Below are 1,096,643 nucleotides of genomic sequence, written 5' to 3' on the forward strand. Positions count from 1 at the left end.
AATGCTAGGCTACGCATAATTAGGAAACTCAGGAAGTTTGCGCGGCACACAACGTGGATCAACATATTTTACAGGTTTAATATCTTTCCTAACAATACATTTTATATCAATCAACAATAATAATCAATCACTACTGATTTGCATTTAGGGCAGTCGCCCAGGTGGCAGATTCCCTATCTGTTGTTTTCCTAGCCTTTTCTTAAATGATCGCAAAGAAATTGGAAAATTATTGAACATCTCCCTTGGTAAGTTATTCCAATCCCTAACTCCCCTTCCTATAAACGAATATTTGCCCAAATTTGTCCTCTTGAATTCCAACTTTATCTTCATATTGTGATATTTCCTACTTTTAAAGACACCACTCAAACTTATTCGTCTACAGATGTCCTCCCACGCCATCTCTCCACTGACAGCTCGGAACATACAACTTAATCGAGCAGCTCGTCTCATTTCTCCCTGTACCCTTTATTAACAATCATATTTATGTGATTACGCCAATGAAGGTCTTTCTTATATTACCAGCTGGGTACTTACAGTGATCCCTAAAAGGAGCTTTCACCTCATCAACGCAGTAATTAAAACAGGAATTTTCCTATTTGTGAAAATCACAACCTGGCTTTTAACCCCGTTTATCATCATACCATTGCCCACCGTCCATCTCACAACACTATCGAGGTCACCCTGCAGCCGCTCATAATCTTGTAACTTCTCTGTACAAAATAACATCATCTGCAAACAGCCGTATCTCCGATTCCACTTCTTTACACATGTCAAAATGATCAACGCATCGAATGAACATTGTGCAATTTCAGCTGCTAATTCAATGGTATTGCTATATAACTTATGACATATAACTTTCTTCTTCAGTCAGTTCAGCAAAAAATGGTTCCAGAATGTTGTGAATATAACGGTCAGAAGTAATCGAGTCCTGAAAAAATATCGGACCGATAATTCGTCTTGCACTGATAGCGCAACACACACCCACCTTCACATCGTGCAGAGGTCTCGGCTGTAAAATGTGTGGGTTGTCTGTATCCCAGATTTTTTGCTAGTTACTTTACGTCGCACCGACATAGATAGGTCTTATGGCGACGATGGGACAAGAAAGGCGTAGGAATGGGAAGGAAGCGGCCGTGGCCTTAATTAAGGTACAGCCCCAGCATTTGCCTGGTGTGAAAATGGGAAACCACGGAAAACCATCTTCAGGGCTGCCGACAGTGGGGCTCGAACCCACTATTTCCCGGATGCGAACTCACAACTGCGCGCTCCTAACCACACGGCTATCCCAGATTCTGTTGTTCTGTGAATTGACATATCCACACAAATGAAACCAGGCTTCGTCGCTCATAAAAAGAAAGTTCGGATCCACAATACCGTCGTGGACACTCTTCATTAGCCAATTGCAAAATCGTATTCTTGCATTGAAATCTGTAGACAGTGTGTTATGGACTGAATGAGTCTGATAAGCTCGTAAATGTAACAATTTTGTTGCATTACCTGCTGAAGAGGTGAAATAACACTTTCCTGAGCTACCCTCCGAAGCGAATTATGTGGACTGACCTGGAGTATTGCCTGTATATCTTCTAAACTCTCCCGTGTGAGGGCTGATCTCCTTCGCTCCTTTTTCTTATTGCTTACGGAACCAGTACTACGCCACTTGTAAACGAGCTGATGCACGTAACGTTTTGATGGTACTGTCGCACCGGGAAATTGTCTACGGAATTTTCGAACTCCAAGAATTAGAGTAGGTGAAGTATTATTTGATCTTGTAATTATTAAAAGGAGTGTCCCAAAAGGTAGTACAGGGAGAATAATTTAAGTGTTCAGACTTCTCCTCACATGCTGTAGGAAGTCCCGAGCGAGCGCCATATGGCTTCTGTCAACACTGGCGAGATAAGAAGTGTTCACTGCCAGCGTGCAGTTGTTTAGCACTCCGTCCCTCAGTCCGCTGGGACTTTTAAGATGTGATGTGAGGGTATTATCACGATGGTTAAATACACTATAGAGCAAAGAATATTTTTGGTTGAGTGTTGTTTGCACAAGAAGTAGAAACCAGTTAAAAGGTGCCTTCGAAGAGTAGCTTTATACTGTAAAGACGATATCAGTTGTAAAATAGTTTACACTTCTGGCCACTCTGCTGAGCAGAGACCTGAGTTCATGTTCGCGGAGGCAATTATTTCCCCAGTAAAGGTAGGCCCTCCAGAGTAGGGCATATGACTGACTTTGAAGACATTCTACATCGACTATTACCGACTTATGAACACGTATTAATATTCGGAGACTTCAATACTGACATATTACAGCAGACCAGTGAAACGAAGCAATTGCTAAACATATTCCAGTCGTGTAACATGACAGTATTACCACTACAACCGACAAACCACACTATCGGAACCACCTCCTCATCTCATACCCTTCTTGATTTAATGGTTATGAATAACCCTCATAAAATTTTGCTTCATGGTCAGATTCCTGTTCCATGCATTTCTAAGCATGACTTGATATACCTGTCATATTCCCTTAAAGTGCCAAAGTAAAAAACTAAATATATCACTTATAGGGAACATTAAACATATAAATATGTATGACTTTAGACTGGATACTTCTAATTCTCCTTGGGAGGACATAATTAACATAGATGTTATTGATATGAAACTACAAAAGTTCAATTCCCTCTTACTTGGTCTCCTCAATAAGCATGCTCCGAAACGTAGAGTTCTACTCTACCTTGGAGTACTCCTGCGTGTTTCATTGCCCATTGAGAAGTCTTATTCTTTATAACGACTCGTCTGCGGTTTGTGACGTAAGAGCTAAAGAGTTGTTAAAGCAGTCTGATTTAGATGAAGGGATTTTAATTTGGTTAGCAATATATCTAAGTTAACCGTGTCGAATGCATTGCTAAAATCAAGAAGAGTAAGTAATGTGACCTTCTATTCACTCATTGCATATCTAATGTCATCTGTAACCTTCAATTGTTATTGTGGTGGAGGATAGTGTTATGTGTGGTGTGTGAGTTTCAGGGATCTTGGGGACAGCACAAACACCCAGCCCCCGAGCCATTGGAATTAACCAATGAAGGTCAAAATCCCCGACCCGGCCGGGAATCGAACCCGGGACCCTCGGAACCGAAGACCAGTACGCTGACCATTCAACCAACGAGTCGGACAGAAACGACATAAACTAGCCAGAGCAAGTGGAAAATGTAGTTAAGAAATCCTGGAGATCGTTACATTTTGTTATGCGGAATCTCAAGAAAGGTACTTCTGGTGCCAAAGGTAAAGCTTATAAATGCTTGTTAAGACCGATTCTCGAGCTACGTGCTGGGATCCATACAGGGTGGGTTTAATAAATTTCCTAGAAAAAGTTCAAAGAAGAGCGATGCGTTTTGTAATCGGGAATAGGAGGAATGCCATTAATTGGGAAAGTCTTGAATCTAGAAGAACTAGAGCTCGCCTGTGTGGTCTTTATAAGAGCTATACGGGAAGGGCTGCCTGGAGTAGTATTAGGAATAGGTTGTAACCTCCCTCATAGTTATCGAGAAATGATCATGAGCATAAAATTAGGGCCAGAAACCAAGATATGGACGTGGGCAAGTTTTCCTTCGTTAACAGGACGATAAGGGATTGGAATAAATTACCTGCAGCAGTCTTTGATATATTCCCTTATGGTATCAAGTCATTTAAGAAAACCATTAGTGCTAGTATAAAGTGAAAAGTAGAAGTTGTAAATTACGGACACTGAATTTGTGATTTTCTGCTTGGTTTAGTTTGTAAAACTAGGAGTTTTTTCTTGTGGTATTCTATTTCCAGGGAATTGTTTGTTGTACTCATGTTTTTGTAGTTGTTGTTGGGTAATTACCAATATTTTAAACTTTATTATCACTTGTAATGTTAAGCTAGTGTTAAGTTCAACATATAGTATTGTAAGCTGTAGTGTTAAGCACTGGGAAACACTAGAGTTTTGTGTGAATTTGTATATAATGGTGGATTTAGAATTTTAAACTTAAACTAGTAGCATTTCTCGTAATATTTTCTTTCCAGGGATTTTCTTGTTGTACTGTTGTTGTTCTTGTAGGGTAATTATGTTTTAACATTACTTTATTAACATTGTAATGTTAAGCTAGTAATAAGCTCAACCTATAGTACTGTAAGCCGCAGTGTTAAGCACTGGAAATACTTCATTTGTGTATGAAATTTTATACTATAATGCTGGATATAGAATGTTAAACCACACTCATGCTCAGAAATTAAGTATAATGCTGATACATGGTGAAACAACGTTATGGTGGACGGTTTGCGGTTTTAAATCACCTCGGGGTATGACAATATGGTGCATTTGACCTGCGGTCGTCGCATAGTGGCGCTGGCAGCAGTCCAAATACGCAGAGGTGTGTTGGTGCATATCAGAGTACGATGCAGCGAGTAAGTGTGCAGATGTTTTTAGACGTGCTAATGGTGACTGTGTGGTGAAAATGGCTCAACGAACACATATTGATGACGTTATGAGGGGGTAGAATAATAGGGCGACTGGAGGCTGGTCAAACACAGCAGGTCGTAGCACGGGCCCTCCGTGTTCCACAAAGTGTGATCTTAAGATTATGACAACGATTCCAGCAGACAGGAAACGTGTCCAGGCGCTACAGCACGGGACGTCCGCAGTGTACAACACCACAAGAAGTCCGATATCTCACCATCAGTGCCCGCAGACGGCCACGGAGTACTGCAGGTAGCCTTGCCTCGGCCACTGGAACAGTTGTCTCCAGACACACAGTCTACAGAGGACTGAACAGCCATGGTTTATTCGCCCGGAGACCTGCCAGGTGCGTTCCACTGACCCCTGTTCAGAGGAGAGCCCGTAAAGCCTGATGTCAAGAACACAGGACATGGTCATTGGAACAGTGGTCCCAGGTTATGTTCACGGACGAGTCCAGGTATAGTCTGAACAGTGATTCTTGCCGGGTTCTCATCTGGCGTGAACCAGGAACCAGATACCAAACCCGTAATGTCCTTGAAAGGGACCTGTATGGAGATAGTGGTTTGATGATGTGGTGTGGGATTATGTTTGGTGCACGTACACCCCTGCATGTCTTTGACAGAGGAACTGTAACAGGTCAGGTGTATCGGGACTTCATTTCACACCAGTATGTCCGCCTTTTCAGGAGTGCAGTGGGTACCACCTTCCTCCTGATGGATGATAACGCACGGCCCCAACGAGCTGCCATCGTGGAGGAGTACCGTGAAAGAGAAGATATCCGGCGAATGGAGTGGCATGCCTGTTCTCCAGACCTGAACCCCATCGAACACGTCTGGGATGCTCTCGGTCTACTTATCGCTGCACGTCTTCAAACCCCTAGGACACTTCAGGAGCTCTGACAGGCACTGGTGCAAGAATGGGAGGCTATACCACAGCAGCTGCTCGACCACCTGATCCAAAGTATGCCAACCCGTTGTGCGGCCTGTGTACGTGTGTATGGTGATCATATCCCATATTGTGTCGGGGTACATGCGCAGGAAACAGTGGCGTTTTGTAGCACATGTGTTTCGGGACGGTTTTCTCAACTTATCACCAATACCTGGACTTTCAAATATGCTTCGTTTTGTTCACTATGTGCCAATGCTATTAGCGCCAGTTTTGTGTAGTGCTACGTTGTGCGGCACCACAATATGCAATTATCCTTAATTTATGAGCATGAGTGTAGTAGTACCTCTTGTAATATTTTTTTCCCGTGGAATTGCTTGTTTTACTCCAGTTGTTATTGTTGGGTAGTTATGTTTTAAGTTTACTTTATTATCACTTGTAGTGTTAAGCTAGTAGTAAGATCAATCTATAGTATTGTAATTCGTAGTGTTAAGTACCGGTACTGGAAATACTTAAGTTGTGTGCGAATTTGTATATAATGACGCTGGATTTAGAAAGTTAAACTAGTAGTATTTCTTGCCTGTTGTACTCATGCTGTTGTTGGGTAATTACGGTTTAACTTCACTTTATTATCACTTATAATGTTAAGCTAGTAGTAAGGTTAATTTATAGTATTGTAAGCCGTAGTGTTAAGTACTGGAAATACTTAACTTGTGTGTGAATCTGTATATGATGATGCTGAATTTAGAATGTTAAACTAGTAGTAATTCTTGTAATATTTTCTTTCCAAATATTTGCTTGTTGTACTCTTGTTGTTTGGTGTTTGTTGTTGGGTAATTATGTTAACTTTACTTAATTATTACATTACTGTAAGCGACCATTGCCACCGCCATTTGCAAATGTTAATAATAATAAATAGGTCTACATACAAACAGATCCCATAACGACACGCAGTGCCGGATTAAGATGTTTGGAGGCCCTGGGCTATTTAAAAATGTGGGGCCCCTTCGTAACATCACGTAAGACTAGCATACTGAAGTTGTTATAAAACTACTTCCATGTATTGAAATACACTAATTTTTCTCTATTTTTCGTGTTAATATTTCATAATGCCCAAACATATTTTACATTTGTCTCATCATCACTATCAAATCGACATACAAAACAGAACTTACGTTTTTTGGCACCACTGGGATATTTTCTATCCATTTTACAAGAACATTACAGTTGTAGGCCCCTTCTGGTGAGATGTGGTGTTTTCACTGCACTGTGTCTTCTGGTATGGGCTAGAGCAATTTGTTACTTTCATTGACCTGTCTCAGTCTCATCCTTGGCTTTGATAACATGAAAGTGACCGAGGTACGAGCGATGCTAGTAATAACATTCCTTACGCAGCCAGTTCCTGTTATGAATGGTGTGAAAATATCGCTCATAGGATCAGTTGGTCCATGCATTTCAGTGGGTTTGGCCGGCTGATATGCAGTAGCAACTACTGGATCAGTGAGGAAAGCGACGGGTAACTACCTCACTCCTCATTTGCCTAGTACGCCTCTTCAGTGACGCCTAGGCTATCTGTTGATAGCTATCAGTGGAACTGTGGAGGATCAAACCAGCCTTCGGGCTGAATGGCCAACATACACAAAATACATTACAGTTGTAACTTATGAATGGTTCAATAATCAGAGGAGAACTGGAAGTTCTCTTCCTGATGCAAAGATATAGTATAGCATGCGCATTCCACCGTACTTCCTAGACCTCTTCCCCCTTCCCCCTCTGCCGTTTTCGCAAGCTGCCAGATTTAAACTTTCGTCAACAATAACTTTTACAATAATTACAGTACGTAAGTAGCGAGGATTCGTGTCTCCGGACGGTAATTGATTCTAGCAGTGATGAAATACTAACGCGGACAGCTGATAAGAAGGAAGGAAGGAAGAGTGCGTGTTCGATATTTTGCGAGCGTAAATATTCATATACATGCACGGAGGTGGAACAGCAGGCCTTTTTATACAGTTTTAGGTTCGGCCAAGGTTCTGGGCCCCTTGGCAAGCAGGGCCCGGGGCTACAGCCCCTTTAGCCCCCCTCTTAATCCGGCCCTGACGACACGCCTTAGGCATTCATAAAACTAATAATATTAGAACTCATAAAAATAATTATTAGTTAACCAAATTCTGTTTCATAAAGATTTACACATGACTAATAAAATATCTTCACTAATAATATTAGTTCATTAGTCAGCTGATACAAATGAAGGTTAGAATCGGTCTGTTGCATATGTTCTGGGTTTGGGTTTGTTCCTAGCAGTAGGCTAATGCTTGACTACAATCGACTATTAATCCACATGCTCAAAAGGCTCAGTTGATATTTTCGTTGTTGTGAATTTGATACGTAAGAAAATGGATAAAAGAAGTGAGAATAATGTGAGAGAAGAAAGTTTCTTTGCGGAAAGTGATTGAGTTAAAACGTCAACTATTCGCAGCCTTTTGCACACTATAACCCTCCTTGTTCCTTTTACTTTTTTATTACATGAGCTCTTAAAAATCTCTGAGATGGACTAGCAAAATCTTTGTTTACTCTCTTTTGGTGGGGGCGGCAGGATAACAGCCACGGTATCCCCTGCCTGTCGTAAGAGGTGAGCGTGTGTTGGCGAACATAGGGCACTGAGATGAGTCCTGCCATTGCTTCAACTTACTTCTGCCACGCTCATTTTCATCTACCCTTCTGACCTCCCTTGTTCAGTTCTTGTTCTTTTCAGACCCTGACAGTATTAGGTTACGAGGCCGAGAGAGTCTTTCATTTTCACGCCCTTCGTGGCCCTTCTCTTTCTTTAGCCGATACCTTCATTTTCAAAATGTCGGATCCTTTCCATTTTTCTATCTTATTAGTGTTATTATAGATGATGGTTGCCCAGTTGTAGCCTACTTCCTCTTAAAACAATAATCGTCACCAGCATCATCTTGGTTTACGTGTGATATAAGCCAAGATTTTAAAGGATACTTGGAGTGTCCGAGCAGAACTGCATTAGAGAAACACAATGATACTGTGTATCACTAACAGCCGGTGGAGTGCAATGCGAAGCTGCTATTTTAAGGTTATGCTTCATTCCTTGCAGTGGAATGTTTATTACCAATCCTATCAAGCAAATACTCAGTAGTTCTGTAATCTAACCTAAATCTCCCATTGTATTCATATGTTTGTTATATGCCAGGACAGGCTGTTTTTGACGTAACATTTATTGAACGGTGAATACCTACACTCGTTCCTTATCACTGTTTGAATCAGAGTCGACCATTTCAGTGATCTTCACGATTTTATGCCAAAATATTAAAATGCCGCTCACTTTGCATTCACTAATAATATGAATTATGAGTCAAAATACACTCATGGAAATAATCCTAATAATATGAGTAACTTTTTTTGGTCATGCTGTCTATGAAACAATTTACTAATATTATTAGGAATATCTACTAATAATTTTGACTCATAAACTAATAACTAATATTATTAGCTAATAATTTTATGAAACATAATACTAATATTATTAGTTAATATTATTGGTTTCTTACTAATAATATTAGTGAAATATGTTTTATGAAACAAGGCCCTGGGAACAAACATCGAAGGATAACATAGCTATACCAGAAAGAGTGAAGACCATGTATGTTAAAAAAAGTTCTCTGCCGGGCAAAAAACGCTCCTTCGAGATTAATCCATGAGCTCACAAGAAAACTGTTCTATGTAGAAGAACTGCGAATAAAAATACCATTGCCTTCTACGAAACAATATCAAGCTTTACATCAAAAACTGCAGGTCAAGAAAGCGAATATATGAATAGGTTTCTTTTTAACCAAACAGACGACTTGTCAGAATGAATGAATTCTGGTTACGAACTACGGCATAACAAAACATGCTTCTTATTAAATGTTCGTAAAACCACTGAAAAGAGAAGGCAAAACAATATAACTACGACACACACATCAAGACAAGTTATATGACCTATTCATAACGAATGCTGCGGAGCAGCGTGGGTTCTCTAGTACCGGTATATTATAAATAATTAAAATCCTACTGTATGCCTACAACATTTTAGGAATAATTTATTATCAGAATAGGCAGAATTACTACGTTAAAAAAGAAATTAATAGGCTAGATTTTAAAAGTCCCTAAATTTACATAAAATGCTGTGCCAACAAACCCTTGCAATGTTCTAAAACTATTCTTAATGTGAAAGGCCTTGCTGATGTAGAAGTGAACATTTAGACTAACGCTATTCGAGAAAGCACTGTATCTAATAAGCCATGTACAAAATGTAATCCAATAAGTGATATACCGTAAATAACATTATTTCATTCCCAGTGCATGGGGAGGAAAGTATAACCTTAAAAATAGGAAGTCTTGGCCAAAGATTTAATTCTTGTAAAAGGGTAATTACTGCAAACAGCATCGCAATGCCATGTGATAATAAAAAAAATGTCAACGATCGATAGGCCTACCTAAATATTCCTTTCTTGTCAAAGTTACGGCCAAATGTACTAACCTACACTGAGTAGACAAAAGTCACGGGAAGTGGTGTCCCATTAGAAAATGTGGCGTGTATGACACCTGAGCGTTGCAGAGAGCATCGCAGAAAAATGTTATGGTCCACGCGAACCGCCGCACGGGAAGACCACAGGTGTTTAAAGAACGGACATCACGTCACCTGCGCAGAACCATACGGGGCATTCGATGGGGGTACTGAGAGTCAGATCACCGCCCAGTTGAATGCTGGGAGTCAGGAACCCATTTCTATCAGGACCTTAAGGAGGCAACTACACTGCATAGGCTTCACTGACCGACGATCAACTCGTGTTCCTTTGCTGACACCTTACACAGAGCTCAACGATGTGCATAGACCCGCGAACATCGGCAATGGACCATGGAACAGTGGCGGCGTGTGGCATGATCCAATGAATCTCGGTTCCAGTTGTATCGAGCTGATAGGCGCGTGAGAGTGTGGCGTATGCCCCATGTAGCTATGGATCCTGCATGCCAACAAGGTTGTATTCAGGTGGGACGTGGCTCAGTTCTGCTCTTTGAGGCGTCCTCATGGTTGCAATTAGGCCCCATTGTCCAGCTGCAGGGATCGCTGACAGGTGCACATTATGTGGAAATTCTTTCAGACCATCTGCATCCCTTTCTAGCCTCACCGACAGCAGAGATAAGGAAACCACACTGTGTCCTTGAACGATATGACATCACGCAGGAGCTGATAAGGCACCCGTCTATAAGCAGACCATGACGGGTGCCGCTGAAAGACTTGCTAGCGAGTTTTCCGTTATCAGTGCTACTGCGCATGCGCGGCTAGCGCATAAGTGCATAAGCCGTAAGCAAGTTAGAACCAATAATTTGATCATCAATATCGAACAACTGTTCACTAGTAGGAAGGGCATCTCGAAATACATATAAATATTCATACATGCTTCGCCTTTGTCACGTAAGTTGTAAACACACAAGTTCATCTTCCAACCTAATAAAACACCAGACTCGTCTGGCTTATATAGCTCAAAACTATGATAGCCATCGCCATTAGCATAACTATCAATATGAATTATACTTTTCTTCACTATAGGTTGAGGTGACCTGTACATTGGATAACGTCTATTGCGTGGCATTGCTCCGCTCAGAATGAGCAAGCAGCACTTATTTTTGTACCGGGGGGCCCCCAATGCCTGTTCGCCCCACGTGGCAATCGACTCTATTCTACATTGTCTCCGACATGCTATTAGTTCTAAGAAGGGAAAGATAGCAGGGAAGAGTGGGAGTGTGATACTACAGGAGTATCTGCCTGTAACCATGCTCAGCATGTTACCAGGCCAGATGTTGCGATGGGTATCAATAGTGGTGTAATCGAGTAATAAGGGTCAGGACAAAACCACATAGGTAGAAATAGAAAGATGCCTACATTTAAAACCTGATATTTTGTAGATAGCACATGCAAGGATGTGGTTATGGAGAGGTCCAGGTAATAGGGAACATGCATGATCCGGGGTTTTAATTAAAATATGCTAATCTGATTCAAAATTTCGTGCAGAATTCAAAAATGTGATCAGAATGTACAAATAATAACTCCAAACATGATAAAAATCTACGAAAATGTCACGTCACGCAAGTACGCGATCTCATTGGTCTGACGTCATCGTACAGGTTGACTGAATTAGCAGACGAAATAACACATAGTGCGTTGTGAGAAGCAGGATACACTTCGCGTATTTCTACTTTACGTTAGTGTCTAGTATGATTAAATTCGAGGTCTATACATCGGATAATAATCTGAGTGGTATATTTTAGACTTAAAATGAATCCTGCGCAGACAGTGAGGCAGAAAACTTATAAATGGTGTAGAGTTCCGATGTGCAATAGCACATCGCATACCATACCAAACAAATTGTTTATACATGTTCCAAAGACGCTAAAACTAGGGAGAAATGGATTTTGGCGAGCCAGAAAAATGCTGGTGATATATCGGAAAAGTCTACAGTTTATTTTTTTGAAGATCTTAACGTAAGATGAATTTGTTTGAATTTTCAAATCATTTTTCCATGTCAGCTCTTCTAGTGGTAAAACTTTAAATTTTAATGTATGATGCTTTATTTAAATGCTTTAATTACATCTTGGAATATGAAAGTAATAAACAGTGCATTAAATAATGCTGATTATTAAAGTATTCTCCAAACCTAACCTATGTTTTGGGTGATCCATGTCAAGATAATAAATCAAAGGGGTTATGAACCATTTTGACAGCTCTAATTCTACCAATATATCTTGGCATGAGACAGTTATGTATGTCTTTATTGAAGAGCTTAATTGGTAAAGAAATTTAGGCTATATCCAAATAGTCTATAATGTAACAAAGAATAGGCGTGTACATCATGAAAGGAAACAACGTGAATTTAACAAATGTATAACTCTACACAAAACCAATGCTTGTTTGTTGGGGACTTATAAGTTAACAATGCTCAATTATAATAATTATCATAATATTAATGAAATAAATAACATAATTGCACACAGGTGAAAATAGTGATGTAGGTGTTTAAAATATTATCCAACTTAGCCTAAGTTTTAGGTTATACAAGCCAAGTCAGTAAACCGAAGGGTAAAAATACCGCGCGAGTTGGCCGTGCGGTTAGGAGCGCGCAGCTGTGAGCTCGCATCCGGGAGATATAAGGTTTTGAACCCCACTGCTGGCAGCCCTGAAGATGGTTTTCCGTGGTTTCCCATTTTCACACCAGGCAAATGCTGAGGCTGTACCTAAGGCCACGGCCGCTTTGTTCCCATTCCTAGGCCTTTCCTGTCCCATCGTCGCCATAAGACCTATATGTGACGGTGTGACGTAAAGCAAACAGCAAAAACAAAAACAAAAGTAAAAGTCACAGCACCCAAAGACATTCCTGTATTGAGCGACTAAAATGTCACCAGGACACTTTTCTTTCCTGATATGCTCAGCTTGTTAAAAGCCAAATGTAATTAATGTTATTGGCTTCACGCCCCGCTAACTACTTCTACGATTTTCGGAGACGCCGATGTGCAGGAATTTAGTCCTGCAGGAGTTCTTTTACGTGCCAGTAAATCTACCGACACGAGGCTGACGTATTTGAGCACCTTCAACTACCACCGGACTGAACTGAACCAGGATCGAACCTGCCAAGTTGGGGTCAGAAGGCCAGCACCTCAACCGTCTGAACCACTCAGCCCAATTTGTGAAAACTAGATGAAGTCATATTTATCTTTATCATGTTTAACTTTTTCCCTCCACAAAGATATTTAATTCTCTTTCATGGGCCCCGGAAGTGGGTAGGCCAGTTGCCCCAACCATAAATATACGTATATTTTTTTAGAAATGATAGGTTATAGCCCTATAGTACTATGATCTTTCTTTCTTTCTTTCTTTCTTAATCAGTTTATCCTTCAGGGTTGGTTTTCTCTCGGACTCAGCGAGGGATTACCTCGCCCAGGCGGCCTCACCTGTTATGCTCAACAGGGGCCTTGTTGGAGGATGGGAGGATCGGAAGGGATAGACAAGGAAGAGGGAAGGAAACGGCCGTGGCCTTAGGTGCCTGGAGGAGAAGTAGGAAAATACGAAAAACCACTTCGAGGATGGCTGAGGTGGGATTCGAAACCCTTCTACTCAGTTGACCTCCCGAGGCTGAGTAGACCCCGTTCCAGCCCTCGTACTATTTGTTTTCAACTTTCATGGCAGAGCCGGGAATCGAAACTGGGCCTGCGGAAGTGGCACACATTAACCACTACACCACAGAAGCGGACTAGTACTATAATGCTACCTATATGTTTATGTTAGTGCTGAAATCCGATTTCTTACTTTACTAATGCTGAAGGCCCGAAAATGTAATGTTATTCTTTAATAGGGGAATCAGTCCAGAAGGAAATATTGAAAGTGATGTGATATCTATCCAGGTTCGTTGTTATCCTAATACTATGGGTTACAGTACATTGCACATATATAAAAGACGCCACTTACAAACTTGCTTGTTATCCGCTAATTTCAGCGGCCACAAAAGTCACATTTTTCAAGAATGATGACATCTACACATGGTAGACAGTCTGACTGTGCTGTTTTGAACCTTTCTTCTGTCATTTCGAAGTTATTCGCGATCTTGAATAATAAACGATCGGCTTTTAGCAACGGCTGATGCACAACGACTGGTAGAGCTCCATGCGGTACTGGATCGTGACGTCACAGCGCGCCGCTTACGTCAGAGGCCGTTTCACTCGCCTTGCGGAAAGGCACTATTAAATATTTTTTAAATGGTAGAAAACAAGGCAACATACCACAATGTAATACGTTTACGTACTATTTCATTGGTGTACTTTTCAAAAAAAATATTTTTGAAAATGATGCATGTTCCCAATTGTGTTATTTGGGAACAGGTATCATGCACAAGTCATAAGCCTATTCCTCGCCAGTCCAATCATTCAGGGGATCAGTCCTTCTGGGCACTACTGTGGCTAGCGCGGGCCTTGCCGGTTGCCGAACCATGTGGCAATAGCCACTAGGGCCTGTCGCACCGCCCGACTTCCTTGGGGTCCCTCGTACCCAGTCTCCGACCCCGGAGAATGAGGCCAAGACCGCCGAGGCGGAGACCTGCTGGATGGAGCGGAACATGGCGCCGGGCCTCCTTCCTCTCTACCCGCGCCATGGCCCAGTACACAGGGCGGGTGGCCCCCACGCAGTTGGCGCACACCGGCGCCTCCCTAAGTGTAGCGCAGGCCGTGTAATGATGGTCACCACACCGGTTGCACCTCACTTGGAGCCCACAGCTGACCTGACGGTGGCCCCACCTCAAACAGCGGAAACACTGCAAGAGCTGTTGAGGGGGACGTTCTGTTTTCACCTGTCTGCCGCTACACGTTGAGGTCCACTCCTGATTGGCATCTCGTTCGGCTGCCTTCCCTGTAGCAGTCCTGGATTGCGGCTGGTTGGCCCTCTCCTGGTGGACCGATGGACAGACGTCGTCGTCTTCTTCTTCTCCCTCCTGGTCCGGGGACAGCGTCTGCATCCTGGCGGTGGTGGTCTCTTCTCGGTGGGGGAATAGGCCGTGTCCTGGGGGCGTTCCTCCTCCTGGCCTGGTGACCGTGGTGTGGCGGTTGGCCCCGTTGCAGGGCCGTCTTTTCCCTCCAAGAAGGCAGTGGCGTCGCTCGTTACTGGCATCGCTGTGCATTACCTGTCCTGTAGGGCGCATATGGATGTCTGCATTGTGAACAAGGTGCTAACAGGTTGGGCCTGGGTAGCAGCCACCGAACGCCCGGAGGCACCCGTGCCCATGCCGCATTCCACCTTCCTGGTCTGCGCCCGGGTGATAGGCTTTCCCTGGGTGGCCCGGGCAGATGGCGGCCTTGTTGGTCTACGTGTACTTTGTGAAGTACAGCAAATCAACCTGGGTTGCACCGTCGCAGCGCTCGGGAGCGCCGCCGTCATCCTCGGTCATCGCCGGTCCTCGGCCAAGAAGCGTGGGTCCGTTCCCACCTGCTTGTGCCTCTGTCTCCTGGGTGCCGATGCTGGTAGGGCAGCTTCGCTATCCTGGTATTCGGATAACCTGAAATTAAACAGAAAATCTCCTCTCGTAGTGGCTGATCTGGCCTGGGACCATGGGGCGAATGGTTATTGCCCAGTTCAGGATGTCCGTGATGTCGTTGGTAGAGAGGTCCTTCCCTACAGCCTTTTGAGGAGGTCGATGATGAGGTATGCGTCCCTGTAGGGGTCACTTGCCGGTCGGTACTGCACCAATAGAGCAGGGAGGGCCATGTTCAGTGGGACGGTCCTGTGGTTGACCCAGTGAATAATCTCCCTCACTGCTTCCTTGAAGTTCTCTGGTAGGTCGTCTTGCAGTTCCATCATTCCCGTTGCTCCCTGAAATAAAAACCTGAAAAAGAAATAGCACTAAAAATTGCTTCCTGACAAGCTTGTACTGCATACTTAAAAGTACACAGTAGACAATGCTCTTTCAGAAATGTATCAACAAGTACAGCTGCCTGACTAGTACTGGGAAAGTACAGATCGCCTGGCGAGGAGAGAGAGAGAGCGAGTGAGAGGAATACAACCTTCCGCTACGATAGTCAAGAACATCCTCCGAGCAAGCAGATTTTTTTTACGGTGGGCCCCCGTAGCCCGCTCCCCCGGCGTGGCAATCGACACAATCTACATTACCTCCGACATGCTATTAGTTTCTGAGTAGAAAAGAGATAGCAGGGAGAGTGAGAAGTGATACAAGGAGTATCTGCCGGTTTCCGAGTTAGACTCGCTACTACGGCAAGAGTTTGTATTGGTTAGGTGGTGTTGAGGTATGGTATTGAAGGGTCAGGGAAAACCCACATAGGCAGAAAGAAGAAAGAGCCTACATTTAAAACCTGACATCTTTTGATAGCACATGCAAGGATGTGGGCTGGAAAAAAGACCAGAGTTTGTGTTAGTTAGGAATAAGTGGCATGCAATCATAACCATTTCCTTGCCATTTTCTGTTATTATGGGGATCAGTCCTTCTTGTCACTGCCGGGTCGGCTCGGGTCCGCTAGCATCTGGGCTTTGGACCACAGGTTCGTCCCATTGTGCAGCAGCCAGCAGTCCCTGGTGCCAAGTCTCCTTTTGGAGAGGGGGGAATTAGAGCCAAGCCTTGCATGCAAGGGGTTATCTTCTTCCGCCTGTCGATGTCCCTCTATGCGGTGTTGTTGGAACACACTTGTCACTGCAGATCTAAAACTAAGGTAATTAATAACATATGTATATACAGGTTCTCATTAGAGTGCCGGCTGTTTGCCTGCTCTCATGTCCAGCATTCTACCTAAATAGGAGTGAAATAACTCATTAAACAGATAGATATTAGTGCTGTTTGTAGGGCGCGGGCTGGTGTTCCGCTCCCATGTCTCTGTCGGGGGTGGGGAGGGTTGGATTGATACGTCCTTGGCCGTCTAGCTGCGTTGCCGTCGTCTTCTTAAGTTGTACTTCTTATCAATCTTCCTCGCCTGGTCCCTGGTCTAGGATAGCTGAAACATATTTACATAGGTGTCTGCAGTGTGTGGGTTATGTGGTATATAGGTGTCAGTTGGAGAGAGGGGGTTGGCTATCGGCCCCTCGCCCACCCAACCCTGTGGCTGAACAGAATGTGCTTCGGTGTTGGATACTTTGTGTAAAGATCGACGTCATAGCGTCCGATCCCGCTTACTAAGGGGTTGATCTTATTACTCCATGACTTTTTGTACATTTTTAGTGTCTGTTTACGTATGTGGTGTCTTATTGAGCTGACTTTCGCAATACCGCGTAGTTGGCGTATTGGCGTGTCGTAAGGGAGTCTGGCCGCTGCTCGTATGCATTTATTTTGTATTAATTCCAGCTTATCCAGGTTCGATATTGCAGTGAACCTCCACGCTGGGGCTGCGTACATGATTATTGGTCTAATTGGGGCCTTATACATGTTTATGGCTACTTCCGTGTTTATAATGGACTTTTTGTTCAGTATAGGATATAGCTGGCTAAGTCGTATGTGTGCCTTTCTTTGGATATCTTTGATGTGGTGTAGCAAGGTGAGCTTTCTGTCTAGAACTACTCCTAGGTATTTGGCTTTGTCATGCCATACTATATCTTGGTTGAAAAGCTTTAGCGGTTTTATATTGACCGAGATATACCCCGCTAGTCGCGCATGCGCAGTAGCACTGATAACGGACTTAGAAACTCGCTAGCATATGTATTTCGAGATGCCCTTCCTACTATTGAACACTTGTCCGATATTGATGATCAAATTATTGGTTCTAACTTGCTTACTGCTTATGCATCACAGGACTCAATGACTGCTGCTAATAAATCATGTTGGTCTTCGAAAAGGAAGGCTAAATTATGGAGGGGACCTGTACTCGGTGTTGTAATAAACATAAAATCGGAAGAGAGTGCATGGAAATTAAATTTGTTTAGTAATGCAATGCTATACTTTAAAGTACCTATAAAAATTATCATATTTCCTATCCTTCCTAAAGGCCCTTTTAAGGGCCCCATAAAATGCTATAGCAATAAAGCGGCCGGCGGACAAAAAGAGATTTATAAGCTGTAATTTAGCCAACCAGGCAAAAAACAATCAAATGCCTATGTTATGTAATTAATAAACCTATTATATAGAAATTGATAAGTATTGGAAGGTGGGAACCTACTCATAACTTAACCTTAGTTGTGCTGAGCCAATACGGAATAAATATGAGATTTATAAGCTGTAATTTAGCCAACCAGGCAAAAAAACAATCAAATGCCTATGTTATGTAATTAATAAACCTATTATATAGAAATTGATAAGTATTGGAAGGTGGGAACCTACTCATAACTTAACCTTAGTTGTACTGAGCCAATACGGAATAAATATGAGATTTATAAGCTGTAATTTAGCCAACCAGGCAAAAAAACAATCAAATGCCTATGTTATGTAATTAATAAACCTATTATATAGAAATTGATAAGTATTGGAAGGTGGGAACCTACTCATAACTTAACCTTAGTTGTGCTGAGCCAATACGGAATAAATATGAGATTTATAAGCTGTAATTTAGCCAACCAGGCAAAAAAACAATCAAATGCCTATGTTATGTAATTAATAAACCTATTATATAGAAATTGATAAGTATTGGAAGGTGGGAACCTACTCATAACTTAACCTTAGTTGTGCTGAGCCAATACGGAATAAATATGAGATTTATAAGCTGTAATTTAGTCAACCAGGCAAAAAAAAACAATCAAATGCCTATGTTATGTAATTAATAAACCTATTATATAGAAAATGATAAGTATTGGAAGGTGGGAACCTACTCATAACTTAACCTTAGTTAAACTAAGGTTAGGCACTGAAGTCGTAGGTACACAGAGATTCTTAAATGCACACCTGTGAATTGGAACAAACTCCTCACCAGTTAACTGCAAACAGCTGTACAGTTTCCGTTAGCGCGAAAAATAAGCCAGTAAGGGGGGAGAACTATCGCTGACTATCGATAATAGGCAACTGACTATCGATGTCAGGCAATAGTGGTCGCTATCGATAACTATCGATAGTTTTCCGTCTCTAGCTGTCAATATTAAGTGAAAAGAGGTTAAGTTTTTCCTCTAGGTGAATTATATACGACGTTGTGCTAGTTACTAGGCTTGTAGGAGAACATGTGACATGAAATTAAGTGGAAATGAGATCGCATATAAGATTTTTGATGGGTTAATAATAAAATGTGGTGATATTTATGGAATTATTGAAAGATTGAGAATACAACATAATAATCAGGTGAGTGGTCGTTGATGTCAAAATAATATATGTCAGGTTGAAATGAATTGACCGGGCGAGTTGGCCGTGCGTGTAGAGGCGCGCGGCTGTGAGCTTGCATCCGGGAGATAGTAGGTTCGAATCCCACTATCGGCAGCCCTGAAAATGGTTTTCCGTGGTTTCCCATTTTCACACCAGGCAAATGCTGGGGCTGTACCTTAATTAAGGCCACGGCCGCTTCCTTCCAACTCCTAGGCTTTTCCTATCCCACCGTCGCCATAAGACCTAACTGTGTCGGTGCGACGTAAAGCCCGTAGCAAAAAAAAATGAATTGATGTGTTTTATGTGATGTAGAATGTTATATGAGATGAATAATGTGAAGTGATGGTTTTATATGCGAGTAATGGTAAGAGATTATGATTAATAATGTTGGTGATATTTATTGTTTCATTGCAAGTGAAGTTTCAGTTTATTTTAGCGATGATGTAATTTCAATCTATGTGTTTTTGAGATGATGGGTGATTACAATTTGTTTTCAATCGACCGTTGATCACTGAATAAGCCACGTATAGTGTGAAATACGATCTCAATAACGTTCTTATGTTGATATTCAATTTGTAGATCATCAGATAATTCCTGAAATGAGGGATAAAATAGGAATAGCCTATTTGCATGCGTTTCTTCTAACCACAAGAATTCTTACTCAGATTAGCAAAGGTAGGAAGCTTTTTTCACTGCATTATCCAATATCACTGGTAATTTTTCTTCACAATTGAAGATTGTTAATAATCGATAGAGTCTTCATACAAGCTAGATCACCTGAAAACATCATGATCTGGTTGAATAACTGTCAGATATAGATGATAGTACCATATTGTGACATAGATAAGCACTTAAATTAATTAAGACTTACGACTAAGAGAACAATTTGAGTAATTTTTAGGCATATTTTGATCATATTTTTCTGAAGGATGTAATGACTAAATGGTTTATCTTTCTCTATACAAGAAGAAAATACCAAGAACCTTGAAGGAATGTTGGAAAAGTGTAATACATGTTACATATTTTAATGGTTTCTGAAACATTTTCTCACGACTAACCTGTTGTCTGTAATTGAACATGAACAGTTACAATCCAGCGAAATCATTACACTGTGATGGAATTAGCAAGTGTTTGATGAAAGCGAGATAGATTATAGGAACATTTTCGCACAAGAGTTAATAAGATGAAAGATGTGATTCTAAGTTTATTTGTAATTCAGTCGTAAAAGTCTGCGTCCAATGCATTTGAGAACTCTCAATCGACGATGTTGTAAATAATTTAATCTGATTCATTCAATTAGATGCATCTAATATTAATTTCAATTTAATGTTTCCAAGACATTTCCAAGATATTAATATTTTTAAGTTTAATTTATATGACATCAAGTCAGTTATTTCTTATCTTTCTCGAAGAAGAATTCAACATTTAATTGTTCTCCTCAAGTTTTATTTTCATTTTCAAATAAATATGGTATTGTAAAACTTAAGCGCTCTTTCAATGACTTCTTAGAATAAGTATTAGATGTAAGTGATGATTATTTTATATTTTCATGGGCCAAATGCGGAAACTAACCAAATTACGGCTAGTAGACGTCCGCTACGTAGGTTAGGTCTTTCCTGCAAGCATAAGCCGGTGATCTTTTCTCAAATGCTGAACACATAGCCCATAAACTTTGAGAAGCGAGGAATTAAGATATATTTCGAGCTAGCCTGGATCTCATGCGACTCGAACTGGACGCGGGAACGGCGCAATATCTTCTTTGTCCATAATGCCGTAATCGTGTGATGAAATCCGTAATAATTACGGATAATACGTAAGAGTTGGCACTTCTGAGGATTTAACAATGCTGGAGGTAGAGTTAGCGCTACAAAAGATAAAGATGGGAAAAACAACAGGGATGGATGAAATCAGTGTGGAAATTATAAGAATGAGATAAAAGGTTGAAGGAGAGTTACAAGAGAAACAATATGGCTTCAGAGTGGAATATCTACAGTGGACCCAATCTTTAGCATGAGACAGCTGATGGAAAAAACTGGGAATGTGGAAAGGATCTGGTCATGATTTCCATAGATATAGAAAAGGCATATGATAGTGTCCCCAGAGAGAAGGTTTGGGAAAACATGGTTAAAAAGAGACTTGGAAGAGAAATGCTAGAAATGGTGCAAGGAATGTACAACAACTGTGTTAGCAGAGTACTGACCCCAGTTGGAAAGAATGGTTTAGGAATAAGACTGGAATAAGACAGGGGAATGTGCTTGCTGTCAGCTCTTTTGTTTATTATGGTCATGCACAAAATTGTAAACGAAACAAAGGAAGCCTATGGAGATAAAGAGATGAAGATACTGCTATTTGCAGATCATGATGAGATCTGGGAAAAGAAGAGCAGAGATGTGCAACATCAAGTACATGTACTGAACAAAAAAATTGAGAAGTATGGCATGAAAATCAGTAAGAGGAAAGCAAGACTATGGTGAAGTCGAAAGGGGAATAGCAAGGAAAGGGCACAGTGAAAATTGGAAGTCAGCATCTGGAAATTATAGACAGCTTTAAATACCTAGGAAGTGAATTAATGAAAAACGCTAGGGTGGACATGGAGATTAGCAGGAGGGTACAGCAAGGTAATGCATTCTACCAAAGTGTAAGAAAACTTGTTTGGAGCAAAGAAGTACCAAGGAAAAGTAAAGAGATAATGTACAAATGTACTATGTACCCATACTGACTTCTGCAGCTGAGACTTGTACTTTGACTAGATATTATTTTCTACCGAGTAATAAATAAGTTACAAGATTGTGAGCGGCTGCTGGGTGACCTCGATAGTGTTGTGAGATAGACGGTGGGCAATGGAATGATGATAAACAGGGTTAAATGTCAAGTTGTAAGTTTCACAAATAGGAAAAGTCCTCTCAGTTTCAATTACTGTTTTGATGAGGTGAAAGTTCCTTTTGGGGATCATTGTAAGTAGGCCTACCTAGGTGTTGATACACTGACTGACAGAGCAAATGCAACACCAAGAAGGAGTGGTCAGAACTTTATGCCAATTGCAGGGTAGACTGACGTCACTGAGGTATGCTCATGATGTGAAATGCGCCGCTGTGCTGCGCACGTAGCGAACGATAAATGGGACACGGCGTTGGCGAATGGCCCACTTCGTACCGTGATTTCTCAGCCGACAGTCATTGTAGAACGTGTTGTCGTGTGCCACAGACACGTGTATAGCTAAGAATGCCAGGCCGCCGTCAACGGAGGCATTTCCAGCAGACAGACGACTTTACGAGGGGTATGGTGATCGGGCTGAGAAGGGCAGGTTGGTCGCTTCGTCAAATCGCAGCCGATACCCATAGGGATGTGTCCACGATGCGGCGCCTGTGGCGAAGATGGTTGGCGCAGGGACATGTGGCACGTGCGAGGGGTCCAGGCGCAGCCCGAGTGACGTCAGCACGCGAGGATCGGCGCATCCGCCGCCAAGCGGTGGCAGCCCCGCACGCCACGTCAACCGCCATTCTTCAGCATGTGCAAGACACCTTGGCTGTTCCAATATCGACCAGAACAATTTCCCGTCGATTGGTTGAAGGAGGTCTGCACTCCCGGCGTCCGCTCAGAAGACTACCATTGACTCCACAGCATAGACGTGCACGCCTGGCATGGTGCCGGGCTAGAGCGACTTGGATGAGGGAATGGCGGAACGTCGTGTTCTCCGATGAGTCACGCTTCTGTTCTGTCAGTGATAGTCACCGCAGACGAGTGTGGCGTCGGCGTGGAGAAAGGTCAAATCCGGCAGTAACTGTGGAGCGCCCTACCGCTAGACAACGCGGCATCATGGTTTGGGGCGCTATTGCGTATGATTCCACGTCACCTCTAGTGCGTATTCAAGGCACGTTAAATGCCCACCGCTACGTGCAGCATGTGCTGCGGCCGGTGGCACTCCCGTACCTTCAGGGGCTGCCCAATGCTCTGTTTCAGCAGGATAATGCCCGCCCACACACTGCTCGCATCTCCCAACAGGCTCTACGAGGGGTACAGATGCTTCCGTGGCCAGCGTACTCTCCGGATCTCTCACCAATCGAACACGTGTGGGATCTCATTGGACGCCGTTTGCAAACTCTGCCCCAGCCTCGTACGGGCGACCAACTGTGGCAAATGGTTGACAGAGAATGGAGAACCATCCCTCAGGACACCATCCGCACTCTTATTGACTCTGTACCTCGACGTGTTTCTGCGTGCATCGCCCCTCGCGGTGGTCCTACATCCTAATGAGTCGATGCCATGCGCATTGTGTAACCTGCATATCGGTTTGAAATAAACATCAATTATTCGTCCGTGCCGTCTCTGTTTTTTCCCCAACTTTCATCCCTTTCGAACCACTCCTTCTTGGTGTTGCATTTGCTCTGTCAGTCAGTGTATAAGAAAAGACCTTCATTGGGGTAATCACGTGAATATTGTTAATAAAGGGTACAGATCTCTGCACATGGTTATGAGGGTATTTGGGGGTTGTAGTAAGGATGTAAAGGAGAGGGCATATAAGTCTCTGGTAAGACCCCAACTAGAGTATGGTTCCAGTGTATGGGACCCTCACCAAGATTACTTGATTCAAGAACTGGAAAAAAATCCAAAGAAAAGCAGCTCGATTTGTTCTGGGTGATTTTCGTAGCGTTACAAAATGTTGCAAAGTTTGGGCTGGGAAGACTTGGGAGAAAGGAGACGAGCTGCTCGACTAAGTGATATGTTCCAAGCTGTCAGTGGAGAGATGGCGTGGGAGGACATCAGTAGATGAATAAGTTTGAGTGGTGTCTTTAAAAGTAGGAAAGATCACAATATGAAGATAAAGTTAGAATTCAAGAGGACAAATTGGGGCAAATATTCGTTTATAGGAAGGGGATTTAGGGATTGGAATAACTTACCAAGGGAAATGTTCAATAATTTTCCAATTTCTTTGCGATCATTAAGTAAGGCTAGGAAAAAAAACAGATGGGGAAGCTGCCACCTGGGCGACTGCCCTAAATGCAGATCAGTAGTGACTGATTGATGAATTCAAGCCAGTGAGATGAAATTCGTAAGAATTATGATAGAAAAGACAAGGAAAGCCAGAGTAAGAAATGAAGATGTTAGGAAGGAAGTTGGGATAGGAAAGCTAAATGGGAGAGTTTAAGGTGGTTTGGACATGCAAAGAGGATGGAGAACAGAATTCCAAGGCAGATGCAGGAGGCAAAGTGCGAGGGCAAGAGAGCAAGGGGAAGACCTAGAACAACGTGGATTGAATCAGTGAAGAGCGGCATAAGAAGAAAAATTTAGACTGGGACAAGAACGTGGAAGAGGAATGGTGGAAGGAAAGAGGAACATGGAGAAGTGTCATAAAGACCCCGACCCGGCAGGAGCTGGATAAGGGGAAATGATGATGATGAGAATAGCCTATATAACATTTTACAAAATGAAAGAAAATGCAATATATGCCTACTTACTCTGCACTATATTAATGTTGTCACAGTCATAAACTGAAATGAACCGATCAATTTTAACTCCAATTAACTCTTTCAGATCTTTGTCGACCGGTGTTACTAGCGATGGTGGTGGTGGTGATTATTGTTTTAAGAGGAAGTACAACTAGGCTTACTTGGACTACCACCTGTACCTCGAATAGCACATTTTTTGTCTGCATACTTCTTTTTGGTAATTTTTTCATGTTTTCATACTTTCTTTAGCACATTAGCATTTCTATGCACTGCACCACTACTGGCATTAAATGTATCCGCAATTTTGTTCCACGTCTGAGCTCTCCTATTCTATAATAATGTATCTGATTGTTTACATGCTTATCATTCTTTACAATCTCCAATAAAATGCAAACTTCTTGCAAACTGAAGTTTGCAGTACGCTCATTATAATCATGTTTTTCGTTCATATTTTAGAGTCAAAATCATCTTGGCTGATAAATGACGTATAACCTACAAAAACCTATTTCAATCATAGGCTACAGATGTAAACAAAGATGAGAATAGAATCATTGCGCATGCGCAAGCATTACCAACTTCGGATGTTCAGCTTAGTAAAGCTGCACATGGTCCCCCTACTGTGAAATTTGTAGTGTTTAAGACAAAGTGTAAAGCCTTGCTTAAGCGGCATGCATGGCTTACTAAAGCTATGGCTTAAACTCAGACTGTGAAACCAGGTCTTAGTCGAGCAGCTCGTCTCCTTTCTCCCAAGTCTTCCCAGAGATACCCGGGCTATAGAGAGATGTCACGTAGTCAAAGGAATCAGACTTTTTGTTTACCGATGCTTCTTTCTTCTTCCCTGTGGTCCAAGGAGTATGTGAGTTGTACATATTGGATTGTTCTGCAGCCTTAGCCTCTGCTGGCGCCTGGGAGGAGACCTCCTCCACAGGGTGACGTCACTTGGCGGGCGATGTGAAACGCGGATTGCTGGCTAAGAGTGCACCCTTAACCTCACATGATGTTACACTGACTACGTGTTCAGGTATAACTTTACAGGCCCCGAGTTCGACCCCAGGCTTAACCTCATAAAAGCATTCACTTTAAAAACCCAAGTTCAATGCCTAAGAGTACAAGATTAACCTAACAATGCCTAATAGTACAAGATTAACCTAACAGACTCAAAGTTCAACACCCAGGCTAACCGCATAAGTGTGTAACCTTAACCTAACACACTCTAAGTTCAAAACCCGGGCTAACTCCATAACAATGCAGGCTTAATATCACGCTGACCACGTGTCAACCTAACAACACGTTAACCTACCTTAACTCACAATATGACTGAGAGTGCAGGCTTAAAGTCAAGCTGACAACGCATTAACCTTACATGGCTAAGAGTGCAGGCTTAACGTCACGCTGACTACACGTTAACCTTACATGTCTTGTTTGGGAAATTTTTACTTTTTCTTGTAAATATGTGTGTTGGTACATATATCAAACAGTTGAATGTTAATAAATATGGTGTTCGAAGAAACATTCCCAATATGGTCCTCCGGCCTGGATATGGATTTTAACGGCAAACTCCACGAACCTGGCAAGTTTTGGTATTGACAAGGTATCAAAGGATATAATCTAATGAAATACCGGTACTATTACTTACTGCATCAATTTCGTGAAACATGTTGATTTTTGTGTGTTTCCAATGCGTTGCTTTGGACATTTCGATTATGACATCTACCGTAGTGTTTACAAACTAACCTGTACCAAAGAGAATAAGTGACCTGTACAAAACAACGGATTGCACATCGTTATAATGACAAGTAGCGTCATCTAATGTGACATATGAGAACTAATATCCATGGCACGGAAATTCTAACATGGTTACATTCGTGCCGCATGATTTAGAAGGCGGAAATCAGACGGAATTGACACGTAAAGACGACACCAGTCATTCGTATTAATCTCTACTAGAGGCGGCAAACTATCGATAGTAATCGCCATCGATATTTTCCAATAGTATGAGCTCTACTATCGATAGTAATCGATAGTTTTCAAAAAGTGGAACGAATCATATCATTATGCATGAAAATAGGACATTCACTGAACACAATCCACAAAAAAATTCAGTAGAAATTACAACTATTTCATGCTATGTAATTTCAGAAATTCAAATAGGAATCACTCATAAATCTCTTTAGTGGCACTTCCGAGACATTATCGAGCTGCACGCGCTTGCCCATAACTTTACCGCCCGAGAAATTCTCGTTCAGCTGCAGTGTTCATTTGCGATCACCCGACATTTTCTCGGGTATAGTAATATCTTTGGAAAAATGTTTTACAGCATTCTGAACGGATGGCAGGAGAGTTTTCAGTTGCTTTCGTGAAGCCTATGGCCTAAAATTTGCCTTATCTTCTTATACAATCTCTTGACTCACCGGCTGACAAGGTAAACAGAAATGGCGAGCGCGAAAAGGAAGAACTGTTTGTCTGATGATAAAATAAGTGACTCACCTACTTCAAAGATGAATCTCTAAATGATATTGGTAATTCTGATAGTAGTAATAGCACCGAGCTCGATAGCTGCAGTCGCTTAAGTGCGGCCAGTATCCAGTATTCGGGAGATAGTAGGTTCGAACCCCACTGTCGGCAGCCCTGAAGATGGTTTTCCGTGGTTTCCCATTTTCACACCAGGCAAATGCTGGGGCTGTACCTTAATTAAGGCCACGGCCGCTTCTTTCCCACTCCTAGCCCTCTCCTGTCCCATCGTCGCCGTAAGACCTATCTGTGACGGTGCGACGTAAAGCAACTTGCAAAAAAAAAAAAAAAAAAAAAAAAAGTAGTAAAAATGATTTTTCGCATGATGACCTGGTATTTCTAATGAATGTGAGGAAGATATTTTTTCGGAAACAATGGTGATATAGCACATACATTCGTGTGGAAACAATGTAATATTGTAAATACTGAACGATCTAATATCATTCCATTTACGGATATTCTTGTGTAGGGGTTCTATTACAGTATTCCACACTCGTTGCACTTAGCTAACTTTTCATCCTCACTACGCCTGAATCACTTCCAAACGTCAGGTATCTTCCTTTTGGGCATCTATATATGAAGTTCACAATTTTAAACCGGTATATTAAAGTTACTACCAAACAGTGAAACATCTGTACAATTTCTGTTAGTGAGAAAAATAAGTCAATAACGGAAAAAAACTATCGTTGACTATCGATAATAGGCAACTGACTATCGATGTCAGACGATAGTGGTCGCTATCGATAACTATCGATAGCACTATCGATAGTTTTCCGCCTCTAATCTCTACAAATGCAACATGGATCCCGATACAAAGAGAGCTCTAATGAAGAAAAGATCCGTTCTTAAAGCCGGTTTAACACGCATACAAAGCGTTGTGATCTCTAAACTTGATACGGCAGACACAACTAATCGAAGTAAAACTGAATAGGCTACTTTCTGTTAAGGAAGATTTCAAACAAATTCAAACTGAACTCGAGCTAAATGATGATGAAAATATCGATTCACATATTGATTACCACCAGGAATTCGAAAATAATAGCGATCCTCTGGAAACTAAGCTTAGAAAGGCTGTCCCCAGACTTCACATTTAGCTGACGAAGTACGTTCTCTTTCAACCAATGCTGTAGGAAGGCAAATAAAATTGCCAGAAATCAAGCTCCCTACATTTGACGGCACAATAACAACTTGGCTTCACTTCAGGGACACCTTTCATAACCTGATAGTTAATAACAATGACCTGCCAAATGTTGAGAAGTTTCATTATATGTTATCCTCGCTTAAAGGAGAAGCCAAGGATGCTATTAGGAATATTGGCATTTCAGACTCCAATTTTACTGTAGCTTATGACTTTCTCGTGAGCAGGTATCACTTGCCAAAATTAATAGCTGCTGAATATATTAAACAGATTCTAGAATCACCGGGTAAAATATGTTCAACCGAAACGGAGATACGCCAACTAGTAAATAAATTCCGAGGTAGCATTGATGCGCTGAACGCACTAGATACTAAGAAGCATTCTAGATCTTCTCCGAAACGAGCTCTTACTATCGCGAGTGGATACGAAATTGAGACTAGAATTCGAAAATAAACATTCTCATCTCGAAGCTGTAGAGTTTAAAGAACTTGTTAAGTTCTTGGAGAGACTTTGTCAGACATTGCAATTTTGTGCCTCCAACCCCTCTCCCAGTCTATCACAGAACCATCAGACAAGTTCAAGGTCAACAATCGCAGCTCAACAGTCATACATTACAACGTCAAAACAATGTTGCGTCTGTTCAGATGAACATCAGCTTTATAGGTGCCCAGATTTTCTTAAATTAGATTGTGATGAGAGGTTCAAAGTAGTAAAGGATAAAAGTCTCTGCAGCAATTGCCTGAGCTCATCCCACACTTGGAAGGCATGTCTATCAAAAACATCATGTAGATTATGTAACAAATATCACCACACGTTGTTGCATCATGAGACTGACCATATATCATCTCCTGCAAATCAAAACAAAAATCCACAACAATCATCTTATCATTCTCTAAGAAGCACATCCAAGAATCAGATACTTCTGAGTACGGCTTTAGTAATGATCAAGTTCGGTCAGGGATGATTCCATTTAGTTCGTGCCATACTAGACAATGGTTGGCAGAGTAACTTTATATCCGAACACATGGTGCAACAACTGAGACTGAAAAAGAAAAAGACCAGCGCCATAACACTGCAAGCTTTTGGTGAACTCACATCCCAAGCAAACACAGCAGTGAATATTGAGGTTCACTCAACAATCAACGATTATCACTTCAACATGGAATATATTGTTCTTCCCAGAATAACTGGCAATATACCTGTCTCACATATCAATTGCAAGGACTGGAACATTCCACAAGACAACACTCTCGCTGATCCTGACGTTCACATCCCTCAGGCTACCAATTCACTGATTGGCGCACAGTTTTTCTTAAAGCTCCTGAAACCCAGAAGAAAAAGCCGACAAGGGTACCCATGCCTACAGAACACACAGATAGGATGGATACTCAGCGGAGAATATTCACAACTCAAGCGAGAAAGGGAAGAAGAAACACCAACCAAGTCGCTCTTTATCAGGTCTGACCTCAACTTAGAAATACAAATTCAGAAGTTCTGGAGCCTCGAGGAAGTGAACCATGTTACACACTCACCTGAAGAGAAGGAATGTGAAGCCCATTTCAAGGGCACCACAAGAAGAGATGAAACTGGGAGATTCATCGTAGACTAACCCTTAAGGGAGAGTTGAAACTTGGAAACTCAATGCAGACTGCCAACCTACATTAGAACTGAAACTACAAACTCAAGACGACCTTCGTCAAAATTACATCACCTTCATGAGAGAGTACCAGACCCTTGGACACATGACGGAACTTCAGTCAGAACCCGTTGAAGGAGAAAGATAGTATATGCCTCATCACGCTGTTGTCAAGCATTCTAGCAGCACTACTAAAACAAGAGTCGTATTTGATGGACCAAAAAGGACTGACAACGGTACTGCCTTAAACGATATCTTAATGGTAGGACCTACAATTCAAGAAGATCTTTGCTCAATAGTTATGAGATTCCACACTCACAACATTGCTTTCACCGCTGATATTGAAAAGATGTACCGCCAGATAATGGTTCATCCAAAATATCGACACTTACAGTGCATCCTATGGAGAGAACACCCTCAAGATAATCTAAAATCTTATGCTCTTAACACTGTCACATACGGCACGTCTGCAGCATCGTTTCTGTCCACAAGATGTCTCCAGCAATTAGCACTCGAAGAAGCGTCCGAGTACCCGAGAGCGGCCGCGATCCTCAAACGCGACTTCTATGTTGATGACTGTCTTTCTGGAGCAGATACCTTAGAAGAAGCCCTGGAGCTGCGAATCGAGTTACAACAGCTTCGCGGTATTGCAGGGTTTCCTTTGCGAAAATTGTGTTCCAATAGCCCTGAATTACTGAACTCCATCACAGAAAGCTTACGAGAAACTAAGCACTCGTTAACTGACAACGTTAGTGACATGGTAAAGACCTTAGGGTTGACTTGGCATCCATCCACGGACAAGTTTCAAATGAACTGTAACGCAAATTTTAAAGAATTAATGTGTGATACGACGTTCACAAAGAGAATGGTGCTCTCAACGATATCCTCAGTTTTCGACCCACTTGGATTTATAAGCCCTGCAGTAATCAGCTTCAAGGTTTTCATGCAACGTCTCTGGCAGGAAAGGTCAGGATGGAATGACCCTTCACCAGTAAACTTACTTGATATGCGGTTGAAATTATATGATCAGATCCCCACGCTTAATAGCATCAAGGTCCCAAGGTGTGTTCTTGCTGAAGGAAAAATCAAGTCCATAGACATCCACGGTTTGTGTGATGCTTCACATCACGCTTATGGCGCCTGTATTTACGTGAGGTCTGTGAACAACAAAGGTGACGTTCTTACCAGATTGTTATGCGCAAAATCGAGAGTCGCACCTTTAAAGCAAGTCTCAATCCACCGACTAGAATTGTGTGGTGCCTTACTGCTCTCCCATCTTCTGAAGAAAACACTTGCCTCTCTACAACTGCCATTCACTAAGATACGGCTTTGGACTGAATCGACAATTGTACTAGCATGGTTAAATGCGTGCCCCACTAAATGGAAGACGTTCGTAGCAAATAGGGTTGCAGAAACTCAAGAAATTGCTCCCTCGAATCACCGGTCTCATGTTAAATCACAGGATAACCCAGCAGATCTCGTCTCGCGAGGCACTGAACCAACAGACATGAAGAACAACATGCTGTGGTGGCACGGTCCAGCCTGGCTATGCTTAGATCCCTCAGCTTGGCCGAAACGAGAAACTATCTCCGACCCTAACAAGATACCAGACAAAAGAATATTAAATTCACTTGTTGTGCAACATAACGACTCATTTCTAAGCGCATTCTCTTCGTTAAACCGACTACTCAGGACTATTAGCTATTGCCTCAGATTTGCTTCAAACTGCAAGAGAAACCCCGATGATCGCGACATGTCCCCATTTAGGCCTCAAGAAATAAGTAATGCCCTCAATGTATGTATCAAGATTGTTCAAGCAATATCCTATCATGAAGAAATTCGTTGCCTCGAGCAAGGAAAGACCATTCACTCAGCTAGCAAAATTAGGAATTTAAGCCCGACTCTGTACCAACATGGCTATCTTCGTGTTGGTGGAAGACTGTACAATGCATCATCCATCTCTCCATCTCTTACGAAGCTAAACATCAACTTATATTACCTCCCAAGCATTACCTCACGAAACTTATTATTTTAAGTGAACATCAAAGATTACTCCACGCTGGACCCCAACTCCTGATATCATCATTACGTGGGAGATATTGGATTCCAAGAATTCGACAAGTCGTTAAAGGGTGCAGTCATTCATGCTTGCCATGCTACAAATTAAAATTAACAACAAATCAACAGAAGATGGGAAATCTTCCCAAAGAAAGAATCACCCCTGCAAGACCATTCCTGAACGTGGGGGTGGACTATGCTGGTCCATTTTTATAAGAATTGTAACACTGCGAAGCAAACGAACGGGCAAGGCCTACGTCGCCATCTTCACTTGCCTTGCCACAAGAGCTGTACATTTGGAAGTTGTCTCAGACCTTACAACGGATGCATTCATGGCCGCACTTCGACGTTTCACGTCACGCAGAGGATGTCCATGAAATATCTATAGCGACAATGGCACTAACTTCGTCGGTGCTGCAAAGGAGCTGAAAGTACTGAAATAATTTCTTCAAGATTCTGACCAAAACAGAAATATTGTCGAAGCTGCAACCACAAAGGGGATCGCCTGGCATTTCATCCCTCCATCAGCACCACATTTCGGCGGAGTTTGGGAGTCCATGGTGAAATCTTTCAGGTACCATCTGCGAAGAACTATGGGTAGCACGGTGCTTACCTTTGAAGAATTAACTACCCTTTCTTCCCAAATAGAGGCCTGCCTGAATTCTCGTCCTCTAACAAGACTCAGCGATGATCCTACAGACTAATCTTGTTTAACCCCATCTCATTTCCTAATTGGGGAACAAATTACTGCACTTCCTGATCATGTCCTTGTTCACTGTTCCATAAACGGACTTTCCAGATGGCAACATCTTCAAAAGATGACCCAGGCCTTCTGGAAACAATGGCACAGGGAATATATTAACACTCTGCAGCAGCGCCGCAAGTGGACTGAGAAACATTCTAATCTTCGAATTGGAGATCTTGTGTTCATCAAAGATGACAACCTACCACCTCTGCATTGGCGAATGGGTGTAATAGAGTCGGTTCATCCTGGTGAAGACAACCTCGTATGGGTCGCCACTGTGAGAACAAACTCCGGTATCATAAAACGACCCATCAAGAAGTTGTGTGTTTTGCCTGAGAATGAGTACTAAACGTTTCGAGTTACACAGTGATGTGATTTATACCTTTATGAACTCCCTATCTCTGTCATGTGTTTATTCCTGAAGTGAATTATCTTCCTTCTTCCCTTCTTAAAAGGCCAGTGCCTTTTGGTGGCCGGTATGTTTGGGAAATTTTTACTTTTTCTTGTAAATATGTGTGTTGATACATATATCAAACAGTTGAATGTTAATAAATATGGTGTTCGAAGATACATTCCCAATACGGCTAATGCAGGCTTAATGTCACGCCGACTTCGTGTTAACCTTACATGGCCAAGTGTGCAGGCAAGAGCGACTTCAGGGACTAGGAGCTGATCTTGGAATTCTGAACAAGATGGGGCTACACATTGTAAGAATGGGACTAGGGAGATGGTGTAAGGCTTATTACGTATGCTTTACTAATAGGGGCATAATGTTGTAATGCGATCTTGGGGACATGGAATTCTGAACAAGATGGCGACTACGCATTGTTTTAATGGGACTAAGGAGGTGGTATAAGGCCTAATATGTATGCTTTACTCATAGGGGCATAACATTTGAAGGCGACTTGAGGGACTCGGGGCTGAACTTGGAATTCTAAACAAGATGGTGTCTGTTTAATATTAAAAACTTCACATTTGGTCTATATTGAAAGGAGACTAACATAAACAGAGGAGAGTACAAATGATCCATCTTATATCAATACAAAATATGTTGCTAATACAAGATTACAACATTTTTATTAGGTATCAGTTTTGATGTTTTTGGACACCATCATCAGCCACAATAGGTCAAATGAACAAAGATACATATATTATAATACAAAATATAATCATTAGTAATAAGGCGATATTAATTGTATGAAATCCACAATGTGATGGTGCTTAAAAGTCCTTCTTACTGTTCCGGGGTTATCTGTGGAGCAGAAAAAAGTGAAAGAAGGTGCTGGTGTTGAATGGGTCTAACTACGATATCAAAAATTGAATTAAAACTTTAAAAGGTTATATTTCTTTTTAAAAAACTTAATAATCTTTTTCACTGAGTTAACATTACAACATGCCAGGCACAAACAGCAATCATGAAACAATACTTGGAAAATCCAAGATTAGTGAATTTTACAGATTTGGGGCTTCAAGCCTTTAGTTTACAAATTCTGAGATACCGGATTCAGTTTACAAAACTTTGCCAAAATCTCAATGTTTAGGCAAGGACAGGAATATCCCAATTTAAGAGCACTTTGCTCCAACAAATTACAGCCTTTCAGAGGCACTCCTCAATATTACCGAAATTTAGGAAACAGCTTACATGATCTCCAACATTGACCCAATTTTAACCGCCCACTTAAGGCAACATTACATAAAACTTTATGATCTCTGGCCTCTCTAGGCGAAATTTACAATTAACAAAAGTAGTACACAGGGGTATCAAGTACCCAACATACTGGGCCTTCGTGGTAAAGTAACAGGTTAAATAAATAGCCCGAACATAACCTGAATGGAGACGTAGACTTGCGCTCCTAGATAATGAAGTATGAAAATACTAATAGCCCTATGATACAGGGGCTAATCCCAAGCTACTGAGGTGGCTTGAATGAAAGTTAAGTTAATAGATTACAGGAAAGAAAACAGTTACGAAAACGTAGTCACCTCAAACCAAGATGAAAGGGAACTCGAGAGGGTAACGTACTCTCTATCCCCGAATAATAGTTAAAGACTTTTTGACATTTTACATGAAAAGGAAGAAGTTTACATCAAACGGTTACCGGTACATAGTTAGAAATTCAGACCTTCCCCTCGGATACGTTTGCGGAGACAGCTAGAAAGATACAATATTGGTGGCCATTACCTGGCTGATGTTCTGCCTCCCGAAGGATGAGGCGCCCCGCCTCCTGTCTTACACACACACACACACTCAGAAAGACGACGATCGATAGACAAGGTATCCAGAAAAGCCGCAGTTTATATACCCGAAGGGAAGGTTCGAGAGGATTCTGGACTAGTCCGGACACACCCTCTCAATTTTATTGGTAAATTCAAAAGTTACACCCAAGAAACCTGTGATAGGCTGAAAAATAATTACAATATATTCTTACTGGCCAGATTCAAAACTGACGGAAAGAGAAAGAAGTGTTGCCAACCTTGAAATATACAAGAAAAACAAATGAAAGTTGATTTACTAGAGAAAACCCATGAACACAAAATTTATTTTATAACAACTTATTTTACCGGTACCTTGCACCAGAGTGCATGACCACAGTCTTTGTTAGTGACATCTATGGAGAAATGTCCAAACTTCTTGAAGTAAACAAACACAAAGCAAATAAATCCAGTCAGTTTAGGCAACTTCACAATAACACAATTACTCAATACTTCAGCAGTGACATCTTCTGATTAAAGTCCCAACTGTATGTAGTAGCAGTTTCACATTTGTTCAATAGAGAGAGTTCTTTATTGGTGCATCTTTTGAATGCGCCGAGTTGAGGTGTACCTCCCGGTACACTTACAAAACTTACAATTTAGGGACTTGATGGTCAAATAATAAAATAGAATTGAAAAAATATTAACAAACCGTTAAAAAAGTCTTTGTCACTGTGTAATACCTAAACGTTTTGAGCATGGCGTGAATAAACACTGGATGAATGTTGACATCTAAAAGCTGGCGTAAAACATTGTTCCTCTGATGATAATATGTAACTTGGTAGTGGCCTATAGCATCAGTTTTCATAAGGTAAACAATAAATTATAAAGTAATTAAGATGGTGCCTGTGCTGTTGGTTTTTAGTGTCTGGAAGAATTAATTTTTTATTTTAACTTCTCAAGCTTATAGATTTGAACCCCAAAGACTTTTAATTGCTTACCGTAATGCTGAGATCAATTAGAGATTAAAACTTTGTTTTCCGAACCAAAAAAACTCTCCGCGCTACAGTTGTAGGGGCTGTTGATGTTTGACTAATGGAACATCTTGAGCTATTAGCTGCGCAGCATGCAAACTAGCATCAAAACTAGTTCCAAGTGTAAATATATGTTGTAAATAAACTATAACATTTATTTGTATTGAAAAGGTGGACCCTTTTAAGTTTCCTATCTTGCATGCAAACAAGTGAATCTGGAACTGCTAACAGATATTGACATGGTACACTTTGAAGCATGGTAGGCAAGAGATCGTGTTCTCAGCAAAAGAATTGACTCTACGAACGGGCTCATTAACCTTGAATGAATTTGCTGAGGCAGAAAATACAAAGCTGACTATTTTGAATTTAGCCTAGAGCTCTTACTTATAATATTATCTAATTTTCAATACAGTACAAACATCCATCTTCTGAGTTTGAAAACTGGTCTAGTTGATAGGTAAGCCTTTTGAAAACACCATGGTTATTACAAAGGGGATGCTGATGCATAGCAGCATATCTAGTCTATGTAGTGTGACTTAGGCTGATTAGTTCAGGCGTCAAAGCGCTAGCCTTTTGAGTCTTGATAACTGCACGGTCATCAGCCCAAAGAGCCGACATAAGAGACATTGAAACATCATAGCTATAAAATCTACGTAGACTAACTTAAGGTTGAGCAGCTCAGGCGGCACAGCACTAGTGTTTTGATTTAACCCCGGGCTCTTAGTTCTCCAATTCTGAATACAGTACAAACATCTGTCTTCCGAGTTTAAAAAATCGGTCTGGCTGAGGGTAAGCCTCTTGAAAACTGCACGATCATCAGCTCAATAGGCTTAGTAGCTTAGGCAGCAGAGTGGTAGCCTTTTGAGTCTTGAAAAACTGAATAGTAATCAGCCCAATACGCTGTCTAGCTCAGACGGTACAGCACTAGCCTTTGAAAAACTGCACAGTCATCAGCTCAATAGACTAACTCAGGTGCCAAAGTGCTAGCCTTTTGAGTCTTGAAAAATGCATGGTCATCATCCTAATAATCTGAGTAGTTAAGGTGGCAAAGCGCTAGCCTTTTGAGTCTTGAAAAACTGCATGAGCACCAGCCTAATAGGCTGACAAGCTCAGGCCTCAGTCTTTTGAGTCTTGAAAAACTGTATGATGCCAAGCCGTGACACTTCTTAGCAGAACTGTCTCTACAAGCAGCCAGCAAAGAATTTATTGAGATAAGAAATACAAAGCTGAGTTTTTTTTTTTTTTTACATTTAGCCCAGAAGTCTTCTTAAGCTCTGTGTCCATTCTCAGTCGCGATGTTGAGATGCTTTTTTTTTTTTTTTGCTAGTTGCTTTACGTCGCACCGACACAGATAGGTCTTATGGCGACGATGGGACAGGGAAGGGCTAGGAGTGGGAAGGAAGCGGCCGTGGCCTTAATTAAGGTACAGCCCCAGCATTTGCCTGGTGCGAAAATGGGAAACCATGGAAAACCATTTTCAGGGCTGCCGACAGTGGGGTTCGAACCTACTATCTCCCGAATACTGGATACTGAATGTTGAGATGCAATAATTTAGTCATTGTGAATAATGTTTGCGGGCTATGATAGTTCAAAGGGAAAGGGTTCTGCTCAAGACTTTACACCACCATCCGATGGATGAAACTCCATCAACAACGTTACTTTATATCAAGGCTGAGAATTGAATCCAGCCATTAGGAGACAATCATTACTTTTCCAATCTTCAAATTATTTCTCAGCTCAGAGCGCTGGCCTTTTGAGTCTTGAAAACTGTATAGTCATCAGCCCAATAGGATGAGTAACTCAGGCATCAAAGACCTGTGGGCCTTGAAAAACTGTATGGTTTTAGCCCAACCGAGATAATCATTAGTTTAGAGTTTAACTGAGTTGCAAGAAAATGGTTGAACAGAATATAATAAAGCTCAGAATTTAAAGGTTAGGAATAAACTGCTATCTTATAGAGTGGTTGAAATGGTAGTTTATGGGGAATGACTAACATTTAATTTCCGTTCAATCGTGTTAGTAGCTGTCCTTCCACGTCTACCATGGATAGGTGCATTTTTGCAGTTGGTTAAACCTTGACAACCAAGTAGAGTTTGTTGTTCATTGCTATTTGCTTTACGTCACACTGACACAGATAGGTCTTAGCAAGTAGAGTTTATGCTTGGCTAAAACAGGTTTCAAGTCCAAGTGCTTGGGAAATTCAGAAGCACATTGAAGCCTAACAATACAATTGTGGAACCTTGTACACCCTCTTCCTATTAGTACCTATCCTGTCACAAGTGAACATAATGCCAAGTTGGAACATACTTCCAATACAGATATTGTGTGGAACAGATTTTAGCAAAATTTGGCACTTCATTAGCTTCACCCCAGTAGCTGCTACTGATGGGTTGTGAGTATCTAGGCAATTATTACAAAAAATTACAAATGTGTCAGCTCATTTAATTTTCAGATTAGAATAAAATAATTGGCAAATTTCATCTCATACAGAATAATATATTTCAATTATTAAAATTAGCTTTAAAATTCCTTTAAAACTGGGATTTCTAACCCTTTGTCTGCGAAATACAGTAGGTCCGAGTGCCTCAACTGCATACAACAGCACTAATCCTTTCTCAGAATCTGCGATGGCTAGGAGTTTCTAACAACCTCCATCCTGTCTTGAAAGAAAATAGGTTGTTTAAGCTCTTTATCAGTTGGCAAGATCATTAGTGGTGAACAAGAAGAGTCCCTGGAAGATATTCACCAGCTAGTTTTATCTTTTAAAATATGTACCAGTGACTTCCTGAGATGTTGAAAGGTTCTTCTCAGCCTACGTGAGAATATTATCAGATCAGCGCCAAAACATCACAACAGAAAATATGGAGAAGTACTTAGTGGCACACTGCACATCACAATTTAAAACAAAAGTTACCATACTATTTGTGTTACTTAACCCCTCTGAGTGGGGGGCATTTAAAGACCTGGTCTTCACTGGATGCGGGAAGAGCATTCACTGGGCATTTAAATGCTAGCATACCTAAGCATCAAACTCTTTTATAAGACCATATTTCTGTTAATTTTCAACCAATTTTGATTATATATTTACACAAATTAATTACAATGATGTACAATTTAAAAATTTCACAAATGCTCACCTAATCATATATCCATGTAAGGTCGAGATGCTTACATAAATCAGCATCACACTTAAGACCAGTATCTACAGTTCTGCTCGTACAATTCTTATCACTTACCTACGCCAGTCACATTATTTACAATGTACAAACACTAAAGGAAAGAATTTTGAAGAAATATTTATACACACAGGGTTTACAACTGTAGCAATTTCGCACATTTAAACATGCAAAGTACAGCTTTACAGACATCTTTCTTTAGTAGCACATTACCCACTATTTACTCTGCACATATGTTTAGAAAAACATAAGTATAAGTGGAATTCTTGAAAGTCACATTCCTGTGGTTATGATTTCACATTAAACTGTACATTGCATTGGTATAACCCTGCAGTTTACAGTCAGATCAAACAGCAAGTTCAAAGACTCTTAGAAATGTAGCCTACATACATGGAGTTCACTAAAACTGGCTTTTTGTGTGGTAGACTTTGAAACATTCATCTATACAAAGTGCAGCTTCACAGTCCAGGCACCAATATATTGTTTCTTTCCTCTTCTTGCTTTTGTAGGAAACTAAACACCTCCTTTGTGGCTTGGCCTTCTTCTCTGTGGGAGGGATTCTTTCTATGAAGTGTCTCCCTGTCAACCGTGGCACCATATAATCTGTGGAATGCCTCCCTGAAACCTTTCTTTGAACTCCAGTTCCATGCTCAGTCAGCAGTCCCTCTCCAATTCAACCCTGAAACTGAGCGAGCCTTTATTTTTTCTTCGACAGTTTTTCCTGCGTATTATTAAAGCATTTAATATGCACACATTTAGCAATCTTGTAAATAGTTTCAGGTTCCATTTATCCATTTTCTTTCTTTCAATGAGATAACTTTGAAGAAGCTGATCTTTCAGGTCCACACCACCCATGTGTTTTTATAGTCCAACACAAGGATAGGTTTGACTTTTACTTTCTTCTTCTTTGTGGTGACCAATTTGGTTTCATCGTTGTGGAATGTGGAAATCATGGTCACGTTCTTTTTTGTTGGTCCATTTCATAACAGTAACAGGTACTGAATGTTGGAAAATAATCTTTCCAGGTTTTAGATTTTTGTCTTTGACTTTCTTCGGCACCTCCCTCCTGTTCAGCCTGAGGGTTCTTGCACAATCTGTCAAGTTTTTCAACTTTTGCGCCAAGATAGGAGAGCTGTAAAAGTTGTGCATCCACAAGTACAGTATGTCCTTTTCTAAGAAGAGGTTCAATGAGGGTCAAGACTACGGCCATGGTTTTAGTTGTATAACTGGTTACAAAAAAAGATTCTAGTATAGTGTCCTATCCTGTATATCCTATGAAAGACCAGGGATATCCAGTGCTAGACTCGCAGAGTTTGAATGTTTTAATGCTGAATCTGGAAGATTTGAGTGGCAGGTACTGCCGAAATGAGAGTTGTCCCTTCCACAAAATTAGGGATTCATCAACTGAAATATCCTGAGCAGGTAAATAAAGAGACTGAAATCTGATTTTGAGACAAGTGATAATTGAATATATAGGAAATATCTTTTTCGCCCCCATATACGTAGGTGGAGTCATAAGTCATGGCAACTATTTTTTTCTCGCGAACAGGAGACAACACAGAAAATCAAGATATGCATTTGGAAACGTACGGTACGTACTTGTGTATAATGCCACTACATGGTGTATGTAAACAACAGTGTGGGTCTAAGCATGCCCCCAAGTTCAGTGTGTGGGTGAGAGCATCACAAAATGGAAGTCAACAAGCAGGAGCAATGATCATATATTAAAACAGCAGTTCTTCAGGGCAGAAATGCACGCCAGTACCATGCAGAGCTGCGGTTAGCATTAGGTGTGCATGCCATGCCCTACAGAACAGTGGCCCAAAAAGGTTATAGTAATCCTGGCATACGATGTTCAAGGTGTTCTTGTGTGTCATCCATTGTGTGAGGGGCACACTATCAATGCAGTTTATTACAATTCCTTTTTGTTGTACCAATTGCGCTGTGCAGTGCGAACCAAAAGTCCAGATCTTTTGCACAACACCATAATCATACAAGATAACGCGACAGCTCACACAGCAGCCATCGTTCAGCGTTGCTTACAATGGTGGGGATGAGAAATTCTTCCACACCCGCCTTATTCACCTGATCTGAGCCCATGCGACTATGATCTTATCCCCAAAGTCGGAAAGCCATTACGTGGACAACGGTTTGCTAACAAAGAGGACATTGTAGATAGAGAGATTCTAAGTGCAAGAGCACAGGAATAATTCATGCAGGATTCCAATTTATGATTTGTGAATTTGATAATAATCTACAAAAATTGGTAACGGAGACATAAGGGGGTATATTTGGTTTTTTAAAAAGGTATCTTGATCAAGGAGCAAGGAAAATATGTGATAGGAATAGATACGTGAATAAATATTGTAGTTAACAGAGGCATGCAATAATTGTCTTCCTTTCTAATCACGACATGAGGCTTGAGTTAGCAGTCATGAAACATAATCTTCCTAACGGAGCTCTTGTTGCATATTACAGTATTCTATTTTGCACACATGGTTTAAGAACAGCAAAAGGAAAAGGGAGTAGCTTTTATTTTCTTTGGTAGCAAAATATTGTTTTTACAAATAACAAGACTAGCTGCATTGTGTAATGCCTTGAATGATAACAAAAATTTAATTAATACAATTTAATAATCTCACTACAAATTCTGAAAAATTAAGAAGACTGAGAAATAGGAATGCTTATATCCAACTACTCTTTGAACTTCAATGATGAAAAATCACAAAATATGTTAGAACAACACTTTATAATAACCCAGACATAACTTTCAATAAGATTCTTATACTGGTTTCCTCTACAGACTGGTTTTCATCGCCTCATCCAGCACAAATGATGGAAGTATTTATTACACCCGACGTAATCTCCCCCCATTAAATACTGGGTCTGATGAAAATGGCTGTGATGGTGAATCAAACAAACTAGATCGTGGTCTTCCAGATCCAAAAAAACTTGACCCTGTTGTTTGAGAAGATCCAAACAGACTGTTTGATTGTACTGGTTGAAAAACTGTTGGAGAAAACTGAAAGCCCCCTGGGAATTGGCCAATTACTGGGGATGAGGAATACCCAGCAGATTGGTCAGAACTACTGAATCTGCAAAAAATAAAAAGGGAGAAAAAAAAAAGATATATTAAAAATAGAAGTAAAACACAGAAATACAGATTTAAAAGTTAATATAAACAAGTTTCTTGTCTTAAGGTTAGGCAAAACTATAACAAGTAAATAAGCCTAGATATATATACAGGAGATCAAAAAGTACAAGTTAGCTATAAATATTATCCATTCTTCTCTGAATGTGGTGTCATTTTCTCCTGAACTTCCTCCCTGTGTAAATGAAATGAATGTTATAATACAATTATAAATCAGAAGCATGATTAAATGTCTTGTTACAGAAATGCAGGAAAAGATGACTAAAATATACATATGTTCATAATACATACTAACTTTAAAAAGTTCCCAGAATTGGTTAATAACACAAATTAGTTCCATAATGCAAATTACACAACATTTCCATCAAAATAATTATTTTCTGCAGTGACACACTTCTACCAGCATGTGTAAAGTGACTAGAAGCATTGCTGGGAAGCCATTTTGAAAAACCAGTCATAGTGCTCTAGTTGCATTTTCAGTAACTTTATCAGTGTGTGTGAATCTTTGCCCCTTCAGATGACTTTTCAGCTGTGGAAAGAGAAAGAAGTCATCAGGTGGTGATAGATTTGGAGAGTACAGCAAATGTTCCAAAACAGTAATGTTGTTCCTGGCAAGGTAATTTTTTACTCATACTGACTGATGTGATGGCGTGTTTTCATGCAAAAGAAACCATGTGTTTAGTGCCCTTTAGGACGTTTCCTTCTTACTGCATCCCTGAGGCGACAAAGGATTTCCACATATAATTCTTTCATTGCAGTACAATCTTCTGGAATAAATTCATAATGAACAAGATTTTGAGTGCCAAAGAAAACTTACAGCATAAGTGTTTCCTTAGGAAATTTTTGTTTCCAAGGAGATGTCTTTGATTTCCACTCACATGACTCGTTTAGTTACTCAGTCTTACAAATAGCACCAATTTTCATCTCCAGTGATTATGTTGTTCAAAATGCCATTATCTTGATCTGTCATACTGATCAGATCTCTAGAAAAATAATTTTTGATTCTTTGTTTACAGGAGAAAACATTTCTGAAACCATATTTTGAGACATGTGATGTATGTTCAAATATTTATGAAGAACTGTGTAAGCACTCTCAACTGAAATTCCAACCTCTGCTGCTGTCTCCTCAATACTCTTTCTTCAGTCACCCCTCACAACAAATACATGCTCAACGCTTGATATATTTGCTGAGGCTGGTGGTCGGTCGCTCCACTAATCATCTTTGATGCTATTGCAGTCTTCAGTGAAACATTTATGCCAGGTATACACCTTGATTTTTGTCACTGCTGCTTCATCATGATCTGCTTCGAGCATTCTTAATGACTCTGAAGGAGATCTGTGTAACAAAATACAAAACTTTTATAATTTTGGCTACAGAGCAACACTCAAACAAATACAATAAACGAACATGCACAAACACCAAAATCTGGTTGCCATGCGAAGGAACCAATCATTATGATGATGAATATTCTATGGAAGTGACATCATGAACATTATCAACACCTAATAAAATAATATCATAGACATTTAAAAGGAAGTATAATATTTCTAGGACTTTTTGAATCTCGGGTTATTTCGTCCTAAGAGAACTCCAAAGGCCATACATCAGAGCAGCAGAGCTTGTGGTTTTAGAACATGTTTCTTCAGCCATCTAAAAAATATCAAAATAATTGTTGCAATCTTTCCTGTCCCCTGCAAGTAGACTGGTAGAATTACTGCTTTCAGCCAGATATCTTACCCAAATACAATTCTATTTAATCTCTGGTCACTACATGTCACCACTTCTGGTTGAGCTTTGCCCACTCACGTTGCTTCATGGCATGACCCTGAAGTTTATATATAATTTTACTCATTATCGTTATTATGATTCAAAACTTCACCAAATGATTTTCTTACATAATGAGTAATATCCAAAGTATTCCTTCAATCTGTTCAGTGATTTTCTAAGATCTACAGTGAATTCATCTAATTTAACCAAATCATTATCCATGATTGAGGTGAAACAAAGTATTTCACCTTGTTTTCTTGACATGGCACAAGCCCAAATGCTATACTATCACATCTACTATTACAGGCTGTGAAAGCATCAATCTAAAAGTTACTCTTTTCAGTTTTATGGGTTAGGATGCTGCAAGCTATCTGGCTTTGCAATATTGGTGGAACTGAAGTCAAGTGAGTCTTTCATTTCCCACTACTTTCACGACTACCTTTTCCTTCCTTTTCTTCCTGCTTTCCTTTACATTTCGGTGGTCATCTACATTATCTTCTGGATCAATATGGGCTAATGACAACATGGTTTGGCACCTTATAAAAACAACGACTATCATCGCCATTTAACATGTTACCATGAAGACTGAACAATATTTCCATGTTAGCGATGATCAGTGTTGATGTACTTGGCACCGTATGTCTGTAGGGTATTCAGCCCAAAGGTCTGTTAGATCCTCAACAGTTCGACAATAATGCCATTATGTGGATTGGTAGCGCTATGAAATTAGGACAACTGCTTGTCCTTATTCCAACTACTATCGTCCATTTTCCACTGTCCTTGTTGGTGTTCCTTGTGTCATCACCACCATCCACGACAATGAGTGGTTCAGTCTTCATTGTCTCCTCAGCAGAGGGAGACACGGCGAACGAGCACTTCGTGGATGGTGATCTTTCTGATTGGGAACAGTGAACCTTCTTCTTAGGAGAACTGGATCCCCAGACCGCGAGCGAACAAGAGGGTGTTTAGGCCTCTCAATCTTGCCCACTGCTTCAGTTTTCTTTGGAGGACAACCAGCAGATGGCTTGCTGGTCTTCTTCGGGGATCCTGTGACTCCCGATTGAGTTGGAGAAGGCATCTTCACCAATCTCTTAGGGGAGCTCTGGAGGTTCCCCTTCTCCTCCTTTTTGGTCTCAGCAGTGGAAGGAGGGCTATGTACAAAGAGAAGGGAGACCTCCAGGACTGTTTTACCTATAGGGGGACAAAACTAATGTTCCATACTATGTAAATCTTGGAGAAGATTGTTGAAAAAAGGCTTCGAGAATAAACAGCAATAGGGGACGAACAGTTTAGTTTCATGCCTGGGAGAAGTACCACTGATGCAATTTTGCACTCCGACATGGTCTTTATAGATTTAGAGAATGCATATGATAGAGTCCCATGTCAGGAAGTCTGGAGATGTTTGAGGACCAGGGTAGTACCAGAAAAGTTTGTGAGAATTATCCAGGATATGTACGAGGGAGCTAGAACGAGAGTAAGAAGCAGTGTAGGGTTGAGTGGATAGATACCAGTTCGAGTTGGGTTGCATCAGCGGTCCTCACTGAATCCATACATATTCAACCTTGTGGTGAACACTGTGGTGCATGATGTTTGCTGATGATATTGTTTTGTATAGTACCAGCAGGATAGAATTAGAAGAGAGGCTGGAAAGCTTGAGAAAAATCTTGGAAGACAGAGGCCTAAAAATTAATAGAAAGGAAACCGAATACCTGTGCCTCAGAGGTGAGCGGAATGAATTGTTAGAGATGGATGGTACATGCTTAAAAACAGTGGATGGTTTCAAGTATTCAGGATCTTTGGTATCTACAGATGGCAACCTAAACACAGAGCTTACCCACAGAGTGCAGTCTGCCAGGATGAACTGGAAAAGAATGTCTGGCATCCTGTGTGACAAAAGACTTGGCATAAGGGTTAAGGGAAAAGCCAACAAGACAGCAGTGAGGCCAGCCATGTTGTATGGTGCAGAACTTGGGCAACATCAAAAGCACAATGTAATAAATTAGATGTTGCAGAGATAAAGATGCTAAGATGGACGAGTGGTGTCACTAGAATGGACCGCGTCAAAAATGAGAAAAAATAGAGAAAGAGTAAAAGTGACAGAAGTATCTAAGAAAGTACAGGGGAGAAGACTGATATGGTTTGGACACACTTCATGAAGAGATGAAAGCTATGTAGGGAGGAGAGTGATGGATATGACTGTGGATTGGACTAGAAATAGGGGGAGACCAAGGAAGTGGACAGACAATGTGCGAGAAGATCTGAATGAGAAGAAATTAGGGGCAGAAGATGTGTGAAATAGGATAAAGTGGAAAAGACTTGCCAGAAACATCGACCCTACTTGAAGCGGTATAAGATGATGAGGATCTATAGATCTTCTTCTCCTGCTTGAATGTGGGACACTCCTTGAAGATAAGAGCAAACACACCTGGACAGCTGATGCGCATAGGTGGTGGTGTGCAGTCAACACCAGCATGCTTGCACTTTTTGCGGGTTGTTGAACCTTGACGTTGCAATGGGGTGTGGACACACTTTTGACAGTTACAGCACCTCACTGGTGCTGGAATATAAGGACGAACAGTCAGTCGGTACATAGCTACTTTTATACTTCCTGGTATGGTCTTGGCGTCAAAGGTAATGATGACAGCGCCCGTATCAAGCAACTTGTCACCCATGTACCTCTCCAACCACTCCACGTTGGTTACACCCTGACGTACTAGGTATTGGATCATAGTATTATCGGAAGACTTAACCAAATCTCTGTGGAATATAACTCCCTTGCAGGAGTTCATGGATTGGTGCTTCTCGCTTTTGACCTCTACCTTTGCAACCAGGAATCGAAGAAGACGTTCATCACTTATATAATCCCCAGATACTGGAGTGTATCTTTTCCGTTTCTTTGCAAATTTTTAATGCCGTTTTTTGAAGGGTGTCATCCTTAGAAGGAGAGTTAAAAGAAAGAGGTTCTGTTTTTTGTTTCACAAGTACACAGGAAATATGAGGTCAACCTTCGGCAGAGCCTTGGGTAATGTCAAAGGCAAGGCTAGTTACTCCAACTCCAGATGACACCAGTATCTGGAAGGGGTTGCTTGGAACTAATCTCCCAGTAGACATACATCACCTCGCCACAGCCCGAAACTTGAGTTTGGGGGAGGGCGTAACCTCCATACTAACTTATTCTACCCGAAGCAGAGAGGTTGGCTAGACAGTAAGAGGAATGAAATTTAAGATGGTGAGAATAGAAGGGTACAAATGAAGAATAAAGAGCACAGACACCTCTCAGGCAACTCAGGGGACACCTTGTTACTCTGGCCATAAACCAAGGCCAATCCAGCATGAGTAATCCTGAGCTGGCACAACCCTTGGGATCAATAAGCACACAAGCCCCCACACCAATGTCAAGGTCAGTTTTTTGTTTTGTTTTTTTGCTAGTTGCTTTACGTTGCACTGACACAGATAGGTCTTATGGCGACGATGGGATGGGAAAGGCCTAGGAGTTGGAAGGAAACGGCCGTGGCCTTAATTAAGGTACAGCCCCAGCATTTGCCTGGTATGAAAATGGGAAACCACGGAAAAACATCTTCAGGGCTGCCGACAGTGGGGCTCGAACCCACGATCTCCCGGATGCAAGCTCACAGCCGCGCCTCTACGCGCACAGCCAACTCGCCCAGTCATAGTGTCCCTAGAGGATGGGGAGAAGAAAATACTATCATCTCTTTCCAGTAGTTTGTCCTCTCCTTTGAAGCATCAGAATTATCACAGTTGTTTTGTTTCTAGACTGTAGCATTAAATCAATGATTGACCACCTGTAATATTATATTATTATAGACCTAGGAGTGGAAAGGAAGCGGCCGTGGCCTTAATTAAGGTACAGCCTAGTGTGAAAATGGGAAACCATTCCATCTTCAGGAATGCCGACAGTGGGATTATAGACATCCTAACCCAACTTTCACCTCTACTGACATTTTTCTCTTGCTATTACGGGTAGGTCGTTTTGGGAGAGATAAAGAAGGAGTAGGTGTGGGGAAAATATAATCATGATTTGAGAGTTAACTCTTTAGCATCTACTAGTGGGAGGCTTCATGGTACTCTCGGCACAACATGCCTAAAACTAAATGTTTGAGTGTAAAATTGTGAGAAATTGTGCAGGAGTATAGAGTTTGTTTCAGTATGGATGAGACATCGCCTTTCTGCAAACTGTGCAAAGTTAAGGTAGAAGCTATAAAGTGCAGTACAGTACAACAATACTGCTGTACATGAAACACAAAACGTTGTTTGGCTTGAAATGCTGCATCACAGAACTGCCGACAATTCTAGTTTCATGACATTTCATCATTGGCCACTACAAGTAAGAAGTATGATTTCAAATTATATGTGCTTATATACCTCTAGAAGGTTAACAACCAGCTCATCAGAAATTTTCTGCAGATGTACACCAACTAGCACATCCTTAAAAGAGCAACACTTTGCAAATATTTTCTAGAAAGATGTTTTGAATAAGATAAGATTTTCAGTAACAGATAACAAGATCTTGGTTTCTACAGATGAAGCCACCTATGCTGAAGAGTAGTAATAGCAAATGATGGTGGTGTTTTAACAGAAGACTGACCATGAAATATACTTCTAATTTCTAGTGAAGGGTTAGCGAGGATTAATCACTAAATAAATGCTGTTGTATCTGGAAACACTATAAACTTGTCTTACAACTAAATATGCTAATATTTTCAAAAGTTGGATAAAAAGCACAAATCAACAACGTGAACATGCTGATATTACAAATAGTAATAACTTGCCTATTAAAGCAGTCACAATGATTCTGTAATTTCCCACATTCACCTCAATTTGGTGAAGTAAGAAGCCTGTTCAGAAAACAATCAAACCTTGAAAATAATATGCAAATCCGAAGCCTTAGCAGTTTCTGGCATGTGGTACTGTACAGAGGTATCCCTCCTAAGTATCTAGCCATCTGCTGCACATTTCTGAAACACTCATCATTCAGCAGCTGTTAGTTCACAAGTCTGTCACGAGCTCTTGTCAATTTGCTTATGCCAACGATCTGGCAATAATTACTCAGCATGTGGATGCTAATGCGATAGAGAGAACTTTAAATGCAGACTTGGATGTTCTGTGCACATACTTCAAAACGTGGTGCTTGAAATCAAGCCCTAGTAAAACAGAAACTTGCTTCTTCCATTTAAATAACTGGCAAGCGAATATCACCTAGAAAGTGTCACTTAATAAAAATCTTCTCCTTCATGATGTCAACCCCAAAATACCTCAGAGTTACTCTCGACTGAACACTATCATACAGGAAACAACCAACCTAGCAGCCAAATTAAGGACACGCAACAACATCACCTACAAACTTGCTGGCTCCACATGGAGAGCTTCTGCATCTTCTTTGTGTACTTCAGCTATGGCGCTGGTGTTTTCCACAGCTGAGTACTGTTCTTCAATTTGGACCAGCAGCTCTCATGCCAAAAAGCTGGACATGATCCTGAATAACACAATGCGTGTTGTAAGTGGCACAGTAAAATCTACTCCTCTTTTCTGGTTGCTGGTGTTCAGCCACATAGAACCTCCTAGAATCAGAAGATTGAATAACTTGGTTAGAAAATACAACAAGATATTGACCAATCCTGATCTCCACATCCATGAAGATGTTAACGTCAGATTCAGCTGCCTCAAATCAAGATCTCCTCTTAATCAAACAGCACAGGAACTTATTAGGAGGGATTTCAATCCAAAAACTGATTGGCAACAAGAGTGGAACAGCGTAGCTCTGACTCAATGGCAGACATTTTTCAATTATAAGAATCTTCCAGCTGGCTTTGATTTTCCCCGCAAGACATGGGTAGCCCTCAACAGAGTCCGTAGTAACCTGGGAGATGCAAATCCAGGATGTTTAAGTGGGGTATGAAATCTTCCCCAGCCTGTGACTGTGGTGCAGTTAAGCAAACTATCGGCCATATCGTCACCGAATGCGTTGGAAGGGAATTCGTTGGATCCATCCAGGACTTTGTGGTGGCTTCTACTGAGGCCTATGATGGCTACAGAATTTAGATCTAACTCTCTGAATCTTTTTGCTTGCATGATTGTTTTGCTATTTTAATGGGATATTTTGTAATTATGTATATAATATTAATTGTGCTTACTCTTCATGTATGCTGTTTTGTGTACATTACCATATGCTAATAATAATAATAATAATAATAATAATAATAATAATAATAATAATAATAATAATAATAAGTTCACAAGTTTGTTGAGTACGTGTTGCGACTGTCAGTATGTCTGAATATTTTGATCAGCATATCAATATTTGTTTCTGTTTCAGAGTGAAGAACACATTTACAGAGATGTGTCACATCATGAGCACAGTTTATGGTGAAAATGGTGAATCATTGGTATTACCTCAAAGTCTTGAGATGTTAGAGAAAATTTCAGAAAAAAATTACCCCTCTCGTGAAGAAACAACTCCTAGAGCTGATGTAGTTACAGTGATGCAGTTATATATAATAACACCATTACTATCACTGACTACAATTATATATAAACACAGCACGAATACACAACAACACTTAAAATATACATAATAATTTACTAACAACCTGTGAAGGTATGTCAATACGCATGTCTGATCTATGATAGCTGATCATCTGAACTTATAACTCACTAGCCGAACCGATCACATACAAAATACACACTAGTTTACAAAAGACCAACCAGTGCAATGTCAATAAAACATCAGTAACTCACTATCAACACATCACTCTATTAATCCATGATTGATATGCCAACACAACTCCATACCTCTCCTTCACCAACTCTATCACTCACTCAACATTCTTCATATATATACTGGCTAAGATTCTAGGTAATTCTGGTTTCATACACATAGTATTAATACAAGATAGCTAGAAGATTCTATAACATCATCAGAAAAGCCTAGGTGAGTACCTGCTCTAGAAACGTCTTCAATCAAGTTTGTCACTTTGGCACATACCTAACCTAAAGATATTTACAAACATCTAGAATATTATACAACATGTGGTACATGAAGGTTACTTTCATTTAAAAACACACACACACCAACCCTGGGGGATTTTTCTGAGCAATTTGGGAAACATGGACAGTCATTTACAGTGATAAACATCATGTAGCCTTAGCCTAACTTCCCATGAGTAATATACATAAAACCAGAAGTTTTGTGAATGTCTGAACACATCAAGGATTACAGAAAACATAGCCAAACCTATAATACATGAGCTATATAAACATGATTAAACTTAAATATGTAAGCTAGCCTATAACACATTAAAAGTTGTTTTCAGTCATAAACACATGTAACCTACCTTGCATCAGAGCTTGCAATGTAACGTGCCAGCTCATACACATCGCTATTGATTTGTGTATTTTTCATGCACACAACAACTGTACTTTGCCATCCACCCTAATCACCGGATCACTGGTAGATGATGATCTATTCCTCAAACTCAAATTCAACCTGATAGGACAACGATTTCAGTCGACTGAAGAGATCAAACTAAAATCGCAGGTGAAACTGTGCGTGGTCCCCGTCAACCAGGAATGCTTCAATAGTGGAAACAGCATTGAGAGCATTGTAATACTACGGGGAAAATACAAAATGTACACACATTTGAAATAATAATAATAATAATAATAATAATAATAATAATAATAATAATAATAATAATAATAATAATAATAATAATAATATCAGAAGTACTGAATTATGTAATTTAATAGAAGTGGCAGATATAAAATATCCCCAATTAATATTAGGAAGGACTAATATATTTGTAGAAGGTATCTCATTTTTGGGGCTGTAAAAAGATCTTGGACCTAATTTATCTAAAAGGAAATTTATTATGTTACACATATATTGTACTCAGAGTTGACCATACTTTTCTAATCTTGGCGAACAGGGGTACTGATGTAGTTTCCTCCATTTTTGGGCAGCTGTCTGTTTTTATCAGATGGTATTTGGCTGTGTTTTCTCAATCTGAACAATATCTGTTGTAAAATGTGTAATTGTTTGAGTGGCAGTTCTATTTGTACGAAACTAGAAGAAGAAAGTTCATCCAATAAATTTAATGAAGACAAAAATGGTTTATAAGGAACTAAAGAAATATGACGTTATGAAAAATGGAAACAGAAATTCAGGTTATGTTTGATGTACATTCAGAAAGTGATGACTTTGATGGGATGATAATAATAATAATAATAATAATAACAATATGATGATGATGAAGAAGAAAAGGAAGGAGGAGGAGAAGAAGAAGAAGAAGAAGAAGAAGAAGAAGCGATGCCATAAAATATAAATCAAGAACGGAAAGAATGTATGTTGTAGAACTCTCTTGTATTAACAGAAGAAGTATGCAAAATAATGCAAGTTTGTGTCCTAATGGTAGGATGTCCAATGAGAGTATTTGAGAAGCATTCCGCAAAGTTTTTCATGGAAGAACTAATTGGCAGTATAGTGCTGCAGACAAATGAAGAAACCCTGAGGCAGAAATAAAGCCAACGATTTCCCTAGAAATCCTTGCTTCTGCAGAAATAGTGATTTTGATGGGTATCCACCAAGAAAATACTATAGACATTGCTGAAATATAATCAGATTTGTTTAGAAGGAATGCAATCATAGGGACAATAACTTGTGAAAGCTTCTTTCAAATGAGTAAGATTAAAAGTTTTGATGGTAAAGCTACCAGATGTGCTCAAAAAACTTAAGACAAATTTGCTTCAATGCGAAAGATTTTTGAGTTACCAGTACTAAACAAGCAGTATTTGGAATGTTACAATCCCAGTACCTATAATGTTGATGAAATGTTGCCATTATTTATAGGTTGTTGTCCATTTAAAGAGTTTCTGAAAGAAAAACTGGGAAAATATGATATCCTAACTCGAATGCTGGCAGACTGTAAGCAGTGATATACCATTTCTACAGAAGTATATGCAGAGAAGACCAAAAACACTGAGCAATCAAAAAGACCACAATTTGTTGTAAAGAGATTAATACAGTCAATAACAAACAACAGACATAATGTAACAACTACTCGCTATTACACATTTGCTGATTTAGCTAAGAAGCTAGGAACAATCATCTGACTCTGGCTAACACCCTTCAGGCAAACAGAAAGCACATTCATGAGGAGCTAAAAACCACTGCTGGAAGGGAGCTCTATTCCAGAATCTTTTGCTTCAACAGGAAGACCAACAGTGGCTGTTGTTTTATACTTTTGCTGTCAACTTAGCAATTTCAGATGGTGTAAAGAAGAAGACAGAAGTCAACCTGCGCTGCCCATTTGCAAAGTGGGCCAAGTCCATTTTGATGGAAAGTTGGTAAATGAGGAAAAAAATTGATTTCTACTATCGCAGCTGATCTAAAATTGTAATTTTCTTTTACACAATAGCTAACAATTAAGCAGTTTAATTTGATGAAGCAGTGAAATCTGTAGTCAAAGGTTAGCTGAATATTTTTGTTTGAAATTTGCATTTAGCCTGTTTTACAGCCAAAGAATGGAATTAGCCTGTTTTGCAAATGCCTCGGTGGACATATTGGGCGAGGAATGGGCTGCAAAACCAGTCATGTCAGGAACATTCCAGTCTGCCTCTAGTAGGTTGGGAAGTATATGGGAAATTGAAATGGTGTACGGCTTTTAGTGCCGGGAGTGTCCGAGGATATGTTCGATCACCAGGTGCAGGTCTTGTGATTTGACGCCTGTACGCGGCCTGCACGTCATGATGATGAAAATGATGTTAAAAATGACACATACACCTAGACCCCATGGGCAGCAAAATTAACCGATGATGGTTAAAATTCCCGACCCTGCCAGGAATTGAACCCGAGACCCCTGTGACCACAGGCCAGCAAGCTAAGCCATGGAGCTGGACAGTATATGGAAAAAAATGTAATAACCAAATATTTTTGTTTAAAATGAAATGTTATTAACTGAAACTTTCTATTTTTTAATTTTATTCTGACACAGTTGCAAGCACATAGTATAGTCAAGTTCCCATGTTAAAATCGGAGTCACTTTAGGATTCCACAATAATTTAGCAAAACAAAAAGTGTTAACAAAAATAAGTCTCAAGCAACGTTGTCTGTATCGTTATAGTACATAAGTTCAAAATCAAAACCTTCAGCGTCATTTTCCTCATTTGGTGCTGTGTCTGACTGCAAGCTTTCTTGCTGCAAAAACACTTCAATGAAGAACTCTAATTTCTCCAGTTGAGGCCACGGTTCCCTATAGTGCATTTCCAGGAGCTTCTTGATGTCCTTTATTTTAGCTGGGTTCAATTTGACCCCCTTCAGAATCAGATCAGAAATGGTATCTTTTGGAAACATTTGCCTCTTTTTTTGTATGAGTTTTCGGCTCTCCATATTCAAAATTGTATTATGGCTCTCCCTACACAAGGGATGTCTTCTTATTTGCTGCTTTGGTGATGATGAATTTCTTAGCTCTTTGAAATCGGATGTGCCAGCTTCCCCGACTCTAGGTAACAACGTTGGCGAGTTGGTTCCAATTTCTTAGAGCACTTCACAATCTTCCTTAAACTTCTTCTCACCGGGCGAGTTGGCCGTGCGCGTAGAAGCGCGCGGCTGTGAGCTTGCATCCGGGAGATAGTAGGTTCGAATCCCACTATCGGCAGCCCTGAAAATGGTTTTCCCTGGTTTCCCATTTTCACACCAGGCAAATGCTGGGGCTGTACCTTAATTAAGGCCACGGCCGCTTCCTTCCAACTCCTAGGCCTTTCCTATCCCATCGTCGCCATAAGACCTATCTGTGTCGGTGCAACGTAAAGCCCCTAGCAAAAAAAAAAAAAAAAACTTCTTCTCCAAGTTTCTGAAGAGTCTGTCGCAGGGGATGAATGAATGGCCGACGATCAGGAACCAGATTTCTATCCTTTGGATGTGTAGTGCACAAGAAGCAATGCATCAGCATTCCAAACATAGCCACATATTTTTTCTGACCACCACATCCATCCAAAATCAATTGTATTTTGGCAATACCTTCCAAATCCACATGCACTAGTTGGTGATGTACAGCAGAAGTGATTTCATTGGAGACTTTAATGGACTCATTCTCTAATCAAATGTAGGACATAACATTTTCTGGGGTCTGAGTGCTCGTGGATGAACCCTGACAAAATGGTGAAAATGTACAAGTAATAGTAAGTGGCTTGGTCGGGAACCTTTGGAAGGACTAAATTCTTTTGGCAGTCATATAGATGAGCGTAAGTTCTCCATCATTTTCTTCCTCATGTTTTACTGCACTGGCATGGTGGGAGAAACATGTGCATATCTCCGTAACGCCAACTTAAACTTCTACAAACACAGCATTCACATTCGCATTTTATTTCCCGGAAAGAGTACCTTGACTACATGATGGAAAGATAGTCCGTTTTGTACCCACACCGCTTTCCTCTGACCATGTTTTCATTCGAACATAGCCCGTTTGGCAACCGCTGTGCAGTTGGCCCCTTTTGCTCCCTGAGCCAGGAGTCACTTGTTCCACTTTGCAGCCGCATGCATTTTTTAAAACACATTTAAAGGACTTTAAGCCGGATTTTCTGCCTCACAAATATCCCCTTGACAGCCAATAATAACTCTGCCTGATACTGCCAACAACTCTTCCTTTTCAAATTTTGGCATTTGGCCTGCTTTGCAAATGGGCAACTCACATGTACTAAAATAAAACTAAAAGAGCTGTGGACACCATTAATTAAATGGTGACGTCTACAGAACCATACCGCCATCAACATGTGTTCATGTTAATGTTTACTGGTTGATGCTACCCCAGAATGCCTGCGCGGAGACATAAAAATAGTTTGTTAGCCAGGTCATAGCATAATGCGGTCCTCCTACGTGCTCACTGTCCAAAATATAATTTTTCAAACAATTTCAATCAGAATAACATGCAAGAACTGATTCATTGTCATTAATATAAGCAAGTAATTCAATCTGACAAATGCCGGGTACCCATGCCCAGACATGCCAACTTTCAAAAGTGAATCAGGAGAAATTTGGCAGCGAATTGCGACGTATTACGACACATCACTGATGGCAGAACATGTACTAATTCATTATAATTCAATACATTAACAATTCTATTTGACCTACATATATATATATTTCATCATTTATATGTGAATACTAAATACTGGACATACCTGAACTGTAGGAACATGTGACTTCTCATCCTACAACATGGTGGTCACATTACGACTAATTGTTGTTCAACACACCAGTAGCTGACTTAGCCCTCTTCAGAAACTCGGAACTAAATTTTTGCTCAAAGCACTTGCCTCACTGAACTGATTTCAAGGTTAAAAGTTTCTCCAAAGTTTGTTCTGACAGCAAGGATCTGAACTGTGTTTTTGTTTTTGTGACTCTGCCAAAAAAACCTTTAACATTCTGCATTGCTATGTGGAATTGATAAAATAGCAAGCTTCACCATAGAGAGCCTGTAGCCAGGCTGAGTGGTTCAGATGGTGGAGCGCTGGCCTTCTAACCCCAGCTTGGCAGGTTCAATCCTGGCTCAGTCCGGTGGTATTTGAAGGTGCTCAAATACGACAGCCTTGTGTCGGTAGATTTACGGGCAAGTAAAAGAACTCCTGCGGGACTAAATTCCGGCACCTCGGCATCTCTGAAGACCATAAAAGTAGTTAATGGGACGTAAAGCAAATAACATTATTATTATTATTATTAGAGAGTCTGTCATACTGAAGTACACCATCAGCTGATTTCATCTGACCTACTAATGCCCAAAGAACATCAGTTCTTCCTTTTGCCAGGTCTGTATCTTCGAGCTGAAAGTTACAGAACTGGGAGTGCAGAATATCAGTTTCTTTATCCAAATATTCCATTTCACTAGTCAAAATGTTCAGACACTTCTTAATGAAAAACCTAAGGCTAGAAAATGATGCCTTACTTTATAGCAGAAATATTTGCAACTTCTACATTAATCAAAACTTCACCTTTGAATGGAAATTTGTGTACCATGTAGTCACATGATGAAGAGAAACACTTTCTAACAGACTTAAAGAATATGCACTTCAAAAATCAAAATCTCTTTATTTGCAAATGAGGTGTCTACCTCGGTGGCAAATGGTACACTAAAATACTTTATTGTCAAGCACTAAATATTAAATTAACAAGAGAAGAAAATTTTCCTATAATACAATATTATACAATTTACGCTAACAATTTTTTCTATTAAACACACAGCTCATCCTTAATAAATTTATATTGTTTACAAAATTCTACTTATAATATCTCCTGTACTACTTACAAATATAGTCAACTGATATACAGTATGTGGAATTACTTCAAATGATACTATACAACTGGTATAAGATTAAACTTTACATTGCATTTATTTACTTATTTTTAATTTTTTTTTTACCCATTCTGGAACCTAAGTAGCATAACGACCTGCTGCGACTTAACCAGAGCCCCTTTTGCCACCACTTTTCAGAGTTCCTGAAGGGCCTTCACAGCTACCGTAGCGGTCCCAGGGCCCTCGAAGTTCCCACTGTACTTCACCCCTACAGGCACTCCCCTACTTTGGCTGTCCAAACTCCTTGGACCAGGGGATGGAATTAATTTATTCACACACTTTTTTTTTTTAAATATATAATAACCTGCACTGGCCGAATGCCCTCTAACACTTCATTTATTTTCTCTGTTGCTGTTTATTCTCTTCTTGAATATCTGTACAGATTTTGGAAAAGGATCAAACACTACCCCTGGTAAACTGTTCCACTCCTTCACACCCTGCCCAATGAATGAAAATTTACCCCAATCGCTTCTGCTAAAATTCCTTCTAATTTTATATTTGTGGTCTATCCTGCCGATATAATTATTTTCCAACTGAAGCCTCTCACGGATATCTCCCCATTCTTCTTCTCCTGTATAGGCTCTATATAATCCTATAAGTCTAGTTTTCTCCCTTCTCTTACTTAAAGTTTTCCACCCAAGTTCCATTAACATTTCTGATTAACACTACTCTTTCTCCTGAAATCCCCTGTTACAAATCTTGCTGCTTTCCTCTGCACACTATCTATTTCTTTTAAGGTATTCTTGGTGAGCATCCCAAACACTGTTTGCATATTCCAATAATGGACGGACCATACTTGAGTAACTTTTTTCTTTTAATCCTTTAAGTAGCCTCATTATGACATGTAACGATCTGTATGCTTTCGCAACAATGTCATCAACATGACCCTTCCAGTGCAAATTACTTTCAAATCTCACACCTAAGTATTTGCACTTTGCCATCTTTTGGGATAACTACCTCATCCAAAGTATATTGAAATTCAGTTTTAAAGCTCCTGTTTGTACAAGTTGTAACAGTTGATTTGCCTTCATTAACCTTCAAATTGTTTTCTTCAACCCATTGTTGGATACTTTCAACATCCCTTTGTAATTCTGAACAATCCTCAATGTTATTTATTTCCCTATAAACAATTATGTCATCTGCATACAATCTTATTTTTGATGTTATATTGTTTCCTAAATCATTTGCGTATATTAAGAAAAGTAATGGACCGATTATACTACCCTGTGCAATTCCCTACCAAACTTTCTCTTCCTGCGATACATTATTTCCTACTTTGACTTTCTGAACCCTTGAATTTAGAAGTGTTTTTATCCAACGTGTAACCTTTACGTCCAATCCTATTTCCTCCAATTTCTTTAATAATATTCCATGTTCTACTCTATCAAAGGCTTTGGAAAGGTCTATGGCTATGCAATCTAACTGACCTCCTGAATCCAATTCATCTGATATGTCCTGCTGAAATCCCACCAGTTGTGCCTCACAAGAAAATTTGTTTCTAAATCTATACTGGCTCCTCATGAACCAATTTTTATCATCACATATTCCTCTGATGTACTTTGATATTAAACTCTCCAGTATTTTACAAACTATACTGGTCAGGCTGATTGGTCTGTAGTTCTCTGGTTTCCTCTTATCACCCTTTCCTTTATAAATGGGTATTATTATAGATTCCTCCATTCCTTAGGTATTACACTATTATTTATGACATAGTCAAAGAGAAATTTTAAATAAGGCACTATGTACCACCCCATTGTCTTTAATACCTCCCCAGTAATTTGATCACTTCCTGCTGCTTTTCCTTGCTGAAGCAGTTGGATTTCTCTGAAAATATCTTCATTTGTGAATGAGAAGCTTCTTGTTTCCCTCTGTGTCTCTCCCTCTCCATCTTCTGTTTCGGTTTCCAACTCCTAACAATCTTCTACTGAATCTCTGAATTCCCTACTAAATAGGTTTGCTTTTTCAGTATCTGTTAAATAGTGTTCACCCCCTTCTCCCACCATTGTAAGAATTTGGATTCCTTTTTCTTCTTGATTCCTGATATATAAATACAGCTTTTTCCATTTCCCTTTGTAGTCATTACCCTCTTGAAGTATGCCATTCATATAATTCACTTTTGCTTCCTTTTTCACTTTATTCAATTTACTCATTAGCTGTTTTCTAGTTTCTCTACTCTCCCTAACCTCTTTGATTTTCCTGTTTACTATTCTACATTTTCTTTTTAATTATTCCCCTTGTATAATAAACACAGTCCGAGGTCATTTTACCCTTCTTAACAGGTACAAATCTCTTCTCTCCTTCCCAAATGATTCCTATAAATTTAGCCCAAGGTGTATCCACATTACACCCTTCACTTATCCAACAACTGAATTGTGATTTAAGGCAAGGCCTAAATTCATCAACTTTAGTTTTTTCTGTACAATTTCTTGTCTTGTGTAACCCTCTTATTATTCCTTTTTGGTACGAGTCCTACATCCATTATTACAGCCTTATGGTCTCCTATTCCTTCAATTACCTCAGTTTTATCAACAATTTCCCATGGTTTAACCAAGAATTCATCTAGTAAGTTATTGAGACGAGTCAGTTCTTGTACTACTTTCCTCTCTCCCAAATTAACTTATTTGCCAGTTTCTGTTCATGGGCTTCACTTGCAGCACCATTCCATTCAACTTCAGGCAAATTTAGATCTCCCCCAATTATTACCATATCATTATTATTGTTTTTACGAGTATAATCTATTATTTTCTCAAATATTTCCATGTCTCTTTCCTCTCTTCCAGGCCTGTATGTTCCTATAATTCCCACCTCCTTCATATTATCACAGACTAATTTTATCCCTATTATTTCATCCCTTTCATCGGTAAACCATTCATGTGAACAATAAGTTTCCTTCACCAGAATAAACACCCCCTCCTCCCTTTTTATCTCCTCGGTCTCTACGATAGACTGTGTACCCTTCTGGAAATACTTCCCCATTACCCACCCCTTCTCTCAGCCACGATTCCACTCCTATCACCACATCAGTCTCATAAGATTCCATCAATGTACCGAATTTTAATTGTTTATTTACTACACTTTGACAGTTTAGCAAGAGCAATCTCAGACCCCCTTCCTCCCTAAAACTTGACTGTTGCAATTGGGTAACTTGAAATTCCTTACTTTCCTGAGTTTCATTTTCTAGTTGACTGAGCCAGCTTGAAGTACAGCTGGCTCTTTCTACTAGTTTTCCTGGTCAGTATTATAACTCAAGGGAGTTGCCTGTTTTACAGTACATATCTCAAGATTAATAAAATCTAGAACAATATTTGCTATGTTTCGTTTACCTGAACTCTTTAGATGGAGGCCATGTTTTGTATAACAGTATCTCTCAAAACTGCTGCATTCAATAACCTGAGTATTCCGAAAATGTTTACAAATTTTAACAATATCTGTATTGACCTTGTCCACTTCAATGTTCACACATGAGTCTCTACAAAAATCATGCCTGTGGGGCACGTTCACTACAAAGACGTTAGTGTGGGTCAGCTTGCCTAGTGTATGTTTAAGTTGTGATCTTATATACTTGGCGTCATCGTGAGCTACATCGTTCGTCCCACCGATGATACGCACTGCATCGCCGCTCCCGAAGTTCCTGCTTACTTCTTCTACGTTTTCCAGGACACTGCTGATAGAAGCTCCTGGATATATTTCTCCGGTTGCTGCTGTATTCTCGTCGTTTATCACTCCCGCAATTCCCCTTCCTTGGCTATCACCAAACACAGCTACCTTTGCTGATTTAGGCCTAACTGGGTCTTGAATCTGAAATCTAGGCCTAAATTTTAACCTCGGCACAGCAACGGCAGCGGATCGCGATGATTTGGTTTCACGCGCGCGATCACTTTCTTCCAGAATTAAATTATTTAGGGCAGAAAACCTATTTCTGATGTTAATTTCCGGAAATTCAGTTGTAGATTTCTTCTTAGCCGGCCATCTATGAACTACTTGACACCACATGCTCGAGTTTGTTACTGGTACTGGTATATCACTCGAAGAATGGTCAGTCCCAAATTCTAGCGATCGCAGTCTTTCTTTTAATTCTTGATTTTCAATTTTAAGAGCCTCATTGTCCTTTTGTAGAATGTTTATAATTTCTAATGCACTTTTGTATTCCTCATCGATTGTTTTCGGTGCTTCATCGTCAACGCCGTCGCCAACTACAACATTCCGAACACACTGTTCACAAATCCAGTCAACATTTTCATTAGTTTTTACGTCTCTTGGGCAATTTCCGCACTAATAATGCCACCATCGACCACATGAATCACACAACATTCCATTTTTCACTAATCTTTGACATTTTCTGCACTTTTCGTCACATTTTACTTTTCCTCAACCTCAAGGTGTTCACTAAAACAAACGCAGAGTTCCCTATCATCAGATCACAATCATCCCTTTGATTTGCTGGAGTATGATAATCTACATCAAGGAGAGAGGAGGAGCTTTTAATAATGTGTGGTTTCACAAACCTTGCCATCACGTTCAATAGTTCCTCCAAAACTGACCTCAATAAGTGGATGTGCGGCACACTTGACTGAAGAGCTACATTTGGATTCTCAAAGATATCCATAAAACTTGAGAGAAAAAAGGCAAAAAGATTTATGTAAATTTGATGAAAGGAACATGAACAGTCGTTCTTCACATGACAATGCATGGCTCTTAGAGTCATCAGTAGTTTCATTTTTTTTTTTTTAGTGAAACTGATGACTGGGTTTTCCTTTTAACTGAGGAGTGAGGTGAAATGTTATGACAATCCTTCACCTTTTCAGACACACAAGACACATCTGCATTTAAACTGTGTTTAGGAATTTTGTACGTCTTCAAAGTTCCCATCTGAGAATCCTTACTCACAAGTTCGCTTCTGAATAAAGTAACCAAAGGGTCCCACTGCAGCAAAATCCTATCTAAACACCTTCTTAGTGATAACCATTGAGTAGGCACATGCTTAAGAATTTTCCTGATCTTTGTGTTGTGTAAAGTCTGAAATTCTCTGAACTTTTCTTTCCTCTTTGCACTCCTTTCCAGATAATAAAATATATAAATTGTACTTTCATTTACATTTAAGGGCAAACATGCCACATCCTTCTCTGCACCGAGATTTATTAGGTGACAAGAGCAACCTACGATGATTATGTTACTATTTTCCCGCTACAAACATCCTGCCACACCATTCCTTAATCCTACCATTACTGGAGCATTATCAGTACCAAGAGCTAGACAGGTTTTTTTTTTTAATGGAATGCAGAATTCTCAAAAAGTTGAGAGCAAAAGATTGGCAATGTTAGCTCCAGTAGCATCCCCTTTTAAATTAGGCACAGAGAGTAGACAACAGTGAATTTCATTGAGTTCAGGCCTAAAAAATATTACAACAATGGGATATATTTTCAAGTCGCTTTTATTGCTACTATCGGTAGCAACAGAAAATGCATTCACCTGCAAATATGATACAATTTTCGCCCTTTCTTCCATGTGCATTTCTGTAATGATAGCCGCTGTTTTCGTTCTAGCACACCCATATCGTTCAGCAATTTCCGAATCAGGAAACATTTTGCGAAACAAAGGTCCCGCGTGATCGGCACAATTTACAGGCAGGTTATGTTCTACTATACATGACGTAAATAACGCAGCATTCGTTACAGGATTTACATCTTGGCTTTTACATGAAGAGTTCAGTTTCTGGTTTCTTTCTACACACTCGACACTCTCCTTATGTTTTTTCGTTTGCATATGCTTGAGTATATCACACTTCCCGCCATGAGCAACTGAAAAAAATCACACCTACAAATAGTACAGAATGTGAACGCTGGTCCCTTTCTGGATTCACTCAAACACAGAAACTCTTCCCTATAAGCACTTTTAAACACTGCATCATATTTCTTTTTTGACATTTTGGCCAAAACGAATATTAAGACACAACACTAGCACTTCTGCAGGTCTTGGCCTGGGTAGAACGACTATGGTGTGCTACATCTGAGGTTAGGTTACTCCAAAGAGAATGTTACTCGCTTGATTCGCTTGTAAAGAGAATGACTGTATTATAGACCAAAGAGGAGCGCATGACTGGCCACCGTGCCCCGTACTGCAGTCTTGTATCATTCTTAGAACTACTATCGACCAGCCATACTCAGCCATATATCGATGGAACTGGGAAATCCGCGGGAGTTTAAAATAATACGAAAATTACTGATACTGCTCTGAAAATCGGGAGATCGGTCGCAGCGATCGGGAGGAATGATGAAAAATAGGGAGCGGGAGACTTCACATGTCTGCATGCCCTCATGCTTCACCTGCCATGTTGAATCTGTAGCCTCTATGATATCGTCTGTTCACACCGTATTGGATCTTTAACCACAATGACATTGTCCGTTCGCGAAGGCTCGATGGAAACTTTAACTCCATTCACCTCCACAGAATTGGTATGGAATGTGGTAAACGGATACATTGCGCTTAATAATAAAACTAATAGAAGTCAGAATATTAACCATACTCTGGTGAGTGTAACAGCTGTAATGTGACGTGCTTCTAGTCACGTGGTGACGGAAGAACTGAGATTCTGGGAATCGGATTGTCTATACAATGTGACTGTCGATCGTCTCGTCATTAATCCAAATGATATGAGCAACAGTGAAAAAGAGGAGAGGGGGAGGGGCAGCACGGGGTGGGGAGGGGAATCCTACTTGGAAGGAGTTCGTCCTTTATCAGATTCTAATTAGGTAAAGTGCTTTTTTAAATTGCCTTTCATATTGCCTTTCCAAAACTATATTTCCCTACTAGAATTTAATTTAATTGAAATATTAAATACCAAAAGTGTGAATTTCCTTGTATGTGCTGCTGTGAATGATTTATTACATATTTACATTTTGGGCATAACCTCAAATCCGTCAACCTTCCATAATTTATTTCTTTTCTGAGGTGCTAAATATCTAGAAGGGATGTCATTCGCTTGTAGTTTATTCTTTGTGGACAGTGAATATGATTTGCTTCGTATCCATATCATCATTGCATTTCATCTACATGTTGACATCAGTGGTATCCGGCAACAGTCTGATATAACCGTGGCAATCACGCAAGGTAATGACTGCCATGTGCCCGGAAGTACTGTAGTTTGGTCATTGCCCAATCAACGTGAAGGCCGCAGATGGATACATGATGTTCTTCGTTTACTTCAGTTCCAGTTTTCTCAATGATGGCAGAATAGGTGAAACATGAAGATGGCTGCAGTCTGTATTTTATACACTAACTGAAATAACTGGAATAAATTCTTACACACTTTTTCTTCTCAACTTTCCTGATTGGAATGTGAAAAAGAACAATCAACGTACATTGTTTCCATAATATATCAAATCACAAGCAGAAAAACATGCTAAGAACTTGGCTGGTTTTGCAGCGAACGTGAGAGGAGCATTGGAAAATATAATGAAAAGATAGCTGCTGGACAACCAATTTCATCAAGGTCAACCTTCAACTTCAAAGGTACTATATTTGTTGCAAGAATGTTCGCTCCAAACACATGATGCCAAACAAATTAGGAAAGAGGCCATCTTGCACTCCAACTGTAATTAATTTGTTTGTATAGAGCAAAGGAAAGAAACATATCTTTAAGATTACCGTTAAATGATTAAGGATATACCTGGAGGACATGATATTCCATGGACTGGAAATATCTTAGCACTTAAAAGCATCCTAGGAGGTTTTTTCCTTTTTTTTTTTTTTGCACAAAGGTCTGAAGTGTGATGTTTAGTCATCCTTAACTGAAGCCTTGCTATGAAATAATTTTTTGCTGACAATCATTTTTATGAGTTTTACAGTGTGTTAAAATTCCAACATTTAAATCATTTGCCTGGTGATTGCAGGATTCCTCATGCAGAGTAATCTAAGGCAAGGGGAAGTGTGAAGCTTGGCCAGTGAATGTTCCCCCCCTTATACATGAATCCTCTATGTCGTTTGTGGAAATCATACCGATCACTTTAAAATGAAAAATGGGAATGTCAATAATAAAAACCATGCAATACCATGGAGTTACTAATAAGGATTATGGACGTATGGACCTGACCAAAATGCACCGAGTGGAAATCGATCTGAAGAATATAATGAAAGGTGTAAAAAGAATTACATTTGTTTTTCAAAAGAAATGACATTGTTTTCTGAACATTACAGATCAGTTATAACTTTATAGACTCAGGAGATTGTAGGTTCGAATCCCACTGTTGGTAGTCCTGAAGTTGTTTTCCATGATTTTCCATTTTCACGCCAGGCAAATGTTGGGGATGAAATTTTGGATCATTTAAAAAATATATTTAATTTAATCACCTGGATTTGTAGGGAACAATGTACCGCACATGTCAGGTTTTCTGGGACTTACACAAGACACAAGCTTCAAGAAGTTTCCAAGGACAAGACAACAAGCACAAAATTAAAAATTTAAATTCGATTGGTTTAAATAATACCGATATAAATGGACCGTTGTTGGACATTATAAATTTTCCAGCCAACTCATTCCTGGTTGCCAGTGTTTCACCCCAATGTGCTAAGTTGGGCTCATTGGTATTATAAATTTACTCATTCGGGACAAATATTTCAGGTACCCTATGGGAATCGACATCTACATATATAATCTGATGGCTAGGAAGGAATCAATTTTTGGTACTGAGACGAAGTCTCTCATAGTGCATTGGCAATGCCGGTGGGTTCAAGTAGCCTACGCAGTGGCCTCCACAGTATGCACACTAGCCATGTGTCTTGGTGGGTGTGCTATTTACCAACTGATGAGCCCAACTTAGTAAACTGGGGCGAAACGCTGGCAACCAGGAATGAGTTAGCTAAAAAAAATGTCCAATAACGGACCATTTATATTGGTGTTATAAATTTACTCATTCGGGACAAATATTTGAGATTCCCTATGGGAATCAACATCTATATCAGATTTAAATAAATCGAAAGGTAACTCCTGTGCGGTCATTGATCATTAATTTTGCTGTGCTGTTTCCTGTCGCACCACCAGCGTGGGCTACCTTCGGGAATTACGCCTTACTTCATATAAGTGACTGACCTTCTACTTCTTCTAGATTTTACGTTTAAAAATCGCACAGTGCCAATCCCCATTATCTTATTTTGCCTCTTCAACTGTTTTTGTGAAAGACTCATTCTTTAATTTCTTAATTACCTATGCATTGTTTTTGCATTTTATTCGGCTGATGATGACCCAGATTGGGGTCAAAACCAGTACCGCTTCCACTTAATTAAATAGAAATGTAACACTACATTTCTTATTTATTTGTATTGAATAGTTTGAACTGCGTTATTTGTTATTTCAATTTAATTGTGATACAGTTCAATACAGAACATCACGAAATTTTTATCTTTAAACTCGGGAAGTGTGTCGCAGAGTAGCTTTGGGGGCATGCAGAGTGGATGTGTTGTCCGGGAACTCACTCCGTGGGGAGCTCTGGTTTTATTGGGGTAAGCAATCTTAAATTTCCTAACGTAACAATGTAATTTAACTTCATTTTATATCTTAATTTGCCGCAGGAGTTTACCCATCGATCTTTCCACCAGAGATCAATTGTACTTTACGATGGTGTAAAGAGGTTGTAACCGCTAGACGGATCACATTCTTTACCCGATACCTCCATTTTCTTACTCGTCGTTGGGCAGCCTAGTTTGACGAAATGGAGTCGCTCAGCGGATACCTCAGGGTTTACTTATGGCAAGTAAGACATGTAATCTTACTGTAGAATTCGCTTTACGTGAGTTCAAGAGAATTCCAACTCACGGGCGACACCTATCGTTACTCACGACATAATAATAATCATCGCTGACAACCTTATCAGAATATTTACTTCGAGAGAACTTACCATGGTTAAATGAACACTTAATTACACGGTACCTTTCTTAGCCATTAGTTAACTTACAAACTAGACAGTAATTAAAGAATTCATGACACCAGCCATTATAGAAAAATAACAAGATATTTATTAATAAAATATTAAATCATTAAATTACCATATAAAGTGACGCGTTATTTAAAAATCGACTGAAAATAAGTGTGAGAATGAGTCAGCGCTGGCTCGTATAATAAAACGAAAAATAATATTCGGTATTTTAAATTATTAAAATGATCAGTTCCTTTGTGAAGTAGAAATTAAATATTACACACTTACAATAGATCACTGGACACATCTGAGGTCCACCTCGGAATTGGAATGTAAGTATAACATCGACACAATTAACCCGTTCCGATAGTTCACTTTCTTTAGTCTGATTAAACCAGTCTCACTTGGATACATTATCCAGCCGAAATGCATCTCAAATACACTAACAAGTTAAGTCTGAATAAATTGGAAAACATTTAAGTAGATCTGAATAAATTAAAGGAAATCAAAAATAGATCTAAGTAAATTAAGCTATTTTTGAGTAAAATCCGAAATCATGATTTTGTTGCAACGATCTCGTTGTGCGTGGATAACTACTTACGAACTATGGCATTCTTTCCTAGTGCCTGGTAAATACGGCTCCTACACTAGCCTTTCCCTAGCTGAAGTTCGTTACAGAAATATACATTCTAACGGAGGATATTAATCGATCTAGCTATCTATCTAATTTCAACATAATCTTTGGTTGTCTTACACATGTCCTTTTAGGTTCAATGTCCCTTTCTATAGTTATATTCCAATAACATTCAACTACAATGCAAGCTACTTTTCTCTTATGCAGTTACTACGAGGCGCTATGCCGCGAGGTTTAGAAAACATTATCTTATATACATTGGTGTGTCGAAATGCATCTGGTTAACTACAACTATTCAAAGTATCGTAGTATTCTGATGTTCATTATAAATCATCTACACTGACATATGATAACGTCACGAGCATACATCTATACTAGTAAATCCATTTCGTACCTTGACTTGTGTAACTCCAGCGGTGTGGGCACTCTTACGCAAATAAATCATAAAATAAACTTGTAGTGTGGCATAACTTAACTTGCAGGTACTCGATGGTCCTGCATCGCGTAAAACCATCTCATATCACTATATATATATATATATATATAACTCGAAACTTTCATCCAATTACCATAATCATATTCTTATTACAACATCAATCTAATATTAACACCGTAGCCTCCATAATAATATATCGCGTTCCCAACATCACGACTACGTCTAAATACCACACTGTTTCTTAATAACATTTACAAATCGCAGATTCTCATAACCTACGGACGAGTTCAATGCCCTTTCTATGAATCAAACAATGCGTAATTCCATTTGTTTCTTTCTATACCGCGCACAATCATTCGTGACGTCAACTTTAAGTATTACTTCAATGAAATCTCTATAATCTCCCAGTATGTCACTTAAAATCAGCTGTTTCACATTTCTCTTCAAACCTCACACTTCATACAAGTATTCTGGTTGATATAGCATACACTATTGCTATATTACTAAATCGTAACTACGAACTTAATTATCTCACACATCGTTGGTAATCCTCACTTGCATTGACATATTTATCGGTCTACAATTAGCCCATCAGCACATACCTAAGGCACATGTGTAGGCAAACCAAAAAAATTATGTGATTAAATATTGTGAATGACTTAGCTCGCTCATGGTTGTCCCTGGTCCAGCTGTTCCGTTCCCATTGGATGTAGCTGGGTCTTCGGTTCGGTCACGGGTTAGACATCTGGTACGTCATCCGCTCCTTCGTTCTGGAAGTACTATCTGGATTCCCGTTGCCTTCCTTCGTCATGGCTCGGTCGGATGGTTACCCGTTGCCTTCCTCGTCATTGCCTGGTCGTAAGGTAAGATGAATTGTTCCCAGGTCGGTCCATCATGTGAATTTAGCACATCATCTTGATCATCTTCATGTCAGTCTCAAAGTTGAAGATTATATTGCAGTATACAGCCATTTTACTATACTTCACGACGTCTTTAATCCTTAATTTTATTTATTTTTATTTCTCTCCGAAGCTCTCCGATGTCTCCGCAGTTTCGTATATAACGAATTCAGTACGTCTATTTTCGTCTGAACTGCTTTTGAATCCTGACGTAAACTTATTCTTTCTTCTTATTCAATCGTTGAAATATTTCTTTTCTTATGCGCGATCCTTTGCTTCTCCTAAAGAATTATTCCGCTGACGGTGATTGCATCCGCTCTCGATGTCGTGAAAATTCAGGATGAAGACTTTTTAATAATAATGTTTTTTCTATTTTTTTGAAAACAATACTGTAGACCGTCCACTGTCCCTTTTACTCGAATACTTGACCATTCCATGACATATATGGCCCTCTGAGTCATCATAACAGGTGACTATTCCTTGCTTGATATAGATTACATGGCCCATACCTTCGGTCGGCGCCATTTTGTAATCTGTCGTGGACGTGCGAACGGGCACAAGGTTTTACATCCATCTTCAAGTTTGCACGAGGCAAGCTCTTCTAACAGTTTTTGTACCTTCAAATTTAATTTTTCTCTACGCTTGACATCAGTAATTCTGTTTTATTTTAAATCGTTTTCCTATGACATGGGTGGTGGTGGTGGTGGTTTTTTTTTTTTTTTTTTTTTTTTTTTTTTTTGAAGGAGGTCGCTTCACATTTTCAACTTGCAATTTTCTTTGAATATCTACCCATTCTGTGTAGTCGTCCCATTCGCTTTCACACCTAAACTTCAAAAATCCTTCAACATGGCCTTGTCGTTCTCTATATGCGATTTTCTATTTTACGCAATAAAAATATCACACGAGAACACTTTTACATATTTCTAAAACTACTTTATTCCACTACGAAACTCATCCTGTCAGAAGAAGAAAACATTCAGTGCCTCTCTCAGAATACCAAAAAAACAATCGCTCTCTAAAACAATCTACATAGAATTTATATATGTTTTACATCAGAGATCTAATGGTGCTGTTCCTTGACGCCATATTGGAAGTCTGTGTGTCCGTCCGTCCGTTGCTATGTTAACCAGGTTAAGCATATGCACGTTATACGTCCATGGACACGAAACATAAATATAATAACATAATACTTTCGTCTCATCGTAAAACTTCAAAATACGAGTATTGAAGGTTTTATCCTAATTAGGATACCTGTCCTATGACAGCCTTTGTCCTATACTTTGTTTCTGTACACCTTATTGGCATAAATATAGAATGTAAAACAAATAAGGAAAAGCGAGTTCAAGAGGAAAGGGGTACGCGGGAAGGATAGGGGGTTATAAATAATGTGTACTCTTTTCCACACCACCCAGATGAATTGTCACACCATGAACAGCGATATTCTTTTCACGAGGTGGACGAGTCGTGGGCCTCCCTGTTCCTTGAGGAGTATTCATCGTACTCGAAATATATAAATACAATGATTGTACATAATCAGTATTTAAAATACAGTTAGATACTTACTAATGGCCACAAAACAGAAACAGAAATAGAATGTCACTCACACTGAACTGCTTGCAACAACATCTAACTCAGAAGAGAGAGGTTTGGCAACTCCACGCAAGAAGAGATGGCCAGAAGATTTATCTCCATGGCAACAGCAGTCGCCCTACCCTCGTTTCCATGGCAACCATACACCCCACTCCCTTTATCCCGCCCCGGCAGGCAGTAAACGGATCTCCCACTAAGAACCGTCAGAAAATCAACTTTAGATATTAGAGGTACAGTGTTCTTTATTTCCGTTTCTTTGGTGTTTTTTATAATAAATAGGTATTAACTACATTATATTTGTCCAAGTTTTGGCCACAAAAGTCATTCGATCCATAACCTTGTAAGGTTCCTTTCGCAGTCCACATCCTGCCGTTCATTGGCATGTATTTTTACTTTGTTTAAGTTTGATGCTGCGATGTGTTTTTAAGATTTTTTTTTCATGTTTCAAGTTTTTTCTTTTATAATTGTTATGTTAAACACCCTATCACCGCTACATTGGTAGCAGAGCGTGAATTTTGTGAACTTAAAAAAGGGTAATTTACTTAATGCAAGTTCATTTTAAAAGATGTAATTACCATGTGTGCAAACCTAATCTTTGTTTTCTTGTGACTATTTTCATGACTGTTGCTTGCTCCAATATTCACATCCCAAGAAAGCTGCCTATAATCTCCATATAAGGCATTTGAATGTGTATTGCATGTTATCCATGATGTGGAATCCTTGTTTGGCTGTTTCCAATCTATAATTACCTTGATGTTGGAGGAGGTAAATCACTGTCCATGACATTTTATTTCTGTTTATTTTTTTGTCAATTTATGTTTGCCTGTGATAAGCTTTCGGCTAACCGAGTGAATAGTTTAGAGCTATATTATTACATTGTGTGCACCGTGTTCTAAAGGTCTTCTGTGATAAATTTCTATATCTCATTGATTTAAAGTTTCTCGATCCATGTATGTTGCATTACCACCTGGTGCTTTAGGCTGTCATTGAACCGTGCTGTAAGTTTTGTACTTCCCCACGTTACTTCACGCCTGTTATCTTTCTACCAGATGGTGTACATATCTGTTGGAAGATAGTTGAGTGCCTGACTTGCTTCGAGGTTTTGTGCGCTATTCCATCCTCCAATTATTTTGTCATATTCTTCTTTTTCTTCTTCCAGATCACGTAATTTTAAATTTTATTTCTGTCGTACCCGTTATCATGTACGTGATGTCAGTAAGTAATAAATTGGAGGTTAACCTTCGTAATTTATTCCATAATATTTTCGAGTGTAAATCGGGTGTTTTGTTAAATTATGTTGTGAATTGCCTATTTCGTTTCTAATCATCTGCTGTGTACTGTAAGTACATTTCATTTTAGGTTATTGTATTCATTTAAATTTTGGCTCAGTGTTATGTCTAAATCTCTGATCATCAACCTTGTAATATTACATGTGTTGTACTGTATTTCGGTCTTCTACTGTACCTTGGTTCGATTCTGAGTAAGTATGGAGTTGTCTATGGCATTCCTAGTCAGTTGCTAAACTGGTAAATCAGATAGGGGATTACCTAGTCAGTTGCTAAATTGTTAAATCAGATAGGGAATTATGGGGTCTCTTAATCTGCCCAAACATTTTCCTAGATCATCTGTTGAGCTTTTCAACTGTGCAATTAACCATTTCTTTGTCATTTATATTTTCTTTTTCTCCTGTATATTCCTGTATGTGGTAGGAAGGGTGTCTATGAGGACTTTGGACAGTCCCATAGCATAAAATGATGCTCACCATATTATAAAACCAGATGATGCTGAGGCCGTAATGGCAATTTTGACGGGTTATGGGTGTGCACCCCTGCTCATGACACGTATTTGAAGTCTAACATTCATCTGATATGAGATTCTTTTGCAATCATTTTCCTTGGTATTAGATGGTTAGATGTAGGATCTTGTCCTTCATTTATCATTGTGAACTCTATTGTGCTAGGAGGGTTTTCATAAAAAGTTTGGTTTCTTTATCATTTCTCTGAGCTATTTATTCATTTACGTCACAGGCTATTAATTTGTCCTTCATAGCTATTATAAAATAACTGTAATATGTGTGGTACATTTTCAGATGTTATGGTCTTCAGTAAAAGATCTTTAATTAAATAATCTTTAATTTCTCTGTCTTTATTTTAATTTTCATGGTTCTTATTTTTATTTAATCAGTTTCTGGTTGCCGTATCTTCTAAAATGAATTTACTCAGTTTGATAGATTATGGGGTCTTTCAGGCTGAGTAACGTACCGAGTCTTGTCATATCTGTCCAGCCATATCCTTGTAAATATGTAAATAAGGTGATGTAATTTATTTATCCTGGATGCCTTAGGAGGGCAAGAGAATTGAGTCATACGACTTAAGGTGCTGAGAGTTTATCGCCCTCGTAGGAGTATAATACTGGTCCTTAGTGTACTCTTATGTGGTGTGATGAAGTCAAGTAGTATTGCAGGTTATATTTTGCCTTTTTCTTCTGTTGGTACTTCTTGATTTGGGGTCATATCACTGGAGTGATTCTGTGAATTTGTTATGTCCAAGTATTATTGTTTGTTAGAGAATAGAGAGGCATGGTGATTGTGGTTTGTCATGTTGTCATAGGATATAAACTTCATGGTTTTGATCCATACTGAATTGTGATCACAATAATAATAATAATAATAATAATAATAAAAAATAATGTCGTAATGGTCCACCTTTTCAATACTATAACATACAATATTGTTTAATTACATTACTAAACTAGGGACCAGTTTCAGCCTTGGCTGGCCATCTTCAGCCTTAATGTAATACATCTAATAACTAAACAAATGTACAAACACGCAATTGACATAAAAACAAATGTAAAAAATACAATTGATATTAAAATCTGGGATGAACTATATGTAAAAATTGAAAATTAAATAAATTAGGCTATAAATTTTTAGCATCTGGAGTATGCTGATCATCCAGACTCTTTTTTGCATTAATATTCATAGAAATGTTAGTTCCATCACTGCTAATCATTACAATTTCAATTGCAAAACGGGAACTGGTAAATGTTGATTCTGTAGTCAGATCATCAATTACCAAATCTACTTGAGTGGTGTTAGCAGTACGCAAGCCACTGGACACCACTGTAAATAACCACCAGCTGACGAAGAACTGCTAGATGGTGTTTCCACATCAATTAACGTAAATAAAATGAAATATTCCTGTAGTGCTTGTTAAAATTATACTGAAATGTTGTTGGTCTCTAGGTATGCTGAACCACCATTGGAACCCCATCATAATCAACATCTCCCATTTCCAGCTTCCTGGGTCGGGTTGTGAATCAAGGACCTCCATTTGCTGCCTGTCTCTCCACCACTCTTCTCCATTTTAAAGTTTTCCACCCCTCTTCTCTATGCACTCCCACACTGAATCTGTCCACTTCTTTCGGGGTCTTCCTCGTAGTCTCTTTCCTGTTAACTTCTCTCAAAAAGTTTTTTTGGCACTCTCTTTTCTCTCATTCTCATCATATGCCCGTACTACTTTAGCTTTGTTGTTTCTGTCCGTCTTGAATTTTCAAGATTCCTGTCCTATTCCTTATCTCTTCATTTCTAATTCTATCCTTTCTGGTCTTGCCCTCGATACCTCTTAGGAATTTCATCTCCACTGCCTGTATTCTACTCTCCTCTTCTTTTGTTGTAGTCCAGGATCCAGCTGCATAGGTTAGTACGGGTTCATAACAGGTTGAATGTAATACTTTCTTATATTTCTTCAGGACATCTTGGTTGCACAAAATACCCCTTACACTCTGGTAGAAGCTGTTTACTTGTATTCTTTCTTCCAATTTCATCAATAATCCTTCCATCTTCTTTGATCACACTTACCATTCAGTTTTATCTTATCTCTTTCTTCCTTCCTTCCCCTTGTCATCACTATTGTTTTACTTTTCTCTGTGCTTAATTTCATCCCAAATTGTTCTATCTCTTAATTCCACACATCTACTTGTTTTTGCACTTCCATTTCATCCTCACCCCATATATCCAATTAACGTTCACATACAGACATTACAAAACATGTTCCCTTAATTTTTTTGAACTGTGTATATTAATATGAGTTTATTTAATGTAAGAACACGTAATTAATAGTATATAATTTATTACTACGTGTATATATGCTGTATAATCCACTGCAATATTGTGCAACACACTGTGATAAGTCCAGAACAATGCTATGCACGACTAGAATTATGCAGAAACTTCCTTGTATTGTAAATAGACTATTGAAGACCCTCAAATTTACGAGAAACCATGTTATGTCATAATCTTCTATAAGCCTGGCCAGGCAACGTATATAGAGAGGCAGTCTTGAGGGTAGAGTAGAGTTGTTTTAACGAGACTTGTGTGGATTACAATATTTGAAATTAAGAGGGTTCCTCCTATTCAATACAAAGATGTTTATTAACGTGAAAGAATCACATATCGTTCACATGCGGTACTAGTTTCGGCACCAAATATGTGCCATCATCAGCCACAAAGTCAAATCGGGCAAACACAATAAAACCTTAAAACAACTTTAAACACACTATAACACTTGCACAGATGAATATACAATTAAATATGGTACATGATGAAGTTGCATTTCATTTTAAAATCCGTTAAAATGATGACTCCGTTGTTGTATACCCATGACGGTTTGTCCAGCTGGTATATATCTTTAGTTTTCTAAAACTGTTAAATTATGCTGTGGAGTTTAATGTCATATGAAGTTGACACTACATGTGTTCTGTAGTTTGGTTCCGAAAAATAAACGTAAACATGAACTTGGTTAGATCCAAAGGATTAATTCCCACTTCAATATGGGTTAAGGAACCTGGGGAAGACATTAAAAGTCAAATCAGGCAAAAGATCGGAAGGAAAGATCAAAAAGAAAAGTCTAGAAAAACCGAGATAATACTAGAAACGAACTCATCTTGAGCAGCCTGAGTGATCGGCGGACGGAACTGGACTGATAGATGCGATTATAAGGTTAAGGGGCGAGGCGGAAGGGAGGAGAGGGGAGGGCTAGAGGCGGAGAAGCCGGCACGGAGCTAAGGTGGAGCGGAAGGATGTAGAAGTGGGGGTAAATGCAGTGGATACGTACTGCATATGGTTTGAAAGATCGAATTGTTTTTAGGTGGTCTAATATTTCTTAACCATTTAATTAAAATATCATAAAGAATATTAGACATCTCGGAAATTTCATTTAAATTATAGTTAGGGTTGAAATATTGATCGCAATGAATGAAACAATTTTCGACAATGTTCATAATTGGCCCTTTGTTTGCTATTTGAAGTATCTCAAAATCATGTTCTATATCAGTAAACTTATGATTAGAGTTGTGAATGTGTTGGCCTATAGCAGAAAACTTGTTATATCTTACTGCATTGACGTGCTCTGAATATCTGGTTGTGAAGTTGCATCCTGTTTGTCCCACGTAGGAGGCGCTGCAGTCGATACACTTGAATCTATAAATTCCAGATTTGGAAAATCTGTTAGAGGTGTTGACTGATGTTGAATTATGTATAATTTCTGAGGTCCTATTATCAGTTCTGAAGAAGATTTTTACGTTATGTTTTCGAAAAACATTGGTGATTTGATGGATACCGTCGTTGAATGTAAAAGTAGATGAAACGTTAGTTATAGGTTTTTCTTTTGTGAGAGTAGTCTTGGGCCGGTGTCTAAATTTATTGATTATCTGTTCTATAAATGATCTGCTGTAACCGTTGAATTTGGCGATTGCTATTATAGTGTTGAGTTCGCTATTGAGGTCTTTTTTAGACATAGGTATCGTGAATGCACGATGAACCATGCTATTATACGCTGCACGTTTGTGTGTTTGAGGATGAATGGAATCTTGACAAACAGTATTGGCAGTTTGTGTCTGTTTTCTGAAGATTCTATATGAAAGAGCAGATGGATTTCTGAGAATAGTTAAATCCAGAAAATTAATTACTTTATTATTTTCAGACTCAAGTGTAAATTTGATGTGGGGATCAATGTTGTTTAGTTCTTGCAGGGTAGAGGTCGCATTCTTGATTTCTTCATCCATTATAACAAATGTGTCGTCAACATATCTGGCCCACATGAGGAAGTTTGGAAAAGTATTGCTATTTATTTTTGTATATATTATGTATATATGTATATATTATGAGTTTGCTTATGGTGCCTTTGATTGAGTCTAACAACTTACCTGGAAGGAACAGAAGATAAAAAATTCAATAATTTGAACAGTGTCACGAAGTCAAACATTTTTTTAAACTTTTAACCGCAAACAGACTTTTTTAATGTAACAAAATGGAATTTTTAACAACTATTCAAATGAACAGACATAGTTTTTAAGCTGACCAACTATGTAATCATCCGCTCTCACATTATTAACACACTAACCCCTACATTGTTTTTAATATCATTTAATTTAATTGGTATTTTCAGTAGTTTTTAAATGAATCAATGCACCGTACCTGCAAATTAATGTGTTTTAAATTTTAGCAATTCACCTAAGCTACAATAACAGCTGAGGATGTTCCTAAATAAGGAATGAAACATGTACTGTTGACAAATAAAAAAATACCGTAATTTAAAAAAAAAATTGCCAAAAGGCAAAAAAAAGTATCAAAACGGTGGAAGAATTTTAAATATTGTAAAACTTAGTGATTAAATTTTGATACGGAAAATGAAGTTGATTACTTGCAATATTCTGTGCTCCAGTGATGGATGGTATAACTACAAATAGCATGATTTATATGAGTGGTGACGATGTTTAAATGCCTTTTTCTCTGAATGACCAAAATGCTACTTATACCATTATGGTTTTCATTCATTCAATTCATCATTACGGTGCACAGGTAGTTGAATCTTTTACCAGACCACAACAGCCGTACAACATAATATTATTTTTGTTTTAGGCACAAGTCAAAAGAATTGCCGAACATGCCATCTTGTAGCCACAAAAGAAACAAGACATTTAGATGTAAAAGTGTAAGGATGGGAAATTTCAAGAAGTTTCATGATAACTTTTACAAGGTACTTGACAAGTCTATCCAAGACTCATTGATTTTAAAGTACATTGGAATATGTCAACGAGCTGGAGGAAGGTCTACAAAGGAGTATCGCTCTAAGAAAGGTATTTCTGTTGATTACTATGTAAAATTAAGAATTCTTCTGAATTTAAACTTCAAGTGTGCCAAAAAAGATTTCTTGGAATCTTACATATTTCAAAACACAGAGTGCAGAGGATTGCTCGCAATTATTTAAATACAGGTGAAATGCCTAGGTCACCGAGGTACACTGCAAGAAAAGCATCAGTCAGACAGTTTATTGAAGGATTAAAAAAACGGCACAGAAACACACTACTGCAGAGGAAGGTCACAGGCTCGGCAATGCTTGCCTGGTGATTTAAGTATAAGTAAGCTTTGGAGGATGTACAACAATCGGGCATCACATGAGTTAAAAGTGAAGAAAACATTTTTCTGGTCAATGTTTTGTTTATGTAGTCTGTGGTGGGACGGAGAACTGGAAATAAGCATTGTGTTTCATGAAATTATATTTCTGAGTTCAGAAATGTAAACTACTATTTACCTTTTATTTTAAAATCATGGATTATAGTATTTCATAATATGTTGTTTTACAATATATTATTTTGGGGCAGATCAAGATGTTATTTGGAACTGTAAATGAACATTGCAAGAAACGAGAATTATTTTTGAAGTGATTTGTATTCAAATTTTATGTAACTTGAAGAATTTATTGAAAATTATTTCTTTATTATTGTATGAAGAAGAATTACGAAAGGTATTATCATTGTATTTTATGTACATCAAGAATTGTAATTTTGTAAGGTGCTTTATTTTTGAGGCATCCTATACCGCACGTGCGGTTTTCACTGATGTGTCGCAATTGAAATGTTAGAGAACTTGTGAAATTGCTAACTAACTTAAACTGACTATAATATGGTCATGTAATTGGATTGGTAAGGTTAACAACCTTTCCAATTGGCAAAAAATGGAAATCTAGAGGAATTCGGTGTCCTATTGGTTAATTGTGATTTGTCCATTTCCAACCTCCTGCCGGCTTCGAGTGCGTGATGCGATGCGGCCGCGTCTTTCCATCTGAACGTCCTCGCGAGCGGGTGTGCTCCCTCGAGGACTAGCTCCCCTCGGGGAACTCCTGTACTTCTTGGTAAGTGCTATTTCTATGAAGTTTTTAATATTGAATGCTATTTCTATGTTTTTCTATCATGTTGATTTTATTTAAATTTATTCTTATGTTTCGGCCTTTGTCACCTTTAAGGTAACTTTCTGCGAAAATGTAAGAGTTTATTTTGTGCGCCGGAGTTTCCTCTAGATTACCAGATTCACCGTAATCGAGTTTCTGTAGAACTTCGCTGTTAGGCTAATCCTTTACATGTCTTCGGAGGCAAACCTTTTCTGACTCATTGGATTGTTATTACAGGTAAATGTAAGATTCTCTCTTGAATAACGTATTGTAATAATTTTGATTCCTTCGGGGATGCCTCCATTCACTGTGCGAATCCTTGATAAAAGTTTCTTGCATTTATTTTAGAAATGAAATGTCAACTACTCTGTCTTTGATTCGTAACTGTATCCGATTTGTCAAACGTGTTAAGCATCAGCTGCTCTGTCATTTCTTAACCTTGTTTCTTGTATTTTCCTTTGCTAATTTTAATATATGTGAGCTAAAGGGTGCACATCGTGAACCTTTCATTCCCCATAATGGCATACCTTCCCATGGACCTCAATAGGGCCCCAACAAGTTCCACAATCCTTCCTTAGTTGTAGTTTATTAGGCCTGTAAGTGTTCCCTTGCATATGGTTCAATTTTGTGTTTTGATAAGTTATTCGACACGTTTCCAAGTTTAGATGTAAAATCACCGCTACTTTCATATACAGGGTGCAGCAGAAATACTGACGAATTTCAGACGTAAATAACTCAGCAACGCAATAGGCCATTCACAATTTTGTTGCATAGTTTAAAAGAGCGGGGTTTGCCATTTATGTCACATACAGTAGATTGGAGCAAACTAAAGGTCGTATTGGCCACAGCTTGCAAACAGGTGTTATTGTCGTGGTCGCGCGGTCTTGGCCTTGGCGAACACATGCATCGTCTCGTCCAGCCTAGTCAGTCAGCTAGCCAGTTGCTAGCATGGCATGGAGTGGTGAACACCAAGGTTTTGTGATTGAGACTTATTTCAAAAATGTTGACTCTGTTACCACAACACAGCGTTTGTTTCCCAGAGACTTTGGCTTCGGTCGACATGAGAAAGTTCCGAGCAGGAACACCATTCTGTTATGGGTGAACTGTTTGAGAAAAAGTGGTTTGAGTGTGAAATGAAGCCGCCTGGTAGGCCTCGTAGCGTCCGAACTCCAGAGGCCGTCCGTGCAGTGAGACACGCCGCTACGCAATCTCCTCAACGTTCGGTGCGTAGGCATTCACGTGCTATGGGACTCTCGGATCGCACCATGGCCAGCCCGTTCCACTGACCTCGCTCCGTGCGATTTCTTTCTCAGGGGATATTGGAAGGATCGTGTCTTCCGACGTAAGCCGCGAATAATGCAGGACCTGAAAGCTCCCATCCGTGAAGAAATCAAGGCAATACCACAAGACATGTTCAAGCGGGTCATGCAGAACTTCAGCGAGAGGCTTCAGAGGTGCATCGAACAGTATGGTCGGCATTTGGATGACATTATTTTCATAACCTAGTGTATATATGTATTTGACACAAATGGAAAACACTACTCTTTCCAACTGTGCAATAAATCTTTAAATGGCTTGTTGCGTTCCCGAGTTATTCATGTTTGAAATTCGTCAGGTATTTCTGCTGCACCCTGTATTTCATTATTTTCCCCATTTATTATTATTATTATTATTATTATTATTATTTGTGTACACACGCTCGAAAGGTGCTACATTGTATTATTAGTATGTACGCAGCTACAGTTTAGAATATAATATTGGATTCAGTACGCCAGTGACAGACGCCCGTTCAACTTGCATATCATACAAAGAACAGTTAAAAGCTGCAAAGGATCTTGATTCTAAATCAGTGGCAATGATTGATTTACGTGTACATAAATGACGTGCAAATGCGTTCTCTAAGCTTCAGGAGACTGCAGAAGGAATTCAAATATTTTGTTTTGACCGTCAGATGAACTTAGTAGTTCCTAAAGCACTGGACCAATGTGCCTACTGTTGTAGGCAACTCTACACCTACAATTTTACCATAGTCAAATGTTCATCCAAAGAAAAGTTGACTAAAGACAGTGTACACATTTACACTTGTAATGAAAATAAGTACAGCAAATCATCCAATGAAATAGCTTCTGCAGTCCACGATTGTTTAATGAAAACTGACCTGTCTGATACCTCTGTAATCAGGCTCTGTGCCGATGGTTGCGATGGCCAGAATCGCAATTCTATAATGCTATTTATGTCTGCTCATTATTTACTAAATAGAACTCCACGGAATGTGAAGAAAATAGAACTTGTTTTTCCAGTTAGAGACCATCAGATAGGATTTTTGGTTTAATTGAAAAATCACTCAGAAAAATGCCAATTATCTATGAACCTGATACATATGCTGATGTCTTCAACAAACATAGAACAGTAACAAAACAAGATGAAGATTGCCAAGTGTCAGACTGGAAAAACTGTGCCACAGCAGTTATAAAAAAACCAGGACAGTAGCATTTCTGATTTTTCTTGTGCAAACGGTGAAGTATCGTACAATTCTGACATGAACGTACCTAGGTCAGTTATGAAGAAAGGTAAAACATAAAATGACATAGTTGTTAATGAGGTTCCATGAGGTGTTATGGTTAAGCCAACCAAGATCAGCGACATCAAAAAACTACTTATCAGTCACTTTGGTGATCAGTGGTCTGATAATCTATTTGCTATTTTGCTTAACGTCGCACCGACACAGATATGTCTTATGGCCACAATGGGATAGGAAAGGTCTAGGAAGTGGAAGGAAGCGGCCGTGGCCTTAATAAAGGTACAGCCCCAGCATTTGCCTGGGGTGAAAATGGGAAAACACAGAAAACCATCTTCAGGGCTGCCGACAGTGGGGCTCGAACCCACTATCTCCCGATTACTGGATACTGGCCGCACTTAAGCGACTGCAGCTATCGAGCTCAGTGGTCTGATAATCCATCAACAAACTACCCGAAGAATGTTCTCAGTACATATGATGAAGCTGTTGTTGGACCCAATGAGGACGAGGATGAAGAACCTTACTGTTTTTTTTTTTTTTTTTTTTCCTAGTTGCTTTACATCGCACCGACACAGATAGGTCTTATGGCGATGATGGGACAGGGAAGGACTAGGAGTGGGAAGGAAGCGGCCGTGACCTTAATTAAGGTACAGCCCCAGCATTTGCCTGGTGTGAAAATGGGAACCACGGAAAACCATTTTCAGGGCTGCCGACAGTGGGGTTCGAACCTACTATCTCCCGAATACTGGATACTGGCCGCACTTAAGCTACTGCAGCTATCGAGCTCGGTCCTTACTGTTGTCAGGAAGAAGAAGCAAAACTGGTCTTACCCCATCTGTGTTGGAGCAAAAATTACTTTGAATATCTGTTTACATTGAACAAGATGGACCCAATTTATTAACACCTTTGAAAATTACGTTTGAACATTTATTTATTAATACATAAAAGGTCAATGAATTTTAAAAAATACATGAAGTAGTGTTTCATTAGTCCTTCAATTACAATTATGTCTACACCTTCTTCTTCCTGACAACAGTCCTGTCAGTCGTGCCAAAACTCGCCTTCTTCATTTTTTAAACGTAATTAACTCAGTTTCTACAACACATCATTTATTTACACAATATTTTGATGATCTTGGATGATTTCTTTCTTAATTTTAAAATTGTTTTCATCAAAAAACACTAGGCCTAGGCATTATATTAGCAATTCATTTTTTGTGTTTCCTGAAAAATTTGTTAGTTTAGAGAAGGCAAGGCCTCATATGTTTCTGTTTAATTACGCTGATGTCTTAAAATAATTTTACCTTCAGGTATAATAACCTAATTACAAGGTGCGTTCCACAAATAATGCGACCAAATTCATAAAAAAATCATATATTGAATATATTCATACAAATAATCAAAAATCTTCAAAATAGCACCCTCTTGCGTCGATACACTTTTGGAGGCGGTGTTTCCATGCCTGGAAGGCCTTTTCTGGAATGTCCTTTAGAGACGATGTAACATGGGCCTGGATTCTTTAAATCGTGTCCCAATGTTTTCCTTTCATGACTCCTTTTAACCGAGGAAACAAAAAAAGTCAGCGGGAACCAGGTCAGGGCTGTAGGGAGGCTGGGGAACCAATGGGGTGTTGGTCCTGGCCAGGAAGTCGTTGACAATGAAGGCGATGTGACTCGATGCGTTGTCGTGATGAATTTTCCACGTGTCCTTGATGTCGCTTCGGCAGCGCGAGACCCTCCTTTTCAGTCTTTTGAGCACTTCCAAGTAGAAAGCTGAGTTCACTGTAGTCCCGGTAGGTACGAATTCGTGGTGGACAATGCCTCTGATGTCAAAGAAGACAATGAGCATGGTTCTGATCCTGGACTTGCTCATGCGTGCCTTCTTGGGACGGGGCAACGATAGGGTGTGCCAATCTGAACTCTGCCTTTTTGTCTCAGGGTTGTACTCAAAAATCCACAACTCATCACCAGTGATAACTGAGTTAAAAAATATTAGGATTTCACACATTTTAAACATTTCTCGGCACCGAAGCACTCGCATGTCCTTTTGTTCGTCGGTCAACACTTTTGGGACCAGTTTGGCACACACCTTTCTCATGTTCAAATCTTCGGTTACAATGTGGAAAATGGTTGTTTTTGCTATGTTTAGAGTTTGTGCTATCAATTGAAGGCTCAGCCATCTGTCAGAGTTAAAACAATCGCACACACGCGTCACATTTTCGTCGACTCGTGAGGTTGATGACCGTCCACTGCGAGGTTCGTCGGTGATCTCCTCTCGGCTCTCCATGAACAACTTGTGCCATCGGAAAACTTGTGACTTGGACAAGCACTTAGTCCCAAAGGCCTGCTGAAGTAATAGAAACGTTTCGGAGGTGGACTTCCCTAGTTTAACGCAAAATTTGATAGCGTACCGTTGCTGTAGAGAACGCCGTGTTACATGAACTCAAAACGGGCTTGACGGAAACGCACGTCCTGACTCTCCAGCAGCTCGCTGCCGAATGAGACAAAGAGCATTTGACGCTAACACCCCCTCCACCTAGCCCAGCAGGTTAGAACACGCTGTGGTGTACAGTTGCGTCAGAAAAAAATTGGTCGCATTACTTATGGAATGCACGTTGTAAGTGTATTCTTGTCGGTTTTCCTTCTAGTCTTTCTTGATTTATACCTCGTGGCAGTTTAATTAATATTTGTGCATCGTATAGAACATTGGAAGTCATGAAGAAACAATTCTCTACTCTATAATAACCTGAGAAGGTTCTAAGCCGATGCTTCACTTGGTTTTGATGGTTTAATTGCTTACGCAAAGAGATTTAAGGTTTTATTTCAATTCTAAGTAGTTGTTTATTTCACTTCTTGGGTATTAACATTTATATATGTTAATGCAACTTGGTTCACCATTTTCATTTATTTTTTATTTTGAAAGAGTACCAAATACTTGTTCAATAATTCATTTAAATAAAATTGTAATTAATTAAAGTTTTAATTTTTTGAAGTTACTATCTATTTACTTCAGTCTGTACTTTCTTGATTTTTTTAACTAATCTGCTTGACCCCAGGGTCCAGGTTGCTTTAATTCATTCACGCTTCTACCTTAGGATGTTTGGTAAGAATATTTTAAAAACTTCTCTTGTGATTTTATTCATGTGAAAGTCCCATGTTGCCCGACAACTATCGCTAGTAAATGCCTTGGAGATATGCGATAGAGTTTTGGTAGCATCGTGCCAGTTTATTTTTATTACTGCTGTGTTTTGATAACCATCGAGCATAATTTATTTGCTTGGTGCTTGTAGTTATTGTTTTTCCTCACAAATTAATTTGAGGCATTATCCTGTCAAAATTAGTATACTTACTGAAATAAGAAATAGGCACTAGAAATTATAACATACTGTGTAAAGTGAAAGGCGCCATTATTTTAGATTGTAATGTAATTTTTCTGTTTCATGTTCAGAATGTCGTCACTATGGGAGTATATCTCTGAATGTTGTGGAGTATGTATCTTCGAGTTGTTGATTCGCAGTTGCGTGCCTCCTGGACCTTCCTGTATGTAATTCTGCTTGCTGCCTTATTCATGTTTTTAACCTGAGTATGTAGACTGCATACCAGTGAGTGCATTAATTTGTTCTCATTAATTTATTTGGTTCATTATTCATGTGATGTGTGAAGTTGATTTAATAAATTTAGTATGATGTGAGACCTAAGATATGAGAACATCTCTTATTATTAACTGTCCTCTGTAAATATATTGTTCTCAGTCTTGTTTTATTTTCTGGCATTATGGTTTGGTAGTGAGCATGACAAATGCTATATGGTCATCCTTCTGGGGTATTATTTATTGTTGCATTGGAACTGACATGTAAATATCATGAAGTACTTAACCTAACTTATGGCATATCTACCTTATGCCAATTTTGGTATGAAAGTGATACAGAACTGATATATGGCAATGCATGACTGCCTGTCACCATTTTACTATCTGAGACATTGGTCTTTATTAAGTTTGGTTTTTTGTGGTTTGTGTGTGTTTTCCATGTTCGGTTAGTGTGTTTATTTGATGTTAACGACTGGCCTAACTTCCACTTTTCACGTCAGCTACAGTTTATTCAAAATTATTGTAATCTGATGGATATATGTTATTCACGGTGGTTATGAATTAACTGTAGGATGTTAACTTTTCAAATATCTCAGCTCTGTTGGGCTATTCAGGCATTTAGTTATTGTTAATTCTGCTAAAATAATTCTAGATCATTTTAGAATTTACTCATAGTGGAAATCTTTTTCAAAAGAATTTGGCTTACTACTATTAATATCTTTTGACAATCACTTGTGTTCTTGGCCTATGGCTGATGATGTGACTCGATCACTGTTATGCGATTGCATGCCTGTGTTGGTTGTGGGGAAGTGTGTGCATATTGCATGAATGGTCTACCATTTTCAACTGTTTCCATGACTAGTGTGGATTCATGAGTTGCTGGTGCTGTGATTGAGGCTATTCCCTCTGTTTCATTTTAGTGGGCAATCTTTGTTATTGTGGAGCACTGTCTGTTGGTGTGGAAATGGTTACCTGCTTGCTTCGTGCATAGATCTCGTGCCTTTACTGTGTGTCCAATTCTGGTATCGATTGTATGTGCTTCTCAGTTTCAAATAAGTTTTTGTGCCCTCCTCTTAATTATATTTGTCACCTTGAGGTGGAGTATACATCATTGAAAAGAGCGTAGCATAAGTTTTATCTGCTTCATAATTTTTCTGATGTTGAATTAAATTAACCTAACATGTCATCCTTAAAATTCTAATTTTGTTTCCCATTTTTGAGGTATTTTGTTCTGTGCACTGCTGTAATAATAATTTTCCTGAATTATTTGGCCTGAAATTGATAACCTATTTAAATATTGCATAGTTCTACATGGGTTGTAGATTGCGTGTGATGTACTGGGAGTGTTGCCTCTTCTGCTTCTTGATGTTGCGTGAAGAGTGAGAAAGGATTCATAACTTGAGGAGTGTATCTCCTTTTGACCATAATGGTTGGTTTATTGATCCTATGTTAGGTGATGGTGTATTGCGGTACCATGGATTTAAGTTTGAGTTGTTTATGATTGCATAATGGCTTGATGGCATATTGTTGAGGATGATAACGTCCTTTTAACCTTCATGGGCTGACACATGTACTCCGTTGGTCATTTATGTGGTGTTATATGGTTGTTGTTGTTGTTGTTAAGGTTTGCTCATGTTAATGGTGTTAATTGTATTATTCAGGTACTTTGGTAAGGTGATACATCGCCTTTGTAGTTTAACCTCTTTGTCCTAGTGGATTTGGCTGTTATTTATTTTGGTGGGTCTGCAACTCATGTAGGATTATTTTGGTGGTCTATAGCTAATGTAGAATAGATTGTCTTAATAAATGTAACTTACTGGTTCCTTGGAGTGTTCTTGTTTCTGCACCTTGTGGTTACCTACATAACCTGTGGTTCTGATATCATAATTAATTCAATTTATGATACTGTAAAGTTCATTTTAAAATAACCTACCCTGCCTGTGGTGTTTTACTCAGTGAGAATTTTTAATATATGTGGATATTGTTATTTTACACCTTACCGTTCTGCAATTTTGCTGGATAAGTATGGGATTATTTGGCTATTCCCAGTCGGTACTAAAGTCATCAACCTACTATTTGATTATGGGGTCTTTTAGTGTGGTCCCTCCTTCGTCATAGTTCTATTGAGCATTTTCGATCAACCTACCTCGTCATCTTGCCATTTATATTTTATTTACCTTGTGTTCCTGTGTAAGTGGAAAGTACCTGTTTTGCTGGAATGCGGCAGGATGAATCTGTCAATATCACATGTTTTTAGATCAAGTTTGGCTGAGGTTCTTCATGGACAACCGGTAGTATATTGTGTAGTGTTATTGCTCTCTGATTTTCTTGTCGGTCACCTAATTTGAGGTGTGATTCATAACCTTTTTATTTAATTAGCTGTTCAGTGTGGAATTAATATTTTTTGGTATTTCTGTGAAGTTGGTTGATTATATGACTTAAGATTTGTGTACCCTCCTGAGATTTCTTCTTTCAACTATTTCTTTCCTGTCATTTCCATGGTGTTTATGGTGGTGTTGTGATGAAATAATTGTGTTCCATTCTTGTGTTATTCATTGTTTGATGAATCTGTTGTTGATGACAGACTAATCTGGATCTCACCATCTAAAAGTTCTTGAGGTCTCCAGCTGTTTCTATCAAACTTGCTTGGAATAACCTTAAGCCATGGATTTTGCAGTTTTCTTAAACCATATCACATGGTGTGTTACTGATATGTAGTGTAACTGTTCCTGATATTCACTCTTGTTCTACTTGATTATGTGTGGTTATGTACATGAGATGTTGAACCAGACTAAGTTGAAAATTAATTTAATGATTATGGTTGTGTATTTGAGAAATTTTGAAGTTAATGAGCTCACTGGTTTGTAAATCTGCATCCTTCCCTTTTCTTAAAATTATTATTGGGAGAGGGTGTAATTTTATGTAACCAAGTGTGTTATGATCAGAGGTAATCATGCCTTTTTCTATTAAGGAAGCCCAAAAACTGTATTAATAGATTAAATTCTAGATCTATGTCAAAAATAGCTATCGAGCCCCAATTTTTAGTTGATTTTATGTAAGTTCGAAACTTAGTGCAACGTAAACAGATGAAACCTTTCTTATTGATATGCTAGCGCTATTAAAATTTACTGTTGCAGTATTGTGAGGTAGTATCAGTGTTGGTGATGTGTTGATGCAATCAAGCTAATGCATGAACACAAATGAATGTTAACCAAATTGGTAACCATCGGCATCTCACCCCTACTATGTCAACTAGCATATTTTAGCTAGGCAACTATGTATGTTACTTCTACCAGTATCAAGTAAGAATATTTATTATGTTTAAAACTTGAATGAAAATAATTCATATGGTACCTTATCTGTTGAGCACTCTTTACTAGTGAGCTGTTATGCCCAACCCTGTATTGATCTTTCGTGGGAGGAGGCTATCATGTGTTTCAGAGTGAATACATGTTTGATTGTCAAGCATAGTGGAAATTTACATAGGTGGTTTGAAAAGTCCTCGGAATGTACTAGAATTAAGTATCTTACCTTGGTGGAACTGCTTTATTTTTCAACATAGTGTCCCTGTAGACTAGTGCATCTGGTCCAGCAATGTTCCAATACCTTGATCCCATCTCGAAAATGGGAGGAAAATACCTCTCCAATTCGGCTGTCAGTTCTTCCCTTGTAGAAAATCTCCGTCCACCGAGGAAAATTTTCAGCTAGGGGAATAGATGAAAGTCTGATGGTGTCAAATCAGGTGAATAAGGTGGATGTGGCAACAATTCGTACCTCAGTTCATGAAGTTTTGCCATGGCAATAACACTTGTGTGCGGCGGAGCGTTGTCCTGATGAAAGATTACCTTTTTCTTTGCCAAACCAGCCTTGTTTCGCGTATCTTTTCCTGTAGTTGGTCTAGGAGGTTTGCCCCATAATTGTTTGGCCAGTAGGAAGATAATCTCAGCAGAATGCCTTTTGCATCCCAGAAAACTGAGGCCATGACCTTTCCGGCCGAACGCACTGCCTTTGCTTTCTTTGGTGGTGGTGAGTGAGCATGTTTCTACTGCTTTGCTGTTTTGTCTCTGGGGTATAGTAGTGGAGCCAAGTTTCATCTGTAGTCACAAACCGGTGCAAAAAATCTTGTTGGTTGCACTGAAAACGGGCCAGACTTTGTTCGGACATTTCCAATCTGGTGCATTTATTGTCCAATGTCAAGAGCCACGGCACCCATCTTGCGGATAATTTTTTCATACCCAATTCTTCGGTTAAAATATAATATACCCGTTCAGAAGACATCCCTACAGCTTCAGCAATCTCCCGCACTTTCAGTCAACGATCCTCTATGACCATTTCGTGCACTTTTGCGATAAATTCTGGGGTTGTAACACTTTTTGGCCGTCCACTACGCGGATCCTCATCCAAGCTCTCCCGACCAAATTTAAACTCGCTGGTCCACTTGGCAACAGTTGAAAATGAAGGAGCAGAGTTCCCCAGTGTGTTCTGAAAGTCGGCATGAATTTCCTTTGCTTTCATACCTTTCTTTACAAAGTATTTAATCACTGTTCAAATCTCAGTTTTTTCCATTGTCACAAATCACTACGGGGGAACAACAACAAAGAGTCGTCACTACCACACTCCTGCAGCTAGAGCACTGATGCGCCACGTGTTCACTCACAAAGGATATGTGATTATTACGCGGGAACCTCGTTGCTCTAGCACTGACATCTAGCGGTGATTCTGAGAACTTTTAAACCCGTCCTCGTATGTCAAAAATGCATTAACATGCGCGATCATATTCTGTGGGCCTTAAAAGGCATTTTAGTTAATTCGCAATGGTATCTACTGAATTTCTGGTGGTACGTACGATTGCCGTGAGTGCTAGACATCAGTGAGTTCGCCTGACTGCACTGTGGTGCAATCTGGCTGTATGTGCACTTACTCCTTGTGTCATCACTTGTCGAATGGTTTGTGAAAAGGCAATGACTTGACTGTTATTCGTTCTGTTTGGCTCACTGAACAAGAAGCATCGGATCCTCATCGCTGAACAATTGGTCAATTTCTTCTGAAGCCATTCGATAACTTTTCGTTTCACAGCATATTTCATTGGTGGTTTATTTGCTTGAACACTGTGATAAGGGGCATTGTCTATAACTACCATGTTTGCTTTAGGCAGGTCAGGAAGTAGCTGGCTAGTCAGCCATTTCTCAAAATTCATCCAGTTCATCTGCCCATGATAATCACCGTTGAAGATCAACAGCACACCAATAAAAACCACTTTTCAAGCCAGCAAGGACAATTATCAGTCTATTTGATGAGTTGCATTGGTTGCTATGCCAGAAATATTTCTCCCCCTGCCAAAATTTGCCAAACGTGATATTATTATCAACCCAAGTCTCGTCTATGTATACAATATTCCTGTTTTCTTCATGAAACATTCTGATGCTTCGCAAATACTCGACATGCCAGTTAATGATATTTGGCCACTGAATTAATATATTTATTTTGCTACTGCATCCCTTCCACTCCCCATTGCACACAACAATCTCCTCAAAGTATGAACTTGCCATTGAAATTTTCTTTTTTCTTGAATGGCATTTAGAAGTTTAGTTGCTGTAGGGAATTTTTCTGCGCCACATAGAAATCCTGAATAATGTCTCTTATTATTCGTCTGTCGAACTCGTTGCTATGGAACTTACACGCTTCACTTTTTAGTTGTCTTTTTCCTGGAGAACATAGCACAGATTCGCTGGCAGAAAAACAATCCTTTTGAATAGCTGTGATTGTTCAAAAAGACACACCAGCATAATCTGCAGCACGCAGGTTCCCTTGTTGCAACAGGTGCTTAAGTTTACCTTCTCTAGCTTCCTGATCACACTGGTTAATGATGTTCCTTATTATTTCTCTTCCTTCACTATGAATTGTTTGTCCCTTCTCCCAACGGGCAGATATTATAGAAATGGCAAATAAGAATGAATCACGCGAAGAAACACAAAACAAATTGCACCTGACAACAAAATAGAACGTACAAGGGTGCAGACACAAACTCGTCAACTCTTAAGATGTCAAGCAAACAGTGTAGAGGTTGTGGCCAAGAGGTCTTTGGTACCTGACTTTTTCAGATAAAGTAGTAGGGTGTTTTCTATGGCAAAGAGGGTGTGACTGTAAAAGGGACAGCTTGTATCCCCGCTCTCTGCCTCATCCCTTAGTGGCAAACACACCAGCTCCGGACAATAAACTGCCTTCGAAATTCTGCTCATCCACTAACCATGAGGAGGGTACCAATAGGTAGTTAAAATATTGTGTAATACAGTACATAATCTGCTTATTTTTCTTAGAATAGCTACAGAATTATCAAACATGCAATAAATTTTCTTTCTCAGGATGGAAAATTTTAATTACTACCAATTTTACAACAATAACACACACTCATTCCAGATGGAAAACAACAATCACTGCTTACTACCGAAATAGTCCAGAATCTAGCTCCGTTTACACTACTTATTTCTAATGTCCTCTTTTTTAAGTTCATGAAGGTTATGAAAGTTATTTTCATCCCATCTACAGATGACAGATGTCTACGTAAAGTGTCCACTGCTGCACTTGCCTCAGTATTGGTATGCATCACTTCACTGTGCAAATTTCCTTCTTCTTCTTCTTCTTCTTCTTCGTCTTCGTCTTCGTCTTCGTCTTCTTCTTCTTCTTCTTCGTCTTCGTCTTCTTCTTCTTCTTCACTGTTACCAGTGGGAGACTCTACTTCTGTTTGTTCTGCAACCACCGCCTCCACAGTTCTTTCCTCTGCAGCTATGACAGTATCGTCAACCCAAAGAAAGGTCTCAGTAGTGGAGTTTGACTGCAACATTCTCCAGACATCAGGAAGCACGCCTCCTCCTCTAACCATTTAGTGACTTATTGTCAATGTCTTACTTTACAGATGTCACCCCCAGCTCTTCTCACAGAGCTACATTCCATATTCCCTCCCTCCTAGTCTTGTTGACAACTCGATGTAGTATTTAATTTCTGAGCTTGTTACTCTTCTGTAATGTTTCTCTCCTCTAGTCCAAGTCTCTAAGCCATACATTAAAATGGGGAGGACTACAGTCTTATAGATATGAAGCTTGGTCTTGCTGACTAAGCTCTGACTCAGCTGGTGATAAGATGACATTGGCTTTCTGAACTCTGTTATTGATTTCATGTTTGATCTTGGCATCTTCAGAAATTACTGCGTCTAATAGTTGTAAGAACCAACTTGCTCCAGTTGTTCATCATTCCAGTTGATGTGATGTTGATCTCTTCCTTCTTGCTTTCAACCTTCATCACTTTGCTCTCAGAGGTACTAACCTGCATACCTCGTTTTTTAAGTGTACTTGCCCACTCTATTACTGCCTCCTGTAGATCTTGATGATTACTGTTCATTAAGACAATGCCATCTGCAAAGACCAAGCTCTGCGAGTACACAGGGCTCAAGAGCCAGTTGTCCACTTTAAATTTATTTGTTCTTTTGCATTGCTTTATCACTTGGTCCATAAAAATTATGAATAACAGACAACTTAGATAATCTCTTTTTTCATGCCCTTTTCCATTCTTAAGGTCTTACTTTTCTGTCCATTAATTCTGACCTTTCCAAAAACTTTCTTATACAGGCTCTGAATTGCTCTTAACAATCCTATCTGGGGCTTGAAGGTTCTGAAGGGCTTTACATATTTCCTCCTTAGGCACAGAATAAAATGCTGCAGTTACATCTACGAATGCTAACTATATCTCCTTTCGTTGGCTATTCATCTCCTCAGTCAACGGATAGGGTCTTGAGTTTGTCCTCCAGTTCTAAAAAGAGCTTGTTCTTCCTCTAGCACTCATTCAACAAATTGTCGCAGATGCTTTTCAACAGTTGAAACACTACACAGGAAAGGCATATAGCACAATAGTTTTGGCATCTAGTTATGCTTCCCTACTTGTGTATGGTGATGGTGATGATATGCTTCAATTCACTTGGAATTTCCTCCTCTTTCCAGGCTAACTGGAATACGCTCAACCATTTCAAGATCTTTACTCTCTCATATTTGATCATTTCTAGAGTTACATCATTAGGACCTGGTGCTTTCCCCATTTTAATACATTGCACAGCCTCTGCTACTTCAGTTTCTGTATTATCACCACCTGTTTCTTCATATTTTGAATGGTTATTACCTGAACAGTCAGTTTTCCATCTTTAAATACTTCCCTATTATAATCCTCCCAGGCTTTGAGCGCCTACTCTGTTTTAGTGACTAACTTCCCATCCTTTGTTTCAATGTTTCTAATCATCTTTCCTCATCTCCCTCTTAGATTTCTCATTGAGTCCAGAATCTTCTGTTATTACATCTGAAGTCTTTTTCTATTTCATATCCAAATTCTTCCCATGCTGCTTTCTTTGCCTCTCTAACAACTTGCTTGGCTTCACTTCTTGCCTCCACATAGACCCCCTCCCCCCAAACCCCTTTATCTCTTGGTATTGTAGTATTTCTTCCAAGCATCTTCCTTTTATTGGCTTCTTTAAGAGTTTCATTCCATCATCTTGTCTGTTTTTGCATTCCACGTATCACTCTTATCCCTCAGACTTCTTTGGCTGTCTGTAACATTGTTTATTTAAATGCTTTCTATACTGCCTCCACATTGTTCATATCTGTAGTTCTTTCTGCCATCTCCAGTCGATTATTTACTCGAGCCGCTTATAATTCTCACTTTTCTTCATTTCCCAACTCTTAAATATTCATTCTGGAGTAACTGTTCATTTTTTCACCTTTGGTGTACTAAACTGTGTCTTCATGACCAGTAATCTGTGCTGTGTATAAAGTTCTACACTGTGGAATACTCACACAGCTTGTATAGCATAACACATGCTTGACATATATGTGAAGTAACCTATTGCACTGCATACTCCTCTCTCATTTGCAACAAATGTCATTTTGTGTATGGTTTTGTGTACCATCAACTCAGTGATTTCCCATGCAACCAAAACCAAGTACTGAATCATTACTGATCAGGGCATTCCAACCTCACATTACTACAATATGATTATTGTATTCAGCAATGTGCAATAAAAATTATATTTTTCAAGTTCCTTATACTCAGTAGGAACATATATCTGATCTATAAGACTCTCACCTCCATTTGAAGAACTATTTGTATAATTTTGGTGCTTACAAATTTCCACAATTTTACTTTAGCACTCGGTGCTTCATCTAGAATGATAACTCCTTTGATTATCTGATTTCTGCTTACTCCACAATACTTTAGAGTATATCCTTTCTTTAAATGAAGATATCTGTTTAGTATCACTAATTCCCAATATCTAAAAATTATACTTTTCTATTTCATATACTATTTCAATTGTTTTCCCCCAGTCAATTACGTGATATTCCATGTACCAATTCTCATCTTCCTATTCTGGCTGGGTGATCATCTTGAAATTCACCCAGCTTCTCTTTCATATTATCTCTGAATGATTTAATCTTACTCATGTGGGTTACTAGCCATACGATGACCCAGTCTGGTGGAGGGGCTAACTCCTTACAGCCTTTGGACTTGCTGGAGCTTTTTCAGTCATTCTTCAGGGTTCATGTAGGGCCGTCACAGCTAACTCTAGCAATCTCGGGGTACATGAATTCCCTACCGTACTTCACCCCTACAGGCAGTCTTTACATCATGCCGTTTTCCACCCCCGCATGGCGTGGATGAAGGGTTGGATTTATGGAGGACCCTTTCCCTTGTTATCTACTGATATGCTGTAAGTACTGTGTTAAGTGTTACAACTTCAATTGACACTTCCACCTATAAATAATGGGTAAAGGTTTCTTACTTACCAAGATGCTGTAGGATGTTCCCAACTGTAATTGCTCTTTTCTCATATAAAGTTCTGCGAAGCGTGTTTTTTAAGTAAGGTCCGTTTTTTGTAGACACTAGTAGTTCACGCGCATATCGCAATGAGCTCGTGCGTCGTGTACTGGCATGCCTCGGGAACAAATGTGCTCAGTTTCTGCTCTGTAGCTAACCTGTACGGTTCTGTTCTGTGCTTTCAAAATGTTTAAGACTATCAACTCGCCCGCCGCATGTGAGGTTTGGTCACTGATACAGCAAGGAACCTGTCTGCTGCAGAAACTCGACAGATTTGCGAAGTGTACGGTGATACTGTTAAGAGTGAAAGCAAAGTGCGTAAGTGGGTATGACAATTCAAAGATGGCCGTGACAACGTTCATGATGAGGACCGCTCCGGTCGCCCTTCTTTGATTACGGACGATTTGGTGGCTTCAGTTGAAGCGAAGATTCGTGAGAACAGGCGCTTCACAATAACAGGTCTCTCAAACGAATTTCCTGACGTGTCGAGATCAGTGCTTTACAACATTGTTTCTGAACACCTAAAGTTTAGGAAACTGTGCTCCCGTTGGGTCCCGAAACTCCTAACAGAGGACAACAAAAACCAAAGATTTGAGTGTGTGATGAAGTTCTTGACTCATTATGACGAAGAAGGTGACGGCTTCTTGAGTCAGATCATAACTGGAGACAAAACATGGGTTTCGCATATCACGCCCGAATTGAAGCAACAGAGCATGGAATGGAGACACACACACTCACCTGTAAAGGTGAAGGCCAAAGAGACTCTATCCCAGCGCAAAATCATGGCGTCGGTGTTTTGTTGGTCGACTTCATGCAACGAGGACCACTATCAATGCAGAAGCATACTGCCAAACCCTGAGAAAGCTACGCAGAGCGATTCAAAACAAAAGACGCGGCATGCTGACAAAGGGAATTGTCCTTCTCCATGACAATGCAATACCTCACACTGCAGGTCAGACCCGTGATTTATTGGATAGACCACCCACCCTACAGTCCTGATCTTGCGCCGAGCGATTACCATCTGTTCCTCCACCTCAAACATCACCTCAGTGGCAACCATTACAATGATGACGATGTGAAAACGGCAGTGAACTCTTGGTTATCGGAGCAGGCGGCAAGTTTCTATGAAGAGGATATTTTAAAATTGGTTACGAGGTATGATAAGTGTTTGAACAAACTTTGCAACTATGTCGAAAAATAGAGTGAAGTATGTACTTTCTGAATATAACTTTACTTTTTTGAAATAACCTTTCCTTGTGTACTTATTTTCAAACGGACCTTACTTAAAAAACACGCCTCGTACTATTCTTATTTATTATGGGTACTCAGTATCAAAGTCTCACTTACTGTCGAGGTTTGCGAAGGGGACAAAGATTAGAAGGTGGCAGATATTGATTTCCATCATCAGATGCTCGAACAAATGCTAATGCTTCTTCTGCTGTGAGTATTCCAGAATCATAAGGTTCACCATAAATGTCCTTTCGGCTCATAGCAAGAAAACGAATGTACTGCATACCTCTGCCCAATTCTAATCGAAGATTGGCTCCATTTACAGGTAAACCTAAACATGAATTACAAGAAAAAATTTAGTTATTTGATAATATAATAATATACAATATACAGGGTGATCACATATGCTTTACTCTGACAAGCAATGTTTTTACTATAGATGAATGCACACTCATTTGTCGCATGCAGGTCGAGGTCAGTAGTGAAAAAAAAAAAAAAAAAAACCATACAACAGTAACACAATTATGAGAAGTTCATTACTTAATGAATATTACAAAAATAAGTCGTGAAACTGCCCGTCTTCATCCTCCACATATTTCTGGCACCTCACAAGGAAATTATCCAGCACTTACTGTACTTCACATTGAAGAATCTTGGCAATATCCTATCAAACACTATGTTTAAGTTTTTGTATGGTGAGTGGTTTCATCTTGTACAAGGCAGTTTTAAATTTACTCTTGAGATAGTAATCACATGCAGATAAATCAGTGGACCTAGCAGGCCACAAATCTCTACTACGAGTAATAACTCTGTTCTGTGGAAACACTTTGTGAATTTCTCTCAGTAGTGGCAGAGTCCTATTGAAAAAAATGCAAAAGCACACTCCTTGTCAGTTAATTCTCTGAAAAAAGAGGGTTAGGAATGATATTTACGTAACAGAATCAATCGTACTCTCAAAAAAGAAAATGTCCTAAGATTCTTTCACCACTGATTTTACTGGCTTTTCCATCATAGAGGGACACTTCATGTACAAGGACAGGTTTAACAGCTCTCCAGTAACAACTGTTTTGTGTACACATGTAACCATGGAGGTCGAACCAGGCTTTGTCTGAGAACAATATTAAATGTGGATCTATTTGTGTATATAATTTCCAGACTCCAATCATAAAATGTGCACCTATGAACAGGTCACTTGGTTGAAGAGCATGTGCCACAGTTATTTTATATGGCTTTAAGTGTAATAATTTAGTAGCCTTTGCAAAGACCCGTAAGAAATTTCCTCTTAGCATGCCAGACGATAGAGTTATTTTCCAAATAATGACCAATATCATGCAGTTTTTCTTAGGTGAGAACCCTATGCTGCTTTCTGGCTCAATAATTCCAGTTTCCTGAAATTTATTATAAAGATTATAGACTGTTTTATGACTTGGAACATCTACACTGAGGAATCTTCCTTGAAACAATCTTTGAAATTCAGAAACTGACTGAGGTAACACATATACAGAGACATTATTTGATCAATTCAGGGGATTGTCGCTCGTGGGGTCGCCTGTGCTATGAGCCTGTCTTCCGCCAAGCTCACATAATGAAAATGAAAAGAAGAAGGCTGGCCAGAGAGCATTAAGTTTCACGCGGTCCACAGTTGGCCAAATTCGGAAGCAAGAAGAAGAAAATGGCATTAGAACAATACACTGAACAATAAACACATGGACACTTGACTAAACTGAACCTTACGCTGATAAAGCTCTCAACAGAGTGCAAAGGAGGGGAACTTGTGGTGCCGAGCACCGCATTACGGCAAAGTGCTTGGAGGGAGACAAGCTCGCAGTGCAGGACACCGAGCGAGCAACAATCCTCGGAATGGATACAATAATGTCCCTGTATAAAGACACATTGCGCCACTGAAAGTTCAAGAGCCATAATACACTTTACGACTGATTGCAGAATTAATTCAAAGCTACGGAACAAAACATGTCATGGTATAAACTGCCATCCCCTTTCCGTGAGTAGTAAGAGAGTGTGAAGTTCTCCCATAGGAAAAACATTGCAAATGCTGGAGTAAAGCATATCTGATCACTCTGTACACTGTGTAGGAAAAATGCCATTCAAAAATAACAGGCCATGATAAAGGCCCGAGTATAGAAACCAACTCTGTAACTTGAAATTTACATCCAGATTCAAATGAGGCAAGTAAATTAAATCTTCAAGAGGAGCTCTCATAATGTCTTAAAGCACAATTATGCTGTGAAACCCACTTCTTCAGCATCTAGTGGTCAAGAAACATCAAGATTCCATCAAAAACTTCTTCTTCTTATTTTACCTCTTTACCTATATGTGGGGTCGCACATGTGAATTTGGCCCTATTTTACGGCTGGATGCCCTTCCTGACGCCAACCTTATATAAAAGGATGTAATCACTATTGGTGTTTCCGTGGTGGTTGGTAGAGTAGTGTGCTGTCTGAACATGAAGATGAAAGTGTTGAAACAAACACAAACATCCAGTCCCCGAGCCAGAAGAATTAATCAGACACAATTAAAATCCCCAACCTGCCTGCCTGATGGTCATGATTGTTAAGGCATTGAAATCTAAACAGTCTGACACCGTGGTTAGCCAGTTTGAGTCCCGCTGGTTGAAAAAGTTTTCACCATCAGAATATTGGCCGGCAGGGTAGGGGAGGTGGTGGTATACAATTTCTAATCACTAGATTGCGTGCCAAAAGCCTGGAATAAATTCCAAACCTCTGCGCAGTGCTCATATAGAGTGAGGGCATGACGCTGTTGATGGTGATTTGTCCGTCGGATGGGGACGTTAAGCCTTCAGCAGACCCCTTGGTGCTATTCGACAGGAGTAGGCTAAGTGCCAGCCCCGGGTTTCACCCTCTCCCTTCTTATCATATATCACATCGTTCATTTCATCTCATTAACTCCTCTGATGAGGTTGACGTCAGGAAGGGCATCCGGTCATTATTCATCTCATCTAACACCCGACCCCATAGAGATGGGACAAGGGTTGAACAAACAAACAATTAAAATCCCTGACCCGGACGGGAATCGAACCCGGGACTCACTGAATCGAAGGCCTCAATGCTGACCATTCAGGGAATGAGCAAGATCCATCAAAAACCTGGTGTTGAAAATTAAAAATTATATGAGAATACGCACAATGACCACATACTCTCCCACCTGATAAATTATGTTTGCAAAACTTCTGTCCCCTAAGCAGCCTCTGGATGAAATTTGGAAGTTAGGGGGTTGGTTCCTATTATCACTTTAATTGTACTGATCCTCTTTATCCCTACGAGTGATAATTTGACAACATTTTCCCTCCAAATTATACATACATACAATACACATACATACATACATACATACATACATACATACATAAAACACAGTTGAGGGATCTATCAGGATATAATGATTATTTCAGTGGAGTGACATGAAAGCTGGTCAAGGATTGAAAACTGGAAGATGTTGGAAAAAGCCCTCATCAGGCAGTGTAATGATAGGAACTGATTATTATATGAACAAATTCTACATATACTAGAAAACATATACTTTCTTCTCAAGCAGAGACTTTCAATACCTTACAATTTCAACAATGATGAATACCTTCACTACTGTCTTTGATGAAGAGATATCCAGAGTTATATGAGTATGATTCCTTATTCATGAAGTATATCTTGGGCTTATGCCGTGTAATTAATTATAAACACACTGTACTCGTTTCAGAAGGAACCTTGCCTTTTTCATCAGGAGACAACAGAGAAATTAAACGACGCATTAGAGGTTGTTAGGAGAAAGCAACCAGGAACTTAAAATGGTGCCCTAAGATGTAAAAAGGACGCCATTTTAGCCCCATGCTAGAGACAACGAATGGCAACAGTAAAGCATCATTCTCTAATGGTTCTGATAATAGGTAGCCATGATTCACTGAGGTTGTAGCTTGTATCGCGTTTGAAATTATCTGGGTGTTTACGTATTTCAACCGCCTCCATGATAATTCTTGGGCAATACTGCTTTATACGGGCAAGAACAACCACTTCTTGGAACAAGATATCATGACCAGGTGTTAAGGCATTATCAGCAACAGCTGATTTATCAGGTTGGTTGAATCTGGTATATCTGCTTTGTTCTTTGACGCGAGTACATACCGTTCTCGAAGTCTGCCCAATATAAACCTCGCCACAAGTAAAGGGAACTCTGTAGATACCAGGTTGTCGTAATTTAGGCAAACTATCCTTAGTTGGTCGCAGGAGTTGCCTGATCTTAATTGATGTTCCAAAAACAGTTCGTACATGGTACCTATGTAAGATTTTAGCAATACAGTCCGTCGTGTTATGTGTGTAAGGTAGGTAAGCAGTTCTTTTTACATCTTTTTCCTTAACAGACGTCCGATTATGCACCAATTTCAGAACCGTTGAGATCAAAGCTCTGCTGTAACCATTGCTCTCAAAGATGGTTCTCAAGGTGTTAATTTCTTCTTGTAGAACTGACACTTCACAAATCCTCCTGGCCGTGGTAGTCAGAGTAGTAAGGATAACATGTTTCTGGGCAGGGTGATGGTGAGAATCTGCGTGGAGATATCTACTGGTGTGTATAGGCTTACGAGAAATGCTGTGTCCTAAAGATCCATCCTCTTTCTTGTTGACGAGAACATCTAAAGATGGTATTTTGCCGTCAAATTCCATTTCCATGGTGAAACAAATGGAAGGGTGCTGGCGGTTACGGTGATCCAGAAAGTGACCAAGATTGTCTTCACCTTCTGTCCATAAGACGAACATATCATCCACATATCGCCACCAGATCTTCGGTTTGCAAGGTGCCGAGACAAAGCTTTTTCTTTGAAGTTTTCCATGAAGAAATTAGCCACAACAGGAGAGAGAGGACTTCCCATGGCCACACCTTCTGTCTGTTCATAATATTTCCCATTCCATAGAAAGTAGGAGGAGGTCATGCAGTGATAGAAAAGCCTTGCGATCTCTTCAGTAAAAATGTCATTTACCTTCTCACTCCCACGCCCGAGTTAACTCGGACATCCGAGTCTCTTCCGCTGCCCCAACCACGAGTTAACTCGTATTTCAAATGCCCCGCTCTCTCTCCCAGTGCCAAATTTAGTCGTATGTTCCAGTTACGTTCGCTGAACGTGAGATGGCATCATCTGACAATGCTCAGAGAAGAACACAGCTATCTCGATACATCGCAAGCGCCGTATATTTAGTCTCGACCCTTACACTATCTTTGACAGCTGTCTTGAGTCACCCAACATGGCTGCATCTACAAACACTAGTAAACAAAGTTTGACGGAAAGTGATATTTTAGATGTTTTAGATAATGATGACGAGTCTGACTATTACGAGGATAGTGAAGATGATATATTAGTGAATGATTCTGTGGAAAGTGATAGTAGGAGTGATTTATCAGAAGGTTGGGGGGAGGAAGAGGAATTAGAAATCGAACCTGATCACATGGGGCGGAAACAACCGAGGTTAGTGCCACCACATACAGTTTCTCATATAACCTGGATAAATGACGCTAATTTTAGAGCAATAAAACATTATTTTGACCCAACAGAGTCTGGCATTAGGGACGAACTTAACCTCAATGAACATTCTACCGAAAATAATATATATATTGTGCCATTTCACTGTTATAAGAAGTTCCGTCCGTAAGAAGAACAAAGATGGAACCCAGGTATCTTAGAATAATTAACATCGAAAGGTCTGATCATACCGCAAGTGAAGGCGAAAGTATTCACATCAAGCGGGAGAGAAAAAGAATTTAGATCCAGAAGGCAGTGAAAAGGATCAAACGGGAATATTGTTACTAACAATTATTTTTTTAAAAATGAGAAAAACGAGATTGGATTACTACTTGAAAAATACGAGTCGAAGACGGACGTAACTGCACCAGAATTTTAAGGGCGGTACAACAAGAAATCAGCTCAGCGGGACAAAGAACGGATTTTTAGAAGCTACGTTGCGAATTAAGTGGAAGACTAATAATTTCATTCAGCGAACTCCAAGATACGTGAAGAGTTGAAAATAACGGCAACAAGCTTACGTCACCGCAGTCTCTGCTGACGTATTTCACGATATTACCAAAGTGAAGAGTTACAGAAAGGGAATCCTACAATAACCCAAAATTGAGTGAAGAAAGAGAATTTGTTCATTTCAAATTATAAAATTACATCACCCCAAGGAGAATATTCGACAAGTAGATCAACTCTTTCAAAAGGAATAATCTTTGCATTAGACAGTTTCTCACAGCTATTCACAATGGAAATGCTAATTAATCTTATTTGCTATTCTATTCCAACTAGTCCAGAGATGAGCAAGATGTTCTAAGAAGATGATAAGCCAGACTGCCCAAATGGGTGCCGCCGGATGACGTTGCCTACCGAGATGACTAAGCCCAGAGGAGAATGATGCGAATATTTCCCGTCCACCTAGTTACTAAGAGGCGATGTTTCAATATGTCCTGTCAGCTGGACATATGCCGACGACTGGAGCTGCTGAGTTCAGATAAGTCTTACTTTTAAATTAATGTAATAATGTTTATATTCATATGTGAGTGTAATATGATTTATAATTTGTTCCGTGCGAAATGATTAAGCGACAAGAGTGGTGTGATGAGTTAGAATAAAGGTGGATAGGTAATCTTCAGATATGCATGACAAATCCTTAGATAGGTAGTCAATCAGTGATGAAAGCCTACGTTCGAAATGTGATCCGTGTAGTGTGAAATACTGAGTTAGTCAAGGTGACAGTGAGTTGCATGATATGTAAAAGAGCGATGTAGGTACGTGTGTACAATGGTTATAGCCAATGAATGTCAAGTTAGGAACCAGCAGTAGGATATGCTTGCTAGATAGACAAATGTGTTTATGATAACTGGAGGTTATGACGGAATGAAGGTCATAGTATCTGGAAATATGTCCATGAACCGTGATTAAAATAATGAGGGCCACGATTGAAAGAAGTGAACCCGTATTTAGTAAGGAGACAAAATATGTTTTTGAAAGTATAATAATAATATTTTAAGAGAAGTTGATACGTGATTGATAATTTAGAATAGTGATAGTTATTGATTCTTCGCGAGGATGAGCACGGTGATGTAGTGGTGGACTTGATGGTTTTCATGTAGAGTTTTGCTAATAAGGAAATGAACGTGTAGCAGTTTCATGTACTGTTTATCTTACGAACAAGCATAAAGAAATACAAATAAGATCGGAGTGACATCTGTTGGTTAGAACGCACACTTGGTAGTGTCAACGAAATCTCAGTTAGGAGGACGAACTAAACACATGTACTGTCACAAATGTTCTCTAATACCAATCTATTCTCAGACGAGAGGAACGTAGTAACTTCTTAGGCGACATCCTATCACTGATGACTGAATGAAAATGTAGGAATCATATTCGACGGTCAAGTCTTCACACCATGCACCACTTTAGATAGCATATTTCAGATGAGACTAGTAGAGTAGTCGTTAACAAGTATAATATCGCACGTATGTTCAACTTAAAATGACGAGAGGATTCGGATCTTTAAATGGTATGTGTATCTTATTGGTACTGATTGAACCTTTTATGAGAACTACATTGATTTAAAAAGAGGACTTATCAAACTTCACGCAGAATAAAACAACGTAAATAAAGGAGCATGCATATTCAATATCCAACATTGTGACTTAATTATGTATGGAAGCATTAGGGAACTATCCTCCCAGGTTAATATCCATAGGTATTTATTAGTATGTTGAGAAAGATAGAAATGATTATATGGCAGTAAATGAATATGAGCTCCGAGGGAGAGCTAATAGTTAATTCAAACCTGATATGCAATAGGGGAAATTCCAATTCATGAGATATGGTTATAAATCTCAAAATGCGTCCTGGATACCATGAAAAAGACACCCTCAGTCTATATTTTTGCTTATTAGAACTCATGTTGTAAATATTTTTCTTTTCCTTTGCTAGGGTGCACCCAAATGAATTTTTTTTTAGTTACCCAGGTAAGTTTTTTAGTTATCCAGATAAGTTTTTTTAGTTACCCAGGTAAGTTTTTTAGTTATCCAGATAAGTTTTTCTTTAGTTACCCAAGTAAGTTTTTAGTTACTTATACGAATGTTAATTACTCACCTATGTTATAAACTATTTCACTAATTTAAGTATTCAAACATATTTGACTTCATAATTTCAATCCATTAATTGTACGCTTTATTCCGATTTGATTATTTCTTTAAGGGCCTAAGAGGGAGAATTTGACATTTTCTTTTGGACTTATGATTTTTAATTTGATAATTATGAGCTGGATCATAATAATATTCAGTCGAATAATGGCTTATGCGGAACTTAATAATTGGCCATATACTGTATTCTGTCCCTGATTTTTGTGGGCAAACAAGACCTGAGCACTTAGTGCAGTGGATTTCAGTAGATCTAGTGTAAAGGATGACGAAATCAAGCAACATTTCCTTTAGAATGCATAGTGGGTGCCGGATGTCCCAAATACCGGCAGATTCTCCGTAAACATTGCTTACATATATTTTTGCACGATACCGTCTTTTCTTTGGTTCTTCTTTTTATCCAGAAATGTGGAAGTGCTGAATGAGAGAGTGATATGGAGCAATGAGAAGAGAAAAGGAAATGATTAATTATATAATTGAATGGAGAAATAGGTAGACTTATGAGGTTAAGTCCATGTTCCCTAGAAACAGGCCAAGTGAACAGTCGATCATACAGTTTCCTTTACCAGATTTTCTTGTGGGAGGATAGCTCAATATTCGAATTCTGGATTGAAACATTTGTATAATAAACAAATATGTAAAATTTTAAACAGTTCTTTCAATGTGTTCGTAGTATAGAGACCTAGATTTAAGTGAATGAATGCGGTAACATCTTGATAGCTTAAGAATTAGAATGAGCAACATATGAGAGTCGTTCCTATAGGTGATTTAAGTCTTATTTGGCTCCGTATGGTATGTCTTTCTCTTATTCGGAACTCACCGCCCAAATTATAGAATTATATTAGTTGGAAAGGTCATAATTAAGCTAGCCTGGATATTATGCGTCCTCTCAGGGAGCCGGGAATGGCGCAATATATATATATATATACAAAAATAAAAACTAATATTAAAGGGATTTGCTTATGGCTGAGATATGTGGACGATACATTCGTAATAATTGATAAAGATGTTACCAATAGTAGCGAAATTTGGGAAAAATTAAACAATATCGACCCTAACCTGAGGAAGATGAAGACAAGGGTCCTTAAATTTTCTGGACATAACAGTTACACGAACCAATAACACTTTTGAATTTCAAATATATAGAAAGCCTACACATTCTCCAATAACTATAAATAATTCCTCATTACACCCTGGCTCCCAGAAACAAGCATCTTTTCATAGTTTAATTTATAGAGCACTAAGAATTTCTGCTAGCTCACAATACCGGCCAGTCAACATTCCAATTATCAGTGTAGCAAATCTTACTCTTAATTGCTCTTGTCGGACTAACTTCTTTAACCTACCCTGTCCATAGGAAGGGGTAACCCTTGCACATTTCTCAAGTCACTCAGACGCAAGTGGTGCACGCTGCTTTGGGGGAATGCCTTAGCATGTTTTGAATTAGACAAGTCGAGATCCTCCTTAAATTCATGCCATTGGCACTTTTCTGATAATTTCTTCACATCTGATAAAGTCCAACGGCGATGGGGCAAGGACAGTGGAGCCAAGTTTTGGGTTAAATGGAAGCCTCTAGTCTGGGCCTGAATATTGATGGCAGATGTATGGCTGGTTGTTTTCATGAGACTGGTGACTACTCAAGAATTCGGTCCTACATCTGTGTCTGGGCAGGCATATATTGCATCACTGCTTCCCACCCCCAATGACTTCTCTTGGTCAACTCTTGTTCTTTTCTGATCGCAATGGTATTATAGGATTCAAGGCCTAGGGAGTTTTTAATTTTCATGCCCTTCGCGGACCTCGTCTTTCATTAGCCAATACCTTTAGTTTTCAAAGTGTCAGATGTCTTCAATTTTACATAGAGGACGGTTGCCTAGTTGTACTTTCTCTTAAAACAATAATCACCACCACCACCTGCCCTCCACAAATGAGGAAGGTCCTAGAAAAAAGTGGGCAAAACATCAGAAGTCACCCTTTTGACTAGCTAGGCAGCTGCACCCAGTGGGTAACCCCACATGCGGTCAAAATATGATAGATCAACGTGAAATTATAAATGGATCTTGGAATGTCAGAAGTTATTTGATAATGACAACAGTGACAGACTGGAAAGAAGAAAAGCTGCCATCACCTCTGAGCTGGCTATACTAAATATACCTGTCACTGCACTGAGTGAACCCAGACTATCAAGATGAAGCGAAGATCGTTGAGTCTGGATTGGGCTAGACCATCTTTTGGAAAGGGAAGGAGTATGAAGAAAACTATATTCATGGAGTTGGATTTGCAGTTAACAGGAGACTACTCACTCTGAGATAGGGATCTGCGCTCAAATGGCCTTCAATTAAATCAACGTGGTACGTATAAGTAAGGAAATTTGTTTAGAAGGGTTATAGGGAAGTACAGTCAGGAAAAGGGGGTGGTCAAGGGAGCGGTGATAAGGGTTCAGGGATAATGGAAGTCAAGCAGGGATGAGATCAAAATGTTAGCATTGAATTGTAAAAGTACTGTAAAGAAAGGGATAGAATTATCGTATAATCTCGAATACCACCCGCCACCGAATAAGACCAGCACCCTTCTTGTTTTCTTTTCTTTTTCCAATCACGAATGCACGACTTGTCAATATTGTATTTCCTACCGACAGCATGATTTCCAATCATTTCGGCTTCCTGAACTACTTTCAATTTCTCACTCGCAGTAAAAGATCACAAACGCTTTGTGAAATTCATGTTGATACTCTGAGAAAGTGAGTGAGACGTACACCGAGCCCAAAAGTAGCGTATACCGAGAGCAAAAAGAGCATTATTGCCAAGCTGCACCAGCAGTGATGCCCGATTTACATGCATTCGGAAAGACAAATTTCTCAACATTTTAAATATGACCCGCACCCAAATTCCGACGTGAGATTTTTCTGAAAAGTCAAAGGGGGTACATCAGGTAAGTTAGACACGTGGGATTGAAGTACCGACACTGGAAAATATTCCTCCCATTACGAGCTGACAATACGACCTGAACTGAAATAAACATGAACTAATAAAAGTACAATTCATGTAATGTCACAACAATGACATACCGGCAAAAAAAAAAAAAACTGTCCAACACGAGAAGGGATGGGCATCGAAGGACGAACCCTGCTACATTACCCCATACCGTTCATATCCAATCTTGTACGAGTGACGTGTCCATCCACCCTTCTTCTTGAATACGAATGTGGATCACTCGCAGAAATTTTGCTTTAGACATTGTTTTTCGTTTTAGAACAATGTAAGGTGCAAGCTTTCTGATAGCTGTTACAGCAAGCAGTGCAGTACATCATTGTTTCTTGCTTCCGGTAGCGCGTACGATAACACTGTATGTTCTTTACTTATCGATTGTTCGACTTTGCAGATATGGAAACTGATAGGCGTCTGACCTGCGGTTCCTACAAGGGAGATCAAATATTCCTTCACTTTACGCTTCTCAATCACAAAGCGATGAAAATGGTTTAAATAATTTGTCATTTTTTGGCATGATGATGATCTTCGAAGAGGAAAGCCATTTATCTTCGATGATGATCTTCGTCGAAGAGAAAATCCATTTATTTTCATTAAATTAATCAAATCCGAGACACCGATTCCATGTGTAACGTTTATTTCACATTCTTTAAAATACTGCATTTTGTGAGAAATGGCTTATCCAACGTTGCGTAACAAAATCATATATATAAGTGCAGTAGGATTACCTGCCGGCTAATAACACCATGTTGCCCTGTGTTTGGAATGCCCGCTTTCGCAATAGGAAGCCTGCTACTAGAGTTGACATCTTTATTTCGAAACGCAACCGGAGCTGCGTGATGGATGTTCGAAGTTGTGGGTCCGTCAAATATGTGAACATTTCTTTTTCTCCACTTTGGACCCAAAAATATTGGGATGCGTAAATTATGCAAGGGCGTTAATTACGCGAGAGAATGCGGTAGTTTCTTTATCAGACGATAAAATGAACGGAAATTTATAGGTATCTCTGAACACTTGGAGATAATGTTTGTTATATTTTCTGGCCATAACGAGAAAAGTACCTAAAACTGTCACCGACACAACCACCTTAAAAACATTCCACTCATTAAAATTATACACTTAAATACGCAAAACTACCATATAAAACAATTCAATACGTCCCATACATTATTAACATACGACTTTGGCAGTGGGGGAGAGCATAGAAATGAAAAAAAAAAAAAAAAAAAAAAAAATAAGTGGCCTACAACGACGAAACTACGCATAAAAACGATGTTAACAGTGCGCGAACAACAGTGACGAACTCACTTTCATCCCGATTAACTGAGTCGCTAGCGCGCGCCAGCCTGTCTTGCTTACAGGACGATTGACACCCCGAATCCCTAGCTGTATCAAAGTAGTTAGAGTAAGAGGTAGGGATCACGCGCAGGTCTCCCCACCACGCTTGACCGTCGATGACGTCAGCGTGCACCCTCAGCGCCTTGCCTTCTGTATGAGGTAGGCTAATACATAGCTGTAAGCTATTCTGTTTTAGCCACAAGTTAGATATAGGAGAACTTCATTGATATTTTAACATCACCTAACAAAAGGCATTCCACTTCACTATTACGAGAGTAATAATAGGAGATCAAATACAGTGTGAATCCAGCAGCGTTTCTGAAGTATTTCGATCTGTATAAAAGGTTGTAACAATGCTAAGACTGACCCCAGTGGAATGGCCATTCCGTATGTTCATGTTTTCAACACCCATGATAACAGTAACAAGGGGCTCTAATTGTTACGGACTCGAACATTAAAGCTTGATGACTGCAAGAAATATGTCCGCTGTTACAAGCAACATTGGGAAACTATATACACTGTCAACAACACAAACAGCAAATGTTAAGAAACTGTCCACAAAACAAACAGTACAGTAAATGTTCTCCTCCCAGTGCCAGGAACTGACAAATTCCACGTTAACATTATGTAGGCCATATAAATTAATGAGCCTGTATACTAACATTCTTAGCACTGGTTTCGCCTTTCATAAAAAAAAATAACAGGCTTGTTATACACAAAGAATAATGCTGATATTTAAAAAAAAAAAAGAATATCAAACACACTTATCCATAGCATCAGTGGAATTTCTTTGCTTTTCTTCTTTCTTTATCGGTATTGTATTAACTGAAACCGGGTCTCCATTCCAATAAAAGAACGGCTTCTCACGAAGCAACTTGCAAGCTCATAAATTTCGGGGAATTTCTTCTTCAGGATATCCGTAAGGTTTGTGATGATGTTAGAACCCACTTTCAGTTCTTTCCCGAACTCGATAGCTGCAGTTGCTTAAGTGCGGCCAGTATCCAGTATTCGGGAGGTAGTGGGTTCGAACCCCACTGTCGGCAGCCCTGAAGATGGTTTTCCGTGGTTTCCCATTTTCACACCAAGCACCTGTACCTTAATTAAGGCCAGGGGCGCTTCCTTCCCACTCCTAGCCCTTTCCTGTCCCATTTGAAATCTAATTTCCACCCCTTGTAGTATGACCTGTTTTCTCTCCGTAATCGCTTTCTATATCGAGGTTCTTCTTCTTTACCCTAAAAGCTACAATACAGCCAGTGAAGTTTTCAAGCAGCTCATCATGATCCTTGGTTTCGCGACTGTCCTCGAGCTGTTTTACTAGCCCTTCAAGGGCTTAAACGAACCCTTGCTCATCCTACGGTAAAGAATTGGGTGTTGTGGGCTCAACGCTGGCCTTAGACTGGCACACGATATCCGAGTTTTGATCGAGTTCATCAGTAGCATGTAACATATTCGAGCGTAGTGTTTCATAATCTTCCGGAGAACAGATGGAATTTCTTATCGCCTCGGAAGCATTGAGGCTAAGAAGCAATGATCTCACATTTGGCGTCACATCTGTCGGAAGAGGATGGTCATAAAGCATAAAGCTGACCACAGCAGAGTGTGCGGCTTATATAGCTGCAAGGTACGTAGAATACAAGGAAGTGAACGTGTTCTCGTGTGATATTTATTTACATCAAATAAAATCGCATTTGACAGCGATAGTATGAACACCAAGTAAAGTGGACCAGTCAAATGGGGAGGCAGCATATAAGGTCCTATTAGGTGATCTAGGACAACATCCGCCCATACGTTGACAGAGAATCGTTGCTGTTGGGCCACCAACGTGGGGGGGAGTGGGGATTGTCCTCACTCCAGACATGGCCGTTGCAGGTGAATGAGGCCTCATCTGCAAATAATATAAACTGTACAAAGTTTGGCACTACAGCATTGCGGTGGGTAATCCATTGACAGAAGTGAACGCAGGACTCAAAATCCATTGGTCCCAGTGCTTGTACACGTTCTCTAAGATAGGGGTGTAATATCTGTCCCACTAGTACTCTCCACACTGTATCCTTCGAAGCGTGCGTTTCACGGGCAAGTGATGGGTTGTTAGCCACACGATCCAACACTATCTCCTCAAAATCTGGTGTTCGAATATGTCTTCGGAGGGAACCTTGGCCGGCTCTCTATGGAGTAAACGACCCCGTCTCTCGTAAGTTGGTATCCACAGAGACAAACTTCTTCCAATTAGGATGACGCCTGTTGGGAAAGTATTCTCTGTACATTTGTGTTCCTTTACAGGCACGACATCCTGCTGCACCATACATTAAATGTGTCTGCCAACTCTCGTAACATGTAATGTTCCATCTTTGACTACGCGTCATGCACTGTACAGAGTAACACACCTCACCATGGGCACATCACAAGCCGTCTGATGCAATGGACAACTGACACCAGGGACAGTGGCGTGCGTGCAGCACAGGTTAATGCGCTGGTGCGATGCATGCGATCATCACATGACACACATACTATAAGGTGTGTACAGTATGTCTGTTTGGTGGTCGGGGGTGTACGCAGTTTATCACCAGGTGCCTGTTCCAGTGTACAACAGACACCAGGGATCTTTGCGAGAATGCAGCAGAACTGCTTGCGCCGTTGCAATACGTGCACGAAGACCTTTGAACAAGTATTATGAACTACGTTGTTGTCATGCAGTGTGTATGTCCATAACACAATAAATATGCATTTCCGACCACTGGTTCCCTATCTCATTATAATCGGTTGTGGACCAACTATCACTAGAGCCCTGTGCGGATATAAAAATTATTATCCGCATCCGCTCCACATCCGCACCAGCATCCGAATGCTGTTATCCGCATCCGCGAATGATTATCCGCAGATATTGTAAATATCTAACTACAATATGTTACACCCAAGATATTCAAACGGTTAGATCTGTAAACATAATACAACAGGCCTGATATCCGGCACCAGACCCCTCCACAATCACAGGTTTAGGAGGGATCTTCTCTTATGACAACTACTGACGTATTGACCTTTGTTCCTTCCTTCCATTAATTGTGGGCAGCAGCCAGTTAGGCTACGTTCAGAATTACAGCTTTATAGACTTGAGGTTCTTCCATACCCCTGTCGAGGGTCGCCTAACCACAAGCAAAAGTAAGAGTATAAAAAGCAAAGTCATCTCCGTACAGGCCATGAAGGCCCTTGGAGTGGTGGAAGGTAAAGACTTCCACTATCCGTAACCTCGGCACTTGATGGCGTAGAGTGGTTAGCTCTATGCCCGGCCGCCTTTGCCCCCAGGAATTAACCTGGTACTCATTTTTGGTGTAGGCTGAGTGAACCTCACGGCCATGTGCACCTCCGGAATGGGAAATCTTGTTTCTTAATTTTTACGACTTCCTGACGGGGATTCGAACCCATGCCCTTCCAGGCGAACCGAGCACGCCTTTACCGCCTCAGTCAGGCAGCCCCTAAAAATAAGAGTATACCTGAGTGAAAATTAATAAATTAATAAACTTAATTATTTAGAAATTATCAGCAAAATTATCTGCACTGCCATTCAGTTTGTATCTGCCAGGATCCTAACTTCGTGGATATCCATGGATTTATCCACGGATATCTGCATCCGTGCAAAAGGTTTCAGACACCCTGTATAGGTACAATTAACTGTGAATACCTTTGAAAATCTCTGCATGGAGCATGATTTAAATTATGGATCCATTTTCAGATCTCAAAGACCTTACCAATTCATCCACATGCCTACACACTCTTTGCTCGCAGGAAATGCGCTGCTTATTCACCTTGAATTTAATTTGCATATCATAGTTCTGTTTCATGTTTCATGTTTTACAGCATTTATTTAGGTTATATCATAACTTGATTGCATAAATAGTACAGTACTTGTATTACAACAAGCATCAAAAAGTTTGTGGAATGGTCATCTTGGTGTGAAGATTGCACACAGTCATTTTTACAGTGCATATTTAGCACATTTTATGTTGCTGATATGTACTGTAGGTAACAGGCAGAGCAATATCAATCTTATGGACTAGCACTGTTAGATGGGTTGCTTATCTTCATGTTTTACAGTATAAGGAGCTGGTGGACCACTCAGTACATTATAGTGTTAGCATCCTTTAATAATTAAGATTAACATGTATTTTTTCTAGATAAGGGCATTTGTCAACGAGGAGGGTCTGTTCAAACAATGCTATTTCCACTTCAAATCTTTTTGTAGTATGCATTGCAGTAGTTGAATAATATAGAATGGCAAGAGCAATCCAGACCAGAAAGATGTAATTCCTTAAAAGTAGAACCAAACCCAATTATGGGCATGTTCCATGTACCTATTATTATAGATTTTGTTGCATTTTTCCACAACTTTCTTATGGTGAAAATAGTGCGTTTTAAACAGACACTCCTCAAATATGCATAAGAGGGTAGATCCATGATGAACTTCCTCTTGATAAAATATTATCAATTCATACAATAGACACCTATTGTACATAGAGGATGGAACAAACTTTGATCACTTTTTTTGATGAATTGAAGTGGTTAATGGACAGAAAACAGAAATCTTACAACTCTCAAGATACAATCCATTTCTGACTTCCATGATCATATGACCACAGAATTTCGAAGAACTTCTAGTACATTGGCTTAAATTTGTTGCTTTTGGCAATATTACCTCTAATGTTGCCCTTAAACTGAATCATTGTCTAGATTATTATCAAATTCTATAGTGGTTTTGTGTTTTACAAACCTAGGAGTATGCCATGGTACTGAATAGAACCAAGTCCTGAGAGATTGTTTGAGTTTCATAGAGGACCAACAGCTCCGATGTACTGTGTTGAAAGAAACTCCTACAGAGTGAAAGTTTTAGAATGAAAGATATGCTAAGCTTCAGTTCAAGAGCAACTACAACAGATCAGATCGTATTACAGAATCTAATATGTTGGCAGTCTTGAGCCATGGCCCTTGGTGCAGCATCACTGTCTAGAGTACGACTAGAAGATAACAATGGCGTGAGTTCTAGATAAAATAATTCAAAAGAAGGTAAAAGGAAAAGAGAGAGATGAAAAAGTGAAAATGAGGCAGCGGTACACCCCGAAACCAAGACCCTCACATGAAAATCAGGGACACTGACCACAAGATTAGCAATGTTAGAGATAATCACATGCAAATTGCGAACAGATATACAAGCTGTTAAATTTAAAGGGCCAGTTTTCTTTAAATAAGGGCTGATGGCACGAACTCCTGCTCATGTATCCATTTATTTTTAATGCAGAATAACCTCCCAAAATTTAAATAAAATCAGTGACCCCATAGCTGTGGCTTCTCCTCGTCAGAACATGGAAGCAATTTATGTAAACATTTGTATGGGGTGTTCAGTTACGAAAAGGCATCCGAGATGTGAAGGTGATCCTGAATGATTACAATTCTCTGGACAGCAAAATTAAGAATGAAGAGGTGCTGCAACTGGTAGGAGAAAAATACAATCTGTTAGAAACTAAAGAGCAAATAAAAATTGAATCTATTCCACTAAATAACTTTTAGTTAAAATCCTAAATTTCGATGCACTACTGGAAAAGTAACATGGAACAAAGTTCTTTTCTTTCTTCACCGGTCAAATCAATTATACAAAATATACAGGAATAGTACTGTCAGGCCTCACATGCATATACACACCCAACACTATAAGAGCCATTTGAAATATCAGTTACACACCCTTTCATACAGTCACTCAGGTAAACACTTTTCCAATACTGACTTTACCAAACCAAGGTGCTATTGATCAATTTACTAGTTTGAACAATGAGTAAGTTGCCAAGTTGCTGAAAACATTCAATTACGATAACTTGTTAGCCTACAAAAGAAGTCCGTGTATTTGACTGCATGTCTGTGTCGGTGCGGCGTAAAGCAAATTGTTTATGTAAGAGAGGGCTGTACTGTCATCTGGATGTTTGGGAGGTGTTGGCATTAGTTGAAAAGTATGAGTGCTTCGTTTCAAAGTGTGTGCGAACGTTGGTCTGTGTGAAGTGTAGTGTTTACAGACCAAAGAAGGCAACTCAGAAGCAGCTGCTGTCGAATGAAGCCACTTGTGCACTTATGCTGATTCAAGAAGACTGCTTGCAGAGGTACGTTGCCAGAATGCTAGGGATTGCTCAGAATATGATCAGATACCTATGGAAATGTTTCCAGGAGACTGGAAGTGTTCCAGACACCCTGCCATAGGCTGCCAAAGGAAAACAATCCTAGGACAGGATCACTTGGTGCATCTACAAGCACTCCAAAACCAGCAAATCAGAGCACGAGCATTACAGGAGGATGTACAGCAGGCTTCTAGAGCATGAGTTTTCTCAAGAGACCAATTTAAGAACCTGAGGACCCATTCAAGTACCTGCATTGGACAGATGACATCGTGACAGGAGACTGCTATTTCCTAGAGATCATCTACACTGGCGACCTGTGCTAATCTCAGGTGACTTCCATTTCAAGTTATATCGGTCAAATGGTCATCTTATTACAAATAACTAATCTCATTTTTTTCTGTATTGAAGATAAAATAAGTAAAATTCTTTCAAGAATAAAATTACTGTGTCCACCTATTCAATACAATTATACAATTATAATCAGAATTATATGATAAGATAATCAGCTATGTGGGAAATGATATGGAAAGGAATGTGATTGTAGCGGGTGATCTCAGTTTACCAAATGTCAACTGGGAAAGTAATGCGAATAACAGGAAGTATGACCAACAATTAATTATAATTGTATTAAATAGGTGGACACAGTAATTTTATTCTTGAAAGAATTTTACCAAACGGTCATATGTGAGTCTGGAGAATATGTGGGGAGTGATTTCATCTAAAAACTGTATACTGTAATCTACTGTTGCTTACGGAGGTGGGTCTGTTAAAGCATGAGTAGGCCTAAGTCTTGACATGAAAACTGACCTCCTGATCATTCACAATGGATCCTGAACTGCTAATGGTACATTGACAAGATGTTAGTGCTATATGGGATTCCTCACATGAGGCAACATTGAGAAAATACAGTACTCATGCATTATAATACTAGAGTATGTGGTATCATCATTCAGAGATTCCTGCAGAAGCACCACATGCAACAAATGGAGTGGCCATCCAAAAGTCCCAAACTGAATCTGGCTGAACAAATCTGGAATAAACTGGAGCACCACATCCGTGCGAGAAATTCACCACCCCAAACACTACACGCCCTTGAAGACAACCTTTTCAAAGAATTGAGACGTCTGCTTCAACTGATATTAAGATGCTTAATTACCATGTAGCTATTTTGGTGCATGATCAGGGATCACTTTGCTTTATTTTTTTTAAATGTTTATATGTTGTGCAATGATATCATATACCGAGTGTCCAAAGAACGATTCTCGTATCAGTTATTAACTGCTGAAAACGTGATTTGTTTTCATTACATATTTCAATATGTATGCTTACCACAAAAGTATGAACATATAAAAAAGCGACCATATTTCTTTCTTTGAGCAGTGCATAAAGGAATTTATAAACACTTAAATCATGGAAACTTTTGATTCAAGGAAGTAGACTACAGAAGAAGTCCTGAAGTTAACCAACCCACTCATAGGAAAGAAAAAAAAAAAAAAAGCAGTATATACAAACCTTTAGTGCGGCATTGTGAAGCAGCCCACTTGTGAGCTGCCTTGAATACTTGCATTTCCGATAAAACATTGAGTTGATTTTGTTCCAATATTGTAATTAAACTTGCTTGATAAAGGTGAAGAAAATTATCGGACTTGAACACATCGCTGGTATGTTCACAGATGATCTAAAATACAATATTAGAAACAATATGGTACAACATATGACATCATAATTTCATAAGCAAATCATACATGTAATTCAAAATAGAAAAATCTAGTTGTAGCTGTCACTGTAGAATAAAAGGTGGCACAGTCTGAATTTTAATGGATTTCACTGCTGGATTTGTCAGCAATGTTGAAAGAAAAGAAAAGAAGAAAAAAAACCCCACACAGATGGATGATTTGAGTAAAAAAAAAAAGTTAAAGAATTGCAAATCCATAAAGGCTCAATAAAGGTACAACACAGCACAGAATTGGTAAGGAAATAGTTGCTAAAGGTAGGCTGGAAAAAGGAAATATGAAGTGATCTGAACTACAGAATAAAACTATTGTAAAAAAAAATGTATTCTTATGCTCTAATTCAGCAATTTCTGCATGTAAGACTCCTGGTCAGCAAAGAGCTAAAGTAATAAGAAAGGCACAAAATATAACACATATATAATAACATGTAGTGGGTAACTAGTTAGGGAGAGAGGGGGACACACAGAGAGAGAGAGAGAGAGAGAGAGAGAGAGAGAGAACATACACACGAAAGTTAGGTTAGGTTGGAGTTTTCCATTACTATCAATATTTTAATCAGATACCACAAGAGTCGCAGTTTTACATGAAATTATAACTGCAGGCATGTGACTTCTCATTTCAAAAATCTCTCGTGCTTTGACAAGGATTCAACTCATCCTCACTGCAGAAAGAAATTAGCAACAATCTCATTAAATCATCATGCTTTCTCTAAATATTTTCCACCATCATGAAAATAGTATGCCTACCCATTTTATGCCCTTTAATATAATTAAAGTAGAGTCTTGATAATCCAAGGTAATTTTGGGGGACTACATGGAAAATTGTGAAACAGCAACAATTGAAGCTAAGGTCCTGTATTGTCTTTTCTTACTGTTGGTATGGCATGGATTAAGGTTACTTTTTGAACAAGTCCTTAATTGACTTCTGTTTCTGAATGTTGCATCATTTCTGTGCAATGTCATGCCATAGTTTGAAGAACACGGTGTCGGCGGGAGTTACCTCTGGCTGTTGTTCTATGTAGTGTAATGCCACCTCCAATGCATTGAGACCCTCGCTATGAGACATATTTGGTAACGTCTCTACTAAAATTTCTTCCTCGCTATCTTTTGTTGGTTCATTCAACATTTCAATTATTGATGCGTTTGAATGTTCATACTGTTCATCACTCTTCATCCATTCCATAATTTCGATTTCAGAAGCATCTTTAAATCTGGGTATTTGTGAGATTAAATCTGACAAGTTTGGTATGGTTTGGTATGTCAACATCATTGCTGTCATCAGAGTTACAGTCAGCAGATACAGCACTGCCTAAAATCTTCTTCCATTATTTCAGGAGTGTCTCTGGCTTCACTTCATCCCTTGCTTCTGCTAACCTATACACTGCATCCCTCATGGTTATCTTTTTGAGGAAGTTCATGACGTTTTCCTCATGTTCTGTTGCTTACAGGAGTGCCATTACTTTAACACACCCTGATCCAAAGGTTGTATCAAACTTGTTACATTCGAGGGCAAAAATAAAGCATGAATTCCATCTGGATATGACCCTGCGTTGTCCAGTAATAAAACTGCTCTCCATTCTCAAAAACGTTTTAGCTTCAGGCACAACAACAAACATGCGCATGATCTTAGTAGAGGGAAGGTACAGTACGATGACATGGAGGGAATAAGCAGGGAATGAAATGCTGTAGAAAACCCATTTTAAATTTGCGAAAAGAAAAATTGAAATAATGCTCGGAGTTAACATAGTCTCGGATTTGGGAGGTTTTACTGTATTGTTTCTGAAAACTACATACCGTATTTCCATGGATTCATTAATTTGCATTGGTGAAATAAATATCAACAGTGTTTCGTCTGGAATGGGTATGCAAGTATGGTGGCATATCTGTTGACTATTGAATCCTGGTTATTGTGGAGGGAAATGAAATGGCGTACAGCTTTTCCTGTCGGGAGTGTCCGAGGACATGTTTAGCTCGCTCGATTCAGGCCTTTTGATTTGACTCCCGTTGGCGACCTGCGCATTGTGATGGGGGTGAAATGATGAAGAAGACAACACACACAACCAGCCCCCGCACCAGCAAAAAACCAATGACGGTTATAATTCCCAACCCTGCCAGGAATCAAAGCCGAGACCCCTGTGACCAAAGGCCAGCATGCTAACCATTTAGCCATGGAGCCGGACATTGTGGAAGGAAATCTATACCAGCAAAGTCGTCATAGACCATCTCCAGTTGACTGGGTGCAGTATGTAAGTGCCCTTCACTTGTGTATGTCTAGGTAGGTTTCTTCCGGCTGAATCTGGTAACACTAAAGCCCTTGTTCCTCTATATCTTACTTGATATGATCAAGCCACCTTTTCCTTGATCTATTCATCGATCTCTTGCCTTCAACCACAGTTTCTATTTATTTTCATCCAGTTCTTTGAAGTTCCAACCATTTATCTCAGGTAAGGTTTCACATATTGACTGTTTAACTTGGGCCTGCTGCCTTACTTCTAGATGCAACTTCGTCTTACTTGTATTGAGGACCACTGTTCTTAAGTATTTTGTTTCCACTGAACGGAGCTAGCTCATTTATCTGCTGGTTAGAGTGATAATAATGTTATTGTTTTTATGCCCCACTAACTACTTTGACGGTTTTCGGAGTGATTAGTGTAATGAGCATAAAAGATATTGTTGTAAATTGTCATTTTCACTCTTTGTGGAATTTGGAAATCCCATAGAAGTTTTCATGCTTCATTTTATACATTTGCTCATTTTTTCAAGACTGATAATGATTTCTGCATGGCACTGTATTATTTTCTGTGAACACTTCACCCAGTTATCTGAAATGATGCAGTATGTCAGGGTTAGTTTGTTTTCTAGGTATTTCATTTCCACTGTTTGGAACTTGCTCGTATCTCTGCTGGTTACAGTACAAGCATGACGAATAAAATAACAAGTGTGACGACTCAACCGTTATAGCGTGGTAGTTTGTGGACCCGCCACTGGGAGCACTGCAAACGACGGTGTCCAACACGTGCTTCAGTAGACCGGCAAACCATGTGTAGGAAAGTGCGGGAGATGTTATTGTGCGAGATATTTCAAGTCAGTAAGTTGAATTTTCTTTGCTTTCAGTTCCTAAATTCAGTTTATTGTGTGTTGTGCACTTAAAGCACGTGTGTTATGTGGCCTGATTAAATTAATATTTCAACAAGCCGTACTGTTTTGTGCCTGATTGTAAGTCAGGCTATGGTAGAGTAGTTAATGGTATTAAGATACTTTTCACCACCGAAGGGTATAAATAAATTTGAAAAATGGGCCAGAGCTATTCCACTGAAGGACAATGTGTTAACGCGTAATAATAGAATTTGTCGAGTTCATTTCTCTGATGATTTTATAGTAAAATCAGATAATTTTATAGTGAATGGTGAAAAAGCGGTTATGTCTTGTGTGAGATGGAAATTACGTCCAGGAGCAGTGTCTCACATTTTCCCTAATTTTCCAAAATACCTTTCAAGTGAGATTAAGTCCGTGAAACTAACAACAGGAAAAAGAATCTAGACACCACTAGGAAAAGAAGAAACAAGATTGAAGATAGGAGGGCATCAGCAAATGGAGAATTAAAAGGTCAGTCTAATGTTGATCAAAATTTGTGTTATTATTCTGATGCCGTAAACACCTTTTCATCACCATTCGTTTTAGATTTTAGTCAATACATCTTGAAGTTTTAATTTTAATTTGCATTTCGCTGCACCTCGTACCATTAGTGGCCGATGACCTAGCTGTTAGGCCCCTTTAAACAACAATCATCATCTTTCTAATACCTATTTCAGTGTTCGAAGTGAGTAAATTTCTTTTCCTTGCTTGTGCTATTATGCATGTTATTTTATCCTTACTTCTGCCATTGTTAGTTATTATTTTACTACCCAAGTAACAATATTCATCCACTTCCTTTTAAATTTATTAAGTGTTCGCCCTGTGCCCATTCTCTTAGTGACAATAATCAAAGTACATTTTCAGTTCTCTCCAAAATAACAGACTACAGTTCAAGCAATAATGAAGTGTTTTTAACATGACCTTCGAAAAGTATATGCGACATTCTCTTCCAGGCCGAGAAAGTAATTCGTGAAAAACTAAACTCAAAATCGATGTGGGGCAAAATATTTTTTGATTGTATTGATTCTATAGACAACATTTCAGTTGATCCTTCACGAGCTGGCTGTTGTCTTCAACATGTTATGGATATAATCCCCAGACTTGTTTATCATTATCTGAGGGGCCGATTTTTCTTCAGAATGAAAGAAATCTCGCGAGATTTACAATCTCGATCATCCGCCAAAACTTCAAGCAAGCTTTCGAAAGTCCAGTAACCGACACACCGAGTTGGTGATTATTTTAATATGCTGGGAGTTATATGTTATTTATGTATATATACACTTGAGTAACTTGTGCTTTTCGCAACATGTGATGAAGGTCATAGCTCTTATTTCCATGTATGATATTCTTCCATTGTTCTCTGCCATGGTAGTTTAATTGTAATCTCTCATTTTAAAAAAAAGACAGTGTATACTTATCAGTTACGGAGTAATGTGTTTCCTGCATCCCCATTCCTAAGACCAGCTGATCGGTATTGTGGAGCTACCATACTCTAGTGCTGCCTGGTGGGTTGCGCCAGAACTCGATGAGTCATCACACTTGGTTCTTATATTCATCATGGTACAAGTAACTTAATGATGAGCATAAAGCCTTTTTTGTAAATTGTCTTTGAATTCTTTGTGGGAATCCCACAGAAGTTTTTTGCAATTCACAAATGTGTTTCTTTTTTGAACCTTGATGGTGATTTCTGCATGGCAATGGATTATTTTCTGTGACTACCTTACCCAGTTATCAGAAATGATCTACGTCACGGTTTTCTCCATGGTTTGTTAGATTTTTGACAACTACTGATAGAACCATTATTTTAGAGTAGTCATTCTTCAGGGACTTCAGGAAACAGAAAGTCAGCACGAAGAAAATATACTATGTTCAGTATACTCTACCTGGATGCAAAATATTATTTGCAAATATTCTATTCCTTATATCCTCCAATGATGCCTTTAGTATTTATTTCAAGACTTCTGGAAGTGTGAGAGACAGGAAGGATTCAAATATGTGTTCACAGCTCATTTTTCAATAGTTAAATTAGATAGTTCAATCAATCAATCAATCAATCAATCAATCAATCAATCAATCAATCCTGATCTGCATTTAGGGCAGTCACCCAGGTGCAAGATTCCCAATCTGTTGTTTTCCTAGACTTTTCTAATGATTGCAAAGAAATTGGAAATTTACTGAACATCTCCCTTGGTAAGTTATTGCAATCCCTAACTCCCCTTCCTATAAATGAATATTTGCCCCAATTTTTCCTCTTGAATTCCAAATTTATCTTCATATTATGATCTTTCCTACTTTTAAAGATGCCACTCAAACTTATTAGTCTACTAATGTCATTGCACGCCATCTCTCCACTGACAGCTCAAAACATACCACATAGTGGAGCAGCTCGTTTCTTTTCTCCCTAGTCTTCCCAATCCAAACATTGCAATATTTTTGTAACACTACTCTTTTGTCGGAAATCACCCAGAACAAATCAAGCTGCTTTTCTTTGATTTTTTCCAGTTCTTGAATCAATTAATCTGGGTGAGTGTCCCATACACTGGAACCATATTCTAGTTGGGGACTTAACAGAGACTTATAGGCCCTCTCCTTTACATCCTTACTACATCCCCTAAATACCCTCATAACCACGTGCAGAGATCTGTACCCTTCATTTACAATCCCATTTATGTAGTTACCCCACAGATTTTCTTTCCTTATATTAACACCCAGGTAATTTACTATGATCCCCAAAAGGAACTTTCACCCCATCAATGCAGTAATTAAAATCAGGACTCTTCCTATTTGTGAAATGCACAATCTGACTTGTAACCCCGTTTATCATCGTACCATTGCCTACTGTCATCTCACAACATTATTCAGGTCATTTTGCACTTTCTCACAATCTCAATCTTGTAACTTATTTATTACTCTATACAGAATAACATCATCCTCAAAAAGCCTTATCTCTGATTCCACTTCTTTACTCATATAATTTATAAATATATAAGAAAACATAAAGGTCCAATAACCCTGCATTGCGGAATTCCCTTCTTAATTATTACAGAGTCAGATAAAGCTTTATCTACTCTAATTCTCTGAGTTCTATTTTCTAGAAATATAGCCACCCATTCAGTTACTCTTTTGTCTAGTCCAATTGTCCCATGATATACCCTATCTAATGCCTTAAATGGATGAATCGCGATACAATCCATATGACCTGAATCCAGGATATCTGCTGTATCTTGCTGGAATACTACAAGTTGAGCTTCAGTGGAATAACCTTTCCTAAACCCAAACTGCCATCTATCGAACCAGTCATTAATTTTGCAAACATCTCTAATATAATCAGAAAGAATGCTTTCCCAAAGCTTAAAAGCAATGCATATCTAATTCACTGGTCTGTAATTTTCAGCTTTATATCTTTTCACCCCTTTCCTTTATACACAGGGGCTACTATAGCAACTCTCCATTCATTTGGTATAGCTCCTTCATGCAAACAACAATCAAATAAGTACTTCAGATATGGTACTATATCCCAACCCATTGTCTTTAGTATATCCCCAGAAATCTTATCAATTCCACCTGCTTTTCTAGTTTTCCAGTTTTGTATCTTATTGTAAATGTTGTTAACATAGATAAATTTTAATACTTCTTTAGAGTCACCTCCTCTATCTGGACATTATCCTTGTAACCAACAAAATTTACATATGGTACTGCTGACTGAATACTTTTGCCTTTGGTAGATCCTCGCATACACACTCCCCTTGTTCATTAATGATTCCTGGAAAGTCTTTCTTGGAACCTGTTTCTGCCTTTAAAGTATCTATACATACCCTTCCGTTTTTCACTAAAATTTGTATGACTGCCAATTATGCTTGCCATCGTGTAACCCTTAGTTGACTTCTTTGCTGGATTCAATTTCCTAGCAAGTTCCTCCAAATTGTCCTTATTTCCACAGCCATGTCTAACTCTTATTTCTTTCCAACCTGCACCTCCTTCTTAGTCTCTTTACTTCTTTGTTATGATATAGTAGTTCTTTACTATTCGTTATCACCTTTAAAGGTGCAAACCTGTTTTCACATCCTTGACAATGCTTTAAACCCACCCTGACTGTATTTACATTTTCTTTTTACCATTTCTCGTTGTAACATTTTAAAAATTTCCTTATGCCTGTTTCATCAGCCAAATGGTATGCTACTTCTAAAACCTTCTGTTCTATCACATTTACTTTTAACTACGACAACAAAAGCTTTGTGATCTCTAATACCATCTATTACCTCGGTTTCTCTATACAGCTCGTCTGGTTTCACCAGCACCACGACCAGAATTCTCTTACCTCTAGTTGGTTCCATCACTTTCTGAATCAGCTGTCCTTCCCATTAACTTATTTGCCATTTGTTGGTCATACTTCCTGTTATTCGCATTACTTTTCCCAATTGACATTTGGTAAACTGAGATCACCCGCTACAATCATATTCCTTTCCATATCGCTTCCCACATAGCTGATTATCTTCTCATATAATTCTGATTCAGCATCAGTGCTATCCTTTCCTGATATATACACTCCAAAGACATCAAGCTGCCTATTATCTTTAGAGATGAGAGTTACACCTAGAATTTTATGTTTGTCATCTTTAACTTTTTCGTAGCTTTTTTTAAAGATAAAATGCTATTTGTTCGGGGCATTGACCTAGAAAGATCCTTTGCCCCTACTCACACCATATATGAGGAACATGCATGTATTTTGTAAATGGCAAAAGTGTAAAGTGTTGAATGTGAGGAAAGGAATGTTAAGGACGACAAAAGACAAAAACACCCAGTCCCTAGGCCAAGGATATTAATCATTTACAATTAAAAACCCCTGACCGGGCCGGGAATTGAACACGAGGCCGCCAGGTGATAGGAGGACATGTTGCCCCCTACGCCACGGGGCCGGACTTTTCGTAGCTTACAAATTCATCTTTCACCAGAATGAATAAACCCTCTCCTACCATTCCTATCCTATCTCTGCGATGCACACTCCAATTCCATGATAAAATTTCTGCATTTATTATACCATTTCTCAGCCTTGATTCAACTCCTGTTACTATATCTGTTAAGTATATATCTATTAAATTACTTAATTCCATTCCTTTCTTTACAATACTTCTGCAGTTCAACACTAACGTTTTGATGCCATCCCTACTTGACTTCCAGATCCCCGTACCCTTATCACTGCTCCCTAGAACACTCCGTTTCCCTGAATGAACCTTCCCATAACATTTCTAAACAAATTTCCTAATATATGTACAATTGCGGCTTAAGCGAAGGCCATCTGAGTGCAGATCTCTATCACCGATTGGGATCTAGAAATCTCACTCCCAGTTTTCCACATACACACTCCATAGTCTCATTTAAATCCCCAACCACCTTCCAATCAGTATCCCTCCTACATAGTATTCTACTGATAACAATCTCCGCTTCCTTAAACTTCAACCGTGCTGCATTTACCAGATCCCACACATCCACAACTATGTTGGTATATGTACCTGCTTGCCTCACAATGTTGGTAACAGCATGAAATACTACGTCCTCCTCCTTTCCCTCCTCTTCTACTTTACTCAACATTTGCCTTAACCTAATTCCTGGATAACACACTAACCTGGTTCCCTTTCCTTCATACACTTTCCCGAGATGTCTAACAATGGAATCCCCCATGAACAGAGCCTCAGCTCTACCCACTTCATTTGATCCCCTCCCTTTTCTCTCTCTCATGACCCTGTTCCACCTGTCTTTTCCCATTCTCTACTTTACATTTCCCTCAACTACCTTTTCGTTTCCTCCTACTTCCACACGTCTCAGCAACAGTTCCCTGTTCCTCATCTTCCCTCTGTTAATCTACCTGCAGTGACTTATACCAGTTTCTCACAGGCACCTGTCCTGAATTCTGATCCTGAATAGAGCCCTTAGTCCGCAATGTTCTTTTCCTTGAAACATTAAACCACCTGTCTTCTACAATTCCCTTTGTTCTTTCCCATCCCTCTTTGACACCTACTGTATCCTGTACATTGTTTGAGGGAGGCCTACCTTCATTCCTGTCCTCTGAGAGAATCCTAATTATCTTCCTCAAACTCTCCAACTCTTCCCTAAAACTCCTTAATGCCTGGCCACACCCACAGTTCTTACACTTGCATTCCTTAGCCATTCTTTGCAGAATAATGAAAATAAAATACAATATAAAATAACTCCTTCCGTGCACAAAAAATGAAAGGAAAGAAATATTGTCTAGGATATTACACAAAGATCACATGACAATACGGTAATTAATATACTACTAGATACAATACTACTTATTCGTGTTATATTTTTATCCTACAACACACTAACAAGATGAAAACTGCTGTTAATTACTGAATACCAATAGGAATACACAAGAATTAAACTATTCTAACCTGCAGTTAAGCCTGTCCTAATTACAACAACAGAATTCTAGTAAGAGAGTTTCTAAAGATACTTCTACTGCACAAATATTTCACAATAATAGAACAATCATGCTAATTTCTAATAAGATACTACAATACAGTACACTACAATAATTTTTAAACTACGTTCAGACATATCCTGATTACAATAGGTTATTACAGAGCACAAACAGAAATGAAAATTACAATTAAAGTTACAATTAAAGTTTGAAATTCACAAGAACTACTCAAGGATTACCAACAAAGTTAAATGCACAGAAAAACTATTATTAGTACTATTTTATCCTACTATGCTCTAAGAGAAATGAAAACTGCCATTTGGTTAACTGCTGAAGTATAAAATGGATTACCGTACACAAAGATACACACGAATATAGCAGGCGAAATAATATTTTCAATTGAAATGTGGTTATGTTATTACTACACCTGGTGGATTACTATTATTTTCCCTACTTTGCAGGACGGAGAATAAAAGTGTCCTTAAATGCTGAAAAATAAAATGTTGTCTACAATAATTTGTCAAAAAACTTCTGTGAAAACTATGCCAGGGACTTGAATTGCAATTATTGGGATATAGGAATTATATTATTATTACTAAACTTCTCTTAAATACTGAAAGATGAAGGGTGCAAAGCATAAATTACGGATATCTGAACTACCTACTCAGAACTACAAATGCACGGAATACAGGAATCAGCTGGTTTTCATTTATATTTTCTTTGTTCACGACTGTAGCCAACAATACAATATCTGAACATGAAGAGCGACAACAACTGTTAACAATACAATGACTGTTCACTATTTTGCCGATGAAACACTGTATAATCTGCTGAATTCCCTTCTTTAAACAAAATTTACAAGAGTATCACATTATTTAAAGAAATTATTACCTTCGTGATAGGTAGAACAGTTGAACTGCTATTTGAAATACCTTGTCTATTGTCTGCACTAATATAACTACTGCAGAAGTTACAACTCTCTTTAATTTCTCGATCGACTTAAGTCGCGCTCCCCAGTACACGGGTTAATATCCCATCTTTGTAAGGATTCTATCAACAAACGTACTGATATTTAAATAATAATACTAATATTGTATTAAAAATATATATATTTCTTCTTTCATGCAATCCCAACCTACAAACTGTAATCTAGTGGATGCCTATGGAAGTGCTCAGTGTAAAAATGTAAATAAATACCACTAATCTCAATTATTACGAACAAAGACTAAACACCAGTATTTGTGGAACTAAATGTATCACACACACACAAAAAATAGTTAAATTTCTACCTACTGAGATAATACAGAGCTCGTGGAACAGCCAACCACTCGCTAGCGCATCCATCTTTGCTTCTAGGCAAAATAGCATTTTTCCAAGTTTCATCATCACTGGCCAACACACGAGTTGCCAGCAAGTCTTCAGACAACAGATCAGCCTGATCCAAGATGTACGTACACTACGGTGACGAGCAAATATTGAGGAGTCAGCTGGTAACACAGGCCTTTTTGCCCAGGAACATTTCTTTTTCCCCTTGTGTGCTGTGCTGCAGCTACACAACATCTTTACTTTATTTTGCTTTTATATCACACTGACACAGACAGATCTTATTGTGATGATGGGATAGGACGGGCTTAGGACAAGAAAGGAAGCAACCAAAACCTTAATTAAGTTTCAGTCTCAGCATTTACCTTGTGTAAAAACGGGAAGCCATGGAAGAACATCTTCAGGGCTGTAAGGTTTGAAACCACCACCTCTTGAACGTCATTTAACAGCTACATGGCCAGAGCAATGCAGCTAATTCGCTCTATCCCAAACATGATCTCACTTCTATGTTTCTAGGTTAGGCACTTCAGAGCACATTTCTCAGTTGTTTGGATCAATGATACACTGCTTCAGGGCAGCTTTAAAATAGTCTTTATACCACTTCCTCTGACCTTCAAGTTTACTATCAGGATAAATGGTGGGTTTCTTCCTCCTCTTAATATGGTTTGCATACAAATAATATCTGTGATGGCATAACATTCGTGAAATAGTCTTCATTTAATTGCAAAGGTAATGTTCTTCATTTCTGTAGAACCATCATCCACATTGATGCTTTGTCCTCATGCTTAAATATTAATAAAATAGGATGCTTCATCAAAAGTAATATATTGAGTTAAATCCATTTTTCTTTCCTTTTTTTTTTTAATAAAATAGGATGCTTCATCAGAAGTAGAATATTAAGTTCAATCGATTTTTCTTTCCTTTTTTTTTTTAAAGTTGCTAGTATTTTTACATCACACCGACTCAGTTAATCTTTGGTGACGATGGGATAGGGAAGACATATGTCTGGGAAGAAAGCAGTCGTGGTCTTAATTAAGTTACAGCCCTCAACATTTACCTGGTGAGAAAATGGAAAATGATAGAAAATCGTCTTTAGGGTTGCCGATGGTATGGTTCAAACCCACCATCTCCTGAATGCAAGCTCACAGCTATGTGATACGAACCACAATGTCGTTCAGCTTAGTCAAACAAAATTTCTCTTTTACAGATTTTATCCATAGGTGGTTCTACAGTGTGTCAAAAGACATGTTGTTACAAGGATTTGACTAATATACTGTACAGCAAAACTTGAAATTTTGTATTTCAATTTGTGGTTAACCTGATCAGTTGTTTACAAATGTTCATGGATAGTTTCTGCTGTCATTCAACTCTATGAACATAAGAAGAAGCATGAATCTGATGTTTCATCTAGTAATTGCAATGCTGTAAACATCAGGCTAACCTAATTAATATTTCATGTATTCATTTTGATACAATCACAATCGTGTATTTGAAGACAAGATTGTTAGGCTTAAAAATGTTATGAAATTGGCGAAAAAAATAATAGTCAATTATTAACTTGATTTCCTATGAATGGTAACCAATCATGATCAGTCTTCACTCCATTAATGAATGTAGTGCAGACTCTTATGAGAACTAATGCAGTTAATTATGACCATTTAAATATTATATTATTGTGTCCATTTTCAGTTCACTATATCATTTATAGAGAAGTCAACAACAAATAAACACAGCAACTGTACTGTACAAGAACATGCTTTGTTCCCTTCAAAATTCTCTTATTTACAACTTGATTTCTCAGGTAAATAATTTGCTTTGCCATGAATTAATCAAACAATGGAAAAAATAAAAAACTGGAAAGCTCCAGGGATTGACAATTTACCTGCAGAGTTGATAAAAGCTCTTGGAGACAATAGGGATGATGATGTGAAGATAGCCTTATTTGAGCTGGTTTGCAAGATAAACAACAATGGGTGCATTCCATCAGACTTTAGTAAGTGTCTAACCATATCCATCTCCAAACTAAGATGAAACTCACACCAAAAATCCTTACTAATACCGTATTATTCTGAAGAGAGGTGAAGGAAAGGTAGACATGGTACACATGGAAGGTTTGGATTTAGAAGGAATAGAAGGAGATGAGAACTACCTTATAATTAAAAATGGCAATAGAGAAATGCCTGAGAAGAGATTTTGGCACATACATCACTTTTGTACACCTAGATAAGTTATTTTATAAAGCTGAGTGGGAAAAACTGTTCGTTGTGCTGAAAAATCTGGGCATTAAGTACAAAGGCTGTTTTTTTTTTAATTCAGGAGTTTTTGCCATAAAAATAACAACCACAACATATTACTGGTTAATTCCTAATAATAATGTTATGGTTTTAGGACTCAATGACTACTTTTCCAACTTCTGGAGACACCGAGGTATCAGAATTCCATCCCACGAGTTCTCTTATGTGTCGGTAAATTTACTGACAAGAGGCTAGTGTATTTGAGCACCTTCAAATATCACCAGACTGAGCCGGGATTGAAATCGCCAACTTAATCCAAAAAGGCCACTGCTCTACCATCTGAGCCACTCATCCCAGCAGGTTAATTCATTTTTTTTTTAATTCCATACTATACACCTTCAACTACTTTTCCATACAATTTTTATATTTATTAAAATATTTATCATAGCATGGGACCAGATTTTGTAGACCCTCACTGAAAAAATCTGCCATTTACAAGAAAAGCCAATTCTGAATTGTTGTTTGCACTTTATCAGTGTGAGAATGCTTCCCACTGAGGAACTTGACAAAGGCTGGGTTTTTTAATTCAGGAGTTTTTGCCATAAAAATAAGAACCACAACATTTTACTGAAACATACTGCAGAAAGAGTGGTAGTCACTAAGCACAAAGTTAGGGCTGTAGGAAGTGTGTCACTTCATGTGACATCAAGACCACTAGTAAAACAATGTGCCTGTCCCAAAACACCACTACCATAATCTTGCAGATTGAGAATGATTGACTAAACTTCACTTTCATTGCAGATTGCTGCTGGTTTCAGTTGTCACGTGAGACACCCATGCCTCTCCCCGTAACATGGTCCAATAATTCATCCCCTTCCTCATGGTACAGGTTCAAAAATGTCAAAGCACTGACACATTGGTTCATTGTGTGTTCCTCCATCATTTTCAGAATCCATCTGTTTGTTTTTTGTTTTTTGACAAAACCACTTGTGGGGAAATTCAACACCAGTGTGGAAAACATGACTTGTTGGTTTTCATAAATTTTGTTATTTACTGCACGCACAATATTGTCAGTGATTACCAATGTCTGAACAGGACACTGTTTGTCGTGCACACTCTCCTGAATGTCCTTAATTAACCTCACTCACTTACCACCCCCAGCCTCACACATAGCATTGTGGCCGTAATCTTCAAAGATATGGCAATGAATCTCTGCTGCTGCAACATTCCCTGCTGTCAAGAACCATATAACTGACCCGACTTCAACTGTGACAGGCTGCTTGAATGCCTTAAAACATATCCAAGAAACAGTCTCGAAACAGCATCTGACTATGGGCAAGGAATGCTTTGTAGGATTTAAAAGATGTTGGCAAATGGCCCTTAATTTAAAAACCAGCCCACATACAAAAAAATATGAAGATGATATGAAAATTGTATGAGAATGAGATAGTAGTTATGATGTCAAAAGTATGAAATAGAGGCCAAGATCAAGCATGGAGTACAGTAAGGTTGTTCACTCTCATCAATGTTTCTAAATTCATAGATCCAGAAGGCCACATATGAAAAGCAGTATTCCATTGACTACAGGCATCAAGGCCTAAGGAGAATGCGTATCAAGCTCCGTTTTGCTGATGACATCAGGATTATGGCCAAATACAAAAAAAGACCTCAATGTGAAACTAGCTGAGATGGAAACTTCATTCAGTATGAACAAGATGCACATTAATAAATCGCAACCAAGGTTCTTCTCTGAAGATGCCATCCTGCATAATGCTATCGTTCTCTAAGAGGTGAGCACCTGGAAAGAGCACAGGTGTTCATATATCCTGGCGGTAAAATAAAAGCTAATGGACAAAGTAGAAAGGAGATAGCAAGTCACATTACAAAAGCCAAAACAGCTTTCAATAAGAAAAGGAAGCTCTTCAAATCCAAGGTTGGATCATGGGAGATTACTGACAAAATTGAGGGCTATTGGACTCGACAAAAGAGTGGTTAATGAATGGTTGAATGGATAGCTACATTTCTAGAAAATAGAAGTCAGAGATTTAGAGTAGGTGAAGAGTTAGCAGAACCTGTAATGATTAAGAGGGTGGGGTGGGGGTGTCCGACAGGGCAGTAATAATGGACCGTTATGTTTTCTTATCTACATGTATAAAATAAAAGTTTTGTCTGTATATTGATCAGAATTTAAAAAGAATGGTATTTCAGTATCGGACAAGTCCACAATAACAAGGAAATTCACTTTTTGATTTTCTGTCATTTCTGTCTGCCTTGTCTGTCTCATGCATCACGAGAAAATAGCCAAAGAGAATTTAATGAAAATCGGTATGTCAAGTCGGGGAATGACCCATTACAATCTAGGCTATAATTAATTTTATTCACGCTGAGTGAAATGGTAGTTTAGGGAAGGCCTAAAATTTAATTCTCAAATACAATCTAGGCTATAAATCATTTTATTCACGCTGAGTGAAATGGTAGTTTAGGGAAGGCCTAAAATTTAATTCTCAAATATTTATGTTATTAGCAGTCCTATCGATAAATACTACATAACTTAAGTTATATGGAATTAAATTCTGATCATTTATGTCTTATACATTTTTACTGTACCGGCTGTGATAACAGAGATATTAATTATTTGCATTTTTGTTGCTAAGTCCGTATCTACGCCAAACCACAGGCAACTGGGTGAACAGAATATAATGAAAATCAGTACGTAGAATCGGGGAATAAGAAACTGTAGTCTAGGCTATAAATAATTTTATTCAGCCTGGATGAAATGGTAGTTTAGGGGAAGGCACCTAATATTTAATTTTCAAATAACTATGTTATTGGTCCTATCGGAAAGTACTACAAAACAAAAGTTATAGAGAATACAATTTCTGATCATTTATGTTTTATTCAGTTTTACCATAATGACTATGGTAAGAGATGAGGGGTATTTCAGAGTCGGAAGAAAACTAAATGTGAAGGCCTACTATGTCGAAAGAGAGCCTCTGTGGCTCAGGCGGCAGAACGTCTGTCACTCACTGGGTTCCATGGTTCAAATCCCGTCCACTCAATGTGAGATTTGTGCTGGACAAAGCGGAGGCGGGACAGGTTTTTCTCTGGGTACTCCAGTTTTCCCTGTCATTTTTCATTCCAGCAACACTCTCCACTATCATTTCATTTCATCTGTCAGTCATTAATCATGAGGAATGCGACAGGCTTCGGCAGCCGGCACAATTCCTATCCTCGCCGCAAGATGGGGTTTAATTCATTCCATCCCTGACCCAGTCACTGACCGGAAAACAGCTTGTAGGTTTTCATACAATGTTGAAAACTCATAAAATTGATCAAAATTAACATTATATTGACCATTGTTTGTTTTGATGTTCTTTGTCTCTTATGCTGCCACTCATCTCCAATAGATAGGATTACTGCTGCATATTGAATATAACAGACTGGCTGAATATTGGCAGGAAATAGCCAGGGAGTTAGATAACTTTCTTCTTTAGCATGTCATTTCTTAGGTTCATACATTTTATTATACTGCTGGTATGTAACACAGAGATTCCTCCTAGAATTCCAGCAATTTGATCCTTACTTTGACATGCTGATCTGAATAAGCAGTGTGAACACTTCACGGAATAATGGCAGAGGAGTGCTCACAGCTGTCTGTGGCCTGGTCATTCCAGTTCTGGAATTTTGGACTGCAGTAGCGTAGTATTCTTCGTTAAAAGTAAGGAAATGTGCCATTTTTTATTTCACAGCGTATTTCATATGATAGCATTGTTTTTAAGCACAACATTCCTACTGACGTCATTGTAATGTCCTAATGCAGATTTCAGTTAGGAAAAACCACTAAGACAGTCTTTCTGAGGATGTAAAAAGGCAGGTGGAGAGTGAGTGTCTGCCATTATAATGAAAATTCCCCAACTTGATTGTGACTGATGGTAGGCAAGAGGGCCTACCGTTATAATGAAAATTCCCTAACCTAGTCTTCACATGAGAAAAGACATTTGGTGATCTCCCAATCACGTATCTGGGGTAATGGAAGAGCATCACAAATGTTCTGGGTAATTTCTAACAAAGGAGTAGTGTTACAAAAATGTTACTATCTTACGTCTGGGAAGACTTGGGAGTAAGCAGATGAGATGCTCGACATTTTTATGTTAAATGTAAGAAATTTATTTTTCTTCCACCTATTCAATACACCTCAATATTTAAGTTAGAGTTAAACCCTCATTAAAATAAAATAAAATTAAATTAAAATAAGATAAATAAATAAAAAATAAAAAAATAAATTAAAATAAGAACTGGTACATGTTTTGCCCTTTCTTATCCACAACATGTACACTACCTAACCTAGAATGATGTATACAATGTAGAATTCCGTAGCGAAGCACGGGTACATCAGCTAGTATATAAATTATATGAGCAAAGAACTGGAATCACAGATAAAGTTATTTGCAGATGACATTATACTGTATAGAGTAGTAAATGAGTTGCAGGATTGTGAGCAACTGCAGGGGGACTTAAACAATGTTGTGAGCTGGACAGCACACAATGGTATGAATGTAAATGGGATCAAAAGTCAAGTTGTAAGTTTCACCAAGAGGAAAAGTCTTTTCAATTTTAATTATTGTGTTGATGGGGTTATAGAACCTCATGGGGAACACTTTAGGTATCTAGGTGTTAATGTAAGGTATGAAACATATTAACAAGGTTGTTAAGAAAAGTTACAAGATCTTTTCACATGGATATAAGAGTATTTAGGGATTGTAGAAGGGACGGAAAGGAGGGGGGGCGTATAAGTCTCTGCTAAGACCACAGTTAGAATATGGTTCCAGTGTATGGGACCCTCACCAGGACTACTTGATACAAGAACTGGAAAAATTCAAAGGAGAACATAACGAATGTTCTACGTGATTTCTAACAAAAAAAGTAGTGTTACAAAAATGTTACTATCTTAGGTCTGGGAAGACTTGGGAGGAAGCAGATGAGATGCTCGACTATATGGTACATTTTTATGAAAAATGTAAGAAATGTATTTTTCTTCCACCTATTCAATACAACTCAATGTTTAAGTTAGAGTTAAATCCTCATTAAAATAAGAATTGGTACATGCTTTGCCCTTTCCTATGGAGCATCATCAGCCGTAACATTACTTCAAACCATATCAGGCACCTGATTAAAATTTGATCTTAAATCTACTAGAAAATTGAATACAGTAAAAAAACTTTACTTAAAAAAAAAACAGTCATTATATGAGTAATTTGATTATTAAATACAACTGGAATTAACAACATTGATGGCCTTGAGCCATGGTCAATGTTGAATATGAATGAAAATTTAAAATATTGTTTATAAAATGATGAAAGTGAGTAGAGAACAAAGATAAAATTGATTATATAAAACCTTGGTAAGGAAATGCATTCCAATACCGTGCCATTTTACGTAATATAGGATCTTGGCATGTGTACTTGATATAATCTTATTCAAAAGATATCGAATAAGTTCTAAGTTTTTAGTTTGTAACTAGCTCGGAAAGATGTTATATTTATGTCATAGTTCTACTTAAGCACCTGTGTTGAATAGTTTATTAGAGAAGAACTTAATAGGGCTGTTGAAATGTCATTAGACCATTCTCTTCCGTAGATCAATATTCTGTGTTGATAGTGTGCCTAGCACAGAAGGACGTTGCTTTCATGTCGTAATTCTACTTGAGAACCTACGTTGAACAATTAAATAACTTTATGAGAACTGTTGAAGTGTCACTACATCATCTTCATCTCTTGAACAATATTCTATGTAGATGGTGTGCTTCACTGTTGTTAGAGTGTTCAGATGTTCCAGACGTTGATTTACTAGTTGAAAAGGGCTGTCAAACCGTGGTATACGTTTTCATGTTATGCTGTCCAATAATTAATTATAGATTTCTCCTTCCATTCAGAGCTTGCACACATTAACCATGGCTTAAGGCCATCAATATTGCTAATTGCAGTTGTATTTAAATCAAGTTACTCATATAATGACTGCTTTTTTAAGTAAAGGTTTTTACTGTATTCAATTTTCTAGTAGATATAAGATCAAATTTTAATCACGTGGCTGATATGGTTTGAGGTAATGCTACGGCTGATGATGCCCCATAGGAAAGGTCTAAACATGTCTTCTTATGCTACCGCTTTTCCCACACGTGTGGGGTCGCGGGTGCGATCTGTATCGCACATGTGGATTTGGCCCTGTTTTACGGCCGGATGCCCTTCCTGACGCCAACCCTATATGGAGGGATGTAATCACTATTGCGTGTTTCTGTGGTGGTTGGTAGTGTAGTGTGTTGTGTGAATATGAAGAGAAAGGTCTAAACATGTACCAATTCTTATTTTAAAGAGGATTTAACTCTAACTGAAATACTGAGTTGTATTGAATAGGTGGAAGAGAAATAAATTTCTTATAGTTTTCAAAAGATTACTTTCAAGATGGATTCGCAATGATTTTCATTATTTGTAATATGTGGTACATTTCGAGCTGTCACTGAAGAGTTGGTGTGGAATGACATAAGTAGACGAATAAGCTTGAGAGGAGCTTTTAAAGTAGGAAAAATCATAATATGAAGATCAAGTTGGAATTCAAGAGGACAAATTGGGGCAAATATTAATTTATATGACGAGGAATAAGGGTTCAGTAACCAGAACTTTATTAGGACTTCCCACCTAATCAACACTGTACGATTATAATTGAACTTTTATTCTACCTCATTAAAAGTAGGACTAGTTTCAGTCCACTATTGGACCATCCTCAGCTACTTAAAAAATATACACACAATACATAAACTATGATATAAAATTCTTGTTGAAAATACATTCCTTCTTTGGTAATGTCCTCACGAGTTATAAAGTTCAACTAAAAACGTCAACACTGTATTACTGCAAAAGCTTCGTGAAAATCTGTCCTGCAAATATCGGCTAAACACTTTAAAATACTGTACTAAAGAATTTATAGGGGTACTGAGGTTCAATTTTTAGCAATAACTATTTTCTTTTAAATGATATTATTTACCAACAGAAGGGTGTGCCGATGGGTTCCCCAGCCTCTGGCATCATGTCAGAGATTTGATGATGATGATGATGATGATGATGATGATGATGATGCTTGCTGTTTTAAGGGGCCTAATATCGAAGGTCATCGATGGAACGAGATGGATAACATGATATGGGTATGATAGTTAAAATTTTAAAATATATTAACTGACGAGAGTTTAAAAAAAATGTTGATGAAGAAAAATGTGTATGAGATTAAAACGATCAGTGGCCTGCCACTCCTTCTCCCAACGGGACATAACCAGATGTCTCAGCTGAGAACGAATATCACTTACTGGAACCTTGTAAGGCAACGGGGGGCAGTGTTACTGCCTCCTTGGCAGCCTTATCTGCTAACTTGTTTCCCTCTACACCCATGTGGCTTGGGAGCCACAAAAACGTGATTCTTGTGCCGGCATTCGAACACCCGGCCAGCAGGTCCTGGACCCGCTGCACCAGAGGGTGTCGAGGGTAACAGGTTTCAACAGACTGTAGTGAACTCAAGGAGTCAGTACACACAAGAAAGTGTTGGCGCTCATCGGACAGTGCACACTGCAGAGCTTCACAGATAGCATAGAACTCTGCTGTATACACACTACAGGTTTCTGGGAGAGCAAAAAGAAACCTATCAGAGTCAACAACGAATGCACAGCCCACTTTAGTGTCTGTTCTCGAGCCATCCATGTAAACGATGACTGAACCTGGATACCGGCCAACAATGGACAGAAAGAGCCTCCGATAAATCGAAGGGTCTGTGTCTTCCTTCAGGCCAGTGTGCAGATCCAGGATTATTTCAGGACGTCGTACTACCCACGGAGGTACCCCACTTGGTTGTCTGACAAGGCAAACTGAGATACAGACCACTACCAAGTTACAAATTTTCTACAGAGGAACGATTACGATAATTTTTCTACAGAGGAACAACAATTTACGTCAACTTTCAGACATCAAAAATTTTTAAATTTTTATTTATGCCACGCTCAAAAACATTTAGACATCACATAATGGCAATGACTTTTTAAACTAGTGATAACATTTTCATTCCTATTTTATTGTCTGACCATCAAGTTTTAACTTGTACATTTCGTAAAAATGATTCTTGAGAATCATCTTGTATATTTCTCCCATTTTATATTATCTCATTATTAATGGTTTATATTCTGTATTGTAAGATATATATCTTTGTTCATTTAACCTGTTGTGGCTGAGGATGATGTCCAAAGACATCGAAACCTGTCCCTAATAAAAATGTTGTGATTTTGTATTGACAACATAATTTGTATTGATATAAGGTGGATCATTCATACTCTCTTCTGTTATGTGTTAATCTCCTTTCAATACGGACCAAATATGAAGTTTTTAACATTAGATGATTCGGCCCACCAGGCAAAATCTAAAGCCCAATAATATATGGGCTTAAAAATCAAAATAGGAAAATTTTTTATTAAAAAATGTATCATACATAACGTAACCCCTAATTTTCTTAAAGGCACTAACAAATGCCACATCTTTCCTCACCAACAAAAAATTCAATTGAAAACCAACAAAATGTGGTTACAGAATGAACTAAAATTTCTTTATTAGAAAAAGACCTTTTTAAATAACCGTTTGTACCAGACTCACCTTGAGGTCACTTATAGACTCACTAATGCCTAATGGAACATTTTCCAAGACCAAATTTATAATAGACTTTTTAACGTATTATCTCGGAAGCAGACGATTTTAGAGAATAAGTTTGAAGCACTCTTGAGCAAATCAAAATCACTTAACAATTCCTCAAAAAAGTTTAAAGTTTCTAGTACTTCCGAAGACATTGCACAATTTCACCCTCCGCTTATCAATTTATCGAACACTGTAATAAATGAGACAGAAAGCACAATACTTTCCAAAGGTCTAAAGCATAATTGGCCGAATGTCAACACACCGAGTATCGCTTCTAAATTAGTTACTGAGACAGAGGTCGCCATTAATAAAATGCCGAAGGATTCACAAGATGAATTAAGACTGGATATTAAGAAACACCTAAATAAAATATTTACGTCTCCCGGTTTCAACAAAACTAATACAGATTTTCCAGAAAGAACGCACATCCTGGAACTCGAGAGAAAAATCAAGGACAATCAACTTATTATTACTAAGGTGGATAAGGGAAACACTACCATCATTATGGACAGAACAGATTATATTGAAAAAACAAAAAACTTCTTTAATGACAGCTCTTTTTCGGTAGATAACAAAGACCCTACTCAACTAATTCAGCGGAAACTCAAACAAACACTTAAAAACGCATCCTTCCTTTTAACTGAAAAGGAAAAGTCGAGACTTATTAATATGAACCCTAGCTTACCTACTGCGAAAGCACTACCGAAAATCCATAAGACAGGCGTCCCCATACGTCCCATAATAAATTACAGGCCAAGTCCCTTGTACAAACTTGCTCAGTTTATTCAACAATTCCTCAAAAAAACATTTCACTTTTACTTCTAATAAATCTATTAAGAACACCTCTGAACTAATCAAGAAACTAGACGGATTTGACCTACAACCATGCCATACTTTGCACTCTTTCGATATTATCAACATGTACCCGAGCATAAAAACGAGCAAGCTTTTTTCTATTATCGAAAATAATCTAAATCCCAGTAGTCATTTGAGCAAACTTTAAATCTCTGATTTTATGTCCGTTCTGAAACTATTAATACATAATAATTATTTTACATTTGATAACGTAACTTATAAACAAAATGGCTTGGCTATGGGGTCTCCGGCCTCTGGCATATTGGCAGAAATATACTTAGATTTCCTAGAGCACAATGCTATTGACAATAATGAAAGGTTCAATAATATCAAGTTCTGGACTAGATTCGTGGACGATACTTTTGTTATCATTGATGAACCTTCTACTGATGCACTAAACACCCTTACAAACCTTAACAACATAGATCCTCATATCAAATTCACAATAGAATCTGAAATTAATGGTTCCATAAACATTTTAGATTTAATGATCACGAGGCTCCCTTCTTCATTTAAATACAAAATTTACAGGAAACCCACCCACACAGCATCAACAATAAAACAGGATTCAATACACCCCTACTCTCACAAATGTGCTACTTATAATAGCCTAGTTGATCGCGCATTCAAGGTCCCAATGTCAAAAGCAGACTTGAATAAAGAACTCAACATACGTGCGATAGCTAGGTTCAATGGTTATAGTAAGAATTTTATTGAGCGCATTATTTACAAATTCAGTAACTGCTCAAACTCTAATTTAATAAAAGACAAACCCAAATCTAAATTGTTTTCAACTTTTACCTTTAACCACAACATTTACGGTGTTACCAACATTTTCAAGAAGCATAACCTTAACATTGCCTTCTGCACTAACAGCAACATGCATGTTTTGCACAATTCCAATTGAATTAATAAATCCAACCCTTTCACGAAGTCAGGTGTCTACAGGTTTAAGTGTAATGACTGCCGCAGTTCTTATAACAGACAAACCGGTAGGAACTTTAAGATTAGATATGCAGAACACCTCAATGCTGTCAAATACAACAGGTTTTCCGCAGTAGGTCAGCACATTCATGATTACAAACACAAATTTAATGGAATAGATCACAACTTAACAATTTTAGATACGTTGAGCAAAGGCCCTTTGGTAGACACTACGGAGATCTGCTATATACATTTGGACCAATATTTCAATCCGAATCTGAATCTCAATGACATTTCCGAAAAGCCTAGAATTTTATTTGATGTCCTCATATCAGTATTCAACAGTGTCAAGCTCCCTGAAAACATTTGGTTCTATCAGATTTTACATAACAATTTATCACGCTATCCTTCCCTACCACATCCGCCTGACTCGCCCCTTCCATTGCCCCTTCCCCCCCCCCCCTCCCTCTTAACCCGCCACTCTCTCTCTCTTAACACCGTGCTATGCTCCCTGTAAGCTTCAACCTTCAGTTCCTCTCCGCTCTCCGTACAAACAGGCCGATCAAGGTGAGTCCTGTACTTTAAAATTCTCTTAACATAATGCCCTCTTTTCCACTAACTTATTTTAATTCAAAATTTCTTACACTTCAGGTCCCGCATTGGATCGAGAACTTTCTGGTCTTACAACACATACTTATGTCAACACTGTAAACATGATCCACTTGCTTAACCACCTTATGACTCAATGTTTATCTCATGAAAACTGAGATACAGGCCACTACCAAGTTACAAATTTTCTACAGAGGAACAACGATGACGACAATTTTTTTACAGAGGACGTCAACTTTCAGACGTCAAAAATTTTAAAATTTTTATTTATGTCACGCTCAAAAACTTTTAGACATCACATAATGGCAATGACTTTTTAAACTAGTGATAACATTTTCATTCCTATTTTACTGTCTGACCATCAAGTTTTAACTTGTACATTTCGTAAAAATGATTCTTGAGCAGCATGTTGTATATTTCTCCCATTTTATATGATCTCATTATTAATGGTTTATATTCTGTATTGTAAGATATATATCTTTGTTCATTTAACCTGTTATGGCTGAGGACGATGTCCAAAGACATCGAAACCGGTCCCTAATAAAAATGTTGTGATTTTGTATCAACAACATAATTTGTATTGATATAAGGTGGATCATTTATACTCTCTTCTGTTGTGTGTTAATCTCCTCTCAATACGGACCAAATATGAAGTTTTTAACACTATAGTACAGAGCAAAATCGTCAACATATAGCGACGGTATTACTGCTGAACCAGCAGCAACGACAATACCGTTTATGGCAATCTTGAACAGAGTGACACCAAGAACCGATCCCCGTGAGACTCCATTTTCCTGAACACGGTATTGCGAATATGTCCTCCCTACTCGGACACAGAATGGATGGAGGGACAAAAAAATTCCCAATAAATACCGGCAAGTTACCTCAGAATCTCCATTGATGCAGGACTGAAAGGATACCATCTCGCCATGTGGTGTCACGAGTCAAAGAAGACAGCTACCAAATGCTGTTTGCAGAGAAACGTATCCTGGATAGAGCTCTCCAAGCGTACCAAGTCGTCAGTGGTTGATCGAGCGGCTCGAAAGCCGCACTGGTACTCGGACAAGAGTCCTTGTTTCTCCAGACACCACACAAGTCGGCGATTTACCATCCTCTCAAATAGCTCACACAGGCAGTTTGTAAGACAAATCAGTCTGTAACTTCCTGCATACTTAGGATCTTTGTCAGGCTTGAGGACAGGAATGACTACGCCCCTTCGCCACTGAGACGGCAACTCACCCTCTATCCAGATTCGGTTGAACACACGAAGGAGATATAGTAGATTATCATCACTAAGGTGTTTCAACATCTGGTTATGGATGTTGTCTGGTCCAGGAGACGTGTCCTTGCAAAGCGCTAAGCGCTGCAGAGTTCCCACTGCGTAAAGGGCATGTTATAGTCCTCTGAAGCTTGAGTGGCAAAACTAAGGTGATGACGTTCTGCCTCCCGCTTCAGAGCGAGGAAATCATGATGGTAATTCCCGGAGCAAGATACGTCCGCGAAATGACTAGCTAGATGGTTAGCAATCGAGAGTGGTCCAGTGACGACACTGCCTGCAATGGAAATTCCCGGTGCAGAAGATGATCCTTGAATACCCGAAATACGTCGAAGTTTAGTCCACACTTGAGATGATGGAGTATATGACGTCATAGACGACACATATCTCTCCCACGAAGCTTTCTTACTTTGGCAAATAAGAACTCATGCCTTAGCGGGGAGTTTCTTAAATGTTACCAAGTTGGCCACAGTAGGCTGCCTCCGATAACATTTATGGGCTCGACGGCGTTCTTTGATAGCTGCAATTTCTTCGTTCCACAAACGAGTTTTAGGCGAGGAGGCCCTGAGAAAAAAGGAATGGACTCCTCAGCAGCAGCAAGGATAACTTGGGTTATATAAGTTACTAGCTGATGTACCCGTGCTTCGCTACAGAATTCCACATTGTATACAGAATTGTAGATTAGGTAGAGTACACATTGTGAGCAAGACTGTATTAAATTGCATAGCTCTTAACGTTACCCTGGAAACACGACAGAGAAATCACCAAACATCTTTTCTCACATGAAGAGTGCGTTAGTGAATTTTTATTGTAATGGTAGGCCTGCTTGCCTACCATCAGTCTCAATCACGCTGGGGAAATGCATTATAATGGCAGACGCTCACTCTCCACCTACCTTTTTACATCCTCAGAAAGACTGTCTTAGTGGTTTTCCCAACTGAAATGAACATAGGTCATTACAATGACATCTGTAGGAATTATAAGTTAAAAACTTCATTTTCCCGTATTGAACTGAGATTCACAATTAAAATATCAAGGAAGGTTCAACCTTCTCAATACAAAACGTGTTGCATAAGATGTTCACAACATAATATTTATTAAATATTTAGAACCGGTTTCGACGCTCATCGCGCCAACATCAGCTACAAAAATCACAAATGGGCAAAGTACATGTCATAAAAATTGCATTAATAACTCTTGCATGGCTGAATACAAATGGTAGACTGCTTTTTCTTAAAAGCTAGAAGAACTTGAGTAAAATATGATGATGTGATGTGACACATAAAAGCATAGTAGTTTGATGGGTAAGTATTGTGCATAAAATTGAACTGATGCTTTGAACATAAAAGTCTGAATATGATGATAAAACGATGTGGTAAAAACAAAGTAGTAAAATTGTCCACTCTTCTGATGTTCAATTCAGGCACATAAGTCCAGGTCCGAGGTTATATAACAATACCAACAAAAAGATTTTGTCGAGGCCGGGACACCTGATGTTGGGCGATTGAATAAGGTTGATCTTCGAATAAGTCTCAGCTCAACAGGGTGGTGAGTCTTAAAAGAAAGGAAAGAAAAACTAAGTTAGTGAAATGGAAGTCTAAATGGAGTCGCGGCAAAGGATGATAGGATATGAGACTCACCTTGTTTAGCGTGCTGAGTGTGTGGTGTAAGCAATAAGTATTTTAGACTTTAAAGTACAATGATTAGACTTTAAAATATATTAGTGTGTTTATGTAAAAATATTTTATAGAGGTCAACACGCATTTATATTCTACCTAAAATAATATCACTCCAGCAATATGGTGTAAAGATGTAACATGATATTTTATTATAATTATCACGCAAGTTTTATTTATCAAATTTTACTGATAGTCTATTCACAATTGTACATAAGTATAAAAGGGAATCGATTCAACAGAATAAGCAACAATACCTAAGATAGATGCTTAATCAACCCAAGGACGCATTCTGTCAGCCAAAGTGCATGTATATAATAGACAAAGTTTTGTAATTTTAATTTTCAATTTTAACACAACACTTGTAAATTTGTAAGTTTTTAAGATAAGTTTTCACTGAAAATTATGAAACAATATATCATGAAGGTCTTTCAGAGGTATAAGATAGAAATGCAAATGTGATTCTGATATAGCTGAGGATGACCTATGAAGGGTCGAAACCGGTCCTAGATTGTAATACTTTACAAGAAAATAAATATATTGATTAGGTGGAATTTTTCTTTCCTTTTATGACGATTGGTAAATGTCAATACGGAAAATGAAATTCATAAATCAAGATATATGACTTTTATGAATATTTTCTGCCTACATTTGTTTGTTGCAAGAATGTTCAGCATATATTGTTCCATCTACATCTGCGAGCAATTATTATCTATTTTGAAAACATGCAAACCAAAGCACAGAAGCCTGTCGTAAGATAGTAACATTTAAGTGTATTCTGAGACAGCGTTTCTCAAAGATTGACTCCACATAATGAGAAACGGGTACAGAGAAGGGAAAAAAAAAGGGAAAAAAACTTCAAAAATTATGAAGAACAAACATGAGCAACCACTGAAGAGCAAGAGTAATACTTAATGAATATTTTGTTTTGTATTAAAAAGTAACTGTCCGCCTCTGTGGGGTAGTGGTTAGCGTGATTAGCTGCCACCCCCGGAGGTCCAGGTTCGATTCCCAGCTCTGCCACAAAATTTGAAAAGTGGTACGAGGGCTGGAACGGGGTCCACTCAGCCTCGGGAGGTCAACTGAGTAGAGGTGGGTTCGATTCCTACCTCAGCCATCCTGGAAGTGGTTTTCCGTGGTTTCCCACTTCTCCTCCACGCAAATGCCGGGATGGTACCTCACTTAAGGCCACGGCCGCTTCCTTCCCTCTTCCTTGTCTATCCCTTCCAATCTTCCCATAACTCCACAAGGCCCCTGTTCAGCATAGCAGGTGAGGCCGCCTGGGCGAGGTACTGGTCATTCTCCCCAGTTGTATCCCCCGACCCAAAAGTCTGAAGCTCCAGGACACTGCCCTTGAGGCGGTAGAGGTGGGATCCCTCGCTGAGTCCGAGGGAAAGGCCAACCCTGGAGGGTAAACAGATTAAGATAAGAAGAAGATAAGATTAAAAAGTAACTTCCTGTATATTATTCTTTGTGTGATTTACCTATTTAATTGAACAAATTGCTATTTTTTATTACTCAAAACGAATAAAAAAATTATGTGTTTACTTACAGAATGTAAAATTTCTTAAAAATTGACATTACTGCATATTTTAAAATTATTATTATCATCATCATCTAATCCACATGTGGATTTGCCACAGACATTGCATCTAAAGAAAAGTGAATCTACAAACTGAAAACAAAACATCCTGAGATTTAAAAATTTGTTTTGCGTCGCACCGACACATATAGATAGATCTTATGGCAATGAAATAATAGGAAAGGCCTAGGAGTGGGAAGGAAGCGGCCATGGCCTTAATTTAGGTACAGCCCCAGCATTTGCCTGGTGTAAAAATTAGAAACTAAGGAAAACCATCTTCAGGGCTGCCGCCAGTGGGGTTCGAACCCACTATCTCCTGCATGCAAGCTCACAGCTGAGTGCCCCTAACCACATGGCCAACTCGCCCAGTCATGAGATTTAAAAAGAATATTGTACATAAGTCTGAAATATGTAACAATGTCAGGCATTGTAGAGACAGTTCTTTAGAATAGCTACTGAATGTTTTATTATCAATGTTATGATCTTTTCTTGGATGCACTTCTCTATTTTGTTTGTCACACACCAGCTTAAAAAAATGTTGGTAGAGTATCATGATTCAGCCCATTTTCTTTTCTCCTTTTTAACTTGAACCTCTATGGGCTGCGTGTTAACAACCAAGCTCATTTTCAGTGTCTGTGTCTTGCTCATCTTCTAGCTTTGACATCCTGCCAGTATCTCTTGAGCCCGTCGATCAGCACTTTCTTCCGCCCCTCTGGTAAAGGGCCTCTTCGTCTTCTGGGTTCTGTCTCTACCATAAAACACTGATAGCTTTTCACCATCCTTCTGAAACTAACCCTGTCATTGATTTCATCCCCTATAATACCCTCCTCCCTCAGATCTTTCTCACACTCTTGGAACCGTCTCAACATAAGATGCCTTTTGTTTTAAAAAATTCCAAATTTTCTTTGTGAGCCAGTCATTATTCATACGGAAGATGTGCCCATATAACAGCAATCTTCTCTTTCTAATTGCTGTTGTTATCGGTTCCATCTCCCTGTATACATCTTTATTGGATTTCAGTTGAACCTGCCCGTTAACCCATCTGTTGCCTAAAATTCTTGCGTAGTAGCCTGCATTCTCTTTTAAGTAGTTGATTGACTAGTCGATTCATGCACAGGGTCTCTGAAGCATATAACCCTTCTGGATTAACAACAGTACTGTAATATCTTAATGTGACTCAGAATCTCAGCATCTTCTTATTATAGATTATTTTAGTCAATTGGAATGCTCACTGTAATTTCCGGATGCGGATATTGGTCACTTCCTGTTCTAACCTATTCTCTTTGATTACTTCACCAAGGTACCTAAACTCTTCCAATCTTTCCATGATCTGTTAACATCCATTCTAGACCATCACTGATGTTCATCATGTATTTCGTCTTCTCAAAGGATATTTGTAGTACAACTTTAAGAAAGTGTGGCATAATCGGTTCATAAATTTTTTCTTCTCATTGTCCACTTCTTTGGACTGAGTAAATGATTGCTCAAAGCAAATGGTTGGATCAATGATTTCTGTTGCATTTTGTCTTTACTGATGGGGGGTAATGTCAATATATCAATTGCTACAGTTTGTCACACCAGACATTGAATCTCTTCGTACAATTCTAACCCTACTTGTGCAGGAAGGTGGCAATTATTGAGCAAACTATATTATGTCGCTTTTTTTAATGTTATATTTCATTTAATAATGCAATAACAAATTGCTCTATGTATTTACTAGAACGTTTCCATTACACAATAAAGTAGTTTGTGCTTGTCACTAAAACATAAAATTCACGTGTTCAAATAAAACATGTTCTAGAAAGGTATTACATATACTGGTTCATTTTCCTACTCCCTGCTACCACTTGAATGCTCCATCACTTTGGCATCAAGTGTTGAGAACACGGGAGACGTATTATATTATGTCACTACAGTACTAGTTGGTTGCGCCTGATTTAAATACTATCTAGAGAGTAAGCAGCTACTGTAGGCATTTAGTCTAATTTGAGAAGCTGAAAGACACAAAAACTTAACCACCTTTTGTGTGTGTGCATAACTAGCAAGTAACTTAAACCATAAATAAAATGAGAACAAACCCTAAGTGCAGCTGTTTTAAGTTCAGGTAGATCGTTACATGTAGCCAAGTCGAAGGCACACCACAGACTGTCTACATCCTTGGGCCAGAGATATTTAAGACAAAGCATCTTCAACTCATCCATTAGATAGCGATCTGCCAAGTAATACAGATCCTTTGCATTTTCTCTAGACTCCAAAGACCAATTGCAACCATATGTATATCTGGAACAAAAGATTGACAGACCAAATGATTCCATACAATCAATTATGGAGCAACATTAAGAAGAAGAAGAAGAAGAAGAAGAAGAAGAAGAAGAAGAAGAAGAAGAAGAAGAAGAAGAAGAAGAAGAAGAACAAGAACAAGAAGAACAAGAAGAACAAGAAGAAGAAGAAGAAGAAGAAGAAGAAGAAGAAGAAGAAGAGAGTGGCTTACCCATGCAAAGATTAGAAAAGCATACCTTCATCAGCTGAAAAACAGAGGCTTATGTACACTTGACAGTACAAAAAAAAATGGCTGGCAAAGAAATATTTCATTTTATACATTCTCGAAATGCAAGGATATTCGTAAGCTGTGGGTAGCCAATAGCCAAAGAGATGATACTTGGAATCCTACCACCTGCCCAATATGTTCATCCTATTTCAAATATGAGAATTTTGAAAGTCATCTACTGTGAAAGCCAATTTTTGGAATTTATTAATTAATTTGACCATTTTTACAGTCTATGTTGGTCCAAACTGACTAACTACAATCACTGTGAATACCATACCTCTGATGAATGAAAAGTGCAGATGATAAATCTAGTAAACAACAGTATATTTATTTCATACTAATTCTTCAATCACACAACTTTTGAGACCAATATAATACTCTTGTTCAACAACTTCAAATTAATGGATTACTTTTGTTTGAATAATTTTGTCAATAAACTTACCTAAAAATAAATACATAATTTAAAAACATTCTTCTTAATTCTAAATCCTAAGATTGGTTGGCAGCAATTCATCTTCTCCACTCTTCTCTGCAATCCGCTAATCTCTTCATTTCCGCATATGAGCCTGTTCCTACGTCATCTTGATCTGTCTTGAATATTGCAGTCTAGGTCTTCCTCTTTCTCTTTTACCTTGAATCATTCCTTCCATAACATTAACTATGAAACCATTGTGCCTATAGGGATGGCCAATTAATTGGTCTCTTCTCTTTCTTATTGTTGCTAAAAAGGATCCTTTTCCACCTATTCGTCGAACTTCTTCATTGGTGAGTTTTGCTGTCCATGAGATCTTTTCCATCCTCCTCCAGAACCACATCTCAAATGCTTCCAGACGTTTCTTATCACATGCACTAATAGTCCACATTTCTGAACCATACAAGGCCACACTCCAGACATAGCACTTAATAAATCTCTTCTTAGTCTCCACATTTAAATTCCTTGATGTAAGTAGTATCCTTTTCTTGTAATAAGCAATCTTTGCTTGGGAAATTCTTTTTTTTTGCTAGCGGCTTTACGTCGCACCGACACAGATAGGTCTTATGGCGACGATGGGATAGGAAAGGCCTAGGAGTTGGAAGGAAGCGGCCGTGGCCTTAATTAAGGTACAGCCCCAGCATTTGCCTGGTGTGAAAATGGGAAACCACGGAAAACCATCTTCAGGGCTGCCGATAGTGGGATTCGAACCTACTATCTCCCGGATGCAAGCTCACAGCCGCGCGCCTCTACGCGCACGGCCAACTCGCCCGGTGGGGGAAATTCTACTCTTTATGTCGACTGAACTTTTGCCATCTGGAGTGATTTTACTTCCTAAGTAGGTAAAAACATTTACTTGCCTTAGTGGTATATCACTAACTCTGATGTCAACTGTAATATGCTGGCGGTTGCATACCATAATTTCGGTCTTTTTTGTATTCATTTTCATGTTATACTTATCTCTCAACATCTTATTCATTCTTATTAATGCACTATGTAGTTTCTCTTCGTTCTCCTCTATGACAGCTATGTCATCAGCAAATCTTATTTTGATTTCTACTCCATTTATCTATATCCCTTCCATATCCTCTTTACGTTCCTCAGTGCCTTTCTCAATATACAGGTTGAAGAGCACTGGTGACAAATTACATCCCTGTCGTACTCCTTTCTTTATATAAGCCTCCCATACTTCACCATTTATGTTTATGATGCCTCTTTGGTTGTTATAGAGAGTTCATATACTATTCGCCTATCTCTAAAATCTAGACCAACACTAGTCAATCTTCATTAACATATTCCAGTTCACATTATCAAAAGCCTTTTCTAAATCCACAAATGCAATAATAAAATAATATCACAGCTTATTCTTCGTGACTAATGAGGCCTCATTATATTCTCTATTCATATACTTGTTTTCTGTATGTTATCTTTTTGCTAGTGGCTTTACATCGCACCGACACAGACAGGTCTTAAGGCGACGATGACATACCGGCAAAAAAACTGTCCAACACGAGAAGGGCCGGGCATCAAAGGAGGGACCCTGCTACATTACCCCAAACCGTTCGTATCCAATCTTGTACGAGTGACGTGTCCATCCACCCTTTTTCTTGAATACGAACGTGGATCACTCACGGAAATTTTGCTTTGGGCATTGTTTTTCGTTTTAGATCAATGTAAGGTGTAAGCTTTCTGACATCAGCTGTTATAGCAAGCATTGAAGTACATCGTTGTTTTTTGCTTCCAGTAGCGCATACGTTAACATTGTATGATCCTTTCTTATCGATTGTTCGACTTTGTGGCATATGGAAACTGATTGGCGTCTGATCTGCGGATCCTATAAGGAAGATCAAATGTTCCTCACTTTACGTTTCTCAATCACAAAGCGATGAAATTGGTTTAAATCATTCGTCATTTTTTGGCATAATGATGTTCTTCGCCAAAGAGGAAGTCTATTTCTCTTCATAAAATTAATGAAGACTCGGCTAACCTTAAATCCGAGACACTGATTCCATGTGCAGCGGATATTTCACATTCTTTAAAATACTGCATTTCGTGAGAAATTGATTATCCAACGTTGCGTAACAAAATCATATATTTAAGCAGATCCTTCTCTATTTGCGGAAACTTGCTGCTTTTTGGTCCGTGAAATGCTTTGTGAGACTTGTTGGCCGCTTGAAGTGCACTTCTGTTACCGCAAATTTCATTTGGGTATTGAATACTCGCTGCCCTATTCTCGTATGTTTCAGCGTAACTGATCACCGCGAGTTAGTCCTGCAACTAATTCCTCCTCAGTTGAAAATATAGGTGACAGCAAGGAGGTTCTTGACACACCTATATCCCCCGCTCCTCCACCTCCTCAGGTGCAAGAGCAAGGAAGAACGCATCATCAATATTACACCAGACACAAGACTGTGAAAGAATGACAGGAGTTACTGTTCCAAAGGAAAGCAGGCTTAATATAAATTGACAACTAGGAATTAGTTATATTTTCATCTGCATTAATAATAAGAGCCACATTGTGATATCTGGATTTCTTCATTTCGACAATTACTTATAAATTGTATAATTTTTAATTTATAAATTGACCTTTTTTCATGAATTATTAAGAAAAGAATATTCATTTAGGACATATTCTCTATGGAATATTGTACAAGTGTTTCCTTGACGACTGCTTTCAATTGTAGACATAATTTATATATTTTCTCTTGAGTTTTTTGTTTGTTTTTAATGTTGTCAATCTTATGTTAATTTTAAGGACACTTCCTCTTAAGCATTACTTTGTCAATTTATATATTTTTCATCTAAACAGTGTTTATGTGGCTGAAGATGTTGATAAAATACGAAACATGTACCACTTTTAACTATTAAATTGCCTTAAGCAATCATTGTATCGACTAGGTGGAAAATAATAAATACTTAATTGTGAATTTAGTATGATGCAGTATTACTCGAATACTGTGGACTGACAAACAATTTTGAGATCACAGAATGTCCCGTACCCGAAACACTTGTAAAACTAGTGCAGTGGGATTTCCTGCCGGCTAATAACAGCACATTGCCCTGTATTTGGAATGCCCGCTTTCGCAAAAGGAAGCCTGCTACTTGAGTAGTTGACATCTTTATTTCAAAACGCATCCGGAGCTGCGTGATGGATGTTCGAGGTTGTGGGAGCGTCAAATACGTGAACATTTGTTTTTCTCCACTTTGGACCCAAAAATATTGGGATGCGTAAATTATGCAAGGGCGTTAATTACGCGAAAGAATATGGTAGTTTCTTTATCAGACGGTAAAATGAATGGAAATTTATAGGTATCTCTGAACACTTGGAGATAACGTTTGTTATATTTTTGGCCATAACGAGAAAATTAACTACCTGAAACTGTCACCGACACAACCCCGTTAAAAACATTCAACTCATTAAAATTATGCACTTAAAAACGCAAAACTACCACATACAAAACAATTCTATATGTCCCATACATTATTAACATACGATTTTGGCAGTGGGGGAAAGCATACAAACGCAAGAAAAAACGAGGCCTAAAACTCTGACGAAACTACGCACAACATTTATCAACAAGAAGGATTGGCTATGGTATCGCCGGCCTCGAGTATCTTAGCCGAGATTCACTTGGATTTTATGGAACACACCAAAAGTGATAATAACTTCGACAACATCCTTTTCTGGGCAAGAGATGTAGACGACACCATACTAATTATGGATGAGAGCATCACATATACTGCTACGACCCTCATTAATCTAAATAACATTGACCCGCATATAAAATTCACACTTGAATCCGAAAATGAACGGAAATTTAATTTTTTTGACTTAACTTTTACCAGGCACCCAAGCTACTACCCAAGCAGTCACTACAATCTGTCAAGATTCTTCACACCCCCAAATAGTTGCCTCTGTGGATCACTGGTACAGTGTCGGCCTCCGGATCCCAAGATATCGGGTTCAAACCCGGCAGAGGTAGTCGGATTTTTGAAGGGCGGAAAAAAGTCCATTGACACTCCATGTCGTACGATGTCGGCATGTAAAAGATCTCTGATGACACAATTGGTGTTTACCCAAGACGCCCAAAAGAATTTCGGTTTACTTGGTCTGCCATCTAGTGGGCCTAGAGTAAAACGGAACGTTGAAATTGACGAGCAGCCAGCCAGATGGCATCAAATTGAAATGTCTGCACATGGTAGTTGAGGCCATACGATTAAAAAACAAATTACACCCCCAAATTCACAAACGAGCAGCGTACAACACATGGAGTAACAAGCCTTCAATGTTCCAATGTCTAAAAGAGACCTCAAAAAGGAGTTGAACACCATTTGTAATATAGCTAAATCTTATGGATACAATAGTTTCTTTATTGCTATTTGTTTAACGTTGCACCGACACAGATATGTCTTATGGCGACGATGGGACAGGAAAGGCCTAGGAATGGGGAGGAAGCGGCCGTGGCCTTAGTTAAGGTACAGCCCCAGCATTTGCCTGGTGAGAAAATGGGAAACCACGGAAAACCATCTTCAGGGCTGCCGACAGTGGGGCTCGAACCCACTATCTCCCGAACACTGGATACTGGCCGCACTTAAGCAACTGCAGCTATCGAGCTGAGTGTTTCTTTATTGAAAAAGTAATCAATAAGTATAAATACCGCCACTCTACCACTTTGAAAAAAGATATATGAAACAACTCCTCATTTTCCTTTATGTTCAACAAACAAATTTACAAAGACACCAATATCTTTAAAAAGCACGATGTACAAGTAGTCTTCAAAACCAACAATAGAAATGCACAAGTCTTACATAATGCCACATCCATAAACAAGTTCAATAGTTTTTCAAAATCAGGAGTATACAGGATTATTTGCAACAGCTGTAATTCTTCTTATGTCAGACAGACCAGGAGGACTTTTAATATAAGGTACTCGGAACACGTCAATGCCCTGAAGTACAATAAATCTTCAACTGTAGGACAGCATATACATGACTATAATCACAAATTCAGACATAAAACAAGATATAGAAATTCTCAAAGTCAAAAACAAAGGACCCCTCCCTGCTTCATACATATAGATCAATATTTTAAACCGAAGTATAATATTAATGACATTTCAGAAAAGCCAAATTTCCTATTTGAACTTCTAATTCCCATTTTTAGAAACGTCAAACCAACAAGTCATAATTCAGTTTTTCATAATATTCACAGCACCTTTCCTCAGCAGCCATCTCTTTTCCCACATTCTTCGGCCCCGCCTTAATTCGCCCCTCCCCCCCCCCCCCCCCCCTTCTTTCAACGACTTGACCCTTGCCTCACCCCGTCAACCCATGCCCCGCCTCTCTCTCCTTGCCCCGCCCCTTCCTTTTCCTTTGAATCTCACAACCATTAGTATGAGGCACACAACAATACACCACGCACCACATACTGAAACGAGAGGTATGGTCTCATAACCTATGCTATTTGACTAACACGATCTCAGTCTCTCTCCTTCTATTAATTTTTATCTAATTTAATCTATCATTTATTCAGGTTGAATTCATGGACACCGCAATGAATTGCAAATTTATACCAGCCACAAATTAAGAATGTGTCAGTTTTAACCATATCATCATGTGCCGTCCTGACAATGTCCAACAGCATTCCGCATGATTTTAACAAGCGCTACGGGAACATTTCATTTTATTCACGTTGGTCTATGTGGAAACACCAACTAGCAGTTTACAGTGGCATCCAGTGGCTTGCATACTGCTAACACCACTGAAGTAGATTTGGTGACTGATGATCTGACTAAAGAATCAACATTTACCAGTTCCAGTTTTGCAATTGAAATTGTAATGATTAGCAGTGATGGAACTAACAAATTCTATGAATATCAATACAAGAAAGAGTCTGGATGATGAGCAAACTCCAGATACTAAGAATATAGGGCCTAATTTATTTTTCAGATTTTGCACTTCGTTCATCCCAGATTGTAATGTTAATTGTGTGTTTTGTACATTAGTTTTCATGTCAGTTGTGTGTTTCTATATTTGTTTAGTTATTAGATGTATTACATTAAGGCTGTAGATGGCCAACCAAGGCCGAAACTAGTCCCAAGTTTGGTAATGTAATTCAATAATATTGCATAATACAGTATTGAAAAAGGTGGACCATACAGCATTAATTTAATAATTATTATTGTATATTTTAGAGTAAAAATGACGGGTCACTTTTAAGTACACCACTGGTCATTTATAAAGTTTAGACATGTAATGTCAGTTCTATCAGAGATGAAGGACGGCACGGCTGGATTTCCGGCTGCAGCGTCCTTTTGAATAGGCTCATTTCCTTTCGCTGAAAAGGCTAATAACCTTGTTTTTCTTCTATTTAAATTCATGGTTTATAAACAGTGCATTTCACATCCTCACTCTATAAAAGAACCACTAAAAATGCCTTTGTCAAGAGCAAGATATAAACATTGTGTCTCACAAGAAAGATTTGAACCGAGTAATATTTGATTGTTCGCTTAGAGCTAAAACAATGCATTTGGATTTATGCTTATAGATGCTTAAAATATTTAGAATCATTTTGTAGTAACATGACTTATGTTTGTTTAGCTCCAAGATGCATTAAGACTTGCATCATTTTAAACTTGCTTATTCCCTTTTTAAATGAACTTTTAGACTTAATTCAATTAGTTCTAATGCAAGAGGCCATAGGAACCTTGTTTTCAATGTTTTCTCAATTTTGGCAAAAAATGGACTTACATTAGTCTCGTTCTCTCAGGTGCAAAAACCGTCCCCACAATTACACCCTGGGGTGTAAAAAATTCTCATGCTTGCCGTGGCAAGGTATACATTAACCAAACAAGCCGATCCATTGGTACTCGTATCAAGGAACACCAATGAAATATTCATCTCAAGCAGCCAGACAAGTCAGCAATAGCTGAGCATACTCTATCACTGGGTCATGATGCTGTGTTCCAAGATGTTTGAATTCTAACCCACACAAAAGTCTACACGTGTAGGATTATACGGGAAGCAGTGAAATACATTAAAATTTTTATAATTTCCTTCTGAAAGCGTGGAGCAAAGTTCTCTACTAAATAAAGAACTTCACCTTGTTTTCTTGATGTGGGTTCAAAAGCTATATTATCATGTTAATAATACATATGAAGTTAGGTTGCATATTGAATTCTTTGGCTACTGAATTACACCTTTCTTTTTCTGCAAAATGCATAGCATTTAATTTGAAAGCCGTTGTAACTCTACAGTTGTTTTTTGTATTACTAAATTCTATAATTTACACAAAACATTAGCAGGTGGATAATAAGGGAAAAGCTTCAGGATGAACAGAATCGAAAGTAAGAAGCTCGCAGAGGAAATGCAAAAGTTTACATACTAGATTACTAATACACTCATGTTCATAAAAACCAGAACATTTTGAAAGACTAGAGATAGGAAGTTCATATTCACAGGACATGTGCATTAGTAAGTTCTGGAGAAATGATCACCATTTGAACCATGTCGGCCCTTAGGTTCAAGGTCCACATCGACATCTTGGCGCAACACCACCGAATGGTAAAATGCGTCTGCAGCTCTTGTTGTTGCTATAAACCAAAGGTAATGGATCAGTGTAACTTGAGCAGACGTGCTGGATGCCTCGCAGATGTATGCGAGAATCGTACCGTCAAAAGAGTTTGAAAGAGCGCATTCTTGACATGAGAGAACGTGATGCATCCATCTGGGAAATTGCTGCTCGTGTGGGACGAAGAGTGTCTGCCGTGCAACAGGTGTGTGCTGAATGGTTCACAGAAGGCCGTAGAACACAATGAGATGGGTCTGGTCGCACCACACAGACCCCCCCTCCCCCCACAAAGAAAATCAACACCTCTTCCGAATGGCATTACAGGACAGATCTGCGTCCTCCTCGGCTCTGGCACAACAGTGGAACAGTGTAACACATCGTACACTATCAGGAGTGACAGTCCGTCACCGTTTATTACAGTCTGGGTTACTGGCGCGTCGTACACTTCTCGGCCTATCTTTGACTAATGTGCATGAACATGCTAGGCTACAATGGTGTATGGAACGACGACACTGGGGACAGGAATGGCAGCAGATAGTATTTTCAGACAATTCCAGGTTCTGTTTGTTTGAAAATGATGGCCGCATTTTGGTTTGCCGCCGGCAGGAGGAAACGCGTAATACTGACTGCATTCGTACAAGACATACAGGGCCAATTCAAGGCCTTATGGTGTGGGATGCTATTTGGTACAACCACAAATCCCAGTTGGAGCGTGTCCAGGCCACTGTGACCAGTTTCACCTATGTGAATGACATCTTGTGACCTGTAGACATACCCTTTCTGCACGACACCCCAGATGCCATACTTCAGCAGGACAATGCATGACCACATGTTGCTGCATGAACACATCCATTCTTGTTGTCACAGGATGTCAGGCTGTTGCCCTGGCCCGCCTGTACACCGGACTTCTCGCCAATCGAAAACGTGTGGGATATGGTAAATGATGGGTTCGACGCTGTGACCCAATGCCAACCACCACTGTGGAGCCAGGTGAATGCAGCATGGATGGCTATACCCCAGGATGCCATTTGTGCCTTATAAGCGTCGATGCCATCACACATGGAACAACTTATCAGTGCCTATGGAGGACCCCTGCCTACTAGGCAACAGGACACATGCTGAATCTAGATGACTGAAATGCCAGTCATTTCTGCAGAACATACTAATGAACATTACCTGTGAATATGAACTTCCTATCTCTACTCTTTCAATGAATTCTGTTTATTATGAACATGCGTGTACACTAAAGAAGAAAAGTTAGAGTAAGATGTGCAGGCAGGAAAATGCATAAAACTAGGAGGAATGACAAGAAGGAAAAAATAACTAAACAGTGAAGTTTATAACCTATGATTAATGGTGGTGGTGGTGGTGGTGGTGGTGGTGGTGCAACCCGCTTCTATAACAGGTTAAGATAATGAAATGTAAACAAACATATGTATTACCCGACCAAGGCGAATGGATCCGCGGAAAGAATGTGAAGTAGTATTGTGACGGTGGCGCAGCGCACGGAAATACCGTATAATTAGGTTCAATGAGCTAGAATAACATAGAGAGGCAGAAGCACTGCCTGGCTGAAGCTAATTGAATGAACATCTGCCATGTTTCCAGTGGTCACATAAGCAAGGGGGCATGGCTGACGAATGACTAAAAATGTTGAAAATACACATTATAGAATCACTGGTGCAAAATTAAAGACCGTTAGGTCGTTGGTCCGATTAGATGATATGTTGTCTCAACATTTACATTGTGAAGTTCTTTGACATGCTGTGTTTGTTCGGAGAATTTGAGACCTTTAAGATTGATTTAGCTAAACACCTGTGTATCTGTTTAATTGAAAGAGCAGGCATATGATATATATATAGTATTTGAGTAAATAACCAAGAAGAAGAATAAAACATACTAACATGTTTGGCCGCTCTGCTCGGTCTTCTCATCCCAATATCAACTTCAATTTTTCTCCTAGTAAATCATTATTCTAAAAATACTCTTGAACTTCCACGTCACTCGTCACTTTAGCACTCACTAATATCAATGGAATATCTACATTAGGTTTTCAGAACACTTAACATCTTTCATAATCGAACACAATGGGCTCGCATTTTTATCGTGAAAGTCTGAAAAAGGCTTCTTTACACCAACGTTTAAACTCTTCTTTGTCTTTCTGTGACTCTTTAGTATACTTTGTTCCTTGAGGTAAATTAATGTTGTTATGCAAAAGCTAATTGTTGTATGTGGTTGAATAAGTATCAGGTGACAATTTAAGATATTTCCTAGGAATGTGAATTGGTTCACTATTCTCAACAGGAAAAACAATTTGCTGACAATAAACTTAAAGAGTCAAACATTTGATTCACACAACAGTGTCATTATCTACAGCAAAATTCTTGCGATGAATGCACTGAATCTATGTCTCTCAAAAACCTTCATCATTATCTTGTCGCTGCAACCACTGATCCTTTTCATCTCTCCATAACCTTGGCATCCCATAATCTCAACTTCCTCTTCAATGATCTTCATCCGTGGTTTCCCCTCTGCCTTTCTTTCCCATCACCTTGCCTTCGAACAAGTTCTTTATGAAGTCATTATGCCGGAGAAAGTGACCAAAAACTGACGCTTTTCTCCTTTTTTATCATTCTTATTAAATGTCTCTGTGTGTTTATTTCTCAGTTGTAATCGTGCAAGCGAAGAGGAAGGTTGTTGAGTGAGTGAGTGCTGACATGGGGATTTCAATAGAATTGTACCGGGCGACGATAGGTCGTCGGCACGGTAGAGTCAGGAATACGAGGCGCAGTATGAGTGGCAGAACCGGACAGCAGGTGAGTTTGGTTTCAATTTTGATGGCTGCATCAGTGATGGCAGTGTTGTTGGTTATTGGAGGGGTCGAAATGAACCCTGGACCTGATCATGAGAATGTGGTTGGTTGGGAAGACATGAGAAGATAAGGGAATTTAGTAAGGCCCAAACTGAACAAATGAGAGAGCTATTACAAGAGCAATCTAGTGATATACGAGAAATGGTGAAAGAGGAGATAGGAAAAGTGACTGAAAGGGCGGTCCAAAATAATAAAGAAATATCAAGTTTGAGGGATAAAGTGAGGAGAATGGAGGAAGAGATAAAAGAGTTGAGATGGCAGGAGAAAAAAAGACAAGAGGAAACCCGAAAGAAAAATATTTTTATATATGGGCTACCAGAGAACACTAAAGAAGACCTGGTATTCAAAGTGCTGGAGCTAATTAACGAGAAGATGAAAATTAGCTGCAGAGAGGCCGATATAGAAGAACTAGAGAGAATGGGGAAAACAAAATGCAAGAGACCAGTGAGAGTGAGATTTGTATCAAACTTACTAGTGAGAAAGATTCTGCATAGTACAAGTCGGTTGAAAGGTGAGAACATATGGATCAAACAGGAGATGGAAAAAGAAGCCTTCAGGAACCAGAAAATGCTACAGTTTCACCTAGGGAAAGCTAGACGTGAAGGATTAAGGGCCTACATAAGACGCAACAAATTAGTGGTGGGGGACAGTAACTGGACGAGGACCTGGGGAGTAGAGCAGTTAAAGAATATGTACAATACAGCGAGTACATTGGCCGAGGAGGAAGGTGAACGTACGAGGCAGCTGAGATCAGCAGAATGCGGAGCAGAGAGGGACAACCAGCCAGCGATGCAACAAGGACAGAGAGAGGAAGTAACAGATGCTGAAACAACGATTAGCGAAGGCAGTCCAGGCGACCTTCAGAGGCAGCTGAGTGCAGACTCTCTGAAAGAAGCAACACCGAAACGCAGACGTGTGAATATCAAGGACTTCTTGCTCAGAAAAGGTAATGCAAATGAGGGTAGCCTTGATAGAGAAGGTGTTAACACTCTAGATGAGAACCCTGAAGATCTAGGTGTAACAAGGATTACGAGGTCCAAGAAGATCAGCCAGAGTGAGGGACAAGGGAGAAAGACATAACTAGAGATAAGAGTAGGGTGTATCAATATTGAAGGCCTTAGGAGTAAGTTACGGAATGAAGCTTTTAAAGAGTTATTACATAGTTTGCATATTCTCGCATGTGTGGAAACCTGGATTCCACCAAAAACTATTATAGAAATAGGAGAGTTCACAGTCTATTATAAGTCAAAAGAGAGACGAACCGAAAGGGGCAGATACCCGGGTGGAATAATGGTAATGGTTAGGGAGGATTTGCAAGCTAGAATAATTCAGATAGAATCAGAAATGGAGGAAATGATGTGGGTCAGAATAAAGATGTATGATGAGAATGAGACAGACTTATGTATTGGTTTTGTCTACAACCCTCCTGAAACCTCGCCATTTGCGAAAAGGGTTTTCTTTGATGAGTTGGCATTAGAACTTCATAGAGTACAAAATATTTTTGAGGATACAGGCATTCTTATAATGGGGGATTTCAATGCGAGGGTTGCAGACCAGAAGCCGGTATACGACAAGGAGACAGAAGCTGTTTATGTAAAAAAGAGAGTGAGCCAGGATAAGGGTTGTAATAAAAATGGAGAAAAGTTGCTAGAGCTATGTGGTACGATAGAATTATATATTTTGAATGGATGGTGGCATGGCGACGAATTAGGGAACCTGACATACATTATGGAAACAGGGGGTAGTAGCATAGACTTGGCGTTATGCTCCAGGAATGCGTTGCCTGTGATTAAAAGTATGGAGGTTAAGGAATGGGGTGAGTCACATCATCTCCCAATTATTGTCAGAATAAAAGTTAGAGAGGGTAAGACACCAACAAGCAATATGATAAAATACAAAGAAACGATAGTCACTAAATATAGGTGGAGAGAGGAGCTAAAAAATGAGTTTATGAATTATTATGATGGAGAAATAGGACAGAAAGTGAAAGCTGGAATAGATTCAATGATCGAGAGTAACCAAACGAATACAGCAGTTAAAATAATTGAAAATTCTGTAAAGATGGCAGGGGAGAAAATGAAGATAAAGGAGGGGCAGAATATAATAGGAAAAGGCTGGTACAATGACGAATGCAGGCATAAAAAGTATGAAGTGATGAAAGCATTGAAGGAGTTTCGGAAGCATGGGGGAGAAAACCATAGGATGGGATTCTGTAACGTGAGAAGAGAATATAGGGAATCACTGTATGCAACTAAGTCTGAATGGCAGGAGCAGAGAGTTGTCGAATTAAATAGCAATGCAAAACAGAATGATAGTAGAAAAGTATGGAGTACTTAACGGGATTTGTGGAATACGGAAGCTGCCGCGGCAGACGGTAATAAGTCAGGCTATCTGGGTGGAGCACTATAAGAAACTTTTAGAGACTGAAGATAGGTGGAGACCGAGAGTAAACGATACCGGTATATCGGTAGGGCTAGGGTGTACTATGCCGGCATTAGATAAGGAAATATCGAAAGAAGAAATAAGGGAGGTACTAGGGAAAGCCAAGAAAGGCAAATCAGGAGCGATTTCGGGTATCACTAACGAATTTTGGAAGCAGCTGGCGCAAAATAAGGATATCCTAGAAAGTATGGCGAAACTATTTAACAAAATATTTGAAGGAGGTGAGTTCCCAAAATCTTGGCAAGAGGGAGTGATCTGCCCAATCTATAAGAAGAAGGGAGATAAAAATAACCCTAACAACTACAGGGGTATAACGTTGCTAGATACATTAAGTAAAATATATACAGGTGTGTTAGCAAAAAGGATAATGAAGAGGGCAGAGGGGGAATCGATTCTGGAGAGGTTGCAAGCAGGTTTTAGAGAAAGGATGAGGACAACAGATAATATTTTTGTAGTGAAAACAATAATAGATAAGTATGTAAAAAAGAAAGGAGGAAAAGTATACATTACTACTATTGATTTGGAGAAAGCATTTGATTCTGTGAGCAGAGGGGCGGTCGTGGCCAAGATGAGAGGGATAGGGGTGTCCCAGAAGATGATAACAGCGGTTGAAAATATATATGCAGAAGTAAGGTGCGCAATAAAAACTAAGGAGGGCGTAGTATTTGGAGAAATATTCTCTAATGTAGGATTAAAACAGGGTTGTAAATTGTCACCAGTACTGTTTCTACTCTTTATAAATGATATCTTTCAATCGAAAGGCTTCGAGGCAGGGATTTATCCAAGTCTTGAGAACCGGGATATTCCGGGCCTCATTTTTGCTGACGACATCCTTCTGCTCACTTTGACACCGAATAGTATGCAAGGTAGTATAAATGTGGTGGTAAATTACTGTCAAGAATGGAACTTAAAAATCAATGTACAGAAAACCAAGGTAATGGTGTGTAAAAAAGGACATAAATTATCAAAGAATGAAAAATGGTGGATGGGCGAGACGAGGCTAGAAGTTGTCAATAAAGTAGAATACTTGGGTATGATTTTAAGTGGAAATGGAAAGTGGTCAGAGCAAATAAAAAGATCAAAGCTAAAAGGCATGAGTGCACTGTCAGCCATTAGCATACTGGAGAAGAAGATGCCCAACACAGACTACAGAGTAATAATGTTATTTGCTTTACGTCCCACTAACTACTTTTTAAGGTCTTCGGAGACGCAGAGGTGCCGGAATTTAGTCCCGCAGGAGTTCTTTTACGTGCCAGTAAATCTACCGACACGGGGCTGTCGTATTTGAGCACCTTCAAATACCACCGGACTGAGCCAGGATCGAACCTGCCAAGTTGGGGTTAGAAGGCCAGCGCCTTAACCATCTGAGCCACTCAGCCCGGCAGACTACAGAGTGCATAAAAATGTTTTTAATGCAGTAGTTAAATCTAGAGTGTTGTACGGAGCGGAAATTTGGGGAGTTGAAGAAAGGGTTGACTCACTTGATACAATTACGAGTAGATTTGCGAAAATAATTATGGGTCTACCCAGCTGTACAGCTAATTGTGGAGTGAGAATGATGTGCAAAGATATAAGTCTGCGAGTGGACATTATTAAAAGGATAATAAAGTATTGGTTGAGAATGAAGTTGCGAGAAGGGGGCGAAATTTTACAGATAGCATATCAACACCAAATGAAACATCAGAACCAAGGATACTGGGTGGATGGGGTACGGAATATTTTAGAAACGATTGGAATGGGATGTTACTGGGAAAAAGAATGTATAGAGAAGTGGAAAATATGTTTTAAAAAAAATAGTTCTAAGAATTAAGGATATTGAAAAACAAGACATTGATGCACAATGTAGAAGTAAGAGGTCATTAGAAGAATTTTGTAATATATATGGGAGAATGAGAATAAATGTAGAGTCTATAACAAAAAAGAGAATGAGGGGTATAATATGGTGGTTAATGGGGATACATAAAAATAAAGCATATAGAAGGAACAGGGATGAAAATAAATGTTTAATATGCTCTGAAGAGATGGGATGGGCACACCTTATAAAAGATTGCCCTATGACAAAGGAAATACGAGGAAAATTCATAGACGATGAGGATGTAAAGAAAATTGAGAATGAAAATCAGTTGTATACAATTGTAAAGTTATTGAACAGAGAATAGATGCACCCGGATAGAATTGCAAAATTATTTAACATTATTAGGGGAAGGTGGAGCAAGAAATTGAAGGAAGGAAAGGATGTGATACATGTCAGCCAGGAACCGAATTGTGCCTAAGGTAACCTAGACAATATAACTCCGTTGAAGTCTAGAGCCATTAGGTACATAGGCTTAAGGGATAGCATGGAACTACCTCGTTACAGTAGTTTTACTAGTTTTATGTATTGTCGAGTAATAATTTCCGTTTTCTCTTTTTTTCTTAACAGCCTGCAAAGGCAATATTAGCTTTGATAATCTGAAAAGATATCACTATAAATAGATGTTTTGGTTTGTTTTTTTTCCTGCCATAATACTATATATGAATGGAAGTCCAACATTCAGTTTATAGTATTCTTTCTCTGTTCAATTTCTATGCACCTGCTTTATATGAACATTCATCGCATGTACCAATTATTAACACTATTCACAATAGTTATTTAAGTTACTCCTTCTAATTTTGTATACGGCATGTATCACAAATTATGAAATTATGAAACGATTACAATAAATAATACCCTCTCCCTAATCTATGATTTTCGAGATTAAGGGAGACGGGTATCTTGAATCTTGAATCTCGTGTTTATTTCTCCAAGCACTGCTTCATTAGTTTTCTTCTCAATCCAGCTAGTTCTTGTCATCATCCTTCATAGCCACATTTCCACTGCCTCTAGTCGTTTCACGTCCTCCTTCACGAAAGTCTGTCCTTCACAGCCATATAGCAGCACACTCCAAATAAATGTTTTGATAAACAATATCTTTTGTTCAGTATCTAAGGATTTATTAATTAAGAGCTGCTTCTTCTCCTCAAAAGCTTTCTTACACAGGAAAATTCTTTTTATTTCCACAGTGCATCTGTTGTCATCGGTAATAACTGATCCTAAGTAGAAGAACTTGTGCACCTGTTTTATTAAAATATTTCCAATTCTGAGATGTGCCTCTGGTTTCATTTTAGATTTGCTTACAACCATAACATTAGTTTTATTTATATTAATGTTAAGTTGGAAATCTTTTAAGATGGGTGTTAATTTGTTGAGCATGATCTGCATGTTCTTCTCATTGTCAGCCAGAAGTGCAATGTCGTCGGCAAATCTAATACAGTGTACAGTTGTTCCATTTATTTTAATGCCAGGCGTTTTTAATTTTAAAAATGTTCATGGCCTCTTCAATGTACAGATTAAATAGAAATGGTGATAACGAACACCCCTGTCTTACTCCTTTCCAGACTTTCACCTTACATACTGTTTTATTACTTTCAATGTTTATTCCTTGATTGATGTAGAGGTTTAGTATTGCTTTTCTGTCTTTCCAGTCAAAATGAAGATCCTTCATAATTCTGAACAGTCTTTTCCACTGAACATTGTCAAAAGCTTTTTCCAAGTCTACAAAAGCTATATATGTATTTCTGTTAAGCTCTAGTCTTCTCACCAAGATGGTTTTAAGTGCTATAATAGCTTCTCTCGTTCCTACTCCTTTCCTGAACCCAAACTGATCATCATCTAGATTCTGCTAAATTTTCATTTTGATTCTGTTTATTAATATGCATGTGAATTTTTTTTTTTTCTTTTTTTTGCTAGTTGCTTTACGTCGCACCGACACAGGTAGGTCTTATGGCGACGATGGGACAGGGAAGGGCTAGGAGTGGGAAGGAAGCGGCCGTGGCCTTAATTAAGGTACAGCCCCAGCATTTGCCTGATGTGAAAATGGGAAACCACGGAAAATCATTTTCAGGGCTGCCGATAGTGGGGTTCGAACCTGCTATCTCCCGAATACTGGATACTTGTGAATATTTTTGCTGCATGTGAAACAAGGCTTAGTATTCTGTAATTGGAACATTCTGCTGAATCTCCTTTTTTGTGCAAACTGTCAGCATTTCCGATTTTCATATCATATTCTATGCTTTTACAAATGTCAGCCATCCATCTTTCTTTTGCCTCTCGGCACTTCTGTGTAACTAGGTTTTGTAGTTTCTTATAGTTTATCATACCTTCTGGAGTATTTTTCTGCTTTATTTATTTCCTGAATGAGATTTAGTATTTCTTCAGTCATCCAGTTCTTCCGTGCTTCGAGCGCCTTTTTTCCTAGCACTTCATCTGCTGCCATTGTAAGTGAAGCTTTGACAGCGTCCCAATCTGTTTCATTGTTGTTGTTGTTATACATTATCGTGTCTGTCTTTTCTTCAAATACTACTTGAGTTAATGGATCATTTAACTTTTCTAGATTTCATTTCTTGCTTTTTGGTTTCCTTAACTTCTTCAGCCTAACTCGACGTTTTGCTAATACTGGGATATGGTCGCTGTCGATGTCTAAGCCAGGGTAGCTATGGCATGACATTACCTGATTTCTATACCTTCTCTAAACTAGAATGTAGTCAAATTGGTATCTGTTATTGTCTCCGAAATCCTTCCATGTGTAACGTCTTCTATTACGCATGTCAAATATAGTGTTCATTATGATCATGTCCTGTTCTTCACAGAAGTCCATCATACGTTCTCCTCTATCATTTGTTCGTCCTAGACCGAATCTGCCAGCAACTTTTGTAGTAATATTGCTGCCAACCACAGCATTGAAGTCTCCCATTATGATTATGTTATCTTTCTCATTGTTTAGTTTAACCCCTCAGCGCCGACCTCTATACGTGGTATAGACCCTCTTTTCTTCCGTAGCCGCCGACCTCTATACGTGGTATAGACCCATACATGGTTTCACATTTATGGCTATAGCGCGAAGAGTTTTGGAGTTACTGATATGCAAATTGTTTTGTTTCCAAGAAGACAGATTCGGGTTTATCAGCGTTGTAAATAAGAATTGAAAAATCGTTATAATGTAGTTGTTTTTGCAAGGATAATTATTTGTCAAATAAGTCTGAGCACTAATCTCTTGCTTTTTTTAAAGTTTGTTTGCTTCATTCTTTCCCACAGAATAAAATAAAGAAATGATGATCTGAGAAGTTTGTCTTTTCGTGTGATGTTCCTTGCTCTATTTGTACATTTGGAGTGCGGTTTATTTATTATATTTGTCTTTATTTCTCAGCTTATAATATTTTCGTAACTCTCCACGAGCGCTCTGTGTAGGCATCAGTTAGTGCTGCTTTCTGTCATACGATACGAGAACCAGTTGTTCATGGTATATATCTCGTTTGAAAGACGTTCCCTCGACCTTTTATCTGAAATATGTATCGAGTTGGTTTGTTTCGTCATAAATGTTATTCCCCTCATTTAGTTTCGTCCTGTTGCTTTTCGGTCTCGCTGCAGCTTCACCAGTCCGTGTAACGCGCCGCGCTCAGCCGTGGTATGACTGACAGTAACGTGCTTGAAATATTATATAATTCAGATGAAAGTTTAGTCGGAAGTAGTAGTGACAGTATAAGCATCAGTGATAATGAAATAGATGATGTAGTAGTGGTAAATGATGAGAGTGACGATGAGGAGGAAACAGTACTTGAAAATTTCGTGTAAGAGACTATAGATAATTATACAGGTCAAAGAGAAGTTCTCAACGGTGAATTCTGATTGCTAAATTCTCTAATAATACTTACACAGGTCACAGAGACAAATATTGAGCAATTACCTTATCGGGTTCAGCTGGTGAAAGGTTTGTTTACAAAATAAGCTCGGGAGGGAGGGGAACGAAATATTCAAGGTCGGCGCGCATCAGATAATACAGTTCCAAGGTTGCAGGAAAGACATTTTATCAGGAAATTAGCACCCAAGAGATGGAAATCCAAACCTCAGAGACATTGTATCCTGTGTTCAAAGCACGGCGGAAAGAAGACGTCAGTGTACTGCTGCCAGGAGTGTGACTTAAGTCCCTGTCTCAAAGAGTGCTTCGAACTCTATCACACGGAACTAAATTACTAAGGAAATGTGAAACAATTATGTAATTATCTGCATGTACATAGTTCTGTCATAAGGAATTCCAAATTTCGTGAAAATCGGGCTACTCTTATACTTGTAGTAACGCTTTAAGTGAATCGATGTACTTCAGTTCCGCGTAGTTGAAATCTCATCCGGCCGCGGGGTAGGAAGCTATTTAAATGGCTGCGACGCTGAGGGGTTAATTATATCTTCTATTTTATTATACACTTCCTCAACTTCATCATCGTCATGTCCAGTAGTAGGGAAGTATACCTGTATTATTACTATATCTCTTGGTTTGTCTGCTATTTTCACCATCATTATTCTATCATCGACATGACATGTGTTTAGCACATTGTTTGCCCATTTCTTTCCATATATTACAGCTACACCATATTGTTCACCATTTTCATTTCCACTGTACACAATTCTGAATGGCTCACTGTGGAAATCACCTTTGCCAGGCCATCTAGTTTCACATAATCCCAGGATGTCTACTTTGTTTTCATCCATAATTAGTTTGAGTTCTTCTAGACATCCTGTTCTTAGCATTGTTCTTGCATTCCATGTCCCTATTTTAATCCCTTCTCCAAACTTCTGAGATACCTCAGTTACTCCCCTGCCGGATCTTGGTGACCGAATACCATGATCAGTAGTATCTAAGTTACAATTCGTACTATCCATGGTTGCAATACTAGGAAAAATAATGTGGTGGTTTTCCGTTGCCTTCCACATCGCAGTTTTACTGCCATTCAAGTCTTCCTGACCATGCCAGTAAATTTTCAGCGACAGTCCAGTAGACATCTTTTAGTCCTGCACTGTGCTGATACTGATAGCACTCCTTGCACTACCAGGAAGAGAGACTCCTCCGCCTTTCCGCCTCATCTACCCTTCAAGCCGTTGGTCCTCTTCACTTGTAACCCTAGGTAGGGGCCCTATAACAGGGTGCTACCATCCGGAGCCAGATGGACCCTGGATCTTTAACGAGGTCTATACTCCTCTTGCTCCTCCTTCCTCATCACTTGCAAGATGAGACCCCGTGCTTGCACTTGGCATATCTTCTGATAAGAATCCTTCCAACAATTTCCCATTTTTGACTTACAAAGAGGTACACAGCGCGATTGATCTATGCTAACTACATTCTGTAACACCACCACTCAAACACAATGATAAACACTACTACAGTTCTAAGTGCGAACATGAAATAATTAACCTCCAGGTATTTTGAGCTTCCATGTAAAAGCACCTAGCGACTCAAATACGTCTATCAGTATTGAAAAATCACGAAGTACGATAACAAGCAGACTTGAAGAAATTATTTTACAATTTTTACTTCAAAGTCGAAACAGTGATCACATATAACCTATGCATGGCCTGCCTTCGTGGCCGTATTGCCACAAATTTAAACCTGCCTTAAGGTCTCTGTTAGTGCTCCTGTTGTTCTCCTTGGCTGACTATACTGCAATGACATCATGTTCGTTACTAGTGGCGCTGTGCTTTGTGGGACTCCACTCGGCTTGGTCGGGTAATATCTTGGTATGAATACAGTGTATCAACAGTCAATAGAAATGTCATCTTACTTCAGCATTTGGTAAAACACAGCAGGCTTTACATCTTCTACCTCTATACGGCTCTCCACTTCAAAACTGCCAAAGAACATCCTCTCAAAAGCTTCACTGAATTTAGCCAGGAACAACTTGGAAGCTCGGAAGGTCTTCTGTTCACATGAGAAAGTAAAGAAAATATATTATTATAAATTCACCATACAGTACATACATCTTTATTATGGGCTGTTATGCCTTTAAGTAATATAGATGTTGATTCCCATAGGGAACCTGAAATACTTGTCCTGAATGAGTAAATTTATGATACCAATACAGTTGGTCCGTTATTGGACATAAATTTTCCAGCTAGCTCTTTCCTGGTTGCCAGTATTTTGCTCCAGTGTGCTAAGCTGGACTCATCAGTTGGTAAATAGCACACCTACCAAGTGCATACTGTGGAGGCCACTGCATAAGCTACTTGGAGCAATACTTTAATTGTTCAGTCTGCAAGTCTCTGTGAAATAACTGAATACATCCGATATCCTCTACTGAAGCTGGCTCTAAGGCCTTGTTTAGCTCCACACCCCTTATCATTACAAACGAATCTAACTAGTGACGGCTTGGTCTCCTCCTACTTCTCCTAACCACCAAGCCAGAGTCCATTATTGCCATAGGTAACCTATCTGTTTGTGATTGACCAGAGCGCCACTGCATTGGCGCTGTGCACTTCCTGCGGCTGTTTTTATGTCGGAAGTGTTCGGGCACCTTCGTGTGCCATCGGCTGAGCAAGGAGTTGACGGGAAAGCAGCATTGCTGCCGGACTATGTTAAAATGTGCTATGCGGACAAATTCTGTAAATATCTAAACGATCGTGTGAGCGACAGGTTAAACAAATGTATCACGATGTGTATATAGTGTAATAAACCTAGTATATGTATAATTAAGTACAGTTCATCTTTCTATGTGTATGAACCAGCATGTGGTTCCTAGCACCACGTGTTCTCACGGACCTGTCCGTACGAGGTCGGAACACGGTCATGCCGGACCGGATTCTTGAAAGTGTCGTAATGCTATAATATTACGTGGTCCTCCGGTGTTTGTGAGTGTATGTTTCGAGTGCTAACAACCTGTGGAGAGAATACTGGAGCACGTGTATCATCATCCCTACGGCATGCTGAACTGACGAGGCGGACAAAGGATAAGTGCACATCAGAGCAGTATACTAGAGGTCAGTCATTCCTTTAATTTTTTCTGTCTTTCCTAACTCATATCATGGAGTCTAGTGAGAAAAACCTGTTAGTGAAACAACGAGCGGTCATTAAAGGGTCACTGACATGTATCAGTAAATATGTAGACAAGTTTGTGGCGGGCTCCGATATTAATGCAGTACGTAGCAGGTTGAAACAATTGCCTTCACTCTGGAAAGAATATAAGCATGTTCAATGTAAACTCGAGGTTAATGACGATGAGAACTACGAAAATCATGAACAGGATAGGGAACAGTTCGAAGAAAACTATTACGATTTGGAGGCGAGGATGACTACACTGATAGGAAAGAGCACAGCCCCCGAGCAGAATATCGATCAGTTATCTCAGCATTCTTGCTTCCCAACAGAATTCCATGGAAATATGATTGCCCGTCATTGACCTCCCTACATTTCATGGGCAGTATGAGACTTGGACTCATTTTCAAGACACTTTTCAGGCTTTAATTGTTGACAATTTAAAACTATCAAACGTTCAGCGTTTTCATTATCTACTTTCAGCACTCATCAATTAATTCAGAACATTCCTGTTTCTAACTCTAACTTTTTAGTAGCTTGGGAAATCATATGTAAGAGGTACAACAACAGAAAACTGATAGCAACACAACATATCAAGGCTCTATTGTCATTACCTACATGTCACAAAGATATAGCATCAGACCTTAGGAAGTTGAACAACCACTTAGTAAGCAATTTAAATGCTATTCAAAACCTCAACCTTTCAGTGCCTTTACACAAAGCCTTACTCCAGCAGCTGATGTTAGACAAGTTAGATCCCGGAGGGCACAAGTGTTAGAATTGATGATGGCAACACGGGAACAGAGGGGGAGCGCGGCAAATCCAGCTAAGCACCAGTATGTGAGAAACAATGAAAGCCCAATTTGAGTTAACTCATACGTATCTACAAGGGGGAAGTGTGACTTTTGTGACTTAGATCATCCGTTACATCGGTGCGAAGGATTTCTGTAAGCTAACACAAAAGAACGGTATGATTTTGTCAAAAGAAAGGGTTTATGTTTTAATTGTTTTAGGCATCATAGTGTCAACGTGTGCAAATCTGATAGCTGTAAGACTTGCCAGCGTAGACATCACACTTTGATTCACTTTGACAGTGCCACACACAATCAAACGACTACAAACAAGGATAGCCAAGCTAGTAGAGGTACCGGTATTAGACGACGAACAGGGTCAGAGTAATGCTAGTTACTGCAGACTAAAATTCAAGCCACAGTCTGAAGTAATGCTGTCCACTGTAATAGTAGGAGTTGCAGACAACAATGGTCGAATTCACCAGTGCCGAGCTCTACTTGACAATAGATCGCAATCACATTTCATAACCAAGTCGTTTGCAAGTAAGCTGAGTCTGCAACGACATAGAAACTGTATTCCAATTAGTGGTATAAATAACACTGCTGTCACCGCATCTCAAAGTGTTGACGTTCGTATCATTTCTAATGTGTCCAGATTCAAAACTGTTATAACGTGTTCTATGCTCCCTCACATAACAGGTGATATTCCAGCGAACCATATTGATTGTAAATCGTGGAACCTGCCTGAGGATATCACATTGGCGGATCCTCACTTCAACAAGCCAGGACCAGTAGACATGCTCATCGGTGCGGAGATTTTTATGCAGTTGTTGCAAGAAGGGTGGCGGAAAAACTGCAATGAGCTACCCATCTTGAAAAATACTGTATTGGGATGGATACTGTCAGGTCCAATAAAGTCGCAGGCTCAGACTAGTGAGAGGGCAGAAACTCCACCCACTTCATCATTCTTCCTCAGGCAGGACGATGACCTCAATAGGAAGGTGGAAAAATTCTGGGCAATAGAAGAAGTGACAACTAGAAAAATGCCCCTATCCCAGGAGGAGCAGTACTGTGAAGAGCATTTCATAACGCACACCAAACGGGACAACAGTGGATGTTTCATTGTAAGGTTGCCTACGAAGGCAGAAGGTCTGCAACTTGGAAACTCTTACAAAATAGCAGAGAAACGATTCAGACTACTGGAACAGAAGCTTGAGGAGAGACCTGATCTGCGAGCTGATTACGTGAACTTCATGGAAGAGTATGAGACCCTGGGTCATATGAAGCTGGCCCCAGATATATGCAAAGACGAAGGAGCATTCTGCTATCTCCCACACCATGCAGTTTTGAAGGCAGAGAGTACCACTACTAAGACACAGGTTGTATTCGATGCGTCCTGCAAAACTGACAATGGCGTTCCCCTCAATGACGCTCTCGCGGTGGGACCTACTGTTCAACAAGATCTACTATCAATTGTGACAAGGTTTCGCACACATCAGATTGCGATGACGGCAGAAATTACAAAAATGTACCATCAGATCAGAGTAGACGACAAGGATGTTAACTTACAGCGTATAATCTGGCGAAAACATCCATCCGAGCCTCTACGCACCTACCAACTGAAGACTGTAACATACGGTACATCCTCAGAGTCCTTCCTAGCCACAAGGTGTCTAACTCAACTGGCTGAAAAAGAAGTCCACGTGTTTCCTACAGCATCTCGCGTGTTGAAGCGGGACTTCTACATGGATGATGTATTGTGTGGTAGCGATACAGTGGAAAAGGCTATAGAGCTGAGAGGAGAACTACAAGAATTGCTGCAACGCGCAGGCTTCCCGTTCCGCAAGTGGACTTCGAATCACTCCGCTGTACTTGAGATGATACCAGCAGAACTGAGAGAATCACAGTTACCCCTATGATTTGACAAGGAAGACAATATTAAAACGCTAGGATTGCTGTGGCATCCCTTGCTTGACAAGTTCCAGTTTGAGGTTCACATCAAGGAGAACAATGGAGACCCTACAAAACGAAAGGTGCTTTCAATTATAGCCTCTATATTTGATCCACTAGGGCTGATGGGACCAGTAATTGTAATGTGTAAAATTTTCATGCAGCAGTTGTGGCAAGAAAAACTAGGGTGGGATGAACCACTACCATCTCCTTTACTTAAGGGCTGGATTAAAATCTTTACTGATCTTCCAACAACACTAAACAACATTCATGTTGACAGGCCGATTCTTAGCACGGGAAGAGTCGTCCAGATACCAGTTCATGGCTTCTCAGACGCTTCTGAACGGGCCTACGCAGCGTGTGTGTATATCCGCAGTACCAATCAACACGGTGAAGTTTCGGTACATTTGGTATGTTCGAAATCCAGAGTTGCTCCTCTGAAACAACAGTCTGTACCTAGATTAGAACTGTGTGGGGCTCTTTTGTTGGCACGTCTGGTGGATAAGACTACCAACACCCTGAATCTGAAAATTGACAATACTTTCTTGTGGACTGACTCGACCATAGTACTCTCGTGGCTTGCAGCTGAACAGACGAGATGGAAAACGTTCGTTGCAAATCGTGTCTCTGAGATACAGCAGATGACTGGAAGAGCCGAGTGGAGTCATGTTATGTCAGAAGACAATCCGTCCGATGTTCTTTCAAGGGGACAAGGACCACTCAGCCTACAACATAATGAACAATGGTGGCATGGACCGGCATGGTTAGTGCAAGACGCAAGTACCTGGCCCACTAAGGATTCAAACGATTCTGCAGACGAACTTCCAGAAAGAAGGGATATGGTACAATGTTTACTTAGTGCCACTCCATCTGACGAAATCACGACACGGTTCTCATCTCTCCGTCGTCTACAGAGGGTGATAGCTTATTGCAACAGATTTGTTTTCAATTCCAGAAGACACAACGTAAGAAGAACAGGACCATTATCTGCAGAAGAGCTAGCAATGGGTCTTCAGATATGTATCAAACTTGCTCAACGTGTGACATTCGCAAGGGAAATAGGCGAGTTGAAGTCAAACTCATCATTTTCACCACAAAGTTCAATAAGAAATCTGGACCCATTCCTACATGGGAACGATGTATTACGAGTAGGGGGACGCTTACAAAACTCTTTGAAATAATTTTCAGAAAGGCATCAAATCATATTACCTTAGCGTCATAATATAACCAAGTTGATTGTGGCTGACGAGCATATTCGGCTGCTACATGCTGGTGCGAATCATTTAGCAGCCTCTCTTAGGTCCAGATATTGGGTAGTGAGCATAAAGAAAGTGGTACGGAGTGTCATTCACCAATGTGTGAAGTGTTTCAGACTACGAGCCTCAACAACAACGCAGCTCATGGGGCAGCTACCTTCTCCTCGAGTGACTCCATCGCGGCCATTCTTGAATACGGGAGTTGACTATGCTGGCCCGTTGTACATTAAACAGGGTGCAACCAGGAGCAAGGTCAAGGTAAAATGCTACGTAGCATTGTTTGTTTTCCTTTGCACCAAGGCAATACACTTGGAATTAGTTCGTGACTTGATCACACAGGCCTTTATTGCCGCCTTACGGAGATTCGCGGCCAGGAGGGGGAGGTGTACAAACCTATACAGTGACAATGCTACTAACTTTGTAGGAGCTAGAAATGAATTGTTGAAGGTGCACCGGTCGGAACAGTGGAAGACAGATATGCTGAACAACGCAGCGCAAGAGGGATTCACTTGGCCTTTCATTCCTCCTAATTCGCCTCACTTCGGGGGGCTCTGGGAAGCTGGGGTGAAATCCATGAAACATCATTTGCGAAGAACCGCTGACAATGCCTGCTTCACATACGACGAGATGTATACCCTACTTTGCCAAATAGAGGCATGCCTAAACTCAAGACCGCTCGTTAGACTCTCAGACGACCCTGATGAACCCTCATACCTGACTCCTGGCCACTTTCTGATCGGAGCCCCCCTGCTATCCTTCCCTGAACCTGACCTTAGTGATAGTGTGCACTGTTATACTTCCAGATGGCGCTACATTCAGGCGCTGCAGCAGAACTTTTGGAAACAGTGGTCTAATGACTATCTTAATAGCTTACAACAGCGGCAGAAATGGTTGACGAGTCAGCCTAACCTTCAGCCTGGAACTATCGTCTTAGTTAAGGACGACAACATTCCTCCTCTCTCTTGGCGACTTGCAACGGTCGAGGAAACTCATCCTGGGAAGGACGGACGAGTGCGTACGGTTACAATTCGCACCAGCAATGCTATTCTGAGGCGTTCTGTACATAAGTTATGTCCACTGCCAGCTCAAGACTGATACTTGCAAATATTTTCAGTGTCTCATTTTGTGTCTCATTCTTTGCTCTTGTATTGTAAGATTTTTTTTTTGCTAGGGGCTTTACGTCGCTCCGACACAGATAGGTCTTATGGCGACGATTTGTAAGATTTTAATTATGATCAGTGTCCTTTATTGTTTGTGTCTAGTGCTGTACTTTACTTATTGTAGGATTTGAATTTGTTCATTTAGGTTTCATTATTTTAACATCTGTGTACATTTTTGCTCAGTTATTTTGGTTGAAGTGTTTCATATCGGCATATGTATTGATGGTGAAAGAACTTCATAATATGACTATGTGTTCAATTTAAATTCAACATTTCTTGTTATTGTTAAATGTGATACATTTAGGTGTGGCGGTATGTTTGTGACTGACCAGAGTGCCACTGCATTGGCGCTGTGCACTTCCTGCGGCTGTTTTTATGTCGGAAGTGTTCGGGCACCTTCGTGTGCCATCGGCTGAGCAAGGGGTTGACGGGAAAGCAGCGTGGCTGCCGGACTATGTTAAAATGTGCTATGCGGACAAATTCTGTAAATATCTAAACGATCGCGTGAGCGACAGGTTAAACAAATGTATCACGATGTGTATATAGTGTAATAAACCTAGTATATGTATAATTAAGTACAGTTCATCTTTCTGTGTGTATGAACCAGCATGTGGTTCCTAGCACCACGTGTTCTCAGGACCTGTCCGTATGAGGTCGGAACATTATCCTCCTCCATTTGCCTCGCATGATGCCACAACCAAAGCTGATATATACAGTGAGCTTGCTTACGGGTGGAGCAAGAAGAAACCTCACTTGCCTGGCACTAGCCTCTTGCGGGCTTGAGACACGCAAGTCAAAATCGAAGCATCGCTTGCCGCACACAAGCTTTGCTCTCGGGCAGGAATTGGCTATCTGTATGCTTCCACTGTCTATATTACAGTGCTACCAAGACAATTTCAGTAATTAATTAATTAGTCTACGCAGTATTTACCTTGTTATAGGTGATGTTGGAAGTGATGTCCATCTACTGACACACAGTTCTGACATCATTCAATAAAATTACGGTTTACACAGCTAAGTTCTTGTTTGGTAATTTTCCCAATTTCTGTTGTTATACTCTCCTTCAATTCATCTATGTTGTGCGGATTATTCCTGTAAACATTTTTTAGTGTTGCCCAAAAACAGAAATCACACACTGTGAGGTCGGAGGAACGGGCGGCCATAAAGTCTGAGAAATGATCCTTTCTCCAAATACATTCTTTAATTCATTGATGGATTCATGAGCTGTATGGGATGTTGCTGAATCTTGTTGGTAATACTATAAAATTTCTATTCATCTGATAACATTTGGAAAAAATGGCATGAATATTAGAGTGCGAAATCTTTGTGCATTTATTGCACCCTGAAAAAAAAATGTGTCCAATAATTCGCTTTGCTGTAACGACGCACCAAACACTAATTTTTTCGTCATGCACTGGAACCTCATAAATTAAACAGAGATTATGTGTACTCCAGATGAACATCTAGAGGACTTTTTAGAGGAAGTGGAGAGACAGATAGAAGATAAGAAGTGATATTGATGGGAGATCTAAATGCACAAGTTGGAATGGAAAGACAAGGAAAGGAAGATGTCGTAGGGCCCTTTGCATATAGAAATGTAAATCCAGAAGGCAAGTTGTTGGTGGATTTTTGCATGAGGAACCAAATAATTTTCGAAAACACCTGGTTTAGGAAGAAGAACAGTCAGAAGATTACAGGGTACGATTGGGGAGACAGACAAACAAAGACCATGATTGATTATATAATCACCAAGAAAGAACACCGGAAGAACTTTTTAGATGTTACAGCCATGTCTGAAGAAGCCTTTGTGGAGATCATAGAGTTGTGATAGGAAAACTGAAAGTGGGAAAGATTAAAAAAACTCCATTAAGAAGAGAGAAAAGAATTAAAGTATGGAAGTTGAAGGAGAAAAGCATATAAGAAGAATTTCAAACTGAAATAATACCCATGGTACCCAGGACGGAGATTGGGGAATGTTGAAGATGAATGTAAAAGATTTAAGGATGCACTGGTTGGATGTGCAGAAAAGATATGTGGTAGAACATCAGGAAATGTGAAAGACAAAAGAGACACACTTGTGGAATAATAGGGTAAAGATTAAAATGAAAGAAAAGAAAATGGCATGGAAAGCATAGAAAACATCTAAGACAGAAGAAAATAGAAGAAAATATGTGGAGGCAAAGAATTTGGCAAAGAAAGTAGTGGAGGAAGAAAAGAGGAAAAGCTGGGCCTTATTCACATAGAAATTGAGAGATGCTAGTTGCTTTACATCGCACTGACACAGACAGGTCTTATGGCGATGATGGGATATGAAAGGCCTAGGAAGTAGCCATGGCCTTAATTAAGGTACAGCCCCAGCATTTACCTGGTGTGAAAATGGAAAAACTACAGAAAACCATCTTCAGGGCTGCTGACAGTGGGATTCAAACCCACTATCTCATGGATGCAAGCTCACAGCTGCGTGCCCCTGACCACACGGCCAACTCGCCCGGTAATTGCAAGATGATATGCAGGGCAGCAAGAAATTATTGTATGGTATCTAAAGAAACAAGAAGAGATATCAAGCAAACACCAGATTTGTGAAGGATGAAGGCGGCATAATATTACCAAAGCCAGAGGAAATAAGAAATAGATGGAGAGAGTATTTTCAGAAGTTGCTGAAAATGAGAACTAATGACAGTCATTTAATGGGCTACCAGAAAAGGTAATTAGTTGATGAAGAAATGGATAAAGAAATTACAATGAATGAAATTGAAATGGCAGTAAGAAAGATGAAGAATGGAAAAACCGCTGGAATAGATGGAAATTTCAGTGGAGATGATAAAGGCAGCTGGAACTGTAGGCCTGAAGTGGACATACCGAGTTCTCACGATTGTCTGTGAGAATAAGGAGGTCAGTGAGGATTGGCAAAAGGAATAATGTTACGATTTTATATCTTTAGCATAGATCAGTTCTAAAACACGCTTTCTCAAACAAAAAAAAGGAGAGGAGAGTCTCCCTCAATCATATGACAGAGCACAATGTTTACGTGTCAGGCCAAGCAGAGTAACTGGAAACGTGCACGAGGCAGTGTGCAGTCAGTCGCGCAGAACACAAATCAAGGCCCTTCCCCAGAGGTATCCGAAGTAGGAGCATAGGAATGAAAAGGGGACACCAAACAAATAATAAGCCCAAGGGATCAGGTTTTAAGAATCATGACATATCGTCGCTGGGACAAAACTTCCTATGTGAAATATTTTAGCTTAGAACTTTGGCTGGTAAGGTTCTGTCATCTAAGGTGCAATACTGTGTGACAGTTGTCAAGGCATTCTCGCTCTTCATAATGTATGTGCTGCAGGTCAGTATATCTCCAAAAATATTATCACATAGGAAGTTCCGTCCCGGCAACGACGATATATTGTAACAACATCAAAAGAAAGCTTATAAACAAGATACATAGCAATTAAAACTCATAAATCTTTGATATAGGTCAAGTAATGGAATAGTAGACATGTTAAAAGATTAAGTTAAGAAAATAAGGCGTATGTACAAGTGCTTTGTGAGAATTAATAAACAGATGACAAGATTCAAATGGTTACAATGGTATCAATATCGTAGCAAGGACGTACCCTGAATATACTTCAAAAAAAAATATTACTAGTGGAATGAAACATTGGGATAGCAATGCGAAGAAACCACCATATCGATATTTCACAATATTTAATCCCCCGAAAACAAATTTCATTTAACTAGAAGAACAAGTTAACATTAATTTTAAAACCATAAATAGAAGAAGAGTTATGAAAATTCGCAGACCATTACTAATCTTTTAGTGCATTATTAATTTCTCATAGAAGAAGAATAGGAAGCAACAAGGGCATACACCGGTAGAAGGAAAGGTAGAGAAAATGGACAAAGAAAAAACAAAACACAGGTAAGGGCATTAAGGGAACAGGCAGGGATCAGGCTGCAAAACCCCGTTGAAGGTTAAGTTCATTTCAACACATGATGTAAGGTTCGAGCTCGCTTATTGGTCCACCAAGGAAAACTCCCCAATCACAGTTGTCAGTGTTCACAGAAATGAATGAAGTGCTCCATAGTGTAAGTAAGGTCCAAAAGGGACCGAAATTTTAAAAGCTTGATATTTGTAACAAAGTCTGTGAGGAGCTAGAAAGAATATCAACATGAATATGTAAAATAAAACATGAGTCTGCTCAACCAGCGAGACGTAGAAGGTTCCCACACAGGTTAAATAAGTCAGCACGGACCAGCCGCGGACGATATAAAACTCCCACTGCTTACAATAGTATAATGCACACACCTGATCGCCGATCACGGCGAAACGGCAAGTTTATATAGGCCGGAGCGCCAGGCGTGGAATGTGCAGGAACAATGATAACGTCAGGGGGTGGCGGGAAGAGGAAAGGAAACGCACACACACAGTCGTGAGGCAGACAAGAGAACAGATGGATAGTAAACGTAGCAGTCCAATGTCACTAGCGATGAATATGCACGAGGTAAGAAAATATATCTGCGAATCAGTCCCCCAAGAAAGACTCAATGCGTGGAAACAGTACTACTCTACGAAATCAGAAAATGATTAGGAAACCTACAAAACCCAACGTGCCCAAGCAGCTAGGGTGTTCAGAACTGAGAAACGTAAATACGAAAAAACTCTTTGAAAAGATAGAACAAAACTTTAGGAAGAATGAAAGCAGAGAGTACTACAGAGCCTTCAAACGCAAACTCACTGGCTATAAACCACCATCTCTATGCTTTGAGCGAAAGGATGGCACACTGGCGACATCAAATGAAGAAAATTGCAGCATTCAAGAATTTACTTGATTGCTCTAAACCTCAAAGCGCCATTGAGACCAGGGAACCCTTACTCAGGTACCCAGATTCCAGACCACCCGACAGAGATGAAATCGAGCGCACATTGCCCGTCTCAAAAATAACAAAGAGCCGGGGGAAGACTCAGTAGTAGCAGAACTATGGAAATATGCCCCAGAGGAATCACTTGATATCTTGCAAAAGCAAATAGAAGAAATTTGGAACAAGGAGACCCTACCCCAAGATTGGAAAATAGCTTTGATCCATCCATTACACAAAAAAGGCAGCATGAAGAACATTAACAACTACAGAGGAATATCTTTGCTACTCGTGACTTAAAAAATTCTATCACTTGCCATCCTGGAGCGTTTGGAAGCACAAGTCGAACATCAAATAGGTGAATACCAAGGAGGGTTCAGAAAAGGTCGCTCAACAGCTGAACAGATCCAAAATCTCAAAACGATCATCAGATATTGTACACTAAGGTCCAAGCAGTATGTGTCTGTCTTTGTGGACTTTAAGAAAGCGTATGACTCCATTGACCGGGTAGTCCTGCTAAACATCTTAAATGAATTTGGAGTTGATTTGAAACTGCTGGCATTAATTAGAGCCACCCTGACCGATACAAAATCCAAGGTGAAGTTCCACGGATGTCTCTCGCATTCCTTTGACATCAAAACAGGAGTCCGACAAGGTGATGGACTATCCCCGATACTCTTCAACTGTGTTCTTGAAAAGATCATCAGAACCTGGTGGGTGAGATTACAGGAAACCAACTACAGTCCATTGAGAATAGGAACCAAATTCAAGGGGATCGCAACAGACTGCTTAGCATTTGCCGATGATATTGCTGTTCTCTCAAACGACATAGAAACCGCTAGAGCTCAAGTTGAAATTTTAAAGGAAATTGCCGAACAAACTGGTTTGCAGATATCGTTTGAGAAAACAGAAGTAATGACTAACATCAAAGAGGCTCCACCAAAACTCCATACAAAATACGGGGACATCACCCGAGTAGAGAAATTCAAATACCTGGGTGAGATCATCATGAAAAATGGACTGGACAAAGAAGCACTTCAGGAGCGAGTACGCAAACTGGAAATAGCCTACCAAACATCCCGCACAATCTACAACAAAAATGCCTTTCCCAAAACAAAATACGTCACTATGAAACAGTTCTGAAGCCAGTAGTTCTATATGCAGCCGAAACCCTGTCTCTAAATGCCACAAAGGACACCTTGAAGAACTGGAGAAAAGAGAACGCAAAATTGTGAGAGGAATCTTGGGATCAAAGTACAGAAATGGAATCCATCAAAAGAGATCCAACAAGGAAGTCTACAGCAAAATAGAGAAAATTACCGACACAATCAGAAAAAGACGGGCACGATTTTACGGTCATCTGAAAAGAATGGACGGAATAAAGTTAACTAAAGAAATCTTTCAGTTTTTTTATTCAAACCCCAAAACCACAATTCCCTGGTTTAGAAATACCAAAGAAGACCTGCAAATGCTACATATCTCCGCTGAAGACGCCCTTAACAGAGATCTCTTCCGCAAGAAAATATTGACGAACGGGCTAAACCGCGACGAGCAGCCGAAGAGAAGACAAGGTGCCCCTTGGACAGAGGAGTGTAAGCAGGCCCACTCACAAAGAATGAGGGAAGCCAAGTTCAGTGTCAAATGCAACAAGACTTAACGTGGTCCTTGATGGCCCCAGCGAATTTTATATATATATCTATCTATCTATCTATCTATCTATCTATCTATCAGGAGCACGTTACAATAATCATCCCAATTTTCAAGAAAGACGAAAAAATGTATTTAAGAACTACAGAAGAATTACTCTGACATCCCATGTTGCTAAGATAATGGAGAGGATACTGGAAAGTAGGATAAGGTTGCAGGTTGAAATTCAGATACAGGAAAATCAGTTAGGTTTCAGAAGTGGAAAGTCAACAATAGAGCCCATTTTCATTATGAGACAACTAATGGAAAAGCAATGGGAGTATGGGAATGATATGATGATGACATTCAATGACACTGAAAAGGCATATGACAATGTCCCCAGAACTAATGTTTGGGACAGTCTGACGCAAAAAGGAATTGGACAGGGATTAATAAAAACGATCATGGCAATGTACAAGGAATGCTGTAGTTGCGTGCAAACAACAGTTGGCGGGACAAGTTGGTTCAAAATCAATAGTGGGCTGAGACAGGGAGGTGTTCTATCGGCAATCCTGTTTATAATAGTAATGGATGACATCATGAGAACAGTAAGAGCAGCATATGGAGGAAGAGAGATGAACATGTTATTTGCAGATGATATTGTAATTTCGGGAGAAGAGGACATGAATGTTCAGGAACAGTTAGATGTGGTGAATGGGAAGATCGAAGAATGTGGATTGTTATGACTAGAGGGGAGAAAGAAGGGAAAGGTCAGGTTAGTCTTGGAGACAAGCCCCTGGAAATAGTGGAGATGTTCAAATACCTGGGGACTGAATTAATGGAGAATGCTGGACTGGATGCTGAAATTAGTAAGAGGATTCAAGCTGGAAGCTGTTGCTATCATAGTGTAAGGAACATGTTATGGGACAAAGATGTGTCAATGGAAACAAAGGAAACTATGTACAAGATGTATTACGTACCCATTAGAACTTAAAACTTGGTCAATGACAAAGAAGGATAAGAGTCAAATATAGACAGCCAAAATGAAGTTCTTGAGGAGTATGATACAAAAGAGTAGAAACAAAATAAGGAATGAGAAAATCCAGGAAGTGGAGTGGAAAAAATGAATGATAGAATAGAGAAGAGCCGATTAAGATGGTTTGGGCACATAAAGCGAATGAGTGATGAAAGAACGTCAAAAAAGGTGATGGAAATGCAAATGCAAGGAAGCAGAGGCCACGGATGACCACGATTGAGATGGAAGGACACAATCCAATGCAGTATTAGAGAAAGAAACCTGGACTAGGACACAGTGTTGGAGGAGGAGTGGTGGAAAAACCAAAGAAAGTGGAGAGGAACCATGTTTATCTCTACCTGCCTACAGCTGGATAATGGGAAATGATGATGATGATGATGATGATGATGATGATGATGATGATGATGATGAATGGAACCACATGAACTAAATGGGGATTATGTGTACTCCAATACCGATTGTTCTGTGACGCAACATGTCCTCGTAGATGAAACCATGTCTCATCAGAAAAAAATTATTAAACGAGGATCCACACTACCATCCACAACACTTTATAACATCCAATTACAAAACTGAACTCGTTTTTCGTCGTCTCTATGCCTTAATTAATGCACGACATGCACTCTATATGGTTTTAATTTTAGAAGCCTAGTGGCAGTGGAAACGGATGTTTCTGAAATACTAACTTCCTGTGAAACACGTCTTAGAGATTTATTCGGAGAGAGTGTGAATGATGCACTGATTTCACCAATTTTGTCCTCTGTCAATACTCTTCGTTTTTGCTTAGGAACTGAAGCATTTAGCAATCCTCTTGTCCTCAGTTTGTTAACAAAACGTCTAACAGTTTCTCTACCCGGAACTGGAGCACCAGGATATTTCATTGCAAATTATCTGCGCACCTCTCTGCATGAATCTGTTTTTACATATGTATCAAACATGAAAACGCTCTGTTCAAGCGGGTATTTAGCCTGTTGCATTTTAACCACTGCCATTACACATGCACTGCACAGCTGGCTGGCTTACAACTGCCGCTTTCTCAACTTTGACTGGCACTTATCAAGCCCACCCATAAGCAAACGCAGTGTATATACAGCCTCATCCATAGAGTTTATTCCTAACTTAGCCTTTATCTCCGCATTCCAAGTACCCTTCTGCCATTCTTCCCATATTTTTGTACCATAAATCATCCTCCCTACTTTCATGTCCGTTACTTCCAAATGAAGAATGAAGTGATGGACTTCATACAATACAAGTGTATGCACCACAGATGGGAAACAGGGAAGAAGATATTGAAAGATATTGAAGGAGAGAAATTTCAGGTGTGGAAGTGGTTATTATGGGAGATCTGAATGCACAGGTTGGAAACGTGAGACAAGGAAGAAGTCACTGGATCATATGGGTATGGGAAAAAGAATCGTGAAGGAGAGGAACTAGTGGATTTTTGTAAAAGGAATGGACTTATAGTGGGGAATACATGGTTTTGAAAGAAAACCAGCAGGAAAATTACGAGATATGGGTGGGGTGACAGAAGAACAAAATCAGTAATTGACTACTTTTTGGTGGAAAGGACAAATCACAGGAAGTTGATGGATGTGACAGCTTTAGGAGGAGAAGCATTTGATGGGGACCAGAGAGTTGTGGTGGCAAAATTGTTGTTGTTTGAGTCATCAGTCCATAGACTGGTTTGATGTAGCTCTGGCAAAATTATGGTTGGGAAAAATGGAAAAACTAAGAGAGATAAGAGAAACCAAAATAAAAGTATGGAAATTGTAAGACAAAATTGTACAGGGAGATTTTCAGAAGAGATCGAAGCAACAAATCCCAGTTACTGAAGTGGAAAATGTGGAAGAGGAGTGGGCCAATTTTAAAAAGGCATTTGTTAGTGCAGCAGAGAGTGCTTGTGGCAGGATATCTATAAGAGTGAAAGAAAAGGAGACACCGTGGTGGAACAAGGAAGTGAAGAAAGTGGTGAAAAAAAAAAGAAGACAGCCTCGTGAGAATGGAACCGAGATAAAATAGAAGAAATCAAAAGGAAGTATCACAACAGCAAACGGAGAGTAAGAAGGTGGGGAGAAGGAAAGAAGGGGAGTTGGAAAGAATTTACACAAAAAATGGAAGTTGAATGTACGTGGCATTGGATCATAAGGATATGGGAAAAAGAATCGTGAAGGAGAGGAACTAGTGAATTTTTGTAAAAGGAATGGACTTATAGTGGGGAATACATGGTATTGAAAGAAAACCAGCAGGAAAATTACAAGATATGCTGTATGGACTTATAAGAAGTAAGAGGACAGAAAGAGTCATCACAAAGCTAGCAAGAAAGGAAGATGGGGAATTGTTAACACACCCAGAAGAGATAAAAGAGATGGAAGGAGTATTTTGATAAGTTATTTAATGTGAACAACTGTACAGGGGAGATAGAAGCAATACAGTGTGAGGACTCAACAACAGGAGGATATAACAATACTGGAGGTGGAGTTAGCAGTACAAAAGATGAAGATTGGGAAAGCAACAGGGATGGATGAAATCAGTATGGAAATGATAAAGGCTGCTGGACCTGTTGATATTCAATGGTTGTACAGACTACTAAAGTGTATGTGGAAACACAAATGTGTACCAGAAGACTAGAAAAAAGGGATAATAACACCAGTGTTTAAGAAAGGGGACAAGAAAGTTTGTGGTAACTACAGAGGATTCACACTTATATTGCACGTAGTTAAAATACTGAAAAGGATATTATAAAGAAGAATGAGAAGAAAGATTGAAGGAGAGATACAAGAGGAACAATACGGCTTCAGATCTACAGTGGACCCAATTTTACCATGAGACGACTGATGGAAAAGAACTGGGGATATGGAAAGGATCTGGTCATGACTTTCATAGATATGGAAAAGGCATATAATAGTGTCCCAAGAGAGAAGGTTTGGAAAACCATGGTTAAAAAGAGACTCAGAAGGGAAATGCTAGAAATGGTGCGAGCAATGTACAACAACTGTGTCAACAGAGTACTGACCCCAGTTGGAAAGACAGAATGGTTTAGGAACAAGACTGGACTAAAATAAGGGAATGTGCTGTTACCTCTTTTGTTCATCATGGTCACAGATGAAATTGTAAAGGAAACAAAGGAGATAAGATGAAGATAATAAATAATGTTATTTGCTTTACGTCCCACTAACTACTTTTTAAGGTTTTCGGAGACGCCGAGGTGCCGGAATTTAGTCCCGCAGGAGTTCTTTAACGTGCCAGTAAATCTCCGACACGGGGCTGTCGTATTTGAGCACCTTCAAATACCACCGGACTGAGCCAGGATCGTAGATGAAGATAATGCTATTTGCTGATGATGATGTGATCTGGGGAAAGAACAGCAAAGAAGTGCAACAACAATTAGACGTACTGAACAAAAAAATTGAGAAGCAGGCATGAAAATCAGTACAGAGAAAACCAAGACTATGGTGATGTCGAGAGGGGAAAGGCAAGGAAAGGGCACTGTGAAAATTGGAAGTCAGAGTCTGGAAATTGTGGACAGCTTTAAATACATAAGAAGTGAATTAATGCAAAATGCTAGGGTGGACATGGAGATTAGCAGGAGGGTACAGCAGGGTAATGCATTCTACCAAAGTGTAAGAAACTTGTTTGGAGCAAAGAAGTACCAAGGAAAAGTAAAGAAATAATCTACAAAATGTACTATGTACCCTTACTGACTTATGCAGCTGAGACTTGGACTTTGACTAGCAGGCAAGAGAGCAGAATTAAAGCCAGTGAGATGAAATTTCTAAGAAGTATGATAGGAAAGACAAGAAAAGACAGATTGATAAATGAAGATGTTAGGAAGGAAGTTGAGATAGGAAAGCTAAATGAGAGAGTTGAAAAGAATAAACTAAGGTGGTCTGGACATGTAAAGATGTTGGGGGAGAATAGAATTCCAAGACAGATGCTGGAGGCAAAGTGCGAGGGCAAGAGAGCAACAGGAAGACCTAGAACAAGGTGGATTTAATCAGTGAAGAGCGGCACAAGAAGACTAAATTTAGACTGGGACAAGATCGTGGAAGAGGAATGGTGGAAGGAAAGGGAAGATGGAGAAGTGCCATAAATACTCCGACCTAGTAGGAGAAATCCAACTGCTTCAGCAAGGAAAAGCTGCAGGAAGTGATCAAATTACTGGGGAGGTATTGTTACCTGCGTAACAATTTTTTCCCCCTTGGGAAATATTTTTGAACTAGCCTAAAGGCTGTGGAAAAACTGTGTCTTTAGAAGTGGTTCGCCGTTTCTTTATTTCTTCTTTTCAAACCTTATTATTGACTGTATGCACGTCCTATCGGTGCCTGACCGTATTCTCCTGCACTCTAGTGGCGTAGGTATGTACTACCTCGCGAGCTACGTTACCACTCAGGCGCTTTGCCTCTGCGCACATGTGATCGTTGGTGCCGGGACTGCTGAATCTTGGGAAATCGCCATTGCGTTTTGGTGACATGGAAGAGATGGACGTGTGTGGTTTCTCTCTCCCTAAGGAGATAATTTCACCGAAAATGTTCGAGCCTGGCTAAGTTATGTATACGGGGCTTTTGCCCTGGGGATTTCTGCAAGTTTCTGGTTAATTTTTTCCTCGTCTGGAATTTACATGTTATGTTTTATTTATGTAAGTAAGTCAACTTAAGCACTACCGAGGCTGCCCTCACAACCTTCATCTGGAAGAAACTGTAAGTGTTGTTACAACTAAAACTTTACTGATTTTTGGTGAAAGACCTGAAAATTTTCCTATGTGCAGAAAGTGCGCGTGGTACCATGTAACTGGCGTCATCTAAAAAAAACTAAGTCTTGCCTTGTGGAATTTTAAACTTTCGGCTTGTTAATTGGAAATTATACCATGTGTAATTATGTCTGTTAATTTGGGGCTTGCGTACCGTGTGAAAGTAATTTTTGGATTCTTTAATAATGTAATTGGGTAACCTAGGGTTTATTGATGACCTTTCTTGGCTTAAAGGTTTTGTGCTAAAAAGGTATTATTTAACCTGAATAATTTAACAAGCGAGTCGCTTCAGGGGTGTGGGTGTTACGTGTACATTGTGTCCCGGTTCCTTGCTTTCGTGTTTCTCGGGTTGATTTTATTTTAATTTATCTTAATTTAATTTAATTTACTGGTTTCTGGGTTATTTTCTGCGTCTGTTTTCTTGGTCCTTTGTTGCTTTACGCCTATTGTTGTTTGCGGCCTGGGATTGGTCCGTTCCTTCCCTTGACCCATTGTTGGTCGTTGCCATGGGAATGCTAATGTTGTTGATGTTGGTTGTGATGATTGATGATTTGTATTTGATGTGCCGGTGATGTATTCTACCTTCTCCGCGGATTTCCTTGGTCCTTTTCATTTTTCCTTGTAATTTTAATTTTTCCTTCTGGTCGTTTTCCCTGCCGGTGTTTCGGTGCTTATTATTATTATTATTATTTTGATTTCTTGAAAAGTGCACGTAATACCTACCCATCCTTGCAGGGGGTCGTTTGACACATCCTAAAAGGTGGTTTTCTGTTTAAAGGAGGTTAAAATGATGTTAAAAAAGAAAAACTTTGGTACTGTACTAAGAAAACTTTTGGTCGTAACAAAACTTGAGAGTTGAGGAGTGTTTTCACAAATCTGCATTATCTTAAAAGGTCCTTTAAGAACTAAATTATCATTACCTTAATAAACGGTCGACCGTAGGGTTTTGCTTTGAGTTTAAGTATTTTCCAATTTTTAATTTTATTATTTTCCAGCGAGGATATTACTTTCTTGTTTACCTCTTTATTATTTTGATTAAATATCTTTGTTCCCCAAGGTGTTGGTGTTTTCCTTTTAAAAGGGGTGTTAATTTGGGATGACCAGGTGTATTTTATCCGCTCCTTTGGGGGCCCTGTTTAATTCTCTAATGGTAAGTGCCTTTGTTTTTCCTTCATTGGTCTTTGTCTAGCACGTTTCCACCTATCTGAACCGTGCCTTTCGTACACGGTCAGACACTTGGTGCCGTCACTTGGGGTAGTTATGCTATTAATTGCTCTAAGTGCTACAGTTCGTGGCAGCAGAGCTTTGGTTAATTGATTTGTGTGCCTCTTACTTGGATCTACCTGTAGGTCTGTTGCATCCTCATTAAATTTATTTTGGCACTGTGTACTATATGCTTTATCTCCCTTTCATTAAGCTTTTCTATTTTGTTGGTGCCTACCACCTGAGTTTTTTTTGCATTGTCCCTTTAAAAAACCTGGTCATTGGGGAACTTTAATTTATTTGAGGTTTCAAAGAGTGTAGAAAACTGAAACTTGTAAAGTATCTTACTGTGAAAGGAACGCTTTTATTTGGATTAATTATTTTTGATTTATTGTTTCATGTACATCAACTATGGCGAGGGCTGTGCTGTTCCCTTTCCAACTCAGGAAGTCAGAGCTAGTTTATGAGCTCACTATCAGGGGTATCAATCCTGCTAACACTGTTGCCGAGTGCGCTGCTTTGCTGACATCGCATGTCCAGGTTCCTATTAATCTTGACTCTGTAAAGATGTGCTGCAACTTTGGTGAGTCCTTAAATTTAATTACTGACTCCCTTACTGAAATTGAAGTTGTCAGACAAGAATTCATTGAAACTTCCCCCTCTAAGGGGCAGATTAACAGACTTAAGGCTAGGGTGTGGCATTATTTAGGCCGCATCCAAGATTTGATTACTATGTGTCCCCAACCTAGTCTTGTTTCTGAAAGCACTAAGCTGTTGACTATCGCTTCTAGTATTTCTGCTGAACTAGATATTATGCTAGCAAGTAAGGATATGGAGAATTTATCAGTTGTTGAGAGGGAAACCTCATTGCCTTCTAGTCATGCTGATGCCTCACTTAATAATCAACCTTCATGTTGTGCTGCCTCCCCAGTTCTTGAAAATTTGTTAGCCCGTTTAAATTGTGCTCCCTCTCACTCTTCACTGAAGGATCTTTTCAACGGAGTTAAAAATTTCTCCGTCAATTCTATTGAAGAAAGTACCAGGTTTCTGAGGTTCCTGGTAGAAATGACAGAGTCAGGTAGCGTGTATTCTGTCGATGACTTGGGAATTTTCCGAGCCCTATTCTCTCATTGTGAGGGAATTTTGAAACGTGAAATTTCTGAAGCAATTTCGAACAATTTAACCATTATGGAATTTCATGAACTGGTATTGTCAAAATTTATTCCTTCATTAGCATTGCAGTGTTTGATTCCTCAGTATTGCTTTCGGACTCAATTGCTCCATGAAAACCTTTTGAACTATGTACTAGACTTGCAGTTTTATTGCAAGGTATTTAGAATTTCGGTGCCAGAAGAGGAAATGGTGGCCCGTATTCTGAAGGGTATTTCCCCTGCCTATCGTTCATACCTCTCCCTCACAAAGAGTCCGACTAATTTTCTTGAATTGGAAGCTGCGTGTACATTTGCTGAAGATGTAAAGCACGGGGATGCTGCAAGACCTATCTGCCACCCTCCTCCTACTGTGACCCCTGTTTTGCCTCAAACTAGGGATAGTGGGTCTTCTAAAAAATGTTATAATTGCGGGTCACGTGATCACCTTAGGAACGCTTGCCCCTCAGTCAAGCGTGGCTCTGGTCCTTGTTGTTATTTGTGTGGCTCGAGGCAGCACCTTAAAAATAATTGCCCTACTTCGTTCCGAAAACGCAGTCAATGACTAAGGCCTAAAGGTAACTCTGGTGAATCGCCTGCGCCCGAATTTTTCGTGGATTCTGAAAAGGTTATTTGCCCGCGGGCATGCAATAAGATTTCTGCTTTGGTTGAGTCTAAAAGTACCTTCGCGAAGGTGGAACTGAATAATGAACCCATTGTTGCTCTTATGGACTCGGGTAGCGTCGTCACCTTAATTGATGCTAATTGGTATAATGAAATGAGGTCCCCTTGTAAACTGCCTGAGTTGAAGAAGGTCAATGTTGCATGTGTCACGGCTAATAAGCATAATATGAAAATTTTGGGGTCCGTTGATGTGAAATTGCGTATTGGTAATTTTACTTGGAAGGTTCTTTGCTTGGTGACTCCAAAGCTAGCGTGTAGCATGATTTTAGGTACGGACTTCTTGTCAAGAACTGGTTTAATTTTGGACCTCCAGGCTAGGAAATTTCACTTTAAATTTTCTCCAAATTGTAAATTCGATATTATTGATGCTCCTTTGGGTACCTTCAGGGTTTCTTGTGTAGGTAGGGCGCTACCTAGGGAGAACAACGAAATAGATCAGTTGGATCTTAGTCATTTGGATTATCAGCAGGCTAATAGTGTGCGTGACTTGTGCTACCAATTTCCCGATGTCTTCACTAGCAAGTTAGGAGTTACTGATGTTCTTGAGTATCAGATTGAGCTATCTGATAACACACCTGTTAGATCTCCTCCTTACCGTCTTTCACCACCTAAGATGTTAGAACTCAAAAAGATCATTGATCAGATGCTTGCCGATGGGGTCATCAGACCGTCCACTTCTCCCTATGCATCTCCTGTTTTCCTAGTACCTAAACCCTCTGGGGGCTATCGTGCTGTAATTGACTACAGGGCTTTGAACCGCAAGATCATCTTGCAATCTATCCCTTTACCGGATTTGCACACTTGTTTCGGGTGGTTCTCAGGAGCCAAGTTTTTCACTGTGTTAGATCTCAATCAGGCGTATTACCAAGTCCCGTTGTCTAAGTCATCTATTCCACTGACTGCTTTCATTACTGATTGGAACCTTTACGAGTTTCTGAGACTTCCGTTCGGGATCTCTTGTGGGGCGGCCGTTCTTACGAGGCTGTTAGATTCGATACTTTCGGGTATTAAATTCAAGTTCGTTTTTCATTACCTGGACGACCTCGTAATTTTCTCAAATTCCTTTGATGAACATGTCGAACACGTTAGAGAAGTCCTGCATCGCTTGAGAAAAGCTGGACTAACTGTTAAGTTGTCTAAAGTAGCGTTTGCTAAGCCGAGTATGTCTTTCCTTGGACACGTGGTTTCCTCTGATGGTGTCTCCATCGACCATTCTAGGACCCAGTCTATTAGGGACTTTCAACCCCCTAAAGATGTCAAAGGCATCGCATGTTTCGTGGGCATGGTGAACTTCTTCAGGAAGTTCATTCCAAATTTTGCAGAGATAGCAGCTCCTCTAAATCATCTCAGACGTAAGGATGTCAAGTTCATCTGGGGCCCCTCCCAGCAAGAAGCCTTTGAGACCCTGAAGCTTGCCTTGTCAAATGCTCCTGTGTTGGCTATACCCGACTTTAGTAAACGCTTTATTGTACAAACCGATGCCTCTGGAAAAGCAGTTGCTGGTGTACTCTTACAGGAATATGAGGATGGTCGTAGACCGGTTGCCTATGTGTCTAGGATCCTCAATGATCTGGAGAGTAAGTACTCCATCTATGAATTAGAATGTTTGGCCGTGCTGTTTGCTCTTGAAAAAATTCAGACCTTTCATTGAACATGTAAATTTTGATCTGGAAACAGATAATCAGGCTCTGTCGTGGGTCTTGAACCGTCCCAAAAGAACGGGCAGAATCACTAGATGGGCGCTTAGGATCTCAGCCTTCAGTTTTCAAGTAAAGCATATTAGGGGGTCGGAAAATGTCATCGCTGACAGCCTTAGTAGAATGTTTGACGGGAGTTTTGGTCTTGATGAAAAATCTAAGGCTGAAGAAAATGATGAAACTAATGTTGCTAGTGTGGGTGCCATTCTTTCGGACCTACCTCTGTTGTACCATGAGTATGCAGATCATCAAAAGGCTGATCCTGATTTGAGAGAAATCATCAACAAAATTAGTGATGGTATTGTGGTTAAGCCTTATTCTCTGGTGAAGGGTGTTTTATGCTGCAAAGGTCGAAGGGACACTAATTTCAAAATTGTTGTACCCAAGGTTTTAGTGCCAATCATCTTCAAGTACTATCACTCTTGTCCCATTGGTGGCCATTTAGGCACCTTTAAAACTAGGCAGAAAATTAGACAGTTCTTCGTTTGGAAAAGAATGGATGGTGATATCCGAAACATGATTAGGTCCTGTAAAATTTGTTCTATCAGCAAGCCTAGTTTGAACAACCGTGTAGGTCTATTATCTTCTTCACAAGCTTCTCGCCCTATGGAACGGTTATTCATCGATTTCGTTGGTCCGCTCCCTCGCTCTACCTTGGGAAACACTCATATCTTCGTTGCTATTGACGCGTTTTCTAGATTCTCTTGGATTTTCCCCACTAGATCTACTACTGCTCGTACCACTATAAGTTGCCTTAATTCTATTTTCGCATCCTTTGGCCCTCCCAAGTTTCTGGTTTCTGATAATGCCAGTGCTTTCACTGGTCACTTGTTTAAGAAGTACCTTTTTGAGCTAAGCATTTCTCATGTCACCACTACCCCATACTATCCTAACCCTTCTTACGCCGAGAGGATGAACAGGAACCTCAAATCTGCTTTAATTGCATATCATCACAATAACCAATCCAAGTGGGACTCTTGCCTGCACTGGTTGGCTCATGCCTTCAATTCTGCCACACATGAAACTCATGGTAAAACCCCCATGTCACTTATGTTCTGCTACACCCCGTACTCCCCTATATCCAATGTTCTGGGTATTGATGATCTTCTTCCAGACTTGTCTAAACCAAATGACGTTCAGAAAATCTGGGATGAAGCAAAGAAGAAGTTGTCTGTATCCTATGAGAAAGGTAGGGTTAAGTATAATAAGGGTAGAAAGTCACCTAGGTTGAAGGTTGGAGATCAAGTTTTTGTGAAGACCTATCCTATTAGCAAGGCTATTAACAAGTTTTCAGCCAAACTTGCTCCTCGGTATCATGGTCCCTGCACTATTTTACAGTTTTTATCTCCGGTGTCGGTACTGGTGAGTGACCCCATCGCCAAGAGGATTAGACGGGTTCATTTGTCCCAGTTAAAAACAGGTTAACGCATGTTTGGACTTGCGGATGAGAGCTACCTTTCAGTGAGCAAATTTAATTGGTCTCCGTGGGTTATTATGCAATTATTCTGGTCTAGTGTGAAGTTAATCATGTAATATTTTTCTCCCTTTTCTCATGTACTGTATTTGTTTTGTGGAGTTTTGGTATTGCTGGTCGTACTTAACTTCTTTTCCTGTCAACCATGGTTGCTTAGTTGGGTGAGAATTTTTACCACGTGTTTAAGCTTTGATGCCTTATCTGCTGCGTTCACGCCTCCGTTGATTCTTGGCATGACCATGTAGTACTTTCTAGGGTGTACTTGTCTAAACATTGTATTTTGGAAAGGTAATTGTGGTTTGCGAGAAGTGTCTGTACTTTCTCTTGGTCTATTGGCACCCAATTTCTTAATTGTTAATATCTAACTACTCTTTGGGTCTGGCTGCAGGTCTCTCCGTCTTATCATAATTCGATTATATCCTGATCATTTACGTTTGCAAAATTTTGATAATAAATTTATTTATTGGCTCTTGTACTGCTGTTGCCTTGTTTTGGAACTCATTTGGAAAATTCTGGGCAATTTCTGCTCTGTGCGTTGTTGTTAATCCGGTAGGAAATTTGTTAGTCTCCTAAACCCCTATTTATCTTGCCCTGTCTTTGTCTTTGGTCCTAGTTCTTGTTATCTGTTTCCTTGCGGGTAATATTTCGGTTATCTTTTCCTATTGTGGTTTGTTAGGTGTGCTTTGTTGAAACGAATTAGCTTTTGGTTTCCTTGTTGGTGTAAGTTGACTAAGATCTGGATATACCCGGTGTTATGGTCCTGTTGGTTATGTTTTGGATTGGATGTGGGTAATGGCAATGGGGGAACTCTGTCAATTGGAAATGGTGGTGGTTGGTTGTTTGTCTCTACGGCATGGACTTCACAGTCTTCACTGCCTTCTATCTCCAATTTCTGGTGACTCGATTCCCTAGGTTGCGAGTGCTCTGATGTCCTTCTCTGGGGCATTTCTGTTATCTGTTGTGAATTCCCGGTTTACTAAGTTATCCTTTCCTAATCATTTTTGTACCGATGGTTTTCTGGTATATAAAAAAAATCCTGCCCCGGCTAACCTAATTTGGTAAATTTTTCTTTGGGTTTTCCTTCCTGGTTGTGGCAGTTAACTAGGTGGTTTCTTAATGTATTTCTGCTTGCAAGTGGTATTAATTCTAACCTCTTCTGAAGTCTTTACTTCCCTGGTTTTAGTCTCTAATGTGGTGTATTATTCTTGAAGTATGTTATTTAAACGAGTCGTAACTCCATGTTGTCCTGCCCAGTCTAATTGTTATTGTGGTGTTTTGCATGTGTTGCACTAATGGATCCTGAACCTGAGGAGTGCGGTCTCCTTTCGTGCCTTGTAGGTTTTGGTTTTGGTCCTGTCTTAGTAATGTTGTAAACGGTACCGTGGTTTGGTTTTAGGTTTACCTTGGTGAGGTAGAATGACGGCTCCACGACATGTTGTTGAGGGTAGTTGTTTTTTTTCCCTCCCTTTTAGCTAACGCATGTCCGTTGTGGTCCTTTATTGTTGTATTGTTGTTGCGTAGTATTGGTCACTTATTATGGCGCTTCGGTATGGGCGGTGTTGCCTTTAATTTACCCTGTGTCCCGGTAGATTGGGAAATAAACCCTGGCATGGAATTACTTCTCTCTGTAGGTGTGTCTTATCTGCTTGAATATAATGTGTGATTTCTGTACGACCTGGTCTATTTTTAATTTTAATTTTCTGCATACCCTAGTAATCTGACGTCATCATGCAATTATCCTATACTGTAAGGTTCTTCTCGAAATAACCTGCCAGCCTATTGGTCCTTTTTTCTTCTGGAGTGTTTGAAAACCTTGGTTATCGTTTATCATCTTGTCGTCCTACGGTGCTACAGGTGAGTATGGGATCAGCTGGTGCTTCATAGGCGGCACTGAAATCTTCCCACTATCTGGTGATGTGTTGGTTTGGTGGTGTTTCTTATTTCTCTGTTATTTGAAGTGTTTTCTAGTTACCTGGTTCGTGACCTTCCTTTCATATCTTATTTCCCTTGTACTATTGTTGGCGAGGTACCTGTGACTCTGTGGCCACAGTGTGAGTCTCAGTTATCACTTTGTTTTAGTCTGGATTTGTCCGAGATTTCTTGTGGATAGCCGGTAGGGAATCTTGTCAGATCTGTGTTCCCATATTCAAAGGCGTTGGCTTGATTGAGGTACTTTATTGAACCTTTTAATTGATTGAGTCGCCCTTGGTTAAGATATATGTTTGTATGTGTAGTAAAATTGTGGGAAATATGATTTTAGATTGGGTAACACTCCTATTTCCTTTCGGCCAATTTCTGTCCCGTTTCATCATGGTGTTAAAGATTGTGTATCATAACCTCTGCTACCCTCCTATTACTCTTTGCTTGGTGTTGTTTTGGCTCGTTGCTGATGACCAACTATACGCGTACCCTCCATCTGAAAGATCTTGAAGTCTCCAAACGCAGCCTGTACATTCATCTTGTCTTGAGTAATTATTTACTGTGACCCATGAAATTTTGATTCTTACCTTGTATCCTGTTTCTGGAAGTTTCTTTTAATGGTAATATTAAAAAGGGGTAAACTATTTCCAATCCTGTTTCTTGTTTATTTGGGGTTTTGCATGGAATGTATACGTGGTATTAAAATTGATTTATTGCTAAATTTTTATTTCTTGTCCTTGGGCATGTGCTTAAAGGGGTTAACTCTGGTTAATTGACTCACTGATTGGTGGTTCTATTCCGTTTTAAATTTAACTTAAGGGAGGTTGTAAGCTTAATTAATTTGTAGTTCTGTGTAACGTTTTTCAACATCCTTTTCCTTGGTCTGGTCTTGGTTTCGTAATATTATGTATGGAAGGGAGTTTCTCTTAGCTTTTCTGTTATTGCAATTACTCAGCACCCTTGAGTTGGTGCTTGTCTGTAAGTTTTTCTATGTAAAGTTGCCTCCTGGTTTCTGTTTGTCAATGGTGACGTTATTGTGTAACCTTCCTGGTAGGATTGGTTGTATGCTTTGAAAAGTGTTTTGTGGAGATAACTATCTTGGTTTCACAGGTTATTGTTTTCCTTGTGTATTGAAAATTGTATCCTTGGCCATATATTTTAGTTGGCATGATACCTTGAAAGTAATGTAATTTGGTTTTTGGGTATGGTTTGTTTAAAAGATTATCGTATTCTGTTGCTGTGCCATACCGTAATCTTAAGTCATGTTAATCTAGGTTAAGGTTAGGTTTAGTATTTACCGGTTGTACCTTGTGATTGTGTTTTACGCTCACCAATGTTGTTTTCTCTCTCTTCCCTTTCTGGGCGTTTTTCCTTTTTGGGGTTGTCGTTACCATCCAAACCAAAGGGTGGAAACCAAATGAAGGCGTTTCTTATCTAACGCAAGTCCTATAATATTACAAAGTTAACAAACATGTAGTAATTTAAGTCTAGGTATGTGATCTGGTGCAGTTAAGACCTAGAAGGTCTAAAGTTCTGAAAGCAAATAGTTATGAACTTTACCTAAAGGTGTGTATGTACCACAAGGTAGCGTAACCTCCGATCAGATGACGCAAACGAACTTGCGGAAGATAATAGTTCGCATTAAAGTTTAGCAAGAAATCTAGAGAAGGAGTGTTACCTGTGATCTGGACCATTAATAATTTTCCTGCGACTTGGGTGTTGCACAGTTTGGTGCATGGAACTTCATTATTATTGAAAGTGGATAGACATTTGGTTTCGTCTAAGCGAACTGTACTGTTCCTTTAATTTAAATCACATATGTTTGGGTTCTTAGTGACTGTTGGACTCGTTCTGCTGGTGGTGCATAAACTGAAGCTGGCGATTGGTGGTCATTTTCACATTCGGACTATTCTACCAAAAACTTAGTTTGCTTCAAGGCCACCGCCTTATGATGGTAAACTTGTGCTGGATATGTCAAGTTTCGGGGAGGGAGACTGTTACCTGCGTAACAATTTTTTCCCCCTTGGGAAATATTTTTGAACTAGCCTAAAGGCTGTGGAAAAACTGTGTCTTTAGAAGTGGTTCGCCGTTTCTTTATTTCTTCTTTTCAAACCTTATTATTGACTGTATGCACGTCCTATCGGTGCCTGACCGTATTCTCCTGCACTCTAGTGGCGTAGGTATGTACTACCTCGCGAGCTACGTTACCACTCAGGCGCTTTGCCTCTGCGCACATGTGATCGTTGGTGCCGGGACTGCTGAATCTTGGGAAATCGCCATTGCGTTTTGGTGACATGGAAGAGATGGACGTGTGTGGTTTCTCTCTCCCTAAGGAGATAATTTCACCGAAAATGTTCGAGCCTGGCTAAGTTATGTATACGGGGCTTTTGCCCTGGGGATTTCTGCAAGTTTCTGGTTAATTTTTTCCTCGTCTGGAATTTACATGTTATGTTTTATTTATGTAAGTAAGTCAACTTAAGCACTACCGAGGCTGCCCTCACAACCTTCATCTGGAAGAAACTGTAAGTGTTGTTACAACTAAAACTTTACTGATTTTTGGTGAAAGACCTGAAAATTTTCCTATGTGCAGAAAGTGCGCGTGGTACCATGTAACTGGCGTCATCTAAAAAAAACTAAGTCTTGCCTTGTGGAATTTTAAACTTTCGGCTTGTTAATTGGAAATTATACCATGTGTAATTATGTCTGTTAATTTGGGGCTTGCGTACCGTGTGAAAGTAATTTTTGGATTCTTTAATAATGTAATTGGGTAACCTAGGGTTTATTGATGACCTTTCTTGGCTTAAAGGTTTTGTGCTAAAAAGGTATTATTTAACCTGAATAATTTAACAAGCGAGTCGCTTCAGGGGTGTGGGTGTTACGTGTACATTGTGTCCCGGTTCCTTGCTTTCGTGTTTCTCGGGTTGATTTTATTTTAATTTATCTTAATTTAATTTAATTTACTGGTTTCTGGGTTATTTTCTGCGTCTGTTTTCTTGGTCCTTTGTTGCTTTACGCCTATTGTTGTTTGCGGCCTGGGATTGGTCCGTTCCTTCCCTTGACCCATTGTTGGTCGTTGCCATGGGAATGCTAATGTTGTTGATGTTGGTTGTGATGATTGATGATTTGTATTTGATGTGCCGGTGATGTATTCTACCTTCTCCGCGGATTTCCTTGGTCCTTTTCATTTTTCCTTGTAATTTTAATTTTTCCTTCTGGTCGTTTTCCCTGCCGGTGTTTCGGTGCTTATTATTATTATTATTATTTTGATTTCTTGAAAAGTGCACGTAATACCTACCCATCCTTGCAGGGGGTCGTTTGACACATCCTAAAAGGTGGTTTTCTGTTTAAAGGAGGTTAAAATGATGTTAAAAAAGAAAAACTTTGGTACTGTACTAAGAAAACTTTTGGTCGTAACAAAACTTGAGAGTTGAGGAGTGTTTTCACAAATCTGCATTATCTTAAAAGGTCCTTTAAGAACTAAATTATCATTACCTTAATAAACGGTCGACCGTAGGGTTTTGCTTTGAGTTTAAGTATTTTCCAATTTTTAATTTTATTATTTTCCAGCGAGGATATTACTTTCTTGTTTACCTCTTTATTATTTTGATTAAATATCTTTGTTCCCCAAGGTGTTGGTGTTTTCCTTTTAAAAGGGGTGTTAATTTGGGATGACCAGGTGTATTTTATCCGCTCCTTTGGGGGCCCTGTTTAATTCTCTAATGGTAAGTGCCTTTGTTTTTCCTTCATTGGTCTTTGTCTAGCACGTTTCCACCTATCTGAACCGTGCCTTTCGTACACGGTCAGACACTTGGTGCCGTCACTTGGGGTAGTTATGCTATTAATTGCTCTAAGTGCTACAGTATTAAAGACAATGGGGTGGTACATAGTGCCTTATTTAAAATTTCTCTTTGACTATGTCATAAATAATAGTGTAATACCAAAGGAATGGAAGGAATCTATAATAATACCAATTTATAAAAGAAAGGGTGATAAAAGGAAACCAGAGAACTACAGACCAATCAGCCTGACCAGTATAGTTTGTAAAATTCTGGAGAGTTTAATATCGAAGTACATCAGAGGGATATGTGATGATAAAAATTGGTTCATGAGGAGCCAGTATGGATTTAGAAAGAAATTTTCTTGTGAGGCACAACTGGTGGGATTTCAGCAGGACATATCAGATCAGTTGGATTCAGGAGGTCAGTTAGATTGCATAGCCATAGATCTTTCCAAAGCCTTTGATAGAGTGGAACATGGAATATTATTAAAGAAATTGGAGGGAATAGGATTGGACGTAAGGGTTACACGTTGGATAAAAGCATTTCTAAATTCAAGGGTTCAGAAAGTCAAAGTAGGAAATAATGTATCGCAGGAAGAGAAAGTTTGGAAGGGAATTGCACAGGGTAGTATAATCGGTCCGTTACTTTTCTTAATATACGCAAATGATTTAGGGAACAATATAACATCAAAAATGAGATTGTATGCAGATGACATAATTGTTTATAGAGAAATAAACAACATTGAGGATTGTTCAGAATTACAAAGGGACCTTGAAAGTATCCAACAATGGGTTGAAGAAAATAATATGAAGGTTAATGGAGGCAAATCAACTGTTACAACGTTTACAAACAGGAGCTTTAAAACTGAATTTGAATATACTTTGGATGAGGTAGTTATCCCAAAAGATGGCAAGTGCAAATACTTAGGTGTGAGATTTGAAAGTAATTTGCACTGGAAGGGTCATATTGATGACATTGTTGGGAAAGCATACAGATCATTACATGTCATAATGAGGCTACTTAAAGGATGCAACAAAGAATTAAAAGAAAAAAGTTACTTGAGTATGGTTCGTCCATTATTGGAATATGCAAACAGTGTTTGGGATCCTCACCAAGAATACCTAATAAAAGAAATAGATAGTGTGCAGAGGAAAGCAGCAAGATTTGTAACAGGGGATTTCAGGAGAAAGAGTAGTGTATCAGAAATGTTAAAGGAACTTGGGTGGGAAACTTTAAGTAAGAGAAGGGAGAAAACTAGACTTACAGGATTATATAGAGCCTATACAGGAGAAGAAGCATGGGGAGATATCCGTGAGAGGCTTCAGTTGGAAAATAATTATATCAGCAGGACTGACCACAAATATAAAATTAGAAGGAATTTTAGCAGAAGCGATTGGGGTAAATTTTCATTCATTGGGAAGGGTGTGAAGGAGTGGAACAGTTTACCAGGGGTAGTGTTTGATCCTTTTCCAAAATCTGTACAGATATTCAAGAAGAGAATAAACAGCAACAGAGAAAATAAATGAAGTGTTAGAGGGCATTCGACCGGTGCAGGTTATTGTAAATAAAAAAAAAATGTGTGTGAATAAATTAATTCCATCCCCTGGTCTAAGGAGTTTGGACAGCCAAAGTAGGGGACTGCCTGTAGGGGTGAAGTACAGTGGGGACTTCGAGGGCCCTGGGACCGCTACGGTAGCTGTGAAGGCCCTTCAGGAACTCTGAAAAGTGGTGGCAAAAGGGGCTCTGGTTAAGACGCAGCAGGTCGTTATGCTACTTAGGATCCAGAACGGGTAAAAAAAAAATAGTAAATAAATAAATGCAACGTAAATATTAATGTTATACCAGTTTTATAGTATCATTTGAAGCAATTCCACATACTGTATATCAGTTGACTATATTTGTAAGTAGTACAGGAGATATTATAATTAGAATTTTGTAAACAATATAAATTTATTAAGGATGAGCTGTGTGTTTAATAGAAAACATTGTTAGCGTAAATTGTATAATATTGTATTATAGGAAAAATTTTCTTCTCTTGTTAATTTAATATTTAGTGCTTGACAATAATGTATTTTAGTGTACCATTTGCCACCGAGGTAGACACCTCATTTGCAAATAAAGAGATTTTGATTTGAAGGGGAAAGGATGATGATGGCAACTTCCAAATTACGAATGAACTTTCACTCCTGTACATTAAGTCAGTTTGAAAGCAGATCAATGTAACGACTTTTTCTTTTTCCCCTCGAGAACCAAAAGAATACCACTGATCACAACTTCAGCTTACTGCATTAGCTTTGCTGCAGCTTGATTCAATTTCACTATGTATAAGTTACTACTATACCGGGAGAATATACATCCTAATTACTTGAAATGATCAAACTGCTCCAGTTTCATAATCCCCACACAGTTTTTAATCCAATTAGGTTTCTTTCCAACTGATATCATCTTAGTGTTAGAAATGCTCATTTCTGTACCATAATCATACTCACTACTTCTTTTAAAGTTCCAAGCTTTCAGCAGTCTGCCATTAACACCAAGTCATGAGCATAGGCCACACTACTCATTACACTTCTACCAAACTGAATCCCTCCTTGCCACTTAATACCTTTCAGTAAACGGTCCACGTAAACTATGAACCACACAGGTGAAAGATTACAGTCTAGTCTAACCCCTGTAACTACTCTGAACCAAAAACTCATTCTACCATCAATTCTCACTGTAGCCAAATCAACACAAATACCTTTGATAGCCTGTAATAACCTACCCCTAATTCCATAATCACCCAGAACAGATAACATCTTTTCCCTCATTACTGCCATATGCCTTCTCAAGATTTACAAAACAAACATTATTGTCTATTCCTCTCACCCTTTTTGTGCAGGGTGGTAGAATACACCAACGGTATTCCTCTGCCTGTTGTAAAGGCGACTACAAGGGGCCCCAGAGGCTCTTAACTTGGGAGTGTGGGTTGGTGGCCATGGTGCCCTTAGTTAAGTCGTGGCATTGCTTCCACTTACTTGTGTCAGGCTCTTCACTTTCATCTATCCTACCTGACCTTCCTTGATCAACTCTTGTTCTTTTCTGACCCCAACAGTATCACGAGTGGAGCCCTAGGGAGTCACGTTCTCACGCCCTTCATGGCTCTTGTCTTTCTCTGGCCGATACCTTCTATTTTTGAAGTGTCGGACTCTCTCTAATTTGTGTCAACAGAGGATGGATGGTTAGTTGTACTTCAGCCAGTTCTATATTCTTTCTTTCATAATCCCCTTAATATTAATAGCACAACATCAAATCTCATTTTGTTTGCCAAGTTGTTTCCAAGGAGTCTGTGACCTGTCAAATGAAAGTGCATCTCTGTCTGAGGGTTGCTTATTCCGCTTACTTCAGGCAGGCTCCTCACTTTCATCTAAGCTATATGAACTCCCTTGGTCAACTGTTGTTTTGCTCCAACCCCAACGGTATTAGAGCATTCGAGGCCTACGGTATCTGATTTTCATGCCCTTTATAGCCGATACCTTCTTTCGAAGTGTCTGATCCCTTCCATTTTTCCCTCTGATTTGTGTTAATAGAGGATTGTTGCTTAACTGTACTTCCTCTTAGAACAATAATCACCACCACCACCACCACCACCTGAGCCTTGCTTAAATACTGTGAGGTCAGTAATTTCTGTGAAATAGGATGCCACCCTACTTGCACATAGTCTCAGTAAGAATTTCTTCTCTAATGGTTTAGGGACCCCCCCCAGTGCACTGTATAGTAATAGCCACCTGAACACAAAAAGTGTCACAACTCAGGATATGTCCAAGATGCCCATTCACCGAGCTCGATAGCTGCAGTTGCTAAGTGCGGCCAGTATCCAGTAATCGGGACAGTGGGTTCGAACCCCACTGTCGGCAGCCCTGAAAATGGTTTTCTGTGGTTTCCCATTTTCACACCAGGCAAATGCTGGAACTGTACCTTAACTAAGGCCACGGCCGCTTCCTTCCCACTCCTAGGACTTTCCCATCCAATCGTCGCCATAAGACCTATCTGTGTCGGTGCGACGTAAAGCAAATAGATGCCCATTCATATTCCACAGCAACAGGTATCCCAACTCTCAGAATGACTTACTAGGCCACTCAGTCATTGCCCATAGTTCACAAACAAGGACGTGACTACAGTAACCCACACTACAAACTAAATTCAAGCAAAGAAACAAATTACCAAGAGGTACTAACATGTTTTAACAATCATGTAATTCTTAGAAAAATGCATTTCGATAATTTAAATGACTAGGCTGGGACCTCTCCAAAGAACCAGAGAAACTGAAAAACGCCTCTTTCATTCCAGTTTCAATGACGGTGAAATCCTGACATTCACCTTCCCACAGTAAAGAGTTGTGGATGGGGTGGGGAAATGACTGCATATAAAACATGTGGTGTTATAAAGAGGGGGTTAAAAAAACGAAGGTCGCCATAAGACCTGTCTGTGTTGGTGCGACGTAGAGCCACTAGCAAAAAAAAAAAAAAAATTTTAATGAAGGGACCAAATATCTCCTGATGTAAAAATATCCAAGTGCCAACTACACCCTGAAAGTGGGTGAGCAGGTATAGGTTAGGGCACTCTATTGTCTAGGGGGCAAGAAACTGTCCCTAAAGACAAGGGTATAGGGGATATTTTTACATCAGGAGATATTTGCTCCCTTCATTTGTTAACCCCCTGTTTTGAATACCACATGTTTTATACGCAGTCATTTCCCCACCCCACCACATCTGGTCAATGGTGTTAGGATGCCGAAGGCAATGGGAAACCAATGTATTCAAGATACTCAAGGATATCCCTATAAATTACATAGTAATGGCTCAGTTCAGTTCAGGGCATTCGTTGGAGCCATCCAGGACTTTATAGTAGCTTCTGCTGAGGTCATACGATGGCTAGAGAATTTAGATCTAACTCTTTGAACCCTTTTGCTTGCATGATTGTTTTCATTGTTATAATGTGTATATCATGTAATTATGTATATAATATTTTATGACTTAAGATCAAGTGTAGTTTCTGTGCATCTTATCTCCATCTATACGTTAGAACTATGCTCCATTTGTGGTTTTTAGGCAGTATTTCTGACACTGCATTAAGTGTTTAGTGTGTGTTAGTGTTATCTAGAGAGTTTATGATCGTTTATCACCTATTTTAGGCATATTTCTTACTGTCGTGCCCTAAGTATCAGCTATATTGTTTTTGCGTGCATTCGATCTATAGATAACACTACGAAGAGAGAAACTTGATATACCGGTATAGGTTTACATTCTTTGCCTTAAGTGTCAGCCATTTTGATTGACTTGCCATCAATACCACGGTAGTCATGGAGAAGATAGACGCTATGTATGGCCTTCCCGATATTCTTAAGACTCAGAGTCTCCATTTCTGATTGCGGGGACAACGTTGCTCAACGTCTGTAGGTTTTACCTGAAATTTCCCTACATGTGTCCTCCGGGTGGTGCTAACTGAGCAACAACACTGGTTGCCAGATAATCCTTTGGATCTCCTGGCATAAATCACATCATACAATGGAATGTAAGTCTGAGGTCCCACTGTCTAGAAAGTTAGGTCATTGCCTGACGATTTTTCAGTTGAATATAGAAGGCATTAGTCGATCTAAATGCCAAGTATTACACAAGATCTTGGTTGATAACAACGTTGACATAGCCCTAAATCAGGAAACACATGCAGGAGATGTAACCGAACTTCTTTCAAGAGTCTCCATACCTGGATTTGAATTATTAGGTGCCACCTATGACAAGGTCTATGGTATTGCGACATATGTACGAACCATTATAGAAAATGCATATATTATTTCTATTAGTTCTGATTTTGGGATCCATGAGATTGTTTCCAAGATAGGAGAAGTTACTGTGGTTAATATTTATAAACCTCCGGGGATAACTTGGCCTGCGCATGTACTCCATACTCACAGTCATCCTACGATATATGTGGGAGATTTCAATAGCCATCATGAAATGTGGAAATATTCTCCCAATGATGATAATGGAATAGCTTTGATTGATTGGACTCAACAACACAACCTCAACCTTGTTTTTTATGCCAAAGATCTATGTACATTTCGGTCCGCAGCCTGGAAGACAGACCATAATCCCGACCTGTGTTTTGTCTCGTCTGATAATAATCTCCGACCCTTGCCAATGTCGAGACAGGTTATGGCAGACTTTCCACACAGCCAACATCGACCAGTTCTTCTGGAAATAAGCCATAATTTCCCAATAATAAGGTCCTTTCCACACCCTAGATGGAACTTCAAGAAAGCTAACTGGACTCTGTTCTTGGAAAATCTTGATACATGCGTCGGTTGGATTACTCACATACGGTCCAATTACAAGCGATTTGTTGGTGCTATCATAAGTACAGCAAAGAAATGTATCCCAAGAGGCTACCGTAGCGAATATGTCCCTGGCTGGACTGAGAAATGTGAGAAACTTTATGAGGAATTCTGTGTAAGTAACGAACTGCTATGCCAACTTGACGCTGCAAGATGTGCTAAATGGACAGAGACTGCTGAATCCATGGACTTCCAAAAATCAAGTAGAAAGGCCTGGTCTCTCCTTAGGAAGCTTGGTAGAGGCAAATCATCACACCGTACTATCGGAGCTGTTACACCAAATCAAATTGCGTCCAACATAGTCAACACTTCAAGAGCTCCTCAAAATAAAGAACACACAATCAAAGTTAAGAAGGAATTAAGAGCGCTCAAGAAAATATGCACCTCGAATTCTGAATATTCCACTCCATTCATTCCAGAAGAAGTTACAATAGCACTGAAAGATATGAAAGCAGGAAAGGCTCCAGGTTTTGATGGTATTCATCCAGAGTTCCTTCTCAACTGTGGTAAAAATGTAAGAATATGGTTAGCTAAATTTTTCACAGACATTCTTCTATCAGGCAATATACCCCATGAATTAAAGAGGGCAAAAATCATTGCTATTCTTAAACCTGGCAAACCTAACAATGATCCTCAAAGCTATAGACCCATTGCTCTGCTTAGCACGATCTATGAACTTCTGGAAAGAATTATTTATAACCGTATTTGCCATATCATTTTCAAAAACTTACCTGTTGTACAAGCTGGCTTCCGCCCGCACCGAAGCTGTACAGGTCAGGTCCTTTCTATGACAACATTCATAGAGGCTAATTTTCAGAAACACCAGAAAACTTCAATTGCCTTCGTTGATCTAACAGCAGCATATGATACTGTGTGGAGACAAGGATTGATTCTCAAACTTCTATGAATCATTCCATGCCTGCACATTGGAAATCTTATTAATAACATGCTCAGTAACAGAAACTTCCTGGTTCAAACTGGCAATAGTATGAGCTCACTGAGGAATCTTAATAATGGTCTCCCACAAGGTTCTGTGCTGGCTCCCCTTTTGTTCTGTTTATATATAGCAGATTTGCCAGAGACTACATCTGGGAAGTTTGGGTACGCAGATGACTGGGCCCTTGCTGTTAGCCATATAGACTTCGAAGTTACCGAGGATATTCTAACCAGAGACCTATCTACTATGGGATGATCCTTTCGTGACTGGAGGTTACAGCCAAGCGCAGCAAAGACAGTAGTTGCTTCGTTCCATCTCAACAATAAACAAGCGAATAGAGAACTGAAAGTTCATTTTGATGGCAGATTACTCTCACATACCAAGTATCCAAAATTTCTAGGAGTCATTCTAGATAGGACTCTAAGTTTCAAAGAACATCTTAGCAGAACTACCGCCAAACTCAGAACCAGAAATAATATCTTGCAGAAACTGTGCGGCACTACGTGGGCGTCAACAGCTTCTACACTTCGAACTTCTGCCCTTGGACTAGTTTATCCCGTGGCTGAATATTGTGCTCCAATCTGGATAAAGTGCTCATGTTAAGCTTGTTGATACTCAGCTCAACCAAACCATGCGTTTAATATTAGGGACAATCAGATGTACTCCAACATACTGGCTGCCATCATTAAGTCACATACCACCTCCATCCGTGAGAAGAGAACAAGCTCTTATCAAGGTGTACAATAATATGTGCAACAATTCTTCTCTTCCTGTACATCTTGACCTCCCTGTTATCAACAGGAAGATACTTCGCTCTCGCCAACCTCCATTGAATACTGCAAGGAAGCTTGCTGAAAGTAATTTCAACATGATTGACAGCTGGAAGCAATTATGGAAGACCTCTGCAACACCAGAACAGCAAGCTATGCCATGCATCACATCTAAGCCACCAGGTTTTGAGCTCGCCAGAAAAATTTGGTGTACTCTAAACTGAATCAGAACTAATTGTGGGAGATGTGCAGAGTCCCTTTATAAATGGAAGAAAATTCCATCTCCCGAGTGCAGTTGTGGTGCTGAAAGGCAAACTGTTCAGCATATTATCCAAGAATGCCCTCTATCAGCCTTCTCAGGAGATCCAGCCAAGTTCCTGTTTTGTATTTTTGAACTAGAATCACCTATGACCAATGTTATCCCCCCTTGCTGATGAGTTTCATTGCTTCTTCTAAGATGTCATAGAATGATTCTTCTTCATCGTTTTTATCGGTGGTTGGAGCATGGACCTGAATAATATTCATGATCCAGTGTGATGTATGTATCCCAAGCAACATTACCCAATCACTAAGTGGTACAAAATCCAGAAATGTGTTTGCAGTTGCTGATGTGACTTACATGCAGTCCAAAAAAGTACAAATATCCTTACTTGGTGTTCTGAATTCCAGGCCATCTTACCTAGCTCAATCCAACAATGTCTGTTTTCAGTCTGCATCTTTCTGCTTCCACATTTGCCAGCCGTATACAAATTGCATATATTCCAAGTAGCTAATCGTACTTGGTTTTTAATCCTTCCAGAGCTGTCAAGTGTACAATCATTCATAGCAATATAAACTCCGAAAAATAATTTTGCATTATATTATTATTAGTGTATGGTAACGTACACAAAACAATACAAAGATTAAATATACATGAACAGTGAGCATATTGTTTATTTATCGTATGGTTTACAATCACATCACAATAAAAGTATTTTAAAATTATTTTCACGTCTGAACACATTAAATCAAAATGTCAGATTGGTATCTCTAATACAATTTACACCGTTTTGAGTAGCCATCAGGAACTCAGCTGGATCTCCTGAGAAGGCTGATAGAGGGCATTCTTGGATAATAAGCTGAATAGTTTGTCTTTCAGCACCACAACTGCACTCGGGAGATGGAATTTTCTTCCATTTATAAAGGGAGTCTGCACATCTACCACAATTAGTTCTGATTCAGTTTAGAGTACATGTTCTATTTGTTTCCAGTATTTCCTTCAAACTTCCTCCTAGGCGCCTATACACACGGGCATCACCCGTTAATAGCAACAAAAAGATCATAAGAAACCAAATTGATATCATTTTATTGAAGCAACAACTAAAGAAGTATGTGACATCCATCAAAACACACTGGTGCAGATGTAAATAGTGATCACAATCGAGCTGTAATGGATTTAGGAAAGTTAAAAGGATTATTAACCCATTAGCGTCCACTGATACCATATGGTATCAGGAGACAGTAGAAGTTTAACTAAGCTGGTACTGGCTTGAGTCACAAGAGGGGTTTAGTTGGAGCTTTATACGTTCTTTGGCATGAAGTGACGCATGCGCCTGAAGAAGCTTCCGACACTTACGAGTGGTTTGTTGGCGGGAGCGCTTGCATGAATCCAGGTGTGATTCTCTGGAATGAAAATCATGGACGTTCGATATGTGTAAGTATAATATTGCCCTTTTATCTATTATTCCTTTCTAATCAGTATATTATAACATTGACAATGAATCAAAGAAACCTGTAACATTTGAATTTCAACAATGTTATTTGTGACAAAACAGCAATGCCTCAAGTGCGTGATACCATATAGTATCACCGGGCGTTTATGATATCAAGCCGTTGATACAGTAATTTTTAAAATATTATATCGTACATTCAAAGGTTACTTATCTGCTAAATGTAGTTGATTACATATTTGTTTATCTTTTATTGATCCAGGGGTGGACTGACCTTATCAGAAGTGATGGATATATTGGAAGCAGACGATGACTTAGGACATCAGACTGAGGATATTTTCATTGAACCACCGCATGGTAATGTTGACACAGATGAAGATTCAGCCAATGAAGATGAGGGAGGAATGGTTCATAACCTAACTGGACATCAGCTGCATGCTGCAGCTGAAATACGCTTAGCAAACAACAAACGTATTGGAAGAGATTATGAACCCCTTGAAATTTCCTCTAGTACTTTCTCACCATCCATGCAGCCTACGGAAAAAATCAACAACAGCAGCAGCAACAACAACAACAACAACCTGAAAAACAAGCTCCTGAGTGGATTCTAGAAAGATCAGCCAACCCAGCTATTTATGAATGGATTGACAGTGACTTACAACGTGTTGATGTTCCCTGCCCTCCTCCTGACTACACAACCTATTCAAATTTGTCCTGTGTTGACTTATTCTTGTTTTTTGATGATGAAACACTAGAATACCTTACTGAAGAGTGTAAGAGTTATGCACTGTACCAAAATGAAACCAACCCTGAAATAACAGTGCCAGAACTGTGATGCTTCTTTGCTATTTTGTTTCTAAGTGGATACAATCCTTTGCCTTCAAAGAGGATGTACTGGGAAGCTAGTGAAGATGTTAACAATGTCCTTTTCAGCAATTCAATGAGGAGAAATCGCTTTCTTCAGATACAGAAATTTCTCCACTGTGCGGACAACACAAAACCAAATGTTGAAGACAAGATGTGGAAGATGCGACCACTGATGGACAGAATAAAGAAAAAATGCGTAACTAATTTTGTTCCAACTGTGCCATTGTCGTATGATGAATCAATGATTAGGTACTATGGACGCCATGGTTGTAAACAATTTATACACGGTAAACCGATAAGGTTTGGCTGCAAAATGTGGTGCCTAAACACAAGTGATGGATATTAGATAGACTTTGACCTGTATCAGGGAAAAAACCCGTGTGGTGACAGTGACTATGACAGACTATTTGGTAAAGCTGCATCTCCGTTAGAGCTTATGCTGGATGAATTGCCTAATAAACTTATTCCGTTACAACATTCATATGGACAATTTATTCACAGGAATAAATCTATTCAGTTATCTCAGGCATTTAGGATACAGCGCAATTGGTACAATAAGAGAAAATCGCATACTCAAGTCATGCCCCTTGCCAGACAAGAAAGCTTTCTCTAAAGAGCCCCGCGGGAAGTTTCATCACGCTACTGAACGCAACACTGGTATTGCTTTTGTACGATGGAAGGATAATGCTATTGTCAACATTGTCTCTAACAGTACTGAAGTGGCTCCAGTAGGAAATGTGAAGAGATATTCCCAGAAAGACAAGAAAAATGTTATGGTTCCTCGTCCAGCCTGTATCGCAAAATATAACCCTGGTATGGGAGGAACAGACATAATGGACCAGGGTACTGGTCAATACCGTGTCAGTATTCATGCAAAAAAATGGTACTGGCCTATTTTCACTTGGCTGTTGGATATCGCCATTGTGAACGCATGGTTCCTTTACCGCAAGAATCACAAGGGTACATCACAACTTGACTTCCGTAGAGAAGTTGTTCAAGTGTATCTAAAACGCTATGGTGTCCCACAAAAGATTCCTGGGAGAGTAAGTGTTGCCGGAAATACAATGCCAGCTTTGAGATTTGATGGACTCAAATCACTTTGTTGCAAACTGCAATAGGAGAAGATGTGCCAATGAAGAGTGCAAGTCATTCGGCAGAACAATGTGTCTGAAGTGTAATGTAGCCTCATGCGTAACATGTTTTGCTACATACTATACTCAGTGAGCTGTATCAACAGGTTGGAACAATATTAAATATTTTTTGTACTCTTTACAATGATAGCAGTGTAACCGCCCAGTGACACCATATGGTATCAGCTAATATCTCGTAAAATAAATTCTTGTTTGAAAATATTGTGTTATTTTCCCAATTCGTAAACCCTAACAATCACAAATTAATGAAAATATCATTAAAGTAGGAACATTTTTTGCTGGGCGCTAATGGGTTAAACCATCCAGGCGCATAGATCCTAGGAAACTAATGCATCCTGATTTAGGAATATATGTTGGAAATGCTCTGGAAGAGAAGATGGAAACAATTAGAAACAATAGGCCAAGATATGTGGAATCCACCTGGAACTCTGTAAAAGATAGTATAATCCAGGAAATTCACATCGGACACATCAATAATGACAACAGGCAGAACTGGATGGCAGATGAAATTCTAGAACCTACGAAAGAAGAAAATATAAAACTGCACATCATATTCAATACAACTTTTTTCAGAAATGCAGATGTCTGAAAAAGGTACAGACACTGAGGCCCTTCAAGAGAAACATAATTATTTTAACCTGCATAAGAAAGTGAAAGAACTTAGTGGATTGCAACAGAAATGATATGATCAAATTCTGAGAAATGACAACAATGGAATCTTGGTTGGTTGTAGGATATCTCAACCTCATTATTCAATAAAATACACAAGGTGGCCAAATTATTATACTTATTGTGACTTACTTTTTCTTATTTTTTTATACCTGCAGTTATCACAAACTGCACTGGAAGGAACAATAAGAGTTTTATAACCTGGTATGCAACCCCTTGTTTTTATTCAACATTTCCAGCCTTTCAAGCGTGCTTTCCGCAAGATGTATACATGGCTTACATACATCAGTGTCATTATCCCATGTTTTGATTCTTTAGTTGTTCTTTGGTAGGAATATTTTTCTGTTTCAGTGTTTTGTTCATAACTGCCCGTAGGTTTTCTATGGGGTTCATAACTGGAGAATACCTGGCCATGGGAACACAATGACTTCATTATCTAGAAGAAACTTGGACACAGTTTTTACTGACGTGCTGCTCCATCATATATGAGGATGAACTTCATGTTTCCAAACCACTGATGACCCTGAGGCAATAATTGATCTTGGAACACAGATAAATACTGATCCTGCCTCATGGTGCCTTCTACAAAGTAAAGAGACTCTGTACCATACAGAGACATCATCCTCCAAACCATGACAGACGTAGGATGCTTTACAGTTTGATGCACATATTCTGGTTTAATTTCTTCATCAGGCTTTCTCTGCGCATACTAACTGGATTCCTCTGACACACAGAAGATGGACTCATCACTGAAAAGTACCTAAAAGGCAAACCACCAATATTTGCTGCTACTGATGATGACACAGATGGAGAAATACCGTACAGCAGAACTGAGTACGAGGGTAATTCCAAAAATAAGGTCTCCTATTTTTTATAAATACAGAACTCTGTTCGTGTGGCTGTGGTCACAGTATTGTGAAGAGCGTTTCCTGCGCTCGCATATAAACATGCGCATGCCACGCTGAGGCACTCAGTCTTGGCTTGGCAGCCATTGAAAATGGAGCTCCCGTTGGATGTTACCGCCAAGTGCGAAGTGCGCACAGTTAATCGGTTCTTGAACGCAAAATGTACTGAACCGATTGAAATCCATCGCCAACTGATGGAAGTGTATGGTGAGTCGTGCGTGGATGTTAAAAATGTTCGTAAGTGGTGTACAGAGTTCACAGCCAGTCGAACTGAAATTCACAACAAACAAAGGAGCGGGAGACCGTCAATTTCTGTCGAGACAGTCATGAAGGTTGAGCAAATCATACGTGAAGATCAGCGGATCAACTTGAATGATCTCTGCACTTCGGTTCCTGAGGTTTCCCGAAGCGCCACTCACAGAATTTTAATGGAAAAGTTGAAATACCGGAAGGTGTGCGCAAGATGGGTGCCACGCATGCTGACTGAAGACCACATGTGGCAACAAGTTGATTCTTCCCGCACATTTCTTCAACGCTTTGCAGCTGAACAGGACAACATTTTGGACTCAATTGTCATGGGTGACGAAACCTGTGCGTTCCACTTTACACCTGAGACCAAGCAACAATCACGCCAGTGGCGGCATCCCTCTTCGCCAAAGCCTCGGAAACTCAAGCAAACGCAGTCTGCCGGTAAAGTTATGACAACTGTGTTTTGGGATCAAAAAGGGGTATTGCTGGTTGACTTTATGCCCGCTGGGACCACAATTAACACTGACAAGTACTGTGAGACTCTGAAAAAACTCAGACGGGCAATTCAGAACCGGAGAAGAGGAATTTTGAACAAGGGCATAAACATTCTCCATGACAACACTCGCCCGCACGTCGCCCAGCAAACCGTTGCTCTCCTGAAAAAGTTTCAGTGCAACATTATCACCCACCCACCCTATAGTCTCGACTTGGCGCCCAGTGACAATCACTTTTTCTCTAAGTTGAAAGAACATTGGGCTGGAAAGCGATTCAGCACCAATGACGAGGTGAAAGATGAAGTTCACAACTTCTTGAACAGCATGGCGGCGAGCTGGTATGACATGGGCATACAAAAACTGTCACAGCATCTACAAAAATACATCGTCCGAAATGGTGATTATGTAGAAAAATAGCTAAATGTTCAAGCTGTAAAATGATGTAAACCATTGTAGAAATAAACAGATCTATGTATTTATAAAAAAATAGAAGACCTTATTTTTCGGATTAACTTCGTAAAAGAAATTGTGATCGCACTGAAATAATGTTGCAACATAATGTATTACACAATCAAGACTGTACTGAAGTGGACAGATGTAAAACTATGATAAAATAGTTATAAAGAACAAGGATACCTTCTTCCAGTCTGCAAAACTCCCAAAGTGGTATCCTTTGGCCCAGTGAAGTTGGGTCTGAGCCACTCACCAAGGATCTCTGTATGTTTTGGGATGAAATCGCAGCTCCCAATTCATGCATTTTCGTGCTCAGATTCTTGCTAGTCAGCTTTTGTTGTCAAGCCCTAGGTGAATGCATACTCTTTCATCCATATTTTCTAACTCATTCTTTGAACACTTCCTCTTGGTCACATGTTTTCTTAACATTTTGCTCACAGATTTTTGGGAGATATTCAGTATCATTTCAATGTCCCTCTGAGAATATCTTTTCTCTTAATATAGTGTCCTTACAATGCCAATTTTTCCTAGGAGATGAGTCACTTTTTTATCCTGTATCTATAATCACAAGCGAAGACCGCACAATCTTTCTGTGGGTGACCAGGTTTATATTAAGATGCATCCTGTCAGCAGTGCTGCAGACCATGTCATTAGCAGATTAGCCCCCAGATTTCGAGGTCCCTACACAATTTTAGAATTCTTAACCCCTCTGTCATTATTGGACAGTGATCCTGAGAGAAAGAGGATCAGCTGCGTACACTTGTCTCAAGTCAAAATCCCTTCGTTATGAAATGATCCTGTGGAAATCATGTATGTTTTAATTATAAGAAAATTTTAGTTATAAAGAAAATCTTAGTTGTAAGCAAATTTTAATTTTAAAAAATATGCTGGCCAGCTAAATTTTGGAAACCCTTATATTTTAATTATGGTTGTTTTAGTAGCTTGAAAACTGGGTGACCACACTAGGTGTTCTTCTTAGGTAATAATTTCCTTTAAGTGTAATGAATTTTGTATTAAGGTTAGGTTATGTACGAACTGCATTCATGTTCATAACTAGGAATGTTACCTGTAAAATTTTCTGGCCCAAGGGTAAACTCTGGTAGACCTTCCTTTTAATCCTGCACCATTTTCTTTTGAAATTTATTAATAGTGCTTGCCCTGGGAGGCTGGGGTATCCCAAGTCCATCTTATGGGAGGGGAGCTCCCTATGGAGGTTGTCAAGCCACAGGTTGGGTGACTGATTTGTTAGTTGTTACGAAAAAAAAAAACACACACACAAAAAACCGAAACCCCCTCCTGAACACTTTACCTTTCTTCAAGCTCTTCTGAATTGTTGGACGATGGTTTTCTTTCAAATTTCTTCTTTCTGCTGCGGAAATGTTTGTGTTCCAGTGCCTACTATAACTGAGTCCATCTGAGGTGCAACCTGTCGTGCCTATTTGGAGAGCACATTGGACTGTGGGGTCACTGTCAGCTGACGCGAAATGGAGTGCCCTGATGTTCCTAGTGGCGGCAGTTGTGCTATACCGCGCCACCCTTCACTGGCGATCACTGGTCAGTTCACTACATGGGTGACTGATATGAAGTTCCTAACAACAGATATGGTTAGACTGATGTTGTATGGAGTTGTTGGTGAGCGGCAGTAGTCAGCACCCGCATGTGGTCAGCAACACCTGAAGCTGGGAATCTTTGACCAATCATGGACGTTCTTCTCAAGAACGAAGATACTGTGGTGCTGAGTGTCAGATGTGATATCAAGTCACTCTCCATCCCCGCCCCCAGGTTAACTTAAATTTTATTAAAATTTATTTGCCTCGAGCTAGGCTCGAGTTTGTAGAGGGGGAGAATGTCAAGGTGACAAGAAAGTAGTATTTTGGTAGAAAACCTCAAGAAAAGACGTTAAAGTAGTTACTGAAGGACGAGTCATTGCTTTCATTTTGATTTTGTAAAATATGTTCATTTGTTTTACCTTGAAAAATTGACTAAGGACTAATGAGAAGAACATAGAAAATTGTTTGATACCGTAAAATTTGTATTACAATTTTATTTTCTGTACGTCAAGAATAGTGTCTTAATTTAGTTATTGTGTAAAGTTTTACTACGTAAATAACAGTGTAATTAACATTTAAGGTAATAACTTTTATGGCAGGGTGTAGCCGCATGTGCTTCTGCTGGTAAATGATTCTAGTGATTTCCTATTGCATCAGAAAGGAAGTTCCTGGAAGCTGTATCGATCTTTTCTCATCAAAAATTTCGAACCTCTGATTGGCTAAAATAACGGAGTTTGTTATTGGTGAATATAAGAGCCTAATTCCCATGCGCTAATTGGCTATCCCTTGATTATCCCATTCCCGGCTCCTGGCAACTTGGCCAGGGCCAAGCTTCTGTCTGCCGTCTTTGATTTTTGACCAGCGAAGGGAGCAGAGGTCTCCTCTGCCTGTCTGGTGGTGGGACTACCAACCCTCCGAGGTAAGCACTATTTGGTTCATGTTTTGGATTTTAACCTTTAAATGTAAATTCTTATTTTAAATTTCTTTCCGCGCCGGAGTTTGCCCAGGGTATCTTTCTTTCGCTAAATTTTAAATTTCAAATGACTTAGTCCTCACGGTTTGTCGTAACCCCTTCGTTTGGAGGTATTCCCCTTTTCTTTGATTTTATATACTGTGAAATAAGTACATAAACTTTAATTTCCTCCAGGATTGTCTCCAGTAGTCCTGCTCCCTCTTAACGTATTCTCTTTTAAGATATGCACCTTATTCAGAAGTGTTTTTGAAAAGGCGGCTACTTGATCGGGTTTTGGGTTAGGATTTTTAATAATTAACACACTTTCTTTTCCTTGCTAATGTCTGAACCTGCATGTGGTGTTATGTTAATGTCTATTTTCTTCCTTAACTTCTTTGGTTGTAATTTAGCCCTTGCTAAATTGTGAGATCATTTTCTTATACGTAATTTTAAGTTGGTATTGTCCACAAGTACCTTTTGAAACTACCTTGTCATGACCAAATTACTACAGTATTTATTGATGAACAACACAGGCGTTTAGCCCCAATACATGTTCACAATAGAGTCTTACCTAAGCCACCCTACAACTAAATAAATAGCTGAATAAATAAACAAATAATATAATAATAATAATAATAATAATAATAATAATAATAATAATAATAATAATAATAATATAATAAAATAATAATAATACGGGAATAATAATAATAATAATAATAATAATAATAATAATAATAATAATAATAATAATAATAATAATAATATAATAAAATAATAATAAAGGAATAATAATATTAATAATCAACTGGCCAACGGTAGATTCCCTCTATGAGCCGTTTGCCTTACTTGCAATATCTCACATATGTGATCCCGTAGCAAGATTACACCTTCCACCAACTGTCCTTTCTTACTCAGCACATTCCCACACCGCCATTGTTTTTTTTTTCTGTTTGACCTACTCTGCTTTGGTGTGCTCAGGCCAACCATGCCTATGTTTACCTTCAGCATTTACATCAGCTTTATTGTTCCCTGACCTACTCCAAAATAAACTACCACAGCAACATTACACGAATACATACCAAACCAGCCAAAATAACAACAATATTCCGTCATTACATTCCAATCCACCATACCACAACTTTCACAAAACCTCGGTAATATTGCTTCATTTCATTTCATTCCGTCATACCACTCCATAATAACATTGAAATTTCGACACCTCTCCAACAACATATTCCTTCGACCCTTCTGCACCAACAAACCAAAATTTACAAAATGATCCTCAATCATCAATACCACCTCCTAACTCCTACGAATTCAGCCGTAAATAAACCATCTCAATACCAAACCATACATCACCTCATAACCACATTTCCAACACCTCCTTTCCATATATACCACTTCTACTTCTCCGACAATTACACTCACCTTCTGCTTTCCACTATCTTATATCACCACTTCCAACTTCTCTAATTTCAATCTATTTAACAGACATATCACATATCATAACTTAATCAATTTACCATACACTCATACTCCTCCTATTACCCATCATAATTACCTACCGAAAACTCCATCTTCCACCAAACCAAAATTTACAAATAGCCAAATTACATTACTACAACTTCATACTTTTCCAACACCACATTTCAACATCATCACGAGTACACCCCCACTTCTCCATACCTTTCCAACACCACATTTCCACATTTACCACCTCTACTTCCAACATCACATTTCAGCCCTAGCACACACTCGTCATCCCAACATTTAATAACTTACTTACTCGCTATATTACAAACAAACCAAAAATTTCAAACACCAATACAATATACCACCTCCCAACTCCCACGCAATCATCCGTAAATAAACCATCTCAATACACATAATAGCAAACCATACATCACCTAATCATAAATACTAGGCTATCAGCCCTAACACACACTCGTCTGCCATCACTCCGCATTTATACCAGTCACCAATACAATACAAAATGATAATAAACTCACCTGTTTCCAGCTCCAAAAATTAAATAGCCATCAACACCACATTTCAACCCTATAACATAGCATAACTTAAATACTAAGCCTTCAATACTTCCAACACTACACTTCACCCTCTTATACCACCATTTCTCCCACACCACATTTAAACTCTGTAACATATCATAATTTGCTCAATTTGCCATACACTCATATTCATCCTATTACCCATCATAATTACCTCCCGAAAACTCCATCTTCCACCGAACCCAAATTTACCAATAGCCAAATTACAACACTTATCCAACACCACATTTATCATCACTCCTCCAGCTCCAAATAACAACAAACTGCCATCCACCATATTATACCACCACTTCTCCAACACCATCTTTCAACCCTTTAACATATCATAACTTGTATACCACTTCTCCATCACAACATTTCAGCCTCCACGCCCTTAATTACTTACTTACTCACTATATTATTGTTTTTTACTACTTTTAACCTAGCTCTCATCATATTGTCCGTATATCTTCTATCTCTCCCTATGCTCAAACTCAAATTCTGTGCGAGGTACTCATAGGTTAACTTTGGTCTTACTTTTATACCCTGATCTTGTCTAACTACACCACTACACCCAGCTCTCTCGGCTTCTTGTTGCTCGTTCTCCTTTCCCTCAATACCCCTTTGTTCTTCAGCCTCTCTCCTGCATTGTCCGTCCACTGCTCTTTCCTTACCGTTGTTCGTACTTCCACTTAGCACCTCGCTCTGTCTCTCTTGACACTTTTCAGAACTACTTCCTATAATTACACTTACACTGTTACTTCTTGTATTTTGCCTATTCTCTCCACTACTCGCTGCACTGCTCCCTTCTTCTTCAGCCCGCTTTGCCTTCATCTCTAAGTCCATACTAATACTGATATCACTCCTCACTTTCCTACCTTTCGTTGCACTACTCACTTTTTCTTCGTCTTCTTTTATCCTCCTGTCTAAGTCAATCAGTCCATTTACAGTCCAAATTTTCTTCCAATTTCTGCCTGCTACCACTAGCTCTTGCCCTTTAATAGTCGCTCTCAAACCTTGATTTATTGCACGAAACTTATGTTTTCTAAGTATTTTCTCGTTCCTAATCGTCTCCCATCCAACGTCTCTCTTGATCCATATTTTCTCTCTCTGCATGTTACTCGCATTTCTTACCACAGCATCAGCCATCAACGTAGAAAACAGTTCTAGTTTGATAGGCCTTTTGCCCCTAATTTTTCCCACCCTCTGCACATCATCTATATCTACTTCACTAAAATTAAGTTTCAACTTCCCCTGTATTAAATCCACAACTTTGTAAGTTGTCAGTACTTTGTCTTCTCTCAACTCTTCAGGCACACCATAGATAAATAAGCACTTCTTTCTTCGATGTAAAGTATTTGCTTCCACTTCTATTTTCAGCTTCAAGTTTTCCTTTTCTATTCGTCCTATTTCCTCCCTTAATGCTGCCACTTCTCCGGTGTTATGTCTCACTTGTACTGTTATGCCTTCCGTTTTCTCTCTTAACCATACCTCCATTCTTTCAAATTCCCTGGTTTGTTCCTTAATCATATTTTTAATTTGCTCAAAAGGGCCAACTTCTTCCACCGCCTCTTTTACAGCTCTTTTGAATGCGTCCATATTTTCCCTTTCTTCATTTCTACTAGGGGTCGGGCCTGGGTTCAATTCGACCCCCCCAATACATAGCAAAATTAAAATCACCGCCGCTGATAGCAATAATTCACCTTTTCTCTCCAAATCCATATAACACCTTCCTAATTTCATTTCTTCTTTCTTCATTCTTCTCTGCCATCCTCCTACCGTCGCCCTGTACTGCTCTATACTAATCATAGTCGGCACACTTCTCCACAACCTTCCAGCTCTCGGCACTTTCACCCACACCTCCCACTCCCGGGACCCTCCGCTCAACGCGACCTCACTCGTCCGTGGCTTAGGCAAGACTGCATGACCAAATTATGACTGGTAAAATTTTCTTTACATTGCTTTAAAGTCGCTGGCATAATGCTGAAGCTTGTACTACTGATACTATTAATATCTTACATTTTATTTATTTACTATGTTAATTTTATTTGTATTTCATTATTGGCCTTAATTTGTAACGTCATTTTCCAATTTTTTAATTCAGTAATTATAGTGTTCAATTCGGATCACTGTTAATTTCGTTTTCCCGGCAACACACTACCTTCTCATGGACCTAGCAGGGTTCCCAACCACTTCCCATTTCCTTTCTTTCAGTTGTTACGTTGGTTAAACTGTTGTTTATATCTCTACGTTGTTTTCATAGTATTAACATGGTGTGTTATGTTTCAATTATTTTGTGCGATCGAAATTTATTATTTAAAAAAATTTTATCTGTCTTGTTCCTTGTTCTGTAATCCCATAGCGGTTACAAAGATTGTTATGTGCCAAGTCAATGGTAGCTCCTATCAAAAGGATCATGCTGCCTAGATTGGAATTGTGTGGTGCAGTACAAACGGCAAGATTGGTTAGCAAACCTCTCCCTGCCTTAAATTTACGAATCCCCAAAGTGTTCTACTGGACTGACTCAATGACTGTTTTGTCCTGGCTAAGTTCACCGTCATCTCGGTAGAAGACATTTGTATCTCATCACAAGTCACAGATTGAAGAGCTGACTTATGTGCAGCAATGGAGATATGTTCCCTCAGCACAGAACCCAGCTGATCTCATACTGCGAGGAATGAATGCAGAGACTCGAAAGTCTCTACTTGTGCATAAGGATGGCACAACAGAACTCCTACAAACCAGATATTGAGGCATTAAGAATCAAGAACAATGAATCAAACAGAAGTACTCTACTCAATCACCATCCATTCCTGGATAATCAAGGCCTACTAAGAGTAGGTGGAAGACTTAGCAAATCGCTATTACCATTTGAAGTGAAGCATCGTACAATCTCGCCACCTAATCACCATTTCAAAAGGCTCATAATCCAAGATGAGCATCTACGTTCACTGTATGGAGTATCCCAACTCTTGACCACAAAATCTCATGACTGATACTGGATTCCAAGAATTCGTCAGATAATTTGATCACTGCTTCATAAATGTTAAACCTGTTTTAAGTTGAAGAAGGAAACAACTCAGCAACTGATGGAGCAGTTGCCAAGTCCTCATGCACAACCTTTGTGTCCATTTTTTAATACTGACATCGACTACACTGGCCCATTAATCATGAAACTTGGAACCCATCAAAGCCAATCTACACAGACGTGCTATGTTGCTTTGTTTATTTGCCTTTGTACTAAAGGCTGTAGATTCGGAACTAGTGACTTATTTATCATCTCATGCATTCATTGCAGCATTTCAAATATTTGTTGCCGGAAGAGGCAGGTGTCATCTTTATTCATACAATGGAACTAATTTTTTTGGTGCAAGCAAGGAATTGCAGGCAAGAGAAATTTGCAGCAAGATAGTGATTTCCAAAGGGAAGTACAGGAGTTTGCCTCTAATGAGATGTTCACAAGGCACTTTATCCCACGAAGTGCCCCACACTTCAGAGGATTATGGGAGGATAATATTAAGTCCATGAAGCATCATCTTCATCGTGTGTTAGGGCTTGTTTCATTAACTTATGAAGAATTAGGTATTCTTTTGTGCCAAACTGAAACCTGTTTAAATTCCAGACCTTTAACCACTCTTTCTGACAATCCTGACAATCTGTCCCCTCTTAACCCCTAGTCACTTCCTTATTGGTTCTTCCCTTGTAAGTCTTCCTGAAGTGGATTACACTAATGTGCCTGTCAATAAGCTGTCCAGGTGGAAATGTCTACAATTCTTGCAGCACCTCTGGAGGAGATGGTCCACAGATTATCTTAATAGCCAGCAGCAGAGTCTGAAGTTTAAGTCGGCTAAACCCAACATCCATATTGGGACTGCCATGTTATCGAAGGATGACGGAACCAGATGAGAATGATCCAAAGGACCTATCCTGGAACGGATGGATTAATTTGTGTGGTTGCTGTAAGGACATCCAATGGGGAAATGCGACGGCCAGTGCACAAACTTGTTCCACTACCTACAAACTAATGCATTGTTTAGGTTGATCTTATTGAACAACATGGAGGGAATATGTACAGAATCTGTTTGAAATGTATTTATTCCATGCTAGCTCGCCTTCTCTTTGACAGGTGTAAAGTTTTGAATGGACAATGTAAATATTTTAAGGTCGGTACTATCATTAAGGGAGCCTCCGTCGCTCAGGTAGCAGCGCATCAGCCTCTCACTGCTGGGTTCTGTAGTTCAAATCCCAGTCATACCATGTGAGATTTGTGCTGGACAAAGTGTATGCCGGACAGGTTTTTCTCCGAGTACTCCGGGTTTCCCTGTCATCTTTCATTCCAGCAACACTCTCCACCATCATTTCATTCCATCTGTCATTCAATAATCATTGCCCCAGAGGAGTGTGACAGGCTTCGGCAGCCGGCACAATTCCTGTCCTCACCGCTAGATGGGGCTTCATTCATTCCATTCCTGACTCGGTCGCATGACTGGAAACAGGCTGTGGATCTTCATCCCCACTATCATTAAGATTATTACTCATAGGCAAGATGGCCAAGTGCTTTAGGCTTTAAATTTGTTACTGTAATGAATGTATCCGGTGTATCCAGCTTCAACATCATGTTATTGAAGATATTACAGGTGCTAGGAATATAAGTGTTGGAGAATATTTCTCGACCCTCACGACTATGTACAGTATATTCCGTGATGTGAAGCAACGCCTTAAGATTACAACAGCCTCATGGTATGTTGTTCTTCATATTCAAGCATCCTTACACCCAACAAAATGTATGAGTCTCCCTGTTCCACTTTTCTGCTTCTTTTTTTACAAAAAATTTGAAAATATAGTATTTAAAATATATATTAGTGTTTGTGGAGTTATAACAAAAACAAGACCATATTGTTTGACATATTTCATTGAATATATGAACATCCTTCCTCCTCCTATTCAAAATTGTGTCATAAATACAACAACTTCATTTCACAGACTTTAACATGAATTATCCACATCCAGAACTGTGTAATTAATTTTGTAGTCGAGAGCAATCTTTCCGTGATGGTGTGTCAAGTGCTAGCGAGTGGCGCTACCTTATTACCCTCCTATATACCTTGGGATTTCAGTGCCATTTCCTCAACGTGGGGACCAGCTTCACCTAAAGGAGCTCCTTCGCCCGAAGCTGTTGGGTCCCTTAGAAAGTCGGATTATTTACCACTGGTCAACACTCAGTGGTGAGTCGCTGGATGTACGATTTATTCCATCCCTTAGAAGATAACCCTAGTAAGACATATATTTTTGAAACTACAGAGTAATAAATACTTTCTCAAGCAGTTAATGGTGAAGGGCTTGGTACACTATGGCCTCAAAGCCCAATTACTCATGGGTAAAGAAACTAAGTGATAAATAATAATTTGTTTTATGTTCCTTTAATTCTTCTTCTACCGCTTTTCCCACAACTGTGGGGTCATGGGCGCAAACTGTGTCGCACATGTGAATTTGGTCATGTTTTACGGCCGGATATCCTTCCCAACACCAACCCTATGTCAAGGGATGTAATCACTATTGCGTGCTTCTGTGGTCGCTTGCAGTGTGTTGTCTGAATATGAAGAGTGGAGTATCGGGACAAGCATAAACACCTAGTCCACAATTCAGAAGAATTATTCACATGCAATTGAAATCCCCTATCCTGCGGAAATCAAACCTTGAAGCCTACAAACTGCAAAGGTCCCAACGCTGACTATTCCATCAAGGATTTTTCCATCAAGGATGTTTATTTAATTGATACACATATAAAGAGATGTATGTTATGATACAATAGCTTTTATTGGGGATGCTAAAGTAGTATGGTAAGAAGATTAGATGAAGTAACCCAAGACTTGAAAAATGAGGCATCATGGGTAAATTGTCACATGGACCAGGTAAAGCATTGAGCTCAAAGGTCAATGGTTTAAGACAGAGAGAGTGTGGAAAATACAGAAGACAATATAATCAGAATACCCGTTGCCAGTACCAAGATTCAAATCTTGGATCCTAAAAGCTGCATTTGCAGTCTTAACAATGAGATATAATACACTCATGTTCATAACAAACAGAACAACTCGAAAAGACTAGAGGCAGGATGTTCACATTCACAGGCAATGTTTATTAGTATGGTCTGCAGAAATGATTAGCATTTCAGTCACCTACGTTCAGCATGTGTCCTGTTGCCTAGTAGGCACTGGGTCCTCCATGGGCACTGATAACTTATTCCATGCGTGATGGCATTGACGTGTATAAGGCGCAAATGGCATCCTAGGGTATAGCCATCCATGCTGCATTCGTCTGGGTCCACAGGTCATTTTTGTTGGTTGACATTGCGTCACAGTGCCGCACCCGTCATTTCACCATATCCCACACGTTTTTTATTGGCAACATTTCCGGTGTACAGGTGGACCAGGGCAACAGTCTGCCATCCTGTGACAACAAGAAGGTACATGTTCATGCAGCAACATGTGGTTGCTCACTGTCCTGCTGAAATATGGCGCCTGGGGTGTTATGCAGAAAGGGTATGACTACGGGTCTCAGGATGTCATTCAAGTAGGTCAAACTGGTCACAGTGACCTGAACACGCACCAACTGTGAATTGTGGTTGTACTCAATAGCACCCCACACCATAAGGCCTTGAGTTGGTGCTGTATGTCTTGTGTAGCCATAATTTTTTTTTTTTTTTGTGCCAGTGGCTTTACGTCGCACTGACACAGATAGGTCTTATGGCGATGATGGGACAGGAAAGGCCTAGGAATGGGAGGGAAGCGGCCATGGCCTTAATTAAGGTACAGCCCCGGCATTTGCCTGGTGTGAAAATGGGAAACAATGGAAAACCATCTTCAGGGCTGCCGACAGTGGGATTCGAACCCACTAACTCCGGATGCAAGCTCATAGCTGCGTTCCCCTAACCGCACAGCCAACTCGCCCGGTGCCATCATTTTCAAACAAACAGAACCTGGATTAATCCAAAAACACTATCTGCTGCCATTCCTGTACCCAGTGATGTCGTTCCATGCACCATTGCAGTCTAGCATGTTTATGCATATTAGTCAAAGGTAGGCGGAGAAGCGGACAACGCGCCACTAACCCAGAACGTAATAAACGGCGACGGACTGTCTCTCCTGATACTGTATGATGTGTTACACTGTTGCGCAGAGCCAAGGAGAATGCAGATCTGTCCTGCAATGCCATTCAGATGAGGTGTCGATCTTCTCGGGGAGGGGTCTGGGTGGTGTGACCCGACCCATCTCGTCGTGATCTACAGCCTTCTGTGAGCCATTCTGTGCACACTCGTTGCACTGCCAACACACTTCGTTCCACATGAGCGGCAATTTCCCGGGTGGATGCATCACGTTCTCTCATGTCAATAATGCGCCCTCTTTCAAACTCAGTCATTTGACGGTATGGTCCTACATATGTCTACGAGGCATCCAGCACGTCTGCTCAGGTCACACTGATCCATTACCTTCGGTTTATAGTGACAACGAGAGCCACAGGCACATTTTGCCAGTCGGTGGTGGTGCACCGAGATATCGATGTGGACCTTGAACCTCAGGGCCGAAATGGTTCAAATGTTATCATTTCTTCAGAACATACTAATGCACATGTCCTGCCAATATGAACTTCCTAGTCTTTCAAGGTGTTCTTGTTTCTATGAACATGATTGTATGTTGGGCTATCAAACAGGCAGCTAATGATTAAATTAGCAGACTTCTGGTCACTGGGACGATAAATATACAATACTGAACCTGAATTAATAATCTCATACCATGGTCAGACAAGTCCATAGATTAAAATAGAAAGTGCAATATGATTTATATAAATAAGGAAACAATTTTGTCTGTAAACTTCAAATTTTGGCCTCATACTTCAGTTTTATTTTGGATTAGACGTATAAAAGTCGGTATAGGTACAGTTCAATTTTTTGTCAACATAGCCCCTAAAAGAGTGTTGTCGCCCACCCTCCCGATGGAGCTGGGAAGCAGAAATGAGCTCACTATGGGCTGAGAAGAAATGGATGTAGAAGAACTGAGATTGATGAAGAGACCCTATCTATTCGAGGATAGCAGTGCACGAAAATGTGGAGATTGTCCTTGTGCTTTTGTGTTTTCGTATTTGTCCTTGTGTCATTTTTTATGCTCTCTCTTTAAGTACTGACATGTCATTGTGTTTACCCTATTTTGTGTTCATGCTCCCACCTTCCTATGACCTGATTCAACACATTTGCCCCTTTCTGTGACTTATATTAACTCCTTGGGTTCCTTTTCTCCTTTTGCGTTTGTCCTATATTCCTACTATTTTAGCAATGTATTCTTTTTTAACATTACTCCACACAGCAGAAAATAAATAGAGGAGACAAGTATTCTTAGAAACTAATGAGTTCATTACAACAATTTATGAATCTTAAACTGGAAAATATTTACAATAAGAAACACACTATGATTTCAATTCTTTTATATTGAAGTGGATGGAAATTAAGAAGTTACTCCATTTATTTGCTGAGGATTGCAAACTGAACATGACAAAGCAGTCTATACTGAAAGTGTATGTAAATACGAAAATATAATATAATCCCAAATACCATCAACACTTTTTTTCACACAAATATTACTCCTTAAATTTGGGTGTAGGTCATATTTAAGCCTTTCATATCATAATCTCATAATGTATTGTTCCGAATACGTGTCAATGCAGCAAAAGTGGTTTCATGTCACACAACTTGGCAAGGTATGAAATCTCTATTCCAATAAACACACCTTTGATTAAAAATCAGTCTTGTCAATACTTGGAGTTATTTAATTCATTATTTCCTATCACCTCATACACCGTACATCTTTTGAGGACCTTACGGTCCTCTTCCTCATCAGTTCTTTTCACACTATTATCTCTTCAACCTCTTTACTTATTATTTTATTACACATCAAACACCACAGTTCTAAACCTCTCTTAATAGGAATCTAATATGCATCATAATTAAAATAAAAGATATCATTAATGTTGTAAAAGAACACCAAAACTACACTATTCTCTTTACAATCTTTTTAAAATGTCGTTTTTGTGTCTATTACCTAAAAATATAATAAATTTATTAAAATTAGCATCCCTTCATTTCTTTTACTAAAAATCTTCCAATTCAGGGATCACATCAGTTAAAAGTTGCTAGTATTTTGCATCTGTCCTTGAAAATCCCTAGAGTTGTAGCTCTTCACTCCAACCTAAACTATAAGGAAGAAAAGCCTATCTAAAAATCCATCCCTAATAGAATATTCTAGTTTACTCTGAGAAATTTCCAAATGACTTACTGAATACGCTATTATCCATACATACAAATAATTGGGCTTGACCTCAGCATCAGGGAACATGCCTGTCAGTAGAACACCGATAAAAGGTCAATATCTTTCTCCTCGGTTTTGCAAAATGGACGATAACTATTTTTGACACCCTAATCTGAAACCTAACCAAAAATATTAACATCACATACCTATAATGCAGATTATGACAGGAATACTTCTGTATACTTACTGTCAGACTCATTCTGTCAGTAGTTCTATTTAAAATTTAGTGCATTCACTTTGCCCTTGACCTCCGTTGGTTGTCAACCAAATCAAAACAAAATATGGACCCGTTTCCGTGAAATGGCGTGCTCAGGGAAGGAGAGCAGATAGAGGGGAACTTGTGCGCTACCAGACATAGCTGATTTGAATGGGAGGGGAAACTGAGGAAGGGCTGGATAATCGTGTATACTGATATCGTAGACTCTTTATTTCTTCCTTCTCTTCCTCCTTATGTATCTTCTTGTGAATTTAAATAGTATATTCTCCTTGTTCAAAGTCTCCTTTAAATTTAATTACTTTCTTTCGTTTTATGCTAGATAAATCCGTAGTTCTTCCATAATATCCATAAGCTTACCTTTCTGCACTGTACCTTTCCCAAATATCTTTCTCCACATTTGTAAATTTATGATTGTGCTCTTGCATGTGTCCTCCCATTGCTGAAAACCTTCTATGCTTTACTGCATTTACATGTTCTTTATACCATATCTCCAGGCTCCTTCCTGACTTTCCGATATACTGACTTTTACACTCTTGACATGTTAAGCAATATATTCCCGGTTTTTTTATATTTATTAACTCTACTATTTCTTTGTGAATTGAATTGAACAGAACTTTGTTTTTATTATTATCATCTGTTTTGTGAACAATTTCTATCCCTTGTTTATGAAATACTTTCACTAATCCACATGAATGCCTGTTATTAAATGTGATCACTTCAATGTTCTTTTCTTTCCCATTCCTTAATCAAGCTTGTTTTTGTTTCATTCATTATTTTTAATTTTATCCTAATGACATACTGCCTCAAATATCCATTCTTATTCGCAATATTGTATATCATTTCCATTTCCCTGCCAAAATCTTGTTTATTTAGTTGGATACTAAGTGCTCTGTTGATTAAACTATAAAATGTTGCTTTTTTATGCTGCCCCAGGTGGTTGGAGTCATTTCCAACAATCATGTCAGTCTGCGTCTGTTTCCTGAAAATGTTGTATTCAAATCTCTCGTTCTTCTTGTTTAGTTTTTTTTTTTTTCATCGCACCGACACAGATAGGTCTTACGGCAACGATGGGACAGGAAAGGGCTAGGACGGGTGTGTTTATTTAATGAATTTTAGGCATGGCTCTTTCAGTGGGTAATCCTGAATTCATATTAATTAATCTGCTTGTGTCCTTAGTGTCCAGTAAGAAACCTTTGCTGCTGAACATTCTTTTAAGGTTTTTCTGTATTACATTTGTGGGATCATTTTTTACTAACTTAAATTTCTTTTATGAACTCCTCTGTTTTTTTCAATGTACTCTTGTTTATACATAAAAACAATTGTTTCCTTTATCTGCTTTAGTAACCCTAATATTATTTCTAGGCTAGAATGGGATGTAATGAGACAGTATAGAACAGTCGATGTATTTCACTCATAGGACCAAGCAGAAAACTTTAGATAGGAAACTTAATTCCTTTAAAAATGAAAGTACAGTAGAACCCCGTTTATCTGAAATAAAGGAGGTGGAGCCACTTCAGTTGATGCATTCTTTTGGATGACACATGGTAAATATTTTTGGAAGTTAAATGTCGAAATAAAAATGCATAAACTCCGTAAAGCAAAAGTGCTTACTGTATATTAACATTGAAATGTTTACATAATGCCACTCATTGTATAAAATCAGTGATCTTCTGAACTTTCTCAGTGCATCGCTGTCGTGCAGCTATGTCGCGCCACTGTTTAATCAACAATACATCAGCTGGTGTAGATTCATTGCTTTTTTCAACAAAGCAGAAAATAATTGCAAATAACGAAACAAATGTTTTGTTACTACTAAACTGAATACTGTATACAGTAATTTTATTACACTACTTGTAATTTAAGCGTGTGGTACTGTATTTTAATAAAAATTCAAAATCAATCTTACCTCCAATGCATTAAATCCATCATCTGTTGTAACTCGATTCTCAAAACTGCCATTGTCAAGGTCAGAGTCATCTGAATAATAATAATTTATTATTATTAATATTATTATTATTATTATTATTATTATTATTATTATTATTATTCCTGTTTGTTCAAGAAAAAATGTATCATGGAACGAACTAGAAGGTAATAAACTGTTTTGTTTTATGCTACACGTGCATTCTGGCATAAGTCATAATATAAAAATAGGGCTTGCCTAGTAGCTCTCAGCACATATAGCAAGAGAATTACTAATATTGATTGCTAAGAACGAGAGGGTAAAAACAAAATATTAAAATACTATTTTGCCAGAGCATTTTGGTTAAGCCAGGTTTCGGTTAAGCGCAGTTTGGTTAAGCAGGGTTTTACTGTAATAATAACAAAGATAATAACGGGAAGGTTAACAGACAACCAAATAAGAATGAGCATATTATCTTTCCACCAGTTAAAAACTTAAACTATGTTTAACAAAAAAGAAATAGAGATTTAACAGAAGGGACCCTAGTCATACTTGGCTAAAGACCTATAATAATAAAAAGAAAATAGTAAAAAACGGTTACGGAAATAGAACACGTCATAGCTACATTAGAGTTAGGGAAACGAGAGGAGATACAGTATGAGGTGGCGATAAAATTTTCTAAGATAACTGAATATGCGGAGAAAGAAACCCAGAATATGCTCATCAGACGCCCATTTATTTTGAAGTGCCACTAGACAATATGGTTCACATTAAGGCTCTAAAAGCGTTATTATCAGGGCAGGCGGTAGTGGAAAGCAACGCTCCACAGTAATGCTAGGCATGTTAGCTGACAGAACCAAACTTCCTCCGTAAGTTGTTCTGAAAAGAAAAACATTTCCGAGAGAAATTTGCCGTCTGATGTTTTTGTTCGAACCCAAGAATCCAGTTGGAAGGACAGTGAGCTAATTGAGGACTGAGTGAAGTGTGTCTGACAACATCGCCCAGGAACTTTATTGCAGAAGAACCTGCTTGCGCTCGATAGTTATCGCGAGCATACTACAGACGCTGTAAAGGAATTGATAAGTAAAGGAAAAGCTGATATGGCAGTAATTTCAGGAGGGCTGAGTTCTATGCTACAGCCATTGGACATTTGTGTGAACCGGCATTTCAAATATGCACTGAAACAGCTTGACACCGAGTGGATGCATCTGCCGTCAATCACGCATTGACAAGAACTGGACGAGTGAAACGACCTGAAATGGAACTTCTATGCAAATGGATAAAGACTGCATGGAATCGCATCTCCAATGACTTGGTGAGGAAAAGTTTCATTAAATGTGAGACTTCAAATTCTATGGATGGTAGTGAGGACAACTACGTACGGGAAGGTGACAATGATCAAAGTTCCGATGGTGGTAGTTCTGATGATGTTGAATCATAACTAATTTGTACACTGAACTAGTTTTATTTCTCATGGTGATGTTTTTAGTGTTTTTATTACTTGTACAGTGTTTTAAATTACCAATTTTGTGACACATTTGCAGAAATTTAAAAAAATTGGGAAGTAAACATGTGATTATTTTACCAAATTTTGTCGTTAGAAATTCAGGTGTGCGGTCTTATTTAGTGGCAGTTGGTATTTGGGATTATACGGTATTATAATACCAATATAGATGGTCCGTTATTGGACATTATAAATTTTCCAGCTAACTCATTCCTGGTTGCCAGCATTTCGCCCCAGTGTGCTAAACTGGGCACATCAGATGGTAAATAGCACACCTACCAAGACGCATGGCTAGTGCATACTGTGGAGGCCACTGCGTAGGGTACTTGGAGCCGCCAGCAGTGCCAATGTACTATAAGACACTGTCTCATTTTCAAAAAGTGATGCCTACCTGGCCATCAGATGATAAAGATATTAATTCCCATAGGGAATCTGAAATATTTGTTCCGAATGAGTAAATTTATAATACCAATATAGTTGGTCTGTTATTGGACAGATTATGACTAACTTAGCACACTGGAGCGAAATGCTGGCAACAAGGAATGAGTTAGCTGGAAAATTTATAATGTCCAATAACGGACCAACTATATTGGTATTATAAATTTACTCATTCGGAACAAATATTTATCATATACGGTATTAGTAAAAAAATCATAATCTGCAGTCAGTAATTTACTAAATAAAATTGTCTTCAATTTGAAAATCCTAGCTTACGTATCTATTTCTTGGTATCTTATCTAATCTCACTGCCATGTTACTAAGAAGAAAGAGTTTATAAAGAATTTTCATAATAAGTAAGCTCTATAAGCTAGAATATGCCATTACAGTCATGCTAGGGCTGATAATCTCAATACAAAAATCATTCACCACATTTGTGTACCTAATAAAAAAATCCAGAACAACATACTTACAGCATCTTCACCATCCTTGACCAAGAACTCACAGTCCCATCCTATACCAGAATCCAGGAGATTCTGAGCCCGATCACTCACTGTCATACCCGACAATTGACTCTGGAGACGTTCGTCATCTGATTTACTCTTCCCAGATGATGAGGAACTGTAAATAATTTCTGAAGGTGAATACACACAATTTATAATGCTTTTAAACAATGAATGTGCTTACAAGTTATGAATCTCATTTTTTGGTCCGTATTGAGCTTCAATGTAATATTAAAATCTAACTTTTATTTGAAAATTGTCCACTTTTTCAATACAATATATTTTCTTTCCACATTAGAACCTTTACATTATTGTTGATTCTATTAATGGGACATGTTTTGCCCTTATTTTTTTGGACATCATCAGCCATGTTTCTTAACACAAAATCATAAAAATTTATTCAGGATTCTGCTTATATTATTATTTTTTTTTTTTTTTTTTTTTTTTTTGCTAGGGGCTTTACGTCGCACCGACACAGATAGGTCTTATGGCGACGATGGGATAGGAAAGGCCTAGGAGTTGGAAGGAAGCGGCCGTGGCCTTAATTAAGGTACAGCCCCAGCATTTGCCTGGTGTGAAAATGGGAAACCACGGAAAACCATTTTCAGGGCTGCCGATAGTGGGATTCGAACCTACTATCTCCCGGATGCAAGCTCACAGCCGCGCGCCTCTACACGCACGGCCAACTCGCCCGGTGCTTATATTAATCTTATAGTATTCTCTAAAATGCAATATTATGAATGTTAGTTACGTAAGTGTCCACATTTGACTTGATAATGATGGCCAGTGGGATTATGCATATACTTTGAGTAAATAGTGTGCCCGCGGTCATGCGGTCAGCACACTATTCTCCCGGTAGCTCTATTTCTTCTCAGGGTATCTATCTATCGCTCATAAAATCTGAGATTTTCCATCAGTTTGTTTTTTAACGTGGTTTCGGAAGAGACTCGATCTGCTGAGACACGTATCACTGGGGAATCTATTTGCTCGAGTAAGTACCAACGGCCGAAAACCTCAAAAAGAATCTCTTTCATTCATCAAATCCTTCAGTTACTTATGTCTACTTAACTTACCAGCTAACTTATAAACTAGGTGTTACCAAAAAGAATTCATAACACAGACACTTTCTAGAAAAATAATATAACAAGATTTATTGGAATAAAATAACGTTCAATAAAAAGTTGATGTGGATTCTGGGTAGTATAAGCTTGATAACCTGTATGCATAAGGGATCAGAGTCAGCGCTGGCTCAAATAAAAGTAAAATAATTGAGATTTTTAAACTATTTACACTCATTCGTACTCTTCCTATTCAGGCTCATTCTCATTCAATGTTCAAGTTCACATTCATTATTTATGTCTATATTCGTAATCATGTTCATAAATGAGTTTAAATTACTCTAATTATATTCAATAGATCACTGAGCAATCACAGTCTCCATTTAAATACTTCTGTCTGTTGATGTGAATACTGTCACGATAATTACATTAACTATTCACACCACATTTAAGTCAATTCTGTGTGATAAAAACGTTTAGTTTGCTAGAATGAAGCGTAATAATAATTAAATGTGTTAAAGTCAGATTGTGAATCTAAATCTGAGCATATCTTTGGTTATATGTCTCGAAATAAACTCTAGCGTGAATATGAAATCATAAAACTGCTCTTCTAAGTTTGCATTCATAAATCTGAACTCTGATTATTTGGTCCTTCTTCTTGAATACGCTTAAATAACAACTCACGGGCTAAGACAATACCTCCCTAGAGCCTACGACATACGGCTCCTAGCTTACCATTTTCCTACTCATTATATTCTTTAAGAACTTCAACTCAATTCATCTCTGCGTTAAAAGAAATAAATCATTTATCTACCTGTTTAGGTAGTTTCCGATCCACACACACCTCTACCATCGGCTCGATGTGCTTTGGCTATCTCCTATTACACAATATCTCTCATGTATGTGAACTACTCAACTCATATGGTCAGTACGGAATGAAATTAATACGCATTCATATTGAAATATGTCACCGCACCAAAGAATATCATAAGGAGACTTAGCCATGAGCATAGTTAAACCGTATGTTAAAGAACTCTCTCATATATGCTACACAGCATTTATCAATGTCAGATAAAACTGTCACGATTCACAATTCTACCATAGTACATGTCAATCTTACCTTAAAATGGTTCATCTGCACGATGTGCACTCTTTTAACGTACTCTTTCTATGTGACACAGAACTCACCTCATGTTAATCTAACGTAACGTTTCCTCAGCAAATAGCAATTCTTTTTCATACCGCAGCACATAAACAAACATCTGCATTTCAAATATTCCTTAATATACTCCGAGAAATAACCATATTATAACACCATTTCAATATACATTATCACACCACTGGCATACTTATTACCGTACACATATCGCTGATTACTCTTAAAGCTCTATGCCAAACATCTTAGAATTGCCTTATTATAAACGCATTTCAATAACCTCTTATATTTTAACAGCAATCGAGGTTCAATGCCCTCTTTCTATAAAGTAAGGAGTACGTAACTTAAATATATTCATGTCTGCCGCACAGGTAAATCGTAACGTAATCATTGTACAACTAATACGAGATCAATCGAAGTTTCACGACTTGTATAGACTCATTGCTATCAGATCTTCACAAGAAACACTTCTTTCATTTACTCATGCTAGTTTCTACTATTTGTGAGCAAGTGCGGTAGCATGTATAAGATATAATAGAACTTTAATTCTACACTGCCATCTTATGTTATAGCCTTAAATATCTCTCACTTCACTTTATAATTCACACACGTTCATAATTAATTCATAAATATCACCAATTAATCAGCACATGCCAAAGTTAGAGTGAGGGTGTAGATTGAAAGAAACTACTCTACTAGAAAATGTAAAGACTTAGCTCGTGAGATGTTATGTTTGGTCTGGTTGTTGCTCCATTGCTTGGATGTGGTTAGACCCTCTGTTAAGATCTGGATCTCAGGTTGGACATCGTCTTCCCGGTCATTGGCTGGTCGTCTGGTTGGCCGTTGCCTACTTCCTCATCGGCTGGTCGACTGGTTAGCCGTTGCCTTCCCTTCATCGGCTGGTCGTCTGGTTGGCCGTTGCCTTCCCATCATCGGCTGGTCGTCTGGTTGGGAAGGTACCTTTCCCCAGTTCAGTCCATCTTGTAGATTTAGTAAGCAGTCATCATTCCAATTCTGCAGACAACAAAGAAAATTCTTTCTGCGGAGAAATCAGTCATGATATATTCCATTTCTTTAATGATCTATCCCAATCGATTCTTCTATTTCTTATTCTTAGGGATGAAATTTTCTTCAGTCGGAAATAAGTTCTTCGTATATATATTAATTTATGTAACAGCCTTTTTCTCCAGAATTCGAAATGTACTTTTGTTCTTCTTTAAATTCAACAGGGATAATCTTCTGCCCATACAAAGTTATCGGTCCTCTGATACAGTGAGTCCTTCTTCGCCAATCGCAGAATGGTTGCTCACGGGATCCAAGTCAGATGTAGCTCACCGTACTTTACTTATTTTTGTAATATCTCGGCTCTTCTTATACTGTGCGCCGGTGAATTATTTCGTCGGTTTTGAACGTCGATCATGAAATAGTCAATATCTTCTTCAGAAATCTTGAATAATCTTCAGATGTGAAGCTTGGCTTGGAGTTGCGTCCTTCCTTTACCGATGAAAATTTTTTAGAGTGAAGTTTTTTTAACAATTACTCCGCTGCTATATTTTTCGTAAAACAATCCAATTGACCCTCTACTGTCCTGTAGTGTCTTCCAAATTGGTCCGTTCCAAGACATGCATGGTCTTCTATATACCGCATTAATGAGAAATTCATTGCCTCTAATAGATCGCATGGGCCATACCTTCCTACGCCGCCATTTTGTAAATGGTCTACGAGATGCGAATGGGCACAATACTAAACCTACTATAAAAGTATTGGAATAACACTAAAAGACTATAATTTAAAACTGTTAATCAATTTTGGCATGTTTTAGCACTCAGTCTTATTGTCCACTGGTATAATAATTCATTGTTGAACACATATTCTTGAAAATACAATTTTAGTTCACACTGGAAAATTCTCTAGCAAAGTTATTATACTAGCTGAATGTCTAGTAAATTTTGTTAACAAACATACTTAAAAACACCAATAACATTATAAATAAACTAATGGCCGAGTTTGTAACTTATTGAAAGATGTTAGTGTTTAACAGGTAATGTCCTGTCAATTTTTACAGAAATCCTTAAAAGTCACTATTTCTTGATCCTGTTATTATGTTGTCAAATTCGGCGGCACCTCTGAAATTTTAACTTAGTTGCTTGTTGTTGTTTAGCTGTTGGGGTAAAGTGCCGCTTGTCATTAACGAGGATCAAATAGGGGACTACCCAATTTGTTATGTTAAAGATGGAATTCTGTAGCCTCGATTTGAAGAATGAAGTTGATTGACTGTCTGGAATGAGAAGTGTGTATTGTTAATTTAATGGGGAATCGCGCTCTATCTATTACTTACCCCCTCATCTCTCTTGCGGTTGGCTTGTCTTGGTGACACTACCGGATCGACTGGCTTTAGCTGAACTTGTGCGCCCAGTGTTGCATCTGTGTGTGGCCTGCGGAGCGGGGTAGGTAGGGGAGGGACGGGTGGACAATGGATTGGTGGTCTTGGAAAACTTTTTACTGAGGGTGGAACTTTTATGAGAGGATATCTGCTTACATTTTTCAAGGTACTCTTACCGGGCGAGTTGGCCGTGCGCGTAGAGGCGCGCGGCTGTGAGCTTGCATCCGGGAGATAGTAGGTTCGAATCCCACTATCGGCAGCCCTGAAGATGGTTTTCCGTGGTTTCCCATTTTCACACCAGGCAAATGCTGGGGCTGTACCTTAATTAAGGCCACGGCCGCTTCCCTCCAACTCCTAGACCTTTCCCATCCCATCGTCGCCATAAGACCTATCTGTGTCGGTGCGACGTAAAGCCCCTAGCAAAAAAAAAAAAATTCAAGGTACTCTCTTTTATTTTTAATAATTGTGGGAATAGCTCATATAGAGGGTTTTTGGCGTCTATTGTGCAATTTAAATTGAGGTTTTCATTGAAATGTTGGTCGAAAAATGTAGATATTTTTGCCTTTTCTTAAATTCTTGAGAATTGTTAAATCTTGTTCTATTGTTGTGTAGGTGTGTCCGGTTTCCCTCATGTGTATGCTCATGGCTGAAAATTTATTTTTATTTGCATTAAAATGTTCCAAATATCTTGTTGAAAAACTCATCCTGTATGTCCGATGTACAAGGCGAAACATTGAGAACAAGTGAGCTTATAAATCCCTGAACCTGAATATTGATCATTATTGAAATTGACAATGTTATTGTTTAGAAACATTCTTTGGTTGGTGTTCTGTGTTTTAAACGCAATTTTGATATCTTGTTTTTTAAATGGGTTTGAGACTTGATAAATGTTAGGATTATTATATGTGAATGTAGAAAATATACACTTTTTTTGTTTATCTGGAATAAGATTTGACATTAGTTTATTCTTGACTTTTCTGATTATACGGTTAATCATTTCTATATTGAATTCGTTAAACTCAGCTATGTTTTTTATATAATTTATTTCTTTATTGCGGTCCTTGGGTGTGAGGGGAATTTTGAAAGCTCTATAAATGAACCGTTTTTAATTGCAATTAGGGTAAAAGTTGGCTTTCTACAGATTTGGCACTTGAATTTGTTATTCTTATGCATAGCAGAGATGTCTAAAAGGTGTATAGATTTATTGACTTCCTCTTCTTTAGTAAAATTTATATTCCGATCTAGAGTATTCAGGTATTCTAAAATATTGTCATTATTGTCGAGTTTTTGGTATATTATGGTAAATGTATCATCCACATAGCGTACCCATAAGCTTAGTCCTTTTATTTTAGTTAATATTTTGGTCTGTTTTAAGTGATACATTTATATATTTGCCAGGATACCTCAAATAGGATCTCCCATTGATAAACCCTTTTGAAAATACATTTTCCCATTGAGGGTGGAAAAGTTGCTATCTAATGCAAAGTTTAATATATTAATAAATTCATCTACTTCTAATCTGCTGAGATGACTCTGCTTGGTTTGATTTTCATTAATAATACTGACTGTTTCTTTAGTTGGAATGTTTGAGTACATATTGGTTATATCGAATGAGCACATGACATGATTAGATTGTATTTTAAATACTGTTAGTTTCTCACAAAGTCTATTGAATTTCTTAGTGGGGAAATGTTATTAAGTTTATAGTATTTTTAAAGAAAGATATGTATAAATCTTGATGTCTTATAATTTGGGCTAGTCTTACTATTAATAATAGGTCTTATAGGAATTTCAGTTTTATGAATTTTTGGTAGTGCTCTCGCTGTAGGTAGGTTCGGGTTCATATTTATTAACTTTTGTGATTCCTGTTCTTTTAATTGAAAAGTTGAATTTTTAAGTAAAGTTTTGAGGTTGTGCTGAACTCGGGCTATGAGATCTTCGCTTATTATGGAAAAACTTCAGTTTTATTAATATATTCATTTTTATTCATTCTTTGTCGGCTTTTGTAACTATGATGTCATTCTGTTTCTTTGTTGTTTTTTTTTTAATCTTTGTTTAATTAGTGATTAGTAAGTTTAGAATTTGTATTTATTACATTTGCCAAATTAGTGAGTTTTTCTTAATTTCATGTCTCGTATCATTTTGCTGTTCGACAGAAAGCTTGGGTCTATTGAATTCGACTTCTGCTATTGTCGTTATAATATTTTTTTCCTTGTGAAAACTAGGCCAGTTAAACTTTACTCCTTTGCTGAGTAAATTTAATTCCTCCTCTGAAAATTGTGTGTTTGAAATGTTTACCGTAAGTGGAGTGTTGTTTAATAGTGGGTTGGATTTTTTTATTTCTGTATTCTGGTTTGCTATTTTTGAGTTAGGATTTTTGAGGCGTATGAGTTTCCCATCTAGTGTTTTATGTATCTTACTTAGTATGGTTTCTAATTTATTAGTTACGTGCATTTGGAACAAGCTCCATTCTATGGGAACTATAGAGCATCCAGCGTTAAGAAAAGACTACAGGCCTTATGGGCTTTTACTTCTGTTGGTGTTACCCACTTTAGTTCTACATGCATATAAACATTATAATGAATTCCTATCAAAATGTATACTTTTTCTTATGAAACAAGGATTGGTTGTGCCATACAATACTAAATAAGACGTAAAATCATTTTGATATCTTTGAGTTTATCCTTTTAAATATCGTATATGCGGTTCAGTACACGGAACAGCCGGCCATGCTTGTCGCATTGCGCGCCACATTTCAGTGTGTAGTGCGGAAGTGTGTACAGTAGACAACACGTGTAATAACTCAGCTTAACCACTGCGAATCATCATTGGTGAGGTCAGTGCGGCATGTTTCCCTTTTTGTGTGTGTCACTCATTACAATGATTGGGAGATATTCGGCAGAGTGGAGTGATCGTCTTCCTGGGGCGCATAGTGTTTTGTTATAAATACAGTATAATTTATTGTGTTTCATTTTTCGTGTATTGCATTGCTTTTGGTTGTGTGTATCGTGTATAGTTTTTGTCTGTTTAGTATTTTTTATATAATCAGTCAGCGAGTAATACATTTAAATTATAGCTGAACATGTGAAAAGGATAAGTAGTGAAGTTGTCAGGAGAAAGGAACGGCAAATGGTGCTTAATTCATTTTCATATTTGAAAACAAAGCATCCAGGACGAAGTGTAAACTGGGTAGTAGATAAAGCCGCAAAGTTTTTAGGAATTTCGAAGACTTCTGTCTTCAAAATAAGGAAGGAAGCCAGCGAAGGGCACTCCAGAGTCCCAGCAAGAAGCGGGAAAGGAAACAGTTAATTCGCAGTAATTCCAGACTCATTAAATACCATGATTTTGTCAGAAGTGGAATACGGCGCACTGTTCATGAATTCTATTTTAGAGATGAACCGCCAACTCTGAACACAATCCTCACTTCCGAAAAACAGCAACTCCGAACTACCTGATTTTAAGAAATCATACGAATAGGTCATTCAGCATTCCGTATTTTATGTTGCGGAAGAATATTTAAGTTATCGTATTTTGTGATAAACATGAAGCCCTTGCATCTGTTGTCACTTACGAGTAAATTTATCTGAAATGAGCTGAAGGATACATCACCGAGACAGAGATATCTCGCCGTCAGCTTCCTGTGTTGTAACCACACAGTATATGCCTTAATAATGAAATGTTTCTGGGGGCTAATAGACTCAGCACTGCGCTCCCTTAAAGCAACAACGATCATGAAACTTTCTCAGATATAAGAAACAAGACAATCATTTCGGTTTCTGGATATGCATATTATTATTATTATTATTATTATTATTATTATTATTATTATTATTATTATTATTATTATTATTTAGTTCGCATCCCTGCATGTTCAAACTCTTCCTCTATTTCGAATGATACACTCAGTGGGCTATTATCCTTAGAAACGTTATGGCAAAACGAAATTTCATTAATGACTGGAGATAATCTGGCATTTATATTATTATTAGTCTTGCAACAGCTGTACCAAGTGTTGTATAATTTTATGTCATGACTGTATTTCGCAAGCAGTGCCCGAGCCGCGCTGAGTGAGCGAGTATGGCAACAGTGGAAGGCAGCAGGCCCATAAGGCCTGTAGTCTTTTCTTAACTCTGGATGCTCTATAGTTGTTGGGAAGCGTTTAAATGTGACCTGTATAACTGTGTATTTAAGTACCTACGTTTTCTTTCTGTATAGAATTTTTATTTTGTTTTTTAACCAAATTCTGTTTATCTTATTCTGGATGTTATTCATGTTAGATGTTAAAATATATTTTGTTTGTGTGGATCTTAAGACATTGGAATCGAAACAGACTTTCAACGTATTAGGTTGTGTTACGTACATGTAGTACGTGTTGAAGAGATGTTAAGTACAGAACAAAAATGGCCAGTTGGACACCAGTGGGATCCGAACCCACAACCTCCCGATTTCGCGTCGGTTGCTCTACCAATTGAGCTAGGCCACCATAGCAGTTTTTTCTTTTAATTTATATTAATGTCAAATTAAAACTTTATCCTGAATATTTCCATTGCAGATTTGCAGATTCTGAATAGAGGATTCATATCCAATGGCATACTGATGTGGTATTTATTCATTATCAGTGGTTCCTGATTTTCCCACTGACAGTCACAAAATCATCTTTAATGTTTGAGATGGTTAAGCCTGATGTAGGTTTATGTTCTATCAACAAACTACATATATAAATGGTTCAGTTTTTCATCTCCTTTAATTTGCCATTTTTTCTTTTACTGGCTTCTAATTACAAACAATTCATTAAAATTCCAGTCCAAGAACTGGGGATTACGTTTTGAGGATATGTTTCAGTTTTAAATATACATGGAGGTCTAGCATATGAAATGAGCCTTAGCTGATGATCATCTTTCAAACTTAAAACATCCAAGTGATCTGTATTAATACTCTGTTTTCATTACCATGTTGAACAAGCATAAACAGTAGCAGAAAGAGAAATAGAGAAATTTTAACACATACAATACATCAAATTATGTTAATCTTAACAAGCCCAAATCAAAAATCTTCGTTTGAAATGAGAAGCTAATATTTTCCTGGAGAGAGGGTAAAATACCATGAAGACTAGATTAAATTTTGAACAGTTTCCCAGTTAAGACACGGTCAATGGGTATAAGTTATGGAAGCTACACCAACAAGGTAAAACCTTGGTAATCTGACTTCCATAAGCCAGATATTTAATATGGAAAATAAAATATAGAATAAGCTGTGAAAATGCAGAATGGAAGATGTCAGAAGTGTCTGAAAGTTAACAACTGCAATCAACACTTAGCTCCATGCCAGTTAGGAATGCCTATTGCTGAGCATACACACTGCAGTTAGTTTCTATTAAACTACGTATCAAGCATATTTTGTTCTCTGTACTTTACATTACTGTATGATACTGAATTTTAACAGCTTAGCTTTATGTCAATGAGCAAGCCATTTTCTGGATAGAAATGCAAACACAAGGATTTTTCTGTTCACGAAAAATAGCAGTAACACAAACACTCATGGGAAATGCAGAAACAGTCTGTCTCCCTCATCAGGAAGAAAAAAGTGAACTGTTGACATCATAATTATCAATGTCATACTCCAGTTGCCCGAGTGTGGTTAACAAGCCTCCTCCACTCTTTTCTGTCCTTCCACTTTTCCTGCTCCATTACTTCCACCACATCCAATCCAGCTTCTCTAATGTCCTTCCAAATCTGATCCATCCACCTTCTTCTCAGTCTTCCAACTGGTCTCTTTCCCTTAACTTCTCTTTCCAATTCCCTTCTTGCTATTCATTCCTTTCCCATTCCTTTTACATATCTGAACCATCTCAGTCTTGTTTTCTGTATCTTCTGTACTAACGGTTTTATATCTAGCTCTTCTCTGATTTTAATATTTAGAATTCTATCTCTTCTCTTAACTGATGGTCTTAAAAATTTCATTTCTACTGCTTGGATCTTACTATCTTGTGTCTTATTAGTTATCTGCGTTTCTACTCCTATGTTACAACTGGTATGAAATGCTGTTTATATGTTAATTTCGTTCTCTTGGGTACTTTGTCGTCCTATAAAAGCTCTCTGACTTGATGATAAAATGCTGTACCTTTACTTAGTCTGTTATTAATTTCAGGGTTGATTTTATTACTTCCGTTAATAATGCTACCCAGATACTGTATGTAAACTGTTCTACATTCTCTAACCATTCTCCGTCTATGTTCACTTGGCTTCTCTATTTCTCTTTTCCAAAGTGCATGACTACAGTTTTTTTTTCTACTAATTACTATTCCAAACTCCTTCAGATTTTCATTCCAAATGTCCAGTCTCCTTTGTACTTCATTTTCTCCCTTTCCCCAAATCACGTCATCTGCAAATACCAAAGCATTCACTTCATCACTACTGATACTCTGTTTTACACATTTTATGATTTCATCCATCAATATAATAAACAATAATGGCAACAGTGCACTTCCTTGCTTGAGACTTTTTTTTTTTTTTTTTTTTTTGTATAAAATGTTTCAGTCACCACTCCCCACTTATACACTGCTTTTACTCATACATGTTTTCTCTTAACTGTATCATAAGATTTTTCCAAATCAAAAAATACGACTATGATTTCCTTGTTCCTTTCTGGATGTTTTTCCATTATCGTTCGCACTGTAAATATAAAGTCTATTGTTGATTATTCGATCTAAAGCCATATTGTTCTTCCTCTGTGTTTCTATTATATCCCTCAGTCCTTTGTCTATGACTTTCTCCATTATTTTTAGTCCTCTATAATAATTTTTAGCTCTATAATTTTCACATTTCTTCCCATTTCCTTTTTTTGAACAGTGGTACAATGCTTCCTTGTTGCCAATCTTCAGGTATCCTTTCATCCTTCCATATGGAATTGAGGGCTCGGTATAGCCACTGTAATCCAAACACTTCCTGCTGCCTTAATCATATCAGTATTGAATTTGTCTTTTCCACTTGCTTTACCTATGGTCATTGTTTTCACTGCCCATTCAAGTTCCAACCACGTTACCGGGTTCTCTTCTTTTTCTTCATCTTAATATTTCCATTTTCTTTTCTTATATACAATACTGAACTGTTGACATTTGTGCTAAAATATGTGGAAAAAGTGAAGCAAATGACAAAGCCTGCAGAACAAACCCAAGACAATGTTGTATACAATTGGTTTACACAACTATTTTCGAGTGCATTAGCAGTCAGAAAAAATGTAATTCAAGCTGCTGCAGAAAGCAGCTAGGAACAAACTTTTCATACGCCCAGACTGGTTATTCTGACTTTAAAGATTCCATAACAGAGTGAAGTGTTTTGTTTGTTTTGTTTTTATGTTTCCTTTTGCAGCTTTTGCCCTTCTTACATAGTTTCAATCCATAGTCTACTGTTATTCTAGTTAATACAGATTATTTTTAAAATCTGGTTAACTTATCTTCCCAATTAATATGAATTAATAAGGTTCTACTGTATGGTAGATCATGCAAGATACAGTGAAATATTTGTCTGCTAAAATTTCTATAGCTTCCCAAACAAACCATCAAACCCACTCACTCATACTGAATACTTACTTGCCTATTCCAGGAGGATTAGTATTGGCATGATACAAATCGATCTTCTGTAAAGGTGGAGCAGCAGCAATGTAGACCTGTAATTACAAAATTAACATAAGATACTTTAGAATACAGTAACAAAGTTCTACTCTCTCCAAATCAGATTTACTATATGTAGCCTAACTGGATGGGTAATCTTCACACTTGTAACTAATGCACACTTCAGGATGCAGCCATTCAGCATTAATGAAAGATGGGATACTCAGTTTCTCCATTCACTTAGGAGTGAATGGCAGAATAGTCAAAATCAGAAAATAATTAAAATAGGAGAAAGAAGTAAGTTACAAAGATTAAAGAACGTTGTAATATTTCACCTTAGTTGTTCATAGTATGCACAGAGGCAAATTTACCTACTTGACGCCCTAAGGTAGAGAAAAATATTTCCACCCCCTTCTTTAGACATGAATGTATCACCAAATAACTTACATCTGTACATAGCCAAATGATGATGATGATGATGATGATGATGATGATGATGATGATGATGATGATAATTACAAGCAAACTGAATTCACCAAACTCAAGTCAAGCAATGGGTGGTTTACAGTGTGCTTTCTTTGTTGCATATTCATCGATCATTATCTTCATAGTCAAGTTGCTGTGTCAGCAAGACTGTTGACTCGATCATACGACAAGGATAATCATAAGTAGAAGTGAGAAGTAAGAAAGAGCACTCAGCTGAACCATAGGTTGCAGCATTTAACAAAATGTTCTCTGAATCTCTGAATTATTACATATAGTTCATATTAAAGTCCATACTGACGTCAATTTTTTCTTGTTGAGAAGTATTATCCACCAAAAATTCTCTGAATTAGGAAACAGTTAAATATGGTTTTCAAACAACTCTCTATACCATGTATTTAGCCCAGCTGGTGGCCATGAACTGTTAAGTCTATAGGGTCTGACACTGTGGTTAGCCAATTTGAGTCCCATTGGTCGAAAAAAATTACCATCAGAATGTTGGACGCAGAGTAGGAAAGGTGGTGGTATACAATTTCTGATCGCTACAGTACGTGCCAAAAGCCTCAATTCAATTCCAAACCTCTCCACAGTGTTCATATGGAATGAGGGTATATGAAGCTGATAATGGTGATTCGTCGGATGGATATGTTAAGCCCTGTGCAGAGCCCTTAGGGCTAATCAACAGGAACTTACTATGCACCGACACCAGGCTTCAACCTCTCCCTTCCTACCGTCATATGTCACATCATTCATTTCATCTCGTTAACTCCTCTGATGAGATTAACATCAGAATGGGCATCCAGTCATAAAAAGTGGCTATGAAGATTCATCTTATTTCACATCTGAACCTGAACAAGATACTTGAGGGTGTTTTTATTTCACTGCTTGTAATATGTGCTTTAAAATGAATAACATCATCACAACGGCCATGATTTTGACGACCTAAAAGTGCTTAAAAAATTACCTATAAAATAACGGCAAAAAGCCAGTAAAAAGTTCCAAAAACTTTAAAAAATGACAAATTCTTAATGGAATTTTAATGAAATTTAATGTTATACACATTATAACAAGCTTTTGGGCTTTTGCCATGTCAAGAAAACAAGGTGAAATTCTTTACGTTTCACAAAGAACTTTGCTCCACGTCTTCAGAAGAAAATCTCGACTGTTTACGAGACTTCTCCAACTGGAGCTGTCTCCCCTGGAATGTGGACATTTCCAAGAAGTGGTTAACAAAGTTTCTCTAGTCCCTGGCTCCCCTGGAATGTGGACATTTCCAAGAAGTAAGTGGTGAACAAGGTTTCTCTAGTCCCTGGCTCCCCTGGAATGTGGACATTTCCAAGAAGTAAGTGGTGAACAAAGTTTCTCTAGTCCCTGGCTTGACAAAGCATTATGAAGATTCTCGAGTCTCTGTATCCATCCTCACTTCAAGTTGCAATAATATTCAATACCATGTGTGTAAATGCTTCAAAATCCTTATACACGTAAAAAATTATTAAAAAGTATAAAATCTATATATATATATATATATATATAAAATAAGAGTTTTGTCTGTACATTGCTCCGAATTTGAAGAGAATGGTATTTCTGTATCGGTCATGTCCATAGTAACAAGAAAATGCATTGTTTACTTTTCTGTAGTTTCTGCCTGTATGTATGTACATACATCACAAGAAAAGGGCTGAAGAGAATTTAATGAAAGTTAGTGTGTGAAGTCAGGGGATGAGCCACTACAATCTAGGCTATAAATCATTTTACTCACGCTGAGTGAAATGGTAGTTTAGGGGAAGGCCTAAAATTGAATTCTCAAATATTTATATTATTAGTGGTCCTATCGATAAATACTACATAAATAAAGTTATATATAATTAAATTTCTGATCATTTATGTCATACATTGTTACCATACCAGCTTTGATAACACAGATATTCATGAATTTGTATTTTTGTTGCCAAGTCCATATCAACGCCAAGCCACGAGAAAATGGGTTAACAGAATTTAATGAAAGTCAGTATATAGAGTCGGGGAATAAGAAACTACAGTCTGAGTTTTAAACTATTTTATTCCCCCTGTATGAAATTGTAGTTTAGGGGAAGGCGCCTAAAATTTAATTTTTAAATACCTATGTTATTTGTCCTATCGTAAAGTACTACACAACAAAAGTTACAGAGAATACAATTTCCGCCCTTTAATGTTTTATTTAATTTTACCGTACCGACTATCATAGGAGTGGTATTTCAGAGTCGGTAGAAAACTAAATGTGAAGGCCTACAATACTGAAAGCACATAACATTGATCAACAATAACATTACATTGACCATTGTTTGTGGTGCTGTTCTTTGTCTCTTCTGCTGCTCCTCAACTCCGATAGATGGGATTACTGCTGTGTACCGAGTATAACAGGCTGACTGAATATTGGCGGGAAATAGCTGGGGAGTTAGAAAACTTTCTTCTTTACCATGTCAATCCTCTGGTTCATACATTTTTTGATACCGTACTGGTGGTAACTCACTGGTTCATCAGAGTATTCCCTCCTCTGATGCGCTGTTCTGAATGAGCAGTGTGCACTCAAGGCAGAGCCTCAAGTAGTAGTAGTAGTAGTAGTAGTAGTAGTAGTAGTAGTAATAGTAGTAGTGGTGGTGGTGGTGGTAGTAGTAGTAGTACCTGGTCTAGAATTACAATTTGGGCATATTCCAAATTATAGCACCACAATTCACTAAATAACTCAAAATTCAACCCTGAAAAGAGCCGTTTCTTAAAAGGAGCTTCATCCTCTCCACTTTTATTAAATTCTACATTCATTTTATTCAAAATTAGCAGTGAAGTGGGGGTTTTTCAGCCGCCATTGTAGTGAATTGAGATTTTCTGACTCATCGGATACTCCTAGGAAACAAATTAGTAAAAGGGCATAGTTTTTGCCCTGGGACTCTCCACTATTCGACCCTCTCCCCTCCGTAAAAAGACTAAGAGTGTTCACGGATCACGGCTGTCTGCGGCCTGGTCATTCCAGCTCTGGAACTTTGGACTGCCAGATCGGCAGTGTAGTACTGTTCGTTAAAAGTGAGAAAATGTGTGGTTTTTCATTTGATCGAATATTACATGTGAAATCATTGCTTTTACTCACACCATTCCTACTGGTCATTGTAATGACCTAAGTTCATTTCAGTTAGGAAAACCACTAAGACAGTCTTTCTGAGGATGTAAAAAGGCAGGTGGAGAGTGAGTGTCTGCCATTATAATGCTATTCCCCAACCTGGTTGTGACTGATGGTAGGCAAACGGGCTTACCATTACAAAGAAAATTCCCTAACGCAGTCTTCATATGAGAAAAGACGTTTCGTGATTTTTCCGTCGCGTTTCCAGGGTAACGTTAAGAGCTATGCAATTTAATACAGTCTTACAATGTGTACTCTATCTAACCTACAATTCTGTATACAATGTAGAATTCTGTAGCGAAGCACGGGTACATCAGCTAGTAGTCTAATAAATTCCATAAAATAACCAAATAATGATGTATAGTTTTTTAAAATTACCTAAAAATACAAAATGATAAAAAAATGACAAAAAATTACCTAAAAATTAGCATTTCTACAATGTGGGAACTATTATCAGGATTTCTGTACAAGTTAGCAATGTCTGTTGTGAACCAATTAAAAACATGACATGTCATCAAAATCCTAGCCTTGCTCTCACACAAACATTCTTCTGACTTACAGTTTTCTAGCACCTTTTAATAGTTCAGTGCAGTTTGTCCAGGCACTAAATTTGCTATAAAACTCTTCCAATTATTTTTTCCTTTTCTGCAACTCAGATATCAATGTCTATAATAACCGAAACTGTATTCACACAAAAATCTTTCCTATCCTTCAAAAGCAGTATCAAACCCAGCTGTTTCGCCCACTTTCAGAATTCTTGATCTTTTTTTCCTCTTTGTGACTGTTCTGTACATACAGTAATCTTACTCTTTTTGATGCTAGCATTTTCACATGTGACATACATTAGAGTCCCGTTAATCCTAACACCATTAATCCGAAAGTCTGGTTAATCCAAACTGAAATATTCAATTTTATAAAAAATTCTCCTTATTGAAATGAAAGAACATATTATAGAATGAAGATTTACTTGCATTTTATCAGTCATATTTTACTAGAATAACTTAATATAAACATAATTACACATCATAAACCATCAATCACTAATCGTTTATCTTTACAAAGTCTGTTAGTTTCTTTTGCCGTTGTGATTGGAACCTACTCGAAAATGAAGTGTTAAACCAGCGTCTCATAAACATCACATCGGTGAGTCACGTGTTCACGTTCTGCAACACTACCACTGAGAGAGCAGCAGAACTATTAAAGAAACATCACAAGCAGCTCTTCGCATCCCAGGCACAATGCAGTTTTAGGAGACAAGTTTTAACCTAGTTTTAGTCGTTTTCTCCTCTACGGGTTCTTAACTACCCTACTGTAATTTTATACAGTATTTTATTAATGTAACTGCTAAAGAACGGACATTTCAAATTACAGTATGTACTGTATTGTAGAAACTATTTCCCTCAGACGATTGAGGCGCTGGCCTTCTGACCCCAACCTGGCAGGTTTGATCCTGGCTCGGTCTGGTGGTATTCGAATATGCTCAAATACGTCAGCCTCATGTTAGTAGATTTACTGGCACGTAAAAAAACTTCTGCGGGAGAAAATCCCGGCACATAGGCATCTCCGGAAACCGTAAAAGTAGTTAGCGAGACGTAAAAACAACGACATTATTATTAGAAAGCATTTTCTGGTTAATCCGAAAATTTTGTAATCTGAACAGATTCCGGTCCCAATTAGTTCGGATTAAGGAGACTCTACTGTATATGAACAATACTCTCAAACATATTCAAATAAAGAATCATACAAATTTATTATAGCCCCAATAATGACATCAACATTTTATTTGTAGTATTAAATCTCTTAAATAGGCTATTGCTGACCAGTGTGTGATTATCACAGTTTCCATACTCTGTAGACTGTGCAGCATTCCCATTACCTCGCATCTTAGCGAGTGCTTTCCAAAGCTGATATTATTTCTCCCCAATTAACATTGAGACTATAGCAGGCATCATGACACCCTGACCAGCGTGCTTTTGAACGCCATTTTATGGAAACTGAACTTATTTAATTTTGACTGCAAAATATTCCAACAGCTAGTTGAAGCAGAGAAAATAAAAAATGTAAAAATGTTGGTACCCAAGGAAAACTGAAGACACTTTAAGACTACATTCTGCTCTACATGATCTTATTAAGTTAAGGGAGTGTGCTGCACACATACTATATGTATCAAGAGGTTTCATTTGCTTAATTCTAGCTTGGAGGCCAGGGTAAGTACCAGTCATATTACTTGCATTGTCATTTGACTGACCCCTGCACAACTGAATGTACAAATCATATTTACTTAATAAACTTACTGAAGCATCAAATAATTATTCTCATTTATGCCCTGAATTTGAGTCAAAACAGATTAGTCTTTCACAGGAAATCTATGTTGTGATAAATACCTTACTTCAAAAGAGAGCTGGGCTACATATCAGAGGTGGTGAAAAAACATTTAGTTTCCTTCACTTCATTTACAATGTACTTCACCACTGGTGACCTTTGCAGATTTCTCTCACTCGAAGAAGAACTGGCACTTTAAATAGTGGTAGACCAGTTTAGGACTAATGTCCAAAGTGTGTTCAATACAACAGCCAGCTCCTGGAGGCACAACTGAAATCGCCTCATTCAAGTCAAGACTCTTGTGAAAAATTTCGCCCCACATCGACCTAGACGAGCTCAATTATTCATTAATTTTCCTTTCAACCTGGTAAAGAATGTCACACAAACTTTTAGAGGAAATGTTAGAAACCCCGTGCCACTGCCAGATCGTATGAACTGAAAATCCACTTTCACTTTCGTGATGAGGTTAACATCACATGATAAACTTTCCCAATCTTCCAAATTTAAACAGTCTTGAATAATGATTTTTTTTCTTTTATAGAAGTTTCCACTGACTTTCTTACAATCTTGTTGAGCACTTACACATTCTGGACCAACACTGCATCTGGTTTACAAAGGACATCAGCATTAATTCCCCTTTCGGTTCACAGTTTCCTCCAAGTGATAGTGTCTGCTTTACAGGAATGTAGATGCATTATAGTAAATGCAAATGAAGAATATCTATTGTGGATGGTCATCCACAATGAGTGAAGGCATGATTCCAAAGTGTCACTCGAAGTGATCTTGAGTGAGGTTTACTGTCAATACATATCAGTAACCTCTTTCCCAGAGCCACACGTTCATCTCTCATGTACAGTACTCTGAAGTGTTACCATTAAGGATTCCATGGTCCTGGATGAGGTAAATGTGTTATATGTAGATTTTAGAGCTTCGAGAAAAGTGAGGATACTTCTGTGGAATGATAAACTTTTATACATAGCCTTGAAAGGTATGGATGCATTGAATGCAACAGAAACACTGTTCAAGTAACTTGTAAATGCCTCAGTGTCCTCACTGCCTACAAATACCGTCAGTCCCATTTCTCAATAAAATTTTAGTCCTTGGGTGACACTATCGCTGAATAGTTGGAATGCTAGCCTGGCATTCATTCTTTGAAAGGAGGAAGGATCTAAATGAGTTCTTGTCAGCTTGTGGCACGCTCCAAGTCCTGCATACACAGAGAAATCTTCCTTAAAGAGTTCTCTATAAAAGTCAAAATTTATATTTTTGCTATTATAAGATAGTCCTACTTTATCACTGAAAAATTATTTATACATCTGAATATATGCACAAAATCTTAAAAAACCAAGATATTCCATTTTACATCTGCTGGACTGTGCTTGATTTTTCTTCCTGCTTAATCCCTAAAGATTTCCAGGCTTTCTTCTTTGACTGACTACCATCACATGTGAAACCTACTACTCTCACACCAGCTTTCTCTAGCTGCAGTATAACCTGAATTAGAATTTTAGCAACGATATCACCTGGAGTAGCATTTCTGATTGCATAAATGGCAATAGGTTGCACCTAGTTCTGCAAAAGAGGTAGAAACATAAAAACTAATGCATGATTTGCCAACTGATTTCTTTGACAATCTGGCGTTAGTTCACCTAAATCAATGAAGCCAACTACTTTCAGTGAACAACCATTAAACTAAATCTCTTCTCTTAGTTTAACCTCACTGAATACAACTACTCTGTTTATTCTCATCCATTTGACCCACAAAATAATCTGAAATAGCAAGTATACAATGAGGATTTACACCATAAAGACATTTAAGTACTTTGTAGAGTTTCCTCAAAGGCTTTGTGAGGAAAGAAGTACTTGCATTGTCATTTGACTGACCCCTGCACAACTGTGCTTATATCCTTTAGGTGATTTTATTCCTATAAACTCTCCAAATGAAAGTCACTACTGTACCTCATACCACTGAGAGAGTTTACTTGGCATTTCTTTAACATAATGTCTATAATAATCTGCTTCTTACTAAAAAATTTACGATCTTTAAATTGAAATTCCATGTTTTTAATCTGTCCCTATAGGAAATAAATCCTAGCTTTGGCTGAGGAAAGACTGCATTTAGCTCGCATTAATTTATGAGTTATGTTCTTCAGTCACCTTTTGAGAGACGATATTGTCTTTTTGGCATTGGTAAGAGAACTATACTGGCCCTGAATTTGAAGTTGAACATCACCACTTGCTGTTGCCATCACTGCTTCACTTGCATCATGATTCTTGTTTCCTGTCTCTCTCCCTTTTTATTTTTATTTTACAAGTTGATTAACGTCACACCAACACAGATACGTCTTATGGTGACAATGGGATAGGAAAGGGCTAAAAGTGTGAAGGAAGCGATCGTGGCCTTAATTAATGTACATCCCCAGCATTTGCCTCGTGTGAAAATAGGAAACCATCGAAAACCATCTTCAGGGCTGCCAACAGTGGGGCTCGAACCCACTATCTCCCAAATGCAAGCTCACAGCTGCGCGCCTCTAACCGCACGGCCAACTCGCTCGGTTGTTTGTTGTCCTCTTGAAACTGTCTTCATTCTTTTTCCTACTGGGTGCCTTTCGCGATTTTACCTGAGTGGATAGGTATTTCGGTAAAGTTGGAAAAATATCTGGTACCCTCTCGGCTTTTAATTTCTGCCTCACATGAGACAGTTCCACGTTTTCTCCATTTACTATGAAACAGCCTGGCTTTATAATTAAATCTGCCGAGAAATGCAGGTCACATATCCTACTTTTGGCTGACATTTGCTTTTATTTCCACGGAATAACTCTCCCCCACTTCATAAACAGATCGTTTTCTTTTGGCAGTGTAAAAAAAACGTCTATCACACTTCCTTCCGTAACCCGATTTACAACCAGGAATGAACAGTACGATATTTTCCTGAAGTACCGGTAATAGAAAACTAGTTGATTACACACACAAAGCATTGCACAGATACTAAAGATAGACCTCCAGAATATATTAAAACAAAATAAAACTCTCGATAGGCATTAAAATAATCACCATGACTTAATGCAGCACCGCACACACGCTATTACCTTTCACGCATGTACTGCTGCAGCTGGTGCTTCGCAACCATAGCACCACATTCCAGCAGGGCCACCAACGACGATGCTGAGAGAGCACAGTAATCAATCTAGCTATTATATTCGTCGTGTCAATATAACACACAATCCTGAGCCGATAAATGAGAACAGCACACAACCATGAGAAGTTAGAAAACAATGTATACGATTATGTATAAAGTTGTAGTCTAAATCACCATCACTGTGCAATAGAACACATTTTGAGTCATTCGTACATCCAAGAACAAACTATCACTCTCCTCATAAGAAACGGATGAACAATTAGGTGTTAATGAAAATTAAGACGCATCCAAGTCACAATTCTCAACAGCAGTAAGGCAGGTTCTTTGCACATCACAACACCATTCAGGTCACATTTTTGCCACGTAAATAAGTCACAGTTAGTAGACAATGTTCTCTGTCAAAGTTCCTTATTCCTCTTCAAAGGTCTTAGTCAATGTTACTTGTCAAAATACATGCACCACTAACCCTCATCAAAGATTCCCGTGTCATGATATGACCCCATACAAGCAAGTCCACCATGTGTACAGATGTCTAATGGAAAGCCTCTATAACTTTCAAAACTACAAACATCTTACAATCTATGATGCTGAGTTTGAATTTTTGAATGCCAAATGGATGGCATGAGCAGAGCATGAGCTGCCGCCAGCAGGCAAAAGGTTAATACTCTGACTGGCTACTAGGACATAAACACACAATGCACTAGGCGCTATTCATTTGTTTAACATTGATGAACATATATCTATAACATTAATATAAGGGACATTTTCAGTTGTTCTATGGAAGATGACTCACACTACATGAAATTCCCCAAATGAAACAACGGCCATTTCAAACATAACCTGAAACTTTCCCAGTTTCAACACCTTGAGCAATACTGGTACTTTATACATTGAGACTTCTTCTAACATTAGGTATTCTATAATATTATACAAAATTACATGATATTCTTTACAAAATCCATTATTCTATATTGACATACTCAATATGTCATCTTATATAATAATTAAACCTAATAAAATTACATCAATTTATACATAATTAGTGGAGTTTTTGTATTTGTCTCATTTCAAGGTTAATACTCTCGTAAGGTTTTAGTTTCTGTTGCCACCCTGCATCTTTAGTGATAAAATATGCTGAAGAACATAGTAACAGAGCTGCCGGTTGAGAATTCAGTGTGACTGAGTTTAATGTTCGCTACTGGCATAAACGGAAAGCTGCGCTAGGAACTACCAACTGAACGCGTAAGTCATTCAGAGAGCCGAAAACTGGTAAGTTTCCTGAGCTGGAAGACGAGTTGCTTCATTATGTTACAGAGTTGCAAAATGAGGCTTTAGTAACTCGCATGAGATGCTACATTTAAAACCACGCAAACTAGCGATTAAGGGAGGAATCAGCCGTTCGGATCTGAAAGTGAGCCGGGGTTGGATCCGTAGATTCATGACATGAAAAGCATTGTGTCTGCAAAGGCGAACATCTCTGTCAGAGAATGCCAAGCGATTTAAGCAACAAAATCATAGATTTTCACCACCATGTGATAGCAATGCGGAAGAAAAACAATTACCTTGAATCTTAAATTGGCTATACAGATCAAACCCTGATAAACTTCGACATGCCATGCAACACCATCATCAACAAGAAGGGAGAATCTAGCGTGCCTGTACGTACAACTGGGTGGAAAAAACAGCATTGCACTGTCATGCTAGCAATAACCGCAGATGGAAGAAAAGTGTCACCGTACGTTATTTTCAAAAGGAAAACAGTGCCTAAATCCAAGTTTCCCTAAGGCATTCATGTAGGGTTCAAGAGAAAGGATAGATGGATACAGCTCTTGTCCAGGACTGTGTCCATATGGAGTGGGGAGCACAGCCTGGGGCACTGCTTCAACGCCCAGCAATGCTAGTGTGGGACAGTTTCCACAGACATTTGGTGAAGGACATGAAGAAACGTCGTCAGGAAATGAAAAATGATCTTGTTTTAACTCCTGGTGGACTCACATACTGTCTACAGCCCTTAGATGTTTCTGTCAACAAGCCCTTCAAGAACAACATACGTAAAACGTACGCCAAATGGATGGCAGGAGGGAAGCATGAGCTGCCGCCAGCAGGCAAAATAAAGAGGTCATCAGTTGAACTTGTGTGTGACTGGGTTATGTGGGCATGGGTTATGGTGTCGACAGACGTTATTGTGAAGAGTTTCTTGAAGAAGGGCATCGCAAATGCATTGGACGAAAGTCAAGATGATGCCGTATGGGATGGTGACCAGAATGATGCATGTGAGAGTAGCTCGGCGATTGAAGGCAATGACAATGAATAGGGTAAGCATGCCAGTGCTCTCGTTTCAATAGCCTAATGCAAATTTTACATTTTTTCGGGAATGCAATCTTTCGTGCACAAATCTCCACATAATCACGCACCGAAAATGTTCATACTAATTTTTGGTAAGAAAAGTGCAAGTTATATGCAAGCAAATATGCTATTATGTGCTCTGTGGAAAACTTACCAGCAATAATAATACCACTATTACGGTACCTGCCGAGTTCATGAAATGTGCATTAAAATCACTTGTCCCACTAAGACTTGTCAATACTGCCAGAACTGGCTGGTCCTACTATCTGCATCTGACAAGAAGTCGCAGCAGCTTGTAGGTGGTGCACGAGTAGATACTACACTCTAAGCTACAAACATTTGTCATGACAGGCAGTGCGAGCCCTCTGAAACCGATGCACGTTAAACTGTTTATTATACAATACTTCTGTGAGTAAGTAAAGCACAACTGCACTACCACTCTGAAACTTCACAGCAGCACCTCAATTCACAAGAGTTACCGTGGACAGAACAGATGTTTATTGCCAGGCCTTGAGACTTGAGGTAGGCACGTGCATGTAACAGCCATGCTCACCCCTCACGCCCTTTACCCCACATCCACGCAACTTCTTGTCAGATGACCATAGTATCTAAGCTAAAGTTTCAAACCCGTCTTGTAGTAATCTTGTAGTAATCTTTCAGGACAAAGAACTATTAGTGTCGGAAAAATTGCTGATTTTACTGTACACCCTACTAACCACTTTCTCATGTTTTCTGAAAATGCCGATGTGTCCAATAGGAGTTCTTTTACATACCGGTCAATCTGCCCACAGGAGGTTGGCATATTCAAACATCTTCAAATACCACCAGACTTAAGAAGGATCAAACCTAGCAACTTCAGCTCAGAAGGCCAGCCAGCACTCTCCTATCTGAGCCACTCAGCTCAGCAAAAGTTATGAAATGTTATAAAATGTTATAAAAGTTATAAAATGGCTTTAATATGCAAATGAATCACCCAATTTCTTCTCTTGTTTCCTCTCACAGTACTTGTCTTACCTGTATGGCTATATATTTATTTCATTATCATATGGCTTTTAGTGCTGGGAGTGTCCAAGGACATGTTTAGCTCACCTGGTCTTTCTATATGACGCCCATGAGTGGTGACCTGCACGTCTGGATGTGGGATAATTATGATGATAATGTAGAGAGAGGGTGAAACCCAGCATCTGCACATAGCCTACTCCTGTCAAATACATTAAGGGGTCTGCTCAAAGCTTTATGTCCTCATCTGATGAATGAACCATCATAAACAACGCCACATGCCCTCACTCCATATGAACACTGTGGAGAGGTTTGGAATTTAACCCAGGCTTTAGGCACGCAATCTAGTGATTAGAAATTTTATACCACCACCTCTCCTACCCTACTGGTCAACATTCTGAGGGTGAAATAGTTTTTCCACTAATGGAACTCCAACTGGCTAACCACAGTGTCAGATCATAAGGACTTGACGCCTTAACGATCATGGCCACCAAGTGGACTATGTATGGCTATAAATATATGTTTTGCAATTCTTTAAAGGGCAGTATTAGACTTATTCTTAACAATCACAAATTACTTAATTGCTAATCAAATATGCTACCGATCAATAGCCTATATCATCAAGGTCAGTTACAATGGTGCATAAACAAACAAGTTTTCAACTAATTTTAAGTCACAGCCAAAGCAAATAGAGAGTTTATCTCAAATACAACTTCATGGTGGTAAGTATAAATTTCATCAATTGTGAGCAGAGTTAAATTATGTCTTAACACATACCTGGACAATGATTGTATCATCCTTCAAATACCCTCTTTGTGGATTGAGAATATCACTCCAAAATACAAACTGAGATGAACCTAATTTATCTTGAATGCTTGTATCAAACAACGCATGAAATTCTGAAACACATAATACTTTCTACTGTAAACTCCAATTAAAGACCTCTACTTATACAACACATTCTGTTACAAGAGACAGTATAATTCAATAGACAGTATAATTCAGAAACCTTTCAGTGTGACAGATACAAAAGATTAGAACAGTACAAGAAAAATCTACTGTATTTACTCAAATATAGTTCACAATGAAATTCATAGTCAGAAATGAACACGGATTTTATAAAACTAATCAAGATACATGTTTAATTTCTATTTGCCTTTATAGTAAGATTATTTATTTTTTTAAAAGAATGGGCACTTTAATATTTCAATTATTTGAAATAAATAGACAAACTAGCCACACGGTACCCTCACACAATATTACCTTCAACCACTCCCCCTTTCAATGAGACTTACGAATAAAAGCGAGTGCTTGCTCATTAATAAGCTGAGAATGAAGCAGCGGCTCACTAGTTTTGTATAAATTAAAACCGCCTCCTTGTCAAGCAACTACTTTGTGACAGAAAGCTATCTGCTCAGCCTATAATGAATGAAGGAGTTAATTAAGGCTTTGATGTAATCTCTTTCTATGTTCAGAGCATTTCGTATCAGCCCATCAGCTCAAAAGTAAGCTTTTACAAACAACAGTGTTGAAGAGAGCAGTAGTTTTTTACAAATGCTTTGTTAAGGTTGGTAAATAAAAATCATTATAACTATAATGTTTTTAAAACAATGGTCTATATCAGCACACTGAATTTAATATTCAAAGTCAGCTTTCAGAATTTAAATTTCATCATCAGTGATTAAAATTACATAAAAATATACAAAGCAATTTAAAACTCCATATAGGTGTGTCGTTAATAGTTATCAATTATAAAATAATCTTTCGGGTGACTTGTAGGTGTGAAAGATCATTTTGAAGCATTGTATGTGGGAATAGAGTGTTAAGGAGATGCATCTTGTGTCAACCAATAAGATAAAAAAATTACATAAGACAATGGTGAGTTGCGCGTACCTTTCATCACATAAAAGAGAAGTACATTGGAATGTTGTGGTATTTTGTGATTAATTTTTATCTCCTTTGGGAACAGAAGGGAATAGTACAGAGATTGCAGAACTGTCAACTGTAGAATGCAAGTTATCGGAAATATTAACACGTTCAGTACCTGCTTCTGAGCGGGACACTTGAATGCCTGGACCAGCCATTTTCATGCCCGGCCCTCTTGACGAGCATCACTCAATACAATTTACAATTACTCCTAAACTATAAATGTTAGAAAAATGATACTTTGTGCTTACCTCTAGTAAATATTTAGGGTGTGATATCTGGTGTCACAGGTTTCAAAATACGTCTAATTTCATACAGCCAATCTGTATTTTCGGCATAATGATTACTGTCACAGAAGTGAAGAAATGAAAGAATATGAAGGAAGCGTGTTCGGAACATTGTATTAGAAAATATCGGAGTATGAAAAACAGGGTCTTCGGTCCAGTACATTTTTATATCAGGATTTTGGACTGTTTCCACGATTGCATGATCGATTTCTTTGTGAAAGGCCGGGGCACTGCACTTATCACTTGACTCGCGTATAGATTGGTCTGCTCACACACATACTGATAAAATTCGTCATTCATAAAAATACTCACATAACTCAAAATATCCTGCTTATTTTCTATTTGAACTTATACCTGAATTCTCTGTAAGTGGTGGAACGGGTGGACAATAACTAGGATGACATGCATCAGGCACTTCACTTTCTCTACTGGCCTATCGGATTCGGGAATCGGAATTTCCTCGTCACTCTCACTATCTAAGTATTTCAGGAATAAGTTCATCACCAGAATCATTGTGAACATCATCTAATAATTAATCTTCCGTAAGAAATTTTGTTTTATAAGCCATTATACTACACTCGGCAAGAACGACACGCACTGCATTGGAACCTCAAGTACCGTCTTGACGTGCGAGGAAGTGCTAAGATATTCCCGCTAAAACAGCTAAGATAAACATGAGCCCACTCAACACGAGGGTTATCTCAAAAAGGTCAACCAACTTCCTGCTACAACCAGTAACGCTGACTAAGGTGCAAGAATGCATAGATGACGAATATAAACAGCATTGCTTCGCACGTAACATTAAACGTCTTACGCCGTCCACGGTCCGCAATGAGTTAATGAGTAAAAGTATCTTCACAATTCTTTTAGTTTATATTTTATTAGTCCAGCTATTCAATACTATCTACTTATAAGTGGTTACAATGACATAAAATCACAGACACCATGTTTCGCCCTTTCTAATAGGGCATCTTCAACCTTAATCAATCTTAAAATATTAACCTTAAATATTAAAACAAGAAGTAGAATTTTCTCGGCATTGGTGGTTTTCTCTTCTCAGCCTTAACTTTAAGGCGTTACACTTTTTGAAGAACACAATGATGATGGTGTAATTATTGGCAGAGGAGGAGAAACAGAAGCCAGCTCCGTAAGATTTTCACTTGAAATGGTTGGTGGCGGCATTGTTGGAGCAGGGAATGATGTTACAGCAGGACATAATGTATCTTTCTTATCTTCTGATACGAAGGGCCTAATTTTTTCATGGAGATACATCTGTCTATTGAACCTAATTCCTTAAGGTTTGATGACTTGCGGAAGGTCACTGAAGTAGGCAGTGGACCTTCTGAGAGGATGGTGTAGGGTACTTCGTCAAAAACTATGGATTTGTCAACAGTACACCAGGGTGCTCTTTCATATACATAAAGTGATATATCTGGGTTATTTGTGGAATGTTTTTCATTCCAGCACGGAACTTGTTTTCCCAGTCATAAGTAGGAATTTGTTACATTTCCGGATTCTGTGCCAACAGCGACAGGAATAATAGAGCTAGAAACCTGACAACTCTTGACTGCAACATTAATTACATCTTCAATAACTTCAGTTTCATTTTTCTGGAATGCTCTCTTGAAACAACCTAAATACAAATCAGGTTGAAATTTCATGTGTCCCACTGGCAAAAATGAAATTTTTCAACTACTGTTCTTTCTTGTCATAACTCTCCACATGAGGTATCTCATTAAGATGTTTTTATTTTACCCAACACAGTTATCAGCATGGAATTCTAAATGTTCCTCACGTACTGAAACTTTTTCGAAGAAGTGATGTACAAGAGATATGACAGCATTTACTCCTTTACCTGCAATACAAGCTTCTAGAATAATGTACAAAATAAATTTGTTAAGTGGTTCACAGGCTAAAAGACCCACTTTGAAGCCTGTAAGAAAGAAAATCAGTCCAACTTGTTCAGATCATACGGTAAGTGCCCCTGTTGTGCAAAATCAAAATTATGATGCATTGTGCGTTTGTATGTGTAGCTACGTGGCCCAAGAGACAAAGGAGTTTCCCCTTGTCTACAAGTGTCTATGATGTTTTTATAAGCGTCCGCTCTGCTTGAACGTGATTAAGATGTTATATAGCCTTCTCCATCAGATTTCTTTTTTTCTCCTCATCCATAATTGACAGTTTCCCTATTACAGTTTAATTGCTTCTACAAGTCATACAAAGATCATTCTTGGGTTTCTGAACTACCATGTTACTGCAAAATGTACGCCAGATGGGATACCAGGACGAGAGTGATACGAGAATTCTCTCTAATGATTTACAACTGTCAGAGTATAATGTACGAACGTACTTTTTAGACATGCTAGTTGGGAGAAGCATGAGATCACACTTATTTCTTGTCAAAAAAAAAGTGTGATTTATACGCAAGCAAATACGGTACTCAATATTTTCTGGCATAGACCCAATTCCTGTAGGCTATGGTACATGTAGCTTAACATAAGTAAACATATTTGGTTATAGATCAACTGTCAACATAGACAAAATGACATCGGACCTTCACTTCTGAAGTAACTTCTTGCCCGAATAAATGAAGATCCCAAACTGTCCATCATCATAGCCAATGGACTTGTATCGAAGTGCCTGGGTATTAGATTACTTTTTTTGCTAATGATATAATGTCACACTAACACATCAAACGTTTTTGGAGATACAAGGACGGGAAAGGGCTAGAATTGGGAAGGCAATTAACGTACACCCCAAGCATTTCTCTAGTGTGGAAGTGGGGAACCATGGAAAATCAACTTCACGATTGCCAACAGTGGGATTCAAACCGACTATCCCCCAAATGCAACCTTACAGCTACGCGGTTCTAAATAAACATGTTAAAAAGGAGATCTAATGATGATGAATAAGGGCATAAATTATATTGTCTGATGAGGGCATTTCATTAGATGTGGAATGTTCAATTACTTATCAGAACAATATTTATCAGACCAAATGACTCCCACATATTGGGTAGACATAATTATTTAATTCCAAATTACCATGACCAGAACACATTGGTATTAGCTAGAAAATTCAGGTTCAGGCAAAGGAAAAGTAAGTTACTAAAAGTGAGAAACAATTTGACAAAATTACCTTTCTTGTAAGTCATGTTTGTATCCATCTGGTTGAGCAGTCTTAATTCCAACTCGACATCAACTATTGGACGAGATGATTCTGCTCCACCTAAATACTGTAGAAAAAATTGGGTAGTAAGTCGTCAACAACAAATGTGACAGCAAAACAAATTGGGTCCAAAATTGCAAAATATACCCAAGAAACATGCCTGACATTCTCATTTTACTTCTTCTATGGCAAGCAGACCATATTTTGAAAAACAGTAGATGGCAACTCTGATCCATACTTTGTTCTATAGCTACATACCAGTATGTGAATTCAATACATATGGGGGTGACTACCAACTATGACAATGAATTTACCAATTTAAAATGAAGTAGCATACAAGAACACATGCCCCCTTCAATTGCTAGATGACATTTTAGTAAGCAACCCAAATGATTTTGACCGGCTGGCCAATCCACAGTACACATCATACCACTCAATTTTGTTCAGAGTTTCGAATGTGCTATTCCCCTTATCACAACCAACACCTGATCAGATAAAGATGCTAAAAATCATTCATATTGTGTGTTTCTGTAGGATTAAGATAGCTTGTACCAAATATATTCATTAATGACTCCTACATATTTAATGAAAAATATATTTGCAACACAAATAAAAAGTGATATATTACAAATTACCAAAAAAAATTTTTAAAATTCAATAACATATTCCACACTGATAGCACTGACAGAAAACAAAACAAGCTCAGTTCACGGAGAGGCATTTGGATGCTCTTTTTGTTCACCAGCTCTTCAATGTTGGACTACCGGGCGAGTTGGCTGTGCGGTCAGGAGCGCACAGCTGTGAGCTCGCATCAGGGAGATAGTGTGTTCGAACCCCACTGTCGGCAGCCCTGAAGATGGTTTTCCATGGTTTCCCATTTTCACACCAAGAAAATGCTGGGGCTGTACCTCAATTAAGGCCATGGCAGCTTCCTTCCCATTCGTAGGCCTTTCCTGTCCCATCGTTACCATAAGACCTATCTGTGTCGGTGCGACGTAAAGCAACTATCAATGTTGGACTTCGTAGTTGTCACCTGAAGAAGCAGATTTTTAAGATGCTGATCAGCTCACTCATAAATGAAAACGTTCCTTTATACACATGAATTGGTTGGTGGAGAAGGGAACCAAGTCCATTTTATAGTTTTTTACATTTTTCATGTAAATGTATTGTGTTGGGCAAGATGCACCTTACTGGTGTGAAAGGAACTATGTCTGCCTACTCCTTATGGGCTAAACTGGAGAAAGCTTTTCTGTGCTGAGAAGAAAGGAATCAAGTCAAGGACTTGGTTCCTTTCTCCACCATGCCGTGGCAGCAGGAATTGGGTCAAGGATGTGCCTCCGTTCTTTGCCGTTTGGTTGCAGTGGGTACATTGAGAAGGGGAACGAATTGGCAGCATTACTGTTCGTGTTATTCTTGGAAGTGATAGTTGAATATTTTGATAAGGATGCAAATGAACACAAACGACAAAAAATTAAAAAGTAGTACAAGTATGCAGTTTGCCCTACACTAATTATGAAGAAATAATGTACCTGGAAAGGCTGTTGACGGTAACTGTGGGTAAGCAGAAAAGTCACTACCATGTCAAATTGCTTCAACATTCTGTGCCATGAAAAATATTTATTTAGACTTCATAATGTGTCTTTCACTTTCAGATGTCAAATGCAAGGTTTTACATGCATTAATGAGACAGAACAGGCATGAATTCTGGCTAATTTCCTTAACATTACAGCCAAAGATCATTCCCAGGATCTATATTTACAACGATTGATCATTACTAAGGACATGAAACAACAAAGACCCAAGAAACTTGAGGGAAAATAATGAAGTTACGCAGAGGCTACGTTCATTTGAGTATTTTGTAACAATTTTGGTAAGCGTATTAATGTCTGCAAACAAGCTTTCTTAATCCTTCACGTCGTTACACAGAAGCGATTATTCCATTTGTCAAAATTGCTTCCTGAAGGCAAAATATAGGAAAAAATCTACTGGTATGGATGTCTAACATTTCTGCAAATACAGTATCTTTAATCTGATACATGAATACCCTGACTCTATCCCATCAGAAAGTATGCATTATGGTGGGAAGGAAGTACTTGGATGCACATTTACATATAAAGACTACACATAATCCTATCTTCAAAAAGCATCCAGATTTTGATACAAAATATGGTTTCTACAGATCGTACTTCCGAGAAAATTTTAAATATCCTTTTGGTCGTCCTCAGACTGATATGCATAGTAAATGAAAGGAGCTAGAAGCTAAAATCTCCCCATATATCAGAAAGCAGCACAAGAGCAATCCAGACAGATATTGATGTTCACAAAAGATGGAGTATGAAATCGTATAATTCTCTGATGAAGGAAACTGAGACTGAGTGTATAACAGAAAATATTATTTCAGGAAATTGTTTCGATTTTGTGCAGAATTTGCCCCTACCCGAAGTGCCTGTGCTGGAAGCATTTTACTTAAGGCAGTTGTTGGTGAACTGCTTTTGCATTTATGACCTCAAAACTAAGCAATCCACTACTTGTCTGTACCACGAGAGTGAGGCCAAAAAGGGAGGAAACAAGGTTCGTTCATTCATACGAAAAAACAGAACTTAACTTGTTTTCAGACAGAGCACCTGGGCAAAACAAAAATCATACAATGGTAAGAATATGCTTAGGAATGACACCAGTCAGTAATATCAAAAAAATTATTCACCGATTTCCAGAATGAGGCCATTCCTTTTTTCTATGTGACAAAGTACTTGGACTACTGAAGGAAAAAAATACAGAAAACTGATCGAATATATGCTCCTAAGGAATATGTGGTTATAATAAGCAACAGCATATGCAGCGTTACCATGATCATGGTGGAAACAGAAATACTAATGAATTTTGATAAATGGTGACCTCATCACTACAAGCCAGGTTGAGTGGCACAGACGCTTGAGGCACTGGCCTTCTGAGCCCAACTTCGCAGGTACGATCCTGGCTCAGACCGGTGGTATCTGAAGGTGCTCAAATACATCAGCCTCGTGTCGGCAGTTTTACTGGCACATAAAAGAACTCCTGTGGGACTACATTCCGGCACCTTGGTATCTCCAGAAACTGTAAAAGTAGTGGGATGTAAAGCAAATACACTGGCAGAAAAAAAATATCCAAACACCATCAAATAAAGAATGTAGAATAAGGAAATTGATTAAAGGTACAAGACTACAGGTTAATATCCGCACGAGAAAAGCCATTGCAAATGTGCCATGCTGGTCCATTAATAACCGGTGTAATCACCTGACTGTTGAATAAAGGCAAGCAAACGTGCATACATTGTGTCATACAGGTGCCGGATGTCAGCTTGTGGGATGGAGTTCCATGCCTGCTGCACTTGGTCAGTCAATACAGGGACGGTTAATGCTGGTTGTGGAAGACGCTGGAGTTATTGTCCAATGATGTCCCATACGTGCTCGACTGGGGACTGATGGGGGATCAAACAGGCCAAGGCAACATGTCGACACTTTGTAGAGCACGTTGGGTTATAAGAATGGCATGGGGGCGTGCATTATCCTGTTGAAAAACACCCCCGGGAATGCTGTTCACAAATGGCAGCTCAACAGGTCAAATCACCAGACGGACGTACACATCTGCAGTCAGGATACGTGGGATAACCAGGAGAGTGCTCCTACTGTCATAGGAAATTGCTCTCCAGGCCAGAACTTCTGGTGTAGGTCCAGTGAGTCGACGCCGCAGACAGGTGGAATGCAGGCGCTCACCTGGCCTCCTCCTAACCAACAAACGGCCATCACTGGCACCAAGGCAAAACCGGCTTTCATCGGAAAAACACAACCGACCTCCACTCCATCCTCCAATGAGCTCTCACTTGATACCACTGAAGTCGCAGATGGCGGCGGTTTGGGGTAAGTGGAATGCACGCCACAGGGCGTCTGGCTAGGAGCTGTCCTTCAATTAAGCAATTTTGAACAGTTTGTTGCAACACTGTGGTGCAAACTGTCGTCCGAATTGCTGTTGCAGAAGCAGTCCGCTGCGCGGTCTTCTTGGGAGCGTGCCTTCTCGTGACCACTGCTGCCAGCACGCATGCACAGTGGAGACATTCCTGCCAAGTCGTTCTGCAATAGCACTGAAAGAAAATCCACCTTCACGCAGCCCTATTATACGGCCTCGTTCAACCACAGTGAGCTGTTGATACTGGCCTCTTCGTCGTCGTAAAGGCTTTCTTGACCCACTCACAGTCACTCCGTCCAATATCACAGATAACTAATGCTCTCACAAAGTACAGCCCATATATAAAGTAAACCTGATGTGCAACGTCATGGGGGCCACTACTAGCGCCATGCAAATGTGATTTGCAGGAAATTTGAATCAACCTCATGTTTCAGATATACAAACATGTCTACCAACGTTCATCAGTCTAGCAGAAACCCTTCTTGGTGTTTGGATATTTATTCTCTCAGTGTATTATTATTTTTTTTAATACATCGAGTTGAGCCTCTATGGACTGCGTGGTAACAACCAACTTCATTTCAGTGTCTAGGTCTTGTTCTTGTTCCGGCTTTGACTTCCTGCCAGTATCTTCTGAGCCCAGCAACGAGTGCCTGTTTATGCTCTTCATTATTATTATTATTATTATTATTATTTGTTGTGGCCATCTAGGACCACGTTAAGTCTTGTTACATTTAGCAGTTTGCTTTGCTTTCTTTTGAGCCCAGAACTCCCTCATTCTCTGTGAGTGGGCCAGCTTACGTTCCTGTGTTCAGGTGGTACCTTGTCTTCTTTTCGGTTGCTTGTCTCGGTTTAGCTCATTCGTCAGTATCTTTTTGCAGAAGCGATCTCTACTGCAGGCATCTTCGGGTTTCATATGCAGCATTTGGAGGTCTTCTTTGGTGTTCATAAACCAGGGCATTGTGGTTTTGGGTTTGAGTCAAAAAAGTGAAAGATCTGTTTAGTCAGCCTGTTTCCGTCCATTCATTTGAGATGAACATAATATCGTGCCCGTGCCTGTGCCCCATATTCCCTCAGTCGTGTTTGCCCTGTTAGAGTATGCGGAGTGTAGCCTCGTGGTGAACGTGACAACATAATGGCACGACGACGCCATCTGGCCCCCGTTTTGCAGGGTAAAATTCTCTATTTTACTGTACAACTCTTTGTTGGAATTTTCATGAGTGCCATTCTTGTTACTGGATCCCATGATACTTCTGATGATATTGCACACTTTTTTCTCCAGTTTTTATAGGAGTCCTTTATTAGCATTTAGGGATAGGGTTTTGGCTGCATACGTAACTACTGGCTTCAGAACAGTTTCATAATGATGCAGTTTAGTATTTTGGGACAGATATATTTTGTTGTAGATTGAGTGTGACGATTGATAGGCTATTGCAAGTTTGTGTACTCGTTCCTTAAGCACTTCTTTGTCCAGTCCATTTTTCATTATGACCTCACCCAGATACTTAAAATTTTTTACTCGATTGATCTTCCCGTATTTTGTCTGGAGTTTTGCTGGAGCATCTTTGATGTTAGTCATTACTTCAGTTCTTTCAAAAGGTATCTGAGAGCCAGTTTGTTCAGCGATTTCTTTTAGAAGGTCGATTTGCATCCTAGCAATTTCTACATCGTTTGACAGAATGGCGACGTCATCAGCATACGCTAGACAGTCGATCATGATCCCCTTAGATTTTTTTCCCATTCTGAGAGGACTATCAGCTTCTAATAATTTTGTTCACCAGGTCCTAATGATCTTCTAAAGGACGCAGTTGAAAAGCATCGGAGAGAGCCCATCACCTTGTCTGACTCCTGTTTTGACCTCAAAGGAATCTGATAGGCATCTGAGGAACTTTATTTTGGATTTTGTGTCAGTCAGGGTGAGTCTAATTAATGCCAGTGGTTTAAGGACAACCCCGAATTTGCTGAGGATGTTTAGCAGAACCTCACGGTCTATCGAATCGCAGACCTTCTTAAAGTCCACAAAGACTGACGAGTACTGTTTGGACCTGAGATTACAATGCCTGATGATCGTTTTGAGGTTGTGGATCTGTTCAGCAGTTGAACGACCCTTCCTGAAGTCCCCTTGGTACTCGCCTATTTGATGCTCGACTTGGGCTTCTAAACATTCCAGAATAGCAAGTGAGAGAATTTCGTACGTTACCGGTAGCATGGATATTCCTCTGTAGTTGTTGACATTTTTCAGGCTGCCTTTTTGTGTAACGGATGGATCAACGCCGTTTTCCAGTCTTAAGAGTAGGATTTCTTCGTTCCAAATTTGTCCTATTTGTTTCTGCAAGATTTCAACTGCTTCTTCAGGGGCATATTTTCAAAGTTCTGCAATGACAGAGTCTTCTCAGGTGCTTTGTTGTTTTTGAGTCAGGTAATGTGACGCTTGATTTCGTCTTTGTCGGGTGGTCTTGATTTTGGCCATCTGAGTGTGGGTTCTTCGGTCTTGATGGGATTTTTGGGTTGTGTGCAATTTACAATAGTGTCCAAAAGTTACGCATAAGTTATGAGTAAGCAGGGCAACAGGAAATAGACCGCAAATAGCATGAAATATGCACCTACCAACCTTACATGTTTGCTCTGTATAGGAAAGGAGTGTTCCCTGCTTTGACTAGCGGTGTAACCGCAAGGTAAACACAGCCAGTGCCTGCGCCCCATATTCCCTCAGTCATGTTTGCCCTGTTAGAGTATGCGGAATGTAGCGTCGTGGTGAACATGACAACATAATGGCACAAAAACACCATCTGGACCCCGTTTTGCAGAGTAGAATATTCGGCCGCCTGGAAGAAGGCCAGACACAGACCGAAGTCGCCGTATCCTTGAATGTGCCACAAAGTGTAATTTCCAGGCTTTGGAGATGATTTCGAGACACAGCAGATGTTACTTGCAGGCCAGTACCAGATCGACCAACGGTAACCACCCCACAGCAGGACCGATATCTGGATTTAACCGCCCAACGAAATCGGAGTGCACCTGAAAGACAACTGTCGGCGGAGCTTGCAGCCGTCTCAGGGGTTGCTGTTTCCTGGCAAACTGTGTACCGGAGGTTCAGAACAGCAGGGCTGTTTGCCCGACGTCCAGCAGTGTGTGTCCCGCTCACTCCAGCACAGAGACGGGCCCGTTTACTGTGGAGCCGTCAACTTCGAAACTGTATCATGAATGAATGGAGGTATGTGCTCTTCATAGATGAATCCCGCTTCAGTTTGCAGAATGATTCCCATCGCACATTAATTTGGAGAGAACCGGATAGCCATTACAACCACAGGAACATCGTGGAACGGGACCAGTATGGTGGTGGTGGCGTCATGGTGTGGGGCGGCATCATGTTGAATGGCCATATGGACCTGCACATCTTCATGGGTGGTCCGAGTAACACTGTTAACGCTCGAAGATACAGAGATGAGATACTGAGACCAGATGTTCGACTCTTCAGAGGTGCGGTTGGTACAGACTTCCTCTTAATGGATGATAATGCCTGACCGCACCACGTTGCTCTGGTGGATGAATTTCTGGCTAGGGAAGACATTCATCGCATGGACTGGCCAGCGAGGTCTGCGGATCTGAATGAATGAGAAGCAGGTGAAAGCCAAACCAACTTCTCGCATTCTTTAACAGAGCACTCCACTAGCACTCTATTTAGCACCAAAAGTCACTGAAGTCACGAGTACAATTTGTAACATTCCTATCTGTATGTTGGCAAAGGTAGATTTATAAGAGTATAAATGCGCAATTAAGACAAACAATAAATGTACGTATTTGTTTTATAATTAAGGCTGATTACACAAAGTTGTAAAATAATAAAGTTTTAATAAAACTAATTCTTTCAATGATCTTGAAATTTCAAAATATATTTACTCTTCTGGTTTCACTGTATACTTATTAAACAATGACAATTTGCATTCTGAACACAAAAATATATTCACTAGGAATCCCAGTAGTGGCATTCATTTCTCAAACATCATGGTGCAGAGTATTCAAGCATCAACCAAAGCTGTTCCAAAGACAATTTCTAGGGCTACTTTCCTACACCATTTTAATACTCTCTGTGGACCTGTATAATACAAAGAAATGTGGTCACTATCACATAATTAATTCAATTTCAGAATTGATTAACTTTATTAAAACATCCCATGCACATGTACAGTTTGTTAAGACATTCTTTGCACTACCTTGTCATGTGCTTTGTTTTCTTGTCAGTCTTTCGAAGTGTCACTTTTCCGCTGTGCTTTATGGCAAACAACACACTCTCTTTGAACTTTTCTGGCTGGTCCTTCCATCTTTGTCACATTATGTGAGCATCTCCTCTCAGGAATGGTGAAAGTTTCTGACTGTAGCCCTACCAGGCTTCTCGCAATCTTCTCTTGGAATTCCAGCAGTGGCATTCATTTCTCAGACATCATGGTGTGGAGTATTCAAGCATCAACCACGGCTGTTCCAGACAATTTCTAGGGCTACTTTCCTATACCATTTCAATTCTCTACATGGACCTGTATAACATGAAGACATTTGGTCACTGAAATAGACTCCCTTTTTAGTTAACAGGGACAGAGATAAGCTTTCCGACAGGTTCTCAGTTTCTCTGTTTCTCTTCCCATAGTCAGTTAGTTATTGTGGCTCAACAGTGCTGAAAGCATGAGAAAAAGTCCCTTGTCGACATATTTGATGGCTCTAGTACCATGTTGACCATTTTACCCATTACCTCTCCTTTCTTCATTTGCTGTTTCACCATCAATGAAAATCCACACCTGTGGCTACATAGTGTCACACATAAAAAAGTTTTGTTCTTCAGAAATTCTGCCAGAAGGATACTAATCAGCATAGAGAAGTTCCATTCCAACAGAACAAGTGTCACCCACTCCACTTTTACACACACCAAATTTTCCTGCATAGATTTTTATTCTAACAGGAAAGCCTTCTTTTGTAAATCCATGTTTGTGTGCTTTGTTAGGAATGTATACTCTGAAAACTAAACAGCCTCTGCAAGGAACCACAGTTTCATCTATACCCACTTCTTTCCCCATTGTCAAGGCATTCTGAAAAACTTGGTTTAATTTATCAAGGAGAGGTTGGATTCAGTAAAGATGACTGCCTCACTAATGATTGGCTTTCTCGTCTGCAAATGCCAGAATCTCATGAAAGAAAGGAAGTGATCCCATGACATTATCCGTCTTAAAAAATTTAACATCAACCAATAAAGTTGGCCGAGCAGTTAAGGCCGCTAAGCTGTGAACTTGAATTCGTGAGACAGTGGGATCGAATCCTACCGTCGGCAGCCCTGAAGATAGTTTTCTATGATTTCCCATAGTTATACAATGCGACTGTTTGTCCAGCATACATTATAATGCTGTATGAGTCACAGAGACTGTACATATCCCCTTATTGCTGGAAATTCACAAACAGCTTCCTATACTTAAGTCACATTGCCGCTGAAGTAATATCACATCTGATATCAGAATTTGGCATTTTGTGGACTTTTTCAGTTGGAAAAGGTATCAAAATTTATTCCACTCCTTTCTCATGTGATATTAACAGTGCTCCATCAGACATTCAGCTGGACCTTATCTCTCTTCACAACAGCCAGAACCTGAAGGAGATATTCATCAATTTCTCATTACTTGAAGTGTCAAGCTCGTAAAATGTTAAGCCTTTATGATTTTAAATATACATGTGAACAAACATCAACACTGATGAAAATAAATTGATATACAAAGGAAACATTAGCAACCAACATCTCAAAAGATATTTTTTCAGCTCAGCACTTAATTTCTGTACCTGGTCAAACTAAGAATTTCCAAAAATTAGCAGCTGAGATAGCCTGATCAGTTGCTTAAAATAAGTCTTCCATTGTGCATAAATAATCGAGTTGGGGACAGATCAGCAGGTGACCGGGATCCTAGACAGCATCACACTTGCAATGTATCCTGTGAAAGGAAGCCCCAACTTCTGTGGGTTGTTCCTGCACCATGGCACCTCCACTTTCATGCAGTTTAACGTCTTCCACACTCTGCAGAGCAAATCACCACCAGTAGCCAGGTCTTCTTTCACTTCGTTCCACTTGGCGATGAGGTTTGTTTCCTGCGATTCCTTGAAGATCGGTGTTTGACACAAGGAAATCTTTATGGACTTCAGCCGTCATGCTGCGGACTGGTGTCTTTGCAGGGGATGTTGGGAATCTGTCTCCTGCTTTGTCCTCTCCATATCTGCAGCAACGTTTCTTTGGATGAGAGTGGGGCTATCCCGATGAGTGAGTACAGTTTCTGTACTGGGGTTGGCTTCAAGCATCCAGTCACGATCCATGCAGTTTAATTAACAGGAATAGCTACCAACTTGACATGAGCAAAGGCATCCCACACTGGTGCAGCACCAGGCAGATATGCACAGAGCCAAGGTTGATGTTCTAAGGGTCCATGGGCCAGCTTTGCTTATTAGCTTCCTGATAATGTTGTTTCAAATGCAGACTTTACCCACAGTATTGGCATAATGTTACTGGAGGGTCAGAGTACGACCTAGTGCGACGCCCAGGTATTTTGATAAGACAAATAAAAATAAAACATGGCCAAATTAATAAATTATGGTATTTTGATGTTGGTCAGTGTTGGAGTAGATCACCTCCAGTTATTACCATACTTCTCTGTTGTTGAAGTAGAAGGCACAGACTTGTGTCTTGCTCAAGTTTGGCCTGAGATGGTTGGCATCATAGTAGAGAGAGAGATCATCTAAGGTCTGGGACAATTTTTCCTCTACTTCCACAAAATTGCAGCCTTGAACGGTAACCGCTGTGTCGTTACCATAGATGAACTGTCTCATGGTATTTGGTGTAATTAAATGGCGTGCGGCTTTCAGTGCCAGGAGTGTCCGAGGACAAGTTTGGCTCGCCAGATGAAGGTCTTTTGATCTGAAGTTCGTAGGCGACCTGCGCGTCGTGATGAGGATGAAATGATGATGAAGACAACACATACACACAACCCCCGTGCCAGTGAAATTAACCAATTATGGTTGAAATATCCGACCCTGCCGGGAATCAAACGCAGGACCCCGTGACCAAAGGGCAGCACACTAACCATTCAGCCATGGAGCCGGAAATGGTATTTGGTGTTGGCTGATCATTGGTGTGAATGTTGCATGAAGCCAAAGCCAGACACTTCCTTGGGGCAGACCATTCTTCTGAACCATCCAACCACAGTTCTTTCCCTGGAAGGAGACACAGAACCTTCTGTTTTCCATGAAGATGCCAATTAACAATGTTGGTAGGTGATCTCTAGTCAGGTCATAAACTTTCTTCAATAGCTTCCTGTGATTCATGGTGTTGTATTCATCTGTGAAATCAATACAAGCCACTCCAGTGATTTACCTTCCCTCGAAGGGAAGCATTTTCACTTCTCGCACTAGTTTGTGTCATCTTGTTGGATAGAGTATGGCAACGTTGACGTCTACATTTACAAATATAACGGGGGAACAAAAAATAACTGGACAACATTTTTTTTTAAATGCACAATTTATTTTCTTGAGTTACAAACATTAGTCACCTCTGAAGTACTCTCCGTTAACACTAATACATTTGATGAAACCTTTTTACAATATGTGAAACACGTTTTGTACTCATCCTTTCTGATGCCTTGCAGCACCACCTTCGATTCTCTTTCCACCTCTAGAATGTCTGCAAAACATTTTCCTATCAGCTCCCTTTTCATCCAGAAAAACTTCTTTTTGCTTTACACCGCACCGATAGAGAAAGGTCTTATTGGTGATGATGGGACAGGAAAGGACTAGGAATGGGAAGAAAGTGGCTATGGCCTTAATTGCCTGGTGTGAAAATGGGAAACCACGGAAAACCATCTTAGGGCTGCTGACAGTGGGGTTCGAACCCACCATCTCCTGGATGCAAGCCCACAGCTGCACGCCCCTAACCGCATGGCCCACTTGCCTGGTCCAGAAAAACAAAAAGAAGTCACAAGATGAGAGATCTGGTGAATAGGGTGGGTGAGGAAGCTTTCTGGCCAAAAAATCATGTACAGAAATGGCTGTGTGAACTGGAGCAACGTCATGATGGAAGAACCAGTCCCGATTCTGCCACAAATCAGGCCGTTTTAACCTAACACTCTCAAACAACCGCCTCCAAACACTCAGGTAGAAGACTTGGTTCACCATTTGATGCTCAGGGACATATTCTGAGTGAACAATGCCGCAAACGTTGGGAAAAAACAGATCAACATTGTCTTCACGGCTGATTGTCTTGCTAAATCTTTGTCGGGCCAGGAGAGTTGGTGCCGTCCACTGTGATGACTGTTGCTTTGTCTCAGAGTCGTACCCATAACATCAATAATGATGATTTTGTCAAAAAGGTTCTCGATCACCTCCAAGTGGTCCAACAAGTCACAGCAAGCAGCGACATGAGCCGCCTTTTGATCAGGAGTCAACAAGCGGGGTTTGAGTTTCGCCGCAATTTGTCTCATTTACAAATCTTTGGCTACAAGGTGTTGTGCTGAGCTCCACAAAAGACCAGATAGTTCAGCAAGTTCATCAACAATAGTCTTTTATCCTCATACACAAGAACACAAATATTTCACATGTCTTCAGCCATTCTGGACATGGAAGGCTGGCCAGGGTGTTAAATGTCTTCGATCAACATGTTGCTGCGTTTGAATCGCAAATACCACTCACTTGAGTTCTTTTCATGGCAAGTTCTTTATTTTAAGCTGTAGACAACGCATCAACTGTGCCCGATGCACTTTCACTGAGCAGAAAACAAAACTTCAATGTCGCATGCTATTCTAAAGCATCAGCCACTTCATAGAATCACAAAAATCAAAGAGGTCGAAAAACACATTCATTGCACAAAAGTTGTCACAAGGGCTCGCTACAACCATCTCAAGCCACGCTGGTTGGCCTATTGACTCAGGAGGTGTTACTTAACACCCACCTAGAGTGAGAATCCCAAACTACAAGAGCAACACGCGCAGTGAATTACGTCCAGTTATTTTTGGGTCCCCCTTCATACTATAACTACACTATACAACATACATAACTATAATAACACATGGTTATCATCATCATCATCTAAAGGCTTCGCCTTGTCACTGCAACCATTGATCTCTTCTCTCTGCGATCCTTTTCATCTCTCCATAACCTTGGCATCCCATCATCTCAACTACCTCTCCAATGATCTTCTTCCGTGGTTTCCCTCTGCCTTTCTTTCCCATCACCTTGCCTTCGAACAAGTTCTTTATGACGTTATTATGCCGGAGAATGTGACCGAAAACTGATGCTTTTCTCCTTTTTATCGTTGATATTAAATGTCTCTGGGTGTTTATTTCTCTAAGTACTGCTTCATTAGTTTTCTTCTCAATCCAGCTAGTTCTTGTCATCTTCCTCCATAGTCACATTTACACTGCCTCTAGTCATTTCACGTCCTCCTTCAAGAGAGTCCATCCTTCACAGCCGTATAGCAGTACACTCCAAATGAACGTTTTGATAAATAATTTCTTTTGTTCAGTATTTAAGGATTTATTAGTTAAGAGCTGCTTCTTCTCCTCAAAGGTTTTCTTACACAGGGAAATCCTTCTTTTTATTTCCACAGTGCATCTGTTGTCAACGGTAATAACTTATCCTAAGTAGCAGAACTTGTGCACCTGTTTTATTAAAATATTTCCAATTCTGAGCTGTGCCTCTGGCTTCATTTTAGATATGCTTACAACCATAACATTAGTTTTATTTACATTAATGTTAAGTTGGAAATCTTTTAAGATAGATGTTAATTTGTTGAGCATGATCTGCATGATGTTCTCATTGTCAGCCAGAAGTGCAATATCATCGGCAAATCTAATACAGAGTACAGTTGTTCCATTTATTTTAATGCCAGGTGTTTTGGATTTAAAAATTTTCATGGCCTCTTCAATGTACAATTTAAATAGAAATTCATCTTTGTTTTCAAGGAATTGCATTAAAAGTCACAGAATGTTTGGCATTATGAGTAAACAACACTGCAGATGATGATGATGATGATGATGATGATAACTGCCTTTTGGCCCACGTCCTTTGTTGTTTCTTGTATTTGGCCTACCATATAAAAATGTTTAGGCACCCTCGTGTAAGCAGTCTTAAAGAATTTAAGAAAAATTATAATTCTTAATAAGATAACAGTATTACAGATAATGGCTCAAAAACTGATGACACAGGTGAGAGATCAAAGTTCAAAAAGTAAAGAAACAAATTACTCGAGATGAAGGGGTGAAATAGGTTATTGTATAATAAGCTTTTCAGGATTAATTTTGCAATACATATTTTAATTTTTATGACTAATGTTTTTACACACCCGAAGGAAGAAACTGAATACAGAATCACTATGCTGTTCTTCATTGCCAATCTTCACACCAATATCCCATTTTACTCCTTGGACATAGAAAGGTGAGGAACTGTGCCAATCTCCATCCTCCAGTTTCTTAACATTGTGGATAGTATATGGGACCACAGCAACAGAGCGATTTCTGTCTAAACATGCACAATAACAAATAGAGATAAAAGGCCATGCATTATTAAGGCTATTAAATAAGGTACATAAGCATTAAAATTACATACATTGGCAAATGATAAATGGAGCTGCAGACATGTGAAAGGTAGGAATTCACCACATTAAGTCAATATTATCAGCTTAAGCAGTTGTCGATGATAATCCAAATTAGCTGCCTTGGTGGATAAGAAGTAGTGTCCAAATTATGATCATAGGTTCAATCCTGGCTGAGGAGGTCGATTTTTAAAGAAGAGGGAAAAGTCTTGGACTCCACGCTATTTTACTGTCACACTGACAAAAGACCTACACTGGTGCACTCTGTATCCACCAAACTAAATTTAATACAGACAATCTAATAAGATCCCGATCTACTGATATTAACAGCCCATCTATGGTGTGAAACAACCTTGGTTTTCATTCAGCTTACTCCCCATCACTGACCGTACCCTCCTTTCCAAAATACAAGTAAACACTTTACCTGGTATACAGATCAATGAAATACCTTGATAGTTGTTGCAATCCTTTCTTTTACATAGAATGTGGTGATAACATTTGTAGATTTCACGAAAGATTATGACTGCATCCATAGAGAATCTCTGTTTAAAATTTTAAGACATCTTGGACTACACCCCAAATTAATAGATGATAAAATTGACTCTCACTAACACCAAATCAAAAGTGAAGTTTAGGAGTGAAACATCAGAGTCATTTGAAATTAAAACTGGATTACAACAGGGAGACGGGCTGTCACCACTATTATTCAATTGGGTTTTTTTTGCTATTGGCTTTACGTCGCACCGACACAGATAGGTCTTACGGTGATGATGGGACAGGAAAGTGCTAGGACTGGGAAGGAAGAGGCCGTGGCCTTAATTAAGCTACAGCCCCAGCATTAGCCTGGTGTGAAAATGGGAAACCAGGGAAAATCATCTTCAGGGCTGCCGACAGTGGGGTTCGAACCCACTATCTCCCGAATACTGGATACTGGCCGCACTTAAGCGACTGCAGCTATCGAGGTCGGTGTTTATTCAATTTGCTCTAGAAATGGTAATGAGGGAATGGTTTAGGAAATGTCCCCCAAAAATAAAGATTGGCCGAAAAATTAAAAAAACAAATTGCCTGGGTTTCGCTGATGATTTAGCATTACTAGCAGCGGACATAAAAAAAGAATCAAAAACCCAGATATCAAAACTTCAAAACATTGTAAATAAAACTGGTCTCAAAATATCATTTGAAAAAACATATGTCCCCAAAATCAACACAACTAAAAGAAGTTACCATAAATGGTAATAAAATCAAAGTAGTAACTCAATTTGAATATCTAGGAGAAATAATAACACATAACTTAAATTTAAAAAATCTCAATCCAAACAAAATCAAATAGTTTAGGTAAAGCACAAAAATTAACATGGGATATCTACAAAAAGAAATGTTTATCAATAAATGATTATATGGTAGGAAACAGAAAATGCCCTGAAGCTTAAGAAAGGAGGAATATCACCAGTAGATGGATTATCTGCAGACATAATCAAAGCGGCAGACATACAAGGTCTTCAGTGGCTACATCAAGCACTAGGAGTAATCTTGAGAGAAAATAAGATACCATATGAATGGAAAAAAGGATTGATCATACCAGTATTCAAAAAAGGAAGCAGAAGAAAGTGTACAAACTACAGAGGAATTACCCTGCTACCACACTGCCTCAAGATATTAGAAAAGACCATAGCGAAGAGATTACGAACAAGGATAGAACATCAGTTTGAAGAAGAACAACACGGCTTCAGAGGCAACAGAGGAACATTAGACGTAATTTTTGCCATTAGACAACTAATGGAAAAGTACTGCGAAAAAGGGAAAGATCTGATAGTAGTGTTCCTAGATATAGAAAAAGTCTATGACAGTGTTCCAAGCAAAACATGGTAATGTCTGCATAAACTACGAGCTCCAAGTTCTCTAATTCGTAAGATTCAATTGCTATATGAAAACTGTGAAAGTAGTGTACAAATAGGGAATGGTAGATCTGAATGGTTCCAAACAAAGAGAGGTGTACAACAAGGCAGTGCACTATCTCCACTACTTTTCCTTGCACTCATGGATGTAAACATTAAGGAAATTAAAGCTGCAGAACCTGGAGATTTGAATGTGTTAGTGTTTGCAGATGATGTTGCCGTTTGGGGAGAAACCGAGCAAAAAGTCCAAAAGAAATTAGATTGCTGTGTCAACAAATTTAAAGAATATAAATATAAATTAAGTAAGAAGAAAACAATAGCAATGAAACTGAGAACACCCAGCGAATGCGACCTCGAACTTCATGGAGAGAGAACTGAATGTGTAGAAAGCTTCAGTTATCTTGGAAGTATTGTATCGAACCTGGGGAGTGCTAAATTGGAAATCCAGAACAGAGTGCTAAAAGGTTCTACGTTCTTCTGCCAGGTACGAAATCTAGTGTAGGACAAAGAAGTTCTCGTAAAAGCCAAACAAACAATGTTCAAATCTTACCTCCTGCCAATCATGACATATGGGTTGGAGACCCGTGTGTTATTGAAAAGAGACATCAGCAAACTTCAAGCATGTGAAATGAAATTTTTACAATCTGCTATGCAAAAAACAAGAACAGACAAATGAAAAATTTGTCCATCAGAAATGACATGCAAGTGACGTGTACAATGGAAGAAAGACTACACATTGCATGGTTGAAATGGTTTGGGCATGTGCAAAGAATGGAAGAGACTAGAACCCCCAGACAAACTTGGAAATGGCAGTACATGGAAGGAGAGCTAATGGGCATCCCAGAAGAAGGAGGATGGACCAAATAAATGCAGACCTTATCGAGAAAGGAACGACACGGCAGGATGTGAAAGGAGAGGAACTCTATAATGACAGGAACCGATGGAGGCATATTGTCTACAAAAGTCCTAGAAGGATACCCAGATAATGATGATTATGTTTGTTCTGAATCCTGCTTGTTCTTCAACAAGGTATTTTTATTTCTCCAAATACAGTAGAACCTCAATAATTCGAAATCGATTAATTAAAAATCCCACCTAATTTGAACAAGCTCTCGTTCCTGGAAACATTAAGTAGGGTTTGCATGTTATTTAAACTGTTTAATTCGAAATACAGATAATTCGTAATTCAAAGAACAATGTCAGTCCCTTTACCGAAATCCAGACTTTTAACTCAAAACTGCATTTAGGTTTTTTTTTTAAGTAGTATTTTACAGAGTAATTTAAATTCTAAATTTATCCGCATCGTGATAGAACGAGTCTTCCGGAACGTACAGGAGTAGCTTTCTGCACTTTCACTCACTTCAGTGTGTCTACAGCGTGCTTCATATCTGTTAATTTCAAAAGAAATCTTAATTCTTTTGTATTCAGCATTTTAAGGAACGCCACAATATCAGGTAGCAGGCAGTGTGCAGAGAAGCAGAATCCGCTAACAATGGCGATGCTGACAGTTGGAAAAGAAGAGTGGGTCATGTAATCAATTCGTACACACAAAACATTAATATCAATGCCGATGAAATTGCATTTTTTTTATGCCGAGCCCAAACGGAAATTCAGACTTTTAAACAACAGAAGTTCCAACCAGGAAATTGTACAAGGGTGGGGGTCATTGTACTGTGTTACAATGCACACGGAAGCGAGACACTTCCTCCTCTCGCCATAGGAAATATCGATAAACCACGATGTTTTAAGGGCGGCAGGCACTTTCTGTCCAAGTACAAGGCATCTAAAAAATGCAAACAGTACAGTAACACAAAAAAGAGCATTTGCACAGGGTAGCCAGCATAATCTGCCTTAGTCTTTGAATCGTGTGTTTTCTCTTTCGTTACGTGAGGTATGATTGCCAGTGCATTATTTGACTAATGTAAATGCACCTTGTTGGATACATTTAAAAAATCGTTTTTTTCTATGGCACTTGAAAGGTTTAAACTGTGAATCAACGTGATTGCATGCATTAGTGGGTCTTAGAATACTTTGCGACACAGCAAGGGTTGGCATTTCTGAATTACGAGAGGTGTGCCATGGCGGGAAATTGAACAAGGATAGAGTTACTGTATTGTGTTGTAATGCAGATGGAAGCGAGAGACTTTCTCCCCTCGTCATAGGAAAGTTCAATAAGCCACAATGTTTTAAGGGCATCGGGTACTTTCCGTGCAAGTACAGGGCATCTAAAATGCATACAGTACAGTAGTCCAATGAATAAAGCACTTGCACAGGGGAGCCAGCATATATTTCTCTTTGTCTTTGAATCACGGTTTTTTCTTTCTTTCTTTTCTTTCGTTGTGTGAAGTTACGTTTGTCAATGAGTTATCCAAATGCACTATTTCAATACCGGTACTGTAAATGCACCTTGTTGGATACATTTTGGAATTTTTTTTTTTTTTTTTTTTTCCATGGCATTTGAAAGGTTTAAACTGTGAATCAAGGTTAATTGCATGTAGTAAGAGTCTTAGAATATTTTGTGACACCTCTTCTTGATTTGTGCTCCCAAATACGTTTTTTTTCTCAACTTCTTATTTATTTTGTATTGGTTTCTGAATTGCAAGTTGGCGGTTAATTAAAAATCACGTAATTCAAAATCTGATTTTTGCGTCCCAACGTCTTCAAATTAATGAGGTTTTACTGCACCAATTTAGACATGCTGATACCATTTTTTTCACATATTTTGGCAAGTATTGAAGTTAGGGTTATGGGTCGGTATGACTCCATTTTGTTTTAATCTTTCCCAGACTTTACAATTGGGATGATAGTGCTTTTAGTCCACTCTGTTGGTAGGAGTAAATCATTGAGCCAAAAGACATTGTAAATTTTTAGGAGTGTTTTGCGTACATTGGGGTTGATACGTTTTATAAATTCTGGGAAGATTTTGTCATCTACAGGTTGTTTTTGTTTTGTATGTTATGAATTGCTTCATCTATTTCTTCCTTGGAGAAATCTCATGTAAATACCTCTTCTAGATGTGCGCTCCCAAATGCGTTGTCTGTTTCTTTTTTTAGTTTCCATTCTTTATTTTTCAACTTCTTATTTATTTCATATTGGTTTAGGTAGAATGTATTAAACTTACTGGCAATTTTCTTCTTATCTGTGATAACATTGCCATTTATTTTAATAGTGTGGCTGTATTTTTCCGGGTACTTATTGTTTAACTGCTCAAGCCAGTTCGATGTGTACGTGTACAGACCTACAAAACATAAGGCAGGAGCGGTTTGACGTATACTTGTATGGACTAGGCTAGCGATGATTTAGATGTACATCTGTGTGCCATCTGTTGGTTGTCAACGTAAACTTTTAGCACAGCTCGCAGCACAGAGTATCATTCTATGCAGGGGAGTATCTTCTACCGTAATGCGGCATTGTGTTGGTGTAAAAAGAATTTGTTTCATGAACATAAATTGTTGTAAACAACATGGCGGCCTCCTCACATGATCTGTATTTATCTAATGCAGCTTTCGATAACATATTAGGTGAAAGTAGTGATGAAAATAATCCGAGTGATAATGAAAGTGTTAGTGATGATGATTATTCACAGCAGGAAATTACGTGTAATGTACATAATGATAGTATATACATAAATGCTCACCGAAGTGGTCATGGACACCTGTTGATTCAAATTTTATTCCAACAAGAAGGTAATTAGGTATTTTATCACTTTGCATGCCACCTTTTCATATGTAGATACATGCATGATATGAACTGCATATCCACTTATTTTGAACAAAATCAGACAAGTCATTTAGAAGTTATAGCAATGTTTGTGACAGCATGTAAAATTATATTTTTCTAAAATTTAGTACCACTGTAGGGTAAAAATTGACCAACTTTTAATACTGGCTTGAAGGGTTAATGAACTCAGTAGTTTGTGTGCTTTGGCTCCATCCTTTCTGTAGTCTATTGTGTTAATAAATTTATCCCATGTTGTTTTCTTGGCTTTGCAGAAAAGTTGCTTTATTGTTACAGTGTTAATAAAGTGAACACAAAATAATTAGTGGCTATTACACAATATTATAACTAAAACTTAAGTAGAGTTCAAAAAGCACTACAGGTTTATAAATGATTAAAAAAAAAAAAAAGAAGATTCAAAGAATAACTATACGTAGGCTCTATAAACACTATTTCACTTTTCTGTTTAGTGTTTACATTTTCACATCACTATGAAATTTAACAGCTTGGAAGCTCTCTCTGTGCCTAATTGATTATTTGCTTTTAAATCCACTAACCTAAAAGATGAAACACTTGTTGAAGAAGCCTGTGCTGTATGTAACTGTTAAATAATGGGAAAATCTTCGTCATTGAATTTATCATTGTCATTCTTTTGACTTTTCCATCACTTGTAGGTTGTAACCTATGCTGAAACTTCTTTCTCAAAAAATAGCTCTTGAAAAGGCAAGTTCCTTGATTGAAACTTGACAATGGATGGAAGAAGTGAATTTTACAAATAAGTTGACTTTGCAAAACCAAATGCTGCTTTCTTTTCTTCTTCAGTTACTGTAAGTTGAGGGCTGAATTCTGTTCTTTTGGATCCAGTATGTAAGCTAAGAAATGAACTGGTGTCAAAACCATATAATATCTGATTTTGAATTTTCGTGTAACATGTTTTTAATTCAGTTTGAAGATTCTTCCACATATGTACAGACTCTGAAATATTTTTGAACAGCATCCAGGGCAAATAATTAATCCTATCCTCTACATCCTGTTTCAATACAAAATTAGAAATTTGTGTATGTACTGCATTGTCAATAGTTTCAAGATTATCTCCACATATTTGCACCAAAGTTGGCCAGCCTTTAACATATATCTCCAGGCAATCTGCCATGGTATTCCAGCGCACTTCACTTGGGAGAACAAGTTTTGGGGCACAAGATTTTCTGTACAATGCTTTAGCAAAGTGATTGTTTCTGAAGTACAGTAGTTTATTACAATTATCAAAATGTTCTCTCACATTTAGAATTTGAATGTCATTTCCCAGTAGATTTAATACACATGCTGGCTGACATTCAAATTTTCATCATTTAAGCAGACAATGCATTTTTAATCACTGGCAGTATCACCTGTGACAATAGAATAAACGTTGCACTTTATGTCCACCTCACATTCTTGAATGCTGTTAACAGTCAGTTCTTGCAGACAGTATGAGCATGACCACATGCATCAATAGTGTTTATTAAATAAACATAGACTACTTTTTGGTGGTAATTATAAGGTTCATTGTGAACATTTGACCAACCATCAAATCCTAGACACACAATGACAGATTTCTCAAAATAAATTACCAAGTTTTATTTTTTTCTTCTTAAATAGTTTCCAATAAAAGTCCTCTAATTCCTTTCTGTCTGGACAGATGCATATTCGGCAAAGCAGTTGCATAAATTGCTTAATTTGAAGAAGTTCAACAATAAGAAAAGCAGCATTTGTTGCAAATACAAATCAAGCTAATTGCTGCTCATCCAAAGACTTCCTCTGCATTGGCGTTGATCTAACCACATATGAATCCAAGGATGATGCAGTTTTTTTTTTTTTTCCTCGTCTTGAAAGTATTCTGATTTACTTTCATTTTTCTTTAGCAGATGATGCTACAATACCTGTAGTGGGAATGGTGAAATCATAACTGGATGTAGTAAGGCTAGATTTGCCTGTCCAAGTCATGGTTGAAATGGTATCTGAAAAGAATCAAGTTCATAATAAAACTGTATTTCCCAGATGGATCAGCAGTGGTTATGTTCATATAACTGAACTAGAAGACACACGCAACATATGTATTAATACACACTATGCACGTTTCCTATTACATTCCCCACCTATAAACTTTACACATTCCTGAGCCTGACCCAAAACTCCCTAACTTCTATCACTACCCCCATAAACAACTCCCTAGAAATTCCCCAGGCCAAGGTGCTGCTGGCAGGCATCAATACAGGATAATAGTGGCATTCCATTTTAAAATCTAGGTCATTAATGTATTCAATTTTCTCATTTATAAATTATATTAAAGACTGGCTGTAGTACCTGTCATTGACGGAACAATCACTTAGCATGTACACAATATTTTTGTCCACCACTCACGTGTTCTCCAGACTCTGAGGCACAAAAGTAGGCATGCCTCTCCGTCATCGGCTTGTTGTGACGTACTCACTTCCTTGCCTTCTGTAGCCCTTTGCAGTTTCATTTTCTTTACTTCTTCTTCTTCTTCTTCTTTTTGCATTATTTCCTTATCTTGTTTGATCTCTTCCTTCCAGTATAAAAGAAAGCTGAGTACCACGTTAATATTCAAAAAAATACTGACAAGTGTACAAAGCCTTTAAAACATTGCCAGAACGATCTCAATGGTAACTCTCTTTAGTTTATAGAGCTAAGTTACTGGCTCTTAGACTTTCACATGACTGCCACTGATATTTCTCTTATTTTTCACTGTATTGGAACAGAACAAAAATTCACTATTAGTATTTTCATCCAAAACCAACCTAAGAGAGATATATATAGAGTTTTATGCTTTAGGCTCTTTCTAAAGAATCCTCTCCTGGTGAAATTTTTGGACAACTTACAGCCAAGATCCTCATCATCATCGTCCTCCTCCTCCTCCTCCTCGTCCTTTCCCCTTATCTGCCAGGTCTCCACCTTTCTCCTTCAACCCTCCTTCTTCCTACACTTTGTACCAGTCCAGGCTTCTTCTTCTTCTTCTTCTCCTTGCACTCCTCTTTACTGAATCGATCCACCTTGTTTTAAGTCTTCCTCTCACTCTCTTTCCCTCAAACTTCATCCCCATCAACTGTTTTGCTTTTCTTTACTCCTCCATCCTCTTTACATATCCAAACTATCCTAGTTTACTCCTATCGATTCTCTCATTTAGGTTTTCCATCCCAAACTCCTTTCTCACATCTTCCTTCCTCAATCTGTCTTTCCTTTTTATTTCCAATCATACTTCTTAGGTATTTCATTTCGCTGGTTTGAATTCTACTCAGCTCCCTACTGGTCACTGTCAAGGTCCCAGCTGCATAAGTAAATATGGGTGCATAATACATTGTGTACACTATCTCATTACATCCATTGGTTTTCCCCTTTCCAGACAAGGTTTCTCACATTCTGATAGAATGCATTGCCCTCTTGCACCCTCTTGCTAATCTCCATGTCCAGCCTTGTATTCTGCATTAATTCACTCCCTACATATTTGAAACCATTCACAATTTCAAGGCTTTGAGCACCAATTTTCACAATGCCTTTCTCTTGTCGTTCTCCTCTTGATATCACCACGGTCTTACTTTCCTCAGCACTGACTTTCATACCAAACTTTTCAATTTTCTTGTTCAGTGCATCAAGATGTTCGTGTACTTTGCTGTTCGTTCCCCAGACCACAATATTGTTTACAAATAGTAAACTTCATCTCCCTATTCCCATATGCTTCTTTTGTCTCCTTTACAAATTCATTCACAACCATTAGAAACAAAAGAGGTGACAACATGATGCTAATGTGATAAACTGATAGAACTTAAAAAAAAATATATACATTCTCTCACCCATGGGTAAATAATGCAAGTATCAAGCTTGAATTATTATTATTATTATTATTATTATTATTATTATTATTATTATTATTATTATTATTATTATTTTACGATTATGATTATTATTACTTGTAATGTACGGCTATGAAGTGTTTATATCCATTTAGTATTAGTATTATTATTTACGTAGTTGAATGACCACAGTGTCTGTGAGGTCATGTCATGAAACATGCACTGTATATAGACATTTATATGAGTTCAGTTAATGTAAATACCTGTAAATGAATATTATATAATTATTACCTGTATATGATGTGTAATCTGACACAAAATTATGAAAAACACTGTGACATCAAGAATGGCTCTAGATCAGAAGAGATGATGGTAGAATATTCTGTACATTATAACCATGTTGTTAGGCACTCGAAAATTTACAAGAAGATATTTTTGTAACTTATCTTTCTAGAAGCCTGGCCAGGCACCTATATAAAAAGGTGGTCTTGATGGTAGAGACGAGTTATTGTTTAGTAGGAGTTTCACTGGTGAACACATGTTGTGGTTAGGCTGACATGCCGATGTAAGCAGTCAGTAATCAACTGTTTCAACTGTGTTTTTAGGTTACAAACTCCAGGTGCTGTGATAGGCAACTGTTAAAATGGCGGCTTGATGATGTTCTCGGAGTGAAGTGTTTTGTATGTGATACAGTGATTAAGGTATGTGCATTTAATTTGTAAATAATTGTATTTAAATCCGTGTACACAAGTTGACAGCATTTTGTGGATACATCACACACACTCCCGTCTTAGTAAAGCTTAATTGCTAAAAGAATAGCGTCAATATCTAACAATGCTCAGTTAGATAAAGTTCATACACAAAGGATTAATACAGAACTATATAATCCTCAAACAAACTGTAAAATATTCAATAAACTTTGCAGACCCATTTACTGTAGAAGAGGTAGAAAAAGGTCTCCAACAAATGAAGACAGAAGAAACAACATCCTGTGTAAACCGATGGCCACTTCACGGGGTGGTCAAGCAAATGTGCTGCGGATGACTGCACTTGGTCTAGTCTACTCCATGGCTGAATATTGTGCACTAGCTTGGCTCAACAGCAGCCAAGTTAAGAAGATTGATGTCCAGTTAAACCACACTATGAGGCTGATATCTGGAACCATTAAATCTTCCACAATTTACTGGTTACCAACTCTCTGTGATATTGCTCATTCACATCTTAGGAGACAAAACACCTTAATCCACGAATATAAAAAATGTCCAAATATGATATTTCAGATCATATGATATTGCAACACCGAATAGATTCAAGAAATCCACCAATATCAGCAGGATTGATTCACTCAGTAAACAACTTCAAGCTACAGCACAAAATGGAATGAAGGTATTCATATACGTTTGAAATGACGTATTTGGACGGAATTTTCACTTTTGTTTCCTAATGAAAGCTTAATTCTTCTATTTTAAGAAAATGTATAGTTCTTACTTGTTTCATGCATAAATATACTCAGAAAATTGATTTAAAGGGAACAGTGCACTCGTGTCTCGGTCTGAGGTGGGCGTGGCATCGCTGCACGGAGAATTTCATGGTTCCTTTCGATGTTTTAATTCAAGTTTGGCGCTCCTAGTTGCAGAATAGTTCTCCATAGATGGCTCCACGTGCGATCTCTTTGTATGCAGCAGTAATACTCTTTGGTAATGGGAGTTTCCATGGTTTCCATAACTGCGTGTTTTGAGTGAAAATATTGCCACGTTGCCTGTTTACCTGTGTGCATTTGGATGTATATTCGTTGTTGAGATAATGTCCACAAACTGTACTGGATGTAAGAAGCATTCAAATGATGATAAGCATTCCCCATCCTATTTAGGTTGGAAGGCTGATCATGCTGCAGTCTGTGCCAAAAATTACAGTGTGTCTTCACCTAATATGGAACAGTAAAAATATTTTCTCGCTCAAGTGAGAGTAGAAGTCTGGAGTATGTAGATTTCTACAGGGATGGGGATTCCAAAAGTTACAAGGCAGTGTGTGATTCCAATCCATACAATGGTAAAGAAGTCAATAAACTGGAATGTCTGGGCCACTACCAAAAGCATTTAGGAACAGCTCTTAGAAAATTTGTACAACATAACAAAAAAGATGGGTGGAAGAGGCAAATTATCTGGAGCACTGATAGACAAGTGTCAGAATTATATTGGAATTGATTTGCATTCCAACTACAGTTTCATAAAAGATATGACAAATGCTATATGGACAACACTGTATCATTTGACTGCCCATAAAGACAGGCCTTCCCATCAAAGGTGCCCTATAGGAACAGACAGTTGGTGTTCATACCAAAGAGCCAAAGCTGGCAATCTACTTGACAATGATAAGCATAAAGCATTAATACCACTAGAAGTCCTACATGCAATGAAGCCTATATATGAAAGGCTCTGTGATCCAAAAATGTTATCAAAATGTCATCATGGTTTGGCTCAAAGTACCAATGAGTTATTCAACGGTACAGTATGGAAGAGGTGTAGAAAAGATACATATGTGGGGCTGTCCACTCTCAAACTGGGTGTCATGAATGCAGTTTTACACTTTAATTGTGGAAACAAGGTTGAAATAGAGGTTTTAAGAAGAATGAAGATTGTGCCTGGTATGTACTCAGCATCAGGAGGGTCACAAGCTGATGAGGCACGTGTACGCAGAAGTCAGCTTCAGAGCACTGCTGAACAAAGACAGCAAAGGAGGTACCTCAGGGGAAGAAGAAAGCTGAAAGAGGACAAGAAACTTGAAGAGGAAGGTCCAATCTATGCAGCGGGAGAATTCTAATACTTTCAGGTAAAAAGAAAGAGGTCTAATCATAATACAAAACTTTAAACTTAATTTGCTCAAAACTAAAAATTATGCTTTCTTTTCAGGTTCGAACAACAATAAGTCGAGTTCTAATTCAGATATCTACCTCGAAAAGGTCTCAAATTGAAGATAATTAATTTAGGAATGTCCTGTACTAGAACTGAGAAAAAATATATCCCCGTTCAAAAACTGAGTATGAAGAAATGAAAATTTATTTTTGAAATTTTACATTTTTGAAAGAATGTGTTATAATTCTTTATGTAATTGTGATAAACTAATACATTTAGTAGGGGACATCAAGAACACTAATGATAATAATTCGGTGAAAGAAATATTAAAATAAATGCATTTTTGTAGTTGCTAGGTAGTCTCAAAAAAGTGCCACTTTTCTTAAGAAAAAAATTCTTGGACAGCCCTTAAATTATAAATTGGGCAATCTTATACCATAACAGTCTTCATTTATCTTCCTGTTCACTACTTAAAAAATTTTAAAAGTTTTGGTATAAAATTATGGATTTTTTTTAATAAAACGTATATGAATAACTGAAGAATGGGCCACCAAGGCACCTCCATAACGGCAACTGGCCAAAAAGCATAGCAAAAGGTCCCCGGGATTCAAGCTAGCCCATCATTTATGGGCCCGACTAAACCGGTGTAGTGTTACTCTCCCTCAGAATCTTTCGAAATATATAAATATTTCTTATCTTGTCGAACGCGACAATAATACTTTGTTCATGAATTTTGGTTCTCCCAGAGAATATGTTATTCAATTACGAGACTTTAACTACAGTAGAAGTCCGATATAGCAAGAATTCATAGCGGCGAAAAATTTACTCACTATAACGGAGTGTCGTTATATCCGATTTTCCATAACGGTCGGGGAAAAGCCTATACACATTAAAATCGGTATGAAATGGCAATAAGTTTGTTCGAAACTTGTGTTTTCTAAATCCAATACTACGTAAAAGTGTACGCTTAATTTCATTCTGAAAAAATTATAGTAGCACTCCAGAGGCCTCTGTGGCAAATGTTCCAGTCTTCTTCAAACAACGTCACCTAACCATATATGTATCATGAAAACATATTTCAAGCGCACGTAGAGAAATTTTAACCTTCTCGCTACAAAATTACATGGGAAAAGCCTTTCCAAACTTTAACTAGATACGAGAAAATATAAACTATCCTCTGAATCAGTGATATACTCTGCTATATCTTGAGGTGTATCACATTTTTACTTAATTTCAGTATATAACATTAAAAATTAAGCTATCGTTTACTTCAGCCTTTATTTCTAACAAGTTAACAACTGCTATCGGCCACGTTATTCATGCGTTTATTATGAATGTTATCCCCTTTCATTTTGAATTTTCTTCTAGAGAACAGCAGTTCAGGGGCATTACTAGTCGACTCTGACATCGCCTTCGAATGTCTAGGAGAGATCTTGCAAGTGTACACAGTGAGAAAACGATACAGTACCAAAGATGACCGATCGCATTTTGTGGCAAATATTTCAATTCTTCTTATTCAAACAGCGTCACCTAACCTAATTTAATTGTGCTATATGTATCATGAACATATACAGACTTGACTTACTTGACTTATTTCCTTTAATTCCATGTGGAACATAGGGCCGACGAAATTTCTCCAGCTTGTTCTATCTGCCGCCAATGCTTTCACCTCCCTCCATGTCTTGTTAATTCCAGCAATCTCCTTGTCTATGGTTCTCTTCCAGGTAATCCTCGGTCTGCCTTGCCTGCGACTGCCTTGTGGATTCCAACTCAATGCCTGCCTTGTGATACTCTCTTGTGGTCTTCTCAGGGTGTGCCCAATCCATCTCCATTTTCTTCTCATTATCTGTTCCTGTATGGGACTTTGACTTGTGGCCTCCCAAAGGTCTTTGTTTGAGATGGTTTTTGGCCACCATATTCTCATAATATACCTCAAACACCGAATTATAGAAGTCTGTAACCTTGTGGTAATGTCTTTGGTCTCTTTCCAGGTCTCACGTCCATACAGTAACACAGATTTAACATTTGAGTTAAATATCCTTAGCTTCGTTTTTATACAAATGTGGGGGGATCTCCATATTGATCGTAACTGTGCAAAAGCTCCTTTGGCTTTAATTATACGATTCATCACATCTCTAACAGCACCTCCATCCTGGCTTACCATGCTTCCTATGTAGCAAAATTCCTCTACCCTTTCTATATCCATTCCATCTAGAGTCAAGCTACAATTGTTACGATGGTTTATGCGCATTTCTTTAGTCTTTTTGTTATTAATCTTTAAGCCTACTTCTTTAGCTTCTATTTTTAAGTCATTCAGTTTGATTTCCATGTCCCGAAAACATTCTGCAAGAAAACAGAGATCATCTGCATAATCCAGTTCTTCCAATCTGTTATTTAATCACCACTGAATGCCACGCTTTCTATTCGTTGCCTCCCTCAGCATACAATCCATTGTCATGATAAACAAGATTGGTGATAGTAGACATCCTTGTCTTACTCCAGATTTTACAGCAAAAGGTTCAGACAGCTTCCCTTTATGTTCTACTTGACAAGTATATCCATCATACATTGCCTGTGTAAGACGGACTATCTTTTGTGGAATTCCGAACTTTTCCATACCCTTCCACATTTTCCTCCAGTTGATAGGGTCAAAGGCATTTTCAAAATCAATGAAAAGTATATACAGAGATGTCTGATACTCAGCAAATTGTTCAATGATTAGCCTTAGTGTGTTAATCTGATCCACAGTAGACCGACCTTCTCTGAAACCTGCCTGTTCTTGACGTAGTCTCCTGTCAACAGCTATGCTTATTCTGTTCAGTATGACTCTTGACATCACTTTTCCCCCATATGAGAGCAACGTTATTCCCCTCCAGTTATTGCAATCCGAGAGGTCACCCTTCTTCGGTATCTTGATGAGGACACCCTTCTTCCACTCCTCAGGAAGGTGTTCTTCATTCCATATTAGTGTTAGAAGTGGCTCCATGATTTCCGCTGTTAAATCTGGATCTACCTTTAGGGCTTCTGGGATAATGTTATCTACACCTGGTGCTTTGTCACTCTTCATTTGTTTCACTGCTTGTGCACTCTCTTGTCATGTTGGTGGTTCTACCGAGATGTCTGGATCCCCCAAAATGGTTTCAACTTCTTCAGTTCTAGATTCCTCACCAAGATTATTGAGTACTTCCATGAAGTGATGTCTCCATATTTCCAATTGTTGTGTCTCAGATGTCAAGGCTACTCCGTTTGAATCTTTGACTGGTTTCTGCCCTGAAAAGTTCCTCCTAGAAAGCTTTCTCGTAATGGCATATACTTCTTTGCTGTTGCCGATTCTTGCTGCTTCTTCTGCTTGTGTTGTCAGTTGGTCTGTAAACACTTGTTTATCTCTCCTCACTTTCTTCTTAACCTCCTTGTTGGCCTCCCGGTATTTTTCCATTGCTAAAATATACAGGGTGAAGCGAAATTCGCACAATTGGGCATCGCAACACGATTCCTCACATGCCAGCAATAAAAAAAATGTCTCTCACAAAAGTCTGACCTGCGAGTATATCCGGCAGAAAAAGGACGTTGAAGAGTGGCAATCTGGCAACACTGTAACCACATGTATGGTAACTACCTCTGTCAGCATATATTAGTGGTGCTGTACAGTTGGTGCAGTGGATAGAATTTTGGGTTAGCATGCTAGAGGTCGAGGGGTCGATCCTGGGTTGAGGCATATGTTTTTTATTTCATAAATGTTGTCCAGGTGGTATGGTATCTGGCATCTTAATCATCAACAGCGATTGCAGTGGGTCCTCTAGAAACCATTTGCACTTACATACTACGATCCTAGAGACGGATGAACAATTGTTTTCATTGGTCCGGAAGGTGTTGTAATACAGCTGAAGATGTTCCAAATGGAATGAAACATGTATTATATATGATTGATTGGTTGATTGATTGATTGATTTGCTTAACGCAAATATAAGTATCAGAAAGGTGGAAATTTACTGTTATTGATTCACTGATGTTTGAGTTCCGGAAGGCTGCATCAGCCTTCGCTCCTCCAAGGACACAGGACACAACAAGTTTTCGGGGAAGCTCTTTTAATAACAGTAAGACAGCAATCAGCTTCAGGTATCCTGAATTAATTGAATTCAAGAGACACTTTTATAAAATTAAAACAAACAACATTTGCCTTGGAAGGAGCAAATTGAAAAGAACATCCTTGTAAAATACAGAACAGTGACAAAGGAAAATTATTTTTCAAAAACATTTTATTAGTACACAAGCAGAATGTCATTATATCATAGTGAAAGGTGCTGGAAACAAAAACATTTTTTATAACATCTGCTCCAATGAATAGATATAGTTTTAAAATAGGCTAAAATAAGTAAATCCATTTCCTTCCCATTTCACCACCCCATTCAACCAACCACATTGATTTTAATTTCTTTCAATTTTTAAAATTTACACAGATTTTAAGTAAAACAAGGTACTTATTAAGATGTTCTTTAGAAGATAAATACTTTGTAATTTCACCTAAGTGTTGTAATACAGCTGAAGATGTTCCAAATGGAGGGAATGAAACATGTACTATTTATAATTGATTTGCTTAATGTAAATATAAGTATCAAAAAGGTGGAAATTTACTGTTATTGATTCATTGTAAATAGGATTTGATAGAGGAAATGAAGCTGATTTCTTGCAAACTCAAACATCAGTCCATGAAGTGATGACAAGCCTGATCACCAAGGCAGCAGAAGTTCCATCGAAATCCTTCCCCTGTGAAACTGATTGTGATCGTCGCGTATGATCTCAGGGGTGTCAATGTTTACCACTTCGTTCCACATGGCAGAACAGCGAGTGCAGAGTACTACAGAGACTTCCTAGTATGATAGTACCAATGTGGCGTTCGGGAGAAGCATCCGGATCTAGTGTACAGTGCAATCAGACTGAACAACAATGCAAAACTACAAAAAGCAGAGTGTGTACAGCGGCAACTGCGATGCTGGGGATGGGAAGAATTGGAGCACCCGCCATACTCTTCTGATCTTGCACCCTGTGACTTTAATCTCATACGAAACGTAAAGGAACCACTACGTGGTAAGCGATTTGCGACACAAGAGGACATTGCCAATGCTGTGCGACAACAGATGACCCGATTCACACATGGTGGGAAAAATGGTGAAGCAGATGGCCTCCCACATTATTCGACAGCATGTGGTGAACGCTGCAGGGGACTACTTCGAGGCCCTTTAAACCCAGTTTTGTTACTACTGAATGTGTGCTGTACTGTGATGTGATGCAGGAGGCGTGCTTGGCTGTAATTATTTTGCACCATGAAACCAGTATTGTCCTGTACACTACCGTAATAAATATGTGTGGCACAATGTTAGCGTGTTCTTCAATGTCCACACACATACTGTAGTTCTCACCTTGTCCTTTCATCTGTATATGTCGCATTTTCCCACCGGGCTGGTATCTAGAATAAAATGGTTGCAATGACCTTTACCCCAACCCACATATAATGAACCAGTGTGTCACGTACTAGTAATTATCAGAACATGTATGAACCAGACGAATGGCATGCTAAGAGAGAAAGTTACCTAACTCCCCAACTACTTCCCACCAATATTCAGACAGGCTATTCTACTCAGGATGCAGCAGTAATCCCATTCCCATCTATCAGAGATGAGTGATAGTAGAAGAGACAAAGCACATCACAACAATAGTCAACGTAACGTTATTTGTTATTAAATTTTAGGGGGTTTCGATATTGTAGGCTTTCATTTTTAATTTTCTTCCGACGCAGTGATATTAGGGCATCCACTGTAAAGCGAATCCTTCCTCCTTTTCTGACTCAGTTTTTATTCTTCAAGTGATCGCTCCTTTATGACTTTTCTCATTTTGAGAATCTTCGCCATTTTCCTTGTCAATATGAGCTGCTGACCACGTGGTTTTTCACCCTAAGACAATCACGACAATAACCACCACCATGGCCAGTTAACATGAATTAACAACATTTCCATGTTAGCGATGCTCAATGTTGATATGGACTTAGCAACAGAAGTCTTAATTCACCAATTTTGTTATCATAGCTGGTACAATAAAACTGTATAAGACATAAATGAACAGAAATTGCATTATCTATAATGCTTGTTATGTAGTATTTATTTGTAGGGCCAATTATAACACAGAAATTTGAGAATTAAATTTTAGGCCTTCCCCCAAAACTACCATTTCACTCAGTGTGAATAAAATTATTTACAGACTTAAGTGCAGTGCCTTATTCCCTGACTTTATATACCGATTTACATTAAATTCTGTTCAGACATTTTATCATGATACACATATATACAAAGACGATGGGAAACTAAAAATTGCCATTTCCTTTTTACTATGGACACTACTTGCACAGAAATATCATTCTTTTCTAATTCTGAGCAATGTACAAGCAAAAACCTTTATTTTATATAGGCTATTATAGATAACATTTTTATTGCATATATTTGTATAAATTAACTGAATTCATTACTGGAAATTACATGACAAGTTTTCTTCAAAAAAGAAAACAATTTCTGTATATCTTTAAGCAAAAATTGAAAATTCATTAAATATCATACCTACATCATCTTCACTGTCTTAAACTATGTGTGCACATTTTGCTACACGATTTTTCATTCTGAAAATTAACCCTCTACTTCATCACCAATTTTTTTTTTCTTTTTTCTTTTTCACACATTTACTTGATTCCTCTTTAACTTTATCAAATCAAAGCCAAACAATATCACATTTTCTACCAGTTATACTGAATTGTTGAGCTTGAAATACTCAAACACGAAGCTCAACAAGGAACACGTCTACACACTGTGACTAAACTTCATAAACTGCTTCTAGCTCTTTGCTCCACAGCCTGCACCAGCATTTAAAAGGGGGTTATTCTTAGAATAGAGAATCCACATTTGAAAGGGGATTTCCCAAGGTACGGGGTTGATTACTCAGTAGGTCAGGAATGTCAAGATCATGAACGGACTGACTGTTCTGCATGCATGAGAAACAGCTGTTACAAGCTCTATCCCCAAGAAGTTATCAGATAGCGCAAGCATGGGGGAGGGGGGTGTACATTACACATTCATAATTATGGTACTCTGTACACTACCTGTATATATTCTTTTATAAGCATAAAATGTGTGAAGCGACGTGCTTTGTAATCACCATGTACTAGGAAAATAAATAATTACATTAAAGGTTGCCATAAGCAATGAAGTACAAAATTAAAGGCCTTTACTCTTTTAGCGACTTAACATGCTCAGCTCTACTATGAACAATTATCACGTAGAGAAATGCCAAATATTATGCCGCTACTATATCACTTCAAAGCAAAACACTATGCTTTTATAAAGGTTAACAAAAACTAGGCTACAATAAAAGTACAAAGCGATCCATATAAACCTGAACTACTTTAATAGGTCATTACTTCCCTCTGAAAGCCCGTAGAAACTGGACAATTTTTTTAATGATCTCAGTGGCTCTGGGAGAATCAGTACCGCTGCTCACTGTTGATAATTTTGTTGATTGTCATGACAATAACGAGCACTGTTGGCATATTAATAATTTGTTCGTAGTCTTCAACTGGCAGTCGTAACGGAAACTTGTGGTACACACTTTGAGAGCGTGTTTTTATTGTGAACACATAATGTAAGACAGAATTATTGGTTACAACACAACGGGCATTCCGAAGAAAATTCAGTGTGCGTGATGTTCCAACAAAGGCAACAATTTTATCAATTGTAAGGAAGCTGGAGACAACTGGTGTACTAAACAGTGACAGTGGTAAACATAGACCATCACTGAGTGCAGAGACTAATGATATGTTCAAAGACACTTCGAGAACTCTCCCAAGAAATCGTTGCGCCGACTGAGCCAGAAGACAGGCATTTCATATGGCACATCTCAGAGAGCTGCGAAGATATCGTAGTTGCGACCATACAGAGTGCATATGATGCAAGCAGTGAAAGCAGCAGATCTATGCGTTATTGTTGATGGTTTCAGGGGTTTATTATTCAACGTCCAGACATTCTCTCCATAATTTGGTTTACAGATGAGGTATCGTTTCATCTGTCAGGTTACATTAACACACAAAACAGCAGATATTGGGCTGCTGTAAACCTCCATGAAACACCACTGCAGAATGAAAAGGCTGGAGTGTGGTGCGCCTTGTCAGCTTCCAGGATTGTTGGCCCCATTTTCTTTGATACGAATGTAGACACTGCAGTTTATGCGGACAACTTCAAACATTTGTGAAACAGCTAGATGATGTTGAACTGACAGAAGGTTATTTCCAACAAGATGGAACAACATGTCATGTGTCTATAACATTTCCATGCAACTTGCAACCAGTTTCTTTAATGACCGAATAATGTCCAAAAATTTAGTGCCCCCCAATCACCTGACCTAACCTCGCTGGACTTTTTCTTATGGGGGTATCTTAAATGCAGCGTGTACAAGAATAGCCCTCAGACAACTGCTGAACTCTGTGAGGCCATTAGACACGCAACAAGCAACAATGGCAAGGATACACTTCACAGAACATAACAGAATATGGTGAAACAAGTACAGTTATGTATGGATACTGGTGGAGGGAACATCCAACATTTTCAGTGAAGAATCTCCCAACAAAGTATTGTAACCAGTTTCTTTGCTGACCGAATAATCTAAAAAAAATTGTACCCCCACCCGCCCCGAATCACCAGACTTTATCTTACGTAGTGTACGTATGTATGTATGTATGTATGTATGTATGTATGTATGTATGTATGTATGTATGTGTATTATCTCCCATAGTTGCACATGTGTCTTATTATTGATTCCAATGTTATGACTCATTAAAGTAGTTCAGATAGTTCACGTTTATACGGATCGCTCTGTAGTATCTCTCCAACCATTTTGATACAAAAGTACACAAACAATCACACTAACAATTTACTGTGTCAATCCTTATGCCACAATTCATATTTCAACCATTACTTGTAGACCAAAACAGGTAACTGGAGCCTGTCATCATAGGCATGCACAGCCCTGAGTTAGCAATGTGGGGAAGTACAAACCGACTGAGAGGAAGAGACTTTCGCCCGCATGCATAGGTACAGTATTTATAGCGTGGACACTGTGATGATAGCAGGTAATACGTGAATAGAGTATTGAATGATTTAACTGAGCTAATTTTACAGTAATATAAATAAGTTAAGTTCTAGCAGTAATTAGAATTACATATCATTAAAAAATCAGGATGGTTTATTTAGAAAACACTTGGTTTAAACAAGACAAACAAGCACTTAGCGTAACAAAATAGCACTAGAGAATCACTAAGAACTATATCACTGTTTCTACAGTGAGTTATGATTTATAAGTGGTCAAGTTGTTTGATACATACATACCTTCCTCATTACAGTTCACATTCTCTGTCATTTCTTGTTCACCATCAACTATCGTGCTCGACATCTCGTACACTGTCCTGAGAAAGAGTATATTTGCATTCAGTAAAGATACCAAACTTGCACAAAAGGGGAACCCAAACTATTAGAAGAATTAAGAGAAAATATCAAAAAGATTTAATAAACTCAATTGAGGAAAATTATTACAAAACCAATTCTAAGAGATTATCACAAAGCCTTTGGTAAAAAATTGCAAAAATACACCCTCCCCCCACATTATTGTTAAAAAATAAAGATTGGAAAAATTGCGCATAACAATAAGGAAACCGCAGAAATCATGGCGGAAGCATTTAACAAGCTCTTGAACAGTGATGAACCTCAAAAGCTCTTATTAACTGATACACATACCCCAATAAAAACTAAACTGAAAATATAAACCCACCTGAAAAAAATTCTGTAAGTGGAACACCGCCAATTGCCGAGGTTAGAGATAATTCAGAGAGTAACGAGGATTTCCACGATAATATTGGTATTAACAATATCACACATTGCCATTATTAAGTAAAAAGTAAACTCGTGTCCTCATCCCGAGGTGGAGCAGCTCTTTTCAGGTACACCCCCATTGGAGGTGAGCTGCATGTACCAATTCAACCACATACCAGCCCTCCTGCCATTCTTAAATTCCTGGCAGTACCGGGAATCGAACCCGGGCCCCCAAGGACGGCAGCTAATAACACTAACCATTACGCTACGGAGGCGGACGCCATTTATTCAGTGAAGTTACCCGTGATAGTGATAGTGCTTAACTCTTTGAGCACCAAGGGATGATTTTTCATTCCTCCGTGAACTCGCCGAAAGTGGCAGGCATGATATTTCATCCCTCATACAGACTCGTCTAGGAACTGCCGTAGTTCTTCCTTTTCTGTTAGATGGTAGCATATATCAGTGTATTCTTATCAAGGAAGTGTGTAGTCCTCAAGTTTATCACTAGGAGCCGCATAAAATTATTTTTGTTTTCATGTGACGAACATTTAAAAATGTTAAGGCCGTGTCCGCAGATATTGTGCACATTGATGGCGGACTTATGAGGCAACGGATTTACAAACAATGATGGTCTAACTGATTACATATATAGTTTAAGGAATGACGATGATTATGTCGAGTCAAAAAGTGAACTGGATTTCATAATAGTGTTGAAAACACTTCTATTGAGGTTATAGTCAGTGAGTGATTCTGAAAACAATTCTGTACGCGGAACACCGCCAATTGCCGAAGTTAGAGATAATTCAAAGAGTAACGAAGATTTCCACGGTAATATTGGTATTAACAACATCACACATTGCCATTATTCAATGAAGTTACCTGTGATAGTGATTTACCAAACCAACCACCTCACCCTTTCCTCTAGTTACCTGGACCGAAACATGCACCTTCACATAATGCTGAACCTATAGCTTATATTTTGATTTTATGACATATATTATCACTCCAAATAACATAATTTTATCCAAAACGACAGTCAAGAGTCTGTGCTATAACAAATACCATCAGTTAGTGTGTTGTACCGATTTTTAGAACTACACATTTGCCTTAAAATGTGGATTTTAATTAATTGTATTTTAAATTTTTAAATTCATGATTTATTTTAATGTTAACTATAAATGATTTTAGGTCTAACGTGCCATTAATTCAAACGAACATTCCTTTTATATAATAGAAAAAGTTTCACTGAGAATGGGTATAAATTTAGAGCGGTTGTTTTCTTTTATTTATTTTTTCAAAGCTACATGAAGTTAACTAAACTAAAAAGCAAAAGATTCTAACCCACAACATATTCCCAATAAATACAATTATCAACAAATAACTGCAGTCATTGTTGCCACTCAAATGCACCGTGTACTCAGTGACACCCAATGAGTCTCCGTCCACGCTGAGCAAATTCACCGTACTGAACCCGGGACTTCAACCAGACATCTTTCAGTTTGACTACGCCTATAGAACCTCATTTGACATTCTAAAAATAAAAAATAAAACTATGGAATATTTTTCCCTGCCCCCTGTGATTATAAACTAAGGTTGGACCACTCTGCATATTACTGATGTGTTAATGCTGCAATCGTCATCCGACGACTAAAACAACGGGACGCACTTGATGCTAGACATTTTTATATCCTTTCTCACCAAGCTGCTCTCTTGTAAATATGTATATAAGCTGTAATTTCTCAACTGTTCAGTTGGATATTGTAAATTTACTGTATAGTTACCCTGTCAAGCTGTAAACTTCAACCAACGGCAGTAATTAATGTTACGAACATTGACGCCAGACACTTTATACCCTTTCTCCCCTGACTGTTTCAATGTAAATATTTGTATAAACTTTATAATTTCCTATGATTTTCCTATGGTTCATTTTGTGGGTTACTGTAGTCACGTCCTAGTTCGTGAAACATGGGCAATGGCTGAGTGGCCTAGTAAGTGGTCCTGAGAGTCGGGATACCAGTTGCTATGGAATGGGAGTGGGCATCTCGGACATATTCTGAGTCATGGCCATCCTTGTGCTCAGGCGGCTAGGACTATACAATTCACCGGTGGTCCATAACCAGTTAGAGGAGAGATCCTCACTTGGACTATGTGCAAGTAGGGTAGCATCCTGCTTCATGAATTTACTGAGCTCAGAACATTTTAAGCAAGCCTCGGACCTATGGAAGTAATGGAGTCCCACTCCCATTTGACAGGCGAGGGACTCCTTGGAAACAACTTGGCGAACGAAATGGAATTCGTTGGGGAGCTATCAATATTAATGGGGCTTATGGAAGAAAGAAAGTAGAACTGGCTGAGTCAGCAAAGAGGATGCATCTGGATGTGCTAGGAGAAAGTGATATTCGGGTAAGGGGAGATAAAGAGGAAGAGATAGGAGATTATAAAGTGTACTTGACGGGTGTTAGAAAGGGAAGGGCAGAGTCTGGGGTAGGGCTCTTTATAAGGAATACCATTGCACGCAACATAGTTTCGGTTAGGCACGTAAATGAGCGAATGATGTGGGTAGATTTGTCAGTTGGAGGAATTAGGACAAGAATTGTGTCCGTGCATTCACCATGTGAGGGTGCAGATGAGGATGAAGTTGACAAGTTTTATGAAGCATTGAGTGACATCGTGGTCAGGGTCAACAGCAAGGATAGAACAGTGCTAATGGGCGATTTCAATGCGAGAGTTGGGAATAGAACTGAAGGATACGAAAGGGTGATTGGTAAATGTGGGGAAGATATGGAAGCTAATGGGAATGGGAAGTGTTTGCTGGACTTCTGAGCTAGTATGGGTTTAGCTGTTACGAATACATTCTTCAAGCATAAGGCTATTCACCGCTACACATGGGAGGCTAGGGGTACCAGATCCATAATAGACTATATCTTAACAGACTTCGAATTCAGGAAATCTGTTAGGAATGTACGTGTTTTTCGCGGATTTTTCGATGATACAGACCACTATCTGATCTGTAGTGAACTAAGTATCTCTAGGCCGAGGGTAGGGAAAGTGAAATCTGTCTGCAAACGAATAAGGGTAGAAAATCTCCAGGACGAGGAAATTAGACAGAAGTACATGGATATGATTAGTGAGAAGTTTCGAACAGTAGACAGTAAGCAGGTTCAGGATATAGAAAGTGAATAGGTGGCATACAGGGATGCTGTAGTAGAAACAGCAAGGTAATGCCTAGGAACAACTGTGTGTAAAGATGGGAAAAGGCGAACATCTTGGTGGAATGATGAAGTGAGAGCAGCTGTAAACGTAAAACGAAGGCTTATCAGAAATGGCTCCAAACAAGGGCCGAGGCAGACAGGGATTTGTACTTAGATGAAAGAAACAGAGCGAAACAAATAGTTGTTGAATCCAAAACGAAGTCATGGGAAGATTTTGGTAACAACCTGGAAAGGCTAGGTCAAGCAGCAGGGAAACCTTTCTGGACAGTAATAAAGAATCTTAGGAAGGGAGGGAAAAAGAAAATGAACAGTGTTTTGAGTAATTCAGGCGAACTCATAATAGATCCCAGGGAATCACTGGAGAGGTGGAGGGAATATTTTGAACATCTTCTCAATGTAAAAGGAAATCATCCTGGTGGTGTTGCAAACAGCCAAGCTCATGGGAAGGAGGAAAATGATGTTGGTGAAATTATGCTTGAGGAAGTGGAAAGGATGGTAAAAAAAATCCATTGTCGTAAGCCAGCAGGAATAGATGAAATTAGACCTGAAATGGTGAGGTATAGTGGGAAGGAAGGGATGAAATGGCTTCATAGAGTAGTAAAATTAGCGTGGAGTGTTGGTAAGGTACCTTCAGATTGGACAAAAGCAGTAATTGCACCTATCTATAAGCAAGGGAACAGGAAGGATTGCAACAACTATCGAGGTATCTCATTGATTAGTATCCCAGGCAAAGTATTCACTGGCAATGAATATTGAATTTTCATGACCGCATTGTAATCGAAACAGACTTTCAACGTATTAGGTCGTGTTACGTACATATAGTACGTGTTGAAGAGATGTTAAGTACAGAACAAAAATGGCCAGCCGGACACCAGTGGAAGGTTGTGGGTTCGGATCCCACTGGTGTCCGGCTGGCCATTTTTGTTCTGTACTTAACATCTCTTCAACATGTACGTAACACGACCTAATACGTTGAAAGTCTGTTTCGATTATTCACTGGTATCTTGGAAGGGACGGTGCGATCAGCCGTTGAGAGGAAGTTGGATGAAAACCAGTGTGGTTTCAGACCACAGAGAGGCTGTCAGGATCAGATTTTCAGTATGCGCCAGGTAATTGAAAAAATGCTACGAGAGGAATAGGCAGTTGTGTTTATGTTTCGTAGATATAGAGAAAGCATATGACAGGGTACCAAGGGAAAAGATGTTCACTATACTGGGGGACTATGGAATTAAAGGTAGATTATTAAAATCAATCAAAGGCATTTATGTTGACAATTGGGCTTCAGTGAGAATTGATGGTAGAATGAGTTCTTGGTTCAGGGTACTTACAGGGGTTAGACAAGGCTGTAATCTTTCACCTTTGCTGTTCGTAGTTTACATGGATCATCTGCTGAAAGGTATAAAATGGCAGGGAGGGATTCACTTAGGTGGAAATGTAGTAAGCAGTTTGGCCTATGCTGACGACTTGGTCTTAATGGCAGACTGTGCCAAAAGCCTGCAGTCTAATATCTTGGAACTTGAAAATAGGTGCAATGAGTATGGTATGAAAATTAGCCTCTCGAAGACTAAATTGATGTCAGTAGGTAAGAAATTCAACAGAACTGAATGTCAGATTGGTGATACAAAGCTAGAACAGGTCAATAATTTCAAGTATTTAGGTTGTGTGTTCTCCCAGGATGGTAATATAGTAAGTGAGATTGAACCAAGGTGTAGTAAAGCTAATGCAGTGAGCTCGCAGTTGCGATCAGCAGTATTCTGTAAGAAGGAAGTCAGCTTTGCTTTGCGGGAGCGAACGCTGGGTGGACTCAGAAAATCTTATTCATACGTTAGAAGTAACAGACATGAAAGTAGCAAGAATGATTGCTGGTACAAACAGGTGGGAACAATGGCAGGAGTGTACTCGGAATGAGATAAAGGCTCATTTAGGAATGAACTCTATGGATGAAGCTGTACGCATAAACCGGCTTCGGTGGTGGGGTCATGTGAGGCGAATGGAGGAGGATAGGTTACCTAAGAGAATAATGGACTCTGCTATGGAGAGTAAGAGAAGTAGAGGGAGACCAAGACGACGATGGTTAGACTCGGTTTCTAACGGTTTAGAGATAAGAGGTATAGAACTAAATGAGGCCACAACACTAGTTGCAAATCGAGGATTGTGGCGACGTTTAGTAAATTCTCAGAGGCTTGCAGACTGAACGCTGAAAGGCATAACAATCTATGTATAATGATTATGTATGTATGTAATAACCATTACCTCTCACAATGAGGGAAACAAAAAAATTGAATTATATTTTCTAGCAAATTAACATTATTTTTAAATTAAATACGTTATGTATTTCAGCTAATGCCAGTTATGCATATGCCTACTTAGAAAGAAATTAATAATTTCATACATTAAAAAAAAAAAATGTTCTACATCTCCTCAAAAATTGTAACTTACAATATGTAAGTAAGATTTTACTACGTTCTGATTTTAATAATTCCGCATACACTGGAGTTGCAAATAACGAAATAATTTGAATAGTACATTTAAAAACTAAACGTCAATTCCAACCTGAAAGTCTCAGTGTTATGATACATTCTTACATCCTTCCTAACTTGCAGATAGTTGTAATTTCAAATAATCTAGAAGTATTGGGTCCTAACCGTTGTAAATTGTATTCAAACTAAATACTCAACCTGAATTCCCAAAATAAAGCTTCAACAATACTAAATAATAATAGTAAGTACAACAATATTAACTCACACCACTAAATTATTCAAGCCGACCACAAATCCGCAACAGGTGAGCGATAGCTACGATAGTCATTTGTTTAAAGTTGAAGAAAAAAATAATAAGTGCTGAAGTCTCACAAAAATAAAATTCTTGCGAATGTCCGTGATCAAACGCGATGTCAATCTTATTCATCAGTACTAGTTCCATTGTAATCGCTCACATTTCTCTTGTTTTAAAACAGATCAGGAAACTGTCAAACAAGCAATAAATACGTTGTATATATATACTTTCAACAAAATTAAGTTAAGGCTACTTCATAAACGATCACGACTATATAAAAAAAAGAATTTACTTACTTTAAATTAACTATTTTTAACGTGAAATTGAATATAAAAATCAAATAAGTAAATGTCTTAATTCCTTTTCATCTAATTATTACAATTGTTCTGTTCTGTTCTGTTCGTGAAGTTTATTTGGGCTCGTTATTTCACCCAGACACTATACCGTACGATATGTGTACGAAATCGACACACGCACACAAGTTCAATAAAGTAGTACACCAATGGAGTTGACAATGTTTTCGGAAGACGAAGTACTTGAAGATGGAGGGAAGTAGACCATGCAGCAGACTCACAAAATGGGTTCAAAGCACGGAAAGTAGATCAAGAAAAGACGTATCACCTAGACAATTAAGAGTGAGGAATTACGTATACAAGACTAGGAGTTATAGGAAAAACACAGGGACACAAGGTATACTAATCTTCACGCTAGAGTGGCCGTCTCAGCGACTTCTACAAAACATACAGACCGGGCCAACATATAAGGGTCAAGCAGGAGAGGGCAGGGGAACGACGGAGGGGTGGATATATGTGAGAGTGTAGAACTTTGGACAGATGGAAAGAAATATCTGAGCAACGTATATGGGGGATGTAGGGAGGGCAAAGTGTCAGTGAAATCGTAAACAAAAGAGGAAGAGGGGCGACATTGTGTTGATATGAACATCAATAGTGTTTATTTTGTGGGCTCCGAGCATTCCGGTGAAGGATGCGTACTACCATTATTAAAGATAAGGTGTAAACTTTCGCGAAGTTGACTAATAACTGGTAAGATAGTGGGGTGATCGCCAATTAGTTGAGTAATCTGCATGAGAATGTGGAGAACACTCTGATAAACATGTTCTCGCTGAGGAAGTGTATTACCTGTTTGAGGATGCTGTGCGGGTTGCAGAGGCATTGACGGGCTCGATGTTGAAGGAGTGGGCTGACTGGGTTGAATGGGGTATTGATAACTCAGAGATTGAGAGGGGTGAGAGGATGTAGTGGATTGCACTAGCTGGAGATACGCAGCTCTATCATAGCCGGGAGAAGGTTTAGGTGGCAAATCCTTAACAACCACTTGTGTGAATTTGCGTTTGCGAGGGGCATCTGGTAATGGAGAAGGATGTTGAGAGGGTAGGGGAGGGAATTGTTGAACATTATGATACTCAGAATAAGTAGGTGGAAATAGTCGAGCAGAAGCTTCTGAGAAGGAAATGTTATCAGTGCACATAAGTTTTTTGATTTCCACTTGCTTCTGATGAACAGCACAATCCGAGGAACCCGTTTCGTGTTCCCGATTGCAATGTACACATAACTTGACATTAGCAAGGCAGTCTGAGGTAGAATGGTTCATACTACAGTTGCGACAGCGAAAGTTAGTGGACTGGCAATTGCGTAGGGTGTGTCCATAACGCTGGCATTTGGAACAAATAATGGGGTAAAATATAAAGGGGTGGACTTCTAACATTACATGATAGATTGAAACATATTTGGGCAACGTTTTGGAGCAAAAAACAATCTTGATGGAGCCAGTAGGTAGATATACTGACTGACCATCTTGGAGGGATTTACGGCGTAGGCGATGAACAGAATGAACTTTGACGTCACTCTGAAGTAAAGTAAGAATATCGGATTCAGTAAGATCTTTCTCAACACCGCGTATAATGCCTACGCGGAAGATATTTGAGTGAGGAATAAAGGCATGCCACTTTTGTGTCTCAAGGAACTTATTCTGCAGAAAGTCATTAGCATGATGAGGAGAGTGAAAGTTTACCTGAATCCGGTTACGGCCTTTATACTGGATGGATTTAATAGGAAATTTCCTTTCATAGAGTAGACGCCCTATAGCCATAGGGTGTAGATTGCCAATGTTATTACCTTGTTTGGATGAAACAAAAACAAGATATGGTCCTGGGTGGTTTAATGGGTATAAATTACATGCACTAGTATTAGGAGGTGGAGCAGGAGGGGGAGGGTTAGGATTGCATTGAGTCGCAGTTTGCAACAAAGGGGTAGGAGCAGAAGTATCATTCACGGTTGTATCCATTTTCACTACCTCTTCCCGTTCAACATTACTATTTGACGCGGGATGAAAGTCCCGAGTACCTCCACTATCAGAACTCATGCCACCACTGCACAATCACACGCAAGCTAGCACCAGAACGCACGAGTAAGTTCTAGAAATGTCAGACACCGAACACGAAACCTCGAACACAACGAACCGTACAGGACGATGTCGCGGACGAGACTGAATTATTACAATTGCACTGTCAACCCGCCGCCCATGCTGTCTTTCTGATGGACTGTATAGTAGCGTACGCTAAATTCCCTTGGATTTTAATTTTTTTTTTCTGCATTGGTACCGTATCTTGTTTGAATCCAGTTTTCTCGATTACCACAATAAACAAAACATACGATTTAAATAAACCTACTCGGCAGCCTATATCTAATAGAGAGCAACATTATTTTACCTCTGGACGCTGTTTCAATAAAATTATTAGTAAGAAACCAATAAAATTAGTATTATATTTCAGAGAGTTATTAGCTGATATTATTTGTAATATTAGTGTGTTCGTGAAAACTATTAGATGTTTCTAATAATATTAATAAATTATTTCACAAACAACATGGTTAATAAAAGTTACCGGTACTCATATCGAATCACTGAATAATTTATTTGGCATTAAGAAAGTATAATAGCCTTCGTCATTATACATTAATATACATACAAACATAGCTGTTCTCCACACAAACTAAACGAGCACACTCCAATTGTTATATATTCAAACTCACAGAAACAAATACAATTATCAGTGGCGTAGCGTGATATCAAAGCATGGTACCGGTACCGGTAACACTGCCGTATAGTATAAACATTTTAGTGTTAGAAATAAAACGTGGTGGATACCCGCGCACTTTATCGAATGGTGCTCCAATAAATTAAGTATAAACATAGACAATGAAATCAACAAATAAGAATGTGCCTTCAGCCTACCGGTAGCCGTTTGAGGGTCACTGAAACTTACATTCTCATTCAATATGACACATTTTTGCACGCACTAATCACTGAAACCTCACGTCTTAGGTTCTTGACATTTACAATTTGCGAATTGTATTTCATTATGCCAAGCATTTGTATTCACTACTGACAGCAGAAATTTAACAAAGCATGCCTCGTAAACGCACAACTGGCACACAACGTTTGCGTCATCTGTGTACCTACTTAATCAGTGTAGTAGTCGCAGTGAGAAGGTTCGTCTTCGATTATTGTGTTAAAAAACTTTGTAAAACACATTGAAATATTTAACTACAGTTGTGACGGACCTCGAGTAAAAGTTCTATCTTGTAATGCAGGCCTGCGGCAAATTAAATTCCTTTTCTGTAAGCAATACAGTGCACTTGGATGACTTATTGACACAACTCTGAAACGCCGTTAAATTAGAAATTAAATAAAGGTATTTGTTTTATTGTTTTTGAACCATATAAAAGCACCGCATTCAACTGCTGTGCGTAGCAGCGAATAAAGATCGCGTGAGGAATAAACTGCTTTACAATGTTTTTGTACACGCCTTTGTGGACTGCCATTACCCAGTAACCATCGTAGGTATGGCTTATGACTTTACTTTTATCTATATTTTACTCTTCCAAAACCATCCGAATGATACCTGCCAAACTTGCGCTATCGGTACTTTTAACACTTGAGACATCGTAAACACCTACGAAACTTTCTTCAATCCTATCTTGAACACAGTACTCGAAAATTATGCTTAGTTGTCTGTTGCAAGACACGTCTATGATTCGTTGGCTTGGATTGAAACAAAAGAACACTACCGGTATTGAATTTCTGATTTCATTTTGTCCTTAACAACAGAAGTTACCTATTACCTCAATAATTTCATGTTGTATCTCTGCTGAACTCCCATTGATGATTCAAGCTGTAAATCGTCACGTATAACCGATTCATTCTGAGCTATTGAATTTAAAAATTCTAAATAATTGTCCCTGTTATTTAATTCATTTTCTCGTAGCCACGTAAGGGTTTTTCATGTTTGAAGAAATGCTAACTAAGATGCTAGAACCTGTCTATTTGATATCTGCGCATTACGATTTATTGCCTGAAGACCTGCAGCTAATGGAAAACATACTCAATCCGATTGTTCCGAGAAGCTGAAATTTCCCTTCATTATCAAATGCAGCTTTGATTCTTGAAGTTTGATAGCTTTTAGTGAAGTTACGTCAGATAGGTCTTGTATACACCAATTTAAATAAAACTTTTTCACCGGACACGATGCAAACATACCAATACATTTTGTTTCTTAACTACCCGTACGCCAAGGTAAACCTCTCATACCACGAAGAATGAAATTGACGGGTTTACTTTTTGTTAAGCTCTTTAGTATGTAATTTTCGAGTAGGTAGTATCACCTTCAGCTCTCATTGTTCTTCGTAAGTGTAATTTGATAGAGAGCTCAACCGTGAGATATTTAACAAATCTAATGTTTCAGGTACCGTATATCACTCGTTGTTATGAAATAAACAACACTTTACTACACTTCACAAAGAATGTTCAAAAGCACCGAAACACACACACATCAGCAAAACAGCATCACGGAGTCAGAAACCCACTCAGACTACTCGCGAACGCTAGCAAATGGGGTGCAGGGAAGTTAGAAGTAGATATGAGCTTAAATGATATTTCAGAATATCTGTGACCAACGTGCCCGTGACACAAAAATATCTGTGACTTTTATCTGTGATTCAGTCACAAGAAGCACGAGCATATGATTATCGTCAAGGTCACTCTTTGATCGCGGGCGGCCAGTATGGAAATAATTCTAGTTGACATGTTGACAATCTCCGGTAGTATTTCTCGGAAGATCCGGAACATCAGAACTGGAAATAAATAATATTCACAATTATGATTTGAAGTTTTAATAATGCGTATGGAAAATAATGTTAACAGGGTGTGCAATAAATTTACAAATGGAATATGATTACCCGTGTCGTATCTCCGGGATACCAATTATTTACAGTACCGTACATAATGTAGGTTCAAACATAAAATGACTAAAAATTATAAATTTATGAACTTAATAACAAGATTCCACCAATATATAGGGTTATTCAGCAAAGTTGCCCCCTCAAGTAACTCGTGGACGAAAAATTTGGATTAAAGAAGACATTGGTAGAGAAGGAGTAAAGAACATAAACACTCTGAAGAAACATTTGGCCAGGGCTAAATTACAGGGCTTAAGAGCACATATAAAGGGTCAAAAATTAGTTGTGACAAACGGTATTTGGACTAGAATGTGGACTGCGAAGAAATTACGAGAAATGGAAGATGACAGGAATGACGAAGTGTTAGTGGGAAAGAGAGTGGAGGAAAGACAAGCCAGAGACTGTAAAGTGGGGGATGACGGACATGGAGCCAAAGAAAGAAACAAGGATAATAAGGTAAAGGAACCAAGCTCGCAGCATGAAGGAAGTAACTTGATAGATTTGTTAGCCGAATCATTCGAAGAAGCGAACAGGGAGGTAATTGCAGAGATGAGGAGTGTGATAAGGAAGGAAACCAGGGAGACCAGGACATTAACGAAGGAGTCCAGGACGGAGGCCAATGGGAGAGAAGAAAGAAGGATACAGGGAGAGATTGTTGGAGTAGAAACACAGGATGTAACAAGAGTAAGTAAACGAAGCGAAAACACGACTGGGAAGCAGGAAGAAGAAGCAAGTGGGGCCCTAGTGAGAGGGAGAAGTCTGAGCCTAAGAGAGTTATGGGGAAAAAAGAACAGAGTAGACGAAGGCACAGTGACAAGAAGCAAAATGTTAATATGTAGTGAGAAGTAAACGGCTGTATACACGATAATAGTGGAGTGTGTGCGTGTTATTCATAACTGTGTTAAGAGCGAGTAAATGACAGGTGTGATAGAAGAGGCAAGTTTCCAGGTGGTCAAGTGTGTAGAGAATGAGGAAGAGAGTGAGATAAATTGGTCAGATATTAAGGAGAAAGTTAATATCTGGAGACGGTTGGTTTATGAGCTGGGGTCCTAGTTATCCTAGTTATAAGTGAGTGAACAGGGCTTCATTTAAGGTGGAGAGTTGCATGGGTTCTAAAGTTAACAATATAGTGAATTAGTAGAGGTTGAAGAGTGATTAACAGGAAAGAAATGTAAAGAGTAATAAATTGCACATCGGCATTACAGTGGAGATACCACGTAGTCAGGTTCGCAACATAAGTAGAATATAAGAAAGGTCAGTGTCTAACAGAGAATGTGCTGAGTGCGAACCCGGCCGGAAGTGGAACATTCTGTGGTCTAAGTGCAGACTCAGCCCGACACAACATTGTACTCTGCTCACTTATATGTTGCCAGTTTTAGTTTCACATTGCCATTAATTCCATACTGTCTATTGATGGAATTACCTTGTTGCAGTAGTTCTTTTAGTCTTCGTTTTATCCCTTTTCTTAATAGCAATATTGAGTTATTGAGGATTTGTTTAGATCTGAAAAGATATCAGTGACGCATTGACATTTTATTATTATTATTTTCAGTACTATTAGTTTTCGTTTATCCCTGGTCTTAATAGCAATATTGAGATTTTTTGAGGTTTTGTTTATATCTGAAAAGATAACAGTGACTCATTGACATTTGATTATTATTATTTCCAGCAACTTTGTTTTTCCACATTTGGTGTTAGCTATGTTTACTTTACGAGTGTTACTTTATGTGTATAGCATCTTAAGCTGTCTAGGTTGGGCATTGTTATTTTTCTCCCTTAATGGATCAATAAGGCTTCGTCGCTGTAGATCTGGAAGAAAAATAAAGGCTTCTATCTAACTCGTGGACGGTTATAGATATTGACATTTTGTTTTCACTTTCAGTAATGTTACCAAAGCACTTAAAATAACTTTGTCATGACGTTAATATTTTCTGAGATCACGGTACAAACTTCGCTTTCTTTAACGGTACCACACTATTTGGTACACGTAACTTTAAATAAACAAACATTCCAAATTCAGCACCGTGATTATTTTGAAAATCGGACAAGTACTTCTCGAAAGCATATTATGTATTCAAACATGCCTCATTTGCCAGCTGACGTGTGATCTGTTCGATTCGTGCTACATATGAAACATGAGCTAGCTATTGACATATAGAGTTCCTAGATAGTTTCTACTGTGCTCAAAAATACACTGCGAAATAATGTATTATTTAACACCTTTCATATCGCTGGAGGTAATTGGTAAATGAAAAACGAATATAGACCTCGAGATACAGCATATAACATAGCCCTGTGAACGTGATCCAAGTGACCATCATTAGTTAGTGATTTGTGGGAATGAGAGGGGCAGGCAGGTGGTAAGTAAGGTGTTCGCAGCAGTGACCGGGGAAGTCATACTAGCCCATATCACAAGCAGGCGCTCAAATGCTGACTCTTCCCAGCGTAAGAGCAATGTTTTCAAAAGTGGTGTCCGAAGTGGATTTTATAAATATCGCCGCATGTATCCAAGAATCGTCGTCGGCGGCGGCGGCGGCGGCGGCGGCGGCGGCAGTTATTCGTTTCCAAGTTTACATATTTCGTGGCTAATAGGACACTTCAATTCACAGCAGTTTGAGTTTAAATTTCCGGCTACTGTACAGGCCAATATTTGCGTAGAACATACGTGCACACATCGCACAGCTGAGGGGCGGGGAAGATCTTGCCTGGGTTTGGCAAAGTTTACGTTCTTGTCGCTTAATGCCCTCGTGTCTTCGGCGTTCTTTTTCGAAGTGTTGACCTGAGGCACAGACACTTTGCCACCAAAGTAAACGGTCATTGGCAAGCGTTTCCCAGGTTTGTGGGTTTATTTCTGCCATCTTTAAGGTTCGTTTCAGTTGGTATTTGAAACGCTCAGAGGACACCCCGTGGTCTTGAACCGGAGCTAAGTTCACAACAGTGGATATGGCGCGGTAGTCTGGTGTTATTCATACCGCGCACATGTCCTGCCCACCGGAGGCGATGGCCAACGACCAATGCTTTCTCAAGAACTTCAACATTACAGACGTAGTTTTCCCACTTGATGTTCATGATGGAGTGTAGTTTTTGCTTGTGAAAGCGCTCCAAATTTTTGATATCACGGCGGTATATGTCCACGTTTCACAGCCATAGAGAAATGTAGAGGTGACTAAAGCCTGGTACACCATTAGTTTTGTGCAAATCGTAAGGTTTTTATTCCTGAATACTCTGCGTGATAGTCGGTCAAAGGCCACATTAGGAGTACGAAGCCTTTTTTTTCCACATTCTCCCTTGAAGTACAGTTCTTTGACAAGATACTCTCAAGGTAAGTGAAGTGGTCTACTTGTTTAGTTTGCTGTTTGAGACGGCAATGTTAAATTCTGGAATGTTAGTCACTGGTGCAGGCTGAGCAAATACCTTCGTTTATTGACGTTGATGGTGAGGCCAAAAAGGTCATACGCATCCTTGAAACTGTTGACTGACTGTTGCAGTTCCTAGGTGTAAGGGCCGGTGATGTAGTATCATCAGCAGACTGCTTTTCAGTTACACTAATAACAATGGTATGCCTTCGCGAGTGAAGTCTGGCCAAGTTGAAAAGGCCACCATCAAAGTGGCATTTAATCTCTACGCCGAGATTGTCTGTTGTTTCATAAAGCATGGCCACCAGATACAAGGCAAACATAGTTGGAGCAAGTACCCAACATTGCTTCAATCCATGTGTGATTGGGAATGGTTCGGAGAAGTTGTCTTGATGGAGAATCTGTCCAGTCATGCCATCATGAAGTGCTTGCACCAGGCCCACAACGTGCTCAGGACAGTCAAAGCGTCTCAGAACTGCCCACATAGCGAGTCTTGGAACATTATCGAAAGATTTTCCAGGTAATAAAATACACAATAGAGAGGTTTCTGTTGCTCTTTGCATTTATCTTCCAATTGCCTTCCACAAAAGATCACATCAACATACTTCTGGAGGCTCGGAAACCACACTGAGACTCTGGTTGAGTCCTCTTCGAGATGACTTGCACGCACCTGAGCAGGATACTTACGATAAATGTACCTACAATGGATAACAGAGAAATGTTACGATAGTTATCACATATACTACGGTCACCTTTCATGAAAATAGTGATGATACTGGAATGTCTGAGATCGCCGGGTAATTTTTGGGTTTCCCAAATTGAGAGGATGAGGGCATAGAGTCTCGCTTTAGGGGAAAACCTCCACACTGAATTGACTCCGGAGGGATGTTTTCTGGTCCAGGTGCTTTCCTAGGTTTCAGCCTATAAGGTGCCACACAGAATTCCTGATAAGTTGGTGGCATCGCCATCCATGGTTGAGGGGGATGCTGTGGCATATCACGTAGAAAGTCATCGGCAGCAGTGGAGCTTCGGTTTAAAAGAGTGGATAAATGCTCGTTCCAGCGCTCCAGGATGTCTCTACCATCGGTAAGGGTGTTAACATCATCAACTGTTTTTAGAGTCCGGCTCCATGGCTAAATGTTTAGCGTGCTGGCCTTTGGTCACCGGAGTCCAGGATTCGATTCCCGGCAGGGTTCTTGATTTTAACCAACAGTGGTTAATTTAGCTGGCATGGGGGCTGGGTGTATTTCGTCTTCATCATCATTTCATCCTCATCACGTCGCGCAGGTCGCGTACGGGAGCCAAGTCAGAAGACCTGCACCTGGCGAGCCGAACTTGTCCTCGGACACTCCCGGCACTAAAAGCCATACCCCATTACATTTTTGTTCTCAGAGTTCTAATTGAAGAGCGAAATGGACCGTAAATCTCTTTTATTTCCGCGTAGATGTTCCGCAGGTCTCAGGCATCAGATAGTCTTTGAAGTTATAGAGCCTTCTCCTGCCACCAGTTCTTCTTCATTTACCTCATTTGAGTCTGACATTTCTGTTTCAGTTCTTGAAACACAGCTTTCTTCACACCGGATGATGGATCTTGAAGAAGGGTTAGGTGGGCTTGCCGTTTGGCACTGATAAGGTTCAGAATTTCTTCATTGGTATTCTCGAATCAGTCTTACCTCTTTCTTTTCTCGTAGCCGATGATTTCCTCAGCTGACTCAATGATAGCCCTTTAGAGTGTTGAGCATTCTTGTTCCAAGTCATTTGCGCATACTGGATTGTTTGACAATCGGTTCATGATCGCATTTTGGAAGTCTGACGATGTGGATTTATCTTTGAGTCTGAAAGTGGCAAACTTGCGTCGGGCTTACATGGGTGATGCACAGTTGGTATCCGATGGAAGGATATTCTGAGTCGACAGATCAGAAGTTTGTGATATGTCCAACAATCATCAATACTCCTCGCAGTCTTAGTGATGAGAACATCTTTATTGTCACACTGTCGGGTAATGACGTAGTCAAGGATGGGGCAGTACTTAGATCGTGGATGCATCCATGTGGTTTCGTTACGCTTAGGTAGGCGAAACTGAGTGTTGGTGATGAAAAGCTCATGTTCTGCACACAGGCCAAGAAGTAGCAGACCACTGGCATTGCAGTTACCAATACATTATTTGCCCATTAAACTTCCCCAACCCCGATTATCCCTTCCTATCCTGGCACTGAAGACCCCGAACAGTAGCAGTTTGTCTGATGTTGCTATCTTGGTGATGATGGAATTCAGCTGGTGGTAGAAATGGTTCTTAGTTTCTTCATCGGCTTTCAGGGTGGGGGCACATGCAGAGATGAGTGTCATGAACGTATCTCCGGAAAGTGGTATTGCACCCGCTCAAAGCCTGAGTCCCAACCAGCATTTATATCATGTAGAATTTTTGTCCCGCTCAACTTTCAAAATAAAAAATGGGCTCTGGGCCTTCAACACAGCGTGACTATCATATACAAGTGCTTCTATCGCTTCTAAACAAATTATTTTTATTATTATGGAGTCCATAAACGTGAAATCAACAATCAATGTTAAAATCAAATTGACTTCCCGAATTAAAGTCTTACACGTGCCACATGTTATCTCCACATTTAAATTATTTTAATTTGCAATCACCCTATAAAACTAGGCCCGTGCCTTATTCACAGAGAATTATTATTAAACACTCATTTAGACATAACCAGTGCCCATTTATCTCTCCGATACTTCTAATGATTATTATTATATTATTATTATTATTATTATTATTATTATTATTATTATTATTATTATTATTATTATTATTATTATTATTATTATTATTATTATTATTATTATTATTATTGCTGTCAACAGGAGAAACTTCGCGGTACGCATAATCATTTAGATTTACAGACAAACAATCAGACTTTAATCCATTCCCAAAACATTTAAATTCACTGGCAACCCTCTACCTCTGGATAATATTACAACATGCCTTAATATCTGTTACGGAGAAAGAGCTGAAAGAAGGTGCGGGTGTTGAATGGATCTAACTACCATATCAAAATTGAATTTAATACTTTAACAAAGGTTATATTTCTCTTTAAATCACAAACTTAACAATATCTTCACTGAGTGAACAACTTGAGGTTACAGGTACAAGGACAATTTCAAAAATTAGAAAATTCTAGATACAGACCTCGACAATTCTGGGCTACAAGCCCCCAGGTTACAAATTTACAATTGAAAGAGGTATTATTTAAGAAAGGGCAGAAAACCTCTCATTCAAGAGCACTTGCTCCCAAAATTTATAACACCTACCCTTCCAGAGCCACACTTAACTATTACAAAAGTTGAAAAGAGCTGACAGGCTCTCCGTTTCTTCCAGCCTACACGAGGCAACATTACATCAAAATCTAACACTCACTGGCTTCTCAAGGCACGAATTACAAATAGAAATTGTATTACACATAGGTATCTAGTACCCAACCTACAGGGCCATTGCGGAAAATAGGAGGTTAAATAAATGGCCCGAACACAAATTGAATAGAGGCGAACTCTGCACTCCAGATAATGAAAAATAAAATCCTACAGTGACCTTTGCCGATGAAACAGGTGCTCGTTCCAAACTACTGAGGTGTTTCGCATGGAAATCATTTTAATACATTACAAACAGTAACTAAATCGTAGTCATCTCAAACCAAGATGAAGTGGAGCTCGAGAGGTTAACTCACTCTCTATCCCTAATGTACAGTTAAAACTTCATGAAAATATTACATTAGCCGAAAGAAGATTTACATTTTAGAAACGTTTGTTGCATAATTAAAGATTCTGACCCTCCCCTCGGATAAAGCTGTGTAGGTAGCTACAGAAAAGAGAATTTATGTGGCCATTACCTTGTAGATGTCCTGCCGACCGAAGAGAGAGACGCCCCGCCTCCTGCCTTAACAAATACACTTAGAAAGACGGCGATCAATTGACAAGGAAACATGAAAAGCCGCAATTTTTTGCTATTTGTTTTACGTCGCACCGACACAGATAGGTTTTATAGCGACGATGGGATAGGAAAGGCCTAGGAAATGGAAAGAAGCGGCCGTGGCCTTAATTATGGTACAGCCCCAGCATTTGTTTGGTGTGAAAATGGGAAACCACGGAAAACCATCTTCAGGGCTGCCGCCAGTGGGGCTCGAACCCACTATCTCCCGATTAATGGATACTGGCCGCACGTAAACGACTGCAGCTATCGAGCTCGGTAAAGCCGCAATTTATATATCCTCAGGGAAGGTTCGAGAGGATCCTGGGCTAATCCGTACACAACCTCTCAATTTAAATTTGTTGAAATTCAAAAGTTACACTCAAAATCGAACAAGAAGCCTGTGATAGGTTGAAAATTAATTACAGAAATTTGTCATTGGCCAGATTCAAAACTGGCGGAATGAGACAGAAGTATTGCAAACCTAGAGTTACAAAAACAAATGAAAGTTGAGAAAACCCACAAACACAAAATTTCTTTCAATAACAAATTCCTTTACTTTGCACCAGAGTGCATGGTCATAGTTTTTTGGTACCTGTAGTGTCATCTGTGGAAAAATTTCCAAACTTCTTGATGTATAGCAGAACAAAACAAGGTGGAATTCAATCAGTTTAGGAAACTTCACCATAACGCAATTACTCAATATTTCAGTGGTGACATCTTCTGATTAAAGTTCCAACTTTATATAGTATCAGTTTCACCTTTTGATCGATAGAGGATTTTATTATGGCACTGATTTTGAATGAGCGGAGTAGAGGTGTACCTCCCGGTACAATATCTACAAAATTTACAATAAACTGACCTAAATCAGACAAGCACAACTGGAGCACATCTAACATGCACCTTAATTTATCTTTACGTGAAACATGCTTCTATACAATCAATCATGAACACTTCAAGCACTTGAACAAAATAAATCATCGTTAATTTACTCTAATAAAATAATCAAGAATATTAGGAGTGCTTGATATAATTATTTACAAATTCATTTGTCCCTTTGTCTACCTATATCTGAATTGGACGACCCGTAAAGCGGCTCGCTTAACGATCAAGTTACCATAAATGAAGAGTATCATTTTCCCGTTAACGTTAGCAATCTACACAATTAAAATGATATGGTACTCATCTCAGCCTGTAGTCTGCTAGACCAGACGAAATGCCTCAAAGCGCTTCTCCGTCTAGCACTGCATTCTGTTAGCTGTCATGTCAGCTTGAAGAAGTAATCCAATGCACTTTGGAATTTTACACATTTTTACGTATTAAAGTTTTAACATATGACAATTTTACACTCTGAATTTATTTAAATGGAATAATACATTTCTGGCCTTATGTTTGACCTAATTTGCGGCACTTAAGAACTGGTGATGTTAACGTGATCACCTTAATGTAATATTGGCGTCCTTGTCTACTAATGTCCGTGAGACTGGCCAGGACTTGTTCCGAATCTGCAAGTCTTCGCAAATTGTTATAAATATGCTATAAATACGCCGTTGGGCAATTACTTCTTGTGATTCTAAACTTTATGGAATTGATTGGTTACACTACCCTAAAGACGTAGTAACAGCTCGAACAAATGCTACAGAGTGTATTGGTTACACTCACTGTCATCGTGTTGGCTCGACCAAAATTTTACATGTGTGTATACGTACTGACGTAGTATCTGCTCGACGAACTTTTACCAAGTGTCTACGCGCACTGGCGTAGTAGCTGCTCGACGAACTTTTTCCAAGTGTCTCCACATTTGCCCTGACCTGCTATTTAAGTGAATGTTCTTCCCTTCTCCGAGTTCATGAGAGGTCATGTTAGAGTGAGGCAGTTCCATTTTCCCATTTGACTATATGCAGACCTGCCAGTGGCTTGAACTTGGGATCCAGTGATGTGATTATATAATTCTTGCCTCTGTGTCAAATCTCGACTCATTTCGATCGTTGGTAATTAATATAATTGTGGATTTAGCTCCTGTATTCTTGGCGGGCAAATACGCGCCATTTTTGGCGTCCCTGGCCTTCAACCAATCAGCGAATAGTGTCACTAATTTTGAAGAATTATGACAGTCAATCTTCATTAATTAATAACGTTTATTTTTTGGTGATGTTTTCTAAATTTTTCCTGATTTCGAATCGGCATTCAGTTTACCTTTATAAATTTAATCAGTGAAGTTTTAATAGCGCCTGCTACAATATGAAGTAGGCTTGACTGCTTCTCCCCGGCGAATTTTACTATTGGTCGGTAGCTAAGCGGGAGTTTGAAATCTCATGTTTGTCTTTAAATACCAACTGCACGCTTCACGCCCGTCTGCAGACCTGGTCTTTCCCTGACGTAGTTTAGAAGAATATTGCGCGCCGTAATATATTTGTTCTAAATAACACTTTGCCCTCAGCTTCGAGATTTTCCATTGACTCGAAAATAACCATCCCCTTATCTTTCCAACTTCGCAATAGTATCTGGGAATATTAATTTTGCTGGCCATTGTGTTTCATAATCTCTAGTGGAGACAGAAGTCTGTGGTAGGATTGACAATACATTCCGAATAGGCCAGTAGGCCTACAATATATAATGTAAGATATTCTGGCTCAGCGAATATGAAATATATTCCTTAATAAATAATTATAATTGAATGACGCAGCTAACACCCCCACCAAGGTACAATATACGGAGTGGCATGAGCCTTTCACTGAATGCAATGGGTGTGAGCTGATGATCATTAACCAGTTTCTTCTTAACTGTGAATCCATCCCCATAAATACAGCTCACTCTATCCTCCTTCCCTTTCCAAAAGATGGTATAGCCCGATCCAGAGCCAACTATCTTCCCTTCATCTGATAGTCTAGTCTCGCTCAGTGCAGTGACGTCTATGTTTAGTCTAGCAAACTCATGGATGGTGAGAGCTGTTCTTCTCTCCGGTCTGACACTGTTGTCGTTATCAAGCATTGTTCTGAATGTACATTCATTTCATTTGCATTCATCTGCCATATTTATCCCGCATGTGGGGCTACCCGCTGGGTGCGGCTACCCAGCCAGGCGAAAGGGTGACTTCCGAAGTTTAACACAAATTTTCTAGGGCCTTCTCCATATGGGGTGGTCAGCGGTGGTCATAAATAGGCCACCCAGACAGAGATGCAGGATCGAATTCTTGGGTATCCACAGGGTCTCATGAAGACAATCATTTCACATCTGCTACCAACGTGCAGGTCCGGAGTAGAGGCTCCCAGTTTACCCTAAACCTGCCTCCACTATCCTTGCCCCATCGCTGTTGGACTTGATCGAAGTGAAGAAAGTAGACGGAAAAGTGTCACTAGCGTGGATTTGTTTAAGGAGAATCCCAACTTGCCAGGAAGTGACCCTCATAGTATGGTCTCGAAGCCATATCCTGCGGCACACATGAGATGAGACGTGCAGGGTTAGGCACCGAGATAGCAATGGACTACCCCAGACTCCAGTTATGAATGAGTAGCACCTTCACAGTCAGTCCGTCTGGCATGAACTCATCCCCCTCCACAACCGTTGGGAACCGAAGTGAGAGGCTCCTTCTCCACTTGTTTGTCGTTGGGTCTTCAAGTGATGGATTCCAGTGTAATTTCCTCCACTGAAAGGACCATCACCCCACCTAAGGGAGGTCATCTACCCGAAGCAATTGGCTCTTTCTGGGAGTCAGGTTATTTACCGCCGCCCAACACTCGAGAACAAGAAACTTAACCTCGACGCGATAAAGTAATACAGAACGAAGTTCGCTACCACGCGGGATAGTGTACTAGTGAACGACTGAAACACCCTATTTTTGTATTTGTCGATGGATAAATAATAATACAAACGGATTAGCTTTATACCAATATGTTCAGAGAACAAAAGTACAGTTAACTGCGACAGCGTATAGACGATGCGCGTTAGAACAAAAACTGTCCGTTGGTAACTGCAAGTCTCTGATATGTCTGTAGAATCACCAACTGTTGAGTGTGAAATTACTTTATAGTATAATTATATTTGTCTCTGTGAGTTTAAATACACAATATTTCCTCCCTCATTTAAACTGTACTTGTTATGTCTGTGGTCAAAATCTTACGGTCTGCAACGTGTGCGTGTAGATCTGCGCAGTATATCAGGGGTAGCTGGTGTTGTTGTTCGGATTCCGCGGATCACTTGTTGCATCCTCTCGGCTGGTGCTGCAATAGCTGGTCGTTGGAGGAACCAAACACGTAGCGGAATTTCGACAGGTTTGTTACAGGTTGATTCCTGGTTCTCTGTGTTTGGCCGTGTTCCTGGAAATAACCTAATTTGGTCGATGTGGCGCTTTATTCGTTTTCCCTGGTGATTGATCTCATAATATAGATCTCAGTTGGGGCTGCGATGGTACCGGGAAGCCATTTGTCCAGGTTCGGATTGGCAGACAAGAAGTAAACGGACAGTTCCGCTTCGAGTGTACGGAACGTCGAGCCCATATCTGCTTTCTGTTTTTCGTAGACTCTAATGCGAACGTCTTCGGGTCTCACCAGGTCAAGGCGTGTCAGAAGTCTCGTCCCAGAAATAGTTGAGATGGAGATTGTCGTCTGGTAGAGTGCGACGCTTTCCGGAATCGACGAAGGAACTCATTCAGTTGGTTTGCTGAGTTCCTTTAGCGGTCTTCATCACGTAGAGGACGTCCTTTAGGGTTTGGGCATACTATTCTGCTTGGCCATTTTTGATTGATGGATCGGCGCTGCAAGGTTGTCGTACTTCACGCTACTATTCTGTAGGAAGGCCTTGAAGTCTTCTGCGATAAAACTGCGATAAACTGCCTACCGTTGTCTGAGACGACGGTGCCTGGGGTGCCATGCGGTATATAAAAGTCATCCATCAGGTCGATTGTTGCTCCTGTTGTCATGGAGGTCGTCGGCTTGACCTCGAGCCACCTGCTATAGGCACCAACAATAATAAAAATATGGGGTCAGCTACAGGGCCCAGGTAGTCGATGTGGATGCGTTCCCACTGAGCCTTAGGGTAATCCCAGTGATCTTCGGGGAACTTGAGTGGATCGTGTGCATGGGTTGCGTAAATCGTGCAAGATTTCGCGATCATCTCGGTGTCGCAGTCGATGACTGGCCGAAACACAAAGGAACGTGCCATTCCCTTCATTCTGACAATCCCTAAGTGAGCTGCGTGTAGGTCGTTGAAGATGGCATCTCGTAGTGCATGTGGAACCATTGCTCTGTGCACGAACGTCAAGAAGTAGCCGGCGAGCGACTATTTCGCCTCGGGTGTCTTGAAGTCATGACCATGACCTCGATCCAGAAGTTTGACAGTTCTGTAAAGATGAGGGTCCATCCTAATACATAATAATATAAATTTACGCCTTGTAAAAATTAAACAATAACAATAAAAACTATATCATTGTAAGAAAAATATCCATCGGCGGTGCGGTGATGTACATCCACACTCCCTGTCTGTCCTCGGGTTTCAATTCTGGTAACATCTGGCAGACGAATCTCATGCAGTTAAATGCGTGGTGGCCATTTAAACGATATCAGAACAAAAAGAATTGTTGCAGAAATCGTCAATGAATACAGTCATTCTTAACACATTTAAATAACTAGATTACATTACCGGTATATTACAGCAAATAAAATGGAATGTAGATATCTAGAAAATATTACATTAGCGTGGACGGCTCCAGTCCTCTTCAATTTACTTGGCAATGGAGTATCATCGATTTACCAACAATCATTTATAAAGACGTTGTTTGAAAATGTTCAATGGGAGCTGACATAATTCTTGACCGAATTTAATACATAGGGTTATACTTAACAGAATATGATATTTTTGAGTTTTCTTTAACCTACACCGCAGTATATTGAGGTGATAGGCTGAGTTGATATCGTAGGTAGTCTACGTATTATGTTTTGACATTCTGACAAATCATTACTGGCTGACTCTCGGTATATACTAGGAGATTATCTATATTTATTCTAGCCTTCCAGCCTTTGAAATGTGTCTTCGGCAAAAATGAATTCCAGGATTGCTAAACGGGTAATACCCACAGAGATACCTTCAAATAATATAACTAACCTTAAATTATTGATCAGGAAGGATAGGAGAAAAAATTGTATTTTATTGTATTGTATTGCATTGTATTGTATTGTATTGTATTGTATTGTACTGTATTGTATTTCATCCAACTGATCATGCAGTCATATGGAACACGTCGATAATCATATTTAAAATAACAAAGGATAACACGGTAATATACATGCCATGGGAAATAGAGAGAAATATACAATGTGGTAAAGAGGCACATATTTTTTTTAAAAAGGCGTTACATAAGTTAATTTTCTAAAGCTAAGTATTCTTCAGTAGAATAAAAACAATGGTTAGAAACAAATTTGAAAAATTCTTTCTTAAATTTTGAACATGGTTTTGTATGCTTAAAGTAGTCGAGTAATTTATTAAATAAATGTACTCCTGCATAACTCAAAGTTGATTCATATAGCTTAGTTTTGTGTGGTTCTATGAGCAGACAGTGCCTATTTCAAATATTATACCTATGTACATCGAAGTATATGGTGATACTGTTTACATTCTCCTTCATATAATACAAGTGTATGGAAGATATAAAGGCCAGGCAATAGTAAAAAAAGTTTAAAGAATTTCTTGCAGCTTGTCGTCCTGCCGATACTGGCCATTCCTCTAATTGTTTTCTTTTGTAACTTAAATATGATTTCTCTATATTGTGAATTCCCCTAGTAAATGATTCCATAGGTTAATATGGGATGGACATATGCAAAATAAATTATTCGGCAAGCGTCTAAATTAACTATTTTTCAAATATATTATCATGAAATAAATCATACTAAGCCTTTTCCATATAAACTCTGTAAGTTTTACCCAGGTTAATGATTCATCCATCCACGAGCCAAGAAAATTGTTGATGATGAGTACTCAACTATCGTCTCTCCAAATTATAATGGACTAATTTCCATATTTAGATTAATCTTATGGTGAAATCTAATCACAGAAGTTTTCTGTTTATTTAAAATTAATTTATTATCTTCAAGCCAGCTAAAGATAATACTCACGATATTGCCTGCCTTTAATTCTAATACCTCAGAACTTTCATCAGCTACAAAAAAGGTAATATCATCTGCAAACAAAGTTAATTGCACTCCTTGAATATCATCGACAATTTGTACGATATAAATAAATAGTAAAAATAAAAATGGTCCTAAAACTGACCCCTGTGGAACTCCATGATCTATGTTTCTGGCACAGGAATACACATACATTAAATAAAATTATCTGAATGAGAACTTTTGGTAAAAACACAAATTTATTACAATAAAAAGATAAACTTTGGCAAAGTAAAAAATAAATCCCTACACAAATAAAAGAATTTGGCTACCATTTGCTGTACACGGATACGTCACACATACCATCTGGTCAAATAGAACCATATTATAGTATAATTCATATTTAAATTTGTTTAATTCACTCTATTAATCACTCCAAGTCCTCACTAAAAATATCTTCATCTATTGAAATTCGTCGACCTAAGTATCAAATTAATTTACTTTCATCATCAATTATTACCATGAAAAACAACAATCATGTTACTGAATTCCAAATTCATCCAAATACATCTCGCTTAATTGAACGCTTATTAAATCTCATTATCATATACCGTACCAACATTTATTTAAACCGCTTGTTCCTTTTTATTAATACATCTCGGTTTTTATTGTATTTGAATATCACCATATTTCAAAGCAAATAATATAGTTGACCATTATTACATCTGTCACCTTCACTAGAAACACCTTTGAAATCCAAAAAATTAAAATACATTCCTCTATTCATGAACTCTTTACTTCTTATCCACTCTTCCTTCTATCCATGAATCATTGAAAAATAAAAAGTTCTTTCTGAATATAAATTACTGAACTTGATGCTGAATCATTAAATCATTATACTATCAAAATGGTTAAATTATTAAAAATATTATTATTAAAATTATTAAATCATTACAAGAAGTTCAATCATTAAATCATTAAATGTTCGAAATTATTAAATCATTACAATATTGAAATTTATTGAATCAAAAAATCATTGAATATCAAAATTAATAACTCTAAAATTATTAAATCATTCAAAGGGTTAAATCTGTTAAAAAATTAAATCTGGTAAAATATTACATATGTTAAAAATATTAAATCATTATTTAATATCGGGCTTCCTCCTCTCTTCTATATACACTTAAAACGGAACGCAACCGAATCGACCATTACCCCTGACGCAAATAAAATTAAGGTACCATTCTGATTTATCAATTTTAAAAAGCATTTCACATATGCATAACCAGCTGTTTCACTAATACATAAAATAAACATGAATTTGTAGCGAAGGGACGTAAACTAACTTGAATTCCCACCAAAATCTTAATCTTCACTGACTCTATGACAATAAAACGAAACCTTTTTGTCTCAAACACAACAATCCCTTGAAATGATTTCACAAAATCAAACACAAAGGTTGCAACCACAAATCAAAATTTGCGTTGTCAAATACACAGTAAATACAAGTCACATTTGCAGCAAATAAATCAGCCATTATTCATAATTACCAGGAATACCATGTTCATTGACCTGGTCGGGAATCGAATTTCCGACCACCTGGATCGCAATATTAATTAATTATTTCCTATCTTACAATGTTATATCGCGAATATTATTATTAAATATTTAAACCTCACTGTGCTGTTCCTAAATCATTCAATCGGAATTGTCTAATAAATGACATTTATTCTTTCATTTTATGATCCTAATCAACGTAGTTTAAATCTCTCTTAACAAACACGCAGAGCAAGTAAGAATATCTTATCTGGGAACGCATCACATTCATTTATTTCACACGCATGGCAATTATTTCTGTCAAAACGAACTAATATATCTCCGTTCTAATTAACTATATATGTTCCTCTCAAAAATAATCTTCCATATAACTTAGTTCCGCTGGGCTACTATATAAATGATGCATTAGCATACAACGCTTTGAATACAAAATGTATATCACAAACATTACATATCCACTGGCTCAAATTCTCATCAGAATCCGTCATAACTTATCGAGAAACAATTTATTTCTTTAGTCGGCACTATATTCAAATATCTCGTTCCATAATATCACTGGTTCGTTACCTGCTACTGGCATTTGAATGTTATAGGTTCTACTCAAACTAAGCTCAATTAAATCACAAAAATGAAATATATGACAGAATATCTATTCCCTCACAGTACATTTTCTTTTCATGTGCATGTTACTTATTGATGAAACGGACTCTAATAATCCCCTGTAATGTGCATGAGTGGTCACTGGTTCATATCCTCTTGATGTCAATGAACTCTCTCTCTCTCTCTCTCAACGGTTAAAATTATCCTTACAACATGCCACAAACTATCACTAACATACCCCAATGACTATAAACACGTACTGAATGCCATCTATTCTAATTAATATATTTACACACACGAGTATCATGTTAGAAGATCACACGTCATATTTTATAAAAGATCATAACTCAACACACGTTTCTTATTGTTATAGAAGATAATATCTCAACACACGATTCTTATTTTACATATATTCACTCCCCCAAGGCATCAGTATTGAAATTTATTCCCTATATCTAGCTAACCCTTGCTACATTCAAAAATAAAAATAGAACTAGATAATTTCATGCAAGGAAATTATTTTCAAATTTAACTACTGCTGACATGAATACGAAATAATATAAATCAGGAGGTACTTATCGAATCCGGCGTCGTTCCATGTCGGCCATACAGCATTAAGGCCTTCATATCGGCCCATTATCTGGTTCACACCACCATAACACTAGCGTTGCCGTGTACATAAATGCCTTCCACGACGTCCGTTTTCTTGACTCTTGTTTTGTACAACATTGCACACGACATCACTGGCATTTTTACACTAAAATACAAAGAAAAATATAAATAAATTATACAAAATTTCACATAATCTTGCCACACTTTAGTAAAAACTCTGTCTCTGCAAATTTCGCGATTTTCACCCCGTTGCACTGCAAAGCGTCCCGCGATTTTATGCAATTTCGGTTCTTACCACCCCACCAAACAGGTTTACATCCGTGATACTTTATATCTCGACAATATTAGCAAATTATATCCCAAATTTTCTGATAATAATAAATCCAGCGGATTCAGTTATGCGTTCTCAATATAGTATGCATTAGGCTGAGAAATGCTCAAATTCCTGTTCCACGGCGAACACCACACATCTCCATCCGAGCCGTTCCGAATCAAAAAGCAGAGTGAGCCTCCTGGACCGCGCGTAGGTTCCTGTCGTGCGCTTACCCCGTGGCGTAGAGCTTAGGGAATCCCCTGAGCAGTTGCATATCATCCTGCCTTTAACAGCCACATTCATAAATTACAATAATTTACTAGGATATATCATCTTAGCTTTCCGACTACGTATAAGTCTGAATCTTCTTCTATACTATCTCCCTGCGGATTTTTACCAATAGGCTATAGTGGGGCTTTCATGTTGGCGTCCATACTTTTTCTTACTCAGCTTCGAGTGCGCTGTGCTTTGATTCGCTGTTCAGAAGTCATACCAACTTAAATTTAGAGTAGCTCTGTCGCATACTTCCTCCCTCCAGAGTGGAAGATTCCATTGCTTCTCTATTGTGCAATCAAATGACCCTGACACGTGTACTATCTGACTACTGTCTTAAGCAAGTGGGATTACAACTTATATCCGGAATCTCGTGTGACTCTAATTCATTATTCCCTTAACTTTATACCCTTTTTAATATAATAGGCCCATGATATGAACCATTTGGATTCAATATAAAATAATAGTTTTGTCTGTACATTGCTCAAAATTTTAAAAGAATGGTATTTCTGTATCGGTCATGCCTATAGTAACATGAAATGCACTTTTTACTTTCCCGTAATGGCTGAAGAGAATTTAATGAAAATCGGTATGTAGTTGGGTGATGAACCACTGCAATCTAGACTATGAATTATTTTATTCACGCTGAGTGAAGTGGTAGTTTAGGGGAAGGCCTGACATTGAATTCTCAAATATTTACATTATTAGTGGTCCTATCGATAAATACTACATAACTGAGTTATATAGAATTAAATTTCCGATCATTTATGTTTTATACATGTTTACCGTACCGCCTGTTATAACAGAGATATTCATGAATTTGTATTTTTGTTGCTAAGTCCACATCAACGCCGAGCCACGACAAAATTAGTTTACAGAATTTAATGAAAATCGGTATATAGAGTCGGGGAAGAAGAAACTACAGTCTAAGCTATAGACACATTTATTCACCTTGGATGAAGTTGTAGCTTAGCGGAGGGCGCCCGAAAGTTATGTACCTATGTTATTGGACCTATCGAAAGGTAGGTACTTCATAACAAAAGTTATAGAGAATACCGTTTTCAAGCATTTATGTTTTATTCAGTTTTACCGTACCGAATATGATAACAGTGGTATTTCAGAGTCGGAAGAAAACTAAATGTGAAGGCCTACAATATCGAAAGCGCATACCGGAAACATTGATCAACAATAACGATGCATTGACCATTGTTTGTTGTGATGTTCTTTGTCTGTTATGCTGCCACTTAACTCCGATAGGCAAATGATAGAAGTTGTACGTTAGCTGTATTCATATATTGTAAATTAGCTTTCACCGAGCAAGTTAGCTACGCGCTATGTGTTTCCGCGGTTTCTGATCTTTCGCACTAGGCAAATGATAAAAGTTGTACGTTAGCTGTATTCATATTTTGTAAATTAGCGTTTAGCGAGCGAGTTGGCTAAGCGGTATATGTTTGCGCGGTTATTGATTTTCGCACTTGGCAAATGATAGAAGTTGTACGTTTGTTGTGTTCATATTTTGTAAATTAGCGTTTACCGAGCGAGTTAGCTACGTGGTATATGTTTCCGCGGTTTCTGATTTTCGCACTAGGCAAATGATAGAAGTTGTATGTTAGCTTATTCATATTTTGTAAATTAGCGTTTACCGAGCAAGTTGGCTACGCGGTATGTGTTTCTGCGGTTTCTGATTTTCGCACTAGGCAATTAATGATAGAAGTTGTACGTTAGTTGTATTCGTATTTTGTAAATTAGCGTTTGCCGAGCGAGTTGGCTACGCGGTATGTTTCCGCGGTTTGTGATTTTCGCGCTGGGCAAACGATAGAAGATGTACGTTGGCTGTATTTATATTTTGTAAATGATCGTTTACCGAGCGAGTTGGCTACACGGCTGGTGCACTATGTGTTTTCGCGGTTTCTGATTTTCACACTTGCCAAATCATAGAAGATGTACGTTAGTTGTATTTATATTTTGTAAATTTGCCATCACCGAGCGCGTGTCCCCATCTACTATAGTGTTCCCTGCTAAGCAGTAAATATGTTTTAATCAGTTATTTTGTGTTCTGAACACAACAATCAGTGTTCTGAACACGTGTTGTAGGTAACGACATCAAATAAAATGTTCGATACTAGTCTTGTTAACAATGCATCGTCCGACTCCACGGCTAAATGGTTAGCGTGCTAGCCTTTGGTCATAGGGGTCCCGGGTTCGGTTCCCGGGAAGGTCGGGAATTTTAACCAACATTGGTTAATTTCGCTGGCACGGGGGCTGGGTGTATGTGTAGTTTTCATCATCATTTCATCCTCATCACGACGCGCAGGTCGCCTACGGGAGTCAAATCAAAAGACATGCACCTGACGAGCCGAACATTCCTCGGACACTCCCGGCACTAAAAGCCATAAGCCTTTTTTTTCAACATTGCCGCAATAAGGTTAGAATCTGTCAAGATAGCAGCACTAAGAATAGCCATGTTTAAAAATCTTGTGAACATAGCAGCAGTAAGAATAGCGATGTTTTAAAATCTTGTGAACATAGCAGCAGTCAGTTTTTTTATTTTCTACCGCTAGAGCGTGTACACATCAGCTTTCGATTATGCATGCATCGACTATCATACTAAACCTCTTCCGCTAGAGTGTACAACAATCACATGTGTGCGCGCGCACCTATCGATATGTGTACACATCGACTATCGTACTAAACTTCTTCCAACAGAGTGTGCAAACATCGCATGTGCGCACGCACCTCCACTGCTCATCGATCTGTGCGCGCACTGCATGTTGATTATTTCATTCCTTCCCCACCTGCTCAACGTAGGGATTAATACGAGTGAAAGACAAAGTGCTCCGGATCATCATTGCTTCTCGAGGACACACACCACCTCAGAACAGGGCGCGGATATCTCAGCTCTTTGCTGACAATTCTCCTGATTTTTTTTTCCCCGGCAGGCTGGCTCCACATCTATATTTACTTCAGCTCCCAGAAGGCTACAAAAAACAAAACGGCCGACACCAAAACTTGGAAGTCAGCTTCCCCAATTTACCTACCTCTCTATCCATTATGACCACCACCACCTCCACTACGACGACGACGTCCATCTTCCACTTTACCTACCCTCCCATCACGACTCTAACATATTCCCTTCCTTCGCCTCGTTTTACGACATCATGTCCTTTGCCTCCTTACCCTGACCCGCCCAGTTACTTTCAATGCCCGTCACCAGCAAATAGTTCCTCTCTCCCTAACCTTCGAACCCCTGCTCAACCTAGTCTTCAGCCACTCGACGCAGCTTCCACCTTCGGAGCAACCGCACCACCGCAAATATCATCACAGCCACCTCCATCTTCTCTCGCCACAGACGAAGGACCTGCCACACCTGTCACCACTTCAGCTGGCTCCGCACCACCACCGTTGACACCACCATCTTCTCAAGCCATGTATAGCTGCATAATCTGCGGAGTTGATCCTAATCTCTCAGATCGGGACATACTACACGAACTACAGGCAGAAGGTGTTCCAGCTCGCTGAGCCTTCCGAATCTTGAACGCCTCTGGTCCCACCTTTATGGTCTGAATCCATCTGCCCACTGATGAAGATGTGCAGTGACTCATCAGCAATGGTGCCTACATCTACCGCCATCTCCATAAGGTAGAACCGTCTCGCTCCCCACCCCAACCCTTTCCTCACCATTCTACCAACACACGACGTTGCAACCAGCCAGCCCCTTCTCCATTTCAACTTAATCAATCCATCCGTCCACTCCTACCCCCAACTAATTTCTTCTATCAACCTCCTCTGAAGTTTGAAATTCTCAGACACCTCACCACCTCATTATGCAATATCACAGCAACCCTCCACCTTCTAACCCTTCAACTCCATCCTAGCACTCTCAATTAAACCTTCACTGCTCACACACATCCCCCAACATTTCCACTCTTTCTTCTCTATCAACTTATCTCAGCCTTTCCCTCCTTCTTCTTTCAACACATCTCCCGGCCCGAGAGAAAGCGTAACGCTCTAGGGGAACAACAACTAATTAATTAATACTTTATTAATGGTAAAACCATTTTACATAACAGTAGAGAAGAATAAACAAAACAAAACACACTAAAAAGAAAGTTCAGTGGAGTATAAATAAAAAAATATGTACAGATATATACACAGGTTATATTACAAGTAATCACAGGAAAGTAATAGTCAAATTTGGAGATTATGTAAGTGATTGCTCAATTTTGACAATGAGCAGTTAAATATATCAATATCCAGTTTGTTTAAAGATCTTGACATTCATTCAATTGGCCCATTGAATGCGTAGTTAGTTCTATGCCAATTTGTAGACAATGTATTCTTGAACCTTGTGCGTCTGTCTGGTACATGTTCGTTAATTTTTGCAAGGAGTTATGGACAATTCACCAAGGAATGAAGCAATTTAAAAATGAAGAGTGTATCCAATAATTCACGGCGTTGTGACAGGCTATGCATATTTAAGGACTGTAGTAAGGATGTATAATCAACATTATCATATGAGAATCCTGCTCTAAATTAATATAAACGAAGAAATTTATGTTGTACTGAATCTAATCTGTGGATAGAGGTCTGATGAGAAGGGTTCCAAACAGGTGTACAGTATTCTAGTATAGGGCATAACATAGACACATACAGCAATCGATAGGTAGCTAAGTTTGAAAATTCTCTAGAATATCTAGTAATGCAACCCAATCTTTGAAATGCTTTCTTACAAATATTTTCAATATGTTCATTAAACGATAGATTATATCTGAATAAAACACCAAGGTCATTAACTTGTGAAAAAGGAGTTAGAATGTTGTTATTACTAAATTTGTACTGAAATGATATTTTCTTCTTGTTTTTAAAAAACAATATTATTTTACATTTCTCATGATTAAGTTTCAACCCATTTTGAATGCAATACTTTTCCAGATGATGTAAATCTTGAAGTTTTAAACAATCAAGCGGACAATAAATTTGCATAAAAATTTTTGCATCGTCAGCAAACAAAAGCAATTCAGAATTCTTAAGTATATTTTTAATGTCATTTATGTAGAGAGTAAAAAGTAAGGGCACAAGGTGAGACCCTTGAGGAACTCCACTGGTAACAATAATAGGTGCAGAAAAATGATTCCTTATTTTAACAATCTGCAGGCAATTTTTAAGATACGATTCAAACCATGAAAGGAGAGGCCCATTAATTCCGTAGCCTGTTAGTTTTTGCAGCAAGATATTGTGGTCGACAGTGTCAAAAGCTTTTGAGAAGTCTGTAAAAATGCAGTCCACTTGGGAGTGGTTCTCTATTGCATCCAAGAGGAACTGATAGAATAAAAGAAGATTGCTACAGGTTGACCTTCCTTAAAAGAATCCAACGAAAGAAAAGTGATCCTCACTTGCCTCATAAGAAGGAGCCGTGCCCTGGTCAAGGGCAATATTTTTTTGTAGATGAGATATTACTAATGTAGTGGACCTCTAGAGAGAAAAAGAGAGAGTGGGAGCACATCTCTCACTCATCCGTCCCTTATTTTTGGTAAGGGGAGATAGGGGAAAGAGGGCTACCTCTTAAAATGCCCCCCCCCCCCCCCCGAAGTCAATAAAGCATAACCGTTTACTTAGGTTAGCCTATGATGCTTAAGATGACAGTCGTGGAATTTCAAATTTTGTGCGCCCACGTGCATAAGGTGGCAACCATGAAGTTTTAGCCCCGTCAAGAAGCCAGCACTGAAGTTAGCAATGCTGTCTAGTTTAATGATGGCAGCTGTCACCTCGACAGCTGTCAAAAAAGCACTTAGAATTTCAAATTGCCCGCCACCACGTCCCTAAGGTAGTAGCCATGAAGTTTAGTGCCATAAAGATGGCAGCATTGAGGTAGCGATGCTGCGTGGTTTAAAGATGGCACCTGTCAGCTGTCAAAAAGCACGTGGATTTGTTTACAAACATGAGCACATGGCTTTGTTTACAAATTCAAATTTCCCGCGCTGCTGAGTCAGCAGTCACGTGACCCGTTCCGCGGCCTCTGACTGGCGGGCTTTGGAAGCCGCACTGCCCTACTACTCTCTTGGTAAATTATTCCAACCCCTAACTCCTCTTTCTATAAATGAATATTTGCGGCAATTTGTCCTCCATTCCAACTTGGTAATCTTTACTACTTTTAAAAACACCACTCAGGCTTATTCATTTACTAATGTCATTCCTCACCATCTCTCCAGTGACAGCTTGGAACATACCACTTAGCAGAGCAGTTCGTCTCCTTTCTTCCAGGTCTTCCCAGCCCAAACTTTGCAACATTTTCGTAACGCTACTCTTTGGTTGGAAATCGCCCATAACAAATCGAGCTGTTTACTTTGGAATTTTTTCCAGTTCTCAAATCGAGTAATCCTGGTGGGGGTCCCATAGAATGGAACATACCCTAGTAGGGGTTTTACCAGAGACTTACGTGCCCTCTCCTTTACATTCTTACTACAACCCATAAATATCCTCATAACCATGTGCAGAGATCTGTACCCCAAATATAAAAATATTTGATGAATTTAAAGAACAGCTGTGCATGTTCGAGAGAAATTTAATAAGAATAGTGAAAAATGTCGACCAAGAGCTGTTAGTGGCAAAATCAAGAAACAAAGGTAAAGTTGCAATAAAGGAGTTCAAAAGTGAAGGTATATATAATTACTGCAAGAATCCAGGCAAATAGATTAATCATTTTAAGAAGTGTTTGGCTGATGGGAGATCAGCTAAAAGCACAATATAAATGAAGGATGAGAATAAAGCTGTGGTTACAAATGAGGCGTTGATGGCTATTTGCAGTGAGGCTTGTTCAATGGAAGTAGATGTGACCAACTGGTAACATTGCAAATTGCTCTGATTATTTTGTCAGTTATGAAAACTAACCATACCCACAGTATCAAGGCTGGTGGACAAGAGGCTCTTTTTAAAATAGGAAATAGAATCTTGTCATCAATTGGAAACAGATATGAAGAAATGACTCTGAAGTATGTCTGATATGTAGATACCGAAGTTTTCTAAAAATCTGTATTCTGTTTTATTTGCCCAAGATTGTAACAAGAACAGGAAGTTTGAGTGAACTTCTACACACTGTTCTTTGAAAATTGGTCAAATAAGGCTGTAACATGTAAAGAAAGTGGTACTCTGTTCAAAGCGGTAATTAGTACCATTTGTATATGAGAGTGGCGCTGATTAAGTGTTGCTATCGACGATAGATCAGATCTGCTCCAGATCTAACTTGAGAGATGGGGTCAAGACTAGTGTCATCTCAAAGCAAAGCTCAAGAGAAAATTTGGTGTTGAGGTCAAGGCAGGAGCAGAGACTTCCTACAGACTAGAGGAGGCATACTGTTTACCATTTAGAACAAGAGAAAAATTGAAGAAGTCTGTGAACTGATAGTAACGGATGTATGCAGACCTTTTGATATGTCATTCCAGAAAGAGCATTACCTCATTCTGCTAATAAACAATTACATGAAGTTTCACTATGGCTATTTTGCTGCATAGAAGTGAGAGATCAGCAAGGGATGCAATGATTTCCTCATGCATGCTAAGACGTTGGGTCATTCAGTCGAGGAGATACTGAGCGACAATGGCAGACAGTTCAACAACGAAGAGGTTAGATCCATCCTATGTGGAAATGGGATCATACAGCAATTGCTGTTCCCCTTTACTTCTGAACAGAATAGCATTTGTGAGCAAATTAATTGGATCATTGTTGAGATGGCCAGAACATTGAAGTATTTGAATCCAGACATCACTTATGCAGAAGCAATATGAGCTGAGTTAGTTAACACAGCTATCTACATTCTGAACAGAACAGGAAGATGATCATAATCTTGCAAAGTTGTGGATAATCAAGAAGCTTCGAACTAAACATCTTAGGATTATTGGTTCAATGTGTTATGCTCACATTCCAAATCAAAAGAAAAATGAAGAAAATGGATAGGAAATATATGAAAGGGCATCTTATCAACTATGATGGTGACAAACCATTCAGGATTTGAGTAAAAAAAACTCACAAGTTTGTTTTATTTAGATACTAGCTGATGTACCCGTGCTTCACTACGGGATTCTCAGGAAGACTGTCCTTGTGGTTTTCCTACCTGAAGTTGTCAGAAGGAATGTAGTGATTAAAAGCAGTGTTATATAAAATACTCGATGAAATTAATAAACCACACATTTTCTCACTTTTAACGAACCGTACTACGGTGCCGATCTAACGGTCCAAAGTTCCAGTGCTGAAATGACCAGACCGCAGACAGCCGTGAACACTTCTCTGCCATTATTCTGTTAAATATGCACACTGCTCATTCCAATCAGTGCCTCAGAGTAGGAATTGAATAGCTTGAATGCTATGATGAACCAGTTTGTTACGTATCAGCAGTATCAGAAATTTATCTAACTCCCCAGCTACTTCCTGCCAATTTTCAGGCAGGCTGTTATACTCGGTACGACCGGGTGAGTTGGCTGTGCGGTTAGGGGCGCATAGCTATGAGCTTGGATCCAGGAGGTAGTGGATTCGAACTCCACTGTTGACAGCCCTGAAGATGGTTTTCCGTGATCTTCAATTTTCACACCAGGAAAATGCTGGGGCTGTAACATAACGTAGGGGCTGCTTCGTTCCCACCCCTAGCCCTTTCATATCCCATCGTCGCCATGAGTCCTATCGGTGTCGGCGCGACGTAGACCAAATTTAAAAAAACTCAGTATACAGCAGTAATCCCATCTATCGGTGATGAATGGCAGCAGAGACACAAAGCAAATCTCAACAAACAATGGTCAATGTAATGTTATTGTTGATCAATGTTATGAGCTTTCTGTATTGTAGGCCTTCACATTCGGTTTTCTTTCAACTCTGTAATATAAGGCCGTCTTATATAATTAATTATAGCGTAGACTATAGTTCCTTATTCCCCGACTTTACATACCGATTTTCATTAAATTCTGTTTACCCATTTTCTCGTGACTGCGCTGATAGGATCTTAGCAACAAAAATCCATATTCATGAATATCTCCGTTATCATAGCCGGTACGGTCAAAATGTTTAAGACCTAAATTTTCGGAAATTTAATACTATGTAACTTTATTCTTATAGTAATTGTCAATAACACCACTAATAACACAAATATTCGAGAATTAAATTTTGGGCCTTCTCCTAAACTACCATTTTGCTCAGCATGAATAAAGTTGTTTATGACCTAGATTGTAGCGACTTATTCCCCGACTTTGCATACTGATTTTATTTACGATGGGACAACTAATAACAAATATTTGAGAATTAAATTTTAGGCCTTCCCATAAACTACCATTTTTCTCAGAGTGAATAAGATTATTTATGGTGTAGATTGTAGCAACTTATTTGCCGACTTTTCCTACCTATTTTAATTAAGATAGAACCACTAATAACATAAATCTTCCGGAATAAAATTTTAGGCCTTCCCCTAAACTACCATTTCTTTCAGAGTGAATAAGATTATTTATAGTTTATATTGTAGCGACTTATTTTAGAATTTTACGTACCAGTTTTCATTAAGATAGGACCACTAATAACATAAATATTTGAGAATTAAGTTTTAGGCCTTCCCCTAAACTACCATTTCTCTCAGCGTGAAAAAGATTATTTATAGCCTAGATTGTAGCGACTTATTCCCGGACTTTACATACCAATTTTCATTAAATTCTCTTGAGCCGTTTTCTCGTGATGCGTGTACAGACAGACAGACAGACAGACAGACAGGCAGGCAGACAGACAGACAGACAGACAGACAGACAGACAGACAGACAGACAGACAGACAGACAGACAGACAGACAGACATTACGGAAAATTAAAAACTGCATTTCCTTGTTACTATGGACATGACTGATACAGAAATACCATCCTTTTCAAATTTTGAGCAATGTACAGACAAAACTCTTATTTTATATATATATATAGATGTGCAATTTGAAACAAAACCAGGATGTTGCATTGAACTTGTCAGATTACGAACAAAGAGGAGGAAAGGAAGGTCCACCTGTTCAATATCTTTGTTAAATGTTGGGACTAGTTTAGACCCTGATATTTGGGTCATGTTCAGCCTTAATCGCAAGATGGAAAAAAAATTAATGTTACATGCAATACAGTCACCAATAATACATCAAAATTGGCATGTCTTAGACGTGCTTATATGAGAACATGTGAGTCGTAGTTCTTTACATATACATCTGGAGTTAAATGGGGTAACTTATCTTCATTGAGAATAAAGTCTTGAAGTAAAACAGTACATTAGAATGAAAACACAATCACATTTTTAAAAGATTAAAATAACACTTAAAATAACACATTTAAAGCTTCTTCCAGTATTATATAGATACAATATTACAATGTCCTTCGATATGTTTATAAGCCTTGCATTAGCCTTCACGTCACTGTAATGTTTCGGCAGGTAAAAAAGGAAGAAAGAAGGAAGAAAGAGAGGTAGTCGCTAGACTTTGAAGAGGACAGGATATTTCAATGTGTATGTGATGCCTTCATCGACATGACCAAGATCCCTCAGACTTATGAAGATGCACTCAGATATGAAGATATCTTCAAGTGGAGTTACCATTAAATGGCTGGTTACACAATAAACAGCAAATAATAATAATAATAATAATAATAATAATAATAATAATAATAATAATAATAATAATAATAATAATAATAATAATAAAAGATTTATGAATTTATGAACACAGCAAAACACAGTAAAATAAATTTAAGGTTCAGCTAAAATGATGTACTATAAAACATGAACAACAGGTTGGGAAACATCACAACTACTAAATGGATGTGGAAAGCAGCACAGAAATCCTACGAGGTAAATGGAACATATCCTTTGAGAAGGAAGAAATCGAAGATGGTAATTTCCCTTGATTTTGTTTATTTAAAGTAAACAAAACAAAATAATAAAATACAAACAAAAACCCAAAGATTTGTTTTAGAAAATGTAAGTGTTAATTGAACCTCCAGATATGCGCACTACACCAAAGAAATTTTACATGATGATTTTAATGAGGTCTAATCCCAATCTACACAAATTAGGATTAAAAGAAAGAAATAAAATCTTAACACAGAGACACAGAAAACTTGCTTCATTCCAGTAAACAGTATGGAGTTCATGTGCGTGTGTTAAGAGACACATAACTACAAAAAACAAACCCGAGAAAAAGTTAAATTACATGTTACTTACAAGGTTAAAAAAGAAAAGGGAATTGCCTCCGAAAGCAAAAGGAAAATTCATTTCAACAATATTAGTGGTGAATGTGAATCTCGAGGATTAACTCCTGCGCAAGAAAAGAATGAATTACATTTAAATGAAGTTAATGTCTGAAATACAAGAAGAAATAGTGCTTACCCTGAGACAGGTATCCCATGACGGGACCGATTCAGGACCGCATCCGCTCTCTAGGATGGTAAAAAATCGAAGACGCAGAGACAACTTCGCTCCCACGAAGGTGCAGGTAAGATAGAGAAACAGGAAATGGTGCAACCACCAAAGAACCAATAAGGAAACAGACTTTATAGCCGACTTTCACATTCACCAATTCCATTTGATCTTATTTTTACCAATCAGAAGTCTCTTCTTTCTTGCTGATCCAGAAAATTATTTTATGCAACAGGATATATTCTTCTAAAACGGCACATGTAGGTACATGCTGTTACACAAGTTAGATACCGGTACCAAAAATAATTCCAAAACAGATTTTTTCTAGTGTTTCTTATTCAGCATCAAAAAAAATTTTTAAACAATAAATTCAGAAATTTCCATTAATTCTTCACTGCTGTCTTAATCCTGCCACAGTGGAACAGAAGCAATGGACTAAGAAAACAGGTGCACTGAAGGAGAATCGACGTGGAAATTTACCAACGAGTGTCAAGGCAGTACCATGTAAATGGGTTTTTTTGCCGAAGACTAATGCAGATGGCAGCATAGATAAGTTCGAGGCTTAATATTCTTTTTACATTTTTTACATTTTAAACAATTTTATTCACGATCAGTATCATACATATAACAGAGGTAGCAAAATATATAGTGTGAATCCCACATAAGGTAAACTTGTGTGTGAGCTAGGAAAATGAGTGACACCAGATGAAATGTATGTGCCAATAATGGTGCAAGTTCTTAGAAGGAGAACTGTAAACAAGCCACATTCCTGTTCTATTCATAGAAGTTTGCAAAAGGGAAACCCTTGCAGGGGTGACCAAAATATAAGTTAGTACATAAGGCTCGGTCCGGCACATGAATGTCTCGTCATTTGAGTTTAAGGCTTGGCCAATGTTCGCTTGAACGTCATGTCAATTGAGTTGAATGGGTTAAGGTGGTAAAGGACAACAAATATCACACGAGTTTGTGGGATGAAAGATGACCTCAACTGCTGGCTATTCTGTCACATTCCTTAGTACACTGGCTATCTATGTATGAAAGAGGTAGAGTGCTGACTAATCATCATAGGGACAGAGATGCTCACATAGTCAGCTGGCATCACTTAGTTATTGTGTTCCCAATAGGAAAACAATTTTTTCTGCTCTGATTCAGCAAAAAAAAAGGGCAAATATCGACTGTGATGATCTGGGTATGTGCTGCAAGCAAAAGCCACTACAATTGCAAAGAAGGGCTATCTACATACTGGAAGCTTACCCTCTGTGGGTGGGGATGGTAGAGCATATCCTCAGTATTCCATACCTGTCATAAGAGGCAACCAAAATGGGACCCGAGGGACTCTCAACTAGAGAGTGTGGGTGGCATCCATGGAGTCCCTTGTTGAGTTAAGCATTAAAATATAATACATTTATTTAATAAGAAATGATATTGATTAAAATCCACCTATTCAATAATTTTACTTACACATCTAACAGCATTTGTTTTGGTCCCTAATTGGATCTTTTACTTGTTACAAGTTTACTTTATGTCGCACCGACACAGATAGGTCTTATGGTGATGATGGAATAGGAAAGGACTATGCGTGGGAAGCAAGCAATCATGGTCTTACATAAGGTACAGCCCAAGCATTTGCTGGTGTAAAAAGGAGAAACCACGGAAAATCATCTTCAGAACTGCTGACAGGGATTTGAACCCACTATCTCTCGAATGCAAGCTGACAGTCGCATGTTCCAAACCACACTGCCACTCGCTTGGTCCTTAGTATATCTTCTTCAGTTGTAAAAGTTAAATGGCATTATGGAAACAAAATTAAATTTAAAATGTAAATCCACAGCCGTTTCCATTCATTCGACCGGGTCAGGAATGGAGTGAATAATGCTCCCATCTAGCGGTGAGGATAGGAATTGTGCCGGCTGCTGAAGCTTGTCGAACTCCTCTGGGGTGATGATTAATGACAGATAGATGAAATGAAATGATATTGGAGAGTGTTGCTGGAATGAAAGATGACAGGGAAACCAGAATACCCAGAGAAAAACCTGTCCCACCTCCACTTTGTCCATCACAAATCTCACATGGAGTGACCGGGATTTAAACCATGAAACCCAGTGGTGAGAGGCTGGTGCACTGCTGCCTGAGCCACAGAGGCTCTAAATAAAGTGAACAAAACATTAAAAATGTGATATGAGAATTCATACTTCAGATCTTGAAATTTTCCTATTAAATGAGGCGTCTAGAAGCAAAACGTTGTGAGTGCACCAGAACATTTTTTTCAGGAAACACAAAAAAGGCTTACTTCCTTTGTCTCGCAGATATGCAAAATTCCTTTTCATTGTAGATTTATATTCACTTACGGACTATTTTTATGACAATCTTTAAAATATTGCGGTTTTATTTTTTTAGTTATTACCTAAAATTGTTTGGATTCACCGAGTTTTGCTCCTGTTTTCATGGATCTAGGTAGGTTTGCTTCTGTAGAGATATTATCACAACGTAATTGGAAAGAAGATGCCCTAATGCCGGTTCAGATGACAAAAGAAATGATTTATTGACTACAAGTAAGTGTGATTACATAGTATACAACATCAAATGAAAGTCTGCAAGAAGTAAAAAGGCCGCAAACTTGCAAGTCCTGTCCTGTTCCATCAAAATTACACAGGCAACTCATTGTCTTCTGGATGAATTTCAAACTCTGAGTCCTCCTCTGCATTGTTCACAGCTGTTTGAGAATCCATCAGATTCTTATAGAAAACAAGATATTCGTTTTCTTCCCAAGTCTCCCCAAAATGCTTTCTAAGCAGAAAATCAATGTCCCTAACTTTCACTTCCTTTAAGGCTCTTCCAATCAGGATAACATTCGGCTTCATAGACGAGTAGGCTTTGCCACGTCTGCATATCCCTCTCCCTTCACCAGCGTCCATCCTGTAGGCCACTTCGCCTCTTACTAGTGCGTTTCCATGTTTACTCCTGGTGATGACAACCCTTTTTACAGAGTGCCACTGACCACAGGGCTTGACGACATCAGCAACTGCATCTTTCCAACACCGATTGATGACATCTGCTCCCAGCTGGAAAACTCGTCATCCTTGAATACTTCATGGTACTCACTCGGTAATACAAGGTGCATTCAAGTTCTAAGGCCTCCAATTTTTTTTCTAACTAACTACTCACCCAAAAACGATGAAACTGGCGTTACTTCTCAACGTAATCACCCTGCAGACGTACACATTTTTCACAACGTCGACGCCATGATTCCATGGCAGCGGCGAAGGCTTCTTTAGGAGTATGTTTTGACCACTGGAAAATCGCTGAAGCAATAGCAGCACGGCTGGTGAATGTGCGGCCGCGGAGAGTGTCTTTCATTGTTAGAAAAAGCCAAAAGTCACTAGGAGCCAGGTCAGGTGAGTAGGGAGCATGAGGGATCACTTCAAAGTTGTTTTCATGAAGAAACGTTTGCGTAACGTTAGCTCGATGTGCGGGTGCGTTGTCTTGGTGAAACAGCACACGCGCAGCCTTTCCCGGACGTTTTTGTTGCAGTGCAGGAAGGAACTTGTTCTTCAAAACATTTTCGTACGATGCACCTGTTACCATAGTGCCCTTTGGAACGCAATGGGTAAGGATTACGCCCTCGCTGTCCCAGAACATGTACACCATCATTTTTTCAGCACTGGCGGTTACCCGAAATTTTTTTGGTGGCGGTGAATCTGTGTGCTTCCATTGAGCTGACTGGCGCTTTGTTTCTGGATTGAAAAATGACATCCATGTCTCATCCATTGTCACAATCGACGAAAAGAAAGTCCCATTCATGCTGTCGTTGCGCGTCAACATTGCTTGGCAACATGCCACACGGGCAGCCTTGTGGTCGTCCGTCAGCATTCGTGGCACCCATCTGGATGACACTTTTCGCATTTTCAGGTCGTCATGCAGGATTGTGTGCACAGAACCCACGGAAATGCCAACACTGGAGGCAATCTGTTCAACAGTCATTCGGCGATCCCCCAAAACAATTCTCTCCACTTTCTCGATCATGTCGTCAGACCGGCTTGTGCGAGCCCGAGGTTGTTTCGGCTTGTTGTCACACGATGTTCTGCCTTCATTAAACTGTCGCACCCACGAACGCACCTTCGACACATCCATAACTCCATCACCACATGTCTCCTTCAACTGTTGATGAATTTCAATTGGTGTCGCACCATGCAAATTCAAAAAACGAATGATTGCACGCTGTTCACGTAAGGAAAACGTCGCCATTTTAAGTATCTAAAACAGTTCTCATTCTCGCGGCTGGCGCTAAAAATCCATCTGTCGTATAAGGCTGCCATCTCAGTGACATTTTGACAACGAACACGGGCTCCTTTTAAAACAATGCACATGTTTCTATTTCTTTCTAGTCTGGAGAAAAAAAATCGGAGGCCTTAGAACTTGAATGCACATCGTATGACAGAAACTTTCGACCTGAGAACTTTTTCTATTCGAACAAAAATTATATCGGGTGGTAGAAAAGAATGTCCAACCATTGGATAGAAGATCTTCACCCATTTCACACTGACAGGAGCCTCTTGTGTTAGCCAAAAGCACAGCATACCCAGCATTGTCTGGTTCTTGTTTTGCCCTCCACAGCTGTCCGACATTCGGCGGATGGTGTGGATACCATTCAAATCTGTTGATGTTAACCTCTGATGCACACAGGACATAATTTCATTAGATTCCTTTGCAAAATCGGTTTCTTTCCAAGTGTAAATAAATGCATTTCCCTGGTTTTTCCGCGCACCTGATGGGCCTTGGCAGATCGTAAAATTGTACACATACATTTGGCGTGTATGATAAGTACTTTGATCTTGCAACTTAGGCAATGTAAGGTTTTTCTGGCAATCAAATATGAAGGTTATTTCACCGTTGTCCTCAACTTTCATCATAAAAAGCTTTTGCCTTATCTTTGTGCACAAGCTCAGAACTAACATTCAGGGAGAAAAAAGCTTGTAAAATAGCATTATTCAAACGCAGGACACAGTGTGTATTAAGCTAGTTTTGCACCTGCAGACCACCTTAAGTAATGTCGCTTGGTCAGGATACACCAAATTCTGCTTCTTTATGATGAAAATGGATTCACTCAGTTTTGCTTTGCAAACACATGTGGATACACACACTTTTGCATCTGTAGGCTATTTTCTAGGTGCGATTTAAAGCAGATGGAAGCAGTTTTGCTTGAGTTTTAAGGGCCTAATCAACAGACGACAGCATAGAGAACAAAATGGTGGCAACAACTCATTTTTGAGCAAAAGTGGATTTACTGCATTTTGCATCTGGATGCCTCAAATCCAAGTTCACCCAATGGATCACTGATCAAAACATTATTAAAATGCTGAATTACCAACTATCAAAACAGCACCAGAATATTCATTCTTGAGTTAAATGTTGTAAAACTATTATGTTTTCTTAATGGTGGAAATATTTTCTAATAACTCATTTAAAATTATAAAATAAACTGTTGCATATGACTTTTTCAAGGCAGAATGGAGTGAAAACAGATGTAGTTTGCACACTTATCTACCATCCCTTAGAACTGGATCTGAGAAAATGAAAATAAATTAAAGATACAATTGAAACCCTCGGAGGCAAATGAAGCTATTATAAAGGGAATGTGTCAATTTACTTACATCTTTTGTGGACAGAGTACGTGCATACATGCATAAATGAAACAGAAGTGAACAAGGTTGAATGCTAAGGTGAGTTGCCGCTGATGGAATTATTGGAGGAGGGGTTAAAGGGTGAGGGGAAGGGGCGGTTTGTTTATTTACTTAGAAGTAAGTAAAATGTATATTTATCAACTCATCATCCAGTATGTTGATTTTTTTAAATATTTTATTTAAATTTAGATTTGCATTGCTTCTTTAATCTAATTGAATATAGATATTTTCATGAATATTGAGTAGACCATTTTTGAGGTTTATGTAAAATGACCAAATATTTACTTATGGAAGTATAGGAATGATTTTAATCTATCATGTGCTCAATGATTGTGGAAAATTGCTTATGCAACTTTGGCACTAACACACTATTGTCACGTCATGTGTACTCATGCTGAGCTGAGTCTGCCTGGAGGGAAGGTTGATGTTGTCACTGTCACTGAAGATATGAAATACACTGTCCTCACATTCACAGACCCAGTTACCATAGTACATCCACTTCATCGGTTTCTGATGAGTTTTTAATTGCCTGATCTGCTTCTGTTGCCATGCATACTGTCTACCACAAAAGGCAGTGGGTATATGAAATGAATTTGTGGAGGCAAGAAAAGGGTGAATTTAATAAGGGAGCTAAACAAACACCCAGGAAGATTTCAAATGCCAGGCTGAGTAGTTCATGCTGTAGAGCACTGGCCTTCTGAGTTCAAGTTGACAGGTTCAGTCCTGGCTCAGTCTGATGGTATTTAAAATGCTCAAATATGTTAGTCTCGTGTTGATAGATTTATTGGCATGTAAAAGAACTCATGCAGGAACAAACTTATGGCACCTTGGCATCTCCAAAAACCAAAAAAGTAATTAGAAGGACATAAAACAAATAACATTATTATCAGATTTCAAATGTACTCCAGGTGAAATGAAGAAGAATTCAGTTACTTGCATACTCTCATCAAGGATGAAATTTTGAGAATTATCTGCACTGAACAGAAGTTAGCTGCATGCCTAAGGTAAGTGTATTATTATTATTATTATTATTATTATTATTATTATTATTATTATTATTAATATTATTATCATCATCATTCATTCTTTCATATCATTTTTGCCCTTATGGACAGTGTTTGAACTTGAATATCTCATGATGACACAATTTTCACTTCTTTCTCTTCTTCCTCTTTTCTTCCCAAAATCTGATCATTATTTGCTACAAGTTGTTTCTGAATCTTTTCTGTCTCCTATCATTTGCCTGTTGATCCCCACCTGCCTTAAGTCTTCCTCTATTTCATGATACCAATTTGTTTTCTTGCTTGAATTGTTTACTACATCAAATATTTTCTTTGTAAGTCTGTTGCTGTCCATTTTCTGTATGTGCCCATAAAAAGTTAGTCTGCATTTCCTGATCATGTCTGTGAGTCTGTCAGTGTGCTGGTACAGCTCTTCAGTAGGTCGTTTCATCCATATGCCATCTCTGTGTATTGGTCCAAATATTTTTCTGAGAATTTTACGTTCTATTTTTTCTGTCTCTATGATGCGTGATGCTCCAATTGTGGTCGTTTCTGACACATACAATGCTTCTGGTAATACGACTGTTTTGTAGTGTCTAAGTTTGGCCTGTCTTGATATGCTTTTCTTATTATAATGTGACCATGTGAGTGTGTATACTTTCTGGAGTTTTTCCTATTGTTCTATGTTAGACGCCTTGTTTGATCCTCCTATCTGTATGTATTCCCCTAAATATTTAAATTTTTCTACTCTTTTTACGGATCCATATACAGTATGCATGGTGTGCACATTGTTGTTCTGTCATTCCATGTATTGGGTCTTCTCGTAAGATATCTGTAGACCTGTTTTGGCAGCTATTTCATGCAAGCGTTCCAGAACTTCCTTTGCCTCCTGTGTATTATTGCTAAGTATGGCTATGTCATCTGCAAATCCCAGACATTTTATGATTGTTTTTGTTTCACGTGTTCTTCCCAGCTGTATTCCTTTAACTTGTTCCTCCCACTGCATGATAATTTTGTCCAACACCATGTTGAACAAGATTGGTGAGAGCCCGTTTCCTTGTCGGACACCTGTGTGTATCTGGAAGGGTTCCAAAATTTCTCCTATGAACTTGATCTTGGAGGTGGTGTCTGTAAGTGTCTGTTGTATAAGTGCTCTGGTTTTTCTGTCAATGCCATATTCTTCCAGTACATCAAAGAGCATCTGTCTGTCTATAGAGTCGTACGCTTTTTTAGAGTCCACAAAGGTTACTACAGTGTTTCTTGTTTGTCTGACTTTCAAAAGTGTTCTCAAGTTCCAGATCTGTTCGATGCATGATCTCTCTTTTCTGAAGCCTGCTTGGTATTCACCTATTTGTGGATCTGCTTGTGGTTCTAGCCTGTTTAATAGCACCTTAGAGAAAATTTTGTACGCAACTGGTACTAGCGAAATCTCTGTAATTATTTGGTTCTGCCTTATCACCCTTTTTATGTAATAGATGGATTAATGCACATTTCCATTCCTCTGGCACTTTCTCTGTGACCCAAATATCTGTGATAATCTTATGGATTTTTTTGGTGATGTTTTCATCTTGGAGCTTCCAGATCTCGGCGATAATACCATCCTCTCCTGCTGCTCTGTTATTTTTCATTTGTTTTATGATTTTCTCTATCTCTTCTATTGTGGGTGGATTAAATTCAGGGTTGGATGTAGTTTTTTGGAATGTTAGTTTTTCTGTGGGTTTCTTTCAATTAAGAAGTTTATCAAAGTAATGCTTGAGAATTTTACAGTTTTCTTTCGTTTTTTTCTTCGGAAGCAGAGGCTAGGAGGTTGATAGCCTTTAATATTTTCTTTGAAAGTTCTGTAAAAATTTCTTGTGTTATTTCTCTTGAAATCTTCCTCAATTTCTTTTAGCCTGTTATTGTCGTATGCTCGTTTTTCTCTTCTGATTTCCTTCGATGATTGTTTCTGAACTAAGTGAAATTCCTTCCTTGTTTCTGATGTTCTGTTACTGCTGAACTTCTCCCATGCTTGTTTTCTTCTCTCAATGGCTTGATCACAACTTACATTCCACCATCTATGTTTTCGTTTTCTAGGAGGTTGTCCCCAGCGCATTGCCTTCTGAACTGTCTTCGCAAGATCTGTCCAAGTGTCTGTTGAATGCCTATGAATTTCTTCAATGATTTTTTCCCTGTTTATCTTCAAGTAATCCGGATCAGGTTTGACTATTTTGTTTTGCTCTGTCTTTTTCTGTCTTGGGATTGGCCTAATCTTAACTTGTAGCAAATAATGATCAGACTCGAAGAATCCTTTACGTGTTCTGACATTTAAAATTTCCTGCATATTTTTCTTGGAAATGGCCACATGATCAATTTGGAATTCTCCCCATACTGTGTTAGGTGCTTTCCATGTTGTAAGTTTTCGTCTTGGCTTTTGAAATTGCGTTGACGGGGTTTCCATGGAACGCAGAGGTGAAAGAAGGTGCCGGGGTGAATGGGTCTAACTACATGGCAAGAATTGAATTTAAACTTTAACAAACGTTTCATTTTTTCATTATAAAAAAACAAATTTATTTCCACAAGGGAAAAATAACAATCAGGTACAATGCCAAACTAGAAACCAAATTAGGAAAATCCAAGATTCAGAACCTTAACACTTTGGGCTTTAAGCCCCTAGTTTTATAATATTACAAATGGAAGAAGAATTATTTGGTTAAGGGCAGAAATCCCCTACTTCATGGAGCACTTGCTCTCAAAATCGAACATTCAGCGTTCCAGAGGCACTCTTTACAATTACAAAATTTTGGAAAAGAGCTAACAGGCTCTCAGTTTCACAAGCCTACTCAAGGCAACAACAACTCACAATCTCTGGCCTTTCATGGCACAACTTACAATTTGAAACAGGGGCATCTCGTACCCAACCTATAGGGCCTTTGCAGAAAAGAACAGGTTAAGTAACTGGCCCGAAACACAAAATGAATGGAGGCGTATATTTTCACTCCTAGATATGAACACCAAAAATCCTAAGGGGCTCTAGGCCGAAGAAACAGGGGCTATTCCCAAACTACTGAGGTGACTTGTATAGAAATTACATTAACCAATTACAGTAGGAAAACCGTTAGAAAACATAGTCACCTCAAACCAAGATGAAGGGGAGTTGGAGAGGGTACTTCACTCTCTATCCTCGGTTTACAGTTAAAGATTTTATGAAGTTTTTACATTAGCTGGAAGAAAGTTACATTTTAGAAAAGTTGTTACATACTAAAGAGTCGGACCTTTCCCTCGGGTTAGACTGCGGAGGTAGCAAGAAAGAATAAAGTTATGTGGCCATTACCTTGTAGATGTTCTGCTGACCGATGAAAGAGGCCGCCCGCCTCCTGCTTAACACACTCACACTCACATAGACGTCGATCAATTGGCCAAGAAACGTGAAAAGCCACAGTTTATAAACCCTCAGGGTAGGTACGAGATCATTCAAGACGAAACCAGCCACACCCTCTCATTTTAATTAGTCAATTTCAAAGTTACACTCAGAGTCGAACAAGAAACCTGTGATAGGTTGAAATTTAATTACAGAAGTTTGAGATTGGCTAGATTCAAAACAGGTGGAAATAAAAAGGAAATATAGCCAACCCAAAAATAAATGAACATTATTCAGTTACAAAAACCTAGAAATACAAAACTTTAAATTATAACTTCTTACACCTCGCACCAGGGTGCGTGATCATAGTTTTTAGTAGTGTCATCTGTGGAAGAATGTCCAAACTTCTTGATGAATGGCAAACAAAACAAGGAGAAATTCACTCAGTTTAGGCAACTGTACAATAAAAAAATTACATCATATTTCTGTGGTGACATCTTCTGAGTAAAGTTCTAAGTTGGTGTAGTTTTTCACTGTTTTGCCAATAGAGGAGTTCGTTTAGGTGCTGAATTTAAATGCGCAGCATTGGAGTGTACCTCCCAGTACAGACCTCCCTCCCAAATATCCTTCCTTGGGGTGACACAGAAGAATTTTAAGAAAACATTTTCAGTGAAGAGAAAAAAAATATAATTTTTTTGTTTTGCATGTGATAGGTAGAAACTTGTTTAACTCCAGCTTTAGAGTGTCCTTGTTGTTGTAGAGTATTAACAACATGTTGATAGTTTTGATGGCAAGACCAGCCGCCGCTGCCGATACCCAGTTGAGGTCACCCGGACCCCTCAAGTACCCTGAGATACACCTCTCCCGCTACTATGAGAGGGGCAGTCATGGTGATGGACGCCGCAGATTAGAAGTACATGTACAGTCCCCAGATGAGTTGGCGGTAGGGTCACCGCACTTCAGCCTTTTCCGGAAGATGGACTCCGGCGCTCCGTTCACAAGAAGTCTTCAAGGGAGTGGAGTGGGCCCTTACCCCACTTCTGTTGCAGCACGGCGGCAAACGGCACAGGGGGCGCTGAAACAGTAAGATCTCGGCGACAGAGAAGTGTTGTTGCAGACTTGAGAGTACGATCTTTATTGGTGATGCAGAGGGGAAGGCGGCGTGGAAGGTGCTTTAGTACCAATAGTGCGAAGATGCAGGAGACGAGGGCTTGGTAATGGCCACTAAGGAATTGACAGCAGGAAAACCAGAGAGGAAGATCGTACATACAGATCATATACAAAATTTAATAACATAATCGGGGCAGAAGGCCTCGAATAATAACAAACTCCTGCTAAATTTTAGTGGCAAAAGGTACTGTAATTATACAGCTTTCCCTTGAGAGAGGTGGACTCTAAAGATCCTCTCCATGGCTGGATTGCTTACTAATAATGTAACTGGCATCAAAAAATCTAATATAATGCACAGCCCATGAAATCTGGGGGCAAGTTTGCCTGCAGGAACAAAGTTTCTAACCATGACTTGATCTCCGACTTTTAAATTGGTGGGCCCCCGTCCACGACCATATCTTTCCTTAACTTTTTCATGGGACACTTTAAGATTAGCCTTAGCCTTCTTCCATAGATCCCTAATATTATCGGGATCTATTGTCTCTGGTAAAATATTATTAAGTGACCAAAGGTTAGAGAGCGGTGTGTTAGGCACAAATTTAAACATCAGAGAAGCTGGAGTGAACTTATGGGACTTATGAACTGCCGAATTTAAAGCAAAGGCCAACCAATGCAGGGAAGGGTCCAGCGTAGTCTATAAACAGGTGCTCCATAGGACGGGACGCTTGATGAGAAGATAATAGACCTAGGTTAGTGGACAAGGTGGGCTTACTATGCAAGCAAGATTTACAAGCTTTTACCAATTCACGAATTTCGCCGTCCATACCTTTCCAAATGAACATCTCTCGGATCTTTTCCCGAGTTTTGAAGATGCCTAAATGCCCCCCCAATGGGGTTTCACGATAGTACTTGAAGATCATAGTCACGAGAACAGTGGGAACCACTACTTTCATCTCTTGATAATGCCTCGACGGGCTACACAAAACCCCGTTCCTCAACACATAATGGACAACATGTTCCCCAGAAAAAAGGGTTTCAATAATAGGGGCCAGCACACTATCTTCACGTTGATATTTTTCAATATCCCTGAACAACATGGGAGCATGATTTAGAATCGCATTAATGCCCAAAGGTATGAGCATGGGAAGAGAAGAACAATCATCCTGTTCAGCGGTCCCTACATCATGAGAAAACATGCGGCTTAGTCCACCCGCAACGACATTTTCTGATCCTCTGATATGCCTAACATCAAACTGGAAGGCAGAAATCCAGATGGTCCATCGGGCTATACAACCAGTACGACGCAGCCTAGCTAATACCCAACTTAGGGCTTGATTATCAGTTTCTAGGTCGAACTTGATATGTTCCAGATAGAGGCGGAACTTTTCTAATGCAAATAAAACAGCCAAACCTTCAAGTTCATAGATAGAATATTTGGCCTCTTGGGCCGATAATGTCCTAGACGCATAGCCGATGGGTAGCCTTCCGTGTTCAGTTTCCTGAAGAAGCACAGCAGCCACCGCCGATGACAAGGCGTTGGTTTGAACGATGAATTTCTTGGAAAAATCAGGCATAGCGAGGATGGGGGCATTGCAAAGAGCTAATTTCAGATCTTCAAAAGCGGCTTGTTGAGATGGTCCCCACTGAAATTTGACGTCTTTCCTACGAAGTAAGTTCTAGTGCGCCGTTCTGTTAGCGAAGTTAGGAATAAATTTCCTGAAGAAATTCACCATGCCTATGAACCTGGAAATACCTTTGATGTCCTTAGGAGATTTGAAGTCACAGACGGCCTGTGTTCTGGAATGATCTATAGAAACACCATCGGACGACACAATATGCCCTAGGAATGACATGGAAGGTTTAGCAAACGCTACCTTGGATAACTTGACAGTCAACCCAGCCTTACGAAGGCAATTGAGTACTTCCATTAAATGATCAAGGTGTTCTTCAACGGTCTCATAAAATACGACATCATCAAGATAATGATACAAGTATTCAAATTTGATGTCAGAGAAGACCCTATCTAGCAGTCTAGTAAGCACAGCTGGCCCCGTGGGGAGCCCGAAAGGCGCGCGGTTTTACTTATACAAGTTCCAGTCCGTGGCAAAAGCTGTTAGATGTTTCGATTCTGCAGCTAGAGGGATCTGATTGTACGCCTGATTGAGATCATGGATGGTAAAGAACTTAGCTTTCTGAAACCAAGAAAAACAAGAGTGAAGGTCAGGAAGAGACACAGATTGTAACACCACCTTCCAATTTAAAGCCCTATAATCAATCACAGGCCTGAAGCCACCTTGGGGTTTTGGCACCAGGAAAATGGGTGATGAATACACCGACTTAGAGGGTAGAATAATTCCGTCCTTTAACATCTTGTCCATGATCTCTTTAAGGGCCTTCATTTTAGGTGGAGACAGCCTATAAGGCGGAAATCTAACAGGGATCGAATCCGTAACCTCAATCTTGTATTCAATAAGGTCAGTAACACCAAGAGTATCGGAAAATACATCTGGAAACGACTGACACAATTTACGAATACTCTCAGCCTGCTCCTCATGTAGATGTCTAAGGTCTAACAACATCTCATCCTGGGTAGGCGAAACAGATGAACATGACACAGAATTACATTTTAGCAACGGAATTTTACAATGTTTAGCAAATTTGAAGGTGCACGACTTGCTCTGAATGTTGAGCACCAGACCAGTAGAAGACATGAAATCCACTCCCAATATTACGGGGCAAGACAAGTGCTTAGCCACAAACAATTTAACTTTCCAGGTGAATTTAGAAATCTGAATTTTGGCAAAGATAAAACCTAAAATTTATAAGGGAGAGAAGTTAGCCAAAACGCATTGAACAGAAGATGAAAAATAGTCAGGAAACAAATGCTCTATAATTTAGAAAACCATTCGGCTGAAATAATGGAACAAATACTCCCTAAGTCTAACAGGGCAGTGACTGGTTCACTATTCAATTCAACTTTGAGAAAGTTACATATGCGGGGTCTCCGCTGCAATCCTAAGGCATTCTTTAAGACCTTCAAATGATAAATTAGAAGAACTTTTATCTGTACCGGAGCTTTCGGTGGGTTTGACAGGGGCTGAGCCTTGGGAAGATAGGCCTGCCGACTTAGCCGATGGCACTAGTCACTTACGATTATTTGAGTTTGTGGAGGTTGCACCAGAAGTTGAGCAGGAAGGGGTACTATTGGCATTAGGGCAATTTTTGGCGAGGTGAGTAAACAAGCCACATTTGAAACATCCTTGAGATGACCCTGCTCCATTCTTTGTCCCACTCAATTTTATTACTGGGCACTTGTTACGCAGATGATCCATTGACCCTTAAGCGTAGCATTTGCAGGTGGTGCAAGTTCGGCGAGGTGAAGGCCAAAAACTATTAGAACATGGAGGGGGCTCCTTAGCGACTTGTAAGGTGTCGGCATACCTAACTCCTTCGGCTGAGACTGCCATAGCCTCTAATTCAGCAAAGGTTTGAGGACGCGACGCGAAACACAGGTACGACCTATAGGGCGGGGAAATGCCTTCAACAATCGTCTGCACAATTTGATCTTCAGGGAAATGAAGAGCGAATACCCTGGTGTAAAACTTAATATCTTGGATGAAGTCTGCCAGATTTTCATCCAGTCGCTGTACTCTGAAATAGTAGACATGGCTCGAGCCAGAATAAAGTTAGCCAGCAGACGGGCGTGGAAGTCTTCTATGGAAGATTGTTCAGCTATTGCTTTGACTATTTTGTCCGAGAGGACACCAATAGAGTAAGGGTAAATAATTTGAAGAATTTGAGAGTGAGAGAGGGAAAACACTAGTGCGTGATCTTGGAATTCAACTAAAAACCTTAAAAATGAAATGACCTCATTAGTAGAATTTATAGAAAACTTAGAAATTCCCCTAAGCAATATAGCCAAAGGATGAGGCAAACTACTGAACCCAGGTGACATAATAGGTAATGGCTTAGGGGGTTTAGAAGCTTCAGACACAGCATTATTTAAAAAGAAAGGTGGAATTGATGTATGGCGATCAGACTCGTTTTCTAATGGGGCAGAAGTTTGTTGAGTTGCCAAAGATTTTCTACCTTCTAAACCTTTGGAAGAATCTTCCTCAGCAGGCAAGTTCACTAAAGGGGCTTGATCAGATTTCGGAGTAGCTGCCCCAGACAACAATTGATTGACTCTATTCGACATTTTTGAAAGATGATCAGCAAGATTACCAGCTTCTTTAGCATGATTTTCTTTTAACTTGAGAGACAATAGGTCCCTAACTCTATTGTAAAAGTGGAACAATCTTGCTTGTACTCTTTTAAGCTGATTGGCAGATGGATCGCTTACTTCAATAAAACTAACTACAGATGCTAGTTCAGTGATATTGTCAGTGATAGTGGATAGAACCTCATCAATTTCTTTTTTTTTTTTTTTTTTTTTTTTGCGTCGCACCGACACAGATATGTCTTATGGAGACGATGGGATTGGATAGGCCTAGGAGGTGGAGGGAAGCGGCCGTGGCCTTAATTAAGGTACAGCCCTGGTATTTGCCTGGTGTGAAAATGAGAAACAATGGAAAACCATCTTCAGGGCTGCCGACAGTGGGGCTCGAACCCCCTATCTCCCGATTACTGGATACTGGCCGCTAAAGTGACTGCAGGTATCGAGTTCGGTATCAATTTTTTTCTCCCCCAAAGTTGGGATACAAATTGGTAATTCTAATGATTCTTTAAGTTTGGTGGTATCTGCCAAAACCGTGCCTCCAGACTGAACATTCCTAATAAGTAATTCATAAATTAATTCTTCCTTGCGCAAGTAGCTGGGATGGAGGACTTCGCGAGGGCCAGACATGATGAAATAAAATTTACAAATTTAGAAAAAAATTCCAGTGACTAAGAAAATTCTTAGAATTCAAAACGGATACGCAACTTACACTCAACTCAGTCACTACTGATCTGCATTTAGGGCAGTCGCCCAGGTGGCAGATTCCCTATCTGTTGTTTTCCTAGCCTTTTCTTAAATGATTGCAAAGAAATTGGAAAATTATTGAACATTTCTCTTGGTAAGTTATTCCAATCCCTAACTCCCATTCCCATAAATGAATATTTGCCCCAATTTGTCCTCTTGAATTTCAACTTCATCTTCATATTGTGATCTTTCCTACTTTTAAAGACACCACTTAAACTTATTCATCTACTGATGTCCTCCCACGCCATCCCTCCACTGACAGCTCGGAACATACCACTTAATCAAGCAGCTTGTCTCCTTTCTCCCAGTTCTTCCCAGCCCAAACTTTGCAACATTTTTGTAACGCTACTCTTTTGTCGGAAATCACCCAGAACAAATCAAGCTGCTTTTCTTGGGATTTTTTCCAGTTTTTGAATCAAGTATTCCTGGTGAGGGTCACATGCACTGGAACCATACTCTAGTTGGGGTCTTACCAGAGACTTATATGCCCTCTCCTTTACATCCTTACTACAACCCCTAAATACCCTCATAACCATGTGCAGAGATATATACCCTGTATTAACAATCATATTTATGTGATTACCCCAATGAAGTCCGACTCGTTGGCTGAACGGTTAGCGTACTGGCCTTCGGTTCAGAGGGTCCCGGGTTCGATTCCCGGCCGGGTCGGGGATTTTAACCTTAATTGGTTAATTCCAATGACACGGGGGCTGGGTGTATGTGCTGTCTTCATCATCATTTCATCCTCATCACGACGCGCAGGTCCCCTACGGGTGTCGAATAGAAAGACCTGCACCTGGCGAGCCGAACTTGTCTTCGGACACTCCCGGCACTAAAAGCCATATGCCATTTCATTTTTTACCCCAATGAAGGTCTTTTCTTATATTAACACCTAGGTACTTACAATGATCCCCAAAAGGAAATTTCCCACCCCCCATCAATGCAGTAATTAAAACTGAGAGGACTTTCCCTATTTGTGAAACTCGCAACCTGACTTTTAACCCCGTTTATCATCATACCATTCCCCACCGTCCATCTCACAACACTATCGAGGTCACCCTGCAGCCGCTCACAATCTTGTAACTTATTTATTACTCTGTATAGAATAACATCATTTGCAAACAGCCTTATATCTGATTCCACTTCTTTACACATATCATTGATATATATAAGAAAACATAAAGGTCCAATAATACTGCCCTGAGGAATTCCCCTCTTAATTATTACAGGGTCAGATAAAGCTTTGCCTACTCTAATTCTCTGAGTTCTGTTTTCTAGAAATATAGCCACCCATTCAGTCACTCTTTTTTCTAGTCCAATTGCACTCATTTTTTCCAGTAGTTTTCCATGATCTACCCTATCAAATGCCTTAGATAGGTCAATCGCAATATGGTCCATTTGGCCTCCTGAATCCAGGATATCTGCTATATCTTGCTGAAATCTTACAAGCTGAGCTTCAGTGGAATAACCTTTCCTTAACCCAAACTGCCTTCTGTCAAACCAGTTATTAATTTCGCAAACATGTCTAATATAATCAGAAACAATGCTTTCCCAAAGCTTACATGCAATGCATGTCAAACTGACTGGCCTGTAATTTTCAGCTTTTGTCTATCTCCCTTTCCTTTATACACAAGCCTCCAGATTGAACATTCCTAATAAGTAATTCATAAATTAATTCCTCCTTCCGCAAGTAGCAGGGATGGAGGACTTCGCAAGGGCCAGACATAATGAAAGAAAATTTAAAAATTTAGAAAAAAAATTCCAGAGACTGACAAAAAACCTTACTATGATTAGCCGTCAAAAAGGGCTTAATTGAGACCCATTCAACCATGGTCTGCTATCACTTGTTCCGGGGTTTCCGTGGAACGCAGTGGTGAAAGAAGGTGCCGCGGTGAATGGGTCTAACTACAATGTCAAGAATTGAATTTAAACTTTAACAAACGTTACATTTTTCATTATAAAAAAACAAAATTATTTCCACAGGGGAAAAATAACAATCAGGTACAATTCCAAACTAGAAACTAGATTAGGAAAATCCAAGATTCAGAACCTTAACACTTTGGGCTTTAAGCCCCTAGTTTTACAATATTACAAATGGAAGAAGAATTATTTGGTTAAGGGCAGAAATCCCCTACTTCATGGAGCAATTGCTCCCAAAATCGAATATCCAGCGTTCCAGAGGCACTCTTTGCAATTACAAAATTTTGGAAAAGAACTAACAGGCTCTCAGTTTCACAAGCCTACTCAAGGCAACATCTACTCACAATCTCTGGCCTTTCATGGCACAACTTACAATTTGAAACAGGGGTATCTCATACCCAACCTATAGGGCCTTTGCGGAAAAGAACAGGTTAAGTAACTGGCCCGAAACACAAAATGAATGGAGGCGTATATTTTCACTCCTAGATATGAACACCAAACAACCTAAGGGGCTCTAGGCCGAAGAAACAGGGGCTATTCCCAAACTACTGAGGTGACTTGTATAGAAATTACATTAACCAATTACAGTAGGAAAACAGTTAGAAAACGTAGTCACCTCAAACCAAGATGAAGGGGAGCTCGAGAGTGTACTTCACTCTCTATCCCCGGTTTACATTTAAAGATTTTATGAAGTTTTTACATTAGCTGGAAGAAAGTTACATTTTAGAAAAGTTGTTACATACTAAAGAGTCGGACCTTTCCCTCGGGTTAAACTGTGGAGATAGCAAGAAAGAATAAAGTTATGTGGCCATTACCTTGTAGATGTTCTGCTGACCGATGAAAGAGGCCGCCCGCCTCCTGCTTAACACACACACACTCAGATAGACGTCGATTAATTGTCCAAGAAACATGAAAAGCCGCAGTTTATAAACCTTCAGGGAAGGCACGAGATCATTCAAGACGAAACCAGCCATACCCTCTCATTTTAATTGGTCAATTTCAAAGTTACAGTCAGAGTCAAATAAGAAACCTGTGATAGGTTGAAATTTAATTACAGAAATTTGGGATTGGCTAGTTTGAAAACTGGCGGAAATAAAAAGGAAATATTGACCAAACAGCATGGGGTAGACTAAAGTCAGGCAATTTCATGCTGGGGTCAGAGATATCACATAAGCCACTGGGAGACGACATCCTCCACTCTTCTCTCCAGGCATTCCTGGGATTGAACCGAGGTCATGACAGGTCCAAAGCTGTCTTCCACGCTGATTTTCTTGATTTCAGCCTAGTTGTAGTGTGCTGCTTTATATCCTGATGTATAAGAAGGGCCTCATTCACTATTCTGTGGTGACATCTGAGTAAAGCGGTTGGTGTAGTTTCAGTTTCACTGTTTTGCCAATAGAGGAGTTTGTTTAGGCGCTGAATTTAAATGCGCGGCATTGGGGTGTACCTCCCAGTATTATTATTATTATTATTATTATTATTATTATTATTATTATTATTATTATTATTATTATTATTATTATTATTATTATTATTATTATTATTATGGAAATATTGTGGTTTCCAGGGGCCCAAGAAGGTGCAAGCATGAATGGGTGGAGAGAGAGAAAAAAAATGAGATCATAATTTAAAACCCTAAATTTTTTACATTTTATTTCTTTCCTTTCCTTTTTCTCCTCTGTGAACCATGTGACCTTGGGAGGCTTGCGTGTCCCAATGATGCAGATAGCCGAGTCGCAGGTGCAACCATATCGGATGGGTATCTGTTGAGAGACCAGACTAACGAATGGTTCATCGAAAGGGGGGTAGCGGCCTTTCGGTAGTTGCAAGGGCGGCAGTCTAGATGATTGACTGATACGGCCTTGTAATAATACTCAACATGGCTTAGCTGTGTTGATACTGCTACACGGCTGAAAGCAATGGGAAACTACAGCCATAACTACCTCCCGAAGACATGCAGCTCTCTCTGTATGAATGATGTACTGATGATGGCTTCCTTCCGGGTAAAATATTCCGGAGGTAAACTAGTCCCCCATTCGGATCTCCGGGTGGGGACTACACGAGAGGGGGCGATCATCAGGAAGATGGATACTGACATTCTGCGAGTCGGAGCGTGGAATGTTAGAAGTTTGAATCGTTGTGGTAGGTTAGAGAATCTGAAAAGGGAGATGGATAGGCTAAAGTTAGATGTAGTTGGTATAAGTGAAGTACGTTGGCAGGAAGAACAAGATTCTTGGTCAGGCGACTACCGAATTATCAACACAAAATCAAACAGGGGAAATGCAGGTGTTGGTTTAATAATGAATAAGAAAATAGGGCAGCGGGTAAGCTACTATGACCAGCATAGTGAAAGAATTATTGTCGTCAAGATAGACACCAAACCAATGCCCACCACAATAGTGCAGGTCTATATGCCTACTAGTTCAGCGGATGATGAAGAAATTGAAAGAATATATGAGGGGATAGAAGATTTAATACAATATGTAAAAGGTGATGAGAATCTAATTGTGATGGGAGACTGGAATGCAGTGGTTGGCCAAGGAAGAGAAGGTAGTACAGTAGGAGAATTTGGATTGGGACAAAGGAACGAAAGAGGAAGTCGGCTGGTTGAATTCTGCACTGATCTTAATTTAGTCCTTGCCAATACTTGGTTCAAACACCACAAACGAGGGCTGTATACATGGACGAGACCTGGAGACACTGGAAGGTATCAAATAGACTTCATTATGATTAGGCAGAGATTCAGAAACCAGGTGTTGGATTGCAAAACTTTCCCAGGAGCAGACGTGGACTCTGACCACAACTTGTTGGCCATGAAATGCCATCTGAAGTTGAAGAAATTGAAGAAAGGAAAGAATGCAAAAAGATGGGATCTAGACAAGTTGAAAGAAAAGAGTGTGAGGGATTGTTTCAAGGAACATGTTGCACAAGGACTAAATGAAAAGTCTGAAGGAAACACTATAGAGGAAGAGTGGAGAGTCATGAAAAATGAAGTCAGTAGGGCTGCTGAAGAAATGTTAGGAAGGAAGAAAAGATCAACCAATAATCAGTGGATAACTCAGGAGATACTAGACCTGATTGATGAACGACGAAAATACAAGAACGCTAGAAATGAAGAGGGCAGAAAAGAATACAGGCGATTAAAGAATCAAGTGGATAGAAAGTGCAAGGTAGCTAAGGAAGAATGGCTGAAGGAGAAGTGCAAGGATGTCGAAGGCTGTATGGTCCTGGGAAAGGTAGATGCTGCATACAGGAAAATCAAGGAAACCTTTGGAGAAAGGAAATTTAGGTGCATGAATATTAAGAGCTCAGATGGAAAGCCACTTCTAGGGAAAGAAGACAAAGCAGAAAGATGGCAGGAGCATATCCAACAGTTGTATCAAGGTAAAGATATAGATAATTTGGTTCTGGAACATGAAGAGGCTGTTGATGCTGATGAAATGGGAGACCCAATTTTGAGGTCAGAGTTTGACAGAGCTGTGAGTGACCTCAATACGAACAAGGCACCTGGAATTGATGACATTCCCTCTGAATTACTGACGGCCTTAGGAGAAACCAGCATGGCAAAATTATTTCATTTAGTGTGCAAGATGTACGAGACAGGAGAAGTCCCATCCGATTTTCGGCAGAATGTTGTTATACCTATTCCCAAGAAAGCCGGTGCTGACAGGTGTGAAAACTACCGCACCATTAATTTAGTATCTCATGCCTGCAAAATTTTAACACGTATTATTTACAGAAGAATGGAAAAACAAGTTGAAGCTGAGTTGGGAGAAGATCAATTTGGCTTCAGAAGAAATGTAGGAACACGTGAAGCAAATCCTGACTTTACGTCTGATCTTAGAGGATCGAATCAAGAAGGACAAGCCCACGTACATGGCATTCGTAGATCTAGAAAAGGCATTCGATAATGTTGATTGGACCAAGCTATTTATGATTCTGAAGATGATAGGGATCAGATACCGAGAACGAAGAATTATCTACAATCTGTATAAAAATCAGTCTGCAGTGATAAGAATCGAGGGCTTTGAAAAAGAAGCAGCAATCCAGAAAGGAGTGAGGCAAGGCTGCAGTTTGTCCCCCTCTCCTTTTCAATGTTTACATAGAACAGGCAGTAAAGGAAATCAAAGAGAAATTTGGAAAGGGAATCACAGTCCAAGGAGAGGAAATCAAAACCTTGAGATTTGCCAATGATATTGTTATTTTATCTGAGACTGCAGAAGATCTCGAGAAGTTGCTGAATGGTATGGATGAAGTCTTGGGTAAGGAGTACAAGATGAAAATAAATAAGTCCAAAACAAAAGTAATGGAGTGCAGTCGAACGAAGGCAGGTGATGTAGGAAATATTAGATTAGGAAATGAAGTCTTAAAGGAAGTAGATGAATATTGTTACTTGGGTAGTAAAATAACTAACGATGGCAGAAGTAAGGAGGACATAAAATGCAGACTAGCACAAGCAAGGAAGAGCTTTCTTAAGAAAAGAAATTTGCTCACTTCAAACATTGATATCGGAATTAGAAAGATGTTTTTGAAGACTTTCGTGTGGAGCGTGGCATTGTATGGAAGTGGAACATGGACGATAACTAGCTCAGAAAGGAAGAGAATAGAAGCTTCTGAAATGTGGTGTTACAGAAAAATGCTGAAGGTGAGATGGATAGATCTAATCATGAATGGAGAGATACTGAATCGAATTGGTGAGAGGAGATCGATTTGGCTAAATTTGACGAGAAGAAGAGATAGAATGATAGGACACATCTTAAGACACCCAGGACTTGTTCAGTTGGTTTTTGAAGGAAGTGTAGGTGGTAAGAACGGTAGGGGTAGACCAAGGTATGAATATGACAAGCAGATTAGAGCAGATGTAGGATGCAATAGTTACGTAGAAATGAAAAGGTTAGCACAGGCTAGGGTGGCGTGGAGAGCTGCATCAAACCAGTCTATGGACTGATGACTCAAACAACAACCTTTCCTTTTTTCTGAGTTTTAAGTTTTATAAACAATCTGTATGAACAACAACAAATAACAGTTAAATAGAATAAGGATGAGCTCATCAGCTCAGATAACAGGAATGACTTAAATTCAAAATACAGGTACACAATAATTTACAAAGAATGAGTTTGTAACTCCAAAGTTACACTGTTTCAAAGAGCATTTTTGTTCCACTCAGTTACACTTTAGGAGACTACTACAGTCCTGCCTCTCAAAGCCCAAGTTTCTTACCCAAATTTTACCCTGGATAAACTTTGAAAACAGTGTTTACTGTCATTTGAGCTCAACAGTCTATTACACACTCATCCATCATTAGTGACCCTTTAAAAAGAGGCAATAAGTGCCCAATATAAATGACCTTAGCGTACAAAGGAAAGGTTTAAGAAATTGGCCATGAACAAAATGCAAGGAGGTGAAGCACTTGTACTTCCTTTAAAACATTAAGTTCCAAAATGGTTTGAAGAATTTAAAGTTTTAAAAAATCAAAGTCACCCACACACCAAATTGAATGGGAATTAACTTATTCCCTACGTTACATATTTCCCAGCAGGGATTTGAATAGAGTCCTTAGACTTGCCTGAAAATTTAAATTTAAATGGTGATATTAAACTTTAGAAATTTACATTAAGAAAGAATTTTTGAATCATTCCCCTCAAGTTAACTTTCTGCAGCTATCACATTTTAAAAAATGTCTGCCATTACCTTGAGCTGGTGGGCCTTCCTATGATGGGCAAGGCTGCCCCTGCCTCCACTTATACTGTATGCACTTTAGATGGAGCAATGAAAAAGACAAAATGGCCCAAAAGTGCCCAGCTTATATAGTAACTCAGGAGGAAGGTTCCCGAACTCTCCTGGCCCAGGCAGAATGCCTGTACACACCCCCCAGTCTTAATTGGCTACCAAAATATATATGAAAATTTCTGATTGTCCCAAAACATAAGGAGGAAGGAAGCCTTAGAAGTGCTGACATTCTCAGCACATTTTAAAAAAATGTACAGACACTTCAGGGGTACAAATCTTGAAAATAGAAATTTCCCTTGAAAAATTAATATTCCGTCCTCCTGCCAGAGGGGGCATATAAGTCGATAGCAGAGACATCTGAAGGTTAAAGGTCCAAACTCTTCTAATACATAGTTTCAGATTGATAACACAAATGGCCTTCCAGAAGGTGCACAGTTCAAATGGACGGAAAGGTGTTCCTCCGGTATAATAATAATAATAATAATAATAATAATAATAATAATAATAATAATAATAATAATAATAATAATGGTGGCTACTTTCACCAACTAAGTGCCTATTTAAATGATTTCATTTTAATGCACACCTGTGAACGCTAATTCCTTTCCTATTTTGTCCCATGCCTCGTGCCGCTTAGTTAATTGAACCTCTATCACAGAGATTCTCATGCATCACACCAATTCAGTTACCTTTCTTCCGTATCGCTAAAGAAACTGCTTCCATGCACATGTCACATCCCCAGGCATGTGCTAGAGCAGAAAACTGTGCTCCACGAGAGGAGTGCTCTCAATTAATTCTACATCATAGTGTTGTCAGCCTATGATCTTTGAGTGCTTAACACAATCGTGTGGAACCGACACATTTCAGCAGTGCACATGGCACCTTCTCACACCTGGATGTCACTTTGTGAAGTTCCCCTGCTACGGTGGCAAGTACATGATGACCTCTTTGATAGTGACCACTTCCCGATAATTCTATCTCTCTTGAATCAAAGACAGTCTGAAGTATCCAAGCACTGGTTACTTCAGCGGGAAAATTGGCCAGAATCTTCCAGACGTGCAGTGATTGCCAATGATATGCTGGAGTCTGTTGATGACTATGTTATTGCTAGAATTCTGGCTGCTACAGAGGAAACAATTCCTTCCTCATCCGGTATCCCTCACCGGAAACAGGTCCCATGGTGGACTGATGAAACTGAAGCAGCCATACGTGTTTGCCAATGGGCTTTTAAGCATTATATTCAGAATCCTACAGGGTGGCGCACGGAATGCCATACATCGGAAATGTTTTATAAACTGTGTAAACCTGGGCTCACAACCGTGTTCTTTCGTGAACAGAAACCTTATTTCATGCATGATCCGACAGGCAGCACCACATGTCATGCATGCGTATCTGGCTGCCAGTTATACAGCATGGTGGACAAAGGGAGATTGACACGTGAACAGAAGGTGAAGATAGTGTTGCTTTATGCGGAAACAAAGAGCGTAGCTCAGATCCAGGAAATGTTTCGTGTTCATTTCCGTACTCGGCGGGCTCCTTGCCGGAAGACGGTATACAGACTGGCCAGGCAATTTGAAACAGAAGGCAACATACTGGAGAGAAAACGGCCCCGCCTCAAGCTGGTCCGCCACCGGAGAATGTTGCTGCTGTGAGAGCGGCTGTGGCTCGGAGCCCCTCCAAATCCACCAGAAGTGCATGTGTTCAGCTGGGCATCTCTCATCGGTCAATTCAGAGAATACTGCAATCTGACCTTGACGTGTTTCCATACAAAATGACAACAGGTCATAAACTAACGGCGCTTGACAAGCAACGGCGAGTACAGTTTGCTGCATGGGCTATTACAGAAGGTGATGGTTCAGTGATGAGGCATGCGTCTATCTCAATGGTGCAGTGAACAAACAGAATGTCCGGTTTTCGAGCGAAAGAATGGCCTGCTATTGTGCACGAGGTTGAAAGTCATGGTGTGAAAGTGTGTGTGTGGGTTGCAATTTCCGGTCATGGAATTATTGGGCCAAACTTTTTCAATGACACAGTCAATAGTGCGCATTACTTGGTCATGTTGACAAACAGTTTCCTTCCAGAACTCTTTGCATCACGACTATCAATAGAGACACAATGGTTCATGCAAGATGGAGCTCCTTCGCACACAGCAAATGTGGTTCTGGACTTACTGAATGAACATTTCGGGCCCCATGTGATGTCCCATCGATATCTCGAGCGTTTTCAGAGCTGCTCAGTCTGGCCACCGCATAGCCCTGATCTCAATCCCTGTGACTTCTTCCTGAGGGGATATTTGAAGGAGACAATCTACCGCCATAAACCAGAAAATGTACAGCAATTGCAAGCGGCCATTGTGACTTTCTTCCAAGGGTTGAGTGAGGACTTGTGTCGTAGAGTGATCACGAACATGCGAGTTCGTCTCGAAGCTGTTGTACACTGAAAAGGTGGACATATTGAACATGTCCTGCACACGGACTAACCATGCACATGTTAGTGAATGTTGTAACGCCATTTTGTATTCAATATGTTGTATATTACATTTTCTATAAACAATTTCCAGTGTATGACATTTCGTGCACCACCCTGTACGATGGACAATCATATCACAGTTAAGCGTCTGCACACGAAAAACTTTTTTTTATTCAAGAAGGTAAGAAAGCTACGTGGGAAAAGTATTTGTCTTCCATGACAGCACATACTCCATCATCACAAGTGTGGACAAAACTCCGCCGTATTGTCGGAGTAGACAACTTGCCCTCAGTTCCCAGAATCTCCATTAATGGAGATATGTAATTATGATTCCTTTATCATTGCAGACCACATCGCATCACATTTCGCAGATACGTCCTCCTCTGGAAGATACGACTCTGCATTTCTTAAGTGCGAAGCATCTCTATTCTTCGCATTCCTATAAAGTGCTTTTCCCGGAATGGGAGTTTCAGAGTGTGCTCATGCTATGCAGCAACATGGCACCAGGACTGGCAAAATCCACAATCATGAGTGACCGATGTCTCAAGGATATCCTTACCCTATTCAACAGAATATGGAGTGAGGGTGTGTTTCCATCTCAATGGCGTGAGGGAATTGTGATACCAATTCTAAAGCCAGGTAAAGATCCAAAACTTCTGGATAGTTATAGGCCAATATGCCTTACAAATGGCCTTTGTAAGCTATTTGAAAGGATGATTAACCATTATCTTGTATGGGCCATGGAAAAGGAAGGTCTCTTGACTAACTACCAGTGCGATTTTTGCTCTCATCGGTCTGCCATCAATCATCAGATCAGACTGGAGAGCACCATTCAGGAGGCTTTTCTCCAGAAATAACACCCAGTCACCATGTTTTTTGACCTGGTGAAAGCTTATGATACTACCTGGCAATATGGGATTCTCTCTATACTGCACCAGTGGGAATTTCGGCGAAATTTGCCGACATTTATTGAGAATTTCATGTCTCTCTGGCTCTTTCAAGTCTGAGTAGGGAATGCATTTTCTCAATATTATGTTCAAGGTATTGGAGTACCACAGGGATCTGTACTGAGTGTCACACTGTTCGCAATCGCCATCAACGGCATTGTTGCCACTGTTGGGACCACAGTCGTTCCATCTCTGTATGTAGACAATTTAGCTCTACATTATAGCTCCAGAAGGGTAGTGTTAGCTGAGAGACGCTATTGACTGCGTCAACAGATGGGCCCTGCAACATATTTTTCAATTTTCAGCGGTGAAAACCTCAGTTGTACACTTCTGTCGACGTCAGCTTGTGCATCCTAAACCAGCGCTCCACTTGCAAAACAGTGTCTTACCAGTGGTAGACACATGCAGATTCCTGGGTCTCCATTTTGATAAGAGACAAACGTGGCTGTCCCACATCCGTCAGCTGAAGGTAGCCTGCATGAAGAGACTTAACGTTCTTAAGTTTCTCAGCAGCACTTTGTGGGGGCTGACCGTGTGGTGCTGCTACGGTTCTACACGGCAACGGTCCTTTCCCAAATGGATTATGGTAGTGTGGCTTACAGCTCAGCATCAAGATCTACGCTGAGCCTTTTAGACAGTTTTCAACATAGTGGAGTTGGGCTGGCAACAGGAGTTTTCCGTACTAGCCCCATTCCCAGATTACTCACTGAAGTGGGATTTCCATCTTTACGAATAAGGAGGCAGCAATTACTCCTCATGTACACTGCCAAAATTCGTGAAATGCTGCTACATCCAAGCTATCAATGTATCTTTAGAAACCAATACCACCAGAGATACCAAGACCGGCCGAATGATACAGGGTCGGTTAGGTTTCGAATTGATAGCTTGTGTCGTGATTTAAATATAGATATTGGTGGTTGTCTTGAATAGACTTTTAGCGAGATACCTCTATGGATACTTCCACTACTGGATATTTGGCTAGATCTACTCCGTGGACTCAAGGTTAACGTGGATTCCTCTGTTTATCAGAGGTATTTCCAGGAATCATTCACCAGTTTCCGGCCATGAGACATATCTTTACAGATGGTTCTAAGATCGGAAAAAATGTTGGTTGCTCTTTCATCACAGAAAATTAAGATCTCGCTTCCTAATATATGTAGCGGGTATACTGCGGAACTTTACGCCATCTTAGAAGCTCTGCATTTTGCACTGGGTGACGAAAGAAACCATTTTCTCATGTGTATCGACTCGTTAAGTCACTGCAGTCTATTGAAACCTGTTTTTTGCAACACCCACTGGTGCAGCAGATTCATGACCTTCTAGCCAGGTTAAGTGATGCTAGAACCAGAATCACTTTCGCATGGCTTCCCAGCCACACTGAGATTGCGGGATGAAGCAGCAAAGGAAGCGGTACTTTTACCTCCAAGACCTATGAATGTACCTGCTAAAGAATCATTCCGTATTGATGGTTTTCACTTTACAAAGGAAATTTAATATGTCCTCCTATTCAATACATAGACATCTCCATCATTAGATCAAGTAATAATAGTCATACATGTTTCAATTTGTTTGAGCCATCTTCAGCCATGACAGAAATTAAAACAATTTAATTTATTGTACCAGAAAAAGTCAAAGGAAAAGGGGCATGATACTTAACTATGGGGTGTTCTGTTCTTAGGAACAGGTACAGAGAGTGGTATTCTCAGTGCGAAGTAATAGATAGTACTTTAAATTTCAAGTTTATTCAACTTGTAAATAGAATGAATAATTCCTCTATTATTTCGAATTTGAAATAAAATGTAATTTAAATATCTTCTGTTGAATTTAATGTTGCAATATCATAAATTTTCAATGAGTGTTTGTAATAAATGAAATTCAAAATTAATAATTCCCTTCATCAAGTTCATAGAGTTCGTCTTGAGAAATAATGCAAAATATTATGTGAAAATAAATATCACTTCGAGAATGAATAATCCTACAGTTTCTCTAAAATGTTATCATTTTAAAATTCCTACACTCTGTTTATAAAGTGATCACTTCAAAAGTCCTACAGTCTCTTTATAAAGCTAACACTAGAGAATGTAAAAAAAAAACGTAAAGTTAATCTTCTTGAAAAGTCTAGTGTTGTGTTCTATTTTATAAGTACTGTCCAACACTTGGAAATATTGTATGAATTATGCGACTTCCAATCAGCAATGATAGTTCGTCGAAAATGAAGACATCACTGTCTTAAAGTTCAGTCTTGGGGAAAAAGATGATTCTGTTGTAAGATTGTTGGTAAAGGCACTTAGAATACCTCATTAGTCTTGAAACCGGAACTGGAAAATGTGGTTCAGTGAACACCATTTGAACTTCTTTATAACCGATGTCATGATGTCCACCATAGTACCACGTACCATCTTCAGCGATGTACCATGTTAAGTCCCACGTCGACTTGAACATCAGATTGATACGGTGAAAAAGCACTCCGTCAGGGTTCCTGGTGTCACTAATGAATTTTGTGAACACGAGAAAGTTCAACTGACGGTGTGAGTTACGAGTGTCAGATTGGCACGATTTTACTAAGTGCAATTTTAAAATGTTAAGTCACTAGCAGAAAGTAATTATTGCTTGACTAATTGGAAGCACAGTTGAAAACACAGTTTATCATACATAGTTTATACTATTTACACATGTAATTCAAGTTTGTTCAATGTATAACAAATGTCTGAATTCTAATTGAATACAAGTTCAAATGACGATCATGCTATGAAGTGTAAAATGTAGTTCACTTACAACACAAGTCTGGTTTTAGTTCAAACTTTCCTAAATATTCGTCGCACACAAATTAAAGAGATTTTATGAATTATTCCCACTGAATAAAGTTAGTATTCAGCTGAATTGTCGTAAAATAGCCTTAATGTTCACTCAGTAATTCACTATAACAGTTCAAAGTAAATCACGTTTGAGTGTTAGCACAAGACTAAGTTAAGAGAAGTCATTCACTTTCTAGCACACACAAAAAAATAACTAAGTTTGTGAATCACAGAAATATCATACGTTCTGAAATAGCACCGTAAAATGTTTAAGTTCGTCTCAAAGCACTGAAAATTTTCTAAGTTCCAAAATACTATACAATTTTTACAAGTACGATGAAGATTGTATCGAAGATGTTACGTGACAAGATTACTAGGTTCGACTCTTGCAGACTCGTACGCGGAGACCAGCATGACAGTCTGTCAGCTGTGAGTTGCAAGTTGTAACTGAACATGCATTGCTGGACCCTGTCCTTTTATATGGATTGTCGAGGTCAGCTGTTTCTCCTCATGAAAAAATGCAGTTTCTTTGTAGCTGAATAACTTGAAAATCCCTGGACCGATTTTCATGAAATTATGGCAGGTTAAAATTCAGATAATGAGCTACACGATGATATATGTCATTTTTCAATATCTGAAAGGGTTTAGAAGTTAGTAAAATCCTTCTGGTATATTCTAGAGAAGAGTCATCCAGTCACTGCGCTCCGAGAGCACGCCCACACTCGGGGAGCACTGGGCAGTCAGACTAGCGCTCCTTCCCCTACCACCACTACCGTGTGGCAGCGAGGAGACCTGAGACAGACGTACGATATTCAGACCGCGCTGACTAGATACGTACGTTCAGTCATGCGGCCGACGGCTTTTATGGGTTTGTTGACATCATACTGATGTTTTGCCATAACAAATATACCACATCTACAAATCGAAAGGTACTCCGATGTATGGAATATGCAGGAAACGAAATCAAGTGTTAAGTAAAGAATAATGTGATTTATTCAAAACTGAAATTTGAACATTTCTGAGAGGAAAATTCAGCACAATTTTACTAATATGAACAGAAAGTACAGACCTTGAGTGACTTTTGCTATGTTGTTTTTACTAGCTTTTAGTTTTAGAGCAAACAATCTTCTCCAAATTGGGTACAATATTTCTGGACACAGCTATTCTTAAACAATTGCTCACATTTCTATAGCTAGCTAATTATTGCATGATGCTTATTTTTGGTAAGCTTAAGAACCAAAAAGAAACACTCACAAATATACGTTGAGCTGAACATTGACAGAACTTTACATGCATGTTTATACAAAAGGGGGTATTCTTCTTGTGAAAAGCCACTGTAAAATTCATTACATTAGAAAGTGGTCTTTAAGAAGAACATTACACTGCAGCTCAATCAACTGTAATTGAAATAGCTGTGGAGCACTGTCTGCACTAAGAGAAAATGGTCGAACAAATACATCTGACACCACTTGGAGTTCTTATAATTCTGAAAATTTCTTTTCAAACTCTTCTTGTAATTGGCGAATTACCTGAAAGTACTCATCTAAGTTGACACCTTCTTTCACTGTTTCAAGAAATGGAAAATGTCCTGTGTTCCTTGCACGCAACTGGTTTTCCCACAAAATCAATTTTCTTTTGAATGCTTGAATTTTTTCCACCAAATCGCAGATAGACCTATTGTGCTTTTTGCCCTGAAACGAAGTGTTCAAAGTATTCAGATGGGCAGTAATGTCACTTAAAAATGCCAATTCCGCCACTCACTTAGGATCTAGCAAAAGAACTTTGGGCCGGCCTTTCATGTCACAAAATGTATCTATTGCGTTCCGCAAGCAAAAAACTTAATGAAACCTCTTCGCCTTCTTCAGCCATCTTACTTCTGCATGGTATGGGATATCCGGATACTCCGCTTCGTTGTCATCCAAGAACTCTTTGAATTGACGGTGCATGAGTCCATGGGAGCAAAGAAAATTTACCATTCGCACAACTGTTCCCATTATGTCTTTAAGCTTGGTGACTTTTGCACAGATTGCCTCCTGGTGTATCAAGCAATGGATCACCACCATTAAGGTACTACCACTCTCAGCCATTTTTAATATTACACAGCTGAGATACCCTTTGCGTAGACCACGTAAAGCAGGAGCTCCATCCGTCGTTACACTCGTCAACTGCTCCCATTTTAATCCCACTGAATCAAAAACACTGTCCACAGTTTGGAAAATATCGAAACCAGTAGTGGTGTCTTTGAGAGCTACCAAGTCTAGGAAATCCTCGGTGACCCGAAGATCGTCATCCACCCCTCGAATGAAGTAATGAGCTGAGCTGTGTCCGCAATGTCGGTTGATTCGTCGGGGGCGATGGAAAAGGATACAAAATTTGCTGCCTTCTACATTAATTGCTGTTCCATATCAACGGCCATATCATCTATTCTGCGAGCCACAGTTTGAGGAGAGAGAGATTTTTGTCAAATTTCTCAAGTAGCTCCATAGGACAAATACATGCTGCCGCATCCATTAGGGCACTCTTTGATTAAATTCCCTTCCGTGATGGGTCTCGCAGCTTTGGCAATTCGCAACAAACATTTGTAGCTTGAATGTATAATATAACTATTTATAATAGTTTATTTAAATCTGCCTTGATCAATACACTCATTAAATGAAAGAAACATTATTAATTAAACCATACATGTTTCGGGAAATCTCAACCATTCCCTTCATCAGTGGTTAGATCAAAGAATAACACAATATGACACAATCTTTTGTTTTACAATTTGAAGGAGTATTGTGTCCCAATACAGATAAAATAGAGAATAAATGTATATTTAATAAATCAGGAATTTACAAATTAACATGCCAAACATGTAAACAACGATACATAGGACAGTCCGGAAGAAGTTTGGCTATAAGGTATAAAGAACACGTTAATGCGGTCAAACATAGAAGATATTCGGCAATGGGAGAACATATGGTTGAAATGAATCATAAATTTACAGACATTTCCAATGACATGAAATTATTACATTCGACCAAAAAGGGAAAACTGATGAATGTTTTGGAAAATTTAGAAATTTACCTTACACAAAAATGTAATTCTGAATCAAGTTTAAATGAGAAAAGTACAGAAGATAACCCACTGTTTAGGCTAGCATATAATCATTTAAGGAACAAAAAGAAGAAGAAAAGAAGAAAAACTTGAAGATCCTAAATTTGTGTAGTGTTCTCATTCAGTTCAACCAAAATTGTATGTATTGATCATTTTTATAATATTTCATAAGTTCTCTTTACTCTTTGATATGATGTATTGGGACACAATACTCCTTCAAATTGTAAAACAAAAGATTGTGTCATATTGTGTTATTCTTTGATCTAACCACTGATGAAGGGAATGGTTGAGATTTCCCGAAACATGTACGGTTTAATTAATAATGTTTCTTTCATTTAATGAGTGTATTGATCAAGGCAGATTTAAATAAACTATTATAAATAGTTATATTATACATTCAGACCAGTCAATACAGACCAAACACAATATTAACCTATCATGGTTAAGTTTATTAACATTTGTAGCTTGCTCGTAAAATCGGTCCACCAACCTCACTCTCCTCAATCTCCTGTCAGACAAAAATACGGCAAGTCACAATTTTAGTGTTCTTCAGATAATTCAATCATTTCTTCATTCCCGTTTGTAAACAAGCATTTTAAAATTAAAACAATAACACTTACAGAATAGTGCTGCTTGAAATTTTCTTTCAATTGTTCCAAATTCGACTGGTGACAGGCATCTGTCGAATTACCATAATCATCCCTGAGGTTGGCACTGTAGTGCCATTCTAAATTGTATTTAAAAACACATTAAATCTCGGTGGCATGCCCTTTATAAGCTGTACAGAAAAATGAAATTTCCCATTCTGCTTTAAAGTTTGCTGCTTCACCACTCCTTTTGTTTTTGTATGATGTTCAGTCATGACAACTGCGAAACTGATTTAGCTTCACGCTGTCAACAAAGCGCCTTGGACTAGAATAACGACTGATGGATCGACTGCTCACTTCGGCGCGGCGGGCAGACCGCTCGCTCAGCCAGCCAAGCTCCTCCCACCACTACCGAAACTACCTTCCCCCAAAGCACTAGGAGGACTGGCTTAGAGCGCGACCAGAGCGCTAGTGCTCAGGGAACGCTGTTTGGATGGCCCTGTTCTAGAGAGTTAGGTGAAGTTCACATGATAGTTGCATCATCCTCATACATGCTGCTGGCGACTATCTCACTCGTTGCTCACAGCTCCACGCTGTACCGTTACCTTGTGCACTCTACACATACGTCCGAGTCGTCCTGTTGCAAATACAGTATTCATGTAACCAAAACTATGTTCCAGGCCACAGGCATTTCCTGGTACAATATACACATCTCCATCATTAGATGGAGTAATAATCAACCCGTTTGACCATCTTCAGTGAAAACTGGTTAAATTTTTTTACATAATTGATGCTAGAAATGTGTTAAAACATATGAAAAAAAGAAAGAGAACAAATGAGACATGACAGAATTAAAAAAGTGATTATGGTGAGGTTGTGGACCTCTTAGTCTAAAACCTGCAGTGTGTTATTGAAAAACATGAATGGATTCACTGTGCTAAAATTTAAAATGACAGCCTGTCTTTGTTGAGTCACCATCACAAATAGTTAAGAGGGCAGCAAACAATTGAGAAACTAAGTTGGGGAAGAAAACAAGTGCCAGGTAAAATGTATGTGACATGTAGTGGAAACTGCCAATGTAGTTCAAATTTATTAAATAGTTGCAATTCTCAAATTTAGTGGTTCCATTATGAATGATTGTGTCCAATGTTGGCTTAGATGTGTTTGCCTAATTTTTAAACAATCTTTTTTTTTTTATTTTTTTTTTTACAAGTTGCTTTACTTCACACCGACACCGACAGGTCTTATGGCGATGATGGGACAGGAAGGGGTTAGGAGTAGGAAGGAAGCGACTGTAGACTTATTTAAGGTACAGCCCCAGCATTTGCCTGGTGTGAAAATGGGAAACCATGGAAAACCCTCTTTAGGGCTGCCGACAGTGTGGTTCGAAACCACTATCTCCCGAATACTGGATACTGGCCACACTTAAGTGACTGCAGCTATCAAGTTTAGTTTTAAGTAGTCAGGAGGATAGCGAAAAATTGATAAACTATGTTTATGAAATTAACAAATGCCAGGTAAATTGTATGAGACACATAGTGGAAACCGCCAATGAAGTTCAAATTTATTAAAATAGTTGTCCTCTCGAACGGCCTGACCTTCTCAAATTTATTGGTCCATTTCTTACTGATTGTGTCTACTGTTGGCTCAGCTGAGCTCTCAGTGCAAATATTTAATAAATTTGAACTACATTGGCAGTTTCCACTATATGTCACATACATTTTACCTGGCATTTGTTTTCTTCTCCAACTTAGTTTCTCAAGTTTTCGCTACCCTCTTAACTATTTGTGATGGTGACTCAACAAAGACAGACTGTCATTTTAAATTTTAGCACAGTGAATCTGTCCACCTTTTTCAATTATAACATACTGCATGTTTTAGACTAAGCGGTCCACAACCTTTCCATAATCACTTATGTTTTAATTCTGTAATGTCTCATTTGTCCTCTTTCTTTTCTTCATATGTTTTAACACAATTTTAGTGTCAATTATGTAAAAAGCTTTAAGCTGTTTTCACTGAAGATGGCTCAAACGAGTAGATTATTACTCTATCTAATGATGGAGATGTGTAAATATTGAATTGTTCTAATTTCCACCATGTCTCATTTGTTTTCACCCTTTCTTCGTTATGTTTTAACACTTTTTTAGCATCAATTATGTAAAACGTTCCCCCTTTTTTCACTGAAGATGGCTCAAATGAGTTGAAACATGTATGACTATTATTACTCCATCTAATGATGAAGATGTGTATGTATTGAATAGGACGGCACATCAAATTTCCTTGATATTTGTTCGCAGCTACATTGAACCATCTTGGAGCTCTGGGAATCAGTGTGGCTAGCTATGCAAACTCCCAACAAGCTGAGAGCAATTAAGAAGACAACTACCATGTGGCAGTCCTCTTTCCGGCATTCACAGAGAGAGGCCATAGTATTGTGTAGGCTGAGGATAGGTCATGGAGGATCTATTCACTCGTATCTCCTAAAGAAGGAAGACCCCCAGTGTGTTCTTGTGGTGCGACTTCACCGTGGCCCACATCCTCACAGAGAGTACTGATCTCTCTGGCCTAAGACGGAGCCTCAGCCTGTAGGAACACTCAAACGCATATTAGCCGATGACACGACTACTGCTGATCTCGTCATCTGTTTATGTGAGACAGTGGATTAATCAAGAGTATACCGGGTGAGTTGGCCATGCGCGTAGAGGCGCGCGGGTGTGAGCTTGCATCCGGGAGATAGTAGGTTCGAATCCCACTATCGGCAGCCCTGAAGATGGTTTTCCATGGTTTCCCATTTTCACACCAGGCAAATGCTGGGGCTGTACCTTAATTAAAGCCACGGCCGCTTCCTTCCAACTCCTAGGCCTTTCCTATCCCATCGTCGCCATAAGATCTATCTGTGTCGGTGCGACGTAAAGCCCTTAGCCAAAAAAATCAAGAGTATGTAAATTGCAAGTGTTCTGTTACTTAGGGCACTCACGTTCCCTTTTGATTCGTTAGTGATTTTCTTGGCTTAATTCAATACTTTTTTGTTTTATTTTGTACTTTGTTTCAAAATTCCTTCGTTGAATAAATAATTTTGTTTTATTTTAAATTTCTTTTCCACTTAATTTGTTCAGAGAGGATGATTACCTCATTGTACTTCCTCTTAAAACAAAAATCACCACCACCGCCCTTTATTAACACCTAGGTACTTACAGTGATCCCCATAAGGAACATTCACCCCATTAAATGAGAGGATTTTTCCTCTTTGTGAAACTCACAACCTGACTTTTCATCCTGTTTATTATCATCTTATAATATTGTTGGAGTCTGTTTGCAGTCACTCACAATCTTGTAATTTATCTATCACTCTACAGAGTATAACATCATCCGCAAAAAGCCTTATCTCTGATTCCAGTTCTGTACTCATATCCTTTATATATATAAGAAAACATAAAGGTCTGATAATACTGCCAGGAGGAATTCCTCCTTTATGATTACAGGATAATATAATGCTTCAATCGTGATATAGTTCATTTGGCCTCCTGAATCAAAAATATCTGCTATATCTTGTTGGAATCCTACGATTTGAGTTTCATTGGATTAAATTTTCCTAAATCCAAACTGGCTTCTATGAAACCAGTTAGTAATTTTGCAAAAATTTCTAATATAATCAGAAAGAATGCTTTCCCAAAGCTTACATGCAACACATGTCAAACTGACTGGCCTGTAATTATTGGCTTTATGTTTATCACCTTTTCCTTTATACACAGGGGTAACTAGCAATTCCCCATTCATTTGGAATGGCTCATTCATGCAAACAGTATTCAAAGGAGTACTTCAGATATCGTCCCCCCTATGGCAAAATAGTGAAAGTGAAAAAAATATCAAATCTGGATTTAAAGTCTAGATATTACCATTGGTGTATGATCCTGGCAAAGTACTGTATCTGTATCTTATTCCGTATGGCTACAATCAGCTGTGTTGAATTCACTAACCTATTGTTAGTATTTTCCACTATTTAGAAGTAGCGAATGTGCACTGTTGTTAGTTTACCGTAGTAATAATAATAACTAACAGTTTCCCGCTGGCTCCGCCCGCAATGTACTATGTATGGTGTTGTTCGTTACTATCCTCACGGATGTATTTGCGAAGTTCCAACTTAATGAAATAAAGCACATGATCTGCTGTGGTAATAGAATGTAATATTGTGTCAAGAAAACACTTGAAAATACATTACACAAGGAAATTGAATTGAACTGTGTACCTCAATTAGAACAAAAGATATGATTGGTTCAATGAGAAAAAATGTTGAAGAAATGAGATGTCAGATTTAATGTGCACTCATAACTTTGCTCAGAATGAACCAATTTGAATAGTTAAGAGCTGAAATGAAAGAACCTGATCCACTGAGTGTTTCTTAGGCCAAAACAAACTCCGTACCTCAATTAGAACCAAAGATATGATTGCTTCAAAGATACAAAAAATTGAAAAAATGAAATAATTTGAGGAAGGTGGAAGTTAAGTGATTTATAGTACCTGATGACAAATTTGTGCATGAATACCTTTAAGTTAAAACAAAAATGAAGGAAATCGACCAGATAGAATGGCCAGACTGACTGACTTTAGTTTTTATAAAAAAATTTAATATATAGATGGTATGTGGTCTCCGAAGAGGCCTGGTGCAGGTCACTTGAGATGACGCTGCATAGGCAACCTCCGTGTCTATGAGGATGAGGCCCTGCTTATGATGAATTCTAATGCTGAAGACGGCACACACACACACACCCAACCCCCAAGCCATCGGAATTATCCAATGGAGATTAAAATCCCCAACCCGGCCAGGAATTGAACCTGGGAACCTCTGGACCAAAGGTCAGCAGGCTAACCATTTAGCCAGGGAGCCGAGCAGTTTACCGTAGTCACCATTGTGGAAATTTGGAACATTAACTATGGCAAACTAATGAAAGTGTCCAGTAGTGGCGACTGGGAATTAGAAGTGGGGGTGGAGGAGGCAAAAAATTTACAGATAACAAAAAAGTACCTGAGTTTGTTACTAATTAAAGGAAATAAAGGAATGAATTAGCTGATGAGACAACAGGGCCTGTACAAATTACTCATTTTAATAATTCCTATAATTCCTAGTTTCAGGCAGCTAAAATGGCATAAAAATGTAATGTTTTCTGCACAAAGTGGTGGGGGGAACTACCCCTCCTCACCCCCCCTAATCGCCACCACTGAAAGTGTCAAGTGTGCTGTGCAACAATACGCTGCTTTATTTCTGGATGCGTGAGGATTACTACCAAGTTTAGGTTATACACAGTTTGTTTGGAATTAAAAGCATTTGTGTTTTACATTGTAGACCCTAGGTTTTGGGATCATTGCACAAATGAATAGGTTCCTAAACATGAGGGAACAAACACTTCTACAACTTGCTTTATGTGAAAATACATCAAATATCTTCTACAGTTGAAACACACCAAATGATTACATTCAGTCACCAGGAAGTAGCTAATGTCCAAGTTCATCAAACTTAATTCTGATAAGTTTTCATGATTATATTTATTTACTTATTTATTTATTTAATTTCTTAGTTCTGTTACAAAGATCCAACATCCAAAACATTGTATTTCTAACCTACATCAGATGTTGTCAGAAGCTGTAAAATTAAAAATAACTTACATGCATATAAATATTTCAGGAACATGGAAGTTACAATATCGAGGATCTAGTGAGAGATATGCCTCGTAGAACAAATAATGAGAATTATGAAAGTAACAAAATTATACCTGTTTTTGAAGATGACTCAGATAAGGGATCCCTATTCTGGCCCTGTATCAGACTTTCACAAAAATGAAACTGCAACCACAAGGTCCTCACTAGTCAGTCCTATGTCAAATTTTTTTTCTTTTTTCTTTATTGTAGCTAAGTAGACATACTGTTTCTCTTAATAGAATAAATGAGTAACCTTTCCAATTTAAGAAACCATTTTATAAATTGTGTTTTTTGTCTTTTAGGGATTTCTATTCAAGGTATTTTTTCCTATTAAAAAATGGAAAATTGTCAGTTCTTTCTGGCCACTTCAACAACTCTAATGAAAATTACTCTTACAGGCACAACCAAATTCAAATGACATTTTTGAATTGGTATTTGTATGTCTTAATATTATACTTTCTATTTTTAGGTGATGACAGAGAACCTGTTGGTAGTGAAAATATTTTCATAGCTCATAGTTATGGGACTTCACATAAATGGTGTGGTTTTGTTACACAAAGGATGAACCATGTATGGTTCAGATATAGAATAGATATGAAGAAAGCGACTTCAAAAAGTGCACTTTCAAGCATCAAAAGAGCCACCGATCAAAGTCTGAACCAGTGAAAACTTAATCTTCAAGATTCTGCATTTCCGATGCCAAATGGAAGGATCTTCTAAAACCTTGCAGTGACCTGCAAATGAAATCTTCCCTCGTCAGCAACAGTGAGAGATGTTCTACTTGAGCTAAACATTTCAGAGGAGTCCGACTTTGAACAGAATGGAAAAGTGTGCTTTTAGTAGATCAGTAATTGTCAAATTTTTACTTTAATTATTTTTTATTACTTGAAAATGCCCTCAATTCCTAATGTTAAAAATATCCCCAAAAAAATATTAGACACATATCTTATTTTCTTCAAATTCCTCTTATTCCTAAGTACAATTGCATCTTCCTATTCCATCATTATTAGTAAAACAGGAACAGCTGTAGTGCAGAATGAGCACCTTACTACACTGATTATCAATGAGAAGTTTAATAAACTCACTCACTCACCGAGCTCGATAGCTGCAGACGCTTAAGTGCGGCCAGTATCCAGTATTCGGGAGATAGTAGGTTCGAACCCCACTGTCGGCAGCTCTGAAAATGGTTTTCCGTGGTTTCCCATTTTCACACCAGGCAAATGCTGGGGCTGTACCTTAATTAAGGCCACGGCCGCTTCCTTCCCACTCCTAGCCCTTTCCTATCCCATCGCCCACGTAAGACCTATCTGTGTCGGTGCGACGTAAAAACAACTAGCAAGAAAAATAAAAAATAAACTCACTCAGACAAAATAACAAAACTGCTTTTCCTGCCCTAAAAATTAAGAAAAGCCAAAATCCAAAATTACACTTAAACATGATGGTAAATAAGTTTCTTTACACAAACAGCCAAAAGTGTAAATACAAAAATGGATATTACATGAGCAGTTAAAGTTTATTTTACCTCTCCTGGAAAATAAAGAATTTGCAAATTCGCTAGTCTGCCATAGTTGGGGACGAATGGTACCATACTTCAACCCATATATATATGTAGTATATACAGTATATATACATACAGTATATAGATATATATCCCCAGAAATCTTGCAAATTCCAGCTCCCTTTTATTTTAGCTTGCAACTTTTGCATCTTATTGTAAATGTCTCTGTTATCATCAGTAAATTTCAATACTTCATTAGTATTAGTCACTTCCTCTATCATGACATTATCCTCATAACCAATAATCTTTACATACCCAGTACTGCTGACTGAATACTTTTGCCTTTTGTAAATGCTCACATATACGCTCACCTTGTTCATTAATAATTCTTGGAATGTCCTTCTTGGAACCTCTTCTGTTTCTCAATAAAATTTGTATGACTGCCAATATGCTCATCATCATATGTCCTTACCGACTTCTTTGTCAGATTCAATTTCCTAGTAACTTACTTCAATTTCTCCTTACTTCCATAACCATTTCTAAATCTATTTCTTTCCAACCTGCACCTCCTTCTTAGTCGCTTTCCTTCTCTGTTATAATTTAGTGGGTCTTCACTATTCCTAACCACCTTCAAAGGTAGAAACCTGTTTCACATTCCTCAACAATTGCTTAAACCCATCCCAAAGACTGTTTACATTTTTATTTACCATTTTCCGCTGATCATAATTACTTTTTAAAACTTCATCATGCTTGTCGTATCAACCAAATGGTACTGTGTATTAGTCCTACTTTTACAACCTTTCTTTTTCTTCTTCAGAGTTCCCTTCTGCCTCTTGGCATCGGGCCTTCAAACTATCTTCGGTAATCTATTCTGTTATTTAACGTTAAGAATTTCATTCTTAGGGTTCCGTATTGAATAAAGATTCACAATAAACAAAGAAAATAATATCCACCTTTTCAACACTATATATATCGTGAAAATTTCTATATTTCTGTTAAATCATCACGTTTATAAACTTTTGGTACCGGTTTCGACAAAACTGTATGTCATCATCAGCCTAGGACAAATTATACAAAGACAATAAAATACATTGATCGTGACGATATAGTAATATCGTAATAGTAATTTAGAAAAAATACATGTTAAAATTAAAATAAAATTTACACATATAAACTGATAGTCATTAATACAATGGTAGTCATTTATATAATAAGGTGATTAGTGATTATAATTAAAAAGAAGAATGACATGTTTAAAAAAAATTGGTTTTTGTACTACCGGTACCGGTATATATTTTGTGGTAAAATATAATTATCACCTTTTGATCTGTCTTATTTTTATCTGATAAACAGTCTGGTTCATTTTTAGAGAGGCGTTATAGCCATGTTTGACATGCTAAAAGAAGTAAACAAACACTTAGTCATAAGTTGTTCCTCACGAGTATATACAATAGAATGCTAAGAATATTCTAGTAGGGCTTCAACTTGGACTTAAAAGAAGAAGAATGTCCTTTCTGACACATCTACCATCAACTTGGTACCCGAGGTTCCGTTTTGGTTCGAGACCTTTCTAGATCAACTTCTGTACTTACAACTTGCTTCATAAGATCCTTCTTTCATGCATCATTTCAACAAGAACCGCGATTATTTTACAGTGTTCAACTTATACCACATTTTAATACGATGTACATAAACATATAAGTGGGACAAGCCGATATAAAGAACTTGCCAATGAGCACTTTGCTTGTCAATATCAACCTGCAGTGATATGTAAACTTAATTTATCTATTCTGGTTACATTGGACATTGTATTAAAATTCTTCTTCTGTTAAGACCAAGTTCAAGCCCTACTAGAATATTCTTAGCATTCTATTGTATATACTCGTGAGGAACAACTTATGACTAAGTGTTTGTTTACTTCTTTTAGCATGTCAAACATGGCTATAACGCCTCTCTAAAAATGAACCATACTGTTTAACAGATAAAAATATATAAGATCAAAAGCTCATAATTATATTTTACTACAAAATATATACCGGTAGTACAAAAACCAATTTTTCTTTTTAATTATAATCACTAAGGTGTACACCTTATTATATAAATGACTACCATTGTATTAATGATTATCAGCTTATATGTGTAAATATTATTTTAATTTTAACATTGTCCCCATATGCCACCAAAATCTGGTTTTGCTCCGACTTTTGCTGTATCTCGGGGGTGACCGGTTCACGCCCTCTCGCGAACGTCTATCTAATTGTACTAGGCTAAGATTTCGGGGAACATATACTTCCACTGACAGACATAAATAAGGTTGGAGCTATGCTAAAATAATGGCAACACTTGGTAAATTTATTCTAATTTATTCAAATAAAGAAAATCAAAGCAATTAATTTGACAAAATATACTATAACTGTGACAAAACTCATGACATAAAACGAATAGAATTGCACTCAAATTCATCTCTCAAATGTCTGGAATTCAATATATGTGTGCACTCAAACTACGAACATAATTATCCGTCGAATATTTGATCACTTAGCCGAAGGATTTGCTTATTTTTCATCACGATGTGCCTATCTTCGATGAGTCCCTATCCACCTCGCGCAGATGTTTTAGGAGAACACTACAATTTAACCTAATCTACAATACTGTACATCCTGAGTGAATCGTTATCTTATCAACTACACACGCAACATCAAATAAACATGGAGTTTAACCCTCGCGTGGATTTCATATACCACACACAATTATTTACAAAGCAATGAATCACAACACAACTTAAAACAAATCAACACACACAGACACAAGAATATAATGTCACTCCGTTATAGCGAATACACTCTCACGTACTCTCTCATGCAACATTAAGCAGATCTCCATTCATGCCGATAAAACTGATAATCATGGCAGAAACTAAACAACCTACTTTAATCTGACGTTCTTGCAGTTGTTTCCTGGTCTAAAATACTCATTTATGGAAATCAATAATCAATACACATTAGTAGTGCGATGCTAATATTATCATCACATAGGCCTCTGCAAATCTGACACTCCTTGGGATCCATCTACATACATTTGCGGTCCAGCTGGCATATAACATCAGCTGACAGCGATTACCAATACCACACATCTCCCGGGACGGGAATTCAAATATGTTCACTTTGCAGGCACTTGCCTGCACACACACCTGGAGAACGACGCTCCGTAATAACACACATGTGGTCCCAAGGCTTGTCACCATTATCATACCATCTTACCTCAATGGCCTCTCTGAAAATCCCTATCTTATTATTGAATTATCAAATGTGCACTCTCAATCGCATTGCCTAACTGCAGATGACGTTGATTTAACTAACAAACAAAACTCCATACGTTTCAGTCATCATGCTAACTTCAACCACGCCCAACACTCACAATGATACTAATTTCCATCTCATATTAACTGCATCCAATAATTCTTGAAATAACCTGCCTTTATCAACCGCACAATCGTTACATTTCCTATCCGTGATTAATAAACTAACTAGATAATTATAGCCATGATACAATGCATTTTTAATAAATTTCTCCAAACAACGTTGACTCTGACATACTAAACACATAAAATCACTTCTCTATCTGAGTCGACCCTTTCATACTAACACAAATACATTCATGCGTACTACCCTGTATGCATGCATTACAATCAACCTTCTCTAAGGCTTGACATTATATTCCGTCCCATGTATGTCTCTGCTTTTATCCCTTGACTCCCATAACATTTAAATATTTACTTCCCTATATTTACATGTATAATTTATCTCAAGTGGTCCCCATGCATTTTAACTAAACCACCCGTCATAACACAAGATGAAATGAAATGAAATGAAACGAAACCATTCAGTTTACCTTTCTTTACAAATTCCTATCCTTTACTGTACCGTAAACTACGGTTTTCAAATCTTCATAATAACAAAATCCTAGTGTCTAATATTTACAAAATAAAACGTTCCCTCTAAAACATCTACGTGAGTTTTTACATGCTAAAAAAAATTGTTCTACTCATCCTTTGGCTGTCATCTCTCCTCCAGCGTAGGCTATCATTCCCTACTGCTCCTACTCCATCATGATGCCATCGCTGGGTCCCATTGGATCAACTGCTCCTTGGATGCTGAGCTGGATCATGACGTCGCCTGTTCTGGATAGGACACTGCTACTGCTGTTGTCCTTCGCTGATATGACTGGACTCGTACTGGTGGCACAAATAGCTGGTAACCTCGTGACAGTCTGTAACGTCACTCGGACCTCTTTATTATTTATCCTTTGACTCAAGGAGTTATTAATCACTAAGTATGGCTACCGTGATCTATTTTGTCTTGGTAGATTGTGTTTCTACCCCTATTTCCTACTGTCTTTCTAATGTTTTTCCCTTCACTAGCGAACACCGTTCGCGGATGCCCGTCAGAAACTCCCGAACTTCAGTTTCGTTTCTGTAAAACGACGGTCTTCGATACTCGGACGCACACGTAATGTGCCTCACTCATGTCAATCATGCTGATATATCCTCCATACCTGTTTACTGCTTCTAATACCTTGCAATTACACTGTGTCCCTTTTGAATTACTTTTACATGAGCTGTGCGTACACTTTAATATTGTTTTCATATTTAATTGGCTTCCGAAAGACACTTTCCGTACAGCATAAAATAGTTCTAAGTTTGCTTCTGAGATTAAGTTCGAATAATGAGCTCAAAACTCGATTAAGGCTGAGTCAGTAACTGTCTTCGGCGAACGTGACGCACGCATGAATTAACGCTGCACCTCTTAAGAAAATGAGATTGACAATCAGAACTTCTATGCGACTACATTTCGAATGTCTCAGAATACTAACAGCACGTTTCCACTGATACGAATTGAATCTCTCTGCCAATACGAACTGAAAGTCTCTTCTCACACGAACACGAATGAATGACTGTCCTGCGTGCTTAGGTTCTCTTTTTTAACAACTCTCTCGGCCGTCGTATTCATAAATTCCCCTCTATCTGGCTTCTATGCGTCCTCCAATCACATTCACACTCGTTCTGTTTATCCCATCTTATTGGTTGATTACTCTGGCGATGGTATCCCCATCCATCTTCGAGTTCAACTCTCCACATTCGTTCCGTCATGGGTTGTGTGTGTCAAATAGCTATTTTCTTCATAGTGCAGTTTTACAATCTTTATCCGGCTTGTCTTAAATCTCTTAAAGAAACCCTTCTTGACACAACACTCCTTTCAAGAACTCCCTCTTTCTTTGGATTTCTAAAACATTGTCTTCTCTGCTCGAGTAAACCCTGTATTTCCATTGTCTTGGCGTTTTCTAAAGAAGTCTTGCACTGACCCTACAGCTTTATAGCGACATTGTCAATATCAGACAAAGCTTCAACTTTCTACTGTTGACCCTCACTAGCCTGGCCCTTCTAAGTCATTGGGTCTCATAACTCTTAGTTACAGCACGTATCTTTTGCAATTATTCTACTCACATATCTCAATATCTATAAATCTATCTTTTTATGAGCGCGCCAGCAAGGGCTCAACATCTATATTTTCTAAATTACTATTACGATATTACTATAAGAGTCACGATCAATGAATTTTATTGTCTTTCTATAATTTGTCCTAGGCTGATGATGACATACAGTTTTGTCGAAACCGGTACCAAAAGTTTATAACAGAAATGTAGAAATTTTCACGTAATATATAGTATTGAAAAGGTGGATCTTATTATTTTCTTTGTTTATTGTGAATCAATTCTGTTCCGTGCCAGTTGCCTTACTTCATTTGGGACTTTTCTTTGGTATTTCACAATTCACTGACCATCTGATCCCAATTCATCCATAGACATCCCTTTCTTGTAGTTTCCTCATGTCTAGCCTCAAATTGCTTAGATTTCCTCTCAGCATCCATACGGGCCAAGTGACCAAATCATTTGAATCACTTCTTGTCAATATCATCCACTAAAGATATCACACCAAACTCTTCATTTACAACTTTGTTCTGTGTTCTATTTCTCATAGTTTTGTTCACAGCTCAGCATAGGATTTCATTTCTGAGCTGATTACTCTGCAGTCATGCTTCTTTTCTGTAGCCCAAGTCTCTGAGCCATACAATGAAGTGGGAAGAGCACAGAACTATATAATTTATTAATTCTAGACCAAAAATATTTTAGAATTGACTCCATATTCTTTTAATCACCAACTACTTATTTTTCTGACTTCTCCATGGCAACTGAGCAAATACTGTCTCATCTATCTCTTTTCCTTTTTTAAATAGTTTTTTTTTGTTTGCTTAATCTCACCCTGGAGCCACTACATCACTCCCCCTCCAGCGTCAAGCTCATGAAAAGAATTTTAAATTAAAATTTAAAATTAACCTGGCAGCTTGATGGTTTTACCATACACCATTTGAGAGATGAATGCTGCAGTTTCTCTCTTTTTTATTTTACAACTTGCTTTACGTCTCACCGACACAGATAGGTCTTATGGCGACGATGGACAGGAAAGGGCTAGCAGTGGGAAGGAAGCAGCCATGGCCTAAATTGAGGTACAGCCCCAGCATTTGCCTAGTGTGAAAATGGGAAACCACAGAAAACAATCTTCAGGGCTGCCAACAGTGGGGTTCGAACCCACTATCTCCTGAATACTAGATACTGGCCGCACTTAAGCGACTGCAGCTATTGTGCTCGGTCCGATTTCAAAATGCTAGGTCCATTTGATCATTCACGATTTTCATTTGATGATCATCGATTATCATAGAAGAGTTCTTCTATATATTCTTCCCATATCTTCATTTTGTCAAGATGATTTATAATAGGTTTCTTTGAATTATCTTCTAGAACAAAAGGCATTTTCTTCTGAAAGTTCCAGTTACTTCTTTTATAATTTTGTGCATATTGAAGGTATTGTGTTTTTCTTCCAAATTTTCAATGTTTCTGCATTTTTCAATCATCCGGTTTTGTTTTGCCTTCAATCAATCAGTCACTACTGATCTGCATTTAGGGCAGTCGCCCAGGTGGCGGATTCCCTATCTGTTGTTTTCCTAGTCTTTTTTTTAAATTATTGCAAAGAAGTTGGAAATTTATTTAACATCTCCCTTGGTAAGTTATTCCAATCCCTAACTCCCTTTCCTATAAACAAATATTTTCCCCAATTTGTCCTCTTGAATTCCAACTTTATCTTCATATTGTGATCTTTCCTACTTTTAAATACACCACTCAAACTTATTCGTCTACTGATGTCATTCCACGCCATCTCTCCACTGACAGTTCGGAAAATTCTGCTTAGTCACACAGTCTCCTTTCTCCCAAGTCTTCCCAGCCCAAACTTTGCAACATTTCTGTAACGCTACTCGTTTGTCGGAAATCACCCAGAACAAATCGAGCTGCTTTTCTTTGGATTTTTTCCAGTTCTTGAATCAAGTAATCCTGGTGAGGGTCCCATACACTGGAACCATACTCTAGTTGGGGTCTTACCAGAGACTTATATGCCCTCTCCTTTACATCCTTACTACAACCCCTAAATACCTTCATAACCATGTGCAGAGATTGTATCCTTCTTTTACAATCATATTCATGTGATTACCCCAAAGAAGATCTTTCCTTATATTAAGACCTAAGTACCTACAATAATCCCTAATTTCTCTTCTAATTTGACCATGTATCTGATGGTATTGAGCCTTATTGTTTTTAGCCTTTCTGCGTTCTTCCATTAAGTCCAAGATATCCGTCATCCACTTCTTCTTTTTGTCCTTTTATCAGAATATAGGTATTTCTTGTTTACTTTCTATATAGCTCCTTTTACTTCCTCCCACTGGTTTTCCACCTGTTGACTATTCAATGATACTTGTCTTAGCTCTTCATTAATTACTTTTGCAACCTCTTGTTTTATTTCACTGTTTACCTATTTTCTTTGGTCAATTCGGTTGGAATGTTTTGTTTTCTGTAAAATTTTCAATTTCAGTTGTACATCAGCAACTAGTGGATTATTATCAGAACCTATATCTGCTTCGGGTATGTAATAATTCTTTTAATGAAGTTTCTGAACCTCTTCTTTATGAGGATGTAATCAATTTGGTTCCTTATAGGAACATGATGTTCATTGTCACCAGGTGAAACCCGAGTGTATAATCGACAATCAGGAAGTTGATACCATGTGTTTGTAATAACCATTTCATTTTCTTGACAAAATTCGTATAACCTATTCCTGCGTTCATCGGATTCTCCGAGTCCCCAATTTCCTACCAAATTTCCTCGTTGCCCCTTGCCAATCTTAGCATTGAAATCTCCCATTATTATGGTTATACTATCACTTTTTGTTGATTCCAGAATGTTTTGCAAGCTTTCGTAGAATCTTTCCACCTCAGTGTCATACTTTTTATCCATTGTTGGAACATATACTTGTATTATATTGATCTTGAAGGGTTTTCCATGTAGTTGTAAAAGCATGAGTCTGTCTGATATTGGGACAAAATTGGTGACATATTTCACGAATTCTGATTTTACAAATATTGCTACACCATTTCTGTGACTTTATCAGTTTCAGGACTGCCAGAATAGTATAGATTTCAATCTTCTCTTTGACAGGTACCTTTACCTGGCCACCTCAGTTCACTTATCCCAGGGACAGAAATTCTTAACCTTGTCATTTCTTTAACAATGTTATCAAGTTTGCCAGCCATGAACAAACTTTTTACATTCCATGTTGTTAATCTTGTGTTGGACTTCATTACTTTGAGCCATGAGATCCTTTGCACCCCTGCCCACTAAAGGGCTGCCTCGGACTAAGGGCCATTATTTCATTAAACCAAACCCCATGGCACTACAGCCCTTGAAGGGCCTTGGCCTACCAAGCGACCGCTGCTCAGCCCGAAGGCCTGCAGATTACGATTTGTTGTGTGGTCAGCACAACGAATACTCTCGGCCGTTATTCTTGGCTTTCTAGACCGGGCATTATTTCATTAAATCTCTCCATAATGATATCCTGGAAAAAAATATACCAGAATGGTTTGCCGTTGTTTTCTGTGGTTACTATTCAGCCACCCCTAACCTGGTGAATAGACGCTGTTGGTAGCCGCCCCTAACATGGGATACAGCCGCTACCAAGTGGGATACAGTGACATTTCTTCCACTGAGGGGCCATTACCCACCTAAAGGAGCTCATCCACCCTAAGACGTTGGCCCCTTTACGGTGTTAGGTTATTTCCCGCCGTTCAACACTCAGCGTTGAGACGCTGGCTGTACGGTCTACTCCATTACCGTAGCAGGATAACCTGGCTAGACAGGCTACATCCTTACTGCAACCCTTAAATACCCTCATAACCATGTGAAGAGATCTGTATCCTTTCTTTACAATCTTGTTAAAGTGATTACCCCAATGAAGATCTTTCCGTACATTAAAAGCCAGGTACTTAAAGTGATGCCTATGAGGTACTATCACCCAATAAACACAGTAACTAAAACTGAGAAACTTGACTTTTCATCCCATTCACCATCATACCATTGTTGAGGTTTGTAGTTGCTCACAGTCTTGTAACTTATGTTTTACTCCATACAGTATAACATTGTCTGCAAATAGCCTTCTCTGTGATTCCAGTTATTTACTCATATCATTTATATAAGAAAACATAAAGATCCAAAAATACTGCCCTGTTGGATGATCTGATAACACTTCACTTACTCTAATTCTCCAAGTTCTATTTTCTAGAAATTTAGCCACCTTTTCAACCATTCTTTTGTCTAGTCCAATAGCCCTCATTTTCATCAGTAATCACCCATGATCTACCCTATCAAAAGCCTTGGATAGGTCAGTAGCAATACAGCCCATTTGACCTCTTGAATTTAAAATATATGCTATATCTTGCTGGAATCCTACGAGTTGAGCCTCACTGGAATAACATTTCTGAAACCTGAACTGACCCCTATTAAACCAGTCTGATATAAGCACAAAGAATGCTTTCCTAGAGTTTACAAATAACACATGTCAAGCTGACTGGCTTGTAATTATCTGCCTTATGTTTATCACTCTTTGCCTTGTACACAGGCGCTGCTCTTGCAACTCTCCATTCATTTGGTATCGCTCCTTCATGCAAACAGTAATCAAATATGTATTTCAGATATGGAACTATATCCCACCCTGTAGCCTATAATATATTCCCAGAAATCTTATCAATCCTAGCTGCTTTCCTAGCTTTCAACCTTGGTATCTTTTTTGTAAATATCTTTATTCATCATCATCATTTTCTTTTCCCTTTGTCCAGCTCCTACCAGGTCCAGGTGTTGATGGTACTTCTTCAATGTTGCCTCTCCTTCTACCACTCCTCTTCAGTAATTATTCCAGTCCAGTCTTCTTTTCCTTACACTGTTCTTTACAGAGTCCATTCATCTTGCTCTGTGCCTCCCTCTTGCCCTCCTTCTTAGTCTCCAACACTTGTTTTGGAATCCTTCCCTACTCCATCCTCATAACATGTCCAAACTATCTCCATCCCCTCACTCAGTTTTTCTACCCCTATCTCTCTTCTGATCTCAACATTTCTTACTGTGTCTCTCCTTATCTTCCCTACCATACTCCTCACAAAATTCATCTCACTGGCCTGAATTTTACTCTCATCTCTTGCTGTCAATGTCCAAGTCTCTGATGCATACATTAATAGAGGTGTATAGTACATCTTGTACATTATCTCTTTCAGTGATGTATACTGAGGGCTACCAAGGCAACTGGTGAAGTCCAAATCACAAATGAGAACAATGGAAATCTCAAGCATATTGTAATGTAAGTGTCTGATGCATTGTTTCATTTATGAAACTTGAATGCAATGAGAAGGAACATCACACGTATTTCTGAAGCCCAAGTTCTGCATCCCTCAACCCTCGACCCACCACATACGGCTTACTACTGTATGTCCGATAGATGCAGGGACCGGGGGAAAGCTTCGCCCCGTCAGATCGCCATTGCTAACTAACAGCCATGCGTTCCTCATTGTATGTATATACTTCCTCACCTCCTACTTCTGACATACAGTAATTATGTAGATAAGAGTGCTGATATTTCACTCCTGTTTACTTGTTCATCATTTCAGGAAGACCCTTCAGGGCTGCTGTTATGGGAGTAATATAGGGTCATATGAATAAAAGTGAGCAATTACTCTTTGCTCACAGTTTTGGAACAGTTGCTCGCATTGGTATGAAGAAAACCCAGCAGTGCGTGCTCACTTTGGGAGCAAGTTCTCCACCTTGAGCAGTCACTCGCTTCCTATAGAGTCTCAGAGCATTTACTCAATAATGGTATGAATAAAATATATATTTTTCTCACCTGATGGTGTAACTACTCTGTTACATCTGTAGGTGACTCAAGATCGAGGAGTATACAACGAAAATGTGAACTGTTTCTCTCACAAGAGGTTTTTTTTTGTTTTTTTGTTTTTCCTCAGCCCAGTTAGTTGCTTTAGAAGAACTAATCTTCGCAGCTTGTTATTGGACATTGATTTTGTTTCTTCCGTTTTTTTTTTTTTTTTTTTTTTTTTTTTTCAATGTTAGCCACCACCACTACCACAACATACACCTGTAGATGATGTTGCCTGAGTGCCACTAGTGACTGCCCCTGTTAATTGTAAAATATTATATAATTATTTTAAATTGAGATAATGACAGTAAAATATCAAACTTTGAAACATGAATTGCTGCCTACTTCCATTAGATCATAAAAGTTCTGCTCCCAGTTTTTAAACGCTATCCTTTTGTTTTCAGACTTTTTTAGGTTTGTTCTTCTTTTCCAGCTTAGTTCGCATATTGAAGATTTTCATAGATAACTGCGTTTCTGTAATTCCTACACCGACTCGTTGGCTGAATGGTCAGCGTGCTGGCCTTCGGTTCCGAGGGTCCCAGGTTCGATTACCGGCCAGGTCGAGGATTTTAACCTTCATTGGTTAATTCCAGTGGCCTGGGGGCTGGGTGTTTGTGCGGTCCCCAACATCCCTGCAACTCACACACCACGCATAACACTATCCTCCACCACAATAACACGCAGTTACCTACACATGGCAGATGACGCCCACCCTCTTCGGAGGGTCTGCCTTACAAGGGCTGCAGTCGGCTAGAAATAGCCACACAAAATTATTAAAAAATTCCTACGCCATGTTTTGACTGATATATAGATACAATTTGTTTTAAAGCTGCAGATTTCTGCTTACTGGACTCTAGTAACGGCAAATTTTCAAACAAACCTTTAATAATTGACGCAGATGAAGCCTGGGCCTCTTGGCCAGTTTCTTCTTCAGAGCTACTGTCCACACTAGAATGATGATGATCTTAAGAGGTTTTAAACCCTCCTGACTGCCATCTGGTTTTCCTTATGCTTACACAGCTGCAGTTAGAAGTACGATTACGCTGATGTCATATGTGAGCAGTATTTAAGCAATTGCTCAAGTCACAGAGCAAAATATCTGCAGTTGCAGACAACTTTTTGCAATTGCTCCACTGCTCCAGAGAAACTACTCCTGAGAAGTTACTCACTTTTATTCATACGATCTCACAGTTTTCTTTTTATAAATATAGGTAAATCTGCTAAAATGAAATGCAGTCTTTCAGATTTAGTGTTCTCTTTTGTTGGTTGGAATCAAACCCGTGGTCATGGGTTGAACACCACCACTGATCTCCCGAGGAAGCTAATAAACCAGTGAATGATGGGTACGACTGCTGGTAATGCTGTACAATTTTAAAAACATATTTAATATTAATTGTACCAGGGGTACACCATCCCCGACTATTTAAACTGCGTGCCTTTTCTAACCTTGCATCTTGCATTATTTCACTTCCCAAACAATAAGTTTGTATTGATTTGTTGAATTGTATTGATTAAGTGGTCAAATTAATAAATTAACTATTGTTATTATTTCAATGAATGTAATGTCCGACTCGTTGGCTGAATGGTCAGCGTACTGGCCTTCGGTTCAGAGGGTCCCGGGTTCGATTCCCGGCCGGGTCGGGGATTTTAACCTTCATTGGTTAATTCCAATGGCCCGGGGGATGGGTGTTTGTGATGTCCCCAACATCCCTGCAACTCACACACCACACATAACACTATCCTCCACCACAATAACACGCAGTTACCTACACATGGCAGATGCCGCCCACCCTCATCGGAGGGTCTGCCTTACAAGGGCTGCACTCGGCTAGAAATAGCCACACGAAATTAAAAATGAATGTAATTGTTGTTAGTTGGTTATTGTTATGTTATACAGCAGTGAATCAGTGAAGTTCTACAAATATCTTAGAGTGGAGCAGAGAAACGCCAATTATAATTGTGTTTTCATGGATATAGAAAAGTACGAGTTACGTATCAGCAAAATTAAATCACTAAAATTTGGACGAAAGAGTGACGGCAACGACTACAAGCTTTTGAAGAAATATGAAGTGCTCAAGATGAATGGAATAAAGAAATTAATACAACCTGTTACTAAAGAACTGTGTTTATGATGAAGAACTGAATGATATTCTGCATGATGTTCAATTCTGTTCTTTTTTTTTTTTCATAAGCTTTCAGTGCAGCAAATTATTTCTTTTTCTGTCCAGACCTTATACTTTTCTTGCCATTTTATGTAATATGACTATATTTTCAAACTAGCTGATGTACCCGTGCTTCACTACGGAATTCTACATTGTAAACAGAATTCTATATTAGGTAGTGTACACATTGTGAGTAAGATTGTATTAAATTGCATAGCTCTTAACGTTACCCCAGAAACACAACAGGGAAGTCACCATACGTCTTATTTCTCATGTGAACACTCTGTTAGAGTGTGATGGTAGGCCTTCTTGCCTACCATTAGTCGCAATCCAGGTTGGGACTTCTCATTATAATGGCAGACACTCACTCTCCACCTGCCTTTTACATCCTCAGAAAGACTGTCTTAGTGGTTTTTCAAACTGAAATTAACATAGGTCATTACAATGACATCAGTAGGAATGTCACAATTAAAAGCAATGCTATCATATGAAATACTCGATCAAATGAAAAATTGCACATTTTCTCACATTTAAGAAACAGTACTATGCTGCCAGTCTAACAGTCCGAAGTTCCAGAGATGCAATGACCAGGCCACAGACAGCCGTGAACACTGCTCTGCCATTATTCCGGTAAATGTGCACACTGCTCATTCCAATCAGCGCCTCAGAGTAGGAATCAAATAGCTGGAATACTATGATGAAGAAGTGTGTTACGTACCAACTGTATCAGAAAATGTATGAACCACAGGAATGACATGCTAAAGAAGAAAGTTATCTAACTCCCGAGCGATTTCCCACCAATATTCTGGGTTATACTCGGTATACAACAGTAATCCCATCTATCGAAGATGAGTGGCAGCAGAAGAGACAATGAACGTCACAACAAACAATGGTCAATGTAATGTTATTGTTGATCAATTTTATGAGCTTTCGAGGTTGTAGGCCTTCACATGTAGTTTTCTTCCGACTTTGAAATACCACTCTTATCATAGTCGGTACGGTTCAAATGCATAAAAAATAAATAATCGGAAATTGTATTCTCTATAACTTCTCTTATGTAGTACTTTTTGATAGGGCCAATAACATAGGTATTTAAAAATTATATTTTAGGCGCCTTCCCTTAAACTACCATTTCATCCAGGGTGAATAAAATTATTTATAGCCTAAACTGTAGTATCTTATTTCCCGACTCTAAGTACCGATTTTCATAAAATTCAAATCCATGAATATCTCTGTTATCATAGCCGGTACCGCACGGAAAAGATCGGAAAATCCACAACCTGTTTCCAGTCATTCGACCGGGTCAAGAATGGAATGAATGAATCCCCGATCTAGCGGCGAGGATAGGAATCGTGCCGGCTGCCGAAGCCTGTCGCACTCCCGTGGGGCAATGATTAATGAATGGCAGATGAAATGAAATGATATTGGAGAGTGTTGCTGGAATGAAATATGACAGGGAAAACCGGAGTACCCGGTGAAAAATCTGTCCCACCTCCACTTTGTCCAGCACAAATCTCACATGGAGTGACCGGGATTTGAACCACGGAACCCAGCGGTGAGAGGCCGGTGCGCTGCCGCCTGAGCCACGGATGCTCAATAGGACCAACCATAACATAAATACATGAGAATTAAATTTTAGGCCTTTCCCTGAACTACCATTTCACTCAGTATGAATAAAATGATTTATAGCCTAGATTGTAGTGGATCATTCCCCGACTTTACATACCGATTTTCATTAAATTCTCTTCAGCCGTTTTCTCGTGATGCGCATACCGGTACATACATACATACAGAGATGACGGAAAATCAAAAAGTGCATTTTTTTTACTCTAGACTCATCCGTTACAGAAATACCATTATTTTTAAACTCTGAGCGATGTACAGACAAAACACCTATTTTATATACCGGTATATAGATTGCAACTCATAAAATGCAACTTTCAAAATATGGCTATGTTTTGTTATTGCAGCACCATGGTTCACATTCTTTACGGTACCTCTTGATAGTGAAAGTGCACCAGCACTAGCGATGGTGCACTATCCCTAGTGAATTTTGTATTGTTTGGCATATACTACGCTACTGGTTTGAGAGAAAAGTACCGGTAGGCCTAAAGATTTTATTTCATCTATTCAGTGAAATATTTTACTGCATTATATGGTTGAAATTATCCATTGTTATTTTTTAAATAATTCTTGGTAACTCTAAAATTATCCTGTGAGAATATTTTCTACGGAATCTTATGTTCTCTCAGAGAATCGAATTTCAGCCCTCCCACCGATAACTATTCTATCGATTCTCTGAAGAAAAAAAAAAAAAAAAAGCTGAATCCAAGCCTGTATCTGTAACGCACCTTACAGTAGTGAATTTCATCGCACAGTATACAACAAGACATGTAAAAACAAACACTCATGCCAGGACTCGAAACATCTAATCACTCTGAAAATCGAATTAGAATGGAGGCATTTACAGTATTCGGACGTACCGGAACAATGTATTTGGTCTTTCCCAATGTAATGAATCTATCGTGATCTATCGGCTAATAGCGAGAAGCGAGTAACATCAGGGATCATGTCAAGAGTAACATAAATGTGTTGGAAACTTTTCGGGTATAAGTTTCGTTCATTAGGTAGAGAGAGAGAGAGAGAGAGAGAAAAGCATGGCATGAAAAGGCACGGAGTCCATTTGTGTCACGTGTAATGAAAAAAATCTTAATGCGCGCAATTAGCCTTAAAACAATATGTCCTTGTTCAGAGGTAGCTTTATGTTTGATTTAACATTTCTCAAACGATGATAAAGTCAGCTAAAGAAGAAAAGGAAAGTTTAATATATTTTGACAGCGGCAAGCACGACGAATGCAGCTAGCTGGTAGCCTAGTGGTAAATTATGGAACCATTCGCTTCCGCCAGTAATACTACATACACTACTGCTCTCTCTTGAGCTAATGCTGAACCATCCCCATCTATTTGCAAACAAACGACAGCAAGCCGTTAGTGGACAACAAAGGAGACGTGTGGAGGGGTAGGCGCTCTTGTTGTGTCGAAAAGAGGTAATTTTTGCCGCAAAACAACGCGGTGTACGTCGTTAGACATTAGCGATTATAGTAATATGTGTGATGTTAGATCGTAATTTGAGTGAAAGAAGGTGAGTTTAATTTAGGAATCACCGAAACTGCTATTACATTTACATGAGGGGATGGCCGTCGTGGTGTGGAAAGATATTCGCAAATGATGGTCTTTATTTTTTAAACTTTGTAAAATTCACTTTATTTTTATTTGCATTATAAATTTTTGTTGGCAGTTCCCATCTAATTTTCTTCAGTCAGGCTGGAATGGTTGTAGATCGTTCATGCGCAAGAGAATATATTTTGAGTCATATTTTCCCGAGGATATTTAATGTCAGTCACGGGTGGCGATGTTTTCTACAGCCGACACAAGGGATAGGGGACGCACGCTGGCTGACTCACAGTTGCGTAGTTCGCTTACAGTCGCTAGGTCGATTTTACGATGCCGTCGTGCTTGTGAATGGAGAGTACATTTTTTTGTTCCTGTTCCGCGCGAGCGTAATACTCGTAGTAGTACTACTAATACTCGAACAAAAAAATAATAAGTGCTACTTGTAGTGGAATAAACAGCCGTGTGTATTGTAAAGCAGTTTATTACAGTTTCATTATATTTGTACGTGAAGGCCTTACTAGAATGTGTTTGACGTGTTTAGATCATGGAATTGTTCAACATTAGGGAAGGTCAGTATGTGTTGTACTCATTTCGAGCGGGGATTTGAAATCTATTTACCGGATGTTCGAATAACTTGCACTCGTAGATATCGTGCGCTTTCATAAGAGTTTTCTGTTTGTCGTTAATTATAGTATCGTTTACCACAACACAATTCTGTACTATATAAGTTACGTAAAGATAGTGTATATTTTTTTAAAAAAAGTGCGATAATTTTATGATACCCCAAGAGTATTATTCATTCGACTTGTAGTCACTATACACCTTCAGTAAGGAGAGTTATATTCTTATTTCCAAATGTCCTCAGTGATTATGCATGTCGTAATGGTTATTGATTATATATTTATTCGATTAAAATAACTTGTAGATACTGTAATTTACGTTTCGTGCTATTATATGACAATTAATTTACGTTATTTAAGGCTTCTTAACTCTTAATAACTAAATTGATATATACACAGTGCTTATATTTGTAAGATATTGTCATCCCTTTTCTCAATTTTAATTTCGCATTCGTTTGGAAAGGCAATTGGAATTCAAATTTTGCTGGATATTTAAGCAGTTTAGTCTTCCTCTTTTCTTAATTTCACATTAATTTTGAAAAGCAGTTGGGTTACAAATTTTGGTGGATATTGAAGCAGTTTAGTTTTCAAAATCAGTAATTTTACAACTCTTTTGTAGAATTTTAGGCATGTTCAAATCGGAATATAGTATGTAGAGTTAGAAAATTTAATATAGAATGGTGTTAGTTAGAAAAGAGATTGTGAGGGAGGATGCTCCTTTATATTTTTCACTGAGTATTCAGTTTTAAAACACAGTTATCTGTATTTTGTTACAGGCACGGTATTGCATGAAGAGTAAAACAACCCCCAGAGCCAGTGGCTATTTTGTGGAGTGGGGGCACGGGGGGAGGATGTGTGGGGGATCAAGATGAGTGAGGGGGGCAGCCAGGGCCCAGATTCTCTGGGCCCTGCCTATCCTGGGACAGGAGGTGGTGGTGGTTACCAGCAACCTCCATCCCAGCCTCCAACTCCATCCTCCACCGTCCAGGACTCAGGAGGTGGATACAAGGAAGAGTTTTCTGGAGTGGATGTTAATGGAGCATCAAAATCATCAAATTCATCAGGTCTTCCACCGTTCAGCTCATTCTCTGCTGGAGATGTGGCAGAGGGTTTGGGCTCGCGGCTGTCTGGAGATGGGTTCGGGGAGGGCCTGACTAGTCGTCTCCTTGACATCTCTTCCTGGGATTACTATGGTGAAGGATTGGCTGGCAGAATCATCGACAGAGCTGATGGAATGCCAATGTTGGTACCGCAACCCCAGTATCGACCCTGGGAAAGCAAAGGTCCAGATGGCCTGCATCACGATTCACTACTGAAGTCAATTGCACCAGCTCCTCCCAGTGCAGTTCCAGCATACACGGACTCATACTCGGCATCATCAGCCGCAAACAAGCTTCCCTCCTTTCAGTCACAATTTAATGCCTTCCCACAAGAACAGACGGTTACTGGGAACAATGGAGAAGTGTTGACCACTTTAACGGCAGCTTCTCCTTCGCCTTCATCTTCTTCATCTGGGCTTCCTAGTTTTCACACCCTGTCTGCAGTGAATCCACGGCCAGGATACCCTCTAGTACCTGCTCCAGTTCAAGCTAGGGAGATCCCCGCCATCCAACAGCAGTTCCTTGACGAGCGACATATTCAATTGTTTGCTCATGCACAGCCTTTTGGAGCACCACATCCTCATCTCAACAATCAACCTACAGTCACTACATTAGGTAATGCTCAGTTTCATCACCACCCTCACCAAATCACCCTGGCACCCCCCAACTCGGCAGCTACTCTCCTGCAAGGGAACACTCTAGTCGCACAGAGTCCACCAACTGTTCTGACAGTTGTTAAGACAGAACCAGTGACATTGGTGACCTCGGACTATAAAATGGCTCCTCAACAGTTAACTCAGTTGCACCATTCCAACTTTCAAAACCCTATGGGAGTGATTGATGTTAACAAAATTGGCGATGGGCTCAAGTTTAGTGATAGCCCACCCAGGGGCACAGACTCAAGGAAGAAAGAAAGACGAAAAGTCCGTGCTTCCTCTCTAGAAAGTTCAACAGAAAGTGATGGCGCAGGAAGTAGTAGTGTGGAAAGTTCAGGACAAGTAGCTGCTGTATCGAGCACTGCTGGTTTTAAGTCTCCTCTCCAGCCTTCTAGCACACCATCAGTTTCGGACAGTGAAGGAGAAAAACCAGTAAAGAAGAAGCGAAAGCGTTGTGGCGAGTGCACAGGCTGTCAACGCAAGGACAACTGTGGAGATTGCGCTCCATGCCGAAATGATAAAAGTCATCAAATCTGCAAAATGCGGCGCTGTGAGAAGCTCACCGAGAAAAAGGTAAGGAAATTATCTCCATTGCATGATACTCAATTTAATTCTGGAGAAAGGTTTTGTTAGACATTTTTATTCTTGTATTTGTGTGCATTGTTTTTGCGTTGTATCAGTAAACTTGTGATAACAAAACTTATTTTGTTTCTGTGCAGTTTAGATTATATTCTATTGAATATGATTGAACTTCCTTCATGCTTTTTAACTTTGAACCATAGGTCTACTTGAGTAAACATTCAGATACTTATCTAGGCTTACATTTGTATGCTGGATCAGCGATTATATTGATGCAAGAATGGAGAGTATAGAGATCGAAAAATAAGTTGCTAGATTTTAGAACCTATTTGAGTTAAAAGACATATGCTGTATATTTCTGGAAAAAAAGAATTTAAAATACTGGGTAGGCTACAGCATATTTTCTTTACGGGTTGGTATCTGTTTTGACTGTGCTCATTCTGAAAGTGTTGCTAGATGTTTGATTTTTAAACTGAAGAGCAAAATTGAGGGTTGTATCCTGCTTTGAAGAAGAAGTTTCATGATTTCTCTGTTTCCTTCACATTAACATTGGAAATAGAAAGATGAAACAAAATCTTGCATTTTGCTTAGTTGTGTAATCCTCAATTATTATAACAAGTGGCAAGCGATTAGACTATTATGGAACCTTGCTGCAGTAATTTCAGAAAACTTGTCTCTTCACTTTCATAGCTGCTTTGGTGGATCAATGGTAGAGTGACCAGCTCATGGTCATAACTGAGGTACGGTAGGTGATTTTTGAAGAGCGACTGTAAATCTTGGCACTCCTCGTCGCTGTTGGTATGTTAAGGATCGCTGCTGATGCACTTGGGAGTAGGTATGTGTATGTTGAGTGCTCAGTCCGGAGGCTGTTTTGGACTTCGACAGTTCAGCCCAGACATCACTGAAGAGGTGTACTAGGGAAATGAGGAGTGAGGTAGTTTCCCGTTGCTTTCATCACTGGACCAAAAGTTGCTCTTACATCTCAGTCTGCCAAGTCCACTGAAATGCCCTCATCAACTGACTCTATGAGCAACATTTTCACACCATTTGTAACAGGGACTGGCTATATAAAGAATGGCATTTCTAGCATCGTTCATACCTCAGTCACTTTCATGTTGTCATAGTCAAGGATGAGACTGAGACAAGTCAATTAAAGTAACAAATTTGTTCTAGCCTACACCAGAAGACAGAGTGCACTGTCAACACTAGGTCTTCCCAGCGAAGGCATATTCGAGTCACTCGACAAAATTAAATTAACTCAGCCATTTTTTTTTTTTTTTTTTTTTTGTAATAGTAGAATTCTGCATTGCTTGCTAAGTTTAGAGAGCAACACAATTAGAATGCCAGAATTGGTACCTAAATCGAACCGCATCAGAAGGTCTGCTTTCGGTAGCTGAGGTCATACGATTATTGTTGTTACTATTATTATTATCTGATTTCATAGTCAGCTGATATTGAAAGTAAATAGATGAATGGAAGGTAAAAATACTAGATCAGCCATGAGATATCCCACCACATTGGTAAGGTTTCAAGATTCACCGCACCAGGAAACGCTCAGGAACTAATCCCCTTAATCATGGATGGCTTCTTAGAACATCATGAAACTGCACCATATACTTTGCATAGCTAGTAGCATTGTAGATAGTCAGTATGTCAATCCATTAAGTCCGTATTTTCGAATCTAATATTTAAAATAATTTTGGTACTTTCATCTTTAGAATTGTACAACACACCAGTCAAAATCTAGAGCTTCCCTCATCATCTTACTCATTATCTTACATCTTTATCTCTCTTTTCTCTTATTCTATATTCTAATGAAACTTCATCAGAGAAGATTTTTGGACCTAACTAGATGGTACAAAAGGGAGCCTTTCTTTTTATTCCTCATGGCATATTTTTCATAGATGATTTGTGTTGTTTATGAGAGAGAGAGAGAGAGTGTGTGTGTGCGTCATGATATTTTGTTTATAATGCAGAGGATTTAGGATTTCTAAAAAAGAGTAGGTATTCACACTTGTTAGCATGGTGATCATACCTGTTGGATCTCCAGTTTTCTGTGGAATCTGAAATACAAAGATTTACCTTTCCATACTTATCCAAAATTGTACAAGCATTGCGTGGAATTTGAACTACAGTCACATTTGTGTAAAGCTAGTGGCATTGTTTCGTGACTCACAAGTCCCCTTAGACTCTCTAATTAAACATTTACCCATATCAGAATGTTTCACTTCTGTTGGGTCCCTAGGTCTACACTTTGTTTTATGACTAGTAAACTTCAGCGCGTGATGCCTATGATAGTTTGTCTTAATGTTCCTTCATGATTCAGACTGACATAATTTGTATTTAATTAAGCTAAAGTTTCATGGAAGAAGGTTTTTTTAACTTATCTCAAGATTTTAAATTGTAATATTCATAGAAGGTGTTCTGTGGGCTATGACTAGTATCAAACAGTCCTAGTTGCACTGATATCTTTGATTTTGTCAATGAATTTCTATTTATGTGGTCTGTATGGTTCAGTGTAGACTAGAATAATAGGTACCGGTAGCTTAATAAGAGTGTTGAATAGAAGAATGTTTGTAAAATGTAAATATTTGAACTATCTTATTTTTTCATGTCTTAGAGTTTAGTTGAACCTTTTCTTTTACCTTGCTGGTACTGATATTTGATAAGTAAATTACGGTGACTTGCTTTATTGTCTAAAAAGGGAGGTACGTAATCGGTATATTAAATGAAAATCTAAACATGTTGTTTAAAATAGTTTAATGTAGTTGATATGCATTACTTTTATGGCATCGTATATCATCATTGTAAATTTAAAGATTCCTTCACTTGGAAATAACAAAAGAATTTCCTTGCTGTTCTTGTAAATGTGGTGTTTTGTTTTGTAATTAATATCATAACTGTTTTATGTAGCCTCTATCACTGATCTGCTTCACTCAAATTTCCAGATATTTGAGTTATTTGTTTTTAAGAGAAATGGGGATTTTTCCTCTCACTGTCGCGGCTTTGTACCCTTTCCTCACATATTCAAAATCTGAAGACTTATCTAAAGTCCATGCGAGGAAACTGTGAATGTCAAACATAGTATGAATACAAGGTATGTCATTCTTCATTTATGAAACTGATCTCTGTATGTTTTTTATGAATGTAGTTGCCTTTAACCACAAACATCAGTGGTATTTTTAAGAAGTGGTGTTCAAGGACCTGCATATTAAGCCCCTTAAACCAACAAGTACGTGCTAATTAAAAGTAGATGAGAACCAAATTGACCGAGCAAGTGGCTGCGTGGTTTGGGTCACATAGCTATCATATTGCATTCATGTTCGAATCCCACTGTCAGGAGCCCTGAAGATGGTTTTCTGTGGTTTCCCATTTTCAAACCAGGCAATTGCTGGGGCTGTACCTTAGTCAAGGCCACAGTCACTTCCTTCTCACTCCTAGCCCTTTCCTATGCCATTGTTGCTGTTAATCTGTGTCGGTGCGACATGAAGCAGATTGTAAATAAATAGTACCAAATTTGGGTTGTGTAGTGTAACCAACAATAATACTGAGCAATGATAGTTATATTCAGAGTTGGGAAGTAATTGGATAAAAGTAATCAAATTACCAGTAACAAATACTTCTTTTTAAAAATTTTTACTTGTAATCATTACCTTTTACAAAATGTAATTTTTGCTTATAATTTACTTCTTGAAAAAAATTGTAATTGTTACGTTCTATTGTAATCACGTTGAAGTAGAAACAGGAAAAAATAATTAAGTGATAATACAGATTACTTTTTCAGCTCTACTGCAGCTTCACCAGTACTGGATTAGGCACTTTCTTACCTCTCCAGTATTTTCAAAGACATTACAATTATCCTACAATATCCACCACTGCTGGGGTTGTTGTTAGAATGAAATACAAATGTTCCTTCAAATGCCTTCAGCAGATGCAAAGTACTTTCCCCTAACATGTTGAGGCTTAGCAATGACAATTCTAAGAACCTGTTGTTTTGTTAAGTAGGCCTGAAAGGCATATTATTTTATATTCTATATTTGCTGGCTAAAATAAAAAATTAGGGGCAAATCATTTTGAAAGTTCCATCTCACCTAGTAATGACAGCCACTTAATGTCTCTATGCTAAAAATTAAAATACAAAATGAAGTTGTTTTTTTTTCCCTTGCAAACTTTGGTATCATTCCAGCCCAATCCAAAAAAGAAAATGTCAGTAATTTCCTGTGAAGTAGTTGTAATTTTACTGATTATTTATTGAAAAATTAATTTGTAATTAAATAAAATATTTCTCTCAAGTAATTGTAATTCTGCCGAGTTACTTTTTGCCTATACTGTTTTCATCATTTGTTATACAGTGAGATCGAGTGTACAGTTAAATATTTCAGTTAAACAGTAAATTTTATTCTGAAAAATTGGGAGGGACATTTTGATTAATTTGTATAATTTCCCATTTCCACACCAGGCAGATGTACCTTAATTAAGGCCACGGCCACTTCCTTCCCATTGGTAGCCCTTTCCCTTCCTTGTGTCGCTGAAAACCTTCAGTGTGTTAGCGCAACGTTAAACCACCAGCAAAAAAATTATTTTCTACTTGGCATGTTAAAAACTTTATGATGATAATTCTGTTTGTATCTCTTAAATAAAAACTATTTTCATAGAATATCAGAAACTTGTTGCCATAGATTGAGTCCTCCTTGAATCTATTTCAATGTAGGTCATCCAGGAAATGGCAGTTTATGAAGTGTGATTCAATGTAGCAGAAGAGTCACCATAAATATTTATCCCTCTTTATTGAACCAATTTTTTGTTGTTAATTTGAGGGATAAAATTGTATTTAAAAACGGTTATCAGCTTGAAAATTGCATGGATGTTAGATGCTAATGTATTCAAAATATTTTGTGATAGTAGCTGTTTTTTTAAAATTCCCTTATTGTTTGACATTTTGCAGAATTAATAGTGGCTGTTTTTTTAAAATTCCCTTATTGTTTGACATTTTGCAGAATTATCCATGCATTTCTGTAGAAAATTGTTTGTAGGGTTAATTACTTGGAAAGAAATGTTAGTCCCCTTCATACATATTCAAAATCTGAAGACTTATCTAAAGTCCATGTGAGGAAACTGTGAATGTCAAACATAGTATGAATACAAGGTATGTCATTCTTCATTTATGAAACTGATCTCTGTATGTTTTTTATGAATGTAGTTGCCTTTAACCACAAACATCAGTGGTATTTTTAAGAAGTGGTGTTCAAGGACCTGCATATTAAGCCCCTTAAACCATCATCATGTCTGTCTCCTCGCTAGAATTTTTTTTAGGTTGTTGTAGGCAATTCATGCTCTTGGCCACTTAATCTGGTCTAAAGTATATTCTTCAACTTCATTGCCAATAATTATTATACTCAACTTCATGGACCACTCTGCTTCAAATTAACTGAGTGAGTTTGCTGCTCCGTTCGCGTCTTGTAACTATGAGCGTACAGCGTGGGTTTAAACCTCACCATTAGTAATCTAGAAGATGTCTTCTTGTATGTTCCTACTTTTATGCCAGGCAAGTGCTACGGGATGTACCTTAATTAAGGCCACACAACCGGCTACCTTCCCATCCTTGCATCGCCAAAAACCTTCCATGTGTTAGTGCGATGTTAAACCTATAGCAGGAAGGAAAATTTAATGTTTCTTCTGCCATGGTCTGAAATAAGTGCTTCAACTCTATTCTTTAATAGTTATACATCATAAGTTATACTACCCTGTAGAGATTGATATTTCTGTTATTCTTTTATTTAAATAAAAAATGATGGTCCAGTCATTAACTTACTTTCAAGTTTATGGCTTGAATATGATATTCCAGACTTTTTAGATTTTTAAGGTAAGAACTTAGGAATTAGTTTTGAAATATGTAGGCTGTAACATGCTCTGATTTGTAATCTCCCTTATTTTCTTTGACATAATTATTTAGTTCGAATCTAGTTTAGAGGGTGATTTATCCTCGACTTTTTGCATTACCGGTATCACTTCAGACAATGTTATGTTAATTTTCATGACAAGTTGTTTCAATTTTCTTCCCTTGTAATAAGATACAAGAATTCAGACTTCGTTCACACACTCGGGTCATGGTGCCATTATGCTACGGCTCCCTAAATATAGTATTTTATTTCATGCTAAAAGTGTATTTTGAGGGGTTTTGGGAGAGAAAGGAATGGAGTGGCGAGTGCAGATGTCCCTCTCGAACTGCCTACAAGGAACGAGCCTCCCAAGTTGTTTATGACGATGTGTATTTTTTTTTTACAACTTGCTTTACGTCGCACCGACACAGATAGGTCTTACGGCGACGATGGGGGCAGGAAAGGGCTAGGAGTAGGAAGGAAGCGGCCGTGGCCTTAGTTAAGGTACAGCCCCAGCATTTGTCTGGTGTTAAAATGGGAAACCACGGAAAACCATCTTCAGGTCTGCCGACAGTGGGGCTCGACCCCACTCTCTCCCGAATACTGGATACTGGCCGCACTTAAGCGACTCCAGCTATCAAGCTCGGTGACGATGTGTTTAAAGTGTGCGTAATTGTTCCCAGGTATTACGTTGTTGGCAAAAGTTTCCAATATCATGTGCATTGTGAAAAGATCGATAGAGCTAGATTATAAAATCCAGGTTCGACTCCCAGCCGAATCTCGCTTACTTCTCAGCATATAACAGCAACCCTTACTAATGCAAATGTAGTCTATTATTGCTAGTGTTTTAACGTCGCACCAACTCAGGTCTTTGGCAACGATAGGATAGGATATGGCTAGGGATGGAAAGGTACAGGCGCAGCATTTGCCTGTTGGGAACAATGGGAAACCACGCGAACCCACCTTCAGGGCTGCCGACGGTTGAGTTCGAGCTCACGATCTCCCGAGTGTAAGATCACAGCAACGTTTCCCAAATCCTTCAGCCAAAGCTCGGAACTCAGACAAGTATTAATCCGTCTACTTGTCTTTATCATCATGCATATCCGACTGTTGGAGACATTGACTGGCGTTTTCGAATCAGTAACAGCTATCTATCTGATTTAAAATAAGCTTACAGTTTTCCAGCCTGAAGGTATGGAAAGAGATTTTGATCACAGTTATCTTGAGATTTCTTTCTATTAGAATCTGTTGTTGGTGGCAGTACATTGTGGATCCTAATTAGACTGTCTGTTTTTTTTTTACATACGCGATAACAACGGTTTATCGCCGCGTGAACCTGTTGCTTAGGTGGACTACAGTATGTACTATATTTGTTTATGATGTAATTGTATGAGTTTCGATTAGTTACGTGTTGATTTATGTTCCCTTATATCTCTCAAGATACTTTATGTTTGAATTGCCTCTTAACAGCCGCATATTTTCAAACTTGCGCATTGACCTTAGCGGCGCTCTCTGTTAGTCGTGGTCCTCCTGTTCCCAAGACAGCAGGTTGTATCTCGGCTGAGATGGTTGGCATTCAGGGGTCTTTTAGTGCGACACCTCCCTGTCGTAGCATCCAGCATGTTTAAGAAATTCTGCTGGACAGTGTTCCAACACTTTAATGTCTCTTAGTAATTAGAAGGACGCAATCATCATCATATTGTCGTATCTCTGCTTTAGTGCTTTATTGGAGTATGATCACACTATCATTTCTGAATAAAATTAACTGTAAACGCAATCTTCAAATAATGCGTAACTATGTCGTCGTGAGTACTTAGTTATGTTGCCCTCGTATTCTCCCTCTTGTTTAGTGTCTTATTTATCTCCCCCTCTGGTCAGTTGTAGAGTGTCAATCTCCGGATCACAATGTCTTGGGGTCCAAACTTGATTTTTGAAGGGTAGCGAAAGTTTCATTCGACAGTCCATGTTTCATGATGTCGGATATAAAATATATTTGGTGACGCATTCGATATTTACCCAACAAAATTAATTAAAACTCACCCGTAAGTTACCCGATTGAGTTCCGTTTTATCTGGGGTCATTGTAGCCACCGCGGCTCACTCTGAGCTTTTGTCACATGCCCTTCCCGATACCACGTGATTTTTCTGTCAAAAATACCCTACAGCCTACCAGGATTCGAGCCTCTGCCGGTTGTATGTAAACCCAGCATCTACGCTAGTACTCTAATCTTTCCGCCCGTTTAGTTACGACTTGTGTGAGTGTTATATAAAGTTCATCTCAACGCCGATTTGATTTTTGGGCTTGTAATTTAGGGTTAACCTTGGTTACTTTTCAAATGCATGGATAAAATCATGAATGTGCCATTTTTGTACAAATTAAAAGCGTAACATTTTATTGAATGATCCTAAGTACCAGTTCCGTAATTGATATGTACATCACCAAGATAATTTTATAGTGAATTCCTTGATCCATTAACATCCGGTCTCTACTCATAATATTGCATGTGTAGTTGCCGTAAATTTGGGTTCACGCATCTTCCATTCTGTATGGACATTCTACTGTACTTGTACATTTTGAAGTGTATATTTTACATTTCGTTATCACTTCGGACAGAATGTTCATAAGTAGCAGTTAAAGTTTCAGGCGCTGTGTACCTCTGCCTTTGGTGTAGATGTAGCGTGCTAATCACAGGCCGCTGATTTGGCTTATTTGATTACCAGCTCCTCTAAGGGCTAGAACGGGGTACAGCCAGCCTTGTGAGCCCAGCTCAGGAGCTGTGTTATGTGAGAGACAGCGAACTCTGTCATAAAAGCGAAGCAATACGATTCTGGATATCGTCACGCGGTCCTTGTGACACTAATAATCTGCCTGCCATCTGACCAGGCAGCAATAGACAAAGGCCTTTAATGAGCTCCATGTGCAACGAGTTTGGTGTCGATTGGTATCTCGCGTACACGCTGGAGGTAGCTTTAAATGGTACTGCGCTCTTCAAACTTTCAATATAATTTCAAAAGTCGCTAAAGAAGTTTTTTGGTTTTCTTACATTTGCACACAATCGTACAATTTTTTATACAACGTATTATCAGTGCAGAGTAAGATGAGTACCAGTTTAACATTCTGGTGGTGGACGAGAGAGAGAGAGAGAGAGAGAGCAGTTCCACTACGAGTGGAGTGAAGCCGTAAATTTGGCAACGCACTTCTTTGTCTCTTCATGCAAACACTCCAGGAAAGGACAAGTTAGTAAGGAACTTACTGTAACCCGTCATTTAAATAACGGGTTATTTCATGTTATGATTTTCTTTATTATCAAGCGAGTTGGCTACGCGGTTTGGGCCACGAAGTTGTTAGCTTGCATTCAGAAGATAGTGGGTTCAAACCCTATTGTCAGCAGCCCTAATGATGGCTTTCCGTGGTTTCCCATCTTCACACCAATGCTGTTCCTTAATTACGGCCACGATCGCTTCCTTCCTAATCCTAGCCCTGTATTATCCCGTTGTCGTCCTAAGACCTGTCTATGTAGGTATGTCATAAAATAAATACCGGTAGCAAAGAAAGAAAACATGAGTTATTCGAGGTGAATGTAGAGAGTTTCGTTCAGGATGATTTGGACAAGAGTTTGCTTTGTTTCCTGTATCTGAATCACGCACTGAAAGTGTGCTTTATAGAAAGTATTTTAATTAATGCTAACTGCATCGATTATACTTTGCAGCATGTTTTTGGTAGGATAATAATATTACATTCATTCATTCATTATCATTATAGACTGTTATGCCTTTCAGCGTTCAGTCTGCAAGCCTCTGTGAATTTACTAAACGTCGCCACAATCCTCGATTTGCAACTAGTGTTGTGGCCTCATTTAGTTCTATACCTCTTATCTTTAAATCGTTAGAGACAGAGTCTTACCATCGTCGTCTTTGTCTCCCTCTACTTCTCTTACCCTCCACAACAGAGTCCATTATTCTCCTAGGTAACCTATCCTCCTCCATTCGCCTCACATGACCCCACCACCGAAGCCGGTTTATGCGTACAGCTTCATCCATCGAGTTCATTCCTAAATTAGCCTTCATCTCCTCATTCCGAGTACCCGAGTGCCATTGTTCCCACCTGTTTGTACCAGCAATCATTCTTGCTACTTTCATGTCTGTTACTTCTAATTTATGAATAAGATATCCTGAGTCCACCCAACTTTCGTTCCCGTAAAGCAAAATTGGTCTGAAAACAGACCGATGTAAAGATAGTTTCGTCTGGGAGCTGACTTCCTTCTTACAGAATACTGTTGATCGCAACTGCTAGCTCTCTGCGTTAGCTTTACGACACCTTGATTCAATCTCACTTACTATATTACCATCCTGGGAGAACATACAACCTAAATACTGGAAATTATCAACCTGTTCTAGCTTTGTATCACCAATGTGACATTCGATTCTGTTGAATTTCTTACCTACTGACATCAGTTTAGTCTTCGAGAGGCTAATTTTCATACCATACTCATTGCACCTATTTTCAAGTTCCAAGATATTGGAATGCAGGCTTTCGGCACAGTCTGCAGCATAGGCCAAACTGCTTACTACATTTCCACCTAAGTGAATCCCTCCCTGCCATTTTATACCTTTCAGCAGATGATCCTTGTAAATAACAAACAGCAAAGATGAAAGATTACATCCTTGTCTAACCCCTGTAAGTACCCTGAACCAAGAACTCATTCTACCATCAATTCTCACTGAAGCCCAATTGTCAACATAAATGCCTTTGATTAATTTTAATAATCTACCTTTAATTCCATAATCCCCCAGTATAGTGAACATCTTTTCCCTCGGTACCCTGTTATATGCTTTCTCTAGATCTACGAAACATAAACACAACTGCCTATTCTTCTCGTAGCATTTTTCAGTTACCTGGCGCATACTGAAAATCTGATCCTGACAGCCTCTCTGTGGTCTGAAACCACACTGGTTTTCATCCAACTTCCTCTCAACGACTGATCGCACCCTCCCTTCCAAGATGCCAGTGAATACTTTGCCTGGTATACTAATCAATGAGATACCTTGATAGTTGTTGCAATCCTTCCTGTTCCCTTGCTTATAGATAGGTGAAATTACTGCTTTTGTCCAAACTGAAGGTACCTTATCAACACTTCACGCTAATTTTACTACTCTATGAAGCCATTTCATCCCTGCCTTCCCACTATACTTCACCATTTCAGGTCTAATTTCATGTATTCCTGCTGCCTTATGACAATGGAGTTTTCTTACCATCCTTTCCATTTCCTCAAGCATAATTTCACCAACATCATTTTCCTCCTCCCCATGAGCTTGGCTGTTTGCAACACCACCATGATGATTTCCTTTTACATTGAGAAGATGTTCAAAATATTCCCTCCACCTCTTCAGTGATTCCCTGGGATCTATTATGAGTTCACCTGAATTACCCAAAACACAGTTCATTTCCATTTTCCCTCCCTTCCTAATATTCTTTATTACTGTCCAGAAAGGTTTCCCTGCTGCTTGACCTAGCCTTTCCAGATTATTACCAAAATCTTCCCATGACTTCTTTTTGGATTCAACAACTATTTGTTTCGCTCTGTTTCTTTTTCCTACGTACAAATCTGTGTCTGGCTCGGCCCTTGTTTTTTTTTTTTTGCTAGGGGCTTTACGTCGCACCGACACATATAGGTCTTATGGCGACGATGGGATGGGAAAGGCCTAGGAGTTGGAAGGAAGCGGCCGTGGCCTTAATTAAAGTACAGCCCCAGCATTTGCCTGGTGTGAAAATGGGAAACCACGGAAAACCATTTTCAGGGCTGCCGATAGTGGGATTCGAACCTACTATCTCCCGGATGCAAGCTCACAGCCGCGCGCCTCTACGCGCACGGCCAACTCGTCCGGTCGGCCCTTGTTTGGAGCCATTTCTGATAAGCCTTCTTTTTACGTTTATAGGCTGCTCTCACTTCATCGTTCCACCAAGATGTTCGCCTTTTCCCATCTTTACACATAGTTGTTCCTAGGCATTCCCTTGCTGTTTCTACTACAGCATCCCTGTATGCCACCCATTCACTTTCTATATCCTGAACATGTTGCCTACTGTTCGAAACTTCTCACTAATCATATCCATGTACTTCTGTCTAATTTCCTCGTCCTGCAGATTTTCTACCCGTATTCGTTTGCAGACAGATTTCACTTTATCTACCCTAGGCCTAGAGATACTTAGTTCACTACAGATCAGATAGTGGTCTGTATCATCGAAAAATCCGCGAAAAACACGTACATTCCTAACAGATTTCCTGAATCCAAAGTCTGTTAAGATATAGCCTATTATGGATCTGGTACCCCTAGCCTCCCACGTGTAGCGGTGAATAGCCTTATGCTTGAAGAATGTATTCGTAACAGCTAAACCCATACTAGCACAGAAGTCCAGCAAACGCTTCCCATTCCCATTAGCTTCCATATCTTCCCCACATTTACCAATCACCCTTTCGTAACCTTCAGTTCTATTCCCAACTCTCGCATTGAAATCGCCCATTAGCACTATTCTATCCTTGCTGTTGACCCTGACCACGATGTCACTCAATGCCTCATAAAACTTGTCAACTTCATCCTCATCTGCACCCTCACATGGTTAATACACGGACACAATTCTTGTCCTAATTCCTCCAACTGACAAATCTACCCACATCGTTCGCTCATTTACGTGCCTAACCGAAACTATGTTGCGTGCAATGGTATTCCTGATAAAGAACCCTACCCCAGACTCTGCCCTTCCCTTTCTAACACCCGTCAAGTACACTTTATAATCTCCTATCTTTTCCTCATTATCTCCCCTTACCCGAATATCACTTACTCCTAGCACATCCAGATGCATCCTCTTTGCTGACTCAGCCAGTTCTATTTTCTTTCTTCCATAAGCCCCATTAATATTGATAGCTCCCCAACGAATTCCATTTCGTTCGCCAAGTTGTTTCCAAGGAGTCCCTCGCCTGTCAAATGGGAGTGGGACTCCGTTACTCCCATAGGTCCGAGGCTTGCTTAAAATGTTCTGAGCTCGGTGGATTCATGAAGCAGGATGCTACCCTACTTGCACATAGTCCAAGTGAGGATCTCTCCTCTAACGGGTTATGGACCACCGGTGAATTGTATAGTCCTAGCCGCCTGAGTACAAGGAGGGCCACGACTCAGAGTATGTCCGAGATGCCCACTCCCATTCCATAGCAACTGGTATCCCGACTCTCAGGACCACTTACTAGGCCACTCAGCCGTTGCCCATGGTTCACGAACTAGGACGTGACTACAGTAACCCACAAACCCACAAATATTACAAGCGCGGTTTTTATCTGGAAATACTAAATTGATGCTAGCTGGAGTGTAATCTACAGGTGGGTGCATGTAGACGAATTCTTCTATTTTATTTGAGAAATTCTGCTTGGTTCATGTATTTTATGCATGTAGCGATGTCATTGTATGAGTTTCGATTAGTTACGTGTTGATTTATGTTCCCTACCTTAATTTTTAGGGGAAGCTTTCAAGTGCCCTTGTGAAAGTTGTGCTGGGTAACTTTCTGAATAGTTCTTCACTGTGAGAAGCACGAAATTTCTTCATGTAAAGACGTTCTCGTTAGCATATATATTTCCAATTTGCTTTGCGTCGCACCGACACAGTTAGCCCACTTACAGCGACGATCGGATAGGGAAGGGCTAAGAGTGACCCAAATCGTGCAGCCACTTGCTTGGTATAGGCTATATATTTATTTTCCATACTCCTATTACAGGCATTTTGCGACTGAAGTTAGCTTAGAATAAGTAATAAGAGGAGCTAATTTGTATTAGTAAAATATATGTTAATACTCTTTATCCGTTTTGGCAGCTTCCGAACACTTCATCTATATTAGGCTTGTAGCCAACATTTCTCCCAAAATGCTGGAGTTGCTATTTGCTTCCGGGATCATTGCCAGAATAAGGCAAGGCTTCGCGTGATCTATGAGGGTATATAATCACTTGCAAAGTTAGCTGCGACATTGCTCTCCCCGCCATTGTCTTACAAAGTCCTTAATTTTTAGGGGGAGCTTTCAAGTGCCCTTGTGAAAGTTGTACTGGGTAGCTTTTTGGATAATTCTTCACTGTGAGAAGCACGAAATGTCTTCATGTAAAGGAGTTTTCCACGAGATTAACGAAGTCTCTCATTTTGTGGTTCGGGGGGGGGGGGGAGTTGGCCGCGCGGTTAGGGGCGCGCAGCTGTGAGCTTGTATCCGGGAGATAGTGGGTTTGAACCCCACTGTCGGCAGCCCTGAAGATATTTTCCCGATTTTCACGCCAGGAAAATGCTGGGGCTGTATCTTAATTAAGGCCATGGCCGCTTATTTCCCACTACAAGGCCTTTCCTATGCCATCTTCACCATAAGAGCCATCTGCGTCGGTGCGACGTAAAGCAGCTTGTAAAAATAAAAATAAAAAAACTTTGATAATTTCAGTTTATCTCTCGATAAATACTCTCATTTCTGGCTGCAGTCCTCGTTGTAAGGTAAGGTAAGGATGTGTTCTGCCCGAATGCAGGTCCGAACCTCCTCAGAGGTGTGCCTGAGCCGGAGTTTTCGTGCGGTAGGGTGGCCAGTTCCTTTCCGCTCCTCCATTCCCAACAGCGCGTGGCAACGCATCCACATCTCGACCACGACCATTGTTGCTTAACTTCGGAGATCTCACGGGATCCGGTGTTTCAACACGGCTACGGCTATTGGCGTCATCATTGTGGATGTCTTTAAATATCGTAAGCAGTACCTGTGGTTTATCATATGGTTTGTGTAGCGAAGAAAATTTACTCGTTTATTAAGTAGCTGATACAAGACGGCGGATATAGACTTAGTTCAGTGTGTTACAGAGGATTCCAAACCAAACCAAAGGTAATAATATTTTGATCGTGGGGCTTCACAGCAAGATATGGATATACGTAGACGGGTTTATTTGTATCTTGTTCTCGTTCGTTCGTAATCTGTTTACCCTCCAGGGTCGGTTTTTCCCTCGGACTCAGCGAGGGATCCTACCTCTACCGCCTCAAGGGCAGTGTCGTACAGATTCAGACTTTGGGTCGGGGATACAACTGGGGAGAATGACCAGTACCTCGCCCAGGCGGCCTGACCTGCTATGCTGAACAGGGGCCTTGAGGAGGGAGGGGAAGATTAGATGGGACAGGCAAGGAAGAGGGAAGGAAGCGGCCATGGCCTTAAGTTAGGTACCATCCCGGCATTTGCCTGGAGGAGAAGTGGGAAACCACGGAAAACCATTTCTAGGATGGCTGAGGTGGGAATCGAACCCACCTCTACTCAGTTGACCTCCCGAGGCTGAGTGGACCCCGTTCCAGCCTTCGTACCACTTTTCAAATTTCGTAGCAGAGCCGGGAATCGAACCCGGACCTCCGGGGGTGGCAGTTAATCACGCTAACCACTACACCACAGAGGCGGACGTATCTTGTTCTCGTAATATAAAAATGAACCAATTTCTAAACTGCGTATGTAGTAGTTCTAAGTCATATTGGAACGTCCCTTTAGAATTTGGAATTACATAAAAAATGAGATTAAAAGAAATAATCGAAAAGTGTTATCAGTAGAATCGAAGTGTAATACGTCTACTTCTCAGTTCGTTAGTACTTGAAGAGGCGTGAAGAACATTATTATTATTGGTATTGTCGTTCAACCCTTGTCCCGTTTCTCTACGAGGTCGGGTATGGAGTAAGCTGAATCTTCGTGGCGAGTTTTTACGACTGAATGCACTTCCCGACGTCAACCTCATTAGAGGAGCTAATGAAATGAACGATGTCACGTATGATGGTAGAAAGGGAGAGGGTGAAACTCAGTACCGGTACATAGGCTACTCCTGTCGTATAGCACCAAGGGTTCTGCTCAAATCTTAACGTCCCGCACCCGACGGACGAATCACCATCGACAGCGTCATATGCCTTTACTCCATTATGATAACTGCGCAGAAGTGTGAAATTGTATCCAGGCTTTTGGCCCGCAATCTAGTGATTAGAAATAACACTATTATGATTATTATTTTAGTAGTTGTAGTATAAATTGATCCTCTGGCTCAGCGAGTAGGTGCTTGTGTTTGTCCCCATACATTCCTCTTTATATAGGCTAAACACAACATACCACGCTACCAGAAATACACAATAATGAATACATCCCTCCACCGAGTGTTGACGTCAGGGAGGGCATTCGACCGTAAAAGCAGGGCCATGCCCATATGTGTGCCACATTTCGCACCCGCGACCTCACCTCACGCTCTGGGTAAAGCGGCAGAAGAAGTTGTAGAATAAATCGATATGCGTAAGGATATATTATGATGTTAATCTGTAGTTTAAAAGAGATCCGGTTATTCCGTTGGCCATGTAGTCCAATATTCATGTTCAGAAATGATGCCAGGGGACTGGTGCATAGTTACAGAGGTATGAAGTTCAAATTGTTCTAACCTTCTAAATTTAGGAGATTCTACTATATTCGGTGTGCCAAATCATACTTTAATTTCCGCTGAAGTAAAATGATTTTAAACGGCTAACCGTTTTTTATTCTGAAATGAAACTCTGCAAGTTTTCTCGCACTGAATGGTAGATGTATTGCGGATCAGTATTTCCTGGACTTCGTGGTATATATGAGGCGTTTACTTACGATGTTGATTCGGTTAAGGAATTTCTAATTTGTAGTGGAAGAGAACTCACGTTTAGTCTAGTTTTTTGCGATCCACCACTTTGTATGCTAGTCAGTCGCGTGGAACGTGGTCGACCAAGCTTTCTGCCGCAACGGAAGGTGAGTGTGTCGATGTGGTGACGTCAGGGTGGGAGAACTGCAAGAACGTCACCGTCCATACACATGCTCCTCGTTACGTGGAGAACTCCGGTGATGTGAGGGAGGGATATTCATTTGCCAAATGCAGAGATAGGCATTAATATTCGTCTGCATTATTTTTTCAAATTGTGATTTTATCATAACTAAGTTGCAAAACAAATAAAAATGTTCATATGATGACTAGTATGTTGTGAGAAAAGAAATGGCGAACTGCCTCATTCTTCGTTATGCCTTGCACGCTTCGTTATGGCGTCACCATCAGTTTTTGTGCTTAACCTTTAGTGGTAGTATTTTGAGGATCCAACCAGCCTCTGGGCCGAATACATAACAGAGACACAGACTAGTATGTTGTACTATAAAATACAATTCAATGCGTGTGACCCTAAGTAACGAAAAATTGGCCTTGGCTCACTTCCAGCCGAAATTACACCACTTTTGTTGCCCACGGTAGCTATGTTGCGTCCCTGGTTTCTTGTTCGTATCAACTCCCATTCACTGTATGTTGGTGGAACATCATTATACCCATGACAGCGAGCTGGAAGCTAGCTGAAGTCAGTGGCATTTGACGATGTTAAAATACGACAAGTGTGTGTCATTGGCTTTCGACGGGACAAAAATCCGACTTTACTACTACAGTGAGAAAAATAACTCTCCGTACACTAGCCTCCGATGATTTCGAATGTATACGGTATTGCGCAAATACGTATTACATGGATTTGAAGTTGTCCAATAAGTTATCTGCATATGAAATTTATCTTCACATATAACGGCGAGGTTATCTCACTGCATGTGCAGATAAACATGGGACTACTGCCCAGAGCACTGTTTGACCGTCAAAAAAGTCTCCGTACACGTAACGCTTGTTCCTATAATCCAGCTCATTACTTGTTTCAAATCCAAACAGCAGTCAGTAAGGAGATTCAGTTGTCTATATGCAGAGCAGCACAGTGCATAAGGTTCGTCACGATGGAAATACCACTTCCTACTGCAGTAGAGAGTTAATAATGCAGTTACGAACGGAGGAACAGTCTATAAGGAAAATAGCCGAAACTGTTAAGAAATCACCGTCTTCTTTGCAGTATTTGGTGACAGGGGTCCCGGGTTCGATTCTCATCAGGGTCAGGAATTTCAATCATCATTGGTTAATTTCTCTAGCACGGGGGCTGGGTGTATGTGTTGTCTTAATCATCATTCCATCCTCATCGCGACGCGCAGGTCGCCTACGGACGTCAAATCAAAAGACCTGGACCTCGCGAGCCGAACCCGTCCTGGGATCTCCCGGCACTAAAAGCCATACACCATTTCATTTTTATCGTCAGACAAACTATGTGGAAAACATGTGTCGTTCGGGACGACCAGTGAAACTAGAAACAAACCACAAACGCAACGTTTTGAGGTGTATAAGGTAAAATCCGAAAATGAGTGCCCCACAGTTGTAAGCTATGCTTAAAAGGGATTACGGAATAAACGTAGTAGCACAAATCATTCGTAATATAATTAAAGAAGCTGGATGTAATGGTAGGGTTTCTCGTAAAAAGCCGTATGCCAGTAATGTCAACATACAGAAGCGATTAGCCTTCGCTAAAGAGCATATCAGTAAACCACAGACCTTCTGGAATTCAGTAAAATTTAGCGATGAAAACATCTTTAGGATATTCGGCTCGGATGGCAGAGTTATGGTGCGACGGAGATAAAATCAACAGTTGCAGAGCCAAAATCTTACACCGACAGTGAAGCATGGTGGAGCTGGTGTTTGTGTCTAGGGTTGCATAAGTAATAATGGCGTGGGAAACCTAGTATATGTGGAAGGAAACATGGACTGGTAGTAGTATTTGGGGATACTGAGAATCTTCACGCGAGTGCTGAAAAACTCAATTTGAGACTCATTTATCTTTCAGCAGGATAATGGCCCTAAGCACGCAGCGTTGAATGTGAAGCTGTGGTTGTTTTACGACACCAGAAGACAACTTCATACAACCCCACAATCACTTGACATGAACCCCATAGAACATTCATTAAGACAACTAAAAAGGGCATTGAAGGCACATGATATCAGGAACAATTATAGTTGCTATTGCTAAAATGGAATAAAATCGAGCCTGAAACAACTCGAAAACATGTCACAGCTATGCACAAGAGAATGAGGGACATCATAGAGGCTAAAGGAAGCCTGACGGATCACTAAAACCTGAAGAATGTGAACTGAAGCGAAGCTCAGTGACGCAAAATTCAGTGTACGGAGACTTATTTTGCCTTATAATCTGTAATATATGTTTTTTAAAATTTTATTTCGTTCGTAATATGCGTTATATTTCAAGATGTCATAAGTTTCAATGGACCAATTATTGAAATTTTATAGATACATCATATGTTGTGTTCTGATGTGGTTTGTATACAGGAAATTTTGTGAAAGTATATTAAAGGGCAATGTACGGAAACTTTTTTTACTACCTGTACATGCCTGTTTGAGAACGTTGGGGATTAGAACCGGCATGAAATTATTATTATTATTATTATTATTATTATTATTATTATTATTATTATTATTATTAAAACAACGTTGATCAAGGACACGATTTTATATGTATGGCTGCAATTTGTTGCATGAAGTGATTCCCTGATATCATTATTTTGATTAAGATTCCAAAAAGAGAAAAATAATATTAGAATTCTTAGACACACGTTGTACGCAGCAAATGTATTAGATGAGTAAAGTAACTCCCGAAATATGTCTTGCGAACTGAAAATATGTACATAAACCTAGTTTTTTCATATTGTGGCAGCACTTGCAGTGAAGAAGGAATGCAGTGTTAAGAGTATAGGAGACAAGAGACAGCCAGTGATCATTAAGAGTTCTTTTCTTTTTGAACTTTTTGTTTTGTCTCAGTTTTTATTCGTAAAAAGTAGTAATGTACCTTTTTATGTGAAGTTATAATAAATCTTATTATTCTTGCGAAACTAAAATATGTTAATTTGAGGGATGCAGAGAAAAATCTATTCGAGACTAGCTGTGGCAATCTATTTATATATATCTTTAATTTTAGATTCATATCTATTGTACATAGCTCAGATCGTTGTAACTCGGCGTTATGCTGTTGCTGATCCTGAATAAATAAATAAAATAAATAAATAAATAAATAAAAACCTCCTGCATCACGGCGCATACTGGACTGCTGAAATTATGTTATTAAGGCTCATTTTCGTGAAAGATTACTGTACAATGCATATTTTAAAAATCTCCATTGAAATATACCTAGTAACTGAATCTTCCCTTTTTTGCCGTCAGATCTATAGTAGATCTCAGGCAATTGCGCGGTATTAGTGAGCATCTCTCAACAGTTTTGAAGAGCCTCATCGCCAGATCTGTGTTAATAATAATAATAATAATAATAATAATAATAATAATAATAATAATAATAATAACGCCTTTGCTTGCGAGATCTAGTGTTTACAGTGCACTATGTCTTCTGGTATGAGTTACAACGATTTTGTTACTTTCATTGATCTGCCACAGCCTTCTCCGTGGCTTTGACAATATGAAAGCGACTACTATAGATAAGAAGTATTTCACTGACGGCAATAAAGGGAAGATTCAGTTACTAGGTATATTTCAATGGAGATTTTTTAAATCTGCATTGTACAGTAATCTTTCGTGAAACTGAGCCTTAATAACATAATTTCAGCAGTTAAGTATGTGCCGTGATGCTGGTTATACCATTCCTTACGGAACCAGTCCCTGCTATGAATGGAGTGAAAATGTTGCTCATAGGGTCGGTTGGTGCATACATTTCAGTGAGCTCGGCAGACTGATATGTAATAGCAACTTCTGGCTCAGCGAGGAAAGCAACGGGAAAACTATTTCACTTCTCATTTCCGTTGTACGCCCCTTCGGTGATGCCTAGGCCATCTGTGACAGCTAATGGTGGAGTTGATAAGAATCCAACCAGCCTTCGGGGTGAGGACTGAACACACGTAATGAAAATCACAGCCTGTTTCCAGTCATTTGACCGGGTCGGGAATGAAATGAATGAAGCCCATCTAGCGGCGAGGATAGGAATTGTGCCGGCTGCCGAAGCCTGTCGCACTCCTCTGGAGCAATGATTAATGAATGACAGATGAAATGATAGTGGAGAGTGTTGTTGGAATGAAATATGACAGGGAAAACCGGAATACCCGGAGAAAAATCTGACCCGCCTCCGCTTTGTTCAGCACAAATCTCACATGGAGTGACCGGGTTTTTAACCACGGAACCCAGCGGTGAGAGGACGTACATAATAATAATAATAATAATAATAATAATAATAATAATAATAATAATCATAATAATAATAATAATAATAATACTGTCCGACTTCTTGGCTGAATGGTCATCGTTGAGGCCTTCGGTTCAGAGGGTTCCAGGTTCGATTCTCTGGCGGTCGGGGGTTTTAATTGCATCTTATTACTTCTTGTGGCTCTGGGACTGGGTGTTTGTCGTTGTGCCAACTTCCCTCTTCATACACAGGCAACACACTACACTACCAACTACCACAGAAACACGCAATAGTGATTGCATACTTCCATGTAGGGCTGGCATCTGGAATGTCATCCGACCGCAAAACAGGGCCGAATCCACATGTGCTACAACAGTTCGCACCCGCAACCCCATAAATATGAGAAAAAAGTGGTAGAAGAATAATACATTCACGGAGCGAGTTGGGTTATGCGCTTTGAATCACGTAACTGTGAGCTTGCTTCCGAGAGATAGTAGGTTCGAACCCCACTGTCGACAGCCCTGAAAATGGTTTTCCGCAGGTTCCGACCGGGCTGTACCTTAATTAAGACCACGATCGCTGCCCTCCCATTCCTAGTCCTGCCCTATACCATCGTCCCCATCAGACCTCGCTATAGGTGTGACGTAGAACAGCAAAAAGCATGAATAATACATTTCTGTGTGTTTTGGCATCATTGTAATTGTATTTGTCCTAGTCAAAATACCGTATCGTAGTACCGTATTCGAAGGTTAAGCGTGTGGCACACGTCCCACTGAGTGAGAACTCGCAGGACCGCATGTAGCGTGGGCGCCAGATAGCGTGCTGACTGTTTATTTACAATGTCTTGTAGCTCCCCTAGCGTACGGGGCAAGGCTGCGCGTTTCACGGTCAATGTCAGACACAGTTGTGTTGCATTCCCTACGAGGCGCCGGCTAGCTGTACACTTCCGGCTCTCACCATAAACGGCTGCGAGCTAGGTTTGACTTCTGACTTCTGTGCCAGTCTCCTCGGCTTTATAATAGTCAAAAATTTGTTTTCCGTCCCTAATTTTCGTGTTCCTATTAGTCACGGGACTGTTTGCGATATTAATAACTACACTGTAAGTCGCAACTCAAAATGGACAGTGTAATTTTCTAGTTCCGCGTAAAGGAAACTTTAGTGTTTCATGGTAAAAGTCAAGTTCATTTGAAGTAGCTATAGTCAGAACCAGGAAACGCACCAGTTGCCAAATGTATTAAGAGAATATAGCCTTGAAAGTTTGAGTTTATAACAACTTTATTCAACATTCCTGACCATTTCTCTCATTTCTCATTTCTGTTAACTCTAGGCCCGGCACATACAGTATCTTAAGACTGTTATGTATCAGTGTGTTAATAATTGAGGTTTTCTGCAGGTGGTGATGATATTGAGCAACAAATCATCTTTTTTTAAAAAGAGCGTACGTTGACCCTTGTATTCTACCATTAATGTTGTACATAACATTACTCCGATGCAAGAGGCTCCCATAATCTGGACAAGAATCACCAGTTTGCTTTTGTATCATTTGGCCCTTAATGCGCTATTATCGGTGAAATGAACCTTTGCCGGTGCTCTGCGATATAGTATAGTTCAGATTATTCAACGAATCGATGCCTTATTTCACCTTCGGAATATGAATTATGTTTGCTATGAATAGCTGTAGTGATGTTAAGGTATAGTATTAAGCAGCGTTCCTTAGGATGTTCAATAGTTCTCGATGAAAAACTCGAAGCATACAGTGAATCCAGGCCTTATAGTAATCATGTATTTTTTTTTTTTTTTGCTAGTGGCGTTACGTCGCACCGACACAGATAGATATTATGGCGACGATGGGATAGGAAAGGGCTAGGAGTTGGAAGGAAGCGGCCATGGCCTTAATTAAGGTACAGCCCTAGCATATGCCTGGTGTTAGAATGGAAAACCATATTCAGGCCTGCCGACAGTGGGATTCCCCACTCTCCCGGATGCAAGCTCACAGCTGCGCACCCCTAACCGCACGGCCAACTCGCCCGGTGAGTCTACATTTACCCTGACTTTAACACATGAAGCATTCACTGGAACACTGTGCGTTCTTTCTTCCTAGTCGTCGCACCAACCCAGATTTTCGGCTGGGAGTGGGAAGGAAACGCCGTGACCTTAATAAAGGTGCTGTATCGACTTACTAGGAGCGTAAATGGAAAATTACGGAACACCATCTTCAGGGCGACAGATGTTAGGGGTTTGCAGCAGATTACCTCAGAATGCAAGTTTACAGCTATACGGCCCGTACCGCACTGCCAACTCACTCTGCAGGAACAACGTAAAAGTAATGTGTAGGAAGCATTTCACTGTATGTAACGTTGATATATTTATGTTTACAATCTGCTTTACGTCGCACCAACATACAGTCATAGTAAAAAGTATTCGTACACTTAATACTGAAACAAAGATACTTTACTTAGTACACTTATTGTCATGTACATTTTATAACATCAATAGGTTAGCTTTCTGTACACTATGCAAAGGTATATACATCACAAAACATAAAATTGATACATGTTTCTGTCTATAATAGATAAATAACTGAAAATACCATGATTTCATACTCATAAAAAGTATTCGTACAGTCCGGTTTTACTTTCATTCGCCACTGATTTTAGTACATATTTAGTATTTTGTTGGCAATCCTTTCAATTTTACAATAGCCTCAAGCCGCCTAGGCATTGAATGAACTAGCTTGGAGGTGAAGGTGGGCTCAATCTTACCCCATTCTTCCAAAAGAGCCATTTTCAAAGCTGTCTTTGATGAAATATTTCTTGTGCTCAGTCTCTCTTTAAGATAAGCCCTCACATGGTCAATGGGATTCAGATCCGGGGATTGGGGGGGGTGTTACCATATATTTGTTTGTGTTGTATAAAATCCACAATCGTGTATCAAGGGCCGTATGCTTTGGATCATTATCCTGCATAAATACATAATTACCCAGAAGTCCCATTTTTTCGGCACTAGATGCTAGATTTTTCTTCAAAATTTCAATATAGTATTTACGGTCCATCTTTCCATCTATGAATTCTAAAGAACCTACTCCAGCTGAGCTCATGCAACCCCAAACCATTAAACAACCTCCACCATGTTTCACTGAAGGAACCAGATTTTTTTCTTCGAGTTCTGTGTTCGTTTTCCTCCACACCTTTTTGCCATGTTCTTGAAAAACAGTGAATTTACATTCATCCGTAAATATAACTCGATCCCAGAACTCTAGAGACGCATGTTTATAGCCTGTAGCATATTGTAGTCGTTTCTTCCTATTTGCTGAAGTAATTAAAGGTTTTCGCCTGGCATTTCTACAAGGATACCCATTCGTATATAAAAACTTTTGAGTTGTGGAAGTACAGATATTACGTTTTAAATCCTTTCCTAGCTCAGACGTCAGTTTTGCAGCACTGATTCTAGGATTTTTCGTAACTTTCCTGAGGATTAGTCTTCTAGTTCGATCGTCTAGTTTGCATGGACGTCCACATCTACGTGCATTTTTGAAAGATTTTCTCTCACCATAGCTGTCAATAATTCCCTGAATTGTAGATCTTTGTCTCTTCACAAGTTTCGATATTTCCGAGAGCGATTTACAGGAATTATGAGCCTGGATTACAATTCTTCTCTCTTCTTCTGTTGTTTATTTCATTTTTTCGGCCCATCTTACCGATTGACTGCATCATTTGTTGTTCACAACGACTGAAGCACAACTGGCTTGGTACAAGACGTGACCTTTACTGCTTACCTGCGTTGCAAGGGATGCCATCAAGGACTTTGATGTGAAGATAAACCACCTGTACGGTACGAATACTTTTTATGCATCTATATTTCAAACTTATTGGATGATACGTTTGTTAAAACGAACATTTCTCAAGTACTGTTGTTATTTCCAGTACGTATTCATACTCATGTTTCGCGGAATACCGAAATATAGAATAGTAGTGAAATTTCTAGCAGTCTATGGACAATGCGCCAACTACAAACGATAACATTCCTTAACTTTTAAGGTGTACGTATACTTTTTCCTATGACTGTAGATAGGTCTTACGGCGATGATAGGAGAGGAAAGGGCTAGGAGTGGGAAGGAAGCGGCCGTATCCTTTAAGGTACAGCCCCAGCATTTTCTTGGTGTGAAAATTGGAAACCACTAAAAACCATCTTCAGGGCAGCCGACGGTGGGATTCGAACCCACCATCTCCCGAATGCAAGCTCACAGCTACGCGACACTAACCGCACTGCCAACTCGCTCGGTCTCTCACAACTATTGGGCGTAGTAGACTTACATGGATAACATTAGACGTCCTTTATTTCGATACCACTTTCACTACCAGGTAAAGCATACCATAGGTATTGTTATTATCAAGTTTCTTGGATGAGCAGGTGAGGTTTAGCCGGTTAATCTGAGAAGTAGAGAGAAGAACTTCACGAATATCTGTAGTTCTGTGATTTGACATCTGTCCCAAGATATCTGTTTCGCGTCGTCGTGGATGAACGATTTTGCGATGAGAAGAAAGGAGGTTAGCAGTGTTATTAAGGTGGAGGTACTCTCCCTTGATCCCTCTTTTGTAAGTGTGTGGCTGCGGAGTGAATACATTAACAGCTGATTCCCTCTTTTCCTGCTCTGCGTAACGTTTTCATCTGAGATAGCTTACGGCGTCATAAGTCTATCTGCTCTGTCTTCCAGATAGTGATGCAGTGAGGCGGGGTTCCCTCGCCACATTGTCAATTGGGAACATAGAGTTATGTCAAGGGGAAGATAAGGGTAATTGATATTGGTGATATTGCCGTTAGTATGCCGTTTCATGAGATGCAGTTCAAGATCGATTTGTGAAGCTGTGTACCTGCTAGCAGTTCGGGTCTGATTTCGGCATGTGTGCATTTCTTATTCATTGTGCATCTCAATCATACGTGTTTTGTGCGTAGTAAATATGCCTGTTTTATCCTTTACCTTTGTAGCTGACAAAGGAAATGTTCGGGTTGGACAAAGCAAAGCAAAGTCACCTCCGTACAGGCCATGAAGGCCCTTAAGGAGTGGAAGGTAAAGGTTTCCACCATTGTTAACCTCGGCACATGATGGAGTAGAGTGGTTAGCTCTACGCCCGGCCGCCTTTGCCCCCAGGAATTAACCTGGTATTCATTTTTGGTGTAGGCTGAGTGAACCTCAGGGCCATATGCACCTCCGGAAGTGGAAATCTCGTTTCTTAAATTTTACGACTTCCTGACGGGGATTCGAACCCACGTCCTTCCGGGCGGGCCGAGCACGCCTTTACCGCCTCGGCCAGGCAGCCCCTTTCGGGTTGGGCAGGACAGATGTTACTGAAATATAATTGGAAATGTAATGGTAATAATTTGTTTAGCTGACATTAGCGGTTATGTTATAATTAATTGCTGAAAAATAGCTGGATATCTCGGAACAGTTAGCTTATGATAACGTAGAATGAACTTACGTATGTACAGGAGATATACCCATAGTTCTGTATTAAAGTTACATAAAAATGCCATACCGAATATGATATTTTGACAACATAGACAGAATTTCCCGCTCTATAAATCTATTTTGCTAGTGCGTCCAGTATATAAATCTTCTTCTTCCTGCCCGTTTCCCAATTACCTGGGGCTGGCACTTGGTGTGTATTTAGCCTAGTTTTACGGCCGGATGCCAGGCCTACGTAAAATGATGTAATTACTATTGCGTGGCTTTTTTGGTGGTTTGTAGTGTGATGTTCTATGTATTTGTGTATTAAGACAGCACTAACACGTAGCCCCCGAGCAAGAGGAATTAATTAGACGCGATTAAAATTCCCGATCTCGAAGGCCACTATGCAACCATGCAGCCGGGTCAAGGATTTTAACTGTGTATGGTTAATTTCTGTGGTACGGGGACTAGGTATTTATGTTCGTCTCACATGTTTAAATTAATCTCAGCACGTCAATTCTCATTTAATATAGAAAATGACATGTAATAGTAAAATATTATATATATATAAATGATTCATTAACAGTTATAAGAAAAATACATATGCCGAGCTCGATAGCTGCAGTCGCTTAAGTGCGGCTAGTATCCAATATTCGGGAGATAGTGGGTTCAAACCCCACTGTGGCTAGCCCTGAAGATGGTTTTCCGTAGTTTCCCATTTTCATACCAGGCAAATGCTCGGGCTCTGTCTTAATTAAGGCCACGACTGCTTTCTTCCCACTCCTAGCCCTTTCCTGTCCCATCATCGCCATAAGACCTGTCTGTGTTGGTGCGACGTAAAACCAATTGTAAAAAAAAACAGTATATACAAATAGAGGCTGGCTACATGGTCGAAGAAGACCGAAAGTCAAAATTTAAATTTAAAGAATCGCCTATTTTGTGATGCTGTGGTCAGCCTGTGTAACAATTGCAGGAATCTAGCGATATTTTGACCTTGTAATTTCTGCTGCAATCGTTGTCTTCGATACACCACAATTCCATTTAAAACTGCTGCATCAAATTATTAAGTACGTATATTTTATTTTACGGCAGAATGACGTCTTAACGGATTTTTCACAGAGTTTCGTTTGTAATCTGTCTGGTCCAATTCAAACAGTTCCCTTGTGGGGAAGTTTCGGATCCACTTCATGGAATGACTAAGAAAGCAAAAGGTTGTATGTTCAGTTCTGGGCCAAGATATCTGGCCCATTCATTATCCCTAACTTCGCCACGAGGATAGATCAACGACAGACCACCAGATCTTCACCGACAGGCAAATAATGGAGAAGTGCTGTGAATATAATGTGGATATACACCAGCTGTTTTTGGAATTGGGCAGACTTATAATAGTGTAAAAAGGAGGAAACTGTATCAAACGATGATGGATATGGAGTTCCCAGCTAAGTTAGTAAGACTGGTACAAATGACCCACAGGAGTACAAAATGTATGGTTAAAGAAGAAGAAAATCTCACCAAAGAATTTGAAGTATACTTAGAACTGCGGGAAGGGAATTTGTCCGCTCTGTCCTTCAGTGTGGTTGTGGGGCCTGTGGTGAGAGAGGTGGAGGTCAGTAATCCAGGCGGTACTCTGTTTAAAAGTGTAACTCAAGAATATAGCCTTTGCTGATAGTGTTGAAATGCTTTCTTGAAGATTGAATGACCTAGAAGAAAGACTGGACAGATTAGAAGAGGCAGGAGAAATGGGACTTAGAATTAATAACGTCAAAACTCAGTATTTGTTCTCATCTAGGAAGACATAATTATCGAAGATAAACTCATGAAATAAAATGGGATCAACTACCTGTACGAGAGGTGTGAGAAGTACAAGTATCTGGGAGTATTGGTGACAAAAGATAAGGCCATTAAAAAGAAAATTAGAAAAAAAACGAGGATTACTGCAGACAGTAGGGCTTGCTTAGCTCTGCTGAATGTGCTTAATATCTCGCGACCTTAGTAGAAGATTGAAAGGTGGCAGTTTATTAAACATTACATTCCAAGTGCAATATATGACAGGTTAAAATCCAGACATCCAGGAATTAAATCTGCTGTTGAACTTTTCAATACAGGCTTCAATATAAATGATCATTGGGGAAAAAAATGGATCCAACATGCACCATCAGACATTATAACTGTTTTAAATACCCAAACTAAACCAGCTGGTTTTGATCTGCCTCGACGTACGTGGAAAACTGCCAACAGGATTCGTACAAACCATGGAGTATGTAATGACTTCTTATACAAATGGAACAACATTTCTGATCCATCTTGTGTTTGTGGAGCGACTCCCCAGACCATCCAACACATTGTGCAGCAATGTAGTATTATGTCATACTCGGAATATCTGAAGGACTTTCTATCGTTGACTCCAGGTGCTGTTAACTGGATAGACAAATTGACTCGCACTCGTAAGTGTATACACTGTCATTGTATACTCTGTTTCATGTCTAATAATAATAAGGCCCTAGTTATTTTACTGTATGATTTATATATTGTTATATATTTCAGAGTGTTGCCATACGCTAAATAATAATAATAAATAATTATTAAACATTACTACGGCCAATGGCAACTTATGGCTCTGAAACATGGACTGTGACCAGAGCAGATGAAGAAGTGTTGAACAGAAAGGAGAACAATATACTGGGAAAGATGTTTAATACTGTGACTGGAGGGAAACGGTGGAGAACACGGAAGAACATAGAACTGGAGGGAAATCTATAGACATCCAAATAGTTTATATAAGATAAAAAGCAGATTAATGTAGGTGGGACATGAAGAGAGAATGCCACATGATAGTTCTTGAAGAAAATCTATAAAGAAAATTCAGGTGGCAGAAAATTAAAAGCAAGATCTCAAAAATATGTCTGTATGATGTGGTGGGAGATTTAAAAAAAGAAGATGGAGGAAGCGTGCTGAAGATCGTGAAGATTGTGCTACAATTATTGTCGGAGTGGCCAAGGTCCTCAATGGGTTGTAGCGAGGAGGAGGAGTAGTATGCGTGTGTACGTACATCATACATTACGGGGGGTATTTACAAAGAAAAATAACATGCAGTCAGCTATACACAAGCAACAGAAACACAAAATTGAGAATAAGTGATTTTGAACACACAATTATAGTTCATTGCGTGTAGATCAGTACTGTGTATCGCCACCTCGGGCCCTGAGGCGTGCTTAAATACGGCGACGCATACTCAGCACCAAAAATGCTAACTTGTTTTGGGGAAGATTATCCCACTCTTGGATAGCAGCTTCAGTCATTTGTTAAATGTTAGGAGGAGGATTAGGACGGTGGTTAATTCAACTCATCAACTCACGCTATGCGTATTCAACACAGTTCATGCCCGCAGAATATGCCGGTCACACCATTCACTGTACCATGCAGCTCAAAGGACTGATTGAATCGAGGGGCACGAGCATTATAATCCAACAGTGTAAAGCTCTTGCCCACAGTGGCAGAAATACCTATAGTTACAGATTGAAGAATGTCTGTATACCACACCAGTCATGTTACCCTGGATAGGAGTCCAGGCGTACGTCGACCAAGCATGATGAAAATGAAAACGAAAACCTAGAACCTTTTTTCCAGTCAGTGACCGGGTCAGGGATGGGATGAATGAAGCCCCCAACTTGCGGCGAGGATAGGAATTGTACCAGCTGCCGAGGCCTGTCGCACTCCTCTGGGGCAATGATTAATGACTGACAGATGAAATGAAATGATACTGGAGAGTGTTGCTGGAATGAAATATGACAGGGAAAACCGGAGTACCCGGAGAAAAACCTGTCCCGTCTCCGCTTTGTCCAGCACAAATCTTACATGGAGTGACTGGGATTTGAACCACGGAATCCAGCGGTGAGAGGCCGGCGCGCTGCCGCCTGAGTCACGTAGGCTCTTCGACCACCCCAAAACATGACAGAACTCCTTGTTGTTGATGGCGCTTCAGGTTGAAGGGCTCGTTCCTTCTCTCACCGAATCATCTCCAGACTAATGATTATGTTGCATGGGTTATGGTGATCTCATCCGAAAAGATGTTTCTCGTCCCATGGGCTATACGAGCTGCCCTGTGATGTCGATCAAGAGGAGCTTAACACAGACCTCCTGATCAGTACTTCGGGCAGCCGATTTCGCACTGTCTGATCGGACACATTAACACCGGTGGTCCTCCTAAGATTCTGGTTGAATGAGGTGGTAGTTGCAGTAGCAGTGAGCCTATGACGTGTTTAAAGCAACACATACCGATTCTTCCTGCGAGTTGTTTTTAGTAGGCGTCCCGTCTGTTGTCGATCAGCAACTGTTTGTCCCCCCGAACCTTTTCCAACCTCTGGAGATAACATTGTAACTCACTCCCTTCTTGGAATTATGTCACAATTCGAATGTGATCAATAGCAGAAATGAGTACTCTTGCAATGATTACCTCAGTCCTGTGCTGACCTTGCAAATAGTATTAAACCAAACGGCACTGCAAATATCTCATGTAGGACAAATATCGAACTTGATCTAGGTTTAGTGTCACTGTGTGTCTCAGGCATTGGCCTACAGTGCATACTTGAAACATGTTTAGAGGTACCCTGACGTAGACTATGTGAAATCGTAATATGTAAAACTTATTTTGGGTACTGAATACATTTTCATTTCTTGTTTCATTTCCATTCTATTTCTTAGCCTACGGGGACATGAAGTATGTGGTTTAAGAAACTGTATTATATGGGATCTCATTATTATTATTATTATTATTATTATTATTATTATTATTATTATTATTATTATTATTATTAAGCACTTGCAAAAATATCCCATATATATTTTCACTCAATTGCTGCAGTATCTCCTGTCTTGAATGTCGATGTTCGTTTCTGAGGAGAGTGACGGAGATGGATGACGTAGACGCATTAGTAGTTTTTAGAGGTGCATTGAAGTATTTTATACTTGCGCATCAGTTAAGGAAAGAGACTTACTGACTTTCGTAGCTGCTTTTTGTAAGGTTTTAGTGATGTTAATTTGTAGTAATCGCATTTGTTGGCTTTGTATAAAACATTGTGGAATTTTTCTGTAATGCTTCTCTTCTTTGAGTTACAACAAGCAAATCTGTATTAACAAATTAGGAACCCATGCAATTCATATTTTGCTGAACGCGGTGGCTACTTCCTTCGTAGACCAGCCAGCCCTTTTTCATTTTTGAAATGTCTGATAAGTCTTCAACCCAGATGCTGGTTGGATCTTCAAATTAGCACCACCAAAGGCCATTCACTTATAGGAAAATCGCAAAACTGATAGTGGTGCCATGAGGTGTACAAGGTGTAACGAGGAACGAGGTACCGTAGTTTGCCATTACTTTCCTCATTGGGCCAGGGCATGATAACGCAGCAGGACCAGCCGTATAAACAGCACATTTCGTAACATTCTGATGCACTAGTCGTGCTCAGCACCACCCAGACATTAACAGCTTCAATACTGTCACGGGCATACATGAGACTGGGACTTCGGTGGAAGCTGCAGTTTGCTCTTGTCTGTACTAAGAGTTGGATGCAAAAATATTGCATCCATCAAGAAATACAGTAATAACAGGCCCGTCTCCATTGTTGTATAAAACCTGAGTTAAATTTGTTTATTTATTAGTTTAGTGCCGTAGTATTAATAATACAGTAATGTTGTTGGTTTTACATTCCACTAACTACTTTTACGGCGTTTCGGAGACATCGAAGTGACGGAATTCTGCCCCGCAGTGACACTCTAGTCCGCAGGGTTTATCAAACTTTTTCTGTCGCACCCCCTTTCTGAAACATGAAATATCTAGCACCCCCCCCCCCCTCCCCTTTTATTCTTCTTTCCTTTCTTAGCACTTCTCATAGGCCACTTCGCACAGAAACGGATCACGAGATCTATAGTATTTGCTTCTGTCTAATTACTGCAACTACCAGATACTACAACAACAACACACAGTTTACTATTCTTAGAGCACATCAGAGTTCATTAACTTTTTGTACAAAATATTCATGCATTTATATTAGTGCAAGGTGTTGAAAATTAGCTATTAGGCCTACTACTTGCTTACATTGTACAAAACAACGCCTACTTGTGCAGTTATTGGAATTGAACAAATTTTATTTCACTAATTAGCTCTTCAGCTCTAACGCCTGTGTTGCTTCTAGTTCATTTAGAAAGCTTTTCATATTTGAAAGCTAGTGACTTACTGTATAAATGACAGTAGAGATAATATATACAGTTTTTAACATTTAACTGTGAATTTGAAAAATGTTATGTTTAAACTCGTCACCCCCCCCCCCCCAAAACGAGTAAAACAGAAGAATAAAAAGGTAGATGGCTCAGAATTTAGTAATTCTCTGACACTTACTGAGTTAGTGTGATGGGTGAGCTTGAATTTGTGATGAAAGATCCAGTTTGGGTTGGATATTTGAAACACCAACCCGAAGATCCCCTTCCAGTTGCAATCCAGACCGATGCTTCGCCTTGATGGATGCCATTGCGGAAAATGTTGACTCACACAAGTAAGTTGAAGCGAAGGGTATAACACGCCCATTGCTTTTCTTGATAAATTGGGATATTCATTGCGAATCTGCATCCACATTTGTCAAGAGACTTCGACTTAAATTCATTTCGAAGTGCTTGAGAGTTCTGTTAGGTCCTTCTGATCTACCGTTGACAAGTGGGCTGTTACGTTCGTATCGAACGGACTGCGAATCCAATCAAACTCAGCTGAAAGTTCTGGAAATTTATCCTCGAATTGTTGACGAAGGTTTTCGAGGTGTGCTATGGTAATTCTAATTTTACCAAAATCTAACTCATTTTTCACCAGGAATTCATTCAGGCGAAAAAACATCTCAAACCTTTGCTCATCTGGGTTTTCCAAAGTTCAAGTTTTCTTATAAACGCAAGCACTTTCTCGCTTAGAGAGACAATAGGCCTATTACTATTTCGTCCTTGAAGTGACACGTTAAGATCGTTCAGTTTCTCAAATACGTCAGCTAGGTAGCACAGTATTAGAAGCCAGTTTTCATCCAGAAACAGAGCTGCGAGTGTTGGACTGGTGTCCAATAGGAAAAGACAAAGTTAATTATTCGGCTCCACAACGCGACGAAGGACTCGACCACGACAATGCAATAGAAGCAAATCATGTGTAGATCCCATCTCCTCGCAAAAAAATGGTGATAGCCTACTGTTTAAAGCTCTTACTTTAATAAAATTTACAACAATCACTGCATCGTTCAGCACTTTATTGACTTCTGGTTGTAATACTTTTGAAGCCAATGCCTCCCTATTTATCATGCAGTGTGTAAATTTTACAGAATTAGTAACAGCACTCACTCTTGCTCTTTAGTTCCAGTAAACGCCGCCGCCCCATCGGTACATATACCAACACAATTTGTCCATGACAGATTGTTAATGATAAAGAAATTCACAGGATAGAAAGTAACTTCCTTCCAGAGTTTTACAAAATAAAAATCCTCGTGCATTTAATTTTCATGACCGTAGCATATACAAACAAGAAGCAGGGCACTATTCACGATATCAATACTGCCATCAAGTTACAGAGCAAATTTTGGGCCATCATGAAAACGTGGTAGCAATTGTTTTATGTCAGAGGCTATTGTATCAATACGGAGAGCGGTGTCGACTTCAGACACTCGCCGAACTTTTCTCCATGTAATTATACCACGAGTGTTTGCCTGAGTGGCTCAGAGGATAGAGCGCTGGCTTTCTAAGCCCAAGTTGGCGGGTTAAATTCCGACTCAGTCTGGTGGTATTTGAAGGTGCTGTACACTGTAAGGAATTTTGCCATACCATACTATGAGACACCAATATAGGCTACTGTATATTATTTAGAGAATTATGACGCGACACTTGACTTGCTATGTTAGAATGGACAGCTGAGCAACTGCATCGTTTGGAGATCTGAGGTTCGAATCGTGGCAGTTCCGGACGCTCTTCTGAGTGTAATCGTCGCATGTACAAACACTTCGAACTGAATACCAAAATATTTCGCATCCTCGATGATAGTGCAACAACCTGAAAGTAAAATTACCTGTAACTTGTTGAAATTTAGGAGAAAATACGACAAAGTACGTATACTATATTGCCAAGTTTGGATGTGTGCGGATGGAATATTCTTGTTTCACTGTTTGGTTTTTTTTTTGGTTGGTTTTTTTTTTTTTACATTCGTTAGATCACAAGTCGTTTTTCTACGCGCGAAAGAGGAACAAATACCTAACGTTGTTGATATCATACTTCATAGACTCGGATAACTGTCTCTAGGGCCATTTTGTTTTCTGTAATTTCGAAATAAGTATTAACTTTCTCTGCCCACTGTTAAAAATTATTATAGCAGTATACTTATTTCAGATACATAAAGTATATAATTTATTGATGTACTAGCAAATGTACCCGTGCTTCGCTGCGGTATTCTACATTGTATAAGGATTTCTCCGTAAATTAACGTAAAGAAAGTGAATAAGATTATATATTAAATTGCATGTCTCTTACCGCTATCCGAGAAACAAAACAGGGAGACCGCCATACGTTGTTTCCGATGTTAAGTGGGCATTGCGGAAGTTTTAAGGATAATGGCAACCCACATTTCCTACTGCCAATCACAGTGGAGTTCGGGAGTTTCTACTGTAACGGCAGGCTCACTTGGCAACTGCCATTCATAATAGAGATGGAGTTTTCTTTATAAAGACAGGCCCTTTTTCCTAATGTCAGTTACAATCGAGTTGGGGAGATTTTTATTATAATCGAGAAATGGAGCGCCATCGAATGTATCAACAATCGAGACACGACAATAAGTCATAGGACCAAAGTTGTAGATCTCTCCAAATTGAATGGCGATTGTGCTATCTATTTTGTGATACGACTTACCGTTTAGCCACCAAATCGAAGGTCTGCGCCGTCATTAAAATAGCATCCATATTTCGATATTTTCTGGGGCCGAAAGTTGTACGTTTTAACAGCTTGGAATTTTTCCTCAATGAAAAGAACGTCCAGATTTCGAGATTAGCACTCGCATTCATGCGGAATAATTTGGGAAGACATTAATACACTTAAGAAAGTTGAAATTAATAGAAAATAGTATTATAACTGAGGACAGCCGGATAGGATAAATATGTAAATACCAAATGGTTGTATTGGAAAATAAAATGCTCCTCAATAAATTCTGATGGTATGAGTTACAGATATAGGCTAACAAGGCTGCAACAGGGGAGAAATATTGGCTCAGGGATTCTTATGTAAACAGATAAGAAGATGACTTACGGTGTTATTAATTAAGCCTAAAGAGGCAAGGCAGAGGAAAGAAATTAAAGCGGAAAACAGAAGTAGAATAGAAATACGGTAAAAATTATAGCAAATACCAGAAAACACCTTACGGTGTGAAGTAATGGGCCACGCTCCTCGGTACTGTTCAAATGCTAACAGCGCCCCTTAGTGCTATTCGAGGACGGTTGTAACCTCCAACGGTATTCCGCCAATATCCCGCAAAATGGCCGATTGACGTCTTTCTTGTTTTCTACCGAAAGAACAACCGCGAGTTTACATGAATGATGACGAAAATGGCAATACGTTACTTCCCTGCTGGCAAGCAGTCGAAGACGTTGACATGGTAACCTGTAGGTTCGTTGTCGGTCTGTCGGTCACTCAATGCACAGCATGAAATCTGCAGAATATAGTCATTTTCTCCGTCATTTGAAGAGTAAGCGAAATTATGTACATAGCCAAAGTTGTTTAAAATGAAGGGACGTTTCACACAAAGTCCACGGATTTTAGAGAAAATCAATAATATAAGCGAAAATGGAAGAAAACTGTTCTGGTTTTCCTATCCCCCCCTCCGCCTCTTCAGAGATCTTTAAATCATATGCATATCAAAACCGTCCTCTGGATGACTATACTCTAAATATGAAGTTTTGATTGAGATCTATCCAGCCGTTTCGCCGTGATGGTGAAACAGACACGAAAAATAAAAACCACTGCTACGGTCTTGGAGTTGACCTAAAACGGATAAATATCTGAAAAATTGGCAAAAACAAACGAAATTACAGACAGCGGACCCCCTACGACTTTATTTATATAGATGTCTTGGTATAAATTTAGGAATTTGCCACATAAATCAAATTGCCAGTTGAGATAACTGGAAGTAAATATATATCAGTATTATTGTTGCAGAGACAGTTGTTAAGGACGTACATGAAATTAACATATTTCAAATGCTTTCCTTTTCCGCATCTCCTACAACTGTGCTTCCTCAAATATCTTCAAAAAATAAATTCAACATGTGCTCCTTTTCCCCTTATAGTTACTTTGTTAGTGAATTTAATGTGTATTTGGAAACATATTTGTTATTAATATAGCCTATGTTAAATTAAACTGCTAAGTATAACATCTCTGAAACCGAGCTCGATAGCTGCAGTCGCTTAAGTGCGGCCAGTATCCAGTAATCGGGAGATAGTGGGTTCGAACCCCACTGTCGGTAGGCCTGAAGATGGTTTTCCGTGGTTTCCCATTTTCACACCAGGCAAATGCCGAGGCTGTACCTTAATTAAGGCCACGGTCGCTTCCTTCCACTTCCTAGGCATTCCCTATCCCATCGTCGCCATAAGACATATCTGTGTCGGTGCGACGCAAAAAAAACAAAAAAAACAAACAAAAAAAAAACAACTCTGAAATGTATTCATTACTAACGCGCAGCGAGTTAACTCTTGGAGGAGGCTCCAGAGTCGTAGGCCTTTCCAACTACAGTAATTCGAAAGAGTTTGTTTTCCTGGAAAAGGCTGCAAAGGTGTACATGTCGTCCTTGCGGCGAAGCACGCAATTGATACTGCTCTTTTTATTTATGTACACTGCAAGGAATATTGAAAGGGAAGATTTCTTGTGTAATGCAGTATATCAGTTGATGTTATATTTCCTTTTCCTATTGAACGTTGCCATAAAGTATAATAAAACAAAATAGGAGTGGAGATATTGGTTACGGTGTAGCCGCGGCACGCGAGTACATTCGGTGTTGCTGGTAGTAGTAACGCCATCGATCGTTTTTCAACCCCCACAGCCTGTTTCCCCGATGAGTGAAAAGAAAATGGGGAAACTTTGTTAGCCAATGAGCCGCGAGCATGCGCAGTAGAGTGCGGTGACACATGCTCTCTACAAAATCGTCCATGTTGCAACCATTGTGTACAGCTTATCACAAGGTTACGCACTTAAATTCGACTTTTTTTTTTTTTTTACAAATGAAATATGTTGCACGCAAATATATATTTTTTATTTGACGTTGGGGTCTTGATTTGTTACTCTGTTCAGTGCGGCGGTTTTTTCATTTTAATTTTTTACCAGTTGCACCGACACAGGTTTTATGGCGACGACGGGATAGGAATGGGCTAGGAGTGGCAAGGAAGCGCCTGTGGTACAAATTCTTGATGTGAAACTGCGAAACCATGGGAAACCATCTTCAGAGTTGCCGACAGTGGGGTTCGAATCCACTATCTCCCGAATGCAAGCTCACAGCTGCGTGCTCCTAACCGCACGGATAACTCGCTCGGTATGTGCTGTGCTGACAAGCTTGTATAGAAGATGAAAGCATGCTAAAGAAAACTTCAGAAATAACTGTTTTACCGAACGTTGTTGGTTTGTTGAATTATTCCTGTTATTTTGTCATTTTTGCAACCCAGATTTACTGACACTTCATCCGTGTTATGTGCCAGTGATCTGAGTTTTCAAGGAAATTTTGATTATGGAATGTTTTGGAAACTTTATTTTCAGCTATAATTTCTGAACGTCAGAGGCAAACTATCGTAAATGCAAAAACGACTACTTTGAGGTTTTTATCGTATCGCAGGAATTAAGATAAGCTACGTGACTCTATAGTACGTGCAAGGAGAAACCACCGATAACAATGGTAGGATGATCATACAACAATTCAGCCTTATGCCGTCCGCCGCACTTCTTATCATATTGGCTCTTGCAATAGTTTACCATTGTCAGAACTGTCCATTCGACGCGCCTCGGCAGCATCTTTCTGCTCTCCTGTAAAGTTAGAAGGTAGCTTTTCAGTTGTCGGCTTATTAAATCTGAAGAAGAGTTTTTTTTTTTTAATAGTATTTTAACACATCTCTTCATATTAAATTCCACCTACCTTCTTGTTCCACGGTAGTTCACATTTTGTCGGGCTGAGTGGCTCAGGCGGTTCAGGCGCTGGCCTTCTGACCTCATCTTGGCAGGTTCAATCCTGGCTCAGTCTGGTGGTATTTGAAGGTGCTCAAATAGTCAGCCTCGTGTCGGTAGATTTACTGGCACGTAAAATAACTCATGCGGGACTAAATTCCGGCACCTCGGCATCTCCGAAAACCGTAAAAGTAGTTGGTGGGACGTAAAACCAAAAACATTAATTCATATTTCGGTGTCCTATTCTCAGCTAAGTCCAAATTATTACAGTCACACCTATCTGCATACATACATACATACATACATACATACATACATACATACATACATACATACACTTTCTGTACTAATTGTTGTACATCGCACCGACACAGACAGGTCTTATGGAGGGGATTGGATAGGACTGGGAAGAAGTCTATATAGCCTAAATTAAGGTATAGCTCCAGCATTTGCCTGGTTTGAAAATAGGAAACCACAAAAAACCATCTTCAGGGCTGCCAACAGTGGGATTCGAACCCACTATCTCCCTGATGCAAGCTCACAGCTGCGTGCCCCTAACCGCACGGGCAATTCGCCCGGTCGAAGACAATTGTAACCTCCAATGGTATTCCACAAATATCCTGCAAAATGGTAGCTTGTCGCCTCTCTCGTCTTCTGCCCAACGAACAACCATGAGTTTACTGGAATGATGACGAAACTGGCCTTACGTTACTTCCCCGCTAGCAAACAGACTGAGACGTTGCCATGACAACCGGTAGATTCGCTGTCGGTCTGCGAGGGTGTCAAAAACTCGCTGCAGAGCATGAAGAGTAAGCGAAATTATGTACATATCAAAAATGATTTTAAATGAAGGGATGATCACATTTAGTCTTCAGATTTTACAGAAAATCATATGTGAGAAAATGTTTTAACTCGTTTGTTCTTCTTGTAAATCCCCAGTCTATTCAGTGATGTTTTAAGCATATTCGCATCAAACAAAACCGTCCTGAATGAGTAGACTTGAGTAGGTGGTTTTTTTTTACAATTCGCTTACATCGCGCACTGACACAGATAGGTCTTATGGCGACGATGGAATATACCGTCAGCGGCCTTAATCAAGATACAGCTTCAGCATTTACCTGGTGTGAAAGTTGGAAACCACGGAAAAGCGTTTTCAGGGCTGCCGGCAGTGAGGTTTGAATACACTATCTTCCGAATGCAAGCTGACAACTACGTGACTTCGTCGCTATAAGACCTATTTGTGTCGGTGCGACGTAACAAAAAAAATCTACTTGACTCAAACCGCGCGGCCACTTGCTCGTTAATACCATACTGCAGTACTAGTAATAATACGAATATCTTAAAAGTTGGAGGTCCCGCCGCAATCACGTTAAGAACTGTCACGTAAAGCTTCATGCTTCGTTAATAATAATGCGTGTTTAATTCCTTTAATTCCTTTTTAATTAGCGTTAGTTGTAAAATATGCCGGAGTGTCTGACGTTTGTCTTGAATAGTTTTTTACATATGTCAACTAATATACTGGCCCTAGCCACTCGTAATTTAATAATAATAATAATAATAATAATAATAATAATATTATTATTATTATTATTATTATTATTATTATTATTATTATTACTTTTACGGTTTTTGGAGATGTTGGGGTTGCAGAAGTTTGCTCCACAGTTCCTTTACGTGTTAGTAAATCTACCGTCACTAAGCTGGCGTATTGATCACCTTCAGATGCCAGCAGATTAATTAATTAACTTATTTATCTATGCTCTTAGTTTAACGTTACACTAACACATCGAATGTTTTCGGCGACTATAGGATTGTGAAGGCAGCGGCCCATGGCGTTAATTGCGTTGTGTGGAAATGGGAAACCACGGAAAACTACTTCAGGATTGCCGACGGTGGGATTCGAACCCACCATCTCCCTGATGCAAGATCGCAGCTACGCGTCGCTAACCGTACGGCCATCTCGCTCGGTTGCCAGTAGTTTGAACCAAGATCGAACCCGCCAACTTTGGCTCAGAAGGCACTCGTAATTTAGAACTCATAAGTTTGCTTTATGTGTATGTTGAAATAAATAGCGTATTGTTAGTGATTTTCAAGCGTATTGCGCTTTTGCCATTTTTAAAAATGATCTCTACCTACGGTATTCGGTCATGCTTTTCAGGGTGTTAGGTGATTGCCTAAACGAAGGTGAAGGAAATAGCCTTAGTCGAAGGCTGTAGCAGAGGTCTTGCTCAGCAATGAGGAACTAGCTTATTATGTCTTTTGATTCATCGCTGTACTCGCATTAATTTAACCTTCAGTGGGACAACCGTGCACGCTTTTACACGGAGAGTCTTCATCGATCACTGTCTCCATACCTTTAAATAGAAATTTGTTCTGGAAGGGGACAAGGTATCATACGTATCTTATCTGTCTCGGAGGGTAGGTTAGGTAAAGAATACTTACTGATAGTAGAAAACTGCTCTTTATATCAACGCAAAGCTGAAAGCGACGCACGGGATGTTCTTCCGATTTTAATTCTGAGTCGGAGTCCTCTCGTTATTTAAATAGAATCTATCGTAGCTAGAATTCTAAATAACTTTTGCTTTTCAGTTGATGAGTTTATCAGGTACCGTTTGTTTTAATAAATTTTGAAAACACTGTAGTTAGGTAAATCGACTAAAATAAGTAACACAATAATTTCTCATAAATATATATAAGGAAATACATTATTTCGAGGGCTTAGTGCTAACGTAACGTATCTACAAAAATTGTCATTTTTTTATGCCAATCGATAGCAAATTATTTCTTCTACTTGGTGATGAAGGATCGTAACTTAGTTCCGAACAGTCGTGTTGGTTACATAATACAATTCAGGATGGTATATTCCATGTGAAATAAACCGATTGGCTCTTAAGAATGTTGTTCTGAATAAAATTTCAGTGTTTTAATGTGAGACAGACGCATGTACCCAGTAACATCATATCTACATGTCAGTTGATAAAACAGAATTAGACATATGAGAAAGAGGATGTGTATAGTGAAGCAGTGAAGAAGACAGCTAAGAAAAATTTCTACTTCTGTGTAACGACACATCAAACTTAATGTAACTTCATATTCTTTTTTTTTTTTTTTATCTTCTTTGGTCACATAAAGACATACATCATACTTGCATCATCATTATAGACGCTTCCCATTCCTATTAGCTTCCACATCGTCTACACTTTTACAAATCACCCTTTCGTATCCTTCAGTTCTATTTCCAACTCTCGCATTGAAATCGCCCTTTAGCACTACCTCTCCTTGCTGTTGACCCTGACTACGATGCCGTTCAAAGCTTCATAAAACTTGCCCATTTCTTCCTCATCCGCACCTTCACATGGTGAATGCTCTGAGACAATTCTCGTCCTAATTCCTCCAACTGCCAAATCTTCCCTCATCATTCGCTCGTTTACGTACCTAACAGAAACTATGTTGCGTGCAATTATATTCCTGATGAACAGCCCTACCACAGACTCTGCCCTTCCCTTTTTAACCACCCGTCAAGTACACTTTATAATCTCCTATCTCTTCCTCGTTATCTCCCCTTACCCGAATATCATTTACTCCTAGCACATCCAGATGCATCCTCTTCGCTGACTCAGCCAGTTCTACTTTCTTCTATAAGCCCCATAAATATTGATAGCTCCCCATCAAATTCCATTTCGTTCGCCAAGTTGTTTCCAATAAGTCCCTCGCCTGTCAAATGGGAGTGGGGCTCCATTACTCCCGTCCGAAGCTTCCTTAAAGTGTTCTGAGCTCGGTAAATTCACGAAGCAGGATGCTATCCTACTTACACATAGTCCAAGTGAGGTTCTCTCCTCTAACGGGTTAAGGACCACCGGTGGATTTTATAGTTCTAGCCGCTTGAGCACAAGGAAGGTCATGACTCAGAATATGTCCGAGATGTCCACTCCCATTCCATAGCAACTGGTATCCTGACTCTCAGGGCCACTTACTAGGCCTCTCAGCCGTTGCCCATGGTTCACGAACTAGGACGTGACTAGAGTTCCCACACCATGAACCATGACATAAAGATGTATCTCATTATTTATTAACATAATTGCTTGGTTTATATGTAAAGAACATTCTAAACATGTTTAAGAAAGAAAACAATTTTTGATTCTTAAAGAATAAATTTGCTTTCATTCATATTTGGAATATCAACAATTTTTTATTTAAAAATTGTTATTTTGATTCTGCTGGCCCCGTGGTGTAGCGGTAGCGTGCCTGCCTCTTACCCGGAGGCCCCGGGTTCGATTCCCGGCCAGGTCAGGGATTTTTACCTGGACCTGAGAGCTGGTTCGAGGTCCACGCAGCCTACGTGATTAGCATTGAGGAGCTATCTGACGGTGAGATAGCGGCCCCGGTCTAGAAAGCCAAGAATAACGGCCGAGAGGATTCGTCGTGCTGACCACACGACACCTCGTAATCTGCAGGCCTTTGGGTGGAGCAGCGGTCGCTTGGTAGGCCAAGGCCCTTCAAGGACTGTAGTGCCATGGGGTTTGGTTTGGTTATTTTGCCTCTCCTGAAAAGTTTAATATTTGTATTTGCGTTATTTACACGGCCAGTTTACTCTTGTTAGAATGCATTTAGTTCACACTACAGATTTCAAGCTAATGGGGCGGAGTTACATGTTATATTTGATGGCGGTGATTGTTTAAAGGACTATACAACATTTTCATTCCCTGGGGTATATTCAGAAAGTACAATAAATGTGAGTATACAGTTGATTATTGTGTGGTTTATGATTTTAAATGCCTAAGATGAATTGTTTTTAAACACCGAAGGATTTATTTATTTATTTATTTATTTATTTATTTATTTATTTATTTATTTATTTATTTATTTATTTATTTATTTATTTATTTATTTATTTATTTATTTATTTATTTATTTATTTATTTATTAAACCATTGCCGAATTACAAAAAATTATCAAACAGCACAAAGCGGTTGACAAAAAAAAAGAACAAAAAATTAGTCTCTATCGCAGACAAACAAAGCATCTTCATGTACAAACATTATTTGTTTTTAAATTCTAATAAGGGCATTAATTAATATTATCCCACTATCGGCAGCCCTGAATATGGTTTTCCGTGGTTTCCCATTTTCACACCAGGCAAATGCTGGGGCTGTACCTTAATTAAGGCCACGGCCGCTTCCTTCCAACTCCTAGGCCTTTCCTATCCCATCGTCGCCATAAGACCTATCTGTGTCGGTGCGACGTAAAGCCCCTAGCAAAAAAAGAAAATTAATATTATCAGTAAAAAACTACAATAATAAGAAATACTATATGCATTAGATTAAATTTGCAATAAAGTGATGTATATAGAACTGGCCGCGCGGTGTAGGGGTAGCGTGCCTGCCTCCTACCCGGAGGCTCCGGGTTCGATTACCGGCCAGGTCGGGATTTTTACCTGCATGTGAGGACTGGTTCGAGGTCACTCAGCCTACGTGATTACATTTGAGGAGCTATCTGACGGTGAGATGGCGGCCCCGGTCTAGAAAGTCAAGAATAACGGCCGAGAGGACCCGTCGTGCTGACCACACGACACCTCGTAATCTACAGGCCTTCGGGCTGAGCAGTGGTCGCTTGGTAAGCCATGGCCCTTCGGGGCTGTTGCGTCATTGGTGGGGGGGGGGGGGAAGTATATAGCAATATATTAGAATATTTATTAATGTCAGCTTAATACTAACCGCAGAGCAACTTCACAAATTAGGTATGTGTAAACGAACATGAAACAGAAATTCGCAAATTGGCATTGCAAAATCAATATCAGTAACATTGAAGGCTGTTTAATTAAACTGTTCTTTGTCAAAAGTAGGAGGGTTGCCGTGTCCTCAAATTAGTTAACTTTCCACTGAAGTGGAAAGATACGTTTAATGATTTCATTTTTCCTTGCTATTCTTCATTAATATCTAAAGTACTAAGCAATAAAATAACAATATATGATATTGAACATTGAGTGTTAAACACGCCGAGAAAGTTACGACGGTCTTGAGGCGATATTATTAATGGAAATAAATTACTTTTGCGAAAGGATGTGCGCTATATGCTTCCGTTGTTTAAGACATTGTTATTTTCGTCTTTCATGGTCTAGCAAGGACATAGGAATGTTTTCTTACTTATTGCTGGGTATTTCGTGTGTACAACTGTCTCGGCGGGAGTGGCCTCTCCTCTCCGAAGTTCTATTTTTGAAAAAGGCATCACCTCGCACGCAGCTGACTCGGCATCTTCGTGTGGATATCGTATTTATGTTGGGATGGATACGTGTTGTGTTGTCTTCTGTCTTATCCTTAGCACTTAAACGAGTATCGCGACCTTGAAAGGGCGTTAACGCGACCCTGAACTAATCACTTGCTGAAAATAAAGCTCCACTGTACACTTCAGCAGCTGATAAATCAGTGATGTTGATGGCTGAAAGAAACTGCCCAGTGTATGCACTTGCATTTCAGTTATTCTTGCTAGAGAGTATTCCGTAGCTACTTCGCAGCAACCTTATTGTTTTTATTTTACGTTGCGCCATTCCTTGATATCGAATTGTTTCAGGTTATCTTTTAGATAGCCATGGTCGTCTACTCGTATTGCTTCTTGACGTTTGCTTTAATGGAGTATTATGTAGTGCTGATATAGACTATGCGGTCTTAGGAGGCTTACTTACGTTATCTTTCCCTCAGGTTGTTATCTTAAAACTACTATTTGTGTTTATGGTAATCAGTCATTATTTTTGTATCTGTAATAATAATGTTATTGGCTTTACGTCCTACTAACTGCTTTTACGGTTTTCGGAAACGCCGAGTTGCTGGAATTTAGTCCCATAGGAGTTCTTTTACGTGCCAGTAATTTTACTGACACGAGGCTGATGTATTTGAACACCTTCACATACCATCGAGCTGAGTCAGGATCGAACCGCTCAAGTTGGGATCAGAAGGCCAGCGCCTCAACCGTCTGAGCCACTCTGCCCGGCATTTGTATCTGCGAGTACCTCTAGTCTGCAGTGAATACTATTTTCTGAGATTGGCTGAAGAGTAGTTTTTTTTTTTTTTTTTTTTTTTTTTTTTTTTTTTTTTTTTTTTTTTTTTTACGATTTGAATGCCGACTCGCCTGATAAACATTTAGCAAATTTTCCACCTAATCTCCCACTTGAAGTGGGCCTATGCATTCACGCTCTTTTCAGGTAAATACTAAGTTCTACGTTGTCTTTTCTCACTCCTAGCTTCGGTATATGTATCATTTTATTTTCTAACTAGCAAGATACCCGTGCTTCGCTACGGTATTATACTGAAATTTATAATTGAATGCTTATTGTTTTAGATATATAATCCGCCGAAATTCGCGATCTGACTCGTTTTCTATTATTTTACAGCACGTTTCCTCCCATTTTTCAATATTCCTTTCCAGCAATCGATTTCGTACTTCCCGGGCTAGGCTCAGGTATTCTTCCTGGTCAGTTGGGTCCGTAAATCTTTGCCATCTTTTCCTTTAATCATTTTTAATATGGATAAAATCCTTCAGGAGATCCGGCGTGGTGTCATATTGGGTGATATGGCGGCACTGAACCCGCGGCCGGACTGCATTCTTAGTCATTACCCGTCCAGGAGCCGTTGCCAGCGCGGTCCGCACATTTGACGACGGTCCGGAACATTATTATTATTATTATTATTATTATTATTATTATTATTATTATGTGTTGCTGGAATGGCTGATGACAGGGAAAACCGGAGTATCCGGAGAAAAACCTGTCCCGCCTCCGTTTTGTCCAGCACGAATGTCACATGGAGTGACCGGGATTTGAACCACGGAACCCAGCTTTGAGAGGCCGGCGCGGTGCCGCCTGAGCAACGGAGGATCCTTGTAAGTACATTAATAACAGTAAAATCAATTGGTCTCACCTCCTTCTACACCCCACCGCCGTTAAGTTTATTTACCGCCAACCCCCCCCCCCCCACAAAAAGAAATGAAAAGAAGGCTTGTTTCTTTATGTTTAAGGGAGATTCCAAACACCAATGTTCACGTCTCTTACCTTCAGTTTTGAGATATAAGTATCCCCATAAAAGTAATTTACTTTTTCACTTCATTTCACACTACCCCCCCCCCCCCCTAAATGAACTTTCCCGAAAAAAATACTTGTTTCTTTAATAGTAAAGGATCTTCTAAATACCAATTATCACGACTCTAACTTCTTCAGTTTTTGATTTATGTGTCCTCATGAAAGGAATTCAACACCTTTACACTCCCGCCCTCCAAGATGGTTTCCCGCCCAAACCGCGTTTTTCTTTGTTTTTAAAGGAGATCCAAATACGAATTTTCACATCTGTAATAACTTTAGTTTTTATTAGATGTATGTATTCTCATACAATTAAGCCAATTTATTTTTCAATTCTTTCACCACCCCCCCTCCCGCTTCATTGGATGTTAAGAGAATACGTGTATTTTTACTTTTAAAGCAGATTGAAAATATCAAATTTCACGTCTGTAAAATCTTCATTTTTGATATATCAGTAGCCTAATTAAAAGAATTCAACACCATTTTCAGTCACTTTACCCCCCCCCCCCCCCCTCCACCCAGGTGATATTTCCGAAAACTAAAAATACACGTTTCTTTATGTTTAATAGAGATAAAAAAATACCATTTTTCACTTCTGTAACATGTTGAGTTTTTTAGATATACTGTAAAAATTCTCATTTCAAAATTTCACCCCTTTTGAGTTCCCCTTAAGTGGAGTTTCCAAAAACAAATCACCTATGTTTCTTTACATTTACAGGAGATTCCAAACACCCACTTTTTACGTCTGTAACATTTTACGTTTCCAAGATATTCTGTAGATATAGTCTTTCAAAAATTCACCCCAATTTGTCACTCCTGTTTAACCGCCATTAATTGGATTTTCCGAAAACAAAATATACGTGTTTCTTTATTTTTAAAGGAGATTCTATATACCAATTTTCACATCTATAACCTTTAAAAGTTTTGAGATATAGATACACTCATTTTAAAATATTACCCCCTTTTCACCCCCTCCCTTAATTGGATTTTCCAGAAACAAAAAATACGTGTTTCTTTATTTTTAAAGGAGATCCCAAACACCGATTTTCAGGTCTGTAATATCTTCAGTTTCTGAGATATAAGTAACCTCATTAAAGGCATTCAACCCATTTTCCACCCCTTTTCACTCCTCCTATTGCCATTTTCCGAAAACAGAAAAATACGTGTTTCTTTATTTTTAATGAAGATTCTAAATACCAGTTTTTACATCTGCAAACTTTAAAAGTTTGGAGATAGAGATTCACTCATTTTAAAAATTCACCCCCTTTTCACCCTCCCATTAATTGGATTTTCCAAAAACAAAAAAATACGTATTTCTTTATTTTTAAAAGAGATCAAAAGTACCAATTTTCAGGTCTGTAATATCTTCAGTTTCTGAGATATAAGTACCGGTATCCTGATTGAAGGCATTCAACCCATTTTTCCCCATTTTCACCCTTTTTCACCCCTCCTATTGGGGTTTTCAGAAAACAAAAAAATACGTGTATCCTTATTTTAAAAGAAGATTCTAAATACCAATTTTTACATCTGTAAACTTTTAAAGTTTTGAGATATAGATACACACTTTTTAAAATTTCACCCCCCTTTTCACCCCCTTAGCGACGGAATATCAAAAAATCCTCTCTTAGCGAGCACCTACATCTTAATATGAATATATCCCCAAACTTTCATTTCTTTATGTCCAGTAGTTTTGGCTCGGCGATGATGAATCAGTCAGTCAGTCAGGACAAGCTATTTTATATATATATAGATGATGATGCACACTGTATAAAAGATCGATACTCGTGCGCGGTACTTTTTTATGGTGACTAATATACTCACATTTATAATACAACCCAGATTTTCCCCCCACAGATCTTCCTCGTTTCTCAACGCGAGAGTGTTCCTTGGGCAATCAGCGACTTTTTCAGCTGTTGTTATTGGTAATATTAACTAGTTACCCTTTTATAGTACCTTCTGTCTCTTCTGTTTATACACGTTTCCTTTTATTTTATCAGACCGATAACCATGTTTGATCTGGAGTCTATTATTAAAGCTGCAGTATTCCAGCTGGCGTGAAATTGCTTTGAATGTTGACGTTGTATAGGGCTTTCTTTCTACTTGCCCATTTCTCATTGATTTACACAGTTAAATAGATTTGTTTAGATATCCATTTGCCATAATCTGAACAAGACATAATGTGAGCAACTCTCATACTTTTTGGTGGGCTTTAAAGTAATTTACCGGGCGAGTTGGCCTTGCTGTTAGGTGCACGCAACTGTGAGCTTGCATTCGGGAGATAGTGGCTTCGAATCCCACTGTCGGCAGCCCTGAAAAGGGTTTTCCGGTATTACTCATTTTCATACCAGGCAAATGCTGGGCTGTACCTTAAGGCCACGGCCTCTTCCTTCCAACTCCTAGGCCTTTCATATCCCCTCGTCGCAATAAGACCTATCTGTGTCGGTGCGACGTAAAGCAATTAGCAAGAAAAAGTAATTTACCGGGCGAGTTGGCAGTGCGGTTGGGTGCACGCAGCTGCGAGCTTGCATCCGGGAGATAGTGGGTTCGAATCCCACTGTCGGCAGCCCTGAAAATGGTTTTCCGTGGTTTCCCATTTTCACACCAGGCAAATGCTGGGGCTGTACCTTAAGACCACGGCCGCTTCCTTCCAACTCCTAGGCCTTTCCTATCCCTTCGTCGCCATAAGACCTACCTATGTCGGTGCGACGTAAAGCAACTAGCAAAAAAAAAAAAAAAGTAATTTACCGGGCGAGTTCGCCTTGCGGTTAGGTGCACGCAGCTGTGAGCTTGCATCCAGGAGATAGTGGGTTCGAAACCCACTGTCGGCAGCCTTGAAAAGGGTTTTCCGTGCTTATCAATTTTCACACCAGGCAGATGCTGGGGCTGTACCTTAAGGCCACGGCCGCTTCCTTCCAACTCCTAGGCCTTTCCTATCCCATCGTCGCCATATGACCTATCTGTGTCTGTGCGACGTAAAGCCGCTGGCAAAAAAAAAAAAAGTAATTAGTAAATTATAGTTCACCTTCGGCATTTTAGAGTGTTAAGCAGATTTATTGCTACGGTACCGGTAGTTAATTTCTTGTCCTGCAGCGTGTCGGTAAGACAGACAGTAGCCTACTTGAAGGGACGTTAAACAATATATTAGTAGTGGTATTCATTCATCGCTACGGCCATCTGTGAATCACGTTTACACAATTTACCTGCCATTCTGTCTGTCACACAGGCTAATGCCCTTCTCTTTGCACTCTCGCCGAGGATTCTTTAGGTCTTTGGCTACTCCTTTCTCGCTCTTCCGCCGAGATGTTCCGTGGCTTGGTCAGTAACTTTTCGGGTGTGTCCGTCATTTTCGCAACCTTTTTCGTAAATGTTGCTCTGTCCTGTGTCTCTCCTCCGTGACACGCACTTCTGCTACAGGTCCTAGTGCACCTATGTATTATTATTATTATTATTATTATTATTATACAACACTGTGCTCAACTAAAGAGCGCGATTAAACGTATTTAGAAGATGAATTTGCTTTCTTCTCTTCCCAAGATCTCTTCTTCCTCTCGCTGTGATATTTCTTCCGTCCATGCAATGGTGGTTCTCAACTAGGGCTTTTTTAGCATAATGATGTTTATTGACCAAAGGTCAAAAGCTAGGGTTATTATTATTATTATCTTGTTGGTATTTTTAGGAAATATTTACAGTATGGTGATCGAGCACGTTAATTTATTTTGTGTTTGATTGCTGTCTGAAAACCTGATTATTTTGTATTTGTACTACTGAATCACTAATTAATTTGGTTTAAGGCATGAAAAGGGTATGCGAGTTCCACCTTGGCATTTTCTTGAGGGTCTATTTGATTGTGACGGGGATGGCATGAAGGATTATATACAGACATATTGACCTCGTCGTTTTAATTCGATGATAATAATAATAATAATAATAATAATAATAATAATAATAATAATAATAATACTCTTCTAATGGTGCATTACCGTTGAGTAGTATGCAAATTATTGCTTTTCCAGTTAATACATTGCATTTTACAAGATTTTAGCCCTACTTTCTGTGTTAAACGGTTTTGAATGTGATATTTTGTGATACTCTGTGGATTGTTAAGAAAATGGTGACACAGTTTGATGTAGAACTCTGTGAAAGCTCGTAATTCCAAGCAGAAATAACGAGCGTCCTATCCTCCCCTCCCACAGCCCGTGTGCCTTGCCCGTGTGTGATACTCATATGAGGCTACATTCTTCACTCTGCAAGCTAGATGTAATATCACTAATATTTTAATTACATAAACTGGATATCGGGTTTTACTACCATGGAGTTGCAATTAAGCAACATGATGAATGTGTTTTGGAATTCCTCATTTTGAGAGTAATATTTTTAATTTTGTAAAAGTGTTCTTCTAAATCACCATACTTTTTAATCTCGTATTGATTTTTCGCCTACGACTACTGAACTTTTGAAGTATCCCTATTTTGTGAAATGATATTTATTACTATTCTAGTGACACATTTAAAAAAACATCACTAAGTATAATATAGTGTTCCTCTTTCCTTGATAGGCCTTGCTTAATACATTATGGAGAAAATTTCGATTGGTCCACTACATCTCACACAAATCTTTTATTGTTCATGAACTATCAAATATAATATTAAAGTTAGTTGAGCATGTTTTAAGGTAGGCCTACATGCAATCTGTACCTCTATGAAAAATAAATTTTCAAAAATAATATCTCAGTATTATAATTTGTAAGTGAAAGAAGTAAAATGGAAAATACCTTTATGAATACCAGTAAGTAAAAAAATCTATAAACTAAACCGAACAAGTGGCTGAGCGGTTTGGGTCGCCTAGCTATCAGCTTGCATTCGGGAGGTAATGGATTCGAGCCCAAGTGTCAGCAGCCTTGAAGATGCTTTTCTCATTTTCACACCAAGCAAATTTTGGGGCTGTACCATAATTGTGGCCACGTTTGCTTCCTTCCCACTCAGCACTCTCCAGTCCCATCTCCGCCGTATCTATGTCGGTGCGAAGAAAAGCAGATTATTAAAAAAATCTTTAAGCTAACACGTGAATAACACTAATAATGTATATTTGTAACAAATATTCAGTAACCATCATAATTTACACAGCACTTTAATTTGATAAAATTATAAGTATTAGACTTTAAAACAAGCAATGCCACCTTCCGGCTATACATTTTAATAGAAAGTGAAGATTTTTTGACATAAATATGTCTTTGAGCTTGGGGTCATCCGACAAATTGTGTAACGAAATAGTGTCATGTAACAAACTGTGCGACGCGATGTTACCTAACAACAGTACCTTGAGAGCTTCACAGGCTATGGATCAACACTTCACATCATAGCCTGCACGGTTGCTGGATAACATCAGGTCACACATTTTATTAAAAGACATATTTATGGTCATTCGGTTCTCCCGGGGGAAATTTTATCACTTTTTAAAAAGAAGAATGGTTCTCATTTCATGTCCTTTCCGTAGACCAAATTTGTTTTCTTGTTCGGATTTGGCTATGGGATATATTACTTCAGGTCTGAATAGTTCAAATGAAGACTTTTACCCGCAGTTATAAAATATTCATTAGGTATTGACACTTCCTTTGAGAGCGCGATTTAGTTTCTCTACGCAATTCTTCTGTATTAGAGCTATTATTTGGTTTCCTCATTTACGTCAAAATAATTGTCTGAAAATGGGAAAATTTATATTACAACTAGGTATCTTCCCCGTCGTAGACTTCTATGACCACATCCTAAGAATGGACCCGTAAAGGATAACTACAGTAAAAGAATCTTCGACTATTTCCGCAATAAGAAAACCAAGCCAAACTGGTTTAAGGAAACTGAGAAGGACCTGCGAGAGTTCCAAATTACAGTAGAGATGCTTGTAGATGGATCCGCAAAGAAAATAAGCAAAGATAAAATAAAGAGTTTTCAGGACAGGGTGAAGCCCAAACGACTATACAAAATTTCTGAAAAAGAGACGAAGGCAAGATTTGAAAGGATGAAAAAGTACTGGGACGACAGGAAAGCACGACTCACTAACCATTGATTGACCCCAAAGTGGGTGAAACGGACAATAAGAATAAGAATAGTATTGTATTTACGAGATCTATAAGCTCATTTCATTTTCTCACTATTGCCTTACCGTTCCTTTATGGATACACTCATTTTTCTTGCGATTTGATGGAACTCTTCATTATCCTTGGGTGGAATCAAGGGATGCATTATCTGTACCACCTGCAAACCGCATGGGGCTACTAAGAGGGGAACAATCAAAGAATCTGTACTCGAGTTATGTAGACGAAAGGTACCCACGAAATGTCACTGTAATATTTGTCCCAAATGGAATATAATAATTCATTTTACTCAAATAAAGTGTAAAATCTGCGGTAAATTAAGAAATAGTACGAAATACTTTACGTGCAGGGAATAATATGGATACATACTTTACTACCTTCCGTTTGTTTGTCTAACACTTTAGTGTGTGATGTCTTTGCTCACTGAACTTGTTTGAATTAATTAGATGTGGTTTTCTTCATGTTGCTCAATCGTTTGGTGCCATAACTCATTCATTAAATGATATATTTATTGGTCCAGGGATCGTGATATTTTCCTTTCAACAAAAAAGTAATATCTTTATTGGTCCAGGGACCATGCTATTTTGCTGTTTGAACTGCCCGAGTTAGTCATATAGACAAATATAATGACAAAACACTGGCAACATTGCGATAAACACAAAGTGAAATTCTTATATCCACGGTTCCCCAAAAGTCCATCACAGCATTGAGAACTGAATTGTTTTCACCTTGCAGCGCCAGTGCAGCGCTGGTCGGGAACGGCACTTGTAGATGACATGGTTCAGATAAAAAGCGGCTTCGAGAAGCATCATAAAGGCTACAATGAAACAAAATGCGGTTGAGATCTACAACCTCTGCATACTGGCATCGACAGCGTGGTGAATCCAAAACTCCTATGCGATGTAGACGTGAAGGGAATGACCCATGATTTAGCCTCATTCGGATTACTGAAACCTCTAGACCTCGTGACCGATGAAACTTACAGTACCATGGCTTAGGAGGGATATTGGTCTGGGAAAAGGTGCCTGGGCTGAGAGCTAATCACTCTACCCCAGAGAGTGCCGAGATTATGGATAGTCGAAGCCTTTACTTGCCATCCCTCCAAGGACCGTCATGGCATGTACAGAGTTGACTTTGCTTTTGCGGTGATATTAAAGCAGCCCCTTCTTTTATGACGACTGAACAGTATTTCCATGTCAGCAATGCTCGCCTTGAGGGATTTGTCAATAAAAATCTAAATTCGTGAATATCTCCATTATTATGCCTCCTACGGTAAAATGTGTTACACATAAACAATTAAAAAGTAGGTTTTCTGTGATTGTAATGTACACTTTTTAAGTAGACTAATATTTTCGAAGATGAGCTGCTCGGAAGGTTGTAATAATCAGAAATATCTCCGTTGTTATTACTTCTTTATTATTCGTTAGGTAATAGTGCATTACACATAAGAGATTGGAACTATTTTACATATTTTTATAATGTACAGTTTTTCGATACAGCTAATATTAACAGAGAACTGTCCGGCTCTTGGCTCAGTAGTCAGCGTAGTTGCCTTCGGTTGATAGGGCTTCGGGTTCGATTTCCGGCCGGGTCGGAGATTTTGACCATGAATTGTTAATTCCCTTATCTCGGGGACTGAGTGTTTGTGCTGTCCCCAACATCCCTGCAAAACACACACCATACACAACACTATCCTCCACTACAATAATACGCTATTACCCATACACAGCAGTACCGCCTACTCTTGTCGAGGGTCTGCTTTACAAGGACTGCACCATGCTACCAATAGCCACACAAAATTATAATGATTATATAACGGATAATTTGACATTTCTTATTTTGATCGTTTTAACATTGCTACGTTACTGTCTTTATTTTCCTGACCTTTTCCCTGTTACCTAGAATCGATAAGTTTTCGACTATTCATCCGGTCTTACGGTCGGATGACTTTCCCGACGCCATTCTATATGGAGGGATGTATTCAATATTGCGTGTTTCTGTAGTAGTTTGTAGTGTGATGTACTGTGTGTAGACGGAAACACACACCCAGTCCCCGAACCAAAGGAATTAGCTATACGCAGTTAAAATCTCGACCCGTCTGGGAATCGAACCCGGGGCCCTCTGGGCCGAAGGCCAGTACGCCGACCACTCAACCAAGGAACCGGACATTGGTACGGTACTGTATACTAATCAAATAATATATAGGCTAGTGTACTCTCCGGTTATCTCTGAGCTTATATGCCGAGGTTCAAGAATTTCTGTCAAGTCGTTTTCCCTTGATTTTCAGACAAATGTACAGACAGACAGACAGAAATTGAACTGTATCAAGTTTTCACTTCCTTATACCTAATCGAGGATAAGAACGAAGTATAGTGGCAATAATTTGAAACATACAGACAAAATTTCAATTTGACTTATATAGAAGATACTAAAATGACACTATTTTCTATATCCCGGAAAATATGTCAGTACATCGCATTAAGGCACACGAAATATAGTTTCTCTCTACAGACTACGTCACATGAAGTGTATATTCTACGTGTTACTTTTTTACACCTACCTTTCTAACTAAGCATGTATGTGACTGGTTGTAATCAAACATTATGTTGTTTTACTTTAATATCAGTGAAGTTCCGTTATGATTGTGGGCTTTCATTGGGAATTTCTTTGATGCCTGAACGATGGCGCAACACATTGGTAATACCGCCATTCTGCATTTCAGCCGTGAGTCATTGTGTATACCGATATACAGCGCCCTTGAAAGAATTTTGAGTCATCTTCTAATATTTAACTTGCGTGACCGAGAATATCCATTCTTTTGAACTTAATATCCATCATTCAACGAAGATTTCTTATTTAGAAGCCGGTATTGTAGAGGTCAAATGTGGAATCTTACTTATGTTGATCAGTCCCTTTTAAATGAAAACTTGGCAATACTTTAATTTGACAAGTTCATTTAAAGTTCTAGTTTCGTTAATCTATAATGGTTTTGCCTTTTCTCAGTGGTATTCCTTATCCTTTGCAGAATTGTGAATTCTGGGTAACAATCTTTTGTGTGCACTTTTATTGCTCGTTATGTGACGATGCTTACGCGGATTTTTTATTATTTCCTTTTTATTTCCAACCCTGTCACCCCTGTACACGTACTGTTAGTTGTATTTTTATTTCCGACATCATTCCGAGCCTGCAGTGCACTACAGAATAACCCACAAATTGAACAAAGCCGCTTTTCGCGATTAGATACGCTCTTTGTTTCGAACCCAAATCTCGATGCTTTCCTGTGAAAAGTTTTTCTGAACTAAGATTTTGATCTCAAAGTTATTTTTGTCCACACTACCTAATCATCTTACCCGGTACTTGTCTGGGATCAGGCTACGTACAACGTTCTTCATTGGAGATGTACTTGATCTGGACTTGAGCTGCTCTTCTGGGCTACTAATTTTTATGTTGCTCGGCACGATTGTTTAAGTTTTACGGTCTTTAAAGTGAAGTATATACTTTTCTTCAACCTTTCCATTTTGTAAAATTTAGATATTTTCTTGCAAGTTCGTTAAAAATGTTAGCACAGAGGTTCTGCTTAGACGGCATTGTATTCCTTTCATGTCGCCTTGTCATAATCTTGTTAGCAACTTACAATACCAGTGAGCATACCGGGTTGCATACAGGTAAGGAGTACGGCTCTAGTGCCTGTTCTTGAAAATATGCTTTGTGTTAGTGCAGTCCCGTGAGAAAACATAAACATTGAATATTGTCCCTTCATTCCAAATTCAGTACGAATAGGTGTGTATCTGTTTTAAAGGTAATTCTTTCTCCCTTTATCATCTGCAAGTACTTGGGGCTGCAGTAATGAGTTGAAAATGAAACTATATAATATGTTCCCAACATCTGGCGTGGCTGACTCATGATGACCTCTACCGTCCCTCTGCTTGTTAATTATAGTTTAACTGCCCTGAGTATATTTTCTCGGATCCTCAATTTTTTCATTACTATTCATGAGAAACAGGGACGTTCATATTCATCCTTCATTTATTTCTATTGTTTTTGTATCAGATGGTGAGTAAAGACGACAGTTGTGTACAAAGAAAATTGTAGTGTTACCAGTATTCATCGCATTCTTAAATAAATAGTTTACTAATAAAAAAGGCTACGGTAATAATACTGATCGACTAGGTTGCCTTTATGAGACAGCACGTGAAAGTTACGGAACATTTTTTTAATATGACCTAGTAACGTTCATGTGTGATCTATATGGGTGTTCTGCCAACACTGCGTACTATTATGTATTTATTAACTATGTATTATTTTTAGCCATCTGTGTGCTTTATGTTCTGAAATGAGTGTATCAACAGTGAAACCTCTGCGAAATTTCCCTTACGTTTATATGCCCGTCTATTTATTGGTAGTACTTGCTTGAATTTATTTCTGTAGTTCAAGGGATTGCAATACCTAACACGATATTCCATGAAGCTGTCAGGGGAAGATTTAACTACGGTATGCTAGTCAATTGATATAAATGTCACCTGAGGAATACGGTGTGAACGTTAAGGAGTTCGTTAACAAAAACATTTCACATATAACTTGGTTGTAAAATGTACACTGCTCAAAAAAATAAATTTGGTCACTCCTTAGATGTTTCTAACTATATTATACGAATATAGTGGTATTAGGATTGTATTGTTACAGATACACGTCCTGTTTACATAAAAGTCAGCTCCCCTGTCATTCGGATGTTTATTTATAGGTTGCTTTACGTCGCACTGACACATGTAGGTCGTATGACGACGATGGGATAGGAAAGGGCTAGGAGTGGGAAGGAAACGGCCATGGTCTTAATTAAGGTACAGATCTAGTATTTGCCTGGTGTGAAAATAGAAAACCACGGAAAACCATCTTCAGGGCTGCTGACAGGGGGGTTCGAACCCACTATCTCCCGAATACTGGATACTGGTCACACTTAAGCGACTGCAGGTATCGAGCTCGGTCATTCAGATGTTTCGGAGGTGTCGGTGTCATTTGAAATGTACGAGTGCCTCAGTTCAAGCTATGTGCGAAGGTTGGTCTGTCTGGAGTGTAGCCTTTACATGTCATGGCTGATCGTGCGGACCGAGGTAGGCAACGGGGGAAACAGTTGTCGTTGAATGAAGCCACTCGTGCACTTACACTGGTTCAAGAAGGCCACTCGAATAGGTACTCACGTTGCCAGAATACTTGGGGTTGCTCTGAATGCGATTTGATGTGTGTGGAAATGTTACTAGGCGCCTTCGCACGGGCTGCCAAAGGAAAACAACTCCAGGGTAGGATCGTTTTGTAAGTCTACAGGCTCTTCGAAGCCGCCGAGATACAACACAACCACTACAGGTGAAACTACAGCAGGCTTCTGGAGTACGAGATAGTGACCAAACCGTCAGAAACAAGCTACGAGTGGCCATTTTCAGATTCCTATGACCTGCTCAATTTCCTGCTTTGACTAGACGATACTGTTTGAGGAGACTGTAATTTGTTAGAGATCATTTGCACTGGCAGCTAAGACACTGGCGTCCTGTGCTGTTCTCAGTGAATTTCGTATCGCATTATATCGTTCAGATGGTCGTTTGCGAGTGTAGAGAAGGCGTGGGGAGCGATTTCATCTGACAGGCTGTACAGTCTACCGTTGTTCATGTAGGTTGATCCGTTATGGTGTGGGCAGACGTAAATCTTGACTCAAAAACCAATCTCCTGATCATTTTCGGTGGATCTATAACTGCTTGACAGTACAGTACATTGATGAGATCTTGGTGCCACATGTGCACTTGGAGAAAATGTAGTTCATCCATTATAATGCTAGAGCATATGATGCCAACATCGTTCGGAGATTGCAAGAGCACTACGTGAAGCGAACTTGAATCCAACTTGAATCCGATCGAATGAATCTGTGGCCAACTGTAGCAACGCATCGAGAAATCCACTTCCCGCAAAGCCTTAAAGACGCCCTTTTGGAAGAGCGGGGACGTCTGCCTCAGCTGGATGTTCGGCGCCTTGTCAGAAGCATTAGAGGGTGTTGTGAAACTGTTATCTATGCGAGGGATGGCAGTACTTCTTATTAAGACGCTTAATTATCATGTGGCCATTTTGGTGTATGGCGTCGTGCACTAAGTATCCAAAGAACGCTTTTTATTTCGGTTCAGCCGGGCTGAGTGGCCCAGACGGTAGAGTGCTGGCCTTCTGACTTCAAGTTGGCAGGTTCGATCCTGGCTTAGTCCAGTGGTATTCGAAGGTGCTCAAATACGCCAGCCTCATTTCGGTAACTTTTCCGGTACGTAGAACTGCGAGACAAAATTCCGGCACCTCGTCGTCTCTGAAAACCTTGAAGTAGTTAGTGGGACATAAAATCAGTAACATTATTATTCATTTCTATTCCTAATTGTTCCCAAGTAGGATGTTTGTTTTTATTGCGTGTCTGTTTACATTTCAATATGTATGCGTATTATGGGGGTATGAACATATAAAAAATGACCACATTCTTTTTTGAGCAGTGTATATTTGTGTTCGTTTGCGTATGTAGCATTGTAAGTACTCGGATTCAGGAATGTGTACTGGAGCTTGCATATATCATCGACATATTTTGTAACATATATAATCACTTTGCCGCATCTTGGAATTAGTTCTTGGGATAATTTCCTATTGTGCTATCTGTGGCGGTCGGCCAGAACTCGCTGGCACGATTGTTGATCTAATGAGTTTCTAGGATTTATTTAGTGTATCTAGGTTCATAGTTTGTCCACTGCTTTAGTGGTTCAGAGGTAGACAGTTTGCCTCACACTTCCAAATGGTGATGTCATTCGACTTGAAATGACTTTATTATTAATATTATTATTATTATTATTATTATTATTATTATTATTATTTATGTACACATGTACTTATTTCTTCGCCTGTATCTATTATTTTGCTCTAAACTTGCCTCCAATTAAAGTACCGAGGTACGTGCGATTCTTTGATGATATAATTTGCAGTATGCTAGATGTTATTGTTTTTTGTATGAATGCAGAAAGAAGAAGCGGTAGCTTGAATAAATGTGCTAAGCCAGTGTATAGGTGTGTTTAGCAAAGCCTTCCGTGAGCTAGTCTCCTGGGATCTGGTGCCAATATCCATAGCTAACTGGTGTAATGTTATCAACATAACGAGGGTTGTAATCTCTGGGCCCACCTCGGGCGCCCTTCTCACCATCCATTCATGGTGGAGGCTCCCCGGCGCTGTCGCTTAGCAACCGCGCTGGCTAAATATAGTGGCAATGGCGCCCGCAGCCCTCCGACCTGCCTCAAGGTGCCCCGACTAAAGGATCCGCCCTACTTCGTGTTAACATCCATCAACATGTGCTGACCACTGACTGATAATTTTGAAGTAATATTTATGTTACGTATACCGTAGAGCTGAACGTTAAACAACACTCCTTCTGTTTAATTCGTAACGGTTCATTTGGTACCACACCCTCGTTACTTGCACACGTTTCGATAACACGGTGTTTTTCTTTCGTGATGAGGTTGCATCGCGGCACTACCGCCGCAGCATAGCGACCAATATCATATTAGCTTCCGAGTTGGTGTGTTTGGGTTAGTTTTCGGACTTTACTACGAATACTCCATACTAGTCCTTAGAGGGTCTAGCGTCGGGTGCGTTCAGCTGTCTGAGAGCAAGTGAGATAAGGAATGGGTTAGAACCACATTTTCATCCATTCTCAAAGAAATTTTCTACAATTGGCCGTACTTTATCTCTAGGCTAATACTGAAAACAGTACCTAACACCAAGCTCGATAGCTGTGGTCGCGTAACTGCGGCCAGTATTCGGGAGATAGTGGGTACGAACCCCAATGTCGGCAGCCTTGACGATGGTTTTCCGTGGTTTCCCATTTTCACACCAGGGAAATGCTGGGGCTGCACCTTCATCAAAGCCACGGCTGCTTCCTTTCCACTCCTAGCTTTTTCATGTCCCATCGTCGCCGTAAGACCTGTCTGTGTCGGTGCGACGTAAAGCAACTCGAAATCGGTACCTAACGTGTAGATTACGGCCACTTCCTTCTCATTCATAGCAATAGTAAATTTTCAATATACAGACCATCAACAGATCGCACAGATTATTGCATAGGTTCCACACATACGAGGCTGATGCGATACTGCCACAAGTCTCATGTATATATTGCAACAATACACCACAGCCGGTAACATATCAGTCGTAAAGTTGTGTCATCACGGTTTTTGTTTCAGTTAAGATACCTACAGTACAACTCTTTTACGTATTAAAAGTGTATTTAATAAGTTAAATATTACGTAGGCTGTAACGAGTAAGTTTCCAATTTTCCGTTGGGTTGAACCGTACCGTCGTAGCCACGAAAATGGTTTTTCATGGTTTCCCATTTTCACACGAGGCAAATGCTGGGGCTGTAACTTTATTAAGACCACGGCCACTATATTTCCAATCCTAGCCCTTTCATGTCCCATCCTTGCGTCGCCGAAAACCTATGTGCTAATGCTAAATATTAACAAAAGAAATCTTGCTAAACCAGAGAACGTACTCGACCGCTTCTTCTTACGGTCTTTGCACCACTCTTCATATCAATCGTAAAATCATGCCAGGTTATAAAATGGCATGGCTAACGTTCAAACGTGAGGTGCGAAGTGTGATCCGATTTTTGCGTCCAATGGGCACATCGTCACATGAAAAATATTCTGACGTGGATCATTGCGTCAACTCACAGATTATTGCACAACGTTAGGCCACACTTGTCCAACCGTGTATTGTCACGCCGCTACTATTGGAAATTACTTGACTATCTTGGCATATCCTGGCAACGACTGGTATCCATCTTTTGGGGGATCGAGGAAACTTCTTAATAGGGAATGATGAAGAACCGGCAGTGAAGTTCAGTGGCCCTTCATGCACCGTCTTCAGGGGTAAAAGTACTTTTACAAACTGTGTATAATCATGTGTAGCATGTCCATACTTCGTGTATGAGTTGTTTTAATGTTCACAATGAGAAGTCTTGTTACCTTGTTTTTTGAATCACTCTTGTATTTTGCTAATGACCACAGCATCTGTTGGTTAGAGCTGTGAGCGGATACTGGCGACAGGCATTAACATGTGAGCAGAACATCAATTAGTCTCATTTTGTTGATGGGAATTGCATTTACATTGAAATGAATGTTCGTTCGTTTACGCTCATCAAGTTCTAGGGGATTCATATTTTGAAGTGCTTTTCATGTAAGCCTTTAAACCTCTTGACATGACTCAACGAATTTAGGAGAGTTCGTAATTCATCATATCTCCCTGAATATTCGGACGGCTGAAAAAGTTTTAACACTTTTTTAGTTTGGGTGAAACAGTCGTTCTCGGCAGACTTTAATAATTGTGCCTCGATCTGTTGTCAAATATTGGTATAACTTGAGGAACAGTCCTCCCTGTTTTCTAGGAATACAGCAGCTTACAGAATGTGTAGGTTTTTTCTGGAATCAGAAATTGTTGATGTTATCCTCAGTTCTCTGTAGTAGACTGAGAGTCTTGGGAAGATAATCCGAAAATGAGAGGCTCTAATAAAAAAATACAGTTTTCTTCTTTTCAGTCGGAATTTATTGTAAATTCTTCAAGCAGATTAACTTTAAATATATTTAATCCTCTGGGGCTGGAATACAAACATCTCTATTTCTTAACAGACAATTTAACCTCTGCGTTGGAACTGCTTAGTTTAATATTGATTCAGGACAGTCGCTGCTTTCACCTTGTTGGCAAACTATAAGGAATACAATGTGTCGGATATTAATAAGACATATCGAAATGCAGGACAGAATGTTTCTGTACCTTTTGTTCTGAGTGTACTCATATGACTCTCGACGAATTGTGCGAAAATCTGTGTGTTGAGACGAGTGAACGTGGAAAGAGCTTGAATAGGATGGAGGGAATATATATTGTTGTACTGGGCCATTTAACTGGCCGCTTCTCCAGAGGCCCGTTCAGAGCACGTTGCCTATCAATCACAGTGTTACCACTGCGAGTCTTAATGGCCTCTGACTACCCCAATCATAGAGCTGAACGCGGAAGAAATATGAGGGGAATTCGCAATTGCCGAGTTCTATCATGTCAGTACTTTGTATCTGTTGGATAGCAGTCTTAACTTGACTATGATGACGAGTAGTTCTTGTTTTGAGTTTTCATTTCGGGATATTGTGTGAAAGTTGACTTTAATTTCTATACTTGCATATGTTTATGTCATTCTGCGTTGTTGACGTCCATTACATAGTGGTGATAACAATTATACTTTTTACAGTTTTACTTCATTGGTTCGCGTTCAGCCAATTTTGATCGGCTATCCTCAGCAACTGACTCCTGGAAGTAGAACACATGATAAAAATGAAAAAGAAAATCCACAGCCTGTTTCCAGTCATTCGACCGGTTCAGGAATGAAATGAATGAAGCTCCCTTCTAGCGGCGAGGATAGGAATTGTGCCGGCAGCCAAAGCCTGTCGCACTCCTTCGGGGCAATGATTAATGACTGACAGATAAAATGAAATGATATTGGAGAGTGTTGCTGGAATGAAAGGTGATAGGGAAAACCGGAGTATCCGGAGGAAAAACTCTCCCGCCTCCGCTTTGCCCAGCACAGATCGCACGTGGAGTGACCGGGATTTGAATCACGGAACTCGGTGGTGAGAGGCCGGCGTGCTGCCACATGAGCTACAGAGGCTGTGGAGTGGATCACTTGATATTGTCCTCAATTGCCTTCAAAGAATCGGAATCGATGTCATTTATTATGGACCAAGCCCCCTGGTTTAGGGGTGGCGTGCTTGCCCCTTACCCAGAGGTCTTAGGCTTGAGTTCCAGCCTATCCAAGGATGTTAATTCTGGACTCAGAAGGAAATTGAAGCAGTACACTTTATGATGCTTCACGTTGACCGCATGGCAGTCGAGTATTTGCAGGCCATCTCGCTGGCCAGCAGTCTCCATGACAGGTCGAGGTCATTATGGGCTGTTGCGCCTCGAGTTCATTTTTGGTTGGTTGTTTGTAAGTCATTATATCCGTAATTGTTTAAGCTTTGGATTGGAATAGTTACATCGAGACTTGAAATAAGGTTACTTCGCTAATCGTGAGAAGTGAAAAGAAAAAGAAAAAGAAAGGAGTATGAGAATGCCATACTGAATACAAGCCGAGATTTGTAGCCACTTTGGATTCCGAATGGTGTTGTCCATTCGTATTTGTGTCTGAAGAGGCTGTCGTTATCATCCCTTTTGTAATTGAGTTTGGTTACGCTTTGATAAAGCGTATAGGTGTATATAATTGTCAGTAATAGTTATAATTGGGGTAGGTACATCAAGAATTTAAAAAGAAACAGTTCTTCGTGGCTCAGGATTGGCCATTATCATCATTGAACATCGAAATTAGAACTGCATTCTGCTTACCCTGCATTATAAAACGTCTGAATCAATGTATAGTTTGTACCTAAAATCATACCTACACCGGGGTATTGTAGAAGCTTTATTAAGTAGCAGTTTTTATATATGCTAGTTATTTCTAGTTTAGGCATATAGTTGGAATTGTGATATTTAAAAAACACTATTATAAAAAGCGAATTCCTTGCTCATTTGCCATTTGGACAATATTGGTGTGATTTCGATCTGAAGTTGCAAGCAGGCGAACACAAATGCAATGGGATACCACATTCGGTGATTAAGTCGAACGGGTTGTTTTATACCGTACACATACTTTTTCAATGGTACTCTCTTTCCAGAGCTAGGAATAATGAATAATAGACTTTAGTTCGTATATTAGGTGTGTCCATGTTCACATCCTGATGAGTGTTCTATCGATTCCTACACCCTATTTTTATGTTGGGTTCAGCGACGTTGAAAAGGAAGTTTGAAAACTTGTTCGGAAGTCCTCGCAAGAGTTCGAACCTCACTGTCGGCAGCCCTGAAGATGGTTTACCATGGTTTCACTTTTTCACACCAGCCTACCTTAATTAAGACCACGGTCGCTTCCTTCCCACTCCTAGCCCTTTCCTATCCCATCGTCGTCAAAAGACCTATCTGTGTTGGTGTGACTAAAAGCAAATTGTAAAATAATAATCATAATAATAATAATAATAATAATAATAATAATAATAATTGTCGGACCGGTCTTAACTAGACCTGGACTTTTTTTTAATCTCAGATCTTCCACTTCAAGTTACAGACTTACAGAATATTAATTGGATACGAAATCGTTTCGTACTATGAACATTTGCCGACATTTTCCATTTTCAAGACGAGAACAGGTTTACAAAAAGTAGATGTGATATTAACCGAAATATGATATTGGCCTATGCCACAAATATATGTTTATACGGCTAAGATGATGTTTGAAAGCTCAATTACTATTCGTCTTGCTTGGAAGTTTATATTTGTGTTCGTGTGTAGCGTCTCCGAAAATCTTTAAAAAGTAGTAAGACGGACGTAATATTAGTAACATTATTATTATTATTATTATTATTATTATTATTATTATTATTATTATTATTATTATTATTATTATTATTATTGTTATTATTTAAATGAAAATCCACAGCCTGTTTCCAGTCATTCGACTTGGTCAGAAATGGAATGAATGAAGCCCCATCTAGCGGCGAGGACAGAAAATGTCCCGGCTGCCGAAGCCTGTCGCACTCCTCTGGGGCAGTGATATATGACTGACAGACGAAATGAAATGATATTGGAGAGTGTTGCTGGAATGAAAGATGACAGGGAAAACCGGAGTACCCGGAGAAAAACATGTCTGCCTCCGCTTTGTCCAGCACAAATCTCACATGGAGTTACCGTATTATTATTATTATTATTATTATTATTATTATTATTATTATTATTATTGACGATTGTTTTAAGGGGCCTAACTTCGAAGGTCATCGGCCCATTATTATTATTATTATTATTATTATTATTATTATTATTATTATTATTATTCACGCGTGGCGCTGACCTCATGATGTCATGGACCCAACTCGAAGTAAAGTACAAAAGAGGCCGGTGATGATTCCTTGCAGATGTGTGGTATGTTATTGTGATATAGTTGGGTCCGATGATCTTCCAGTGACCGTTACGTTGCGGCCTTTGGTGACCATTTTTTGTCTTTTCAAGTCCTCCCACGAAGATTCCTCAAAATGGCGACATCAGTCAGTTATTACCTCGTTGCAGTCGAGCGCTTATGATACTGAAGGGATCCATTCGCCCCCATAATCATGCAGCTGGGAGATACGGACTGTTATCCTGGCGATATGCCTCAATAGCTCTTAAGAACTCTTCCGTTCACTTGTGGAATCAATGTCACGTCGAGTTGTTACTCTGCCTGGCCATAGAGAAACCTACACGATTATTCCACGATTTTTAGCTTTCGAGTATCCATAGCACACCAGTTGTTTTTCATTAAACCGTAAAAAAAAAAAAAATGACACCTCGGATAAAGAAAGGAAGGGCTATGAAAGGCATTGCCAGACTCATCTAGGATCCTGTAGATCACTAGTTGGAGAAGTGGATAATAATAATGATAATAATAATAATAATAATAATAATAATAATAATAATTATTATTATTATTATTATTATTATTATTATTATTATTATTATTATTATTATCAATCGTATGGAACATGATACCAATTTACAAGGTAATGAACAGATAAACATTTACAAAATGTACGGGTAATACACAAATACGTATCTCTGATTAGGCTTGTCCAGCGACTTTATCCACTCTGGTGCTCTTTGTGTGACACCCAGTAGTTCATTTCAGCTACATTCAAAATGTCTCCTAGGGCATTCTTCAGTAATGTGGATAACTTTTTTTTTTAGCCTTAGTTCAGACATGACTAGTCCTCAAACGGTTGAACTGACAGCAAGTTCCTCTGGGTAGGTCTAGTCCTGGTAGATGTGTGGGATCGTCAAGCTGTTGGTAGTCTGATTGCTGCCTGGGAGACTGATTTCTTCGGATCTAGCAGGGGTATTTCAGTCGCCTTGACAAAGAATACTGCAATGTATTCGAATCGTCGACAAACTGTACGGAATATACAGAAAACAACAACACGGTTCAACCCGGAAAAATAACTTAATAATTCTACATACCGTGGAAGCTTCATTTCTAAGAAGCTTTGGTAGTTGCTGGCTAACGTTCCAAAATGGTTTCCTTGATTTGAGGCGCAGTGCTGGTGCACCAAACACAGTTTCTAGGATGGGTAGCTGTTACGGGAACGTCAGGATACTGTATTTCTCCCAGTCATGAATTTCTGCTTGATCTGTTGGAGGGCGGGGGTATTTGATATAGTGTGAAGCCAAGGTATTTAAGTGAACATCGATTCTCCTTATGTGAGAACTTTGGTGCCACACCGGTGCGCAGTATTATTCAGCCGAATATACCATTGCCATTATTATGTGTGACAAGAATACGTTAACAATAAGGATATAGGAAGATACAGTCTTACAATATTTAAAAATTCCATCCCTTTAAATTTATCAACGGACTAAAATATCCAAGTTGGATATCCCAAGTAACCAGTGAGTCAAGAGTTGTATATGTCTTGGATATCATTTCCACTAAACCTCTTTCGTGTTTTTTTTTTTTTTTTTTCACAGTAATGATAATGACAGTGAATTTCCCCTCATTTATAGTGTCAAGATTGGCATCTACTTTGGTTGGTTCATATTCGGTCAAGTGATCCCCCTGAAGTCTACGGTAAGTTGAAATTAGGGTGTCCTGCAGAGGGATCCGAGATTAACCAAACCTAGTCAGGGTTTGAAGTGGCCTATTCTTCACGCCAAGTGTCATTCGTATTACACTGTCCCCCGTCTGGATTTCATGACAGTATTTGATTTTAATCTATGAGTTCTGCATATTGTAATCCTTAATTATGGGCAGCTGTGTATTCTCTCAGAATTTTTGTCATTCCTTCTTCAGAAGATTTTTTTGTTTTCGCAGATGGACCAGAGCATTTGTTCGCGAATCTCATAGCAAGTAGGATTCATTACAATCCAAATAATGAAGTTCGTGAAGATGTGTAATACTATACATACATATTTTGAAAGGGGATATACTGTAGAAACAGAAACACAGAGCATCTTCATTTTCCTTTGGAAGTTACAGGCGATAAATCTCCAGTCACCCCGGCCATGTCTTAGCTTTGAATCTGTAAATGTTGCAGCGTTTGTAAACTCTCTGCGCTGCTTTTAGTAGTTGATTCATACTCTTCTGCTTGGTGTCTAGAAAGGAAACGTTGTGGTTTGCACTGTCCCTCCCATGTTGTTGGCGTGCGCCATCTCGATGTGTAGGCAGGCGGACATGGTGCGTGAGCGGCCATCACCATCAGGTAGCGTCGGCATTGCCAGCTCTGTTGCACTCTGGAGTGAAGCAGATCGATGAGAAGGTGGGAGTGCAGCCACCCCAAGCCACCCCGTGATGACTCACTTGGACGGGTGCTGCCACGATCAATGCGCGCTCGCGAGCGGCGGGGCCCAGGTTATGGGCCACTGGGGTGACAACACTAACATCTTGTCTTCACATGCACATAAAATTAAGGCTTCGAAACCTTGTTTTATGTCTCTCACGAGTACTGAAGGAACTATCTTCCAAGTATCCTCTTCCTTCTGTTTACCGGCACTGTTGCTATCCTCCATCATCTTAAGTGAAAGAGGCGAGTTTCAGTAATGGGACGAGAGTATGCGTTGGGTTGGAGATATTTAAACAGTGATAGATGTTTCCATCAGTTAAATTCAGTGTTCGGATCTCTACAGTATATTAACAACTCAATCACCTCTCCTGATGTTTGGGTAATGCTCAATTGCAAGGTTCACAGTATCGACAAAATCCAATTAGCTTCTTATTTTCCCTTTAATTGTAACATTGGCACTGCTGGCATGGGTCTTAATGGTGATAGGCATTGCTCGTGTACCACAATCTTAATTGTGCTGTCTTTGGCTGAATATTTATTCATTTTGTTTTCATGGTAGGAATTTCTTCACATGTCACAACAAATGAAAACACTAACGAAATATAAATGCTGAATGTACCAATAAGTATCATGCTGAGGCGCTGGCCTTCTGACCCCAACTTGGCAGGTTCTATCCTGGCTCAGTCCAGTGGTATTTGAAGGTGATCAAATACGTCAGCCATGTCGGTAGATTTACTGGCACGTAAAAGAACCTCTGCGGGACAAAATTCCGGCACCTCGACGTCTCCGAAAACCGTAGAAGTAATTAGTGGGACGTAAAGCCAAATAACATTAGTATTCTTATAAAGTATCGTACTGAATAAGTTATCATATTTAGTTATTTACATTTGCCAAATAACAGTATATGTTTAAGAACACACAAGGTTAACAATTCGCATTTAAGATATCCCGTGAGAATAGTCATCTCTCACATTATTGGGTACAAATTCATTCTGCATTTGTGTTATATAGAATCCAACAGTAGATTGCCTTCTGCAGTGCTGTTTCGGTGATGAGTCTTGTATATGTTGATATTTCTGTACTTTGGAAGGGGTTTGCCTTATTAACGTGAACTATTATATTCTCTCTTCCGGGAACGCTAGTAGTTGAGTGTCAGTAACCGAGTCTAGGGCAAGGTATTGTGGAATATTCTCAACATTGACTAACAAAGTTGAAGAAACATTAGCCGTCTTTAAGGTAGTAGTAGTACTACATTAATAAGCAAAATCAGAAATATCTATTTTTTAGAAAGTGAGTGTAAGAAGCTGGTATATCTCAGTGGATTGTTTTGTTATATTTTACAGAATATGTGTATTAACACACACAAAACAAAAATTGAAGAACGTTCATCTTTTGACATGTCCCTCGAACATCTCTTTGTTATCGCGATGCCCTGTGTTGACGATAAAAGCCTGTTACAAATGCTTAAGCACAGCTCCCGAAGTCTGCATGAGCGGAAGAGAAAAATTGGCATCACCGTTTGCACGAAAATGCAACGCTGCGTTAGCTAAGTAGGGTCATAAAAACACTGCTAGCCGAGGTTATCGATCCAAGTCGTTCGGAAAAGAGTGAGATATACTGGGGATTTAAAACAGAAAAATACTTAACATTGAGGGGTGGTGGTGGAACTGTTACTCACCAGATGATTAAATTGTTTCTAGCTAGAATCTATCTTCTGGTGTAATGAGGTTCGTACCTTGAATTTAATAACTTAGGGGAGACTACCTAGCAAGTAATAATATTATCGTTGGGAGCTGCTATTTCTCTGCATCTTCTGTTGTAGGTGTTTTAGTTATGGTAACAGATTCGTACTTACGTAAATTGTTACATTACATAGTTACATTGGGCGATCTGTCTCCGCCCTGCCAGTGTACGTACTTCCTCCCACCCCACAGGTTTACCATCTGAGGGGTGTACATACTCAGGGGTGACACCAACTTGACTGTAAGGATGCCCAAATGTGTAGTGTTGGGGTATCATATTACATGGCCACGTGTGTTGTGAACATCGCCTGGTTCTCACCTCGCGTCAACGTGCAGGCCTCAGGAAATTCATTGAAAGATTTTAGGAGGTTGACATTTTGTATCAATTTTGATGGGAATACGTCTATAAAATCAGACCACATACGTTGGAACCTTAGTATAACAAGAATATCTCACATTCGGTCTTATAACTCCGAAACTGAAGAGCCGATTAGAATAGTTCAGATACGCTTGATCGCAAATATGTGACATGAGGGGAAATATGACACTCATTGGACGTCAGTTAAATACACGAGGGTGTAAAAAAAGTGACCTTTTCCAGGTATATGATTTGGTTTGTGATTAATAACTCCGAAGTCAAAAGATATTCGAAGGTAGTTACGATGTCTTAGTTAAGGCATTTAACGCCTCACATTCACATAACAAAATATTCCGAAGCCGAAAAGAATAACACGACATCGGACGGGTCCAAAGTTTGAAGTTAGAACAGATTTTTAAAAAATTTGCGATGTTTGTTTGTTTGTTATTGTTTTAACGACGCACTGACTCAAACAGGTATTTTGACGACAATGGGATAGGACTGGCAAGGAAGCGAGTGTGGCGTTACATTTTTTTTAAATTTGCTTTACGTCGCACCGACACAGATAGGTCTTATGGCGACGATGGGATAGGAGAGGCCTAGGAATGCGAAGGAAGCGGGCGTGGCCTTAATTAAGGTACAGCACCAGCATTCGCCTGTTATGAAAATGGGAAACCACGGGAAACTATTTTCAGGGCTAGCGACAGTGAGGGTCGAACCCACTATGTCCCGGATGCAAGCTCACATCTATGCGTCCCTAACCGCACGGCCAACTCGCCCGGTATGGCCTTAATTAAGGTACTACCTAGTATGAAAGTGGGAAAATTGCAGAATATCATTTTCAGGGCTGCTAACGGTGGGGTTCGAACCCACCATCTCCAAATGCTAGCTCACAACTTCGTGACTCAAGTCACATAGTCAACTTTATCGGCAATCCGGGATTTGACCGTCTAAATATCAATTATATCTCATTATGTGCGGTACCACTAGAAAGCTCTCTTAAGATGATAGTATCACGATGGCTGCATTACGAACCTTAGAGAAAAAGGTGTTATGACTGTAGGCAGAAAAAGTGAGAATTTCTTAATTTGCTTCATATTGACTTCCGAATGAATATTCCGATCCGCAAAAGGTAAGCTATTTTGCCTTACGTCGCACCGATACAGACAGGTCTTACGGCGACGATGAGAGTAGAAAAGAGCTAGGACTGGGAAGGAAGCGACCATGACCCTAATTATGGTACAGTCTCAGCATTTGCCTGGTGTAAAAATGGGAAACCACAGAAAACCATCTTCAAGCCTGCCGACAGTGGGGTTTGAACCCATCATCTCCCGAATGCAAGCTCACAGTTACGCGACCCAAAACCGCGCGGCCAACTTGCTTGGTATTATGACCTGTGCTGTTTTTTGTATATCAGAACTAGGACAACCAGGCTACTTAATTGGTGATGACCAAATTTATAATGTAATCGTCACCGCCCACGCGTTTGTAATAATCTTCTTCATGCCCGTTATAGTGCTACCATTGCGGTAGTCTTCGAACAATTAGGGCAGAAGTAACATGGTGTAAGAAATTTCGAAAAAAAATGTTTGGTATCATTGGAGAGAGGATTTTGAACAGGATTAAACTTTGCCATCATAACTCTCCTCAGACTTTAACCTCACACATTTAAATCATGGGATCATACGATTCACATACGAGCTCACGCCGACTGATAGGCTAGGGAAAGATTGAATGGAATGCCTCGCGCATGCTTGGGCTATATGATCATCAGTAGGGCTCGGAAGTTGAGGAAAAGTCCTTTTTCTCTCCTCCAGTGTCCGAAAACGAGGCCCAACATAATATATGTTCATTCTAGGCCATTGTAGATCAGAAAATGGTGGGTTTTTGCCTTTTACTGCGTTTTTGGCTTATTGCTTCTTTTTAGCCTTTTGCAGGGTCTTAACGGCTTCTTCGTGCAACTTCACGTTCTTTCGACTACATTTTATAGGGTCTTAACGGCTTCTTCGTGCAACTTCACGTTCTTTCGACTACATTTTATAGGGTCTTAACGGCCTCTTCGTGCAACTTCACGTTCTTTCGACTACACTTTATAGGGTCTTAACGGCTTTTTTGTGCAACTTCACGTTCTTTCGACTACACTTTATAGGGTCTTAACGGCTTCTTCGTGCAACTTGACGTTCTTTCGACTACACTTTATAGGGTCTTAACGGCTTTTTTGTGCAACTTCACGTTCTTTCGACTACCTTCTTACTGCTCATTCTCAATTCGAATCATCCTCACCTCTTAAACATCTTTTCTCCAGTAAAAACATACCGTATATTTGAAGCATGTCTGAAAAGAGAAGAGAGTCATTAAAATGAAATGGAAAAAATGAAACTCTTGTTTGAAAAAAACCCACCAGGGGTATCAGATTATATGCACGATACTGTAAGTCAAATATTGAAGGGAAAAAATTGGATGTGAGTGTTTTTAAAGAGGAAGATCTCACCTGGTTCAGGTATGAGCCCTTAGCATCCGTTGATGTGAAGAGAAGTTTCTCGATTTTTCGCAGCGTGCTGTCTGAAAAACCGACGATCCTTTATACCTAAGAACCTGGAGATCACTATTGTGATATACTGCAAAGCCAACTGAGGTAAGGTTCCCGAATTCCAATTTCTGTAACCCTAGTTTGGTTAAGCCAAATATGATTCCAGTTATGCTAATTTCATTGTCATAATGATCATCCAGTTATCCCCCTCTATACAAACTTTTCCTAGCGAGTGAGATTGGATCTGCAGGGTGTCCTTTGCCTGTCGTAAGAGATCAATCTAGGAATTTCACTGGACTTGTCGGCATTTCTGCTAAATCACAAGATCACGTTGAAATTAAACTATCGAGGTTTTTGAACTTATCACCTGGACTTCTCATATAAAAATAGTTAAACTTGAACTTCAGCCACTGTAAAATGTAGACGGTTGTTTATATGTATCATAAAAACAAAAAGACGAAATCGTGGCGCAACAACTCATTAGATTAACCAGTCACCATGCCCACATTCTCAGCTATATCGATTGGTTTTCTTGATCGGGTTCGCTGCGTCTCGAATCAACAATTATTCAGTTGGTCTCATGAGGCCTGTAAACCCCATTCCAGCAGTTAGTCCAGAAAAAATCTTTACTGTCTGGGAATTGACAACTCGTTGTACATATTCAAGAGATGTTAAGAACAGAACAAAGATGGCCAACCGCATACCGCTGAGATCCGAACCCACAACCTTCCGATTTCCTGTCGGATGCTTTTACCAATTGAGCTGTAGTGGTCTGTGTCATTGTTCTGCTTTAACCCTTTCAGACCGAGTACGCACAATTGTGCGGGTTCGTATTTTAGTTATCCCTGACCGTATTTGATGTTTTTTCGGCGCTACACCGGACTGCAGTGATTGTGCAGGACACGTGGCATGTATTTCAATTGATTTTAGTATGCGCTTGACCGCCAGGGCGAAGGAAGAAGAGTTTAAAAAGCACAGTTGATCGGCGAGATGGCAGGAAGCAGTAGTGCCGAAAGTAAGTATTTATTTACTGCGTTTATATTAATCTAGAAGCTTTACTGAATACCGGAATATATTCAATGAAGTGTGTACATTGGTTAGTGAACGTAAATTTTGAAGCTACACCATCGTACGTGATACAACGAGGTTTTGAATTTTGATACGCACAATTGTGTGGGTCCTGTTTTTAGGATGTTAGTTTTTATTTTGTAAAATAAACTATTAATATGTGTATTGAGCAGCATTTTAGTCAGTTCTTGACGTACAAACAAAAATTCACACCTCCAGTTTTCTTTCAGGTCTGAAAGGGTTAAAGGATCTCATCTACAGTACAGATCTGGCACAACTGCCATTACAACTGTAGAGTGTGTGTAAGTCGCTCGTAGTGGGCAATTCAAAGAAGGTTTTGGGTTCTCTACCTCACGCCTTTTCAATATGCATTACACATACTGAACATGACCTAGTACGTTGAAAGCCTATTTCTTGTATAATGCGGTCGTGAAAATATAATATTCATTCGTAGTTTTACCTATTAATAACTATATTTCTTCCATCATATTGTAGGTAATTTCATTATGAAGTCTAAATTAGAAATTGTATTAATAAAAAATTAGTCCAGAATTAAAATACCTGTACTGTCTAGGAATCGGACCCTAATTAATACCTTTTTAGGTTTCTTTATATCTAGGAATTATAATATCAATTGGAAAGTATCCAGTAACTACACGGAAAACACTGAATTTTTGGATTGAAATCTCCGTTTCGTATTCGTTTTGTGTTGCCGACTTTTCAAATACCACCAGTCTGAAATAATAATAATAATAATAATAATAATAATAATAATAATAATAATATGGCCTCAGCTACCGTGTGCAGACATTTCAATTTGACGCCATCTGGCTGTCTGCTCGTCAATTTCGACGTTCCGTTTTACTCTAAGCCCCCACTAGATGGCAGACCGAGTAAACCGAAACTCTCTTGGGCGTCTATGGCTGAGATTTAATTAATTTTGTCGGGTAAACACCAAGTGTGTCACCAGAGATCTTTTACATGCCGACATCGTACGACATGGAGTGTCGAATGGACTTTTTTCCGCCCTTCAAAAATCCGACTACCTCTGCCGGGTTTGAACCCGTTATCTTGGGATCCGGAGGCCGACACTCTACCGCTGATCCACAAAGGCAGCTACCAGTCTGAAATGTTACTGGTTGTCGATAGTATAGCAGTGATATTGGCAGCCAGAAATCTTTTTTTTTTTTTTTAATCTTCCAGGTAGTAATCTTGGGAGAGAGTTTCGCGCGCACTAGTAGTGGTGTCTCTCGTACCTTGTTGCGGTATATCACAACGATGTTAGTACAGCACACGCAGTGATTTCAACTGAAGCCGTGGCGTTTGCCCACAGCTCTATAGCAGCTACAATCGCGGTCCACCACTCTGCGTGTAGGACTGAACATTCTCACGTTCCCTAATTAGGTTTGTACTCCTTGATAGCATTAAGCTGCCCCAGCTAGTGAGTGAAGCTGCAGCAGCCAGTGGTCGAGGAAGGAAACGCTCTCTCTTGGTTAACGAGCGCAATTTGAGGCCGTGCTCGCTTCCTGCGGTACATCCCGTCACAAGCGAGTGAACGAGGCCTGTCTGTCTGTCGCTGTTGTTGCTGCCTGGAGGATGTCCACCATCTATCTGCCCTTATCGCTTGTAAGACTTAGCTGTTACTTTGTGCGAGACCATTGGTTAGAATCTTGACACCAACAGCTGGTCTTTCGTACAATCCCATTATTCTACACAATCGATTGCTTAGGATCAATGCCAGGCTGAGTGGCCCCAACTTGGTAGGTTCGATCCTGGCTCAGTCCGGTGGTATTTGAAGGTGCTAAAATACGTCAGCCTCGTATCGGTAGATTTACTGGCACGTAAACAAATTCCTGCGGGACTAAATTCCGGCACATCGGCGTCTCTGAAAACCGTAAAAGTAGTTAGTGGTACGTAAAAACAATAGCATTATTATCATTGTTTAGGATCAAACTACTTTTTAGCTTTTGCAGATACATAGTTTTGATCAGGAAATGCATATTTATCGTTGAATCAGATAAGTGTATATACCTAAATATTTGGTTACGGCCAATGATGTAGTTGGAACAAAATATTTACAGGAACTCACCTTATTAATTCAGCAATTTCCAAATGGACTCGTATTAGGTGTCAAAATCAGCGGCCTTATGTTTCCGACAAGTTGTTTCGTCAGCTGAACGTTTCTCCTTTCGTAGCCATGACTTGACATATGGTTGTGGGATAATATATGCACAGGGGGTCCAACGCTGCTAATGAAAATAAGTCCGCTTGATCTTGCAACCAGCAACCTATTTCTCTTTTCGGCGTGGATCTCATTGTACACCCATGACGTTTCAGTGCTATGTATAGATTATAAGATATTCTTACTGAATGTAAAAATGTTACGTCACTCTAAAGCGGCAAAATATTTTCCGGAACGGCGTTCCGGTCCAACTAAACCACTGGTTACGGCTGATCCTAAGCCGTCGACATGCGCTTAGGTGTTCGTATGAGATGATGCGTGGGCAACCTATGCTACTGTAGTACGTTTAACCTAACGCTACTAAAGAATTAGGTCTCGCTGAGGGCTGGTAAGAGAAAAGAATTGTGTTAATTCGCCCCGTGAGGAATTCGTACATCTGATCAGGGATATACGAACTAGCTCCCGCCTGCAAGTTGTCGATCTGCTTGAGTCACACTTCAAGACAGAATTATACTCCGAGTGAGTGAACGTGTAGTATTAACACAAGGATGAACCCTGTGTTCTTCTTCTTCTTTATATGTCTTCTTCTTCTTTATCTGTTTACCCTCCAGGGTCGGTTTTTCCCTCGGACTCAGCGAGGGATCCCACCTCTACCACCTCAAGGGCAATGTCCTAGAGCTTCAGACTCTGGGTAGGGGATACAACTGGGGAGGATGGCCAGTACTTCGCCCACGCGGCCTCACCTGCTATGCTGAACAGGGGCCTTGCGGGGGAATGGGAAGATTGGAAGGGATAGACAAGGAAGAGGGAAGGACGCGGCAGCGGCCTTAAGTTAGGTACTATCCCGGCATTTGCTTGGAGGAGAAGTGGGAAACCACGGAAAACCACTTCCAGGATGGCTGAGGTGGGAATCGAACCCACCTCTACTCAGTTAACCTCCCTAGGCTGAGTGGACCCCGTTCCAGCCCTCGTACCATTTTTCAAATTTCGTGGCAGAGCCGGGAAACGAACCTGGGCCTCCGGGGGTGGTAGCCTAATCACACGAACCACTACATCACAGAGGCGGACGAACCGTGTGTTCAGTGATCGTAGTATCATCTCGTAGCTTTTAAACCTCTCCCGAAATGAAGATGAACTGCTGTTACTATTTCAAATATTCCTTTGGTACATATTCCGTAAAACATTCCTACTTACCGAGCTCGATAGCTGCAGTCGCTTAAGTGTGGTCAGTATCCAGTATTCGGGAGATAGTGGGTTCGAACCCCACTGTCGGCAGCCCTGAAAATGGTTTTCCGTGGTTTCCCATTTTCACACCAGGCAAATGCTGGGGCTGTACCTTAATTAAGGCTACGGCCGCTTCCTTCCCACTCCTAGCCCTTCCCTGTCCCATCGTCGCCATAAGACCTATCTGTGTCAGTGCGACGTAAAGCAACTAGCAAAAAAAAAAAAAAAAAAAAAAATCCTATTTTACTGTAGACACTCCTTTTAATATACAGTTATATTTTGTACATTCCCTTTTATATCAGTTATTTTCTTTGTGCATTTTACACTATCCCACTGAACGAAAATACCGTGTACTAAGTCCTTGTTATACCTCTTGACAATCAACGAAAATACCGTGTACTAAGTCCTTGTTATACCTCTTGACAATCATCAGAGCAGTCGGTACTTAATGGTACCAAACATTTTTAATCATATCCGCAATATCAGTGCTGACAGTCCTAATGGAAAGGAAAAATGTTTCTACGTGGACAGCTGGGGGCGACTTCGTGTGTTAAGAATGTGAATGCAGTGGAAATACCGGTGGCGAATGCATGTACAGAGGACGACAAAAGTATTCGAGTGTTAACGTTTTTATTAGTTCTATCATTGTTATAACGATAAAAAGGAGGTACACATAAATCAAACTAGTACAAAATAAACTTGAGTCTTCAATTAAACATATAAATTCATGAAAAAGCACCTGAAACTTATTTCTACTACAAGAAAGAATGAAGATAGTTCTTTTATATCTGGACATAATTATTCGATCAGGAACAACTCGTATTCAGTTATCATCCCCCTTTTTTAATTATTGGCTAGAGCCTTTTGTGCATTGAATGCACATTTTTTTGGCGACTGTAGAGTCCACATTTCTCCATTCTCTTTGAAGAAATTCTTTCAGATGGTCCTTAATTCGGATATGATGTTTACTCACACGCCCCTCGAGTTCATTCCTGATGTTCTCTATAGGATATAAATCTGCCGATTGAGGCGGTTTCTTCAAAGTGTGAGGAAGGTTGTACACGATCCAAAACTTACAATTTCAGCAGTATGCTTTGAATCATGTCCTGCTGAAAGTAATAATCATTTCCTTATCCAAGCATCTCTGCACTCTTCTTAAGATTGTTTTCAAGAATATTCTCTTGTATTTAAACTTGTCCATGATCGCATCTATGAATACCAGTTCCCCAAAGCCAGGTGAAGCCATACAACCCCATGCCATAACACTGCTACCTCACTGTACCTACCATGTTCGTAGGTTCCCATTCTGTGTTTGGTAGTCTCCACACTTTAAGCTGTCCATCACTCCTGTAAAAGGAGAATTTGCTCTCGTTCGACCAGAGAATGTGGTCCCAAAATTATGCCGGTTTCACCGCATACTCAATCAAAGTCTAGACGCTTTTTTTATTCACATTATTGACATATGGTTTCTTCCTAGGCGCACGGGCATTGTAACCGGCACTATTTAAAACTTGTTCAACTGTTCTTGTGTGAACCATAGTGTCAGACAAGGCATCCTCTAATCTCAGATGCAGTCACTTTTGGATTCTGTTTGGTCATTTTTGTTATTTGCCTTCTGTCTCTGACGGTGAGTTTAGAAGGAGCGCCAATTCTAGCTTTATTTACAACTCTGTTTGACTGTTTGAAGCGCCGAATAATGAAGAACACTGCAGTTTTGCTTCCGTTGACTGCACTAGCAATTTCAGCGAGGGATTTCTTTTGTTCGTACATATTTATTACAATACGTCTCTCTTCCACTGTTGTCTCCTTACCTTTATGTCCCATTTTGCTTGTGAACGCTTACGAGAACACAACTTCAAATGACTGCTTCGAGGCATAGTGTAAATACAACGGCTATGTGGTAGGGGGCATGCAGGGCGCATTCCAGCAAGTTTCTCATTACTCGTTTCGGTACATTCGAATAGTTCTGTCATCCACTAAGTGGGACAGCAGTACAGATCGTGTGATAAATACGTGCAATATAATTTAAATATAGGTTTCAAGACGTAGAATGTTAATGTATATATGTTTAAAAATTCAACACTGTTAAATAAATTTATACGTTGTTTATAATACATACAATGGAAAATATTGTATTATTCGAATACTTTCGTCGGCCTCTGTATGATCAGTGTGCTTCGGCCCGAATTCATGAGACCCTACGCCAAGTGTTGCATCAGCACTCACAAATTTAAAGAAGTGATGATGGTGGTTGTAAGAGAATTAAGGAGGCAGTAAGGTTGGCAAAACATGTTCACCGGACGAGTTGACCGTGCGGTTAGGGACGCGCAGCTGTGAGTTTGCATCCGGGAGATAGTGGGTTCGAGCCCCACTGTTGACAACCCTGAATATGGTTTTCCGTGATTTCCCATTTTCACACCAGGCAAATGCTGGGGCTGTTAATTAAGGCCGTGGACGCTTCCTTCCTATTTCTAGGCCTTTCCTATCTCATTGTCGCCGTAAGACCTATCTGTGTCGGTGCAACGTAAAGCCAACTCTAAAAGAAAGAACAGGTTCAAGTCCTTTTCCTAATGCCTCTTTTCCCTCACCTTGGTGGGATCGTGGTGGGATTGTCAGGCGAACAGTTTTAGCCAGAATCGTACGGAATTTTCCCGTTTTATTCTGCATACGGAGCAAATCGTAAACTATGCGCCAAATGTCCGGATTTTTTAATTTGCTTCCTAATGAATTGCATATCTTTTGAAGAAAAGTCTGAGTTTCAAAATAAATTGAAATTAGCAGTGTCACTTTGTATTGTTGATCACTGTAATGTAGATAATATTATGTATTCAGAGATCACTTTGGTTTCTGATTTGTTCTCTGAGGAAGTCCAGATTAACTGATTAGTGCATCAAAATTGTGCGATATTTTAGTTTCACTTGTTTTTTAAAACTATATTTCCATCAAATGCATTCACAGAGGGAGTTTTCTCTCTTTTGGAAATTGAATGGAGGGATGAGCGAAGCAGATATACAGTTGATACACAAAATGAAATAGTTGTACTCTTATTTCAGTAACGATGAAAAGTTTATTTAAAAGACAGTATTTCCTAATAGGAAATGTTAAAAAGTGTTACCTCAAGTGAAAAATATTAATTCTTTAATAAATATATCTAAGATCCGAAGCCTAATCACTGTCAGCAAGAATGTGTGTACTTGGTGTTACGTACCAATGTGGAAATAACGGAAAAAAAAAGAAAAAGAAAAAAATGAAATGGCGTATGGCTTTTAGTGCCGGGAGTGTCCGAGGACATATTCGGCTCGCCATATGCAGGTCTTTTGATTTTACACCCGTAGGCGCCCTGCCCGTCGTGTGGAAATAACGAAGGTAACTAAACAAACGTTTATGCAATATATTTGATCTGCTTATTCATTGTGGTTCCAAAAGTTAATTTTCGATATATGTGTTCCAATTTCTTCTCTCTGAAATTTTGCAATACCAAGTCGCGGGTGCGATCTGTATCGCACATATGGACTTGGCCTCGGCCTCGGCCTCGTTTTACGCCCGGATTCCCTTCCTAGCGCCAACCGTAAGTGGAGGGATGTATTCACTATTGCGTGCTTTTTTGTGTGTGTTTTTGAGACAGATACAAACACCATGCGGAATTAACTAGACGTGACTAACATAGCCTACCCGACCAGCCCGGGTATCAAATCCAGTGACCTCTGAATCGAAGGCTTCTACCCTGTCCATTCAGCCAAGGAACCGCGCGGTATAAAACATTATTTAACTACAAGGACAAAATCAAAGTGGCTGAAGTTAGATGGACAGGTTAAAATTGAAGTGACCGAACTTAAACTGACAAGACAGCTGAAGGGGTTTATAATTAATTTATGTTGGGTGGACAGAATCATATGTCTTAGATGGCTAGAAGAAATTTACGTTAATGCATGAGTGGGAAGAACAAATGCGCATTCAACTTCTATCTGTCAAGATCACCTGAATGCTGAAATTTTGCCATTAGAAATGGCTCTGTAAACGCTTAAGTAACTCTACTAACATGAGCATGGACGAGTGCCTTGAGAACAGATTTGAATTCGAAGTGTCGATGTTCGGCCTCTTGAAACAAAGAATTATCAATTATATTCCTGAAATAACGAAGAAGATTAGAATTTAGGTTAGCAAAACTAAATTAAGGTGACAGGACAAAGACTTTATTGGAGGAAGGAGGGCGGAAAGAATCAAATGTACGGGAATTCAAGTTGTCAGAGCACAACCAAGGGGATATACATTATTTGTAGACTGGAAGCATAGTTTCAGCAGGTTGGTAGGGATGGGTGAGTACAGAAGAAAGACTAACGAATAATCTATGCGGCAATTTCATCAGTGCAGTACAACAGTGGATGAATTGTTGGATGCTGTGTTGATGGAACACCAAAACTAGGAGCAACAATAAAGAGGCAAATATAGATAATATGAACTTTACTCTTCGCTCTTTGCTCTTCGTTAATGCACATTATTGTTCATCAGAGTACAGAATAGGCTATAGGCCCTGTTCAGGTACATGTACAAATCATTACTGTTTTAAATATTGCTCTGGTTTGTCAAGTACTTTAACGAAATTGTCTGCGTGGAGTAGGTGGTTTTGAGCTCGCTTTCTATACTGATGGTTGTGTGATTAGGTTGAATCATTAAATCCCAAATCCCGCAGAGCGAATTTACTGCCATGTTCTTGAAACACTTTAAGAGCAACATTTATATGTAACTATCATTTGTACCCGTTCTTCGCACGGGAATTTGCAGTGGATTATATGTTCCCTTCAGCAATTTATGCGAAGTAACATGGCCCTATTCACACGTTTAATGCAACGTGTTTAAATGATATTTTCCTACGAAAGCGCGTGGCAGTAACGTGAAATATGACGAAGCTGAAAGTCGAGAGAGAATGAGGACGATTTCCGAATTTATTGTACGGTACAGTTCCTGCCCCGAAGTTGTGCGAAATTCTCTGACCATTGGCGTAACGCTCTGACGTTAATGATACCTCCCTTAATATCTGCCCTATCGAAAAGAGTAAAATTGCTCTTTAATTGTTCCCGTTGTCGACCTTGAAGTGACAAGCACGACTTGTCCCACGGGTTTTGGACTAAAAATACGTCAGCCTTATGTCAGTAGATTCACTGGCACGTAAAAGAACTCCTGCGGAACTAAATTCCGGCACCCCAGCGTCTCCGAAAACCGTAAAAGTAGTTAATGGTACGTAAAAACAATAACATTATTATCATTGTTTAGGATCAAACTGATATAACTACATTTTTAGCTTTTGTAGATACTAACATAGTTTTGATCATTTGCTTTATTATCTGTCGTACGATAAATACGTACATGACATAAAGGAACGGAAATAATATATTCGTAAACGTTTGTTATAAACAGTCTTTTGATAGACCTAATATTAATGAAAGTATATGAGAATAATCTTCCTATAAACACCAACTCCATCTGATTACCATGACATCATATGCACTTGATAACACAATCTTGAGTGAGTAGATTCCAAATACATATATCCAGCAGTTTTCCACTTTTAGGAATATACAAATTATAATAACCAGACAGACAGACTGACTGACTGACTGACTGACTGACACCAAAGGGAAAAGTTCTACCTCATATTTCCTCGGTATTCAGTTACGTAAGGTGGGGTTAATATTCAAGCCGAGCGAAATATTACGCATCCTCCGATTTTCTCCTGTTATGGATACCTTAAATAATTGTAGGTGTGCGAGGGTGTCAGTCACTGGCTGCAGAGCATGAAAATAATAAATTTTCTCCGTCATTTGAAGAGTAAGCGAAATTATGTACATGACAAGAATGATTTAAAATGAAGGGGTGTTTCACATATAGTGTGCAGATTTTACATATAATCGGTAGTGTAAGAGAAAATTGAATTAAAATATTATCCATTTTTACTTGAAATCCGAATTACAGATATGCGACTTCGTCTCAGACATTGTACTGCTTTGTCCGATGATCAGCACAGCGGCTGATTTTTTAGAACAGTTCTAACGACAGTGTTACTGAGCTGCCCTGTCTAAAATAATGAAGAACATGATGGGCAAATACAATGGTAATAATGTAAGTATGTCTTGGTACGGGGTCGGGGATGAGGGAAGATGTAATTTATATGGCAAGTTTTTTACGGCTGAATGACCTTCCTGACGCCAACGTCAGTTGAGGAGTTAGTGAAGATGGACTGAATGATATCGAATAAAAATTGGAAAGGAGGTGAAAGAAATCGACTGTGGCCTATGAATAGGAACTGTCCCGACATTTGCCTGGAGGTGAAAATGGGAAACCGCAGAAAACCATTTTCAGGACTGCTGACGGTGGGGTTCGAACCCACCCGCAGTATTACCTGCGGTGATGGTGGTTAGTGTCTTAGCGGATGAAAACTGTACGACAGTGCGGATAATTTTGCTGATAATTTCTAAATAATGAAGTTTATTAATTTGAATCAGGTATACTCTTATTTTTGCTTGTGGTTAGGTGAATCTTGACAGTGGTATAGGAGAATGGTTAAAGAGCATTGAGACCATAACGCCGTAAATCGGACTGTAACCTAACTGGCTTCTGCCTGCAATTAATTGAAGGAAGGGACAACAGTCATTACATCGGTACTTGTAAGAGAAAATCCCTCATAAACCTGTGATTGTGGGGGTTCTGGTGCCAGGTATCAGACCTATTGTATTATGTTAACAGATGTAAAAGTTTCAGTACCTTGGGTGTAATATACTGTAGTTAAATATTTACAATATCCGCGGATGCGGGTGCGGTTGAAGGAAGTGCGGATGCGGATAATATTTTGTATATCCGCGCAGGGCTCTCGTGGTGTTGGTGATTATTGTGTTAAGAGGAAGTACTACTAGGCAACCATCCTCTGCATACCACTAATAAGAGAAAAAAAATGAAGATTTCGACCAAAGGATGTTAAGGCCACTAAGGGTGTGAAAATGGAATACTCCCTAGGCCTCCATATGTAATACCGTCAGGGTCGGAAAAGAACAAGAGTTGACCAGGGGAGGTCGGACAGGACGGATGAAAGTGAGGAGTCTGCTACAAGTAAGTGGAAGCAATGCCAGGACTCAGCTATGGGTCCCGTGGTCGCCAATCCACGCTCCGAAGTTAAAATCCCCTGAGGCCCCTTTTAGCCGCTTCCTACGACAGGCATGTGATATCGTGGGTGTTATTCTACCGCCCCCACCCACAAGGGGATAATATAAACTGCTCCTATGAGCCTTTTTAAATATTATTTCATCCCACCGAGCGACTTGGCCGTGCGGGTAGTGTCGCGCAGCTGTGAGCTTGCATTCGGGGGATAGCGAGTTCGAACCCTACTGTCGGCAGCCCTGAAGATGGTTTTCCGTGGTTTCCCATTTTCACACCAGGTAGATGTTGAATATAGAAGAGGGGAATTCGCTTTAATTTTTTTAGCTGAATATACTAGTATGTTGTTTATAAGAATATTATTTTATATATTTTTTTAGGAGGTGATGTATTATCAGTTTTTTAAGTTGACTTTTCTGTCTTTTATATTTATTTGGGTTCGAGGCACACTTCTTCGATTTCGATACGATAAATGAATGTATTTGGCGTGAAAGGTTTACCTTTGTCACTTAATTTTTTATTGTTTTTCCTTGCTTATTTAATGTATTTTATTTGGTAAAGTTAATAGAAGAATTGAACTTCTGCCTTATGTTTTCAAAACGAATTTACTAGATTATCTCAAATATAGAAGGTTAGTGAATTTAGAATATAGTAAAGGTAATATAGGACGGTGAGTATTTGGCCTGTTAAAATATATGTATCTTCTACAGGTCGAGCACCAATTCATGTTAGGACAACGATAGATACTATAGATCAAAATAGAATTTGGTTGATAGGGTAAAATTGTATACCACGGAATTTATTGTTGGCAGTAAAAGGGAGAATAAGAAGAATAGCAATATATATTACCAATGCAATATCACCTCCTAGTTTGTTAGGGATAGACCGTAGGATTGCACAAGCAAAGAGAAAATATCATTCAGGTTGAATATGCACGGGTGTTACCAGAGGGTTGGCAGGTGTAAAATTATCGGGTCCCCTAATATATAAGGTTCAAGAAGAGTCAATAATAATAAAATAGCTACTATAATAATAAAACCGAAAATATCCTTGAAGAAGAAATACGGATGAAATGGGGTCCTATCTGAGTTTCTGTTACCTTTATTACTTGTACCTTAATTAAGGCCACGGCCGCTTCCTTCCCACTCCTAGACCTTTCCTATGCCATCGTCACCATAAGACCTTTCTGTGTCGGTGCGACGTAAACCAAATTGTGTGTGTGTCTGTATATAGTATACATATAGTGCATAGCGTATTATCTCATTTGTAAGTACTAGATTACACGTGTATTAAACCGCATATCAAGAATATAAATGGACAACGGGTGAGGTAGGAAGTGATTTTTGAAGCGTTTTTTTGGGTTTGCTATGTTAGGTGGCATATTAATATCATTGTGTGGTAGTAACTTGTCTGCTGAGAGGATATATATTTTCTAGAAGAGTAGTGTGAATTTGGAAAATATAGTATATCATTAGGTATAGTTCCTCGAGCTGCAGACTGTTAACTTGGGTTTTAATTTTGTTCAGAGTATGCCAATCCTTGCTAGTTGTGAACTGATGCCACGAAAAAATGAGCATTCGGATGAGTGAACTGTGTCTTCGTGGTGTCCCATACAAAAATCTCGCGGCTGCTCTGTGCAGCAGTGTAGCAACAATGAAAATAGAGTTTATATATGCCCTATATATTTACATAATATCATCTTTCATTGTGTTTGTCTCTTTCGGCAACGAAAGATTTTGTTTCACCATGATGCTGTGTATTCGAATCAGCTCTACTTTAAATTCTGTACATGGCATAAGAAGAACATATTTGCCGTTTTCTCTGCAGTCTTCCTTCCGGTCGTCTTACGTGGGCTAGGACCGAGTATAAGACCAGGTCGTTCAACTTCCCCCAACTGGGACGTCAAGATGTTCACAGAGCTGTTGATCAGGTAGAGTGGTGTGGGATAGGAAAGGAAGGAAGGACAGGCGGTGAATAGGCAACATTCATACAATAGCAGAGTGTGATGGCTAAGGTTTTCAAAATTGTGACGACTGTACCAAACCTTCTGTTTGTCCCAAGGCGTTTGTTGTGGGAATATATCCCAAAGGACAAAGACGAACAGAAGAAAGAACATTTACAATGCTAGAATACAATATTTGATTGAGTCCGTTATGTGTTCTATAGATCTGATAGTCTTGTCGATTCTTCAGATAGGATTGTAAAGCTACGAAAAAAAGCGAAGGTATACAGAACAGTAGGAGATAATTACGGTCCCCTTAAATGAGAGATTCATGCCGTCCGTATGCGTCTAAGTATGATAACGCCTTTCATTGACACACTGTCTGAGATTCATCCTACCGAGCTCGATAGCTGCAGTCGCTTAAGTATCCAGTATTCGGGAGATAGTAGGTTCGAACCCCACTGTCGGCAGCCCTGGAAATGGTTTTCTGTGGTTTCCCATTTTCACCTATCTGTGTCGGTGCGACGTAAAGCAACTAGCAAAAAAAAAAAAAAAAGAGAGAGAGATTCATCCTGAATTGGAAATGCTAAGCTAATAACATTAATGTGCATGCACTGTCCGGAAATGACGTAGTATTGAATGATTACATCTCATAATGCGTTTAGTTTACATTTGTTTTATTTTTTATTTATTTATTTATTTATTTATTTATTTATTTATTTTACTATCAAACATTACAAGAACGTTTCCGAATAACACTTTTCACAGCAGTGTACTCTCGTAGTATAAGAAAAAACATGTAAAATGAATTTAGGAATTTTCTACAGATACGCCTCATTTTGGTGCTGCCATTGGTTTTTGCGGTTTCCTTATAACCGCATAACCTTTGGTGGTGCTATTTGCGGATCCAGCCAGCCTCTGGGCTGATGACCTAACAGACAGACAGAATATATCATTCCAGAGCAGGTCATCTAATGTGTCACTTATATTTATGAAAACTTGACATTTTATATTTCTTTTGAATTTTCTCGCAAGAAATGGCTTTGCATGAGAATTCCTGAATATATTAGTTTTTACCGTGAAATCGTTTATTCAGAATAACCACCAGTGAGCTTAATCTAAAGGGGAATGAGTGTTGCTTTGTTGGTCTTCACTGATCCATTTCCCCAAATATTTAAATTCTTTGACTTTACGGACATGTTGCAGGGAAGAAGGTATTCTGGTGCATATTTGTCATTTGTCATGAACACTGTTTTCTCGTAAGACAACTGAAGTCCGGTCTTGGAGGCTATGGATTGAAGTGTATTTATCTTGTCTATTGCTGTTTCAATCGAATTTGCTAGTATAGCTACATCATCCGCGAAAGCGATACAGTCCACTCTTGTATTGATTTTTAGTTCCTGTTTATTACTCTTCGACCTGTTTCAGGGAGTGTTTTCCTCCATTCTCGGATTATTTTTTCTAATACAATAAAACAATATGGGTGGAATTCCATCTCCCTGCCTTACTCCTGTTTTAATCTTAAAAGCCTCAGAGTTGGTTTTTTTTTTTTTCTGGACGTGACTTTAGATATGGTGTTTGTTAGGGTGCACTTGACGATGTTTAATGTCTTATGATCATGCCCGAGTTCTTGCAGGATATTGAATATAACCGCTCTATCAACAGAGTCGTAAGCTTTTTTTAAAGTCAAAATATGTGATTACGAATTTTTTATACTCTTTCTTAGTCTGCATGATGATTGATTTAAGGTTGTTACTTAAGGTGGGGGACACATTATGAAGAATACACCTCCGGTATCCCCTGCCTGACGTAAGAGGCAACTAAAAGGGGCGACCATGGGATGATGGACTTAGAACCAGGAGACATCTTAGTACTATTACGTGAGGAACATCATGGATCGGCGTTACTTGCGATTAGTACTACAGTATGAGGAACACCATGGGTGTACGTTATCTAGGAACAGTACCATTGTGTGAGGAACACCTTGGGTGTGGGCGTTGCCTGTGATTAGTACCATCGTGTGCATCCCACCGATGCGGGGGAGCGGGCGCTCAGCTGCACAAACTAGTGTCTAGCGAGAGAGAGAGAGAGAGAGAGGCTGCCAAGCGCTGCGCTCGAATGTGTTGGTTCCAATGTGTTCAGAATGGGTCTGTGTTACCTGTGAGTAATACCACTATATGAGGAACACCATGGGTCTGCGTTGCCTGAGAGTAAAATCATTATGTGCGGAACACCATGGGTCTGTGTTGCCTGTGGGATGTACCATAATGTGTGATGTACCGTGGGTCTACATTGCGTATGATTAATACCACTATCTGAGCAACACCATGGGATGAGTATACGTGGCCTGTGATTAGCCCCACTATGTGAGGAACGCCATGGGTCTGCGTTTCTTGTGAGTCGTATTCTTATGTGAGGATCACCATGAGTCTGTGTTACTTGTGAATGGTGCCTTTATGTGTGACATACCATGGGTCTGCATTATTATCACCATGCGAGGAACACAATGAGTCTGCGTTACCTGGGATTAGTTAGTACCACTATAGTAGGAACACCATGGTTCTGCTTTACCAGTGTTTATTACTATTATGAGGTGCCGGTGACGAGGATTTTGGGCTCCTTTGCACAACAAGTATCATCTCAGAAAATAAGGCATTATGACTTGGATCCACTGATTGTTTTGGACTCATGGCCATTTTTTCATCATCATTCGTTTTAGATTCTAATCTGTGAATTCATTTTGAAGTTTTAATTATAGTTTCATTTCGTTGCACCCGTACCATTAGGGGCCGATGACATAGCTGTTAGGCCCCTTTAAATAATAATCATCATCATTATTTTTATTATTGAGAAAGCATAACAACTCTCTTTTCATTAGTGCTTGGATTGCCTTTCGAGATTCACCTTTGTAGAAAAAAAAATAGCTAAAAATGTGGAGCGTAATCCATTATATTGCAATATTAACAGGGTATGCTTTTATTAGCGATTTTGATCTAAAAATGAAGTAAAATAAATTACGGGAATCACCCAAGAGTCTTATTTAACGTAAGTATACTTTGACAGTGCAGTTCGCCTTTGCAAGCCCTTGCATAATAGATGGAACAAAAATGGCGGAAGGACAATAGTCTCAGGTAGATAGAACACGTGAAACCGATGACTTGGAAGATGCTTGTGCAACGTTGCTAGGTCGGTCCGTCTTGCAGGCAGTGCAACAACAGCAATAGCAGCTAGAGCAATTGCCGTAGCAGAGCTAGTGGTGAGATACCGGCAGATGTTTGTGGATGCCTCCCAAAGAAACTGGCTCTCTGGCTGGCTGGCTTTATTCTGGCTGAATGGCCGGTCGCCAGCCTTTCTATTCATCAGCTGGCTTCGTTCTCTCTTCACGCCAGGCAACTGCTCGGGGTGAGGGGTGAGCTGGGAGCTGTACACTCACAACCCCCTCAACATGAACATACGTCCCGTGTTATACATCTTTCCACACGCCGAGAAATCTAGATCTGTGCTCTTCTTTACATTTGTCTCTTTCCCCACTTTTGAAACAAATGTCTCAGACTTACATTTCATTGTCGTTTAGTGGGGGCATTTATATTGCATGTCGTCTTTTGCAGTTTTTGCATGCTTTTTTATGTTTATATAAGCACATTAATCCATTTCTAGACAGTAAGAGCTCGATTTATATTAATAGTGTGAAAATTGATATGGCGTTACAACACATTACTGTAACTTTGATACTGTTACAGTATGGTAACCCTTGTTCTAGGGTAGCTATCCCTTGTGGATTCTCTCTCTCTATTCCTGCCCGTATCCCAATTAGGTGGGGTCGGTGGTATGTGTGGATAAGCCCAGTTTTACAGCTGGATGCCTTTCCTTGTACCATCCCTATGTAGAGAGATGTATTCACTATTACGTGTTTCTGAGGTGGTTAGTAGTATGTGTTGGGTGTAAACGATGATCTATATAAACTCAATCACCAAGATCCCCAGCCACAGAAAGTAACCAGACGTGGTTAAAATCCTCAGCCTGGCGCTCTGAACCGAAGGCCACTGCATGACCAAGGAGCCGACGTTCTATTTTTAAAATTATTATTATTATTATTATTATTATTATTATTATTATTATTATTATTATTATCCATCATTTTAAATCATTTTATGGCTTACTAAATTATTCACACCAAGCTAAATTTTGAGCATTCGAATCAAGAGAGTGATAGAAATAATGTCATACTTTCGATGGAGAAATATAGCGAGGGGTAATATATATTTTGAACAGAAAGTTGCTGAGTGAACGTTGCACCATTCTTTAAGAGTAACTGATTGATTGATTGATTGATTGATTGATTGATTGATTGATTGATTGATTGATTGATTGATTGATTGATTGATTGATTGATTGATTAATGAATAGTGACTAGGAAAGTAAAGAGTTTTAGTCAACTTGATACCAAGTGGGATACAGTGTTTAGTCTTGTGCCCGTCCGCCTTTGCCTACAAGAATTAATCTGGTTTTCATTTTTGTTTTGGGCTCAGTAAACCCTCTTCGGAAGTACAAGACTCGTTTTCACATTTCAGGACATTTTGATGGGAAATCGGCCTGAAATAATTTTGAGTGAACCAAAAAAGTCATTGCCTCAGCTAGGAACAGCTGCTTTTCTTAATATAGGCTAGGCTTTTATTTCTTTATTTTTGTCTGAATAATTTAGATTGATAATTTTAAATTTTCACTTGATTATCACTCTTGATCTCCTACTGACATAGATTATTCAATCTTTGGTTGTCAGGAATATCCTGTTTTTATATTATTACTACATGTCCTATTCGTTTTCCTGTAAGTACTAGCTGTTTAAAAAAAAAAAAAAAAAAACTGACTGCTGTTGCTACATCAAGTCTGTGAATTCATTTGGAATGATAGACAGCTGTTAGCTTTGAGTTTGCCCTTTATTTACGGACTCCTCCTTATGGTTCACAGGATTTAATGAAGTGAAATTAAGTACTCCTCAAGTTTAAGTTGACATTGTTATTTTATTTTTCATCTTTTGGAGTGAAATGAAATTTGATGCAACTAGGCATGCAACAATACTAATTCATTCCAGTGTGTCAAATTACGTTACCAGTTTTCTTGTTCGAATTGTCGCGCGATGCATGAACAGTGTTTGAAGAGTTCTACATCCCGACTTTAAATTTTAATGTGTATACATAGAGATAGTATGCTAGGTGTATGCTAGGTTGTTAAACTCGTTCTGTATTTTCTGCTAAGAGGTAGACTACAGAACACTTTCGTTTAGCTTATTGAAGTATGAGACAAGTAATGGCGTGGTTTATATTTACTTTGATTACTTTCTGTGCAGCGCAAGAAATGTTTGTAATATCAAAGATGCAATACAATAATAAAAGTTACTTATAACATGTCTCACAAAGACACACAATCTGGAAATGTTAACTTTTACAAACTCAAATGTTTTTCTTCCAATATCTAATGCAAATAAACCGTAATAATGATTTTTATTTGTTTTTAAAATGAAGGTTGCCCTTATTCACTCTGCCTTACTACCGTGTATGGCCTCCTCTTACATTGTTCAGATCTCTGACACAGTGTAGCATGCTTGCGATCAGTACATTTATGTCGCCTTGAGTAAGAAGGTCCCATTCTATCTGGAGAAGTCTAATGTGGTCTGGGAGTGTCTGTGGAGGTTGTAGACGATGAAAAACAGCCCTTTTCAACCTCTCACAGGCATGTTCAATGCAGTTTATGTTCGGTGAATTAGCTGGCCAATTCATACGATTGATACGCGCGTCTTTCATGAAGTTTTTCACGTATGCACCTCGATGAGGGCGAGTATTGTCGTCGTCAAAAATGAATTCAGCGCCATATTTATCTCAAAAGGGTTGTACACATTTTCGAAGAATTTCATCGGTATACTGCTGTGAGGTAACGTCCCTCGAATTGGTATCAAAGGTGTATGATGACCATGCCTAATCCAAGACCAAAATATTACACCTCCACCTCAGGCGCATCCACCTCTTCAACATGCTGGTACTTTCCACCGCTTCCTTTACGTTCCCACGTCCTTTGTCGTCATATATTTTGCCTAAGCGGTGTCCGTGTTTCATCTACAAACATGAAATTTCACCATTCATCCAACCTCCAATTGAGTAGTTGGATAACCTATCTTCTCCTCTCAACATGATGACTATTTTGTAGTGGAACACGTCGAATCGGTCGAACTGACCTTAAATAGGTACTATGCAGCCGATTGCGTACAGATCGTACAGATACACGGATCCCGTTTACCGTCAAGAAGTCATCTCGTAATTGTTTAGCATGTGAAGTTGGTCTCCTCTGCGTTGTTACGCAGATATACCAATCTTGACGTGACGTTGTCATCCTAGGTCGATCTTCCGTCGGTCTGCCAGTCATATCATTGCTCTCACGTTACTTTTTCCACGTTTTTCGACACTGCACTTTGGGGAACCCCTACGATTCGTGATACTGCTGCTTGTGTATGTCCTCCATAAATAAGGGCCACAATTCTGGCTCAGTCAAATCGGGAATTACCGTTGCACATGAAACGTAAACACTAGCTGAAACTACCTGAAATGGCATATTTCGCCCTATGCTGAATACAGACCGTAGGCAGCGACATCTGCTGTATTGTAAACGAGAAATTGAATTACTTGTATGTAGGCCTGTAGTGCTCTGTACTACTTACAACAGCACTATACATGCCCTACCACATAACGTGACTAATCCAACAATATTTCAATTATTTTTTAGGTGTATGTTTCCCTTAGTGTAAAATACTGTCCTTCCTTCCTTCCTTCCTTCCTTCCTTCCTTCCTTCCGTTCTTTCTTCTTTCTTTCTTTCTTTCTTTCTCTCTTTCTTTCTTTCCTTCACTTCAACATGGGATTAGTTTGTCATCAACGTCCTGTTTCCACTCTCACGTAGACGATAGCACGACGAATATGTGGTGAAATACAGCATGTTATTTGGATTGCATGTGATTCGCATTTGATTTAGCGCCTGGGAAGGAAGTTCTAGTTCAACCTACTACTTAATCGTATCCGATACAGGTCGTCACAGAATCGATTGCTGAGAGATACGATAAAGTACCAACATAATTTTTAGCCATGATCGTTCGTGTGAACGGGAGCTGCTTTCATTGGAGAAATTCCTTCATAGTGATAGATCAGTTTTATTTTTCATATATACACTTTGTATAGGACGTGGAATGGGTAATTGTATTTAAAATTGTGATGTTCGAGTTCAGTCTGTCTCTATCGCCACTGTAGAATGTATGTCTGCCATCTTAAATATACTCCCTTTGTTTAATTTCTTTTATTCATTGCCTGATTGATTGGCGCATTAATTAGTTTCATAATCTTCTTGTTAGTGAGGTATCTTCTGTCTTTCTGCAGTAGGAAGGCCGTCATGGTTCGAATCCTAGCCAAGCATGTGGTATTTTTGAATTTGAAAATGTCACGGCCCGTGGTTCATATTCCACACAAAGGGCTTCCCCGTGTTTTAGCAAAAATCAAGTAAGCTTGCGGGCTTTTCCTACTTCGGTTTCTGCTTGCCATCTTTAAAGGAGAGACTCGTCATGCACTTACATAGTTTGACGTTTTTTAGCCAGTGGTATTGAATTTTGCGTTATTCGATTCTGCCTCACCCTTGGCAGTACGCCATATGAGTCAAAATGGTTTAAAATATTCGTCATAGAAAGAGAGGGAACTGATCGGTTAAATTTATTGAATGACTGTTACTTCCTGAGTTACAACCCCCTTGTTTTAAAATATATGTTCCAAATTTTGTTCAGTTTGTACTGTTGTGTTGCTATTTCCAGATAGGTGTTATCTCTCAGTTCCCGTTCAAGTGGCCTCGTGGCTTGAGTCACGTACTGTAGATTTCAGCTTGTATTCGGGAGATAGTAGGTTTGAATCCCACTGTCGGCGGCCCTGAAGATGGTTTTCCGGAGTTTTCCATTTTCAGGTTTTCCATTTTCACACCAGGCAAATGCTGGGGCTGTACCTATCCCATCGTCACCATAAGACTCTCTGTGTCGCCGCGGCGTAAAGCAAGTTGTATCACTCTCTTATTTTGCTCATCGGTATCTTGTATATTCTATTTTCGCAGTGCTTGGTGATTATTGCTGTTGATTGGGATTTCAGAAGATGTGGAAAAGTCGGTGAGCAAGAATATCGTTTTTTATTCATGTGATAAGTTTTCTAAAGCTTTACTTACGGTTGCTGAAGTAACTAAGTTATTTTTATGACCACTATTTTTCATTAATAATTTTGAGATGAAGCCTGTGTTTCCCCTAGTGTTATATGCTCATCGTTTTAAAGATTGTCAATAATTTATACCGTGCTGTGTTCACACATGTAAGTCGAAGCTTCAAAAGATCGGTTTTGTTTCTAATGTGTACTTTTTCGTGTACCATGAATATGTTAAAATTGTACTTCTTCAAAGTAATGTTGATGCCGGCAGCAAGCAAGCAAGCATACAAACAAAGTACAGACAAACATAAAAACATTATTTGACGTGCCGTACTAATCGTTTTTTGTGTTGTTCTGTTTTACCCAAATCTTTGAGCGTTTTAGTAGTCATACTTTAAGGTTAGAATTATTGCTCAGGAACGTCGTATGATCGTTTGTAGAATGTTCATTTCTATGCTTAGATTTTCAGCATGACAGATAATCCATGCCAGTGTCACTTCGAATAGTAGAATCTGTCTAACAGTTGTAAGTTGCTGACTTTAATATGTTCGTGGGTTCCCAGTGTTCTACTTAGTCGTCATTCACAGAATTGTTTCGCAAGGTAGCTTTTTGGTGATTTTCTCCTACCTTGACCAAAAGTGACCTCTAGAAATTCAGTAGACTAGTAAATTGTTCAAATGTTAACACTGACTTCGCTTGCATCCGGGAGATAGTGGGTTCGAACCCCCACTGTCCCCAGCCCTAAAGATGGTTTCCTGTGGTTTCCCATTTTCACACCAGGCAATTACTGGGGCTGTACCTTAATTAAGGCCGCGGCCGCTTCCTTCCCACTCCTAGCCCTTTCCTATCCCATCGTTGCCATAAGACCTGTGCCGGTGTGCGACGTAAAGCAAATTGAAAAAAGAAAAAACAAACACTGACTTCTGAGAGGTAGGCAGTCTATATTTTGCGTCATACAGTGAAATACCCATCAGTTTGTTTGTTTCTTTCTTTCTTTCTTTCTTTCTTTCTTTCTTTCTTTCTTTCTTTCTTTCTTTCTTTCTTTCTTTCTTTCTTTCTTTCTTTCTTTGAATGGTGTTTTGTTTCAAGCTTGAACACCTCAAAAATGTGTTACAAGTCTAATGTGGGGGAGGAGTAGGAAGTGATAAAGATTTATCCTCCTCGTTGAGCAGCGGGCAGAAAATCTAGAGGTGATATTATTGACAGTCTGAGGGGAATGTATTGTTGGCTAACTCCATTCGGAGGGGCTAGGGTGACCCACATTCCGATACTGGACACTAACAGCACCCCTGTCTGCCTGCTTTCCTGCTTGCTTACTGGATCCCCCCGTACTGGGGCGGGACGGGACATCCCAAGAAAAGGGGTGCTTCCCCTCTTATTCTACCGGCACGTGGACCCGTCAATGAGACAATTAGTAACAAATTAAGACGTTTGGTTTTGTGGGGAATCCTTTAACCGGTTGAAAACTACTGAAGTATGTAGTAGGTGTGTTCCGCTCTACAAACTAAACCAAATAGCGTGGCTAGCCTTTTTACATTTTTTTCTTTACCCACTTGCTTCTCCCTCGCCCTCACTGATTATGTGTATGAGGAAGATTGGCCTGACCTTCCCACACTGCACAAAAAGAGGCTTGTAGGCTATATGAGCACATGTACTTATTTATATTTTTTTTTCCTAGTAATATTTATCTCAAACACAGACCCGGAACTATTAATGTGGTAACAGCGACAAACAAAAATCTTTCTTCAGCTTATTCGAGGTATTTCTAAGATCCTTAAGTCACTGAGCTAATCACGTCAGCGTCATTCAGATTTGTTTATTTAATTTCCTATTTACAGCAAATAGGTTTTTGGCGACACTACTATAAGAAATTAATAGGACTGGGTAGTTATTGGCTGTGTACGCATAGGTTTAATTTACAGCCCCCGGTATTCACGTGAAATGAAATTGGGAAACCAGGGGAAACCTTCTCCAGGAATGCTGACGTTGGAGTTAGAGCCCACCATCTTCAAATTGCAAGCTTAAAGCTGCACGATCTTATATTGCGTTGCTACTTCGCTGAGAACATTCAAAAATTGTATGTAACTTTGCCATTTTTCTTATAATTAATCATGATGGATACAAGAGTGCCGTATTTGAAATATTATTTGATTATTGTTTTAGTTTATGTTAACATTGCACGTATCTTAAGACTAACTTCTTGAATTCTTGATAGAAAAGCAGAAATAAATCCTCTTATATGAACTCCTTTTCCTATGGTTGCGCAGGAATTCGGCCCTTGCGAGAATGGTTGGGAATTAAGGTTATCGTCATTCCTTTACAAACTCGGCCCTGGCTGTGCTGCCATAATATTTGGATTGTCCTTACACACACACAAACGCCTAACTTGAATTTTGCAGTAGTTCGTATTATACAATCCGGGAAGTGTCATTTAGGCCGTTGCATACGAGGTAGCCTGCTGCAGTCCTTTTCCTCCAACCATTAGATGATATTTCACTGGAATAATTAAGCGCACTACCAACAATTGTGAATACTTTTATTCCAAACTTTACGGAATGTCTTTTTTCTCATCCCTGTACATTTCAAGTTTAAAATTTTGAACAATATGTTTTTTGTGTGAGTCTTAAATGACAGTAAGCCTATATGAAACTGGGAAGTACAGAACTAATCAAGAGGAAAATTGAAGAGGAGGGAGCATTTTTAATGCAGAAGAAAATGCTAGAATTGCACAACTGTATTATCAGCCGGTATGACTTCATTCGAAATGTATCGACAAAATATCTTCCCATCACTTAACGGTATTGATTTAACACATTTAAACATGTCAACAAAATTTGTACAAACATAGCTAATATTACTAAACATAGACAAATGTACCAACAAAATATGTAACAATACCAGCATTGACATACAAGTCTTTATGACATCAGAAGGAAAATAGGGCCGAATAAGTAACATTCACAGTATCAAATTATTTACAGTAATTAGTTAACAGATACTGTGTGATTGTCCATATACCGTATTATGATACTCTCATCAGTTGGGATTAGCATACTGGAAGTTCACTCGTTTCACAGTTTTATTGAATGTACCTCGTGGGATGAGTCATGTGAATTCCACCATGACGGTGCTTGCACCATGATGTGGTGCAATAGTATGTAACCCGTACATTAGAAGATGGCGAATTGCTCTGTATGAAGTAGTGGACTTTCGCTGGTATCAATATGTAACGAATCTGGTTATTCATTTCCAAGCGTCCTTTAATCTTCAAATCGTCTTTTAGGAATTTCAATTCTCACTCGTTCACTATTGGCGAGAAAGGAACGTACAGTTCAATCTATTCACTTGTAACATTGTTCAAAGAGTCCTGAAGAATTACCTATCTTTGAAAATGTTCAGTTGCATTTGTAAAGCGATACTGTGGATACTCCTTAGACTCGCCAATCGCCATTTTAGAGTCAGACTATTGCTGGAATTCTACGCATACTAACATTCAGTTGCCCAACGATCAATACAATCAGTACAGGACCGTATTTATCGTTGGGCAGCTGAATGTTAGTATTTGTAGAATCTCTATTTAATAAAGCCAGATTTGATCAGAAGTCCGCATATTTCCTTTGTGCACGTCCGTAAGTACGTGGGTATCTATCTGCTCTGTGTTTGTTCGTTCCTTGGTGGCTGAACGTTTGCAATTTAATCTCAACTGCCTCTTTTGCTCTGATTATGATTATATTCCCAGATAGAATGATCCTTTTTACATGCTAGATTACTGTCTGAAATCTCTGTGTCCAGAACATTTGCAGTTTTGTGAGCTGTACCTTGCACCGAAGGCTCTTGAATCCCTACTTCTGTCTGATGCATCCCCTTCGGTAAATGGAACAATACAATGCTTGCTGTTATTATCTACCGAAATGTTATTTTGGAAAGTTCCGTGCTCTTTTTTAAAAACTCAGGAACTCTGAAACGATCTGGGATGCTGGAAATGTGTATCGGACAGGTACATCCGTGATTGTTCCTAGGTTCCAGTCACTCTAAATGTTGGTAAACAGTGAAGAGAGACATGTGATCGGTAGTATTATGCTGATAATGCCGGAGTATAACACTGTGCAGTTTCGAGTCATACAGCTGAAGGGTCAATTTCCTCTCGGTATAAATGAATTGCAGACGCATATTCAACTGCGTCGACAACTCTCTAGACGCCCGAAGGCGTGGTGTTGAAGGCCAGTTAGGCATCCCGCTCGTTGCCATCAAGGAAGGGGAGGAAATGCGGACCGATCGATATTGTGCTACGCTTTCAGTTTCTTCGTTTAATTGATCCTGCTGGAGGCTTGGACGCTCTTGCAGTGAGTGAATGCACTCTCCTCCGTCACACAACTCGTGCACTGCCACTGACTAGCTAACGTAGTGGCAGTGTTGCCACATATTCAATGACATCCTCGCACTCCAGGTTTCAATCTAAAACGAGGAAATGTTACCAAGCTTGCCGTAATTACAGTTATAGTTTATAATAGGTTAAAAATACGGTAAATCGGATGTAGTATGATATTGTCGTTGTTACTGTACGTTTTAAAACATTAATTCCGAAACGAAATTTCTGATTAAAATTAAAATAATGGTAATACATGAAAAGTGCCTACTTGATAAGTAAACGTTCGAAGTTTACTTCTTTTAACAGAATATCCTAATAATATGTCGTCGTACAAAAGACTGGCAGAAGGGTTGGTATATGGTTAAAAAGCTCACCGTGTGTGTGTGTGCTTGAAAATAGTTTTACCATCTTGGGACGAGGACACGAATTTTCTTTACTAGTTTTGGGATTGCAGAATTTCGTTTGTGCGAATCTCTGTCTTTCATAATAGAAATATTTTCTTTATTGCCATAAACTCTCACAATAGAATGTACAGTCGCTCAAAGAAAACTATGGGCAAGTTCCTCCCGGGTACCAGATTCTCAGGAACAATTGAAACTATACAGTGTTTGTTGTGGGCATTCACAGAGTTTGTATCTATATGGGAGGTGAATTAATTGTATTTTGATAATAATTTAAAAAATAAGTTTGATAACACATTAAATGCGAGGGACATACAATACCACGCGCTCATTCTTTTTGAGCTACTATACACTTCTCGACAAACCGTGATCGGATGAAAATTGGCTGGTCTCACGGAGAAGAAGGACCGGAAGGAACGACCCGAATGAAGCACACTTTATCACATTAATACGCAGAGGTTTATCTAGTCTTGGCCAATAAAAGAGCGTGCTTAAGTGTTTTTAAAACGAGTTTTAATTATTACATTTGCTACACTGCTACATTTGCTACATAATAGAATTACTAAATTTAGTGCTAAGTATGTATTGGACAAATGTTGATCAAGAAGAAATAAAATAAAACACCGAGGGCTACCAGCCCCGAGGAGACATTGGCCTACCAAGTGACCGCTGCTCATCTCGAAGGCCTGCAGATTATGAGGTGACACGTGATCAGCGCGACGGTTCTCGGTCGTTATGTTTGTTTATTTTAGACTAGGGCTGTCATCTCCGTTTGATAGCTCTTCATTTGCAAGCTCGCAAGCTGAGTATAGCTCAAACCGACCTAAGTCTAGATAAAAATCCCTGACCTGCCGGAAATCAAATCCGGGGCCTACGCGTAAGAGGCAGGCACGCTACCCCCACACCACGGGTTGGTGATAAAGAAGAAAGACGAAAAATATTTTATTACGGAAGACAATAGTACGCATCGGATGAGGTATACGAAGTTTTGATGCTGATTGTTCTTCACGAACCGAGCGAGTTGGTCTTTCGGTTTGGGTCGCGTACCTGTGAGCTTGAATTCGGGAGATAGTGGATTCGAACCCCACTGTTGGCAGGCCTGAAGATGGTTTTCCGTGGTTTCCCCATTTTCCACCAGGCAAATGCTGGGGATGTACCTTAATTAACGCCACGGGCGCTTCCCTTCCACTCCTGGCACTTTCCTATACCACCGTCCCATAAGACCTATCTGTGTCGGTGCGACTTAAAACAAAATTGTAAAAAAATCTTCGTAACAAGATTCCACTCAATTTCAGGAAGAGTAGGCTACATTGATTCTGTGAAAGAATAATGTTTTAATCGTGTTGCTTTCATTAGTAAAAGTTGGATACCGTCCCCGAAAAATGATTATGATCGCTGTTTTAAAGAGACTGGCATCTAGCTCATCGACCCTTACCTCGAAAAACTCATTCCTCTTTGGTAAATCATCCAGCCAAACTCTCTCTTCCCCTATTATAAAGAAGGTCTTTCGTATATTCTCACTACATTTTAAGGCGTATCACGTTTTACAATCTACATATCGTCGGAAGATAGGGAAAACGGGGATTTGACTTCTAATTGAAATCTTAGTAGTTTTGAAAGGTGACGCTTCCGTGGCCCAGACGGCGGCGCGTCGGCCTCTCACCGCTGGGTTTCCTGGTACAAATCCCGGTCATCCATGTGAGATCTGTGCTGGACAAAGCGGAGGCGGGTCAGGTTTTTCTCCGCGTACTCCGGTTTTCCCTGTCATCTTTTATTCCAGCTACACTCTCCATTATCATTTCATTTGCCAGTCATTAATCAGTGCCCCAGAGGAGTGCGACAGGCCTCGGAAGCCGGCACAATTCCTATCCTCGCCGCAAGATGGGGGTTTCATTCATTCCATCCCTGACCCGGTCAATGATTGGAAAACAGGTTGTAGGTTTTCATTTTTAGTAGTGTTGAAAGGTATTTACTTTTCAACTGTACAGTTTTTTTCACTTGCGTAAGCTGATGACGACCACAGCCGGATGAGACGGTGCATTATCCTGTTGGAACATCCCATCTTTGTCAGGAAACATGCAGTCCGTGAGCGACCGTAAATGGTCATTATTCACTAACGAAAGTTGTGAAGCTGTTACCATTGACTTTTGTGGTTACATGAACGTGTGGTCCCAACCCATGGCATGTGAACACCCCCTACACCATTAGGGAACAACACCAGACAGTATGGTGCCTTGTTGACAGCTGGGATCCATGGCCTCATGGGACTTGCGCCATACCCGAACCGTGCCATTAGCCGGAAATAACCTGAATCGTGACTCATAACCAGGCCACCACATGTTTCTAGTCCTTCAGGGTCCAAGTGAGTTGGTGGGTTTTCTGCTTCCATATCCCATGGAAGCTAAGGAACGTTACACTGATCTGTTGGATTCACGTCTGACAACTCCTCCATTTAATGTGAATGTGATTTGTGCTCTGTTAGCACGGACAATTCTACACAACCTCCGCCGGTCACGATCATCAGGTACGTTGGACGGCCACTGCGTTGTCCACGGTGGATCGTAATGCCTTTATTTATTTCGACGTCCCCGGTACACACGTGACACCATGGATCGAGGAATACTGATAAAGTCTCCACAACTTCAAAAAAATTAATGGCCCAATCTTCTGGCACCAACAGTCATGCCCCGTTCGAACTCTTTTTGTAACTCATGTTGCCTTGCCATGAGCATGTAAACAATAGTCAATCCGAAGAGCAACACTACCCCTTAACAACTAAAGCGGGTTTAGGCCGTTATTGTTACATTGTGCTATTCCATGACTTTTGGCGTGTCAGTATAATTGGTCAGAAGATAATTTAAATTTTAAATGGTTAATTAAAAAATACAAGTTTTTATAAATTTTGATAGTGCCTATTTCCAATGCCTAAATCTAATCTGACTCATAAGGAAGAAAATCTGTAACAGGTTGTTTGTAAATTAAATTCTTCGACTACTATAGGTGTACACCTCATTCAAGTTTCCAGCCAGCTCAGAATTCCTTTCGTCATTCATTTCTCTTTCCGAGAACAAGTGTGAAAGTTTTAGGTCCGTCGCTGAGGGCATTATGAACGGTCAATGGTTAGTGTAATGGTCTGCTCTACGGCCAGATTAGTATTCATTCATGCTGAATCTCCGTTCTTCTGGTTAGGTTTCAAACCCGGCATACTTGAAATATGAGCATCTTGACCTGGTGGGACAATGGAGGCTGCGAAGTTGCCAGCACTAGTGCAGCTTCCCACGGGGTTACTGAGACAGCCACTCAGCCGTGATGATAGATGGAGTTCGAGACCAGGTGTACCAACTGAACAGGCTGCGGGAACGAACCTCCAAAAGGAAACCGTTTATGATCTCAGTTAAATGATGGAACATTAAAATCACGCCTGTCGTATGGATAGATTATAGTCTTGTTTTTTTTTCTGTTTTTTTTTTCTTCAGTGGAAACCACTTCTCTTCAGTTTCGACTTAGTTAATCTATAACCGTTAGGTTCTTCAGTCTGTCAAAAACTAATTCAAGACTTAATAGTATTTTTTCAGGTATAATGTGTTATTTAGTCCGCTTCTGTGGTGGAGGTCCGGGTTCGATTCCCGGCTCTGCCACGAAATTTGAAAAGTGGTACGAGGGCTGGAACGGGGTCTACTCAGCCTCGGGAGGTCAGCTGAGTTGAGGGGGGGGGGTCGATTCCCACCTCAGTCATCCTCGAAGTGGTTTTCCGTGGTTTCCCACTTCTCCTCCAGGCAAATGCCGGGATAGTTCCTAACTTAAGGCCACGGCTGCTTCCTTTCCTCTTCCTTGTCTGTCCCTTCCAATCTTCCCACCCCCCTCAAGGACCTCTGTTCAGCATAGCAGGTGAGGCCGCCTGGGCGAGGTATCGATCCTCTTCCCCAGTTGTATGCCCCATTCAAAGTCTCACGCTCCAGAACACTGCCCTTGAGGCGGTAGAGGTGGGATCCCTCGCTGAGTTCGAGGAAAAAGCCAACCTTGAAGGGGAAAAGGTTTAAGAAATAAATAAAGATAATCTGTTATTTATTTTTTTCTTTTTCAGATAATTCCTAAATGTATTTTATCCTGAATTAGTTTTCGTCAGAATAGGTACATTGAGTATGATATGAAAATTAGCCTTTTCAAGACTAGAGGGAAGTAGGTAAGAATCCTCAGGGAATTGAATGACAGATTGGAAATACAAACCTGGAAGAAGTAGATAATTTCAAGTATTTAGGATGTGTATTCTCCCAGGATGGTAGTGTAGTAATCGTGAATTGCAGCAAAGGTAATGCATTGAGTTCGCAGTTGCGATCAACAGTATTTTGTAAGAAGGAAGTCAACTCCCGGGCGGAACTATCTGTACAGCGGTCTGTTTTCAGACCAGCTTTGCTTTAAGGGAGTGAAACCTGGGTGGACTCAGGATATCTTATTGATAAGTAAGAAGTAACAGACATGAAAGTAACGAGAATGATTGTTGGTACAGATATGTGGGAACAATGGCGGGAGGGTACTCGAAATGTGGAGATAAAGTCTGTCAGGAATGAGCTCGATTGATGAAGCTGTAACACGTAAAGCGGCGTAGGTGGAGGGTGGAGGAGGATAGGTTATCTTGGAGAATAATGGACTCGGTCATGGGCAGTAGGAGAAATAGATAGGGAACAAGACGACGATGGCTAGACTCGGTTTCTAACGATTTAAAGAAAAGGGCTATATAACTAAACATTGCCACAGAACTAGTTACAAATAGAGGATTACCGGGTGAGTTAACCGTGTGGTTAGGGTCGCGCAGCTGTGAGCTTGCATCCGGGAGATAGTGGGTTCGAACCCCCCTGTCGGTTTTCCGTGATTTCCCATTTTCACACCAGGTACATTCTGGGACTGTTCCTTAATTAAAGCCACGGCCGCTTCCTTCCCACTCCCAGCGCTTTCCTATCCCATCATCGCCATAAGACCTATCTGTGTCGGTGCGACGTAAAACAAATTTAAAAAAAGGATTGTGGTGGCGTTTAGTAAATCCACAGAGGCTTGCAGACTGAACGCTAAAAGGCATACCAGTCTATAATTAAGATGTAGGTATGATGTACAGTAGTTTTCGACAGAGTGAAGAAACTAAGTGTTACAGATTTTGTATATTTTCAATCTTACGTTGATGCCTGCATTTCAGAAGAAAAAATGTAATAGTTAAGTGACGTATTCTCATATTCGCGGCCGCGATACGAATACTGGTCAGTTAATGCGGGATTTTTCAAATGGACCATCATGTTACTGTTTTTACTGTAAGTGTGTCCCATAGGTTGTGCCCACAAGATTTAAATCGAGGGTAAACAGAAAGCTGTGCGTTTTCTTGACAGAAGTTTACAAATAGTGTTTTTGGTTTCACTTCCTACTAACTACTTTCATGGTGTTGGGAGACGCCGAGATGCTGAAATTTTGTCTCGTAGAGGTTCTTTTGCATGGCGGTATATCTATCGACGCTAGGCTGGTGAATTTGAACACCAGATCCCGCCAACTTGAGCGCATGAAGCCAGTGCTGTACTCCTCACCAGTCAGACAGGCAGTTTACCATCATCCAGTGGCATTCTGAATTTGACACCTGCCTCGCGGACGACGTCTTTCTTCTCTCTTATCTGCTAATGTAACCAGTGTTGTTAAAATCTCTTCCCTTGTGATTAAGGAACCCTTATTATGAAGTGCAAGGTTGGCGTTCCGGCTTTACTAAGAAATCTGAATTCTTGAATTTGGATTTCGTCAGCTTCATGAGGTAAATTGCGAGATATCCTGGCCCTGTGGTACATAGACGGGAACGGAAAGCGACTAACCATCCTACTTTACATAAATTCTATTTCAGGATAGGTGTTGTATAGTTGTTGGATGGAGCTAGGACCAAAAATTATGACGCTGACGTAAGAGTCTTGAAAAAGGATAAAACGAATTACAAATTCCATGATTTTAACTATGTATTATAAATTCGGTGTACTGACCACGACCTAATACGTTGAAAGTTTATTTCATTATTTTAAATTGCCTTTACCGCGAGCATGAGCTCATCTTTAATATTCATAGCCAGCAAGCCTGGATTTTTTTTACCTAACCACGGTATACGTTTTCAGTCGTTAAACTCTGTATACACAGTTTTACATGGAATCCAAACCAAGGGGTGTGAAATTCCATTTTGAAAATCTTCGAACGCTGGAATACTTTGGCATAGTCATGATATGTGTTGTTGAATTCAGCATCGTTTGAGTCTATCTGGCTATGACTGCATTCACTACCTTCCATATCGATTGCCCCTCAGTTGTCTTCAGAAGGCTGTACCTGCCCCGTTCCAACCAAGAGACGGAAACTGATTCTGGAACCATCTCGACAACACTCGCACTACTCTTGATAAATAGACGAGGACGACGGTTTGTATACAGTAAATGGTTCCGGAATTTTGGAGAACGTGTTGTGGATGATTTTTTCGGCAATGAGGAAACACTAGGAAATAAATATTAACCTATGCAATTTTTCGAATGAATTACTCTTTGTATACAGCCGAAGTAATGAGAGAAGATGAATTCTGTGAGGCGGTTACGTTTCCCGTAATTCAAAATAATTCACTGTCGGATATTGATGTTTGCCGTTATTTTAGCCCCCGGGGACCCCTGAACTCCCCTCAGGGGTCCGGGAACGAATATTGTTGATAAGGAAATTGTCTTCTTCCCTGAGAAGGATTTCTTTTAAATGTGGGAACCATGTTAGAAATCCATTGGTTTCAAATTCGTTAATTGTTATTAATACAACTCATAAATTCATTTGATTATTTTCGACAGTCTTCATGAGTGTTCAGTTAAGACTAAGTTTAAACACAGTAATCACGAACATTTTATATGTCATTAATGATCGTTAGTTTAAAAGACAAATACACCTCCGCACAGGTCATGAAAGCCCTTCCACCATTATTAACCGCATTATTCTATAATCTCGAAAGAACGCTGTCTTAGAGGTGGTGATAGTGGTGATTATTGTTTGTTCTTTTTGTTTTGCATTTTGCTTTACGTCGCACCGACACAGATAGGTCTTATTGCGACGATGGGATAGGAAAGGCCTAGGAGTTGGAAGGAAGCGGCCGTGGCCTTAATTATGGGACAGCCCCAGCATTTGCCTGGTGTGAAAATGGAAAACCACGGAAAACCATCTTCAGGGCTGCCGACAGTGGTCGAACCCACTATCTCCCGGATGCAAGCTCACAGGGATTTTAACCTTCATTGGTTAATTTCAGTGGCCCGGGGGCTGGGTGTTTGTGCTGTCCCCAACATTCCTGCAACTCACGCACCACACATAACACTATCCTCCACCACAATAACACGCAGTTACCTACACATGGCAGATGTCGCCCACCCTCATCGGAGGGTCTGTCTTACAAGGGCTGCACTCGACTAGAAATAGCCACACGAATTTAAATTAATCTAGTAGTGCGTTGTGTATTACTATGAGTCATTGAGGTATGATGCTATTGTCCGATCCTTGATACTGAGAGTGGTATAAAGGGATTTATACAAGAGTTTCTAAGGATGTGAAGTTGAAATGAGTATTTAAGCCTGAATGTGTAGTGAGGAAATGGAGATTGAGTGTCTGATTAGCTGCAGCCTGAAGATATGCAGGAACCAGGTGTCTATTGTATGGATAGATATTCAGCAATGAGATTGTAACAAATTTTACCAGATCATCAATTGTAGGGTGGGGAAAAGTGAACGGGTGGGCGTGGGTGGTGGGTCGATACTGCGAATGGGGACTATTAATTCTGGATGGTTTGGTGGAAATGTGGGACGTCCTCTTCATTGGTGAGAATAGACTGGATGGTTGTCCCCGCAGTTATTACAGCGGGCGGGTTAAAGGGTGTTGGGGCACTTGGTGAGTGCAATTACCGCCGATGGGATGATTTGCTTTGCACTTGGCTTTTGCATGATGGTTATCGATGAGGCATCTTTCACACCTGATTGACTGTGAAGGGTGAGCACGAGAAGGTTCGACTTTGTGTTGATGGCGATGTATTGAGACACCACTGGCAAGCAGTGTGACCGCGGTGGCTGGCGTTGGCAGAAGAATCCGCACTATGAATGTTGGGACCCACCGCATTCCGGATGCGAAAGGCCTTCCGAGCTGGCACTCCGTCCGCATTGAGCTCGGCGAGAATCGTCTCTTCTGAGAGCGAAGGTCCACATCACGGATGATGAAACTTAGATTATAACCTGGGGGTGGAGGTGGGTGTTGAGTGGGTGGTTGTGAAGGGGGCTGAAGAGAGGTAGCAGATCAGAACGGAGTTGCTCCGATTGTGGTGGTGAGTTGATTTGCTGCTGTTTCCCCGTTGTTTTAAATGATGATTCCTTTTGAAGTTTTCCTGATATCAGCCATGTCTTCTCGGCGTATGTTGTAACATAGAAGTATGGAGAAGATGGATTGTGGTGTCTGAAATTCTGGGGAAGTGTTAAGGAGGTGGTGGTGATGGAAGGCCGTTCGCATCCGGAATGCGGTGGGTTCAACATTTATAGTGTGGATTCTTCTGCCAACGCCAGCCATCGTGGTCACACTGCTTGCCAGTGGTGTCTCAATACATCGCCATCAACACAAAGTCGGAACCTTCTCGAGGGAATGTGCTGTATGGTGGTGTCCATTGGAAGTTGAGACACCCCTGCAAACCTCCTTTATAGGAAAATGCAGTAACGGAGCACTAGGAGAGATATGTACCTACATTTTTATAAATGCTTGCCTTTGGCTTTTTATATAAAAATTAAGTTCCCAGATGGATACTATAATTTAATTTCATCGATTGTGCATATTAAAGTATTCAAGCTCTTTAGACTTATTCAATACACTTCAGGCTTTTTCGAGGCCACTGCCACACCGCGGTAAAACGCAGGTAATTTCACGATTGAATACTTTTACTGTTACGAATCCTTGCTTCGTACGAAGTGGCATTATTTGAGTTTTGTTTTGATTATTTTAAATATAAAGTTGATTGGATTCCGTTCAATATAGTAAGATGAAATGAAATGGCGTATGGCTCTTAGTGCCGGGAGTGTCCGAGGACAAGTTCGGCTCGCCAGATGCAGATCTTTTGATTTGACTCCCGTAGGCGACCTGCGCGTCGTGATGAGGATGAAATTATGATGAAGACGGCACATACACCCAGCCCCCGGGCGAGCGAAATTAACTAATTGTGGTTAAAATTCCCGACCCTGCCGGGAATCGAACCCGGGACCCCTGTGACCAAAGGCCAGCACGCTAACCATTTAGCCATGGAGCCGGACTGTAGTAAGATTAACTCACTTAACTCTAACGTCAAAACCTAATCTACCAATACTACTACTACTACTACTACTAATAATAATAATAATAATAATAATAATACTAATAATAATAATTTATAAAAACCATCCACCTTGCAATCTCTCTTTATATTTTAAGAGACGCTGAAGTGCTGGAATTTTTCTCACATAAAAGGAAGAGGTTCGTTAATCATCATCATCATCATCATCATTTGTTTACCCTCCAGGGTCGGCTTTTCCCTCGGACACAGCGAGGGATCCCACCTCTACCACCTCAAGGGCAGTGTCCTGGAGCTGCAGACTCTTGGTCGGGGATACAACTGGGGAGAATGACCAGTACCTCGCCCAGGCGGCCTCACCTGCTATGCTGAACAGGGGCCTTGTGGAGGGATGGGAAGATTGGAAAGGATAGGCAAGGAAGAGGGAAGGAAGCGGCCGTGGCCTTATGTTAGGTACCATCCCGGCATTCGCCTGGAGGAGAAGTGGGAAACCACGGAAAACCACTTCCAGGATGGCTGAGGTGGGAATCGAACCCACCTCTACTCAGTTGACCTCCCGAGGCTGAGTGGACCCCGTTCCAGCCCTCATACCACTTTTCAAATTTCGTGGCAGAGCCGGGAATCGAACCCGGGCCTCCGGGGGTGGCAGCTAATCACGCTAACCACTACAAGAGGTTCGTTAATGTGACACTAAATCTGTTGACGCTAGTCTTCCGTATTTAAGCATGCCAGCCAACTGCACCGGGATTCTAACTCACAATCTCGAGCATTGTAGGTTGTGAATGCCTAACCAACGACACGACGCGGTCTCAGAACACTGTAACTGTATATGAGAGAGGCAAATTTAATTTCATAGTGTGGAAGCCGTGTAATTTCTCGGAAAAATTAGTTCATGTTTGCGGAGGGTCATTTCTTAGAAAACATTAATGACTGTAGAGGATCAAAACAAATAAAAATCTTATGCGTTCAAAGCTGGAGGCAAAAAGTGGGTCTCTTTCTCTCTCTTACACACACACACACACACACACACACACACACACACACACACACACACACACACACACACACACACACACACACGATTATAAACATAATCGTCTCGCAGCTGGGTGATTGCTCGCAACCACTAATATTCTACCAAGTGTACGTGTGTTTGAAATAGCGGATTTCTCATATCTATAGCAGAGTACTTCCAGCACAAATCTCACATGGAGCGACCGGGATTTGAACCAGGGAACCCAGGGGTGAAAGGCCGGCGCGGTGCCGCCTGAGCCACGGAGGCTCTACCAACTTAAGAATTCTTACAACATTCCGGGTATTCAAGATGATGCGATGCAATTTTATGGCTAAATGGTTAGCGTGCTGGCCTTTGGTCCAGGGGGTTCGGGGTTCGATTCCCGGCCCGGTCAAGGTTTTTAACAATTGGTTAATTCCTCTCGCTCGGTGACTGTGATTGCCATCTTAAAATTCATCATTCGAAAGACCTGTACCAGGCCTCCTCGCAGGCCATACACTGCTATTACTCAGATGGACGCGGCTAAGTTATGTTCTTTTTGTAAAGAAAAAATCCAGAAATGTTTTATATTTTTCGTTCTGAATAATGAAAACCCCGTTTCTTTCGATTTGTCATAATCCTTATGGGAGGGGATGTTAACTCTCGAAATGTTTACATTTCTTATTATCAACTCTGCATGTTTTAATTGTTTACATGGCTAAGTCATGAGGACGGAACATCGGGAATAATAAATGATACTGAAATGTTTAATGTAAAAGAGGAAAATTTTAATTCTTCTATTTGACTTGCTAATATTGATTACTGTAAAACTTAACAGAAATGTCGTGGAAACAGGGTACGTATTGTAAGTCCACGAATTTGTGGACCCGATTTGAGACAGCGTGGTGACGAGAGGACCGTCGTCCTCTACACGAGCACCACGAGGGGGATAAGCAGGGTGTTGTTGACATTGACCTGGTGTTCCAGTGTCAAGCAAACGTGACTGTACACGTCACAAACGGACCGTTAGCCCCCAACACACAAAAGCAGCATAACGAGGCCCTAGGCTGTTGTGTTCTACCTGGCAGAATCTGCCGGCTGCTGTGCGGACGCGTGCTGCAAGATCACAGCCTGACTGAGAAGTAGTTTCTTAATAGTTGTGAAGTAAAACTAAGTCACAGGCTGACTAAAAAAGTTGAAATTGAACCGATGTCGTTTTAGGGTACGTTTCATAAGATTCTGAACAAATCAACTCAAACTGAATGGCTTGGTACCTGATGGCTAACCTATGTGGAGGGATGGGTTGCACCGGGCGAGTTGGCCGTGTGCTTAGGGTTGCGTAGCTGTGAGCTTGCATCCGGGAGATAGTGGGTTCGAGCCCCACTGTCGGCAGCCCTGAAAATGGTTTTTCGTTGTTTCCCATTTTCACACCAGGCAAATGCCGGCAGGGGCTTAAGCTTAATTAAGGCTACGGTCGCTTCCTTCCCACTCCTAGCCCTTTCCTATCCCATCGTCGCCATAAGATCTATCTATGTCGGTGCGATGTAAAGCAAATTATTAAGAAAGAAAACAATATTGCTCGTTTCTGTTGTGGTTTGTAGTGTGATGTATTGTCTGAATGTGAAGATACGAGTGTTGGGACAAACACCCATTTTCCCGAGGCCTCAACGCTGATCAGTGTCCGGCTCCATGGCTAAATGGTTAGCGTGCTGGCCTTTGGTCACAGGGGTCCCGGGTTCGATTCCCGGCAGGGTCGGGAATTTTAACCATCATTGGTTAATTTCGCTGGCACGAGGTCTGGGTGTATGTGTCGTCTTCATAATAATTTCATCCCCATCACGACGCGCAGGTCGCCTGCGGGAGTCAAGTCAAAAGACCTGCACCTGGCGAGCCGAACTTGTTCTCGGACACTCCCGGCACTAAAAGCCATACGCCATTTCAACGCTAATCATTCAGCTAAGGAGTCGGACTGTCAAGTGATCCAGATACAATTTGCAAATTTAGGGTAACTTTTCAGTTGGCCAACGTGTTGTTAGATATTTTGCCGGGCTGAGTGGCTCAGACGGTTGAGGCGCTGGCCTTCTGACCCCATCTTGGTAGGTTCGATCCTGGCTCAGTCCAGTGGTATTTGAAGGTGCTCAGATACGTCAGCCTCGTGTCGGTAGATTTACTGGCACGTAAAAGGACTCCTGAGGGTCTAAATTCAGGTACCTCGGCGTCTCCGAAGACCGTAAAAGTAGTTGGTGGGACGTAAAGCAAATAACATTATTATTATTATTATTATTATTATTATTATTATTATTATTATTATTATTATTATTAGATATTTTGAGTAAATAACAGTATTACAGTTCTTGAAATCAATATACTTGTGTATACTTGGGGTGGTCGAGGTTGCTCACCGTGTATACGTGGAGAACTGTGGGTTCAAGAGCCAGAGGTTCGAATCGTAGTGTTGGGATTGCGGCTATGCAGAGTGTAATTTTATCCACGGTACCTCCCCTCTCACCACTCTCTCCCTCTCCCTCTCTCTCTCTCTCTCTTTCTCCCCAGTAGCCTGAACTGTAAACCGGGACTTCGTTTTCTTTTGCCCTAATCATGTACCTTGCATTACATTAATGTTCCTTTTCATTATAGACTATCAGATTGCACTAGGCATGATTTTAGTCTATCTCTAGTTATGTATGGTGCCGTCTCCCTTTCACCTTTATGGCTGGCTATAAATTATTTGCAATGGTTGTTGCTAACTATTGTGGAGTCTGTCATACTTCATAACATGCAACCTTTTAGTTCTATTTCAGAATGTGCCCTGTATTCAAACTTCGATATGTCGAAGTACTTCCAGAGGGCTGACAATATCTCGAGTTATCGAAAATTCGAGATGTCGAAAGAATGTATACTACTTCGCCTTCATAAAAAAAAGTATCAGTTGTACCGTTCTTTTTGTCACTAATGCCACTATTTTGTCTACATCTACAATTTTAGTATTAAATACCGTATTAAAAGTAGCTGTTTTTGAAACTGGTTTTATTAAGCCTTCATAAGGAACGTTTTCATGTTAATTTACATACAGATTCATACCTTTGAAAGGAAGTCTGTCATTTTTCTATGCCCGTTTTCTCTGTATCACTGTGCTGAGTGTTGCGTACTAGTCTAAGCTAGGCTTTTAAGCAGCTATGGTATGGGGATAGTCAAACAGTACAATCTGATTATCATTTAGAGAATGCTTATTCTTGTACGAGGAGGTCACTTATGTCCAGGTTCCTACAACAGGAATTAGTTTCAATGAAGATAATCAAGTACGCACAAAGCATAGTGTGCATAACTTTGAGTTACGAGAAAATATTTTACATCTGGGCTTGAAATATCCTTCAGGGTAATAAAACTTCCAGTTATAAATATATATTTATAATCGAGCGAGTGGGCTACGCGATTTGGATCACGTAGCTGTCAGCTTGCATTCGTGCCGACAGCCCTGAGGAAGGTTTTGCTTGGCTTACCTTCCTAAACTTAGCGCTATCCTATCCGATCGTTTCATTAAGTGTATGTGTTGGTACCATGCAACACAAACAGCAAATATATTACATTCCGTTGGCAAACAAAAAATCTTTCTAGATATCGAACATTTGAATTATGGACGTTCCAGTTCTAGAAATCACTGTATTTTGTTTGTTATTCTCTATTGTATTGTACCGTGTAAATTTACAACCTATTATTTGAGAGTGGAATGTGTACAGTAAATGGGGCTCCATATCCCTGTCGTTATCTTAAAATAAGCAAAATCTCTCTTTTCGAAGGAATTGTGAAGTAGTAATTGAAGATAGAGAGAGATTGATTGATTGATTGATTGATTGATTGATTGATTGATTGATTGATTATTTATTTATTTATTTATTTATTTATTTATTTATTTATTTATTTATTTATTTATTTATTTATTTATTTATTTATTCAGGATTACATACATACATTCTGGAACAGAATAAAAAGATTGAATGTTAGGCAGTATGACTGCACGATATTCTCGCAATAACCCTTGCAAATTATTTTTAGTGATAAGGTATTAAGAACAATAATTTACGCCCTCTCAAAACATACATTCAGAAAGACAAAGACCATGGGGTTTGGTTTGGTTTTATAAATAGGTCTTGGCCTACTAAGCGACCGCTGCTCAGCCCGAAGGCGTGCAGATTACGAGGTGTCATGTGGTCAGCACGACGAATCCTCTCGGCCGTTATTCTTGGCTTCCTAGACCGGGGCCGCTACCTCACCGTCAGATAGCTTCTCAATTCTAATCACGTAGGCTGAGTGGACCCCGAACCAGCCCTTAGGTCCAGGTAAAAATCCCCGACCTGGCCGGGAATCGAACCCAGGGCCTCCGGGTAAGAGGCAGGCACGCTACCCCTACACCACGGGGCCGGCTCCAGTTTATTTATAGGGAATTAAAAATGCGCTTGTTCACATTTTAGCAGGCATAACTCCATTCTTTATACATTATTTTATTATGGTGGGTGAATGCCAATTTTATTCTTTATAGGTATACCTTTTTTAATGCCCGGCTCAGTGGCTAACTGGGTAGTATAACTGGCCTTTTGTCCATGGGGACCGAGCAATTGGCTATGCGGTTTGAGTCACGTAGCTATCAGCTTGCATTCGGGAAATAACGCATTCGAACACCACTGTCCACAACCTGAAGATGGTTTTCCGTGGTTTCTCATTTTCACACCAGGAAAATACTGGGGCTGTACCTTTAATGAAGGTTACGGCCACTTCCTTCCCACTCCTATATCGTCGGTCCTACACAAGTTAAAAAAAGCATCCCTGGGTTACTGGATTCGATTTCTGGCTGAGTGGGTGATTTTAACCTCTCTTGGATAATTCTACTGCCTCGGGGGATAGGTTTTGTGCCGTGTTCAACGTTAGAATTGATCCTAGGTAAGCGTCAGCTCGAAAGACTTGCACGAAGCCTCTCCGGAGGTCATGCACTAAAAAAATATATTTTAATGTGTTTTTTGTGCGTATCGATGCATGTTATGATACTGATTGAATATATTGTCCAACCGAAATTAGTTTTTACATTTAGAACGGCACCTGGGGTACAATCGAAGCACTGAAATATTCCAGGGTAATTAAGTTAATCATATTATGAAACAGGCTTTTGAATTCGCGTGAAATTGGAAGGTTTTTGAAAAGCTAATAATGTGTGCCGTAGCCGTTTTAAAAGGCTTCTCCTGGGGGCTGAATAAGTAGCCCATAGCTTATTCTTGAGATTCAGTCAAGTAGCGGCAGATCTCTCCGTTAGGCTTTCGGTGTCCATGATGGGGAAGGTGAGTGCCGAAATCAGCGGCCCAGTGCAAGTCATTATTTGGAGAGCAAGCTTTGAATGTACGGCATATAATGTACTATATGTATGTATATGAGTTGTTTACAACCAACTAAACCAAGTCCGTTTGGAATAGTTTAGAGAAATTGAGTCCTAAAGTTTCTGGCTCATAATTCATTCCCGAAAAATTAAATTAATTTTAGAAAACACTTAATCGCTAGGGTACTTTCTAACTTAAATTTTGGCATACGTATGAAATGACAAGTTATTAACCCTGGTGAACAATTTCATTTTATTAAAAAGCAAATTGACTTGGTTCACTGTGGTTGTGAATTTTATTTTATTGAATGAAACAAAAATTACAGTTTAAGCGATGTATTGAAAAGTTCAGTTTTCTTTGTAGTAGACATCACAGTCAGACTATTATTTTTGTTTGTAATATAATAGAAAATAGAGGTGTTTTTTTTTTTTTACTTTTTTCCCACATAACCATATCAGTCCAATTCAGCTCATTCAGTGTACACAAATTCATGATAGTGATCTTCTGCATTGTTGACGTTGTAGTAGTTTCAACTGTGGGAGATTCTTTGAAGTGATGAATTGGTGGTATATAGGGCAAGAGGTCCAACCATCTTAGCTGCAGAGATCCTTCGTTGAATTCCACACAGGAGCTCTTGAATGATAACAGTAACTGTCCTGCACTCTTGTTTTGCGCAAGGAATACCCCCAAGGAAGACATACCTTCATTCAGAGTTTCCTTAAAACATATTTTTAAAGGGGAAGCTTTCACCCCTCTAAACCACCTTATTTGTAGCCAATTGAAGGCCTGATCATGAGTGGTCTTTTTTTCTGTTGGCGAGTGCTTCCTCCAAAGCCTTTGGAGTTTATTATTATTATTATTATTATTATTATTATTATTATTATTATTATTATTATTACTGAAAATGTGTATTCATTGTCCTACTGAACAGTATATGCAGTGTGTTGCTGAATTAATTCCTGAGGATGAAACTCATGGTGTCAAACCAGAACCAAACCAAACCCCATAGCGGAACAGCCCCAATGGACCTTGGACTACCAAACGATCGTTGCTCAGTCCGAGGGTCTTGAGATCATGAGGTGTTGTATTGTTAGCACGACGAATCCTCTCGGGCTCTCGGCCGTTATTCTTATCTTTCTAGACCGGGGTCGCTATCTACTATTCTACATGATAGCTCCTCTGTTGTAATACGTAGACTGAGCGCACATCGAACCAGCTCTCAGATCCAGGCCAGGAATCGAACCCGGGGCCGGCTACTCACGGTGATACGTCTGTTGAAGTGTTAAAGTTAAATTATGGTCTTTGCCGTGTGGAAAGGTTTACACACAAAGGATTTCCACACAGTGTGAAGAGTCAACGCACATTCTCCAGCTAACACATGGCACTCCTTTTGAAACATCTTACTTTAACGCTATTTTAAATTACAATAAATATAAACTCATTATAGAGAACAGACTTGTATCCCGTGTACATGGAATTAACAATGTAGTGATACGATGAAAGGCTTCAGAATTCATTTTGTGGTCTCTCATGAGTCATGCTGTGCTTTACAGTGCAGGACTTTGTAGCAGTTCAGCGATGGGTGTTGCATGCACATTGCAGCAGACGTTCTGAACTGTACTTCCTGTAGTTCTGAATGGCGGTCTTAAGAGTTTTACTATTTTCACGCGTATAAACAATGTTCGTGTCTCACGAGAACTGCGTTTGCCGGCGCCAAGTTATATTAAGCATGTTCAACGAGTTTTAGTGAGAAACTGGTTGTAACAATGCTGAATCAGATGAGAGTGGCTAAGATATAAGCAACATTGAATATTCTTGACAAGTTTTAACCCCTACTGTGATGGTAGGTCAGATTCTACATCCAGGAGGCTGAAAGGAACTAGTTAGGGAAGTCACACAGCTACAGGATGTCCAAGCATCTGTTGTTCTTCGGTTCAGTAACTCGCACAGGATGCGATTACAATTTACAGAAAGCCCTGTAAAACTGGTTTCTATTATATTTCGTGGATTTCAGGTACAATACGAACCTTGGGCGAAGAAATGCATTAGAGGTCTCATCAATTGTGGATTTAGTTGGACAGTTGTTTGCTTTTTTACTTTTGCGTCATTATTGACAATGGAGTTTGGCCTGCTCATTTATCATTGTCAGGATCACGTGGTGTGGAAGTTTTCCCTCTGAATTGTCGACAAGCTGTCAAGCGTCTTTATTTTATATTCATTTATTAACGCAAAATGTCTTTTTCTTTAAGAAAGTTAGTCTGTTTTCGCTGTGGAACCCAATGGAATACTGTAATACATTTCTTTCCTCGACATTAGTAGAACGTACATGTGTACATAAAGAATATTGTATGTGTACTTCAGTAAGATTGTTTGAGAAATAGCAGTGTCATAGAAAAATAACTCCATAAAAGTTGAAAACCGGGAACTATAACAAAGATAAATTGTCTGTAAACCCCAACTGCAGCGGTGTTTAAAAATGTGTGTCCTGCTCTTCTTCCTGCTTCTGCTGTGTTGACACCGTGTTGTATGTTAAGTAGTCATCCCGAAAGCTGGTCGGATCCTCAACAGCTCCGTCATTAGCTGTCATATATTATATTGCCTAGGTTTCACTGAAGAGGCGTATAAGGGTGGGGATAGTTTTCCGTTTCTTACATCACCGAGTCAGAAGTTGCTATTACATGTCAGGCTGCCAAGACTGCGGAAATGTACGCACCAATAGACCCTGTGAGCGACTTTTTTTTTTTTTTTTTTACACCATTCATAAGGAACTAGCATCGTTAATATCTCGACCATTTTCATATTTTCAAAGACAAGGCGAGTCTGAGACAGGAAAAGGAAAGATACAATTTTTTTCTAGCCCCTATCAGAAGACATAGTGCACTGTAAACACTAGGTCTCGCCAGACAATATTTGACTATAGATGATAAGTAAGGAAAGCCTGCAAAGCACTACACTTACGCTCAATAATCCTTGTGGAAGAGAGACTAGAAGTAACATTCAAATACGATTACATAAATCCCGCAATTTGAAACGAATTCATGTTAGTTTGCTATGTTTGTTTGTCCAACCCTTGTCCCGTTTCCCTACGGGGTCGGGTATGAGGTGAGATGAATTCGTCGTGGCGGGTTTTTTTATGACCGGATGCCCTACATGACGTCAACCTCATCAGAGGAGTTAATGAGATGAAATGAATGACGTGGTATATGATAGTAGGGAGAGGGTGAAATCCGGTACCGGCACATAGCCTACTCCTGTCGAATAGCACCAAGGCTTAACGTCCCCATCCGACGAAGGAATCACCATCAACAGCGTCATATGCCCTCACTCCATATGAGCACTGCGGAGAGGTTTGGAATTTAATCCAGGTTTTTGGCACGCAATCTAGTGATTAGAAATTGTATACCACCACCTCCCCTACCCTGCCGGCCAACATTCTGTTGGTGAACATTTTTTCGACGAACGGGACTCGAACCGGCTAACCTCGATGTCAGACCGTTTAGGCTTCAGCGCCTTAACGATCATGACCACCAGGCGGGCTCATGTTATTATAAATATAAAATAACATTGACTGACTGACTGACTCATCATCGCCGAGTCAAACCTACTGTACATAAATAAATTAAATTTTGGGGATACATTTATATTAAAGTGTAGATGCTCACTAAGGGAGGATTTTTGGATATTCCGTCGCTAAGGGGGTGAAGAGGGGAATACATTGTTTAAATGAGCATATCTATATCTCTAAAACTTAAAAGTTTACAGACGTAAAATGAGTGTTTAGAATCTTTAAAAATAAAGTAACCTGTTTTTTATCTCCGGAAAATCCCCTTAAGAGGGGTGAAAAAGGGGTTGAATACCTTTTTTTAGGATACTTATATCTAAAAAACTGAAGATGTTACAGATATAAAAATTGGTAATTGGAATCTCCTTTAAAAATAAATAGTATTTTTAGTTTTTGTAATATCCAATTAATGGGGGATGAACAGGATGGACAAATGGGGGTGAATTTTTTTTAAAAAAAGCTATACCTACAGTTTATCTCAGAAACGTACATTTTTACAGACGTGAAAATTGGTATTTGGAATCTCCTGTAAAAGTAAAGAAACATAAATAATTTATTTTCGGAAAACCTACTTAAGGGTAACTGACAAAGAGGGTGATTTTTTGAAATGAGAATATCTACAGAACATCTCATAAACTTAACATGTTACAGAGATGAAAATTGGTATTTATAATGTCTTTTTTTTTTTTTTACTAGTTGCTTTACGTCGCACCGACACAGATAGGCCTTTTGGCGACGATGGGACAGGAAAGGGCTAGGAGTGGGAAGGAAGCGGCCGTGGCCTTAATTAAGATACAGTCCCAGCATTTGCCTGGTGTGAAAATGGGAAACCACGGAAAACCATTTTCAGGGCTGTCGACAATGGGGTTCGAACCTACTATCTCCCGAATACTGGATACTGGCCGCGCTTAAGCGACTGCAGCTATCGAGCTCGGTTTAATTTCTTTTAAAAATAAAGAATAATGTATTTTTTGTTTCCGAAAAAAACATTTAAGGGGGGATAAAATGAAATGGCGTATGGCTTTTAATGCCGGGAGCGTCCGAGGACAAGTTCGGCTCGCCAGGTGCAGGTCTTTTGATTTTAATCCCGTAGGTGACCTGCGCAAAATGGGGAAACTACGGCGTTCGAACCCACCATCTTCCGAACGCAAGCCTACAACTACATGGTCCATACCACGCCGCCAATTCGTTCGGTTCAGTTAGATTCCGAACTGACGCAATAAAACAGAGCATTTAGAATTCCAGTTACATTCTCATTAAAATTAATTCACTATCAGGGAATGGTAGAGTTCTTTTGAGTTTTAGTTCTCGGATGGTACGATCATCATTGTTTTGAATCCTTTACTTCATGGCTATTCCTTTGCCTGTATACATAGATTTGCAATGAACTTTATCGTTTGTTGTCTTTGTCCTAATTATTTTCTGAGTTGTAGTGAATGCGTCGAAGTTCACGTTGTTGAAGACAGCTTACAATGCAGATTTTTTTGAAATCTGTGAATTCAGTATGTTTGCAACCATGTCCTGAAGGTCGTGTCGTGTACAAGGCTTTCTTGTTTATAAAATTAAATACGAGTAGTGCTCAAGTGCATTCAAAAGGGAATGCACAATTCTCGATATAATTTACATTCTTTTGTATAATTTCTTCGTTTCATCCTTATTTTGCCCCTTAACAAAATTCTTGACAAGAACCTCTTGGTATTTCTATAATGGGAATAACAACAGTTCTCTTAAGGAAGTGCATTGCTCCTAAAGGCTCCCCTCGTCTGCGGATGCTGCCGTCCGAAACAGTAGTTGAAATTCGGGAAGATCTTTCCGCACACTGTCAAGGTTGCATATTGCCCAGGTAGGAGGAAGACAAGCAGCCCATGTGTATGTGTGTGCTCCATATCCGACCGGAAGTGGTCATTACATTACGCATCTACGGCTTCCGGCTGTGGTGCGGTAACTCTACGGCAAAAAATGGTTGACACCGTTACAATGTAGCGGTCAGGGGTATACAGGGCCACGGCCAGCGGTCGTTTGCCTCCTGTTACCACGACTGCGATTTTGTGACTTCTTTCTTCTTTTGGGCAGATTATAACAGAGTCTGCGAAACAAGGTAGCAGTTTTCAACAAGCATCCCGTCTCTCGTACTATCTCCTCCACCAGTTCACACCATGCCTGACTAAAGTAATTTTACCTTGGACATTACTTGCATTTCTCTGTTCCAGTCTCATCCTTAACTTTGGCATTATGCAAGTGACCGATGTATGAATATTACTACGGACGCCGTTCATTATGCCGGCAGTTCCAGTGATAAGTGGTGTGAAAGTATTGCTCGTAGTGTCGGCTGGTGTGTGCCTTTCAGTGAGCTTGACAGACTGATATGTAACACCTTCTGGTTTGGCGAGGAAAGCAACTGGAAACTATGACATTGGCGGTGGATATGTTGTATTCTTAATTAAGGTACAGCCCCACCATTTATCTGGTGTGAAAATGGGAAACCACGGAAAACCATTTTCAGGCCTACCGGCAGTAGGGTTCGTATCTCCCGAATGCAAGCTCACAACTGCGCGCCCCTAACCGCACGACCTGCTCGCTGGATATTATTTCTAGGAGTGTGAAACTTTTCTGGACGCACAGAATTGGTAGGTGAGTGACCTCGTCACTATGTTCTCAATCTCACAGAGTGGCCCGTCGATTGAATCTCGGCAAATACAAGTGAAGCTTATCGGAAATTCACGTTTCAGTGATAAGAATTCCATGTAAAACTCCAATCTAGTTTTTCTGTCTCTTATGTGTGTTTATTAAGACCACGGCCGTATCCTTCCCACTCCTAAGCCTTTCCTATTCCATCGTCGCCATAAAACCTATCTGCGTCGGAGCGACGTAATGCATATTGTTAAAAAAAAACCTGTGTTCGATTCTTGGATTTTAATTCTGGTAGTAGGAATGTTGAATCGCTCACCACACGGAACTCCAGGATCTTCTGGGCAGCGGTCGTCTTGCCAGACCATGAACCTTAATGGGATGTATGTGACACGTGCTAGGGCGTTAAAGTTTGGGATGTTCAGTACCTCTAGTCTGAAGTAAGATTAATTTTTACTGTTATGCTAGGTGAAAGGATCGCAGGCTGGCAATGGCATAGGTATTTATGTTGTATGGATTACATTCATAGCATCATTATTGCTTTTTATCATGGTATCTCCAAAATTTAGCTTTACGTTCGAGACACCATTGCGAGATGTGTGATATTTGCAGTTATCAGTTCAATTAGAATCATTGTCATGAAATGAAATGGCTCTTTAATATTTACTTATGGGTAGGAGTGGTGATTTTTTAGCATTCTGTTATCAGTAATGTAGCATTTTGATATACAGTGAAATATCGATACGATACCGTGCGGAAAGAAAAAATATTGTGGTCGAGGGAGTTATCGTAGTAAAGATGGATTTAGAATAATGGATTCTCATGTCATTTGGTGAACATAATACACATCTGAAAATTGAATTACATTAACTACCTGCCAGATCATATCATTTCATTCACTCTAATATCAGGTTTGCAACAAAAATAAAAATAAAAATACGAAATGACAATACCTTACACAGTGTTCAGCAGATGATATTGATATTGACAACGTAATTGTGATTCTCACACATCCTTCACACAGCCTTCCACTACTGTAAACCACCGTAGTTAAAGCAAGCTGAAATGACGCTGTTTCACATTCCTCTTCACAGACAGAAAAACACACAAAGATCTAATTGCGTTGAGATTCACTGCTACAGTTATAACAGTTCTTCGAAAGTACGGCAGTGCGCCCAAACGAGATAACGTAAGGGCTGTTTTAGTTTTAAACAGCTGTCGCGTAGGTGCAGTACTCCCATTTACACCCTTCTGGTATTCACACTACCGTGGCGTAGGGGTAGCGTGCCTGCCTCTCACACGGAGGCCCCGGGTTCGATTTCCGGCCAGGTCCTGGATTTTTACCTGGACCTGAGGACTGGTTCGAGGTCCACTCAGCCTACGTGATTAGAATTGAGGAGCTAACTGACGGTGAGATAGTGGCCCCGGTCTAGAAAGCCAAGAATAGCGGCCGAGAGGATTCATCGTGCTGATCACACGACACCTCGTAATCTGCAGGCCTTCGGGCTGAGCAGCGGTCGCTTGGTAGGCCAAGGTCCTTTAAGGGCTGTAGTGCCATGGTTTTTGGTATTCACATTACCTAGATCTTCCTGGGATTCCGTAGCTCCCCGAGTTACTCAACGACCACCCCCCTCCCCCACCTCTTCCACAAGTAGGTATACAGCTATATACACTCTGCTTACACAGTACTAAAGTTTAGTCTTCGTATGGCAGTAACAGATGTTCCACGTTAAGAAAACAGCATTACTCTTATGGCAGCAGGGTTGCCTTGTCGAACAGCTCTGCTCAATAGCATCACGGGGAAATGGTGGCACTCGAATTTGTGAAACTCGGTACTTAGTTTCAAGATAAAAGGCAGGAGAAACTAAGCTGAAAATAATATTCATGAAGTCTACTGGATTGGGAGAAGGAGGTGGGTTGTTGTAGGGGATCATTTCGATTTTCACAGCATGATGGGAAGACGGCAGAAAATAAATTTGTAAAACCCAGTTTTCAAATTAAAGGAAAAAGGGAGAGAAAATAAGTGCAAAGTAAACACTATTTGCTTTTCTTTCTTCCTCAGCCTCACCCATAAAATAAATCATTTTATTAATTTTAAAGTTAGAAATCGCACACGTAGGCTGATTAATCACATCAAGCTCACTTAACACAAGTACGCACTGATATAAAAACTAAAAACATACGAAACACATAAATAGACAACTTCTGTACAACAGTAATAAAATGTCCGGATTCACGGAGTAACGGATTATGCGTTACATGTACCAGAAAGACACAGAAGGAAAATGAAGGAAGGCAACAAAGCGGTGGCTGTTCCCACCATTTTGCTTTCTCCCTTTGAATGTATTTATGAAATAGAAAAGATTCAGTATTAATTTCAATAACGCACGGGCAAGAAATGCCGCATCCTTTCTTCCTTAATACAATATAAAGTACATTATAATACTCCTTAATCACGAGATTTTACGGTTGTCTAAGAGGGGGTGAGTTCGCTCCTTGTAGGTCCATAAGAGCAATACTGTTTTCTTAACATGGAACGGTCTTAGTATCGGGAGGAAAGCACATCGCCGAGATCTTAAAAAGCAATCGTTAACGAGGGTATCGGTACGTCTAGAGGAATTTTACATTGAATTAATGCCGGTGTCGGAATATTTTATCGTTACAGTAGGGATTATCGTTATATTGATAATCGATGTTTGGAGATATCATTGTATACACTTAGTATTTTGAATTAAAAAGAACAAGCCGGACTGAGTGGCTTAGGCGGTGAAGGCGCTGGCTCGTTCTTGGCTCAGTCTGGTTGGTAGTATTTAAAGGTACTCAAATACGTCAGCCCCGTGTCGGTAGATTTACAGGCATGTAAACGACCTCATGCGGGACAAAATTCCGGCACCTCTGCGTCTCCAAAAACCGTAAAAGTAGTTATCGGGACGTAAAACCAATATTGTTATTATTGTACTTTTATTTTAATTAAGAGTTTAAGCGTAGCAGAAAATAAAAGCAAATTTATATTTATGCAGAATTATAAGAAGAAGAAGAAGAAGATAAGTCGTGCTCATTAATAAAACATTTTGTACTCTCATTCGTGTTCTGTCACTTGCAGTACAATATTGTATTTAGTATTAAAAAAATATATATTTCAGATCCATAGTCTAGGTAGGACCCCAAATACATTATAGAGCTGCTGGGGCAAATAGCTTAACGGACAACTACATTTGCAGTCAGTCCAAGGATTCACAAACTCCTGGGTTTACGTTTCCAGAAGAATATAAAAAAGTGAACTTGAATTTTTTAAACCCGTCGATTTCACGTTTTATCACTATTTTAAAACCCATTAAAAGTGATTTTGAGCTTTTGAAAAATGGAAAAACAAAAGTGCGAGCCTTTGTAAGTATTTTGCGTGATCTATAGAAAACAGAAATACGACCCTTTGTGTGTATTTCGCGTAATATCGCTGTTGCGAAAGCTCACCACCCGAAGTGATGGTTAATCATTTTCTCCAATCGGTCACTTGAAAACTAAAATCTGACAGGTTTACACTTTTCTTCCATTGCAGCTTACAGGTATCAGAGAAAGGACTAATTCACAGAATAAAACTCTTATTATTGATGTGCGCACTCCAGCCGGAACCAGGCGTGGTTGCACACCGTGTGATACAAATTGTAAACGCTGGGGAAGGTTAATGTGCACATACACCGTGTGTACACACAAGATCATTTAAAAATAGTAGTTCGAAAGTGGGGGCGTGTACTGCCATTAAGTGATTGGTGAACAGGCTCTTCCAAAGCTTTCTATTGAATTATTGTTTTGTATATCAGATTTTAACGCAGGTAATTATTTGAGGAGTGTATGTTCAGAAGGCGCTATTTCTACCCTGAGAAAGTTGTGGAACGCACAAGGAAACATATAATAAAAGGCAAATGGAAGTACACATGATCGGATATGGTACTACTTTTAAGGAATTGCATCTTTCTGCTCTAGATTGCTCATGGCATTCGATAGTATTCGATTACTGCAAGACATGTCGACGCAATTTAAGTAAAAAATGAAGTAGAAATGGGGCATTTTGAACAGACACTTCTCATTTAAATTTCTAATTGTGTAATTTCGTACAGCCGTTTGGAGGTTAACATAGTACCTTCTCGTTCGGTTGGTTTGGGCTCGATTCTTGGCTCTGCCATTAATTGGGGACTGGTGTGAGAGTCCCTTGCAGGGGTATTCAGTCTGAGGACCTCAGCCGAGGAAATTGAAATCCCACTCTTGATTTTCCGTAGCTTTCCCTTTCTCAAGTCCGAGGTAGTAACTTCGGTCGCTTCCTCCCAAGTATTGTGTATGTTGAATCCTCAGTCTAAAGGCTGGTTAGATCCCGAGCAGTTCCACCATCCACTACTATAGAAAGTCTAGACGTCAGTGAAGGGCCGTACTAGGGAAATTATGTAGTTTCCCGATGCTTTGCCCGCTCTTAATTCCCAGTTAACACAAATATACACTCCATTGCGGAACTCCACTATCACACAGATTATCACTTCCTTATATGGGGCAATGAGAACATCTTGATTATTCTGATGGTAATAATAATAATAATAATAATAATAATAATAATAATAATAATAATAATAATAATTGGGTGCTGCCCTTCTTACACCAACCCTCCGTGCAGGGCTGATGGCGTCTATCGTGTGAAGTAGGCCTATTGCATGTACAGTCGTTGCAGCGGAGAAACGTGTTGCAAAGAAATGTGGGTACAGCGCAAACACTCAGGTCCCCTTTCCACCCCCTCGAGTCATTGGAATTAACCATATATAGTTCAAATCCTACATCCCGGCCGGGGCCCCCTTGAACCGAAGGCTGGTACCCTAGCACTCAACGAAGTAGGCGAACGTTTGTTCTAGTTAATGTATATGGCGACGAGAAAAACAAAAAAGGACAGAGATCCTATTGGAATTTGTGGCTATCACGAAACTTTCTGTCCCTTGAACACCAAACACCCCGTGTGCTCTCTGCCAGTTCTAACTTAAAAAAAAAAAAAATCGAATGTTACTAACATGGGTGGACATAAATCTGTGTCACATTTGAAAGACATTCAGATTGTACTGTCTCCGAAAACCGTAAAAGTAGTTTAGTGGGACGTTAAGCAAATAACATTATTAGATTATACTGTACCTTAAACAAGAGGGCATGAATACGTTGTATATTTCATCTGTTTGTATTCAAATGCCACATTTAATGTAGGAAATGAAATCTCGGCATTTAGCACTGGACGTGTGTCGGCCATATTGCGCAGCAAGTGTCATGCACTTGACGCTAATCATATGTAACACCTCCCACCCTCCGATTTACCCTCTCGTCCATTATCAGGGCAGGTAGTGTAGGCTTGTTATTAGACAGCTTGACATGCGTTATCTGCCCCTATCCGGCTGTGCAGTTGTCTTACTAGAGCACTTCACTCTGGCGATATAGTGCACATCTTGGTTTGGTGGGTGAAATTCATATGACCAGCCCGATGATGATGATGAGAAACGTGGATTTGTGACTTGTTTTTTAGTTTCTACTATAGTCTTTTGCATGGTTTGAAAAAAGGTGATTAAGATTTTAGAATAAAATCATTACGTTTTGTTGCTTTGTCATTGAAAATAATCGATAAATATATTTTTTAAATATTTGTTTAGTTTCTCCCTTGACATTTCATCGAGTAGCATAATTTTGAACTCGGAAATTAAAAACTAATGGATAATAATAATAATAATAATAATAATAATAATAATAATAATAATAATAATGTTATTGGAACCACTATCCAATTTTATGGTTTTCGTTGGCGATATACCGGAATTTTGTCCCGCAGGAGTTCTTTTACGAACAAGTTTGGTGTGTTTGAGCACTTTCATATACCACCCAACGCTTTACCGTCTGAGCTACTCTGCCCGACAATCGTACTAATATTTTGATGAGTGTATTATTCTTTTAGTTTTACAATCTGCTTTACGTCGCACAGACATAAATAGGTCTAATTGCGACAATGGGATAGGCATGGCAAAGAAGCGAGAGTGGCCTTAACTAAGTTACAGCCTGATGTGGAAATGGGAAACCACAGAAAGCCATCTTCAGGGCTGCCGACAGTGTTGTTCCACCCAATATCTCCTGAATGTAAGCTGACAGCTTCGTGACCCAAACCGCCTAACCACTCGCTCGGTACTATATTACTCTGATTTGTGTCTGATAGCAGTGAATATGGGCTGTTATATTTTAACTTCCTTTTGGATATTCACGAACAAGTTAGAAGTAGACTATAAGTTATCAACACACACTTTCTGTCTGTTTGGTCATTAGCCCAGAGGCTGGTTGGATCCTCAGACAGCACCACCATACGTCACGCGGTTGCAGGGAACAGCAAACACCGCCAGCGGCACCACAATGAAGCATACTAGGCAAGACGAAGAGTTAGGTAGTTTACCATTGCTTTCCTCACTGGCCAGTATTCAGTGACTATATTCACTGTAATTAGTCGCCCCAGATTGTGCTCTGAATCCCATTACTCAACACTACCCATACATCAGTAACTTCCATGATGTCACTGTCCGGCTCCATGGCTAAATGGTTAGCGTGCTGGCCTTTGGTCACAGGGGTTCCGGGTTCGATTCCCTGGCACGTGTTGTTTTCATCATTTCATCCTCATCACGATGTGCAGGTCGCCTACGGGAGTCGAATCAAAAAGACCCACACCTGGTGAGCCGAACCCGTCCTGGGATCTCCTGGCACTAAAAAACATACGCCATTTCATTTCATAATGTCACAGCCGTGGATGTGACTGGGACCGGTGGAAGCTACATTTCGCTCTGTCCTGTGCCAAGAGACAGTTGGAACACACATTTAAAATTTTGAAATGATGAACACTACAGATAAGAGAAATTTTGTGTATTTTTCACACCACACGGGTCTGTGTGATAAATTACGTGTTGTAGAAATGGTAACTAGTAGTCGGCAGTGTGGCTTCACAATGTCATTACCAGGACGGTCACCCTCAGACATTCAGCAGGAGTGATGATGATAGATGGCCCATTCAGGCGATTCTGTCCTCGATCGTAGCCCAGGCTTTCTTCCTCCGACCCTCTGAGCGTGGATACTGTGGACCATACCGGTGACACGTATCTTGTGGAAAGAATATACTGTCAGACCTCTGCTAAGTAACTTAAATTCTTTGGATTTGTTGTCTTCTTAAACAATTCTTGTGCGTAATTACGAGGCCATACAGTGAATCAGCAAGCATTATTCGATTGCTACACTTGAAAGAAGAGTACAGAACAAACTTTATATCGTCGGAAAATATTTATCCTGTTACTTAGTCTGAGTTACTGTTGCCAGTTTGTTAGGAATGTGTATAGGACAGTCAGCTGGGAAAACTTGGAATTGAGGCCAATGAACTCAGTGTTTGGCCCCTTAAAACAACAGTCATAGCAAGAACAGTGCTATTCGTTTTACATTCCATTAACTAATTTTATGGTTTTCGGAGACGCAAAGGTGCCGGAATTTTGTCTCACAGGAGTTCTTTTATGTACCGGTAAGTCTATCGACACGAGGCTAGCGTATTTGAGAGCCCTCGAATATCATCAGACTAAGTCACATTCGAACCTGCTAACTTGGAATCGGAAGAAATGCGATCCTACCATTTGATCACTCAGCCCACGGGAGAGGAGGAAATCGTCATCAACATCATAATCATCAAATTTGGCATTATGCAGTGGTAGGGTTTTTTGTATTCCGAAGCAGTACAGTTCATTTGTATTTATTTATTTATTTATTTATTTATTTATTTATTTATTTATTTATTTATTTATTTATTTCGGCAGCCCTGAAGATAGTTTCCCATTTTCACAGCAGGCAAATGCTGGGGCCGTCTTTCCTATCCCATCGCCGCCATAAGACCTATCTGTGTTGGTGCGACGCAAAGCAAACTGTAATATATATAAGGGAAAACTTCTACTGCAAAAGGGATTCGTTAATTTAAAAATCATACAGTACAATTCAGGCAGTCGGCAATATCCAGTCTGAATATAAAATCGGACCTGCCTAGTTGCGACGTTAAAGAGGTGCTCGGTTTATTTACCTTGAAAAACGTGTATTCGAGTCCTTATCAAGAAGATGAGGATTAATTCTTGGGAACAAAGGCTCTTAGATGGTAGGATTAGTATATACATTGTTTTTTTAACGTGTTCTGAATTATTTTAACAATATACAGTACAAACGGATACATCCAATACAAGAACTTAATGATGACATAGATTATGTATGAATGAAACTTTTCGCACCAATGTGTAAAATGCTTTAGATTAAGATTTGTTACGAAAATGTGGAGTAATTGCGATATCCCCCCCCCCCCTCCCTCTCTCTCGGCTATTTTACTTCTTATTCTATGTTAGGTCTATGTACAAACATAGCCCTTAATAATAAACAATAACGACAGCAATAATAAAATAATAAATAATAACTGCATATCGACTAACCCGAAATATCTATAACAAAAAAAAAAAAAAAAAAAAAAGAAAAGAAAAGCATCTCCAAGCACACAAAACTAAGATATTACAATCCAGTCATTAAACCAGAATATCTTTATGGATCAGAGACGCTAATTTTGAAGAGGAAAGCAGACATTGAGTACACTGAGGAAAAGGAACGCAAAATCATAAGAAAAGTTCTAGGCCCAAAACTCACCAACGGACACTACCAACTTAGAGGCAGGCAGGAAATCAAAGAAATACACACATATTCACAGTGACATTAGAACACGCAGGCTGAGATTCTATGGACATATTCAAAGAATGCATTCAGACCGACTTACCAAACAAATAGTTGAATTATAATCACAGCAATAGAACCAGCTTTTGGGTGGTTAGGCCGTGTGCATTATGCAGAGTTTCGTCCAGACGTGCCATTTGGACTCATCAGCTCAATATTCATTGTCGTGTTGTGATTTCAACCAACCCTTTGAGTGCGTGCGCATACCTGACATTTCCCTGCTTTGATAATACCGTAAATGCCACCATGTTGTAAGCAGGTAAAAGAGCAAATACATTTTTGTCTTATAAACGCCTGCAGGGAAGTAAAATATGGAAAAATTATCTACTGCAAAGAGAGCGACATATTTTCTGACTAGATTAAAATGGTTAGGACTGACGATCTAGATGTTAATACCTCCTTAAATCTCAATCATTACAAGTTAAGTTGTGAAATAGTTATTCTATGAAAACAGGAGTAAAGGCAAAACAGACACAATGAAATGGATTGGCGAAACCGAAACCGATTTGAAGCAAGAAGGAATTACACCAGCAGATGTCCAAAAAGGGTAATCTTCATATCCGAAATTCACAAATGCCAAGTTGACCAAGAGGAAAGGCCAAAGAAGAAGAAGACTGGAACAACCTGGTCTGAAGAGAGAAAGGAAGCCCACGGTAAAAAAATGAAAAAATATGGGCACAGAGGAAAGCAAATGTACACCTCTAAGTACTTTGCGTAGTCCTAGTGAGCTTCTTCGTACGCACACACACACACACACACACACACACACACACACACACACACACACACACACACACACATATATATATATATATATATATATATAAAATAATAATAACAAATGCTATTCATGTAACGGCTATTTAACTACAAAAAAACAGATTATGACTTGTCAGAATTTTAATAGGAATTTAAAGCTAAGTCGGTGCCAAACAATCGTAATATATCATGAATGGTTATTTTAATAACTAGTCTTAACGAACGATATGTTCATTTTGATCAGAAGGTAAAAGAGTAAATACATTTTTGTCTTATAAACGCCTGCAGGAAAGTAAAATATGGAAAAATTATCTACTGCAAAGAGAGCGACATATTTTCTGACTAGATTAAAATGGTTAGGACTGACGATCTAGATGTTAATACCTCCTTAAATCTCAATCATTACAAGTTAAGTTGTGAATAAGGTGCATATTTGGGTGATTGAGATAATTGAAACAAATAATAATAATAATAATAATAATAATAATAATAATAATAATAATAATAATAATAATAATAATAATAATAATAACGATAGTATTGTTTTTACGTCTCATTAACCAAGCTGAGGTCCCGGCATTTTGTTCCGTACTGGTAAATCTTCCGCACGAGACCTTCCGATGCTACCGGACTGAGTGGGGATCGAACTCGATAACTTACTGTAGGTTCAGAAGGCCAGCGTTCTACCGTTTGAGCCACTCACCTGGCCACCACAGAAGTTTATTGAATGCTTATCCTTCATCAAGTTTTAGAATTTTAGAGCATATCTCGCTGTGCTTTAAAGAGAAATATGTTGAAGGAAACAACAAGTAGCTTTAATGATAAAGCAGAACCCTGGTTGTAGTCGCCATTGGTCGGTGAGAGTGCCTCGCATGTCTGCCTGCTTGACCTACGTCAATCCTGCTGCTAATTGGCCGAGCCAGAGCTCGGGAAATATTCATTGTCGTGTTGTGATTTCAACCAACCCTTTGAGTGCGTGCGCATACCTGACATTTCCCTGCTTTGATAATACCGTAAATGCCACCATGTTGTAAGCAGAGGGGTCTGAATGGGGGTAGAGCTTTCACTGTAAATTGAGTTGTAACTTCCTAGCATAATAAAGAGACGAGAAGTGATCTCATGACAAATGTTAATATTTCCAGGGAAGTCAATATGAATCTATAGATGATGCGTGGAATATCACTTTGCACCGAACACGAAGATTACATTCTCAAACCCTGCTTTGGTGACACTTCCTCAACGTCTCTGCCTCTAAATCGATGGAAGCCCAAGCCTACCATTTTTGTGGCAATATTCAATCACTACCTTACCCTTCATTTTCTCCCCCAACAACTTCCGACCGTTCCCTCATTTCAGAACGAGGTATACGTAATCACCAGCCATTCAGTGCTGTCATAGCACGCTCAAGCAGCTGCTAGCGTTTACAGAAATACCTGACTTCCTAGTAAGTTTCGTCTATCCACAACTCTCATGATCTTGCCCGCTGATACTCTGATAGGGCCGATGACCTCAGATGTTAGGCTGCTTAAACAAGCATCATCATCATCAGATACTCTGATACTCTTCCTAAGAGACGTCTATCAGAGCCAAAGCGACTTAGTGTGGCCGTCGCCATTGTGGTTTTTTACAGAATTTGCTCTACAATCATATCATTCCTTTAGTGGAAAATATTTCCCAATAGCAAGATTACTCAATTACGAATACGCATACTTGCACAGACATAACTAGTATCCTAGATATTAGGCTGGATTTACTCACTGTGATTACAACTGGGTGGTAAGCATGATGTCCCTAGCCTTTAAAGGAAACAACCGTATCTACATTCCATTAATTTTTGATCACATGGTTCATTACCTGAATCGGTTATACGCTAATACACTCTCGAAGAAGACATTGGTCTCCTGTCTTTTTTTAAGGAAAAATATATGTGTTAGTTTTCTAGTACTGTACTCGACAAAACAAACCACACTGAAATGTTATTTCATTGCGTTGGTACAGTATGTGTTGAAAATGTGCACCATCACGTGCCATACGTTGTTTTCTGAATATTATTGAACATGTTAACCACACCCGGTCGACTGGAGTGGGACATTGATGATGATGATGATGATGATTGAACATGTTGATGAACAAAGGTTGGTGTAAAGATACACAATATCGCGTAATTCGGGATGGCCGCGAGATCCGGGAAACAGGTAAAGTACGGTAATATTTTTTTGCTAGTGGCTTTACGTCGCACGACACAGATAGGTCTTATGGCGACGATGGGATAGGAAAGGCCTAGGAGTTGGAAGGAAGCGGCCGTGCCCTTAATTAAGGTACAGCCCCAGCATTTGCCTGGTGTGAAAATGGGGAAACTACGGAAAACCATCTTCAGGGCTGCCGACAGTGGGATTCGAACCCACTATCTCCCGGGTGCAAGCTCATAGCCGCGCCCCCCTAACCTCACAGCCAAGTCGTCCGTTAGTGCGGTAATTAGGCCATCTCCAAAGTGTCGTTGCAGAAGGGTGACCCCCGCCGCGGTGTGGACAGTAGTTCCATCTTGCTGCATCCATTGTCGTTAGAGGAGAAAAATACGGCACAAATCCCGCACGAATGGGATAATAATGGGGTCTCTGTAGCTTACCTTTAAACATCCGCTGAACAGACTGATCGCTCAAATTGAGTTTCAGCTATGTTATTCGTAGACTACGCTTTTGGGACTGTTAACACCTATTGGAGAAGCCGCCCACGATTCTCGTTTGTGGTGACGGTTCCTGGGCACCCTTTTGTCCCCTTTCGTTGACATGGGACTGATCCCGTATGGTTTTCACACCAGGCAAATGCTGGGGCTGTACCTTAATCAAGGCCACGGCCGCTTCCTTCCCATTCCCAGGTTTTTCCTGTCCCATCGTCGCCATAAGACCTATCTGTGTCGGTGCGACGCAAAGCAAAATAGCGATCCCGTATGATGGAACTTGTCAATTTGCTCCTTTATTAAATCGCTCCTCGAACTCGGCCCTATTCTGACGCTCCACTTCGTATGACCGGAAATAATGTCCCATGGTAAACAGCTTCTCTTCTCTTGCTAGAGCCATAATTGCAGAAATCAACACATCACTGAATTAACAATACGTCCGACTATTAGGGCTATCTATATAAATAGAGTTGTATGGGGTCCGCTGTCTGTAATTTAGTGTATTTTTGGAATTTTTCAGATATTTATCCGTTTTAGGTCAACGCAAGACCGTATCAGTGTTTTAGCTTTATGTCTATTTGTCTATCTGTTTTGATTGTCCGTCTTTTCCACCATCACGGCGAAACGGCTGGATAGATCTCGACCAAACTTCATATTTAAGAGTATACTCATCCAGGAGCAGGTTTTAGACATTTCATATGATTTAAAAATCACTGAATAGACTGGATGTTTACAGGATGATCAGAAAAGGTTTTTTTAAAAAAATTATATTTTCTCTTATAATATTGATTTTCTGTAAAATCCGTAGACTATATGAGAAACGTCCCTTCATTTTACACAACTTTTGTTATGTACATAATTTCGCACACTTTTCAAATGACGGAGAAAATTACCTTTTTTTTTATTTTTTTATTTTGCAAGTTTCATGCTCTTCATTGAGCGACGGACACCCGCGCAGACCGACAACGAACTTACCGGTTACCACGGTAACATCTCTGGCTGCTTACCAGCAGGGAAGTACGTACGCAGTGCAATTTTCATCATTATTCCTTTAAACTCGTTGTTGTTCGTTGGTTAGAAGGGAAGAGAGACGTGAAGCTGCCATTCTGCGGAATATTTTCGGAATACTGTTGGAGGTTACAATCGTCTTCGAATAGGACCAAGGATGGCTGTTAATATTTCAACAGTACCGCCGAGTGTAGCCCCTTATTTCACACCGTGTTTTATGGCATTTGCTGTAATTTTTGCTGTATTGCTTTTCTACTTCCGTTTTCTGCTTTCATTTCTTGCCTCTGCCTTGTCTCTTTAGGCGTAAGTAATAATACCATTATCTAAGAATTCCTACGCCTAGATTTTTCCTCTGTTACCGCTTTCTTAAATCCGTAACTCATATCATCACAATTTGAGAGGTACATTTTATTTTTCCAATAATCCACTTTGTATTCAGGTCTTACGTATTTGTCCTATCCGCCTGTCCTCAGTTATTATCCTATCTTCAATTAATGCCAACTTTCTTAATTGTATTACTTTGTTCCTTCATTTCTCCGCATGCATGCGAGTGCTAATTCCGAAAACTAGACCCCCTTTCCTCTGAGGAAAGATTTCAAGATTTTTAATTGTGTGACTTTTTGGTCCCGAAAAATACCGAAATATGGAGGCAATTTTAATGACTATGCAGACCTTCGTTTCGGGTTAATTAATGACTGAACGGTAAGTCGTAATACAAAACAGATAACGCAATCGCAGCTCAATTTGGAGAGATCTACAACTTTGGTCTGTGACCTTTTGTCGTATCTCGATCCCTTATACTTTTGATAGAGCTGCGTTTCTATATTATAATCAAATCCCCCTAATTTGATTGTGACTGACATTAGGAAAAGGAGCCTGTCTTCTTAATGAAAACTTCCCATCTCCATTTTGTAAGGCAGTAGGCATTGTGAGGCTGCGGTTATAGTAGAAACTCCCCAACTCGATTCTGTATGGCAGTAGGAAACGTAGCCTGTCATTATCATCAAACCTCCCCAACGCGCACCTTACATCGGAAACAACGTATGGGGTCCTCCCCTTGGTGTTTCTGGGATAACGCTAAGAGTCATGTATATTGATGTAATCTTACTGCGTATACAGTAATGTACGTAGAAATCCTTATGCAATGTAGAATACAGTAACGAAGCACGGGTACATTTGCTATTATAGGCCTACAATAAATAAATGCTTCGTTGCTAGGGAAACGTGGACGGCAGATGAGCAATAATTTCAATGTTGTTTGTTTTGCTGCATATCGTACTTACCAATACTTTGCCACCACTACAATCGTTCTATTATCATGAGGTGGAGGTGATGGTGGTTATTGTTTTAAGAGGAAGTACAACTAGGTAACCATCTTTTTTTATGAGGAATTCAGTGCATCGAGAAATCCTTTGCTAGTGTGTCTTGGTAGCTTTATTTTAGGGGCTACAGACATCGCAGCCTTGAACTCTATATATTTACATGTGTTCGATTGTTCCATAACCTGTGTAATTATTAGTGTCTTTTATAGTGCTTACATATGTTATGTTTCATTAAGATTGCTCTTTCAGGTATTAACAGCCGAAACATGCTTAGTTTACGAATGGAAGAAGAACTCCCAGAATGCTCTTTGAGAATTTTACTGATCTTTCCGTTTAAGCAAGTCAGTAGAATTTTTGCCAGGCTGTTCGTCGATTCTTTAAAAGCAAAATTTAAACCGTGCGAAAATCACGTTTACAGTTTCTCTTGAACGGTTCTCAGTCTCGTATTCACGAGTTCTGATCTGTGGGCATCCTTAGTGAACCACTGTCCAGCCCTGAGTGTGTGGACGAGTAACTATGCTTAATGCAATTATATCACGCAGACCATACACTTCCATGCCGCAAGCCCACGCAGTTTCGACAAGTGCTGCCTACTTACTATTTGGCCGCCTTCACGATTACGTTACTGATATTCACTCAGTTAATGATTCGAGTTCCAATTATGGTTTTCCCTTCCTCGTACACCGGTATAGCAAAGCTAAGCCATTTCCATACAGGTCATGGAGATCCTTCGTGGAATTAAAGGTAAAGGCTAAGTAGGATGGCATCGTTAGGCCTTTGTCTCCAAGAATTAACCTGGTATTCATTTTTGGTGTAGGCTGAGTGAACCTCAGGGTCATGTGCCTCTCCAGAAGTGGAAAATTCGCTTCTAATTTTTCGACTTCCTGACGGGGAATTGAGATCCCTTCCTTCTGGGTGAACCGAGCAAGCCTTTACCGCTCGTCTAGACAGCCTCCATGGGTATGTTCTTATATAATTATAAAATAAGAGTTTTGTCTGTACATTGCTCAGAATTAGAAAAGAATGGTATTTTTGTATCGGTCATGTCCACAGTAACAAGGAAATGCACTTTTTACTTTTCCGTAATTTCTGTCTGTCTGTACGTATGTATGTATGTATGTATGTATGTATGTATGTATGTATGTATGTATGTAGGCCTATGTATGTATGTATGTATGCATGTATGTACACGCATCACGAGAAAACGGCTGAAGGCAATTTAATGAAAATCGGTATGTTAAGTCAGCGGAGGAGCCACTACAGTATAGGCTATAAATCATTTTATTCACGCTGCGTGAAATGGTAGTTTAGGGGAAGGGCTGAAATTTAATTCTCAAATGTTTATATTAGTAGTGGTATTATCGATAAATACTATATAACTAATATAGAATTAAATTTCCGATCATTTATGCCATACATTTTTACCTTACCGGCTATGATAACACAGATATTCATGAATTTGTATTTCTCTTGCTAAGTCCAAATCAGCGCCGAGCCATGAGAAAATGGGTAAACAGAATTTAATGAAAATCGGTATATAGAGTCGGAGAATATGAGACTGCAGTCCCAAGCTATAAACAATTTTATTCACCCTGGGTGGAATGGTAGTTTAGGGGAGGGCGTTGAAAATTTAATTCTTAAATACCTATATTATTGGTCCTATCGAAAACTACTACATAACAGAATTGATAGAGAATACAATTTACGATCATTTATGTTTTATTCTGTTTTACCGTACCGACTATGATAAGAGTGGTATTTCATAGTCGGAAGAAAACTAAATGTGAAGGCCTACAATATCGAAAGCTTAAAAAATTGATCAAAAATAACATTACATTGACCATTGTTTGTTGTGATGTTCTTTGTCTCTTATGCTGCGACTCATCTCCGATAGATGGGATTACTGCTGCGTACCAACAAATACAGTAGAGACAATACGCGACACTTCCGGATTTAGCCTTGTTAAAATGGGAGACAAGTCGCAAGTGGCGCTCCTAGTGGCTTGACCTGAAAATTCGCGCTAAATTTAAATATCAATGGAAATGTTTATACGAAAATAGATAAATAAATTACGTCTAGAATTAAAGTGTTACTAAGATATAGCAATTCTGGATAAATGAATGAAGAATTATTTAACAGGTTATTATTTAAAGACTGAAATTGGACATATAATCAAGATGTAAGATGGACTGCTGTGAAAGGGCTTTATCTTTCATTTATGCATTACATTTTTAGCTTTAGAATTCCTGCCTGAACGTTCACGGCTAGATTTTTCTTTTTTCTCATTTATAAGCATTGTATCATCATATTAAAACACTTGTCAAGAAAAATATCGGCACATTCCTTACACACATGATTCAGTGAATTTACATTTTTTTTGCTAGTTGCTTTACGTCGCACCGACACAGGTAGGTCTTATGGCGACGATGAGATATGAAAGGGCTAGGAGTGGAAAGGAAGCGGCCGTGGCCTTAATTAAGTACAGCCCCAGCATTTGCCTGGTGTGAAATTGGGAAACCACGGAAAACCATCTTCAGGGCTGCCGACAGTGGGATTCGAACCCACTATCTCCCGGATGCAATCTCACAGCCGCGCGCCTCTAACTGCGCGGCCAACTCACCCGGTGAATTTACATTTAAGAGCTGGACAATTTTCTTTTTAATTTGAAGCCTACTAACAGAAAGAAAATCTATAAATTTAGCCTCAAAAACATTCAAACTTTCCCTATAAGCAATACTTGCCGTAATGCCATTACATTAGGGTAAAGCAAATTTGCATCATCATATTGTTTCAACAAACTATGTACATTTCTTAAATCATCCATATTTTCTTCAGTGCTTGACAACGCATTACGGCATTCCAAATGGGGTAACTTGGAACACAACCAGCCACACTCATATGCATATGTCTGTCTGGTCATCAGCCCAGAGGCTGGTTGGATCCTCAGCTGGCACCACCAAAGGTTATGCGGTTATAAGGAAACCCCAAAAACCAATGGCAGCACCAAAATGAGGCGTACTAGGCAAGATGAGGAGTGAGATAGTTTGCCATTGCTTTCCTCACTTGGTCAGAAAGTACTATTGCAGCACGACTGACCCTATGAGCAGCACCTTTCATAACACTCAAATGCACTAGTCATGCTCTGAATGCCATTACTCAGCACTACCCATACCCCAGCAACTTCCATATTGTCACAGCCATGGATGTTGACTAGGACTTCAGTGGAAGCTACACTTTGCTCTGGCCTGTGCCAAGAGATGGATGCAAAAGTACTGTATCCATCAAGAAATGACAGCAGGCAGCATGCATATGTATTTTCCTGAATTAAATCAAACCCACAGATCACACATGCAACACATCGGTATTGGAGGTTAACTTCTGCACTATACAATAAAATATGCATATTATATTTTAAGCCAGTTAAAATATAAGTCGAGCAGATCAGAAGATTATGAAGTATTATAAAAATCTCTTTCTCACTGGAAGAATATATATGCAAACACAATATTACTTACATTTTCTTGTCGCGAGGGAAACGGAAGAAAGACCGCGCATTCTTCTCTACTTTATAGTTTCTGCAGCCAAACAAAGCACATACCTTTCCCCTCAAGTTGAGAGGAGATATCAAGAAATGACACACGCTACTATTTAATTATGTCAACTCACTGAAAACGCATAAATAAGACCAAAAACTTCACACACAAATACACGTGCTCTTATGACAGAATCAGTAGTTCTCAGGTCAATCCGCTATAGAGAGAGCTCTAATAGCTGTCCTTCGATATCTCGCTGACTGTCGCGTATTGTCTCTACTGTATTTGGTACCGAGTATAACAGCCTTCCTGAATATTGGCGGGAAATAGCAGGGGAGTTAGGTAACTTTCGTCTCTACCATACCATTCCTCTGGTACATATATTTCCTGACACTGCTCGTACGTAACACACTGGCTCCTCATAGTATTCCAGCTATTCGATCTTTACTCTGACGCGCCGTTTTGGATGAGCAGTGTGCACACTTAAGACAGAGGGTCATTTAGTAGTAGTAGGAGTAGTAGTACCTGGTCTAGAATTACAATTTAGGTCTATTCCAAATTATAGCACCACAATTCACTGAATAACTCAAATTTCAACCCTGAAAAGAGACGTTTCTTAAGAAAAGCTTCTTGATCTTCACTTTTATTAAATTCTGCATTCATTTTATTCCAAATTAGCAGCGAAGAAGGGGCTTCTCCTCTGGCTTGGAGGAAAAATTTGCCTCCAAGTCAGATAGATTTTTCCGCCACCAATGTAGTGAATTGAGATTTTCCGACTCATCGGATACTCCTAGGAAACAGATTAGAAAAAGGGCATAGTTTTTGCCTTTTGCCCTGGGACTCTCCACTATTCGACCCATTCGACCACCCCCACCCCGTCGAAAAAGACGAAGAGTGTTCACGGATCACGGATGTCTGCGGCTTGGTCATTCCAGCTCTGGAACTTTTGACTGTTCAGATCGGCAGTATAGTACTGTTCGTTAAAAGTGGGAAAATGTGTGGTCTTTCATTTGATCGAGTATTTCATATGAAAGCATTGCTTTTAATCGCACTATTTCTACTGACGTCATTGTAATGACCGATGTTCATTTCAGTTGGGAATACTACTAAGACAGTCTTTCTGAGGATGTAAAAAAGCAGGTGGAGAGTGAGTGTCTGCCATTATTATGAAAACTCCCCAACCTGATTGTGACTGATCGTAGGCAAGTGGGCCTACCATTACAATGAAAATTCCCTAACCCAGTCTTCATATGAGAAAAGACGTTTGGTGACTTCCCCGTCGCGTTTCTAGGGTAACGTTAAAAGCTGTGCAATTTAATAATTTAATGACCCCTCGAAAAATGACAGTATCTGATAAGGTTTTTTTTTTAAGTCAGAAGGTCAGTGTCTCAATCGTTTGAGCCACTCAGTCTGGCAATGGCAGTATCATCTTATGGGAAGGGCCATTATCAGGCATGAAAACGAGACTCCTTAAGCCTCGCGAACCTAATACCGTTGGTGTCACTAGAGAACAAAAGTTGACTAAAGGAGGTTGGATGGGAAAAGTGAGGTGCCAGGCTCAGCTGGTAGCTCCGTGTTTACCAACCACACACCCCAATTTAGAGCCCCTAGGAGTCGCCTCTTACGAGACAGGGGATTCCATGGTTGTATTCTATCCTCCACCCACAGTGTCCACAGCCGGCTCAGAATACCAAAAGGCTGAATGCATTTGGAACAATGCTGATGGACCCATCTGAGAAAATATAAAAGTATGCTTTTATAGATATTTCATATGGGGTCAATGACCTAGATGTTAGGCACTTTTGAACAACGAACATCATCATCGTCGAGATTTGATATGTGAAAAATGATGTTACTGTTCTGTTAATGGATCAAATCCTGTAAGAGTGGCCGAGCAGGGTAGCTTAAGCCGTGAGCTCGATATCCACTACCACTAAACTCCCACACCCCGAATCCCTTAAATTTCTTTTTCATAATGGCACGGTTCCTTTTCAGACATCCTTGCCGAGGTCAGGGGTCCTTCATTCGCATTTCCATCTCTAAATTAGCGATGCATACGTTAATATGAACTTAGTAAAGCAATTCATTAGATAATAATAATAATAATAATAATAATAATAATAATAATAATAATAATAATAATAATAATAATAATAATAATAATAATATGGGCTCAACATATCTTTAAAATCTGATGATTTTAAACAAGCTCGGCTGAGTGGCTCTGATGGTTCGGAGGGTTCGATATCGGCTCAGTCCAGTGGTTTTTGAAAGTGCTCCAATACGCCAGCCTCATGTCGGTAGATTCACCGGTACGTAAAAGAACTCCTGCGGTACAACATTCTTACAATGACATGTCCGAAAATTGTGAAGAGAGTTTGCGGGACTTACAATTATTATTATTATTGTATGTATGTTGGGTATTCAGCCCGAAGGCTGGTTGGATCCTCAACAGGTTCACCATTAGCTGTCATAGATGGCCTAGATGTCGCTGAAGAGACGTACTAGGGAAATGAGGAGTGAGGTAGTTTCCCGTTGCTTTCCTCACTGAGCCAGAAGTTGCTATTGCATACCAGTCTGCCAAGCCCACTGAAATGCCTGCACCAACCGACCCTATGAGTGACATTTTCACACCATTCATAGCAGGGACCGGCTGCAGAAGGAATGGCATTACTAGCTTCACTCATACCTCAGCCACTTTCATATTGTCAAAGCCAAGGATAAGACTGAGACAGGTCAATGAAATTAACAATTTTATTCTAGCCCATACCAGAAGACATAGCGCACTGTAAACACTACATCTTGCCAGCAAAGGCATTATTATTATTATTATTATTATTATTATTATTATTATTATTATTATTATTATTATTATTATTATAAATAAATAAATAAATCAGGCAAGTTGCACTCGTACAATTGTGATCTTGACCGATGCATATATAAACTTTTAAATGAGAATTCCCTGTGCTTCGAATCATGTCATCAGTAGTCAAGGCTTGATTTCTTACTTACTTGCCTGTTTGCATCCCTTCCTAATTTTCAATTCTTAGATTGGTTGGCAGCAGTTCTTCTCCTTCTGTACTCATTTCTGTTCTCTGTTAGTATCTTCATATCTTTGTATTAGCCTACTCTGTGTTTTCTCTGATGTGTCTCGAGTAGTGTAGGCTAGATCTTCCTCTCCTGTCCTGTCCTGTGTCAGGTATGATACAAGAAACCGAAACAGATGAACGAATTATTTACTGACAAAAACAGAAACTGTACTGTATGGGTATGACCTTTATTCTTCTAAACCATTAATCTTACATATTCTGTTAAACCTCCGTGGCTCAGGTGGCAGCGCGCCGGCCTCTCATCGCTGGGTTCCGTGGTTCAAATCCCGGTCACCCCATGTGAGATTTGTGCTGGACAAAGCGTAGGTGGGACAGGTTTTTCTTCGGGTACTCCGGTTTTCCCTGTCTTATTTCATTCCAGCAACAATCTCCAATGTCATTTCATTTCATCTGTCATTCATTAATCATTGCCCTAGAGGAGTGCGACAGGCTTCGGCAGCCGGCACAATTCCTGTCCTTGCCGCTAGATTGGGGCTTCATTCATTCCATTCCTGACCCGGTCGAATGACTGGAAACACGCTGTGGATTTTCACTTTTTATTCTGTTAAACATGGCATAACGTCTGTGTTGTGGCAACATGCACTTTTTCGTTCGTTCAGAGCGGTACGAGAGAGGGTATGAGACTCCAGTTGAATCCCAGGAAGAGTTCGTCACTCGGGTGCTTGCTGTTGCGCACTGTCAACACCACATGCCTGACGTCTTTGGACGTGTACGACAGGCAATGATACTTCGTTCCAGCGCGTGCATGCAAGCAGGAGGACACAAATTTGAACATTTTTTGTAAAAGATTACAATTAAATTGGCGTGTAATGGATTTATTCTCAACTACCTCGAATTGTACTTCAACTACTATATCCGATCCCTAGTTATTTAATAAAACATATATTTCTTGTTTCTTTTACCATCCCTAGAAATTTGAGTAGTGTGTTTTGAATCACCCTGTTGTTGTACCTCTGAAGATGGGCAATTGGTCTGTTTATGTTCTCATTGTTGTTAGTAGAGGTCTTTTTCACTTATTCTGCTAAGAAATACTTCATTTGTTAGCCGTGGTGTTCATTGTATCTTTCCAGCACCACATATCAGATGCTTCCATGCTGTATACCAAATAAACCTTGCCGTGATGTATTTTCTGACCATACTTCATTTTGACGCTTTGTATTATATCGTCCTAGGTCACTGTTTTGTTTTCATCAAGTTTACATACATACATAAATACATACATACATACATACATAAATAATTTAGGCTGTTAACTGCATATCATTCAACGTTTGATACTAAAGCATATGTAAGAGAATCATTAGAATTGTGTGTGTGTATTTTTTAACGTTTTCCAATTATGACTTTCAGTTCTCCACGGCAGGTCAGAGCGTAGCCAATTGCAGCCGTTCCTTCCTGTAACGTGAAGCGTGTGCGGCAGCTGTTGCAGTGAGACTAGAACACTCAAGAATTAGGCATTTCCGGGCTTGGGCATAACTTCGACGTTTCGCATTTTATTACTGCTCTTCATTAACGGCTTTCTAACAGTACTTTTGGATTATATATCATGTCTGATGCTACAGTAGTTTCTATTGAAATTGTTAAGATGTTAATGTTTGATCCATGCTTTGTTTCATTGTATATAGCTTTCTTAACCCGGCTGATTTTGTGCTAATTGTTCACGGTCGCTGTGTTTCTTTCCTTTCGTGGTGAGCATGGCAGTTATAAAGGGCTGGCATTACTTTATCTTGTTGTGTTTGGGTCATCAGTCGATACGCTGTTTTGATGGAGCTCTCTCTGCCACCGTAACCTGTGCTAACCTTTCCATTTCCACGTAAGTACTACGAGTACATACATCCTTCATCCACTTTAATCTGCTTGTTATATTCATACCTTGGTCTACTCCTACCGTTCTCACCGCGTACACTGCTCTCAAGAATCTATTGAATAAGTCCTAGGTGTCTTAAGACGTGTGGTATCATGTTACCTGTCCTTGTTTTCAAATTTCGTCAAATCGTTGTCCTCTCACCAATTTCATTCAGTATCTCGTCCTTCGTAATTCGATCCACACATCTCACCTTCAGCATTCTTCTGTAACACCACATTTCAGAAATTTCTGTCCTCTTTCTTTCTGAGCTAGTTATCATCCATGTTTCACTTCCATACAATGCCACGTTCCAGACGAAAGTCTTCAAAAACATATTTCTAATTCCTATATCACTGTTCGAAGTCAGCAAATTTATTTTTTCTTAACAAGGGCCTTGCTTGTGCTAGTCTGCATTTTATATCCTCCTCCTGTTATTGCTAGTTATTCTGCTATCCAAGTAAACAGTATTCATCTACTTCCTTTAAGATATTTTCTAATCTAAAGTTTCTTGCATCACCTGATTTCGTTTGACTGCATTCCATTACTTTTGCTTTTGATTTATTTGTCATCTTGTACTCCTTTTCCAAGACTATGCTCATACAGTAGCACTTTCTGGCCGAGTAAGGAAAGCAATGACAAACTACCTCACTCCTCATTTTCTTCAGATCTTCTGCAGACTCAAATAAAATAACGATATCATACGCAAATCTTGCCTTTGCCTAGCAGATAACCGAGCTCGATAGCTGCAGTCGCTTAAGTGCGGCCAGTATCCAGTATTCGGGAGATAGTAGGTTCGAACCCCACTGTCGGCAGCCCTGAAAATGGCTTTCCGTGGTTTCCCATTTTCACACCAGGCAAATGCTGGGGCTGTACCTTAATTAAGGCCACGGCCGCTTCCTTCCCACACCTAGCCCTTCCTTGTCCCATCGTCGCCATAAGACCTATCTGTGTCGGTGCGACGTAAAGCAACTAGCAAAAAAAAAAAAAAAAAAAAAGCCTAGCAGATAGCCTCTTTCTTTGAGGCGTTGGATTTCTTTCTCTTCGGTTATTGTTACGACCAGATGGTTATCTCACTATTTTTTCCTTTGTTTTAAATTGCCAGAATATTTGTCCAAGAGACATCTTGGTCACCAATTTCATACAGATAAAAGGGAAATAAAACTGTGCAATATCCATAGAGAAGTTACGGTTTTTAAAATATATGTGTCCTCTGCCCACTCTTCCTAAAGCATCAACTGTCGTTATTTAATTTTTGAAGTGGGAATTATCTTAAGTGCATGCCAATTTTTCCGCAAGTTGCCAAGTATGAGTTAGTATTGCATTAAATTTCATTTCCGCCTGTTGAAATGAAATGAAATGAAATGTCGTATGGCTTTTAGTGCCGGGATGTCCCAGGAAGGGTTCGGCTCGCCAGGTGCAGGTCTGTCTATTTGACTCCCGTAGGCGACCTGCGCGTCGTGATGAGGATGAAATGATTATGAAGACGACACATACACCCAGCCCCCGTGCCATTGGAATTAACCAATTGTTAAAATCCCCGACCCGGCCGGGAATCGAACCCGGGACCCTCTGAACCGAAGGCCAGTACGCTGACCGTTCAGCCAACGAGTATTTCCGCCTGTTGTTCTTCCTTGATGGATGCAGTCATTTTACATCTGTCTTCTTGGCACAGGTCAGATCCAAATGTAGCTTCCACCGAAGTCCCAGTCTCATTTAGGGCTGTGGCAGTATAGAATCTGCTGAGGTATGGGTGGTGTTGAGTAATGACATTCGGAACACAGCTAGTGTGTCTATCAATCAATCACTGCTGATCTGCATTTAGGGCAGTCGCCTAGGTGGCACATTCCCTATCTGTTGGTTTCCTAGCCCTTTCTTAAATGATTGCAAAGAAATTGGAAATGTATTGAACATCTCCCTTGGTAAGTGGTCAGTGACTTTTCCATGGAAAACCTCAGCAGTTCCGTGCTACCGCCATTAGACGGTGGAATGTTGTATCTGCATTGACGAGTATAGCTGCAATATGAGTGCGTCTCTTGGAATGTTCGGTTGCAAGTTACACTGTAAACTGTGGTACATTGGTATCATGTGCATAATTAATCCTACGAAGAGTGTTATGGAAGGTGCTATTCATAGCACTGGTCGTGCTTTAATGACATTTTCTGGCCCGGTGAGGAAAGCCGTGGCAAACTACCTCACTCCTCATCCTGCCTAGTATGCCTCGTTTAGGTGCTGCCATCGGATTTTGTGGTTTTCTCTGTAACGGCATAAACTTTGGTGTTGCTGTTTGAGGATTCAAATAGCCTTCGGGTTGATGACCTAACAGAGAGACATCTTCATCATAGACTGCTTTCAGCGCCTTCAGCGTTCAATCTTACAAAGAATCTAGTAGTTTTACGTGGCTGTTGATATCGCGATAATAACCACGGAAACTCTCGTTTCACATGGAATCCAACCGCAGGGACGTGATATTTCATCAGCGTTCAGATTGCTAGCCTCTCTGAATTAACTATGCGCCTCCACAAACTCTGTTTGAAACTAGCTGTATAGCCTTGTTTAATTCCACGCCTCTTACCTTAAAATAATTAAAAACTGAATCTAACCATCGTCGTATTGGTCTCCCTCTGTTTCTCTTACTCTCCATAGCCGAGTTCTTTATTCTCCTATTATCTGCGCACTTTTTAGCGATAGATTTGTGTACGGGTTCGAGGAATAAGGCGGGAGCTCTCACGGTTCCGTTAGTACTGCCAACTGAATGGAAATGAAGTCTGAATTGAATCGATAATATGATCGATCGATATGAATTTTTAAACCTTTGTTATCTTAAGCCAACAACTGTGTCACACACGCATTATGTAACATTATATGACATTCCTCGATGCGAATCTTATTCCCAGAGTGAATTCTATAGTGTGGCTTTGCTGTGTAAATAACAACAGTACTAGTACGTAAAGTGACGCCAGATGTCGCACAGCGATGCATAAGCGATTCATAGTTTGTGTTTCAAAGGTTGCCAGTACGAATCTCGAAGATTGCCGAGGTCGACCGATTCAGCACTAGGGTGTAAATCTATCGCTAAAAAGTGCGCAGATAATAGGTAACATATCCTCCTCCATTCACCTCACATGACCCCACCACCGAATCCGGTTTATACACACAGCGTCATCTATCGAGCTCATTCCTTTAATTCCCCAATCCGAGTATCCTGCCATTGTTCCGACCTGTTTTCCCAGCAGTCATTCTCCGTACCGTCTTGTCTCTTACTACCGACTCATATAACACCTCATACAGCAAAGTGGCCTGAAAATAGATCGATGTAAAGAGAATTAAGTCCGAGAGTTCACTTCTTTCTTATACATTTAACCTCTTCGACAGCTTGACATTGAATTATTTAGGGTAGAACACAGTAGACTACTGGTGTTGTCTTAATGGAAATCATTTTCTCAGCAGTCACTTCGGAGAAATCTCAGAGTGATCTAGGTGAACTAAGCCGAAAATTCTCAACCGCTGAAGATATTGCAATACATTTTTCATTATCATTTATTCCTTAAGGAAATGGTTACTTGAGGACAAAATGAAGACTGAGAGTGCGTGTGCATACGTTTAGAAGGTATTACTACAGATTTACAGTAAATGAAATAGGTACTAACCTTGCAAACTGATTGTTTCAGCTGGTGCAGACTTGGAACTTGATTAACCCAAATAATTCTGAGCATTTTTTTTTTCTTATTTTACCATAACAGTATCTATAATCTTGATCATAATGGCCATAAATGGTCCGTATTGACTTAAAAATTACTGTTATTAATTATTTAAAGGTCCGTCTTGTCAATACAATGCACAGATGTGTTTTCATACTGCACACACGACGATTTAACGACTGTTACATTTTTGAAACAAAGTGACCTTGAACATGTAAACATCAGAGGCTACCAACAATAGGGAAATCTCCCAGGGTAATTAATTTTCTCTTTTAACGTAACTCATCCTTCTCGAAGGACGTCGGGATAAACTGGATGAAAATTTATAATCTCGGCGTTATACCTCGTAAAACAACAATCACCACCACTTTCGAGCTTGCTTATTAAACTAGGAATTTCAGGGTGGTGGATGTCCACGCAGTGATGTGTTTGCATGAAAGTATCATAGAGAATTTCGTGGATTTAATGTTGCGGACTAAAACGTATCAAACAAGAGTAATAATTGAGCAGTCGCTGCTTTGATGTTAACGTGAGTGTTACCTAGATTTGAAGAAGTGACTGCTCGTGAAGTTAAACGGTGGAATGTCTTAAGAGAGAGCAAATATATTACGCCTACAATCCTACAAACCTTGGAAGATGAAACCAAACCGAGATGAGCCGCACGTGTGTGTCACAAGGCACCCGGGCCTCATGGTATCTGCGAGACTAGAATTGAGGTTACGTCGACCGTCCGCAAGGGGACCGGAAGTACTACGCTGCACCGGATGTGACGGTAGCTTATAGGGAAGTTCGCTCAATTGATTAGAGCTTGGGCGCAATTGAGATATTGCCTTCAGTTAGTCATATTCTGGGAAGTGGCTAATATCTATTATAATAACCGACAATTGGTCTATTTACGGAATAGAGTACAAAGGTTATATTGGTTTTGCTGATAGACAGGATGTCGGCACTAAGGAGTTTCATTAGTTTTGCTGACAGGCAGGATGTGACATTATTGTTAAGAGTCGGCGACGCACAGATTGTATTAAAGGTTTCGCTGATACGAGAATTACATCATTAACATGCCATGTTCTTCGTACCACATGTCAAGAAGGTTGGTTACTGTGATAGCCAATTGTCCTCTTAAGTTACTTTAACTTTTGAGAGTGACACAAGGCTTCAACAGTGATTTTAAGGTGTCTTTTATCTCATTCATCGTAGAAGGTGACTTCTGTAGATGTTTCCATATAGTGCGGGTAGTTTATTATAATGCATTTAATCAGTATTGTGCGAGAGAACAGGTGTTGCATATTCTTCCAAGAACATACAGCAGTATCAAGATTATTGATGTAAGATATGTAAATTATGCATTTTTGTACACTTTAAAGGAAAGTGCTATATGACAGAAGTCTTTAACGGGCCGGGCCAGAAACGAGTTTCTCCAATAAAATTCGGCGTCTCTTTCGTAAGAAAAATCAACTATTTATTCTGGCCTGTTCTGAGCTTTTTTTTTTTACCGGCAATGTAATATATAAAATCTGAAAAATAAACTTGGAAATAAATAGACATAACTTTTCCTGACATTTTCGATCAGTCTTAAAGAAAATGCGAATAGGTTTTTGAAATGAAAAGTCATGTGCATATACTGTATTTCGAAATCCCTGTAAAACTCGGTGCGATGTAAAGACACTAGAAAAAATAAAATAAAAAAAAAATAAATCACTTTTCTTCTCAGTTATTGATCACACGGAACCTTGTACTTTTTCTAGCCTTCATTCAAAACGAATATGACTGCACACCTTACCGAGATTAATACGTGTATTGAATAGGACGATGTGGGTTTTTTTCTTTTAGCAAGTCGATGATATTCTCTCCGGCTCCTTAATTGAATGGTCAGCGTACTGGCTATCACGGGGCTTCTGGTTCAATTCCCGGCAGGGCCAGGTATTCAAACTGTGTATGGTTAATTCCTCTGGCTCGGGAAGTGGATATTTATGTTCGTCTTAATACACTTCTCTTCATCTACAGTACATACAACGCACCACACTACAAGACACCACAGAAACAGGCAGTAGTTAACACATCCTTCCACATAGGATTGACGCCAAGAAGGGCATCCGACCGTAAAACCGGGCCAGGTTCATATGAAATGCCGACTCCAATAAATTCGAGCAGAAGAAGAAGAAGACGGTGTTCTGACCCGGAGTTGGCTTCCAAAGCATTATTGACTGTTGGCATGCCATACATTACTTTCAGTGCTAGCTTAGAAACGGAAGCATCAGCGATTGCGATTGGTTTAGCTGGTAACCTGGCAACGGAAGCCAACCATTTTGCAGCCTGTTCTATGTATCGGATATCCTTAACGAGATCGTATGGGATTTTATTCTTATTACAGTTTCGATTACATTTTTCATAATCTGGTGTTAGATGGCTATTTTTCAAACTGGAATAGTGATTTGTCTTTGGTACTGATTAATGATATTAAATGTTGGAAGCCAAACCTTACCCGTGGATGTTTTGAAATGACACCAACGACGACGATGACTTCAGAGCCCAGGAAGAGAGAAGGGAATTGCATTTATTTATTTATTTATTTATTTATTTATTTATTTATTTATTTATTTATTTAATAACACGATAGTTCGGCTCAAGTATCCTCATTCGCCCTACACCTGTATGGGAAAATCTTTGAATACGATCATAACGAATAGTTCTCTTACGTTTATCTCTACTTTATAGTATTTGCATATGGGGGAAAGGAGAAGGTGGGGGAATTGGTAAACTGTCTGCTCACAAGCATGCAATGGTATGGTATTTCCCCCTTTAAACACCTGTTTCACGCAAGTCGGTCAAGGGGTTAAAATTGGGGTAACATTGGACTAGTGGAGGGAGATTAAGGGGTGTCTTCTTCGCTGGGGGGACGAGAGAGAGAGAAAGGGGTTATAGCACAGGGGAATGAGAAGAGGGGGGCCTGTCTCATTCTCGCTTAGCGTATTTGTGATGTAATATGCTCTTATTTTGTGACGTAACAGGCACTTTAAACACAAAGGGGTGGTGTGTGTGTGTGGGTAGGGTGAATTCTTAGGGAATTCCCTGTGTCTTTTGCTGTCTCTCCCCCTCTCCCTTGCCGAGAGGGTCCAATCCCCAGCTCAGAATTCACCTTGCGGTCGTGCAGTCCCAACACGACTACGGGGCGAGTTGAAAGAGCTAGACATTTCAACATCGAGAGCCACTTCTAAAGTAGTCATACCCTTGATGGACTAGCAACCCTTCTGTCAGTCTCTCCGTGGGCACAGTGTTATGCTTCATATGACTCCCGTCATTTATCAGGATATAAACACTAAAAGCAATAGTATACCTGTTGCTCATCTTTGCTGTGTACAGCGAAACTTATGCTTAACGGAACTTCAAGAAGAAACCTATTCAAGTAATTTATCATTTTAACTCATTGACGCAATTTACGGAGCCTATTATGGACCAGAAGTTGACATACGGAGTTCTACGGTACGAATTCTCGATACCATACAGTTCGTGTATCAGATAGGTAGCTGTCTCTGTGGATCAGTGGTAGAGTGTCGGCCTCCGGATCCCAAGACACCGGGTTCAAACCTGGCAGATGTAGTCGGGTTTTTGAAGGGCGGAAAAAATGTCCATTCGACACTCCATGTTGTACGATGTCGTCATGTAAAAGAACTCTGGTGACACATTTGGTGTTGCATTTGGTGTTTACCCGGCAAAATTCATTAAATCTCAGCCATAGACGCCCAAGAGAGTTTCGGTTTACTCGGTCTGCCATGTAGTGGGCCCAGAGTAAAACGGAACGTCGAAATTGACGAGCAGACAGCCAGATGGCGTCAAATCGAAATGTCTGCACACGGTAGTTGAGGCCATATATTATAATTATTATTATTATTATTATTATTATTATTATTATTATTAACGCTGATTAGTTTCGAGAGCTCCGTAAATTGCACACATGCTTCCACGTTCAACCAAATTATAAAAATCAACATAGGTCAGTTTGTAAGTCACGTAGCAGCCATAGTAGCTAGAGTGCCACTGCGGAATTCACATGAGGGGAAACGTATCTTTTTTAGCGAGCTCGATAGCTGTAGTCGCTGAAGTGCGGCCAGTATCCAGTATTCGGGAGATTGTGGGTTCGAACCCCACTGTCGGCAGCCCTGAAGACGGTTTTCCGTGGTTTCCCATTTTCACACCAGGCAAATGCTGGGGCTGTACCTTATTTAAAGACAACGGTCTCTTCCTTCCCATACCTAGCTTGCCATATCCCATAGTCGCCTTATGACCTGTCTATGTCGGTGCGACGAAAAACAATTAGCAAAAAAAAGAAAGTAAGCAAATTTAAAACGGCTGTTGTCGAGCTATTTGTGCTGCGGGACTGTATTTGTGTCACATGTGTTCTATGAACACTGCTCTAATGGAACCCACTGTTCTGCTGCGACGGTTTTGTGCCTCTGTGGATCAGCGGTAGAGTGTCGGCCTCCGGATCCCAAGATAGCGGGTTCAAACCCGGCAGAGGTAGTCGGATTTTTGAAGGGCGGAAAAAAGTCCATTCGACACTCCATGTCGTACGATGTCGGCATGTAAAAGATCTCTGGTGACACATTTGGTGTTTACCCGACAAAATTAATTAAATCTCAGCCACAGACGCCCAAGAGAGTTTCGGTTTACTCGGTCTGCCATCTAGTGGGGGCCTAGAGTAAAACGGAACGTCGAAATTGACGAGCAGACAGCCAGATGGCGTCAAATTGAAATGTCTGCACACGGTAGCTGAGGCCATACGATTATTATTATTATTATTGATTTAAAAGCATCTGTATTACAGTATTCAACTGCTAACAGTAATATAACTTTGCTTGAGTTGTTAAGGTATGTCATCACTTAACTGCACCGTTACCGAGCTCGATAGCTGCAGTCGCTTAAGTGCGGCCAGTATGCAGTATTCGGGAGATTGTGGGTTCGAACCCCACTGTCGGGAGCCCTGAAGACGGTTTTCCGTGGTTTCCCATTTTCACACCAGGCAAATGCTGGGGCTGTACCTTAATAAAGGCTACGGCCGCTTCCTCCCCTTTCCTAGCCCCTTCCTGTCCCATCGTCGCCATAAGACCTATCTGTGTCAGTGCGACGTAAAGGAACTTGTAAAAAATAAATTTAAAAAATAATAAAAAAACTGCACCGTTATTTGCTCCGCTATTACAGAAGACTCTGGTTGGGAATAGGTTTTACAGTGAAGAATTTTATAACGGCGCATTACTGATGGAGCGTATTTGAACACCTTCAAATACCACCGGACTGAGCCAGGTTCGAACCTGCCAAGTTGGGGCCAGAAGGCCAGCGCCTCAGCCGTCTGATCCACTCAGCCAGGCCAATCACCAACTGATCAGCAGTTTGGGATCATTTATTATATTTCTTCGTTCTTCGTGGGCGATGATATCGGGCTGTATGTTTTAATTGGGGGGGGGGGGGGGAGACTGGTGGTAATTCTAAAACATAGCCGGATCGTGAGCATTGTGCCATCTGTGTTAGCCTTAAGAGGGAAACAGGTCAGTTCGTTGACTAACGTCCGTTGTGAAGGTCGCATGGCTTTGTGGCTAAGCTCGGTCAACTGTGTTCGCTCGGTATTTTGTAGCCAGCAGCTGATCAGGCTGGCGAGTGGTAGACAGCTGTTGTGCGTGGGCCGCGAGCCGGAACTAAACTGCTCGGCACGCAACGGACACGCTGCCATGTAACCGGCGGGCTACTGCGTGCGTATTCCCTCCTTTTCTCGAGAACACCACGGCATGCTACAACTGTATATTTATTTCCTGTACCATTCGTACTCGGAATAAAAAGTGCTCCCACATGTGATATTTCGTCGCAGGTTATGTGAATTAAAATGCTAGCTAGTGCCTTTACGTTGCACCGACACAGATAGGTCTTATGGCGACGATGCGATAGGAAAGGCCTAGGAGATGGAAGGAAGCGGCCGTGGCCTTAATTAAAGTACAGCCCCAGTTTTTGCTTGGTGTGAAAATGGGAAACCACGGAAAACCATCTTCAGGGCTGCCGACAGTGGGATTCGAACCTACTATCTCCCGGATGCAAGCTCACAGCTGCGTGCCTCTAACCGCACGGCCAACTCGCCCTATGAATTAAAATGAACTGAAACAAATATTACTACATACCTATCCATTTTCACCCACTTTTCTCTTTTTACATTAGTGCTCACTTTTCTTCTGTCTCTTTAAGTCATCAGCCCGTACACCAGTTAGGTCCTCAAGTAGCCCCACCATAGTTTTTGCGGTTATAAAGAAATCGCATAAACCTATGGCGGCGCCATAATGCATGGCATGGTGCTTTTTTTTTCTAGTTGCTTTACGTCGCACGGGCACACATAGGTCTTATGGCTACGATGGGACAGAGAAGGGCTAGGAGTGGGAAGGAAGCGGCCGTGGCCTGAATTAAGGTACAGTCCCAGCATTTGCCTGGTGTGAAAATGGGAAACCATGGAAAAGCCATTTTCAGGGCTGCCGACAATGGGGTTCGAACCTTCTATCTCCCTAATACTGGATACTGGCCGCACTTAAGCGACTGCAGCTCATGGCATGATGAGGAGTGAGATGGTTTGCATTTTGCTCCCTTCACTGGGTCATAACGTGCTATTGAGTAACACCTTTCATAGCATCCAGAGGTACTAGTTGTTCTCTGAATGGCATTCATTACTCAGCACCACTCATACCTCAGCAACTTCCGAAGTGTCACAGCTATAAATGTGACTGAAACATCGGTGAAAGGTACAGTTTTCTTAGCCCTTAGTCAAGAGACAGATGAAACAATGCTGCATCTTCAAGAAATGGCAAAGGGCGGTACTTTTCTTCTAAATGGCTTAATTTCTTCGTTATCTTCAGAGATAAAATGTCAGCAGATGAAGGTTTGTATTTAGCTAGTACCGTAAGTACGTGCCAACTGGTTGCGACGATGTGAAGAATCATCTTTGGGAAACTTCAGGAGAACAGGTGAGATATTAATGAAAGTTGTCCTGCTTCATGACTAAGTGTTTAGCATGCAGGCATCCCTGGTTCGATTTCCGGTTGGGTTGGGGATTTTAACTTTCCTTGGTTAAACCCTGTAGCTCGGGGAATGAGTGTAGGCCTATGTGCCGTCTTCAGCATTGGTTCCAATCCTCACAGATGCGCAGGTTACTTGCAGGACGTCAGCTCAAAAGAACTGCACCGGGCGAGTTGGCCGTGCGGTTAGGAGCGCGCGGCTGTGAGCTTGCATCCGGGAGATAGTAGGTTCGAATCCCACTGTCGGCAGCCCTGAAGATGGTTTTCCGTGGTTTCCCATTTTCACACCAGGCAAATGTTGGGGCTGTACCTCAATTAAGGCCACGGCCGCTTCCTTCCAACTCCTAGGCCTTTCCTATCCCACCGTCGCCATAAGACATATCTGTGTTGGTGCGACGTAAAGCAAAAAAAAAAAAAAAAATAATAATAATAAAATAAAATTCGAAAATCCCACTGAGATGCGAATCACGGCCATATTAGTGAGAAGCCATTAATTTCTTTCAACTATTATGCCCTTCCCTCGGGTTAGTTTTTGAGGTATGTAACCATAAATAGCCCACTTTTTCTGCTCGGAAATAAAAAGGTTTAATATTCGCTGTTTGAATGTTGTGTAAGTTATGTAATTATTTTTCAAATATGGACTGTAATATATCTCAGTACCTGTTCACTGTGCCACACTCCGTGATCGGGCTATTCTGAGGAATCCCCCATCATGCTGTTATAGCACGCCGACCGGATTAAGGCCCGGTGAGCCCCCTTAATGCGGCAATTAAGGTAGCATGGCGGGTGGAGTGTGACACATGTCGCAGCTAACCTTGCTTGTCTACATGAACTAACGTACCCTATCACTTACGTAATCTCCTCCTTTGAATTTCCTTCAGAATCTTCAAGTTATTTCACGGAAACTGTCTAGAATAAAATGCAAAATTATATTGATACATTGAGCATGAACATAAATCAGATATATTCGTTGGTATGATTTGCCGATGTTCAGTGACGTGTCTCTCCCCCTCATTCTCCGGGGTATTTCACGTCTTCACCGGGAAGTAAGGTTATTATTTTATGCTTTCGTTGCTGAAAAAATATTCTCATTATTGTATTTATTTGAACAATTCCTTCTGGAACTTTTGCAGGTCTTGGGTTCAGAGGGTGTCGGGATCGATTCCCACTTGGGCGGAGGTTTTTACTGAGTACGGTTAATTCCTCTGGCTCGAAGACTGGGTGTTTGTGTTCGTCTTCATTCACATCTCTTCATGTACACACAACAGATCATATTATAAACCACCACAGATTCACGCAATAGTGAATACGTACATCCTTTCACTTATTTAGAGTTGGCGTCAAGAAAGGTTTCAGCCGTAAAACCGGTCTCAATGCACGGCCAGTGCCGACCTTCGTAAATTGGGGGTGGGGGTGCCAGGAAGAAGGAGGATACTTCGTTGCTTCCGAGTTACTTCCTCCCTCCTTGGACAGTGCGATCTTCATGTTATATACTCATAATTAAGGTAAAAGAAAAAGGCCGGGATTAGCTGCTCAGACGGTTGAGACGCTGGCCTTCTGACCCCAACATAGCAGGTTTGATCCTTCCTCAGTCCGGTGGTATTTGAAGTGCTCAAATACGTCCGCCACGTGTTGGTAGATTTACTAGCACGTAACAGAACTTATACGAGGCTAAATTCCAACACCTCGGCCTCTCCGAAAACCGTAAACATAGTTAGTGGAACGTAAAGCCTATAACAAGAAGAAGAAGAAGAAGAAGAAGGAGAAGAAGAAGAAAAGGAGCCTCTGTGGCTCAGGCGGCAGCGCGCTGGCCTCTCACTGCTGGGTTTCGTGGTTCAGATCCTGGTCACTTCGTGTGAGATTTGTACTGGACAAAGCGGAGGCCGGACAGATTTTTTTCCAAGTACTCCGTATTTCCCTGTCGTCTTTCATTCCAGCAACATTCTCCATTATTTCATTTCATCTGTCATTGCCCCTGAGGTATGTGACAGGCTTCCGCAGCCGGCACGATTCCTGTCCTCGCCGCTAGATGGAGGCTTCAATCATTCCATTCATGACGTGGTCGAATGACTCGAAACGGGCTGTGGATTAAAAAAAAAATAGGTAAAATGATTTGTTTACTAAGTCGTATTAGTTTAAAAACGATACTTTCCAAAAGCAGACAAGCAAACTAGCTACTGGCTCGAGTAACTTTGGAGAAGGGTTGGCGGGGGGGGGGGGGGGGTGTTAGTGGGCATTAACTACCGAGTTGCTTCGTCACTGGCTTCTCACCAAGATGCCCCCTCTTCGAGTTCCATTCAATGCACGTGCGATTTTTGTTATGCGAAGTCACGTCCCTGTGGTTCGGATCACACGTAAAACTGGTCTTATTGACAGTCACGCAACCTATAGTTTCACATGAAATCCGACCCGCTGGGACGTGACTTTCATTTACGAAAAATCCCGCTATTGGGATTTGAAGCATGCCTAAAGTATCTTGGTTAGAAGTTAGTGAGAACGTCGCTCAGCGTATCATATTCGTTGAAGAAACATTTTTTTATTATTATTATTATTACTATTATTATTATTATTATTATTATTATTATTATTATTATTATAGAATTCGTTTTTTGGAAGACAAAAGAGCGCATGCGTGTTTTCTGCAATGGCGAACCCACTCTCTCCCGGATGCAAGCTCACAGCTGCGCGGTCCTAACCGCACGGCCAGCTCGCCCGGTACTCTGTGATATTACAGCATGTAATGTAAAGGAACTCCTTCCTTCTTTCATGAATCCCTCTTGTCTTATTCCTCAAGCGATCGTTGCATTGCGAATTTTTTGCATTTTTATAATCAACTTCACAAATGTCCTTGTCGATATGGGCCGATGACCACGCATTTTTTAAATTTAAGACCAAAACCATCGTTAGTTAACACGATTGAACAATATTTCCATGTTAGCAGTGCTCGGTGTTGATATCGACTGAGCAAGAGAATTGAATTAATGAATTCTGTTATCATAGGCGGTACGGTAAAACTGTATAAGACATAAATGATCGGAAATTGTATTCTCTATAACTGAACTAAATTGTAGGCACCTCCCCCTATGCTACCATTTCATCCAGCGTGAATGCAAATATTTATAGCCTGGACTGTAGTGCCTTATTCCTTGGCTTTGCATACCGATTTTAATTACATTCTGTTCACCCATTTTCTCGTGGTTCGACGAGGGCCTGCACAAACCATTCAATTCTATCTTCCCAACCCTATCACGAAGTGCTCAATGGTGTGGAGCTAATATTTCGTGAGTGTACTACTACAACAACAACAACAATAATAACAACAACAAAGCATTTCACACATTCCATTACTTAAAGATGATAAGAACTACAACCTTCAGTCCAGGAAAGAGAGATCACGTAACATCTTCAATCGGATCTATCTTCTGATTGAAAGTGGAAAAAAAAAAAAAAAAAAAAAAAAAAAAAAAGAAAGAAAAAGAAAAGGTACTTCACATAAGCTTAGAACTCACACTCCTCCCAAAAAATTGGAGAGTTTGAAACTAAATATAACAGAGAGATGAAAGATATTCCACAACAAACCCCGAAACAATAGACCTCAGCTAACGGGTAGCAGATTGTCGTAAGTGGTTTACCAACAGGCGATCTGCCTACCAGTTTCAACTTTCCGATTGTGGTGCTGGTGGTGGTAAATGAAGTGACGTATGGCTTTTAGTGCCGGGAGTGTCCGACGACATGTTCGGCTCGCCAGGTGCAGGTCTCTTGATTTGACGCCTGTAGGCAATCTGCACGTCGTGATGAGGATGAAATGATGATGATGAAGACGACACATACACCCAGCCCCCGTGCCAGACAAATTAACCAATGATAGTTAAAATTGAACCCGCTACCCCTGTGACCAAAGGCCAGCACGCTAACCATTTAGCCATAGAGCCGGACGGTGGTGGTGGTGATTGTTGCTTTAAGAGGAAGTACAACTAGGTAACCATCCTTTCTGAATACATTAAGTGGGAAAAAATGAAAGTAAATTTAAAATAATTCATTGAACGGGAGATTTTGAAAATGAATTTTAATAGTAATAAAAATTATAGGCCTATTATTAAGCCGGAAATGGCACTGGAAACTTGAAATTTAGAACCCCTTCAGTAGTCCACTCTCAAACATAAAGCGAATGACGAGATCAGCTGTATTCCCGCCATCCGCTGGTAGAGTATGAGTTCAAGTGTTTCCTTCAAGCCGAGATTCCGTCTTAGGCCAGACAGATCGGCACACACTGTGATGATGAAGGCCACGGTGAATTCGGCACCACAAAAACACACTGGGGGGTATTCCCTCTTCAGGAGGTAAGAATGCGTGGATCTTCCATGACGTATTCTCAGCCTGCATAAAACTACCGCCTCTCTCCGTGAAGGCCGGAACTGCCACACGGCAGTTGTCCTTTCAATTCCTCTGAGCTTGTTGAGAGTTCGGATAGCTAGCCACTCCGATTCCCAGGACGCCAGGATGGTTTGACACAGATATATTTTCTTTCTTTCTTTCTTTTTTTTTTTTCTACTTGTTTAACGTCGCACTAACACATCGAAGGTTTTCGGCGATGCAAGGATTGAGAATGTAGTGGTCGTAGCCTTAAGTAAGGTACAGCATGGTATGAAGACGGAAATCGACGGGAAATCATCTTCAGGGCTGCCGACAGTGGAGTTCGATCCCACTGTCTCGTGATTGCAAGCTCACAGCTACATGCCTCAAATCGCGTAGCCACCTCACTCTGTTTATTGAAATATTTAGTGATTTAAAACGGAGCTAGACGTTAATACAAAACACTGACAAGATTTTAAGGTGTAATTTACTCTGAGTGAACATCCGGCGGTAAAATGCCAAATCCGTATCAAGTGCCAACCCCAATACATTGAGTGTAAGGCCAAGAATAATACTATCTTTCAGTACCAGCTGCTCTTTCAGATTCTCATTCATAAATTGCCAAACTGTTTTACCTGAAAATGCATATTTACATATATCGTTTAATCTCCAGAAGTACCTATTTTGTATATCTACCTTTTTCTCTTTTTATTTCGGTGCTGAAGGTTTATTATATAACTAAATGAACACATATTGGCATTTTAAAAATAGAATATCTTTCTATAAAAGCGCACCAAATTTAAATTTAAGTTAAATGTTCAACCATCCTCGAAGTGTTTTTCCGTGGTTTCCCACTTCTTCAGGCAAATGCCGGGATGGTATCTAACTTAAGGCCACGACCGCTGCTTGCCCTCTTCCTTGTCTATCCCTTCCAATCTTCCTATACTCTTCCCCACAAGGCCTCTGTTCAGCATAGCAGATGAGGCCGCCTGGGCGAGGTACTGGTCATCCTCGCCAGTTGTATCCCCTCGACCCAAAGTCTCACGCTCCAGGACACGGCCCTTGAGGCGGTTGAGGTGGGACCCCTCGCTGAGTCCGAGGGATAAACCAACCCTGGAGGGTAAATGGATTAAGAAAGAAAAGAAAGTTAAACGTTACAACAATGTTTACACTTTTTTTACAATTTGTTTTATGTCGCACCGACACAGATAGGTCTAGCGGCGACGATGGGATAGGAAAGGCCTAGGAGTGGGAAGGAAGCGGCCGTGGCCTTAATTAAGGTATAGCCCCCAGCATTTGCCTGTTGTGAAAATGGGGAAATCACGGGAAACCATCTTCAGGGCTGCCGACATTGGGGTTTGAACCCACTTTCTCCCGGATGCAACCTCACAGATGCGCGTTCCTAACCCCACGGCCAACTCGCCCGGTTTAAATCTTTTCAGCAACTCGTGGTATACCATGCATATTTTCATCAAATAAGTCGGTAATTCTTCCTCATCTTTCTTACCAGCGTGCGCCATTTCTTCATGGGTAGTTTAAAAAAATACTATTTGTTCGGGGCGTCGACCTATAGAGATATTTTGCCCCTACTTGCACCATGTGATATGAACCTGCGTATAATTGGAATGGAGGAAGTGTAGATTGTTGAATGTGAGGAAAGAAACGGCCATGGGTTGTACCTTAGATACTATTCGCAAGTGCGGCCAGTATCCAGTATTCGGGAGATAGTAGGTTCGAACCCCATTATCGGCAGCCCTGAAGATTGTTTTCCGTGGTTTCCCATTTTCACACCAGGCAAATGTTAAGGCTGTACCTTAATTATGGCCACGGGCGCTTCCTTCCCACTACTAGACATTTTCGTCCCATCGTCGCCATAAGACCTATCTAAGTCGGTGCTACGTAAAGCAACTAGCACATACTATTCACTTGTGTAATTCCAGGGTCTGTAAAATAACCCATACGATCAATAAAAAGTTGCTTGAATCTTCTAGTTGGTCATGAAAATATGATTAGATCTTATTCGGCATTCTGATGATTAAGAAAAATTGTACAATTATATATCGCATTGTTAATGAATTCTTAATTTCTTAGGAGAGCAACAAGAATTAGCATAATGTTTGTGACTTCTTCATTCCGTAGGGGAACCTCACCAGCTTGTGTAGTCGAAATGTGAACGTGAATTGAAATATAGTACAGTACTTGGTATATAGCGGTCGTCATAGAAATTCTATTGTCATATTTTTACCCGTGACTTTCTTCCTCCATTGCTATGTAGTGTGATACGATCACCTTTAGCTAATTCATGTAAAGCTGCAACTGATAAGATGATACCATACATAGTTTTACTGTAAACATCGTTTATGTTCAATGGTAGTACATTGTACTTCGTAGGTGCAGATAAAACCCCAGCTGTTCAGAGAGGCTTCGCTCTCTCTTGCTGTTGCATTTCTATGAGAGGGCTTGTTGCCATGCCACGTTGCCATATTTCATTGATTTTGCTCGCTGTTCGCTTCAGAGAGAAACATGGATTGGTAGATGAAGTATTTATTCCCAGTTGCTGTTACTTCATTAATCTGAATTGTTAAGCAGTAAGTTATCCTGTATGACTTAGAATGGTTTGAAATTTGAATTAACATCTTCTTTATCCGGAGATTCGAAGAGTAAGCTTGCATGGGCTTCTCTCATCCCTTTTCAACGAAGATATTGCCCGAGTTTGTTCTAAGACTTGTATTGTTCGAGCCGTTTATAACTACACTAGATATTGTTGTGTTAGCCTGTGTTGTCTTGTTTTGAACCTGGCAGCCCGTGCTCAGCGCGTGGCTGTGTTATGGCGCCGTACCCTCCCCGACGCCAGGCGTCGTCTTGTGCGTGCTGCAACCTGCCCCAACCCAAGAGGGGACGCGGCGTTCCTCCCCCGCTGGCTAGCTGGTCGATACGGCGGTGCACCACGCATTGCGTTCCGTGCGTGCTGCCAACCTGCCCGAGCTCAAAGCTGCATTTCTCGCTGTCTGTAGAAATGTAATTGCAGCATTATAATCTTTTTTGCTCTTCCGTGTAAGTCGGTATTAGTTTCGCCTGTTTCTAAGGACACCTTTCATCAAAAATTTTTCTCGTAATTCAACTGAAAAATCATTCTTTGAGGAATGCTCGTCTCTTTCACAGTGAAGATGAATTATTATTTAAAGATTTTCATGTCTTTCCTTTTTGGGTAGCTTTATGTTGGTAGGCATATGCTCAGCATGATCTTCCACACGACGCTCCTATCGACCACGAATTCCCTGGATGTGAATTCAGCGCAGAGCAATCTGTGTCATTCAATCTGAAGAGCGCTACGCGTATTGAAGACATATTTCATATCTGGATGAAGAAAACTTTGCTTAAAGATTGCAAAACCAACTAGCGGTATCGTCAGTTATTTGAGGACTCATTTTTAAAGACTGCCATCTGAAAGAGAAATTCCGAAAATGTTTGTTTTTATTCGCTGAAGTTTACACTTCTGTTTGATAACAGCCTCAGTGCTCATCTCCATGAAGTAATGGTATTTAAAATCAGTGGCGAACGAAAAATTTCGTCAACGGGGAGATTTATTTTTATTACTGGTTATTTAAATACAATTTACTGGTAGTTTAATCTTCTACTACTACTGCTACTACTAATACGGAATGTTAAAGTTCATTATTATTATTATTATTATTATTATTATTATTATTATTATTATTATTAGGTCTTTTAGCCAATTATTTCTGGTCCCAGATGGTGTTAGTTTGAATGCGAAAGAGTAACGAAGAAATTTATTAATTATTGTGTATTGTTTTGTATACAATTTAAGAAGTAGCTCAGATGTTAAAGGGGGAGGAGTTAAACCCTTTAACCCCCTCTCCTCCTTTGTTTTGCGTATGCCACTGCTCACAATCAGTGTTGGCGATAATTTAGAATGTTGTTAGTCTTTTATTCATTAATTTCAACACTAGTTTACTTTCGAATGTAAAACGCATTTCTTTGATAAATTCACTTACCAGGATACTTTCTTTTAATCATGTTTAAGTGTAGATTTGTGGGTGTTTCGTGACCTGATGTTTGTCCTGGTTCCAAGTAAATTACTTAACGTAGACTCAACTCGTGATATTCAGTATCATCATTGATGATCGATTGATGCGAAAAGCTAACGAGGTTAGAAGTATTAGTTTATCTCTGAGTACCGAGCGAGTTGTCCGTGCAGTTAGGGTGGTGCAGCTGTGATTTTGCATTCGGGAGATGGGTTCGAATCCCACTGTCGGCAGCCCTGAAGATGGTTTTCCGTAGTTTCCTATTTTCACACCAGGCAGAGATGTTGGGGTTGTACCTTGTTTAAGGCCACGGCCGCTTCCTTCCCAATCCTAGCCCTGTCCCTCACCGAAAACCCTCCATGTGGTAGTGCGACAGCAAACGATTAGTTTATCTCTGACTCAAGAGAACTCTTCTTATTCGAAATGTTCAACGCAGTGTTGACAGTAGAGGCTACGAGTAGTGACAAAAGCATGACATTGCGTTTGATTTTGTACGTGGCACATTTTTAAAACTACTACGGTGATGGAATGCTGAGCGGCGTGGTATCTGAGTGACATCGACGCTTGCTTCTCACCAAGGCGGACATAATTCGTCTCTCCCGACCAGTTCATATTATATTTTTGAAACGAGAAATCACGCCCCTGTAGTGCGGATTTCAGGCAAAATTGGAAATTTTGTTGCTTTAATCACAGTACCATAATACTACAAGCTTGTTTGCTCCATAGTAGAGTGCGTCAAAAGCTGCTAACTCCTATTTATCTGTCTGTTAATTCAGGTTTATTGGAACCTCAAAAAGCACCACTAAACGTTAATTGGTTACTGGGAAACCGCAAAAGCCACTAGTGGCTCCATAATGAGGTGTACGAGGTATGATAGTAAGATAGTTTATCTGGACTAGAAAGTTCTGTTGCAGCACGACCTGCCCTGTGAGAATCATTCGTTTCTTAACGTCTGCGTTCACACACTGGCCATGTTCCGAATGCCATTAGGCAGCACCACGCATATCTCAATAGTTTCTATACTGCCACAGCCATAAATGAGAACAAGGTTTCGGTGGAATGTAGATTTTTAAAGGGATTTTTTCTAGGTTGATTTGTACGATTGGGTACGAAGACCTCTTAACATGGGGTATGTTCAGATCTCTTAACCTAGTTCGTTGTTATCATATATCTCGAAACGTATGGTGGAAATTGGGATGATCCCATGCTGATAGCTACGGCTGTTTCTTTCCGTTTCATAACCCTAACTAGTTACAAAAGCGTGCACCACCGCGTGTCAAATAGATTTCACACTGGGAGTAAAAACAAGAGGCTGATGTATAATTCTGCAAAATATGTACAGCTGGTAAATTATTCATGCTGCGCATACTGTTATCTGATTATATCATATCACCTTACTCAAACGGTCCGTTTGTATTTTATATGAAAATTATATACTGGTTTTTATTTTAAGGTACAAAAGCAGGTGATAGTTTTGCAACTATACAAGTTTTATCTAAACTTTTGGTTTATGTAACGGTCTTTTGCGTTATTTTCCCTTTTAATTGATTATTGATCTCTGTATGAAAACTCGTAGTTTTACTCCCCAAGAAATAAATATTTATGTTCATGAACTTGGTAGATCGGCAATGCTCCATCCTTTCGTAAAATATCACTTCCTGTTTGGAAGCTGATTTCATCCACAACAGTTTCGTTCTCCGTTTTGCCAGTATACCTTGACACTGTGCATTTTCATTGTTTTATTCAGTTCCTTGAATTAATTGGGCTGAGTGGTACCGTTCTTATGGTGTTGAACGTATCCATAGTCTTGGCTGGTTTAGGAGCTTTGGTCAGTGTCGGACCTGAGCTGATCGATTGGCTGGAGCTCTGTCAACCGAGGTTGACTCATCGAATGGTATTTTAACGGACTTCCTCGTGAGTACAATATTCTACTTCGGAGAAGTTGTTGTTGGCGTCCACTAACGGGGAATACCACTTCATAATGCTTTTATTTTACAAAATAAAAATATGGCATTTGGTTGACGTTAGAAATGCGTAAATACAACAAATCGGTATCAGCAGATTTACAAGACATGAACTACTCCTTATAATTACATGGCGTGTTTTCAGTATATTACATTGGGCTTGAGGTTGAAGTTTATTACATCGAAATTTGCTCGTAATGTTGTAATCCACTATAACTGCTAGTGCCACTAGAGACTAATGGTAGGTTGATCATATTTTAAATAGCCAAAGTACAAACACTACATCATCTTCATTTCCCCTTGTCAGCTTGATAAAGAATTTTGAATTGAAGTGTGAAATAATATATTTTAAATTCTCTAGTGGACGCATGTGTGTAATACTGGTGACTTGTCTAAATAGCTCAGTTTTAGTGAGAATACTTGAACATATTTCAATGAAGTGAGAAACCAAACTTATTATGACTTTTTCTTCAATAAAGTCAACAAAATAACCTAGGTGGTTAAGTCGTTCCGTGAAATTATTTGTGTGTATACGATGTTCATTGTATATGTTGTATCATTATCCCGGTCGTGCTCACTCGTTTCTACCGGAACGTCTGTTGGAGCCTTCACCCGGCTGAACGCCACATACAGCTGTCCATAAGTAAACATGGAGTTATGTAGATAGATCCCAATTTTCCAAAAAGCTTGGCCTCAGGATGTTCAACGGCCAACTCATTCTAACTTATCAACCATCAGGCTATCATATGATTCTTCCTCCCGCTTGACAGTCACCAGGCATACGCCTTGCCGTTGAATTGAAAATTGGAATCCTTAACTCAGTATCTCCAACCTATACTATAATGTTTTTAAAACTATATTTTTCTTCTTCTTCTTCTTGCTATTTGCTTTACGTCGCACCGACACAGATATGTCTTACGGCGACGATGGGATAGGAAAGGCCTAGGAATTGGAAGGAAGCGGCCGTGGCCTTAAGTAAGGTACAGCCCCGGCATTTGCCTGGTGTGAAAATGGGAAACCATGGAAAACCATCCTCAGGGCTGCCGACAGTGGGGCTCGAACCCACAATCTCACGATTACTGGATACTGGCCGCACTTAAGCGACTGCAGCTATCGAGCTCGGTACTATATTTTTGAACTGATATTAAAACTCAGCGTTTTCATTTAAGGCTTCGCCATTTATATTTGATAGTTTTTTCTTACCGAGGTCCCAGAATTGATCGAGCCATCTCTCAAGGTTGTATGACCTTATCTAGGACCAGGTGTATTCTAAGTTTCTTGAGTCAGTTCTATGTTGTAGTTTTTTTGCTTTACGTCGCACCGACACAGATAGATCTTATGGCGACGATGGGATATCAAAGGGCTAGGACTGGGAAGGAAACGGCCGCGGCCTTAATTAAGGTAAAGCTCCAGCATTTGCCTGGTGTGAAAATGGGAAACCACAGAAAACCATCTTCAGGGCTGCCGACAGTGAGGTTCGAACCTACTATCTCTATCTCCCGGATGCAAGCTCACAGCTGCGCGCTCCTAACCACACGGCCAACTCGCCCGGTAGTCCTATGTTAAAGATACATGTGTTTCCAACGGTAGAATCTTGTCACATCCATTTCCTTTTCTCAAAATTCATCGCATTCGAGTTCAGAATTAACTTTAATACATATCAAAGTCTTCACTTTCTCTAAATCCATTTTTCAAGATCTCGTCTAATCTTTTTTCGTCGTGTTGGTGGGGGTAGTAGAATAACATCCACGGTATCCTCTGCCTATCGTAAGAGGCGACTAAGAGGGGCCGCAGGGGTTCTTAACTTTGGAACGTGGGTTGGCGATCACGGGGCCCTTAGTTGAGTCATGGCATTGCTTTCACTTACTTGTGTCAGGCTTCTCACTTTCATTTATTCTATACAACCTCCTTTGCTCAACTCTTGTATTTTTTTTCCGACTCCGACGGTATCAGGTGCCGAGGCCTAGGGAGTCTTTTTTATTTTCACGCTCTTCGTGGCCCTTGTCTGTCTTTGGCCGATACCTTCATTTTTCGAAGTGTCGGACCCCTTCCAAATTTTCCGTATGATTGGTGTTAATACTGTAGAAGATGGTTGTCCACTTGTGCTTGCTCTTAAAACAATAATCACCACCACTATTCACAGAATCTTTCCAGCTAGCAGTGTCTCCGTTATCATGATAACAGGTAACACTCGAGTGGAATATTTATATATTCAACTACTTTAGTGATCGCAGTGCTAGGCCTAATGTCGGATTGGAATTCCCCTGATTTTGCCTATAGGAAATTAAGAATGTGGAAGGCAGAACATGAATCCCATTTATTAAATTATAGTCATTTTTGGCTTGTTTCAATTAAGTAAAAACTTTCCACCCACAGTTTAGTCCCTTTATTGTTGCAGCAAACGGACATTGCCCTTATGTTCACTTTGTGCCATAGGGCTATGGACACGACACAAAAGTTACAAACCGCTTGTAGAAAATAGGGACGTATGATCGGACTATTGACGGGTACCATGTCCCTGCACATTACATGTCTTCGTTTTAAGTAATAACAATAGATATCGATGACGATGACGGTGGCAGTAGTGTTTTAACAGCAACTCTTATAATGTGTAAAATGGGTTTAAAACTCTACTGAAATCTAATTACGAGTATATAATAATGGGCACAAATAATATATTGGTTTTTTTTTACCCCATGGCACTACAGCCCTTGAAGGGCCTTGGCCTACCAAGCGACCGCTGCTCAGCCCGAAGGCCTGCAGATTACGAGGTGTCGTGTGGTCAGCACGACGAATCCTCTCGGCCGTTATTCTTGGCTTTCTATCTCACCGTCAGATACCTCCTCAGTTCTAATCACGTAGGCTGAGTGGACCTCGAACCAGCCCTCATGTCCAGGTAAAAATCCCTGACCTGGCCGGGAATCGAATCCGGGGCCTCCGGGTAAGAGGCAGGCACGGTACCCCTACACCACGGGGCCGGCAATAATATATTGTAATAAGGATTATTACAAAAAGCATGTGTCAAAATTATATGAGTTACAATACACTAATACTCTCTATTCCAGTAGTAGTAGTAGTAGTAGTAGTAGTCTTAAGAGGCAAAACAACGAAAAGTTAAGTCCCTTTAACATTAACTGAATCAGGAAAACTTCAAACCCTTCGAATGGGGTGTCGACTAAAGGAAAGAAGGGATCGTGGAAGTAAACACTTCGTAGATTTCGCAAGTATAATAAAAGAAAACAAAGTTGCAAGCCCTTGAGGGGATCGTACTCTTTTGTCTGCCTATGATAAAACTTCACGAATATTCAGTCTAAGTCGGCTTGAGAACTCAAAAATCGTCCGCAGGATTATTTTTCACTTGATATAGACGTTTGTTTAATTTCGTGTTTCCTTATCCAGTAGGCAAATACTGCAGTAGTCTGTAATCCGTTACGTCACAATGCATTGAGTAGTTTGCTTTGTACTATCCAGATTGAGACCTGCCCAATTATCACTGTAAGCAGTGAGGAGAGAATCGAGGGCAGTCATATTTATGATCTCCCTCAGTCTGGACAGTCCACCCTGACCTGGGAAAGTGACCGGCAAGCTACGGCTTGATAAAGACTAATGACACCCTCTCTCTAGCCAGGCGGACGGACGGCTGCGGTTGGGGGAGGTCAGGATCCTACCCTAAACCAACACTAATTAATACGATTCGAACCCGCATGGCTTACTTAAACCACGCTAAGCCCTAATTACTTGCATCCGTTACTTGTGCGCTCTTGCGATTTTACCCGCTGTTGTTTACTTTTACTCATTAACTCTCGTGTTATCTCTCCATTTCAGGAAAGTGACCGATTGAAAGAAGGAAATGTCTTTTCTTTGTTGTATCTGTTAATGATGTTATTGCTATTTCGTCCCTTTAATTACTTTTAAGGTTTTCGGAGACGCTTTTTGTTTAGCTCAGGATGTTACTGGTTATGAATGTTGTGCTTTATTTTATGCATGTCCTCCGAAATAATGTTGCTAAAAATGATTGTTGTTTTCGGTTCATTACTATCAGATTCGCCGGGCTGAATGACTCAGACGGTCGAGGCGCTGGCCTTCTCACCCCAACCTGGCAGGTTCAATCCTGACTCAGTCCGGTGATATTTCAAGGTGCTCAAATACATCAGCTTCGTGTCAGTAGATTTACTGGCACGTAATTGAACTCTGCGGGACTACAGTCCGGCACCTCGGCGTCTCCGAAATCCTAAAAAGTTGTTAGTGGGGCATAAAGCGATTATTATTATTATTATTATTATTATTATTATTATTATTTTATTATTATTGTTATATTCGTTTATTTAATCGTGAACGTAAATCTGTGATTCCTTGTCTTAAAATAATTTAGACTATCATTATGAGAGACTTAAGTATGACCGAGCATGTTGGCCGTGCGGTTAGAGTCGAGCAGCTGTGAGCTCCTAGTCTTTTCCTATCCTATCGTCGCCAGAAGGCTTATCTATGTCGGTGTGATGTAAAACAAATTGTAAAAAAAAAGAAAAACCCTTAAAATATGCCCTCCATACGCCCAGAAGGGGAAAATTATATAACCATTTTCCTTTTAATAGTAGTGGAAGGATTTTCTTTGCATAAAATTATACATCATACATATACCATCACTGTAAACTGTTATGCCTCTCTGCGTTCAGTCTGCAAGCCTCTGTGCATTTATTAAACTCTCCCACAATCCTCTATTTGTAACCAACTCTGTGGCGTCATTTTCTTCTGTACCTGTTAAATAGTTTAGAAACTGAGTCTAACCATCGTGGTCTTGGTCTCCTTCTATTTCTCTTACTCTCCATGACAGAGTTCATTATCCTCCTAGGTAACCTTTCCTCCTCTATTCGTCCCACATGACCCCACCACTGAAGCCGGTTCATGCGTACAGTCTCATCGATCGAGTTCATTCCTAACTTAGCCATTATCTCCTCATTCCGAGTACCCTATACCCATTATTCCCACCTGTTTGTACCAGCGATAATTCGCGCTACTTTCATGTCTGTTACTTCTGAAGTATAAATAATATATCCTGAGCCCACTCAGCTTTCACCCTATAAAGCAAAGTTGGTCTGAAAACGGACCGCTTTAAAGATAGTTTCGGCTGGGTTCGTGCGTTTAAAATTCATTTCTCAATTTATGCTTAATTAATCGACTTCGATAAAAGTTAACAGAATCAGTCAAGACAGAAAATGTATTAAATTGGGAGTAAATACGACATTCTGTTGTTTAGTGTTACATAGTTGTAGTTTCTAGTCTCCTCGCTCTTAGCCCTGAAATTCTGATAAGATTCAACGTCTTCGAGATAACTTTGTATCACATTCTCATTTTCTAAAGATTCGTATGAAAGGAAAAAATTGGCATGACTACAGTTGCGAAGCAAACTCCTTTCGTAATGTTACTGTATCTGTGTAGGGAAGTTACGGTATGCTGGGGAGTTTATATTTGGGTAGACCACGTCACCAACGAGTAAGTACTCCGTCGTGCCGAGAAATCATGCAAAGTCTTAATTGTCGCAAAACCTACGAAAGCAGTCTTTTTCGGTCACATCTTCCAAAATGACAAATACAGTCTGATAGTACTGATCATAGAAGGCAAGGTAGACGAGAAACGTGGTCGTGGATGAAGATTATCCTTGGTGTGTAACCACCGACAGTGTTTCGACATTCACGATACGGCAACTCTGATACGAGAAACACAAAATAGGAAAATATTCTCCATGAACGTCGCCAACTTTCTGTGAGGAAACATTTCGTGAGTTGACAGTACTAGAAGTAAGTTTAGTAGCAGTAGTAGTTGAAGAAGAAGAAGAAGAAGAAGAAGATACTACGATACTTCGTATGTACATTAACCAAACTGAGATCTATTTTAAATGCTACGAAGTATATCATCTTCTTTATCAAACAGTGTTCTAGACATCTTGTGTGGTAATGATAATGCAAACGTGTTTAATAGTTGAAATGAAATGGTGTATGGCTTTTAGTGTCGGGAGTGTCCGAGGACATGTTCGGCTCGCCTGGTGCAGGTATTTTGATTTGGCACCCGTAGGCGACCTGCGCGTCGTGATGAGGATGGAATGATGATGATGAAGATGTTACATACACTCAGCCCCTGTGCCAGCGATAGTTGAAATTCCCGACCCTGCCGGGAATCGAATCCGGGACGCCTGTGACCAAAGGCCATAACCATTTAGCCATGGGGCCGGACATTTAATAGTCTGTCTCATTATTCAAATGCACTAGCCTGCAACGCATTTGATTAGTCAAAAGCCGTGTTCCTTCAAGACGTGCACAGATGATTCTTCCCAGGTAACAGTGTCTCTGTTACCATGACAACAGACCTCACTCAGTTGCTTCAGCGATAGCAGCGCTAATGTTCGGCTGTAACCCTCCCGGCCGGACGTAGGCATACTGTACTGTATAATGTTGGCGAGATTAAGAACGTGAAATTCCCATCGAGAGCCCAACAGTGAACAGAGTAGAGGGACAAAGAGAAACTGAAAATCTAATATAGACATGACTCATTTTCTTCGTGTGATAATACCTGGATCTCCAATCCTCAGTTACACCAAAATAAACCATCCGAACGTGTCTTTCTAATACTATTGACGATGTTTCATAGTATTTATTTCAAAAAATCAGGTAACTACTTAAAAATGGCCAACATGTCGCATGTTATTATTTCTGCCATTTCAGGGAAATAAATAATAAATAATATTATTTATTAGGGAAATGGGAGGTCAGTTGGCTGAGATTTCTATTACTTAAATACTTTGGAAATATGCATGTATTTATGTCCCCAACATACCAAAATATAACATAAAAGCTTTGAAATATGAAAATAAATTGCATATTGTCCGAAAGTTTGCTTACGAGGGCAGCTGTTAACTGGCCATATTCCTAACATTCTTTTGTCTTTTCTATTTTGACTACTTCCTAGACGCCAAATTCGTTACTGTTCATTTAACAACATATTTCTTAGGAAAGGAAGTCCAGAAAAACGAAACAAACTCAGTCACTTGTCATTGTCGGCATAAAACATGTTAATAATATTTGGAGAACAATTAAAACTATTACAGGATGACCAAACATTTTCTTGATGAAATGTGACTTTCTGATAAAATATAGTAAAATGAGCGTTTATATGACTAAAGGATTCCGCGTCATTATGTTCACGAAAGCTATACATGTTTTAAATTTGTAAAAAGAGACCAGAATTACAATATGACAAATCATATAAATCCAAGCCCTAAATACTTCTCGCCGGGTTGAGTGGCTCAGACGGTAGACGCGCTGGCCTTCTCACCCCAACTAGGCAGGTTCGATCCTGGCTCAGTCCGGTATTTGAAGGTGCTCAAATACGTCAGCCTCGTGTCGGTAGCCAACGGCCGTAGCCGTGTTGAAACACCGGATCCCGTGAGATCTCCGAAGTTAAGCAACATTGGGCGTGGTCAGGAGGGTTGCCACGCGCTGTTGGTGGGGGGTAAGGGAATGGAGGAGCGGAAAGGAACTGGCCACCCTACCGCCCGTCAACTGCGGCTCAGGAACACCTCTGCGGAGGTTCGGACCTGCCTTCGGGCAGAATAACCCTTACCTTACCGTGTCGGTAGATTTACTGGCATATAAAAGAACTCCTGCAGGACTAAATTCCAGCACATCGGCGTCTCCGAAAACCGAAAAAGTTGTTAGTGGGACATAAAGCCAATATTATTATTATTATTATTATTATTATTATTATTATTATTATTATTATTATTATTATTATTATTATTAGTATTATTATTATTAAGTACTTGTCCGAGAAAATTGATGTATACATTAATACACGTGACTGAAGTACGACACTCAGTTATCTTTATCTTTTGTAGTATTATCAATAGCGGATATTTTAGTAGGGTAGCGGAAATTGTGCCACGGGAACGTAAGATTTCAGTGTTAACATTGACCTTGCCACAGCCTTAGCGAAGAAAGTGATTCCCCTCCATTGGCCATTGCGATTCTGTTGTCACTCTTGCTTTCTTCCCTCCCAACATGCTCTCCTGCGCTCTCTCTTCCTTTCACTTTCGTGCGGTAGCGAGGGAAGATGCGCTCACTCACTCACTCACTCACTCACTTATACACAGTAGCTAGCGGCTGGGGCAGGTCATGGATGCTTCCTTCCTGCTGCCCGCCTTCCCCCACTCACTGTGTTTGTTTCTTCTTGGGCACAGCATGCCACTCAAGTCGAGCTACACACAAATCTCAAGTGATTCACGGTTTGGCCTTGGCACTGAAAATGTAAAGTCTGATCTTTCATCCGTAAGGAAAGGAATGATTATTAAGAGGAAGCCAGCGAAGTTGCACGCCTTTTTTTTTTGGGGGGGGGGGCGAAGAATGACTTAGCATAACGTAGAATAGACAGGAAATAGAACTATAGAGATCAGATGATTATTATATTGAGATTCACCGTTTCTGATGCGTGTGTATGCTTATAACAAGGAACCAAATGAGTCTGATTTTCCTTCGACTTACTCGTGATAGATTCATCTCTTTTATCTTTCCTGCTTGTACTTCCTAGGTCAACACATGTTCTCTTCCAGCCATTTCCCCGCCTTTCATAGCATTTCTTTTTCTCTACTCGATACAGGCTCATAACTCCTTTGTTTGTGTTACGACGCTCTGTGTCAAATTCATCAATGAATCTATCAATCTAGTCAATAAATCAACCTATTAGTCAATCGATTGACATATTCAATGTTAAATCAATTGACATCTTTTACAACTAACTGAAATTCAGTCACAACCGATCATGTTCATAAACCATTATTGACTTGAGACCTTAAGATATTACCATTTTCGAGTGGCTGAACACCTATCACGATTCTAGACTCCTCTAATTACACCATCTTGGGCCTCACAGTAACACAAATTATTTTTCTCGCAACTGGTGATGAACGTTATCGTTAGATTTCGTCGATGTGGAACGTGTACTTATTTCGCTAATAAGTGTCTCATGGTTTTGCCGGGCCCGTGGTATAGGGATAGCTTGCCTGTCTCTTACCCGGAAGCCCCGGGTTCGATTCCCGGCTAGGACAGGGACTGGAATCTGAGGGCTGGTTCGAGCTGCACTCAGCCTACGTAATTACAATTGAGGAGCTATATGACGGTGAGATAACCGCCCCGGTCTAGAAAGCCAAGAATAACGGTCGAGAGGGTTCGTCGTGCAGACCACACGACACCTTATAATGTGCAGGCTTTCGGGCTGCGCAGCGGTCGCTTGGTTTGGTCCATCGGAACTGTTGCGCAATGAGGTTTGGTTTGGTTTGATCTCTTGGTTCAGCCTTTTTTAGACGTTGACCTTGCCCTCTAGAGTGTCTTCTCAAGTAATTGGCAATTTCGTCTGTTGTTATGAATTTCGGATTCTTGCCTTTACCGCGGAACAAATTAATATCGTGAATAAAACGAAATCAATAAAAACTGTATTTTTCTGGCGACTCTTCGCTCCTTGCAATACTTCTGGTATAAATCTGTCGAGAAAAATAAAGTTTGTTTTGAAGGCATCGTTTCAGAAAAGTCTCCTCAAGGAATGCATTCCTTTCTCTTCGAAAGTCGATTGTATCATAGGTGATGTAACAAGAACTCCATGAGTAACCCAGCGGAATCTGGAGCGCAAGATTTATTTATTGTGTCTGGTTAGCGAATAACAACAATATTAAATAAGTTACGATAACAGAAGTGCATAATTATAGAAGCAAATACATATATATTAATCGCCCGTACAGAGAACAAAACTTTCAGCACGGAAATATATGTTTTTAAAATTTGCATTTAAACTCTTTGGGTGGCAGTCTGGAAATAAGTCAGCTGTTGGTTTCGTCAGAATAAGTGTTAAGCCTTGTTATTTGCGCGGTCCGCGGTCAGATGTGCTCTTGAATATATTTGAGTGCGCTTTTCTGATAAACGTATATACAAGTACACTTAAGTACGGTAACACTAAAACGATATTTTTTTTCGGGAAATACAGCGGTCGGTCGGTTTCATAATAATAATAATAATAATAATAATAATAATAATAATAATAATAATATGGCCTCAGCTATGGAGTTGCACACCTTCGGAAGTGGTGCCATCTAGGCGGCCTGCGTACCATTTTCGACATTGCAACGAAAGCGGATTATCGGACGGTTACTAAGGCTGAGTATATTTTTGTCGGATGATTGAGTGTGCCACCAAAGATAGTTTTAATATACCTACAACAAAGATAATAACAATAATAATTTTATTTTACGTGCCACTAACTACATATGTTATAGTTTTCGGAGATGCCGAGGTGCCTGAATTTTGTCCCACAGGAGTTCTTTTACGTGCCAGTAAATCTACCGACAGAGGCTGACGTATTTAAGCACCTTCAAATATCGTCGGACTGAGCCAAGATCGAACCTGCCAAATTGGGCTCAGAAGGCAAGCACTCTACCGTCTGAGTCACTCAGCCCGGCTACAGTAAAGACTCGGTGTACTAAGGTGTTTGATCGTCCTTTTTTAGAAAAAAAAATTGCTGTCACATTCCGCATCAAATCCGCAGACTTGGGACCATGTGTCTGAGACTCTTGCCTAGATCCACTATCGCAATTGCCATCAGATGTATCAGCCATCAGCAGTAGTCTGCTGACTTAGTCAAAAAGGTTAGTTAATACTATAGAAGGATAACGGTTTCTTAAACGAGCCTCATTTTTATGAACGGAAATTGAAAACAGGAAAAATTATATTGGCACCGTTTCTGAGACAATATATTGACGTACTGTTTCACCTCATTGTACTTCATCTGGAATGTTTCTGCTGCCGCTTATTCCGCGTCTTGGTGGGGTCGAGGATGCGAATTATGTCGCACATGTTGATTTGGGCTTGTTTTATGGCCATATGCCCTTCGTGACGCCAATCCTATGTGGAGGATTGCACTTTATCTGGTATTATTATTATTATTATTATTATTATTATTATTGTTAGATCCTTGCTTGAACGGCCAGCGTAGTGGCCTTCGGGAGCCCGGGATTCGGTTCCTGGCTGGGCCATGAATTTCAGTCACGTCTGATTACTTCTGGCTCGGGGGCTGGGTATTTATAATCGTCTTAATGCACATCACACTACCATCCCTGACTGAAACACACGATAGTAATATATCCCTTCACATAGGGGTGGCGTGAGGAAGGGCATCCGTCTGTGAAACTAGGCTTTAATCCACATTGTTGACCCCATATAATTGGAAAAGGGGATTATTATTATTATTATTATTATTATTAGTTGTTGTTGTTGTTGTTGTATGCTATGATCGTTACTGACTGTATGCGACCCATTGATAATAGATAGCGCAAGAAATACTGTATGAGAATTTTCTCGCAAGAATTGCTCGACTTTTCTCCTGAACGAGTTCCATTGATTATTATTGGTAGCGTGAAGCTTCTCATGCTTTCGTAGAGCCTTGACTGTAGTGCAAGGACAGATTTTTTTCCCCAGACTGTATCCTAATAACACATTTAGATGATAAGATCGTTAATTAAACATACCCATTCTGAAGGAGCGTTGATATAAACTTAACAGAGTTTCTTATTATAAACCACGCTGGTTGGGTAGGTTACTACTGATCGAAAGTTCGTCATGAGACCCTGTTCTAAAGGCTCAAGGTCAGCATTCCAGGCCAGCCGTCTTGATTGTCTTGGCTGAAGGATCCAGAACTCCACTTGGGGTCTGCCCGTTGCCGATATCAGCAAGCAGGGTATTGTGTTAACAGGATGGAGTACAGGTCTTTGTACAGTCTGTTCTTTGGTCTCATAACTGCTTCAGCGGTGTTCAGTAGCCATAATAGTTATTTGTTAACTACAACTTTATTTACTCTTCAGTTGTTGGACTGATAGATAAATTTAAGAGGGTTTCCATGTTTTCCAGTAAACTGTTAACACCTTGTTCTGTACTGCAGTGTAGAGGAAATCCTTTATTGTAGATGCCTATTCATGTTTGGTTCTCAGTTTATTGGTAATTTATGATATTTTCTTTGATATACTTGATGCGGGGGTGAGCAATTTTAATTTCTGCTCTCAATGAACAATACAGTACAATTATCTCTGATAGTATGGCCTCACAGATTGGTTATTTATCCCTCCCTAGCATCGTGACCTATAGCTGCTGACATGCTGAGCTGGAGATGCGACTTTTGTTTATAATAATAATAATAATAATAATAATAATAATAATAATAATAATAATAATAATAATAATAATAATAATACAAGCTTGTAGTTTTACGTGACTTGAGTCGTGATCATAGTCACGGGATCTCCACTTTTACTTGGAATTCCGAACCACAGAGACGTGATTCAAATGCATTGACCAGAATTCAAACCGGGGCTGCCGTGGTGAGAAGCCAGTGACTATGCCACTCGACTGTCAGGTTGTGAGGGCCCGGTAATGATACTACTGCTGCTACCACTACTACTGCTATTAATAATAATGCTGCTGCTACTACTACTGCATTCGCTACGTTCATAAAGTGGTCATTGTGGTCCACCGAAAATCTGTTGCAGTCGGTTCTTATGGAGGAGATGGCACAATTTCAAGAGTTTTCATTTAATTGTGTCTAGTTACTAATACCCTACTTCATCCATCCGTCCGCCCGTCCGTCCGCAACAACTATGTCTTTGTCCTTCAGGAAGATTGTGTGTCACTGTTTAGTTCCGTTTATCACGCATCCTGTTGTTTCATACTGGTGTATACGCTCTTATATTTATCTAATAATTCGAAAGATATGTAGCATATTTGGAAGAAATATATGTTCGTTGAATGACAGTAATGTTGCATGTTAAAAAATTAAATTATAACCATTTGTTCAATTTACTGCATTTACTGAATATATATTTATAAATTAAGCTACTGTATGTTACAGAATTAATGGTAGTAGTGAATTGTTTCAGTTGACAGTTCCCAGTTACAATGTCTGAATAACGATATCCTCAGCTTCGGAACAAATCATGTCACTGGAACTTGTTTTGTTATTCTGCGATCCTTTATATGAACGAATCCATTTAAAATGCGACAATCCATTATTTCCCTTGTTTGCAGAATTCTAGCAAAGTTCTCTCTTTACCCATTCGTATGAACGACAGTTAATGGAATTGCTGTCAGTTGAGGCTTCAACTTCACTTTGTTTCCTAAGCCGTCGAGAATCGAAGGGATATTGATATCCATGGGATATGACAGTGAAAAAAAATTCTTTATTGGCAAAGAAAGTGTTTGAATACTAATTTTAAACTGCAAAGCAAAGCAAAGTCACCTCCGTACAGTCCATGAAGGCCCTTGGAGGAGTGGAAGGTAAAGGCTTCCACCATTGTTAACCTCGGCACGTGATGGGGTAGAGTGGTTAGCTCTACGCCCGGCCGCCTTTGCCCCCAGGAATTAACCTGGTACTCATTTTTTGTGTAGGCTGAGTGAACCTCAGGGCCATATGCACCTCCGGAAGTGGAAATCTCGTTTCTTAAATTTTACGACTTCCTGACGGGGATTTGATACTGGATGTTCTGTGGTTATAGTAAAACCCCAAATAATGTAGGCCTACAAAGCAGCGCAATGGAGGTGTACTAGGTCAGATATGAAATGAATAGTGTGGTAGTTCATTTCATTTTCTCTCTCCTTTATACACATACTGGTGAACGGGAGCGTAGACTAATGATTATGACGCAGTTTCAAATATTGGAAAAATAATGCTATCATCCCTGATTTTTACTTATGAAGAAATTACATCAATCCCTGTTTTCACATGCGTCTCCTCTTGCACTAGATTGAAAGGAGGAAATTGTTAAGTTGCACGAATATTTTTGTTGTACTAGTTTATTACATTTCCCCCTGAAGTTTTCGAATGGTTTATATCGGTGCGGATTACAGAATTACTTGAAATAGAAATAGCGCCACCGAGGTAATGTGTTTTTGTTTGAATTAAACCATTGATCGCCCGCGGTAAACACAAGCCACCTTTTTGGTTTGTTGTTTTTAAGGGTAGTGGTAGTGTGAGTATATTAAATAATGGTGGTTTCGCTTTCAGAATGAATTGATCCCCTGTTACGTATTGGTTAGTACATTTAATGAACTAAATTACATCGCGCAGTGAAATAACCGGTTCTTCTAAAATTGAATGCCCAAAAAACGTGCTTTGTTATGAAACTTAGGTATCTCACTGTCCTCGACCAGTCATCGCTGCAATGGTGTAATGATCTGAAATCATTCCACGTATTGAAGTACCCCAATTATTGATCAGTTCATCAGTAATGAGTGAAAAGTTTGATTTAGCTTACAAAGTGACTGCTTCGTCATTTCGCTGTGGTATTAGAGGTTGTGCGTTCCTCGAATAGGCTTTACGATAGAAAATTCTTGTACCTAATTCATAAATAAGGGGTAATGAGGCACCTGTCTGTTGCCAACGAAATCTTGTGTATGCAGTTTTCGTGGTCCATGGAAACAGCATGCATTTGTTAGGTAAAGTGAAGATATTTATACCTAGAATTAAATGAGGAAAATAAAACAGAAACTCGACAGTTCTTCAGTCATTAATTATTGCACTTTCACGAAATTCCCGCTCCCTTGTATAATAATAATTTTTATTTTTAAAACAGGAGGTAGCATACTGAAAACAATGTAAACAACGAAAAGTTGTAATGACTTTGCATTAACATTGAATCACGAAACGACGTATTCTTAGAGCACTTGTCTTAACACGTTAGTTTAATTCAATTCTTTCACCAACGGTATGTGGATGTGGATGAGTGTCGCCTATCAGAGGTCCGATTTAGTCTGACCTCTGGTAGAGTAAAACGGAACGTAAAATTTGTCAAGCACGCAGCCTAAATTGTGTCAAAGTAAAATGCCTGCACGCGGTAACTGGGGTCGTGCAATAATAATAATAATAATAATAATAATAATAATAATAATAATAATAATAATAATAATAATAATAATACAATATTATTATAAAATAAAATTTATTATTATTATTTACTTTACTCACAGATGTCTGATCTGGCACTACAGTATAACTGCACGAATAAATGATTATGAAGCACAATCATACTTTAGATTAGATTACATTCTAAATTTTCACTGAATTTTCATTGAGGAACTTGCGCATAATTCTTCAGGTGCTGAGAACTACAGATTTTTGGATATCTACGATCGGATAGAGGGCAGTGGAATCTTCTTCGGGAACTGTTTCAGGTTATTTTCCACTAGTCCTGTTGTTCTAATCACAACTGATACTATCGTTCTTTGGGCCACTTGACAGTGATCTTTAACTGGCTGTGCTTGGACTTGATATTTCTGCAGCTTCTTTTTAGGATCTTTCCTACTTTTAAAAACTCTACCCAAGCTTATTCGTCTACTAATGCCATTCCACGCAACCTCTCGATTGACAGCTCGAAAGATTCTGCTTAGTCGAGCTGTTCCTCTCCTTACTTCCAAGTCTTCCCAGCAACATTTTCGTAACACTGCTCTTTTGTCGGAAATCACCCAGAAGAAATCGTGTTGCTTTCATTTGAATCTTTTCCAGTTCTTATATAAAGTATTTCTGGTGTGGGCCCCATACACTAGAACCATATTTTAATACTCTGCTTCTGGTCTGTATGTGCTCCTCCTGTTGTAAGGTACGTGTTCTTCGTATCTGTACTTGTTTTACGCGTTCATTCGAGGTACCCATAATTAATTAATAATGGCGCTCTCGATTCATGCTGTCTTCTAGCCCGTAAACACACATCTCGATATATTACCTCGGTTTAGGGAGAGGGACCGATGTATTTTAGAATTGATAAAAAGCGGCGGGATGCATAAAACCAAATCGCAAGGGGCTGGTGAACCACCCGGTGTCCAATAACTCTGCCTTGCGTGACCCCCTTCTTAATCACTACAGGATCAGACAGTGCTTCACCTACTCTTAATTCTCTGAGTTCTATTTTCTTGAAATTTAGCCACCCATTGCCATTTTTTATCTATTCCAGTATTGCTCAATTTCGTCAATAACCTTCCATGATCTACCCTGTCAAAGGGCTTGGATAAATCAATAGCGGTAAAGTCCATACATTTCATTCCAGTGTAGAATTAAACACGTATAGCTGTGATGGCTGGTTACCTGCGGAAGTGATTTCATATTCATATGTAATGGTGCGTGGTTTGACTCGTAGTGATATAGTACACTGCCTTCCTCTTATTTCGACTATTGGATGGAAATTCCTTGTATGAGATGTAACTTCTCCTCGAAGAACATCACAGCAATAATGTTAGGTATTTGATAAAGCCGATCTTGCTATAATGTCAAATCGTGTTTGTTAGTTGATAAACCCATGTCCTAACTTCACGTAAGTGTTTTGTGGCCGGAAGCAACGTAAAATTCTTTGGCATTGCTTGTTCATCTCATTAATCTTATCTGCCCGAGATGTTCTTAATTCTCGTAGCGCCGTGACGTAATCCAGGTAGGCAACTCCTCGTGCACTTGTGTTCATTTGGTTGCATAACTAAGGGAACTACAGGGGATTAGATTTAATTCATTGCTATATCCCGGATACGCCGGTGCACACTTGACCTCACTGATTAAGAACCGTACTGTAGCACAGCTGTGCCGACATTGCTTACCTCGTATTCAAATTTACTTTTTACTAATGCACTGTTCTCATTCTCGAGTATTGCTGTAGATTGAACCTTGTGAACTTTTTGTTGGCTTTGTAATAGTAGTTCACATTACTGTGAGAGCAAATGTATCGACTTTGGGTGTAGGTTAGACACTCACCGAGGTTCCCTTTATCCAGGGTAAAATATTGTAACGTGATTGAAATAATAACCATATTCACGATCATTACATGCGACTCCTATATCTTAAGGGAATGGCCCAGAACGGTATAAGAAACGAGTTTCACTATCTCGACAAAAACGCCAATAGTTAAATCACATGTCTGAAAAAGGAGGAAATTACCCAGTCACGAAAGAATGACTGTATGAAATTTTTACTGTTCACAGTGAAATAATTTATACTGTTTTAATGTAATTTGTACGTAATGGTTCGTGGTTTGACTCGTAGTGATATAGTACACTGCCATTCATCCAGATGACGTACACCTTTCGTCTTATTTCGGCTATTAGATGGAAATTCCTTTTATGTGGTATAACTTCTTCCCGAAGAACATCACAGCAGTAATGTTAGGTATTTGATAAACCCGATCTTGCTATAATGTCAACTTGTGTTTGTTAGTTGATAAAGTTTCTTCAGGATAACTTTAATTACTCAGGCTCTAAACACCCTTTGACAGACTCTTGAAACGTGTTCTTAGTGGAATTAACTTTTAGAAGCAATAAATGTTCCTAGAGCTGAAAAAATTCTACCTGTTTACTACTCAGTTGGTATCAGTCGTTGCGGTGACAAAGTAGTTATTAAGTAGGCATTCGCTGTACTATTTTGGAGATGTAACATTTGATGTTTGACTCTCAAAATTTACTATTGTTTGTATTTGTATACACACCTTAATTATTTTTCGGTTTAATAGTATTTATTGATCATTTCTCAATAATGACTCTAGGAAAACGAACGTCCTCTGTATTGAAAATCATGTTTTAGGTTGTTTTTGTTAATTAGATAGTATTATGTGTGCTACATGTTGCCAGCATATGTTCAAACAGGCCGTGTATCTGATAAGGACGTGTGGATGTTGTTTGGAAGCCTATCCTGCGCGATGTGATCGGACATTGCGTTTAGAGTCTGGGAGAGAGAGAGCGAGATGGGGTGGGGTGGGGTGTGGCATTCGTCCGCTTGTGTATGATACAGATATAATCTCCACTTCTAATCTGCTATTTATATGTGGATATGGGTTTTTATTGAATCCATAATAGTGTTTCAGAAGATAACATCGCTTTATGTTCTTTTTTTAGTGCACAAAGCTTTTTCAAAAGAATAGAGTGGTAGAACTGTGATGTATTTTATGCTGTTTTATATTTAGTCAGTACATTATCGCATATTTGTGCTGTTAATTAGTAATGCAGTTTAGTTGGATATGTAAAAGAACCGTATACAATGATAAATGTTGGAAGAGAACATGCGTTGACAGTTTGCTCTTTATTTCAAACTAGCTGTAGTACCCGGCTCTGCTCGGATAATTTTTCGAATGTTTATTTTTCGGATTCGTATTACCTGCTTGAAGTTATTTTTTATCACTTTCTTTATTCTGTCGTTGATTGATATTTTCTGAACTCCTTTGTAGATTTGAATTATTGTTATGTGTTTATTTTTTTAGTTCGAGATTATACAGTTTGTACTTGTGGCGGCCCAGATTGTCTGCGAAATAGCTGATCCTTTCAAATAAATAATAAAAGTAAGTTATAACTATATTTAAGGTTTGCGCTGTAGGCCTAAATATAATGTACACGATTCTGACTGTCGTTGAGACTGTCACCAATCAACCTATCGACCCCGAAAACTGCAGATTCAACACAATTTCGGTCATTTTAGACATTTTCTTTTTCACCCCTTCTCAACCCCCATGCCGACAGAGGCTGAATGTGGACTCAAACAGCATTTAGAGTGTCATAATTTATCTCAGTCACTCCGTTAACTATGGATTCGACACTAATACCTGTCATTTTTGATCATTTTTGTATGTCGCACCCTCCCGTAGGGTTGTCTTACCCTCACAGGATTTTCTTGCAGATAGTAAGTCATATGTGTACAAAGTTTGGTTGAGAACTATGCTGAAACACACATCGGTAATCTCGGTCATTTTGGACATTTTCTTTTTCTAACCCCTTCTCAGCCCTCATACCAATGTTCGGGCTGAATTTGAACTTAAACGACGTCCGGAGTGTCACTGTTCATTTCAGTGACCCCGAAAACTATGGATTCTACATTAATATTGGTTGCTCTATTTTATTTTTGTATTTTACCCCTTTCCATCCCCGCCCCTAGGATTGATAGGTGTCTCTTACCCCACAGTGTTTTTTCGAGATAGTAAGTCATACGTGTACCAAGTTTCGTTGACAACTATGCTGAAAAGCATACACCGAACAGTCTACATCAATAATCTCGATCATTATGGACATTCTTTTTCATCCCTTCTAACCCGCATTCCGATTGGTGCTGAACTTTGACTTAAGCGGCTTCCGGAGTGTCACTTTTCATCTCAGCGACTCCGAAAAATATGCATTCGACACTATTTTCTATTATTTGTATATGCCACGCCTTCCCACCCTCACCCGTAGGGGCGGTAGGAATGACATACACCCCCCCCTCCCACATTGTTTGTCTCCTGATAGTTAGTCGTAAGTGTACCAAGTTTGGTTGCATTTGTTCCAGTGGTTTAGGAGGAGATGTGGTACATACACACATATGACATACATACATTTTTAAATTATATCTGCCAGTTTATACATGACTCGAATAGGTACAGTGTGTCGTAAAGTTACACCCGACGTACGTATCGAAAAGTAGCGCCGGACTGAGAGGCTCAGACTGTTGAGGCGGTGGCCTTCTGACTCCAACTTGGCAAGTGCGATCCTGGTTCAGTCCGGAGGTATTTGAAGGTGCTCAATACATCAGCCTTGTGTCGGTAGATTTACTGGCACGTTAAAGAACTCATGCGGGACACCATTCCGGCATCTCGGCGTCTCCGAAAATCGTTAAAAGTAGCTAGTGGGGCGTAAAAGCAATAACATTATTATTTAAGCCCTCGTGGCTTATTTGAAGCCCAAAATTCAATAGCATGGAGAGGAGAGTTCGGAGAGATTTATCGGAATAAAATCCTCATTTTTCATCTTGACTATTGCAAGTAGTTGGTTATTACATGGACCTCCTAGCAACAAAGGTACTTCGTAAGACATGGCGGCGTGTTCCCATCCTCCTATATACAGCCACTCTCATTAACCTCCCAGCAAGAAAGGTACTTCATAAAACATGGCGGCGTGTTCCTGTCCTTCTATACACAGCCACTGTCATAAATTTCCTAGCAAGAAAGGTACTTCATAAAACATGGCGGCGTATTCCCATCCTCCTATATGCAGCATTTTTTACCGCGCTATCATGATACAGAGTAAGTAGCTGTCGCCTACCGACAATCTGTCCATCGAGGTCGATCCTATCTTGGTGCAGCTTTGTAATTAAATTAATTAGGCGTACATAAAATTGCTTATCATAAAAAACTACTTTTCAGGTTTCCTTCAAACCACTTCCTAAACCCCCTCAGGAGTAATACAAATAAATTGTGAAATTTTCAGAGAAATCGATCCAGTAGATTCTGAGTCCATTCGAGACAAACACACAAACATAGTTTCACTTTTATATATATTCTGAATTGCGCTGTCCATCGCGAATTTCAATCCAGTCATGTACCAGGAACCAAAGGATCCAGCTGTTCTCTAAAGGTGGTACATTGTGTATATTACATTAATATGTAAATAAAACAGAAACTGTGTTCAAAAAAATTGGTCAGGTCCAAAATCAGAAGGAATATCAATTTAATTTTCCGACATGTTTGTATATCTGTCTGTATCTATCAGTGCGCTATGTGTAATTTCATTGAGTTCTAATTTCGTTATGATTTTAAGAAGCCATATTTGAAAAATGTATAAAATACACAAGGGGATCGATGAACTGTTTGTAATGATGAAGTACTTGCAATCTTTTTCGATTGACCGCTGTGCTGCAGATTTCTAAGACAGTGAATGCAATTTAATTTTCCGAAAGAAAAAGAACTGTCATTAAATAATATCTTGTCCTTGTGGTAACCTGCAAATGCTATAGGAAGATATGTAATATATAAATCACTTTAATAGCACCAGTATCTCCTTTTCATTTCTATGTCATTCACAAAAAATAACATAGTGATCGTAAGCATTATTTAGTAATAAGGCAGGAATATTTTCAAATACTCGGTCGTCAGTGATTAGGAACGCCTACTATCCGGACATACTCATTTTACGATCCACTGCTGATAACAAGCCCATGTTGCGAACTAGCAACACTGTAGGTTATTTGAATATTGCCATCAGCTTGTGTTTTTGTAAGGTAAGTTCTTGTGCACATACCCATGATTAAATGGGGAAACGTGTGTAGTCTTCAGAAAAGTATTATTCCAGTATTTCTGATAGATATGCCAACGGCCGTAGCCGTGTTGAAACACCGGATCCCGTGAGTTCTCCGAAGTTAAGCAACATTGGGCGTGGTCAGGAGTTGGATGGGTTGCCACGCGCTGTTGGTGGGGGGTAAGGGAATGGAGGTGCGGAAAGGAACTGGCCACCCTGCCGCACGTAAACTCCGGCTTAGGAACACCTCTGCGGAGGTTCGGACCTGCCTTCGGGCAGAATAACCCTTACCTTACCTCTGATAGATATGAAATACAGTACTCCAGAAAACCATTTTATGGATGTCAGATAGTGGGAATTGACTCTCCTCCTCCTCACCACCATCATCATCATCATCTTCCTTTTATGTATTGGGCCATGTCCCGTTATGGTCTTGCATTGTCACGCCTCGTCTTAATCGGACGTCCGACAGATCTTTTCCCCCTGGGCTGATATCAGAGAATCTCTTTTGGCAAACTTCCAGGTTTCATCCTTCATATTTGATGCTTCCAGTTTTCCTGCTAAATGTAGGTGTAGTCAGTTATTGGTTGTATCTTCAGTTCTTTTAGCACGACCCTCCTTTGTCTCGAATCCGTTAATACACATGACAATTTCCAGCAATTTAACGGCTAAGCTATCCTGGTCTGTTCTAGTCACTAAATCAAGGAAAAAACACGAAATGCTGCTGTTTTTCTCATCTGTGTATCTGCATTATAGTGCAACATAAGCAGAGACTGGGTGTTTAATGCGAAATCATTAGGCTTGTAGAAGTGCCTTCTAGCCCGCTCTTCCGTAGCGTAGCGAGGGTAACACAATTTCTAGGGGTATTACAGTAATAGCCCGTACCCCTACTGTTTATACAAATCTTATAACAGAACCGCAATAAGGACTCGAGTGTATTTGCTATTCGCTTCAGTAAGTTTACATACTACCGGGCGAGTTGGCCGTGCGGTTAGGGGCGCGCAGCTGTGAGCTTGCATCCGGGAGATAGTGGGTTCGAACCCCATCCCTGAGTATGTTTTTCCGAGGTTTTCCATTTTCACGCCAGGAAAATGCTGGGGCTGTACCTTAATTAAGGCCACGGCAGCTTCCTTCCCAGTCCTAGCCCTTTCCTATCCCATCGTCGCCAAAGACGTAACTGTCGGTGCGACGTAAAGCAAAATAGCAACAAAAAAAAAATAGTTTACATAGTAACCTATTAATGCCTAAACATCCGGGCTCTGAACATAATGTACTAGTCTTGATAGTTATTTGCATTGTCTAGAACTGAAAAAGTAATTAATTATATGTGCAATTCCTAGTTGTTTGTTTTTACCTTAGCAACTCATCAACTGAATTGCCTGGGGATTGGATTGAACTTGCTGTAGAAGAAGTGGAGCTTTGCAGACCGAGCCTGCGCTATAAACTCGGTTCGAGTCTCCGCTGTCTCGATCAATACTTTTATTTTCTCTCACTCGGTATTCACTTTTCCTCAAGTGAGTTGAAAGGGAGTTAGTCCCGGTGCACCTAGTCGCTCGCTGATTAGATTACCATGCGCTCTGCGGGTAGTCTAGTTTACCCCTGCGAGCTGCTGTTGCTACCTAACATCTGGCTGCCATCTGCTGGCTTTATAAATCATACACAACCTAATTGCCGGTTGTACCGGTCCTATCAGGTTCCTGATGGACGCTGTACTAACTAACCCCAAACATAATTTGATTTGTTTCATTCTATTGGAACGGATCGTCTGATACTGCTGGCTGTGTAATATTTGACTAGTATTGGAAGGATCAGTTCCACAACACATTCGTTTCGGAGTCTCACTAGATTACCATAATAATGTTCTGCCAAATTTTGTCCGTAAATATTCTAGTGACATTAAAGTTTTGCTTTTTTTTCCAGATTATTCCTTTCACATATACCGAGCGAGTTGGCCGTACGGTTAGGGTCGCGCAGCTGAGATCTTCAAACGGGTTTGAACCCCACTGTCGGCAGCCCCGAAGATGTTTTTCCGTGGTTTCCCATTTTCACATCAGGCAAATGCTAGGGGTGTACCTTAATTAAGGATACGGCCGATTTCTTCACACTTCTAGCCCTTTCCTATCCTACCGTGGCCATAAGACCTATCTGTGTCGATGCTGCGTAAAATAAATTTTAAGAATAAATCATTTCATATAACCCTAAAACAGCAGGTGATTGCTTGTCCCCCGTTGTATCAACAGTCCATGAAACGATCTGTCGGTTGTGTTCTTGTGTCGGAAGCTTGGATAATTGTGGCCGGTATACCTACTCACTGTTATTTATGTGGGGAATGTCTGATAAGTTATAGCATGAAAGCGTAATGCACATTATTGAACGTTCTTTATCTTACGTCCCGCTAACTACTTTAAACGCTTTTTGAAGAAGCAAAGGTGCCGGAATTTTGTCCCACTGGAGTTCTTTTATGCGCCGGTAAATCTATCAACTCGAGGTTGGCGTATTTGAGCACCTTCAAGCCCACCGGAGTGAGCTGAGATCAAACCCGCAAAGTTTGAGTCAGAAGGTCAACGCTTCTACCGTTTTAGCCACTCAGGCCGGCTCTACAAGGGTGTGTTTCTTGGTGTGACTAGTTAGCTGTGATAAAGTTGGTGCCCGGATGAAATCTGAAGATTTTTCTAAGTGTGAGACAACTTCCGAAAGAATCATATTTTTACATTATTGCAAAACATGTTTTTATATACGCGTAGACGACGAATTGCTTAACTTTGGCTTCATTGTCTTTTCACAGTACATAATGTTACCGACTGAGGAGCGATCGATTAAGCGATTCTGCAGTCGCTTAAGTGCGGCCGCCATCCAGTAATCGGGAGATAATAGGTTCGAACCCCACTGTCGGTAGCCCTGGAAATGGTTTTCCGTGGTTTCCCATTTTCATGCTGGGGTTGTACCTCAATTAAGGCCACGCCCGCTTCCCTCCCGCTCCTAGCCCTTCCCTATCCCATCGTCACCATAAGACCTATCTGTGTCGGTGCGACGTAAAGCAACTAGCAAAAAAAAAAAAAAAAAAAAAAAAAAAAAAAAGATTAAGCGATTCAGGTGTTGTTGTTGTTGTTAGTTTCAGCAGCTAAGCTCATGTTCTCATTTCGACTAACCAGAGCCGGGCTGAGTGCTCAGACGGTTGAGGCGCTGGCCTTCTAATCCCAACTTGGCAGGTTTGATCCTGGCTCCGTCCGGTGGTATTTGAAGGTGCTCAAATACGTCAGCCTCGTGTCTGTAGATTTACTGGCACGTAAAAGAACTCCCGCGGGACTAAATTCCGGCTCCTCGGCGTCTCCGAAAACCGTAAAAAAGTAATTAGTGAGACGTAAAACAAATGACATTATTATGACTAACCAAACTCAGAATTACAGCATTCAGAAATTCAAGGTTCGAATCTCGGTGAAGAGTGGTGGGAGTGTTGATTGTTGTATTAAGCAGGAAAATGACAGGGTTATTTGATCATATACATTGATAGTATGAGAAAGAGGATGAGTTCTGAACCTTCGAAGAATGAAGGTACTTCTGTAGAAAGCGAGAAGTCCTGAAAGGCCTCCCAATCTAAATACCTTCTAGATAGGAAGAAAACAATGATCCAGAAAGTCAGAGATAAAACATGAAAGATGAAATGTGGTACAAGTAAATGGAGGCATTGCCAGACTGACCGTAATACACACCCTTACGGACTGCGCCGACCTGGCCGATTTGCGCCGTAGTCTAAGACTTCCGAGCACCATCTCCCTCTTTGTACGAGATGACGAGCAGCCTGTAGAACTTGTCATCCGTGTTATGAGGAATAGTGGGCTGTTTTGTCTTTTTTAACTGAAGTTTTGTTTTTATTTGTTTTTAACTTTTCTCTTATTGCAAACGTTTTTAATCTCTTGACTCTGTTTTTATATATCTTTTTGTATGTTTTAACTTAGTATGTTCTAAGGCAGTCCCTTATTCAATTTTATTACATTTTAATCTAATTTTTAAAAAGCAAGGCCTTGTGAATTAGATCCACTGGTTATTTTAAATTCTTGTTCATTTTACTCATGTCCTGGTCAGTGGGTACATTTTAAATGTTAATCTGTCATTTCATTTCGTTTCATCTCATATCATCATGGGCCGTTGGTAGAGATGTTAGGCCCCTCTAAACTACAGGCATCATCATTATCATCACCACCATTATTGCCAGACTGAGGTGGTCCTCATGGTCACTGCGCCAAGTTAACAAATTTGGCATGGATCACATTGTGGTTCCCGGTACTGCCAGTGTGTATCTTACTAGCAAGTTTTCCTCTGTGTGTGGGTTAAAAAAATCTTTATTCAGCACGAAGGATGGTTAGGTCGTCAACAGGTTCACTATCAGCTGCCTCACTGTGTGAAAGAGTCAGAAGTTGCGATTACATATTAGTCTGCCAAGCGCACTGAATTGTGCCTACCCACTGTCCCTATTAGCGATATTTCCAAACCGTTCATAATAGAGACTGGCTGAATAAGGAGTGGCATTACTGGCATCGCGTATACTTCAGTCACTTTCATATTGTCAAAGCCAAGGATGAGACTGGTCAATGAAAGTAACGAATTTGTTCTGGCCCGTACCAGAAGACATAGTGCACTGTAAACACTAGGTGTCGGAAAAAATGCGTTCTTTGAATATATTGAATATATATCTCCAAACATCTCGAAGACGCTTGGAGGAGTGAAAGGTAGGGCCTTCCACCACCCGTAATGTCTGCGCTTACTACAATAGAATAGTTAGTTAGCTCTTGGTTTCCATGAGTTAATGTGGTACTGATTGTTGGGGTAGGCCGAATGAACTCCAGGGCCACTTGCCTCTCCAAAATGGAAGTTTTTCTAAACAGAAATATATTAGGAAGGTACAGTACCTTATTTCACCAAACTTAGTTTTGACCCACCGCACTCATATCTGTATACCACACAAGAATACAAGTCATCAGACTATTTCTACATTCCCAAGTTGGCCGGGAAGATCAGCGAGATGCCGCAAGACCAGGAAGTAAATGAACAGCAGCAGCTCTTCAAAATGTGCTGATGCAGTGCTCTATTCCACTTGATCGAAAACAGAACTGGTCGACTGTGTAGCGCAAAGTAGTAGAAGGGCCGTTGAGACATTATTATTATTATTATTATTATTATTATTATTATTATTATTATTATTATTATTATTATTATTATTATGTGCGTATGGACCCAATGGATCACGCAAAGCTCTAACGATTCTGTTTTCTTAGTTGCCAAACAGCTCTCATCCTTTCTCCGTGGATCCTTTTTCGTTCTTCTGTCCACTTTGCTCCAGTCTTCTTTTTCACTTCGTTCTCTGGTTGCACCTTCCATCCATTAATTTTTTTCCTATAAAGGTTTCTGTCCGCCGTGTCATTTGGGTTTATCTGGGCTTTTTACAGATCCTTCTTCACTTCTAGTACCCATGGAATATTATTATTATTATTATTATTATTATTATTATTATTATTATTATTAGAGGACCCGTGCTGGTGCGCAGCTTTCATTATAATAAATAGGTTAGATAACTCGTCTTGATATGCCTGTCGTAGTTATATTGTTTTGCCTGCCCTTTTCAGTGATGTTATGAACATTTGACATGAAGCGCGTTATGGTATGTCGCTGTTCGTTGTCAGAATTCGTTCATTCCGACTTCATCATGCCGTCTGTTTGGTAAAAATCCATCCATATATTCGCTTTTTTTTTTAAAAAAAATCCTACAGTTCTTGATGTAAAGCTTGGTATTGTGTCGTAGAATGCAATGGTGTTTTTAATTGCAGTTATTCTATATAGAACGGTTGTCTTGTGAGCTCATATGTTAGTCTCGAAGGGGAGAACATTTTTAAGTTACATGGCCTTCACTCTTTCTAGTGTAGCTAGGTTATCCTTTGATAGGTGTTCCCAGATAATATCTAAGGCGTATGCCATGATGGGATCTGTTTGTACGTAGACTTTTTTCTCTTGGCAGCATGCAAGTTATTAGGAACTCTTTGATATCTGTTGCTGGGAAAGGTTAGAGAATCAAAGAGTATCTAGTAGGGAATAGTATTCTTCCGTGATCAGAGGAAGTGTGTACTCTCTGGCTTGATAGGTAATAATCAAATATGGCTGCATGCAATGACATTACTTAGGATGAAAATCACATGCCGTATATCAGAATATTATTGAAAGTGTTAGTCGCTTAGCAACCTGCGAAGTACAGAAAGTATTGCGGGTCAGGGTGAGCCTTCGCCTGCAATTATTGGATTGATCATTTAATTATTTAATTTTACGATTACTCAAACTTGGTTGAACTTAGAGACCTATCAATGTCTCATGATTCACCGGCAGGCAATTCGGGAGAGAATGAAACAAAAATGAAGCAGATCGGTCCAATAGAACGGACGGACGGATTTGCCAAAGCTGTTTTTAGTAAACTCTTGTAGTACAGTATATAGATTATTATTATCACGCTCTTCATTATTTATTTCATGTACAGTATATGCACGTATTTCCCGAATACCTGTAAAGGGTACCGTACAATGAATTGGTTGATGTTGATGGAAGAGCTTGAAAATTTACCCATTCTGTACGTAAATTCGGGGTAAGAAAGAATCCACCCAAAATATTCATAATGACCTTCGAATGGGGTAGTCGTTACACAATAAACACACCATTTCATTACCAAGATGTCGTATTTTTGTTTGTTAAGTTAGTTATTAATACGTACAGTTTATTTCAGAATGCATGTCAGTTTTTTAAATTCTAGTTTTGATATTCAGTTAGTTGAGGAAATTAAAATGAGATACATTTTGAAATCAATCCATTTTACTTCCTCTTTAAAGGGATTATGTGAATGAAAGCTAAAATGGAATCCTCTCTCTCGCTTTACGCTTCCGAAGAGTGATGTATTAATGCCTGGAACGGCGATTGGAAAGCTTTCGCTATTAATGTTGGCGTGCTATTCGCTGTAGTTGTAGCGGAGCTTATAATTCCTAACCTTCTACATTGTCGGTCGTATTTTATATTGAGCTATTAGAGTGATCGACTGGGTTTCTTTTAGGTGGAGACTAGCTGATGTACCCGTGCTTCGCTACGGGATTCTCAGAAAGACTGACTTTGTGGTTTTCCTAACTGAAATCAACATAGGTCATTACAAAAACGTAAGTATGAATGTAGCGATTAAAAGCAATGCTATCATATAAAATACTCGATCAATTGGAAAGTCGCACGTTTTATCACTTTTAACGAACAGTGCTGCGGTTAGATTGCGGTGCCAATCTAATAGTCCAAAGTTCCAGAGCTGGGATGACCAGGCCGCAGATTGCCATGAACACTCATCTGTCATTATTCCGCTAAATATGCACACTGTTCATTCCAATCAGTGCCTCAGAGTAGGGATTGAATAACCCGAATGCTATGATGATCCAGTGTGTTACGTACCAGTAGTATTAGAAAATGTATAAACCAGGGGAATGGCATGCTAAAGAAGAAAGTTATCTAATTCCCCAGCTACTTCCCATCAATATTCAAGCAGGCTCTTACACTCTGTACGACTGGGCGAGTTGACCGTGTGGTTAGGGGTGCGCAGCTGTGAGCTTGCATCCGAGAGATAGTGGATTCGAACCCCATTGTCGGCAGCGCTGAAGATGGTATTCCATGGTTTCCCACTTTCACACCAGTCAAATGCTGGGCCTGTACCTTAATTAAGGCCTAAGGCACTCCTAGCCCTTTCCTATCCCATCGTCGCCATAAAACCTATCTATGTCCGTGCGACGTAAATCAAATTAAAAAATACTCTGTTCGCAGCAGTAATCCTATCTACCGGAGATGAGGGGCAACAGAAGGCACAAAGCACATCACGACAAACAATGGTCAATGTAATGTTATTGTTGATCAATGTTATGAGCTTTCTATATTGTAGGCCTACACATTTAGTTTTCTTTCGACTCTGTGATTTGTAAAATATTTTATACCGTAAACTGTAGTTTCTTATTCTCCAACTTTACATACCGATTTTCATTAAATACTGTTTACCTATTTTCTCGTTACTCTGCGCTGATATGGACTTAGTAACAAAAATCCAAATTCATGAATATCTTTGTGATCATAGCCAGTACGGTAACAATGTATAAGCCATGAATAATAGGAAATTTAATACTATATAACCTTAGTTATGTAGCATTCATCGGTTACACCTCTAATAAGAAATATTTGAGAAATACATTTTACGCCTTCCCCTAAACTACCATTTTACTCAGCGTGAATAAAATAACTTACAGTCTAGACTATAGCGACTTATTTCCTGACTTTGCATACCAATTTTCATCAAGATAGGACTACTAATAACAACAATATTTGAGAATTAAATTTTAGGCCTTCCCCTAAACTACCATTTTTCTCAGCGTTAATACAATGATTGATAGCCTAGATTGTAGCAATTTATTCCCCAACTTCGCATACCCATTTTCTTTAAAATACGACCACTAATAACATAAATAGTTGAGAATTCAATTTTAGGCCTTCCCCTAAACTACCATTTCACTCAGCGTGAGTAAAATGATTTATAGCCTAGATTGTAGTGGCTCATCACCCGACTTCACATACCGATTTTCATTTGACCACTAATAACATAAATAGTTGAGAATTCAATTTTAGGCCTTCCCCTAAACTACCATTTCACTCAGCGTGAGTAAAATGATTTATAGCCTAGATTGTAGAGGCTCATCCCCCGACTTCACATACCGATTTTCATTAAATTCTCTTCAACCGTTTTCTCGTGATGCGTGTACATACATACATACAGACAGACAGACAGACAGACAGACAGACAGACAGACAGACAGACAGACAGACAGACAGACAGACAGACAGAAATTACGGAAAAGTAAAAAGTGCATTTTCTTGTTACTATGGACATGACCGATACAGAAATACCATTATTTTCAAATTCTGAGCAATGTACAGACAAAACTCTTATTTTATATATATAGAAGATAGAAGATATATAGGCAAATATTGTTCACGATTGAGATTATGCCATATAAGTGAAATTTCAGAATATACTTTGTAATTGTGAGATTGCAATTACATAGTAAGAACAAAGAATAAAAACTTCAACAAGGAGAACTGCAGGTCGATCTAAACCGAGGAATTTTTCAAGACAGTATTCGAAAAATATCAGTGTTCATTGGTTTCGGCGTGTGTATGGGAAAGTAACAAAAGATGTTCGTCTAATAATTCTGACAGTCCGCAGGATTCGAACTCATATCCCGCTCCTCGGATTGATGCGGTAACCACTTCCGGCCGGACGGCCATTACACTAGAGAGATACTCGCTTAGGTCTTTGATTGCTTTTCCTTGACTAATACAAAAAACCGATGAAATTTTTGCAGTGATGTTCAGGAACTTTCTCGTAAAGACATCGTAATGTGACCGCCTCGGGATTCGAACTCAAATCTCCGGCTTTTCTACATGAGTTCCAGCACGATGTAGAGTGCTCACTTGCAACCGTTGATATGATGTCTGATGAAAAGTTCAAAGTTCTTCTCGAGAACGGAACATTTTCCATAAATGTTGGTTGAAGAGTTTGTGACTTTTTATTATTATTATTATTATTATTATTATTATTATTATTATTATTATTATTAGTAGTAGTAGTAGTGGTAGTGGTAGTAGTAGTAGTAGTGGTAGTGGTAGTAGTAGTAGTAGTCTATTATTACTGCGTCCACCTCCGTAGTGTAACGGTTAACGCCATTAGTTGTCATCTTCGGACCTTCTGGTTTGCTTTGCTTTACGTTGCCTGAATTAAGGCGTAGCCCCAGCATCTGCTTGGTGTGGAAATGGGAACCATTTTCAGGGCTGCCGACAGTGGGGTTCGAACCCACTATCTCCCGAATGCAAGCTGATAGCTACGTGACGCAAACCGCGCAGCCACTTGCTCGGTCTGCCGCAGATTTCAGATTAACATAAGGGCTGGTATGTGGTTAAGAATATTCATGCAGCTCGCCTTTCTTGAAGGGGTACCTGAAAAGAGCTGCAATACCAGGACACTAGTTTATATTTATTATTATTATTATTATTATTATTATTATTATTATTATTATTATTATTATTATTATTATTAGCAGTAGTAGTAGTAGTTTCTTTTATGTGGTCCTAATGAAAATGAAAATCCACAGCCTGTTTCCAGTCATTCGACCGGGTCAGGAATGGAATGACTGAAGCCCCCATCTAGCGGTGAGGATAGGAAATGTGCCGGCTGCTGAAGCCTGTCGCACTCCTCTGAGGCAATGATTAATGACTGACAGATGAAATGAAATGTTAATGGAGAGTGCTGCTGAAATGATATATGACAGGGAAAACCGGAGTGCCCGGAGAAAAACCTGTCCTGCCTCCGCTTTGTCCAGCACAAATCTCACATGGAGTGACCGGGATTTGAACCACGGAACTCAGCGGTGAGAGGCCGGCGCGCTGCCGCCTGAGTTACGGAGGCTTCATTTGGTCCTAATATAAAGTATAACTGCAATAGCTATTATAAATATACTTAAATAATATATTAATGATTTGAGAAGTAATAATTTAAAGGACAGTGTTCGCATAAAGAATATGTATAGTATCAAAAACGTGTTCATCCTTCGTTTTTGTTACACACTGTAGCTTTGGATGTTGTGTTGATTTTACTATTTACTCTCACTTGTGCCAGCTGCGCCTTATCACTGCTGTTGGTGCTACAGTGTTTGCAATGTGGAGTTCATGCAACACGCTCCCTCACCGCGGTCGCAAAACACGTATATTAGTGTGTGTCACAATGTGATGCGGCAGCTTGGGGGAGGAGCAGTATGGGGGAGGAAAAGTGCATGAATTTGAGGAGGAAATAAAGCCGGTGAAATTGGGTGACCGACTTCCAAGAATGGGGGGATCACGGTGCAATACCAGCTAACAACTGATAATGATAAAATGCAACACGTGTTAAATGATCGCCAAGAGAGATTCGTGGTGCACTTTGTGTATTAAATTCCTTCTTTCAATTTATTGTGGTCGGTAGTTGATGTGGATTTTACCGGATTCTCTTACTGACGCCGAACCTACGTGGTGATATTCACTATTGTGTGTTTCTGTGGTGGCTGGTAGTGGGTTGTGTTGTATGTAGATGAAGAACTATGTTTTAAGGCGAATACAAATATTTAGTCCCCGAGTCACAGGAATTGAATCCCCGACTCGATCAGGAATCGAAGACGGGAAGCTCTGAACCGAAGGCTAGTATGCTGACCTTTCAGCTAAGGAGCCGGAGGAGCTTATCCCACACATTTTTATGGTCGCTGGAGACACCCAGACTAATTTTTGTTTGGGCCAGGGTTTTAACGCCTGAAGCCCTTCCTAACTTCACGACCTAGTTGGTTAATTCCCCTGGCACGAGGTCTTGGTGTATGTGCCTTCGAAGAATGAGGGTCTCGGCAAAAGAGAAAGGTCTCGAAGAGTGTGAAAATAGAAAACTCCCTAGGCCTTGCACCGTCGGGGTCAGAATAGATCATGTGTTGACTATGGTAGATGAGATAGGCAAGATGAAAGCGAGGAGGCTCGCACAAGTGGAAGCATTGCTAGAATCAGCTAGAGTGCCCGTAGTAGCCAACCCATTTTCCTATGTTGTTAGCAAACTTTTAGTTCTATGCATACCCGTCCAGTAACCCATTTGACTCCTGCTAGTTTCTTAACTTTTATTTCGGAATATGAATGTTAAATGAGACTTCAAGGGCCTGCCTAGACTCCACTGAATAGGCATGGGTTCAATTCGTCAGGAAGTACAGAGATTTCGAAACGCAGCTACCACATTTGAAGACACACACTGCCGTAGCACTATCTCAGCCTAGTCACAGTAGAAATGAGGATAAGGTTAATTCCTGGGAACATATATGTATAACACTCTACCACACTTATTGCCAAAATAACAGAAGGTTTTACCTCCCACCGCTCTAAGGGGCCTTGAGGACACTTACGGACATAGTTTCGTTTTTCTAAACTAGTCTTCATTATACAGTAGTCTAATAACACTGTGGCGGGTTATCCGGATCCTTAAAGCTTAGAATTCACTACTCAAGGAGATAGCATGTTTTACGATCCACTAAATTTATTCAGTTATTTATAAGTTCACTCGTGTTTTCCGATTTACCTCTTCACTCACTAAATCGGGCGATCACACAGCACTCCGGCGCATCGAACTCTTGTTCTCCAAGCACGGCCTCCACAACACAGTGTCTTTCCAGAATAGTTACCTTCACAACTGACAAAGCTCGTTGAACTCCGCGTAGTCGTCTTGACGGACTCATTCTCGACGAATGAGTCGCCGCGGACTCGCGAACATTTCATAACTGCTTACGTTCATTGGCGAATTTTTTCATTCTGTCCTTTGGTTGCTCACAATTTGGCCAGCTAATATTGATAAGGGATAGGGATTGGTGCTACGTCTTCTCGCCGTGAGGCCTGTCATGTGTTACTACAAGGTGGCAAGGCCATGGAAGAAGAGTAGTAGTGAGTGGGAGGGACGATTAGAAGAATATCTTTATTGACTAGTTTCAGTGGGTGGGTTTTCTATTGTTAAATCGGCGTCTTGTCGGAACTGTATCAGTGCTTTGTTGATTCATTCCGGTATCATTCTTTTTTAATCGGCTTCCAGCTGCTTCTAGGAGTTTCCTTATCACAAGCCTCAATAATTCACCAGCGTTCTTGTTTTGCTCGTTGCTAGCCCGTTCACATTGTCGCCGCTCTGCCATTTGTCCTCCCTCACCCCACCTGCAATCTCGGCCTTTATTGCCATAATATCTACTTTGTAATAATTGTCAATTTTCCCAAAGTGGTGTTCTTCAAGTATAACCTATCAAAATTAATAAATGAAATTCCACTCCATTTATAGCCGCATTCACATTGGAGGAAATATTACTCCTACTTAAAGTGGTAGGTAATATCTGCCCACCGTAGCTCAAACCGACATACTAAGAAAGCTTCATGTTAGGAGTTAGCTAACTTTAGTGTTGACGACGGGCGAGGACGACAGCGATGATAATGAGATATATGCATACACATGTACAGTGTAACTCCGCGCCCCCTGCTGCTGCTCCTGCTGTTAATGCTGCTAGTGTTCGATATTTTATTAAATAGCTACGGAAATGAGTTCTCGTTAGCTTTAATTCACGCACTAAAACTACGAGCAGTGTGGATGTAGCTCTTGTTTTTACAAGTTCGGTTATTGTCAAAACAGTTTTATAATTACCAGGACTTGACTACAAATAAAACATAAAAATAAAACATGATCATTTAATCACGTATAATTTGTATTGTCCGGCTCCGTGGATAAATGGTTAGTGTACTGGCCTTTGGTCACAGGGGTACCGGGTTCGATTCCCGGCAGGGTGTATGTGCTGTTTTCATCATCATTTCATCCTCCTCACGACGCGCAGGTCGCCTACGGGTGCCAGTTCAAAAGACCTACACCTGGCGAGCCGAACATGCCCTCAGACACTCCTGGCACTAAAAGCCATACGCCATTTCATTTCATTTGTATTGTGCAAATAGGTGGCTCGGATATATCCGTGTCTCTGATACATACCAAAAAATAAAATTGTTACAGCACTCTGACATGATTGGTATTTACTACTTATATTTAACGAAGATCAAAATGTCTGATGTCTGTATTGTATACGTGATATCTAATTAAGCTGGATTTAAATGTTAATAGGTAGCCTTTGGCTGTACCATGATAGGTATTCGAGTTCGGAAGAACTAGAACGTAAATGTTGTCTGGTATCCGCTGAGAGACTCTCCATAATTTCTTATTCGTTTATTTTCTCTCAGACCTCTTGTTTAATCACAATGCAAGTCCTCTTAAGTCTCGATTCGTGCAGACGGCATTGAGTATTGTTCTAGAAATACAATAAGGAACTGTAGCTAACTTCCGTTTGTTCTGTGTATTTCTCCTTTAGCTGATGGTGAACAACTTCATTTCGAGACACTTACAAAATGTTACTCGAGTATCGAAATCGCATTCGTGGAGCTGTTGGTGTAACTGCAGATGATACAAGGATGTAATGTATTGATATGTATACTAACATGTCAAAAGTCATGGGATATCAGTATTTAAAGCCACCGTATCCCGTACCGTGACGTCTTGGAAGTGACAAACCTGCATCAGGTGTGATGTGACATCTCGTGAGTGAGTGTAAACATCGTGTGTGCTGGTCGCGGCTAGGCGACATGAATTATTGTTTCTAACGGGGAGTTAGTGGGACCTAAAGTAAATAATATTATTATTTTGTCTTTGATGAATGTATTCTTACACGAGAATATTCTTTGTTCGGGTTGGACCCTGTTGTTATTTTATGTAGCATACTAGTTATCAACGTTTCGAATACATTTCTGTATTCTTTATCAAGATTACTGGTGTACTTCTATTTGATCCGAGGTAATCAGTCTCCTCATGTGGCGAAAAATAATCTTGGGGCTAATGATCAAGATATCCCATGATTCTGACACGCAGAAACAGCAGCAACAGCAACTACAACAGTAGTATATGTCAAATGTTTGTTTCGCATGTGACTTCCGATTTAAACGGATAATGTAAGTTTTGCCCGCAAACTTTTTTTTTTTTACAATAAAGCTGTGTAATGCTTAACGTTACATAATACTGCATCTTATAATTTCCCCTCATTGTTTGTCTGTTCTCAGTAACAAACGATACCAACACAGAAGCTTTGCACATTACAAAGCCTCGGAGCTAAGCTTATTTCGATCGTAACTGCAGCTGTTTGAGGAGTAGTACGTGTTTAATATTCAGTTTTCTGTACATTGCCAAGCCTCTAAAGAGGTTAAAAATAAAAAGAATAGGTGAAAATGCATATCTTATAACCAAATTTGGCACCCAGTCGTGATGGTTAGTATTCGTTTCTTAGCTGTGTGATAGTGGTGGTGGCTATTGCTTTAAGGGTGAATACCAATTAATCGTCCCTCCCTAACAGTAATCATAAAAGGAAGAGATATGGTACTTTGCGGAAGGAAGGATCGGCAAAATAACGCCTTGAAAGGCACCCTAGATCTTGCAAACTTGATGCTGTCGGATCGAAAAAGAACAAGAATTAAGAATTGGCCGAGTAAAGTCGGACAGGAAATATGCTGAATCAGCAAGGGGCCGCGTACCTGTCGCCTACGCTCTAATGTTTAAGAAACGCTGGAGGGCGAGAATTACTTAAAAGTACGTTAGCACTTCGTTTATTCAAACCTGAATCGCCCAGAAAAATATTCGAATTAATCACGAATTCGAATTAAACAATATCGCTCACTGTAGTTTGGTACTTACCCGAATCTCGAATTCAAAGCGACCTGCAAAATCTTCTGACACCTTCCAATCAATTCTGCGTCGAGTTATGGGTTTAGGCCTAATGAGCTGATTTTCTCGCATCCTGAAGTTCAGAGTTTGCTACCTGAGATACTGTTCAAGGAACATGCCTCAGGTGGCCTAACACTTCAACCTTTTCTTTGCTTGGCATCAATTACAGTTCCGTTTCCAGTACTGACGCAATGCTACAATACTTTTCTCTTACATACAGGCACCGTTCCATCATGCTTAAACAACATCGTTTGAAATTATGAGTGTTCAGATATGATATTGTTACTTCAAGTTAAATATATAATACTTGAATTAAACATGAATAGGAATGTTACGGGACCGCGAGAAAAGTTCGAATTATTCACCAATGCAAATCATGCAGGCGGTAAGCTTTGTTTTTTCCTTCTTCTTATTCTCTGCTTACGTTTACTGTTTCCTGAATTCTTTTGTTGTTTTGTCCGGGTAGTTTAGATAATGTTTACCCTTTAATCGTCTCATATACTGTCAGACTGTATAAAAACATGTGGCGTGTTAATACAATCCTTAAGGGATTATACGACTTCATCTCGCATTAAAGTTCCGCCACAATCAGTAGAAGATGTGTGGTTTTTTTGTGTTTCACCTGTGGGTAAGCAAGAGTTGTTTTCAGACTGATTTGAAGGGAAAACCTTTTATTGATTTCAGTGCTGTCAATAAGTACTGTATTTGGATGACTTCACCCCATAGCCACCCTAGTTCTGTAGTGACGTAATTTTAATATTGCCATTAGTGTAGTTTGAAGTTGTGGATAGCAACAATGAAATTGAAAAATATTTTCTCTCTTAAATACTTGAAAAAATAGTTTGTTTCTTAAACGGTTGAATTTTCTGAAGACAGCGCTCAGTATTTTTCTGACAATACATTAAATTTAAAATTTCTACCTTCATAATAAATAATTTAACAGAACTGAATTAAAGGAAATAAATCAGAAGCTCAGCATTTTACAGTAGGATTTGGTAGTTTTTTAATTCCTCTCGTAGTAACTTTATCGTGTGTATTTATATTCTAATTTATTGCTCTTTTGTATCTAAGTGCATTTTTGTTTTGCATTTCCGCTACTGATGCACCGTATAAACCCTTGATACCGGGCGAGTTGGCCGTGCCGTTAGGAGCGCGCAGCTGTGAGCTCGCATCCGGGAGATAGTAGGTTCTAATCCCACTGTCGGCAGCCCTGAAGATGGTTTTCCGTGGTTTCCCATTTTCACACCAGGCAAATGCTGGGGCTACCTTAATTAAGGCCACGGCTTCTTCCTTTCCATTCCTAGGCCTTTCTTGTCCCATCATCCCCATAAGACCTATCTGCGTCGGTGCGACGTAAAGCAAAATAGCAAAAAAAAAAAACCACTCTTGATAATGCTAGTTAATTGTCTGGAACATATTTTAGTTACGCGTAGATGGTTACATTTGTCGAGGAAGAAAAATATCTCTGTAAAGAGTGTATCCGCGTTTAAGAGAGCTGGATTTTGCTTGTGTCACTTTTTGTTGTATATTTTTTCTAGCATGCAGGGATAATACGACTTCATCCATAACATTTTTTTTTTTTTTGCTAGGGGTTTTACGTCACACCGACACAGATAGGTCTTATGGCGACGATGGGATAGGAAAGGCCTAGGAGTTGGAAGGAAGCGGCCGTGGCCTTACTTAAGGTACAGCCCCAGCATTTGCCTGGTGTGAAAATGGGAAACCACGGAAAACCATCTTCAGGGCTGCCGATAGTGGGATTCGAACCTACTATCTCCCGGATGCAAGCTCACAGCCACGCGCCTCTACGCGCACGGCCAACTCGCCCGGTCATCCATAACATTGAGTGCTAAGTTCCTGTTACTCAATATCTCGATAGCTCATTCTAAGTTTTGTGTTAGCTGTTGGCAGAGCTGTTGAGAGCATAGCTTGAGCAAAATAGAAGTTCTAGAGTGTAAAGATAAGCGTAAAAATCTGTTCGAGTCAGTGTCCCCGCCCTTACTCCCTATATCGGCAATGATTTCTTTGTGTTATTCGAAGCGCGTGTATGCAAATTCCATGCCATTCAGTGGCAGATGATTATATGGGCACGTTCCTCCTGAAGTGCAGTATTGTATACAAGTTGTCTCCTCCCTCCCCTCCCCTCCTGCCTCCTCATATACGGGCCAGCTGTGCTTGCTCATAGTGGTTTCTTATTAAGCGGAAATTACACGATGCCGAAGAGAGTAAAACGTGATGTACTGGCTGCCATGCTTCCTAAAGCGTGTATTGCGGATGGCCGCTATGTGCAGGGGTAACACCGCCTACATCGCCAGCTGGCAGCCAGAGGCAAGCTCCTGGGGGTGCACAAACGTTATATGCACAAAAGGTAGAGCGTTGCACTTCCAGATTAAAGAGAACAGATCCTCTTGACCATTAGCATAACCATTTGTTCTTACCATTTCATATAATTTCCTTGGCCAATTGTTGTGTCCAATGAATGAATGGTCCTTGTTCGTAGATAATAAGATTACCGAGCTGAGTGACTCAGACGATATAGAGCTGGCCTTTTGAGCCCAGTTTGCTGAGTTCGATACCGGCTCAGTCCAGTGGTATTTGAAGGTTCTCATGTACGTCAGTCTAATATCTGTCGATTTACGGGCACATAAAAGAATTCCTGCTGGGCAGAATTCCGGCACCTCGGCGTTTTCCAAACCGTAGCATGTAGTTTGTGGAACGTAAAAATTATTATTATTATTATTATTATTATTATTATTATTATTATTATTATTATTATTATCCGACTCCTTGGCTGAATGGTCAGCGTTGAGGCCTTCAGTCCAGAAGCTCCCGCGTTCGATTCCCGGCTTGGTTGGGGATTTTAATCGCGTCTGATTAATTCTCTTATTCCGGGGACTGGGTGTTTGTGTTTGTCACAGCACTCTTCTCTTCATATTCAGACAACACACCACACTACCAACCACCACAGAAACACACAATAGTGATTACTTCACTCCTCGCAGGGTTAATTTATGGGGTTAAGAATGTATTTCGGTCACTTTGATTAAAATTCTGGGAGAAGCTTGTGCAACACAATATTACTTTCACTTCAGTGTCTTAAGACGCGATAACATACAAATATGCTTCTTAGCATGTGAGAAAACCTGCCAAAAATTAACTTGTTTAGTAGCTAAGAGCGCGCCGGATAAACATGTCGTATAATTGGGAAGTAAAAAAGAAATATTTCAGTTTTTCTTTCCCACCAGTGCAAAAAGAAGACTATTCTTCTTTGCTCACTATACTGCCTGAATGCTGCCTCTGGCGGTTATTTAATTCGTGGTCTTCACTGACATACTTTCGAAGGTTTTTCTAGTCTTGTCCAGAAAGCTGATGAATTAATACCCAGTTATTGTTGATGTTGGTGTGACGAAATCTTTACTTTTGGAACGAAACATATGTTACAGCTGGTAAGGCGCTCGCTTCATTTTTTACTAGGACGGTGGGATCAAATTCCGGAAAAGTCAGTATGCTAGTGGCTTTACGTCGCACCGACACGGATAGGTCTTATGGCGACGATGGGATAGGAAAGGGCTAGGAGTTGGAAGGAAGCGATCGTGGCCTTAATTAATGGGAAACCACGGAAAACTATTTTAAGGGCTGCCGACAGTGGGATTTGAACCCACTATCTCCCGGATTCAAGCTCACAGATGCGCGCCTCTAAGCTCACGCTCAACTCGCCCGGTATAGTCATTATGCGTTTGAGGGTACCTAAATGAGTGTTGCCAGCTATTTGATTTGCAATAACACTAAAGAACTTGATGTGGGTGAAATTTCGGCTTTTGCCTTCTCTGAAGACAATGAGCTTCTGAAGAAACGTTAAGAAATGCATTATAGCAAAGGATGGGTTATCTGTAATAATAATGGACTCGGACATGCAGGGTAAGAGAAGCAGAGGGAGACCATGGCGACGATGGTTGAACTCAGTTTTTCAATGAACAGAAGGAGTGTAGAACTCAACGAGACCCCGGAGCTATTTGCAATCAGGGGATTATGGAGATGCACAGTTATTCACAGAGGCTTGCAGACTGAACACTTCAAGACGTAACATTATTTATGTAGATGTATGTGTGATGTATATATTATTATTTTATCCGATGCTCCTGCCCGCAATTAATGGAAGGAAGGAACAAAGGTCAAAACGTCGGTAGTTGTCGCAAGAGAAAATCCCCTATAGACGTGCGACTGTAGGGGTTCTGGTGTCAGCTGTCAGGCATATTGCATTATGTTAACAGATCTATCCGTTTCAATATCTTGTGTGTAATATACTGTAGTTAAATATTTAAATTATCCGCGGATAACCATTTTGCGGATGCGGATAACCATTCGCGGATGCGGGTGCGGATGAAGAAAGTACAGATGCGGATATTATTTTGAACATCCGCGCAGGGCATGACGGCATATCAAGTGATGTAATGAAGAAGGATTTCTTCCTGGACGTAATGTTATCTTCATCGATGTTACGTAACACATTGGTGACGGGCTCCGAATGGAGGCTGCTACCCCCTATTGACCGGTTAGTTCAAGTTTACAAGAACAAAATTACACTGTTCTACTCAAACTGCTGTAACTCGAGACGTATTTAAGACGCTGACCATTTAGCCAATGAGCCGGGGTAGTAATCGATACATCGTACATCGCATTGAAGCAGAAACGGGAAAGATGAAGTGATCCCTCTGTTCTACTACAGCAGAACCAGTAGCTTTACCAGTGCTGGATAAGATACTTTCTAGCACTGCCAAAGACAACAAACCGACTTATCCTACAAAATCCATCATTGCTGCGGATGTTCTTAAAATTGAACATAGGTATTCCTCGAAGTGGCTCGTTAGAGCGTCTCTGTACTACATGCAAAGACCTATTTTTCCCAAACAGTTCGAAGCTTATCGGTGAGAATTTTAGGAACCAATTATATTGCTAAGTAAATGGCGGATTATTTAAAATGCTGAAAGTATAATATATGGGATAAAATCATGTTGAATGTTCCAAGATTCAGTGTTTAGTCTCGCGCAATGGTACCAGCCACTTATTAATGTCTCTGTGCGTAAAAAAATGAATGAATATCCTTTTCGTTGCAAACTTTTTGGTATCATGCGAGAAAACGGTCAGTGATTACATTAAGACTGGCGTTCTGTGAATTATATAATTGTAATTTTGATTACTTGCTGAAAAAGTAATTGGTAATTGTAATATAGTAAAATATGTCTCAGGTAACTGTAATTCAGCCCAGTTGCTTTTTTCTCTTGTACTTTTCCCATCGCTGCTGACCTCTCTGGTCACAGGGATCCCGGGTTCGATTCCCGGCAGGGTCGGGAATTTTAACCATAATCGGTTAATTCCGTTGACATGGGGACTGGATGTATGTGTTGTGTTCATCATCATTTCATCCTCGTCACGACGCGCAGGCCCCCTGCGGGCGTCAAATCGAAAGACCTGCATCTGGCGAGCCGAACTTGTCCTCGGACACTCCCGGCACTAAAAGCCATACGCCATTTCATTGAAGTGCTCAGCATCATTTACTATAAAGATAGTAACAGTGGTTGTGATTATTGTTTAAATCATCTCAGTTCATAGTTGAACGAGGAAGAGATTGTACCATTCAAGAAAGACGGTGTCAGCAAAAGAGCTAGAAGGACCTGAGAGGCTGCTCGCAACACGAATAGCGTGCTGCGGAATCGAAAGATAATACGAAATGGCTAAGAGGGGTCAGATTTGAAAAGTGACAGTGTGGAGACTGGAACAAGTAAGTGGAAGCAACGACAGACTGAGGTACAGAGAATTCCAGATTTTGTGTGTTTTGACTATTTAGCGAATGACTAGGTAATTAAATAATAATAACAATAATGAAGTGCATAAATATAAAAGAAATCAAATTTATAGGTATTCATACACAAAACAAAACTTTCATCGTGGAAATATGGGTGTAACTCACTGTTTTAATTTTGCATTTAAACTCTTTGCGTCGCAGTCTGCAAATGTGTCGGCTGTCGGCTTCATCAGAATAATCGTTACATAAATGCAATACTAAAAGACAGCTGAGTTATAAAAATGTTTGAGTGCACTATTTTGATGAATTTATACAAAAGTGCACATAGGTGCGAAAATACGGAAGTGTTAATAGGAAATCGATAATTTTGATGCGAAATAGAGGTGTTGATTGGTAAAAATTTCTGATATTCTTATACCGGTTTTCACTGGAGCATCGATTTAAATAGTCTAAATTATTTTCACATTAATGCTTTTCCGTAGAAAATATTACGTCTCGTATTACGCGCATCTCGTTGTATAGTAGTAAACATCTCGAATATTTCTCAGACGTTCATAAACTTCACGCTTTTAGACTGCAGCTTATTTCAACTTTCCTTCTTTTTAAAAAATATCTGATTCTGTAATTTTAGTTCCAAGTAAAGTAAGCGTTCTCGCAAATATGTGACTCGAATGTTCCACATTGAATGTAAAATATATTTTGAAGGCAGTGCGCGGGAAGGCTTCATGCAAAGCACGTTTACGTGTTCTCGTCAGATGCAATACATCTGCAATTTCTTTCCTGTTACCTCCCCATTTATGTAAATATAACGGAAAGTTTGAAAGCGTTCAAAAGATACGACGGACAGAAACTTGAATAAAAGTAAAATGTTGTCGATTGTCAAACTCTGATGAGATGTGCCGTAATGAAATTAGTAACAAGCTATCTTTCATTCTACTTTTAGATAGGGTGGAGAAAATATTGTTTTATCAGGAAACATTCACATACAGCTTAGCCTATCATTAACTCATCTCATTAAGGGACTTGTGAATTGGGTACCAATTTGGGATGATTCGAACCCGGGCCATGTTTGTGTACCGCAGTGTAAAAGTGGTTGCTGGTATTGTCTTTCTTGCTTCACTTCAGGGTCAGCTCATATTGCGATCAACAGTAACGCACGTAATACAATTATTATGTGATATGGATTTGGTAACTTGTGAGATTATGTTGTCAACTGGTATGTGAGGTTAGGATTGAGAAGAAGGCCCTCGTCACGAGGATGAGAGTTTTGCGTTGAAGCTTGTCTTAAAAATATTGACTACGTAGCTTAGTTGATTGGACGCTCACTTTTGCCAAGGTTTGTGAGGCCGAATTCTGGCGGAGTCGGCTAGCTTTTGGAAAGGCTTAAATGTGGAAAACTTTGTATCATAGATTTACTCACACATTTAAAGGGTAAATTTAAAGTACTCGACGTCTCATAAAACCGATAACAGTTAACTGGGCGTTGAACGATTATTATTATTATTATTATTATTATTATTATTATTATTATTATTATTATTATTATTATTATTATTATTATTATTATTGTCCGACTCGTTGGCTGAATGGTCAGCGTACTGGCCTTCGGTTCAGAGGGTCCCGGGTTCGATTCCCGGCCGGGTCGGGGATTTTAACCTTAATTGGTTAATTCCATTGGCACAGGGGCTGGGTGTTTGTGCTGTCCCCAACATTCCTGCAACTCACACACCACACATAACACTATCCTCCACCACAATAACACGCAGTTACCTACATATGGCAGATGCCGCCCACCCTCATCGGAGGGTCTGCTTTACAAGGGCTGCACTCGGCTAGAAATAGCCACACGAAATTAAATTATTATTATTATTATTATTATTATTATTATTATTATTATTATTATTATTTTCATTATTAGCTCCATGGCTGTATGGTCAGCATAGTGCCGTTCGGTTCAGAGGGCCCTGGGTTCGACTCCCTGCCGGATCGGAGATTTTAACCTTAAATCGTAAATTCCCTTGGCTCGCGCACTGGGTATTTGTACCGTCCACAACATCCCTGCAGTTCACACACTACAAATAACTCTATCCTCCACTACAACAACACGCAGTTTTCTATATACGGCAAATGCCGCCCACCTTAGTCGGAGGGTTTGCTGCACCAGGCTAGTAATAACCACATGGAATTTTATAAAAGTATTATTATTCTTATTCGTCTTCTTCTTCTTATTATTATTATTATCAGGTGCAGAAAGTTGCTATGCTAATCTACGCAAAAAACGTCGGACTTCATTATCTTTCTAACTTGCGACAGTGTTCATTCTGTATGCTTACAGAGTGCGAAATTTGTTTTTAAAATTAACTTTATCACATCAACAATTTACTATAAACCATTTTAATTTAATTTGACGACTACTGCTGGTATTTATCATAGCACTGCCAGCGGAAATTATGCATCCTTTTTCGTGGTTATTCGTGAAGTGAGAGTTCGAGTCCACACATCGCACAGAGGAATACATTATTAGCTTGTGTTGATTCATATCACGAATGAGAAATTGCATAACGATGGTGGAAGCTGTTCAAAATGCGTGGAGAAGATGCAAAAATAACATCAAAGCGAAGTTTTCAAATCCTCTTCTTGTTGCTCCAGCCGTCTGTGTCCCATCCGGACAGTCGGAGATTTTGAAAGTAAACACTTCCTTTCATCCAGGCTTCATCCCTTATTTAGACTATAATGTGTGTACACCCCTAGCCGCGGAGGATCGCTATGTTTCATCTCGATGCCGCTGTTGCTGCCAGTTGGCTGTCATAGGCTGAGTTCTCATTGCATTTCCTGTCTTTGGCAGCCAGGTTTCTCCGAATTCACTTTGGTCACGAAACAGTAGTATTTGACTGAACTGTTTGTATTTGTATAGTCCATCAGCTCGTTCTGCTATTCTCTTCGTTATTCGAGGTCTATAGGTCGCGGCATTTTTGAATGATTAATAATGATACTACTACTACTGCTACTACTACTACTACTACTACTACTCCTGCTACTGGTACTACTGCTGCTACTCTACTACTACTACTACTACTACTACTACTACTACTACTACTGGTACTACTGCTACTACTCTACTACTACTACTACTAATAATAATAATAATAATAATACGGCAGACTTCTACTTTGAATCTTGAGTTTTCTACGTCATACGCACATCGCTCATTCACAAACATGGATAATATAGGTACTCTGATTTTTTTTTTTTTCATGGGAGCTTACCATCCTCATTTTTATGTATTTACTGTTGATAATATTATCTGATATTTTTTTAATTTATTGTTTCAATTGTTATTCATAATGCAGTTAATGTATACTTGTGATAGGGAAAGATGTTCTGGATTAGCATTTACCTGGATACAACGTATACAGTGACCACCAAACAACAGTTTACGGCAAACTCCAGCGAGGTGCGCACAACGAGCTGGCGGGAAGGACAGACTGTATTCCCCGATAACCCAACAGCCCCATTATCATGAAAAACAGGAAAGAAATGAAAAACATACATTGATTTTCCTTTTCTTACCTTAATTTCTTCGTCGCTGCTGAGAATTATTTCTGTGTTCGTTTATGCAGACCTTCGAAAGAAATTCTTTATCACGAGTCGTAATTCGTCTTGTGTTATTTCGCTTATCACTCTCCTAATTTCGTTTTCCAGGGCGTCAGCTGTATGCGGTTGTGTTATTTCGCTTATCACTCCCCTAATTTCGTTTTTTCAGGGCGTCAGCTCTATGCGAAATGTTCCGATAGACTTTCTGCTTCAAATTTCCCCCACAAATAAAAGTCTCACATATTGAGAGCTGGAGAATAACCTCCTTCGTACACAGCAGTACGTAGTAATAGTAATAATAATAATAGCCTAATACTATATTAATAATAGTGATAATAATAAGAAGAACTGGGAAGAAAGTGATAATGAAATCTCCCCTCCTCCTCCCTCCTATTCTTCTTATTCTTTTAAAGGAAGAAAGGAAAAGTGAAAAGAAAAGAAAACAGAGAATCTTAATATTTTTGTTCTTCGTCTTGTCCCCCGTACACGGCGTGCGTTACTGTAAGAGATAATAATAATAGTAAAAATATGCCTTCACTGTGGATGTATGTCTTTCAGTGTTCAGTCTGCAAGCCTCTGTGAATGTACTAAATGCCTCCAAAATCCTGTATTTGTAACTAGCTCTGAGCGTCGTTTAGTACCATACCTCTTACGTTTAAATCATTTGAAACTAAGTCTCACCATCATCGTTTGATTCTCCCGCTACTTCTCTTACCAAACCAAACTAAACCAAACCAAACCCCATAGCGCAACAGTACCGAAGGACCATGGCTTACCAAGCGATCACTGCTCAGCCCGAAGGCCTATAGATTACGACGTGTCGTCTGGTCAGCACGACGGATCCTCTCGGCCGTTATTGGTTTTCTAGACCGGGTCCGCTATCTCACCTTCAGATAGCTCCTCAATTTTAATCACGTAGGCTAAGCGGACCTCGAACCAGCCCTCAGATGCAGGTAAAAAACTGACTTGGCCGGAAATCGAACCCGGGGCCACAGGGTGAGAGGCAGGCACGCTACCCCTACACCGCGGGGCTGCCACCTATTTTACCATCTATGATGAATCTATTATTCTCCTAGGTGACCTGTCCTCCTCCATTAGCCTCACATGATCCCACAACCGAAGCGTTTTATGTGCACAGCTTAATCAATCGAGTTCATTCCTAACTTAGTCTTTATTTCCTCATTCTCGCTACTTGCATGTCCGTTACTTCTAACGAATAAGATAGAGGCCGCGCAGCTACATCTCACGCAGAGCAAAGTTTCGTCCGGGAGCTGACTTTTTTCTTATAGAATATATATCGCAACTGCAAGCTCACTTTATTAGCTTTGCTGCACCGTGATTCACTTTAGCTTACTATACTACCATAGTGGGAGAGTACACATCCTAAATGATCTGTTCCAGCTTTGTATTCCCAACTTTGTATTCAGTTCTGTTAAGTTTCTTCCGCACTGACATCACTTTAGTATTGGAAGAATTACTTTTCATCTTTTCTCTTTGCACCCATTTTCAAGTTCCAAGATATTAGACTACATGCTTTTGGCACAATCTGCCATTAAGACCAAGTCTTCAGCATAGGCTAGACTGCTTATTACATTTTCGCCTAACTGAATCCCTCCTTGCCACTTAATATATTTCAGTAGATGATCCATGTAAACTATGAACAACAAAGGTGGAAGATTACAGCCTTGTTTAACCCCTGTAAGTACTTTGAACCAAGAACTCATTCTACCATCCCTTCTCACTGCAGTTCAATTGTCAACATAAACGACTTCGATTGCTTGCAATTCTCCCTGTTGCCTTGCTTATAAATAGGTGTAATTAATACATTCGTCCAATCAGAAGGTACCTTACTAACATTCCATGATAATTTTATTACTCTATGACGCCATTTCATCCCTGCCATCCCACTAAACCCTTTCAGGTCTAATTTATTCTATTCCTGCTGTTTTATGACAATGGAGTTTATTTACTATCGTTTCCACTTCCTCAAGCGTAATTGAATGAAAATGAAAATGAAAACCTACAACCTGTTTTCCAGTCATTGACCGGGTCAGGGATGTAATGAATGAAGCAGATATAGGCTGTTAGTACGATGGGGTCGCCACTCCCAAAGTGATTTATTAATGAATGATAGATGCAATGAAAGGAGAATGGAGAGTGTTGCTGGAATGAAAGATGACAGGGAAAACCGGAGTACCCGGAGAAAAACCTGTCCCGCCTCCGCTTTGTCCAGCACAAATCTCACATGGAGTGACCGGATTTGAACCACGGTATCCAGCGGTGAGAGGCCGACGCGCTGCCGTCTGAGCCACGGAGGCCCTCAAGCGTAATTATTTCACTAATATAATTTGCCTCCTGCCCATGAGCTCGGTTGTTCGTGATAATAATAATAATAATAATAATAATAATAATAATAATAATAATAATAATAATAATAATACTTGTATTTCAACAATAAGCACCCGTTGCGCAATGGTGTTTTTAACCATGATGGCTGACAGTTACAATGCACTTCATAATCACAGTTACCGAACGCGTCAAGTAAATCACGTGTCTCACTAGCACGGAGCCTTACAGGTCAAAGGATGACGCAAGGAATATGTTGTCTCCTGTCGGGTAGCTCCTTGCTCGTCCTTTGAGGGTTCCGTAAAATATTGTTTGGTTATCACTGTGTAACAGAAGCTTGAGCAGCTGCTTTGAATTTGTATTGTTCTCTTAATTTTCTAGATTGCAATTGCCTGATATTGTTTAGTGAGAGTTTGGTTTAATTTCGTAACATATTTATTTCAAAACTAGTAATTAGGGCTCGGATGTCTATGATATGCCATATTTTTATTCTGGTCTCCTTCTAGCGTTACCGGGCGAGTTGGTCGTGCGGCTAGGGGCGCGCGGCTGTGAACTTGCATCCGAGAGATAGTGGGTTCGAATCCCACTGTCGACAGCCCTGAAGATGGTTTTCCGTGGTTTCCCATTTTCACACAACGAAAATGTTGGGGCTGTACCATAATTAAGGCCACGGCCGCTTCCTTCCACCTCCTAGGCCTTTCCTCTCCCATCGTCGCCATAAGACCTATCTGTGTCGGTGCGATGTAAAGCCACTAGTCTAGTAGCGTTTGGGAACACGATGACTCTGTTTTTATTAGTTATATATACGTATTTTAATATGTTATCATTAAATCATTTTATCCCCAAAAATGGTGTAAAAACATATATTTTTTCCTTCATATGATGATAGTTTTAGTGGTTCTCCAAGTATAATCCAAATGTCTTGTGCCGATAATGCTGAGTGATTTCGTTTATGTTTGGTTATTTTGGATTTTTTCCGTTAGAAATAAATCAAATTCGAAAATAATGGTTTTCGCGAGCAGTAAATTGTTAAAATATAAGGGTTTCCCAAATAAAACAGACTTTTGTTGGCTTCTTTAATGGTTTATTGTTTGGAATATGTGAATATACAGGAAGTGAATGATATATCTGTCTTAATATTGTCACCTTGTTGGTTCAAACAGTCTGAGCGGTCCAGTTGATGATGAATTCCGCGAGTGAATAACGTCCATGATTGACGGCGGAACCATTCCTCAACGGCATCTAGGACTCAACCATTTCTTGCGAAGTGACATCCCTTGATTGAATTAATTTACTCTCCGGGCTACCCACTGTGCCTTACATGGTTTTGGCACGTTCTTGCTCTCCTTGATGATATTCCCGATACTACACTGACCACTGTACAGAGTGATACACACTCATTCTCATCCTTCATTAGACGGTAAATGTCGGCTGCGCTAACACCGTCTGCCACCATACACTGAATAACCGACGCTGGACAATTCTGGAGGAATTTATGGCAAAACCGTACATAATCACTTTGCTTCCGCACGTTTTCCGACAATAGCAGATTTCTTCCTGCCATATATGTCGTCATCTCATGTCGTTCTCTTTCTTCGAAAATAACGACGTTCGTACTTAGTCAGTTTCATTTAGGCTACCCTTACCGTATTAATCATGGGGTTTAGTTTGGTTTACATTGTTGATTAGCAAATGTCGTAAGTACGAAGGCCATAATAATAATAATAATAATAATAATAATAATAATAATAATAATAATAATAATAATAATAATAATAATAATAATAATAATAATACCCTTATAGTAAGGGCAAAATAATGTTAGGAGTGTGACCAGTTTCTTTGGTTTCCTTCTAAGAAAATTTTGAATAATATTTAATTATGATTTTTATTACAATGTGTTTTGTGGAGAAGTCGGAGTGAATAGAGCTTAGATAAGTAACCGTTGTCTGGAATAATATACCCTTCATTTGATCATTATTGCCCGCCCTGTGACGTCAACAGTTCCTCTATTTGCCTTTTTGTTTATTTGTCATTCAGGTTAACTTGAGTTATACTTACACGTTTCTATGCAGTATTTTGGTATTTTTAGGGCATAAGTTAACGCATATTTCCAAGACTTTTAGATCGCAGGAATCCGAGCCCTACTACGCGAAAATCAGCGTCGTAAAAGTCCGAAACATCCGTCATAAATATGGTTTGTACTAATTTACAACTAATTATTGATTACTAATGAGTAACTGCTTTTCATTTGTAATTAATTAACCACTGCCAGACTTTAACTCCTAACTCAGACTAAATCGTTTCGAAGATGAATGACGCAGTAGCGTGCCATAATAAGATGAATAAGCTGAACCCTTACTGTAGGTTCATTCAAATTTTGTTCTCATTAACTTAAATTAGGGTTTGATTTTGCGTCGAGTTTTATAATATAATTTTCGAAAATCAAAGAAAGAATTTCTTTAATCTTGTTACTTATAGTTCACTTAGCAGAGTGGTACGCCAATCCTATTACAAAGTGTTTTGTGGAGGGGTCGGAGTGAATAGAGCTTAGATGAGTAACCCTTGTCTGGAAATATACTCTTCATGTGATGATTATTGCTCGTCCTGTGACGTCAACAGTTCCTCTATTTGCCTATTTGTTTATTTGTCATTCAGGTTAACTTGAACCATTTCTTGTATCTGAATTGTAATTAACGTCAGTACAAAAATACATTAGTGTACGGACTGATGATGAACGTTGTCTTCAGCTCTTAAAATGGATCATTAATAATATTGAATCTGTAAGAACGGGTATTTTTTTAGTACCTTGTTTCCTCCGTTGCTAAAAAGCGCCGCCATTGTGAATTGTGTAGGTTTGACAGAAATGCTGTACCGTTTATAACTAGCTAGAGTGTTGTGTACAACTGTACAACCCTGGCTGTGCCATGCTGGTTGCACCTGGCTGCAGCGGTCGCCATCCGGCCTTGTGTGGCAGCTGCACCATGCGAGCAGTACGGCCCGCGCGCATAACATGCGCCACCTTAGTCCTCCCCCTTCAAAGTAAATGAAAAATTCTTAGAAGTTAATTATTTGAACATTTTTCTTCTCTTTCGTAGTTTTATGAAATTAATGTCTACAACAAACAGCATATGTGCTCCTGTAATAGTCATTGTCTGCTTACAGCAATCGTTCTCAAACGGTTCGTTTTTTCTTCACATGTCCGTTAAGATCATTTAACTACATTGCTTACCCCTTCTGCATCAGACAACAAGGGTAAATAAAACCTTCAGCACAGAATGTTTGTTTATATCTGTGTATAACATACATGTGCGTATAAAATAAACTATGCATACAAATACGACGTACAAAGAAAAGCTTATTGTGCATTTATGCTTGAGATTCATATCCTTATCTCTCAGAAATTGCATGAAAGGTGAAAACATTCGCGGGTGAAATAATGTTTGATTTAGCTATCTGGGAACTGGGTGAGCTTGTTTAATCTTGCAAAATGAAAATCGATATTCGGAATGATCTTGCTGAAGTACACTTAGTGGCGCAAGAGACTGAACATATTCTTTCACGGTAGAATCAGTATCAAACTTTGTTAACCTCTTCCCATGCGATGGTAATTCAGACTTTGTCATTAATCTTGCGTCGTTGTATTAGGTTAGGAAAGTGACAAACAGCGTTTAGCGCAATTCGTTGCGAATGTTACCGTCCAGCTCCTAAATAAATTCATGAGTGCATTTTTTAATTGGCAAAGTGGAGATACATTTCGTGTATTCACTAGCCAGGAAATCTCTGTGCAAACGTGCGCCTTTCCTTCGGCTCAGTTTGTACCCGGGGAAGTTTTCTGCCGACTACTGTTGGTGTTAAGGAGTTGACAGACATAAGTTGTTTTAGTGCCATCCAACGTATTTCTAAATTTTGTTTCAGAGGTAGCAAAAGTTGAAAAACAACTTTTGAATAAATGTATATTAATACCATTACTCCATAAAGTTAATATTATTATTTTCCTATTACACTCCAGAAACTAAAAGCTGCTTAACATTACTGCCCATTGATTTCTGAAACTTTGAGTGCGCTGAATATTGTAGATGATGTCATTTGTGGAGCCCTTTTGTTCAGAAATACGTAAATATATATTTGCAAGTTGCTTTACGTCGGACCGACACAGAGAGGCCTTATGGCGACAATGGGACGGGAAAAGGCTAGGAATGGGAAGGAAGTGGCCGTGAACTTAATCAAGGTACAGCCCCAGCATTTGCCTGGTGTGAAAATATATATATGTTAACGTTCTCCTACTGATTAATATGCACAAATATGTCCGAGGGTATTAAAAATAACCAATGCTAGTTGGTCTATGGTTTCTATTGTTGCCTCCATATTTGGAATAAAATACTGGATGTACATATGCCGGGAACGAATGTGCAATTATAATAAATTGGAACTTCTGCAGACGGGTATTGTGACGTTATATCTAATTTTATGAGTTACGTTTTCTTGAAAACTTTATAGTGTAAAATCACTCAACCTCCCTCATTCTGACACAGACCTGAATGTTTATGTGCGAAGTTGTGTAGAGTCAATAATAGGGGAGTTAACTGTTTCCAGGGTTGCAGGTGTGGGTTTGATAAAGAGAGAAAAGGTTTCACTCGTAAATTAATTTAGTCTTCTTGTTATTTCAAATGGCATGAATATTAACTGTACATACGTTTTATTATGTAGTTTGGTTATTGCATTAATTGGAAACAGCGAAATTAAAAAATAATGTTTTAAGGATTGATTTTTTACACCAAACTTCCGTCATTTACAAGATAAATTGTCATTCGTATTTGCTGTGTACAATCACCAACAGTACGCCCATTCTGTGTAACATCTGAAATCATTTTGATTTCTTTCTTTCTTTCTTTCTTTCTTTCTTTCTTTCTTTCTTTCGTATGTTTGAAGTTATTTGTTTTCGGCCCACGTGAATTTACATGTATGTTTCCTGGCATGTGGCATCGTCATGTCTGTAGATATGTGTATAGCTGTAATCCAGAGCTTGCATCCGGGAGATAGTGGGTTCGAATCCCACTGTCGGCAGCCCTGAAGATGGTTTTCCGTGGTTTCCCATTTTCACACTAAGCAAATGCTGGGACTGTACCTTAATTAAGGCCACGGCCGCTTCCTTCCCACTCCTAGGCCTTCCCTATCCCATCGTCGCCATATGACCTATCTGTGTCGGTGCGACGTAAAGCAAATAGCAAGAAGTTTTAAGATATTGTTACAAAAATACTCAAGCCTTACGTACGTTCAAAGTTTCCTCAACTACCTTCAATTATCATACCCATTGTGATAAGTCGGTGTGCCGGAATTGTGCCCTAAAATGTTTATTTAATGTGCCAAGGTACCGATTGTCACGTAGTAGTAGTAGTAGTAGTAGTAGTTTTTGTTTTTGTTGTTTTTGTTGTTGTTGTTGAATTATGATTTATCTATTGGCAGTATGAAGGATAATCATTCCGTTAATGTGAACTTAGACCAACTATTTTTGCGTGTGTGGAATTCGTTCAGCAACCAGCCCGATGATATACACATGTGGCCATTAGACATGTTGGAAGTCCTGTTTGTCTTAAGGTTCTGTTTGATTTTTTGTGAATTTATTTTACACGCGTACATTTACGAGCGTGATGTCCGTTAACTGTAGACGTCAGTTGTTAAGATGAGGTCATTGGAACAACATTATTTGTGCTAATAAAGTTTCGGTGGTTTCTGTCACTTTCATATATTTTGCAGACACTGTAAGAACAAAAAAAGAAAAGCAAAGTCACCTCTGTACAGGCCATGAAGGCCCTTGGAGGAATGGAAGGTAAAGGCTTCCACCATTGTCAACCTCGGCACGTGATGGAGTAGAGTGGTTAGCTCTACGCCCGGCCGCCTTTGCCCCCAGGAATTAACCTGGTACTCATTTTTTGTGTAGGCTGAGTGAACCTCAGGGCCTCGTTTCTTAAATTTTACGACTTCCTGACGGGGATTCGAACCCACGTCTTTCCGTGCGAACCGAGCACGCCTTTACCGCCTCGGCCAGGCAGCCACACTGTAAGAACAGATATCATAATATATTGACTTGCTGAAAATTACTAATTATTCAGTCGTGTTTTACTGCTCATGACTAGGTAATTCCTTTTCAGTTCCTTCAGTACATTAGTCCTCAAAATAACTCGTTTGCGAATATATTAATTCTACAATAGTGTGTTGGATAATTATATTTAACACATATATTACGAGAACACGTATAGGCTATCCACGAATAAATGCGATCAGTTTATAGCGGTAATAATAATACTAATGATAATAATAATAATAATAATCATCATCATCATTTTACTCAATGAAACTGGAAGTCCACTCGACGTAATCACTCCTCCCCTCCCCCACCCCTCCTTTTGATATCTTAAACAGAATATTTTGGTGCGAAAGCAGGTACTTATTGATAATATTTGGATAACATATTGAATAATTTCGTGCACATTGTGCAGTGGAGATGATTATTTTTAAGGAGAAATGCAACTAGATAACCATCCCTTCATCCTTACGAAAAATGAGGGAAGGCGAAGGGAGTGACAGTGAAAAAGTCGCTAGGCCTCACAGACTAATACCATCGGGATCATAGTAGAATAGGAGTTGACTAACGGAGTCGGATAGGAAAGATGAAAGTGAGGAACCTGGCACAAGTACATGGAACCAATGCCAGACTCTGCTGGGGGCCCTGTGGTCGTCAACCCGCACTCCTAATTTCAGGGTTTCTGGGGAGATCGTGCACATTGTAGCTGGACGACTTTACTTAAAATTTTCTTGGAATGATTTTAAAGGAGTGCATACAGTCCGGATGCTTAATTCTAGATAAACTGCGTATGACGTTTCTCGTCGCTTATTTGTAGGCTATAGTTTTTAAGAGTTAAAAATTAATTTCGCTAAGGACACAAAAACATATACACTATTACGGTAGAAATGTTTAGCATCTACATTTACGCTATATATGGATTTCTTACAATCCTTTTATAAAAATACTGTAGCAGTACTAATGTAAAATACGATTTATAAATATATTTAATAAAAGTATGTGAAAGGAGTATTGTCGTCTAAGCATAGGATTATATATTTTATAAATTCATTTTTGTGTTACTTTCGTCTGATCTTCGGTATGTTTCGGTAACACCTCATTTCAAAGACTTCTATTTTCCCTTCTTTCTGCACTAGTTACTGTCCAATTTTCACTTCCGTGTAATATTATATAATAATATAAATATGATTATCATCATCGTGGTGCGGAAGTTCAGTAATCAGCTTTTCACAGCTGCCTGCCGGAATCAAATCTTACTGAAGTTCGCGCTGGGAAAGCGGAAACGGAACAGATTTTTCGTCAAGATTCCCTGTTTTTCTTGTCATGTTTAATCCCAGTAATGATCCATAAATATTATCCTGTACTTGAAAGATGTGCAACGGAGTTCGGCAGCCAGTTCCTTCCTGTACCTCTTCTTCCTCTCCAGCACTTAGCTGAAATACCAGCGCGTGGTTCATTCCGGGCTTCCCTCTCGAGGAACGACTTGATCCACCTTTGGATTTTTCTTCCCCCGAATGAACTTATCGGTACCAAATGAGTTTATGCTGTATAATTTGGAGGTAGATAAAGTAGACCTTATTGAAGAACAGTTACTTGATGACTGCTACAGCTACCTTCCGGCGTGTCACGGCCTGGCAAGCATGACGGGATACCACATGGCTATCCTTCCTCAACAGCACAATAGGATAGATATATCATTCTGTAATTATACAGAACGCACTCAAAAAAGAAAATGATTCCAACTAAAACTGCGCAGAAATAAAAATGGCAGGAAATTGTCTCACCGTCTGTTGTCCGTGATGCAAATTCTGGACATAACGTTTATATAACGGTGGAAATACGTTTAATTAGTAGTCAAGAGTAGAAACTGTTAGTAAAACAGCTTGAACATGGGTATCCATCCTCTGACATAATAATAATAATAATAATAATAATAATAATAATAATAATAATAATAATAATAATAATAATAGGTAAACTCGTGTCCTCATCGCGAGGGGGTGCAGCTCTTTTCAGACCCCCCTCCCCCAACGGAGGTGAGTTGCATGTACCATTTCAACCACATTCCATCCCTCCTCCCATTCTTAAATTTCTGGCAGTACCGGTACCTATCGTTTTTTCCCCACATCCTTGTGGGGTCACGGTGCGTGATCTCTACGCCACATGTGGGTTTGGCCCAGTTTACACCTCTGAATGCCCTTTCTGACGCCAACCCTAAGTAGAGCGATTATCCAACTACAGCGTTTTCTTGTGGTAGTTGGTAGTAACACCCAGTCCCCAAGTCAAAAGAATTAATCAGACGCGGCTAAAATCCCCGGCCTACCTGGGAATCGAACCAGAGTCCCTGTGAACCGAAGGTAACTACGCTCACTATTCAGAGAATTAGCTACACTGGTGATTGATTGATTGATTGATTGATTGATTCATTCATTCATTGACCGATTGATTGAATAATATTATAGGACTTGGGACTGAGATTATCAATTTAACCCTCAACCTTCCAGCATAAAGTGTTTCGGGTTTAGAAACTACCTTGTCAGTCAGGATGGAGAGATCATAGAAACAACCAATCACACTAAATAATGAATATTTTGAACGAACTGTTAGCTGTAAAAGAATTAATTGTAATGTGGGTGTGATTTATTGGTGATTAATTTAAGGGGCTTAACATCGAGGTCACACAATCATGTTCCCTTATCGTAACCTGCTGTTTAGTGAAAATCAAGATAATGTGATTAGCATAGTAGATTAGCGGCTGGCTTTCTACCCGAATGGCCAAGGTTCGAATCCCGTGTGATCCCGGGTTGGAATTTTCATCTGAAAAATCGTGTGGGTCAGGAAGGGCATCCTGTCTAGCCCATAGCCAAAAATAAAATGAACGATGGAAGCTCCAGTGACCTTAGAAATACCTGGGATAAGCTGAAAGAACTTTTCTGTTAAGCGAAGATCCAGTTAGGAACATCCGAGGTACTGGGTGCGTGATGGACCGTCTGTCTCTGTAGTGCCACTGTCTCATTAAATTCCTCAGCCATCGTTCTCGGAAGGGAATGTAGCCTAATTATAGCTATGTCCTTTACAACATGGTTTGTGGCGAAAGAATATCTCATTATTAGACTTGTAACTCATTCTCTTACGCTTCCGCTTCGGAAATGCACTCGAAGGCACTCACTCACGGCTTGTCAGCTGTCCGATTTCATCGTTCTGGAGGGGGCCATAAAAAGGACGGGAGAATTATTGTGAAAAGTGTCATATTTAAATGAGTCGGGCGGTGACAGTTGTTTTGAGGAAGAGACTAACTGCACAGTAGCTACCTCGGTGGATCGATGATAATGTCCGGCTCATGATGATTCCAAGCCCACAGGTTCGTTCCCGGCCTAAGCAATCGATTTTCAAAGAACAGTCAATCATCTTGGCAATCTATGTCATGTCGGCATGTTAACGATTTCTAGCGGCGCACTCAGTGTTTTGCAACAAAATTAAATAGCTCAGCCACGTTTCCTTTCAATAGAATGCCTTCTGTTTTTCAGATAGCGCAATCAAAATGTCGAAATTCGTTCGCAAACTCCCTTGATGGCACCTTTAAAAATGGTCTATAACTCGGTAGCTGAGACCATACAATTTTTCTTTTTCTTCTTCTTATTATTAATCGTTCGTGGTGTGGGTTACTGTAGTCACGCCCTCGTTCGTGAACCATGGGCAACGGCTGAGGTGGCCTAGTAAGTGGTCCTGAGAGTCGGAATACCAGATTCTATGGAATGGGAATGGGCATTTCGGACATAATCTGAGTCATGGCCCTCCTTGTCCTTAGGCGGCTAGGGCTATACAGTCCACCGGTGGTCCTTAAACAGTCAGAGGAGAGGCCCTCACTTGGACTATGTGTAGGTAAGGGTAGCATCCTCCTTCACAGAATTTTCACCGAACACGCTCAGAACGTTTTAAGTAAGCCTCGGACTTATGGGAGTTGACATTTGACAGGCGAAGGACTCCTTGGAAACAACGTGGCGAACGAAATGGAATTCCATGGGGAGATATCAATATTAATGGCGCGTATGGAAGAAATACACCAGAAGTGATGGATTCAGCAAAGAGGATGCGTCTCTGAATATGTTAGAAGTTAAGGATATTCGGGTAAAGGGAGATAAAGAGGAAGCGGTAGGAGATTATAATGTGTACTTGGCGGGTGTTAAAAAGCGAAGGGCAAAGTGGGGTAGGACTTTTCATCAGAAATACTATTAAACTCAACATAGTTTCTGTTGGAAACGTAAATGAGCGAATGATGTGGGTAGATTTGGCAATTGGAGGAATTATGACGAGAATTGTCTCAGTGTATTCACCATGTGAGCGTGCAGATGAGGATGAAGTTAACAAGTTTTATGAAGCATTGAATGACATCGTTGACAGGGTCAGCAGCGAGGATAAGGATAGTGCTGATGGGCGATTTCAATGCGAGAATTGGAAATTGAACTGAAAAATGCGAAAGGACGATTGGTAAATGTGGGGAAGATACGGAAGCTAATAGGAATGGGAAGTGTTTGCTGGACATCTGTGCCAGTATGGGATTAGCAGTTACGAATACATTCTTCAAGCATAAGCCTATTCATTGCTACGCATGGGAGGGTAGGGACACCAGATCCATAATAGACTACAGTATATCATAACCGACTTTGAATTCAGGATATTTGTTAGGAATGTGTGGGTATTCCAGGGATTATTTTATGATGCATACCATTATCTGTAGTGAACTAAGTATCTCTAAGCTTAGAATAGAGAAAGTGAAATCTGTCTGCAGACGAATAAGGGTAGAAAATCTCCACGACGAGGAAATTATACAGAAGTACATGAATATGATTGGTGAAAAGTTCCAAACAATGGACAGTAAGTAGGTTCCTGTTATAAAAAGAAAACTGGTAGCATGCGGGGATGCTGTAGTAGAAACAGCAAGGGAATGCCTAGGAATAATAATAATAATAATAATAATAATAATAATAATAATAATAATAATAATAATAATAATAATAATAATCGTATGGCCTCAGCTACCGTGTGCAGACATTTCGATTTGACGCCATCTGGCTGTCTGCTCGTCAATTTCGACGTTCCGTTTTACTCTAGGTCCGCTAGATGGCAGACAGAGTAAACCGGATCTCTCTTGGGCGTGTATGGCTGAGATTTAATTTTGTCGGGTAAATACCAAATGTATCACCAGAGATCTTTTACATGCCGACATCGTACGACATGGAGTGTCGAATGGACTTTTTTCCGCCCTTCAAAAATCCGACTACCTCTGCCGGGTTTGAACCCGCTATCTTGGGATCCGGAAGCCGACACTCTACCACTGATCCACAGAGGCAGCTAATGCCTAGGAATAACTGTGTGTAAAGATGGGAAAATGCGAACATCTTGGTGGAACGATAAAGTGAGAGCATCTAAACGTAAAAAGAAGACGTATCAGAAATGGCTCCAAACACGGACTGATGCAGATAGGGAACTGTACGTAGAGGAAAGAAACAGAGCAAAACAAATCGTTATTGAATCCAAGGAGAAGTCCTAGGAAGATATTGGTCATAACCTGGAAAGGCTAGGTCAAGCAGCAGGGAAACCTTCGTGGACAGTAAAAAAGAAAAGAAGGCAGGAAAGGAAGGAAATGAATAGTGTTTTGGGTAAATCAAATGAATTCATAATAGATCCCATGGAAGCACTGGAGGGATGAAAGGAATATTTTGAAAATATTCTCAACGTAAAAGGAAATCTTCTTGGTGACGTCGCGAACAACCGAGCTCATAGCGAGGAGGACAATGATGTTGGTGCAATTATCCTTGAGGAAATGAAGAGGATGATAAATAAACTCCATTGTCATAAAGCAACAGGAATACATTACATTAGACCTGAAATGGTGAAGTATAGTGGGAAGGCAGGGATGAAATGGCTTCCTAGTGTAATAAGATTAGTATGGGTTGTTCGTAAGTTGCCTTATGATCGGACAAAAGCAGTAATTGCACCTGTATACAGTACACTGGCGGAAAAAATATCCAACCACCATGAAATAAGTAATGTAGAATATGGAAATTTTGGCAATGTATTTGTCGAGGTAAAATATTTAATTGATTAAAGGTACAAGACTACAGGTTAGTATCCACGCTAGAAAATCCATCGCAAATGTGCCGTGCTGGTCCATTAATAACAGGTGCAATCGCCTCACTGTTGAATGCAGGCATGCAAACGTGCGTGCATTGTGCCGTACAGGTCCCGGATGTCAGCTTGTGGGATGGAGTTCCATACCTTTTCCACTTGGTCGGTCAATATAGGAACGGTTAATGCCTGTTGTGGATGACACTGGAGTTGTCGTCCAATGATGTCCCATACGTGCTCGTTTGGGGACAGGTCGGGGGATCGAGCAGGCCAAGGCAACATGTCGCGCTCTATAGAGCACGTTGGGTTACACCAGCGGCATGGGGGCGTGCATTATTCTGTTTGAGAAGACCCTCAGGAATGCTGTTCATGAATGGCAGCACAGTAGGTCGAATCACCAGAAGGACGTACACATCTGCAGTCAGGGTGCGTGGGATAACCACGAGAGTGCTCCTACTGGTATAGGAGATTGCTCCCCAGACCAGAACTCCGTTGTAGGTCCAGTGTGTCGACGCCGCAGACAGGTGGAATGCAGACGCTCACTTGGCTCTTTCTAACCAACACACGGCTATCACTGGCACCAAGGCAGAACCGGCTTTCATCAGAAAACACAAAGGACCTCTACTCCATCCTCCAATGAGCTCTCGCTCGACACCACTGAAGTCGCAGACGGCGGTGGTTTGAGGTAAGTGGAATGTACGCCGCAGGGCGTCTGGCTCGGAGCTGTCCGTCAAGTAGCCGATTTCGAACAGTTCGTTGTGTCACTGTGATGACAAATGCCGCTCGAATTGCTGCTGCAGACGCAGTCCGCTGCGCCACAGCCATACGCCGAATACGGCGGTCCTCCCTCTCGGTGGTGCCACGGGGTCGTCCGAAGCCCGATCTTTTTGCGAGCGTACCTTCTCGTTACCACTGCTGCCAGCCCGCATGCACAGTGGAGACCCCTGCCAAGTCTTTCTCAGTAGCGCGGAAGGAAAATCCACGTAGCCCTATTATATGGCGTCGTTCAACCGCAGTGAGCTGTTGATACTGGTCTCTTCGTCGTCGTAAAGGCATTCTTGACCCTCTCACAGTCACTCCGTCCAATCTCACAGCTAACTAACGCTCTCGCACAGTACAGCCCGTATTTAAAGCAAACCTGATGTGCAACGTCATGGGGCGAGAAATTTGAATCAACGTCATCTTTTAGATGTATAAACACGCGTACCAACGTTCGTTAATATGGCACAGCCCCTTCTTGGTGCTTTTTTTTTTTTCGTCAGTGTATAAGCAAGGGAAGGGAGGGCGCGACCATTGGCTGAGAGGAAGTTGAATGAAAACCAGTGTGGTTCCAGACCACAGAGGGGCTGTGAGGATCAGATTTTCAGTATGCAGTAGATAGTTGAAACATTTGCGAGAGGAATTGACAGTTCTGTTTATATTTCGTAGGTCTAGAGAAGGCATATGACAGAGTACCAAGGGAAAAGATGTTTGCTGTACTAGGGGACTATGGGATTAAAGGTAGATTATTCAAGTCGTGGTAGTTCTTCGTTCGAGGTACTTAAAGGGGTTAGGCAAGGCTGTAGACTTTCGCCTTTGTTGTTCATAGTTTACGTGGATCATCTGCTGAAAGGTATTAAGTGGCAGGGAGGGGTTCAATTAGGTGAAAATACAGTAAGTAGTCTGGCCTATGCTCAGGACTTGGTCTAGATTGGGGATACAAATCTAGAACAGGTAGATAATTTCAGGTGTTTAGGATGTGTGTTCTCCCAGGATGGTGGTGTAGTAAGTGAGGTTGAATCGATGTACAATAAAGCTAATGCAGTGAGCTCGGAGTTGCGATCAACACTGTTCTGTAAGAAGGAAGTCAGTTTCCGGACAAAACTATATATCGGTCTGTTTTCAGATTAACTTTGCTTTACGGCAATGTAAGCTGGATGGACTCAGGATATTTTATTCATGAACTAGAAGTAACAGACATGAAAGTAGCGAGAATGATTGCTGGTACAAATAGGTTGGAACAGTGGCAGGCGGGTACTCGGAATGAGGAGATGAAGGCTAAGTTAGGAATGAGCTCGATGGATGTAGCTGTACGCATAAGCCGGCTTCTGTGGTGGGGCCATTTGAGGCGAATGGAGGAGGATAGATTACCTAGGAGAATAATGGACTCTTGTTATTATGGTTAAGATGAGTAGAGGGAGACCAACACGACGATGTTTAGACTCAGTTTCTAACGATTTAAAGATAAGAGAAATAGAACTAAACGAGGCCACTGAACTAGTTACAAATAGGGGATTGTGCCGGATATTAGTAAATTCACTGACGCTTGCAGACTGAACTCTGAATGTACTGTATGTTATTCTTCTTATTATTATTTCTGCACTGTTACCGGCCCATGGAAAGAAAAGCATGAACTTTCCTTAGAAGCGTCGTAATTTGAGTATCATCATCAGTTATAACGTATTGCCAACGAAAATAGTAGCTCTGGAGGTAATAATAATTCATTCGTGTGACTATTTCTATCCTGTTGCAACCATTGTAAGGCAGACCCTCCGACGAGGGTGGGCGGCATCTGTCGTGTATGGGAACTGCTTGTTTTTTCATTGGAGGATAGTGTTTTGTGTATTGCAGAGATGTTGAGGACAGTACAGGCGCCCAGTCCCCGGGGCACGGGAGATAACCATTTAAGGTTAAAATCTCCGTCTCGGCCGGGTATCGAATCTGGGGCCCTCTGAACCGAAGGCAATTACGCTGACCGTTCAGCCAAGGAACCGGACGATTTGGAGGTGCAATCAGTATATCTAATACGCTCCCAATAAGAGTGCTTAGACCATCTGCAAGAAACATCTGCTTCAATTGAATAGCTCTCTGTGACCTGAATGCTTTAGATAGCGTCTAGCCGAACGCACAAATTATTCTATGTATAGGCAGACGTTCAAAATTGTACCAAACGCCTTTGAATATGTTTACTGTATTTACTCGTCTTTGTTATATTGATCTACAAAAATGGTAATGTTTGTATTGGTAATAATGAGATCATATTCAAACAAGATAACCTTGGAAGTATGTTTTCATATATGAGAGTAGTTAGGTCTATTGGCAAATAGACGACGACCCCTACCCAACTGTGCCTCAGCCTTCAGAAGCTAAACACAGTATTTTATTCTTTTGTCGAACAAGCCAAATATTACACACAAAGAAAGGAAAGTAATGTGCACAGAACGTGTACAGAAAAAAGGATGAGATAAAGAGAGAACGATATTTTTTTAAAGCAGCGTGCTAAACATGGAATGGATTTCTTGTAAACATGTCTGGAAGCTGTGGGGTGAAACAACGGCTAGAAGCATTACAAGGCTCCAACTCTTCTCCTAATCAGTCTTCGTTCATTTAATCACTCTTGTTTTGGGCTTGAAGTAGCTCTCCCGGATATTCTGCGTTTATAGAAGTCGAAGTAGTGAGCGTGTTGGCTACGCCGTTCGGGCCTTGCAGCTCTTACCTTGCATTCGGGAGATGGTGGGTTCGAATTTCGAAGCCCACTGTCGGCAACCCTTAAAATGGTTCTTCCGTAGTTTCCTAGTTTCCCACCAGGTAAATAATGGAGCTGTACCTCACTTAAGGCTACGGTCACTTCCTTTCCAGTGTTAGCCGTATCCTATATCATTGTCGCTATAAGACTTCCCTTAATTCGGTGCGATGTAAAACCAATAGCAAAAGAAAAGGGAGAAATCAGGGACTGGAACAAGATTTCACGTTAGAAAAACGACGTATTCGCCTTTACTAGAGTTTGCATTCAGTACCGATGAATTAGAGTAGTAATTCACTAATGAGTGAATCGTTTGAAGCAGATTGTACACGAACTTGAAGCACAGTTCCTTCTTCTTCGTCTTCGTCTTCTTCTTCTTCTTCTTCTTCTTCTTCTTCTTCTTCTACCGCTTTCTCCACACGTGTGGGGTTGCGGGTGCGAACTGTGTAGTACATGTGTGTTATGACCGAATGCCCAATCTGACGCCAACCCTATATGGAGGATTGTAATCACTGTTGGGTGTTTCTGTGTTGGTTGGTAGTGTGGTGAATTGTCTGAATATGAAGAGGAAACTGTTCAGAGAAACAAAACCACCCAGTCCCAGAGCGAGATCTCCGACCCGCCCGGGAATCTAACCCAGGACCCTCCGTTCAGAAAACCTCAACGCTGGCCATTTAAACAAGGCGTCGGTTTGAAATATAACTTTCATTCTTCGATCCGATGGGCTGAATTGCTCGGGCGGCAGAGCGCTTGTCTCCTGAGCTCAAGTTGGCGGGCTCGACCCCGGTTTAGTCCAGTGGTATTTGAAGGTGTTCGAACACGTCAGCCTCGTGTCGGTAAGTGTACTAGCATGTTAACGAACTCCTGCAGGACAACATTCTGGCACCTCAGCGTCTTCGAAAACCGTAATAGTAGTAGTTTTATTTAGAATTTGCTTTACTCCGTACCGACACAGAGAAGTCTTACGGCGACGATGGGAGAGAAAAAGGCTAGTAGTGGGAAGGAAGCGGCCATGGCCTTAATTAAAGTACAGCTCCAGCATTTGCCTGGTATGAAAATCGGAAACCACGGAAAACCATCTTCAGGGCTGGCGACAGTGGGGTTTGAACCCACTATCTCCCGGATGTAAGCTCACAGCTGCGCGCTCCTAACCGCACGACCAACTCGCCCGGTGTAAAAGTAGTTAGTGGGACATAAAAACCATTATCGTTATTATTAAAATACCGGTCTTTTTGTTTCGCTTTTATTTCCACTTGATTCAGTTGTAGTCTATAAAGTGAACTTCACTTAGAAATTATGGAGAGATCACTGTATCCCTAACGTTACATTGAAACTGTCAGGAGATGAGCCATAAAAGAGAAGGCTTTGAATTTAGCGAAATGGTGTACCTGTGGACCCCTAAAGAAAAAAAAAAATAGAACAAGATTATTAATACGTATCAATAAAGTCCCTGTCTTGAAACCATTAAGATCCGTCATAAACTTGGGTAGTAACTCGTAAACGATAAAATTTGTATATACGGAGTGAGTGGTTGTGCGGTTTGTCTCACGTAGCTGTCAGCTTGTATTTGGGAGATAGTGAGTTCGAATACTACTGTTGACAGCCCTGAAGATGGTTTTCCGTGGCTTCCCCATTTTCACACTAAGCAAATGCTGGGGCTGTACTTTAGTCAAGGCCACGGTCGATTCTTTCCTATTCCTAGCCCTTTCCTGTACCATCGTCGCCGTGAGACCTATCTGTATCGGTGTAACGTAAAACATATTGTAAAAAATCTGTATAAACGCCAACCTATTCATTCTAATAATCTTTTTGAAGAGTGCCTCCGTGGCTCAGACGGCAGTGCGTCGGCCTCTCACCGCTAGATACCGTGGTTCAGATCTCGGTCACTCCATGTGAGATTTGTGCTGGATAAAGCGGAGGCGGGACAGGTTTTTCTCCGGGTACTCCGGTTTTCCCTGCCATCTTTCATTCCAGCAATACTCTCCATTCTCATTTCATAGCATCTATCAGTCATTACTAAATCACTTTGGGTGTGGCGACCCCATCGTACTAATAGCCTATATCTGTTTCATTCATTCCATTCCTGACCCGGTCAATGACTGGAAAACAGGTTGTAGGTTTTCATTTTTTCAATCTTTTTGAAGAAACTCTCTGATGTATTCTTTGGCTTCTATTCTGTTCTATGTAATCTTTATTTCCCGTGATGTCATAGGAAGTATAATCATTTCCTACTTATGAAAGAAAAGACGTTTATCTTATTTCATTAATTGTGTGATAATCTTGTTTTCTTTATAACCCGTTTTAACGTTCAATTAATAATAGGAGCTCTGTCTTACAAATTTGCTGCGTCATGTTATGGACTTCACCCACATGCTGACTCAACACTGTCGCACTAAATGGATGGTGGTTGGTGTTCGTGGTTTTTTATTTGAGGACTAGAGGAATTGCTCATATTCGTTATCAGCGCTGTGGTAAGTAATTAAAGAGTCAAGGGGAAACTGGTGTGCAAGCTTATCTTAGAATTTATCCTTGGTTATAAACATGTAAAAAAACAAACTGAAATCACTGTCTCGCTGTTAATCTGAAGTTATAGTGCAAACTAAACAAAGACATGTATCTTGAATGTAGGTAACCGTTCTTTTTACCTTAATTGGAATAATAGCCGACCCTAGAGGCGCAGTTGGTTATTCATTGTTCTCAAGATTCTATTCCCTGTGGTTGGAAGCATTTGAAGGTGCAACAACTTCATGTTGTTGACTTCCAACACTTGAAGAGCGTTAGCGGAAAAAAATAGCGAAACACCGGCCTCTCTAAAAATCTGTAGGAATGGTAGGGACGTTAAAACAAATAACATTGATTAAAATGCAATGTATATTAAGTCCTCAAGCCGACGGTGGTTAAGTCCCCAAGAGTTCCACCACCAACTGTCATGGATAATCTGGGCGTCACTGAAGAGATGTATTAAGGAATGAGGGTAGAGTAGTTTCCCGTTACTTTCCTTGCCGAGTCAGAAGTCATTATATTTTTCCTCCTTGTCGTCGTCGTGACGTGTTCAGTCTTGTGGCTCGTTTGCCTTGTGATTTCTCCATTTCACTCGATTTTGAGCAGCACATTACCTCCTCATAGCTTCACTGGCCGATTTTCTCAAGGAATATTTTCAATTCATTTGATCTTTCTCGGGACAATTTGCCTTCAGTCATCAAACTGTCATGCTGAAGTCTATGGTATATCCACGTGGGCTGTCGCTTCGTAATCTTAATCTGAATCAGCTGTTGCCTCCTCGCTTGTACAGTGTGTAACACTTCAGCGTAGGTTATCCTCCTTGTCAAATTTACTTTCTGCATTCGACGCCAACTTCACATCTCAAAAGCTTCTAGTCTCTTGATAACTTTGTTATTGAGAATCCAGGTTTCGACAGAATATGACGCAATAGGCCAAACATATGCTTTCATTATCCGTTTACGTAGACTGTTGCTCTACTATTGCAAATCGAGTCCCGATTTCTTGCCTATCATTCTGCTAAGTCCACTGAAATACACCGATCGACTCAACTAGCAACATTAACACTGTTCATCACAGAGGCTGGCTCCATGAGGAAAGATATTACTAGCACCATCCTTAATTCTGTCATCTTCATATTGCTAAGGTCCGACGCGAGACTGAGACAGATCAGTGAACGTAAAAAAACGTGTTTCAGTCTATATTAGAAAGCTACAAACATACATACATCATAATTATAGACCATTATGCCTTTCAGCGTTCAGTCTCCAATCCTCTGTGAATTTACAAAATGTCGCCACAATCCTCTATTTGCAACTAGTGATGTGGCCTCATTTAGTGCTATACCTCTTAAATCGTTAGAAACTGTGTTTAACCATCGTCGTCTTCGTCTCCTTCTACTTCTCTTACCCTCCATAACAGAGTCCATTATTCTCTTAAGTAACCTATCCTTCTCCATTCGCCTCACATGACCCCACCACCGAAAACGATTTATGCGTACAGCTTCATCCATAGAGTTCAATCCTAACTTAGCCTTTATCTTCTCATCCGAGTACCCTCCTGCCTTTGTTCCCACCTGTGTGTACCAGCAATCATTCTCGCTACTTTCATGTCTGTTACTTTTAACTTATGAATAAGATATCCTGAGTCCACCTAGCTTTCGCTCCCGTAAAGCAAAATTGATCGGAAAACAGACCTATGTAAAGATAGTTTCGTCCGGGAGCTGACTTCCTTCTTACAGAAAACTGTTGATCGCAACTGCGAACTCACTGCATTAGCTTTATTGCATCTTGATTCAATCTCACTTACTATATTACCATCCTTGGAGAACACACATCCTAAATACTTGAAATTATCTACCTGTTCCAGCTTTGTATCGCCAATCTGACATTCAGTTCTGTTGAATTTCTTACCTACTGACAACAGTTTAGTCTTCGAAAGGCTAAATACCATACCATACTCATCGCACTTATTTTCAAGTTCCAAGATAGTAGACTGCAGGCTTTCGGCACAATCTGCCATTAAGACCAAGTCGTCAGCATAGGCCAGATTGCTTACTACATTTCCACCTAACTGAATTCTTCCCTGCCACTTTATACCTTTAAGCAGATGATCCTTGTAAACTACGAACAACAAAGGTGAAAGATTACAACCTTGTCTAACCCCTGTAAGTACCTTGAACCATTTTCGACTGCAGCCCAATTGTCAACATAAATGCCTTTGATTGATTTTAATAATCTACCTATAATTCCATAGTCCCCCAGTATGGTGAACATCTTTTCCCTCGGTACCCTCTCATACGCTTTCTCTAGATCTACGAAACATAAACACAACTGTCTATTCCTCTCGTAGCATATTTCAATTACCTGGCGCATACTGAAAATCTGATCCTGACAGCCACTCTGTGGTCTGAAACCACGCTGGTTTTCATCCAACTTCCTCTCAACCACTGATCGCACCCTCCCTCCCAAGATGCCAGTGAAAACTTTGCCTGGTATACTAATCAATGAGATACCTCGATAGTTGTTGCAATCCTTCCTGTTCCCTTGCTTACAGTACAGTACACTATCACTATTATATCTGACCTGAAACGGATCTGGACTTATCTATGAATTTTAATTCTATTATTCTGTCAATTCTGAATTACCCGAGAGTATTGGACAGATTGATTATAAATTATCTGACCACCCCAATCCTCACTTCAACAATCAATTAAAAACATAAAGGGATTAAAAATACAGTTATAAATATAAACTTTAACATTGTAAAACTCTAAATGTTTGAAAAAATCATTGAAATCTATGAATACACGAACTTCAGAAATTTGTCATGTCTGGTATCATAAGCTGCTATTGAATTGCTTTGGAGGTCACCAGCCCCTTAAATTTGAATGATTGCGTCCGGGAGATAGTGGGTTCGAGCCCCACTGTCGGCAGCCCTGAAGATGGTTTACCATTTTTACACTAGGCAAATCGCCCGGAAGTACGTGGGTTCGAATCCCCGTCAGGAAGTCGTAAAATGTAAGAAACGAGATTTCCACTTCCGGAGGTGCATATGGGCCTGATGTTCACTCAGCCTGCACCAGAAATGAGTACCAGGTTAATTCCTGGGGGCAAAGGCGGCCGGGCGTAGAGCTAACCACTCTACCCCAGCACGTGCCGAGGTTATGGTGGAAGCCTTTACCTTCCACTCCTCCAAGGGCCTTCATGGCCTGTACGGAGGTGACTTTGCTTTGCTTTTTGCACTAGGCAAATGCTGGGGATGTACCTTAATTAAGGCCACGGCCGCTTCCTTCCCACTCCTAGGCCTTTCCTATCCCCTCGTCGCCATACGACCTATCTGTGTCGGTACGACGTAAAGCCAATTTTAAAAAAAGGAATGCATTTGGAACCTGTGGTAGTGAGGTGTGGGTGAAAGTTTATTTATTGGACCTAGTGATGGTCCTGGAGTTCTGTAACCTCGGCTACTGAAACTTTATATCTCTTCGAAAGAAAACACCTGCTCTTTACCTTCTCTACTCTCCTCGATAAGTAGTAGTCTAGGGATTTGAGGTCATCGGCTCCGTATTCATGGTGTGCGGGAGAATGTAGGCTACTCCACTAACCTTTGCACCTATCAGAGGAGAGATTTAACATACCAATTACTGTACCTTCTGTACGGTTGTATAGTTATCTTCTCTTTTACGCAAAAAATATTCAGATTTTGTCTGTGTACAGACTGCTGTCCTATTATTAGCAAATGCTTAATCGAGTCTTGATGAACGGACCTATTTTCCGAATAGACTACTGTAGAAGTGATATCTGATAAATCTTTTAGGACCGAGCTCGATAGCTGCAGTCGCTTAATGGCGGTCAGTATCCAGTATTCGGGAGATAGTGAGTTCGAACCCCACTGTCGGCAGCCCTGAAGATGGTTTTCCGTGGTTTCCCATTTTCACACCAGGCAAATGCTGGGGCTGTACCTTAATTAAGGCCACGGCCGCTTCCTTCCAACTCCTAGGCCTTGCCTATCCCATCGTCGCCATAAGACCTATCTGTGTCGGTGCGACGTAAAGCCCCTAGAAAAAAAAAACTATCGTCGCCATAAGACCTATCTGTGTCGGTGTGACGTAAAGCAACTTGTTATATAAAATAAAATATTTTTGGAAGTAGTTATTGGTGCAGAATGAGTATTGGTAAGGAAGGAGTCTGTAGGATGCTAGGTACAATCCTCTAAGAAGGTAGGCCTATATTAACTATCGGAAACGTTGTTTCGATTCACTGAATGGATTTTACGGAAAACGTGACGTGATATACTTCTGTCACACCTCTATGATAGACTACTGATAAGTTGTTGTTTTAATGCAATGGTATTGTATACCGGGCGAGTTGGCCGTGCGCGTAGAGGCGCGCGGCTGTGAGCTTGCATCCGGGAGATAGTAGGTTCGAATCCCACTATCGGCAGCCCTGAAAATGGTTTTCCGTGGTTTCCCATTTTCACACCAGGCAAATGCTGGGGCTGTACCTTAATTAAGGCCACGGCCGCTTCCTTCCAACTCCTAGGCCTTTCAAGACCTTTCTGTGTCGGTGCGACGTAAAGCCCATAGCAAAGAAAGAAAAATGGTATTGTCCGTGTATAATACCGTAAGTTTCAACGTTTCATTTGTGTTTACTAATCATTTAGTTGTCTAAAGTGGCTGAGATGAATCATGTTATCGTTTATCTAAAATGGTCTCTGAAATGGTCAGAAATAATTTGCTGCGGGGCATTCGCAAGGGAAATTCATCGTCTACTGTACAATTTCCACTGAGATAACTATGTATCGTACCTATTAACCAGAAGCATCTCTCATAAAATATGCAAGCAAACAGGTAAGTACATTTGTCTTGAATTTCGGTAACGGTTGTGTTTACCTTAGTTAGGATATAATGCTATTACAGGAGGGTGGTACATGGAGCGTTAGAGCGCGGGCTACATGCGGGGTCTCCCTCAACCCCCGATGGGCGCTAATGTGGTGCTATTCTCTCCCCCTCTCCCACCCCTGAACAAGGGGCTCATCTCGCAATAGGCCAGGGAATTAGCATTATTGATTGGTTAATCGGTTGGCAATAGCTCACGTGACATGGTGTGCTGGTATGTGGGAACAAGCTGTAACCCGAACTAATCCTGAGGGTACATGCTGACATTACTATATCCAGCTGGTCACGTTCCGCTTTGAAGCCTTGACCATTAAGTGTATCACTTGCCTTCGATGTAAACAGTACCACAATCAAAGTTTTATTCCTCTTGTTATATCTCTCATCCAGTATTTTTAGGTAAATCGGAATATAATTGATAATGGGCCAATATATCATCAGAGTTCAGGAATACCAGCTTTTGTTGATCTTAGTTTGTATTACATAAGGAATTTGACAATTTGAGAAATATATTTTATATTGCTAGTCTGATATTAGTTCATTAGTGGATGGTTGTCTTGTACTTCAACTTAAAATGATGATTATTACCATCATTACCATAGATGAAGTCGTTTAGTTCATGTATGGGATTAATGAGAATGTTCTTTCCATCTTTTACCTTTTCTGACTCTTCATACTCCCACGAATGCTAAGGTCTGCTGTTTTTATGCAATATACATTTTCTAGTTTTGACAGCGATGAGTTCTGTGATACTCTTAACTCTAAACGGCTTTCAGATTTGCTCGAATTGTTTATCTTGAAAGTAAATTCTGCCGGGATGGAGTCCACTGCAGACATTGCAGTGAGCCTGAAACCCTAGCTCATGTTCTTGGTTCATGTCCACGGGGGTACTTGCTTAGGAATGTTAGGCACACCAGAATAAGATCTAGAATTGCAGCAGCATTCTCCCAGAAAGGTTACGAGGAACATGAAGAGGTGCCATGTGTTGCTGACGGTAGAAACAACCGGAGAATAGATATAATCGCAGTTGACCGAGAAAAGGACTTTGTATATATTCTGGACCCAACCATTAGACGTGAGGTCGACTCCAGTCAGCCCGCAGAGTTAGACGCGGAGAAGCGAGCCATCTAAGAATCATACATCATCTCCTGTATAAGGGTTGTAGGACTTTTCATCGGAGCAAGAAGAACCACATGCAAATTCTTAGTTGAGTTTTTCAGAAGTGTGAGCATTCCGAAAAATCTATACTGTTATTTAGCCATCTTGGCCATTAAAGGCTCGGTCCAAATTGTTAGAAAACACCTCTGTATTACTGCATACGAGAAGGATTAACTCCAGAGATCTCTTCATGGTTAAACATTAATTCTATATTTAAGTGTTATTGTATACTTTATGTCAGATTTAGGCAGCCTATCAATGCGGGAAGTACAAATAAATGATTGTATTATTATTATTATTGTTGTCCGACTCGTTGCCTGAATGGTCAGCGTACTGGCCTACGGTTCACAGGGTCCCGGGTTCGATTCCCTGTCGGGTCTGGGATTTTAATAGCTTCTGATTAATTCTTCTGGCTCGGGGACTGGGTGTTTGTGTCCGTCCCAACACTCTCCTCTTCATATTTACACAACACACTACACTACCAACAACTACAGAAACACGCAATAGTAATTACATCCCTCCATATAGGGTTGGTGGCAGGAAGGGCACCTGGCCGTAAAACAGGGCCATATCCACATGTGCGACGCTGTTCGCTCCCGCGACCTCACACGTGTGGGAAAAGCGGTAGGAAAAGATTATTATTATTATTATTATTATTATTAATTCGGGATTTCACATATATTCATTGGTATAGAAATACGCATGAACAGTCGAATTTGGTTCTAACGGAGTTCTTTTACCTATCAGCAAGTATATCTATTAGATGTCGTTTAGTCTACAATCGATCATTAGGTATCATCAGACTGGACTAGAATTAAGACAGTAGATAAAGGAAGTGTGTAGATTCCTTTGCAATTATATATGCGAGTATCTCAGGTTTTCAGAATTGTAATTTCGAAAGTGGAAACCATTGTCATTGTCTCATGCACTCCATTGGGATAAGATTTGAAATTATAAAGATCATTCAGTATCATTTTCGTCACAAATTGAATATACCTCCAGGCTAAGAGTGAAAGAAAATAATATCTTGATCTGTGACGAAATACTGAAAGAATTTGGGAAATATGTTTTCTGGCTTCGGGACAGGGACACTCATTTGGTCCATGACTTGAGAGAGAAACTAGTCGGTTCATGGTGTTGCGTACCTACACCCGTTTTACGGAATAATACATTACAGTACAATAATTATCCTTTCGGATGACAGGAGTGCATCGGCAATTTTAGTTGGATCAGTGATACGTAAAATAGCACCTGAAATTCGACATTTCTGTTTTGCATCATCCAAGGTGGATAGATGTTTGCAAAGGCCAAGGTTTGGCAACTTATTTTTTATTTTTATTTTCTGTTAGTGGCTTTACGTCGCACCGACACAGATAGGTCTTATGGCGACGATGGGACAGGGAACGCCTAGGAGTTGGAAGGAATCGGCCGTGGCCTTAATTAAGGTACAGTCCCAGCATTTGCCTGGTGTGAAAATAGGAAACAACGGAAAACCATTTTCAGGGCTGCCGACAGTGGGATTCGAACCCACTATCTGCCGGATGCAAGCTCACAGCCGCGCGCCTCTAACCGCACGGCCAACTCACCCGCTTGGCAACTTATTATCTGAAAATCACCTGTAGGTTCACGTGAAGTTTGTTGTAGAAATAGTCTTGCATCCGAGCCCCATTTTCGGCAGCCCCGAATATGTTTTTCTGTGGTTTTCCATTTTCACACCAGACAAATGCTGGGGTCTGTAACTTAACTAAGGCCACGGCCGATTCCTTCCCACTCCTAGGCCTTTCCTATCCCATTGTCACCATAAGACCTATCTGTGTCGGTGCGACGTAAAGCAAGTTGTAAAGAAAACAGTCTAAATTTGATAATTTATTGCAGTAACAAATTTAGACTGTTGATAATCAGCGGTCAACTGTTCTACCTCGTATAGTTCCTGTAATATCGACGGTCTCTCGGAATTGAGGCAGAAGAGATCAATATTTTTCAGAAGCCACATTCTATACGCTTCCTAGGAAATCGTTGGCCCAAATTCAGTCCTTCATCGCAAGACTGAAGAAAAAAAAGATAACATGACATCAAAGAATTACTTTTAAACCTCCAGACAGTGGAGCGATTGCTTTAAGCATTATTAATTTAGCGAGTAGGCTGTATTTCTATTCTGTAATTGCTTTGTATATTTTATTACTCTACATGAATCAAAGATCTGTCGCACTTCTCCATAAATAACTTTCCTAATATGGGTTGGAAAATTTATGAGGTTTTGTGTTCCAGATCCCATAAATAACATGTCGTTCTCAGGAACTGCAGTTTATTGTAACTTTGCACCGGTAAAACCGATGATGAAGTGTTGGATAAGGATAGAAAAGTGAACGAAGAACTTACTACGTATGTTTTAGAGAATAAAGTCCTTAACTACTCGTAAAAATTACTTGAGAGTGCTGTTAACTTACCGGGTGAGCTGGCCGTACGGTTAGGGGCGCGCAGCAATGAGCTTTCATCCGGGAGATAGTGGGTACGAACTCCACTGTCGGCAGCCCTGAAGATGGTTGTCTGTGGTTTCCCATATTTATACCAGGTAAATGCTGGGGCTGTACCTTCATTAAGGCTATGGTCGCTTCTTTCCCATTCGTAGGTCTTTCCTATCCCACCGTCGCCGTGAGCCCTATCTGTCGGTGCGACGTAGAGCAAATTGTAAAGAGCTGTTAACTTATTCAGTAACTTTGTGGGTATTAAAACCAAACCCCATGGCTCAACAGCCTCGAAAGGTCTGGGCCTACCAAGCGACCGCTTCTCAGCCCGAAGGCCTGCATATTATGAGGTGTCGTGTGGTCAGCACGACGAATCCTCACGGCCGTTATTCTTGGCTTTCTAGACCGGGGCTGCCATCTCAGTCAGATAGCTCCTCAATTGTAATCACGTAGGCTGAGCGGACCTCGAACCAGCCCTCAGGCCCAGGTAAAAGTCCTTGACCTGGCCGGGAATCGAACCCGGGACCTCCGGGTAAGAGGCAGGCACGCTACCCCTACACCGCGGGTCCGGCGTATGGGTATTAGAGACGATAAAAATCTAAACAGAAGCATTTGAAGATATGAATAGTCAGATGATAAATACAGGCTCTTTTCGAGCTTCCATTACGATTACAGGCTCTCTCTGGACTTACATTATGCTAAAGGTACACCTGGCTTGACTTTGTCCCGCAAATGTTTGTTAGACAAGCTCCGTACTCGAGTAGTCACAGTTATAGGCTACCGAGTGCGAGGCCTCGGATTTGATTCTTGGCTCAGTTGTAAGGATTTCAAGAAATCTTTGTAATGCCTGCCCGGTAAGGAATTTCACAGACTCGTGTGTGCAGTTGAAAATATACTTCCATGCTATAACATATGCAGAGAAGGACTGGCCACCCTACGGTGCATAAATACGATTCAGGTCGCCTAACCAGATGCCTTCAGTATTCAGTCAGGAATAGAAGTGACTTTCGACTGTAATCTACGAGGGTTGTTAACAAAGTTTAATGAACTAGGAAGTACAGTTGCATTACATTCGTGCAGTGTAGTCACCAGCCAAGTCTGTTACCTTTTGCCAAATGTCGGGAAGCCTTTGGGGACCGTTGGTAAGGCGTACTCTGTTGATGACAGCGACGGAGCACCCTACTGCGCGGAGTACAGATGCCACTCCGGAAATCCGCGGCTGCGGAGGTGTTCCTTCAACTTAGGAAACAGGTCGAAGTCACAATGACTCATGTTTGGTGAGTACGGAGGGTGTTCTAAGACCTCCCGTTGCAATAAGAGCTTGACAGTGTTTGCGCCAACACGATAGGGCGGTCGTTTCGCAATAACAGTGGACGTTTGCGCGGCATAGCCGGACACAGATGTCGCTCCAGAAATCGGCAAGAGTAGTCGCTGTTGACGGTTGGTCCCTCAGGCAGTGCATGTGTAAGAATAACACCCTCGTAGTCGTATGTCACAATCAGCATAAGCTTCACCCGACTGGGTTCCTGTCGAAACATGGTGATCCTGAGTGACGCCATTCATTCGATTGACGCTTTTATTCAGGCTCGTAGGCTGATGCCCACGTCTCATCAATAGCGACAATACGCTTCACAAATGCGTCTCCTTCGTTGCTGTATCTGCCCTGCTGGATGCCAGCCAGTGACAGGAGCCATTTCTGTGTGCCGGCGAGTTGATGGGAAACCCAACGGGATGCAGTTTTCCTCACGTTAAGACATTTCGTCAGTATGTGCCACGTCGTTTGATGACTGTGACCAACGTCTATGGATAATTCCCGGACAGTCCATCGATGGTCTGCGGAAACGAGACCACTCACTATGCCAGTCTATTCTTGAGGAGGGGACGGCCGACCTGTGCGGTGCAAATCCGCAATCTCATTCCAGCCCCCATGAAACGCCTTGACCCTTCGTGCAACCGCCCTATACGGTAATGCATTCTCGCCACAGGCTTCACGTTATCCTTGATAACATTCTGATGCATTTTTGCCACAGGCAACTTCTAGTTTAATCCTCGAACTTTGATCGCCTTTTGAAAACATGCTTTAGAGCGGTGAAATCGACACTCTTCACTTCAGCGCCACACATCAACACCACTCCCAACTGGATGCCCATCAGATGCACATTACACATCGACAACAGCGCCACCTGACCGCTCCCATATCCTGTTTGCGCATGCGTGGTCTTCTGCGTGTGTCTGGGCTAAGTTGCCCCTACTTTAATTACAGCCCTCGTATGTGAACATCATAGTGAAGGTAAGGGTTCTGTGACTCGTTGAGTGAGCAAACAGATTTTCAGTGTATTTTTTCTCTTGTTTCCTTGTTTGTTTCCTTTTCAAGTAATCAGCCCGGAGGCTCATTGGATCCTCATATATCTACACCACGAAAGGTGAAGTGGATGGTTGGAGACCCTAAGAAACTCATGGCACTGCTGTAACGGGGAACACTGGACATTACACCAAAAAGTCGTATAGCGACACCACTCTTACTGCACGTGCGTTCAGAGGCATTGAATACTAATACTCAGTACCACTCATACCTCAGCAGCTATAAATAGTACTCTAATTTGTGTTCAGAGTATGTTAATGTTATTTCTTTATCGTCCGTTCTAATTGCCAACTGTCTTAGCACATGTCGGAATGTCATTGGAATTTTGTCAGCTAGGAGTTCTTTAACGTACTGGAAGCCCAAGACATAGAATTGTCACAGTTCGATAGCCTCAAATACTACCGGCCTCAGTTGGAACCGAACCTTATATTTTGGGCAGAGAAGGCAAACGACTAATCGAATGCGCCTCTGTGGTCGACGTTATTATTATTATTATTATTATTATTATTATTATTATTATTATTATTATTATTATTGTTCGGCTCCTTGGCTGAATGGTCAGCGTATTGTTCTTCGGTTCAGTGGGCCCTGAGTTTGATTCCCGAACGAGCTGGGGATTTAAACTGGGTGTGGTTAATTTCTCTGGCTCGGGGATTGGGTGTTTGTATTAGTCTCAGTGCCATCTCTTCGTGTACACACTATGCTACAAACCACAACAGAAAAGGGTAATAGCGATTTCTACTCCCTACATTGTGTTGGCATCAGGAAGGGCATCTGGTCGTAAAACTGGGCCAAATCCACATGAAGTGCCTTCCCTAAAAATTTTGGAAGATGGCTGGGAAGAAGAATCTTCTTCTTCTTCTTCTTCTTATTATTATTATTATTATTATTATTATTATTATCGTCGCCACCATCATCATTATGCTCTAGTTACCCATCAGGTAGTTTTCGACAAAAGCATGCATATTTTGAATTCTTGGTTTCCGCTGGGATGGTGACCTCTTTGTGTTGGTTAGTGGAGCATAGGATATGAACTGATTTAGGATAATTTGAATAAAACGTTGGCATAGAACGTCTAGGAATTCTAAATGACTCTGAACTTCAAATTTGACATACAGTGCTCAAGAAAATTTGTACGTATTACGATTTCACACGGTATATGTCACAGTACCTCAAATATTTTTACGGTGTGTACTGTACAGCAAACCAATGTCTGAGACACATAGTGACACTAGACGCAGATGAAGTTAGACATTTGCCCGATAGGAGCCATTTGTCGTGTCGGTCAGTTTAACAGCATTGCTTATGTGGTGTATAGACAGCACTTGTAGGACAGAGGTAAACATTGCAAGAGTACCCGTTTTCTCATTCGAATTGTACCATTGCTGCAAGAAGAATTGCGGCTAATGGATGTAGTCGCTCATGTTGGACCTAGTCAGAGTGATGTCTCCAGAGTCTGGGAAAAATTCAGGGAGAAACAAACGGCTGCTCACCGACAACGGATGGAACGATGGAACGCCTATGAAAAACAAGCTCTCAGGCAGGATCGGTAATTTATTGCTTTCAGCACGTCGAAGACCCTCTGCTACTGCCACCTCGTTCCGCCAGGATCTCGGGAGGGCCACAGGTATGAATTTGTAAGATCAGATGGCGCAAAATCGGCTGCACGAACGAAGCCTATGTCAAAAGCTCCCCTTAAAAGCACACGACGGATAGCTCATGTGAGATGGACAACAACTGCTAGGCCATAACATCAGGAACAGTAGAAGCGTGTGCTCTTTTCTGATGAGGTCACCATAGGCATGCGCCCATGTAACAGGGCATTATTAATATCATCCTTAGTAATAGACGGAAGTTCATGAAACTATTCCTTATTTCTTCGTCATTTCCATGCAATGCTTGAGTCAAATAATGTGATTCACCATGAATTATTCTCCTGCCAATTTCACGCTCACAGAATCTTCTCCTCTTTCCGTTTCTTTCTCTTTCTTCATCTTTCCACGACAGCGGCCAATAAAAAGCTTAATTTTGCAGATCTTCAAGGAGGCGATTTTCATAGCTGTAGCTACATTTGCGCATGCGCACAGTAACTTTATTTGCTGGGCATCTACGAGTCGTTTCATATGTGTGACTATCGTTAATTACCTCAATACAGTAGCTACTATATTGCTTAATTGTTTCTGTGTTTGTTAATTATCATGGAAGGCCGACGAAAAGGAGAAATACTGATTGAAGAGAGTCAAAAATATACTTGTCTGTCAAATTATTAAAGAGTTATAACCATGAAAGGCAAGTGTTGGCAAGCAATAAATGAGTCTCTGGAAATTGATTGTGCGTATCATTGATTGTTTTTGCGGTCATTTTTACCCTGCATTCTATAATTTGGGTACTTCATTTTAACTTTTTCTTAATATCGTCCTCACGGTAATTGAGAGAAATTCATGAAATCATTCCTGATTTGGACGAACGTAATTTTTAATTCTTCGTCATTCCCATGCAATTCTTTAATCAAATTATGGAATTCACCATGAATTATTCTTTCTCCAATTTCATGAATACGGAATCATCGTCTTTTTTGTTTCTTTCTTCGTGTCCCACGGACCGAGCTCGATAGCTGCAGTCGCTTAAGTGCGGCCAGTATCCAGTATTCGGGAGATAGAGGGTTCGAATCCCACTGTCGGCAGACCTGAAGATGGTTTTCCGTGATTTCCCATTTTCACACCAGGCAAATGCTGAGGCTGTACTGTAATTAAGGCTACGGCCGCTTCCTTTCCATTCATAGCCCCTTCCTGTCCCATCGTCGCCATTAGACCTATCTGTATCGGCGCGACGTAAAGCCAATAGCGTGTTCCACGACAGTGGCCAATGAAAAAAAGCCTCCTCTTCAATTAATCCGCCATCTTTAAACGGCTGCCCAACATAGTTAAGCTTAGCTTTTTATTCGTGACACAGCACAACATAGCTTGGCATTGCTTAGCATAGCGTAGCTAATCTTACTTTTCTGTGTGTAGTGGCCTTTACACTAGTGGATGATAATGTCGGTGTCCTTCGAGCCAGAGGAGTCAGTCACTTCCTTGAGACGCATGGCATACAGCGAATGGTGTGGCGGGCTTATTCTGCGGACATGAACATGCATGGCGTGAGCTGAATAGATCTTGCTTGTTGTTTAGAGGGGCCTAACATCTAAGATCATCGGCCCCTAACTGGATAGATCAGTTATTCTTCTAGTAACATTCAGCAACTCACTGAAGCTACTATCCAAGAGTGGGATAATTTCCAAGAGTGGAATAATCCGCCCCAAAACAAGTTGGGTTATTTGGTGCTGAGTATACGTCAAGCATGACCAGGCCCCGACGTGGCTGTACACGACATTGATCTGACACACAGTGAATGACAGTTTTATATTCTAAATCCCGCATTACGAAACTTATGCTTTTATTACATTTCTGTGGCTTTTACATAGCTGTTTGCATATTATTTTCCTGTGTATATACCCTTCGTAATGTATAATGTACATGCATACACATTGCAAAATTAAAAGTGTACCTGCATACATATGCAAAACTTTTTAAACACTTAATGTCATCAGATGTGACCTATCCTGACCACGAATGAAATCAGATCAATTTCTCTTTCTTCTTTACATTTTTGGCGATGTACGACATCCCCTTTTCTAACTATGAAGACACTTTATACAGTAGTTTTTCTTGAACACGTAGTTCTAGAAAATGATTGATTGGTAACTTACTTTAAATACGGGATTATATTTACAAATGGTTGTAACTATTGTTGCATTTAGCTGTGTGTTCTCCAGTCAAATTTTGTTGTCAGAAATGCATTTTCCATATTTTTCTTGCGGAGATTCCCCTGAAGACTGAGGGCCTGATTGGTCTTTTTTTCTCGATTATTCGATTGGAATATGTGAGTACATCTTCGCTAAAATCTTATAACTGGATGAATTTGGATTTTTCTAGCATATTTGTTTTGCTGTTGGGGTGATTGAGTCTCAGTAAGTCCTTGATTCTCTTAGGCGTACAATCTCAGTATCGGTACTGAATTTAGCTGTGTTTTCTCCAGTCACATTTTGTTGTTAGAAATGCATTTTCCATTTTCTTTTCCTGTGGAGATTCCCCTGAAGACTGAGGGTCTGGGAGTTTTTTCTCGGTTATTCGATTGGAATATGTGAGTACATCTTCGTTAAAATCTTATAACTGGATGAATTTGGATTTTTCTTGTATCAAGTATATTTATTTTGTTCATTTTTCTCTTTTCAGGTGAGTTCTGGTACTGCATGAAATGCCATTGAAAGAAGGCATCTCCTATCGGTGAGTTGTATTCATCAGTGTTCTTAAAAAATAGTCCTGTGTATTGTAATTATTGGCTGTTGCATGATTATTAATTCGAAATGTCCGGTTCCGTACCTGAGTGGTCAGCGTCTTGACTTTCGGTCCTGTTGGCCCCAGGTTCGATACTCGGCCGGGTCATGGGATTTTAATCCTAAACTGGTTAATTCCCTTGGCTCGGGGACTGGTCGTTTGTGCTGCCACCAACATTTCTGCAACTGACAGAGATTACTATCCTCCACGACAGTAATTCGCAGTAGTCCTATCGTATACACGACAGTCGCCCTCGTCAGAGCGTCTGCTTTACAAGGGCTGAGTCAGGGTAACAATAGCCAAATGAAATTGTTATAATTTGAAATAAAATTATGTTTTTGTTTATTTTTAGTTTTTGTTTATTTTTCTTTCTTTCTTTATTTCTTTCTTTCTTTCTTTCTTTCTTTCTTTCTTTCTGTTATTTTCGGAAGACCTTCTTGGTCGAGAGCAACAAACGGGCAGTGTTATCAATAGCCATATAATGGGTACTTGTGCTCTGTCGCGACGATAGTTGTAATAAACCACTGCTACTGTAATTATAACATCAGAGGGTGAAATACTAAATGTTTACATACAGGGATATTCAGCTAATTTTCCACCTTAAATAACTCTGAACAGTTAAAGATATTGATATTTTGTTTTCACTTTCAGTAATGGTACCATGTGACTCATAATCGGACTTAGAGTATCAATCACTACTGATCTTCATTTAGGGCAGTCGCCCAGATGGCAGATTCCCTATCTACCGAAATTGATAGCTGCAGTCGCTTAAGTGCGGCCATTATCCAGTATTCGGGAGATAGTAGGTTCGAACCCCACTGTCGGCAGCCCTGAAAATGCTTTTCCGTGGTTTCCCATTTTCACACCAGGCAAATGCTGGGGCAGTACCTTAATTAAGGCCACGGCCGCTTCCTTCCCATTCCTAGCCTTTCCATCCTTTCCATGTCCCATCGTCGCCATAAGACCTATCTGTGTCGGTGCAGCGTAAAGCAACTAGCAAAAAAAAAAAAAAAAAAAAAAAAAAGATTCCCTATCTGTTGTTTTCCTAGCCTTTTCTTAAATGATTGCAAAGAAATTGGAAATTTATTGAACATCTCCCTTGATAAGTTATTCCAATCCCTAACTCCCCTTCCTTTAAACGAATATTTGCCCCAATTTGTCCTCTTGAATTCCAACTTTATCTTCATATTGTGATCTTTCCTACTTTCCAGCCCAAATTTTGCAGCATTTTTGTAACGCTACTCTTTTGTCGGAAATCGCCCAGAACAAATCGAGCTGCTTTTCTTTGGATTTTTTCCAGTTCCTGAATCAAGTAATCCTGGTAAGGGTCCCATATACTGGAACCATACTCTAGTTGGGGTCTCACCAGAGACGAATATGTTCTCTCCTTTACATCCTTACTACAACCCCTAAGTACTCTCATAACCATGTGCGGAGATCTGTATCCTTTATTTACAATTCCATTTATGTGATTACCCCAATGAAGATCTTTCCTTATATTAATACCTAGGTATTTACAATGATCCCCAAAGGGAACTTTCATCCCATCAAAGTAATTAAAAATGAGAGGTCTTTTCCTGTTTGTGAAACTCACAACCTGACTTTTATCCCCGTTTATCATCATACCATTGCCTACTGTCCATCTCACAACATTATCGAGGTCATTTTGCAGTACTTTATCATGGCGTCAATATCTTCTGAGATAATGGTACTAACATTGTTTTATTACTTGGATCGATACTGCTTACTCCATATAGCCTTAAACTGACAATCATTACAAATTCAGCACCGTGATTTTGAAAATCGGACAAGTACTTCTCTCGAGAAATTGTAATGTGTTCAAACGTGCTTCATTTGCCTGTTGGAGACTCGCCTTTTAGATTCGCACTACGACAGATACAGTAGGTATTCTCTTCTACTGTGCTCATAAATACACTGTGATAAAATGTATGATTTAACACCTTTAATATCGCCGTAGGTAACAGGTAAACGAAATACGAAGACGAAGGTGAAGCTAGTTCATGTTTCATTCGTACATTCATGGGAAAAATTATACGTACACCTTAAACATTAAGCAGTGTTGTCGTTTGAAGTTGATGCATTGTCCACAGGCCGCTAGAAATTTCACTACTTTTCTATATCTCGTTATTTCGCTAAACATGAATATGAATACGTACCGGAAATAACAATAGTAATTCAAACATGTTGTGTTACCAAACGTATCATCCAATAAGTTCGAAATATACAGTCATAGTAAAAAGTATTCGTGCACTTAATACTGAAACAAAAATACTTCATTTAGTACATTTATTTTCATGTACGTTGTTTATTTATTAATGCATTCATAACAGGGTATATCCCCAATTACAATGCATGGTACAAAATGCATTCAGTATATAAATGGTACCTATATGTACAAAGTAATATATAACACTTAAAAAACCAAGATTGCCTTGACTAAATTAAGAATAATTTAAACACATTTTCAATAAAACATACAAACATATAAAATATTAAAGTTAAGGAAGCTAAAACAAATAAGCAGAGAAAAAAGAAAAATATTCATAAGAACAGCAAATACACGAACACATATACATTTGAAAAATAATAGTGGCATTACACACATCATATTTCAGTGCTGAATTAATTTTCCCCAATAAATTATTCATTATAATGTAAATATTGTTTTAACATTTTTGAAAATAAAGGAAGTGATAAAGCAAAATCTATTTGTCTGCTGTCTGAAGATATTCTGTTATATACTGCACACATTTTTACAACAGGTGAATTTTTATGATGTGAGGTGCTTGAGAAGGGGCAGTAAAATGTTTGTCTCAAACGAAGAGTTACCCTCTTGGTATTGAAGTTGATTCTTTTAAGAAACTCTTGGTTATCTAATATTCCATTAACTGTCTTGTAAAGAAATATCTGTTGAGCTAATATTCTACGTGTACTAAGCTGCATTAAACCAAATTCATTTAATAGAGTTCTATAAGAAACTCTTTGATGATGTGATGATCGGCTATATTTTTAAAAATATAAATATCGCAAAAATTTGTTTTGTATTTTTTCTATTTCGTTAATTGTACACTTTTACTGAAATGAAATGAAATGAAATGGCGTATGGCTTTTAGTGCCGGAAGTGTCCGAGGACATGTTCGGCTCGCCAGGTGCAGGTCTTATGATTTGACTCTCGTAGGCGACCTGCGCGTCCTAATGAGGATGAAATGATGATGAAGACGACACATACCCCCAGCCCTCGTGCCAGCGAAATTAACCAGTGATGGTTAAAATTTCCGACTCTTCCGGAAATCGAACCCGGGACTCCTGTGACCAAAGGCCAGCACGCTAACCATTTAGCCATGGAGCCGTACTACACATGTACTGAAGAGCCCAAACAACACATGCATATTCAAGTTTACGTCTAACAAGATGATTGAATAAGATTTTTAAAGTATATTCATCCCTAAGTTCCCGAGTATTTCTAATAATAAACCCTAATTGTCTAAATCCATCATTTGTAATTTTACTAAATTACACCTCTGCAAGATCTCACCATTTATACTGTAGTTATTCACAGTCGCATTATTATTACGAGAAAACACTTTTTAATATTGAAAAAAAAAAAGCCTGTTTGCAACACACCATTTGTAACAGTTGTTCAGATCGGCTTGCAATTCCATAGCATCATCACACCCGGTAATTTGCTTATAAATCTTTAGGTCGTCAGCAAAGAGTAAGCATTTCGAATATTTTATTACTTTCGGTAGGTCATTTATAAATAATAAAAAGAACAATGGACCAAGGTTTGAGCCCTGAGGGACTCCAGAATTAACTTTGAACTTGAATGAAGTATTTTGTGCGTAAGAAACAAACTGTTTTCTGTCTAATAGATATAAAGAAATTAATTTCAGAAACTCAGAAGATAAACCAAATAATGATAATTTACTCAAAAGTATACCATGATCAATTTTATCAAACGCTTTTGCAAAATCAGTATAAACTGCATCGATAGGAAGCCCTTCATTCATTGAATCAGAAATATCCTGAATAAAGTTCATAAGATTAGTGGTAGTTGAACGCTTGGGATAAAACTCATGCTGAAATTCTGATACGTATTGTTTGATATGATTAAATATTCTAACATAGAGTATTTGTTCAAAGAGCTTCGCTGGAGCACATATTATTGAGATAGCTCTGTAGTTCTCAATTTTCGAACTATCACCAGATTTAAGGATCGGAGTTATTTTACTTATTTTCCAAATCTCAGGAAATATTTGCGTCTTTAAAATTAAATTATATATGGTACATAGTGGAACCATTAGCACCTCTGCACATCCTTTAATAATGTAAGGAGGTATATGATCAATTCCCGCCGATTTAGATGCCTTAAGTTTTGTTACTGCATCTTTGTACTCATGTTCGCTTATAAGACCCATCTGCAAACTGTGAGCAGCAGGGTAAACTTGGCAAATATGGGCACTGAGGTAATATGAGTAGATTTAATTTTTCATATTTCACGCAACGGTAGCGAGTAGAAGCACGCGCTCTGCTAGGTTGGTGATCCTGAAGTGCCATGCCTGCTCAGTATGTTAAAGGTTGTCTTCTACTGTGCTAACAGAAGCTGAAAAGAACATGTTTTGAGGTAAGTAGACCCGTCTACTCTTCCAAAATCGAGCCGTTATAATAACTCAGATAAATTACTTAAGGCACTACACGCAAAATAAGTTTATTTTTCAAGAAATGTTACTAGGGTAGCTTGCAAGGTTAGTGTAGGGTATGTTGTTGCGAGATGATACGCGCTTGGGAGTTAGTTCTTTCCCATTAATGCCAACTTCTGAAATGTGGCACTAAGGCAAAAATGGGCAGTGACATTGTAGGTAATATGGGCATCTTCAAATTACATTGTATTTACGTAACGGGCTCTGAGATAGACTTATTCTTTTTTATTTCTACGGCAATCTTTACGTTTTCATGTTAATCGATTAATATAGCATGTAGCTATTTCGCAAAAACTAAACTTTTTTCCAGATTATGATGCAAAATGGGAATGAACGAACGGGTATCCGCCAGAAATGGGATAAAGAGGATATGTCGCGTGTTGTAATAACAGTAAGAAATGGCGATTGTAATCACTTACAAGCATTTAGAACTTATAATGTGCCTAGACAAACTTAAAATTCTTGATAAAAAGATGAAGGATTTGAATCTGCCAAACAAGCCGGCCAGAATATTTCATGCCGACGAGTCAGGACTCCAAATGAACACGAGGGGTAGCCATGTTTTATGTGAAAAAGGAAAAAAAAAGTCCAGTTCCAAAACTGAAGGTGACGACTAGTAACCGGGGAAGGCGTAAGTGTTCTGCAAGAGAACTTACAAGTGAGAAAATCTGGCTTCAGCGCAGAAAAGGGCTAGGCCTATCGCAGGAGCCGGTAGAGGAAGTTTAGCCGCAAAGCGTAAAGCCATACGGAGCAACATAGTTTCTTGTATTTGTCCTGTGTGTAAGGGGAATTATTATGAGAATGAAGGGCAGAAGTGGGCTAAGTGTTGTGGTTCATGTGCTAAGTGGTTCCATGAGGAGTGCATAGGGATTGAAGGCGATTCTTTCTATTGTGATGACGGCAGTTAAAAACTTTGTCAGTATTTATGACTCAGAGTGCTCTCATGTGATTGTTTCTGTTAGATTAATCCTTTTACTTTTCATATTACACACAGTTTTGGCCAGTTTTATGTTACTTCCATTTTCTAATTCAAGTGATTCCGAGTTGATAACTTAATAATGGTATTAGTTCTACTTCCTTGGTAGCATTTGTTCATGATCAGTGTTTAATTACAATATACATTTACCCTTATTTCATACAGTATATGTATGTTCAATACAACCACCTTGTTATAATACAAAATGAATATAACCATGTCAGTGGCTCTAATTATGATTTTATGATTTAATAATTTGTGCCCATATTACCAGAAAATATGTCCATATTACCTTAAGAGTTTGGCAAATATGGGCAGTTGCAGGGTTTGCTGCGAAGCTGCACAGCACATTAACCACTATGGGATAGAGGCTAGTTCAAGCTGTATTCGAATGGAAATGGTTGTAAGTTTTCAAGAATTTTTTACCAGGAATATGGAAGTTGTTTTAGTGCTCCTTTTCTTCAGATATACCTTATGGTGTTCATATTTGCCAAGTTTACCCTAATCATTGATACTGACTCAGAGGCTATATATAAATAGGTTAGTTTTGTGTACACTATGTAAAGTTATATACATCATAATGAAAACATGTATTTGGGCTGAACGCATGTTATGTTCAAGAATAAATACAAATACAATTATTATTATTATTATTATTATTATTATTATTATTATTAATATTATTTTATAATCTGCTTTATGTCGCACCGACACAGATAGATCTTATGGCGACTATGGGACAGGAAAGGGCTTGGCATGGGAAGGAAGTGACCGTTGCCTTAATTAAGGTACAGCACCAGCATTTGCCTGGTGTGAAAAGGGGAAACCACGGAAAACCATCCTCAGGGCTGCCGACAGTGGGATCCGAACCCACTATCTTCCGAATGCAAGCTGATATTGCTGTGTGACCCAACACAATGCCGGGCTTGAATGATGGCTTTCTGAGCTCAAGATGTCAAATCAATCCGACCTCAGTCCGGTGTTATTTGAAGGTTTTAAATTAACCAGCCTGGACTCACTAAATTTACCGGGTCGATGACCTAGATGTTAGGCCCTTTTAAACAACAAGCATCATCATCAGTAAATTTAACGGGACGAACATTCGCCACCTTGCCATCTCCAAAAACCGTAAAAGTACCGTAGTTAATAGGACGTAAAATCCAGTAACGTTATATAATAATAATAATAATAATAATAATAATAATAATAATAATAATAATAATAATAATAATGGCGTGTGGCCACCCGGAGAGGCCTGGTGCAAAATCTTTCGATTTGACGCCGTTTAGGTGACCTGCGCGTCTTTGAAGATCGGGCCGTACCTAGGATGACTTCTAATGCTTAAGACAACACACACATCCAGCCCCTGAGCCATCGGAATTAACCAATAAACGTCAAAATCCTCGACCCGGCCGGAAGTCGAACCCGGGACCCACTGGACCAAAGGCCAGCAAGCTACCATTTAGCCATGGAGCAGGACAGTTTGTGCGCATGAAATAATAATAATAATAATAATAATAATAATAATAATAATAATAATAATAATAAAAGAGTCTCTTAAATCTGACCTCTACTCTTTGCCGGGTTGGGAACGAGAACTGTTTTATATTTGAATACCGTGAGGTACCGTATCAGAACAACGTGTTATGTCATAGACAATGTTTTAGAGAACTGTATGCATAATGGTGGGTGACAGATGGCGTTTGGTCACGGAGAAGACCTCTCGCTCCTCGTCTTTGTCCGACCTAAATCGTATCCATTAACCAAACCCTGGGGACAAGGAATATCTCACCCTCTATGCCACAGAGGGAAGACTTCAGAATATGTCGGGAAGCCTCAGTAATCGTTTTTGAGGGAGAACTATATATGTCCACCTCAAAGGACCAATCGAGTAGTACTGTATATCGACAGCATAGTCGATTCAGTAGAGTCTACAATGTAACGTAGTGGTATACAGTGCGCAAGGACTTCGTCAAATGGTTCAGCTATTCGAATGTATTGCTTATTGGTTCTGCTCGTATGATATCGCCAGAAAAATAAATCTCCGAATGCAGACTTAAATATCATAATGTGAATTACATAAGATGGGTCAAGATAATCCTATGATTGCTGAATATCACAAAACGAAAGCTTTTCTCCTCATCGATGGTAAATCTCTGAAAGAGCGAACCTCCACTCTAGAGCCAGTTAGGGTAGTCACACACCCAACTCGTCTAAAAATTCAGAATAGCGTACAATATAATTATAATGCGGTTGACAATGTCCCGACCAGTCTATTCTGGTTATAACTGGTTCTGTTATACTTTCCAGAGTGTGTACACAATTATTCCGAACACTGCCGTATGTTCTTTGTTCTTATTCATTATTTTCACTAACTCTTGCTAGCCATTTGCAAGCTGCTCTTTTGTTGCTTTTCTGACCGTAGGGCGTTGCTCGAATTATTTTTATTACCGACTAGCTGTTATACTCGTTTTTGACAGGTTAGTTTTTATACAGATGCAGTGGTAATGTCATCTGGCGGATATCAGTGGCAGCAGAAGAGAGGTGGTGGTGATAATTATTGTTTTAAGAGGAATTACAACTGGGTAAGCATCCTCTATTAACACTAATCAGAGGGGCGGGGGGAAATAGAAGGGATCCGACACTTCGAAAAATGAAGTTAATGGCCAAAGAAGGACAAGGGCCATGAAGGGCGTGAAAATGACTCCCTAGGCCTCGAATGCTCTAATACCGTCGGGATCGGAAAAGAACAAGAGTTGACCAAGGGTGGTCCGACAGATAGATAGATGAAAGTAGAAGCAATGCCAGGACGCAGGTAAGGGCCTCGTGGTCGCCAAGGCACGCTCCCAAGTTGATCAGTTTTATGGGCCCACTTTTACAGTAGCCTTCTTGCGACTGAGCGTTATTTGGACGTCGTTGGTCTCGAGGGAGTCTTTCATTTCATCCCATTTTCTTTACTTTCTTTTCACTTCTTTCTCATTTCGATCGTCATCTTCATTATCTTCCAATTCAATATGGGCTTATGATGACGCGGTTTAGCACCGTACAAAGGGGATCACGATAACAGTGCCAGTTTACTTGTTACCATGACGGTTGAACTATTTCCATCTTCTTCTGTACCGGTATACCGTACGTATTTAAAAAATGAAATGACGTCTGTCTGCATTCCGAAACGACATCGCGTTTAAAGCGCTGGACGGTATTTCATTAGATTTGGCACAATCATTCTCAGATATATGACTGTATTTAATCTCAAAATGCGAAGGTTGGGGCAAAGTCATTGCAACCGTTTTCTTTCTTGCAGATACCAGCCCGGTTGGAAAATGCAACATATGGCTGAAAGGACGAGGTGGGAACTACATGTGTGGACATTGAAGAACACGCGAACATTGTGCCTCACATATTTATTATGGTAGTGTACAGGGCAATACTAGTTTCATGGTACAAAATAATTGCAGCCATTACAGTACTGCACAGCACACGTACAATTGACATGGCAAAACTGGGTCTAAAAGGCCCTCAAACTAGTCCCTTGCAACGTTTTACGTGCAACTCCGCGGACTGACGTTTTAGTTCCGGTTCGTATGCCCTGGCTCAAAATCATCGATGGCGATTATTCGTGACAGGAAGTAGTCGCTGTCCTGTTGCCAGCGAGCTAGGTGGTCGGAGCATGTTGCATATCGCATCCACCGTTGAACTTCCGTCAGTGCATGCGGTACCTACCGCGATGCGATTTTGCGCAGTTGCAGCTCTGTCCGCAACATCCTGTGAATGGTGCTTTTCTTGATATCACTTGCCTTTTTAGACTTCAGTAGCGTCCATCGTCTGTCTTCCTCGAGGAACTGCTTGATGACTGCACGTGCTACGTCGATCCGCACATTGACAGGTCGTCCCGAGCGTTGCTGATCACCAATTGCTACACACCCTTGCTGAAACTTTCCTGTCCACCATGCTGCTGTACGGTCTGGGAGGGCATTATTCCCAAGGCCTTCCACCAATTCACTTTGACATTCTCTCGCATTTCTCCCCCGGAGAACGGCTTTTCTGATGTATGCGCGCTGCTCAACACGGGTTACTTCCATCTCGCACAACGCTCACCACATGACCGATTTTACAGCGCTCCCTGTGCAACTACAAGCAATTACAGAGCCGTCTGATGTGAATACACACTGTGCCTGCATAGCTTCCACGCGACAAATAGCAGTTTGGGATCCGCTCATATATCTGCAGGGGAAAAAAGTTGCAGTTACTTTTGCCCCAACCCTCGTATGCAGCTGCAAATGAAATATTTGCAAAAGTAACATAATAATTCGCTCCTAAATCAGGTACTATGTTCACGTGAGCGTGACAGTGGCATACGTTTATTGATACAGAGGCGATAGCTGACACATTGATAATATATTGTGGTTTGCCGAGCGTGGTGAAAGTGCGTCGCCTGTGTAGAGGTTCTCTACATCAAAAATTTTTCTTAGTAAATAATCTTCCCTAACTGACCTCAGATTTCTAACAGGACAATTTCAAGAACGCTGAAGGTTCCAAAGCCACTCAAAAATCTGGGAGAAATTAAATCAAAATATACGATTTCCGATGTATATTTTAGTTTATACTTTCGAAATCCAACAACAATTTGAAATTCGAACTTTAATATATTAAACTCAGTTAAATATGGAAAATAACTATAGTCCCTACCAAACACATACCTGTAGGATTTGAAATAACTCCGATTTAAAGCGTTACAAGAAATGTTACAGATTTTGGACTTAGCTTTTTATATACCCCTATAGCAAACAGTTGTCGCCGAACTATCGGACGAAACCACCATTACGTCGGTTTGTTTTCATACGGACTTTTTTAATTGCTTTACGTCGCACCGACACACATAGGCCTACGTCTTAAGGTGGGTACAGACATGCGCGCCTATCTCCGTAACGTAACCACGTCGCGCGCCAAGGTTAAACGGGGCAATGTTACGCACCGCGGTTGCGAGGTAAACTTTTCTACCCCGCGCCGCAGGTCGTAACGCGTAACCTACCAGCGTTCCGCCAGTTGAGACAGTGCAGCTTTGAAAGATGGACTTAGCTGCAGCAGCCTATATTTATTTGCATTATGCAACTAAACGGAAACATAGGCGATGGTGGCAAACTCTGCTATATTCACGTAGAACTACACATGGTGGTTCAAATTTGCTGGCTGACATGAAGTTTCAGACAGTTAGTGGGCATTATAAACATTTTACTTGCTAAACCTGACCAAGGCGTCGTTTCCGTTTCCAACGCTTTGTGTTGATTTTTGTTTTCGAGTTCCGCGCAAGAGTATTATTGCTTAGGCAATCAAGTCGGAGGTTTAAATGTTTCAATATGGGTAAGTTTTTTTTACAGATAGGTCTTATGGCGACGATGGTATAGGAAAAGCCTAGGAGTGGGAAGGAAGCGGCCGTGGCCTTAATTAAGGTTTGTCTGCTGTGAAAATGGGAAACCACGGAAAACTATCTTCAGGGCTGCCGAGAGTGGGGCTCGAACTCACTATCTTCCGGATGCAAGCTCACAGCTACATGCCCCTAACCGCACGACTAACTCGCCCGGTAATATGGGTAGTGAAAGCATAGTAAAACAATTATTAAACACGTTTTTCATCAAGTGAAAATAAACAAGTGATTGACTGTAGCCGACCCTGCTCAGCGATTTTCAGGCCTGACGACGGTTTTCTGTACTTTAGTTTTACAATATTATATTAATACAGTATATAATATTTTACAACGGTGAACTGGCCGAAATACACATTTCATCTTTGAAAGAAAGTCGTAATTCTCTGCAGACTTCTTTTTTTCCCCTCCATGTCTTTCTATTACATTCATTTCGTGATCTGAATAATTCGGGGAGGGTGTGGAGGAATGTGCGGACTTATATTTAATTCATAAATTTAATCTATAACAACGCCTGAACTTCTGGGGCAGGAAATACCACTGTCTTATGCGTGTTGTACACCATTACATTTTGTCAGTTCAACATTTCACAAGAAATTTGTCAAATCTTGTCAAAGACTGTTCAACATTGCTGAAGGTTTGATAAGATTTGAAAAGATTTGGCAAGATTTGATAGCATTTCGTTTTAACATAGAGGAAAGGCAAACAGCTGTAGTTGTTGGACTAGCAGCGGGGTACAGTCTTATAAAGAAGAGAAACGCGCAATAAACCAGAATTTACATGGGCAAAAAATTAATGTTGTTATCTTCAACATAATTTTTGCAGTGTATTTACTGCCATAACATCATTTGTAGAGGTTAAGTTATACTGCATAGCTATACTCACATTAATTGAATAAAAATGACAGCAATGAAACGGAAATACGTATCTCATTACATGAAAACATATTAGAAATTCCATAATAATAATAATAATAATATTCCATGGGTACTAGAAGTGAAGAAGGATCTGGAAAAAGCCCAGATAAACCCAAATGACACCGCGGACAGAAACCTTTATAGGAAAAAAATTAATGGATGAAAAGTGCAACCAGAGAACGAAGTGAAAAAGAAGACTGGAGCAAAGTGGACAGAAGAACGAAAAAGGATCCACGGAGAAAGGATGAGAGCTGTTTGGCAACTCAGAAAACAGAATCGTTAGAGCTTTGCGTGATCCATTGGGTCCATACGCACATAATAATAATAATAATAATAATAATAATAATAATAATAATAATAATAATAATAATAATAATATGTGTCTTTCTTTCTTAATCCGTTTACCCTCCAGAGTTGGCTTTTCCCTCAGACTCAGCGAGAGATCCCACCTCATCAATTTGATAGGGCCTATAGTTGCTAAGAAGGATACCACATTCAGAGAGGCTATATCGGTGCAAGAGAGACTGGGAGTGACAGTACGATTTCTAGCAACCGGTGATTCAAACATTAGTCTGCAGTATCTTTTCAAAATATCCAAACAGTCGATTAGTGTTATCGTACCGGAATGTGTCAAGCTCTGATTGAAGTATTAGACGAAAATATAAACGTAAGTAAGGAATTTATTGCTGGTATATTCTAAGTTTCATACATCAAACATTTTCTATTTTAATTGCTTATTCAACACAGAAACACTACTTTGCAAGTCTAATCAAGTCCTGAAAATCCATATCCACATCGTGGGAATTGCCTACTGTATCTGACTCAGTGGACAGATTGGAGTTGGAGTGAGGAGAATTGGGTGTAGTAGTAGTAGTATTCGGTGAGGATAAGGAAGCTGATGGAGTGGGTGTTGAAACGGTGTAACCTTGAAAATGTGATGGGTTCAGCAGCTGATGAACATTATGTTGTGAAGCATGATGGGGATATTGGGGATATGTAGAGTGAACCGGAGAATGGAGTGGATGGGGAAAGTGGTCATTCCTTAAAATTTTGTTGAAATGCCCGGGATGGCTAGTTAGCCACAACATTTCCTTAGCTCTGTACATTTCAATAAAATGCAGTGTGTTTTGCTCGGTCGACAACATTTTTACTGATCAAGCAGGCAGAGGCAAATGTGTGTTACGCGCCGAGGTGCTGTGTACGTCCAAGCTTGCTGTAACTTCCGCGCGCGCAGCTCTTTGATGTGACGCGGAAAAACCGACAAGCAGTGGAACGCAGCGAACCTCGTTCCGTATCGTTCATGTTGCGGGCCAAGGTTGCGCGACGAGGTTACGGAGTACCGTCCAGACAGGAGCGCGACGCGGTTACGTTACGATGTTCTGTTACAAATCTGGACGCGCCTTTATGACGACGATAGGATTGGAAAGTGTTACGCATTTGTCTGGTGTGGAAATAAACCACGCGAAACCATCTTCAGGTTTACCGACAGTGGGATTCAAACTCACTATCCCCCGAATGCAAGCTGACAGCTATGTGCCCCAAACCACGTGGCCGCTCGTTCGGTACCGGCTTTGCTGTACGGGAGTGAACGCCGGGTGGACTCAGGATATCGGCTTCGTAAGTTACTGGTAACAAACGTGAAAGTACCGAGAATGATTGCTGGCTCAAACAGGTGGGAATAATGGCAAGAACATACTCAGAATGAGGAGATAGAGGGTTAGTTGGGAATAAACTCGATGTACGTGTTATCGGACATCGGCGGTGGGATCATGTGCGACGAATGAAGGAGGATAGGTTACCTGCTTGTTGTTTAAAGAGGCCTCATCGACCCCGGATAGGTTACCTAGGAGAATAACGACATTGGTTAGATCTAGTTTTATGATTTAATTATAACATATGTAGTACTAAACGATGTACATTCTGCTGTTTTGTTTCATGTTACTGACTTGCGAAATTATTTTTGTATAAATCGCGTAAAAAGTACACTGCTGGACTAATTGAGCTGAAATTTGATATGGATATGCCTCAGATATTCAATTCAAGTTCAAGTCTGTTCTAATGTTTCATTTACTGACGTTTTGAAAATGGCGACCATTAATATGTACAGTACCTGACAAATGTTTAAGATCACCGATGAAAAACAGTCAATGACCTCCTGGCCCTACATTTATTTGTACGAATTGGTCTCTAACATATTTTGTGGCTTATTCGTGCTTATATAGGCCCTACACATTATGAAACACAGACGTTGAAGTATCGAATGAAGTTTAAGAGTTGTAATTTTTCAAACATACTGATAACCTATAAAAAAAATACCCCACTTTACTACTACGACTAAAATTTTTTCATTCCTGCTTTGAAGGGGGATGCGGGCCTCTAGACAGCGACGCTGTCTCTCAGGCCGGGAAATTTGTTACGGTGAAGGAGATGCGCGGAGATGGTGAGGGGGTTGGCGGTCGTGGCCTATACTAGGAACTGTCCCGGCATTCGCCTTAGTGCAGGAGAATGGAAAGCCACGGAAAAGCCATTCTCAGTACAGCCGACGGTTGGGACCAGCCGTGAGGTCCAGTCCTGTCCCGTCTCCCGAATGCAGAGGCCTAGAGCCATGGCCCCTCCTCTGCTCGATTGGCTGGTCAGAGAGCAGAGCTGTTGGACCACGGACCAGCCGTGGCCACGTGTGGGCCATGAACCATTCTGTATCTACCGACCTACCCCACTTTTGTGTGTGAAAACCATCCTGTTCACTAAATTACTATCCAACAGACTGTATATTGACATAAAAGCCGAAAGATGAAAGATCTTAGTTAGGAATAAATTCGATGTACGTGTTATCAGGCATCGGCGGTGGGTTCATGTGGGACGAATTAAGGATGATAGGTTACCTGCTTGTTGTTTAAAGGGGCCTAACGTCTAAGGTCATCGGCCCTGGATAGGTTACCTACGAGAATAACGACATTGGTTAGATTTAGTTTTATGATTTAATTATAATATGTGTAGTACTAAACGATGTGCATTCTGCTGTTTTGTTTCATGTTACTGACTTGCGAAATTACTTTTGTATAAATCGCGTAAAAATTACACTACTGGACTAATTCTTTTCCAGATTTCGCACTTAAATAAGGAAAACTAACACTGTATTTAGAAATGTTTGAAAATCTTTGGAATGATCTACCGTCACGGAACTTGCAGTCCTCATGTAGTACAGCTTCGTTCCGTGAGAAGACGACGTCAAAAGAAGACGATATGGGTTAACAGATCCATTTCATTCCAAACTACCCCTTTAAACGGTAATGTAATGATTTCGCATCATCGTATCATGAAACAAAAAAAAAACCCAATGGCACTAAAGTACATTAATGGCATTGGCCTGCTAAGATGACTGCTGGCTAGCCAGATAGACTGGAGATATTGGAGTATTATATGGTTAGCGTGACACATTCTCGGCTGTATTGCTTGTCTTTCTTTCGTATCAAATAGCTCCTCACGAGGCTGAGTGAAACCTTCTAGGGCATAGTTCAGGATTCAAATCCATGAGGGAGCCAAATCGAAACCACGGCCACTAATAAAGAGGGAGACACACTACTCTTACATTACGATGATCGTGTCCTCGTACCCTCTAAAAGAAGAACCGGCAATTAACACGAGATACAGTTAACAATTATACAAAAAGCAACAGTTCTGGGAACTTCCAATATGGAAGATCTATAGTAACAGTGGTATCAGTATACCGCTCTCTTGAAAATCCACAGCTTGTTTCGAGTCATTCGACCGGTTCAGGAATGGAATGAATGAAGCCCCATCTAGCGGCGAGGATAAGAATTGTGCCGGCTGCCGAAGCCTGTTGCACTTTTCTCGGGCAATGATTAATGACTGACAGATGAAATGAAATGATATTGGCAAGTGTTGCTGGAATAAAAGATGACAGGGAAAAGTACCCGGAGAAAAACGTGTCCCGCCTTCGCTTTGTGAAGCACAAATGTTACATGGAGTGACCGGGATTTGAACAACGAAACCCAACGCTGAGAGGCCAACGCGCTGCCGCCTGAGCCACGGAGACTGCATTACCGCCCTCTTAACGGTATAGAAATGGCAATTCCTTGGAAACGGATTAATAGTACGTGTCTATAAACCCATCGCAACGAAGCTGTCACACTTATACTCGTACATCGTTACTATCTATCGGCCACCTCTTATGGGTGGAGAGGTGGGGACGGGTACAATACATACAGAGTATGTCCTACGTTTCGTAAGAAGGACTATAAGGGGAACTTCAGGGGCTCTCAGCTTAGGTTAAAGGCTAGGAAAACAACAGATAGGAAATCTGCCACCTGGGCGACTGCCCTAAATGCAGATCAGTATTGATTGATTGATTGATTGATTGATTGATTGATTGATTGATTGATTGAAATACGTCAGGTTGGCGACCATGGGACCCCTCCCTGGTCGAGACTGGTTTTCCGCTTACTTGTGTGAATATACTATATGGTGCCGTTTTTTCACTTGCCGTTATTACTTCGTGCACATTTCCTGCCGGAATAAGTACACCAAAACGTAGGAATATGAAGTTCCAAGCCCGTACCTTCCTCTTGAAAGGGCGTGGATTGTCATTACAGTCGTATGTTGTGCTTTTCAGATCTCTCTTACCAAGGGTATTTTTACATGAAGCAATGGATGTACGGGAAAGGCCCTTGTAGTTGTAGTGCATCATTGTGTAAATGCTACCTTTATTGTTTAGGACTCATTGTACAAGAATATTCTTATGCAGTGAGCTGTACTCACGCCTGCTGTTCTAGGTTATGAGATACTGTAAAAAAAAAATTCGCAGCTTTGTGTGTCCCGAACTTGAACTGCGTGTCCGAGATGGTATCTGGCCACAGGCGGAGCTGAAGAGCAGCACGCAAGCTGCTTTGTTGGTCGAATGATGCCAGACAATGTAGATCAGGAAGCGGGAAAAGAGACAGGACAGGACGTGTTAAGCAGGGCATCACGTGACACAAAGAAATATCCCTTAGAAAAGGCTCGCCAGCATGTCGATCGCTAAACGTTTTGTGAGCGAGAAATATTAAAATCCCTGAAAATCGAATAATGTATATTCCTTACACTCCTAGTACGCCTTGTTACGTTAATATCATTGATTGTTGTATATAGTGATGTAAGAAAATTGTTTTACGTCGCACCGACACAGATAGGTCTTACGGCGACGATGGGACAGGAAAGGGCTAGTAGTGGGAAGGAAGCGGCCGAGGCCTTAATTAAGGTACAGCCCCAGCATTTGCCTGGTATGAAAATGGGAAACCACGGAAAACCATCTTCATGGCTGCCGACAGTGGGGTTCGAACCTACTATCTCCCGAATACTGGATACTGGCCGCACTTAAGCGACTGCAGCTATCGAGCTCGGTGAAATGTTTTTAACATGTAATAAATGGGTCGAAAATCTAGCAACATATCATGTTTTGACATTACGCTTTAATAATGAAGAATGTCTCGATTAATTCTATAGCATTATTTTTTTACAAATGTCATTAGGTTAAAGCAAAAATATACCTTATTTTTAAAATTTACCTGTGTTTTTAAAAAGTAATTTCCAGTTATGTTTGCAAAATAAAATCATGAAACATTCGGTCGAATTGATTTATATGTAAAGCATTTTAATAACAAAATGAAGTCAAATGCGCGGTTTCATGATGATTTTAAAGCAACATAATCTATGACAGTAAAAAGTGATAAAGAAGACAAAATGACACGCTAGTCGGTAAAGCTTTGCCGTCCCTGGTCTAGATGGTGGTGGTGGCGGCGGCGGTGATGATGATATTTGTTGTTTTAAGGGACATAACTTCTAGTTCATCGGTCGCCGAAAAAGGGAGGAAACGTTTATGTAAATTCTTGTTATGTAGTTCAGTTGAGGTGTCTGACATGACGTCACACGTGTACCATTTTGTTGACGCAATAATAATAATAATAATAATAATAATAATAATAATAATAATAATAATGGCTCATGATGTGGTTTACTGTAGTCACGTCCTAGTTCGTGAACCATGGGCAACGGTTGAGTGGCCTAGTAAGTGGTCCTGAGAGTCGGGATACCAGTTGTTATGGAATGGGAGTGGGCATATCGGACATATTCTGAGTCATGGCCCTCTTTGTGCTTGGACGGCTAGGACTATACAATCCACCGGTGGTCCCCAACCCGTTAGAGGAGAGATCCACACTTGGACTATGTGCAAGTAGGGTAGCATCCTGCTTAATGAATTTACCGAGCTCAGAACATTTTAAGCAAGCCTCGGGCATATGGCAGTAGCGGAGTCCCACTCCCATTTGACAGGCGAGGGACTCCTTGGAAAAAACTGGGCGAACGAAATAGAATTCGATGGGGAACTATCAATATTAATGGGGCTTATGGAAAAGAAAGTAGAACTGGCTGAGTCAGTAAAGAGGATGCATCTGGGTGAGCTAGGAGTAAGTGGTATTCGAGTAAGGGGAGATAATGAGGAAGAGATAGGAGATTATAAAGTGTACTTGACGGGTGTTAAAAAGGGAAGGGCAGAGTCTAGGGTAGGGCTGTTTATCAGGAATACCATTGCACGCAACATAGTTTCTGTTAGGCACATAAATGAGCGAATAATGATGTGGGTAGATTTGGCAGTTGGAGGAATTAGGACGAAAATTGTCTCCGTGTATTCACCATGTGAGGGTGCAGATGAGAATGAAGTTGACAAGTTTTATGAAGCATTGAGTGACATCGTAGTGAGGGTCAACAGCAAGGATAGAATAGTGCTAACGGACGATTTCAATGCGAGAGTTGGAAATAGAACTGAAGGGTACGAAAGGGTGATTGGTAAATGTGGGGAAGATATGGAAGCTAATGGGAATGGGAAGCGTTTGCTGGACTTCTGTGGTAGTATGGGTTTAGCAGCTATTCACCGCTACACATGGGTACCAGATCCATCATAGACTATATCTTAACCGACTTTGAATTCAGGAAGTCTGTTAGGAATGTACGAGTTTTCCGGGGATTTTTCGATGATAGAGGCCACTATCTGATCTGTAGTGAACTATCTCTAGGCCTAGGATAGATGTAAACGTAAAAGAAGGCTTATCAGAAATGGCTCCAAACAAGGGCCGGTGGAGACGGAAATGTACGTAGATGAAAGAAACAGAGCGAAACAAATAGTTGTTTTATCCAAAAATAATTCATGGGAAGATTTTGGTAATAACCTGGAAAGGCTAGGTCAAGCAGCAGGGAAACCTTTCTGGACAGTAATAAAGAATCTTAGGAACTGAGGAGAAAAGGGAAATGAATAGTGTATTGGGTGATTCAGGTGAAATCATAATAGATCCGAGGGAATCACTGGAGAGGTGGAGGGAATATTTTGAACATCTTCTCAACGTAAAAGGAAATCTTCCTGGTGGTGTTGCGAACAGCCAAGCTCATGAGGAAGAGGAAAATTATGTTGGTGAAATTACGTTTCAGGAAGTGGAAAGGATGGTAAATAAACTCCATTGTCATACAACAGGAATAGATGAAATTAGACTTGAAATGGTGAAGTATAGGGACCGTGCGCGCACGAGATTTTTAGTAGCTAGCGCCCCTAACGGGAACAGCTGCAGTCGTTTGATGGGGCACTCACGAGACCATTGACAGTGCAGTTCATTACAACCAGGGCAGTTAGTTTTGACTTGTGATTGTAAAATAAAGAGGTAAAGCCGGACAATAATGGCTTCGACTGTAGCAGCGACCGCTATAAATTATGTAGGGTTTCAGTCAGTGCAACACTCAGATTATTTCCGGGAATCCGCGCTAAAGGAAGGTGAAGATTTAAATAGCAGTAACCATGTCTTTGACGTGAAGGAAAGGTTAGGGCAAGAAATGTACGGCAAGTGTCTAAGGGAAATGAGTATTAATGTCACCATACAACGTTGAAATCAAGGTATTTACTATATTTTATTCCTACTTCGGGAAATTGTTAATTATTTATTCACATTAACTTTAGTTATAAATTATTGAATCATTGCGCGGGGCCATTGCATACACTGAGTCCTGTAAGAGTTGTAATCATGAATTTAGAGTCGGATGCCTTTCCTGAAACACAATTCTTTCAACTTAAAATCGCACTTCAGTGACACTGGGGTTCAAACCACGGTCACTAAAGTCAGAGGCTAGCAGCTAAGCTAACATAGGAAAAGCAAGCCAATTTTTCTCAGTTATTCTACTGTATTATAAAGGAGGTAGCGAGCGGCTTGCTTCAAGTTCCGGCGACTGTAGTTCAAATCCCGACAGAATTTCACTTTATAAATAATGAGTGAGGAAGGACAACCGACCCGCAATTCATGGCGACAACTTCTTCTTGAGTGTACTTCCCCTGCAGGCGGATTAAGCTGTGAATGATGATGAGATGGTTCAAAGATTATAACAAAAATATTTAATTCCTAAAGGTGATGCGATAAATAATTCCTCATTATAAGTATTTTTATTTATTTTCACGTTGACAGTAACAGGAACATTGTTGACGGTGATTGTGGATGCAAAGCAGGTCAGTCGAAACGCTGTAAGCACATTGCTGCTTTGTGTTCCTTTATTAACTCCGAGAGGGACTCCTCCAAAACAACCATAGTGCAACAATGGAAAAAATAAACCTAAGTGCGCTCGTAAGGATCTATGTTCGAAAGGAAAGAAGATAGCAGAACTGTTGAAACCATACGTCTACATTGCTGAACAAACAGAATCAAGCACTTTCAATAAAACTTGTTTGTACCAACGAGTAAAAACATATTGAGTGTGCCCTCACTGATATGCTTAAAGCCGAATGTGAGAGTGAAAATTACGTGGTGGCAAGTTCCATTCTACAAAAAATTATAGATGATGCTGTAGAACGTAACGAAATTGAGGATTTGATCAAGTGTCTGAACGAAGTACAAAATCAGAATACCCATGCAGTCCATAGGTGCTATTTTGTTACAAAAAGGTCCGCTGTTAAATTCAATCAAACCTGTGAATTATCTCGATTTCTTGCCTCAATATGTGCAACTATTTTATATCTCATATGTTACAGTTACAACAGAACAGATGTACAAAATCGCATTTGACACAAGGTTTCAATATCGCTGTGCTGCATGATTCAAACAAAGAAAATTACGCTTATCTGCCAGCCAGCAAGCTGATCAGATTAAGACACTGAGAAGTGGTGGTTACGATCAGCTTTCAAGGTCATTTCTAATTTCCACATCCCTTAACACTCCTGCGATGAGGTACGGTAGGAACACTGAACAACTTGCGGTGGCTGAGTACTGCAAACTCAATGACTGTTTTGTAAAACAGGTGAGAGTGTGTATCAAAGTAGAGCACACATTGCTGTGTTCGAGTCCAAACGGGATAGTATTTCATCCCAGTGATTTTTCTCTCCTGGAAATTGTGTCCTTTTTCGTGTAAAGGAAAGCCTATTATTCAAGATAAACGGAGCAATGTACCGTATTTGTATGTGATACAACAATAATATTAGAGATAGTCACGTCTACTACACCCAAGTGCAGATATCCATGTATGTTTTGAACATCAACTTATGTGAAATGTTTGTATATTCTCCTAAAGGAAGTATCACTGAAAATTTCAAGGCATGAGCAATTCCTGTGTACTGCCATTCCCTTACTGGAAAGGTTTTATTTTCAGTATTATCTGCCATTAATTCGGAATATGTCGTTACGGGTACCGGTAGTGTCACATTGAAGGGCACGTGTATGCACTTTTATCTTTTTATTTTGCTCACTGACGTACTTCAAAGTTTTCAATGCAGAGAACTAACAGTAACAAAGATACATTTTATTCGGTCCCAGGCGCTATCAGGGGTTGAGGAGACATTGCTTTCTCTTTTTTGGCTAACGTTGAGAGGCTTACCATGCTGTAAAACCCACCTTATGTCTCATAATGAAACAGGGTGAACACAACGAGGCTAGTTCATTTTAATTTGAAGCAGAAGTCCCCTACAATAAATGTTAATGTCAATTCCTTGCTGGGAGATGAGTGAAAGTTTAGTTTACTTTTACTCGTTCGACTCTCCATTCTTTCAGTTAACACCGTCATGAGCTAACTCGAGCGCTGGCTTGCAGCTTACCCCATCAAACGTTTTCTGAAGTAGTCGCAAGAGCGCACAACTCGCCATTCGCACGGTCCCTATAGTGAGAAGGTAGGGATGAAATGGCTTGATGGAGTAGTAAGATTAGCATGGGGGTTTTAGTAACGTACCTTCAGATTGAATAAAAGCAGTAATTACACCTATCTATAAGCAAGGGAACAGGAAGGATTGTAACAGCTATCGAGGTATTTCATCGATTAGTATATCAGGCAAAGTATTCACTGGCATCTTGGAAGGGAGGGTGCGATCAGTGGTTGAGAAGAAGCTGGATGAAAACCAGTGTGGTTTCAGACCACGCAGGGGCTGTCAGGATCAGATTTTCGGTATACGCCAGGTAATTGAAAAATGTTACGAGAGGAATAGACAGCTGTGTTTATGTTTCATAGATCTAGGGAAAACACATGACAGGGTACCATACTGGGGGACTATGGAATTAAAGGTAGATTATTAAAATCAATCAAAGACATTTATGCTGACAATTGGGCTTCAGTGAGAATTGGTGGTAGTATGAGTGCTTGGTTCAGAGTACTTAACAGGGGTTAGACAAGTCTGTAATCTTGCACCTTTGCTGTTCGTAAGTTTACATGGATCTCCTGCTGAAAGGTATAAAGTGGCAATGAGGGATTCAGTAAGGTGGAAATGTAGTAAGCAATCTGGCCTATGCTGACGACTTGGTCTTAATGGCAGATTGCGCTGAAAACCTGCAGTCTAATATCTTGGAACTTGAAAATAGGTGCAATGGGTGTGGTATGAAAATTAGCCTTTCGAAGAATAAATTGATGTCATTAGGTAAGAAATTCAACCGAATTGAATGTCAGATTGGTGATACGAAGCTGAAACAGGTAGATAATTTCAAGTATTTAGGATGTGTGTTCTCCCAGGATGGTAATATAGTAAGTGAGATTGATTCAAGGTGTAGTAAAGCTAATGCAGTGAACTCGCAGTTGCGATCAATAGTATTATGTAAGAAAGAAGTCAGTTCCCGGACGAAACTACCTTTACATCAGTCTGTTTTCGGATCAATTTTGCTTTACGGGAGTGAAAGCTGGGTGGACTCAGGATATCTTATTCATAAGTTAAAAGTAACAGACATGAAAGTATCGAGAATGATTGCTGGTACAAACTGGTGGGAACAATGGAAGGAGGGTGGTCGGAATGAAAGGATAAAGGCTAAGTTCGGAATGAACTCGATGGACGAAGCTGTACGCATAAACCGGCTTTGGTGGTGGGGTCATGTGAGGCGAATGGATGGCAATAGGTTACCTAGGAGAATGATGGTCTTTGTTATGGAGGGTAAGCCGCCTTTGCCCCAGGAATTAACCTGGTACTCATTTTTGGTGTAGGCTGAGTGAACCTCAGGGCCATATGCACCTCCGGAAGTGGAAATCTCGTTTCTTTTTACGACTTCCTGACGGGGATTCGAACCCACGTCCTTCTGGGCGAACCGAGCACGCCTTAACCGCCTCGGCCAGGCAGCCTCTCCCGAACGTAGCGTTTTAGGTAAAAGAAACATGACTACGGCGAGATAACCCACCAGCTGATAATTCATATTGTGCTTTTGCTGCCCGCTGCTGTGATATTTGGGTTCCATTTCGTTGACTTATATATGGCATAAATTTGTGACTAATTTTGAGGGTCTTTAATGAGGTCTATTCTTCCTCGGAGAAGAAAAGATAAGCAGATTTAAGTGCCATTCTCGGCCATCGTTGAAGTGCTTTTGCGTGGTATTCCACAGGCATTGGCGTACAGGGAATTCATAAAAGTAACGTGAAAGAAAAACCACACTCAGTATAGCTGTTCTCGGCATTGAGATTCGGATCATGGATCTTCGAACGGTACGGCACTCAACTGTATCGGAAAGTGTACTTGAAAATGGTTTTGTGCTGATGATTAACGGCATTAGGTCTTCAAAATTAAACGGTAAAATTAAATGTTATGTATTATATACCAACCGTCTGTACCAGTAAGGTATGCACTAGGGGCTTCAGGCCTGAAATTGCATGTAACGGAAATTGACTGCCCCAAAGGTAGAGACAGCATGTTTGCAGTCCTTACAGTAGCTAGTGTTGGGATAGGCACCATGTGGCGTACGCGCGGGCGTGGGCGAGCGGCAGCATGACAGTGAGGTATTGGTTGAGCCCTGTTTCCCTTTTCATGAACTCTTCCGGGCGTGTTTGTTCAGGAAATGATTGTCGATTCTGGATAGATCCAACAGCACTTACCGGTATCGTAATTATGTTAAACGTGTACATACAGTTTCTCGTACTGGACAATCTGTTAAAATCTTGTTTCTTTTTTTATGTATGAGACAGTTATTTGGTTGTAAATTACCGCCGCATTTTTCCTTTTCAGTAATAAAGTGAATATCTGGACAGTTTTGCTATTAACAGCTTATTACTACTGTACTGTAATTCGAGGCTGCTTTCAGGAGCTTCCGATTTCCTTTTTTCGTTACTTTTGAGTCCTGTTACGAGTTTGACTGTGTTTCTTGAAACAACTAACCCATGTAAGCTTCTATCACGTCCTCAGAACGACAAAACTATCACATATTGTGCATTTTTTAACAGCAGACCTGCTTATGGAAGATAACCCCTACCAATGAAGTATGCACAAGAACAAGATTATGCTGGGGATATCTGCGTAAGGAATTGCATTTTTGTCTAAACTATAGATATGATTTAGTTATTCCCCATCACAGAAATGAAAATACCTACTGCACAGCGTTATTGATTTGTGGAGTAATTGCATTTTAGCCAAAATCACTTTAATTTGTGATTTTCTGTGCTTGCTTTTGCGAATAAAAAGCTTGCAAGATTTGACCTTATGAGAGTACTCCCGTAAATATATTTTTAAAGTTGTATATATTCCGCAGGTTAAATGTTACTCATTTGGCAACACTGTCAGGGTGTGAACGTAATACGCGTTAAAGGGCTGCTTGAATAGATTGTTTCAAGTCTCCAATGGAATCTTTCAGAAGGTCAAAGTTTTTTTTCGGTGGAGACAGTTGCGTTCTTGGAAAAAAATGTTATGCAATGCTCACTGTTAATTCGGTAGTTCAGTGACGACGTGGTACGCACGCACTATCAAGCTGGGGGAGAAAAATCGATTTTATTTTCTGCTTTCAACTGCGTGCTGTTTGTGCGTACCACTTACTACTTTAGACATCCACAGCGCCTGCGCTGATGAATTTGTGCGAACTTCACCGATACGGTTACCACCGGAGCCACAAGAGAGCAGCATCGTATGTTCATCGTTTCAGTAAAATAGACATGCGACACCTTACGGTGGTCTGGCTAACTACTTGACATAAGCAACTCCACGTGGTTTTCAAGGAAGCCATGTGCTTCCGATGGAAATTAGTCAGGGTCGCCAACCCAACGTTTCACTCTCTCATTGTGCAAGGCGAAGAACGGTCATTCCGTGGACAACACGGATTGTAGGCATCCGACAAGCCATATAATAATAATAATAATAATAATAATAATAATAATAATAATAATAATAATGGGCGAGTTGGTCGTGCATTTAGGGGCGCGCAGCTGTGAGCTTGCATCCGGGAGATAGTGGTTTCACACCCATTTTCACACCAGACAAGTGCTGGGGCTGTACCTTAATTAAGGCCACGGCCACTTCCTTCTCATCCCTAGGCCTTTCCTATCCCATCGTCGCCATAAGACCTACCTGTGTCGGTGCGACGTAAAGCTAATAATAATAATAATAATAATAATAATAATAATAATAATAATAATAATAATAATAATAATAATAATAATAATAATTGGGGGTTTGCCTATTCTCCTATCGGGGGCATCGTATATGGTTATTTATTTATTTATTTATTTATTTATTTATTTATTTATTTATTGTTTTGACAGATACAAATCCAGTAATTAGAAACATATATGGTGTATACAATTCATTAGAATATTAATGATACTTAACTACATAATTACACTTACTGTAATTACAACTGCATGAATAATTTACATTCGTGTTAGTCACGTTAATATGCAGTAACGGTAGTAAGTCTTGCTCAAGCTTAATGATAATCTGCATGTCAGCGCTACAGGTGAATTTGGGAAGGGAAAAAACTCATTAAACTTACAATGTAAAACAATATCTTTGAACCTATATCTATAATTTAATTTACAAGCTTGCAAAATGATTTAAAAAATAATGTACAAGAAAATATATCATTGTCGTACACAACTCATTATATATATTTCCAAGCAATTTAGCAAAGGTGAATGTTTATGATGTTCAGTTCTACATCGTGGTAAGTGGATTAATATGAATTGAGGACGCTGAGAAGAGAGAGGAACTTGTAATTTACATTCTGAAATTAAATGTGGACTACCAACAAGATTGTAACACAATTTATACGTAGTCAAAAGAGCTGTTTTCTTTCGCCTACTGGCTAGAGTCTTCCAAACAAATGATGCGAACATGTCGAGGTAGCTGGCATACTTCGGGTATACATTCCTGTGATTTTGTACTAAAGAAATCTCAGAAAATTACTCTGCACCATTTCAATAGCTGCTTTGTATTTGGAGTGCCAAGGATTCTAAATTACGGTAGCATATTCCATCCTGCTTCTTAAAGATGAGTTGAACAGTAGCAAAATACTATTCGGGTTAGTGAAGTCCTGAGAACATCATCTGATAAAACCTAACATTTTATATGCAACAGCAACCAAATCGTTAATGTGAGAATAGAAAGTTACTCTTGAATCGAATGTTACACCTGAGTCCCGAGTTTAAAATGTTATATTCAAACTAACTTTAGCCTGTTTTCTAGTAGCTGTAATAACAGAACATGTATTAATGTTGAAGTGCAGGCGATTTACTCTACTCCATTCTAAAATACTATCAAGTTCTTTCTGTAACTTTTTACAATCCTGTACTGATTTGAATTATTTTTAAAAGCCTTGCATCATGGGCGAAAAGTGTAATATTAGAATGAGTTATACACAATTGATCAGCAATAAAAATAATAAAGGACCGAGGTTCGAACCTTGGGTAACCCCGGATTGAGTGTAATTGGTGAACTTGTCATATCCTATGTATGAAACAAATTGCTTGTAATTATTAAGATAGAATGCAAACAAATGTATATATACAATTTGCTTTATGTCGCGTCGCACCAATACAGATATTCTTATGGTGACAATGGGATAGGAAAGGGCTAAGAGTGGGAAGGAAGCGGCAGTGGCATTAATTAACAATCTGTGTCGGTGCGACGTAAGGCCGTATTGAAAAGAAAAGAACATACTTTGCACAGTTCTCAGAATAGGCAGAGGGGGGAAAAAAAAACTCGCAAAACTCGCGGTTATCGACCTGTCATCGTCACATTATTGTTCACCGTGTTTCATTATCGTTCGACCTGAGGATCTGCTTTTACTTAAACCTATAACAAATGCCCAGAGATTATTGATATCTTACCGGGGAGAGGGAGGGCTCGCGGGACTTGTCCGGAAGCAGATTAGAAAAACAAACTAAGCGCCTAATTGGAGACTGTCAGGCTAATTGGGGAGGATGGTAATATAGTAAGTGAGATTGAATCAAGGTGTCGTAAAGCTAATGCAGTGAGCTCGCAGTTGCGATCAACAGTATTCTGTAAGAAGGAAGTCAGCTCCCAGACGAAACTGTTTTCAGACAAACTTTGCTTCACGGGAAAGAAAGCTGGGTGGACTCAGGATATCTTATTCATAAGTTAGAAGTAACAGACATGAAAGTAGCAAGAATGATTGCTGGTACAAACAGGTGGGAACAATGGCAGGAGGGTACTCGGAATGAGGAGATAAAGGCTAATTTACGAATTAACTCGATGGATGAAGCTGTACGCATAAACCGGCTTCGGTGGTGGGGTCATGTGAGGCGAATGGAGGAGGATAGGTTACCTAGGAGAATAATGGACTCTGTTGTGGAGGGTAAGAGAAGTAGAGGTAGACCAAGACGACGATGGTTAGACTCGGTTTTTAACAATTTAGAGATAAGAGGTATAGAACTAAATGAGGCCACAACACTAGTTGCAAATCGAAGATTGTGGCGACGTTTAGTAAATTCACAGAGGCTTGTAGACTGAACACTGAAAGACATGACAGTCTATAATGATAATGTATTAATGTATGTATGTATGTATGTATGTATGTATGTATGTATGTATGTATGTATGTATGTATGTATGTATGTATGTATGTATGCATGTATGTATGTATGAATGTAAGTAAATTATATTTTAACTATTTTTAACGTCTTGTTAGTCGAAAAATCCTTATTATTTTATTTCATTAAAAGCAGCAAGTATTAGTTCTGATTACAATAGATTAATTCTCATGTGGTGGGGGCGTGATTAGCTCAATGTCTTAGCTGCTGGTTTCCACCCGGAAGGCTGTGGTTTGAATCCCGGTCGACCTTTGGTTGAAATTATCATCTGAAAAATCACGTGGTATCAGGAAGGGCATCCTTCCTTAAACTAGAATGAGCCTCTGTGGCCCCAGCGACCCCAGAAATAACTTGGATTCGCTGAAGAAAATTCCGTTTAATAACTCATTCTCAGTTCTACACATCTCTTTCCCATCTGTATAATTTTGTCAGATTTTTCTTGTTTCATTGCAGTATTTTGTAGTTCATTCAATAACATTAATCATAATTTTACGAGTTGACCTCTGCTTGATATGACAGGATGATTGCTGAGGAATTCGTATTCCAATAGAGATCATACGACAAGTGACGAGTTGAATTTATCATTTCTGTCTTGCAGTTGTTCCATTTTTACTTCCTGACTAGTCGGTTTTGATTTCTAATTTCGTAATCTGAACGTAAAAAATTGAACCATGTGCACCGCTCCCGCGTTCAGGTGGGGATACACGAGTTCCAGACTAGCTCTTAATAACGATTCCATCTACCTAATATTAATGGGTTGTGAGTTCCGCGTGAGAAAGTACACCGATGGCCTATGGTAAATCCCAACCTACGTAGAAGAACGTCTTCAACACGCTATCAGTCGGATACCATACTTGCATGTTGCCGAAATTTATCATAAATTTCAGGTTATTACAGCTTGTCAAGAAATTTGTACATGTCATCGTCAAAATCGCAATCAGAAATAGTCATTATAGGCTTATATCTAACACTTATTCTAAGTAGGCATTAAAAGAATTTTAATATTTTCACTGCTCAGCTTTTATTAATAAATCAGTCTAAGTATGATTTGAAAATCACGTAGAGTATCTTCAGAAATTATTTTATACAATGTGGCTGGTTTCATACGCAAACAGCATCTCTAAGTGCCGTAGCTATGTTGCATTGAAAGAAAACAGGTTCGGAAAACCTTTAACAAATAAACGAAATCAGGCCTCATTCATTGATACGCTAATCCTGGCCTGTCTAAGAATTGTATCGTAATTAAGTAGTATCCATGAAAATTAAATGAAAAGGAAAAAAATAAATTATATATAATCAAGTAAAATTATTCAATATAGTTGTAATAATCAGATGCATCCAATTGGTTTAAGTAAACCAAAACTATACTCCCTACTATATACAATATTTCAAATTGGGATTTCGATTAAGAATGTGAAAAACGCAGTTACGATAGCCAATAATTAATCAATTAATTAATTAATTAAGATCTGGAATCTTTCCGTATTGAGCTGGATTGCTCCTCAAATTTACCGAAATTCAATCATTTGAACCTAAATTCACATGTGACTTGAGAAATGCACATCACTTGGCTGAAAACTTCACATCAATGTCCATGCACAGTAGAAAAATCGTGTGAGAAAATAATGTTTGTTCTTAAGGATTTTCACTAGTTGAGGTTTCAAGTTTTCATAATGTTTTATGTTTCATATTAACTGACCTCCATATAAGCAAATCTAAGTCCACTTTAAGTCGTAAGTAATCTCAAATTAATTCTATCGTAAGGCTTATGTGGCTAAAATCATTCAATTATTTTTTTAATTCATGGTTGAAATTCAATTAAAGTGCGCATATGGCTTAATATAGCATTACCAAGTGTATTTAACTAACCTTCCAACGAATAATACCATAGGTGGAAAAATTGACACATTAGAAGAAAGACTAAGTTACCAGTGATGTGTCAAACTGCTCCCATAAAATCATAAGTTAAGTTGCCGTATGTGAGAATACATGAAAACGATCGTAGATATGTCAGTGAAGGCCTAAATATTGACGTAATTGGCCTCTCGGCTCTTCTGATGATCCTACATACTCAATTAATTCTATACTGATGGCATTGAGATCGTATCCTAATCTATATTATATATTAGGGAATAAAAATAGCAATTGAAAACAGTACGTTTCAACATATACCTTAGCATGTGCAATTTACACATACTACCATCTCTCGAAGAATACTATGACCAACTTCCTAAATAACAATAACTATCACCATCATAATCTACTATCAACTCATATCATTATTTCATTCATCATTTATCACTTCAATTATCGCGTAGCATTCATATTAGTGCGTCTCAAAGCACTCGTTCCATCAAATACGCAGCATATGTGCCATAACCTACACATATAAAACCATTATCATTACTGTCATAGTATCCAAGAACAGCACATCATAATATTAAACTGTGCTACCATATTTTGTCGTAAACATCCCCTAAATACGATCTCTACACTTGTTATTTTGTTAAAGCCATCACGCATGTATATTAACCTCCGCTTAATACTCTAACACTTCACTGACAACGATTTAAAAAAAATATCAATCACTTCTCCAACACCATATTGACAAACTTGCGAACGACATTCACTGGTACTTTACACCTATGTATGGGATTTACGGTAACTTCAGATGAATACCTATTTCCTTGTAACTACACTTGTATATTAACTACGCACACACAATGTCATAATGCACATCACATATTAACCAAAAGAATAAAGGTTTCTACTTACGACACGACTCATAGGGGACTTAACTTTGCTTATTGGGTGGTGACTTCCATCTCGCTGTTGTTCGTCAGGAATGGTAGGCTTCGCTCCATGGTTCGGCTTAGGTAATCGGGTCCATCTCGTCCTCTCAGCTGATTACCACCCTCCTGGGTCATCAATCTCGTGAAGCGCCACCATAGCCGGAGTAGTCTCTGCCTCAGCTTCTTAGAACATCATAGTGGTCTTCATTACGTCAGGGACAGAATAACACAAGGCATTAGTTAATTTATACATGTTGTAATCTGTTTCGTAGTGCTAATGAGAAAAGAATATATGTATTCTAGTCCGTATAATTTGCTTATAACAGCTCTAAATGTCCTCTTATTTTCAGCTGCCTTGCTCGCCGAACAGATGTAAATTTTACGTGCTTTTGGAATTGCACTTTATATCCCGTTGAATTCTGCTTTCTTCACGTTGTGCAGTATCGGGCAAATATAATGTTCCGAGCCCAACCGTGACGTAGTACAGAACCAACTTGACGTTTTCTTACAGCTGGTCTATAATCTCACGTATATGTGTCAACCTACAGCTGACGTTAAGCGGGCTATCGCAGATTTAATCTCTTCAGTAATTGATTAAAGAATCCGATAAATAACTGGTTTCTTTACACGACTCCGTCCTTTCTTCGATGCAGTGCTGGATTGAGATTTTGTTCTAATGGAAGTCTTTTTTCAATAATCGGTTTTAAATAATCCGCTCTCGTCATTCTTTCGCACCGCCTTCTAAGAGTGGTTCTTTCCGTGATTGCCGGTTGAAATTATTATCTTTTCGGCTCGTACCACTGTTATTTGCTTTTATATTGATACATTAATAACTGGAACGCCATTTTTGTTCCTAATACTACAACTATAGAACGGTGAAATGGCACACATGAGAGAATCGGAATGCCAAAGCCGAGTGGTTAGATCTCGAGTTGTGATGGCTTTTGACAGTCGTCCCGAGTGTAGGTTTTCACCGGGCCTTGTCCCCTTGTCGAAAAGTCTTGCTAATAACAGTTTTACTATTAAAAGCAACTCCTAAGTTTCACACACACCCAAAGACATGCAGCTGATAGCCATGATTTCCTCAACTACCCTAAAAAGCAACTTAGAATATTCCACATTTGATCTACCCTTTTAGAGTAAGACTTGCATATAATCTCCTAATCGAATCATCTTATGTGTGAAGCGTCGGGTTTCTGTTATTTATCATATTTTCTTGTAGAAGTTGACGTCACAAGAAGACAAGCAAGAGTATTATAAATCTATCCTTTATTAATTGGGAATGCCACTGTGACCAGGACTACGTATTTCATTGTAGATTTAGGGCCTATGATAACTTGTAATCGATTTTTTTGACGTAGAGTATGCCTATCGCTTCGTTCCAGTTCCTTGGTAAAAATCCATGTGTCCCACAGAATGTTCACCAGACTTCCTTCAATAATTTCAAAACTATAAACGCACTTGGAAGAGAAAGGTCGAAAATATCTACCCAAAATAGTGACATGATAGCAGGTATCGGGAGGTGTTATACGCGAGATATATTGATATCGGTAATTTCTAAGAGAAAACTTTACCAAGTACGTAAAAGGTTGTGAAATACCGTAGTTGAAAATTTCCTAAATGTCTCAGTATCTGAATTTAAAGAAGGTACAAGCGAGTCCCAATCGAGTAGGTCTTACCTTACTGCTCTCCTCTAGCCTAAAGAGATAGATAAGTCGGAAAATAACGTGATTTCGCAACATTCAAAAGAGGAGAGCCCAGTCAGAAGGAGAAAAAATAGTCTCTCTCTAATCATTAAACTATGCGTATTTACTTTTTCTAACACCCATCCAACACCCGCGCAATATTTTCTACGCCTGAAGGATCTGCGGCCCTTGCTCCGACACAGCCTCCGCACATTGCTTGTTATATGTCTCGTTTTGGTTAATTGCATGTTTAGAATTAAAATGTATATTTAAACACCCATTAAGACATATTTTTAAAATATCATGCATGTGTCCAAAACTTGTGGAGTATATCAAAGATTCAAATTTAACCTGTGAATCTAAGTTTGCCTTACTCAACACAGCTTTCTGGAAATAATTTAGCCTTGCGATAATCTTTCGCCTTCCATTCATACAAATACTGACCGCGATACACGTACAGATGTCCATGGCTCAGTATTTGCACTCCTTTGGATGATTGTTAATGTAGACTTAGTCCTTTTCCTGTGGTTAATCAGTAATCAAGTCGTCCTATTTCTGGAGCTGTTTCCATTCTTCCTATTTTCATATTAAAAACTGTTGCCTATAAAATGAAACGTATATCATAATAAAATGATTAATTCGTAATTCGTGTGCTTTCCAGCTGCGTCATTGTGAATTTCCTTGACCTTCAAGCGGTCGAAGTAATGGAGTGAAATCACTTGTCACAACGTTTCTCACCAGTTTCCTGTCGTGACTTCTTCAGCTTACGGAACAAAAGCTTCTCACTCTTTCTTCTGTATTTGTCTGAACTGTGTACATTTTATTTCTCTTTGTGAACTATTTCACGTGTGTATGATTTTAATGCATGAACAATAATACCATTTCAGCTGCAGATAGAGTATTACCGGTATACAGCTAGTCCTGAAGATAAATTAAGTTTATCAATCTATCTTCTTCCTTTTCATGCAAACAACGAAAGTAGAATCCATAAAAGAAACAGATGATTATGAACCTCAGAGTTGTCAGTGGCTGGGGTTCTCAAATGTGTAAATTAATTCATCAGACGTACTTGTTGAGGAAATTTGTCCTATTGTTGTAACCTTCAGAGGTTATCCATAAAAACGTAAGAAGGTAGAAACGTGGAAACGTAAAAAGTCGTATTAATGAGCTAGTACAGACGGAATCTACCGTCTTTTATCCGTCTCTTCCCTTCTGCCTAATTTATTATAGCAGCTGTGATTGTGTAATGAGCTAAAAATGCTAGGTTTTAGGGTGTATTGAACGATGCAGCGAGCAATATTTGGACAGCAAGTTGTTATAGCACTGTAGTAATGTTAATCTCAACTGAGTGAGGGAAATCTACTGGAATGCGTACTGTTCGGTAAGTATACTGTATAAGTTCTAGGTAGTGGGTACTCAAGGTAGGTTTCATAGCGCAGCACTTTGCTCTCAGCAAATAAAACCTTTTTAGACGGTACTGGGTTGTGACTGCTGCGTAAATAATACAAAGAACGGAGAATTAATAAAATTATGACGCTGAGCACTACTTCTCAATTAGCGCTAGAGTGTCCAAATTAATGGCGTCTGTGCAATATCTATGTTTCTTTTTCTTTGTGATTTAGTGCATACCGAAGAAATTTTCCTGAGTCATTCATTCAGTCCGTTACACTGCCTCAGAAGTAATTATTTACTCTGAATCAACAGAGTAGTGAAATCAGTAATAACAACGACGAAACTTAAAATTATTACCGTATGTGTTCAACTTACTCCCAGGTTCTCACTTCTACTAAAGAAAGGTCAACATAAGAAGTATGCACATGTTCATCATCAGTTCAAATATATGGAACATCGTAGGATCTCGGTGTCTGAGGCACCGGAAATGGCGGCTATTCTGCTGGTGACTTTGGAATGCTACAGGAAATGTGATGATTGCCCCAGTGCGAGGATGATTACGTTATGCTGTTAACAAAAAGTTCTCTACTGATTTCATATCATGTGAGGAGCCAGAGTGACAGTAGAAAAATGAACATTTGGAACACATTTGGTAGGAATTTCCATAAATAAAAGCTATTACGGTGTCTAATTGAAGTTGTTCGCTTTAATGCTTTGTGATTCAGACAAACAAAAAATAAATAGATAGAGGGATGCTGAATTCGGTAGCTTTCTCTGAAGTGATGTATAAAGGAATTCACTGGGTAGGGTATTAAGTAGAGACTTAACATCTCTCTCTCTCTCTCTCTCTGGCATTCTAGATGCGAATTTCAACGGGGGTCGATGCTCTAGGCGTTAAACCTCTTATCAGCATCAATATCGTCGTTTTCATGGTTTTCACAGTTCAGCTTCAAGAAATTCCCAGGTTGGTACCTATTATAGACCGCATCTCCTTTCTTCCCAATAGCTTCGCTTAGTTACACATACAGTTGGCGAGGGTATGGTAACCGAGTGACATTGTCGCTGACTTCTCGCAAAGGCGGCCACGGTTCGAATCCCGGCCTATGGGCGTGAGGTGTTTGAAAACGAAATGTCTCGCCTTTGTTGTTCGGAACTCCTGTTAGTGTGATCACGTCATCGACATTCGTGTAAAACTACATGCTTGTTTGCTTTAATTACGAATGAATACAAGATTATACACCGTATTAATACAGGTTATCAGTCTGACTTAATACGGACTGTCGTTAACCAAGGTATTCCAAGTCCCTTATATGAAGCAACAAAAACATTTAAATCCTGATCAAGGTGTAACTGTACGTCCTATCAACAGTAAAATTAGTACATTACCAACTTCAGTTGAACCAGAATAAATACATAAATAAATAAAAAGTTAATAAAGGAAGAATAAATCCTAGGAGTCATTTAAGGTAGTTCCATATGAGGAATACTCTGAACCTGCCTGTCTTATCAACCCAAAGCCTAGATGCATCTCTAAACGTTATCAAAGATTATGCAGTTATAAGAAAACGACAAAAACTTCTAGTGACACTGTGATGAAGCATACTAGGCTGAGTGAGGAGTGAGGTAGTTTACTATTGCTTTCCTCTGAACCTGCAAGTGGATAAAATATTGGTTTGCAGTTAGCCTACACAAGGAACGAATGAATGAATGAATGTGAAAACACAAAGTATTTTTAGATAACTCTTCGTGGTAAAATTGGCGATATTGAAATTACAAGTGACAATTCCGGACAGGTGGTAAAATTAAAATTTAGAAATCGAAACGTTACGAATGAATTACTCTGTTGAGTCTGAATGAAAAATAACATCCTCCAGAAGTAAAATTGAATCATAACAACGTCAGTTTGCGAAAATTATACGACGACTCAAATAAACTAGCGTTCTTTCGCTTCATAATACAAACTTATAGCCTATCAAACATACTCTATTGAATCTATTCTTCATTTACAGAAAAAGCTAGGAGTAGTTAAATTAAAACCAAAAACTGTGGTCTTATAGAAATAAAATGGTTCCTGGGAATAATTGGATTACTAGCAGGTTTTATAAAGAGGCGAAGCCATAATCACATCACATCAAGAAAGAGGTGAATATTTATCGAGGTATTTATTTAATTTACCAGTCATGCAAGACATAACGAAGCAATTTGATCCGCAGCGAATGCAAAGAAAAAAATCAGTTTTACAATACATGCTAGGTGAGTAGATGAAATATATGCTTTTTTTAAAATTGGGACCGTATTAGGACGGTTGCTTCATATGTTGTTGACTTACTTCATAAAAAGCCAAACCAAACCCCACGGCGCAACAGCCCCGAAGGGCCATGGCCTACCAAGCGGCCGCTTCTCAGCCCGAGAGGGGACCTGCAGATTATGAGGCGTCATGTGGTCAGCACGACGAATCCTCTTGACCGTTATTCTTGGCTTTCTAGACCAGTGCTGCCATCTCATCGTCAGATAGCTCCCCAGTTGTAGTCACGTATGCTGAGTGGACCTTGAACCAGGCCTCAGATCCAGGTAAAAATGCCTCACCTGGCCGGGAATCGAACCCGGAACCTCCGGATAAGAGGTAGGTGCGCTACCTCTACGCCGCGGGGCCAGTGTCGATTTACATCATGGAATGAATGAATGAATAAATAAATAAATAAATAAATAAATAAATAAATAAATAAATACATTAATAAAGGTGGAATAAATGCTAGGAAACATTTCGAGATATCCCCATATGAGGAATAATCTTAAATGCAAGATATTGTTGTGAAATAAGGTCAGCATTTTGCTAGGGGAACGTCAGTTACGTCAACATAATAGAGGTTTAAGAAGATGGTTGTCCAGTTGTACTTCCTTTTAAAACAATAATCACCGGACGAGTTGGCCGTGCGGTTAGGGGCGCGCAGCTGTCAGCCCGCATCCGGGAGATAGTGGGTTCGAAGCCCACTGTCGGCAGCCCTGAAGATTGTTTTCCGTAGTTTCCCATTTTCACACCAGGCAAATTCTGCGGCTGTATCTTAATTAAGGTCGCGGCCGCTTCCTTCCCATTCCTAGGCCTTTCCTGTCCCATCGTCGCCGTAAGACCTATCTGTGTTGGTGCGACGTAAAGCAAAATGCAAAACAAAAAGAACAAACAATAATCACCACTATCAGATTATAGAATATTAGTTATGCTGTGAATTTGTGCCAAATCTGTTTATGATTTATCAAGTCTTGTCCTCAGTGCAAGACAGAAGTTTGTTTTTGTTCATACTATTTCTAAATCGTTAATTACTGTGTCTGAACTCTCCCCCGGTAATTAAAACTTGGTCAGAAATGGTTTTCTGAATCATAAATTTGAGTTCACAGATAATTAAACTAGGAATAATTCGTCACTCTTGCTGATAGCTGGGGCCCGTCGCTTCCTAAGTCCCGGAGAGATGTTTCATTAAACGTCAGGACTTCCTGATGAACTTATATTTCACGTCGACTTTCAAAAGCATTATGATGCTAGTGTTTTAACGTCGCACTAACACATCGAAGGTTTTCGGTGACGCAAGGTTGAGAAAGGGCTAGGATTGGAAAGGAATCCACCGTGGCCTTAATTAAGGTAGCCTACAGTCTGGTGTGAAAATGGGAAACCACGGAAAACCATTTTTAGGGCTGCCGACAGTGGGGTTCGAACCCACTATATCCCGAATGCAAGCTCACAGCTGCGTAACCCTTACCGCACGACCAACTCACTCAGTCCTCATTATGATGATTAGTGTGAATAGAATTGAGCATGATATAGCCCGGCTGAGTGGCTCAGACAGTGGAAAGGCTGACCTTCTGTGCCCAACTTGGCGAGTTCGATCTCAGCTCAGTCCAGTGGTATTTGAAGGTGCTTAAATACGACAGCTTCGTGTTGGTAGATTTACCGATACGTAAAAGAACTCCTGTGGGGCAAATTCCGGCACCTCGGCTTCTCCGAAAACCATGAATATAGTTGATTAGACGTTAAATTATTATTATTATTATTATTATTATTATTATTATTATTATTATTATATAAATAATTCGCTGGGGCCATCAAGGACCACGTTAAGTCTTGTTGCATTTGACACTGAACTTGGCCTTATTTAGAGCCCGAGTTTCCCTCATTCTTTGTGAGTGGGCCTGCTTACGCTCCTCTGTCCAAGGGGCACCGTGTCTTCTCTTCGGTTGCTCGTCTCGGTTTAGCCCGTTCATCAATATTTTCTTGCGGAAGAGATCTCTGTTAAGGGCGTCTTCAGCTGAGATATGTAGCATTTGCAGGTCTTCTTTGGTATTTCTAAACCAGGGAATTGTGGTTTTGGGGTTTGAATCGAAAAAAGTGAAATATTTCTTTAGTTAACTTTCTTCCGTCCATTCTTTTCAGATGACCGTAAAATCGTGCCCGTCTTTTTCTGATTGTGTCGGTAATTTTCTCTATTTTGCTGTAGACTTCCTTGATGGATCTCTTTTGATGGATTCCATTTCTGTACTTTGATCCCAAGATTCCTCTCACAATTTTGCGTTCTCTTTTCTCCAGTTCTTCAAGGAGTCCTCTGTTGGCATTTAGAGACAGGGTTTCGGCTGCATATAGAACTACTGGCTTCAGAACTGTTTCATAGTGACGTGTCTTGGTGTTTTGGGAAAGGCATTTTTTGTTGTAGATTGTGCGGGATGTTTGGTAGGTTATTTCCAGTTTGCGTACTCGCTCCTGAAGTGCTTCTTTGCCCAGTCCATTTTTCATGATGATCTCACCCAGGTATTTGAATTTGTCTACTCGGGTGATGTCCCCGTATTTTGTATGGAGTTTTGGTGGAGCCTCTTTAATGTTAGTCATTACTTCTGTTTTCTCAAACGATATCTGCAAACCAGTTTGTTCGGCAATTTCCTTTAAAATTTCAACTTGAGCTCTAGCGGTTTCTATGTCGTTTGAGAGAACAGCAATATCATCGGCAAATGCTAAGCAGTCTGTTGCGATCCCCTTAGATTTCGTTCCTATTCTCAATGGACTGTAGTTGGTTTCCTGTAATCTCACCCGCCAGGTTCTGATGATCTTTTCAAGAACACAGTTGAAGAGTATCGGGGATAGCCCATCACATTGTCGGATTCCTGTTTTGATGTCAACGGAATGTGAGAGACATCCGTGGAACTTCACCTTGGATTTTGTATCGGTCAGGGTGGCTCTAATTAATGCCAGCAGTTTCAAATCAACTCCAAATTCATTTAAGATGTTTAGCAGGACTTCCCGGTCAATGGAGTCGTACGCTTTCTTAAAGTCCACAGAGACAGACACATACTGCTTGGACCTTAGTGTACAATATCTGATGATCGTTTTGAGATTTTGTATCTATTCAGCTGTTGAGCGACCTTTTCTGAACCCTGCTTGGTATTCACCTATTTGATGTTCGACTTGTGCTTCCAAACGCTCCAGGATGGCAAGTGATAGAATTGTGTAAGTCACGGGTAGCAAAGATATTCCTCTGTAGTTGTTGATGTTCTTCATGCTGCCTTTTTTGTGTAATGGATTATTATTATTATTATTATTATTATTATTATTATTATTATTATTATTATTATTATTATTATTATTATTTGTAGTAGTAGTAGTAGTACTATTGATATATAAGGAAATTACTAGTCGTCCTAAGGAAAACAGATTTTTTCGCATTGAAACAGTTCTTGTTGAAGGGAAGTTTTTCACTGATTTACAAAAAATGCATAAAGAAAATAACTACTTCAACACAACAAAAAAATCAGTCTCGTTTCCATTGGTGGCAGTGGCATTCAGCATCTAAAGCTGATATGCATATCGGGATATTTTACGTCAACTTGTGTGCATATATTTTTTTCTACCCTCGGTGCATGTTGCCTAAGGAAGATTGATGTTAGAATGATTTTTTTATTATTTATAACATTTTATAAATTCTCTCTGTGTAAATTGACAGCGTGGATTTTATTCCATTCTTCTAACTTTCGAGATTGGTTGCAGAAGCATCTCCTTCCTTTGCATAATTTTTGTGACTGTTAAAAAGGCCTAAAAACGAGGTAATCAGTCCATTTGTATGACACTGGATTTCCTTAAGAAATGCTTACAAATTGTACTTTGGTATGGCTAGAGAATAAGGCCATACTCTTTCAAGGTTTATGCCATTGATCACTTAAATATGTTCCTATCAGTAACGTTGTCATTTGTACTGATTTGTATATTTGAGCCGTTTGTTTTAGAAAGATAATAACTTTTGACATCTCAGATGCACTCTACTCTGTCTGTTAGGTCATCAGCCCAGAGGCTGGTTGGATCCTCAAATAGCACCACCAAAGGTTATGCGGTTATAAGAAAACCCCAAAAACCAACGGCAGCACCAAAATGAGGCATACTAGGCAAGATGAGGAGTGAGGTAGTTTGCCATTGCTTTCCTCACTGGGTCAGAAAGTACTATTGCAGCACGACTGACCCTATGAGCAGCACCTTTCATAACACTCAGATGCACTAGTCGTGCTCTGAATGTCATTACTCGGCACTACCCATACCCCAGCAACTTCCATATTGTCACAGCCATGGATGAGACTGGGACTTCGGTGGAAGCTACACTTTACTCTGGCCTGTGCCAAGAGATGGCACTCTACTCAGGGTGATGATTTTGATGAATGAGCTATTGTACATTTATAGCGTATGTGGAGTTGAAAAAAAAAAAAAATTAATGTTTGGCAAGCCTAGCTCTGAAGTAATGACTCATTATGTTCCGTTATGTTCATCCTTTATCCAACTTAATTTTTGAGTTATATGTGAGACATAAATGAAAAAATGGGGGTGACTAATGTGGTTGCATGTCAACGTATTATCAGGGTGAGTGAGTCATGTAATATGGTCACTGGGAGTATCGATGAACTGTATCGTTCTTAATTAGCCCGCAAGACAAACGCATGGTGGGAATAGAGATTTGTGGAAACTTACTTCTTGTTACATTTTCAGTCTCGTACTTTAGTATAGACATTACGAAGTTAAATCATTAGACGCCGGTGTCGAAACAGGACTTAAAATGTTTTCGTATATTTAAATTACATTAAAGGGCTCATAAAACATTGCACTACATGTTTCCATGGGATTATTAACAACGAAGATATCAACACCAACTTTTAAAAATGAAACTACAATGTAGTAATTTCTGCCCGCTAGAAGAAAAGTTCTGTCGGCTTGCGTTCGGGAATGCAAGCCACACTGTCGGCAGTTCTGAAGATGGTTTTCCGCGGTTTGCCTTTTCACCCCAGGCGAACGCTTCCTTCCAACTCCCAGCACTTGCCTATCCCATTGTAGTCACAGATTTGTTCTGTGTCTGATCGACAGTAAGCAAGTTGTAAATTTTTTAAAAAATAAAGAGAGAGACGTTCAAAGTGTTTCAAATTCAAACATGTAATTAATTCATACGTCGGACAATTCGTTTTTAAGTATCTAGTTGTGGAGATCGGGCTTGCTGTATCAGACCGTTCACTGGCAGGCAAGCTACTTCCTTGTGATCCCAGCGACCCAACTGGCAATGCAGCCTACATACAGTAAATATAGTACAATCATGTCTCGTAAATACGAAGTAATGCAGCCCTTAGGTTTTCAACATTTTTGTGGCAGGCGAACTAAAGCAGCGAAGGGTAGATTAATGCTTTTAAGAGGATGATGATGATGATAATAATAATAATAATAATAATAATAATAATAATAATAATAATAATAATAATAATAATAATAATAATTTGGGTACGAAAGAATGCAACTAAAGTTTTATTCTTTGTTTTGAGAGTACAGTACGTAAACATTGCGAAATGAATGTAAGGCAGCCGAACTAAACAGCTCCTTTTAGAAAAGTAAATGAATAATGTTCGAGTTAGACTTCATTGGTAATTTCATACGGCGTTGTCTGTTGTTATGACAATACTGGACGTTTTTTTGTTAAGAAGGAAGTCAATCTTTTTCAGTGTCGACTCAGTTATTGTCCATTTTACAGGATGTTTAAATGTTACCTTTCGTGTTTCGACAGCCTGCATTATAATAACGGGAGTTGCACTTAACAGACGTTGTAGGCAACGAGTTTTTCTCTTTATACAGTAAAGCCACTACCCTGATTCTTAGCTCGTGGCCAATCATTATTTATAAATAAATAAATAAAATAAATAAATAAATAAATAAATAAATAAATAAATGCTCTTCTCTTCCAGTCACGGATGACCACCAGCTGGGAAGAGCATTTATTGTAATCATAATTCATACATGCAACTAGTTTTTTTTACAATACGGAATATTAAAGATAACCCAATTACGAAAAAAAAATTAACGAATTATTTAAATATACAGTAGGTTCCATAAATAGTACTGGGACATAATCTTTAATTATTTATAAACTTCACTACGTCATATAAAGTCTAGGATACTTCCATGTACATGAAATGAAAACCTACAACCTGTTTTCCAGTCATTGACCGGGTCAGGGATGGACTGAGTGGAGCCCCCATCTTGCGGCGAGGATAGGAATTGTGCCGAGGCCTGTCGCACTCCTCTGGGGCAATGATTAATGATTGACAATTGAAATGAAATGATAATGGGGGGTGTTGCTGGAATGAAAGGTGACAGGGAAAACCGGAGTACCAGAAGGAAAACGTGTTCCGCCTCCGCTTTGTCCAGCACAAATCTCACATGGAGTGACCGGGATTTGAACCACGCAACCCAGCGGTGAGAGGCCGGCGCGCTACCGCCTGAGCCACGGAGGCTCCATCCCTCTATGCACATATTCTTACTAATACTAATAGCTACATGCATCTTCTCTGTTTTCATCCTCTTTTAATTTCTTTTCCCACATTCCTCTTATAATATTGCATAGTTTTGCTGTTTACCCTGGTGTGTTCCGTTCTCTGTTTAATAACTTGGCAATAGTGTAAAGTTCAGGTTCATTTTCGATTTTACCTATCTCCTTCCCATCTGTATTCTTGTCACTGATCTTTCCTGTTACCTTACAGTCTTTTAGAAGGTGAGCCACTTCCATGTATTTATTACACAAGACGCATCGATTTTCCTCATTATTTGTCTTATTGCTTTATTGTTATATACTCCCATCTGCCACCAAATTATCCTTCTCATTTCCCTTTTTGTTAACATTTCAGTCCGTACTTACTTATTTTACAACATTCAACAAGTGTTTTCGTACTATTTCATTCTGTCCTTATTGTTTGTCTTTCATTGTCTTTCACTCTTTGCAGCACCGTTTTAGACAATCCCATATCATCCCTTGGAAAATATATTTCTCAATAGTACCCCATTCCTATATCATCCAGTAGTTTCTTCACCCCGTTCGTCCCTTGATAAATTTATTTCCCATTAGTACGCCGTTCCTATGTCATCCAGTAGTTTCTTCACCCCGTCCACCCAGTAACCGTCAGAATTAACCAGACCGAATAATTTCCCTAGATATTGCCTTTGAAGTCCTGTGAAGTTGTCCATGGGTTTGCAGAACGTGCGATATTCAGCGCGACCTGAAAATGTATGAAAAGGTCCAAATTTTCACTACCATACTCTATTACCTGACGAAATTTCTAATCACTATATGCATGCCAAAAGCTGAGCTTCAGTTCCGTACCTCTCCGCAGTGTTCATATGGAGTGAGGTAATATTACACTGTTGTTGGTGATTCATCCATCGGATGGAGATGTTAAGTCTTGAGCTGACCCTTTGTTGCTATTCGACATGTGTAGGCTATGTGCAGGCAGCGGGTTTCACCCTCTCCCTTTCTATTGGCATATATCACATCATTAATTTCATCTCACTAACTCCCGTGATGAGGTTGACATCAAGAAGGGCATCCGGTCGTAAAACTCGCTACGAAGTTTCATCTCAATTCATACCCGACCCCTTAGAGATACGAGATAACGGTTCGACTCACAGTCTTACTATCTAACACTATTCGTCCAATGAATTAACAATTTGATTTTCATAAACTGTGTGGAGCATGATTAGTTCGGTGGCTTAGCTATTGGCTTCCCACCCGAAAGGCTGATGTTCGAATCGTGGTCTAACCTGGGTTGAGATTTTATCTCAAAAATCACGTGGCTTTAAACCCCCGCCCAAAACCAAAATGAGCCTGTGTGGCTCCAACGACCCCAGAAATAAATGGGATAATTTGAATAAAGGACTTTCTAAATACAATAAAAAGCTTTGGTTTGTTGTTGTTTATTCTATTTCTCACGCGCCGTATTCTCAAAACATAATAATTCTTTAAAAACCTTCTTCAGTTAAAAATGGGGAGTCATTGAACTTATATTGGTGCTGGAGGGACCGTTCCTAAGGGGACGCTGGACTTCCTCACAATAAAAAAATCCCCGGATATAATCATTCAGACCATTACGGACCCTGTGCTTGAGATTGTTAGATACCATTCGTAATCTCTAACCTGAAATACCATGTATTGAATTTTCTTTTTCAATAAAATCATAAAGTCCACCCGATGGTTGACAGTTTCATTTTTAAATCATAACTCAAGCCCCGCTTGCATGTAATTAAAACAACCGGGAGGGTTGGCCGTGCGGTTAGGGACGCGGAGCTGTGATGGCTTTTAAGATGATTTCCGGCGTGGTTTCCCATTTTCACAGCAGGAAAATGCTGGGGCTGTACCTTAATTAAGGCCACAGCTGCTTCCTTTCCACTCCCAGCCCTTTCCTATCCCTTCGTCGCCATAAGACCTATCTGTGTCGGCGCGACGGAAAGCAAATTTAAAAAAAAACCCACAAGTTACAAGTAATTAAATATTGTTCATATGAACTAATTAGGTCCGTCTCTGTGGTGAAGTGGTTAATGTGATTAGCTGCCACCCCCTGAGGCCCGGGTTCGATTGCCAACTCTGCCACGAAATTTGAAAAGTGGTACGAGAGCTGGAACGGTGTCCATTCAGCCTCGGGAGGTCAACTGAGTAGATGGGGTTTTCTGTGGTTTCCCACTTCTCCAGGTAAATGCCGGGCGGGATGCTACCTAACTTAACGCCACGGTCGCTTCCTTCCCTCTTCCTTGTCTAACCCTTACAATCTTCCCATCGTCCCCATAAGGCCCATGTTCAGCTTACTAGCGAGGTACTGGCCCTCCTCCCCAGTTTTATCCCTGGCCCAAAAGTCTCGCACTCCAGGACACTGCCCTGAGGCGGTAATGACGGGAGGAAAAAGAAACAACCCTGGAGGGTAAGCGGATTAAGAAAGAAGGAAAGAAAGAAAGATGAACTGATTAGGAGGCCTATCATTTAGATTCCCTAATAGAGGAGGCATCCGGTGGATTATCACTTTGACGCACCTTTCCTTTCCCGTCTTTAGTTCGCCTTTCATACAAATGTTGGAAACCCTCGGTATACATCACATTGTATTTGCGAGACAAGATTGTTCTGTACATACGTATAACTCCAGTTTTTAGGCTGGGATCACAGCAAGAAAGCATGCTTTTCTGACTTGCTTCCTATCTTCAGAAGTTTTTTTTTTTTTCTCCTCCATACGTCAGTGCTTCAACTTACCATCTACTTTTCATGTGAAGGCATGCCATGAAAAGAATAACTGAGAATGAAGATAGTAAATTACAGAGTAGTTCTCATCAGCTATAGCACTCTTCACCGATTCTTCAGACTGCCGCGGTGGAAGTAGCGCTCTAGCGGATATAGATATAAACACGTACACGAACTACACGCAGTTCCCTCTTTAGCTGCTAGATGGAAGGAGCTGCTATTTGAGTGCTGGCGATGGTCGCTAGATGACGGGCAGGTGCGTCCTGCGACTGTTCCCGTGCAATAGTCGCTACAGTCTACCAGTTCTAAGGGTAAAAATTACTGCATATTCAAGTATTTCGGTATTGACAGTATGATGCAAAGTGCCAAGAAGCTTGTTCTTTACAGTTTTTAAAATAATATAGGTAGGGTAGAAAATTTCTGATGCAAAATTGAACGGACACATTATAATGTAGTTAGATTTTGCTGATGAATGGTTAGAATTTCCCCATCAATTAACTATTTGAGTCCGCCTCTTTGCTGTAGCGGTTAGTGTGATTAGCTACCACCCCCGGAGGTCCGGGTTCGATTCCCGGCTCTGCCACGAAATGTGAAAAGTGCTACGAGGACTGGAACGGGGTCCACTCAGCCTCGGGAGGTCAACTGAGTAGAGGTGGGTTCGATTCCCACCTCAGCCATCCTGGAAGTGGTTTTCCGTGGTTTTCCACTTCTCCTCCAGTCAGATGCCGGGATGGCCACGGCCGCTTCCTTCCCTCTTCCTTGTCTATCCCTTCCAGTCTTCCCATCCCCATGTTCAGCATAGCAGGTGAGTCCGCCTGGACGAGGTACTGGTCATCCTGCCCAGTTGTATCCCCCGACCCAGAGTCTGAAGCTCCAGAACACTGCCCTTGAGGCAGTTGAGGTAGGATCCCTCGCTGAGTCCACGGGAAAAACCGACCTTGGAGAGTAAACAGATTAAGAAGAAGAATTAAATATTTGAAACAAACACATTTTTATTCCCATACCGAAATTTCTGATGAATTTTAGACCTGACCACTCCCCGTTCTCCTTTGCGTAAATGCTTTCAATAGAGTCTTTTTGTTTATACATTGGAAGAAATATTCTGTGTATTATGCCATTTTTCTTAAGCTGGAGAACACATTAACAACTTCGTAGCAATTTTAAGAGTCGGTACACAACTTTCACGTGTTTTTTTCTGACGTTGCATCGACATGTAGCAGGTATTTCCACAGTGTCAGAAGTCTATGAAGTCAACTCAGCAGCCACCTTCTCCGAAGCTAATAGAATGAATCATTCTTCAAGCGCTCAAAGTACACTTCCTGACAAAATGTGATCGGCTGGAAATTTTTAAATCGCTGCGTACTAGCACGACCGAAAATAAAGGGACACATTATCGTAGATAATTTTATCCAGTTACTGTAGGTTTATCTACTCTTTGCATATAAGAGACAGCACTTCTGTGCTTTCAGAATGTATTTAAATGATTACAGCATAAGCTACGAATTAACCTAAACGCTACTTGTCGCTTTCCTTTCTTAATCTGTTTACCCTTCAGGGTTGGTTTTTCCCTCGGACTCAGCCAGATATCCCACATCTACTGCCTCAGGGCAGTGTCCTGGAGCGTGAAACTTTGGGTCGGAGGATACAAATGGGAAGGAGGACCAGTACCTCGCCCAGGCGGCCTCACCTGCTATGCTGAACAGGGGTCTTATGTGGGATAGGAAGATTGGAAGGGATAGACAAGGAAGAGGGAAGGAAGCGGTGGCTGTGATGTAGTGGGTAATGTGATTAACTGCCACCCCAGGATGCGCGGGTTCGATTCCCGGCTCTGCCACGAAATTTGAAACGTGGTACGAGGGCTGGAACGGGGTCCACTCAGCCTCGGGAGGTCAACTGAGTAGAGGTGGGTTCGATTCCCATTTCACCGAGCTGATAGCTGCAGTCGCTTAAGTGCGCCCAGTATTCGGGAGATTGTGGGTTCGAACCCCACTGTCGGCAGCCCTGAAGGTGGTTTTCCGTGGTTTCCCATTTTCACACCATGAAAATGCCGGGGCTGTGCCTTAATTAAGGCCACGGCCGCTTCCTTTCCACTCCTAGCCCTTTCCTGTCCCATCGGCGCCATAAGACCGATGTGTGTCGGTGCGACGTAAAGCAACTTGTAAAAAAAAAAAAAAAAAAAATCCTATCTCAGCCATCCTAGAAGTGGTTTTCCATGGTTTCCCAATTCTCCTCCAGGAAAATGCCGGGATGGTACCTAACTTCAGGCCACGGCTGCTTCCTTCACTCTTCCTTGCCTCTCCCTTCCAGTCTTCTCTCTACAAGGTTCCTGTTCAGCATAACAGATGAGGCTGCTTGGCCGAGGTACTGGTCCTCCTTCCCAGTTTTATCCTCCGACCCAAAGTCTCACGCTCCAAGGACAATGCCCTTGAGAAGGTAGAGGTGGGATCCCTCGCTGAGTCCGGGGGAAAAACCGACCCTGGAGGGTAAAAAGACTAAGAATAAGAAGACGTGCGTAAAAATACTCTAGTGGTATTTGCAAGAAAGCTCTTCAATTGTAAAACTATTACGGCGACGTTGGGACAGGTAAGGGCTAGGACTGGGAAAGAAGAGGCCGTGGCCTTAATTAAAGTACAGCCCCAGCATTTCACTGGTGTGAAAATGGGGAACTACCGAAAGCCATCTTCAGAACTAACCACAATGGGGTTCGAACCCAATTTCTCCCGAATGCAAACGCACAGCTGCCACCCCCCCCCCCCCCCACCTGACCGCACAGCCAACTCGCTCGATATAAGACAAAATAAAGTAACCACTAACTCACTAATGAAGGGTAGGATACGTATTGTTCTGAAATATATGACATTGTTTAACATCTGGGATAAGAAAGTGAAAATTTGGGTAGTGGGTATGAACACTCATTAGGGTTAATTATAATCTTTAACGTGGCGATAGACAAACCAACTGTAGGCAGAAAAATCAAATACATACATCAAAACAAAACAAAACGGTAAACATTTGAATTGGAAGACTCTCTCCCCAGTTTCAGGAGATTCGCAGCTAGGGGATGGGAGTATTCTGTTCTGTTATTGTAAAGACTTGCTGTTTTACCCGTTGTTGACGGGATAGTGGTGGTGGTGATTATTGTTTTAAGAGGAAGTACAGCTACGCAACCATCCTCTATATAACACTAATCAGAGAGAGAAAAAAAATGGAAGGGGTCCGACACTTCGAAAAGTGAAGGTATCGGCCAAAGGAAGACAAGGGCCACGAAGGGTATGAAAATGAAAGTCTCCCTAGGTCTCCATACGTAATTCCGTCTGGGTCTGAAAAGAACAAGAGTTGACCAAGGGAGGTCGGATAGGATAGATGAAAGTGAGGAGCCTGGTACAAGTAAGTGGAAGCAATGCCAGGACTCAGCTGAGGGCCCCGTGGTCGCCAACACGCTCCAAAGTTCAGAGCCCCTGAGGCCCCTTTTAGTCGCCTCTTACGACAGGGAGGGGATACCGTGGGTGTTATTCTACCGCCCCCACCCATAGGGGGATATTGACGGGTTAGTCACTTAACATGTGCATACATTTTTATTGACCATGCAATCAGATTACAACAAACGTAGTCTATTTGATACACATTACTTATTTTACGGTACTTACCTACTATTTATGGGGGCTGCAGTATATAGCTCATGAAATATTCCAGTTGCCCACTGATATTTCCATCTGATGGCCACAGAACCTGTCTCAACATTGAATTGCTTGTCAGCGTTAAACGTCTTTAAGAAATGCGTATTTGGTCCCATGTTTCGCAGATTACAGTATAATATAGTTATGTTATAAACGGAAGGCCTTTAAAACGTTGGCGGTATGATCTCCATAGAAATTCTCCATACAGCTAGTTATCGGTTCTTTGGCTTTAATTTTCACACGACCGCCAATGAAATTTCGCTTTTTTTACAGTATAAGAAAATTGTATAGAACAAAATCTTACCATACGAGGTTCAAAATAAATGTTGTCGTGAGCAATTTTCCTTTAAGATCAACCGTAGGTTTTTGTCCCCTCAATCAATCAATCTTAAAGTGTTCTGAGCTCGGTAAATTCATGAAGCAGGATGCTGCCCTACTTGCAAGCCTCGGACCTATGGGAGTAATGGAGTCCCACTCCCATTTGACAGGCGAGGGACTCCTTGGAAACAACTTGGCGTACGAAATGGAATTCGATGGGGAGCTATCAATATTAATGGAGCTTATGGAAGAAAGAAGGTAGAACTGGCTGAGTCAGCAAAGAGGATGCATCTGAATGTGCTAGGAGTAAGTGATATTCGGGTAAGGGGAGATAATGAGGAAGAGATAGGAGATTATAAGGTGTACTTGACGGGTGTTAGAAAGGGAAGGGCAGAGTCTGGGGTAGGGCTCTTTATCAGGAATACCATTGCACTCAACATAGTTTCTGTTAGGCACGTAAATGAGCGAATGATGTGGGTAGATTTGTCAGTGGGAGGAATTAAGACAAGAATTGTGTCCGTGTATTCACCATGTGAGGGTGCAGATGAGGATGAAGTTGACAAGTTTTATGAAGCATTGAGTGACATCGTGGTCAGGGTCAACAGCAAGGATAGAATAGTGCTAATGGGCGATTTCAATGCGAGAGTTGGGAATAGAACTGAAGGATACGAAAGAGTGATTGGTAAATGTGGGGAAGATATGGAAGCTAATGGGAATGGGAAGCGTTTGCTGGACTTCTGTGCTAGTATGGGTTTAGCTGTTACGAATACATTCTTCAAGCATAAGGCTATTCACCGCTACACCTGGGAGGCTAGGGGTACCAGAGCCATACTAGATTATATCTTAACAGACTTTGAATTCAGGAAATCTGTTAGGAATGTAAGAGTTTTTCGGGGATTTTTCGACGATACAGACCACTATCTGATCTGTAGTGAACTAAGTATCTCTAGGCCTAGGGTAGAGAAAGTGAAATCTGTCTGCAAACGAATAAGGGTAGAAAATCTCCAGGACGAGGAAATTAGACAGAAGTACATAGATATGATTAGTGAGAAGTTTCGAACAGCAGACAGTAAGCAGGTTCAGGATATAGAAAGTGAATGGGTGGCATACAGGGATGCTGTAGTAGACACAGCAAGGGAATGCCTAGGAACAACTGTGTGCAAAGATGGGAAAAGGCGAACATCTTGGTGGAATGATGAAGTGAGAGCAGCCTGTAAACGTAAAAAGAAGGCTTATCAGAAATGGCTCCAAACAAGGGCCGAGGCAGACAGGGATTGGTACGTAGATGAAAGAAAGAGAGCGAAACAAATAGTTGTTGAATCCACAAAGAAGTCATGGGAAGATTTTGGTAATAACCTGGAAAGGCTAGGTCAAGCAGCAGGGAAACCTTTCTGGACAGTAATAAAAAAATCTTAGGAAGGGTGGGAAAAAGGAAATGAACAGTGTTTTGAGTAATTCAGGTGAACTCATAATAGACCCCAGGGAATCACTGGAGAGGTGGAGGAAATATTTTGAACATCTTCTCAATGTAAAAGGAAATCATCATGGTGGTGTTGCAAACAGCCAAGCTCATGGGAAGGAGGAAAATGATGTTGGTGAAATTATGCTTGAGGAAGTGGAAAGGATAGTAAATAAACTCCATTGTCATAAGGCAGCAGGAATAGATGAAATTAGACCTGAAATGGTGAAGTATAGTGGGAAGGCAGGGATGAAATGGCTTCATAGACTAGTCAAATTAGCGTGGAGTGTTGGTAAGGTACCTTCAGATTGGACAAAAGCAGTAATTGCACCTATCTACAAGCAAGGAAACAGGAAGGATTGCAACAACTATCGAGGTATCTCATTGATTAGTATACCAGGCAAAGTATTCACTGGCATCTTGGAAGGGAGGGTGCGATCAGTCGTTGAGAGGAAGTTGGATGAAAACCAGTGTGGTTTCAGACCACAGAGAGGCTGTCAGGATCAGATTTTCAGTATGTGCCAGGTAATTGAAAAATGCTACGAGAGGAATAGGCAGTTGTGTTTATGTTTCGTAGATCTAGAGAAAGCATATGGCAGGGTACCGAAGGAAAAGATGTTCGCCATACTGGGGGACTATGCAATTAAAGGTAGATTATTAAAATCAATCAAAGGCATTTATGTTGACAATTGGGCTTTAGTGAGAATTGATGGTAGAATGAGTTCTTGGTTCAGGGTACTTACAGGGGTTAGACAAGGCTGTAATCTTTCACCTTTGCTGTTCGTAGTTTACATGGATCATCTGCTGAAAGGTATAAAATGTAGTAAGCAGTTTGGCCTATGCTGACGACTTGGTCTTAATGGCAGACTGTGCCAAAAGCCTGCAGTCTAATATCTTGGAACTTGAAAATATGTGCAATGAGTATGGTATGAAAATTAGCCTTTCGAAGACTAAATTGATGTCAGTAGGTAAGAAATTCAGCAGAATTGAATGTCAGATTGGTGATACAAAGCTAGAACAGGTCGATAATTTCAAGTCTTTAGGTTGTGTGTTCTCCCAGGATGGTAATATAGTAAGTGAGATTGACTCAAGGTGTAGTAAAGCTAATGCAGTGAGCTCGCAGTTGCGATCAGCAGTATTCTGTAAGAAGGAAGTCAGCTCCCAGACGGAACTATCTTTACATCGGTCTGTTTTCAGACCAACTTTGCTTTACGGGAGCGAAAGCTCGGTGGACTCAGGATATCTTATTCATAAGTTAGAAGTAACAGACATGAAAGTAGCAAGAATTATTGCTGGTACAAACAGGTGGGAACAATGGCAGGAGGGTACTCGAAATGAGGAGATAAAGCCTAATTTAGGAATGAACTCGATGGATGAAGCTGTACGCTTAAACCGGCTTCGGTGGTGGGGTCATGTGAGACGAATGGAGGAGGATAGGTTAGCTAGGAGAATAATGGACTCCGTTATGGAGGGTAAGAGAAGTAGAGGGAGACCAAGACGACGATGGTTAGACTCGGTTTCTAACGATTTAAAGATAAGAGGTATAGAACTAAATGAGGCCATAACACTAGTTGCAAATCGAGGATTGTGGCGACGTTTAGTAAATTATCAGAGGCTTGCAGACTGAACGCTGAAAGGCATAACAGTCTATAATGATAATGTATGTATATATGTATGTAATCAATCAATCGGTCACCACTGATCTGCATTTAGGGCACCCGCCCAGGTGGCAAATTCCCTATCTGTTGTTTACCTAATCTTTTCTTAAATAACTACTAGGAATTTGGAAATTTATTGAACATCTCCCTTTTTAAATTATTCCAGTCCCTAACTCCTCTTCCTATAAACGAACATTTACCCCAATTTGTCCTCTTGAATTCCAACTTTATCTTCATATTGTGAGTAATCCTGGTGAAGGTCCCATACACTGGAACCATACTCTGGTTGGAGTCTTACGAGAGACATTTCCCTTGTTTTTCACTATATCGCTAAAATGTATAGGATACAATTGTAAGTAAATTTTGTCATGAGCAATTTTCCCCTAAAACCAATCATAAGGGAGATGCATCGAATGTTACGTTTTAGGCTCTCCCTGAAGCCCCACCCCCCACCCTCGCTCCTCGAATTATTTTGAACAGCATTTAACTAAGGTCTTACTCGCCCTTATTTATACATACATATAATAGATACCATTTTCCGTGATGCCGTAACAAACAAACAAACAAACAAACAAACATACTGACAATCAGACAAAAATTAAACTGAACCCGACATAGACTGCTATTTGTCCTTTCTAGTATTAGATTAATCAAAAAGTACAGACAGAAAGACGATTGTTATATGTATGCATGCATGCATGCATGCCCGCTCGTTTGGTGACTATGACAGTTTAGGCACCAAGTCTGACGCCATGGTTAACCGGTTCGACCCCCCGTTGGTGAAAACAAAACCATCAGAATGTTGGCCGGCAGGGTAGGAGAGGTGGTGGTATGCAAAAAATCACTAGATTGCATGCCAAGGGCCTGAATTCAATTCCAGACCTCTCCGCATATGACGTTGTTAATGGTGTTTCATTGGTCGTTAGGGGACGTAAAACCTTGAGCAGACCCTTAGTGTTATTCGACAGGAGTGGACTATATGCCGACATCGGGTTTCATTATCATCGTCCCACATCCAGATGTGTAGGTCGCTCATGGGCGTAAAATAGAAAAACCTGCACCGAACAAGCCGTACGTGTTCTCGGACACTCCCGGCTTTATAAAAGCCTTATGCTAAATGAACGTATGTATACTGTATAACTAATATTACGTAGTTGCAAGGACAAAAAATAATAATAATAGTCACGAAAATAATTACTGAAGGAATGTTAACAATGAGGTAGCTTAAAGTTTTCTTCCTAGGATTCAAAAATAATTATCGTGATGCATTCGGCCATTTGCCAGTTAAAATTTCTTTGAATCCATCAGTACAGAGTTAATCTTTGTTAATTGATTTAACCAACGCTTGGCATATTGTACCTGAAGGAACATTCAACATTCAGCATTAATAAATATTCAACTGCAAAGATTTTGCGTCCAATATGTTATAACATACGATAGCTTGTCAACAAATACTGGTTAATACAAATAACTGCCCCGTGGTGTAGGGGTACCGTGCCTGCCTCTCGCCCGGAGGACCCGGGTTCGATTCCCGGCCAGGCCAGGGATTTTTCTCTCGACCTGAGGGCTGGTTCGAGGTCCGCTCAGCCTACGTGATTAGAATTGAAGAGCTATCTGTCGGTGAGATGGCGGCCCCGGTCTCGAAAGCCCAGAATAACGACCGAGAGAATGCGTCGTGCTGACCACATGTTCTACAGGCCTTCGGGCTGAGCAGCGGTCGTTGGGCAGGCCACGGCCCTTTCAAGGGTGTTAAGTGCCGTGGGGTTTGGTTTTTTTGGTTTAATTGTAACTGTATTTAACTCATGCACGTCTTTCTTGAGGCAGAAGGGACAATGAAATTTCGGTTAATTTGGAACGACTAGTACAAATATTTCTAAACTCTCTATCTCCAGTTTTGATTAATGCATTTGCTATTTTTGAGCTTTGTTTTCTGTTGTACTTTCATATGGCTTACATACTTCCAAGTGATTTTCTCTTCACGGCTGAAGTTATCATTGGGATCTTCAACATACATTTCTTTTCGTGAATGTTTATGTTACCGGAACTAGACGCCTGTGGAATGTAGCCTACCGTCTGTGCATCGTTTATAGAAATATTGTTGGAATCACCCCAATGTTAGTCTGGCTCAATACTTAACTGTTTAGCATACTGGCCTTTGCTCCACGAGGTCCCGGGTTCAGTTCCCGGCCGGGTCGGGGATTCTAACCTTCATTGCCCAAACACCATTACATTACCTAAATATTTTATGCTTCGACAGAATTCTTAAGTTGCTCTTTTTGTTGACGAATCTTTAACCTTAATATGTGTTCTCAGGGAGTACTTCACTTTTCAAATAAAAGCACGGATATTAAGGTATTTATCCTTTGTAGTGAGGCCGAGTTCCAGGGAAGGTGGACACAAAGTAGTAATCAGGATTGATGGATTGTCCTTCACCTTCCATAATATATAATCATAAAGAGATTGTTTTATCTTAGTTTCTGGCTATCAGTATGAAGTGCTGACATATTATTTAAATTTGCCGGTTTGTCCAGCCATGCCGTTTACACACTGCTAATATTCGTGCATTGCCCTGTCATGGCTCGAACAGGTTTTTTTTTTCATCGCATCGACCCAGATAGATCTTATGGCGACGATGGGATAGGGAAGGTTTGGGAATGGGAAGGAAGCGGCTGTGGCCTTATTTAAGGTGCAGCCCCAGCATTTGCCTGGTGTGAAAATGGGAAACCACGGAAAACCATCTTCAGGGCTGCCGACAGTGGGGTTTGAACCCACTATCTCCCGGATGCAAGCTCACAGCTGCGCGCCCCTAACCCCTATTCCAGCTTCAAACCTTGATCAATTAGGCTTCTAGAAAATTTGAATTCGAATAAACGGAGGTGAGAAGAGTTTTCTCTGTAGTCTTTGTTTTTCGTTGTCACTTGAATTCGAGTAGTCACGCAGACTCTCTTTTTATTTTTATTTTTTACTTTTTACTTTTTATAAGTTGCTTTACGTCGTGCTCTGACAGATAGGTCTTATGGCGACGATGGGATAGGAAAGGGCTATGGGTGGAAAGGAAGCGGGCATGGACTTAGTTAAGGTACAGGTCCAGCATTTGCATGGTGTGAACATGGAAAACCATCTTAAGGGCAGCCGACAGTGGGGTTCGAACCCACTATCTCCCGAATACTGGATACTGGCCGCACTTAAGTGACTGCAGCTATTGAGCTCGGTTAATATATTTTACTCTGTGTGATCATTGATTGTAGAATAAGGCGGAACATCGAAATTTACGCGCGGGCAGCCTGAATGGCGTCGAGTTAAAATGTCTACAGTCAGTGGCTGATACCGTACGATGATGATTGTTATTATTATTATTATTATTATTATTATTATTATTATTATTATTATTATTTATTTATTTATTTATTTTTTATTGACTGTAGTACTCTTTCCTTCGCCCACCTTTGTAGCCGGGCATGGGGAAGCTGTACCGTTCTGAGATCCGAAATTCGAGTTTCTATAAAATGCATTTCCCGGACTAGAAAGCCAAGAATAACAGCCGAGAGGATTCGTCGAACTGACCACGCGGCATCTCGTTATCTGCATGCCTTCGGGTTGAGCAGCGATTGCTCGATAGGACAAAGCCCATTAGGGCTGTTGTGCCATGGCGTTCGTTTGTTTGCTATAGATGCATTTAGTGGCTTATCAGTGTTGTTGGTTTTCCTATCGATTTTCCACGGTCATTCCGTGAAAATGCTCGTTTCCTATCTGACGCTTACCAAACCTCGTGTAGTTTCAACTGTTTATAATTGCACACACCGCCCTGGACTCTGGTGTAACATTGGCTGTCGGTAATTTCTAAACAAAGAAATGTTTGTATTATGTGTGGATTACTGTGTCCCACAGTGATCCTTCCATGAATTCCCATCACAACATTGTGATAGATAGGATTTAGGGATCATTATCGTAGTCGATCATTTTCGCGGTTAGGAATATCAACAAGAAATTGAATTACGATTAAATGGTGAAACCAATTAATAACTTATATTGCAAATATCAGTGTCTTGTACGTCGATATGAATGAGAAGAAAATGAAATACTACATCTAAGCCACTATCAAAATGTTTTAAATGGTATACTGCAGGAAACCTCGAACGTCGTAGCTATAACGAATATGACTGACTGTAGTGTATACTTTTCCTGGATTTATTTATTTTCATAAATGGGATATGTGTTGTTGTTTGAGTCATCAGTCCATAGACTGGTTTGATGCAGCCCTCCATGCCACCCTATCCTGTGCTAACATTTTCATTTCTACGTAACTATTGCATCCTACATCTGCTCTAATCTGTTTGTCATATTCATACCTTGGTCTACCCCTACCGTTCTTGCCACCTACACTTCCTTCAAAAACCAACTGAACAAGTCCTGGGTGTCTTAAGATGTGTCCTATCATTCTATCTCTTCTTCTCGTCAAATTTAGCCAAATCGATCTCCTCTCACCAATTCGATTCAGTATCTCTTCATTCGTGATTCGATCTATCCATCTCACCTTCAGCATTCTTCTATAACACCACATTTCAAAAGCTTCTATTCTCTTTCTTTCTGAGCTAGTTATCGTCCATGTTTCACTTCCATACAATGCCACGCTCCACACAAACGTCTTCAAAAACATCTTTCTAATTCCGATATCAATGTTTGAAGTGAGCAAATTTCTTTTCTTAAGAAAGCTCTTCCTTGCTTGTGCTAGTCTGCATTTTATGTCCTCCTTACTTCTGCCATCGTTGGTTATTTTACTACCCAAGTAACAATATTCATCTACTTCCTTTAAGACTTCGTTTCCTAATCTAATATTTCCTATATCACCTGCCTTCGTTCGACTGCACTCCATTACTTTTGTTTTGGACTTATTTATTTTCATCTTGTACTCCTTACCTAAGACTTCATCCATACCATTCAGCAACTTCTCGAGATCTTCTGCAGTCTCAGATAAAATAACAATATCATCGGCAAATCTCAAGGTTTTGATTTCCTCTCCTTGGACTGTGATTCCATTTCCAAATTTCTCTTTGATTTCCTTTACTGCCTGTTCTATGTAAACATTGAAAAGGAGAGGGGACAAACTGCAGCCTTGCCTCACTCCTTTCTGGATTGCTGCTTCTTTTTCAAAGCCCTCGATTCTTATCACTGCAGACTGATTTTTATACAGGTTGTAGATAATTCTTCGTTCTCGGTATCTGATCCCTATCATCTTCAGAATCATAAATAGCCTGGTCCAATCAACATTATCGAATGCCTTTTCTAGATCTACGAATGCCATGTACGTGGGCTTGTCCTTCTTGATTCGATCCTCTAAGATCAGACGTAAAGTCAGGATTGCTTCACGTGTTCCTACATTTCTTCTGAAGCCAAATTGATCTTCCCCCAACTCAGCTTCAACTTGTTTTTCCATTCTTCTGTAAATAATACGTGTTAAAATTTTGCAGGCATGAGATACTAAACTAATAGTGCGGTAGTTTTCACACCTGTCAGCACCGGCTTTCTTGGGAATAGGTATAACAACATTCTGCCGAAAATCGGATGGGACTTCTCCTGTCTCATACATCTTGCACACTAAATGAAATAACCTTACCATGCTGGTTTCTCCTAAGGCAGTCAGTAATTCAGAGGGAATATCATCAATTCCAGGTGCCTTGTTCCTATTTAGGTTCCTATATCAGTTATATTTTCCGGGTCCTTGACTGAATTGTCAGCGTAGTGGCCTTCGGTTCAGAAGGCCCGAAATTTGATTCCCGGCCGCATCAGGTATTTTCATCGTAAGCGATTAATTCCCATGGCTCTGGAACTGGGTGTTTGTGCTGCCCTCAATATGCCTGTAAGTCACACACCACACATAATACTGTCCACCACCGCAATAACACGCATCTTCCCATACACGGCAGTTGCCGCCCACCCTTGTAGGAGGATCTGCCTTATAAGGGCTGGGGCAGGGTAGAACCACACGAAATTTTAAAAATCTGTTAAATTCAAATTACGAAATTACTTTAACCACTAGCCTGTTGTGGAATCTTTTGTTAGACCGCATAATCGGTTGAGCTTTTTTGTTTTCAGGAGTGGGGTGCTGTAGTATAATAGCCAGCTTGTGAAGACGTCAACAACGTGTGATGGAGAGCTTAAAAGTACATTAGTGAGACGAATTCATAAAGAACTGAGCTTAATTCTCGCTTCGAACGTCCCATTTATTTAAAATTTCATTACACTACGACCACTTTGGCTCATAGTTTTGGTTAGCTTTTACGCGCCCAGTGTGGTTGCAATGACTTCTTGTAGACTACTTTGTCCCTTATTTATTTTCTTCCTCAATTTTATTTCGTTTTTGCTTGGCCCTGACCCTGCCATTTGTCCCTTTGCAGAACCTTTATGTGAGCAGTTCGGAGGGTAACTTCCCTCGGAGCGATCCTAGACGCAGCCGCGGCAAGGGCACCCGAGGCAACGCCACGGTACGTCGCATGCACACAGTGTGCCCTAGACCCAGTAGCTCTTGTACGTGCCGAATAGTCTTTGGCCTTGCACGTACCATTCACTCATGGTGATGGTTTCTGCGTGCTCTTTACCAGTTCAGAATTTTCTTTGCACGTGCTTATCTCATTCTGTAGTGGGCTCTGGGGACGTACCGTTGCACGTTTTGTTCTCGGTTTGTCTCTTCAACGTTTAGAGATTCTATACGGTAGTTGGTAGAGTTGTCTCATTCATTCGCGCGTTATTCATGCTAGTACGTCTGATGTACATAGCGAATCTTTGTAGTATCATTTCGTAACGTTTGTGTACTTTCTAAAGATATACAGTAGTACCATTTCGATTTTGGAGTAGAGAGTTGAGATGTAGACCTCACTCTTCTTGTACTGTATTACAGTAGCACTTATGCACGTACATATAGTTTAATGTTATTTAATTCTTTTGTTTTAACCTGATTCTGCTTTACGGTCTCGAAGGTTGGACAATGAATGCTTCGTCAGTGAACCTTTGAAATGCCGATGTATCGCAGAATGTTCAGGATCGCATGGGTGGAATACGTCGTCAACGAGGAGGCATTTCGTCTTGCCGGGAAATCATGTGAAGTTCTCACCCATACAAAACCCATAAGAACGACCGTTTTCCTACCACATCTTCCTAAATTACAAATACGACCTGATCGTAGAAGGGAAGATTACTAGGGGAACGTGGACATGGTCGGAAGAGATTATCCTGGGCGCGGAGTTCGGCATCCACGGTGCGGGAAACATTACAGAGTTAAAATTACTTCATGATAGTTGTCAGCCTTCTGCGAGGAGAAGAAGATGATCCTGATTCTGAATTACACAGATAACCCTAGTAACATAATTATGAAATGACCGGGCGAGTTGGCCGTGCGGTTAGGGGCGCGCAGGTGTGAGCTTGCATCCGGAAGATAGTGGGTTCGAAACCCACTGTCGGCAGCCCTGAAGATGGTTTTCCGTGGTTTCCCATTTTCACACTAGACAGATGCTGGGGCTGTACCTTAACTAAGGCCACGGCCGCTTTCTTCCCACTCCTAGGCCTTTCCTATCCCATCGTCGCCATAAGACCTATCTGTGTCGGTGAGACGTTAAGCCAATTGCTAAAAAAACATATTAAATGGCCGGGCTGAGTGGCTCAGACGGTTGAGGCGCTGGCCTTCTGACGCCAACTTGGCAGGTTCGATCCTGGCTCAGTCTGGTGGTATTTGAAGGTGTTTAAATACGTCACCCTCGTGTCGGTAGATTTACTGGCACGTAAATGAACTACTGCGGGGAAAAATTCCGGCTCCTCTGCGTTTCCGAAATCCGCCCAAAGTAGTTAGTGGACGTAAAAACAGGATCATTAAAAGTTAAAAACATGAAATAATCAAAACTAAAGACAAACTACCGCCCAAAGAAAGAAAGAAAGAAAGAAAGAAAAGAGCGAAACGAAACTCTTGCGGACATTTCTTGTCATACAGCCTTTCAGAATTAGCCTACATTTTGTAATGAGTTCAGTCATTATAGAGCACTTAGGCTAGATGGCTCGAATATTGCGTGAATGCCATGAATTTGTAAAGACCACTGTGATCTGAAAATGTCGATAGAAACAAATGCAGAACTCACTACAAGGTTAAGACCGAAGTGCTTCCCGAGTGAAGTCTATGTCACTTCTCGGACGCGAATTCGAATTTGAAGGATGTCTGTCAGAAATTGTAAATTCTGTTCAGGACGTATCTAATCTACTCAGCCTCCTTTGTACTTTTGTATAATCAATGTCACTCGTTAAATACTAATAGCTTGTAATGCACTCTTCGTATTCTGCATTATTCAAGCAAAGCAATCACCTTACAGTCCATTAAGTCCCCTGGAGAAGTGGAAAGTCAAGGCTATCACCATTCGTAACCTCGGCAGCTACTCATTTTCGGTCTGGGCTGTGCCGCTCCGGAAATGGAAGGCTCGTTTCTAAATTTTTCTACTTCCTCACGAAAGATCGAACCCACGTCCTTCTGGATCAACGTACTTTACAGATTCGGCCAGACAGTCTTTCGTTATTGCAGCGGTGGGGTAATAACTTTGAATAGATTTTGTTTTATGTGTTGAGGAGCTCATACGGTAAAGCATTCGTTTTCTGAGCCTAACTTGGCGGATTCGAACTCGGTTCAGTCTGGTGGTATTTGAAGGTTCGTAAATGAAAAACAAGTATTTGACTCGGTGAAATGGGATCCTTTCTGGAATATACTGCTGGAGATGGAAGAACCCCAACACCTGGTAAATCTCATCAAGGAGCTTTACAGGAACAACATAGCAAATGTACGGGTGAGCAGCACCCATTCCTTTCAGACTGACGCAGGAGTCAGGCAGCGGTGCATCTAATCTTCCATACCATACATCTATTCTGATACATCATGAGAAAAGTGCTGGAGGATTGGAGCGGTGGAATCTTAGTAGGAGCCAGAACCATCAGCTACCTCAGGTACGTCGGTACCTCGTCACAGCTGTGAATGTCAGGGAGATGGAAGTCATAATGGAGCGGTTGACGGCAGCCAGTAGGGAGTATGGACTAGAGATCAACAGGAGGAAGACAAAGGTCAGAGAAAACAGTTACCTGTAACACGAGAGAGAGAGAGAGAGAGAGAGAGAGAGAGAGAGAGAGAGAGAGAGAGAGGCTTTGAGGTAATGAACAAGTTCATCTACTTGGGAACACTGATTTCAAATTATGGTAGCTGTTGGGAAGAATTCAGGAGAAGACTAGCAATGGCTAGAACCGCAACTGCCAAGGCGGCTAAACTATGGAGGGACAGGACGTTAACAAGACAAACCAAACTCCGTCTAGTCATTGCCCGGATGTTTCATATTGCCACGTATGTTGTGGAAACATGGACCATTAAAAAAGCTGACAAAGCAAAATCGAAGCTTTTGAAATGTGGGTCTGTCGCCGGATCTTACGAAAATCATGGACATAACGCCGAACGCATGTGTTCTGAGAAAGCTTCAAGTGCAGGATAGGCTTATCAGAAGAATATACAATGCCTGTCCGAGATTCTTCAGCCACATCTCACGAAGACACGGTGACATCCAAAACATGGTGGTGCAGGATAAAGTAGAAGGAAAGCGGCCCGCGGGTAGATGTCCCAGCAGATGAGTCGACCAGTTGAAAACCTTGGTTGGAAAATCACTCTGTGGAACGACACAGCTGACACAGAATCGGAGAGAATGGTGTTTACTCTCCAGTAACATTTGACTGCAACCGCACCCTGTCGATGGTATGTGGACGGGCGAGAGAGAAATTCGCCAGCCTCGTGTCTGTAGATTTGCCAGCACATCAAAGAACTCTGTGGAACGAAATTCCGACACCCAGGCGTCTCCAACAATCGTAATAATAGTTATTTTATTTTATGCAGTCATAGATAGAGATTTTGTATGGACCATTCGCGATGGAAGCTGAGAGATGCATGATGACCTGATGTCGTTGGAAGTAGCTTGTGGATTGTTGAATTTTTGACGGACATCCTGAGGAGGCAAATGAGAAGTATTTTCCTTCCTTTGTATAACATATGTCAATATTTTACTGTATTTCAATGTATGCCATAAATATTTTATTATGTTTCCGAATCAGGATCAATTAAAATGTCAAATACGAAGATGAGCATTGCATGGAATGGAGACAGGCAAATAGGTCCATTATTTTGTTCTTTTACGGCGATTTTTGAAATATTGTAGACCAAGGAAATGAATCCTAATAATTATCTAGGTGTCAAAGAGTTGTGCCTCACACGCATGTGAGTGTGTACTGTTTTGGCCGCGCGTGTACCTCACCTCCTCCTCAAGTATTGATCCCTCTCCCTCTAAGACTCGGAGCCGGCGCGGAGCGGGCCGCTCCGTATTATTGTTGGGCCTGCATGCAGCAGGCTCGTTCGCTCACTGGGGCGATGACCTGCCTTCTCTTATCACTCCCTCCTTATATAGGTAACAGGCCTGCCACACGCGTTACGTTTAACGCCAGGTTCAGGCTACCTTGTCCACTATCGTAACGTTATTACTGAATGTCTTACTACTAGTAGTATCTCGCTGAATTCAGTTGCAGGCCGGATCAGTAATATTTTTCTTCCGTGTCATCCGTGTTGTTATTGCTGATGGATGGAGTATTTTTGCACCTGTCTCTTGCCACTGGCCAGACCAATATGTAGCTTCCGCCGAATTCTCAAGTCTCAGTTATGGCTGTGATAGTATGAACGATACTGAGTTGAGATAGGGCTAGTCGTGCTGCAATTGCTCTTTTTCTGGCCATTGAGGAAAGCAATGGCAAACTACTTCACTCTTTACATTGCCTAGTACGCCTCATTTTGGCACCGCCATTAGTTTTTGCGGTTTCTCTACAACCACATAACCGTCGGCAGTGATAGGATCCAGCCAGCCTCCGAACTGAAGATTTAACAAACAGACGACTTTTTGTTTATAGCTTACGACACAGATAGGTCCTATGGCGACGGTGGGATAATAAAGGTTTAGGAGTGGGGAGGAAGCTGCCGTGGCCTTAATTAAGGTACAGCCCCAACATTTGCCTGGTGTGAAAATGGGAAACCACGGGAAACCATCTTCAAGGCTGCCGACAGTGGGGTTCGAACCCACTATCTCCCGAATGCAAGCTCACTGCTGTGCGCCCCCAACCGCACGACGAACTCGCTCGGTACAGACAGACAGACAGACAGACAGACGAAGTGTCATCAGTGGTCCACAGACGGCTTTGGATTGAGAAGGCTACCAGTGTACGTTAATGCGAATTTTTAGATGCTTATCTTTTTCTTTCGTTGAATAAACCGCTGTTAATAAGACACCAGTGTTTCTCATCAAAGGACAAGTAGGATATATTCTGTCCTAGAGCTGTCCCTGTCTCTTCTCTTACCCCAGTTGGTGGGGAAAAGAATATATCCATGGTATCCCCTGCCTGTCCAAAGAGACGACTGAAAACGGCGAAACTTTTTTCTGATACCACCACTCCTTAAAGGGCTGGACCGCTTTTTTTCTCGTGTATATGATTGAAGTTAAGAGAGGAGGATTGATTATCTCATTGTATTTCCTTTTAAAACATTAATCAACACCACCACTATCTAAACTGGGTGCTTTTGCTGCAGCAGCTCTCGTTATGAATGGATAACAGGGTAGAACGATAATACTCATTACTTAATTGAAATGGGCTGTTGGAGGGTTGCTTCAAAACCTCTCTTCGTATGTTTTTCAGTCTACCCTATGCCGTAAGCTAAAGAAACATTAATTGAATTACGTTGTAAATCTAATTGACATTTCACTTCACATACATGCGTATCAAAACAATTTGGTGCAGTATTGCATGTAATAATACTTTGAGCTTTAAGAGCACAATTGTTAAAAAATACAAGCTGGTTGATGCGGTCGTATTTTCCTTTGGGCATATTCCTTCCATATAGCACAATCACCTTTACGTCGTGGAGGCTCCAAGTCTACGTTAAAGTGAATAACAAAAGAAACTGATCTCTTTTCTGTTGGTAATAGCATAAAGCATTGTCAATAACGAACCAATGTTTCTCGATAATGGACTAGGAAGATAGCTTCTGTCCTGGAGCCGCCCCAGCCTCAGCTGTCACCTCTGTGAATAGGGAGAGAATATATCCACGGTATCCCCTTTCTATCGTAAGAGACGACTAAAATGCGTGGAATCTTACCCCCTCCCTTTCTGTTGTCCAATTCTTGTGCCTAGTATGATCAGGTACACGTGTTCTTGTCGACGACTTCATGAAGGACCTCGTATGAAAAAACGGGATCTAAACTCCATTTTTATAACCAGTTGCCTACTGTTTTTCGCGTCACATGAAGTGCCACTATTGCTGAATTGTAAAATAAATGTTGCTTGACTGTTCTGTTCGAATGATGTGTATATTTTCCCACTCTGTTGTCATTCTGTTCTGTTCAGTTCTATGCTTGGGATGAGGCATTGTCGAAAGTCGTGTATGCATTTATACATCTTCAACCAATTTGACAATTACTCTTCAGCGTCTGCACACAGCATCACAATGTCTTCAAGAATGGACCACACAGAGTGGACTTGCACTTTCTCCTACAAAATCATCTGTCACTATATTCACCAAACAGAAACTGATTCTTCCGTCTCCTACAATTCAACTTGGACCATATTCTTTTCCTGTGAAGTCTACTGTACGCCTCCTGGGGATGCATTTGGATAGCAAACTCACTTGGAGTGGACATATTGCTTACATCCAGACACGGGCACTGCGTGCACTGAACGTCCTTCGTTTCTTAACCCGCACTTGGTGGGGCGCTGCTCCCGCTTCTTTGCTAATTCTTTACCGTTCCTTGATACGGACAGTTATTGACTATGGCAGTATGTTTTACAGCAACGCTCCGAAGTATGTTCTGGAGAAATTAAATGTCCTACAATTTCGTGCTCTCAGAGTATGTCTTGGTGCTATGTCGTCAACGCCTACAAATGCTCTACAGGTCGAAGCTCATGAACAACCCCTGCACTTGAGAAGGAAACTACTGGCAACACAATTTCTCCTTCAACGTTCTACTCTGGAGGATCACCCGTTTTCAAGAGCCTACAACTTCTACATAACCAGTATCGCGAACGTCATGGAAAACATCCACCTCTACTTCTAGAATGTTTAAGAGAACTGAAGTTCTGTCTACCCTTGACTTGGAAGTCCCACACAATTCCGGCATTCCATTTTAACTACGCCTGTTCGATATCTCCAGCTTCCACATATTATGTCCCCAGGTACCTACTAGAAAAACCTGCTCCAAATAAACACGTAATTGATTTTATTGAATCTACTTGGTCCGACTACATCCACATTTATACCGATGGTGCAAAGTTTACAGATTCAGTTGGTTTTGCATATTTTTGCGTGCAAACACAGGAATATGGCCGTTTTTCTCTTCCCTTTGAAGCATCCATCTATACTGCTGAACTTGTCGCCATTCGGGAGGCACTGTATTACTCACAATCCAGAAATTTCCCCAAGATACTTATCATTTCAGATTCTCAAAGTGCTATTAGGAAATTGGGACATCCTCGACGAAACATACGAACACACTCCTACATATATGAAATATTAGAATTATCGTCTGTCATGAAATCGCGCGGAAAATGTGTGTCATTTTTATGGGTGAAAGGACACTCATGACTTCCATACAATGAACTGGTTGACAGTCTGGCCAAACAAGGTGCACGTACTGGCTTATTCCTTTCATTACGCCTCCCCTGTACTGATTTTTATGTTACTAGTAGAAGGAAAACTTATGTTGAATGGACAGCTCTGTGGAACAGGACTACTCAACACAAAGGACGATACTATGCCTGCATTCAACCAGCTATCCCTCACAAACCATGGTATCAAGACGTCAGATGGGCCCGAGGCCAAGTAACTACCATTATTCGGATGAGGTTCAACCATGCTTCATTTCCCGCTCACCTCAACAGGATTGGAGTTCTCCAATCAGCACAATGTCCGTGTAGCGCCAGAAACGCGGGAGATGTGAACCACATTATCTTCGAGTGCAGTAGAACTGTATCCTTTCGCAGAGAATTGTTCGCTACCCTTGTGCACCTTCGGGTTCCCTTACCCACAAATATTCAGCTATTACTGGCAACTGGAGACTTACGTGTGTACAGTGCAATTGCAACATTCTTCACAAAAACTGGTGTTAATATCTAAAGTGTGTCTTTATTTCAAGTGTGTTTTGCTTCCTTTTTGCTCTGTTCTAGGTCATTTCTGTTATTTTGTATGTCTTTTAACTTGTTGTCCCTTTTTATTTCTCTTTTCTGTAACAATTTTTATCATTGTACATTATTGATGGCCAAATGTCCTATGGACGAAGGTCAAAATAAAGGAAAGAAAAAAAAAGTCGTGTATGCAGTACATAATTCATTGGGGCTGTAACGTTGTTTTTTCTAAGACGGCAGACATACTTTGCAGTGTCGACTGAGTTAATTGTAATTTAAAAGCTTTTCAGTCTGCCGTATACACAAGTTCGGTATAAATATTACACTATAACATTCCTGTAAAAATACACTATTAACTAAGAAATACACAGTATTCCTTGTTACATTTTACTGTACTGTTGGGTGTTCTAGAACTATGACTGGTAAAGAAGCAGCCGTAGTCATAATTAGGTGATATCTTTCACTTTCGCCATGAGTTGAAGTGAATGGCAACGGGAACTCTCCTTGAAAGGTGGTAGGTAGTTCAGTCTGAAGGACACGTGCTCCTTGTTAAATAAATTGCTGTCTAAACTGACACTGTATCAAAAGTCCTGGCTTTATTGTTTGGAGGGGAACTGCAAATAGATAACCGTTTCCCCTTGACTATAATCAGAAGGAGAATGGGGTCTGACTCTTCGGAGAACGAGTGTGTCTGCGAAAGGAAGTGAAGGATCACGTGGGGCATGAACCCCTTTGGCCTCGCAAACCTTTACTTTAGTTGCGGTCGGAGGAGAGATCGTACAGTAAAGATGAAAGTGAAGAACCTGAGACAAATAAATGGAAACATGTGAAATTCAGCTTTGACCCCGTGGTCGCTAACGCACGCTCCTAAATTAAGAGCCCCTGGCGAGTCGAACCTTTTAGTTGGCTCTTGCGACAGGCAGGGGTTTCTTGGATGAGCGGAAGTAAAGTTTGAACCCATTTCTCCTCTCACTTGTTAGCAAAAACCAGAATATACTCCGTTTTGAACCATAACACCAAAATTTAAATTATCATTGTCAGAGCCAGGGATCGAACTCGGACCAAGCGCTCAGGAAGATATGCTGACTCCTCGACCACTGATCTGCAAAGTAGGGGGTGCAGGTTTGATGGAAAGTTCACATCATGTTACTAATTTCATAGCACGTGAACATTTATAAGCCATAGGCCTACACCAAATATTAAAACCATTCCGATTAAAGTATATGGAACACTGATGCGAACCGATCTTCTTCTATCTTTTACGACCGGATGCCCTTCCTGACGCCAACCCTATGTGGAGGGATGTATTCACTATTGCGTGTTTCTGTAGTAGTTGGTACTGAAGTGTATTATTGTGTGTATATGGAGATGAGTGTTGTAACGGTTCAAATCCCGTTACAAGATGATATCTGTATTTTTATTATTGTATGATTTTATCTGTATTTTATTATTATTATTATTATTATTATTATTATTATTATTATTATTATTATTATTATTATTATGTCAGTATTATTATTATGTTATCTGTGATATTGTACTGTTATTGTAATTATCCGTTTTATTCAATTTTGCAATTGCCTGTTGCTTGCAAGATTGCACTTAGATGTATACATATATACGTATGTGTAGTATAACACTCAATACCTGTACAGTGAGAATTGTTGTATATATCAGAGATTGGAAGTGACGTTGTTATATTGCGACACCAGTGGAGATTCTGCCAAGTCATCGCCGCGCCTTGGCTATGTCATCGTATTTATTTAGATATGCGCGCATCGACTCAATCGCCGCGGGGCTATTTCACCACTGTATGTAATATCTGTCGCGTAGGTGGGAGTATGTCATTGTTATTTCTGGAGATTACGTAGTTGTGTCAACCAGCGTCTATATAAGGTGGATGCACATTGTAGCGTCAGTCATTACTTATACGGATGCAGTACAGTGAAGTAGTCTACTAGATCAAGAGGCCTTAAGTGGTCAGCCAACCAGTGTGAACGAGAGATGGTGAAGACTCAGTGAGCCATTATTGGTCATTGAGAGAGTGAGACCAAATGGTTGGTCCGTCACTTAGTGGAAGACGCGGACGCAAGGCTTACCAAGGAGTCAGAGAGGGCAACCCTGGACCTACCAAGAGGTCATACCATATTGACTTACAAAGAAGTCAGATGATATGGAGAAGAAGCAGTCGCAAGGATGTATCACCACGTTAGGCGTGACACATCTACAGTAAACACCAGAGCAATGGATTACGTCGTAATTACACTAAAAGTGTTGAAGGTACAGTCAAGTGAATCAGTGAGGGAAATATTTCGTATAAATTGTTAAATGTCCGGTCAAGAAGAATTCAAATTCATGCCTAGTTTCTTTGAGTTGCAATGTCATAATTTCATATTCTCATCTGTTTTATCGCAACAAGACTCACTAATTTTGATATATTTTTTAAAGAATATATATTGTTCTATCAAACGAATTCATAGTTTCATTTCATTGACAGTGAAATATCTTAACCTCAAAATTAATGGGGAAACCGAACGCCAATCTCCTTTTCCCAGAACTTATATGGTATGTTGTCAAAAGTAAGCTTATTACCCCACACCTTAGAGATAGTCAAGAGTCTCATTCTATTATTGCTGTACTGAGTGACAGCTGGCGCCCTTCAAATAACGTATGTGTAAGTAAGCAGGTAACAAGTAAGTGTGAGTACAAGGTTCGACGAGTGTGTATTTTATTTAATGAATGTTAATTTTCAGATTTTCCATTTTAAATGCAGCTATTCATAATTTCAATTAAATGCAGTTTTATATATGTTTGTGAAGTCAGTCAGACAGTTAGGAAGTTCTCATTTTGGCCCCGCAACGTGGTGCACGAAGAAATTCAGAATTTGTTCTGAATGACAGCATATCATAGGTTCATTCTGGGAGGAGTATGCAAATTTAAGCCAACGGAATTATTACCGGTAAATTTCAGGACTATAATTTTGTGATATATATTTGTATTTTGGGGATATGTCAAGGGATTTGAAGAGGGAAATTAATTTGAGATCGCGTACTATCACTAGTGAACCAAAGATGGACAAGGAAGACAATAACAAGTCATGTGAGGACGAGGTCATTGCTTCTGCGGACATCCAAGGTGAAATTCAGAGTAGGGAGCAGGTGAAAACGATGGAAGCTTCTGAGATAATTCAGGAAAGTGCAGAAATTGAGAAGCACACTGAAACTCAAAAGGAACTCCCAGGGGGGATGAACCAAGATCAATTTTCCTTATTGATGGCCACAATAATTAGTAGTAGTGAAAATAATAAGAAAGAGATGAAAGAGATGAAGGAATTTTTTAGTAGTAGTAGTAGTGAAAATAATAAAGAGATGAAAGAATTAATTAGTACTAATAATGAAAATTGCAATAAACAGATTAACTCTAAGTAATAAAATGGAAAAAATAATTAGTAGTAACGAAAGTAGTAAGGAAGAGATGAAAGAATTAATTAGTACTAATAATGAAAATTGTAATAAACAGATTAACTCTCTAAGTAATAAAATGGAACAAATGATTGATATTAGTAATGAAAATAATAAGAAACAAATGGAAGAATTAATTGGCAGTAATAAAGAAAATTTTAATGTGACCAATGAGAAAATAGATGCTTTAAGTGAATCACTAAATTATAAAATAGATACTAAGATAGTAGAGGTAACTAGTCAAATATCTAAGTTAGAAAATAAGTTAAACAAAGAGTGTGTTGACCGTAGAGAAGGTGAAATGAAGTTGAATCGGAGCAGTCTTCATATTCAGACCGAGCAAGTCAAAGAAATATGTACAGAGGACAGTAACAAGATCGTACCGGTAATTATTAAGTTGTCAGAAATGTCTAGTAATCGGGAAGAAATTCATGAGGTAGTCGAGAAAAGATTGGACAAGATTTGCAATGTAATTGGGGAAGAGATGGGGGAACAGATTAGTAGAATTGAACAAATTGAAAGCAAACTTGTGGAAGTCAGAGAACTACGGAACGAACAGGAAATGCTATCACAGCAGGTGAGAGAGAGAGAGGAAGAATTGCAGGAAGACGTGAGAATAGTGGAAGAGAATTCTGAGAGAGCAGCGGAAGCAGAAGAAGAAGAAGAAATTTTGAGTTGCCAGGAAGTGATACGGCAAGAAGGTACAGGTGAGATGGCGAGAGAAGTGGTAATAGCGAGTGGGTTGTTCAGTAGGGATCGTGATTTAACCAAGTTTTCTGGAGAACAGTTCAGTTCTGTAGAATTTGTAAAAGTAGTTGAGAAAAGATTTGCAAGTAAGTTGAGGAATAATATTATTGAATGGGAATATGTGTTGGAGATTTTGTCTAATGTTTTTGTCGGTGAAAGTAGAATATGGTTTCGAGTATACTGGAATAATATGTCTAATTTAGAAGAGATTAAAGTGTTCATTGATAGGCTTTGGGAGGAATGTGTACTAGGGCGCGCGCGAGAGAGAGAGCGCATGATAGCTGGGGAAAGTGGTATTGTAGAGAGAAGGGGTAAAATGTTAGCCGTGTATCAGAGGAGAGGGGGTGATCATGATGAGCAGAGGATTAAGAGTTATGTTGATGGTGATAGTGGTCAGAGGAGTAACGAGAGAGAATCGGAAGATGGGAGGCGTATGTATCTGAGTTATGAGAGAGAAGGTCAGGGGAGTAATCAGAGAGAATCGGGAGATGGGAGGCGTACGGATTTGAGTTATCAGAGGGATTATGATAGTCTTAATATGAAGGTTATCAAGGTGTCGTTATCGAGTCAGAGTATTTCAGATTCACAGGGAATCGGGTAAGTTACCGGTAAGTGGACAGGCTGAAGGTAGAAGATGAATAGGTATGTAGTATAAGTAGTTATGTAGTAAAAGTAGATTTAAGGGTATAGTGTGATTGTGACCTAAGTAGTGTTAAGTGAGATATTTAAGTAGTGCTGTAGTCGTAGATAATGAAGTAATTAATGGTAGTAGTAAGTTAGACGTAAGAAGTGATCTGTTATAGTGATGTAAGTACTTGTAATGCCGAGAATGTGATGTAAGTAGTGAGGTAGTAACTCCGATGATGGAAATTGTGATATGAAGAAGGTAAGTGAAGGTACTATCAAATATTATAACAGCCGTTGGGTAAGTCAAAGTGAGTAAATAAAATGATAGCGGTACCGATCATGAGTAAAGATAATTGTAAGTTTCAGCCATGCCTTGTTGTACCAGATCTTGTGTATTCAGTTATTTTAGGAGCTGACTTGGTTGCAAATTATGGAAGTAGAGTAGACTTTAATTTAGGTAGTGTGTGTTTGTTCTGGGATATAACTAGCAAAGAAGTGCGTATTAATTATGATGGTCTGAGGTAAGTGTGTTGGTGACGTGTGTTCTTTGAAATATATGAGAGGTAAGTGAAGTTGTTCCTAGTGAGAGGAAATGTGTTGTTGGGTGTGTTACGTGTCTATACGACCAGGATCTGAGGGATCGTCGGTATGAGGCAGTGACGTGAGGTAATTTGAGTGAATTACAGAATTCGATGTTAGGTAAGCATCGAGATGTATTTAGTGGTAAGTGAGGAAGAACACGTATATGAACATAAATTTGTAGTACATGACCATTCATCATTTGTGGGAGGTAAGTACCCCATTCAACTTAAAAATGCTAGTGACGTCTAAGAACAAATAAACATTATGCTGGATTACGGAATAATTGAACCATCTTGTAGCCAGAGTATTGTTTCTTTAATTGTTGTTGCCAAGTAGGATGTGATTTTTTGAGATATGTAAGTTTACAAGGGCAAAATTGGACGAATTCAGTTTGGGTGACAGAGTGCTACTCAGAGTTCCATTTCATCATCTGCAGAGGCGGGAAATATGTTGAAGTTATATTTTGTATCTGGGGTATTTCACTATTGTGAACCGTATCGGGAAGTGTGCATATTCTTAAAAGATCAGGAAGGGGATATTGTCGGTATTTATAGTATTATACGTATATGTAAAGAAGTATTTCACGTGAGATTTGTTGAAATAAGAGTAAGATGATTATATTTTCTGAGAAACTGGCAAAATAAAACTAACATCTGCGATTTGCGTGTGAACCAAGTGTCGTATTGGTGTATTGGAAGAATAAGTGCTATATTGTCATGTACTGTGTGACAAAAAAACGGAGAACAGGACATTGGACAGTTATCTACGATAACAATATGCGAGAAAAGTTCTCATGTAAGTGAATTTTCACAAAATGTTTTGATATGTTAAAAAAAAAGAAGAATGTAGTGTAATCATTTAAAATTATTTGTGTGTGTTAAATCAAGTGCTATACTCTTGTGATTTGTATGAGAGAAAGAGAGAGAATGGGACACTGGACAGTTATCTACGATGGCAATGTGCGAGAAGAATTCTCATATTTGTGATATTTTATAAAATGTATGGATGTTGAAAAAGAAAATTATTGTTGTATACTCATTTAAAGTGTTTATCTGTGTCAGTGTTATATATATAATTTTGTTCATAAATCAATCGATTCTTTGTTCTTCGATTTATTTATGAGGGAGGCGAATTGTAACGGTTCAAATCCCGTTACAAGATGATATCTGTATTTTTATTATTGTATGATTTTATCTGTATTTTATTATTATTGTTATTATTATTATTATTATTATTATTATGTCAGTATTATTATTATGTTATCTGTGATATTGTACTATTATTGTAATTATCCGTTTTATTCAATTTTGCAATTGCCTGTTGCTTGCAAGATTGCACTTAGATGTATACATATATACGTATGTGTAGTATAACACTCAATACCTGTACAGTGAGAATTGTTGTATATATCAGAGATTGGAAGTGACGTTGTTATATTGCGACACCAGTGGAGATTCTGCCAAGTCATCGCCGCACCTTGGCTATGTCATCGTATTTATTTAGATATGCGCGCATCGACTCAATCGCCGCGGGGCTATTTCACCACTGTATGTAATATCTGTCGCGTAGGTGGGAGTATGTCATTGTTATTTCTGGAGATTACGTAGTTGTGTCAACCAGCGTCTATATAAGGTGGATGCACATTGTAGCGTCAGTCATTACTTATACGGATGCAGTACAGTGAAGTAGTCTACTAGATCAAGAGGCCTTAAGTGGTCAGCCAACCAGTGTGAACGAGAGATGGTGAAGACTCAGTGAGCCATTATTGGTCATTGAGAGAGTGAGACCAAATGGTTGGTCCGTCACTTAGTGGAAGACGCGGACGCAAGGCTTACCAAGGAGTCAGAGAGGGCAACCCTGGACCTACCAAGAGGTCATACCATATTGACTTACAAAGAAGTCAGATGATATGGAGAAGAAGCAGTCGCAAGGATGTATCACCACGTTAGGCGTGACACATCTACAGTAAACACCAGAGCAATGGATTACGTCGTAATTACACTAAAAGTGTTGAAGGTACAGTCAAGTGAATCAGTGAGGGAAATATTTCGTATAAATTGTTAAATGTCCGGTCAAGAAGAATTCAAATTCATGCCTAGTTTCTTTGAGTTGCAATGTCATAATTTCATATTCTCATCTGTTTTATCGCAACAAGACTCACTAATTTTGATATATTTTTTAAAGAATATATATTGTTCTATCAAACGAATTCATAATTTCATTTCATTGACAGTAAAATATCTTAACCTCAAAATTAATGGGGAAACCGAACGCCAATCTCCTTTTCCCAGAACTTATATGGTATGTTGTCAAAAGTAAGCTTATTACCCCACACCTTAGAGATAGTCAAGAGTCTCATTCTATTATTGCTGTACTGAGTGACAGCTGGCGCCCTTCAAATAACGTATGTGTAAGTAAGCAGGTAACAAGTAAGTGTGAGTACAAGGTTCGACGAGTGTGTATTTTATTTAATGAATGTTAATTTTCAGATTTTCCATTTTAAATGCAGCTATTCATAATTTCAATTAAATGCAGTTTTATATATGTTTGTGAAGTCAGTCAGACAGTTAGGAAGTTCTCAGTGTATTAAGACGAACACAAATACTCAGTGCCGGGCTGAGTGGCTCAGGCAATTGAGACGCTGGCCTTCTGACCGCAACTTAGCAGGTTCCTCTGATCCTTACAGCCCCTCCGTGGTCTGAAACCACGCTGGTTTTCATCCAGCTTACTCTCAGCCACTGATCGCACCCTCCCTTCCAAAATCCCAGCGAACACCTTACTTGGTATACTGATCAATGTGATAACTCGATAGTTCTTACAAACCTTCCTGTTCCCTTGCTTATAGATAAGGTGCAATTACTGCTTTTGTCCACTGAAAAGGTACCTTAATAACACTTCATGCTAATCTTATTACTCTGTGAAACCATTTCATCCCTGTTTTCCGCTATATTTCTCCGCTTCAGGTCTAATTTCACCTATTCCTCCTACTGTATGATGATGGAGTTCTTGATACTCCTGTGCCTTAACCATGACTATGTAAATATAATTGTAGAGTGGAATAATTATGTTATTGCTGTTACGTTCCACTAACTACTTTTTCGATGGTTTTCGGAGACGCCGACATGCCGGAATTTTGTACCGTGTGAGTTATTTTACGTGCCAGTAAATCTACCAACACGAGGGTGACGTATTTAAGCACCTTCAGACACCCGAGGACTGAGCCAGGATCGACCCTGCCAAGTTGGGGGCAGAAGGCCAGCGCCTCAACCGTCTGAGCCACTTAGCCCGGTTAGAGTGGAAAAACTAAAGGAGCTAAATATCTCAGGACTAGCTTAGAGATATTTAACAAAAAAGTTACTCAAATTTTTAAATTAATGCATTAAGTCTGATACGTTATCATTATGATTTCTCAATAGATGTGAGGAGAAAATAACCATATATTTGAAATTTTGGGAAAGAGCTATATTCCTTACGCTTTAACTCATTAATTCTGTGGCTTGGTTATAAAAGGGCCAATGCTAAAAAAACCTGTTTTTGAGCTATGAGCATTTGAAGTTTTGCTTATAGTTTTCCAGTTATTTTTTTCAGCAACTAACTTTAAATAACTTTATACTTTCTTTGTGTAAGTCGCCTTATTAAGCGCTAATTTTTTCTATCGTATTCTTTAAAAATTGCCAGGTCTCTAATCTTTATTGGGAATCTAACATTATTGGCAAGGGCTTGTTTAATTAAACGTTAACTGTTCGTTTAGTACTTAACAGAGACATTGGCCCTTTTAACATGTTGCAAGCCAGGATAAAACGCGTTTGTATCAGTTAATATCTCAGTTTCGACATTGGCCCTTTTAGAACCAAGCCACGGAATTGTGCCCATTTATTTTGATCAGCTTGAAGTCTACTCCGGCATTAATTCTGCGGGAAGATATTTTCCATCCTAATACCCCTGTTAAAAACGCTATTCACTGAAGTTTTCTTTGACCATAACGACACGGAGAGATTGTGTTTTGTCACCCTCAGCCATGGTACTTTTGATATCTTCAACTTGGAAGGTGTTTTGTATTTTTGCTACCTTTTCGAAGTTGAAGACCTGTCCATCCATATCTAATACACGGAATGGTTTAATGTGTTACTGTTATTATTACCATCTCTACACCTTCAAGACATGGGCCTTTCCACTTTCCTTGGACTTGATGTTATGTTTCTCTAAAGAAAGACATGTAGCCTATTTAAATTCTTTAAGGAACGAGAGTTAATTGTTTATACACAGAGCGATATACAGAATAGTGCAACAATAATGGCAGTGACCTTCGCTCTATTAGCTTCAAAGAAGTGCTGGTACATAGGTTCAGGGCTATCTCTTACCGACCGTATAAACCAGAGATGCTCAGCTGCACGCCGGTTGAGGCTAGCCCAGTGCGGCCGGGCTGCTCGAATCGAACCGAACAGCCGAAATTTCCACTCGACCGCTCACATCTAGCGGAACAGAATCGAACGGGATTATACGGGAATCTTCAGGCTTGCGATGGACGGTCTGATAGAAGGAGTGAGGAGGCAGAGATCGGAGAAGTTTCTGGGTGCATGAAATTAACAAGAGAGCCGAAAGAAGACTATTCAAACTTATTTGAATGTTTATTGCGCGATGAAGCTAAGTCTCGACGGTAGCTCAGAGTTTTTGTATTGCAATTTCAATAACTATTTCAGATAGCAGAATTTAACAGAAAAGTTCAAATTTACAGGAGGAAATGCTACCTCAGATGCAATGGGACTCCGTGATCATTTTTAAAACAACTATAATATACCAGATTGTGTCCTGTGGCAGGATGAAATCACTAATCGAGGTAGCCTCACCATTATTTTTTTACAATCTGCTTGACGTCGTACCGACACAGATAGGTCTTATGGCGACGATGGGATAGGAAAGGGCTAGGACCATGGCCTTAATTAAGGTACAGGACGAGCATTTGCCTGGTGTGAAAAATGGAGAAAACACGCAAAACTATTTTCAGGGCTGCCGACAGTGGTTTTCGAACTCACTATCTCCCGAATGAAAACTCACATCTACGCCACCCTAACCGCACGGCCAACTCTCTGTAACATTAATTAAAGACAGTGAAGTGTAGTTATTGTCTACAACAGCAATTTAGTATACAGTAGCCTACTATTTGTTAGGAACACATATACGACAGTTTGAAACCTAGGGAATGCGGCTTAGAAATCGTTCACTGTAAATATAATAAACACTTAAATATAGATCCCATATGAGATGTGGTGTCAATTATCGTACTGATATACTGTATGTGGACTCCAACATAACATGATTTTGTGAGGAAGTCAACAAAAATTATGAAGTAAATTGTATATAGACTACAGTAACCTACCAAAAAATTTAATATTCTAGTAAGTTTGGTTTTTCATAGCCTTGCTTATTTCCTCCCAGGCATTATTTTTGCGTTGTTGTAGTAATGCTCGTGGGTCTTGTAGTAGAGGAAATTATATTTTTGAATTAAACTGGTAAGTTTTCCGTGTCTTGTATTAATAAATTAAATTAACTAACACAAAACAGAACGTTCCCGACTGTATCCAAGAAACAGTTGACTTTCCAGCTGAAGGTGATACACATTTGCCGCCAAATGTTCGTACGAAAGATCTCGACCCGACCGTCTACGAAGTTGCACGAATCTTGATAATTCTGTTCGATTCCACTCCGCTAGTCGAAAAATATTCTTGGCAGAGAATCCTGTTCCGTTCGGTTCGATTCGATTCGACTCGTGGCGATCGCCAGCTCTATCTCCCATTTAAACACATGTTAAAAACAAATTCTGTTCGGTTCGATTCCATTCCATTCCACTAGGTGGGAGCGGGCCTTAAGAGAGCGAACACACTTTGCAGGGAAGGGAACAGTTCGATCGTGATGACGAAGCTCTCCTCCACTACTCAGCGAAATGCTGACTGAGGTACAGTATTTGTTTTCAGCGCTATAATCGTAGACATATGGATTTAGGCTGGCAATGAGCCGCAGGATCCTGAAGTCGGAAGCGTGCGGCCGCCGCCATCTTACGTCACTACACTACCCCGATGCATTAATATAAAATAGTAGCGAAACGGGAATATTGGGCAGGAGATAATTCAAATAATTAAAAGCACTGAGAAAGAATAGCAATAATTCTGATTAATTAGACGTATTAGATCCTTTATTTTACTGTTAAGAAAAAGAAACACCGGTATATCAGTTTACAAATGCTTAAAAATAGCGACCTGTTTTAGACCGATCTATGGCCAAATCTATTCCCATTAAAATATCTTGAAGCACGAAGCACGCGTATTTTCAAGTACAGTGATGAAATTACACTAACAAAGCGATAAACGTGCGCGTCCTTTGGGTTTAGATCTAAAGCATGTGGGCTTAAACTTTAAAAAAAAAAGTTTCTTACAATAGCTGTGACTTCATTAGGTATGTTCCCCTCAGGACTCAGCTTAAACCATTACGTGTATTCTCTCTGAAATACACCTCAGTAAGTTTCCACATATGAACAACATATTTCGTAGGAACATACAGATTACCTCTATTCTTGAATGAAATGAATGGATAAGGATTTTCTTTTACGTACACATGCTTCCTTACAAGTGTCACATTGTAGAGAATTGACCGAAATCTTTACCACAAATCCTGAGATATATTTAATAATGTCTGTGATGATAAACGTAACACCTATTTCGATCCTTCCACTCTAATTTTAATCGTAATTTTGACATCCTTACAATACATCTTTAAAAATTAGAAGACCACTTTTAATCAGTTAGGCTACTAACAAAATCAAAACTTAACCTATAACCAAATATTGTAGTAACATTATTATTATTATTATTATTATTATTATTATTATTATTATTATTATTATTATTATTATTATTATTGTTGTTATATTCTTTCTTTCTTAATCCGTTTACCCTCTAGGTATGGCTTTTCCCTCGAACTCCGCGAGGGATCCCACCTCCCACCTCTACCGCCTCAAGGGCAGTGTCCTGGAGCGTGAGACTTTGGGTCGGGGGATACAACCTCGCCCAGGCGGCCTCGCCTGCTATGCTGAACAGGGGACTTTGTTGGGAATGGGAAGATTGGAGTGGATAAACAAGGAAGAGGGAAGGAAGCGACCGTGGCCTTAAGTCAGGTACCATCCTGGCACTTGTCTGGAGAAGTGGGAAACCACGGAAAATCACTTCAAGGATGGCTGAGGTTGGAATCTAACTCATCTCTACTCAGTTGAGCTCCCGAGGCTGAGTGGACCCCATTCCAACCTTCGTACCAATTTTCAAATTTTGTGGCAGAGCCGGGAATCGAACCCGCGCCTCCGGGGTTGGCAGCTAATCACACTAACCACTACATCACGGAGGCGGACATTATTATTATTAATATTATTATTATTAATAATAATAATAATGTTATTTGTTTTACGTCCCACTAACTACTTTTACGGTCTTCGGAGACGCCGAGGTGCCAGAATTTAGTCCCACAGGTGTTCTTTTACGTGCCAGTAAATCTACCGACACGAGGCTGTCGTATTTGAGCACCTTCAAATACCACCGGACTGAGCCAGGATCGAACCTGCCAAGTTGGGGTTAGAAGGCCAGCGCCTTAACCGTCTGAGCCACTCAGCCCGGCATTATTATTATTATTATTATTATTATTATTATTATTATTATTATTATTATTATTATTATTATTATTATTATTATTATTCCCTATGGCACACTCCATCACAAGGGGGCTAACGCCAACCGATATATATCGAAAAGAAGTAATCTCCTACATAATTAGGCATTTTTAACAGGCTATAATTGCATTAATAAGTAGACAACAAATGTACATGATCACATGTAAGCCACTTACCGGTATATTGAAACTCCTGTTCCTTCCTTTTTCTTTCGTCGTGAATAGGAAAACCCACACCCAAACACTACGCAGGTATTCACCATTCCTTCACACAGTAGTTTGCCGAAAAATTAGTGTGAATTGTACATAAAAACATAAACCAAAACTGCACGTAACGCAGTATACATGTTTACAGTGGATCTGTAGTGACGTAAGATGGCGGCGGCCGCAAGTTTTCGGCTTCACTTGCATCAGTTCTACGAGATAAGGCGTTGCCTGTCTATTTACTATATGTCTGTGGGTAAAATCGTAAGAAAACCCACCTTTTCAGTATATTCCAGCTTGATTTATACTGCGCTCGATATAAACGGTCAGTTTTATTTTCTTACACTTATTCATTCAAAGAAAACTGACACATTATATGTTTTGTATTACAATATACAAAGGTACAGGTTAAGTGTACAAGTTACGATTTACAATTCCTTGGATGGCAATGGAAGTATTTTCATTTTACAAAGTAAAATTCCTGTTATTCATTAAGCAAAAAGTAATATAAGTACATAATGCAACAATAATTGTGCACCGTCTTGTAGTGTTGTGTGACTTTCCCTGTTCACTAAATTTCTGAAAATAGTATTTAAAATTTAACAGGCGCCCGGTGGTAATAGGTAGGCTCCAAATGATGAGGGGGAGTTTCATCACGAGTGAGTACATAGATATTTACTATCCAAGATTAAAGTTCAACAACAACAACAACAACGTGGATAGCTGTATGCCTTCAGATAAATGACCTCATTGATTTTATTCCCGGTAAGCATGATTGGATAGTTAGTGAGTTTTTCAGATATTTTAAACCCAAACAACCACAAGCCACAGCTTATCCACCTTAATTCCGTATTATATTAGAGATGTTTCTAGAAGCACCTTTTAAACTGTAATAGTGAACATTGTAATTCATTACGTACATTATAAAAATCTTGGAGGTTGTAGGACTAACTCTTTATTGTATCCGGTCCAAATACATAAACTGCAGTCAGTGGCGACGCGTGCTAGTATACATTCTTACGTACATTATAAAAATCTTGGAGGTTGTAGGACTAACTCTTTATTGTATCCGGTCCAAATACATAAACTGCAGTCAGTGGCGACGCGTGCTAGTATACACTGTTACAGTTTGAAAATATAAAAATCGAATATCCTTTAATATTAATATTTAATATTTTTGTTTCCTCGCCTGGGCGTGCCGCGAGAACTCTATTGAGCAGTATGCCACCGTCAAAGCTGAGCGAGAGGCTGTTACCACTCCATGCACTGGTTACGCGTTGAAACTGCGCCTGCACAAAGCAAGGCCTTCTTTCCCCTCGACACTGGGATGTATCCTACTGCGTTCTCCGCTCATGTTACCACAGCGGAAAGTGGAAACAAAAACTTATAAACGTCGGTGCTGAGCTGTTCCGTCCGTTCCTTTCGCCACGCTCAACAGATGCATTGTTATATTATTGTGTTGTTTTCTATTATAATACGATGTGACTTATCTTGTTAAAGTGTGAATTTCTATTAGGTAAGGATAGCCTATAGGACTGCCCAACGTATTAAACATTAAAATGAGTGCTGTCGCTTCCACCTCAAAAATAAGTGAGTTGGCGGACCCAGAAGGTTCGTGTATAATAGAAAGCGTAATGAACACGCCATTTTCGTTGAGAACTTTTAAAGAAAAGAAAAACATAATTGAAAAAGGCAGACCCACGCCTTCTCTTAAAAATTTATTCTAGGTATCGAAAAGAACAGTACGATATTTTCATGACTCGTGGGACATAAATCTGGACTGGTTATGCGGTTGTACAAAAATGAATAAACTGTACTGTTGGCCATGTATTCTATTTTCTTCAGAAGAGAATGCTTGGAATAAAGACGGTGTGGGCAATTTAGATAGTTTCAGAGTTTTAAAAAGACACCGTGAGTTCAGCTTACAGAAAGAAAATTGACGAGCATAATAAGCTATTAAAAATAACAGATATATTGTCAGCACTTAAATAGATACTGTGTGTTTTCTTTCAAAGCAAGGATTACCTTCCAGGTGTCATCGAAAAAGAGAAGAATCCGATAACAGAGGTATTTCGGCACCACTTAGAGACATGCACAGTTTCCTCAGGACTTTCATCTGATATACAAAATGATATTATTGAAGCCATAGCCACTTTTATGACCAGCGAAATTAAAGACGAGGTTAAGAAAGCAAACTTTATATCCGTTATTTTGGAGGAAAGTACAGATGTTTCTAACGGAGCACAACTCTCGACTGTATTTAGAAATGTTAGTTCCGAAGGCGAAATTCAAGAAGAGATTTTTGAGATTCAGTGATGTAAGCTGTGACCGTTCTGCTGTTTCTCTCTCTAAACATCTCTTTGGAGTGTTACAAGAATTTCAGTGTGGTGAAAAGTTAGTAGCAGAAACATTTTATGGCCCAGCAATGATGGCAGGAGAGCACAGTGGGTTGCAGAAGTTAGTCAAGGAATAAATACGACCAGACTATATTTGTTCACTGCTACGGTCATAGGCTCAACTTGGTATTACAGCAATCTGTCAACTACATCAAGGAATGTCAAATATTTTTTCAGACCTTGTCCGGGTTAGCAAAGTAATACAGAGACGATTACCAACAGTAGCGCCTACCTGATGGATATATGCTGGTAGGCTCGTTGAAGTCGTGTCCTCTCTCTATACAGATCTCCTTGAACACTTCAGAGAAATGAAAGATAACGCACACGCATGGGACGGTGGAACGACAATTAAAGCTAAGGGTTACTATGTTACCCTACAAGACTTTGATTACTATTTCCTGTAAAATGTATTTGCTGAAGTGCTTCCTCAATCTGATATTCCGTATCAGATCCTTCAGAAGAAAATGTGATATTGCCTTCTGCTCCAAAGAGATCCAGCCTTTTTTCAGACAACCAGAAATAATTTTGAAACTATGTGGTGAAAGTTGCAAGATAATGAAGGGAGGCAAGATTACCCTCAAAAGCGCCAGAGAATTGATTTTATAGGAACTAAGAAAACATCGTATCTTCGATTGTATTTGGAAATAATTGACATATCCGTGCAACTATCAGATAAATTTTCTGATATTAACAAGCTGGAGTTCCGCCAGTTAATTGATATTGACCAGTTTAACAATTTCGCGAAGGAGTTCCCGAACAGTGCCTATCAGTCGTTAGTGAAGACCTATGGACGAAATTTTGACTGCATGAAACTTAAAAGTGAACTGGCTGTCCTCTACACGAGGAAAAATAATGCATATGACCTATACCAATATTTTCACACCAGGGGTCTGTTCCACGAACGAACTTTGCAACTTTTCACTTTGCACTTTTCAGTTCAGATTTTGTTCCACCATCACTTTTCAGATTTAGCTTGCAAAGTGAAAAGTTATGAATATTTTCACTTTTCAAGCCTGTTATGTTCCTCCATTGGTACAGAAATGCAAAGTGCAAAGGAATGAAGTGAAAAGTTTCATAAATCTTGCAAAGAGATGATTCCCTTTTCATATGTTAATTAATAAGTATGTACACTAGTTTCTCGGCATAGAATTTGGTTTAGTGATATAAACATGTTACGACGTGAGCTTTTGTTAGCATCAAGTGAGGACAGTGATGAAGAATCCAATAAGAGAACGTACAAAGACAGGGTTAATTTTCATAACCTCACTTCGACGTAATTTCGCGAGTGATTTCGTATTACCCCAACACAGGCTGAAAACATGCAACAAAAAGAAGTCAATTCCTTTCCGAAAAAAAAAAAAAAATTCTTATATGCTTATATACATTGGTTAGTAAATGGTGCCTAGCTGCACGGTGTAGCAGCAATGCATGGGACATCAAAATCAATTATTTGCAGAACTGTTATCAAAGTCGTAGATGGTATAGTAAATGTAATATTTCCTAACAGTACGTTGGCCTGATAATCCACTTAATATAGCGACGGGATTTGTAATGAACGGTGACTTTCCTTCTGGGTGTGGATATGTTGACGGTAGCCTATTCTCGTTAACATTGATAGTGTCATCATTTGAGAGGTTATCTTTAAAGTTGTCAAAAAAGGATGTTACGTTTCTCCTTGACAACTTCCAGCACAGCCAGCTTCTTGTAATAACGTTTCTTTCCCATGATAGAAACTTTAACGGTATGACAATTATACCGCCAAGTTCGCCACGAAAAGTAAAGCATTAAAATCATGGAGTATTAGGCCTATAGAGTTTGCTTATGGAATAAACTCGATCGGATCGCTCATTCGCAAAGACTTTTCACTTTGCGAAGAAACTGAGAAGTACAACCTAGATCATGGTGGAACAGAAAGACTTTGCACTTTGCAAGAATTGAAAAGTGAAAAGTGCAAAGTTGAAAAGTTGCAAAATTCGTTCGTGGAACAGGCCCCAGTTGTCTCAAAAAAGCATATCCCGGGCAAGTTGGCCGTGCGGTTAGGAGCGCGCAGCTGTGAGCTCGCATCCGGGAGATAGTGGGTTCGAACCCCACTGTCGGCAGCCCTGAATATGGTTTCCCATTTTCACACCAGGTAAATGCTGGGACTGTACCTTAATTAAGGCCACGGCCGCTTCCTTCCCATTCCTAGGCCTCTCCTGTCCCATCGTCGCTATAAGACCTACCTGTGTCGGTGCAACGTAAAGCAAATAGCAAAGAAAAAAATCCGGAAGCAACGAAATTGATTGACTTCATTCTCGCCATCCCGGCAAATAGCGCTTCCTCTGAAAGAAGCTTCTCGGCCTTAAAAAGGGTACACACCATCCAAAGAAATTCACAAGTACAGGACAGGCTCTCTGCACTTCCTTTGATTGCGATTGAGAAGAAATTTCTGAGTTACATAATGAAGAGGCCTAATTTCTACGATGCTGTGACAAATATTTTTGATGCAACAATATGCCGTCGTATCCAGCTGAAGTACTAATAGAAAATACTGAGTTAAGCCTTGGAGCCCCGTTAGAAATTCCTTTTAAACTTTAAGTGTTCAATATACAACCTGTGTCTGAAAAGTTCAGTGAATGGTCTCCGAGTTTGTACACCGTGCTAGTTCGGACGATGCGCTCGCGCATACGCATTGCGAGACATGAAACCAAGTACCCCCTCTCGGTCAACTCAACACAGTTAAACGGAGTTGAACGCTGCAACACTCGCACGGAGTCAGGGTGAGGACTCGTGTCATTGCACAATGGAGTGCAAAACGGAGCAACGCGTTAACATGAAGTTTTGCTTCCATCTAGGCAAAACGGCAACGGAAACACACGCAATGTTAGTCCAAGTTTACCACGCTCAAGCAGTGAGTAAAAAGTGCGTTTTTGACTGGTTTAAAAGCTTTCGAGATGAAGGTGTTGAGGACGAGGCGCGTTTGAGTCGACCAACCACAAACACATCTCCAGACAACATCGTACGAGTGCGACAGATGCTTGCGAAAGATCGACGACTGTCCTTGCGAATGATAGCAGATGAAGTGGGTGTAGGCAAGGACAGTGTAAGGAGCATTGTTCACGAACATTTGAAAAAGCGGAAGATTTGTGCCCGGTTTGTACCGCACAAACTGACAGACGAGCAGAAGCAAACTCGGATGGAAACGTCGGGAGATTTCATTGACGTTTGTGACCAAAATCCGGAGGTGTTGCAAACCATCATTACAGGAGACGAGTCGTGGTGCTACCAGTATGATCCCGAGACCAAGAGACGGTGGCGTGGTGTTCAGCGTCTTCTCCGCCTCCCAAAAAAAGACGGCGCACAAAGTGCAAGATTAAGAAAATGCTGATCGCTTTTTTCGACAGCAATGGTGTCATTCAACATGAATTTGTACCCCAGGGTAAAACTGTCAACGCGGAATTCTACGAGGGAGTTTTGAAACGGCTACTGTAACGCATCAGACGGGTTCATCCTGAACTGTACCGGAGTGGACAGTGGACGCTCCTCCACGACAATGCCCGTCCGCACACCCCGATCCGCGTGACCCAGTTTCTCGCTGAACGCCAAACGACTGTTCTCTCACACCCTCCGTATTCTCCGGATTTGGCGCCGGCAGATTTTATTATTCCCCCGTCTTAAATTAGCCCTGAAAGGCCACCGGTTCGACAGTGTAGCAGGTATCCAACAACGCGTGACAAGGCTTCTCCGGGAGATTCCAAAAGAAGCGTTTGCTGCCAGCTTCCAGCAGCTTTACAATCGCTGTCAAAAGTGTGTTGTAGCTAACGGAGATTACTTTGAAGGCCAGTAAAGGAGTGTTGTGTGTAACTTACGTTGTCTTTATTTCATGAGACCATTCACCGAACTTTTCAGACACAGGTTGTATTATGTGCCATTTCATCATTTTCAAATGATGTTATCTTATACAAAAGTAATATTAATTATCAAGTCTTTCACTTTTATGAAATGACATCTGTACTGCTCATAAAAATGCTGCGGTGCGAGCGACAGTATACTCTCAGAAGGAGTTTGGTAACACTTTTCAAAACGTCACGCGTCCCCACTGACTGTAGTGAACATAAATAACTTATTTTGTACAACGTAAATTGAAAATGACGTGGATTTCTGCCCTCTTTCTTTCATTTTCTGCCTCCATTTCGAATTCGGATATCGTAGTAGTGATTGAGAGCGACCGGGAGAACTTCTCCCAACCTTCACGACCTGTGACGTAGTCACAACGTCATTGTGGTTGAATAGCACACGCTGTGTTCATCGCCTGCCAGCCCGGCCACTTACAGTGCTGGGCGCCCACGGGACGGAGTACCCCTGTATTCATCGGGTACTCCGTACCGTGGGCGCCCAGCACTGTAAGTGGCCGGGCTGGCAGGCGATGAACACAGCGTGAGCACCTCTGGTATAAACTGTTAGGAAGGACGGAGGCACATACACTGAATAGCTGGCACTGTTCTACACCCCCGCCCTTGCGATTTGGGCAGGAGCTGCCTAGCCAAGGCAGTACAGAAGTGCTTAGTTCACTCGGAAGTATAAGGGTCAGGAAATCGACAAATGTAAGAAACGAGATTACCGGGCGAGTTGGTCGCGTAGCTGTGAGCTTGCATTGCGTGGTTTCCCATTTTCACACAGGCACACTAGGCTGTAACTTAATTAAGGCTACGTCACCGCAAACCCTTGATGTACAAAACGAAAAGAAAAAAAACAACAACGAGATTTGCACTTCTGGGGCGGCACATGACCCTGAGGTTCACTCAGCCTGCACCAGGTTAACTTCGAGAGCGGAGATGTCAAACATAGGGTTAACCACTCTCTACACTAAGTGCCGAGGTTACGGGAAGTGCAAGCCTTTCCCCTTCCACTCCTCTGGCTTTGCTTTGATTTTGCCGATTTTGACATTTACAGCCCCTTTAGCTTTTCCGCTCTATAGTTAGTAAAAACAACATACATATAACATTTATAAATACATTCATCAGAGCTTTTAAATAAAATTGCGTGTACCGTATTAACACATTTCCAATTCAGTGAACACTTCTTCCAAGACCGTTTATGCTTTCAGAAATTTAGCGTGCCTATTGGGTTACAGCCGTCTACGATAATTTTTCAGAAAGTAAAATACAAAACTAAGCTCTTAATTCGTGAACCTAGAGACCTCCCTGACAACTCAATATTATATGGTAACTTTCGCAGAAGATGATTTTCAGTGGTTTCTCATTTTCACACCAGGGGCTGATGACCTCGATGTTAGGCCCCTTTAAACAACAAGCATCATCATCATCATCATCATTTTCACACCAGGCTGTACCTTAATGAAGGTCACGGTCGCTTCCTCCCCTTTCTTAGCCTTTTCGTATCCCATCGTCGCCATAAAAACTATATGTGTCGGTGTGACGTAAAGCAAGTTGTAAAAAAAAAAAATTAAAACAGGACTTCGATAATGAATTTAGACCAAATTAGTGCGCACAGTATTTTCTAAATTAATTGCAGAAAAATTAGATAATATATTTCTGCAGTTAATGATGAATAGTTAATGAAGCTACAGACATTCCCAGTTCTTGTTTGTTTGTAGACGACTGTTACTGACACATCAGAAAAGGTGCGCGTGTCCAGATATTATTTCCAGAGTCCAAAGGTGGCCCTTGATTAACGAAAGGTTGAAAGCTGTTGTTTGTAAAATTGTATGGTAGGCCTATAAGGTGAAAGTTGTGTTCAAGTGGCGTGCTTCTTGCCTTCCCTTTCTCGCTGACAGCTTCACGACTCGGACTGTTTGTAGCTCTCAACTTAATTGCACCACGAAGTAGAAGCTTAACACTGATAGTAGTAACACTAGATCACGGGTACTTGTACGAGCCCCATTCACCACATCAAGCTCGAGTGGAATGCTTCCTTTCCACAGAACAAATCGCTTGTAAACATTCACCCGTGTTCTCTCTGGAGTGAGATGCCGGTGATAAAAGTAGCAGTCCTAATACAGTCCTAATAAGATAAGATGTTTCAGCTCTGAATGAAATGAATGAATTAATTTGTTTAATGTGACTAAGTTGTAAACTGTTGTCGATGTTGTCTCCTTGTGCCACTTCTTTAGAGAAATAGGATATCATGGTCATCAATCCACTGCAATTGCTCCGTAAGTAAAATACAGTATGTATATCACGTGTTATTGTAGCTCCCACTGTGGATCAGTGCTTGAGTGTCGGCTTCCAAATCCCAAGATGGTGGATTGAAACCGGGCAGATGTAGTCAGGTGGCTGAGAAACGACTCTGTGGTGGGCAATGTATTGCTATGGTTTAATTAATTTAATGTGATAAACACTAAATGCGCCACTGAGCGAGTGGGTGAGCGGTTTGGGTTACGTTGCTGTGAGCATGCATTCGGGAGATAGTGGGTTCGAATCCCACTGTCGGCAGCCCTGAAGATGGTTTTCAGTGGTTTCGCATTTTCTCACCAGGTGGTACTTAAATTAAGACCACGGTCGCTTCCTTTCCACTCCTAGCTCTTTCTTATCCCACCGTCGTCGTATGACCTATCCGTGTCGGTGCGACGTAAAGCCAATGACAAAATAAATGTGCCATCAGAGATCTTTTACATGACGACATCGTACGGCATTTAGTGTCGAATGGACCTTTTTCCACCCTTCAAATATCCTACTCAAAATTCTGGCATCTCGGTGTCTTCGAAAACCGTAGAAGTAGTAAAGAAGTAGTAATGAATGAATTTGTTTGTATATAGTCTTTATATTATTGGTTTTACACCCTGCTAACTATTTTTGCGGTTTGCGGAGATACCGGAATTTTGAGTCAAATATTTGAAGGGCAGAAAAAGTCCATTCGGCTCTCCTTGAACGATTTCGGCATATAAAGGATCTCTGGCGGCACATTTAGTGTTTACTAGACTAAATTAATTAACACTCAGGCATATATAGGTCCGTTTCTCTGCCATCTGCTAGCGTTAAACGAAACGTCGAAATTGACACGGAGACGGCCGACAGCCTAGATGCCTGCTCACGGTAGCTGTGTCAATATTATTATTATTATTATTATTATTATTATTATTATTATTATTATTATTATTATTATTATTTCCGCCTCTGTGGTGCAGTGGTTAGTGTGATAGCTGTCACCCCTGGAGGCCTGGATTTGATTCCCGGTTCTGCCACGAACTTTGATAACTGGTACGAGTGCTGGAACGGGGTCCACTCAGCCTCGGGAGGTCAACTGAGTAGAGGGGGTTCTATTCCCACCTCAGCTATCCTCGAAGTGATTTTCCGTGGTTTCCCGCTTCTCCTCCAGGCATATGCCGGGATGGTACCTAACTTAAGGCCACGGTCGCTTCCTTCCCTCTTCCTTGTCCATCCCTTCCAATCTTCCCATCCCCCCAACAAGGCCCCTGTTCAGCATAGCAGGTGAGGCCGCTTGGATGAAGTACTGGTCCTCCTCCCCAGTTGTATCACGCCTATGCAAACGTCTCACACTCCAGGATACTGCCCTTGAGGCGGTAGAGGTGGATCTCTCGCTGAGTTCGAGGGAAAAACCAACCCTGGAAGGTAAACAGATTAAGAAAGAAAGAATGAATTATTATTATTATTATTATTATTATTATTATTATTATTATTATTATTATTATTATTATTATTTCCTTCTGTGGATCAGTGGTAGATAGTCGGCCTCCGGATCCCAAGATAGCGTGTTCAAATTCGGCACATGTAGACCGGAAAAGAAGTCATTTCGACACTCCCTGCCATACGATGTCGGCATGTAAAAGATCTCTAGTGACACATTTAGTGTGTACCCGACAAAAGTAATTGAAACTCAGCCATAGACGCCGAAGAAGTTCAGGATATGTTTTATATATATATATACAGAAAAATAATATGTCCTGACTGACTGACTGATTCATCGTCGCCGAACCAAAACTACTGGACATAAAGCAATGAAATTTTGAGGAAACATTTATATTACAATGTAGGTGCTAACTAAGGAAGGACCTTTGGACATTCCGTCGTTGAGGGGCTGAGAAGGGGGGAGGGGTGAATTTTTAAAATAAGTGCATCTATATCTCAAAACTTAACAGTTTAAGGATTGAAAATTGGATATGGAATCTTCTTTAAAAATAAGGAAACGCGTATTATTTTGTTTCGTAAAATCCTCCTAAGGGTGTGAAAAAAGGTGTAAAAGAGGTTGAATAACTTTCATGAGGATACTTATATCTCAAAAACTGAAGATGTTACAGTCTTGAAAATTGGTGTTTGAAATAATCTTTAAAAATAAAGATACGCGAATTTTTTACGATTTTGGTAAATCTTCTTAAGAGGGGGTAAACAAGAGTGACGAAGGGGATGAATTTTTAAAATGAGTGTATCTATAATATATCTCAAAAACGTAACATGTTACAGACGTGAATAGTGGTATTTGGAATCCCCCGTAAAAGTAAAGGAACACGCATAATTTGTTTTCTGAAAATCCACCTAAGGGGAAGTGTTAAAGGGGGTAAATTTTAAAAATGACCATGTCTATAGCATATCTCAAAAACTTAACATGTTACAGACGTGAAAATTGGTATTCTTAATCTCTCTTAAAAATAAAGTAACACGTATTTTTTGTTTTCGAAAAAAACACTTTAGGGGATTAAAATGTCTGATAAAGGGAATGAATTATTTTTATTATGGTATCTCCAAAAATGACCATACTACAAACGTGAAAATTGGTATTTGGAATTTCCTTTAAAAATAAAAAAGACGTATTTTTTGTTTTTAAAAAAGGGGGTGTATAAAAAGGGGTTGCATGATTTTTATTAGGGTACAGGTATCTCTAAAACTGAAGATATTACAGGCGTGAACATTGGCATTTGGAATCTCCTTTAAAAGTAAAGAAACACGTATTTTTGTTTTCGAAAAATTCACGTAAGGGGTTTGAAAAAGGACCGAAAAAGGGGTTGAACACTTTTTTACGCGGATACTTATATATTAAATACTGAAGATGGTACAGACATGTAAATTTGTATTTGGAATCTTCTTTAAAAATAAAGAAACACGTTTCTTTTGTTTTCGGAAAGTCCACTTAAGGGAGTGGGGTGGGTGGAAAGAACTGAAGAGTGAGTTGAATTCCTTTTATGACGATACTTAAATATCAAATACTGAAGATGTTACTGACCTGAAAATTGGTATTTGGAATCCCCTGTAAAAGTAAAGGAACATGCATAATTTGTTTTCTGAAAATCCACTTAACGGAAAGTGTTAAAGGGGGTGAATTTTTAAAATGAACACATCTACAATATGTAAAAGATACCAACATTACAGGCGTAAAAATTGGTATTTTTAATCTTTTAAAAATAAAGTGACACGTATTTTTTGTTTCGGAAAGAACACTTAAGGGGTAGGAGTTGTAGAAAGGACTGTAAAAGGGGTTGAATTCTTTTTATGACGATACTTATATATAAAAACCTGAAGATGATACAGACATGAACATTTGTATTTGGAATCTCCTTTAAAAATAAAGAAACACGTATTCTTTTGTTTTCTGAAAATCCAATTAAGGGGGCGAGGGATAAATGAATTGAAAAATGAGTTGAATTCTTTGTTTGAGGATACTTATATCTCGAAAACGAAGGATGTTACGGACGAGAAAATTGGTGTTTGGAATCTCCTAAAGTAAGAAAGGCGCACGTATTTTGTGGCGGGGGAGGGGGGTGGAATAAACTGAAGGGAGTGTAAAAGGAGTTGAATTATTTTGAGGATACAAGCAAGAAGTGGACTTACAAAAATACACCCCTAAGGGGGTTTTGACTGGGGGGTCAGGAATGATGACAAAAATATGCATTTACATGAAACCGTTTGAATTATGTTAAAATTTCAAATGATATCCTAGGTGTTAAATAACAGAAGCTTTGAAACAAACTTAACCGCAGAGAGAATTTTTTTTGCTAGTTGTTTTACGTCGCACCGACACACATAGGTCTTACGGCGACGATGGGACAGGAAAGGGCTAGGAGTGGGAAGGAAGTGGCCGTGGCCTTAATTAAGGTACAGCCCCAGCATTCGCCTGGTGTGGAAATGGGAAACCACGAAAAACCATTTTCAGGGCTGCCGACAGTGGGGTTCGAACCTACTATCTCCCGAATACTGGATACTGGCCGCACTTAAGCGACTGCAGCTATCGAGCTCGGTCAGAGAAAGTTAAATGGGGGTTAAGATCCGAAAACAAATCTATTAATTCCTTCCTCCGAAACGGTTTAAAGTACGAAGACAAAATTCCAATTCCAAATCCTAGCTGTGAAATAGCAAATATGTTTTAACGTTCCTACCCTAAAGTGTTAAATGAGGTTAGCTCCGCAAACGAAATTTTCATCCGTCCAAAACCCTTTGACATACAAAGTTGTAATTTTACGATAGGGGTGTTTGTTCTTTTATGTCCTAGGTGTAAAATATTGCATACTTCAAAATATTTCTCCCCTAAGGGGTTTAGATGGTTTTTGACTCTCAAAAACACAATATCCATTCTTCCGAAACCCTTTCAGGCACTTATTTTTTATGAAGGTTTGTCTTCTATATACTAGATGTTAATAAATATTTAAAAACATTCACCCCTTAAAAAAGTGTTCATTCCTCCTTACTGTTGGATGTACAGAATCAAACTTTCACAGGTTGGTCGCTTTTACATCCCAGATTTTTAAAATAAGACAGGGTTTTAAACATTCAAATTCTTCCGTATGGGATTCAAATGAGTGTTAGATCAGAAAATAAATAATCATTCCCTCAAAACCGTTTGACGTACCAACTGAGGGCGTATTTTACAGGCTCATCTGACAGTGGACTCTCCAAAATGTAAAACTTTTAATAATAATTTTCTGTTTAAAACCGTAGCGAAGCACGGGTATCTTGCTAGTATGCAATAAAAAGAGAATCCAGGAATGCTAAATTGAGACACTACGAAACTAATTCTTCCAGTAGCTTTGTATGCAACACAGTGTTTGACTACCTTCTTATATAGAAGAATAAGCAAAACAGAAAAGAGAAACCTAAGGAAAAATGTGGGACCCATTTGGGAGAGTAATAATAATAATAATAATAATAATAATAATAATAATAATAATAATAATAATAATAATAATAATAATAATAATTGTTACGGTGTTACCCGTGAAATGCAGAGGTGAAAGAAGATGCGGGCTGGAATGGGTCTATCCACAGTGTGAAACCAAAACTTAAAATTTAACCGAAGATTATATTTTCAATAGACAACAAGATTTAACAAATTTTCACTAGGTGAAATAACAAAAATCAGGTACAAGATATACTTTTTACAAACGAAAGCACAAGTTCAGGGATCTTAACCAGTTCTGGGCTTCGAGCCCCAATTTACAATCCTTGAGCTACTAACCCAACTTTACCCAGGCATACATTTGTTCAAAGGGCAGAAAAACCCCTTCATTCAAGGAGCACTTGCTCCCAAGTTTTAACCTCAAGCCTCCCAAAGGCACTTTTCAAACACAAGAAAGAGCTGACCCACTCTCAATTTTTCAAGCCTATTAAAGGCAATACCAGGCATTACTATCAACTGCCCTCAAGGCACACTTACAAAGAAACAGGGGCATCTTGTACCCAACCTACTGGGCCTTCGTTGAAAAAGAATAGGTTAAGTAAATGGCCCAAAATGCAAAACAGAATGGAGGCGTGTACTTGCACTCCTAAATGAAACCTTTTTAAAACCTAAGAGGCACTAGGCCGAAGAAACTGGGGCTAATCCGAAACGATGGAGGTGACTCGTATGATAAAATTTTAAGACATTACAGAAGGCAAGAAACAGTTACAAAAATTAGTCACCTCAAACCAAAAATGAAGGGGAGCTCAAGAGGGTAAAGCACTCTCTATCCCCGTTTTACAGTTAAAGATATGTGAAGTTTTACAAAAGCGACGGCAAATTACATGTTCCAAGATAGGTTACATAGTAAAGGTTTCGGACCTTCCCCGCGGTTTAGACTGCTGAGCTAGCGAGAAATAAAGATGTTAAGTGACCATTACCTTGTTGAAGAGCTACTGCCGGATGAAAGAGGCGCTTCCCGCCTCCTGCTACACTTCCATACACTAGGCTAGATGTTGTTCGAGTGGCCGAGAGACAAAAAAATCAGTTTTTATACTCTCGGGGAAGATTCGAGACCTTTCATGAATAATTAAGACACACCCACAAGATTTTATTGACTAGCTAAAAGTTATATATCAAAATTGAAGAAGAAAGACACGATTGGTCAAAAATTAATTACAGAAAAATTTGATTGCTAACTTCAAAACTGGCTGAAAGAAAATCTTAATATTGCCAACCCACAAATGAAAGAACGAAATTTAGTTATAGGAAAACTTATGAGTACAAAATATCTTCAAGAAAAAGTTCCTTCACTTCGCACCAGGGTGCATGATCATAGTTTTTTTTAGTAGAGAGATCAATAAGAGAATGTCCGCATTTCTTGATCAATGGAAAACAAAACAAGTTGAAATCCACACAGAATTGACAACTTCGTAATCACAAAATTTATGGTAGTGACATCTGAGAAAACGTATAAGTTCATACAGTTGTTAAAGTTCAGAGTTTCTCCTGTAGAGGAGTACTTGAAGGCGGAAAATTCAAATGTGCGGCGTATAGGTGTACCAGTCGGTACAACAATAATAATAATAATAATAATAATAATAAAACACTATTTAAATAAAACAACTAAACCAGCATTTTTCAGAAAAGCCGAAAATTGTTTGGAAATAATTAACATTAAAAAAGAACAAATAACAAATAGTAAATCATTTATGAAAGCAATATTTGATGGTAAATTTCCAAAGAAAACCAAGAAGAAATCCTTCAGTAAATTCAGACTAGGACAAGATTTATACAAAACATCGGGAATAAAACAGGCCATGCTCTCAGGAAAAGATAATAAAGATGTTTCGGTCACCTGCGCAGAATGGCCAAAGACAGATTAAAAAACAAATTTTTGAACACTATTTAAATAAAACAACTAGAGCCGCATTTTTCAGAAAGGCCGAAAATTATTTGGAAATACTTAACATTAAAATAAATAACAAATAGTAAATCATTTATGAAAGCAATATTTGATGGTAAATTTCCAAAGAAAACCAAGAAGAAATCCTTCAGTACATGGACGAAATAAAGAAATCAGTAACAGCGGAAAAAGATGATGTTTGGGGAAGACAAGAAAAAGAAAACTGTTTCATGTGGCCCTAAGATGTTCTAATCGAATGAATAGTAATAATAATAATAATAATAATAATAATAATAATAATAATAATAATATAATTATTTCTTTCTTGTATGTTATTGACTGAGTCACCATTCCGCAATACGAAAATGATTTTGTTAGGTTCATTTTAATACAACTATTGTTAAATAAGTCATTTAGTTTGCTTGATAAAGACTGATTCCGTAAGGCAAAGAATAACCGTTTCCTGTTTTGAAAGAACGCGTTGCTATTTATCAGTGTGACCGTGTTTCAATCGTGCCTTATATATTTGACGTTTGTCGTAAGGACCGTCATTTACTGTATTTAAAATTAATCTGTTTTATGTTAAAGAAACGAAAGGTAAGTAATGACAAACACATTCTTCTGTTTCCACAGGTTCTTTACCAATTTCCTTATGTGAAACCAATTTTGTTTAAAAATATTACTTTTATTTGAGAATAATGTGTGAATGATACTGTACGAGTGTGCCGCGGGATTTTAAATTACACTATTAGTGCTTCGCAGGTTGAAAAGGGTTTAATATAGGTGTCATTTGGTGTACGTTATAGTGAGTTTGGCAGATTGATATGTAACAGTATATTCTGGCTCTGTGAGCAGAACAACGGTTAACTACGACATCCGCCCCCCTTCAGCGCCAAAATGATTACAGAACTGTTGTGGATCCGGTCAGCCTTTAGGATGAGAACGTATATTTTCGCATACATGAAACAATTCCGGAATTTTGATAGTTCAGTAATCCTTATAAAATGTCAGTAATGCATTCTCTTTTCTTACTGTACGCTTTTCTCCGTAAAGAGATGCCCAGTCAGGAAGAAATTTAAAGTCCCCTGATAATCGTACCCATCTCTCTCCCGTGTGCACCTCAATAATTTGTTCGCACAGTGGGTTATTAAATTATTATTCCTTTTACGTCCCAGTAACTATATTTACGGTTTTTAGTTATGCCGGTATGCCGGAATTATGTCCTTCTGGAGTTCTGTTACGTGGTGGTAAATCTGCCGACTCGAGGCTGACGTATTTGAGCACCATCAAATACCACCGGACTGAGCATTGATCGACACTGCCATCTTGGGCGTAGAAGGCCAAAGTGGCTGATTAATTAGCCTTGTGTACTGTTTGTCCAAATCTTCTCCCGTTTCTCTACAGGGTCGTGGTGAGATGAATCTGTTGTGGCGGAATGTTATGACGGGATGCCCTTCCTGACGTCAACCTCATGAGAGGAGTTAATGAGATGAAATGAATGATGTGATATATGACAGTAGGAAGGGAGAGGGTGAAATATGGTGCCTACCCTTGTCGAATAGCACCAAGGGGTCAATTAGCCTTATGTACTAAATTTGCTTAATTAGATTCCAGAAGGCCCTTCGTTGTCTGCATTTCTTGTCGAATATGTTTTCCACTGTTCATATCAGGTTTACTGCAATACTAGCTGGAGAAACAAAGTGAAGGAATTAATTATCCTTATCATAACTCCTTAACATTTTGTAAAAGGTATGAATGGACGACGACGGTACACGGCTAGTCGTGCCTGGAAGAGAAGTACCGCACACGAGCTTCGCGCGCCCGCGGGTCGAAACTCATTTATTGCCCCCTCCCATACTCCTCTCTTCCCCTCCCACTGCCTGGAGCTGTTGTTATAGCCCAATGTTGCCAACTCTAGAATAATGTCTAACTTTCCTTTCTTTTTTCCCCCTCCGTCAACTGAAGCTAAACTTCAAATTTCCGGTTTTAGATGTATAATTTCATCTACACAATATTACAGCTAAACCATATTTATTAATTTCTTCTTTTACATAGCTTAGATTTTATCGCTTTTCTGCCCGTGCATCGAAGCCACCCGCACATGCTTTGTCAGTAAACACTATTTCCAAATGAAAACCTAAAGTAAGTTTGACAAGTTCCATTCTGAGGCATGTGTTGAGTATGCATAACCATCTGAAAATAGTTCGCCTTCAATAAAGGAAACCGGATAAGGGAATGAATAGCTGTAGATAACCACTTAATTTGATGTATAAAGAACTAAATCTGCGATGTAACATAATTTGAACAGATTCTCTGTGGTAGCTGTTCTGATAATACCTGAACATTTAAAACCTTAAGTGACGTATATTTGTATCCGTGTTTTTGTACGTTCTCATTGAACCGTTAAGAGTTAATAGGACACCATCATAAGTCCGTTCGAAGGGTAATATCTCTCGTCTTGTGTTTAAAGCAGATAGCAATTATCTTACCTTGAAAAATGAAAAACGGAATGTTTCTAGGAAGGACTTGTTTTCGTAAGGCCACGGGCTTGGATGTATGCACGCAGCTAACTTGATATAATAATATTAAAACATTGTAATTTAAGGTTTGTGTGTTCTGTTCTTTTCCTTTGTTTCGTACTCATTGATTAAGAATTTGTTTCTTGATCGAAAAGTTTGATAACAATATAAGTAGGCCTACACTATGACTATCGGCTATGTTCACCCTCATATTCTAGATTCATATTCACAGATAGTCAAAACATTGATGAAATATCGCTAAAGAAATGTTTTGCTTTTCCTTCATTTTAAAAGCTGTCTGTTAATTTATCAGCCCGGAGGCTGGTTGAATCCTTCAATAGAGAGGCTGCGCGTTTATAGGGAAACCGCAGAAAGTGATGGCTCCGCCGTCATGAGGCGCACAAGGCATGATGAGTGAAATAGTTCGCCATTACTTTCCTCACTGGACCAGAAAGTGCTTTTGTAGTAAGACTGACCCTACGAGTTGCACCTTTCATAATATACAAGCGCACTTCCAATGTTTTTACTCAATATCTCCCATGCCTTAGCAGCTTCCATAGTGTCACAACCGTAAGTGAGACTTAGGTGGAAGCTATTTTCGTATCATACTGTATTGTCAGGTATTATTCACTTCTTCCGCAATTGAGATATCTCGAGTTAAAATCTGAGTGATTGTATTACTGGAGACAATTTATGGGGATCTCCTGTTTTCTCTGTAAGAGTAACTATACCTATTTTCCATAAGTATTCACTTGTTAAATTTACAAACACACACACATATATATACTAAGCAGTTACCCGTGGCTTCCCTCGCGTGGATTTCGTAACTTAATAAAAGTAATCGTTCCTCGCTACTGTACCAAGCCGTTAAATGAAAATCCCTAAAGTGTAAAAACTCACTGAAAAATTGAGTTCCATTTACCCCCAGATACTCTTTGTACATCACGTTTGTGGTATTGCCTTTTAGGGCTAAGACGACCATGCGACATACAACTGTACATGTGAGAAACAATCTTCTTTCAAGTCGAAAAAGTGTATTTCTAAAAGAGATTCCAAATATATTTCCACGTCTGTAACATCTTCAGTTTTTGAGATCCCCATAAAAAATACGACCCTTTTATCAATCTCTCCCCACTCCCACCTCCACCTAAGTGGATTTTCCAAAAAAAATGCATGTTTCTTTATTTTTAAAGGAGATTCGAATACCCATTTTCACGTCTGTAACATCTTGATTTTCTGATATATAAGATCCTCGTAAGAAATAATTAAACTCTTTTTTCACCTCTATTCACCCCCGTTAAGTGCCTTTTCCGAAAACAAAACAAAAATACATGTTCCTATATTTTTAAAGCTCTTTCCAAATATCAAGTTTCACGTTTGTAACATGTTATGTTTTTGACATATAAAGTAGATATACCGGTACTGATAGGGCCGATGACCTTCAATGTTCGGCCCATTAAAACAACAAGCAGCAACCGGTACTGATAGGTAAGGTACACCTTTGACAACTAACAAAACTTGGCAAGAGCTCTTGTGGCAGTCGATCCCATTCCTCCAAAAGGGCAATGCGAAGGTCCTGGAGGGTCCTTGGTGGGGGCTGACGGGATGGAATTCGCCTCCCCAATGCATCCCAGGCATGTTCTATAGGATACAGATCCGCAGACATCGCTCGCCAGTCCATGCGATGAATATCTTCCCCAGCCAGAAATTCATCCACCTGAGTAGCGCGGTGCGGTCGGTCATTATCGTCCATTAAGAGGAGGTCTGGACCAACCGCACCTCTGAAGAGTCGAACATGTGGTCTCAGTACCTCATCCCTGTATCTCGGAGCGCTAACAGTGTTCCTCGGACCACCCATGAAGATGTGCAGGTCCGTACGGCCATTCATCATGATGCCGCCCCACACTATGACGCCACCACCACCATACTGGTCCCGTTCCACGATGTTCCAGTGGTTGTATCGGCTACCCGGTTCTTTCCAGGTTAATGTGCGACGGGAATCGTTCTGCAAACTGAAGCGGGATTCATCTGTGCAGAGCACATGCCTCCATTCATTCATGGTCCAGTTCCGATGTTGACGGCTCCACAGTAAACGGGCCCGTCTCTGTGCTAGAGTGAGCGGGACGCACACCGCTGGACGTCGGGCAAACAGCCCTGCTGTTCTGAGCCTCCGGTACACAGTTTGCCGGGAAACTGCAACCCCTGAGAACGGCTGCAAGCTCCGCCGACAATTGTCATGCAGGTGCAATCCGATTTCGTCGGGCCAGATATTGGTCTTGCTGTGGGGTGGTTACCCTTGGTCGACCTCTTACGACTAACATCTCCTGTGTCTCGAAATCGTGTCCAACGTCTAGAAATGACACTTCGTGGCACATTCAATGATACGGTGACTTCGGTCTGTGTCTGGCCTGCTTCCAGGCGGACGAGTATTCTACCCTGCAAAACGGGGTCGAAGTGGAGTCGTTGTGCCGTTATGTTGTCACTTTCACCACAAAGCTACACTCCGCACACCATAACAGCGCATACTCGACTGAGGGAATATGGGGCGCAGGCACTGGCGCAGGGAACACTCCTTTCCTATACAGAACGAACACGTAGGGTTGGTAGGTGCATAAGTCGTGCGATTTGCAGTCTGTTTCCTGTTCCCGTGCTTACTCGTAACTTATGCTTAACTTTTGGACACTAGTGTAAATAAATTGGTCTGTTTCGTTCACATATTCAGAAATGACAAGTATAGCCTGATATAACTGATCATGGAAGGCAAGGCAGAAGGGAAACGTGAACGTTGGTGGAGAAGACCTCTGACAATGGTTCGACATACGCGATACGGCATGGTCACCGACCGTCTGTTAGGAGTGTGTACAGAAAATGGTGTAATAGTAAAGCAATTTGTTTCTCTTGTTTATGTTGTTAGGGTCATCAGATCATAGACTGGTTTGATGAAGCTCTCCATGCCACCCTACCTTGCGCTAACCTTTTAATTTGTACGTAACTGCTGCATTCTACATCTGCTTTAACTCTTTGTCATATTCATACCTTAGTCTATCCCTGCCGTTCTTACTGCGTACACTTCCTTCAAAAACCAACGGCACAAGTCTTGGGTTCCTTCAGATGTGTCCTATCAATCTCCTTTTCTGGTCAAATTTCACCGAATCGATTTAGTATATATTCATTCGTGATTCAGTCTACTCATGTCACCTTCAGCATCCTTCTTTAACGCCATATTTCCAAATCTTCTATTATCCTTCTTTCTGAGCTAGTTATCGTCCATGTTTCACTTCCATGCAATACCATGTTCCAGATGAAAGTCTTCAAAAACATCTTTCTAATTCCTATATCAATTTTCGATGAGAGCAAATTTATTTTCTTAAGGAAGACCTTCCTTGCTTGGGCTAGTCTGCATTTTATGTCCTCTTTATTTCTGCCATCATTAGCTATTCTACTAGGCTACCTATTCATCTACTTCCTTAAAGACTTCATTTCCTAATATAATATTTCCTGCATCACTTGGCTTCGTTCGACTGCACTCCTTACTTCTCTTTTGGACTTATTTATTTTCATCCTGTACTCCTTGTCCATACCATTGAGCTGTTTCTCTAGATCTGCTGCAGACTCAGATAAAATAACATATAAACGGCATACTGACCGATAAAGCCTTATCTGAGAGATGTTCGGTCACCGTGCATATATGCATCCTGTTTGTAAAGTGAAATTAATTATTTGTGTGTGGATAGCTGCACTGTATTGTACACTCAACGACACAAAAATTGGCCGTCGCAGAAAATGACGTTTTTTCAAAATCCACTTGTTTGAAATAGGATGAACACACTGTGAAGGTGATAGGATTGTATCATCTCTTCGGTCACCTGTTCTCCATAGTTTACAAATATCCTCGCGTTTCGAGAATGTATAAAATTAAATATTTCTTTACCGGCCAGTTTTTGTACGGTTGAGTGTACATAGTCCAGTTTAAAAAATGTTCTCAAATATGTTGTGTGTTTTGATGGTAACTTATTGCGATATATTTTGTGATGTACCGAGTAGATGACATGTGGGGCGTCATTTTTGAACGAGTATCATTAGGATGAGTAACCAGTTTTTAGTTTGGTCTATACTCATTGGTACTCAATACCGGTAGTTCGGAAACACTTGCTGAATGATTACTGCAAGTTTCTATACGTTAAAAAGTATTTGTATGCTCCGATACTCTGTTGATAAATAGTTTTTTCGTTTATTGGTTCAGATTTTTACTCTTCATTCCCGGATATCCCTGTCATCCACGATCTCCACTTAAGTACAGTAGTATTCTTGCTTATGCCAGGCAGGCTTGCACGTCTCACCTTAGAAAAAATCCATGAAATTGCGTCCCCCTTTTTATCAGCAGTTAACATTACTGCCGTATCCACAGTCAACGAGACGTCAGCTCAGTGATTTCAAAAATTAAAAAATGGTTTTTGACTCTGTTAGCCATACAACCAGCAAATTATTGAATATTACGTAACAGTGTATAAAGATGTACCATATAGCATACAGTATACCCGAAAATAAAGGGTAGTAATATAATAATATTGTTAAATATTGTCCTAATATTTACAAGTCATTCCTTTGTATTCTTTCATGTCATAAAATTGATACAATACAAAGTTTGATTGAATAAGATAAATAAAAATTATGAACCACATACATTATGTTATCTCACTCCTTATTTCCCTAGTACGCCTCTTCAGTGATGCCTAGGCCATCTATGACAGCTGATGGTGGAGCTGTTGAGGATCCAACTAGCCTTCGGGCTGAGGACTAAACATACATATATACATTATGTATATAGATAGATATATTTTGCAATTTGATTTACGTCGCACCTACACAGATAGGTCTTAAGGCGACGATGGCATAGGAAAGGGCTAGGAGTGGGAAGGAAGGGGCCGTGGCCCCAGCATTTGCCTGGTGTGAAAGTGGGAAACCACGGAAAACCATCTTCAGGACTGCCGACAGGGGCGTTCGAACCCACTATCTCCCAAATGCAAGCTTACAGCTGCGCGACCCTAACCGCACGGTTTCTGAGAAATTCGGCTAAAAATACGTATGCACTGTGGTTGAAAGAAACATGTAGGAAGTAGAGGTCAGTTTCCTATCAGTTTTGCGTACATCAGTGTTCTTGCTGCACTGTACTTAGTATACAAATGTACATGTGGTTCAAATCTGCAACACACGTAGCGTCATATTCACACGAGGTCGGTTCCACCATGTTAATGCGATCAAGATGATTGGCATAACGTCCGGGTTCATGGCTAAATGGTTAGCGTGCTAGCCTTTGGCCACAGGGGTCCCGGGTACGATTCCCGGAATTGGTTAATTCCGCTGGCCCGGGGGCTGGGTGTATGTGTCGTCTTCATCATCATTTCATCCTCATCACGACGCGCAGGTCGCCTACTAGCGTCAAATCAAAAGACCTGCTCCTGGCGAGTCGAAGTCCTCGGACACATCCCGGCACTAAAAGCCATACGCCATTTCATTTAATTTCATTGGCATAACATCCGTCTTCGAGTCTTGTGCGTATTAGTGATGTACGTTGACATCTGGTGAGAATGATTCAGCTCAGTGAATAAAACTGTAGCCGGCCCCGTGGTGTAGGGGCTTGCCTCTTACCCAGAGGCCCCGGGTTCGATTCCCGGCTAGGTCAGGGATTTTTACGTGGACCTGAGGGCTGGTTCGAAGTCCTCTCAGGCCTACGTGATTAGAATTGAGGAGCTATCTGACGGTGAGATAGCGGCCCCGGTCTAGAAAACCAAGAGTAATCGTCGAGGGGATTCGTCGTGCTCACCACACGACACCTCGTAATCTGCAGGCCTTCGGGCTGAGCAGTGGTCGCCCGGTAGGCCAAGGCCCTTCAAGGGCTGTAGTGCCATGGGGTTTGTTTGAATGAAACTGTGACTCCTTTTAGAAGGGTTCTTGTAGTGAAACACGCAGCAGACTTCATCTTTATCAATCTTTTGAGACCCACACTCCGGCAGTTCGATCCACTACCACGTGTGAAGACATGGTTGTAATCTGGAATATGTTCAGCAGATGACCTCAACTCCAGGGAGAAAAAAAAAAAAATACAACTGAACCTCACCCTTGTGAATCCTTGTGGAAAAATGCTGAAACGGTATGCGAGTGTGAGTACCAGTAGTTCATATTCTCCAACCAAAGCCCTGATGAGTGTTGTAATTAGTCTGTGGCGAAGCCGTGTTGAAAAAGTGAATCCTATCTGATCTCCTGAGCTACGTTACGTTGGGAATGGTCAGTATTTTTGTTGGTGGACTACAAGCTGTCGGCTGGCGGAGGAGCGGAAATGAATCATAAGTCCGGCCTAGAAAGCATAGACACTCTCCCTTCACCTAACTGCGATCTGTGACCAGGTCGCAGACTTTCATAACTCAGTTAAGACAGTGATGATGATGATGATTGTTGTATTATTATTATTATTATTATTATTATTATTATTATTATTATTATTATTATTATTATTATTAAATAATAAGTGCGAACAGTTCGTTAATTCTATCAGTTATAGATTTCCAGTGCTAGACTACTTTCTTTACTATCTGCTTTACGTCGCACCGACACAGAGAGGTCTTATGGAGACGATAGGATAGGAAAGGGCTAGGAATGGGAAGGAAGCGGCCGTGGCCTTAATTACGGTGTTAATTGCCTGGTGTGAAAATGGGTAACCACGGACAACCATCTTCAGGGTTGCCGATAATGGGGTTCGAACCCAGTATCTCCCGGATGCAAGCTCACAGCTGCGCGCCCCTAACCGCACGGCCAACTCGCCCGGTCCAGAGCTAGAAATTCTTAACTTCGAGACAACGTATTGGATGTTTTTGTTAGTTGCGAATAATAATAATAATAATAATAATAATAATAATTTCGTGTGGCTATTTCTAGCCGTATGCAGCCCTTGTAAGGCAGACCCTCCGATGAGGGTGGGCGGCATCTGCCATGTGTAGGTAACTGCGTATTATTGTGGTGGAGGGTAGTGTTATGTGTGGTCTGTGAGTTGCAGGAATGTTGGGGACAGCACAAACACCCAGCCCCCGAGCCATTGGAATTAACCAATGGGTGTTAAAATCCCCGACCCGGCCGGGAATCGAACCCGGGACACTCAGAACCGAAGGCCAGTACGCTGACCAGTCAGCCAACGAACGGGACATAATAATAATAATAATAATAATAATAATAATAATAATAATAATCGTATTGCTCAACTAGCGGGTGCAGGCATTTTTATTTGAGGACATTTAGCCTGCCTACTTGTCAATTTCGTCGTTCCGTTTTATTCAACCGGATGACAGAGAAACGGAACTTTGTTGGGCTATCTGCGCCTTTTTATCAGGCAAATATTAAGTGTGTGACATCGTACGACATGGAGTACCGACTGGGCTAAACTTATTTCCGCCGGGAGAGTTGGCTGTGCGGTAAGGGTGGCGTAGCTGTAAATTTGCGTTCGGAAGATAGTGGATTCGAATTCCACCGTCGGTAGTCCTAAAGACGGGTTTCTGTGGTTTACCATATTCATACCAGGCAAATGCTAGGGTTGTAGGCCTACCTTATTACGGGCACGGCCGCTTGCTTCCCAATCCTACGCCTTTCCGATCCTTGCATTGCCGAATATCTTAAATGTATTAGTGCAACGTTAAACCACCAGAAAAACAAAAAACAAAAAACCACTATTTCCCGTCGTTCAAAAATCCCACTCACTACCTCTGCTGGTTTTGAACCTGCGATCTTGGGATTCGCAGGCCGGCATTCTACCACTGTTGTACGTATGGAGTTCTGAGACAATTAATATTGAGTATGTGCTGTAGTAAATCGACGGTGAGATGTCAGTTAGGAAGACATTTTCTGCATGGTATGAACGAATCGCTTGCACTGAAGATGTCCCTCGATATGCGAGAAATTTAAGTGAAATAAGTGTAGAAAATAGAGATTCCATGAATGCCGCAAAATCGTTATTCTAATAATAGTGAGATATTGCGAACTTGTCAGTGTTTAAAACCACAGTAATTATACAGCCACCTTTTGATTACGCTACAGTAGTGTTGTATGCGCAGGTTAAAATTTTTGACTTTGAAAATCCGAGAATCTCGCATGCGTCAATATTCGTAAGGGATAAAACATTATTCATAAATAAAGATATCTCTTTCCTACTCCTCTGCCAATTGCTGAACGAAGGTAAGAGTGAAACTGTGATAAGGTATTGAAGGTATATAGTGTTATAAATACGTTTGGAAACTGATGCCAGTGATGCTACCTTTAAATTATTGACCACAGCCAAATGCGTGGGAAAGGAACAGTTGACCTAACCACCTTGGCTAAGTGCCCATAACAGTGGCATGGGGTGCGTCTATCGAAGTAAAAGGTTACAACCTCTCTAAATTGCCATTTTTAATTAAGCGTTCGAGTAACGTCTGGCATGAATTTGAAGATTTTACCTCTCTTCTTTACTTTATATTGTGCGCAATATCGAAACATTTAACTAAGAGTCCCTCTTCCACCGTTAGGTCGGTATATGCAGAGTGGGTTTCGGCTCTTGGGTTTCGTCCCTTAAGTGGCCACGGCTTGCCCGTGGTCCAACACCTCTGTACTCTGACCGGCCAACCGAGCAGAGGAAAATTAGCCACGGCTCTACCGTAGCTCTACGCCTCTGCATTCGGGAGACGGGCCTGGGACACAGTGCCGGACTTCACGCCTGGCTCCACCCGTCGGCTATCCTGAGAATGGTTTTCCGTGATTTTCCATTCTCCTGCACTAAGGTGAATGCCGGGGCAGTTCGTAGTATAGAACACGGCCGCCCATCCCCTCACCTTCTCCGCACATCTTCACCGCAACAAATCTCCCGGCCTGAGAGACGGCGTCACCGCCTAAGAGGCCCGCCTCCCCATTCAGGGGAGGAATGAAAACGTTTAGTAGTAGTAGTAGTAGTAGTAGTAGTAGTCCTGAGTTGGTCGGTAGATGCATAGTGGATGTCGGCCCTTAAGTGGCCACGGCTGGTCCGTGGTCCAACAACTCTGCACTCTGACCGGCCAACCGAGCAGAGGACGGGTGGCCACGGCTCTACCATGGCTCTCCGCCTCTGCATTCGGGAGACGGGACAGGGCTGGACCTCACGGCTGGCACCAGCCGTTGGCTGTCCTGAGAATGGTTTTCCGTGGTTTTCCATTCTCCTGCACTAAGGCGAATGCCAAACCCCTCACATCCGAGCATCTCCTTCACCGTAACAAATCTCCCGGCCTGAGAGACGGCGTCACCGTCTTAGTAGTAGTTCCTGAGTTTCTGAACACTAACCCATATGCTTGTGTTTAGAAACTGTCACGCTCACGCACGCAAATTTAGAACAAGGTCCTTGATGAACACAGACTTTAGTTTGAAGAGTGGTTAATGATAGCTTGGTGTGAGCAATGTAGTTCTTATTTGTAGGTTGTAATGTTTCTTGTAGTGGCTGTTTACGATAGGATTACCGATAACTCACTTCACAGTTTGACACTTCATGACAAGATGTAGCTTGTTTGACTATGATACATTTATTTCAAGATCTTTTTGCTATTGTAAGTGTTCATGCAAAGTACATTTCAAGATGATGATTCCAGAGTATGATAAAAATACTCGAGCGTCACTCTTAAGTACCATGTCCCACTAAATTTAATGCAGGAAAACTGGAATATCCCAGGGAAAATACAGGGAAAACATATTTAGTTAATTAATGGGAACCCTGCTTTATCTGCACACAGCACAGCACAGCACAGCACAACACCTCATAGAAACACGCAATGATCGACGCAGGGTTGACATCGGGAAGTGCACCTGATCGTAAAACTGAGCCGAATCCACATCAAGTCCTGACCCCAGATAAATTGGGAAAAAGGCCAGAAAGGCGAAGAAGAAGAAGAAGAAGAAGAGAATAATGAAATATATTTCTATTTTCGAATTTGTAAAAATAAATGTTTATACCATCCGATGATTAGGACTTGCTTTAGCGACTGCATATTCTCATTCCTTACATTCTAGTTTGAGGTGATGTTATTGCCATTGGACTTTACGGTTGAGTCATTAGACAAGGAAATTTTTAATGAAATATTCAATAAACACTTCTGAAAGCTGTGCTTGGCGCGAGCAAAATTTTCCCACCTCCCATCGCGAACCCAGTTTTTTTGAGAGACCAAGATCTCTCACGAAGTAATTTATTTCTTCTCGATTAAGAAACTTGAGTTTTTATCTTCTCTAGTCTAGTTTAATATAATAACTTATTTGCTATTGGTATTTCAATCCAGGGAATCTGAAGATGATAATATATTTAACGTCTATGTAACAAATGATCGGAAGAGAGTTTACTAGATTTAAGTAGTATTAAGAGCTAACTACTGTGCCGGAACTCACCTTCTCAACCTTCTGTGCCCTGCTAACTATGCTGGACGGCTGACCGGGTGGATAATCTACCAAGCAATAGACTGATTATATTTCTAGTTGTATGTTGAAATGTAAAGCGCCTACTTCAAGGCAGAGTCTACTGAAAGTGAAAAGGTTTTCTAACTTACAATTTTTTATTTTTAAAAATTTTTTTTGCTATTGGCTTTACGTCGCACCGACACAGATAGGTCTTTTGGTGACGATGGGATAGGAAAGGCCTAGGAGTTGGAAGGAAGCGGCCGTGGACTTAATTAAGGTACAGCCCAGCATTTGCCTGGTGTGAAAATGGGAAACCACGGAAAACCATCTTCAGGGCTGCCGACAGTGGGATTCGAACCCACTATCTTCCGGATGCAAGCTCACAGCTACGCGACCCTCTAACCACACGGCCAACTCGCCCGGTAGATTACTATTATCACTATGCTGTATTTGTTTTACGTCGTACAGGTCATATGGTGACGATAGGTTAGGAGAGGACCAGGACTGGGAAGGAAGCGGCCGTGGCCTTAATTAAAATTACTGTAGAGTTCCACCATTTGCCTGTTGTAAAAACGGTAAACCACGGAAAAAACATCTTAGGGCTGCCGACAGTGCGTTTCGAACCCACTATCTCCCGAATGCAAGCTGACATTTACGTGATCCAAACCGCGTAGGCACTCGCTCGGTGAAAATGTGAAAATCTCTTACGTAGTCAGAGGGTGACGACGAATTTTATGGACAGAAGGACTAAATCTATAAATCTGTAATTTCGTATATTTTGTCATTTTTTCTGATATTTATCCGTTTTAGGTAAACTCAAGACCGTATCACGGGTTTTTAACTTTCGTGTCTCCGTCTGTTTGTCTGTCCGGCTGTTCCACCGTCATGGCGAAACGGCTGGATAGATCTCGACCAAACTTCATATTTAGAGTATACTTATCCAGGCGCAGGTTTAGATATGCATATGATTTTAAAATCACTGAATAGACTGGGGGTTAATAGGAAAACCAGAACAGGTTTTTCCAATTTTCTCTTATACTATTGATTTTCTGTCAAATCCGTAGACTATATATGAAACTCCCCTTCATTTTAAACAACTCTTGTTATGTACATAATTTCGTCTAGTCTTCAAATAACGGAGAAAATTTGTATTTTCTGCGGGTTTCGTGCTCTACATTGAGTGACGGACACCCGCGCAGACCAACAACGAATCTACCTGTTACCATGGCAACGTTTCTGGCTGCTTGCCAGCAGGGAAGTACCACAATGCCATTTTCGTTATTATTCCTGTAAACTTGTGGTTGTTCTTTAGGTACAAGGTGAGATAGACGTCAAGCTGCATTTCTGCGGGGTATTTGCGGATACCGTTGGAGGTTACAATCGTCTTCGACAGTACACGGAGTGTAACCCATTATTTTACACCGTAAGGTATTTTCTGGGATTTGCTATAATTTTTACTGTATTTCTGTTCTACTTCCGTTTTCTGCTTTAATTTCTTGCCTCTGTTTTGTCTCTTTAGGCTCAAGTAATAACACTGTAAATAATCTTCTTATATAAGAATCCCTATGCCTAAAATTCTCCTCTGTTACCGCGTTCTTAAATCCGTAACTCATATCATGAAAATTTAGTGAGGGACATTTCATTTTTGCAATACATCCACTTCGTTTTCAGCTGTAGACAGAGGTGTATTTCTTGATTGCAATCAACTCCCCCCCACCACCACCACAACTCGATTCTGACTGGCATTAAGAAAAGGGACCTGTCTTTATAATGAAAACTCCACATCTCTATTGTGAATGACAGTAGGCAAGTGAGCCTGCCGTTATGGTAGAAACTCCCGAGCTCGGTTGTGAATTGCGGTAGGAAACGTGACCTACCATATTCATCAAAACTTCCCAAAGCGCACCTCACATTGGAAACAATGTATGAGGTCCTCCCAGTGGTGTTACTCGGATAACGCTAAGAGACAAGGATGTTAATATAAACTTACTCACTGCATGTACAGTAATTTACGTAGAAATCCGTATAAAATGTGGAATACCGTAGGGAAGTAGGGTACATTTGCTAGTAAGTAATAATTGCTGCATGAAGTAGTGGACTGGGAAGGAGAAGGACTCAAAGTAGGAGGGTAAGAATTGTGGTCTTTGCTATGGTATAGCCCCTGCATTTGCTGGTATGAAAATGGGAAGCCTTGGAAAATCGTTTTCAGGAGTCTCAATAGTGGGTATCGAAGCCACTATTTTCCAAATACAAGCCTACAGCTACATGACTCCATTGCCTAGCAACTCGCACACTTGTCATTAACGTGAATTTTAATTTTTCCGGGGTCTCTTAGCCTTCCTTCCTTCCTTCCTTCCTTTATTTATTTATTTATTTATTTATTTATTTATTTATTTAATTGTGTGTTATCCATTTTTCCTTCCTTTGTACATTACTTGCTTCAGAGATGTTTAATTTATTTGTTTATTTTACATTTTAACTTTAACCACTATATTGATCCGTTATTGAAGTGCAGATTTGTGTGTACACCGAATGTATTCAGCAGGCGTCGCTTCTCACGGCCATGTAAATGGAGTGGGCACGTTCTGGAACAAGAGACATGGATGTATTTTGAAGCTGGGTCTATTGCATGGACTTTGTTAGGATTGTGGGATGGAGAAGAATAGATGCGAGATAAGCCGCGCTAAGGCAAGGGAATATACAGCGTGAAATACGAAGAATCGGACGGTAAAACAAGCGAATACAAATTCCAAAGGTTAAATTTCCTTCTGCGTGGTTCGTTTACATGTAGAAGAATGATTTGTTTTCGGTATTGTAGCCTGTAACGCCGTCGTTTTGTAGAATATTTATGCACACATATTTTTTCCACCCTAAAGGTACCGTTTGGCCGAGATGGTTAAGGTGTGCTCGGTTCATTCGGAAGGGCGTGGGTTCGATTCCCCGCCAGGAAGTTTAAAAAATTAAGAAAGGAGATTTCCACTTCCGGAGTTGTACATGGCCCTGAGGTTCACTGAGCCTATACCAGAAATGATTACCAGATTTATTCCTGGAGACAAAGGCGGCCGGGGTTACAGATCGTGGAAGCCTTTACCTTCCACCCCTGCAAGGGCCTTCATGGCCTCTGTACGGAGAGGACATTGCAGTCTCGTTGAACCGCGCTAACTACCAGTTTGACAAATTTTACCAGAGAATTACTTCGTCGAGCTATTTTGAGCATTATAGAGACAGCATATCTCCTTCTGTTGACTCATTACTAGAGGCTATGAGACTTAAAGAGCTGGGGACGCTTTATCATCTCACCCGAAGCGTGGGTCTTAAACGTCATTCTGTGTCCAGAAAATCCATCAGAGCCTAAAACTCTCCTATATTAGCGTGGCGGTACAGATATTCAGAAAATTTCTAGAATATTATGCTGACGTATATTTAGATGAAACGTGTTTGTCACGGATTAACATGGCAGCATGAAATCAGACATATTTGAAAACTGGTTTGAACAGTGTCTCTTAAAACGTCTTGAAGAGACTTCTGTAATAATTGTTTTAGACCACGTACCTTATCACAGCCGTTTGTTAAATCTCCGACTTAATTCATCTTGGAAGAAAGATAAGATTTTCCAGTTTATGACTAACCATAATATTCTTATCATCCCATCCGATCCGATCCCATCCCATCCCATCCCATCTCATCCCATCCCATTCCATCCCATCCCTGTAGTTCATATTCTTCTGAAAAATATAGATGGAACTGAATTCATTACTATGGATCCAACGTCCTGAATGCGTGGCACTCCGCCCTTGAAAGCTATTAATTCTATTTTCAACGATTTTCTTATGAACAGTAGAAGCTATCAATTTGAAAATTGGCATTCGTGTTGAAATTCATAATAAACTCCCATAGGATTTAATTACAGTCAGCATGTAATTAAAATAATATCCTGGTCGCTCGAAGAATGAGGCCGCTAATAATTTTTTTAAATATTGATTTTCCATGTAAGATGAAGAGTGAAAACGATGATTGCTTAATTGTGTATAAGTTCAAAGACAACAAGATTTAACCAGTGGTGGTTGAACAGGTAATAAGACATTGATGGGCATGGTACAAATTTAAACTCATATTTTGGTATCGTAATCTTCCATCTGTACTATCTGATGAGAGACAGCAAATTCGAAAAATGATCTTTTTCTCATTATTAGCCTGACATTCCTTGTCTATCCACGAACTAAGCACTGTACGAAAATGCTTCTGCAAATTCACTGCACCGCTTCTGCTGTTGATGGACAGACATAACCTTTTCCCTCCATACAGAGACAGTCCTGTGAATGTTGACTGGTGTCGTGTTTTTGTTCGGAGAAAACGAATCGTTCTTCGGACTTCCTGTGACCACACGCTCACCAACTTCACCATTTTGCAACTGTCGTTTTGCCAAGGTTCTGGTTTACAGACTTGTGAACCTGTGCGCAATCTGTAATTGTTGGGTACGTAAGCTGGAAGGGGCTGTCTGGCCGAGGTGGTAAAGGCGTGCACGGTTCGCCCGGAAGGATGTGGGTTCGAATCCCCGTCAAGAAGTCGTAAAATTTAAGAAATGAGATTTCCACTTCCGGAGGTGCATATGGCCCTGAGGTTCACTCAGCCTACACCAAAAATGAGCACCAGGAATCAACCTGGTACTCAAAGACGGCCGGGCGTAGAGTTAATCACTCTACCCCATCAAGTGCCGAGGTTACGGATAGTGGAAGTCTTTACCTTCCACCCCTCCAAGGGCCTTCATGACCTGTTCAGAGAAGACTTTGCTTTGCTTTTACATAAGTTGGAGCTTGAAAATAAAACAGGGAATTTACTCTTTAACGTACCCTCGTAGTACTGTAAGTAAATATGTAAAATAATAATGTTATTGGGTTTACGTACACGCCCGTTGCTATTTCTTGACAGATACAGTATTTTTTCATCAACTCTTGGCACAAAGCAAAGCAAAATCATCTCCGTACAGAAGCCATGAAGGCCCTTGGAGAGGTGGAAGGTAAAGGCTTCCACTATCCGTAACCTCGGCACTTGATGGGGTAGAGTGGTTAGCTCTACGCCCTGCCGCCTTTGCCCCCAGGAATCAACCTGGTACTCATTTTTGGTGTAGGCTGAGTGAACCTCAGGGCCATATGCACCCCCGGAAGTGGAAATCTCGTTTCTTATTTTCGACTTCCTGACAGGGAATCGAACTCACGTTCTTCCGGGTAAACCGAGCACGCCTTTACCGCCTCGGCCAGGCAGCCCCTAACCCTTGGCACAGGTCAGAGTAAAATGTAGCCTTCATCAGTCCCTGTCCCATTTATGGCTGTGGCAATGTGGACGCTTCTGAGGTGCGGGTGGTGCTGAACAGTGACTTTCGGAGCACCTTTGGAGGTTCAACCTTCGGGCTGAGGACCACACAACGAAACAACTTACTTTTACGATTTTTGGAGACGGCAAAGTGGCGGAAATTTTCCCCGCAGACGTTCTTTTATGTGCCAACAAATCTACCGAATGAGGCTGACGTATTTGAGCACTTTCAAATACCACCGATCAGAGCTAGCAAGGATTAAACCTGACAACTTGGACCCAGAATGACAATCCTCCTACTGTCTGAGCCACTTTATCCCACAGGTGAATTTGTATCAGTGTGTAAATACATGAGCGCTATTTACTGAACGTCAGCATATTTTGTATCCGTTTTGTCGACACAAATCTTGACTAGCTGGTTTGGTCCGACAATTCTCTCGTGCTCAACCCATGTTTACAGGCTAGCCGACGCGCTCGTTATTGACGGCTCGTGTCAATACTCACACCTCATCTCTCACAACTCGCTAGTATTCCACTTACATCACATCATTTTTCAAATGTATTTTGTAAAAGCTTTCGTGGTTTATGAGCTTTGTATTTTTTCGATACTCATGTTTCAATATGTTTTTTGACACGACTGTCACTTGGAGTGTACACGGATACGGTCGAGTGTTTTATTGGTGAACTACACCGAGAGCCAAACTAAAAACGCTCATTACTTCATGTTAATTATTATGATTTCAATAATTTGTTTTGTACAAGTATTATTTTCCAACAATTTGCAACTATACCTTTCTTATTCAGAGCTCATTTCGAATCCATAGCGTACTCTAGGGTTTGAATATGTAAATCAGTGTCAATTAGTCTCAATGCATAGATTTGACTAATACGTTTGTGAATGATTTCAATGATTTTTTTCTATGGGTTTTCTACATATGCTACACAACACATCACTCAGTGGTGCTCTCAAAAGCGGGCGTTACCCCTCTGGCTTTTACCAGAGCCTGCAACCTCGCGGCCATGCTGCGGCTCATGCTCATCTGTCTCTCTTGAAGGATACGTTCCCGTGTCCCCATTTCTGAAGCACCATCTCTCCAAGTTCATAGAGGCTTTCAGAAACACGTCGACGAACATTTCTCCCCCATATGTCTCAAACATGCTCAATTGAGTTGAGATCGGGACTGCGTGATGGCCGAACTAGTACGCGAATCCCCACATCACGCAAGTACTGTATCACAGTTTGTGCCACATGGAGACGGGCAGTGTCACATGTGTTGAAAATCATCCCCAATAAATGGAGCAAAGGGTAAAACATGGTCCTGAAGAATTTCCATGATGTAGGTACCGTTCTCCACGAAAACCAGCTCTGCCCTGGCTTCCAGACTGATGCCAGCTCATACCATGACGAAACCATCCTGGAATGTCGTCCTTGAAGAGAAAATAAAGGTGAATATCTTTCTCCAATCCTTCTCTTCCATCAGGCGATCTTAAGATGAATCTCGACTCATAGGTGAAAAGAACAGCTTTCCATTGCTCCTCAATTCACTCCAGATGCTGACGAGCGAAGAATAGTTGCGCTTACCTATGTTCTCGGGTTAACGATGAACCTGTGACTAGTCTTCTAGAGGCGAGATATGCTTCAAGTCTCCTTCTCATTCTCTTCACACTGACATTGCTCCATAATGCATGCTCCGGTTGAGTTCGAGTTTCTACGGCTGTTGTGTGACGATTACGCAGAACCTGCTGCGGTACAAACTGATCGTTTCTGGAGGATGTCACCCTTCTGCTGTCTGATCCAGGCCTTCTGCATAAGGTACCAAGTTTCCTGAATCTTTGGCATGTCCTCTGGATAGTGAAGACATTGACTCTTAGCACCTGAGCAGCATACCACACACTCCCATCTTCCATTAAGGCAGCTTTCACAGCTTCCTCTCGATGGATTTAATGACATCTTTACTTCACAGAATGCTGTTTGAAACTGTTTTAAAACGACTCAAGAATGCCTTAAAAAGTGCAATATTTCGTCCCACTACAATAATGGTACAGCAACAAGAATACAATCACATGCTGGTAACCAGGTTATGCACCAGTAACATTATTGCAGGCCGGACTGAGTGGCTCAGACGTATAAGGCGCTGGATTTCTAAGCTCAGTTGGCAGGTTCGATTTTGGCTCAGTCCGGTGGTATGTGAACATGCTGAAATACGTCAGCCTGTGTCGGTAGGTTTACAGGCACGTAAACGAACTCCTGCGGAACAAAGTTCCGGCACCTCGGCTTCTACGAAAACCATAAAAGTAGTGGGGGGGGGCATAAAACCAGTATTATTATTGCACGTGTCCTACAATGAGGATACTGCCAACAATGGGTATTGTGGAGTAGAATTCTAACCTGTGACCTTCTCGCAGGAGATGCTTTCTCCAGAAAAATGCTTGGCAACAATGAGGAAAAACGTATATTATACTTTATGCTGCTAGATTGATATTTTACATAGTGTTACTTTTTGTTTTGCCTCTCGGGGTAGTTGCGACTTAGTGGCATTTTATTATTCGTTCGATGACAGTAAGAAAACTTTTTATTTTTATGTTGTGTGAACAGTTGATACCCTTGTATTAGGATACAGTTTGTTAGTAATACAGTGACAAAAATCAAAATCAACAAGTGAATTGTTAAGAGCGTTTGTACGAGAAAGAATCCGTCCCCAGGATTAAAATTAACGTTCTGTTCGATGTGTAGTGTGGTAGAGTAGTTGTATTTGGTTTGTTACACAGCTTTGAGCCTTCTTTAGATAAGAGCCCCATTTGCTTATGCCAATAAATTTATCTGACAACCAATTTCATTATGATATACATCGTAGTGTAATTGTAATTATTATGCTGTATTTTCTCCCTCCGAACTGTAAACTGAAAATCACTCGGTACAATCTGGAAACCCCTAAATCAGTGGTCGGCATGTCACATTATGACATAATTCTGAACAGCCGCATTCTCTGCTCGTTAATCTCTGCGTTCTGAGCTCTGCATGGAGAGTAAAGGCTGTCATGATGGCAGTATTCTTGGCAAATTCACCGTCATTGAAGGAAGGCATGTTCTGTGCAGTCGCTAGTGAAATCGTATACCCTAAGCTTATCATAGATTGACTGACAGTTTTTCAGTTTCATTTAACCGTTTATCTTTCAGCTGTTGCACTAGCTCTTGCCAGTTCTTCTCCCATATATTCGACACATTCATTGGTATGGCATGCTGAATCACCTTGCAACAAATCAAACACTTCGTAATTACCCCCATACTCCTTAAATGAGTAAGTTTCCTGCCCGACTATAAAAGTCATGGGAGTTGATGGTCTTTCACTACTACACTTTCATGGCTCAACTATGGGCAGTGCACGCACTTCAGTGTACTGTCACGGCTCATGATAACTAGTACCCTTGTACTTCTGCACTGAAAATCACAGCGCCCGTGCGTATTTGTAGTGCTGCAGCCCCTACCATCCACTATTACCTACTGCCCAAGAACTTAATAATGGATGTGTCAAATACGGTAAGATTTCTTTACGTTTCGCGAATAATTTGCTCCGCATCCTCAGAAGAAGCACAAGTCCATGTACGACTGCGATTCTTCTAACAGTTAATGTTATTAATATGAACCGTGTGAGTATCAGTCTAAAAAAAAAGTTATGAGAGAACTCTCATAAAGATAATTTTTACACAAATTTCCTCCAAATTTATCAGTGAAATACACTCATGTTCATAAAAACCAGAACACCTTGAAAGACTAAGAGATAGGAAGTTCATATTCACAGGAAGTGTGCTTTAGTATGTTCTGAAGAAATGATTAGCATTTGAACCAGCGTCGGCACTCAGTTTCAAGGTCCACATCGATATCTCGGCGCACTACCATCGACTGGTAAAATTTGCCTGCGGCTCTCATTGTCGCTATAAACCGAAGGATTAGTGTGGCTTGAGCAGACGTGCTGGATGCCTCGCAGACGTATGCGAGAACCGTACCGTCAAATGAGTAAGTTTGAAACAGGGCGCATTATTGCCATGAGAGAACGTGATGCATCCATCCGGAAAATTGCTACTCGTGTGGGACGAAGTGTGTCGGCATTGCAACGGGTGTGTACAGAATGGTTCACAGAAGGCCGTAGATCACGACTAGATGGGTCTGGTCGCACCACCCAGACCACCCCCCGAGAAGATCGACACCTCATCTGAATGGCATTGCAGGACAGATCTGAGTCCTCCTCGGCTCTGGCGCAGCAGTGAAACAGTGTAACACATCGTACACTATCAGGAGTGACAGTCCGTCGTCGTTTATTACGGTCGGGGTTACCGGCGCGCCGCCCACTTCTTCGCCTACCTTTGACAAATGTGCATAAACATGCTAGACTGCAATGGTGTATGGAACGTCACTGGGGTCAGGAGTGTTTTCGGACGAATCCAGGTTCTGTTTGTTTGAAAATGGTGGCCGCATTTTGATTCGCCGCAGACAGGGGGAGAGGCATCACATTGACTGTATTCGCTCAAGACATACAGCGCCAACTCAAAGCCTTATGGTGTGGAGTGATATTGGGTACAAACACAAATCACAGTTGGTGCGTGTCCAGGGCACTGTGACCAGTTTGACCTACGTGAATGTCATCCTGCGACCCGTAGCCATACCCTTTCTGCACGACATCCCAGATGCCATATTTCAATAGGACAATGCGCGACCACGTTTTTCTGCACGAACACGTGCGTTCTTGTTGTCGCAGGATGTCAGACTATTGCCCTGGCCCGCCCGATCACCGGACTTGTCGCCAATCGAAAATGTGTGGGATTTGGTGAAACGACGGCTGCGGCGCTGTGGCCCAATGCCAACCATAAAAAAAGAACTGTGGAACCAGTTGAATGCAGCATGGATGCCTATACCCCAGGACCCCATTCGCGCCTTATACGCGCCGATGCCATCACGCATGGAACAAGTTATCAATGCCCATGGAGGACCCAGTACCTACTAGGCAACATGAGACACGCTGAACTTTGGTGACTGAAATGCTAATCGTTTCTACTGAACATACTAATGAACATGTCCTGTAAATATGAACTTGCTACGTTTCCGAAACGTAAATAATTTCACATTATTTTCCTGACACGGCATAAGCCCAAAAGCCTATACAGTATCATGTCTATAAGTACGAGCCGCGAAAGCATAATGGCAACATATAAATCTCTCTCTAGTGTCAGGTTTTCATCAACTTAATTTTTTTTTTTAATTACATTTCTTCGGTGACGAATTAGTTGTTACAACCTTCGCTGACATGGGAAGATGACGTACATGGGCAGATCCGGTTTTAGTTACCGTACTAGTCTTTTTTCTGTCTAAGCTTCGATATCGCAGACAATAGAAATGTCGGCACTTTGCGGGCATGTTGGATTATTCAAACTAAAGGCAAAATGTTCATCGTTTAACTAGATTTCGATTTTCCGCATTTTTTTCATTTTAGCATATTATTAATTAAACTGCAATGCTCCGAACATCTTTCCAAAGCCTTACATTTTGAAAAGAAAAATCCCAATACTTTATAATACAAAGCTCCCCAACGCTGACAAGCAATTTTCGCGACATTTTTCATATTCGGAACTATTCAGTGTGATTTTCTTATACTGTTTTAAGCGTACAGAGTATGAAGATGAGTTACCGAGCCAGGTCAGGCGTGTGTGTGTATTAATTCCCTTATACTACGTCAATAGTTTCTGAAACACGTCGAGGCGCTATTATTTTAATTAGTCGAGGTGTAAAGGCCTTTGCAACATCCCTGAGAACCAACTCATGCACGTTATGGCTCAATCATGAATTGTGAGAGACGTGTGAACGAGTGTTTTGTATAAGATTAAGTTGTTGGTAATTTTATTCATTAGCTCTCGATTACCTACCTAACGTACAAAGTAGCTGCCTGCTGTCATTTCTTGATGGATACAGTACTTTTGCATCCATCTCTTGGCACAGACCAGAGTAAAAAGTAGCTTCCACTAAAGTCCCAGTCTCATCCATGGCTGTGACAATATGGAAGCTGCTGGGGTATGGGTGGTGCTGATTAATGACAATCAGAGCACAACCAGTGTGTCTGAGTGTCATGAAAGGTGTTGCTCATAGGGTTAGTTGTGCTACAGTAGCACTGTCTGGCCCAGTGAGGAAAACAATGGCATACTACCTCACTCCTCATCTTGCCTAGTCGCCTCATTTTGGTACTGCTATTGGTTTTTGTGGTTTCGCTATAACTGCATAGCCTTTGGTGATGCTATTTGAGGATAAAACCAACCTCTGGGCTGATGACCTTACAGACAGACAGACGTACAAAGGCGCAGGAGTTACCTATCACCATGCATGATCCTTGCAAAATGTATTTCAGAAACCAATCACTGACGTTTGGTATGCTATATTCATACGTCTTATAGAGCTCATCCATGTCTTGCAATTTAACCCTATTCTCGAACCACCGTAGCTTTAAATTGATACTTTTTCTTTTAATGTTGAGGTGTCATTCTTGGATTCGCTGGTAGGTTTACATGCAAATAAAAGTAGTGAACAAACACAACTGATGGTTACAGTATCACAGAATATAATTCCGACTTTGGTTCATTTGGTCCTCATTCAGTCAGAACAGTGCGTTACTTCTGAATTTCAGGGAGTCACACTCGGTAAGTCATGAGAGGTGTTTAAGTGTGTATGCTGCACCCACTTGGCACGCGGCCTTTCACTTGCTGTCGCGATGTAGCCATCTCGCTGCTGGTGTGATGGCGCTCCTTCGTCCTATTAGGGTGCAATTGTTTCTGGGCCAGTGTGATAAGATAAAGCCACAACTATTTCGTATAATCGCTTAAACTTTGACCCTTCCCATCTAATAGTCTAAAAGAATGATTTCTGATAGAAGTAACTGCTGTGAATGAATTCATCTCGTGAAATAACAGCAAGGTGTCAGTTTATTGAAGTCTCTGTGAAGATACTTTTGCTGTCTCATGACGGGGCGGTAAACACGAACTTCGAAATGCATCTGAGATTCTTCTTACCTATGCCTTGGTCAACTCTTGTTCTCTTCCAACCTCAGTATTAAGTTAGATAATTTCGACACCTACTTTGCCTTGCTTGAACCTATTTTCTCACCTTCTGTCTTCATTTTAAAATGTGAGTGATCAGATCGAAAGGAAATCCATCACCAGCGTTTCACCATTTACCGTAAATGTTATAATCTCCGCTAGCTAAAGAAGATTGGCATTTTTTATGCGCGAAAATTCAACGTTCGCCATGTCTAAAAGTTGCCTTGTACAAAAGTCTTCTGCCGCAGATTGAATCTAGGAAAAGTATTCACTCATTGTAATGTAAGTACTGAATTCTAGTGTTAGGAATACAAACGGTAGTTTTATAATCAATTGTACAACCAGGTGATGAAAATTAGAATACAGATTTGATAGTTTTAGCTCAAAAGACTGTGAATTTGACAGTTCATGAGTTCCTTCTGTCAGATTGTATCGTTCGGATCTATTTAAGAAGTAAATTTAACATAGAAAAAATTGTGTAGGGATCAGGGGTTCAAAATGTGAGTTAAAAGGAAGAGACAAAAATATAAGACTGCAGGTGCAGGATAATCTAAAGTTTACTTTAGCGTATGATCTTATGAACTAATCTTCAGCTTAGCTTAGCCTGGTTATTCCTAGGGTCACTGGAGCCACTTTGGCATGTTGTGAGTTTTGGCCAGAAGTTAAAGACTGGACGTCCTTCCTGACGCGATGTGAATTTTCAGGTGAAAATACCTCTTCAGGATCGACCTTTATTCGAACCATCTGGACCAGCAGTTAAGCCACTATCTTATTTTATTCCTTTCTTATGAACTAATAAACATGTCATACTACTACTACTACTACTACTACTACTACTACTACTACTACTACTACTAAGGGCTGTCTAGCCGAGGCAAGGCATACTTGGTTCACGCAGGAGTACGTGGGTTCGATTCTCCGTTAGGAAGTCGGAAATAAATACAAGCGAGATTTCTATTTCCGGAGAGGCACATGGTCGTGAAGTTCACTCAACCTACACCAAAAATGAGTACCAGCTTAATTTCTGGAAACAAAGATGGCTGGGCATAAGAGTTAAGCAATCTTTCCCCCTTACCAGGGAACTTCACCTCACTCCCCCTCTTCTCAATGATATATAGCTTATTTTAAAGATAAGTATTTAAAATAGCGTTCAAAACATAACGAAGTTTTATTGAACTATGCAAAACAATTGCAATTAGCTTATGCAGATTGATAATTCCATACAACGGATTAGCTATCACAGCTGTGTAGGCCCAGTTACTAACGTTGGGGGCTATGTAGTAGAAGCACTTTACTTGTGTTCGTTTATTTCCTTTTTGTTGTATTTATGTAGGTCTACCCCATGTAATGGACCAACATTAAAATAAATTCACATATAATATAAATTGCTTCTTTAAAATTCTATAAATTAAACAAGTAGCTAAATAAACAATAAAACATTTTAGGCCTGCATTAGACCATTTTCGTTTAGCTATACTGTGTTGTGAATGCGAATATTTTCAGTTCCACAGAAATGTTCAAAACACAGCAGTTGATCACAAATACTGTAACATATAAAGGCTACAATTTCACAAATACAGCATATTTTACCTTGAACTCTGTCGAGACATATATTCTCCATTTTTTAAACTTTTCCAATATTTCTATATACCCGGCCTAAATCCATGTATTTAAACATTGGTTGTAACTTGACTGAACAAAGCGGAATATGATTTAGAGCTTGAATTGTTGTAATAGACACACGATTGCGGAAACAATATTTCTCTGTATATTTATGCGATTTTGCACCTGAAGCTCAACTTGAGGTCCAAACTTCAGACTTTTCACTTGTAAGCAGAGGTGAAAATTTTGGCAGTACACAACCTGATTTATTAAAAGCTCGTTGAATAGTATAACTATGCGAAATGGCACGAATCTGGTGTACACTACACGCATCATTCCCTTCTCCCCTTATCGACAAGTGACCTTGCTTATTTCATTTGATAATTAAGACCAGACTGATTGGTAATATAATGTACTCGTCTTCATATTCACGGAACTTTATGCTGCTTCTTGCGACAGAACATTTGGAAATCTCAACTACCTAGTTCCTCCAATTCCTTTGCATAGTTTCTACCCACATATTTTGTCACTTTTCTACTTGTAATAATATATCTCCGCTATGAATGGTGTGAAAATGTTGCTCATAGGGTCGGTTGGTGCATGCATTTCAGTGGGCTTGGCAGAATGATATGTAATAGCAACTTCTGGCTCGGTGAGGAAAGCAACGGGAAACTACCTCACTCCTCATTTCCCTAGTACGCCTCATCAGTGATGCCTAGGCCATCTATGACAGCTGATGGCAGAGCTGTTGAGGATCCAACCAGCCTTAGGGCTGAAGACTGAATATACATCTTGAAACGTAACAACAATAATTTGATGCTTTAAAATCAAGATCAATTGTTTTGGCATAGTTTAACCCCCAAATTTGTAAGTCGGTGTCACCGAGCTCGATAGTTGCAGTCGCTTAAGTGTGGCCAGTATCCAGTCTTCGGGAGATAGTGGATTCGAACCCCACTGTCGGCAGCCTTGAAGATGGCTTTCTGTGGTTTTCCATTTTCACACCAGGCAAATGCTGGCATTTTCACACGAGGCTAATGCTGCGGCTGTACCTTAAATAAGGCCACGGCCGCTTCCTTCCCACTCCTAGCCCTTCCCTGTCCTATCGTCGCTATAAGACCTATCCGTGTCGGTGCGACGTAAAGCAGCTTGTTGACGCCATGTACTAGGCTTGTTTCGGGCTTCAATAAACTGCTGATACACATGTTATTCTAGTTCCTTGAACTCCTGTCTACAGGTACAATTCCTTTCAGTATTTTTTTTTTTTTACAATATTTGACAGCATTTTTCTTCATTCCTTGAAACTTTCTGAAATTTTTAGTCACTGCAGACCTTAATCTATATTTTCGTCTTTTATTTGGTTTAGACAACACTCGATGCGTCAAAACTTATGTCATATAGTGCATTGGTATTCTTTCTAATGAAATGTGTATGATACGTCCTTTTCTACTCTTTCCTCAAAGGGCTCATCTGAATCCTCATCAGGCACATACCGAGTGACTTGGCCGTGCGGTTAGGGGCGCGCGGCTGTGAGCTTGAATTCGGAAGATAGTGCGTTCGAAACCCACTGTCGGCAGCCCTGAATATGCTTTTCCGTGGTTTCCCATTTTCACACCAGACAACATGCTGGAGCTGTACTTCAATTAAGGCTACGTCCGCTTCCGCTTCCTTCCCACTCCTAGCGTTTCCCATCGTCGCCATAAGGCCTATCTGCGTCGGTGCGACATAAAGTAGAATTAAAATAAATAAATAAATAAATAAATAAATCAGGTACATAGAAATCTGCTGCGACCATTAAAGCTTCTTCATCATTGCAGTTGTTAATATCAACTAATACATGTAGTAAATATTCAGATAAATATGTAACCATTGACTTGATCCTTTATGAACTCCCAGCTTCACTCTGATAACTGAGATTGTAACGAACAATTTGAGAGAAGGCGCCAGCAGTGTTTGATGGCTTCATTTCACGAACTCCGGTCCCTATTTATTAACATACTACACATACACAAACATAGTGGTGTCACTGTCGGCTGAAGTTTGTTTCTGATGATACTCTAGTATCATTGACTTCCACAAACGGTTTCAAACTTTTAAAGAAGATTGCACTTATGTGGGATCGAACCCTGACATTTTCGATAAGAGTTCTTCACTCTATCAACTAAGTTATCGAAGAGCACGTAATATTGTTTCTATAAAAATGTATATCCAGGAATTGATATTTTAATCCATTTAGGCCATTTGTACTTAATCTCAGTATGTCTCGAATGTTATCCCTTATTAAAGGGTCTCCAGTTAATCCCTGTTTTATTGCAATCTGAGAGGATTGCGATGGATATGTTCCGTTGTTAGTGCCGAAGTTACGGATACTGGAAGCCTTGACCTTCCACCCCTACATCATGGCCTTTGTTTTTATTACTCCAGCTAGACACCATGATTGAATATTGATCAAAATTACAATCTTTCATTAGTAAAGTACCTTCTTGCCTTTCTCCAACAAACCGGGTGGGAATTCTCTCTTGTTAAACTTATTGGGAGAATCCATTCATTTAATGCAGCACCGACTCTCAGCCGTTCATTCTCTTTCTTTGACACCGGATGCATTTGTGGTTTCCGCAGAACCACTGTAACTTCCATAAAGGCGCTGAATGTGCACTAAGCTCACAGATCTCTGGTACAGGCCTTATTCCTCGTTGTCGTTCACTGTCTTATTGTCAACAGACCAGAACTGGAGGAACACAGTTATGAAATGACTAACGTATCCCTTTCTTATCTCATTCATTGCACAGTGTATTCCAAGTAAAGATTGAGCTCTCCTTCGTCTTATATGTGTATTCAGCTGCACTCCCCTAACGACTGAGACAGTTGGGGTGTACTCAACTGAAACGATCGAAGGCGATAAAAATGAACATAAGAGTAATTTGCTCACCAAGGTTCGTAAATACGCTAAAAAGTTTTGTGTGGCTTGTTTCATCCTTGCCATTTACTTCCCCATATACAGCTGCAGGAAGTTGGCACTGTACATACTGTATCTAGTCGTTGAATTGGTTCTGAGCCACAGTGAGCATGGAGAAATGTTTTCAGTATTTCACTGTACGAAGATACGATAATATAATGCCATTTACGAGTAGCGCTAATTTACAATTTGGTTTTTGTCTCTGTGATGTGCTTGCCATTGAGAGAGAGAAATTGTGTACTGACCTATTAGTATCAGTCAAAAATCCTGCGGCTGACCTTCGAAAGATACTGTTGAATATTTGAAAGCGATTGTGTGAAGGAATAATGGCAAGATAGACCAGTCGTCTGTGTTTATGCAATAAATGAGGAAATTATTGGTAACCTGCACAAATTGGACAAATCTGCCTTTGGAAGCATAGTAGTCAGGGAACGTTTTGTGGAGTTATTTGAGTATAGTTTGATCACTGTATCTAAGATTAATCAGACACTAGACTAAGCATTTCTTATCATGTCTTTTCTCTCTCCCGCTTGCTGATAGCCAGCGGGCGGAACACTGGGATGACGACCTGTGACGCCATAGTTGAGGCAGGTCTAGTCTCCGTAATAAGATTGTCGGTACTGCAGTACTTACCAGGTGTATGTTATATTCCGTGTACTGTACATGCTGCATGTGTCAAGTTCGTTTGAAAACCTGTGTGACTGTGGGATTCTTTATACTGATAAATGTTAATACAGAATATTATTGGAAAGGAATAAACAAACAAACAAACAAACAAACAAACAAACAAACAAACAAACAAACAAATAATCCCCATGGCGGCACAGCTCTCATGATCGTTGGCCTACCAAACGACCGCTGTTCAGCCCGAAGACCTGCAGATTACGATAAGTTTTTGGTCGGCGCGACGAATCGTCTCGGCCATTATACTTGGCTTTCTAGACCTGAGCCGCTATCTCATCGCCAGATAGCTCATCAATTTTTCACACATAGGCTCGAACCAGCCCCCAGACGAGATAAAAATTCCTGACCTGGTCGAAAATCGAACTCGGGGCCTCCAGGTAAGAGGTAAGCTCGCTACTCCTGGACCGCAGGAAGGAAGGAAGCAGTTGTGAACTTGACAAAAAAGGTGTCCACTTCTGACCCTTGTCCGTGAAGGAAGGAGTACATTTTGCTCTATACCAGTATAATTCATATTTTCCATTGTGTTCTCAAAGCTTGTATTTATAATCTCGCTGACTAGCAACCTCTTTTGAGCCTGATTATGTGGATTTTCAGTAGAGTCGTGAGAGTGTCCTCTACAATTAATTCATGGCACACATCCTGGACGTGAAGTTCATAGGTTTCTCAGATCACAAAATGATATAGTTAATGCTACACAGCCCTTCTTAGTGGAAAAACACTATAATAATATGGATAGCGATGACCTTCCTCATTACAGGTCATAGGCTACCAAATAAACTAAGTGCCCTGATAAATTTCGTGGACGTTTCGTTGATACTGCATGCATAAATACGAATAATGTAACTACCGGTAGAAGTCGAAACCAGTGGAAGAATATTGTAAGGTACACAAAATGAGCTCAGGTATGCAAGATAGTAAAGAAATGAAATGAAATGAAAAATGTTAAATATTAAAGGTCCTAGGGGGCACGTATGGGGTTTTCTTAGATATTACTTTCCCCGTACAACGGACACTTGGTTCTGAAAATTTCATTATGAATTCGAAGGACTTTATTCATGGCCCAACATAACCAAGAAGCATTCGGATTAATGGATCACTGGTTTGAATTTGTAATGATCCAATTAGAACTGAGACTTGAAGTTCTCGTAGGCTCTCATTCCTGGACCATCCTCAAGAAAATAGAGAAGATATGGTCCCGTATCTCGGGCAAAACACGCTACATTGGATAGTTCATAAGGATGTCATGATGATTGAACCAGGCTTGTTTGTGTTTCTTTGCTTTAGAATATTACTACCTACTTACGAATTTAAAATGCTTTGAAGTACCGTAATGAAGGCGAAAGAAATGGAGAAAGATTTGTCAAATAAACTGTGAAGATTTTTCAACGTAGAATAACGCCGGAAATAATTTTCTTCGCTGTTGAGTGTTGTTCATACTTAGTATAGTTAAGTGTCGTGCCTTTGTTGGCGGGACCTAGTGTTTACAGTGCACTATGTCTTCTGGTATGGGTTAGAGCAATTTTGTTACTTTCATTGATCTGTCTCTGTCTTATCCTTGGCTTTGACAAAATGAAAGTGACTGAGGTATGAGTGATGCTAGTATTGCCATTCCTTCTGCAGCCAGTCCCTGCTATGAATGGTGTGAAAATATTGCTCATAGGGTCAGTTGGTGCTTGCATTTCAGTGGGCTTGGCAGACTGATATGTAATAGCAACTTCTGGCTTGGTGAGGAAAGCAACGGGAAACTACCTCACTCCTCATTTCCCTAGTACGCCTCTTCAGTGATGCCTAGGCCATCTATGACAGCTGATGGCTGAACTGTTGAGGATCCAACCAGCCTTCGGCTGAGGACTAAACATACACATACAGTTAAGTGTCAATAATTACGACCTTTTTTCTTACATTTAACCTTCAACGGAAGAAAAATATGCTGTCTTTTAATTCCATAATCGTTGTTGAATGTAAACATTTGGAAATTATGAAGCCAGTTTGTTAACATCACATTCAGATTCTATACTCTTGAGTTCCAACGATCCTATTGCTCTTGCCCATAATAAGCTACGTGTTACATTTATTTAGATTGAGAATGTTCTTTGAACTGCGCGACTTTGAAATTGCTGACCGGTTGATATCCGACTCTCTTATGAAGTTCCTCACTGATGCACCTCGATGAGGGTGAGCATTGTCGTCGAAAAAACAAATTCAGCGCCATATTCATCACTAAAGGGTTGTGCAGATGGTCGAATAATTTAATCGGTATACCGCTGTGCAGTTAACGTCCCTCGAATTCGAATCCCTAATTCTAGCCCAAAACTTTACACGATCTCCGCCTCCAAATGCATGCACGTCTTGAACATGATGGTATCCTCCACTGTGTCCGTTACGTCTCCACACCCTTTGCCGTCGTGCATGTGGCCTTTGTGATGTCCATTCATCTGCAAACATGAAATCACGCCATTCATTTAACCTTGTTGGATGACCCACATTCTCCTCTCAAAACCATGACGATTTTGTAGTGCTACACATTGAATCGGTCCAAATTATCATAATTGGGCACTGCGCAGCCGATTGCATACAGTTTGTGTATATACACGAACCCCAGTTGTCCTTAAAAAGCACCTTGTAATTGTTGAGCAGTCGAAGTTAGTCTCTGCAAAGTTACGCGTGTTTAACGAACGATCTCGACGTGGCGTTGTCACCCTCGGATGACCTTCCCTCGGTCTGTCAGTCACATCGTTGGTCACACGGTACCTTTTTCACGTTTTTGACACTTCGCTTTGGGTAATCCTTACGGCACGTGATACTGCTGCTCGTGTATGTCCACCCTGAATCAGTGGAACAATTCTGGCTCAGTCAGACTGGGAAATACGCATTGCACATGAATCGTAAATCCTAGCTGAAGTTCGTACTGCATAGGTAGACTACTGTCAGTCTTCACCTGAAATAACATAGTTCACCGCAGGCTCAGCACGGACAGTAGTCAGTGACATCAGCTGTATTGTAAACAATCCATTGAATTACTGGTGTGTATGCAGTGCTCCTTACCACTTATACAACGGGATTACACACGCCTTACCACATAACGTGCCTAATCCCACAATACTCCAAACTTCAGTCGAAGTGTATATTTTTGAATCATTTTAATGACTTTGGGACGAAGCCATCTCATTTTTGTTGTTGACACAGGTGAGATTGTCATTGTTGGTTCATGATGATTATGACCCCAGATCAGTTTCAGAAGCTTGGCGTAGGGAATAATAAACACGGTTTCTGATAGAATTGTCTGTTAATATTACTGTTGCTTCTTGTAAGAAGCTTACTATTGACTGTGGTCTACTGCAGTCAGTTAGGTACTAGTGTCAATTAGTAACTCAAGGAAAAAAGTATATTGAGATAACCTGACTTTAACATTAATATATTATGTCTTACGTTAGCCACTGCACTGGATTCCAGTTAATAACTAGTTATTGAGCTAAACGAGTTGTAAATTGTACGTTATAAACCATACGAGGAAAGAAGGAAGGGACTTCTTGACGATGTAAATAAAATGCTATACGGTCAGGAATGGGCTGGTCTATGAAAGGTATTACTTAATACCATTCGCATCTGGTAGTTTTGGAATCAGAAAATAACTAGAGCTACTGTTGAGGTGGGGTAGGACATATACTTAAAAAAAAAAAAAAAAAAAAAAAAAACAACAGCGACATCCCCAAGGACAAGGTCATTTTATTCACAAGCGATGTGACAGGTAGCCTACTGTAGATCGTCATTCCAGGATGAGTATATATGATTACAAATTCAGACCAAATGAAATGCACATGATCACAGTGAAAGGTGCTCGAACAGTAGCATCAATACACAGTGTATCCCCCCCCCCCCCCCTCTGGTGGCAATGCAGGCGTGTATTCGCGCATGAAAACGATCATAAATATACCGAATGGCATTCTGGGATATAGTGTCCCAAGCATCTTGCAATACAATTCGGCAATGGTTCTTGCAGGCTCTGGAGAACGATTAAGTTCCCGCTTCATCATGTCCCATACGTGGATCTTGCTGTCTAGGGCAGGTGTTGTACACCACGTAGAGCACGTTACGTCTTTGTGGGCGTGCATTTTCTTGCTGAAAAAGCCCATCATCTTCCTGTCGAAATGGAAGTAACACGGGAACAACAACCTGTGCAGTGTAGCGAGCACTGGTTACGTTATACTGTAGAAACCCCAACTGTGGCCGCGACTTGTAAATGATGCCCCCACACCATGAAGCGTAGGGTGGGACCTGCGTGTCGTGGGCGAATGCACTCTGGAATAGGCCGCTCACCAGGTCTACGCCGTACACGTGTACGTCCATCACTTGCATACAGACTGAACCTACTCTCGTCACTGAAGACAACAGAGCGCCATTCGCCCCTCCAGTCAACTCTTTCACGACACCAGAGTAACCGTGCTTGGCGGTGTCAGTGGTAGCCTGGCCAGAGGCACACGTGATCGTAAACCTGCTGCAGGCAGATGTTTCCCAATGGTCCTTGGTGACACAGCAGGTGCAACATGTGACCGGATTTCGTTCCTGGATGATGTTCGGCGCACAATGCGTCGATCTTGACGTGCGTCTGTAGTACGCGGACGTTCGGAGCCTGGTCTACGGGTGTGGGAATGTTCCACAGACCACCGCTGAAAGCAGCGACACACCGCCGATACATTGTGCCGAACATGCAATCCGTCGATACGTCCATGCAGCTTCCCGCAGGCCCAAAATGCGACCCCGTTCAAATGGTTGCAGTTGTTCAACAGGAGCATGTTTGTACCTTAGAATGAATGTTGCAAATACTGTTCATCTCTAACCTGAGTACAGTTACTGCCTGCAGAGTCAAAACAGAGTGTGCATAGAGAGGCCTCCTGAGCGCCATCTGATCGCCGATGTCCGTGACAAATGTATCAGTAACACAACAATCCCTAAGTTTCCACATATTGTAGCCCGGTGTCACTGAACACAGTCCTTCAGGATGTTGCATGTTTTGTTTACCTCCTGTAATCAATGAGATAAATTGTGATTGTAATGAAATTGCGCAATGTTTGTATTGTGCTAGGCAGGGTTACCATATTCTAAAATCTGAAAATGTTGCCATATTCCTCTCGCAACGAACAGCATGTAACAAGATTTATATTATTATTATTATTATTATTATTATTTTTTTTTGCAAGTTGCTTTACGTCGCACCGACACAGATAGGTCTTATGGCGACGATGGGATAGGAATGGGCTAGGAGTGAGAAGGAAGCGTCTGTGGCCTTAATTAAGGTACAGCCCCAGCATTCGCTTGGTGTGAAAATGGGAAACCACGGAAAACCATCTTCAGGGTTGCCGACAGTGGGGTTCGAACCCATTATCTCCCGCCGCACTTAAGCGTCTGCAGCTATCGAGCTCGGTGGGTTCCTCATTTACACCACTTTGCAGTTACTACATGTTTATAACTATCTCTCGTTATCAATTCCTTAATACTATACAATTTGTCAAACATAATGTTTTCATTTAAAATGTCTGAAATTAAATTTCACTAAGGCAAGTTCTTTCACATAATCCATGGTAAGCCTGTTTTATTCCTGCCGGGCTGAGTGGCCCAGACGGTTGAGGCGCTGGCCTTCTGACCCCAACGTGGCAGATTCGATCCTGGCTTAGTCCGGTGGAATTTGAAGGTGCTGAGATACGTCAGCACGTGTCGGTAGATTTACTGGCACGTAAAAGAACTCCGCGGGACAAAATTCAGGCACCTCGGCGCCTCCAAAAATTGTCAAAAGTAGTTAATGGGACGTTAAAACAATAACGTTATTATTATTATTATTATTATTATTATTATTATTATTATTATTATTATAGTGTCCTTCATTTTTCCAACATGTAATATAATCAGTCATACCATTTTTTTCTGACTTGACTTGTCTTGGTGATATGACGTCACATATCGAAGCTAAGAACATCGAACAATCGAAATTGCGATACGATTATCAATTCTACCGGTCGTAGCCTAGGTCTGCGCACTTCAATCGCGCGGATTTTGCATTACTTAACACCGAAAGAACGCTGAATATCGCCCTTTCTACGTATGGAACAAAAACGAATAAATACTTCAGTATGAAAAATGTGGACAAATTAAAGGACTTCACAATATGTACGCGAACTGCTATTTTTATCATTAAAAAAAGCGGACGCTTCTGCATAAATGGTGACGTATGGAAACCTTAGTGCTGAGGGAGACTAAGCAGTATGTTCTTCAGTATGTCAAGATTTTGTAACGCGACACAAGTGCCTAAAGGTTACATATCTCACTTTTATCACTTTTGGGAAGTAAGATGACTCAGCGGTGGTATTTCAGAATAATCGTCATCGTTTTTATTGAAATACTAAGAACAACGAGGTGATCATGTTCGTGGCATGTACGATATCTAATACCCCCTGTTAACATTTCTTTGCAACTTGCTTTACGTCTCACGGACACAGGTAGGTGGTATGGCGACGATGAGATTCGCCTAGGAAAGGGGAGGAATTGGCCGTGATCTTATTAAGGTATAGCCCCAACATTCGTCTGGTGTAAAAATGGGAAACCACGGGAAACGATCTTAAGGGCTGTCGACAGCGGGGCTCGAACCCACTATCTCCCGGATCCAAGCTCACAGCTGCGCGCTCCCAACCCCCCGGCCACATCGCCTGGTGTGTTAACATTTGTGGGCCAGTGCGTGATAATCTGCATCTCGCCCAAGTTTCATATTGTGAATCATGTGGGAATCGCGAGGCCTGGACTGAGTCTGGCATATCCATTATTAAGTCTGAGTACTCTTCTCATACTTCCTCTCTGGTCTTCCATGATGGCCTTTTCTTCTTTTCCGACTCGTACTATTAAAATGTAGAGGGATAGGCGGTATTTCATGTCTATTCTCTTTCATTACCCGATTCCTCCACTCTGTAGGCTGTCCTTAAAACAACAATCGCCCTCTATCTTGCTTCCCTCATTCTCCGCAGGTAACAAATCTTCTCCTTTCACTAATATGAGGGGCTAAGAATCTCGTACCTGGCTCGGTAACTGCAGTCGCTTAAGTGCGTCCAGTATCCAGTATTCGGGAGATAGTGGGTTCGAACCCCACTGTCGGCAGTCCTGAAGATGGTTTTTCGTAGTTTCCCATTTTCACATCAGGCAAATGCTGGAGCTGTACCTTAATTAAGGCCACGGCCGTTTCTTTCCCATTCCCCAGCCCTTTCCCATACCATCGTCGCCGTAAGACCTATCTGTGTCATGTGACGTAAAGCAACTTGAAAAAAAAAAACGTCTTTTAGTTTGTTCTTTTAATAACATTCGTGCCGGGCTGAGGCGGTAGAGCGCTGGCCTTCTGAGCTCAAGTTGGCGGGTTTGATCCCGGTCCAGTCTGGTGGTTTTTGAAGGTGTTCAGATATGTCAGCTTCGTGTCGGTAGATTTATTTTCACTTTAAAGAACACTTTGCGGGATAAAATTTCGGCACCTCAGCGTCTCTGAAAACCATAAAAGTAGTTTGTGGGACGTATTATTATTGTTATTATTATTATTATTATTATCATCATCATCATCATCATCATCATCATCATCATCATCATCAACATTCGCTACCACAACGCTGAAGTGTACTATAGAATATCATTTTGAATTTAGAATATTGCAGTGGGACCCGGAATAAAGTGCAATTCCAACATTTCGTCGAAATGACGAGGTGGAGGAGGTAGAATAGACTCAAGTGCTATTTTTGGCGATGGGATTCGAACGTTGCTGCACTTGGGGGGGGGGGGTAAATTCCTGTTAAAATGGCAAAGATTTGTAATGAATTTATGGCGGGAGCTTAATAGATGAAGATCTGAAGACAGTGGGCCTATCGTGGCCGACTATGAACCGTATTTTAATATTCTTCGCTTATGGTCCCTCCCTCTAGTTTTGCACTCTTCTTTAAATAACTGTGCATTTTCTCACGATGTCCAACTATATTTTTATGCAGAGTTTTATGTTTTTTCCCCTTACTCCTGGATAATGCGAGAATTGCTCTTAATACCTAGTCCCAGGACAGCACCCTTAGAAATTCGTGTTTATCCACAGGTGGCACCTTACACCATGTAAGCCCTTGTTTCAGGATTTGACTGAAACAGGAGCTACTGTCAGCTGCGCCTCAAGAAGAATGGATTTTCATGAGCTGTGTCAAAAAATTTTGGTGTGTAGTGGCGGGCCAGTTTGTATTTAGCACGCGGCCCGTTTCAGAAGGCCAACGAAATGAAGCGTATTCCTTTTCGCCCGTGTTATTCGTAACGATGCCTTCTACCAGGCAGGCAAGCAGACTAGCTGCGAGCAGCAACTACACCAGCACATGCGCTCTCTTGACGACGATAAAAGTGGGGTAGGGAGTGAGTGTTGGAGTGGGGAGCCTGTCAAGAGGAGTGAGGGAGGAATGTTTGTGCTCGATAGGGGAAATAGGGGAGAAAGGAAGGAAAAAGCAGGAGTGGGGGAAATTCTCGTTCCAATCTCGTTCTTCGCGGGCTTGCATGGCTACGGAGGTTTTGTTAAGACAGTTCTTGGCTTGAATCATCTCTTATGGAGGAATTTTTAAGTCTTGCGTCCACAACATACTACTAATTAATGGCCACGTTCAAGGATTCTAAAAATACGGATTTCGCGTGAACAAAATTAGATCGAGAACTGGCCAAGTTTAGTGTTAAAATAAATAAAAAACAAGTGTTTCTTTTCCTTATTAAAAATACCTTGTTATGGTGTTGTGTTAAATCTTTCGCTATCAATTCACCCGAACACGTAGAAAAACCAGTCTTCTTCAAATTTAAAAGACCGTGAAAGTGTACATGCGTGTGCGTATACATGGCTAGTGCTGGTTAGTGACCCAACCCACCAAAACATTTTATCATTCTTACTGTACCTTAATAGAAATACTTCATTTTCACGTTTAATTCCTCCTTGTGTGCGTGTGACAGAGAAGCAAATTTATACCCGGTTTTCACTGATAACAGACTCACGTGTGTCAGCAGCATACTCGTGGGAGAAGCGCGGTAAGGTAAGCATAGTAGTACTACTATTACTCCTACTCTTCCTACTACTCAAGGCTATGCATGTGTCATGTTGGGGAATATTATGTGATACCGTGCCGAACATGCGGATTTGAAGCATGAAGAAATGCCTACAAGTGTACAAAATAACATATCCAGTCAAATTACAATATGTGTTTAATTTTAGCGAGTTAGAATGATAGAAGCATGCGACACATTATTTAAGCGTAGTGTAACTGGTTCAGGTGATCTAGCGAGCGCGAGTTTAAATTAAGCATGTGGCATCATTGTGTATAAATTTGGATTACGTAATAGCACGTGGAATGACATAAAATAGACCATAGCTACCTTCTGTCTTAAGCTCCGAGTTGAATGAACACATCTAAAGTGTATCATCGTCCAAATTTACAGCGTAGCATATTCTATCACAAGTCTTCATTAAGGTCATGTATCTTTAAAAGATTGGATATATTGAGCTGTAAGATTTTTATTATGTGACATGAGCAGAATGATACAAATTGCTAATTTAACGGAGCTTTGAGGACATTGCAATGCAAAATTTTGTATGAAGATACTCATTTCTTCCATGGATTCTTTGAAGATATTTACTATTGTATTTCACGACTAAATATAACTTTTCTTATTGATAATTTATTAAAACTGCCTTTGAGGTTTTTAATATTGGAATAAATATTTCAAGATTAAATATATACTCATGGATTCGTATTGAGTTACCGGGCCGAAGGTTGGTTGGATCTTCAAAACACTATCGTCACCAAAACCGAAGACGTTGCTAAGGTACATATTAAACCAGGAGATAAGTGAACTGGATGACCAGTTCATTTCTCCTCCATTGTGTACAGTACTAACAAACGGGAGAGTAGGCCTACATTGATCTGTATAAAACATATACACAATAGGGCAGGATCGGGAGGTATCGGACGGCGGCTGGTGTCGGACAATCACAGATGTCTTTGTTAGCAGCATGTGGTAGAAACTGTTTAGTTACTCACAGGTCCGCCTGCATGATTGAAGGGTGGGTACATCCTACTCAGTGGAAAGGCAGGGTCGTTCATGAATGGTGGTGTATTTTTGTCCTTTGCGTGATTTTCGACCGGCACGGATTTATTTTTACCAAAAAGTAGCAGCAACAAGAATAAGTTGCATTGAACTTTAAGTACATTAGCAGAAGCAGTATTCCTTACTCTGTATTATCGTGGGTTTAGAATCGGTTTCTTTTCGAACGTTCTCGTTCAGTTCCTGTTGTTTCTTAAGAGAGTCATTCGGGTGGTATCGGACACGAAACTGGCATGCGGTATCGGACATCATAGGTTGCAGTTCCGTCCAGGTTACTGATAGTACTATCCTTTGTTTTAGATAAACATGGGGAAGATACGAGGATAATGGGAAGAAAGCAATATGATATTAGTTGTGAATAGTGTCAGGGACAATGGAATGAGTATTAGAGAGGCAGGTCAATGGTTCTCTGTTCCACAAAAGCACGTTAGGTGATAGAATAAAAGCTCTTGATGCTGGTAAAGAGATTCCAATAAAAGCATGTACGGCGAACAGTGAGACCTGTGCATGCATATCAAGGCCCCGACAGCCAGCTCATGCCACTCAACAAAACTGAATTTTTAAAACTTGTGTATCAATTTGCTGAGGAATTGTGAGCTCAACATAGGTTTAATATACCAACTAAAATGATGGCAGGAGAGGTCTAGTTTTATGAAGAGGCACCAGGACCTCCGTTTGAGGACGGCTGAGTCTACCAGCTTGCAGAGAGCAGTAGGCTTCAACAAGGAGCAAGTGGACAATTTTTTTGATAAATTAAAATTAAATGATCCTATGGCTAAATATTTGTTTAGTCCGTCAAGAATCTTCAACGCTAATGAGTGTGATATTTTCAGAATGGCTAAACGTTAATTTGTATTTTGAAGGTGAAAAAATCTCTTTTTGTTAAAAAAGATTGACCGTCCGATACCACCCTCCATTTTTCAAACCTACGAAAGTGTAATGACCTCTTAATTTGTTAACATTGTCCGTGTTTTAAATTGTGATTTAATATATCCTAGTGAGTGCGTTAATATAAGACTATAGATGCTTATAAAATGCATTACATTATATTATTTTTTTCCTATTCCATAAAAAATGTTGGCAGAAAAGTTAAACTGTCCGATACCTCCCGACATTCCTCTAAGTATACTTCTTTGTGTAGGGTAAGCTTGCTTTTGTTGCCAATTTGGAAGATGGTATTCCATTGCTTCCTATTATCGCTCCAGGCAAATGCCGGATCTGTATCTTATTTAAGATCATGATAGTTGCATACCGAACCTAGCCATTTCAAGTTATAGCGTCACCAAAAACCTATCTGTATTCGAGCGACGTTAAACAGAAAACAAAACAAGAAAACAAATTAATCCCTGAAGTGAAATGCACTCTCTGAGAGTGAAGGTATCAGTCAGGACCTTAGTCAGAACAGTGTGAGAGTGATATCAAATATTAATTTCATTCTTAAAGGATATACAGAAAAACTTTCCAATAGCGGACACTTGCGGGACGAAAAATGTGTCCGGTTTTAAGGAGTGTCCGTTATTAAGGAAAAAAATCTTTTTTGAAAGCTCTTAGAAACAAAAAAATATGTAGTTAAAACGTTATTGGCCGGGCTGAGTGGCTCAGACGGTTAAGGCGCTGGCCTTCTGACCCCAACTTGGCAGGTTCGATCCTGGCTCAGTACGGTGGTATTTGAAGGTGCTCAAATACGTCAGTCTCGTGTCGGTAGATTTACTGGCACGTAAAAGAATTCCCGCGGGACTAAATTCCGGCACCTCGGCGTCTCCGAAAACCGTAAAAGAGTAGTTAGTGGGACGTAAAACAAATAACATTATTATTAAAACGTTATTGGACATGAATTCACTTAGTCACAATACTCTTACTCACGTGGCTTTCTGTTATGTTATCAAATCAGGAAAGGGAAGACAAGCTGACAGCCACTTACTGTATTTACACTAATTTATTTTAGTAACGTACAAAAACTGGGAAGTTTCACTGTAACACTAGGCTTTCAGCGTCAGTTCAAACATATACAGTACAGCAAATAATATACATAACACCACTATGTTAACTTAAGGAATTGGTCAGTTTTGGTCGGCTTGACATTTAAAATACGTAATCCGTCTGTGTCAGGTTTGCAGAATTTGAGCTTCAGCTCTTTACTCCTTCAGCTGCTTGTGTTAGATTTTGAAAGAACTATTCGCACTCTTTTAGAGGTATTATTTTCGTAGTTCGTGTCCGTGGCCGTTTTTAGGAATGTCCGGTATAAAGAAGTTATTTTCCCATGAGAGTCCGGATTATTCTGTCGGCCTGTTAAGTGAAGTTTCACTACATTATTTAGATAAATAATCCTTTATTTCTTCTTTTTTTAGGAACAGGTAGGCATCGTTTATAGTTTTAGAGGAGTCTGTACCTCGAGCTTTCGTTGTTAGTTCTGAAAATAAAAGTTTTTGACACTCTTCAATAGTTAGTATTTTTTTTTCCTTAGGAAAGAAATATTATTTGTGCATTGTTGTAGATTTATTTCAAGTAAGTGACGAAGAAATTTGTTTTCAAATGTTACATACCTGTATTGCCCACAGTAATGTACTCACTTTCATGTCCTTTTAAAATGGATTTATTCGTATATTGTATTTAAAACATGAGAACGTAGCTTGTTAGTGGTTTATTTTTATTTCATTTGGATTTCTGTTATTTTACTTTACCAGAATGAAGTTGAGCCTCAGTTAACATGCTATTAGTTATTCCCCCATACCATGCGACCGTGTGTGTGGTAGAGAGGCGAAGAGTTTTTGGCCACAGGCCTTGTAGGGGGTCTTAGCTTGGTCTGTACGTGCTGTGTTTTCTCTGGCAAGGACGCCTCCCACAACGCCGGCTTCCCCAACTCTTGCACTTGCACTACTAAGGAAGAGAGTTTTTTTTTAGGTTAGTAGTTGGCACAACAGACAACATGTCCTTGAACTGCGAGTAGGGTTCTCGCCTTTGTTTAAATCTCAGTGAGCTGTTCTTTGGTTGTTTTGAAGGTCAGCTTAGACTTCTGTAATACCTCCGCTGTGCTTATTATCATTACTCTGCCTTATAAATAATAATGGTTTCATGCTCCACTAACTACTTTTACGGTTTTCGGAGGTGCCAAAGTGCGGAATTTCCTTCCACAGGAGTTCTTTAACCTGCCGGTATATCTACCGACACGACGCTGACGTGTTTGAGCACCTTCAAATTCCACCAGACAGCCTGGATCGGACCTACCAACTTGAGCACAGGAAGTCAGCGTTCCAACCATCTGAGACACTCAGCCGGGCTTTTTAGTGATTATTCACGTTCTGAGATTCATTGTTGGGACTTGATAGCCGAGTAACGTAGGCAGTGACTTCTCACCAAGGCGGCCACAGTTCGATTCCCGCCCAATGCATACGACATTTTTGAAATGAAAGATTCCAGTCCCTGTGGTTCGGATTCCACGTAAAACTGGTGGTCGCATGGCTGAAATCACTATACCAACGGTCTCGTAAATCGTGAAGCTTGCCCTTTGTTTAGGTACGTAGTTTAAGGGACATGCCACCCTTTTCTCCCATGAAACACTATGCCATAATTTTTGTTATCATAATGGCAATGATCTGACGGTAATATATATTTGACATTCACATATACCTCGTGTTCCTCAAGTAACTCATATTCTGTATATTTTCACTGTGAATATTTTATATCGTGTTCAACTTGCATTCACTTGCTAAGAGTTGCTGGTGTCAGAATGTTGTCATGAAAAGATTTTTCAATGCGTGCACATTCAAAGATGTCGGTTTCTCGCATTTAAGTTCTCTCATATGCCACTGACTGCGTCGGGATTCTGTCTCGCAACTTTTTATATAGAAGGCATGTTTATAACCGCTACTCAGCCCGTCTGTGCGTAAAGGATGGAAGAAAGTAGAAGCTTTTCATTCTCTCTAAACGCGACCGTAACATAATCCATGTTGGTGAACGACGAGCAGTTTGAAATTTTAAAATGGTATTATTTTTGGGTGGGGTAATTTATACAAATTCCTTCTTCGTAAGACGTATTTTCGAGGAAATTAAGTATGGAATGAGATTGTAATGCCTGAAATAAGTATTACTGTGAATTATGAACCCTGAAAGAACTCAGATAAGGCAGTGTGAAAATATATTGTTCGGTATCTGGCCCGCTGTGTAGCCTGTGGTGAAGGTTGAGAGGCACGAGACATGGATGCATTTTCCTCTGAAAGCTTCTCACTGCATTTAGTTTCACATTGCTGCAGCATGTAAGTGGCATTCTAATTTTAAGATATTATTGCTGTAAACTGAAATATTCGTCTGGGAGTAGACAAAACTGTCTCTTGTTTTCATAAATGTACCCCAAAATGTGAAAAAGATACTTTAGATTTTAATCATATGTATTGTAAAGAATTTGAGAAGATAATGAAACACACTGTAACAGAGAAATGGATATGTAAAGATACATTCACATTCCCGGTCAAATTAAATGTCTACATGATTCGTAAGTTTGTTACTTATTTAATTTATAAATTTGTCTGAAATTACAGGTGACAATAGGGTTCAGAATACTACAGAAAATGTATACATTAATAGCTTACAGCAATTATGAATGAAGGTGAAATATACTAATCAAAGAGAGAGATTTTGTGGTTTGCAACACTAGAGTGCGTTAAGATGAAGATGCATATAGGTAATGTGTCTGAAGATGGTTTTCCGTGATTTCCCCATTTTCACACCAGGCAAATGCTGGGGCTGTAACTTAATTAAGGTCACGAGCGTGTCCTTTCCACTCGTAGCTCTTTGCTATCAAGACCCATCTGTATCGTTGCGACGTAAAATTGTAAACGAAAAGGGTAATGTCTCAAGATTTTCATTAATCCCTTTAGTGCTGTGAGGGCAATGGTGTGGATGACATGAGGCTGATGCAGAAATTGACGAAGGAAGACGATAAGCCCCATAACTTCCAGGTTTTTGAGGTGTAGATATTCTTCTCTTTGTCGACTTCTGGCAGTCCGATCGATATATACCAGCTTTTCGTTTTCTCGTCGTGTCTCAGACTGGCAGTTCGATCGATTATATGCCAGCTTTTTGTTTTCTCGTTGTGTCTCAGGAGCCCTTAAAAGTTCATTTTTAAATATTGTATGAAGTTTCACGTAGTTTACAAACGTTGGAGATTCGATTTTCATTCCTTTGTATTTTTAAATATTTTTAAACATCATCATCCTCCTCCTCCCGCCCAAGTTCATATTTTCTCCGAAAATAGACGATATCTCACAATGCAAATATGACCATTCTACGATTTCGTCGGTTATGTGGATACTGAACTACATTGGGACTACGGATATAGTTGCCGGGCTGAGTGGCTCAGACGGTTAAGGCGCTGGCCTTCTAACCCCAACTTGGCAGGTTCGATCCTGGCTCAGTCCGGTGGTATTTGAAGGTGCTCAAATACGACAGCCTCGTGTCGGTAGATTTACTGGCACGTAAAAGAACTCCTGCGGGACTAAATTCCGGCACCTCGGCGTCTCCGAAGACCGTAAAAGTAGTTAGTGGGACGTTAAACAAATAACATTAAAAATTATTATTATTTAGGATATAGTTGGTTCAGGCTTTGAGAATTAAAGCCCGCGGCCTGTGAAGGGCATCATCCTAGAATTTCCCTGAAGTTGGAATGAGAACCCTTGAAGCCCTTCGGGGAGGTCAGGGATTGAATTCGAACCCTTCTGTCTGCAGAGTAATTGTGCAGTCACTGAGAAAAGGAATGAGCACATGGCATTGTATAATTTCCTCTTAGGCACGCTTTTCTCAGAAACAATTGAACCTATAGATATAGTGTTTGTTGTACGTATCCACAGGGATTGTTTGCAGATGGAAGGTTAATTTTATTTTGATAATAATTACAGTGAAGTCGGATAAACCATTAAGTGCAAGGAACATGCGCTGATTCTTTGTATGACTATACTTTGGCTACATGCCTAGCATTGTAACATATTGGTCTGTTTTGATCGACAGTGGCTCCTGCTGATGAACAGGAAAAAATAAAGGTCTCGAACTTTCTTTGATCCTGTACTAGAAAATGCTTTGATTTATATTTGCATAAGTAACTTTATACCGGTCTGTTTTCAGACCGACTTTCACTGTACGGGATTGAAAGCTGGGTAGACTCGGGGTATCTTATTCATAAGATAGAAATGTCAGACATGAACGTAGCGAGAATGATTGTCGGTACAAACATGCGGGAACAGTGGCAGGAGGCTAGTCGTAATGAGGTGATAAAGGCTAAATTAGGAATGTAATCAATTGATGAAGCTATATGCATAAACTAGCTTCGATGGTGGGTCATGTGTGACGAATGGATGAGGATAGATTACCTAGGAGAATAATGGACTCAGTTGTGGATGCACTGATTTAATGCTACGGCAAGTTGATGCAACGCATCAGTGCTAACGGAGGGCATTTTGAACATTTAATGTAAGAAAGTTTTGTATGGTACGCTGCGAAGTTCTCTTCCTGGGTGTTTCCCATTATTAATGTAGCTGCGTAGAGTTATAGAAAATGATTTCTAACATGGAAACAAATCGTTTCCGGACCCGTCACCATGTAGCATATTTTCTTCATCTACGTCTGAAGAACGTGTGCTGAAAGTTTGGTCATACCTTATTATTACACTCTGTATATCTACGTAGCTGCAGAGGTATTTTAGGAAGGCCATACATATCAACTAGGATCTACTATTTATCAGTGATTGACTTCGTGTTACCTTCCACAACGTTACACGAAGGTCTCAAAAGCAAGCCTGTTGTTTTACGTCACTGTTTATGTCGTAATCATAGCTTTGGTTCTTCCAGTTTTACGTGGAATCCTAACCACGAGGACGGGACTTTTCATTTCAGACATCCTACTTGTGGTGGCTGGGATTTGAAACAGGTTCGCATTGGGATCGTGTGTACTCATGGAATAAGTTTCACATGCTGCATTCTTAACATATCTGCCCTAACTCTGGGACAAGAAATTGTAAATCGTCTAGTACGAGTCCTGTCAATTTGTTCATAATTCTATCCGACTTTAGAACAATCCTTCCCCGGCCCCGTGGTATAGGGCTAGCGTGCCTGCCCCTTACCCGGACGCCCCGGGTTCGATTCCCGGCCAGGTCAGGAATTTTTACCTGGACCTGAGGGCTGGTTCGAGGTCCATTTTTTTGTTGCTATTTGCTTTACGTCGCACTGACACAAATAGGTCTTTTGGCGACGATGGGACAGGAAAGGTCTAGGAATGGGAAGGAAGTGGCCGTGGCCTTAATTAAGGTACAGCCCCAGCATTTGCCTGGTGTGAAGTTGGGAAACCACGGAAAACCATCTTCAGGGCTGCCGACAGTGGGATTCGAACCCATAATCTCCCGGATGCGAACTCACAGCCGCGCGCCCCTTACCGCACGGCCAACTCACCCGGTGGTTCAAGGTCCACTCAGCCTGCGTGATTAGAACTGAGGAGCTATCTGACGGTGAGATGGTGGTCCCGGTCTAGAAAGCCAAGAATAACGGCCGAGAGGATTCGTCGTGCTGACCACACGACACCTCGTAATCTGGAGGCCGTCGGGCTGAGCAGCGGTCGCTTGGTAGGCCAAGGTCCTTCAAGGGCTGTAGTGCCATGGGGTTTTGGGATTAGAACAATCCTAGTCCTAATGATTTGCGATGACATTTATGTCCTCTCCATAGCAACAAGAACAATCCTTGAAGTTATTGTTTTAAATATTTGTCTGTGGTTGTTACTCCGATGGTTGGATCTCTCTCCCTTACTTCATTTAGGTCTCAATCAGTTACGCTAAATGATAGGAGGAACGAAATGGAAACCATGCCTTGTGCAGCATCATGTTGCTTTGTTGGACCTGATTTCGAGTTCTTTTTAATCAAAGTAAGAATTCCCAAACGCTGAGTCACGACATGCATGTTTTTACGTTGTTTTCTATTATAAGTTGAGTGTAGACACTCAGTAGTCCTCTACAAATTTCTCAAACGAACATTTTTCTTTGTGTTCTTGAAAGCTTGTGTGAAAATTTAAGGAAGTTAAAAAATCCACATTTACATATTCTTTGAAATACCATATCATAGAAAATGTAAATCAACACTATGGGTACAGAAGAAGAAATTAATATAATTACACAGACGTATACAAATGAGAAATGATATCGAGGACACTAGTTTTATTAATCAAGAAAAAAAAGGTGAATTTCCTCGAAAGTTCAAGAAATGAAAATGTTATGAGAATGGTAGACGTGGTGGTGCTGGTAATGGTCGTTTTAACAATAACGGGATTATCTACCCCGAGGTTGGAGTATTGGCATGATTGTCCGCGGTTATCCCAATTTCGTCGGAGTCGAATTAATACAGAAGTTTATCAAGAGAGGCGGTACAAGTACGTACATGGAAATAATCTAGACTCATATCTTAAAACCACGCGATTGCCACCCACAACTCGCTCATAATGAATCCTTGCAAAGGTTATACGGGAAAAGAACACACAGGGATGGCGAACCTGTGACACGTGAACACTACTTCTGTTGCACGTCACAGACAACATACCACACATATTAATGTTTTTAACATGTAATAAACAGGTCTAAAATCTACCAAAATAGCATATTTTAACATTACGCTGTAATAAAGAAGTACCGGTATGTCACAATTAATTTTACAAACTTTATTAAGTTAAAGCAAAATATACCTTATACTTAAAATGTAATTTTAAAATGTAATGTAAGTTTGCAAAATAAAATCATGAAACTTTCAGTCGAAAGGACTTATATATAACGCAATTTAATACCTAAATGAAGTCAAATGAAGGGGTTTCATTATTATTTTAAAGGATAATCGGTGACACACTAGACGATAAAAAGTAATAAACAAGACTTTAATTGACCCGCTAGTGGGTAAAGGTGTGTCATCCCTGCGCCTATCACCTGTCTTCGAGGTACTGTACTCTTGGTAACCGTTGTTTTATTACCCATTTTTGCAGGTAATCCGACGCCAGTCAACTTAACAAGTGATCTACCCTATAATTTCAGACAAAATGCCATTTGAGATATCGCATGGTACTTTGAGATGGAAAATTTAAATGTGCAGACGCCAGAACTCGTGAACTTCGCCCGCCGTATGAGAGGCTAGTTCACACGTCCCCATAGCTGGTTGGTACTAAAAAAGGGGACAATTGTGTTCCTCTTTTACTTTTTTGAGTTATGCCATCTAGTAGTAGGAAGCCATTCTGTGGCGGGAAGAATGAATGAATGAATGAATGAATGAATGAATGAATGAATGAGATTCATTGAAAACTATTACCACAGTAAAAATTGGTTTGAGAAGCATCGTAAGTTAGAATTAATTATCGGCTGATGACATTTGCTCTTATAACCTCTATAGTTGTTGACGATATTATGCTTGTTAATATTCAAGCATGAAAGTTTATCAATAAAAACTGTGACTGCAAGTTACAAATGACAAGAAACTGCGAAAAGGGGGCGTATTCTTTTTATAAGTTGACAAAGAACGAACAAAAAGGAGAAGGGAAATACAAACCGAACATTGGATCGTCTGAACGATATCACCATTATTATAACCCACGAAATGTCCAGTCATTTATGATTACTTAAGATTAGTTATAAAAAATAAAATTGTTGTAGCCCGTGTATAATGTAGTGATTATATTTTGATGGCGATGGAGTTGAATTAAAAAGTTTTACTCTGCATGATGAACTAACAAATTTCACGCCAAAATTATGAGAGAGAGGAGGGGGTGGGGGTGGGGGGTGTACAGCTGCAAGTTTAGGCTGAAAGGAATATTCACTGAAACCTACTCTTGCAAATGATTGCTTCCAATCCGTGAAAAGATTTGAACCGTTCTTCAGCTTGTTTTGCTAGGAACAGGAACTGTCTGCCCAAGTGGGTCCAGTGCAGATTCTTTATTACCCTCCCCGCCCCCGCCCAGTTGTTTTTTTTTTTTTTTACAAGATGCCTTTTATCCGAAGTACAGGTATCAGAACAAGTTTATTGAAGAACAAAACAAGCCGTGAGAGATAGACATGTTTTTTTCCTTCCGTTGTTATTTGCGTCATCAGTCCATAGACTGGTTTGATGCAGCACTTAGTGCCACCCTATCCTGTGCTTTTTCATTTCTACGTAACTACTACATCCTACATCTGCTCTAATATGCTTAGTATATTCATACCTTGGTGTACCCATACCGTTCTTACCGCCTATACTTCCCTCAAAAACCAACTGAACAAATCTGGGTGTCTTAAAATGTGCCCTATCATCTTTTCTCGTGAAATTTAGCCAAATCGATCTCTTCTCACCAACTCGATTCAGTTTCTCTTCATTCGTGATTCCATCTACCCATCTCACCTTCACCATTCTCCTCTAACACCACATTTCAAAAGCGTCTATTCTTTTCCTTTCCGAGCTTGCTATCGTCCAGGTTTCACTTCCATACAATGCCAAACTCCAGAAGAAAGTCTTAAAAAACTTGTTTCTAATTCTTATATCAATGTTCGAAGAGAGCAAATTTATTTTCTTAATAAAGGCCTTCCTTGCTTGTGCTTGTCTGCATTTTATTTCCTCCTTACTTCTGCCATAGTTATTTTACTACGCAAGAATATTCATTTACTTCCTTTAATCTAATATTTCCTGCATCACCTGACCTCGTTCGACTGCACTCCATTACTTTTGGATTATTTACTTTTTATCTTGTACTCCTTCCCATTCAGCAATTACACCAGAACTTCTGCACACTCAGATAAAATCGGCGGATCTCAGGGTTTTGATTTCTTCTCCTTGGATTGAGATTCGCTATCCAAATTCTGTAACGATTGTGAAAAACCGGGTAACTGACAATGCACTTCTTAACCATTATTTTCCTTAAGACTGGTCACGCCTCTAAGCCACGTACGGATGTGTAGTCCATCAGAACAATTGTCGTTGTGTTCATTTTCATATGCTTAAGTGTACAGGAAAATGAACCTTACATACCCTGTAGCATAGGCCTGCTGCAGAAATGTATGCATGATTCCCTGCTACAGTGTAATGCATGTAAGATTCATTTTCCTGTTCACGGAGGCATAGGAATATGAACACAAGGACAATTGTTCTGACGGACTGCATATCCGTACGCGGCTGAGAGGCGTGACCAGTGTTAAGGAAAATAATGGTTAGGAAGTACATTGTCAGTTACCCGGTTTTTCCCAATCGTTACAGAATTCCTCTTTGATTTTCTTTACCGCATGCAGCTTTGTCTCACCCCTTTATGGATTGCAGCTTATTTTCCGAAGTCCTCGATTCTTATCACTGCAGACTGATTTTTATGTACAGTTTGTAGATAATCCTTCGTTCCCGTATCTGATCCCGATCACCTTCAGAATCTCAAATAGCTTGGTCCAATACCATTATCGAATGCCTTTTCTAGATCTACCAACGCCATGCACTGGGCTTGTTCTTCTTAAATCGGTCCCCTAAGATCAGACGTAAAGTCAAGATTGCTTCATATGTTCCAACATTTCTTCTGAAGCCAAATTGATCTTCTCCCAACTCAATTTCAACTTGTTTTTCCATCCTTCTGTAAATAATACGTGTTAACATTTTGCAGGCGTGAGATAATAAACTAATGATGTGGTAGTTTTCGCACTTGACAGCACATTTTTGGGAATAAGTATCACAACATTCTGGCGAAAATCACATGGCACTTCTCCTGTATAATACGTTTTCCACATTAAATGGAATAATCTGGCCGTGCTGGTTTCTCCTAAGTCAGCCTTGTTTCTTTTTAGAAATCTCTTAGCTCTGTCGAATTCTGACCTCAACATTGGGTCTCCCATTTGATCAGCATCAACAGCCTCCTCTTGCTCCAGAACCATAGGCCTACATATCACCTACTTCCCTACCTTGATACAACTGTTCGATATATTCCTGCCGTCTTTCTGCCTTGTCTTCTTTCCGTAGAAGTGGTTTTCCATCGGAGCTCTTAATATTAAAACACATAGTTTTCCTTTATCCGTATGTTGCCTTGATTTTCATGTATGCAGCATCTACCTTTCCTAGGACCATACAACTTTCAACATCCTTGCACTTACTTTTCAGCCATTCTTCCTAAGCTGTCCTGCACTTCCTATCCACTTCATCCTTTAATCGCCTGTATTCCTTACTGCCCTCCTTATTTTTTACATTCTTGTACTTTCGTCGTTCATCAGTGAGGTCTAGTGCATCCTGAGTTATCTATCCATTGATTCTTAGTTGACCCTATTGACCTTATTCTTCATGACTGTCCATTTTTCCTCTACTTTGTTTCCTTCAGGTATTTCATTTAGTCCTTGCGCAACATGTGTCTTGAAACAATCCCCTCACACTCTTGTGTTTCAACTAGTCTAGATCCCATCTCCTTGCATTCCTTTCTTCAATTTCGTCAAGTTCAGATGGCATGTCGTGACCAACAATTTGTAGTCAGAATTCATGTCTGCTCCTGAGAAAATCTGACAATCCAACACCTGATTTCTGAATCTCAGCAAAATCATAATTGAAGTCTTATTTGATACCTCACAGTGTCTCCAGGTCTGATCCACGTATACAGCCGTCGTTTGTGATGTTTGAACCAAGTATTAGCAAAGACTAAATTATGATCGGTGCAGAATCAACCAGCCGACTTCCTCTTTCATTCTTTTGTCCCATTCCGAATTCTTCTTCCATTCTTCCATTGCCTACCGCTGCATTCCAGTCTCCTATCACAATTAGATTCTCGTCATCTTTTACATATTGTATAAAATCTTCTCTTCATATATTCTTTCGATTTCTTCATCATCCAACTCCTGCATTTCCCCTGTTTGATTTTGTGTTGATAATTCTGTAGTAGCTTGGCCAAAAATCCTGATCTTCCTGCCAACGTACTTCACTTATACCAACTAGGCCCTACATCTAACAGTAGTTTATCCATCTCCCTTTTAGGATTCTCTTACCTACCACAACGATTCAGACTTCTAAATTCCACGCTCCGACTCGCAGAATGTCAGTATGCATCTTCCTGAAGATTGCCCCCTCTTATGTAGTCCCCACCCGGAGATCTGAATGGAGAAAGCCATTACCAAGTATATCACACATGCAGAGAGAGAGAGAGAGAGCTGCATGTCATCGGGAGTTAGTTACGGCTGTAATTTCCCGTTGCTTGCAGCCGTGTAGCAATATCAACACACCTAAGCCATGTTAAGTATTTTTACAAGGCCATATCGGTCAGTCATCTAGGCTGCTGCCCTTGCAACTTCCCAAAGCTGCTACCCACCTTTCGATGAATCATTCGTTAGTCCGGTCTCTTGGCACATAACCATCCGATATCTGATATGGTTGCATCTGTGGCTTGGATATCTGCTTCACTGGGATGCACAAGCTTCCCCACCGCGGCAAGGTCACCTGGTTCGCAGGGAAGGTTTTTCTGAATATGAAGGTATTAAAAGAGAAGGTACTCTAATTCCACCGGCCAGAAATGTCCATGAACGGTCGATAATATTTCTTTCAGCTTCCGAGATCTGCTGATAGGTTTGGAATATGTTTGTTTCACATTTGGGTAAGTGGAAGAGTAGACATTTTGCCTCCATGTAAGCTACTAAGAGGATCCTGAAATGGCGCGAAGCTCTAGTGATTGTCTTCTTTGCAAAACAGCGTTAGCGTTTAGAGCAGTGTGGAGTGTTTAAATATATCGTGCATTGCTCTTAAACCGGCAAAGTGCCAGACAGTATAAATGTTTTACCATGTTCTTTTCCTAAGTCAGTTGACGAGTGAAATTTTGCTCACAGTTTCCATTCTACCAGGAACTTCTCGATAGCCGAGTTATCCCTGTGAGGTACATAGGTGAACGCTATGATAATTCCGTACAATTGTTTATCCATTGTGTTTACGCTTTAAACTAGGAATAATTATGAAGAGAAACTGCTTAAAGCTCGGGTGAATTGTCTCAACCTTCTGCCTTTATCTAGAGAGGAACTCAGATAAGCCAACATTGCTTGTAGAAGCTGGGTAATAGAAATGAACTCGTCCGGGGGCTGAGAAGAAATGAAAATGAAGGACTGGGGTTGATGAACAGTGTACGAAGATGCAGAGATTGTCCTTATTCATGTCCATATATATTTTCATGTTTGTCTTCTTCTTCGACTCATATCTCTCTCTTGCTCTCACTCTTCCCACATTGATCTGCCATTGTGTTTATCGTATTATGTCTTCCTTTCATGTTTCTATACGCAGTGTGGCTTGCCTTGTAATAGGTCTATGATTAGTTACTGTAATTGAAAACACAATTTATTGGTGCTTCAGTACTCACATCAAAATCAATATCACTGAGATAATGAAGTTAACATAAGAGCAGAAGAATGAGGATATCGGATAGATAACGAGAGGTGCTATGGAAGATAGACGGAGAGAACTCTTTAGGCATCGCCAATCTAAAACCATCTGTCTGTTTACATTCAAAGGTGCTTAAACGCTGGAGACTCATGTTAATTTACAGAAATGTAATAATAATAATAATAATAATAATAATAATAATAATAATAATAATAACCCGTCTGTGGTGTAATGGTTACTGTGATTAACTGGCACCTCCGGAGGTCCGGGTTCGATTTTCGGCTCTGCCACGAAATTGCAAAAGTGGTGCGAGGGCTGGAACGGGGTCCACTCAGCCCCGGGAGGTCAACTGAGTAGAGGGGGATTCGATTCCCACCTCAGCCACCCTCGAAGTGGTTTTACGTGGTTTCCCACTTCTTTTCCAGGCAAAAGCCGGGATGGTGCCTAAATTAAGGTCACGGCCGCTTCCATCTCTCTTCCTTGTCTATCGCTTCCAATCTTCCCATCCCCCCCCCCCGCAAGGCTCCTGTTCAGCATAGCGGGTGAGGCCGCCTGGGCGAGGTACTGGTCATCCTCCCTAATTGTATCCCCCTGACCCGAAGTCTCACGCTCCAGGACACTGCCCTTCAGGCGGTAGAGGTGGATCCGAGGGAGAAACCAACCCTGGAGGGTGAGCGGATTAAGAAAGAAGAAAGAAAATAATAATAATAATAATAATAATAATAATAATAATAATAATACATGTTATTGGATTTACGTCCCACTACATTCGTTTACGGTTTTCGGAGACTCGGAGGTGTCGGAATTTTGTCACGCAAGAGTTCTTTTACGTAGCAGTAGATCTACAGACGCGAGGCTGGCATATTTGAGCACCTTCAAATATTACTGGACCGAGCTTGGATCGTACCCTCCTCCGGATGATAATAATAATAATAATAATAATAATAATAATAATAATAATAATAATAATAATACTTTAATTGACTCTGAAAACAATCATATTCTTGCTATCTGTTAAAAGCGAAATTTTTACAGTGGCTTAGCACGGCCGTAAATTGTGAAGGTTGAAACGTAATTTTCATATATAGAAACATCGCAGTCCCATTTTTACTCCAGTCAAAAGCCGGGGCTGTACCTTATTTAAGGCCGGCCCGCGGTGTTGGGGTAGCGTGCCCGCCTTTTAATCGGAGGTTCCGGGTTCGATTCCAACCAGGTCAGGGATTTTTACCTGGATCTGAAGGCCTACGTGATTACAACTGAGGAGCTATCTGACGGTGAGATGGCGGTCCCGGTCTAGAAAACTACGAATAACGGCCGAGAGGATTCGCCATGCTGACCACACAACTCATAATCTGCAAGCCATCGGGCTAGCAGCGGTTGTTTGGTAGACCGTGGCCCTTCGGGGCTGTTGCGCTATGGGGTTTAGGTTTTTCTTGTACGCTTTATTAAGGCCACAGCCTCCCCATCCTTGCGTCGCCTAAAACATTCGATATGTTAATGCAAAAAAGTCGCAACTGAAGAGTAATAACGAATCAACATAGTAACTCTGAGGCGATGGAGCTCTTTTTACTCTTAAGCACTAATATTACAGCTATTTTAACTGTCTAGAGATAGTTAGCGACGATGTTCTCCCTTAATATCTTCCACAGTTAAATTTACAATTCTCAGTCTAGATCTAGTAACGTATGACATTGTTTAAAATTACAAATTTGGTTATTTAATTAAGGCTATAAACTTGCGTAATTTATCTTCCCTCTCCACGTCTACCACACATTTAACGTCGTACAAGACAGATCTATTAATTTTAATTCTATTTCGAAACCTGACGCATTTCTGTTCTTTCTTTCCTCCTTTCTTTTTCTTTCTTAATTTGTTATTTGGCATGTTTTTCTAAGTACCTCCCATAGGTTAATACGATCGACATGTATAACATAACCAGACTTTTTTTTTTTTTACCTTCGGAAAGGCTTCGATGCTTTCTCGAAGTAAATGTCGTTCCGAAGTCATCGTCAGTCCGTCTGTTTGCTACTTAGATATACGAAAGATACCGTATTGTGTAGTTTAAGAAGTCACGTTCTTACCTAAGTAACTGGAATGCGTAATATATACCATGCCTTTAATACATTCTATTAGTATTGTTTCATTTTTTAGAAAAGCTCCTTGCTACTATTTCCCTGGAGTTGAAGTGGATACCTTGGAAATCGATGCCAAGGATGGCCGACGATGAAATATGATCTCATCTGTGCCTAGAAACTACAATACTTGGTATACTGGCTAGTGCTAGAACGCTCACTTGAAGCTTTTTTCAAGAAACGAAGCCTGTTAACATCCAAGAATGTTTCTCTTGGAACGACGAAAATATTAGGGATAGGGACTAATGTCTCACAAACTCGGGCATAAGTGCAATAGATAAGAAAATTGAGGCTTTTGAGATGTGATGTTGGAGGAGAATGACGCAGATATCCTGGACGGAAAGAATGACAGGTAGAGAAGTACTCGTACAAGTGGATGAAATAATATTACTGATAACAGTTGCGGAAAGAAGAAATGGAGTGATTGGTCATTTACTGGGGTATTCAGACTGGTTCACTCCGTTACTTGAGGAAAGGATCGAAGGGCGTAATGTGAGGAGAAGACCGAGACAAGAGTTTGTCGACGAGATCAAGGCCGGAAATGGATATAAAAATGTAAAGAGGACATGAGTTGGGAAATGAAGATGATGAACGAATTTAGGAAAGCCAAATAAATATATTGCTTTATACTTTAAGCTCTGAACGTTTTCTTACACAACAATGAAAGAAAGTTTAGGATTTGAACGTGTTTTTACCGAGTGGGTTGGGCGCGCGGTTAGGAGCGCGCAGCTGTGAGCTTGCATTCGGGAGTTAGTGGTTCGAACCACACTGTCGGCAGTCCTGAAGATGGTTTTCCGTAGTTTCCTGTTTTGACACCAGACTGTAGCCTACCTTAATTAAGACCACGGTCACTTCCTTCCCACTCCTAGCCCTTGTCGCCATAAGACCTATCTGTGTCGATGCGACCTAAAGCAATTTTTTTAAAAAATATTCTTCAGAGGATTTTGCCTTTTCTCTAATGAATTTAGTCCATTTTTATGGCGATCTTTTTTAAATCTACCCACATAGAACTAGGACTCGTCTACGGGCAAAGAAGTGCTTAATGACTGTGTTTTCCGCTCAGCCAGGCGACCAAAGAGATGTACAGCCTGTATTTTATGTTTGTAAATTCCGGCCGTTTCTGTTGAAGATTTGTTTTAGTTTCACCTTTTGGCTCAACTACATATCCAAACAGATCTCTTTTTTTCTTTTTTTCTTTTTGCTAATTGTTTTACGTCACACCGACACAGATAGGTCTTATGGCGACGATACAGATCGTCTTACCAGTGCCCGTAGTTGAGAATGAATGCCGTAGAAATCCCGCCACAGACTATCGATGTTGCGCAAATCGCACCCTATCAGCAGTACTCATTCCAAACTCTTCACAAATGGATATTCACGTAAGTTACTCGTATGAATGGAAACAGTTTGTACCCCTGGAGTATTGTGAAATGCCATCCAAAATGTACCTGTAGTTAATTTATAATCGACAGTATTCCTCTGAATTAAATCGCACGCGGACAGATCACAGAGTATATGGAGGTCGTCTGAGAAAAATGAAAAAGATTTTCACCGTGTTGTGACTGCAGACGGTGAATCATGTCATTCAAAGTTGTCCTCCACGATCCTACAGAGGTGAACCAGAGATCTGTACTCAGGGTACCATTTTCTGTTGATTATAGTAGACGTTTATATATTAAGATGTATATTTCCTATTGGCCTGTGTGGCGCAGTCAGACGTCTTTCTGTTCTCAAGATAGTGGATTGGATTCCGGCTGAGTTTGGCGGCATTTGGGGAAGTTTAAATGATACATCTCCGTGTAGCTGGTTTCTGACGATTTACAGAACTCTTGCGAGATAAAAATCCAACATTCCAATATCTCTTATAAATCTGTAGCAATTGAAGGGGCGTTAAACAAAAAGCATTGGTTATTTGTAATTATTTATCACATGCTAGATGATAAATAAATGACACTAATCATGCCTAAAAGTAACAGAAAGTGCACGTCTATTATCTGCATAAAATGCTACTCTGTATTTTCCGTGGAGATAATCAAGAAACAAACACAAACAAATGAACCGCCATGTCCCTACAGCCCTGATGGCCTTTGGCCTACCAACCGACTGCTACACAGCCCAAAGGCCTATCGATTACGAGGAGACGCGTGATCAACGCGACGAATCCTCTTGGTCGTTATTCTTTGGATTTCTAGACCTGAACTACTATCTCACCGTCAGATAGCTGCTCAAAATGTTTCTCATATAGGCGGAGTGTACCTCGAACTAGCCTTCAAATCTAGGTAGAAATCTCTGACCTGGCCGGAAATCGAACCTGAGGCCTCTCATTAAGAAGCAGGCTCGCAAACTCTTGACCGCGAGGCCGGCAATAAAGAAACAATGTATGACCTTTTTCTGATCGCCTCACTGTAATGAATACCCCAGTACTTCGTCTCTGATGCTTTTTCTTTCCCCGCTATACAGGGGATTATTTCATTCTATGGGAATTATTTAGCCAAATAAAAAAACAAATAGAGTTGAGAAGGAAACTGATGGCTAGTAAAAGTTTATTGGCTTTTCAGACTCCTTACACAAGCTCAATGATATGTTTCTGCTGGCCTGGGAGAAAGGCGTTGTATTTTTTCCTCATTGGAGATCCAGTCTCAAGATACATTTTTTTCCCGAACCCCTTCTAAAAGTAGTACGTAGCGATGTTATTGGAACTCTCCTCCCTTCAAATTTCGATATTAGTGCGACCTACATCTATTGCCACACATGCCTTTCGTACCAAAAGCAGACCAGAAGAAAATTTGTTGTTTTTAATTTCTCTCCAAGAAGACCATTTTTGGTGTTAATTTCCCCTTAATGCCGTATGATAACCCCCGCATAACTCAGAACACACTCATTTATATAATCATTAGCGTACCAAAAAGGAACCATTGGATTTAAACGAAATTGTTTTGCTGTGTCGTGTAGTGGCCTTTGATGGCGGGACCTAGTGTTTACGGTGAACTTTCTGGTATAGACTAGAGAAATTTTGTTACTTTCATTGATTTGTCTCTTGTCTTATCCTTGGCTTTGACAATATGAAAATGACTGAGGTATGAGCGATGCTAGTAATGCTATTCCTGTTATTTGTGTGAAAATGTTGCTCATAGGCTTGGTTGTTGCATGCGTTTCAGTGGGCTTGATATGTAATAGCAACTTCTGGTTCGGTGAGGAAAGCAACGGTAAACTACCTCACTCCTCATTTCCCTAGTACGCCGCTTCAGTGATGCCTAGGCCATCTATGGCAGCTGATGGCGGAGCTGTTGAGGATCCAACCAGCCTTCGGGCCGAAAACTGAACATAGTGTCGTGTAGAAAAAGTAAAGAAATGATTGCAATATCCTTCGGCGCGGGATAAGGCCACCATTAGTGCTTGTCGGATCGTCTCATGCTTGGGTGCATGCGTTGATATGATTGGACACAGCCAACAGACGCTGTATGTTATCCTACGGCAGACTTGCCCACAGGTGTTAAAAATAATGTTCCACTGATGGAAACATGCATTTGTCCTTCGCTCCGAACACGATCTGGCTGTTCAGTCCGAACAGACCGAATGACGGGCAATTCGGCTATCTATCTTCCCGCAGTCCAACTTACGGTGCCTCTTAAATTCCTCGAGTTGTTTTCATGTTGATCTCGTGATTTTTCTAGGCATGCGTGTCGCTCATGGCACGTATCGTACATGTCACATTACTTCCGCATTTCTTCGGACTGTGTTCATGTAGCCTAAACCATGCGATGTCCGACTAAAGCGCCTTCGAACGACATATGAGCATACACCATCGCACGAAACTTTTAAACCGATTGCATATCATCTATTGCTGTTATAGAATGATTCTTACAGTGTGTGTATCATTTTAAATTCGTTTAGGACCATTGGAGACCACATTAAGTAACTTGTACATACTTGAAATCTCTTTTAGCAGCCCAGAATTACTGCGTTCTTTCTCTGGTAAGCTGTCTTCTTTCCTCCCTCCATCCTCTGCTCTCTTTCACTTCTTCATGGGAGCCCTTGAAGTTGATGATCCGTAATCTGTACCTTATTCGATCTGATATGTCTTCCCGCCTGATACCAACCCTGCCGAAGCCGTTACTGACCTGAAACCACTTATCTGGAACTTTAGGTCTATAGCCCAATATTTTGTAGATCTGTTTTTATTAATCAGCTTGAACTGTCAAGAAAACAAAAAGATGGGTTATGCACAAGAAAAGACCAGATTTATCCCTTGAGGCCTTGATTGTGAAGGTAAAACTGAGATACTTGGACACTTAATGAGACAGTCTGATTCGATCAAGGGAATGCTTATGCTCGGAAAAATGTAGGAAACATGGAGACGAGGATGGCTGGCATTGAGGTGAATATACTCTATGAAAGAAGCAGCAGAGTAATTACTGGAGGACCTGAAATATCTAGCTGAAAGGAGAAACGCAGCTCCATCCATGCAGTCACCTGAAATCGATGTCGACTTGATGGCATCTAGAGAGAAATATTTGTGAATTTGTGATGAACAACTTCTTTTCCTCAGTCTCATTTTGATTTTGCATCTTTTGAGGTTTAAATAACCAGGTAGATAGAATCACAATTGTTATTGTCACCTTGGATAAAACACTAGACTAGAAATTATTACCAAATTACGATAGAACAGGAACTTCGGAAAAAGTGTCCATGTGTTTCCGAAAGTTTTAATTTATGAATAGCATAAAAGTTGTGGGATGGACTTTTTTCAACGCATTTCCCGTCTCTGTTATCACTGTACAAAATCACCCCGAATGTGGATGGAGAAGCGTGAGACAGTCGAGAGAGACGAAGCCAGCGGCGTGCTCGAGGGAGAAGCTGGAGGTGTTTGATCCAACAGCCTGAGTGTCATACTTCTAATGGCCACTTTCTATTTCAAAGTTCAACTGAAAGCACTTCATATGCTCACTTCTCTGTATGTTATTAAAGTGAGCATGAACATGCACAGTAGCTACTAAAACAAGTAGAAAATAAGTTCAGAAGGTTGGCCACGAGGAAACTCACAAACATAATAAAAGCAGTGGGGTATAAGATTGTCAGTTCATTGTTAAATGTCATAATTTCGTGGTCGCAGGCTGGTGGAGATCTTCCAAGCCGTGGTATCTCAGATAGAGCATTCTGATTCGTAGTTTATTTTGGGTAATGCGGTATTTTCTTTTCTCTGCCAGCCATCGGCTTGCACGTGCCTTATTACTTAAGTTTCGAGTTCTGATGGAAATTGACTCTTCATTAAGGGCTAATACTGTGGGAAGAGTTTGAACATAATACTGAGATTGACGCATTATTTCAATATGTTAAGAGAAATACTGTATAGAGAGGCGGGCTGAGTGGCTCAGATGGTTGAAGGGCTGGCCTTCTGACTCCAACTTGGCAGGTTCGATCCTGGCTCAGTCCGGTGGTATTTGGAGGTACTCAAATATGTTAGGCTTGTGTCGGTAGGTTTGCCGGCACGTAAAAGAACTCCTGCGGGACAAAAGTCCGGCACCTCGGCGTCTCCGAAAACCGTAAATGTAGTTAGTGAGACGTAAAGCAAATAGCATTATTATTATTATTATTATTATTATTATTATTATTATTATTATTGAAATATAGAGAATACCTAACATAATAGAGGAACGCAGACCAAATGGTCCATCGTTTTAGATTGTATTATACATTTGCATACATGTCGTTTCCAAATTTCAGAAGCCATTTTTGACTTCCGATTTTCAAAATGCTGCTGCAAATTATTTTTTAAAAAAAGGAGAATGGAAGCAACACTATTGATCAAGTAGGGAGAAAAAACCTGATATGATGAATTGAAAATGTTATGTTTGACGCGTAGAAATTGGATACTAAGCTCGGATATTATTCACATACAGTAAGCACACAGAGCTGATAACTGTACTGAAAATTGAGCAGTCTTGAAATGTAGTATTTTTATTCCAATTGTATGAAGTTTAATAATGACAACTAGAAGTAAAGTGTTACTTGCAGCACGTTATTTTCCCGTATTTTGTTTTCTGGGAGTAGCGCTATTTGGACACCCTTGTTCGCCTGACAACCTGAGCTGCCTGTGAAGAATTGATGTTTTTGGCATTGACGTCCCATATGCCATTAATCTCAAGCCGTCAATATTTTTATACTGCTACAAAAAAGATTATGAGAAAGATGCTATTGAGTTTTCCTGATAATATGTTGCATCTCTCTTTTTTTGTCACATTTATGTCACGAAATATTTTGGTTAAAGGAAATATAATATATGATGAATGGCGTCAGTTTGAGTAATGAAGGTCTGCTGGTCGCTATTTTGGTATTTTTAGAAGGGGTTGCTGTGCTGTTGACGGGAGGATCGTCCATTAATATTAGCGATGGGCAATTCTTTTGGCGTTGGTCGGTCAGAGTGCCGGAAAGCTAAGTAGTGTACCTGCAGCGTCATTATGACTTGTCGGTCCCTGGGGGGTGGATTTTGTGGCCTCTTGTACTTCCCGCACGTAGGCATTCACCATTAGGACTCTCTTGCTTATATTTTGAAATATCCTTCTAACAAGAAACTGCTCCAGTATACCTGCTCCTACTTTTACCCATGTTGTTGTTGATCGTGATGGTGGTAGTGATACTGGCAGTTACGATTATTTTAAGGCGTGTAAAAGCTGCATCGCACAACTGTTTTGTCAAAATATTTAATACAGCCAGATTTAAAAGAAACAATGTTTTAGTGTGTTATGTTTTTAGTTGTCGGGAAGGTGAAATGCTAATTTAGTCGGTGCACTTTTATCCATGAAATGCGCTTAGGGGATCACGAAAGTGGCTTTTGGTTAACATGTTAGAAATTGTACGAAAAATATATTCATTATTCCTCCATTACGATTCTTCTTAGATTAAAACTACAGAAATGGTTATGCTTTAATTACACACATCTGAGTTGTCCATTTTTCTCAGAATCGTATTATAACATGTACGCGTCTTTGTGCCAGTGGTTCATTAAATCAGTCGATCTGTCACCACTGATCCACATTTAGAGGAGTCGCCTATCCGACGGATTCCTCATCTGTTGTTTACCTAGTATTTTCTTAAATAATTTCAAAGAAGTTGGAAATTTATTGAATATCTCCCTTGGTAAATTATTCCAATCCCTAACTTCTCTTCCTATAAACGAAGTCATCCCAGCCCAAAGTTAGGAACATTTTCGTAACACTACTCTTTTTTCGAGCTCGATAGCTGCAGTCGCTTAAGTGCGGCCGGTATCCAGTATTCTGGAAATAGTGGGTTCGAACCCCACTGTCGGCAGCCCTGAAGATAGTTTTGCGTGGTTTCCCATTTTTACACCAGGTAAATGCTGGGGCTGTACCTTAATAAAGGCCACGGCCGCTTCCTTCCTTCTCCTAGCCTCTTGCTGCCCCATCGTCGCCATAAGACCTATCTGTGTAGGCGCAACTTGTAAAAAAAGCCCTATTTTTTTCCGAAATAACCCAGAACATCGTGTTTTTTCTCTTTGGGTTTTCTTTCCCAATTCTCGAATCAAGTAATCCTAGCGAGGGTCTCATGCTCTAAGTGGAGCTGTACTCTAACTGGGCTCTTTCCTTCAGTTCCTTACTACAACCCGTAAATACCCTCATAACCATATGGACAGATATGTAACCTTTATTTACAATCCCGTTAATGTGATTACCCCAACGAAGACCTTTCCGTATCCTAATACCTATGTACTTCCGGTGATCCCCATGAGGTACTTCTCACTATCAACACAGTCATTAAAACTGAGAAGATTTTTCTTCTTGACGAAAGTGACAGCCTGACTTTTCACTCCGTTTACCATCATACCATTGTCTGCTGTCCATCTCACAACATTATCGAGGTATTTTAGTTGTCGCTCACAATCCTATAACTTACTTGTTACTGTTTACAGTTCTTCACTGGTTCCAGTTCTTCACTCATATTATTCGCTCAGGAAATCTCACAGCAATTTTATATTTATTAACGGCTTCTCCGGAGCTGTAGTGAAGAGATTGAAGGCTTACTATATCACCTCTCGATACCTTCCTATCGATGGTAGGATTTTGCGGAAGACTTGATAACTTATAGGACAACTCATCATGCTGATTGAAAGAGACCCAATTTTCTTCAGAATGGACAGTGTGTGCTCGGTTTCTTCTAAAGCTAGTAGGAGGCCGTTGTTAGAGTATAAAGGTCATGCAATTTTCTTTCCAATCGTTCTTTTTGCCTGATCCTTTCGTAAATATCTGAGTCGGCACTAGTGTGGATTAAGCCGAGTTCTACTGCTAACCCAGTCTTATACGTGGAGGCGTAGTATCACTATTGCGTGTTTCTGTTGTGTTTGGTAGTGTGATGTGTTGTGTGTAGTTGAAGAGGTGTATTCAGACGATCACAGTCACTCAGGCCCCGAACTAGAGGAATTAACCAAACGCAGCTACTATCTCCGGCTCGACCACGAATTGAACCCGGGGCCCTATGAACCGAAGACCACTTCGCAGACCATTCACGCACGGAGTCAATGTCCTTTCCAATCTTCGCCACGATTAATTACAGTATCACAGCCACACAAATTCATACACACTTGGTACTAAGTACATGGGATTGTTGAACACGATGCCCTAAGCCCCTATGTAAAGCTACAACAGTCATTTGACGTTTATGTGCTGTTGGAGAACATTCCAGGTGTGATAGGATTGTATGACATTTCCAATACGAAAAGTACCATCTCATTTCAATTAACTATTTAGAACATTCATTCCCAAATGTGGCCCACGAACCCCTCGGGGGCCGCAACGAAAATCCAAGGGGTCCGCAACGAAAATCCAAGAGGTCCGCAATAATAATGTAGGTTGTAAGTATTTGAAGAGTGAAGTTCTATTGTACACACGCAATTCATAGACCAGTATACTAAATTTAGGAAATATGTCGTCACTGTTGTATAACTTAACTCTTAACTTGGCCGATAGATGGTACAAGTTAGCAGTGGAAAAAGAAGGAATAGCCTACTACACGGCAGTGTAAGTTATGTACTTGTGAGACACTTGGAATTGCTAGTATCCCACTCAGACCATATTTTCCGCCTCTAGTGGAGAAAATCTTGTGGATCAGAAATCTCTTCTTTGACACCGAACATGAACTGCCCTCCCTTGAGGAAGATCATCTAGCCGAAATATCTAGGCAGAGCTAAAGTGAAAAAAATAAATTGAAGTATGATATGGTTGGAGAATCAGATGGAGTGGCATGTTAGGTCCAGGAAGTTCCGTGAATGTATCACAACTCCTCGTCTTTGATCGATGTTTGGGTCAATGGCATTCCTTATACACTACAATTTCTAGAAGGGAAATACCGAGTTTAATGCCTTTCATGACAACATACCTGTACGAGTGCATCTTTTCTGATCTCACACAAATGAAAACGAAGTACAGAAAACAGAGCGAACTGATCTTCGGTTCGAGTGACTACGATTGTAAAACGCTTGGTCTTCGGAAAACAGCACCATCCATCCCGTTGATTCAACAACCACAACCAACGTTTTTTTTTTAAAAAGTAAGTTTCCAGATCTGGACTATTGTAATTATTAGCCAAGTGTCACATTGTTTTATAGTTTCTGTGCATCTATAAAGTATCTTTATGTAAATGAAATTAAACGTTCAAAGTAAGTAAATGAAAATGAAAATCCACAGCTTGCTTCCAGTCATTCGACCGGGTCAGGAATGGAGTGAATGAAGCCCCCATCTAGTGGCGAGGATAGGAATTGTGCCGGCTGCCGGAGCCTGTCGCACTCCTCTGGGGCAATGATAAATGACTGACAGATGAAATGAAATGTTATTGGAGAGTGTTGTTGGAATGAGATGACAGGGAAAACCGGAGTACCCGGAGAAAAACCTCCCCTGCCTCCGCTTTGTCCAGCACAAATCTCACATGGAGTGACCGGAATTTGAACCACGGTATCCAGCGGTGAGAGGCCGGCATGCTGCCGCCTGAGCCACGGAGGCTTCAAAGAAAGTAAATACTAGTCCTAACTATTATACGAATAAAATCAAACATGGTATCATTACAAAATTCTGTTTTTGTTTACTGAATGCAGTATTATGTTCTGTGGCTAAGGGGTCCTTGAACGTGCATGCAACATGTTCAGGGGGCCTCAGAGACCAAAGGTTTGGAAAACCCTGATCCCTTACCGGGACTACGTCAGCTTAACAACGCGGAAAGCTTTTCATGAAACTCTTCTTTTAAATTAACAGGCACTGATCATAAAATGGGATACTGTATAAACTCTTGGAATCCCTCGTGACCGCCCTTCAAGTCATTGCCAAACAAACTTGCATTATGTATTAAGAGGTTAATTATCTGGAATTCTATCCCAGAATCATATCTGAGCAATTTTCGATTATTCCATGCCCTGGCTGTAGATTTTACGCAAATGCAATTGTATTGTATGACGTTTCCAATGAATTGGAGCACAAACCAAACCAAACCCCATGGCGCAGCAGCGCCGAAGGGCTATGGCCTACCAAGCGACCGTTGCTCAGCCCCAAGGCCTGCAGATTACGAGGTGTCGTGTGGTCGGCATTATTCTTGGCTCTCTCGACCGGGTTTGTTATATCAACGTCAGATAACTCCTCAATTGTAATCACGTAGGCTGAGTGGACCTCAAACCAGCCCTCTAATACGGGTAAAAATTCCTGGCCAGGAATCTAACTCGGAGCCTCCTGACAAGAGGCAGACACGCTACCCTTACACCGCGAGGCCGCCATTTGGAGCACATAGAGTTAGTTAAAAAAAAAGAAAGAAAGCAAAACAACGCCATCTACACACGGGCCATGAAGGTACTTGGAGTAGAAGGTAAAGGCTTCCACTAACCGTACCCTTAGCACTGAGTGGGATGGACGGGTTAGCTCTGTGTCTGGCCGCCTTTGCCCTCAGAAATTAAGCTGGTTCTCATTGTTGGTGCAAGCTGAGTGAACATCGGGGCTATGTGTTTTTCCAGAAGTGTAAATGAAAATGAAAACCTACAATCTGTTTTCCAGTCATTGATCGGGTCAGGGATGGAATGAATGAAGCCCCCATCTTGCGGTGAAGGTAGGAATTGTGCCGGCTGCCGAGGCCTGTCGCACTCCTCTGGGGCAATGATTAATGACTTGATAGAAATGAAAAGGTTGGCACAGGATAGGGTGGCATGGAGAGCTGCATGAAACCAGTCTGTGGGCCGATGACTCAACAACAGATGAAATGAATATTGGAGAGTGTTGCTGGAATGAAAGATGACAGGGAAAACCGGAGTACCCAGAGAAAAACCTGTCCCGCCTCGGCTTTGTCCAGCACAAATATGGAGTGGCCGGGATTTGAACCACGGAACCCAGCGGTGAGAGGCCGACGCGCTGCCGCCTGAGCCACGGAAGCTCCCCAGAAGTGGAAATATGGTTTCTGAATATTGACTTCCTGGTGGGGAATCGAACCAACACTTAGAGCTAATGGTATGCTATAAAGTCACATTTTTCTGTTTGGTTTGGCCTTAATTTAGGTTCAGCACCGCCATTATCCTGGTGTGAAAATGGAAAACCACGGAAAGCCATCTTTAGGGCTGCCGACGGTGAGATTCGAACCCACCGTCTCTCGAACGCACGCTTACAGCTACACGACCCGAACAGCACGGCCAACTCGCTCGGTGATGTCATATTTATTAAGAAATCTCTTTCGCATGTGGCGATATGAAAGTTTCTATTATTGGGGATTGATGGCGAGAACAAACCGGAAACAATGATAACACAATATAACTCTGAATGTTTATCACTACAGGAGTGTATATTGTAGTGAACGTTTTGAAACAAATTAGTTAATCCTTTGCATGAGTGTTTGCTCCCGACGGAACTGAAACACTCCTACTGCATGCTCTTATTCTGGTTGTCGATACCTTGCATCGTTTTTGATCTTGTCCTTCACCTTCTATCCCACTTCCTTACTTTCCTAGGGACGTACACAGTGTTTGTGGATTGATCGTGTGCTAGAAGTCTGCTTTGCAACAGAACCGGCCGCTGACAATGAACAGTATTTCCTCGCAAATGATATGGACTTCAATTGCGTAATGTTGCTTTTTTGTAATTCATTAATACTGTATGATCCTGTCGTTTATTTCGGATTTGATTCCTGTTTTGTATATTAAACTCCAGTTCGCTGGAACGATTTACAATAAAGTATTAACTGTGTATTCAATCATGCCTTTTAGGATATCTCTCCCCCATTACAACGTGGTTTGCGGTAATGCATATTGTTCCGGTTTGGCAGGAAAAGTCGCATCAAATATGTATCAGTTGTAAATTAACATCAGAATTATTGAAAAAGCTATGGTAATAATCGTTGCTGGTTTTATGCCATGAACTGCTGAATGATGAAGAAGCAAGTGTCCTTCTTTATTTTCATGTGATTTTCGCCAGGCAGGCACACATTGTTTGACTGCCAGGTTTCAAAATTCCGGCTGCATAACGTAGTTTATAAAAACACTCGTTTTCTCTGCTTATGGCTGCACGATCGAATTTCGGCGCTGTCCCTTGACATTTAAGAGTACTTAAATGCGATAGTTAGTCCTACTTTTAATTAATTACATTTCCATGTTAAACATCGTTTTTTTAGGCCTTCTTAAAATCTATAGCAGTAGAAGAGAAATCAAACACATATCATTATTAATAATTATTTCAAAGGTTCATTGCAAATTGCATTTACTTTCAGAACTGGAAGATTATCTCGGTGCACTTGAAGAGATTTAAAGAAGTCGAAAGTACTGCGATCATTATTAATATTAATTGCTGTATATTTGAGGTCGAACTAATCCTGGTTTTCGGTGGTGGTGGTGGTGATGGGATGAAAAATGTCTTGGGCTGGGAAGGGCGTGACCTTAATTCATTATATTAACGAGCGCATCGGCTGTGCGGTTAGAGTCGCGCAGCTGTGAGCTTGCATTCTTGAGATAATGGATTCGAACCCCACTATCGGCAGCTCTGAAGATGGTTTTCCGTCTTTTCCCATTTTTACACCGAGCAAATGCTGAGGATGTACCTTAATTAAGGCCACAGCCCCTTCCTTCCCACTCCCAGCCCATTCCTATCCCTTCGTCGCTGTAAGACCTACAGTATGTGTGCTGGTGTGACGTAAAGAGAATTGTAAAAAATAAATTTAAAGTACAGTCCTTGGCATTTGTGTGTTGCGAAAATGGGAAACCACGGAAAACTGTCTTCATGGCTGCCAACGGGTAGTTCGAAGCAGCCATCTTCCAAATGCAAGTTTATACGTAGACGATCCATACCACGTAGGTAATTCGCAGTATAACTACTTTTGTTTTGCTATTTGTTTTACGTCGCATCGACACATAGGGTTTTTCGTTTTTACAATTGGCTTTACGTCGCACCGACACAGGCAAGTCTTATGGCGATGATGGGACAGGAAAGAGACGTGGTCATAATTAAGATACAGCCTCAGCATTTGTCTGGAATAAAAATCAGATAGGGCTTAAAGGCGATGATGGGATGAGAAAGGGCTAAGATCGAGAAGGAAGAGACCGTGGCCTTAATTAAGGCACAGTCCCAGCATTTGCTTGGTATGAAAATGGGGGAAACCTCGGAAAATCATCTTGAGGGTTGCTGATAGTGGAATTCGAGCCCACCATCTTCCGAATGGATGCTTACAGCTACGTGACTGGAACTTCGTAGCCAACTCGCTCGGTGCTCAGTAGAAGTGGGTAAGAATCATGCGCTATTGATAATAGTAGGAGACGTGGTAGCCAAGGTGTCCAGGGTTCAAATCCCTGCCGGTGCATGTGGGATTGTTGGAAATATAAAAATCTCAGCCTTGTGATTCGTATTCCACGTAAAACTGGAATTCCCGTTAGTTTGATCGCAATAACTACAGTCACGGAAATCTGCTTGCTTGCTTTAATTGTTTGATAATCTAAAAAAGTAACGCAACGCAATCCTGTACTAGCAACATTATTGTAAACACTTTATTATCTGATCGTTTCTCGGCTGCCAATCGACCGCTACTCCGCCCGAAGGCCTCTAGATTATGAGGTGGTGCGTGGTCAGTGCAACGAATCCTCTCGGCCGTTATTCTTGGCTTTCTAGACCAGGGTCTCTACCTCATCGTCAAGTAGCTCTTCAGCTGTCAGGTAGGCTGTATAGACCTCAAAGCGGACCTCACATCCAGGTAACAATAATTGTACCGTGGGTACGCCTTCTCCGGCCAGTTAAACTACGCGCCTTCTATAAGGCCATCTATGTAATCTAACTTGAACTGATGTAGTAGAAGATATTTTTGTTTTCAACTGTTAAATGTCTCTACTATAGCTTCAATTGCTCAATTTTTCAGGATAAACTACAATTACTCCACAAAGAAATTTGTTATGTTGAGGTTTTTCAACCTGGTTCGTAGGATTTTTTTTAATGTATCAAAGTTGTTAACACATCTGCTGGTTCCTTCTTCGATAGCGTGTACAGGAATCCAGCCAATCAGTATACTATAAAAGCTGGGCGCTTTAGGGCCGTTTTGTCTTCTTCATTGCTTCAGTTCATAGTGCGGCGTGTCCCAACGTAGGCGGAGTCCGCGGGCGGCGCGGCGTTCGGAAAGCCCAGAAAAGCAAGGCAATGGCACAATTTTCAAAAACATGTGATAGCTCCTGCAGATTACTTGAAGGGAAGGTTTTAACCTCTTTTGTTTCATGTAAATGTCTAAATCTCGTGGTTTAAATGTAGTATTCTCGGCCAGTCTGAGGACTCTGTTCTGTTCCCTACTAGGAAATATGTAATGTAAGGGAACAAGGAGTGATTACCCTCTCTTGACTCCCATTCGACTTGGTATAGCGCAGACTCCCCTTTATTGTAAAAATAGGAGCAAATCGTGCTCTTGTAAATTCGGTACCTGGCAAGAGCAATTCAGCTATTTTATTGTGTAATTTATCATTTGTAATTATCTCAAGTTTTGTACCTGATATTCGGAATTCTATGCCCAGATATTCCATTTATCATATTTTAAATTTTAAAAATGGAATAGAATGAAATTTCATAATGTATTGTGTTAACTTAAGCTCTAATTAATTCCTTGTCGACCCATTCACCCCTACGGAATCCCCGGAACAATAAAAATAGAATACATTTCCCTGTTGAATCCTTTTACTGATCTCCATCTCTCAAATAATATTAATAATCATCGCGTATGGTCTCTGGAGAGGTCTGGTACAGGTGTTTCGAGTTGACTCCTGTAGGCGACCTGGGTGTGTGCGAAGATGGGGCCTTACTGATGATGAATTCTAACACACAACCGGCCGTCGAGCCCTTGAAGTGAATGAAGATTAAAATCTCCGATGTGGCCGGGTATCGAACACGAAATCCCTTGGACCGAAGGCCAGCACGCTAACCATTTAGCCGGATTCAGATCCGGGTAAAAATCTTTGCTCTGGCCGGCAATAGAATCGGAGGCCTCTGGGTAAGACGTAAGCGCACTACCCATAGCTATATGGAATGTTCTTAGCTATATTATTTTGACGTTCAATTTTTGAATATGTATTCATTTATTCTTTGAATAATCATATCCTTTGCTCTGATTTCACGAGATCGTAACTGCTGAATTAGAAGAACATAACTATTCGTAAAGAACATTTTATTTCTTTGCTAGTGGCTTTACGTCGCCCCGACACAGATAGGTCTTACGGCGACGATGGGATAGGAAAGGCCTAGGAGTTGGAAGGAAGCTGCCGTGGCCTTAACTAAGGTACAGCCCCAGCATTTGCATGGTGTGAAAATGGGAAACCACGGAAAACCATTTTCAGGGCTGCCAACAGTGGGATTCGAACACACTGTCTCCCGGATGCAAGCTCACAGCCGCGCGACACTAACCGCACGGCCAACTCGCCCGGTCGTAAAGAACAGAGTTTATCTGTATTTAAAAAAAAAGTGAAACTGTAAGTGAAATGTTTTACATCTGCTCCAAAGGTAGACAGTCACACTGCAGTTCCCTAGTTGTGTTGTAGTTCTGTGTACAGTAAGTTCTAATACCAACGCTGATAGTTGACTATAGTACATTTTGGCGATGGGTGAACACATTCACTTTTGTTCAAAAAATTAATGCACCGTGTTAGTCTAGATGATGATGATGATGATAATGATATTATTATTATTATTATTATTATTATTATTATTATTATTATTATTATTATTATTATTATTATTATTATTACGTCTCTGATAGGATGCAATTTCTAAACAACAAGATTTGTAACAAGTTTGCCGATTCCGTGACTGTATGATCAGCGTAGTAGCCATTGGTTCATAGAAGCCCAGGTTCGATTCCCGGCCGGGGCCAAAGATTTTAACCACATTTGGTTAATTCCTCTAACTTGAGGGTTTTTAATGTTATTTCGCATCGTGCGATAACGAACTTATATTACATAGAATTTCTATCTGTTAAACACGTTATTTAACAAAGCATGGAAAATCACCCCTTTTCGCACTCCAAATAGACGCCTTACATCATGTTAGTATACAAACGTGTTACCTGTGAGCAAATATGTATTTAGCTGGTTGCGTTTTGGTTCGTGTGAGGCAAAGTTTTATAGTTCCTTTAGTGTAAAACTGCCTTAGGCTATACGGGGTAATTTCGAGGTCAGTAGACTACGGAATAATAGCGGCGTTTCAGGAGAAAGCTTAGCTGACGGGTACATAGCCAGTCATTAAGCCTGGTTATTGCTGTAGTTCAAGGGCGAAGGGTTGAGCGTTTGTATTACCAATGGTTATCCTGCAATATTGGAGAGTCCGGGTCCTTGCGCGAACGTTCAACATCGAGGCCTTCAATTCAGATGGCCCCGGGTTCGATTCCAGGCAGATTCGGGGATTCCATTCTCATCTGTTTAATTCCTTTGTCTCTGGGACCGGGTGTTTGTGTATGTCTTACATTCTCGTCTTCATAAACACAGCAAACCCCACTACCGACCATCAAAGAAACGCGTAATAGAGCCTGGTGAATACATCCCACCACCTAGGGTGGGGCGTGGGGAGGTGAAGAAGGGCCGTAAAACAGAGGCAAGTCCTCACGTGCGCACCCGCAGAAGAAGCAGAAAAAGGAGATTCTGCAGTACCGGAGTATGTCTTCACACTGCTGCTTTGTCTGTGTCGTCTTCCAGCAAGCAGAACCCCGTTCAAGTCGAGCTTTGTAACTGAATGTTCAGGCATGGTTTTTTTTCCCCCGTTAATACGTCATAGAAGCCATAGGCGCGTTACCCTAAAATTTATGTTTTTCTCGGGCGTAAATGACAAGACATTTTATATGCTTAAGAAAATGATTTATCAAAATATCACACACGTTTTACATTGGGTGCGTCAGTATTTCCGGCAGCTTGTAATACTTATACAGGCTATATATTGTTAGCGTTGAAGTCACTAAATGATTTTACATTCAAGGAATTTTGCAGATATCCAAACATGTTGTATGGAATAGTATCTGGTAAATAAGGATTTCGTAAGACTTTGTAGTCATACTCGTGCAGTCCTCGGTGGCGGACCAAAGGAGCGTGAACAGCACATTTTCTCGTGCGATAATAATAATAGTAATAATAATGACTAATTATAATAATTTAATATGACTATTGCAAGTCTAGTGCAGTCCTGGTAAGGCAGACACTCCGACAACGGTGGGCAGCTTCTGCCGTGTATGGAAACTTTGTGTTAGTGTGGTGGCGGGCAGTGTTGTGTGTGGTGTATGAGTTGCAGGGATGTCGGGGACAGCACAAACACCCAGTTCCCTAGCCAAGGGAATTAATCATGTAAAATAAAACTCCCCAAAGTGGCCAGGAATCGAAGGCCAGTACGCTGACCATTCAGCCAAGAAGCCCAACATCGTACGCCAATGATTTCGTGTAATTTCTTCAACTGGTTGCAGTGAAGATTCGTGTTTATCATCCAGTGATAATATTATTGGTTTTACGTTCCATTTAACTACTACCGAGCTCGATAGCTGCAGTCGCTTAAGTGCGTCCAGTATCCAGTATTCGGGAGATAGTAGGTTCGAACCCCACTGTCGGCAGCCCTGAAAATGGTTTTCCGTGTTTTCCCATTTCCACACCAGGCAAATGCTGGGGCTGTACCTTAATTAAGGCCATGGCCGCTTCGTCCGCACTCCTAGCCCTTCCCTGTCCCATCGTCGCCATAAGACCTATCTGTGTCTGTGTGACGTTAACTACTTTTGGTGGTTTTTCGGAGACGCCGAGATATCAGAGAAATTTTGTCTCGCAGGAGTTCTTGGACACCCCCAAATACCATCCGACTAAGCTGGGATCGTCATCATCTATCGAATTTCAGAGCATGAATACTTCATAAACTACTTGCGAACAGTTGATTCACTATCAATCTTCCCAAATATTCATATACGTCTTTGCAGCGCTTTCCTCTCGTAGAGAGTGAGAACTTACTTTCTTAATCCGTTTACTGTCCAGGGTTGGTTTTTCGCTCGGACTCAGCGAGGGATCCCACCTCTACCGCCTCAAGGGCAGTGTCCTAGAGCGTGAGGCTTTGGGTCGGGGGATACAACTGGGGAGGAGGACCAGACGGCCTCACTTGCTATGCTGAACAGGGGTCTTGTGAGGGGATGGGAAGATTGGTAGGGATAGACAAGTAAGAGGGAAGGAAGCTGTCTTAGCCTTAAGTTAGGTACCAGCCCGGCATTTGCCTCGAGAAGCGGGAAACCACGCCAAAACCACTTCGAGGATGGCTGAGGTGTGAATAAAACCCTCATCTACTCAGTTGACCTCCCGAGACTGAGTGGACCCGGTTCCAGCCCTCGTATCATTTTTCAAATTTCGTGGTAGTGCCGAGAATCGAACCCGTGCCTCCGGGCACACCACAGAGGCGGACAGAACGACAACTTAATATTCCATAACACACCTTTTGACCATGTAAATTCCAAATTCATAAGTGTACATGGCTGATCATGATCGTACTTTACTTGCAATTCCAAGGAAAGTCTTCACCCATTAGATTACACCACGTATATTTTCTAACAGTACGAGTACTTTTGTGACTTATGCATGCGCTACATATATCACAAACGCTCAGAACTTTCCGGGCAGTCTAACGTGATTTACGTGAGATAATGATGTTTAGAAAGCTGGGTGGACTCAGGATATCTTATTCATAAGTTAGAAGTAACAGGCATGATAGTAGCGAAAATGATTGCTGGCACAAACAGGTGGGAACAATGGCAGGAGGGTATTCGGAATGAGGAGATAAAGGCTAATTTAGGAATGAACTCGATGGATGAAGCTATACACATAAACCGGCTTCGGTGATGGGGTCATGTGAGGTGAATGGAGGAAGATAGGTTACCTAGGAGAGAAGTAGAGGGAGACCAAGACGACGATGGTTAGACTCAGTGTCTAACGATTTAAAGATAGATATAGAAGTAAATGAAGCCACAGTACTAGTTGCAAATAGAGGATTGTGGCGACGTTTAGTAAATTCACGAGGCTTGCAGACTGAACGCTGAAAGGCAAAACAGTCTATAATGATAATGTATGTATGCATGTATTATTATTATTATTATTATTATTATTATTATTATTATTATTATTATTATTATTATTATTTTACAATTTGCTTTACGTCGTGCCGACACAGATAGGTTTTATGGCGACGATAGGAGGGCTAGGAGTGGGAAGGAAGCAGCCATGGTTTTAATTAAGGTACAGCCCTAGCATTTGCCTGGTGTGAAAATGGGAAACCATGGAAAGCCATCTTCAGGGCTGCCGACAGTGGAGTTCGAGCCCACTATCTCCCGAATTAAAGCTTTCAGCTGCGCAACCCTAACCGCACGGCCAAGATTTACACGAGATATATTTTATTTCCGCTTTAAAAATTTCAATCGTTCAGTGTTAATATTAATTTACCTCGCTGGCAGTCGGTGGCCGTTATCAATGAGATTTTATGCGTTCCTTCACAAAACAACACATTCACACATACCGATGAATATGCTAGAATAATACCTTGTATTGTACGTGTGGGGTTAATGACAGTGATGCCCTATCTACATTTCGAAGGATCATCATCTTTTAAAGAAAACAGTTATCTCAGAGGAAGCTCGTTGCAAAAAACAAATTCGTATTGTAAACGTTTACCTCGATCCTCGATCCAATTGTGACTTGATTTCTGGGTGACAGGTCAGTACAATACTTTTCTCTTCTTCTTTCTTTTCTTTTCTTTTCTTTTCTTTCTTTCTTTCTTTCTTTCTTTCTTTCTTTCTTTCTTTCTTTCTATTGTAATTCAGAGTGTTTTGTTAAGAACTGAAGTAGCTGGTGGTGAAGTTTAACCTGAATAACATTTGACGACAGAGCTCACTAATTCTTCGCCCTTCACTCCAGCACTGTAAATGAAAAACCTACAACCTGTTTTCCAGTCATTGACCGGATCAGGGATGTAATGAATGAAACATATATACGCTATTATTACAATGGGGTCGCCACTCCCAAGGTGATTTATTAATGAGTGATAAATGCTATGAAATGATAATGGAGAGTGTTGCTGGAATGAAAGATGACAGGGAAAACCGGAGTACCCGGAGAAAAACCTGTCCCGCCTCCGCTTTGTCCAGCACAAATCTCACATGTAGTCACCGGGATTTGAACCACGGTATCCAGCGGTGAGAGGCCGACTCCAGCACTGTAAAATTCCGTTTTATTCTTCTGCTAGACAGTTCGGAGTTGTCTCCAGGTAAAGGAGCTAAGTCCACTGGTACTCTATGCAGCTTATTTTATTTTCTATCAAGGAACATCACGCATATGGGAGTTTATATTTCTTTTTCTTCATTTTTGTTTACTTACCTCTTTCTCTTTTCTTTAGAAGGAATGCAGCTGAAGTTCACCATTACGACAGACCTATCTTGTACTTTATTTCTGTACTTCTAAGTTTATTATTAAATATGAATATATGAATATATTGTGTGCGGAACATTACTGCCAATACGCTACAAAGGTAATAGTTTCAGTAAGGGAAGAAGTACAGAAATTCATGTGAGGAAACCGAAACTAAAATATATGGATGAAGGTGACTCATTTCCCAATCTCAAAACCCAGGATCACGTAGAAGCTAGGTTTCGAATATTTTTAAACACAAGAAGTTGATTGATTTGAGGAGTTATTGAAAACTTGTTCTGAAGGTGATCTGAGATCACGTACCTTGCGTACATCCTCAAAAATGAATTAAGTGTTGTTGAGTCATCAGTCCATAGACTGGTTTGATGCAGCTCTCCATGCCACCCTATCCTGTGCTAACCTTTTCATTTCTACGTAACTATTGCATCCTACATCTGCTCTAATCTGTTTGTCATATTCATACCTTGGTCTACCCCTACCGTTCTTGCCACCTACACTTCCTTCAAAAACCAACTGAACAAGTCCTGGGTGTCTTAAGATGTGTCCTATCATTCTATCTCTTCTTCTCGTCAAATGTAGCCAACAGGGAAATTCTGAGTTAGTACGTTCCCTAATCTTAGACTCAATTATTTACAAACACAGCCACTAGTACAGTACAGCAATAACATAAATATCCATTCAGATTTAATGTAAGCGGTAAGTACTTGCAGTTGCGGCTTATGGCATCTGAAACACAAACACAAAATGACACAAATGTAACGAATATTAAAACTCTCGCTAGTATGTGTGTGCAAGAAGTGCGAGTTTGTGATTTTTTCAGTTTTTGAGTAACAAATAATGAAACTATCATTCCAAATATAGAACAGTCAGAACTACAGAGAATGGAAGGATAAACAGCAAAAAGACAATTAAACTTTCCTTTCACTTTGTTTTGCGTAGGAAAATGTAGATTATTTGATTAGCAATTGTTTATTAGATGAAAGACGTAACGTTTTCTTGTTAAAATCTCGTTGTAGTCCTCTGCTATGTTTGAAGAAATAGGATGTTGGAAAACTCGTGTGGGAATATTTCTAGTCGTAGTAGACGAGTCGTATTGTAAAAGACGATGTTGACCTTTTGCGGAATTGAATCAGTCACCACCTCGATTGGTGAGCAGGTATCACCGCTGTAAGTGCCGTGTCAGATTTCTCCGGAGATTTGCCCATAAAACTCACGGTGAGAACAGCAACAGGCGATTGGCTGGGGAGCTCTTCACTTTGCCAATATCTCCACCAGGTACGTCTGTTGAACCAAGGGGATGTAGCTAAACGTTGAAACATTTCAGTAACTTGGCACTTCGTATTTGGGTGGGTGTTATTTTTCTCCAACATTTTTGATAATATATATTTTTAATGACGTTTTTCTCCAAGTGTTTTTAAAATCTTAAAAGTTAGACTTTCCTTCTTTCTTTCCTTCACCCCCTGTGGATGGGGGACGCAGACGAAGAATACACCCACGGTATCCCCTGCCTGTCGTAAGAGGCGACTAAATGGGGCGACCAAGGTTGATTGTATTAGAACCATGAAACTACTTGTGATTAGAACCACCATGCGGGGAACACCATGTATCGCCTTTACTTGTGAGTAGTACCAATATGTTAGGTACACAATAGGTTTGTGATTAGTAGCAGCAGTGAGTGGTTCACTGTGGGTTTCCAGTACCCGTGATTAGTACCATTGTGAGAAACGCCACAGGTCTGGGCGTTGCCTGTGATTAGTACCTACTATATGAGGAATACCGGCGCCCGTGATTAGTACACCTAGGTGAGGAACACCATGGGTTTGCGTTGCCTGTGTGTGGCGCCATTATGTGAGAAACAACATAGGTCTGCGTTACCTGTGCGACGTACAATACTTGTGAGTAGTACCAGCATGTGTGGAACACCGTGAGTCTACGCAACTTTTGATTAGTACCGCAACATGACAAATACCATGATTCTACTTTACTAGCGATAAGTACCATTATGAGGGGCCGTTGACCTGGATTTTGGACCCCTTTAGACAACAAGCACCCTCGATTCAGGATTGTACTTTAGAAGCGGCCCTTGGTCAGCAATACTATTGTTTATGATAGTTTCTGGGCCGGATCCACTGATTGTTTTAAATTCATATTCATCCATTAATTCTTCATCATATTTTTTATTCTGGTCAGTGGATGATTTTGAACTTTTAAATTGTCATTACATTTTGTACCATTGGGGGCCGACGACCTAGATGTTAGGTCCCTTTAAACAAGCATCGTCATTTCTTTCTTTCTTTCTTTCTTTCTTTCTTTCTTTCTTTCTTTCTTTCTTTCTTTGTTTTGAAATCCGTTTACCCTCCAGGGTTGGTTTTTCCCTCGGACTCAGCGAGGGAACCCACCTCTACCGCGTGAAGGGCAGTGTCGTAGAGCGTGAGTCTTGGGTCGAGGGATAAAACTGGGGAGGAGAACCAGTACCTCGCCCAGGCGGCCTCACTTGCTATACTTACAGGGGCCTTGTGGAGGGGGGGGATAGGAAGATCGGAAGGGGCAAACAAGGAAGAGGGAAGGAGAAGTGGGAAACCACAGAAAACCACTTCGAGGATGGCTGAGGTGAGACTCTACTCATTTGACCTCCCGAGGCTGAGTAGACCCCGTTTCAGCCCTCGTATCACTTTTAAAATTGTGTGGCAGAGCCGGGAATCGAACCCAGGCCTCCGGGGCTGCAGCTAATGACACTAACCACTACACCACAGAGGCGGACTAAAAGTCAGACAAAAGGGAAAATAAATGTATATAATATTCCCTGTCCACTGCCTTTCCAGGTATGTTTCTTTATCTAGACTAATCGCTGTTTATACAGTACTTGGGTACAATATTCGTCACCGCCTGTGGTTCGTGTTGTACATAGAGAATTGCGTAATACATATCTGTTGTATCTCGCTATCTATGATATAAAATATATGATATTTCTCTGACGTGTCGAGACTTTTGTATACTGCAGTACTGGCTGATGTGTCATGTTGGTATGTGTCGCGACCACCTATGTACTTGCTGTCAGCCCCACGGGACGTGGACCAACATTGAGTAATCATCCTACCCGCCGCAATCGTTCATCAGAATAAAAATTCAGAAATGTTTTAAATTACATTTCGGTTCACAGGAGATTGGCTGGCAACGGGGTTTTTATGGTCGCTTCTTTTTACATCTCACCCGAAGCCCTCGGATTTGATTCCCGGCTTGTACAGGAGCATTAACCCTGCTCTGAAGAATATGTTTCAGTCGGCACATGTGGAATTTAACCCGAATTTTCTGGAAGAGTCCAATACTCTACCAACAATACAGCGTAGAGGGAACATATCTATCGGACCCCTCCTCTCAGATTTTAATGAACCGTGGCTCAATTTATGGCTTTTATAGATTTGAATTTGAAATATCATTCGAAACATGCCGATGTTTTATTGAACTATGAAAAAACAAGGCAATTAAGAAAATATATTTACCTAACGTAGGTTGTTAACTCCATAAAACGGACTATCTGTGGCAGCTGTTGTTGGATCAGCCACTAGCCTTGCGGAGTATGAAGTAGAAGGCCTGGTATCAAATCCTCACAATTTCACTAAAGTGCTGAAATTATCATGAGCAATTTTAGAGGAGTCGCCAGCTACAGTATGTTTGCTGGGTTCATTTCACGAACTCCAACCTCTGTCTGTCAATATACGGCATATACACAAACATAGCACTTGTCTTCAGCGTGACTCACTGTCAAATGATGTCGACCAAGTTCTTTTCTGATAATATTCTAATGTTACTGACCTCTACAAACGTTTCCAATTTTTTTTAAAGTGAACATGTCGGATTTAACCCGGATTTTCTCGATAAGAGTGCAGAACTCTATCAGCAAAGTTATCGAAGAGCACGTAACATTGTTCCTATAAACACGTAAACCCACAAGTGTTAGGAACGATTTTAATCAATTTATTTTAGGTCCTTCGTACTTCAGCATGTTGCAAATCTTCTTCCTTATTTCATGCTTACCGGGCGAGTTGGCCGTGCGGTTAAGAGCGCGCAGCTGTGAGCTCGCATCTGGGAGGTAGTGGGTTCAAACCCCACTGTCGGCAGCCCTGAAGATGGTTTTCCGTGGTTTCCTATTTTCATGCCAGGAAAATGGTGGGGCTGTACCTTAATTAAGACCACGGCTGCTTCCTTCCCATTCCTTGGCCTTTCCTGTCCCGTCGTCGCCATAAGACCTACCTGTGTCGATGGAACGTAAAGCAACTAGAAAAAAAACATGGGATGAATATGTTTCCGTGTTAGTACCCATTCCACGTACGTACCGACCGAGTTGGCAACGTAGTTCGGGTGAGTTTGGATTCGGGAGATGGTGGGTTCGAACCTCACTGTTGCCAGCCCTGAATATGGTTTTGTGTGGTTTGCCTTTTACATATAAGACAAATGCTGGGCCTGTACTGTAATTTAGGCTATGGTCGCTTCCTTCCTATCCCTAGCCCTGCCCTATCCCATTGTCGCCATTAAGACATTTAAGACCTTTATTAGTTGGTGCGACGTAAACCAATAACCACTTACTACATGCGCACCAATGGGGGACGTGCACGTGACTACTAGCGCTAAAAGTAGCGAAACAGTAAGGTAGTGTGCAGGCCATGCCGGTTTAACTAACGTACAACCGTGGTATTGATTGACGGAAAGAATGATTTGTTATTTGTATAATAGGATATTGTAACGTCCTGGTCATACACAGTCATGAATATTATATTAGAAATGATAAAGTGATGAACAACAAGCAAGGTTGTAGTTTTATGTGACATTTAACTGGCAACATTTAACTAGCCCTGGCTGAAAACTGGCTGAGGTAAATAGATACCTTCACGTCTCATGAGGTAATGATCATGATACAAAATGCCAAGCAAATTTGAAATTGATGCCTCTTGAAAGAAAATGGAAGTGTTTTATCGGATGTTGTTAAGTCATTTTGAGGGATTGGAGCTCTCGATCTAGATCTCCACTTATTATTTCTCAATCTAAACAATTTCCGTACATACTTCTTAGAATTAGGCCCTAATCTGGTGCCGTTTAGGAGCCGTTGGGAAATGTTTCGATTTCTAAGGAGCATAACTATGGCGCCAATTGTTAAAATAAGCGTATGTGGAGGCAAAGCATTAATTCCAAGAAATTAAAGAATTATGTAGGAAATTAAAGTAGCTAGCTTTCATCTATAGTAATAATCTTTTGACGCTAGTGTATGGTTTTGAACTACCGGGTACATGCTCAATGACTTTCAAATTAATTAAGAATGGCAACTTTTGAGAAAATGATGACATCTTTCGCAGAAGTGAACATTTTATTATAAATTTCAATCACGATATCAGGTGTTAAACTGCGAATTCCATTTTTTGTGGTTTTGCCCGCATATTTTTATGTAGGCGGCGTATTTTAAAGAAGAGTCAAAGAGGAGAGTTATTAAATACAACTATAAATAATTGTTTGGCGATGAGCATGTGGCAGAACAGGCAAAACCTTTATGAAATCTCCCTCAAGAATATTTTTTTCTACCACAAGGAATGGAATATCGTTAACTGTGATATATTTTAGAAGAAAATTTGTGCATTAAGAATGACTATTTGTCATTCCGACTTTATTCCATATAGAGCCGGGCTAATTGAACATTGCCAGCTGCTTTGGACTGCGCCTGCGTGCCTACCCCCTCAACATATCCTACCGTGCCACCTGCTCAGCGCTCTCATGATTCAGGTGGCTTTGTAATATTGGCGAGCGCATTGGTCAATCAGATTCTACATTTTTTTAAATAATTTAAAATATACGGCAAGATTTTTTATGCTTTTAAAGACTCTCTACAAATCTACAGGCTAAGAGCTTCATCAGCATGCTTTATGATGTCAATCGGTTCAACCGTTCTGTCAAACTGGCGGTCACAAAAATCAGCCTTGTGTTTTAAATACATAGATTACGGGGGAACAGTCCGGCTCCATAGCTAAATGGTTAGCGTGCTGGCCTTTGGTCACAGGGGTCCCGGGTTCGATTCCCGGCAGGGTCGGGAATTTTAACCATGATTGGTTAATTTCACTGGCACTGGCACTGGGGCTGGGTGTATGTGTCGTCTTCATCATCATTTCATCATCACGACGCGCAGGTCACCTACGGGTGTCACATCAAAAGACCTGCACCTGGCGAGCCGAACATGTCCTCGGACACTCCCGGCACTAAAAGCCATACGCCATTTTACGGGGGAACAAGCATTAGAAGGTAATCTTCACGAAGGTAATGAACAAGATTAATTTCGTGTATTGCTAGCCTGGTGCAGCCCGTGTAAGGCAGACCCTCCGGCGGGGGTGGGCGGCATATGCCATGTATAAGAAACTGGGTTTTAGTGCGTTAGAGGATAGTGTTGTGTGTGGTGATGAGTTGCGGGAATGCTGGGGCAGCACATACTGTACATCTAGTCTCCGAGCCAAGGGAATTTACCAGTTATGATTAAAATCCCTTTACCCCGTCGGGAATCGAAAGTGGAGCTCCGAATGCCAAGACACTGTTTACTCAGCCATGAAGCAAGGATTCATGAAGGTAGTAGGAAGTTTCAATGAAGGCATTTTAGGTACTGGTGGACAAGAACTACTTCATTACGTTGCGACATTATTTCCATTATTAATGTGACGTCTCCCTGATGAAAAGGTGCCCGTTACAGGTTGCATGCTGCTCGCATTACGTTCTAATGCTTGTTCTCCCTTAATCGTCTTGTATTGGGGAGCTTCTTTTTGTCGCAGGACATTCCCACTGGCAGAGACACCGTCTGCCTAGCTGTCTGGTTATTGGCGGGCGTGGCGGGGGTTGAATGGAGGTCAAGGAGCCCTTTGTGACAGGGAAAAGTGTTCCCCCGCAACTCCCTCTTCAAGAGGCGGTCTGGTCTGGCATCCCAGTGGAAGAAAAAAGTACATCACGCTAAAACGATGGATGCGGAACTTGTGCAAAAATATTTGCCGTATTTTTTTCTGTGTTACATCTCCGCGAGAAAGTTCAGTAGGTTGTTGAGCTTATACCAAACACGAGACCTACATTTACCATGCTTTCTTTTTCTAATGGTAATTGGGTGTGCCCAACAGCATGTGGAGTATAACAGTAGACTTACCGGTACATTACTCGTTGGCTGAATGATCAGCGTACTGGCCTTCGGTTCAGAGGGTCCCGGGTTCGATACCCGGCCGGGCCGGAGATTTTAACCTTAATTGGTTACTTCTCATGGCTCGGGGGCTGGGTGTGTGTGGCGTATTCAACATTAGAAATCATCCTAGGTAGGGCCCTCATCTTCACAGACATGCAGGTCGCCTAATAGGCCGTCTACTAGAGAAAAACCTGCAACAGGCCTCTCCGGAGTTAATAGTTCATCTGTTTTTTAAAAAAGGCATTCTGTCTTTTAATACCAGTGGTCCACAAAGTGGGGGGGGGGGGGGGCTCAGAGAGTAATGCAATGGGGCGCGGCTATGATTTGACTCTTAATTCACATTTAAATCTTATCAATGAATAACTGTTTATACTGTATATGTTATCTCGTGTTTTGCCGATATTTGTAATATTCATAAGTCATAAGCTTCGAAATCTCAGAAACATTCGAATTGAACTAAGCAACATAGATGTGAATTAGTGAAGAACTAATTAGTTACAAAGTTTCTGAAGTGTAGTGAGCAATTTATTACTGTACATGCAATCGTTAGCCTTTCGGAGTTAATCTTCGATACCTTTGAGTAACATAAATACACGAGTATTCTACATAAAACTGTTGAAATTTCGTAATTTAAATATATTATTTAGTTTTAGTGTAACTGAAAGTCCTGAATTTGCTATTTTTCTTTTTCTTATGCACAACTCTGTTTCATGGCCATGCATAAATATACTCTCAGGTGCCCTTCCTGAATCCACGTATTTGAGCACCTTCAAATACGACCGGACTGAGCCAGGTTCGAACCTGTCAAGTTGGGCTCAGAAGATCAGCGCTCTATCTTCTGAGCTACTGAGCATTATTATTATTATTATTATTATTATTATTATTATTATTATTATTATTATTATTATTTTGATAGAGCCATACAGAAGATCTGAAGAGCTGGCTTTCTGTGGAAAGTACGAATAATGCGGAACAAAGAAGAATAAAATGGTAACTGAAGCAATTTTATGTTCCAGAGGGGGGGGGGGGGGGCGGGCGACATAAAAAGTTTGCGGACCACTTGGTTACACCATGCAGCCGTCTCTGTACGTTTATCAACTACACTGACCGGAAAAAATAATGGTTTCTTTGAATTTTCAAAGGAAAAATCATGCTAAATTGTGAAACATTTGTTTTATTATTTACATTATTTTAATGGAAAAATTATCTAAGTAATGTTATCAGTCTGTTATTGCTAGCCTTAGTTACTTAGATAATTTGTTTATGAAAATAATCATTGTAAATAATAAAACAAATGTTCCACAATTTAACATGCTTTTGGCTTTGAAAATTCAAGCGATCCATTAATTTTCCCGTCAATGTGTATACTGTATATTAATTGTGAAAGGACGTGATGATGTGATCTTATACTCATGAAACGAACACAAACACCCAGTGAGAGTCAGATAAGTTAACTATACACAGTTCAAATCCTAAGCCTGTCCGGGAATCGAACCCGGGACCCTCTGAACCGAAGGCGAGTAAGCTGACTGTTAAGCCAGCGAGCCGACATACGGTATTTAAAATAAAGGAGTTATCAGAAAACATTTTTAATGAACCTCGGAGACAACAGGGAAAATTCACTTTATTGAGTAATGGATGGGTATCAAATTACTATTTTAAAGGAATTTGATAGGGAGCATCAGAAAGACCGTAGAAACATTGTATGTTTGTTCGTATGATCAGCATGCAAGTAAACAGATAAAACCGACCTAACAAAAAACGATACTTTGGTTGAAGTGGTAAGCCACAGTCATTTAGAAATAAGTGTTGATTGCTTAATTAATTTGACAACCTTTGGCACCGTGTCCTTAAGTTGATAACCATTTTCAACCTTGACCATCCATGATCATAAATGAAATAGGAAGACGTTCTCCAAATTGTATATCAGAAGTGGAGTGTTAAATTGGTGTATAACACGTACGTTAATAATGCAAATATGATGTGGTAATATTTATAATACCTTACTAACGTACGTCTTGTGCCCTTTGAATCAAGATATGAAACATGTACTTTTTATGCTTGTGATCTTGAATGTTTTATATCTTCCGGATTGTTCGCCTATCCATTGCTGGAGCCTAAGTCAGAATATCTGGTTTTACCATTAGCAATCTCAGTATACCTGTGGATTGTATTTATTATTATTATTATTATTATTATTATTATTATTATTATTATTATTATTATTATTATTATCATCTGGGGGTTGACTTCCATGGCACATTAATTTTTGACCAACTAAAAATTATAAAGATCTAAACAGTAATCTTAATATACTGATAACCAGTCCGTTATTGATAGCTAAACAAAAGATACTAGTTGTTAACCAGTTTATTTGGTCATCTGTCATAAACCCTCTGCAGAATGCAAATTCAAACAAAAACAAAAAGCTAAGTGCCATCAAAGAAGTTATGCACTCGCCAGCTGACACACCAGATTCCATGCTGTATTCACCCAGAAAAATCGCAAGTTTATTAAAAATACGGAAAACGGAATGGGAAGGTCCATTACAGCGTGTCACATTCTTCAGACGGACAATAATAAGTACGTAACATCTATCCGTGATTTAGCAGATGAGAGAAGGGCGTGTATTCTGAGACTGAGCATAAACCACACTGATTCCACTGCTCCTCACGATTTTGATGAAAGGCAAATAAACAGGAATATGACAAGTGGTGTAGATTAGGCGCCCACGGTAAAGGAGTATACTTTCAAGAATGCACGTCAGCTAACAGATAGATGGATGATAACTCAAAATTGGGTAATCGATTTTCGACTCGAAAGAAGCATTGGAATTACAGTGCAATGTTCTTGTTCGAACTCTTCCTGGACGTAGTCCTCTGCAGACACTACAGCGAGCCTGAAACCCTTGCCCATGTTCTCGGCTCATGTCCTCGTGGGAGCTTACTCAGGAATACCAAGCGTCACAGAATGAGATAAAAAATCGTAGCCACTTCTTTCCAAAGGGGTTTTGAAGTTCATAAGGAAATCCCATGTGTTGCTGAAGGTGGTAGTAACCGTTAGGTTGACATCATAGCTATTGACCGTCGTAAGAAGAATGCTTACATACTAGACCCAGCCGCAAGATTTGAGGTATCTTCCAGTCAACCAGAGGAGATTGATTTAAAAAATAGGGCATATTATGAACCTACAGTTAAATATTTCAAATAATATTTGAGTAATAGGACTGTTATTAGGCGCTCGGGGAACATCGAAAATTCGTCGCTAACTTCTTAAACTTATCGTAGTACGAGTACCGAAATCTGATTGTTTAGATTTAGCTATTTTGGCTATTAAGGGGTCAATTAAAATAGGTAGTTAGGAGCCATTTGTGCGGTAGTTATTAAATATCCCCCCCCCCCCTGAAATGAACGCCACTTGTTGAATTCCATGTTGAATCCATTTTCAGTTATAATTTATTTTTATGAATTTTACCCATGCACTGAATTATTAAGAGCTGCCTTGGTATTTATTTAATGGACATACACATATGAATTTATATACTTTGTCATGTAGGAAACTCACCATTATGGAAAGTATACCTGAGTAAATATATAAAATGAATAATATTATTATCAACAGGTTTTTATGCTTACTTCATTTAAGCCATCTAACATTCAGTACAATTATGGTGGTATATGACGTGAAGCTTGAACGATTTAAGCAGGGATTTAACATTTAACATGTACTTGAAAAGAACGTTCAATACAATATACAACATTATTATGTTCGTGATAAGTCATAGTGATGAAAGAGTGTTAAGTTTTCAGTACGAACACTAGCTGGCGGTGAGCTCTTTACTTGACCGACGCGTTGTTCTTTAGCTTTTATACGCGGGTCGTTGACAGCTAGTGAAGAACCCTAAACACCCTGTAAGGTAATTTAAAGAGAACGTAAGTTTAACGGATTATTACGTTGAATCGTTCACCCTTCCAGCTTCTCCATTCGTGTTCTCCCTGAAGCGCATAATACTGTTCCCAAGTGTTTCTTGCCGTTAATATGACGTTACAAAATTTTTGAAGCACCATTGATTTTTTAAATTCGTATAATTCATTGGCATGATTGTCTGTTAACAGATGTTTTATTCGCACTGGAACTGTTAAAAGCATTTATAACCCTTTTATCTTCAGGATTACTCAGAGGATTTTCTTTCAGTGTGGAAAGGTATTCTCTCTCTTTTCCTTGCCAGTGCTGTTTCTGTCTCTTGTTTTTATTGTGGCTTTCCCTTTGGTCTTTTCCACGTGGCTCCCTTTGCTTCTCACGAGTCAGCTGTTGGTCTTTGAGTCTCCCTTCTAAACTCTCCCCGCTCCTTTATATTTATGGAAGTATTTCAATCGAGCTCCCTTGCTCACTGGAAATGTTTTGAAGACGAAAGCCCTTGTGGCGGAATCAACACAAGTTCACTAGGTCGGTGCGAGATAAAAGAGGCAAAATAACACTTACAAGTGAAATACGGCATTGTTTGTTCTTTCCTTTTATTTGTCGACTTGTTCGTTCAGAACTTCTGCCACTTGTTCCAGGAATAGAGATAACATGTTGTATTGCATTACTCTGGGGAATAGTTTTATTAAAAAAACCTTTTCGACTTTATTTCCAAAATGTATGTTGAGTTTTTAGTGCGAAGGCTGGTCGGATACTGATAATTAGCTGCCAGAGAAAGCGAATACATCACTGAAGAGGCATACTATGGAAATGTGGAGTGAGAGTAATTTTTCGCTTCTTGCTTCACCGAGTCTTCAGGTGGCTACTACGCTTTAGACAGCAAATCTCACTGAAATGCATATATAAAACGATCCATTAAGCGACACCATCGCACCATTCGCTACATGGGATGACTCGATAAGGAATGGTATAGTTAGAGTTGTTCTCACTTCTACACATCCTAAGGAGAGACTGAGGCAGATGATGAAAGTACTAAGCTTACTAATTATGAATCACCAAGAATTAACCTGGGCTTATTTCAGGCATATGATTTACTCAGGGGGTTTCATAAATTCCGTCTCAAGCACCCTTATCATACATGAATTCGCTCCCAACGATCACATTAATTCGTCCCCGGGATTTGCATCGCATTCGTATTTTAACTCACGAATTTCTCCCAGTCGTCCAGGTAGAAGGATTGTAAGCACTGTTACTGCTGGTATGGCTAAAAATGTTGGGTACCATGACTTTCCGAGTGCTCTGATGATTGCCAAGAGGAATAAAAAAGGAATTAATAAACGGTACTTCGTCCAATGGGGTCATTTGAAAGGTACATTTGAAATCATTCGAACAAAAGGGATTGCATAAAATACGGCACGAAAAGGATTGTCTAAAATAGGAATGCTTTATGGAATATGAAATACTGTAGTAGTAGTAGTAGTAGTAGTAGTAGTAGTAGTATCAATAATATTAGTAGTAGTAATAGCAGTTCATCTTAATTTCGGGAGAAGTTTATAAGCTACACTTGTAACGAAATTACATCTTGTTAACGTACGTCCTTTATGTTAAAAATGGTATTTAAAACCAATTGTTTCAATTTTACGGGTTTTCTGGCTTTTGTTCTTATATTTGAATCTGACAAGAATGTATACATTGCATTGGATGTTCTTTAAACTTCAGTCAGATGAAATGTGTGTGAGTGAGAGAAGCATGATACCTCTCGCAGTTATTTGTTGTCCGGATGACGTTTTCTGTATAATTTGCAAATATTTCGGTCGGGAGCCAGTTCATGTATCCTGAATCAGATAAACAACTTCCTCACGGGGGGATTCATGCAGCTCTTCTTCCTTATCACCCCTCTGCGGAACCTTACGCAGCTTCGCTTCTTGTCATCTTAAAACTATAATATGCATTTACTTATTTCTATGTAACTGACGTTTCGGGCGGTATGTATATAATTCGTCCCCTTCGTACTGTCTTGGAAGATAGTCCTGATCACGTTACTGTTTTTACCATGAGAATATAGAGGAGAAAAGAAATAAAAGTAAAATGAAATATATATTAGAGTAAAACTGTGTGTTCAGCGCCCCTTCACATGCCGTAAAATGTCAAACGATAACATGTCGTAATTTCGCATTGAAAAGGAATTTCGTAACGTGCCATTATATCTACTGACGCAGGTAGCTGAGAGATCGGGGCGATATTATTGTCTTAAGGGGCAATACGACGAGATTAGCATGCCAATACATACTCTCGAACGTCGGATTTCCATCCCTCGTCTGTTAACATTGGAAGCCCAAACAGTTTTGTTATGAAGCCAGTATATTATCTTTTGGAAGAAAGACACAAAACATATTTATTTCCTTACATCTATTTAAGTTTATTAATTCGAGGATTATCGACGTAGAGATGGAACGTACCTGCGTCCTCAGCTCATGGATGGGGCTACCCTAGTTAGCGCATTAACACAGTGACCTCCCAGTAAATTTGAGAAGTTTACGTGGGTTTGTTGTGGGGTGATATTTGTTTCATACGATAGGGGAAGCCTCAACAAATGTTCTAGCGATGGCTGCAGTAAATTAATTACCTTTCAAAGTAATATGAAGTTGTCTAACGAGACCACGCATACCATTGTTAGATAGAAGCTGACTAGGTGGACCGGTGATGGAGTGTCCAATCTTATTATTTCACGTTCGCAGGTTCGGTTCCTGCCGAGGTAGTCTGTTGTTTAAGGCCGGGCAAAAGTATTGGTACGCTATCCACTTGCTATTAGCATGTCAAGAACCTCTGCTGGTGCATTCACCGTCACCCAACAAAATAACTACTCATCCTTAGGCTCCGCTTTCGCTGCTAGACCGCAGCATAATGAGAACTTCGAAATTAGTAGGCAGGCTATCTGTATGCACAATTTGCGGAGTCTTCAACTCAGTAGCTGATGTCAGTTGTTATTATTACTACTAATATTAGTTAGTTTGTCTTAAATTATATGTAAATTGTACAGTAATAGATCTATGCAATAAAATATTACCTAGACTTATGTGCTTTTCACTGTTTAAATAAAACGCGGGCTACTACCTGTTGATTACTTGATGAAGCCCTGCATTCTCTTTGCAGGGGTTCAAAAATAACTTCTGCTTTATATTTTCTGCGCAAGCGAGCTTGCATTCAGAAGATAGTAGGTTCGAACCCCACTGTAGGTAGCCCTGAAGATGGTTTCTTGTGTTTTCTCATTTTCACACCAGGCAAATGCTGGGACTGTACCTTAATTGAGACCACGGTCGCTTCCTTTTCACTCCTAGCCCTTTCCTATCCCATCGTCGCCATAAAACCTATCTGTGTCGGTGCGACGTAAAGCCGATTGTAAAATACATGTATTCTGCCCAACAGCAAAGCGCAAAGTGTTACTACGGTCTGCTTTTTTCATTCAGAACACATCATCTTTCTATCGAAATCCTCGGTATAAACCATTTTAAAGCAAGAATTTAGTGTATATAGGCTACTACAGAGTAATACTGTATACATTCCTTTAGGTATGCCATTTGAAGCCTGTATAGATCAAAGAGCAAAACTGTGAGATGTGTTTGAGCACAGTTCTAATGTACAGTATGCTTTGGCTGTTAAGTGAAGCGCTTTGGCAGCGTACCTACGGTCCACCTGTTGAAAGTTGTGCCGGTAGCTGTCGTCGTCGTGGAGGTGGTGGGGGAAGGGACTTATTTTTTGCGGCCCCCAAGGCCATGTAAGCCAAGCGCGAGTCAGGCCGGAAGAAAGGGCAAAGGGCCAATTCACTCAAGGCCTGCCATAAAAAAATATAAAAAGGAACAGAAAAATCTGCTGCACGAGTTACAACATACAAGTAATCCTCTGACTATAACTGACTGGAAAATTCAGACATCGCTGAACAAACTGATTAGGTAATAATACACTTGGTTGAATAGCACGCTCCGCAGAATTAAATGAACAGTCTTAAGCGTTTCAAAAACCACTAGCGGCCCTCCACAGCTGCTACTCCTAGTTTATACAAGAAAGTTTTAAACAGAAATAAATACGGCCGTTTTAATTATTTAATGGGAACTAGCTGTACGTTTAAATCTAATTAGACCACGTAAGAGGAACTCTGTGCAGGAGCAGCTTCCTATTCTTCTGGCTCTTGACGACGGGATTTTTTTAACAATTTGAATTATCTCTTATAGTCAATAAAACTTAACCACACCTGCGTTTAGTAACTTACTTACTTACTTTTTTTTGGCTTTTAGTGCCGGGAGTGTCCGAGGACATTGGATGTGGGATGATGATGTAGGGAGAGGGTGGAACCCGGTGTCGCCACGTAGCCTACTCCTGTCGAATAACACCAAGCTTTACTTTTTCATCCGACGGACGAATCATCATCAAGAGAGTGTTATGCCCTCAGTCCATATGAACACTGCGGAGAGGTTTGGACTTGAATCTAGGTTTTTGCCACGCACTCTAGTGATTAAAAATTGTATGTATACCACCCACTCTGCTACCCTGCCGGCCAACACTCTGATGGTGACATTTTTATTAGCGGGCGAGTTGGCCGTGCGCGTAGAGGCGCGGCTGTGAGCTCGCATCCGGGAGATAGTAGGTTCGAATCCCACTATCGGCAGCCCTGAAGATGGTTTTCCGTGGTTTCCCATTTTCACAACAGGCAAATGCTGGGGCTGTACCTTAATTAAGGCCACGGCCGCTTCCTTCCAACTCCTAGGCCTTTCCTATCCCATCGTCGCCATAAGGCCTATCTGTGTCGGTGCGACGTAAAGCCCCTAGAAAAAAAAAAGACATTTTTATTCAACCAACGCGACTCGAACGGGCTAACCACGGTGTCAGACCATATAGACTTGACGCCTTAACGATCATGGTCACAATGCAAGCTAGTAACTTACCAATATATATATATTGCTTGTTGCTTTACGTCGCACCGACACAAACAGGTTTTTTGGCGACGATGGGATAGGGAAGGGCCAGGAGTGGAAAGGAAGCGGCCGTGGTCTTAATTAAGGTACAGCCCCAGCATTTGCCTGGTGTGAAAATAGGAAATCACGGAAAACCATCTTCAGGACTACCGACAGTGGGGTTCGAACCCACTATCTCTGGATGCAAGCTCACAGCTGCGCGCCCCTAACTCGCTCGGTAAAATAATTCTACATGGCCTCTGAATTATAAGAATGAACAGGGGAAAAGTGGAAGGAAATTTAAATTTGTTTCGGATCCTTTCAAATTTATTTTCGTGAACAGTAGTAGGTAGGCAAGAATGATTAGAGTGGAGTAAATGACTTTTAAATTCGCTATTGTCATCTACAGTAGAATGCAACCATTAGGTATCGTAAATATTACTTATCTGAGGTGTTGCAATGGGGTACGGTCGAACATTAGGACACATGGACATGGGTCCGGAAACGCTTTATTTCTGTGTTAGAACTTACATGCTGATGACCGGGATTCAGTGCTCTGGCGGGTTGATGTACAGTATGTACCTATTCTATCCGTACGGGCTGTTTGCTTTAGTACCTCAACGCACTGCCAGCAAATAATAAACTGAAAATGATTTTATTCACTGAACATATATTCAAAAAAGCCTTCAGAAAACATATACCTACTGTATCTGTTTGCAATCATTTTAACCAAACATACAGCTTCTAATAAAGAAAAGCGCGCCCATAATCTTGTATCTTTCCTATTCGTACAAGCAAACTGAACACTCGAAATAAACAAAAAATAAAGGGTTCCTGGAACATGTTAGTATCTAGTGGAATGTCCCCTAGCATTTGTAACTTCCTGACATCGTCGCAGCATAGATACACTAATTTCTTGCACATGTCGGAGCTGATTTTCTGCCATTCCTGAATAATCACGCTTTTAAGTTCCTACTTTGTACGCACACGTTGCCTACGGATATTCCTTTAACGTAACCCAAAGATCTTCGATGGGATTTTAATCCGGAGACTTGGGAGGTGTTCTTAGCTGCATAGGAATATCCCAGATCAACCATGTCTTATTAATACCAGCAGAGTGTTTTGGGTCATTATCATGCTGGAACATATAAACAGGTGGAAACCCCATTTTTTTCAGCACTCTGCTTAACGTTTGCCCTAGGATTGCATTATAGCCCTCCTTGTTCATTATTCCGTCAATGAAATATATTTTACCAACACCTCTGGCTAACATACAGCCCCAAAACATTACAGACCCAACACCGTATTTTACAGTTGTAGAGTGTGTTTGCCAATTCATTGCCCGTTTCAATTTTTCTCCATATTCTGTGGATGCCATCTGACCCGAAAAGGTTCATTTTTGTCTCACCATACAAAATAACGTCAGTCAATAATTTTTTCTCTTTGTACACATGCTCCTTAGCGAATGACAGTTTAATCAGTCTGTTTTTCAAGTTACGCATGGCCTTTTTCCATGGAATTCTCCCATAGTACCCATGCCGATACAGTATCCGACGGATGGTGGAGTTGCTGATCTTCTTTTCAGGTCGTTCCTCCGTGAGTTGCATCAGTATTGGTGTACTTAATTTGGAATCTGACTTTAGCAGCCCAACGAAAAATATTCTTTCCTTTCAGTTAAACACTTTCTCTTGGGTTTCCTTGGAGTGTTCTTAATACTGTAGAGTCTATTTACATTTATCAACCACATATTGCACCGAAGAATGTGTTCTATTGACCACTTGTCAAATTTTTCGTAATGAAAATCCTTGAAGTGGCAGTTGATATATAGTGTTCTTAAGCTCCGTACTTAACTCTGCACTCCTACCCATGTCCACCACAGATACATTAGGAAGGAGACTAACACACTTGACTAGTCGTGTGCCGTCACTGAGACTTTTACGTGCATCGCAAGTAAACGGTGAGCATCATCCTGTCCAAGTGTACGAATACAACTGGTACACCCGTTTGTCGATGCCGGCATATTCATATAAAATCTTCCTGTCTGTGTGTAGATAAGTATGGTTTTGACTAACGAATTATCATTGACAAATCATGTTTTTACCCGTAATGAACGTTTTATTTCAGTTTTTCAATCGTTACTGTGAATATACGAGACTCGATAAGAAACTGAAGCCTGTACGAATAACAGGGACACATACTGTATATATCTCAATGCTAACGGACAGCATTTTGAACATTTCGTGTTGTAAGAAAGAGTTTCATGTGTTATGCAGGTAGAGTTGTAGAAAACGAGTTCTAACTCGTAATAAAGCGTTTCCGGACCAATGTCATATACCACATTTTCTTCTTCTGTATGTGAGGAATGTGTCCTGGAAGTTTGACCATACCTTATTATTACATTCTGTATACTACACTGAGTAATATGCATTCGCTTCAAGTAAACTGTGTTGTGGTTATTTTCCTTTATTTTTTTGACATCGCGGATACATTATGCTCGTGCCTCTGTGTGCATTGTTTTTCCTTTACAAGATAATATTGGTGAGTGAGTGGAACAATGTTTGGGAATCCATATGCAGGAATAATCACCGAAAGGTACCTTGGCGTAGTGTCGAATCTCTGATAGGCTATTAATTTTTCCAATCCCATCTTTAGTTTGTGGACATGTCGGTAAGGATTGTGAGCATGCAGACTTCGTGTACTCCCTGTTCTTATGCGAGCTGACCGGAAGGACAAGGGGATGCTGGTTATCTCCCCCTACTTCCTTCTACCAAACTTGGAAAACTTGGTATTAGAAGCGTACAGACCAAAATGTGAGGAAGTGATTATTGTTTTTTGAACATTAACTGAATTGCTACGATATGATACAATGTTAATTTTTTGCCTGTATTCAATATATTAGTTGTTTTAAGATCTTCGCTAATTGGCTGATGATGCCACTTGAAATGTGTTGAAACCGGTCCCAATAAACAGGTTGTAACTACATTTTAGTTCAACTTACTACGGAGTATTGAAAGGTGGATCCTTCCCTATAATATTGTACATCTTATTTCTCTATTCAATACGGAACAATCATGAAGTTTTTAACTTTAAATGAAGTTTTCTAAGCTGAATACTATAACATCCGGTGTGCCTCAAGGTTCTGTTCTAGGATCAATATTATTTCTTGTCTTTGTCAATGATATCGGGAATTTACCACTGTTTGGCAGACTGTCATTATTTGCTGATGACACAAATATTTTTTTACACAGGGAATTGTATTTATAATCTTGAAGGAAAGATGCAACATGACATAATTTTAATTCAGACTTGGCTTACTATCAACCGATTACGAATTAATCATACTAAAACTAACTATATCGTATTTCACAAACCATTAGGTACATCTCCTCTGGACATCAACTTAAGTTTCAACGACCAGGTGATACCTCGAGTTTAAGCAACCAGATTTCTAGGACTTAGCATAGATGAGTCGCAGACATGGGAGAATCACATCACAATGATTTGTATTTAACTCCTGCTATTGGTGTACTCAGCTGATTACAGTATAAAGTTTCTCGTGGGCTATTGAAGAGTATTTATCATGCTCTAATTGAAAACCACCTGAATTACATGATTCATATCTGGGCGTGTTGCAACGAAGAACAATTTGTAAAGGCCAGTCTCTTGCAGGAAACAGCACTGAAAATAACCATTCAACTTACCCACCTAATCCATACAGGTCTACCAGTATTGTAATGTGCTATCTCTAGATGAAATGAAATGGCGTATGGCTTTTAGTGCCGGGATATCCCAGGACGGGTTCGGCTCGCCAGGTGCAGGTCTTTCTATTTGACTCCCGTAGGCGACCTGCGCATCGGGATGAGGATGAAATGATGATGAAGACAACACACACACCCAGCCCCCGTGCCATTGGAATTAATCAATTAAGGTTAAAATCCCCGACCCGGCCGGGAATCGAACCCGGGACCCTCCGAACTGAAGGCCAGTACGCTGACCGTTCAGCCAACGAGTCGGACCTATCTCTAGATGATCTTCGTAAAAAAGCGTCAGCTAAAATGCTATATAAATTGAAAAATGGACAAGCTCATTCCAACACTCTGCAACTTGAATTCTGATATACATTCATACAGTACAAGAGGATGTAACAAAATTCACTGTAAATCATCAAAGTGTACTAAGTATGGCACTAATTCTTTATGGCATTACTCTTAAAAGTTTTTCAGTAGCTTTCCTGAGCACATTCGAGAAGCTACTAAATTGCCAATCTTTAAAACCAAGCTTGTTCGTTTTCTAAAAGTAAAAATGCCTAGCCTATAGAGTACTGATTTAGTATTTGGTTTCTGTCATTATGGTACTTTAAAATTCGAATTCATTGTACAGTATATTTTTGTCTTAGAAGCTGATGTTCTCAAATGTCATCTCTGTTGCCAAATGTAAGTAATTGTACTGCACCATTATGAACCTTGGCTCAGGTGCCTCTTTTGAAATTAAAAAAAAAGTTAAAAATCAGAATTGGGATTGAATAGTAGTCATTTTATAAATACGAATAACACCTGTTTTATTCTAATACCATCTAATGTTAAGTATCACATACTGCACATTTGTGTGTCTGTTAGGTCATCAGCCCAGAGGCTGGTTGGATCCTCAAATAGCATCACCAAAGGCTATGCAGTTATAGGGAAACCACAAGAACCAATGGCAGTACCAAAATGAGGCGTACTAGGCAAGATGAGCAGTGAGGAAGTTTGCCATTGCTTTCCTCACTGGGCCAGACAGTACTATTGTAGCACAACTAACCCTATAAGCAACACCTTTCGTGACACTCAGACACACTGGTTGTGCTCTGAATGTCATTAATCAGCACCACCCATACCCCAGCAGCTTCCATATTGTCACAGCCATGGATGAGACTGGAACTTCAGTGGAAGCTACACTTTGCTCTGGCCTGTGCCAAGAGATGGATGCAAAAGTACTGTATCCATCAAGAAATGACAGCAGGCAGGACTGCACATTTACATAGTTAGAAATGCCATCCTCACGGGGGATTCCAACCCGAATATTCGCGTTTCCGTCTGCATTAGTCAACGCAGGAAACACAAACGTACAGTTTTCTGTTTATATGTTACGTGTCTCATGAGTGTTCATAATATTAAAAACTTGGCATAATAAAAAGTTACTAATGCTTCGCAATGGTTCACTTTAATGTATCGGTAATGATATACAAGATAAATAATTCTACCACACACAGAGCTCATTCGAAAGAAAATCGTGTCGTATTTAAACAAAACTATTAATATTTATAGAACTACACTTAAAAGTTATTTTTAAAACACATTTTCCTTCATTTAAAGGTCAGTGAAAGTGTTAATAAGACATAAACACTTAGGGAATGTATTTTTGTTATGTTGGCTTCTGTACGCTAGTCGAATGGGGTATTCAGAATTGAAAGTACCGAGCGAGTTGGCTTCACGGTTGGGATTGAGTAGCTGGGTTCGAATCCCACTGTCGACAGCCCTGAAGATGGTTTGCGTGATTTCCTATTTTCTATGCAAATACAAGGGTACTTTAATTAAATCCACGACTGTTAAAGCTCCGCTCCTAGATCTTTTCTGTCCCACCGTTGTCAAAATTCGTATGTTAGTGCGGCGCTGAACTGCTATTAAAAAAATAAAGACCATATTTATTTATTTATTTATTTATTGAAGTGAATGCTAAAAATAATACAGATACTTTATTTCATTTCAGGGGTACCGCGGAAAGGTATCTCGAGCTCAACAACAACAGCAACAGCAGCAGCAACAACAACAGCAGCAGCAGCCGCAACAGACTCAACAACCTGCTACTGCACCAGTCAATGACAGCGCCGCCATGATGTCGGGAACAACTGTGAGTGTATAAAGATAATCATATCTACCTAATGTGTTTGCGTGGGCATGTGTTTTATATCTTAGAACGCCTTGGTTGCTTAGTTACGGTCTCGGCTAGCCTTGCTGATAGCATTCAGTATAGCTGGCAGTAGAAACTTGCCTTTTGCTGCTTGCTACTCATTGTCCGCCGAAGATTGGCGCTTATGACACTGTTTAACGGTTTTAAGAAGCCTAGAGAGTTGTGCCCTGTCACATATTGAGCACTGATAGAAAAATATTCGTATTTGAGTTACTTACAACTATGCCACAGTTAGGCCTATAATAATTGTCTCGAAAACGAAATTACGTTAATAATTTTGAAAGGCCAGACTAAGTAGTTGAGATAGTGGAAGTATTGGCCTTCTCAGCCCAAGTTGAGGTGTTCAATCCCGGTTCAGTCGGGTGGTATTTGAATGTGCTCAGTTACACCAGCGTCGTGCTATTCGAGTACCGGTACGTAAAAGAACTCCTACGGAGCAAAATTCCCGCGCCTCGACATCTCTGAAAACCGTACAAGTAGCTAATGGGACATAAAACCAGTAGCATTATTAGTTAAGTTGTAAAACGAAATCTACAATATTCATTTCAGCAGGCTAAGAAGAAGACTGTTATTGTCGCGTTGGAAACCTTTCAGTGTCCAAGTAGCTGCCTCTGTGGATCCGTGGTAGAGTGTCGGCGTCCGGTTTCCAAGATAGCGGGTTCAAACTCGGCAGAGGTAGTCGGATTTTTGAAGGGCGGAAAAAAGTCCATTCGACACTCCATGTCGTACGATGTCGGCATGTAAAAGATCTCTGGTGATACATTTGGTATTTACCCGACAAAATTAATAAAATCTCAGCCATAGACGCCCAAGAGAGTTTCGGTTTACTCGGTCTGCCATCTAGTGGGCCTAGAGTAAAACGGAACGTCGAAATTGACGAGCAGGCAGCCAGATGGCGTCAAATCGAAATGTCTGCACACGGTAGCTGAGGCCATACGATTATTATGATTATTAGTGTCCAAGTTGGTGATAAGTGTTCAAAGTTAGTTTTGATTCAATAGAAATGGATATTATTACTTACTTCATAGGAATATCACCATAACGCTCATCGTTGTTGTTTGAAAGATCGTTCTAAACTGTTACGGTACTATGCATCACAAATGTGTGGATGTAAGTACATGAATATTACTAATAAAAGTTTTAGCTATCTGGGGCGTGTAGGTCAGTTGTTCTAACATTGAACAACCTATTGAGTGAGACTGTCGGATAATACAGTAATAATAATAATTGTTCCTGGGATTCTGTGGAACGCAGAGGTGAAAGAAGGTGCGGGCATGAAGGGTGGATAGAGAAAAGATCAAATTTTTATTAAAAACTTTAAACTTACGAATTTTATTTGTCTTTTTCTTTTCAAATTTTAAACGTTGCTAAGCAGTAACAAATAATCAGGTACAAAAGTGAGCTCGAGAAACAACGTTAGAAACTCTTAGAACAATTAGACATCAACGATTTAACAAAATGAGCTTGAAACTCCCAAGTTACAAACTTTACAAGAGCACCATTGCTCCCTTCTATAACTCCTCAAGGAGACTGAGCTCTAAAATACACTACATTCAAAAAGGAACGTATTTGTTTCACATACAAATTTCTCTCTAGTATTTACAAGATGACAGCCTTTCGAAGGCAAAATTCAACTATTACGTAAGGTAAGCAACAGACAGTTTCCACTGTCTTACCCGCTCGACAGTCTACATTGCATTAAATAGGAAATGGAATAAGAATATTTAACACGGGCAATAAGTGCCCATTCTACCTGGCCTTCGTACAAAGAAAAGGTTAAAGTTATCGGCCGGAAATCAAAAGGTAGGAGGCGAACTCTTGCACTCCTTTGAAATACACTTGAAAAATCCCTAAAATCCTATTGGGCTAATGGCCCTAAGTTACAGAGGCTAAGCCTATATTACGGAGGTGACTAGATAGAGAGAAAATTTAAATTACAAAGATACATTTTAAAGTTTACGAAATCATAATCACCTCAAGACCAAGTTGAAGGGGAATACAAGAGAGTTCCCACTCTTTATTCCCTAAGTTAGGTTAAGGTCTTAAACCAGATTGAAAATTTACACTGCAAGATTACATTAAGAAAGAATTTGAAACATTCCCCTCTAGTTAGCTTTCAGAGACTATTGATTACAAGATGTCTGTCATTACCTTGAGCTGGAGGACCGTCCGGAGATGGGCGAGGCGAATCTCCTGCCTCCTAATTGACACTCTACTGCTGGACTGGAGCGATCGAAAAGACGACATGGCCCAAATGGTCCCAGCTTTTATAGTGGAGAGGAAGGTTCCAGATTTCTCTGGGCCGAAGCTCGGACACACCCACAATTCCCATTGGACAATCAAATACATATCAAATATTTGATTGGTGGATTAAATAAAAGTACAAAATTCCCTATTGGCTACAATATTAAGTCGGCGGGAAGAGATAGAAGTGCTAGTAACCTTAGAACACCAAAAACAATCTATAAGCAATTCAGTTTAGGAAACCAGACGCACAAAATTACTTTGAAAATTAATTGTTCATCCTCGCTCCAGGAGGCGCACATAAGTTAATAGTAGTGACATATGTCGATAAATGTTCAAACTTCTTCTGAAATGAGTTTCAGTATTCATGTTTCTTCTAAAAGGCGCTTATTTTAAATACACGGGGCGGCTGTACCTGCGGTACAACAACAACAATAATAATAATAATAATAATAATAATAATAATAATAATAATAATAACACAGTAATAGGTTTCCATTTACCGAGCAAGTGGCTATGCGGTTTGGGTCATCTATTTGCATTCGGGAGATAGTGGGTTCGAACCCGATTGTCGGCAGCCCATAAGATGGATTTCCGTTTCCCATTTTCACACTAGGTTGGGGCTGTATCTTAATTCAGGCTACGGTCGCTTCCTTCCCACTTCTAGCCTTGTCCTATCCCATCGTCGCCATAGGACCTACTATATCTGTGTCGGTGCTATGTAAAAAGAGAAGTTTGTTACGAATTTGGGGCAATCCATTTCATATTTTGTATGACTCTATTATTTAATATTGTGTGATCTTTTCACAATAGAAGCCGTATTTTAGGTCATGTTTTTCCTTGAAAAGGAGAGATTGAACATTCGCTAAGTGATCGTAGGAAGGAAATGTCGGAAAGAAATATAGGCTACAAAGTGCACAGTGAGTTGCTCAACACACGCTTGAAAGCTTGTGTGGTGTTCCCGGGAACAAAGTTGCATTATTGCATTGGCACCAGAAGTCTCTGATGTGGCTAAATAAAAGTACGTTCGCCGGGCCGAGTAGCTCAGGCGGTAGGGCACTGGTCTTCTGAGTCCAACTTGTTTGATTCGATCTGGTGGTATTTTAAGGTGTTCAAATACGCCACCGTCGTGTCGGTAGATTTACTGGCACGTAAAGGAACTTCTGCGGGAAACTATTCCGTAAACTGCGAAAACCACAAAAATGTAGTTCTTGGGACGTGAAAGCAATAACATTATTATTAAGAATACGTTCTAAGTATCAAATGACAGTGACCTTTTAGTAGCACAAGAACTTTATGAGAGGAAATAAATAAATGTAAGCACTTTTAGGAACACATGTTGTATCATGAAGCAGTTAGATTTAACTGCGTGTGATTTTCTTTCTTTTTTTACCGAGCTCGATAGCTGCAGTCGCTAAGTGCGGCCAGTATCGAGTAATCGGGAGATAGTGGGTTCGAGCCCCACTGTCGGCAGCCCTGAAGATGGTTTTCCGTGGTTTCCCATTTTCACACCAGGCAAATGCCGGGGCTGTACCTTAATTAAGGCCACGGCCGCTTCCTTCCAATTCCTAGGTCTTTCCCATCCCATCGTCGCCATGAGACATATCTGTGTCGGTGCGACGTAAAGCAAATAGGAAAAAAAAATTTAAAAATATAAAAAAATTGTTTACCAATTAGGGTTTTACTTACTTGTATAATTTAGTTTTACAGATACTAAATTGAAATATAGACCTACTGTTATTTTCTTCAAATTTTGCGATATTTAGTAACCTACTGTATTTAGATTCATGTTTTGCTATTTTTTGAGAACGAAAATATTCGAAATATACTAATGATTTTAATTGTAACTTTATCAGACGAAGAGACCTATTGTTGAATGTCGGATTTCATAAAGGTTCTTTTAATGGGAACGCCAAATAATTAAAATGATTTAATACAAATTATGGGAATAAACACGAAAACCATGCGTTGGACTACATCCAGATCTCTTAATTCCTTTGATTAGTCAACTGTATTTTACTGAACACTTCACTGCTATTTAAATAAAAGAAATTTGTATAAATGACCGAGAGAAGCTAATGCAACATATTTATTCTATGTATGTCTCAACAAGTTTGTAAGCCGCGCAGTAATCGTTATACAACAACTTCATTACTCACCACGATGCCAAGGCTAGATAAACCTTGCATATTGCTGGAGAATTACGTTAGGACGTGATCCTCTTTCATGTAAGCTCACAGTGTAGCCACTTGAAGGTATGCGAGAACTATGAAAAGTAGATTACCGTTTTCGCTGTTACATTTTTATAAGCATGCGAAACATCACTTGCTACTCCTGTAAGAATGGAGCATGAAATATGTGCTGAAAATAATTGTCAGTTCTGGCGAGATTCGAAGTGATAATATGTCTTCCTAAGTTCTGTGTAGCTCATCTCTAAGCTTTCAATCCATTTATCTTGCTTCCACACGTAAGATCTGTGATGGGATGTTAAAAATAGCTATTATCACCTGGTGGACCTCTTGTGTTTTTTTGCTGGTCAGCTAGTATTTTTCCGTGTGAGCTTGCATCCGGGAGATAGTAGGTTCGAATCCCACTATCGGCAGCCCTGAAGATGGTTTTCCGTGGTTTCCCATTTTCACACCAGGCAAATGCTGGGGCTGTACCTTAAATAAGGCCACGGCCGCTTCCTTCCAACTCCTAGGCCTTTCCTATCCCATCGTCGCCATAAGACCTATCTGTGTCGGTGCGACGTAAAGCCCCTAGCAAAAAAAAAAAAAAAAAAAAAAGTATTTTCCGTTACGCCAGAGGCACGTATAAAAACGAACATTTGTCCTACGGAAGGGGATCTGCTCGCCCAACTGGCACACGCCATAGAACAACTAGGTGGATGCGTCTATGATTTTCTTCCTGTGCGCCGTGAAATTCCCTCTTGAAACTGACTGGTCTTTTTTTAAATAAGAAAAGAAATAAATCTCCATAGTAAAATAAGTAATTAGCCTCCGTGGCTCAGGCGGCAGCGCGCCGGCCTCTCACCGCTGGATACCGTGGTTCAAATCACGGTCACTCCATGTGAGATTTGTGCTGGACAAAGTGGAGGCAGGACATGTTTTCTCTGGGTATTCCGGTCTTTCCTGTCATCTTTCATTCCAGCGACACTCTTCAATGTCATTTCATTTCATCTGCCAGTCATTAATCATTGCCCCAGAGAAGTGTGACAGGCTTCGGCAGGCGGCACAATTCCTATCCTTGCCTCTAGATGGCGATTCATTCATTCCATTCCTGACCCGGTCAAATGACTGGAAACAGGCTGTGGATTTTCATTTTGAGTAAAATAAGTAAACTCGTGTCCTCATCCCAAGGAGGTGCAGCTCTTTTCAGGAACCCCTCTAATGGAGGTGAGCTGCATGTACCAATTTAATCTCATACCAGTCCTCCTGTCATTGTTAAATCTCTGCCAGTACTGTGAATCGAACTGAGACCTCCGAGGAGGGCAGCTGATGATGCTAACAGTTACGCGACAGTAGCGGATATCTTCATTGTGTGGCATATGACAGTCAAACCTGTTGTTGACATCTGCTAACGGTATATCACTGAGTCCACTGTGTTGAAGCTCGACAATATCCTGGTCAGGGATTTTTGTTTCAAAACTCTGATATTTGATTTTTCACAACCTGTGCGACCATTTGTGTGTCTTTTGAAACTAATTGCTGTAGACTTGGCGACACAGAAAGTGAGCATCCCCTGGAAGCTGTGGTTGCCCGCAACACGTACAGGTGGGAGGACAGGATGGCCTTGCCGAGTTACGTTCTATTTCGTTGTATTCATACGGCCACAGGCCATGCCTTGTTACGTCTCTCGGCCTGGGACATAATAAATCCGTCCAGTGGCCATGTTGGTCGTAATGCCGTAATGTATGAACAGTATTGTGTTCGGTGGTCGTGTTAAAGTTTTGTGAAATGTCTCTGAACGTGCAGGCGCTGTCAGCCAAGGCGCTACTGAGAGTTCTGCCGCTCGCCTCTGCTGTCTAGGGTTCGAGTAGTGTCAGTAGCATAAAATATGGATTTTTATTCCTACGCTGGCCTATTTGGCAAGTCACGTAACGTCCTGTGTTTCATCCTGCCATTACGAATTTGTTATTTGTGACCCGGGAGAGGTCGTTGGGTAGTCGTTGTGCACGATTGTACTCACCTGTCACTTCGTCCCAGGCCGCACTGGAACACCCCAGAGTACGTCGTTTGTATTTGGCGCGGGATCGGGCCAGATCTCCACCATTTCTTTCTTCGTCTCCCACATGTTCTAAATGGAAATTATGTCAGCCCCACAAGGAGGTCAGTCGATAAGTTCGACTTGACCTTGTCTTACGAATCATTCCTGGACTAATCGGGATGTGTGGATCGGAGACATGTCTTGCTAAAATTGTATAACACTGGCGGAATTAAACACCCGCACGGAAGATACAATAATATTCTTTAACATGTGCAGATATTGCCCGGCGGTGAGACGTTACTCCATTCTGTGCAACGTTCCTATCCCTCGAGAGTTCATCCAACCCCAACAAGCAACAAATACACGGCCATGGCGCCGATGCTCGGTCACGTATGCTGGATTGTGTCGGGTGCCGAAAGGGCGAAACACGCGGCCGGCCATTCATTCGCCGAGGAAAACGTACTCTTCACGGAGAATATGACAATGCCCTCGTTGTCCTAGTAAAACGCAAGGCCATCCTCTGTTCATCAGTGAGCTTTTGTTTCTTAACCGCTCGCCGGGATTGTAACCCATTCTCTAATTTAAGCCCCATCCTCCCGCCGGGAGGAGGAGTTTGGTTAGTTTTGCTGGTACCGGTGCATTACTATGCTCCTCACCCAGTGGTTTAATGGTTAAGATATGTAGTGAAAAGTATAAGGAAGAGTTTGTTATTAATGATTAGTAATATTAACTATTAGTGATATGCATATTTAGTTTTCGTGAAGTGGTTTTTGAGCGTTGATCACCCATCCAGTGGGTGACCATTCCCATTATTACTTAACTGTTGTTTAGTGAGATTTAACTTTAAAAACTTTCCAGCAACTTTAATTCTCATTCAGTATGAGAACCCTGTCTCATTCTGGTGTCTTAAGGCCATTCTCGAACTGCCGGGAGAACGCGTGGCATGGCGTACCTGCAAGGCGTTCATGAACGGGGTCGGATGTGCCTCACTGATCAAGCGATCGTCTTGTTCCCGGTTCGGGACCCGCCTCGAATCCGAGCCAGCACGTCGTCTTACGTCTTTTGATTCTCCAAAGCATCTTATTCAACGCGTTGCTGTACTCTGTGAGATGCGATATAGCGTCGTCCAGCCTCTGTTGCTGTTAGATTTCCATATTCAACGAGAGCAACTCCGCGCTTACGGATGTGAGGTCCTTGGTGCAATACATATTCTTCTTGCCCAGTCAATCAATCAATCAATCAATCAATCAATACTGATCTGCATTTAGGACACTCGCCCAGGTGGCAGATTCCCTATCTGTTGCTTTCCTAGCCTTTTCCTAAATGATTTCAAAGATTTATCCTTTTGGCTGCAGGGTGCCACAGTTGTCGTAGAATGACCTAACTGTGTGGTGGAGGCATCATGCAATCTGATTGGTTTGCCCGGCGGTGTGAAAACAAAAACATCTCAAGCTGATTCCAACCAGCCACCTTCCCGTTGTGACTCTTGAGTCCGTACGTACTGGGCTACGGTGTTCCGCGAACAGGCTCTCTTAACACACCTACTAGTCGGTCTGCTACTTTCCCCCTCGCTCATATTTAAGACAGAGTACAGAAAACGGTGTTATCTAATTTCTTCCCACACTCGTACATACTCCAGATATGACGGTAAGTTCTACGTGAGTAACGTTTCATCGCCCCTGAGTATCGAAATGGGAACCATAACATCATGGCTGCATGTGGCAATGCTCGTCGCTACTGTTGAATTGGTATTTTTCAGTGCTCTCACTTTCTTTGCGGTATTATGTTGCTATGAGTTATCTAGACGGATGTGCTCTAACCAAGGCCTTATATTGTATAGTCAGATATTTTTGAGAAAAGAGCTGTCACGTGAGAAGAGTTACTGACCCAACGCAGGCGGCGTAAAATTTTTTAATGACGTTGCTACCTAGGGGGAGAGAGAGAGAGAGAGAGCGCGCGCGCGCGCGCGCGCGCGCGCGTGTGTGTGTGTGTGTCATATTTTAATATTTTCATAAATTAGTGGAGGCTAGTATTTTCAGTACGTTCAAGAAACATCCTGAGGAACAGTATTATGCAACTCAGTAGCGTTAAAGTAAAATATGCAAAATAATGTCTTGCCAAACAGTGGATGCAGGTTTTCAACTTTTAGCTTCTCACTGGAAGAAATTTAGGCCGCTGTACCAAGAATATTTCAAGCTTTTTCGTAAAGAATTTCATCAGACTTCTCTCTTCGATTTTTCTCTTAAACGAGGACACCGCCTGAGTGGCTCAGACGGTATAAGTGCTGGGCGTCTGAGTCCGAGTTGAGGGGTTTGATCCTGACTCATTTTGGTGGTATTTGAAGGGGCTCAAATACGCCAGCCTCGTGTCGGTAGATTTGCCGGACGTATAAGAACTCCTGGGACATACCAAGGCATCTCCTAAAACCGTGGAAGTACAGTAGAGAGGTACATAAAACCAATAGCATTAGCATATTAATAGGTACACCTTGAAAATAAAGCCATTTTCAGTTACGTGAGCAGTACTGGACACCCAACTCGCTCAGGTTCTTCTTTTGTATGTGGACATGAGTTTCTTTAGTTAATGTGGTCAATGTTACGATTAACGATCAACTTCGGATTGGTTTTCTCCATTTAACCCACAGGTCACAAAAAGTTCAGTTACGGTCATAGTTCTCATAGAAACTGTTCTTTACTCGGATAAACAATCCTACATCTTCTTCTGCGGTACTGAAGGTGCATTGTTGAAAGCATACTTTTTTCTACTGCATTGTTCATCTTAGCCCCTCAGATCGTTTTTCAGCAAGGGCTTTCTTTGTTCTGTAGCTTTGCTCATTTCAAAGCACAGCATGGCTGCGATTGTTTTCTGAATATTCTCTTGAATAGTCTCCTTTGTTTTTGTTTTATTTGGTTTACATCTTGTTAGGCAGTCATCACATCGGACGTCTGGTGATGACAGGTATTTTCTCCATATACCCGTGAAATAACGATGCCTCTATTTAGATTATGTATTGTATTTTCAACTCTGTGTCTTCTAGTTCCACGTACATGTGAGAAATGTTCTTATCATTACAGTTTTTTTTTTTTTTTTTTTTTTACAACTTGCTTTACGTTGCACCGACACAGATAGGTCTTATGGCGACGATAGGATAGGAAATGCGTAGGAGTGGGAAGGAAGTGGCCGTGGCCGTAATTAAGGTACAGCCCCAGCATTTGCTTGTTGTGAACATGGGAAACAACGGAAAACCATCTTCAGGCCTGCCGACAGTGGGGCTCAAACCCACTATCTCCCAGATGCAAGCTTACAGCTGTGCGCCACTAACCGCACGCCCAACTCGCCCGGTATTTCAGGTTTCTTTCACACTTCATATTTGAAGTTTCAGCTTGTGTGTGTGGCACTGAAACTGTAATTGTAACTTCTGTATTAACAGTGATATTATATCAATTTGAGTTTCTAAGGTTTATAATTTGGAACAAATGCTTCCAGTGTACTTCAGCTGTCTGCCTGCTATAGTTCTGTATCTCTGGATTCATTCATAATGGAATTCGGTTGTCTGTCTACCATATCCTTATAGTTCCGGATTCGTTCATCTTATCTATGAACGTGTGTCACAGGAGGCATTTTGTCTGATCAGGGAAGGAAGATCGTCGAAATAGAATAAGGAGAAACAAGCAACTATTTGTTAACGGTCAATCAATAGATTGTTTTCTACCTGTGGAGAGACATCAAAGAACACGTATTGAAACATTTACGAATCCATTTGAATTAGAAATGGGCTGAGAGATAAAGGAAAATGTAAAAAATTATAATGCCCCGCCTCACCTAATTTGAGCGACTGTTGAGTTAACATTTAAAAAGAAAATCAAAGATACACACAAATATATTACACATTATGCAGTTTTAAAAGTACGTATTTTATAGCGAAATACCTATTTTAGCTGCACCTCGTCAGTAACCTTTGAGGCGATGTTACCTTGTTATATTTCGTCTTAAAACTAAAATCACGCCCGACATACCCTTTACTTTGATTTTCTGAGCTCCTACGATCGAGTAGTTTTAAAAATTATATTGCAGTTTATTTGTATGGCAAGATAGTATTTTGGAAATGTTTCTCCTAGTTGGAGGTTTCTAAGCCGCTGAAGAGCGATGAGTTGAAGTCGAGTGATGGTAATACTCCCAAAACTATTCTTACAATGGCTGCTGAAATGTTACGTCTTAAGCTTGAGCTTCGTAGGTGTTTGGCGGGTGCCTTTCTCTGTACCTCTTTCTTAAAAAGCGGGTAGCACGAACCGAATCTGTTGCTACAAACACTGTGTTTTGATTGGCCGACACTCCGTACTTGATGATCAGTCTTAGATTTTCTTCCTTGTTTCAGAGACCCGGGGTAAATACTATAGGCGAATATGTTCTAGTAGTCTTTTTCTCTTGATCATTTGCGCGTTAAAGTTGTAAATGTATTATTACACTTGGAGAAGGTGTTCCGTGGCTAGAAATAAGATGCCCCCACGCATTCACACGATGAATATTTTAAAAAAAGTAGGACCAGCTCATACTCAGATTAGCAGCTGTCGCCGCAGGAATTCGAACTTAATACTTCCTGAACAAGTGCTGTTCACTGCACTATCGCTGGGATACGTCCGTGAGTATAGTTTTATTTGATAAATTTTTGGAAATGTCCTGTAAATCTCATTTTATTTATTATTAAAATATTTTATTTCTCACCCAAGATGTGCACTTTATTTCTTCACGTCTCCTTTCACTTGGGAGATAAGAGCAGGTGCCTAGTTAATATACTTGCGATTTAAAAACTTATTGTAACCATATATGACCAATGTATTCTAAAAGCCTGTAGTAATTAAAACTCTTCGCTGTATTGCGATATAAATTACTAATCGACCAGAATACTTGGTTTCTGTTTGCCACAGATGGAATACAGCTGTAGTCTTTGTGTTGACAGGGCTCAAAAGTATTTGGTCGGTCGGTACCAATTACTTTTCCAGTTCTGCTTATCAAGAAAGAATATGATGCTGAACAGGACAACTTGCAGGTAGAATTTGTGTATATATGTAGCCTATATATAAATTATATATATATCATATATGTTTTACACTGTCTGGCTCCTTGGCTGAATGATCAGCGCATTATTCTTCAGTTTAAAGGGCTCCGGGTTCGATTCCCGGCTAAGGGGAGGATTTTAACTGCGTTTTGTTCATTTATCTGGCATGGGGACTGGGTGTTTTTGTTCCTGTTAATACACTTCTTTTCATATACGTTCAACATACAACTCTACCAACCACCACAGAAACCCACAGCAATGAATACTGGCGTCAGGAAGGAAATCCAACTGTCATATTGGATCAAATCCATATCGTATGCCGACCCCAGTATATTTCATAAGGTATGCTAAGATGGTCGTGTAGATCTTTATTTTACGTCGGTCATCTGGGTTGTGTAGTTGGTTCAACTCAGGTTTTTCGGGATCGAATCTGCGCGTAGTCTGTAATCAAATAAAGGAGCTTAAATACGAGAAGCTGGTGTAAAATTATTTATTTGTTTGTTTGTTTGTTTGTTTGTTTGTTTGTTTGTTTGTTTGTTTGTTTGTTTGTTTGTTTGTTTGTTTGTTTGTTTGTTTGGGAAATACCTACAGAGCGACCAAACTTTGCTAGTGATTCCATGAGTGATTTCCGAACGACGTCACCAAAGGGTACAGCTCACAATGAAGTTTGTTTTTAACGCTTCCTTTGTTTTATTTCAACATTCACTTCTTTGCATTCTTTTATAAATTGTAACTAACTCACTTGATTGCTGAATATAATAGAATATAAAAGAAATGGGATCGTATTATTTACTGCGCAATAACTTGCCACAATTTACTAAGGCCCAAGATATTTATAAAGTACAGCGTAAGTAAGTTTCTGTCGCGCACGCAAATCAGGCAAGTCTCAAACGTTAAGCTTCTTTATTTGATTGAAATATCGCCGCACGCCGATATAAATGAGTGCCGCCAGCGTGAAATTCGAAGTATTGAACAAAGAGAACTACGACACCTGCAAAATTCAGATGCAAGTAGTCGTTATCAAAAATGATGTGTGGGCTACGTCAGCGGGTCTAAAACGAAGCCTGAAGTGATGGCGGACACTGTCGCAGCCGTACGGGCATGGGTGGAAAGCGACTTAAAAGCACAATTAGGCATCATTCTCGCTATGCACCCGTTCGAAATTAAGCAGGTAAAAAGATGTGAAACGGTGTGGGTAAGGTTGGAAGAGATTTACCAATCTAACGGACCAGCGCGGAAAGTGACCCTTTTAAATCAGTAGTCTCATATAAAATATAGGAGGGTGGTTATGAACCTGGCCAGCTGTGGACATGTTGATGTTTAGGGGAAAGGTTCTATTTCAACCTTCACAAAGGTAAATGATGAGGTCAAAGTGATCGATTTCCGTAATACTCTGTATGTGCAGGATCTGTGCGAAAATTTAATATCGGTGAACAAGATCACAGATAAAGGTTATGACATATTCAAGAAACGAAAGCCGATGTTGTGGACAGCAATGGGCATGTACTCCTGACCGTGACTCGTATGAACAGTCTGTATTATTTTCGAGGACAAAGCAGCGCTGAGTGCAAGATTATCGCTGAGGACAAGATAGGGAAAGATCCAAAGAATTCGCTAGAATATTGACACTGACTAGGACATTTAAATACCCATGACCATCGCGAAGATGTGATGATGGGGAGCCTGCGAAGGATAACAATGGAAAATATCAACGAGAAATTCGACTGCAGAGTCTGCTTGCAGGGGGAAATGAGCCAACCACCGTTTCCGAAAACATCTGAGAGAAAGTCGGCCATTAGAGACCTAGAGCATTCGAATGTTTGCGACCAGATGTGCATTCCCTAAAAGGTATAGCTATTTTTGCACATTCATTGATGACTACTCCAGATGCTGCGAAGAAAAGTTCATTAAACAGAAAAATATGGTACTTAAAAGTGTTCGAAAATTCATATCTATTATGGACACACAACAGGGCAAGAAAATCAAGTGTCTTCAATCTGATAATGGATTAGAATTAATGAACCGAGATTTTGACGAACTACTTGAGAAACATGGAATATCCCGACGACTGTCAGCCCCCTACAATCCCGAACAAAATGGTGTCGCTGAGAGACCAATAGAACACTCATGAAGATCGCAAGATGTCTGCTAATACAATCAGGGTTGCCATCAGTATTTTGGTGGGGGACAGTTAACAGTACGAACATCATCAGAAACGAGTGTCCCACGAAAATGTTGGAGGGGAAGACGTTGTACGAGCTTTGGCATGGTAAGCCGCCTGTTGTAACTGACTTCAAGCCGTTCGGATGCAAAGTGTTCGCCATGGACAGGTCACCAGGGAGAAGTAAGCTCGAGCCTCGCTCCATGAAAGGAATCTTGGTCAATTGAAGGGTTGTCTGGGGATAGACTTCTACACAGGTAACGACAAGATTACGTTGGATCAGAGGACGTACATGCGTCATTTCAACATGCCGCAATGCAATCTGATGCCACCAAAGAACTCGTCCACCTTCGATATTTTTTGAAAGAGTTTGGAGAACCTGATATTAAGAAGATGGCATTGTACAACGTCAATTTCAGTGCTCAGAAACTAGTCACAAATCCTATTTTTCATGTGTGAAGAAGGTACATAGATGTTCCACTATCACTTTGTTTGAGAAATTTTTCAGCTTGGAGCTATGAATTTGGAGCATGTTGCATCTGGAGACATATCAGGTGATGTCTTGTCAAAGGCCTTGCCCAAGTCGAAACACGAGCGGTGTGTGCAACTTTTGGGATTATCAAAACCGAGAGTTGAGGACCTGCAAATTGTCTCGAGGGGAATTGTGGGAAATACCTACAGAGCGATCCAACTCTGTTAGTGATACCATGAGTGATTTCCGAACGATGTCACCAAAGGGCATAGTTCGCACTGAAGTTTGTTTTTAATGTTTCCTTAGCTTTATTTCAACATTCACTTTTTTTGCATTGCTTTATAAATTGTAAGTAACTTACTTATTGCTGAATATACGTTTATAAAATATACACAGAATCGTATTATTTACTGCGCAGACTTGCTGCAGTTTACTATAATGTATGTGTTTGTTTATTTGTTTGTTTGTTTGTTTGTTTGTTTGTTTGTTTGTTTGTTTGTTTGTTTGAAGAAGCTCTTTTCAGAGCAAAATTGCGATTGGCGACTCTGCAGTCTTTAAGCAATTTTGGCATTTAAGCAGCTGCCTTCTACGTGAAAAATACCATTTTTCTATTTCAGTAGTTTTCTCTTCTACCCAAGGAGTAGCTCATTAGCTCTTTTTTTCTGCTAGGGGCTTTACGTCGCACCGACACAGATAGGTCTTATGGCGACGATGGGATAGGAAGGGCCTAGGAGTTGGAAGGAAGCGGCCGTGGCCTTAATTAAGGTACAGCCCTAGCATTTGCCTGGTGTGAAAATGGGAAACCACGGAAAACCATTTTCAGGGCTGCCGATAGTGGGATTCGAACGTACTATCTCCGGGATGCAAGCTCACAACCGCGCGCCTCTACGCGCACGGCCAACTCGCCCAGTAGCTCTTGTTTAAATTAGTCTGTGCAAATAATTGAACTTCAGGCTACTGCAGAAAAGACCAAGGCTTAAGTAATCAGATTTCAGCAACTATTATATTTGGAATTGTAATGCCATGGTATTTTATGTACTACTTAACATTAATCATTTGAAGATAATGCCTATACATTTATTATTGTATATCAGTCTGTTCCAGTTATATGTATCATCCAGTTGTAATACTACCGTATAAGCTAGCTCCTAAGATAAGGTTCAGTAGCTTGTAATGCTAAAAGGGAGAAGGGCTGGGAGTAATGCTGTAGTCAGGTAGTACTCGAAATAACTTGAATTAATTGAATTAGAATATGCGAAGACTATATTAGTGATTCATGGAACTATATTTCGGTTACAAACTAGTGTAGAGGTTTCTTATAATAAACGATTTTTCAGTTATAAATTTCGAAAAGAAATGAAGTGTTACTTGATTCATAGTTATGGGTGGTGATTTTAGCGTTTTTATTTGTATATTTAGCATTTTGTTACGTTTATACATGTGTAATTTAGTATCATATAGTTTTTTCAAGAAAACAGAATTTAGTTAATTCTGATAAATAGGTAATGTATTTTGCTAACATTAATGTTAAATTAAAATCGCATTGTATTATATAGGCTAAAGTATACCAGAAGAAAAAGACAATAATGGTGCAAAATCAGAATAATAACAAAGTATACAAAATTATCTCGGCATGTTCATGACTCATGATACTTTTGAAGGAAATCAAACAATATGCTTGAGCATTTTGTTCTGTTATTCATATTCTTCTATCCGATCCAAGTCCGCCGTGCGGCACAGTTCCCAGTCGGGAAAAGCGGCGGAAAAGAAGTAGAATCTTATATTCAGAATTTCCTGCTGCTTATTATACTTGATATTTTTCTAAGTATTGCCAAGCTTCATGTCGATAACTACTGGTGGGAGTAAATCTCTGAACACATGTTACTTGAACCACGTAGATACCTACCAGTAGAGATACATAGATTCATTAGTGAACCTTCACGACGAAGACAGTATGTAGCTACAAGCTACTTGGAGCTTGCCCACCTCTTTAGCGCAATGGTTCGAGCTATTAGCTGCCGTTCTCGGAGACCTGGGTTCGATTCTTGATCTTGCAGAGAATTAGGATTGTCAGGAGGGCTGGCATGTGTCGAAAATGGGCATGCAGTTCACATCCATTGTTGGGTTGCGTGAGAATAGCTGCACCACCTAGAGGAATACGACATGAATTTAATTTATGTTTGAGTTTCAGTTTGCATTCCAGCTGCTTGACGGAATGGTCAGCATACTGGCGTTCAGATCAGAGAACCCGGGTTTGATCTGGTCAATTCCTTTAGCTCGGAGAGTGGGTGTTTATGATTGTCTTAATAATCTCCATCTACATCCCACACACCACATTAGCAACCACCACAGAAACACGCAAAAGTAAATATATCCTTCTACGTAGAGTTGTTGTTAAGAAAGGGCATTAGGCTGTAAAACTGAATTTAATCCAGTTGGTGCCGACTTCAGATAATTATAATTTTGGAAAAAAAAAAAGGACTAGGATTTTGAATTTCCTCTTGCTGCTTAGTGTACAATAACATGCATGAGCAGCGATCGTATTCGCGTCCGGTAACACTGAAGACAGCAACTGCGAAATTATCCCCGAGAAATGAGGAGTTCTAGATAACTTCATGATTTCCTGTATTAAATTGATATAATTCCCATGAACAACTGATTCTACTTGCAATCAGCAACAGAGCATGATTAAATGACATGTTTCAGAGAGCAATCCTGTTCGTAGTTTATTTTATAGAGTTCGTGTTGAGCACACTAACATTTAATTGTTTTCTTTTGAAGCGCGAGTGCATAAAAAGCAGGTGCAGAAAAGCAGCGCATATTATGACTGACAGGCAACCTGTAGTGTATGTATCCCATGGTGCAGTACGCTCTGTATTTACAAACACAGCTCATGCTGTCGAGAGTCATTCTCCCCACGGGAAGCATTACGTAACACGTGACGTCACACATGATGGCGTCGTGTAAAAGTCGAGTCCAGTGGACACAGCTATCAATAGCAGTCGGCTTGGCAGCGGAGGTACGGCTGTGTGGTGTGTTTTAACCATTGGAGCGCTGACCCTGTGGAGAGTAGAGCCACTCGATGTTGCGAGTAGCAAGAAAGGTGGTCAGCGCTAATTGACTGACTTCACATTTACGGTCATTAATTAGATCGAATCTCTCAAACAAAGTATAGTCATCTCCTATCAGTTCATCGGGGGTGCTTTTGGGCAGTGGTTCGCAATCTTTTGATGCTGTGCTCTCCAAGTGGAACATTTCTTGTGCCTCCTCTATTTTCCTTTCTTCGCAGTATTCGCGTACTGTACTTTGAACAAAAATTTGTCTCGTGAGATCTGTCTGGGCCATCTAATAATAATATTGCAATGGGGGCCATGATAGCGCAGTGGCTTTGTTGCTGGCCTTGAGTACCTCTGACTCGGGGTCGGGATTTTCACGTGAAAGATCATGCGGCGTCAGAAAGGGTACCCGGCCTCAGAAATGCCTGAAAACAGTTGTAGAAGATTTTTATTTAGGAAGAATAATAATAACTTAGGGAATTTATATTTATTTATGATCATAAAACAGAATCGTGTACTCGACGAACAAAATAGCAATTTAGAACTTCTACTTACACTAAAACTTACGAATATCCTGAAAAATTTCAGCTTTCGATCATAGTATTGTAAGATGAGTGAGCCTTATGATAATGTGTCTCTCTTGAAGTGAAAGTCTCGTTTCTAACTAAAGTTTTCGATTTCGTAACGGAGAACCGAACCCACGTACTGTACTTCAAATTAGACGAAGCACACCTTTACCGCCTCGGGTGGACTGTTCCCAGGTAATCCAAGATAGGAATGAGGTAATCATAATATGAATGCATTCAGGACTCAAATCCTCCCGTTTCTCTACAATAAGGATCATTCTGCTGTTGTAAAACAACATAGGTTGTCATTAAAGAAACATCGTTATAGTTGAAAGATACAGCAGGCAGGTTTATACAAAAGATTTAACCGTTGCACATTGACATGGTAACCTATTGGCGTCGTTTCTGGCTTCTCTACAAGGCGGGCGCGATTCGAATCCCAGGCGGTGTGTGTGTGTGTGTGGTATTTTTTGAACATGAAAGTCACGCCCTTATGGTTCGTATTCCACGTAAAACTTTACTTCTCGTGGCCATGTTATACGAAGTATTCTGCATAATGTGTTAAGCTATTATTCTCAGGTCTTGGAAGACAGACGTAGCTTATTCTATATCTTGAATTTGCTTTAAAAAACTGCATTATTATCCCATTCAAGAATTCCGTTGCATGCCACGTGATGAATATGAGAGTATGCGGTCAGTTTACACAGACAGTAAATTCTACATTTATGGATTTATCGTGTGTTCTGTTGACTCAATTATGAAAACAGAGAGAGGGGTTCCAATTTGCGTTACGGTAACACTCTGCAGACACTAACAGCAAGTCATGATTGGTGCTTGTGCACTTGCAGTTCCACTTGTTGTACTTGCCCTTCCTCACTTGGTCCGTCACCTTACAGGAAGGGTTATTCCCGCAAATTACTGATGGCAACCAATTGGAGGAGAATGTAAAGTGGTAAGAGTGGTGAATAATTGGTTGCAAGAAGGGTGTTGTCCCCTATTCTTGTTTGACAAGGCATGGCGGGGGGTCCCTAAGGGAAGACCAGTAGCATATTGCGGGTGTGGAAAGTTAGGGTACTCTCCCTCTATTCATTTGAGCTACAATGAGGACTGTTGTATGTCTAATAGAGGGATCATTAAGGAAAGGAATAACCACCTTTCTGACTTCCCACCACAATGAGAACATTGCTCTTTGACTAGTGCATGAACAAATGGCTATTTAGTCGGACATTTATCATATTTCTGTGTACGCATTCATGTGGCTTTTGACATCGCCTTTATTCCCGAGAACATAAAGTGAGCATTCTTAAACCCTTGGGTCTCCTGTATTTCTAATCTTTTATTCTTTAAAGTTTTCGTATTTCCTCAGGACTTCATGCATCTTGGTAGGTCTTAAAGATGATGCTATTTTTGCTTCGTTTGCTTTTATACCTGTTTCTCTCTGAGCCAACCCATTTGTAGAATATCCTTTGGATATCAGAGATAGTAAAAATGTAAGCACAGAACAGATCTTATTCGTCTAAAGAAAGATTTGTTCGCGCTTCTAGTGTGCATTTGGAAACTTCCTGAATGAGGCGAGTGGACTAGTGATAAGACAATATTTTTATTGTTATCAAAAACAAAATTTGATGATGTCCGAACAGGCGAAGAAGAGGTTTGATGGTCTGATCTTCAGGTTACTAAATCACATGTCATGTATAAATGGAAGTTTGCAAATCATGGAAAAGGTCCTTTCTGACAATGAGTCAGTACTCGAAGTTTCAAAACATGACGACATGAAGTCCTGTCTTGAGAATTTCCCTCATTTTCTCATAAGGTTGCCACAGGAAGTTTTAATTTTTAACACTGTCGGTAGATGAGTGACAAAGGATATGCGTTTATGACTGTGTAGAAATAGATGCTGTTTATGAACTAACAAGCATTGATTTTAAAAAGTGATTCCGATTTTGCAACTGATTTTCTAGGCACTGTGTTCTTTTTCTCTATTGAAAACATCATGTCTATTTGTGATTATGGAAAGAATATTAACTGCAATATCTCAGGCCAAATTGTGGGCTCTTTTTCCTAAGAGTGTGCAGAAGGTAAAAGCATAGGCGCAATCCTCCTTCATTGGCGCCACCTGACCATATCGTCCAAGACAAATGATAATAATACTAATTATAATTTTACGTGTATCTAACTGCTTTTACGGTTTTCGGATTCGCTGGAATGCCAGAAGTTTGTCCCGCAGTAGTTCTTTCACGTAGGCCCTACGAGTTAGTCCACAGACACGAAGTTGGTATATTTGAGCAACTTCAAATGCCACTGGACTAAGCCAGGATCGAACCTGTGAACTTGGGCTCTTCGGACGGAGCCACTGAGCACGGCCAAGCCATCTGATCGTATTTATTCGAAGGGTTCTTTCCTTAGCATTATTTATGAATACCCTTCCTACCCGTTGTTCTCGCCTGTTTACATCGGAAACCCTACTTTCATGTATATTATCCGCCGACTTGTGAAAAAGATATCCAGATTCCACCCAACTTGCGCTGTCGTTACGGAGAATCAACCTGAATGCTGAGCATTACAAGATATTAGAATCATTCCGTATTGACGGTTTTCACTGTAAAGTGAATGCTGAGCAGCATTGTAAAATACCATGTATTAAACTGTTGTTCATAATTGTTCACAGCCAGGGTTAGGGCTTATATGCAATAAGAATGGTTAAATATGTACATAAACATATCCAAAATATGGAGTAAAATATGGACTAAATTTAAAAATAAAATTGGTGAAACATTTGTATCTGTCTTGTATCGAATTGACATACTTCAAGAGCCGGGCTGAGTGGCTCAGACGGTTGAGGCACTGGCCTTCTGACCCCAACTTGGCAGGTTCGATCCTGGCTCAGTCCGGTGATATTTGAAGGTGCTCAAATATGTCAGCCTCGTGTCGGTAGATTTACTGGCACGTAAAAGAACTCCTGCGAGACAAAATTCCGGCACCTCGGCGTCTCCGAAAACCGTAAAAGTAGTTAGTGGGACGTAAAGCAATTAGCATTATTATTATTATTACATACTTCAAGAAAGAATAGGCTACAGTTGAAGAAGTTTTTCTTTAGACATGAAAGCCACTTAATAAGAATTTCAGTTAAAGTCGCAGAAAAAGCATAAGGAGAGTGGAAAACCTTCAAAGTTCCGAAATGTTCAACGAACAGTTTCCACGGAAACCAGGCACGGCGGCTAAATAACAATCCCGAACGCATAGCTTGTACGCTGCAGCCAACTTCGAAAGAGAAACGCTCGCCAGGTTCAAAGTAATATGATTGGTAGTAAAATAAAGATAACTTTTTTTCTGTCAAGCCACGCCCCCTCAACTGTCACTGTTTGTTGGAATTTAGAACAAAAGCGTTAAGTCCATATATATGACGCATAAAAAGCAGTTTTAAACATTTCGGAATGTTTAGGCATTCGCACTCTCCTTAAGGTTCTTCCATGCCATTGTCACTGTCAACTTGAAAATAGGCTGACATGACATAATCTTTGGCTTTTGAAATATAATTTGGTGTTCAGAAACTACTGTACCTCACTAAGCTTTTACAAAACGGTACCATTCCACTCTGAAAACAGCTGGCTTTTCAAACGTCCATGATCAAATCGGTATTTAGTTGACTTCTTCGTTCTCCCGTTGGAGGCTGTTAGGGTTTATAATTTACATTCTGTACAGCCATATATTCATCTCACGTCACTATAAACAGCGGTAAGTTCTCTCGCTGCACGCCAGTGGTCTCGTGCTGGCGATGATATTGCGTGGCAATTCCCACGGGTTAGAGAGCTTCCTGCGGCTAGACGAGCTGCCCACAGCTGCAGTGGGAAAGGTCAGGGTAGAGTGATGGCTCCCTCTGTCCGCCTGCCTGCCTGCCTGACCCGTGACGTCATGTGATTCTAGTTCACACACACCTGCTGCGTGCGTTTACTCACACTGTCACCAACACTGGTCGCTGCGGTTTTCGCTAAAAATAATATTGTGAGCCTTCTGAACGTAGGAAATTGGTTTGTTGGTTATTGAAGTTGACGATTAGAAGATGTTGAAGCAATTCAAACTACAGTTATTAAAACGTTATATTGTGAACTTAAAATGTAAACAAAATATATAGGAACAATGTATTGTAGCTTACGTTCATACATCGTTTGAAACGCCTAGTGTGGAGTAGAAACATGGGAGCACTAAATATGTGTGTGTGTGTGTGTGTGTGTGTGTGTGTGTGTGTGTGTGTGTGTGTGTGTGTGTGTGTGTGTGTGTGTGTGTGTGTGTGTGTGTGTGAGAGAGAGAGAGAGAGAGAGATATTCAGATTCTGTACAAACTGAACGTTGTCCCGCACAATAGACGAGAGTTCCAGCAACACCTGGTAGTCTATCTGTCAGTTAAATCATCCACCTGAAGGGTGGTTGGATCCTCGAATAACAGTACTGAAGATAATTAGCGAACCGTTTAAATCAAAAGCAACTCAATAATGCGGCGTGCAGGGTTAAGATGAGGAGTCAGGTAGTTCGCCATAGCTGTCCTCTTAGTACCAGAACGGGTTGTTGCAGCTGGATTAACACTATGCGTCACTCATTTCATAGCAACCAGACACACGAGTCGAGCTCGTAATGACATACCTCAGCAGCTTCCATATTTTCACAGCCATAAATGGGACTGAGACTTAAGTGGATGCTACATTTTGCTCTAGCTTGCAGCAAGAGACGGATGAAAAAAAATCATCCATCAAGAAATTACAAGTAGGTTTAGGAGATTCGAGAGAAAGAAAATTAATATAATTTACCTCACCTTCGGAGTTTCCACTAGTTGGAGAATGAGATGTTGCACAACTTAATTGTAAATTGATCACGTTACGGTTTCAGGCCGCGTGCCTTTATATGTTTTAGTTTGCCTTTAACCAGTCTTTTCTTGCCGTGTGTGTTATTAATTACAGCATTCTGGTCTTTTCGTAAATGGATGTTGGAGAAACTATGGAAATATGCACATCCAGGATAACAAGGTGGAAATAGCTTTCGCTTAACATATAACCATTCCGGTTACACTTATGTTACTGCCGTGCCTCAGACGGTTGAGGCGCTGGGCTTCTGACCCCACTTGGCAGGTTCGATCCTGGCTCATTCCGGTGATATTTGAAGATGCTTAAATGCGTCAGCCTCGAGTCGGTAGATTTACTGGCACGTAAAAGAACTCCTGCGGGACTAAATTTCGGCACCTTGGCGTCTCCGAAAACCGTGAAAGTAGTAAGTGGTACGTAAATTTAATAACATTTTTTTCTTTTCTTAAATGGTTTCAAAGAACTTGGAAATTTATTGATTTCCCTAATTCCTCTTTCTATAAATGGGTATTTGCCCCAGTTTGTCCCCTTGAATTCAACTTTATCCTACCTTTTAAAACTCCACTCAAACTTATTCACCTACTAATGTCATTCCACGTCATCTCTCCATTGACAGCTCGAAATATACCGCTGCTGCGTAATCGCCCGTAATGCTGCGGCACTTCACTTCATCAGTCATTTTTGATTTGGTTCGGGACTGAGTGCGAAGACGAGCGGGTGTCTGTAATCAGACAGAAGGAAGTTGTTTTGCAGTATGCCGAAATATTACAATTAAGTGAATAATTTGAAAAAGTGGGTTATAATATTTTAAAACCAAACGCCTGGAGATTACAAGGTGACACATAGCCAGTGCGACGATTCTTCCGGCCGTTATTCTTGACTTTCTAGAGCGGGGTCGCCATCTCACCATCACATAGTTCCTCAGTTGTGACCACGTAGGCTGAGCAGACGTCAAACCAATCCTCAGGTCCAGGTAAAAAAATCCCGGACCAGGGGCCTCCGGGCCCTAGACCGCTGGGCAGGTATTGTTTTAAAAATGGTATCAAATCAAAATTGATCATAAATGTGTCTTATATGTCTCGGTCATGGCCATCCATCAACGGCTGCTGATGACCGCCAGCCAGCAAGGTTGCTAGGATACACTTCCATCATATTTTCTCACATGAAATTATTTCGTTACATAAAGTTTCGGGTGACCTCCACCTTTAAGATATTTATATCAATAATTATAGTTCATGTAATAGTTGTCCATACATACATATATATATTTTTTGATAATCCTCCTCAAAATGCGGTATACTTCCAGTTTTGGCTTAATAATGAAGATTGAGCCGAGTCTCACCGTAATATTTTAGTGTAATGTTTTGATCTTAAGATTAAAGGAGAAACTTACTAAGGTAAGACGCTAACTTATGAACAACATCGAATATACAGGGTGCGTCAAAACTCCACTGAAAAAATTCAGGAATAGATTCCTTATATAGAAAGAAAAAGAGAAAAAGAGAAAAAGATGTACAGCATGGGTCGGAACTGTAGAATTGCAGTTACCCGATCTTTGGGTGGCCGCCACACTCTCCTGAAATTGCCTGTACTTTTACTTTTGGGGACACGTGAAGTCTGTCGTATATTCGACTGCTGCTGCTGATGCGCGCATTGCGGCAGACTGTCAGACAGTACGCACTACACGAGGCATTTTTGATTGTGATCTGCACTCAGTGCGAAGACGATCGGGGACCTGTATTCACGCCAGAGGAGTTCACTTTGAACATTTCATCTGATTCGACTTTGAACATTTCATCTGATTCGTGAGCAGTGTGTTCCAGCTGGCGTATTCAGTTGTAACAGTGCAACAGTGTTGAGAGTGTCGAATTGCTTTAACGTTACTAAAGGTCGGATAACTCTGTAATTATGCATTTCCGGGCCCGTGTTGCCATATCCACTTCTTTCGATATGAGGAATCCATTGAGTTTTGATACATTCTGTATATTCCAAAAACATGAGTTTAGGCTGTAGATATGGAAACGAACGAAGCGACAATACGATTTTAGAGGCACATTCAAATTTTCCCATGAATGTAATCCGTCGTATAGATATGATTTCTCAGAATGTATACAGTGTGTTCCGGGAGGAATAGTAAATATATCAGGAGACAGTAGTATGGGCTGTTTCGAGTAAAAGAGGTCATATAAAAAGGTGCCTAATTTACAATGTACGAACTATCTGTGGAATTGCAGGTGTTTGTATGGTAGCGAATGACAAACTTACAAAAATCATTGCATACAGACTCCGTTAGAGTTATTGTTGCTGGGGACGGATGAAAAGTGAATCATAACACCGAGCGAGTGGCTGTGTGGTTTGGGTCACGCAGCTGTCAACTTTCGTTCGGGAGATCGTGACTTCGAATCTCACTGTCGGCAGCCGGAAAGAAATGTTTTCCTTGGCTTCCCATTTTCACAGCAGGCAAATAATGGAGCTGTACCTTAATTAAGGCCACTGTTACTTCCTTCCCGCTCCTAGCCCTTTCATATCACATTGTCGCTATAAGACCTCCCTGTATCAGAACGACGCAAAGCAGATCGAAAAAAGGGGAAAAAGAAGAAGAAGAGTGGAGTCTGCTGAGAGTAAGCAAACACAAGAGACGAATTGGTCGCTCACATTGTGAATAGTTCTGCCCTCATAAATGAGCGTCAAAATGACCTCCGACGAGTTACGCCTACTATTGCCAAGTACATAAATATGAATTTTGAAGTCGGTGATGGGATTTTTGAATATGTAGCCTACTTGAACAGTTCCAAAGGACGTAGATTCGTACGTCAATCAGTGTATCGACAAGTAATTTCTCTGGTTAATAATAATACTGTCATTGGTTTTACGTCCCACTTATTATTTTTATGGTTTTCGGACACGCCAAGATGCCGGAATTTTATCCGTCAGGCGTTCTTTAATGTGGCAGTAATCTTCCGACACGCGGCTGAAGTATTTGAGCACCTTGAAATACGACTGGACTGAGCCAGGATCGAAACCGCCAACTTCAGCTCAGAAGGCCAGCGCTCTACCGCCTGAGGCCGGCTGTTTATGTGGGGCTTTTGCATTAATAAATACATCAATCAATATTGTGTAAGTAAATACATCAAGAAGTTTTGCATTAATAAATACGTCCGTAAGTGTGTGAAATTATATTTATAAGGTTGTTCTCTTTTGCATACCATACAAACAAACAGCTGTAATTCCGTAAACATTGCACGTTAGACACATGTTCTTAAAATAGCCCATGTTTACTCTTCCTCCAGAAATACTCTGTATACAGTACACTTCGAGTCAACGAAAATTAAATTATAATTAAACTTCACTGGTAATGCAAAAACTCTGAAAATGCATTGTAAGAGAAGGGCCTTTTGGATCCGAATAAAAGATAGCAGAGTGAATAAGTTGCGGTAGAAACAGTTCTAGAAATATAATATTGGTTTACTCCACTAAGCTGCATGTGATTGGCACATGTGTGACTTGTTTTTATATTCCTTATTTACTTGTCTACAAATTTGTAGTTAATTCACATGATTAACTTCAACACCCGTTCAGATGTAATATTCGGTGTAATCGATCATGGCAGTGACAATGGTCTGCTGATCTAGAGCCACGGTGTGTGTTTAGTGTCGTACTTAGTTGACTTATTAATTCAAATGGTGATCACTGATTGAATATAGAAAGGATGTATTAGTTTCTGAATATCATCGATTTATTGATACATACACTACATGTTATGTGGCTAGCATAAATGATTAGTTACAGCACAGTTTAACAGTTCGCTATTTGAAAATGCATCGTGCATGATAAATCTGGACTCCAAGGCGTGGTGAATAATTATAAACAGTGCTCTCTCTGACCCATACTTTGAAATAATTGGTAGCTTAAGTAAACAGATCGCTTCCTAGGTCACGATGACTTCGAATATGATTTCCCTTCTTGACTCGAACCATTTCGCTCATTAAATGTTCTTTTAGCCATAATTGGCACGGTAATTAATACATACCTCACAATTACGTCGACTTTTAGACATTTTTTGTGATCAGAAAACGGAGCTGATTATCATTATGTCCCTAAACAGTAAAAGTTAGACATTTAAACGTAAACTCTTTCGTCAGGTACATAGAGGACAGGTGCGGATGTAGAAATATGTAACGAAACGGGGAAGGGTGTCTTTGTAGTCATTAAATACAGAGACGAGGTTGGCAAAGCTAATATAATAATAATAATAATAATAATAATAATGTGATATTATGGTGAAAAATGTAAACTTGTGTCCTAATCCCGAGGTGGTGCAGCTTTTTCAGACACACTCCCAGTGTAGGTGAGCTGCATGTACCATTTCAACCACCTACCAGCCCTCCTGCCATTCTTAAATTTCTGGCAGTAGCGCGAATCGAACCCGGGCCCCCGAGGACGGCAGCTAATAACACTAACCGTTACACTGCGAAGTTATAATAATAATAATGTTATTTTGTTTTACGTCCCACTAACTACTTTTTAAGGTCTTCGGAGACGCCGAGGTGCCGGAATTTAGTCCCGCAGGAGTTCTTTTACGTGCCAGTAAATCTACCGACACGGGGCTGTCGTATTTGAGCACCTTCAAATACCACCGGACTGAGCCAGGATCGAACCTGCCAAGTTGAGGTTAGAAGGCCAGCGCCTTAACCGTCTGAGCCACTCAGCCCGGCACACTGCGAAGTTGGAATGCTATTATAGTAACATCAGAGTACGTCGTCTTGAGTTCATATATTTAAAAATAAAGTTAGCCAATCTTAAAACCTAAAGTTGGCTATTAAATTAGCCTTGCTTCTTAGGGAATTGGAGACTTAAAAGGAAACGTTAGATATTTATAGACTTGTGGCTTGTGCAGCAACTGTTGCAAAAGGAAAAGAATCATGCCTTCAAGGTACCTGGGCGAAACTGCAGTCAATCTTTACAATCCGGTTGTTGCTGTTGAAACTCTCTGACCGGACGAGTTGGCCGTGCGGTTAGCGGCGCGCAGCTGTGAGCTTGCATCCGGGAGATAGTGGGTTCGAACACATTGTCGGCAGCCCTGAATATGGTTTTCCGTGGTTTCCCATTTTCACACCAGGCAAATGCTGAGGCTGTATCTTAATTAAGGCCACGGCCACTTCCTTCCGTTTCCTAGGCCTTTCCTATCTCATCGTCGCCGTAAAACCTATCTGTGTCGGCGGCGCGACACAAAGCAAAATTGTAAAAAAAAAACAAAAAAAAAAAAAAAAACAGTGAAACTCTCTGGGCTCAATTTCTCTCGGATGAGTCTATAGGGCCGGCTGCGTCTACGGGAACGTTCCCTAGCAGACATGGCAGTGTATTGATCTATATATTAAATATTATAAAACAGTCGTAGCAACAAGGCTTCAACTTGGTAATTCCAAGTTTGTAGTAACTTCCAACTACCGTCTTAACAGTTAACTGCTTGAAACTGATTCTTCCGCTATAACGCTAGCAGCTGCCACTCGGCACCTAGCCGTGTGCACCATGGTACCCAGCGGAGGACCTTGGAACTACTTGAAGAAATTAGAAACATCGGCAATCCTATAAAAACTTTTCTTCTGGGGACCTTCAGATTGCTGACTTTAAGATGAGAGGTCGCTCATTGAAATCTGTTCGGTCGTTTCATTACTGTTTTCGGAAAAGGGTTTTGCGATTTACGTGTGGAAATATTCGTAAGCATCATTTTGTTTCTACTGAGGAACTTAAGGACTTCACTTTCGTAGATGAGGATATGATGGTAATTCCAATATATATATAAATACCAAACCAAACCCCATGGCGCAACAGCCCCGAAGGGCCATGGCCTACCAAGCGACCGCTACTCAGCCCGAAGGCCTGCAGATTACGAGGTGGGTAATTATGCCGGGAAATATTCACAGTATCCTTCCGTGCATTTTGAAATACACCCTTCGCATTCCAAATAAGTTTCAGTATGCTTCCCAGTACTTGAATTTGTCTCACACTGCGATGAGGACGTATACTGTATCTGGAATAATAATGTAGGCCTGTTCTAACATAATAGGGGCTGCCTGCCCGAGGCGGTAAAGGCGTGCTCGGTTCGCCCGGAAGGATGTGGGTCCGAAACCCCGTCAGGAAGTCGAAAAATTTAAGAAACGAGATTTACACTTCCTGAGGTGCATATGGCCCTGAGTACCAGGTTAATTCCTGGGGGCAAAGTCGGCCGGGCGTAGAGTTAACCACTCTACCCCATCAAGTGCCGAGGTTACGGATAGTGGAAAACTTTACCTTCATCCCCTCCAAGGGCCTTCATGACCTGTACGGAGATGACTTTGCTTTGCTTTTTTGTTCTAACATATAGAGCACAGTGAGCAAAGACAGAAAACAATACACATGAATTGTTTCCGTGATGCAACGGTGGAGTGTACCGAGCGAATAAGCAAAGGATAATATAGAAATACTCCCAAGGTTATAAATTCATACGATGGCGTTCTCTGAAGTCGAAAAGGGTAAATGGGAAATTGCCTGAGGATTTGTTAATAACTGTTTTTTGAACAGGTGGAACGTGATAGCCGAATGGCATCGTCACTGGCTTTTCTTCAAGGCAGCCACGGTTTATATCCCAGCCAGTGCATATCGGGCGATTTTGAAAAGATATCCTTGTAGTTCGGTTTCCACTTAAAATTGGAGGTCCCGTGGTTTAAGATAACGATACCATCAGTTATGTAAAGTTTGTCAAGTTTGCTTTGTCTATTTAAGGTGAGCGTATGCATTCACTCTGGCGCAGATGTTAGAGGAACACTCCGCCAAGTCTTAATGTGAATTTTCATTCTAAAAAATCTGACAGATAACAGTAGCATCATTGAAGCATCCATCAGTATTATTTTATTTATTATGATGCGCTTATGTACAGTTTTGAAGATCAAAGTTGATGAACAGAGTGAGACAAGAGACATTTCGTTAATGATTATCGCCTGAAACACGACAAATTAGTTGAAATTGACTTTAATGAACACTCCGGTTTTGTCTTGCTTGAATTTGGCTGCGCAGTATGTATGGGCCGTATAGCCGTACGCTTGCATTGCGGATATGGTGTATTCGATATCTACCAACGACAGCTGTGGAGATGGTTGTACGTGGTTTCCAATTTTCATACCAGGAATATGGCGGGGCTGCGCCTTAATTTAGTCTACGACTGCTTCCTTCCAATTCCTAGCCCTTTCCTATCTGGGCACTGCTCATGCGACGTTAAGTAGTTAACAGTAGTTAACATGATGATGATGATGATGATGATGATGATGATGATGGTGGTGGTGGTTTTAAAAGGAAGAACAACTAGCCAACCGTCCTCTCTTAACACTAAGTAGAAGGAAAATGAAAGAGGTCTGATACTTCGAAAAATGAAGTTACCAGCAAAATGTATTTTTTCAAAATATATGGCAGAGTTACAATGTTGATAATTGTAGCACTTTATTTAAGAGAAGACAAACAGCAGAATGAGCTTGAGTCAACAGCTGGGTTCAAGTTCAGTTGAAACGTTAGTTAACACCTAATGTACGATATACCGACAAAAGGTTTTATACATGACTGACGGGTCAATACCTATTTTTCCGTACTTCAAGTTTTCCAAAATGTTATTTATTACTGTTCTTGGCCATTTTTCTTACCCCAAGTCAGCCTAATATCATTGAAATTCGCCGCATTATTTTTGGGGCCGTGAATGGAGGCGAAATTAAACTGTGCTTGTAAATCAAAATAAAGTGAATCATCTTCATACTTTAGAGTGATCAGTAAAAATGTTAATTTGGACTATCCCGCCGACATGAGTAGAGAGATGATGGCTCGTTCGATGATTTCGTTGCAGTGCGAAGTATCATCTTGGTTGTTGGCTGTTACATAATATAACTTTATGTGAATCGAAACTTAGGTTTTGCATTTTACTACGGATGATTCTGTAATGTATATGAAGTTTCGCAAGATCAGTCTAATTGCAAAAAATACAACTTAGTATTAATATAACATTTTGCAATGTTCAGGAAATTGCTCCTCGTGTTATGTGAAGGGGTCGTTATAATAATTCTCGTATATCCTGGTATCACGAAGATTCTGCCAAAGGTGTTGGTTTATTTTCGGTTACTTTTTATGACAATAAATTGACGAACTTAGGTCGGCAATACGCAGGACCAGTGGAAGAGATGGTGAGTGACGCTATGATGTGAAAGAGAAGCCATGTTGAGTGTTTCTTGTGGCACTTCTTGCGTATTACGGGCATTCTAAATGAAATATTAAAAATTACTTTGTCCGCTTTGAGTATTATATGAAAGCTAAATTGGCACTACTTGGCGTTTGAAAAAAATGGCAAACTGGAGGAAAATTCCACTGGTTGAAAATCAATATTTGAGGTCGCATCGCAAGCAAGCAAGACTGGTCCCGGCCTAGCTGGGCCGGCTGGCTGGCAGGCAGGGAGCATAGCAACCCGCCCTGCAGCGCGGGCCCAGGCGAGAGAGCATTAGCATCTTGCGGCGCGGGAGGGTGGCACCGACAGGAGGAGGAATCATACTGACCAACCGCATGATACACCGAGAAATTCCCTATATTATGTTACCAATCAATGTCATGGAAATAATGGATCTGAATTATTTCTGCCAATAGGGTTTTCAATAACGACCAAGATCACTCGATCGCTGTGGCCAGTATCCACGGACTCGGGTGATCATTGGGTTGGTTGCAGCCTATCACCGAAGTAGTTATACATGGTTTCTCACGTCAGGTCGTGGGGAATGTTGAAACTAGATAATCATCGGCGAGGACTATTTTTTTTTAGTTTACCCTCTTACTAAGTCCTTTTTGTTTTAAGCCCCAGTGAGACGCCCATGTCGTCAGAGTGGACGAGTCCTTCAGACTGACTATCCACCCGCAGCTTTCCCCCTAATTATGTTAGCTCCGAAGCATTGTCTGTTGGATACGTTCGAAGAATTCTTCGTGGAATCCAAGCGTGACGATGAGCGAGCTCGATAGCTGCAGTCGCTTAAGAGCGGCCAGTATCCAGCATTCGGGAGATAGTAGGTTCGAATCCCACTGTCGGCAGCCCTGAAGATGGTTTTCCGTGGTTTCCCCATTTTCACACCAGGCAAATGCTGGGGCTGTACCTTAATCAAGGCTACGGCCGCTTCCTTCCCACTCCTAGCCCTTTCCTGTCCCACCGTCGTCGTAAGACCTATCTGTTCAGTGCGACGTAAAACAACTAGCAAAAAAAAAAAAAAAGAAAGCATGACGATGAAAATTTAGAGAGTGAAACACCCGACATTAATACTTTTGATAAAAGTATTATATTATTATTATTATTATTATTATTATTATTATCATCATCATCATCATGTCTGACTCGTTGGCTGAATGGTCAGCGTACTGGCCTTCGGTTCAGAGGGTCCCGTGTTCGATTCCCGGCCGGGTCGGGGATTTTAACCTTCATTGGTTAATTCTAGTGGCTCGGGGGCTGGGTGTTTGTACTGTCCCAAACATCCCTGCAACTCACACACCACACATAACACTAGCCTCCACCACAATAACACGCAATTACCTACGCATGGCTGATGCCGCCCACCCTCATCGGAGAGTCTGCATTACAAGGGCTGCACCGGGCTAGAAATAGCCACACGAATATATAGGCCTATATATCATCATCCAAAGATTGTAGTTTTACGTGGTTCGTCATAGCCACAAGACCTCCTGTTTTACGTGGAATCCGAACCACAGTGGTGTTACTTTTCATTTCAAAAACCCCACACGCCTTGACCGTGATTAGAACTGCAACCATCTCGGTGAGAAGGCAGTGACTATGCCACTTGGTTATCGCTCCACATATATGATTGTCCTCCTCTTCATCATCACAATCATCATCATGCAGATGGCCTGTTGCATTTTTCTCCTAGCCTTTTCTGTTCTGACGGATTACCCAGTTTATGACTGGGAAAAGAACTAATATATTATTTCGTTAAGGAGACGACAATTTGCGTGGTTTTGGCCTGTAAATATACTGTATTTTTAAGCTATGCGTTGTTGTGGCTTTTACTCCAGTCGAGGGCTGATACCTTTATTTGCATCGACTCGGTATCAGTATCGGGTCCGTGCTCGTTTGGATATACGTCCTCACAGCAAGCTTGCATTCAGGAGATGGTGGGTTCAAGGGCCACTGTTGGCAGCTCTGAAGATGGTTTCCTGTAGATTCCCCATTTTCACCCCAGACTAACTTAACTAAGACCACGGTTGCTTCCTTCACAATCCCCTTACTGTCCAATCGACGCCATAACACCTGTCTGCGTCGGTGCGACGTCAGACGAAAAAAAGGGTATACGTCCTAGGACGTATAGCTGAGAAACCTTTCCTCCGGTAAAAAAAAAAAAAGATGCAGTTCTTCATTGTATTTTTCCATTGCAGCATTGGCACGTGGCCTATATCAGTAGATGGAAAATCACCGCCCGTGTACTAGGATGTAGAATAGTCAACCTTCTAGACACCTGTGCTCTGCGGGTTAGTATTTGCATGCATTAGAGGCTCAACTCAGCACCAAACCAAACTAAACCCCATGGCGCAACAGCTCCGAAGGGCCTTGGCCAGCTAAGTGACTGCTGCTAAGCCCGAAGGTCTGTAGATTACGAGGTGTCGTGTGGTCAGCATGACGAATCCTCACCGGGCGAGTTGGCCGTGCGGTTAGGGTCGCGCAGCTGTGAGCTTGTATCCGGGAGATAGTGGGTTCGAACCCTACTGTCGGCATCCCTGAAGATGGTTTTCTGTGGTTTTCCATTTTCACACCAGGCTGTACCTTAATTAAGGCCACGGCCGCTTCCTTCTCATTCCTGGGCCTCTCCCATCCCATTGCCGCCATAAGACCTCTCTGTGTCGGTGCGACGTAAAGCAAAAAAAAAATATCCTCTCGGCCGTTATTCTCGGCTTTCTAGACCGGGGCTGCCATCTCGCCGTCAGATAGCTCCGCAACTGTAATCATGTAAGCTGAGTAGACCTCGAACTAGCCCTCAGATTCAGGTAACAATCTCTGACCTCGTCGGGAATCGAACCCTGGGCTTCCGGGCAAGAGGTAGGCACGCTACCCCTACAGCGCGGGACCGGCATCTCATAGACGCAGAGTCATGAATAAATAGCTGCGTGGGTAGATCGGTGGTATGTTTTCAGATTAATGATCGCAAGTTCGCTGGTTCGATCCCAGCTGAAGTAGTCAATTTTTGATGGGCTCCTCAAAAATCTTGATTTTGGCATGTTGAAGCTCTGGTGGCGCACTCGATACCGTCCAACACAACTAAAATAATTCACCCATGGGAACCATCCTGTACATTTCCGCTATCGTTGCTGTATGCAGACAGCAGTGTAATCGGAATATTGAAACAGTTAGATAGACCGGCTAGATATCACAATTCTGAATTTCTACAACTCGGTAGATGAGGCATTATTATTATTATTATTATTATTATTATTATTATTATTATTATTATTATTATTATTATTATTATTATTATTATTACCGTGAACTGCAAGCAAAGTTCTTAATACTGATATAGTAACTTATGAGATAGCTGCAGAGGAAGGTTAAACTATTTTGAAACTAGGGATTAGACCATTGGAGAGTCTAATTCATGACTGTTTCCTTTCCAAGAACTCACTGCTAGCGAGAATTGTGTCATTCGCATAGCCGCAAGTGAGTCTGGCATTTTGGCCACTTGCTAAAGTTTTTTGTTTGATCACCGTTAGTCAGTTCATATTCAGTTCCGACCCCAAATTGCATTACATTTGCGAGGTATAGGGAGTTATTTTCCTCCTCTTTTCTTTCTCTTCTCCTTTCATTCTTCGATTTTCTGTACTTCAGTTAACTTTCCGAGGGCATTTTTCTTTTTTCTTTACTTTAAACAATTCACTTCTTCGTTTTATGTCGATAAAGTGCTTTTTTGTTTGCAGTCATCCTTTGACTATGGCACTCGTTCATCCTAATACTTATGTTATTGTAACAATCAACTTGCCATTCAGTGTTCGGACGAATGTAACATGTTTTATGAAACAGTGAGAGCTGTTCCTCGTATTTATATTGTGTTTTCATCTGAATGAGAACGTGTCGAGAGCTCGACCGGCCAGCCACCTTGATGTTCTCCCGCCGCGCCGCACGCTCTGGCCTGGATGTGACACCTCGCTCTCGCTTGCTTCCAGAATGATGTGTCAAAGGGCTGCCAACATCCCCCCCCCCCCGAGACTCATCCCGGCACGCGTTCAGTGTCTCTGTGTCTGTGGGTCAAACATAACCAAGTCCATTCTCTGTAACTACGATGTGAATCGGGATTTTGGAGAACTGGTGGAAACCACCTTTGTGAATTCAAGGTTACTGAAGGTTTTTTAAAACAGAAACATTCTATCTGGAGCGATAAAGGAGATCACCCCTTCGTCAGGAATTCAAGAAAGAAATGAGTATTATACTGAGAGATTTGCATTGTAGCATCTGACCCGGATTGATTCGCGGCTGTGCCATACATTTAAGATGTGTTTGATGGAATGAAACAGGATGCACTCGGTTTCAGGTAACGTGATGCATTGAGAAGTGGCTTAGTGTTTTTCGACACCAAGCGACTATCAGGATTTTACCTTACAGATAGGCCGCTCTTAACTCCAGTTAATAACATGCAGTAGTACAGGTGCCACATCGAAACTTTTCCGTGTCTTTCAGATTGGATCGTCAACAGTTCTGCCATCAGCTGTCATAATTAGCCTAGGTGTCACTGAAGACGCGTACTAGGGAAGTGTGGAATTAGATACTTTCTCGTTGGGGTTATGTTCGAGATTAGCGTAGTGGCATAGCTATTGGCTTTCTACGTGGACGGTCAGGGTTCGATTCTGTATCGATCCATGATTGGAAATTACACGGTATCAGGAAGGGAAGCCGGCCTTAAACCCATGGTCAAAATCCAAAGTGAGCCAGATGATTCCAGCGACCTCGGAAATATCTGAAAAAAGCTGAAAAAATTAATTTTATCCGGTTCTTTGGCGGATTGGTAAGCGTACTTGTCCTGGGTTCAGAGGGTCTTGGGTTCAATTCCAGATCGGCCCGAGGGTGTTAACTGCTTACGCTGAGTTCCTCTGGCTTAGGGTTTGGGTCTTTTTGTTCATGTCAATACACTTCTCTCCATTTATGTACAACATACCACACTACCAACTACCACAGAAACACGTAATAGTGAATACATTCCTCCACATAGCGTTAGCATCGGGAAGGGCATCCGGTCGTAAAACAGGGCTAGGTACACATCTGCTACAAAATTTACAGCCGCGAACCCACCATGGTGTGGTAAAAGCGGTAGTAGAAGAAGAACTCGCTTGACTCTTGATCTGAAAATCCTTGCAGTTGCGTAATGCTTCGTCTTAAATGTAGTACCGGGATTGTATCCCTCAACCTGGAGTTCGAAATTCTTTATCCGTGGCTGAATGATCAGCGTAGCAGCCTTCGATTTAGAGGATCCCGGGTTCGCAATCCGGTAGGGTCGGAGGTTGTAGCTGCGTCTGGTTAATTCATCTGATTCGGGGGCTTGGTGTGGTTCGTCTTAAAACACACCTTATAACACACTACCACCTGTCACAGAGACGTAGTAGTAAATGCACCCCCCTACGTTTTCCTTTGCTATTTTTGTACGTCGCTCTGTCTGAGACAGGTCTTATAGCGACGATGGGATAGAAAAGGACTAGGACTGAGAAGGAAGCGACCGTGGTCTTAATTAAGGTGCAGCGCCAGCATTTGCCGGTGTGAAAATGGGGTTCGAACCCGCTCTCTCGAATGCAGACTCGCAGTTACGTGACTCGAGCCTCGCAGCCAACTTGCTCGGTCCTCCCTTCACATGAGGAAGGACGTCTGCCCGTAAAAGTAGGCCATATCCACATGTAGTGTGATCAGGAACCACCTTGAGCACTAAAGTGTATTATCTTTCTTAAAATCCTTTTCTATATCACTTCAGCATAGCATAAATCTCGGATCATGCCAACAGCAATATTGAAGAAATGGACTCCAACCCCAACTTAGTCAAAAGTCTACTTTTTAATGTTATTGGCTGTACGTCCCACCAGCTACATTTGTACGATTTTCGGAGACACCGAGGTGCCGGAATTTTGTTCCGCAGAAGTTCTTTTACGTGTCAGTAAATCTACCGACACGAGGCTGACGTATTTGAGCACCTTCAAATACCACCGGACTGAGCTATGATCAAATCTGCCAAGTTGGGGTCAGAAGGCCATCTCCTCAACCGTCTGAGCCACTCAGCCCGGCAGTCTACCTTTTTAGTAGAGCAAAAACTGCAGTAATTATTTTGGAGCTGATAGTAAGAATGAGTTGTTTTACTACATTTAATACAACACTGATACGCTATTACGAAGTTTTTATGCAGTTTCTGTTTACAACCTCCAATTTATAGGCTTGCGTGTTTTTTGAAAATTGCATTCATATGTCTGAGTTGGATTATTTGGATTTGGAACACATTTTAGAATACTTCACTGTACCAGTTGATTGGAGTATGGTGTATTAATTGAAGAAAGCATTTATGTATTATTACAGTACTAAATTTATTACATCCTAGTTCTAATAAGAAATGTTACATTTTCATGTACGGACAAAATGTATTATGTATGTCCCTTTCAGATTTCATCAGTGCTTGTTCATAAAAATATGGCTTCAATGTAGAATTGTATGCTGTTAACTGCGAATAAGGTGGGTTTGATATATGACGACAATTGTTTTAGTTGGATTTGGAAAAAGGCTATCAGGTAGGTCTATGATATGTACAATCAACGTAACTATTGTTAGAGTTGTGTGTCATGTGTAGGGAAACATACTAAATAGTATAGCTAAAAATCGCAATAGTTGACTTGATAAGTTTTCGAATCCATTTGTTTAATTATTCCCATTTCTGTACGGGTTCGACCCGTTGTTCTTTTTTATCTTGATAATTATATATTTTATCATCTTAGCAGGCTCATTTCTCAGCCACAAATCAATTTTTGCGTGACTTTTCTCCTTTTCCTCCCATTTTCATCGCATCTTCTATAACATTTCATACACTTCAGGAGCGTACGGGCGACATGCCCGTTATGTCCTTTGTCGATCCAAGTGAATAATTAAAAATAACTTCTTCCTGAAGTAAAGTGGTTTCATATAACGTCACTTCTTTCTCACCATGACTTTTTTTTAAACTTGGAATTTTTCTAGCACGTTGCATTCATTCTACTTCATCTTTTCATGAATTCGTATTGCTATCCTCAGCTGCTTGCCCTCTTGAAAACCGCTACAATTATCAAGTGAATTTACTCATCACCATTATTAATTCATTTTTCTGATTATCATTTAGGATTTTGCTCGCCTGAATCTTAGTCTAAAAAATCCAATCTAAGCATTGCAGACCTAACAGGGTATTTCAGCACATACGGAATTCCGTACATGAAATTAAATAAAACATCTTGAAGGATGCAATATTGAAATAATTTTAGATAAACAAAAATAAAATAGTAATAAATGACCGTAAAGGACGTGTTTACAGAGTAGAAATATTTTATATTTGAATAATTGAAGGGCACTTGATCATTTAAATTTATTCAAGTCGGGCCATTTTGAATGTGCAACGCTTCTCTACCTGCGTGTTGTCATAGGGCATTGTAGTTTTGTTGTATATTCCATCTTCTTGTGGGATGCCTGCCTGGACTTCACCCAGTTCCCCACATTCTTGGATCACGCCCAGCAGAGCAGCGGAGCAGACGAGTTCGGCTTCCCTTGACCCAGCTGACTTTCTCCGCTTTCACTTCGCTCCACTGAGCTTCTCGTGTACATGTTCGTAAACTGTCCTTAGTCTATAATACTCGGTCATACTGTGATCCTATCTGACTTCTTGATTGAACAATCAGCTCTTTTCGTAATACATAGAGGTCTTCAACCTCATCATACTCACCAAGCGAGTTGCCTAGGCTGCTAAGGGTCACTTAGCTGTGCATTCGGGATATGGTGGGTTGGAATCCGACTGTCGGCAGCCCTAAAGATGGTCTTGTGGGTTTTCGCAATTTATCACCAGCACATTCCTGGAGCTGTACCAAGATCGGTTTGTATTTGTGCAACGTAAAACCCGTTGCCGCTTGCAAACTAGAGCGAAATTCGAGGACCGTAGACTCGTTTCTCAGTATCCTTGTATAAATATTATTTCATTACAAATAAATAGATGTTTTTCTTCAATTAATGGGTGAAATATCTGTGAGTGATCATATTATTTTTGTAGAAAACAGAACCATAACATCTAGTATTCTGCAGTGATGTACATAGAATTCCGTCGAGGGAGAAGGGGACATTTTTCTTGAAGGTCAGTACGAAGAGTCGGTGTATCCCTTGATTGTAATTACTTAACAGCTAGTCTAAGCAAGAATTACCTGTAAATCAGATTCCTCCCCCTCCTTGCCTGAATGGTCAGCGTTGAATCCTTCGGCTCAGAGGGACCGGAGTTCGATTCCCAGTCGGGTGGGCGATTTTAATTGCGTCTGGTTAATTCCTTTAAGTCAGGAACTGGGTGTTTATCTCTATACACACCACACTACCTACCACTCACAATAGCAGACAACAGTAAATATTTCCCTCTACATAGGTTTGACGTCGGGAAGGGCATCATGTCATAAAACAGGGACAAATCATCAGGTATGGCACAGTTCGCACAGGCGACCCCACCTGGGCGTGATGGAAGAAGAGAAAGAAGAAGAAGATCTGTGAACAACATACATGTTCGTGTTTGTATATTCAGCACTGAAAGACGTGTGATTGGAATACTGAATTTTTTTATTATTATTATTTCCGGTCGCAAGAATTACTTAGAATGTGAAAAACTAACAAAGAGATTCAGTTCATCATTGAAATAAATGGAATCCATCTGCGAGACAGCTGTTCGAATATATGAGTACTGCTTTCTTTTACTAGTGTTTTAACGTCGCACTAACACATCGATGGTTTTCGACGATGCAGGGATAGGAAAGGGCTAATATTGGGAAGGAAGTGGCTGTGGTCTTAATTAAGGTATAGCCTGAGTATTCCCCTGGCGTGAAAATGGGAAACCACAGAAAACCATCTTCAGGGCTGCCTACGGTGGGATTCGAACCCGCCATCTCCCGAATACAAGCTCACAGCGACGCGACCCTAACCGCCCGGCCAACTCGCTGGGTACTGCGTCTGTTAAACATTCCTTAAATTTCAATGAAAACTAATGAAATTTAACGATTATTATTAGTAGTAGTAGTAGTATTACTATATTGTCTTCTTAGATTCGTCGTTAAGCTGAACTTTTGTGGCTTTCCTCGTATAAGGGCAGTTATCCATAGTGGATTTTCTATGCATTGTTTTGTTTCAGTTTCAAACAATATATTTCGGATGGTGCTGGGAAGTAAACCCGGTTAACCGCCTTCACAGCTTTGTGTGCGCTGTTGGTTCTGTTAACCAAACGCTTGCTTTTCATGCAAAAATACGCACTTTTCCCCCATTAAAATTTCCAGTATCTTCTCATTTCGGGATTCATAGAAGAGGGCATATCTGTTCATGAAAAATCTCTCATCTGCCATTTACTATTCTGTTATTGCGGAGTTTAATCTGCGGAGTAGCTATCTGTAATGCGTTCTCCAAGACTGCTGAATTTTCAGGTTGTATATTTAAGTCCTCCTCTTTTATTCGTGCTAAGAGTGTATCTCACATTAATCGGCTATTTGAAAGATGTTACAGAAATGAAATGAAGAAAGGCTGTTGCACTAAATTGACGTTGATGGTTTTCGCTCTCAGGTTCACCCACATCCTTGAGGATGACTCATCACCTGTTAATTTCGTGTGGTATTTCTAGCCGAGTGCAGCCCTTGTAAAGCAGACCCTCCGATGAGGGTGGGCGGCATCTGCCATGTGTAGGTAACTGCGTGTTATTGTGGTGGAGGATAGTGTTATGTGTGGTGTGTGAGTTGCAGGGATGTTGGAGACAACACAATCACCCAGCCCCCGGGCCATTGGAATTAACCAATGAAGGTTAAAATCCCCGACCCGGTCGGGAATCGAACCCAGGACCCTCTGAACCGAAGACCAGTACGCTGACCATTCAGCCAACGAGTCAGACATCACCTGTTGAGGATCACGTATTCCAAGCGTTCAGTATGTCTGCATTGCCCTTCGACTCACAAACGAGTTAGGCCACACATGTCAATGACCTCTCCTTTGTTTACCAGCCCCATTTCATGTTGATAGCGTGACAGAAAATCCTGATCTTGTCCAGAACTGCTGTAGATACGAAACTAGTTAGAAACAAATTATAATTTTCATATGATGTTCTTATGTCTTAATATCACGTACTAAGGATTTGACAAGTTTCTTTTCTGTATTTTTTATTATTATTATTATTATTATTATTATTATTATTATTATTATTATTATTATTATTATTATTATTATTATTTTGTGTGCAGTATAGATTGACTCAGTGGAGTGACCGCGTTGTGGTGCTCTATATTCGAGAGATGAATGGGTTCGAACAGCACCTTTGTGCGTTCTGATAATGGTTTTATGTGGTTTCTCATTTTCACTTCGAACCAAATGCCGGGACAGTTTCTATTCGTATTCATAGGCCACAATCGATTCCTTATCCAGTTTCATTCAGCGTCATTAACTGCTCAACTGAGATCAGCGTCGGGAAGGATAGCCCACCGTCAAACATACTGTATAATATCATCTCACCTTATCCCCAACCCCGTATCTAGAAACAGGACTGAGGGTTAGACATACTGGACATACACAGTTTTAGATTGACGACGAGCGGTGTGCAGTGTACAGTGTTATCTGAATATGACGAGGTCACTCAATGTTGAAACATTATAAATACTGTTGTATGTATGTATGTATGTATGTATGTATGTATGTATGTATGTAGGCCTCTGTATGCACGCATGTATGTATGTCCCTTAGTTCCTTTTCGCAACAAATAAATACTGTAATATTTTTATTTAATATAATCACAATTGTATTATGTATTATAAATAGAACAGGAGGAAGGCTTCCACGATATTTGAATAATGATAAATAATGTTCGTTGTTTTACGTTCCACTAACTACTTTTCCGAACACGTCGAGGTACCGGAATTTTGTCCCGAAGGAATTCTTTTACGTGCCGATAAATCTACCGACACGAGGCAGACGTATTTGAGCATCTTCAAATACCACCGGACTGGAACTGGACAACTTGAGCTCAGAAGGCCTGCGCTCTACCGCCTGAGTTACTCAGCCCGCTCCACGATATTTGATAATAATAATAATAATAATAATAATAATAATAATAATAATAATAATTTTACTACTTTTGCGGTTTTCAGTGACATTATACGTTCCAGTAAATCTGTCGACACGAGGAAAAAATTAGTAGTGATCATAGCTACGGGACATGCGATATTACGTAGAGTCCAAACCACAGGGACGTGATTTGTAATTCCAGAAATATCAAATTATTGACCGGGATTTGAACTGCATTCGCCTTGGTGAGAAGCCAAAGAGCGTCCCACTCAGCTTTTACGCCCCTGATCCTCTGAAATTAACGTTGAACTTGCATCTCTAATGTGCTACTAGAGATTAAGCAAGCTTGTAGTTCTGCGTGACTGTTGATATTGTGATTACGGTATGTTTCACAGTACCTCCAGTTTTACGTGGAATCCGAACTACAGGGCCATGACCTTTCATTTCAAAAATCCCACATGTACTGGTCGAGAATCGAACAGCGGCCGCCTGGAAGAGAAGCCAGTGACGATGTAACACATTTTCGAAAAATGTTTGGGACATTGCCATCGGATATCGCTCTTCTTCCCATTTCGGCTTGAGATAATATCATCATACAAATATATGTCCTCAGCTATTTTTATATGTATTTATCACATTTGGTTTTTACATTATTTACAGTTATTACATTTACTACTAATTTTTACATATTATGTATATCTAATTACAATATAATTGGTCCGTTATTGGAAATTATAAATTTTCTAGCTCACTCATTCTTGGTTACCACCGTGGCAGAATTCCGGCACCTCAGCGGCTCCGAAACCCATAAATATTTATTAGGAATTATGATTTTACCGAGCTTGATAACTGCAGTCGCTTAAGTGCGGCCAGTATCCAGTATTCGGGAGATAGTAGGTTCGAACCCCACTGTCGGCAGCCCCTGGAAATGGTTTTCCGTGGTTTCCCATTTTCACACCAGGCAAATGCTGGGGCTGTACCTTAATTAACGCCACGACCGCTTCCTTCCCACTCCTAGGCCTTTCCTATCCCATCGTCGCCATAAGACCTATCTGTATCGGTGCGACGTAAAACAAGTAGAAAAAAAGAATTATGATGTTTTTGCTATTGGCAAAATTCCGGCACCGCAGCGTCTTCGAAAACCATAAAACGTAGTATGACGTAAAATTAATATTATACAATATGTATCTTACATCTTGCCTTAAGCAACTCAACAACCTTAGTAACAAAATAAATCCCACCGATCGGACATGGAGTTCCCACGCTCCTGATCGAACGACAATAACCTAAAATGAATTCTATCACTATCCTGGTCTAAGGCTGGAGTAGAAACGCAGTAATTAAGTTACTAATACGGCTAATCCGACTCATCTCTTCTCTTGACAGCCAAACCAACGCTCACTAATACTAGTACAGTAGTATTAATTTGTACACTAAGTCAAGCAAAATTCCCCAAAGGGATCGCACTCGTTAATAGGTAATGATCAGTGAGAAAATATAAACGTTTTAATTGAGTGAGTATGGTTTATTTGTAGCTCAGCGAACCGTTATCGCTTGATGAGCCATTGTGCTTGTTTTAACGTTGGCGTGTTGTTTTCGTTGGAACAGGTAGTTTTTCATTATTCGTGGCGTTAAAAGTTTAGTGGATTGATGTGAAACTTTATAGTTGCATTTAACCCCCAATATAGTGTATACTTTATTGTCCGACTCACTGGCTGAATAGTCAGCGTTGAGGCCTTCGAATCGGAGGGTCCTGGGTTCGATTCCCGGCCGGGTCGGGTATTTTAGTCGCGTCCGATTAATTTTTCTGGGTGTTTGTGTTTGTCCCAACACTTTCCTCTTCATATTCAGACAACACACTACACTACCAACCACCACAGAAACACGCAATAGTGATTAACATCCCTCCATATAGGGTTGGCGTTAGGAAGGGTATCCGGCCGTAGAACAGGGCCAAATCCATAGGCGCACCCGTAACCCCACAGGTGTGGGAAAGCGGTAGAAAAAGAAGAAAGTGTATACTTTATCAAAGATGGTGGGGGGAAAAGGTATGTTTGCTCTGTGGTTTCTAGTGGCTCAATGTCCTGCTAACAGTAGATCTTTTTGGCGGCGCCGAGTAAGGGCTGGATCTGGGAAGCCGTACACCCCAGCATTTGCCTTGCGCGAAAATAGAAACTTCGGTAAACCATATTCGGAGCTGCCAACAGTGGATTTCGAATCCACCATCTCCCGCTTCTTTGTTCACGACTCGTACCGCATAGCCATCTCACTGAATCCGACTGTATTGCGAGCAGACATAATCTACCATATTCATCTCAACACTAATCGTTCTAAACTCAGAATTTCTTGTCGGTAGATTTACTGGCACGTGAAAGAACTCCTACGGGACTAAATTCTGGCACCTCGGCGTCTCCGAAAACCTAAAGTAGTTAGTGGGACGTTAACAAATATTATTATTATTAAACTCAGAATTATACCAAACTAAAAGAAGCCAACGCTTATTCAGTGAAAAAACAAAGAAATTGACTTATTATTTACACATCAAAGACCGGCAACATTTGAAAAAGATGGAACTAGTATTAACGTTCTTCTTCTTCCGCCGCTTTTCCCGCACACTGCTTGAGCCGTGGATGTGAGCTATCTCCCATAAATGGACGCAGCCTTATCTTACGACCGGCCAACCATATGTGAAAGAATGTATTCGCTATTGCGTGTTTCTGTGGTGTTTGAGTGTATTTGAAGAGTATTTAATGAGACAAACGCAAACAGTCAGTCCCGAGTCAGATAAAATAATCTGGCGCGGCTAAAATTCCCGGCTTGGACCAGTAATCGAACGCGGGACCCTCTGAATCGAAAGCCGCGATGCTGATCATCCATCCAGGGAGCTTTCAAATAATATTTCGTGTATTTTTATCCTACTTTCCACCTGCAGCTTCACCCTTCCTTGAACTCAGAAATAGTTCCCTTCTCCACTGTCTTGTATTGATACTGTGTTGGAGGAGTCTAGGGACGATTAGTAAGTTTATCGTCCTTCTAGTTTCACTTTCTATAACGAAACAAAGTGGGGTTTTTTTCAGGGTAAGTAAATGAAAGAACTTGGAAGGAAACACCGTGGACAATAGCAGCCCATCAAACGAGTGTAACTTAGAAATCAGGGGTCATATCAACCTTAGGATTTGAATCGTTTGTCTCCTCAGCCTATCAGCAGTTGCCATAATTGCCACCACTACACTTCAACACTTTGGAACGGGTAGTGGTAATTTGGGCGCAGGCACTCTCGGGTAACACAACTTCCATTGGTGGCAAATTATACTTAGGTAGTACGGTATTACTTGATCTGTTTCTGAGACGGGAGAAGAGATACGTTGCATCGATTGTGCAAGGCCATGAAAAGTGTACTTTTTCTGTACTTTTTAAAAATTTTACTTCGATGAAAACTAAAATAGGCGTGCTGCAGAGGAAGATTACGTACGGTAGGGTAGTCAGCTCCTTTCAGTTCTTCTGTACCCCCCAGTCAGCAGTACGGGAGCTGACCATGCCCGGTGTTGCTGTATAATAATAATAATTTCGTGTGGCTATTGTAGCCTGTTGTAGCCCGTATAAGGCAGACCCTCCGGTGAGAGTGGTGGCATCTGCTTTGTATAGAAACCGTGTGTTATTGTGGTATAGGGTAGTGTTGTGTATGAGTTGCAAGGGTGTTGGGTATAGCACACACATCCGGTTCCCGAGCCAAGGGAATTTAAGGTTAAAATCTCCGACCCGGTTGGGAATCGAACCCTGGGCCCTCTGAACCGAAAGCCACTACGCTGACCATTCAACCAAGCACCGGGAGCCTGTGTTGCTTAACTTCAGAGACTGCGTGGATTCTTGTGCTCTACCGTTAACTTATTTCGTTGGTACATCGTAAAAGGTGTGCTAGTACTTCCAGTGATTCATTCCCCAGCTCAGTTCTCTTCAGAGCCCTACAGGATATTACAGTAGTAGATCTAAGGAATTACTACCGAAATTTCTTGTAGGTAAGGGATTGAATACTTCCTCGTTACCCCTACCTGTCATATTAGGTGACGCACAGAACCGATCCACTTAGGTAGGACTCTCAATTTGGGAGTATGGTGTGATGACCGTTATAGCTGCGCCGTACATTTGTTCCACTTTCTTGTACCACTCACGTCACTTCCAATTTTTCCTATCCGACCTCTCTTGATCAACCTTTGTTCCCTGCCGCCCTCGTAGGTATTAGGTTTGCGAGTCTTGGGACCTTTCATGGCATTGACTTTTCTTTTGCCGAAAACTTCATTCTTCGAAGGTTCGAGTGAGCTGTCAGCTGTAAGCTTGCATTCGGGAGATGATGGGCTCGACCCCCACATCCAGCAGTCTGGAAAATGGTTTTTTATGATTTCCCATTTCACACAAGGCAAATACTGGGACTGTATCTTAATTAAGGCCACGTCTGCTTTGTTCCTAGTCTAGCCCCTTCCTATTTCTGGGACACTTTTCTCAAACTTTGATCCACAAGAAAAACTGCCTGGCTGGGGCGGTAAAGGTGTGCTCGATTTACCCGGAAAGACATGGATTCGATTCCCCATCAAGAGAAAACCATATTAAGGTTGCCGACAGTGGGGTTCGAACCCACTATCTCCCGGATGTAAGCTCATAGCTGTACGCCCCTATCCGCACGGCCAACTCGCCCGGTCCCTCATCGAGAAGCCGAAACATTTAATAAACGAGATTTCCACTTCCGGAGGTGTACATGGCCCTGAGGTTCACTCAGCCTACACCAAAAATGAGTACCAGGTTAATTATTGTAGGCAAACGCGGCCAGGCGTAGAGCTAATTACGGGTAGTCGAAGCATTTACCTTTACCTTCACCTTCCATCCCTCCAACGGCCTTCGTGGCCTGTAAGAAATGACATGATTCACAAGATTAACCACCGTAGAGTCATACAGTTATAAGAAGACCCAATAATCCCAAGAAGAATACGAAGCCTGTAAAGATATTTGCAGTAAGGTGGCCGCTTGTATTCCCCCTCCATGTAATCCAGTAGGAAATGAATACCGTTATACAGTACGTTCTTGTACACAGCACTTGGATATAGGAATGTAGGAATATCAACCTACTTCAATTACAGGAACATGACCATGATATGACATATGAAACTTACTGAAAATCAAGCTCAGTGTAAATTATTGGTTACTGTGATGCACGAAATCTGCTTGAAAACATTGCCCGGTAATCTTCTCGCTACGAAGACATTGTAAATCAAGATACGAAGTTTAGTAATGAAATTTCATCTCGTTACATATTATCCGGATAGTGCGGTCTATCTTTTTCAAAAGGCTCTATTGTGATTCGGTTGTTACGTTGATCTGCCCCGAGTTCTGATCTCGGTAAATGCACGGGGAATTTGTGTTGGACAAAGAAAAAGAGATGGCACACATTTTTCAGAAGATCTGTGATTTTAATTGTCACTTAAATCCCAGTTAAGTACCGAGCTCGATAGCTGCAATCGCTTAAGTGCGGTCTGTATCCAGTATTCGGGAGATAGGGGGTTCGAACCCCATTGTCGACAGCCCTGAAGATGGTTTTTCGTGATTTCCCATTTTCACACCAGGCAAATGCTGGGATGTACCTTAATTAAGGCCACGGCCGCGCCCGCCCTTTCCTATCCCATCGTCGCCACAAGACATGTTTGTGTCGGTGCGACGTAAAACAATTGTAATCCCAGTTAAGTTATCATAATTGTCTTTTCTCCTGAGTTGTGCGAGTTAACTTGTATACCTTGATGCTAGCTGGGACTGGCTGTTTGTCGCTGTTGTTATGTGTATGGGACATACAGGAAGATCTTATGAACGTGCCCTCAGCGATTTAATCCATTTTCAATATACGTGTAGACCATGGCGAGAACTTTCTTTCTTTCTTTCTTTCTTTCTTTCTTTCTTTCGTAATCGGTTTACCCTCCAGGGTTGGTTTTTCCCTCGGACTCAGCGAGGGATCCCACCTCTACCGCCTCAAGGGCAGTGTCCTGGAGCGTGAGACATTGGGTCGGGGGATACAACTGGGGAGGATGACCAGTACCTCGCCCAGGCGGCCTCACCTGCTATGCTGAACAGGGGCCTTGTGGATGGATGGGAAGATTGGAAGGGACAGACAAGGAGGAGGGAAGGAATTGGCCGTGGCCTTAAGTTAGGTACAGTCCTGGCATTTGCTTGGAGAAGTGGGAAACCACTCCTAGGATGGCTGAGGTGTGAATCGATCCCACCTCTACTCATTTGACCTCCCGAGGCTGAGTGAACCCCGTTCCAGCCCTCGTACCACTTTTCAAATTTCGTGGCAGAGCCGGGAATCGAATCCAGGCCTCCACTACACCACAGAGGCGTGTGGAGAACTTTCACCGGTTCAAATTGCAAGGTACCAGTTCCGAGAAATTGAAATTTGAATATTTCGAGAGTGCTTCACAAGAACATCTCGCGACAGATTACCGTTACTAACACACAACGCAACGAGTAAGCCCTGCGCTTCTTACGGATCGTATCTCGCCGGTGTAGTGTTTTTATTTGTCGATGTTTTTCACAGGCCCTCAGTATTCCCCACTCCTCTCTTCCGTGGCATTTTTTCGGTGCGTCGCTTCCCTTGTTTTTTATGATCAGTACCACCCTGGTTAATACACCAATCCGTAGTCGCAACACAACCCTTACAACGATGTATACCGTACTATAAATGAGAGAACAAATATATCGAAGAAAAGGTGTGCAAAATATTTTGCGAACGCTTCGGCCGCAATCCTTTCCTTAAATATAAAACAAAAACTGTTTAAATATTGGGTGTTTTGTCTGTACCAAACTCGTATTCATCAGTTCTACTTAATTCCTGAAACAATTAACGTTTGAGAATAATGCACTCATTGTTTCAGTATATAATACTCTTTCCGCAGAGGACAGTACGCACAGTCAACCAATGTTGTTACATACATCTTACTGTGCATGTATTTGTAAAAATGATCTTTAAAACAACTGTACGAAAACAGTATGGATAAGAGATTCGATCCATGATTTACAAGCCTGTGAAATGGCGAGCTTTCTCGTTTAGCTGTGTGTTTGTTGTGGGAATCTGTCGCGTAATGATGTTATGAAGTACTCTGGAAGTATTCAAATTTTCATTCTCTTGGAATAGGGTGGTAGCTGCGCTTTGAAACTTAGAACCGGCGAAATTTCTCGTCATGACCTACACGCATGTTGAAAATGGATCAAATCGGCAGCGTCAAGTTGGCAAGGTCTCCTTGTTAGTCTTTGTTGTTAAAACCTAGAAGACCGAGTGAGTTGGCCGTGCGGTTAGTGGCGCGCGGCTGTGATCTTGCAATCGGGAGATAGTGGGTTTGAACTCCACAGTGGGCAGCCCTGAAGATGTTTTTCCGTGGTTTCCCATTTTTACACCAGGCATCTTAATTAAGGCCACGGTCGCTTCCTTCCCACACCTAACCCTTTCCTATCCCATTGTTGCCATAAGACCTGTCTGTGTCGGTGCGACGTAAAGCCAATTGTAATTTTGTACATTGGTATAGGAGAAGAATCACTGTCAAGAGAGAAACAAAATTGAGATAATTGTATTTCTGTGTAGATTGAGTTCCTTCAGGGGTGCATAGTAAAAAGGAGGATTGTGTTACTCGATAACATACATCAGGTTCGCAATACCTTTAGTTCAATACTACACTTTTGATTACGTTCGGAAACAGTGAAGTTCCTCTTCTCACTGATTTATTCTGGCGCATTTCATAAGGAATTCCGGGCACGCAATATATCTCACCATTCCGTGCCGTGGTGCTGCGCACGGTAAGCCTGCTCATAATAAATACGTACCGGGCGAGTTGGCCTTGCGGTCAGGGGCACGCGGCTATGAGCTTGCATTCGGGAGATAGTGGGTTCGAATCCCACTGTCGGCAACCCTGAAGATGGTTTTCCGTGGTTTCCCATTTTCACACCAGACAAATGCTGGGACTGTACCTCAATTAAGGCCACGGCCGCTTCCTTCCATTTCGTAGGGCTTTCCTATCCCATCGTCGCCATAAGACCTATCTGTGTCGGTGCGACGTAAAGCAAAAAAAAAAAAAAAGATAAATTCTTGGTCCTTGTGTAAAGCAGCGATACATTTATGACTCCGTTGACCGTGGCACGTTTTACTTCCTATTTAATAAGCAGCTTACCATACTCACTATATTTTTACCCTGGAAGGATTGGCCTGAAAGAATGAACTAAAAACTTTTTCATGCAACGAAAATGCTAGATTTACCGAAAGGAAATAAACAGTGAAATAGTCTTGTAATGTTTTACTTTGTACGAACCCTCATTTAGCAATCTGTTAGTAATGAGTCACTTTAAAATACTCTGGGCCAGTGGCGGTCCATGGAGGTCGGGTTCTTGGGCTCTCTTGCTGGTCGGGTCGTGGATTTAAATCGCGTTTGGTGAATTCCCCTGACTCGGGGGCTGGTTGTACGTATGTCCCAACACACTTCTGTTAATCCACAGGCAACAGACCTCATCATTCACCACAGGAACACGCAACGGTGGATATATCCCACCAAATAGACTTTGTATCAGGAAGGGCATACGGCCATAAAACAGGTCCATGTGTCCATATGCAACACAGTCCGCACTTGCGACCCCACAAGAGCGTGGAAGTGGGGAAAAACAGAAGTAGAAGAAAAAGTGGCGGTACCGTGGAGCAACGTTGGAATATTCCGTATTTTGCGGATAGTGTCGTTGACCTCAACCTCGTTGAACGTTGTGTGAATCACCTACTGGGACTGTCTGAGATTTAAGGTTAGAAGGTGGAGTAGAACAGTCTGATTATCCAGCCTCACGAGGACTGTTCTGAAGCTATACATTCCCCATAATCCGCTGGGTCACAGCTGAGTGATAGTCGTTTAAGGTTCATGAAAAAGGCGACAAGGTTGTTGAAAGTATCTAATTAAAAAGCGAACATTCTCAAGGAGAGCTTTCGGTAAGTATCTTGTGTATGTATACCACTCTCAACAATGATAACGCTCTAAAACATACTGTAAATCGCTACGGGCGAAATCCTTGGATTTGAAGCCATCAACGGCAACTACGTGGACTCCATCATCGCATATATTTCTTGGGACCGACTGTAGATTTAGGAGTTAAGTAGGCGAAATCAGTTTACGGAACTGCCTTCTGTCGTTCTTATTGGAAAAGTAGTCGAAATCAATAAATACGAAGCTGATGAAGGAAGTTAAATGGAAGCATTCTTATCAACATCGAGTGGTAAACATAATTGATATATTCTCTTTGGAGATGCCTGTCGTGTGTTATTTCAATCCATTTTTTTTTTCGAAACGGAAGTGTCGTAAAATCCTTCTTTCTTTTCATCAATCCATATGTTTCGCCTGCATGTTCGATTATTTTTATTTACGCGTTGTACTTTTTCTGTCTGCTGCATGTCGTATGCGTTTGTGTGTTGCACCTGACGCATCTATTGCATGATAAAGAGGATAACAATGGAACGTACTAGTATTCTGGAATAAGGCCTACACTCTGTTACTGGTGAAGATTTGAACCTTTGACCTGACGACACTTATATTTAAACCACGCATCCAATTTCCCATTTTTCAACAGACATAAAATAAAAATAACAACCCTTTCGAAGGTCCATAATCAATTCCTGTTATTTCCACTTTCTCTCGTGGTTTATACATTTAATATCGAAAATGTTTTTTCAAGTTCTGTATAACCCTCTGCTTTTATTACTTTTTATTTTACACTTTTTATTTGAAATTCAGAATTCCAATTTTCCTATCATGTTTCTCGTTTTCCCCCTCATGTTATTCTTTATCCCTACATTCTCTCTACCTCTCTCTTCTCCGTGCTTTTCTCAATTGCCTTTTCGGCGATGTCTGATTAAATACCAGTGCGCATCTTCCACTGCGCATCTCTCCCGCACTTTTTCTCCCCCTTTTGGCTCGTCTATGACGTCATAGAAAAGATCGATTGTAGCTGCCTGGGTTTCCCTCTCCCCCTTATCTTTACTTTAATAGCCTCAGGCATGCCAACTTAATATTATATTGCCATTTTTATGTTAAAAATTTACCTTTTTCTCCTCCTGATTTCTTCCTTCCTTTGTAATGACTGTTTTTGTATTGTGATGTATTGATTCATTATTACGAAAGAACCGAAAATAAATTCATGATTTTTTCAGCATCTTTTTCTCTTCTGCCCTATTAATAAGCAGAGGGTTATTTCTTTTCAAATAGGGCCCACAATGGGGTTGTGTCAGATCGTACATGGAGAGAGAAATATCGATTTTGAACGTCCTGACGGAGAGGCTGTAGGTATTTCAATGAAACTTACTATTTACTGTAAATAGATACGAAACAAGATGGCTAATGTTCAAAGTATTGTGGTTGTATAATTTCCCTTGATATGTAACTAGACATCTTGAGAGGGAGGTGAACTGCTGAAGAGGGTTTTCTTGAGGTTGGTAGCTTTGCTGTAGTGCAAGCATTATTATGCTATGTTGCCAGATGGCTTGTGCGAGCTAGCGAGCGAGCAAGCGTTCGTTCGTCGGTGAGGGGGTGTATGTATTCGGGTTGGTGGAGAAAGGGGTTGGAAGTGGTGCCACTGCGGTACTGTAATTTGGAGCTTGTGGGGGTAAGAGTGAGGAAGAGGGGGTGTAGTACTAGCGGTGAAGGTTTCGGGTTGGTGAGGGAGCGAGGTTACTAAGGGAAAGGGGTGGGAGGTATTTTATGAGGTTTGGCAGAACTCTGTCCAATCCCGGGCAGTCTACTTACGAAAAAAATAAAAAAGAGCATGCAAAAATTTCATTGCTTACATTCCCTCTCGCTTTTATATACTTTGTGGACCCTTTTTATTTGACCTGTTAAATAGTGAAAATAAAGGCTGTTTTGATAAAAGAAACATTTCTTGTGATAAGATTCTCTTGTTTATTTTGGTACGTTCTTTTATTTCTTTATATTCATATAGCTTCTGTATAAAATTATAACATGTTGGGAGTCATTGTACTTCATTTATTTTAATAGCTTTGTTCCAGACAAATATTGTTTTTTTCTGATTATGTACGTCTATGTGATTTATTTTTTATCATTAAATACATACCTTTATTTAACACTTCTAAATTATATTTTCTTTCCAATAGATCAATATTAAGAGATGTAAACTCGTTTCCTTATACCGAGGTGGTGCAGCTATTTTGAGGCACACCCCCAATGGAAGTGAGCTGCGTGTACCATTCGAACCACATACCAGCCCTCCTGACATTCTTGAATTTCTGACAATACCGGCAATCAAACCCGGGCCCCCAAGGACGGCAGCTAATAACACTAACCGTTACGGTATGGAGGCAGACTATTAAGAGATATAGGCCATAGTATAGTGTTATCTAATTGAGTTCACCAGTCTCCTTTTGTTGTCGCGTGAAGGCGAATTTCATAAAGAAGAAACAGCGCTTTTCCTTCTAGCGGTGTCTAGAAAAATGCTTACTAACCGTAATTTTAGTCGCTGCTAATAATAATAATAATAATAATAATAATAATGTGTTTAATAAATAAAGCACTTGTCTTTGGAACAAGATTGACCACGAGTGCCCAAAATACATTGCTGATCGGATAAGGACTTTATCGTCTCAATTTGCACCCCAAAAGTACAGATCCCGTATCATGTGTTTCAATTGTGAATACAAAATGTACTCAACCGTCTACAAGCCGTTATCTTAATTACGCGCCTTGGCATTGTGATACCAAATTGAAATTTAACGAGAAACTTTTTTCGCATTTAAAAATCGAGATATATTGTGCTGCTTGTTATCGATACCCTGGTGTTCAGGGGGCATGTGAGTTGTTTCACACCCGCAATAAGATGTTTATTTATTTATTTATTTATTTATTTATTTATTTATTTATTTATTTATTTATTTATTTATTTATTTATTTATTTCATTTTCCTGTTCTTATCTGGTAAACGATTTATCGATATCCATTTTGCTACTGTAGAGGTGGCAAACTACCGATAGTAATCGCCATCGATATTTTCAGCTCTACTATCGATGGTAATCGATAGTTTTTTAAAAGTGGAACGAATCATATCATATCATTACGTTTGAAAACTCAGTAGAACATTTATTGAGCACAATCCACAAAATATCAGTAGAAAGCACAACTATTTCATGCTATGTAATTTCTGAAATTCAAATCGCAATCACTCATAAATCTCTTCAGTGGCACGTCCGAGACATTCTCGGGCTGCACGCGCTTGCTCATAACGTGACCGCCCGAGAAATTATCGTTCAGCTGCAGTGTTCATTTTGCGATCGCGCGACATATTTTCGGGTATTGTAATGTCTTTAGAAAAATGTTTTACAGCGTTCTCAACAGATGGCAGGAGATTTTTCAGTTGCTTTCATGAAGTCTTTGACCTAAAATGTGCCTTATCTTCTCTCGCCTACATACAGTCTCTGACAACTTTTATATATATATATTTGTCCCGTATTGGCATCAACCCGCCTCTGCGGTGTAGTGGTTAGTGTGATTAGCTGCCACCCCCGGAGGTCCGGGTTCGATTCCCGGCTTTGCGACGAAATTTGAAAAAGTGGTACGAGGGCTGGAACGGGGTCCACTCAGCCTCGGGAGGTCAGCTGAGTAGAGGTGGATTCGATTCCCACCACAACCATCCTGGAAGTGGTTTTCCGTGGTTTCCCACTTCTCCTCCAGGCGAATGCCAGCATGATACCTAACTTAAGGCCACGGCCGCTTCCTTCCCTCTTCCTTGTCTATCCCAACCATCCCATCCCCCTGCAAAGCCCCTGTTCAGCATAGCAAGTGAGGCCACCTGGGCGAGGTACTGGTCATCCTCCCCAGTTGTATCCCCCGACCCAGGGTCTGAAGCTCCAGGACACTGCCCTTGAGGCGGTAGAGGTGGGATCCCTCGTCGAGTCCGAGGGAAAAGCCAACCCTGGAGTGTAAGCAGATTAAGAAAAAGAAAAGAAGAAAATTGGCATCAACTCAACTGAGGTTAGTCACTGAAGTCGTAGGTACACAGAGACACTTGAATGCACACCTGTGAATTGGAACAAACTCCTCACCAATTAACTGCAAACAGCTGTACAATTTCTGTAATGGGGGGGTGGGGGTTGTACTATTGTAGACTATCGATAATAGGCAACTGACTATCGATGTCAGATGATAGTGGTCGCTATCGATGACTATCGATAGTGTTCCGCCTCTATGCTATTGTGATAGGCTATTATGCCCTTTTGAAAACGGAATACGATTTTTGTTAGAGTAATTGAAGGAACACCAGAAGGTGTTCTCCGAAACTCCATAGTTATATACTCCTGTTATTAACTTGTGCGTCTAAGGAGGTGTTTTAATTAAGAATCTGATAAGAAATCGTTTCCATCCTATGAGGAAAGCAAAATATCAGCTCCAGCTCTTTAGGGAAAAAAAAGATTTTATAATTTATATAAAAGAGAAGATTCAGGTGGTCTGTATGTTTGACTTACTCGAGCAGAGAAAAAAATGAGTGAGATTGTCGACACCAGGTGACTCGTCTATTAATCCTGGAGTTTTATAATAGAAATTGAGTCATTTCAATATCCTTCTGTTATCTTATATGTTCATGATGGTTTATTTGAAATAATTGACGGTAGTACTGTACATTCATAATCTAGAAACTGTTTCTTCTAAATTCCAACTTTAAGACGCTAGCATCGTAGCGCAAACAACGGGGTATTTTGATCCTGGTTACGAGACGCGAATGGGTACTTTTGCCTCTATAACCTGTAAGAAAAGTGGAGAAATCGTATCCGACCACCTGATCTTTCAAATCCTTTTCTAACTGCACACACTTAATCACAACAAGTTGATTGAATGCTTTGTCTTCTCAGTAAATAAAGCTCATTTATGAAAAACTAAACACTAAAACTAACCGCATTGTATTATCTTATAGGCCTACCAGAAGTAGGATATTGTAAGAAGTGCCCCGAAAATAGAAGTACAGGACATGAATACCGACCCATTGCTAAATACAATACAATTTATTTTCATGAAGCTTCAGAAAAATAACACTTTAGGGTTTACATGGTATGGTTCAGAAATTGAATGAATATTTTTCTGATTTTTTAAATAAAATATAATTCTTGATTTTCTTCTTTTAGAAAACACTATATGAGACAAGTAACCAACTTACTTCCGATTGTTAAAGATGAGGATGTTGTTTTAGAAAAACCATGATACGTACAAGAATTGTATCAACCCGATAATGCTTGATGTTTCTTTCCTTGCTAACGGCTGGGTGAGCATTTATTGACTTTTGTAACTTACTTGAAAGTCGTTCCTTGCAGCCCGAAAGGAACTCTTATTAAGTTCCAATTATTATTAATAATAATAATAATAATAATAATAATAATAATAATCTACCACATATTTCCTTACACATTAATTTTTTACCGAACAAGGTGGCTGCGCGGCTCGGATCGCGTAGCTGTAAGTTTGCATTCGGGAGATGGTGGGATCGAACCCCACTGTCGGCAGCTTTAAAGATGGTTTTCCGTGGTTTCCAGTTTTCAAACGAAGGAAATGTTGAGGCTGTATCTTAATTAAGAGCCACTGTCACTTCCTACCCCTCTCCTAACCCATCGTCGTCATAAGACCTGTCCGAGCCAGTGCGATATAAGGCCTATGAAACCAACCCATTCATTTCTTAATTTATTTCCCTCTCGAAATTCAAGTACTATAAGTAAGAAGTTAGGAGATAATTCGCCTCGTGTTTGCAGGAAAGTGTCTATAAATAGCGTGGCTATGTTTATGGGCGACTTGCCTTGGGAGCTGCCACGCCTGCCTACATCTTCGCTTCCCGCGAGTCTTGTGAATGACTCCCCATTCCCCTCCAGCACTACTCGTTTCTACGATGCTACAACTGACTTTTTGTTTTGTCTTCTCTTACTCGACTAGTCATCGTAATACGGTGGTCTTTAGGTCAGTGTTCCGCGTGTTTTTTTCTCCCTCCTGCTTTGCATTCAGTATTCAGAACGGACTAATCCTAAAGGTTTCCAAGATCGTAAAGGCGTTTGTGACTTTCATTTTCAGCCTGTCTTGTTTTCACGAAGTCGTACAGGTCGATCTTGAACCCTACGCAGTCCCCGCCCTGATTTCATCCTCCACGGACTATATGAGTTCCACTAAACAGAGTACGCACTGGGCACGGAATAAGCGGCTCTGTTATGCATTCTTGGGGCCAATGGCCTTCTTCAAGCTGTGATTGCGGGGAAGAATTCCAGACAGTTCGACACATCACCTTCAGATGCCCACACAGAGCCCCTCTTCGGGAATATCGACGACCTTCTGACAGCGTCATCGACGGCTGTTCAGTGGCTGCAACAACTAGATATCCTAGTTTAGTCCACGTTTTTCATCTGTTATTTTATGTGTATTTGTATATTGCTTCATTTGTGTGGTTTGTATTTTTCATTCTCTTTTCTGTGTTAATCATGTCTCTCTCCATATCTATAGTTTTTCTTTATCTTTTTATGTTTATTTCGTGTTGTAAATTATTCATTGTGTTGACATATTTCCCCTGGGGAAAATCAATTGATCAGTAAATGAAACTCAGATTGATAACGATTACTTTATTTGCATCTAACAAATCGTTTTTGAGACACAGCTGTATGGAATTTGGAGTCAGCAAATGTGGGATTCGATGCAGCCAAGGGGGGGAGGGGGGGGGGGTGGCTCCGAGCCTACGAAACTACCACGAATGAATTAATCAGTTCTCTTGACTATGATGAAATTAGGCCTCTTTGATAAAAGAGACTCCCGTATGTGTCTCAGTCATGCCTATCCATCAGTACTTTACATTACTTTTTTTTTTTTCTGCTGGGAGCTTTACGTCGCACGGACACAGATAGGTCTTATGGCGACGATACTTCACATTACAGCCTACACGGTTGCTCGGTAACATTTCGTCACACATTTTGTATCGCTAATTTCTTTCTTTCTTTCTTAATCTGTTTTCCCTCCAGGGTTGGTTTTTCCCTCGGACTCATCGAGGGATCCCACCTCTACCGCCCCAAGGGCAGTGTCCTGGAACGTAAAACTTTGGGTCTGGGGGATACAGCTGGAGAGGAGGACCAGTAGCTCGCCCAGGCGGCCTCATCTGGTATGCTGAACAAAGGCCTTGTGGGGGGATGGGAAGATTGGAAGGGATAGACAAGAAAGAGGGAAGGAAGCGGCCGTGGCCTTAATTAAGGTGCAGCTCCAGCATTTGCCTGGTGTGAAAATAGGGAAACACGGAAAACCATCTTCAGGGCTGTCGACAGTGGCGTCCGAACCCACTATCTACCGAATACTGGATACTGGGCGTGCTTAAACGACTGCAGCAATCAAACTCGCTACTTCAGAATGTTTAAGAAGTGAAACTGTACTGTAAGTTGAATGGTATCTTTAACGTAAAATAAGAACACATTTTGTCGGTATTCTGTTGGAAGATAGCATTAGGTGGTTTAAAAGCTTCTGGAAGTGTTCTTTGTCTTTTAGTTCCTTGGTAACAAATATTTTGTTCATTCATTCATATCCTAAAGGCAAGGCCTTGTCGCTGCATTCACATTTGTCTCTATATGGGTGGTTGATAATGGTGGCCGTGGTGATTATTGTTTTAAGAAGTACATCTGGGCAACCATCCCCTATTAACATTAATCAGAGAGAAGAAAAGAGTCCCAACACTGCGAAAAATGAAGCTATCGGCCAAAGCAAGAGAAGGGCCACGAAGGGCGTGAAAAGGAAAGACTCTCGAAGTCTCGGAAACCTTAATATCCATGGGGTCGGTAAAGAACAAGAGTTATCCAAGGGAGATCGGATAGGATAGATGAAAGTGAGGAGCCTGCCACAAGTAAGCTGAAGAAATGCCAGGACTCAACCAAGGGCCCGTGGTCGCCAACCCAACTCTTAATCTGTAGATACATGTTTTAAGTGGAATGTTTTGACCCTCGTGCCTAGTTTTACCGTCACAGTTCTTAAAACCTGTGTTGTGAGTCGTTGGTTTTATGTAGTCCCGATGTGTGTTTTCAATCTTTCAGTCGACATTGCTTCATATAAAACGATTCCTTGCTCAGGCAAATTTTCATTATAGGGCTTTTTTCCAGAGTTGGAGTCTGATTATTGAGTTGCAAAGCGCTGAACTACAGAAAGTAAACAAATGTCACCAATTTTTTTTTTTTTTTTTTTTTTGCCAAGAATAGGCAGTCCCACTCCCCTTTACAGACTCTCGTTGTTTTGAAAGTCATTCTTCAATTTCTAAAGATTTATTGTGTACAGTATATGTCGAGTGCTCAGGTGATTGGTGGTGATTATTGTTTTAAGAGGAAGTACAACTAGGCAACCATGCTCAGCCCAGAGGCTGGTCTGAACCTCAACAGCTTTGCCATCAGCAGGGTAAACCGGGATACCCGGAGAAAAACCTGTCCCTTTTCCCAGCACAAACCTCACATGGAGTGACCGGGATTTGAACCACAGAACTCAGCGGTGAGAGGCCGGCGCGCTGCAACTTCAGCTACGGAGGCTTGAGTGAATGAATAAGTCCTTTAATATGACCTGGTAGGTGTGGATAAACGTTGTGTTCCCGTTACAATGGGGCACGATCTGTCGTTCAAAAAATAAAATAAAAATGAATAAGGTTGGATGCGAACCACTACAGTACGGATAATCAACCACAAAGAGAACATACAAGATACTCGCTGGAAGTGCAGTATATTAAGCTACGGCCCTTCCATCTCGAAGGTTAATTTCCGTACCAGAGTTTTGAGTCATGGTTTACGGCGTTCATTTTACTTACTACCATTACAGATCGTGTGGCACAACCTATTAATCGTATTACAGTTACATACTGTATGTTCAGGGCGTAGTAAATCGCATGTGTGTAAAATGGTCCGTAGGATTTTTTCCTTTGCTAGTTCCATGCCTAATTTACATTTCTGACATGAAGGCAGGATGCCTAACAATATCGACATTAAGGAGAGATTTAATGTTGATTGGGTTTCATAAAACTAGATAATGAGGGGGCGGGCACGCGGTATATAGTACCTGTATGAGATTTTTTTTTTTTTTTTTTTTTTTTCGCCTGCTGGCACTCGATTGACATTTACACTGCTGACATTCGAGAGACAGCAGATAAGACATTTCTTGCCAGTAAACAAAGTCTTCTCAGGATGAAATTCTGACATGTCTTCTGAACTAAACTGAACTCGTATTTGAAGTGTCTTTAAACACTTGTAATTATTTGTCTGAGGTCATTTACCTGGTGAACTGTTCAGAGTTGGAAATGTGACGATTTAAAATGGTTTTAATTCATCAGTTGGATTTCTTAATCGTCTGGTGTTGCTGGAAGTGTTTATTATTTTACGTGGCAAGCCGACGAGATTATCAGCTACCTGGTGGCAACACACTATGACAAATGCTACTGCTGAGTCATTCGTCTACTGACGTGAGAGTTCTCGTATATGAGTTGCGTTATCAATGTAATTGAACCAACTACATTTTTAAAGAACGCTAGTATATATTACGTTGAATCTGAGACCTACGAATGTAATCAGTCGAACTCTCCTGACGCTGTTTGCACTAAAGCTCGTTTAGAGTTTTTATAAATTCGTGAAGTAGGTGTATTCAGACAGGGAATACTTAAGCATAAAGTAACGTACTAATGATTATCGCATTTCCCGAGACAAGTAGATAGGACATTACTTACCTCCTGAATAAAGGATAAGTGGTTAAATCACGAAGAAAGGTGTTTTGCTGGATGTAAATGCTTAAAGCGTTCGAAACCACTCTAACGTAAGTCAAGTGACATGGAACCTATAAATAAACTTATGGGCAGGGGCGTAACGTTAAGGCCTACAGGGCCTGCAATACAGGCGGGCCTGGGCCTTTAAGGGGCCCCGCAGACTCCTGTGATGTTATTGATGACAACATTTGGATGTTCCGACCAGGACGGCATCAACTCTAAGCTCGCATACAATTTTCTTTGAAATCTTACGATAATGAATAATCCCTGTTTATATAAATTGGCAATATATTGTATTACTTCTTCCTGATGTGATTGAATTTGTATTAGTTATTCGTGGGTTTGCGGTCGCTTGATAGGCCATGGTCCTTCGGGACTGTTGCAGCATGTAGTTTGATTTTATTCATAGGTTTTAATTTTAATTTTTTGCAGGCGGGCCCTTATAACATCCATTACGTCCCTGATTTTGAATCACACGACATATTGTACAGGACCAGTTCTGTATACGCCGGGCTGAATAGCTTAGGCGTTAGAGCGCTGGCCTTCTGAGCTCAAGTTGGCGGGTTCAATCCCGGCTCAGTCCTGTGGTGTTTGAAGGTGCTCAAATAACCCAGCCTCTTGTCGGTAGATTTACTGGCATGCAAAATAACTCCTGTGGGACAAAATTCCGGCACCTTAGAGTCTCCGAAAACTGTAAAAGTAGTTAGTGGGATGTAAAACAAGTATTATTATTATTATTATTATTATTATTATTATTATTATTATTATTATTATTATTATTGGTAGTAGTAGTTGTTGTTGTTGTTCTATATAGACGAAAAACTAGCGCAGAGCCGACACAGGGCTATCGCATGTAAATATTTTTAATTTCCATCGATCTGAGGCAGACCTATTAAGGCAGCTGGTTCAATGTCTGCTCGTTCCAGACGGACTTATAAATTTATATGCTGCGAATTACACATTAAATTAGCATCAGACGTCTGTACTCATTTAGGCGAGACTCGAATCGGCTGTAGATTAACCGCTTGGTCCGTGGGCATCGTTCTGATCTTAGCTTCGTCTAGTGAACTACAAAGCTTCAACAATTTTAAACTGCAGCAGATGTTTTGCAAGCCTTGTAGTCTTCTTCCTTGGATACTTTCCTGTCAGAATCTATTAATGTGCCCTTGAACAATAGGCCAGGTTTGAAGAACTCATGGTTGTGTTGCGCCCCCTGGACAACGGCTGCAAAGGCCTCTATCCTGTTAACAATACCTCTCGATTAGAGGAGGATCAACGAAAACTGAGCTTTTTGCAACATGCTGTCTGTAGCCGTTGTGGCTTAGAGCATTTGCCTGCAATAGAAACGGGAACTTCTAGATCATTAACTTCTATTTTCTTTCCATTCATTGCCTTCCGTCAGCATAATACATTGGTTGTTTTAAGATTAAAGTTGAAGAGTTAGATCTTGAAGCATACAAACAGTAATACTTAAAATGTAAAATTATGCAATGAAAACTTAACTTTTAAAATGTATGGTTAAAATTTAACGCTCGTGAAGCATGATATCCGAATGACAGTCACTGACTTCTCATCACGGTGGCCGCGGTTCGAACTACGCACCATGCATGTAGGATTTCTTGAAATGAAAAGTCTTATTCCAGTGTTTCGGATACCACGTAAAATTGGAGATTCCGTGGCTATGATCACAATGTCAACATTCACGAATAACTACAAGCTTGCGTTCTAATGGCTCCTAAATTAGATATTGCTGATGTAAGTATTCATACATTAATACATACATGCATTACATACATACATTATCATTATAGACTGTTATGCCTTTCAGCGTTCAGTCTGCAAGCCTCTGAGAATTTACTAAACGTCGCCACAATCCTCGATTTGCAACTAGTGTTGTAGCCTCATTTAGTTCTATACCTCTTATCTTTAAATCGTTAAAAACCGAGTCTAACCATCGTCGTCTTGGTCTCCCCCTACCTCTCTTACCCTCCATAACAGAGTCCATTATTCTCCTAGGTAACCTATCCTCCTCCATTCGCCTCACATGACCCCACCACCGAAGCCGGTTTATGCGTACAGCTTCATCCATCGAGTTCATACCTAAATTAGCCTTTATCTCCTCATTCCGAGTACCCTCCTGCCATTGTTCCCACCTGTTTGTACCAACAATCATTCTTGCTACTTTCATGTCTGTTACTTCTAACTTGTGAATAAGATATCCTGAGTCCACCCAGCTTTCGCTCCCGTAAAGCAAAGTTGGTCTGAAAACAGACCGATGTAAAGATAGTTTCGTCTGGGAGCTGACTTCCTTCTTGCAGAATACTGCTGATCGCAACTGCGAGCTCACTGCATTAGCTTAACAACACCTTGATTCAATCTCACTTACTATATTACCATCCTGGAAGAACACACAACCTAAATACTTGAAAGTATCGACCTGTTCTAGCTTTGTATCACCAATCTGACTTTCAATTCTGTTTAATTTCTTACCTACTGACATCAATTTAGTCTTCGAGAGGCTAATTTTCATACCATACTCATTGCACCTATTTTCAAGTTCCACGATATTAGACTGTAGGCTTTCGGCACAATCTGCCATTAAGACCAAGTCGTCAGCATAGGCCAAACTGCTTACTACATTTCCACCTAACTGAATCCCTCCCTGCCATTTTATACCTTTCAGCAGATGATCCATGTAAACTACGAACAGCAAAGGTGAAAGATTACAGCCTTGTCTAACTCCTGTAAGTACCCTGAACCAAGAACTCATTCTACCATCAATTCTCACTGAAGCCCAATTGTCAATATAAATGCCTTTGATTGATTTTAATAATCTACCTTTAATTCCATAGTCCCCCAGTATGTCGAACCTCTTTTCCCTCGGTACCCTGTCATATGCTTTCTCTAGATCTACGAAACATAAACACAACTGCCTATTCCTCTCGTAGCATTTTTCAATTACCTGGCGCATACTGAAAATCTGATCCTGACAGCCTCTCTGTGGTCTGAAACCACACTGGTTTTCATCCAACTTCCTCTCAACGACTGATCGCACCCTCCCTTCCAAGATGCCAGTGAATACTTTGCCTGGTATACTAATCAATGAGATACCTCGATAGTTGTTGCAATCCTTCCTGTTCCCTTGCTTATAGATTGGTGCAATTACTGCTTTTGTCCAATCGTAAGGTACCTTACCAACACTCCATGCTAATTTTACTACTCTATGAAGCCATTTCATCCCCGCCTTTCCACTATACTTCACCATTTCAGGTCTAATTTCATCTATTCCTGCTGCCTTGTGACAATGGAGTTTATTTACTATCCTTTCAACTTCCTCAACCATAATTTCACCAACATCATTTTCCTCCTCCCCATGAGCTTGGCTGTTTGCAACACCACCATCATGATTTTCCTTTTACATTGAGAAGATGTTCAAAATATTACCTCCACCTCTCCAGTGATTCCCTGGGATCTATTATGAGTTCACCTGAATTACTCAAAACACTGTTCATTTCCTTTTTCCCTCCCTTCCTAAGATTCTTTATTACTGTCCAGAAAGGTTTCCCTGCTGCTTGACCTAGCCTTTCCAGGTTATTACCAAAATCTTCCCATGACTTCTTTTTGGATTCAACAACTATTTGTTTTGCTCTGTTTCTTTCATCTACGTACCAATCCCTGTCTGCCTCGGCCCTTGTTTGGAGCCATTTCTGATAAGCCTTCTTTTTACGTTTACAGGCTGATCTCACTTCATCATTCCACCAAGATGTTCGCCTTTTCCCATCTTTACACACAGTTGTTCCTAGGCATTCCCTTGCTGTTTCTACTACAGCATCCCTGTATGCCACCCATTCACTTTCTATAACCTGAACCTGCTTACTGTCTACTGTTCGAATCTTCTCACTAATCATATCCATGTACTTCTGTCTAATTTCCTCGTCCTGGAGATTTTCTACCCTTATTCGTTTGCAGACAGATTTCATTTTCTCTACCCTAGGCCTAGAGATACTTAGTTCACAACAGATCAGATAGTGGTCTGTATCATCGAAAAATCCGCGAAAAGCTCGTACATTCCTAACAGATTTCCTGAATTCAAAGTCTGTTAAGATATAGTCTATTATGGATCTGGTACCCCTAGCCTCCCATGTGTAGCGGTGAATAGCCTTATGCTTGAAGAATGTATTCGTAACAGCTAAACCCATACTAGCACAGAAGTCCAGCAAACACTTCCCATTCCCATTAGCTTCCATATCTTCCCCACATTTACCAATCACCCTTTCGTAACCTTCAGTTCTATTCCCAACTCTCGCATTGAAATCGCCCATTAGCACTATTCTATCCTTGCTGTTGACCCTGACTACGATGTCACTCAACGCTTCATAAAACTTGTCAACTTCATCCTCATCTGCACCCTCACATGGTGAATACACGGACGCAATTCTTGTCCTAATTCCTCCCACTGACAAATCTACCCACATCATTCGCTCATTTACGTGCCTAACAGAAACTATGTTGCGTGCAGTGGTATTCCTGATAGAGAGCCCTACCCCAGACTCTGCCCTTCCCTTTCTAACACCCGTCAAGTACACTTTATAATCTTCTATCTCTTCCTCATTATCTCCCCTTACCCGAATATCACTTACTCCTAGCACATCCAGATGCATCCTCTTTGCTGACTCAGCCAGTTCTACCTTCTTTCTTCCTAAGCCCCATTAATATTGATAGCTCCCCATCGAATTCCATTTTGTTCGCCAAGTTGTTTCCGAGGAGTCCCTCGCCTGTCAAATGGGAGTGGGACTCCATTACTCCCATAGGTCCGAGGCTTGCTTAAAGTGTTCTGAGCTCGGTAAATTCATGAAGCAGGATGCTACCCTACTTGCACATAGTCCAAGTGAGGATCTCTCCTCTAACGGGTTATGGACCACCGGTGAATTGTATAGTCCTAGCCGCCTGAGCACAAGGAGGGCCACGGCTCAGAATATGTTCGAGATGCCCACTCCCATTCCATAGCAACTGGTATCCCGACTCTCAGGACCACTTACTAGGCCACTCAGCCGTTGCCCATGGTTCACGAACTAGGACGTGACTACAGTAACCCACAAACATGAACCACGTAAGTATTCATTGAAAGAAAAATGAAGATCAGGATGAAAGACTTTGTTGATATTGCTAGCTGAATGATGTTTAAATCTAACATTATTATTATTATTATTATTATTATTATTATTATTATTATTATTATTATTATTATTACCTACTACTCTTACCGGTACTTCAGAACTGTTTCCTACCGGGCGAGTTGGCCGTGCGTGTAGAGGCGCGCGGCTGTGAGCTTGCATCCGGGAGATAGTAGGTTCGAATCCCACTATCGGCAGCCCTGAAGATGGTTTTCCGTGGTTTCCCATTTTCACACCAAGCAAATGCTGGGGCTGTACTCTAATTAAGGCCACGGCCGCTTCCTTCCAACTCCTAGGCCTTTCCTATCCCATCGTCGCAATAAGACCTATCTGTGTCGGTGCGACGTAAAGCCCCTAGCAAAAAAAAAAAGAACTGTTTCCTTATTGTGCATATTAAGTGCGAATTCCTTCGTTCTGTCGTTTGCAGTGTTCCGTTGCATCATGACTTCCCGACGAACAAATATGACCTGTAGTCTTCCTCTTGAAATATAAAGACGTAAATCCACAGATTCTCTTTTACGACAGCTCGTAATATTGAATTAGAATGCGAAGGAAGTTAAATTTATTATTTTAATGATTTCTCCGCACATTTCATGCATACAAGTGCTTTACGGAACATCCAGTGTATAATTTCAATGATATCAGTTAACCAGGCGGTCGCCCACATTGCCATCAAACTGCTGTGGAGTTCTTAGCTGCTATGTCTCAATTTAAGAAAGAATAGTCTAAATATTTCAGGCCTTAGCGATCATCGCCACCAGGCGGGATATGACAATATTAATAAATATATTTAGATTGTAATTTCTTTCTTACAAACAATAATGCGGATTTTAAAATGTGAAACTGTATAGCACTGCCTGCCTACCGATACGGTTGACAATTTGTATACGCCCAAGTTGAGAGCCCCTGGTCACTCTTCTAGGCGCCTTTTACGACAGGCAGGAGATACTGTTGATCTTATTCTATCGCCCCAACCCGCAGGGGACCAAAACGGAGAATCGTAGAGTTGCCCATCATTTTTACTTAGGAAGTGCTAACAATATAAATCGTTTTTTAAATTTATTTATTTGGGCCGTTTTAGCGTGACAGTAGTTTATGACATACATCATACATACATATTGATCATACAGTTATGCTTTTCAGCATTCAGCCTGCAAGCCTCTGTGAATTTACCAACCGCCGTCAAAATCCTCTATTTGTAACTTGTTCTATGGCCTCGCTTAATTATATACCTTTTATCTTTAAATCGTTAGAAACCGAGTCGTCTTGGTCTCCCTCTACTTCTCTTACCCTTTATAACAGAGTCCATTATTCATCTAGGTAACCTATCCTCCTCCATTCGCCCATATGACACGACTACTGAAGCTGGTTTATGCGCACAGCTTCAGCCATCGAGTTCATTCCTAACTTTGCCTTTATCTCCCCATTCCGAGTATCCTGCCATTGTTCCCACCTGTTTGTACCAGCTATTTTCATGTCTGTTACTTCTAACTTATTAATAAGATATCTATGGCATTCGTAGATCTAGAAAAGACATTCGATAATGGTGATTGGACCAAGCTATTTACGATTCTGAAGGTGATTGGGATCAGATATCGAGAACGAAGAATTATCTACAATCTGTATAAAAATCAGTCTGCAGTAATATGAATCGAGGGCTTTCAAAAAGAAGCAGCAGTCCAGAAAGGAGTGAGGCAAGGCTGCAGTTTGTCCCCCCTTCTTATCATTGTTTACATAGAACAGGCAGTGAAGGAAATCAAAGAGAAATTTGGAAAGGGAATCACAATCCAAGGAGAGGAAATCAAAACCTTGAGATTTGCTGATGATATTGTTATTTTATCTGAGACTGCAGAAGATCTGGAGAAGCTGCTGAATGGTATGAACGAAGTCTTGGGTAAGGAGTGCAAGATGAAAATAAATAAGTCCAAAACAAAAGTAATGGAGTACAGTCGAACGAAGGCAGGTGATGCAGGAAATATTAAATTAGGAAATGAAGTCTTAAAGGAAGTAAATGAATATTGTTACTTGGGTAGTAAAATAACTAGCGATGGCAGAAGTAAGGAAGACATAAATTGCAGATTAACACAAGCAAGGAAGAGCTTTCTGAAGAAAATAAATTTGCGCACTTCAAACATTAATATAGGAATTAGAAAGATGTTTTTGAAGACTTTCGTGTGGAGCGTTGCATTGTATGGAAGTGAAACATGGACGATAACTAGCTCAGAAAGAAAGAGAATAGAAGCTTTTGAAATGTGGTGTTACAGAAGAATGCTGAAGGTGAGATGGATAGATCGGATCACGAATGAAGAGATACTGAATCGAATTGGCGAGAGGAGATCGATTTGGTTAAATTTGACGAGAAGAAGAGATAGAATGATAACACATCTTAAGACACCCAGGACTTGTTCAGTTGGTTTTTGAAGGTGGTAAGAACGGTAGGGGTAGACCAAGGTATGAATATGACAGGCGGATTAGAGCAGATGTAGGATGCACTAGTTACGTAGAAATGAAAAGGTTAACACAGGATAGGGTGGCATGCAGAGCTACATCAAACCAGTCTATGGACTGATGACTCAAACAACAACAATCCTGAGTCGACCTAACTTTCGCTTCCGTAAAGCGAAGTTGATCGGAAAACGGACTGATCTAAGATAGTTTCGTCCGGAAGCTGACTTCCTTCTTACAGAATAATGTTGATCGATATTGCGAGCTCACTGCATTAGCTCTGTTGCACGTTGATTCAATCTCGCTTACTATACTGCCATCCTGGGAGAACACACATCTCGAATGAAAGATCTACCTGTTCGAGCTTTTTATCCCCAATATGATATTCATTTCTCTTGGATTTCTTACCTACTAATGTCATTTTAGTCTTAGACGGCTAATTTTCATACCATACTCATTGCACCTATTTTCGAGTTCCAAGTTATTAGACTGCAAGCTTTTGACACTATCTGCCAATAAGATCAAGTCGTGAGCATAGGCCAAACTGCTTACTACATTTTCATCTAACTGAATCCCTCCGTGCCACTTAATACCTTTCAGCAGATGATCCATGTAAACTATGAAGGCGAAATATTACAGACCTTGAATTAAGTACCTTGAATCAAGAACTTATGCTACCACCAGTTCTCACTGCAGCCCAATTGTCACCATAATTGCCTTTGATATCTACCCTTAATCCTATACTCCCCCGGTACGGCGAACATCTTTTCCCTCGGTACTCTGTCACATGCCTTCTCTAGATCTACAAAATATAAACATTACTGTCTATTGCTCTCGTAGCATTTTTGAATTACCTAGCGCATACTGAAAACCTGATCCAGACAGCCCTTCTGTTGTCTGAAACCACACTGATTTTCAACCAACAAGGTACTTTACTACCACTCCATGCTAATCTTATTACTCTATCAGGCCATTTCATTCCTGCCTTCCCAGTATATTTCACCATTTCAGGTCGGATTTCATCCATTGCTGCTGCTTTATGGCAATGGTGTTTATTTACCATCCTTTCCACTTCCTCAAGTGTAATGTCATCAATATCATTGATCTCCCTCCAATGAGATCGGTTATTCGCGACGTCACCAGAAAGATTTCCTTTTTACGTTGATATGATTTTCAAAATATTCCTTCTACCTCTCCAGTGACCCTGGAATCTTCCCACGACGTCTCCTTGGATTTAACACCTATTTGCTTCGCTCTGTTTCTTTCATCTACTTACAATTACCTGTCTGCATCAGTCCTTGTTTGGAACCATTTCTGATACGCCTTCTGCTTTCCCTTTATTATTCCACCAAGATGTTGGCTTGTTCCCATCTTTACACACAGTTAATCCTACGCATTCCCTTGCTGTTTCTACTACAACAACCCCGCATGCTACGAATTCTCTTTTTTATATCCTGAACCTACTTACTGTCTATTGCGGCGACCATCTTACCGTGGTACACATCCTTACGGAGTGTGTGGACTTGGTCGATCTTCGCCGTAGTCTTAACCTCCCGAGTACCATCTCCCTTATCCTGCGTGATGACGAGCAGTCAGCAGACCTCGTCATCCGCTTTATGAGGGATTGTGGTATGTTTTATCGTGTGTAATGATGTCTTTTGTGCTAGTGTATCTGTGTCAATTGCGCTTTTATCCTATTGACTTCATTTTAGTTTGTGTTGCGCATTTTAACGTAATTACCTTGCGCATACTGAAAACCTGATCCGGACAGCCCTTCTGTTGTCTGAAACCACACTGATTTTCAACCAACAAGGTACCTTACTACCACTCCATGCTAATCTTATTACTCTATCAAGCCATTTCATTCCTGCCTTCCCAGTATATTTCACCATTTCAGGTCGGATTTCATCCATTGCTGCTGCTGCTACGTAAATTATGTATATACATTTGTACTACCAGGCAATGCCTTATTCCTTTGTCTCCTATATTTTCTCTTATTTTATTAGAAAATAGGGCATTGCGAATTAGATCCACGGCTGTTTTAATCCCATACTCATTTTCTCATCACCATTTTTTTAACTCTTGTCAGTGGATACATTAAAAAAATGTAAATATCATGTATCATGTCGTCCATCTCGTTCCATTAGGTGCCGATGACCTTCGATGTTAGGCCCCTTAAAACAACAAGCATCATCATCATCATCTTACTGTCTATTGTTTGGAACTTTTCACTAATCATATTTATGTAATTTTAATTTACTCGTCCTGGAGATTTCTACCCTTATTCGTCGGCAGACAGATTTCAGTTTCTCTGTCCTAGGCCTAGAGTTAGTTTACTACATATCAGATAGTTGTCCGTATCATCTAAAAATCCACGGAAAATCTGCACATTCCTAACAGATATCCTGAATTCAAAGTCGGTTATGATACAGTCTATTATGGATCTGACTGACATCCCTACCCACGCCTGTGTAGCGGTGAATAGTCATACTTGAAGAATATGTTCGTAACTGCTAATCCCGTACTAGCACAGAAGTCCAGTAAATTCATCCCATTTTTATTAGCTTCCCCACATTTACCAATCACTCTTTCGTATCCTTCAGTTCTATTTCCAGCTGTCGTATTGAAATCGCCCGTTAGCAGTATCTTGTCCTTGCTGTTGACCTTGACAACGCCGTCACTCAATGCTTCATAAAACTTGTCAATTTCATCCTCATTTTCACCCTCACATGGTGAATACACTGATAAAATTTTCGTCCTAATTGGTCCAACTGTCAAATCTTTCTTTCTTAATTTGCTTACCCTCCCTTATTTATGTACCCAACAGGAACTATGTTGCGTGCAATAGTATTCCTTATGAACAGTCCTACCCCATACTCTGCACTTCCATTTTTAACACCCGTCAATCCGCTTTATAATTTCTTATCTCTTCCTCGTTATCTCCCCTTACCCGAATATCTTTAACTCCTCTTTGCTGACTCAGTCAGTTCTACTTTCTTTTCTCCATAAGCCCCATTAATATTGGTAGCTCCTCACGAATTCCATTTCGTTCGCCAGGTTGTTTCAGGAAGTCCCTCGCCTGTCGAATGGGAGTGGGACTCCCTTACTCCCATAGGTTCGAGTCTTGCTTAAAATGTTCTGAGCGTGCTCGGTGAAAATTCTGTGAAGCAGAATGCTACGCGTAGTTACGCATAGTCCCAGCGAGGATCTCTTCTCTAACGGTTTAGGGACCAACGGTGAATTGTATAATCCTAGCCGCCTAAGCAGTAGAAGGGCCATGACCCTGAATATGTCCGAGATGTCCACTCCCATTCCGCAGCAACTGGTATCCCAACTCTCAAGACAACTTACGAAGCCATTCACTCGTTGCCCATAGTTCACGAACTAGGACGTGACTTCAGTAACCTACACCACGTTTATTAGAGCACCAAAAATAATTGTAGATTTGAGTGAACGTGCTATTTTATGACCCGAGCGTGCGCAGAATCGGATGCAATCGTAGATGTGTGCAAATGCTTCACTTTTTTGTCTGTCCGTTACAGTTTTTTTTTTTTTCGAAGAGAATGCTGTAAGGGTTTAATGTCGTGTTCAGGTAGATTTACGGTAGTGGGGATAGTAGGTTTTTCCTACTGTTTAACGTCGCACTAACACATCGAAGGTTTTCGGTGACGGAGGGATGGGAAAGGGCCAAGATTGGGAAGATAGCGACCGTGGCCCTAATTAAGGCACAACCGTAGCATTTACCTGGTGTGAAAATGGGAAACCACAGAAAACATCTTCATGGTTGCCAACGGTGGGATTCGAACCCACTATCTCCCGAATGCAAGCTTACACCTGCGCGACCCTAACCGCAATAATAAAATAATTCCTGCTCGATTCTTAGACCATTTAGTTGGCCTTAAATGAGCACAAACATTCCTCTCTAATTGGACTGAAAGATTAGTAAACTTTTGTTTTTTGTATTGCTATTCTTGTAGGTAAGCGGTTATAATGCATCCTGTATTTCTTCTGTTTGTAGTGTGTAGAAAAACAATCTCCCGTCATCGCAGTTAATTGAGGAGAGAGTTTAGCTCTTTCCAGGTGTACCTCGAATGGGGGTGCTAACCGTTGCGCTACAGAGGTGTACAGTACTCTCATATCGGTTATGTTTTACACTTTTGTAACATGTTCCCAGACCCTTGATTTTTTTTCTAAAGGTTTTGTCGAATTCCTCTTCTGTTTCTTGAAGAGGTAGGCCTAGTCAGTACACATGAATGCCATCCAAAGAAAACTGAAATGGGACAGATCTTCGGCTTAAGTTGTGCACTGCAATTGGCAGATTTTACTTAAGATTCACATATTTACATCATTCGCAGTGGTAAACAATTTCTTTTACAAAACCCCTTTTTTTAGAAACCACCTGAGTAGGTAAAGTTTTGACGATTAATCCTCCGGAAAGGGAAGCTATCATCAAAACAAAGATTTGTAAAATTAAATTGTCCTACTTCGGCAGAGTGAACGCAAGTTGCATTCATGGTAACTGCTTAACTCCCTGTTTATTTTTCTGAATACAATATGGAAGTATACAGTAGTATTTAGAATATCACATTTTGTAGCAGCAATTCATACGTTTTCATGCTTAGGTACGTGGAATACAATCCGTGATTTTCATTGTTTAGTATCTTGTGATAATTTCGCTTCCCACTGAATGGTTGGTTGTTAGGTAATCTCGTTTTATTGGTTCTTAGACCGTATTAATTGACCGCCAGTTTTATGTGTGGTGTGGATGGGGGGAACTTATTTCTTACGCACATTTTTCCTTTATAAACTTTTGGCTCTGCATTCCTTTGTAGACGAATGATGCTTAAACTTGTGCAATTTCTCTGAACATTAAAAGTGATAGTTTGTTGATATAGTCTACTCCTATTACAGTCGTAAAATTGGCCTTGTTCTCTTTTTATCCCAACTGTAAATTGTGCTGACCATATTATTGTGCGAACCTTACAGGAGATATTCCGGGTCACTGACGATGCTAATTGCTTGTTCCAGGCCCCATCTGTGATGCCGTTCTACGGAGCCAATTCGGGTGCGTTGCCGCCCCAGCCCGGCAACATGGTGGACCCCAGCTCCGGTTTTGCGCCGCCGCTCCGAGATCGCTACCCCAACTCGGTGTGGCACCCGGCTGCTGGTGCTGACCCCAACGGCGTGGGTAAGTGGTTGGCAGGTCAGAGGCGAAGGAACTCTGCCTTGATTCTGACATTGGTTTATTAAAGAATATTAGATCAGCAGTTTATGGCAAACTTTAAGTGCATTCATTGTAAGCGTACGTCTTTCAGGATTATTTTACATAATTATATACCATGGTCTAAAGTAGTTTCCCCAGGCAGTCGCCACGGATTCCATTCCCAGCTCTGTCACAAATTTTAAGAATTACTTGGGGGACTGAAACGAGGTACTTTCATAAACTGGAGATGGGTGTCGAGATGGTATATAACGTAAGCCACGGTGATTGCTCTCCGATTGTAGCCTCAATAAGTTGTGTAAACACATCAGTACAACACAACTGCACAGGTTGCCAAACAATACTTCGCGCATAAAGCCCTTAGCGCTGTTGACCACGATGTCTCAGTGAAGCGTGGACTGCAGCACGGTGTTAACTCCGTTATCGTTTCAATTTCATATCCTTTTCGGTAACAGTTGAATTTACTAGCAAAGTTGGAGGAGAGGGATTTCCGAACAGTTTGCACGATATTCTGATTCTTACGTAAAGCATTGGACACTCCACGTCCAAATATGCATACCACAACATACAGCAAGCTCTTAGTATAGAAGTTTTAAGCGTCGACATGTGGAGTTTGCTGCATACTGTAAAGACAAAAAGAGAAACTGTCAACGTCTTGATGTAGCCTTTGATTGGATGTTTAAGAGTGGCATCACATGATTTTAGCAGTGTTGTCGGGATGAAAAAAATATTGAAGATCACCTTTTGTGGGTTAAATACAACAGTATGAAATTTGATGATTGAATTCTTAGCCGAATGCTCAGCGTAGCGGCCGCCCGTTCAGAGGGGTCCCGGGTTCGATTTACGGTGGGGTCGGAAGATTGTAACAACGCGTGATAATTTTTCAGGCTCGGGGACTGCGAATTTATGTTCGTCTTAATACACACTTCATTTACACACATCACACTACCAACCACCACAGAGACTAAAACTAGACTATAGAGACACACAATAAATACATACCTCCACATGGGATTGGCGTCAGGAAGGGCATTCGCCCGTGAAAAGGGGCGATACCCACATGTATGATAGAGTTCTCACTTGTGACGCACCAAGGTGTGGGAAAAGCAGAAGTTCTATAAAATTCTTGACCCACTTTAGTATATGTGTTATTAAGGACAGAGTTGGTAAGTTTGAAGTTTAAATTATCTACAGGGTGTCTCTCATAAACCCAGACCGTCCAGCGGCGTTTCTACTCTCCGAGACCTAAGCAGCTGTACGGGAGGCGCGCGCATAGTTGTTGACCTTGCAAGGAGCATGCACGTGTTCGACCCAGCATCAATAGCCAGTATGAATCTCGACTGTAAACATGGTGAGACAGTTATAATTGCTGCACCGTATTTTCGTATGTAAAAGTTATTTTTAAGTACAAGTCGGCGGCGCCCACACGCACGCACGCACGCACGCACGCACGCGCACACACACACACACACACACACACACACACACAGAGAGAGAGAGAGAGAGAGAGAGAGAGAGAGAGTTTTAACAGAGGAATAGCTAGATAACGTTAGTGCGAATCTTGAACATTCACCGAATAAATCACTCACAAAATTAGCACAACAAGTTGGGGTTTCGGTTTCTTCTGCACGCAGAGCTACAAAGTTCTTACACATCAGACTGTACAGGTTTACACGGGCCCAATGTTTAAAACTTGCTGATCCAGCCACGGGAGTGAGATATTGTGAGTGGTATCTTGCGTCATTGACTGATCGTTTATTCGACCCACAGCTTGTGTTCATTTCGGATGAGGCCTGGTTTCATCTTAATGGTCATGTGAACAGTCATAACTCTCATTATTGATGTGCAGAAATTTTTTTTTTGCTAGTTTTTTTGCTAGTTGCTTTACGTCGCACTGACACAGATAGGTCTTATGGCGACGATGAAACAGGAAAGGGCTAGGAGTGGGAAGGAAGCGGCCGTAGCCTTAATTAAGGTACAGCCCCAGCATTTGCCTGGTGTGAAAATGGGAAACCACGGAAAACCATGTTCAGGGCTGCCGACAGTGGGGTTCGAACCACTATCTCCCGAATACTGGATACTGGCCACACTTAAGCGACTACAGCTATCGAGCTCGGTGCAGAAAATTTTAATGGTGTTTATGAAGTACCTCATTATGAAAGGATGATGCTTCCAGCATCTTTTATAAGGTAAGATTTCTTATAAGATTGTATACGCGCTTAAAGCAGGGCGGCCGCGCGCAATATAAGTTGGTCTGAGGCAGCTGCTGTAGCGCAGAGTACAAACACCGCAAGCTCGATCTGGGTTTATAAGAGAGGAATCTTATTGTTCAGGGGCCAATAATCTTGATATTTGCCCCTTTAAGAGAATAATTTAGCATTGTCATCTTGTGAATGCTTGCGAATGAAAAATTTCCTCCATATATCTTCTTGGAATCTTAATTTTGCACAAAGTGAGTTTGCTCTGTGATACGGGCTGCGTCGTTGTAAGCTTGTATTGAGGAGATGGTGGGTTCGAACACAACTATCGGCAGCCCTGGTTTTCAATGCTGAGACGGTACCTGACATTAGATGGCTCAACAGCAGCAATACCCTGTACCTTAATTTCGAACATAACCGCTTCTTTCCCAGTCCTCGCCTTTTTCTATCCCAATGTCATTGGAAACCTATCTAAGTTAGAGCAAAGTAATCCACTAGCAGCAGCCTCTTATTTTGCATTTGATCCTTTTTAGGTACATGGGCACCTCAAGGCCAATTCATTCAGCAGTTAGGTCCTCAGCTGGATGATTTGAGGTACCACCACCATCCACAGTATGCTACTACCACGCCTTACCATCAGACTGCAGGTGAGTGCTAAGCCAGTTGTCTTTCTCTTTAAATGTAGGATCTAGCACAGTTTTGTGTTGTAGTCCAGGAACAAACCAGTGAGAGAGGACTCGTTCTCTGAAACTTACAGCTTGGATGAACAGATAGTAACAATCCCTAGGGGTCGTGCATATGACTGCACTGTTTATCCAGTGCCCTGTCTTTTGCAATTAAGTAAATCCATCAGTTGGTCAATATCTATCCCACTTTGTCAGTTGTAAATTCTTAAATTATTGTTTTGTTGAGTGGGGAGTCTGAAACAAGATGAGATTGAATATATTAGGAATTAGTCAGGAAGAAAAGGAGGAAGTGGTGGGAGATTGTAAAGTATTTCTAGCTGGTGTCAGAAGGAGTAGGGCAGAATTTGAAATTGGATTTAATAATTAGAAAAATATTTCTGCCTGTATTTAAGTTTAGATAAAATATCTTTGATAAGAGTTTATTTACCTTACCATAAATCCTTATATTCTACATATGCATCCATTTTCTTTTGAATAAAATGAATATTACATCTCTTGTATACAGGTTATCAACAACAAACCACTTTCCTAAATGCAGATCCCCAGGCACCCACTGCTTTCCAACAGCAGGCATCATCACAGCAGCAACAGGCAACACCAACACCTGCTCAACAGCAACAATACTCTGCTCCTGGTAGTCTTCCCAGCAGTCGCCCACCCTCGTCGCCAGCCCAACAGCCATTGACACCCAGGGGAGGTAGTGGTAGTTACTCACAAGTACACACACCTCAGCCTTCACCCCTAGGCACAGCTAATGGCTTACAGAATAGTCATTCTGGTGAGAATCTAGTTAAACTCATTCCTTATTCTGCATGGCACGTTCTCTCTGTGTTCAGCAAGTTCAGGTGATACACAGTAGGCCAAGCTCAATAGTAATAAATTATAACTTTCATGTATTTTAATTTAAGTACTTTTGAGATGTATTCTACTGATTGTACCTTTCTGATAGTTCAATCTAAGAATAGCATTGTTTATCATTTCTATTGTGTGCAGCTTAATGTGTGGAATGTTCTCTTTGTTTGAACTTAAAAGTTGATTGAAGGTAGAATGATTGATTGAGTATGAAAATCCTTAAAACAAAATCCCTTTGATCAGAGTAGCACATAAATTCTTTGTCATAGGTACCTTCATTCTTTCACACAATCTTATATTGTACAAAATTGACAAACTTAAAAATATTTTTCAAAGGAAATTTGTTCAGAATATTGAATAGTATTCACACAAGATAAATAACTTGTAAATGAAGAAGTTTTGTATGTTATGTGATTCTTACATTCTGATTGCGTAGACTCTGTGCTAGAGAAAGATGTATGTACCTGTGAAACATGATATAGGCTTTTGGGCTTATGCCATGTCAAGAAAATAAGGTGAAATTCTTTACGTTTCGCAGAGAACTATGCTCTGCGTCATCGGAAGAAAATCTCGACTGTCCATGAGAAAGGCTTCCAAAACAATGAGGTTTGAATTTAGACGTTACCCAATAGAAGTGGAAATGGTACGTTCATTTATCACCAGATGGGTCCTCGGACGTGGTACAGCGCTAGCGTTCGAAGTGGAAGCTGACGGAACCATCAGAATCAGTCTGAGAGGGTCACATAACATAACAGGCGTATGGCAATGAGCAATGTACGTCAAATTCATACGTTCCATATTTCATTCCAGGCTTGTGTCAAGATCATACCTTCATATGCGCGTACGCCTGTTATGTTATGTGACCCTCTCAGACTGATTCTGATGGTTCCGTCAGCTTCCACTTTGAACGCTAGTGCTGTACCGCATCCGAGGATCCATCTGGTGATGAATGAATGTACCATTTCCACTTCTACTAGGTAACGTCTAAATTCAAACCTCATTGTTTCGGAAGCCTTTCTTGTGGACAGTCAAGATTTTCTTCTGATGACGCAGAGCATAGTTCTCTGCGAAACGTAAAGAATTTTACCTTATTTTCTTGACACGGCATAAGCCCAAAAGCCTATATCATGTCTATAAGTACGGGCCGTAAAAGCATCAATGGCTACATGTGAAACAGTTTCTTGAGATAGTATTCTATTAGAAACAAGAAATAAATGCATTTATCCATTCATTTGTTCCTTCTACTAGTTACATATTATTTCTTCTAAATAATGTTAAGTTTCCTAAGACTATCAAGGATCTTAAAAAATCAGCATACTACTTCTTTTTCTTAGTAATATTCTGTGTAGGACATCATTAGTATTCTCTGTACTATTATCTAAGCTTATGTCCTTACTCATGTAGCACAATTTTCATTGAATTTTAAACTTCCTTTCCTGTTGTTTATAGATGGTAGATTTCATTAAACCAAGTTGAAAACAGACTTCAAGAATAGTATTCATTGTTAAAAATCATTGTTATAAGAGTATTTTTATGTTTCTGGTATAATACAAAAATGTGCCTTGTAATATTTAGAAGGAAGAGATATGGAATTAAGCTGTAAGACTACTGTTTTGGACCATCATATGGGACGAGTCCCACAAGGGTTGCCTCCTTCTTGCACATCATGTGTTGGTAAATGAGAGCACAATCGCCGACACACCGTTCATGTACACCTGTACAGGGTATTTGATAAGTCACTCCCTATTTTCAAATTGTTGGAACTTTTTTATTGGTTATCTGATTTTAACTATACCAAGGCGTTTCACACACAGGACCATAAGGTTTTGTTTGACATTACATTTCTTTGCTGCAGGTGATTTATGATGCATAAGTTTAATTGTGGAAGAGAGAGCCAAGATAGCGGTGCGATATAAGGTTTGGCGATCTGTGATACGCTTGCAAAGGTGGTGGAGGAGCGAACTTAGTACTAATGTGACGTTAGATGCAAAAGCAATAAAAAATCATCATCGGAAGCTGTTAACAGCGAGGAGTGTCACTGATGCGAGGATTTGTGGAAGACCGTCAACCTCGAGAACAGTTGCCAATATTGCTACCGCTAGTGAGATGTTTACCAGGAGTCCACACAAGTCATTGCATCAAGGGGCTCACAGAAGTGGTTTAACAGTTCATGTGGTTAGAACCATTCTCTTGGAGGACATGCAAACCATATTACGTCCAGGAATTGTATACCCTGAAGACTGTGACCGCAGGATGGAATTAGCTGAAATCTTGTTGGGATGGCATAATGATTGGCCGGAACTGTTGTGGTGTGGTCAGATGAAGCTGTGCTTCACGTCGCTGGTTTTGTAAACAGACATAACTGTCATTATTAGATGAGTGAAAATCCGCACATTTGTGTTGAAAAGACACAGAGACGCCTGAAGGTAACGGTGTGGTGCGGAACCACGTTGTCTTCCATTGTCGGTCCATTCTTTTTCTGCACAACAATGAATGGCGACATGTATCTGGAAATGATTCAAGATCGTGTGTGGCCAGTAATTGCTCGGTGGGATGTCAATGCACAACTTCACTTTATGCATGATGGTGCACCCCCACATTTCACAAATGATGTTCGCGAGTGGTTGCATGACCATTTTCCAGGTCAATAGATTGGCAGACGTGGCCCACACGAATGGCCGCCTTGCAGTCCAGATCTTATGGACTGTGATATTTTCTTTTGGGGACGGGCGAAGAAAGAGGTGTACCATTAGAAACCAAGAACCTTGGATGAATTGGAAGCAACAATCACCGCTGTGCTCATGCATGTTCCACGCGACATGTTGAGAGAGGCAGTTGCAAGCATACAGGATTGGATACACAAATGAGCCGCCAGTGCAGGGGCTTATGTGGAAATGTAGCCAATGGCAAACAAAACCTTAAGGTCTCTATGTGTAATGGCTTTGTTTCAATGAAATTAGATAACTAATAAATAAAAAGTTACAATGATTTGAAAATAAGGAGTGACTTATCAAACACCCTGTAGAAAACCCATCAACTTCCAAGAATGTATAATCATATTAAAAAACCAATACTGATAAAACTTGCCCCATTACAGTGAGTGTTGAAAATGTTTTCCCTATGCCTGTAGACAAGCATTATAGCGTGTGATGATATTCCAGTCCATTCTCTGAAATTCAGCCTCATAAATCTTCAAAATTTGTTGTAAAGTGCATTTTTCAGTACTCCTATGATGCAGAGGTTACTCCTGTACGTTCTGTCTTTCAATCTACCCCACAAATAGAAGACACAAGGCATTAAATTTGGAGAGGAAGATGGCCATAAACCTGTACTAAATATTCTATCCCCAAAAACATCACGTACTGCATTCATTAAATTATAAGTGATATGGGATGTATACCTGTCTTCCTGGAAATATTCAAGTGACCTTTCCTGTTCAGTCAGTTGAAGAAAACCTTGAATAGTATTAATTCTGTGTATCGGTCAGAATTAATGGTGTCTTTATAAAAAGTTCACCATACAATCTTTAAGCATTGATAGCACTCGAAACTCCTTTTTTAAGGTCATGAATTGGACTTTCGTGAATTATTCTTTTATTCTCATGAGACCAGTTCCGATTGTTAAGCGAATTTACATGTCCGTGCAGATGAAATCGCAGATGAAATCACGCTTCACGTGGATTCCATGAAAATTGCAACCTTGGCACGTTTTTGTAAACTATCAAAAAATAGTGGTATGTTTAACTATATGAACAGTACGTATTATAAATGGCCATATCTAGTGATGAACATATTTTAAAAATCATTATTATTAAAGTTTAGATGTAGTTTTTGAGGTTTCAAAAGGAAAATAGTGGAGTTTTTAACAATATTAATGCTAGAATTTGTCGTTTCTCTCTAATTATAGATATGATTCTAATATGCATTTAATAATCAATAATTATTAAAATACAAGGAGTTTCAGAATAATTTTTAAGAAGTCATTAAAAATTTTTTATGAGCACTAATGCTTAATTTACTCATTTAAACAAACAATTTTACTTTAATTTGTCCGTATATGCTAATATCTCCTTTAATTTGATAAGCATTTTGTTCAGTTTTATAATGTTTTCTGTCAGCTGTGTAACATGCGTTTCAATTCCTGTAACACCTGTTACATTCAAAATAGTAAATTTTAAAAAATATGATTGTCCTTTTTTAAAACTGATATGTTTAGTTTTTCTAGAGTTTCTTTGGTCTGCAATAAAATTTGCATATTTCTGTTAGCTGTCATCCCACATAGTTTATTGATTTTCACCATCTGCCTCAACAGATGGGTTGCATTCGTGTAACACCTTTTACAGTATGTTTTTTAATATTTAAAATACTGGGAAATGTTTTATTTCATAATAACCAAATTGTAGGTTGTAGTACCACTAAAGAAATGCATTGCACAATATAGGGGTGCAGGACATGTAATATGAGCCTTTTATCGTAAGATTAAAAAGTAAAGAACTGTTCATAGTTTTTTCAAAAGAAAGTAACAAGTAATTTTATCACCAATGTTTAAAGTTTCAGAATGAAATCACACAAAATATTTAACAAGGTAACATTTTGAATGTTTATGTGTAAAATTAATTGTTTTGAGACTTAAAAATTGTTATTTTCTAGTAACCAAATTTGTATTTTCCATTGTAAGTTAATGATTCTGAAAGGTTTAAGGAAACAAACCTAATAATATAGAGACTGGTGACAAGGCATTGGGCTTGTTCCAACAAACTATTCCAAACCAGTTATGAACAAGTTCAGAATAATCTCATTGAGCATGCACAACTCAAAACGGTTCCAGAATTGATTCTTGGTGATATTTTGTTGGAACATGTAAATGACAGTTCTGAACTTCGACAATGCCACCTATGAATCAGGTTATAAAATGCTTAATGACCCATAGTCGATGACGTTATTCAAATGTGATGTACAGTATGTAATCATGCCACTCATTGGTTGAATCTAATGCACATGTCCAGAACTCGCAGTCCCTGATCTTGACAGAGAACTGGTTCTGTATGTAGTTGGAACAGCATGAATTCAGAACTTGCAATTCAGAACCAGTTAATGATTTCTGTTGAAGCAGCATTTACTCGTATGCTAATGCGCATGCACTGACGGTTCTAGAATGGTCCTCATGCTTGTTGGAACAAACCCATTCTGAACTTGTGGAATAAACCGAACGTGAAAAGATAAGTCAGTGAGCGACTTTTGTATGACTTGGTGGAGCTACATTTTGACAACTTGACAATAATTCCCCACTTATTTGGAAAGCAACATGGAATCATAATTCTTTTGTAGAAAGAAGGAAAAGATAGTTTAAAAACAATGGCTACCAAAGACTCTATGGTGAAGTGCTGTTTTCCAATAATTTACTTTCCTATACAAATTTAATTTCATTTCTAGTCAGTAAAATTTTATTTGTCCATTATTGAGTAGTCGTTGGTATGTTTTGTAATTTGAGTGATGTTTCTCCCCATGTTTGCCCAGGCAATGTTGGCCATGCTGGAAGTAATGTGAATGGCATTACATCCAGTCATAACGGCACTTCATCAGTAAATGGTGTTAGTGGAGGAACGGTACTCAGAAATGGCAACCTTAATGGTCAGTACATGGATACATCTCCCGGAAGTCAGTATTCAGAACAGCGGGAGTATGTCAATGGTGGAGGCAGCTACAATCCTTCGCAGGTTAGATTATTTCTGTGGCTTCATTATGTTCCTGTTTTCCAAAGATTTTGACTACTTTTGGATTCATAATACAATATGGTTTCAAGATTCTGCTTAAGTTTATATCCTGAAGTCTGTTTTGGGACATTGAATATAGAAGTTATGAGTATTTTGCATCCTTTATTTACTAACTTTTCATAAGTAGTCAGCTAATAGACAGATCTTCAGATGTTATGTTTTTCAGTATTATTATTGTATAATTTACAGCTGAACTTTATTATCACTCTGCATGGATACTTTTCATCTTTACATGCTCTTTTGTAGGAAATTCATAAAATTCAGTTTGCATCTAGTTTTCTCTCCTTTCAAGGCCTAAGTTTTGTAGTATTAGAAACTTGTGAGTAGTTACTAACATATACTCTGTACCTTTTGTTCATAGAAAATCCGTAAGATAAAAGTTATGCTTGTATTTTTCCTATAGACCTATATCCTGTTGAACATATTAATTTCAGGCTTTCAGATACACAAACTTCTTGTTTTTCTTCTTCTTTCCTGTTTTTATCCTGCTAGGCAGGGTCAATGGTTTTTGAGAGCTGTTTCCATCTTCTCCGGCATGACACATCTTCTTCTGTCAGTCCTTTCTCCAATGCACGCAGTCCACCCATCTTGTTTACGGTTAACGTCTTTCTCTGTTCCCTTCCACACTCATTCCCTCAATTCGTTTACTATTGCAACTGTCATCCCTTCTCATAATGTGACCATACTATTTAAATCTTCTTTCTTGAACTTCTTTGGAAATTTGTTCCATGTTAACACTCCCTCGGATTTTCTCATTTCAAATTTTATGCATTCTCATGACTCCACTCATCCACCTCAACATTTTCATCTCCGCCACATCCATTTTCTTTTCATGTATTTTCTTGGTCCTCCACATCTTCGTTCAGTACAACATTGCAGGCTTTACCATAGATTTATAAACTTTTCCCTTCAGTTTTATATTAATTCTCTCTACCATCACAAAGTATGCCCGGCATCTTCCTCCAGTTCAGCCAAACAGCGTTTATCCTGTGCAGTACATTGTAGTCCAAAGTCCCTTCCTTATCCACTGTAGAACTAAGGTACTAAAATTTCTGCACCTTGTCCAATGTTTCATTCCCAATTTTGATCGATCCCTCTCCTTGTCCTCCTTAGTTGAAGTACACTGCTTTCTTGCTTTTTATCTTCTATCTGTCTTCAATCCTCTCTCCTGCAACGCTGCATACCATGATTCCAATTTTTGCTCTAACTTATCCCTGATTGTACTGCACAATACATAATCTTTGGCAAACAGCAAACACCACAGTGCTTGATCCATGATCTTTTTACTTAACACATCCATCACAGGAATGAAGATGTATGGACTTAATGAATGTCCCTGGTGCAATCCCATTCATACAGGATTCCCGTATGACAGTCCTACGCAAGTCTGAAACCTCGTTCGCACTCCTTCATACATGTCCTGCACCAAGTGTACATACTTTACCAGAACTCCTCTTTCTCTCATGCTCCTCCAAATTTCCTGCCCAGGTACCCTCTATTTGCCTGTATTTCATTTGTTTCTTCCTCACAAAGTCAGGGTTACCATATTCTCCAAAGAAAAAAAAAAGGACACCTTATAAAAACTATAATTTTCAAAAAGAGCCGTTACACTACATACTTTAACATGTCCTCTGTCTCTTTGCCCAAGTATACTTTTGGACAGCTCTTTAATTGTGAATGAAACTGTTCACATGTCATGTTTCTAAAGTTATACTGCACAGTTAATACGCACTTTATAGAATCAGCGATTTTTTTTTTAAACCACTGACTTTTCATAAGAGAAAAATACTCTCTTTATATTGGCATTATGCACAGAATTGAATAGCATAGCAAAACTGCAGTAGCTTTATGAGCTCAGGATGATTTGCAGCATTATTGCCCATTTTTCATGTGATGCCAATGAACAAAATTCAGAATTTGTTCCATTTTCTTTTATATATTGCTAAAGATGACAAAAATCATCAAAGCACTTATTGTCATCAATATTTACCCCCTTTGACATAACATACTGCATAGTGAATCCAAATTTGTCCCATGTTGTTGGGCCATTTAAGCTCATAGCGCTGAATACAGTGAATTCACTGTATTGTTCAACCCACATGTTAAAATAACTAAGACAGGAAGTATAAAGTTCCTTGGCTTCCTAACTGAATTTCTTGCACTCATCTTTATAACCTCCATCTCAGACATCATCATCTTGACTTAGAGTGGAACAAAGTTTGACTCTACCCTACTTTCAATTGAAATTTTACAGTTCCATGTATTGCCTGCATCTCTATCATAGATGTTCCCTCTGTCTGCAATGCATCAATATTAATTTGAAACATTCTCATTAAAACTGAACGAGTAACAAGTACATCTCACTAAAGTAATTTGCAACAAGATTTTCAATCACTTTAGTTGGCCGTGACTGAGAAAGAAGAAGAAAATCTTAGAGTTGGGTATATTTCAAGCAACCTGTCCACTACAGGAGAAATAGACAACCATCTCGTCTCGTAGTGGTAGAGTAATTGCTTGAATTCAATGTCCACAAATCGACAGATGCCTTTGAGAGACTCAGTTCTTACAGTGTATGTACTGAAATAATTGTAAATTTTAAGCACAATTGATTGTATATCCATACTATTTTGTAGACAGTTATTTAGCACATGAGCAGGACATCCAATATCTATTAATTTATTCCCAGTTAAAGTTTTCAACTTTGAGAGTACATTATTATGAGAATTTTGCTTGGTGATACCCCACAAACTTTGTATTACAGTTATCACCAGAAAATGCAATAGTTTCTTCTGTAAGAATGATGTTTTCAAATAATTTACAATAGTTAGTGCAGTTTCATTTGGCTTGCTTTGGAAGTCTATGAGTTTAGACTGTATTCCCTCATTTTTCCAATCAAAGTATTGAATCAGGATGGGAAAAACTTTACTGCTAGGTGATTGCTAGCTTCATTAGCCACATCACAAAACAATATGCTTTTCATTATGCCCAACACTGTTTGCATAAGGAGACAATACCGAATTCACAATTGCTTCCGATTTCGTGTGGGCACTTGAGAATCTTAGAATCTGGGAATATTTTCTTCATAAGAGCAGCATTTCAATCTGTTGACTTGTAGCTATTATGATGCTTCACACAGTGGAAAGCTAGTGTTCCTTCTGCTGCATGAACATCATCATAGGCTTCTGGTTGTATGAAGAAAGTCGTTATTGTTGATGACATTTTTTCATCTCTTATACACATTTTGTGTTTATAGCTTGAACACGTGTTTCCAAATCCTGCAGTCCTTTCTTTGCGACTGAAACAAATGTACCTACCTGCAATACAAACAGTGCACTCATCTTCATATTCATTTCGTCCATTTCCAAAACCAGAATTTTCTTCATTTTGTCTGCAAATTTGGATTTATGTTTAGGCATGTTTACAAATACACTTCATTACAAACTATGAAAATGTAACAAGACTGCAGGTTTCAAACCACGGTTCACAACAGTTCCATGCAACAATGAATGTTGGCGTATTTACGATATGCTAGTCTGTAGCCTACTCGATAGGGAATGTTTTATGTGCTTCTACTCAGCGTCAATCGAGTCAACTGTGGATAGTCAGAAGTCATAGAGGGTGCTTCGTGATACGCTTGATTGAGATTGATAGGCCATTACTACCGATTGAAACAAGCGTGATAAATGCATATTTCCATCTCTAAAACATCAACATTTCTGAAGCAGAGATGATTAATACAAAACTGATTTGATAGCTGACTCTACACTCATACAATTATTAACATTAGAATTATATGACCCCCTAAGTGAAAATCCAGACAATTCTACCTTTTCAAGAAAACCCAGGCAGACGGTTTCTCAATAGACAAAAAGAAGGACATGTCCGGGGAAAGGAGGACGTATGACAAAACCTGCATGAAGTGCAGCATAAACACTCTGTCAGTGAGTTGCAATTTTCATTATCAGCTTGTTAGCTTCAAGACATAAATTTTACTCATAACTAATGGTAATGAGGGAATTTGAACCAAGGGAATGTACACCAAAAGCCATCTAGTAAATAGAGAATGAACTACTGAGAGATATATACAAAGAGATATATCGAGATATGTCAACGGTGGGCTCCTGGAGCACGGAATGCTACATAAGTCAGTGCCGACGGCGGGTTTCCTTGTGTTAACATTCTTGCTAGAAAGGTTTATAGATTGAGCACTTCTAGAGATACAGAACACTAACTAACTAATCGACAAAAAAGTTACATGATAAAGATGCCTTGATGGAGACTGTAAATCAAAAAGAAGCATGACTCCTTCTATAGAACACTGTAAAGAACATTGTAAAGCAAAACTGACCTCACGTCTCACCACATGTGTACTCTATATTGTTCTCAAGGTTATGATGAAAAAATCCTGCATACTTTAGGTACTATATTGTAAAAATAGATCTTTGTTCTTCATATTTTAAAAACGTTGCTCTATGTAAAATAAAATTATATTAGTGAACTCTAGTTTGATTATTCTGTATACTTTTATATACTTATATTTCTTCATGTTCATATTTGTTTTATTCTAGGAGGATAAAATTGGAATTAATGAACATTTAATCCTGTCCACATTCACTTTAAAAGAAAACAGAAATGAAATATAATTTCTTAATGAAAAATACTGAACTGTTTTGAGATTGATGGTGAATAATCTGTAAGTTTTGATGTTACTTTCTATAAATACATCTTAAAGTATACAGTAGACCATTCTGCAGTACATTAACAGTACCATTTTGCGTCTATTAATGAAACATGCCAGTCAAAGAATAACATCTGATACGAGGAGACCAGCTCAGGTCAACTCAGGCATTGGCAGGGCCAAGTAACTTTTTATTGTCAGTACAGTCCAACTTATTGAAGGACTGATTGCTACAGACCTAACCTTTCCTGGGAGAAGTATATACTTCTCCCCACAGCAGTGCTATAATCAGCTTGAGGTTGAATGAACAATAGTTCTATCCTACAGATTGTGAGACCCCAAGGGGTTTTACAATTAGGCCTGCCTTTACATATTTATATTATGTTGCTATCTGTCATAAACACCGAACATGTGAAGTCTCGATAAAGACCTTAAAGATCCTAAAAGAGCCCCCTTCCATACCTCGTCATCTGATTTGCTGAGGTTTATTCCATTAATCTAGGTTGATGGTTTCTCAGCATTCTTTATGTTAATTCCTAATCCATCCAGCATGTCCTATAATAAAACCTAAAGGAATAATTATAATTAGACAAACTGTTGTTGACTTCCCAATTCAGAAATCTTTTAAACTGTGTTTCCTCAACGAAAAGGAAAAAAAAAAAGAACAGTTACTGATTTTGCCCCTGCTACCCAGAATGCCTTATATACAGGGCAGGGTTTTATAGAGAGTGATTTCATCCTTTGTGTTCTTTAATTTTGATGTCATCTGGTACAGGTATGTTGTGATCAACAAAAAAAATGATTACATGCACTGCTGTAAATATCACACTTCAGAGATAGCATAGTAATGATGCTGATGATGATAATATTACATATTAATTTTCAATATTTTTGCAGATATATTTGTTTTATTGTAATACTACAACTTAGGTTGATTTACAAAATATTTTAGATCCAGTAGTGTTATTGATATGCAGGTACTTCATCTGTAGGAATGTTTCTGAATATAACTTAACAAAACCAATTGAATAACAAAACTTTATCCAGCAGCTAACTGCCTTAAGAAATCTCAACAAGAAATTTGCTATGAAACAACACAGTAGTGGTAATTTACAACATGTTCATATTTCGCTTGTGGGACCCAGTTTAGTCATATGTCATGCTTGTTTTGTCCATATATTATTAACCAGGACCCTTTAGTTCATGAACATTAGCATAAATCAGTTCTATGTATGTGTGACATGTTGTGATTATTGCGATTTCCACAAATGTCCGCCATCTTCTCTACTAGTTTTAGTATTCAAAGATGTCGTGTCCTTTATAACAGTGAGTATTTCCCTCTTCCTAACAAAGAAATTAATAAAATTGATATTTGATCTATTTGCAGGATGTGACTATGGCACCACCACCTTCCACTACTCCCACTAGTCGTAGCAGCTCGGTTCATATGGAGACTGGATCTGAAGGTGTTCTCACCAGTGGAACAAAAACTAATTCAGTCTACAGTACCAGCAACAGTGTTAACTCTAATCCTTCAGTCAACTCGACCGGTCACCCAAACGCCTTGCCTGGATACCTACTTCACCCCCAACTGCAACAGCAGCAGCTTCCACAGAGTTTACCGAACTCTAGTAGGTATCCAGGCCAAGGAAATATGGGGGAAGTTATGGGAACTTGGGGTACTGCAGATACCAGAATTTCTTGGTCTGCAGAAGACCAAGTTGCTGTTACAAAGACTGATCCTGTGAACAGTTTTAGGGATGATGAACGATCAAGTTTACAGAATGATTCATCTGTGTACCATGAGCGAGTGAACTTAAATAGTAGATTGAAAACTATGATATTAAATAAACAACAGCAGCAGCAGCAGCAGCAGCAGCAACAACAACAACAACAACAACAGCAGCAGCAGCAACAACAACAACAACTGCAGCAACAGCAACTTCAACAGCAGATGCAACAACAGCAACAACATAATCATCATTTACAACAACAGCAACACCAACAGCAGCAACAGCAGCGGCAAATGAATCAACAAGTTAGCCAACAGGTGCAACAGTTTAATCAACATATGGCTCAGCAGCAGCAACAGCAACAGCAGCACCAGCACCAGCAGCACCATCATCATCACCAACAACAGCGTCAACAGATGCAGAGGCAAATGTCTTTAGATCAAAGTACTACGCATAACAATTCTAACAATTCTCATCAGCAGATGGCAAATCAGCACAGTCAGCAGAGGATGTCATCTGTTCCTCGATCACAAAATCAGTACATGTCTTCAGCGTCAAATGTCATGATGTCACGGGCTGCTGAGAATCGAGCCTTGGTTGACAGAATGATGAATCGTAGCAGCGGCAGTGTTGATAGGATGGGTGATAGTCGTAGTAGTGTTGAAAGGATAATGGGTGATAGTCGAAGTAGTGTTGAAAGAATAATACATGACAGTGGGATGGGAGAGGGAAGAAGCAGTGTTGAAAGAATGTTGGGAGATGGCCAAAGTGGTGCTGATAGGAGTGTTACGGACAGTCATGGTAATGTTGAAAGAATGATGGAGAACCACACTGGAATGGACAGAATGATGTCAGACAGTCATAGTTTAGAGAGAATGATTGCTGAAAACTGTGATGTTGATCGAATGCTTCCAGGATCTCAAATGAGTGTGGACAGTAAACAACAGCAGCAACATCAGCTACAGCAACATCAGCAACAGCAGCACCAGCAACAGCAGCAAGAAAACCAATCTAATTCAGAGAATAATTTTTTAGTCCAAGGCCACCATCCTCAGAATCAACCGTCAGTTCTGACGTCTGAGGGTGGTGGCTTTCCATGGGATTGGATGGGGAGTAATGCTGTTTCAAATGATATTGTCGACACAAACAGCATATCAGCCATGGAGAATTTTATCAAGTATGCTGCTAGTGAAGATCGAGGTGACATGGACTTGCCTAGCTCTAGTCCATCCATGAAGCAATTCATGTCCACCAGCCAGTCATTATTTCAACAGAAGATGAATACTAGTATTAATAGTAGTGTAAGTAATCGTAACGATATTATTAATAATAATAATAATAATAATAGTAGTAATGCTAATCGACACAGTAATAATGCATTGCCTCGAACAAATTGGCACTCTCCAATGATGCAACCAGATCATGCAACTGTACCATCATCTTACAAAGAACAGCTTCCACAGATGTCTTCTCGAAACTCATACAAGTGTAGTCGTGATCCTACTGGTGAAGGGTCTGATGCCTTCAAGTGTAGGAAAGAGAAGTGTTCTGAAGTAGATGATAAATCCTTTCAGAAACGAATGGGGATTGGGATTGACAATAGAAATGAATTTCAAGGAAGTACATTTTCTTCTTCGAGATTAAATGTGGAATCAGACGAAAGAAAGCGATCTGAAAACATAACTGGACTGCCAAGTAACTCTGTCTATTCATGTCAGCGAGTGTATAATGTCAGTCGTGATGAAAATAAATCAGTTGCTTCCAGATCTAACCATGGCTATAACTGTCAACAGCAGGTATTTGATACTTCCATAAATATAAAATCTGAATGTAGGAAATCATCAGTGAACAATGGTGTTACAGTTCCAACAGTTGGTAATAATTATCAGTGTCAAAATGCAGATGATGAGAGTAAAACTTCTCCAAGAAAATGCAAAAAGATGACATCCAATTCCACGACTTCTAATTCAGAAACTTTCAATTGCACTAATCATGTTAAAAACAGGAATGACAGCAGTAACAACAATAATGATTCATTATCAACAAATTCAGAATTGAAGGAAGAAACAAGTCAGTCATGTGAAAAGGATGCAATTACAAGAACAAAAGTAAAAGAAGAACACCCTTCTTACTTGTTTGCTGGTGAGGGAGGACCCCATAAACTGGAGAAAATGGCTGGTGCATGGTGCTGCCGCCTAGGTGGGACAGAGACTCCAACTCCAGAACATCTACGAGATGGTTGCTGCCAAGGATTGCAGACTGCAGATGAACTCGATGCTAAACAGGCTTGGTCTCCTCAGCATCCAGATGATTCTCCACCAACCAAAGGCTATGGTGGCCTCTCGGCTAAGGAGTTTCAAGACCACTTGGAACGACTGAAGAACAATGTCCGTACCGAGGTGCCAGACTGCAACTGTTTTCCACCAGATAAATGTGAGTGTACTGTTTATTATCCTTCAGAACTTCAAGCATACATTTACTATCTTTTCCCTTGGTAAATATAAAAAATAAGCAGAAAGTGGTACTATATTTGATCATCATCAATTTCTATTTTCTAGCTCCATCCAGATCGGTATGTTAATGGCGTCTTTCCACCTTCCTGTGTTCAGCCACAATTGCTGCTCCTCAGCTGTGTTCCATTCTAGATTCCTTCTTATTATGCTTGCCTCTATTGAGTCCAACCATCTTGTTGTGGGTCTACTTCTCGTTCTCCTTCCTTCAGTCTTAGTGTCCATCATCCGCATCAGTATACTTCCCTCTTTCATATTTTTAACACGTCAAAACTCTCTCAGTTTATTTCTCTGTCAGAAAGCTTCTCTATTCTTTCTTACCATTCATTTTTTTTAATGTTGTCTCAATGGCCTGAATTTTACTCTCCTGTCTTTTCATCAATATCCAGGTCTCTGCTGTATTTGTCAGTATGGGGCTATAATACATCTTATACGTAACCCTTTTACACTTCATAGGTACTTCCTTCTTCCAGATCAAGTTTCTCACACTCTGGCAAAATACATTTTCCTGCTGTGTCCTTTCACTCATCTCCAGGTCCAGTCCTGCATCAGTGTGCTTGAAGCTTTCTATGATTCCTTGGGTTTTGTCCCCACACTTTTTACTGTACCTTCCTGTCTCTTTCTCCTCGTCAGCACCATTGTTTTTATTTTCTCCTTGCTTATTTTAATTCCATAGGAAAGTTAGATGTAAAGAACATCTGAAATTTATCATGGAAATATGCCCCAGTAGCTGTAATGTGGGGAAGCAGAAAGTCAGGATTGAAAATTTTCAAGTTGAGAAGAATAACTCACTGTTGAATTTACAATGATAATTCCTTTCCATTATAATTTGCTACCAGAAGAAAATCATAGCATTTTAAAAACTTAAGAATAGTTCACTCAGTCCATTAATCACCACTGATCTGCATTTAGGGTTGTTGCCAGGTGGCAGATTCCCTGTCAGTTGTTAACGTAGTCTTTTCTTAAATGATGTCAAATAAGTTGGTGATTTATCAAACATCTCCTTTGCTAAATTATTCCAGTCCTTAATTCCTCTACCTTACTCCAATGTGTCTACTTGAATTCCTATGTTTCTACTTTTAAAAACTGCACTCAAGTTTATTCGTCTACTAATGTCTTTCCAAGTCATCTCTGCTCCCCATGAATTACTTTCACTCCATTAACACAATAATTCAAACGTAGAGAACTTTTCCTCTTAGTTGTATGAAATCCAGTCAGCATTAAATTTCTCCTTGAGGTCGATATTACTCCACATCCTGCCTGTGGTTGAGCAGTGTACCCGAGCCATGGAACTGGCAAAGGAAAAGAAACTATTCACAATTTCCTCACCGTATTCTATGGACCATTGTACAAATATGCGATTTATGGCTCCATGAAATAACACAAGTACCTATAATTCGATCGAATTAATAGGTTGTGCCACATGACCTGTAATAGTAGAAAGTTAAACAAAAGAGAGTATTCTTGACATCACAATTGCACAACCATTTTTCAAACATATCAGTATTAAAAATTTTAATAATATTATTATGTTGTTTATGGTTGTTTAACAGCTGGTGTTGGTCTCCCAAGCCTTTTAATCTCCTCAAATGGCTTTGATAAAATGTTTGTGATTGCAAACTGATTATCATATTCAACTCATTTCACTCACAATAACTTTACAGCAAGCAAGATAAGAGGAAGAGCAGGAAATAGTGTAAAAAGCATGGTACTACTATGCCATAACAGTTGAAGTTAACAGAATGCAATGCTCAGTGCAGCAGTGTCTTGAAAAACAGAGTGCCAAGATTTAAGAGCATGGCTGTTGGCAGAGTTATGATCATGTACACACTGTGCAATATTAAGTGCGAGTGAAGCCACACTTTCAAAATGCCCCACTGCATCTACCTCTCAACAGTCCTCTCAGCCGTAGCAGAGGCAGTACTAACAAGGCTGATACTGAAGAACATTTTCTGTAAGTCTTCTGCAGATTATCGGGGGATATATTAATAAGTTTGGAGGATATGATAAGGCTCGGTCTGGATAGCCAAGAATAACGGCCGAGAGGATCTCTCGTGCCGACCACACGACACCCTGCAATTTGCAGGCCTTCGGGCTGAGCAGTGGTCGCTTGGTAGGTCATTGCCCTTCGTGGCTCTTGCGCCATACGGTTTGGTTTGATTAAGATATGATATGGTAAATCAATCTTGCCTTTTAACCTGGGTGCTATCGATTTTGATGAATGTCCCAGATTACTCAATCCAATTATATGCGGAATTGAACATTAGGTAATATTTTTCTTTTAACACACCAGTCTTGCTGATACCTGTTGTGTACTAATTTATAAACATGCCAAATATTTGGTGTGAAGCGAGGTGGTACAGCCAGGTGCCTTCTCTACTAGGTGTGATTGGCTCGACAGTACTACTTATATTCCCATATAATGTATTGAAAATTTCTTTTACATCGTCAGGGTGTACCAAGGGTAAGGTGATGAGCTCTCTTGCGTCAGTATGCACTAATAAATTTTCTTCATCATTTTAGGTTTCTTGAAGCCCTTCATTAACTAGTCTGTGCCTTACAGCTTGGCAATATAAAGGGTTTTAAATAATACAGTGTTATCATAGTGAATGTACAGGTACAGTAGAGCAAATATCTACTTATCAGAAGAAGGTGTAGGAACGCTGTACTTAGCACATACCTTGGCTGTCTGATTAGTGATACATTTGAATAGGCCCCATCGCTGGTGAACAAAGCATGTTGGAAGACATTACATTTTCTTGGGAAATAGTCGATGAATTTTGAAAACAATGCCACCTCCAGATTTGCAGTGTAATTCCATTTAAAATAAAAGTTAGTACCGTTATCTCAGCAGGTACTGACATCCTGGAAAAGTACTGCAAGTTCTATTATGAGCCCATTGGTAAAATTATTGAAAAGAGAACGGATTATTGATATCCTTAATGGTTTACGAGTCATTTGAGATGAACCTGTTAGCTGATTCACCCTGTATATAAACATTTTGGTATATTAGCTGTTGTTTTGTGGAAGTCTAAACCTTTCATGTTTGTTCCATTATATCCTTGCCCTAAATTATTGTTCATTGTTTCTGTTTTTATCCCCCTCTTGGTATAAGAACGAATAACTGTGTGCATAGGTCCTCCAGAGCCTGGTTCCTACTACACCCATCTGGGATGTGCTCCTAGCCTACCTGAACTTCGTAAGGATGTAGAAAAACGTACTGGTCTCACAGGCAAGGCGATAAGGATTGAGAAGGTGATGTACACTGGTAAAGAGGGCAAAACGACACAGGGCTGTCCCTTGGCTAAGTGGGTAAGTAATTTTACGCTCTTTATTACTGTTATAAGGGTAGTAGTGTATCACAGCATAAGCAGCAGCTAAAAGCAAAAATCAAATTACCAGGACTAGTGTAAAACCACTAATAGTTCTTGGCACAAGTATAATTGATGTTGAGCTTACTACAATTTCCAAGATTACCAATCTATAAATAGTTACATTATATTTCGGTAATCTGGATACTGATTTTTGGAAGAATTGATGACTTACCTTAATGTGTCCCATACCAACTGTTTGGGCACACTGTCATAAGCTTTTTCATTGTCAATAAATGTCATCACTATGTCTTTTCCAAACTCCCATCTTTTCTCCATTCGTATGTCTTAATGTAAAGATCAGGTCAAACATTGATTTTTCTTTCCTAAAACCATACTGTTCTTCTTCCATTTCTCCTTCTAGCTTTCTCCTCAGTCTTCCTTCCAATACTCTCTCAAATAGCTACATGGGCAATATGGGTGATCCCTCTGTAGTTATTACATTCCTTGTTATCACCTTTTTTAAATATTGGGATAATTAAACCCTTTCCCCACTCTCCTGGGATCTCTTTCTTCCTCCAGATTATTCTAAATAATCTATACAGCCACTGTAGCCCTATTGGTCCTGCTGCTTTTATCATTTCTGTAGTTACCTCATCCACTCAAGCTGCTTTACTGCTCATCATCTTTTGTATGGCTTCCTCTATTTCTAACATCGATATCTCCTTTTCTTGTTCTTCTTCTTTCCCCATTGTTTCTTCTTGCTCCTTCTCATCTACCAGTTCACTGTATTTAATATTTAGCATTTCTGAGAAGTATTCTTCCCATCTTTTTAGTATATCATCTCTTTGCGTCAATATCTGCTCTGTTTCATTTTTACAAATTTTGTATCTTTCCCATTTTGTAAACTATACTTCACCAAACCATACAAAACCTTTTTACTTCCCTTTATATCCTCCTGTACAGTTTCTGTGAAACTCTCCCAGCTCTTCCATTTCTCTAATTGTACTATTACATACCTTTTTGGCTTATTTATATTTCTGCCAATTCTCTGTACTATTGCTGCCTATCCCTTCCTCCAAGCCATTTGTTTCCTTTTAACTGCTTCCTTTACCCTGCTGTTCTACCAAGGCATCTCCTTTTCCTGTTTCCTCCCTGTTAGTCTTCCACAGGTGTTTACTGCACACTTTGCAAAACCATTTCCGAAACATGTCCATTCCTCTTCCACACTGTTCACATCATCTTTGGGAATTTCTTTCTTCAGATCCTCTTGAAACTTTTCCCTTAATTCTTTCCCTTTTTACTTTGGAAGTGCAAATGATAAAAGCTGCGTACAAAAATTGTGTTAGTAGTGTGAAGACTAGTATAGGAAAAACAAAATGGTTTAAAGTTGAAACTGGTCTCCCACAGGGAAGTGTACTATCCCCCATACTATTCATCATAGTCATGGATGAAATTCATAAGAGCATTAAACAGAGATTGGGAAGACAGGCAACAAAAGCCATGTTGTTTGCAGATGATATAGTGATATGGGGTGAGGATGAAACAGAAGTGCAGAACAAGTAGAAGTATGGGATGAAAGCAAGCACAGAGAAAAGTAAAACCCAGTGATGACAAGGGGAAGGAAGGAAGGAAGGAAGGAAGGAAGGAAGGAAGGAAGGAAGAGGAAAGATAAAACTAAATGGTAAAATTCTGGAAGTGGTTAAAAATTTCAAGTACTTGGGAAATGTGATTGCAGAAGATGGAAAGATAACCGAGGAAACTGGGAAAAGAAAACAACATGCAAACAGTTTCTACCAAAGTGTAAGAGGTATTTTGTGGAACCAAGATGTCCCGAAGAAATGTAAGAAAGTATTATATTCAACCTATTATGAACCCATACTAACTTATGCAGCTGGATACATACATTTATCTTGCATACATTTATATTATTGAGTAGAGCCTCAACACTTTCCACTTCGAATCGTTAATAGAAGTTTTTATTTATTTTTCACAGGTTCCACATTTGAACTGAGAAACATAGATCTTATATACACCTTAAGGAGCAATTCATATGTTTCCACCTCATAGGCCTTAGATACAGAAGATTTCTGTTGCACCTATTATCCAACAACATTCACAATTTTTAAAATGACTCTGCAGTTTATGAACCGTAGTTGAATGGACACAAAAAGTGTTTTATTATTGTAAACAGCTCACCAAATTTAATGAACTCACTACTGTATGTCCACAGAGACATCAATCAACTTGAGAACTGTTCAGTTTATGTTTGACTTGCAAGTCTTCTACTTGTTCAACAAGTTTTTACTAGGTGTCATTGATTTTATTGTAGATATCATAGGGTTTTATATTATGCACATTTTAGGGTCTATCATGAGTTTTATGTATTTTGCCTATATTCCGCTTCTTTGTACAGCTGAAGATGACGCAAAAATGCTTCGAAACTAGTTCTGTATAATTAGTATGTTGTAATTATATCTATATAACAACATTATTATTGTATTGAATAGGTGGACATTAAAAAGTTTATTTATTGTCTACCCTCTGACAAAGTCTTACATCTGCTGCTCATTCTTTATGGCTAACACATAAAACCAATAATTAAATATAAAAAAGTACTTAACATGAGTAATCACAACTTCTTTCAGCTCTCCTAATTTTTTGACAATTTGCAGATTCATTAGTTTGCTAGAGGGAGGACGATATTAAAGTATACTTTGCTATTTTTACCTGTGTAAGTGTAGAGAAATGTCCGAGCTCGATAGCTGCAGTCGCTTAAGTGCGGCCAGTATCCAGTATTCGGGAGATAGTAGGTTCGAACCCCACTATCGACAGCCCTGAAAATGGTTTTCCGTGGTTTCCCATTTTCACACCAGGCAAATGCTGTACCTTAATTAAGGCCACGGCCACTTCCTTCCCACTCCTAGCCCTTTCCGTCCCATCGTCGCCGTAAGACCTATCTGTGTCGGTGCGACGTAAAACAACTAGCAAAAAAAAAAAAAAAAAAAGAAGCTAGTACAAGAGTTTTCTCAATTTGTAAGTAAGAAGTGATGCATGGTCAAGGTAGGAAGATAATGTGTACACATTTTTGGAAAGCTTTCCTCTACTGGGTATGGGACAAGAGTAAATTCTTCAAAAACTCAAGACCTGACAGTTGAGGTTTGTGGTATACTGTAGGTAGTGTACACACAGAGTCCATAATTTGTGGTAAAGTGCAGCAGATCATACCTGTTTTTAAATTTCTGGGAAAAACATACAATGTTCCAAAGCAAAATAATGGGCTGGATGGCTTCGAACAAAACATATTGCATAGAACAATACTCAGGTATTATTGTGTAGGTCAATATCCTACTTTAAGAAAAACTCTGTGCACACCATAATAAAGTGTGGGCAACTAAATGATAATAGAAAATTCCTAATGGAAAGGACCATTGAGGCTTGTATTGTTGTTGAGGCTTGCATTAAATTTCTCGGGAATTTACACAATCTTAAAGCGTCTAGGGACAGTCGTCCTCCAACATTAGAAAGTCGGGAATAATCGAATGGCTAGGACAGCATTTGTTACAATCAGAGATACTTCAGTTAATTGCACCATTTCAAAATCAGCACAAACAATATAAATTAGATGGGATAGTTAATGAAATGGTCCATGAAGTTGGTAGACTGCCTCCATACAATCTTATTTGAGCTAATATGGGCAAAGGTTAAAGGAGAAGTTACAACTGTAGCATAACGTTCAGATTAGCTGATGTCTTACAAATAATAGATGAGGCAATAGACTGTGAAACTAAAGAAGAACAGGCTTGCAGATAGCCTTCACGAAAATAATTTCCAGAAAGAAATTGCTAGAGACGAAATTAAACAGTCTGCTATAATTAACTTGAGAGATGTCAAAATTACTCATAGTTAAGTGACATTTGAAGAGAACACCCCTGAACCATTTGCCATTCCATTGCCATAAAGCAGTTCAAGAATTAACACCATCAAGGTAAGATTATTATAGTGTTCTTATGTATTGGGCTCCTGCCTGTACCGCACCTCACATACACTGGCATTGGCTACTTTTCATGTGCCATTAATGCTTGTACTGTGCTTGGTTTAATAAGTAATGTTTTCATACATTTTTATGAATTATTGTTTAAAGAAATTTTCCAGTAAAAAGTATGAAAATGAAAATAAAGGAAGGTCCATCATACTGTTAAAGTTGTGAATGTTTGAATCTCTGAACAAAGGGATTTCTTTTAAATTAATTTTTTGCTTAAATGAACTTAAAAAAGAACTACAAACTTGATTGTAAGTAGTTCTGATCATGTGCATTTATTTGTTCCTTTCCATTACTTGTAAGTAGTTCTGAGTTATAAGTAAAACTCCATTTATCCAGATAAATGAGTGCTGGATATGATTCAGATATACAGGAATCTGGATAATTGAATTTATCATTAAATTTAGGCAGAAAGAAAATGCAAAGTTTACTCTAAAATCACATTGTTATTGTTTTTGCAATAATCCAGCAAATAGGAATCACATTAAGGTACTGTATAAACCTCTAACAATTAGTTGTAGTCATACACAATTGTATAAAAAAGTAACTTGAATATATCCAGCAACGTTAATGACGTCAATGAAGAAACTTGTTTACAAGCAGCGAGGTTCCGCATACACTTGACGGTGAGCTGTACCTGGCCACATTCAGGCTGTCATTTTCGTGTAGAAGACATTTTACGGTAGTTAGTCCACCACAGCATTATACAGTAATACTTGCTACAGTTATTTGGTGATAACTGAGACAATGAATCACGCTCACAAATGAAAGTAAGTTGAGTGAAAAGTCACAGAGTGGGGATGGCTGGCAGCGTGGCACCTTTCCAGTAATGATCTACATATTTGGCAACTCTGATAAATGGATAAATGAAGTTCTACTGTAATTCAAATGTTTCCTTTGAAATACGTATAAACCATTTTCTACTGTAATTTTGTTACGTTATGTGAATGTAGTGAAATTATTTGTAATCTGAAATTCTTCATCTAATGTGTTCTTCAGTGTATTCCAGTGTTATTATTGTTTGAAGTGGTCTATATTAGTGTTATTCTTTTATCTCAGATAATTCGTCGGTCATCTCTGGAAGAGAAGATCTTGTGCATCGTCAAACATCGGCAGGGTCATAAATGTCCATCATCATGGATTGTAGTTGTGATGGTAGCATGGGAAGGGGTACCGTCTCCTGAAGCTGACAGAGTCTACAATTTACTGACACACAAATTGAATCGCTATGGGTTGCCCACTACTCGACGCTGTGCCACCAACGAACCACGAACATGTGCTTGTCAAGGCCTTGATCCTGATACTTGCGGGGCTTCCTTTTCCTTTGGCTGTTCTTGGTCCATGTATTACAATGGCTGCAAATATGCTCGTAGCAAAACTGTCAGGAAGTTTCGTTTGTCAGTCCGATCTGAGGTAATTATTGTGTAATCTTTAAAATGATATATTCAAATTCTTAGTTTTTGTAAGAATATTTATGAATTAATTTTTTTGGCGACAGATCTATGTGCTTTTTTATTTTCACTCCTGGTGAGATTTCAAGTGCTTAGTTTGGAGAATGTTGAAAAGTATTGAGAACTAAATTTCGAAATTTGTGATGACTGCATTGAACAGTGGTTAATTAAAAGTACTGTATTATAGTTAACTTTGTTGTTTTAAACTATTGCTGATTTTAAGTAAATAAGCAATTGAAGTAATTGGTTTTCTTTGAGACTATATTCAGTTATTGGCAAGAATTGTTTGACCGGGCGAGTTGGCCATGCGCGTAGAGGCGCTCGGCTGTGAGCTTGCATCCGGGAGATAGTAGGTTCGAATCCCACTATCGGCAGCCCTGAAAATGGTTTTCCGTGGTTTCCCATTTTCACACCAGGCAAATGCTGGGGCTGTACCTTAATTAAGGCCACGGCCGCTTCCTTCCAACTCCTAGTCCTTTCCTATCCCATCGTCGCCATAAGACCTATCTGTGTCGGTGCGACGTAAAGCCCCTAGCAAAAAAAAAAAAAAGAATTGTTTGGTGATGAACCTCAATGTTGAATATATCACTGTACACAAATGAGGTAAGCATTATTATAATGACTGAGGCATTGAAGATTGCTGTTTTGAATACAACAAATAGAACAAAGTCCAAAGTCAAAATAATATACCGGTATTCCTAGAATGAAAGTAGTCATTCTAATAGCAAAAAGTACTTCAGTCAGATAACTGCTTATACCAATAACAAGTGTAGTAAAGTTTGAAAAATTCAACTTTAATATTATCATATTGTGTTGTTTATTCATCGTGGTACTTCCATCTAAATATTTATATTGAAAAATAGAATGCTCGTATTTTTGAGAATGTTGAAATATTTTCTTATGTGATTTAATTATTTTATTTTTCTTTCAGGAGCAAGAAGTGGAAGAGAGAATGCATGTGTTGGCCACATTGCTTTCACCTCTATATCAGAGCTTAGCACCTGAAGCATTTAAGAACCAAACTCAGTTTGAACGAGAAGCCTCAGAATGCAGACTAGGATTTAAACCTGGTCGGCCTTTCTCTGGCGTCACTGCTTGTATAGACTTCTGTGCACATTCGCATCGGGACTTGCATAACATGAATAATGGCTGTACTGTTGTAAGTATATCTTCTCTACCAGAGCATTTTCATACGATGTTCTTGTATTTATATGGATTGTTTTACAGTGCTATGAATACTAGGGTAATCATTGCCTCTGGAACTTGGAATGGAAGAATCGGTAACAATAGTTCAAAGATTAAGTTAGCACAAATCCTAGGTTAATGGGATGGTTAGTTGATGAGAGTAAGGGCACGTACTTTGGCATGTTTCATCGTCCATTACTTGGTCTTGCACACCATGCACTCCCATTCTGTATGTTATGTGTCCACTCTTGCTTTGCTCAGTTCAGTCTGGTGTAGTGATGATATCATCTGATTTGTTAAAATTTAATTACTTCTCTTTCATTCAAACTTCACCATGCCATGCCATTATTGTTATTTTTGCTAGTGGCTTTACGTCGCACCGACACAGATAGGTCTTATGGCGATGATGGAATAGGAAAGGCCTGGGAGTAGGAAGGAAGCGGGCATGGCCTTAATTAAGGTACAACCCCAGCATTTGCCTGGTGTGAAAATGGGAAACCATGGAAAACCATCTTCAGGGCTGCCGACAATGGGATTCGAACCTACTATCTCCCGAATGCAAGCTCACAGCCGCGTTCCCCTAACTGCACGGCGAACTCACCTGGTGCCACACTTGTGTGCCATGCAGTATCGTCATAAGAGGTTTCAAGGCATTGCAAGAATTATAGGAATCCTCACCAGATAATGTCAACATGCATATCAGTGAAACGATGGTGATTTATACTATCGATCTACATAAGAAAACATTGTGTAGTATTGCATACATCCACTTGAAAGCAGCAGAAATTTTAGTGTATATGTTCTCAAGAGGAAGGAGGTCAGACTATTTGAAACTCTGTAGAAAGAAATAAACACTGATTTGGGCTGATTCATACATAGAAGGAACGCAGATATCTTCAACTTCAAAGATTACCATATCCATCTCGTCAACTTTAAAACTTTACAAGCTAGAACAAAATGAAGTTAGGCCTACAGGAATCTATACCACGCGTGGAGGTTGACAGCATGTGAAGAAACAGAGGTCTATACAACAAATGGAGTTCGGCGTTTAGTCAGTAAGTCCAGAAATCTAGGCTGACCAGCATGAAGAATTTCTCTCTGTGGGTCTTGTGACCTCCAATCTATCCTCTATCACAGGAGTTTGAAGTTGTCTCTGATTACTTTACTAGGTGTTCAAAACCACTTCTGTTACATAGGAAGTATTATTTCTAGAAATGGAGATGCTAATGAAGGTGTCCAAAATAGGGTCAACAGGACCAAAGGGGCCTTTGCCAAGTTCTGACCCTTGTGGAAGTCTCAAGAACTGAAGACAAAGTTGAAACTGAGGATCTTTTAGTCTAACGTGAAATCTGTTCTCTTTTATGGTTGTGAGACATCGAAGGTGACTGGAGATATAACATGTAAAGTCCAGACTTTCATCAACAGATGTTTGAGAACCATCTTAGGAGTGTGATGGCCGGACAATCGAATCAAGAACTGTGGGAGTGCACCCAGCACTGAATGGCTGAAGTCCAGACAAAAAGAAAATGGAAATAGATAGGACACACCCTGCTCTGAGACCCTGACAACATACCAAAACTGGCTCTTGAATGGAATCCCCAGGGTGTTAGAGGAAGGGGGAGACCAAGGGTAACATGGCGGCAAACAGTGGAGGCAAAGGCGGTGACAGTTGGGAAGTCCTGGAAGAACATCAAGACAGTGGCAGAATATTGAGTCAGATAGAGAGCTCTTGTATGTGCCCTATGCTCCACCCAGCAGTAACAGGAATTAAGTAATGTTAACATTGATGCTTTCATGGCCCATACTTGTAGGAAGTAAGTAAGGAAGTAAGGTGGTCAAAACATTATAAGATCACTTTGATAATGTCATGCAGTCATTTCCTCATTCCTAGTTTCCTGATAGTGGACATACTTATATTTTTCAGTCCAGGGTTTGTTCAGTAGTTTGTGGAAACGTCACATTTCACAGGTATCATTACTGAGGTTCTGATGAACCTCTGATTGAGGAAATGAGTGTGTTGAGCATCAAGACAGTTCTGTGGTAATGCATTGGACCTGCAGATTTTTTTCAGTCTTATAACAGCTATAAGATTCTGTATTTTGCAGAGTTACTTTCCTTATGGCATTATTATAGATTTTAAAGAATTTTTAGACCATAGACCTCATATTCTCTCAGGAAGGTTGTACAGTCATGGGATCAAATCAGAGTGAAGTAAAACTAAAGCATTGATTTTTGTAATTACTATTTTCCTTACATTATTCTCTACACAAATACGGTAATTCCTATCTGGACAGATTCTAAAGTGGTAAATATGATGACCGATGTGAACAGCTGAGGGAAATGGGAGGAGTGTATTTGCAATGAAGACACATATGTAATATGTAAGATGAATTTTTGAGTATGGATTACCAAGATCATTAGAACAAAGTGATATGAATGGATGAGTATGTTTACCAGAGGGATTAACTGACTTGGCTGTTGAAGAAAAGGAAAGAGGAGGAGCACTATGGGCACTGTAATTGGATCCATTATTATGGGATTTTAAGACATGGCTGAAGTGAGGTGGATTTACTTGTAGACTGAGCACTTTAAGGCCTTCTGCACACGGAGCTTCATGCAAGCGGTAAGCTGGGTACACCTTTTAGTTCAGTTGACCCTTCCTCTGTTAGGTAAAGAAGACCCATCAACAGAGCTTCATGCAGGTGGTCAGGAGGTAAATAGGAGGCGAAGTGTCCAATGTATGTCACAAGGTATATGCAGTGCAACTCACGAGCTTGAAGTGAGTAATCTTGTTCACTTGATTGTCGTGTTCCGGATTAAACATTACGTCAGGCAGTATGGAAGTCCAGTTCGTGGAGGAAGTTGAGAAGAGGAACACCAAGAATTTGGGATCGTATGTGTTCGTTTCTTTTGTTGCTAGGAATAGGCTACAATGTACATTCATTTCTGAATAGGGGTGAATCCAGTGTTTTCTTGATTTCTTTTGCCTCTGCCATAGTGCAATGCAATAATAGAGAAAACCATATCTTCTTTATCACTCAATGTACCGGACATGATTAAGAATCCGGAACAACACTGAAGTATGACATAGATTTTGATGTCCACGGAGAACTTGAAATAATTGACCTGAATGAGGGAATCCAAAATTCCAATATAAATAGTCCGTTATTGGAAATTATACATTTTCCAGCCAACTCATTCTTGGTTGCCAGCGTTTTGCCCCAATGTGCAAATTTGGGCTCATCCGTTGGTAACTAGCACACCTACCAAGGCACAAGATGCAATACCAAGAATGATAACTCATTTATAATTTTCAATAACAGACCAATTATATTTGGACATTGAAGTAGGTAATCAAATCACAACACGGAAATACACAAACTACCTGATCTCTCCCCAGCTTTTGTAACAAGCCTGTAGCCTACCTTCATATTGCTAGCATTTCGCTCCCGTGTTGCACATCTTGCATGAAGCTCTGTATGTGGAACCTAAGGCTTAACAGTATACTGTGGTATACTTGTAATAGTGAAATTGTGTGTGTATGTATGTATGTATGTATGTATGTATGTATGTATGTATGTATGTATGTATGTATGTATGTTTATATACACGTTGTAATTCATGTTTAGAAGTCTAATATAGTCTTCCTGATCAATTAGCTGATTTTAATGGCTAATAGAGATTTTGAATGAAAATATCTGAATTACAGGTGGTGAGTCTGACTAAACATCGAACATTAGCAAAACCTGATGATGAGCAACTCCATGTTCTTCCATTGTACATCATGGATGAGACAGATGAATTTGGCAGTAAGGAGGGCCAGGAAGCCAAAACAAAAGATGGATCTGTTGAAAAGCTTTCTAAGTATGTATTAGTCGCTATATTGTATTTGCAGGATGTTTCTAGTTTAATTGGATAGTTAAATGTTACACATTTCTTTCTTTAACAGATTTCCTTGTGAAGTTCGAGTGCGTGCTGTTCCACTGCAACCTTGTCGACGGCATGGTAAGAAGCGTAAGGAAGATGAGCCAGATGCTGTAATAGGGCGCAAGGAACCAGCAACATCACACAGAAGTCCTTGTTCCGTGGATCCTCGTGGAGCTACCCCAATGTCCATAGACATGGCATCTATGCTGGAGGGCATGGAGGCTCAGCTGCAGAGCTCACAGGTAAATTGATATAGTAATATGTTAATATTTCTAATTATGAAAAATATATAAGAAATGTGCATCATTGTTCCCTTCAAATAACTATATCCATTATATAACACCTCAATAAACATTATGTACTTTTAATAATGCTGTAAATATGTTCTGGATTATCTAACTTAGCAACAAATAAGTCATAGTTTACAAGATCAGGGAAAAATTGTATTCATTATTTGATAGATAAATCAATTCTTGCTGTGTGGGAGTCAGAGCTTATTGAATTTAAGATATCTTACTTTTAAGTTGATCTTCAGATGTTTTTGAGGTGTTAATATAATTGGACATACACACTGCTTTGTTGGCAAGATTTATCCTGTATTTACTGTATTTGCTTTTTGTTTCCGTTGTAATATTATTAAAATAACATTGTGATGATGTATACAGGAAGAAACCCTGAGCATGCAAACATTGCCAAGATCAGAATATTAGTCTTTGCTTCTTAGTTTTTTGTTAATTTTTCAGTACAAAGTTTGTAGACAATTTAAAAGCTGCTTATACAATATTTTAACAAAAAGAGAGAGACAAAATCAGTTGATGCCTGCTTATGGCCTCCATAGCTGAGGTCTTTTCATTGTTGTATTTTGGGTTTGAGTTGCAATTGATACATTCAAAACACAGAGGCAGTGCATCATGGTCTCTGATTTGTGCATCATTTGTTATGTGTCCATCTACGCTATAAATAAATTTGAATTTGCTAGTGAATATATAGCAGACCATATGGTCCAGGAAAAGCAAGCCTGCCTCTTACTGGGAGGCCCTGGTTTTGATTCCTGCCCAGGTCAGGGATTTTTACCTGTATCTGAAGGCTTGTTCGTGATCTACTCGGCCTATGTGAGAACAGTTGAGGAGCTGTTTGACAGTGAGGAGGCAGCCTCGGTCTAGAAAGCTAGGAATAACAGCCGAGAGGATTCCTCGCAACAATCTGGCTTGACCTCGTAACCCGTTGACTTCAGGCTGAGCAGCGGTCGCTTGGTAGCCCAAGGCCCATCAGGGCTGTTACTCTGTTTGACTTGGTTTGATTTTTTAGTGAATATGTAATCAGCCCAGTGATGTCTGCATACTTGCAGACAACAATGCAATTTCTTGCATCGTCAAGAGTTCTGGGTTTGATTCCTGGCCAGTCCAAGGATTTTAATCATGGTCTGAGGGCTGGAACAGGTTCCAATTAGCTTTGTGAGAACAACTGAGGGGCTGTCTAATATGAGAGGTAGCAGATCAAGTCAAGGAAACTAAGAAATACAGCTGATAATGTTGTCACGCTGACCACTTGGCTGTCCTTTTTCTCCAGGGCAGCATCCATCTTGGCAGTGAGTGGCAAGTGATTGGTTTAGATACAAATTTACTTATGTTGATGATACTAGTTTTGGAAGATTAACCTCTCTTGTGTAAAACTAATAACAATGGTGAATATTTCAATAGCTTTCCTTGACACGGAAGTTATCCCTTCTTACATTTATTTCACACATATCCTGATGTCTTTTGAGTGAGCAGCCAGGTTGTTAGGCTGTGTCAAACTGTGGATGTTTCCTCAGACTTTCCCAGCAAGTATAGCTGACATCTTCAGAGTAATCAAATCAGACTTTCTATGAATATTGGGTAGTGTTTGCATTGAGTTTATATACTGCAGGAAGAAATTCTTGATGATGCAAGAAATTGTGTTGTTGTATGAAAACTTCCTGTTCTACAGTATCAACATGTTGTTAAGTTTGTTTTTTACACAGATTGATCAATGGAAGTAGTGAGTATGATTGCAGGTACTAACAGATGGGAACAATGGCAGGAAGTACTTGGAATAAGGAGATAAAAACTAAGTTAGGAATGCACCCGATAGGTAAAGCTGTACGCATAAACCGGCTTTCGTGGTGGGGTCATGTGAGGTGAATGGAGGAGGATAGGTTACCTAGGAGACTAATGGACTCGGTCATGGAAGGTAAGAGATGTAAAGGAAAACCAAGACTACAATGGTTAGACTCGCTTTCTAAATATTTAGAAGTAAGACTATGGAATTAAATGAGGTTGCAGAGCTAGTTTCGAATAGAGTGATTGTGGAGGCAATTAGTAAGTTCACAGAGGCTTGCAGACTGAACACTGAAAGACAAAACAGCCTATAATGAAGATGTATGTGTGATCAGTGATGCTTCTTGTCCTACTCTGTGGTGGTATCAAGCTTGTCTTGGGTTTATCAGGGACAGTCTCTGATAAAGTATCCTACATGTCATTTGTGGCAAACACTCACAAATTTTTTGCCCACAGCATATCTAGTCATTCTAATGATACATGATGAGGCAAGAAATATAATCATAGATGCACAATGAAATGATCTTCTGATCTTCTCCTTGCTGAATTAAATGTCTTTGTTCACTTCTGACCCACATGGTTTGCAATTTCAAAATATGGTTTCTCGTACAAAATTCCCACTACCGGTAAATGTTTCACGCAATTTCCATTTGGCTCCCAGCACACGATATTTGCATTTTGTGACAAGAGAAAAAACACCCACATAATGTGAATGGAATTAGTCTCCAAAGTTTCTTTCAGATTCATATAAATAAGTGTACATTAGGACAGTAAATTGAGCTTGTTATCTAAAGTATTTACATACTAGCTTAAGTACATTAAGAGTGCACAGTCAATTGGTACACTATTATTTAAAAGGATGTTTCTGTAGGCCTGCTGCTATTCATCCTCCACACATTGACTATTGAACTACAATACCTGCCATACTGTGAAGAACAGCCAAAGCTTGTCTAAAAAAGAGATTTCGAACTTAGCATACCTCAGGTTATTTACTCGTAGATAAAATCAGGTCTCCTTTCCTTCTGTGCCAAAAATTTATCCAACACCTCTTTTGAAACACAAAATTTGCACTGGTTTTGCTTTTGGATGATGTTTGGATCATGACTCTTATACCAATTATTATTGAGGTAGAATTTTTGCCTGATATATTACACCCAGAATTCATTTTCGTATAGAGATTATTTTCTTACAGAAGCATTATGAAATTCATAACTTACCACTGACAATAGCACGTCAACAGATTCAAAAAGTGGTACATGATAGACAATTCACAAATTTAATATACAACTGAAATGCTGGCATGGTAGAGTGCTGTTCCCTATATAATGTAGTAAAACATCGTTAAGACGTTTCTGCAGGGGACAACAAAAATGAACGTGTTAAGCGAGAAAATGTATTGCTGAATGTATGAATAAAAACTACCCAACAGGGATATGGAAACACTAGATACAATTTTTTCCGACATGAAGGCATTTACAATACTAAAAACCAGTAAATTTCTCCAAAACAGTGAGGACACAAGAGACCTGTTCTCAACTGCTAATGTATGCAATATTCCTTATTCATGCAGCCAAGATTAAATTGAGACCATAAAATACGGAATAAAATGATTCTGCCAACTAAAACAACCATGAAAGTCAGAACTGAACATATGTAGAATATAAATCCCATAATATTGTTTGTTCTGAGGTATTGGTCAGGATGTCAAACTAATTTGCCAGACTACATAGAGAAGCTGCTCAGATTCATAAATAGTCTACTAATTTCAACAACATTCATGTACAGAATTACTACCACCAAACTCCTAGATTTTATCCAACCATGCCTACCCTCTTCTCGCTGGTGAACCCAAGAGATACTTCGAACAGGGCAATAAGCACCATTGTTTAATCTGCATAAAAAAGCAAACTTAACCACTTGATACTCCAGAACACTCTTGTCTCATCTTGAATTTCCTTCTTAAGTATGGTATATTAACTCAATGCTACTGCCACTCACCAAATTAGACCAACTGGATCAGTTAACCTGAAGATATCAATTTATTGGCAAAGTTGACTTTAAAAGTTAGACACAAACTAAAATCTTACACTAGATTTTAGATGGCTTATTCTTTCTTGCATGTGTACAAATATTTCTGCAATATAACACCAATATTCTTCAGCGATCTCTCCATTTCTCTTTATTAGTCCCTATTTGCTCTATAGTGTTGTATAAATTTGTCTTTTATTGTGGCTTATTATTGTAGTTTGTAATTCCTTCTTTTATGATTACTTTCTAGAACTGATCAAATAGGAAAGCTGTATGTTTCAAAATGTTGTATAACCTAGAGAGTGCATTATGTTTTTGATCATTTATAACTGAACAGACTATCTGTGTCGGTGCGACGTAAAGCCCCTAGCAAAAAAAAAAAAAAAAAATAACTGAACAGCCAAAAATATCATCGTCGTCATCATCATTGTACAGTTCCAGTTTCCCAGGTACTGTTAATGAGCCTCTTCCACTTCTTCCTGTCAGTATACAACTTGTCATGGAGAACATCATCCACTGTCCATCCTCTGACAACTAGATCAACCTTGATCATGTCCATCCATCAAGTTTTGGGTCTTCCTGCAGGTCTTTTCCCCTCCACCTGTCTTTTCAAATTTATTCTGGCTGTTCTTGTAGGCTCCATCCTCATCACATGCCTGTACCACCATAGTCTGGATGTACCGATTCTGTCTAATAGGGATGTCTTTATTCCGGCTTCTTTCCTCACCTCCTCATTTCTTAACTTGTCCATCTTGATCTTCTGGATGGTGGATCTAAGAAATTTTATCTCTGATGCTTGCAGTCATGACGAATCTCTTTTTGTGAGGGTGCATGCTTCAACACCATAGGTCAATATTGGTATGAAATAGCTGTTAAACATCATCAGTTTGGCTAGTTTTGGAATCATGTCATCCCAAAAAGTGTTCTTACTTGTTGGCAGAATTCGGATCCCTTTTGCACTCTGTTTGTAATTTCCTTTCTGACCAAATTATCACTGGAGATTACACTTCCAAGGTAAGGAAAACTATCCACACACTCTAGTGGTGGTCTCCTAGTTTTATGCTTGCTGGACACTCTTCTCTGTTGACTGCCATCATCACTGTCTTGGTCTCACTGATGTTGAGGTTATATTCCTGGAACTGGGATTTCCATACGTTGAGTCTGGTCTGTACTTCCTCTTCTGTTTCACCCCAAATCATGATATCATCAGCAAAGGCCACTTTATTCAGTTCACCTAACTTTTCCTTGATGTTCTTCATTATATTGTCAATAACAGTGATGAACAGTAGTGGGGACGGTGCACTTCCTTGTTGAACTCCACTCTTGGTCTCAAACCATGATGATCGACCTTCCCCAATTTGTACACAGCTAGTACAATCTTTGTACAACATTTGAATTTTCCTTACCAATCGTTCAGGCACATTTCTTTTCTTCAGGCACTCCCAGATTTTATCTCTTATAACACTATCATAGGCCTTTTCTATATCCAGGAATACAATGACCTTTCTCCCAATACTTTTCCATCAGCATGCTGGTGCTAAAAATTAGATCCATTGTTGATCTGTTTCTTCGGAATCTGTATTTCTCCTCCTCTAACTGTGGTTCAATGATGGTTCTCAATCTCCATTCTATGATCTTCTCTAGAATTTTTAGCCCATGAGACAGCAGTGTTATTCCTCTATAGCTGGTGGGTTTTCGTCTGCTGCCTTTCTTAAACAGGGGAATTATAACGTCCTTGCTCCAGTCTGCAGGTATTTTGTTGTCTGTCCATACAGCATTTAGTACTCTGTGCAGCCATTGTATACCCTGGATGCCTGCTGCCTTTATCGTGTCCACATTCCCTTCATCTGCACCTGAAGATATTCCTTTAGGCAGAGATTTTAAAGCTTTCTCAGTTTCTGTCCATGTGATGGGAGGTTCCTCATTGTAGGCTTGGGTTTCTGGTTCTGTATTTTGTTCTTGAACTGGTCTATTTAGTAGGTGGTTGAAATGGTTCTTCAGGACTTCTCTCATGTCACTTTCTGTCCTAACCAGATTTCCATTTTCATCTTCAAGTGCCTTTATGGTATTCATTGGCTTCCTTTTACCTCTGGTAATACTATATAGTAGTTTTTTTATTGCCTCTGCTGTCTCCCTCCAGTTTCTGAGTGAATATATTCCATGCCTTGGTCTTTTCTTCTGTAACTGTTCTTTTAACGTCCAGTTTCTTGTTTTGGTATAATTGTTCGAGATTTTTGATCTTTGCCTCATCTCTAGTAAGATCCGTTTTATTTTTCTCCCGATTTAGTGTCAAAAAATTCATTTTTAGGTTCCGTATTGATTGTTTTCTCCCGATCCCTTTCTTTCTGCAAGATATTTCTTTCCCTGATTGCTGCTCTCACTTTCATTCCACCAAGGTGTTTCCTTCAGCCTTGTTTTCATACTTATCTTTCCACAAACTTCAATTGCTTCCTTAACCAATGTGTCCCTTAGTCTGGTCCATTGTGCCTCTCCATTTTCCTTTCATCTCTTGGTAACAGGGTTTTTATCCAGTTCTGATACTCAGTTCTCTTATCTGTTTTCTGGAGTTCCCATACTTTGATTTTTGGCATTTTCCTGTTCTGTACTTTTGGCACATAAAAGTTTCTCAGGTCCACTACTAATAGACAGTGGTCACTGTCAAGACTCTTGCTGGGTATTACCCTGACATCTGTTAACATTCTGCTCCTTTCTTCATCTAAGATGACATAATCAGTTACAGTCTTTTGTAGTCCATCCCAACTAAATCGTTTTATCTTATGGCTCTGTCTCTTCTTGAACCAACTATTTTTCACCACCAACCCATTCCTCATACAGAAGTCAAGGAGATGTTCACCTATATTTCTTACACCATATCCATGAGGTCCCATTATGTTCCCATATCCTGTTCTATCTGTCCCAATCTGTGCATTCAGATCTCCTATAATGATTACTCTCTCTAACTTTTTCCAAATCATCAAGAAACTGGTTCTTATCCTCTTGACTGCATCCAGTTTGAGGTGCATATACCAGTACCAGAGTTAGTTTTTCTTTCCCTAAATGCACAGTCACCTTTATTATTTTCTCGCTAACATACTGATTGTCAGCGACTCCTCCTAGATCTTTACTCATGATGAAACCGACACCGTTCCTCATCTCTTTGTCATTTCCATGCCAATACAGTGTATACTGTTTTCTTAATTTCCTCATTCCTTTCCCTCTCTGTTTGGTTTCACTCAGCCCCAGTATCATTAATTTCCTCCTTTCCATGAGGTCCACTAGTTCTTCACATTTTCCTGTGAGACTGAGTAAGTTGATGGTCCCAATCCATATTAGTCTCCACCAGGATTTTTGCAACACTCTTGTCTATCATCAGGCCATAAACCATCATCCCTGACATGAGTCTGCTCATGCTGGCGTCCTAATTTAGTTGATAAATACGTTCTTATTGTATTTTGAAAGCAACTACAAATAAGCTCTATTACTGGCTTGCTAGGCCTAACGTAATTGAGGATTTTCTTTTGAGGTTTACTCCCTTAGCCTTTGAGGATCCCCCCCTCATCCCACAAGGCAGTGGGTTCCATCTGTACTACCCCCACAGGAATTGGTTGCCTCCTCCGCCAGCTCCACCGTACCGAATCATATTCTCCGCTTTTGCTGCCATTGAGGTCTTCACCCGTTACCCTGAGAACAGCCAAAAATGTAAGATTACTAATAGTAAGCCATGGAAAGAGCCCAAGCTTTCAAAATGCCTAATAACCTCGAGGAATATCGCGCTATTGAGACACAGTCAGTGTGAATATGAATGCAAACCATGTCTCTTAAAAGTGTGCTTATGGTGCCAAATAGGTATAAATAAAATGCATACTCTAAGCTGCTTTTCAAATACTTTAGAGATGGACAGCTTATGGTGTTTGTCTGACACCATTTGGAACCTATCATTAGTATCTCTTCAAAACACTTTCTTGCTTATCGGTCTAGAAAAGCATTTTGCTAATTGAGACCTTCCTTTCTGGAATTTATAAAATAGTGCACAAGTAACAGAAGCTGAATGTCTTGTAAACTTTGTGTCTGCTCTTCCCCCTTCAGCGCAGTTGTTCATTGAAGGTACAGTAGTGCTCAGAAGTATTTTGTGGGTAGCTCTTGTACAAAATTATTTTAACCCCTTCGGTGGCAGTAAATTTTTAATAGACTTGAATGTAAATTTTTAAGGTAGAATTTTGAATTTATTTGAGGTTTAGAAACCAACATTTTACTTTAAACTATTTAAACACAATCACAACATACATAAATCTCCCTTTAATATTTGAATTTTTTTGATTATGAATTGTATTTTAGTATAGTTTTTTTAACATTTTCTGTTTGTGAAGGTAGCTATTCACTTAGCTGCCAATATAATTGCAGGTCATCTCCTTTTAACTCTTTTAAGAAGTGGTGGGTTTGCATTAATTTTTTTGGCTGAATATACTAGTATTTTATTTATAAGAATGTTGTGCCAAGAAAGTGAGGTTTTTTCGGAGGAATTTATTTATTTTTAGGAAGCAAGGAATGAGTAACAATTATTAAGGGAACACATTCATATATTATTCAAGGTTAATAAAAACTTACTTTACACTCTATTTACACTTTTTAGAGTAGGCCTGTGATATAGTTTCATAAAATATTGGTGTTTTGAGTAGGGCCTATACTGTCCTGTGAGCAATGAATTTTTATTTCAGGCTTTTGTATTATTCCCATCAGCAATACTAACGCAATAAATTGCCAAATTTTGTAAGAGCTTCTTTTTTCCAAAACTGTACCCTTCCATGCGGAGATTTATTTACAAGGTTTTCAATGCACTTTTAGCATAGGGCCAACAAATTTTTTTCGGTCACTGTCAAATTTACAACTTCATCTGTTAGAATCAGTTCAAAACAGTCAATCACACTCACCTCTGGTAATAAGCTAAGCCTCACACCAGGATTTCCCGTAAATGGAATAATATTAGGTCGCACACTATCCCCAGGCTTACACTTTTTCCAAACAAATGTATATTCAACATCTACCATCACCTTAGCGTCTGACGTAATATCTTCTTCACTTTCACTAGAATTACTAAGGTCATCATCTGAAGAATCAATAGAATCATTATAGCTACTATCAGAAATACTAATGTCACTTAGTGATTCATCTTTGATGTAGTTCCTTATTTTGTCTTCAGACAAACTTCTCTTCCGTTTCGCGCTCGCCATTTCTGTTTACCTCGTCAGCTGGCCAGAGGTTGTATATGTAAAGTAGAGAAGATAAGGCATATTTTAAGCCAGACGCTACGTGAATACAGCTGGAAATCCTCCCGCCATCTGTTGAGAATACTTGAAAACATTTTCCCAAACGATTAGAGTACCCAAGAAATTATTGGGCGATCGCGAAATGAACACTGCAGCTAAACGAGAATTTCTCGGGCGGTGACGTTATGGGCAGGCATGCGCCACCCGAGAATTTCTCGGGCGTGCCACTGAAGAGGTTAAAAAACAGTTGAAATTACAAAATATCAGTTTCCAACGTAAACACACGTATACTTGTGATCGATTTAGTATTAACACAACTCTTATTTAAACATAACTGTCTTCCTTACAAAGTAAACTCAGTATTTTATGGATCAAAAGTATTTTGTAGATAGAACAATACATCAATACAAAAACAAATTTTCAGATTCTGAGGTACAAATTTAGTCCTAAGTTGTATATTTATGAGCACTGATAACAGCAGCACATCAGCAAGCTTCTGTAGAAGTACAGATGAAAGATTGGTCCATTCCTCTTATAAAGCAGCAAGAAACTGATCCTTAATTTAGTTATTCCTGCAATATACTCATCAGTCCAATTTCTCTCAGATGTGTTTAATGAGGTTCAGGTCTGGGCTTAGGCTTGGTCAATCCAAAACTTTGATTTTTTTCTCTGGAAACAAATTCCTCTCATGGCTGAAGGAATGCTATGGATCCTTGTCTTTTTGAAATATACAATTTCAAGGCATGTTCTTCCTCCATGTGGTGTCATGTGGCATTCTGGTATGTCATGATAGATATAACCTTCACTACCCTGTTTGTTCATATGAGAGGACCAATTCCATGTCTAGAACAACAATCCAGCACCATGATACTACCACCTCCGTGTTTAATGCTTGGTACTTGGTATTGTATATTGTTTCTCTGGTTGTTGGTTGGCGAATATACCTTATACCTGAGATGAGACGAGATTGAACTCACTTTCATCAGTCTGTTAGGACCTTTGACCAACCTTTCTTCCATGTGACATTTTCTTTGCAAACTCTAACCAGACCTCTCTATTTTTGGACTGATCACTGGTTTCCTTGCAAGTCATCTATCATTTAAATTAGGAGCTGATAAACATCATTTTATGTTGGAAACATGAAGATTCAGTCCATGGTATTCTTCTAAATAACTTCTGATTTCTCATGCAGATTTCTTAGGGTCAGCAACTGATAGCTTCCAAAATATTCCATCCTCAATATCTCAAACTCCCTAGCAACACTAGATTGGAATTTACCTTATTTTAAGTAAGAAATATCAAAATCAGGTTGACTATGTGCTGATCATAAAGAAATAGAGGACTTCCATAAAGAATGTTAAGGCTAGGCTTGGTACAGACTGTGACTCTGACCACAAACTGCTATTAGGAACATTCTCTTTAAAGCTACAGTTCCTGAAGAAGCGGAAAAGATGGGAAAAACCCTGAAGACCGCAACATAAAAGTTTTTCAGCAAAACCTCGAGGACAAGGCTAACTTGGGAAGGAGTGATCATGATGTCAAAATCGATTGGCAAAATATCAAGGACTGGGTTGGAAAAGTGGGTAGGGTGAGTGGAACAATTCAAGTTAATAGAAAGAATCACTGGATGACAGATGCCATCACATTAAAAGCAAATTGACTGATTTGGACTGTGAGGACCTATTTCTGTGTACTTAATATAAACAATTCCTTACAGTTCCAAGCTACGTGCTGGAGTCCAGTAGCATGTATTGACTGGCTGCCACTGAACATGTTATTATACACTGCATGACTCATCTGAGAGCTCTGCCCTGTGCCTACAGATAAACAGTGCTATTTGAATTTTATTTAGCTGAGCTGATTATGAAGTGCAGGTAGTTAAGACAGTCACTTCTTGAGACCAAGGTTTCTGTATCATATTCTAGCACTGTTAACTGGCATGTAAGAATACTTTCAGATACGTATGTCAGTAGATTAAATGACGTTAAAAAAAATCCCATTTTAAATAAAAGTTCCATCTCTCCACAATTTCTTAAGACTAGCAGTAGTTGAAGGGACACTATTATTTCATTGCATACTTCCTTCCATTGGAATGATATCAAGGATGTATTGGAAAAAGTTAAGCAATTTATATAACATGATGCTAACATTTTTACATTTGTTACTGAGTTCAGCTTTATGAGTCAGCTCTGTCCACACTAACTGTTATGATACCAACAACATTTTGGAAATGATAACCTTGCTTTTTATGGTGCTGCAAGTCAGTGACATCTGGTGATAGTGCTGTGCTTTTTGTAGATGTTCTGATGTTGGAGTATAAAGTTTATTTTGTTGTTGATCCCCAATGCTTAAGTTAATTTTCCCTCTCTTGTTGCCATAAAGTTGTGTTAATAGAACTGTTACCTTTTAGAATAAGTGGTTCATATGCTATGAATTTCTATTTCTTCACACAGTTATTGAATTGCTCTCTAGTGGAGCCAAGTTCGTTTGAATGTAATATGCTGATGTATTCTGTCATGGGCTATTATGCATTAGTTGGTTCAAAATGCATTTTGTCTTTGTATATATTATTTTCAAGATCAGAAAAGTATAAATGATCTAATATTCAGGGAAAATTGTAGTGATAGAATAATGAACTTCACAGTTGAACCACCATTTGCTACTATGAATGAACATAATGAGTGATCTTCTGGTAAATCAAAATCCTTCCCCTCATGATTTGTGAATTTTGAAATGAATATTAGAATATATGCTCCATGAGCTGTTATTGTTTGATGTCTGTATTGGTATGTCCTTGGGAGTACCACTGCATGAGATCTTCCAGTTGTCCTTTCTATGTTTGTTAAAACTGTGTTGTTTAAGCCTTTCCCTATGCCATGTAGACAATATTTCGGGCTGTTATGAGGCTTATTGCTAGTTGTCTTCCTCTGCTTGTTTCCCTGTAGATATTAGTCACCACTTCTGTGAAGATCCACTGCTTAAGGCTGCTTGTGTTTTGAATGTCTGTCCTTTCAAATAAGTGGTACAGTGGGAGAACTGCATTTTATTTCACAAGGTACTGTTTCATAAAATATGTGACAAGATTTATCTCACTTTCATCAACTTTGAGAAGGGCTTGACTATTTTAAGAGTAAGAATAGTTTAAAGTTTTGAAAATAGTACATTCTAAGATCATAAGGCAAATATTAGTTGAGTAGAATAAGTCGCTGAAAAATGTAATCACACATTAATCATCAAAGCTGAAAGCATTAACATCAATTTTGTGGGTAGAATTGCTGTGTGGGCTGGACTATTACAAATTATCAACAAGACAAGAGAGTAACTTTATTATTATTATTATTATTATTATCATCATCATCATCATCATCTGTTTACCCTCCAGGGTCGGCTTTTTCCCTCGGACACAGCGAGGGATCCCACCTCTACCGCCTCAAGGGCATTGTCCTGGAGCTTCAGACTCTTGGTCGGGGATACAACTGGGGAGAATGACCCGTACCTCGCCCAGGCGGCCTCACCTGCTATGCTGAACAGGGGCCTTGTGGAGGGATGGGAATATTGGAAGGGATAGGCAAGGAAGAGGGAAGGAAGGGGCCGTGGCCTTAAGTTAGGTACCATCCCGGGATTCGCCTGGAGGAGAAGTGGGAAACCACGGAAAACCACTTCCAGGATGGCTGAGGTGGGAATCGAACCCACCTCTACTCAGTTGACCTCCCGGGGCTGAGTGGACCCCGTTCCAGCCCTCATACCACTTTTCAATTTTCGTGGCAGAGCCGGGAATCGAACCCGGGCCTCCGGGGGTGGCAGCTAATCACGCTAACCACTACACCACAGAGGGGGACATTATTATTATTATTATTATTATTATTATTATTATTATTATTATTATTATTATTATTATTATTATTATTATTTAATGATGAAAGAACCTGATTGATAAATACAACTTTTGTCACTAGTAAAGAGATTTTGAAATATATAGGAACTAGTTCTACAAACAGTATTCAAAAAGACATTTACTTAAATATTCAGATATTATGACCTTGAATTTATTTGAACGTGTGAAAATAAAATATGTAGTTCTTAATTATCCCTTGTGCCATACAGTATCATTCACTATTAACAGTCCTTCATTAATTAAATCCAGTTTACTTTTATTATTACTTAATCAAAGAATGTAGTGTATCCCATTTGTACCACTTGTAAAATAAAGTACCCTGTAGCAAGTTGATTTCTTTTGTTGGAGACAGGATTATTTTGGTCTATTTTGTCCTCTCTCCTGCTAAATTGCAGTTATCTACCTTGTTCGTTTGCTGTTAGCATTTAATTTCTTCCAAGATTCGGCCAGTCTTTGAGTATTTCTGGCATGTGTAGGTATCGTCCACTGTATTGGACAGCCCTGTCTCCATGTACCAGGGATGGGGCTACTCCCATCACACACCTGGTGTTGACTCTCGTGGTACTGATATGTATCATCGTGGTTCTCCGGGAGCCAGCGGCGTGTGGGGTCATCAGAGGAACCAGTCCCATGCCTGGATGGCAGCAGAAGCCCAGTGCAAGCAGACGTGGATGAATGCAGGCTGGGGGGCTGAATTTGGGTCACTTTGTGAGCGAGTGGATCCTGACAGCACTACCAATCATGCCACTTTGGCTGGTACTAATTCTTCGCAGTCCCCACTCAGCCGGACCCTTTATAATGGCTTTGGTCTCAACAGCCCTGCAACTACCGGTCTGCCACAACTTGGCAGCCCAATTTCACCGTCAGTAAACAATCACACATCGACGCCATCGAGCCCGTTTGTGTTCCAGCAGCCGTCATCTCCATGGACAGGTGGGACTGCTCAGGTGCAGCAGAATACCTCTGGCCTGTATTCCAGTTCAACCGGACAAGGTACTTCAACAGCTGGTGCCTGGTCAGATGGTATGAGTATGCAGAATTCTTCTGGGGAACAAGCCAAGGTACCGTCTTCTCCTTCAGTTGTTGGAATGTCTACAAAACAGAAGAGTCCTTCATCAAATCCAGCTGGAGGTAATACTCTGAGTTCTGGGCTGCAGGAATCAGGATCCCTTAACCCTGAAAGATCACCTTATGCCACTTTACCCCCATCACCATTTTCATCTCCACCATCTCAGCAACCTACCAACAGCCCTCAACAGCCCGCAACCAATAATACTCTGACACCTGACTCACCCTTGACCTCTTCCAATGCGACACAAGTACAACATTCTTCTGGTTTAGCATCTAATTCTGCTCATGGACAACACTCTGCAGAAATGAACTCACACAACCAACATGAGAATATCCTCCACAAGACCCCTGAACGTTCCACATCTGTGCCTTTACCTTTAACACCCACCGACCAATCAACTTCATCTTCCTGTTCAGGGTCGTGTCGTGGAGGATGGGTCACTCCAGAAAGACCTCAGTCCTCATGGGAATACAGTCCTCACACTCCAGCACCACCAACTGTGGCATCTCCAACCCATCCGTCACCATTCCGTATTCCAAAGGGAAGACCGCCTTCTCGCTCATCAAATATTCATTCCAGTATTTCCAATGGTAACCCAAACAATTCTCCTATTCAGTCACAAGATCTTGGTGATTCTGTCATTCCTCCAACCTCTGGAAGTCAAAGTACACCATCGTTCTGTAAAGGGTTCTTGAAGCCATTTCCACCTGGAGACAACATGTTATTCAAAGGAAATACTGAAAATCTTCAACAGCAGCAAATATCTAGTACATGCACTAAAGATTCATCCGTGTCCTGGACTTCAGATACAAATACACTGAATTCACAGCAATGTGGAAAAAATTCTGGAAGAACACAGACTGCATCACTGACAGCACAGTCACATTTTGGTTCAACAGTTTCTGCGCAAGAATCGTGGTTTAATGGAGAATCTCCTCGGACTCCGGGAGGAAATCAAAATGTTATGAAAGGAACATCATCTCAACTGGTTAAGTCCGACCGATGTCCAGGTACCAGTTCTGAGAGTGAAACTTCCTGTAGTGCAGTGCTATCTGATGTGGGTGGACAAGTTAAAAGCTCTTGTGCAGGCCTTAAACAGGAAAATGTGTCCACAGTATGGGCAACAGCAGATGAAATGAAACAGCTGAATGATATTCATACTGCTGCTCAGATATCTCACCCTCCAACTGCCACATGTGCTTCAGCTACGTACCCAGTAACTCCTAGTGCCTCAAATCCTTTTGTCTCTCCACTTAATTCTAGTTACAGTTATTGTGGCTCATCTAACAGTCCATTTGTCTCAGGAAGCTATTCTATGTTTCCAGAAACTAAAAGCTTTTCTGGAGGAACGTGGAATGAAAGTCCTGGATATATGGACTCTAGAACTGCAACAAATTCTCATATCAATCATATGAATATGAATTATTCATATCAAGCTCTTGACTTCAATTCACAGTTTTATGGTGGGCAAACAAAACAAGAAGCAGCGGCTCGATCAGCTTGCTATCATGCAACTCCATATGGTTATCAGAGTATGGGTCAGTTCCATCCACAGTATGGCAATACGTCACAGTATCCTGGGCAATTTCACCCTCATCGTTGGGATCCACATCGTTGGGACCTTTATGGACCACCACCATTTTTTCCCGTTGTGCCTGAACCACCCCGTTCAGAACCAATAGGAGAAGTGACAGATTATATAGAGAATGAGGAATGTTTTAAAGATTCACAGATGGGTGGTGTTGCTATTGCTCTTGGCCATGGATCAGTGCTTTTTGAGTGTGCTAAACATGAACTTCATGCCACAACAGCTCTGCGAAGACCAAATCGTTTACATCCAACCAGAATTAGCTTAGTCTTCTATCAACATCGTAATCTAAACCGTGCTAAACATGGTTGGGATGAATGGGAAGAGAAGATGCGGCTGCGAAAACTGGGAATTACCACTACGGCGAGCAACACTGCTGGCTCAAGTTCAGCCTCTGGTGGAGGGAACAGTAGCAACAACAGTCCTGGTAATGCTGGCAGTACTTCCACAGCAACAGATCTGCTTCATCTCCTACCACTTACAGACAGACCACCTACATATACATCACAGTTCCTAATGCGAACACCGACTTTTACCACCACCACTTGGACTACACTGTTTCCTATGCATCCTTGTATGGTAACTGGTCCTTACCAAGAAGGAGGTGCTGTTGGATAAACTCAGTACCCACAATAGATCATCATTGTTGTGTTCATAATGTAACTGTAAGGCTTACACTGATAAATCTGAAACCAAAACAGATGGAAAGTAGCATTTCTTGACAGCTGTAAAAAAAAAAAGTACATACATGAGTGCCAGATGTTTTGGACTAATGGAATGTTATTGCTGTCTTAGGTAAAGCTTAGTCCATTCATCTAGTGCTTTGTATCCTATCACTTGTGTCAGTACAATCTCATCTAGAAATGTTGCTTCATTTCATTTGTTTTCTTTCAATTTTTATTTATTGTTATTATTGCACCAATCTGTATAAGGTTTGTGACAAGAGATTCCTAATGAAACAATATTCATCTTATTAAATTTTACTTACAGTATTTTTTAAATATGCAAGTCTGGAAAATAATTACATTGCTCACAGTAACTGCCTTTCTGCTAAGTAACAGTAATTAGCATAATTTAATGAAATCAAAATTGAGATTAATGCAGCTACCATTAATTGTGACATGTGTTATTATTAATTTTATGTTGAATAGAAGTAAGGGAAATGCTGTAATTTATATGAATATAATTCAGGACAGTTGTTAAACTACCTTCATACAACTTTGTAAATGTATATAAGCTTATATATATTGCTAAATAATTCTGAAAGACATTTTCCTTTGAAGTAAGTTCATTTATTTAAATAAAAGAGAATAGTAATTACTAAACCGTGGTTCACAATTAATGTTACCTGTAGTTATTGTTACTTTGTCTGGACATTATTTCGATTTATTTGAGGTATTTATTTTAGAGTTTATATTTCCATTGACTGACAAATGGTTTCCACATTTCATTAGTATAAATACGGTAAATAAAAGTAATAAGGAATCATGAATATATTTGTGTGCCACTGAGAGATGAAATAATGAGTGCTATAGGTTCCAAATTATATTAGATATATATATATATATAAATGACAAGAATACTTTAGTTGTAGATATTTTAACATCAAGCAAGTGAACAATCAAATGCATTTTGTATATTTTTTACAGAACATTTTTATACATATGGTAAATTATTATATACTGTTAATTTTTTAACTTATCACTGCCTATTTTAATTATATCTGCTGGTAATATAATCATAGATGTTAGCAGTTTGCTGTAGACGTGCTTCGTAAGTAGTCTTCGTTAGACTTGAAACATTTTGTCAAGTAGATCCTGATGTGTTTCTTTAAACAGAAAACTATTTTCTTATAAGGAATCAACATCTATTCTATGGTCTATGATACAAGTTAACATATAAAATGAGAGCCATTTAGGAAAAGATGTGATAATCATAACCGTCAGCTATTTTCATTCCGAGCCGAGCTCTATGCAATAATCTGGCACATTTTGCCTCTGATGAAAATATTTACCTTTTCCTGGTAAAAGAGTATCCAAGGTATTTCAACTGCATATACAATGAACAAAAGTTTTTATTTTTAGTAATTCAAGTTTTCATACATATGTTGCCAGTGGCACACACAGATCAGCGTAGTTGACATTTCACTTTGATTAAATGATTTCTTGATTACACATCTCCCTCATAATTAGATTGTACGTTGTATAGGTGGCGCTGGTTTGTATTGGGTAACCAAGCCCATACATTACTACTACTATTACTAATAATACTGCTACTACTACTACTACTACTACTATTATTATTAAAAAATTGAGCTGTGTTAGGTTCATTTATGGGTTTATGAAAACCTGAAACTTTGCTCCAAATAGGGTTGCCAGATGGAAAATAAGGAACACTTTGACTTTTTCACTTTATATCGTGAAAACAAAACAACGCAGTATTTAATGAATGAAAGATTGAGGATAACATACCAGTGTAAATTATTAATTACAAACTAACAACTTGTTATACAAACTGAAACCAGTGCGCTACCAGGGATGCTATTCTCAATGGATGTGACATAAAGAGTGCAATCTGATTGTAAGGCTTGTTCCAGTACACTGATCCTTCATATGAAAAGTTGATAGGAACAGAGAACAGGGTTTAGGCAGCTGTTAAGATTCACTTAGAGGTTTCAGATGTCAAATGAATCTCTTTATATAAAGTAGCCCAGGTAGCATAAGGGCCGAAAACTGCAAACTTTTTTGACAGCCATTCTGTAATCTGAAGCATGAGATTTTGAATTATAGAACTTGTTTTCTAAAAATGGAACATTCAGCATACATGGAACAAAATGAGAAAAACATATTGTTCCAGGTCCTGTACATTTGGCAACTTGTTTTCTAAAAATGGAACATTCAGCATACATGGAACAAAATGAGAAAAACATATTGTTCCAGGTCCTGTACATTTGGCAACCTTAACTCTTGGACCACTCTCATTGTTCATCAGAAGCTTCAAGAGCGTGATCTGATTGTGAGGCTTGTTCCATTACACTGATTCTTCAGATGATAAGTTGATAGGAAATGAGAACAAGATATAGGTAGCTTAGAGGTTTCAATGATGTCAAATTAATCTTTATATAAAACAGCTTGGTTACTATAAGGGGAACTGTATCAGGATTCGCTAAACAATCATCAAATAGCTTTGTATTCTTATTGTTATTCAAATTATTTCAATTCTAGTAAAACATATTAACCTAGATTCACAAAAGTTTCTCACCAAAAGAAAAAAATATTGTGTTGGAGGTAAGTTATGTTCATACTAGATTCAAAATAATAGGTTCCCTTCTTCTTTCATCTCATCAGAAACTTTGCTCCTAGGATTTGAATCCATTGTTAGATAGTGATAAGAAATAAACATCGTTGCAGACACCAAAGAGAGCTGAAAAGTTGCTTGTGAAAGCTGGACTATATTGAAGCTGTCATGTAAATAGGATTCTTTATTATAGGAATTGAATGTTGTGTACAGATCTTTGTTGAAACTAGTTGTATAAAAATTCTACTGTTCTCCTAATCATGGAAAGTGGTTTCTTTTTTTCTGATGTACAGGATGTATCAGAACTTTACCGACAAAAAAATCGGATGCTCTTCATGTTATGTTAAGAACAATGGTGCAGTCGGATTGACGGAGAAAATTTTTCTTTTCAAGAAAATGACGTTTCTTTGTTGCTTCCGGGAGCGTGATTCAAATTGACAAACTCTCCGTATTTGCTTTACCGGAGCACAAGCCACTGCCGTGCTTCACGGAAGAGGAGGGGAAGTGGGGTGTATGATGGGGACAAGTTTCCTCGTACAACTCGTACAAGATTGTCCCTGTCTCTTACAGGCAGTATCCACAGTTCGATTATTAAACAGCCGTAACTGCATGTACAGTAGAAAAACACGCCGGCCCCACAGTGTAGGGATAGCGTTCCTGTCTCCCCCTGGCGAGGTCGGGATTTTTACCTGGATCTGAGGGCTGGTTCAAGGTCCATTCAGCCTGCGTGATTAGTAGGGCCCGGATGTGTATGACATCATATTTTTTTCCTTTATATTATTTCCATGTAAAATACAAGTTAAGCATGATTTTATCTACGGTGACTAAAATTATGCAATTTTCACCGGTCATATAAAGTCATAGTTTAGCTTTTTTTACGTTCTTTGTCTTTTTCTGGTAATTTTTCATATTATGGTTATATTTCCCCTTGAATTTTTGTATTTTTGTCATATTTTAATTCCATTTTAGCATACCTGCTTGCAGTCATCTCAAAGATGGATTTTTTGGAACTCCTAATTGTTGTCTGTAATTTCTAACAATTTTATTAGAATATATTTATGTGAATTAGGAGGGTAAGCCGTATAGAGACAGATGAGTAGAAAGCAACAGAGTGGTGAGCCTCAATTGAACTCTAATGATTTGACGTAGGCCTATTTCAAATATGTCCCAATAACATCCTGCGATGTTGAGCGATCTTTCTTTTTTCCCCGTTAAAAGTCAATGTTGCGTGAAAATAGAAGATTATTCCTATTTGAAAACTTTCAAATGTATGTAATTTGCTATTGTAATTCTTTCTGATCATCTATCAAAGTGTGACATTTATTTCATTCTGTGCAGAGTCGAGAATTATCACTGGATTGAGTAATTAAATAAATTAAAAATATAATAGATATTACTTATTTTGCTCATAGGGTCGCTTGGTGCATGCATTTCAGTGAGCTTGGCAGACTGATATGTAATAGCAACTTCTGGGCCAGTGAGGAAAGCAACAGGAAACTACCTTACACCTCATTTCTCTAGTATGACTCTTCAGTGACACCTAGGCTATCTATGACAGCTATTGGCAGAACTGTAGAGGATCAAACCAGCCTTCAGGCTGAATACCCAACATACATATTTATTTATTATTGAGTGTACTAGATTTTAAAAGTATGTTTTCAATATAATGTTAATTTAAACAGTGGCAAGATTTTTAAGATATCAAAAATATGACCAAAAAATTTTAGTCATATTTATTGTTATATTTTAATAAATTTTTGGTCATAAATGGTTGCATATTTCTAACATTTTTAGGTCGTAAACATCCAGGCCCTAGTGATTACAATTGAGAAGCTATTTGACGGTGAGATGGCAGACCCAGTCTAGAAAGCCAAGAATAACGGCTGAGAGGATTCGTTATGCTGACCATACGACATCTCATAATCTACAGGCCTTCGGGCTGAGCAGCGGTCGCTTGGTAGACCATGGCCCTTCGGGGCTGTTGTGCCATGGGGTTTGGTTTTGGTTTTTATCAGTCAAGGAATGTACCAGGTCGTTTCTCCTCTCGTCTGTTGTAGGCAGTAACGTTCTTTATTATTATTTTTTTTTATTTTTTTTTATTTTTTTTTATTTTTTTTTTTTCTAGGGGCTTTACGTCGCACCGACACAGATAGGTCTTATGGCGACGATCTTTATTATTTAACATGCTCGAAGAAGTAATGCTGCCACCCCATGATTGTGTATTCCTTCCTGCACAACATTGTAAATGGAATTAAATACTGAACAAAGCAAACAATATGCCCAATGGTTGGATTACAGTGGATGTTCAATATGCCCCCGTCCTACTCGATGCACAGTTCAAAATGGTGTAGTAGTGACCTTTGGACTGTGTTCAGGATGTGCTGTGTGTCACAAACAACCTGGAAAGCTGCCTGCATTGGTACAAGTTCATCTTCTCTTTCTATGGGGTTCGCATAGTAGTCAGTCTGTTCAGAACAAACTGTACACTTCCTACTGGGGCTGGGAAGCGGCTGTTCGAAATGAAAGAGAAACTTGTGCATTCGCACCGACCATTACCTCTGTTAATAAAGATGTTGATTCCCATAGGGAACCTGAAATATTTGTTCCGAATGAGTACATTTATAATACCGGTATAGTTGGCGACCGTGGAGGTCACTGCGTAGGCTACTTGGAGCCATCGGCAGTGCCAGTGCACTAACAATGCATCTTGGTAGGTGTGCTGTTTACCAACTGATGAGCCCAACTTAGCACACTGGGGTGAAATGCTGGCAACCAGGAATTAGCTGGAAAATTTATAATGTCCAATAAGGGACCAAGTATCTTGGCATTACCTCTGTCTCGCCTTCCTACTTGCCCTCCCTTTCCTTCCCTCCTCTGACGCACAGCAACAGGCAGCGGCTGGCTCTCTAGCATAGCAAATATGGCAAGTTTGTCAATTTGAAGTAACAAAGTAACCTCATTTTCTCTAAAGGAGAAATTTTCACTGCCAATCCGATTGCACCATGAAGAGCATCCCTGATTTTTTTGTTGGTATAGTTCTGATACAACCTGTATAGTTCATTACATAAAACTCCTTTTAAAGGAGCATTGGCTAAAGAATTTTAAAATATCTCAATATACAGAGTTATAAGATATATTTTTCCCCAGCACATGCTATGTTTTTCCTATGGACAAGCTCCTCACACGTCCGCTGTACTCAGGAAGGGGATGGAATGGTATCCCATCACATGTTTTGTTTCCAGACTCCAGCCTTTGTTTTGTGTGCACACGCATTCTTGCTAGCTCACTTTGTTCATGTGCTCGATGCCACAGTGACATTTCAGCTGTTCCCAAGTGTGCGTGCATGTATGTTTTGTTCTTTTCATAATTCTGTAATTAGTAAAAAAGATATGGCTCATGCATTTTCAGCGATGATTCATATGTGTTATCTTAGTCAGCTCCTGAAGTTCAAAGACTGTTTCAAGAAAGATTCCCAAATGTAGATGTTCCAAGATGTAAAACAGTCCATAATCTTGATAAATGGTGGGGACAAGAGTCCATTCACATCACCATTTAGAATGCCTGGACATTGTGCATGCCCAGTTAATGGCGTGGACAGGCAAGTTGACAACGTAACCCTTTGCAAATTCCAGTGCAAGGGTACCTGTGTTCATGTTTACATTTTCTCCATGTTAATAGGATTGAAGGAATTAGGTTAGTAGAGCAGCACCATCGGTGCAATGCGAAACTCGGATAACCTAACAAAGTAAACTTTACTTCAGTCGACTATCAGGGAAGCAGGTGAAAGGAAACATAAATGTATTTATTCAGATGTATATCAGGGTATGATCAAAATTATTTCCAGTTTTCTAAATGTGCATTATTTCATCGCACAAGTTTTAGTTTGTATGGTACTCTCCATTATTATCAATGAATTTTTTCCATTTCCTGGCTAGCTTAAAAATACTAGGTAGTTTCCCAAAAAGTTTCAGGTTTTTGTTGGGTGAACTGTTTGATGGTACTTCTGCAGCCTCCAACAAGTGAAGGTGTTTACCATTCAGAAAATTCTGCAGAGATAGAAATGCATCATAATCTCGTGGAGCGATATAAAGAGAATAGGGCTGGTGAGGTAACGCTTCCCATCTAAAAGACTGCAACTTCTGACGAATCACAATAGACTGTGTGGTCTCACATCATGATGAAACACCACTTCTCTGTTTGTTAATTGTGGCCATTTCTCTTCAATGACTTCTTTCAGATGGCCCAGCTGAGAATAAATATCTCACTGAATTGATGGTCAGACCATTAAGAAGCAATTTGTAGTAGAGATTGCCTTTCCAATCCCACCAAATGCAAAGCAGTACTTTTCTGGAAAGGAGACCTGGTTTATCAACTGTGAATGGTGGTTCACCTTTTCTTCACCATATCTTTTTCCTTACAATGTTGTCATAAATGATGCACTTCTCATCACCCGTCACCAGACGTTTCAGAAATTATGTTGAATACGCCTTGATAAGGAGTCACAAATGGACAAACACTGTACCAAATTCCATTCATTGAGTTCATGTGCCGCTCAAACATCGGAACAAAGTATGTAACCAAGCCTCCTCGGGTGTTTCGTCACATTAAAAGGACGATATATTCAGCACTTGAGCTATTTCTCCTGCTGTCACCCTTCTTCCAACTCCTTCGTCTGTTACAGTGGGTCTTCCAGTACAAAGTTTGTCCTTTAAGGAACAAATTCCTGATCAAAACCTAGAAAACCATGCCTGGCAAGTTCGATCGGTTACCGCATCTTCACCATAAACTGCACAAATATCCCTCCGAGTTTGTGAAGCATTTTTGCTCTTATGATAATGAAAGAGCCTAAGGTGTTTGAAATACTCATTTAAACTTTCCGTGTAAATAAACACTAGTGTACATGAAGCACAGCAGATGCTAGCAAGGTCACTGACAGTCAGGTATACACTGAACAGTATGTAAAACTTCCACTCAGACACATGAATATAAGAGGAGAATTTAATAACTTAGTTAGAGAATTATTTTCCTATAGTCACAGTAATCGAAATTAAAAGTGTTGAAATGAAGTGATGCATAAAAGAAGAAGCATACAAAAACTGGTAATATTGTTTTGCCTCTTAAATTAATACATGCTATCACTGTTAGACATGCATATTTATGTTACTCTGTAAGGAGAAGAATATGGTTGCACACATTTTTTTTTTGGTAATAATATAAGCAGATATGAACTATTCTGGATACATTTCTTATTGGACTCTTTATTATACATGTATGAAGAAAGTGATATCACAAGAATGATAATAAATTGGGTTTATTTATATCTATTGAAACACAAATGTTGTCCTTACCATATTTGTTCTTTCTTTAATCAGTGAACTAGGAGAAAGGGTGTGATACAGTAGTAAACTGTAAACTTTAGTGCCATATTCGATCTGCAGGATTCTTTAACCATGTAGTGTAAGCACACCTTCAATTTTGTCAAGATACCTTCTTGACAGGCATCTTCAATAATAAATTCTGTAATAGAGTGATCAGTGCCTTTTCATTCTTTCTTTCTTTTAGGAGGTAGTAATAGTAATAGTAATGGTGGTAGTGGTGGCAGTATATTTCTTTTCTCTGGGACAATATATCATTGTTGGTGTTAGAATTGTTTATATAGTCATATGTGTGCATTCCTTTCAAGAAGAGTTTAAACTAATAAGAAGTTGTGATAGCAAATATTCTGGTGCTGATTTGTGAGTTAGAGCTAAAATCAATGCGATTTCTTTACTTGCTTAGGTGCTTTGTATGAATTGATCCTTTTGAAGCTAGTAATGGAGTCAATAAAATGGTTTCATCATGAAAACAGTTTGCCTTTGTAATTCTGATAATATTTGTGTTTAATGCCCTTTCAGTCATTATCACTCTTACAAGTGAAAAACTTTGTATGGAAAATATACATTTAGTGACAAATTTCTGTAAGGTTGTGATTACCTTGTGCTTTCGGATGACTAAAACTATGAGCTAATCCATCTTGTAGACCAAAAGAACTTGCTGAATCTTGGACATGGTTGTTTAAGGCAGCTGTTTAACAATTATAAATATTTCTTATAATCATATCATACAATTCTCTTTTGAAATTCACATATATTTTTTTCTGTTGGGCTTTATTATTATTCACAAGAACTTTGTATAAAAGTCATTGCTGTTCAGTTTAATTTCAGAAAGAACATCATTAAAAAGTTAAATTCAGATGAGAGTTTTCCTACCTTTTCGTTAAGTCAGCCTGATTTCTCAAATCCCAGGCAAGTTGTATGGAATTTTCATACGGTGCTGAGAAGTCACATTCTTTAGACTTGAAATGCACTTACAACTGTAAGTGTTGTTGCTTATTTTCTTATGGGATATTTCATCATTAGGTAATTTTTGGTACTTACAGCCACTAACCTGATTCTTTCGTATTTTGTGTCCTTGTACGTAGAGGCCTTCATCTTTCTTAGTGTTTATGTGTGATTGTCAGTTTTACAAATTCTTGCAGAAATTTGTGTATCTTGAGAATCCCTTTTTTTTCCTTTTTTTTAAAAATCTGTGTGTGCCTCTGTTGCTCGTGAGCCATCCACAAATCTTTAGAAGAATTAATTAATCCATTGCAGCAGTGTGATCTCGTTCCTCTTCTTATTTATGGAAGTTCAACTGTCTGCTTATAACAAAGTGAACCAAAGCACCATGTGTTGCTTCATCACTTCCTATAGAACTACGATGCATCATATGCAGTATCTTATCCCTAATGGTTTTTGAGAAGATTGATATTAAAACAATTTATACAAAATTTATCTTAAGTGATTTTGTAATAATGACCTAATTCTTTGTCTGTTCTTTAGGAACTGTTCGAAATGATTAGCAAGGGTATTTAGACAAGAGTGTTCATTTCACATTTTGTTGAAAATCTCTTCATATTATGAAACAAAAAGGCAAAGAGGATTACTCAATAGTTATGTTATGAACTGAAGAAAATGACATTTCAAAAGTAATTTCTACTACTAAATTCTCTCCCCTCCTCCACGAAAGTGTTCTTGTGTATAGGATTAAACTTTTCATATTTGATGCCTAATGCAAAGCAGTAGTAATTTCATTCTACCAATCCTACTTTCTCAGATCTGTAAACCACATACCAACTATATGCTAAGTTTGACATATAATAATAGTGATAAAAAATTTTGCCCATATTGGCATAATGTAATATAATTTCATATGGCTATTTCTAGCCTGGTGCAGTCCTTGCAAGGCAGACTGTCCAATGAGTGTGGGCAGCATCTGCTATGTATAGGATACTGCTTTATATTGTAGTGGAGGATAGTGTTGTATATGGTGTGTGAGTTGTAGGAATGATGGGGACAGTACAAACGCTTGTGTATTCTCTTTATGATTTTGTTAGTTATTATCAACTTATAACAGAAAAGTTAGTTAGTGTGGACATTTCATTTCATACCTCCCTGCCAAGCTGAGTGGCTCAGACAGTTCAGATGCTGGCCCTCTGACTCCAACTTTGCAGGTTCGATCCTGGCTCAGTCCAATGGTATTTGAAGGGGCTCAGATACGTCAGCCTCGTGTCGTAAGATTTACTGATTTACTGGAACATAAAAGAACTCCTGTGGGACTAAATTCCAGCACCTTGGCGTCCCCGAAAACTGTAAAAGAAGTTAGCCGGGCGTTAAAATTAATAACATTAATAATATTAATTATCATACCTCCCTTACTTACAGATGAATAAATAAATGGGATACATTGTCAAAAACATGTAACCGCTTTTCCCACACTGGTGGGGTCAAGGGTGCGAACGATATTGCACATGTGGATCTGACTCGGTTTGACGGTCGGATGCCCTTCCTGACGTGATCTCTATACAGAGGGTTTTATTCACTATTATGCGATTCTGTGGTCGGAACCATTATTAATGCACAGAAAATCGGATAAAATTTTACGTGAAAGGCTGAAGAATGGGATACCTACTACCTTTTGCTCAGCAGGCTAGGTAACGTCGATGCACAAGGCAGCTGATTACTTTCTGGGTCCGCTAAGATATATCTAATTTTTGTTTCCCACTTTTTAAGAACTCAGCAAACTTGTTTTTCTGACACGCACTTACCAGGATACCTTGTCAAGATGTCTGCACCAATTTCATCCATTTTCAATATACATGCAGACCATGGCAAGAACTTTCACTGGTTCAGATTTTAAGGTATAACTCCTACCACTTCTAAGAAAATGGGATTTGAATATTTCAAGAGTACTTTGTAAGACCAGCTTATAACACATTCCCACAACGAATGTCTACCACAACAAGCAAGCTCTCTGGTTTACAAGCTTGTGATCCATGGATTGAATCACCTCCGAAGTGTTTTTGTTTGTTCTTTTTATGAACAGTACCGACCTGGTTCATACATCAATCCCAGCACGATGCAACTCTTACAGTGATATATACCATACTATAAATAACAGAGAACAAAATTTTAGAGGTAACTTTCAAAACTTATACTCCACTTTTATATTTTTTACAGGAGAACGAAAATGTATAACATTTGAACTTCTAACTTGATAATTTTGATCAAAAACCCAAATTACATCTGATTGGTATATTCATATACGTAAATACCAAGAAATAATTAGTTTTTTTCCAATGGTATTTATAGAAATCATCTGGATTTATTAACTTTTGAAATTAAAATTTGTATATATTAAGTTTTGAAATACAAGGGATGGGAGATGTGACGTTTTGTCATAAAATATTACATACTCAAGGAGAAATCAATATCATTTCTTAAGAAAATAATACATCCTATGAAAGACAAATTATTTTTGTCCAAAAAACCACTTTTACAATTTATAAAACACTGTTTTGAATTTCTGACTTTCTTTTATTTTCTTAGTGTTTTGCTGAATTTGCAATGTCTGATTTGGTAGCACAAAGGAACTCGCTGGTTAAATGTGTACAGCTTTCTCAAATTCAAGGCATCTGCATAGCTGCGGTCTGGAAGTTGTGTAACTTTCCTCTCTGCTGTCCGCACATTTGAACATAACCCTCTTTACATTGCCAACGTCTTCTTCCGAAATAAATTATAAATCAGCACTATACACAATCAGATTCTTTGTTGATCTATTTACAACCAAGACTGTGGCTGAACTAATGGCAGTAATGTGCTTCGGAGTTGTGCGGTGTCCGACAGGGGCGGTATCATTAGATGCTTGCTGGGATTGTAATAATAAGCTCCAAAAAACATTGGGGAAGTCTTGCAAGACTAGTAAAACACATTAATGTTTGAATTAAAAATATTTCAAACCATCTGAAAAATAACGGATTTATTAACTTTGTTTGCAACAAACGTGCACATGGAGATATCAAGTTTTGATTATAAACATCATATTCCTAACGTATTTATGATGGAAAAGATTGAGTTTCGGTACAAAGTAGTAGGAAGGTTCGATGCAGCACAAAAAACCAAGCATAATTAGACATAAAACAGGATTTTGAAATTTTAGGAGATTTTTAGTTTTGAAAGTTAGCTCCTTATATCAGTGAAGTAATCTAAGAAAGATTTTGTGAATGATTTGATCATAGTCCATCACCCAAACATAAAACAGAAATGACTCAAATTCTGGATATTCCATTGTGATACCAAACTCATAATCATCCCTTATATCTGTACCTGTGTGAAACAGTCAATGTTTAACAATAAAGTACTCATATTTTCAGTATATTACATCTCATTTCCAGTAGAGAAGCAGATGACAATATTCACATTTGTTTACTAATATTGTTAATTGTATATTACTGCAGATATCTTTAATGTCCTTGCAATGCTAATCACATACAAACTTAATGTTAAAACAAACCCATAAAACATCACAGAGGTGAGATTTGATTCATGGATCATGAGCTTGTTGAATGGAGAGCTTCCTCATTGCGCTGCACAATCGTAGGAATGTGTTGCATACTTGTCTTGTGAAGCACACCCAAAATATTTAAATTACATTTTCTCAGATTTGTATGAGAGTCCCACCTTGCAATTTGAAATGGTGCAAGTTCTTGTTATGGTCTGAATGTATACTGAAAATCGATTAAATCAGTGGGGACACTCTGGCAAAGTGTCCCCATTGCTGTGTCAAACTGTACATTAATGTTGATGGAACAATAGGGCAATAAAGAAACTTTATTCTCATTCAAATTCCTCGTTAAAAGAATTGGCTGCACAGTGACTTTGAATCTGTTAATGAATCACTGTATTATATTGAATAAAAGTTGTTGATACAATATTTTAATTCTAAATCTAACACTTTTAAAATTACTGTTACAGCCACCTATGTGTACTGCAGCTAACAACAGACTGTGCTAGGACACTGGGAAGACTTGAAAGAAGGAAGTCAGGGTTGATTGATGTAATGTGATGTGGAGAAACCCAGCTCAGGCTGGATGGGAGGGGTGGGCCAGCAGCCAAGAAGAAATCTGTCAGTAATATACTGTATGTAACTCATTCAGCATGTATGGAGAGAAGGTTCTTCCTAAAGTCAACTGGTATTTTAATGCACTACAGTATATGAACTTCTCTGAAGAGTTTGGCACAAAACATTTCCCAGTAATATTTAGAAATTGGAAAGAATATGTCATAGAAAATGAACATGTACACCCTATAAGGGTGTGTACTTCAGACCATAAATAATGAAGAGGTTTTAAACATAATGTAGAGAACATTTCTTGTTCTTTTGTCTTTTATAATATATTTTATTTGTGTCTGGTTTTACATATTTGAAAAGATATTATTCCAGATTTTGCTCATAATTTAATTTTTTAATTTAGAAAATTAAATTTAAATTCTTATTAATCTGTGGTTTGGATACTATGATATTTTTTTCCTGTTTATATTGTAGTTAAAGACATTTGATTGAAAAATGTATAATTTACTCGTTAAAATGTTTTAATGCCAGGATATTTCACTAAGTGGAAAGTTTAAAAACATGTTGAAGTACAAACTCGACCAAGTATTCCATCTCCCATAAGATCTTGGAATCAGAATCATTTGAACATATCACAAATTATCTATCTCAGAACTAGTCTGAATGCCATTTTTATTTTTATATCATTTTAACTGTAACATATGCTTGGTTTTGATAGAAATCAAATTGAAACCAAACTCCAATCATTTTTCAACAATGGTAGCTAGTCCAAGCCATACGTGTTCCCCTCTGAGCTTGCAAAGCATTTAGAATCGTAGAATAAGCCTCTTATTTTTAATTTTTATTCCTACCTCCCATAGCATAAATATATGTTGTCGTAATTCATGTCTTGTTCTACTCTCCTTAAACTGTTGAAGTTTAAGGTTACCATTACAATTTTGCTCTTTCAGAAAGCTTTTATCATAGACTATATATATATATATACAGTATATAATGCCTTTTTAATTGTACCATTTGTCAATTATTACCTGGTGTATTGTGTATATGTTCATGTCCATTAATATTTTATTTATATACTGTGGCTTTACTGTGAACTATACCTTTCTTGATACTTTATTACATTCAGTGCATTTTGAACCAGAAGTATCATTTTCCTTATGTCTGTTGCATTGAATAAGTCTTCATGCTAAAGTGAAGATAATGTAATTCTCGTCAGATGAAAATGTTTTGGATGAATGAAGAGTAGTTCAGCATTGTGTTTCATTTTTCATAACTGTAAGACCTATGTTTACTGCATTAGAAACACAGTCAATGCAGAGAGCTATCACTATTAAAGACTGCTTTTATTCATTAGTTCCTCCTTCATTACTAAAATAATTTCTATGCATTATTTACCCAAAGATATTTTTATTGCCATTATTTATTTCCACATTTCAGCTAGTGAAAGCATTAGACAGATGCATCATTTCATTAATTTAGCTTGTCACTTAGGCAAGAATGTACAAACAAGTAGCATGCACTGTTAATAGCCTGATGTTCAGTGCTAGTGCTTTTGCTAGTTAAACTCTTTTATATGATATTTTAAATTAATTGTATGTTATTGTTCATTTATTATTTCCAATGTTAAAATCACTCTGCACTGATTTCTTCTTTTATCTCTCAACATAGTCTTTCACCAAGTACGTAGCTAGTCCAATTTCCCAGGTAACTTTACTGTGCTGTATTTTTTTAAATAGATGTATCTAACTATTTATGTTGCCAGCTAGATAAGTCGAAGCAAAGCACTGATCTCACATTGTATTATTGTTGATTTTGTAGTTCATTGTAGGTTTCGAATTATGAACATTTACGTGAGCATAAATAAATCCGTGCAAGTAGACATTAATCATACTGCATAAAAGAAACAAAGGGAAGCTCAAAACATTTTTGTATAAGTGTTAAAATATTAGATCAGGCTCATGTTGATAAAGCTAATAATGATAGCCTAAGCTATGAAGATTACAGTTTAGTTAATGACATAAATTGGGGTTATCCTTTTCCACCCCATGTGTTCTAGTAGTGTAAAACATAATTGTAATAATTAATATATTATTTCATTTTAATGAAACTATTAAGAAATGACTGATGGAAGCAGGAGGCGCAATGAATTTATGTGTAAAAAATTAACTTCCTTGTTTCTCCCCTTTTTTAACGTGAGGACAATGTTTCAACTATTGTGTTATGTGTAAGGTCACAAGTGGTTATAAAATTAATAATCAGCATATATATTACAAAAGGGATTGAAGGAGGGAGAAATATTTTTTCTAGTGGAGTAAGCTCTCTTTCATCCCTTCTATCCAGTAGAGATAAGTATTAGGACTGATAATATTGTCAGTCATACTTTATTCCTTGACCCTTTTCCCTATGCAGTTCCCATTCACTTCACTTGCAAAACAAAAAATGAAACTATTTTTGGAAATGAGTGGTGATAATGTTGTTAAATAAAAGTTATGATAAAAAAGACTAGTATTTTGACAATATGGTATTTCAAACAAAATGAAAAATGAAAAATATAAAAAAAATACTGCTTATTTATAAGTACTGTGTAAATAGACATTTCTGTGAATTTTTATAAACTTGTTTTTCTTCTCTTGTGTAATCTAGTGAAAACAGACCAATTTGGTTTGAAACTATTTATTTATTATTTTAGAATTTTTGAAGAAAATTGTGATTGCCCCAACCACAAGAACTGATAGTATTAGTAAAGAATTTTTGGCAGTCAGTTTTGTAAAAAAAATAAATATAAGGAAATAAATATGTATCATGAAATCATATTATAGTGATAGTTAAATGCTCATAAAAAATTGAGAGAAATTATAAATTATGACTCAAGATAGTGAGAGGGATTTTAGGCACATTTCCAAAGAGCAGCATTTAAGGATGTTGCAAAATCAATTTATGAGTTCTGGAAGATGCCATGAAAGGGTATTATTCTCTTTCAATATAATTTCTTTAAATTTTTGTAAGGCAATACTGGGATGTAATTTTTTAATCCCTTTTGATACAGAAATTTAGTATGGTGATTCCTAATACCTAGCTCACAAAGCTTTGTACGCTAGGATTGTGATGTGGTCGTACGTAGCTGACCTGTTATAAACGTTCTCTTGTCCACGTTTCGAGGGAAATTAAAATACTCTTTATCTTTCAACAGTATAACAGTCATCAGAAACTAGGTATTTATTTTTTTTTTTTTATTTATTTTTTTCAATATGTAAAAGAAGAGCAAAGTGATCTGAGAATCTTGAGTGAGTAATCTAGGAATATTAACTTTCTAGTTAACATTACAAATGATCACTTGCAAGAACAATTTAATGAGGCTTCATAACTACGAAAAGTGATAGTTCTTTATTTACTGTGAGTCAGTGTTATTGCTGATTTCTCCCAATGAAGTTCAGTATTTTCATTACATTGTCCTTGCTAGATATGTTATATTTCAAGAATGTTAAGAGAAAAGACTTCTTGTTTTGTAGTCAGCAGTGGAAGAGTTTTATAAAGTTAATTAAGAGGCTCAGAAGCAAAGTACAATTTTTTTAATAAGTGATGCTGTAAAATATTTCCTCTGTTCTACGGTATGCTAACACTTTCTTTTTAAAAGACTCATTTTTGAGATGTAACTTTATTAGTCGTACCAAGACATTGCTGCTTTCTAAGTGCCAAGAAACCCTACATTAGATGCAAACAAGTGTATCTTACCCTGTTTTGATGCCTTCAGATTATACTTTTCTAGCAAGCATCCCTTCAGTGTTCCTCCTAATAAAAGCAATCCCCAAATACATATTAATTTTTAAAAAAGTAACTAAAATAATAAAAAGAGGAAGTGATACCTGTTCAAACCCATATCTGTTAGATCCCACCCTTATACCCTCCCATTAAACCTGTAAAATGTCCCTCGAATTGTACAGTTCAGAATTCCAGTGTGAATTTCCTTCCAAATGCAAAATAGTTGTTTTATATATAAAAACAAAAATAAAATAATTTTTAAAGAAATATCTGATGTCCATCATACTGGATAAGGAAAAGCTAGTTTTTCAATAAAAAATAATTTTTTTTGAAAAAATCTTTAAATCAATAATAGCCTATTAGTAAATGTGTGTTCGTAATTTTTCGTGTGAAAAAAGTAAGATATGAAATATGATAGGGTGAGATTTCTTGAAGAAAAAAAGGAAAAAAACAAATCCGTACAGTATCACATTTTTTCACATGAAAATTGAAAAGAAACTTGATGAGAAAGTATATATTTACATACTTTGTATATATATTTTTGACACTTTGTGTAAAAGAATAACTGAAAATAGCATTTTTGATGCCAGTTGAATCAGTGCGTGTTGTCAACGTTTTTAGAGAGCGAAAGTGATAAAGAAAACTTGTGTTTCATGCTGTACAAATTACTGTTCGTGGCAAGTATTTTTGTTTTATTATTATTATTATTATTATTATTATTATTATTATTATTATTATTATTATTATTATTATTATTATTATGTTTTTTATTCAGGGACTCTATTTTTTATTTTTTATTTATTTGTACATGTTTCTATGTTAATAGACCAAAAATATGCAGAATATTGCAAAGGAGAATTGTGATGTACAATTTTTCTCCAAGTCAGTCTTCGAACATTGTTTTCAAGAAATACTAGAAAGTAAATTGTAGAAACATAATCTTCTATGATAAGTAAAGCAAAGATAGTGATGTAATTGTGACGTAAAAAGTTAATAATTATAATAATGCATAAGTGTAATTGTTTTTTTGTGAATATAGCCACACTTTGTGAATATTTGTGAATCTCTTGTTCTTGTTTGGTCCATTGCAGTGTTCCTCATAAAATCAGCCATATCAATCAATCACTATGATATTCCATTGGTCCTATATTTTGCCATTTTCTAAGAGACTGTCCATTTCATAAGGTACTTCTCCATTATAGATTCATAGCTTATCTCTCTTTTTTTGAGATTCATTGTTATTTTGAAGTGATGGTCTATAAATGAAAATGGACTTTAAGGCTTTATCAATTTGACTTATATCTAGTAGAAGTTTAGTTAACGATCCTTGATGTGGAAATTTTATCAGTAAAAAAAAACATTTTTTTACATTGGGGAAAAATTGTTAAGGATGGAGGGAAAGCAATTAAAAAGCAGTCATAAAAGACAAATTGTCATTTCCACTGGAGTATAAACTGTTGTTCAAGGATTAAGACAGAAGTATTATTAAGTTGTTCACAACCATTTAAAAATGTCAAATATTTTAATAATCCCTTAGAGTTACATGCAACAAAACAGCTCAAAAAAGGATTATTGGAAAGGTAGTGGTGTGATATATTGTACAATTTTTGTGGGGAATAAACCTGCTGATTATTTGATATTTCCTTCCCAAAAATTCCTTAAGTTCCTTTAATATATTTTATACATCTTTTACTGTACATGATAAATTTGGTCATCTCCATCACACTAGAGTGCTTCTCACAGGTGGATTGCGTCTAGCAGTAGCACATTAAAACATTTGGCTTCCCAGAAATGAGAAGCAAGTTAGTTTGAACCATTTGAAATTTGGTCCTCTTGTTGGAAGGTTTAGGGTTCGGAGGAACAAGATCTCAGTTTGAGAAAGCAAGAAACTTAATTGCAATTAATTATCTTGAAAGGATGATTTTCTTGTTTGGCACATATTGGGCACCTCTTAAATTAATATAACCCTGACGGAAATGTTCATTGCAGGTAAAGATATCATAGACTGAAGAAATGTCCACCGGGTGAGTTGACCATGCGGTTAGGGGCGCGCAGCTCTGAGCTTGCATCCGGGAGATAATGGGTTTGAGCCCCACTGTCGCCAGCCCTGAAGATTGTTTTCTGTGGTTTCCCATTTTCACACCAACAGACCAAGAAAAATGTGATGGTGAAAAGTGGGGAGGCTTGTGCATCCCAATGAAGGAGGTAGTTTAGCCATAGGTGCAACCACATCAGATGGGTATCTGATGAGAGGCCAGACTAACGAATGGTTCATGTAAAGGAAGGTAAAGCCTTTCGGAATTTGCAAGGACAGGAGTCTGAGTGATAGATTGATAAAGCCTTGTAACAATACTTAACATGGCTTAGCTCTACTGAAACTACTACACGGCTGAAAACAACAGGAAACTACAGGCATAACTAACTCCCAAGGACGTACAGCTCTCTCTGTATGAATGAGTGATATACCGTACAGTTGATTGCTTCCTATCAGGTAAAATAGTCCAGAGGTCTCCGGGTGCAGACTACACAAGTGGGGGAAATATCAGGATGATAAATACTAATATTCTGCAAGTCAGAGCATGGAATTTTATAAATTTGAATTCTTGTGGTAGGTTAGTGAATCTGAAAAGGGAAATGGGTAAACTAAAGTTAGATGTAGTTTGTATAAGTACATTGGCAGGAAGAACAGGATTTTTGGTCAGGCAACTACCGAATTATCAACACAAAGCAGAGAAATGCAGCAGTTAGTTTAATAATGAATAAGAAAATAGAGCAGTGAGTAAGTTATCATGACCAGCCTTGTGAATGGATTATTGTTGTGAAGATAGACACTAAGCCAATGCCCACAGCAATAGTACAGGTCTCTTCAAGAGGACAGTAGCACTGGAGATGCAGTTCTGTATCTGCCCTCCTCCTGCTCTCCAGCTTTCATCCTTCCATATGGGTTCGGCTGGGAATCAAACTGGGGACCCTCGGAACCGAAGACCAGTACGTTGACCATTCTGCCAAGGAGCTGGACCAGATTTCAGCTTGTATGTTATTTCTAATCACAATTCACTACCTAGTTTAGCTTACCACATCTTTGAAAAGTGAATTAATTACAAATGTTATTTATTTTAAAATTAGAGGTAAATTTTTAAATCCTCTTGTTAACATTATTCTCCAAGTGTTACTGAAAAAAAAAAAAAGTTGTAATAGCACTAAGGGGAGCATAAGATTTGCAGAGCTTACAAAGGAAAGGTCTGGGAATCACTGCTGTAATGGACAACACTGCTGATTTTATTTGTGACAGACGTTTTTGCTGATGGTTTAATGTTGCACTGTCACATAGAAGTTTTTCAACCAACTTGCTCGGTATGTGTCGAAACTGAGGCGGTAGTGATGGTGATTATTGTTTTAAGAGAAAGTACAACTAGGAAACCATCCCCTATTAACACTAATCAGAGGAGGGAAAATGGAAGGGATCCAAGACTTAGAAAATTGAAGATATCAGCCAAAGACAAGGGTCATTATGGGCGTGAAAATAAGACTCCCTAGGCTTCAAATGCTTTAATACCGTCGAGGTCAGAAAAGAACAGGAGTTGGCCAAGGGAGGTCGAATAAGATAGATAAATGTGAAGAGCCTGGAACAAGTAAGTGGAAGCAATGCCAGAACCCAACTAAGGTCCTCATGCTTGCCAACCCATGGTTCTGCGTTAAGAACCCCTGGGGCTTCAAAACTGAGGTCCAGGCAGATGGTTCTTCAGTTGCCTAATGATGTTGAGTTTAATGCCATTTCGGCCTCTCGCGCTGCAGAGATGGTCTCTGAACTGGAACTCGGTCATTTATGGACAATAATCAAACACTAAACTTCGGCGACGTCGATGATATTCTCCTCTCGTAAAGAGGAAATCCAGAAATCGTTATTGATGATTCACTTTTTTGATAAAACTCATGATTACTAACCTCGTAATGGCCCACTGTGATGTTGAGGTTTTCATTATAAATGAAATTAAATTAAATTAAAATTGAATGTACATGGCAGTGATGGCCGAGAGCGTTTGGGGTCGGCGGATGACAGCACTGGCAGAACAGCAGACGGGTCAGAAGCGAGGAAAACAATAGCGGTAAACAGACGGTCGTGAGTCCGTGACGAGTCGTTCATCGAGAGTGAGTCTGATTTTTACTATTTGTTTTCACGTCGCACCGACACAGGTCGGTCTTAAGGCGGTGGTGTGATAGGAAAGGGCTAGGAGTGGAAAGAAGTTTTTTTTTTCAATTTGCTGGTAAGGTACAGCCCCAGCATTAGCCTGGTGTGAAAATGGGAAACCACAGAAAACCATTTTCAGGGCTGCCGACGGTGGGGTTCGAACCCACTGTCTCCCGAATGCAAGTTCACAGCTGCGCGACTGAACAGCGAGGAATTACAATCTTCTGTCGGTTGTAGTTTGTATAGGGTTGCACAAGGTTGTCGTGAGTTTCGAAAACTGAGCAAACAAATTCACTTTCATACAGTTACAGAAAGACTTCTGAAGTTTTATCAACGCAATTAGTCTTCCGCTTTGAAGATGAAACCATAGTGACTTTCGAAATATGTTTTAATGTGAGGAAGGAGGTCAAATTAAATTATATGTTTTCAGGAAATTTTAACAAATAACTAAATTCTTAAGACTGTTTTTATTGTTTCTATATATGTAGTACTGTATTATCTTTATAGCTGTAAAGAAATGTAGTTCCTATCTTTAATAGCTTGTTCGTAACATTGCTGTTTTAAATGGTCAGGCTGAGTGGTCAGACGGTAGTGATGCACTTGTTTGTGATCCCAATCTGGCGGGTTAAATCCCAGCTCAGTCCGCTGGTAGGCCAGCCTCATCTCCGAAGATTTGCCGGTATGTAAAGGAACTCCTGTGGGACGAAATTCCAGCACCCTGGTGACTCCGAAAACTGTAAAAGTAGTTAGTGGGACGTAAAACCAATAACATTATTATTATTATTATTATTATTATTATTGTTGTATGTCCGGCGCTCCCTTTCTCGCCCCGCCAGCCAGCTGCACGCGCGCCTGTGTATCAATCTGCTAGCTTCGACGCGCAGCCCTCAGTGCGCGTGCCTGACCATCGAGTGTACTATAAATAGGAGCTCCCTGCCTGCTCAATTGCCCACTTGCCCCGGTGTCCAGCTCCAGAATACACCCTACGTCGAGCACGGAGGCTACTCCTCTTGAAAATGTGCTTCGACCAGGTGGACTGAATTTCTGGCAGTACGAGGTTTCACCTCTGGTCACCGCTCCCTTTCCTGTTTCCGCTGCCTATGTTCCGTAATTCTTTTACAAGCCATTTTCATCCCCTAATTTATGCAAGCTCCCTTAGTTTCGCTAGGTGGAATTTCTTCAATCAATTGAACTTGCTTTTTAGGAATTCAGGCACTTCAACAAACAAGGACTCTCAGAGACATTTATGTTAGTGTGCTAGATAGTTCTCGACTATCAACGTGTCAATTCACAAAGACTATCTTTTCAAGATAGAAGTGTATATAAAGACTGCAAACCTGTACATCTATATATATATAAAGTAGCTTGTCCTGACTGACTGATTCATCATCGCCGAGCTTAAACTACTGAACATAAAGAGATGAAATTTTGGGGATATATTCATATTATCACGTAGGTGCTCGCTAAGAGAGGATTTTTGGATATTCCTTCGCTAAGGGGGTGAAAACGGGGGTGAAATTTTAAAATGAGTTGCTCTATATCTCAAGACTTTAAAAGTTTACAGATGTAAAAATTGGTATTTAGAATCTTCTTTAAAAATAAGGAAACACGTATTTTTTTGTTTTCAGAAAATCCCAATAGGAGGGGTGAAAAAGGGTGAAAATGGGGAAAAATGGGTTGAATGCCTTTAATCAGGATACCGGTACCTATATCTCAGAAACTGAAGATATTACAGACCTGAAAATTGGTACTTTTGACCTCTTTTAAAAATAAAGAAACACGTATTTTTTTGTTTTTGGAAAATCCAATTAATGGGAGGGTGAAAAGGGGGTGAATTTTTAAAATGAGTGAATCTATATCTCCAAACCTTTAAAGTTTGGAGATGTAAAAATTGGTATTTAGAACCTTCATTAAAAATAAAGGAACACGTATTTTTTTGTTTTCGGAAAATCGCAATAGGAGGAGTGAAAAGGGGCTAAAAAGTGGTTGAATGCCTTTAATGAGGCTACTTATATATCAGAAACTGAAGATATTACAGACCTGAAAATTGGTGTTTGGGATCTCCGTTAAAAATAAAGAAACACGTATTTTTTTGTTTCTGGAAAATCCAATTTCGGGGGGGGGTGAAAAGGGAGTAATATTTTAAAATGAGTGTATCTATCTCAAAATGTTTAAAGGTTATATATGTGAAAATTGGTATTTAGAATCTCCTTTAAAAATAAATAAACACACGTATTTTTTCGTTTTTGGAAAATCCAAATATTGGGGGGTAAAAAGGGGGAGGGTAAATTTTTTAAAATGAGTGTGTATACATCTTAAAACTTTAAAATTTACAGATGGAAAAATTGGTAGTTAGAATGTCCTCTAAAAATAAAGGAAAACGTATTTTTTGTTTCCTGTAAATCCCAATAGGAGGGGTGTAAAAGGGTGAAAAATGGGTTGAATGCCTTTAATGAGGATACATATATCTCAGAAACGAAAGATATTACAGAACTGAAAATTTGTATATGGGATCTCCTTTAAAAATAAAGAAACACGTATTTTTTAGTTTTGGAAAATCCAATTAATGGCGGTTAAACAGGAGTGACAAATTGGGTGAATTTTTGAAAGACTATATCTACAGAATATCTTGGAAACGTAAAATGTTACAGACGTAAAAAGTGGGTGTTTGTAATCTCCTGTAAATCTAAAGAAACATAGGTGATTTGTGTTTGGAAACTCCACTTAAGGGGAACTCAAAAGGGGTGAAATTTTAAAATGAGAATTTTTACAGTTTATCTCAAAAAACTTAACATGTTACAGAAGTGAAAAATGGTTTTTTTTATCTCTTATAAACATAAAGAAACGTGTATTTTTAGCTTTCGGAAATACCACTTGGGTGGAGGGGGGGGGGGGGGGTAAAAGTGACTGAAAATGGTGTTGAATTCTTTTAATTAGGCTACTGATATCTCAAAAATGAAGATGTTACAGACGTGAAATTTGATATTTGCAATCTGCTTTAAAAATAAAGAAACACGTATTCTCGGAAAATCCAATGAAGGGGGGGGGTGAAAGAATTCAAAAAATTAATTGAATTAATTGAATGAGAATACATACATCTAATAAAAACTAAAGTTGTTACAGACGTGAAAATTCGTATTTGGATCTCCTTTAAAAACAAAGAAAAACGCGTTTTGGGGGGAAACCGTCTTGGAGGGCGGGAGTGTAAAGGAGTTGAATTCCTTTCATGAGGACACATAAATCAAAAACTGAAGAAGTTAGAGTCGTGAAAATTGGTATTTAGAAGATCCTTTACTATTAAAGAAACAAGTATTTTTTGCGGGAAAATTCAGGGGGGGTGGGGGGAGTAGTGTGAAATGAAGTGAAAAAAGTAAATTTTATTTATGGGGATACTTATATCTCAAAACTGAAGGTAATAGACGTGAACATTGGTGTTTGAAATCTTCTTTAAACATAAGAAACAAGCCTTCTTTTAATTTTTTTGGTGGGGGGGGGGGTTTGCCGGTAAATAAACTTAACGGCGGTGGGGTGTAGAAGGAGGTGAGACCAATTGATTTTACTGTTCTTAATGTACTTATAAGGATCCTCGGCAGCGCGCCGGTCTCTCACAGCTGGGTTCCGTGGATCAAATCCCGTTCACTCCATGTGACATTCGTGCTGGACAAAACGGAGGCGGGACAGGTTTTTCTCCGGATACTCCGGTTTTCCTGTCATCATCCATTCCAGCAACACATAATAATAAGAATAATAATAATAATAATAATAATAATGTTCCGGACCGTCGTCAAATGTGCGGACCGCGCTGGAAACGGCTCCTGGACGGGTAATGACTAAGAATGCAGTCCGGCCGCGGGTTCAGTGCCTTCTAGGCACCCAATATGACACCACGCCGGATCTCCTGAAGGATTTTATCCATATTAAAAATGATTATAGGAAAAGATGGCAAAGATTTACGGACCCAACTGACCGGGAGGAATACCTGAGCCTAGCCCGTGAAGTACGAAATCGATTGCTGGAAAAGAAGATTGAAAAATGGGAGGAAACATGCCGTAATCTAATAGAAAACGAGTCAGATCGGGAATTTTGGTGGGTTCTCGCAGAAAACGAGTCAGACCGCGAATTTCGGCGGATTATATATCTAAAACAATAAGCATTCAATTATAAATTTCAGTATAATACCGTAGCGAAGCACGGGTATCTTGCTAGTATTGTATAAAGACAGACTTTTCTCAAGATTCAATATTCCTTTTTGCTTCAAAATAAATTTCAGTTATTTGTGTAAATATCAAAGTGAAGCAATAAAAGTTGTGTTCTGTAAATTTCAACCTTGGTTACAACAATTATTATTATTATTATTTTAAATACTTTTATTGACACGTTCTCTTGATATTCTTTGTGATAGAAGACATGTGGAATCGAAGGGAATTTCTGCAGTGAAGACAGGTTGAATAAAATAGAAGACAGAACAACATGCACCGAGCGGAGTATTAATGCGCTATGGCTATGGAGCCAAGGTCTGCATTCGGGAGACGAGTGGGTTCGAACACCACCGTCGGTTGTCCTGTTTCCCATTTTCACTTCCAGGCAAATGCCGGAACAGTTCCTATTCATAGGCCACAGCCGATTCATTCCATCTCCTTACCTAGTTTAATTCCCTATCATTCATTTCATCTTCTTTGGCTCCTTAACTGAGATTGGCGTAAGGAAGGGCATCCGGCCGTAAAACACGCCATATAATTTCATCTCACCTCATCCAAAACCCCGTATCATGAAAGAAGCCAGTGACGATTACTAAACAACAGCAAACAATATGGAACGACACGAAGGACAATAATATTAGGTCTAGGTAAATCAAAACAAAAATACGAAGCCCCAAAATATAGTCAGATACTGTCTTCTAGATATATGACATGTGCCAAAAGATGGATCATTAGCTAAGAATAACCAAACATAAAAGGACCATGTTTATAGAGAATGTTTCTTTCCATTCTAACGAATTTTGAAGTGAAAATGAAAGTGATTTACATTAATCCTGTAAAAATAATGAGGTTTTAAGACCAACTTCTCTTCTGTACCTCTTTAGTTCTAAAGCTACTTAAATAACTTGGATTGTTCATATGTTGAGTTGCTGCAGTGTCACAAACTATCTCTTAACACCATAAGGTAAATTATCATGATGTCCTATGATTTCGCAATAAATTATAAGTGCGCCAATGCGTTCAGAAATAGCATGATTCCATAATGACGTCACTTGGCTGGATTGGATTAACGTCGCATCAGCTCGGACAGGTTTGTCGGTGACGATGGGATATTAAAGGGTTAGGACTGGGAAGGAAGTGATCATGGCTTTAATTAAGGAAAATGCAAAACCGCGGAAAATCATCTTCAGGGCTGCCGACAGTGGCCCTCGAACCCACCATCTTACGAATGCAAGCTAATAGCTACTCGGCCAGAACCCCACAGCCAACTTGTTCGGTTATCGTCTAAACAGAGTCCGGATCTCTTTCTTCTCTTGGCTTCCTAGCCGAGGTGGCTCACCTGGAAGGATATGGGTTAGATTCTCCGACAGATACTCGGCATATTTAGAAAAGAGATTTCCATTTCTGGAGAGGCACGTGGCCGTCAGGTTCACTCAGCCTACACAAAAAAAAGATCACAAGTTTAATTCATGGGGCAACTGCGGTTGGATATAGAGCTAATCACTCTATTCCCACTTAGTGCTGAGGTTACGGACGGTGGCTGCGATCGGTGGTCGAGACGAAGTTGTATGAAAACCTGTGTGGTTTCAGACTACAGGGGGGAGGGGGGTCAGATTTTCAGTATGCGCCAGATAATTGAAAAAAGCTACGAGAGGATTAGGCATTTATGTTTATGTTTCGTAGATCTAGAGCAGGCGTATGACAGAGTACCGAGGGAAAATATGTTTGCCATACTGGGGGATTGTGGGTTTAAGGATAGACTATTAAAATTAACCAAAGGCATATATGACGACAATTGGGCTGCAGTGAGAATTGATTGGACAAGGCTGTAATCTTTCACCTTTGTTGTTCATCATTTACATGGACCATCTGCTGAAAGGTCGCAGAGAGGGATTCAGTTAGGTGAAAATGTAAGCAGTTTGGCTTCTGCTGACGACTTGGTTTTAATGTGCCGAAAGCGTGCAGTCTAATATCTCGGAACCTGATAATAGGTGCAATGTGTGTGGTATTAAAATTGGCCTTTCTAAATTGATGTGAGTAGGTAAGAAATCCGAGAGAACTGAATGTCAGATTGGGGATAAAAAGCTGGAACACGTAGATAGGATGTATGTTCTCCCAGGATGCTAGTATAGTGAGATTGAATCAAGGTGCAGTCAAGCTAATGCAGTTAACTCGCAGTTGTGAACAACAGTATTCTGTAAGAAGGAAGTCAGGTCCCGGACGAAACTATCTTTACATTGGTCTGTTTTCAGACCAACTTTGCTTGAGGGAAGTTGAAGTATATCTTATTCATAAGCTAGAAGTAACAGGCATGAAAGTAACGAGAATGATTGCTGATAAAAACAGGGGGAACAATGACAGGCGGATACTCGGAATGAGGAGATAAAGGCTAAGTTGGAATGAACTCGATTAATGAAGCTGTACGCATAAACCGGCTTCGGTGGTGGGGTCATGTATGATGATTAAAGGAGGATAGGTTACCTACTAGTACGAGAATAATGGACTCTGTTATGGAAGGTAAGAGGGGTAGAGGGAGACCAAGACGACGATGGTTACTCAGTTTCTAACGATTTAAAGATAAGAGATATATAACTAAACGAGGCCACAGGATTAGCTACAAATAAAGGAATGTGTCGGCGATTAGAAAATTCACAGATTCTTGCAGACTGAACGCTGAAAGTCATAGCAGTCTATAAGAAAGTTGTATGTATGAACAGAGTGACCCGAAAGTCCGTTTCTATTTGACGAGGCAATACTTCACGGAATATTGGAGGCAGAGAGGTAATAATTGACACACATGGTTGGCATGACATGGAGTTTTATTGACATCAAAATAAAGTACACAAAATGACCAACAGATGGCGGTGAACTGCAACACGCCAGGTACAAATGGCCACACATGCTTGATTTGACATGGGGTTTTATTGACACCAACAGTGAGTGCACAAAGAGGCCAACAGATGGCGCTGGACAGCAACACGTCAGTGATGCCGTATGAGACCCGTGTACGGCATAAAAGGAGCTGTCGTGAGAGAGAGCGTCAGATGCGCCTGCAATCGCGACATGTCATGCTTGGCCTCCCCGGTCCCCAGATCTCAATCCGTGTGATTATTGGTTGTGGAGTTACCTGAAGTCGCAATTCTGCCGCGATCGTCCAACCTCGTTAGGGATCCTAAAAGACAGCATTCGACGGCAATTTCTCACCATAAATACGTATATGCTGTATAGTTCTGTTCACAACATTGTCCCTCGACTACAGGTATTGTTGATGAATGACGGCCAACATGTTGAAAATGCGTTATAACGAACATCGTCTTTGCTAAACCTCGAATGTTATCCTAATTATTGCTTGTGTATCGTATGAAGCTCCACCTGTTGGTCATTTTGTGTACTTTATGTTGGTGTCAGTAAAACCCCATGTCATGCCAATCATGTGTGTCAATTATCTTTCTGCCTCCAATATTCCGTGAAGTATTGCCTCGTCAAATATTAACGAACTTTTGGATCACCCTCTCTGAAATCACCCAGAACAAATGGTACATTATATTAGATGCTCAACTGTGAATACATTTCACTGTTAAAAAGAAGGTAATGTTGACTAATATCATTGTCTGCAGGACGTGCATTGAAAAGTACCAAAACACACCTACCCCTTTACACAACCTGTCAACCACTGCAGAAACGCGCAATAATGAATATATTCTACCACATAATGTTGCGTCAGATAGGGTATCCGGCCCTAGAACAGGGCCAAGTCTACATGCGCAACACACTTCGCACCCGCGACTCCACCCGAGTGTGGGAAAAGTGGCGGAAGAAAAATAAGAACACGGAGTTACCGGTAAAGAAATGAAAAAAAGCGAAGACCGTAACAAAGAAATAGTTGAGGGATGAGTGTGTGAGGGAAGAAACAGCAGACAGGTAGGATCGAGGCCACTCGTTGGGTCATGAGCTATGTGCGGCAGGCCACAGCCTACAGTAAACACGAACCTTTGCTCCCAGGGCCACGTTTTGTGCATCTCTGTCGCAGAACAACCGACAGAATTGAGGTAACGTAGTCATCCAGTCAAGCTCAAACATGTTTAGTTGGTGGGTTAGGATCAGCTGTGAAGGTGTGTAGGAGAGGGATGGTATTAAAGAGGCCAACGGTATCAGCATTTTGGCATTTCAGAATAAGGAAAACACCAACACTGATTAATAAGGTTCGGATGTTAAGGGAAGTCATACTTCTTTCCTGAGCTCATTTTACCCGCAATCTGAAGAATAATTGTAAATGATAGGTTCCTGAATCCGTTTAAAGCAATTTTATGTTGCATATAAATGCAGATTTTGGCCACTTTTATTGTTTTGGTCATACATTGCGTATTTTAGTGATATCAGATCATATTTGGTTAAATTATGAGCATTTTTATTTAAATAGAGGCGTCACTTTTAACAAGGTGCATGCTATCTACGTAGAATCTCAAACACAGGATTTCCAAATACTGTAGTAGATATAGTTTTCTTTCTTTTTTCCAAACAGGTAGGCGGCAGGTTTACAAGACATGCTTCCGAGAAAGAGATGCACTACGAACGTACGATGACAAATACAAAAATGCATCCCAATACATCGTTTTTTTTAAATTAGGAAAACCGAGCTCGATAGCTGGAGTTGCTTAAGTGCGGCCAGTATCCAGTATTCGGGAGATAGTAGGTTCGAACCCCACTGTCGGCAGCCCTGAAAAAGGTTTTCCGTGGTTTCCCATTTTTACACCAGGCAAATGCTGGGGCTGTTCCTTAATTCAGGCCACGGCCGCTTCCTTCCCACTCCTAGCCCTTTCCTGTCCCATCGTCGCCATAAGATCTGTCTGTGTCAGTGCGACGTAAAGTAACTAGCAAGAAGAAGAAGAAAATTAGGAAAGCATAGTAAGAACTCCGCCTCAGGGCTATGCTACTGAATGTATAATGTTTTAAGGTACCTATTGTAGCTCTGACAGTTCGCATAATTGAATGTGTCTTCTGTATTATCGCTAATAACTTTTTTGCACGTTTAGCTAACCTAACTCCATGACAGTACAGCTCTGAAGGGCCTTGGCCTACCAAGCGACCACTGCTCAGCCCAAAGGTCTGCAGATTACGAGGTGTCGTGAGGTCAGCACGACGAATCCTCTCAGCCGTTTATCTTGGCTTTCTAGACCGGTTTGCACGTTTAATGTCAGTAATAATCTAATACTTGATACCCATTCCTAAAATACTTAAGTCATATTTTACCCTTTTTTAGGTCATTTTATTTAGCCAGCTTTCAGGGCATACTTTCTTGCATATTTTGTAGTTCTTTAGGTCATAAACTTCGAAACCCTACTGATTAAACATCTGAGCCGTTTCCGATTATTGTTTAAAGGGAAGAAAACTGCAGAGTAAAGCGGGTAGTCTTACCGCTGTCTAGTCAGGAGAACTCCTTTCAACACCCCTCTACCCCATCAAAATTGTGCATAGAATGAAATTTTAAATCGCCTTTATTCGTTAGTATTTCTCTGTAAACTCAATATTAAGTGATAAATTTCCATTTCGTATTTCCCTGGAACTAAGTGTGCAGATTTGAATTTGGGAACAAAATGTTTCTTCGTAGTGTAGGCTTAGCCGAAATACCAAGTTTAATCAAAATACAGTATCTTCGATGGTTTTTGCGTAATGGCGGAACAAACAATATATACATGGATTATTCATTGCCGCTATCTGCTCTAAATCCAAAAGAAATAACAAGAAATTAATTAGATGAACATATCTTCTTGTTCTTTCTCCACCGCTTTCCCCACACCTGTGGGGTCGCGGATGCGAACTTTGTAGCACATATGGATTTGGCCCTGTTTTACGGCCGATGCCCTTCCTGACGCCAACCCAATATGGAGGGATGTAATCGCTATTGCGTGTTTCTGTGATGGTAGGTAGTGTAGTGCGTTGTCCGAATATGAAGAGGAAAGTGTTGAGACAAACACAAACACCCAGTCCCCGGGCCAGAAGAATTAATCAGACGCGATTAAAATCCTCGACTAGGCCGGGAATCGAATCGGGGACCCTCTGAACCGAAGGGCTCAATGTTGACCGTTCAGCCAATGAGTCGGTCCAGTTAGATGAACAGATATGCCGGTATAAATAGATCACCGTAATCTTGTAAGATTGTCTTGAAAGTTACCTAATACAATAAGGTTTACTGTTCAAAATAACTGTTATATGTCATGTAGATCGAAGTCTATAACCACGACAATTACGAAATAAACATAATACTTTACTTCGTCTTAGGAATAACCATTTCCGTGGTGTAAGGTTTCTTTTACCCGAAGCCCCCAGCTTTTGATTCCCGCCAGTTGAGAGTATTAAATTCTGGACTGCAGGCAAGAAAGCACCTCATGAAACCAACTAAGGAGCTGGCTATTAGGAGAGGTAGGAGATTAGGTCACGATAGCCAAGGAATACGGATGAGGATGTCTTCACGCTAACCATGTGACACTCTAGTACATACAGGCCATCCGGATGAGCAGCAATCTTCTTGGCAGGCCAAGATCCTTAATGTGGTGTTGTTGCATCTCGAGTTTGTTTTGTGTCCTTCAGAATGAATGAATGAATGGATATCAGTTTCTTTCTGCAGGAATCCTCTCCACCTTATTTCAGTTCAAAGCTCACGTTTACTGCACACAGTAATTCAAACCTAACATATCGCTTGCTCCACCCAAACATTTATGACAAGGCAAGCATGCGACTTTGTTAAGACGTCGTATGTCTATTTAAAGCTCGATAAATCTAAGGTCCATTGCTGCGACTTTTAGCACGCCTCAAGTGTAATATCTCGTCGTGAGAAATAACCTTGAATGTTTCCGGAGAACAAGATAAAAATAATAGACGATAAACCAAGAATGAACTCCACCCTAATTTGTGTGCCTAAGTAAGTATGTAGTCGAGCCTCCCTACGCGAGGGGAAGGAGTCTTCATGGTAAATCGTGCCTCAATGTGATATCATTTATATGCAAATGAGGCTGAGAAACCTGCTGGCATTCCTGGACCTCCACATACATGCGTGCTTCATTCATGTGAGGGGCAACCTCAGTAAAGCAGTGAAATTTGGATAAGAGGATACACAATGAGTTTGTTCACATTCATTTCAGCAACTGCTGTTAAACGTACGCTTTACTACGCGTTCACATCACAATAACCTATAAGGAAAAGGCTCAACGATAAAGGCATGCTATCAATGCAATCGGGAGGCTTTTGCATAAAAATATTAATAAACAGGTAAACCAGATCCATCGGCGTTTAGTGCCGGGAGTGTCCGAGGACACGTTCTAAACGCCTGGTGCTGGTCATTATATTTGCGCTTCTTTTGTGAGATGATGATGATAATGAGGTAGGGAGAGGGTTAAGCCCGGTGTCGGCACATAGCCTACTCCTGTCAAATAGCACCAAGGAATCTGCTCAAGGCTTATCTTCTCCATCCGACAGATATTTCAACATCAACAGCGTCATATGCCTTCGCTGTACTGTATATGAACACCGCGGATAGGTTTGCAAGGTGCTTTTCATCGCACCGTCACAGATAGGTCTTTTGGTGACGAAGAAAGAGGAAAGGACTAGGAGTGGGAAGGAAGCGGCCGTCGCCTTAACTAAGGTACAGCCGCAGCATTTGCCTGGTGCGAAAACGAGAAACCACGGAAAACCATCTTCGGGGCTAGTGGGGTTTGAACCCACAGAGAGGTTTGAAATTCAGTCCAAGCTTCTGGCACGCAATCTAGTGATTATAAATTGTATACCACCACCTCTTCTCCCGGCGAACAATCTTAAGGCGAAAGTTTTTCCACCAACGAGAGTCGAACCGGCTAACCACGATGTCAGACCTTAACGATCATGGTGGGCACGTCGGCACTAAGTGAGATAGAGTGGCCGCCTTTGCCCCCAGGAACTCACCTGGTACTCATTTTTGGTGTAGGCTAAGTGAACCTTAGATCATATCACCAGAAATGGAATTCTTGTTTCTAAAATTTTCGACTTCCTTGATAGGGAATCGAACCCACTTCTTTTCAGGTGAATCGAGCACATCCATCTTGACTACTCAATCCCTATTTGTAGGATACGAATAAAACTTACTCATGTCCCAGAGATTTATTTTTTAACATTTGTATTACCTTAAGTGTCAATACATCGTTTTTGTTCGTAAACACGTGATTTCAGTGCACCTTATACGTTTAGAAAAAATGTTTCCCACTGGGTGAAACTATGTTTAAGCTTACACCATTGTTTTGCTTCTGAGCCCCAGTTTCGAACCTCCACAACTGAGCCCCCTGGGGGAGTTTTGTCAACTTTTCAATTTTTCTAGGGACCCTGGAAGTAGCAGGTTCTCTGGTGCCAAGTTTCTATTGTAAAGTCCGACTCAGAACAAGATAACATCTCACTATCCCCCTTCTCAAGTAACTACAGAGACCGCGGCGTGGCCATGCTAATTAAGGCGGCAAATCTGTACGGTCTGACATCGCGGTTGGCCGGTTCGAGTCCGTTGATGGAAAAAATCACCATCAGTATGTTGGCTGGGAGAGTACGAGAAGTGGTAGTAATCAATTTCTAATTACTAGATTGCATGTCAAAAGCCTGGACCCCTCCGCATTGTTCGTATCGAGTGAGGGCGTATGATGCTGTTGATGGTGATTCGTCCGTCGGATGGAGACGTTAAGCCTTGAGTAAACCCCCCTTGGTGTTATTTGACAAGAGAAGGCTATGTGCCGACACTGGGTTTCACCCTCTCCCTCATCTCACAGGTCACTCACGAGCGACAAGTAGAAAGACCTGCACTAGGTGAGCCTGTCATGTCCTCGGACACTTCCGGCACTAAGTAAGTAAAAGTAACAATACCCACGTGCCACGTACTAAAACCCGAATTACAACGGAGCAACGTTAATTTGTTGCCACTCTTAAAAACGATCGGCGTTCTTTGACAAGAAGATTCTGGTATTTGACCCGAACTCAGAAGCCCAGGTTGGGGACCGTCTACTAGTTCGCCACTACTCCACGGCGGAAAAGAAAAACTTCATTAGAATATAACAACTGTTGCTCGACGAGGATGAGACAGATTGAAAGGATGAGGGAGAGGGTGAAACCCAGTGTCGGCACATAGCCTTCTCCTGTCAGATAACACAAGGGGGTCTACTCAAGGCCAAATGTCTCCATCCGACGGACGAAGGACACCTTCATCCCTATGTATTTGGTAAGGCCGGGTTCCGTTGCATTACTGTGTACCCTATCATAAAGCAGGGAGGAAGTGAAAGTTTGCAGTTCTAGTAAAAATGGTTCTGAACCTGACTTTGAAATGCCTCTATAATTTTTGTCTATTTTTATTTGTATATCTGTCTTTATACATTTCTGCACTTTGACTTTTCGTGTACCTCCTCTGCGTTCTTTGAGGACAGTCGGAGTGATATAACCCATACATTATCCTATCACGACATAATTCAAGAAAAGTCGAAATGAATCAGAGCGCTTCAGATGATTTACCAATAGACTGATCTACCGTTTTGTAGTGTAATGTAATAAAATATGAAGATCCGCCTTCGTACGTCGTAAGATGAGTGATATTTTACTACAGTACCGTATACAATACATTCAGGTAAGTGAATATCAAATGCCTCCCTGCTTAGCCTTTGTTGATTTCTAAAAGACATTTGAATCTGTCAGTCATGTGGCCGTGATACAACCATTAACTGAGCACTGCGTAGAAACAGGCAACATCAAAGTCCTCCGTAACATCAATGAAACCTCCTCAGCCTTTCTAGATGTCTACAGAGCAACGGAGGAATTCCCCATTGAAAGTGATGTGAAGCAAGGCGATATAACCCAATATATATAAAAAAGCAAAGTCATCACCATACAGGCCATGAAGGCCCTTGGAGGGCTGGGAGGTAAAGGCTTCCACTATCCGTAACCTCAGCACTTGATGGGGTAGAGTAGTTAGCTCTACGCCCGGCCGCCTTTGCCCCCAGGACTTAACCTAGTACTCATTTTTGGTGTAGGCTGAGTGAACCTCAGAACCATGTGCACCTCCGGAAGTGGAAATCTCGTTTCTTAAATTTTACGACTTTCTGACGAGAGTTCGAACCCATGTCCTTCCGGGCCCAATGTATATACACAAGAAAATTCCAGTGGGAGTCTCAATCGAGTAAGCAGTGAGGACGGATGTGCTGAGTGTGTGCTGAAGTATGGGGATAGCGCTAGAACTCTATCGAGTGAGGATTGGGAGTTGGCAGTGCAGGAGGAAGAAGAAAACGGACTTGAGCAAGAGGATGAAGGATGAGGAAGTAGGGTTGTTGGCAGCGCTGCTGGTGGCGGTGGTGCTATCAGCGCTGCTCATAATAGGTGGAGTGGAGTTAAACCCAGGGCCAGGCCCAATTGGTGTCCTAGGGTGGGAAGACATAGAGGCGCTAAAAGAAGTGGTGAAGGAGGCGTGTCAGATAGAGACCAACTGAAGGAGATGATACGTGACCATTCCAAGGAGCTAAAGAACTTGCGACAGTGCGTTAAAAGTGAGGTGGACGAGCTGAAGGAGAAGGTGGGGAGAAATGAGACGGAGATGGAGAAAATGCGATTGAAAGTCCAGGTGCTGGAGAGGGGAGGTGGCGAAACTAAAGAGAGAAATGGTTGATGGGGTCCAGGTACGAATGAGGAAAAACATTTTTATATACGGAGTTGAAGAAACAGCGAAAGAAGATAAAGCGGCTTTAGTTAATAAGATAGTGAACTTGATACGGGACAGAATGAAGATAAATTTTAATGAAGTAGATATTGATGAGGCACAGAGAGTGGGAAGAGTGAAAGGCGGAGGTGGGAGACCTGATGTTTAGCCTGATGGCGGACATTGTCCTAAAGAACGCAGGGAATTTAAAGGAAGAGAAGGTATGGTTGAGACAGGAAATAGGTAGTGAAGCGAGCAGAGAGTTGAAAGTGCTAAGAAAACACATGTGGCGTGCGAGGAAACAAGGATTGAAAGCGTCCATTAGGGGAGACAAGTTGGTGGTGGGAAATGGTCGCTGGGTAAGAGAATGGTCAATGGAAAGGTTGCAACATAAGGACCAAAATTATTTACAGACGATTACAGAAAAGAAAGCGATAGGCGTGACAAGAGAAGAGGAGAGCTCGGTGGTGGATGAGGGAGAAACGGCTGTTGGCGGGATGGGGAGCGAGGACCAGCGTGAAGAAAGAAGAGGAGGCAAGAGTGAAGATGGCCGGGAAGAAGAAGAGGACGATCAGGGAGTGGAGCATGACGTAAACAGTCGTGCACCACCGGAAAGTGCTGGAGTGGAAGAGGCGCAAGTACCCGGAGAGAGGTAACGACCAGGACTAGAACTGTAAGTCTGAAAGATCTATGGGGGAAGAGAAATAAAGGAGGAGAGGGGGAACAAAGAGTCTGTAAGGACGGTTAAGAAGGGAGAGAGCAGAGAGGAAACAGAAGGACTTCGTAGAACTAGAAGTAAGTTAAATAACGCTGCTGAGGTAAATAAAAATAAGGGCGATAAGGAGGGTTAGGGGAGGGTAGTAGGTAGCTAGGGTGTAAGATAGGCGTGATAAATATTGAAGGGGTGGGAAGTAAGTTGGGGAATGAAGAGGTTTGCAAGATGGTGGAGAGTTTTGATATAGTGGCCCTCCTAGAGACATGGCTAAAAGAAGGGACAAATCTAACCTGGAAGGGGTTCGTGATAAGGAATAAAACGAAGAAAAAGCTGGGAAAGAAGGGGAGAACTTAGGGCGGAATTTCATTATTAGTTAAAGAAGAACTAAGTGATCAAGTCATAGATATAGAAAATGAGCTAGAAGAGGTTTTATGGGTTAGGTTTAAAATGGGGGTGTGGAAAGAAAAATGTGTGTTTGGGTTTTATATACAACCCTCCAAGGGGATCAATATATGCAAATGATTACTTCGATGGCCTGATAGAGGAAATTAATATTATTAGTGGAAAGTACGAAGAGGATGGACTGATTTTGTTAGGGGACTTAAATGCAAGAATAGGATGATCTTGTCCAGAGTATGGCAAAGAAGAAATAAAAGATTGGAGAAAGGAAAAGTGAAGATAACGTGAGAAATGTTTACGATCAGAAGTTGTTACAAGTATGTGGGGCGTGTGACTTGTATATTCTAAATGGGTGGTGGCAGGGCGATAGGGAAGGAAAAATGACTTATATTACATACGAAGGAGGTAGTGTTATTGATCTGATTATGAGTTCGGAAGATATGTTGGACAGAATTAACAGGATAGAAGTGGTTGATTGGCTGGAATCCCACCACTCCCCGGTATATATAATCGTAAATAGGGATGGGGGGTGAAGAAGAGAAGGGCTCGGGAAAAGAGTGGAGTGTGAGAGGTCGCAGAGTTCCTAAGTGTATCTGGTCAAAGGAGGGGAGAGCTAAGTTAAGCAAATACCTGGAGGAGGAAGAATTCCAGATCATCAAGGTGAGGATTGAGGTAGCAGTGAAAGGTAATAATATTGACAGAGCTGTAGAGCTTTTGGAGTATCCGGGGAGGAAAATAGCGGAGGAGAAATCATAGAGAAATAAGAATAGAGAGGTGGGAGAGGGTTGGCTGGATAAGGAATGTAAGGCAAAAAGGAAGGCAGTGCTGAGAGCGTTGGCTGAGTTCAGGAAACATGGTGAGAAGGGGTTAAGGGAAAAAATTTGCAGGATGAGGAAAGAATTCAAGACAATAATAGGAGAGAGGAAAAAGGTTTGGCAGGAGGCTCAAAGGGAAGCTTTAAATAGGGAGTGCAAGAACAGGGAAGGAGATAAGGTGTGGTCGAGGGTTAAGAAATGAATAGCGGGACGAGTAGAGTGACGAAACCGAAAATCGGGTATGGAATATGGGTAGAGTATTTCTAGGAACTATTAGGAGAACAGGAAGGGTGGGTAAGGGTTGACGGAGGTGGTAAAGTAGATAGGGGGCTAGAGAGGGGCTGCCAAGAGCTGGAAAAGAGAATAACAGGTCAGGAGGTGAGGGGAGTGATAAAGAAATTGAAGACCAGGCCTGCGGGAGGGGAAAGTGGGATAACTAATGTGTATTGGAAGGAAGTAACAGAAAATAAGCAGATGATAGAGTGTCTGGTAACATTCTTAAACAAGATATTTGAAGGCGAAAAATTCCCTAAAGAATGGCAGAAGGGGATTATATATCCTATTTGTAAAAATAAAGGCTAATCCTAGTAATTATGGAGGCATAACCCTGCTGGACCCCCTGAGCAAGGTGTGCACGGGTATTCTAGCAAATAGATTGAGGAAGTGGCCAGAGGATTACTCAATTCTATCGTGTTTTCAAAATGGATTTAGAAAGGGGAGGATGACGGCTGATAATTTAATGATTGTGAGAACCATAATTGATAAATATGTGAGAAAAGCAGGTGCCAAAGTATTTATTGCCACAATTGACTTCCAGAAGGCGTTCGATGCAGTGAGCAGAGAGGCCGTTTGAAAGATTGGGGAGGGTTGGGTGGGAGAGAAGATGAGAAGAGCGATCAGAGGTATATACGAGAAAGTCTATTGTGGCATCAGGGTGGAAGAAGGGGTGGTGAGTGGACTGATTGAGTCGAAAGTTGGGTTGAAACAGGAATGAAAATTGTAGCCAATCCTTTTCCTATTGTTTATAAACGACCTACTAGGTGGCCATGTAGAGAGAAAATGGGCTTACCCGATACTAGCCAAACAAGAGATTCCAGGATTAATCTTTGCGGATGATGTGTTGTTGCTGTGGTTGACAGCTGGGGGTTTGCAAAAAAGTTTGAATAAAGTAGGGAGTTTTACGGAGAAATGGTCATTGAGAATCAACAGTAAGAAGTCTTAGGTGATGGTATGCAGGAAAGGGAATAAAAAGAAAACGGAAGTAAAGTGGGTAAGTGGGGAAGAGATTGAGGTGGTGGAGAAGATGGAGTACCTGGGGGTGATGCTGAGTAGAAATGGTAGTTGGATGGAGCAGATTAGGCGTGTCAAATGGAAAGGCCAAGCAGCACTCTCAGTAAATAGGGTATTGGAAAATGAATTTAGGGGAGCAAGCTATGCTATACAAAGCATGGTATTTAAAATGGTGGTGAAGGGTAAAATGCTATATGCTTCGGAGGTTTGGGGCGTAGAAAAAGAGTGTGTGATATTAGAGCAGGTAGAGAGTAGGTTCTGCAAGATTATTACAGGCCTACCCGTGTGCACTGCGAGTGCAGGTGTGAGGATGTTATGTAAAGAATATATTAAGATCGATATTCTTAAAAGAGTGCTTGGTTACTGGTGTAGATTAAGAGAAGGGGTAGGGGGCCTGATCCTACAGTCGGCCTACCAAAGTCAAATAGAGGACAATCATGGTGACTACTGGGTGGACAAGGTGAAAAACATCTTAGATAGACTGGTGTTGGGCGAGTTTTATAACGTTAAATGTGGGGGGGGGGGAGTAAGGGCACGCATTGGAACCACGTGATTAAGAGGGCGAGAGATATTGCTGAACAAGAATTAGAGGCCGAATGCCGTAAGAGAATTACCCTAAAAATATTTCTGAGGGTTAATCAGATGATTAATCTGAGAGTGGCAAATGTAAATAGGGGGTGAGAAGAGGGCTAATCTGGTGGTTGTTAGGTGTATATGTTAATAAGGGCTGGACGAAGTTAAAAGTAAATACGTTGTGTGTATTATTTGCTGACAGTGTAAAGAAACGCTGGCAGAGAGACGGATGTTTAATAAACAACAGTCGGAGTGGATTTCTCATCCGTGCAATGAAGATAAGCTTTGGAGGTGGTTAGTGGCGGAATGGAAAAGTGCTGAAAATTTGTGTAGGTTTTTGACAAAAATCAGAAACAGATGTTCAGTAGCCTTAAAGGCAAAGTCTCAATTGTACCAAAAGAAGGAAGATAGTGTAGTGGTTTGTCATGACACAAGCAATGTACTGAATCAGCACAGTGGAGTTGTCGACCTTCCTAGCTGCTGACTAGTAGCGGAAAGGGGGGGAGGGGAGGTGCTGGCGTGTGCCATCACAGAGAGACTTACTAGCATATGTAATAAATGCTAGTTCAGGCGGGTGACACATGCCATCACGTACCCAGGAAGTGAGGTGGTTTAAATCTGGGGTTGCCGTACTTGCCGTACTTTGCCCTTTTAATTTTACTTTTAATTCAGCTGGCCGAGAGGTCAGTGTACTGACTTTCTCTTGTTCTCTTTTTGTGCTGTTATGCCCACTAGTGTGAGGTATCATTGTATCCTTATAATGTATTGACTATGACATCTGGTTTCCTTGTTTTTTGTCTTTGCTCTAACTGTCGTAGTTTTGCATGGTTTATTCTTTTTTTCCAATTGAGAATTGTTATTTTTCTCCGTTAAGATCGATTAGGTTGCGTAACTGTAAGATCGGGAGAAAAATAAAGGTTCCAGTGGAACAGACAGGCTGTAGACCACAGAGAAATTCAACAGATCAAGTAATGTCTCTTACAACCTATATAGAAGCAGGCTACCAAAGAAAAAGCAAGACTTCAATGGCATTCATAGACTTAACAGCGCTCTATGACACAGTCTGGAAAGATGGACTAGGCCTACCGTACTCTACAAGTTCCTGAAGGTTATCCCGTGTAGAATAAGTGCACGACTTTTGAACACCATGTTGAGTCAAAGACAATTCCGTGTACACAAGGGGAAGGATGTAAGCATCCAAAGACTGCTGAACAACGGACTACCACAAGGGTCGGTTCTTGTTGTTTAGTTGTTACATTGCAGACATGCCGGAGACACTTTCAAGGAATTGTGGATACGCAGATGACTGGACTGTCGCTATCAGAAACCAAACAGTTGAGCAAATGGAAGAGATCTTGACAGAAGACCTTAAGAAGTTTTTTTTTGCTAGTTGTTTTACGTCGCACCGACACAGATAGGTCTTACGGCGACGATGGGACAGGAAAGGGCTAGGAGTGGGAAAGAAGTGGCCGTGGCCTTAATTAAGGTACAGCCCCAGCATTTGCCTGGTGTGAAAATGGGAAACCACGGAAAACCATTTTCAGGGCTGCCGACAGTGGGGTTCGAATACTGGATACTGGCCGCACTTAAGCGACTGCAGCTATTGAGCTCGGTCCTTAAGAACTAGACTCACTACCTTAAAATGTGGGGACTCAAACCAAACACCTGCAAAACTGAGTTTGCTGCTTTCATCTAAGCAACAAAATAGCTAATAGGGAGTAAAAGGTGTACATGGATAACCGGCAACTAAGACACAATAGATACCCTAAATATCTAGGGGTCACATTGGATAGAACGTTGTCTTATAAACAACAACATCTCCAGAATGTTCCTGCAAAAGTAAGAACTCGCAACAACATAATGCATAAACTATGTGGAACAACTTGGAGATCTACAGCTGAAACTCTGCGGTGCTCAGCTCTTAGAGTTGGTGTATTCGACTGCTGAATACTGTGCTGCTGTGTGGCTAAATAGTGCCCACACAAATATCACAGAACACCACAATGCGTCTCATCACTGGCACAATCAAATCTATTCCCATACAGTGGTTACCAGTGTTAAGTCATATTCTTCCTCCAGTTCTCAGACGTAAAGGTGTTCTCCTACGAGATTCAACAAAATAATGAACAATCCAGAACTGCCGACACATGATGATATTAGTGATGCAAATACTAATCGCCTGCGTTCAGGGAAACCACCAACAAGAAATGCCAAGAACTTGAGGAACAGCAACTATCAAACTTCCGTTGAATGGCAAAAGAGACTCAACGACAAATACTACCCAACAATGCCTCCGGTGAATAAAACGCCACCACCTTGTTTCAACATCCCTCGTAGACTATGGTCTACACTGAACAGGATTCGAACCAATCACGGGAAATCTGCAGCCTTCCACAAGTGGAACAGAATTTCAACGCCTGAGTGTGACTTCGGTGCTACATAACAGATGATCCAGCACATCACCACCGATTGTAAGACAAGAAAGTATAATGACAGTACCAGTGGCTTTGCTCTCGCGATATAATAAATTATAGACTACATCCAGAATTTAGATATATGTATATAGAAGTGTATATCGTACCTAAGAAAGACACTGTATTTCTAGCCATACGCTAAATAAAATCACCCAAGCGTTCACAGCCGTTTTAGAAGGGGCTATGTCAAAATTGAATTGGCACAAATGGCGAATCCGAATCAATGGAAACAGATGAATAACCTAAGATTTTCCGATGACATTGTACTACTGGCTAATGACACTGAGAGCTCCAGTCCTTAGTCAGCGACCTCGCATTGTCAAGCCGCGAAGTGAGCTTGGCCATAAACTTTTCAAAAACGAAAATTATAGGTAATCGATGAGTCCCAGCGACAGCTTACATGATCATCCTACTAGAACATGTCAGCAAATACACCTATCTTGGTCAACCTGTCACATAAAGGGGGATCTAAGACCATACATACTGTGTGTATCCGCATTAAGCTAGGCTGGAAAGCGTATGGGAGGTATTCAGATGTCTTAAAATTAAAAAAAATGCCCGTAGACTTGAAGAGAATAGTTTTTGATCAGTGGGTCCTCCATGTACTAACTTACGGGTGTGAGACCTGAGCATTGAACGAATTTGTCAAACAACAGTTCAAAGACGCATGGAGAAATCAATACTGGGTTTCTCGCGAAGGGATAGAAAGACAGCAGATGGCGTAAGCTCAATAACTACGATTACTAACATCATTCAAAGTGTGGCTATGCTGAAATGGCAGTGGGATAGACATGTGGCTCATAGAAAGGACTGTCGATGGACATAACTTGTTCTTGAGTGGAGCCCTAGAGGATATCAGAGGCCAGGAGGAAGACTATCAGACCGATGGGGCAAGGAATGCTGGAGTTTACTGTCGGAGAATTGCCCAGAACCGTAGTGCCTGGAGAGAACTATTAGATGCACAGTTACCGGTATCTTGTTCACAGGCTTTGGAAGGCCACATCATATAATGACTGAATTGGCTGATAATCATGATGATGACGATGAAGTGACCAACAGAAAGAACCAATCTATCAACTATGACGGAGAGAGTTGGCTTTATGGTACAGGTCGCGTAGCTATAAGCTGGCGTTCGGGAGATAGTAGGTTCGAACCACATGGTCAGTAGCCCTGAATATGGCTTTATACGGTTTCCCATTTTCACACCAGATACATGTCCGAACAGTATCTTAGTTTTGGCCACTAGCTGCTCTCTTTCCAGTCCTAGCCCTTTTCTATTCAAACGTCACTAAAAACCGATCCGTGTTTGTGTGACGTTTAACAGTTTGTAAATAAAAAAGAAGACGAACAAACGTGCCGAATTAGGTGGGCTACTTAAGCATTATACCATGAGCGACTACAAGATGACTGGTTGGATTCCAGAACTCAGCGACTCACGTCAACAATCCTGAGTGTAATATTCCTCGAATGATATTCTTGCGCTTACTTTCAAGGAACACTGGAATAGTTCTGTGTTTCACGTTTTGAGGACATATTTCTTCATTCTATAATTATTAGACGCAAAAGTCGCTGTGCATATAAACCAGTTTCTGTGGTGACATCTTGTGAGGCGAATGGAGGAGGATGGGTTACCTGGGGGTTAATGGATTCGATCATTAGAAGGTAATCCAGAAGTAGAGGGAGATCAAGGCGATGATGGTTAGCCTAAGATTTTAATTATTTAAGAACAAGAGATGTGGAAATGAACGCGGCCACAATGCTAGTTGCAAAGAGAAAAGTGTGGAGTGGCTTAGTTAACTGAAGAGCTTTCTTAGCGAACGCTTCAAGGAATAACAGTCTGTAACAAGGACAACCAACCTAAGGCATGCATGCCAGAAGTGGCACTGCAAAATAGGAATATATCAGTTTTATAATATAATGACCCTAATTATCTAAACATACTGTGTTTCGCATGTGCCACCACTATTGGAGAATTCTTCGTTTGCAGTTGAGCACCCTCAGTACTTCTCTCCCTCTCGTGGTCAGTCTAATTCCTCACGTTCCTTGAGAAGAGTTCCAATATGCCAGTATCTGTTCTGGTGTTCTGTGGTACCAGATTTGATGTTTTCGTAGCCAGAAGGGTAGTGACTTCTGTGATGTGTTCCTGGTGAATTCCAATGGTTCTAAGCAAGGAACAATTTTTGTTTACAAAGAACACTTTATCAAAGCTTGTGTGCCGTGTTTGGTGGTGGTGGTACTGGGGGCTTGTTTTGCAGTTCTGAACAAATTCAGTTTGGAGGAGCATTTTACACAGCTGCGTGCTAATTGTGAATAACACGCAATATCTAATCGGTTCAGTAGTGAGAGCAGAATTTGTGAAAAATGAGAAATACACTCTGATAGGACGGTTAACCTCTTAAACTTTGGTGGTAAGGTAAGGGTTATTCTGTCCGAAGGCAGGTCCGAGCCTCTGCAGAGGTGTTCCTGAGCTGGAGTTTACGTGCGGTAGGGTGGCCAGTTCCTTTCCGCTCCTCCATTCCCTTCATCCAACTCCTGATCACGCCCAATGTTGCTTAACTTCGGAGATCTCACGGGATCCGGTGTTTCAACATGGCTACGGCCGTTGGCTAAACTTTGGAGGAGACTTCTGCAAAACCTGCCGGAGATATGGAGATAGGAAGACCATTGAAATGGTAGATGATGTCACTCTTTCAATAAATACTATCATGATGGAATCGAAGAGATATCCGAAGACATCTATAAACAGATAACATTTTGTTTCAGGACATGCAGATATTTTTCCCTCGCAATCGACGAGGGCTGTGATGTCATTGATACTACTAACTCAGCGTGCATGTGCGTTGTATCAGTGATAATCTGGATGTGTCAGAAGTGATGCTCTCCTTGTACTCATAGAAAGAAGAAGATATATTTCACGAAATAAAAACAAATGTTAAAAATACAAATTTAGAACGGAATAAACTTGGCAGTGTGCGCACAGAAGGTACTTTTGAAATGACCGACAAGGTTTTGTGGGTCTACTAGGACTTGTTTGAAACGAACATTTTTCAAATATCAAATATTCACCAGAAATCCCTCTGCGACAAAGACTGGAAACTTTCTTCTGTACTGGCTCCATTGATTCATTGTCTAAACAAAATTCACTCTGGAGAACACTACAGAAGAACATTTCAGAAACTCCTGGAAATTGATGAACGCCAAGGGAAGCGTTGCAGTGTCCGATGGCTGTCACGGGGAATGGCACTTGAAATGTTTTGGTGCTGAAAGAAAGCATTCTCACTTTCAATCAATCAATCAATACTGATCTCCATTTAGGGCAGTCGCCCAGGTGGCAGATTCCCTATCTGTTGTTTTCCTAGCCTTTTCTTAAATTAGTTCAATGACATTGGAAATTTACTGAACATCTTCCTTGGTAAGTTATTCCAATCCCTAACTCCCCTTCCTATAAATGAATATTTGCCCCAATTTGTCCTCTCTTATTCCAACTATCTTCATATTATGATCTTTCCTACTTTTAAAGACGCCGCTCAAAGTTATTCGTCTACTAATGTCATTCCACGCCATTTCTCCGCTGACACCTCGGAACATACCACTCAGTCGAGCAGCTCGACACCTTTCTCCCAAGTCTTCCCAGCCCAAACTTTGCAACATTTTTGTAACGCTACTCTTTTTTCGGAAATCACCCAGAACAAATCGCGCTGCTTTTCTCTGGATTTTTTCCAGTTCTTGAATCAGGTAATCCTGGTGAGGGTCCCATACACTGGAATCATACTCTAGTTGGGGTCTTACCAGAGACTTATAAGCCCTCTCATTTGCATCCTTGGTACGACCCCTAAACACCCTCATAACCATGTGCAGAGATCTGTATCCTTTATTTACAATCCCATTTATGTGATTACCCCGAACTTTATATCAACACCCAGATACTTACAATGATCCCCCAAAGGAACTTTCACCCCATTAACGCAGTAATTTCTAGAAGAAAAGAACGAATTTCCCAGTGATTGAGCGTTTCTGAAGAATGAAAACTGACTGTGAGACGTGGCATTTGCAACATACTTCATGAACCATCTCAGCACCCTAAGCCTGCGTTTGAGGGTAAAAACAATGAAATGAGAATGATGTACATCCTCATGCTTTGTGGTGTGGGTTACTGTAGTCACGTCCTAGTTCGTAAACCATTGGCAACGGCTGAGGCCTATTTCACACCGGGCAACCGACATCTAGCCGACTCCGACAAGACATATGCCCGACAAGTACACGACAGTAGTTGTGTACACGTGGCGGAGCGAGAATTAAATGCTCTTCTTCATATCTGTGTCAAACTTACTATACTTCAAGATAATCATTTATCAGCATGACGTCTATTGTTTCCATACTGAATTCACACTATGTGAATCATTCCTTTTTTTTTTTCTTTCGATTTTCTGCTGTTCACTTTTATTTTGAAACATATTGTACTGTTTCTCTCTGACACTGTGATGTATCATTAGCAACTGAAGACATGTGTGTACGGTCCTCACGTTGAGTGAATTATACCCATTAATATAATGAAAGTAGTAAATACTTCAGAGAGACATGAGCAGTAGTATTTCAACAAGACAGTGGCTGAGAGGGGGAGGTGGAAAGAACAATAAGACGGACGTAGTAATTTGATATTTTATGGCACTTGAATCTGATATCTGATTACCCACTGTACTCTGCGGTGATTTAAGGTAAGACATGCTATCTTTCTTAGCGCCGAAATTAATCATACGTGTTTACGACCGCTGAGTTTCCGGGTGTGTTGTAATGAGGTAGTTAGTTATATACAGACCACATGACACGGTTCATTAGAAACGCCTCTATTTCTAGAAGTCCACCTTCTAATATACTGGATGGCTCCAAAGGAATAAAGTGATGGCAATGTCCATCTTATTCCTGCCGAAACCTCTTAATATATTTAAAAGGAACAGTTTGCAATTCGATCCGTCCGATTTTGAACAAACATAGTGAGCAGAAGAAAAACAAAATCCCTTATGAGCATGTAAACATATTTTTCGCTCTGTATCAACGCTGAGCGCTATGCTCTATAAATTACTGAATGGTTTTGAATCTATTAAATGTACAATCACCTTTACTGTTAATAACTGTGATGAATGATACCATGAAGAGCAGCACCAGGAACTCATGAAGGTTCAAGACACAATATTGTTTCTTGTTGAAATTGTGATTTGAGAAAGGAAAAAAATGGGATTGTAAATAAAGGGTACCGATCTCTACACATGGTTATGAGGGTGTTTAGGGGTTGTAGTAAGGATGTAAAGGAGAGTGCATATAAGTCTCTGGTAAGACCCCAACTAGAGTATGGTTCCAGTGTATGGGACCCTCACCAGGATTACCTGATTCAAGAACTGGAAAAAATCCAAAGAAAAGCAGCTCGATTTGTTCTGGGTGATTTCCGACAAAAGAGTAGCGTTACAAAAATGTTGCAATGTTTGGGTTGGGAAGAATTGAGAGAAAGAAGAAGAGCTGCTCGACTAAGTGGTATGTTCCGAGCTGTCAGCGGAGAGATGGCGTGGAATGACATTAGTAGACGAATAGGTTTGAATGGCGTTTATAAAAGTAGGAAAGATCACGATATGAAGATAAAGTTGGAATTCAAGAGGACAAACTGGGGCAAATATTCATTTATAGGAAGGGGAGTTAGGGATTGGAATAACTTACCAAGGGAGATGTTCAATAAATTTCCAATTTCTTTGAAATCATTTCGGAAAAGGCTAGGAAAGCAACAGATAGGGAATCTGCCACCTGGGCGACTGCCCTAAATGCAGATCAGTATTGATTGATTGATTGATTGAGGATGTGAGGAGTGTACAAAAAAAGGCCCGATGCAGTACAGGAGAAGTTAGGAGATTGAAGAATTAGTGTGCAGAAAAGTAACACATATTTGATGGCAATGAAGTGCGAGAAGACAGATAGGCAATACAAATTGGAGATAAAGCTTCAAGTACTTCAAGAAAGTGAAATAGAGGAGAATTCGAGATTAAATATGGGAATCAAATGGAAGGAATGGGTCACTGAGTTTGCAACTGCTGTGCAATAAAAATATACCGAAAGAAGCCTAAAGAAATGCAGTACAATGTAAAATACTTAATGATTGGATCTATGATAGGGCCGCCGACGTGAATGAGTTATATTGGGTTCAAGCATTGTAATGTACTGTGTTTTAGAAGTTCTAGGGGAGAAATGAAGACATTCTTCTTCTTCTTCTTCTTCTTCTTCTTCTTCTGCTTTTACCACACCCTGGTGGGGTCGCGGGTACGAACTGTGTCACACACGTGTGGAGTTGGTGCTGGTTTAGGATTGGATGCTCTCCATGATGTATTCGTTATTGCGTGCTTCTGCGGCGGTTGGTAGTGCGGTGTGTTGCATGTATATGAAGAGGAGTATATTGGGACAAACACAAACACCCAGTCCCCGAGTCGAGGCATTAACAGATGTCGTTAAAATCTCCGACCCGACCAGGAATCGAACTCGTTCGACTTATTCTTTTGAGTATAGGTTTTTGGCGACAAGGCTAGGAACTTGTTTATCAATACAACAAGTGTTTTCCATTTGAATCGATTTGAGGAGAACTTTCACGCTCTATTTATTCTGTAGTTGTGCCTCGTGCAATAACGTCGTCATAGAACTGTTTCTTCCCCTACCGCAAGGGTTTGTTGCACGTTGATCATTATCACACCAAAATGAATTCAGCCGAGCTAAATTGCTCAGACAAAAGGGCTGGCTTTTTGAGCCCAAGTTGTGGATTTGATCGTGGCTCAGTTCATTGGTACTTGAAGGTGCTCAAATATGTCAGCTTCGTGTCGACCCGGCGTCTCCGAAAACTGTAAAAGTAGTTGACGATACACATAATGAAATTTATACCCAGACCCTTGTTAAGCCCTTCCGTTGGTCTAATTTGTACCTGTCACCAGAGCAGAATTTGAGCGTTCGTTATAATCGTCGACAGCACCATATTTCAAACATTATAATATCACATTAGCCGGCTCCGTGGTGTAGGGGTAGCGTGCCTGCCTCTTACCCGGAGGCCCCGGGTTCGATTCCCGACCAGGTCAGGGATTTTTACCTGGACCTGAGGGCTGGTTCGAGGTCCACTCAGCCTACGTGATTAGAACTGAGGAGCTACTGACGGTGAGATAGCGGCCCCGGTCTAGAAAGCCAAGAATAACGGCCGAGAGGATTCGTCGTGCTGACCGACACGACACCTCGTAATCCGCAGGCCTTCGGGCTGAGCAGCGGTCGCTTGGTAGGCCAAGGCCCTTCAAGAGCTGTAGTGCCATGGAGGGGATTATACCACTTTGCATAATACTGTATCCACGTTTTGGTGCAGTTTAAGGCAACTAAATGATTTAATTAGGTTTCTTATTGAGCCAATGGATAAATAACAATAATGTTATTCGTTTTACGTCCCACAAACGCCGAGGTATCGGAATTTCGTTTTTTAACATGCCTCTAAATCTACTGACACGAGGGTGACGTATTCGAGCACCTTCAAGTACCACCGGACTGAGCCAGGATCGAACCCGCTAACTTGAGCTCTAGAAGGCCAGCATCTGAGCTGCCGTGCCTGGCTGAGCCAATGGTAGGGGCATAACGTTAGGGCCTGCGATGTAGGTGGGGCCAGGCCTTTAAGGGCCCCCGCAGACACCTCGTGAAACAATACAAATATATACACACCTAGCGTAATTTCACTCTGCTCGGAAATGATCAGGTCGATTTTGTGGGATCAGTGGAAATAGTTTGTTTATTTACAATTTGTATATGTCTAGCAGCAGTTTATTGTGTTAAGTGTAACACGCCACAGCCCTTGCCATCTCTCCGAACATCGTCGCTTTTCAGAAAAGATCTCCACCAAAATTTTTAAAAATAATTACATTAATGAAAAATGACACCAAAATATCACATTTTAGTTACAAAATGATACTGTGTAGTGCACCTGAGATCGTATTGTCCACAGATTTTGTAGAACATTTAACGTTTGTCACATATTTATTCGACATGTGTAATGCCATTAAGAAGTTTGTGTAGTAACAAGTAGTCTGCTCAATTTCGAACGAGCTATCTCTTCGCGAAGTTAATAATAGTCTTATCAGTTGTACGGTTTGATATGTTTCAAACTTGATTTGAACGGTTTTTGATTCAAGTTTCTTCGTATATTTTTCTGTGTTGTAATCGAATAAATTATTATAATCGGGACTTCGGTATCGGTTACAGGTATAGTTCTGCAGTTACTGAAAAATTAAACCAATTTAAGTTAGCAAGAACAGTGGTGCATGGTTGGCAGTTCAGCCGTTGAACCACGGAAGCAGTCAAATGAAACCGATTAAACGTTATTTAATAACAATATTACAATAATGAAAAATCTATTTGTTCATAAAAGTTGAAAATATATTTCATTATTTCTACCTGCTGTCATTAAATTTATATTAATTTTTCATAGGTTTTATATTTTATTTGAGGGGGCACGAATTTTTGTGTTACATTCGTTACACCCCTGGCCAGTGGACACTATTTGCTGGCATATTAAAGAAATGTAATAATGTTAATAATATTATTGTTTTTGTCCCATTAACTACTTTTCCGGTTTTCGGAAATGCCAATTTGTCGGAATTTTGTCCCTCAGGAGTTCCTTTCCGTGCCGGCAATTCTATCCTTACGAGGTTGGCATACTTGAGCACCTTCAGATACCACCAGACCGATCAAAACCACCAACTTGGACTCAGCTATCTGAGCCATTCAGATTTTAAATAATCATTTTCTCGGGAAGTTTGTCCATTGTAATCCTGGATTTGATTCCGTATGATAAAGTAGACCTTCAGATAGACTCTTATTATGTTGAGGTATGTGAACTGTGCTCACCATCAATTTTTACTAGAATCGGGTATGCAATACATTTTTTTTTTCTTTTACCGATGTTTATTTTCATTCCATGGTCCTATTGTTCAGGTGTATTTTCGCGAGATTGCTCAGGATTTATTCGGCTAATGAGGCTAACCTCGTTCAAAAGGGACCTCATTTAGCTTCTGCACCTCACGTGAGGTATCGTGAAGTTGAGGCATTCCTTTTCCCGAAATTTTTGTGAACTCATCTGTTAGACTATGCTTTTCAGACTGAACAAAACGAAGTTAACTAATTGTATCAAAATCATCAGAGCATCTGCCATTAATGGAGCTAGAGATAGTGAGTGTGCCAGGTTTTCTCCAGTTTGTCTCTCCATACCTGTATATGGAGAAGTTTCTTTCAGCCTTAAGATACCCGGTTCCTAAGTCTAGGCGTCCATATCTTTCTACTCACCGAAGTAGCTGCGTGGTTTGTGTCACGTAGCTATCAGCTTGCATTCGGGAGATAGTGGGTTCGAACCCCATTGTCGGCAGCTCTGAAGATGGTTTTCCGTGGTTTCCATTTCACACCAGACAAATGCTGGGGCTGTACCTCAATTAAGGCCACGGTCGCTTCCTTACCACTCCTAGCCCTTTCCTATCCATCATCACCATAAGACCTATGTGTGTCAGTGTGACGTAAAACAAATTGTAAAAAATTAAAAACAAAACACTTTCTGCTCAATTCTGTTTGAAGTAACGAAGAACTTATGGAAAGCTACCATCAATCTTCAATATAACAAATAACAGTTTACACGTGTCGATGAATTGTGTTACCCTTTGACATAAGAAAGGACGTGCGTTCGATTCCTCGTCGGGAAGTAAAAAAATAGAAACAAAATTTCCACTTCTGGACATGGCCCTGAGGTTCACTCAGCCTACACCAAAATTGAGTACCAGGTTAATTCCTCGGAGCAAAGGCGGCTGGTTATAAGGCTAACCATTTTATCTCACTCATTGCCAAGGTTATAGAGGGAGCCTTTATCTTCCACTCCTCCAAGGATATTCAAGGCCTATACGGAGAAGACTTTTCTTTCTTGCTTTGCTTACCATCACAGAATACCTACAATATAATGGCTTTTTAATTATTATTTTTACAATTTGCTTTACGTCGCACCGACACAGATAGGTCTTGTAGCGACGATGGGATAGGAAAGGGCTAGGAGTGGGAAGGAAGCGACCGTGGCCTTAATTAAGGTACAGCCCCAGCATTTGCTTAGTGTGAAAGTGGAAAACCATCTTCAGGACTGCCGACAGTGAGGTTCGACCCCTATTTCCCGAATGCAATACACAAATAATATTTTACCAGCATCCAGGTGCTCTGACGTAGGAAACGGAGTTAGTTAGAAATTTGAGGACATTTTAAACTCTCAGTTAAGATATAGTTTCCAGGATATGTCAGTATTTACAACCCGAGTACTCAATTACCACGGATACGGATATCAGAAATAAATCATGGATTAAGCCGGATATGAACTCACGACCTTCTCGTTGGATATATACCAATCCTGGTTGAGACTGCTTCGGCTTATATTTCACTGAACAATTACGTGAAATCCCTTTTGACCTTTGTAATCTCTGTTTTGTTTTCATCCCGATTTAACAATCGTATTAATGGCGCTTTTTATCAAGGTTATAGAGCTAACTAGTGGCGCACGACCTTTTCAACTTTCACCTTTGTATTGTTTTCAGTTGTAGGTAACTGTTATTGTTTCTTTTTTTCATTTCATGTAACTGTTATTTATTTGACGTTTCACCTTGCGTTGTTGCGTGGGATCCAGGAGTCATAGGTCACGCGAATTATGTTACCATGCCCTCCACGGATAAGATACCAGACTCATCCATTACGTGAACGTACAGGAACTCAGCCACTGCTTGATCAGTATCTTGGTTACTGTGCCTGCTTTTAAACGTAGCACACCCAGTGTCAAGTTCTGGGAACTCTTAAAATACGGAGGAATAATGTGAGAATTACACACTGCACTTCTTGAAAGACGGTACGGATCCCATTTCTTTACTCCTCGTTTCGGGCTCAATGCTAGTTCTCCCATTTATACATATAAAATACGAGTTTTGTCTGTACATTGCTCAGAATTTAAAACGGATGTCATTTAAGTACGGTATCAGTCATGTCCACAGTTGTCTGTCTGTCTGTCTGTCTGTCAGTCTGTATGTATGTGTGTATGTACGTACGTACGTATGTATGTATGTATGTATGTATGTATGTATGTATGTACACGCATCACGAGAAAACGGCTGAAGAGAATTTGATGAAAATCGGTATGCAAAGTCGAGAAATAATCCGCTTCAATCTAGGCAATGCATAATTGTATTCACGCTGAGTGAAATGGTAGTTTAGGTAAAGGCCTAAAATTTAATTCTCAAATATGTATGTTATTAGTGGTCCTATCTTAATGAAACTCAGTATGCAACGTCGGGGAATAAGTTGCTATAATCCAGGATATAAATAATTGTATGCGCGCTGAGAAAAATGGCACTTTAGGGGAAGGCCTAAAATTTAATTCTCAAATATTTATATTATTAGTGGTCGTATTTTAATGAAAGTCGGTATGCAGAGTCGGTGAAAAGGTCGCTATAATCTACGCCATAAATAATTTTATTCACGCTGAGTGGAATGGTAGTTTAGGGAAGGCCTAAAATTTGATTCTCAAATATTCTCAAATATAACCGAAGTTATATAGTATTAAATTTCCGATTATTTATGTCTTATACATTGTTACCGTACCGGCTATGATCACAAAGATATTCATGGATTTGGAGTTTTGTTACTAAGTCTATATAAGCACCGAGTCACGAGGACTTGAGTAAACAGAATTTAACAAAAATCTGTATGTAAAGTCGGAGAGTAAGGATCTACAGTCTACGCTATAAATAATTTTACAAATCACAGAGTCGAAATAAAACTAAATGTGAAGGCCTACAATACAGAAAGCTCATAACATTGATCAACAATAACATTACATTGACCGTTGTTTGTTGTGATGTGCTTTGTGCACTGCCTGCTCGATCTGCATCCGATGGCTGCTTATACTGCCTGCTCATTACAACATTTTAACATGGCACTAAATGAAACACTCCGTTTACAAATACCCACAGCAGGTGGCAGCACTAACCGGCTCCAGACCTGTCGGAATGAAATAGCGGGAAATAGGATAGACTGTACTTGTTTTCAGTGAAAGTGGTGTACTGCTGCGTGCCTTTCTGCAAATCAAAGAAAGGGAAACCAGAATGCCGTGATATTTAATTCCATGATATACCTTCAAGTACACAATTGCGTCGAAAGTGGTTAAGTATTATATCCAGGGAAGGAAACAGCAAGGGAAGTAAATGGATTCCTTCTGATTATTCCGTGGTTTGCAGTCTACATTTCGTAAATGACGATTTCAAAGTGACCAGCAAAAAGCGAAAATTAAAAACAGGATCTGTACCCAGCCCTTTCCCTGATTATCCAGCTTATAAACAACCGCTAATTTCAGCGATGATTAAGAGAAGGGATTCAAGCACAGAGACGTCTAACAAGAGCTCTTCAAACACTATTGTAGAAAATGGTAAGCGTAAGGTTTGAAGTATTATATACTAAGTAATACAATATCTGGGGACACTGTACTGTTAATGTGAAGGTACAAAACAGAATAATATGCTGTCATAGATTCCATTGTCCGCCTCTGTGGTGTAGTGGTTAGTGTGATTAGCTGCTAACGCCGGAGGCCCGGGTTCGATTCCCGACTCTGCTACGAAATTTGAAAAGTGGTACGACGGCTGGAACGGGGTCCACTCAGCCTCGGGAGGTCAACTGAGTAGAGGTGGGTTCGATTCCCACCTCAGCCATCCTGGAAGTGGATTTCCGTGGTTTCCCACTTCTCCTCCAGGCAAATGCCGGGAGCTTCCTTCACCCTTCCTTGTCTATCCCTTCCAAGGCCCCTGTTCAGCATAGCAGGTGAGGCCGCCTGGGCGAGGTACTGGTCATCCTCCCCAGTTTCATCCCCCCGACCCAGAGTCTGAAGCTCCAGGACACTGCCCTTGAGGCGGTAGAGGTGGGATCCTTCGCTGAGTCCGAGAGAAAAGCCAACCCTGGAGGGTAAGCAGATTAAGATTCCATTACGAGTCTTTTGCTAGCAGTATAATATCGTGTCAATATACTGCTCTTTTTATTACTATTTTTATTTACGCAAGTAGGGCCTATTTAGTTAATTGGTTAATTCCAGTGGCTCGGGGGCTGGGGTGTGTATGGCATCTTCAGCATTAGAAATCATCCTAGGTAGGGTTTTCATCTTCACAGATATGCAAGTCGCCTAATAGGCCGTCTATTATTATTATTCCCTGAGTATGTACTTGATTTACTGGAAGATTTTCGTGAGCCCCCTGAGTCAGTGTGTGTCACTTCGGAAACTGCTTACCAGGGATTAGTGTGTGGGTATTTAGTGCGTGTAATCGAAGAAAAAACAGAATGCAGCACGTGCTTGAATAACGTTTCTACCTCATTTAATTCAACCCCATTGATAGCTGCGCTAGCCCTAGCAACGATTTATTGTCCTAATTATGAGGCTTCAGAAATTTGTTGAGGCGGCTCTACCGTACTGCAAGAAATCTGCAAATCTGCTCCAGATTATAAAAAAAAACTATGTTCTACCTTCTTTGTGCCAATGTAAGTTTTTAAAGTGTTTTAGTAACAATAAGCACCAGGAACTTGTGTCAGAAACTGTGCTGGCGAAAGTCGTGAAACCTCTACTTAGTAATGTAGGGAAGTACCATACAGACAAAGTTTCCAGGTTTTCTTGTTCGTCGAAACCTCTTTCTCGAAAAGTGCTGAAGCTATAACTCTCTAGAGCACCACTTTATACGTAAAATTCTTTAATATTTCTCTTACTTTCAGATTTTAAATTTTGCTGGTATGCTTATCTAGTTGTATTCACGCGGTAAATGGGTACGTTTGGTGCTGCCATCTAGCGGCAGATTGTTTGTAAGGCGTGTTACACGTTTGAGTATGGAATGAGCAGGCAGTTTAAGCAGCCATCGGATGCAGATCGAGCAGGCAGTGGCTTTGTGTCTTCTGTTGCCGCTCATCTCCGGTAGATAGGATTACTGCTGCGTATCGAGTAGGGCCTATTTGTTTAATTTTCTTTACGTCGCACCGACACAGATAGGTCTTATCGGGACGATGGGATAGGAAAGGGCTAGGAGTGTGAAGGATGTGGCTTTGGCCTTAATTAAGGTACAGTCCCAGCATTTTCCTGGTGTGAAAGTTGGGAAATCACGGAATACCAACTTCAGCGCTGCCGACAGTGGGGTTCGAATCCGCTATCTCCCGGATGCAAGCTTACAGCTGCAGACCCCTAACCACACGGTGAACTCGCCCGGTCGTACGGAGTGTAACAGCCTGCCTGAATATTGACGCGAAGTAGCTGGGGAGTTAGATAACTTTCTTCTTTAGCATGCCATTCCTCTGGTTCGTAAATTTTCTTATACTACTGGTATGTAACACACTGGTTCACCATAGCATTTGAGCTGTTCAATCCCTACTCTGAGGCACTGATTGGAATGAGCAGTGTGCATATTTAACGGAATAAAGGCAGAGGAGTGTTCACGGCAGTCTGCGGCCTGGTCTGGAACTTTGGACTGTTAGATTGACACCGTTAAAAGTGATAAAATGTGCGGTTTTTCATTTGATCGAGTATTTTATATGATAACTGCTTTTAATCGCTACATTCCTACTGACGTTTTTGTAATGACCTATGTTAACTTCAGTTAGGAAAACCACGAAGTCAGTCTTTCTGAGAATCCCGTAGCGAGGCACGGGTACATCAGCTAGTGTCAGTATAAGTACCTGAAGCCTATAATGTAAGTTCTTGATATCTTCGATACTTCAGGATATCTAGATCAATCGATACATTCGGGAATAGGGCCATCCAATTGACACAGAACCGCAGCAGAGGCAAGGCTGTGGCCTATTGCTTCCCGCCGGCCGGGCAATACGAGAGCAAGCTTGGGTCACTGCCTGATCAATTCTAATGCACTTTAAAAGTCCTCACCCCTAATTTCTCATCATGAAGAGGTTCTTCAAAGAGCATATTAAGTTTTCGGCACTCCTATATCGGCTGTTTTGAGAATTTACGTACCTACGTAAGTGAAACCACGCTTCGTCTGAGAAAATTATACTGTGATTATTTCTTCGTCATGCACTTTATTCAGAATCCATACTAAATCTAATCCCACATACTGGATCACCCGGTTTAAGTTGTTCCCTAGAGCACATTTATAGGGTTCTAACTTAAGTAATTCCGTAGCCCTTTATACGGAAACGTAAGAAATTCTCATTTACTGAGAAAAGAGATTTCTTAGGAGAATTCTTCAGGTGTTGTCCATTGTCTTCAACATTTTCTTCTGTTGGTACTGTACGTCTCCTTCTTCGCTTCTTATCATTAATATTCCCCGTTTCACAAAATTTATCAATCTATGAACAGGAACTAGAACACCTGGGAATTTCTCTTGAAATAATCTCCTAACAGCACGAGCGGATTCTGTACCAGCATACAAAACGTAAATAAATACTCGATGTGGAACAAAATAATTCGTCATATTATTATTATTATTATTATTATTATTATTATTATTATTATTATTATTATTATTATTATTATTATTATTATTATTATTATTATTATTATTATTGTACCGGGCGGTACACCTCCACGCCGCTTATTCAAAATTTGCGCCAATCGAAACTCCTCTGCTGGAGGAATTCTGAACTTTATCTACGGTATTAATTTTCAAGTTTCTCAGAAGATGTCACTACTGGGAAATGTTGTAGTTTCTGAACTGGGTCGTTTTCGACGCATTTTTGTTTCCCTATTGTAAGAAGTGTGAACTTTCTCTTCTAGAGGACACTACTGAAGATCAACAATAGTGCACCCTAATGCGAAGTGAAAGAACTGTTTCTTGGAGAAATTTTTATTTCAAAAGTTTGTTTCTTGTTAAATTTCTTTCTGTTATTGTTTAAGTTGGCTGTATACCCCTTTCTTTCCCCTTGTTTTGTATTTAGCCAATCCCGAATTTTTAAAATTAATTTCTAACCAATCAGGTGTATCTTCTCCAAAGGGGATATGTTGCTGTACCCTAGCCAATAAAGTGATTGTGGGCGGGTGTTTTCTTCCCTGAAACGCCTCGAACTTTCCGCGAGAGTATATAAACTGCTGATTTTGGGGTCTCTGGGCCACTTCTGTTCCATCTTCCAGTGTGTAAAGTACTTAGCAGGGGGCGGGAAGCGCCTCTTTCTTCGGGCAGCAGTTCAACAATAAGGTAATGGCCGTATAATAACTTCTTTTCTTGCTAGCTCAGCAGTTTAGCTCTCGGGGCGGGTCCGAAGCGTTTCCACCATGTAACTTTCCCTAAAATGTAAAGATACCTTGTATTTATTCTATCCTTTAAGATACATATTGGGATAGAGAGTGCTTAACCCTCTCGAGCTCCCACTCATATTGTGTTGAGGTGAACTTATTTCTCACAACCGATTCTTCCTTAATGTAATGTAAATTGTTCTTTTCTAAAGTCACCTCTGTAGTATGGGATTAGCCCTTGCATTAGTGGCCTAGAGCCAGATTAGGTTTTTAAACAAATGCATTAGGAGTGCAGTTCGCCTCCTCTCAAATTGGTATTTTAGAGGCCATGTAATTAATCTTTTCTCATTTAATAGGCCTCAGTAGGTTGGGTATCTTACCCCTGTGTTTATGTCCTTAGAGGACAGCTTGAAAGTCAAGTTTGGTGTGGTCTTTTATAGGCCAGAACATTGAGAGCGTATTGCTCTTTTGAAATTTGATTTCTGTGTGCCTCAAGCAGGCTTTACTGTGTAATTTTGGAGCAAGTGCTCCTGAGCATGATTGGGGTCTTCTGCCCCTTTGTTGAATTCCTGTATATTGTAAAATTGGGCTAATTGTTCAAGTATTGTGGGTTTGGCTCTCGGAGCCCATCCGGTATCTCTGTAATTGTACATTCTCGAATAGTGGCCTCGCTACTCTGTACCTGCCATGCTTGTTATTTTTTTGATTTTATAAAGAAAATATAACCTTGTTAAATTTTACATGAACTCTAATTTCGTAGCTTGAGACCCGTTCACACCCGCACCTTCTTTCACCTCTAACTACCACAAAAACCCGGTAACAATTATTATTATTATTATTATTATTATTATTATTATTATTATTATTATTATTATTATTATTATTATCATCAATTCACATAGCGCACAGGTGTTGCTCTCACTGAAACACGAAACAAACTGTGTTGCGAGACAAAGCCTGAACCGATAGTTCTCGCAGGCTGACCTCCGTCCGTAGCAGCTGTCGGCTAACTCGCTCTCAGCCGTCGCTCCGGTTGTAAATTATTTGGATGACGCAGTATATCCTTTCCCTTTCTTTCTTTCTTTCTTTCTTTCTTTCTTTCTTTCTCGTTTTCAGTACACCGGTGGGCTCACGAATGCGATCTGAGTCTCACATTGAATGTGGCTGTGTTTCACTGCCGGATGCCCTTCTCGACACCAACCTTATGTGGAGGGATGTATTCGCTATTCCGTATTTCTTGGGTGGTTAGAAGTGTGATGTATTTTGTGTGTATGAAGAGGTTTGTTAAGAAAACACAAACACTCCAGGCTAGAGGAATTAACTCGACGTACCGGTACCTTAGAGAAAGAGACTCTTTTTCCTTCTCTTCTTCTATCACTTTTCCAACATCTATGGGGTCGCGGGTGCGATATGTGACACACATGTGGATTTGACCATGTTTTACAGACGGATGCCCTTCCTGATGCCTGCGCTATGTGGAGGATGTAATCACTATTGCGCGTATCTGTGGTGGTTGGTAGTGTGGTGTGTTGTCTAAATATTACGAGTGCTGGAACAAACACAAACAGCCAGTCCCCGAGCCATAACAATTGATCAGACGCGATTAAAATTCCTGACCCGGCCAGCATTCGAGCTCGGGACCCTATGAGCTGAACACCTCAACGCTGATCATTCAGCCAAAGAGTCGGAAATTTTTTCCATGTATTCTAAGTGCAAAAATAATCTAAAATGTCTGTAATAAATTTTTATTTTGTAGCATCTATATTTTTCGAGTTATTGGACTTCGAAATTGTCATTAAAATGCTTATTCCTCAACATATTAAAAAATTAAATTAGATAAAAATGTTAAATATAAAAATCATTCTGGTCCATAATACGTTATAAAATGTTTCCATGCGTTTGAGAAATCATTTTCATATCCAAATCTTAAGCAAACTACGTTAAAACTAAGGAAAAAATTGACACTGTATTTTGTAGACATATTGAATCGAAGCATTTGTTAAAATATCTTTCAACCCAACGAAAATTAACTGCAAATATCACCAAATTTTAAAAAAAGATGGATTTCGGAATACTCACCCAAAATAGCTAATAAACACATCTGATTTTTTAAAATAATCTTATTTAGAGAAAAAATGTTTCATACCAAATGGTGGGTTGTATTTTATTTTAAATGGTAGACATACAAAGTTGTTAAAAATAAATAATATAAAAGATTATTTTTACTTTCTATAACACTGATACATTCTGGGCACAACTCCACGATGATTGGTAAAATAGACTTGCCTCGCAGATGTCTCCATGGAGGGTGATTAAACATTGCAAAACTAATGTATATCGACTGTCCTTCATGTATCGGATGATGCACTGTCCAGAGGGCGGTGAGTTCAGGTTCGAGTACTAAGAGCGGTAATACTTCTTTCCCTTTCACATAAGATGAAGAAGGTATTACGATAATATTGGTGATTTGTTAAGCTCTCTAATATCATGTTATTGTTTGGGTCATCAGTCCATAGACTGGTTTGATGCAGCGCTCCATGCTGCCTTATCCTGGTTAACCTTCTCAATTCTACGTAAATACTACATCCTTCATCTACTTTGATCTGTTTGGCACACCCGCACTGTTCTTACCACCTACACTTCCCTCAAAAACCAACCGAACAAGTCCTACGTGTCACAAGATGTCTCCTGTCATTCTATCTCTTCTTCTCGTAAAATTTCCTCAAATCATTTCGCACTCACCAATTCGATTCAGTACTTCTTCATATGTCATTCCATCTACTCATCTCGCCTACAGAATTCTCCTGTAACACCACATTTAAAAAGCTTCTATTTTCTTCCTTCCTTTCTTTCTTTCCTCTTTCTTTCTGAGCTAATTTTTGTGCACATTTCACTTCCATACAACGCCACGGTCCAGACGAAAGTCTTCAAAAACATGTTTGTAATCAATGTTCGAAGTGAGTAAATTTGCTTTTGCTTTTGCAAGTCTGCATTATATCTCCGTATTTCTGCAATTGCTAATTATTCTACTCCCTTTTAAATTGGGCAATTCCTTATCTAATATTTCCTGCATCACCTGACTTCGACTGCACTCCATTATTGTTGCTTTGTATTTAGTTACTTTCATTGTGTGCTCCTTTCCATGACTTGTTCATACCATTCAGCAATTTCTCCAGATCCTCTGCATGTTAACATAAAATAATAATATCGGCAAAACTCAGAGTTTTGACTTCCTCACTTTGGATTTGATTCCCTTTCCAAATTCCTCTTTAATTTCCTTCACCGCCTGTTCTATATAGATATTGAAATAAAAGAGGACAAACTGCAGTTGTGTCTCACTCCTTTCTGATTTGCTGCTTCTTTTCATAGCCCTCGATTCTCATCACTGCAGACTGATTTTTGTACATATTTTAGATAATCCTTCTTTTTCGGTATCTGATCCCGATCACCTTCAGAATCTCAAATCCTGTAGCTTGGTCCAATCAGCAATCGAATGCCTTTTCTAGCTCTATGAATGCCATGTGCGTGTGCTTGTCCTTCTTAAGTCAATCCTCTAAGATCACGCGTAGTCAGGATTGCTTTCACGTGTACCTACACTCCTCCTGAAGTTAAAATGATTTTCTCGCATTTCAGCTTCCACTTGTCTATCTACTCTTCTGTAAACAATACATGATAAAATATTGCAAGCGTGAAATACTAAATTAATGGTGCGGTAATTCTCACACTTGTTAGTACCTGCCTTCTTAGGAATAGGTATAACAACATTGTCTAAATTTGGATAGCTCTTCTCTTGTATCATACACTCTACATGGAATAACATCGCCATGCTGTATTCTCCTAAGGCGCCCAGTAATTCTGAGGGTATGTCATTAATTCCAGGTACCTTGTTCCTATTTATGTCGTCTCTCAAAGCTCTGTCGAATTCTGACCTCAAATTGGGTCTCCTAATTCATCAGCATCAACAGCCTCTTCTTGTTCCAGAACATTATCATCATCTTGTCCGGCTCCTTGGCTAAATGGTTAGCGTGCTGGCCGTTGGTCACAGGGATCCCGGGCTCGACTCCCTGTAGGGTCGGGAATTTTAACCATCATTGGTTAATTACGCTGACACAGGGACTGGGTGTATGTGTAGCGTTCATCACAATTTCATCCTCATCACGACGCGCAGTTCGCCTAACGACGTCAAAGCGAAAGACCTGTACCTGGCGAGCCGAACGTGTCCTCGGACACTTCCGAAACTAAAAGCCATACGCCATTTCCATTTCATCATCTTCTTCAGTCCCTTGATACAGTTGTTGAATATGTTCCTGTCATCTCTGTACCTTGTCTTTTTTCTCCCCCTAGAAATTGTTTTCCATCTAAGCTCTTGATATTCATATACCTTGCGTCCCTTTCTCCGAAGATTTCCTCGATTTTCCTATACACAGCATCTACACTGAATTGCATCGCTATTGACCTATCCAAGCCTTCTGATAGGGTATATCATGGGAGACTACTGATGAAATGTGTCCAATTTTCTGGACAAAAGAGTGAATGGGTGGCTACGTTTCTAGAAGGTAGGACTCTGAGATTTAGAGAGGGAGTTACCCAAGGTAGTATTATTGGACCTTTATTTTTTCTTGTATAAAACTAGCTGATGTACCCATGCTTCGCTACGGAATTCTCAGAAAGACTGATTGTGGTTCTCCTAACTGAAGTCAACATAAAGTCATTACAAAAACGTCAGTAGGAATGTAGCCATTAATAGCAATGTTATCATATAAAATACTCGATCAAATGAAAAACGGCACATTTTCTCACTTTTAACGAACAGTGCTACGGTGCCGATCTAACAGTCCAAAATCCCAGAGCTGCAACGACCAGGCCGCACACTCACGTGAATACTCCTCTGCAATTATTCCGTTAAATATGCACACTTATCATTCCGATCAGTGCCTCAGAGTAGGGATTGTATAGCTCGAATGCTATGATGAACCAATGTGTTACGTACCAGTAGTATCAGAAAGTTTATGAACCAGAGGAATGGCATGCTAAAGAAGAAAGTTATCTAACTCCCCAGCTACTTCCCGCCAATATCCAGGCAGGCTGTACGACCAGGGGAGTCGGCCCTGTGGTTAGGGGCGCGCAGTTGTGAGCTAGCATCCGGGATATACTGGATTCGAACCCCACTGTCGGCAGCCCTGAAGAAGGTATTCCGTGGTTTCCCATTTTCAGACCAGGCAAATGCTGCGACTGTACCTTAATTAAGGCTAAGGCTGCTCTCTTCACACTCCTAGCCATTTCCTATCCCATCGTCTCTATAACACCTATCTGTGTCGGTGCGACGTAAAGCAAATTTTAAAAAAATAGTCGGTACGCAGCAGTAATCCTATCTATCGGAGATGAGTGGCAACAGAAGACACAAAGCACATCACAACAAACAATGGTCAATGCAATGTTATTGTTGATCAATGTTATGAGTTTTCTATATTGTAGGCCTTCACATTTAGTTTTCTTTCGACTCTGTGATTTGTAAAACTATTTATAGCGTAGACTGTTGTTCCTTATTCTCCAACTTTACATACCGATTTTCATTAAATTCTGTTTACCCATTTTCTCGTGACTCATGAATATCTTTGTGATAATAGCCGGTACTGTAACAATGTATAAGACAAAATGTTCGGAAATTTAATACTATATAACTTTATTTATATAGAATTTATCGATACGACCTCTAATAACAAATATTTGAGAATTAAATTTTAGGCCTTCCCCCAAACTATCATTTCACTCAGCGTGAATAAAATTATTTATGGCCTAGATTATAGCGACTTATTCCCTGACTTTGCATACCGATTTTCATTAAGATAGGGCCACTAATAATAAAATTATTTGAGAATTAAATTTTTAGGCATTCCGTAAACTACCATTTCATTCAGCGTGAATACAATTATTTATAGGCTTGATTATAACGACTTATTCCCCGACTTTGCATGCCGATTTTCATTAAGATAGGACCACTAATAACATAAATATTTGAGAATTAAATTTTAGGCTTTCGCCTAAACTACAATTTCACTCAGCGTGAATACAATTATTTATGTCCTATGGTTCATGGAAAGGGGGGTATCAGCCTTTCGGAAGTTCCAAGGGTGACAGTCTAGATGATGGACTGATATGGCCTTGTAATAATATTCAACATGGCTTAGCTGTGTTGATACTGCTACACAGCTGAAAGCAACGGGGAATTACAGCCGTAACTTACTCTCGAGGACATGCAGCTCTCCCTGTATGAATGATGTACTGATGATGGCTACCTCTCGGGTAAAATATTACAAAGGTAAAATAGTCCCCAATTCCGAACCCGGAATCTGAAAACGGAGATGGATAGACTAAGATTTAGTTGGTATAAGTGAAGTACATTGGCAGGAAGTCCGGCTCCATGGCTAAATGGTTAGCGTGCTGGCCTTTGGTGTCTTAAGTTCGATTTCCGGCAGGGTCGGGAATTTTAACCATCATTGATTAATTTCGCCGGCACTGGGCTGGGTGTATGTATCGTCTTCATCATCATTTCATCCGCATAACGACGCCCAGGTCGCCTACGGGAGTTAAATCAAAAGACTTGCACCTGCCGAGGCGAACTTGTCCTCGGACAATCCCGGCCTTAAAAACCATACGCCATTTCCATTTCATTGGTAGGAAGAGCAGGATTTTTGGTCAGGCGACTATAGAATTATCAACACCAAATCAAACAGGGGACCCCAACTTGGCAGGTTAGATCCTGGTTCAGTCCGTTGAAGGTGCACAGATACGTCAGCCTTGTGTCGGTAGATTCTCTGGCACTTAAAATAACTCCTGCGGGACTAAATTCCAGCACCTCGGCGTCTCTGAAAACCGTAAAAGTAATTAGTGGGACGTAAAACAAATACTATTTCAAACAGGCGAAATCCAGGAATTAGTTTAATAACGAATAAGAAAATAGTGCAGCGGGTAAGCTACTACGACCAGCATAATGGCAGGATTATTGTTGTCAAGATAGACACCAAACCAATGCCCACCTCAATAGTACAGGTCTACATGCCTACTAGTTCAGCGGATGATGAAGAAATCGAAAGAATATATTAAGAGATAGGAGATTTAATACAATATATTGTACCCTTGAACTTACCGTTCCATCGTTGGTCGGCCACAGCTGCTGCAATAGAGCAATATCGAACTCTTAAATCTTGGGGTCGTAGCGGGTGTATTTCGGTCACGATACTGACCAAACGATGGGGTTCAGAAGAGAGCCTAACTACTTTAAATAAGGAGCCAAATATGTGTTTACTAAATTTAATTAAATTATCAAATGCAAAAACTTATGTTTATAAAATCATTCATCAGAAAAAATGTAATTATTTAACATTTAAACGCAGTCACATTGCAACGCGTGAATGTTGTCTTTTTATATTTATTGAAGAACTTTCTTCAGAGGAAAGTAGAAAATATCATAAATTAGTAGACAGCGAAGACTATAAAAACAAAAATAAAACCTGAAAATCGGGCACCTTTTGATCCAAACGATAACTGAGAATTAATCCACATGATCCGTGGAAAATATGACCTTCAACAAGTAGACTTCCAAGTTAACAGCAACAGTCATAATTAAAAATAAAATTCCACCATGTATTGTCATCTCGTGACACCCTTAAGTTATGGAATACTCCCGATGCTGAAACATGCATCACCCAAACAGCGGCTCAGAAGGAACCAACAACAACTCGATCCGAGAGGATCTTACGTTACGTCGTTCTGAAGTAACAAAACTGCGAAATGCAGTTATTCATCATGCATTTAGAAGAAATGCTAAACACTGAAGTTAAAGAAAAAGTGGTAAGTCACTTGAAAATCTTCTTATAAAACCAACTTTCAGGTTATAAATGGTTATGTTAAGTTTAATAAATCTACAAGTCCACACGGTAAAATAAAAATAAAAAGTAACTTTAAACCTTGCGAAACTCGAACACAATGAAACGAAGCTCGCCACAGAATGAACGCAAGTCTGGAAATACAACTATGTCCAATTCTTCCAATAAAACGTGAAATTGAAATTAACAACATGCGGCTACTTTAAATCCATGACTCAAACACAATCTCAACACACGCAGTGACGTTCGAAAAATGAAGTATAAATTCAACACCCGTTTAACTTCCCGTGAATATTGCCAAAACAGTAATCACCACCACCACAAGAAATTCACAATGCAATTCTAGTATGAAGCCCCAAATCGCCTACCATCTCACTGTTCCAAATATTTCTATCCACGAACTATCCAGTGAAGTAACTTTCCATTTTCTACACAAGCCAGAATGTCACTTTAAATAACGTCCAATATTCTATACCACAATGTTTCCAATAAAATGATAATTTCGTCTCGTAATAAAAAAATATACTGAATGGAAATTTGTTACAATAATTAAATAACACCAACCGTGTTTCAGAATGCCCTTTGTTCATGAGGTCGCTTATCATAAAATTCACTATGCTGGTTTTACATAAAATCGTCATTTGGACTTAACTGCCAAGAGCTACAATCTTCTACAGAAATTGTTTACCATGGGGAGTTCTTGACTTGAAATCATAATAGGCGTTACAACGCACTCATTTAGAATCTGACCGCCATCAAATCAGTCAGCTGTTCCGGATTGCTAACGGGACATCATATACAGCCTGTCTCAGAAATATCACATTTTAACATACAGCCTGCCTCAAAACTTCGTCTCCATCGACAAACATAGCCTACCATCGGCTACACGTTTATTACTCATAAAATACAGGCTTCCTCTGCCTTCAACGTTTTCTTAATTACTCTCATAATATTTTATTTCCAACACAATCCATTTCTTCCTGTCCAACTTGTCAAGCACTCATAATCCCCATGATAAACAATGTTATAAGCATCTTTTAATAGACTTCATTACATCTTTCCGGCCTCAAGAACAAAGATAACATACCGTGATTTTGTATCACAAAATACACGATGTTACAAAATTTATGGTTCCCAAAAATAAATATAGCATCTATCAGACTTCACTGGATTTCGGAAAATCGCAAATTCTACTCGACATTACTGTTACATACATATTTTAACATAGGAAACTATTTATCCTGACGTAAATATTATTATTATTATTATTATTATTATTATTATTATTATTATTATTATTATTATTATTATTATTATTATTATTTGAACTCATATGATATTTAAATTTATCATGTTCACCACGACTACATTATCGTTCTCACCTTCCTAACTTTTATCAACTTGAACAATGTTACTTCCATTTTTAGCACGATATTTAAACTTCGCATTTTACAGTTTCTTTTTACCACACTGAAGAGTTTCGCACACCGACAAGAAATATAAACACTTCGCCTGAACATTTTAAAATACTAATTCGACACACGCACTGGAAAATTTTATTGGGACAAAAAAATTCTACCTACAACATTAATAAACATTTAAATTTCGTGTGGCTATTACTAGCCGAGTGCAGCCCTTGTAAGGCAGACCCTCCGATGAGGGTGGGAGGCACCTGCGTGTTATTGTGATGGAGCATAGTGTTATGTGTGGTGTGTGAGTTGCAGGGATGTTGGGGACAGCACAAACACCACCCAGCCCCCGGGCCATTGGAATTAACCAATTAAGGTTAAAATACCCGATCCAGCCGGGAATCGAACCCGGGACCCTCTGAACCGAAGGCCAGTGCGCTCACCATTCAGCCAACGAGTCGGACTACAACATTAACACAATATATAGACAGACCTGTAATTGAGTCATCTTAGATTTCTGGTTACATATTAGCCAGCTATCCTCAGATTTATCCGCACATGACTGTAGAATACATCATCTTCTTATAGATTACTTACAAATACACAGATTTTACACTCGCTATTAATTAACAACAACACAAATGACACACTCTTCTCGCTCGTTATCATGCGAACGTACTTCTCGGCCGCTTTGCAGCAACAAACGTTTGTGGGAACGACCCTCTCCCGTCCACACTGGTAGACCAGGTGTTCAGACTTCACTGGATTATTTCTGGCTACTCTTCCAACTTCCCTCATTGATTTGCAATTCACAATAGTAACATAAAACCAGCTACAGTTAATGAAGAATATTTATGCCTTACAGTTTTCGTCGTCAGAAGCTCAGGAAATTTTCGATCACTTTCAATTAAATAATCTAACTTGAACAATCTACATGAATATACACTGACTGACAGAGCAAATGCAACACCAAGAAGGAGTGGTCAGAACTTTATGCCAATTGCAGGGTAGACTGACGTCACTGAGGTATGCTCATGATGTGAAATGCGCCGCTGTGCTGCGTACGTAGCGAACGATAAATGGGACACGGCGTTGGCGAATGGCCCACTTCGTACCGTGATTTCTCAGCCGACAGTCATTGTAGAACGTGTTGTCGTGTGCCACAGGACACGTGTATAGCTAAGAATGCCAGGCCGCCGTCAACGGAGGCATTTCCTGCAGACAGACGACTTTACGAGGGGTATGGTGATCGGGCTGAGAAGGGCAGGTTGGTCGCTTCGTCAAATCGCAGCCGATACCCACAGGGATGTGTCCACGGTGCAGCGCCTGTGGCGAAGATGGTTGGTGCAGGGACATGTGACACGTGCGAGGGGTCCAGGCGCAGCCCGAGTGACGTCAGCACGCGAGGATCGGCGCATCCGCCGCCAAGCGGTGGCAGCCCCACACGCCACGTCAACCGCCATTCTTCAGCATGTGCAAGACACCCTGGCTGTTCCAATATCGACCAGAACTATTTCCCGTCGATTGGTTGAAGGAGGCCTGCACTCCCGGCGTCCGCTCAGAAGACTACCATTGACTCCACAGCATAGACGTGCACGCCTGGCATGGTGCCGGGCTAGAGCGACTTGGATGAGGGAATGGCGGAACGTCGTGTTCTCCGATGAATCACGCTTCTGTTCTGTCAGTGATAGTCACCGCAGACGAGTGTGGCGTCGGCGTGGAGAAAGGTCAAATCCGGCAGTAACTCTGGAGCGCCCTACCGCTAGACAACGCGGCATCATGGTTTGGGGCGCTATTGCGTATGATTCCACGTCACCTCTAGTGCGTATTCAAGGCACGTTGAATGTCCACCGCTACGTGCAGCATGTGCTGCGGCCGGTGGCACTCCCGTACCTTCAGGGGCTGCCCAATGCTCTGTTTCAGTAGGATAATGCCCGCCCACACACTGCTCGCATCTCCCAACAGGCTCTACGAGGTGTACGGATGCTTCCGTGGCCAGCGTACTCTCCGGATCTCTCACCAATCGAACACGTGTGGGATCTCATTGGACGCCGTTTGCAAACTCTGCCCCAGCCTCGTACGGACGACCAACTGTGGCAAATGGTTGACAAAGAATGGAGAACCATCCCTCAGGACACCATCCGCACTCTTATTGACTCTGTACCTCGACGTGTTTCTGCGTGCATCGCCGCTCGCGGTGGTCCTACATCGATGCCGTGCGCATTGTGTAACCTGCATATCGGTTTGAAATAAACATCAATTATTCGTCCGTGCCGTCTCTGTTTTTTCCCCAACTTTCATCCCTTTCGAACCACTCCTCCTTGGTGTTGCATTGTCACTGTCAGTCAGTGTATAACACAAGTTATTTTGAGGAAACAAATCCCGCACTTTCTCGGAGACGAACGACGTGGGTTCATCCGCCCAGACCTTCAGATAGAATGTCTATGTTGGTGGAGGGGGTTCCTTTTATAAGGCATGAGATGACGCTAACCCGATCATGAAGTCTCGTGGTGCAATCCTCTAATTTCATAACCGCTGGACCAATCTTTTTATTCCAAAAATTCCAGTAAAATTAGAATTCACAATGGTGGTTTTATATTTTTTCCATACTTGCGACGGGCGTAATAAATTCATTTCTGACATGTATCTTCGCGCGCTTTCTTAGGATTTGACCTTCGCACGTGCCGCAAATCTACCAGTACGGACGCCAAAGTCTCTCCAGGCTTAATTACATTTAAATTCACCCTGTGGATTCTGTCTTTATTTAATGTTTATTAATAATTTCGGTTCTTTATTCCTGGATTAACTGTTGTTTGAGTCATCAGTCCATAGACTGGTTTGATGCAGCCCTCCATGCCACCCTATCCTGTGCTAACCTTTTCATTTCTACGTAACTACTGCATCCTACATCTGCTCTAATCTGCTTGTCATATTCATACCTTGGTCTTTCCCTACCGTTCCTACCACCAACATTTCCTTCAAAAACCAACTGAACAAGTCCTGGGTGTCTCAAGATGTGTCCTATCATTCTATCTCTTCTTTTTGTCAAATTTAGCCAAATCGATCTCCTCTCACCAATTCGATTCAGTATCTCTTCATTCGTGATTCGATCTACCCATATCACCTTCAGCATTCTTCTGTAACACCACATTTCAAAAGCTTCTATTCTCTTTCTTTCTGAGCTAGTTATCGTCCATGCTTCACTTCCATACAATGCCAAGCTCCACACGAAAGTCTTCAAAAACATCTTTCTAATTCCGATATCAATGTTTGAAGTGAGCAAATTTCTTTTCTCAAGAAAGCTCTTCCTTGCTTGTGCTAGTCTGCATTTTATGTCCTCCTTACTTCTGCCATCGTTAGTTATTTTACTACCCAAGTAACAATATTCATCTACTTCCTTTAAGACTTCATTTCCTAATCTAATATTTCCTACATCACCTGCCTTCGTTCGACTGCACTCCATTACTTTTGTTTTGGACTTATTTATTTTCATCTTGTACTCCTTACCCAAGACTTCATCCATACCAGTCAGCAACTTCTCGAGATCGTCTGCAGTCTTCGATAAAATAACAATATCATCGGCAAATCTTATGGTTTTGATTTCCACTCCTTGGACTGTGATTCCCTTTCCAAATTTCTCTTTGATTTCCTTTACTGCCTGTTCTATGTAAACATTGAAAAGGAGAGGGGACAAACTGCAGCCTTGCCTCACTCCTTTCTGGATTGCTGCTTCTTTTTCAAAGCCCTCGATTCTTATCACTGCAGACTGATTTTTATACAGATTGTAGATGATTCTTCGTTCTCGGTATCTGATCCCTATCATCTTCATAATCTTAAATAGCTTGGTCCAATCAACATTATCGAATGCCTTTTCTAGATCTACGAATGCCATGTACGTGGGCTTGTCCTTCTTGATTCGATCCTCTAAGATCAGACGTAAAGTCAGGATTGCTTCACGTGTTCCTACATTTCTTCTGAAGCCAAATTGATCTTCTCCCAACTCAGCTTCAACTTGTTTTTCCATTCTTCTGTAAATAATATGTGTTAAAATTTTGCAGGCATGAGATACTAAACTAATGGTGCGGTAGTTTTCACACCTGTCAGCACCGGCTTTCTTGGGAATAGGTATAACAACATTCTGCCGAAAATCGGATGAGACTTCTCCTGTCTCATACATCTTGCACACTAAATGAAATAACCTTGCCATGCTGGTTTTTCCTAAGGCAGTCAGTAATTCAGAGGGAATGTCATCAATTCCAGGTGCCTTGTTCCTATTTAGATCACTCACAGCTCTGTCAAACTTTGACCTCAAAATTGGGTCTCCCATTTCATCAGCATCAACAGCCTCTTCATGTTCCAGAAACAAATTATCTACATCTTTACTTTTTTTTTTTTTTTTTTTTTTTTTTTGCTAGTTGCTTTACGTCGCACCGACACAGATAGGTTTTATGGCGACGATGGGACAGGGAAGGGCTAGGAGTGGGAAGGAAGTGGCCGTGGCCTTAATTAAGGTACAGCCCCAGCATTTGCCTGGTGTGAAAATGGGAAACCACGGAAAACCATTTTCAGGGCTGCCGACAGTGGGGTTCGAACCTACTATCTCCCGAATACTGGATACTGGCCGCACTTAAGCGACTGCAGCTATCGAGCTCGGTCATCTTTACCTTGATACAACTGTTGGATATGTTCCTGCCATCTTTCTGCTTTGTCTTCTTTCCCTAGAAATGGCTTTCCATCTGAGCTCGTAATATTCATACACCTAGATTTCCTTTCTCCAAAGGTTTCCTTGATTTTCCTGTATGCAGCATCCACCTTTCCCAGGACCATACAGCCTTCGACATCCTTGCACTTCTCCTTCAGCCATTCTTCTTTAGCTACCTTGCACTTTCTATCCACTTGGTTCTTTAATCGCCTGTATTCTTTTCTGCTCTCTTCATTTCTAGCATTCTTGTATTTTCGTCGTTCATCAATCAGGTCTAGTATTTCCTGAGTTATCCACTGATTCTTAGTTGATCTTTTCTTCCTTCCTAACATTTCTTCAGCAGCCCTATTCACTTCATTTTTCATGACTCTCCACTCTTCTTCTATAGTGTTTCCTTCAGCCTTTTCATTTAGTCCTTGTGCAACATGTTCCTTGAAACAATCCCGCACACTCTTTTCTTTCAACTTGTCTAGATCCCATCTTTTTGCATTCTTTCCTTTCTTCAATTTCTTCAACTTCAGATGGCATTTCATGACTAACAAGTTGTGGTCAGAGTCCACGTCTGCTCCTGGAAAAGTTTTGCAATCCAACACCTGGTTTCTGAATCTCTGCCTAATCATAATGAAGTCTATTTGATACCTTCCAGTGTCTCCAGGTCTCGTCCACGTATACAGCCGTCGTTTGTGGTGTTTGAACCAAGTATTGGCAAGGACTAAATTATGATCAGTGCAGAATTCAACCAGCCGACTTCCTCTTTCGTTCCTTTGTCCCAATCCAAATTCTCCTACTGTACTACCTTCTCTTCCTTGGCCTACCACTTCATTCCAGTCTCCCATCACAATTAGATTCTCGTAACCTTTTACATATTGTATTAAATCTTCTCTCTCCTCATATATTCTTTCGATTTCTTCATCATCCGCTGAACTAGTAGGCATATAGACCTGCACTATTGTGGTGGACATTGGTTTGGTGTCTATCTTGACGACAATAATTCTTTCACTATGCTGGTCATAGTAGCTTACCCGTTGCCCTATTTTCTTATTCATTATTAAACCAACTCCTGCATTTCCTCTGTTTGATTTTGTGTTGATAATTTGGTAGTCGCCTGACCAAAAATCTTGTTCTTCCTGCCAACGTACTTCACTTATACCAACTACATCTAACTTTAGCCTATCCATCTCCCTTTTCAGATTCTCTAACCTACCACAACGATTCAAACTTCTAACATTCCACGCTCCGACTCGCAGAATGTCAGTATCCATCTTCCTGATGATCGCCCCCTCTCGTGTAGTCCCCACCCGGAGATCCGAATGGGGGACTAGTTTACCTCCGGAATATTTTACCCGGGAGGAAGCCATCATCAGTACATCATTCATACAGAGAGAGCTGCATGTCCTCGGGAGGTAGTTACGGCTGTATTTTCCCGTTGATTTCAGCCGTGTAGCAGTATCAACACAGCTAAGCCATGTTGAGTATTATTACAAGGCTGTATCAGTCAATCGTCTAGACTGCCGCCCTTTCAACTACCGAAAGGCTGCTACCGCCCTTTCGATGAACCATTCGTTAGTCTGGTCTCTCAACAGATACCCATCCGATATGGTTGCACCTGCGGCTCGGCTATCTGCATCATTGGGACACGCAAGCCTCCCCACCGCGGCAAGGTCACATGGTTCGCAGAGGAGGCCTGGATTAACTATGTTGCCAAAATCTCTCGTTATGAACGTTTTATATAAATCGTTAAATTAGTCAGTACTCGAAATCAGCCGAAGTGTCCCGGCATTTCACGTGCAGGTGGCTCGCTCGTTGCGGTGAGTTCTATCCCACGGTCTTGAGAGGTGAGACACTCTCGTAATAAAAAAACATGGCTGCGCCAAAAAGTTATTTGTAGCTGAAATATTTATCTGTAATATTTTATCATCGTAGAATTATGGGTTCAATTTAAAACGTGACGAGAATCTAATTGTGATGGGACACTGGAATGCAGTGGTAGGCCAAGGAATAGATGGTAATACAGTAGGAGAATTCGGATTGGGACGAAGGAATGAAAAAGGATTGGTTGAATTCTGCACCAATCACAATTTATTCCTTGCTAATACTTGGTTCAAACACCAGAAACGGCGGTTGTATACGTAGATGAGACCTGGAGGCACAGGAAGTTATCAAATAGACTTCATTATGATTAGGCAGAGATTCATAAACGAGGTGTTGGTTTGAAAGACGTTCTAAAGAGTAGACGTAGACTCTGACAATAACTTATTCGTCATGAAATGCTATCTAAAGTTGAAGAAATTGAGGAAAGGAAGGAATGCAAGGAGATGGGATCGAGATAATTTGAAAGAAAGAAGTGTGAGGGATCCGTTATCCAGAAGGGAGCATTCTGCAACTCCCTCAGTTGCCGATTAGTGGCGAATATCATATTCTTTCTTCGCTTATGGCATAAGATTGAAGGAGCCACGTCTCGTCGTTTCATGTTTCTTGCACATATCAGGTTTATCTTCTAACTCATATAGCGTTTTCGATTCTACGGGTCCTAACTAATCTCAGACTTCACCCCATACTTCCTTTCTGTGGTAGTTGTAAGTTAGGTTCGCTCGAAACACCTGCTATATGTCGTTGTAAAATAGGCGATGTAGCTTCACCTGAAGTTCCAGCTTCTTTTATTGCTGAGTGATTCTAAAGTTCAGCAGATTCTTTTATAATGAATGTTTTATCTGAGAAAACAATCATCAGCGAATTGCAAATATCTTGCTGATCACAATCCTGGCCTCAGCAAACGTAAGTCCGCTATAGATTAACTTCTCTTTCCCTCTATTAAATTTTACAAATGGAAATAATTCCACTATATCAGAAAAATATGGAATGAGTGAAGCCCTATCTAGCGGCGAGTGGAAGAATTGTGCCGGCTGCCGAAGCCTGCCGCACTCAATGATTATTGACTGACAGATGAAATGAAATGGTATTAGAGAGTGTTGCTGGAATGAACGATGACAGGGAAAATCGGAGTAACCGGCCTCCGCTTTGTCCAGCACATGGAGTGGCCGAGATTTGAACCCAGCGGTGAGAGGCCGGCGCTCTGCCACCTGAATCACGGAGGCTCAACTTTGAATTATAAAATACCATTATTCCCCCCCACCCCCACCTTTCATGTCTTCATTTTCACACCACAAAAACATTTCGTGGGGACTAATTATGGTGGTGACAAAACAGAATTAGTGACTAATTATAGGGTCGGTGCTGTGCTGCTGGAGGTGCGGGTGGATATTACGAGAACTACTCAGAGGCGTATTCATCAACAGCTAAGCCTAGGTAGCTTGAGTACGTTTGATGTTTACATGCATTTATTTAGTATTTTATAGTGATATCTTCAATTTTTTTTAAATGCCGTAACGTTCCGGCGGAACAATTTGCTTTATTGTTGACTGCAGTAATACAGAGTTTTCCTTCACGATATCATGAAATGAATTAGTAAAGATGGGGATTGCAGCAGTAAATAACAATAAGGAATTCGGAATTTAAATATTTTCATTAATATAAAACAATTCTTTACAAAAATTATTTTAAATATTTTACAAAATGGTTAACAATTACAAACAATTAATTACTGCAATGTTTTATCTGCAAAGTGAGCTGCAATGGAATCTTTTTAAAGCACGCATGCCATAATAGTAGATATATATTGAATTATATTATACCATAGTCTTAATGATAGCCAATATGCTAATAATAATAATAATACTAATAATAATAATAATAATAATTAATATACCGTACCTCAAAACAGAGCAAAGTCTGAATTTTATGGCATTTTGTCACGACCTCACGAAATGGATTTGAAAATGCAGTAGACAAATATAATTTTAATTACAGAAATAGGCCTACATTACACAATACCAATAGCTCACAGAAATACCGTATTTTAAAAATGCGTAATCATATGTAAATTCGTCTCCTCGTCCCGAGGTGGTGCAACTCTTTTCAGGGACATCCTTATTGGAAGTGAACTGCATATCGTCGTTGCCGGTACAAAAGCTCCTATAAAATTTTTCACGAGAGTTTAATCCTGATGTAAACAAGGCATGTCCACGCCTTAGTCAAAGAAAGAGTTGTGATTCGCTGAGCGTGTAGTATCGACCTCCGCCCCGTCAACGTCTGGTGTTCGGACATACAGTGCTGCGCATATGACCTAAAATAGACGAGGAACAGTTTTTGAGCTGTGTGAAACTAAACGGAGGGGTTTGAAGGGACATCTACTGCTGATGATTAGGGCCTACGTTATTTATTTATTTATTTATTTATTTATTTATTTATTTATTTATTTATTTATTTATTTATTTATTTATTTATTTATTTATTTATTTATTTATTTATTTCTGAATATTAAAGAAAGCTATCGTAGGCTAGAGCACAAAATTACACACGTAGGAAGGTTTATCTTAGGACAGCTGTTTGAAATGTCCGCCCGGTAGACTGTAACCTAATAGAATACCAGCTTTCGAATTGATATGTATATCTCTTATCTTGTAGAGTTCCTATCATGATAGAGCATATAGCACGATTGGACATGTCAGACGGAACTGTTGATAATTCTGTAACAACATCTATCGAAAAGAAACAACTCAAAAAAGACAATACAATATCCTTCCTATCCATTAACACAGGTTTACGTTCTCTTTTAAAAAACTGGAACCCTATGTCCTTTAAAAGTCTGTACAATGTAGTTAAACTGAAGGTGGGTAAAGTTTTATCTTTATTTACACTGTCTAATACTTTGCGTAAAGTAGGTGGTTCATTCCGAAAAAAAAATTAATGAATTTTCCTTCTAATACCACTTTTGACAATATCGTCATACTTCTCGATTCTTTGAGGTCGTTTACGTTCCTTTCCCGGCGTTGTTAATTTCCCTGTCTTTCTAAACTCTGTCCGCATGTTATGAATCGAACTAGCCGACACACCACACAACTCTGCACTTAGTTTCTCTACCTATTTTACGGCTAAACCTGGATTCTGTTCACTTATTTTTATTAAAAACATTCACAACGCACTGCCTATGGTCACTTCTGAGCGGTTTTCCTCTTTTGTGCTTCACTACACGGGATGGTCCTACCTCTTGCTCCATTTCTCTCACTATGAATACTGACACTGACAACTGCTGCAAGATGCAACACCTTATCTCGACGCTGTACAGCTTGGGACTTTCCCTCACTATGAGAAGACTTCCTGCATTACACCACGCCTTCTGCTTTCATATCTCGTTCTTTAATCACTGTTTTATTTAAAAAACATATATATGTATATACCGGTATATATGACAACCATATTTTAATTTGATTACGTACTCTTTCAGACTATCTAAATGTAATAAACAGAGATAAAATTAAATTAATGCGACGTACTAATTTTCTTCGAGCTCGCATACAGTCGAGTGAGTGCGACGGTTGCTTCTCCGATCAACTACGTCTATGTCCACGTGCAAAGCCAAGGTGCTCCGCCTATTTGTTTACATCAGGATTAAACTCTCGTGAAAAATCATGTATGTGAAAATATTTTTGGAGATATACTGACCCGCAGCACATACATTATGAAGAGCGAGAATGCCTTGACAATATTCAGACAATACTGCACCTTAGATGAAGGAACCTTACCTATCAGAGTTCTAAGCTAAAATATTTCACATAGGAGGTTTTGTCCCGGCAGCGACGATATACCGTTTTACCACATACCAGCCTTCGTGCTAATCTTAAATTTACCGGGCAAGTTGGTCATGCTGTTAGGAACGCGCAGCTGAGAGCTTGCATCTGGGAGATAGTGGGTTCGAATCCCGCTGTCGGCAGCCCTGAAGATGGTTGTGCGTGGTTTCCCATTTTCACACCAGGCAAATGCTGGGGTTGTACCTTAATTAAGGCCACGGCCGCTTCCTTCCCATTCCCAAAGTCTTTCCTATCCCATCGTCGTCATAAGACTTATCTGCGTCGGTGCGACGTAAAGCAAATAGGAAAAAAATTCTGGCAGTATCGGGAAGCAAACCTGGTCCCCGAGGACGGCAGCTAGCAGCGCTAACCGTTACGCTATGGAGGTAAACTTGATCATACTTTGCAGAAGAAAGCCAACAGGAAAATGCTCTCAACAGATTTACAATAAAGATGAGAAGTGAAAATCGAAATTCAATCATTTCAACACCTCAGATAGGCGGTCTGTTCTAGTGACCATGACAGCTGATGCCTGACCAAACTCAGCCAAGCAAAAATTATGACAAAGAAAGCAATTTTGATGTCATTTGTCTTTTGGATGGAAACAGGGTCAGAGCACAAGCAAGTATAACAGCTTTTCACACATAAAGTGCTAAAACTAGGCAGGTTGGTAAATTGTCTCGGCCTGATTCGCCGTATAGAGAAGGAGGATTTTGTGGTTTTAGTTCAATCCCTGGCGAACGACTGAAATGTTTTGGCTGGTGTAAAGAAAGAATTTTTAAATATTGAACTTACTGCCAGACACTGCTAAAGTGGAAGAACTGATACCACTATACTCATGCATTAATAATGTTGTTATTCCATTTTTATGTGCATTAATCTCAATAATAACTGAGACATCTGCTATAAAATTTCCTAGCAATTCATTGGCAACTTTACGTGATTCTATTTTTTGCTATTTGTTTCACGTCGCACCGATACATATAGGTCTTATGGCGACGATGGGATAGGAAATGGCTAGAAGTTGGAAGGAAGCGGCCGTGGCCTTAATTAAAGTACAGCCCCAGCATTTGCCTGGTGTGAAAATGGGAAACCACGAAAAACCATCTTCAGGACTGCCGACAGTGGGATTCGAACCCACTATCTCTCGGATGCAAGCTTATAGCCGCGTATCCCTGACGGCATGGCCAACTCGCCCGGTAGGTGATTCTAAGTGTTCTCTTCAGAATCAGGAATTTCAATTGGTCCACCATCAATCCTCAACCTTTTTACTGGAAAAAGTTATTCTAATCTTTCCCTTGATATATTTCTCTTTCCCCGCGTTTGAGATGCGACGTCGAGTCCATTCATACAGCAGGGTTAATCATTTTGCGAGATTGCACATTCTGACTCTGAGCTAACTGTACAAATAACAGCTGAAATACGCCTACATTTCTCTGACGGAAAAAATCCATGGAATAATTAGTCGTCTCCCTATACATAGCAGCATTAACCTACGCTAACATCATATCGTATTAGAAATAGGTCTAGCATATTTTTTGAAGTCAGATTTGTTGAATGTGTACATGAGCATTAATCTCGATATTACCACTACTAACATATAAATCATTACGTTGGCTCTGTCGTGAAATGGAAAGGTATCTGGGTGAACCGATGCTCCTCTTATCACATTAACAGTTATTACTCTATTGCTATTTTCTGCGAATTGTTCTTCTTTCCGCAAGTTTGGTTTAGATCAGACACTAGATTTCTTTAATCAGGATAGTAACATCCCATTCCTTTCAAACCATGTGATCTAAAATTAATATTTTTACAAATTCTCATATGTGAAAATGATTCGTTCATGACTGGAACACTTGCTTTAAAGTTATACCAAGTCATCTATCTCGGCAAGGAGAAGCATCTGACGCCTGGACATAACGACTCTTGAACTTCCTCAGCTCCTAATTCTCTTGCATCTGCATGCTTCTTCAGTTGTTCAGTAGGATGGATATCAGTCGGTGGGAGATCAGGATAAGACGGTTCAGTACCTCCTAATGGTAGTGCCGCAGTAGCTCACGAGTGCTGTTGTCTGAGTGTGGCCTGATGTTATCGTGCAAAAATACTATGCTAACACCTTAAATTGTTTCCTATGAATTTTCCCGGTGTTGTATGCCCTTTAGATACACAAATTTCATCATACCACCCAATTTCATGCATAAGCGTTCTCCTCTGAGCCCTGCCTTCTTACAGGTTGGGTAGCACAAAATGACCAATGAGTGCATTCTAATGGCGTTATTGCAAAGTGGTGGCGTATTGCTCTGGTATTACAAGAAACTGGGATGAAATATGGAACTATATGTGTGAGAAAGCGTGTTTCGTTGAACTTCTTCTCCTTCTTCTTCTGTTTACCCTCCAGGGTCGGTTTTTCCGTCGGACTCAGCGAGGCATCTCACCTCTACCGCCTCACAGGCAGTGTCCTGGAGCTTCAGACTCCGGGTCGGGGATACAGCTGGGTAGGATGACCACTACCTCGCCCAGGTGGCCTCACCTGCTACGCTGAACAGGGGCCTTGTGGGGGATGGGAAGATTGGAAGGGATAGACAAGGAAGAGGGAAGGAAGCGGCCGTGGCCTTAAGTTAGGTACCATCCCGGCATTTGCTTAGTGGAGAAGTGGGAAACCACGGAAAACCACTTCTAGTATGGCTGAGGTGGGAATCGAACTCACCTCTACTCAGTTGACCTCCCTAGGCTGAGTGGACGCCATTCCAGCCCTCGTACCACTTTTCCAATTTCGTGGCAGAGCCGGGAATCGAACCAGGGCTTCCAGGGGTGGCAACTAATCACGCTAACCACTAGCCTACACTACAGAGGCGGACGGTTGAATTACCTACGTACAATATTGCAGATATCACAGAACTGTCTAAAAATCTGGTGTTTATGGATAGATTTATGACGAAAAAAGAAATAGCCAAAATAATTTAATTCCAAGAATTCGGCCACATCTACAGATCCTTCGCACCAAAATGCCATTGAAGTGCAACCAACTGTTGCATATAAATCCAGCACGAATTAATAAAACTAGAAAATAATATTTCACTCGTTCTAGGAATTCGACTATACCTGTAGCTCATTTATACCAAAATTCCATTGAAGTTAACGAACTGTTACATATAATCCGGGACCCAAAGTGAACTTCCGGCACGAAGTAGTAAAACTAGAAGAGAATGTTATTGCAGCATTGTATTGGCCGAATAAACGTGACTGAGATGAAATGGAGAAGTGTCACGAAAAGAGATCAGAACTGAGCTCAAAGGTCAGATGGCCTACTCACTCTTCCTCGCCAGTTTACCAACATCTTGCAAGAACTAACTCTTATGCAACATCGCTTTCAGTTTTGTGTTGCTTAACCCTCCAGGTGTGACCGAGCTGCTCAATAAATCAAAGTCATTATTAGTGTAGATAAAACTAATCAAAACTCTATTTTTGTACGTAATTGTGGTCAGTTAATTACAGTGGAATGATTCGTGTAAGTTATTTGATGCTATCATTGATAAACAACAATTGAGAAAACGTTTGTTTTAAGTGCAAGAAAGTATGAAGCAACTGCAATAGCAGTAATAGCTCTAACACCTGTCGAGTACACTTGCCACTTTCTTAGTTTGTAATCATTACAATGAATTTCTTGAGCATTTCTGCAGCAATGTAATGAGATTATTGTCACATCTTCTCCGAATTTTGTTTGTCAAGATTAAGGTTCAGGGAAAAGGCGAAGGGAGGATAAGCATATTTGGATATGAAACTCTCATGAGTTTTATATTCAAGCGAGATTTTGAATATTTGTAACCACTAGTCTGTTTTCAACTACATGCTGTATAGTAGGTAAGGGTTATTCTGCCCGAAGGCAGGTCCGAACCTCCGCAGATGTGTTCCTCAGCCGGAGTTTACGTGCGGTAGGGTGGCCAGTTCCTTTCCGCTCCAACAGCGCGTGGCAACCCATCCAACTCCGGACCACGCCCAATGTTGCTTAACTTCAACACGGCTACGGCCGTTGGCTGCTGTATAGTAGTTGGTAATTATATCGTCAGCATTTATCTGGCCAATCTATGGATGAGAAATGTTAAATTAGAAATAGATCGATATCAAATATTCTCGATATTAGTTGTTATTTTATTAGGTAACTAGCTGTACTACCCGTCATTATCGGGATTATCATACAGCATGTGCAAAGTTATCTAATTCCCCAGCTGCTTTCCGCCATTATTTAGCATGCTGTTTTACTCGGGACGCTGCAGTAATACCATCTATCGGAGATGAGTGGCAGCACAGCAGAAAACTCACATCACAACAATGGCAATGTAATGTTATTGTTGATCAGTTTTACTCAGTACGGTAAAACTCTATAAGACACAAATTTTAGGAGCAATGACATATGTATTAAAAATGAAATATGAAGCGTCTTCCCCTAAACTACCATTTTATCCAACGTGAATAAAATTATTTATAACATAGACTGTAGTGTCTTATTTTCTGACTTGACATACCAATTTTTATTAGATTCTGTTCACCTTTTCTCTCGTGGCTCGGCGTTGATGGATTTAGCAACTGTAACGGAGGTACACCCGCCCCTTCCATTTAAAAACAGCGCCTTGTAGAAGGCCCTCTAGATCAGGATAGTTGAAACTCATTTCTGAGATAGTGTGCATATTTCTCGACAGATGTCTCTACTATCAACCTATCTTGTGCCCTCTGGAGTGAAGATGTACTATTAAAAATCACGATACATTTTGTATGTTAAGGTTTCCTAAACTGGAACGTTACTGTGTGTTTTTGTTGTTCTAAAGTTTACAACACTTCCATCTCTTCCCGCCAACCTAAGATGTTGGCCAATGAAAAATTGTGGACATTTATTTTTCGGCCAATCAAAACTTTCTGGTAGGTAACCTAATTTTTGCCGTCACATTGTCTTCGATACCTTCTCTCCTTATTGTTTTAATCCATAATTCCCTAGTTGGCTCTTGGCAAAGGAATTCATGCAAACAAGTACCAGGAACGTTATTTCTAGAGCCTTGTTTACAAAACGGTACGCAACAGTACACTATGGTAATATAATTGACGTATTTTAACAATACGACGGTACCCGTAAGCATACAACGTGTAGAAATACCGCCAACCGAGGTGTTCATGTGAGGTTGAATTGCAGCGCCTCTAGCGTCAAATATACCATACATATGGGGGACAACTGCGAATGGCTATTGGGCAGGCCTTTTATTACTTGTAGGCTAAGGTCTGACGAGAAATCGTGCGGGTGGAGGGTAAGAGGTGCGAGGGGTAAGCATGGCTCTTGCGCATGCGCCTATCTCAAGACTCAAGGCCTGACAATACACATCCATTCCGTCCGCGGTGACTCTTGCGAATTGAGCTGGTGCCGTGAATTTTCGAAGTGGTAGTGCAATTGTGCCTTAGTTACATATTTACGTATGTACTGTATAATGGGCAGTTTGATAATAAATATGCATTGATTCAGAGAGCTCACATTGTCTGTCATGACTGATGTTTGTAGTTAAGAGCGTAGTATATGTTACTCGTGCCGTACCTACAAGCTGCCGCGATTTCTCGTCAGACGCAGATAGTATTTCTGTGCGTTCTCAGCACATTTGGCGGGGGATTCAATCCTAGCCATATGGCTGAAGGAGGAATCGTAGTGTTTGGCGTAGCTTTCGATCCGGTCAGGCGGCAATAATATGGAACGCACAACGACAAGAGGTAACTTCCGAGACCATCAATAGCGCTGAGAAAACTGGACGAGTGTATAGTTGCTCAAAAGAAGAATGAGCGCAAGGTATGGTCCTCGCATGTAATATTTTATAAAATTTAATTATTATCAAAATACTTCGCACGGGAATTTGTAATGGATTACATGTTTGCTACATGAATTCATGCGAAGTTACGTGCCTGTATTCAAACGTTTATTACAACATGTTCAACTGATATTTTTCTACGAAAGCACGTGGCAGTAACGTGAAGTAAGAGTACGCTAAAGATGAACAAAGTCGAGAGAGAATGAGGACGTTTACAGAGTTTATTGTACGGTAGAGTTCCTGGTCCGAAGTTTGCGAAATTTTCGATGCTTCGTTATATATTATTGTTTCTCTAACCAATGGAGTGGCGCTTAGGCTGAAGACTCATGAACAGCGTTGCTAACCGTACGGTTTGAACCGTACATTCAGGTTTTCAACCCTCTATGTACGCGATATATACTGAACCCATGACCTTCGTGCCGTAAGGAACCAGAGTCCTAAAGTCATTACATGAGGTCCCATATAAATTACGAGTCAGCAGCTTTGACTACATGTTTTTATCTCTGACCAGAGACGGCACTTGGGGGACAGGTGGTAGTTCTCATTCTCACGCTAAAGAAATTACGTCACCCGCACGTGGAAAAGGAGCATGGATACAGCGGAGTATTGGTTTTAATAAAAGTAGATTTTGAAAGAATTTGCAACGAAACTACCGTAATAAATGGTAGAAAATTTTAAGTGAAACAATCTGGTCATTAATGATACAGATTTTAGATCGCTAAATAGGTCCAGAAGGAAATTTGTCTAAAGACGCGCCTGTTCGTTTAACCTCTGTTACATCAACAAAATATAGTGCTTATCTTATGAGGTAATTTAACAATTCAATTCGTTGAGAGAAATTCGTAAATACTCATCAATAATGTTACTACTAACTTAGCAGTTATGTGTACAGTGAAAACTGTCTTCAATACATTTTTATGGGGTAGGAAAAGTGTGTGTAAAATTCTCGGCGGCAAATGAAAACGGCATGAGAGTGGTAGAGAAAACTATAAAGGAACGGTGCGCCATCTTGAAATTACCCATTGTGTCAATTGAATTCGAGGAGAGACCACGCATTTCCGAGCTTTTGTAAGACTAAGGCTCCTATTACACTAGGCCGCCAGGCGGCGCAATCAGTTGCGCCACCGGTGACTCAGTTGGCGACATGTGCAGGGCAGCCGGTGGCGCCGCCAATAACTCGTTCGTTCCCACGATACTTCGGTAGTTTTCGCAGGCAGTCTGGTCTTTGTTTTTCTCGCACTTTTCTCTGCGTATTGTTTTATTTACGCGAGTCCGATGAACAGCGTCCTATGCAACAGCAATCAATGCCTTCGCCAGGACTAGTGAATCAACAACCGCAAATTCATTTCTTCCAGACTCAGTTTCAACAATGCCAAGATGCAAACATGCCCTTACAATCTCCTCCATCTGCAGACCCTTCAGTCACATCAAATGAAGATTCTGATACTCAAATGAGTGAACCTTTGCTGTTCATTGTGTAGTATATGTAACTTACTGTACATGCACTCAATATAAACATGTAGCCTAAAACAATTGGTGTTTTTTTATTACATTTTGGAAATACATGTTATTACTTCTGGTCACACTTTGAATCAATATCCTTTCGACAGAATAGGATAAGTTTGATATTAACATACAAAATTGCATTCAGTAATATGATTGAAAGAGGAGTAAAAGTAAATCTTTAATAAGAAATATTGAGCTAAAATATTAATACTATGTAAATTTTTACTGTTTCCAAACTAGTTAATATTTCCTAAAGCAATAAAGTTAATAACTTAAAAAATACAATTTATCGTTTTACTTACCTCAAAGTGACTACAAGCTTTTCTTCTGGTGTGATGCACTTTCTCATTTTGGTATCTTCCCCGGTAATATCAACCTTTATCAACGACAATAATTCAAAGAAAGACGCTTTAGACACTCTTATGTAATTAAAAAATATATTGTCGTCTGAACACAGTATATCAAAAAGAGTATAGTACAACCCTTTAGATTCCCTCAACGATAACATAGGATATACATGCATCTTTCTCTCCTTTCGCCTTCTCTTCTTCATCAAAAGAACAAGGAGGAGCATATACGTATATTTGTTGTCCGACATGTTCTCTCATCACTATTGCACAGTAGACTGACCACGTGGTGGTCAAACCGAGTGGTGGCGCGACTGGTTGCGCTACCTGGCTGCCCAGTGTAATAGGCTCGGTATGATACAATGCCCCGCCACGACCCTCCGCCACCCGTGGCTGCCAACGCGGTCGCGGGGCATGGCAATCAGACAGCAGCCAGTTTGTGGCGACGCCACCGGCTGCCCTAATCTAATAAGCTCCATAGCAATCAATGCCCAACGACGAGCAGTGCCACCGGTGGCGCGGCTGGCTGCGCCACCTGGCGGCCAAGTGTAATAAGGCTTTTAGTCCGAAAGGGAAGATAGGTTTTGGCCGTGGTGGCTATTGTATCATCTCCAAGTGGAGATAGGTTTTTAAGTATCACATCATTTTTTCAGGAACAGGTAGTAGACAGTCATTCTAATGCCGCGATCCTGTAATTGAAGTATAAATAATATTTGTCGTGTTGTAAAATAATTGCGTGTACGGTCGGTATTCGACAGACGTGTTCGGTCCGCGCAAAGAAGAGAGCGTATGAAGAGAATTCTTTTTTTGGTTTATGTCATTGTTTTCAGGTGAATAGAAGGAAACATGTTAGTAAAGCCTCTAGCTATTAAGATGGCTAAATTAAACGATTGATAACGCTGGTGAATTGTCCGATGGCAGGGGACGTACAACTCAAAGGTAGGTGAATTATGTTTTTATTTGTTTCATGATGTCACCGTTTTTATTGTGTGTGTATTTGTGACGCATTTTGGTCACCCATTTTTATTTCATGAAAATATCAGAGAAATATGGCAAAAGGTCATTTGGTTTATTTTCTTTGATAATCGGCAAATCGCAGAATTAGCGTGTGAAGTGTTGATGGCTGAGAAAGGATATAATATCTAAAAGCAGAGTGTCATTTCCGTGCGTTTAATTTCTATATTTGTCGTTTGTAAGTTAAGATATTAATTTATCATAAAATTCTGCTCGACGTAATAACGAAATTTATGTACGATAAATTCGTGTTTATTCATTTAAAGCTAGCGTGAAGGCACACCGTTGTGTTAAACGATTTAAAATTTTATTGTTGGATTGCGAGGTGAGATCGATAGCATTTGTTTACAGGGGATTGCTATTTCAATGTCCTTTCAAAACTTTGTAGAATTGGCGAGAGGAAATAAAACATTTTTGTAAGTCAAGTTGCAAATACCGGTTTTGGAAATATTAGACCAAGATATGCGGGGAGAAATTGTTACTTGTCGCAGAGTGTTTGTGTAACAGCGTTGTGGGTTACCTGAGAGAGATATTCCATGTTAATGTCGTGTCGAGATTTGTTGTGTTAGCAAGTGCTCAAGTATTGTGAGATGGAAAGTAATGAAGGATTGTGAATCAGGTTGTTGAAAGCCTGCAGTGTTGATGCCGGGATGTTCAGTGTAGAAACCCGAGGAGTTATTTTGTGTATTTTATTGAGATGGGAATTGGGTCAACCATAGTTAGGATTCCACGTGAAACCGTACAACTGTGATGGATAATGAATGTGAGTGACGTCTTAAAGTAAATCTCTTCGCATCATCTATGTGGGTTACGAATTATATCTTCGTGAATTGCCAAAGAGACCGAGATTATTTGTTTCATTAAATGCCAGTTAAACGTGATATGTAGCCATGTATGTGTCGTCGAGCGATAAGAGAAGCGGGGCGGGGAGGGGGGGCGAGAATTTGGTGTCCTGTTATTCGACCAGTTAGTAGTCGAGGGAGCTCGCTATTAGAATCACCTAACTAGAACCTGCATTTGTCATTGGTAGTAAAGGTTTTGGAATCAGACTACATAATAGACACGTTTAATGGAGATTTTAATTTATTATTGAAGCGACGGAAATGAGACATGTTGGATGTAACTTTTTTCAGGGATGTAAAAATTAGAGAATTGGTAGTAATATTGTTTGACATTATTCGAGCGGTGCACAAAGCCTTTAGATGTCATGATGCGATGTGACAGGGATTTGGTTATTTTTGCGTCGTGTGTTAATTTGTGCAGACTCTGGTATTTAACGTTAGGATTATCCAAGCTAGTTTATTAATTGTTAGTGTTAATGTAAGCTTGTTGGGTGACGTAATGAAGGAACTAAATAGTACTGGAAACAATAAATGTATCGCGTTTCTAGCATCAGCGAAGGAAGTGAACAATAAATAAATCAAATTATGCAATTTAAATAATTCGGGACTTTTAAAGAAACCATTCATCCGGGTGGATAGAATTAGTTGCTAATTAGGATTATGAAATTATTTCTGTTACCGTGTTTTGGTGGATCAGCAGAGGTGAAAGAAGGTGCGGGCTGGAATGGGTCTAACTACAAGTCCGAAAGATGCATTAAAATTTCAATAAAGGTTATATTTTCCAAACTTAACAATGGTGGCATAGAATTTTCGAGCATACAACAAATAATAACCAGTTAAATCAGGTACACAATCAAGAAGTCCAAGATTAGAGAACAACTTAGGGCTTCAAGCCCCACCGTATACAACTCTGAGCTCTCAGCTCACAATCACCAAATACCAAAGGGCAGAAAACCCTTAATTACCTGGAGCTCTTGCTCCCGCTTAATAATACCAGAAAGAGCGGACCTGCTCTGAATTTTACAAGCCTATGAAAGGCCACAACAAACTTCACTACTAACTGCCCTCAAGGCACACAAAGAAACAGGGGTATTTAATACCCAACCTACAGGGCCTTCGCATGAAGAAAACAAGACCTCAGGTTAAGTTACTGGCCCAAAGTACAGCAAGGACTGGAGGAGTGAACTTGCACTCCTAAATATACATTTTAAAACCTAAGTGGCTCTAGGCCGATGCACAGGGGCTAATCCCAAGCTAGGGAGGTGATCCGTATGATAAAACTTAAAGAAGAGAAGAACGGTTATGAAAACGTAGTCATCTCCATTTCAAAATGAAAGGGAGCTCGAGAGGGTAAATCACTCTCTATCCCCGACTTAAAGTTCAAGAAAACAGAAGTTTAGCAAGAAAAAAGGGTTTACATGTTTAGTTGTTTACATATTAAAGGTTTCGAACCCTCCCCGAGAGTTACACTGCTGAGCTAGCAAGAAATAAAGATGTTAAAAGGCCATTGCCTTGTAGAAGAGCTGCTGCTTGAAGAAAGAGGCGCTTCCCGCCCCCTTCTACATGTCCACACACAGAGTTAGATGTTATACGAGTGGCCCCGAGACAAGAAAATCAGCAGTTTTTATACCCTCGTGGAAAATTCGAGACCTTGCAAGAATGAGTAGACACACCCCCTCAATTCTTATTGGGTAGCTAAAAATTACACATCGACATCGAAGAAGATAGACACTATTGGTCAAAAATTAATTAAAGAAATTCGGGATTGGCTGAGTTCAAAACTGGCGGACAGAAAGATTAATATTGCCAACCCAAAAAATAAAAGAACAAAATTTAGTAAAGACAAAACTTAAGAATACAAAATGTCTTCAAGTGAGTTCATTCCATTGCGCCAGAGTGTATTAACATAGTTTTTTTTTTTTTTTTTTTTGGTAGAGACATCTGTTAGAGAATGTTCACACTTCTTGATCAATGAAAAACAAAAGAAAATCAAAAACACTCAGTGACCTCTTCTGATAAACCGTAGAGTTATTTCGGTTTTTAAAGTTCAGGGTTTCTCCTGTAGAGTAGATTAAATTGGCGCAAGATTTGAACTTGCGTTGTAGAGGTGTACCGCCCGGTACAATTTCAATTTATTAAATTATTAAATTCGTCCGCCTCTGTGGTGTAGCTGCCACCCCCGGAGGCCCAGGTTCGATTCCCGGCTCTGCCACGAAATTTGAAGAGTGGTATGAGGGCTGGAACGGGGTCCACTCAGCCTCGGGAGGTCAACTAAGTAGAGGTGGGTTCGATTCCCACCTCAGCCATCCTGGAAGTGGTTTTCCGTGCTTTCCCACTTCTCCTCCAGGCGAATGCCGGGATGGTACCTAACATAAGGCCACGGCCGCTTCCTTCCCTCTTCCTTGCCTCTCCCTTTCAATCTTCCCATCCATCCACAAGGCCCCTGTTCAGCATAGCAGGTGAGACCGCCTGGGCGAGGTACTGGTCATTCTCCCCAGTTGTATCCCCGACCAAGATTCTGAAGCTCCAGGACACTGCCCTTGAGGCGGTAGAGGTGGGATCCCTCGCTGCGTCCGAGGGAAAAGCCGACCCTGGAGGGTAAACAGATGATGATGATGATAAATTATTAAATTCAGTGAAATCGTATTTAAGAATTAAACCCAAGTGACTAACTTGAAAATGTATTCTGGAAATCTTAATTTATTTTGCTGGGAAAATTTCAACTTGGAAACGTAACGAGTAAGGGAACCTGTTCGATGGCAAAGGACTTTATTGCCACAAGTGTTCTTAGCGTTTGTTGTTGTTGTTAGCATTTTTGATTTTTGATTTATTGAGCATTAGATGTGCTGGGAATGTATTAATATGGACACGTTGAAACCCCACTAAAGCCCGTGAAGGGCCTTGGCCTACCAAGCGACCGCTGCTCAGCCCAAAGGCCTGCAGATTACGAGGTGTCGTGTGGTCAGCACGACGAATCCTCTCGGCCGTTATTCCTGGCTTTTTAGACGTGGGGCGCTATCTCACCGTCAGATAGCTCCTCAGTTCTAATCACGTAGACTGAGTAGACCTCGAACCAGCCCTCAGGTCTAGGTAAAAATCTCTGACCTGACCGGGAATCGAACCCGCAGCCTCTGGGTAAGAGGCAGACACGCTACCCCTACACCACGGGGAATGTGGAAACCTTGGTCATCAACGAATGTAATTTAATTGTGTTCAGCCTTCAGCTTAGAAATTTGGATGGTCATGGGGTCATCAAACTCAGTGACTTAGATTAGGGCCATCTGCCATTATACCATAATTTTCAATGCGCTCATCATCCATAACGAACATAGACTACAAAGTTATATGTCGGTCCATGACATAGTCGCAGGTCACATCGATTCAATTAAGGGTCCATGCCGTACAACCACTGTGTGGCACAGACTGATTGGACTGCCTTAATTCTACCAAGAGTCCAGAGCTCGTGCTACGGGGGTTGGATCATCACGAATCATTATGATGGTACATGCAGTCTCACATGGAGGCCGATTTTAGGGATTTCCAAACTTTCTTTATTTTACTCTTAACTTAAAACAGTGGTTTCTAGTAAGGATGACCCTCAGGCAGTTGAGTTAAGGTCTCCAAAGCCAGTATCTCATCATCGGCGTACTGATTGTCATTGTTTATTTGTATAACGGACAAGACTAAGTTTGTTGTAAAAATGATATGTGTCCTTTCAACTTCCATTTAAATCACTCGAATAAACATCGATTTCTTAGACCCGATTCCTCTGATTTAGTAGATAGATTAAATTACTGAAACCCACCTCTTACTTAAGCAAGTGACGAAGAACCCGTAAACGACTCAAGAGAAAGATCTCGTGCCGATTGCTAATTGGTAAGGAGGGTAAGGTATCCTTTATGAAAATTTTTAAATTAGCATTTTTTATTATTATTGGAAATGTTCAGATTTTGTGTGAAAAAATTACTTTTTGAACATAATATCTAATTTGCTGGGTATGTATGACGGGGCCCCCAATTCTCCAGGGTACTCCCAAGCTTTGAATGTTGTGATTCACCTTTGAGCTGGTATAGTCTGTCACGTGGAATTTTTCTGTCTCACTCAATCTCAGACTTTTATTAACTGTGGTTCTGGTAGTCGTATATTTGTTCAGTCACACTCTTGAATCAGTCCACACTGAACTCCGTCAATCGTTTCTGATCCATTGTGAAGTGTAGTGTAATAGTGCAGTGTCTAGTTGTAAATCTTAAGGATAACTTGATTAATATTGTGATGTAGGCCTACTTAAAAATTCTTTTGCGTGAGAGTACAGCGTTTTAATTTCTTGTCTGTAAGATTATTTCCTTTGTCGTTTATTTTGAATGTTAAATAAGTAAATATGCTGTTAACTTCTGTCCTTCGACACCCAAAAAATTAAAACTTTCTGTTAAAACACCCAGAAGGAAACAAAGGTACAGGCAGTCATGGGCGAATATAGACAGTATGGGAAGTTGCTACGTCCTGATTCAACATGTGAGGAAAGAGCAAAGTGCATATGTTACATTTTATTATTTCTAGTAATACGTTTCAGTAAAGTATTCCTATTTGATATTACTGGTACTTTCTGTTATTGCACTGATTCTATTGGATTTTAGTGTATTTAGGTGAATATTAGTACTGTACGGTTGTACGATAAAGAATAGGGTTTATATTGAATTTCTGTACGGTTTTTCAGTTTTGGGGGTTGGCAACGCTGCTCATGAAACCCATCGTTGAAGATAACCACCCTTTTATCTGTTCTATCCTAAAGAGTAAAATTGCTCTTTAGTTCTTCCCGTTAACTCACCTTGAAGCAACATGCACCAAGTGTTCCACGGGTCTTGGACTATAAAGGCAATATTTCGTAAGCTTCTTCGTTATTAACAGTCGTACGTATACGGTATAAAATTACGGAAGTAACATATGCTTAAACGTTTGTATATACAGTCTTCCGATAGACCTAATTTAACGAAAATATGTTGGAAATATTTTTTATATAAACACTAACTCCAAGTGATACCTTGACGTCATATGCACCTGTTAACACAGTCCTGAATGAGGGGATTACAAATTGCACCCGCTTTTGGCATAAGTCCGCCGGGACTGTCCGTTAGTGTTATCTTCCTTATTAAGGTCTATTCACACACATCCGTGACGTGTCAGTGCCGTGACGTATCAGTTCCGTGACATACGTGACGTCTCAGTGATGGCTATCCACACCTATCAGTATTGTTTCAGTTTCAGTTCAGTGATTGCCGAGATGTCAAAGTTTACGGATGTGGAATTGGGGGCTATTGCTATACTTCTAGATGAAGAGGAAGAGGAACAGCGTCAGTTTTAAAAAAGGAAGTGGGTACATGAGGTATGGCAGAATAGAGAACGTGATGGTGAATTCGCCACCCTGTACAAGGAACTGAATTGAAATGTCGTATGGCTTTTAGTGCCGGTATATCCCAGGAAGGCTTCGGCTCGCCAGGTGCAGGTCTGTCTATTTGACTTCCGTAGGCGACCTGCGCGTCGTGATGAGGATGAAATGATGATGAAGACAACACATACACCCAGCCCCCGTGCCATTGGAATTAACCAATTAAGGTTAAAATCCCCGACCCGGCCGGGAATCGAACCCGGGACCCTCTGAACCGAAGGCCAGTACGCTGACCGTTCAGCCAACGAGTCGGACTGTACAAGGAACTAATTGACGATAAAACTAAATATTTTGAATATTTCAGAATATCTTAAAATTGTTTTACCCTATTGCTGAGTAAACTGGAAGTTCATTTAAAACGACAAGACACCCGCTGGAGAAAGGCGATAACACCTAGAGAACGGTTAGCAGTTTGTCTGAGGTAAGTGAATAATACAGTACAAATACAATGAAACAAATATTTACTTAATCACACACATTGAACTTACGTCGCTCATTTAATTTTTGTATTCACAAGCGCCTACAAACTTCACAGCAGAACACATCCGTGATACAGCAAAAAATATCGTTGGCGGCAATACTCAATATCACGGAACGGATACTGCACTGATACGGACGCAGAAAATACGGCACTGCGCCGGACAAGTGTGGACACGACAGTGAGATTCGAAGGAACGATGTGAATCATCACTGACACTCATGCAATTTCACGGAACTGACACGTCACGGATAGGTGTGAATAGACCTTTAGTCCTCCTATCGAAATGATGTACATGAGAAAAAAGTTTTAGAAATTGATTTCCATCAAGGCGGGCAGATTTCCATTATTTTTGGTTGTGTATATTTAATGGAAGAGCAAAACAACTGTTTCGGTTTCGTATAAATCCCCAGTCATTTTCGCAAATTTGAAATGGTATGGACCTTAACCTACGGTACCTTTGGACAGGTGGATGCTAAATATGAAGTTTGGTTGAAATATCTCCAGTAGTTTTTCACTTAAAACGAATATACTTTGCACGCACGCGCTTTTAAGATAAGTCCGCTGGGAGTTAGACTGAATAACCGTCCGTTTATGATATCTCCCTTATTTGCCCTCCTATCGAAATGATACACGCGAGAAAAAGGTTTTAGAAATTGATTTCTATAAAAATAGGCAGATTTTCATAATGTTTCATAACGTTTTCAGTTTCGTATAAACCACCAGTCATTTCCAGTAATTTGAAATGTTATGGGCCTTAATACCTACCTATGGACGGATATATATTAATTATGAAGTTTGGTTGAAATGTGTCCAGTAGTTTTCTAGTTATTCGAAATCTGCTCCCCCCCCCCCCGTTTTTTGGGCGAAGTCCGCTGGAAGTTAGACTGAAAATCCATCCGTTTATGATATCTCCCTTATTGATCCTCCTATCGAAATGATACACATGAAAAAAATGTTTTAGAAATTGATTTCCATTAAGACAGGTAGATTTCCGTTAAGTTTGGTTGTGTATGTTATGAGGGAGTGCAAAATCACGGTTTCGGTTTCGTATAAACCCCCAGTGCATTGAAGGATTTAGAAATAATATTGACCTTAAACCCTACCCAAGGACCAATGGATTCTAAATATCAAGTTTGGTAGAAATATATCCAGTAGTTTTCAAGTTATAAAAACTCAGACAAACAAACAGAGACCAAAGCTTTAAAAAAATATGCAGATGGTCATTATTACATCTGAAACGAATAAGTGTACGGACATTTCGCCAAAATAGTCAATGTATAGACACACTGTCGTTACAATTTTATTTATATAGTTATTCATCTCCCACATGGATACGAACCTTGTGGATATACGCAACTAACAGTATACTATATCTGTAGATTCTTCTTTTTCTGAAAAAAAAAGTGTACCTGCGGCGAATTTATAGAGTATCATGCACTCATTCTTGTTTTGAGTGACTGCATAGATTTCTGAAGTCTTACCAACTGTGTTAATAATTACCAGATGAATTGATATTCCCAAAGAGAACTGAATTGCCTTGACGAGAAAAGGAGACTGATCTTGATTGTACATAACCTGTGCGCCGTCATATTTCGCCGGTGGTACAAGAAAAATGGGTGGAAAAGCACCAAAAATTTACTGTCAGCACTATTAAGAGGACAATTAAATCTTACGTCTACCACAACAATACGAAATACAGAAGAAATCTACTTACGGTAAGGAAGAGGATAAATAATATTGAACTTCTTCACGGACGTGTTTTATCTTCTTCCAAGAACCCTTCCCCGTATGACTTACAATGGCCTGCCCATAATCAGTGGCCTTGAAATTACTATATATTTGTTGCAACTTTTACGACTGAGAACACAATTTGCATGTCTACTTTATTGCATGCCGACACGGAACTGTAGACATCGTTGCAAGTTTTACGGCGGAGCTGCAATTACTATTGATGCGTGTGTTTGCTATACTTAACGTGACATAAAGCCATTGCTCCTCTTCGTATCCAACGAGAGTACTTACATGTTAAAAGAAGTTTGAGTAATGGCCTGATTTTAACGACTGTAATGTTCCTAACAAGCAGATCCTTAAGCGTAGCATCAAAAGGGAGAGTACTATTTTACTGACCATTATGGGCACGGATTCAGGCTCCGGCGAAAACCATTAACGATACGGAATATTCTATAAAGAATATACGGGAACTTAATAAACTCGTGCCTTCGTTCCGTGGTGGAGCAGCTCTTTTCAGGCACACCCTGAGTGCACTTACCAGGCCTCCTGCCAATCTTACATTCGGAACCGAACCCAGGCCCCCGAGGACTGTGGATAATGGCGCTAACCGTTATACACGAAGTCGTTACATAAATACATATATACAGTACTGTTTTTGTAGGAGAAAAGGTGCCGGTACTCACCATGTAGGTGCTATTACAGTAACTGCCACACTTCGAACATGAACTCCGATGTAGGCCCACCCTCCACTCCTTTCTCTCGCAGAAGGCCTTTTCTTTTCTTTTCATTGTTGAAAACGTTGCTTAGCAGAGAATACTACGAAAAATTAAGCGATTTCCTTACTAAACGATGTATGCGGTCAGAGTGAGGCATGTAGGAGGTTATGTTGGGAAACAGTGGCCTTTTGTTTAAATTTCGCCACGGGTTGTGCGGGTGTAGGAACGTTGTATCAATGGGGGAAGAAAGTTGTGTGTCGCTAAGTCTTAGTGTGTGAAACGATATACATAGGGGACAAAAACAAAAAAATTAAATATAGTAAATGGAAGAGGAATGAAAAGAAATACAAGCGGAATTCGGGGCAAACATATTTGGCCCACAGTGCCTGGGAAAATACCTGCTGAACAGCTGGGTGCAAAAACGTTGTAAGTCAATGTAAGAAAGTCAACGTGTTTAATGGGAGATTCATATGTCTTATATTTTAATGCGTAATCAAAAATGGTATTATCGACTGTATTATATACATATATAATGTATTATATGCTTTATATGTACTGTATATGCATACAAATATGTCTTGCTCTCTTTACAGATTGCTACCTGCAAATGTAAATACCAATGTAGAACACTGAGTTTGGAGGACAACAGAATGCTGTTTGAAGAATTCTACAGTTTAGACCACAATACACAAACACGACATTTAGCTTCGTCGTGTATTGAAATTGCAGATATCAAACGCAGGGAGACCGATGAGGCTATTCCGCGCAGACACTGAACATTTAAGTAATTTTTAAGAAAAAGTGCATAACAAATTCAGTTATGCCAAAAATCTTATGCGCGATATATAGAATTACTGCTAGACGTCTGAAAATGCTCTAAGAGAAGATAAAATGTGGCAGTCCCTTTGAAGACAGAAGAGGTACGCATAAGAATCGTCCAAACAAACTTCAGAACAATGTGAAAGATTTCATAAGAAAACACACTGAGAAGCTACCAAGACAAGAAAATCAAAATGAAACGGATCGCGCGGGTGTAGAAACGCTGTATCAATGGAGGGGGAAAGTTGTGTGTCGCTAAGTCTTAGTGTACAGAGATATTTTCAGAGGAGAATATAATTTACGCTTTGGAGTACCTCGTTTGGACTCATGTGCGTATTGTGATAGACTGTTCCTTCAGACTGTTAACAGTGAAAATGAAACCGAAAGAAAGAAAATAGAAGAGGAGAGCAAACTGCACCATTTATGGGTGGAAGCAACTTATTCATTGCTGCAGAAGGATACTGAAAAGGCTACAATAAACAAAACCTACGTTCTCTTATGCATAGACCTCCAGCAGGTACTGTACTATTCTACCCTTAATCACTCTGCAGTATTCTATCAACATCACCTGTCAACTTACAATCAAGCAATACATAATGTTAGCGACAATAAGGTGTGTATGTGAGTATGGCCTGAAAATGTAGCCAGAAGTGGATCAGCAGAAACAACCTCTTGCCTCTTGAAGTACCTCTGCATTATCAGTACTAAAATCGAGTGAAGAAATAACTTTAATGGTGTGGTCAGATCGATGTACAGGGCAAAATAATAACTGGAAAACTATGTTTTTTGTATCAATATCTGCTGAACTTGAAGTACTTCACATCTGTGGAGCAAAAATTCCTAATCGCGGGCCACAGCGTTTTGCCTTGTGATCGAGATTTTGCATTAATTGAGAGAAACCAGAAGAACCAGCTCGTGTACGAACCGTTTGGATGGGTCAAGATAATAGCAGTTGCAAGACCAAGCAACTCGTTTTTGGTTTGCTACATGCAGCAAGATGATTTCATTGATCTGAGCGCTATTGAAAAACAAATCCGCAAAGATCCAAATTGCAAACTAACCGACTACGTTTGGATGAAGATATCCTCAGACTCTCCAACAGTACTTCAGACTTCAGTGTCGCAAGAGCCATAACTACTTACAACCTTGGTACTCCGCAAGCTTAGCGTTACTTTATAGATGTAAAATTAACATCTCAGTTCCGCCTGTTATAATAAGCTTGGATAGACTACCCAGACTGGATAAAGACCCATTGTCTGTATCTGCGGGAGAAAAAGCGAATCTGTTAGACAGGTGTAGATACATTCCTGAAAAATATCGAGGTTTTTATAAAAACCTAAAGGCAAAATAAAGTGAGAATTTGATGTTTATTCATTATTCCAAAACATTCTCGGAACAATATTGCTGGTGTTCAGTGAATTCTGTTAAACAATGGGTAATGCAAATTAAAAGTGTGGTTTCTGTTTCATTATTTTTATACAGAATAATAATAAATAATATTAAAAGCTATAAATATTTTCAGTAATCTAAACGTTGTAACCCGCAAAAATGTGCTACTTCCGTTACAGTTACAACCTTTCTGTTCACGGATGTATAACGATCATCTCTTACATCTTGATTTTACTGTAAGGTCGCACATTCTCAAAATGAATATGCATTAATAACTAGTGAGCTCATTCAAAGTAATTGTCAATGGCAGAATAAGCATTCCGAAACAATTCACTTGTTTATTTGTTTTTCTTCTCTCCTGAAAAATTTGCATTTTGAGAGTTACAACGTTTTTGCCGGCAGGTATTCAATTGTGCCAAAAGTTTCAAATTGTGAATCTTGGATAGCTCTATCAAATTAAAAAACAAATTTCGATTATCACTAAATGCAGTTCCGGAATAACAGCCTAGAATCGATTGTTTCCTTACGCGTTTCCTTTTTTATTCAAATCCTAGCCAAATTAACGTACTTACATAATTCTTTCTGCAATGAGTTCCTTGGTACAATACCCTTAGCAGTTTTTAGATTTTATGAAAAATGTCCACATCTAATGTAGGTATAAGGGCTTAAGTGGAACTCTGCATTGACTCACATTAGCGCTCGTAGTGGTGCTTAAGTGAAACAATATATTGACTCATCTTCGCGCTCGTAGTGGTGCTTAAGTGAAACAATGTATTGACTCATCTTCGCGCTCGTAGTGGTGCTTAAGTGAAACAATGTATTGACTCATCTTCGCGCTCGTAGTGGTGCTTAAGTGAAACAATGTATTGACTCACATTAGCGCTCGTAGTGGTGCTTAAGCGAAACAATGTATTGACTCATCTTAGCGCTCGTAGTGGTGCCTAAGTGAAACAATGTATTGACTCATCTTCACGCTCGTAGTGGTGCTTAAGTGAAACAATGTATTGACTCATCTTCGCGCTCGTAGTTGTGCTTAAGTGAAACAATGTATTGACTCATCTTAGCGCTCGTAGTGGTGCTGAAGTGAAACAATGTATTGACTCATCTTAGCGCTCGTAGTGGTGCCTACGTGAAACAATGTATTGACTCATCTTCGCGCTCGTAGTGGTGCCTAAGTGAAACAATGTATTGACTCATCTTAGCGCTCGTAGTGGTGCCTAAGTGAAATAATGTATTGAACCATACTGTTCATGAGCCAATAGCATCGATTTTAGTATTAAGATTGGGATTACATGAGACCACCCACGAAGTCATTGTCTTGTAGCATATTTCATAAATGAGTCCAGAAGACGCGTTCTTGTGTGAAGTGAGCTAGAGCGTCATTATGAGAAATCTCCAGAACCTCATTAAAGGGAGTTATGTCCCAAGCCAAGCCTCTTGATGAAGATTGGGGACGCTTCCCAGATCCCGGCAAAACTTCTATTAGGAGGGAAGAGTGAATTAAATTAATGTCTTTGGTTACGGAAGAGTTGCATTGGATTTGAGACAAGAATTGCAACCTGCATAATTTCTGCTTAATTTTGATATGCATTAGGGCTGCAATCATAAATGCATTCATTAAATGGAGTACTTGGCGGGAGTTGCGCGGGAGAACGGCGAGTCGCGAGCGCGCGGATACTGCACGCGATCAAGCGGCGTGATGACGCTAAACTGGATTATAAAAATAAGGCCGCCTGGCATATCAGTCTCATTCTTTGACCAGAAGGCCGCTGGAACGAGTCGTCATACTGCGTGTTGGTACTGAGAACAACGCTTTGTCTTCGAGCTGCACATACTACTAGTACGACTGTACCTGCGAGGAAGTAAGTAATCAACTTGAATATTCAGCTGAATTCTTGATTTTACTTGTGAGGATATGCTATGAGAAGATCAGGTACTGCTTGTAAGAGACTGATGAACTAGTAGCTTCATATTTCTGTGAGGTCAAGTTGCAACTGACGTAAGGCTAGGATGAATATAGGCTCAGGGTCATTCCAGAACCACCTGTTGTCCGAGTGAAGGGATGAAATAACAGTGACAAAGAGTAATGAAGAAACTATTGTGTACCAGGTTTAAAATTCTGAACGAGACTTGGTCAATGTAACGTGTGAGACACGATAGTAGTGGAAACAGGCATCGAGTTTGGACAGTCTGTAATGAATGAATTTGTTTTCAGTTACCCCAGCATCAAGTCAGAACGAGTTTTTGACATCATCATTGCGAGGAAGCCACAACCAGGAGCTGAAGCCAACACGACAACGGGCATCGATCCAGGAACGTTGGGTGCACCTGATCAGCGCGACGTCGAAGGGGACATTTGTCAACTACCTAAGGAGCTGTACGAAGGAGTCACGCAAGAAAGAATGTCTCCAAGTGGTCAACAGTATCTGATGCAAGCGCCGCAGTCTGTCATGATGTGGTAAATTCAGTGGTCCACAGGGAGGGCCGCTCCGTCATGTCATCAATAACATAAGGTCAGAGCTTTCCAATTCTGTTTCAAGCATGTCATTTAAATTTAGATAGGTAAAGGGGGGGGCCGTCAGTCAACAGATTAGTTATGGTAGGAAAATTTTCCTTGTAATTAAGAGCTAGGCCTCAAGCTCGAACTCCGTACCTTAGGGTAGATGATATTTTGTAGATTCCTTGTTAGTGTGTTTATACTTCATTTCGATTGTATTATATTAGCGTACGTGTTATCTCGATGGGTCAGGTCGAACTCCTTTGGTCATGGTAGGTTAGTCTAACAGGCAGGCACTTTTTATTGTAGCGCATTTAGGCGTTTGTTTCTGCAGACGTAGATACGTATGGTTGAGACCAGAATGGAACCCGTAATTCACCCAGCTTCACTGACAGGGCGAGCGAGTCCGAATATTTGAGAGATATGAACATTATGCAGATAGCTGACTGTATGTAATTGAGATGAGAAAGCCCCGCACAGTTAGAGAGTGTATTTGATGTATTGGAGATGCCTTATTAGGGCCATGTGACTGTCGCTTAGTGATTTGTGTTTTTGTAGCACCAAGGTTGAGCCCATGAGAGGCGGAAGTTAGATTTGTGATATGGCGGGTGACACTGAGATGAGGGCGGATCGCCCATGTGTATTTAAAAGAGTACTTTTTAGCAGCCAGGTTACGTGAGGTATTTTGAGAGGCGAGATGTTTTTGCTGGCAGTCAGCTGAGCTCATCAATTATGGGGACTGTCGCTGGTGAAGTGGTGGCAGAGTGAGGGTCGTGGTGCCTGACGTCACAGTCTTGAAACTTGGTCATTTTCCTGTCTGCAGCTTGTCGAGTTTGTTAAGGGGAGAGACGACCGTAATATTTGAAAGCAGGAGGAGATTTTCTTTGTTCTATTTGCTCTACATTTATTTTACACTGACCCGTTTGATATTGATACCCTTGGATATGTCGGATGTGTTCTTTTATATTATTTGTTTATGAATATTATACGCCTTACACTTCATGGGACTAGGGTTCGTGACCGAGTTGGGACATTGTACATTTTGTGGTGATATTTGTTTGCACCGGGGTTCGATGGTACGAGGCATTGTAAATTTTATGGGAATTACGGTTTGATGTGTATTTCAGTAGATATTCGTTTTTCTAGAATTCGTTACTTATACTATTGTAACATGCTTGTTACAGCACAGCTGTTTTCGTGAAGGCAGTGAACTGGTTGTCATCGGCTCAACGTTATTTTACCCAATCATTTTGAAAGCTCTTTCATTTGTAAATAATTTAATTTTTGTAATAAATCCCTGTTTGTTAAACTTTGAATGCAGCGATGTTTCTGTTAGATTTTTTTAAATATTTTAATTTAGCCGATTCTTACCTGATTAGTCACATATCCTAGTGTTTATCTTTATGTTGCCCATTTATCCCATGTTATCCCTGAGAAGAACGCTTGTTACCGGCTGAGGATGGATATGTGTTCAGGTAAGACTATGTGCACCAGCTCACGTTTGTGAGAGTTCTTTCACTACTGTACTCTGGGTTCGAGACCGGCTTTCGCCTGGCCGGAACCTCAGAGTCCAGTAGGGCACAGTATTGACTCCCATTAGCGCTCGTAGTGGTGCTTAAGTGAAACAATGTATTGACTCATCTTCGCGCTCGTAGTGGTGCTTAAGCGAAACAATGTATTGACTCATCTTAGCGCTCGTAGTGGTGCCTAAGTGAAACAATGTATTGACTCATCTTCGCGCTCGTAGTGGTGCTTAAGTGAAATAATGTATTGACTCATCTTCGCGCTCGTAGTGGTGCTTAAGTGAAACAATGTATTGACTCATCTTCGCGCTCGTAGTGGTGCTTAAGTGAAACAATGTATTGACTCATCTTCGCGCTCGTAGTGGTGCTTAAGTGAAACAATGTATTGACTCACATTAGCGCTCGTAGTGGTGTTTAAGTGAAACAATGTATTGACTCATCTTAGCGCTCGTAGTGGTGCTTAAGTGAAACAATGTATTGACTCATCTTAGCGCTCGTAGTGGTAGAAAATTGCAAACTGCTAATCTAATCGACCGGATAACGATGATTAAGAAAAGGATTTCAAATTTAGGAATAAATAAAGAATATATTCTCATACATGTAATTTATTTACCAAAAATTGGTAGCTAGGATGCTTTCAATATTGAGTTTCTTGTTTTTCTCTCGAATGTATCCTGGCCAGTCATGTTTCCTTTTGACGCCGAGAATCTTCGGTCTTGATTTTGTGATCCCCCTCACCACGTGTAGTTTCAGTGCTAGTTTTGTGTTTTACGTTATCACAAGTAGATGTGACAATGTGTACTTCTTCAGCAAGTGGCTGTGCGGTTTGGGTCACGTAACTGTCAGCTTGCATTCGGGAGACAGTGCGTTCGAACCCCTAAAGTCGGCAGCCCTAAAGATGGTTTTCGGTGGTTTTCCAGGCAAATGCAGAGGTTGTACCTTCATTGAAGCCACAGTCGCTTCCTTCCCATTCCTAGCCTTTACCTATCCCATCGTTGCTGGAAGACCTATCTGTGTCGGTGCGACGTAAAGCAATTAATCAAACAAATAATGCTCATTGTATCAAAGTAATTTCTCATTTTACTCATTTTGAGCTATTGCACTGTTTTAACTTACTTTAGATTTATTCAAAATTCACGTGAACATCTGAATGTTGCAGAGCGGATCGTCTGGCTTTGGAAACTATCGGAAATTGAACAACTTCGTTTTTCTGGGTGCTTTACCAACCTATGAAGCCTATGAAAAATGTAAGCATGGTACCAACTTGCGAGAATGAATACCCAGAATTAAATTCGTGAATACATTACCATCTGCTGGAATATTTATAATAAATTTCTCTGACTAAATCGTAGTTTTAAAATCCTGGGGAAAAGAGTCTCGATACTGCGTACCGTTGCCTATCGGCAGAAAAACACCACTGCATGAATATTTATTAATTATAGACTGACTGCTATGCCTTCCAATGTTCATCCGACAAACCTCTGTGAATTAATTGAGCACTTCTACCAGTAGCGACGATTAGGGCTGCGAGGGGGGGGGGGGTCGGTCGCCCATGTCCACTTTTTGTAGAAAATATTACATTTTTATTCCATTTTAGCCGGAATTTTATAGGAATTATTAACACAGCCATTTGTACAAGCCCTGTTGTCCTTCCTTTATTTTATTTAATCATTAACAAAATCATTATCGGAAATACGCAAAAAATGTCATTCGTCCCGACTAACTGATTTGTATAGCGCCACAGCAAGTAGTGGAGACTGCCTATGCTGTGAGGAAGGGTAGAAGAGCTACCGGGTGAGTCAGCCGCGCCTGACGTTTTATGCTGTTAGGCATCCCACCGAACGTCACTGGTGTGGTCTTTTCTCCTTTGCCGTAAACCAAGCAACAATCGCCTTTAACCACTCACTGCACCATTTCTTTTGCAAGAACATGTACCGTATGCGGCAGGCATTTACACAATGCATCACACTGTCATGCGGTTATGTAAAAAGTACGTGCCAATTATGAGCTTTCAGTAGGGTATGAAATGCACGCTAAAAGCGATGGCATACTGATAGAAAACGTGTGTGCATTTGTGAAGCGGAAGTAGTAGTCCATCTAGTCGGCTTTCTGGAAACCTGCTCGCTGGAGTCGCCGTGGTGTCATAGGTAGATGGATTCGAATCACACTTGAGCCTGTAAATTTTATTCGCATTTTGTACACCAAGAATCATCCACAGAGCCAATGTATCCGAATGCCCTCACGTCGTGGGTTATTTACTGTAATTTATTTATTTATTTATTTATTTATTTATTTATTTATTTATTTATTTATTTATTTATTTATTTATTTATTTATTTATTTATTTATTTATTTATTTATTTATTTATTTATTTATTCATTTATTTATGGCACTTTTAAAGGCCATTAGGGCTGCTTATGTGGATGTTTTATAAGCAGGGCTGGATGCGGATAAAATTGTTGGGGGTTTGAATCCGCTTGACTGAGCAACAGCCTGTTAGGGCAGTAAGTGTTCGAATAGATAGTTTTCGGCAGTAATGGAAGTTTCAACACGCCGTTGAACTGCCATTCGGGCTCTTTGTAGCATTGTGGGTGTTACGGATTCACAGGCTTCCGAAATAAGGTTTCGGAAGCTTTCAGGATTTTCGGGCTGCTGAGCGCACACTACATCCTTCAAATAGCCCCATAGGAAGCAGTCCAAAGGCGTCAAATCGGGCGATCTAGCAGGCCAGGTGACTGGTCCTCCCCTTCCTATCCATCGACAGGGATGTGTAACATTCAGGTACGGTAGTTGCGAACATCTGCTGACATGTGAGGGGGAGCTCCGTCGTATTGATACCACATGGTTACACGCTCACCCAGGGGCACATCCTCTAGCAGCAATGGTAGTTGGTCTTCAAGAAACTGTAGGTACCGGGCTCCTGTCAAATGATCCTCAAAGAAATATGGTCCAATTAGGTGATCACCCAGTATATCACACCAGGTATTTACTCCCCATCGTGTCTGAAATGCTGCCTGCCTTACCTAGTGGGGATTTTCAACACTCCAGTAGTGCATATTATGACGATTCACAGAGCTATTATTATGAACTCGTGCCTCATCCGAAAATGAAATGTGAGATACAAACGCTGGATCATTTGTCACTTGCGTCAGTATCCACGCACAGAAATCAACACGAGTTTCGAAATATCATCCGTGGAGTTCTTGATGTAGTTGCAGGTGATACGGACGAAAAAAAACTTTCATGAAATATCCATACAACAGTCGACTGGCTGATGTTGGCCTGTTGTGCTACTGCCCGGCTACTCGTGTGAGGATTCTCCCGGAAGATGTCCAAAACCATCTCATCAGTTTCACTGGACGTAACAGGTGTCTCTCTAACAAGACCTATACGGGAAAGTGACGAAGTTGTACATAAACGTCGCTCCACCCTCCTAAACGTATTTGCGTTTGGTTGTTGTCTGTGTGGAAATTTTTCCTGATACAGACGCTGTACTTCCTCTGCGTTCTGGATTGCCTCACCGTAGATGAGGTGCATGTCAACATACTCATCTGTTGAATACATAGCGAAGAAACGACCAGGAGTGCTAGGCTACACCAAGTGTCAGGCCACTACACATTCAACATGCATGCTATTGGTGGAATGTGGCATGAATGGCGTCTGTTTTGATCCTCAAAGTTTAAAATGTGAATAAAAATATTTATCGGTCGAGGGATTCGAGCCCACCGACCTACGCAACATGCGTCAACACGTCTGTGGTTTGCCCACTACACCACGGTGACTGTTGCGTCCATGGTATCAGAAAGCTCACTTGATCTAAGACTACGCCCCGCTTCACAAACTCTCGCACGTTTTCTATCACTACGCCATCGCTTTTAGCGATAATTGCATAACGAATCGAAAGCTTATAATTGACACTTACATTTTACATAACCGTATGACAGATTGATGTATCGTGTAAATACCTGTCGCATACATGTTTTTGCAAAACTCGTGCAGTGATGACGTAGTAAGTGCTTTAAAGGTGACTGTAGCTGGGTATGATGATGATGATGATGATAATGATGATGATGATGATAGCAAACACTCGTAATCGAGTAGGTTTGTCTTCCAGGCAGGATGACTCTTCATCTATGCGTTCGGAGGTGACTATACAGTCCAATTGGGAGTTACACAATTTGCCACAGTGATGACAGGTAGTCCCAGGCGCAGCAGTCATGTTGTTTCTATTTCTCCTCAGCACTTCTTTTTCTTTCCTACGTTGCCTCTTGTCATTTGCTGTATGTCGGCGGTTTTCTTGAAAATATAGTGTGCCATAATGGACTAGTGATCTCCAGGATGAACGGTCTCCCAGTTATCAACATCATTGTTACATCTCTTCAAGTTAGCCTTGATTAAATCTTTAAATCGCTTCCTCTGACCACCTACACAGCGTTTACCTACTGATAGCTCAGAATAAAACCCTTGTATGGGAATGTGATTATTGGGCATGCGAACTACGCCCCCTGTCCATTGTAGCTGGCGTCCTAAAACCATCAATTCTATACTGGTGGTGTGTGCTTCTTCAAGAACGCTGATATTTGTGCGCCTGTCTTGCCAAGTTATTTGCAGTGTTCTACTCAAACAACGCTGATGATATTGTTCCAGTTTCTTTAAGTGTCGACTGTACCATGTCCAGATTCAGATCTGTAGAGTAAGGTTGGAACTACAACAGAAATGTGCACAATAATCTTTGTTGCAATATTGACATCATGATTGTGAAAAACTTGAGATCTTAACTTAGCAAAGGACGCTCCTGCACGGTGTGATTTCTGAATCTATATTTGCGCTTGATGAGAGTGTGCTGCCAAGGTATGGGAAGGTGTTTACAACTCGAAGGCTCACTCCATCAATTGTGACATTGATATCTCTTTGCCTTTCTCCAGGAGCTCATTGGTATAGGATCTGTGTTTTGCTGGTATTCAGTTTGAGTCCGATCTTGTTGTACGCAGCGGAAAAAGCATTCAGGATTACCACAAGCTCTTCTTGTGTCTGAACTACGACAGCATTATCATCAGCGTACTGTAACTCAACTAATGCTGCAGAGAATGTCCGACTTCCTGCCTTTAAACGGCTCAAATTAAAAAGTTTATCATCCATCCTGTAAGTTATATGTATTCCTGGAGGGTGATCATCTCTGACAAGTTCCATGACAGCGGCAACATACAAGGAAAACAAAGTGGGAGCTATCACACAGCGTTGCTTAACACCGGTATTGATATGGAATGGCTCACCAATAGAGCCGTTGCTAAAGATAGCTGCCATCATATCAGTGTAGAGCAATTTCAAGGTGGAAATAAATTTCTGAGAAAAACCATATAGAGCTAAAATTTTCCACAAAGTTTCTTAGTTCACAGAGTCAAATGCCTTAGTAAGATCAATAAGGGCAATATAAAGAGATATATTTTGTTCTCTACATTTTTCCTGAAGTTGACTAGCTGTGAATATCATATCTGTGGTTCCTCTAGAAGGCCTGAAGAGTACAATGCGATTTGCCAAAATTCGAGCAGTAAGCTTTCCCAAGGACGACAGTAAGGATATTCCCTGATAGTTATTGCAGTTTGTTCGATCCCCTTTCTTATATATGGAAACTACCACACTGTCTCTAAAATCAGGAGGCATTTCTCCAGTGTTTCACATTTTGACAATCAGTTCACGTATGTGTCCTATTAGTTCCTCACCTAATTCTTTGAGAGCTTCCACTAATATACCATCAGGATCAGAGGCTTTTTGACGCTTTGCTTGATTGACAGCATGCTTAACTTCGTCTAGTTTTGGCAGGGAGCCAAGTTCTTCATTGATGGGAGCTTATTTTAATATACCATACACCTGTTCATCAATAATCGATTCCTGGTTCAAGAGGTCTTCAAAATGCTCTTTCCACCTATTCGTGATGGAGTATTGATCTGTTAACAGTGTACTCTTATTGCTGGACCAAAGGGGATTCCTCCCAAAGGCGGTGGGACCATAAACTGATTTTGTCGCTTGGAAGAACTGTCGTGAATCTTTATCTGCTAGATATTGCAACTCTTTTGCCTTTGCTGTCCACCATGCATTCTTGAGCTCACGGGTTTTTCTTTGGACATTTCCTTTGGCAATATTTACGGCTTGCTTCTTAGAGTGGGAGTTCATGTCCCAACGCTATGTTTGCAAGGCTTTTCTCTTCTCTGAGATCAATGCTTCAATTTCTTCATTATTTTCATCAAACCAGTCCTGATGTTTTCTGGTCTTATATCGTACTGTTTCTTTGCAAGCATCTTGAATAGTGGTCTTCAGACCCTCTCATTCTTGCGTTACATCAGGTTGATATTCCTTCGGCAAAGTCTGATGAAGGAGCTCTCTGTATTTTGAAGTTATTTCTGTATTGCCAAATTTCTCGGTGTCAAAAGCATGTCTGAAGCTCTTCTGTTGTTCCCTCCTGTGGTTTGACAGTGTCAAAAGCATCACTGATATAATAAGTCGGTGATTTGTCCAACAGTCATCAGCTCCCTTCATTGCTTTGGTGATGAGAACATCGCGTAGATCTTGCTTGCGGAGGATTAAATAGTCGATGAGGTGCCAGTGTTTCGATCTAGGATGCTGCCATGCTGTTCTGAAGTGATCCCTTTGGCGAAATATGATGTTGGTGATTATCAATCCATGTTCAGCACATTTTCAGAGGAGTCTAATACCATTGGAGTTTTCACTGCCAACTCCCTCCTTGCCAATTATACCATTCCATACTTTGTAATCCTTTCCCACTCTGGCATTAAAATAACCAAGCAAGATGATTTTGTCTAGGCAATTGATGTTTGACAGGATGTCATCCAGATCTGAATAGAATGTTTCTTTGATGTCATCATTAGATTAAAATGTGGTGGCATATGCGCAAATTACTGTGGCATGCTGGTTGCCATTTAATCGAAGTCTTAATGTTATGTCCAGTTGGAGGCTCCAGCAGGTCTCTGAGAAGCTTATTCTTGATGGCAAAGCCTACTCCACTTAATCGGTGTTCGATGGTAGATTTACCCTTCCAGAGGAAAGTGTATCCTGCACCTTTTTCATTAAACTGATCTTCAGCAGGACGGGTCTCCTGGAGTGCTGCTATGTTGATATTACATTTCCGTAACTCTACCCACAAGGGCTGTTCTCCTTTCGGGTCTCTCATTTGAAGGGTCATCATTAAGCGTTCTTACGTTCCATGTAGCAAAATATAATTTATTTCTTGTTCGACCGCACTCTGGTGATACCATTGGACGCGGCTATCCAGTCGGTACTAGAAATGGCTGACCATGTTTAGGGCACCTTTTCTAGCCCCTTCCCAATAGGACTGCTCAGTCGTAGATGAAGCAACCAAATTGCTCTACTACAGCTACAATCCTAAGCAAGACGATCGATTACACATCTACCGCCTACGTGCCAAGTTATCATTAGAGGCTTCCAGACATCACAATCCTGCCCCCGTCGCAACTTCCTGATCGCCGCAGGACTTTTGGAAGAGTCAATTTGTTGTTGGAAGGCTGCTTTGCGTGAGGTTCTTTTAGAGTGAGAGTTTTGCTGCACTTCAACAAACGCATTGTACTTGATGAATTAGTAACTGTTTTCATTGGCAAGTAGATGCAAGATGATTGAAGGTTTCCTAGTTACTGCAGCCTTCGTCCACCATTCCAGCCGAGGAGGGACTTACTGTCCTTTCGCCGTTGAGGACTTTGTATGCCATTGATCAAATATGGTTAATCCGCCTTTAGGGGAAGTTTTCCGCCCCAAGGGCATGAGAGTGCCTGAACTAAGATGAATTTATGTGTCATTTCCTACACAAAGGCTTCACCAAACCTACTAAGGGAGAGCTCATCCGCCCGTAGCCGTTGGTTCTCCCCTAGTTTGCCGGGTTTTGTACTGGCTGCCTGACCTTCGGCCCTGATGTTGTAGAGTGGGTGGATTGTCTTCACAATTCCTAAGGAGAGTAATTGCCAAGTGGTTGCATCCTTCTGCAGTTATTGTTGTTGTGTCGATTCTCTCGTAACCCGAGCGCCACTCTCCCTTGACAGGACCAGCGTCAAGTTATTATAAGTAAAGCGAAAGAAAATTGGTACCAAAATATCATATTTTGGGACTAATTATTCGTGTTAATGTTTCTTCCGCAAAACAACTATTTTCGAAACTGAGACTTATTAAAGAACTACCTGCGAAATGGTATGACCCAGGAGAGAGTCAGCAAACTCAGCATCGAATATGACATCCACTGATGCCACTGATATCGTCAAAGCCTTTGAATCCCAGAAAGTTTTAGAAATTGAGAAACAAAACATACAAACATATATTTAAAATTTTGTATTTCAATCCTTATGAAATATTTCAGTTTCAAAATAAAATATAGGCTATTAATAAGTTAGTTTTGTAACAGTAATTTCTTTGTATATATTAAACTGCATTAAAGTTATGCTTGTATCTTCTGTAGTTAATTTATTTTTACATATGTTATTGATAGGTTGTTTACAAGTTCTTTGAGGCGGACAATTTTGTTTCCTGCAGATGGGACCGTAGAATATTCGTTACGCCTCTGTCCACAATCCTCTACTTGCAACAAGCTCTGTGGTATAATTTAGTTCCATATCTCATATCGTTAAAACCTGAGTCTAACCCTCTTACCCTCCATGGTTGTGAATATCATTCTCAAAGGTAACAAACGTTCACCTCACATGACCTCACCACCGAAGCCAGTTTAAGCGTACAGCTTCACCCCCGAAATTATTCCTTAGTCTTTATATCCTCACCTCTAGTACCGACATGCCACTGTTCCGACCTGTTTGTACCAGCATCCATTCTCGCTACCTTCCTTAATAATAAATATTGAAATTTGTTGATACCTTAAATTACACTTCTCGATCGAAGATGCCATCGCATTTCCAGCTGCAAAAGAATAAACTGTAGCTTTAAAAGAATGCATTTCAATGAGTTCTGTATCAGAAATGTATCAAACAATACTGGGAAATGTTTTAGCAATACATTTCTCATATATCTATATATAGAGAGAAGACACATTGCACCAGGATCTAGCTATAAGCCTAATTCACATCTGATTTATCCGACAGTCGAACGTGATCTCGATGTAAAGTTTTCTTTCTTTCTTTCTTTCTTTCTTTTCTTTCTTTCTTTCTTTCTTTCTTTCTTTCTTTCTTTCTTTCTTTCTTTATCAACTCTTTCCCACATTCTCGTAGGGTAACGGGTGCAATCTGTGTTACGCATGTTGATTGGCCCGTTTTCACGTCTTGATGTCCTTCATGATGCCAAGCCTATGTGGTGGGTTGTATTCTACTTGTACATATTTCTGTGGTTCGTGACAGTGTGGTTTATCTAAATGAAGGTGTATGTGAAGTCAGTCACAAACACTTAGTTGCAGAGATAGAGGAATTATCAGTGCGGCCTGGCTGGGAATCTTACCCGAGACCCTCTGAATCGAAGACCGTTACTTCGACCATTCAGCCAAAGTGTCGAAAACCCCAGTGTACATCAACAGTCTTATTTTCTGGGATCAATCTCCGACACCGGTGTATTAAAATATGTATCTTTATGGATGATGTTACACCACCTTCACGTAATTGAATTGCGGAACCTTTAAGAAAATTTACAGTACGCGAGGAATGTAGGAGAGTGCTCGTAACTCAGCGAGACGAACTGAGGCCTGTACTTGAGCAGTGGTTTTGTATTTTCGAATTGCATTTAAAGTAATGTAACAAGGTTTATCACAATTCCCGGATATACAGTCATACTGCAATAATCCCTGATAAAAACTGAATTGTTGATAACTCTGATCGAGCAAGTGGCTACGCGGTTTGATCACATAGCTATGAGTTTCCACTCGGAAGATAATGGGTTCGAACCCCACTGTCAGCAACCCTGAAGATCATTTTCCGTTTTTCCCCATTTTCTCACCAGGCAAATGCTGGGTATGTACCTTTTTCAAAGCACGGTCGCTTCCTTCCCTGTCCTATCCCATCGTCGCCGTAAGACTTGTCAGAGTCGGTGCGACGTAAAAAAAAATGGAAACACGAATATCTCTGATATTAAGATTTTGAGGGCCCAATTTGATATAACCTTTCTTCCTTGTACATACTGTAGCATATGTGAAAATCAGTCTTGATATTTTGTAAAACTAAACTATTATTGTATGTCTCGTTTTTCTACGGATTGTCGGGTGTGAAGTGAGATGAATCTTATTCGCTAGTTTTTCGACCGGATACCCTTCCTGACGTAAACCTCATCAGAGGAATTAATGGGATGACATGAATAATGTAAGATATGATAGTAGCGAGGGAGAGGGCGATACCCGGTGACAGTTCATAGGCTACTCCTGTCGAATTGCACCAAAGGGTTTGCTCAAGGCTTAACATCTCCATCCGACGGAAGAATCATCATCAACAACGTCATATTTCCTCAATCCATATGGACACTGTGGAGAGGTTTGGAAATGAATCCACGCTTTTGGCACACAATCTATTTCTTCTTTTCGTCTTCTTCTTTATGTGCTCTCTCCAGTCTCTTCGACGTTAATGGTCGCTCTGGCTGAAGTTTCCTATTGTTCGGCTGGGATTCAGTCAACTTTCGTGTCTTCGTCCTACACCGATTTGGCCATCAATTTTTCCTTGCAAAATAAGCTGCAAAGGTGACATTTGCTTCGTCGCGTGAAATCAAAATATTGCATTATCCGCTGTGAAGTGGGGAGGCGTGTGAGGTAACCCCTACTTGTCGTTAAAGGAGTTTTGGAAGGATGGCTTTCCGACAGCTTTCAACATAGCAGCGTGGGTCGGTGACCACAGGGTTCCTATCCGATTCTGCCACTGGTGTGCCAGGCTCTTCACATTTGTAAGAGGAGCAAGAAAGCTTGTAGTTTTATGTGACTGTTAATGTTTTGTTCATAGCCAAGAAACGTCTAGTTGTACGCAGAATCTGAAGCGCAGGCATGTCACATTCCATTTCAAATATACATACATTGGTCGGATTCGAACAGCGTCTAACTAGGTGGGAAGCCAGAGGTGATGTCACTCGGCTATTACATTCCTTCTTCACCTTTAAATTCCTATCCGACATCCCGTGGTCAATTCTTGTCTTCTTCCAGTCCCGACAGTGTTAGTTTTACTAAGCCTAGAGGGTCTCATCACGTCCTCTGTTGCTAATACTCTAATTATTCGGAAGGTCGAATTTCTTCTCTTTAAACCTGTGCTGTTTCTTTTTCTGCAAATTGCTTTACATCGTGCCGACACAGATAGGCCTTATGACGACGATTGTGATTAATGTTAGGAGGGGAAGCTTATCTACCTGTCCACCACCACCACCTTAAATAATCACCATCACTACTCTGAGCTCTCTCTTAAAGACAGAGGCTCACGGTCTCCGCCATCCTTAACCCATTAGTGGTAGTCGATAGTTGCCATTCACTTATATAAATGTATTAAATGTAAGATTACGTTTGCTTTACTGTTTGTATTTGCCCCTGTTCTAAACATGTCAGTCACAATCTTTCAATCTAAAACCAATTCTCGTGTAGTACAGATGCGATATTCTGTAGTCTGATTTGAGAGTGTTTGTTAAATCTTAATTTCTGTTTTAAAATCTCACCAATATTTATATTAGAAGTTCATTTTATACTATGAAATTACATTAAGGTCATAGAATTATTCTGCCATTTCCTAGAGTGCTGCGGCCAATCAAGTTGCATTTTTTTCAGCACCTTTCCACAGCCGTAAATTATTTGCTACTTTCCCCTATACACAGTATTATTTATACTGGAAAATGTATTTTAAGTAAACATCTCAGCACGAATGGGTTAGAACAAGGGTTTCCAAATGGCGGCCCGCGGGCCGCATATGAGCCGCGAAGCCAATTTTGCTGCCCGCGAGAGCACTGTAAGAAATAATGTGAAGAAAAGCCACAAAAATATTTATTAGCTCGTTCAAAAACATATTAATTTTTATACACCTTTTAGACCCAAGTCAGAACTAATTATTATTTAATACTAATTTCTCTTTTCAAGCATTCACTTGTTCTCAACAGATTATTTTTGATTTTAAAATATTTAAAATTCAAATTTCAAGTAATATTCCACTGTCTACTTTTGATGGTTTTTCGGAGACGCCGAGGTGTCGAAATTTTGTCCCACGCGAGTTCTTTTACGTGCCAGTAAATCTACCGACACGAGGTTGCCGTCTTTGAGCACCTTCAAATACCACCGGACTGAGCCAGGATCGAACCTGGTCAGAAGGCCATCGCCTCAACCGTCTGAGCCACTCAGCCCGGCTCCAAATTTCACTCCCTTGTACAATTTTAAAATAATGTTTTAACCAATTAAAATTATCAAACCATAATTTCAGTTGAACTATGCATATTATTTCATTATGGTGTTTCTGTACTATTTGCAGAATTTTACGAAAATTGGCCTATTTAAGTGCGGCCCGCGAACATGACTAAGGTTTCCAAAATGGCCCTCGAGCCCTTACAAATTGGAAATCCTCGGGTTAGAACATCGATGATCACTGCATTTTTAAAGTCCCAAAATGTTATTATTCTTTTTCTACCACTTTTCCCACACCTGTGGGGTCGCGGGTGACAACTGCGTCGCACGTGAATTTGGCTCTGTTTTACGGCCGGATGCCCTTCCTGACGCCAACCCTATATGGAGGGGTGTAATTATTGCGTGTTTCTGTGGTGGTTTGTCTGAATATGAAGAGAAGAGTCTCGGGACATACACAAATACCCAGTTCTCGAGCCAGAATAATTAATCAGAAGCGATTAATATCCCCGACCCGGTCGGAAATCGAACTCGGGACCCTCTGACCCTAAGGGAAGTAGGTACACTGGCCATTCAGTCGACGAGTCAGACTTTTAAAGTCCTGAAATAATCTTTTCTTCTTTTCCTACCGCTTTTCCCACACCTGTGGGGACACGGGTGCGAACTGCGTCGCACGTGAATTTGGCAATGTTTTACGGCCGGATGCTCTTCCTGACGCCAACCCTATATGGAGGCATGTAATCACTATTGCGTGCTTCTGTGGTGGTTAGTAGTGTGGTGTGTTGTGTGTATATAAAGAGGTAAGTGTGCGGACGGACACAAACACCCAGTTCCCGAGGCAGAAGAGTTAATCAGAAGCGATTAATATCCCCGACCCGGTCGGAAATCGAACTCGGGACCCTCTGAACCGAACGCCAGTACGCTGACCATTCAGTCAACGAGTCGGTTTTAAAATCCTGAAATATGGAGCGTTATACGGTGGATCCACAGTAGAAGGTATAGGGACCTTTCATTGGCTCCGTTTTCAGCGTTCGTATCTTCAAGAAATTCAAAAGTAAGTTTTGACCATTTCCTATCGCACTTTGAGGTTAAGCAAAGTTCTCATCCTTTTAAAATTTGATCTAACTGGTTCAATCAGACAGAAGATTTCTATTTTAAAATTATTTTTTTTAATTTTATTATAAGGTCTTACAGAATAGTAATATAGAAAAGAAGGCAGAAGAAAGCTAACAGCAACTACACCAACAACCTATAAGTTGCGGATAATTCCAATGCGGAAGTGTCCGTTGAAGTCACAAAGCTTAACGCCAGTATTCGTACTGCACTGGCCTGCAACTGTAAATCCCATACGTAACAGTGGTCAGTGCACTACAGTATGTGTTGCTACACATTCATTCCCCTATCTTATTATGAAATGTACATTGAGCAACAGTAGCTCCACTGTCGCCTGTACTTCTTGAGAAATATCTCCATTCCTTTGCCGACTGCCCTTTATCTTGTCAGCGACTTGGCAATTTTTATTCCTTACACCACTGTTGATGGATAGGAGTGGAAATCCACAGCCTCTTTCCAGTCATTCGACCGGGTCAGGAATGGAATGAATGAAGCCTCCATCTAGCGGCTAGGATCGGAATTGTGCCGGCTGCCGAAGCCTGTCGCACTCCTCCGGGACAATGATTAATAACTGACAGATGAAATGAAATGATATTGGAGATTGTTGCCGGAATGAAAGATGATAGGGAAAACCGGAGAAAAACGTCTCCCGCTTCCGCTTTGTCCAGCTCAAATCTCATATGGAGTGACCGGAATTTGAACCACGGAACGCAGCGGTGAGAGGTAAGCGCGCTGCCTCCTGAGTTACGGACGCTCACTGTCGGTGGATACTCACAAAAAATCAACGTGAACATTTTATAGAGAGCGCCGTTTTATAATTGTGTTAGTACGTTGAGCTTCAGAGACTCCGTGGTTGGAATTCTCAGCTGCAAATCACATGGTATCAGGAAAGGCATTTGTCTAACTTCCAAATTGAGCCAGATGGCTGCAACGATCCCAGAAATACCTGGGGAAAGCTAAAAATACTTTTACAGTAAGGTTTACTATATGTTTGCTATCGAGGTGAAGCAGTCGGCACAATGAACGCCCGCGCTGACGAACAATATTTCCATCAAGGAACGTGCGCGAAGTGTCTGGGTGTAAAACCTTTTGAATGTACTAATTTAGCTGCCTGTATTGTTAATTAATCTGGAAGTTTGAAAGTTCTTGAAGCTGCCATCAAAAGTTTGGACGTGGCTGGTGGAAAACGTGGTAGAGATGCGAAGCAGAAAATGACAAACGTCCGTGCAAAGACTAATGGACTTGACGAAGCTAAGAGAAATTAGCAAAGTTCTTTAAGGCTCTAGTGATGATGATGAGAACGTTAACATAAGGTTATTGTGCACTTTTTAATATTATCCCCTCACTTCTTGCGAAACTAAGGGAGGAAAGCCTTTCTTAAGAAATTTGTTCACCTCGAACATTGCTATAGGAATTAGAAAGATGTTTTTGAAAACTTTCGCCTGGAGCGTGGCATTGTATGGAAGTGAAACATGGACGATAACTAGCTAGAAAAGAAAAATAAGAGCTTTTGAAATGTGGTGTTACAGAAGAATACTGAACGTAAGATGGGCAAATCGAATCACGAATGAAAAGATGATGAATATAATTGGTGCGAGGATATCTTCTTCTTCTTCTTCTTCTTCTTCTTTTTTATCTGTTTACACTCCAGGGTCGATTTTTCCCTCGGACTCAGCGAGGGATCCCACCTATACCGTCTCAAGAGCAGTGTCCTGGAGATTCAGGCTCTGGGTCGGGGATACAACTGGGGAGAATGGCCAGTACCTCGCCCAGGCGGCCTCACCTCCTATGCTGAACAGGGGTCTTGCGGGGGGATGGGTAAATTTGAAGGGATAGACAAAGAAAAGGGAAGGGAGGAAGGAAGCGGCTGTGGCCTTAAGTTAGGTACCATCACGGCATTTGCCTGGAGGAGAAGTGGGAAACCACGGAAAACCACTTCCAGGATGGCTGAAGTGGGAATCGAACCCACCTCTACTCAGTTGACCTCCCGAGTCTGAGTAGATCCCGTTCCAGCCCTCGTGCCTCTTTTCAAATTTCGTGGCAGAGCTGGGAATCGAAGCCTGGCCTCCGGGGGTGGCAGCTAATCACACTAACCACTACACCACAGAGGAGGACGCGAGATCGATTTGGATAAATTTGACGAGAAGAAGAATGTAACACATTTTAAGACACCTAGAACTTGTTCAGTTGGTTTTTGACGGAAGTGTAGCCGGTAAGAACGGTAAAGGTAGATCAAGGCATGAATATGACAACCAGATCAGAGCACATGTACGATGTAGTAGTCACGTAGAAGTGAAGAGCTTTTTTTTACAACTTGCCTTACGTCGCACCGATACAGATAGGTCTTATGGCGACAATGGGATAGGAAAGGGCTGATAGTGGGAAGAAAGCGGCCGTGGCCTTAATTAAGGTGCTGATCCAGCATTTGCATGGTATGAAAATGGGAAACCACAATAAACCATCTTCAGGGCTGCCGACAATGGGGTTAAAACCCACTATCTCCCGAATGCAAGGTCACAGCTGCGCGCCCCGATCCGCACGGCCAACTCGCTCGGCGTGAAAAGGTCAGCACAGGATAGAATGGCACGGATAAGTGCATCAAACCAGTCTATGAATTGATGACCCTAACAGCAACAACTGTACGTAAATCCTAGAGTTACATATACTGTGTATGTGTGTGTGCAAGATTCGAGGCCAAAAAGGGAATTAATTTTACGGGGCGTAGGTGTGGTTCTTAAAGAGAGAGAACAGTGTCTGATATTAGATCCTTCTTCTACCCTAATCTCTTTTAAGAATACGTATCCACTTGATAACAGACGGTCCCAAACCTTGAATATTCATTAACGTCTTGTAGATTTATCATGCACTATTATCTAAAGGTATAAAATGGCAGGGATTCAGTTAGGGGAAATGTAGTAAGCAGTTTGGCCTATGCTGACAACTTGCTCTTAATGGCAGATTGTGCCGAAAGCCTGCAGTATAATATCTTGGAACTTGAAAATAGGTGCAGTGAGTATGGAAAGAAAATTAGCCTTTCGAAAACTAAATTGACGTCAGTAGGTACGAATTTCAACAAAACTGAATGTCAGATTGGTGGTACAAAGCTAGAACAGGTCGATAATTTAAAGGATTTAGGTTGTGTGTTCTCCCAGGATGGTAATATAGTAAGTGAGATTGAATCAAGGTGTCGTAAAGCTAATGCAGTGAGCTCGCAGCTGCGATCAACAGTATTCTGTAAGAAGGAAGTCAGCTCCCGGACAAAACTATTCTTACATCGGTCTGTTTTCAGACCAACTTTGATTTACGGGAGCGAAAGCTGGGTGGACTCAGGATATATTATTAATAAGTTAGAGGTAACAGACGCGAAAAGTGGCGAGAATGATTGCTGCTACAAGCAGGTGGGAAAGATGGCAGAAGGGTACTCGAAATGAGGTACGCATAAACCGGCTTCGGTGGTAGGGTCATGTGAGGCGAATGGAGGAGGATAGGTTACCTAGTAGAATAACGGACTCTGTTATGGAGGGTAAGAGAAGTAGAGGGAGACCAAGTCGACGATGGTTAGACTCAGATTCTAACGATTTAAAGATAAGAGGTATAGAACTAAATGTGCCCACAGCACTAGTAGCAAATAGAGGATTGTGGCGACATTTAGTAAATTCACAGGAGCTTGCAGACTGAACGTTGAAAGGCATAACGGTCTATAATGATAATGTATGTATTATCTTATGGCTTTTGCTTATGTATACCAGAAATGTGGGCACAGAGCTAACCACTCTACCCTGCCAAGTGCCGAGGTTACGGGTAATGGAAGCCTTCACCTTCCACGCCTCCACGGGCCTTCATGGCATGTACGGAGATGACTACCAGAAATATAACACCATTAAGAGAATAACTGCCTTCGCGATTTGGGTGTTCCGAAGGATGTTACGGATCTCGTACACTGGCTACGTCTCCAATGTTGTCGTACTCATGCACATGAGAATGTAACGAATGTTGTGTGTACAATCAAGAAAAGAAAAACAGCCTACGTTGGCTGAAATGAATGAAAGGAAGAAAAGTACAACCTACTTAAATTGATCGCGTGCATGAAATTTGTATTCAACCCGAAGGCTGGTTTGATCCTCTACAGCTCCACCAACAGCTGTCATAGATAGCCTACGTGTCACTGAAGAGACGTACTAGAAAAATGAGTAGTGAAGTAGTTTCCTGTTGCTTTCCTCAATGAGCCAGAAGTTGCTATTGCATATCAGTCTGCCAAGCCCACTAAAATGCATGCACCAACCGATCCTATGAACGATATTTCCATACCTTTCATAACAGGGACTGGCTGCATAAGGAACGGTATTACTAGAATCGCTCATACCTGGGTCATTTTCATATTGTCAAAGCCAATGATGAGATTGAAACAGGTCAATAATTAAAAAAAAGTAACACATTTATTCTATCCCATACCAGAAGCATAGTGCACTGTAAACACTACATCCTGCCCAGGCCCCGATTTACTAATGGGCGGAGTGGGCATTTGCCCAGGGCGCCAGTTTTTGAGGGGCGGCGGCCGGCGGATCGAGTAATTATGGCCTGCGTGAATTACGTCTTAAATTCATTACATTCAAATTACTTTTACATTCCACAAATTATTCCAATTATTTTATTAGACTATATAAAACACTTTAAACTATTCTAACTTTAAAACCTGAATTTAATCTATATATTTAAATTTTATGAAGAAAACGTGTCTTATTTCTAAAATTATTTACTTACATACAAACTATCAAACTGAACCAACGGCTTTTTAAATAAAAATAAAAATAAAAACAGCCTCATTCTTATTTGGCTTGATAACTTTAATTATGAGAATTAACTGTATTTGCATAATGTGCTGTTTTAAAACTCATAATCTTGAAAACTGTAATATTTAATTTGTAAACAATTATTTTTTTAGAACGAGCAGAGGGGCGGGCGGCTAAATATTGTTTGCCCAGGGCGCTAACTACTTGAAATCGGGGCCTGATTTCCTGCCAGCAAAGGCATTTAAATTGATCATGCAGGGTAAAATTGATGGACGTAAGGGTCGTGGCCGAAGGAAACACTCTTGGGTGAGGAACTTACGGGACTGGACAGAACTAGATTCTAGTAGACTGATGAGGACAGCCGAACGCCGTAAACACTTCGTTGTGATTGTGGCCAACCTTCAGTAATGGTGAAGATATTACAAGTAGAAGATACCAGAATACTTTGCATAAAATTGACACTACACTTAAAATTCTCACAAGGGAAATGCAGGAAGTGTCATACATTCATGTCAAACACGGATGCTGACCAAACATAGAACACTGAAGGTACGTGACAGGATAGGCATGCAGGACATAATATGAACGCCAGTGCGCAAATGGGTTCAACAGATATGACTTGTTAACTGCACTAAAGAAACACAACCAGTGCGATTGTTTGCTAAAATATGGAGCATCATGCAGATTTCTGTAGTTCTAAGACAGCATGCGTAAATCAAAACATTCTGCATTGCATTAATATAACCTTTTCACGTGTGATGCATGCATCATTAATGTTTGCTTCAAAACAGAGCTTAATGTGTGTTTTGAATATTCTCGGTGCTTGATCTGTATATTCAGCTTTATGAAATGCGTACAAAAGTAACTGTTTTAATCTAGATGTAGGAAATTGGACGCGCGCGAGCTCTTGAAGTCACAAGTAGTTTGCCCGTTGCCATACCTCATTCTGTTGAACAACAGCTAATGTAGAGTCTGTGATATGTTTTATGACATTCTTGTAAGGACGGAAGAAGTACCACTCCAGAGTTTATGAGACCTGTGCACTTTCCAGAGATCTGTTCTATTTTCGAATGCATATCCGCAGGAGTTCACTGTTGGATTAGCTGCTTATTTTTGTATTTAATTTCTGAATAATTGATGAGTAGAACGTCTTTACATGCGGCAATGGGAAATAATACCTCCTTCAGAAAGTCCTTCAAACAGTCATTGTTCATATCTGAACTCGCAGACGCTTAAGGGTATGATATTAGAAATATCTTCAGGTATAGTAAAGTATAGTAGTGTAGTCCATGGCAATCACAAGCATGATCATGTACAAATGTCTCGTGGCTGCACTCGAACCACTAACGGCAACAACCTGTTTGCTACCAGCCGGTCTTAACGTCAACCACAATGGCCTTCTTTGTGGAAGTGAATTTGATCACAGTCCTGCACTTGTGAAGACGGGATGTTGTTATCTGAAAACTGTTGTAAAAAAAAGGTATTTTGGGTCACGTAATCTAGTCCCACACGATTCGTGATAGCACGAGCCACGATTCTGCTTCTCTGTTTAAATAATTGCACCCATCGGCCGAATACCGTGAAATTAATGGCAGGAGCAACTTCGCTATTATGCCGGAGCACTATCTGCCTAATAGTTATATAATGAATTATGCTGTTTGTTGCAACCATCCTGCAGAAGTCTTCGAAAGACCGTTTGTTGATGGTTGCCATGTGCTCCTAACAGGTGCTACCAGAGTGTTCTACAGGCTCTTGCAAGTATTCCAAATAGGTTTTTGGCGGTTTTCCATGACCGTAGATTCCCTGATTTTGTACCTTTCCAATACTCGTATGTTGTCTGAAAATAATCTTCATACCTCTGCTTTGGTTTCTTGGGAAGTGGTGGCACGTATTCCAATTGCGGGCTTGTTCTTTCACCAAGACTGTCCTCTTCAACAGGCACATCTCCAAACGTACAGGACTCGTGCTCTTCATGGATGTAACAGTCTTCGACGTGCAATCTCCTCTCTTTATCCACTCTATTGTCTGAAATTAGCATTTCTCTGGACCATCTGATATTTCTCCCTATTCGGATCTCCATTGTATTCTACGGGAACGCCCTTTGCCAGCCGAAAGAAAACTGCTTTTGGATCGGTATTTGGCGTCTGTAAACAAGAAAGAGGAAATGTACTAATGCACTGCTTCCCTCGCCTCTATCTCTTAGCTCTCTTTATACTTCGCAGGAATACTGGACCAGTGTATTTTCACTCCTCTCTGCCTCCACCCGTCAAAATTAATCTCCGTTTCTGACGTGCCGTGCACGTCACTTGTCAGTGTGTCATTGCTGATGGATTAATATCGGAATAACACATACATGATTTCAGTGATTGTGGATTAGGAAAGGGTCGAGACTGAACAGAAAGGTGAGCATGGTCTATATTAAGGTGGAAATAGGAAACCACGGAAAACCATGTACATGGTTACCGACGATGAGGTTGGTACCCACATCTACCGAATGCACCTTTACACTTTCAAGACCTCTGCCAGTTACCTAACTCTTTCGGTCTGAATATGAGTAACTCTTTGTGCAGATTTAATGCCTTCCTCTTTATTGAAATAACATAATTATTGTGTATTAACAAATGGAGTATATAAGTGATAAATCCGACTAAAATAATAATAATAAAAATAGTAATAAAAGCAGATCCTACTCTTCATTTTTTTTTCTGTTGCATAGCTGAACCCTGTGGATCAGAGGTACCCAGTGTCGGCCTCCGGATTACACGATCGCCGGTACAAACTCGGCAGGGGTTGCCGGATATTTGAAGCGATGAGGAAAGTCCATTGCGGTATCTATGACATTCGACGTCGGCATGTCACGCATTTTATGTCTATTCTAAGAAAATAATTAACATTCAGTGGTAGATCAGCCAAGAGAAATCCATTTCACTACAATCTGCTAGAGTAAAACGGAGCATCGAAATTGATACACAGACAGCTGAAATGGCGTCAAATCAAAACGTAATACTATTCTTCTTCTTCTTCTTCTTCTTCTTATTCGATTTCGGCAATTTATGGACCATGTAAAATAACGCCCGCGTCTTTTTGTCTCTTTTCTAAATTGATCTCTCCAGTATTTCTTTATAACTTTACTGTGTTCTTTCCTTCTTTTGTCCGACCTGCTGTTGCAGACTTTTCCCCTTTTTCCTGAAAACCCACGAACTTTCTAATCCTGTTGGGAAATATGGGCCTGTCTAGAATTTCTGCTTTCGTAATCTTTATATCTGATAAATTACTTTTCGCTTCGATGAACCAGCTTATTTGTATAATGAGATTTTGTCAAAATCGACAAATATTTCTTTACATTCTTTCCGGATTCAATCGGACCAAGTGGCCTATAAATGAAATTATTTCCCTGAAGGCATCTGACCATTTTTCTCTTTGATTATTGCTGCTTCTGATCGAAGTACTCCCAACTTTCCTGGGTCCAACAACAACAACAACAACAATAATAATAATAATAATAATAATAATAATTGTACCGGAGGTACACCTTCTCCGACCGAGCTCGATAGCTGCAGTCGCTTAAGTGCGACCAGTATCCAGTATTCGGAAGATAGTAGGTTCGAACCCCACTGTCGGCAGCCCTGAAGATGGTTTTCCGTGGTTTCCCATTTTCACACCACGCAAATGCTGGGGCTGTACCTTAATTAAGTCCACGGCCGCTTCCTTCCCAGCCCCATCGTCGCCATAAGACCTATTTGTGTCAGTGCGACGTAAAGCAACTAGCAAAAAAAAACCCCACCTCCGTGCATTTGAACTGAGCGCCTTTTAGAAGGCCATCTGTGATGTGAACCCTGAACTATGTATTGGAAGAAGTTTTGTACTTAAATCTTCATATGTCTCTACTGTCGACATATGTGCCCCCTCTGGTGGAAGGACGGACAATTAATTTTCAAAGGAGTGTTAAATTTTCGATGTTTGCTAACCTGAAGTGTTTGTAAATTATTTCTTTATGTGCTGCAGTTTTCAGCACTGCATAGACTCCTTCTTCCTGAAAATTATTAGCCAATCAGAAATTTTGGTATTTATTTCGTTAGCCAATCAAAATTGGGGGTGTGTACAGGCCATCGGCGTAGAGAGTTCTGGAACTTCCCCTCCGCTACAAAACCTGGGAGCTTTTGGGCCATGTTGACTTCTCCATCGCTCCAGTCTAGAGTACATACGTAGTGGAGGCAAAGGAGAGTCTTGCCCGTCGTCGGAATGCCCACCAGCTCAAGGTAATGGCAGACAGATACCTGACTTGAGGGGAAGGTTTCAAAATTATTTCTTAATGTACATTTCTAAATTTGAATATCATCTTTTAAATGTGAATTTTTAAGCAAGTCTATCCCTGCTGGGACTTGTGACGTAGGGAATAAAGAGGGTTCTCCTTCTTTTAATTCCCATTAAATTTGGTATGGGGGTGACCATGATTTTCTAGAACTTTAAATCTTTACTCTATTTTTGGAAACTTAATATTTGTCACCATCTAGTCAACCTCTGTAGTATAGGCTTAGCCTCTGTAACTTCGGGCCATAAGACCACATAGGATCTTAGGTGTTTCAAAGTGTATTTCAAAAAGAGTCCAAGGGTTTCGCCTCCTAGCATTTTGTTTATGGCCGATTTCGTAAATATTTTATTTTAACCACTAAGGCCATTTAGAATTGCCTCTGTTTAATGTGTAATTACTCATAGTCTATTGTGGATCTGACTGTCGAGCAGAAATGGCAGTAAACATTGTGGTCAAAGGGATCTAATGTAAAATTTGGATTAGAAACTCGTGTTTTTGAGAGGCTGGAATGTTGTAAATTTTGGAGCTCAGTCTCCTAGAGTGTAATTGAGTGGAGCAAAAGTGCTCTTTCAAATAGTGTAACGTTTGAGCTACAAAACTCATCGCTTCGAAATCTTTATGTCAACAATTTTCTCTATTGTACCTGATTTTAGGATTTCAAATCATTATTGTTACATGAGAATACGAGCTCACCATTATTCTATTCAACTGTTATTTGTTCATCAAGTTTAAAGTCAGAAAAAGAAATAACATTTCAAATTTTAGAGTTTTAAATTATGCTATCATCTTTTCTCTGTCTACCCATCCAAGCCCGCACCTTCTTACACCTCTGCGTTCCACTTAAATTCCGTAACAGTATTAATAATGACAGTAATAGTAATAATAATATTTCCGCCTGCAGTTGCTGCTGAGTGGACTGAGTAGCTCAGTAGTTGTTGTTGCCGGTCCCAAGCCCAGAGAAAGGAGGAGGGTTGGCTTAAATCCGTAAAATAACAACCAGAAAACGTCTTGAGGCAATCTCTAAGGCTCAATACCTTAGTTGTGACATCGAGATTGATTACAATCAGTCTCCCCAATACCTTCAACTTATCAGCATGATGTCGTTTTTAAACGAAGCATCTACCCCAGGCCCTAGTATACATACTAGGTCATCTCGGTCATCGGATTCTGAGGGACCGAGATTGTCACGCGGGAATGTATCGGAGCTTCCCAAATCTTTTCGCCCGAAGACCAAAGATTTTCTTGGTACTTTGAACATCAGTACACTTCTCAAAATTGGCAAGCTAAAGCAACCAACATATGTATTGGACAAATTTAATATCCAAATTTTAGCACTTCGATGATGATGATGATGCTTGTGGTTTAAAGGGGCCTAACATCTAGGTCATCGGCGCCTAATGGAACGAAATGAGACGAAATGGTATGACCATTTAAAAATCCAGAATATTCCACTGACCAGATTCGAAAGTGAGGACGAAGAATGAACGGATGGATATGAAGTTAAAACAATCAGTGGATCCGACCCGCAATGCCGCACATTCCCAGAAACTAGCGTTAAATAATAGTATTACTGACCAAGGGAAGTCCAGGTCATCGGCCCCTCAAAATGGTACTTATCGTTAGGAAAATAGAACCATGCTATTTGTCATGTTGCGTAGATTCGCGGTATTCCACACATTATGGTACTACTCACAGGTAACGAAATTCGCACATGTAACACAGACCTATGGTGTTTCGCACACTGCGGCGCTATTTACAGGCAACGCAAACCTATGGCGTTCCTCACATAAGTGAACTAACCACAGGGACCCGCACTATCCCGTGGTGTTCCTCACATAGTGGGTACTAAGCATAGACGAGGCAGGACCATGGTGTCGCTAATCCCATGGTGTTGTGCATATAGGGGTACGAATCACAGGTACTGTAGAAACCGCAAACAAACCTATTGGGAACCTAACATAGTGGTACTACGCGCAAGTAAAAGCGACCCATGGTGTTCTCCGCGTGGTGGTACAAATCACAAGTAGTCTCATGGTTCTAATTTGATCATCCCTTGGTCGCCCCTTATAGTTGCCTCTTACGACAGGCAGGGGATACCGTGAGTGTATTCTTCGTTTGCGTCCCCCACCCACAGGGGGTTGTGTGTTCGTTCCGCGAGAGGTATTTTATTTCCCTCAAGTCCGCCGGCAAGCCGGTTAGGACCCCCCTTATCAGCCACCTGGGACCAGTGTTGCCAACTTAGCGGATTTTCCGATAAATTTGGCGGAATTACAAGACTGTCGGCGGAGAAATATATCATTCAGCGGACAGCGGATTTTTTGGTGGAATTTTAGATTTATTATAGCGGAATTTAGTGTTATCTATTTTACGTTTTTTTAAACAATTGTACAATAGTCTGACTCTGAGCTATTCCGTATTTCTTGTCAGGAACTAGCAGTCACAGGAGGAAAACTTGCTATCTGGATTTGATGTTATGAGATCATGGTATCATAAATTTGTAATGCGTGGGGAAAGGGTACTTATCTCTTAGTTGACGAATGACGACAGATAATAAAACTGTGAGAGAGTAGCATTTATATTTATGCTATGAAGGAAGACCGTTTAATGAACTGGCTTGTTCTGTGTGTGGCCCTTGAGGTAGGGGATTCACCTAGTTTGCACCCGGCAGTAAAACGCCTACAAGTTTTAGCTCGCCGGCTCGCAGGAAGGGGGTTCCCAGTGAAACTCACAGATCAGGTGAGTGCAGACATTTAATTTATTATTATTATTATTATTATTATTATTATTATTATTATTATTATTATTATTATTATTATTATTATTATTATTGCTCGTTTTTATTTGAGATCGGATTTCTCGGCGGAATTTTAGCGGATTTTTAGTAGTATTTAGCGGATCTTGAAAATATAAGTTGGCAACACTGCCTGGGACGCGCCACGTGGGAGTATCACCTCTCCCCCTGCTACGCCAGCGTCTTACTTTCGTGGTTTTAGCACTTCCAAAAAACTAGATACAGTGATGAAAATCACTTTGAATCAGGAAATTATAGAATCTACGAAGGTAACGCGCCATTACAATTCGGTACTGGATTTTCAGTTAGAATAAATATCACAAATTCAGTAATGAACTTTACATCTCCTTCTGAAAGAATATCCCTGCTCACAATCAAATCAGGATATAATTAATGCACATACTTTTACAAACAACTACAGCCAAAAAGACACACAAAGGGTACAGGAATTCTGGGGTCTACTGAAAGAGACTATAGCAAAGATTCCCAAACATCATGTTAAAATTCTGCTAGGAGATGTAATTGCACAAGTTGGTGAAGAAAATAAATTTAGAACCATTGTGGGACTATACCCCACTCACAACAGAACCAACAAGGATGGAGAACGATTAAGTCTGCGAGAATTTTGAGTTAAAGCTGATGTCAACCCATTTCCTGACCGATTTGTATAGCGCCACAGCAAGTAGTGGCCACTGTGCATGTGCTGTGAAGAAGGGAAACAAGGGTACACTTTGTTTGCCCAGGTCATGGACATTGGGGTATGATTCACCCGCGTATTGTGCACATTCGTCAGACCGGGAGTCTTTTTAGTGTCTGCTAGTTTCTTACTGTAGTGTGTAGTTAGTTCTAAATGATTTTTAATTGTATAATCACGCCGGAGTTCTATTTAATTGTAATTTATGTGTGATATTGTTCGTTTGGTGAAAGTTTTATTTCATAGTATTGAATCAAAATCTCAAAAAAACTATTATTACCGCACTTAAGTTGGTAAACTGTCAACCTCTACCTCTCTGTTGAAATTCGCTCAGAGAGCATTAAAAACTTACCATTCTGTAGCATTTGTTTTGGTCAGTTTTGATATATATACCCCATCCCCCCTATATACCAGATACGTGTTGTTATCTGTGCATTCCCCCCTCCCCCTAATTCCCAATCGCTGCTACTGTCAAGTCTCCATATAAAAGTGTTTCAGTGCAAAACATGCACACGTTAGATAATTATTTTTTGGCGTAAAGTCCGATCATTTATCTTTATAGAATGATATTAAATATTATTTTCGTTAATTTAAGAGGAGGTTCGCCGAGCTCGATAGCTGCAGTCGCTTAAGTGCAGCCAGTATCCAGTATTTGAGAGACAGTGGGTTCGAACCCCACTATTGGCAGCCCTGCAGATAGTTATCCGTGGTTCCCCATTTTCGCACAACAAACATGCTGCGGTTGTACCTTAATTAAGGCCACGGCCGCTTCCTTCCCACTCCTAGCCCTTTCCTGTCCCATCGTCGCCATAAGACCTATCTGTGTCTGTGCGACGTAAAAAAAAGAGGAGGTTCTTCATTCAGCCGAAAGAACGTGGGATCAATGTAATGCAATGAAATCGTGAAATTTGCGTTATTATAATTTGTTTCTATATGGTCCAACTCATTGGCTGTTTGGTTCAAAGGGTCCCATTCAACATGTGCGACACAATTCGCACCCGCGACCCCACGGGTGTAGGAAAAGCGGTAGAAAAAGAAGATTATTTTCTATGTGATTTGCAGTGAACTAAATGTCACTAGGCCTACAATAGAGCAGAGAAGTGACATTTCTCTGCAGACGGATAAGGCCAGAAAATTTCCAGGACGAGGAAATTCGACATAAGTTCTTGGATATGAGAAGGGACAAGTTCAAAATAATACAGAGTAGGTTCAGGATACAGAAAGGGAATGAGTGGCATGCAGAGATGCTTTGGCAGAAACAGCAAGGGAATGCCTAGGAACAACGTGGTGTAAAGATGAGAAGAAGCAAACCTCCTGGCGAAATAATAATGTCAAGGTAGCTCCTATGAGTATGTCGTCTTCATCATCATTTCATCCTCATCATGACGCGCAGGTCGCCTAAGGGAGTCAGATCGAAAGACCTGCACCTGGCGAGCCGAACATGTCCTCGGACACTCCCGGCACTAAAAGCCATACGCCATTTCATTTTTTCATGAGTAAAATGTAAATAAAAATAATAATAGGAAAACGTACGTAGATGGAAAGAACACAGCGAAAAAGGTCATTTTGGAGGACAAGATGAATTTATGGAGATATTTCGTTAATAACCTGGAAATGCTTGGGCAAGGGTCAAGGATACTTTTCTGCAGTGTAATGAAGAATCCTAGGATCGGAGGGTAAACGAAAATGCATTGACCGGGCGAGTTGGCCGTGCGCGTAGAGGCGCGCGGCTGTGAGTTTGCATCCGGGAGATAGTAGGTTCGAATCACACTATCGGCAGCCCTGAAGATGGTTTTCCGTGGTTTCCCATTTTCACACCAGGCAAATGCTGGGGCTGTACCTTAATTAAAGCCACGGCCGCTTCCTTCCAACTCCTAGGCCTTTCATATCCCATCGTCGCCATAAGACCTATTTGTGTCGGTGCGACGTAAAGCCCCTAGCAAAAAAAAAGAAAAAAAGAAAATGCATTGTATTTTGAGTAAATCCGGCGAACTCTTTGTAGAGCCCCGGTTTTCACAGCGTAGATCTGTTGGTATTTTAGGCGAATTACGCCGTTTTCTTTGCGCTCCCCTCAAAGGTCCATTAAGTTTTTTATTTATTTCTCGCTCGTCCACAGATATATTTCATGGCTTGGCAATCCATGTCTCGGGACCACCCCTTATTCCCGTGCCATTCTAAAGACTAGATTTAGCTGTATCTCTGTATCACCCAGTACCGTAATTCTTTATGAACCTCTCTTAGCCACAGAGATTTTGCTTTCCATTGGCCCTAAGGAATCTTCTTTCTACTCTATCAATGACTGGATCCGTGTACGGCTCCATGGCGAAATGGTTAGCGTGCTGGTCTTTGGTTACAGGGGACCTGGGTTCGATTCCTGGCAGGGTCGGGAATTTTAACCATAATTGGTTAATTCCCCTGGCACGGGTACTGGGCGTATGTGTCGTCTTCATCATCATTTCAACCTCATCACGACTCGCAGGTACCCTACGGACGTCAAATCAAAAGATC

General features: G+C 40.0%; 3 protein-coding genes across 3 annotated transcripts; 1 reads left to right on the forward strand and 2 right to left on the reverse strand.

The window, feature by feature from the left end:
* Positions 1 to 41,636: 41,636 nt before the first annotated feature.
* LOC136856988 (uncharacterized) lies at positions 41,637 to 305,300 on the reverse strand. Its single transcript, XM_067135311.2, has 12 exons — positions 305,283 to 305,300; positions 298,913 to 298,989; positions 276,933 to 277,108; positions 262,607 to 262,703; positions 258,033 to 258,154; positions 244,795 to 244,871; positions 232,580 to 232,727; positions 168,990 to 169,126; positions 147,535 to 147,736; positions 116,461 to 116,626; positions 96,399 to 96,612; positions 41,637 to 42,208 (listed from the first exon to the last, which is right to left on the reverse strand). Exons 2-12 carry the CDS (start codon positions 298,974 to 298,976, stop codon positions 41,962 to 41,964), a joined length of 1,650 nt encoding a protein of 549 aa, XP_066991412.2. The 5' UTR covers positions 298,977 to 298,989; positions 305,283 to 305,300; the 3' UTR covers positions 41,637 to 41,961.
* A 34,385-nt stretch (positions 305,301 to 339,685) lies between these two features.
* Positions 339,686 to 343,950, reverse strand: LOC137500913 (protein GVQW3-like). The gene is made up of 2 exons (XM_068227585.1): positions 343,402 to 343,950; positions 339,686 to 339,718 (listed from the first exon to the last, which is right to left on the reverse strand). The coding sequence occupies exons 1-2, from the start codon at positions 343,948 to 343,950 to the stop codon at positions 339,686 to 339,688; spliced, it is 582 nt and encodes a 193-aa protein (XP_068083686.1).
* A 53,234-nt stretch (positions 343,951 to 397,184) lies between these two features.
* Tet (Ten-Eleven Translocation (TET) family protein) lies at positions 397,185 to 965,812 on the forward strand. Its single transcript, XM_068227603.1, has 16 exons — positions 397,185 to 397,215; positions 398,739 to 400,291; positions 706,662 to 706,742; positions 843,148 to 843,288; positions 916,731 to 916,905; positions 919,655 to 919,768; positions 920,313 to 920,585; positions 926,176 to 926,375; positions 932,498 to 933,015; positions 933,289 to 935,276; positions 938,490 to 938,665; positions 943,766 to 944,119; positions 945,089 to 945,316; positions 949,052 to 949,206; positions 949,292 to 949,511; positions 963,011 to 965,812. The coding sequence occupies exons 2-16, from the start codon at positions 398,831 to 398,833 to the stop codon at positions 965,810 to 965,812; spliced, it is 8,886 nt and encodes a 2,961-aa protein (XP_068083704.1). The 5' UTR covers positions 397,185 to 397,215; positions 398,739 to 398,830.
* The last annotated feature ends 130,831 nt before the right edge of the window (positions 965,813 to 1,096,643 follow it).

The sequence above is a fragment of the Anabrus simplex genome, chromosome 1 (assembly GCF_040414725.1).
Source record: "Anabrus simplex isolate iqAnaSimp1 chromosome 1, ASM4041472v1, whole genome shotgun sequence".
Taxonomy (NCBI): domain Eukaryota; kingdom Metazoa; phylum Arthropoda; class Insecta; order Orthoptera; family Tettigoniidae; genus Anabrus; species Anabrus simplex.

Bases quoted from the DNA above. Each gene is read 5' to 3' on its own strand.
- LOC136856988 (XM_067135311.2), bottom strand. From the start codon at position 298,976: ATGTCGAGCACGATAGTTGATGGTGAACAAGAAATGACAGAGAATGTG. The intron at 277,109-298,912 runs GTATGTATGTAT...GTGCATGTTTAG, and splicing joins TGTGAACTGTAATGAGGAAG to ACAGAAATCGCTCTGTTGCT. The intron at 116,627-147,534 runs GTTTGTTCTCAT...ATTGTATTTTAG, and splicing joins TTAAAACAGCTGCACTTAGG to ATCATCTGTGAACATACCAG.
- LOC137500913 (XM_068227585.1), bottom strand. From the start codon at position 343,950: ATGGATGTGTCGAAGGTGCGTTCGTGGGTGCGACAGTTTAATGAAGGC. The intron at 339,719-343,401 runs GTAACAGGTGCA...TTTCTTGCGCAG, and splicing joins GCGTTCCAAAGGGCACTATG to GAGTTAATCCTCGAGATTCA.
- Tet (XM_068227603.1), top strand. From the start codon at position 398,831: ATGAGTGAGGGGGGCAGCCAGGGCCCAGATTCTCTGGGCCCTGCCTAT. The intron at 945,317-949,051 runs GTAAGTATATCT...TCTGAATTACAG, and splicing joins TGAATAATGGCTGTACTGTT to GTGGTGAGTCTGACTAAACA. The intron at 949,207-949,291 runs GTATGTATTAGT...TTTCTTTAACAG, and splicing joins TCTGTTGAAAAGCTTTCTAA to ATTTCCTTGTGAAGTTCGAG.